General features: G+C 52.6%; 256 protein-coding genes and 6 non-coding genes across 262 annotated transcripts; 141 read left to right on the forward strand and 121 right to left on the reverse strand.

Moving 5' to 3' along the window:
• The first annotated feature begins 7,717 nt into the window (after window positions 1-7,717).
• BDP81DRAFT_370041 (MFS transporter) lies at window positions 7,718-10,114 on the forward strand. Its single transcript, XM_060586601.1, has 8 exons — window positions 7,718-8,217; window positions 8,279-8,483; window positions 8,539-8,642; window positions 8,698-8,870; window positions 8,961-9,228; window positions 9,298-9,508; window positions 9,577-9,608; window positions 9,662-10,114. The coding sequence occupies exons 1-8, from the start codon at window positions 8,017-8,019 to the stop codon at window positions 9,947-9,949; spliced, it is 1,482 nt and encodes a 493-aa protein (XP_060447185.1). The 5' UTR covers window positions 7,718-8,016; the 3' UTR covers window positions 9,950-10,114.
• A 650-nt stretch (window positions 10,115-10,764) lies between these two features.
• BDP81DRAFT_314907 (major facilitator superfamily domain-containing protein) lies at window positions 10,765-12,465 on the reverse strand (the record flags this gene model as incomplete). The annotated part of the gene is made up of 6 exons (XM_060584042.1): window positions 10,765-10,857; window positions 10,920-11,603; window positions 11,660-11,877; window positions 11,931-12,024; window positions 12,091-12,241; window positions 12,308-12,465. 6 exons carry the CDS (start codon window positions 12,463-12,465, stop codon window positions 10,765-10,767), a joined length of 1,398 nt encoding a protein of 465 aa, XP_060447186.1.
• Window positions 12,466-13,630: 1,165 nt separating this feature from the next.
• BDP81DRAFT_513833 (PhoD-like phosphatase-domain-containing protein) lies at window positions 13,631-15,380 on the forward strand (the record flags this gene model as incomplete). Its single annotated transcript, XM_060595823.1, has 4 exons — window positions 13,631-13,717; window positions 13,787-13,948; window positions 14,036-15,010; window positions 15,093-15,380. Coding segments are annotated over 4 exons (1,512 nt in total), but the record flags the coding sequence as incomplete, so codon positions are not given.
• A 174-nt stretch (window positions 15,381-15,554) lies between these two features.
• On the reverse strand, window positions 15,555-16,037 carry BDP81DRAFT_392036 (uncharacterized protein; the record flags this gene model as incomplete). The annotated part of the gene is made up of 2 exons (XM_060587647.1): window positions 15,555-15,674; window positions 15,870-16,037. The coding sequence occupies 2 exons, from the start codon at window positions 16,035-16,037 to the stop codon at window positions 15,555-15,557; spliced, it is 288 nt and encodes a 95-aa protein (XP_060447188.1).
• Window positions 16,038-17,891: 1,854 nt separating this feature from the next.
• Window positions 17,892-18,949, forward strand: BDP81DRAFT_513840 (methyltransferase; the record flags this gene model as incomplete). Its single annotated transcript, XM_060595824.1, has 4 exons — window positions 17,892-18,087; window positions 18,143-18,379; window positions 18,461-18,763; window positions 18,825-18,949. 4 exons carry the CDS (start codon window positions 17,892-17,894, stop codon window positions 18,947-18,949), a joined length of 861 nt encoding a protein of 286 aa, XP_060447189.1.
• A 1,332-nt stretch (window positions 18,950-20,281) lies between these two features.
• Window positions 20,282-20,506, reverse strand: BDP81DRAFT_392038 (uncharacterized protein; the record flags this gene model as incomplete). Its single annotated transcript, XM_060587648.1, has 2 exons — window positions 20,282-20,421; window positions 20,473-20,506. 2 exons carry the CDS (start codon window positions 20,504-20,506, stop codon window positions 20,282-20,284), a joined length of 174 nt encoding a protein of 57 aa, XP_060447190.1.
• Window positions 20,507-21,540: 1,034 nt separating this feature from the next.
• On the reverse strand, window positions 21,541-23,823 carry BDP81DRAFT_392039 (uncharacterized protein; the record flags this gene model as incomplete). Its single annotated transcript, XM_060587649.1, has 2 exons — window positions 21,541-21,574; window positions 21,635-23,823. 2 exons carry the CDS (start codon window positions 23,821-23,823, stop codon window positions 21,541-21,543), a joined length of 2,223 nt encoding a protein of 740 aa, XP_060447191.1.
• Window positions 23,824-27,543: 3,720 nt separating this feature from the next.
• On the forward strand, window positions 27,544-28,602 carry BDP81DRAFT_315118 (uncharacterized protein; the record flags this gene model as incomplete). Its single annotated transcript, XM_060584060.1, has 2 exons — window positions 27,544-27,874; window positions 28,073-28,602. Coding segments are annotated over 2 exons (861 nt in total), but the record flags the coding sequence as incomplete, so codon positions are not given.
• Window positions 28,603-30,534: 1,932 nt separating this feature from the next.
• Window positions 30,535-30,915, reverse strand: BDP81DRAFT_447576 (uncharacterized protein; the record flags this gene model as incomplete). The annotated part of the gene is made up of 1 exon (XM_060592198.1): window positions 30,535-30,915. One exon carries the CDS (start codon window positions 30,913-30,915, stop codon window positions 30,535-30,537), a length of 381 nt encoding a protein of 126 aa, XP_060447193.1.
• Window positions 30,916-34,371: 3,456 nt separating this feature from the next.
• On the reverse strand, window positions 34,372-35,608 carry BDP81DRAFT_447577 (uncharacterized protein; the record flags this gene model as incomplete). Its single annotated transcript, XM_060592199.1, has 3 exons — window positions 34,372-34,375; window positions 34,456-35,498; window positions 35,564-35,608. 3 exons carry the CDS (start codon window positions 35,606-35,608, stop codon window positions 34,372-34,374), a joined length of 1,092 nt encoding a protein of 363 aa, XP_060447194.1.
• Window positions 35,609-36,464: 856 nt separating this feature from the next.
• Window positions 36,465-38,039, reverse strand: BDP81DRAFT_188719 (uncharacterized protein). The gene is made up of 4 exons (XM_060582379.1): window positions 37,667-38,039; window positions 37,484-37,558; window positions 37,358-37,425; window positions 36,465-37,271 (listed from the first exon to the last, which is right to left on the reverse strand). Exons 1-4 carry the CDS (start codon window positions 37,955-37,957, stop codon window positions 36,647-36,649), a joined length of 1,059 nt encoding a protein of 352 aa, XP_060447195.1. The 5' UTR covers window positions 37,958-38,039; the 3' UTR covers window positions 36,465-36,646.
• A 905-nt stretch (window positions 38,040-38,944) lies between these two features.
• BDP81DRAFT_315004 (major facilitator superfamily domain-containing protein) lies at window positions 38,945-40,291 on the forward strand (the record flags this gene model as incomplete). Its single annotated transcript, XM_060584053.1, has 1 exon — window positions 38,945-40,291. One exon carries the CDS (start codon window positions 38,945-38,947, stop codon window positions 40,289-40,291), a length of 1,347 nt encoding a protein of 448 aa, XP_060447196.1.
• A 139-nt stretch (window positions 40,292-40,430) lies between these two features.
• Window positions 40,431-42,738, reverse strand: BDP81DRAFT_392045 (uncharacterized protein; the record flags this gene model as incomplete). The annotated part of the gene is made up of 2 exons (XM_060587650.1): window positions 40,431-41,328; window positions 41,417-42,738. 2 exons carry the CDS (start codon window positions 42,736-42,738, stop codon window positions 40,431-40,433), a joined length of 2,220 nt encoding a protein of 739 aa, XP_060447197.1.
• Window positions 42,739-43,681: 943 nt separating this feature from the next.
• Window positions 43,682-44,806, forward strand: BDP81DRAFT_479734 (uncharacterized protein; the record flags this gene model as incomplete). Its single annotated transcript, XM_060594896.1, has 4 exons — window positions 43,682-43,907; window positions 43,980-44,099; window positions 44,181-44,393; window positions 44,471-44,806. The coding sequence occupies exons 1-4, from the start codon at window positions 43,773-43,775 to the stop codon at window positions 44,804-44,806; spliced, it is 804 nt and encodes a 267-aa protein (XP_060447198.1). The 5' UTR covers window positions 43,682-43,772.
• Window positions 44,807-45,237: 431 nt separating this feature from the next.
• BDP81DRAFT_447581 (Hydantoinase B/oxoprolinase-domain-containing protein) lies at window positions 45,238-49,694 on the reverse strand (the record flags this gene model as incomplete). The annotated part of the gene is made up of 9 exons (XM_060592200.1): window positions 45,238-46,579; window positions 46,630-46,744; window positions 46,796-47,315; window positions 47,379-48,171; window positions 48,217-48,290; window positions 48,347-48,582; window positions 48,640-49,296; window positions 49,357-49,578; window positions 49,637-49,694. The coding sequence occupies 9 exons, from the start codon at window positions 49,692-49,694 to the stop codon at window positions 45,238-45,240; spliced, it is 4,017 nt and encodes a 1,338-aa protein (XP_060447199.1).
• An 827-nt stretch (window positions 49,695-50,521) lies between these two features.
• BDP81DRAFT_315283 (allantoate permease) lies at window positions 50,522-52,329 on the forward strand (the record flags this gene model as incomplete). The annotated part of the gene is made up of 5 exons (XM_060584078.1): window positions 50,522-50,743; window positions 50,807-50,938; window positions 51,000-51,240; window positions 51,300-51,911; window positions 51,983-52,329. The coding sequence occupies 5 exons, from the start codon at window positions 50,522-50,524 to the stop codon at window positions 52,327-52,329; spliced, it is 1,554 nt and encodes a 517-aa protein (XP_060447200.1).
• Window positions 52,330-52,428: 99 nt separating this feature from the next.
• On the reverse strand, window positions 52,429-53,808 carry BDP81DRAFT_314708 (fungal-specific transcription factor domain-containing protein; the record flags this gene model as incomplete). Its single annotated transcript, XM_060584021.1, has 2 exons — window positions 52,429-53,289; window positions 53,356-53,808. 2 exons carry the CDS (start codon window positions 53,806-53,808, stop codon window positions 52,429-52,431), a joined length of 1,314 nt encoding a protein of 437 aa, XP_060447201.1.
• An 899-nt stretch (window positions 53,809-54,707) lies between these two features.
• BDP81DRAFT_422303 (FAD dependent oxidoreductase) lies at window positions 54,708-56,101 on the forward strand. The gene has a single exon (XM_060589975.1). It carries the CDS (start codon window positions 54,790-54,792, stop codon window positions 56,041-56,043), a length of 1,254 nt encoding a protein of 417 aa, XP_060447202.1. The 5' UTR covers window positions 54,708-54,789; the 3' UTR covers window positions 56,044-56,101.
• Window positions 56,102-56,406: 305 nt separating this feature from the next.
• Window positions 56,407-57,638, forward strand: BDP81DRAFT_422304 (uncharacterized protein). Its single transcript, XM_060589976.1, has 2 exons — window positions 56,407-57,062; window positions 57,119-57,638. The coding sequence occupies exons 1-2, from the start codon at window positions 56,455-56,457 to the stop codon at window positions 57,282-57,284; spliced, it is 774 nt and encodes a 257-aa protein (XP_060447203.1). The 5' UTR covers window positions 56,407-56,454; the 3' UTR covers window positions 57,285-57,638.
• Window positions 57,639-58,872: 1,234 nt separating this feature from the next.
• BDP81DRAFT_422306 (spherulin-1A) lies at window positions 58,873-60,001 on the forward strand. Its single transcript, XM_060589977.1, has one exon. It carries the CDS (start codon window positions 58,960-58,962, stop codon window positions 59,797-59,799), a length of 840 nt encoding a protein of 279 aa, XP_060447204.1. The 5' UTR covers window positions 58,873-58,959; the 3' UTR covers window positions 59,800-60,001.
• Window positions 60,002-60,647: 646 nt separating this feature from the next.
• BDP81DRAFT_314559 (GMC oxidoreductase) lies at window positions 60,648-63,435 on the forward strand (the record flags this gene model as incomplete). The annotated part of the gene is made up of 10 exons (XM_060584007.1): window positions 60,648-60,681; window positions 61,074-61,423; window positions 61,489-61,571; window positions 61,622-61,694; window positions 61,752-61,965; window positions 62,024-62,433; window positions 62,499-62,789; window positions 63,042-63,202; window positions 63,260-63,264; window positions 63,341-63,435. The coding sequence occupies 10 exons, from the start codon at window positions 60,648-60,650 to the stop codon at window positions 63,433-63,435; spliced, it is 1,716 nt and encodes a 571-aa protein (XP_060447205.1).
• A 71-nt stretch (window positions 63,436-63,506) lies between these two features.
• On the reverse strand, window positions 63,507-65,399 carry BDP81DRAFT_314761 (major facilitator superfamily domain-containing protein; the record flags this gene model as incomplete). Its single annotated transcript, XM_060584027.1, has 5 exons — window positions 63,507-64,516; window positions 64,584-64,680; window positions 64,899-65,012; window positions 65,084-65,153; window positions 65,206-65,399. The coding sequence occupies 5 exons, from the start codon at window positions 65,397-65,399 to the stop codon at window positions 63,507-63,509; spliced, it is 1,485 nt and encodes a 494-aa protein (XP_060447206.1).
• Window positions 65,400-66,543: 1,144 nt separating this feature from the next.
• BDP81DRAFT_344476 (FAD dependent oxidoreductase) lies at window positions 66,544-68,281 on the forward strand. The gene is made up of 4 exons (XM_060586070.1): window positions 66,544-67,063; window positions 67,138-67,453; window positions 67,509-67,734; window positions 67,820-68,281. The coding sequence occupies exons 1-4, from the start codon at window positions 66,623-66,625 to the stop codon at window positions 68,130-68,132; spliced, it is 1,296 nt and encodes a 431-aa protein (XP_060447207.1). The 5' UTR covers window positions 66,544-66,622; the 3' UTR covers window positions 68,133-68,281.
• Window positions 68,282-68,564: 283 nt separating this feature from the next.
• On the forward strand, window positions 68,565-71,200 carry BDP81DRAFT_479742 (uncharacterized protein). Its single transcript, XM_060594897.1, has 6 exons — window positions 68,565-68,787; window positions 68,841-69,221; window positions 69,272-69,711; window positions 69,762-70,316; window positions 70,379-70,586; window positions 70,652-71,200. Exons 1-6 carry the CDS (start codon window positions 68,709-68,711, stop codon window positions 71,059-71,061), a joined length of 2,073 nt encoding a protein of 690 aa, XP_060447208.1. The 5' UTR covers window positions 68,565-68,708; the 3' UTR covers window positions 71,062-71,200.
• A 36-nt stretch (window positions 71,201-71,236) lies between these two features.
• Window positions 71,237-72,605, reverse strand: BDP81DRAFT_447589 (Fructosamine kinase-domain-containing protein; the record flags this gene model as incomplete). Its single annotated transcript, XM_060592201.1, has 3 exons — window positions 71,237-71,369; window positions 71,433-72,312; window positions 72,386-72,605. The coding sequence occupies 3 exons, from the start codon at window positions 72,603-72,605 to the stop codon at window positions 71,237-71,239; spliced, it is 1,233 nt and encodes a 410-aa protein (XP_060447209.1).
• Window positions 72,606-75,027: 2,422 nt separating this feature from the next.
• Window positions 75,028-75,750, forward strand: BDP81DRAFT_392055 (uncharacterized protein; the record flags this gene model as incomplete). Its single annotated transcript, XM_060587651.1, has 1 exon — window positions 75,028-75,750. The coding sequence occupies one exon, from the start codon at window positions 75,028-75,030 to the stop codon at window positions 75,748-75,750; it is 723 nt and encodes a 240-aa protein (XP_060447210.1).
• A 430-nt stretch (window positions 75,751-76,180) lies between these two features.
• BDP81DRAFT_315510 (uncharacterized protein) lies at window positions 76,181-78,010 on the forward strand (the record flags this gene model as incomplete). Its single annotated transcript, XM_060584093.1, has 1 exon — window positions 76,181-78,010. The coding sequence occupies one exon, from the start codon at window positions 76,181-76,183 to the stop codon at window positions 78,008-78,010; it is 1,830 nt and encodes a 609-aa protein (XP_060447211.1).
• Window positions 78,011-79,151: 1,141 nt separating this feature from the next.
• On the forward strand, window positions 79,152-81,243 carry BDP81DRAFT_513878 (uncharacterized protein; the record flags this gene model as incomplete). The annotated part of the gene is made up of 4 exons (XM_060595825.1): window positions 79,152-79,213; window positions 79,377-79,767; window positions 79,859-80,302; window positions 80,359-81,243. 4 exons carry the CDS (start codon window positions 79,152-79,154, stop codon window positions 81,241-81,243), a joined length of 1,782 nt encoding a protein of 593 aa, XP_060447212.1.
• A 151-nt stretch (window positions 81,244-81,394) lies between these two features.
• On the reverse strand, window positions 81,395-83,800 carry BDP81DRAFT_344483 (putative MFS transporter). Its single transcript, XM_060586071.1, has 4 exons — window positions 82,946-83,800; window positions 82,862-82,887; window positions 81,880-82,814; window positions 81,395-81,768 (listed from the first exon to the last, which is right to left on the reverse strand). The coding sequence occupies exons 1-4, from the start codon at window positions 83,668-83,670 to the stop codon at window positions 81,562-81,564; spliced, it is 1,893 nt and encodes a 630-aa protein (XP_060447213.1). The 5' UTR covers window positions 83,671-83,800; the 3' UTR covers window positions 81,395-81,561.
• Window positions 83,801-84,608: 808 nt separating this feature from the next.
• BDP81DRAFT_404631 (metallopeptidase MepB) lies at window positions 84,609-87,782 on the forward strand. The gene is made up of 3 exons (XM_060588913.1): window positions 84,609-86,293; window positions 86,388-87,154; window positions 87,257-87,782. The coding sequence occupies exons 1-3, from the start codon at window positions 84,962-84,964 to the stop codon at window positions 87,450-87,452; spliced, it is 2,295 nt and encodes a 764-aa protein (XP_060447214.1). The 5' UTR covers window positions 84,609-84,961; the 3' UTR covers window positions 87,453-87,782.
• Window positions 87,783-88,475: 693 nt separating this feature from the next.
• Window positions 88,476-89,808, forward strand: BDP81DRAFT_315505 (TfdA family taurine catabolism dioxygenase TauD; the record flags this gene model as incomplete). The annotated part of the gene is made up of 5 exons (XM_060584092.1): window positions 88,476-88,562; window positions 88,623-88,961; window positions 89,013-89,384; window positions 89,453-89,554; window positions 89,605-89,808. The coding sequence occupies 5 exons, from the start codon at window positions 88,476-88,478 to the stop codon at window positions 89,806-89,808; spliced, it is 1,104 nt and encodes a 367-aa protein (XP_060447215.1).
• Window positions 89,809-93,069: 3,261 nt separating this feature from the next.
• On the forward strand, window positions 93,070-94,877 carry BDP81DRAFT_447594 (general substrate transporter; the record flags this gene model as incomplete). Its single annotated transcript, XM_060592202.1, has 3 exons — window positions 93,070-93,659; window positions 93,712-94,390; window positions 94,449-94,877. 3 exons carry the CDS (start codon window positions 93,070-93,072, stop codon window positions 94,875-94,877), a joined length of 1,698 nt encoding a protein of 565 aa, XP_060447216.1.
• Window positions 94,878-96,017: 1,140 nt separating this feature from the next.
• BDP81DRAFT_392061 (uncharacterized protein) lies at window positions 96,018-98,301 on the forward strand (the record flags this gene model as incomplete). The annotated part of the gene is made up of 5 exons (XM_060587652.1): window positions 96,018-96,448; window positions 96,873-96,916; window positions 97,001-97,303; window positions 97,647-98,104; window positions 98,239-98,301. 5 exons carry the CDS (start codon window positions 96,018-96,020, stop codon window positions 98,299-98,301), a joined length of 1,299 nt encoding a protein of 432 aa, XP_060447217.1.
• A 1,530-nt stretch (window positions 98,302-99,831) lies between these two features.
• Window positions 99,832-100,596, forward strand: BDP81DRAFT_392062 (uncharacterized protein; the record flags this gene model as incomplete). Its single annotated transcript, XM_060587653.1, has 3 exons — window positions 99,832-99,933; window positions 99,995-100,285; window positions 100,345-100,596. 3 exons carry the CDS (start codon window positions 99,832-99,834, stop codon window positions 100,594-100,596), a joined length of 645 nt encoding a protein of 214 aa, XP_060447218.1.
• Window positions 100,597-102,805: 2,209 nt separating this feature from the next.
• BDP81DRAFT_315186 (concanavalin A-like lectin/glucanase domain-containing protein) lies at window positions 102,806-104,144 on the forward strand (the record flags this gene model as incomplete). Its single annotated transcript, XM_060584070.1, has 2 exons — window positions 102,806-102,890; window positions 102,976-104,144. 2 exons carry the CDS (start codon window positions 102,806-102,808, stop codon window positions 104,142-104,144), a joined length of 1,254 nt encoding a protein of 417 aa, XP_060447219.1.
• Window positions 104,145-105,588: 1,444 nt separating this feature from the next.
• Window positions 105,589-106,488, forward strand: BDP81DRAFT_513891 (uncharacterized protein; the record flags this gene model as incomplete). Its single annotated transcript, XM_060595826.1, has 1 exon — window positions 105,589-106,488. The coding sequence occupies exon 1, from the start codon at window positions 105,619-105,621 to the stop codon at window positions 106,486-106,488; it is 870 nt and encodes a 289-aa protein (XP_060447220.1). The 5' UTR covers window positions 105,589-105,618.
• Window positions 106,489-106,636: 148 nt separating this feature from the next.
• BDP81DRAFT_344502 (thermoresistant glucokinase family carbohydrate kinase) lies at window positions 106,637-108,006 on the reverse strand. Its single transcript, XM_060586072.1, has 2 exons — window positions 107,464-108,006; window positions 106,637-107,371 (listed from the first exon to the last, which is right to left on the reverse strand). Exons 1-2 carry the CDS (start codon window positions 107,578-107,580, stop codon window positions 106,943-106,945), a joined length of 546 nt encoding a protein of 181 aa, XP_060447221.1. The 5' UTR covers window positions 107,581-108,006; the 3' UTR covers window positions 106,637-106,942.
• A 692-nt stretch (window positions 108,007-108,698) lies between these two features.
• On the forward strand, window positions 108,699-108,782 carry BDP81DRAFT_t113. The gene has a single exon. It is a non-coding gene; the product is annotated as a tRNA-Gln (tRNA).
• Window positions 108,783-109,176: 394 nt separating this feature from the next.
• Window positions 109,177-110,968, reverse strand: BDP81DRAFT_392066 (aldehyde dehydrogenase; the record flags this gene model as incomplete). The annotated part of the gene is made up of 3 exons (XM_060587654.1): window positions 109,177-110,626; window positions 110,717-110,758; window positions 110,907-110,968. The coding sequence occupies 3 exons, from the start codon at window positions 110,966-110,968 to the stop codon at window positions 109,177-109,179; spliced, it is 1,554 nt and encodes a 517-aa protein (XP_060447222.1).
• Window positions 110,969-111,847: 879 nt separating this feature from the next.
• BDP81DRAFT_314884 (uncharacterized protein) lies at window positions 111,848-113,568 on the forward strand (the record flags this gene model as incomplete). Its single annotated transcript, XM_060584040.1, has 2 exons — window positions 111,848-112,087; window positions 112,177-113,568. 2 exons carry the CDS (start codon window positions 111,848-111,850, stop codon window positions 113,566-113,568), a joined length of 1,632 nt encoding a protein of 543 aa, XP_060447223.1.
• An 892-nt stretch (window positions 113,569-114,460) lies between these two features.
• On the reverse strand, window positions 114,461-117,760 carry BDP81DRAFT_370106 (aspartyl-tRNA synthetase). The gene is made up of 2 exons (XM_060586602.1): window positions 116,513-117,760; window positions 114,461-116,462 (listed from the first exon to the last, which is right to left on the reverse strand). Exons 1-2 carry the CDS (start codon window positions 117,503-117,505, stop codon window positions 114,771-114,773), a joined length of 2,685 nt encoding a protein of 894 aa, XP_060447224.1. The 5' UTR covers window positions 117,506-117,760; the 3' UTR covers window positions 114,461-114,770.
• On the reverse strand, window positions 117,749-118,836 carry BDP81DRAFT_422340 (uncharacterized protein). The gene is made up of 2 exons (XM_060589978.1): window positions 118,624-118,836; window positions 117,749-118,567 (listed from the first exon to the last, which is right to left on the reverse strand). The coding sequence occupies exons 1-2, from the start codon at window positions 118,752-118,754 to the stop codon at window positions 118,144-118,146; spliced, it is 555 nt and encodes a 184-aa protein (XP_060447225.1). The 5' UTR covers window positions 118,755-118,836; the 3' UTR covers window positions 117,749-118,143.
• Window positions 118,837-119,959: 1,123 nt separating this feature from the next.
• On the forward strand, window positions 119,960-121,147 carry BDP81DRAFT_447603 (Alpha/Beta hydrolase protein; the record flags this gene model as incomplete). Its single annotated transcript, XM_060592203.1, has 1 exon — window positions 119,960-121,147. One exon carries the CDS (start codon window positions 119,960-119,962, stop codon window positions 121,145-121,147), a length of 1,188 nt encoding a protein of 395 aa, XP_060447226.1.
• Window positions 121,148-124,121: 2,974 nt separating this feature from the next.
• Window positions 124,122-125,499, forward strand: BDP81DRAFT_315142 (methyltransferase domain-containing protein; the record flags this gene model as incomplete). Its single annotated transcript, XM_060584065.1, has 8 exons — window positions 124,122-124,218; window positions 124,281-124,303; window positions 124,358-124,487; window positions 124,550-124,587; window positions 124,650-124,687; window positions 124,736-124,873; window positions 124,948-125,367; window positions 125,430-125,499. The coding sequence occupies 8 exons, from the start codon at window positions 124,122-124,124 to the stop codon at window positions 125,497-125,499; spliced, it is 954 nt and encodes a 317-aa protein (XP_060447227.1).
• A 292-nt stretch (window positions 125,500-125,791) lies between these two features.
• On the reverse strand, window positions 125,792-126,715 carry BDP81DRAFT_189146 (ankyrin repeat-containing domain protein). The gene is made up of 4 exons (XM_060582380.1): window positions 126,557-126,715; window positions 126,307-126,486; window positions 126,107-126,247; window positions 125,792-125,987 (listed from the first exon to the last, which is right to left on the reverse strand). The coding sequence occupies exons 2-4, from the start codon at window positions 126,463-126,465 to the stop codon at window positions 125,847-125,849; spliced, it is 441 nt and encodes a 146-aa protein (XP_060447228.1). The 5' UTR covers window positions 126,466-126,486; window positions 126,557-126,715; the 3' UTR covers window positions 125,792-125,846.
• A 1,332-nt stretch (window positions 126,716-128,047) lies between these two features.
• Window positions 128,048-132,928, reverse strand: BDP81DRAFT_459317 (uncharacterized protein; the record flags this gene model as incomplete). The annotated part of the gene is made up of 2 exons (XM_060593523.1): window positions 128,048-130,041; window positions 130,096-132,928. 2 exons carry the CDS (start codon window positions 132,926-132,928, stop codon window positions 128,048-128,050), a joined length of 4,827 nt encoding a protein of 1,608 aa, XP_060447229.1.
• Window positions 132,929-134,334: 1,406 nt separating this feature from the next.
• On the reverse strand, window positions 134,335-134,537 carry BDP81DRAFT_422347 (uncharacterized protein). Its single transcript, XM_060589979.1, has one exon. It carries the CDS (start codon window positions 134,518-134,520, stop codon window positions 134,347-134,349), a length of 174 nt encoding a protein of 57 aa, XP_060447230.1. The 5' UTR covers window positions 134,521-134,537; the 3' UTR covers window positions 134,335-134,346.
• Window positions 134,538-140,362: 5,825 nt separating this feature from the next.
• Window positions 140,363-143,136, reverse strand: BDP81DRAFT_459318 (uncharacterized protein; the record flags this gene model as incomplete). Its single annotated transcript, XM_060593524.1, has 8 exons — window positions 140,363-140,410; window positions 140,489-140,759; window positions 140,858-141,140; window positions 141,279-141,355; window positions 141,395-141,435; window positions 141,467-141,584; window positions 141,695-141,837; window positions 143,098-143,136. The coding sequence occupies 8 exons, from the start codon at window positions 143,134-143,136 to the stop codon at window positions 140,363-140,365; spliced, it is 1,020 nt and encodes a 339-aa protein (XP_060447231.1).
• On the forward strand, window positions 142,752-142,829 carry BDP81DRAFT_t114. The gene has a single exon. It is a non-coding gene; the product is annotated as a tRNA-Gln (tRNA).
• Window positions 143,137-143,304: 168 nt separating the features above from the next.
• On the forward strand, window positions 143,305-144,063 carry BDP81DRAFT_301957 (Intradiol ring-cleavage dioxygenase; the record flags this gene model as incomplete). Its single annotated transcript, XM_060583131.1, has 2 exons — window positions 143,305-143,717; window positions 143,850-144,063. Coding segments are annotated over 2 exons (627 nt in total), but the record flags the coding sequence as incomplete, so codon positions are not given.
• Window positions 144,064-144,808: 745 nt separating this feature from the next.
• Window positions 144,809-146,754, forward strand: BDP81DRAFT_469958 (glycine cleavage T protein; the record flags this gene model as incomplete). Its single annotated transcript, XM_060594539.1, has 4 exons — window positions 144,809-144,863; window positions 145,051-145,727; window positions 145,782-146,348; window positions 146,407-146,754. 4 exons carry the CDS (start codon window positions 144,809-144,811, stop codon window positions 146,461-146,463), a joined length of 1,356 nt encoding a protein of 451 aa, XP_060447233.1. The 3' UTR covers window positions 146,464-146,754.
• Window positions 146,755-150,454: 3,700 nt separating this feature from the next.
• Window positions 150,455-152,530, forward strand: BDP81DRAFT_370116 (carotenoid ester lipase; the record flags this gene model as incomplete). Its single annotated transcript, XM_060586603.1, has 3 exons — window positions 150,455-150,747; window positions 150,818-151,681; window positions 151,752-152,530. The coding sequence occupies exons 1-3, from the start codon at window positions 150,585-150,587 to the stop codon at window positions 152,528-152,530; spliced, it is 1,806 nt and encodes a 601-aa protein (XP_060447234.1). The 5' UTR covers window positions 150,455-150,584.
• A 746-nt stretch (window positions 152,531-153,276) lies between these two features.
• Window positions 153,277-153,956, reverse strand: BDP81DRAFT_422357 (uncharacterized protein). The gene has a single exon (XM_060589980.1). It carries the CDS (start codon window positions 153,806-153,808, stop codon window positions 153,311-153,313), a length of 498 nt encoding a protein of 165 aa, XP_060447235.1. The 5' UTR covers window positions 153,809-153,956; the 3' UTR covers window positions 153,277-153,310.
• A 1,707-nt stretch (window positions 153,957-155,663) lies between these two features.
• Window positions 155,664-157,603, forward strand: BDP81DRAFT_422359 (uncharacterized protein). The gene is made up of 3 exons (XM_060589981.1): window positions 155,664-156,051; window positions 156,123-156,761; window positions 156,819-157,603. Exons 1-3 carry the CDS (start codon window positions 155,923-155,925, stop codon window positions 157,440-157,442), a joined length of 1,392 nt encoding a protein of 463 aa, XP_060447236.1. The 5' UTR covers window positions 155,664-155,922; the 3' UTR covers window positions 157,443-157,603.
• A 225-nt stretch (window positions 157,604-157,828) lies between these two features.
• BDP81DRAFT_422360 (NAD dependent epimerase/dehydratase) lies at window positions 157,829-159,189 on the forward strand. The gene has a single exon (XM_060589982.1). The coding sequence runs from the start codon at window positions 158,033-158,035 to the stop codon at window positions 159,086-159,088; it is 1,056 nt and encodes a 351-aa protein (XP_060447237.1). The 5' UTR covers window positions 157,829-158,032; the 3' UTR covers window positions 159,089-159,189.
• A 1,315-nt stretch (window positions 159,190-160,504) lies between these two features.
• On the reverse strand, window positions 160,505-161,627 carry BDP81DRAFT_392079 (uncharacterized protein; the record flags this gene model as incomplete). The annotated part of the gene is made up of 2 exons (XM_060587655.1): window positions 160,505-160,660; window positions 160,815-161,627. 2 exons carry the CDS (start codon window positions 161,625-161,627, stop codon window positions 160,505-160,507), a joined length of 969 nt encoding a protein of 322 aa, XP_060447238.1.
• A 1,283-nt stretch (window positions 161,628-162,910) lies between these two features.
• BDP81DRAFT_422362 (membrane transporter) lies at window positions 162,911-164,850 on the reverse strand. Its single transcript, XM_060589983.1, has 3 exons — window positions 164,252-164,850; window positions 163,175-164,191; window positions 162,911-163,110 (listed from the first exon to the last, which is right to left on the reverse strand). Exons 1-3 carry the CDS (start codon window positions 164,465-164,467, stop codon window positions 163,030-163,032), a joined length of 1,314 nt encoding a protein of 437 aa, XP_060447239.1. The 5' UTR covers window positions 164,468-164,850; the 3' UTR covers window positions 162,911-163,029.
• A 343-nt stretch (window positions 164,851-165,193) lies between these two features.
• Window positions 165,194-166,336, forward strand: BDP81DRAFT_314900 (enoyl-CoA hydratase/isomerase; the record flags this gene model as incomplete). The annotated part of the gene is made up of 2 exons (XM_060584041.1): window positions 165,194-165,630; window positions 165,742-166,336. The coding sequence occupies 2 exons, from the start codon at window positions 165,194-165,196 to the stop codon at window positions 166,334-166,336; spliced, it is 1,032 nt and encodes a 343-aa protein (XP_060447240.1).
• Window positions 166,337-167,335: 999 nt separating this feature from the next.
• BDP81DRAFT_404651 (uncharacterized protein) lies at window positions 167,336-168,578 on the forward strand. Its single transcript, XM_060588914.1, has 2 exons — window positions 167,336-167,853; window positions 167,927-168,578. Exons 1-2 carry the CDS (start codon window positions 167,655-167,657, stop codon window positions 168,112-168,114), a joined length of 387 nt encoding a protein of 128 aa, XP_060447241.1. The 5' UTR covers window positions 167,336-167,654; the 3' UTR covers window positions 168,115-168,578.
• Window positions 168,579-170,246: 1,668 nt separating this feature from the next.
• Window positions 170,247-173,152, reverse strand: BDP81DRAFT_479763 (uncharacterized protein). The gene is made up of 2 exons (XM_060594898.1): window positions 172,914-173,152; window positions 170,247-172,854 (listed from the first exon to the last, which is right to left on the reverse strand). Exons 1-2 carry the CDS (start codon window positions 172,967-172,969, stop codon window positions 170,709-170,711), a joined length of 2,202 nt encoding a protein of 733 aa, XP_060447242.1. The 5' UTR covers window positions 172,970-173,152; the 3' UTR covers window positions 170,247-170,708.
• A 288-nt stretch (window positions 173,153-173,440) lies between these two features.
• BDP81DRAFT_404653 (MYND finger) lies at window positions 173,441-177,657 on the forward strand. The gene is made up of 3 exons (XM_060588915.1): window positions 173,441-173,800; window positions 173,857-173,907; window positions 173,958-177,657. The coding sequence occupies exons 1-3, from the start codon at window positions 173,629-173,631 to the stop codon at window positions 177,383-177,385; spliced, it is 3,651 nt and encodes a 1,216-aa protein (XP_060447243.1). The 5' UTR covers window positions 173,441-173,628; the 3' UTR covers window positions 177,386-177,657.
• A 301-nt stretch (window positions 177,658-177,958) lies between these two features.
• On the forward strand, window positions 177,959-179,686 carry BDP81DRAFT_315421 (heterokaryon incompatibility protein-domain-containing protein; the record flags this gene model as incomplete). The annotated part of the gene is made up of 1 exon (XM_060584089.1): window positions 177,959-179,686. The coding sequence occupies one exon, from the start codon at window positions 177,959-177,961 to the stop codon at window positions 179,684-179,686; it is 1,728 nt and encodes a 575-aa protein (XP_060447244.1).
• Window positions 179,687-180,228: 542 nt separating this feature from the next.
• Window positions 180,229-180,645, forward strand: BDP81DRAFT_422371 (uncharacterized protein). The gene has a single exon (XM_060589984.1). It carries the CDS (start codon window positions 180,413-180,415, stop codon window positions 180,605-180,607), a length of 195 nt encoding a protein of 64 aa, XP_060447245.1. The 5' UTR covers window positions 180,229-180,412; the 3' UTR covers window positions 180,608-180,645.
• Window positions 180,646-182,631: 1,986 nt separating this feature from the next.
• BDP81DRAFT_189329 (uncharacterized protein) lies at window positions 182,632-183,865 on the reverse strand. Its single transcript, XM_060582381.1, has 3 exons — window positions 183,376-183,865; window positions 182,822-183,315; window positions 182,632-182,754 (listed from the first exon to the last, which is right to left on the reverse strand). The coding sequence occupies exons 1-3, from the start codon at window positions 183,716-183,718 to the stop codon at window positions 182,740-182,742; spliced, it is 852 nt and encodes a 283-aa protein (XP_060447246.1). The 5' UTR covers window positions 183,719-183,865; the 3' UTR covers window positions 182,632-182,739.
• A 9,610-nt stretch (window positions 183,866-193,475) lies between these two features.
• On the reverse strand, window positions 193,476-195,878 carry BDP81DRAFT_404656 (uncharacterized protein; the record flags this gene model as incomplete). Its single annotated transcript, XM_060588916.1, has 7 exons — window positions 195,823-195,878; window positions 195,210-195,731; window positions 195,075-195,155; window positions 194,882-195,008; window positions 194,579-194,782; window positions 194,236-194,521; window positions 193,476-193,497 (listed from the first exon to the last, which is right to left on the reverse strand). Exons 1-7 carry the CDS (start codon window positions 195,835-195,837, stop codon window positions 193,476-193,478), a joined length of 1,257 nt encoding a protein of 418 aa, XP_060447247.1. The 5' UTR covers window positions 195,838-195,878.
• Window positions 195,879-196,677: 799 nt separating this feature from the next.
• On the forward strand, window positions 196,678-198,196 carry BDP81DRAFT_479767 (uncharacterized protein; the record flags this gene model as incomplete). Its single annotated transcript, XM_060594899.1, has 3 exons — window positions 196,678-196,782; window positions 196,958-197,386; window positions 197,448-198,196. The coding sequence occupies 3 exons, from the start codon at window positions 196,678-196,680 to the stop codon at window positions 197,919-197,921; spliced, it is 1,008 nt and encodes a 335-aa protein (XP_060447248.1). The 3' UTR covers window positions 197,922-198,196.
• Window positions 198,197-199,422: 1,226 nt separating this feature from the next.
• Window positions 199,423-201,870, forward strand: BDP81DRAFT_189412 (uncharacterized protein). The gene is made up of 2 exons (XM_060582382.1): window positions 199,423-199,444; window positions 199,711-201,870. The coding sequence occupies exon 2, from the start codon at window positions 199,862-199,864 to the stop codon at window positions 201,674-201,676; it is 1,815 nt and encodes a 604-aa protein (XP_060447249.1). The 5' UTR covers window positions 199,423-199,444; window positions 199,711-199,861; the 3' UTR covers window positions 201,677-201,870.
• Window positions 201,871-204,384: 2,514 nt separating this feature from the next.
• On the forward strand, window positions 204,385-204,746 carry BDP81DRAFT_392090 (uncharacterized protein; the record flags this gene model as incomplete). Its single annotated transcript, XM_060587656.1, has 2 exons — window positions 204,385-204,484; window positions 204,550-204,746. 2 exons carry the CDS (start codon window positions 204,385-204,387, stop codon window positions 204,744-204,746), a joined length of 297 nt encoding a protein of 98 aa, XP_060447250.1.
• A 1,490-nt stretch (window positions 204,747-206,236) lies between these two features.
• BDP81DRAFT_447624 (ribosomal protein S2) lies at window positions 206,237-207,621 on the reverse strand (the record flags this gene model as incomplete). Its single annotated transcript, XM_060592204.1, has 3 exons — window positions 206,237-206,516; window positions 206,633-207,518; window positions 207,591-207,621. 3 exons carry the CDS (start codon window positions 207,619-207,621, stop codon window positions 206,237-206,239), a joined length of 1,197 nt encoding a protein of 398 aa, XP_060447251.1.
• A 343-nt stretch (window positions 207,622-207,964) lies between these two features.
• BDP81DRAFT_189457 (uncharacterized protein) lies at window positions 207,965-210,116 on the reverse strand. Its single transcript, XM_060582383.1, has 2 exons — window positions 209,055-210,116; window positions 207,965-209,001 (listed from the first exon to the last, which is right to left on the reverse strand). The coding sequence occupies exons 1-2, from the start codon at window positions 210,001-210,003 to the stop codon at window positions 208,034-208,036; spliced, it is 1,917 nt and encodes a 638-aa protein (XP_060447252.1). The 5' UTR covers window positions 210,004-210,116; the 3' UTR covers window positions 207,965-208,033.
• A 5,335-nt stretch (window positions 210,117-215,451) lies between these two features.
• BDP81DRAFT_189499 (uncharacterized protein) lies at window positions 215,452-218,244 on the forward strand. Its single transcript, XM_060582384.1, has 3 exons — window positions 215,452-215,536; window positions 215,595-216,418; window positions 216,467-218,244. Exons 2-3 carry the CDS (start codon window positions 215,668-215,670, stop codon window positions 218,140-218,142), a joined length of 2,427 nt encoding a protein of 808 aa, XP_060447253.1. The 5' UTR covers window positions 215,452-215,536; window positions 215,595-215,667; the 3' UTR covers window positions 218,143-218,244.
• Window positions 218,245-220,511: 2,267 nt separating this feature from the next.
• Window positions 220,512-222,808, reverse strand: BDP81DRAFT_189516 (T-complex protein 1). Its single transcript, XM_060582385.1, has 4 exons — window positions 222,478-222,808; window positions 222,246-222,412; window positions 221,871-222,192; window positions 220,512-221,821 (listed from the first exon to the last, which is right to left on the reverse strand). The coding sequence occupies exons 1-4, from the start codon at window positions 222,521-222,523 to the stop codon at window positions 220,683-220,685; spliced, it is 1,674 nt and encodes a 557-aa protein (XP_060447254.1). The 5' UTR covers window positions 222,524-222,808; the 3' UTR covers window positions 220,512-220,682.
• Window positions 222,809-222,852: 44 nt separating this feature from the next.
• Window positions 222,853-225,626, forward strand: BDP81DRAFT_479773 (heterokaryon incompatibility protein-domain-containing protein; the record flags this gene model as incomplete). The annotated part of the gene is made up of 6 exons (XM_060594900.1): window positions 222,853-223,621; window positions 223,695-223,769; window positions 223,803-224,300; window positions 224,334-224,494; window positions 224,626-224,793; window positions 225,076-225,626. Exons 1-6 carry the CDS (start codon window positions 223,161-223,163, stop codon window positions 225,624-225,626), a joined length of 1,914 nt encoding a protein of 637 aa, XP_060447255.1. The 5' UTR covers window positions 222,853-223,160.
• A 196-nt stretch (window positions 225,627-225,822) lies between these two features.
• Window positions 225,823-227,592, reverse strand: BDP81DRAFT_392095 (prostacyclin synthase; the record flags this gene model as incomplete). The annotated part of the gene is made up of 3 exons (XM_060587657.1): window positions 225,823-226,726; window positions 226,810-227,235; window positions 227,348-227,592. 3 exons carry the CDS (start codon window positions 227,590-227,592, stop codon window positions 225,823-225,825), a joined length of 1,575 nt encoding a protein of 524 aa, XP_060447256.1.
• An 830-nt stretch (window positions 227,593-228,422) lies between these two features.
• Window positions 228,423-229,076, forward strand: BDP81DRAFT_404665 (short-chain dehydrogenase/reductase SDR; the record flags this gene model as incomplete). The annotated part of the gene is made up of 2 exons (XM_060588917.1): window positions 228,423-228,651; window positions 228,732-229,076. The coding sequence occupies exons 1-2, from the start codon at window positions 228,529-228,531 to the stop codon at window positions 229,074-229,076; spliced, it is 468 nt and encodes a 155-aa protein (XP_060447257.1). The 5' UTR covers window positions 228,423-228,528.
• Window positions 229,077-230,368: 1,292 nt separating this feature from the next.
• BDP81DRAFT_422404 (2,3-bisphosphoglycerate-independent phosphoglycerate mutase) lies at window positions 230,369-232,705 on the reverse strand. The gene is made up of 4 exons (XM_060589985.1): window positions 232,528-232,705; window positions 231,904-232,256; window positions 231,448-231,829; window positions 230,369-231,397 (listed from the first exon to the last, which is right to left on the reverse strand). The coding sequence occupies exons 1-4, from the start codon at window positions 232,556-232,558 to the stop codon at window positions 230,589-230,591; spliced, it is 1,575 nt and encodes a 524-aa protein (XP_060447258.1). The 5' UTR covers window positions 232,559-232,705; the 3' UTR covers window positions 230,369-230,588.
• Window positions 232,706-233,330: 625 nt separating this feature from the next.
• On the forward strand, window positions 233,331-233,789 carry BDP81DRAFT_459339 (RNA polymerase II transcription mediator complex subunit 9-domain-containing protein; the record flags this gene model as incomplete). The annotated part of the gene is made up of 1 exon (XM_060593525.1): window positions 233,331-233,789. The coding sequence occupies one exon, from the start codon at window positions 233,331-233,333 to the stop codon at window positions 233,787-233,789; it is 459 nt and encodes a 152-aa protein (XP_060447259.1).
• A 161-nt stretch (window positions 233,790-233,950) lies between these two features.
• Window positions 233,951-235,714, reverse strand: BDP81DRAFT_189562 (tubulin binding cofactor C). The gene is made up of 4 exons (XM_060582386.1): window positions 235,397-235,714; window positions 235,148-235,308; window positions 234,376-235,071; window positions 233,951-234,312 (listed from the first exon to the last, which is right to left on the reverse strand). The coding sequence occupies exons 1-4, from the start codon at window positions 235,503-235,505 to the stop codon at window positions 234,112-234,114; spliced, it is 1,167 nt and encodes a 388-aa protein (XP_060447260.1). The 5' UTR covers window positions 235,506-235,714; the 3' UTR covers window positions 233,951-234,111.
• A 1,011-nt stretch (window positions 235,715-236,725) lies between these two features.
• BDP81DRAFT_189591 (uncharacterized protein) lies at window positions 236,726-237,861 on the forward strand. Its single transcript, XM_060582387.1, has 2 exons — window positions 236,726-237,020; window positions 237,155-237,861. The coding sequence occupies exons 1-2, from the start codon at window positions 236,884-236,886 to the stop codon at window positions 237,594-237,596; spliced, it is 579 nt and encodes a 192-aa protein (XP_060447261.1). The 5' UTR covers window positions 236,726-236,883; the 3' UTR covers window positions 237,597-237,861.
• Window positions 237,792-238,697, reverse strand: BDP81DRAFT_422415 (uncharacterized protein). Its single transcript, XM_060589986.1, has one exon. It carries the CDS (start codon window positions 238,667-238,669, stop codon window positions 238,127-238,129), a length of 543 nt encoding a protein of 180 aa, XP_060447262.1. The 5' UTR covers window positions 238,670-238,697; the 3' UTR covers window positions 237,792-238,126.
• Window positions 238,698-240,278: 1,581 nt separating this feature from the next.
• Window positions 240,279-241,170, reverse strand: BDP81DRAFT_459341 (uncharacterized protein; the record flags this gene model as incomplete). Its single annotated transcript, XM_060593526.1, has 4 exons — window positions 240,279-240,399; window positions 240,579-240,693; window position 240,885; window positions 240,973-241,170. 4 exons carry the CDS (start codon window positions 241,168-241,170, stop codon window positions 240,279-240,281), a joined length of 435 nt encoding a protein of 144 aa, XP_060447263.1.
• Window positions 241,171-242,878: 1,708 nt separating this feature from the next.
• Window positions 242,879-244,540, reverse strand: BDP81DRAFT_392102 (uncharacterized protein; the record flags this gene model as incomplete). The annotated part of the gene is made up of 1 exon (XM_060587658.1): window positions 242,879-244,540. The coding sequence occupies one exon, from the start codon at window positions 244,538-244,540 to the stop codon at window positions 242,879-242,881; it is 1,662 nt and encodes a 553-aa protein (XP_060447264.1).
• An 82-nt stretch (window positions 244,541-244,622) lies between these two features.
• Window positions 244,623-245,486, reverse strand: BDP81DRAFT_189609 (uncharacterized protein). Its single transcript, XM_060582388.1, has one exon. It carries the CDS (start codon window positions 245,191-245,193, stop codon window positions 244,705-244,707), a length of 489 nt encoding a protein of 162 aa, XP_060447265.1. The 5' UTR covers window positions 245,194-245,486; the 3' UTR covers window positions 244,623-244,704.
• Window positions 245,487-247,084: 1,598 nt separating this feature from the next.
• BDP81DRAFT_314863 (leucine rich repeat protein) lies at window positions 247,085-249,181 on the forward strand (the record flags this gene model as incomplete). The annotated part of the gene is made up of 1 exon (XM_060584036.1): window positions 247,085-249,181. The coding sequence occupies one exon, from the start codon at window positions 247,085-247,087 to the stop codon at window positions 249,179-249,181; it is 2,097 nt and encodes a 698-aa protein (XP_060447266.1).
• A 204-nt stretch (window positions 249,182-249,385) lies between these two features.
• On the forward strand, window positions 249,386-249,469 carry BDP81DRAFT_t115. Its single transcript has one exon. It is a non-coding gene; the product is annotated as a tRNA-Gln (tRNA).
• Window positions 249,470-249,748: 279 nt separating this feature from the next.
• BDP81DRAFT_513974 (acyl-CoA N-acyltransferase) lies at window positions 249,749-252,483 on the forward strand. The gene is made up of 2 exons (XM_060595827.1): window positions 249,749-251,438; window positions 251,540-252,483. Exons 1-2 carry the CDS (start codon window positions 250,140-250,142, stop codon window positions 252,401-252,403), a joined length of 2,163 nt encoding a protein of 720 aa, XP_060447267.1. The 5' UTR covers window positions 249,749-250,139; the 3' UTR covers window positions 252,404-252,483.
• A 2,973-nt stretch (window positions 252,484-255,456) lies between these two features.
• On the forward strand, window positions 255,457-256,100 carry BDP81DRAFT_404674 (uncharacterized protein; the record flags this gene model as incomplete). Its single annotated transcript, XM_060588918.1, has 2 exons — window positions 255,457-255,517; window positions 255,574-256,100. 2 exons carry the CDS (start codon window positions 255,457-255,459, stop codon window positions 256,098-256,100), a joined length of 588 nt encoding a protein of 195 aa, XP_060447268.1.
• A 483-nt stretch (window positions 256,101-256,583) lies between these two features.
• Window positions 256,584-257,506, reverse strand: BDP81DRAFT_447639 (uncharacterized protein; the record flags this gene model as incomplete). The annotated part of the gene is made up of 2 exons (XM_060592205.1): window positions 256,584-257,131; window positions 257,308-257,506. 2 exons carry the CDS (start codon window positions 257,504-257,506, stop codon window positions 256,584-256,586), a joined length of 747 nt encoding a protein of 248 aa, XP_060447269.1.
• A 1,084-nt stretch (window positions 257,507-258,590) lies between these two features.
• BDP81DRAFT_513982 (uncharacterized protein) lies at window positions 258,591-260,204 on the reverse strand. The gene has a single exon (XM_060595828.1). It carries the CDS (start codon window positions 260,161-260,163, stop codon window positions 258,733-258,735), a length of 1,431 nt encoding a protein of 476 aa, XP_060447270.1. The 5' UTR covers window positions 260,164-260,204; the 3' UTR covers window positions 258,591-258,732.
• An 881-nt stretch (window positions 260,205-261,085) lies between these two features.
• Window positions 261,086-264,855, reverse strand: BDP81DRAFT_344594 (frequency clock protein). The gene is made up of 2 exons (XM_060586073.1): window positions 264,119-264,855; window positions 261,086-264,065 (listed from the first exon to the last, which is right to left on the reverse strand). Exons 1-2 carry the CDS (start codon window positions 264,417-264,419, stop codon window positions 261,415-261,417), a joined length of 2,952 nt encoding a protein of 983 aa, XP_060447271.1. The 5' UTR covers window positions 264,420-264,855; the 3' UTR covers window positions 261,086-261,414.
• Window positions 264,856-267,141: 2,286 nt separating this feature from the next.
• Window positions 267,142-268,232, forward strand: BDP81DRAFT_189667 (uncharacterized protein). Its single transcript, XM_060582389.1, has one exon. The coding sequence runs from the start codon at window positions 267,508-267,510 to the stop codon at window positions 268,165-268,167; it is 660 nt and encodes a 219-aa protein (XP_060447272.1). The 5' UTR covers window positions 267,142-267,507; the 3' UTR covers window positions 268,168-268,232.
• A 2,697-nt stretch (window positions 268,233-270,929) lies between these two features.
• On the reverse strand, window positions 270,930-272,036 carry BDP81DRAFT_447642 (RTA1 like protein; the record flags this gene model as incomplete). Its single annotated transcript, XM_060592206.1, has 2 exons — window positions 270,930-271,137; window positions 271,210-272,036. 2 exons carry the CDS (start codon window positions 272,034-272,036, stop codon window positions 270,930-270,932), a joined length of 1,035 nt encoding a protein of 344 aa, XP_060447273.1.
• Window positions 272,037-273,769: 1,733 nt separating this feature from the next.
• BDP81DRAFT_392109 (fungal-specific transcription factor) lies at window positions 273,770-275,691 on the forward strand (the record flags this gene model as incomplete). The annotated part of the gene is made up of 3 exons (XM_060587659.1): window positions 273,770-273,970; window positions 274,100-274,564; window positions 274,636-275,691. The coding sequence occupies 3 exons, from the start codon at window positions 273,770-273,772 to the stop codon at window positions 275,689-275,691; spliced, it is 1,722 nt and encodes a 573-aa protein (XP_060447274.1).
• An 801-nt stretch (window positions 275,692-276,492) lies between these two features.
• BDP81DRAFT_344601 (kinase-like domain-containing protein) lies at window positions 276,493-280,011 on the forward strand (the record flags this gene model as incomplete). Its single annotated transcript, XM_060586074.1, has 5 exons — window positions 276,493-278,168; window positions 278,214-278,517; window positions 278,572-278,774; window positions 278,851-279,085; window positions 279,160-280,011. The coding sequence occupies 5 exons, from the start codon at window positions 276,493-276,495 to the stop codon at window positions 279,688-279,690; spliced, it is 2,949 nt and encodes a 982-aa protein (XP_060447275.1). The 3' UTR covers window positions 279,691-280,011.
• Window positions 279,639-281,280, reverse strand: BDP81DRAFT_392111 (uncharacterized protein; the record flags this gene model as incomplete). Its single annotated transcript, XM_060587660.1, has 5 exons — window positions 279,639-279,887; window positions 279,984-280,406; window positions 280,468-280,757; window positions 280,832-281,019; window positions 281,087-281,280. The coding sequence occupies 5 exons, from the start codon at window positions 281,278-281,280 to the stop codon at window positions 279,639-279,641; spliced, it is 1,344 nt and encodes a 447-aa protein (XP_060447276.1).
• A 79-nt stretch (window positions 281,281-281,359) lies between these two features.
• BDP81DRAFT_422440 (uncharacterized protein) lies at window positions 281,360-281,951 on the reverse strand. The gene is made up of 2 exons (XM_060589987.1): window positions 281,778-281,951; window positions 281,360-281,712 (listed from the first exon to the last, which is right to left on the reverse strand). Exons 1-2 carry the CDS (start codon window positions 281,880-281,882, stop codon window positions 281,590-281,592), a joined length of 228 nt encoding a protein of 75 aa, XP_060447277.1. The 5' UTR covers window positions 281,883-281,951; the 3' UTR covers window positions 281,360-281,589.
• A 389-nt stretch (window positions 281,952-282,340) lies between these two features.
• Window positions 282,341-285,218, reverse strand: BDP81DRAFT_422441 (Sec34-like family protein). The gene is made up of 5 exons (XM_060589988.1): window positions 284,980-285,218; window positions 284,596-284,897; window positions 284,204-284,543; window positions 283,209-284,147; window positions 282,341-283,154 (listed from the first exon to the last, which is right to left on the reverse strand). The coding sequence occupies exons 1-5, from the start codon at window positions 285,088-285,090 to the stop codon at window positions 282,555-282,557; spliced, it is 2,292 nt and encodes a 763-aa protein (XP_060447278.1). The 5' UTR covers window positions 285,091-285,218; the 3' UTR covers window positions 282,341-282,554.
• A 216-nt stretch (window positions 285,219-285,434) lies between these two features.
• On the forward strand, window positions 285,435-287,866 carry BDP81DRAFT_422443 (regulator of chromosome condensation 1/beta-lactamase-inhibitor protein II). The gene has a single exon (XM_060589989.1). It carries the CDS (start codon window positions 285,576-285,578, stop codon window positions 287,445-287,447), a length of 1,872 nt encoding a protein of 623 aa, XP_060447279.1. The 5' UTR covers window positions 285,435-285,575; the 3' UTR covers window positions 287,448-287,866.
• Window positions 287,867-291,659: 3,793 nt separating this feature from the next.
• On the forward strand, window positions 291,660-293,399 carry BDP81DRAFT_189733 (protein-tyrosine phosphatase). The gene is made up of 2 exons (XM_060582391.1): window positions 291,660-292,234; window positions 292,304-293,399. Exons 1-2 carry the CDS (start codon window positions 291,787-291,789, stop codon window positions 293,305-293,307), a joined length of 1,452 nt encoding a protein of 483 aa, XP_060447280.1. The 5' UTR covers window positions 291,660-291,786; the 3' UTR covers window positions 293,308-293,399.
• A 3,780-nt stretch (window positions 293,400-297,179) lies between these two features.
• On the reverse strand, window positions 297,180-297,847 carry BDP81DRAFT_189755 (uncharacterized protein). Its single transcript, XM_060582392.1, has one exon. It carries the CDS (start codon window positions 297,682-297,684, stop codon window positions 297,262-297,264), a length of 423 nt encoding a protein of 140 aa, XP_060447281.1. The 5' UTR covers window positions 297,685-297,847; the 3' UTR covers window positions 297,180-297,261.
• A 2,526-nt stretch (window positions 297,848-300,373) lies between these two features.
• On the forward strand, window positions 300,374-301,192 carry BDP81DRAFT_189763 (uncharacterized protein). Its single transcript, XM_060582393.1, has one exon. The coding sequence runs from the start codon at window positions 300,513-300,515 to the stop codon at window positions 300,966-300,968; it is 456 nt and encodes a 151-aa protein (XP_060447282.1). The 5' UTR covers window positions 300,374-300,512; the 3' UTR covers window positions 300,969-301,192.
• A 2,217-nt stretch (window positions 301,193-303,409) lies between these two features.
• BDP81DRAFT_189782 (vesicle coat protein) lies at window positions 303,410-306,032 on the forward strand. The gene is made up of 2 exons (XM_060582394.1): window positions 303,410-303,502; window positions 304,421-306,032. The coding sequence occupies exons 1-2, from the start codon at window positions 303,491-303,493 to the stop codon at window positions 305,822-305,824; spliced, it is 1,416 nt and encodes a 471-aa protein (XP_060447283.1). The 5' UTR covers window positions 303,410-303,490; the 3' UTR covers window positions 305,825-306,032.
• A 1,786-nt stretch (window positions 306,033-307,818) lies between these two features.
• On the reverse strand, window positions 307,819-309,198 carry BDP81DRAFT_447650 (26S protease regulatory subunit 6B; the record flags this gene model as incomplete). Its single annotated transcript, XM_060592207.1, has 3 exons — window positions 307,819-308,788; window positions 308,847-308,945; window positions 309,002-309,198. 3 exons carry the CDS (start codon window positions 309,196-309,198, stop codon window positions 307,819-307,821), a joined length of 1,266 nt encoding a protein of 421 aa, XP_060447284.1.
• Window positions 309,199-310,017: 819 nt separating this feature from the next.
• Window positions 310,018-311,002, forward strand: BDP81DRAFT_189808 (uncharacterized protein). The gene is made up of 4 exons (XM_060582395.1): window positions 310,018-310,236; window positions 310,354-310,421; window positions 310,473-310,515; window positions 310,572-311,002. The coding sequence occupies exons 1-4, from the start codon at window positions 310,050-310,052 to the stop codon at window positions 310,685-310,687; spliced, it is 414 nt and encodes a 137-aa protein (XP_060447285.1). The 5' UTR covers window positions 310,018-310,049; the 3' UTR covers window positions 310,688-311,002.
• Window positions 311,003-315,505: 4,503 nt separating this feature from the next.
• BDP81DRAFT_315270 (uncharacterized protein) lies at window positions 315,506-316,345 on the forward strand (the record flags this gene model as incomplete). Its single annotated transcript, XM_060584075.1, has 2 exons — window positions 315,506-315,679; window positions 315,848-316,345. 2 exons carry the CDS (start codon window positions 315,506-315,508, stop codon window positions 316,343-316,345), a joined length of 672 nt encoding a protein of 223 aa, XP_060447286.1.
• Window positions 316,346-316,808: 463 nt separating this feature from the next.
• On the reverse strand, window positions 316,809-318,151 carry BDP81DRAFT_189844 (CRAL/TRIO domain-containing protein). The gene is made up of 4 exons (XM_060582396.1): window positions 317,879-318,151; window positions 317,738-317,787; window positions 317,552-317,675; window positions 316,809-317,486 (listed from the first exon to the last, which is right to left on the reverse strand). Exons 1-4 carry the CDS (start codon window positions 318,053-318,055, stop codon window positions 316,815-316,817), a joined length of 1,023 nt encoding a protein of 340 aa, XP_060447287.1. The 5' UTR covers window positions 318,056-318,151; the 3' UTR covers window positions 316,809-316,814.
• Window positions 318,152-319,121: 970 nt separating this feature from the next.
• BDP81DRAFT_422466 (prefoldin subunit) lies at window positions 319,122-320,212 on the reverse strand. Its single transcript, XM_060589990.1, has 6 exons — window positions 320,132-320,212; window positions 319,947-320,072; window positions 319,705-319,816; window positions 319,533-319,631; window positions 319,342-319,467; window positions 319,122-319,289 (listed from the first exon to the last, which is right to left on the reverse strand). The coding sequence occupies exons 1-6, from the start codon at window positions 320,164-320,166 to the stop codon at window positions 319,173-319,175; spliced, it is 615 nt and encodes a 204-aa protein (XP_060447288.1). The 5' UTR covers window positions 320,167-320,212; the 3' UTR covers window positions 319,122-319,172.
• Window positions 320,213-321,159: 947 nt separating this feature from the next.
• Window positions 321,160-322,297, forward strand: BDP81DRAFT_459359 (carrier protein YMC1; the record flags this gene model as incomplete). The annotated part of the gene is made up of 2 exons (XM_060593527.1): window positions 321,160-321,262; window positions 321,495-322,297. 2 exons carry the CDS (start codon window positions 321,160-321,162, stop codon window positions 322,295-322,297), a joined length of 906 nt encoding a protein of 301 aa, XP_060447289.1.
• Window positions 322,298-322,530: 233 nt separating this feature from the next.
• On the reverse strand, window positions 322,531-325,003 carry BDP81DRAFT_392123 (RINT-1 family protein; the record flags this gene model as incomplete). The annotated part of the gene is made up of 3 exons (XM_060587661.1): window positions 322,531-322,950; window positions 323,001-323,050; window positions 323,104-325,003. The coding sequence occupies 3 exons, from the start codon at window positions 325,001-325,003 to the stop codon at window positions 322,531-322,533; spliced, it is 2,370 nt and encodes a 789-aa protein (XP_060447290.1).
• Window positions 325,004-328,063: 3,060 nt separating this feature from the next.
• On the forward strand, window positions 328,064-329,043 carry BDP81DRAFT_459361 (Ca2+ regulator and membrane fusion protein Fig1-domain-containing protein; the record flags this gene model as incomplete). Its single annotated transcript, XM_060593528.1, has 4 exons — window positions 328,064-328,091; window positions 328,163-328,231; window positions 328,290-328,617; window positions 328,671-329,043. 4 exons carry the CDS (start codon window positions 328,064-328,066, stop codon window positions 329,041-329,043), a joined length of 798 nt encoding a protein of 265 aa, XP_060447291.1.
• Window positions 329,044-330,152: 1,109 nt separating this feature from the next.
• On the reverse strand, window positions 330,153-333,346 carry BDP81DRAFT_392125 (family 47 glycosyl hydrolase; the record flags this gene model as incomplete). Its single annotated transcript, XM_060587662.1, has 3 exons — window positions 330,153-330,447; window positions 330,501-331,516; window positions 331,571-333,346. The coding sequence occupies 3 exons, from the start codon at window positions 333,344-333,346 to the stop codon at window positions 330,153-330,155; spliced, it is 3,087 nt and encodes a 1,028-aa protein (XP_060447292.1).
• Window positions 333,347-336,565: 3,219 nt separating this feature from the next.
• Window positions 336,566-338,053, reverse strand: BDP81DRAFT_422479 (uncharacterized protein). The gene is made up of 5 exons (XM_060589991.1): window positions 337,538-338,053; window positions 337,394-337,466; window positions 337,206-337,330; window positions 336,928-337,107; window positions 336,566-336,846 (listed from the first exon to the last, which is right to left on the reverse strand). Exons 1-5 carry the CDS (start codon window positions 337,890-337,892, stop codon window positions 336,665-336,667), a joined length of 915 nt encoding a protein of 304 aa, XP_060447293.1. The 5' UTR covers window positions 337,893-338,053; the 3' UTR covers window positions 336,566-336,664.
• Window positions 338,054-339,067: 1,014 nt separating this feature from the next.
• Window positions 339,068-340,071, reverse strand: BDP81DRAFT_479796 (uncharacterized protein; the record flags this gene model as incomplete). Its single annotated transcript, XM_060594901.1, has 4 exons — window positions 339,068-339,419; window positions 339,518-339,703; window positions 339,794-339,876; window positions 339,991-340,071. 4 exons carry the CDS (start codon window positions 340,069-340,071, stop codon window positions 339,068-339,070), a joined length of 702 nt encoding a protein of 233 aa, XP_060447294.1.
• A 2,941-nt stretch (window positions 340,072-343,012) lies between these two features.
• Window positions 343,013-343,704, reverse strand: BDP81DRAFT_422487 (uncharacterized protein). Its single transcript, XM_060589992.1, has one exon. The coding sequence runs from the start codon at window positions 343,510-343,512 to the stop codon at window positions 343,105-343,107; it is 408 nt and encodes a 135-aa protein (XP_060447295.1). The 5' UTR covers window positions 343,513-343,704; the 3' UTR covers window positions 343,013-343,104.
• BDP81DRAFT_392128 (uncharacterized protein) lies at window positions 343,607-344,342 on the reverse strand (the record flags this gene model as incomplete). The annotated part of the gene is made up of 3 exons (XM_060587663.1): window positions 343,607-343,691; window positions 343,757-344,058; window positions 344,124-344,342. The coding sequence occupies 3 exons, from the start codon at window positions 344,340-344,342 to the stop codon at window positions 343,607-343,609; spliced, it is 606 nt and encodes a 201-aa protein (XP_060447296.1).
• A 2,002-nt stretch (window positions 344,343-346,344) lies between these two features.
• Window positions 346,345-350,023, reverse strand: BDP81DRAFT_514015 (uncharacterized protein). The gene is made up of 2 exons (XM_060595829.1): window positions 349,464-350,023; window positions 346,345-349,355 (listed from the first exon to the last, which is right to left on the reverse strand). Exons 1-2 carry the CDS (start codon window positions 349,966-349,968, stop codon window positions 346,426-346,428), a joined length of 3,435 nt encoding a protein of 1,144 aa, XP_060447297.1. The 5' UTR covers window positions 349,969-350,023; the 3' UTR covers window positions 346,345-346,425.
• A 1,707-nt stretch (window positions 350,024-351,730) lies between these two features.
• BDP81DRAFT_422492 (uncharacterized protein) lies at window positions 351,731-353,711 on the forward strand. The gene is made up of 2 exons (XM_060589993.1): window positions 351,731-353,117; window positions 353,181-353,711. Exons 1-2 carry the CDS (start codon window positions 351,908-351,910, stop codon window positions 353,597-353,599), a joined length of 1,629 nt encoding a protein of 542 aa, XP_060447298.1. The 5' UTR covers window positions 351,731-351,907; the 3' UTR covers window positions 353,600-353,711.
• Window positions 353,712-354,237: 526 nt separating this feature from the next.
• Window positions 354,238-354,597, reverse strand: BDP81DRAFT_314111 (fibronectin type III-like domain-containing protein; the record flags this gene model as incomplete). Its single annotated transcript, XM_060583964.1, has 1 exon — window positions 354,238-354,597. A coding segment is annotated over one exon (360 nt), but the record flags the coding sequence as incomplete, so codon positions are not given.
• An 11,533-nt stretch (window positions 354,598-366,130) lies between these two features.
• BDP81DRAFT_514032 (uncharacterized protein) lies at window positions 366,131-366,995 on the forward strand. Its single transcript, XM_060595830.1, has 2 exons — window positions 366,131-366,597; window positions 366,653-366,995. The coding sequence occupies exons 1-2, from the start codon at window positions 366,374-366,376 to the stop codon at window positions 366,735-366,737; spliced, it is 309 nt and encodes a 102-aa protein (XP_060447300.1). The 5' UTR covers window positions 366,131-366,373; the 3' UTR covers window positions 366,738-366,995.
• Window positions 366,996-378,388: 11,393 nt separating this feature from the next.
• Window positions 378,389-379,358, reverse strand: BDP81DRAFT_314236 (RTA1 like protein-domain-containing protein; the record flags this gene model as incomplete). Its single annotated transcript, XM_060583980.1, has 2 exons — window positions 378,389-378,632; window positions 378,691-379,358. 2 exons carry the CDS (start codon window positions 379,356-379,358, stop codon window positions 378,389-378,391), a joined length of 912 nt encoding a protein of 303 aa, XP_060447301.1.
• Window positions 379,359-380,241: 883 nt separating this feature from the next.
• On the forward strand, window positions 380,242-380,762 carry BDP81DRAFT_392133 (uncharacterized protein; the record flags this gene model as incomplete). Its single annotated transcript, XM_060587664.1, has 3 exons — window positions 380,242-380,307; window positions 380,416-380,496; window positions 380,553-380,762. 3 exons carry the CDS (start codon window positions 380,242-380,244, stop codon window positions 380,760-380,762), a joined length of 357 nt encoding a protein of 118 aa, XP_060447302.1.
• Window positions 380,762-381,496, forward strand: BDP81DRAFT_459365 (uncharacterized protein; the record flags this gene model as incomplete). Its single annotated transcript, XM_060593529.1, has 1 exon — window positions 380,762-381,496. One exon carries the CDS (start codon window positions 380,762-380,764, stop codon window positions 381,494-381,496), a length of 735 nt encoding a protein of 244 aa, XP_060447303.1.
• BDP81DRAFT_459366 (major facilitator superfamily domain-containing protein) lies at window positions 381,488-383,580 on the reverse strand (the record flags this gene model as incomplete). Its single annotated transcript, XM_060593530.1, has 6 exons — window positions 381,488-381,566; window positions 381,834-381,997; window positions 382,091-382,735; window positions 382,804-383,260; window positions 383,325-383,456; window positions 383,486-383,580. 6 exons carry the CDS (start codon window positions 383,578-383,580, stop codon window positions 381,488-381,490), a joined length of 1,572 nt encoding a protein of 523 aa, XP_060447304.1.
• Window positions 383,581-384,406: 826 nt separating this feature from the next.
• On the reverse strand, window positions 384,407-385,361 carry BDP81DRAFT_370232 (necrosis inducing protein-domain-containing protein; the record flags this gene model as incomplete). The annotated part of the gene is made up of 2 exons (XM_060586604.1): window positions 384,407-385,055; window positions 385,111-385,361. The coding sequence occupies 2 exons, from the start codon at window positions 385,359-385,361 to the stop codon at window positions 384,407-384,409; spliced, it is 900 nt and encodes a 299-aa protein (XP_060447305.1).
• Window positions 385,362-386,175: 814 nt separating this feature from the next.
• BDP81DRAFT_392135 (uncharacterized protein) lies at window positions 386,176-387,313 on the forward strand (the record flags this gene model as incomplete). Its single annotated transcript, XM_060587665.1, has 2 exons — window positions 386,176-386,715; window positions 386,801-387,313. 2 exons carry the CDS (start codon window positions 386,176-386,178, stop codon window positions 387,311-387,313), a joined length of 1,053 nt encoding a protein of 350 aa, XP_060447306.1.
• BDP81DRAFT_422513 (uncharacterized protein) lies at window positions 387,199-391,244 on the reverse strand. Its single transcript, XM_060589994.1, has 3 exons — window positions 389,803-391,244; window positions 388,433-389,601; window positions 387,199-388,308 (listed from the first exon to the last, which is right to left on the reverse strand). The coding sequence occupies exons 1-3, from the start codon at window positions 391,136-391,138 to the stop codon at window positions 387,520-387,522; spliced, it is 3,294 nt and encodes a 1,097-aa protein (XP_060447307.1). The 5' UTR covers window positions 391,139-391,244; the 3' UTR covers window positions 387,199-387,519.
• A 587-nt stretch (window positions 391,245-391,831) lies between these two features.
• BDP81DRAFT_422514 (uncharacterized protein) lies at window positions 391,832-393,100 on the forward strand. The gene has a single exon (XM_060589995.1). The coding sequence runs from the start codon at window positions 392,004-392,006 to the stop codon at window positions 392,883-392,885; it is 882 nt and encodes a 293-aa protein (XP_060447308.1). The 5' UTR covers window positions 391,832-392,003; the 3' UTR covers window positions 392,886-393,100.
• Window positions 393,101-393,302: 202 nt separating this feature from the next.
• On the forward strand, window positions 393,303-394,352 carry BDP81DRAFT_447668 (uncharacterized protein; the record flags this gene model as incomplete). The annotated part of the gene is made up of 6 exons (XM_060592208.1): window positions 393,303-393,352; window positions 393,462-393,690; window positions 393,754-393,810; window positions 393,885-393,950; window positions 394,009-394,236; window positions 394,278-394,352. 6 exons carry the CDS (start codon window positions 393,303-393,305, stop codon window positions 394,350-394,352), a joined length of 705 nt encoding a protein of 234 aa, XP_060447309.1.
• Window positions 394,353-395,349: 997 nt separating this feature from the next.
• BDP81DRAFT_422516 (uncharacterized protein) lies at window positions 395,350-396,149 on the forward strand. Its single transcript, XM_060589996.1, has one exon. The coding sequence runs from the start codon at window positions 395,759-395,761 to the stop codon at window positions 395,969-395,971; it is 213 nt and encodes a 70-aa protein (XP_060447310.1). The 5' UTR covers window positions 395,350-395,758; the 3' UTR covers window positions 395,972-396,149.
• Window positions 396,150-396,990: 841 nt separating this feature from the next.
• BDP81DRAFT_392139 (ankyrin repeat-containing domain protein) lies at window positions 396,991-399,124 on the forward strand (the record flags this gene model as incomplete). The annotated part of the gene is made up of 2 exons (XM_060587666.1): window positions 396,991-398,886; window positions 398,954-399,124. 2 exons carry the CDS (start codon window positions 396,991-396,993, stop codon window positions 399,122-399,124), a joined length of 2,067 nt encoding a protein of 688 aa, XP_060447311.1.
• Window positions 399,125-399,213: 89 nt separating this feature from the next.
• Window positions 399,214-405,926, reverse strand: BDP81DRAFT_190157 (DNA polymerase family B). The gene is made up of 3 exons (XM_060582397.1): window positions 405,617-405,926; window positions 405,415-405,557; window positions 399,214-405,362 (listed from the first exon to the last, which is right to left on the reverse strand). Exons 1-3 carry the CDS (start codon window positions 405,769-405,771, stop codon window positions 399,427-399,429), a joined length of 6,234 nt encoding a protein of 2,077 aa, XP_060447312.1. The 5' UTR covers window positions 405,772-405,926; the 3' UTR covers window positions 399,214-399,426.
• Window positions 405,927-406,841: 915 nt separating this feature from the next.
• Window positions 406,842-407,936, forward strand: BDP81DRAFT_190162 (uncharacterized protein). Its single transcript, XM_060582398.1, has 2 exons — window positions 406,842-407,387; window positions 407,548-407,936. Exons 1-2 carry the CDS (start codon window positions 407,015-407,017, stop codon window positions 407,796-407,798), a joined length of 624 nt encoding a protein of 207 aa, XP_060447313.1. The 5' UTR covers window positions 406,842-407,014; the 3' UTR covers window positions 407,799-407,936.
• Window positions 407,937-408,074: 138 nt separating this feature from the next.
• Window positions 408,075-409,151, reverse strand: BDP81DRAFT_447672 (uncharacterized protein; the record flags this gene model as incomplete). The annotated part of the gene is made up of 1 exon (XM_060592209.1): window positions 408,075-409,151. The coding sequence occupies one exon, from the start codon at window positions 409,149-409,151 to the stop codon at window positions 408,075-408,077; it is 1,077 nt and encodes a 358-aa protein (XP_060447314.1).
• Window positions 409,152-410,171: 1,020 nt separating this feature from the next.
• Window positions 410,172-411,200, reverse strand: BDP81DRAFT_447673 (aldose 1-epimerase; the record flags this gene model as incomplete). Its single annotated transcript, XM_060592210.1, has 1 exon — window positions 410,172-411,200. The coding sequence occupies one exon, from the start codon at window positions 411,198-411,200 to the stop codon at window positions 410,172-410,174; it is 1,029 nt and encodes a 342-aa protein (XP_060447315.1).
• A 947-nt stretch (window positions 411,201-412,147) lies between these two features.
• Window positions 412,148-413,504, reverse strand: BDP81DRAFT_459373 (uncharacterized protein; the record flags this gene model as incomplete). Its single annotated transcript, XM_060593531.1, has 2 exons — window positions 412,148-413,233; window positions 413,313-413,504. The coding sequence occupies 2 exons, from the start codon at window positions 413,502-413,504 to the stop codon at window positions 412,148-412,150; spliced, it is 1,278 nt and encodes a 425-aa protein (XP_060447316.1).
• A 2,425-nt stretch (window positions 413,505-415,929) lies between these two features.
• On the forward strand, window positions 415,930-418,034 carry BDP81DRAFT_190234 (alpha,alpha-trehalose-phosphate synthase 1). Its single transcript, XM_060582399.1, has 4 exons — window positions 415,930-416,068; window positions 416,159-416,593; window positions 416,662-417,034; window positions 417,098-418,034. Exons 2-4 carry the CDS (start codon window positions 416,287-416,289, stop codon window positions 418,008-418,010), a joined length of 1,593 nt encoding a protein of 530 aa, XP_060447317.1. The 5' UTR covers window positions 415,930-416,068; window positions 416,159-416,286; the 3' UTR covers window positions 418,011-418,034.
• A 781-nt stretch (window positions 418,035-418,815) lies between these two features.
• On the reverse strand, window positions 418,816-421,498 carry BDP81DRAFT_479804 (VID27 cytoplasmic protein; the record flags this gene model as incomplete). The annotated part of the gene is made up of 2 exons (XM_060594902.1): window positions 418,816-421,268; window positions 421,480-421,498. The coding sequence occupies 2 exons, from the start codon at window positions 421,496-421,498 to the stop codon at window positions 418,816-418,818; spliced, it is 2,472 nt and encodes an 823-aa protein (XP_060447318.1).
• A 530-nt stretch (window positions 421,499-422,028) lies between these two features.
• On the reverse strand, window positions 422,029-424,826 carry BDP81DRAFT_344668 (prenylcysteine oxidase). The gene is made up of 4 exons (XM_060586075.1): window positions 424,701-424,826; window positions 424,212-424,632; window positions 423,592-424,112; window positions 422,029-423,537 (listed from the first exon to the last, which is right to left on the reverse strand). The coding sequence occupies exons 2-4, from the start codon at window positions 424,330-424,332 to the stop codon at window positions 422,515-422,517; spliced, it is 1,665 nt and encodes a 554-aa protein (XP_060447319.1). The 5' UTR covers window positions 424,333-424,632; window positions 424,701-424,826; the 3' UTR covers window positions 422,029-422,514.
• A 369-nt stretch (window positions 424,827-425,195) lies between these two features.
• On the forward strand, window positions 425,196-427,377 carry BDP81DRAFT_422525 (T-complex protein 1). The gene is made up of 6 exons (XM_060589997.1): window positions 425,196-425,365; window positions 425,419-425,513; window positions 425,563-425,584; window positions 425,642-425,878; window positions 425,932-426,931; window positions 426,984-427,377. The coding sequence occupies exons 1-6, from the start codon at window positions 425,324-425,326 to the stop codon at window positions 427,220-427,222; spliced, it is 1,635 nt and encodes a 544-aa protein (XP_060447320.1). The 5' UTR covers window positions 425,196-425,323; the 3' UTR covers window positions 427,223-427,377.
• A 122-nt stretch (window positions 427,378-427,499) lies between these two features.
• On the forward strand, window positions 427,500-429,061 carry BDP81DRAFT_190304 (programmed cell death protein 2). Its single transcript, XM_060582401.1, has 2 exons — window positions 427,500-427,674; window positions 427,753-429,061. Exons 1-2 carry the CDS (start codon window positions 427,558-427,560, stop codon window positions 428,872-428,874), a joined length of 1,239 nt encoding a protein of 412 aa, XP_060447321.1. The 5' UTR covers window positions 427,500-427,557; the 3' UTR covers window positions 428,875-429,061.
• A 144-nt stretch (window positions 429,062-429,205) lies between these two features.
• BDP81DRAFT_392150 (eukaryotic translation initiation factor 3 subunit K) lies at window positions 429,206-430,199 on the reverse strand (the record flags this gene model as incomplete). Its single annotated transcript, XM_060587667.1, has 2 exons — window positions 429,206-429,740; window positions 430,033-430,199. 2 exons carry the CDS (start codon window positions 430,197-430,199, stop codon window positions 429,206-429,208), a joined length of 702 nt encoding a protein of 233 aa, XP_060447322.1.
• Window positions 430,200-430,764: 565 nt separating this feature from the next.
• BDP81DRAFT_314421 (DNA ligase I) lies at window positions 430,765-433,438 on the forward strand (the record flags this gene model as incomplete). Its single annotated transcript, XM_060583989.1, has 2 exons — window positions 430,765-431,793; window positions 431,846-433,438. The coding sequence occupies 2 exons, from the start codon at window positions 430,765-430,767 to the stop codon at window positions 433,436-433,438; spliced, it is 2,622 nt and encodes an 873-aa protein (XP_060447323.1).
• Window positions 433,439-433,859: 421 nt separating this feature from the next.
• BDP81DRAFT_459382 (uncharacterized protein) lies at window positions 433,860-434,595 on the forward strand (the record flags this gene model as incomplete). The annotated part of the gene is made up of 3 exons (XM_060593532.1): window positions 433,860-434,024; window positions 434,099-434,150; window positions 434,213-434,595. The coding sequence occupies 3 exons, from the start codon at window positions 433,860-433,862 to the stop codon at window positions 434,593-434,595; spliced, it is 600 nt and encodes a 199-aa protein (XP_060447324.1).
• Window positions 434,596-435,982: 1,387 nt separating this feature from the next.
• BDP81DRAFT_190357 (adaptin N terminal region-domain-containing protein) lies at window positions 435,983-438,644 on the forward strand. Its single transcript, XM_060582402.1, has 3 exons — window positions 435,983-436,439; window positions 436,513-437,719; window positions 437,769-438,644. The coding sequence occupies exons 1-3, from the start codon at window positions 436,210-436,212 to the stop codon at window positions 438,579-438,581; spliced, it is 2,250 nt and encodes a 749-aa protein (XP_060447325.1). The 5' UTR covers window positions 435,983-436,209; the 3' UTR covers window positions 438,582-438,644.
• A 357-nt stretch (window positions 438,645-439,001) lies between these two features.
• BDP81DRAFT_459384 (bola-like protein) lies at window positions 439,002-439,514 on the reverse strand (the record flags this gene model as incomplete). Its single annotated transcript, XM_060593533.1, has 2 exons — window positions 439,002-439,246; window positions 439,427-439,514. The coding sequence occupies 2 exons, from the start codon at window positions 439,512-439,514 to the stop codon at window positions 439,002-439,004; spliced, it is 333 nt and encodes a 110-aa protein (XP_060447326.1).
• A 1,286-nt stretch (window positions 439,515-440,800) lies between these two features.
• BDP81DRAFT_t123 lies at window positions 440,801-440,888 on the reverse strand. The gene has a single exon. It is a non-coding gene; the product is annotated as a tRNA-Glu (tRNA).
• Window positions 440,889-441,640: 752 nt separating this feature from the next.
• BDP81DRAFT_459385 (GTP cyclohydrolase 1 type 2/Nif3) lies at window positions 441,641-442,675 on the forward strand (the record flags this gene model as incomplete). Its single annotated transcript, XM_060593534.1, has 3 exons — window positions 441,641-441,708; window positions 441,771-441,946; window positions 442,002-442,675. The coding sequence occupies 3 exons, from the start codon at window positions 441,641-441,643 to the stop codon at window positions 442,673-442,675; spliced, it is 918 nt and encodes a 305-aa protein (XP_060447327.1).
• A 621-nt stretch (window positions 442,676-443,296) lies between these two features.
• On the reverse strand, window positions 443,297-444,327 carry BDP81DRAFT_422536 (Vps51/Vps67-domain-containing protein). The gene has a single exon (XM_060589998.1). The coding sequence runs from the start codon at window positions 444,189-444,191 to the stop codon at window positions 443,634-443,636; it is 558 nt and encodes a 185-aa protein (XP_060447328.1). The 5' UTR covers window positions 444,192-444,327; the 3' UTR covers window positions 443,297-443,633.
• Window positions 444,328-444,623: 296 nt separating this feature from the next.
• Window positions 444,624-445,358, forward strand: BDP81DRAFT_392157 (RecQ mediated genome instability protein Rmi1; the record flags this gene model as incomplete). Its single annotated transcript, XM_060587668.1, has 1 exon — window positions 444,624-445,358. The coding sequence occupies one exon, from the start codon at window positions 444,624-444,626 to the stop codon at window positions 445,356-445,358; it is 735 nt and encodes a 244-aa protein (XP_060447329.1).
• A 257-nt stretch (window positions 445,359-445,615) lies between these two features.
• On the reverse strand, window positions 445,616-449,916 carry BDP81DRAFT_315371 (tetratricopeptide; the record flags this gene model as incomplete). The annotated part of the gene is made up of 2 exons (XM_060584085.1): window positions 445,616-449,735; window positions 449,798-449,916. 2 exons carry the CDS (start codon window positions 449,914-449,916, stop codon window positions 445,616-445,618), a joined length of 4,239 nt encoding a protein of 1,412 aa, XP_060447330.1.
• Window positions 449,917-450,388: 472 nt separating this feature from the next.
• On the reverse strand, window positions 450,389-451,204 carry BDP81DRAFT_422538 (uncharacterized protein). Its single transcript, XM_060589999.1, has one exon. It carries the CDS (start codon window positions 451,009-451,011, stop codon window positions 450,520-450,522), a length of 492 nt encoding a protein of 163 aa, XP_060447331.1. The 5' UTR covers window positions 451,012-451,204; the 3' UTR covers window positions 450,389-450,519.
• On the reverse strand, window positions 451,192-452,565 carry BDP81DRAFT_298459 (uncharacterized protein; the record flags this gene model as incomplete). Its single annotated transcript, XM_060583110.1, has 2 exons — window positions 451,192-452,416; window positions 452,474-452,565. Coding segments are annotated over 2 exons (1,317 nt in total), but the record flags the coding sequence as incomplete, so codon positions are not given.
• A 1,959-nt stretch (window positions 452,566-454,524) lies between these two features.
• BDP81DRAFT_314837 (uncharacterized protein) lies at window positions 454,525-456,851 on the forward strand (the record flags this gene model as incomplete). Its single annotated transcript, XM_060584034.1, has 5 exons — window positions 454,525-454,642; window positions 454,745-455,026; window positions 455,095-455,418; window positions 455,473-456,009; window positions 456,076-456,851. The coding sequence occupies 5 exons, from the start codon at window positions 454,525-454,527 to the stop codon at window positions 456,849-456,851; spliced, it is 2,037 nt and encodes a 678-aa protein (XP_060447333.1).
• Window positions 456,852-457,925: 1,074 nt separating this feature from the next.
• Window positions 457,926-460,620, forward strand: BDP81DRAFT_190448 (family 5 glycoside hydrolase). The gene is made up of 3 exons (XM_060582403.1): window positions 457,926-458,470; window positions 458,530-459,780; window positions 459,834-460,620. The coding sequence occupies exons 1-3, from the start codon at window positions 458,087-458,089 to the stop codon at window positions 460,482-460,484; spliced, it is 2,286 nt and encodes a 761-aa protein (XP_060447334.1). The 5' UTR covers window positions 457,926-458,086; the 3' UTR covers window positions 460,485-460,620.
• Window positions 460,621-464,345: 3,725 nt separating this feature from the next.
• On the forward strand, window positions 464,346-469,782 carry BDP81DRAFT_314162 (uncharacterized protein; the record flags this gene model as incomplete). Its single annotated transcript, XM_060583972.1, has 2 exons — window positions 464,346-469,609; window positions 469,659-469,782. 2 exons carry the CDS (start codon window positions 464,346-464,348, stop codon window positions 469,780-469,782), a joined length of 5,388 nt encoding a protein of 1,795 aa, XP_060447335.1.
• A 2,246-nt stretch (window positions 469,783-472,028) lies between these two features.
• Window positions 472,029-473,051, forward strand: BDP81DRAFT_447691 (heterokaryon incompatibility protein-domain-containing protein; the record flags this gene model as incomplete). Its single annotated transcript, XM_060592211.1, has 1 exon — window positions 472,029-473,051. One exon carries the CDS (start codon window positions 472,029-472,031, stop codon window positions 473,049-473,051), a length of 1,023 nt encoding a protein of 340 aa, XP_060447336.1.
• Window positions 473,052-475,461: 2,410 nt separating this feature from the next.
• On the forward strand, window positions 475,462-476,474 carry BDP81DRAFT_190501 (uncharacterized protein). Its single transcript, XM_060582404.1, has 2 exons — window positions 475,462-475,785; window positions 475,907-476,474. The coding sequence occupies exons 1-2, from the start codon at window positions 475,598-475,600 to the stop codon at window positions 476,232-476,234; spliced, it is 516 nt and encodes a 171-aa protein (XP_060447337.1). The 5' UTR covers window positions 475,462-475,597; the 3' UTR covers window positions 476,235-476,474.
• A 1,248-nt stretch (window positions 476,475-477,722) lies between these two features.
• BDP81DRAFT_447692 (ATP synthase subunit C) lies at window positions 477,723-478,474 on the forward strand (the record flags this gene model as incomplete). The annotated part of the gene is made up of 3 exons (XM_060592212.1): window positions 477,723-477,828; window positions 478,075-478,406; window positions 478,469-478,474. 3 exons carry the CDS (start codon window positions 477,723-477,725, stop codon window positions 478,472-478,474), a joined length of 444 nt encoding a protein of 147 aa, XP_060447338.1.
• Window positions 478,475-484,394: 5,920 nt separating this feature from the next.
• BDP81DRAFT_459393 (N-acetylglucosaminyl transferase component) lies at window positions 484,395-487,199 on the reverse strand (the record flags this gene model as incomplete). Its single annotated transcript, XM_060593535.1, has 7 exons — window positions 484,395-484,703; window positions 484,777-484,865; window positions 484,915-485,376; window positions 485,431-486,544; window positions 486,596-486,704; window positions 486,874-487,007; window positions 487,080-487,199. The coding sequence occupies 7 exons, from the start codon at window positions 487,197-487,199 to the stop codon at window positions 484,395-484,397; spliced, it is 2,337 nt and encodes a 778-aa protein (XP_060447339.1).
• Window positions 487,200-488,840: 1,641 nt separating this feature from the next.
• Window positions 488,841-489,349, reverse strand: BDP81DRAFT_315194 (uncharacterized protein; the record flags this gene model as incomplete). The annotated part of the gene is made up of 4 exons (XM_060584071.1): window positions 488,841-488,993; window positions 489,082-489,155; window positions 489,217-489,254; window positions 489,309-489,349. 4 exons carry the CDS (start codon window positions 489,347-489,349, stop codon window positions 488,841-488,843), a joined length of 306 nt encoding a protein of 101 aa, XP_060447340.1.
• Window positions 489,350-489,536: 187 nt separating this feature from the next.
• On the forward strand, window positions 489,537-492,966 carry BDP81DRAFT_422557 (exonuclease). The gene is made up of 5 exons (XM_060590000.1): window positions 489,537-490,225; window positions 490,278-490,468; window positions 490,607-490,940; window positions 490,993-491,183; window positions 491,232-492,966. The coding sequence occupies exons 1-5, from the start codon at window positions 489,863-489,865 to the stop codon at window positions 492,784-492,786; spliced, it is 2,634 nt and encodes an 877-aa protein (XP_060447341.1). The 5' UTR covers window positions 489,537-489,862; the 3' UTR covers window positions 492,787-492,966.
• Window positions 492,967-493,492: 526 nt separating this feature from the next.
• On the forward strand, window positions 493,493-495,579 carry BDP81DRAFT_344724 (D-isomer specific 2-hydroxyacid dehydrogenase). The gene is made up of 5 exons (XM_060586076.1): window positions 493,493-493,656; window positions 493,706-494,061; window positions 494,418-494,547; window positions 494,680-494,943; window positions 494,995-495,579. Exons 2-5 carry the CDS (start codon window positions 493,793-493,795, stop codon window positions 495,433-495,435), a joined length of 1,104 nt encoding a protein of 367 aa, XP_060447342.1. The 5' UTR covers window positions 493,493-493,656; window positions 493,706-493,792; the 3' UTR covers window positions 495,436-495,579.
• Window positions 495,580-497,316: 1,737 nt separating this feature from the next.
• BDP81DRAFT_277969 (uncharacterized protein) lies at window positions 497,317-497,800 on the forward strand (the record flags this gene model as incomplete). Its single annotated transcript, XM_060582982.1, has 2 exons — window positions 497,317-497,612; window positions 497,689-497,800. Coding segments are annotated over 2 exons (408 nt in total), but the record flags the coding sequence as incomplete, so codon positions are not given.
• Window positions 497,801-499,523: 1,723 nt separating this feature from the next.
• Window positions 499,524-501,350, forward strand: BDP81DRAFT_422565 (TAM domain methyltransferase). Its single transcript, XM_060590001.1, has 9 exons — window positions 499,524-499,756; window positions 499,815-499,841; window positions 499,899-499,989; window positions 500,062-500,103; window positions 500,162-500,316; window positions 500,368-500,405; window positions 500,459-500,596; window positions 500,655-501,074; window positions 501,132-501,350. The coding sequence occupies exons 1-9, from the start codon at window positions 499,667-499,669 to the stop codon at window positions 501,184-501,186; spliced, it is 1,056 nt and encodes a 351-aa protein (XP_060447344.1). The 5' UTR covers window positions 499,524-499,666; the 3' UTR covers window positions 501,187-501,350.
• Window positions 501,351-506,982: 5,632 nt separating this feature from the next.
• BDP81DRAFT_t116 lies at window positions 506,983-507,060 on the forward strand. The gene has a single exon. It is a non-coding gene; the product is annotated as a tRNA-Gln (tRNA).
• A 194-nt stretch (window positions 507,061-507,254) lies between these two features.
• On the reverse strand, window positions 507,255-508,134 carry BDP81DRAFT_422571 (uncharacterized protein). Its single transcript, XM_060590002.1, has one exon. It carries the CDS (start codon window positions 507,983-507,985, stop codon window positions 507,593-507,595), a length of 393 nt encoding a protein of 130 aa, XP_060447345.1. The 5' UTR covers window positions 507,986-508,134; the 3' UTR covers window positions 507,255-507,592.
• A 176-nt stretch (window positions 508,135-508,310) lies between these two features.
• BDP81DRAFT_422574 (HpcH/HpaI aldolase) lies at window positions 508,311-509,508 on the reverse strand. The gene is made up of 3 exons (XM_060590003.1): window positions 509,246-509,508; window positions 508,927-509,179; window positions 508,311-508,851 (listed from the first exon to the last, which is right to left on the reverse strand). The coding sequence occupies exons 1-3, from the start codon at window positions 509,303-509,305 to the stop codon at window positions 508,361-508,363; spliced, it is 804 nt and encodes a 267-aa protein (XP_060447346.1). The 5' UTR covers window positions 509,306-509,508; the 3' UTR covers window positions 508,311-508,360.
• Window positions 509,509-509,690: 182 nt separating this feature from the next.
• On the forward strand, window positions 509,691-511,385 carry BDP81DRAFT_344737 (pyridoxal phosphate-dependent transferase; the record flags this gene model as incomplete). Its single annotated transcript, XM_060586077.1, has 7 exons — window positions 509,691-509,843; window positions 509,913-509,951; window positions 510,004-510,093; window positions 510,190-510,830; window positions 510,885-510,990; window positions 511,016-511,062; window positions 511,115-511,385. The coding sequence occupies 7 exons, from the start codon at window positions 509,691-509,693 to the stop codon at window positions 511,281-511,283; spliced, it is 1,245 nt and encodes a 414-aa protein (XP_060447347.1). The 3' UTR covers window positions 511,284-511,385.
• A 41-nt stretch (window positions 511,386-511,426) lies between these two features.
• BDP81DRAFT_392174 (S-adenosyl-L-methionine-dependent methyltransferase) lies at window positions 511,427-512,976 on the reverse strand (the record flags this gene model as incomplete). The annotated part of the gene is made up of 6 exons (XM_060587669.1): window positions 511,427-512,049; window positions 512,109-512,257; window positions 512,427-512,484; window positions 512,540-512,588; window positions 512,640-512,669; window positions 512,728-512,976. The coding sequence occupies 6 exons, from the start codon at window positions 512,974-512,976 to the stop codon at window positions 511,427-511,429; spliced, it is 1,158 nt and encodes a 385-aa protein (XP_060447348.1).
• Window positions 512,977-514,659: 1,683 nt separating this feature from the next.
• Window positions 514,660-516,518, forward strand: BDP81DRAFT_479826 (uncharacterized protein; the record flags this gene model as incomplete). Its single annotated transcript, XM_060594903.1, has 8 exons — window positions 514,660-514,842; window positions 514,938-515,137; window positions 515,234-515,298; window positions 515,653-515,770; window positions 515,836-515,900; window positions 515,965-515,995; window positions 516,093-516,324; window positions 516,411-516,518. 8 exons carry the CDS (start codon window positions 514,660-514,662, stop codon window positions 516,516-516,518), a joined length of 1,002 nt encoding a protein of 333 aa, XP_060447349.1.
• Window positions 516,519-519,002: 2,484 nt separating this feature from the next.
• Window positions 519,003-520,520, forward strand: BDP81DRAFT_370325 (uncharacterized protein). Its single transcript, XM_060586605.1, has 6 exons — window positions 519,003-519,054; window positions 519,134-519,379; window positions 519,437-519,639; window positions 519,706-519,815; window positions 519,869-520,036; window positions 520,101-520,520. The coding sequence occupies exons 1-6, from the start codon at window positions 519,013-519,015 to the stop codon at window positions 520,367-520,369; spliced, it is 1,038 nt and encodes a 345-aa protein (XP_060447350.1). The 5' UTR covers window positions 519,003-519,012; the 3' UTR covers window positions 520,370-520,520.
• A 710-nt stretch (window positions 520,521-521,230) lies between these two features.
• BDP81DRAFT_422579 (uncharacterized protein) lies at window positions 521,231-521,775 on the forward strand. The gene has a single exon (XM_060590004.1). The coding sequence runs from the start codon at window positions 521,371-521,373 to the stop codon at window positions 521,542-521,544; it is 174 nt and encodes a 57-aa protein (XP_060447351.1). The 5' UTR covers window positions 521,231-521,370; the 3' UTR covers window positions 521,545-521,775.
• A 335-nt stretch (window positions 521,776-522,110) lies between these two features.
• BDP81DRAFT_422580 (amidohydrolase) lies at window positions 522,111-524,045 on the reverse strand. The gene has a single exon (XM_060590005.1). It carries the CDS (start codon window positions 523,827-523,829, stop codon window positions 522,483-522,485), a length of 1,347 nt encoding a protein of 448 aa, XP_060447352.1. The 5' UTR covers window positions 523,830-524,045; the 3' UTR covers window positions 522,111-522,482.
• A 1,420-nt stretch (window positions 524,046-525,465) lies between these two features.
• BDP81DRAFT_422582 (uncharacterized protein) lies at window positions 525,466-525,760 on the reverse strand. Its single transcript, XM_060590006.1, has one exon. The coding sequence runs from the start codon at window positions 525,743-525,745 to the stop codon at window positions 525,560-525,562; it is 186 nt and encodes a 61-aa protein (XP_060447353.1). The 5' UTR covers window positions 525,746-525,760; the 3' UTR covers window positions 525,466-525,559.
• A 28-nt stretch (window positions 525,761-525,788) lies between these two features.
• On the forward strand, window positions 525,789-527,013 carry BDP81DRAFT_370333 (rare lipoprotein A). The gene is made up of 3 exons (XM_060586606.1): window positions 525,789-526,176; window positions 526,238-526,413; window positions 526,470-527,013. The coding sequence occupies exons 1-3, from the start codon at window positions 525,937-525,939 to the stop codon at window positions 526,711-526,713; spliced, it is 660 nt and encodes a 219-aa protein (XP_060447354.1). The 5' UTR covers window positions 525,789-525,936; the 3' UTR covers window positions 526,714-527,013.
• A 930-nt stretch (window positions 527,014-527,943) lies between these two features.
• BDP81DRAFT_344749 (fungal-specific transcription factor domain-containing protein) lies at window positions 527,944-531,035 on the forward strand. Its single transcript, XM_060586078.1, has 9 exons — window positions 527,944-528,079; window positions 528,164-528,286; window positions 528,349-528,473; window positions 528,541-528,741; window positions 528,795-529,342; window positions 529,398-529,671; window positions 529,721-529,893; window positions 529,950-530,127; window positions 530,180-531,035. The coding sequence occupies exons 1-9, from the start codon at window positions 527,988-527,990 to the stop codon at window positions 530,695-530,697; spliced, it is 2,232 nt and encodes a 743-aa protein (XP_060447355.1). The 5' UTR covers window positions 527,944-527,987; the 3' UTR covers window positions 530,698-531,035.
• A 376-nt stretch (window positions 531,036-531,411) lies between these two features.
• BDP81DRAFT_459405 (amino acid permease) lies at window positions 531,412-533,213 on the forward strand (the record flags this gene model as incomplete). Its single annotated transcript, XM_060593536.1, has 3 exons — window positions 531,412-531,596; window positions 531,661-532,718; window positions 532,774-533,213. The coding sequence occupies 3 exons, from the start codon at window positions 531,412-531,414 to the stop codon at window positions 533,211-533,213; spliced, it is 1,683 nt and encodes a 560-aa protein (XP_060447356.1).
• Window positions 533,214-533,361: 148 nt separating this feature from the next.
• On the reverse strand, window positions 533,362-534,426 carry BDP81DRAFT_314833 (uncharacterized protein; the record flags this gene model as incomplete). Its single annotated transcript, XM_060584033.1, has 1 exon — window positions 533,362-534,426. One exon carries the CDS (start codon window positions 534,424-534,426, stop codon window positions 533,362-533,364), a length of 1,065 nt encoding a protein of 354 aa, XP_060447357.1.
• A 671-nt stretch (window positions 534,427-535,097) lies between these two features.
• Window positions 535,098-536,346, reverse strand: BDP81DRAFT_370344 (uncharacterized protein). Its single transcript, XM_060586607.1, has 3 exons — window positions 536,038-536,346; window positions 535,800-535,979; window positions 535,098-535,735 (listed from the first exon to the last, which is right to left on the reverse strand). Exons 1-3 carry the CDS (start codon window positions 536,184-536,186, stop codon window positions 535,498-535,500), a joined length of 567 nt encoding a protein of 188 aa, XP_060447358.1. The 5' UTR covers window positions 536,187-536,346; the 3' UTR covers window positions 535,098-535,497.
• Window positions 536,347-537,095: 749 nt separating this feature from the next.
• On the forward strand, window positions 537,096-537,998 carry BDP81DRAFT_276646 (heterokaryon incompatibility protein-domain-containing protein; the record flags this gene model as incomplete). Its single annotated transcript, XM_060582970.1, has 1 exon — window positions 537,096-537,998. A coding segment is annotated over one exon (903 nt), but the record flags the coding sequence as incomplete, so codon positions are not given.
• A 3,527-nt stretch (window positions 537,999-541,525) lies between these two features.
• On the reverse strand, window positions 541,526-542,776 carry BDP81DRAFT_286014 (uncharacterized protein; the record flags this gene model as incomplete). Its single annotated transcript, XM_060583030.1, has 1 exon — window positions 541,526-542,776. A coding segment is annotated over one exon (1,251 nt), but the record flags the coding sequence as incomplete, so codon positions are not given.
• A 4,949-nt stretch (window positions 542,777-547,725) lies between these two features.
• BDP81DRAFT_190882 (uncharacterized protein) lies at window positions 547,726-550,535 on the forward strand. Its single transcript, XM_060582405.1, has 2 exons — window positions 547,726-549,969; window positions 550,030-550,535. Exons 1-2 carry the CDS (start codon window positions 547,921-547,923, stop codon window positions 550,282-550,284), a joined length of 2,304 nt encoding a protein of 767 aa, XP_060447361.1. The 5' UTR covers window positions 547,726-547,920; the 3' UTR covers window positions 550,285-550,535.
• Window positions 550,536-551,883: 1,348 nt separating this feature from the next.
• On the forward strand, window positions 551,884-553,747 carry BDP81DRAFT_315127 (proteasome regulatory subunit C-terminal-domain-containing protein; the record flags this gene model as incomplete). Its single annotated transcript, XM_060584062.1, has 3 exons — window positions 551,884-552,142; window positions 552,223-553,547; window positions 553,604-553,747. 3 exons carry the CDS (start codon window positions 551,884-551,886, stop codon window positions 553,745-553,747), a joined length of 1,728 nt encoding a protein of 575 aa, XP_060447362.1.
• An 894-nt stretch (window positions 553,748-554,641) lies between these two features.
• Window positions 554,642-559,767, reverse strand: BDP81DRAFT_447710 (pectate lyase superfamily protein-domain-containing protein; the record flags this gene model as incomplete). The annotated part of the gene is made up of 6 exons (XM_060592213.1): window positions 554,642-554,996; window positions 555,036-555,992; window positions 556,083-556,683; window positions 556,719-559,139; window positions 559,205-559,530; window positions 559,613-559,767. 6 exons carry the CDS (start codon window positions 559,765-559,767, stop codon window positions 554,642-554,644), a joined length of 4,815 nt encoding a protein of 1,604 aa, XP_060447363.1.
• A 544-nt stretch (window positions 559,768-560,311) lies between these two features.
• On the reverse strand, window positions 560,312-562,466 carry BDP81DRAFT_514203 (uncharacterized protein; the record flags this gene model as incomplete). The annotated part of the gene is made up of 6 exons (XM_060595832.1): window positions 560,312-561,128; window positions 561,223-561,262; window positions 561,296-561,497; window positions 561,606-561,804; window positions 561,927-562,159; window positions 562,268-562,466. The coding sequence occupies 6 exons, from the start codon at window positions 562,464-562,466 to the stop codon at window positions 560,448-560,450; spliced, it is 1,554 nt and encodes a 517-aa protein (XP_060447364.1). The 3' UTR covers window positions 560,312-560,447.
• A 2,312-nt stretch (window positions 562,467-564,778) lies between these two features.
• On the forward strand, window positions 564,779-566,005 carry BDP81DRAFT_314514 (NAD dependent epimerase/dehydratase; the record flags this gene model as incomplete). Its single annotated transcript, XM_060584001.1, has 4 exons — window positions 564,779-565,031; window positions 565,085-565,443; window positions 565,506-565,647; window positions 565,707-566,005. 4 exons carry the CDS (start codon window positions 564,779-564,781, stop codon window positions 566,003-566,005), a joined length of 1,053 nt encoding a protein of 350 aa, XP_060447365.1.
• Window positions 566,006-566,682: 677 nt separating this feature from the next.
• Window positions 566,683-567,139, reverse strand: BDP81DRAFT_514233 (uncharacterized protein). The gene has a single exon (XM_060595833.1). It carries the CDS (start codon window positions 567,068-567,070, stop codon window positions 566,747-566,749), a length of 324 nt encoding a protein of 107 aa, XP_060447366.1. The 5' UTR covers window positions 567,071-567,139; the 3' UTR covers window positions 566,683-566,746.
• Window positions 567,140-570,787: 3,648 nt separating this feature from the next.
• BDP81DRAFT_479838 (major facilitator superfamily domain-containing protein) lies at window positions 570,788-572,858 on the reverse strand. Its single transcript, XM_060594904.1, has 4 exons — window positions 572,529-572,858; window positions 572,226-572,456; window positions 572,080-572,172; window positions 570,788-572,020 (listed from the first exon to the last, which is right to left on the reverse strand). The coding sequence occupies exons 1-4, from the start codon at window positions 572,581-572,583 to the stop codon at window positions 571,113-571,115; spliced, it is 1,287 nt and encodes a 428-aa protein (XP_060447367.1). The 5' UTR covers window positions 572,584-572,858; the 3' UTR covers window positions 570,788-571,112.
• A 1,133-nt stretch (window positions 572,859-573,991) lies between these two features.
• On the forward strand, window positions 573,992-574,441 carry BDP81DRAFT_392195 (uncharacterized protein; the record flags this gene model as incomplete). The annotated part of the gene is made up of 1 exon (XM_060587670.1): window positions 573,992-574,441. One exon carries the CDS (start codon window positions 573,992-573,994, stop codon window positions 574,439-574,441), a length of 450 nt encoding a protein of 149 aa, XP_060447368.1.
• A 1,128-nt stretch (window positions 574,442-575,569) lies between these two features.
• BDP81DRAFT_422611 (GDSL-like Lipase/Acylhydrolase) lies at window positions 575,570-577,096 on the reverse strand. The gene has a single exon (XM_060590007.1). It carries the CDS (start codon window positions 576,621-576,623, stop codon window positions 575,817-575,819), a length of 807 nt encoding a protein of 268 aa, XP_060447369.1. The 5' UTR covers window positions 576,624-577,096; the 3' UTR covers window positions 575,570-575,816.
• Window positions 577,097-579,507: 2,411 nt separating this feature from the next.
• On the reverse strand, window positions 579,508-580,503 carry BDP81DRAFT_447716 (Alpha/Beta hydrolase protein; the record flags this gene model as incomplete). The annotated part of the gene is made up of 1 exon (XM_060592214.1): window positions 579,508-580,503. The coding sequence occupies one exon, from the start codon at window positions 580,501-580,503 to the stop codon at window positions 579,508-579,510; it is 996 nt and encodes a 331-aa protein (XP_060447370.1).
• A 1,625-nt stretch (window positions 580,504-582,128) lies between these two features.
• Window positions 582,129-582,711, reverse strand: BDP81DRAFT_191025 (uncharacterized protein). The gene has a single exon (XM_060582407.1). It carries the CDS (start codon window positions 582,546-582,548, stop codon window positions 582,222-582,224), a length of 327 nt encoding a protein of 108 aa, XP_060447371.1. The 5' UTR covers window positions 582,549-582,711; the 3' UTR covers window positions 582,129-582,221.
• A 1,544-nt stretch (window positions 582,712-584,255) lies between these two features.
• BDP81DRAFT_422618 (uncharacterized protein) lies at window positions 584,256-585,134 on the reverse strand. The gene has a single exon (XM_060590008.1). The coding sequence runs from the start codon at window positions 585,087-585,089 to the stop codon at window positions 584,520-584,522; it is 570 nt and encodes a 189-aa protein (XP_060447372.1). The 5' UTR covers window positions 585,090-585,134; the 3' UTR covers window positions 584,256-584,519.
• A 526-nt stretch (window positions 585,135-585,660) lies between these two features.
• BDP81DRAFT_422619 (uncharacterized protein) lies at window positions 585,661-586,504 on the reverse strand. The gene has a single exon (XM_060590009.1). It carries the CDS (start codon window positions 586,315-586,317, stop codon window positions 585,901-585,903), a length of 417 nt encoding a protein of 138 aa, XP_060447373.1. The 5' UTR covers window positions 586,318-586,504; the 3' UTR covers window positions 585,661-585,900.
• Window positions 586,505-589,042: 2,538 nt separating this feature from the next.
• BDP81DRAFT_422622 (uncharacterized protein) lies at window positions 589,043-589,342 on the forward strand. The gene has a single exon (XM_060590010.1). It carries the CDS (start codon window positions 589,082-589,084, stop codon window positions 589,295-589,297), a length of 216 nt encoding a protein of 71 aa, XP_060447374.1. The 5' UTR covers window positions 589,043-589,081; the 3' UTR covers window positions 589,298-589,342.
• A 1,367-nt stretch (window positions 589,343-590,709) lies between these two features.
• On the forward strand, window positions 590,710-592,067 carry BDP81DRAFT_392198 (uncharacterized protein; the record flags this gene model as incomplete). Its single annotated transcript, XM_060587671.1, has 2 exons — window positions 590,710-590,778; window positions 590,991-592,067. 2 exons carry the CDS (start codon window positions 590,710-590,712, stop codon window positions 592,065-592,067), a joined length of 1,146 nt encoding a protein of 381 aa, XP_060447375.1.
• Window positions 592,068-593,830: 1,763 nt separating this feature from the next.
• BDP81DRAFT_447718 (tat pathway signal sequence) lies at window positions 593,831-595,738 on the forward strand (the record flags this gene model as incomplete). The annotated part of the gene is made up of 2 exons (XM_060592215.1): window positions 593,831-593,984; window positions 594,087-595,738. 2 exons carry the CDS (start codon window positions 593,831-593,833, stop codon window positions 595,736-595,738), a joined length of 1,806 nt encoding a protein of 601 aa, XP_060447376.1.
• Window positions 595,739-596,078: 340 nt separating this feature from the next.
• BDP81DRAFT_479843 (eIF4-gamma/eIF5/eIF2-epsilon) lies at window positions 596,079-598,686 on the reverse strand. The gene is made up of 3 exons (XM_060594905.1): window positions 598,535-598,686; window positions 598,392-598,448; window positions 596,079-598,331 (listed from the first exon to the last, which is right to left on the reverse strand). The coding sequence occupies exons 1-3, from the start codon at window positions 598,628-598,630 to the stop codon at window positions 596,298-596,300; spliced, it is 2,187 nt and encodes a 728-aa protein (XP_060447377.1). The 5' UTR covers window positions 598,631-598,686; the 3' UTR covers window positions 596,079-596,297.
• Window positions 598,687-599,476: 790 nt separating this feature from the next.
• On the forward strand, window positions 599,477-599,860 carry BDP81DRAFT_392201 (Metallo-dependent phosphatase-like protein; the record flags this gene model as incomplete). The annotated part of the gene is made up of 1 exon (XM_060587672.1): window positions 599,477-599,860. The coding sequence occupies one exon, from the start codon at window positions 599,477-599,479 to the stop codon at window positions 599,858-599,860; it is 384 nt and encodes a 127-aa protein (XP_060447378.1).
• An 828-nt stretch (window positions 599,861-600,688) lies between these two features.
• On the forward strand, window positions 600,689-601,216 carry BDP81DRAFT_392202 (uncharacterized protein; the record flags this gene model as incomplete). The annotated part of the gene is made up of 1 exon (XM_060587673.1): window positions 600,689-601,216. The coding sequence occupies one exon, from the start codon at window positions 600,689-600,691 to the stop codon at window positions 601,214-601,216; it is 528 nt and encodes a 175-aa protein (XP_060447379.1).
• Window positions 601,217-604,666: 3,450 nt separating this feature from the next.
• BDP81DRAFT_191186 (uncharacterized protein) lies at window positions 604,667-605,182 on the reverse strand. Its single transcript, XM_060582408.1, has one exon. The coding sequence runs from the start codon at window positions 605,015-605,017 to the stop codon at window positions 604,706-604,708; it is 312 nt and encodes a 103-aa protein (XP_060447380.1). The 5' UTR covers window positions 605,018-605,182; the 3' UTR covers window positions 604,667-604,705.
• A 694-nt stretch (window positions 605,183-605,876) lies between these two features.
• Window positions 605,877-606,124, reverse strand: BDP81DRAFT_422634 (uncharacterized protein). The gene has a single exon (XM_060590011.1). The coding sequence runs from the start codon at window positions 606,097-606,099 to the stop codon at window positions 605,944-605,946; it is 156 nt and encodes a 51-aa protein (XP_060447381.1). The 5' UTR covers window positions 606,100-606,124; the 3' UTR covers window positions 605,877-605,943.
• A 1,983-nt stretch (window positions 606,125-608,107) lies between these two features.
• BDP81DRAFT_191239 (uncharacterized protein) lies at window positions 608,108-609,402 on the forward strand. The gene has a single exon (XM_060582409.1). The coding sequence runs from the start codon at window positions 608,543-608,545 to the stop codon at window positions 609,248-609,250; it is 708 nt and encodes a 235-aa protein (XP_060447382.1). The 5' UTR covers window positions 608,108-608,542; the 3' UTR covers window positions 609,251-609,402.
• A 612-nt stretch (window positions 609,403-610,014) lies between these two features.
• Window positions 610,015-612,204, reverse strand: BDP81DRAFT_459420 (HSF-type DNA-binding protein; the record flags this gene model as incomplete). The annotated part of the gene is made up of 6 exons (XM_060593537.1): window positions 610,015-610,478; window positions 610,539-610,737; window positions 610,808-611,683; window positions 611,736-611,876; window positions 611,936-611,998; window positions 612,148-612,204. The coding sequence occupies 6 exons, from the start codon at window positions 612,202-612,204 to the stop codon at window positions 610,015-610,017; spliced, it is 1,800 nt and encodes a 599-aa protein (XP_060447383.1).
• Window positions 612,205-622,012: 9,808 nt separating this feature from the next.
• Window positions 622,013-623,675, forward strand: BDP81DRAFT_314543 (eukaryotic and archaeal DNA primase small subunit; the record flags this gene model as incomplete). Its single annotated transcript, XM_060584005.1, has 4 exons — window positions 622,013-622,233; window positions 622,284-622,478; window positions 622,547-622,993; window positions 623,048-623,675. 4 exons carry the CDS (start codon window positions 622,013-622,015, stop codon window positions 623,673-623,675), a joined length of 1,491 nt encoding a protein of 496 aa, XP_060447384.1.
• Window positions 623,676-623,884: 209 nt separating this feature from the next.
• Window positions 623,885-624,682, reverse strand: BDP81DRAFT_270570 (guanine-N(1)--methyltransferase; the record flags this gene model as incomplete). Its single annotated transcript, XM_060582928.1, has 1 exon — window positions 623,885-624,682. A coding segment is annotated over one exon (798 nt), but the record flags the coding sequence as incomplete, so codon positions are not given.
• A 1,232-nt stretch (window positions 624,683-625,914) lies between these two features.
• Window positions 625,915-629,293, forward strand: BDP81DRAFT_370382 (muts domain V). Its single transcript, XM_060586608.1, has 3 exons — window positions 625,915-626,053; window positions 626,111-626,242; window positions 626,304-629,293. The coding sequence occupies exons 1-3, from the start codon at window positions 626,030-626,032 to the stop codon at window positions 628,914-628,916; spliced, it is 2,769 nt and encodes a 922-aa protein (XP_060447386.1). The 5' UTR covers window positions 625,915-626,029; the 3' UTR covers window positions 628,917-629,293.
• A 1,805-nt stretch (window positions 629,294-631,098) lies between these two features.
• On the reverse strand, window positions 631,099-632,528 carry BDP81DRAFT_422658 (Tim17/Tim22/Tim23 family protein). Its single transcript, XM_060590012.1, has 4 exons — window positions 631,887-632,528; window positions 631,700-631,819; window positions 631,431-631,628; window positions 631,099-631,371 (listed from the first exon to the last, which is right to left on the reverse strand). The coding sequence occupies exons 1-4, from the start codon at window positions 632,062-632,064 to the stop codon at window positions 631,277-631,279; spliced, it is 591 nt and encodes a 196-aa protein (XP_060447387.1). The 5' UTR covers window positions 632,065-632,528; the 3' UTR covers window positions 631,099-631,276.
• Window positions 632,529-633,653: 1,125 nt separating this feature from the next.
• On the forward strand, window positions 633,654-637,547 carry BDP81DRAFT_447726 (ubiquitin carboxyl-terminal hydrolase; the record flags this gene model as incomplete). Its single annotated transcript, XM_060592216.1, has 4 exons — window positions 633,654-633,762; window positions 633,875-635,334; window positions 635,389-635,779; window positions 635,833-637,547. The coding sequence occupies 4 exons, from the start codon at window positions 633,654-633,656 to the stop codon at window positions 637,545-637,547; spliced, it is 3,675 nt and encodes a 1,224-aa protein (XP_060447388.1).
• A 653-nt stretch (window positions 637,548-638,200) lies between these two features.
• Window positions 638,201-638,280, forward strand: BDP81DRAFT_t117. The gene has a single exon. It is a non-coding gene; the product is annotated as a tRNA-Thr (tRNA).
• A 2,575-nt stretch (window positions 638,281-640,855) lies between these two features.
• BDP81DRAFT_422661 (uncharacterized protein) lies at window positions 640,856-641,777 on the forward strand. The gene has a single exon (XM_060590013.1). It carries the CDS (start codon window positions 641,166-641,168, stop codon window positions 641,421-641,423), a length of 258 nt encoding a protein of 85 aa, XP_060447389.1. The 5' UTR covers window positions 640,856-641,165; the 3' UTR covers window positions 641,424-641,777.
• Window positions 641,778-642,828: 1,051 nt separating this feature from the next.
• On the reverse strand, window positions 642,829-643,886 carry BDP81DRAFT_191465 (uncharacterized protein). The gene has a single exon (XM_060582410.1). The coding sequence runs from the start codon at window positions 643,494-643,496 to the stop codon at window positions 642,942-642,944; it is 555 nt and encodes a 184-aa protein (XP_060447390.1). The 5' UTR covers window positions 643,497-643,886; the 3' UTR covers window positions 642,829-642,941.
• A 389-nt stretch (window positions 643,887-644,275) lies between these two features.
• On the forward strand, window positions 644,276-646,782 carry BDP81DRAFT_392209 (phosphoketolase; the record flags this gene model as incomplete). The annotated part of the gene is made up of 2 exons (XM_060587674.1): window positions 644,276-645,791; window positions 645,845-646,782. 2 exons carry the CDS (start codon window positions 644,276-644,278, stop codon window positions 646,780-646,782), a joined length of 2,454 nt encoding a protein of 817 aa, XP_060447391.1.
• An 889-nt stretch (window positions 646,783-647,671) lies between these two features.
• BDP81DRAFT_314932 (ras small GTPase, ras subfamily) lies at window positions 647,672-648,469 on the reverse strand (the record flags this gene model as incomplete). The annotated part of the gene is made up of 1 exon (XM_060584044.1): window positions 647,672-648,469. The coding sequence occupies one exon, from the start codon at window positions 648,467-648,469 to the stop codon at window positions 647,672-647,674; it is 798 nt and encodes a 265-aa protein (XP_060447392.1).
• A 5,363-nt stretch (window positions 648,470-653,832) lies between these two features.
• Window positions 653,833-656,101, forward strand: BDP81DRAFT_370393 (pyridoxal phosphate-dependent transferase). Its single transcript, XM_060586609.1, has 4 exons — window positions 653,833-654,111; window positions 654,185-654,475; window positions 654,541-654,585; window positions 654,647-656,101. Exons 1-4 carry the CDS (start codon window positions 654,037-654,039, stop codon window positions 655,772-655,774), a joined length of 1,539 nt encoding a protein of 512 aa, XP_060447393.1. The 5' UTR covers window positions 653,833-654,036; the 3' UTR covers window positions 655,775-656,101.
• Window positions 656,102-656,183: 82 nt separating this feature from the next.
• On the forward strand, window positions 656,184-658,582 carry BDP81DRAFT_422670 (armadillo-type protein). Its single transcript, XM_060590014.1, has one exon. It carries the CDS (start codon window positions 656,237-656,239, stop codon window positions 658,448-658,450), a length of 2,214 nt encoding a protein of 737 aa, XP_060447394.1. The 5' UTR covers window positions 656,184-656,236; the 3' UTR covers window positions 658,451-658,582.
• Window positions 658,583-659,958: 1,376 nt separating this feature from the next.
• Window positions 659,959-661,378, forward strand: BDP81DRAFT_392213 (family 28 glycosyl hydrolase; the record flags this gene model as incomplete). The annotated part of the gene is made up of 3 exons (XM_060587675.1): window positions 659,959-660,315; window positions 660,378-661,088; window positions 661,157-661,378. The coding sequence occupies 3 exons, from the start codon at window positions 659,959-659,961 to the stop codon at window positions 661,376-661,378; spliced, it is 1,290 nt and encodes a 429-aa protein (XP_060447395.1).
• Window positions 661,379-661,519: 141 nt separating this feature from the next.
• On the reverse strand, window positions 661,520-663,356 carry BDP81DRAFT_459432 (cytochrome P450; the record flags this gene model as incomplete). The annotated part of the gene is made up of 5 exons (XM_060593538.1): window positions 661,520-662,148; window positions 662,204-662,563; window positions 662,631-662,874; window positions 662,934-663,106; window positions 663,176-663,356. 5 exons carry the CDS (start codon window positions 663,354-663,356, stop codon window positions 661,520-661,522), a joined length of 1,587 nt encoding a protein of 528 aa, XP_060447396.1.
• Window positions 663,357-670,523: 7,167 nt separating this feature from the next.
• On the forward strand, window positions 670,524-671,784 carry BDP81DRAFT_392215 (2OG-Fe(II) oxygenase; the record flags this gene model as incomplete). The annotated part of the gene is made up of 3 exons (XM_060587676.1): window positions 670,524-671,068; window positions 671,129-671,235; window positions 671,291-671,784. 3 exons carry the CDS (start codon window positions 670,524-670,526, stop codon window positions 671,782-671,784), a joined length of 1,146 nt encoding a protein of 381 aa, XP_060447397.1.
• A 91-nt stretch (window positions 671,785-671,875) lies between these two features.
• BDP81DRAFT_191568 (uncharacterized protein) lies at window positions 671,876-672,452 on the reverse strand. The gene has a single exon (XM_060582411.1). The coding sequence runs from the start codon at window positions 672,356-672,358 to the stop codon at window positions 671,966-671,968; it is 393 nt and encodes a 130-aa protein (XP_060447398.1). The 5' UTR covers window positions 672,359-672,452; the 3' UTR covers window positions 671,876-671,965.
• Window positions 672,453-672,550: 98 nt separating this feature from the next.
• BDP81DRAFT_422676 (uncharacterized protein) lies at window positions 672,551-673,450 on the reverse strand. Its single transcript, XM_060590015.1, has one exon. It carries the CDS (start codon window positions 673,144-673,146, stop codon window positions 672,685-672,687), a length of 462 nt encoding a protein of 153 aa, XP_060447399.1. The 5' UTR covers window positions 673,147-673,450; the 3' UTR covers window positions 672,551-672,684.
• BDP81DRAFT_370408 (uncharacterized protein) lies at window positions 673,428-675,144 on the reverse strand. The gene is made up of 3 exons (XM_060586610.1): window positions 675,013-675,144; window positions 674,538-674,696; window positions 673,428-674,497 (listed from the first exon to the last, which is right to left on the reverse strand). Exons 1-3 carry the CDS (start codon window positions 675,127-675,129, stop codon window positions 673,673-673,675), a joined length of 1,101 nt encoding a protein of 366 aa, XP_060447400.1. The 5' UTR covers window positions 675,130-675,144; the 3' UTR covers window positions 673,428-673,672.
• A 1,819-nt stretch (window positions 675,145-676,963) lies between these two features.
• BDP81DRAFT_422679 (uncharacterized protein) lies at window positions 676,964-677,652 on the forward strand. The gene is made up of 2 exons (XM_060590016.1): window positions 676,964-677,325; window positions 677,442-677,652. The coding sequence occupies exons 1-2, from the start codon at window positions 677,122-677,124 to the stop codon at window positions 677,586-677,588; spliced, it is 351 nt and encodes a 116-aa protein (XP_060447401.1). The 5' UTR covers window positions 676,964-677,121; the 3' UTR covers window positions 677,589-677,652.
• Window positions 677,653-685,532: 7,880 nt separating this feature from the next.
• BDP81DRAFT_314456 (family 18 glycosyl hydrolase) lies at window positions 685,533-686,978 on the forward strand (the record flags this gene model as incomplete). Its single annotated transcript, XM_060583992.1, has 3 exons — window positions 685,533-685,654; window positions 685,711-686,003; window positions 686,056-686,978. 3 exons carry the CDS (start codon window positions 685,533-685,535, stop codon window positions 686,976-686,978), a joined length of 1,338 nt encoding a protein of 445 aa, XP_060447402.1.
• Window positions 686,979-689,750: 2,772 nt separating this feature from the next.
• BDP81DRAFT_514326 (uncharacterized protein) lies at window positions 689,751-690,719 on the reverse strand (the record flags this gene model as incomplete). Its single annotated transcript, XM_060595834.1, has 1 exon — window positions 689,751-690,719. Exon 1 carries the CDS (start codon window positions 690,657-690,659, stop codon window positions 689,751-689,753), a length of 909 nt encoding a protein of 302 aa, XP_060447403.1. The 5' UTR covers window positions 690,660-690,719.
• A 724-nt stretch (window positions 690,720-691,443) lies between these two features.
• On the reverse strand, window positions 691,444-692,733 carry BDP81DRAFT_314099 (uncharacterized protein; the record flags this gene model as incomplete). Its single annotated transcript, XM_060583963.1, has 1 exon — window positions 691,444-692,733. The coding sequence occupies one exon, from the start codon at window positions 692,731-692,733 to the stop codon at window positions 691,444-691,446; it is 1,290 nt and encodes a 429-aa protein (XP_060447404.1).
• Window positions 692,734-693,481: 748 nt separating this feature from the next.
• Window positions 693,482-694,591, forward strand: BDP81DRAFT_392219 (uncharacterized protein; the record flags this gene model as incomplete). The annotated part of the gene is made up of 2 exons (XM_060587677.1): window positions 693,482-694,349; window positions 694,431-694,591. The coding sequence occupies 2 exons, from the start codon at window positions 693,482-693,484 to the stop codon at window positions 694,589-694,591; spliced, it is 1,029 nt and encodes a 342-aa protein (XP_060447405.1).
• Window positions 694,590-697,244, reverse strand: BDP81DRAFT_370416 (major facilitator superfamily transporter). Its single transcript, XM_060586611.1, has 3 exons — window positions 696,181-697,244; window positions 695,707-696,120; window positions 694,590-695,651 (listed from the first exon to the last, which is right to left on the reverse strand). Exons 1-3 carry the CDS (start codon window positions 696,855-696,857, stop codon window positions 694,859-694,861), a joined length of 1,884 nt encoding a protein of 627 aa, XP_060447406.1. The 5' UTR covers window positions 696,858-697,244; the 3' UTR covers window positions 694,590-694,858.
• Window positions 697,245-700,110: 2,866 nt separating this feature from the next.
• Window positions 700,111-704,524, forward strand: BDP81DRAFT_422687 (uncharacterized protein). The gene is made up of 7 exons (XM_060590017.1): window positions 700,111-700,395; window positions 700,454-702,628; window positions 702,690-702,845; window positions 702,914-703,324; window positions 703,379-703,544; window positions 703,706-703,831; window positions 703,889-704,524. Exons 1-7 carry the CDS (start codon window positions 700,390-700,392, stop codon window positions 704,182-704,184), a joined length of 3,336 nt encoding a protein of 1,111 aa, XP_060447407.1. The 5' UTR covers window positions 700,111-700,389; the 3' UTR covers window positions 704,185-704,524.
• An 836-nt stretch (window positions 704,525-705,360) lies between these two features.
• On the forward strand, window positions 705,361-707,806 carry BDP81DRAFT_459441 (uncharacterized protein; the record flags this gene model as incomplete). Its single annotated transcript, XM_060593539.1, has 5 exons — window positions 705,361-705,804; window positions 705,848-705,879; window positions 705,946-706,100; window positions 706,155-707,710; window positions 707,747-707,806. 5 exons carry the CDS (start codon window positions 705,361-705,363, stop codon window positions 707,804-707,806), a joined length of 2,247 nt encoding a protein of 748 aa, XP_060447408.1.
• A 700-nt stretch (window positions 707,807-708,506) lies between these two features.
• On the forward strand, window positions 708,507-709,484 carry BDP81DRAFT_459442 (uncharacterized protein; the record flags this gene model as incomplete). The annotated part of the gene is made up of 1 exon (XM_060593540.1): window positions 708,507-709,484. The coding sequence occupies one exon, from the start codon at window positions 708,507-708,509 to the stop codon at window positions 709,482-709,484; it is 978 nt and encodes a 325-aa protein (XP_060447409.1).
• A 1,035-nt stretch (window positions 709,485-710,519) lies between these two features.
• Window positions 710,520-713,150, forward strand: BDP81DRAFT_514351 (uncharacterized protein; the record flags this gene model as incomplete). Its single annotated transcript, XM_060595835.1, has 2 exons — window positions 710,520-711,068; window positions 712,772-713,150. 2 exons carry the CDS (start codon window positions 710,520-710,522, stop codon window positions 713,087-713,089), a joined length of 867 nt encoding a protein of 288 aa, XP_060447410.1. The 3' UTR covers window positions 713,090-713,150.
• Window positions 713,151-716,666: 3,516 nt separating this feature from the next.
• Window positions 716,667-717,338, forward strand: BDP81DRAFT_392226 (uncharacterized protein; the record flags this gene model as incomplete). Its single annotated transcript, XM_060587678.1, has 1 exon — window positions 716,667-717,338. One exon carries the CDS (start codon window positions 716,667-716,669, stop codon window positions 717,336-717,338), a length of 672 nt encoding a protein of 223 aa, XP_060447411.1.
• A 4,014-nt stretch (window positions 717,339-721,352) lies between these two features.
• BDP81DRAFT_422690 (uncharacterized protein) lies at window positions 721,353-722,078 on the forward strand. The gene has a single exon (XM_060590018.1). It carries the CDS (start codon window positions 721,560-721,562, stop codon window positions 721,755-721,757), a length of 198 nt encoding a protein of 65 aa, XP_060447412.1. The 5' UTR covers window positions 721,353-721,559; the 3' UTR covers window positions 721,758-722,078.
• Window positions 722,079-725,761: 3,683 nt separating this feature from the next.
• On the reverse strand, window positions 725,762-729,148 carry BDP81DRAFT_191763 (CP2 transcription factor). Its single transcript, XM_060582417.1, has 3 exons — window positions 728,637-729,148; window positions 728,338-728,490; window positions 725,762-728,134 (listed from the first exon to the last, which is right to left on the reverse strand). The coding sequence occupies exons 1-3, from the start codon at window positions 728,648-728,650 to the stop codon at window positions 725,902-725,904; spliced, it is 2,400 nt and encodes a 799-aa protein (XP_060447413.1). The 5' UTR covers window positions 728,651-729,148; the 3' UTR covers window positions 725,762-725,901.
• Window positions 729,149-733,654: 4,506 nt separating this feature from the next.
• On the forward strand, window positions 733,655-734,275 carry BDP81DRAFT_422697 (uncharacterized protein). The gene has a single exon (XM_060590019.1). It carries the CDS (start codon window positions 733,871-733,873, stop codon window positions 734,123-734,125), a length of 255 nt encoding a protein of 84 aa, XP_060447414.1. The 5' UTR covers window positions 733,655-733,870; the 3' UTR covers window positions 734,126-734,275.
• A 247-nt stretch (window positions 734,276-734,522) lies between these two features.
• On the reverse strand, window positions 734,523-735,854 carry BDP81DRAFT_191792 (uncharacterized protein). Its single transcript, XM_060582418.1, has one exon. It carries the CDS (start codon window positions 735,616-735,618, stop codon window positions 734,920-734,922), a length of 699 nt encoding a protein of 232 aa, XP_060447415.1. The 5' UTR covers window positions 735,619-735,854; the 3' UTR covers window positions 734,523-734,919.
• Window positions 735,855-736,120: 266 nt separating this feature from the next.
• BDP81DRAFT_191813 (uncharacterized protein) lies at window positions 736,121-736,933 on the reverse strand. Its single transcript, XM_060582419.1, has one exon. It carries the CDS (start codon window positions 736,701-736,703, stop codon window positions 736,191-736,193), a length of 513 nt encoding a protein of 170 aa, XP_060447416.1. The 5' UTR covers window positions 736,704-736,933; the 3' UTR covers window positions 736,121-736,190.
• A 9,332-nt stretch (window positions 736,934-746,265) lies between these two features.
• On the forward strand, window positions 746,266-747,053 carry BDP81DRAFT_191843 (uncharacterized protein). Its single transcript, XM_060582420.1, has one exon. The coding sequence runs from the start codon at window positions 746,321-746,323 to the stop codon at window positions 746,783-746,785; it is 465 nt and encodes a 154-aa protein (XP_060447417.1). The 5' UTR covers window positions 746,266-746,320; the 3' UTR covers window positions 746,786-747,053.
• A 267-nt stretch (window positions 747,054-747,320) lies between these two features.
• BDP81DRAFT_314908 (oxysterol-binding family protein) lies at window positions 747,321-749,116 on the forward strand (the record flags this gene model as incomplete). Its single annotated transcript, XM_060584043.1, has 4 exons — window positions 747,321-747,406; window positions 747,650-747,896; window positions 747,973-748,641; window positions 748,706-749,116. 4 exons carry the CDS (start codon window positions 747,321-747,323, stop codon window positions 749,114-749,116), a joined length of 1,413 nt encoding a protein of 470 aa, XP_060447418.1.
• Window positions 749,117-750,791: 1,675 nt separating this feature from the next.
• Window positions 750,792-751,775, forward strand: BDP81DRAFT_447745 (uncharacterized protein; the record flags this gene model as incomplete). Its single annotated transcript, XM_060592217.1, has 2 exons — window positions 750,792-751,086; window positions 751,168-751,775. 2 exons carry the CDS (start codon window positions 750,792-750,794, stop codon window positions 751,773-751,775), a joined length of 903 nt encoding a protein of 300 aa, XP_060447419.1.
• Window positions 751,776-756,113: 4,338 nt separating this feature from the next.
• Window positions 756,114-756,587, forward strand: BDP81DRAFT_191875 (uncharacterized protein). Its single transcript, XM_060582421.1, has one exon. The coding sequence runs from the start codon at window positions 756,157-756,159 to the stop codon at window positions 756,457-756,459; it is 303 nt and encodes a 100-aa protein (XP_060447420.1). The 5' UTR covers window positions 756,114-756,156; the 3' UTR covers window positions 756,460-756,587.
• Window positions 756,588-758,454: 1,867 nt separating this feature from the next.
• Window positions 758,455-759,717, forward strand: BDP81DRAFT_514366 (CAP domain-containing protein). The gene is made up of 2 exons (XM_060595836.1): window positions 758,455-759,288; window positions 759,351-759,717. Exons 1-2 carry the CDS (start codon window positions 758,585-758,587, stop codon window positions 759,370-759,372), a joined length of 726 nt encoding a protein of 241 aa, XP_060447421.1. The 5' UTR covers window positions 758,455-758,584; the 3' UTR covers window positions 759,373-759,717.
• A 474-nt stretch (window positions 759,718-760,191) lies between these two features.
• BDP81DRAFT_422711 (Scytalone dehydratase-domain-containing protein) lies at window positions 760,192-760,704 on the forward strand. Its single transcript, XM_060590020.1, has one exon. It carries the CDS (start codon window positions 760,243-760,245, stop codon window positions 760,693-760,695), a length of 453 nt encoding a protein of 150 aa, XP_060447422.1. The 5' UTR covers window positions 760,192-760,242; the 3' UTR covers window positions 760,696-760,704.
• A 586-nt stretch (window positions 760,705-761,290) lies between these two features.
• Window positions 761,291-762,404, forward strand: BDP81DRAFT_422712 (uncharacterized protein). The gene has a single exon (XM_060590021.1). The coding sequence runs from the start codon at window positions 761,554-761,556 to the stop codon at window positions 762,133-762,135; it is 582 nt and encodes a 193-aa protein (XP_060447423.1). The 5' UTR covers window positions 761,291-761,553; the 3' UTR covers window positions 762,136-762,404.
• A 5,368-nt stretch (window positions 762,405-767,772) lies between these two features.
• Window positions 767,773-769,322, forward strand: BDP81DRAFT_191960 (uncharacterized protein). The gene is made up of 2 exons (XM_060582422.1): window positions 767,773-768,086; window positions 768,382-769,322. Exons 1-2 carry the CDS (start codon window positions 767,960-767,962, stop codon window positions 769,176-769,178), a joined length of 924 nt encoding a protein of 307 aa, XP_060447424.1. The 5' UTR covers window positions 767,773-767,959; the 3' UTR covers window positions 769,179-769,322.
• BDP81DRAFT_422718 (uncharacterized protein) lies at window positions 769,320-772,907 on the forward strand. Its single transcript, XM_060590022.1, has 7 exons — window positions 769,320-769,658; window positions 769,705-769,778; window positions 769,826-770,117; window positions 770,171-770,488; window positions 770,536-770,710; window positions 770,760-770,786; window positions 770,840-772,907. The coding sequence occupies exons 1-7, from the start codon at window positions 769,467-769,469 to the stop codon at window positions 772,810-772,812; spliced, it is 3,051 nt and encodes a 1,016-aa protein (XP_060447425.1). The 5' UTR covers window positions 769,320-769,466; the 3' UTR covers window positions 772,813-772,907.
• A 3,312-nt stretch (window positions 772,908-776,219) lies between these two features.
• On the reverse strand, window positions 776,220-777,572 carry BDP81DRAFT_422732 (mitochondrial glycoprotein). Its single transcript, XM_060590023.1, has 2 exons — window positions 777,161-777,572; window positions 776,220-777,090 (listed from the first exon to the last, which is right to left on the reverse strand). The coding sequence occupies exons 1-2, from the start codon at window positions 777,511-777,513 to the stop codon at window positions 776,529-776,531; spliced, it is 915 nt and encodes a 304-aa protein (XP_060447426.1). The 5' UTR covers window positions 777,514-777,572; the 3' UTR covers window positions 776,220-776,528.
• Window positions 777,573-778,150: 578 nt separating this feature from the next.
• Window positions 778,151-778,327, reverse strand: BDP81DRAFT_302970 (uncharacterized protein; the record flags this gene model as incomplete). The annotated part of the gene is made up of 1 exon (XM_060583140.1): window positions 778,151-778,327. A coding segment is annotated over one exon (177 nt), but the record flags the coding sequence as incomplete, so codon positions are not given.
• A 1,444-nt stretch (window positions 778,328-779,771) lies between these two features.
• BDP81DRAFT_315010 (translation machinery-associated protein 16) lies at window positions 779,772-780,480 on the reverse strand (the record flags this gene model as incomplete). The annotated part of the gene is made up of 4 exons (XM_060584054.1): window positions 779,772-779,914; window positions 779,971-780,104; window positions 780,163-780,250; window positions 780,309-780,480. The coding sequence occupies 4 exons, from the start codon at window positions 780,478-780,480 to the stop codon at window positions 779,772-779,774; spliced, it is 537 nt and encodes a 178-aa protein (XP_060447428.1).
• A 999-nt stretch (window positions 780,481-781,479) lies between these two features.
• Window positions 781,480-784,016, forward strand: BDP81DRAFT_192067 (uncharacterized protein). The gene is made up of 2 exons (XM_060582423.1): window positions 781,480-781,599; window positions 781,657-784,016. Exon 2 carries the CDS (start codon window positions 781,698-781,700, stop codon window positions 783,933-783,935), a length of 2,238 nt encoding a protein of 745 aa, XP_060447429.1. The 5' UTR covers window positions 781,480-781,599; window positions 781,657-781,697; the 3' UTR covers window positions 783,936-784,016.
• Window positions 784,017-785,273: 1,257 nt separating this feature from the next.
• BDP81DRAFT_314233 (IBR domain-containing protein) lies at window positions 785,274-786,994 on the reverse strand (the record flags this gene model as incomplete). The annotated part of the gene is made up of 3 exons (XM_060583979.1): window positions 785,274-785,344; window positions 785,392-786,825; window positions 786,904-786,994. The coding sequence occupies 3 exons, from the start codon at window positions 786,992-786,994 to the stop codon at window positions 785,274-785,276; spliced, it is 1,596 nt and encodes a 531-aa protein (XP_060447430.1).
• Window positions 786,995-788,933: 1,939 nt separating this feature from the next.
• BDP81DRAFT_422743 (redoxin) lies at window positions 788,934-790,171 on the reverse strand. Its single transcript, XM_060590024.1, has 4 exons — window positions 789,721-790,171; window positions 789,572-789,617; window positions 789,337-789,502; window positions 788,934-789,284 (listed from the first exon to the last, which is right to left on the reverse strand). The coding sequence occupies exons 1-4, from the start codon at window positions 790,032-790,034 to the stop codon at window positions 789,256-789,258; spliced, it is 555 nt and encodes a 184-aa protein (XP_060447431.1). The 5' UTR covers window positions 790,035-790,171; the 3' UTR covers window positions 788,934-789,255.
• A 507-nt stretch (window positions 790,172-790,678) lies between these two features.
• Window positions 790,679-792,682, reverse strand: BDP81DRAFT_479875 (isoprenoid synthase domain-containing protein). The gene is made up of 8 exons (XM_060594906.1): window positions 792,251-792,682; window positions 792,136-792,198; window positions 791,812-792,065; window positions 791,574-791,730; window positions 791,426-791,515; window positions 791,321-791,354; window positions 791,034-791,264; window positions 790,679-790,956 (listed from the first exon to the last, which is right to left on the reverse strand). The coding sequence occupies exons 1-8, from the start codon at window positions 792,406-792,408 to the stop codon at window positions 790,930-790,932; spliced, it is 1,014 nt and encodes a 337-aa protein (XP_060447432.1). The 5' UTR covers window positions 792,409-792,682; the 3' UTR covers window positions 790,679-790,929.
• A 5,060-nt stretch (window positions 792,683-797,742) lies between these two features.
• Window positions 797,743-800,534, reverse strand: BDP81DRAFT_192130 (GTPase-activator protein for ras-like GTPase). Its single transcript, XM_060582424.1, has 4 exons — window positions 800,136-800,534; window positions 799,691-800,073; window positions 798,043-799,636; window positions 797,743-797,992 (listed from the first exon to the last, which is right to left on the reverse strand). The coding sequence occupies exons 1-4, from the start codon at window positions 800,335-800,337 to the stop codon at window positions 797,832-797,834; spliced, it is 2,340 nt and encodes a 779-aa protein (XP_060447433.1). The 5' UTR covers window positions 800,338-800,534; the 3' UTR covers window positions 797,743-797,831.
• Window positions 800,535-801,141: 607 nt separating this feature from the next.
• Window positions 801,142-801,610, forward strand: BDP81DRAFT_422755 (uncharacterized protein). Its single transcript, XM_060590025.1, has one exon. The coding sequence runs from the start codon at window positions 801,191-801,193 to the stop codon at window positions 801,401-801,403; it is 213 nt and encodes a 70-aa protein (XP_060447434.1). The 5' UTR covers window positions 801,142-801,190; the 3' UTR covers window positions 801,404-801,610.
• Window positions 801,611-807,985: 6,375 nt separating this feature from the next.
• BDP81DRAFT_192177 (uncharacterized protein) lies at window positions 807,986-808,990 on the reverse strand. The gene is made up of 2 exons (XM_060582425.1): window positions 808,484-808,990; window positions 807,986-808,427 (listed from the first exon to the last, which is right to left on the reverse strand). The coding sequence occupies exons 1-2, from the start codon at window positions 808,711-808,713 to the stop codon at window positions 808,175-808,177; spliced, it is 483 nt and encodes a 160-aa protein (XP_060447435.1). The 5' UTR covers window positions 808,714-808,990; the 3' UTR covers window positions 807,986-808,174.
• Window positions 808,991-811,171: 2,181 nt separating this feature from the next.
• Window positions 811,172-814,130, reverse strand: BDP81DRAFT_422758 (uncharacterized protein). The gene is made up of 2 exons (XM_060590026.1): window positions 811,854-814,130; window positions 811,172-811,774 (listed from the first exon to the last, which is right to left on the reverse strand). Exons 1-2 carry the CDS (start codon window positions 813,702-813,704, stop codon window positions 811,316-811,318), a joined length of 2,310 nt encoding a protein of 769 aa, XP_060447436.1. The 5' UTR covers window positions 813,705-814,130; the 3' UTR covers window positions 811,172-811,315.
• Window positions 814,131-814,935: 805 nt separating this feature from the next.
• On the reverse strand, window positions 814,936-816,414 carry BDP81DRAFT_192204 (ASF1 like histone chaperone). The gene is made up of 4 exons (XM_060582426.1): window positions 816,064-816,414; window positions 815,966-816,005; window positions 815,595-815,903; window positions 814,936-815,526 (listed from the first exon to the last, which is right to left on the reverse strand). Exons 1-4 carry the CDS (start codon window positions 816,170-816,172, stop codon window positions 815,145-815,147), a joined length of 840 nt encoding a protein of 279 aa, XP_060447437.1. The 5' UTR covers window positions 816,173-816,414; the 3' UTR covers window positions 814,936-815,144.
• A 1,152-nt stretch (window positions 816,415-817,566) lies between these two features.
• Window positions 817,567-820,903, forward strand: BDP81DRAFT_392242 (mRNA 3'-end-processing protein RNA14; the record flags this gene model as incomplete). Its single annotated transcript, XM_060587679.1, has 4 exons — window positions 817,567-818,283; window positions 818,337-818,768; window positions 818,823-819,837; window positions 819,891-820,903. 4 exons carry the CDS (start codon window positions 817,567-817,569, stop codon window positions 820,901-820,903), a joined length of 3,177 nt encoding a protein of 1,058 aa, XP_060447438.1.
• Window positions 820,904-823,526: 2,623 nt separating this feature from the next.
• On the forward strand, window positions 823,527-826,704 carry BDP81DRAFT_344887 (piwi domain-containing protein). The gene is made up of 2 exons (XM_060586080.1): window positions 823,527-823,918; window positions 823,966-826,704. Exons 1-2 carry the CDS (start codon window positions 823,578-823,580, stop codon window positions 826,454-826,456), a joined length of 2,832 nt encoding a protein of 943 aa, XP_060447439.1. The 5' UTR covers window positions 823,527-823,577; the 3' UTR covers window positions 826,457-826,704.
• Window positions 826,705-827,280: 576 nt separating this feature from the next.
• BDP81DRAFT_459461 (capsule biosynthesis phosphatase) lies at window positions 827,281-829,971 on the reverse strand (the record flags this gene model as incomplete). The annotated part of the gene is made up of 4 exons (XM_060593541.1): window positions 827,281-828,687; window positions 828,773-829,235; window positions 829,309-829,499; window positions 829,633-829,971. 4 exons carry the CDS (start codon window positions 829,969-829,971, stop codon window positions 827,281-827,283), a joined length of 2,400 nt encoding a protein of 799 aa, XP_060447440.1.
• Window positions 829,972-832,228: the final 2,257 nt, after the last annotated feature.

Raw genomic sequence — 832,228 nt, forward strand, 5'->3', positions numbered from 1 at the left:
TTGGAGGAAGTTCATAGCCGTTGGTACGTAAAGTGACTCTTGCTTAACGGCTGAAAGCAATGTGGAGGGTTGGGTGTTAGAGTCGTCATCCGCAGTAAGGTCAATGACTAAATCTTCAATAGTAGAAAGGTTTTGGGAACAGAATGCACAAGTTGTCCATTGTAGGACTGTCTTGGCAATAAGATGATTAGTTTTGTTGCTCTTGGGACACTGATATGCCATTTCTGAATGTTGCGAAATGGAGATGGAAAAAGGTGAGGAAAAAGATGAGGAAAAAGGTGAAGAAACAGGTGGAGGTATAATTACTTACCTCCGTACGTCTACGTGCGACATTCTGCAGTTGTGTAGGGACTTTCGCTTAGCCGACCCTAATAATTACATGTTGTGCTCAATGCTGCTAATGAAAAAGGTATCTGTATGGTGGCGTGGTTGTATCAACGAATTGTGGCTCCCTTGGCTATTTTTACTCCAAACCTTGGGTTTTGGCGGAGTTGTCCCTGCAGGCTGCCGTATACACCGCGCTACCTCCGCCAACGTATGGCCAAAGCAAGTATTGATTTCTTGTTAGGTTCTGCTAAGGGAGCCTCTCTTCTATGCGAATGGATAGAGGAGACCAATTTCTTTTCCGAAATTTGCCCGAGTCATTGAACAGGAACGTTAGGTGAAGACGGTAGCCTGTAATATAGTTTAGATTAGTATAGACCATGTGTGACATTTCCTATCAGCACACTTGGTGCTACGGTCACGTGATAAGCGTGGCCTCTGTACTTAAGACGGTCTGACCGTGACCCTCCACATAAGGGGGTCAACCTTGAAGACACACATCACCCATGACCTACCATTGACGTTCACTTGCTCTTTCGCTTTGCTCTTTCGCTTGCTCTTCTGCGCGTGCTTCAATCGCTTTGCTCATTTCGCACTCTCCTGCCCGTACCTACACGGTCAGGCCACAGTCTTACCCCCTCTGTCAGAGACGGCTCTGTCAGAGAGACTGTGTCACCATGTCGGCATAGCGCCCGGCACGTCCTTTTGTTACCAGACGTTAAATACATCATCATCATCATCAACAACTTGTCTCCTGCATATGTGGTGTGTTGTAACCGCCGCGAGCCTGCGGGGCAGGCCCTGTTCTTGGTCATGCATGTTGGGTCGTAACACTCTACAATAATCCTTATTTAATAAATAATTGAATAACTAACTAACTTAACGTGGTTGATAAGCGAGTGGATCAGACAAGCGAGTGGATCAGCCGACCGCGACCACAGCACATTTGCGACCGATACGCAGCACTAAGAAAAGTAATTCAATTGAAACTATTTAAGATCCTCTTCTTCAGACATTTCTTCAGCAAATTGACATGTTCGTGCATTATGACCAGTGTTCCCACAGACGCCACATCGCCGTTGGCCCGTCTCGGTCCTCGGTCGGCGACCACTACTCCGGCGTGTTTCCTCCTCGATCTGAGCTGTTGCTTCTCTCTGCGACTGAAGGTCCTCAGCCTCAGCTATAGTAAGACTTCCTCCTTGTCTGAGACGTGTTTTCTTAGCCCTCCGGCGCCGGCTTAGTAGGTTGTTTTCCTCACGAAGGATTTTGTTCTCAGACCTTAATAACGCAATCTGGTGCATAAATCCACGCGCCCCCTTTGATAGATGCTCAACAGCTTCAATAATTGAAGTTGGTGAGCTATTCTGATGGCGGGAGATCCTCCTTTTGATGAGTTCAGACTGAGAAGATGCTTCTGTTGGGCTGTTTGGCGTCTGAGAAGTCCACGCAGGGGGTGTTGTTGGGAGGGATCCTGGAGGTGTTGGAGTGTGTAACCTGATATCAAGCTTTGAAAGCACACTTTCGGCACTCAAAGGGACAAGCCCAGCCCCTCTGAAACCTCCCTGAATGTTCTTTTCCGTAATAGCTTGGGCAAAAGCCTCGCGAAACGCAGGGAAGAAGTCTTCCTTTGTAATATGCGTATTACCCCGGCGCATCTTATCCTCAATTTGTCGACCATAAGCCGTCTTTAGTGGCCCAAAGCACCCAACGTCTAAGGGCTGAAGCAGATGAGACGAATGGGCCGGCATACAGAGTGTGACGATATTGTTTTCCTTGCAATATATCTCGAAGTCGGCAGCGTGGTGACTTTCATGCCCATCGACGACGAGGAGGCGATAACTGCCAGTTGCACGCAGTTTTGTATGCCGATCAAAGTGCTGGAGCCAATCTAGGCCTCTTTCGTTTGTTGTCCATCCGTTGTCAGACGTTGCAATGACCCAGTCGCGTGGGAGATTGGTTTCCGTGTACCAGGTGGAGAGGTGATATTGGCCTGCAACGATGATATACGGCGGGACGCTGTAGCCCGACGAACTAATGGCCTGAATGACTGTAACCCATTCACGGTCACCAGGCTGCATCATTTTCGTGTTTGAACGCCTTTCGGCGCTCGTGGCGACCATCCCAGATGCAATCTGGCCCATCATAAACCCAGTCTCATCAAAGTTATAGATATCAGAGTCCACAATACCATATTTCGCGATTGTGTTCGCCACAAGGCGAAACCACGCGTTTATGGCGTTTGGATCTTCGCATTGGGCCCTCTTGTAGTCGTACTTGCGAAAAAAGCGCGTCTGGAGCTGTGGTTGTCGCTTGACGAAGTTCGAAGCCCAGCGCTTCCCAACTGGGGGCGCGTTGCGGTCGGCGAGCAGTCGATTAGCCATTTCTTCCACACCTCTAATGCGGGGAGGGAATGATCGGGAATCTAGGTCGAGAATATACTCAACTAGCTTCTCTTCTTCAAGCGTAGTCAAATTCCGCGATCTAGGCATAGTGTCGCGTCGTGATAACTTTCCCCTTAGACGATGGCGTAAGGTTGAGAAGGGTACTGAGTAGATCCGGGATGCCGCTCGGATACTAAGATTTGGTGTCGTTTTGATAGCCTGAACCGCTAAGGTTAGCTGGCCTTCATTACTTTGTGATGACATGCTTGGTTGTGGCGTAACGCCTATGAAGGGTGGAAGATATGTTGGTCGCGGTCGGCTGATCCACTCGCTTGTCTGATCCACTCGCTTATCAACCACGTTAACTATTTATTAATATTAATTAACTAACTTAATACGTTAACGTACATGATAAGCGAGTGGGCCAGACAAGCGAGTGGGCCACCCAACCGCCATCGTGCCACCTACATCATCACAACACGCATTTCTCCATCGAAAACAATGACAGTACAGAACAAAGATACCCAATTAAACTTAGCGGTTCAGGCTACCCAGAAAGACCGAAATCTCAGTATTCGGGCCGCGGCAAAGATCTATAACATCAGTCGCGTTACCTTAGGCCGCAGATTAGAGGGAACGTTATCACGACGTGATAGCACACCCAACTCACGGAATTTGACGCTACTAGAAGAGAAGAGGCTGATTGAGTACATCCTCGACCTGGACGCCAGATGTTTTCCTCCCCGTCTTCGCGGTGTTGAAGAAATGGCGAATCGATTGCTCGCTGATCGTGACGTGCCCCCTATTAGGAAGCGATGAGCTTCGAACTTCGTAAAGCAACAACCAGAGTTGCGAACGCGTCGTTTTCGCAAGTACGACTACAAGAGGGCCCAATGCGAAGATCCGGGCGCAATTAACGCATAGTTCTTACATATGGCGAACACAATCGCGAAGTACGGCATCGTAGACTCAGACATCTACAACTTTGACGAGACTGGCTTTATAATAGGCCAGATCTCAACCGGCATGGTCGTGACCAGTGCCGAAAGGCGTTCAAACACGAAAATGATGTAGCCTGGCAATCGTGAATGGGTTACGGTCATTCAGGCCATCAGCCCGTCGGGCTACAGCGTTCCGCCGTACATCATCGTTACGGGCCAATATCACCTCTCCACCTAGTACACGGAATCCGGTCTCCTATACGACTAGGTCATCGCAACGTCTAAAAATGGATAGATAATAAATAAAAGAGGTCTAGACTGGGCTCGGCACTTCGAACGGCATACAAGACCGCGTACAAAAGGTCAATACCGCCTCCTCATCGTCGACAGACACAAAAGTCACCACTCCGCGGATTTCGAGATTTTTTATAAGAACAACATCGTCACCCTGTATATGCCGGCTCATTCGTCTCATCTACTCCAGCCCTTGGATATTAGATATTTTAGGCCTTTAAAAACGGCGTACGGTCGAGAAATCGAGGACAAGATACGTCGGGGCAATACGCATATTACCAAGGAGGACTTCTTCCCGGCGTTTCACAAGGCTTTTACGCAAGCAATCACAGAGAAAAACATACAGGGAGGATTCAGAGGGGCAGGAACTGTGCCTTTAAATACAGAGAGTATGCTCTCAAAGCTTAATATGAAGTTACGCACTCCGACGCCTCCAGGATCCCTCCCGACAACACCACCGGCATAGACTTCTCAAACACCAAACAACCCAACGGAAGCATCTTCTCAATCAAAACTCATCAAGAATCGAATCTCCCGTCATCAAAACAGCTCACCAACTTTAATTATCGAAGCTATAGAGCATCTATCCAAGGGGGCTCGTAGATTTATACACCAGATCGCCTTATTAAGATCCGAGAACCAGATCCTTCGAGAGGAGAACAACCTACTTAATTAACGCCGGAGAGCTAAAAAAAAAACCATCTCCGACAAGGAGGAAGCCTCACTATAGCTGAGGGAGAGGACCTTTAGTCGTAGAGGGAGGCTACAGCCCAGGTAGAGGAGGAAACGCGCCGGAGTAGTGGTCGCCGACCGAGGACTGAGACGGGCTAATGACGATGTGGCGTCTGCGGGAACACTGGTCACAATGCGCGAACATATCAATTCAATGAGGAAATGTCTGAGGAAGAGGACTCTGAATAGTTTGGATTGAATCCATGAGGTGGGTGTTGATATTTGCTCCTTCATGTCATGTGGTCGTGGTTGGGTGGCCCACTCGCTTGTCTGGCCCACTCGCTTATCATGTACGTTATAACTATATAATAAAGTTAACTATATCTCGTTGAGGTATTTTAGCCTCGGAGTCGGGGGTTCGACCCCGGTAATCGTGACTCGTCTTTACTAATCTTTTTTATAAAATAATAGGTCTTACGGACCTTTTAATTAATCGAGCGGCCGGAATATCCCTTTTCCGACGAGCCTTTAACTGTTCAGACGATTCGAATAACCGGCCTCTATTATCTGACTGATTGAATCGCGAATTACCTCTCTTTTGACTGTTTGGCTGATTGAACTGATAGATCTGTTACGGTAGCTGCGCTGGTGCAGCCGATGACAGGAGGGGCGTCCAATTCCGAACGGTGAGCAGCCACACGATCATGTACCACAACAAAACTCCAAAGGACGTAAAGGAGAGAAGTGACACTGTTATGAGGCTCAGGAACGATGGCGCGGTCCATATGTTAATGGTGTTGGGCAGCGATTATCAGGTAGGGGGTCAATGGGATGTATTGATGAGTATGAAGAACGAGTGGCTATGGGAATATCCCGACTATCTATATAGTGAGTGGAAGACCCTTTATACTGGCATATCCTTGGCAAACTTAGTCATGCTTGTGTAAGACCATATTGTTTCATAGGCATAGTGTGACAATCGTTGTAACGAGTGTACTGGGATGGGCCTGACAAATGGCAAGATTGGGTACTTGGCAAAGTTTCGTTCCCAGAAGACGAAGGCGATCAGATGAATGACGGAGACGATGAGAATTGAGTATTCGTACGGCTCATCCCAACCGACTGAAGGAGCTTGGCCGGAGACGACACCAGTGAGACTGTGTAGCAGAATCAGTGGAAATGGCAAACTTACTTCCAGACGAAGTTGAAAAGAATCAGCCCGCCAACACCCAGGTAGGCACCCAGCCAATCGAAATTAACCAAGGCCTCGGATGAAGGGGGGTCTGGCGGGATAATGAAAGCGGTCGGTACAAATACGACAGTACCAAGTATCGCCCTACACCTGTAAGCATTGACGAAGTCGGTAAGAGGCTTGAAAGGACGAGTGAAGCCTACAAGAAGAAGAGCCACTTCCAGTCCGTGAGCTGAGAGAAAAGACCACCAAATACACCTCCGCCAGCAGCACCGATCGGTGCCATAGCTCCGAAAATTATCATAGCTATGTTACGCGTCCTCCCAGGTGGTATGTTGATTCCCAGGAGTGCAACTGCATTGGGTACCACAAATGCGCCCCCAGTATCATGCCGGAAATAGCAGCAATTTGTTTTAGTTTGCCCCTTCGGACTTCCTGGCTAAGCATGATCTCTTGATGCCCCCCCCTCCCCGTGTTCTTAGCCAAATCACCGAGGCTATAGATGGATACCTAAGTGTGCTAACGACGATACAGGCACTCGATACCTGCTCGGCCTCGATAGCGTGTACTCATATTCTATTCTAAGAGCCTTTGCGAAGTATGTGAGAGCTTGATGGAAGTCAAAGTTCTATGCTACGGAGGCGTAGAACTCTCGCGGAACTGTGATCATGCGGGGTCGCATGCTGGATCTCTTTGCGCTGTAACCTCGTCGAAATGGTTGGTAAACAGGGGTCACACGATACCCCCTGGAGAGTTCTCCATGCAAGGCCGCTCCCAATGGCGCGAGTTGGGAGCCGATTCCCAAACCATCCCTTCATGTTGAGAGATCCGGGTTCGTCTGCAGTAACGCCGAAATGGACACGGATGACAAGAAAACACGAGAGCTGCAGTGGACTGAGGCGGCTATTGTCACTCCAGCACTCACTCAGTATCGTTATGTTGAATGCAGAAAATTGAGGGGTCAGTGCTCGTGGGTCAGCAGTCCGCATGGTGATTCCAAGTAAAGATATTCCGAACGCATGGCAAGCTGCGGGGACACAGATGACTGAGACTCCGGATGAACACCTTCGTCAGGGTCCTAGATGGGTGCGTTCCCATTCGTTCCCGGAACCCAACGGCTGCGGCATTGTGGGGTTTTCCGATGGATCCAGAGTGATTGAGAGAAACCTCATCTGCTGATTGCCCTGGTGCTCTTGTGAAGCTGATAGTTGACGACCAACATCCTCCCATACGACGGAGTTGATGTTTGTGAAACATTTCCGTACCTTTAGAGGCTTTTCCGTGTAAGGCTTTTCCGCGATGACCTTGGCATGTTGGCAGAGGCGCATGGGGGCGCTATGGAAGACATGTATCTCGACGCCATCAACGCCAAGCTTTTGTGAGTTGGGTGGCAGGGACCGACAGGGGACCACCATGGCGGGCGCGTTATCACGCGCGGGATGCGGTGAGTACCGACCTCCAGCCGTAGGAACCTGGTATTCGCGATAACTCGTAAGGAAGCCTTAAGCATTGCCTAACTTCCTAGCAGGCAGGCATTTCTTTGATAGCGTGGAAGAAGTAATACTGCGGACAACAGCTTGAGATCTAGCGACAACGACATGGTTGTGAAGGAGAGAGGTATCCCGGGTAGTAAGAATGAACTTTGGTTTTCGACCTTGGCTCTACGGGAGCCCAGAAGCCTGAGAGGCAGGCCAAGGTGCTAATCAATTTTAGTCCCCGTCCGCCGAGACTTGAAAGGGGCGCCTTCAGACTAAATATGCGAGTCCTGGTTCGGAATGTGAACAGCTCTTCCCAAAGTCTTGGCCTGCTTCCCCTTCCCCCGCACTCCGCACTTCGCACTTCGTGGAAAAGCCGTCGTACCCCATTTACCCCATGGGGGACGCAAGTTGTTTCTCCACCGATTATGCTCATCTGGCTCCACGCTTGTTGGCCTGAGGAGATGGCTGCGAACATCTTGCCGGCCGCACGAGGGTTGTGATTGCGAGCTGGGATATGAGGGTATATATCTGAGCTTCCTCGGACCTTGATCCAACCTTGAGTCTTCAGCCCACGGACTCAGAGGACAACCACCCTTCAACTCTAGACATTGAAGACGGTTCGCCGGCTGGAAATCTGTCCAACCTATTCTTTCCTCGATTGCCCGTCACTGTTCCTTCGGCGATCTTTCGTCCCCTCGACGAGTGCTGTCACGCTTACAACACACAAGACAACGATGGCGCATAACGCACATAGCGAGAGGCCTGTCTCTCCACAGGAGAAGGTTGCCGTCAACCAGATGGAGCATGTCTTGACTACCGACGACCCCGCTCTTATGAAGCAGCCCGTTATTGAGAAAGTAGACGAGTTCGGTGCCCATACAAAGACAGACCCAAAGGAGATTGCATTGGTGAAGAAGATCGACTGGTACATACTGGTAAGTCAAAAGAATCACATTTCTTCCTAGAACCACATGAAGCTAACGGAAAATGAAACAGCCCATCCTCTGGTTGATGTACTTCCTTAACTTCCTCGACCGAAATGCGATGATTAACGGCAAACTCAATGACTTGGACAAGGACCTCAAACTCAAAGGCACACAATACAACACCTGTGTTTCCATCCTTTTCGTCGGATACCTTTGCGGGCAGGTTCCTTCCAACATGATCCTCAACCGAGTTCGCCCTTCATATTACATGGCTGGTAAGTTCCTCTCTAGTCACCGAGCGAAAGAAGTACTTACTGTGGCAACCTCCAGGTTTCATGATGGCTTGGTCCATTGTCAGTCTGTTGACCTACAAATGCCATGATTTCGGAACGATGCTGGGCTGCCGCTTCCTGCTCGGAATCACCGAAGCTCCTGTAAGAATTTGGTTCAACCCTCGATATGAAGCTGTTGTCTGACATTAGATGATAGTTCTACCCTGGTGCGCTTTACATGCTTAGCATGTTCTACACCAGGAAGGAGATCTCAACCCGCATGGCTATCTTTTACACTGGCAACATGGCCGCCAGCGCTTTCTCAGGGCTCATTGCAGCTCCCATTTTCTCGGGAATGCAAGGCGTTAAAAGTCTTTCTGGATGGCAGTGGTAAGTCTCCCCTTGAGCATTCCTTGTCGCTTTCGCCTCACAGTAAAGAGACATTTTGGGTAAATGGTTGGCTAATTGCCTCCAATGCAGGCTCTTCATCATTCAAGGAGCCGTCTCCATCTTCGTCGCCATCCTCGCCTTCTTCCTATTGCCCGACAGCCCCCTCAAGACCCGCTGGCTGACAGAGGAGGAGCGCCAGCTCGCTCACACCCGAATCTACAACGATACCACGGACCGTCGCGAGGGCACCAGTGTCTGGACGGGTCTTCGGGAGGCCTGCACCGATTGGCGAACATGGGTCTTCTGTCTCATGGACAACCTCCATCTCTCAGCGAACGGATTCAAGAACTTTTTGCCCGTATGTGCCTCCTTCCTGAAAAATATCCAATGCTTTTCACGAAACCTTGGACTGACCTTTGTCATGCAGACTGTTGTCAAGACACTCGGTTACAACACCACCGTCAGTCTCGTGCTGACGTGCCCGCCCTACGTTTTCTCCGCGTTCTTCTCCGTTCTGGTCCCTTGGTCATCTGGAAAGTACAACGAGCGAACGTGGCACATTACCATTAGCAAGCTTATTGTTTGCATCGGTTTCGTCATGGGAGTTTCGTCTCTAAACATGGGAGTTCGTTACACTGGTAAGAAGCCCTGAGCACTTCTTCCTCTCACACTTGCTCGGTAGTTGAATGCTAACATTGAGCAACAGGTATCATGCTATTTGTTGGAGCTACATACGGCGTAAGTGGATACAACTTCAGTCCTTCCCGCACATGGTACTAAATAATTGACAGGTGAACAACTTGATTCTCGGCTGGACCTCATCAGTTCTCGGTCAAACCGACGAAAAGAAGGCAGTTTCCATCGCCATGGCCAATACTCTCGGAAACGCAGCCAGCATCTACACCCCCTATCTCTGGCCAGACTCTGACAAGCCTCGATTCTTGACTGCCATGCTTGCTAGCGTCGGATTCTCTATCGGAGTTGTCATCTGCGCCTGGGGAATGAGGTTTGCTTTGATGCGCACTAACCGCAAGAAGAGAGAGGCCGACCCCAATGCCTCTAACTTCTATGTTTACTGAGTGGAGAGACAGAATATTACGGACCTCGGGAGAGAGAATCTTGGAAGACGTGAAGTCAGACGTACTTCGGGTAGTTGGAATCACCCTAACTGAGCGACCAGGAGATGTGTAAAATTTAATAACCACGAAGTCTAATCACATTGAAATTTGACTACCTGACTTCCGAATGTGCCCTTTTGAACTACCAATGCTACAAACACAACACATTAGAGCCACAGTGAGTGATCAAAGCTCAGGAAGAGGGTGCTGCAGTTCCCAACGCTCCCAAGGTGATCGTAGAACATGGCGCATCGTACGTGCTTGGCTTGACGAACTGAGGCTCAGGGTCTTTGTCAACTGCCAGAAGAACCAGTGATTCCTCGTTCGGGTCGAACTTCGGCCACCCGAGGACTGCACTCAAACCATCCGCCGGATCATTGGCTGCGTTGCAGTGGCCAAGAGCAAGGGTCCAATGCCCATGAGAGAAGGTTCTCAATATCTCTAAGTCTCAGAGTGAGTCTGTTGTTGAGAACATATGCTGAGCTGACATCAATACAAATGTTAGAAAATAGTGCCAGGATACTCTCGGTCTCTATGAGAACTATCGTTGAAAGTCAGACTTCACGGTTGTTTGCATCGAAAGAAACCCATCGAGTATGTCGGAAAAGGATACGACGACCTTGCTTCTGAATTATCCTCACTTCAGCCAAAGGAGTGGCAAATTAATTCTGGCATACTGATATTTCATTTATCACTCTAAATCCACTTCCGGTGGGATATAAGGACCTATCCTCTTCTCAGACTTTCTTAAGTAATTCCAACAGGCTAGACCCAGATCACGCCTTGAGTCCCATTTGACTAGTGTCGTAACCATTGGCTTCAAGGTACTTCTTGAAACGAGCGTCTTCATCTTCCAGATGCTTGGGGGCCTGGCTAAGAGTCAGAAATGGCCGCTGAGAGGTATGAAACCGAGAATCGAAGAGGAACTTACGTCTGGGATCAGGAACCACACACATAGAGTACCGACAACCGAAATGCCACTCCCAATCAGGAAAATTGCTTGCTGCCCCTTCAACTTCTCATCAAAGCTTACAAGCGCTGCACTAAGCGCAGTGGTGCCGATAGCAGCGCCTGCCTTGCCCACAGCAGCCGCGAAGCCGAGAAAGTGGCCCCTGAGCGGCGTGGGAAAGGACTCGCTCGATACCAGGAAGTTGCAATCTCCAGGACCAACGGACAGGAAGGTCTGAAATAGGCCGTAGAGGGTGACGAAAAGCGGGAAGACAGTGTTGAGTTGGATCATGCTGCCACCGATGGCGAAGCCCAGGACGCAGACGATTGACCACCCGAGGGCGTAAGTTTGGCGACGGCCGATGTGGTCCATCAGTATCGCGCCAATGAAGGCGCCGGGAAGGGCAAAGGCATTGATGAGGGCGGACCAGCCAATTGATTGAATCATTGTCTGCTGAGACGAGAATCCTGATACCAGGGTTGGTGCAAGTAGGTTAAAGGGGTACACGACGGCGTCGTAAAGAAACCATGCGCTGCAGCATCCGAGGAGTGGCTTCCAGTAGAACTTGATAGCGAGACGATACGGGATGTTACGCTGAATGGCGTGTTTCTGGTACTGCTGTGAATCAACGAGTCGAAGCCGGAAGAAGAAGATGGCCAACGGAAGCTGGATGGCCGTTAGTCCATGTCGTAGGTATCTCAGGTTGTTATGGTTTGACTGACAAAGATCCCGATTCCAAAGCATATGCGCCAGATGCCATCACTAGCCTGGCCATTGTAAGCCGCGATGACGATCAAAGAGACGATACTGGATCCGACAAATCCAGAGATGATAGCGGCGTTTGTGGAAACGGCGACGAGCATTCCGCGTTTCCTTCGCATGGCCTCTGTGCTGTCGGCACACTCTAGAGCCTGCGAAGTGCAGACGGTGTACTCTCCTCCTGCACTGCCATCAGTCTTCAAGCTCTCGTTACGGCTAGCTTAGGCAGCTTACCAGCACCGACACCCGCAACACCACGGCCTATGACCATCATCCAAAACATGCCCTCGATAGAGGTTCCATGGGCAGCAGTAGCAATCACGATACCCTAGGTGGCTATCAGTAACCGCCTTCAGCTGCACTGGCAATGGTCGATCGTCAGGTGTCAACTCACCAAAACCAAGAAGAGAGTGGTCAGAATGATTCCAACTCGCCGACCAAACTTGTCAATGCAGAGACCAAAGATGAGCATGCCAAAGATGTCGCCAATGAGGATGGAGTTGGAAAGCCTAGTCTTCACGGCATTCGTCATTTGCTTCGGATAGCTGTTAGAGTGTGTCAGTCGAACATTGTCCTCAACGTCATAGCTGTCGCTCAGGTGGCAGACTCACAGCTTAGCCAGGACAGTGTTCATGTATCCAATGATCTGAATATTGTATCCATCAGAAAACAAGGCCACACCTTGAACCAGCACGTCAAGCTTCCCGGCGGTTCTGGTAGGAGGAGTAGGCTCCTGAGATGAGGCATCGTGACTCTGGGAAGACACCATGACTCCTACATCCTTCTTAGTTGCATCGTCAACCGTGTCGAATACTGAGCCTGGCGAAGATTCCATGATGGATGAGTGTGAGTTCGACAGTGACTTAGAAAGGTACTGCTACAAAAGCCTCCCTGAATTGTGAACTGCCTGTGTATAAGTACTGCGGACGTCTGATATAAGTTTGTTACCAGTGCGTCGCAAGCTCCCACGTGGAATCCTTGTTTTCAACCAGGTTCTTGGGACGCATATGGGTCAAGAAGCCACACATCCGAAGGATCAAGCTATTACGATTTTTCATTCAGACTCCTCTTCGCCCATGCGCATTTTACCGAACTATCGGCTTTTACAGGAAACACAATAGTTCCCTCAACCATTCGATACGCCGTGTCAACCACGTGCCCTGAATTGAACACCACAGTCGAAGTCATGTTCAAGGCGGCACGGCCAAAAGGCCCGGAAGATGCCCGAGATATGGTAATCCGCGGGTGCTCTCTGAAGAAACGAGTCGCAGTTGCCTCACTCCAGTCAAGACAACAACTGTATGTTGCTGACGCTGTAGGAACAAGCTTTGATTAGCCCATAAAGTTTGTGCTCGGAACTTGGCCGTCAACGTTCCTTAACGATGGGTTTCCGCCTTCGGAGGAAAAAACCGGTCATCCCACGGGCCTCCGATGCCCACGTGCTGGAATGCGATCGTCTTAGACGTCCATCGGAGTGGGGCCCCGTTCCCGCGGCACACCGGCAAGCTCCCGGACGCGACTCTGGTCTTCCGGGCAGTGATAAGGGACTCTTCCCGAGTGAGAAGATGCACTTGGCTCGGGATCACGGCTTGAGAGATCCATCTTGCGATTGAATTTTGCGACCAAGAGTAATACCTGTGGCATAGCACGTGTTTAGACAACTGGAAGAATGATTGTATCTTGATGAGGAAAGCGTTCATCCTTCAAGCCCGCTTTGGATCCTTACCATAACCGTGGTCCCGGGTCCATCATGTAGCAGCAGGGTTGAGTGGAAAGTTTGTCCTTGAACGAGCTTTCTTGGACGGTCTTTCTTGCCTGTGCTTGGAGTCGATTCAAACTCGGTGTATGGTCTCGTGAGTTCTGAGAGGCACCGAAAACATCGAACTCATCACGACCACCTAGCAAACTCACCATCGCCACATCGCGAAGACATCAGAATGGTTCTTGGTGGCGTTTTAGAGGCTACTTTGGCAGTGGCAACTCTCAGTCTTAGGTTGATGACAATCTTATTCACAAGATTCGTGAGTTCCATCACGTCCCATGATTCTTCTATCCAGGGGTTGATGAGCTCTACTCTGACGACCAAGCAGCATCCCCTCGGGAAAAGATACCTCAATCGTATCTATGGGAGTTGTGCGTTATACACAATTGCTTTACTCATCAGATGCCTATTGCCCAATTCGAGACGGGCTTCTAGGAGACATCACCCATGGCTGCTCCTGCTCTTGGGCTGGGTTGATCGTTCATCGCCCGTTGCATCTTTGGTTACGGTTCTACTCAATGCCCTGTCACTGGGATCCGTTTGGGACTTCATCTACAGAGGAAGCCTGCTCCACCAGAGCCACGATCTCTCTTTCTCTCGGCTGGGCTATGTGGACGAAAGCACGGCGCGGATCGTGATAAGAGCGCCAGTCCTCTCAACGAACTACGTCAAGATCAGTTGGGCACCCTCCAATGAAGATGGCCAGGCTACCATGTCGCAGACAACTGTGATCACTGACCCGAATGATCACACGGGAACATTTCTACTCGACGGGCTTGAGCCAGACACGCCGTACACCTACACCACCAATGCCAGTCATGCCGGGTCTTTCAGGACCGCAGCCCTCTCGCCCAAGCAATGGAGTCTCATCTCAACCAGCTGCATCAAGCCCTTCTACCCCTACAGCCCTTTGGACCATGGCTTGCGCATCAAAGGGCTGGAGTACCTAGACCAGCATGTCTCGGCGAACCAGCCAGACATGATGCTCTTCCTAGGCGACTTCATCTACATCGACCTGCCCGTGGCCCTCGGCTGGTCACCAGAGCACTACACCACCGCGTACCGCCAAGTCTACGCCTCGCCCAGCTGGTCACCCGCGCTCCGATCCACGCCGTGGCTGCACGTCTACGACGACCACGAGATCATCAACGACTGGGCGGCGAACGAGACGGGTCTCTACCAATCCGCCATGAGGCCATATTGGTCTTATCAAGGGCACGCGAATCCCCCCTCGCAGTATGGCGTCGGTAAAACACACTACACCTTCCGCCGAGGCGACGTTTCGTTTTTCGTCCTAGACACGCGGCGCTATCGATCGGCTGAAAACATGGCCGACGGACCTGCAAAGACGATGCTTGGCGCGGCGCAGCTAGACGACTTGCGAGAGTGGCTTGAAACAGAAAAATCGTGGAAAGTCGTGGTCAGCAGCGTCCCATTCACGCGAAATTGGAGGGGTCCCGATTCGGCCGATAGCTGGTCGGGATATCTGTGGGAGAGAGACATGATCTTGGAGATGATGAGACAAACGGACGGAGTTATCATCTTGAGTGGGGTAAGCTGGTCTCTGTTTGATCGACTCTGCTAAAAATTTCAATAGTTTGCTTGAGCTAATTTTTTGCTTCTTTTTTGACTAGGACCGGCATGAGCACGCGACAACGATCTTTCCGCCCGCTAGCGACAAGGGTGGTAAGTCTGTGATTGAATTTTCCACCTCGCCCTTGAACCAGTTCTACGAACCCTTCGATCGGTTCCATAGGCAGATTGAGGACACGGACATTTCCGTGTACTCTCATCCGTGGGGAAATTCAAAGTTTGGTCGAGTGACGTTTGACACGTCGGAGGAGGGCCGTTGGACGGTAGACTATGAGCTTATCGTTGATGGGCATCAAGTGTGGAACTACACGTGGGAGTTCACCAAGTGATCGAGTGCCTCATTACCGAGTCCGTGGGGTCGAAGGATCATCCAAATGTGCACGCAGAGAAGTAGGGGTTTATCTTGAAAAGTTTGCATTCATCGTGGCTTCAACCCGTTGAACCGGCGTTCCCCCCCCTTCTTGCCCTTGATTGTCATTGCCAACCCCGAGTCCTTCCGATCCCTAGGTCTTGCTCCCGTCTTCCAAATGTTTTCCGTACCGATCAAAAAGAATCTTCCAAACGCCCACTTCCTGTCTCAGTCTCCGCCCAAACTCCTCGTCGCTGTACCCTAGATCGCATGTCTGAAAGCATGCGTAGAATTGAAGTTGAAAGTGGTTCGTGGTGTCAGGCCCTCAAGTATTGGGGGCCAGAGCCGCGGGGTAGAAAATGAACCGTCTCGGACCCGTGTCCGATAGAAAACGGGGCGACGATGATTGCTCGTGTAGTGTTTGTCTTTGGGAAAAGGCGCCGACTCTTTAGACGATAGGCTGCAAAACATCGCCCTCGGGGGCAATAGCAGGCTCGTCTCTCTCAATGTTGCCGTGAACGCCGGCTCTGGCGTTGAGGTTGTACTCGTGGCGAATGATGTTGTTCATCGGGGTGATGGCAGCCTGCGTAGCTCCGAAGAGGGCCGCGGCGATGATGTAAGCGATGGATGTCTTCATCTTGTGTGTGGGAAATGGCGTCGAGCTTTTATCGGTCTCGCGTTTTCGTCAAAGGAATGGATGTGTTTGTTTGTCGAGGTCAACTCGAAGGCGAGGCGGGACAGCTTAACCGAACACTCTCGTCGATGTCGTAGGGACTGATGGACACGAACACAGGAACACGAAACACTTTGCTGCTGGCTGGATGAGGGGTCTCCGAGGCTTATTAAAAAGGCACGGCACGGCACGGCACACCAACAGCCACGGACTGATGTGACTGTGATGACAGTGTGAGTGTTCCTGTCTGTACTCTGTAAGATTGTGACAGTCTTAATCAATCATCAAACCTTGACTGTCTTGAAGTGGAGCCAATGAGCATGAGAGATTCGGATCTTCGGACGGTCATTGCAGGAAGGTAGGGGCGGGATCAGCTAGACTGACTCGCTTAAAGGAAGCTCGCCATGCACAGAAAGATTTGCAACAGAGACATGGAAACAGCCCTACAGTAAATGTTTGCTTGGCTCACAGCTGTGCCTCTTTAGCCCTGTCTCCCTTCCTATCGTCAATGATGTGCCTATCTCCCTCTGTAGACTACGGTGTTGCAACCCTAGGCTCTTTGCACGCTACACCAGGGATGGCGTGACTTTGCTTATTTAACTCAAGATTGGGCCTAACTGTTTCAAGTACACGCAGATACGCACGTCGCAGGAGCATGGATCGCCCGCTTGGCTCGGTCGATGTGACACAGTGTTGTAACCCATCTGTTCCCCCCTCCAAAATCACGGCATCGAGTTGGGTTGCATGAAGGGCCTTGAAGAAATTATTTTACTTGGATCGCCCGAAGAATGACATCGATGTGTCCGAGTCTTCAGTCGTTCTCGTTCCTGATCTTCGCCGGGGGGACACCGGACGGCCCACGTGGTCCCGAGTGGGAGCATGCCGGGCGGGCACTTATTCCCGAAGTCAATTGCGGATACTGAACATCCATCATCCATCTATCCATCTATCCATCCATCCTCCTGGCATCAGCTACTCCGTAGTAGATACTCGTAGGAGAAGAAACAAACCTCGGTAGTTCTCCACGTTCTTGCCTCCGTACAACTCGCGACTGGTTGCAATCTGCTGCGTGACCCGAGCTGGCAGACACATGTTTAATCGTGTCTCGGAGAAGCAAACATGGGCGATGGCCCGCACCTAGAACCCGCAACTCCGTCCCTACCCTCCCTCACGTCAAGTTCCAGAACATATCGACGCCGTCATCCGCCCTGCATCCGTCTATCAGCCGCCACGTTCGAATCGCACGAATTCGTCCAGCCGCGCTCATCATTGGAGACCGAATATTACTGATCTTACCGGATGTCATCGTGTTCGTGATATCTGTAACTTGACGTGCCCAACATCGCTATCGCTATCGCAATCGTCGCGCGATTGATACGCGAAGCTCGCCTGTTCGGCCTTTACAACTTCCCTTCTGTTTCCTGAATCCTATCAGCAGAACATTAGCCTTTGGGTGATGCTGAGTCGACCTGTCAGCCAGTGACTCAAGTTCATGCCGAAGCCTTCTAGACATTATGCATAACTCGGAGTGAGCCAAATGCGGAAGTCTGCCAAATCTAGATCATATACCGCCTTTACAACTGCCTTCTACAATAGCCTTTAAACTTCCGTCTAGATGAAGAGCTTGCCGGTTTGTCAAATTTGCCGATCACATATGCTTAGCAGACACTGGGGAGCTTGTGATCAGTTGAATGTGGGACGATGGAGATGCATTTAATGATCTCGACCTCCGTGTAGTTCTCAATGGCTTCAGGTTGTAAAGCACATCAATTAATTTTCTATCGCATTGTATGCCTCTTTCTTAAAACAACTGCCAATATGAGTAGCCAAAAGGGACAGAATGGCCAGGCCGACAACCAGTATCTGGCTATGGTAGGCGATGTCCAGGCCGAGCTGACGCGCCTACAAGTCCAGCATCGTTGGATTCAGCTGTGCCTCAAGGATAAGATCGTTTTCGCGCCGGTTGATACTAAGAAGGACGGCATCAAGATCCTCGACATGGGTTGCGCTGACGGTATTCCAACCTCCATCTGCACTGTGAATTAGTCTTCTAACCCGCGACATCACAGGAACATTGCCACGGGACCTGCAGAAGCAGGTTCCACCATCCGCGCACATGGTCGGCGCCGATGTTTCAACCATTTTCCTGCCCACGTCAGCTCAGGGCAACATCCACTACGTAACCCACGACGTTTGCGATCCACCGGCCGGGGATCTCAAGGGCCAGTTCGATCTGACCCACGTTCGCAACGTTCTCCACAGCGCCCACCGGTCCGGCGTCGAGCAGGCGGTGGCGAACCTCGCCGGTAAGTCGTGGGATGTTCAATGTGTTGGTTCGGGCTGCGGCCTGATGAGTTACGCGTGTGGTCTTGTCTAACTGATGCAAGATACGTTGGCTCCGGGAGGCTGGCTGCAGGTTATGGAGCTGGACATTACTCCAGGCCAGCCGAACCAGCCCCAGTCTCTCAAGGATCTCATTCACATCATTGGGTCCATGTTTGAAAAGCAAGGGATGGACCGCAACTACGCGTCCAAGATCCCAGAGGCTATGAAGATGGCCGGCCTACAGAACGTCAAGGTTGAGCGAGTTGAGTGTGGGATTGGTAAAGTTCATGGAGATGAGGCAGCTATCAAGTCTTCTATCGAGCCTTTCATGCACACGATCCCGCTTATCGCCAAGAACAGCCAAAGTTGACGGGACACAAGCAGTCGTTGTCATAGGTTTGTCCTTGTTACTGACCATGAACGTAGTGTTGGTCCCAGATATGGACCCGGCGATTTATACAAACTTGGAGGAGAGATACACAAAGGAGATGACTGAGCCAGGAGGCATTTTCCCAGCGAACGTCTTCTTTGCTCAAAAGCCCGTCGCGTGAGTTAGAGATGTATAAAAATGGCTTCCTAGAAAGCTTGTCCGATCTTTCTGCGTGACTTTGTCGTTGGTTGTAGCGCCTTACATACGTGCTCCATGACACAGACCAAGATTGTTCTTGGGAGTTGGATATTGTAACATGAAGACATCGATGAGCTCTCGTGTGGTTTGTATTTATGGTCAAAACCAGGACTAATGATATTTCGATGATCATTGCAACTGACCAGGGTGTTTCTCATCCCATACATGAGTAAAGTCTCTCAGCTAAAGCATCTCCACGACATCCGCTCAGCAGATGCCACCAGTCCTATCCTGTCTAGCATGACCACTTCATGTCATCTCAATCGATGTGCTCCTCCTCTCAGCAGGCCGTAGGAGGGGCGAACTCGTAGCAAGTCGAGCCACTGCAGCACCACGCCCAGCCATCACGGCAGACGGTATCGGCAGGCTGGCACCCCGCAGCTTGGCGAGCGCCGATGGCCTCAGGACCGGCGAAGGCAACTGACGCCGCAGCAATAAGAATAGCAAAGCTGATCTTCACCATGTCGAAACTCGAGCTACTGAGCTGTGAGATGAAGATAGAGGGGAAAGTGGGTGACGATCCGCAGTGCTTACGAGATTTGAAGAGCCAAGTTCTTGGAGAAAGGGTGACAAGCAAAAGTCGAGGTCAGGTGACACAAGGTCTCACAAAAGAGACTTAGAGGCAGAAATTCGGATATAGATTAGTTTAAAGCACGTCCGCTGATGGGACGAGGACAAGGATAATGTTCTATGTGCTTACTTATATTATGTTGCAATCTGAGCCTTGGTCTTGGTCTTACACGAAGCTTGTCTGATCAAGGAAGGTGCAATTGAAGGATCGCAGGATTATGCTTGGCACAACCACAACTTGGCCTGCAACGTATAAGATCCAGTCATTGCTGAATCCTGCAATCGTATCTGTTCTAGAATACAAAATGCCAAGTCGGCATGGAATTGTTGTAGCTGTTACGGGAAGGACCTCGGACTGGTCTAGGCGGGTAAAGGCAATAAACTACCTAGTAGTAGGTAGTAACTGTAGGATTTCCCGAGGACGTCACCCCGAAGTCAACTGACGTTCAAAACAGCAACACTGTTCAGCAAGGCTCAGGTGTCGGAAGGACTCAGAATGATGTCAATTATTACTCGACTATATCGGTGAATTACAATCGTACGGGTGTTTCCTCACTGACATCGATTCAACATTCAGACCGACATCTTTAGCATGGAGAAAGATGATCGAGAGAAGATAGGGTATCAAAAGACTATGAGGCCGCTTCATGTTGATATATCCTGACTTTTTCCAGGGAATGGTTCCTCAGTCTTGCTTAGGTTCCTTGACAATGTTTGCACGGTGCCCCGTCTGCGTGTTCGCACCACTCTTGGAGTGTTCTTTCCTCTCCTCGTATTGCTGCTCTGCCATCTGCTGCTTGGCCTCTGCTTTGCTGGAGGGGTCCTCTGTTCGTCGTCAGTAATTGGACTTGACCGTAAAGCTGGAACACAACGTACTGAAGGTGTCGGCTTGAGGCTGGTATTGAGGCATGTCTGGAAATGCGGGTTTCTTATTGACGAGGTTGTCGAACTGAGACGGGATTGAAGTTTCCGGTTGCGTATGTGAAAGTGTAGTTCTGAGAGTTTGAAATCAAGAACCAGAATGAAAATTATGAGACTATCTTCTGATCGCAAGATACTGGTATTTAAGCTTGACAATATTGTTCATCTCCATCTCAGCCATTTTCAAAAGCAATAGTGTCATGGCCCGCATTGCGTGAATCGAGCGTCACTATCGCGGCACATGTCGTGTGTCTACAGTGACGTCAACTAATGGGTCAAAATGTGGAAATTGCGGGAGCAACCATCGCCCAGCAGTGCCCAAGTTGCCAATCATCACAGGTCGGGCGAGTTTCACCGACGAGGTTGCGGGTCACGTCCTGATCGCACCGGAGCAGAGTCTCCTAAGCTCCAGCAAAGTTATGAGACAGGCAAAAGCCGCATGAAGAATGATGCATGACTTCATTATGCACGATAGTCAAGCAATACGAAGCTATGGTGTCACTCTTCCTGAAGCTATTACCGGGAAGTATTCTCACGCGCTGGACCGATAAGGAGGCTTATGCCCAAAGCTTATCGCTACTGCTCTTCTCTGTAGTTCCCACCGACAACTACCTTGACTCGACAGCTGTCGTGGTTGAGACACGGCGAAGAGAGGATGAGCAGTCGGAACTATCCGATTCCGGAGTAATGGAGAATCTGCCACAAGCAAGAGATCAAAGACAAGGTACGTTACGGTTTAACGGCCTTTTCAATTGATTAGCCTGGGCTTTCTCAACTCTAGGCATATGGGCGAATAGATCCCGCGGAAATCCTTAGATGTGGCTGTCCGAGGAAACCTCGTCAAGTACGTCCGATTATACAAAGTAGATGGTGTTCTTTTCTATGCACGCTTGCTGATGCAGGTTTCCAGATGAGACTCTAATATAACGCCCCGGAAAAGTGTGATGTAAACGGTAACGAGAAGAAAAAGGAAAGAGAGACAAGATGAACGTCTGGCGGATGTGCCCTTATTATCTGTAATCCTCAATGATCATATCCAGCACCGCGCTGCCATGGACTGTGCATATTGGGTTAGCAAAGGTCGGGCCAAAATCTGTTGGAACTAAGGACAACTCACCTATTGTTGTTTTGGGATCGAAACTCATGGATACTGCGCGCAGATCCGTTCCCAAACGGACTCGGCGGCGGGAAATCGCTCGCCGGTGACCGCGGCGGGGCCGGACTTTGAGATCGCAATGAGCGGTCGGCGGGGAACATGGGTACCGACGGGCTCACGGCAGGCCTGGAGCCCGGCGAGGGCAGATATGACATTTCGTGGGTATCCCCGCGGCTGTTGAGATTCGACGTCGACACGTGCAGGCTCATGCCGCTCTCGGTAGCCTTCTCCTCGCCGTAGCGCAGCGACTCGCGGCGATACGGGTTCACCTTGTCGTCTTCGTCGAGGTCGAGGAGCGACTTGCCCTCGGTGCGGTCGCCCTTTGCGAGGATGGAGGGGTCGTTGAGCTGCGTGGGGCCCGTACCGGTCGGTTGGTCCTTCACGCGCCAGAAGACGAGGACGCTGGAGATGAGGACCATGAGGAGAAGGACAAAGGCGAAGATGACGTTTACGACGAAGAGGACTACGCCGACGGCGCCGACGACGATGCCGGGGGTGTCGAAGACGTTTGTGAAGATGAGGAGGAAGACGGAGTTGATGAAGTTGATGGCGTAGATGGAGATGTTGAACGAGTTTGTGCTCTTGTCCATGAAGGGCTTGAGGACGCTGACGGCGATCAGAGCGGCGGCTTCGATGACGATGAGGGCGATGGCCTGGGCGACGCCGGCCTTTTGACCAAACGCAATGACGGCGGACTTCAGGAAGATGTAGGCAATGAAGGGGATAATGAAGTAGTACGCAGAGGCGCGGTACTGGACATAGAGAAAGCCCCATTTGTTGATGATCTGAGGGTTAGAGAAGAGAACGTGTGCGGGGTTCTGATGGGTGAGAATAGACTGTTTCGCGATCAGAATCACCTTCCACGAGGCCCAGATGAGCGTAAAGAGGGTGCCGAGGAAGAAGAAGACGGCCAGGACGACGAGGGCGGCCGAGTCGATTTGGGTGAATTCCCACAGGCACAGGACGGCAATCTGCGGGAAACCGATGAGGTTGAGGCGGAACAGGACGCCCTTGAGGGTGGTCTTCCAGTCGCGGCGGAACTCGACGAAACGGTCCTTCTTAGACCATCCCTGCTTCACGGCGATTTCGGTACCATATCGGAACGCTGCGATGATGAGGACGGTGAAGATGATGAAGAAGCAGTAGACCGTGAGACCGGTGAGGAACAGGTTTGTCGATTCGATCTTTGCCCTGAAGGCTACGCGCTGGATGCCGTAAACGATGTAGGAGCCGTTGTCCTGGAGGATGTTTGCACGCTTCGCGAGGGCGTTGAGGCCGCGCTTGACAGGGCCGATGCTGTTGACGATTTCGAGAGAGCGTTTCGAGACCTGCACCGAGATGCCGCTCAATGAATCAAATAGTCGCGCCGCCTCGCCGCCCGTCGAGCGCTGGTACCACGTGCATAGCGTCTGCATCCAGCCCAGTCTGACGACACCCATGGACCACTGAAAGTTCTGAGTCCAGGCCTGCACGATGGGCGGCATATCGACACCCGAGAGACCGACAAATGCCTGGGCCTGGAAGTATCCGAACAGGGAGAGGGCGTTCGCTGCGAGATGTGCGGCGGCATCTGTGTGGCCCATGGCGGAGATGATGCCGGCAGACCCGAGACCGAGGCCGGCGATGACAGCGGTGGCCCATTTGACGCCTACGAGATCGACAGTTTTGCCGTTGGAAAAGTCGGCCTCGACGCAGGCGACGGTCGTGTTCGTATCGGTGAGGTTGACGATGGCGCGGATGGTGGCGTCGAGGTCGGGGATGGTGTAGGCGATGCCGGGCACCTGGTCGAGCTTGTCGCCGATTTCGAACGAGAACTCCATGTCAATCTTGCCGGGCTTCATCGGGCAGAGGCCTTGGAGGTCCATGGTGCACGGATCTATCGTCATCTTGAGGTACTCGTAGCCGTAGATGCGCAGGGCGACGTCGAAGACAGCCTTGCCTTCGACCGAGACGACGGCGGCGATGTTTGCCATGACGGAGCCATTGTTGGCGGAGACGACGACATTGAACAGACTGGCGGAGAAGTCGGATTTCTTTTGGCAGTTGTTGAGGGACGAGGACTGGAGGATGCGGTCGGCGTATGCGGAGGAGGGGAGGAAAGCGGCGAGGAGGGTGTAGATGAGAAAAGGAGCGACTTGGGTGAGCTTCATGATTATTGCTTTAGTTAAGTGATAACGAATGTGTGTTTGTTGTTTCCCGTCAGAGATGTCTGGTCGCAGGCATCGTCAGCTTGCGATTGGAAGCACCCTACGATGACGACGTTTGAAGCTTCAAGCTTTCTTTCTCTTGTGTCCCCTTTGGTATGTGTGTGTGTGTGTGCGAGAGTGTGTCTCTACTCACGATGGTTGGACGCGGTGCAGAATCATCCGATGAGCTCAAAAAGGGTCCAATTAAGGTTCCACGGTTGTCCCCTGAAAGAGTGGAAGGGGGCAACTGGTGGGCAAGGGGGGAAGGGGGGGGGGGGGGGAGAAGAGACGAAGCGAGTGAGAGGATTCTTCCCCTTCGACGTCGAATTGCTCCTCGTTGTCTATACTGGAAATCCGACGTCAATTGTTTAAAGGAAAGACAGAAAACAGCGTTGCATGATCGAAAGAGACTCGGACGGGGGGGACAGGGCACACGGTCGCTCTTCTATGGATAGATTAAACGAGAGAGAGACCCGATAGATTGGCGACGAGAGTCAGAGAGGTACGGAAAAAAAGGGTGGTTTGTTGCCAAGCTTCAATTTCCCGTTCGGTTTGTGCACATCCTCGATCCGTCATTGACATTGCCGCTCCCTTATTCGTGTCCCCTCGTTGCACTTTGTACATAACCGGCATAGCTGGGGAGGCGAAGCAAGCTTGGATGTGGGCCTGAACAGTTCAAGCCAAGCTCGAGCTTTTGCTCGTACGGAAACAATCGACAGACCGAGACTCTGTAGCGGCAGCAGAGTGTCTTTCCGGTCCATGTTCCAGCGCCTCCAATGCCTTCTCCAACGGCGGCAAGAAAAGGAGAGTCAGTCAGAATCCAGGGGCTAGCTGGTGGTTACTTAGTAGTTAGTAGATAGTAGTAGTATGATACTATGTAGAGGAGAAGAGGAGAGAATGCAAAACCACTGGCCAGTAACAGCTTGGCGGCTCTTCCACCTGAAGATGATGTGAGATGGAGTGCCCACGACGACCACGCATCCAATCCCATCACATTCCAGCCGCCGTACCTGCGTATGAGATACGGGGCTCATGGGCCGCCGTGGCACCAAGAACGGCCCAAGCCGGCCGTTCCTGTCCAGCCAATGCCGGTACCTCTCTTCCCCCTTGTCAAGCTGAGGAGGGATGGTACTCTGGGAGGGGGAGCAAACCATGAGTCCGTGACAACTTTGGCAGCCCTGACAGCCCCTCTGGCAGCTCTAGCAGCTCTAGCAGCTCTAGCAGCGTTGGTCCGCGCCGTCCGCGCTCCAATGAAGGGTCGTTTTCGTTTCCTGCACTGCCTCAAATGTGATATTCGGTTGCCTAAAGACTGGCATGATAGCCCACGACTGGGTGACTGATCCTCTCTTCGTCCTTTTTGCGCGCGAACCTGCGGCCCAGAGACGGAAGACCCTCCTGTGAAACGAGACGAGACCCAATTGAATCCACTACGAGTGCCCGGCTTGGACAAATCAGTCTTGGGTTGGGCGACATGCACGGCGGCTATACGAGTATCTTCACTGCTTCCTCTGCCCTATCCCCTTTTATGATCTCACAGATTTACAGCGTGCTGTCAAAGGAAAAGAAGCTCAAGGGGTCTGAATCTGGCAGAAAGTGCGGCCCCGCTCCCAAGCATAACTCTATGCATAGCTCAGGGGTAGCCCCGTGAAAAAAAGAATGCACGGCTGCTATCTGCACAGTAATCAGCATCTAGCAATTCAATACTACCACCACACGGCAATGTCGAGCCGAGATTGGCTCCGGTCTTTGCCCAACCCGACGGGCGAGGCCCACACGAGAAGGGCCGGATTGTGGGCAAAGCCATGGCGATTCAAGGTTGTCTCTATGAAGCCTGCCACAACTAGCTGTACCGGTCGCTGTTAGTGCAGAATAGTGTAACCAACAGACCAGCACTAATGCTGTGATGTTGGTCAAGATCAATGCTAGATCTCAATTTGTCCGAAAATCCACCTGATACTGAGGATAGAGGTCCCTATCAGTATCGATACAATTGGCCAATCTGTCTCGCGAAGTCACTCTGGTTTCCTGTCGCTATATCCACATTACATTACTTGTCTGTACAATGCGAAGAGGCATCCTAGGCCCACGTGATCTCTCAAACCCGCCTAGTCCCGGAACCGAAACTCGGTGATGGGCGCAGCTTTCGAATCGTAGACCCGACGAGACTCCAAAACTCATCCTGAGAAGAGATTATAACATAAAACACCTGAGTTTCCCTTGCCGCAATCTCATACAAGGGGCTGAGGCTGTGAACTTCACAGCCCCAAGAGGAGAGCGATTTTCTGGAGATGAGTAGAGTGCCACGACAATTGGCAGCTTGGCGAGACGTTGGCAGCAACAGCAGGCCTCCTACGGATAATTGAGGAAATTCGCGGAAGCGAGTAGTCTTGCCTTTCCCCCTCTTTCTCTTTTCGTTGTTACCGAACGAGGGAATCGGTCATTGAAATTGGAGAGAATGATATTGAAGCAATCGCTCATATAGAATCCTGGCTGAGGTTGCTAGATCGCCATCTCCAAGCCGGGGTCATGAAGAGCATCATGCAGCCTCTCCTTGCCGCACGTCACTACCCCCAGGCGCACCAAAAACCTCGAACATCAACATGGCACGAATGATTTTGACCACCAAACATTGGTCACTTGCTGTCAAGATCTCTTGAAAGTCATTGAGGTCTGGTCCCAACACCAGGGGGTATTTGATCGCCAAGACTGGGGCAGTCGTCAGCTCTCAAGATTGTCCATCCAGCGGATACCACTGCGCCATGCCCCCGGAAAACTCACAACACCCGACCCCATCAGTATCTCAGGACTGGGAGCTTCAGCCTGACGAGAGGATCGAGGTATCTTGAAATATGAAGTCTAGATTTACTTCATATTGCGTCACTCCATCATGGGAAACACGGCAACGCGCAAGAGCCACAGAAACCCGCCGTCCCCAATTGTTTCGTCGATCAACGCGAATCTCCCTCGCGGGTCACAGTAAATTAGACGGGCACTCTCTCGATCGACCTGTAACCAAGATTGCGAGGCTGTGCTGCTTGTCTCAACCACGATCCACGCGGCAGCGATCATGTCACAGGTCTGGTCAAACAAACATGCAACAATGCCAGAACGTCGGTTTGTGCTAGGAAAAAAGTTCATATGGCAAAGCCGCTTACCTCGTCGGCGTTGATTTCCTAACAGCGTTTGGCTCACTGAGAGAACGCCGTCCCTCATTGACGTCCCATTCCGCAATGATCACGTCGCCATCGGCCCTCGTCAGTTAGATAGAGCCCGACTTATAGTATTCGTAAAGCCGCGTGTGAAGGCAGCGAGCTCACCGTGCCCGCGTCGGCCAGTAGTAGTGCAAACCACCGATGCCGTGCATGCTTCCGATTCGGGCCACCCATGGGCCGTTGATTGGGCTTGATCGGGGGCCGACATCGCCGCTCTGCGCAACTCGCCGTCGCCATGTGCCGAGAACGTGAATGATACTAATTGATCATTCTGAAGTGGGGGAACTTATCCCCCCCACGAGCACTGCCGTTTCCCTTGTTCAAAGCAATGAATTTGACATCGCCATGGGATAACTTCACAAATCAACGCCGCTTAATCTCCGCCCGACTACTCGTTCAATCTAGAGAATAATCAGCCACAACCTCGTATACAACGCCACAGTCACACATCATCCCCGCGAAAAGCACAACGACTCTCGGCCCTCAATGCTGGCGCTGCCGCAAAAAGCGCCTCCGATGCGACTCCTCCGTTCCCGCCTGCCGAAAATGCATCGCCGCAGATACAGAATGCCCAGGCTACGGCGACAAGAGGCCCATCATCTTCCGAGATCCGCTCGTCTTGACGCAGAAGGGCGTCGTCATCCGAGTCCGGGATCGGAAGCCGGAAAGCCACCACGACCGTGACCGGGGAAAGATACGGAGCAGCAGCCCACCGGCGTCCGTTCTTGGCATCGTATACCGATCGCCAAGAACGGCCGGGCCCGTGATGGAGTTGAGGATTGCGGCTGATGCCATGGAATATTGTGGGTAAACGCCATCCCGTATCACACATTCACGTACCGAGTATCCCTAAACCTCACTCGCTCACTCAAACATCATCGCTCACTCAAACATCATCGCTCACTCACTCCAACGAGCTCACTCACTCTGCGATTCTCACCCTCACATCTTCGCTTCAGCATTTTCACTGATAAATCAATCAGTTACTTACTCATCAACAGATAACCACCACGTAGCACCAGACCTAGTCCCCTACTCAACATCAACATCACCATACCAAATCTCCCCCCACCAAATCGCCTCACTCGCCTCCTACCTCCGTAACACATACATCTCCATCGCCGCCCTCCACAGACACATCAGCGGACAACCCTCGTCGTCATCATCATCAAGTATCTTATCAAAGCTCTCAAGCCAGAACAAGACCCTCGCTACCTCCGCATCCCGCCCCTCATTCAGACAAAATGCATCAACATCAGGCGATACATCCGAAGTGTCCAGACTCATGGCGGCAGGCGACTTCAAAAACGTCCACTTCGCATCCCAAGCCGCCGCCTTACAAGCCCTAGGCCAAGAACTCTGCGCATGTCACCAACCCCACGAGAACAGCTCATCGACCACCGCCGAAGATCCGGGGCCCAGTATCCTCCTCGGCATCATGGTGATGCTCTCATCTCAGGTACCTTTCCCACCACATCCCTCTCTCAGTAGCCCCATTACCTCCTCTTCGCCAATTTCCCTTCCTTCCTAATCCTTCTCCTTGTCCTCGCTCTCTAATCGAACTCTTCAACCATTACCAATTTCTAATACCTCTCAAGATCCAATTCTCAGCCTACGCCCCCTGGCAATCCCACATCACCGGCGCATGGAGCATAATCCTCACCCACGGGTCCTTCGCAGCCGTCGCAAAAGCAGACCCAGAATTCTGCCGCCTCCTCCAACAATTCGCAATCTTTGACATCTTCGGCACATCCACCCACGGGGCCATCACCATCAACGAGCCTTCCATCGCCGGCACGATCTTGGCCAGACAGGAATCCTACGAAGCAATATTCCAAGAATCTGATGCCAACACTCGTAACCCTTGGAGGCTGGTGCCCAACGACCTGGCCAAGGTACTCATTCGCATCAATGGGCTACGGGCACGGAGAGCGCTCTACCCAGAGACAGAGAAGCATCTCCCGGGCGAAGGATTGTCCGCCGTGCTAGAGTTTCTGGATACCTCACCGCCAGAGAAATGGGCCGCTGAGATCTCGGCGACTGCAGAGGCCTGGTTGGCGCCGAGAAAACTGAGCGAGGTCCGGGAAACAAAAGACGCCTGGGTAGCACTGATGACAACATATCATGCCGCTACCACTTTGTACGCCATCAACAGTCTCGCAGGCCTCGGAACCACACAAAGACCAAGCACCGTCTGGTCACAGGAAGCCGTATCCCATCTCGCAAGCAGAGATTCAGCAGCATACACCGCACTCATCGCAAGTCTCCGCGTCCTCTTCACCCAAAGAACCCAGCAGCATCACCCGCATGCCAGCAAAACACCATCAAATTCCATCGCAACCAGCGCGGGGCTGTTACACAAATTCGTCATCTGGCCAATGGTCATCGGCGGAATCCAATCCGCCCTCATCTACCACGACGAAGAGACCACAAACTTTATGTGCTCGGGGATGCAAGCGGTCGGTGAAGAACTGGGCACGGTAAGCATGATAGACGGTGCTCGTCTCGTCGAAAAGCTACAGCGGGAGGTAAAGCACGGTCGCAAGTTCTCGTCATGGGACGAGCTGTTTGAGGGGGCACCCTTGTTCTTGATGTGATTGTGCGTCTTCCTCAGACCCAAGTGTCACCCACGGGTCACCCAAGCATCAAATCGCGGGAGCCATTGGGAGCTTGGGACCATACACCCCGCAAAACGGGATTTCGGGGTCTCGCCCCTCCAAGCAACACCGGGTCAGACAGCCAAGCGTCGCCGATGTGTCCGGGACGATCATCCGAATTCTCTGCATGCCCTTGAGTTGCAGTCGTTCGAGCCGCGGCCCATCACTGCCAGTACCACCAAGCATCTGAGACACGGAACGGCATCCAACGTTTGCAATCTCTCACCAAGTTCCTGCGTTCATCAAACATGGTCTTCTGATTTAGTAATCCACGAACATCACAAAATAGGGGCTCTGAGACAATAGTGTTTGAAGTAGTCATATAATCCTTTGGAAATGTACAGGAGAAAAGGTGCGTGCACGACGCCGGTAAGCTGAAGGGTATCTGTCCCGAGCAGCAGTCAAGATTACAAGTCGGTGTAGTGTCCAGACAAGCAAGGACCAGCGCCGGTGCGATTCTCACACAGCGTCTGGTGATGTTGGGAGCAGTAGGTGCAAATATGCATGCGGCATGTCGGCCAGTGCAAACCTCCCAGCAAACAAACAAAAAGAAAGACCAAGAGCAGGCCCCCAATGCTAATGCAAGTGCGCCGCTAAGAGACGTGACGGAAGACGGTCGTAAAGTGCAATATGCCAATTGCTTTTAAGCAAAACCTCGTCGTCGTCGAACCTCGAAGACTCGCCCCGAGGGTAATCATGTTGCTGTCGTGAGATCGCCGCCCTGCTCTATGTATCGTCCATTTCAGAACCTTTTTCTTTGATTTTTTTTCTCTTTGATCGGTTCAAGTAGCGTAGGCCAGACGCTTCTACCGCTGGATCTCGCTGACGCTGACGCGGCTTGACCTCCAGTCGTTGGTGGGAGTCTGCTTTGAGGACCCGAAGCCGGGCATGGAAGCGAAGCGGCTCAATCGCTTCTTGCTGTGCTCGGTCTGTGTTGGGGCGATGGTTGGCGAAGCAGGCTCGGCGTGGTGTAAGGCATTGACTCGTGGTGATGAAGACTCCTTGCTGGTGGTCGTGCCGGCGGACGAGGAGCCCGTGGAAGTGGGAGTTTGGTAGACGTACTCGCCGTCGACGTAGACTGCGTTGGAGACGAAAGTTGAGCGACGGTGACGGCGACGAGTGTAGCGCTGCTCCAGACGGAACAGCTCAATCTTTTGCTGGATACGTTCAAGGATACCGGGAGCCATTGTGAATGATTTTCGAGCGTAGACGGTCGATGTAGGTTTGAAAAGTGTGTTGTACTCGGGTTGTTCGAGAGATTGATCTTGTTGGTCAAAGTTGATGGCGGGACGAGGCAAACTCAATCGACTCAACTTGGGATGAGATGGTTGAGCAAGTACAGATGACGGGACGTGATGTACGGGAGGACAATGTCTGTGAACGGTGGCAGACGCACGTCGTAATGTAGGGGCGCAACAGATCAGACGAGAAGCTTATCGGTCGCGGTAGGAATGGGTGGAATGGAGGTCGCAATCTTGTGACACAGATGTCTCTGGTGGCTCGGATGTGTTGCAATTCCCCCTTTCTGCCGGCTGGCGTTTGCGGTAAGATGTCTGTCGTATTTTGATAACTGATTGGCAGCAGGTGTCTGATAGTGGTGCCGTGATCGGGTGCTTTGGCTCTTGGATTTGTTCTTTTTTCTAATTCGGCACTCTGTGGCTAAGAGTAGCTTGGTGTCTGTGACCTGTATTGGGAGTCGGTGCGGGAGCGAGGGAACGAGAGGTAGTCAAAACGCCGGGCTTCGAGACCTCTTGGGTGGTTTTGGTTTATTAAGGTGAGTTAAGTTGGAACGAGTGGACTGGGTGGGAGTGTGTGTGCGAGTGAGGGAGATGTTGTATCCGGTCTGGAGTGGTTGGGTTGGGTTGGTCGGGATGGATAGAAAAAGATTGGAAGAATGGCGGCGGCGGCTTGGCCCAAGGTGGTAAAGTGAGTTGAAGGAAAGGTACCTTTAGGTCGGGTGTGCGTGAGGTGTGTGCCGTGTGGTGTGGTGGTGGTGGTGGTGGAAAGGGAAGAATGACAAGGTGCAAGGGAAAGGATTGGATGGCCGAGAAGGGAACTGCCAGAGTGGAAGGGCCAAGGGGGGAAAACTGAGGTACTTTGAAAGGAGGGGAAAGAGCGACTCGTGCAGGGAAGGAACCGTCTACGAATCACGGATTCAGCAGATAGGAAAGGTAGGTACAGATACGGTTGCAGCTTCAGGAAGAGAACCTTGATAATACTGTTACGGATGGTTAGAAGGTACGAAGGGTGGAAAGGAAAGAAGGAGAGGAGACGGGAAGGAATGGTGTGGTGTGTGTCAACTTGCAATGGAAGGAGCAGGCGCAGGAAAGCGGCAGGTGGCAGGTGCAGCAAGAGTTCTTTCCTCTGGAGTAATGGAGACTGGATGGAGTGGGGCAAGGTGAGGTGCTCGGGCTTCTCGAACCTGGACGGTACGGACACAGACGGGGTGGATTCCGTGGGAGGGAGCACTGAAGCACTTTAATGAACCAATCCAGAGGAGTTTGCACAATTAACAATTGGAGCCGCTGGTGCAGCACTGGCGCACTGCAGACAGGTGCAGGCGCAGGTCTGGATATGCATATCGAATGTCACCCGAATGCTCGTTCTCAGAATCTCTCAGCCATTGAGAAGCGCTGGAAAGATGGGAAAAGATGGAAAAGCGACGGGTCCCCCGATAGACCGGTTCATGCCTCGTTTCTTCCTTGCCAGTTCCTGCCCATCGTTTCCTCTTCGAACAATAGCGTGGGATCAGTATCCACCCACACGGACCCACTCATCTCTATCCGAACCCACTCTCCACGCAATCACAGCCAACGATATGGCGCCAGCCGGGACGCCTTCCCTGTCCCGCCATGTGCTCTCCTGCCCTTTCCCACTTGCTCTTTCCCAAGCTTCAAAGCCTCCCGGACGTTGCTTCTCTTTCTTGCTGTCTGCTCCGAGTTTCGTTCCTCTTCCGGTGGAGTTGCATGCACTTGCGGCCAGTGTTCCCAACTTTCCCAACTTTGCTCGCGCAATTTGTTGGTTTCTTCAGCTCCGCCTTCGTTTAGTTTTCTCGCCGTTTGTGCCTCGTGTCGACATGGCCGTTTCAATTCGTCTTTATGTCACGTTTTCTTCCTTTTTTCTTCCTCGGCCTCAACCGTCAGCCTCCCAAGACCGGTCCCCAACTAACTGACACGAACCACGCGAAGCAACGGTGGTGGAGGCTTAGAGGACTAACTCCCGAGTCTCCGTCTACTTTCTTTTGGATGGTTCGTCCGTCTCGGCCCGTTGTCGAATAATCCACAGCTGGTCGGAGAACTCCAGAGTCGAGACGGGGCCTTGGATTTCGACACTTGAACGCTGCTCCCAAACGGTGATCCGCTGCGTCGATCCGGCCTGGAATGCTCCACGATGCCGTTGGTGCTGCACCAGATGTTCCGTCCGGGTATTCTGTCCTGTCTCCCGCGCCTTGCTTGCGTGCTTGCTGACTTTACCCACAGTCCAGACTGAAGACAGTCACTGCACACCATCTCAGTATCCTACACTACTTCCCCAACCACGTCTCAGGGTCCCAGGAACGACGAATTCAGATAACGCACCGAACCATCACCAAGTTGTCACCCACAACCGTCGACCATGATACCATCATCCTCGTGTGTGCCCCTCCCGCCCCTCCACCACCCAGTTCCCCTGAACCTTCGCATTCGGCGTTACATCGCTTCATGAGCAATCGGTGGGACCAACATCCAGGGGTTCGTCCGCTTCGATCCCCGCCCTCCGAGTCAATCACCCCGGCGAAAAACTCCCCCTCAAGCGATATTGCATCTGCGCCGTCGGGTCAACCAGTGTCGTCAGTGCACAGGCTTCAGCACGCTCCTTTCTCGATCCCAGTTGACAGGATTCTGGATATCAGCGATGACTTCAAGACAGGCCTGACAGCATACGTCTGTTGCGCTTCCACGTGATTTGAATCTCCTTTGAGGACACTAGGTTTTTCATTGGCTTTACAGCAGGTATGACTGATGATCATAAGCATGGCTTGTTACAGTGCGTATCTCTGCTGCACCTCTTTCGCCAGCCTAAAGCCTCCTGGGTCAAACTAATATCAACCTCATACGGATATACAACCACCGTATCAACCATCATCTGTCTCCATCTCAGCCATCGATGCCTCGCAAAGATCGTCTTCCAGCTCGGGACAGCGCACTCGCAAGCATTCCAATATCTCCACGTACCCCCCAGAACCATCGTTGCCGTCTGCTTCTTGCAAAATATGCTCCAAGGCAGAGAATCCAAAGGGCTCTAAAGGCCGCCGCAACGCCGTGATGTCTACTTCCGGGCAGCCGATCAAGGCTTCCATCGCCTCCATATTCGCGCTCGTCACGGCGTCAACCAGCGGTGTTGACCCGTCATTAGCTGTAACGTCAAGTTCGATTGAGGGCAAGTCTAGGACAGCGTTCAACGTCTCCCGGTCGCCGTGACGAGCAAGAATATGCAACGCTGTCTCGCCGTCTTCGTTTTGCACATTGAGCTGATCCTCAGGTGCTCTAGAGAGGAGAAATCGGAAGAGACAGTGTCGCTTGCGAGACGCCGCAACATGAAGTGCTGTCTGCCGTACCTGGCGATCGACGAGAAAATCGACGCCACGGTACATTGCCAAGAACCTAGCTGTGGCATCATCATCTGCCTTCGCGATAGCGAGATACAACGCAGTGTGCCCGGATTCAGACGTCTTTCGGTTCACGTACTCTTCGTCCTCCTCCTCTCCGTCGTAGTGGGCCTTGAGAATCGCCTCCACCACTTGTACTTGCCCGCGAAGGGCCGCAACGTGTAAGGGCAGCATTCCGTTCCGGTCCCGTGTCTCCTCCGCCGGCCGGATCTCAGGGTGATATCGCAATTCCGCGTAACATGCCTCGCATCCGACTGAGGCCGCGAAGTGGAACAGCGAGAACCGCCTCCTAAAGATCCGGTGCCACGGCTTGGCGCCTCCCGGTTCCAGGAGTCGATGCACGACGTCCGGCCTGCGGTCCAAGATCGCGGCGTGGACTAGGGTGAGCCCTTGGTTGTCCTTGAGGTCCGATCCGGCGTGGTTGGTGAGGAAGGCCAAGTCATCGAGGGACCAGCTGCTGGCTTTCGGCGGGATGAGGGCGAGATCTCGTGCGAGTATGGGGTATTTCGCGCCCTCTTTGACCAGGATATCGTGGGCCCAGATCTTCGCGTATGGCTGCGAGTCTGAGTAGAGATCGCCGGGACCGAAGAGGAGGCACCCGACAACCGCATGCGGGACCAACTTCTCCCATTCTGGGCCGAACCCCTGTTCCACGTAGGACCAGTCGTAGAGTCCAAACTTCTTCAGAAGAAACGGTAGCCTCGAAGAAAGTGTGGTGGACAAGGAGACTATCGCTTTCAACGTAATAGTCTCCGACATGCTTGACCTGGACCGGAACAGCAGGTCGGAGATTTGTTCGCGTATGAGTAGTCGATGGGTTTCTACTGGACCATCTATCATCGGACGCTTCGGCAAATTGCCGTGCAACTCGGTGAGAGCATTCTCAAACAGCATTCTCTCGGCCAGGCACGCGGGTTTGCCGTGTCCGAGTCTCGTCTTGAGCGCGACCGATATTCTATCTTTGAGAAGAGGTAAGCTCTGATGGAGACCCGAGACATAAGGCACGTCGAGCTGTGCCTGGGCGCCAGGTCCATGGCTTTGGCAAGGGGTCTTTTGGAAATCGAGAATATCCAGCAGAGAGGTTCTCTGGTGATGGTGGACCTCATATACGCTGTTTAGAAGCTGGACTGCGGTAAGTATATCCATCCTGCGTCTTACAATTAGCCGAGTCTAACAATCAAACTGACAGCAGCCTTACAGATCTTCGCAGTTCCAAGCACTGCTAGAGCCATCATGACCTTGGCTATGGGATCCATGTCCTTCCGGGATGCGCATCATGTTTTCAGACTCTTCGTCGCCTGGAGCCTGTCTTCGAGTTCTTTTCTTGACTTCTCCAGGTGAGCATTCCAGCCCTTTGGACAGACAGCGGTCGCACTTTTGCGGCCATGTCCGAGGTTGTGGGAGGCACTTGGTAGCACGCTTGTCAGCAGATTCCCAACCGAAGCCCTGGAAGCTCCGTGATACAGGCAGGACCCGAGTTTGTGATCGGAAAGGGAGCGAAGTACTTTCAACTTGTGTTGTCTGCAAAGCTGACACTTTTCGCTATCCAGTTTCCTGGGAGGCTTCTTCCTTTTGTTGGAGTCATCCTGAGAATCTCTCAAATTTGGCGGCGTTTGCAGAAAGGACGAAGGTGCATGAGGCTGTGCAACCGGCGATCCGGTATTGATGCCCGGGTTGGCCGCCATGAAAGCTGTAGAGGAGATCAAAGTTCGAGAGCCCGTGAAGCTCGCGAACAGCTCTAGTCTAGACGAAGGTTGAGTAGTCTGGGAGCACGGGTTGCGCTCCCACTTATTCACGATGATACTCATAAGGCTGTCATCCGGACCGGGGTTGACCATCGCACTTGTAAGTGCGACACAGTCCGTCATGCACGAGAGCGGGACAGCAGTGGGGTTGACGAATAGCATGGCCGTCGCACTTTCGCCGCACTTATCGCACTTATGTCGCACTCCAAATCGGTATGGATGCGTATGATCATCGCACTTTGCTCACCCCATCGCATCCATGCCGGATCCTTGTCAGCCTTTTGTGAGGCTCAACTTTGGACACAAGAATCGAGTGCGGGGTTGATGAAGCGAAACTCTGCCAAGGTAAGGTAAGCTGAGGTTCTGCTATCTCTCGCAAGCCAAGTCATTCTCAGCGTTCTAGACAGAACACACACACGTAGTCTAGAGATATAGCACTTTGCTCATATTTGAAAGCGTGTGAAACGTTGACTTTGCGACTTTGAACTCCTCTCATGTGCCTGTAGATCACAAGATCAACGTCCATTACACCTCCTCGTCCTCATGACTGCGTGTATGCTCCTCAGGAAACGCAGGCTCAGGCCTCGATCCATACGGTATAATCCTCACCATATGTCTCCTCTCACCCTCCCTAAAATCCGGCACGGCACTGTGTGCTACGCTCTTCTGATCCCACACAACAACCGACCCAGCCTCCCACCTCACCCTACAACTAAAATCCAGACTCTTGATATGATTATGCAAAAACCCCAACAGCGCATCCGACTCCTCGGGAAAGAACCCCTCCACCCGCCTCGCAATCGTCGGGTTCACAAACAAACTCGGCTTTCCCGTGACCGGGTGCCGGATCACCAAGGGATGCGTCGTGGAGACGGCCTCGCGGAGGGCGCGCTCTGTGCCCACGCGCGCGACTTCGCCTACGGAGGCGGAGGTGTGGAAGAGGCGGAGGCCGCGGAGGGTGGACCGGTAGGCGGGGGAGAGGGCTTCGTAGGCTGCTGTTAGGGATGTGAAGGCTGTGTCGCCGCCGCCGGAGGCTGGGGTTTCGAGGACCCAGAAGAAGGTTGTTGAGGGGGTGTTTGGGGTGAAGGTTTGGTCTACGTGCCAGAGGTCGTAGGTTGTGCGGGGACCTAGGAGGGTGCGGAGGTTGCCTCTGCCGTCGTGAGTGTGAGTATATCTGTGGGTCTCGTGATCTCTTGATCCTTGGGTGGTGTGTAAGGGGAGGGAAGTGTGTCTTACGCTTTCTCATCGGCGTAGACGACGTGAAACTCTGGACTTGTGCCTTCTGGATATCCCATCGTGGGGTGCTATGACGGGGCATATCAGCGAATGCGCTCAAACTAAACGTGACCTTCCGAATCATACGTTATGCAGAGGCCCATAATGCCTCACAATCTCCTTTTGCCTGTCAAACCCAATATCGGCAAAATCTTGGTCTCTCTAGAAAGACGCGCACGATTAACATACTATCCCTGCATGACCATGGGTTCACCGCAAACACCGGGCGTGACCATCATCAACCCCTCTCTACACGACGGAAAAACTCACAAAGACAAGAACGCCCCTCTCAGCAGCTAATAGCGCGACCTCGTCCAGATCCGCCTTGGAGAGCTGGCTAAGCTGGATGCCCCGGACCTCGGCGCCGACGCGGGGGGTGATATTCTCCACTTTGGCGGCGCCGCCGTCCCGGAAGATGGAGGAGGCGGAGAGGGAGGAGGACTGGGTGGCTTTGGCCCGCGCGCCGGGTTCTTCGGCTTCGAAGAACGGCACGTCGATGGTCGGCTGGAAGCCGTCGGGCCTGGTGGGGAGGTAGGCTGGGTACAATGGTTCGGTCGGCATGGTGGCTGGATTTTGGGGGCGTGCAGGATTGATGGTGGGAGTAGCGAAGCACGCAATCTTTGCCGTAGAGTAACGAACTGTATGCTGTCGCCTGCTGTCGATATATGTACACAGCTTTCTCAACTGTCGACGAGACTCAATTGGGTGTCGCGTCAGTTCTTGTCTTACTCGATCGGCGCCATTCCGACAAACGTGCTTCCAGCTTCCGACCAGCTCAATGTAATAGTCGAATCGTAGACGCAGGAGTCAGGATGTTCTATTACCTCTGCTCTTTCGGCGGGACACCGACGCGTCACGGCATAAGCCGCCGAAATGGCGACATTTTACGTTGTATCCCTGCCCGCCGGCGACGCTTCCCCGGAGCTGGGATGGCCCATGGAACGCTACGATTCGGTAACGAGAAACAGAGTTTTGGCTAACGGTTCATCTGAATTTCTGCAAAAAGGAATTGGCCGTCCCAACTTTTTGTCACTTCTTTCCGTTCCCGTTCCCGTTCTTGTTTTTATTTCATCATGAAAGATGGTGATGTTGCCATTTCATCCTTTGCCCAATATCATTGAAGCATTGTCTTGAGCGTCGGTGTCATCCGACGTCTTGTCGGGATCTGTCCGCTTGAGGGAGTAGTCTTGGTACATGGCGATGGCGAATGTCGATTGAATGATCGAGTTCAAATACGACCCGGAAAGCCGCTGTTGGAAGATCAGCTGCGTTTTGAGCGATCGGTACCTTGGTCAACGAAGCACCACGTTGAGAAACCTCTTTTGATCTTGCAGCTATTCATCGGAGCAACATCACAAGGCATCATCAACAATGGCAAAGACCGAGCCAGAACCGGCCTCAGCGGAAGCCAGTCCCAACCTCACAAAGCCCTCGATCCCATGGCTAGCCAAGATCCATCCCTACTTTGAAGACGCAGAACACGTCCTCGTCCTCAAACTCGACCTCCTCCTCCTATCATGGGCCTTCATCGCCGGCCTCATGAAGGACATGGACCAGTCCGCAACGACAGCAGCCTACGTCTCGGGCATGCAGGAGGCCCTCTCCCTCTACGGCAACGAACTCGTCGAGTTTACGACATACTTCTCCATCGGCTACGCCCTCTTCATCGTCCCCTCTCAACTCATCCAAACCCGCATCCGCCCGTCCCTCTGGTTGCCATTCTGCGAAGTCGTCTGGGGCGCCATCACCCTCGCGACCTTTGCTGCCAAGAACGCCCGCACAGTCTTCGTTCTGCGCTTGTTCCTCGGCGTATTCGAGGCGACTTCGTGGCCGGGCATCGTGAACCTCATCTTCAACTGGTACACCCCCTCCGAACTCGGGAAACGGCTCGCTATCTTTGGGGTGAGTAGCCAGGCCGGCAGCATGTTCCTCGGCATCCTCCAAGCCGCGCTCTACAAGAACCTCAACGGCGCACACGGCCTCGAGGGCTGGCAGTGGCTGTTCGTTGTCTCGGGCATCATGACGATCGTATGGGGTCTCTACGGCTTCCTCGTCATCCCCGACGCTCCCACCACGACCCGCGCCCTCTGGCTCACCGCAGACGAACGCGTCCTCGCCGCATCACGCATGAAGAAGTCCGGGACGACGACCCAGGAAGTCATCAAAGGCAAAGCCCTCTGGTCCCGCGTGCGGAAACTCTTCACCTCGCCCATAACGTACCTCTTCCTCGCCGCATACCTCCAATTCGCCTGGTCTCAGCGCGCGAACTCGTATTTCTTACTCTACCTCAAGGGTCTCAAGGCCGCGGACGGCACGACGGCGCTGTACTCTGTCTACACCGTCAACCTCATCCCGCTCGGCGGCTACGCGATCTCCATCGTGGCTAATGTCTCTCTCAACGCGCTGAGCGATTGGAAGGACTGGCGGTGGCAGGTTGCCGTCGGCGCGGCGCTGCTTCAGCTCGTGGCTACATCTGTGCTGGCAGCCTGGCCTAGTGGAAGGGGGACAATTATGACGTTTTATTTCTTGACGTTTGCGACCGCGGCATGGGGGTATGCCCTCCTCGCATGGCTTGCCATTATCTTGCGTAAGGAGCCTGAGGCGAGATCGGTGATTGTTGGACTCGCGGTGACGCTTGTGTATGTTGGGCATGCTACGATCCCGCTGCGGGCGTGGAGGACGGCGGATTCACCAAGGTATCCTATCGGGTTCCCGCTGGCGGCGGCATTTAGTGTTGGGAGTATCGCTTCTATCCTTGGGATGCTGTGGTATGTGCGGAAGTATCCCGACATTCTTGATTTTGGTCTCAATTGGAAGTCGTTGAAGGAGGCTGGGGAAAGTGTTGCCACGTTGGAGAAGGTGGATGTTCAAAGCGACGATGGACGTGAGAACTAAAAGGGGTCTACCACAGAGGCGACGAAGGCTTTGTCATGATAGATACGAACTCAACTCTTTTCCTCATTGTTTGAGATACCATAGCCTCCCATACCGTCTAAGGATGAACGACCATACCCCGGAAAGCTTCCGCTGTGCTCTACAAAACTTGCTCATGCGTCGTCAGTCGATGCCGGGACTGATTCGACTCGAGCTCCATATCCAGACCTACCCCCGACGCTCGAGTGAAAACGCCATCCCTTACAGCAAAGCGATCAGACTTGGAGGCCTTCGCCAGACGGCCCACGTCATCGTCAGTGGCAACTCTTGCGTCGTGGAGCAAGTTTGCCAGCTCGGGACTTTCTGATATTTGCGCAACAGTGTGCCACGCATTCTCGGGTAGACTGTACCGCGTAGACCGGAACAGCACGGCAGCCGCAGCGAACGAGGCCAGGAAGACGACCAAGATCCCCACGACGGCTAGGTACCCCCTAAAACGCCATGGGATTGATGTCAACTCAAATGTGACAACATCCGCGGTGTCCGTTCCGGGTGCGGCATAATTGGGAGAGAACGCGCTGAGAAAGTCGTAGTAGACAAGCCGCGCAAGGGTAAAGTACACCGCCTGCATCGCACGGGCCGGATACCCCGTCTCGTCAATAGTGTCACCAAATAGTCGCTCATACACCACGTCGCTGGTACCGTCCTGGGAATCGAAATTGGGAGCACAGTAGAGGCAGAAGGCGATGGGCATAGAAGGCATCCGGAAGTAGGTGACCCGGTCGAAGAACCATGTCAGGGAGCGGTCGGCGGCGTACTGTTGCCATTGAGAGCCATCGCGAGCCTCGGATAAGGCCGAGTCTAAACTGTCTTTGCTGATGGACAGAATCTGGCGGTCTTCGTGGGATAGCGAGGAGGCGTCCTTGACGGCGCCTAGTTGTCTGCGCACTGCGCTCGTGTCGTAGATCTCTCTCTCAACATCCCATTCGTAGGTTGGTTCTGTTCTGTTGCTTGAGCTGGTTGCGGAAACGTTGAGATACTGGACCGAGTCCGGGTAGCTGTCAGGAAGGACTTGCTGTTAGTTAGACACTACCGCAGGGGAGAACTTTGTAGAGCAGCCGGGCTCAAAGAGATTTGGGTACTCACTTATAGAATTGTGCACACATCGTCATGTTGAAGTTGATATACTGGTCTTTCTCAGCGGTGTCAGAGTCAACAAGCCTAATATGCAAAGACTCCCTTGTCCACGGGCCAATGCCTGTCGAACTCAGCACCTTTACCGTCGATCTCAAGCTATCAGAGCTCATGTTTCTCTGAAGCCTCCCCGCATCCCACACGATTCTCATCGTCGTCATCCTCGTGGTATTGTGAAGAGACCAGTCAAATGACGTCCAGTTTAGTGTCTCGTACGCGCAAATCTGCCAATCGTACTGGCTCCCCATGTATCCCGTCACAGGGCAGCTAAAGTTAAAGTTCATATTATCCGTCCACATTAACCCCACCGCAGCAGCAACGTCCACGTCGGGATCGAGCCGTATCGACCCGTCTGTCCCGTTACACGGGCGGACGTTACTCAGCTGCGGCCTCGTGCAGACGAACCGCGTATCGAGGACTCTGGCCATGCCCTGGAACTCGAGGAGCGACTCGCGTTCCTGCTGCGATGCCACCGGGAGGAAAGCCCTGACCGTTGGGCCGGTATCATCGAGTTCTTTCCCCTCTGCTGCCGTGCCCGTATACTCTGCAAAGGTCTCTGTGAGCCGCGGACGTTGGATCCAGTAGTTATGGGCGTACCCAGAGACGGCTTCTGGCGGCCGACCGCTCAAGAGGTTTCCCGTCATAAAAGTGTACGCATTGGATACCGAGTCCGGAAAAGTGACGACCCGACGCTGCTCGAGATCCGCTACGAGGAGCGTGGATGTGAACTGCGTGGCAATTGTCGTGATAGCCAAGAGCGCGAATACCACGCGGACCAGTGGCTGAAGCGACGAGCTTGTGAGGGCGAGGAGACTGAGGGATAGCGGACCATCACTTGAAAAGCGCGCGACGGAGACTTGGGCGATGTCGTGGAGGTATACGCCCCTCCGCTCGACCGCGACGGATGTAATCATGGCCGTTGCTGCCGTCGCTAGTATGCCTATCGCGGTCCGGATGACGACGGCGGATAGAGTTATGCTTAGTTGGAGCCGGTTCGGGGCGAGGACCCATTTCCGCCAGCGAACGTCTTGGTGGGGTGCCCACCATAGCCATGATATGAAGGCGACGGCGCCTGCGAGGAAGAGCAACGATGCGACGAGACTGGATTTGAGGAAAAGACTGAGGCGTTTCGGTGCCTGGTTGGGTATTCTCTTTGATTTACGGCTTGCGTCGCCATGTTGTCCTTCGATGGGCCGAACTTGACTGAGCTGTTGGCTCTTGTTCGTATTGAGGGGCGACCGGTTGGAGGTGTCGCGATCTAGAGGTTGATACATGATCGGCTCCCATTCAGGATCAACATTTGCTGTGTTGAAATGCACACAGTCTCATCCCCAACAAGATTTTTCACAGCGGATCTTCACTTCGATGTTGAGATTTAAGACCACTCTAGTCGCCACACAAAGCGAAATATGTTCTGCAGGATGATACCCATGGCTCAGTCAGCCAGCCCTGTGGAGATCTTCAGTGAAAGAAACAAAGTGAGGCTGCGTGCTTATTTATATCCACTGAGCAACGTAGCCGAGCCCCAACATACGACCATTAGGCAGTGATTTCTTGCAGGGTCACTAGAAGAAGGCGACGATTGACGTGTAAATACAGGGGATTGCCACCATTCAGATGCTCTGAAATTGCGGTTTTCCGACTTGCTTACACCCCAGGACCTGGCAAATATGCACAACATCCCAATGGCGAGCATCTCTCGACGCTTAGAACTGCCCGAGAAAAGCTTGCAGTCCACATCAGTTCAGCATGATTTCGATCTTGACGTCTCTTTTCAGTCATGAGAAAGCCCGCAGATTGTCGAAGAGTTGCACAGGTCAATGAGGCTTCTTCAAATTGAACAGGGGCCGGTCATTCATCAACTTTACTCAATTCGTGCACGAGACACAATCGCAACGTTTGACGGCTTTCTCACTGAGCTAAGCCGCCTAAAATGACTGGACCTTCTGTGATCCCAGCATCACGGACCCTGTGGAGTTTCTAACATGTAAAATCTGTGCCCGGGTGTAGAACGCATTTAAGCATAGAAAGCCCAGCGATTCGCGTCGCCTGCATAATACTCTATTCAAGTGGTTCCTAATTGTGCGAGTCGTGGCAAGTCGACGGATTTGTTTGATAGCGCGGCCAAGTAGTCACTGCCTGGCTACTAACATCCTGACAACCCCCGCACGTGCCCGGCGAGTAAAGGGAGAATATCTTGGTTTCAGACCGCTCATCCAATTCACCACCAGGTGCTCACCAATATTGAAGCGCGAGATATTACTTGCGGAAAGATTAGAGTCTCTCCTGTTATTGCTTGGCTGAAAAGATGGTGGCGACAAAGGTCACATTACCAGAAGACCTGGGATCAAAATCTTTTGTTATGTTCGATGACTTGGTTTCAAGAGGGAAGCTATTCTACAGTGAATCTCAGAGCGAGATTGTAAGCCACAACGGCTTCGAGGTGCGGATGATATGAATCTCTACCCAACAGGCATTAAATCTTCCGAAAAAACCTCTAATCAGACTCTTCCAGTTCGAGTTCCGCATTAGTCCAGCCTTGAAAAGAAAGCCATATCTAGAGCGAGATGATCCCAAGCGTACGACGGAAAAGGGGCCGTTCCTCCACCCGGATCCCGAATTTGTCGCTGCCCAAGTAGGATCCCATCATGCACTAAAGTTCAATCTATGATGCATGTATCGGCCGGCATTCGTCCTGTATACCCGAGTCTTTGAGCCTCAGACTCGAGATCTCAACCTGGGTGACGTTGAGGCTGCACGTGCTGTGATGGCTGCACTGAAGCCCACTCTGGGGCCTCAACTGATGATTTACAACTGTGGAGTCGACGCCGGATCATCTCAGGGCCACAAGCATGTGCAGATTTTCCCTCAGCCACCTCGACTTTTGCTATATCCTCAAAGAGCGACCTCTGATAGCGATAAGAGATCAGTAATGCCGGTCATTCTCTAGAGCATTGAGTTCAGACTAACACATCATGTGACGCTGACAAATATTCTAACGCAGAGATCGATTCGCGTATCCCTGGGGTTCCTAACCAACATTTTGTGTTGCGGTTAACCCAGGGAGTGACCCCTGAGCAGACCTATCGCAGTCTGCAAAGACTAGTCTGCGCAACTAGAGAGACTCAGACAACCGGCGGGCGAGGCTACGACTACAATGTCATCATGGCTGAAGATTGGATATGCGTGGTGCCGCGGCGACTTGTGGGGAGAGACGGGGTAGGAGCGAATGGTGCAGGCATGGTGGGTCTGGTATGGCTTCGAGACCAGGCAGAGAGAGACGGTTGGGACTCTTTTGGTTTGACAGATCATCTTGTTCAACTTGGTTTACCGAGGGGCTAAAGATTAGAGACTGAAGCTCCTAAACGAATAGAGAAACTTGCTCAACTGGGGCAACCATGTGAAGACTTTTCATTGAGTTGCCTGCCACCGCGTTGAGCGAGTTGTTCTCGCATACAAGCAATCGAAGATCTTAATGTTGCGGATGTCTCCTCAAGCACGGTGGAGTTTCACATTGTGTAGATGGCGCAGCTGAAATCTCGAAACTGTCATATTTCTGGGTTTCTTGGTCCTTTCGTCCATTCTCTTCAAACCTAATCTCGACGGCTGCTTCTTTATTCGAGTATGATGACTATTGCAACTGCACAGTATAACTTTCAATTTTCTTACTCATTTTAGTTGCTTCAATGGATTCCCGAACGTGAAGTCATCAAACAATTGGGTCTAATACGTATGACACTGTCTAGGTACTGTCGACCTAACAAGTACTCAGTTTAAGATGAAGCCTCCTGTGCGGCAGCAAAAGCATGAAGACTGCCTGTAGCTCGAGGATACACAGTCTGACCTGTCCAAGGACCATCGGTCCCGTTGACTCCATCATCCCGGAGACCCAGCTCATCCGGAATACCCCAGCCTCCTCCTCCCGGAGTGTGGATCACACATCGATCGCCTGTCTTCATATCCACCTGACCTCTGGGCCCGATACTGATCCACCTCTCATCGCCATCGTCTGTCTTCTGCACCCAGTAGTTGGCACCGGACTCTCCGTTCTCCCCGCCCATCATTCCGTATGGCTGGTGCACGCGGCGCTCAGAGATGATGCCGTACGTGAGAGGAGCTCGACACTCAAAGTCCCGCACGATACCACAGCCTCCCCGGAACTTTCCATCACCTCCACTATCTTTTCGGATAGAGAACTCGCGGATGAGAACCGGGTAACGCTTCTCAATGATCTCAATGTCCGTCGTTCGGGTGTTGGTCATATGAATTTGGACACCGGAGGCGCCGTGCCAAGTCGGACCGGCGCCCTCACCCCCACAGATTGTTTCACCATAGCCGAAGCCGAAGCCTTCGGAGTTGTCGTCCTTAGGATTCTCTGAGGAGGCTGCAGGATCAACAGAGTTGCCGAAGAACCCGAAACAATTCATGCACCCCTGAGATCCGGCTGCTGCTCTGAATGCCTTGAGAAGTAGATCGACGAGTCGTTGCGAAGTGAGGGTGTTCCCGCAACAGACGGCTGACTGTGGTCCAGGATTCAAGAAAGTGTTCTTCGGAAGAATCACCTTGGTGGGTGCAAGGCAACCTTGATTCAGCGGGATGTCGGATCCGATCAGCAACCGAAGAGTGTAAATCAGAGCCGAGTAAGTGATTGCAGGCGGCGCGTTCATATTGGAGAGCATCTCGCAAGAGGTGCCTGTGAAATCGAAGGTACCAAAGCCGCCTTCATCAATGGTGATGGATACTTGCATCCGTGAGCCATTGTCAAGGTAGTCCACAGCCTTTAACGGCTTCGAACCGAAGCGCATGTATGCGGACGAAAGGTATCTTCGGACGGAGACCTCGGCGTTCTCTTGGATCTTCGCCATATAAAAGTGCACCACTGACCTCCCAAACTCCTCCATGAGTGCCTTGATGAGAACGCTTCCCTTTGTGTTTGCTGCGACTTGGGCCTTAAGATCCGAGAGGTTGTCTGGCAGACGTCGAGAGCCGCTGCAACCCGGGAAGAGTCCAGGGTCAAGGAGGATCTTGACAATGCCCTCTTCGTCGAAATTTCCGTCGCGTATCAGGAAGAAAGACTTGATGGCAGCACCTTCTTGCCAAAGTTCTGTAGAGTCGCTGTTACTCGAGTCAACAAAAGGCTACGATATATACGATGGAGTACTTACGGAGGCATTGAGTTTCCCTTTGATCCACCAATGTCCAGATGATGACCTCTGGATGCGGTGTAGAAACATATCGTCTTGCCATCCTCGTCGAACACTGGTGTTATCACCGTGATATCTGGTGCCATTTAGTCTGCCGCTGCATTTTCATCGAATCACAAGAACCTACCTGGGAGATGGGTTCCTCCAGCTTCGGGGTGATTTGAAACCAGCACATCACCAGGACGGAGACTACCACGATGCAATTCATGCTGATACTTGACCGCATAGCTCATGCTGCCCAAATGAACTGGCACATGCGGAGCATTTGCAACCAGGTCACCTACTGGACTGAAAATAGCACACGAAAAGTCCAATCGCTCCTTAATGTTGAGTGAGATACTTGTCTTTTGCAACGTGCGTCCCATCTGCTCCGCAATGCTCATGAATCGATGTCCGAAGATACTCAGTTTCACAGGGTCAACAACCATCTCATTGGTCTGTACTGCATGGCTCTTGCTAGCCTTTTCGACGAGATCGATCACTACGTGGGAGGTCAGGATCTTTGCTTCGGCTCCGGGGACGACAACGATGGTTTGAGTGTTATCGATGACAATCGCCGGACCCATAATCACAGCGCCAGGTTGCAGACAACTGAGCTGGATGATCTTGGTAGACTGGAGTCCCCCCATTGTGAAGAACGCATCAGTCTGGTAAGTCATTAGTGTGTGGCCGAATGAATATAAACTTCGCCATTGAAATTTTGAACTTACAAGATCATTTTCAACCTTCAGGGCACTTTTGAAAGACAGCGATTTAAGCTCTTCAACCAAGCGGGCGTTATCACTGCTGGACTCGTCCGCTTTTCCAACTCCTCGAACGCGAATGTCGTCAACGTGGACCTTTCTTGTTCTGGGAAATGTGAAGGATAGCTCCCGTAAGTGCTCCCGCTCAAGAGCCGCCAACCAGTCTCCGTCATCTGGTTCCAAAATCATGAAGTTCGTGTCCGTACCGTTGTATCTCAAGTTAAGATAAGATTCGTGTTCGATTGCTGATTGCTCGATGTTCTGTGCCAAAAGACCACCAGTGGCTTTCTCCTTGAGGAAAGATAACCTGTCGTTCAACCTCGGTAGAGACTCCTCTGCTAACATCTCGGAGCTGGGCTCTTGGGCTTCTTGCACCACCTCGGCGAGTGCCATGCCATACGCCGACAGGATACTCGAGTACTTGTGGATGACTATGCGTCCGATTCCAAGCTTCTCAGCAATTTCGCAGGCATGTTGACCACCAGCGCCACCAAAAGTAGCTAGGTTGTGGTCGGCAGTTACGAACCCACGGGCTTCAGTCAAAGCACGGATCGGCCGGCACATAGACTCGTTGGCAACGTCGATGAAGCCTATTGCAACTTCATGTGGCGTCATGGAGCGGCCGGTGTCAGCATTGATCTTGTTGGTGAGCTCTTCAAACTTCTTTGCTACGATATCGGAATCGAGAGGTAGGTTCTCATCCGGACCGAAGATCGCAGGGAAGTAACTCGGAATGAGCCGACCGAGACTATGGTGTAGGCTGTTAGCATCCAGCCTTCTGAAGCGTCATTTTCGGTGTACTCACAAGAGGTTCGCATCAGTCACTGTCAGAGGACCGCTCTTCCTGTAGGAAGCAGGACCAGGATGAGCACCCGCACTCTGCGAGCGAATATCAGTCAACGAGGTTCATCGACATGAGGGACGCTTCAATTTACTTCTGGTCCAACCTTAAATAAGCCATCTCGCCAGAAGAGCATGCTTCCACCACCAGCGGCAACAGTGTTGATGTCTAGTTGGGGGCTTTGGATAGAAACGCCAGCCGTAGTGGACTCAAAGACGTGCTCCAAAGAACCACCGTACCGACTGACATCAGTTGAGGTACCACCCATGTCGAAACCCACAATGGGAGACTTTCCATCATACGAAGTCCTAGCATGGCCGACAACACCACCTAAAGCATCGGAAAGTCAGAATCACTCAGGCCTAGAAGTGATCGAGGGAGACGTACCAGCTGGACCACTCAAGATACCACGCAGCCCACTGAAGGCTTTGTGACTGACTAGACCACCGTCGCTCTGCATGAACTCGCACGAGATGTCATCGAGGTTACCATTTTGAAACTGCTTCGCAAAACCTTCGACATACTGCACAATTTCAGGAGTCAGGTATGCATCCGCCGAAGCTGAGCTTCCGCGAGAGATCATCTTGATCATGTTTGCGCCAACGCTCGATGACGTGGAAATATGGCCGAAGCCGAGGTCGCTCGCAATCTTGGCAACCCTGCTCTCGTGAGCTGGGTACATGTACGAATGCGCAAGGCAAATTGCCAGCGTCTCAATGCCCTTGGACTTGACATCCAAAAGCTTCTGGCGGACCTCGTCCTCGTCGAGGGGTCGGACTACACGAAGCAAGTCGCCGGTCACCCCCCTGACGAACAGTCCCGGGGACTCTTTGGGCTGAGTGCGACTGCTCTTGAAGGCATTCTCATCGTAAGCCTCCACAGTCAGGCGTTCCGAAATTTCGACAACTTCATCGTATAGAAGCTCTGGCTTGCGGATCCCGAGGTCGAAGAGTTTCGGCCTGGACTGATAACCAATATCGAGGAGGTCGCGGAAGCCCTGATTCACAACGAATGCATGTCGAGTTCCTTTCCGCTCCAGTAAAGCTTGAACGGGTGTTAATCGGTATTTTTGTGGACGTAGAGCTTTCAGAGAAAGTCACTTACCGTTCGTAGCCACGGTAGTGCCCATCCGAATAGAGCGGATGAGATCCTTGGGAATAGGAGACCGGCGAGGAATAGCTGTGCCAGACACCATTTCCAAGACACGTCGGATGCCCTCTGCCGGTGCGTCGTCATAGTTGCCCGGGTCTACTGATAGCAGTTTCAACACCACATCACTTTGACCCGGAATCGATGCCCAAACATCTGTAAATGTTCCGCCACGATCTAATGATGTGAGTTAGGCGGTTCCAAAAAGGCAACTGTCATATTCAAACCAACATACCAATCGCGAACTTGACACTTTTAGGCTGAATATTACTCGAAGCCGACTCTTTCGCCATCATGGAATCGCAATTAAATTGTCGCGAAAATCTTCCTCAGATGAACGATTAGTGTCAGGTTCAAGTTTGGTTTTAAACCGCCCTCGTGTTTGATGAGAGCCTCGCTACTGACCTCATACATGGCATTTTCTTCCCGCTATCGACACCGGACTTACATACCCGACAATGCATCGGAACGATATGAGATCTAGATTGAGGCCGTCGTTTCGGCTTGCCATGCAGCTTCACTCCTATCATTGACGGACATCGTCGCACGCATGCCGGTGATCTGCAGCTTATGCATACTGAGCGGCACAAGTGGGGTATGTCGTCTTAGAGGTTGGATAGAATGGAAGGGTGTGATAAGCCACCACCCGACGCTACCTCAAGCACGTCGCCTCGGCCTTCCTGGTGTCTGAATCTTATCGACGGCTGACCGAAGAGTGGAGACCGGGATGCGGCCGCAGAACGAACATGGATGACCCAGATGATAACATTTTCCGATGTTGGTTGATATGCCTACTTTACGTCTTAGTTGACTGCAAGATTAGCTGGGACTGCTGTAGGACTCCCTGGTTTACAATGATAGTCATGGCTAGGTTCGTTGATAGACGTTGGCTCCAGGGATCAGACCCAAGACAAAGCAGCTTGTACAACTTCAAGGGGAATGCTAAGTCTGGATAGACCCTCCAACGGTTATAATACCTGCAATGTCCAGAGCATAAGGTCATCTGCAGACGAAGTTTCCGCCGCCTCTACATCCATCATCAGCTGTTATTTTTGTTCGCTGAGAGTTTGGTGCTTGCTCCAGTGGATACCAAGCAGGTTGCACGGGTTCCGCCAGCAATATGGTCGAAAAGAAGGAAGCCCCAAGCGGCCATGCCGACGACAATGGCATCCAGTCTAGCGTCTCCAATACTCAGGGCCAGTCTGAGATTCTCAAGTCGCCCCAGGATGGAGTCCTTGATGAGGCAGCGACATTCTTGGCCAATGCTGATGCATTCCCACCTATGACGCCCGAGATGGAGAAGAAAATCGTGAAGAAGATTGATGCATGGATGATACCCTTGGTAGGATTTTTGAAACTCTCTAGCCCAACTGCGTGACACCATTCTGATTATGCGAACTTATAGCTATTGTTCACTGCAACTCTCGGTGCAGTTGACAAAGTCCAGATGGGAACGGCGTCTCTCTACGGATTCCAGACAGACAACAAGTTTGTTGGCCAACAATACAGCTGGCTGGGAAGCGTACTACCCTTAGGCGTGAGTGAACCTGGAAGCAGAATTGACAGGTTTCCCGGTGCATTGGAATTGACAAAATTAGCAATTGATCGGATATGTCGTCGCTTCCTATCTTGTTCTCAAGTTCCCGCCCGCAAAGTTCTTATGCGGATCGTCGTTACTTTGGTCTGTCTTAACCTTGCTACATGCTCCATGCAGAAGTTGGTCGGGGTTCATGGCATTGCGCTTCCTCATGGGCTTCATTGAAGCGGCCATCTCCCCATCTCTCACTATCCTCGTATCCAGTTTCTACACCAAACAAGAGCAGCCTCCGAGGAATGCGAGTAAGTTATGGACTTTGAACACAGTTATTCTGTAGCATGTACTTATATCTCCCTTTCAGTTATCTTTGCATACTTTTCATCGGTCTTCAACGGCTTCTTCGCCTGGCTCGTAGGCAAGATCCCCGACTCGGCCCCACTCCTGAAATGGCAGTATCTCTACCTCATCACTGGAACCATAAACGTCCTTTACTCAATCTTCATCTGGTTCACGCTGCCAGATAGCCCCATGAACGCCCGCTTTCTGACCGACGAAGAGAAATATCACGCTACGAAACGCCTCGCAGCTAACCGAACGGGCATCTCCAACAAGGTCTGGAAGTGGGACCAAGTTTGGGAAGCTCTCTTAGACATAAAGATCTGGATCATCTTTATCTTCAACATTTTCATCAACATTCCGAATGGCGGGCTCGTCAATTTTGGAAGCATCATTATTAACAATCTCGGCTTCACTTCGCTGGAGGCGAGCTTATTGACCATGCCGTTTGGTGTTCTGGCTACCTCTAGTGCATGGGCCTTCAGCTATCTTGCCGCTAGATGGCATAACCGAAGGACGTTGGTGGCGTGCATCGCTCTCATGTTGCCGATCTTGGGTACTGGATTGGTACATGGGTTTCCCAGGTCAAATGTGCCGGCCCAGATGGTCGGACTATACTTCATGTACTTCTACTGGCGTAAGTTGTCATTGAATATCTGGGAAAATATCTGGGAAAATACATGTAGTCTCTAACAGAGTCCATAATAGCTCCTTATGTCGTTGGGATATCGCTTCCACAAGCCAACACAGCAGGTCAGACGAAAAAGGCAGTGTGCTTTAGTCTGGTCCAAGTTGGCTATGCGGCCGGCAACTTGATCGGACCCCAGACGTTTCGGGCCGAGCAAGCACCCAAGTATTCCGGAGCCATCATCGCGATGCTGACAAGCTATGGTGTTTCTGTCTTGCTGATGCTGGCATATTGGCTTGTCGCCTCCTGGGAGAACAAGAAACGGGACAAGAAGTACGGCAAACCTCAGGAACTGCAAGAAGGAACCGTTGATGGGTTCGTGGATATCACGGACAAGGAGCAGAAAGATTTCAGATATACCACTTGAGTAGTATATAATAAGCCAAGGGACAATCCCCGAAGGAATTTTGCAGATAACAGTGAAAAAGATATAGCAAATAACATAAGCACCAGGATTCAACTGAACTTAAGCAAGACTCATGGCATCATAGCGCCCCTCTAAAACAGCCCAACCTTGCTTCCCTTTACAGGAGTCAATATCTCGCGCTTTCCAAACATTCTCAATGATTTGTCTCGCTTTTCTGACGTTCCCTAACTGCCGTGTTTGTTGTAGTAAGTGTAGTCGCTCCAGTATCAACTTCCTGTCGCTATCAGATTCTGAGCGGACTCCAAGTGTCGCAACTATGAAAAGTGGCCAAAGAACAGTATTTGTTTGAAGAGAGGTATGCGGAAGAAGTTCCAAGATTTTGTCTGTGAGTCTGATCATGTGTGGATCCGAGGGGTTTGACTCGTCAACTCGCGCGTAAAAGTATAACAGGCATGTGAGTCTTTTCAGCTCCGGAACTAACCAGGGGGTCTCTTCCTTTGCAGACTTAGGAGATAATTCGCTTGATGATGGAACTGATATTTCCTTCAATAGGTGCAAGTTTCTCTCGATTGTATCTCGCTTTTGCTGCCAGGAACTCGCCCTTTCAAGAATGTCGTCATGATACTGTAGTGCGCCGCCAGTACCACAGGATGCCTGGCCGGCGAGGTCTGAAATTTCGGACAATAGAGCTACCTGACGTCTTGAGCAGCCTGAAAGGCTTTCAAGCGTGGATTCCTCGCTATAGAGGAGATGACGGAGGCTGCTGGTGCTGTCTTGCATCCCCGGATTCGTTCCAGCAGTTGAAGCGAGGGCGTCATGATATGTGAAGTAAGCAGCTGCGAAGTCAAAAAGCTCCTTAGAGTCTGATGGTATGGTCTGGTTTGATGCCAGCTCATTCATCAAGAATGACTTGCCAAAATTGGCATGGACTTTCCAAGCATCAGAGCAGTCATGTAGGATCTGAAATCATTTAGTACTTGCACATGTATGAACATGTCTAGAAGTAGTGAAGCCAGATCAACTTACCTCGAAGAAACACATCATCATGGTGGAAGCCATAATTTCTTGGGCAAGCATACTCGCATTCGGCTTCCCCTCCGCTTCCGACATGGAATAGGCAAGCACGTGGCCGCGCAATAGTTCCAGAGCTCGGTTTCGATGATCCCAGATTCGGACAGTACTTTCACCATGCCCCAGCGCCTGCATTTGTTGGGCTGACACGGCCAAGATGGCCTGTAAGACCGGGCCGTGTGGCGATGATGCTGCAATTCGAAGGACGATCTGACGATATGGGTTTTTGACACAACTCACGACACATCGTGGAGCTATGAAGTTGTCGAAATAGTGCCATAAATGGGCCTCGTTATCCTGCAAACCAACTAAAGACAAATTGAAGCGTGGTAATGATGGCGAATACCTCGAGATTTTGTCCGCAGGTATCTTGCGTGCCCTTTGGGTTGACGTTTCATACACCGGCATGTCGATGATGATCCCGGCAGGTGTACCTTCAAAGTCATGTGCATGACTATTTAGGAACATCCACTCTTCAGTATCTCCATCAATATTTGATGATGATGAACGTCTTTTGGAAAAGCTTCGCTGCTGCAGCTCCCATCCAGAGGCGGCTTGCCAACTTAGTTTGAGTTCATATCGGCAGACTAGTCCTAGGCGCCGACAGTGATCGCATATTGGACGTTGTTCTACAGACTCGGTCAGAATTTCAACTCGATCGAAGCTCTCGGTAGAAAATTGGGACGAACCGGGACATTTCACATGGCGTCCTGTGATGCATGCAGTTTGAGCTGGCTGGTACTTCGTGATTACGACTAAGTTTACGGAGTACTTACCTCTACATGTGCGGCATCCACTTCTCGCCCGAAAGTCCCCACTTCTCCGCCGACGCGCCGGGCCATTGTGGTCGGACATGCTCAGTATATCTTCCCTCTACGGTACGACAGGAAGATGGGGTTTCTCCATATTGGTAGGTGAGTAGATGGTGGTTCCCTCTACGGAGCTATGGCAAATTAATGGTATGTTCAGCGTTGAACTGCAGATAAGACTTCGGAACCTCGAACAGAGACGATAACAACCAGGGGTAGAGGTTGTCAGCCTCAGCGGAGGAAGGCCGACACAGTCTCTCTACCCCGCAGATACATGCAACGTATGAGGGTGAAGATAGGCGACGATACGGACGGAGGGGGGGTCCCGGTTCGGCTTCGGTGAGAGAGGGTGCCGACAACGTGGCACTAGACTGGGGTCGCCGTTTCCACTTCCCCGCGGTGGACTTCTTATCTCGGACACCTTTGCCGTGGGTGGCCTGGCTCCGACCTGCGCGGCCCTCAATCCGACGTCGGAGCTGAGTGTGACTTGGCTCGCGGAACTCAAAATTGACGTCATTCCGCCTTAATCCTCTGACTTTGAATCTTCCTTTGCCATAAACCAAAAAGAAAAATAGTCAAGATGCCTGACCTGCAAGACTCAATATTGATCGTTGGTGGCGGCACTTTCGGGCTGTCGGCAGCTTACCATTTCACCCGAGCCGGATACAAATCCATCACGATTCTCGAAAAGGGAAAGTCAATCCCTTCATCCCTTTCGGCAGGCAACGACGTCAACAAAATTGTCCGTGCAGAATATGAAGACCCTTTCTACACCGAGCTGGCCTTGCAAGCCATGTCGGAATGGACCGATAACGAGCTATTCGCACCGCACTACCACCAGACGGGATACCTCCTAGCCAACTCATCAGCGGCGCCGGAAAAGACGAAAAAGACCCTGGCTAAATCTCTCGAGAGCATCCGCGTGCATCCAACCTGGGCTGGCAGGATTGACCCGATCAAGAGCAGGGAGGACATCACTAAAGCTGCGCCGGCGCTTGACGGACCCATGGAAGGGTGGGAAGGGTACTTCAACCAGTTCGCAGGTTATGCGCATTCGGCAAATGCTCTCAAGGCGATCTATGAATACGTCAAAGCTCAGGGTGTTGAAATTCACACTGGGGAGGAGGTTGCGAGTCTCACGTACGAAAGGGACAAGTGTATAGGCGCCCGCACGACTTCCGGGAAAGATTTTACGGCCGCAACCACGATCCTCACGGTCGGAGCTTCGCTCGGAAACGTGCTACCGTCTGTCGGTCGTCAAGTTACCGCAAAGGCATGGAGTGTCCTGCATATACAACTAGAGCCGGAGGAAGCAGCACAATTGAAGGGTATACCAGTCACATACGCCCGAGACCTGGGATTCTTCTTCGAGCCAGAACCTGGCACAGGGATCCTGAAGCTGTCTCCAAGTGGTGGAGGCTACACCAACTACTCGACGACGACAGGCCTGTCTACGCCGCCAGAGAAGAACGACTTCGTGCCCGAGGCTGATGTGCGTCGGATTCGGAGGCTGCTCCAGGAAACGCTTCCGTTCCTGGCTGATAGGCCTTTTGTAGACCAACATATCTGCTGGTGCGCTGATACAGCGGACTCTGATTATATTATTGATGCTGTGCCTGGAAAGAAGGGCCTGTATCTGGCGACGGGCGACTCGGGTCACGGCTTCAAAATGCTTCCGGTGGTTGGACAATGGATCAAGGACTTGGTAGAGAAGGGGGAGCAGGATATTGTGCGGTGGAAGTGGAAGGAAGGCAGCGATGCTGGTCAGAACGTCAGTTGGCGAGCGGGCGAGGTGGTGGATTTGAAAGACATCGATCACGGATCAGCGCAGTAACGAACGGCCTTCGATAAAAAGAAACAAAGTTCCGAATCCAAATTGTGACAAAAGTGCTCATTCAAGATGCCTAATGCATTACATAAGTGGGCATTCTTAATATTCGTCGCACTCATATCATCGTTTTGATGGTGGTCTCAGTGAGTGTTAGGCCCATCTGAAGATACAATGATGTTGACGTCAGCGCTACATAATCGAGATGACCGCCACATTCTCAGCGCGACGGTTTCGATTTCCACGTGGTTTACGCTCATAGAAGATTGTGTGAGAGTGTCTGGGCTGTCTTTGTCAGTGAGTTGAGCGCGTCATGACTATGGAATAGGCCCCAAACACAAGCTTTTGCTGGGTGCTATAAGTGAACGTGTTGTGCAGTTGAGGAAATCTTTTGAGCCCGTTATCCAGCCCTCGCCAATGTCACGATTTCCCATTAGAAAACACTATCTCACATCGACTTGTTCACAACCCTCAAGAATCTTTCGCCGCACATTCTTCACAAACGTCAAAATGTCTTCGGATTCCGGCCACATCAACTTCCCTGGCAAGACCTCCGCCACCCCAGGCGAAGAATTCGAGGTCCGCCAAACCTCAACCACCGAAGATTACCATCCCAACCCGTCCAAGTCAATCCCGCTTACACCCGCGCGTCAGCGACTGATCGACGATATCATCGCGCTATACTCGATGGAGCCCACGGTTGAGCGCGTGAAGCGATACACCGCTGACTGCGTGTACGATGACCAGTTCGTCTACGCCAACGATCGGTACAAGATGGCCGGGCAGTGGTTCGCCTTACCCAAGCTCTTCAATGCGAGCATCAATGAGGGTTATGAGATTGTCAAGAACGACCGCGATCTGATCCAATTCAGAAACGAGCAGAGCTGGACTTTCAAGCTCATTCCAAAGACTGCGACTATCAATGCGCTCGTCAGTCTTAGCTTGGACCCTGGCACCGTCGATAGTGATTTCATCCAGGTCAAGTACCACAAGGACCAGGCCAATGACAAGGACTACAGTCACGAGTAAGCTCTGCACTAATTCCGAGACTGAATAACGTGAGGCTAATCAGATATCACAGGGGCGTTGGGTTTTCGTTCAAGAAGTGGCAGGCGGACAACGTTATCAAGGTTATGGATAGTAAAGAGGTCGAAGCTTTCGCTGCGGATAAGGATGCCAGCAAGAACAAGGTGAAGAAGTATGGCACTGGCAAGACCGAAGGGGATGCACCTATTAAAGATCTCTGAGGTATTGGTCATGAGAGACTTATGTGGACACGGGCTGGTCTCGCTCACTGGTTTGAAAAGTCGGTCAAATAGAATAGCTCCTTCGTCGCATGAGTTCCGTAATGACCATGGGCGAAAAAACGAACTTTACAGAAGATCTCTGGGTGCGTCGCGATGAAAGAGTTGGAACGTGCCTTTCGGCGTTGCTTCACTAGATAAAGTATTTCTTCTGCCTCGTCAACCTTTCAATGTTATCACACAGCGTCAGATAAATACTCTTCGAGTCAATGTCAACACATTCGGGTGCGTTTTATCAACGATATGAACTGAATCCACATAAATCTGGAAATGAGTTGCATTCCCAGTGCTGCCTACGGAAAATTCGTGGGTGAGGAGTTCGCGACCTGCATGCGCAGCCGATGAATAAACAAATGGCTAAATTTGGACGAAATTGGAATGCGCAGCTTGTTATTAAGCTTCGCCGGACAGCGAAATCCTGCAGCCTGTTCTAATCATGTAAGCGCTACTGCGGGTGGTGGTTGGGCCGAGAACAAGGATTAGTTGCCCATTAGCGTGGGAGGATTTTCTCCCCATCAGAATCAAGTGTGCAGTCTCCAGGATGACTTCGACTTACACCTGAAAGACCGAAAGTAACGAGAGGATTCTGAAGATGTTGGCGACGCATTATAAGGTTCCTTGCTGCTATACGGCTCCAGTCATGTTCGTGTCGTGTGGTGTTCGACATGTTGCTAGGCGAGGTTACATAGTGCTCGGCGCACGCTGAAGACCTGTTAGTACTGCTGACGGAAGGGCTGCAGATTCAATGCAAAAGTTTACTGAGCGGGTTTCTATCAACTTGGGTTGGACATGGACTTAGAGAAACACCTCGAGTATCGTGACCACCAGACATGATCAATAAACATCGTCTTAACTGTGAGCCTAGAGGCAGACTGACTGACGGGCACCACGTGGAGTGGAAGGATGAGAAACAAACAGTTAAACATAGACCGACCGAATCCCACAGCCCTACTTGGCAGCTCCAACCAACAACTAAATGCTGACAGCACTCCTCCGGACGAACAGACTCCCGTCCCTCTCCACCATGTTTCGCTGTTTGTTTCCCAGAAGGGTCCCAGAGGACTGGCACGACTTCCGTGCACCGCCGACGTCAGCCCCGGGGCCGTCAGCACAAACATGCAGCAGCCTGCGATATTCCAGACTCGTGGCTAGGGTTCTAAGATTGCTGGTCAGCAGCATGACCCCGGATTAAGCAATGAGGCTACAGCTTACTGACATTTTGGCACCCATTTGGACAATGAGTACTATCTTGATGTAGCCTATGTCGGTATGATTCCAAACCCATCAGCAGAAGGATCCTGTGCCGCACATCGTGGGAATTACCAACCTAGACCAAAGATGGACACTGGTTGGCTTGAATGGGGCTACGCTCATCTGCGGCCACAATGAAGTACACAATATTGCAATATTTTGGCATCACGATGAAGTTATATAACATCCTCATCAATCGCCTCTTCAGTCCCCTCTTCTCTCATCATCACTCACATCACAACGTCATCAAGCAAACGAGTTCGCTTTTCGGTTCTCCATCTTTCCTATCTCTCTTTTCCTTGTCTCCTTTGTCAGCTTGGATACCCTCTCTGTCAGTCTCACAGCACAAATACATAAAGTAATCAAGATGTACACCTCCACCATCCTCTCTTCCATCCTCTTCTCCGCCGCCGCTCTGGCCGCGCCGACCACCAACCCGAACCACCCCTCCTCCTCCGCCACCATCTCCACCCAATCCGACACCAGCTCCATCGACAATGTCCTTCCCCCCATCGTCCCCGTCAACACCCGCGCCGGCAACGCAGACCTCATTACAAAGCTCATGACCGCACCCACCCAACAAGAGCGCGTCCGCCTGCTCAACCAGCCCGGCGACTTCGTCTTCGACTTCAACGACTCCGGCGCCCCCGAGGGCTCCGAGTCCCGCGGCAAGGGCGGCTTCTCCACCTCCGCCACGGCAAAGACCTTCCCGGCCCTCATCGGCAACGGCGCCGCCATGACCCTCGGCTTCCTCGGCCCCTGCGGCATGAACACGGCCCACGTCCACAACCGCGCCACCGAGCTCAACGTGATTGTCAAGGGCCGCCTCGTCACCAACTTTGTCGTCGAGAACGGCCTCGACCCCATCGCCAACACCATGGAGACGTACCAAATGTCCGTCTTCCCCCAGGGCGCGATCCACCAGGAGTTCAACCCCGACTGCGAGGATGCCGTCTTCGTCGCCGGCTTCAACAACGTTGACCCCGGCGTCGAGCAGGTTGCTCAGGCTTTCTTCAACCTCCGCCCCGATGTTGTCTCTGCTACTCTCGGCGGCGTGCAGAGCATTGACGGTGCCGACCTTGAGAGCTTCCGTAAGCACATCCCTGCCAACATTGCTCTCGGCATCGACGCCTGCTTGAACAAGTGCGGCATCAAGCGCAACGCGAAGCGCGACCTTAACGAGATCTTTGGCGCTCCTCAGAACTAGGTTGGCTAGTATTTGGGGCTTGCGATTGGAATGGCAATTGTAAATATGCATTGTTATATGGGGCATGACGGTCAGCATTTGGGCGAGGGCATTTAGAGGTGGGGCATAGCATCGGTTGCATAGCCAAGGACTTTGGCTCATTGGCGTTCAGGATTTGGATATCAAATATTCTATTTTACACATTGTCAATACACTCTTCTACTCATCTTCTTTTCTCAACTTCACCTCACTGAACAATGCGGCTCGATAAGAAGAGAGCCGCTGAGTCGTCGAGCCGCTTCATTCGGCTGAGATTGTGCAATGCAACCCACATGGCTAAGCAATAATCAGCGACAGATGATTTGGGGAATGACATCCACACAAGTCCCAATTGCTGTCGGAAAAGTAGATCCCTTCACCTTGGCCAACGGGCTCTGAGACATTGCGAATTGAGTTACATCAGCACGCCTCAGCGTCGTAGAGTCAGAGTTGCATCGCATCGGGCGAAATGCCAACCTTGCGTTGGATGGGCGAGGATCAACAGTGCAACTCAAGCTTCCTTCCTTTGCGGACTGCCCACGGCGCAGCAGACCGCCACGACAGGCCCTTGTTCGGGGATTTGGCAACCAGGGGAAAACAATGCGATGCCGCGCACATTTGCCGGTAGTTTCGCCGCTAGTGAGATGATCTCTCAGCCTAGAGTCTTAGGTGTGGAGGAGGTCAGGTGGCTTGTGTGTATAAACGAGAGACACTTTCTCAGCTTGTTGGAGTATAAAAAAAGCAAGTTGGCGGATGTGATTTGACTCAAAGGCAACCCAACGCAACCCAACTTTGCATCGTATTTTCCCCATCATCGTCAAGTTTCAATCATGACACAAGATTTTGACTTCATAGTTGTTGGCGGTAAGTTCAATTGTTGGTTCACGGGGTCGTATACGACAAATAGTGGTAGCAATTATCACTCGTCTGTTGGTGATCCTATTGCTTGTTCTTCTTGTTGTTTTTCTTGTTGTTCTATCTTACATTGTAGGCAGGAGTCGGTCGAAGTAGGTAGTGACGGCCTGGGTGATTGTCCCACCTTTATCCGGCCGTGATGACTAAGCCAGTTGTCCCCCTTCGCCCAGGGCAGGTGCCAGCCAGCCCATGGTACCTGCCTATTACTCCTTATCAGCCTTTGCTGTTCCAACATCAATGTTCCTGGCAAGGTTGTGTGAGGGGTACGCCTCTTCATCCTTGGATATCGCAACGAACCCCTCACGGGAGGAGAAACCGCACTAACAACAGACGACGATCAGGCGGCACAGCGGGGTGTCTCCTCGCCTCTCGCCTCGCAAACACTGTATCGAAGCCCAGTGTTGCGCTACTGGAAGGTGGCGGGGAGATCAGCAAACCCGAGTACAGGCACACAGCTGAACGATTCAGCACCATTGCCCAGCCAGGTCTCGATTATGGTTACGCTTCTACTCCACAGGAGAACGCGAGAAACCGTGAAGTGCCGCAGGCTCGCGGCAAGGGGGTGGGAGGCTCGAGTGCTACCAACTTCCAGGTCTGGTCGCTTGGAGCGCGCGCCGAATTCGATGCATGGGCTGCAGTTGCGGGTGACGATGCCTGGGGGTTTGATTCTGTGATTGAGCGGGTTAAAAAGGTGAATAAAACTCAGACTTCAAGAAACATGTCACTCTGGTTGGATCATTTACTAACATCGGCAAGCTGGAAAGTCTTCACCTTGATGATCTTTCCAAGGAGTGGGCTGAATATGTGAAGCCTAACCCAAAGTACCACGGATTGTCTGGGTAAGAAGGCACATATCGTTGTAGTGATCTAATTCTCTAACATGGAACAGACCGATCGACGTCTCTATCGATCACGTGGAACGAGAAACAAAGGCCTTTATCGATGCTAGAGTTGACCTTGGAGTGAGTTCTTGGACATATGATGACGAATGGGAGACATTAATCCTGACCCAATGACAGCACCAGCGCAATCTTGACCCCAACGATGGTGACCCAATTGGGTTCTCATTGAACTCGACAACGAGTCTGAACGGCGTTCGAGTTACTGGTGCATCTGCCTTCCTCGAGAAGAACGTACCGGCAAACTTGACCATCCTGACCGAGAGTCGTGTGGTCAAAATCATCTTTGAGAAGGATCGCGCAGTGGGTGTGCTCAAAGAGGACGGTTCTCAGGGTACGTTCTGGGTAAAACCTTGGTTGACATGGTGTATTGACTCTTGTGTTCACCTCAGTCCAAGCTAAGAATGAAGTCATCCTGTCGGCTGGTGCCCTTGACAGTCCCCGTGTACTGCTGCTTTCAGGCATCGGCCCTCAAGCGGACCTAGATGCTCTTGGAATTCCTGTGGTTAAGAGTCTTGACGGAGTGGGGAAGTCCTTTACGGATCACCCCATGATTGTGACTTGCTTCCAGATGAAGTCCGGCTTCACTGACAGAATGGGGCTCTCTGATCCAATTAAGTATCAGGAGGCCGTGAAGCAACTCGCAGAAAGGGGGAACGGCCCGCTTTTGGGGCACTTCTCTTCTGTTCCCCATGCTTTCCTTAAGAATGATCGGGCATACGAGTCCCCCGAATTCAAGAAGCTTCCAGCAGATGTGAAGGATTATCTGCTTGAGAACGGCGTTCCCAGCTATGAACTCGTGGTAGGTGTCTCTCTTGGTATCCGGCACTCGATTGAAGTCCACTCTCGTTTAACGTTAGGCTACAGATTGGACCCTTGATTCCCCCCGACCATATCTTCGAAAAGTCTAGCGACGGTTTCTTCTCGGTATTCGTCGCGAACATGAGCTCCGTCTCTCGAGGAACAATCAAACTAGCTTCCGCAAACCCAAATGACGCCCCTCTGATTGACCCAAAGTATCTCAGCAACCCATTCGACTTGGTGAACCTGCGTGAAGCACTGAGAGAAGGACTCAATCTCTTGAAGACCAACACGATGAAGGTCCATTTCGTCAGACCGATATTTGCACCAAAGTCTGACAGCGATAAGGATATTGATGTGGGTTTGAAGAGTATCTCGCTGTCAGAGCCCTCCCGGATAGGGGCTAGTTAGAGGTAGTAAGGAGTCCAAGCAACAAAGGAGCAGCTCAGATATATATACAGCGCAGGGAGTACACGTCGAGGGAGGAGCAGATTTCAGTAATTCATCATTCTACCCCTAACTGCAGTTGGCCTCTGAGAGCTTCCACCCTGCGTCAACACCCCAACTTGACACTCGCATCTCCTGGCCCTGTACTGACTGCGTATTCAGGACTTCATCCAAGAGAATGTCGTGGGATTGTGGCATCCATCTTGTAGCGTGAAGATGGGTAAAAGCGAACAAGATGGTAGCTGTGTCGATGGTGACCTCCGAGTTCATGGGTTGAATGGCTTACGAGTTGCCGATCTGAGTGTGACATCTATACTACCCAGGTATGTTCTCATCTTCCCTGAGTGAGTACTAGACATTGGCTAATGATATTTTGACAGTGGCCGTGAGTTCGCCCTTTTAGCATGCTCGCTATTGACATGAACGAACCCCTGCCACTCCATGCTGACTGATTCTTGCAGACCCCCAGATCGTCGCCTACGTTATCGGACAACTAGCCGCAGAGGAAATCGCGCGAGACTACGGGCTGGACACCAAGAGGCGAGAGAAGATCTAGTTGACCAAGGATGTACGAGTGTATTTAAAGAGAGCAATCTTAGTAGTAGACCAACCCCAGCAATAAGTCCCTTAGATGACATATCTAAAGCCTTTCCCAATCAATACCGCCTGACCAGCAGCCTCTGCTTCCTGCTCCCTGATCTCCAACTTCTTGTTCTCCCTCTTTAGAACAAAGTGCAACACAGTGGCAGCGACAATCGCCATCAATGCCATCGCGGCATTCACGCTGAAAGCCAAGACGAACCTCGGCGTCGCGTTGTTAGGGTATAAGTAAGATCCGTAGATGCCTGAGAGTGTAGAAAAGGCATTATTGAACGCGACCGCAGCGGCGCGCTTGGACGTGGGTCGATAGATCGTGTTGGCTGTCCAGACCATAGACATGTTGAAGCCAGTGTAGATCCCAGGAAGCATGATCATCGCGCCAAAGTACCGCGGCCCGATCCCCGTTGCGGCGCTGGAGATGATGAAACCGACGAGCGAGCAAGCCAGCGGGGCGACGGTATGCCAGTACCTCTCGTTCATGCGGTCGGCATTCCAAGACACTGCCGCGCAAACGATGCACGCCAGAAGATAGGGCGGCGAAGTAAGAAGCAGCGTCGTGATGCGATCCTTTCCGAGACTCGCGACAACGGTGGGGAAGAAGCTGTTGATAGAAATCGACGACGCAGCACCATAGACAAGCACAACGAGAATCCAATTGATCGGGTCGACCAAGAGCATTTTGAAGCCGTCGAATATGGGTTGCGAAGAGGAGCTCGTCCAGTCCTCTTCGCCCGCAGCATCGACTTCCATGCGCCACATCGCCAGCTGTCGTTCTTGGTCCGTTAGCCACTTGGTGTTGGCGGGGAAGTCTGGCAGCACGAAGAAGGCGCCGAGTGCAATGGCGACGGTGAGTGATCCCTCGATGATGAAGAGCCAACGCCAGGCTAGCAGGCCGCGGGCGCCGTCCATGCCGTTCGTGATGCCGGCGGCAATGAGACCAGAGAAGGCTCCTGAGAGCATGGAACCGCTGTAGAATAGCCCAGTGCGGACGCCGAGCTCTTTGCGGACGTACCATGAGCTGAGAGTTGCAAGGCAGCCTGATTTCGCAGCGTCATTAGCACTTTCTCTACACGTACTCTTGTTCGAATGCGTATTTTGGCTTACCTGGGTAAAAGGCTGCTTCAACAAACCCAAGGAAGAATCGAGTTGCCAACAAGCCTCCGAAACTGTGTGTGGCGCCGCTGCAGGCACATAATACACCCTGGTAGTTTGCATGATCATCAGCATGATGCTCTGGTGAAGGATGGTTACACAAACCGAGATCCGAATGAAGAAATTCCGGCATGCGTTGCTGTAGGTGATGCGTCACGTTACACCCACGTAATGCGACCATGGGTTCGCCAACCAACACGGCAGTGAGATCTAACCGGTCGATCCTACAAAGAACAAAAACAAAGCGACATCATGTCTAAAACTTACCCAAACGCACATGCATCCCGACAAATAGATCGCAGGACGTCCGATCTTGTTGAGGAACATGTTTGAAGGTACTTGCATCAGGATGTACCCGACAAAGAGGATCGAAACGCAGGTCTGGAGTTATTGCTGAATTAGCTTAAAGCCTTTGGAGTTTAGAGCTATCAGCTATTCGAGCTCTAGCTTACCTGGAATTCGTTGCCAGTCAGACCCAAGTCTTTCTCTAACCCGCCTAGTCTAGCGGAGCCAATGGCATTCCTATCCTGTCGTAAGTATGAGCTCTAGCAGTGGGTATTGACAACTGGCTGACCTATCGAGGTAATTCATGATATAGATCAGAATCATTGTGGGCAACATTCGTAAGTCAACCTTCCTAATCAACTTTTTCTCGAGACTCTTCAACTCCTCTTCTGACAGGTCTCTGAGAAGTTCCGGCAATTCTTTCGCGGGCCATATCGTCGTCTGTCCCTCGGAACTCGACTTGCTGTCTGAGGTCGAATCCATCGCTGCTTTCTGCGGGTCAGAAGGTTTCATTGCTTCTGGTTGGGTCGACATCTTCGCGGATGTCACTCGGCGGCAACTTTAGAGAAACGATGAAAACAGTTGAAGGCAGAGATCGCGTCCCCTCGAGCTCCCCTAATAGAGAACAAACTTAATTGGAACAGATATATACCTGCGTTCCTCGGTCGAAGCAAGCCGTCAACGCCTGAAGGAAGAGGTCTGCAATGGCACCTAGTTGACCTATTGATGAAGGTAGGCGAATAATCCGATTGCTGGCAGGTCCAGCCCGGAATCTCTCCTCCAATCGTCGATAACAGGTTATCGGTATCTCGTCGAGATAAGTGCTCGTGTACACAAGGACGAGGGTACTTCGAGAAAAACAGGCTAAATGCGACCGTCTCCGCTTAATGTCAAGCTGTAAGTCGTCTTGACAGTATCCACTTTGTAACGGCTGTTAATGCAAGGATGCCGTAGCTTCGAAGCCAAGGATCGTGGACGAAAGTTTGAGAGTCGCAGATTGTGGGGGAAAGGAGAAAGAAGCAATTGTGTCAAGAAATCTGTCACTTTATCATTCGGCCGCTAGAGCTGAGAAGCCGAACACGTATTGTGATTTGGTTGTCGCACAAGACTCCAAGAGCGACGGAGTGCCAATCGTCCCCTCTTTATCCTCCCCTTTGTGTACCCCCGTTATTGTTCCCCATTGATTCTCTTCTTGGGTCGGCGATGGACTCGGCGCCACGAACCCGATGGGCGCACAAGCTCAAAACGTTCTCGTCATCTCGTCGCGGAGGCGGATCTCGAGGCCGACGACTCCCGGCATTATCGCCCGTTGGATCTCTACTTCAATCGAGGGGTGGCGCACTTGGAACAAGTTGACAGGCATCGGTTGACAAGGGATCTGGGTTGTTGCGCGGTCACTCTGGCAACTTGATTGGGGATATTTCGTCGGCCCCGTCCCACCGATATGGGCCCCGGGGAAGCACGGATGTTCCGCCCATTGCTGCGCCGCATGGGTGCGGCCGTAGGAAAGCTCCTCGGCTTCTTGGTCGGTGGTCTTTGCATCACCCGCCGAACTTCATTCTCCAGCTTAGTTATAAGAGTCCAACAGGTAGTTTCAGCGTTGAAAAAGCAGGGAATTTGAGGTTAAATCAGGTAGCAAAGACCACAATCATCACAGTTTCAACATCGACCATTTCGTAACCTCTCAAAGTATTCCTATTCTCAATATGGCCAAGCCATTAATTCTCATCGTAGGCGGAGGCGTCTTCGGTACGTCGACAGCCTACCATCTCTCACAAAGAGGCTACGACAACGTCACCGTGCTTGATCGCTTCGACGCACCCTCCAAAGACTCTGCGGCAACCGACCTGAACAAGGTCGTACGCGCCGACTACCCCAACCCGCTGTACGCGAAGCTAGGCATGGAGAGCATGCGGGAGTGGAAGGACCCTCAATCCATATTCGCAGGGATGTATCGCGAGAGTGGCTGGGTCATGGCGGGCCACGGCTTGACGCGGGGATGGCTTAATAGCGCCATGGAGACGGCCAAGAAGGCGGGCCGCGAGGGGGTGCGGTTCATGACGGCCGGGGAGATGAAAAAGAGGTGGCCCGCTCTGACAGGGGAGTTTCCGGACTGGACCAACTTGTGGAGTCCTGCGGCCGGTTGGGTGAGTTCCTATTTTGCAAAACGATATCACATCCACGAGGACAGCGCAGCAAACTGACGATGATCGGGAAATAGGTGCCGTCTGGACAAGCTCTGTTGAGGATGGCCAACGCTGCCAAGTCACAGGGGGTCAAGTACATCTGTGGAGAGTCCGGTTATGCCAAGAAGCTGGTGTTAGACGGCAACGGGAAGTGCGAGGGCGTCCTGGCCGCAGACGGGACACTGCACGTGGCGGACATCGTTGTGTTGTCTACTGGTGCCAATACCGCGACCCTGGTTGACGCAAAAAAGGAGGTTGTGGCACAAACATCAGTCATCTGTGTGATGAAGCTGGAACCACATGAGATTGAAAAGTACAAGGATATGCCAATCATCGATGACTTTGAGCAAGGTAAGTAAATGCCAGAAGCATGGCAGGGAATATCAAAACTGATCGAGGAACCTAGGCATCATATTCCCTCCTGACGAGAACGGGTTGATCAAGCTCTGTAGTTGCAGATGTCTCACAAACTATCGCAACAGATATGTTCCGGGGGCTTCCATCTTGCACTCTCTAGGCGATTATCCCGATGACGGATGTCCTAAAGAAGTTGAAGATGAGATGCGTACGTTTGTTAGAGAGATGATTCCGGAACTCGCTGATCGGCCATTCATCTCTTCCAAAATGTGCTGGTACGTTATTAGACATCATTCTATTGATGTTGCTGCCGTACTCCGCCGGTCGCTTCTGGAAACTCAATGCTAACTCAGATCCAAGGGACGGCCTTGCCGGTGATCTGAATTTCAGAATTTGCCCTTATCCCGAGACTCAGAACTTGTTTGTGGCAACGATTGGCTCAAATCACGGATTCAAGTTCCTCCCAATCATTGGAAAGTACGTCGCCGACATGCTCGAGGGAAAGTTGGGAAAGGACTGGCAGGATCTGTGGGATTGGAAGTTTGGAAAGGTTCCTGATGATTTCCAAGACCCTCATCCGTGGCCGCTCCGCGATATCTCGGACTTATCAGGTTGGAAAGGCCGGAATGCGGCTGGCGATGGCAAACTCCCTTGGACATGGAGTCGACTCTAGACGCACGTCTAATTATCCTACCAAAATTTTCTGACACTTTCCTGTGCCTTCTCGGAAACAAAGTCATCTGAACGTGTTGCAGCGCCGATTATTCCCATTTGCAATGCAGGATTCGTTCTCAAATATCGAATGTCAACATCCAATAGAGCCTGGTCCTTGCGGCCAACGCCAACAGCGATTCGCAAGTTGACAAATCCTAGTGCAACGCCATTACACATGACAACTAGCAGGGGCCGATGCATGCCGCCCCGCCGCTATCATTGTGTACGACCCAGCAAACATGCTTCCAACTACTTAAACGGGTTAGAGGATGTTCGTTATCAGTAAGAACCTCCGCACCGCCGATACCAGTCCGCGTGGTCAACGTGGGGCCCTCCTCTTTACCCCGTATTGCCTGTCGTCTTGGACCTTCCCACCTCCGGTACCGCCGGCAAACGACATTAAGCAAAGGGGCATTTTGATCTGAGAGGTCGTTTGGAACGAGTCCGTGTCTTTATGGAGCATCACCCACTACTCCATTGTCGTTGAAAGTTGTTGGACCACTAGACAATTGAGACATCGTGACATCCAATTGTGATGATGACTAGAACGCCAAGAGGTCGAAGCGCAGTAGCTTGCAAAGCCTGCCATACACAAAAGCTCAAGTGCAATGGTGGTATGTATTTGCATCGCAACTATGTCAATGCTGTTGACTGACACGCCCGTAAGGAGCACCATGCGAACGATGTCAAGCCCGTGGACGGCCCTGCGTCTACCCTGTGAGAGAGAAATACATTACGGTGCCTCAAAGCTATCTGAGAAGACTCGAGAGACAGCCAGCCGTAGCGCAGCGGTCGGGAGAAACAATCTCATCGCCAGAGTCGGTGCGTACGGAATCAAATGATTTTCCGACGCCACTCTCGCCCAAATCTAGTCAGATTATCAAAGAAGAAGAACTGGAAGATTGCAGCGCAGAATTCTTCGTGAAAAGGCTACGACAACTCTCGCGGACAGCAGCATCCGGTGATCCAAACAACAAACAGGCCAAAGAGTCTTCAAGTGCAAGTGCTGATAGTTACACATATTCCCGGCTGAAGTTCGATTTCCTACGTAAGTCAGTTAATGATAGCCAGTTAGACGTTAACTGATGTGATACACAGAGTCTGAAGTCTCCTTCCGACTTCCGCCGCGACCATATGCATTCCACCTACTCCAAGCTTTTGATGAAGGCTTCAGCGAATATCATTGGTTTCTCCGCAAGAGGTTCCGGGAAAGGATACTCTTGACATACTCGGACCCGCAGTCGCAATCCCATGATCGCAACTGGCTGTGCAGGGTCTCGGTCGTCCTCGCTCTCGCAGAGAGCTGGAACCGATCGCGAATGTCATCAGCTGTGCACATGGACCTTGCAGGGAAGCATCCGGCTAGTCCACCTCAAAAAGAAGCGGCTGTCCCTTTGACTTTGCCTCCACATTCGCAGTCAACGTCGCAAACACTGCCGCCACCTCCCGGGTCCGACCTCTTCGAACAAGGGCTGATGCTACTGAAAATGTCCGCGGAAGAGCCAGTGCCTGAAGATGTTGAAGCACTTTGCTTAATCGTGAGTAGTAGCAAGGGACTAACAATATCATTAGCTAACCAAATATCAAGGCCTTCTACTGTTACTCACTCAACCGACGTAAAACGGCTTACTCGTACGCCAGTCAGAGCGTAGCACTCGCCAAGCTCTTGCATCTCCACAAGCCACATCCTCTGCCCAAGGCACCAGACCAGCAGCGCCAAGTACGCGTGATGAACGAGCATAGAAAACGGCTTTGGTGGACATCCTACTGCATGGATAGGATGATATCAACTGAGCTTGGCGTCGCTGCCGCCGTGTCCTGTGTGCCGGAAGGCATACAACTCCCGTCATCTGCCGGACTAGATGCCGAAGACCTCGAAGAATTTTCTGATCCGGGACTTTTGACGATGCAGACTCAGCTCTGTGAGATCAAACGCAATGTTGTCAGAACTGCAGCTCAGCATGTCGACGTCGATGACGAGCGTCGGCTGGAAGTAATCAAACCATGTCTTGATACCCTGCAGCAGTGGAGATCAAGTCTGCCGCAACAGGTCGCTTTCGCTTTTGAGGAGAGCCTGCCTACGAGATTGATGGAAGCACCTCATGGCAGGATTCTGGCATCCACCTACATGCGATATCATCAGGTGAGCTCTTGTTCTAACTCGTGTTCTTGATCGATCCTCAACATGACCTGACAATGACACAGTGCTTCATCCTCTTGTTGAGGCCGCTCTATCTTCAAAAATTATCCTTGATCGTTCAAAAGCGGCGGTTGAACAACCCTCTGAGTCTCACCAACCCCGGCACACCATTAGATGTGGACGATCCGATAAGAGCAGTCAAGATACAGTGTCTTCAAGCCGCCAGGAACAATTGCAAGATATTATTGGGACTCTGGAATTATGATAAGATTGGTAAGACCTAGCATCTGTGAGATACCCTTCAGTGAGATGCAAAGAGCTGACAGCTGTGTGCGCAGCAAAATTCGGATACTGGGAATCCCTGCACCTGTTTTCTGGCCTCGCAATTCTGGCCCTCGCCCGAGTCTCGATCAAGGAAGGGAAAGACTTCAACCCAAACAGCGAAGACGACGTGGCACTCTACACGCGGACCAGAGCACTGCTTAAAGAAATGGCTCGCGTCGGTAATCCTGCGGCCAAAGACCACGATCTCCTGCTCTCTGACGTCGAGGCAATGGTGAAGAGAATTTCACGAGAGGAAAGAACAACACCACTGCAATCTAGTGTCGAGGAGACTGAAGGCAATGTGGGAATGGAGACTGATCTGGGTTTCTCTGATTTCATGTTTTCGGATGGAAGTGCTGACCAACAGATTTGGAGTGATAAGGACTGGGAAAGTATCTTGAGTACGTATACACAAGACATATGAATAAATGGAGAACTTGATACTTCAGACTCCTCGGTGCGAACATCAAGTGCAATGTTTAGGCCACTTTCTGTAGACCATGCCCTACTAGTACTTTGTAGTAAATCTCAGGGAGAAACAACCCTTCTGTAAAATGAACGCTCGATGCTTTTGGTGGGATGTGGAAACTGCACGTCCATCAACTCATTCTGAGCTCTTCGTGGGATACAATCTTTGCTCCAGTCTTGATCGGGTCGATCGATTCATCGTATTTATCAACGCCGTCGATCGGAGCATACTTCTCGCAGAGGTAAAGAATGCTATTGTAAGCCCTGCACCTTATCAGTGAGAGTTTCAGGACCCCATAAATGATTGACACCGGCGATAGCACTTACGAAGTTCTGAGTCGGCTACCACGATGGCCAGCGGAGTAGTTGATGCCACCTTTCAGGCTGTAGAGCTGAATTCGATCGTCGAACCCGTCGACCGGCTCTGCTTTCGGAAAGCATGCAAGGTACCGGTCCATGTACGCCTGCTTCCCAAATATTGGCGAAAACTCAGAGGCCCAATGCCCTAGCTCCATCTCGTTGTGAGCAAAGTACGATCCGGCATCGAAGAGCATCGGTAAGTTCGTCCGCTTGCTGATGCCTGTGTTTCCTTCCCATAGGTCGCCATGAATTAGACTAGGCTTGATCGGTTGTCCCTTCCATGTTAATCCTTCCAGCAGTTGCGGGATCACCTTCGAAGCTACTTGGTGTGCTGCACGCTCATACTTGTCCCAACTGCCATTTTTCTTGATATCCAAGCTAAGTGTGTGAAGGAGCAACATCCGATAGAACTCCGCCCAACTTTGTTCCCACTCAACGTTGTGCGGACGGTTACCATCGCAAGTCGTGACGCGGAAACCGAATCTGTCTGAGAGGTTCTGACTCGTCTCGTGCATTTCGGCCAGGCGTTTGCAGAAGTTCGCGGGATCTTGTGCTCTTGTCACATCGAAATCAACAAATTCCGACATGCAGAAGTACGTGGGCAGTTCTGCTTTCTTATACTTTCCATACCCAAAAGGCTCCGGGATAAAGTCTGGCATCAGTTTATAGATGGTTTTGGATGATTCGAACTCGCCGAGAAGCATGACTCTGCCGGTTTCCCCGTACGCGGCCTTGATGAAAAAGACCTTCTCAGAGTTCGACGAACGGGCAACAAGCTTGCCCGTAATTGCCCACGCACTGTAACCAAAGCTCTCAGCTGAGTCGATCGAGAATCCCTCCGGGAGAGCTGGAATCGACACAATCTCAGAATGAGCAAGCGAGATCCAAGATACGAGACGTGAGTCAGAAACGGAACGTACCCTCCTCAATGGCTTCTTCCGTAGGAAATTTGCGATCCTGGCGAGCTCGCAGCTTCTGGTTCCTTAGATGGAGCTCGGAGTCGACATTGTGATGTTCAAGAGGGACAAGAAATGTATTGTCATTGACTTCGAAACCGGTCGCATTGCCGTCATCCTTTCCGATGAGAATTATCTTGCTGTGCTTTTGGGATTCGCCGGGAAACGCTGTGGGTGTCTCCATGGTGCGTCAGGTTCGGAGCCTGGCCGTAGACGGCAGACTAGACAGTTTCAAGTAAGGTACTGCACTGTTCAGCGACCAGAAAATCAAATCGAGGAGCCTACTCGGTTTATTTCAAGAAAGCACCAACAAAGAAATGAGACAAGTTATGTTCAGTTCAAAAAGCTGTTGCGAGTCAACCGCCGCAAAGCCGTGTCACCAAGCGCCTAATCCTTGCCCCTGAACAAAGAAGATGGCATATGCCCAGGCTGCCGGGGTAGCTTTCACGAAATGCACTGGTATATGGCGTCTATTTCAGAATATGTACGTACGTTGGAGCGCCTGCACTCCCAGGTAGTGGCCACCCATTCATGCCAAAGGCGTCCACTTTTAGGAGTCAGTTTCGCCAATCCTTGCCAAGGCTTTGAGTGACAAAGAGTCTGGATTACACAACAGCTTGCAATATTGTAATTAGGATAGAATAGCATGTATAGTGTCTTACAGAAGCAATACTGCTCCCAGAGTTGGTAAGTTAAGCTTCCAAGTCTGCCGGTGATATCATGATTGAGAGCCGCGCCCGGTGTCTTTATGGATTCAGAAAGCACCAAGTCAATTCAAAACTCTGTGGAAGATCCTCTCTCACAACATGTTTTCAATCACTTGTCCGCATTTTACAACATAATTTCTTAGCTCAACAGGTCATTAAAGCTACCACAGGAAGCGGTACTATCGGAATGCAAAGAAGTGCTCTTCTCAAAGGCATTACCAACGTGGAAACCAGTGTTCAATATCCATTGTGAACGGAGACTAGGCTCGGGGTTTTGGACAACTACACGATGGAATTCTAGTACCTGTTGATAGCCAGTATCGAATTCCGGAACCGACAATCCGATGTTCCTAAGGTAGCGCGAGGCGAACATGAAGAACATCTGGCACCAAGTAGGTCCAGAGCAGCGGGGAGAAGGCAGAAAGAGACTATCGTCGAAGCAAAGTTGTAGCAATTGGGGTTGGGAACACATCGAAACCTAACACAATCTGACAATGTCTCACATAATCCTGTGTTCCTAGCAAGTGGCATCGTTAAGGAGAGGTTGAAATAACTCATGACTTGCACGACCAGTGACACCGCATCTGTCGCTTATGGTTGGTGACGCTGGTATTCGCCTCGCCCGAGTTGTGTGATCAAATTGAGACAGTGTTCATTGAGTCTGCACGTCATGGTGATTGTTCTAACTTTCTTCCCGTCACCGTAAGGCAATTTGAGGCGGCTTGACGAGCTCCACCATCCGTGAGCAGATCCCTGCAGTGAAACGCATTCTTGGAGGCTCTGCACTTACATTAAGCAAATCTGACACTTCATGAACCCATTGTATCTGCGGCACGTTGCAGCAACAGGTGGCACCGTCAGGCCAGACTATGATGCACAAGCAGCTGTGACGGAGAAGAGTCTGTCAGACGTGTCTCGACAACACAGTAAGAAGCCGCCGAAGGCACCTTGTAACGCCCAACACTGCCGTTCGCCTTCGTTGTTGAATATTTGTAGCTATTAAGAGTGTGTGGTCATACGAAAGACAAATCTTCACTTGATTTGAGTACATGGACTGTCCAAGATCAAAATCTAAAAGCCGAATCAACTTGCTATCTCCCAATTCATCATTTCAATCACACTTCATGTGACTTGACCATCCTTCAATACTCTCGACTCTTCAGTTTCTGAACCTGCCACAAACCCTTGCTCAACACCACCATGGACAGAATGGATCGTCTCAGCACTGCAGAGCAACTTCTTCGAGATCTCGAAAATTCCAGTCGACGCCCTCTACGTCGAAGATCGACAGGAGAAATCCGACATGATATGAATCTCATGCAGACACCGGTATCCCAGCTCTTGTCTATGTCTGATACGGAGACAGAGGAGAACTGTCCTGATGCCGACACATCTCCTGTCCAGGGCGAGGCTTGGATGGCAGAATTGGACTATTTTTCTGGCAATCATCACTTGGTATTCTTGGGCCCACGATGGCATATTCGAGGCTCGGATCAAGGGGGTTGAAGTTATATGTCGCTTCGCTCTCACTGCCAGTACGTCCCCCCCACCCTATTCGAAGAGGTGTGGTGTTGCGAGGTTAAGCGGCCATCGCTCTGACAAACAAAATAGTTTTCACTCTTGCCGCTGCTTTTTGGACTCGGGTTGAGCTCCAAGCATGTCGATACACGCCCTGGTACGCCCTATATCAGAGTAAACTGCCCAACAAAGTGGAATGCGACCTGGACTACACGTCAATGATTTTCCCCAGCCTCCTGTTCCGCTCGCTGAAGCGAAAGCACTACTTCCTGTTTTTGGTTGCAATAATATCATTGTTGTTCAAGATTCAGATTGTTTTATCCCCTGGTCTGTTTCGGGCGGCCGATGTCGAAGTTGGCAAAAAACAGCACTCTCCTGCTCATGGATGCTTTCACCTTGCCCCAAAACTACACTGTCGACTTTGAAGTAACGCACACTGCGTGGTATGTTGCTCTTAACATTCGCAATTTCAACGTTTCTTATCCTTTTGGAGCAACAAAAGAGGCTGCCTACCAACGTTTCGCGGAGAGAGGCTGCGAAAATGCCACCCTGACAGCAACCGTCGAGGCTCTCTTCATGGACTTTCAGTGCCTTAAGCTGGAAAGCTTCAAGACAGTGGATCGTAAAAACGAGGACACAACGAGACTGGAGTTTGTCCTCGATCTGAAGTTTGAGGGATTTCGCACCGTACCCTTCCACGTCTTCAACGTGGGAGCGATGACCTCGAAGGACCTAGCGTATTGGATTTACAACGACACCCTGAGCGCAGGACAACGCTGCTCCAACATACCTCAAGGCCGACAATTTATTTATTTGATCACGAGTTTCAATCGCTTGCTACCATCTACTGACAGTACCCATACTATTTTCCCCGAGAAGGTGTCCGCGATAATTTGCGGGTCCGATGTTCGACTTTCTCGAGCAAAGGTTAACGACAATGGGACAAACCCCACCTTGAAGGAGATGATGAACATCTCTCAGCAACAACTTGACGTGGATATCTGGGCAATGATTGTCAAGCCCTTTCCTCAAGGGGAATACGACTTGAATTGGCGTCCGGAGACGAACTTCGCCGGCATGGAGGACTGGACCAATCCAGTTTAATATTGGCAACATTTCAATAGCGGAACGAGGTCGGTAGTTGGCAGGCTGGGTCCCTTGAACACAACTGAGGTACTCTATGAATCTGTAACCGGACTTGCCAGTCATCTTGGGATTCTATTCGGACACTACCGCATGCGACAAGAACACGATACGATGACTGATTTCGAAATCAAGCACAAAACTAAAAGAATTATCATCCACTTCCCAACAGCTATCCATGGTTGGCACCTTTGGCCTCATGATATTGATTACGGGTCTTATCATTGTGCGCCATCAAAGAGATGCGAAACCCTTACACATGAATCCCACCACACCTTTAGGAAGTCTAATCTTCTTACATGACCATCCAATTGTCGCTAATCGAATTCTCGACCTCCAAGAAGAAGACCGACTTGAATCTTGGCCTAGAGATGTCTCTGTACCATACGTCATGAGGTCATGGATACGAGTCATCTTCACAGTTACAGTCGTAGGCGTCTCAGTGGGAATCATAGCAGTCTTTGTCACATCTCAGACTCAAGCTGGAATAGGCACACCGGGCGGCTACTGGTACCTGCTCTGGACTTCTCTCCCAGTCCTGACGATGCTCGGCATTTCTTTATATATCAGCTCATCCGACACAGCGTCAAGAAATCTTTGGACCTTGCATTTCCTTTCGATAAAGTCATCGTCGGTCCAACAGCTTCACTTCTCGATATTGGACATGTCTGGGCCTCGTGCTATGATCACCGCTTTGCAGATGAGAACCTGGTCGATATTAACGTCACAAACCTTAACTTTACTCTGTGCATTCCTAACAGCTATCGGGTCCATTCTATTTACAGTGGACTGGAACCTTGTGCCAAAAGACCTGCAGCTGCGACAGAATAGTTGGTTTGCTGACAAGACCATGGCACAGGGAGTCCCGAAGTATGATAGGAACGTATGTAATCTTCTTATTGGGAAGGGAGAAGGGGATTTTCCATATCCCAAAGGCACTTACGACAACTTCATCTTTCCCGATATGACACTACCAACGATTCCCAGCAAAAACGTCAGCTTTGAGGTTGAAGTGACGGCAGCAAGTCTGGAACCGCTTTGCACCAGAGTCGCAGACGAGACTGGCAACTTCCGGATCAAAGAAGTGGAGCACTCTAATGAAAGGGGCTCCTGGATTATCTATTCTGCAGACATACATTTCGACATCATTATGCTGAACGGAGCTGTAATCAAGATTAACGAAAGCGTATTCGTTGGAGACAATGAGACCACAGCGACAGAAAGAATTTTCGCTTTGGGGGACAGGATCTCAACAACCACACGACTTTATCTTTGGGGCAGTTGGAAGCTGAATTTTGAGGACATATCTTTTCTCCGAACCTGGCACTGCGGTTATTCTTGGAAGAAAACAGTCATGAATGTCGACATGACTGTGGTGGACAACGAGTTAGTGATCGACCAGAGTCGCCCTCCTCGTCCAGTCGAGGGGACTACAGAGCCATGGAACCCGCAATTCAGCTTTACCAATTACGGTTCACAACAAGATTTCCGGCCTGACTCAAGCGAGGACAGAAATCGGACTTTCGATATGGACAAGGAGATGATACTTGCGTTGAAGCCGTATGGTCCTCTAGAGCTTGAAGCTCTGGGCAATTCGTCACGAGAAGATGATGTCAAGGCGGTTGTCAATCAGAACTGGGCCTTTTTACATACCCAAGTTGCGAACAAAAAGAATCGTCTAAGCCTCAACGAGTCGGCTATCTCAGTCAACCTTCCTCCGGGAGGTCTACCACCCGTCAAAGCGAAACTCACCGACCACAGTAGAAGGCGACTTTTCCAGAATCCAGTCGCAACCTACTTGATATTGGTGATTCTGGGCTTGGTTATCGCAGTCCATATTCTGATGTTGGTGCCCAAGGCTGTCAAAAATCGACTGGGCTGGGAAGCAGAGCTGCTCAGTATGGACGTGGAAGGACTGGCCCCGGACGGATTCAATAGCATTTCGCGAATGGTCACTCTTCTGCACTCTTCGAACGCCATACAATACATGCCGTCCCAATCTCTCTCGCAAGATGAGCTATTCGAACAACTTGAGCATCTGCGGTTTCGACTTGGTTGGTTTGAGAAGCAAGTCGACAAAACACGGCATTTTACAATTGGCGTGGAGGGCGATGCGGGCTTTGTTTTCTTGGGTGCGCCAAGAGAGATAGAAGTCGAACCAAAGCCAGCGTCACCTCGGCGTTATTTCGGATGGTTGAGCTGTGGTGAGAGAGCATCCTGATTACGCCGTCTTCTCCTCCTACTATCGGGCAAATGAGGGTTGAGGTTTTCTATCTATCAGTGCAACTCGGACTGCTGGGTTAAGCAAGTCTAAGGAAACACGTATAGCGGCTTCATAAATGTCTCAAACTTCCAGACGGTTCCATCTATTCAAGTAGCGGCTCTTGTTGGTAAACGAGGGCCTGGAGACATAGTAGTATTTCTGGTTGCTGGTCCCAGCTCCCTAGTCGTGGCTTTCTAGTAGTGGCTACTATGGCGTTCGGCGAGGCAAATTGTTCCGGAGAGGCAGACACAACAACGTGTCACGCTCCCCTGTATCTTTGTGGCACGACAAGAGACTTTCTTTCTCCTACGCACGATTCACGATACCTTCTCTCTGCCCGTTCTGTGCAAGTGTATTTATCCGTTTTGGTAATTGTTCGCCGTGATGTCGTCCTTGAAGCTGAATAGTCGAGTTCGTATCCGTTTCTAAGTAGTCATTCGTGATAATTTGGGGGCCGAAGTCAATACGTGTATGCTGCAACGTTGAAGAGATGAGAGGGAGGACCTAGTCTTATACCAAGCCTTCCAGTTGTGGCACTCGAAGCTTGCTCCAACGACCCCTGAATGGGGCGAGACCGAGACCGAGAGCGAAGCTTGCAGTGCTTGTGGATACCGCTAAGTAAGGCCAGAACCTTAAAATACAAAATACAGCCAATATCTAATCGTTTCCCTTCGAGAAACGGCAATTGTCACTGAAGATGACTCGCTAGTGCGGTTTGGTCATCCCTAATACGTGTATGACCTGGGGCTGTGATATACGTATCGGTGCAAGATCTCCACCATGGAGACAACCATTCATGGTTAAACGGTTTGAAAAATTGGATCGGATCTTCGGGGAACCTCAAACGGAACCACAGGGCTGAAGGCTTGACGTGCTGCCAATGCCGGGTAGGCGGCCCCCCTCCCCCCTTTGGGCCCCTTCTTCTCCGGTGATTCCAGACCATGTTAACCACTCTTTGTTCCCCTCCCCTCCCTTTCGCATTCTTACACCAACATCTATCCCACCCCTCGGACTCGCAAGAGAGAGAGAAGGCGTCCAAAGCGATCCAAACACACCTTCACAAGGCGTCCTACGCCATCATTGCTTTGCCGCCCACACAATGGCGAAGCTCCCGAGTAGCCAGGTTCGTCGAGTCGACTCTGACAGCTCATCAATAAGTTGGTAAGTCAAATACGCCGTATCCAATATGTGACCTCTCGCCTGTTGCCCTTCACCGAAAAAGAAGTGGGAAGCGAACATGACAGGGCGGCCAAAACAAAAACGAAATCTCGATAACCCCCATCCCACATCATGCAGCAAACTAACGAAAATCCTTCCTGTCCAGGGGCCTAGACTACCTCCAAGAAGAGAAAATCGCGCCTCTCACCTGGATCGAGTCGCCCGTCTCCTCGGCTGATGAAGATACGGGCGAGATCCGCCTCTTTGTCCGGCACAATGCAAACACCATTGAACTCTTCTCCGACCTCTTTTTTGTCGCCAACCTCGAGACATTTACGCAGACGCACAGCATCACCGACTTGTCCAGCTTAGCCGCCTATCTCGGCTTCTTCGCTATTATCTGGTTCACCTGGTTCCAGATCACGTTGCACGATGTCCGCTTCTCCATCGACTCGGGGTACGAGCGAATGTGCAAGATTCTGCAGTTTTGCCTATTTGTCGGCTTCGCTCTTGTGGGGTCTTCTTTCAGTCCCGGTACGAAAGAACACAACAATGCGGTATGTCAACCTTCTCCTGTCAATGTATCCCGATCATCTTGACATGAACGGAAGCCTCGGAAATCTTGATGCTGATAGTGATACCATGTAGAACTTCCAACTCTTGTGCAACATCCTCTTCGCTACCCGCCTGCTCCTCGTAGCACAGTACTCCGTGGCCCTCCACTTTGTCCGCAAGAAGACAAAGGCCTTGAACTGGCCGCTTTCTTTGACCATTGTCCTCTTCATCTTCTCTGGTGGATCCTTCTACTCCATGACGCCGGCCTTCTCGCCCGAGTCCGGCAACGGCCTGGGCATCTACTACGTCTGTAACATCATCCTCGTGATCGAGGTAGCCATCACTCTGGGCCTGTCGTCCATCTGGAAGAACCTCAGCTTCAAGCACACTCACTTGACGGAGAGGATGGGCCTCTTCACCCTAGTCATCATCGGCGAGGGTGCCATTGGCGCCACCAAGGTCGTCGGCGTCATGATGGGCGACACCGGTCTCCGGCTCGACGCCTGCCTCATCGTCGGCTGCATCGTCTTCATCCTGGCATGTTACTCGTTCATACCACACTCTCCTCGGAAAGTCTAACTCAACCACCCTAGATGTTCAACTGGATGCTCTACTTCGACAACCCTCCCGAATGCAAATTCGGCACCGTCCGCCAACAAATCTGGGCCGTCCTCCACTTCCCCTTCCACCTCGGCATGATCGGCGTCGTCGAAGGCTCCCAACAAATCGCCCTCGCCTGGCAGGTCCTCAGCTACTTCAGCGACTTCTTCTCCTCTGTCCGCAACGCCTGCGCAACGGAGCACCAAGACGGCCAGGCCCTCACAACCTCCATCACCACGGCCTTTGAGAAGCTCAAGATGCCAAACAGCGCCGAGATCCGCAACCTCATCCCCTTTGTCTACCAAGAAATCTACCGAATCGGCAACACGACGGATATCTGCGCGCCGGCCAATATCACGGGCACCGACTCCCTCTTTGTGCCTCCCGGTTTCGAACGTCTCACCAAGAGCGTCCTCGGCGTCTTGTTCGAGTCTTACAACGGCGTCACCGAGGACGGCGACGAGGATCCGGGTGAAATTGCGCACCCGGCTTACTCGACCGTCTACATCTACTACTGGTCCTCTTTCCTTTTTGTTGTCGCCTTCTTCGCCGTCTTCATCCTCATTACCCGACACAAGGACCGTCCGATGAACATTTTTGACAAGGCCGCTGTTGCAACCCGCGGTTGTGCCGCTCTATTCGCCTTCGCCATCACCGCTGGCGCCGCGTCCGAGAGGTTTATCTTTTCTTACCTCAAGAGCGGCGCGACGTTACCTACCGTGGCTGCTCTCCTCCTGGTGATTCTTGCCGTGGATCGCTTCACAAAACATCTCAGTGCCAAGACCCTGCGGCGGAACTTGACTGAGGGATCCGAGTTCTGGGAGAGAGGTTTGGCGGAGAGACAGCTTTCAGAGAAGTCGTTGGCAGGGAAGTCTTGACACGTGCACTCAAGACATTCCGGAGAGTCCGTCACAGCCTTCGTGTAAAGAACAACTTCCGACCGTTACTTATTTCATATTTCAGTCTGTACACCATAACGGCCTCACCATAACGGCCATCAGCGGGAAGCGGGGGTTTTTGGAAGGTAGAAGGGGTCCAGTCGTGACTCGACAAGTTCCTTTTGTATTAAAATTATGTCCAGGATTCAAGGACAACGAAGGGCATAGAGTCCACACGCTACAAGGCGTTTTCAGGGCTAGTACCTGTCAATTTAATCGCTTTAATGACTCCATCGAGGAGCTGGTTTCTACTTCTGTTCATGCTACCCGGTTTCTCAATCGTTGGACATTGTCTTGCTGTCTGCCAGTCGTCTCGAGCGGTATCTCCTCTCCTTGGGCTGGTTGGTCTAACAAGCCAGGGTTTCCTCGATCGACGCCGAGGACGGCTGCTTTTCTCTCGTCACTCAGATGATGTTCTGATACGAAGAGGTTGAGCACCAACGCCAGGCCCGAAAATGCGACATACTGCGTGCTTTCGTTAGCATTGAGTAAAGGGACGCAAACTTAACGCGGATTCTCGAGGCTATCGGTAATACGACACCTGACGATACTTTGGCATTGAGCATTCTCACTTACCATGATCCAAACTGTCTTGAGCGCTCTGAAGTAAGCCTGCCGCACAGGAACCTGCTGATCGGCGGAAAGCAAACCAATATCCTCAACATGGGCCGATGCATTCTCTCCATCAAACTGGCCAGCCAGCTCACCACCAATGACCTCAGCCAAACCCAGGTTCTCGGCCTTCATCTGGTTCTGAAAGACAACCCCACCAACAACGACAGAGATGGCCGTCGCAATAGACCGCAAGAAGCCCATAGTAGCCACCACAGCAGCGGTATCACGGACGGTAGTCGCAGCTTGCGCAGCCAACACCGGCGCCTCGATGTTCAGCCCCACGCCGATGCCGGTAAGGATCTGGAACGTAAACAGCTTCGCCAGGTTCTTGTCAAACTCGAGGTTGATGAGCAAACCCGTACCGGAAATCAGAAGTACCTGCGCCGCATACATAAGAACTCGATACCGCCCCGTCCGCTGAATAAACACACCAGCACACGCTGCAGATAACGAGCAAGACACAATCAGAGGCAGCATATACAGCCCGGACGTCAGGGCATTGGCGCCCAGCACAGCTTGGGAGTAGAGCGGTAGGTAATACGTGATACCGATAAAGACGTACGCGTTGAACGCGAAGACGCTGTATGCTGCCGCTTTCGACCAGCTTGAAAGCAGTCGAAGGGGCAGAACGGGGTTGGCGGCGAATTTCCATTCGTTTACGAGGAAGATGCCGATGGCAACGGCGCCGAAGACGATGAGGCAGATCACGGTAGCGGAGGACCAGGGGTGTACGACGTCGCCGAAATCGAGGGCGAGGAGGACCATTAGGGCTCCGCCCATGCAGAGTGCGCTTCCTGTCCAGTCTATGGCTTTTAGGCCTGCTAGAACTGGGGTGTTGGGTGAGGGGAGGTCGAGGAAGAAGACGAGGACGATGAAGACTACTCCGCCGATGGGCACTTTGAAAGTCAATTATCGGTAAATTTAGCTTTTGTGGAAGACTTACGATTGATCCAGAAACACCATCTCCAGCTATAAGAAAGGTGAAAGAGTCAGTAGAAGCAACAACAGCCGCGCCAGCAAAACTTACTTCAGCCGGGTAGTAAACACCCCACCAAGCACCGGCCCTACCGCACTCCCAACAGCCCAAATAACAGACGTGACGGCAAGATACAATCCCCTATCCCTCAGCGAAAACAAGTCGCAGATGATGGTATTCACCATGACGCCCATCCCCGACGCACCCACACCCTGGACCGCGCGGCCGGCAATCAGGGCATCCATATTCGGCGCCAGCGCGCACAGCAGGCTCCCCGTCAGGAAAATGGTCAGGGCCAGCAGAATGATGGGTTTCCGGCCCCAGAGGTCCGCGACGGAGCCCCAGACGGGGGTGACGGCCGTGAAGCCGAGAATGAAGGCGGAGCCGACCCAGATGTAGCCGGCGACGGAGTTTAGGGAGGCGACGATGTTGGGGACGGCGGTGGTGACGATTGTCATGTCGAGGGCGGAGAGGGTTGCTGAGAGGCAGAGGGATGTCATTGTGAGGGTTATGCTTGTTCCTGAGAGCTTTGGGGCCAAGGCGCCGGGAGTGTTGGGGAGTGGCGGGTCGGAATCGGGGGCGGTGCTGAGATGTTCATTTTGGATGGGAGGGGTGCGGTTGAAAGAGACGGGCGGCTCCTGGAATTGCGATGGCGATGGGCTTTGATGGCGATTCTCGTCGGGAGGTCCTCGTCGCGATGGTGTTGTGCTTCCGAGCTTGCCGCCTCCACCATCCGCAGGAAAGATAGCCGCGAGACCCGAGGATATGCTGGCCATTTTTCTGTCGCAAAAGTCTGAGGGGTGTGGTATTCAAAGACTAAAACTTGATCTCCCGTGGACGGAATGTTCTACGAGATGAATTAATGATTACGTTTGCTCGTTCGTAAGAGTGGCGTGACGATGTCAGAGGAAGTCGGTGGCCGGATAATTAACTCAACCGATGCAATTAGTCAGTAAGGATTCAATTGAGCAGCGTCAATTCAAGAAATAAACGCGAGTAGGATGGCCCAAGACACTGTGTAATCCTTGGCTGACGCTACTGCCGGTGTTGGGGAACATGTAAGCCGGTGCGTTACGGTCGGGGATCACACTTGGCCTTCCCATGTTTGCCTAATCCTCACACAGGCGGGGTGACGCCTGACTCTAGGTAACATGTAACATGTTGAATGTCGCGACGCTCCCGCAGGGATTTATAAGATCAGGTCTGCGTACGATATCAATGTGCTATCATGGCCAAGGCCATTTCCAAATTACAGACTACTAAGCAACCCAGACAGCAGCGTGAACCATCTCCAAACTGCCTAGCAGTGAGAAAGCCCGTCTCTTTTACCATGGATCCATTGATTTTATGCATTCATCCATTGTTTGGTTACCGAGTCGTTTCTTCCTTGACTCAAATAGCCGAGATGGTCTCCGTCGCCCGAAAACTTGAGCCCCGGAAATCCCCCGCCCCGGCCGGCCGGATCTCGGCACAGCCCATCGGCCAACCAGGCCGAAAACGGGCGAAGGCTCCGTCCGGGCCCTGGCCGGATCTGACTGCTTGCAGATTAGTCCAACACGAGGTGCCTTAGTCCTGCATGCAACAAGGTCGGTTAACTCGGACGCTACAGTCAAAGTCTTGCCTACGAGATCCAAATCATATTGTTGCCTTGTAATACGGGATGCCTAAGTAGGGGATTTGTGGTGTTTTGCATTCCACGACAGATCCATCCAATCTTTGCTCAACATCACAACAGCACCGGGTCTTTGCCGAAGGCATCAACGAACTGTTGCTCCATCAAGCTCTCCCTGGACCCAACAGTCCCGTCGTCCAAGGTATCTGACCGGCCGACGACCCGCCTGCCCCTCTGATATCACCCCTGCACCAACACAATCGCGAAAGTTGAAACCAACAAGTGGGCGATATTACCCCGCCAAACCAGCAAAACCGCTGCCTAAACACCAAGCTTTCAAAAGATCACGACATCCCGCTCTTGGCATCGACTCCCGACACCTCACACCACACCCGTAAGAGCAACTCTCAACACAACCCTCCATCAATCTCAATTCATCACCAAAAACGACCACCATGGACCCCTCCCCCCGTAACCCGCCGCAACTAACCCCCCTCTTCACAACCACCCCATCCCAAATCCTCACCACAATCCGCACCCTCATAACAACCCACCGCGCAGCCCAATCCTCCATAACCTCAACCGTCCTACCCCCGGACGCAACCTACGGCAACACCCTCCTCCCCCTAGCCCACGCCGAGAACGCCCTCTACGCAACCTCCTCCCTCCTCCTCTTCCACAACGCAGTCTCCCCAGACCCAGCAACCCGCGACGCCTCCTCCCAAGCCCGCTCCCTCATCCGCGACGCAGAACTCGAATCCGCCACAAATGAAGCACTCTTCACCCTCGTCGACGCAGTCTACAACGACACCACCGAAACGCGCTACCTAAACCCAGAAGCCAGAAACTACCTCCACAAAAAACACAAAGAATTCGTCAAAAACGGCCTGCGGATCGCCGCCGGCCCAGGCCGGGACCGCTTCCGCGCCATCCGCGCCGAGATCGAGACCTTGACCGCAGGGTTTGCAAAGAACCTCGCCGAAGCAGATATCTCGCTTTACTTCACCTCGCGGGAACTAGACGGCTTTCCCCCCGACACCCTCGCCCGCCTGGAATCCGGAGACGACAACACCGAGACGGCGGGTAAACTCCGTATCAAAATCCCCCTCCATCTCTCCCAGCTTCTCCGCACCGCGCACCGTCCCAACACCCGCCGCCGGGCCCGGCTAGCATACGACACCCGCTGCGCCGCCAACGTCCCCATTTTCAGGCGCGTCGTCCTGCTCCGCCATGAGGCTGCCCGGCTGCTGGGGTACCCTGACCACGCGACGCTCGCCATGGAGGATAAGATGGCTGGATCCCCGTCCCATGTCACATCCTTTCTCTCTTCTCTACGAGAAAAGCTAGTCCAGGGCGGACGCGACGAAAAGGAACGTTTACTTAAACTTAAGAGGCGTGATGTCGAAGACGAGAGAGGCGAGATTTACGACGGGAAGTTGTATACCTGGGACACGGCGTATTATACCAACCTCTTGCTACGAGAGGGGTACGCTGTTGACCATGAGCTAATTGCAGAGTATTTCCCGCTCGAGCAGACCGTAGAAGGCATGCTCAGCATCTTTGAGAGGCTTTTCAGGATGGAGTTCTGCGAGGTTGTTGGGAAGGAGGCGAGGGATGCCTTGTCGAGTTCAGGTAACGGGGAAGATATCGTCTGGCATGAGGACGTGCGACTTTTCTCCGCGTGGGATTCTGCTGGTGAAGGAGGCGAGTTCTTGGGGTATCTTTACCTTGATCTCTACCACCGGGATGGGAAGTATGGAAATCCGGCGAATTTCAGCCTCGGGCCTGTAAGTGCTCCCTTTCACGAACCAGAACACCACAAATCCTCGAATCTTGATCTTGTCCTCTATTTGGGCAGACCCAAAGACTAACAATCCCCAGGGCTTCACAAACCCAGACCAAACACGCACACACCCCTCCACAGCCCTCCTCTGCTCCTTTCCCCCTCCCTCCCCTTCTCCCTCCTCCTCATCTACATCCTCCTCATCTACATCCTCCCCAACCCTCCTTCGCCACGCCGACGTGGTAACCCTCTTCCACGAACTAGGCCACGCAATCCACGACCTCGTCTCCCGCACCCTCTTCGCGCGCTTCCACGGGCCCATGGGCACCGTTGTCGACTTCGGCGAGGCGCCCTCCCAAATGCTCGAGAACTGGTGCTGGAGCGCGGAGCAGCTACGGGGACTCGGCCGGCATTATTCGTATCTGTCTGAGGATTGTTTGGAGGATTGGCGGGAGAAGCAGATTGCCAGAGCGGTGCCTGGAGAAGAAGGGGCGGGGGCAGGTATAACGCAGCCTCCGGAAAGGATCCCAGAGACCATCATTGAGGACCTGGTTGCCGCGAAGCATGTTGGCCAGGGGCTGGGGACGCTGCAGCAGCTTTTCATTAGTGTCTTTGATATGGCTGCTCATCAGTTACCCTCCTCGACCATCACGCAAGAGGAACCATCCACTACCGCCGCCGCCGATGCCGTCGAAGGAGAAGCCGCCGTAGACTTCACGACGCTCTGGAACAGTCTCCGACGAGAAATCGTCCCGACGGACGATCCGCCTATCCTACCGGGTGACGACACCAACTGGGGACACGGGTATACTAACATCGGACACTTGATGGATGAGTACGATGCCGGGTTCTACGGCTACTTTTTGTGAGTTTCTACTCTTCTTTTTCCTGATCTCGTGACTCTCATATCTGCCCAGGCAAGCATGGATGAAATTTCACTAACGGAGTTTGTGTTTGTGACAAATAGCTCACAAGTCTACGCGCAAGACATATTCTCAACAGTCTTTGAAGCGGACCCCATGAGCTCGGAAGCAGGGCGCAAGTATAGGTACGGCGTCTTGGAGAAGGGGGGCGGACAGCCCGAGATGACGACGTTGTTGGAGTTCCTTGGTCGTGAGGTCCGGATGGAGCCCTTTTATGAGGAACTGGGATTATCGGCGTAAATTGACCATTTCGTTTGGGAAGTGGTGGTTTCTAGAAGATGGCGAGTATCCCTGGTGGTTGCCAGGATGCCCAAGGTGCCTACTTAGGATAGGTAGAAACAAGTATAATCCGGCGACAGGAGCCTCTAGGGTGCGAATTGAGATGCCATGACAATTCTAGAATCTTATCTGATTATTGCCAGAGAAAGAATACATCGCACACGAGGCAAAGGAAATGAAGACAACTCTAAATTGCTAATGATTCTATGGTGGGAAAAGAGTGCCAAGGTGCTGGTACTGGAGGTTAAACTACTGCAAAATCCAAAGGTCAAGTCAAGCCAACCACGTCTCTTCATAGTATCTGGAGAGGCTTCACTGGCTATTCAAATTCTAGGAAGTCCCTCCTTTTCTGGGATTACACACTATGGTTAACGGGAGATGCCCTCGGTGTTGCCGCACGCTTGTCCGGAGCCGGTGCGGGGCAGCACATCATCGCCGAAGCGGTCCCGCGTCCCCTTCGGCATCGGAACACCATCGCACTTGATGCCATCTTCCGCATGAAACACGAAATACCAAGGTGCCAATGATGATGTCGGTAGATCAATGATATGAAGCAAGCTTTACCACTGGGAACACATGCCCGCCCTACAACTACCCACCTCATCATCCATTCGTGTCACTGGAGAGCATAGGCCCTGGTAACGGCGTTGATCCGAGCCAGCAGAGTGCCGATGAAGGCACACTTCACATCCGAACCACCTTCGGATCTCGCGTCCAGTGAGATTGATGATAATGCACAGCGATGTTTCTTATCGCAGCTTCCCCGCATGCAAGTCGCAATGGCGTGAGCCAAAGGATGAATGGCTTCAGTGCTCGCCATATCACGTCGATTGACGCGATTAAGTCTTGTAAGATCGAACTCGACTTGATGCCGTATTTAAATCAGCCTTGACGAAACAGTCGTGATATGAGACACGTAAAATCTTAGATGATATTTACGAGGCCGGGCACTAAGCGCACATAAAGAGAGTACGATCACATACAATGTCTACGACCACCACAACCGAAGCTCAGGCGGAGACGGCGCCTGTCACGCTGACCCTGGCATACGACGACAAGATCCACGATCAGGTATGCCTTCGAAACATCACTCGATGTATGCCGAAGGGAAGGAATTGACGGTGACAATAGTACAAATACGCCCAATACTTGCCAGTGTACGACGAAAAGACATCCTTTCCCCCGCTCAAGCCATTCGCGTTCAACGACCGCGGACTCGTATCGAATAAGAAGAAGTCAAATCTCCTTCCCAAGGACAAGAAAGAGATCACAGCTACGAAGCTGACACCAGTCATTGGCACCGAGATCCGTGGACTGCAACTATCCCAGCTCAACGATAGACAGAAGGACGAACTTGCGCTTCTCATCGCTGAGCGCGGCGTCGTCGTATTCCGAGACCAAGACTTCAAGGACATTAGCATCGAGAAGCAAAAGAAATTCGGGCAATACTTTGGTCCTCGTCACATCCACGTTCGTCTAGCCTTTGCCGTCTCGACCGCGACTTTGTTGACAAGTTTCTAGCCCGTCAGGGCGCATGTCAAGAACCACCTCGAGCTGCACAACATCTACTTGGGCCCGGACAACGAATATCGCAACCGGAGCAAGAGCAACAAGCTCTCGACTATCGGGTACCACTCGGATGTGTCGTATGAGCACCAGTCGCCGGACGTCACAATCCTGACGCTCCTCTCGGTGCCTGAGACGGGTGGCGACACGGCGTGGGTTTCTCAGACGGCAGCGTATGCGCGGTTATCGAGGCTGATTCAGGCCCTTCTTGAGGGGTTGAGGGCAGAACACAGCGGCTTCCCCCAAGCCGACAACGCTCGTCGAGACGGCAAGTTTGTGCGGAGAGAGCCGGTCAAGTCGGAGCATCCCATTGTTCGGGTCCATCCGGTATGCAGGGTCGTCGCAACTTTCATGCCGTGAAATACTCCCTCATACTGATGTCTCCTGTGTCACAGGCCACCGGTCAGAAGGCGTTATTCATCAACCCAGGCTTCATAAAAAGGATTGTCGGTCTTCGGGATGAAGAGTCAGATGCGCTGTTGAAACTCTTGTTCAAGGTTCGTTATAATACCATCAGGGGTTCGGCCTCTGTTAATCAAAGAAAAAGCACATCAACCACGGCCAGGACTTCCAGGTCCGCGTCAAGTGGGAAGAGGGAACTGTCGCGCTCTGGGATAACAGAGTGACGGCGCACACTGCCATCTCAGACTACAATGTCCACAACCCACAGGAAGGGCTGCGACACGGCTTCCGGATCACCACTTTGGCTGATAAGCCGACGGGGGTCAATGGCTTAGAGTCCACATGGTAGGTTGCATAACAGCATTCGGTCCGTTCAACCCAGATCACGTAACGCTTGGGTCTGCAATTTGGACGCGTCTGAAAGTGCCGATGAGCTGTGTCGGCAACATTGAATTTTCGTCGGGACTGGTCGGAACCGCAGGGAGAGCCATGGAAGGTCGGGAGTTGAAACGGGAAGAATGATTGTTGCGGGAGGAAGCACAGCGGTCCCTGCGTTCCCGCGATTACAACCCAGGACGCCCCGGCAGCTCAGTGACAGAGCAACGCCTGGGGGGTTTACGGAGCAGTCGGATCTGTGCGCTCTATCGTGAGATACAATAATAGGTATAATAGGCGCGCATAGTAATGTAGAGAGATACCGCAGTGCGACCGAGAAAAGTGGACGGCGGCGATTATCAAGAAATGTGTGTATGGCTGTAAAATGTCGGATGGATCAAGATGGAGATGAACCAGTGCAAGTGAATGGCGAATGTTGGGGCTAGGCACGTGGCTGATCCGATAATCAGTCACTCGGGGCGGAGGGATCGTCCCCTGATTGTCGAGTTTTGATTCCTAATCGAGGCCCAATCCTTTTCTTCTCGTACCGGCTGGAAAGCTGGTTGTTCTAGAAGCGACGCGTGATAGGAGTGGAGATTCGGTATTGTCGATGTGTTGCGCAGTTCAGAAGTTCGTGTTTGGCCAGGCTGAAAAATACAGTTCGTGATGAGTGCGTGACTGATGGGCAGAAAAACTGTGCAGACAAATAAGCCGAGGCACGATCCTTTTGCTTAGGCGTCGCCGAACCCCATGGGAGCCTCATGACCTTCTCTTACGACTCCTCTTACGAGAACGGAGAGACCAAAGAAGAGTCGAGACTCGGAATGGTGCGCGCGGGGGGGAACGGGGGCGCGATGATGATGTGGTTGGCCGTTGGCGGCACCGGCGTCGTAGCGGAGGCCGAAACAATGGGGACAGTGTGAGACCCCTTTCATTCGCATCTCGTTCCCCGGAAGGGGCCCCGAATGATCCATTGAAGAGAGAAAAGAATACCTCAGATCTGGGAGCCCCGAGGGAAAGACGGCGTGGGTTGAGTGGTTCGGGTGGGTGGGATGGAGGATTGGAGGGGGAAGTTGGCGTCGGTTCTCCCTCGGATGGCGACCGACAGACCGGTTAGACCTGTAGAAAAGGGCAAGAGACTCAGAGTTTTCTGGAGCTGGGGGAGAAAAAGAGAGACCGTGACACGCTGCACGCGCAGCAGGAAGGGCAAAAGAATGGAGATTTCTGGAGAATATTTGGGGCTTGGCTGGAGATTCCGGAGACTCTGGAGGTTGAGGGGAGAGAAGGGCCGAAAGAGAAGCCCCCGGACGGAGAAGTTGACGACAACGACAAAACCTGAAGAACGGAAAGCCGGAGGTGGGCCGAAAAGATGTCGCGGCGATATCTTTTTCCAAAACCTCTACCTTACTTCGCGAAGGCTCTTTCCATTTCTTCCTGTGTTTCTTTTTGACGACGTCATCTGATGTTGGCGGGGCTGATTGAATTTGATACGTACTGATTTGTGTGAGGAAGGAACTTGGGAGGATGTGTGACAGGGGGGGCAACTGCTGTGGTTCAATCAAGATTTCTTTGGCCCCGTTCACCAGAGCTTGTTTGGCTGTGTCTCTCATCACCCAAGACTTTTACCGAAACTCGAGGAAGAGGCTCTCCTGTCCTTGGCTTCCATTTAGGTACGGATAGTGCCTTCACTTTGCAGGCGGTAGCCCATTTCAGGTTCGAATTGCAAGGGAAAGTAGAGCCAAACGGACCAAGTGCATTCGGCAGGAAGGTAGCGATCGGGACCTGCCTTGTGAAGTTGCCTGGGATGACTGCATGTCGCGTCATCGTGCCTTCCTACTGGTGCGCAATTGGCAGTGATGTGGGCAGCAATTCCGGCAGCGCCTGCCGTCTTGAAGCCGCGGCACCATTCCGTCGTCCATCCAGGGACTCGCCTCATGTATCTTTTCATAAAAGCAATGCCTACCCGATACATCCCGTGTCATATCACGATGGCCTCATTTCATCGCCCCTCTTTCTAGGTACTTGGTACCGTAAGGTGATGGGAAAGAACCTAGCTTCTACCTAGACAGAAGAGAAGAGTCACGTGTGTTGCTCTCCTCGCCACCACACGACATTCCACAAAGCTCCAATTGACAGAAGTCTGTTAATCATAACTTACGATCACCTCACAAATCCATCAAATTCTAAGTTGCTCACTTCTCAAATCCCAATTCTGCAATCCGAATGTCCCTTGGAAGAATCTCCAGAGAATTCGACCACCTGCTCGTGTAGTGTACCCCGGCCCCGGTTCCTCCGGCACGCCCTGTACGTTAGTGTACCGGTACGGATACTTGTACAAGAACGCCTCCACTGGTACCACACACCAAGTTTATGCGCAAAAGATACTTTGCATTATAAAACGGCCTTGGGCGGATCCGACAGCAAGCCGCTTTCATCTTTACATCATCTCACGCCCCCTTGTTTCCCACAAAACGCACCTCGTCCACCAACGTCATCCAGCCGTTGCTCAATCTCACGACTTTCTTCCACGCCGTGCCAGGGAACAATCGATAGACCATGTTATCCCCGGCCAACGCTGTCACTGGTTTCCCTGGTCTGTTTCCACAATTCTCAAGAATCCCATGATTCTCATCCCTAGAGCCGCACATTGGTAATCTGATGCACACCCTACAGTAAACCGTACACTACGGGTGGTGTACTAGGCCTACATAGTTCGCCCACGTATCCAATTGCATCCACCGAATCTCCATCTTCTTCCCCTCGGCTTCCTTCTCGTCTCTGAAGTCTCTTCTCTCTTCCTGACACTAGAAAAGATGGGGAACGGGCCGATTCCTTCAACCTGGAGACCCCGGGCCCCGGACGGCAACACCTCGGTGGCACACGGTGGCACACGGTGGCACCGCCGTCCATCCCAAGTCATCGGGCACGCTCTCTCTCGTCTCCCTCGCACATTGACTCCAAGGCCTCGGTCCTCTCTTGACGTCACGCCCCTAGCCGACTGAGACTGGACGCCCCCAACTCTGCCCACCCATTCAGCAGCACAAGCGTACTGCGCTTGCGAGCGGCTCTCAATCCTCGTCTCGTGTGTCGATCAACGGAAACATTCATATAATACTGCCCGCCATGTCCTCCCAAATACGGCCTTCTTTGTCTCGGACGAACCATCGTTGGCACATCTCTCCATCACCTTCATCACACATCACCACCAACAATAACACAGAAATCGTCGCCCAGCATGGGGTTCTCGACGATTGAGTTCGACAAGTACAATCCTTCCTCCGAGAAGGCAAGCGATGCCCGCCAGGACCTCGCCCACCTTGACTACTCCCCGTTGAAGCGCATCTCGGGGCGGTCATGGGCTATGGGTATTCTCATCTCCATGGGCGGCATGGTTTTCGGCTATGACACGGGTCAGATCTCCGGATTCCTCGAGATGCCCGACTTCCTCGACCGGTTCGGCGAGCACAAGTCCGACGGCTCCATCAAGTTCAGCAACGTCCGCTCCGGTCTCATTGTCGGTCTCCTCTCCATCGGCACCCTCATCGGTGCCTTGTGCGCTGCCCCCATCGCCGACAAGTTTGGTCGCCGGTACTCCATCTCCTTCTGGTGCCTCATCACCTCCATCGGTTTCGTTATCCAGATTGCTACCGACAGAGCATGGGAACAGATCATGGTTGGCCGTTTAGTCGCTGGCTTCGGTGTCGGTGCTCTCAGTCTCATTGTCCCAATGTTCCAGGCCGAGACTGCGCCGCCATGGATTCGTGGTGCCCTCGTTTGCGCCTACCAGCTCTTCATCACCCTCGGCATCTTCCTCGCCGCTTGCTTGTAAGTGCATATCCGATACCCAACTAGCAAGACATGAGCTAACAAAGAATAGTAACTACGGCACCGTCACTCATCTCGAACACAACTCTGGCTCCTGGCGCATCGTCATTGGTCTTGGTTGGCTCTGGACCATCATCCTTGGCGTCGGCATCCTCGCCTTCCCCGAGACTCCTCGTTATGACTACCGCATGGGCAACGTGGAGCGTGCCAAAAGCACCCTCTGCCGAGTATACGGCGCCCCCGAGAACCACTACAGCATCTACATCCAACTCGAGGAGATTGAGAGCAAGCTCCGAGCCGAGTCACAGATCAAGGGCAACGCCGTCCAAGAATTTTCTGGCATGTTCAAGGCTCCGAAAATGGCCCAGCGTATTGCCTTGGGTTGTGGACTGCAAATGCTCCAGCAACTCACGGGTGCCAACTATTTCTTCTACTACGGCACCACCATTTTCTCGTCAGTGAACATCAACTCTTTCATCACGCAGATCATCCTGAACGCCATCAACTTCGGAACCACTTTCATTGGTCTCTACATTGTTGAGCACTATGGTAGACGCAAGTCGCTGATGGTCGGCTCCGGCTGGATGTTCATCTGCTTCTTGATCTTCGCATCCGTCGGTCACTTCAGCCTGAATCGCGATGACCCCCAAAGTACCGTCGGCCCTGGCATCGTGCTCATCGTTTTCGCTTCTCTCTTCATTCTGGGCTTTGCCACCACTTGGGGACCTATGGTAAGTCAAAACACCCACACTTTCCACACTTAGCAAACCAAGTACTAACTTCTTTAAGATCTGGACCATCCAAGCCGAACTCTTCCCGTCAAGATACCGCGCCAAGGCCATGTCTCTCTCCACCGCCAGCAACTGGATCTGGAACTTCTTCATCGGCTTCTTCTCGCCCTTCATCACTGGTGCCATTGACTTCCGTTACGGTTACGTCTTTGCCGGATGCAACCTGGTTGCTGGATTTGTCGTCTACTTTTTCGTCATCGAGGGCCAGGGACGTACCTTGGAGGAGATTGACACCATGTACTTGGAGGGTGTCAAGCCGTGGAAGAGCACCCAATGGGTACCTCCCTCTGCTGAGGAGATGCACCGCATCCGCCAGAAGGCTGGAACAGACCTCGACGCCAATGCCAGTGATGGCGGCGTGCAGAGTGAGAAGGGAGAGCAGCCCAAGAGCGCTCTCAACGGAACCTCTCATCAGGAGAGAGTTTAATGCGAGGAGGTTTATGGCTCCCAACCAACGCAATTGTGTTCCACCCGCAACACTATTGACGAAGTTGGAAAATTCTCTGGCTAATCTTTACATCTAATGAGTTTGCATGGCACGGCGTTGAGGCATTGAAAGCGGGCAATACCGCTCACATTATGATATTTTTCGCAATATACCAAAATCAATATACTACTATTAAGACTACCTTCATTGCATACTCAATCTCCCAACGTGACATTCAAGCTTCTGAGACAGCGCCTAGTCGCCAAGCAGTACAAACGCCCGGCTCGCCCTGGATCTTTCACATCGAGACGGTCCGCTCCCAACGTCACCACAATCCTAACGAGAATCCTTCCGGACTGGCACCCCGCGAATTCATCCTGCGGGGTCTAATGCACACCCACCAACGCCCGCCATTGGAGCCAACACACCAAACCACACCGAACCACACACACACACACACACACACACACACACACACCCCGTCGAGATCCGAGTAAACAGCTCTTTATCGTTGAGGTGATCGGCAATAGGGACATGCATGCATGCCAATTGAGATGAATCATTAATTTGGCATCCTCCCCCCTCTCACTCACCGTCAAAGACATCTTCGGTGTGAGTTTGACGTCAATTGATCTTGCAGCAAGAAATGTCTTCATCGCCTAGGTACGGCTCTCACTGGCACCAATTCCCTTCCCCTACGTAACCCGCTCGCGATCGGTGTGGCGCAGCATTCGATCGAGTCCTATCCGCGGGCAGTCCAGTTTGATCGAGCCGAACATATCCAACTGACGAACAGAAGGGGGAAGAAGCACCCCCCGCCTGGTAGAACGCGCAGATAATCGCACTCACCGACAGACATAGATCAAACTTCCATCGCATCACAGACGCAGCCAAACACTCCGGTACTTTTTGCACGTTCGTCACGTAATTGTTGAAAGTAGCATTCCTGCAGGGCATTTTGCGATATACACGGACACGCATATATCTTTCCATAAGGTAACAATTCACCAGCTCTAACGACGTGCTGGGATCGATTCTCTCTAGTCTTGACAAAGACGGAGCTTCACACGAAAATTCAAGGCACAAGAAAAGAGAAAATCAACTTGAAATTTGAAGTTGACCCAAGGTTCGGTGCGACAAATGTGGAAAAAGAAGCAAAAGAGCAATCCGGCTCCTCGGCCACCGGAAGGCACCCCAGGCTCCACACCCGAAATCACCGCCAAACGGGCAGACTCCGCTTTCCCATCCGAACCCGATTCCTCGGCCCCTCTCCCGGCCCATGGCACCGATTCCATCCCAGAAGCCGCCGGCATCGCCACGGGCCTAGGCCTGAACCTCGCCCTCCCATCAAACACCCCACCACCACCATCCTTCCCGACCCAGGACACATGCCTAGCGCACCTCCGCCTCCTAACAGCCTTCAACCGCCTCAAGACGGAGACGGGGTACCGCGATGGCCTCTGGAATATATGGGATGTGCGCGCCGACAACAATACCCGCGATGGTGACAGCAACGGCAACAACAACAACCCAGAAAACAATCACAATAACCCACGAATCTCTTCGCGCAGGTAAGTTCCGCAACGACATCCAGGCTTCGATGAATTCCAACCACGCGATACCGGGAACAATCCTCGACCTCAATACAGGCCTGCCTACCAAAACCTCTACAGTACGGCTCAGACGACACATCAGTGAAATGTCCAGACCGGTTCTTCCCCACGCGCCTCGCCCGTCGCGGACTCATAGTCCACGCCGTCGAGATGTTCAAACCCGGGAGCAAAGTCCCGCCAAGTAGGATGACCATCCGAGATGCCATGGAAGAGAACTTTACCGGTAAATATGCAGATCCCAAGAACCTGCGTGGGGTGATGAGCCAGCCGGGCCATGAAAAGATGACGGACTACCGTCCGAGTCTAGATGCGAGGCGGCAGACGAGGAAGATGATGTCGCGGTACTAGGAGAACTCGTCGCCATTTTCTATTGACCTCGTAGGATGTGTGATGCGCCAGGCGACGTTTACCGAGAAGATGTGCAAGGTGAGGGCTCTCTCTCTTCACATCGTGAGCTGGCTAGTTGGCTGATCTTGACAGCTCAACTGAACTGGTTACACTTCCCTACAGCGCGGGACATCATGGCGAAACTTTTGAACAAGTACGCCCGCTTCGTTGAGATTATCGCCATTGCCTCGTCTACAGAGGACAAAGGCTCCGTTCCGACACTTGATGTCGACCTGGCATGGCACACGCACCAGCTCTCTCCCCAGTCCTACTTCGACTTCCCACTCGCAAAGACGGGGACGTTTCTAGATCACAATGATAAAGTCGACGAGGACAAGCTGAGCACGGCCTTTGAGTGGACAAGTAAGACATACCAGGAAAAGCACGGCGAGATCTACTCGGAATGCAAGTGCTGGTACTGCGAAAGTGAGTGTTCCTATCAGTACCACCCCAGAGCACCATCATCTTGATCCGTCGCATCGCCGGTCAGAGCTAGAAGTCGTGATATCGCATGTCCTCGCTGCTCGGCGCACTCCGATGTTGTTAGCAACAACAATCTTGGCCGTGATTACTGACTGCAGATGCGTTATCTATCGCCGTCAGGGTGATGACCTTGCCCACGACCAAGATGTTCGGAATAGGCAAGGAGGAAAAGCGTAAGGCATCTTGCAACCACTACACTTCCCCGCGCCCCCATGTGTGCCTGTGTTACTTTTAGATCCAGCCATACTTACTTACCAAACCCCTGCTGAGCGTACATGTACCTCAGTTCTCGAAGCATGGCATGCAGCCTCCAAGGTCAACAATGTGCCCATGCCGCCAGCCGCCGAGTCTGCGCATGTCTCATCGCATCCGGCTGTGCACACCAACGAGACGACAGCGCAGCGAACAGCAACACGTCCCTTACGCCTCGAGTACAGGAACACACTAGAAGCAACGCATTCAAAGGCGCGCAAGAGGGCAAGCGAGACATTCAAGGCGGACTCTGGGAAGCGCATGGGGCCTCGCGGTGAAGATAAGACGTCATTCTGGGGTAAAGATGTCGCCGTGGACGGTCCTTGGGCATCGGTCTTGGCCGCCGTCACGACGAGTTCCATGTATCCCGTTGGGCCAGGCTTCGCCAACATGGGGCCCGGGGTTGTAGGCAGCTGCGCAACGGGAACGTGTGGAGGAGCTACTGGTTGCGGCTCCGAGTTGCTGGGCATGTGCTCGGCAGGGTGTGTCGGGGTGAGTGGTCCTTCTTCGTTTGGTCAAGCTTATTACGTTCTGCGGGATATCTCCCTCCCCTGTAATCTTTCCTTATCGCTGCCGAGGCTTGAGGCTGTCCTGAATCTTGACTGATATCCAAGTTACGGCGACAGAGTGCCTGGTTTGGCGGAAAGGCCGGATGTACAGGTATGGGCGAAGGCGGGTTTGACATCTGAGAGAAGGTCAGACTGTCAGATTGTCGATAAGACATGGAGGCTAGGCGGGGATAGTAGTCGGCCGAGATATTCTCCATGATAATGAGTGGCGTGTGTGTGAAGCTGTAACTTGGTGCCGCTTAAGCTTAATCAGATGCAAGGTCCGATCGAAGGTCGGGATGTGGGTTTTTGCGTCTTGCCATGCTGGGGAGGTCCGCCTCGCACGAGTAATGGGATAGCTAGCTCGTGCCAGCCTATGGGGACGGGCACATCTGCTTCGAGGTATGGCGGAAACTATGTTTGATGGCCAAGCAGCGAATCCGAGCCCATGCTGTACACCGCTTTGGGATGACGATCGCTATCAGCGCTTGCGCAGGCCTGCTTGGCTGTCGTAAATGTAGTCCAACCAGCGGTCGAGATGGCTTCTCCAGGTTTGCGGCGTTGCGGTGTCGAGTGGTGATCCGGATCTACCCTCCCGTCGACCTGCCTCTATTCGTCTGGCGTGAGACATTGGGCTTCGATGTTTGTGTGCTGCAAGTCTGTGAGCCTGCAGCCCGTGGGTTGCCTCGTTTCGATTCTCGAGACCCTGAGAGGTTGCTATCACGACCGTCACTCCGAAGCGCAGGGTCGCGGGCTTCCTCTTGACCACGCATCATCGGCAGCTGGCCCCAAACAGGAAGGTTCGTGAAAGACCCCGTGCGCTATTGTTGAAGGAGCCGGGACATGGAGGGGTTGACGTGCAGCGGACAAGACCAAGATGGAAGACAGATTGACAGAAAGACCGGGAATCCGCAGACGAGCCATGTCGCTTTTCGCAGGTGATTGACAGGGACCGATAAGATAACGTGCCGGTGCCGGGAGACGTGAGTGGCTGGTTCTCGACTCTCGTGAGCTTGGCATTAAGGTTGGGAAACTTGGGACGGACCAGAGCTTAAGGTTGACGAGAGAGCGGGAGCCGTAGCACGCCGTGCATCGGCACTCAGAGACCAGGGAAGTTGACCATTGTTTAGATTACCCCGCCAATAACACGAGAGATAAAGGCACACGGAGCTGTCAGCTCGTCCACAGAACCCTGTGGTCCCCCCTGCGAAGCCCTACGAGACGGTCGCTTTGGGCCGTACTGTGGCCGGACAGAGTGCCCCTTTTCAGAACAGCGCGCCGTTTCAGCGACTCAATGCCGCATCGTTGACGGGTTCCTGGAGGGTCGGGCTGGAGATTAAGACATCAGGTAGATAATCGTGGGGTCGGACGGCGTGGTGACTGGCTCGACGGAGCTGCAAACGACATGAAGGTGGGGTTCGACGTTGTACAAGCGAGGGAAACGCAGTCTTGGGAACTCTCGCGACCCGCCGACGAGGGAGTCCTTTTGACGACAAACGAGATAAACAGGAAGGACGTCGACGGAGGATATAAATCACGGCAGATCTCCCGCTTTGGAGGATTTGTTTCTGCTTCAACGTCAGTGTCAAGCAACCCGTTCACCACATCACTCCAGCCTCCATCCCAGTCTTCTCACCCGGTCTCATCCATCCGTTCTTCGCTGCCGTCACCATGAAGGTCAACGCTGCTTTGTTCATGCTCGCCGGCGCGGCCGTCGCCTCTCCCGTCCCGGCCCCGAACCCGGTCGCTGCGCCCCTGCCGATGCCCACTCCCGTAAGTCCGAATCCTCCGTTGTTGGCCCGTTGCCGAAGCCGTTTCTGACACTTGCATACAGCCTGGCATCCCCACCGCCGCCTCGGCCAAGACCCAGCTCGCTGCTCTGACCGTTGCCGCCTGGACCAACACCGGCACCTACGACCGTGACCTGTTCCCCACCTGGGACACCATCTCCGGCACCTGCAACACCCGCGAGACTGTGCTCCAGCGCGATGGCACCAACGTCGTCGTCAACTCTGCCTGCTCTGCTACCAGCGGTACCTGGAAGAGCCCTTACGACGGTGCCACCTGGACCGCCGCTAGCGATGTCGACATTGACCACATGGTCCCCTTGAAGAACGCCTGGATCGTAAGTCTGCTCTGTGCGCAATGTTAGAATTAAAGGTGCATATTAACATGGGACGACAGTCTGGTGCCGCATCGTGGACCACTGCCAAGCGTGAGTCGTTTGCCAACGATCTCACCCGCCCCCAGCTGTGGGCTGTCACGGATGAGGTCAACCAGTCCAAGAGCGACAAGAGCCCCGACTCGTGGAAGCCCCCTCTGACCAGCTTCTACTGCGTCTACGCCCGCTCCTGGGTTGCGGTCAAGAGCTACTGGGCCCTCACCGTCACCTCTGCCGAGAAGACTGCTCTCACCTCCATGCTCAACACCTGCTAAGCGGGTTGAGTTTTGGGTAACGTTGACGCGAGCGAATGGATTTCTTTAGCGTGTCGTGTCCCAGTGTTTCTGTTTCGGATCCGATGATCGTCTGCGACTAGGGCCCAATTGGGTGTTTTGTCTATACAATTTTTTCACTTCTCACCATTCCAAATTTTCTTCCCAAGGGGGACCACATCGATTCGAGACCGTCGGGAGGTTTTGGATACACAGAGACACAGAGGATGTGCTGGTGGATGGTCGAGGGACAGGTTCGCTTGGCACCAGTTACGAGACGACTTATGATGGATTTGATGCAGATTGATGCGAGGGGCGAAGGGACAAGTCCATTGTTGCAGGATGTCTTCTTTCTGAGGCCGTGCAAAGGGGGACGAAAGATGCAATCTACTAATTACATGTTAGTCACAGTAGTCTAAGTCCCGCTAGGACGGAACACCCAAAAGAAATGCAAAAAGCAGATTAAAAACAATGAACAAGGACGGACCAGAGAAGCCAAGCGAAGCATCCTAAGGAGCTTTGATGCAATCGGTGGTTGTTTTACTCACTTGACACCAACAGCATCTGCGGAAGGTAATTGTAGTGCAGCTCGAACGGACGCATCCTATTCCCAAGACACGAGACGGCCAACCATCTTGGCGCCTCGGCTGGCGTAGATCGGCTGCAATTCCCCCTGAGATGTAGGGCTGGGCACGATGCTGTGTGGCTGCTTGCAACTGTGGCTACCCCAAAGGAAATTAAACGACCTTGCATCCAAGATTGCCGAGACTGTGGGCGTGGGTAAAGATCATCAGATTTCATGTCGGTTTAAGCGTAAGACATTGTTGACGGGGGAAGATGTCGGCCGAGGGCTGGGAATGGGACATTGTGGATGTTGCCAAGGGGGGATGGACGTCTGCAGTCGAGTGGCAACGGCGTCATGAGCGCGCCCCTGGCAGGACGAATCTGTCAGGAGACGAAGTGGTGATGTGGTTTGCAAGGAATGAAGAGGTTGGCAAACTTTAGAGTTGAGCTGGAGAGGAAACAACATGACGAGGGTTGTGTGAGACGGAAACGGCGCCAATCTGACGATTCAAACACGAGATGGGAAGGAACCACCTGGATGCGGAGGGTTTGGCGTGGCAGCAACGGCGCGACCGGACACGAGCTGAACGGCAAGAACGAGGTACGTACCCACACTATGAAGTGAGGCGAAGGGCAAGACCGACTGACTTACTGACTTACTGAGGGAGGTGCAGCGCTGCAAAGAGAGAGGAAGCTGAGGTAATCGATGTAAAAGTCCCCGCTTGCGGCAGCCACTGAGGGTCCCTGAAGCCAAACCAGACGGCTGGGGAGAAGGTGAGGGTGCACACTAAGGTGTGTATTTCTCCACACAGTTTTTCAGCAAGAATACTTGGACCCTGCATTAGCGTCACTTTTCATCACTGGGAAGTTGCCCAGCCTCCCATCCGCTGCCCTCCTTCCTGCCAATAGCCAATAGGTGAAGAAGGTGCGCTTGGCAAGCGCGGATTCGTTCAAGCGAAAAGGAAGGCGCCCAGAAATGGAAGCAGACTAAGGCAGGAAGACCACCATCGATTTGCAGCGATTCTTCGTGTCATCTCACGCTTACTGCCCCTAATGCAGCAGGAAAGAAACACAGCCATCTTCTCCATGTCTTGGATGCACCGTAAATACTGAGGCCCTAGTGGTCTTAGTCTTTCCAATGAGGTAGATGTCTCTCTCCCCGGTGCCCGGCTTCACCGTTGCCCGTCTGCTTTCATCTCTGCTCGTGTTCACGCCCCACGCTACTAAGGTAAGGTAGGTAAGGTACATTCGTGATTCGCTTTCTTCACTTTTGGTCGCCTAGAATTCGCCAGCCTCCCGTTTACTGCTTCCCAAGCGGCGGCTTCGACCTAAACTTAGAGACACAGCGTCCGTTGCCGTCCTTTCACCTGTTTTCTGTGTTCCTTGGCCTCCCACCTGCCCAGTGCGCTAGTTCCTTTCTTCCATCCTCTAGCCTTTCCTTAATTTCTATATTTGGGACTTCCTCCTCGGATCACCTTCCGTGGTTGTTTACTCGTCTTGTGTTACCTTACATTTCAACGTCGATATCTACCCTTGCTCCCGCTCCTTTTCTGCAGCAAAATCGACCTCAACGACAATCACTCACAGCCTCAACCTCAACCTCACCCTCGCTCTCCTCACCACACCTCCATCACCACAGCCCAAAATGATGCGTTACGCAGCCTTGACTCTGGCCGCTGCTGGCCTGGCTTCTGCCCAGACATTCTCCGCTTGCAATCCCGTCAAGGGTGACAGTATGTTATCTTCCCCAACACCCAGTCCACTTACACCAAGTTGTGGATTTCCACCTCATTTGACAATGCTAACATCATCCCTCAGCCTGCCCTGCCAACACCGCTTTTGGCGGCGAAGCCAGCTATGATTTCCGCACCGCCAAGAACATGAACGACCTGGAGTCCTTCTTCATTGTCGACGGCGGCGTCAAGTACAACCCCAAAGTCCTGTCATTCTCCGCCGACACGGGTTGCGAAATGACCATCTTTGAGGAGAACAACGCCCCGACTCTCACCTCAAAGAACTACCTCTTCTTCGGCAAGGTTGAAGTCGAACTACAGGCCGCCCCCGGTCGCGGCATTGTCACTAGTATTGTCCTGCAGTCCGACGCCCTCGACGAGATCGATTGGGAGTTTGTCGGTGCCGACCAGACCCACGTTCAGACCAACTTCTACGCCCTCGGTGTCAATGACTACACCCGCGCTCGCTACTACGAGGTTCCTTTCAACCCCATGACCAGCTTCCACACTTACACCATTGAGTGGACCAAGGAGTCCATCGTCTTCTCCATTGACGGAAAGGTCTACCGCACCGCCACCCCCGCCGAGGGCAACTACCCGCAAACTCCCATGCAGCTCAAGCTCGGTACCTGGGTCGGCGGAAAGGGCACTGCTCAGGGCACCATCGACTGGGCTGGTGGTCTTGCTGAGTGGAGTCAGGCTCCCTATGCCGGCCACTACCGCTCCCTCAAGGTCTGGGACTACGCCGGAGGTGACAAGGCTGGTGCCAATCAGTACGAGTACTCCAAGGGCTCCGACGGAAAGTGGCAGAGCATCCAGATCGTCGGTGCTGGCGAGAAGAGCGGCAGCTCTGGCAGCGTTGGCGATGCCAGCAATGTTGGCAGTCCCAAGGGCGACAAGTCCAGCGACAAGAGCGGCAACAACAAGGCCCAGCAGTCCGACGTCCCGACGCAGAGTGCTAAGAACACCACCACCATCATCGAGACCTCAACCACCAGCGCCCCGGTCCCGTCCTTGACTGTCGCCGCCAACACCACGACCACTCATGCTAACAGCACTTCGTCGACCCTGACGAGACTGGTCTCAAGCTCTGGATCGCCCACTGGATCTGTCAACGCTCAGACGACTCTTCCCTCCACAACTGGCGGCACTCCCGCTCAGACAAGCGCTCCGGCGCCCGCTGCTGCTTCCGCTTTGCAGAGCAGCTTCTTCGTTGCCGGTATCGCGGCTTTGTTTGCTGCCATGATGCTGTGATCGGATCGCCATTACGATCGGTCAGCTTTGCCTGCTTCTTCCATCTGTGCATATGTTTCGGAAGGCGGGCATGTATGTATGTAATTATGTATAATGAAAAGGGACAGGGGCGTATTGGCATTGGGAGCCAGGCTTGCTTATAGATTGCTCTACTAATAATACCACTTTGACTATATTCTTTCTTGTTCAATCCCTTTCCATTCCGTGCCGATGTATAATGAAAGAGTCTTGGCGGATGTCGGCTTCTTGCATGTCTCTATGTCGGATAACGTTACACCGCTGCCCACCACTTACATAACCTTGGTCACATTCAACTGCGGCTACAACTAAGCGAGCGGGAGTCACATGTGGTTAAGTCACGTGTAGGTACTGATATTAAGAGCTTCATCTTACTTTTTGTTAGAAAAGTCTTCATTTTACTAGAGAATGACGGAAACTCTGTCCCTATAATTGTGTAGTGTCCCATCTAGTGGGAGGCTATCTCGGTCCCTAAAATGCTTTCATAACTCACTACCTTGATAGGAGGGGTTCTTCATTTCGTACTTTTCTGGTGTCGAGGGATCGGTATAAACGGAAATTGGGCTCGCGCTGGGAGAGCACGATTTGTCCTTCCCCGTTGCTTGGAGGACATGGATTGGGGTTGATGGGATAGATTTGGGTGTTGATTGCATTCCCCTTTCTAAGTTGATGAACAATGAACTGTTTCCATGTCCTTTCGCAGTGAAGTTTAGGGGGTTTTCCCTTACGGTCAGGTAGACGGTATTTCTATAGGCATACACTACTCCATGTTTATCCATTTTGGCCTGGTGAAGCGGATTAGAGTAGAGAACTCTAAAAGGTTCTACTCTCGTGTCTCGACCCTCTGAATCCTTTTGGATTCATCCATATGTCTAGGACTTTACCTTTTTTCTCTAAGACGGGACGGCAGAGATGGAAATCCACTGGTCTTCTTAAACCTTGACAGTCTTAACCCGGATTGAATGCTCTCAACTGAAACACATTGCTAGAACGAAGACATCGTGGAGTGGGCCAAGGTAAGTAGACAACCTGGATGGGAACTTTCTCCATAGATGTGCCGTGTTCTGAGCCGCAAATTTATAGGACTTTGGTATCATGGCCGGCCAAGCTGTGGCTGGGCTGGCTTCATCTGTGGGACTTCGACAATTTGACTTTCACGATCCCGCGGGACCGGAAGAAAATGCTCAAGAACCATTGAGGTCGTGGACACAAACTGGACCCCTATCTCCAATCCTCCTTGAATAGTCTGATGGTAGTTGCTACTACGCTTTTCCTTTCCTCTCTTCACTGTATCGGAGAAAGGGACAGTGTTTACTAGACATATCGTCGTTAAGCCAGTTGGATTGATGGTAAGTCAGACATCACTCATCTATCCTTCTCCTAATTTGTACTTACCTCCATCTTTCCTATTCAACTGTGAATATCACAAGCACAGTCACCTGTTCTTCTAGAGACAATGGACCATCACCCTCAGCATCCCGCTCCCGAGGGGCGGATCGTGTACTCCCAACCACGACCATATCTCCCCCGCCAAGAAGGCCCCTTGCCGAATTATCGGCCTAGACCGGTGGAAAACGAGTTCGAGGAAGACGAGACTGAGTCTGACGAAGGAAACATCGCCCCCGTCGCACGACACCAATCTCCGCCGCCGGAACTAGCCCAACCGGTCCAAAACCACCACGAGACACCATATCCCAGGCCCCTCTTCTTCCCAGAAGCGACATCAGCCTCTCAGCGCAGACCCGAAGACGCCCTCACAAGCGACGGAATCCACCTCCCTCGCCTCACTCACGGCCCAGCACCCGTCTTTGAATGGGACTCCCCCGTCCCGCCCCCGCGAGTGGATGATATCCTCCGCGAAGTCGACTATAACTTTGGTCCTCCTTGGGCCCGTCGTCGCATCGACGAGCGGACTCTATTCCCGCACGACGTCGCGCTGCGGTATACGCCAGCGCACGGGGAAGAGTACTTTCGCGAGCAAGAGGCCCGGTTCCCGTTGCGACGATATTTCCCGGGCACTCGCCCTTCCGAGGCGGGGAGTAACGCCGCCTCCGCCTCCGCTGTCCACGGGAACGGGTACCGCGCCGTGGGGGATGCGTCTTCGCCGCCGGGGCTGGTGTATCACGGCCATCGCATTCCGGCGCGGGAGCGGGAGTATGACGAGCCCGCGGCTCCTAGGGATCCGCCTCCTGTACGATTCGATGGCCTTGCGGTTCCGCCTGGCACGCAGTTTTATCGCTTGCCGCGTATTGCTGAGCGGGAGTCTCAGGAGAGGCAGGAGGTGGAGGAGGAGGGTTTTACTGGGATATTGAATACGCCCCTGTAGTCTGGCTTCAATCGCTCGTTTGAGCTCACGACCCCCACTGACTCTCTTGGTTGAACTTGCGAGCGATGGGAGCGATGTACCTAGTAGGTTTCCAGTGTCAATATGGGGAAAAGAAAGTGAACTTGTTAACGTTGATTTCTAGGCTGAGGTCATGAGCTACTCTGACTAGACTGAGCATTGCGATTTCTGCTTCATATGGTTTGTTAGATGCCTGAAAGCTTTGTTGGGCCGAGTAAGGGGGTTTGCTGCTTGGAAGAGGAGTGACAACTGGATTCAGACTATTCGCGAGTCTTTTCGCCATCCCTTTTCGGGTTGTATTTTCTGAAGGAGATCAGCCAGATCCCAAGGCAGATGACTCTCCAAGTATTATGTATATATATATGTATATAAATCGGTGTCCCTCAGAGACTGTGCGGTTCGCTGTGCTGTGCTTGCCTTGTAGTGACAACGATCTTCACCTACTCAGCAAACCCTTCAACTTCTCCAACGCACCCCTCTTCACTTCATCCACAGGCGGCCGCACATCGATGCCAACGACGTCGAGCTCGTCCGCCTGCGGTGGGTCCAGGCTCTGGAATTGGCTGTGCACCAAGTTGGACCCAGCAAAATGACCGTGCCGGTTCTTGACACGATCGAAAAGAACCTCTTCGGGCGCGTGCAGCGTGACAAAGTGGACGAATATATCCTTTTCCGGGTGCGAGGCGCCGCGCAGGACGTCACGGTAGGCGCGCTTGAGAGCGGAACAGGTGACGATGACACCCTGGTGGTCCCGCTCCAGTTCCTTGAGGGCCTCGTCGCGGAGGACGTCAAGCCAGCCCCAGCGGTCGTCGTCGGTGAGGGCTTCGCCTCTGTGCATTTTTTCTACATTTTCTTTTGGGTGGTACTGTGGACGAGGGCGGGAATGTGTGTCAGTGTCAATGCGTTTGTTGGCATACGTATAGTTGCTGGTTCATCTGGGGGAGGAGGGGCACAGACCTCGTCGCCTTCGATAAAGGTCATGTGTAATGAGTTTGTCAGGTACTTTGCTATCGTCGTCTTTCCCGTTCCCGTAGGTCCCGTTAGAAAGACGATGTGCTGTTTCGGACGCGACATGTTTGGCTTGAGATTGATTCAATGCTGGTCGAGACTGGCAAGTGAAAAGTCTGTGAGACACGGCCGGTCGTCGGCGACGTGAACGGAAGCTTGGAGCAATGGTTTTCAATGCTGAAAGCAGGGCTGACTCCAAGGTGCTCCTTGCTTTGAGAAAGATAAGTTGCGGCAAGGCAAGGTGTGAGGAGATGTAAAGCAGGTGGTAGAAGCGTTGAACCCGACGTCGATGCTGATGCCAATGCGGCGGCTACGATTGGATGTCTCAATGGGGCAAAGGTCAGGGAAAGAGAATTCGCGACAGGAAGCCAGCTGTTCTCGTCCAATTGAAGGGAGAGAGAAGGTGAGAATGTAAGGTTCCTTCCCTTCCGAATGGTCTGATATGAGTGCTTTCCTTTTCCTGAATAAGCTCTGGACCACACCTTCCTGCTGTTACTGGTGGTGCAGGCGGCAATTGAGTGGATGGCGTTCAGATGATGTCATGCGGATGGATCTAACTATCGAGGCAAGTACGGAGCATTTAAGTGAGGCAGGTGCGAAATACATAGGTCCAAATTGAAGAAAGTGCATTACCTAAGACAAGGAGAAGGAGAAGGAGACTACGGGCTGGTTTCCTTTCCTCCTTTCCCATCTACCTCAACCCAGGATCCAGCCGGACGAGCATCAGACATTCCAGAACGAAAAGATCACCTACGACGAGACAGAAACGGCGACAGAACCAACACTTGGACGGCCGTTGACGAAGCTTGCCAATGTCGAACCCAAGAAGACGAGCCAATCACTCTTTGCGACCGCCCCGTTTAGGTACAATGCCTTCTGGCCGTGGGTAGCGACACGGGTAACGGCATGGAAGATCCCATCAACCTTCGGACTTTTGCATGGTAAACTTTGGACACCTTGCGTCAAACTCGATCCAATCCAATACACCCAATCAACGCCCACCTCATCTCGGTGCTCATCCGTCTCTTCCGCAACTTTGAGCTGCACAATGGATGGTTGCTTGAAGGGCGACACAGCAACATCGAAATCGCGCCCTAATCGGCCGGTTGCCGTCAGACAGCACCACCGAGGCAAACCGCGCGATGCGTCAAGGACGACCAGGCCCTGCAAAATTTTCAGCAACTGGTCTATTAGTCTAGTTGGTTAGGACGTCGGATTCTGATTCTCGGAACCTTCCGTAGGCCCAGGTTCGAATCCTGGATGGACCTCATTTCTTTTGCCGTTTCTGACAATATCTTAGCATTCGATCAACTGGCTTTCTTTCCTTTTACATATTTTTGTTCCCAATCACCTCACAGTAGGTTCCATCCGAGCCAGACCATCTTCTTCGTTGACTCGTTCCAACACCTCGCTTGCACCTGCGGTCCGAGACGCAAATGACGGATTTTTCGGCCTGCATGCCGCGGGAATATGACAAGCGACCACGCACTGACGGGTTCTCGTTCGCTGAAACGAGCAATTCATCCCCGAACATGAGAGGAACATCGTCTCTCTCATCTTCTCACGCACTCATTCTCTTATTCGCAACTCAATAGCTGGCATTGGTCAATTGATCCATGGGCGACACTCCTTCTATTGAGGGTCTACTTATCGAGGGTCCGTCTATCCGTATCGCACATCACCGGCGCCCTCGCGGAACCAGTCGTCTGCCGCCAGCGCCTCCTCTGGGCTCGCATAGCTAATGATTGTGCTCTTGGTTGTCGTGTAGGCCTGGTATGCATCAATACCGTTCTCGCTGCCAACACCGCTCGCGCTCGTTGCGCCACCCCACGGACTGCTGGGATCGTTTCGATGGTGCGTATTCACCCACACGATGCCTGCATCGATTTCTTCAGACACTCGAAACGCTTGCGCCACGTCCCGCGTCCAGATGCCCGCTCCTAACCCGAATTCACTGTCGTTGGCGAGTGCGATGGCCTCTGATTCCGTCTTGAACGGCACCACCACAATCACCGGCCCAAACGCTTCCTCCCGCCAGATGCGCGACTTGAGGATGTCGCCCTCGGCACGAGACACCAGAATCGTCGGTTCATAGTAGTATCCCTTGGCAAAGTCGATGCCATCCAGGCTACTGGTTCCAGACATGCGACGGCCACCAGTGAAGGCTGCGCCCTCTGCAGCAAGCGCTTCATTCACAAGCGCCTCTACGTTTGACAATTGCTTCGCCGACACCAGCGGGCCCATCATGGATTCCTGATTGCTCGGTGAGCCCATCCGCCGGACGATGGATTCGGCCTTGGCTCTGAGTTTCTCCAACACTGGCTGCATGATCCCTTCCTGGACGAGAATTCTGGTGCTGGCCACGCATGTTTGTCCGCTAGCAATGAAGGACCCGAATGCGATGCCATTGACTGCAACATCCACATCGGCCTGATCAAAGACGATCAGCGGCGCTTTGCCTCCCAGTTCCGCCGTGTACCGCGCCAGATTGCCGCCGACAATCGAGCCAATCGCTCTCCCAGCCACGGTTCCGCCAGTGACGTCGACTTTGCGAACAAGCCGATGTTCGACGAGGGCCTTGCCAGTGGTTGCGCCGTATCCAGGAAGCACGTGGAACACTCCGTCAGGCACACCAGCCTTCTGCAGGATCTTGCCCAACAAAAGCGTCGTGAGCGGTGTCAGCTCGCTCGGCTTCACCACAACGCTGTTTCCCGCTGCAAGGGCGGGCGCTATCTTCTTGACAGCAATCAGGAGCGGGTGGTTGAAAGGCGTGATCTGCACCACGACACCCAGCGGTACACGGTCGATCCAGTTGTGCAGCTTGCCCACGGTTGGCAGTACCGCACGCTCTTCGGTGCGCAGCAAGGCGGCATAGTATTTAAACCACTTGACCAACGTGGGCACCTGGGCGCGCATCTCGCGTATCGCGCGTCCGGTCTGGCGCACCTCAAGAGGAATCAGCGGGGGCAGCTCTGCGGTAAGCAGCTCAGCCGTCTTGTCGAGAACATCGGCACGAAGATGACGAGGTGCTCTAGACCACGTTCCGGCCTTGAAGGTTTCGTGCGCCAGACGAATCGTTTCTTCAACGTCTTCCAGGGACGCTGCGTGACAGCTGCACGCATTCGGACGCCAGTCAGTCTCACCCGTGTGGGAAATAATTGCGGACGGGCATCGAAGTCGAGGCTGAGGGCTGAGAACTTACTTGGCAAAGATCTCACCTGTCGCGGGGTCTTCGACCGGGATCCTGTTGGCGTGTGAGAGTCGAGCATCAGCATACGCGTGTGAGCATGAGCATGAGCATGAGCTCGAGCACAGATAAGCGCCCTGCAGCCCCTCGCGCGGGGTACTGGGAAGCTTCGAAAGGGGAAGAAAAGGAAGAAATGGTCACGAACTGCTCTGCATGACCCGGCTTCTCCTGGCCTCCCACCCAGAGGTTGTATGGCTGGCCTGTCATCTTGTCTCTTGTGCGGCTGTCACTTCAGAGTTTCGTCGGTTCAAAAGCCACCTAGCAAGAAAAGGATGTTCGCGGCGTGCCTTTTACCTTTTATTGGGGTGGTAAGCAATCCAGCTACCTTTAATTCCAAATGCGGGGAACTATGCGGGATGCATCGATAGCCAACTCCGGCCGGCTCCGTGCTACTATGCTCCACTCTGAGCATCCATCCTCCGCCCGCGATAACAAAGTCTCCCTCCACTACGGTTTACCTTACTTTCCGGGGTTGGTTCACTTTTGTCAACCTATCTCGTAACACGCGATGCACACCACAGACAGGGATCCCCATCAAAATGCAAGATTATAACAAGCTTAGAGGCTAGGGCCAACAGTTTCGCTAGCTTTGTTCTCCCCGCCAAGCAGAGAACGGATGGGGTAGTCAACATAGCCCAGCCTTGAAGGTGGAACGGCTGCAAGTGTTATACTTCAAGGGGGCACGATCTCGCTCGGCTTCTGTACGAAACGCACACACTCTCTCGACAAAGCCTGTTTCTCGGTGCTGCAGCATCTGCACAACGCAATGAACCATTTGACCAACGGTCTGCTCAGACCCTGCTTCAAACCTACGGGAAACCTCCGTACAGACGCAGAGACGCCTTGGAAGCTGCCATGGACTTGGGCTCAAAATTCCGGTCAAGACGGATGGCATCTGTTATGCCATATAAGCCGGCGTCCTACAACTCGGCTCGCAGGCTTGTGACGCCAGTCATTTGGATTTCTGTTCAACGTTTGGATTGATCCCTTTCCCTGGTCTTGTCTTGGTCTGCGGCTGGAAGTCTTGTCTGAGCTCTTGGCAGCCAACAACGACACCGCTCACATCTTCATCCTTCTCTAATCATCATGGATTATATGCGCTCTTTTGTCGGCCGCAAGCCCAAGCGTACCCAGCTGCCAACGGTGGCCACGGACGATGTCTACCCGGTTCACTTCTTTGACGACACAAAGCCTTTTCGTGAGATGCTTCTAAACTGGACGCTTCGGTTTGACGATGTCCTCGATGCAGAGAAGCTCAATACTTCTCTTTCTCGGTTGATCGAGATTGGAGACTGGAGGAAATTTGGCGGTCGCATGAGGATGAGAGTGAGTGGCCCCTTGGGTAGAGAAAAATGCACCTTGACCACTTGAACTTCACACCCGAAAGGACTCTTGCTAATGCGAAAACCATTCAGCCCGATAACCAACTTGAGCTCCATGTCCCGAAGCAGTTTACACCTGCCCGTCCTGCCATTCGCTTTTCTCACGACGTGCACGACTTCAGCATCAAGGACCATAACGTTGCCAAGCACCTCCCAACTACCACCTCTACCCCGTCCATCCAGCCTGGTGTCATCAACTTCTACAATCTCGGCGCCCGTCAAGATGCCCCCAAGACGCTCGAAGACCTCATGTGCTCCGATGAACCCCAGATCGCCCTCCACGTCGTTTCCTTCAACGATGCAACCCTCGTCGGCCTACTCTTCTCACATGTTATGTTCGGCGCCGCAGGTATGCAAGCCTTGGTGCAGGCCTGGTCGCAAGTCCTGGCCGGTCACGAGGCAGAAGTTCCTGTTATCTACGGTGCTCATAAGGACATCCTTGACGACGTCGGCGTTGACACTGATCCCGAAAAAGAGGCATACTTGCTTGATCAGAGACAGCTCAAGGGTTTCCGCCACTTCAGATTCAGCTTGCGATTCTTTTGGGACATGTACCGTCGCCCGAAAATCGATTCCAAGGTTCTCTGCCTGCCTGCCGATTTTGTCGCCGGCCTCCGTGCCCGCGCCATGGCAGACCTGCATGCGATGGACGAGAAGGGACTCGGGACCGAAGAGGCGCCTTTCGTCAGTGAAGGCGATGTCCTCACGGCATGGTGGACCCGTCTTGTCTGCCTCGCTCGTGGATCCAACCGACCTGTTACTGTTCTCAACGCTGTGGATATTACCGGCCGCCTCAAGTCTGTCTTCGCCCCCGGAAAGCTGTATGTTCAAAACTTCGCCCTCGGAACCTGGACCCTCCTCAGCTCTGCCGAAGTCCTCAAAGCCCCCCTCGGATACGTCGCTCGCTGCTTTCGTCACGATATTCAGACCCAGACCACGCCTTCTCAGATCATGGCTTTCATGCGCCGTCTCCGTGCTGGAGGTCGGTGCAGTTCCCAACCCATCTATGGAGATCCGAACAGCATGCTCATCATCTTTACCAATTGGGCGCGATGCAAGTTCTTTGACTGCATCGACTTTTCCCCTGCTGTGATGCCGCGCATCTCCGAACCGGTCACAGTCAACGGTGACATCCAAACCAACGGACACACTACTAGCAGCGACCCAGAAAAGAACAGCGCCAATGCTACCATTGCGGAAGTGCTCAACCGCCCTCCACCCGGTAAGATCGCTTACCACCACTCTCTGGCCCGGACGCGCAGCATCCTCTCTCGCAATGTGTTCACCATCCTCGGAAAAGATCTCCAGGGCAACTACTGGATCTCGGCCCTTGGACACCCCGAGTGCTGGGATAAGCTCGAGAAGGAGGTTGCCAAGTCGTCCTTGGACGCGCTGAGGAACCTCAATCCCCCGTCTTTGAACTAGACACCATCATTCTCGTGCCGGCTCCATGACACGCAGGCCGTATCTTCCCAAACGGGAATCACAGCATGAATCAGTCACTCATTGAGATTCCCATCCCCTCTTGTCAGAATCTATTGTTTTAGCAATTTCGCCAATCTTTTAGCCCGCAGTTTGGCAGGTGGAGAGAGAGAAAGAGAGAGAGAGAGAGAGAGAGAGAGTAATGGATCCAGGATAAACTGATTCCCAGGAGTTTTCGTGGCATCTAGCTAGCTAGTCACGTTTTTCTTATCTTGGTCTCGTCTGGAATTTGGTCTGCAATCCTCTTTTTTTTTGGGGGGGGGGCTTCCGCGTCCCGGTATTGCTTTTCACAGTCGACGAGACGGTCCTGCCTACGGACGACGAACAGCGGCAGGGAGTAGATGTGTGTACGATATTCCAATTGTACTGCTATGACAACAGTCATGAACTCATGAGCCACGATTGCCGCATTCAATTCTTTTGTGACCTTTTGTCTACACTGCCGTTCGCATTGCGTTTGTCTCCCCTTCTCGAATTGGAAGAACTGAGATGGATCACAGTAGCCCCCCTGAGAGGCATCCCCGTGTTCCCCCAGAGAGACGAGAATCTTGCTTCATACTTTATTCAAGTCTCTACCAAATGTAGTAAATTGGGGTTAAACTTCCCTCATCTTGCCTTCCGAACCTACGTACCAGACTTTGCCGGCCGGTGTGATGTATGCGATGCAATGCAGTATGTGAGACGGATGAAAGGACGCCACACTGCACAGCGACCAACGCTCAACCTCGGAACGTGCATCCAAGGTCGGTCACTTACGGTAATTTCTCAACGTTTCCGGACCCTCCGAGGTCGGACTTATACTTTTTATGCAAATCTCACAGGAAATCGTTTTAGAGGTATGAATATGTCTGTGGGTTTTCTTTCTGCTACGGGATAATGCCATGGGGATATACGGATAGTGCTGTGAAGTAAGAACCGTTTCCGACGCGTGCTATGACATGCGAGAAACACTGAATGCGAGTCTGCGCTGGTATCGAAAAACGAGCCTAAACAGAATAATGGAAGAATCCAAAAACGGCGTAATCGCAAAGGTATCGTAACGGTAATGCAGAAAAAGGAAAAAAAAGCCAAGCGCCATGCATGTAATATCGCGAACTCAACTCCATGCTTCCCAACTCCTACTGTCGTCCACCATCTCAACTGGCTCAAACCTTGGCCTCATCTTCATCCATGAAGAACTTGACGACCTGCTTGAGATCAAAGAGACTGACGCCGCGGCGCGGGTAGCAGAGGTACACCTGCTCGCCCAAGACTCCAAACTTGTCCCTGAATTCGGCCTTCTTGCCGAGACCCAGACTCTTAACGATGCCGGCATAGGTCTTGCTTAGGAACTTGGCCCTCACGCCATGCAGATGTTCACCCGGAATGAACTTTTCGCTGACGCCGGCGCCAAAGGTGACAGGGCCTGAGATGGCCGAGAGGGCGTGCTCGACGAGAACTTCAATCGTGCCATTGGGGGCGTCGGGGAAGTCGAGCGCCCATTTAACCTGCCATCCGTACCGGGGTGCCAGCTGCGCGAGCACCACCATGCACAGGACCTTGCCGTCCCTTTCGGCGGCAAAGTAGCGGCGATGAGCTTGGTCGATCCAGGGACGGATCTCTGTGAGATGTACCTGCGTCTTTCCCTTGCGCTTCTCCTTCCATGCTTCAATGGATTGGTCGGCGCGCCGCATGAAGTCTTCGTCAGGCTTGAGTTCGTGGACCTTGATGCCCTCCTTCTTAACGCGGCGAGCGGCGCGGCCGTCAGGCGTGGTATGCTGATCGGCGTCAGCCCGCTGCTCTACGGTGCAGCTCATGGTTCGCCAGCCGATGCGGCGCCCCAGGATTTCCTGAACTTTGTTGGACACCAGCATCCATACAGGTGTCAACTTCAGCTCGTCTTTGACAAAATCAATGAAAGCTGGGATAACTGCCTCGTATTGACCACGGTCGCAGAGAGGGTCTCCAGTGATCATGGCAAACTTGCCTCGCTTGACGTAGCCGACCGCGGCTCCACTGCTGTGTCGCCAGAGTTCGAATCGTTCATCAAGCCACGAAGTGTTGCTGGCATCGCCGTAGTTGGCAATGAGTTCTTCCAGCCGTGGCATCTCCTTGCCTGCCCAGGCCTTGGTGGTGTCAGCATTCGGGTGAGGCAAAGTGAACGATCGCTGGGGCAACGACTTCGGGTCGCGGTAAAAGAGAGTGCCGTATCGTACATCTCCTAGGTTCAGGAGAAGGAACACCACACGATCCAGACCAAGACCGGCACCACCATGCGGGGGTGCACCAAGGTCAAAAGCTTGCAGGTACTCGGCCATTTCCTCTTCCGACATACCCTTGTCGGCCATGTTCTTGCGCAGCTCCCTGGGGTCGTTGATACGTTGGCCTCCGGTGCAGATTTCTTGCCCTCGAATGAAGATGTCGAAGGAATTGGTCCAGAACGGGTCGTCTGCCTTGTGTGTGTAGAATGGGCGAGCGTTCGCAGGGAACTTGTCCAGGATGTAGTAGTCGGTTCCGTACTTCTGCTTAACCAGTTCACCTAGTCGGATCTCATCCGGTGTGGAAAGGTCTTCCTCGGCCACATCGTGGCCGTCATCACGGAGCATCTGCAATCCTTCGGGGAACGGGATGATGGGGGTCTCGTCCAACCAGACCAGGTCTTCGCTCGGGAACCGCTCACGGATGATTTTTAGTTCGGGCATCGCCTGAACGGCTGTGAAGATGTTCTTGAGTACTTGATCAATGACTCTGATCAGCTCGTGATAATGTTTGTGGATCTTCATCTCGATGTCGAGTCCGGTGTATTCAGTCAGATGGCGATGCGTATTGGAGTTTTCAGCACGGAAAACGGGACCAACCTGAGTGTGTAAGTGCATGTCAGTTTCAGGACCTGGATGAATTCACTTACTTCATACACCTTGCCAAAGTCGGCGGAGATGGCCATTTGCTTTGCCAACTGGGGGCTTTGTGCCAAGAATGCGCGTCGCCCAAAGTAGTTCAGCTTGAACACCTCGGCACCGCTCTCGGTGGCTGCCGGCTGTAGCTTAGGGGTTTGGATCTCGATGAAGCCGCTGTTGTCCAGTGTTTCTCGGAACTTGCGTGTGATCATGGCTCGTACACGGAACAGTGCTTGGTTGCTTGGATGTCTCAAGTCGAGAATGCGATTGTTTAATCTGAAGTTCATGCTCTCTGGTGGTTGGTAGTTGGTAAAAGGAGGTGCCTTGGCTGGGTTGAGAAGATGGATGGAGTAGACGTCTACCTCAACATGGTGGTGGTGCGCAGACTTGACTTCCTGTACGGGCTTCTTCAAAGTGCCAGATACCTGCACAATGGATTCGGGATGCAGCCTCTGAACCCATTTTACCATGTTGGGCGTCGTGTGTGCCAATACGCCTTGGATCGTATCGGTCTGATCGCGGAAGAGGATGAAGTCGAGGTGTTTCGAGATATTCCGCTGGGTGTGGATCCTCGCTCGGAAGGTCACCTTGGTGTTGATATCCAGCTTCACTGCCTCGCCGATGGTTGTGAGTTCGGTCGGGTAGTCTCCTTCGTCACCATCGCCATAGCGTGCCCGAGTCTCTTCGTCCTCGGCACTGCGGGCTTGTTCATATTCGATCCGACGACGCTCTTCGAGCTCGCGTTTCTCCTCCTCTTGGCGAAGAAGCTTCTCCCCCCGTTGCTGGCGCCTAAGCTCGCCGCTTCTTGCTGGGCTTCGTCCGGTGCTGGATTTGCTGGACTTGCTCGATTGACTATTGGAGCTCGAGGCTCGTGTCTTTTCGAAGAGAGTCGTTCTAGTCTGGGTCGGTGTCGGAGAGGGCGATGTCTTGGTGGGGAATGAGAACCTCTGAGCTATGCGGGAGAGCGTGCTCGACGAACGCCATGGATCTTCGTGTTCCGTCATGGTGTTTGTTTTGTTGTCGTCGAGGCGAAGTTCAGATGAGGTGACTTCTATGTGCGACGAGCTTCCTTGCTGGTGTGAGGTTACGCAAAAATAAGCGTTACGTCTTTTCTTAGTCAAAACAAGTAGATTCGTTGGGTCTAGAACAGCTTCTGCTGGAGACAGGAAGGAGATGTCAGGGTATCTGGGTGCGGGAAGCAAGGTATAAGACAACGCAGGCGGGCAGCGGGCAGCGGGCAGCGGAAGGGCGGAGGTTTGCGAGGGCGTGAACGTGACCAGGACTAGACTACGGGACCGAAGGGAAAAAAAAGATGGACCATGACACAAAAGTCGGGATCGGTCATGGTTCATCGCGGCCGTCGAGCGTTCAAGCTCCGCATGGGCAGGCACGAGGTTGCTTCTCATGTGTACTCGATAGACTTTGGGCGACGTGTACCCGGTACCTTGGCAGAGGCAGTGGGCAGGGAGGCCGAGCCTCAAGAGATGCGTGGAGCTGCCCTACGACTTGGCTTGGCTCTGAAGGTAGGGACCGACCGCGCAATAGGTGGCCCAAGACGCTTACACGGCATCGTGGCAGGGCGTGGATGATGCAGACTAAGTGACATTGCGTCTGGGCTGGCAGGCAAGGGAAGAAAGGAGCGTCAGGAACTGGTCATGAGAAACAGAGAATCAGGGTATCTTGACCCTGTACTCTGTACTCGCCAAGTAGCTATTGTCTCGAGTACCACTTGGTACCTTGTGTGCTTGCCTTTGTAGCTGTCCTCCACTTGGTGTACACAGACGGACGAACGAGAAAAGTAGACTATGATGGGCACGAGGGTCCACGAGCAGAAGGAAAGAACAGAAAAGTTTGCCGAAAACAAGACGCCTGACACTGCAAGTGCATGTGTGCAGGTGAAGGTGCAGGTGCCAGGCCATCGATCGCTTCGCATCGTATCGGACAAGAGCGGTCCTAGACCGGCCGTGGGTCGAGGTTGAGCAAGAGCGTGGACCCGTAGGAATCGTCCCGTCTCTTCCCTTGAAGCTCCAATTTCCGTCAAAGCTTGCTCTGTTTCCTCGAGGAAGCTTCGGCCGTGTGGTGTCAGCGGGACGTCATTGGCTGTGGAGCAGACGATACGTACATGTTGGTTGTACCTCGCCTGGTGACTCTAGTACTGTCACTGCTTTGAATTAAAGGCATGGCAAGGAAGGGAGCTTGGGGAAAGGAAAAGAACATTTGGTTAGAAATGGAAGCCGGCAAGGTCACGGACATCGGCTCCGAGATTCTGCGTGGCTGACACACCCCTCCAATATCGTGGCCATTCGTGGACCGTTTGCTCCGGGATCGTCCCAAAAGCAGGTCCGCTCCTTCCCGCGTACATGGGTACATTCGGGGTCACCATCGTGGCATCGATTCATGGGGACAGTGCCGGACCAGGATGTAATAATTTTCTAAAAGATGGTTCCATTGGACAGGCTTCTAGTATCGTCTGGAAACAAGACAACCTAAACAATACAGTGATACTCCGTACTCTAAAGTCTACTGTAGAGCCCATGGTGAGTTGGCTCCGGCATCCCGGAAACGACGGCCCCACACCGTACCAAAATGGCCCAAAACAGGCCCAAAAATGACGTCAAAGTCCCTCGGCACCACCTCCCTGGTGGGAAATCACCGCCTCACTAGCCATCTCATTCCCTCCTGCGATTGACTGAACTGCACCTACCTTGACTCATTCTTTGGTGGTGCCATTCTCATCATGACATCCCATCTCGAGGCCTCCCTTCCCTGCCTTGGAGTTGCACACCAGCCTGTCGCCTCGGCTGATGTTATTGCTATGTGATTGTTTGCTTTCGTCTCAGGCCTGCATGTCTCTTTACCATCCTAACACGCGTACAATGAATGACACTACCTTGATATTCACCGCGTGCCACCAAGATACTTCATCACCACGACGTCAAAATCAGCCACAGCTACCTATCGATCTTCACCTGAGCCACACCAGCCACATCTACATTGCATCATACACACCATGCCAGGCAAGGCAAGGCACCGCTGCCAAGAAAACCCTCCCTCAACGTCAACGACACCTGATGCTTTTCCTCCCACCCGCCCGGGATCCTTAGCTTCCCGCCAGCGGAACTCCTTTGCCGTGTCTTTGCAACCTTTCCAGCATTTGCTCGACGACGCATCCCGAAGATTCCTTCCGCATCCTTGATTTGTCATATTCTCTCCCATCCTCCATCTCTTCCGTCCCTCAGTACCATCCTTCTCGACCTATTATCAATCGAACCAGTTCCGATACACCCGGCACATCACTGTTTACTTGACCCTCTCACCGCTTGCAACCTAGCCTGGAGACATTTGATCCAATGTCCGTTTGAATGTCCGATCGCCCCTCGTTGCCTGCCAGCCTTACCAATACCCACTAGTTTAAACCTCCTGACTCCCGTACGCGCTCCGCGCAGTCCGCGTTCCCGATGCTGCAGAGCAAGCTTACTCGCACCATTTCCAACATTTCCATCGTCTCCAAAGACAGTAGAGCCAGTAGGAAAGAACGAAAGGCTGAGAGCAAGGCCGCGAGCAAGGCCAATAGCGTAGCCAGCAGCATCGCCAGTAGCATAGCCGGCGCTTCCGACGATGAGTACGACAATCCACTCGAAAATATCGCGCGATGGCGATTGACGGCCAACGCCGTTGCCTTACGCTCGGGGGCCGCTTTTGCCTTCGGCCTGCAGAACCTGTCCGCTCCCGTCCCACCTGCTGCGAATAGAGTCATCTGGCTAGACTCTACCCTCTCGGAGTGGAGCGGTAACGAGAAGATCAGGGTCGATGTTTATCTTCCTCCCACCACCTCCGCCAGCAAACCCACCGGCAAAATCCCTGCGGTCATCAACTTTCACGGTGGGGGGTTCATCCTCGGACAGGGCACTGACGATGCCCGCTGGGCTGGCGCCGTTGCCACGGCTCTCAATGCCGTCGTCTTCTCCGTTAGCTACCGCCTGGCTCCGGGCTACCCCTTCCCCACACCGGTGGAGGACTCCGCCGACTCTATTCTCCAGATCGTCGCACGTGCCGAAGAATTCCGCATCGACACAAACAAGGTCGTGCTGTCGGGTTTCTCGGCCGGAGGCACACTTGCGCTTGCCAGCTGGAACATTCTCCAGGACCCTAATCGGTGGGGATACAAGTTCAAACTACCTGTTCCCGACATCTCCGGTATAGTCTTGTTTTACCCGCTCTTGGATTGGACTATGACTAGGCCCCAGAAGCGAAAGACATGTGGAAAGCCAGAAATGACTCTTCCCAAGGGCATGACTGACCTTTTCGATGCGTCGTACATATATCCTCCCAGACCAAGGACTGAACGTGGTGATCCGCGTCTCTCACCTGGTCTCATGACAGATGAGATGATAGATCGCCTGCCACCGGTACACCTGTGCATGTGCGAGCACGACATGCTGCTATTGGAGGGACAGGCCTTTGCGGAAAGAGTAAGATCCCGCGGGCGCCGGGTCAGCACACGTGTTGTCAAGGCCGAGAAGCATGCCTGGGACAAACCTCCACCATTCACGCCCAAGAAAACAGTCATGGTCGAGTACAAAGAGGCAATAACAGCTATTGAAGAATGGTTTGACAACACAGGGATGACGTGGAAGCTTGAGTGAAGACAAGGTCGTGGGGGTTGGGCCTAGAAAGATACTTAAGAATTGTGAAATGACTTCAGATGACTTGGGCGGAACAATGGCCTAATTATGAACAACGACTGGGGAGGTCTTTTGAGGCATCCGCATAGATGTGTACCACACTATCGTTGGATTCATGAGCATGAATAATATTGATTGCCTGTCTCGTCTTTTTATGAGATTCTTACCAAGTACCGATGAATTATCGTGTTATTCGAAAAGGGCAGTGAAGTTTTAGACGACGTTGGCAAAATAACCTTTGAAGCCACCACGCCAAGCTATATGATTCGTGGAAGAGCCCTCAGCCAAGGCTAAGACGTCTGCCACAGATGGCTTTTTAACTTTACACTTTAAGACTACGGATGCTTGTGGCTTTCCTGATTAGCTAGAACACTTTTAAACATTCTTGCGGCGCCCCGTGGTGATCATCGCGGCTTGCGACGCTTTCTTGTGTCAACTTCGAATGTTGCCTGGGCGGCCAATTCGAGGGGTTGTTCCATGACCAAGGTGGATTTTTTATTGTTTCCATTAGGCTGATGATATGGCTGGGTTTACACCGTACGCCTTGGCCAGCTGGAATGACCAGTTGTAAGTGCACACAGGAAGTGTTAGGGGAAGTACTCAAGACGAAGGAGGGGAACCGCTAAGACTGCTGCCAAGGAGAACCAGCTTGAATGGCTTTGAAATGGACTTGTGGCTGAGATGAGGTTAGGGAAACATTGCACGGCTGCCTGGTGCTTTGTCCAAGTCCCCCCAGACTGCGCCACTGGGTCCAAGAGCAGTCGGTCATCACTCCATGAGCTTCGCTTAAGTTGGAAACGTTACATTACTTGGACCAAGAATATCTAAGAATATATAGCTTTGATAAAGGGCCAATACTGTAACACCAGCTGCATAGTAATGATGTAATACTTAGTGCCTAGGGCCACCACTAAAGTTATGCGATCCTAATTGACACTGAAACTTGACAGCTGCAAAGAATTACAGATTCGATCAAGTAAGCCTTCCGTAAAGAATCTTGTCTACTCCGAGAATGGCGCCGCTTTTCAGAACATCGGCAGAGACACAGTCTCGTTCTTCTTTGAGCATTCGATGGGGTATGCGCCATGGCCAAAGGCTACCCCGTGTTGTTATTACATATAGTTTTGTTATCCCATCACTACCAAGTACGAACTTTCAACGTGTCGAATGGGTTCCAAAGCCCAAATTTCAGACACATCAGAAGAATAGTCATCCGAAGGACTCCCAAGTCAAAATTGCGGCTTAATTTTGACGGCGTACTTGTAACTGGCCAGCGACGTTCAAGCTACCATAAACCTACTCAATCAGCGCTTGGAAAATGTGTAGAATTGATGATGTGGCTAAAGTCTACGGAACTGATCCAAAAGTACCGCGCAACTACCTGCATTCTGCCCTTTTCGCAGTATCAGAAACTCGCAACAATGCTTTGTGAGACCCTTGAAATTCAATATAATCGAGGAGATCTAGCCAAATCTATTGGTCTGCGATGCTGCCTTCCAAGCGACATTTTCAGGTCAAGCCTCAAATCCCTGAGTGTGGTTGCCTCTTGCTGGGAACAAAGACTAGAAAGTCGACGTTAGTTTTATTGTCTTTGCAAGATGTTGTAACTTGATATGATGTATTTTTCTTTAAAGCAAACCTTGTGACTTGAGCGTTGCAAGACGACAGAGCAACTTGAACTCGATAATGTAATTCGATTTGTAAGGTCTTCGTTTCGCGGAGGCTGCAGCAGCCTCCTCCGATGAAACAGTAAAACCCGCCCTTCCTTGAAAGTGTTGACAACAAACAACCAAGATATTGGATGAAGTCTTGGAGAAATTGATACGAAGATAGAGAACACGCTCCCTTGCAGTACAAAACTGTAAATCTCGGTTGCAATTCCCAAGGTGATTGGAACTGTGGTATCCGATTCCCTCCTTAGAATCACTACCTGGTGAGGAGTGTATGGGAACAAAAGCCCATGCTCAACCATCTTCTGCATTTTCTCCTTTGATCTTTTACAGTAAAGCGCGTTTAATCACCCATCTTGGCACAGAGGGGTAAAGGGCATCGCTGGGCCGATGATGCGGCGGACGTGGGGTGCGTATGCAGTTCCAACCAGCCGGCCTACGGGGAGGGCAGACCCGGGAACGATCGATTGGTGAAGGAGTCTATCAAGATCCTTGAGTCCATGCAAGCCCGGGGATACCCTAGACCGAATGGAGACTCTTCTCCTGCATCCGTACGGCTGGGCGACATCTTGCTTGCACCAACAAGTGGGAACATCCAACAAGACCCTTGTTCGGATTTACATACTCGCCATGACCACGACGCGGTAAGATGCTCCCGACGAGTTCGATTTCCCTCTTCAAAAGGGAGCGAACCCCTTGTATCGACTCCCTGGCGTTTCTTTGTTCACTTACTTTGTCTCTTTACATCACAGGTGGAACATATCTCCGCCGCGAAACAGGCCCAAATTGTGTGACAGTGTGACTAGGACACGGGACATGGCTGGTTCGCCTTCCTCGCAACCTGTGACTCCCCCGGCCAATGTGGCTGGTGTCGACGCAGCTGCTCAGACTGTGGCATCTCCTCTAGCCGCGACTGCTTCGCCGGCTGTCACATCAGAGCCGGCCGCGACGCCTGAACCGACCGTCCCGTCAGACCCGGCCGAGACGACGGAACCAACCGCAACGTCTGAGCCCGTCGCAACACCGCCGCCAACAACTTCCTTGGCCGTTCAGAACTCGTCACCAGAAGCTGCAGCAACGCCAATAACCAATGTTGCCGCCCTTATCGAGGCGAGTGATGACGGAGCTAGTGTTTGTCTCTCTCCCTTCCCCGGACCAGAAAAGTAAAACAACAAGCTGATGGCCCTATCAGACTGATGGATCGACCATTGATGAGAGAATGTATGCTCGATCCCCTTTCTTGCGTGCAGATTGGAGCTGATCAGATGCGAAACAGAACCAACTACTCCGCGTCTCTATCTTCGAGTGTTGTCAATTATCCGGTCGAATATGGACGAAGATATCACGCTTTCCGACCAGGATGTAAGTTTTCTGTTTCTCGAGTTTGCTCTTTGCTCATTGGTCTAATCGATGTGTCAACTTAGCCTATGCCTTTCCAAACGATGAGGTCTGTTCAAATCAGGCCCAAATTTGTAATCTCAAACCCCTCTAACTCATGCAGCTCGAAATGGAACGCATGGACGTAGCCCACGCACTCATGGTCAAGTCAATCGGCAACAGGTTGTTTCTAGCGCCCCTCAGAGAAGCAACTCTTCATCGAGTCTTGGACATTGGGACGGGCACTGGAATCTGTGAGAATGAATCATGCCTCGACTCTTTGATGAAAGACGGTGCTGACTTGGGTCCGACGCAGGGTCGGTGGAAATGGGCGACATTTTCGGAAACGCGGAAGTCAGTCTGTCCAACTTGTCAAGCGGTTCGACTACCCAACATGATGCTGAATGGCCAAACAGATCATCGGAAACGACTTGAGTCCCATTCAGCCTGGATGGTAAGAGAAGTCTGGGCCTACGTGGAAGAATCCTACTAACCAAGAAAGGGTCCCGGCGAATGTGAAGTTCGAAATTGACGATGTCGAGAGCCCTTGGATCAACGAGCACAAATACGATTACATCTTTTGTCGCTACATGCTCATCTCAATTCAAGACTGGCCTCGACTTATCAGGAACATGTATGAGTAAGTAGCCTGAGATACGGTCCAAAGTGGACAATCCTTAATGATGGTAAATCAGCTGATTGTGAAACCCTTAGCAATCTCAACACTGGCGGTTGGGTCGAGATCCAGGACATGGATGGACTCTACTACTCAGAAGACGGGACCTACACAGAAGAGCACGCTACGCGCCAATGGAACAAGCAGTACATTGACGCCTGCGAGGCCATGGGCCGCACCGCCCGCCCCGGCCCCCAGCTCGAAGGCTGGGCCAGGGAAGCCGGATTCCAAAACGTCACGCACGAAAAGTTCAAGGCCCCAATTGGGCCCTGGGCAAAGAATGACCATTACGCCGATGTCGGCATGCTGAATCTGATTCAGCTTCTCAATGGCCTGGAGGGCTTCACGTTGAAGATATTTTGCGGGTTTTTGGGACAGACAAAGGAAGAAGTTATGGTCCTGCTTGCAAAAGTTCGCAAGGAGTTGAAAGAGGGCGCATTCCATGCTATTTTCGATCAGTATGTTGTCCTTATTATCTGCTGCGCTCGGTTGTCATCATTGGGTCTAACAGGTCTGATAGTCACGTCGTTTACGCTCAGAAGCCTTTCGAAACGGAGGAAGGCAATGAGGGGGCACCACCGCCAGTATGAAGAATATGCAGATATTCCACGCCTTGGAAGACAAAGGCAGCTCCAATCAAATACAGGGGTACTGAGAACCACACATCAAAACTTGTCAAGTCATCGAATTTTATGCAGAATGCTAGACGGCCTAGCCCGCCACCTCATGCCTGATTTCATCATAGAGACAGGGCTTTATTTATCTTGGTCGATAAATAATATCAGGCGATGTGTGCATTTCTTTTTTGAGAGACTATTTCTCCGTTGATACTGCGGTCCGACTGCAAAGGGTATTACTCCAGCTTTGTGGAACGCGTTTGGCTGAGGCAGACACTACTGTCAACTTCCTGTTTCCCGCATGATCGCATCTCCTGATCTCATGGTTCTGGCGCAGCATTTCCCCGACCTGGTGCAGATTCAAATTTGGTCTGCCACTTCTCTTCTTGCTTGAACATGGCCACACATTGCAACGCGCTCGGATTGCCGTAATCGGGATCAGCGCCGCCCTCGAGGAGAACCTAACTCGAACGTGTCAGAGCACCGTGACCTGCTTGAGAACTAGAATGAGACCCGCCGCCTGGCATGCCGTTATCGGCGGAGGGGGGAGCAGGAGCATAACAGCAGGATATCAACCAACCTCGATAACTCCGTCTTCCTGCTTGAAGACCGCGCCAGCCAGAGGGCTTTGGCCCCTATCGTTCAACCGATTAGGATCAGCTCCGTGCTGGACGAGCAGCTTCACCAGTTCCGCGTGCCCGTGATAAGCAGCCAGCATGAGCTACATAAAAGAGCACTATTAGTAGTTGAACTTCGAAGATTCCAGATGCATCGCAGTACCAGTGTATCGCCCTTCTCATTCGTCATGTTGGCAGGCAAACCAGCCGGCAAGGCCTGTTGGAAGATGGCGATATCCCCCTTCCGCGCGCCATCGTACATACGCCCAGCGAGAGCAATCGCTTCCGGGGGCAGTGACTGGGCGCCTTGTGAGGGGTCCATGTTGAGTCTGGATAACGCGAGCTGGAGATGTTTGTCAGCTTTGCCCGATGTTGACACGTGAAAGACTGCGATTTTCCCGGTGCGGACTTACTAGAGACTCAGCTTAGCTACCTTTATGAGGGAACCAATTCAGAGTGGATTGAAGTATACCCGAAACGGCGGTGAGTCTTTCAAATGGTTCAGTCCAGGTATAAGAAGTCTAGTGTAGTTGAAGCACGCAAAAGGTAAAGTAGTTGAAGGTCCAAGCAAGCAACATCAGAGAAAATGGGGGGGTAAAATACCGAATGCCGAGTGGATGACGTGAAGAAAGAAAGCAGTTCATTCCCGAGCCCCACGCAGCCCGGCGGGGATAGCAGCTCGCTTGATGGTGGAACATCTCAGCCAATGGGAGGTAACTCATTTGGCATGGAACCAATTCCAAAGAGTTCAACGGGGACTTTATTATCGTTGTGGTTTTGGTGAGGACTAGATGATGACATGGTAAATGCTTTGAGCGTGTTCATGAAGGCTTAGCACAACTTGGTAATGTTTCTCTTGAAAATTTGGCCTTTGTATCTCAGAAACCATCCATGATTTAACTACTTGGTAGACACTATTCTCACCTTTGTCTGAGGCAAGTTGCCGGTGCTGAGTCCTCAAAAGTAGTATCAGCCAATTAATCCCCGATGTTGTTTAAAACTGTCGATGCTTCTGAGACTTCTCATTCGGATTCCTCGGGTGGGCCGGTTTTAAACCAAGAACCCCCCCCCCCCCCCCCCGATGCGTCGAGATGATCTCGGGGAAACAACTTTTTCTCCTTAACGGCCCCGAAGCGGCTCAACATGGGTCGGCTCGTCAACCTGTGGGGTCCAGACGCGGCGCCGCAGTGAGGAGTCGAAGTGAGGGGCCGACTCCAACCACACCACCCGGCCCCTCGCCCAGAACCCTCAACTCACCACACCACAAAAACACATCGTAGATCAGAGAACAGCTCAAAGCCAAAGATATTTCCCCGTTTATTTTTTGCCTTTATCCTTTTCTGCTCCGTATTACTATTTACACCTCATTAATCAGGACGAGCCCCATCCCACCCAATGCGAGTAAGAAGACCATGCGTGTGTGTTTTGCAAACCCCCCCCCCCCCCCCCCTCGCTCAGCGAGACCCGCCGTATCATCTAAACGCATGATGTGACCCCCTGTCTATTATCAAGGCAAAGACACATCTCCTAGACGGAAGGACCCGAAGCCACCGTAAACTAATCGAGGCAAAGGGAAAAAAAAAAAAAAAAACGCCCCCTCCTGACGGCTCCCCACCGTAAGACGATAGAGAACGCTGCAGAAGCGGGCTCGTTGACAAAAAAAGTCTGGGTATCAAACTGTGTTTGTACAAATAAAAAAGAAGTCAAGAAAACAAAACAAAAGATGATGTGTGCCAAAAACCAACACCCAAAAGACGCCCGCCCACCCAAACTCAAACTCCTAGAGTCCAATGTGGTCATATCGTCGTGGGCTCGGCTCTGCGCGCGCGTGAACCGCTTCATGTTTTCCCCGCCAAACACCTCCGTCTTCGTTCTCCGTAGCATAGTGTATGCATCAAGTCCATCTAAGTCCTGATCGGCGTGTCTCGTTCGACGTCGAATTCAATTTCTCCCTCATCCAGTTCTCCCCTCGCGGCTCTGCGAGCCAAATCTCTCTCTCCGTAAATTTCAGTCTTGCGCGCTTCCGCCTGTTGCAAGCAGTCGACATATGTCCTGAACTTGACAATCTCCCGGAGAAGATAGGCACTTTTGCGCTCCCAGTTTGCCATGGCGCGAACGGCGTTGTTGCCGCGGGGTGTAAAGGCGAGCAGCATCGGGCTGCGAAGCTGGTTGTGCGTCTGAAGTTCGTCTTCGATGCCCTTGACATAGGCAAGAAGACTTTCGAGCTGCTCTTCTTCGGGCAGGTTGCTGGGCCGCATGCTCTGCGTCGGAGGTGCCCATTCAGCAACATGAATCCTGTCACCAGGCAATTTGTTACCACGGCTGGCTGAGCTGTAAGGGCCTCCGGAACCGTGGTCCAATGAAGCAGCTGAGCGGAAGCTCGACATGCTAGGTCGAGGGTTTCCGGCAGCACTGCTTCCTGGACGTGAGTTAGAACGCTGGCGCCCAGTCGCCGGTCCCACGGTTTGTTCGTTGATAGCCGTTACAAGTGCGTTGTTAATAATGGCGTCACTCCACCCGTACTCGATGTTGCTGATGCCGCCGACCAGAGGATGGGTGCTCAAGCGCGCACTCCAGTAGTTTGCCGTGGTGACGAATTCCTTGCTAATCTCGGGGGTTCCGACTTGGAACAGGTGAACTGCACCCGTGGGTAAGCTGAGGGCCCAGACGTGAGGGCGAGCTCTCGAGTAACCAGGCGGTGGCAGTGTAGATGCTAGAGTCTGTCGCAGGCTGAAGGTGCCCAGGTTAGTAGCATTTTCCTGCCAGTTGCCGCCTCCCACAATGGCCGGACCCTTGGTTGCGTTGCGACCGCGGCCCTTGCGTCCCGTCTTGTTAGTGCCAAAGGAAAAGATACTCATTTGGCCTCTTTGGATGACGGCAAAGACCTCGTTCCAGTGACGGTCCTTGGCTTTCTTCTCAATACCATCAAGGTGGTGCTTGTGAATTACCATACCTTCCTTTACCCAAGGAGGTCCGGCGAGCTCTAGGGATTCGTCTTCGAGTAATTGGGCGGGTTTGAATTCGTCGCTCATGATGGACGGCTCCTTCCCGAGACCGGATTCATCATCACGGATGACGGCCTGGCTAAGGGCGTTGGCAAATCCGATGGACTGTTGATAGTCGCCTCCACGGAATGACGAGCTGAGCGAATCCACAGACATCGATGTTTGCGTTCGGCCCAGCGAGAGCTTACTCCACGTTGCCGACGATATTGTAGGGCTCCAAATTGAATTTCCGTCCTCGAAGCTCGTTCGCGACGAAGAGAAGCCCGGATTGCCCATACGAGGTCGTGACCTGCTCTTCGAATTCCATCTGGAAGAATTGGCACGGCCATTTTCAGCTATGCGCCCACGCATAGATGCCTGACTCTCAGACGGGGCCTTACTCAGAACGCTAGGCGTTCGCTTCAGCATACCAATGACAGAGAGGCCGCTCTGGGTGTTGGGCGCCAGGTTCTTGGACGGATCGGCGCCGAAGAGGGGCAATCGTTCGTCGCGGATCGAGGCGTAAATGTCCTTGAGGACGACTTCGACCTGGCTTTCCCAGGATCGCATCGAACCGTCAAACGGCGACTTGACCAAAGGCCCGCATTCGTCGTGGCAGTGGTCTCCGGACCCGTCTCCCTCGTTTCTCGGCGGCGGTCGGAACGATAGTCGGCGCGAAACGAAACGCTCTTCGATCGACGGTCTGGAATCGTCGCCTCCAAGAGCGCTATTGGATTTACCCGGTAGAATAGTCGGCCGTTCAAATGCATCAGGGGCCGCTTCAATCACCGCCTGAGTGATTGTAGTCATGGTATTCTTGACGAACTGACTCCGCGTCATCTTGTGCTCGATGTCAGCCAGGTGCAAATCAGTGTTGAGCAGCATGATTGAGTAGCAGATTGTGTGAATGACGTCTGTAACATGTTAGCTTGGGCTCTTTTCAGTTGGGGGTGACGGTGGCAACATACCGGAAGCCTTGAATCCATGGTTGGTGTTGCAATCACACCAACGCTTGGAAAAGGCAACCAAGATACGGTCAACCTGCTGTGTCTCTGCCCTGAAGACGAGGCGCTCGCAGATCAAGCGGAGACTCTGCAAAATGCTCTTGTCGGCAAAGTCATACAGATCCATGTAAGCTTGCAAGGTCCTCTGCCGGACGGGACCTTCTTCGCCCATCCATGCAGCGGCTTTCTCCTTCTGGATGAAGTCCTCGTTACCATCAAAGATCTTTTGGGCCTTTTGGCGATCGTCTTCCGTTGGATCTCCAACGACGAAGTCGGGCTCGTCCAGAGGCTTGGTGCTCATGGCCTCAAATGTGCCGAGGACCTTGGGGCTGTTCTCTGTGGTTTCGACTCGGACGCTGGGGGTGCCGCTCATTGCAGACTTGTACTCGGTGGTGGTCGACCCTGACGCTCGGCTGGCAGACCTAGTACCCTCCATTGGCAAGATTAGTGTTGATTTATTGCCTTCATCATCCGAATCTGCTGGAGCGACTGCGAGTCTGTTGTTCTTCCTGCCTCTGATGGTATCATCCTTTCGGTCTGAAGCCGCCTTCCGTGACGGTGACGGTTCTTTGCTCGTCTTGCCAGATCTGTGGCTCCTATCTTTCCTTGTCTTGCCTCGCTTCGACTCGGTGTCTGCCTCATTGTCACTGCCATCAATATCGAGGAAGGAATTGTTTCGCTTTTCAGACGATATGGGAGGCTCTGGGGGCGGTCTAGTGGGCGTGTCGGTTCGGCGTTCATGCTCTGGGTGATAATCATCGTCATCACCACGAGATCCTGGGCGGACCTCTCTTATCCGTGCATTGGGACTCGGGTCGTACTCGGGGGAGAAGGATCGCGGTTGTTCGTCGGCTCTCTCACCGTTCGAAACTGGAGCGGGATCGGAGGCCATTTCGGAGTAGGTAGGTTGCACGGGAGCAGATTGGGGTGTCAAGGGCGTATTTGGCGTCACCGGGCTGCCTTTAAGGTATGGGTTCATAACCCTACGAAGACTGCTGATTGGGCTGGGCTCTGGTTTCGCAGAAAGCTTGTCCTTGGAAATGGGCAATTGGATCGGGGCCACCAAGGGGGGCATTGGAGGCTCGAGAGTGACAGTAGCTGGCACAGGAGGGACCTCATCGGCGGACACAGACTTCTTTCTGCGACGAAAGAAGGAGCTCGGTTTCTTTTGCAGCACGTGATGATGAGAATGGGATGAAGATGTATCCCTCGAGGGCGGGGCGGGGGCGGATGGCTTCATCTGGTTGGCAACGTGTAGGGAACGGTTCCCGGACCTCTGATCAACAGAATCCACAGATGTTGACGACGTTATGCCTGTGGAATTTTGCGTCTCGGGCGGGTTGTTGGAGGCATTGCTTCTAGACGAGCCGAAGACTCGCCTGAAAAACCCCGGTTTTTCTTTTGTTTGCTGCGACGGTGCTTGTGTCGGAATCGGAGCTGCGTGCACGGGCTCTTTTGTCTTGCCGTAGCCCACGTGTGGCGCGGGTGCCGACGACTCAGACTCGAATGCCGTGACGGGTGCGGTTGCTGGCGACGATATTGGCGCAGCTGAAGGCATTGGGGGCACTTCCTCTCGTGGAGTGCTGGACGACTTGTTGTTGTCTGCTCTGCGGGATGTTGATGTGCTTTTAGCGGACCGACTCGACCGTTTGCGTTCGAGGACAATGGGCGGCGGTTCGGCTGGCTCCACAGCCACAGTCGACGGTGCATGTGCGGCTGCGGGCGTGGATGCGGCCATTGGCGGTTGTGGGATGGTCGCGGCAGGGGGGGTCATGGGCGGCATCATGCGTCGGGGTCCGCCAGGCACCGTAGGCGTCGGCGCGGCATCGTAGTCGTCGGTAAAAAAGGTGTTGGAGAACTCAATGTGCCATGGAGCTCCTCCGTTTGCTTGAGCTTGATGTTGTGTGGCCTGCAAGGCCGGTGGGCGTTGACCATAGTCGAAGCTCGAGGATCTGCCACCGAAGCCGGAAGCCCACCGCGTGCTACTGAGAACTTGGGCATAGCCGGCATCAATGCTGTTGGAGCTACTACTCTTTGTGCTCCCCTTACCACCTCGAGAGTGCATGTGGCGCTGCGAGTTGGCAGTACTTCGCAGCGGCTCGCGCATACTGCTGATGCGATGCAGACCAGGTTGGAAGTTGGAACTACTGTTGCTTCTCCTACCCCGTGAGGATATCCTGCTCGCATCGTCGGCGTCAAAGTCGGAGCTGTAGGAGTATGTGTGACCGGGGCGGCCGCCTCGCACTGATCGAGAGAAACCGTCTCCTCCGTCGGTATCGTACTGGTACTGCTGCGAAGGCTCGTGCATATTTGGCGGGCTACTGCCAAAGGGCCCACCGACTGGACCACCCATGGAGAACTGGTCGAGAGACATGAGCATGTTGGCCATGAGAGAGTCGCGCGTAACGTTTCGCGGGGACAGGGAAAGATCGTGGGAATCGCGGGGGCGAGATTGGTCGGGATTATCGTTTTCTTTATTCGAGGACATGTCGAAGCTGTCGGGCGAATCAGGAGTGTCTACCAGGAAAGAGTCGTCGGCATGGCGAGAAAGAGCAGGGCCTCGTAGTGCCCGAGAACTGTTGGATTTGCCTTTGGCAACGGACGAGGACGAAGTAGGCGGCGGCGGCGGCCTGTTCCTGTTGCTCGGTGGTGGTGTTTGAGGAACTGGAGGCGCAGCTGTAGGTTCTCCTCGTGACGCGACAGCGGGCCTGTTCGCGTGGGCGGCGGGTGGAGGTGAGGTGTTGATGTTGAGGTCGGGACGGCGACGACTGGAACGTCTCGGGATGTCGGCGTACATGGTGAAGGAGGGGGGGACGGAAGGGTATCGTGGGGGTCGAAAAGGGTTTTCAAGTCATTTCCAGATCCAATCCGACAAGCGCAAGCGCAAGGCGCATATGCAGTAAGGTGCCGTAGTAGTCGCCAGTAGTAGCAGCAAGCAGGCCGGCGCCAAATAGATGCCAAGGTGCGGCCGCTTGAACAAGAGTTGGGACGCGCCCCAATATTGATTGACCAACGCGGTAGATCCAATGCGACACCAGGAGTCAAGGGATCCAATCCGACGGCGGTGGCAGCAGCGCCGTAAGTCAGTCGACGTCGGCCGGCGGGCTCACAGGAATCAGAGCCTGGAGGGGGCCTTGAAGCTTGAACAGGCAGACTGACGGTCAAAGTGGGCTTTCTCAGGCGTCGCAATGTCCACAAAGCCGGGTTCGAAGTTCGGTGTCGGGGTCGGCTTTGTCTCCCGGGTGAACGAGTCCCAAGCGAGTAATGAGTGACCGAAATCAAGACTCGAGCGAGTCCCCTTTTGGACCCTTCTTTGGGTCTTTTTGGGGGGTGGTGTCAGGTGTTAGCGGACGACGTTGCAGCAATGTTTCTTTTCTGAACTGGGCTGCTGTTCAGGTTGCTTTTTTCTCTGGTGGTGCTTTTGCCGTTTTCCCCCGTTTGGCATGGGCGGATGGGCGGGCAGTCAAGGGCCAAGAGTGCCACGAGGAGCGGGAAAATGTGCGCGGGAAGGTTTGATTATGTATTAGTATCCGTCGTCGGTAGCGTGTATTCGTACGAGTAGTGGTAGTATTGGGACCGGGTATAGAGTAGGCGAATTGTTGGTGGGTAAGTGACGGGCCTTGAAAGTTGGTACGATGCTTCGAAAGAGGCGATGGATGCTACCCTCAATCTTCCCCTGACCTAGGACTTGCTAGGCTCCGGATGGATGGTGGTGATCGGCCGTCGTAGGGGCGAGAGGGGTGGAGGGCGAGGGCGAGGACGAGGACGAGGGTGTGGTGTCGTGGGTGTGTGAAGTGTGTCTGTGGTGGTGGTGGTTCACTTGTGTCTTGTGTCTTGTGCTAGCGAAGAGAAAACGGCGACGGTGCGACTACTAGACTACGCAGTAGTAGTACGTTGGTATCCGTAGATGCGCGCAGTACGGAGTACAGATCGAGGTTGTGTTGGCAGTGGGCGAGCCAAGGGTTAAGAGGTATTATTAGTTCGAATTGGATTGTCAGAGTATGGTCTGCGTGGTAGACATGTATATAGCTGGAAGTATCTGTATGCGGAGACTGGAGTGTACCGAGTGGAAGTGGTATGCGAAGCGTAGTGGACGGAGTAGTGGACGGAGGAGTATGCGTATGGCAACTTGGCAAGGTTGAATGGGTCGCGGTAAGGGACGGTAGATGCAGGTGTGCATTCGTCACAGTTCGGATGTTTTGCGGTGCCAGGGCACTAAGGGGGTAGTGGTAGTGGTCGGTTGCTTGGTTGCTTGAAGCACAAGCAGTTAGAGAAGGGAGACGGCGAGACGGGTGGATGGATGGATGGATTGTTGGCTTTTGGCCTACTTACGGAGAAAGGCAAGGTATCTGTAAGGTTTGTTGGTAATAAGGTATTATTGATGAGCATCAAGCCACCTATGAAACACACGTGGGAAAAGTGCAAAGAAGGAAAAGAGGCAGAAGGGAAGAGGAGGATTGGAGACAAGCAATCCGTAATACCTACGGATAGGTAAGGTAGGGTACCTGCAAACACCAGGCCCAAGTCGAGGTAATTGAGGTACCACCAGGAAGGTAGGGTCCAAGCAAGGTATGACATGGAAGCTCGTTGATGGGCAGCCTGGGGGGGAAGGAGGACCGGGCAGGGGTTGGAATATCCATGCTTCAGAGAACAGAGAGATGGGGATCATGGTCCATGGATGAGAATCGGGACTGCTACGGATAGGAACCTAGTCAATAAAACTAGAGAATGAACAGCGGACGATATCTCAGGCAAGTATTACTGTGATCCTCCCGACGGGACATTGGTCTTTTGGACTGGTATCAACCAATGTCTGCAGAATTCTGCATCAGTATCCGTAGGTACCTTGGTTGGTCAAGTGGTCAAGAAAGGATTGGATCCGTAATCTGTCAGGTAATTAGACGTAGCGGCCTTGTTGCTGCTGGCGGTGCTGCATGTCTTGACTCTTGTGTCTCTGTGCGGACCTGCATATTCGCAGACATTCTAATTACACAGCGCATGCGACACGGCGTGAACCACGGTACACTCAAGATGTAATTGTATGGATACAGGATACAGAGTACTCCGTATGGTTCCTGTGAGAGGATGCAGGTGATACGGGAGTTTGAATGCGCCGGTGTTGGCGTCTTTTCTCGGTCGGTGTTGCGGAGGTACCCTGTCCCTGTCCGAAAAAAGTCGGGCCCAGGCAAGAGAAACACCAGACGAGACGATAACAACAACAACAACAACAACAACAATATCAATATGCAAGCAAGGGAAAGAGCAATAGGGAGCACGGACACCAATATTCCACATCATCATATCCGATACTTGGGGATTACCTTACTTAGGTACGAGGTATTAAGGTAATAAGAAGGACGACGGCGATGATGACTGCAATCGTCAACGGCATCAATATCCGTCTGACTTTGCCTTAGTCTCATCGGACCTCATGGAGTACCTTTGCGGTATATGGAAGCAAGTATTAGTTGTTGCCCCGTCTGGATGAAGAAGCACCTACCTTACTTTTGTTACCTACCGTAGATAGGAGGGAGGCCCATAAGGTACCTTAGATAAAGAAACATCCAAGAGATCCAGAAATACCAGAGGAAACACCAGACGAATGGTCCTTCCGTCCAGGTTTTTTCAAAGTATCCCATGTTCCTCCGCACCTGCCATGCCCACCAGTGCCTTCTTTCCTCCACTGTCGTAAATTTCGAGCTGCACTTGCCTCATTCACAACATATCAGGTACGTATCCACAGCCAGAGGAAACGAGGAAAGAATCAACGCATTGATACTGCGTAGACAGTCCACAGAAAAAAGTTGAGAAATGTCACGGGCCTTGCGACATGTGGTCACTGCCCTCAAGACGTACCTTCCATGTCATTTCTCGCCGTTGCCCTTGGCTGCTGCTGGGGAATATGAGGTGAGGAAAGCACACACCTACGGATACCTACCCAAAATGACCCAAATCGGTAAAGAGCCCTCTGCAAATGCAGGGTTTCTCCTTTTCACTGCTTTTGCATTTTCCTTTACTGCGTAGTGCGAACGGTGTACCCCCCAGACGTGCCCCGTAAGTCGTGAACCCCCCTCCTTTCTTCTTTTGTTTTTGGTAGTGTTGTTTTATTGCTTTCTTCTCCATATTCTGTCAGTCCGAGTCTGTTCTGATCCTCCAAGCTTACAAAGTACGTCTCTTGCGATCAAGGTACGAATACTCACCTTGTTCATCATGACCGCCCGCCCGCGAGGAACAAAGAAGTAGCCGCTTCATCTCAATCTTTACTCTCTCCCGTCTGCAGAGCACGTCCGTCCTGTTCTCTCTCCTGGCGCCCTCAATTCCACCAATCATTGCAATGCTCATTTCCAAAACCACATTGGGCTTTTTCAAAAGGCAATCGTTTCGCGCCATGGACGATGGAAACCGAGCCAGAAGAGCAATGCAACAGAAACAATCTGCCACAACCATCATCGACATGAACCAGCCGTTGAACCCTCAGACTGGGGGCCCACGCCACGGTACCAAGTACACTACGTGACCACCTAGCATACAACGCCGTCGTGGCACCCCAAAACACGGCCGGCCTGCGAGACACGAGACGCCACAAGCGCCAGACACCCACGACACCTTGACACCGCGACCGACGGCAGGCTTGCCGCCTTTGACTAGCCTCCTTTTCTGACGGGGCCACACCCTGCACTGTCCTCTCCAATCCTTCGTTGCCTTCTTCCACCACGCCGACCAGAACTGTCCAGAAAAAAGGGACAAGAGGAGACAGGGCTGCAGGGGTAATGCAAGATGCAGCCATCCCACCACTGCTCTTGTCCCAAAGGAGAAGCCAATCCCAAGGGGATCCCAGACACCACCGTCGGGGTTCGTGAACCCATCGCCAGGGGCTGATGGCTTGCTAGTTTGCTCAACCATACGGAGTACCTAGTGTAGATGGGGGGGGGCAAGACACGGCACAGCGTCCGCCCTCTTCCACTTCGCTGGCTGGCTGCCCGCTGGCATTGCTGATGGCGGATGCTCATTACCGATACCACTTCGACTTGTTGCGGGACTGACAATGTTTGTCTGTCAAAACGAACATCAACGGATACCACCACCTGGGTCTCTGCCAATTCGTCCTTGTCGGGGCCGCCCCTTGACGACAATCCCACCTCACGATGCGGATACTTTTGACACCTCCGCCTTCCGAGGAGCATGAGTCTTGACCATCCTAGCCGTACATCTGGAACCGGAGTCTAGCAGTGACCAGCGAAAGCTGGATCAACTAGGTACCTATTCGTGTACCGACGGCGCACACACATTTCAACATCAGAACCAGATTGCGATCGCAACTCTTGCCATTACAAAGACGACTCCTCCGTACCTATCCAGTAATCTGCAAGCTTCCCTTCCGCAACAGAACATGGCATATCCCATTCGCCGGATCGTCTTATCATGGCTATTAATGTCGCGAGCTTGACATTTGCCTTTCTTCCCGTCCACGCATCCGCTGCCTCGGCCTCCCTCGATCCAATCGCGTCCATTCACACTCTGCGAACACGCCCAGTCATTTGCGCCCACTTGGAAGCACATGCAGACAGACACCCATGGACTTCCCCTGAATTGATGCAGACACCAACTTTTAGCATCCAGGGGCCCGTGCCAAACGCAGGATTGCGCCACCTTTTCCGCCACCCCGTGCTCGTCGCTTATTCGCCTGCCTCAACACCCTCCTGTCAGTGGTCACCATCACTAAAACCTCTGCCCTCCGGCCCTCCTCTCACACCTAACGGGCTGCTAGCGGAGCGTACAGGACGACGGGATGAAACAGAGTCTATGTGTCTAGGCCTCGCGGGCCTACTATGCGAGGGACCTTCGAAGACCACGAGGCCTGTGACAGACGGTACCCCTCGCTACCAAGTTATCAACGGTGTTTGCGACCTTCTTTGGGAAAGATGTTCATGTTAGAATCATGATTCCAGGAGCCCCAAGCATACAGGACCCTCATTCTACACTCGAGCAATGCGACATATGACGGCGACAAAATTGTCTGCGAATATTGCCGTTCCTCTCCAAACATTCAAATAGGAGACCAGATTCTCGTTCATCTTGGAGATCTGCTTGGCCCCCAAATGCCGACGTCTTATTAACGAGGGTGGTTAATTGTCCGTCACTGGACCTGCAGGTCTGTGACACCACCCCCTTTGACGGCGGAGTCGAGGCCGACGCGTTGCTGACGACCTGGCTCAGTAATGAAGACGGCCTATCCTCTTGCGCTCTACCAATCGCCTCGCTCGAGAGCCATTGTAAATCCAGAAACTTTTGCACTACTCTAGACGCTGCAACACACCGCCTTCGTACGGGCGTCGATGGTTTACAAAGCAAGCAGGCAAGGAGTTCGACGGGAGAAGGTGTCCCGGCCACCAACCACCACCACCACCACCACCAATCCACCACACTACACCACAAGCAGCATCTCCCCGCGTGATCGCCAGGCAGTTCCAATGACATTCCAACGGCCTTGCTTCCAATCTGTACTCCGTACGAATACCTGCCTACCTACATCTGCGGAACACGACCTTCTCCCTGCTTCACTGACCAACAGTTCCCTCTTCGAATAAGGGCGGGCTCGGCCCCCATTCCCACTCGCATCCAAGCCCGCCTTTTAGCGACTCAATCTCCAACACTGGCGGCCCCCATCCTGATTGATGTTCGCGCTAAACTGACAAAACCTAAAACACACCGACAGACCTTCCATGTCATCAGTTTCCTTGCCATCGTTCCAGTCGGCGTTCGTCAACTAGACCCTCACGACCCTTCTTCACCTCCGACGTCAAGTCAACATGTCAAAGCGCAACCCGTTCGCACTCCGCTGCCTGCCTGCATGACGAACATTCTTCGGCGGCTCGCTTAAACGCCTCCAGCTTTTGCCCCTTCGCCGCGAATCGGCATTGCGACGGTGCGTGGGTTCCTCCAAGGGCCCCCTTCTTGGCGTGTCAACCCTTCGTGTCGAAGCACGAAGATTTCTTCCAGTCAGCCAATCTCATCCAGCCACTTGGGGTTACACGGTGTCCAGAAGCTGACTACCTATGGCGCGTGGCTTCGTGGGGACTAGAGCAGATTGCTGACAGCTTGGGTCAATCTACGAAAACGTTTGTTCCCATCTTGCAGCTCTGGGATCAGGATCCTCTCAAAGATGAGCTGGCTCCGTCGATCAGTAGATCACCAACCCCCCTCCACAATCGGCCGACAAGTCGAATCTCGCATTGCGTGTGAAGCGAGCTGCAACTCTCCAGATCATCTCGGCGAGCCATCTCTCCGTGTCCCACGAAACAACGTCGACTGCTGTCAGCGCCGTCTATTCGGTTCCTGCACGTCCGCGGCGGCCCCTCCACTGCAAGGACCATCCCAAGTTCGGTCCCAAGTCGGCGACATGACTTAATCACCTTCCATCTCTGCGCAATGCGCAGGTCGTATCTACGGTCCGTCGTTGCATTGTTGGTTGCCAAACCCGCAGGTACATTCCGTGTTGGTCTTTGTAGTCAGTATCCTAGGTCGCTTCATGTCACTGTCATTCTAGCGAATTATTGTTTCAGCAGTGAAAGCATGTTTCCTCTTTGCCTAATCATTCTCCCCGTCTTCTTCTTTACTTCCTAATGTCATAAGTTCCCGGGACATCTCGTCCCTAATGCGAGTATACACGAGCAATATGAGCATCGCCGGCTCGTGAATCTAGACCTTGGCCGTGTCTGGCTCGCGGCTACGAACCTCACGTTGGATGACATCCCACCGATGTGTCAATGCATACGGACACGACGGAACTTTGTGTCGCAACGCAAGCGAGTGGTTGGATTGTCACAATGTTACTCTACTGCTCTGGATTATCAAGATCGGCAGCGTCGTGACAGAAGCATCTGCTTGGCCAGGCGCTCAGGCTTCGTCTCAAAGTCTTTTATTCCCGTTCTCGAGACGACGGTTGTTTTGTGGATAGGTGAATACTCCGGTGACTCTCCAGATGAATGTTGAGCCAGCATAGCATGTCTGTGGTTATTGGATGGAGTCACGGGACAATGGGCACTGACGATAGCATCCGCGTAGTTGTCTCTGGCGACAGACCCAAGCGTGTTGATGTGTGTCTAGATAGTGAACTTGAGTTGAGGGTGCCCTTCACTCTATCTCAGCGTGTAGTCCAGATCACATTTTCCAGCCTGTTATCAAATTATTGCCAAGCTGGTAGCTGACAAGTCTCTCACCCCTTCCACCACTACTTCTTGTAATACTGTGTCATATCATGAGCCAGCCCCAACACACCCTATACGAATTCTCATATCAGATCATCACTTCGCAAAAGCTAGCCGAGAAGGAACAGGGTAGGCAAAAAGCCACATACCAGCTGAAACGCGACGGCAGCCTCGTCAGTCTTATCCGCCTCGCGCATGGCTACGATCCCCGGGTCGTTGGCCTCGACCTCGTCCGGGTCCGACGCCATTCTCTTGAGGTTTGCCTCGGAGATCGGGTTCGTGAACTGGTTGTACTTTTCTCGTCGGTAGTGGTCGTACTTGTCGAGGATGTCGTCGTCGGCTCGGCCGTCGTGGATGCCTGCTAGGCAGTCGAAGAGGTCGCCGACGTCGACGAGACCACCTGTGAGGCCCATGCCGCCGCTGTGGAGGCCAAAGGTTATAGGTTTGACACGAGGCAGAATTCTCTCTCCGCCTCTCTCTTTCTCTTCTACATCGGTTATAGTCACAAGAGCACTTACAACGGGTTACACAAGTGCGCAGCGTCCCCAGCCAAGATGAACCTACCCACGCGCATCCGCGGCGCGAGACGCTGGTGTACCTTGTACGGACTAAGGTTGACAATTCGGTAGTCGTCCGGCTTCGGGTTCCCAGGAAGCATGGTCTCGTATTTTGCGGGCTGGCGGCGGCGGTACTCGTCGTGGCTGAGGCCGGGGACCTCGCCGTAGCTGACGCGCCAGAGGCCGTCGTCTTGGATTTTGGCGGCCATGAAGTAGTCTGTTGGGTAGATGACAAAGTTGGAGTCTACTCAGCCGTATTTTTCAAAGTCGTAGTAGACCTTTGTCCTCTAGTTAGCATCCTTCTCGGTGTTTTGGCTGTCTCGCCTATCTCTCTTTGACTGTTGAAATATCGCAAAAGGGAAGAAGAGGGGGGACTTTCCACTCACGTTTGTAGCAATGATTTGCAAATCCCACGTATACCCAGGAAACTCATCCCCAAACAACTCTCTCCGGATAATACTATTCGCGCCATCACATCCAACAACATAATCAGCCTACAACTCCTCCACCCCGTCCTCCGTCCTCATCTTCACAACCGCCTTTTTCCCCTTTCTCGCGAATACCCTCAACCTCACGCCCCCACCTCACCTCCGCCCCCGGCTCCCGCTCCAAGTCCTCCAGCGCAAGCTTACACAGCTGATTCAGCGGCAGACAAGAAATCCGGTCCGGGTTGTCCGTCCCGAGCCTACTGTTTTCAATCTTTGCGAGGACGGTGCCGTCTGGTTTCCGCCAGCGGGCGCCGCCTACTTCGATGCCGTGCTGTCGGACGCGGGAGAGGAGACCGGCGCGGGCGAGGACGTGGTTGGCGGGGGGCCGTAGTGGGTTGCGCGCGGGAGGGGGCAGAGGGAGGTTGATTTGTCGAGGGTGAGGACGGGGATTGAGTGTTTGGCGAGGAGGAGGGAGAGGAGGAGGCCTGTTGGGCCTGTGCCTATTACTATTACCTGGGTAGGTGTTAGTTTCGGTCTGAGGTTGGGAGAGGAGGTGATGGTTGGAGGATTACCTTTCCAATGCCATGGTGGTTTTGAGATGCCATTTTGATGAGGTGGGTTGTGGAGGAGATGCCTAGCGGGTGTTTGTTTGTTCTTTGGAAGGGCTTCTTTGGGAGAAGTGAGATATAGGACTGCTGTGCGCGTGCCTTGGTTGCTGATACTACTTACTTATGAATCAGATCTATGAGGATGGATTTTATCTCTTGGGGTTATTCGAGTTTCCTGCTATCAACCCTCCATAACACCAAGATAGCCGGGTGGAGATAACTTCGTACCCGATGTCAACCCCCTGCTTCTCAACGTCGTCGGGAGTACGGCAAAAAAGAGGTTGTGTGGGATGCTCACGGACGTGTGACTTTGTGGGGTAACCAAGTGGGATGATATTCGGGGGAGGGGTCGTGTGGTGGATCGAAGGTCTGGGGAGAATCGTGATGAATAATGATTGAGCTTTCTTGGGCATGAGATTACATCTTGTGTTCCATCATTCGAATATGCGAGATGCCTGCCAAGTTACTCCCCACATACCCTGTCCGGAACTGCGGGAGGACATTCCCATCCCAGGCTTTCAAAGCCATTGCTAGGGACATCATGACATGTTCGGTTCCGAGAGGATCTTGATATCAAAGCCCACGGTATGTTCTGACTGCTCTTCATCTGCTTCCCAAGCAAGACCTTAATCCAACGTTGATCTCCATCTCTACCTCGTCCAGTCTACCTAATCCAATCCAACCACAACAATGGACTTCTCCAAGATAGACCTCTCCCACTCACCCCTAAAAGACCTAACAACATCCAACATCACACAAAACGTCCACGCCATCAACGCCAAATGCGCCAACACCCGCACCCGCCACCTCCTCCAACACGCCGGCGTGGTGTAGTGGCATACACCTGGCAAGGCCTCTGGAGCCCAGAGGTCGCTGGTTCGATTCCAGCCGCCGGCAACTGCTTTAACTACCTGTGGGAAGGGTAGGGCAGAGCCCAACGCGGGGCCTAGGACCCTTTCCGGGCCCTCGCCAGGGTTTTCTCATATCCACACCCTCCGACCAAGAAAAAGTGGATATGCGGCGAGTACACGTCGTCAACCTAGTACTGGGGCAGGAATGGTCTTGTACAAATCAGAACATGTACGAGGGGCCTGTTTCGGCAGGCCGCCCTCTCCAGACATATCCGGCCTTAAAGCCGCAAAATTCAAGAATGGAACTGGGGCACCAGCGGGAACCAGGGACAGATAGAACGCATAGTAGCCATAAGGCACGATTTGGAGGACGATTTGAACTGTATCTAGCAATAGTTATAGGGCAACGGCTCTCCACGCCATATACCCTTCGGGAGGTCGGCCGCAAGGGCGGCTGCGCCCTTGCCGCCACGGCGTTAAATATAACACACACACACACAAAGGCTTTCTTTGGAAGCCCAGTCGATTCGCTGGATCACCCGAAGCCGCACGGCACCGGAGCGACGGAGGGGACTGTGCTGGGCCCGTTTCACACGCATGAGGCCAGGGACGTTCCACATGGGGAGATGATTTCGAGGGATGGGGAGGGGGAGCCGATGCTTGTTGTGGGTACGGTTAAGAATACGCGAGGGGAGGCGATTTCTGGGTGCAAGGTTTATGTGTGGGAGACGGATTCGAAGGGGTTTTATGATGTTCAGTATGAAGGGTACGAAAATCCTGATGGACGGGCGGTTGTGAGGAGCGATGAGGCGGGAGGGTTTTATTTTCGGGCGATTGTGCCGGTGCCGTATCCTTTTCCGGGGGATGGGCCTGTTGGGAGGTTGTTGACGACGTTGGGGAGGCATCGGTATCGGCCTAGTCATTTTCATTTCATGTTTGATATGCCTGGGTACGATCGTCTCATCACGTAAGTTTTCTTTCTTTTGCGGTCACCAAGTTCACCTCGACTAAGGTACCTTTGGCTGGGGTATTTTTTTTTTCTAACGACGATGCTGGTGGCTTATAGGGCTTTATATCTTCGCGGAGATCCGTTTGAGAGGTCTGATGCGGTTTTTGGAGTCAAGAAATCGCTTATTGTAGACTTAGGGACTGTTTCGGATGTTGATGGGTTGGCTGAGAAGTATGGTGTTGAGCCGTCGACGCGGCTTTTGACGTATGATTTTGTGCTGGTTTCGGAGGAGGAGGTCAAGGCCTTGAGGGAGTCTAAAGCAAGAGAGTAGTTTGTTGAGAGGGGAGGGACACAGATGATGTTGGCAGACGGGGTCTAAACTTGAGGCTATTAGTGTAAGTAGGTCTGGGAACTTATACGCAGGTTACGTTGTGATATTGTAAAGCGAACCCACACTAGTAGAAGTTTCAGAGAGCTTCGGCTTAGGCGAAGCCTTATAGATGACATTTTCCAGAATGCAGGTTCACATTGGCTTGAATTTATCATCGAGGCACTTTGCCATATTCTTTGATTACTTAGAGAGCAGAGCTAGTAGTCTCGAATTTCCATATAACCGCATAAGCGCACATCTCTCAGTGTTGTATCCGCTGATTTAATTTACAACAAAATCTCGTGATAACAGTATTTTGGACGCGATAACATCAATTCTTTTGCAGATGTACACAGTTGAGATCTTCTTGAACGTTTGCCGTCTTCCCTCTAGGCACAGTCAATGACTTGAGACTTCCGGCCCCGGCGGGGCATCATCAGTGACAGCGATACATCGATCCGACGGGCCAAAGTTTCAATGCTGCTGACTTCAGAGACATTGAACAAGAATTCATAACGTAACACACATAGATTTGCAGGGTTATTTGAAATCGTGACCGCAATGTTTCAAAGTCCGTCGTCAAAATCGGGGGCTATCGCCCCCCCCCTTGATGAGAAGGTGGAGTATCATCGCAGGGGTGGAGACATCCCACGTTGCTTAATTGGGATGTATTAGTTGCTGTCTGGACTTCTCAACCCACTATGCCATGCCCAGCAGCAGGAAGTTGATGACTTCATCTTACACCGGCGAGTGGAGAGATCGTTAGTGATCGATTTAGTAAATGGTCAAGCATAAAGCATAGTCGTGCCGATACATTAAGACAAGAACGAAGAAAATCCACGATAGTAAGAGAGTAATTAGCCCAGACTCAAAAGCGTAATCCTTAGCACCAACCAACTACACAACCTTGATGGGACGACGGAAGCGAAAAGCACTTTGTGCCGCTAGCTCCCGCCGTCCCCATAGACCCAAGCGTCAACACCTGGTCCCGCTTCGGCCCAACCTTTGAAGCCTACGAATACTCGGGCTGGATCGACGAGAGCGTCTCCTGGAAGACGGACTGCTACATTGGCGAATGGTCGCCGCTCTTCAAAGCCCGCGTCACAGGTCCGGAGGCGCAAGTCTTTTTCGAATACATCTCGACCAACCGCTGGCCCAACTTCAAGCCCGGACAAGCGAAGCATGCCATCTTCTGCCAGGACAACGGATGTGTCGTCGGCGAAGGTCCGGTTCTGTTGCTTGGAAAGGACGATTTTCTCTTTACGAGCGGTCCCGGGACGGTCTGGCTCGTGTACCAGTTTCAACAGGGGAGAAAGAAGTTTGATGCCACTCTGCAGCTGGTCACTGATGACTGGTTCCTTCTTCAGATTCAAGGTCCTCGAAGCGTTCAGCTTCTGGATGAAGTGACTGACAAGGGCGTCCGGGATATCAAGTTCATGCATTATAAAGAGCTCTCCATCGACGGCAGCAAGTTCCTCTGTCTGAGGCAAGGTGTTTCCGGCGAACTCGGGTTCAAGCTTTGGGGATCGACGAAGGATGCCAAAAAGATATATGGTTCTATCGTGGGTGCCGGAAAGAAGCATAACATCCGCCAACTGGGTGCCCGCGCAAAGATGGTCAATCACGTAAGACATCCTCACTGCTCTCTCCCCAAAAAGAAGCTAACACAAAACCACCAGGTTGAAGCCGCATTTGCAATTCCCGCCGCTGACTTCATCCAGGCCGTACACGCGCCCGCAGATGACAAGGAACTTCTCCAGTTCCGTCAGTTGGCGCGAGACATCGGCTTCGACTTTGACCACTATCTCTCCAAAGCCAGCGGCAGTCACGGCGCAGACCCCGTCTCCTACCACTTCACGCCATACGACCTGAACTGGGGCTGGCTCATCAACTTTGACCACGACTTCATCGGACGCGATGCCCTTCTCAAGCTCAAAGACAGTCCTCCGAACCAGCTGGTGACGCTCGTCTGGAACGAGGAAGACGTGACTGATGTTTTTGCGTCTCTCCTTCGACCGGAGCCCTTTGAGTACATGGAGATACCTCACAGCTTGCTTGGTTATGTGGTCGGTAGTACAGTCCTGCTGGGAGGCAAGACGATTGGGTGCGCTGTTTCTCGGTGCTACAGTTATTGGTTCAAGGAGATGGTATCACTGGGGATTGTTTCCAAAGAACATGCAGCCCCCGGGACGGTCGTAGAGGTGAAGTGGGGATCTGAAGGATCTCCTGTGAAGACCATCAGGGCGGTAAGTACACCAGAGATGTCTTGATCGCTTAAGATCGTGCAACTAATGTGTTATACAGACTGTACAGGCTGCGCCGTATAAAGAGGACAAGAGACGGCACTCCATTCAGAAGTAAGTATTCATATCACAAGGATAAACAGTGGAGCTGGAAAAGAGTGGTAGCATCAAATGTTCGCATACGGCATCTTCAGCTTAGACCTCCTTGGAGAACCTGCTCAATCTTCTCATTGAGACACTTCTACCAATAGATGATTGAGAAATGCAAAGCTATGCCGGCCCATACACAGATTGATCAGGAAAGAGTTGTCAGGACCATTGTTTCAACTCAGATGGCAGTCTCAAGGTTTGCAATGCTAGGCGGCTTTTACGCGCTTTCGCTAGCTTTGTGCCAATGACAGAATTTATCCCCAGAGAAGACCAAAAGTAGCGATGTTTGTATGAATTATCCTATCGAGATACGATGTCAAATATCCCCCTGTCCACACAGTCATCGACTTACATACAAGTAGACAATGTGCATGACTTACTCGGACAATTTACCCCGCGCGCCCTTAGCCTGCAGCGGGCCGCCCGCCGGCCCCGGTTTGTTGAGATCCCAAGGGTCGGACACGGAGGCTTATACAGTCCGTCCTTCGTCACCGGCACTTTGACCATCAAACTCTTTCTCCACGCTTTCTGGTGGTCGACCAAGCCAACGTCATTCGAGAGCCCCCCTCCAGTTCATCAACCACGTCCCTAATTCGGCTGTGGCGTTCACTACGGCTCCTGGGATGTCTGTCATCTCTTTCCGCAAAGAAGCAGGAGTCCAGCACCGATGTCGGATCTGTCCAAAGACGTTCAAGCGAAGCGAGCATCGCAATCGCCATGAGCGAAGCCGTGGGTCAACCGCTCTGTGAACTTGGTGTTGTTGGCTAAAGATACACAGATTCACAAGAGAAGCCGTTTTCATGTCGTATCTGCAGCCGACGCTTCGCTCGCAAGTGAGTTTAGGCAGGTGTTCGAAACAATACTTCACTACTGACGATGTCCGGCCAGTGATCTCGTGACCCGCCATGGAAAGACGTTCCACCGGGACCAGTCGCAATCTGGTGGCTCCTTACCTCAGAGAAGTTGCCCTTACTGAATGCACACGTTGAAGGACCAACGTCTATGGTAACTCTGAACAAAAGCATCCAAACTTCCGAGGGCCGCATGGAAACAACAAATGAATTGACATCTGAAGGCAGCCTACCAACGGTCAATGTCGACAAACCAGCTGTAATAGAAAATACACCCCAATTCGACTACGATCTCATGTCAGAGGTTGAGAATTTCGACTTCAGCGACATTTCGTTAGAGTTCTTTTGCCCATTCCTGGGCAGAACCTTTGATCACTTCGCCTTTCCAGTATCCGAGGATGTTTCCGAGCAACTCCAGCCACCACCATCGGCTTTGCCTCAAAGCAACCCCTCAGGCGACCAAAGCAACTCTTCAAGCAGATATGAAGGGGTTCCGACGCTATCACAAGGGCACACTATATACCAAGGCGCACTTAGGCCGCGACGAAGGTGGTCGCCACGGATACTAAAGTCAACGACGACGAAGAGCCACAAAGTTGTTTTTACAGAAGAGATGAGAGCTCATTGCTTGGCAAATATCCCATGGAGTGCGGATGGACAGCACTTTCGCCAAGATTAATATAGGGGGCCAAAAAAGAAGAGATAATACTTAATTAAGTAGAAGGGTTATAATAGCGAGGAGGATACTGTTACGGCCAGCTAGTCGTAGGGGTAGTTTGCAGAAGTTGAGGCTGCGGAACTGGTAACAGTAATCGTAGTCGGGGATAGCTTCAGGGAAGCTATGTCTGTCAATCGTAAGGGTAGGTAAGGCTTCGGTGATCAATCGTAGTCTTGTCAAGGTAGTAGCTGAAAGCGGATGTTAATCCTGATACGAAGTTAATTGCTGAAGAGCTATGGAAAGTCTGTCCTAGAGTCCGGCTCGAGTCCATCCTATATACAAGTCCTGGTCCTGAACATATCCCTTGTCAATGATCAGTTCCTCTGATCGGGTGAGCGCTCATCGTTCGGCATGAGCGCTCATTGTTCGGCATGAGCGCTCATTACTTGGCATGAGCGCTCATGGCCCCACCATGGCCGCTCATATCTTATCTTATCATCACGTGACTTGTACCATAGTTCTTCCGTTCCGTGAGAGGGTGCCTAGTGTCCCTTATCTCCTGCATATGTGGTGTATTATAACCGCCGCGAGCCTGCGGGGCAGGCCCTGTTCTTGGTCATGCATGTTGGGTTGTAACACTAGGGTCCTAGGGGGGACTGAATAGATTCTTGCTGCGGCTCGAATGCTGAGTTTAGGGTTTTTTTGGATAGCCTTGACTGCTAAGTTCAATTGGGCCTCTTTGCTTTGTGACGACATGATTATTTGTGGCGTGATACGCATTAGAAGTGAGGAGGAAGGATGAACGCGGTTGGGTGGGCAGCTCGCTTGTCTGGGCAGCTCGCTTATCAAGTACGTTATATATCCGGTACTTCGCGATTGTATTTTATACGAGGGAAAACTAAGCGTAATATATATCTAGATCTTTATAAAGGACTCTCTAATAGTCGATTTTTTAATTAAAATACGTCTAGAGCTCAGGTTATCGTTATATAAAATTTAAGGCCTAGTTTATTCCGACGCATCGTGCGCCGCGGTCGCGAAGTAATCGATCGGCCATTTCTCGAACAGCGCTTAGGCGAGGCGAAAACGCTTGTGAATCCAGGTTAATAATATATCGCATAATAGTCTCCTCTTTATACAAGGTTAAATTTTGGTTATGAGGTCGTGTATCGTATCTAGTAAGTTAGCTAGCTTGTCGTCGTTGAAGAATTGTGCGAGATATATTATAGGTTAATATAGCTTTTCGTATGCTTAATTTTAGATTAGATTGGAGCGTATTAAGCGCTAGAACTAAATCGCTTTTATTTGAATATCGCACTATGGTTGTAGGTGGAGAAAAATAAAGGGAGAGGTAGGTTGTACGAAATCAAAGAAAAGTGGCTCACTCGCTTATGAACTACGTTATATGAAGTATAGTAAAAGTGGTTTATATTAACCTAAATAGGATCGAGTAAGGAAAGGTGCTATATAGAAATAAATGAGAGAATCACGTGATAACGTACGTGATGGGCTGATTACAGAGTGCTGATGCTATTCCTATTTCGTGACAGTTTCAAACCCATGGCCTGAGTCACGTCCGTGCTCATGAGAAAGTTTTGTTTGTCATCAACGGAGGCCTGTTGTTCCCGACTTCAATATCGGCGGCATCCCGGTGCCGCGTGGTCCACCCTCGTAGAATGATAGCCAGGGGTCGATATGATCCCCTGCGATGTTGAATACTCGGACAAGGGGGGTTACAAAAAGGAATCGACATCCCATCGGTTCCCGATGCTTGGTCACTACCAGATGAACTGGTCATAGACTCCCTAGAGATCGAGATAAGGAGACAAGGACTCATCTTGGTTCTCATCTTGAGAAGCATGCAGTGCTGAACCTTCCATATGCCGGCCCCTGGTCCGAACTCCGGAGAGTTTTTGGGAAAGTTTTCGGAGAAATCAAGGCCGGCGCGGCGGCGATGACATCCATACACCGCCCAATATCGACCTGAGAGGGGTGTCAGCCAGATTCAGTGATCGGCGTCCACGTTGGGCAATACTCCATGGGTATATATCAAAAGGGGTAAAATAAAATTTGAACTGCTCAAAAACTTAGAAAACATATTAACCCAGAAGCCCCCAGTCTCCAGACTCAACTCCATTAAGGATATGGAGCAGCGTTGATCGTCACCAAACATTTCTTCTTGAGCTTTAGCCATGACTAACTAATAAAAGCATCTCTGTCGCCTGACGACCCTGACACTTTATTCAATTGGGGTTGGAAAGATAGCAGGACGGAGCATGTTCCGTCCTTCAAGACTTCTTTGGCACTTCTCAGGATGATCGTAATTGAAGCAGTGAGGGTCCGGAATGTTCGGTGTACGGATATTGGGGGAACAGATTGAGTTCGTGGAATACAACTACCGCGCCCCTTGAGTTCAAGGGTTCGTGAGCATCATGCAAGAAGCAGCTTCAATCTTTGCTCTCTGCGGCTTCACTCGTTTTGTTCCGTTTCTGCACCACTCGATATCCAACTGACGAGTTGAGCATGCAACTCTGACTTACACTCCTTAATCACATCTGTCACTCTTTTCACTACTCTATCATGTCGTCCAAATGGACTGGGCTCACGGCCCTCTTTGCGGCATCCCACTTTGCCCTGGTCGCTGCAAAGCCCATCACATCCCGCGAAACCTTGAACCCCAAGGTCGAGATCGCCTATGCCAACATCACCGGGCGTGTAAACGGGAACATCAAGGAGTTCTTGGGTACGTTTTCATGAGTCAATAGGGATAACAAAAAAGATTTGCCGAAAGTGGCATTGCTAACTCGCCCAAGGCATCCCTTTCGCCTCAGCTGGCCGCTTCGAGCACTCGCAGCTCTACACCGAGCAGCTAGGTGACTTCGATGCCAGCGACTATGGCCCAATCTGTCCGCAAAAGACAACGGCCTCGATCCTGACCACTGACTCAAACAGCAGTCTGGTCCTGGGCAAACTTGGCACGCAAATCGGTCCCGTCGTGGGCGCCCTCGCCGATACGGTTTTCAACACCATACGCCGAGCCCGCAGCCAAGACTGCCTCCTCATCAATGTCCAGACTCCAGTGGACGTCACCAAGGGTGACAAGCTGCCCGTGGTAATTTGGATCCATGGCGGCGGCTACGAGGTCGGCAGCCCCTTCACCGACACCAGTGAGACGGACGTGATCCGCGGCGAGTTGCTCAACTACAATGTAGGCGGCCTTGTCCGGACCTCGGTCGATCTGGGCCAACCCATCATCGGCGTCTCGGCGAACTACCGTCTCAACGCCTTTGGCTTCTCTGCGTCGCGAGAGATGGAGGAGGCGGGGCTTCTCAACCTCGGCCTCGAGGACCAGCGGGTTGCGATGCAGTGGGTGCAGGAGCACATTGCTGACTTCGGTGGTGACCCTGATCAGGTCGTCATCATGGGCGAGTCAGCTGGTAGCTGGTCCGTTGTGGCGCATCTGCTCTGGGACGAGGGCGAGGGCGCTACCGACTTATTTCGCGGTGCCATGGCCTTGTCAGGAGGTCCGGTCATGGTTGAGAGTGCCGAACGAGCCCAGCCTTTCTTTGATCACATGGTTGAGAGGACTGGGTGTGCGAGTGCATCGGACAAGATTGCTTGCCTGAAGGTTGCTGACTTTGATGATATCATGGCCTCGGTCAACGAGGAGGGAATGCGTAAGTTCACTCTCGGTACACCGTATAACTCGTGTCTTGATCATTTGCTAACAATATGCTTTCCAACTAGTCCTTGGGCCTCGCTCCCTTGCCTCGACATGGACCCTCCGTCCCGACGGGAAGCACCTCAAGGACTCTCCCCACCGCCTCGCCGCAGCCGGCAAGATGGCCTCGGTGCCACTGATCACCGGCGACATGCGCGATGAGGGCACCCTCTTCTCTCTCCTCGCCCAGCTCGAGACCCTCTCAGATGAGGACTTCGCCAACTACTTCCAGACAATTTGGTGGCCCAAGGCATCCGACGCCGACATGGCCGGCCTCATGAAGCTTTACCCTGCAGACATCACCAAGGGCTCCCCCTTTAACACAGGCATTCTCAACGCCGTCACGCCCAACTTCAAGCGCCTGGCCGCTGTGGTGGGCGACTTCAGCTTCCAGGCGCAGCGCCGCAACCTCCTCGCGCACTACAACGTCTCGGATCAAACCGTGTGGAACTACGTCACCGACGTGAGCATCCCGTCGGCGGGTCTGCTGCCGGACCTCGGCGTGTTGACGCATCTGCCCGTGTTGGGTTCATTCCATGCTTTCGACGTGTGGTTTTACATGTTTGCTGGTCTGCCGTATGCTTTGAGCAAGAATACCCAGGCTTACCAGGCCACTGCTATCTCCTTCATCCGCACTCTGGACCCGAACAACCATGGTCTGGACTTTGCTGAGTGGCCGAGGTACTCTGAGGAGGGCTTGGAGACGTACAACTTCAAGGAGAGCGGGCCTGATGTTACCAGGGATGACTGGCGTGTTGAGGCTATGCAGTTCATCAACGACCACCCTGACTCTTTCTTGCTTTAGACTCCCGTCCATCTCTCTGACTACTATCAACTAAGTATCTTGTAAAGATGTATGGGCCCACATACAGTATACTTGCCAAGTATGAAGCCCTTACGAGTTCTTTCGAGACTGAAACTTCATCGTTTTTGTCTCGTACATACTCAAAACAGTAGTTCAGTACGTAGTGTTTATCATAGGGTCGCTAGATAGAAACGTGTGTGAATAATTATCAAGATACTTTATGCCATGGTCCCTCAAGAGTATTGTGAACTTCGATTCTTGAGAATCTCGTCAATTGACAATCCCTCTGAACGGCCGGCAAACATCTTGGCCTTACGTCAACTGAACTAGAGAATACCTTATTTAAACCGCCATTTTATATGGAGTGATAAGAACATTGAAGTGTCTGAAGAACGCCCCCAATCACTACAAGCTGGCGGGAAGATCACACCTACTAATGCAATTTTCTAATGGAACACAGTCAAATTCACAGATGAAATTGGATGTAGCATCCTTGTTTTTCGAGCAGTTCTGAAACTTTAAAATTCCGTTCACAGATGATGCGTCTCTCGTGCAGATTCACCGGTTAACAAGTGAGCTTCGCTGTACTCATCCACTCCGTAGAGCCATGCAAATTCGCGTGATAATACGCATCAATAAGTATCATGAAGCTCCAAGTGTTAGTGCGAAAAGTCTATTGAAAGTCTATTGATTCAGAATTAAAAGTTTAGGCCTCTCTATGTCATCAGTTGTCCACTAGAGAGGTATGGATACACCAGAATGTGAAGTAGATTCTTCATCTTATCCAACTACGCGCGGCACAAACGCCCAACGGAGTCCTCTTCCCACACAAGTCGGGCAGTAGAAGAGCTCGCCAGGGTCGTAGTACTCCTTGATACACTGAAGTCTGTTGTAGTTTGCACCGTAGTAATCGACCTTCCAATCCGGATCAAAGGCGTCGCCCTCGTTCATGTACGATCCCATGTTGGGGGCAAGAGTCTTCATAGCGCCAATCTTGTTGAACGTGACGTCGTCATGGACCTCTTTGAAGCGGGCATCGCTGACGCCAGCACTGAGAATGCACGCGACAGACTGGTGCAGGACGGCCGTACGCCAGGCGGGAAGAACGGCGGAGTACTCCTGAGCAGCATCGGCCCAGACTTGGCCGCCAAAGACGATGGAGATTACATTTGTGACGTACTCACCCGTCTTTCCGGCCAAGGTCTCGACCAGACCACGGACGCTTATGAAGTTACTGACGGCTTCTATGTCGAGGAGGCGGGATCCGGAAGCGGCCATGAGGCCGACGGGGTTGTTATCGGCGCTGACCTTTTCGAAGAAGGTCCAGTAGTCGTCAAAAGCCACATAGCTGGAGTTGACAAAGAGGGTGCCGTTGAACTTTTAAATCTTGTCGAGAAGGCTCTTGCCCGCGGCCTCAGCCTCCGCAGCGGTCTTGTTGAAGACATAGATGGAGTGTTCGTACGTCGTGGTGCAGTTGTTGAAGGAGGCAGACTGTCCGTCAACCTGCCAGTGGCTGTAGCCAGCAAAGCCAGCCTCCACGAGCTCCGGAATAGATGTGTAGAGAGTTGCGAGCGCGTCCAGGAAAGCGGCCTTGGAAGTTCCTGTAGGTGCACCAAACTGCAGGTTTTGAGCAGCCACGGTGACTTGCGGGTACGTCTTGACCATAGTGGACACAACAACACCGTAGGAGCTGGGACCTCCGCCACGAATGGCATAGTACAAATCCTGATGCTGGCAAGCGTTGACAGTGAGGGCGGTGCCGTTAGCGAGGATCAGCTCGGCCTCAAGCACCTGATCGGCGCCGAGACCGAAAGTGTGACTGGCTGGGCCGTGGCCGCCGCCCTGCATCCATCCTCCCATGTTGCAGACGGTCGAGCTTCCTCCGCCCACAACGACGACGTTGTTCTCCTTTGCTGCCGCGTAGCTCTCGCCCCACATGTAGGCGCCGGCGAGCTTCATGGCGCTGCCGGTCCATCCTGATGCCGCACAGCCGGTGGAGCATAAGTCCTTACCCGCATCCTACCCGGGTCATGAGCCATGTCTTTTGCAAGCTAGGCATTTTCGATGCCGAACAACCGCTCCAGAGTTTAGTTGCGCCTCATTGGGTTGGGTTGAAGTTATGTCAACTATTACCCGGGTGCTATGGCGAAGACGAAGACGAGGCCGCTGAACTCGATGGACTACAGATCTCCATGGGGAAGTATCTAATTACCAAGTGTCATCCCTACTTTATTTACGCATACACGTCACACCGAAACTGACACAGGCGGCTAGCGTGCCACCGAAATTCCGCAGTCATAACCTTTTTGTGTGAAAAGGACATTGTGAATATCTCACAAAAGTCTTCAAGGTGAACAAAGTACTCTACGACGGATAATATCTGATGGCTTCCAAACAAGACCAAAAGAATCAAGCAGGAAAGATTGTCATCGACCCGAATGACAATTATGGCAGAAACTCATTAGGCACGGTCCACTGACAAATTTCAGTGCCCACCAACTAGTCCCGCCGAGCGAGTCACTCGGCGAAAAGCTTCCTTGTACGGCGTGCCCCGGAATCCACCCCGGACGGCCCGGGGACCTTTACTGCCCGAACCCAAGAACGCCACGCCGCGGAGCGGTGCTTCAACTGCCGCCGCCCGCGGGATCGTCCGGCGCACTTAAGTTCGTGCGATCTAGCGTCGGGGGGATAAGGGGGCGCAGGGACGAGGCGAGGTGAACCAAGCTCCCAGCTACTGTGGTACCGGCAGCGTGGCAGCCAAGAGGCTAATCATCGCATCCCGCACGAAGGTTTTTAGTGTAATCTATCCTAAATCCTTGCCACTAGCAAGGGGTTACGTTGATTATCTACCTTTTGCAGGGCCCTTACGACTTGATGCCTGCTAGCTGTGCCTACACAGCCCTTCTTTAAATGTAATCCAGATTCTCTTACGGGTTTGCTGGCTGATTATAATTGAGTTCAGCGACCCCAGAGTTTTTGAGGGGGAGTACGACGTCAAGCCCAATCTCAATCATGTACAAAACAACTGAGAGCGAGACCGAGAGCGAGACCGAGAAACCGAGGGGAACCGACGTTGAGAAACGTTGCAACTCTGTTCGCAACCCGGGCCCGGCGCAGCTACGCGAGCACGGCATCGGTCAAAGTCTACGATGCTGTTGTCCGTAACGCTTCATTCGCGTATGGCGTTGCTTCAACAACGACTCGATTAGAGTTGCGAGGCGACATGCCCAGACATGAAGCAGATACTCTCATCCTAGCAGTATCGTGAATTCTGGACATATAACTGTTTGGGCCTTCCCAGCAGTAGCGGCATATGTACCATTCTTCAATCATCTGCACTTCTCATCATCTTACCATTCTTGAGCATCAATCTAGCGTCTATTTCAAACAATATGTCTATGCCAGCACCTTCCAAGCCCCTCGGGGCCCTTGACTTCAGCTCCGTCAACTACGGAAACAAAGCCCAGCGCTTCACAGCACAGAGCAACCTCGCACGGCTGATCCTTGCTGATAAGCTACAGGTAATAACTCCACGAACAAGCCAACCATTGGAGGAGCCATCTTTACTAACCCATGAGTGACCGGGGTTTAGGCATTCGAAGAGCTCAACGCATTGGCCAAGGTCACCTTTGCCGAAGGCGACTTCACGGACCCGGACCCCGTCTACATCGATGCCCGCTCCAGCCCAGTCAAGCTCCTCGACTCGGCACCCACCGACGGCGCCGAGCCCGCCTTTGAGCTCACATGGCGTCCGGAGCGGTTCGAAGACCTGGTCGAGGGCCGTGACGACCCGCAGACCGCCGTCTTCATGTCGGCCGTCCCCACAAAGGGTGACTACCCCCTGGCCATCCGCTTCGCAGACCTCATCACCCCGAACCCCACGGATGCCCCGACGACAAAGGACGAGCTCAACCTCGACGAGCTGCCCAAGCCGACGGAGGATATCGAGCAGGTTAAGCGTGACTTGAGGAAGTGGGGCTATGGTCTGATGAAGAACGCGCTTACCCCCGAGCAAGTCGCCGTTCTCAAGAAGGGTGCCCAGGAGCAGGCAGCTGGCGAACGTAATGCTGGCGTGGCGACGTTTGATGGCGGCCCGAAGAAGCCCAACCAGCGCATCTGGAACATCTTCAACAAGGGAGAAGAGTTCCTCGACCTGCTGAACCACCCCCTGATCGATGAGGTTGTGCCGTGGTACCTCGGCTGCAACAACCCCCTTTTGTGGTCCTACAACGTAAGCACCCTCTTCCTTCTCATAAAAAGGGCCAAATTACTAAGACTAGGGTAACAGATCAACATCGCCCGCCCCGGTGGTATGCCCCAAGTCCTCCACTGGGACCAAGGCATCATGGGCCACGGCCGCACCAAGCCCTGCGCCCTCAACATCTCTTGGCTCCTGTGCGACTTCACCGAGAAGAACGGCGGCACCCGCATCTTCCCCGGCTCACACAACAAGAACGTCCGCCCCCGCAACGTCTTCACCAGCGAGGGCACAATCGCCTGCGAGGCGCCCGCCGGCACCGCCATGATCTTTGAGGGCCGCATCTGGCACGGCACGGGCCGCAACACCGAGACCAGCGGCGAGAGACCTTGCGTGCTCTCCCTCTTCACCCACCCGGCCGTCCGGCCCAAGGAGAACGCACTGCTCTCGCTCAGCTGGGAAGCCGAGGATGAGCTCCTTTCGGAGCGCCACAAGTCGCTTGCCGCGCTGCGGACGGGGCAGGCTGGTGTTGGTGGCGCGTTGGGCGAGGCGAGAGAGGGTATCATTGTGAAGCGGCCGCGGTCTGATTTCACGACTGTCGGTAAGGTGAGGGCGCCGCATGATGATGCGGAGGTAGCCAGGATGATTGAGACTGGTTCTCATGCCAACAATACGCAGTCGGCCGTCCGTGAGGCCGGAGGACTTGACAAATAATGTGGAAGATACATGTTTCCTTCACCTTGGTTACTAAAGAAACGGTTCAGGTAGACAGGATTGAGATTTGGCGAGGCATTTCGATAGCAATACACCCAGCAGCGACAATTGTATGGAATGAGAACGATTTCAGATGATCCACGAGACCACATAAGCGCTACTCAGAATCATGTACTGAGAAGTGAACATGATGTTTACTCATCACCTCGTAAGGCCGTGTCGGTTTATGAATGAGCGCGGCCCTCACCGCGCCAAAATTTGACCGGGACCGAAAGCGCCTCGCTGCACGCTAGGAACAAAAGCGTCATTGCGCTATCCGTGGAGGGGTTTCTGACAAAGACACGGGGATAAAATGGCGATAAGACTACTAGTCCATTATATCGTACTTAGCACTTAAAGCCGGGCCAAGACCACATATGTCTCATTCAACCAACTTCATGCCATCTTTGACTCCTTGGGGAAATAGATAACCACAATACCATTCCATTACCTAGAAGCATCACGCCCAGAAAACTTCCTGAAAGCTGCTCTCTGTCGGGGTCATCTGCTTCACTCTTTCCATCCCAATAAATCCCAACCAAGCCTCAACAATGTCGTCAACAAAAGGTCTGGCCCTAGTCACAGGCGCAAACGGCTTCATCGGAGCCCGAACAGTCGAAGCCTACCTCCTAGCCGGCTACTCCGTCCGCGCCGCCGTCAGAACCCAGCGCTCCGCAGACGAGCTCACCGCCGCCCTTCCCTTACAAGCCTCATCAGGCCAGCTGTCTACGGCCATCGTCCCAGACATCATAATCCCAGGCGCCTTTGACGAAGCACTCAAAGGCGTCACCTCCATAGCCCACCTCGCGACCCCCGTCAGCTTCGCCAACACAAATGTCGAGGAGGTCCTAGGGACGGCCGTGCAGGGCACGCTCGGCATCCTTGAATCGGCGATAAAGGAGGCCGGTTTAAAGTCTTTCGTGTACATGTCGTCCATTGTGGCGATCCGGGGATCGAGTCCCAAGTTCCAGGGGCGGGTTTTCTCGGAAGCGGACTGGAATGATGAGGCGGAGGAGATTCTCGAGAATGCGGGCGCCGAGGCGACGGGTCATCAGATTTATGGCGCCAGCAAGGTGAAGGGAGAACGCGCTTTCTGGGACTTCAAGGAGAAGAATAAGGCGAAGATCAACTTCAGCATGACGGCGGTCAATCCCGTGTGGGTTGCTGGTCCGCCGCTCATTCTCCCCGAAGACCCCAAGAGGCTCAGCGATACTGCCATCATTGCGTATCGCGTCATGAGCGGCGAGGAGTTGCCGCCTGTGGGGCCTGGAAACGGGACGCACGTCGATGCTCGGGATGTTGGGCGGATTATCGTGTTTGCTGCCGATAGGCCGGACGTGGCCGATGGGCAGCGCTACATTGCTGGTGGAAACGGTAACTTTGCCAACATCCAGGCTTATTGCGACCTGTTGAGGAAGGCGTACCCTGATAGAAGGGACATTATCCAAGAGGGAGAGCCAGGCAAGGGGTATTTGGAAGACTACGGCGAGCCACCCGAGTCACGAAGGGTCGATGCGTCGAAAGCTTCAAAGGCCACTGGCCAGGGTTGGATTCCTTTCGATAAGATGATCTTGGATGCTGCCAAGGCTTATGAGAGGTATTTCTAGATACTCATGTTTTCTTCTTTGCTATTGAGCCCATACTCTAGAATGTGAGAAAATAAGTTCGAAGAAAGGGCACAAGCTACCCTGATACTGAAGATTCACCACTTTGTTAATTTCCCAAACCCCCCTTTGTGTAGAGACACCTCGCCAAATCCAGGTAGTACAACCCCAAGCCAGTAGGGTCACTTCTCAGTCCTGAGTTGTTTCCGTCAACTGAAAGCTTATAAACAACGATGTGGCTGTGTAAGTAAAATTCTCACCTCATACTTTTAGCATGTACAACCGACGAAGTCCACTTCGCAGCAACATCCGTCGCCGCAGGTCTGAGGCTGATTGGCAGGGCATGACTTGCCATTCCAGAGCGAGCAGCTGTTGGCGGCTACACCGTTCGCGGTCATGAGAGCGGCAACGGCAACGAAGATCGTCTGGAACTGCATTTTGTAGATTGATTGACTGGAGAGATGGTTTGCGGCGATTCGGCTGTGTAAAACTGTCGAGCAGGTCTGTCAAAGTGTCAATGAGGTTAGTGATTTTGTATGGGAAGGTGATGTTCTTTATATCTCCATACTGAGAGCCCAACACCATACTAGTCAACATAGTTGAAGATACAGAGCCCTTTAATTTGGAACAGTCTTGGCTAATGTATCAAGATTGATGAGATAGTAATCAGTAAATACCTAAGCAGTCAAAAGCGAGTCCGAATCAAGACCAAATCCACCAATCAAACAAGTCGATACACCCATCATCCTTCATTCCAATCCGAGTCAGCTCGAGGAATGGATCGAGTCAGCATCAATTACAGCTCGCCCGTGCCTTTAGATGAACATGGTGATCAGGGTTCAAGGGTACTTTAAGTGATCTCTTGGCATCCTTGCTGACATCCTTTCTCCCCGCTAAGTCCGCTTCTTGCCTATTACCCAGCTTTTCTCCCATGACGGAGTCCGATTGACTGGTGACTGTCACCCTCCTAATTACTCAATGAACTTTATTCTCCTTCTCCTTTAGCCATGATGATGATGATGATGATGATGTATTTAACGTCTGGTAACAAAAGGACGTGCCGGGCGCTATGCCGACATGGTCTATGCTAATCTAAACTATGTTACAGGCTTCTCCTTTAGCCAAGTCAATTGAAGTGGCTTCTAATGGGGATCCTGAAGCTTCTCAATCACGTGTCACGAGGTGTATTATCAGAGACCAGAGGCTCGATCATTGATGCATTGTAGTCTTCGTATCTGCTGTCATCAGACTCTGTCAATTCCTCCGTATCCATTCTTGAAACACCACTTCAATGGTACAATTTCGACTCTCGCCGCCTCAATACTTCGCCCTCCTTCAACTCCATGGCGAAGTGACACTACACATCTTCAAATTTTCAGACGATGACATGATATGGTTAGGCGTCGACATGTGATTCCATCACTCATTGCCGCGAAGGTAGCGACCCTCCAAGACATGCTCGAAATTGCCGAGATTGATGTCGTCCTCGTCGGTCTCGCGAAGGGAGATTGGGCCGCGGATACTCTCGAAGTCGATGGCAAAGAGCTTGCCAGTGGTCATGTTGTAGAAACAGTGCTAAATTTTGAAAAGGATCAAGGTCAGCATGAGGTTCCGCGTTGGAGGGAAGGAGGACCAAAAGGAAGAAAAAGAAAGGACACCCCGAAATATCCGAGCCATGTCAAGAAAAGAGCGATAAACTCAATCCCGCGACGAATGGAAAATAACTAACCTTGTACTTGTGGGTTTTATCCTCACCAAGAGTACCGTCGTTCTTGACAGGGTGACCAATCAAGACAGCAGCAACCAAGAACTGAACACCCTCGCTGAACCGGACATCCGCAATCAACTTATCCAAGCCCTTGAACTCCATTCTGTTCTTGATATGCACAACAATGGACTCCTCATCCTTGACGACACTGGCAAAAGTCTCATACGCAAAGTGGGTGACAAGGGGGTTGGAAAGCCGAACCGTCTTGACGCGCGGGAAGGACTGGAGGAAACCAGCAGGCTGCAGGGAGAATCTGACGTTGCCGACGACGCCCTGGATATGCTCGGCGTTCTGCTTTGCGAAAGAGCTGAATAATTTCTCCACGGCCCGGAAGTGCTGCTTGCCAGCGTCGACGAGGGAGTGGGCCCAGTAGATGGAGCGGACTTCCTCGTAGATCTGGCGACAGGTCAGGAGGAAGGTGCTGTGCTCTTCCGTGGCGGTGAAGGCGAGAGGGGCGGCGCCACGGCCGCGACGCTGGCGTCCGATGAGGCGGGTGACAGCGCGGTTGTAGGGGGCGCAGGTGACTTCGGAGCCCGTGACGACTTCGATGTAGATCTTGCGACGGATCTCGTAGGGGATGGCGAGGAGCATGCAGCGGCGCTGGACGTCGGTGATGGCGAGGTTTTTGACTCCCGGAGTGATGTTCTCGACGTCCACGGTGGTGTTGTCGACTTCCATGGCGGTATTGTCTACTGCCATGGCAGTGTCGTGGCCTCCGCGGCGTCCCTGTCTCTTGCGGGCGATAGCTTGCTCGATGCCGCGTCCAGTCCACATCTTCGCGGTCGATGTATTGACGATGTCCGCGTTGGAAGATGTGGTTTGATGGAAAATGGAGATGGATTCGAAAAGATATTTTCTCCGTTGGAAGGAAGGAAGGCTTTGTGGAAATATTTAGGGTAGTGGGCAAGGTAGAAGGCACCGGAACTTGGAAGTCATGTGAGAAGCGGATACTTGAAGAGCGGCAGCTTTGATGGTGAAGACGGGGTGAGAGGTTCATGAGTGAATCACATTATCACGGAGAGCTCTGGGTTGGCATAGAGTACGGAAATGGTGAAGGGGGCATTCGGGATGATTTGGTTCGGACGACTCATCCGGGCTTGACCATAGGAAGTAGGATGACTATCTCCAACGATGGTGAATGCGGCAGACATCAAGGAGATTTCAAAGTCTTGTAAGAACATACATACAAAGGCACTTGACGTTATCAGAATACATCTTGTGCCCCTTGTTGATCACTTCGAGTTGAAAGCACATCCCGAGCGATTTACGTCCCATTCTCTCGTTGTTGTATACTCTACCGAGCCTATTACCCTGATCGGTACGATCTTCTAGAAAAGTCCCAGCTAGGTACCCTGCTCGAGCTTTGTCAGGTCTATAATTAAAGTGTCATGGAACGCGTTTAACCTCATCTCAGAGTCTGCAACTCTCCTCAATTGTCTGTAACTTAGATGAACCTACCTATGCGAACTTTGGGCCGGGGGGAAGGGGGTTGTTCAACGATGGCCCGAAAGACTGCAAATTTAACGAAGTTAGTGGTTATAAGCACCTACCAAACCAAATAGGATGTGAGCTTTCATTTTTGATGAAATAGTATAACCTCAACACCTTGGTCTTCTGCTTCTTGTTCTCTTACTCAAAATCGACATACTCTTAACGCATAACACGACTCTGGTATTGAATGTAACAAAGTATTGCAAGATAACCTACTACATCTGACCATAGAAGTTTCTCAATGGATCACATAGAGTTAGGTAATTATGCTATTAGAATATTATGCTTTGAATATGATGTAAAGAAGGTAGAGGTATCGACTAAAGTACCGTTAAAACCCCTCCTTACTGGGGGATGTAGCTTGTCGTGTAGCTCAAGTGAAATCAACTAACCCCGTTCAAAAAGTTTAGGGGCAAAGTGAACGGAACCGTAGGGTAGAAAGATGGATAACACAATTAAGACTGAAGGATACGACGGGAGTAAAAATCGTGGGAACCAGCAGCACGAACTACTACTTGTCAAGCAGTGGTGGTTATCAAATGTCCATGGGAGTTGCTTAGCAGACATAGACGAAGCAAGAGTGCATGTAATCCAATTATAGATGGCTATTTAGATATAGATAGTACGGTATACCTAGGGCCTTGGGATCTATCCCAATCGATTAGGAAAGCCAAAGACCAAGTATCTACTTGGCAACGATGGCCTCGCTAGCTTTTAGAGCACCGACCACCGTGAAGCAGATCAAAGGTGATACGATATAAGACATCTAAAATTTTGTCAGAAAATAACACAAATGTTGGGAGGCATGTGTCCAGAGGATATCAACTTACAGTCAAAAACTTGGCAATCAACATCTTCAAAGAATCCTCAGACCCATCAACATCCGCCAGCGCAGATAGCTTCATCGCGGGAGGTCCAGTCGGCATAAGCATCAGACAGAACCACAATAGCGCATCCTTGGTCAGCAGCTCTGTCCTGCTAGCCAAGAGATAAATGACGCCAATCGAGATGACGGGCCAGAGAATGAACCTGACAAACGTGACAGCCAGGAACGGCACGACAGGAACCTGGCTCTCCTTCGAGTCCTCCCCGTTCTTGTACTGCAAGATCGCCTTGGACAGCTTCACGCCCACGACGATGACTTGCAGTACGGCAAAGAGCTCGCCGACGTTCTTGACCGAGGAGGTGAGCCAGGCGTTGAAGTAGCCGCCCTCCTCGGGCTCGTTGAAGAAGAGGCGGTGGAGGGCGGGGACGAGACCGAGGAGAGCGCCGATGAGAGCACCGATTACAGGAGCATTGACGAAACTATACATGAACTCGAGGGCCGTGCGGGTTGTTGGGGATATGTTGGACCAGTATTTGTTGCCTTTGCCGTAGACGCTGTACTTTGTGCGGGTAATTCTGGTTACGGTGCGATTTGGGAGCAGTGAGGTCTGCTCGTTGTGCTCGACGGCGTCCTGCTCTTGTGACTCGATGTCTTCTTCGCCGTTGCTCTCGTTGTCGTCGTCGTTATCGTCACCCTCGCCCTTGTCAGGGACTTCCTCTTCCTGGCCATTGAGTAGTTTCGGCCCCAGAGCAAATGTAAGGGAGTTGCCAATCATGGCATTGACCAAGAAGTAGCTCTTGGCCTTGGTGACGACGCCAGAGCTGTCATCGATGGAGCTAAGGATTCCGGTGGCGTCTAGGGATTGCACGAGCAAGAGGGGCAGACTGGTGGTGTTATTGAAGGCAATGGCCGGGATGACCCAGTCGGGCATGCCAAAGACCTTTGTCAGGACGAAGCCGATGCCAATTGACACTGTGGTGTAAAACATGGCCCAGATGATGATGGGGACGTATCGGATTCCCTGGTGTATGGATCAGACGAGACGGATATAAGGTGCCGAAGGGTGGGCCGGGGAACTCACAGTCTCCAAGTCAAGCTGCGATCCAACGTTCGTAATCAGGAGAGCAGGAAGAGCCATCCGGACGCAAAAGGTTGAAATCTTCTTGCTGCTGCGGTCGTCGAGGAGGCCATACTGGGCGGCAATGACACCGGCGGATATGGTGAGCAGCACTGATAAGGAAGCTTGGAAAGCCCCCAAGAAGGGGACGAGGATGCTCTCTGTCGTGTTGTCTGACATGATTTCTGCTAGTCTTTCAGTCACTGGACTACCAGCAACATGAGGGACAAGAGAAGGGGAACAAGCGCGATTTTAAGAACAGCGGCAGCAAATCGATTGGGACACGCGACAGCTCAGCCAGACTTGTTCCTTGCGTAGGGACAGAAAAGCTTGGCGTGTGCGCTTGGCACCAGGAACGTGAGGTGAACGTGGACGTCACTGTGCACGGGCCAAGAGCGCCCCTTGATAGCGTCTTGATGATAAGATGAGCTTCTGGCTTGGCTGCTTCCGGGTGTCCATGTTGATGTCCATTGCTTCTTCGATCGTGGTGTTTTGGACTGTTTGATGTGTTTTTGTTGAATGCCAAGCATCGTCGATGGAAGGAAGGGCGGTTTTGGTCTCGGTGTAAAGGAGGTGTGTGATCCAAGCTCCCCGCCTGCCGTGCTCGGTGATCTTCACTGGGAGCTTCCCGTCACCGAGAACCCAAGAGCTGTGCAAAGGTCTCCACAAATAGCCGAGCAAAACCGAATTGGTGCGAACGTCATTGCCCGCTCACCCAATGGAGCTTCTGCTCCTCCGTTGCTGTCCTCGGCATAACGTCCAACTCTACCGGCACAACGTCGACATCGAATTCTGCGAATCGTTTAACACCCATCATCGCAATTGAACCCCCGTCTTCAATCTCGGATTTGTTCCTTTGGCTTGTTCTGCTTCTGCATTTCACTGCAGTCTTCCTCAACCGCCACAATGCCTCCCCGTCTCTCCCCTCTCCGGATCGCAATCCGCATCCCGCGCACCACAACAGCACCCTCCAGATCCGCAGCGGCGGCTAGAGCATTTTACTCAAACTCGACGGCCGCAGACTCCAACCAGCCACTCATCACCGTCACACAGCTCCCGGCGCCCGGGTCCGGCCACATCCGCATCCTCGAGCTCAATCGGCCCAAGGCGCGTAACGCCCTCTCCAAAGCCCTCCTCTCCCAGCTGCGCGCCGAGGTCGACGCCGTCCACGCCCAGTATGACCCGGAAACCGGCGCCGAGGTGCCGCCGCAGGCCATCTTTGGCGGCGCCGCCGGAAAGGACGTCAAGGGCCCCACGCGCGCCCTCATCCTCGCCAGCGCCGTCGAGACGAGCTTCTGCGCTGGCGCGGATTTGAAGGAGAGGCGGGGCTTCACACAGGAAGAGTAAGTTGCCCCCCCTTATTATGCGAAGCCCAACTCCTGCCGAGGGCCAATTAATTGGTCTCTCGTCGACCTTTCATACAAGAGCTAGCTTGCTAACACATTACTGCGCAGGACCGACGAGTTCCTCCACAACCTCCGCTCGACCTTCACCTCCCTCCAGAACCTCCCGATCCCAACAATCTCAGCAATCTCCTCCATCGCCCTCGGCGGCGGCCTCGAGCTCGCCCTCTCAACACACTTCCGCGTCCTCTCCTCCAACGCCCTCATCGGCCTCCCCGAGACGCGCCTAGGCATCATCCCCGGCGCCGGCGGCACCCACCGCCTGCCCGCGCTCATCGGCCTCTCCCGCGCGCGCGACCTGATCCTCACGGGCCGCCGCGTCTCCGCGCCCGAGGCCTACTTTTTGGGCATCGCGGACCGGCTGGTGGACATCACGCACGAGGAGGCGGAGAAGGCGGGCGAGGGCGACAAGGATAAAGGCGTATTGCTGGCGGCGCGCAAGGCGGTGCTGAGCGAGAGCGTGAGGCTGGCAGGGGAGATTTGCGAGGGCGGGCCGATTGCGATCCGCGCTGGGCTCCAGGCTGTTGCGTGGGCGAGGGAGGAGGTTGAGAATAAGATGTATGAGCGGGTTGTTGCTACTGATGACCGGAATGAGGCGCTCAAGGCGTTCCAGGAGAAGAGGAAGCCTGTTTTCAAGGGCCAGTAAGGGCTATGTAGCATGTGTGAAAATCTAGCTGTCAGGATCTAAGCACGGTGGCTATGTGTACATGGCTTGGATATGGCCTTGCGACCACGATGATCATGGGTCAGTTCATCAGAAGAACCTCGATGGTTCGAGACTTTACAAATCCAAGATACAGATGTGTCCAATGTTCTGTTTAGTCTTCAATATCGATTCGGAAACCTCCAGCCGATTGATCTTACAAGACCCTTCAAGAATATATGCATGAATGAGCATTTGGAGAAGTTTCGATATGTCTGTCGGCTGGGCAGAGCACATAAGCTCCACCTCGGCTCCGTGTCGGTGGTGGGTCCCGGTGAAGGGTCCCGGTGCGGCACGGATGAGATCGAGATTCATAATGGCGGGGAACCTCATTTGCTTGCTTGCTTGACTTGATGTAGACTAGGACCGAAGCTGGGGCTATGATGAGAGGAATTGAGTGCCAAGCTGACTCTCAAGCCAAATTGCCAGCTTCCCTATTCCCCTTCATTCCGCCCTGCCCTAACCTGATTAGAGCTATTCAAACGCTGAAGACCGAGGTTATGCAAACAACCCAAAGCAATATGTACAGTGCCTGATGTACCTACATAGTAGGCGGGAGTCGGTGGTGTGATGAGAAAACGTAAGTAGATATGGCGTCATCTTCTCCAGCAGCAACCGCTTATTCCGTGCAAAGAGCTCGAGAACTGGGACCTGGACAGTACCTTTACCAGTTCCCAAAAGCACTGCGGCTGCATTAAATGTGCATTGGATCAAATGTCAAACGGCTGGAGACTGGAGGGATTGGTCCGCCATCGATGATGTAGGTGTGATACAATCGTCTTGGTGGTTGCCGGGACGTCATAGCGCGTCTTTTTTCCGCCTTCCCCCAGTGGGGTTTTGGGGTGGCATGCACGCATGTTGCTGCCCCGGAGTGCAGTAAGTCACCTACGCAGCTACTGCCCTTTCCTCTCTTCGCCTCAATGGAACAACCCCATGACATCACGGGTAGCTCATACGTAGCTCAGCTTCAACTCGGGCCTAGCTTCCCCCTTCCTCACCATGGGAGACACAGACACCGACGGGAGTAGGTAAGCTAAGGGAGATACGCGAGCGAGGGGTAGCTCCTTTCGGGTTTCTTGCGTCTTTCATATTTGAGCTGTTCGGCTGCACTTCTACTTCTCTACCTCCCTTCCCACCTTACTTCCCACCTTACTGTTCATCAAAGCATCATCACCTCGAAAGCTTCAAACGAATCAAACGACGACTTGTCATCACCAATACCCTTCCCACAAGCAAACAACCAACAAACACATAAATCACAATGTCTTTCCTCATCGAAGCCACCGGACGTCGTCTGGCCACCATCCCCCGCGTCATCCCCAGAGCCGCCGTCGCTGCTCCCAGAACTTTCACCACCTCCTTTGCCGCACAAAAGTCCGCAACAGAGACTGTCAAGGATGGTCTGAAGACTGTTGACCGTAAGGTCAGCGACAAGCTTGTTGATGGCATCAACGCTGGTGGTATGTTTACTCTCCCCTTCATCACTCTCCGGTACCACACCACGAAAAGATACTAACATAACATCCTTCACAGCCAACGTCGCCGAGAAGGTCAAGCAAAACGTCCCCAACACCCAGGGCGAGGCCGCCGGCAAGGCACAAGAGCTCAAGGGCGAGGCTGCCGGCAAGGCACAGGAGCTCAAGGGTGAGGCCAAGGGCAAGGCCAATGAGCTTGCTGGCAAGGCGAAGGGTACCGCCGACCAGGTCAAGAAGAACCTGTAGATGGGTCTTTCTCAACACCAAAAGTTCCAGGATGAAAGATGTATGACGACGATTTCTAAGCATGCGTTACGAAAGTCGCTGGACTGGAATTGTCCACGCGACTACCTGTACACTATCACCACCTCATAGCATGGAAGGGGTTAGAGGGTGACTCCATGGGGCGTTTCAGCAAGGGCAAATCAATATTGCGATTGATCACAACACACTTCAAGCTACTCCATTCATCGCAGTGACTCCTGTTGATGTCGGTTCGCAACCATGGCACACATAACATAATAGCCGTTGACCATTCGATGCTCAACATCCTAGAGATACACCCTTTGGGAGCAAGGCAAAGAGATGCTTGTTTTCCAGGTCTTCAACCCCTACTACCATGACATCTCGATAAATCAGATAACTTATGAGTCTCCCCATATCCTCAAGTGTCTGCCTTTTCTAGCAAGAGCTCTGCGCGGGTTAAGGGGTCCTAAACTCACATAACACGAAAATGCTACTATATACCACTAAAGGATAGTTACGTACAGAAATATTTGCAAAGGGCGAGCCTTTTTACGCACATACGTGCTTGTAATGCTCAACACAACCAACCCTCAGGCGTCAGATAGGGGCACATTAAGATCGTTGAGAGAGGCCTGGAGACCGAGGCCAACCAGTCCAGAGAGCGTGAATGAAAGTCTTGGTTGTCAGTCACACAATTAAACACAGTTTAGATTGTCCATACTTTCTACTGCGCGGCTAGCTGTGTCCCAATTTATAGAATGTATATCCCGAGCGAGACTGGGTGGAAACACAAAGCCAGCTTGCGCGTCGCAGATTCACTCGGCACAAGCGAATATCCAGTCCAAACGCTCACCTTTTTTTTTCCCCGCAGCCCACGTTCTGAGACCAAGTCGTTAGGTATGTCACCACTGGGAAATTTTTGATTCTGGAGAATTTCGAGGATCGTTACAAGCTTCTTGGCCACCTCGCCCTCAGGCTTCACGTGGGTAGTTGAACAGTTGTTCTCGGGCTACCTTAGAGGGGTGTGGAGGCTATAAAAGAACCCCTCAGTACACAAATTGTTTCCATTCTATCAGCGGTTCGGGCTGCTTGTTGAAGGCAAGGTCCAGAAGCATTTCGGGAAACTAGGCATTCTTCGGAGGCATTTGTTGGTGCTGTTCGAGATGAGGGAAAAGCACGACTAACCACATTTTTCAATGCCTCCATCTCCGCGAGGTTAAGGTAAATACCAAGCATCCGCACCTGCCGTCTTCATATTGCAAATGAACACTCTCAAGACGGAGACAAGTAGCGAGAAGAGTCAACTCTTACGCGCGTCGTAGCCTTCTGTAAGCGACGAGGCTGACTTTTATTGAGCACGTATAGCAAATCACAAAGAGCGCGAGGAGATAACCCCATCTGAGCCTCATCACCGCAGATGAGAGTTTCACTACCAATGCAAGTTGTCGCCGGTTTGAAAGACTAGGAGCAGCAGCTGCTTGTATTTAAACCTTCTGTACCTAGACGTGGGAAGGCGTCCGAGAACCTCAAGTTCGTCAACCTGTTTAAAAAGTACCTTACGTGTGGTAGCCTCAGACCTTGGTGGTAAAATCATGCAAATAATTGAGCTAAACCGCGATACTCCACCCAGAACTGCCCGCAACTTCACTCAGCTCACATTCTTGATCCTCTGTTCCTCCAGGCATGGTGGTATGTCAACTTTGCATGACTCTTCTCTAGGATGGACCGCTTCTGATGAGCTAATGTGCCATGTCGCGTTGAAGAAGAATAGAATAGATAGTTGTTTGGTGGACACATGTGATGACATTAGGGCGAGATCGATGTAGCTGCTCAAGAGAGGACTTCGAGAGCTGGAGGCGATCTCACCATGTGGCCGCTAGGTACGCGAGAAAAGGCCCGGAACCCAGAGTGGAAAGCGATACTACAACGATCGGAGTTATCACTATCACACAAAGAGAACGACGTATCAGATGCCAATGTCACGAATACATCATCGAAAGCACAGCACGAAAAATGTACCGACAGAACCACCTCCCAACCCTGACATCCCCCGCCCTCTCCCGTCGTCCTCCAGTCAAAAACTAGAGTCAAGGATTCAGGGCAGATAGCAGGATGACATGATAAAAAAAGGCTGGGAGAGCAAATGGTCAATCCGCAAACCGAACCACCCGCCCCCACCCATAAAAGTCCCTGTCCTAAAAAGTAGAAACCGTCGGCGTTGACACATCCCATCATGGAGTCTTCTTCCCCGACAACACTTCATCTTGATCGATCTTGTGCCTTGCGGATCCGAAATGTCCCAGAGGATATGGAGGTCTGTTTGATGTACCGCTCGTAATACAGAGCTGGATCAAGGATGAATCTCTCCTTGCGCTCCACCTTGACGTGCGGATTTGCCCTTGTCCTCGAAAGGTTCGTGGCGGATGGTGATAAAAGGAAAAAGGAAATGGAAGACAAGTCACGGATATGACACAGCGGCAATGATGTTGACTTTGGCTCGTGCCAGGAACTCGCAAGGGATCGGTTGCCGGGACGGCCCATGGGGTATCGTACATTCTGGTCTCGTCTAGGTCAGGTCTCGTCAGCAGCAAACATTAATGGAACGACCGGTCTTGGTCCTCCTCGAAGAAGACCTTCTTCCTTCCACTACCCCGGTCGTGATCCAGATCCTCCAATGCCTGATCAATCTCCAAGATATCCAACATCTCCACCTCGACGTCGCGCGTCGTAACGTCGTCCTGTAAGTCTGCGGCGGCGTTGAGTGTGTCGGCGAATCCGAACCCGGACCTGGACCGTCCGATAGGAAGCGTGAAGTCGTATGTCGGGTCCTCAGCGTCGATGCTGTCACGGCCATTTGATTTCGCGCGCAGGCTTCTGGTCTTGTGGACGCTCAAATTGAATGACACGTTTCGGGGCTGGTCAGGTCGTGAATGGACAATGATGGCGCTTGGCGGCTCTGGCTTGCCCTTGTCGCCAAAGAGACGTCGGCGCGTCGAGACAACGGTTCCAATCTTGGTGCCAGGGGTGTCCTCGGACTCGTGTACAATCACCAACCGGCTCTCGCCCATGATGAGGACCTCGATCTGCAGGCCACCATCATTCTCATTCAGTCTTGCAAAGTTGACAGCGGCACCCACACCACAGCATCGTTCTCCGAGAAGTCCTGTGGACAGATCGTGCAACCGGATCATTCGTGTTGGAGTAGTACCGCTGAAAAGGTTCACTCCTCCACCAGAGCTTCGGCGCAGCTGCGCATCCCAGAAACGTGAGACCGCAGGGATGACAGAGACATTATCGAGTCCGCCAATCCAAAGCACAACGCTCTCATCAGCTGAGCCGGAGCCTGAGCCACTGCCGGGCAAGGGCGTCACAACAATGCCGCCTCTGACAGACACAAGCCTTTCCAGTGAGCCCGCGGTACTGAGCGAAGCTGCTGCGTCGCGTCGGCTGTGGGGTGTCAGGGGCACAAACTCGCCGTTGCCGTTGGACCTCGGTACGCTTGCTGTCGTTCTCAAAGGTCCTGTGCCTTCGACGTGGCCAGTGGCGCTGAAGGCTGTGATCGCACCACCCTTGATGCCAGAGCTATTCTTTCCCATAATGGAGGCGCCCAACGGGCTAGCACCATCTACATCCCAGATACCCCAGGTGCCATCGGCGAGCAATGCGAGCACGGCCCTGCCATGTGCAATCCACGCGGCGTCGAGAATAGGTTTGCGTGTTGACGTAGGGCGGGTGAATGGCTGGAATAGAGAGAGCAGCCAGGATCCTTGACTAGGGAATGGTCCTGTGGCTTGGTCATCCGGAGGGAAAGACGGCAGCGCGTAGTCGTAGATGCGAACAGCGTGCGGAGAGGCTACTGTAAGGATCTGGGTAAGGTGCGTAGGGTTGAATGAAATGCTGGAGAGGGGGCTGGGAAGGTATTCGGTCTGGAAAGGGTTGATTCGGCCACTGGCTTCGCCTGGCTGGACGTCGAGGGGCACATCCCAGAGACGGAGGGTGCCAGATGCCTCGCGGGTATGTGCGGCGACAACAAGGCGAGGTTTCGGAGCGCTTGTGGCGCCGGTCTGTTCTCGTATCCGATCAGAGCTAGACGAAGCTTTAGGTCTGATCAATGACATGGCAATGCCTTCGCTCCGCTTGTATTGGCCGCCTAGAAGAACAACCCTCTCCCCCCATTGACCAGAACCAGCCTTTCCAGCCAGAAGGTTAGACATCAGCTCAGGGCGTGCCTTGCTCTCGGGACTTGGCGGTGTAAGAGGGAGAGTCACAACGTAAACCTCGTTGGTCGCGCAAGCAACTGTGAACACCATCTTTTCCTTAAGAACATCGGCTCCTCCCCACGCAGCATCTTCGGCGGGGCAAGGCGTCATAGGCAGGACGGCAAGGTGCAGAACAGATGTGCCAAGGGAGAGATCGAGAGTCTGAATGATTTCGGGGTAAGGTCCTTCCTCCTCGGAATCTTCGAATTCGGGCTTGTCGGTGAATGGCGCCGATGCCTTGCCTGCCTTCGCTGGTGGTTCGTCGTCGTCGGAGTCTATGATCATGACGGCGTCGTCTGGAGCACCATTCTGCTTCTCATTGGCAGGTTTTTCCTGTTGCTTCTTTGATGGCTTGAAGCGACGTCCACCTCTCCATATTATCCTAATGCCATTGTCGTGACCATAGAGGAGGATCGTAGCTCCTTGGGGAGACTGGACAGGGTACGTGTTGACATCGTTGATCCGTCTCGAAAGGTTGTAGCTAGAACCGGTCAGCACGGTGTCTTGAAAGGAATTTCTAGAGCTGCCTCTACGACATACGTGTATTGTGTGTTTTGCGACGTGCGCCGGACTCGGGGCGTTGGCTGAGGGGCCATAGCTGCCCAAATGCGAGGTTGTTTTTGCTGGAGCTTCGACCTCGAGTAATCGTCGCGAATGGCGTTGAGATGGAGAGCTCTCTCTTGGTTCGAGGGCGATTGATGCAGTCCACAGGAAGTCTATGTCTCCCGGCCGTTAAATATCGTGGTGATGGAGGTGCGTTGGTTTTGCGTAAGCTGCAGGTTGATTCCTCTAGTGCTAAAGCTGGGAAACAAAAACGCGATGGGCGTCGCGAAAAGCATCGAAATGCTGTGGCTGAAGCCTCCACCAGTTCTTTCTGCCGGGCTGTCGACGTGGCTGATGCGGGCGGTGAGCTCAGGTACAATGAGGCAGGAACGGAATTCATCTGGTGCCAGCTGTCAACGACCCTTCCACAGCTCCCAAATTCTTGATGACCTCGAGACTATCTTCCTTTTTGCGACTTTCGCTGGAGTAAAACGAAAGAGGGAAGGGGATCAAGTCGGACTTCACTTTTACATTCCTTCTCTTCTGTGGTATCTCATTCACTTTGAGAGCTCCTCCCCTTGACTTAGACCAACCACATGCTGGTCTGAGACCTCAATCCGTCCCCTCCTCTTCTTACTTTGTTCACGCGGCAATTGGTGGTGGGACGTCGACCTCATAGGAACATTCCTACATACTCTCGCTTTCAGTCACCATGTTTACCCCAACTGTTGCCAACTCAACGTCCTATTTCTATGCGCTAGGCAATACACCGGCTATCAACTTGGCCAAAAACCTGCCCAATGGAGTCGATGCCAGTCTACTACTGCTTGGCTGCGGCGATGTGAGAAACATCATTTACACAGCCTACAATGAAATTGGACTACGTGAGTGCTGTGTTGGTCTTGCTGAAAAAAGATTCACCCCACTAACTCACCACCAGCTGGTCGCAAGCTGGATATCACAATCAATGACATTGATGAAGCTATCTTGGGTATGTTCAAAGTTTGCACCCGTCAACGAGTCTTTGCTTACAATCCGAAGCACGTAACATCTTTCTGTTCTCTCTGCTCATCGACAATAACAATGTCTCCGGGAATACCCCCTGGAACTTGTACTACGACCTTCACATTGACAGCTCGGACCTACACATCTTATCATCCCAAGTCAAGAAGCTTCTCAAAGCATCAGAGACTCTGAAGTCGTGGAAATCAAGCACATACGGCAAGATTCTGCCCTTCTGCGATCAGGCTACCCTCGACGACGTTCGAGCCGTCTGGATCAGCTATGAGAGTGCGGCTGCGTCCGACAACGTCGTAGCCAACTCCGAAGCCCTGACAGCCAACCTCAAGCACTCTATCGAGAACAAGAGAATTGCCTTCGGCAACGGCATAGCTTTCACCGGTCTTCGATCAGCTGCTCCCGCTGCACTACAAAACGCAATGGAAGTCACCGAAGCTTCCCAGCAATTCTGGAAGTCCGCCGACGCTACACCCAACGGTGCCGTCAGTAACCCAAACCCCCTCTTCTATGCCTCACTGTCGAAACACCACCTATTGCACTACGGGACCGACCCCATTCTCGGCTTTCATCTTGCCACGGCCTTCATCCCCTTGACCGACCAATCTCCTCTAAGACCTGATCAACAGGATGAGAAGACGAGGGTTTTTTCGGCTGCAAAGACACAATTCCGAGAGTGGGCGGCTGCCTGTGGAACTCTACTTCGGGCGAATAAGATGGTGATCCGCTCCATTGCTAGTGAAGCCCTTGCGTTCTGTCACACTCTCCAGCACGTAGTCGTCACAAAGGAGACGTCTGCCGGATGGTACCGTCGCCAATTCGATGCCCGCGTCTTGTCCTTGGACCAAGATGTGTACGGCGCCAAGTCGGTGGCTCCGATTGCATTCGATACCGTGGACACATCCAACCTCGCAGACCACTTCGGCACCTTGAACATTCTCATGTCGGCTCTACCTCTGCTCACGCCCCACCCCTGGTCGGCCGTCTTCACCGAAACCCTTCTGAAGAGAGAAAGTACCGCCAAAGAGGCTTTTGATACCCTCTTGTACGGTCATGGACCCACGATATCACTGCTGGTTGGCGCGAGTGCGGTTGAATACTGGACCAACTCCACTGCCGTGTCAAGCGTCGACGAGATCCTCATCGGTCTGAGCACCAAGAGCATCCAGTCCAAGGGCGACGAGGTGGCTCAAGTACACAGCCGGATTACATGGAAACAAAGCAAGCTTTTCTCGGGAGTCAACGCCTCCGGGCCCCTTGCAATCGAACCTGAGGCACTAGCCAGCATCTTCTTCGAGCTCTACCTCAAAATCTTCGCGCATGAGAATCCCATGAAGCTGCTGTCCATCTCAAAATCGTCCGTCACGCAGCTCATCCGCAACACGGCCTACTCCCACTTCCACCGAGGCACCCTCGTTTCCCTTCTCCATTATCTCAAGCTACGTCTGTCTGTCGACAACTTTGGGAAGACTTGCGGTTCTCTGCTTCAGAAGGTATCCGCTGAAAGAAGTCTGATGTTCACGGGCAATCTTAGACAAGATTTGTCTGTGCAGATGCACACGCAAGGTGTCGGCTCAGAGGACTGGCTTCGTGCAGAGATCAAGCCTAACCGCAACCTCGGCGGTTTCGACTCCTGGACATCAGTCCCAGAGGTCGTGGCCGTTACTCTTGTTGTCCCGCGGGAGAAAATTGCACGGGTCTTTGATGGCTCTGACCAAGCCAAAGTGAGTTCTCCCACCCTCAGAGGGTCGTTGGTCTCTGGTGAAGAGGCGAACCACAAGTGGCACAACTTCTACGACGAGGTACAACTCGTCTTTGGCACCGTCAAACCCAGCGGTAACCGGGACACCAGCGATTTCTCAGTCACCGTCGATGCAGACCCAGCAGGTTGGCTTGGGGAATCTCCGCTCATCGCAACCTTCTACGTTTCTGCTGCGGCGTTGCAGGTGGAACGCAAAACTTCATATGTTCGCCTGGAGGTCTTGAGCTCTGCCCAAAGTATCGCCGTCTTCAGCAAGACTCTCGGTAGCGAACTCAGAATCTTCCAGGCCAAGTTGGCCGACGAAGACAGCGTCTTCATCACCAAGTACATGCCCGGTCAGACCAGATACCCGGCTGCTTCTGAAGCTGCGGGACTTGTCGCGGAGGCTGCTTTCGAAAAGAGCAAGGAAACGAAATCGTCCTTCACTGCCAACGCATCACAAAGACAGGACAGAATCGAAACCATTACGGGCCATCTCGATATCTTGTCTGCCAAGGGCAAGAAACTCCTTGCTGACAAGCTACCCATCACCCTTGATCAAGTTTCTCCCTTCACCGTTAACGTCGTGTTTGGTGAAAAGGAGCTGGTCTGTCCTCTCACCTTCCCTACTCCAATCGACGCCAGCAAGGCCAAAACCCGCATTGCCCGTACATCCGCCTACGTCGAGGTTATCGCCCCCTTTGCTGAACCTAGCAGCGATCCAGAAACGAACACGATACTCACCGACTTTGTCTACCCGACTCAGCTCGCACGAGGTCTCTCAAACACCCCAGCCGATCTCAACACCCCGCACCTGAACCTCGACCGCCTCCCCATCATCAACGTCGCCAAGAAGGATGGGCTCCCCTTCCTCAACACACTCCTCTCCTTTGAGTTCTCGATCCGCGAAAGGGCATTGCGCGAGCGTATCAACGCCAGCAGACTGGACCTCGCCCCCTCGCCCCGCGTCAACTTCAAGGAGTCCATCTTCACCATGACCATGCTCTCCACGGGTCAACAGGGCGGCCAGACCGGCCTCTTCTGTCTCAATCACCCGGATCGCGGCGGCATACACATGCTCTTCTTCGTCTCCGCCCTCAGACTCGATGCCGCCTCTGCCAGTGTCGTCCTCGATGCCGCCGTCCTACCGTTCACGCTCCCCATTATCAAGAAAGTAGAGCCTTTCCTTCTGCTTCTGAGAGAGCTCGAAATGGCCTCCGTCACTGTCAACGACGAGGAACTCATCCTCTGGAAGAAGGTTCTTCCCGCCCTGGCCGAGCGTACCCGGACGTGGAATCACAAGTCGTCATGCGAGTACCGCAAGGCCGGCGCCACTATACCCCTATCTCTGGAACCCAGCGAGCCCGTCCTCTGCTCCTGCGGCCGCGGGCAGCTCCCAGACAACTTCATCGGGCTCCCAGAGTGGGATACCGCGTCCAAATACGCCACCCGCATTGCCATCAGCCCGACGTTCGCTGTGCCGTTTGTGGAGGAGATTGTGGACACGAATAAGTACAAGGATTTTCGCGCCAATGGTACGGCGCCGCCTGAGGAGAGGTGTACAAACTGTGGCAAGGCGGCGACGAACGGCGTCGCTTTGAAGAAGTGTATGCGCTGCTTGGGTGCCAAGTATTGCAGTGCCGATTGCCAGAAGAAGGATTGGCGAAAGCATCGTGGAGAGTGCAAGGAAAGCGAGGCGTATCAAAAGTAAAATCGGCATTGTTGCGATTGAGAGAATATAGGGATTCTTTTGCCAATCTTTCGGCGGCGTTCAGTCAATTCTTTCCCGCCCCAGTGCTATATGCTATTGTGAAAATTGACATCAGAGAGAACTTAGAATGAGGTTCCCAATCTACATGCATCCAGCAACCTCTGAGAGATCTTGGGCTTGAAGTAGGTCGAGCATGCTGCTGTGAGTGTTACTGACGTGTCCAGTCACCATGTAGTGAGGCAGTCTCACGTGCTCCCTGGCATCAATTCGAATAGTATATTTCACAAGGGACAATCGTATGATAGCTTCACAACCAAGCTATCGTGATTCAGTCGCGGTAGACTCTTGCAGGCTGTGTCGAGCGACCAATAGCGTCGCGTGTTCTGACTTTCTACACTTCCAAATCTGGACTGGGCATCTCTCAGCTTCTTTCCCCTCTTTTTCCCTCAGCTGAGAAGCCTTTTTTCTTTGAACGAGACGACATCATGCAAAACATGTCTCGCAGACAAGATCGTCGCCGTCCGACCTCGTCTCGATGGTTTCAAGCTGAACAGTTTCTTTCTGTGTTAAGTCATGTGGCTTCTCAATACCAAGACTCTCACACTTGAGAGCTTCACGGATCCATCAGAGGTTGAGTACGCTATACTCTCGCACACATGGGACAGCGATGAGGTCTCTTTCCGGGAAATGTCCCCCGTCGCTGTGGCGACGACGACCAAGAGCAAGGCGGGCTTTGACAAGGTCGCAAAGACCTGTGAGGTTGCACGAGAGAAGGGCCTGGGATACGCGTGGGTCGACACCTGCTGCATCGACAAGTCCAGCAGCGCCGAGCTCAGCGAGGCCATCAACTCCATGTTCAGGTGGTACCAGGAGGCGAAAGTCTGTTTGGTGTTCCTCTCAGATCTCCGCCCGGACGTTGGCGGCACTGGGCCTGGGGTCTATGAGATAGCCGACCTGTCTAGGTGTAAGTGGTTCAGTCGCGGCTGGACTTTACAGGAGCTCATCGCGCCAGCCGTTGCAGAGTTTTACGATGCCGGTTGGACGTTACGGTTATCCAAGGATGAGTGGTCGGGGTGCCTGTCTACAATAACCAACATCGATGTCGATATCTTGACATTCGACAAGGAGCTTTCAGCTGTTCCTGTCGCCGTCAGGATGTCCTGGGCAGCACACCGCCGAACGATCCGTGTCGAGGATCGAGCCTACTCCCTCCTCGGGCTCTTCGACATCCACATGCCCATGATCTACGGCGAGGGTGCCAAAGCCTTTCAGCGACTTCAGGAAGAGATTGCCAAGGAGACGGATGACATGGCGCGTTTCGCCTGGGTAGCAGTCGATGAAGAACAGCGGTATAGAGGCATGTTTGCCCAGGAACTCGCCGAGTTCACACTCTGCGGTAACTACACGCGATTCAACCGACTCAAATCGGACCGGAGCGAATTCTCCATCACCAACAAAGGGGTCCGCTTTACCGAGCTCTTGGGCATGGACACGGAGACAAGCGCCGCTTGGGCGCTCCCTTTTCGAACACTAGGCAACTGCCAAATCTGCCACTATCCGCATCGCATCCGCATCGGCCTCTTCTTCACCGCCGAGGGCTGGGTCCGCGCGACGCCGGGCCGCTGCCGGTACAAGAGTGAGGGGCCGCGAGCCGGCATGATTGACGTGTGCGTCAGGAAGACGGTCACAGCCTCAGAGAGCCGAAGGCTCGAGCAGCGACCGGGCCACTTCTTCAAGCTGGAGTGGCCTCCGGGGGATCCCTTCAACAGATATGGCAAGCTTCTCTGGGCTGAGCGCAGCTTCCTCTGGGATCCCGTTCATAGGGGATTCGTGGGGGAGGCCCAGGCTGAAGATTTCATGGGCATCATCAAAGTGTCCTTGCGCGCGTTGCCGGCCGATAGCTTAGTCTCTCTATTTCTGTACAAAGCCAAAGACCGATCCCCCGAGGTCCAGCTGTTCCTATTCCCGGAATGGCCTTGGGAGCTGAAGGAGGGCCCCGTCCATTACCCCGAGTTTACATTTTCCCCAGAAACGCAAATGGAGTTGTACAAGCGTTCTCTACTGTATTATCCCCCTAGTAATTTGGAGTCTGCTCGGGCTACTTACAGTGATGCCCAATTCTCCTTTGATATGACCTTTACGGCAGAAGTGGACGAGGAAATGCGCCTTATAGTATCTTGTAAATATTCCAAGGAGCCTCTCAAAGCACAGGAGCACGAAGGTCTTTTGTTACTAGCTGACAAGTCCACGCAGAGGGGTTCTAGTGAGCCCGAGAGTTTACCCATGCGAGGTTTGGAATAGTTTGTGATTATATTAGCGCGTGGCAGCACGTTTTCCAGAGATAGATACCTACTGTACCCAGTAGAGGAACGCAGCCGGCCGGCATCGACTTGGCATTCATTATTCTCAATTTCTCCATAAGTTTCCAGTTAGTTTGATGCTAGAAATTTTGAGATGCAAAGAAGGCCGCTTTGTCTTGACGTCGCCACATACTTACCACCACATACTTCCTAAGCCCGCTACCTCCTCACCTAATGTAGTATCTTGACTTCTCATAAACCTTCGACCTTGTTTCCATCAGCTCATCACCAAACCCTCTCATCGATCATCGATTGACTGATGGCGATAAAGGACTTGATACCCGATGCGTGCAAGCTCCTTCCTCCCTATAACAGACCTGATACGATATGAGCCGGATGAACCACGGTACCAGACCATCACCATCTCAGCCCTCGACGAGCAGGAGAACAAGCAACGACGTTTCATGTCCCCCCGACACCCCATCACGACGTCATCCCGAGCGTCCGGATACCACGCCGCGAAACCCGGCACTTGGGAGACGACCCCATCTCGGTACCAGAAAGACACTGCTGTCCGCCGTCAATCAAGCAAGCATAGAACCACTTTCAAAGTCCCGGGGACTATGTCATCTCGCCTCGAAGTAGACTTCACTCACCCAGAAGAAGAGCCTACTGTATTCGTAGAGGGGAGAAAACTCAACAAATTACCAGACAAGAAACCCACGCGATGTCCACAAGTCTAAAATCTCCACAGCCCCCACGGCCAGCCCTGTTGTCATTACCAATGGACCACAACAATCCGCAACTCCCGATACTTCAAGAAGGCCAACTTCAGCCCAGCCTCCAGCCCCCAAAAAAGGCTGGCTATGCTCATTCGTCACTGTTGAAACAACGACAAGCCATCTCCGATACCAATCAATAGGATCCAAGCAGGGGTGGGGAGTGACGCTCTCTCTCTCTCTCTCTCTCTCTCTTTCCTCGGACATAGGAAATGGCGTCAGGCCAAGAACTGGGACGGACGGAAGAACATCATCATCGTCAGGGACATCCCCTCCAGGCTTCAACACATAGCCCGTTTGTTTCTCTCCCGCCCAGTCCACTCAAAACACACCGCTCGCTGTCCGAGGACCCCATGAACACAAGAGGTCAAGAACCAACCAACACAACTGAGACGACTCAAGATCTCACAGAAGCTAAGAAACTTATTCTCTTTCCCTTTTCACTCTCCCACGTGTCAACCTCGGGCGGTTAGTCCCAGTGATGTGACTGGTGTCTAAGCATCGGGGATCAGCGTCGGTTGACCGGTCACTCGACCAGAAAAAGGTACTGTTCACAACCACACAAAACGGACCGACCAGTGACCGACCACACACACCAACAAAGACAAAAAAAATCCCGAAAAATGATCGTCAGGGGCCTAAACTTGACACACCCAACCCCCAATTTTCTTTCCCCAGCGCACCCACACTAAAACCACAGAAAAGGCTGAACAACAGTGGTGCAGCACAAGTCCAACGTCCAATCCCAATCTTTGTCTTTATTTCCCCCCACCTCCCCCCCCTCTTCGATGCCCACGTGCTGGAGGCCTTTCACTCGAGTACTCTGTACCGTATCCTGCCCCCCATCGGGCAGCCCGCCAACAAGGTAGAATCTTGTTGCCCAAGCTTAAAAATGTTGACATAAGGCTGGGGCCAGGGGGTAGGCAGCGCGCTGAAAGTTGGCAGTTTGGTTACACTGCCTTTACTGCAAGGGATAGAGTGTTCGCTGTTCAGTGTGTATGTAATACAGCATAGGAAAAGGCTCAGTCCGCTGGAGAATGTCAGGTGACCTTGTCACACACACACACACACACACACTCTCTCTCTCTCTCTTCAAGCTATGTCACACACAAACGGCGTAGGTACATGTGCTCGGAGCTCGGAGGCGGCGCTCGGAAGAACGCCCAGCGGCAGTCGGATCTTGTCCTACTGCAAGTTCACGGCCATCTCACTGTCAAAAAACGTCGCCTTCACGGGCGTTCCGTTCAGTCAATGCGATCAGGGGGACAAATGATGAGATATGAGGTCATTGGATATTTTGCTCGATTACTACGCCAAATTTCCATACCCTCCAAGTTTAACTTTGAACACGCTGTACCAAACCAAAGAGAATTCCCGCAAACAGCCTGCTATCTCCCTGCTTTAAATTTGCGCCCAGGTTGGCCAAATTTCTCTCCTCTCACGCAGGCATACCCCAAGGGGAGGGCGGCCAAAGCTGTTTATCCAAGATTATATTGAAGATCTCTGCCCGTGTAATAATCCCCCTCCCCAAGGCGTAGGCCCTTCGCGTTCATAATATGAAGGTGCCGTGGTTACTATACACAAGATGGGAAGGGGAAGGGGAAAGGGGTGCCACCATACTCCGTCGCGACTCTTTCCATCAGACGTCGTTGAAAAAAGGTTTTTTATTCCCCCAAATGCCGCCGAGGTTGTTTTTGTTGATGAACAAAGATCTCGATTGCCAACCCCTTCCCATCGGTAGAATCGAAAGATACCCAGTGTAGGTGGTAAAGTGGTTGGCGGACCGGGTGAAGTGTTTTTAAAAAGGTATTGGGTGTTGTGGTAGTGGCGGGTTGTAAATTTGAGGGTAAGGGGGAGGAGAGGGGGAGTGTCTCGAGACGAAACCCCCGTTTGGTTGTTGGTTGTGATATCCAAAAGTGTTGTCTAAATTGTAGAGATAGTTGCAAAAGGAGTGGACGGCGTAGGGAGGGAGGTCGTGGCCGAAAGGGCGGATTTTTTGTGTATGGTGTGTCCAGAAAAAAAAAAAGATTTGATAGATGTATCCAACGCAAAAACCCCATATCGTAATTTCCCAAGATATGTTACCCTACACCATGATACAAATGAGATCCGACGACACTGGTCGTTTTTTTTTCGGAAGACGCCCCCGAGTAAGCCAGCGTCGGGAGATTGAACACCACAAAACGCCTTTGATGCCAGAATTGTGTAGAAAGAAGTAATTCAAAGCCCCAGGACAGGCTTTTTTTAGGTCGTTTGTCGTCATGACGTGAGGTGCTCATGCGTTGGTAACCTTTTGAAGGGAATTAGCTTTTTCAGGGTTCATCTCATTAAATAGCATTTCATCTCAAAAAACTTACTCGGAGAATCTTCCGCGAATAATCTTGGTTGTCGGCAATGCTGCCATCGCTCATACGTCGGTGCGCCAGGGTAGGATCCATGCGGGAGTCGGACATGGAGACGCCGCTGCTGCTGGGCGGCTTGGAGCCGCCAATGAAGGCGTTGACGGCGGCGTTGCGGCGGTGCTCCTCCTCGATCTCGGCGTTGCGCTTCCTGCGGACGAAGAAGAAGGCGGCACCGGCGATGGCGGCGATGACGACGACACCGACGACGACGCCCGCGGCGATGCCGGCGACGTTGGTGCTCTTCTTGGGCGTCTCGGTTGCCGCGGCCGACGTTGACGCGGCGGGCGTCTCGATGACGGTTGAGACGACGCCGTTGGCGGCGGTTGTTGTCGCGGCCGCCTTGGTGGTGGCTGCGGCGGTCGTGGTGGTTGCGACATCTTCGTCGGGGACCACGAGCTTGAGACCCGTATTGAAGACGGAGTAGTACATCATGTCATCGACACCACCGCCTATTCATGGGGTCAGCACATTTACCATCAAGAAATGATATGAGACGCAGGGCTACGTACAAGCTTCTTCCGGGTAGAATGGGCAAGGGAAGTTGCACTTCTTGTCGTCGACGACGTCGACCTTTGGCGGGTACGAGTCACCGCAGTAGCAGTCCTCGCCGTTGATAGCAGCGACATTCTTCTTCTGCTTCGTTTGGCATTCCAATGTGCATGATCCGGTACTGATGTTCTCGACGGGGTACTTCTCCCATGTCGTTGATGACGCGTTGTAGCATCCGTGGTTGGTGATGGCGCCTGGCCTCGCGGCCTCACTGGGCTTCTGGTATCCTGACGTAGTGGTGGCAGTCTGGGCTGAGCTGAAGCCAAAGGCCACGGCGGCCAGAACAGTTACAGAGTACTTCATAATGGTTGTCGAGAGGGGGGGGGGGTATAACGAAAGCGTTGAAAAAAAAAAAAAAAAAGTTGAATCAAGGTGCGGTCTCGAATCGATTCCAGGACTCGAAGACGATGACAGGTCTTGCGGGTTCGAGAGTTGTCGACGGGTCTCAGGGGTTGGAGCCTCCTTGCGGTTCAGTCGGCCACCAAATTGTTTCCCCAGATGTTCGAAATCCAAGCAGCGTCCTCTCGATATTCCACCCAGTTCGATTAATAAGTTGTTTCCGTCGAGAGAATAATGATTCGGTCGATCGAAGGGTTAGATGATGATGATGATGTTGTTGAGGGTTGAGCGAGCGTGTCGGTCGAAGCAGGACCGTGTTCGGGTCGTGCGGCAAACAAGGCGAGTCCTAAAGAATGTGTGGGCACAAACAGGCCTCCTAAAAGTTTCTTCGCAGATTGATCTTGGCTTTTACAAAGCCTCTTGTTCTTTCTCCTTCACGTTGTTCTCTTTTGCTGGCCAAAAAAGAGGATATCACCGAGTAAATGACATTGAAAGGAGAGGGCAAATGAACAAGGGAAGAAGAGGAGGAGACCTTGGCGAGATTGGGAATATGAGTAACAAGGCAAGGCAAGGCAATGGAAGAGGGAGAGAGACTTGGGGGGGGGGAGGGGAGGAAATGGAACGAGTGACAGCGGGTGGAATTGGAGGGAACGGCTTGTTTTGTTGAAAAGAGGGAAACGGGCACGGAGTGGGTTGAGATGAGTAGGAAAAGCGAAATTAGGAGTCCACTTTGCGGCATCCCGGGGGGGCTCGGGAGGGTGTAGACCCAGAATACCACAAGTACCAACTCCTCTTTTCTCTCTCTGGTGTCTGTCTCCGGCCTCTCAGGCTCTGTCTCCCGTGCCCACAGAGCCTTTGGGAGGGTGGTAGTGTAGGCATGAGCAGCGTGTAGTGTAAATACGAGGAGTGAATAGTGAAAACTAGGGCAGGTCTAGGCAAAGGTAGGGATGGCTTCCCGTCCTGCCATCTGGTGTGTGTGCACAACTTTCCAGCTGGAGAGGGCACACACGCGTAACTTTGGACAGTGGGACACCATCCTCGACTCTAGGACATGCCCTGCAGCAGTGTTCGGTAACTGCCAAGGGGTCCCCTGGCCACACGTCCGTGGCTTTCACAGCGGCACAGAGGGCAGAGACTTGGAGAGACACAGAGAGAGAGAGAGAGAGAGAGAGAGAGAGCAAGCAGAGACGGGGGTGAAGTTGTGAACAGACTGGGATGGAAGAAAGGGAAAACGGGGGGAAGAGAACCCACGGCTTCAGGCAGTTTTGGGAATAGCTGAGCGACAGCTTGACGCGGCCGTTGTCCAATGGCCTCATGCCGTGCCTGGCTTTGGCTCCATCCGAACAGATTCGATTGGGTACAAGTCCTTCGTGCTGCTGTCCAACGTTGGCGTCGATTGGATACATCCGCAGTAGTGCGACAGGGGGGAGCCATGTTTGGGTCTTCCCGGGCAAGAATTCTGGAACAGGAATTACCGTCAGGGGCGCAGTTGACTGTGCAGATCATGGGCTGTATCGGGGGTTGGCGGTACTGAGTACGGGTTGAAGAGACTGAAGTCTGTTAGATGAAGTGGTGGGAGGCCTCTGCTTGTCATAACATGAACTCAACTTGACGGACTGTTCATGGTACACGCTATCGCAAAGCCGTCGAGTGATCAGATCCACTTTCCAATTTAATCCTCCACATACGCGACACACCACCACCACGAGCTCTTGGTGTGCGATGCCGCCTGCGAGATATCGCGCGGGCCTTCATAAATATGATGTTGTGAAGGGGGTGTATGGAAAAGGGGGAGGCGGTGAATAACTTGACACACTCGCTACATCATTGATGATACCACGGCGAGTTATGAACAGCGGCATTGAGTTGTGAAGACATACCTCTGTTCTGGTCTGGAAGTCTGAGCGCTGTTCGCTGTTCGCTGTTCGAGGATGCGATCTTCTCATGGACATCGCATCCCGATCGGCCGCTCTCAACCGTGGAATCCCCTCTGCACGTGTACGATCTGCCGAATGTGCCGTTCGGTTCGGTTTGAAGTCAGAGGAGGAGGTGCTTAGTGGTTGCGAAAGCGAAGTTGAGAAGAAAAGACTCCTCAACGTTGCTGGTGTTGTCGGTCATCTGCCGTACAACCACACAACACGGCAGCTCTCATAGTAATGAAGAACAGCTTCCTTCTCTCTTCCCGCGTATGTTCTTTCATGCCGTGCAGAGCACCGTACACAATATTACCACAGTGAGCGTACAGAAACTCAGGTACCCGTTTGTACATGATTTGTGCGACGGGACGCCTGCGCACCGGCGTCCGTTGCACCTCTTTTTCTTTTTTTCTTTTTTTTTTCTTTTTTTTTTTTTTTTTGGCCGCTGGTGCCACGAATTACCTGACAGGATGAACCTTCGCTCGGCCATACCCATTTCCCCCTCCCTCTCTAGGTACTGCCGCGTTTCTTTTCTTCGTCTCGTCTTTTTTGTTGCAGGCGCAGCGTGCGGGCCAGCTGAACGTTGGTATCCGTTCGTATGAGAGAGAGGAGGATTCGGCCCTGCTTTTCTGCTTTATTCCTTCCCGCCTGACTGTTCGGACGGACGTTTGGGCTTGGATCTCTGAGCTGCAGTAACCGCCAGCACATGCCCAGCAGTTGACCGCTGACAATGACGATGACGGGTCTGTCGACAACTTCATAGCGTAGCTGAGCAATATCACTATTGTGATAGTTGGCCGCTGCTATGTCCCTGATGATCATCAACGGGCAGCAAATCCCTTCATGCCGTCGTCGCCCCAAACGACGGCACAGGGGGGAAACGAACTCCTCCCAGACGAGGCCTACCGCCTATTTCAGTAGCCAGTGTGCCGGTTTTGGGCTGTACCGTTTGGTTTGGGGCGCTGTCGTCAGCTCTCTGTATCCGTACGAAGGATCCGTACGGTCTGGTCTGTTCTGCAGTTACCTTTCTCGTCCGACACCAAGGCTTGAACGCCTGGGGACGGGAGCCACTGAAATGGAGAACCTGGACGGGTACTGCGATGGGTGCGGCAGATTGGATGTCGCTACTCCGTAGAGTTGGGCGTATTATCTGGGGGAAGAGGAAACGTGCAGCTTTGTGCGTGAGAAATCGGCCGGTCTGGCCGGCTGTCTGGTGATGGTCGAATGAGAGATTAGTCGAGATGCCGCGAACCGTTGGATATCAGTCTCGCCAGTGCCCCGTATAAAGTAGTGTGCATACCAACTTACACAACGGTGCCTCGCTCAATGTTGTGCATCGGTGCATTATTATCCGTACAGCGCCTTTCGCGAACGGCTCATACCGTTGCTAGCGAAGCCTCGAGGCCTGCTGCTTCGCTCGCGGTGCACGGCAGAAGGGCAGCGGCGAGATTGGCCTCGATAACACCACCCCCCTCGACTTCACTCCCTCCTCTCCCCCAGAGGTGTGGATGGGATACGAGGACGGGCGGCCGAGCCAAGAGGCTTGGGAGAAGGCTTACAGAGAGGCTTGCAGGATGCCGGTTCGTCTTCTGAACTGTCTTGTGTCTGTCAAGCAGGACTTCACAGTGACAGTGTGCAGGTGGCTTGCATCAGACGCAGGATTGAGGATGAGGTCCCGGTCATGTCTTTCCGCTAAAGTCAAGTACAGAAGCTCGTGAACAGACTGCCTCTGTTACCGTTCAATTACGAGAAGGAACAGTTGATGATGACTATTTTAGAGATCAGAAGACCAGTCACCACTCTCCACGAGGGCAGTGTGGATGGGATGGGGAAAATGTAGACAGCAAATGAGGACTCATCATCCAACGCACCAGGGAAACGTGTTCGATACTCTGCCTCTCCAATCTTCCGGGGGACCTTGACCTTGACCTCGACGAGGCATAAGCACCGCCTGAATACCGCTGCAGCAACTGGGGAATTTCATCTCTTCAGTGGCCGCGGGCAGCTTCTGGCTGTTGGACAGCGGTTGTGATCAATTGAACGCGCATATCCTGGGCTGCTACGGAGCAGAGGGGGTGGATTTCTTGAGGAAGAAATGCTTAATCGAGAAGCTTGTCCTTAGTCGTCCGCAGACTCGGGCATCCGATGCAGGTTCCTGCTTGGGATGGCCCGGGATGCGTTACTTTTTCCTTGCTTGATATTGATGTTGCTTATTAGCACAGCCTCAACAATCAATTAAGGAAAACCCACGTCATGTTACTGTGGGCTGCTCGCTGGCTTCTTGCAGGCGAGGTGTCCCTAATCATTCTCTGCGCCTCCATGCCTCTAATAAAGGGGCAAAAAAAAAAAAAAACTATAGAAAAAAGCTAATAAAATTACATATTAAATAATTATAATATTATATTATTCGTTAATTACTATTAAAACCATATTTTAAAATAAACTTTGAGATTTTAAAACAATTAAAAAAGCTCTTTATTATTTAAGTTTATAGTTAATTTTAGTAGCTTTAATATAGAGAAAACTTAAATAAAATAATAGTTTTATAATATTAATTATTGAACATATATTTCAATGAACTATAAATATATTTAGAAATAATAAATGTTTATTTTATTTTTATATAGTATTAAAATAGATTACGTCTCTTATATTGAAATATTAATAAATAAAATAATCAATAACTTATATTGACGAATAATTAATATAGATTATCTTCAATAGCTAAGAAATATAGAGTTAAATTGAAATATTTTATATTTATATTAACTTAAATCTTTATAAGAAAAAAAAAATTCAATTATTATAGCGGGTTTTAATTAAATAATCTTCTTTGATTTCTTTTTAAATATAAACTTAAAAGTTATTAAAACCTTAATTTATTAAGTAAATAGTTTCTTAGCAATATCATAACTTTTTCAAAGAAAAACTATATATTAATTAAAATGGACTATTTTTAATACTTTATTAACAATTAAAATATAAAAAACTTACTTTAATAAAATAAAAATAGCTATTTAGGATATTATAATAAATTAAATATTTATATAATAGACGAATATTAAATAGGTAAGCTCTTATATGCCAGAGTCTCTTATAGAAGAATAGATTATTATATGCCCTATATTTCTTTGTAAAGGAGTCTCTAATTATTCCTTAATACTGATTAGAATGAAAAAGAATTGTACGAAGTACGTGTATTTCGAAAGAAGCATGGAAGCCCCACTTCCCCTCCAATACACAAATGCTGCGTGACATGTACGACCGAACTAGGTTAAGCTAGGATCTATTTCTATATACAAAATCCAAACCAACAGACGCTATTGAAGCACAGGCAGGTGCCGAGATGCTAGCGAAGAAAGAGGAGATGATGTTGAATGCCTGACCATGTGCTTTCTTCCTATCCACGACTTGGGTCAGAATCAGCATTCTCGGTTTTTCGCGATGTGCAGCTGTGATTGATATGGCGTCTCTTGATTCGGGATTTCCAAAGATACTGCATTCTTCCAGAACATGAGGCGCTCTGCATGTCGGTCTCGCGTTCAACTGCTGCTTCACAATGTTGGACGATCTCGCTGTTCTGTGCACTATTTCTGGCAAAGGAACTCGGGGATGAAGGGGAAAAGGTGGCCCTTTTCGGCCTGCCTCTCCTCTTTTCAGGTAAAGAGGCCGAGGGAGCCCCATCCTCGGAACATGTGTCAGCAGATGGTTGCTCTTCTCAAGTTCTCCCTCACCAAGGCCCAGGCGAGTTGCGTCTTCAGTGTCCGACTGTCGTGAGTTGATTGGGGGCCGTTTCCAAGTGACAAAAGTCTCCCTTTAACCAAGGTACATGTAGGCAGGTACCCTGAAGAAGCAACGGTTCTCCCTGTGCCGTGGATTCGCCCTGCGTGCCCGTCTCTTCTCTCTTCAACCTTCACAGGCCGCAATCTCCCCCAACTCAAATTTTCAGACGCAGAAAAGCAATCCTTCGGCAGGATAATCCGACGCGACGGATAACAGGCTCTGGATTTTCGTAAAGTTCGCAAGTTGCCATACCATCACATCTCATCCCCTCGAGCGGCATCCTTCAGGAAAATCAATACCGCCGCCAACACCCGGCACTGCCGCAAAGAACCTTCGCAGCGTTCCAACGGGTCCCATCTCTCTTGATTAATACGAACAAAAACCACTCTCTTCATTAATGACTTGTCTCTCTTGCCGAGAACCCCCTTTTGGCGATGAGAGCCCGACGTGTCAACTGCCAACTACCAAGAAAAATCCAGGGTCCCAGAGATCCCAGAGATACATCTCTAAACTCCGTTGATCGGCTCCCCAAGCTTCCTATCTCGAGTCGGTTCCCGGCTGCCGGCTTACGTTTACTCCTTGCTTTGCGGGTTTCCTGACGAGGACTTGCTAAAAGCACCGCCGCCCGAGGGCTCCATGAGTCCATTCTTGACTGTGACGCCAACGGACTACCTAGCTATCAACCACTCGATTTCTTCCGTTGCGCGGCTGGGCTGTTTATTCCAAGAAGCCGACGACTTTCCCCCGTCTCCCAAGACGCGTCGGTGCAGGGGCAATCCCCCTCTCCCCTCCAGCAGCGTTTAATTATATCCACAGTTTTTGTGCCGTTCTTCGCTGTGGATGCTCTGGAGAAGGGGGTCGAGTCATTGTCCGCGGACACCTTCCCAGTTCCCTCTCAGCGTGCCCAGCTGCCTAGAGTTCCAAGAGAGAGACATATTAGTCCGAGAAATCACCAAGCGAGTGCAGGGCGAACGCCAGCCAGTGATCGATGACACCGGTCGTCCCATCTTCAGAGTAGTCCAAACCGCCATCCAGCTCGGCCAGTTTCGATGTGGGAACTTGTCAAATCCGCCCCCAATCCTTCCAGTGCGTGCGGCCGGATGGGGATCCCGATCACGGCCATTCCGGGTGGGAAGCCCATCGAGATAATTAGGAAGCCGAAGCGCAGCAAGGCCCAGTTCTTCACTTTCCTTCTCCGGCGTCGCCTATTCAACGAGATGCCTTATGCCGCCACATCCAGCATTAAACGTGCCACGGCAGTGATGGCTTCGTCCCTTCAACATCGCTTCATCCTCCGTTGCGAAATGAAAGATGGGCTTTGGCTTGGCTTAGGCTTCATCTAGGTAGGTATTAATTATCCAACGCCCCAAAAACGCCTCAGGCCCGTCCTCCTCGAAATGCAAGCAGATTGAACGGCGTCCTTTTTTTTTTCCATCTGAAATTCTGAACATCCTACCGTCGTGCCGTCGTCTTACATCAGCAATCTCGAATTCGAGCAGCGTTGGGGCCCGGGTTATGGAACGACTTCAACACACCAACTTCCCAGACATTTCCCCTCTCACTTTGTGGACATCCCGCGTTCATGATGTGAGACCCAGTCTCACATGTTTAATTAACAGAGCTCCGACACGGTCTTTCCACCATGTTTACATGTTCCAAACCCAACACCCCAGTGTTCGGGGAAGAATCTTGGAATTCACACGTCTTCCAGGAAATGAGCGCCACCACTTGATAGGCTTGCCTAGGCAAGACATGGCTTTTCATCCTCAGCTTAGTGAAAGTCCATATTATCACGAGCAAAAGTCCCATAAACAGGATTCACTCATGACGCTTGCTATACGAAAATAGAGCATTGAAGCATGTCGGGCTTGAATCTTTCTTCACTTTCAGAATCATGGCGGCAACGGGCGAGGTTAGCAGACCTTTGCCGCCGTGCATCTATCTGATTCCGGCCGCCTTCCATTCCCATCCTCCCAGAGAAAAGTCGGGTTTGAGAGAGGCACAGGAACAGATGCCACAGCCCTTGGTAACACAAAACGTTCGATCTAGCATAGGAAAGTCGAACCACGGCAAGGCACATGGAAACCGTTCAGGATCATGGTGCCCCCCTCCCCGAGGCACTATACTAATATGAACCAAGTCTCCACGAAGTTACAAACTCCCCCTGCGGCCCGCAGCAAAAGCCCACGAGCCGGAAGACCGGCTTACGTCCGCCGTGCACAACAGACTCAGGACCTATCCGTACAGGCCAACAGCACATCTGTTATCCGTACGGAGTACTTGAGCTGAACTGTTGCCGGCTGCGATAAGATCGAGAACTTCGTTGCTGAATTGTGGAGCAAAGTGCCAGTTCTAGATCCGGTCGCCGATGGCCCGCCCGTCCACGTCCGCACCCCCCCTTTTACATATGCCGAACGTCAACATTGGAACAAAGAACACTCAATCGAACCTCTGACGGAACACCTGCATTGGTTTCTTCGATAGTCTCCCATCGGCCGTTACAGAAGTCATATTCGCATCCGCTCTTGCGCGTGCCGATGTCTTCTCCGAATCATCGAGATGCTGCCGCTGTACGTGTCAAGACAGGGACGGGGACTTATGTTGATGTTTACGATCCATTCCCCCACAGCGAACCGGGAACGCGCTCTCTCACGCTCGCTCAGCCTTTGAGGCCGAAAAAGGTTCTAGACCCCGTCTCCCGCCAACATCTCAGGCACGCATGCTTCTTGCGTCATCCACTGAGAGCCAGGAGAGGAACCTAGGGCCTCGAACTGGCCCTGATCATCTCTGATCTTCCTTTTTTTTTTTTTTTTTTTTTTTTTTTGTTATTTCTCCACGAGCTGAAAATGTCCTATCCCGTTCCCAGTGGGGAGGTCAACTACAGCTGTCAGTTGTGCCATGTGTGACTTTTAAGTAACTTTGCCGTTGGGCGTGTGATTTGCGCCGCACATGCTCTCTCTGCTGGGCTCAATTTACCTTATGCTCCTTGCCGTGCCTTATCGAATGATTGATCCCCCTTTCCCTTCCTAACCTTACTTCGTCCCTCTTGCCGCCAATGGAAGATTTTCCACATGCATCGAAAAAATACACGTAACACAGCCTCAGCAGGGACGTCCCGAATCGCGATTGCACTTCCGGAAGTGGTACGTGGGTATTCTCGAACCCAACACAAGGTCCCAAAGAGGAAGAAGCCCCCCCCCCAAGGCTTTTCCCACCGAGTGACGAGTCGAAGATGGGGAGAGGAGGGTCCGTGGCCGCGCGTTTCCCGGACCGACCTCCTGAGTCCTGAAGCGCTGGAGCCAGGGTAGTGTGGGCAAAATGGTACCTGGCCCCAAGAGTCCGTTAAGCTCGGTGGATGCCAAGCGCTAGTGTGCTCTTTTTCAGCTGCGAAGAGTTCGTCCGATGGGACTTAAAGAACGCCGGGCTCTTTTTGAGAGTTTTTTTCTTTCTCCTGCGTTGCGTGGCGCGCCTTGCCTTATATCCTAACGGCCCGGCGAAGTTGGGTGAAAAAAGTGCCGCAAATGGAGCAAGGTGCTAATGGATGACATGCGGTTCCAACATCGACGCTATGGAGCAATGTCAACGGTCGGGTTCTAGACTGGTCGAATTATCGTGCTTCGTGGATACTGGGTTGTAAAAGTGAGGCAAGCACGTGACTTGAGGTCGAGATAGTCCGTTCTTGTATCCGTAGAGGCTCAACAGCGGTCATCATCGGCGGTGCCGCATGTAGCTAAGTACATTACCTACACGAGTGATCTGTGGATATCTACACGTGTTGAGACCTACAACGTAAGGCGGTGAGGTCATGCTTGGAGATTTGCAGCCTTGCCCCTATGGCATTGGTCCAAAGGTTTTAGAGCCTAGACCAGAGGAACTCTAGAGTTGACCAGTGAAATTAAAGCCATCAAATGCCCGAATGTGACATCGTTTTGACGTGTTACGTGTTTCGTCTACTAATAGTGTCCTTTACATAGACTACATAGACAGAGGCGTTGACAATCCAACAAATGATACAACGTTTTTCAGCGGAAGTCGACTTGTAGCCTACGCGAAACATAGTTCACAAGATCTAATCTTGAACCAAAATGTTAATGAAGTTGAAAGGCACTTGTCTTATGTCCGTCTCATCGCTGAGGCAAAGTATAAAATATTCAACTATTGGTTTCCGCGTCATCATGAAGAACCAAGGCTGCACAAGTCATCTTCGATGCGGTGTTCTCCTGGTATTTTGGCAATAATAAGATAATGCGTTGCGGGCAGTTGAACAATTGCTCTAAAGGTGAAGCTCCGGCTCAGTGAAATACAAAGAAAAAAAATCTCTGTTAGTTTTCTTGGCACTTCTTACGACTTGACAAAGATACTTGATAATGTTCTTGGACATGTCGGGCCTTTCAAAAGCTTCGATTTGCGGCACATGCTGCTTTCTGATTGCCATGTAATATTTATGTTTAGAGTATACCTCGTTGTACAGCAGAAGGCTTTAACATAATCATCACAAAAGGATGTTTTTATATTTGTGTTACTCTAGTCGAAGGCACTTAAAACAAAGGTTGACTTTAACTTGCATTAAATTACTGCTTATGGACTGGATCCGGAACCCCAGCAAGAGTTCTATTTCTAGAGTACAATCATCAGTCATTGCTGGTAAATGCTCTCTGTGTAACGCGCGAAACATGTTTAGTCGAACATCTCTAGGGTATGGGCACGTAGCCATTATCCTCCCACTCGTTATTACTGCTCAAAACCACTTCTCTCACTAAGCCTCCACGCTGAAAGTAGCACCTTGGGTTGAAAGCTTCTTCTCCAAGTACCACTGCCTGCTGGAAAGAGTCGCGGTACGTAGTGGCCATGATGAGACAGGTAATTTCTGTGTCCTTGTCGACGCCCTTCAGGCCGGCTGGTTGGACAGTAATCCAGGAGGTAGCATCATTATAAATGACGTTGATGTTTGCATCGTTGTCGAGGTAAAGGACGTAAGTGAAGACTCTCTGCAGAGTATCTGAGGACCTGGGAACTGAGAATGCAGCAAAGGGCGCGCCCCCTGGCATATTCGTGACAGTCGGGAAGCCTTTGACGGATCAGCTGTGTTGATAGACTTTGAGTGAAATGAAATATTGAAGCATACCTGTAGGCCAACTGTCTGCATAATCTGCAGCGAGCTCATCTGATCCAAGATCCGGTATCGACGCAACCAAGCCGCCACCAGCCTGGTAAAAGATTCCATAACCTCCTTGAACGGCAATCTTGCTGAAATTGGCCGACAACGGAACCAATGCTAGCCGGCTGTCACTATCCGCAGTAGCGTTGAGTCTCTTCTTGTCCCACTCGGCTGCCGGTGCGAACTCAGCCCGAAGGCGGTTTCGCACCTCAACAATTCCACCAGTACTTTCCTGATATATAACCCAAGGTCAATATGCTGCGACGCTACCGTTGACACGGGAGCTCAAAACCATGCTCTTAATACTGTCTTCTTCGTAATTTGGGCTCAGTGCCTCGTTTATGCTCACGCCGAGGACACGGCCTTCATCATTTGTGTAGAAGACTTCGGTTTGCGGCTTCGAAGACCGCTCTGTTAGTTTTCATTCACGCCCGGCTTCGAAAAGCGATTGGAAGTTGCCTACCTGGTACGAACTATCATACTGAATTACACTCGCCCCTAAGCGAGTACTCGCATCTGCAAAAGAGTTGAACTTATCGGGCGTCTGCCATGACGAGTTTCAGCTCGTCTTCGTGGTGTCATATGTGGACCGGTGTACTTGATAATCGTGATCTTGGTAAAAGAGAAACACCTCCACACCTCCAGACTGGCCCCATCCAGTGACGGCAAGTGGCGATCCCTGACGTATTGATTGTAATTTTGTTGTCGTGTTGGCGATAGTTGTGGGAGTCGGTGTGCTGGTAGGGCTAGCCTCGCTCGTGGGCAACGAATCGTCGACTTTTGATGCATTCGCCGCTTTGGTTCTCATCATTCCGCCGATGATGGCTGCTGCAGTCACCAGGAGGAGTACAATTCCTCCAATCATGAGCCATAGCCGTCCTCTTCGCCTTGGTTGTTTAGACTCAAGCTCTTTGACTTCGTCTTGCTCCGAAGTTACGGGTATTTCCCCGCTGTCATTGTGATCAGAAATTACTTCCTTGCCACTGTCGACATAGTAAGGGTGGCTGTCGACTTGGAGTCCGGACCAGTCTTCCGCGCGTGTGTAATTGCGTTGTCCGTCTGGTACAACTTCTAGGCCTGGTTGCTCGTGGGGTTGAAGATGCGGTTGGGTGCCATGGTCCTAGGTCGTCAAATCAGGTTAGTTGTCCATCTCAATGGTTGTGTAACCCCAAGGCTGAAGTGTTGTTCCCCGGCTGTTGGTAGACACTTACACCGGCTTGAGTCATCGCGAACTATTCCGAAATCGATTCGGCTCAGCCTTGACATTTGGGAAGCAACGAAAAACAGAGACAGAAAGAAAAGAAACCGCGATGGCGCAGCGAACTAGTAACATAGACTCTTTAACGAACAAAAGCACTGATTGTCAAAATCACCGGGGTCTGACGGAAGCGTCTCAAAATCATGGCACAGCAACTCCAACTTGCACCAACACCGAAATGTTGCCATGCGTGATTCGTTCAGCTGCAGGCCAGAATATCAGGCTGGGCCAAACATGCGCAGTGATCCCCACATATCTGCCAGATTCGGTGCCTCTGTCCAAGGGTTCGATGCAGTTCGAAATGCAAGGCGCCAACAGCCAAGCCAAAATTGGCAGACTCAACCAACGCAAGCGCCCTTGAATTTGATTTGCTGACCTGCTGCCTGAAATAATGCCTGATGCTTTCATGGGTGTGAAACGATCTGCGTGAATTAGTCTCACAGCCTCAGCATTGCGGTATCTTCAGAAAAGTCGCGATAATCGTGTTGACACTTCATGGTGTTGACCTCAAGTTCCATACCTTAATGATTTAGTATAAATCTATAAACTCGTTTCACACAAGATCTCAGTCTCCGCTCACGGCAACCAACTGTCTCTAGCTCGTCAGCATCCGTGAGAGCTTGCGCCGGTCGCTCCCACGCTCCGTTTGTTCCGCGTCATGGTGCAAGGGTCCTATAATTGGTGTTATCCACATGGCAGGGGTTGTCTGACCACTCAGGGGCTCTACTCGCAATCATGTCATCCACTTCCACGTCAGTCCAGATTTCCCTGCCGCGCCGCTCCCACGTTATCTTGAGCCAAAATCTCCATGGAGCCCGGCCAAGCGTTCCCTTCTTCCTCTTTAGACGACATACACCTTAAACCTTCCCTTCACGACGAGCGCTTCCGAAAAAGCCGTCTCTCGGGGTGCACTGTACACCTCTAAAGATTGGCCTTCTCACGGCCGTCTTCCTGATATCGGCCTGGTGGATCCTGCCGTTCCAACTGGTGTGTTCTTTTCCCTTTTCCCGGGAGTGATTCCGGTTCTGCACCGTAGCAATCGAGGTTTGTTGGGTCCGGCGGCTAACCAGGGGTGTCCCCTCACAAAGCCCGCGATCCCTGAATCCATCGCGCATGGCTCCTCGCCTAAATCCGCAACTTCAGACCAACAAAGCGCGCCTTCAAAAGACCGACCGCTCATCGTGTATGCTTATCATGACTCCGAGAGCGCGCGGGCAAACCTGGACTACTTTGTCAACAAGGGCATCCACAATGGCGCAGACTTTGTCTTCGTATTCAACGGAGATGCCAACGCGTCTAGCACCATCCCCGATCTGCCAAACATCAGCATCGTCAAGCGGGATAACACCTGCTTCGACATGGGTGCGATTGGCGAAGTCTTGAAGAAGGACGACCTGTGGAAGAAGTATAAGAGGTTCATCACGATGAACGCCAGCATTCGAGGGCCATTCTTACCGGCGTGGAGCTCGTCTTGCTGGTCGGATTTGTACCTGAGCAAAGTGACAGAGACAACCAAAGTAAGTCCTTCTTAATTTGATATTGACATGACATCGGTTTTAAGACGATTTCTCCCTGCAGCTGGTCGGAATGACACTCAACTGCATACCCAGACTGCACGTTCAGTCCATGATCTTTGCCACCGACGACGTCGGTATGAGCATCCTTCTGGACCCCACAGTCGCAACAACCGCGTCTGAGGACGATCGATTCGGAAGCAAAGACGCCCCAGTCGGTCTCAGCGGGTGTTACGCAGACTGGAACGCCGCCGTTCATGCCGAAGTCGGAACGACAGGCCTGATCATGAACGCCGGCTACAAAATCGACGCCATGATGACTGCTCTGCATTCCGAAGAGGGAGTAGAAGAGTACTGCAAAGCGCATCCAGATTCCGGTGACCTTTTGTGGGACAGGAAGTATTTCGGGAGCAACATCCATCCCTATGAGACTGTCTTTATCAAGGCGAACAGGAATGTTGATCCAGCGCTGATGGCGTCGATGACAGAGTGGCATATGCGCATGAAGTCCAACAGCTTCGATGTGTGTGGCTCTTGATGGCGCACGAGGCTAAAACTCTGTATATCCCATAGACTGTAGGCAAGATAGAGGGCTCGAGGTTTTATGTTTGTTGAATTGTTGTATCATAGCGACTTTGAGAATACCAAGGCTACAAAGCCAATGACATTCAGATACAACAGCGCTGGAAGCCTACGCTGTTACGTTACTACAGCTCTGCTGCATTAAGAATGTGTCGTCAAAATTCGAGAGCGTTGAGTGTTGGTTCACGGGGTCGTATACGACAAATAGTGGTAGCAATTATCACTCGTCTGTTGGTGATCCTATTGCTTGTTCTTCTTGTTGTTCTTCTATCTTACATTGTAGGCAGGAGTAGGTAGTGACGGCCTGGGTGGTTGCTCCACCTTTATCCGGCCGTGATGACTAAGCCAGTTGTCCCACTTCGCCCAGGGCAGGTGCCAGCCAGCCCATGGTACCTGCCTATTACTCCTTATCAGCCTTTGCTGTTCCAACATTGAGAAACCATTTGAAACCCTTGTGAGTTTGATCATGGTCCGAATTGGATAGTTTCTGCATTGTTATACTAAGTAGATATACTGTGTACTACGTATCGAGCACCGCCTTATAAGCAATAGGGCATACAAAATAAATAAATACTAAGTAGCTAAGTAGATTAACAACTCCAGTCTCCACGTTGTGCTACGCTAAGCGACCGCTAATCAATATTGACTACATGTTTGGTCCTCGCTTATTAAGTAACAGATGTTCATCGCAGAAAGATTAACATGGTACATCCTGATGAGAAACTGGATTGCAAGACTCATATCACAGTTCGGGCAAATCCCCAACCTGAAGGAAACATCTCGGTTGTACCTGAGGCGTGTTCATGTGACATACCATCGGATCGATACAGTAGATGCAAGAACCATGTACAGAGATTACTAAATTTCTCCTGGGCTCCCTATGAGTTGTTTGACCCCTGATGAGGATGATTATCAATGTCATGATAGTAGAAAACATCTTCATGTGTTTTGATAAACCACATCTGATTTAGCCACAATGTGGCGCTGACTGTGGCACAGATCCATTACATAACTCAAACATTTCCCCCAAGTCCCAAGTCCGGGTTTGAAAACTTCGCAACCTGCGCATTTCCCCTCCCTCCTTTAACCCCTCCACCCCTCAGGCCTCAGGTCCAGAAACACATCACCAACGAACATTTCAGCACGTACAAGCAACAGCACAGCACAGCACAGCAGCAGCTCCGATTTCCACACACCCCGCCAAGGTCAGGCATTCGTGCATGCTAGCAGCTGTGGTGTCATCGCAAAAGCTGAAACGGCAAGGCGGGTTTCCCTTACCTTGACCGATCGTTACCAAGTGCAGCGCAAGCCACCAGTGTATCTGTACCACCACGCGGTCTCTGCTTTTTTTGCTAGGCCTGCATTTTGCGCGCAAATCGGCAGTTTGGCCGAAGGGGTTGTCTTGCTTTCTCTCTCTCTCTCTCCGTCTCAATTTTGGGGAAGTCAGTCAGCATTGAGCAGAGTCAGATCAGATTTTCGGTAGGCTTACTTGCAGCCTTTCCTTACAAATCCAACCTGCATTTTTTTTTTCTATTGTTCCCAATTTTCCCCTCCTTTGGCTCCGTGTAAGATATCAGATATCATGAAGGAAGGGGAGGGGCCTCGAGGGGAGAAAGACGGGAGCCTGTTCTGTGCAGGCATGAGTTTTTGGGATATGCGCGTATTTTCTTTATTGACCGCTGCTTTCCCTCCTGCTATACACGTGTGAAATGTTAACTAACTGTAGACTTTTTGTGTTACAAAAGTCAGTATCGCGAACTCAGTCCGGCGCAAACGGCCAACAGGAGCTACCTACTACAGTCTACCTACCCCTCGTCAAGCGGAGCTTTGTATTGAAGGAAGGCCCCTGCGGTGCCGATCCGCCCCCCGCCGAGTCAGTACCTTGACACCCCGAAAATGCCGGCCATGCTAGATGATCCGGCGAGCCCCACCATCTACCGGGTGTCCGGGGTAACGCCGTACCCGGACCCGATGAACCCCTCCCTGCCGGCCGACATCACCCCACGTCAAGTGACGCTCCGCGATCGCCAGACCGTCGCCACAATCATCCCCTTTGCCTCGCGTCACGAAGTTCCCCCATCTCTGGTGCGCTATCTCAGTGACCAGCTCAACAAGGAGATTGAGGGCGGCGACACCTACCCGATGATGGAGACCATGACGGCCGAACAATTCGGCGCCTACTGGTTCCAGAATTTCGGCGCCGTCATGTTATTGGGCAACATTGAGCAGCCGCACGCGGAGCTCAACGACGACATGGACTGGTCCCGCGAGTGCCTCGGCAGCTTCTACATCAAGCCAAACTACCCCGGCCGCAGCAGCCACGTGTGCAACGCAGGCTTCCTCGTCACCGACGCCTCGCGCAACCGCGGCGTAGGCCGCCTCATGGGCGAGTGCTACATCGACTGGGCGCCCAAACTGGGCTACACCTACTCCGTCTTCAACCTCGTCTACGAGACCAACGTCGCCTCGTGCAAGATCTGGGACGCCCTCGGCTTCAAGCGCATCGGCCGCGTAAAGGGGTGCGGCAACCTCGCCTCGTACCCGGGCACGCTCATCGACGCCATCATCTACGGGCGGGACCTGCCCGTCCCCGGCAGCAACGGCGCAGAGTCGGAGGACCTCGTGAGTGAAGAGCGTTTCGACAAGATCAAGTTTTATTTGAAATACGGACGGTATCCGGCGGGTGCTGACCGCGCCGAGAAAAGCAGGCTCCGGAGCGCGGCGACACACTATAAGCTGGTGGGGGAGGGGGAGGCCGGCGGCGGAAGCGAGAGGCTGATGCTCAAGGACAAGGAGGTCGTGCCGGATCCGAGGAGGCAGTACGAGATTGCGCGCGAGGTGCATGCCGCCGGCCACGGCGGGATCAACAAGACGACGGCGACGATTGCGGAGAAGTATCACTGGAGCCGCATCAAGGAGACGGCGAGCGACGTGATTCGGAATTGCGCTGAGTGTAAGGAGCTCGGCAAGACGCCTGCGCCGGGGGCTGGGAACGGGAGTGGTGCCAAGGGGAGGTCGGCGGCGGCGTTGGCTGCTGCTGGTGCTAATGCTTCTGTCGCACCTCCGCCTGCACCGGTTGTGAATCCCCTCACGAATACTTCATTTCATCACACTCATTCTACATCACCGCCGCCGCCGGGCTTATCATCAGGACCTCCCTCAACTGTCCTCAGCGCCGCAGACCACGTCCTTTCGCTCCAACACCAACATCGCCACCACCTCCCGCCCCTTTCACCTCCAAGATCATCTCCTTACGCGGAAGTCACCTCCCTACCGCCCTCCCACACCCTCCGCGACCCCTCAGCATCCCCCTTACCGCGTGGCCACCCGCACCACAACCCTATGCTACAAGACGAGTCCTTCCAGCCGATTGATCCCCAGATCATTGGCGGGCTGCAGCCGCCGGGGCCGACGTCACATCATGATCTCCATCATCACCATCATCATGAGAACCCGTATAACCCGTACCACCCTCACCATACCGACTTCCAGGCGCTTCTTAACGCGACGGAAGCGGAGGAGGAGGTAGGGGTCATAGGGGATATGGGAGTCTCGGCGGAGGAGGCGGCTGCTGTGGATCGGGACTTGGATATGTTGATCGAGCAGGGGGATGACGATGATGTTGGCGAGGGGGTGGGGGTGGATGCGGTTATGGGAGAGAAGGACGGGAGGGAGAAGGATGTTTATTCTATAGAGTTTATCAATGGGTGATGTTCCACGGGCGGGAGGAGTGCGACCTGGCGGTGACGGGGGGTCTGTTTGGCGTCTTGAATACCATGGAGTAAGGCAGCGGCGGCGGCGGCGGATTTGTTCTTTTCTTCATTTCATCTGCTTGATAGACTTTTCATAACCTTACATGGCAAGCAAGCATATCAGCATTCCAGGCTTTGCTCATATAAACGAGTTTATTAAAAGCATGACCCGGCTTAGTACCTTGCTGCTAGGTTGCGTTCATTTCATACCTGTTTTTTCCCTCCCTTGAAAGCTAGATCTCGCGCAAGTCGGTCTTCAAGGTCGATGGAGCTGGGGGAGAAAGCTACTCTCATACGTGAGTTCTCAGTATCTATCTCAATTGTTTGCTGTCCTTCTCCGATCTTTTCTATGCCATCCCAAATTGGGGGAGCACGGAGCCGAGTGCCGGGACGGATGGCAGGTAGTGCGGGGCACACTTCGGGCCCGTCAATCGGGGCGTTGCTTCCGCCCGGGATAGGCAGGGCGCACTAAAGCCGTGCCGAATCTCAAAAGTCTTTCTCGGCCAAATCTCAAAAGTCTTTCTCGGCCAAATCTTAAAGATACCTTGGCGTTTAAAATGACGCGGCCATAAATTTGACCGTGGCCAGACTTTTCGCAATCGTCTTCATTAAAAGCTGAGGTCTCTGAAGGTTGGTTCAGCTAGCACTATGAACTGTGCGTTCTGTCCACGATTCGTGGGGGGGGGGGGAGGCGTGTGTTCTGTGCAACAATGCGCGCCGGCGAACAACGGCCGGGGCGAACATGCTTCCAAAGTTCCCGTCTCATCTTTCTGACGGAAGGCCACATCATCTTGGAAACGCGAGAGACAGGGGGTTTGCCAAGACTTACCGTAATTTTCGGATTTTCTAGTATACGGAAGGATTGAAACTTAAAAAAAAAAAAAACACTGCTTGCGTTTTTGAAACCTGTTCGGATTGCCTTTTATGCTTGGACTCGGTTTCTTCTTCTTCTTGCGTGCTACCCAAGGTTCTTGGGGCGTTTGGATTGATGTTGGGTTGACAGAGAGGTAACGAGTTAAGAGGGTGTTGAAGTTCCACGGCGTTCGGATCCTCAAAAGTTAACGGGTGTCCAAGAGAAGACGGATGAATTTGAGATGCGACTGACGAGACGATTACAGCCTCCCTCAGCGGGCGACGGGTTGTATGTCCTCCGGTATCTGGTCGGCAGGACCGATAATGCTCACGATTTTCTGGACCATCCCGTCGTGGTTCGTGCTTTTCCCTCATGCCCGCCTACCATGCGTGATCATCCATCTATCTGGCCTCGTGGGCGCGGAGATCAGAGTGGATCTCTCTCTCAATTACAATTCACAGACTTTCAATCTTTCAAAAAGCAAAGACGTACTGCATACGACGTGATTAGGTGTACAGCATCCCGCGCAGTGCATATATGCCGGCCTGTTCGGCAGGGCTGGCGAGCATAATCCCCGTCAAGCATGCCCTTTGTCAGCCTTGCCGTTGCTTGCCAGAACCGTGCCTTCGTTTTCGCACTTTATCGAGTTGCCCTTTTACCGCAGTTTCGGTGAACGGATGTCAGTCTTGCCAGGAGGAGGCCACCTCATCATCCCAACTTCACCAACTCCAGACGGCACCAAACTTCATATATATATTTAGCAACCTTCTTTTTCGAAAACGTGAACCCCGCGGCCACCCGATTGGCTGGCCCACGACATCGGACTCAGTTCTGAAACTGCGTGTGTTCTGCTCGCGCAAGTTACAATCTGTCCCCTTCCCAAGCAGCCCGGGATGGCCTTGAACTCTGTTCCGAGCGGTACCTCTCTTCTTTCCTTTTCTCGGTGAATGGCGTTCCCTTTTTGCCTGGTGTGCCCAAGGTAGTGTAAAGTATCGGCATACCGACCTACCGCGTAGACGGTCCTCCCACCCCCCTCCCAAACTCCGCACCCGCGGGGTAAAGCATAGTGAGATGGACTGTAGACACCAGTGACCAGACACATTGCGACACATTGCGACGAACTCGGGAACCGGTACGTGAGACGGGCGTAACCCTGTGACTTTCATCCTGCCGAAACTTGCGACGCCGTGCCAAACAAGCAAGCGTACGCGTACATCTGGTCGTCTGGTCGTCTGGTCGTCTGGTCGCTTGCGCTTTGCTCATCTGACGGACACTCTCACACACACCACAGGAGGCTCAGGAAAAGCCCAGGCCGCCCAGAGATCTGGAAGGGGGTCAAACTTTGGTACAAGATTGGGGGTGCGAAATTTGATGCAGATTTGGCGGGTACCATCATCACTACACAGCCTCGATCGGTCGAGGCCAGCAACAGTTGTTACCCGCACTCCCGATTGCGACTTTTTCTTTAATTCGAGTCAAGGAAGGGTGTTGGCCCGGAGCCCGGTAGGTAGGGGGGAGGGGTGGTTAATTGATGGGTGGTTAATTGATGGGTGGCAATCAATCCAGGTTGGACTAAGGTTATATAGCGCTATTGACATCCACGAAATTTCCCGCGGCGCCTCCTATCCTTTCGATAGTGTCAATTATACTTATCAGCTTGTTCTATATCTATCTCTATGACAGCACACAGCTAGCCTCTCTTTCAATAACATTCGCTCTCACCAAAAATTCGACACGTCGCATACACACAAAACGCTCTCTCTATACGCAAGCAATACACGATACAAAAGTTCACAACACACAAATCAGTCAACATGAAGTTCTCACTACTCACCCTCATCACCGTCATCGGCGCCGCCTCCGCCATCAGCGTCGACTTCGGCCTCATCAAGAGACAATGCATCGCAGAAGGAGGTTAGTTGTATCACCTCACCCATGAGCTTATGTTCTTTGGTGGCTGACGTTCTATATTCTTCCAGGTCTCTGCTTCACCAGCACCGCAGAAGTAGACAAGCCCTGCTGCGGCGGCCTCATCTGCAACACCGACCCAGCGCGCAACAACGCCTACGTGTGCGGCAAGAAGCCCGCCGAGAAGAGGGACGTCGACGTCCCCAAGCCTCTGCCTGTACCGCGGGCCATGCCTGAGATTCCCCGCGATGAGCCCATCTGGGGTTAAAAGTGGGACAGGCAACAACCAGGAGGGAAGAAACATTTGTGGCAGAGGACGACTTCTTTTACTTGGCCCGTTATTTTGGCCGACAGCGTATGATTATGACTTTTCACTTTCCTTCGACGATTTTCAACCATTACAACAGCTTGGTTGCTTAGGGGGGAAAACATTTTAGACTTGATACCACATTTCTTAGCGTTTTTGAGATACCAACGTTCGATATCATTCGAAAGGAATCTATTTACTTTGTACATTTGCTTCACCAATCACCTCTTGTGGAGTTCTCGTGATCTAGACACCTGAATATCCCCAGTAAGGCCGGCCAGCCGTGCAACTGCCCCTCAACAGAGGCCAAATCCCAAGTGACACATTAACTTGAGCTAATTCCCTCTGTATGCAGGGAGTAGATTGAACAGATGATAGTCTTATATGAAGCCCTTCATTGAGTAGGTGCTCATCTATACGTAACACGTATGGCCAATGCCGAAATAAGAAGAGTCCAGTGTTCGTGTCTACTCGGATTTGAGCCCTAACCCGACTGCACCCCCTTTATGATAACTGGCCTTCTCGCCTGCGACCTTTCACAGTTGTAATGGTTACCCCAACATCAATGGCTAGCAACGATGTGATACCGTCTTCTTTGTAACACATGCCGTTAATGGCAGAATCCTGATAAGTGCTAGATTAGTTTCAGGTGGCGTGATGTCCCGTTGACTGCTGGATAGCAGTCATACTCTGTAGTAAGGGCCTCCTGCCTGATGAATCTGCGAATCACACTTGGAATTCATTGGAAGAATAAAGTAGAGAGAAAGTAGGAGGTACGGATACTAGTTGCCGCTATGCCATACCTAGGCAGCTGCTGGGATACTCGTGTCATCCTTAACCCTATGAGATTTGAACATACAGGTAGGGAGTAGTAGGTAGTCTTCTGCGTCCAAGACGCCGTAATCTTGGGGGGATCTCGATGATTTGACAGCTGCTACTCCCAACTCCAAAGCCCCGTTAGAGATGTTTAGAACGACAGACCCATCGTCCCCAATCCAGACCCAGCATTACTCATTCAAGCCCAAGCAAGACAAACTACCGAAGCCGACAACACTCACCACTGATCTGAAAGGAACTGAATTCAGTTACAGTTTTCACACCAGGCCTATCCAGAATCAAGCCCCTTTCTAGAATGATCAACTAGTAGGCAATCATACACAGACACGAAATGAGCCAGAACCATACACCTCCAAGTACTCACCACTCCCAAACTCACAAATACACAATATAAATCTCCCCCAGCATCAGTCACAAACGCCCACCAACAGCAGCAGGGGGCGAATTTCTATAAAAAATACTGGTACATGTTCATACATTGTTCAGGTGTCTAGTACAACAGGAAAGGAACACCTCTCCCATCCGCCTGATTTTCGAGTTCTTTTCTTTCCTTCATCTATCCCACTCTTCGTACTCTGACCTGCTCCAAGTGTAGCCACGGTCTACCGACAGCCTCAAAGCTCACCGTCAACAGCCTTGGTCCGATCAACCTGCAACATCTCAAGCAACCTCGCCTCCTCACCCTCACCCTTATTGTGCGCCGAAAACGTGCTCGTCATCTCCCACTTCTTCAACTCCGTCTTCCACGCCTTCTCCTGAGCCTTCATGAAGCGCTGCGTCTCCAAAGGTGTGGTCCACTCCGACTCGCCATTCTCCGCGGCCGCGAGACGGCGATTCTGGCCCGCTTCGCCCGCGCGTCCGAGAACGCCTGCGATGACGGCGACGGAGCGGTAGCTGTTGTAAATGAAATTTGTTAGTTAGTCCGCGGTATTAAAGTAACCGAAGTTTTGGGGAATTTCGAGTGCAAAGCTCGGTGTAAGAGAAGGGAGGGAGTGAGGGGGGATACTAACCTGTCATCATTGGCAGGAACAGCATACGTAACCCAATCCGGATTCGCATCCGTATCAATAATCCCAATCGTCGGCACATTCGCCAACCCACACTCGTACAGCATGGTATAATTCTCCCTCGGATTCAAACACACAATCAAATCGGGCACCAACGGCCTCCCCGTCCTCTGCAACCTCTCAAACCCTTGCAGCGTCAAATCCTTCTCGTCCACGATCCGCACCTCCTTCCCCTGGTTAATCACATCGCGGTTCGTAATGTTGCCCGGCGTCCACTTGGTAAACAAATGACACCCGCCCGCAAGCTTCGCCGCGTTGGTCACGATATCCATCTGTCCCTTCCTCGTGCCCGCAAACAAGATCAACCCGCCGCGGTACGCCACCTCCTCGACGACGCGCGCCGCGCGACGGAGGTACGCCGCCGTCGTCTCGAGCGAAATGATGTGAATCCCCTGACGCACACCATAGATATACCTCGCATTCGCCGGGTTCCAGCGCGAAGTATGATGTCCCATGTGCGTCTGACTCGCCATCAAGAGCTCGAGGCTGATATCCTTGGGACTCGGCGTGTTCTCAATCAGCGCAGAGGGGACGTACGGCCGCCCCACAGAGGCGCCGACGCGGGCGTGGAGGTTCTGCTGGCGGCGGAAGCGGTTGTAGGCGTTGGGCACCGTCTTGGAGCGCGCTTCAATCGCCTCGGTGCGCGCGGCGACGGCATCCGGATCGTGCTGGAGCGAAGGGGCGGCTCGGCCTGGGATCTGGCCGAGGGCGGCGGAGGTGGTCAAGCCTGCAAAGGTCTCGGGCGTCATGGCGCCGACGAGGGCGTCGGTTGTGATGCCGGCGCGGTGGCATGATCGGGCGAGTGCTGGCGCCAGCAGGGCTCTGCTGCCTATACAAGGGAAGACAGAGTTAGCAACAAAGTCATCAATTGGATTCAAGATCTGGAGAGGGTTTCACGTACCATGCCGGCTGACTATGCTTCTGACAATCATGGCGTTTTGGCGGGCGGCGTTGGTGCTCAGGAGTCGTTACGCTGCTGCAGTTTCCCAGGAACAATTTTTGGAGCTTTCGGGGAAGCTGGACGGAAGACTCCGCAACGCCCCTGCACCTGGGCCCCACACCTTAAGTAATCACGTCAATGGGAGCAACGCACTCCCGTCAGGACACTCCGGGTCTACGAATGCAAGCACAAGCGGCATGATCACTGATGTCAAAAGTTTACATTCTCATTCATTGATAGAACGGATGTGCGGTGTATTAATTTAACGTCGGGGTACTCAAGTCTAGTAAAGACAACAATACTCGATACATATTTACAATGCTTCGCCAAGGACTCTCGTAAAGTCGTGATTGAGATCCTCCTCTTTCTTGTCTCTGTATCTCTCTCTATAGCACATTCCCCCCTTACCTACTGGTCAGGCGCGAGATCGTGAAAACACCGACAATAACAACCGCCAACGTCACAATGGCACCGGGGAGCAGCAACTCGTTCGGAACACCGGCAATGACCTCCTTCTCCGCGGGTGCGTGGTGTTTCGCGCGACGCGACCTCCGGATCGTAGACTCATCCTCGTCCTCATCCTCCGCCTCGTCGTCCTCGTCATCGTAGGCTCTTCTCCGGCGCAGGTCGGGCGTGGCGGAGATGGGAGGGGTGGGGAGCGCAATGGTCTCGATGGTGGGGGGTGCGGCGGAAACGGGGGGCTTCTCGGGGTCGTGGACGAACAAGTCGACCTTTTCCCGGCGGCTCTGGCGGGCGAGGAGAATTGACTCGAGCAGATCGTTGTCTGTCGTGATGGAGACGGAGTCACCCTCGTCGTCGAGGTAGCTGAGCGCAAAACCACCCGAGATCTTGCCTTCGTCGGCAACGGGAGCACCGCCAATGGCATCGATCTCGCTTCCCAGCTTAGCAACAACGTTGGCAACCATCGCTGAGATACCCTGGGAGGCAATGACCTGCAGGCGGTGGACACGGCCGGACGGCGCCTTGAACTTAAAGGGGAAGGGCAGTTCGGCAGGGGACTGCTGAGCCGGGCTGTTGCCGGTAACGGCGGAGCGAGGCGGTGACTCGAGACCAACGTGGGAGGCAGAGTCGCCGGGAGCAACGCTGTCGCCGATGCGCTCCCGCGTGATGTCGGGAGACATGATGCGTGAGCCCAGATTTGTGTGGTGGGTGTGGCTGCCCTCGCCGGACATCATGGACTCGGTGCCATCGTCGAGCGAAAGCCAGAACTTGTTCCACGCGGGTCCTTCGCTGTCTGAAGTAGACATGGTGTTGATCTGCTCGAGGGTGGCGTAGGTGAGCTTGAGAACGTCGACCATGCCGACGATTTCGCCGCCCTCGTTCATGACGGGAAGGTTGAGGTAGTGGCCGTCTGATACTTAGTTAGCTATTGTTCCTTTCACTCCACCAATGCGGGAAGCTTACCGTGCATCTTGCGGAGAGCAGCCTGGATGCTCATTTCCATGGGAGCAAAGTCCGGGTGAGGCGTCATAACGCGGACAACGCTGCACGTCGCGGGGTCGAGACCAGGGGCAATGACACGAAGGACGACGTCCTTGCTGGTAAAGATACCAGTGATGGCACCCTGGTCTTGCACCAGGACGGCAGTGGTTCGGTTCTCCTTCATCATCTGTGCCGCCTCCTTGACCGAGGTTCTCACGCTGACCGTCGTCGGGGGCCGTCCGTCCAGGACCGACTCGAGAGTCGGGCCCGACATCTTGGAACGCAGAGCCTCAACGTATTGGATAATCTGTTGCGGCTGGCTCGTGCCGAGCTCGGACTGAACACCCTCGAGGGCATCGTACAGACGTCTCGAGGACGAGTAGGCACGCTCCAGCTTCTCCATGGCATCGTAGAAACACTTTGTAATATCGAGAATACCGGAAATATCTTGGTTCTCGTCCATAACCGGCAAGTGACGGAAACCCTTGCGGACCATGAGATCGAGGGCGTCGGTGGCGCTGGTGTCGGTGCGGGCGCAGAGGGGGTTCTTGGTCATGATCTCGGCAATGGTGATGTGGTTGGGCTTCTGGCCGGCGCCGACGACGCGGAAGGCGAGATCCTTGGCGGTGAAGATACCGGCGATGCGGTCGTCGTCGTCGGTGACGAGCACGCAGTCCTCGCGCTTGGCGGCCATGAGCTGGGCGGCCTCGGCGACGGTGGTGGCGGGCTTGATCTGCAGGGCTTGACTGGGCTTCAAGGCGAGGACGGTTCCCGGCGGGGCCTTGCGTGAGTGACGGGCTCGGCTCGTGAGGTGCTTCTTCTTGGAGAGATCGCTCTCCATCTTCTTGCGAATTGCCTTGACGTAGTAGTCAGTATCCATTGTGTCGAGCAGTCTGGCTCTTTCGAGCTCGCCGTAGGTAAGTCTGGCCATTTGTAGGTAGCAGTTGTTGCAGTAGTGGTAATAGCTTCTGGAGGTCCGGTTGAAGACGCGGTCCGATAGCTAGCAAGACTCGAGACACGACAACGACGACGACAACGAAAGACGAACAAGCGGTCTGGGTATCTTTTCTCCAAATGCAGCGAAGACGAGAGAGGCAATGGATGTTCAATGGCCGTCCGTGATCGTGGGGTACTATCAGAAAAGGAAAAAAAGGGCATCATACCTCATCTCTCTTGGTCTGCTTCTGACGACTGGCACTGACTCCTGATCCACCACCACCACCACCACCGCCGCCAACTTCGCTCTGCGTAGCCTGGGTTTCTAGGACAGGGCGCGGAATGCCAGAGGATACGGCGGCGGGAGGTGCAGAACCTGTGACGGAGGGGCTCTGGGTGAAGGGGATGCCTCCACGGGCCTGGCCGCGATTGGGCGTGCCTCTAAGGGTGTTGCCTGACATTGCATGAACTTGTCAGATTGCGATTATGGGAGGTGTTGATGCGTGGTGGCTATTTTTTCTTCGTCTGCGCTTTTGGGTTTTGGGGGAGGACCTGGGGTGGGTGCCGAGGGCGACGCGTGCGAGCGAGAGCCGGCAGTCGGGGCGTCGGGGGTCAATAATGGGGCGTGTGTGGTTAGGAAGGTAAATTGTCGCAGCTCCGAGTTCTGCAGGAAGGACGAGACGTGGGATGAAAAAGGGTTCGAGACAGGGTGAGAGAGATAGGTAGATGGAGAGATGGGAAGTAAGATGGACCAAAGGGAGGGCGACAAAGAGGGACCAGATGACAGCAGAGGGTATCGAATGTGGCCTGGCGTCTACTCGCCTGACGTTTGTCTGTTCGTCTCTTGCTGCCTTGCACCTGGTTGAGGGATATCCGTACTCGCAGATAGACACGACAGATACTACTCAGCCGTTGCAGCTTAGGCCATAGATATTATTGACGGGAGATGGGAGGAAACCGGTTGGGGTCGGGGGCCGGGGGCCGGGTTAGCTATTTCCAGGTCCCAAGGTCACCTTCAAGGTCCACGTTCACTGGACGTCTACGGTCTAGCATCTCTGTGAGCTGTCCTGGTCCAGTGATTCACAGCAATGGAGCAGGTCTGATGTGGTCATGGGGGTCCCAAAATTGGGGGTGCGTGCTGCCTCACAATTCGTCTCCCCCTTCGTTTTCTATTCCGTAGCCCGATACTTTGGTTCCATCTGCTGCTGCAGTTCGCTGCACGCTGCAAACTGTTTCCAGCCAATGTCACCGCTATGAAGAAGAGATGGGAAGAAACATTGGACAGCACAACAGAAGGAGTACCTAAAAAAAAAGAAAAAAAAGACCCTGGTTGTCGAGGTGACAGGGGAGCACGGTGCACGGGCCAGAACCGGCACCCGCGACGTCGCTGACCGTCGCCTTCAAATCTCGTAAGCTCCAGTTCACCTCGCTTCTGTCCAATCACGTGTCGTATCCTACCCAAGTGGATCCCTCAAGCCCACTTGGTCGGTCCCTGAAGCTCCCGAGGCCGTCTGACTAGAACACCTCGGTGACCTCACTCCGCCATTTCATCTGACAGCTGTAACTTAGGTTTATACAATCTTCAATCCAATCATCAAGTACAACAATATCGCGCACCAGAGATGAAATGCAAACTCTCATACCGTGGTTGTGAGCCCTCATCCGATACTGCCAGCTCACAGAAACTCAATCTTCCTCAAAGCCTCTAGGAACAAACCAATATTCGGTGGAAACGTCCCGGCTCTCCCCTTGGGGCCCTTGCATGAACCAGCCGAGCGGCGGTGAATAGCAGTCTCGATTAAGACAGCTGAACCCTGTCGAACCAAAGGGTGCATGTCATCTGATCTTTGCAGCGCTTTCCCCCCCAAACTGTGCCATTTGCCTTCTCTTTTGCACCGCCGCACCCAGTGACCGTGGCTGGAATCTGGATTACACAGCTTGAGTTCAAGTAACCACATCATTATCGACCGATTCTTGCACCACCGAATACCGCCCTTCCGGATTTCTCCTCAAACCAACATTGTTCCCCAGCTTCTCCAACGTTGTGCAACACTGCTCAAGCAGACATGGACCTGACCCAAGGTGGGGGGTCTTGCCGTCCCCCTTTTTAGCCTCACCTGAGAGCAAATATCGCCTGACCTTCGCTAATTCACCAGTGCCACCTCCTATCACTGCGGTTAGGCACTGATAGATCGGATCCGAACTTTTGATGGTCTGGTCCCGAGGCATCTCTGATGCTATCCGTACCTAAGGTAGCTCTAAATTTGGGGCTGCTTCGAGATGAGGGATTACAAACTCACGTTGAACGCCAGTTGTGAACTACGAGGCTTTCAGATTCCGAATGCCCCTCAATGAGCTTGCGCAAGTCACGCTGCACGTGTTTCCATTCTCATGGCGACGGTAGTAGTTGAATACACAGAGAGGGATATGTCTGGTATACTCGATGTAAGATCTTTACCGTCAATTACATCGAGATGTTTCGAGGTCCACCACTCTTGTGATTGCCATTTTCGACTTCAGTAGAGATGCACAATCACCTGTGAATCTATTCTACCACCCCTCTTCATCGTCAATGAGATGGTGGCTCTTGAACATTGCCCATGTACTCTTTGAGGCTATTGAATATGAAAAGGAGGAGCAGTGATCACATGCGAGGCACTGGCGATCCAGCTTACTCCTGATCGGCTGATTGAAGTACAAATCTCCAATACTCACTTGATGGGTTCATATGAGGTTTTTTGTGCTGGTTTACCGTGAGACTTCACAACCTCGACGATGAGCAGCTTCGAGTTATCATCTAGGTAGTTGGGTTACAGAGCAGCGGCGATCTTATCAGGATACTCTTGGTTGACACCTCGCATTATCCGGTCTCTAGCTCAGAACTTCTAGGCCTGGTGAAAACATGCTTCTCAGAACCGAGTCTGGCTGCTAATCCTCGTCTTCTTGAATAGTGCCAAATACTGCCATATGATGTGCGCAGGATGTCACGTTCGGAAGCAAATGAACACTAGAAATCTGTCGAAAGTCTCGTGGGTAGCATTGCGAGTGCTTTTCCATGCTAGTAGATGTGCTTGGCTTCTATCAGGTCCTTGGCCGCCTGCTGATAACGCCGACTTCTCTGAGATTGGGAGCCATCTCCTTGCTCGGAACTCTAGGGCTCACCTCTGACTCTCTCACAAGACCGTTCTATAAAGTTGCCACTTACCAAAGGCCTCATCTCACGTGTGTCGCACCCGGTCAATACGTTGGGGAATACGGACGGGTTGTGATACTTGATGGTTGCGTGGCTTTCACGGAGACATGGAAAATGGCTGCTGACTTCTCTAGGCAGAGCTCGAGAACCAGACCAGGATGATGAATGCCAACCGACACAAACCAGACTATGAACATGTATACTGCTGTTGCGTAGAGGTCTTAGCAAATTGGCTTAGGTTCACGGGGGATAGGTGTACCTTTCGGTACGTTGGTGGAATGAGGCAGCTGGAAGGTCGACCCTAAGAGACGATCTGATAGTGAGTTCTGCTAGATGGAGGTCCTCGGTGCTCTTGAGCTCGTCCAGCAAACGTGAGGTGATCTTGTCTGGTCCACCATCCGACTGCTGAATCTGGCGTTGAGAAAAGTGGGAAGAGGTGCTGTCTGTTACGTGCGAACGGCGAAGTAAAGGAGTCTGTTGCGCAGCAAGCTCCTCGATGAAGACGGGAACAAGACGGGGAAGGATTCATTGAAGGAAATGGCGGTAACGAGGGACAAAAGGGAGATGAGGATAGACTTCTGTCTGGCCCCTTAGAAACATCTTGTCTTGGTGGCAGGCGGCGTGTGAAACATAAACTCTCGAGTGTGGCTGCACCAACGCACGACGGCGGCTGCTGCTGTGCATCGTCGGTACCGCGTGGTTGGCAGCCGGTGGTAAAATGAGACGGCGCGCGCCTACGCTACAGGCGATGGCAGTCTTGGGCGTGATGGACGGATGGATGGGTTGCGCCGTCGGCTGTCCTCCACACGTCGGGCTGGACGTCCGGTTGCCAGGGTTGTGCGATCGGTGATCAAATCGAGGTGCTGGTTGGACGAGTCCGGGAGGGAGCACGCACGTCCTTGGTCCGATTCTTGACTGCGGAGACGGAGTATTTTTTTTGATCTGGGCGGGGATGTTTGTTTCTGTGCCCACTTTGCGTCAGCTATAGCAAGGAACGACACGACGACATTGTTGCGGTGTAAGCGTATTTTGGAGCTTGTGTTGATATATCTGGATGGTAATTATAGGATTATGCCTCGGCAAGGTTGGCATCGACGGCAGTCGCAAAAGATGGGTATTCGTACGGATGGGTGTCCAGAAACTTGAAAGATCAATAAAATCGAGATTTCGATACGCTGCGTAAGCAACTAGCTAGCATCAAACTTCAGTAGCCAAACTCGACTTGAAGAAAACCTGGCCTCGATACGATGCGACCGCGAGGTGCGGCAGGGTGCAGAACCAGGAGGTCCTTGTCTTTGAACGACTTGTTTTAAAGATTGCTCGTGGCCTGGTGGCCGTGGTTGATGGGCCATCTGGGAGGAACCCGCCGCAATGACGGGATCCTCACGATGGGGTACATCAGGGTACGTGATGACGCTACAGCCAAAAGCGAGGAAACGAGAGGGAAAATGTATCGCAAGTACAGATATTGAAGCTTGGAAAAGAAGGAGCGTGGGAGGTCAGCTTAGGTACGTATCGGAGCTCATGCCTTTTCCTGTACGAATATGTACATGGGTACTTGGTAGCGCCGTCTCGGTCGTTGCAGCTGAGAAGGTGCAGCACGGCAAGGGCAAGGGGTGCAGGGGGAAGGTGTGCCGCTGCCGTGCAGGTGCGGGAAAGAGAGACCTGCCCTGGGGAGCTTGAGGCGCAAGTTCGCCCGTTGCTGTGGAAACGACGTCAACAAAGCCCATGACGCCTTGGTAACCACCACCACGGCCCATCGCATCGCTTGTCGCCTGGTCTGAGATGGTTTCCTCAGTTACAGCTCCCCCCTCCAACCCGCCAGCCCACCAAACTCCAGGCTTATACTCCCTTGCCTGTGGTCTGTGTCTGTTTGACTGCCGCTCTCCTCCCTCGTCCCTCGTCTTTCCAGACTACTACTACCTCTCCTACCCACCCAGATTATCTCCAGAGTGGAATCTTGAATTTCCTCCCCTCCCCTCCCGTCAAATCCACTACTGCAGGAAGACAACCATCTACCAGTCCATCGCGCGGCTGAACTGCCAACTTCCTCTCAAGACCACAAAACCAAAAACCACAAACCCTTACCACTTACAGCTACTTAAGAAGATCTTCAAGACCTTCTTGCGTATCTAACCAAACCTCTCTTGTTGCCAATTGACAATTTTACCTTTGCCTAGGTAGAGAGCACGCTCTCCGAGCTCTCACATCTTTCTTACCTCGCCTGGATAAGGCGTACAGACTAGATACCATCTGTTTAACCCGCAAAGTCTACCAAGACTGAGCACAACCTCTCTTACCCCCTAGCCCGGCACTTCTGCTTGCGCTGCGTGAGGTAAGTCTCGCCGTCGCAACACCAATATCACAACCAAAGCTAACTTACACCCCTCCAGTTTCGGACCCATAGGTTCCCATCGACAACAACCGACCGACGACAATCCCTTCCGGACTCAACCTTGCGACACAATGCTGTCCAATAACACCCAAACCAGCAATCTTCATGCCCGTCACAGAGCACACCGACGCCAAAATTCGACACCGACGGCATTCGAAGCAGTGAAGATCCAGCCCTTGCCCCCAAATGTCCAGCGTCAACGAGCTCTCGGCCACCGCCGAGGCCTCAGCCTGGACACAAGAAGGCAGGACTTTGCACCGGTAAGTATGACTACTAACACAGGACTAGCACAACCGCAGCATGTACTGCGAGAAGCGCAGCAGCAACGCTTTCAAGCACGCCCGGGCCCCCGCCAGCAGGCACACCTTCGACAACACTCACAACAACAAATTCACCGGAGACAGCAAATGTACATGGCCTCCAATGACCATGAAAACTACCTCATGTCCCCCCATGGAACGCCCCAGGCACAGCGCTTCGACGCCACATGCTTCGACTCGTCTCCCATCCAGTACAACCAGTATGGAAACCAGATGAACGACATGATGGCCAAGGGCCAGCAGGTCTACGGCGCGAACATGGGAGGCAACAAGGACTTTGAGCTCTTTGGCTCTGACAGTGCTCTCTCGACCCCTTCGTTCATGAACTTTAGCGACACTCCCAACACCCCTCAGGGCTGGATCTCAGAGGACGAGACTGCAAGCACAAGACGGTCTTCACGGAGAATCAGCAACGGCATCATGGACAGAGTCAACAAATTCGAGACTATGGGCGTTGAGCAGGTGCAAAGACCAATGACACCACCACACCAGGATGCAAACAGTACGTTCTCGCCAAACTCATCGTCATTCAGTCACTTACATCATCTAGACTACTTCCCCCCAACACCAATGGAGACACCCCACGACAGGGCCGTCAAGCACGAGCCCATGTCTGCCAGGCCGAGTCGATTCGCTGAGGGATACGACGAGTCCATGGAGGAGACTCTCAAGCCCGTGAGGAAGTCCAACCAACGCACTCAGAATATCTTTGAGGAGATGCGTAAGCAGTCGGAGCAGAACGTCATGACGGTCCCTCAACAACAACCCCAGATCCCCCATGGTCTGTACGACCAGGTTGTCCCGACTGCGGACTTCATGAACATGAACAACTTCAACAACGAGTTCCTGAAGATCCAGGAGGTTCCGGGCTACGACGGCCTCTCTGACGATCTCCAAGTTTCTTCCGACATGTCCCAGCACTCGACTCCTCACACTCCTCTCATGAACTTCCACAGTGCATTTGACAACCGGCCTGATCTCCACCACCCCAACATGACCATCGGTTCTATCTCGCCTTCCAGATCCTTTGACGACAGATCCTTTGATGATTCTCGCCTTTCTTCACCTCATCGCCGTACCGAGTCTCTTGCCAGCATTGCCAGTGCCGCGAGCATTGCAAGCATCAACATTGAGGAAACCAAGACTGAAACCGGCGTCACACTTGATGACATTGCTAACTACATCACTGGGCCCGATGCCGCAGATGGCAAATGGACTTGCACTTTCGAGGACTGTGGTAAGAAGTTTGGACGCAAGGAAAACATCAAGTCCCACGTTCAGACCCATTTGAACGACCGCCAATACCAATGCCCTTCATGCAAGAAGTGCTTCGTTCGCCAGCACGACTTGAAGCGACATGCCAAGATCCACACCGGCATCAAGCCTTACCCCTGCGAATGCGGCAACAGCTTTGCCCGCCACGATGCTCTTACTCGCCATCGCCAACGTGGCATGTGCATTGGAGCGTTTGATGGTATCGTCAAGAAGGTTGTGAAGCGCGGCCGTCCCCGCAAGCACCGCCCCGAGATGGACGAGCGCGTCAACAAGTCGGCTCGCACAAGGACCAAGAACAAGTCGACCGCCTCTACCTCATCGCAGTCCGGCTACTCAGATAGCTCTGCGGTCAACTCCCCCGAGAACGACTTCATGATGTCTGACGACCAATTCGAGATGGGCGACATGGACGAACGCCGAAACTTCGACATGCCCCTTCAAATCACCACAAGCTCATCCGCACCTATGCCTTCCTCTCCTCCACGCCTTCACCGGCATTCGCACTTGGAGACTTCCCCGGCTGCGAGCCACCATTCCGAGTACGTGTCCCCGGAGGCCCTGATGGAGGCACCCGTCTCGTTGCCCCAGCAACCAGAATCACCAGCAAAGAGCGAGTACAACACCCCCCCGGAACTTTCCCAGTCTTCATCGCCACCGCCCAATCAGTTCTTCGACGCCGAGCCCAACCATTCTGGTTTCAGCGATGATTCGCTGCTGGCTGGAATGAGAGGCAATGCTGGTCCCATCGGCAACACCAGCATCTCAAGCCTGGGCCTGGGCGGCGATCCCGATGAAGAATTCATGAACATGAAGGCTTTCACAACCGAAGATGGACTAGTTCAGTTTGACCGTGAGTCCAACATGCTCATGATGAGCAAGTTTGACGAAGAATTCGACGACCCAGTCAACATGTTCACCAACAACGATGACGTTTTCTTCGGCAGCTCATGATGGATAACACTCTCTTTGGCGAAACGGTTCCCTTTCGGAAAGGTGTAGGACGGTGTCACGACTTCTTCTCTTCAGCAACGTGTACGTTATGACGCTTTACGCTTGTGCTTGATCTTGGTCTTTCTCAGCACCCGCCACGGGACCATGTAATGACGACGGGTTTATCGCGACGCTCTTCGTTCGCTGGACGGATGTACTATCACAATGGGGTATCAAAATGTTCGGTTTAGGGGGGTTTCTTCGGTAATGACTTGGGTATTTTCGGCGATCAGCGGCGGTTTCTGGCTTTTATTTTTCTGGTATACGGCAATGGGATTTGGAATGAACATGAACCCGACATTTTATGGCGCTGGGCGACCGAGTGTGCCTTTCGCCACGGTTGGGTTCTGGGATTACGCGATAGAAGAGATACGATGAATTAAATTTGGGATGGATTTGAAACTACTTGACCAAACGTGACTGTGATTGTGAATCAACGTGCCTTTTCCAACATTATGTGACTCGCCAACAGCGCCAACAGCGGCTATGAGACTTTTCTTTTCTCCTATGTTCGACTTTTACATCACATTCCTGGGTGGATGAAAAGTTCGTCATGGGAGCCGGTGCGTGTGACCTCGGGGTTCCACCTTGCGGAATGCAAAACATCTTCAACAAAGGTGGCAGTGTGTCGAGCGTCGAGAATAAGCCCCCGAGAGACAAGAGAAGGACTCGATGCTGTTCGACTGGGCTGCCTCTTCCTTGTACAGCTGAATCGGTTGGGGTGTACATTCCAGTCGTTGGCCCCGGGCGACGGGCGGTGAGGAGGGCGGTGCTTAGATGTGAAATCATTATGACCGTCTGGTCACCTCCATGACATGCGGGCATGAGCCAATGAATTACAGCTTCACTGTAATCTTAATGGCACACGAGGGTTTTGTAGAGAAGATTTTGAATTCATATACAATAATGACGGGTATTATCTTGTCTTCAAGATCAATCTTGGGATGGGAGGGGAGGCTTGGATATCGAGCCAATGAAATGCACATTCACTCCGAGTTACCTACCCAGGGACATGAAATTCCTTCACTGCAATTTTAACGCACCCCCGGGCTGTGACCTGTTAGACAGTTGGCCTCCTACATGTACTCACATATTTGGTCCCTCGCCTGACCGAGACCGACCTTGCTGCATTTCTTGCTGTCTCCAAGATAATTACAAGATGGAGAGGACCAGGGGGCTAAGTATCAAAGTCATGGAGCAAGTCTCCCCACGGACCTAGTATCACCTTTTCTATCCTCAGCCCTCGATGAGCATGTGTTGGGATTTGGCTTATACGATATAAGGATTCCGAGTAGAAGGATTTCTTCGAGTGCTTGGATTTTCTCACCGACCGGCCGGAGGCTCAAGGTTCGGGTGTGGGAGATGAAAGCTTTGGAGATACTCTCGAGAGGTATCGTCTGGGAGGAGATGAGATGGTCATCGAATACACACCAAGTCCAGAGACTGTGAATGTCAGATTGTACACTCTTATTCTCCGTGACATGTTTTCAGAGGCACCTGCGCCAGCTTCCGAAGCTCACATTGAGATGTATTACCGAGATGTCTGGTCCTCCCATGGGCACACCAGTCTCTCAATTCCAACTCTGCATTACCGCCAGATGCTGTCTATCATCGGAGGATCAGTTAGCAATAACTAGTTAGGAAGTCTGCTGAGGCTACACGCTAGCTTGTTCATCGTAGTGTATACATGGCAATAGAAGGGGGGGGGGGGGTTCTGAGTGGATGCGCCGATGGGACATCAAAAACCTCCGAATTTCATAGCATTCTAAACACCGCCCTAGGCTTTGATTCCCGGAGTCAAAGACTGTAAGTTGGACAACATCTCGCAAGGTGACCACCAATCTCTGCTCGCCAACTTTAGAACCAGCGCAGGGCGTCCAATAAGGCGCGACCACCACCAGCTTCACTCTTTCACTGCATTCTTGACACCTCCACAGGCTTTGATTGAAGTCCAGATTTAAAGATCGAAGTCAATTGGGCGGTGACTCGCACAGAGAGAGGCAACTTAAGGCGTAAGGCGACCACCATGTTCGCCGAATTTGAGGCCACTTAAACGAAAGGCGACCCAGCGACCCAGCTTTCACTGCATTCTTGACACCTCCACAGGCTTTGATTGAAGTCCCCCTTGTATGGTCTGCAGAGTAGCATGGAGAGGGCATGTTTACTGCACGTTTGATACCTTCCCAGAGCTGATACCTGACCTTGCTTAAGTCAAAACAGGCTATTAGAAAGCCAAGACCTTGGAGGGAGCTTCACAGAATTTTCAGCACCTGCTTAGGTTTCAACACAATGGCTCAGGCCGTGGCTTTTCAAAGGCTGCCCCCGACTGGAGAGTAGGTGTTCATGACAGACGACAAATGACCCAGTCTATTCGGACTTCTTAAAGCCAAAGCCCCTGGGGACCAGTTCTAGGTATCATACAGACGCCATTTCATCGATTCCTGATTTTGATTTCCTTTTTTGATTCTCATTCATTTAACCCGGTCATAAACCTCCCCTCCTTACCGACGAGGCATACCCCGTCCTCTACCTCTCAGAGCGCGCTGTGCGGCGCCCGGGGGCAGCTGCTGACCAGGGGCCTGGGGCTGCGCGCTCTCCTCGTTGCGGATCGTCTCGTCGACGCCGAGGATGAGGCAACTGGCCTCGGTGGCGGCCTGGATGGCGTTGATCTTGACCAGCGCCGGCTCCCAGACGAAGCGCTCCATCATGTCGGCGATGCCCTCGTTGATGAAGTCGACACCGGCCCAGGTGCTGCCCTTGCGGTGCTCCACGCGCAGCTTGTTGAGGATGTCGGTCGCGTCGAAACCGGCATTGTCGCAGAGCTGGCGGGGGATGATCTCGAGAGCCTTGGCGAAGCTCTTGATAATGGCTTGCTGCTTGTGGGGGATGTTCTTGTCGGCGAAGCGGTGGAGGTATGCAGAGACCTCCATCTCGACGGCACCGCCGCCACCGACGATAGTGTGGTTCTTGATGGCGCGCTTGACGATCATGATGGCGTCGTGCAACGAGCGCTCGACCTCGGCGATGAACTGCTCAGCACCGCCACGAAGGACGAGTGTGCAGGTCTTGGCCTCGGGGCAGCCCTCGAAGAAGTTGAAACGCTCTCCTCCGATCTGGCGCTCGTCGAAGCTGCCGCAGGTACCCAGGTGCTCCGCGAGGATATCTGAGCATGTGGACTGGACGGTGGCGCCGGTGGCCTGGACCACACGCTCCATGTCCTCGGATGTGACGCGACCAGCGCAGAAGATGTCGCGGTCTGCAAAGAACTGGGTAGCCAAGTCGCCAATAGGCAGCTTGCTGAGCACAACCTTTGCGCCCGTCTTGTAGATAGCCTCCAACTTCTTGTAGATGATCTGCCACTCAGCGTCGACAACGGCCTGGTAGTCGGACACCTGCTCGACGCGGACCTCGGCGTTGTCCTTCTCAGCCTTGAGCTCCAACTCGACGTTCAAGCACACAATCTTGGGCTTCTCGAAAGACTTGGGTTGTTGCTCGAAACCGGCGTAGGAGAATGTCTTCTTGAATGCGACACCGTTGACGAATAGTGACTCGGTGAGGGAACCGCCGGGAATCTTCTTTACGCCAATCAACTTCTCATTCAGGTCGTCCTGGTCCAGGGAGAGGACGGCGTCCACGACCACTGCGCCGCATTAGCATATGGGCTACAAGATGAGCGCATCGAAACCTACTCTTTGTGAAGAACTCGGTGTTGCGCTTAATCAGCTTGCTCGTCATGGCGGTAGCCGCCAGCTTGCCGAGCGTTTCCCTTCTGTTGCTCTCGTTGGTGTCGATAGCGATCTCCTTGATCTTGTTGACGGCCATCATAGACGCTCTCCGCAGACCTTTGATAATAACCTGGGAGCTGACGCCCTGCTCGACGTGCTCCTTGATCTCCTTCAGGATCTCTCCAGCCAAGACGACGACGGACGTTGTGCCGTCACCGACCTCAGCATCTTGTGATCTCGCAATGTCGACGAGGATTCGGGCTGCGGGGTGGATGATGTCGAGGAGCTACATACGCGTCAGTATGACACTCTCAAACTGATCCTAGTGGTCCTTCCAACCTTCATAACAGTAGCACCATCGTTGGTGATTGTCTGCCTGCCGTTGGCATCAACCATCAGAAGGTCACCTCCATAGGGACCAAGGGTAGACTTGATCGTGGCCTGGACAGCCAAGCAAGCGTTGATGTTGGAGACAATTTGACCCTTGCCTTGAGAGGTATCGGTTCCTGCGCAACATGCTCGTCAGTCACAGTTTCCAGGTCGGCAAGGGGAAGGCGGTGGGGTAGCGCACCCTCTTTCAGGACAATAATGGTCGGGGTCTGGCCTCCGAACGACATTTTGGGCGATTTCGATGCGACGAGTACAGCTGTAGGGGATACACTCGACGGTATGTTCGGGATTCGTTTGTCGTCGCGGGGGGAGGCTGTACTTGTGCTGTTCGTGGCCCAAGAAGCTTCTGGAGCTCCAAAAAATTATTGCAGCCTTTCGTGATGTTCCCCGGGCACGGACCAAGGTGTGGCTGCCTTACCTTAGCTGGATTATGTAATTGAGGAGGGGTACTCAAGACCCCTGTCCAGTTCCCCGCCAAAACCCAGGCGCAAATTCAACATCACCAATTCCTCTCGTTCTCTTGATGTGTATGAAATCGCCGACTGCCAGACCTAGCTTACGAGGATGAATGATATCCTGGTTTCTTGCTACACCCTTGCATCGAACATACTAATGATGACAGCCTGAGATATCGGTGCTTTCTCTCTAACCTTTCCACGACGCGGCATGCCTCTATGAGCTGATCCCGACAATTCGAAAGAATGTTATCACGCCAAACAGCGGCCTCGCGGGATGCAGGCTGACTTGGCGGCCTCTCCTGTGTCTGCCTACTTCATCGCCTTCTTTTGCCATTAAAAAAGGAATTTCGCCCTCGCCCATCAATTTAGCCACTAGAAAAGCTTGTTCATTACTTGCTTGGCTCAGATGATGTCGACGTTCACGTGTGACGAGAAACTTGCCCTCACTGAGATTCGACTAATTCAGCTCCTCCCAGGAGAATGGCTCGACGACCTCGAATCTAGGCTGTATGTGGCCGATCGAGATCATGAGTACCAAGCCTTATCATATGCATGGGGGGGTTCGAAGCGATCAAACCAAATCACCGTCAACGGCAAGATCCACAAGATCACTTTCAATTTGGACAGGGCCCTGCGTGCTGTTCGAAAACAGACAGAACCCGCAACTTTCTGGGTCGACTCCCTATGCATCAATCAAGATGATGCAGCCGAAAAAGGTCAACAAGTCGGTTTGATGCGCGATATCTTTGGCTCGGCCACGGAAGTCATTGCCTACGTCGGAGATGGCCTGGATCGAAGTCGAAGAGACTATTCATCTCGCTTTGAAAAAATTAGGGAAGAACCCCCGGACCATTTTCAGCGCAATGAGTGAGGCCGAATCCCGGAGACTGCTTGCGGCCGGCTGGAATATGGAGACCCGGACCTATGGGAACACCTTGAGTACGGAGCACCTGAAGCTCTGGGACAAGTGGAAAGATTCTCGACCGGGGTCACTGACAGATCATGAAGAGATCATGTGTCTATACAGTCTTCTTGTGGAACTCTCCAGAAGTCCTCTTGACCGCATGGCTTCAGCGGCTCAGTCGTTGGGACAGAAAGACGTGAAGCCAATGCTCAAAGAGGCACACTTGCCACTGGTTTCTGAACGAATGCGACATTTTGCAACAAGCGACTGGTGGAATCGGATGTGGATTGTCCAAGAGGCATGCGTCGCTCGACAGCTTACTGTTGTTTATGGCCGTGCTTCGATCCCTTTTATCTGCATTGGAAACGCGACTCGGACATTCCTACAATCACCCGCAACACACTACTCGGACTTAACCAAAGTCATTACCTTCCTGTCAGGTAAAGCAGACGCTATCAGCCCTGCTGGCCTCGGGTTGGGCATGGTTGGCAGCATGGTGGACTTCACTACGAACAACTCTCTGTTGTGGCTTCTAAGAAGATTCCGCAATCGCAAGTCCTCGGAGCCGCGCGACAAGATAATTGCGCTTCTTCAACTTGCCGAGCATATGAAAAAGGAAAATCTGTTCCAACACAACAAATTGTGGATCGAGGTTGACTACGAGGTTGACATTAGGGAGCTTTTTTCTCACGCAGCATACGAGATCATCCGCGACACTGGTCTCCTCTGGATGACTACTCAAGACCTACTTGCTAAGAGCCGCAAAGATATTCCCTCTTGGGTGCCAGATTGGTCTTCCGATTACATGGTTCCTGGTTTCGATGACAGACGACATCGTCTTCAGAGGAGGCATCTTTCAAATTCAACGCAAGCCGGGCACGGTTTCGGCAAACCGCATCGAACTCTCGGCAAGTTGCAACTAAGCACTTACTGCCTCGAAAACATCTCGATGGGCTGCTCAGTGCAGACGTAGACCGGCGGAAGCCAGTCCATTGCCTCCCCACTATGATCAGATATACGTCAGGCCCGCCATTTCAAGAAGAGAGGCAGCGATCTGCCCTAATTCTCAAAGGCGTAGCTTGCGGCGTCATTGATACCGTCAGCCAGGTCATTCGGAATGATCTCTCAAACATTGGTCAGGCCATTTTCCAGATTCGGGCAATTTTCGGAAGACAAAAAAGCCGGCATTTCTACAGAAAACCGTTCCTTGAGATCATCGCAGACTGCCTCTCCATGTCTATGTGGATTCCAAATGAACATCAAAGATACTTATTGCCAATGAAACTTAGGCAACGACGAAAAGTTTCCTACTGGATCTTTAGGCACTATGTGGGAGCGCTCAAGCCAGCGAGCCATTGCCAAGATCTCCCGGGCGATTTCGCTGACACGGCTGCGAGATGTCCTGAAGGATGTGAAGTTGACGCTATATCCTCAAAGGGAGTGCCCAAAATATGGTTCCAAGCTTCGACGGCACTTGGCGATGAACAGTCGTGGAGCAATGACCTAGATGGCGGTGAATCACACATACTCATCCGCTTGCTCAAGGATTACGACTTGCAAGAGCGGTCTGAGGCAAATGATCTTTCTTGGATGGAGGATACTGTCCGAACCATGGCTGCCGGAGACCGGCTGTTCGTTACCGACCGAGGCCAAATCGGGCTGGGCCCGGGCAGCATGTGTATGGGGGATGAACTCTGCGTTCTTGAAGGCAGACTCATGCCCTACGTGCTGAGGAAACACGTCGGAACAATCTGCACTGAGTCTTCGAGGGTCCATCAGATGGAGAGCATCATGGGTGTGCACCGCTTCACAATGGTCGGGAGCTGCTATACTGCTGGCATCATGAATTGGGGCGACGAAGCGCGTGGTTGGGGAGATAATCCAAACGATATTGAGGAGCTGGATTCAAAGCTGAGACGACGGCTCAACGCTCCTGAACTCGCCGAGACCGCGTTTCTTCTGGTCTAAGCCACGCAACATGTCGAGATAACACAATCATCCTGCGAGCTGAGCTGTGATGGTCAAGACTGAATAAGAACGAAATTTCTGATGGTATTCATCTCAGTCTTATAGCTATGGACAGAATGGGCCCCTATCCTACGCCAGTCATATATATCAACCCCTAGAAAGCCCTACACGTCTTGCCAAGAAACACCTCGATCCTCTATTTGAATCTCCACTCCACATCCTCCCAACCAGCCCGCCTCGAAAGAGTCGCCTTGCTAGATTTGCTTCCATAAATAGGCGATCGAAGACCAGAAGTAGAAAACGGCATCTCATGATCCGGCACCTGCACGCCCTCAAGCTCGAATCCGACAGCCAAACAAGCCACCGCGCCCAACAACTCGGCAAACGCAAAGCTGCGACCAGGGCAAAGATGCTTGCCACCACCGAACGGCACAAACGACTCCTTGGACCCCTTGGCAATCTCAGGCGTGTTCTTAAGCCACCGCTCCGGGTTGAACGCCTCGCCATCCTCACCCCAGACGGGCTTCTTGTGCATCACGGACGCGCTCCACTGCACCTCGACACCCTCCTTGAGGAGATACTGCCTTCCCGTCTCGTGGTCCGTGATAGTCGTATCCTTGCTCGTGACAGTCCGGCTACCGGTAACAGTATTCTCCGAGCGCAGCGTCTCGCGGTAACACGCCACTACATACGCGCACGACTTAACCAGCTCCGTAACATCAATCGTAGCAACGCGCTTGCCGCCCTCAGCAGTTATGGCCAGCGCGGCGGAAGCCTCGACCTCCTCGCGGACGCGGGCGAGGTACTTGGGGTTCGCAAAGACGTTGACAATGAGCCAGAACATGGAGGGCGCGGTGTTGACGGTCGAGGCGGCCGGGAGGGAGTCCATGGCGCCGAGCATGATGTCCGAGAGGCCGAAGCCGCGCCAGAACTCGGCGCGGCCGCGGATGGTGGCGGAGACGGTTGGGCCCTGGTCCATTTTGCGCATATAGTAGCCGACGAGGCCCGTGACGATCTTTTTGCGAGCTTCGAGGGCTTTGCCGGCGATGATTTTGGAGATCCAGCCGTATTGCATCTTGCCCATGCCGCTTTCGTATGTCCTGCGCCGGGGATGTCAGTCCTGGATATCCACAGGTAAAACAGCAGAAGCTGGTAATAGGATAGGGAGGAAGAGTTTACGTACCAGATAGCGTCAACCAGCTCCAAGTTGTTGAACGGGCTACGCTCGCCATATAAAGCCCTCGTCGTCGCAACACCAATCAATCCACGAGCCCAGTGAAACACATCATCAATCTTTTCGGGGCTACCGGGCTTGACCTCGTTGAAGCGGCTGCCAATGTAGTCGAGCGCGCTCAGGTTCAGGTTGAGCAGGTTCTCGCCGGACAGGGCCGAGATAGTGACGCGGGAAATCTCCTCGACGGCGTTTTCTTTCACGAGACGGTGGGTAACTTCCGGGTCGATGCCCATGGCGCGGCCAATCTCCTCGATGCGGGCGCCGAACTCGAGCGTTTTGTTGCGCATGGCGCTCTGGACCAAGGGTGCGCTGTTGATGACGTACATTTTCTTGCCGAGGACGGGGATTGTGTAGATGGGGAGCTTTGTGCGTTTGCTGTGTGCGGTGGGAGTTGGTGTTAGTGCCGTGTTTTTGGTTGTGATGACCTCTAATGGGTATTGCCCCCGAAAGGCGTATCCGGTCAAAGACGATACGGAAGTTTACTTACGCCAGCTTCTCGTAGACACCCGAGTACGAAGTGCTCACGGTGATCCAGTGACCGATGATGGGGAGAAGACCCTTGACGACGGGGGGCTCGCGGGGATCCACGGGCGCGGAGACGAACTTGTCAATGACCATCAGGATCGTGAAGACGAGGGGCACGGCGGAGGCAATCAGCTTGACGGAGGAGGTCGAGCTGAAGCGCTCCAACAGCGTGGCGACTGCGGTCGCCACGCTCGAGGAATCCGCCATGGTTGCAAGAAGGGATCAAGCGTTGTCGGGAAGAAGTAAGAGCTGGTCGAAAGGGAAACAAGCTTACGATAAGGAGGGGGTAGAATAGGGAAAGAGTCGTTGTTTCTTCGTCAGGGAGTCTGAGAAGACGTCCTTGGTGGTTTTATATAAGTCGTTGGACTCGTTTCGTCCAATCCCCCCCCCCCCCCCCCCCCCCCCCTTCCCCTTCCTCGCTTCCACCTCCTCGGACTCTACGTCCAAGCCGTCTCATCAAAACATAGGGTGACAGGTACAGGTCTTGTTCAACAAGGCACGGTTCAGATGAGCTTGCCCAAACCTTCTTTTCGCATATGCAACTTGCACTGCCTTGCCTTTTCTCGGTTCCTATCCCATGAGTAGGACTGGGTAGCTTAAAGCAAGAGGGGGATCCTGGGCAAACGCGACCTCGGCGAAGGAAAGGGGGGGTAGGATTACGATTTGCTGCTCTCTCTCATTGGGTCATACCAGCTTCGAGACCGCATTCTAATTGCTCAGGCTATCCGCGTATAATAAAGATATGCAAAAAAGGTGCGATACATGTGCCGCAGCAATAGCATGGCGTGTGGTTTTTCGAGGCATATCTTGCAGGAGAGTCAGGGACAGGAGTTGGAGGGGGAGCTATCCGTCAAGCTTGGGTGATCGACTCCCCCGCCAAGCTCTTGGGCCGAACCAGCATTTGGCGGGAAAAAGCGTTGTTAATTCCTCGCCCGCGCGCCAATGAAACCACAAAGGCCTAAAGAGTAGAGACGTTGCCCCGGTCTCGGTTTCGGTTCCGCATTGCCGGGGGTGTAACGATGCGATCCCCAGTCTGCCTTGTTAACTAACTTGTCTGTAAGTTGTAACAGCACAGCAGCACAGGTTGCACAGCAAGCATTGTGTTTAGCTCGTAAAGCTGTACGAAATCAGTCGGTGCTCGATATGGATGCCGCGGTGTGGCAGCGCACGTTTTTGGTGAATACTACGGGGTATGCTTTGACGACCAAGTATGCGCTGCCGCATCTGAAGGCAGCGGGGGGCGGTACGATTATCAACATTTCTAGTGTAAGTCAACCCCTCTCCCCATCACATGTTGAAAAAAACAAACAAGAAAAGGAGAAATAAGAGAACTGACAAACGTAAAGATGGGTGGTCACTACATGGGCACACCGGAACCAATCCGCGTAGCCTACGCAGCCTCCAAGGCCGCCGTGCACGCCCTCAGCCGGCACACGGCGGCGACCTACGGCCCGGACAACGTCCGCTGCAACACCGTCGCCCTCGGCCCCATCCTGACGGCCGCCCTCGAGAGGGGCATCAGCGCCGCCAGCCCGGCTATGCAGGAGGGTCTGAAGAGGGTCCCGCTCCGCAGACTGGGCAAGCTGGAGGAGGTTGGCGCGCTGTTGGCCTTTATGATTTCGCCTGATGCGGCGTACATTACCGGGGACATTTGGTCTATTGACGGTGGAACCCACGTCATGACGTATTAGCCATTTTGAAATAGTCTAAGCAGGCGATGATATACATTTGAAAGACATTCTACCTTGCCTCTATCTCTTGCCTCTCCAAATTTGCGATCATCTCTTTTAGTAGTCGTCGATTTTGACTTTGATGGGGAATCATGGAGTCGTCGAAACCATGTTTTTGAACTCTCACCCCGGTCTATCGAGTTTCCGCCTGGGCTGAAGAATAATACTGTGGGGATCACGAAACTCAAATAGAAAGTCACGATGTCAGAAGTGATGCAAACTAGTTCTGGCGTTCATGATACAAAAGCCTAACGTCAAGTTCAAAGTAAATTCCTCTAAGGTAGTATGTAGCGGAAAATATGGCATGCCTCGTACCATACTATCCGCGTATTACAAGAGTATAATGGTAAGTGAAACTTGGAGCTTGACCAATAAAGGCCCAGTAAGTCGTACAGACTAGGTAATCGTAACAACCTAGGAGTCCCCTCGGCTGTAGTCGTAGACGGCTGAGTGGAGTTGTCTTTAGACTCATGCTCTTGTCTACCTCACCTAAGGTAGGTGTTTTCCTCTGCGCTTTGAGAGGGAACACCTCCTGCAACACCTCTCGCCCCATGTCAAGAGAGTGTTACGCGGGAAGAATTAGAGATATGTACGTCTACTTGTATCACTAAATCAAGCCCTACAGCGAAGAGGGTTCTTAAAAGGAACACACAACAATCAGCCCACGGGCACCACCTGCGTATCAACCCCACACTTCATCTGCCATACAACGTGTCAAGTATAAGGTTCTGAAAGTCCGAGGGCGTAAAGTCTTGATGTCTACGTGATTTGTTTCAACGTACATCCGTATCCATAAGATGAACATTCGCGATGGGACATTGCGCAACGAGAACAATCAAGGCGGCGCTACACAACTTCAGCAAGGCTTTAAAATGCTCCAACGACAAAAGTCTCGGACCAACCTTCCATTCCTTCATATCATTTCTGGGAATCGTGATTTTGAAAACCCTAGTGGGCTAGCGCAAAAGGTTGTGTCGCTAGAAAGGGTAGTGGAAACAATCTTGGTGTAACTTGCAGTTCAAACTCCTGAAACTCGAGAGTCTTTCCCAAACAGAGACATTACGTCCACGGCTAGTACTCAACGACTGCCCCCCACATTCATCCGGATATTGCTCCAGGAATAATGACCTTGGGGTATGCCAAGTTCACGTTGTCATGCAATGACACCCCCATCACAGCCTTGGTCCTAGCCAAGATTCTGCACCCCGTTCAACCTTCCATGACGCGAAAAAGTCAGTCATTCTGAACACATCTTGTCATCAAAGCGTGTTCTCATTTTCTATAACTTTAGGGTTGTCTATTGTCATCATAAACCTTTACAACACACGCCGGCACTCACCCTCTCAACTTTGTTTTCTCCCCTATGAAAACCCGCTCGCCAAAGACACACACCCTCACCTCAACTCCGCCAACCACATCCCGCCCGACCCAAAACACAAAAGGTTAAAAAAACTAAAAAAAAAAAAACTTCATTTATGCCTTGGACAGCAGGTTCGCGCCAGTCATCTCCTCAGGCTGGGGCAGACCCATCGCAGCCAAGACGGTAGGCGCGACATCACCGAGGACACCGCCATCCTTCTTGAGGCTCCAGCCCTCGGGGGCGTTGGCCATGATAAAGGGCACCTTGTTGGTGGTGTGCGACGTCTTGGGCTTGCCGTCGGCGAACTTCATCTCCTCTGCGTTGCCGTGGTCGGCGGTGATGAAGAGGACGTAGCCCTCCTTCTTGCAGGCCTCGTAAATCTTGCCAATGGCCTTGTCGGTGGCCTCGACGCCGACAATGGCGGCCTCGTACACGCCCGTGTGGCCGACCATGTCGGGGGGCGCAAAGTTGTTCATGACAAAGGGGAACTTTTGCTCGGCCAGGCGCTTGGCGACCTGGTCGGCGACGCCGTCGGCCGACATCTCGGGGGCCTTGTCGTAGGTGGCGACGGACTTGTTGGAGGGGACGAGGTCCTGGGACTCGTCGCGGGTCTCGAGGGCGAACACCTTCTCGACGCCGCCGTTGAAGAAGAAGGTGACGTGGGCGTACTTCTCCGTCTCGGCGATGTGGACCTGCTCGACGTTTTGCTTGCCGAGCCACTCGGCGAGGACGTTGCCCATGTGCTGGGGCTTGAAGGCGATCTCGAAGGGGTAGTCGGCCTTGTACTGGGTCATGGTGACGAGGTTCTTGATCTTGGGGAACTTGAAGTCGGGGAGGACGGAGCGGTCGACGTCGCCGAGCACCTGGGTGATTTGGCGGACACGGTCGGAGCGGTAGTTGAAGAAGAAGACGGTGTCGTCGTCTGTATCCCTGTTAGTAGTTTTTCCTGGACCAGTTGGCAGGGTCACTCACCCTTGATGCGGCCCTCATCGCCGCCGACAATGATGGGGGTCAGGAACTCGTCCTTGTCCTTGTCACCGCCGCGAGCGTAACGCTCCTTGACGGTCTTGACGGGGTCGGTGCTCTCCTCGCCCTTGCCGTTGATCAGACCGTCGAGGGCGATCTGGACTCTCTCCCATCTCTTGTCACGGTCCATGGCGTAGTAGCGGCCGACGACGGTGGCGATCTTACCAATGCCAATCTCCTTGGCGGTCTTGACGAGCTCCTCCATGTAGCCGGCGCCGGACTTGGGGTCGGTATCACGGCCATCGCCGAAGAAGTGAATGTAGACCTCGGGGACGCCGTACTGCTTGGCGGCCTTGAGAAGGTTGTAGAGATGCTCTTGCTTGGCGTGCTGGGGAGGGAGATGGGTTGTTAGTCTATCGTGTAGTTTCGAATGGGAAGGATAGGTTGAGAATCTGGACTCACCACGCCACCGTGGGAGACGAGACCGCAGAGGTGCAGTCTGCCGTTGCCGTTCTTGGCACCCTCGAACGTCTTCTTAATGACCTCGTTGTGGGGCAACTTGCCCTCCTTGATGGTCTGATCAATGCGCACAACGTCCTGCCAGACAACACGGCCGGCGCCAATGTTCAAGTGTCCGACTTCCGAGTTACCCATCAATCCCTCGGGCAGGCCGACGGCAATGGAGGAGGCGTCGAGCTCGCAGTATCCGGTCTTGCTCTGGGCAAAGTCGTCCATGACGGGCGTCTTTGCGTTGGTAATGGCGTCGCCATCCTTGGGGGAGTCGGCGCCGGGCACACCCCAGCCATCAATCACGACTGTAGGAACGCAAGATCCACAAGATTAGCCAGCCGACTTGGAGATAGAGGATGATGTAGGCAAGGGTGAGGATGTAATCGGGATTGGATTTGGGTTTTGGTTGCTGGAGAGGAGGCGAGGGCATTGTTTCTGCTGGCGCGTTCTGGTTTTGGTGGCCAGTCTCGACACTCACACCACCACCACCAGCAACTTCACCAACACCACCACCGCGGGGCTTCGCGGAGGGGCACGGAGGGTCTGGAGGGTCTGGAGGGAGATCTTTGGACGTACTCAGGCAGGCCTTCTGGTCGGTTTTGGCCATGGTGAATAGGATATTTTCTGTGCAGCAATTTCTTTTACAGAAGGGGTATGGATAAAAGCAGAGAGTTCTAGGAAGTGCGTGATTTTCTCGGGGGATGGAGACTTTTATTTACGGCGGTGGTGGTGAGAGAAGTGCTGGTTGAGGAGATTTGATTGAATCAGCCCAGCCCAGCCAATGTACCTGTTCTATTTCCTGAGCTTTCCGGCGCTGGGCTGTTTTATCTGGTGTCAGTGTTTGGTGGGGGGTTATGTCATAGTATCGCCGATAATAGATCCGTGCCGTTGCACTCCGTAATCACACTGTATGTACCACCGTATCTAGCGTGTGATACACCGTGTCATCTCCGTCAGAAACGGTGCGTGGGCTGCCCGGCTGCCCCTCTGTTGACTTTCAACAATTTTTTAGCTACCAATCGCTGCCGCGCTAAAAACGCCCGTGGAAGCTCCTTGCCCCGGCGGAGCTTTCCCCCCCTTGGCCCTTGCCGTTCCAGCTTGACATGACCCTGGACGTGGGCGGAGCACACCGAGCAACTTCACCTCACCTTACCACACCTCACCTCATCCCACCAACACCTTCACATTGCGCTTTAATTGACTTTCGGAGCCTCGACCACACAGCCAACGAACACTATCCTCCATCTCGCACCTACCGCGACGCTGAGAATAGCCCGACACCTCTCCACAAATCACCTGTTTCGCCGACAATCCTCATCAGACCTCTGTCACCAACGCAGACGTCTCCTTTCAATCTACAGCCCCCGAAACCACCCACAATGCCGCCTCACCCCCTCGAACTGCCCCCAACCCTCTCCCCAGACGCCCTCGACACCCTCACCGAACTGACAGGCATCCTCACCCGCCTCCGAACCGCAATCCAAACCTCGGGCTCCTCCTCCGTCGTCGGCGGCCTCACCACAGGCGCAACCCCAGCCGGCACCGGCCCCGGCGCGACCCCCAACCCCCTTGGTTCCGCCGCCAGCCCCAACGCGCCGCTGTCCCTGAAGGACGTCCCCGCGCAGACCGATGCCCTGAAGCATAAGCTGCAGCGCGCCCGTACGCAGATGCGCACGCTCCCGGATATGGAGCGCACAGTCGACGAGCAGGAGGAGGAGATTAAAGAGCTCGAGGAGAGGATACGGATGCAGCGCGAGGTGCTGGATCGGTTACGGCACGCGGGGGTCAAGTTTGGGCATGAGGAGGGGGGACGGGGGGATAAGATGGAGACGGAGTGATGTGAGGAAGGATGGAATAAGGAGCGTTTACGAGAAGCTACCAGCGGAGGAGGGGAAAGAGGTTGCACGAAAAGGGTTTTTTTTTTTTTTTTTTTTTTTTCTGCCAGATTGAAATTATTATGATACCCCCGAAATGCGAATCACCAAGGTCGAGTTTTGAACCGAAAAAAGGACGCTATTTTCTTGCACCGTAATCATGCATCCCTTGCGAAAGAATAGCGGCCTTCCTAAAACTCCTGGCCAGGACTCGGATCCGAAACTTCAACCAGCAACGTTCTCCCTATTACATCCTGGTCGAATAACAACAATCTACGTCTGGTTCTCAATACTTCTGAACCCCGACAGCCTTGAGGATATCGTGCAAATCCTTGCCGCGCTCGCCCGGCACAACCTTTGTCCAAATCTCCTCGGGCAGCCTCTTTTCCTCTGCCAAGACGCTCCAGTTCGGGCTGGGCTCCGACTTGAGCCACTTGAAGTCGTCTACTTGATCCCACTGGTTCTTGGTAGGGTCTTCTGTGGTATTCTACTCGGCAGTCAGCAGCCGCTACTATCAGGGGAAAAAGTATGGTGCGTAAATTGTACTTACAAAGCTAGGCGGCAGCGGCGCGAAGCGCATATTCGAACAATCCTCAATAATCGGATGACTCGAGCAGTGCAGATAGATATCGACATTCCTACACTCGTGGATACGCACCTGCCGGGCAGAGACGACGATAATACTATCCGACACGCCCGTGATATGCGCCGGCCCAGCCACGTTACCCGCAACTACAAGACTCTTGTCGATATTCTTGAGCGCCAGGTTCGCAAACGAGGTGTGGCCCGAGAGCGCGATGGACATGTCGACAACACACCCCCTGAGATCGGTCAGGCGGCCGGAACTCGTCGCACGCGACGCCGAGGACGGGAGGATGATGTGCAGGCCGTCCTGGCCGAAGATGGCAATGTCCTTTGCGGTGGAGAAGCTGGGTTTGCGAACTTTGGTGGCGCTCGGCCGGGCCATTTCCTCGTTGTAGTTCTTGGGGAAGTTGGGGAGGTCGCCGAGGCCGTCTGTCTCTGTAGCCTGGCTTGAGTCGGGGGGGGCGACGACCGGGCCGCCCCGAGAGGGTGGTAGGGGGTCGGCGAGGCTGGCTCCTACCATGAGACGGGGGTCATTTTTGGGAGTGGCTAGGTCGCTGTTGGCGGTTGCTGAACTCGCTCCACGAGGCTTGAATTGGAAGCGCGAACGCGGGGCCAGCTTTGCCGTGGTCTCATTCAGTTTGTCTGTGAGAGCTTTGACGGCCTGGTGAGTGAGGGGTGTCAGCTGTGATCTGATACTTTCATCGTTGCTGAGGAAGTCATTGGGATTCAAACCCCACCTGGGCGTAGTTGCGTTGGTCGTACGAGGGGACATAGTCGGAAGCGTCGGCGACTTCGTTGGAGAGATTTGATATCCCGGCCAGGATGTGATCAATGGCATCTTGCCTCTCACCACCGACCTGAGATAGGGAGCTCACGTTGTCGATCTGCTCTTGTAGACCTGGGTGCGGGATTTCGTAGTCAGTATTCGGCCCAGAGAAAGACCAGACGACCTTTTCGGTCCTTATTGCAGGGAGGGCGTAACGTACCGATGACTTCCTCCTGAAAATGGTGGTAAAACTTCTCTTTTGGGTCCTGCATCTTGGTTACTGGGAGTCCTCCACCTACGGCAAATTGTTGAAGTACTTCGGGTGCCATTGTCGTGGCGGGAGGTATCTATATCAAAAGGTGGATATATCGAATGGTTTTATATACGAACAGAGCCCAGCACGAAAAAAAAAGAAGCTCGGGGCTTGTGTTTCAAGAAAGTGAGGGACGAAGATTGGGCCTACCTGATGAGAGGTAAGGTAAGGTAAGGTAGACAAACAAGCTGGGTGCAAGACCGCAAAAAAGCGGCGTGTCTTCAGACGGCGGGGTGTGCGACCAAGTCTGTCTTTAAAGTCCCCCGTCCTGCCGTTCGTCTAGGTACGGAAATCGAACCACGCGACTTTCTGATTGCTAGCTCGTGACAGTGTGTGTATACAGGAACGGCTGTAGCTGGGATATTGTGACGTCGCTGCACAGTGATGGCGGGGGAGAGCTAAAACGGGACAGGAACGAGCTGGAAGATCCGGGGATGGTCAAAGTCGCAGCAACTCCCGAAGTGGGTGTGGTCGTCCAGAGTGAGGTGCTTGAGTGCTCTGGGGTGTGGTATGAGACGGAAGCGAAGAAAAGCACGTTACTTTCTTGTGCGAAACAGGTGTCGAATCGGACGATGAAATGCAAGCAGAGGCACAAGCAGAGGCAAGGTGAGGTGATGGAATTCTACCTAAGGAAAGGTATGTGGAAAGACCGTAAAAGACGGGCAGCGTTTCCATTTGGCAGGGCCCCGCACGCCCCGGTCGACGTTGGGAGCCGGCCGACGCGGATTGGCCGCTCGGTCGATCGGTCGGGTTTTCTTCAGTGGTGGACCCTGGGCCGGTGCGACTGTGGGTCTGCCTCTTTCCACTCTTTCACCACTGAGATGTTCTCGTCATGCATATCAGTCACGCGAGTAGTAGCAACATCACCATTGTTTGCCAGAGCCCAGTGCAGTAGTTTCGCTGCTCAATCGAATCAAATGGGGGTTGGTGTGTTTGCTATTCTGTGCTGCTTGTGACTAGGTACCTATTACTACTCAGACAGCCAACGAACGCTTCGCCTTCCCCCGCATTCCCCGGACACCGACGCTCTGCCAAGACATCCCGGGACCCTGGATCGACGATGAGCTTGGCTGTCTGACGTCGTTTGCATGGAGAAACCTCCTCTTTACCCCAGGCGTCTCGAAAGATGAGATAGGATGAAGCATTGTATAGAGAACATCATCACTAGGCCAGCAAACATCTGAGGCACTGGTATCGGTGCAAGTTGTTAAGCCGGACTGGTGCTGGGTTAACAGGCAAAGCCTCGGAAGCACTGGCATTCCCCTTTAGTGATGCATGTAAGACCAGTCAAGGAACATCCGGTCTTTAGAGTTTTGGGGTACAGGAGGGAGCAAGCCTACTGTCGTCATCCTCCCGTCTTCTCCTTCCCAGCTAAATGAGCATGCAAGCCTGATATGCTGGCGTCGGACGATGAATATCTTGTACATGCAAACACGACTTGGGGACGAATTATAGCACGTGGATACTCCTGCGCAACGACTGGACAAACAAAGGCGATCCGCTCCGCAGACGCTCGGTATCAAATTCCATTGTAGGCTTTTGACGAATGGCCACCTCTCCATAAACTACAAAAGGAGACTATCAAATACGAGACGAACCGTGTCGAGGCAGATATAGCAGCTAATTTGCAGGGGAAGTGCTTGACGATACGCTAATTTGAATCAGTCCAGATCAAATCCGTGCAAGACATTCACGTCGACGAGGCTTTATAACCATCACATCGTTCGCAAGAAAACACCGGAACAATGACATCCGCATGGCTCTTGGGGATGGAGACCCAGCAACCGAGACACCGGGTCATTTCTATTGGACTCCACCGTCTGATCCCGTCCTGCCTGGACTGCTGTCTACGGTCATCATCATCTACGGAGGGCCCACGAGGGGCAGCATGGCCTGCAAGGCCGTGGAGGTCGTTGATCGCGTCGAAGAATTCGCCCGCGTGGCCGGGTGTGACAGCGTCAATATAGGATTCGGCACTGTCACACCGGCAATCCGTCACTCCGACTGTTCTGATTTTATCACCGGAGCACCTCACCGGAGCCTCCTGGAAGGCCTACGTATCCAACCTCAAGTCCCACGCACACGTCGATATGTGCGTGGTGGATGAAGCCCACCTCATTTTCGATTCCCAGACCTGTAGTGGCTTTCGGCCCAGAATGCTAGAACTGGGGCAGCTAACGGCAGATATTTGCCCGCGTCGAATTTTTATCACTGCTACGCTCCCACCCTCCCATCAAGGCGACTTTGTACGCGACTACCAGATCCCCGCGCCGAAGCGGCCGCTACCCACCACCTCGGAATTGCGAGTCATCACTGCGCTGATCCATCTCAGGTGCTTCTGAGAAGTAAGTGTATGAGATCTTCATCCATTGCGCACAGCTGAGGAGAAGAAAGAATCGCACGGATGTAGGTTGAGAATTACGAGGGGTAAACGGGAGTCAATTCATCAAAGTAGGGTAATGTCAACGCCGTAAGTCATGGCCATCTTCGCCGTCTATTACCCAGCAGAATACACCCGCGGCACCCAAGAAGACCTGGAGGGAGAGGCACTTTATGCTCATTCTTCACCCTTATTCTGCTCCCCGCAACCCCCCTCAAATATCTTCTCAAGCTCCTGTCTCGGCATCTTGAGCTTCTTCACCCCCTTCTCCTGCTGCCGATCCATCTTCCTACTCCAAGCAAGGAAATCCCCCGCCAAGCAGGGAAATCCCCCGCCGCGCCAATCCTCTCGAGCGCCTCAACCTTGGCCATCCGACAGGCCACAAACTCCTCCATCTCCTCCATCTCCTCCTTCTGCTCCCGCCAGAGCCGCTCCGCTTCCTCGAGCTTCTGCTGTCTCGCCCGGCGTCGTTGGCTGCGTGCGTTGACGCGCGTGAGGCGCTTCCGCCAGCTGCCGCTGCCCTTGGGGTGTAAGGCTTCCTCGCGCTTCTCATATGCCAGTACGGCGTCTTCTGCTTGCTGACGGCGGTTGTTGTCGCGGATCTTCAACCAGTTGCCCGGGCAGAGGTACGTCTCTGCGGTGGCGACGTAGTGTTTGCGCAGATCCCGAGATGCTTGGGACTTTTGGGCACTTTTTCCCTCTGGGATATCGTCGCCCGTGAGGGTGTCGCCCTCTGGGGTGGTGAGGACGATGTGGAGAACGGGAAGGGGTTTGTCAAGGAACTCGTCTTCTGACTCCATCTCCTCCTGCTGCTGCTGCTGCTGCTCCTGCTCCAGCTCCAGCTCATACTCCTGCTGCTGCCACAGGCGGTAGGCGTTGCGAAGCTGCCTCCAGTCACCTGGGCAGAGGAACGTCTCTGCGTTGGCGACGTATTGTGTGCGCAGATTCAAGGACTCGCGGGGCTCGGTGCACCATGTTCCCTCTGGAATGGCATTGCCGAAGAAGACGTTGCCTTCAGTGGTGGCGAGCATGATGCTGGGAACGGGAGGTTTCTGTTGGTGGGGTTCCTCGTTCGGGAATTCCAGCAGCATGTCGTAGTCTTCGGTCAAAGAGTCTTTCCACCAGCACTCGTTCTCTTTCTCGTTGTCTTTCTCTTCCTCGTCTTCGACCGCGCAGAAGTCGTAGTCGCTGCTCCCATCAGCGCCGTCACACCGTTTGGTGTTGTATTGGCGAGGCCGATGGGAGAGCTTGGCGGCGGCGGTGGAGAAGAATGTTGCGGCGACTGACTTACACGCCGTCATGGTGGTAGTGGTGGTAGTGGTGGCAGTGGCGGTCCTGGTATTCATGATGGTATACATGACTACGGTTGAGGGATGATGAGAGAGAGGTGAAGAGAGATTAAGAGAGTACGGTAGTGAGATGGGAGTGGGCTAGGAGAGTAGAGTTCTGAGAAGACTGTGGGTTGGTCGAGGAAAAGCGACTGTTTGTTGTTTGTATGGGAAGTTGGGTAGTGGCATATGCAGATGTAGTGACGTAAAGATGGGTTGTGGATGGGAGGATTAAGAGAAGAGTACTGCCAAGACATGGGATGTCTGTCTGTTATATAGCTTATAGCTTATGGAGATAGAACAACCATCAGTAAACTGGACAAAAAGGTATCGAAGATGGGTTTTAGGGCTTGGACAAAACGGTTCACTTGGTCTCCGAATGACCTCAAACTCTGCCAAGTAGATGGTTGAACCTCAACTAAGATGGAGTCTAACTAAGATTACTGATTGAGTGGTTGACACTGTGACAGTCCTCAATTCTGTTCAACATACTCTCAACCTATTGGCTCAGAAACTGAGCACGCCGGGTGTCAACACCGAGAAAGTAGCCGTGTTTACTGAATTGAAGTTATGATGGAACACCTCGTTCTCCGACCTGTATGAAGACTTACTCATTCTACCTCACGAAAAAGGAATAATGTGGCCAAGATACTATTCAATTTGGGTCATCGTCGACATCGAGAGACTTCAATCACCCTCTGAGCATACGTCTTTGAGTACCCCGGTCCTTCCAACCCTCATCCCCACAGATTCCAGGAACCCGTGCAATCTGCAAAAGCGTAATCAAAGGAGCGGACCGTCATCGCGGTTGTGGGAAACTCGTTGTCCCGCTACGACGGTACCGAGGTCTCAAGGTCCTCTCTACAATCACTCTCTACAATCACTCTCTACAACCACTCAACTCGAGTACCAAGCCATACTCTTTTCACATCACGGGCCTATGCGTGATGGTTCAATGTGGCTGGGCATGTCTTCACTAAGGTTCTCACGACATGGTGGAATATCAATAGCAAGCAGTTATCAAAATTTGGAACACGCTCAACGCATATGGACTACGATCCAGGCTACCTAAGTAGACACATTAGGTTGAAGTACACTTGACGCCCTTAACCCCATCAACAGTCGTCTCCTCGCACTTAATCGCCGAAGTCGAAGTGAATACCAAGCTCACAGTGCCGTTGGTCGATGCCTCGTAACTGACGCTGTGTTGATCAAGGTGTCAGCATCGTCTACCTTTTCCAGGAGATGAAAACATAAGAAATCGTGGGCCTTCGGTGCCCCCCTCAGCCCTTCACCCCTCTGGTCCAGGTTACGGACGTAAGGGAACCCGGCACCACAGTGGCCAGCCGCAGTGAGGTAGTTCGCGTTGGTTCTTGCTTACCTGGAGTTAAAGTTGATCGGGTTGATGCCGATACCCAGACCAATGTTCATCGTGTCCTTGGTGATGGTGAACCCACCGCCGAGACCAAAGGCTTCAGAGCCAGATTGCAGGCCACCTGTGATGTCGAGTTGGTCAGCTCACTGGATCACTCCGAAGTCATAAAGGTTACTTGAAACTTCTCATCTCCCCTCCAAGCCACTCCTTTCCGCCTGTTGAGACTTCCACAATCACGACAAATCCCATCTCTTGCGTGTTGCATTTTCTCGTAAAATACCACGCCCAAACATCCTGTCAATTACATCTGACCCTCGAGATTTCCCAATATTCTTCAACCTCCCCAGACTCTTAAAACTCACCTCCGAAAGACTGCCCCTCGGCCCAATTAATCCCACACCCCAACCCCGATCCCCCCAAACGGCGCCAGCGTTCCCGCAGCACTAACGGCGCCCGACCCAGACGTCGCCGAGACGTTCTTGTTCAGCGCAGTAATGTCGACCGCAGCCTTTGTCTCGTTATCCTGTCGCGGGGCCATGAGGCTGCCAGCCGAAGCGAGGCCTGCCACGGCAAGGAGTGCGAAGGTCGAGCGGGCCATTGTTGCTTTCCGTTTCGGGGTAGGCTGTCAAATATCTACGGCTTTCGTCGGTATTGCAAATTCGCGGTTCAATTTGCGTTGGGTGAGTAGATGCCGAGAATCGGAACGAGTGACTGTGGTGAGTACAGGTAGTTGGCGAAAACCTCACGATGTCCACCCCGCGACGACGGGGTGGGACGGAGACTTATATCTCACCGCGCGGGAGCGGCCTAGGCTTTGACAGCGATTTGGATGATCCCACATCCCCGGTAAAGGAGTCTCCCAGTTAAGGGGAGACAACTCCATCACCAGAAACTCTGAAAGATGAGGTCCTGCGAGAAGTGGATCGCGGCGCGGCTTCCCCGGCATTGGTGAACATGGACAACCTCGTCGATGTTCGTCTCAAGTTGTTAAAGATGTCAACGGCTGTGCAACCTGTGCTAGGAGCCCTATTGGTCTTCTTAATTTACATCCGTTGACAAAAGGTATATTTTGTGACGATCCTGGTCCCTGCGGCGCGCGGTGACAGGCTCCTTGTGTCCGACGGAGTGGTTCACACTAAACTCCTGTCGTGGAAATCGCAACGCCAAGAGATACTCGAGCGGGGTTGATGGGCAGAAGTTTAGATATTACCTATGGGTAAAGAGGTGTGCATCGCGACGACGATTTGAAGGGGCCTGTCGAGGTTTGCTCTTGCTATTGATCATCACGTCCTGCTATCTACGAGAGACGAAGCGAGATACTCTTTAGAGTGGAAGGGGGCCCAGTGCCACGATATCGCGAGTCAGGTCGGGTTGTTCTCCTGCTCTATATCGCGGGTTTCAATCTCTTAGCTGATGGCCGGAGCAAAAACCTCTGAAAGTCTTCCCGATGATCTCTAGACTTTTATCCGCGCACCCAAGTTCTAGAACCGATTCTGCTAATCTACGACTACATACCAACCTCAATTTCTCCGGAGCATGTCGTCGGTCTCAGATCGAAGGAAAAAAAAGTCGCGTGTCCGATTTGGCACGCGAGAGACAGGATTCACATTCCTCATCTCGAAAGTTCTAGCTAAGCTCGGAGCTATGATGCGATTGTGATCCATCGACAAGCTACGGACGTAACCTTTGACATTCCATTGACTCACTACAGCTGTTCGCGGAAGGGAGGAGACAGAGAGGGAGGAAACTAGTGGAAAGGTAAAGATTTGCTTCGCATAGAAGACGAATTGGTAGTTCTGTTCTCATTGATTTCGTGTGTTTACATCGCTACTCGTGACCTAGAGTCGTCAAGCCATTTATAGTCCATGGAACAAGACCGCGAGGACATTGTTCGTTCATGACGGTTGACACCATTTCTTCCTGTTCATCAGGTCCTGCCGTCTGATTTGGCGGTTTCGCCCAGCGAAAAACCGCATGATCCTGTTTGTCTCTCTATCTAAGTGCCCCTCGAAAAAGCGTGCCCTATTTCTAACAATTGTTTTGTATCGTTCGTTTCGTTTTCCATTTCATATAGTCCATTTCTCATAAACCCATTTCGTTCCCGTGTACACATAAGGTAGTAATCCGTCTAAAAGGTCTTGAACCCAACAACATCTGCGCAGAGTGGAATGTTTGCGCATGGTCGAGTGTGCTCCCCCCATGTTCTACAGGCCAACACAAGAACAGAATAGAAGAAGAAAACACATGAAAGAAGTTACATGTAATAATGCACTGGAGAAAGCCAGGTCCAAAAGGAGAGACCACTCTCATACCACAATCGGATTATGAGAATCAGCCCCTTGGTCCTCAACCATCTCCAAGAACCGCGAGCACGGCGGCAGTCTCACCCGCGCCCGGTGGGAGCTGGCAGGCCACGCCCGGATCGAGTCGTAGAACTCGAGCCGCGTCGGCGTTGACGCGGCATTGAGACGGCGCAGGTTCTGCCGGCACGGGTTGGATTTCAGCAGTGCGATGCGTGACTGCGTCAGACTTAGGCGCCGAACTACGGGCTCCGAGTGCTGGCGTCTGCGCGTTCGGATTTGCGACATCGTCACGGCCGTCGGGGGAGGAGGAGGAGATTGATGAAGCTGGGGTGTACGCTGCTCCGATACGAGTTGCAGCTTGGGTGGGAGGACCTCTGTCGGTGTCCGAGGGGGAGGCGAGCCGGATGTCACAGAGCTGCGGTCCCCTGCTGCTGCTGCTGCTGCTGCTGCTTCGAGGCCGCCATGCTCCGTGTTGGCGAGGTGCAGAGATACAGGACGGGAATCGTAGGAGTGGCTGTAGTTGTGCTGAAAGGCGGCGCCTCCGTGTCCTCCTCTAGGTCCCGCATACTCTTCTCCCTCTCGCCTGTTGAAAGCAGCGGCGGCGCGAGATTGCACTCTCCTCTTGCGCGCGACCTCAGAATTGAGAGAGCCCATCAGCCTCTCCAGCACCTTCCAGGGAAAGATGACGGTACCCACCTCCCAAACCCGTCCGGCACCGAGCTCCGTGGAGAAGAAGCTCGTCCACGCGCGGGCATTGGAGCAGAGCTCGCCGAGGATCATGGCATCTGGCGAGGTTCGCATGCGCAGCATCAACTCGGAGCGTTCCCGTTTGCTAAAGGGCACAAAGGACATTGATGATGCGTTCACCATGTGCTGCAGCAACACCAGGGCCTCGGATGCCTTGAAGAATTCGGCGTAGGGTCCATCTAGAGCCAGGGAGGTTTGGCGGTAGCAGGTGATGGTTGCTTGTCTGGGCTTTGTTGGGGGGCCTTGCTGCAGGATGAGGGTGACGGCGCGATTGTTGCGGGTGAGTGTGACGGTGTAGTTCTGGTGAGGTGATGATGCCTTCCGGGAATGCCGTTGAGACTGAGAGTGATCTCCCGAGCGAGGTGCTGCTGCGTCGAGGTAGCCATACTGCTTGGTATCGACCCCATGATTTGATGTTGCTTCGCCCCCAAATCGATATGGGCCCTGGCTATCTGGCCAGAGACTTGTAATGCTGCAGCTATCCGAGTGGGAGCGTATGTGGGCATGGCCAGGCCGACTCGGTGTTGGAGGTTGAACGGCCGGTTCTGACGCAAAGTACGAGTCAAGCTTGGTGGGAGGCGTCTCCGGTCCAAACGAAGACGTCCGTGTCCGCACATCTGAAGGGGTGTCTTGTCGTAGCTCGGGGGTTTGGTCTAGACGTAGATGTTGGAAGTCAGGGGAATATCTGGATGCTTCTTCGGGTGACGTTTGAGGTGATTGCTTGGCGTAGGCGTTGAACGGGCGGAAACCGAAGACACAGTTGAGCTTGCTGACGGTCTGGGCCGTCGAATCATCCACATCCCACGGTGACGATGCCGATGTCGAGCGGAAGGCGTCGACTGTCGGCCACTTGGCGTGGGAGACTGGCCCATCCACGTTTCTGCGTGGCATGGGAGCAAACATTGGAAAGGATGACATGCTGAAATGAACTGGGAAAAATCAGACGAAAGAGGAAGAGAAGTCTTGCTTTTCGGAACGCAGCAGCAGCCTCAAACCGTGAGAAAAGAGTGAACTTAGGCCGCTCGCTCGTCAGCAGGCCTTTGGACATATATACGGAACGACTTCTTCCCGGTACAAGAGACTCAACCAAACGATCGGACCAAAGGGGGAGCGGTCAGCCAGCTCGACCACACCGAGACAGGGTTGTCTTGCATCTCCCCGCGCGGGCCAATCCCTCTCCAGCCAACATGCCAAGGGCAAAGTGTTTTCTTCTTCGTCGTCACATCCAACGCACAACACACTTTGGACTCTGGAGGGCTGTTGGTAGGGCTAACCTCGTCTATACAGCTGGTGCTGCTGTTGAGGGTGTTGGAAAGGAAAAAGGCAAAAAAGGCACCCCCGCCTGACCGGGAACTTGGGAGACACACCACCATCTTTTTCTTAGCGTGCGTAAGTGTCTCCCACAGCCTCGATGGCTTGCCCCTCCCTGCATGCCTCCCGAAGAGATCGCCATTCTGCTTATGCAGAAAAGCAATGTGGACTCCAATCAAGGGCTCCGGTAAGCACTCCAGCATGTCGCTAGCCGATTCAGAGCCTCGTGTCAACTGGCCGAAATTGTGGCATTGGCACATTGCCGATTGATCGCATGCGTCGATGCCCGAGGGAGAGAATTTATGACGGCAAAAAGCAAAATGGTCCCGAGGGTCTGTGAGTGGTCGGCTGCTCGCATGAGAGCGGGCTGCAGCCGTGGGATGCTGCACGATATATCACTTTTTACTTCTCTTGCCCTCGTCGGCATGGGCGGAACGAAACGAGACAAGTCCAAGCGAAGATGAGAGGATTGGCCAACGGGGGAGGCAGGCAAGACGAAGCGAGACCATGCTGACCGTGCTGCAGTCAGCGGGATTGTTTGCTCCCGCGGAAGTTTGTTCGCTGTTGGTAGAAACCTGAGATTCCTTGCTCAGACCATCCGAAGATTCACGAAAACGGCTGGAATGGGTTACGGGCGGTTGGCGAATATGAGAAAAGTCCCGGCGCTCCGCTGTCTGCTCACCGCTGCATGGGTACATTGTGACATGGCGTGAGAGAGAGCGTAGTGCGTGTGTGTGCCGTCGAAGAAGCAAAGAGGAAAAAGCAAATTGTCTAGTTCAAGCGCGAGCGATATGAGACTCTGAGAGACAAGGTCGAGACAGGCGCAGCCGACGAATCACAAATGTGCTAAATTAATAACCGCAGGGAGCATATTATATAGCAGAGCTGGGGGACGACGGATGGGGTGTGGTGACTGATGACTGTGTGCCTTGGTTGGCACACACACACACATAATGTTTGGCCCTTGGGCGACGTGATGGGCGTTTGTTGACGTGGTCTGCGCCGTGTTACACAGATTGATTGCGGTGGATTCCTGGACGTCGCGGTCAGCCGTGACTCCGTGACAGAGTCAGACCGAAAGCAAATGGCAACGAAACAGGGCTGCAATGCGGGCGACGAGACGAGGCCTGGGCAATGTGAGCCGTCATGCGATACAACGTAGGAAAGGCCGGGGGACAAGGTGACGGGCAGGGGATAGAGACGTTTGATGTTGCGCTGCAGCTGAAAAGTTCCGAGGTGTGAGTGAGGTGCCGGCTTGCGAAGGGGGGAGGGGGAGGGGGAGGGGGAGGAAGAAAAGGTGTGTGTGGGTGCTGCTGCATCACAGCCAAGAAGCGTCGTGAGTTGCTGGTGAGAGGTGGAGGTTCTGGTTGTGGTTGTGGGAGGCGGGAGTTGTGGTTTGATATGTGGCTGGTGGGTGCCAGAAACTCAAGCCACATATCCAGCCACATATCCAGCCACATATCCAGCCACATATCCAGCCACATATCCAGGTTCCTTATGTCATCATCTCACCAGCCACCCTTGTCATGCAGTCATCTCTGCGATGCCTGCCGTTTGCGAAACGTGGAAAGAGTAAGAGGTGGAGAAGCCATTCTTCCAACAGACTCGGACGGAACGAACCAGTGGCTTCTTTCTCTTCCTCTTCCTCTTCCTGCCCGTTGCCATGTGTCGTCTGATGTTATGACTATTAACTTAAGTTGTATTGACATTTGACATGTCTATGTCAAACTCTCGTCAACTGCGCCCTTGCAACGACATCGACAAACTACACCGGCATGACAGATGCCATTCTGGGCTACCACCCGCAACTCTGATTCGTCAATCCACTTGCTGCCTATAAGCTCTACCCTTGGCCAAACCAGAGCATCTTCCAACGGCCCCAGAGTAAGCGTACATCGACTCGGACTATGGCCGGGCGAAGAAGCGAATGGAAGATGCACTCAACAACATGCCTTGAGTCACTTCATACGAAACCTCGTCAACCGACACAATCATGTCGTTTATCTGGGAATTGTGATGCTCAACATATAAGTGTGACATCCGGTTCAAACCGAGTACCCTTACCTCGTCTGAATCGCAGTATCGACACAAACACACCAAAGTCTAATACACTACCAACACCCATCCATATCCTCACTACTTGACACGAAAATGGCTTCCGCCACTACAGTCCAACTTACATCGACCTCTTCAATATTGGGCGATTATGATTACCGTCAGCCCTATGCCTTAACCGCAACCGTGCCTAGCAACAATACGGTTGATGGCAGTAATCTTCCGCCAGATGACTTGGCAGAAGCAATTCGCCTAGCCGCTCTCTGCCGAGTGGCTTTCAATCTTCTCGATGCTGAAATGCCAAACTTTGATCACTCAAAATCGTACACGGCCGATGAGATTCTTTCGCTGCCCATGGACACAATTCGCCTGCCAGACGAACTGTTTAGTCTCCCGCGCCGGAAATCTGCGCGATCTCGTCTTGCCGTGGTCGTTGCAACGCTGTTGTATCCCGCCACCCACGATACTGCTGTGTCACCCGTCATTCGGTACGACGCGGCGAGGGTGAGGTTGCGTGCATGGGTTGCCCTGCAGCGGAAATACGACATCTTTGCCGCCACCAAACGGAACGGCCACAGCTTCCGCGGCTTGACCGGCGGGGCTTCCCCGGGCGTACATGCGCCTGTCTGGGCATCCCGCATCCTTGCTCAGGGCCCATGGGACCCGTCCAAATTCCCCGTGTCCCTCGCTGGCACTAAAGCCATCCCGATGCCCGTTTCCGTTGCTGACGCCGCCGACCTGGCTCCGTTCTTCAACCACCTCGAACATGGCGGCACCCACGAGCTGGATGAGGCTTCCGCCGGCGGCGTTGCGCAGCATCTCGATGGAGGCAAAGGTGAGCCCTTCTATGGCGTCAAAGGAGCAGAGTTTCGCAAAGGTGTCGTCTACCAAGACGGTCGCATGGATCTGTGCAAAATGGTCGTTGGTCCAGACCACATTGGCAGCCTGATGGACAGCTTACGGCCGAACCCCTTCGTACGACATTTCCTCCTGGGCAACAACATCATTGGCCCGGTTGGGGCTCAGGAGATCGCGCGCTTCATCCGCGAGTTCCCCGAACGCATGGATACTTGGTACTTGGCAGGCAATTGCATCGACGCCACCAGCTTCAGGGTCCTCGTCGATGCCATGGTAGACTCAGACGCAGTGACGAACGTCTGGCTGAAACGGAACCCACTAGGTCCCGCGGCCGCTGCAGATGTATTCCGGCTCATTACTGAGACCAAAAACCTCCGCACTCTCGACCTCGACCAGACTGAGCTGGGTGATGCGGGCATCGCAGAGCTCTTTCGACGCCTGACAGCTTTCTCCTGTGCAGTTCCCGGCCGTAAGAAACTACCCCTGCGAAATATATACCTCAATGGAAACGGCATATCGACCAAGGCCGCTTCTGCCATCGCCGCTTTCTTATCCTCTCCTGCCTGCGGAATCGCCTCGCTCTACCTGTCATGCAACCCACTGGGCGATGAAGGCGCGCATGTTCTCGCTTCCGGAATTCGCCAGGCCACTCAACTCCAGCGGCTGTCACTCCAATCTGCCGGTCTGACTACTGACGGCGCCATTGACATCTTCCGGGCTGTCACGTCGCATCCCGGTATGCGCATGGTGGATGTTGGCCAGGCATATGCGACCCTCGACCTCGGCCAGGCATGGAATTACATCCAAAATGCCGCTGCGCCAGTTCTCTGCGAGCTCTTGTCGACAAATCAGACTCTCGAGTACCTGAACCTCGGCCATTGCCCGATCACACCGCCAGAGTTGCGAGAGATCGACGCCGCTGTCTTGAACAGCTCCTTGCTGTACTACAGCGCCGACTCCATCCTTCCTGATCCGAGCCGAAAGGAGCCAACATTCAACCCGTCGGCAGATTCGACAATGCCAGAACTCCACTCGGTGTCAGCGCCAACGAAAGACAAGGCCATTGAGAAAGCGGTCGATGCCCACCTCGAAGCCAACGTCAGGGCCAAATTCGGTACCGACATGACTTATACGAGGTTCCTCGATGAGGAGTTGCGGTGGATGACCAGTGACAAGACTGACGTGCGCAAAATCGACTCGGTATATCGTAATCGCGATGCTGGTTTTGCTCGACGGAAACAAAAGGTCCTTGTTAAAGATTGGGACAGCAACGACGACACGCTTGACCGGGTTATGAACGCCAAAGGTCCGTTTTGCACAATGCGCAAACACTGAAGTCTCTCCTGGCTGGTGCGCTCTGCGAGGTCTTTGTGAAGGTCGAGGCTCTCTGGCCAAGTTGGGCCGGAAGATGCCCGTCGACAGATTGAGGGTCTCGTGACGGAGGGAATGGGGGTAACATCGACGTAGGGACTCCACCTGCGGATGGGGATCATGGACGTCGAGAAGGCCTCCCTCATCATCAGCAAATAAGCCGTTTCAGGTCTATTAGTCTAGTTGGTTAGGACGTCGGATTCTGATTCTCAGAACCTTCCGTAGGCCCAGGTTCGAATCCTGGATGGACCTCACATTTTGCTGTTGGCGTGATTCTTTTTCGTGGGTCAATCATCGTGGGTTTTTACTTTTTTTTTTTCCGGAGTATTTCTGTTTTGTTTTTTTTTCGTCGCGGAAATTTCTTGCTCATGCACGTAGCGAGGGTTGTGTGGCTTGGGGTAGGTAAGCTTGGGGTAACTACCTATCTTCCGATAAGATAAAGACAGAGATAAGGATAAGGATAAACGAGGACGTCTTATGTAAGCTTCAACGTCATTGCTTCCAACTGGAAGGGACGCAGATGTCTCGGTCGCGACTGAATCAACAACAGATCGCCAATTGAAACACGAATTGCGCCCAGCACATTCCCATCGCAGCGCCTCGCTCGTGACTCAAGTCGTCGCCCTTGACCATGTGAGACAGCTTTTCCCATGCTCCTACACTGAAGATCCCACGAAATTGTCTCGGTTCGACGCTGGTGGTTCCCGTGTCCGTGGGACCCATCCAACCATTACCCACCTACCGATCTGAATCTCTCTCGCCAGTCTCTCAATCCTCAACCCCTGCAAGGTCGTTCCCGCCCACGAGGCCCCAAAGTTTAATTGATTCCATTCGCGCGCTCCGGAACTCTCACCGAATACCTTGTGAGTCGCTGGCGTAATATCTTCGTCCACACACGATCCCGCTTCGCTCTCCCCCGAGCATGGCGCCGGCGAAGCGCAAGCGACCCCACGACGATCCCGAACCTCCACCCCCCACCGCCGCCGCTTCTGCCGTCGCCGCCGGCGCAACACCCGCCGATCCGACGACGACGCGTCGCGCAACGCGTCAAACTCCGATTCTACCCCCTCCGATCCCGACCTCCGTCACCGCATCCCACTCACAACCTTTGCACCCTTCCGCTGCCGCTACTGCTACCGCCGTCGCCGAGGACAAGCGTACCAGTGGACGTCGTCCCTCGAATTCCAAGCCATACCCACCGTCCAAGATCTCCGAGACGCCCATACCCATACCAGTACCGCCTACGTCTTCATCGTCGGCATCGCATCTAGCACAGCAGCAACCATCTATACCACGACCGGCCGGTCAACTCTCGACACCCACGCCGCAAGAACCCCGCGTAACCCGCCAACGACGCGAGAGCGCAAACGACTCTTCGCCCAAAATGGCCTTCAAAGACGCAAAAGAAAACCCTAGGCCCGTGACGCTCGTCGCGCCAAAGATCACCTACCAAGCACCGCAGACACAAGCCCACCGCCACCGCACCGGAGGCAGCCTCGTCCGCCCAAGCCCGCCCACGAGCCAGCCGCCCATCACGCAGCACTTCCGACCAATCTCGTCGACGACAACAACAACAACAACAACGACACGACCTACCTACCACCACACCATACCCGCGACCGTCACCGCCGTTCCCGTCCCCGTACACCCGGCATCGACATCGACACCCTCCAAGCCAGCGGCAGCAACAACGGCCCCACCACCCCCTCCGAGGACAGCAGACAAATCCGCCCCGCGGACAGATCGGAATATCGACAAGGTGATGCTCGGCAACATCTGCTTCCGGGCGTGGTACCCATCCTACTACGGCAAAGAAGTCCTCGGCGAAGCCGCAGGCGCAAAGGCCGGCGGCGGCGGGAGCAAGAACCCGCTTGCACACCACGACGTGGCCGGCGGCGCGAATAACAGCAACGGCGGCGCAAAGAACCAGCACCGCAAGGGCGGCGACGCGCCCATGCTGGACAGGCTATACGTGTGTCCCATGTGCTTCAAGTACTCCAAGGAACTCGTGGCGTGGTGGGGTCACGTCCGGATGTGCGAGCGCAACGGGGTGGTGCCGGGACGGAAGGTCTACCGGCACCCGAGGGGCCGGAGGCTGGTGCGTAAGGAGATTGCGCGGACGACGGGGAAGAAGACGAATGTTGCGCCAAAGTATACGGAGGAGTATGTTACAGACGAGGGGGAGTGGAGTGTGTGGGAAGTTGATGGCGAGCAGGATGTGGTGAGTGCAACCTTACCCCTTTCCGAGAGTTCCTCATGGCGAGAATGGGGGAGATACGTTTTCTGCGAGTGAAAATATTGGAACTAACATCATCACGCCAGCTATTCTGCCAGAATCTCTCCCTCTTCGCCAAACTCTTCCTCGACAACAAGTCCGTCTTCTTCGACGTCCGCGGCTTCAACTACTTCCTCCTAGTCTACACACCTCCTGCCCCCAAGCCAACCCCCAACCCCGCCTCCCAACAAGACCCATTACAGTCACAACCACCGCCTCCGTCGTCGCCGCCGCCGCGTCCGCACATTGTCGGTTTCTTCTCCAAGGAGAAAATGTCGTGGGACAACAATAACCTTGCCTGCATCCTCGTCTTCCCGCCCTGGCAGAAAAAGGGCCTCGGCGCGCTGCTAATGGGCGTTTCGTACGAGATATCGCGGCGCGAGGGTGTACTAGGCGGGCCGGAGAAACCTATTTCGGAACTAGGAAGAAAGGGGTATAAGCGGTTTTGGGGCGGGGAGGTTGCAAGTTGGGTGTTGGGATGTCCAAGTAATGGCAGGGGCGGGAATGACGCGGATCCGGCGTTGCTAGTTGATCTCGAGGACTGTAGCCGAGCGACGTGGATCGCGTTGGAGGATTGTCTTGCGACGTTGCGGGAGATGGGTGTTGTTGTTGAGGCTGGGAGGGGGCTTGGGAAGCCGCCGGCTAAGAAGAGGAGGAGGAAGAGGATAGCGGGGGAGGATGGTGTCGACGGCGGTGGGGAGGCGGTGGAAGAGGAGGAGGAGGAGGATGTTGAGATGGAGGAGGCGGATGCTGGGCCGCGGCCTGATGTTCCGAGGGTGAGGGTTGATAAGGCGGCTGTTTGGGCTTGGGTTACTGCTAATGGAATTAGTCTTGAGAGGATATGTGATCCGGATGGGTTTGTGGACGGGTATGCTATCAAACAGCCGGATGTTGAGGAGGATGATGAGTGAGAACAGGTATACCAAAATAATCTTAAGGAATGATATGACGTTACGTCCGAGTACACGTAGTTGGGCGTGTTGCACCTCTAGTCCTTGGATTCGCCGCCGGATGACCGACAACTAGTAAGAGTAATGTTCCTAGCCCGTAAACTTGAGCGTAGAGTGAAGCGGTAAACTTCTTGACTTGGTTGAGTCGCGGGCCTTCTCGCTAGTTGTACATATATGCTCCATGGGCAGATTTGTGATGTTGTTGATAACGTCGATGATTGTAGCCAATTTCATTTCACAATAGTGTCTTTTTTCCTCGATTCCGTCCCCTCTAAGATTTAGGAATCAAGGAATCAAGCCCACTATGCGGACTCGTGGGTATTTCTCTCTAATTGTCTGTCAGAACTCAGCAGAATTCTTCTTTTCTGCTTAGGTATCAAACTAGATTTCAATCCATGGTCAAGAACAGAGAGCCAGCATCCTGCTAGAAAATAATCAAACTCGTGGGATCATGGATGCGCGACGGCTATGTATCGGAGGGAAGATTTTGAAATGGCGAGGCTTCTCCAGGATTTTCTCAACGGATGGTCGCAGTAGAATCCTGTATTTTTTCTCTATCAAAATTATTCTGATTTGAATTCAATAAAATTTCTGCATATGCAATTTGTACTCTTTGTTGCAGCTGCTTTTAGAAGAAGAAATCAGATAGCTTTTACAAGTAAACTTGTAGATGACTGTCGATTTCGCTATTTTATTAATGAGATAGTTTTAGTCAAAGAAGGCCTTTGAACTTTTACAACTCACGCTCATGATAAAAGTTCGGACTCATAACAGAAACAATAGATTGAATGTAGCTTACATCCGTACCCTAGAGTCTTGGCATTTGAATTGCAGTTGACTATCAACGTCGATAACGTACTCACTTCTTCCTCTCATAGCTACAGCTATTCATAATTCACAAAAAGGCATAACTGCCTTAATGTTACGATCTTTCCCTGACAATGTCTCATGTCTCACAAACTAACTCAGGCAAGACAAGTCACAACATTCGAAGATCAAAGATACCGGCTCCGTAGACTACAATTCAGATTTACTACCGAGTCCTTCTCGTAGAAACTCATCATAGTAGTCAGTGCAGCTCATGGGTCGGTAGTCGACGTACTTTATGCAGAGAATCACCTGACCAGTGGCGAGCAGCAATCTAAGTGACACAATGAGACCCGCTGCATAGATTGTAAGCTTTTCCAACGGCATGAGTAGGCTTATATGCCCTCAGCCCACTCGCCAAAGCTTGGCAAGCTTAATCACTAGCTCGCCGACGAGCTTTAATCTTCATGTCGCTTCTGGGGATATGGCTAGCTCTAGAGAACGTTTATTAACTCATTTATATTGAGAACCTCGTTTACTGGATGTTTGCCATCAAAAATTGAACCAGCAATGACGGGGAAGCCCTTGCATGTGAGACTTGAGCATCTTTCATAATATATGGAACTTGCAGACTGTACGCGAGAAGTCAAGCGCCTCTTTGCGCGTCTTCGCAACATTGAATGATTCACTATGGTGCATCTTGCACTCGGATGAGCAGTGAAATTCCGCACCCGTACAGATTTCATTCCAGAACCTGTTCCCCTTACTCTCACTCGTCGTAGGCCAGCATCGCCGGCATGCCCGAATCGAGCCGCTTTTGCCTCCATGGGCATACGTAGTCTCGGGAGGCTCTTGTAAGTCGTGACGATCATAAAAGTCATAATTAGTGATATTATCATTACTGAACATCATATGTTGCTTCCATACCCTTACCCTCGGACCCCCCAATGGTGAGGCGGTGTGTGCAGCCCAGCCACCTGCGATTTTCCAACTTTGATGACGAAAAGATCCAGAATGTTTGAAGAACCGAGTCTCGCTCAATGCACTCACGTTACAAGTTTTTCAGCCTCACCACCTCATGGAGGAGATCTGAAGAAAAAGGAGCTTCTAGAAATCCTAGAAGTTTCCGCATTTAGCCATCGACGCCGGGGTCCTCCCACATCACGTTGTAGATCGGGCCGCGCAATCAATCGGTGCGGTCCCCCCCCGGCAGGCATGTCACAGCATCAGTCGAAACACGAAAATGCGGGGACCAACGAAGGACCACAGACGACCAAAAGAGGATTGCGAATCTAACAAGGCAACGTCAGAGCTCAGAAACCCCCAGCTTTCCGTGATGCGACTCCTTGTTTGAACCCCTTTCAGCACTTTTCCCACCATTATTCTTTTCTCTCCGAACCGGATGGGGTCCCGAAAACAAGCTCCCGCTCCCACCCCACAAGGCTTCCCGGCTGGACCGCAACGGCAGAGGGAGCCAAGCCTCAATAGAGAATTGAGGCTCAGCACCACTTTCCGGGGGCGGCCTCTAGGCTATGGGGCTCTGCCGAACCGTTTATTCTCGTTAGACCTCGGACTAGTCTGCTTTCTGTTTACTTTTACCTAATTCAAGCTTCGTAATCGTTCGATTGGGGGCTGGGTTCATCCCCCATCGCAGGCCTTCACAGGCCTTTGCAAGCATGTCAATGCTCGTTTGAGGTTCGGTGGACGATGACATGCCATCTAAACTCCCGATGTTGCAAGATGCTGGAAATGGGTGATGTCGTGATGTCGGTCCAGTCTTTGACATGCCGGGACTTGCTTCGACACGACGCTCTAGACATCGGCAAAGACGGCCCTGGGAAAAACGTCAGCTGAATGGCAACATGAGACGAGCTGGATGATGGGATCGGTGGAGCTGAAAGTCTTCATGATGCTTGCCGATTGCGACAAGTCTTGAGTCTTCTCATGGCTATTAAGACACATTCGACGTCGACGGAAATCAAGTCTTTTTTTTTCTCATCATTCTCATCAACAGTTTCTTAACTTCACTCAACATCCTTTCTAACTCTTCAACCTTCTCCCGTGCTGTGCACATCTAACTTTAGTCATATTCAATATTCTCTCTTGATTCTTCTCTTCTTCGATTCTTTCGACGATACCCTCAACTCTCTCACCTCTATACTGTCATTACTTGACTTTCTTGACCAAGTCTTCAATACCTAGTCAAAATGCGTTACACCACTCTCACCGTGCTTGCTATCGCCCTCCTCACGGGCAATGCCTTGACTGGTATGTACTCTCACAGACACCTTACAAGACCAAGTGACTAACTCTTGTGTTTCTAGCTCCCGCTCCTCAGGGCGGCGCTGGTGCCATCGGAGGTGGTAACGGCGGAGGTGCCGGCAATGGTGCCGGAGCCGGAGCTGGAGGCAACACCGGCAACACTGGCAACACTGGCAATGCTGGCAACAACAACCAGCAGCCTCCTCCTCCTCCTGCCAACGACAACACTCCCCCTCCTCCTAAGCCCAACAACCGCCGGGCGGTGAACCCTCAAGCGGCTCCTCCTCCTCCTCCTCCCAAGGAGAACACCCCTCCTCCCCCGAAGCCCAACGGAGCGAGAGCCATCGACCCCAACCAGCAGCCTCCCCCTCCTCCCAAGGACAACAACACTCCTCCTCCTCCCAAGCCTAACAACAACGCCAGAGCCGTCAATCCCAACCAGCAAGCTCAGGCTCCTCCCCCTCCCCCGGCCAACGACAACACCCCTCCTCCTCCCAAGCCTAACAACGCTCGGGCTGTCGACCCCAACCAGAGACCCCCTCCTCCTCCTCCTGCCACCAACCAGCAGGCTCCTCCCCCTACTATCTAAAGCGTAGCCTGTGACAAGGCCGCCGATGATAGTGACTGGTAGTCTCCCAGGAGATCAGAGAAACTAGTTGGGAACCATTTGGAACTGTAACCTGTCAGCACTTTGGAAGAAAAAGAAGGATTTGGTACTGGAACGGTGCGAATGTAGAGGTGGCCAAGCTTAATGAATGATATGTAGCTCAAATTTGGTTTGCTTTGATTCTGGATTAGAATCCAGGATCATGGCGATGGAACCCTACAGCAAGAAATAACAGACTATTATTGTCTCAAACAAAACTTTCTCCTCGCCTGTGACGGATAGATTACGAATTCGATCGACCTGCAACAAGATGTTGTCCACATACGGCATTTAGTACTTGTTGGCAACTTCAGCGAGTTCAGAACATCATATGCTAGATAAAAGGTCTCATCAGCATCCTGAGTGATCTTGAACTTATTGATGAAAATATGAATGAACATCGTCTCAGATGCCAACTCACAGTTCTCAACGCCCCTTCACCATCGCAAGCAACCCATCAAAAGCCTTCTTCCTCTCCTCCTCCCCACGAGCAAAATACTTCGCCTGCCCAATAATAACATCATCCCTCTCACCCTTCTCCAACTCCCCCCACGTCTCATCAATAAACTCCCCCAGCGGCATACCCACACCATCCCGTCCCGCCGCAACAAGATCCGCCTGCCGCGAATGCAACCCCGTCCTAACAGCAGGCGAAACGATCTCCACGACGCGAATATTCTCGGCGCGGGCCCCGCGGTCGGCGAGCTGCGCGCGCAGGCTCCAAGCCAGCGACCGGAGCGCGGCTTTACTGGCGCAGTAGTTTGCGCAGCGGGGTATGGGGACGATGGCTAGGCCCGAGGTCACTAGGATGACGGCGGTCGGGGAGGGGGACGGGGACTCGAAGTGCGGGAGGATGTGTGTTGTTGTGACGAGCGGGGAGAGGTAGTTTAGACTTAGTTCGTATTTGGCTGTTTCTAGGAGGGCGGGGGTGAAGTTAAATGTGTTTTGGATGCCTGCGTTGAGGATGAGGTAGTCTAATTTTTGCGTACTTTGTTGTCATTCTGGATGATGCGTTTAATCAGTCAACATGCAACATGCTACTTAGAGTGTTCAAAGACAACTTTCTGGACGAGATGGGGGAGTTGGCTTAGGGGGTTGAAGCGGATCACAGCATCCAGATGTATTTACTCATTGATCCATGACTCAATACCGTCGATATCAGAAACATCGTAGACCTCAGCGGCAACCCTCGAACTTCCATGCTTGGAGAGAAGGTGTTCTAGGCGATCTGCACGACGCCCTAATACTGCAATGACAAGGATGCTGTTCTCGATTAGACGCTCTGCCAAAGCGTGGCCGATCCCGGATGTGGCGCCAGTGATACGAGCCGTCTTGTATGGAAAAGGCATCTTTTTCACCCTGATTTTTTCGAATGCTGCTTTGCTTAGGGTATAGGAGCTTGTGGAGAGTGGAGATGGAGTAATACGCCTCAAGAAACGTGTCCAACAGTCACAAGCACTACATCACGAACGGCAGTTGCTAAACTTCTTATACAACCTAACGTAGGCTCAATGAGCCCAGAAAGGCTTCTCTAGGATGTGATTTGGCTCAAAATTTCGGAGGCAAATACCAAAAACCGCCGACGAGGTTGTCGATAGCACGCTCAAGTAGGCCGTCTTTAGAAACCTACTTGTCTTTTTTTACCCAAAGAAGAAATCGCCAAGCATGTGCCACAAAAGCCGAGTAACGTTTGAACCAAGACATGATCCCTGCAGATGCTCCCGAGCGCCTGGATAGGCCGTTAGTGGTATTAACCCCAACGGGCTAGCGTTACGTAGTAGCAAACTCTAATCCTCCTAGTCGAACGGAACATCATCTGAACTTCTAAAAGTAAGCGAACAAAAGAACTTGCCAGTTTGTTAAAAACCTGTAGTAGATCACTGCAAGTGCCCTGACCGGTATCCTCACGGCACGGAACTGTCGTACATCAGTGATACGCTCATTTCCCCTCAATGGCTTTTTCTACGGCCGGGGGATTGTTTTGCTTAATAATCCACGGATCGGTCCGATCGTCTCAGACATTTCGTAGATAGGTCTCCACCGAGCTCCGTCGTTTTGGACAACGGTGGTGCGCCGAAGTTGCCTTTGCTCTGGCTGGAGCCTTCTGTTCTATTGAGCGGCTCAACAGGGCCTAGAGCAGACAGGTCCTGGCGCCGTCTGAAGTTGTTGTTGTTGTTGTTGTTGTTGATGTTGTTGTCTTGGATCGGCGCGTAGACCCAGAATGCTAACCTACATAGTCCGCTTCATCCTTCAGGCTTTACCCAGTGGTCACCGAGATTCTAGAAGTCTCTCCTCACCAGAAGTATTTATCGTAGTACCAAGGCCATCATCAACGAGTTCGATATCCGTTTTCATTAAGCTGCAATAGCATAGCTTCCAACCATGGCATAAAATGCCCAATAATCCACAAGTCTCCCAGACGAAATAATCTGAGTGTTGGTATCCCTATCACAGGGATGTTGGTTCGAACCGTAGGGTCCTGGGGGTGACGAAGTATCAATATCTCTGTATTGATTGATTCTGCGTAATGTGTAAAAGGGAGATTCCAACCGTAGGTTGGTTGGGTAGTCGCGGTCTAAGTGTACCACCTCGAGGTGGCCCATGCTCTTGCCCTTATCCGCGGTCGAATTAGACTTCCAATCCGACACTGAGAGACATCGCTCGCCAGCTTAACTCCATGTTCCGCCATATACACAAGAATCTGCAGAATCCACTCCTTCATATACGAGTCCTCCGTAAGACAAAATGAGAGATACAACGGCGTCAACATGGTACAGCAATGCAACCTCTGCAACGGCGGCAGCGTACACACCGGCAAACTCGTACCCCCTTCGCCCCCAATCACCAGCAAAAACTGGGGCACACCCGCACACAAATGCCGCGTGAGCTCCCGAATCACCTCCCCCGTCAGACTCTCGATAGCAACCTCTTCATCCCCATCCACATGCCGTATAATGCTATTCAACTCCAACCGCATCATCCTCACCGCATTCGTCACCTGCGTCGCGTGATGACTCGGATACACATCATAATACCGCCCAAAAATAAGCGGGTTATACGCCGTCGTAAACGTCTTCGTAGCCCTCCACGACCGCTGCAGCCGCTTCTCCACAAGCGCCATGTGCTCGTCCAGAATCTTGGCCCGGCGCAGCACCACGCTGGCACAAGCTGCTGCTCCTCCCGAGGGCGGCTGACCTTGCATGTAGGCGCGGAGGTTGACGATGCCGACGACGAGACCCGTGAAGCTCCACTTCGCGTCGCGGACGTAGCTGTTGAGGTCCTCGCGCAAGGAGAGCAGCGAGGGCGGGACGGGGATGCCGGCGATGCCGCAGCTTCTCATGAGGGCTGCGGCGGCGGTGTTGGCGAGTTGGCAGGTTGTCGGGTTGGAGAAGTCTGTGTTTGCGCGGTCGCGGACCAGGTGCAGGGCGCCGCGGGCGTGGCTTAGCCAGGAGGCGGATTGGTGTTCGTGGCGGTTGGCGATTTTTTCGTAGAGGTCTAGGAGGAGGAGGGCTGATTGAATTACTTCGTCGTCGTTGTTGGGTTTGTGATGGAGGTTGCTGCTATTGTTGTTATTGCTGCTCAGTGCCGATCTGATGCTCCGGATGGCGGCGACGTATTGCCGGCTGGCGAGGAGGAGGAGGAGGAGGAGGAGGAGGAGGAGATCGGGCCGGTTGAGGTGGAAGGACATGAAGGCGAGACTGGCTGCGCCGAGGCTGATGTGTAAGTGGCCGCTGGGCGGGGAGTTTGTCAACAGAGCGGGGAGGGTATCGAAAGTGTGGCTGAGCCCGACGACGTAGAGGGAGAGAAAGGTGTCGCGGGAGATGTCCTCCCACGTGAGATGGGGAGGGTCCCGTATCGAGAAGATGTGCGAATGAGAAGTAGCAGCAGTTAATCGGGCCGAGACCTTTGAAGCCGTGGTTTTGGTCTCGTCACGGAAGAGAAGCTGGGTAGAGTCGAGTCGCGGTACCCGTGGCAACTCAGTTTGGCCCTCCGGCACTGGCCGCATCCTTCAGAGACGAGGTCACACTACAGTGTTTGTTACCCGTCGAGTAGCTCGCAGAAAATACAACTACCGAATGCTCAACGCAGTAGGGGGTGATCAGGGGGTGGGTTGTCAAGGCATGTCATACCCGGAGCTTCCTTTGCCTACAGGGGAAACAGTCTTTTGATGGTCGACCGTTGTTGACCATTGTGCATTAGGGCGAAGCAACGCTACTTCGATCTACTCAACTTCCAAAAGGAGGAGGTGTAGATGATAGAAAAGTGAACGGCCAAGTGCGTCATGAACCCCCCCATTCGTATCCTAAGCGATATGTCTTATGGAGTGTCTCGGTGGCCAGCTGCGGCCAGATGTCGGACTGGGCTCGCTCTCGGTCTTCTACATGGTTGCTGGATGGTTCGAGAGAACGTGGTCATCGACGAGTCAGCTGTTGCATGCTAAGTTTGTATGATTCAGCATCCAATAGTTGTTGATCTCATTACACATTGACCAGTGCTTATACCAAGAACATGAGACGGCGAGCCGCTACAAAAACTCAAAAGGCTCAAAGATAATGAGGCCCTAACATACCGTTGAAACTGGCTGTAATCGTTTGACAAGTTGGCACTAAATCAAGCTTTAGTACAATGTAGCCAGCATTACTCTCCACCCCAGCCACGATGCGTCTTCGTTAGCTGATACGACCTAGCGATACGCCGCAACATCTAGAAAGATGAGGCGCGAGCCCTACCCCCAAGGTCATGAGTACTCATGGAAATGGAACATAGTTCCGGGCTGGACACGACATAGGTCCGGACTCGAGATCGTTTGGCAGCATGACAAGCATTGAGGCACCGGGCAGCGAATCGATGCAAGACTGCCGAATCTGCTCTGCCTGCCCTGTAATTTAAAAGTTTTAGTCGGCACGTGAATGTCGTTGGAGGTGGTATGGATATAAGTAAATTTGGGTATCATTTGAATTGGATTCCTAACTATATCGCTGAAGAGAAAACGCCTCAGTAGTTTTCGCGGCCCGCAGCCCGTCAACTTTTGTGCCCGCTAATGGCTACATTCGCTCTGCTTGACAAACAAACCCAAATTGACGTAGGATGAAATGATTAAACATGAAATGATGCTTTCCAATATGATGGTGGGATATCTTGCTCCAATCTATCCCGACGAACCAAGCGCCACGCGATGCACATCTTCAGCAAACTACCTCGTGGCCTTCTTGGAAGAAACATTCCTGCTCTTGCTCTGCCACTTCTTCTCACAACTTCACCCACTCTCCTCGCGGCCACTGCTGTAGCCGCTCTCAGCCCCGCCTGCAGTAGCAGCTGAGCTGCCAGGAGCGACTGGAAGTTCAGCGCTATTGCTGCGACCTCGAGCGGTTCCGGCAGCTGCGACCGCACTGCTGCTACTGGTGCGACGCAGATCCCGAGGGGGTAAGGGGATCTTGAACTCGACGCCGCTCTCTTCATCCTCCACAACACCAGCCGGCTCATCTCCGTTTTCCGGCTCGCTGTCACCCTCTTCCCCGCTCGACATCTGTGTATCATCAGGATACTGTCTGTCAACAGCAGGGGCAAAAGCTCGTACACCGGCTGCCATCTTTGAATGATCGTCCAAATCAGATTCGTCATCATCCGAGGTGTCTGACGTATCGCTGTCGAAGGCGAAATACAAGCCCGGTGGTGGTAGTGGCGTAGGGTTGAGCTTCCTAACAGACCTCGACGTGTACTCGATGTTGATCGGTGATCTCTTGCGAGACTCGGTGCGAGACTCGGAAGTTGTTGATTTGGTCTGGGACGCGGAAGATCCCAAGGGTGATGTGATTCTGCGCATCAGCTTGGAAAAGTCCTCAGACTGTAAGCCCATCGTTGTTTCTTGCTTCACATCCAACTTGGGCCTCTTTGTAGTAGCGACAACGACAAAATGGTCATCGGGGATGACACCGCCCAGACCACAGGCGTCCAGCTTGCTGCTCACAGCGTCCTGAGGAACGTTGGACCAGGGAAAGTCGGCTTCGATGCCACCATCACTCTCATCTGAACCGTTCTCCGTTGTGACAGCCACACTCGGGGCCTTACGACCCTCAACCAAGGGTCGATACACAAGGGCCGAGCCTGATTCAGTTCGGTAGGGAAGATCAGGTCTGATGAATCCAGCACTGGAAAACAGCTGTTGATCTTGGCCAGATGAGGTCATGTACGACGCGGGGGACGCATCCCCAGGGTCGCCAGAAAGATCGGTACAGAATGGGGCACCGCTGTAGTAGATGATAGCACCATCCAATCGACGCCTCTTGCGGCGCGATGATCCCGACCCATCCCATCGTGACTCCCCGTTGTTGCTGTCTTCCGCAGCCCCGTACGATGAACCAACGTCATCCAGTTCAGTCTGTTCAGCAGATGAGGATTGGTGCACGAAAAGAGGCTTGTAGTGGAAAGTGTCTGCCGATGGGATTGGATGCTCCAACTTCGACTGGTCGGATGGATTCTTCCCGTACGAAGTGGAGTAGGAACCATCCTTCCCGGAGCGGTGTTTGCGCTTCTTGCCCTGGTTGTCTGGCTGTGCCTCATCGGACTCATCAGAACGACTGAGCTGAGAGGTATGACCTGAGCTGTCACTGCTAAATTTGGTGCCCTCCGTCCCGCCTCGCCACCTAATTTTGCGACCGTCGCGAGAAAGTTGGAATTTCGTGCTCTTCTCAGACACTGCACTCCTGATGTAGTCGGGGGCGACGTTGAGCATGTGCAGTTGGGCCATGCTGCAAAGCAAATTAAGGTAGACCCAACCATCAGCATCCGGAGAAACATCGCCCTCGGTTGACAAGGTCGTCAAATGAGGAGGGGCAAGGCCGAGGTGACGGATGTAGTCCATATTCGCGGTCGGGTTTTGCATACGATCCGGGTCGAGATCGAGCGGTCTGGTAGGGCGCTGCTCAGGCGGCGGCGGATCCGGCGGTGAAGTGCTGCTCACATCTGCGGCGTTGGTCCAGTTGCCACCAGAGTCCCGTTGATCGCCATTCGAGTTTGATGATTCACCATCTTTGGCAACATTCTTTTTCACATCCATATCAAATATGGGGGCTTCGCGCGAAGGCTCGCAGTAACCGATGGGAACATTGGAAGGCCGGTGTTGAGTGGTGGTGTTACCGGTCGTCGGCTCCACCATGATCGGAGCGTAGGAGGCAATGTTCGCTGATGAGTTCTGTTGAGGGCGAGCCAAGTTCCGTCCACTGATCCTACCCGTGAAGATTTGTTCCAACCGACGAACAATCAACTTCTTCCGGTCTTTTTCGGTCAAAACCATATGACGCGGGTACAATCCCTCAGGAATGTCCTTCAAGTAGTTCTCCACTTTCTGCTCCGATGACTTCGTTCTCGAGCTGACGGACGGCCGGGCGAGGTGTGTACCAGAGGAATTTGCTCCGGTTGACATCGAGGCATACGCACTATCGACCGGTCTTGAATGTGAGCCTGAAGAAGACGAAGTATGCTTTGACAAGTAGTCAGAGCCGGAGTGCAAATGAGGGTTGTGCCTCGACTTCTTTCGAGACGACGAAGCTTCGGCACTCGGAGTGCTGCTTTCCAGGCCTGACGCGAATTCTCGCAATGTGCTCTCCAGCTCTCTCTTCTTGCGGTTGGGGAGCCCGTGGACCTTGATTTCGAATAGCTTATCCCTCTTCATCAATTCTGGTCCTTTCTGCTTGTATCGTTTCAATTCGTCCCTCAACCTCTTGATCTCGACCGTCAAATCGTCAATTACGCTCCGATAGTCGTCGGCGCTGCTGCTATGCGTGGCACTCGGCTTGTTGGCCCCGATCATCGCTCCGTTCATGGCCGGTCTCAAATGCGTCGGATATGCCGAGGGTTTCGCGTCGTCGTTGGAGGAATCGCTCTCTTTTTGGAAGAATGGGGGATCGACTGAACCTGGAATTAGACCTTCCCCAGAAAAAAGGTGGCTCAAGGACTCTTACCGTCCATCGCGCCGGCGTACATTGTCGTAGGATTCTCATTGTTTTGATCGAACCATTTTTCGGCATCGCTAGGGCCAGTATTGTGGCTCTCGCCAGAAGACTGCCGATTAGGCCATGGTGGTGACCCTGAGCTGGCAGCGGCCAAGGCGCGTTTTAATGCGGCTTTCTCGGTCGCTTCGTGTGCTAGTCGATGGTTGCGAAGTGTGATTGAATGCTCAGGCGAACTTCGGCGCGGGAGCGGATGTCCTTTCGGCGACGTCGGTAGGCGCCCACCTTTGGATGTAGGCTGGTCGTCGAGCATTTTAGGCACATCAAGACGCCCAGCTGAGTCGGCAGATTCTGCGTCGGTACTCGCGTTGCTATGCGAAGTATGTAGAATGCGACATGGAGTCGAAATTCTGGTTGTCGTCGTGCAAACCGTTGTGTCGGTAGTGTCCACTTCGATGAAGTGGACGATGAAGTGGACGATGAGGGATGTTGATGCTAGGTTTCGAAGGTAAGACTGCTTGTAGGCGGTGGATTAGTGTTGGGTGTATGGTTAGGTGTTGGACCCTGAAATTGTGTAGGTACGAGAGAGTATATGTCGACTGGGCAGGTGGGCTGTGATTGGTCGAGACATCGATCGATCGATCGAACGCTGGAAAAAGGTATGACGACAACCTTCGTCAGAAGCCGACACGGTGAGAGGGTAGCACTCACGTTAACAGGAGAAAAACGCACAGTGTAAGACTGCGGCTAATTTCAATCCTGAGGCTCAGTGTGCTTCCACAGCTCGGTTGTCTTTCTGGCGCGCAGCTGGAATCTCTGTGAGTTGAAGCGAGCAAGTGAATTTGGTGTCTCGATGGTGAGAGAGAGGAGTACCTAGCCCGCTTTCGTGACCTTTTTGCCACCTAGGCCGCGACTCTTTTCCTCGATGGACAGCGCTGTTGGTAAGAAACTTGAGAGGACGATTCGTTTCACAGCAAGGCCAGGTATCTGTCGTTCACAGGGCAGCACAGGTGTATATCTTTTGGGTAAAGCAAAACCCAGGGCTCGAGGAAGGAAAACATCTCCGCCGCCCGGGATAAGAGCTAAAATGTATGGGTGAGGGCACGTTCACGCGGCTCGGGGTGCTGGTTGAGTGGTGCGGGGCGGACAAGATGTGGCTCCACATAAGCTCGCAAGCTGCTTGGTCTGATCTCCAGGACCTGGCAGGGTTCTCGGGATCAGAGTCAATCGAAGAGGCAAGTGGGGTGCTCGTCCGAGGGGCGTGTGGCTTTCCAGCGTTTTTGGCAGAGGGAAAGGGGTGTGTGGATAAGACGACCCAAGGAAAGATGCCCTGGCCGCTGGTCACTGGTGTCGTCTGAGTGGGTGTGTGCCCGCCGACCCCCCGACTCTACTCCGTACACTACCTGCAGAGTCCAGACAGTCCAGACAATAGTGGCAGACCATCGCAGGGCTGGGAAAGGGCGATGGACGCACCTAGGCCTTTGAGCAACTCTTGTTGGTGGTGTCCTCTTCGAGACTGCTACCGGCGCTTCCTTCCTCTGCATTAGTCCGAGGGCCTTCACCTTGTACGTCGCACCATCCTAGTCACGTGTATATTCATGTGCATCTTCAACTCTGGTGGCAATCGCAAGCAAACGCAGACAGCTAGGTACTTTGGAAGAATTGAAGAAAATAAAAATGGAACAGCAGGGAAAACTCTCTTTCTACCTTGGTTCTCAGTCGTGGAACCCCCCCCCTCTCCCTCCCCCTTGTCAGACCTTTGGTTTGATGGCGGTGGCAGGTTCCTCCCTAGTGTAAATCGCACTTCACCACAGACAGTACGGATACACAAGGTAAGGACCCGATCGTTACGGGTTCCCTTTTTGCCGCGTGTCTATCCGAATGTACGGATACAATCGCTTCTAGGGCTTGATGATAGAAATAATACATCCAGCGTTCCAGTATATAGTGAAGGCTTTTTTTTTTTCCTCCCCACCTAGGTACTATTCGTAGTAGGCTATTCCGACAGCGGTTGCAGCCATCTGTGCACACCATACTCCCCACATAAGTTTCATGGAGCTTCCATCACCGGGACCGAGCACAGCGAGTGACATGCTGGTGGCTGAGGCAGCAACGAGTGACATTCATCGCCCCGCCAGCCTGTCGCATCTTCTAGGCCAATACGGACTGATTGATCAGTGATACGGCGCTGCTTACATCATGCCACACCACACCCTGAACGGGCTCATCGTGTGGCTGAGGTCGGATTAGCAGCTACAGTGTCACAACTGTCATTCCAAATTCCAAACCAAGTCGAGTTCGACTGGAGATGCTCGGCCTGGAAACACTGAATCCTCGTGTTGAGAATCTCAACACAGTCCTCTGGGGCATTTCGGTCGAAAGATTGTCTTGCTCTTTGAAAAGGGGACAGCGCGTTCTATGTAGGGCCTGGTCATCATCCCGGGCCGCGTCCATCTTCGGCAGCGAACAAGTCGAAACAACAAAGCAATTAACGAAGCCCAAGGATGCTCCATTCGATAATTGCAACGACTCGTCTTCATTCGTTAAAATCGAATTCACGAGGTCGAGGCTCAGCTGCGGCACGCTGGCAGCCAACACTCATGCAGCACACGGGCCGCAAGACGACCAGTCATGTCGAAGGAGAGTCCGCAATATCATGAGCCCGCGATCTTGCTTTTGCTGTGTCATCGACACAATTTACGGCCTCGGCCACCAGCCCGACAATGCCGGCGTACCGTATTATCTGACCGTTTCCCCTCGCAAATTGCAACCACTCAAATTCAAAGTGTCGGCTCATTTTTTATTCTCCTTCACCACGGCGCGAATGCATGGCTCTCTACAGTTCTTCATCGCCGATTCACAGTGTTCTTCAATGGAAACGGCTTTGTCCACAACATACCTTGCAATCGTCTAGCACAGGAATAGATGCGCACACTTACAACACACATACCTACCTAGGTGCCACCTAGACAACCACCTACGACCAGGGACTTCCCACAGCCAACCACAGCTGCAAAGTTGATGCAAGAATCAAAATAAAAAAACTAAAAAAACTATTGGTCTTTCGCATCAGGAGCTCACCGCTGCGGATTGGTTTTCTTCATTCCGAAAAGAGATGTCGGACACGATCATCAGGTTGTCAATCTTGCGAGTTCCATTTCCTTCCTGAATTTTCCTGAACCAGGTTCGGAGGTAGAACTGCCCTGGCCAGTCAGAGCCTTCGGAAACGTGTCCGTCTCCCTCCACAGTTTTTTCATTGGTCAGCTGTACCCCCTTCTTCCGTCACTCCGAAGTAGCCCGCTGGGCAACCCTGGCTACCAGGGCGCGTCACCCCTGACTGCTTCACCCCTCCCTTTGGGGTGATCCAAGGAGCCATACTCTCGCTGACATGACTCTCTCTTATGGTAGCTCAACTGTCACACTGTTCAGCTATCCGCTGTTGGAACTTGGAAGCTGCCACCGCCGCCCACGATTGGTCTGGCCAGATTCTCAGATGTATTCGAAGATCATTGTCGATTTCGGACACGCACTCCGCATATGTCAGCCAGGCATGCCTGCCTACGGCGCAGAATACCGCTGCGTCTCTTTTTCAGGGTCCGACCAAAGACGTCCACCTATTTCCACGACCCACGACTATGACGAAAATCAAGGCAGACTCGCATTGCCAATATGCAACCCTGATTCTGTTTTGCGAAAAAAGAAAAAGAGAAAAAAACCCTCGCCAGTCCCCATTTTGCAGTGGTATGACGTCAGACGGTCTCAGCAACTCTGCAGGCAGCTGCGCAGTGCCGACGGAGGAACACCAGCATTCCTCCAGTGGCCTAAGACAGTGTTCGTCCCGAATGGAGTCTTCCGGCGGTCAACCGGCGCAATCGGGGCATCGTCGACGTGAAGCACCACCCGAAGGACGGGCTACGGCCGCGCAGCGATCCACCCCGGCAGGGCAGCTCCGTCTTGTGCACCGGACACCGACTTCTAGTTCTTTTGGACATCTCTGTGCCGCCGGCGGTACCAGGGAACCCTCGGCCAACCAGTCACGCCACCAATCAACTGTGAAATAAGCTTTGCGTCCCCGACCTTCGCGAGCCGCATCACTAGCGTGGATCGGGAGCACACAGGGACCCTTTGTGCAGGGTCGTCGCCCCTTTCTCGCCGTCGCATTTCCCGGCCGCGCACCTTGATCGCCCATTCCAGCCACTTGGACGTTGCCACAGACGAAGGGGGGATGGTAGGCTTTATCAAATTCACGGTCCAGACCGACAGCGAAACTTGTCAAATTCCCATTCTGGAGACGATCCTTCCGCATCTCAGAATCATGCAGATCTAGCAGAATCTCATTCGATATTCTGCACAGCGTCTCGATTCACCATCGACGTGGATCTACCCGCCTGGGCCCTTGGACACCGCGCGCACAACCTGGAGGGGAGTGTAACTTGAAAGGAGCAAACCCACCAAGAGCTAGGCCATCGGATCGGAGGCGAAGACATCCCTTGCGACACAGGTAGACGTGAGCTGTCGTGTGCCGACATGCTTCTTCTCCGTGGACGTTGCAAAGACGCGAAGAGCGCTTGCATGGCGCTTGGCAGCTGCTTCTTTGCAGGCCACCGGTTTTCACCCACGCTGAGCGAGAGACGAGGTTACTCATCACTCACCTCGGCCCATCTGGACCAGACTAATTCACGGCTTTACTTGCGCCATTCCCCACTCCCAATTCGATGGGGAGATGCTGGTTGTTCAGCTCGGAGCAAACTTGACAGGCGCCAAGGGCACCCGCTAAATTTGTGACAGATCAAAAGTTTGATCTCGCAGATGGGTCAGGATTGAGGCAACCTTCCAGCTGGCCCAGTGGCGAAGCAACGGTCGTGGCTCAATGGGGCACTACGACTTTCCCTTGCTGTGGCCTGCACTGCGGGCTCTTTCTGTCGCGAACGGAGCTTATTAGGGTTGTCCCGGCACACTCACATCGACAAGACACAACCAATCATCTCTTGCAATCGCTTCGAAGTGTGTCCAGAGAAAACCATCCATCTGGGTGAAAGGTCTCCACCAGTGAACAAACACTCTGATGGTCGCTCAATGGCCGGTACTCCTCTTTTGTGGGGGATGAACTGGAAGTTTGCAGATCCGGCAAACAGTGGCATTCACGCTCCTAGGGCCAACCCCAACCCCGTCCCCCTGGTCAGAGCTGACAGGCAAGTGAGCCGATCTCGAGACCTGCGTTACCAAACTCAGTCGGCTGTCGCATCCCCCCCACCATCACCTGCCCACAGCGAGGCAGAAAAAGTATACTGTGTAGAGGACCACCTCTCCGGATTGCCTTCAGAACGGGGGAGAGAGAGAGTCTGACAGAGAGAGAGCGCGCCAAGAGAAGTTTTGTTCCCAACCTTATCTCAAGTTTGCCGCCCATCTCTCCTTCGGGTATCCGTCGTAGCCCCCATTGGCCACTGAATGTTCTCGGGAGATCGGTCATCGTTGGGGAGGAGCTGTACCGCAACGCTGTCCCCGGAACCACTCGATGGGGAAGAGACGGCGTCCCGGCTGCGACGCAACCAACGACTGACTACTGTGGCGCCTTCTGGCACTGTTCTTGTCCAACGAGTGTTGGTCGCAAGAGAGGCTGAGAAAGGGCCGGTGCGGACCCCCGCCTTTTCTAGTTCACGATCGCCTTATTTCTTATTACCGAGATCTAAGATCCCGGTGGGGATCTGGGGGGTACCTGTTGCTCGTTGCCTATTCGGTTTCTAGATCGCCCATCTGAACGGAGATGTGGCAACTGCCAACTTCGCATGTTCGTGTCCCTGATCGACAGTGTACCAACAGTGAAAGGCGAGTTTTGGGGCAACGAGCACCCTGCAGCACGGGGGTGATTGGACTCCACGAGATGAACAAGGAAATGGGCGCGGCTAAGTGGCTAGAGCCTATAGAAGTGGTGCATAGGTTACCGGTGCGGTGGGTCTGCGTAGGCGAAGACCTCTTCTGACTCAAGTCGTTGAAGATGGACATTAACTCCTTGCTCAAAACAAATGCATTGCTACTCGGTCTCTCTTTCTACACAGTTTTGGTCGACCTTGAAGGGGCAATCGTAGACTGTGTTCTGTGAAGAGTATCTCAGAAAGTCATTGTAACAGATGTCCCACTATCGTGTCAAAGTCTGTCATGTGATCAGATACAAGTCTGGTCTTGAGAATTCATCAACGGTCGCCAATGCTCCTGTTCCATGCTGGTTCAGTCATGACCGAGGAGTGCCAACCACGCAGACCTTCACCCCGTGGCCTTGTCTCATTTTCAAGATTTGTCATCAAGCAAGAAAGATGAACGACGATGTCAGAAGAGGTGCAGGCCTAGAGCCCGCCTCCTGAGCATGTGGATTCACGCCAGAAGTCTTTAACTCAGCCGAGTATGTGGTTGTTCTCGTGGAAGACACGTTGTTTTACCTTTTAAGATGAAAAGTCTAGAAATAGGGGTGAAGAGCATGCGACTGTCAGAAATTCGTATTATTTATTTAGTAGACCATTGACAGACTTGGATTCATAGAAAATCAAACAACTGTGACCCATACTTATAGGCCCCTGACTCTAGAAAGGAATAATCAAGTGAAGGATAAGTGATCTAATGATGCGCCATTCGTAAAGTCTAAACCCATCTTTCTTCATGATCTTGCTGACTCCCACAATCTAACTTGACAACGTAAGGAAAAAGTTGAAGCCGTTATTCTGATGCCATAAAACTCGAAAACCCACGCCCACAGCACGACCGATATCTGAATCCGAGAGAAGACGCTGAACCCCCCAAAAGCCCTGTCTTTTTCTCACAAGATAGTTTCTCACTTCATGTTCCTCATCTGGTAGTCCCCGCCACGACTGTCGCCCTTATTCGTTTGGGGCTTCTCACTCAAGAACGGGGAGAAGACGCCTGGATGGACCAACGTGACGGCGCCAATCGCAATCAACAACATTGCCCCGTCCAGACCGAGAAACATCGGCTCGTTGCGCATAATCTCCTTGGATATCGCAGGTACGTTTTCGGTGATTCTGCTCGGGAGTAGAGGTTAGTCGCAAGGTCTGACACGAATCGAACCAGGTGGAAAAAACGAGGACACATACCTATAAGCGCAGCGGATGATAATGGCGACGTAGGCAACTCCCAGCGCGTACGCGAAAGTGCGAGCTCTCCCCGCCCGCTGGGGCGTCGCCAACGCCCTAGACATCGGCGTACCGCCATTCTCACGAGCCGGTGCCACAAGCCTAACATCATCATCATCTGCTTGCGGATGGGGAGCCGCAACAAAAATAAGCCCATCACCACCCCTCTTAAGCGCAGACTTGCGTCTCGCAACATACACCATCATCAAACTCGCGCAAACAACCATATTCCCAACCTGGAACGCCACCCCGCCCAAAATAGCCTTCTCCGCAATCTTCACCACCGTTTCGTTACGATTCCCCGTAGCACCAGCCGCCATCGCCCCGCCCCCGATAACCTGCACCACAATCGACACGAAATCCGAACCGACAAAGACCCAGGGGTACAGCGACGGGCGCATCACGGACCACTGGGAGCCGTACCATATGACGAGGTACTCGAACGTGACGGAAATCGCCGCGGCGACGAGGGTGGGCGCGAGGAGGAGGGTGAGGATCTGGAGCATGACGGCATTCATGGACCAGGGGTTCTCTGCGAGTTTGGCGCGGGCGAAGTAGCCGAGGCACTCGAAGAGGGTGTCGATGCCGAGCCAGAGGGCGTAGGACCAGGTGCGGGATTTGATGCCGTGGTAGAGCTGGAGGTGGAGGAGGAGGGCGAAGGTGATGAAGAAGAAGGTTGGGGCGGGTTTGGAGAGGGGGGTGCCGTAGAAGGTGTATTCGATGGAACAGGTTGGGGAGAGGGATTTGCAGGTGTCGTAGGAGGGGATTGTGGTGTTTGTGGATGTCATTTTGGCTTCTTTTCTCGGGTATTGTTTGATTTACTTCGTTGTGTCGAAGAGTGTGTTCTAAGGTATGTTTTTTATGAAAGCCGAACGTCGAATCGAAATTCCCACTAAGCAAGCAAATCGTGGAAAACCAAGAGAAAATTCAATGAACGAAGAGAATTAGGGGAAGAGGGAGACTTTGGTCGCTTGACTATGTGAGATCCGTTATTTCGATCTGATTACGTTGCTGATATATAACATCAGAATGATATGTACAGATTTGCGATTATTGACAACGAGGCTTAGATCGAAGCTATTTGATTTACTCTCTGGGGAAAAGATTGTAAAGAGGCAACAAACATTACATCTCACCGGGTAAATACGAGTATCTCTAGGGCAAGGCAGACAGACTACCGTCAAAGCATCTTGGATCTTGGGCTCTCGAAATGCCTTCTACACTTCTTCTCGTCGCTGCAAATCCATAATGATACGCCGAGGACAACTACTAAACCCGCTTGGTCTGTCATCTAAGATCTATCTAGTGACTAATACGGCTCTCAGGCGTAATCAGACATTGCGCTTTGAGTCAATAGGGAGGAGTTTTGATAGCCGCCAATGCGCTGCTCAGCCTCGCTCAAATAATTACATGGCGATAGAAATGTTGTGACGTTGTCACTTTACAGTGTTGCCCGGTATTAGGACATGCATGTCTAATCCCATCACTCACTCGCACCTGACTATCGCAGGTAAGTATCCATTGTCCAATCAAAGACTACAGAATCAAACAAAAGAAGTCAAATCAGCAAGCGCCACTTGTGCGCCTCAGCTGCTCAAGGGTTAGCTCGTAGAGTCTATGGAGTAGTACACAGGTCATACATTCCTAGACTCATACGAGTACCCACTTTGGCGTTGAGAGAGGTCCACTCATCTGCCGGCTCGGGGCGGGGCCTCGGACCCCAAAAGATTTCCGGACCCGAGAGATCTCCCTCCCCCCACCGGACTTAGCTCAGGGAGCACCCGCCCTCCGACGTCTGCCTTACAAACCCCGGCAGCAGAGGAACGTCAATCAACACTCCGAGGTTCCAGAGTTTCCTTTATTGTTACGGATCATTGACCATGCACGACGTGCGTTTTGTTTCCGAATCCCCTCTTTCGTAAACTTTGTGAAATCGTCCGATTCGTCCAGCTCCCAACTCAGACGTCTAGACGCCTCTATTGTGTACCTACGACCATCCATCCCCGCACCTAGCATACTCCTACTCGCCTTCGTATTATCACATACGCCAAGCTCCCGCTCCGCAGCTGCTCACGCTGCCGAGAAGCATGGAAGACCCGACGATAGCGGCAGCGCATATTCAACAGCCAGGTAGCCACGAGGTGGCTGCGCGGGCTCTGGTTGACAGACCCCTGAAGCGCGACCCTGCATGTGTAGAGTGCCGGCAACGGAAACTAAAATGTGACCGAAAGTACCCCTGCTCAGAATGCATCACCGTACGTACCCGTACCCGTCCCTAACACACACAAAGTCCACCCCTTGCAGGCTGCAGCTCTTGTTGTTGTATCTCGTCTTATACTCATCTTGTATTCACTCTGCTCTCTCCATCTCCTTTCCCCTTCTTCTGTTAACATGAACACCCACGCAGCATGGCCGCCATTGCCTTGCTCCACCACCGCCGGGTCCACGCAAGCCGAGGAGGAAGAACCATCATGAGCTACGAGACAAACTTGCGAGCATCGAGTCCCTTTTGGAAGAATACATGGGATCGAAGCCGGTTTATTCAGTCGATGATACGCCAACTGTCCTGACCGATTCAGAATCACCATCGGACACAACAGCTAGCCATGGCAAGAACCATGACGATCAGAGACCCAAAGTGCAGTCGCCAGGATGGCTTGTGCAAACTAAAAACGGGGTCGAGTTCCGTGACAGCAAGACGGCTTCTGCGGCTCGTGAGGATGTAAGTAGATGTCCTATCTTCAGTGGCTCTGAAACTTGCTTCTTGACACTATGATTTGCCTTCGTTCTGGTCCCCTTACGTTTTCATCTCATATCAAGCTTGAGCCATGCTCACACAGAGCCAATACAGGAACAGACTATTCGTGCCCTTTTCGAGGTGGAGAGCGAGCAATCGACATGGCTTCCTGCTCTCGCTTTCCTCAATCAGCACCATGACTACATGGGCATATATCCCGCCTCAGGACTCTCCTATAATTGTGTCCCTTCTTCACCCAACATCATCATCTTGTGGAGGGTGTTCTTGGACAGAGTCAACCCTGTCACCAGGATCCTTCACATTCCGACGTTCCAGGCCAACATTGCAGAGGCGGTATCCAACTTCCACGCCATCTCGCCCATTACGCAAGGTCTCTTGTTCTCCATTTTCCTCGCAGCATCTGGCACTCTTTCGCAGAAAGAGCACTGGGACATGCTTCACTGGTCCAAGAAGGATGCTTCGACGGGTCTGTCTAGGGGCTTCAAGACTGCCATGGCACGATACAATTATCTGAAACGTTTCAACGAAGATACAATAAGGAGTCTAATATTTTATTCAGTGAGTATCTCATATGAACACTGAACCTTTTGATTGTCCCTAAGTGATGCCCATGGCTGACCTCAATGCAGTTACACCAACGATCTTTGAGGGACCCGGTAGATCCATGGATTCTCAACGGCATCGTCGTGAACATAGCTCACCGTCTCGGTCTCCACATCGACGGCACACGCCTTGGCTTGTCACCCTTCCAATCAGAAATGAGACGACGCCTCTGGTGGCAAACCGTTCTTATAGAAGCCAAAACGAGTGCCGCCTCAAGCATCAGCGCCCGAGTCCTACCATCCAGCCGGGACACGCGCATCCCACTCAACGTCAACGACGAAGACCTCCATACATCCATGAAAGAAGCACCCATCGCTCGAGATGGACCATCAGAGATGTCCTACTGCGTGGTTACATACGAAGCGGAATCACTCGCCATGGAAATGCGAATCCCGTCCGTCGACGACGTACTCTGGGGCCAGGCATCCCCAGGTCCGGCTTCAGCATTAGCATACGCGGCTATGCCTCCGCCGCACCCCTTTGACTCACCCTTCGTCACCGCAATACAAGACGCGCTGCAAAAGTTCGACCGGACACTGGGGCCCCTCGAGCGCCGTCTCCTCTCCGACTCAGCCGTGAACCCCCTCCACGCAATGGCGCTCTACTCCCGCACCTCACTCGCCGCCATCGTCGACAAGGTCATCACGCCCCTGGAAGCAGCACCAGAATGGGGCACGGAGATGCATGGACCGGAAGACAAGTTCTTCAGCATCGGCCTGATTGCGCTGGAGATCACGCTCCAGCAGCGGCGGGTCGCGGAGCACCAGTTTGCGTGGCTCGTCGACCTCGACTTCAAGATTCAGACGTTCTACTACCTGGGCGCGCAGCTTCAGAACCGGGTGTCAGGGTCCATGGCGGACAGGACGTGGACCGTGATTGAGAAGATGTATGCGTGTCGCGAGGACTTGTGGGAGCTCAAGGACGAAGAGAATATGACACTGGCGAACCTCCTGATTGTGGCTTGGTGTCGGCGCGCCGAGCATTTTCTGGGGAATCAGGTTCTGCTGCTGGAGCCTCCCTTTGTGACGCGCCTGCGAGACGAGATTATGATGATCAAGGCTGAGGCGTTGAGCCTGTTCTAAGGACATCGTTACGGACTGGATATCACGGGCACCTTCTGTCTTCGCGCGGCCTTCGATGTTCTCTTCGCACTGGTTCGATACGGAGCTCTGGCGGGATTTCGACTTATATTCACATGTATTAGTAGATGAATAGCGATGTCGGTTTGGATAGAGTATGCTCTAATTTCGTAATTAATACTCGTGACCTTGAATAAGGGTTGCACATTATCTATCTAGCTATTCCGTCATAACGCTAGACTGTATAGAAGAGACCGGCTAATTTGACTGTGCAGTCGGGCTTTGTGAAATAACGCTGCCGCAGATGCAGATCTTGGAACATTCTCTTAAAGTCGTTTCCTATTACCATCAACACTCAGTTTCACATAATGTTCGATCTTTCAGTCACATATCATGCTCGAGACCGGTTTCCCAACCTCAATACCGCCCGTAGCCTGACATACTTGAAGTCCTCTTCCTCAGGTACGGAAGAGCGGAAGCTCCAAGTGTTCAGGCGTAATCAAGAATTGTTTCTGCAGCAATGCTGGGGTGCGGCATGCGGTCAGCGCCAACCGGGGCGCAGTCAGCAGTTGCCTTATTCCGCGTGCCGCCTGCGGAACTGGCTGCAGGTGATGTGTTCTTGCCGCGCCACTTCGAAATGTCACCCCTCTCTGATCTAACGCGGCAGTTCGTTTGAGCATCACTCTCAAACTTATTCGTTTCCTGGCCGAGGCTAGTCATTTTATTCTTCATTGAACATTTGCGGGGTGGTCGAGAACATGCAAACGCCGCTTCAATGACGACGAAACACTTGTGGTACGAACCATGTCTTCTCATGAGTACCTTGATTTGTGCGACGAGATTCGCAATTTGTTTTTGAAACATCTAGAGCGCAAAGATAGTGTGAACCTACGATTCGCCACCCGCGAGACACCGAAAGGTGTCTTGAGCCCGCACTATCTCCGCCTCTTCTTCCGCAGCCTGATCGGCGAGGAGGCACCCCAAGGCCGCCAATTCACCATTACAGAGGACCAATTCATTGCAAGTGTCCAGCATAGAGAACTACACAACTTTCTGGCCATCATCGCGTTCGCTGGCTGTCGTATTGAGGCAGCTAGAAACTTCACAGAGAAGCTAGCTGGCGTTCCCGAGTGGCCGCCGCCCGAAGGAGGGATCTCTAGGCGCGTATGTTTGCTACCGACCGACCTTCAAAGCTTGACAGAGTTCTTCGACGGGGATGAAGCGACGGCGGACAAGTTCTACGGATCACAGGCTCCATTTTGTACTGTGGTGCTTCGGCAACGAGAGGAGACTACGATACATGGCGATACCCAGCGTCTCCCGTACGTGGAAGAAGAGCTGCTGGGCTCAGGCGCTTTTGGCAGAGTTTACAAAGTGAAGATTGCCAAGGGGCATTTCGAAGATCGTCGCAGAAATGACAGCAGGGAACGATGGGTGGCTCGGAAAGACTACATCACCAGGTCGTCCTCAGATTCCAATGTCGAGTCCAGGGAAGAAGGAGAGATCATGAAGATGATTCTCAGCTTGTCAAAGACCTGCGAGAATATCTTAGAGAATCTCGGGACCTTGAACATTGAGTATCCCACGGGCGCCAGCCCGGCACCGTACAGTCTCTTCATGCCGCTAGCGGTCTGCGATCTGGGAGCATACATGAAAAAGGACGGCTCAAACGCGCCAAAGACGGCGAACAACCGGGCTGGCTTCATACGGTCTGCGATCGGTCTCGCCAACGGCCTCAAATTCCTTCACGAAGAGATGCAGTCCCCCGGCCTCGAGCGGATCGTCTGCTATCACATGGATCTGAAGCCGAGCAACGTCCTCATTTTCCGAGAAACCGTCACGAGCGCCGATGGGATCGAGATTCGCTACATTTGGAAGTTGAGCGACTTTGGCATGTCGAGGGTCAAGATTCGGCACCAGACCAGCCACGAGGAAGAGAGAGATATCGCCAAGTGGTTCACGAAGCGACGCGATTGGCAGCAGAGGACCATGTCCGGGACCCAGAACCGGCGCGGGCAGGGGACGTACTTACCCCCGGAATCGTTCCGTGAGGGGAAAGTCATGAATACGAGGAGCGATGTGTGGTCGCTGGGCTGCGTGCTCAGCGTCCTCTTTGTGTATCTCGAGGGCGGGAAGAGTGCGATTGACAATTACGAGACGAACCGACTCAAATACCGCAGAGGTATCGACGCTAGCTACGACGTCTTCTTCCACGTCTGGTCACTGGGGTTCTTTTCCGTGAATACTTTACACTCGGCTGTCAAGACGACTCACAGGCAACTCATTCGCAAGGCTGCGGCGAGAAGCGTTAAGGAACACGAAGCAGTCCGGACCATGCTAAATTTTCTCGAGTCCAAAGTTTTGAAGATCAGTCAGAACAAGAGGTGCAGTGCAAAGGAGGTCGAGAACATGCTTCGACGCACGCTCGACGCGTACGAGGAGATTGATCGGCTCGAATCTTCACAGGAAACTCTGAAACAGTGAGTAAAATTCGTGGAGATAAACAGGCTCATTCGAACTTGAAGACTAACACTGCCCAGGCCCAAATCTTCCACGGAACAGAGTGTGCAACAGTGGCGCATACCAAGAGGGAGATACGATGTATTCAAGGGCTGTAAGGTATCACCAGACGGCAGTATAATTGCGTACTGGAGCGACAGCGACATTTCACTGTTTGCCTCAAGCTCTACCCCGAACGCAGAGGGAGACTTCCTGGAAAACATCGGGGGACGTTCCTTGGAGTTATTGGGATCGACGAGCCGGTTCTGGAAAGCTGTTTGCCTAACCAACAACTATCTGATTGCCACGACCACGGGGAATATCTTCAACGTGAGTTTCGTCTTGAAAAAAACTTGTTTATGCTGCTAATCTTCGGTTTACCAGTGTTACATATTTAAAATAGGACAAGGAGCTGGAGCCGACTCCAGCCCCAAGAACCATTGGCACATTCGGCTTCCAACAGTTCCGGAAGTCTACATCATGGCGATGTCAACCGATCAACAGAGTTTGGTCTTCGTGGTAGAAAATCAGGAAGACGAGAGCCTTTCGGGATCCATCTTCCATGTGAGAATCGAGGATTTGATAGAGTGAGACCCCTGCGCTTACCCGCTTGCGCCTACCTAGTTGGCATTGGTGACCAGTTGGCTGACCGAGAGAAAGCAGAATGGGATCTACTTCAGAGGGAAATGAAACAGAACAGAGCGGCAGGAATTTGTTGGACCGCTTCATCGCATTCGACTGGCCTGCTGAAGACGTGATGTCGTTATCGCTCACCAGCCAGAACCGATGCTACGCTGCGATCCGTCCGTATCTGGAAGAAAACGGCTTATATCGCATCCCGGTCGTTTCATACTCCCTCGAAACCCAGGATTATGAGGAAGTGTTTCTCGAGCCGCGAGTAAGTCATATCGTCCTATTTCATGTACACGACATTCAAAGAAGACATGGTACTAACGTGTTTCCATCGTTAAGGATCAAGAGAGCAAGGGCTCAAGTCTCTTCACTACGTTTGCGGGATTACACCAACAGGCCGCTTGTGTCATCGTATCTCGAGAATCCCAACTATTCACCGTCGATCCTCATGCGAATACATCCCACGTACAGGCGAGACGATCTCGGTACCCCAAGATCATCGAGAATTACCGCCTTCTCAGAGTCATGATCGATCCAAGCGACGACACGATCTTCGCCCTCGGGAGCAGAGCAGATGGTGGTTGTATACTTGTACTCGAGATTGCAAGACCGGAGACGAGGGATCCGGTGGTCATTCGCGAATTGGCACAATTACCTGGCCTATCCGAGAACGACGAGTTCACCGGCACCATAGTCGGCAATGATGGCAACCGCCATATTCTAATCACTGCACTTGTAGGGGCCAACCGGCACGCTGTATTCAAGATTGATCTCTCTGGGAGACTCCCAGATACGCTGCCCGGTCCTCCAACATCTGATCAAACCGGTAGATCGTCCAGCTCGACGTCCTTGTTGTGCTGTTTCCGATAAAACAGGCCCCGCCAGCTCAGGGCTCTCAACCCTGATACCTTTGCGTTGAGGAAGCTTCCTTCCCGCATCGTGTAATACGTTCCAAAGGTTGCCGTAGTGAGGAGGACAGAAACGAGCACATATATCCAGATCATCGGACTGCTGATGATTCTACCGGTCACAGAGTCCATGTCGAAAAAGTTCATTCCAAAGAAGGTCTATCGCAACAGTCCTTAGTCAGCTGCGACAGTTTTTTTATTAAGTACATTTGTCGCCGAGTCCCCGGGAAAGACGGGAGAAAGGCTTTTACTCACAGCTATAAAAGAAGGCGGCAAGTAGAGTAGTGTCAGAGTAGTAATAAACACCACCGACTTGTTCAAGCGCAGCATATTCTCATTTTGCTTCCTGGAGTCGAGCTGCTCGCGGAAAGAAAGAGTGTTGGCGAGCAGCTGCGAGGTTGTTTGCACGCGATGATACAGGTCCGTCGCCGTCCGTGAGAATATTCTACACTGGCGCTGGAAATTCTCAAACTCCGAGGTGGACTCCTGGAGCAAGTCTGCATTCGTTCCCTTCAAGCAATGGGCGCATAGGTTCGAAAGCTCCCTCAATGTCTCTTCAGACGAGTTCAGGATGGATGAGGTCGTCAGGAAATGGTTCGAGAGGTTGACGAGCGTCGTCAAGTGGCTTGGATTCAGTGTTGAGGGTTCATTGATGAAGTTTACCAGCGTGTTGTACGACTATACAGTAGGCTGGCATTAGATTAAGTGATTCAAGTTCTCAGAGCCAGTATGATCTCACCAGAGGTAGAAACTGTCGCTCTAGGGATGCGATATAGAACCTCCACGCCGGGAAGTACGTCTCCAGAAGGATCTTGTGTAGCCAGACGGGGTCGGTGTCGGACCCTTGGACTCGGCTGGACAGCCATTCGGCTGCTGTGATACTGGCTTTTGCATTTGGTACAGGGTTGAACATGATGAACAGAGTCTGACCAGATGTTGAATCGCAGCGATGGTACACCCCAGTCTGACGAATCACCCATTTGTCCAGATCGGGCTTGTGTTCTGGATATCGAAGGGTGTACGACGCTTCTGCTAGATGATCAGTCCTCCGACTACTGGCGAGAACCGTTAAATCCAAGTCATCGGGTTGAGCTTATACATACCGACCACTGATCCCTTTCGTCGCTCGTTGTACGGCATGGACAAGACTTCCTCCGTATGCATGTTTCGCATGTAGAAGAATGACACAATATCCCGTATGGAGTTATTCAAGCTCAGCTTTTCTATGAGTAGCTTAAACATGGAAACGGTGATCTGCAAAGGCCTCCATGAGTTCCTCTGGCAGATTGAGCTATGGGGGGAAATTAGCAATGTTCATTATGAGCGACCCCTATAAGTGAAGCAAGACGTGAACGTACATAAAGCGATATACGTGCTCCCTCCCTCGCATGCTATCCAAACGACTACTCAACACATCGAAATCCGAGATGGAATGTTGCTCTACCGGTACAGCTCTTGTATCCCCATCCCCATCATTTGAATGATGCGGCACGTTGTAGAGCCTAATGGGCTCGACGATCTCTTCGATAAAGCACTGCTTCGTCGACGCCATGTTGTGTGATACGGCATCGGGATGGCACGCAAGGCGAAAGTAAATGAGAGAGAGAGAAACTTGGCAAGCACCTTTTCTTGCGGTGCTTATTTATTATCTGCATTCAAATTGGCGCAAGGCTGTCTACCGTCGGTGGTCGATCGACCACCTGCCTTGCCTTGCTGCTGACATGTCACCCTTACTTGCACTGCCCACCCGCTGGAAACCCGCCATCAACAAATTTCATTCATCTCGCACGGCACTAGGATCTCTCATTAGCTCAATGTCTCGGCTCATGATTTGCTCTCAATCGTATTAGTGGTGTTTACTCTATCTCGTCCTATTATACACATTAGCGTCGAACAACGAGGTAATGCGACGTCTACTGGACTTTGCATAATATACGTTATTAACTTGTTTCGGGGCTTTGAAATGCCAAATATCATCTCTCATCTGTAAAAAAAAAATGTCTTAGCTACCAGGGTTTTGTTTGCTTTTTTCGATTCGACGCCAAGTACCTCAATCTCAAAGTTGGTGTGCCCCGGAAAGATCTTCTCAAGGAGCTGTTGGAGGCTCGCCTTCTTGAGGTACCGGCTGGTGACGTGCTGTGCGACTTGTGTCATGATAACAGCTTTCTGGGTTCTGTAAACTGGTATCGCTATCAAGATCAACTCTTCCCCCCCGAGCTCTTGGGGCACTCGAGTAGAAATAGCGTCGCAGGGCAGATTTCCCAAGGGGAGTTCCAGGTCAGGGGCCCCCTCGAAAGACACCTCAAGCAACACGCCGGAGTTCCATAGTGCTGCCTGATGAGGCCTCTTCGCCCGCCGTTCGCGCTCCATCATACCACAATGCGAAGGCTGTGTGTGTGGGATGGGGGGTAGTTGTGTTACACCGCATGATGGAACCAACCCATCCATCGGCTGGATCGACGCTCAGCGGATCATCCTACGGGATACGGGAACTGCACATTTTGCCACTGGGAACTCACTGGACCTCGTTCACTTCCTCCCCAGGGCTTGTTCCCCAGGGTGTCCCGGGCGGTTTATGCCAATCGTTCGGGGGTTTTAGAGTCTAAGATGCAGCCAGAGTCAGCCCATACCATCCGGGACTATGCGTTATTGGGTGTGCTCCTGGGAACAGGTAATGCGAAACCCCCTCAAGCTAGTGGAAACAATATTGTAATCTGTTAAAAAGGGGATACCATCGATCTGTAAATGGAATTGCATCGGTGTCATATGGTTCAGCCTCATCCTGTGACCGTAGTTTATGTTCGAGAATTACGCGTTCTCTACCCCTCAGTACCGTCTAATTCCCTTCTTTTCCTCTTGCGCCGTCTCCTGCGCCTGCGCATTAATCTGAATCGCCTCCTTCAGCTTCGCAATCACCTCAGGCTGATTACTAAAAGCCCTCAACAGCACCTCATCAAGCTCCTTCTCAACCTTGCCAATGGGCTTCACACCAGGCTTCCTAGCCCTTGCATCATTCGTCAACCCGCCCCAGCGCTGCGTGAAAGCGACAATAGACTGTCTCAGCAGCTCGTCCAGCTGCTCGCTCATATCCTCGACCGTCAGCGTTTTGGCCGTGACGGTCGCCGCCGCCGCTCCTCCCGTCCCGCGGGACCATAGAGAGCCGCCGATGATGTTGCTGACGAAACCTACCCAGTTCTGGGGGCTGAGGTTGTCCCAGATGTGACCGAAATGCTGCATCGCGGCCGTGTCACCTCGGATGTCTCCGATTTCGAGGGAGACGAGCTCGTTTTTGATAATGAGGAGGTTCTTTACCATGAACAGATCTGCGTCCGTGCCGGCTTTGATGGATTTGATGCGCGCCTCGGCGCGTTGCAGGATCTGGATTGTTTCCCGGACGATCTTGAAGATGACCTGACTGTTCTTTTGCTGCGGGATATTAGGTCTCTTATGAACAGCTGATTCCAGACGTTGATAACTTACACTTCGTTCCTTGGGCATGGACTGGTCATACTTGGCCAAAAGCTTGAGTGCCTGTTTTACTGGTGGGAAAGCATTCGAAGAAGATACGCCGCCGACCACTGGGCCGATAGTAAGAGCCTCGTCCTTAATGGTGGCCTTGGCGATCGTCTTTGTAATTTCTGCCTCGAACGCGTTGTCGGTAAAGACCCAGAGGTGCTCGGTCAAGAGTCTGGCGCTTAGCTCGCGACACTGGCGCGCAAAGGGAGATTCCTCCTCGTCATAGTCGAGAACCAGATACTCGTTGGTCAGCCAGCCGACCACACTACAGATGGTGTCGAGATCCGCAGTCTGCAGCGCGGCATTAAGATTGACAGCCAACTGGACGAGGTTCGCGGGATTGACGAGCGACCTCTGGTTGGACTTGAGGACCCCGTACGCAGACTCGGGATCGGAGCTCCACTGAAGATCCAGACCGAAGATTTTGGCGAATAAGTTAGCTTCATTGAATGCGCGTTCGAAGCTCTGCTTGATGTAGTTCCTTGAAGCTGTCTCGACGGAGAGGTCTTTGATCTCCTTCTTGAACTCGTCCTGGTCGTGCTGCACGATAGGCTTCAAGTCGCGATCTCGGACGGCCAGGTAACAGCTGAAGAGATTGCTCGTGGTATTCGAGTAGATATCCTTCGCAATGCCGGTGATGGGGAGCCCGTGTTCGTCGTATACGCTGTTGATTACTTTGTGGATATTAGGGATCAGAGAGTAAGAATCAAGAATCATCTCCTCAAAACGCCCATATGCCACAGCATGGCGGGTGGCCTCGGACTTGGTCCCAGCAATCTGGCTCGAGATCTCAGAGGAAATGCTCTCCAGTCTGTTGGTGAAGCCGACCTCGAGAAGATGGAGCGCCTTGGTCAGCAAAGCCTCGTACCGGGCGAGGTACGACTCGGCATCACGATACGTCGTCTGCATTTGTTTGTTAATTTCGATCCATTGATACCCACCGCCGCAGAAATACTCACGTGTTTCGACATGAAGCCTATACAAGAATCCAGGTTCCTCAAAATCTCGCCGAAAGATTCATCATCAACCAGACGTCCAGCGCCAGGAGCATTGAGTCTCCTGGAGACGTTATCGAGATATGCGTAAAAGTGAAGATCGGTGCCGACCTCGTCTGCAAGTTTCTCAAGCCTGTGCTGTTCCGACAAAAGGTCCTCGCACTGCGACTGGAACGAGCTCGTCTGTGCCTCCACGGATTGGAACGATTCGGACAGTGTCGTCAATAGCTTGAGCGCTTGGTTCGTGTCGTCGATGAGCATGTCGAGGTGCCGTTCGGTGAGCGTCAGTTGGTCCTTGTACAGCCTGCTCTGGTGGTTAGCAAGGGCGAGCTTCGTGCGTAACTGGCCCTACTCACAGGTATTCCTGCTGGCTAGCCTCGAGCAGTTCCCCCTCATGTTGGCGATGAACCGGACGACGTTCGGCCTTGGATTCGGCAACCTCTGCCGCAATATCTATCGCGTCCCAAGTCTTTTCCTTCTTCCGCCTGCGCCTCTTGTGCTGCTCATCCTTGGCTAACTGGGCTCGAACGACATGATAGAAGTCGGAATAGGACTTTGCGCGGCGCAGGACCTCGGCTTCGGGTGGTGTGTTTCGGTCTTCAATCTCTTCAAAGATTTCGTCGAGGGCTTCTGGTGCATTGGAAGCTTGGGGGACGCCCTTTTGGTAACATCAACTGTCAGCATGCCGTCGCGGTGGTTGTGATCATGGTGTTGGTGGGTGGTGAGGTTTGGGAGCTGACATTCGACTGCTGCAACAGTGACTCTCTGCGACGATGGCCTGGGCCCTGGGCAGCCGTGGTTGCTTTCTTGGCCACCTCTGGCACAAAGCTGTACCAAGAATCGTCGTACATCGTGGCCTCGCCTGAAGTCGTGGAGGGGGCTTTCCGGGCTGGGGAATTGAGGGAAGCTCTGGCTCCGTTATGATGCCGAACGGTGTTCCCACCACCGCGCTCCAAACGGGACAGCTCAGCTCCCCCGGGGGCGGGCCCCAATGGCAGGCGTAAACTGGGCGGAAAATCATTGGCCCCAATTGCGAACGGTTGGAGCTCAGAGGTACAAAGTGGGGCCCGCATGTTCAACCCGCAGCGGGGGGGCGCACGGTCCCTACGCCGGCAGGGGTCCGGGAAAGTCTAGATTTAGTGCTGGGCGAATCGAAGTTTTAGTTTTCGTTGATGACCTCACGACCTGTAAGCGACTACACCTCACCTCACTTCAACTTCCTCTCACTCAAGGGTCTCTTTTCTCATGTCACTGGAATCCTTTACTTAATGCTCTCATCATCCCAATCTGCTCCTACTCATACCACTCTGTCCAATCAACTCTCGTAGGCCCGAAAATGAAGGCTTACAGGGCAGCTGCACGCAATGCTGGCGCTTCTCGTACAGCCCAGAGATGCGCTGCCGTGGCTCGTCGCCATGCCAGCTCCGGACCTCGCCGGCCCGGTGGGAGTTCGGGTATGGGCAAGGCCAAGGCATTGCTTCTGACTGCAGGAACTGCTGGTGCCCTGTACTACGCCGACGACCACTTCAACGGACCCCTAAGCCAATACTTTGGCTCCGAGGTTGGAAAGGAATCACCCGACGCCGCGCGCAAGCCAAAGTACCAAAAGGCCGAGATCAAGTTTGAGGAGTCGAGGAAGGCGGCCCAGTCAAAGGAGGAGAACCGCGACCTCATCAGCTCGCAGCATCTCCAGGTCAAGCAGAGCTGGGAGAACCCGGGCGTCTATGCCTGGGGAAGCAACGTCGGCAAAGTAATTGACCCGCAGTCCAAAGAGACTCTCGTCAAGCTGCCGAGACGGATCAAGTATTTTGACGGCCAGCTGCTGAGAGACATCAAACTGTGCCAAGACTTTGGCGCTGCCGTCACGGAGAAGGGCGATCTCGTGCAATGGGGTTTAGGCTTCTCGAATACCGACCCTTCACCCGTCGAGACGCTCAAGGGCAAAGACATTTCCAAGATTTCCATCTCCAACGACCGCATCATCGCACTCACCTCCAGCGGCTCGGTATACTCGGTCCCAGCGTCAAAGACCGGCCTCGCAGCGGGAAAACAGCTACAGCAGCCCCAGCAGTCATCCTCCTCCTGGATCCCCTTCTGGAGCTCGCCCGAATCCGAGTCCGTCAAGGCCAGAGACCTGACCCCCAAGAACCTCGCCTGGGGCGAAAAAGTCACAGACATCAGCAGCGGCCTCCAGCACAGCCTTCTCCTCACCTCAAAGGGCCGCGTCTTCTCCGCCGCCTCCAGCACGGCAGAGTACCCCTCCAAGGGCCAGATGGGCATCCCGGGTCTGAGCTGGACCTCCCGCCCAGCCGGCCCCTTTGACCAGCCCCAGGAGATCGCCGGCCTCTCGGGCTTCTCCATCGCCAAGATCGCCGCCGGCGACCTTCATTCCGCCGCCCTCGACAAGGACGGCAAGCTCTTCACCTTTGGCGACAACACCTACGGCCAGCTCGGCCTCCCCGCGGACCAAGGCTTCCAGAGAGTCGACGTCCCCTCCCTCCTCCCCACCGCCAAACTCTACGCCAACACCGGCCTCGTCCCCAAAATCACGTCAATCTCCGCCGGCGGCAACAACACCTTCTTCACCGTCGACGCCACCGAAGCCATCAACGAGAACCCCTTCGCAGCAGCAGCATCCTCCTCCTCCATCACCGGCGACCTCGCCCCCGCCCGCCGCATGCCGCGCGTGACAGCAGACTTCTGGGCCTGCGGCCAAGGCGTCTACGGATCCCTAGGCACCGGCAAATGGACACACGTAACCCCCGGCCCCGCCAAAGTAAAAGCCCTCTCCTCGCTCTTCGAATTCGACGAAAAGGCCAACCGCATGGCGCCCATCCGCCTCGCCGACGTCTCCGTCGGCGCCACGCACGTCTCGGCGACCATGGACAACGTCACGCGGACGGGCGCGACGACGCGGAGCTCGCACAACGATACCAACTGGGGCGCCGACGTGCTCTTCTGGGGCGGCAACGAGCACTACCAGCTCGGCACGGGCAAGCGCAGCAACCTCAATGCGCCGGGCTACATTGGGGCCCTCGACGGCGGTGTGGGCGACGGGCTGAACGGTCGCGCGGGCGAGGTGCATCGGTTCCAGCTTACGCCGCGGCAGATTGTGCGGTTGGGGAAGGATGGTAAGGGTAGGAAGGTGAGTTTGGAGCAGAGGGTTGAGTGTGGGCGGTTTGTGACGGCTGCGTACTCGGCTGTTTGAAAAGAGGCTCTTTGGGGATTTTGGGTTAGGTAGGACGACGAAAGAGGCTTGAACTCGGCGACTTTTGTGGCATGTTTCATGAGTTTAGTCAGGCATCGTCGTCGTGCTTAGACTCGGCTATCTAAGCACGAAAGAGAGAGGCATGACGAATTGTACTATTAGGTATCGGGGGTTTTGCGGCTTGTAAGGATATAAAACCTTGTAATTACAACTATAAGAAGGGGGGAGAAAGCTCCGAGGCTCTTCTCAGAGACCATATTCGGGTCATGCACGGAGTATCTCGTCGATATATCGGAGAGATATCATCTCCCAAAGCCAGGAACCTCTCGGGAAAACGGCCGGCCGCCCCTCACTTTTTGGCGTCTGGAAACCGCGCCGGAAAGCTTGGCAAGACAGAAATTCAACTCATATTATTGCAATTGTTCTCTCACGCGCTTATCGTACCCGGGGATTCACCGGTTTGAAGTGATGAATCATCTGATGTCTGGTCTGTTGCTTGGCAGGTTGGTTTTAGACTACGGTAGGTGGAAAAGGGGTGACCGCTTTTCGCAGTTTCCCGTGTTATCGGAAGATGTCTGTCTACATTGTTCGGTTCGAAAAGAGTGCGAACTTTCGGAGTTTGCTTGTCAGATGCCCCGGCTGTGAGAGGTAGTATGGGTTATCCGAAAATCCGTACCCATGTCCCAGACATACACATGCACTCATAGGACGAAGCTGTCGACCCTTTGTTCTTTGATTGACGCGTGTTACCTGTCAAAGATGGGAGGGGGACCTTCTATCGGATACACTCCGGCGGACGCAAAAGACTTGCCGAACAGCTGAGATGATGGGTTGTCTAACCAGGTGTGTGTGTGTGTGTGTGTGTGCTACCTCAATAGCCGGGCTTGGCACTGCCGGCTTGGAAGTGGCAGGTTGTCTTCCAATGTCACAGAGAAGTTCCAACCGAAGGGACTTCTTCCAGAAGGTCTTGGTTCATTCCATGCTATGACTCGAACAAGTTACCAAACTACAGAGTAACATGGCGTAGGTATTTGTCTGTCTTTTGTGTCGCCTGCCATGAATCTATCATTTTCATGGGGTGTTGGCGCACAAGCTGCTCAGACCAGAGCGATATTCAATCTGTCTAATAAGACGCAGAACCAACCAACGTTCAGTTCAGTTGGGGGTGGTAATCGCGTGCTTTTTGGGGCGAAAGAGCGGACCAGCTCACGCATCTAAACTTAGTACCTATTACCTACCTCCTTTCGTACGGGCCAACGACCCGGATGCAACGACGACATGACTCTTCCTCCCAACAGGCTACGGAGTACAGCTGAACACGAAGTCGGTAGACCCCCGAACCAACACAAATCCGCATACGCACAGCGGGAAGAGGCGGGAGCGGGGGGAGGGTCGGGTGTATGTAGGTTAGTCGTCAGCCGAGGCGGGCCATTACGATCTATTATCCGGAGCGCTACGCCAGAAACGCTAGAGCCTAGAGGGAATTGCGACGTGCCTGACTCTTGACATGCCCAACGGCCGAGAGGGGCCGACTTGGCTAGCTAGCAGCGGCAGTTCGTACTTGCAGCAGCGCCTGCAGCAAGCAAGGTGGCAAGTAACCGTTTCTTGGTCTTACCAAAGTATTACTGACTTTCTTCAACGAACCTGCGTTAGTCGGTGGGGGGAGGCATTCTCTGCCTATCTCTTCGCGCTCCTCGAGCCAGGGAATTGGGCAACGCGTGGTAAAAGTACGTGTAAGGCATCTATCTGTAAGGTACGAGCGGCTGATTCGATAGCGCTCCAAGGTGATCGGCAGAGTCTCAAACTAGAAAAAACAAGAACCGTCGTCGGGCACAGGCCGGACGAATGGGACGATCCGAGAAATGGTGCCCCCAATATTCGAATAAGCGCGCCTCTTACAATGGCACGACTGGGGTTCTGCAAGAAAGGTAGAAGTTTAACCTAGGAAAATCGCGCGGCGGCCGTTCGTCGTCATTGGGCGCGGAAGCTTGACTCCCTGTTGCGTTGAAGCTTCGTTCAGGTTGATGGCGGGTTCCCCAATTGTATGCAATACGGCGACGGTGACAAAAAAGACGGCGCAAGTAAACGTGGCTAGACGGAATTGCCGACGTTGTAACGTTAACCGTTCACAACACCCCAACACCCCAACACCCCCCGTGGCCCCCTTTCCGTTTCGAAGCGCGGTTCGAACCTGACAGAAACCTTGAATCAAAGGCAAGAACCTGCTGGATTCCTGGGAAGGTGGTGGTACGGTGGCACGGTGGCAGCAGCCTCAACAGCGGTGCAGGGCAGGTACGCAGGTAGCGGTGCAGCGGTGCTTCCAGTTCCTCGGGACGCGGCGGCAGGGGAGGCTAGCGAGGCAAAAAAGAAGCAGGACCAGGGCCCAGGGGGGGGGGTCCCACCCCGCCTTCCAGAATCCATTGGATTGGTGATTGGATTGGCCTCCCAAGGATTCGGCAGACCAAGAAGCCGTGCACTGGGTGACTGCCCGAGATTGCAGAACATGGGCAAACGTTCCAATGTTCGATCCAGATGTCTTCTATTCCCTGCTCTGCTGCCACCCCCTGTTACGATGGGACCCCCTTGGGCCCTGGAGGGGGGCTGTTTTTATTCGGGAAAAGGGCCAGAGATGGATTTTGCATCGCCGGTTCGACCTTCGATCCATGGTACCTTACCTTGCTGCGTACGAAGTAGTGATTCGGGTTCGGCTCTTCTCGCCCAATCGTTGCGCCTCCCCCGTCCGTTGCCTTCCCTCGGCGCGGAAACAGAGCGTTGCAACGGGTGAGTGGACTGAGATGGTTTAGTAAGGTATTTTGCTTTTTCTTGTCCAGACCTACTATTCTTTCTGCCAAGGACTGTGCGTTTGTGAGTCTGTATATGGTAAGCCTCATCTTGACACCTCTCGCCATCATCTCTCTACTCCGTATGGATACTCTGCTTAGCTGCTACCTTAGCCTTAGCCGTCTGCCGCTTCCATGTTGCTTATTCACGTTCCGCCGTGGGGTGGGACACTTGGACTAGGTTCGCTCCCAGTTCCCGGGGAACCGACAAGGGGAAGACTACTCCGTCACTCCGTAAAGAGAGAGAGAGAGAGAGAGAGAGCATCTTCGTTTGGTAATCCGAACGGATACCCGCCTTTTTTCTATTATTACAATCAAAATTTCTACCTTCTTTTCATCGTGGCAATTTCCTCTTCCGAGCCCTCCTCGGGTAACGGGTTCACTTCTTTCCATCTGGTCTCTCTGTATCTTTTCTTTCTCATCTCTCGTCTCTCAACTCTTTGCAGAACGAAACCTACCCGTACCACTACTCCGTACGCCTATTGGCAAAGGAAAGGACGCTACCCTGCATTTCTGCCCATCTGGCATCTCCTGACGGGCATCCTTCGGCACGTGCCTCCCGAGTGACACAACCAAACTCGGACTCGTGACGCACGAACTTTCCCACTCCCCTTCAGAGGTCCATCCATGCGACCACTTTAGATCGCCAGGAACGACACTTTTCATCTCTTAGTTTCGCTCCGTTCCGTTCTCTCCTTACCTTACCACCACTACCACCGCTACTGCTGCTACCTACTAGAACTTTATTGTTACTACAAACTACTAGTACACTTCTTCTTCTTCCTCAGTTCCATACTGCTGGTTAATTATAACGACGACGCCCAACGCACGCCCGACTCCTCCTCTTCCTCACAGCAACAACTTCATCCTTCAGCCACCCCTCTCACCCTCTCACCCGCCTCTCTGTTTCTCTCTCTCTCTCTGACTCTTACTCTCTCACACGTGTACAAACACACCTCACACACACGTATCCGTACATACACACACACGCGCACGCCCATCCCCTTTTAGACACCAGCCAACCAACAAAAAGTACGGAATTCCCGTTAATACTCCGACCGTCGTCTTACCCCAACCCGCGCTTAACCTGGGCCGCTTTGCCTGTTGCTTGCTACTTTGCTGCAGCTCCCCGTCCTGCTGGGCCGCACCGAATTCCAAAAAAAGAAAGAGCTTCCTGCAGGGTGTCCGCCGTCTGCCGCCCTTCGCCCGCGCGCCCTGCCTGCCAAAAAAAACCCTGACGACATTCCGGCCTACCTCACAGGCTCAGGTCACGGCCACAGTACATAACCAACCCGAACCCTTCACGCCACGCCACGCCCCAGCGCCAGCCGCTGCTGCAAAACCACCACTTCACGCTCGTCATCCTCACTGCTGCGCAGACTTACTCCCTTCTCGTCGCCTTGCGTCCCGTCGCTTTCCCACCGCTGCATCCGACTCGTCCACCCCGCTTCACCCTACGCTCCTTCAGCACGTCTCGTCCTACGGTAGCTAGATTCAAGATGGACCACCTTCCCAAGTTCCGTAGGAAACCAAAGATCCCGACAATCTCCACCACAGACGTCAAGACCTCTCCCTCCCGAAACGGCATCGACGAGCAACAGCCGCCTCAACAAATATACCCTTCCACAACCGTCACCGTCACTGGCGGCCGATGTCCGACCCCGACCAAGCCCGGCCTGCGCAAGTCCGCTTTCCGCGGCCTACACCTGCGCGGTTCAGGCAAGCGCTTGCGATCCCCTCCTCCGGCCTCCCTGCCGCAGTCGCCGCCCCCCGCGATCGTTTCCCACGACGGCATCACCTCGTCCCCGAGGCAAAAAGACAAGGATGGCAGTAGTGGTGGCGCCGGCGCTGGTAGCAAGGACGACTCGGCCTCGTCCGGGAAGAGCAGCCACGAAAGCTTCAGGCCCAAGCCGAGAATACCGGCTTTCCTGAACCTTTCCGTACCAGGTACGAAACCTCCGTCTCGTCGCAGACTGGGAGGCGCGGGTCGGGAACTAACTGCTGGGATCCCTGCAGATCTAGAAAACAAGTTCCAGGAGCTCGTATGGCAAGAACGCAACCGTTTGGCTGCCGGCATGGCTCCCGACGCTGACGAGACGACAAAATGGGGCTCTTACAAGCAGATCGACATGCGAAGAGGCGTGCAAGATCGTTACTTTAACATCAAGCCCTGGAACCACAACCGCATAAAGCTGCGCGTGCCCGCAGAGGAGCTCGACTACGTCAACGCCTCGACCATAACCCTCTCTTCTCCCTCGAACAAGGAGCTTCCTCCCTTGTGGTACATTGCGATGCAGGGTCCGACAGAGAACTCCCTAGACTTTGTCTGGCGCATGATTGCCGAGCAACTCACAAATCCCGTCGTCATCGTACAGCTTACCAGCTTCTACGAGAACAACCAGGTGAAATGCTACCCTTACTTGCCAATGGACGAAGAGCACGAACCCTGGGTCATCAACGAGACGGACGGCTGGGGCGACGGCTGGAGCGCCACGCTGACCTTTGACTCTTTCCTCTCCCTTGAGAATGGCGCCATCGAGGTGCGCAAGCTCTTGCTACGTGTTGACGAGGAGGAGGAGGACCGCATAGTCTGGCACCTGCTTTACACCAAGTGGCCCGACTTTGGCGTCCCTGCCGTCGACGACCTGTCCAGCTTCTTCACACTCATGCGCCTGTCGCGCGAGTACAACACGACCTCGGAGAACCCGCGCATCATTCACTGCAGCGCCGGCGTAGGACGAACAGGCACCTTTATCACGCTGGAGCATCTGATGCGCGAGCTCGACGAGGGCGCGCTCGACGACTACGACGGCGCCGGCGAGGGCGACGACCTCATCTTTGCCACCGTCGACGCCCTCCGCGAGCAGCGCCGCAGCATGGTACAGGCTGAGTCGCAGTACTTGTTCCTGTATCAGGTGCTGCGCAAGCTGTGGCAGGAAAAGTACGACGTCGAGGATAGCGACGGGGACAGCGAGCCTGCGGCTAAGAGGCTGGAGGTTGAGGACTCGTCGACCGACTGAGTGAGGCACTCTAAAGAGGTCTGCCTACTAGATTGACGGCCGGAGATGAAGTATGGAGATACCCCATTTTTTTTCTTCTCATGGAAAGGTTCAAAGGACATAAAACAACTATGATTTAATCGGCAGGCTGTGGTGGCATAGCATGTGTAATTTCGAGAACTTGTTACCAAAGCAAGCAACAGCATTACCAGGCATTATGAATTTGGGAGGGGATTAGGAAGGCCAGCATTGACTGGGCATAGGAGGCAAGCATACGCCTCCCTTGCTGGCCGATGGGGGGTTGTAGAAGCAACGGCTGAAGGTCGAGAAGCCCAAGAGATAAAGGAAGAACGTATTTTCTCATTGATGACATGCTACAGATGTTGTAGGAGTAGTTGCGGTTTGGGTGAGCCCCTTCCGCCTAGAGCGGAACCACATGGGCTGCCCATGAAATACACACACATACCCCTCCCCCCCCCATAAGAGCAAGAGGGTATCATCATGAAAAGAAACACTTGCAAAGACCTGTCCCTTCAATCCAAGCTTACGACTATAAGCTGCCAAGTGAGTTTAGGGAAGCTGATGCGGCCAAACAAGTTGAATCCGTTCTCTTTTGAGTCTTTCTTTCCCCCCCTATCTTGACTGTTTTCGCATTGTCCCCCAGAAGAGCCAGCAATGAAGCTTGGTATAGCTTCGTAAATGTGCAAAGGCAGGATGCGACATACGTAATTGCTCATTTGTTTCCAGAAAAGCACCAATCTACCAGTATGTTTTTTACCCGTTGGGCTACCGGGGGGTTTTTTTTTGGGCCAGCGGGAATCTAAACCACTTTGTTGAATGAATCAACCTAACCTTACCTTAATTACCTGCTTGCCTACTCGATTGCTCAAGTAGAGACGGAAGGGGTTAGGGTGCTGCTTTTCTCTCATACCCGGCATACAGCTCTACTTCCGTAGCTGACCCCCCCCCCCCCCCCCCTTTCCCTCCTTATCATCCTTTCTTACGTTACCTCACTATACTCACGTTACTCACCTTACCCCCTATGACCAACTGCGAACGAAATCCTTCAACCGGTAGGATCCATCCGGGCGAAAGAGGGAATAATGGAGGGTGGGTGAGGGGGGGGGGGGGGGGGGGGGAGATTAGGAGGGGAGGAAACATGAAATTCTTCAACGAAGAAAGCGGGCGATCTGATCCCCCATCGATTCCTGGCGCTTCGATTCCCTGGTTTTCTGATAGCTCATATTTCCACGGAATCGGCCTTTTTCGCAAGAGATGGATGGATGGATGGACGGGCCAGGGTGGATGAGCAGTAACGACAAACGACAACTACCACAACTATCCTTATGCGTATACTTGTCTCTCTGCTTCGGATTCGGCGATGTCTTCAATGCCGGGACCTAACTCAGCAAATCAGTAAGCCATGTGTTAACTCCGCGAGGCTATGGGTAAGAGTCAACAGACAACCTTCGGACCGACTCCAGACATACCCTCGGTCGGCAGAAGCCTCGGGATGTGTGATGGAAATCCTGCCCCCAGTGAAGGAAGCGACTTTTGCACACCAGAAACTCAAAATCACGTTTCCTCTTGTCCCCGGCATCAGTAGCGGGGCATTTTGCGCCCGTCCACGCTTTATCGACAATTCGACATGGCATGTCACCGTCACATGGCGGGGAGCGGACGGGACTGACATCCCATCGCGCTGACCGGTTCCGGGGACTCCCGTCTCGGTGTGAGATTTCGAACCGGGGGTGTTGGTCAGCAGCCCTCCCTTTCCCGCCCCGGGGTTGGTTGGTCGTGGACGGGAAAGGGAGGGTGAGGAGGGGGCGGCGGGGGCGGCGGCCGTCTCTGCGTCTCTGGGGTGGTCTGGGGGAAGGAGTTTTCGCGAAGGAAAAGAGATACGCATAACCCAATCCGCAGCGTTTGTCCGCCAATAGTCCGTAATTTGTGAGAAACATGTATCAAAGATGAGGGCGGGCTAGCGGACGGGTGAGGCCGCGCTCTATCTTTACCCCAGGCCCCATGTGATAGTGACGAGAGAAATTAAGATTATGCCAGGCAGCCAAAGTCCAATGTTCCATGGGATCGTCAAGGCAGCATGTTGAAGTGCCTAGTCAGCAATATTGGCCAAAAGTCGGTATCAACGGTTTACGTTTCGATATTGGTGAAGTACAGATGCTCGGCCGTCGAGAAAACTTCAGTGAGCAGCTTCAATAGTCCAAACGTTCCTTGTAATCAACTCTAAAAGAAAAGAGTCACCGGAAAAATCAAGGCGCACGAACGAAGCCAGCTCGCTGGGATTGTGAACCCTTGTCATCCACGACGGCGGGTGGAGAGGCCCTTGTCGGACTAAGTTGGGCCAACGGCCGGCCACCGGGAGAGAGGCGGGAAATGGAACCAAAGATGAACATGCTCGGTGAACATACGCCGAGGGCTTTCTGCCGAGAGTCAAGTATTATCCTGCTTGTCGTAAGTTGGTCTTGGTGGAGACCATTCTCACACCGGCCGGTGGTCAGTTGTAGGTATTTCTTGGCCGGCTTTGATGGACACAAGAGGAAAAAGATGAGATGAAGGATGGCTTGGATGATCCGATGTGGACCTCGGGAGTGTGGACGATGAAGGCATTTCGGACCGGCGCGGCTAATTGAGTGCCGGTTTGTCTTGGTTTTCCAGGGGGGTCGTTATGACCGTCCCGTCGTGCTGGTAGCAGGCGGCGAAAACATCGATCACTTTGAATTCCCCGCTGTCTGATCTTGTCGTGGAATAACAAAGAAGCACCTGTTTCTAGTGGCTGGCATAAGAGCGCGACTCTCAGGAATATTCGTATACTGCTTTGGCCCGGCAGTTGTGTGACCGTCGTTAGAACCCTCGCTTCTTCTTTGAAAAGGTGGTGGTGATACGTATGGCTAGCGCATTTTGTCAGCCTTCGGAAGCGACCAACGCCTTGAGAAAGACTTGAAGCAGATGAGCTATACTGCAGTGGCATCCTGTGCCGTTGTTACACGACAGAAAAGCACGGAGCATGTCGGGCTACTTGATGCGAGGTGTACGAAGTAGCGCATCTCATCACAAGTTACAACGGCAGGGGGGCGCGTGGGGAGACGAGATGAATCAGCAAATGAGTGGCCCTTCGAGAACCCCAGATCCAGATATGCAGCCGGCGCACGGAAGCACGAGTGGGAGGGCGCAGCCGGCTGTTCTCTTTTGCCCGCTGCGGTTCAGCCAGCGCATGCGCGAGACAATCCGCTAGTTTCCTACAGCTTGCGAGCAAAACGTTGGAGGTCCAGTTCTGGGAATGATGATGCAGGCAATGCTACCGTCATGTGTAGGTTGACGTCCAGTCGCATGCGAATATCAGCGTGGTATGGACCATCCAGAGATGTCTGTGCGTTTTCCTTCGCCCATGACTGGCATAGAACGGCGCCGGCACGCTCACCGAAGCGAGGGCCTGACACATGGTAGCGGCGCATCGAGAGCTGCAAGGTTGGACGGCCACACCGGCCAGAACGAGCATCTCTCCCGTTGAGGACCGAGAGCGAGTCGATCTCCTTAACCCCGGGCTGCCCAGACGTTGCCATGCATGGTGGCTTACGCTACGTCCCGCCGCCGGCTGCTGCTCTGAAAAGCGAATTTCTTGTAAGTCGATCATCATCGTGAGAGGGGGCGACCTGATAGAAGACGGGCGGGCGCAAGAAAGGCCATAGCGAAAGAAGAGGGGCAGAGTGAATTCCGATTGAAGAAGTGCTTGCGTGTGTATCCAATTTTCGTACCTAGTTGAGGGTGTCCCGGTAGTGTAGATAGTGACAGTCTTTCAGTGCCTACCAGAAGGCTGTCTGGATCCTTAATTCCGGATCACGGACGACACTTTCCGCGAGCGCCGGGTCATAGAGCTTGAGCTCAGTCAGGCCAAGCGCCCAAACATCGCGCAGGATTTGGAACTTAGCCCTCATCGCCGCGGGGCCACGGAAGCTTTCCTCAGACAATTATATGGACGAAATTCAATGTCGGCGGAAGGTTTGGGCGGTGGACTTGACAGCACAGGTGTGTGAGTGTGTGAGTATAAGTTTGTGTGTGTGGATGCAGGCCGATGATGGTGTGGGTGAGATGAGTTGGCCCAACGGGCGGCAGTTGGGAGCAGAAGCGAGGCTGTATTGGGATAAGAGGAGGGCAAGGCTCCATATGGCAGGGATAGTTGGCCCTCAGGAGAGAGGCCACGATCCGTGATGCAGGTTGCGAGGTGTCTTGGATGGGTGGTGTTGAGGTGAGGTCAAGTTGAGGCGGTGAGACGAAGGGAATGAGGGAGCGTAGAACCAAGTCACAGAGACCATGGGATGAGATTGAGTCGGGACAATTCCTGTCAGTTGTCTGATGATCTGATTTGCGGATAACAGAAAGCATGAAGTCGAGATAAGCAGTCCAATTGTGACTTGTCCGGCAGCGCAGGTGAGGGGATCCGGGGAAAGGTAATTACAGTGAACTGACAGCTGCGAAAGGCATGTGTCGAGTCTGAGCGTTGCTTTATGACCAGCCGGAAGACTTCCTTAATCTCTCGGATGTTCCTGAATCTACCAAGCTTTCGCAGCGTTCTCTATCGTTGTATTAGCCAGCGGTCGAGTGCGGACCCATGGTTTGGAGTAGCAGAATGTGGTCGGTGGTTGCCACTGAAAAGTGTTTGGAGCGTTGCGGATACAGGCGAAGAACCGGGAAATGGCCATGTTTGGGAGACTAGAGATATCCCGGGCCGAAGCGACGTCGCAGCTCAGCTGAGCTGATGGAATTTCTGCCATGTAAGCCCGCCCCAAAGTAAGCGGTGACGAGGGCAATGAGGCTCCAATGCACGTCTACACCGCCGTAGCAGTATGCGGTATGACGGAGACTGCCATTACACGTAGAAAACGTGTCGTTTACTCTCCTGAGCTCAACGACACGACAAGTTTTCTTCTGTTTCCATGGGTGATCCAAGTCTTCGCCCATGCCTGGCCCGGTGAGGGACAGAGTCAGTTGGGACTAAGGACCAGGGTTCTGATCAAACAATCACATGCTTGGTATGGGTGTTGTACTCTAAGGATGTATCCGTAGTTGAGGTTCTTTGCAAAACAGGGGTTGATACTGGGGTCAAATGACGAGGCCGGATCTGAGCGTGATAAATGGAAACACAAAGGATCGCTATGCCGCCGTGCTGGCGAAAAGGACTTGGGACGACTGGATTGAGTTTGCAGGCCCCAGTGGAATCTCGTCAAGTTTCTGCACGTAGAGTGTAAGTATGTCGGACGTATTTTCGTCTGGTGTTTTGATACGTGAGGTCCCAATGTCCTTTTGCGGTCAAACGAGTCAAGGAAGAGGGCGCTAGTACATAATGCCGCCGGTAATGTTTCCGGAGCTGCGTAAGTGAGTAAGTAAGGAGGAGACTCAGGAGAGACAAACGCTGCCCGTTGGGTCTTTGCTGGTTAGAGTTAGCGCCAGCCGCGTTGGAGGTGAAGAGTGCAAGGAAAAGTTACATACAGACCAGCTTTGCGTTTCCTATCCAAGGTACAGGTATCCGTAGCTGAGATGACGATGACAAGGCGATGCGGTCAGTGACAGTCGAGCAAGTTGAGAGGCAGCAGTGACAACTGACAGTTGGGAGCTAAGCAGGGCTAAGGTAGGTAGGTCGAAGGGAATCAGGAAGTGCTAAACCGGGTGCTAGACCACCTTGGGCACATGTAGCCAAGGTAAGGTAGGCTGGCTGGCTGTCATTCATTCTCTGGCGATGGGTACGAAGTACGGTGGATGGATCATGGATCAGGATTGAGGCATAGACCGAGAGAGTCCAAAACAAGCTTGGCCGGTTCTCGGCCCCGAGACGTGTTGTCGCCGAAACACTTGGATAAGTGAGATGTGCAACTTATTAAGGTCAGGTAAAGTGGCAACTGCATGGTAAAGTCTTGTGGTAAGCTCAGGTGAAGGTGCTAAGGTGAGGTAGCCGGACGTTTGGGACCCTGCGCGCCTACCTTATGTCTGCGCCTGCCGCACCTCACTTTACTGCACCTGCTTGTTTGCATTTGCACCGCTGCACCGCTCTTGCACTTTGCACCGATGAGCGGTGCTGGCGATCCGGTGGCGTCCAGTGGCAGGTCCCGGTTGGGTCCATCAGGTCAAGATTGAGAATTTAGGAATGCGCAGATGCAAGTGACAAGGTGTACGGGGCAGGTACAGAGGATCCGAACCTTCCACGTGAACTCTGAAGTCCGAACGGAAGGCGCGAGTGACGAGGTCCCGACCACAGTCCGCGACTCCGTACGGGAAAGAGCCACAGAGCCCCGCATTACCTCATCCCCTCCTTCCCGACTCTCACTCGTGCGAAACCAAACCCCAGACCGATGCGCGAACTCGACACTCGAGAGGGAAGGAGCACCTTTGGGCGAGATGGGATCTTAATTTTCAGTCGCGAAGACGACGCAACTTTGACAAGGTCTTCCATTCTCCTCACTTGCGGCTTGCCCCGTTCATCTACCAAGACCCCTAAGGTATGCATACCTTACTCACCTTTCTCACATTTTGCACCGTCGTGTACGGAAGCAACTCTTGTGACTTGTCTGGGGGAGGGGGGGGGGGGGGTCAGCATGCGGCGTGCGCCTGCGCCTACGCCTGCCTCGGTCGATGCCTAGGTAGCCTGCATCTGAACACCCAGAAAGGGAAAAAGAAGAAAAAAAGAGAGAATCCACCAGGAAACGACAGAAACACCGAGAGTCCAAACGGAACAAGCACCACAAACCTCAAGGAAGTTAGGGACCCGAACTCGCACGCCTCGATCCCCCTTTTCTGTGCTTGCTCGGCCGATGACCGCGGTAGAACACCATCATAATTCGAGGTACCTCAACTCGTGTACGGATACAGCTCACGTTTTGCCAAGCAGCTATTTTCATACAGGTCACTCACTGCCGTCGTCGGTCACCAGCAAGTATTGACGAGGTATCCTCACCCGCAAACCCCAGGCCAAATCGACTTGGTCTTCACATCCATCTGGACAACGACTCTGCGAGCTATTCCGAACCCTTTAGTGGAGCAGACCAAGACCATGCCCGAAGCTCAAGAACTTTCAAGTGCCTGCTTACAGAGCAGATGGCGAGGCAATTGGCAACGTCACCAGAAAACCCGCCTTTTCCTTTGACCGTGCCATCGTGCATTGCACCTCACTGGCGGCCGTGCACCGTTCCTGGTCCCCAAGTTCCAGCCCACTCGCTGGAATGCTTCTGGAAGATGTGGACAATTCTACCCCTCGTTTGAATTCCTTCCATTGCGCCAAGTCACATCCTAGCAAGCCTGCCACTCGCGGTCCAACTGGGTCTTTGCTTGCAGCCCTCTTGTCCACTATCCACATCCGGCCGACAGGGATACTGCTTCTTTCCGATCAGGGGGGAGACTGGGAGACTGGAGTGCTACGGTCCTTCTTAGTCCAGTTAGCTGCTTGCGGTTGCGTCGGGTTTTGGCCCCTCCCCATTTTCTCGAGAAAGGAAGAGGAGAACAACAAGACAACCCTGGTTTCCCACTGTCGGGTTGGGCAACAAGAGACACGAGGAAAAAGAAAGCTGAACCAGGTCAGGGACATTGGGCTCGGGAATTCTTGGAACGTCGAGAATCCCGAATACTCAGCAATCTGGGATGCAAAGCACTGTTCCCTACGAGGCTACAACCACCCATGACCGCAACGGAGAACGTGCGGAGTTTATTTGGCTCTGCTCTGCGGCCTGCCATTGGCAATTGCTCGCCGCTCGTGGGAGGTTTGACCGACTTATTCGCAAATAGCTACGCCGCGAAATACTCCGGTACGGTACTCGGTATCCGTATCCTGGGGACGGGGTTATTCTTCAATTTCTTTCATGACGACCGGCCAGACAATTTGTCTCAAACCGCCTTGCGATTCATCATTGCAACTTTCGGAACTTGACCCTACCCTACCTAGCGCGGCCAGCCTGTAACTCCATTGCCTTGCGGCCCGTATAATGCCTCAGTCAGTTTCGTCTCCTCCACTCTCATTTTGGATCAGAGACGTTTGACGGAGCAGTTGCACCACAACGGCGCATCTACCTACATGAGCGTCCGCAGCAGCTAAGGTGCGGTCAAACCATGCTGGACATGCTCAGAAACGAATCAACCACTCGCAATTCCCGGCATGCCTTGGCCTCTGCGACCCCTACTCCGCCGCGAATCTCCTTTGGATGTTAGCGCACCGCTATAGAGTAACGCTTTACATACGAAGAATTCATTGTCTCCATTGAAACGTCCCCATTTCCCAGCAAGGCTTCGTTCCGTCCCCACTGGCACGCGACGACAAGACGGCCTTCGAGTTATTACATACAGAGTACAGTGAGAGACAATGAGTAGCAATTCACAAGAATTCGTCAAAGATTCAAAAGGACTCAAAAATAGGCCGGGATTCCTCTGGCCTGGGTGGGTCTTTCCGAATTCTAGAGCGAGTCAACAGCCCGGCCCCATTGTCCAGGTCGTCCCACGTCTTGGTCTCCCGGGCCCGGGTCTCTCGTCCCTGGAAATACGAAGTACTCAGCCTGCCATTTGGTGATGTTTTCTTGTTGCCATCTCTTCGAGTCCCTGGTCGTTGCCAGTACCCAATCGCAGTTGTGTCCGAGGTCCCAGTCCCGAGTTGTCGGCAGAACCCAAGGCCAGGCAGGTACCGATCAACCACGGAGGAGCATCTGGGTGGATGAAGCCCACGATAATTGTAGGAAAATATTCATCGTCCATGTCACGGGGTTGTTTATTTTCCCTGACGTGCCCCGCACATGAAGAATTGCCTTGACTTTTTCTCCCCCTCACCCCTCAATGGGGCCGCGTTCATCCCACTCGATGAATGAAGAATTGTATGATGTAGTAATAACTAGACTGACCTTGCCGTCGCCGCCGACCCCGCTGGGATTCTCATCTTCGTCATTTTCTGTCGTTCTGTGACCGTCTTCAGCCACTCGGCATCGAGTCATTACTAGTGCGCGTGTCATTGTCAACCACCATCCTCAGAATTCTATGATTGATTAGTCGTATCGATTTCCATGGTCTCTGTCAGAAACATTGGGGTATCACTGCTAGCATATGGAACTACGCAGTAGCTCAAGACGTCGTTCACCATCTCCTGTCAGTCCCGCCCTTGGTTCCCATTGATTCTAGCCACCAAGTTCAGACACATTCATAGGTACTCAGACTGAGAGTGGGATAATACTGGTTAGCATCATCAACGACCAACCACACCAGTCGTGAGCCGTTCCATCATTCTACCTAGCCCGCTGGACTAGACTCTAGAAGTCGCCAAAAACCCTCCATCAGCATCGAAATCGCCCTGCATCGCATCTGGCCGAGACTTCCCACGCTCCTCACACGACAACGAACCTGCACTTTCCGGGATCCCCGCCCATCGTTGCTGCTTAGTCTGGGTTTGCTGCTTAGTCTGGGTCTGCGTCTTGTTAGCGTTCGCGGCAACGGCTCTTTGAGAGGAGAGCAGCAGATCGATCACTCGTCGTCCTCGTCCTCCCGTCGTCAACAAGTAAGGTAGGGTACCTTGGTATTGCTGTGTAGTAAGTACCCGCCGGTGGTCGCTCGCTCTTTCCCTCCCGTCTCTCTCTCTCGGCATCTCATCGCAGTCGCACTTTCCACCACTTGCACCTGCACTTGCACTTGCACTTGCCTTGGGGATCGTGGCTACTGCATCCGCACCACACACCTCTCTCACACCCACTTATTCACACACCCACTTTGGACTCGCCTCTCTCTCTTACACACTCATTCTCGTTATTCTTTCAACTCACTCCTCACTTGCTACTCTTTTTTCCTTCACACACATACGCACACACAAGAGGCATAGGTGCGCGCGCGCACACAACTTATTGCTGTCTCATCCATACACCTTTTTTCGAGAAACACCACTTTAATTTCATTTTCCTGCTCCGACTCGCCATCCTCCCAGGCTTCTTTCTAATCACTTCTCATTCTCTCAGTCTGCGATCCCGCCGTCCCGCGTGGCACCAAAAAAATCGCCCCCAAACGGAAGGCTAAAGTGCAACAACCCTTGCTGGGGTTTCTTACGACTTATTACTACAGACAGACAGCCTTTCTTTTCTCTTCCCCCCCCTTCTGGGCCTGGGCTTGATTGCGCTCATCTCTTCATTGGCGAAACACAAACACGACCCGGATTCGGCCTGGGGAGAGGGAGTACGTCATGACATCCATAGTAAGTTTGTCTTCCCTCTCTGTCTCTCCTTAATGCTGCGTTGCGCTGCCTCTTTATCATGTCCCACCACCAAAAAAGAGGCCTGCCTGTCTGTTTCCCATGGACCATGACCATGACTACCACCTCGGCCAATCTGGATTGCAGCATTCTTGCTGTCCCTGGCCGTCAAATCTGACCGACCGTCGTCGTGTTATTGGCGAGAGCCGCTCGTTCACCGCCTCACCGCTTCCCGCATATCAGTGCACATCCCCATCCTCCCCGTCTTCCCCGTCGCTCCCAGACACTCAGACAAGCCCGACACGAGACACCGGCAATCAGGATAGCATCCCCCACGACCGGGGCCCTGCCTGTTGCAACCGGCCTCACCTTGCCCAACTTCTCATCTCATCCCATCCTATCTCCTTCCATGTCTCCATACGCCTCTACACTACGGAGTACGGATACTCGTCCCCTAATTAGCCACCCCTCCATCTTGTTCTCGTCCTCCCCCATCATTTCCAATGCCCAATTCACCACCCAGACCCCCTTTCAACTTCCCATAAGAAAGGGAGACTGCGCCGCCATGGCCTCTTCCATGCACCCTCGCCCTTCCCTGCCTCTCACACGTATAACTCTACCCTCGGGCGCATGACACGACTCGCTCCCACATCCTCTCGTCTACTCTCACCTCCACGGCTGTTATAAGCTGTTCCCGTACCTCGAGCCTTTCGTGACATTGTCATGGCTGCACGCTTTGCTTAATATCCCTTCTCCTCCACCTTTTGCAGAGCATCTCTCTGTTACCAGACACACTCCCAAGGCCGTTGTACTCTCACGATGCGTGTCCCGTCGTTTGAGCATACCTTCGCCACTCCTCGCGAACACCCTGCAACCATGAACCAACCACCAGATTCGCTGTCGCTAATGACCGGCCTCCAGCTATGCCTCGCTCACTACTGTGACCAACATGGTCCGACCCCGCTTATGGTCACCGAGGGCCTGCCAGTTCCATGCACAACATGCTTCGATGATGGCGCCGCCGGTTATGCCGATCAAGATCAGCTCCGACCCCGGACCAGCGCCCCAGTCGCGGCTGGATCTCTCAACCAGACCGTGGCCATGTCGGATGCGCTGCGCAAGATGCACCTCAACTCGCACCGCAGTACATCTCTACCTGCTTCCGAAAATGAAGCCCAGATCCAGCGCGCCGCCATGCTTCGCGCCTCTTCAGCAAACTCGACCACGAACTCGCCAGCTTCCCCTCTGTCGCCTTCCGCAATCGAGACCCCACCCGAAAGCCCCCGCCGGATATCGGAGCAGCAACAGCAACAGCAGCCACGACGAGATTCGAGTTTCCGCCGAACCTACGACGACTACGTTACGAAGCGCGCCGGCCCTTGCGAGAATTGCGCGTTGACGCTACCGCAACGACAGGGCGGCAAGGACAAGAATGACTTGAAGGCCGAAAGGGGACCTACGTTGCGCACTCGCGCTCCCTACGCTAGGGTTTACGGGCAGGCATCGCCGCCCACTTCTCAAGCATCGTCTGCTAGCGACACCGATGGAGAAAGCCAACCCGAACGAATGCACCGAAGAGCTACAGGCTCTACGACAACACGATCTAGCATGTCATCAGGTAGACATGTTAGCCATACGCACTACCTCGACTACACCTCGACCCACGAACCCCTCATCCCAGCTTCTTTCTCGATCGTGCGATCATCGTGTCTGCGAACACTTTCTCTAGAGACATTACCACGCGCCCCGGCAAACCCAACGCCAAGTGCATCGCCGCAGTCAAGCAATATGCCAGCTTTTGTCACGACACATAGCGCTGGGGCTGCAGCTTCTGGAGGCCCCATCTTCTTTGGCGATCCAGTCAATGGCTACACGACAGCATACATCTTTCGTATCCCTGATATGCATGCTCGCGGTCACAAGCGTGTCTATGCATTTCTAGCTCTTAGCACACACAAGGAGCGGTTGGCGATGAAGACGTTTGGTTTCATGGCTGCCGCCTTCCGTGACCTTGCCTCTTGGATACAACAATTGGCTGAAGCTGAGGCGGAGAAGGCTGCCGAAGCCAGTCCCCTCGGAGGACCCCAGCACCACAGCTCTTATCCTACGATGATCAAGCCTGAACGAGAAGGACAAGACCGTGGTGGTAGCAGCTTCCTTACGGGGGGTGGTGGCTTCTCGAGGAGAATGGGCGGTGGTCCCGGCGGTGTCTCTCTCAAGGCCCGAGGCCTCGCTGAGCTTGTCGGTATGCCCGACTTCTTTATTGAGCTGCATGCCAAGTTTGTAAAGCTTATGCTTGAACTTGGCGTTGCGCTGAGCTCTTGATTGCTGTAACGGCAGCAGCACACATACGTTCACAACACAGAATCACTGCTTTTGTCATCGACGACTCTAGGCAGGTGAAGACGTAATTCGCACGAACATGTCCTCGTACGAATTACCTACAATTATGGTGGTGTGGCGGGCTTACACCGGTCTGACCTCAACACTGAAGCAGATGCGGCCAGAACCAAAGCAGTAATGGGTAATGATAATCGTAATTACCTTGCCCGCTGCTCGAACAGAGAGGAGGAGAGTATGGGAAGGAGTGGACGCGAAGGGACGACGGATATACCCCCTATTGAGATGGTAGGCATCTCATTTGCATTAGGACTTTTTGCATCAGCGAACGGCGGCATCGCTTTCATGTCTTTTTTTTTTTTACGAGCGTTTTCACGACTAAGCAGGCAGGCAGACAGGGCATGACTTTGATAGACATTGGGACTGTTATTCTTCTTTCTAGCCATGGGCTTCATGGTTCACGGTTTTCTTTCTTCATGTTAATTCCTCTCCCTGATTCTCCCGAGAGTAACGACATTAGACTTTCACAGCGAAAGCTTCCAGGCTCACGTCTGTGGAAACAGGATGAGTGGGTAAAAAGACAAGGAAAAATGAGAGAAAAAGGAAAGCGGAAAAGGGAAAAAGGTCATCAACGCAATAGAACCGAGGGAATTATCGGATCCGGAAAAGTATTGGAAAAAGGGAAAAGGGGTTCTTGGCAAAATCAGAATTACCCAGAGTAGTGATACTCAATCAACGAGATCGCGATCCATCTCAGCTTGTCCATACTTTGTCAGTGACCTGTTTGTGCATATACAATAATCTAGGATCAAGAGCCCTCATCCATGACGGCCCAGAAAAAAAGGAGGTCGTCAAAGTATACTTCGTTTGACAAGTTGTTCCATGTAAGGGAGACAAGATATGTAGGCCGACGGATACGGTAATGGGGATCGAAAAGAAAGATGATATATGATGTGATTCTTTGTTTTGTTTCCGGTATCCGTCCGTACCTATCGAGTGGAACCCCCACCCCCTCCCTCTCCTTTCGATAAGGCAGATCCGGCCGGCCTTCCGGTTGAAAGTAAACCGCAACTGGAGTTTTCGGCTGATGCCGAGTGGTCGAGTCCGGGTGTTTGACCCTCTACTCGCTGCCGCGGTCTACGACGGCCACGGCAACGACGACAACGATAATCGGCCTCGACACATCAGTACTAGACATTGCTCATAAAACATCTCAAGGTCACTCACTACATTGGCAACTCCTTCTCGTAACTCTGCTTCTTCACTTTCTTGTAACACTCTTTCCTTTTCTTTGTATCTTTGTATCTTGACATTTAATCACTCCAGAAAGCCAGATTCGAGATATAACAAAAATCCAAGCCGAGGTACGAGAAAGGATTATTTTCGCCTGCCGTTTCCTCTTCTCTCTCATACTTGGAAAACCAATAGGTTGGCTTGGACGAAAATCTACTTAAAAATCACTCAAACCCTTCGTCATCAAGACAGTGTGTTCTTAGGACTTCTCCTTCCCGCTTTCCGCTTCCTACTTATAACCCCAAAGGGGGATAGCAAGATCTGACACTCACTTCGAATTTTGCCGTCAGCTTTGCAGGGAGGCATGCGTGATGGGAAATCCGCGTTACCAAACTCGAATCTCGACCGCATCTCTACTAAAAGTTGAAGGCATACTCAAATACTGGCAAAATTCATGGAGGGAAATAGAAGATAGCACTGCTTAGGAACGCCAACATTGGCGTAAATTCTCCAGTACACGCGTGAAACGGGTGCAAGTATTCAAGCGGCAACGCAACTTCTTTATCGAGTGTATTGTATTGTACAACGCGACGCCAAGCCTCGCTCCCCGAAGCCTTGTAAAGTCTATGCAGTCCTTTCCCAGCCGTGCCCTTCGTGACATTACGTTGCCAGCCTGGCAGCGAGCTCTGTTCGTTCCTCCCACGATGCGCCGTATCCGCCTGCGCCTCCCCCGGAGGACCAGTCGCTTATTTGTAGAAATCAAACTTGTTCTCGTCGCTCGTGCCCTTGACCTGGCTTGAGTAGGCATCCTCCAAATCACTCTGGATGATGTTGTAGCGGTTCTTCCGCACGGCGCGAAGACCAGCCTCCTGCATGATGGCAGCGATGACGGCACCACTGAGAGGGTCGTTGCGAACAATCAAAGAGTCCATGTCGACCTCGGGAGCCAAGCTCATCTTGCTAGCAATGGTGGAGAAAATGAGACGGCGCTCGCGTCTGTCTCTCAAGCTGGGGAACTCAATCTTTCTGTCCAGACGACCGGGACGGAGAAGGGCAGGGTCGAGGGTGTCGGCTCTGTTCGTGGCCATGATGACCTTGACGTTGGCGGTCTGGTCGAAACCGTCCATCTGGTTGAGAAGCTCGAGAAGAATACGCTGAACTTCACGATCGGCACCAGTCTGAGCATCGAAACGTTTCGTCGCAATGGCGTCGATCTCATCGATGAAGATTATGGCGGGGGCGTTCTCGCGGGCCATACGAAAGACGTCACGGACCATACGAGGACCCTCACCGAGATACTTCTGCACAAACTCAGATCCAACAACACGGATGAAGTTGGCCGTCGTGGAGTTCGCCACAGCCTTGACCAGCATCGTCTTTCCCGTTCCCGGAGGGCCGTAGAGCAAGACACCACGAGGGGGATCGATACCAATCTGCTTGTAGAGGTCGAAGTGCGTCAACGGCAGCTCGACAGCCTCGCGAATCTCCTGCTTTTGCATATCCAGACCACCAACGTCGGCGTAGGTCACATCGGGCTTCTCATCGGCGCCAAGCATGGCAATGGACGAGTCCGCTTCGGGAGGGAGGATGTCGACGAGGGCGTTGGAGTGGCGGTGGAGGGCGACGGAGGAAGAGGGCTTGAGCTTCTCGCGGTCGAGGGTGGAAAGGATGCGGACGACATAATTCGAACCCGTGGATGACTGTACGATTCCGGTGCTGTGATAAGTTAGCATTATTGAGCTCGCAACGGGAGCTGTCTGCGGGGTCTGCATACTTCTGGTCGATGGCCTCCATAAATTGTCCAATAACCAAGGGGACACTCTGGATTCGCTTGATCTCCTCTTGAGCCCGGACAAGCTCGCGCTTCAGACTCCTGCACCAGCGGGTCAGCAAACCAGATGACACGTAGTACTCGTGCTGGTATCGAACCTCTGCTCATCCTTGATGTACTCCTCCTGCAACTGAATGTACTCCAGTTGTCTTTGCAACTTTTTCAATGTGGCATAGTCATCACCTCCTTCTGTCGCGATGCCCTCGAAGTTCTCAATACTAGGGATTGTTGAGGGAGCCGTCTTCTTGTGAGGGGCGACTTGGTTGGCCGGGTTTTCGACCAAGACGTCACCCATTGTGTCGGATATTCGGGTGGTATTAAAAGGGTGGGATAATGACTTTAGGTAGTCGAGATGCCTCGAAGTTCGTAGGGGATGGGAGCTGGCGGGGGGTGGGCGGTGTCGTTGATGATGGCAAGGTTGTTGATTTCAAGCTTGGTGGTGGGCGTGGTTGCTTGCTCGAGCTTGCCTGTAGGCGTCAGTCGGATACGCATGCAGCCTCTCAGCCCAGCCCAGCTTAGTCAGGAATCTGATCGGAGCTCTGGGGTCACGTGCTGGCGGGATTCCAGGCAGGCCCCACTAGGCGTCCTTTGGTTGATTGATTGGCTCAGCAGATGGCCTGGAGCAAGGCGAAGTGCCTGCAGTTTGGTGACCTGGTTGGAGGCAGCGACGACCTCCGATTGGCTTGGTCTGAGGACGCCTGCCCCCCATTTACTGTGGAGACGGCACAGGATCCCTGCTGATGATGCGAGGGTCTCTCCCGCAATTCCACTGTTAGAGTCGTCGGTGAGTGTCACAGTCGGTCCTTAGCACGGCCTACTACTCCGGCACCTATCTCTTATCAACCCCCCATGGGATGATGTGTTCACCGGCCGGGTGCCTCGTTGGGCCTTCGTCCAGCATGTACACCTAGCACTGTACAGTCACAGGCACACCTTCTCTCCATTCTCGTACCTTTAATCCCACTTCTGGCTCCTTCATCATCTTCTTCGCTTCGACGCTGCACTGGTTCTCTACACATGACAAGCCGTTCGGTGTGCGTTCTCTCGTGCTTCTCCTCGATCTTTCCGACTGCTTTCAATCACTCTTGAACTTTATCGTCTCATCTCGGGGTCTTCCCTCTGTTCCTCTTGCAAACCACATACATCATGTCGTCGTCGATTGCAATCCCGATGACCCCGTCGTCGGCCAACACATATCACCACCACCAGTCACCCCAGGTCCGGGGTGGTGCTAGCTCCTCCTCTTCGACGTACTCCAGTTCGCCTCGAACATCTTCCCCAACTTCCGCTCAGAAGCGAAAGATGGTTCACGAACGTCGTCCCAGCCTTCTCAGTAAGTCATCCCACTTTCCTTGGAAGCTACACAGCCCGGGCCTTGCAGCCTTGCCCGATATGCCTGTCTCGGACTCTGTACATGCCAACTTGGGACCTTTACTTACACCACGGATAGGCTCCGCCTTGTCGAAGCAGGAAAGCACCGTTATCAACATCGGCGAACCGAACGGAACTCCCCGCCTTGTAAGACCACTCGCGTCATCCTCAAGGGACACATGCTAACAGCCAACCCAGATCACCTACCTCTCCTCCAGTCAGGGCTTTGCGTGGAACCCAGGTGAGTCAAGGTTGAACGAGCCTCTAACCCCGCTATCTGCTGACCACTTTGTTCAGAGATCTTCCTGCCGTCGTATGTCGATTGCGACTACACCCCGCTCGAGAATAGACGGGAGCCCGTACACGAGATTGTCCTCAGCGATGAGGAGATCAACAACATGTTCCCTCAATAACGGCGTCCTCCAGAGGCGGCCATGACGCTCGCTACACATGAAATCTACGTCCTGAGCGCTTAGACCGACGATTCTCACGAGACACATTTTCTTTCCACATCACGGCGTCCGGCCACGACCTGTACCCCCTCCGACTCTTTTACACTATTTTATCAGACTGCTTTACGAACGAACCACCACGGCGGATGGGCCCATGTTCGAACCGGACACGGACGAGCATGGGAATACACTGAGTGGAGACACAGTACATCCCGCATCTCCTTCATCTTGACATTGAGGCGCTATTAGTTGCACCGGCCTTTGGGAAACATCGGGGGAGTTGGGATCGTTTTGGCGAGACGGGTTTCATTGAATTAAGTTATATCTCTTATCTGCTTGTTGCCGTTTGCTTTTCTTTTGGATTGGGGCGTTCCACGGGATTGCAAGCACATACCCTCTTCTCACCCTCGATCGTGTACAATGCCGCCTTTGCCGCGGTTTTCCCTTTTCATTGATTTCCCACGAGTTCCATAGTTCAATAGCGTCACAAGGACACTATTCAAGTCAAAGCCTTCCGTCACCGTGATCCACACATTGTCCTGACCTATGGCGTAAATTTGAGCCTATCAAGCATATTCCTGTCTCCGTTTCTACGAGAGTTCGGGCAGCCAAGGTAGCGCAGAGCCGGCAAGGTACGACGTCAGGGTCCACGGGTAACGTCGGAGTAATTGGGCAGACCGGCCGATGACCAACCACCCGTCTCCCCTCAGTTGCAGCCACTAAGTGCATGCCTTACTGAGAGCCCAAGATACAATCGTAAAATAAGTGCAAACAGTATCATGTTGATCTAGAAAATCGATGAAACGGGCCCCCTTCAACTTCTGACTCGAAATCTCTCTCACCGTTAGCCCCCCGCGCACTGTCGTCGGTGTGGCCTGTTTGGACGCCATTCCGTCCCAGATGGCGTTCTGAGAAAGAGGGTCCAGAGTTCTGTACCTTACTGTGTAGGTACTCCATCTTGTCCAGACCGTGGAGGACCGCAGCGCCCGACCGCCAGGCCCGGCGCTACTGTACCTTCACCGCACACCCGAGGACCACACCTAACCCCTTCCAAGCCAAGCAGCTCCGTTTTCGCTGTAGGCAATGTGCTTTCCCAGTCCTGGAAAAGGAAATCCCCACGCTGTGACATCAGGATTGCGGGTTGTGTAAGTGCGAAATGCATTTCCCTCTGAACTTTCTGTGTAGGTACTCGTTGCGCCGCTGAGGAAACCCTCAAGGTCATGGAGACAAATGACAAAATGACCTCTGGGAAGAATACGGTACCAGCAAACCTGGAAGACTGAGAAGAATGCATGTCCCGGTTCTTTCCCTCGCTGTGCGATAATATGCTGGTTCCCGACCTGGGAGGCGGTTTAGTTCACTCTTTGACACAAACAGCGTTTACCCCGGCTACATCAACCAGCTGAACCATCCCGTAAACCCTCGCCCCGCAATTTTCATCGTGAGCCGTGGGAGACTACGGAGTACGGAGTACTATGTAAGGTACTCCTCGGCCTAATAAAATAGGGCTTTATAAGTGGCGTTCTCTATTTACTCGGGAATAAAATCTATAATAGGGGATTTATAACACTTAGAATATTTACTAAAAATTCTAAAACTTATACTTGATTAGTACTATAAGAGCTACGTACTTAAGAAGTTACATGGTAGTAAGAGGCTCAATGTTACGCCCGCCGCAACTTGTCACTGTGAGCGCGTAGCCACATAACGCAGAACAAGGGAAAGTGATACGGAGTCATCATTATCGAAGCTTTTGCTTTGTGCCACAGTTGGTTGCCTTGACCTGCTCGTAACACTCAACCGAAGTACGTATCTACTCAGATACAACGCTTTGTACGCACGTACAGCCCGAACGTAAATACGCTTTACATATACATGTTAAAGCGCCGGCAGGCACATATGCCCGTATAAACTTAATAATAAATGCTCGGACTTAAGCACCACATGTGATTACATGTGATATTTGTATTATATATAGACTACACTTTCCCACCATATCATAGAATAATCATCAATACAATCGATTCTCTGATTATTCCAACTCGTACCTCAACTTATTTACTTTTTCCCTTTTTGCCTACCTCTAACCTCTTAGTCTTAGAAGGAGGGTCGTACGGAAGGTGCTAAACTATGCGCATAACGATATAAGAATTGTAAAAAGCCTAGATATAACGTACGAACCTATAAAGTAGTTTGGAATAGTAATGAGGAAGAGGGTAATATATAGTTTTAATTGATTTTATACGTTGTGGCTAAATTAACTTATATAGAAAGTAGAAAGGTCTAAGAGAGTGCGTCGCTCGTTATAATGCGTCGCTTGTCACGGTAGCAGGCAGGTTGTTCGGCAGGTGGATGCTGGGCAGGCGGATCAGACAATCTATTGCTACGGGCAGGCTCTATCCTAAGCAGGTACAGGCTCTGTGTTACGCCCGCCGCAACTTGTCACTGTGGGCGCGTAGCTATATATGCAGAACAAGGGACAATGATGACCGGAGTCATCATTATCGAAGCTTTTGCTTTGTGCCACAGTTGGTTGCCTTGTCCAGCTCGTAACACTCTGTTGACAAGACGTAGCTCAAGGAGCTACGTTTCTGGACATACGCGACAGAATACAGGATGCAGGGTTTTATCCAGCCTCAGGCTTACGTAACCTGGCCACCGGATTACTCAACACCAGCCTCAAGGTTAGGGGCTAGGACAGCGGGTCTGTGACATCGCTTGCTATGTAAGTACGTTAGAGACAATATTAAGGTAGAGTTTAAAAATAAAAAAATAAAAAAATTAAAATTGAAGGTTCTTTTAATTCATTTTAAATATCAATTTTTTAAAATTTATTTTTTATTTAAAAAAGTAAGAATATAAATTTTATATAACGTGGTTTACTAGTCAGCCGCGCATTTCCTTATCGCATACTAAATTGCATATTTACCTAATCTTTTTGAATAATAACTAATTAAAAAGATTTCAGTATCTTCATAATATAGTTATTTGAAATATAACTGGTTAAATTTAATAAAAAAAGACACTTTAATCTTTTTATATTGAAAAAGTAGTGGAATAGAAAAATGAGTCTTTGATAAAGATATAATATATTTACTCTTTCTCTAGATAGAAATTAATTTTTAAAACTTTTTATTTAGTTTAGTGACTCTTATCAAAAACTAATGAAAAAGTTTGAACGTTATATAACCAACAATGAAAAAACATTAATTATATAATGTAGGCGACTTTGTATACAATAAAGAAATGCGTGGCTGACTGGTAAACCACGTTATTTTTAAATTTAATATAGTTAATAAGAGGAATTAAAATATATAAGTTTTAACTTATATATATTAAACCTTTATAATTAAAGATAAGTTAAATTATACGTTTTTTATTATAATAAAAGTAATATTATTAGTTATAGATAAATCTGCTATTATAGGTGTTATCTTTAAGCAAGTAAGGAACGACTTACGAGGTAAGTAGGCCTACTTATAACCGAGGGGTAAGTACGGATAGGAAGCGGTGGTCTTGAAAGTCCTTGAACCACCCCTGGGCTGCTTTGATTCGATGGTGCGGTAAAAGTCGTCCATCCTCTCTTCCCCCCATGCAGGTCCGTCCCAGTTTCGTAGTCATAGCGCCGAGATGCATCATCCCAGACGGACGGGGGGGACTTTCCAGCAAAATGCCAAGTTTGAGAGTGACCGCCGTTCAAAAGTCGAAGGGAGTTTGGGCCATTTGCCTTTCTTATGGCGTCGCTTGTATACCCGGTTCGGCCGGGAAGCAGAAGATGTCGGATGGGTTGGATGGGGTGTGTTGTGTGACTCCCTAGGTATAGGGAAGTGCATCGATGCTATTTTGAACATTGTCCCCGGCTGATGCCGCAAACACAAACCACATCGAATCGTCGTCATTCTTCATGTCTCTCATATATTGACTATCGACGTCGATCCCTTTCCCATCTCCCTTTGAACAAGATCCGAACCGTGGGACCAAGCCCCAGGTTCCGGTGCTGCACCTCGTGACCTTGGCGGATGATCCCATCCTCTTCTTTCCCCCTTGCAGCATTCATTCCTGCAATGCATGAGGGTAAAGCTGTAAGGTAAACTATGAATCTGGGGGGTTTGCTTTTCCTGGCGATCAAATCCGGGCTTGTCCCGCACAGTGCCCACTGCCTACCGTGCCCACCGTCCCTCTCAAAGGGAACTCAACACACTCACCTGGTCTGTGTTCCACACCGAGACACCGCTACCGCTGAACACCTTCGGAGCCAGTGTCCGATCTCGGCAGTTCTCGGGGTTGGCCGCTGGCGTTGCATTGGGGGGGTCGATTCAGTCAGGTTTATTGGAGTCTGGGGAATGTCACATGCCGATAACAAGATAAGATAGAGATGCGCTAGCCCTCTGGGCTGATAAGGCCAACTGAAAGGTGGGCGCGCTGAGGAAAAGCATAGGCCAGATCGGACGACGGGCTCGACGCGCACCGATGGGGACCGCTGACCGGGGTAGGTGGTGTCGAACTGGACCTACCGTCCCGTCGACCCCCCAAACGGCACCAAACACATGCGCAAGTAAACATCCGCACACCGAGACGAACACATCCCACCACGACGCAACACCCCACCACGCGCCAAACGTCGCGAAATATCGAACTCGAGAGAATTCCCCTTCAAAGGGGCAGACGCCCAGTTACCGGAACCGCTATTTTGAATCCAAATAGTCTGCTTGGCGCGTTAGTATAAAGAGGAGGGAAAGAAAGAAATAAAGACCAAAAAGAGAGGGAGAACGGACAACCATGGAGGACGCCCATAGAAAGATCGAGCTGCAGTCTCGCGACGACCTCGCGTACCTGCTCAACAACGTCCGGCGCGCCGCGCAGGAACAGCTCGACAATGCGTTCCCGCACATCGAGGGCAGCAATGCGCAAGAGGACGAGCTGCGGGCGCCTATTGAGCGTCTGGTCAACGAGGTAAGCTCCTCCCTACAACCTTCCCTTGCCATGCCGCACTTGCTTTCGTGTATTCTGGCAACCCTTCCCCACAGCCTTAACACCAATCCTTGGGGTTTGCCCCCTCCAATGCGAAAGAAGGCGAATCACACCAATCCCAAGATCCTGCTAACACCACGCTCAATACAGTACATCAACAAAACCTTCACCTACGCAGCCCCAAACCTCTCCATAAACGGCATGGACACCGACCCCGCCACCTTCCTCTCCTCCTCCACCACACCCTCCGACGACCCAGAAGAAGCCTACGAACCCTGGGACGCCCGCCTCCGCCAGCGCGTCGAAGACCTCGCCCGCGAAGAAGAGGACCTCTTCAACGAGATCGCCGCCCTGAAAAAAACCGTGCCCGGCGCCATCGCCGCAGCAACGACAAACGAATTTAAAGCCGCCGCCGCGGCGGACGAGGCCGCCTTTGAGGCCGCAAAGAAGGCAAAAGAGGACGAGGCGAGGGAGCTGGAGGCGGAGGTGCTGCCGCTCGAGGCGATGGAGAGGAGGGGCGAGGTGAAGGAGGCGTTTGGGGGCGCGGTGGGCGGGTTAGGGAGGTTGAAGAAGAGTATGCCTGCTACTGTTGCCAAGATGGAGAGGGCGAGGGTTGCGGGGGAGTATACTGTCACGGAACGGTCGTAAGGGAAATATGGCGAGGGGGGATTTTTGACACCATTGGAGTTACGGCGTTGGGAAATTATACCACGACAAAGGGCATCTGCCAGAGAGCTGGTGGCCCATAGGCAGTGCTTATTGTGTATATGATGATAGCAGTCTAGTAAAAGCCTGGAAAGAAAAAAGGTCAAGATCTGCTCGTGAATATGCCACTCATAGGGGCCCAATGATCAGAATGAAAGTATGTATAATGTGAAATAGCAGAGTTTGCCAGGATCAACACGTGTATGAGCGGTTCTAAGAAAAGATGCTCTTGTTTTTAGGTAGCCACCCCCATCTTCCACCCAACCCAGCGTATCTTTCTTCGCCTCAAGACACAACACCACATTTGTCAACGCCTCTCTCTCTCTCTCTCTCTAACTGCTCATCCGGCAGCGCCGTTCGCGAATCACGACCTCAATTCCAATGCACGCAATTTTCCTAAGAAAGGCAGCGTTTATGCCGCAGCGGGAGCCTTGGCGTCAGCAGTAGCATCGGCCGTAGGAGCAGCGCCGGCAGCCGGAGCAGCAACGGTCTCGCCACCCTTGTTATCAATGACGTCGCCGGCGGCGGCAGCGGCCTTGGCCTCGGGCTTCTGCCACCAGGGCTCCTTGGTCCACTCGGCCTCGTGCCACGGGCCGGCGTCGCTGAGCTGGCAGCCGCCCTGGCACTCGCACTTGCCACCGAGGGACTTGGGCAGATTCTCGGCGGGAATCTGGTTCAGGAGCTCCTTCGTGTAGCCGGAGCCGAGGATGTTGATCTTGGAGACGGTGACGGGGTCGAGCCAGCCCTTGACGACGGACCAGACGGTGGAGAAGCCCCAAGGAGCGTTGATCATGTAGAGCTTGCCGAGACGCTCGGGGTAGTAGTTCTGGGAGACGACGGAGGCCTGCTTGACGTAGCTGTAGACCTGGGGGACGCGAGTGATGGTGACGCCCTTGAGGTCCATGATGGTGCAGCAAGTCTCGACGAGGTGTTTGGACTTGCGCGAGCAGGCGGGGAAGCGGGGGTCGGCGCACTTCTCGTACTCGACGGCCAGGTTGGTCAACATGCGCTCGGCGGTGGTGATCTTGTACATGGCGTTTAGGTCGATGCCACCAAGCTGCTCGATGTAGACGGGGCGGCCATCCTGTGAAGTCATGCGTTAGTGGGTGAGTCTACCGATCAGGGTGTCTCGTGCTCAAGGCGGCGTACCTTGTCGGTCTTGTGGTAGTACTGGGGGTAGAACTTGAACACCTCCTCCTTCTCGGGGTATTCCCAGTTCGGCACGGTGTTGTCAAGCTTGGTTGTTTTCCGCCAGGTCTCGAAGTCGACGAACCTAGATCACATCAGTCAGCTATTTGTTGTACGATCTGATGCGGAAGACGAGACACCGCTTACATCTGCTTGGCGAGGTTGACATCGAACTTGCGAGCGCGGAGGAAGCGAAGCTATCATTCAGCTGTTAGTCGTCTGAATATGAAACTCGCAGGCCTTGCCTTCTGTCTTGCTGCGTTTCTGCTACAAGATGGGAGTGAATACCAGAGTAAGGGTGTCGAGGCGCTTGTCATAGCCGTCCGACTCAAGCATCAGGCGCAGCTGAGCGACCTGGGCCTTCTGCTCGGGGGTGAGATGGCCAGGGTGACCGTTGGCCGCCGTCGGGGCGACGGTCGGGTAATCGTACTGGTCGTACTTGGGATCGAGTTCTTGCTGGGACATGGTGGGGTTCGTTTTAGGGGTCTTCTCGTAGACGAGGGAAGAAGATCGGTGTAGCAAGAGGGATTTTGCAAAGGCGCAAAATATAAAAAAAGGGCGGGGTGGAGGAGGAGAGGTGATGGGATTCAGAGACCACTAGGACAACAGCAACAAGTTATTTGTCCTGAAGAAAGTTGCCAACCAGGATTGTAGGTGTTTAGGAGAGAGAGAAGAGCTGGTTGTGGGGAAAGGTAAGGGAAAGGAAGATCTCTAGTGGGAAAGTAGGGGAGGCTTGGGAAGTCGAATTAAAGTGAACCTGCTGGCAGAATGCCAAAAAATCGTCATAGCGACCGGTCCCGCACCGCTGTTGCCCCTGGCTGCCCCTCACGAATTGGGCTCCTCCCGCCGTCGAACCTACCCGGCCGTCTACACCGCACTTACGCAGCTACACACCCACGGCGCCACGGCACCCGCATCTTGTTAAGATACGAAGTACGTATGTCTTCCACCACAGCCCAGCCTTACGTAATGATCTGGATTCCCACCCACGAGCAGCCAGAGCCGCTGTAAGTTGGTGCTGTTTGCCATGCCAAACATCGTCTCAGATCTTGGCTTGCGGGCGTTGTTCATCGTAGTCATGATTCGGTCACGGTCAGCTGCACCGGGCGCAAAATCAGTGCCAGTGGTATCAATATGGCGGCTGACGGCTAAAACTTACCTTGGATTAGCTAACCTCGGACGATTTTCTGACAGGTTGGCCACCGGGGATTAAACATCATTCGTGCATACCTTAGCTGTGCTGTGACGCTGTATCGGTAGTCTACGATTTTGTACAGCACAAGCGCAAACCAAACCTCTAAGTTCGCTTTCGTGATCGTTACAATGCCATTTAGGGGTATCGATAGTCGGTGGCCTTCAGCCGCGACTTTGAAATTAAATCATCTACGTGACCCTGGTCGGGATTCGTAAGCTTGCAGGGCTCTTGCTTGAATCAACGGCTGAACGATCCGGCCTTCTTGTGGCCTTGTGAAAAAAAAAAAAAAAAAAAGCTGGTTTATGCTGTGCCGCAAGATTGTGTTTGTGCAAATAGTGGCAGAAAATCATCAAGTTGTATTTGGTTTGGTATCGAAATTTTCGCTTTTTAACTGCCGTCCTTGCCCTCGTCCTTTTCCTTCTTGATATCCTTTCCTTCTTCCTTGTCTTTCCGCTTTTGAACGACCTCCCAATTGTATACTCTCGCGATCGCGACTTCCATAGTCTGTGATATGAATTAGCATGCGCGGTCGAGCCCACCTGGGTGTTAAACATACCGTGATCTGCTCTCTCAAGAAATCCAGGTCCTCCTCGCAGTTTGATAAGCTCGTTTTCGCCGTTGATAGCTTGGACTCGAGCAAGGTCTCGGCTTCGTCGACGGGGTACGACAACATGACATTTGCCTGTTTACACAGTCAGCCTTCCAAGCCCATGATATCGTCTACCCATGAGCAGTTCATCGACGTACGCCTAGCCAAATGTACACCTCCTCCGTGGGCGGGACCTTTGCTTTGGAGTAGAGCGTATCGTTCAGCTCAAACGTCGTCTCGATCGGTTCATCGTCGTCCTGCATAGCGTATCAGCATCTCCTGTCAACCAACGCATCGGTAATGCGGCTGTCTTGCATGTAGATTCCCTACCTGTCTGAGCTTCAAAAACCGCACCGAATCGAGAGTCTTTTGGATATCGGGAATCTTGTCGTTCAGTCCAGCCATCCTCTTCTGGAGATTCAGCTCCATGAACTGGTATTTCCTGTGCGAAAATGTGATTTGTTACCAGCTGTTCCCCGTGGCCTAGTCTTGCCTTCCCGGTAGCCTCGTTCGATGCGTCGGACCGAAGTTCTGTGCTGCCCGGCGGGCGGGCGGGCGCGTGGGCGACTTACGAAATCATCTCCTGGAAGTTGCGCATCGTCGGCTCGACATCCTCGCGGGTGGTGACGTAGTCCTCGACCTTGTCGACGAACGGTGCCTTGGGGATACCTCGAGGGTTGCTAGGCGTGGCGTCCTTGCTGTGGTTAAAATAAAACAGTCAGCTTGTGCGCGGCGAATAGTAGAGTCAAGAACATACACAGCCGTCTCCGGCTTCTTTCCCTCTGCCGACATTGTGAAATTGAGCTGATGTTGCCTTCAGCGCATCTTCTGATGTTTGGTAGGAACTCGCGATTTTTCCGCTACGGTGTGGAGGGGGAGCTGCAGTGACGGTCCGCCGCACCGCCCAATCTACGGTGGCCTGTTCACCGAGGTGAGGGGTCGAAGTACATGCTTGGTGGGGTAGCTACCACCACCACCTAAGGTAGCCAAAGCAGAGGTGATGTGAGGTAAGCTATCGCTCCTGGCTGTTACAGCTATCGCAAGTCACCTCACTTCTTAGTTACAAAGATTCTGGCAGTAATTTGACTGGAGTAGTAATACTTGAATATACATGACAAATAAAGACCAAATACAACAGTATGAAATTCGTAGAACCCGAGTTCAAGCAAATACACTTGTCAATCACCACTAGCTTATAACTTATAACATGGCATCGAAGCATTCAACAACGTGTGAAGGGATATTGAATCCAGCCTCGATTTCGACAAAGCAGTCAAACCCATATCGACGATTGTGCAGGCTTTGAAGGATGAGGGAAAGCCTCGCCGACTACCTCATAACCGCGCTGCCGCGCTTAACCAGCTTACTCATCAAGGTGAACCCTCACCGCCGCTATAAACGGCTTAGCAACAGCACGCCATGACCGCCCTGCATGTCCCCACAGACAGCTCGCCTTATCTGTGTCTGGGGGGTGGCTTCTTGATAAATAATCTCATTGAGCTTAAACCGGGACAAGCCAAATAAATGGTCGCCGATTTCCCTTTGAACCCTCGCCGACGAACTTCACCTCACCCGCATTCCCCGAAGACCAATTGTCCCCCGTTACGCCCTCTAGTCCCTCGAGGTCTCGACCTATTCTAATCTTGAGCTGTGAAGTTTTCTATCTCTTCTCGAGAAACGGGATTTCCCCAACGGACCTTTCTGAGGGCGCGCACCGATCAACGGTGGCGGGGCAAAGTGACAGAGTGAAGCTCGGCAAACAGACCGAAACGAGAACTGCAGAAAATGGCGGACGCGGCGGTTGAGCCCGAGATCGTGGGCGGTGCCCTGCAGATGGCCAAGGACCTCTTTTCTGGCGCCGCGGGCGGTGTCGCCCAGGTCTTGCTCGGTACGTTTTGTTTTCGCAAACATATGAGAGGAAGAGGTTGGCGATGAGATGAGCTTGAGATGGCCCTTTTTGAGCCGACTTCGGAATCACAGCCGAACCTCACTCACCGGCGCCCTCAGCGTCCACAACCTCATTCTCACTCAATTCACCCTCACAGAACTCCTATGAAGCTCCAATACTATCAGAGTTTCGAAATTATATAATCAATTGAGAAAAAGCTAACACCGCGCAGGCCAACCCTTCGACATTGTAAAAGTCCGTCTCCAAACCTCAACAACCCCAACAACAGCCCTCAACGCCGCAACCCAAATCTACAAAAACGAAGGCGCCCTCGCCTTCTACAAAGGAACCCTCACCCCGCTCCTCGGCATCGGCGCCTGCGTCTCCATCCAATTCGCAGGCTTCCACCAAGCCCGCCGCTACTTTGAAACCCGCAACGGCTCGACGGGCCCCCTGTCGTACGCCCAGTACTACGCCTCGGGCGCCTTCGCCGGCGTCGCTAACAGCGTCATCTCAGGCCCCATCGAACACGTCCGCATCAGACTGCAAACCCAACCCCACGGCGCCGCGCGGCTGTACTCGGGCCCCCTGGACTGCGTCCGCAAACTCGCCTCCCACGGCGGGATGCTGAACAACGGCCTCTACCGCGGCGAAGCCGTCACGATCCTCCGCGAGGCGCAGGCGTACGGTGTCTGGTTCCTGGCGTTCGAGTGGATGATGAACGCCGACGCGCGGCGCAACGGTATGGATCGCAAGGATATCGCGCCGTACAAGATTGCGTTTTACGGCGGTCTGGCGGGCGAGGCGCTGTGGTTAAGCAGTTACCCGTTTGACGTGATCAAGAGCAAGATGCAGACGGACGGGTTCGGCAAGGAGCAGCGGTACAAGTCGATGCGGGATTGTTTTGCGCAGACGTACCGCGGCGAAGGTTTGCGCGGGTTCTGGAGGGGTATTGTGCCGACGCTGTTGAGGGCTATGCCTGTTAGTGCGGGAACGTTTGCTACGGTTGAGTTGACTATGCGGGCTATCAGCTGAGCTTTCACTTAGAAAGACGAGAGGACGGAATGCATGAGATGGGGATATCTATCTTGAGATCCATTTACTAGAATATGCACACGCTGAGGTTTTGGCAAAAATAGAATCGTTCAGGGTCATGAATTTTCTAGGATCTATCATGACAGCCTGTAATAGTATTGCATCTGTAATACATTGCCCGATATCGGTCTCGTCCCGAGTAGATCTGAGCGTGCTGCAAGAGAAAACCCAGTCTATTCCTTGTTTTCCACCCTCCGCTGCAAAATATGCCTAGCGTTCGCGGGAGTAAGCGTGTCAATGTCCAGTTCTTCCAACAACTTCTTGGCTTCCGTGTTATCAGTAAACACCCGATCCGTGGCATCCTTGAGCGACAAAGTGCCCTCCTGGGGTTCGTTCGGGAGGTTGAGAAGTTTCAGCGCGTCAAACAGGCTACCCAATGACCCTACACCGTTCTGGATATACCTCTCAATAAGAGAGAAGATTGCGTTGACGTCGCGCGTGAATTGAGCGGCACCAAACGCAGTGAAGCTCTGCCTCATCAAGACCTCGCCCCAAAGTAGGTCTTGGAGTTTGTCCAGTGCGGAGCGCCATGTCCGCCGGAATGCTGCTGTACCGATAGCTTTGAGTAGGAAGTCAAAGTTCCGCTTGAGGATCTGGTCAAGGTTAGGAAAGACGTCGAAAGTTGCGCTGCGGGAAGACTTACTCTCAAGGGCTCGTCGAGCTCTGGCGTAACAGCCAGTTGCGACGGATCGACTGTTGACCTGTTAGCGTCGTGCATGATAACGGGTTGAAAGTAGGCAACTCACTCTCAGAACCACCGTCACTAATGGTTGTCCAGTGCGTCCGTGTGGCATATGCTCTGAAGGCCTTATAATGGGAGTCGGCTAGCGCATTCACCAGAAACTCCTGCGCCGTCTTGCGTCTGAGGTTGTACGCAGCGATAGTCTCATCAAAGAGAACACCATCATTGGCCTCGGAGCCGACGGCAGAAGAGGTGCGGTCCTTGACCTCTTCGTAACTCATTTCGCCTGACATCCTCGACGTCTCGCCTTCCTTGGTCGCCCGACCCTGCAATTGGTCCCATAGCGTTACGAAAAATTCCTCGTTGCCCCAGTCCTTGAGCGTGTTGACAATGTGATCTGCACTGCCGTAAACCTTGCACAGAGACTCGAAGCTACCAGTGCCTTCGAGGGCCGCAAGCTGTTCTTTGGTAACGCCATGCAAGGTCCTGCCGACAGTCGATGTGAGTGCTTTATAGGCCTCGAGAGAGCCACGAAGACGGTCATGAAACTCGTCGAGAATATCGAGTTGAATTCCAATCAAGAACCGGATCTTGTGCTTGAAGGCGCGCACTCTCTCATATTGGGATGTGATGGATCTCAACAGATCAGTGACGCGCACTGCCCCGAAAGTCGGCTTCGTCTTGCCCGTCACAGCATAATCGTAGTCGATGTTCCGTGCATCGGGGCTATCCATGATAGCTTGGAAGCGCTCGAGAGCAAACTCCTTCTCTGCCTGGAACCAGGGCTCGAACCACTGCTCCAAGACCTCCGTAGCTAAGCCAGGCCAACCTTGGTCTGGGTCACCGCCGTCATAGTTGAACTTTGTCCGAATACTCTCATCGAATGTCATCAACTGCCCCATGAAGCTGCTCAAGAAAGAGGGGTTCTTGGCCGTTTCTGCAACCACGTTCTGGACCTTCTCTCTCATGACGGGCAGCATGCTGGTGATAAAAGCACAGACCGGGTCGACGTAAACTAGACTGTTGCCCGCGGGTGTATCGCGGAACTTGGCAGCCAGTATGTAGCCCAAGTTGTCCCTGTAGAAGTCTTCCCATTTTTCGATGGTTGCCAAAAACCAGGGGAAGCAGTGCGATCCGATGGCATCAGGTTTGCTCGTTGGCTTGTCACTGAGAAAGTGGAAGCGGAATTCGGAAATGAAGATCCGTGACATGACATCAAACGAGAGCAAGCTGACGGTGGACTTGCTCAGAACGACCTCGGGAATCTGGAGGTCCAACAACTTTTCGAAGCAAGCGAGCCACTCGTCGTCCATCTCAGAGCTCGGTTCCACCATTGGCCACGATCGCTTGCTCAGAACAGCCTCCAGCTCGCTCGACATTGTCTTCTTCATCTCATCCCATAGCGCATCGGCAACACTCCGCACGTGGTTGACGAGGTGTACTGCGGCATCATCAGCCGGCCCCGAAAGTTCCTCCAGGCGCCTCGACAATTGCTTGAGCTTCGAGTACGGCTCCAGAGCGGCCTTTGGGCTATCAGGGAGGTGCGAGCGAGCTTCGGTCCGCAAGTTTTCGACATCTTGGAGTAGCGTCAGGTATTTCTGAGCGAGTTCGATTGTCTGCAGCTTCTTCATAGGTTGTTGCAGCCGCGCGATGGCCTGGTTCGGGGCGTCGGATGCCGCCGCAATCTTGACACGGATGTCGATGCTGTGTTGGAGCTCCTGGAAGTCTTGAATACGCTGCGCGAGGGAGGATTGTCGGTCGCCGGCTGTTTGCCGAGCTTCGTCGAGCTGTTTGATGGCATTATCGAGCTGGGTCTGGAGCTGGCTGCGCTGAACCTCGACGTTGGCGATTAGGGAGTCGAGGTTCTCGAGATCGGTGGTGGATTGGAGCTTGTCGTCGAGGAAATCTTCGACGCGGATGTCTAATGCACCCGCCTGAGGGCGGTGTCCGGATATCGTACTCATGTCGGGCCAGTCTTTGTTGCAGCCATTTGCGCACCAGGTGTCATTGTCGAGCTTTCAGTTCGCGACTGTGGTCTGAACAATGACGTGGAGCTGAGGACAGCAAGTGGTGGGGCATATGCAATTATACGGATATTGAGTTCCCGCATGGTAGAGGCATATTTAGAGTGGCTACGGAAACCTATTCTGTATATGCATATATCCGTATTGAGTCGGAAACCACATGGCAACTGTTTAGCTCATGGAAATCCTTGAGCGTCTTGCGATTCTCGGTGGATTGAGAAACTCTTTCCCGTCGGGTATCAAGATCAATGAAGAATCCAACATCCTTGTGTGATCATACAAGCTATGAGGCCTCGACTCAAGCAGTGCATTCGAGTCTTGGCCATGGCGCAATGACCTCTACTTACCAGCCACGTATTATTCAGGGTTGACGAGGCCGGAGGCCGGCTTCTGCGGTTACCGAGTGCAGCGACAACTCAGGGAGTGTGTGACTTGATCTCATGTGGCTGAGATACTTCTCGTCATCAAAGGATTATTGTGAGGCTTGATCCTATTGTCAGTGAGTCATCACGGGTTCTTCGCTGGCAGCTGTTGAGAGGCTGTGGTTCCTTCTCAGAAGGATGGCTGTCCAGTGTTGTGTCCGTGTATTCGGTAGCCGGCTGGACAAGTGAGATGAAATCCCATATAGATTGCGTCAATGGCTTCTCAAGCGTATTCCTGCGCGAATAGATCTAGATGATGACAGTTTCCAACGGTCCCGAAGAAAGTTTTCTCTAAGGATGGCAGTGTTGTTGATAGTTGCTTGGGCTGGGCGAGGCGAACACATAGACTCCCGTGATCCGCGCATGTCCGGCAACTCGGACACCGCAGGCAGACGGCGCTAACATCCGGCGAAGACGGTCAATGCGGACCAGAGAGAGGCAGAAGGAATGGTTGACATTCGACAGCCGTGACAGGTGTCTAAATCACAGTCTTGCAGCCACAGGAGATTTTGAATTTTTGGGGTGACGGATTCTAAGGTAGCTGAAAGAATGAGTGAGATTGACCGCCAAATCGAGCGGTGTGTTGGTGTAGCTTACCGCTGCAGACGCGAAAGAGAATGGGACTTTGCATGGTGGGGGTGAGAAATCGATGGGTCTCGATGGGAAACACGGAGCCGCCTGGGGTTCCTGCAGTAGATGTATCCGCAGAGCAGGGGAGTTCGACTGCGAATAGCCTCAGCTGCTGTGTAAGCTACTATGTGAGCTGACCGGTGTAGGACTATGTGGCAGGACGCCGAGTGTTTTCATCCGTAAAGAACCCGAGGATGATTCTTGGCTGTCATCCGGGACTTTGTGTTTCCAATGCTGTCGCCATGCCAACTGGGATAAAAGGGCCTAGAATGCGTACCTGAGTGCGCCGTAACAACGCATCACCAAGACTCGACACGAGCGAATGGATGAAATCAAGGAACCAACCCGATGTGCCGGACCCCGGCTTCGGGTCTCATCTCAAATGCAGGAACCGCCGAGATGCCGTCTCGAGTCGATTCGTGTGCCTGTTGGATAGCTTGAACAGGGTAAGGCGAAGGGGCAGGCTTGAAGCAAGCGAAGGACAAACATGGAAAGCCGTGAGATACAAGAGGAAGCGCGAGCGTTAAAACAGCCCACTTAAGGCAGCGTTGGCAAGGGGTCTTTGGGACTTGAAGAGAGCTTTGGAGCGTGGTTTTGTTTGGAGCTCAGCTTCCCGTAAGGTATCCGTACGAATAATGGGAGAGAAGCTGAGAATTCGCAGGACCTGACGAGGCTAGACACGCATAGGTTTGCGCTAAGATGCGGCCTTAGATTTGACGGGGGACACGGGACGGGGGACCCCTGAAAAGACGTCACCCAGCCACCGGGCTTTTTTTGAACCTCTCACGCCTGTTTCCCACCCGCGCTGGTGGAACCCCGTCTATCCCACTAGGCCACTAAAGCCACTAAAAGCCACAGCATACGCAGCGAAGGGGCCTCCCCCAGACAACTCTAGCCGGTACGTACCGCGTCTCTTACAGCACCTATCCGTAAGTGGTAGCGTACCTTACGCGGTAAAGGTGTCGGGCGGCCCCACTCTTCCGCCCTGCTCGCCCAGGAACCACTGCGACGCTGCAAATCGCCCGGACAACGGCCGCAGTACCAAGAGTAAATAGAGGAGGTTGGCGTAGCTACGTAGCTCCTTCTGCCAACGTATTGTTCCTTGTTACTGCCTATAGAGTAGATACCAAGACTACTCCGTACTAGCATCGTCTCCGATGCGCAACCGCCGCACAGCCTTTTCGACCAAAAAGTGGATGGCAGGACCAATTGCGCATCCTCGTCTACGTCTCTTTCCCAAACTTGTCACTACTCCTCTTCTCCAGTCTTCAGACCAGACCATCCATCCATCGACCTTTTCTTCCCTCCCAGCCATCTGAATATTCCTTTCTGCAGACGTACAAACCTCTCCCGTTCGCTCCGAACCTGCGGGCATCCCGCTTTCAATTCTGCTTCTGGATCATCATCTGGCAGAGAGACAAAACTAAGTTCACCCTTCCAACCCTCCTTTTCTCCTCTCCCAGCCATCCCAATATCCGCACCTGCATCTGCATCAAACCACTTCTCTTCCCACCTTCGAAGACCCGACCCGCACATACACTTTGACACTTTCACACACTCTCACATTTTTGCATTCTACTCAAGCATCAAAAGTGGAAGTCTGTTTTTGCGTCTGACAATATCCGGAAAGGCTTCACTCTAATCGCAGGTTCCGACACCGTCCCGCATTCCTCGCGGTGTTCTCCAGCAACCCACTCTCCACGACTATTCAACCATAACCAAGCAACCTTGTCGTCTGCATTCCATCGAGCCACGAGTTCCTTCGCTCCGCATTCCTTCCCCGCCGCGCGATCACCTCCCGCCGACGATAGGGAAAGACACCAAGCGTGCCAACGCTGAGGTGCCAGGACTAGAACCCCTCCGTCGCTCCGCTACAACGGAGGACGGCGTGGGTCACCAACAAGAGAGCCATTCCTCTCGAGGACTGGAGTGAAACCCCACAGTCAAGATGCCGAAATTCCAAGTAGGCTGGTATCGTGAGTTGTCCCAGCTTCTTTCCCGATGCAAAATCAAAGAGCAAACCCCAACTAACATTGCGCCATCGCAGGGTTCGTACCGTTTCTAGGATACCACCATGTCTTGATGATCTTGATTGCAATCGCCATCATCCTTCTATGTGAGCTTCTAAGACTCGTCGCAAGACCTCGTGAACAATTTGCTAACCTCCTTCCTAGCCCTACTTTTGGCAGGTTGCTCGTCATCATCACCTTTGATCCCCGATATCTTCCTTCTGTCGCTCTACTATGACCATTACACGGCGGTCCCTTCCACAGCGCAAGTTGACTACAACGTCCACACTGCCATTGAGAACATTGCCGGTGATGCCCGCCTCGCCTGCCGTGTTGGATACTTTGGTATCTGCATCAGCCCGGACGGTGGCAGTTGGCTTTGCAGCAACAATGCCACCGCTCTCGCCAACGAGGTGTCTGTCGACCAGGACCCTTTGAATCTGATTTGGCTTGCCGCTCAGTTCAAGGATATGATCGTATTCCCCTATCTCATGTAAGTTCATCCGCGAGAGGTCTTGCAGAAACGAAATTCTAACAATCGCATAGCATCATCGCCATCATCTTCGCCTTCGTCTGCTTCCTTCTGCTCGCCACCTTCCCCGGTTGGCACGAGGAGGAGGACTCCGAGGGTTCTGACCGCGAAGTCAAGCCCTTCCCCTCGCGTCCCGTTTCCCAGATTTCGCTGGCCATCATCTTCATCGCCTCCATCTTCGTGCTGGTCTCCGTACTGTGGCAGCACACCGCATCCGTCGCTGCATCGATTATCGCCCAAGACTTCGGAAACGGCGCTGTCCGCTCTGGTGTCGGTACTTCGGCCATGGTCCTGGGTTGGTTCAGCTTCACTTTGCTCATCATCGTCACCATCGGCCTGCTGGTCATGATTCTCAGCATTCGCGTCCTGAGCCAGATGGTTGATTAAGGAGTCGACACTGGAGAAGATTGAATGACACGAAAGATTTGACGACGACACATGTGTGAAGAAGATGGGCACATACCCCCAAGGAACAGTTGAAGGGAAAACTTGTATATGGAGGGCTTCTCGAGGAGGGGACATTATTCGAACCCCTTTCGCCATCAGCACATTCATCGTCCAGCACAAAAAAACCATCAGCATCTGGGACATCGGCGTTGTATATCGAGTTTTGCGTTTTTTGTTTTCCTCTCTTTCTGGCTTTCATTCCGGGCCGGCATGGAGTGACAAGATATTTCAAGGTCTTGCCAAAAAGCCCTCGTCATTTTTAATGTTTGTTTGCTCCCGAGAGCAAAGACGAATATAGATGAGCGCCCCATCTCTTCTTCTTCTATACGAAAAAGAAAAAGAAGAAAAAGGACAGCGGATGACGCAGCGTGCTCGCGACGGAGACGAAACGATATCGAGCAACACGAAAGAGAGAAATGGGGGAAATGAAGTCGGACGCACGGGAAATGGGAAATGTGTAGGAGTATGTCATCCACAGTAGATGACGATGAGCAAAGACGTCCGTCCACCCTTAGAGACGACACAGATAAGATGAGATGAGTGAAGGAAATGAAATTGAACATGACAAACAAACCACAGAACGGATTCCTATCGCGAGTGAATTAAGTGACAATAGTGAATTATGCTCGCACTGGTCATAGATGTTTGAGCAACTCCGTGATATGAAGACGCTTTAAAACCCCAGTGAAGTTACAAGGATACCATTCAGGTACGTAAAAGGTACCGATAGAAGTTGGCTATCCAGTCTTGTCGAGTAGCATCATAGGATATCTTTCTAATCAGAGGGTAGGCCAACAGACTTGTATAGATAGAGCAAGGTAGGCTTGGCCAGTTTCATCGCTGATCATTATGCTACGGACTAGCCTTTGCTAGCAGTCCTTTTTAACTTTATACAACGAACAATTCTTAGCCCAAGCAAATCAACCCAAGCACGCCGCAACGCCATGGTAGCCACCACCCGTGATATCTTATGCCAAAAAGTCATGCTCTTTGAAGCTCTCTGAACCTTTGCTTCGTACACACGCACACGCCTACACCCTTATCCCGCCTCAAACAGGGCGCTTGAACGGATGCGCCTCGGTGTTGAGCACCCAGTCGTCCAAGCTGACGACATCGGGCGTTGAGAACAAGAGGTAGAAGTACTTGAGCGTCTCGGCGATCCAGAAACTTTCCATCTCGTCAACAGGTTGAGGGTCTTCAGACAATACATCGTCAATGGCGCTGTTGCCGTGCTCGGTGCGAGTCGCCTTGATAATGGCCTCCCACATCCTCCATCCCTTCTCCTGCCACACAGGATCTCCAGTGATGCGGTACATGTACCACACGGACTCGATAGCTTCGGGACTGAAGAACTGTTAGGTTTTTGAATTCTTGAACGGAAATCTGTAATAGCTTACCGAAGGATGTAACGCCTGGCGTCGATGTTGACGAAGCCAGGCGGGATCTTCTCGAGCTCCAACTTGTCCTTGACCCACTCCTCGTGCGAGAGCGGCTTCGGGTCGGGAACCTCGCCCTCCTCTTCAAACGCGATCTTGTCCACAATGCCACCGCTAACGGGTGCGTCGTTGGGGACACTGCCGGTGATGTCGTCGGTGGTGCTTCCAGGGTTGTTCAAGTCGAGCTTGTCCTTCACGGTGTTGCTAGCGGCCTCCTGAGCAGTACCCTTACGAGGGTCTTGAGACACTGGTGGAGCAGGGTCTCTCTTCTTCAAGAGGTGCTCATCGACGTTTGAAGGGGACTTGTTCAGGCCGGGCTCAGGTGCTGGGTACTCGGTTTTCTCGGCCGATCCTAGCTTCTTTGGTTCATCCTTGGGAACCTGAATATCGTCTAGCGGGTCCTTCTTTTCGACCGGGGACTCTGACTGGGTCGTCTCTTCGGTCGACTTCTCCACGGGTTTGTTGCCTCTTTCAGTTGTTTGCTTGCGGAGGGCGTCTTGCTCCTTTTGCTGCTTCTTGTCACGTTGCCTCTCTTCCCACGCCTGGACTTGCGCCGCACGCCACTCAGCGGACGGATCGAGGTGCTCCCACCACAAGGTCTCGTTCCACGGGCAACTCTTGGTAGATGCGCAGGGCACGACAGAGGCTCCTTCAGGCATGATGCCAGAGGGCATCGTTTCGTACGCCCAGACACATCCATCAGTGAGCTTCTTGGCGATTTCAATATCATCGGGTCTGTCAAAAACCTTGCCTCCCAGACCAAACATGCCACCAATGAAGCAGGTGAGGTGAGTGACTTCATACTCTGTTCGCAGGTCGTTTTCAGGGTCACCAGAGGTCGAAACCTTGGCCGAGAAGAGAATGTCCCTTTCTTTGGGAACCATAGGTCTGTACAGAAGCCATTTTTTCACAGCCTCGACCGTCTTGATGTGCATCGTCTTGTACTTTTGCTCCAGACCGCCAAGGACGAGATATTCCTGCGCGGGTCAGTCTCACTTCCATTACACTTTCTCAAAATCAACTCAACTCACCTTGGGGAAATACTCGTAAGTGGAATCTTGGCTACCACCCATGCTGTACTGCTGATAACCCCAACCACCAGGGACGAGACCTTGTTTGATGCACTCCCATGAAGACTTGTCTGGCGTTGTAGGGGTGGATGGTCTCCGACCACTGTTGCCGGGGTACAAGGGCTGCTCGTTGACCTTGGGCGCTGGGAAAGCCGTCTTCTTATCGATGTTTGCATTCTCGACCACAGACTCGCCATTCTGGTCGACACCAACAGCTCGCCTCGCGAGCGGATTGCTTTCCGGCTCGCTACCGTTACCCTTGGCCGCCGCAGTTTCTTGCGGCAGAATCGCGTCAGTCTCGTCGCGCTTGGCCTCAGCAGCCACTGGCTCATGACCCTGGGGCTCGCTCAATCGAGCAGCGGCCGCACTCGCACTAGCAGCCGCAGCCTGTGCCTCCTGGTAAATAATGGCTTCTGCGGTCCTGTTGCAGCCAGAGGCGTCCAGCTGTTCAGGGAAGATGCCATCAATGGTAGTGCCACGGTTCTGGAGGTCCTCAAAAGCGTCGGTAATTCTAGCGATGGCATCGTAGTACTTGTCTTTACCGGTCAATTGGGCAAGACGTGTGAACTCCATGCTCAGCGAACCCAGCTCGGCCACACCAACGGTCGTAGCCCGGTGGGGTTGGGAGGCATACTCGGGCATCCAGTTGTAGTACAAGATGGGCATACGATTAGGGGTGTCAAAAATGCCCATCAAGATTTCGGCGAGTTCAACGGCCTTGTCCAGCAGCACAGTGTACCCGCCCTCTTTGCCACCGCTCACATCGAAAGCAGCAAGAAGACCGCCCAAGTATCTGATGGTGGTCTCGAAGACTGGAATGTCACGGCGCGTCGGGCTGTAGGTAAAATCGATCTCCTTGACAGCCTTGACGGCCTCGGCGAACTCTTCCTTCATGCCCATGATCCAAAGCGTATCAAGGCCGTCCACGAGAGTAGCAGCCCAGCCACAGAAGGGATCGCGGTTTCGGCCGCTGACGGGCGAAAGTTCATCGTGCATCCAAGCGAATTTGCGGTATCCGCCCCAGGATCGTAGCATTTCAGCCTTAATCAGGGCTAGGCGTTTTTCGCGCTTGTCCTTGGCAGCCTCCGACTCTGGCTTGAAGTCATATTGGATCTTGGGAATGTCTTTGGGCTTGCCGGCGGGGAGGGGGATAATCTCGTCGGTTGGAACGGGGAAGTGTTCGGAGACCTTGTGCCAGTGAATCAGCGATGTCGAGGTCGACAAGCTCTCAGCGATATCAAAGTTGGGTCGGCCGGGAGGCTTCTTGGCATGGAGGTCCTCTTCCAACTCCAGAGGCTTTGTAGGCGCCTTCGTAACCTCGGGCGCATTGGTAGCCTCGATCTCGTCATTATAGGCGTGAATGGACAGAGTAGGACCAGAAAGAGTATTGGTGGGCGCCTTGGCCTTCTCCGTCTTGAGCTGAGGAATCTTGACAGTGGGCTTGGCCGTCTGCTTCTGAGGGTTCTGCTCGGGCTCGTCTTCCTCTTGGTCGTGGGGATGTTCGCTATCGGGGGGCGGCTGGTTGTTGAGGTGCTTGTTGGAAACGGGATCTTTGGCCGCCGGGGGTGGCTTCGAGGAATCCTTGTGGACGTTTTGGCCCTTTTCGGGTTCGCTAGGCTTGATGCTGCTGGATTGACCTGTGGAATCCAATTCAGGGTTTTTGAAGACCTGGTATAGCATGAAGACCATGACAACCGCGACCAGGATCACATAACGGCTCCGTCGGCGGGGCATCATGTTTGCGGGCTCGCCGAAGCGAGGCTCTCGTCGCGCGATTGAGAGGGAGAAGTTGTATTGCTGTCGCGTGCTACACTACAGGTAGCGCTAGACAGTCGAGTCGAAGGATGGAGGACCCTGGGGTCCAAAGAAGTCGAAAAGCAGCAAGGATGGTGCGTATGCTAATTCGATGTCATTTCTCGGTTTCCGTCGTCGTCGTTGTTGGAAGGAAAAGCTAAAGGTAAAGCCAGAGCCAGAGCCAGAGCCACGGGGGAGCTGGGACGACGGGCACGGGGGACAAGGAGCGGAGGAACGAATGAGAAAGGAAGGGGAGAATGGAAAACCACGGATTGGAACTCGACGCAGGTGAGGAAGGTAGGCACTTGGTAAGGCACGTAAGACGGCAGGAGAAGAAGAAAAGTGAAGGTACGTAGAGAATGGATTGAAAAGGCAAGGAAGGTGAGCCTGTGAGGTAGGGCGAAGTAAGGCAGGTGGCATGTACAGATTGGCGTTTAGGGGGGTGGGACGTGGCAGGAGCACACCGGGGGAGCTTGGCCAAAGGTCGAAAAAAATCCAGCACCTCGGAGGGGAGGAAGGAAGCACCCCGGATCTCTTAGGTAAGACGGGAAAGACCTGATGATCCACGAGGCCACCGGTCGCTAACTACTTAGGTACTCCGTACTCATCATTTGCCAGTTACACCCCACCAGAAACATACATGTACGGGTCATCTCGATGTTCATCCATTGTGCCGTTCTACAGACATCCTCGACCTCCATAGGTACGGATACACTGCACAGAAGGTGCCCTGTCACTTCCGTGTCCAAGACGCGAGATCTGAGCTTTCCCTGTGTCGGATTGATCAACGAAATGGTTGGTCCAGGGGTTAAACACGCTTCTTGGTCGTGTTTCTGGATCCACACGCTAACACTTGCCATTCATCTGCTAGTAAATCCTTGGTAAAGGTACCATGATCGCTATCGGACCCGGTTTCTCCTTAACGATGGATAGCTGTCGCGGAATCCAAGATTACCCCATGTCTAAATTTCTAAAGACGGCCTCTCGTCTTCTATCAAAAACGTTTCAACCCCAACTCAGCATCCGGGCCCGCAACCTGCTACTATTGCCACGTTACACTCACCGTACGGGTAGCTCATCGGTCGACGGTATCGACTTCAACAGCAAGCATTCCACAAGGTGTCTCTAGCCTGCCCGCCCCCTCATCTTCTGTACCACTGAGAAAACGCGTTGTCTCTACCAGTCTCTTTGTACCCCGGACCGGACACTAATTGGCACCAAGCCGGCAAGCCCCCAACCTAACGCCCGGCTCACCTGAGATACAAAAGAGAAGTTCTCAGCGCAATTGGCTCCCGAGGCGGGTCGCACCTTAAGTCTTGAAAGAGCATTCTTGCTGCACCAAATCCAGGGGCCGGGGACCGACGCACCCTAACAGCGGGGCGGGAACGGATCCAGATGGACCAGATGGACCTTATTTTCCCAGGGGAATGGTGGTTCGCTGCTCGGCTGCTGGCTTGCTCCAATGTCGTATCCGGAAAAGGGTCGTCCGTTCCATTCGTGATTTCCCCCCATTTCCCGTTCCCTGAGAGGAGGACAAACTGATAAAAAAGACAAGACGAGGCAACACACGACCAGAAGGAGAAGGCCACATCGTCCCGGATCGTAAGGTGACATCAAACAACCCCCAACTCGAGAATAGTGTCTTTGACGATGCAGCTATTCCCGAAACCGTCGTCTCGACTCTCAAGTTCAGTCACCCGACTTAAGCCAAGCCGGATCTTGGTTGCCCTCTGCCTGTTTACCCGCCTATTGTCTTGGCAGAAGACCGCCCACCTCGACTCCGCTGAACCTGCCTGAGAGGCCTACAGATACGGATACTTTCGGCTCCTCTCCCAGCTCCAGCTTGATCTCCAGCTCTAGCCTAGCGCCGATATTTCTTTGTCTGCGACCGATCCACAAACCAAAGCTCCTTTGCTACCCCTTGGCAATAAAACATTGAGAGACAACAGTCTCAACTTCTCAAGGGCGAGGGGAAGGTTATCAGCCACTCAGCATTGGACAATTCCCCGACCTCCTGATTTTGTAAAGGCCATTTTCCACTGAATCTCTTATTCCGACCACACAAGTTACAACCGTCCACAATTCCCTCTTGGTCCCTACAAAGTACTAAGCAGCCGTCAATTCAGAACTCTAAAGAACGCGAGAACCCGCACGGGTCCGCAGATCAGAAACGTAATCTTAAAGGCGAAACACTCCGAGCTCTGGATGACTTCAGCAGAGCTCCATTCGCATAACGCAGAGATAAGGCCACAGTAAATGGTTGTGTGGTTGTCAATCGGGACACTGGCCGCCAGCAGAACACGACACTCGTGGAGAAGAAAAGGTTTGTGAGTGTCTCAAGCTGAGGGCAACTTTGGACGGACTCATGTAAGGGGTCGCCTGCCTCTGTCAGGTCCCGTATATGACGATGCTTACTTGGTAGAGTTCGACATTTCGTATCCGTCTACTTTGCGATCGGCCGAATGGACTCTTGAGCTCCCTTGGAAAAAGTCACTTCACCCGTACCTATTCCCACTTTCCCCTTTCCGCATCAAATATCATCAGTCAAGCCAGTCAAGCTTGACAGCATACCGTGCCTGCCAGCGCAGACTTGAAGGGTCTGTGGTCTTGACGCCAGTGGATCCACCGGCTCCGTCATTATAATCCCCTCCTCGGGAGCGGCGGCAACGTCGGAAACAGCGGCCAAGCCGGTGCCCAGCTGCGGTACCCGGAGCCGGTCGCGACTTGAAGTTGGAACCCGTCGGCCGGCGAGTGAGCGGGTTGATCAGCCACAAGTATCCGTAAGCAACGCCGAGAAATTTCACTACAGCAATTCCACGACCCGAGTTTGGCGTTGAGGTTGCATTTGACAACCCTTTCAATGCAGATTACGACGGCTGAGAGAGAAGAAACAACAATGAGCCGACCGGTCGAGGAATCGAATTTGGATCCCGAAATAGACAGGAGATTTCACTATCTAACCGGGACCTCTACAGCTCGACCAACCCCTCGACCATACAGTCCAGATGCTTGTTGTTGAGGTAGTAGCGATGATTCATCAGCTAAGAGCCTCGCGGTTTGTCCTGCTCTAATTCTGAGGCGGGCAGTTCATACCTCAGGTGTCCTGGAAAGAAGTGACCTGCCTTCGATGTCCGCAATACGCTTGAGTGGGTATCACTGCAATCAAGTCGATAAAGGTTGCGATTGTGTACAACTATCGTCTCTACTGAATGACCCTGACAGTACCATTTGTGAGTTGACGAGAAAACATGCGTTGATGAATTACCACCTGCGCAGCCCGATCGGCCCCGTACAGCTCCAATGTTTGAATGCAAGCTTGTTGTTCTCCACCTCGTCGACGATAGCCACCGCCATATCCTCATTGTAGATCCCGTTCTCCGCCGCCTCCGTCGCCGGGTCTTCAGGCGTGTCGATGAACAATTTGTACTCCCCAGTCCGAACACCTAGAACGTGGTCAGTATCAGAGCTCGCGAGTCTGCAAGTGAGATGGAAGAGAACAGAAGTTGTGAGGGGGGGAAACTGACCCTTATCACGCAAGAGACCTGGGGGTGAGAGGAAGGACCACGACTTCTCAGTGACGCCGTTCCACATCGTGAAGGCCATTCGACACATTATGATTAGAGAAATGGCCTTCTTGTCCGTCAAGCAGCTTTTTAGCCACCGTTGGACCAGATACGTGGCTGGTCTCAGAAGCCAGGAGTAGACTGGGACGAAGAAGCTGTTTCAGCAATCCGACTCTGTGCACTTCCATCCCATCGATGGAAGTGGGATCATGGAGAATTGGAGAATAGGAGAGACCTACATCTCGGTCGCTGCATGTGGGCTCTGCTCCACTTCATCAAGACGGCGACGACGCTGATGAACCTGCTTCCGTGGTCCAGGCCTCGCTGGGTCATGTAGTCCAAGTGCTCATCGGGCCAGGTCCACCTATCCAAGCAAAGCCATCAGTTCCTGGCTTTGACCCATTACGTGATACGAATGGAAACCTACCACCAGCTGTACGCAAAGTCCTTCTGGTCCGTGAGTTGAAGACGGTTCGCGACATGGATGGATCCCGCTCCACCTAGTACTCAAACTCAGCAATATACTTCACCCAAAGCAAACTCGATCCCACCGCTGCCTTGGACCACATACCAACAATAATAAACGGACCCTCATGCGTCGACGCCAAAAGCGCCGTCTTGATCCTCCCATGCGCCTCGACACCGTCCTGGTACACAGTAGCCAGATTCGTCAAGCTAGGTCCAAAGGCGCACACGATGGCGTCAAAGTCTGATGAGAAGATATCGATGAGTTTCTTCTGTTCAGTGTAGATGTCGACGCTGGTAGCACTGTACGATCCGCCGCCGGTGCCGTGCTTCCACTGCTTTGGGGGGTTGCGGGAGACGCCAACGACGGCGTGGCCTCGCGTGAGGAGCTCGTCGACTACGCAGCTTCCGGATTGGCCTTTGGGGCCAATTACTGCGACACGGAGTTTTCTTGAGGTCATTGTGAGAGATATGGTACAGAGTGTATTAGTTTCGTTTCGTGAGGAGTAGATGCTTGAGGGCGGGTAGTGGAATTTATACGGTGCTTGTGTCGGTAAGGATTCGTGTGCTGATCCAATATCGTGCCTCGGTTGTATGACGCCAGAAGGTCAAGTGACCGCCAGTAGATCGCAAGTCCTTGATGCCGTTACGGAAATCCGAATTGAACATCTCAGATGGTGTTCCATACAGCTGAGGGTGTCGAGTACGAGCTACTCGTATAGCTCACTCGGTCCGGGCAAAAAGTCCGAGTGGCCGGCGTCCGGGGGGGGGCCCCGGGGGAGGGGCCCCTCCCCCGTAGGTGGGCTAAGGGGATAGTCCGAGCCACGAAGTGACGGGGATGACTGCCGCTTACGACTGCCGGATCTTGGATGCATTTATTACCACATCCTTATAAGTTGAGACGACTGGGAGCGTGTTATCCTGGGGGCGGTCACCATTTGAATGTAGTTAAACCCCCCTGCTTGATATATGGAGAGTGCCGGGACGAGATGATGGGTGTGTCCGCTTGGGAGCTGGTGAATCTGATTCTAGTCTTCGATGGATTACCGAGTTCCTGAAATGGCTAGATCATTACTTACACGCGTGACCTATTTACACATGCCACGATATCAGAATAAAGGGTGGCCGGCTAGTTTTGACGCATGAATAAGGAGGTTGAGACTAAGGCATCCGTCATGAATGTGTGATTACTCTAAGATGGTTCATCTGAATATCTGAAGGAATATACAGAAAACGTGAGGGCTTGTGATCGTAGCCTAAGGTATGTACCCCCCCTCAATCCTATTCCTGTCACCAAACAGAAGGCGCCCGTCTAGGTCGACGGGTCAGGTCAAACTGGCTGGGTGGTGGAGTGGTCTAAGGTCAACAATCAACGCCAACCAGCCTACTCGACGACAGGCTTAGCGAGTACCCGAGTTCGAATCCCAGCATGAGCACCAAGAGATGTAGCCTACCGAGGTGAACTCTTTTTTATTTCAAAATGACAGAGGTGCCACGTGATACTCTATGACTTTTCCAAGCTGATTGACCGAAGATCCCCTCACTTCAACATCTTCACAATCGACAACCGATCAATCAAATCCTGACTCATAACATAATCAAAATCATCCTTCGTAGTACTGCACGCAAGAGTCTCTCACTCCTTGCATAGCTGAAGCTGCTCCTCGCACTTCTGCCTCATAATAGCCAGCGCGTCCGCCCCGAGAGGCACCCGGATCGGGAAGGGCTTGCCCGCAGCCATGCCCTCGCCCTTGACCACGTCCCACACGGCCGCCGGCAACTTCTGGGTGTCCAAAGGGCGGTTCGTGAGCACGTCGGAGACGAACTTGCCAAAGGCGTCCTCGGCGACCTCGCGGTAGTCCGGGTTCGTGGGGAGGTTGGCGAAGCCTTCGTCGTCTGCGGTGCGGATTGTGCCCATGCCTGTTTCGAAGGCGCCGACTTCGAAGACGACTATCTTGATACCCGGATGAGCGGTTTCTTTCTGCAAGCTCTCGGCAAAGACTAAAGTTATCATGTGGTCAGTTTTTGTCACAAGGTCCAACTCTGGCACTTCATGGCCTGCCATGAGGTAAAATGGATTGAGCACATAAGAGTTAGGCCTGCTTTTGCGATGCCGTAGTGTCCAAGGAGAGGATAAGACAGCCAGCCGAGGCCGGCACCGATGAATCCAAACGTCCCAGCCCTTCGCTCACGAAAGTGAGGAAGGAAAGCCTTAACAACGTTCATGGCACCAAGCAAGTTGGTATGAAACAGCTTCTTTTCAAAAGCTTCACTAAACGTGTGAAATCCCACAAGTCAGCAAATGTAGCACTAGCTATCAAATAGCGAATTCGTTGGCCAACTAGAATTGTATCCTCCTTACTCTGCCTCCTCGATCGAGCAAGGGACCGAGAAGCCAGCGTTGCTGATCACGACGTCAATGTGACCGTACGCCTGAAGGGCCTTCTAGGCCTGCTGTTTGATCTCGGTGAGAGGCGCGGTGATGTCGAGATCGAGGGGAAAGATGTCCGATTTGTTGTCGGAGAGTCGCTGGCTGGCGTTGCGACCGGTTGCGATGACTCTGTCGCCACGAGCGGCGAATTGCTCCATCATGGCGGCGCCGATGCCTGATGTGGTGCCAGTAATCAACCAGACAGTCATTTTTGCTAGGATTGCTGGGTAAGAGATTGAGTCTAAGTCAGTTAATTTTTATAGGCTTGGAAGGGCATCGGTTAGTATTCTCAGTTCTTCTGGATTTTATCTAAGGAGAATTCCGAGACTCTTACTGTTGGTATCCCTATCACAGGGAATTTGGTTCGAACCGTAGGGTCCTGTGGGTGACGAAGTATTAATATCTCTGTATTGATTGATTCTGCGTAAGGAGTAGAAGGGAGATTCCAACCGTAGGTTGGTTGGGTAGTCGCGGTCTAATTATACCACCTCGAGGTGGCCCATACTCTTGCCCTTATCCGCGGTCGAATTAGACTTCCAATCCGGCACTAACTATCTCTCTTTTACATCTAAGTAGTACGGTTAGAAGTATAACTTGAACACTGCGAAGTCGTATAAATATTTAGAAAAGCAATACTATCTAATACGCCCCTTTCTCTTCCTTCCAAGGTCCTTTCTGTATGACCTATCCCTCTATGTTACGACCCGACATGCACGACCAAGTCCAGGGCCTGCCCCGCAGGACCACGGCGACTAGGGCACACCATAAGTGCACGAACTATGGGAACACATGCGTCACCCTACGGAACGGAAGAACTATGGAGCAAGTCACGTGATGATAAGATAAGGAAAGCCGTATGCCAAGAATACGGAGTCCGTCCCTTTGAGGTACGGACCCCGTATGTTCAGAATACGGACCCCGTATGTTCAGAATACGGAATCCGTATGGTAAACATACGGATAAAGGATATGTTCAGAATCAAGACTTGTATATAGGATGGACTCGAGCCGGACTCTAGGACAGACTTTCCATAGCTCTTCAGCAATTAACTTCGTATCAGGATTAACATCCGCTTTCAGCTACTACCTTGACAAGACTACGATTGATCACCGAAGCCTTACCTACCCTTACGATTGACAGACATAGCTTCCCTGAAGCTATCCCCGACTACGATTACTGTTACCAGTTCCGCAGCCTCAACTTCTGCAAACTACCCCTACGACTAGCTGGCCGTAACACTCTATTCGTACCGTAGCCTTTCCCTTATTGATAAAGTATTCTAACCCCTGGTTAGGGCTCGCTTTAGTAAAGGTATCGGCGAGGTTATCATTGCCATTAGTCTAACAGATCTCCATTATCTTACGTCGTTTATATAATTACCGTAAGGCCATAATATCGATCATAAGCCTCTTCTCCTTCGTAGTACCTAACTTAACGAGGCATTCGTATAATGAGTATAAGTCTATATAAACTATTATAAGGATTGTAAGTAAGCCTAGTCGATCGGTATTCCTCTCTAATATTATTAAGATCGCGTAAGTAAAGTCGACGCCTTTAACTATATTATAGACTTCCGATATAAGGACGCTTTTGATAACTCGCTTGTTCTTTATAGATAAGTAATAGATTATATTACCGTAAATAGAGAAACTATTCTTTATTATAGTCTCCTTAGTTAGTATCATAATATAACCTAGTTAGGGAGTTAGATCCGCGTTATTTATGAATGACTCGTCGACGAAGATATATAGCTAGGTTAATGTTAATTTTAGGGGATAATAGGTTAATCCCTTATCGAGGTAATTAGCTTACTAGTTGAGCCTCTTATTAAGGGCTATGATATTCTTATTTATTAGATCTATTATTTATGCTATTCTAGCGTAGTTAAAGATAGTTTTTAGTTAATAAATACTAGCGATATAGGCGCTGCGTGCGAGCTTTATACGGTATTATTATTATTGATCCTTTAATATCGGATCTATTATAATAATCTTTTCCCTTTAACTATCTCTTTTACTAGAAGATAATATTATCCCCTTTTATAATAAGGATGCCGCTATCAAATACTAGCGGTTAGTTGGTAGTAAGGATTTCCTTAGGCTTGGTCGTAAAATTTGCCTTTTAGAGCTTATTGTTTTTATATATATAAACTTTACGTTAGAGAGCCCTATATTACGGCCAGCTAGTCGTAGTGAGATATGTTTATAGAATTTGAGGCTGCAAAACTAGTAATGTTATCGTAGGTAGGGAATAGCTTTAAGGAAGCTATGTCTATAAGTCGTGAGGTAGGGAAGGCTTTGGTAATTAATCATAGTCTTGTTAAGAAAGTTCTTAAGGAAGATAGCTAAAAGCGATCGTGAGATCTAATACGAAGTTAATTATTAAAGAAGCTAACTTATAGGAAGTGTCACGGTAGCAGGCAGGTTGTTTGGCAGGTGGATGCTGGGCAGGCGGATCAGACAATCTATTGCTACGGGCAGGCTCTATCCTAAGCAGGTACAGGCTCTGTTGACAAGACGTAGCTCAAGGAGCTACGTTTCTGGACATGCGCGACAGAATACAGGATGCAGGGTTTTATCCAGCCTCAGGCTTACGTAACCCGGCCACCGGATTACTCAACACCAACCTCAAGTTTGGGGTCTAGGACAGCGGGTCTGTGACAATTAACTAGTTATAGCTAGTTAACTTATTTCATAAATTATATGTTTATCGTAATAAGTATTATGTCTACCCCTATCTCTACCCCTGAGGGTCACCCTGGTCATACTTATCTCGTGACATTAACTTTAGCATTCATGGTAGTCTCGAAAAAACATCCCAGCATTTACGGTCCAGGTACCTATGTGGACAAGACCCTTACCCCTATACTTAAGACATCGAGCGAGTTTTCTACCTTACTACGAGTTGACTACCGGAGTTCACCGACTTCTGCCTAGACGTAAGCCAGTTGAAAAGGTGTACCTTCTTGTTCTTTGAATATTATCAGTATTTATTATATACTTTGTAATAAATAGAACCTTATATCAAATAGTTTTCAATAAATTCATCAGAGACAGTGAGACACCAATCATGAGCCCTCTACAATCAACGATGCTGAATTCCATTATGCGATACATAATGATCAACAGTACTCTACATACAAAGACTCAAGCATAATGAGTATTTTCAGAATGGTATTACAACCAGAGTCAGGCCGAAATATATAGTAGGACAAGAATTCAACCTCTGATCAAGTACGAAGCCTACGTGTTAGGTAGGCTGATCAACGGCACAACTTCCAAGTGGAAGGGAACTCCGATCACAGAAGGCGAGGCTGTGATACCGATGCTGATAAGAATAGTGGTAGTAGGTGAGAAAAAATTGTCTCCACTACTAGTCAAAGGGGAAACGGAAGTCCGAGTGGTGGAGATCGTAGTGTTGGAGAAAGGGGGATTGCTTGCGGTGATGGCTGTGGTGGATGAAGAGAGCCCATCTTTCGACGTGTCCGATAAAGTTGCGGTTGTTGTGCCACTGCTCGTCAAACCACTAAGAGCCATTCCAGAGGACGGACTGGCTGTATGACTGGTGGTTGAAGTTGAGCTAATGGAAGTTATTACACTTGTCGTCGAGAGTGCGCTGGTCGACGTCAGACCAGAAGCAGGCGGGTTCATCGTCCTACTTTCGGTACTGATGGGGCTACCAGTGAGCGTTGTGATGCTGTTTCCTAACAGAGAGGAAGTTGTAATGAGTGTGCTTTGACCGTGACTAGAACTCAGAGAGGAAGATGGCGTAGAGGGGTTTGAAGATGACGTGGAGGAGAAGCTTGAAGACGATGTCGAGGATGGAGAATCTAAGGATGATGACGTGGATGAGAAGGTTAAAGATGGTGTTGAGAAAGGAAAGTCCGAGGATAACGATGACGTAGAGGGGATGTTTGAAGATGATACCGAGGAAGAAGGATCCGAGGATGACGATGACGTGGAGGGGAAGTGGAGGAGAAGGTTGAAGATGATGTCGAGGAAGAGAAATCTGAGGATGATGATACCGTTGAGGAAGAAGAATCTGAGGTTGTTGATGACATGGATGAGGAGGTTGAAGATGTTGCTGTGGAGGAAGTTGAAGAGCTTGCAGACGTGAAAGTCGTGCCAGACGACGCCTGAGAGGTTGTTGTGACAACCGGGGAGGATGTAGAAGACGTCGTAGAGGTTGGCGATGCACTAGATGAGGCGCTACTCGCAATCGTTGCCGTCGTCACTGTTGTAGTGGCATAGACATTGTATACCGGGGCTCCGTTGTAATATCCACCACAACTGAGAGGGAGAGACCCCAGGCTATTTGGCAACGGCTCTGTTTCGCGACATCTGATGGTGCAAAGTGCAGAGTTGGGTGGAGGATTGGCGGCAAACTCGATCTTGGTGATACCGTCCTTGGAGCAGTAGCACTTCGTATCGAGCAAGAGAGACGCAGCACGCGAAGTAGCGTTACACGTGTTCTGGCACATCGTAGGGCCATTGTTCACCGGATCGTCATACTGAAAGTCTAGAACATTGGCTGCGTCGGTGACCACACCGCAGTTTCGATGGTAGTAGTAGTAGTATTTAACGTCATCAGGGACAGGAACCTAGCTATCTAACTAACTAAGCCCGATCAACCAGAGCGCCCTTTGGGCATATGATGTGCCGTGCCGCCATAGTAGCGTACGACAAGTCAGGCAATCTGTAGTGTACACTTTTCTTCTCGTGCCTAGAGCAGTGGAGATTATTAGCTAATCCCTAGGGTCCGTTCAGTTCCAAAAAAGCACGCCAGCAGGGGTTTCCTGACTCGGCAGAAGCGAATGGGCCTTGAGTAGCCCTACATCGTCCACAGACGACGGGCTATAACGAAAAGGCCGGCCCTCGCGGGCGTAATTACCCACGAGTGCATTTTCCTGTTTTCCAGTATTATCTCGAGTAGATCGGGAAAAATAAAGGAGTGAGAGGGAGAGGGAGGGTGGAGGTAGGGATATGGCCCAAGAGATATAAGTGTGAGGCGTGGTATCTCGGGCTCGCTATCCCCTCACAGGGAGTGCGTTTCGAAGTTCCGCGTCAAGCGCTCGAACTTCTCAAAGGCACCCGGATCTCTGATCAGGGCGTACCAATAGGCTTCAGCCTGGCCCTTCGGGGGCGGTAAGGGGCCCGGGTCCTTTTTGGGCCCGGTGATCGGCCACAGCGCCGCCGTACGGCGGTTCTTTACGCAGTATACTGGACGGGTAGGTGATAATTTCCGTCCGCAGTTACATTTGAAGTCCCCATCGTGCTGAAATTGCCTGTGATAGGCGAAGAAGTGGCCATGGCCAGAGCGGGCAGCGAGCAGGTAGTGCAACAGTGGGCGAGGTAGGTCCAACTCCGGTGGGCAATAGAGGGCGGCGTCAGTGTTCCTGTAGCCAAACTTGAGCTTCTGCTTAGATGTGTGCCACCACCTCGAGTGGTGTCCGCGGGCTCTAGCGCGAGCTATCTTCGCTATTCCAGCGTAGGAGGCCTGCGGTAGGGGGTATGGCAGCGAGAGTGCGGCTCCCTCCTTGGCGAGCTTATCAGCTAATTCGTTTCCAGGTATCCCGGTGTGTCCGGGCGTCCAGTGGCATTTGATATCCCTTGCCTGCTGAGCGTCGACTATCTCCAGTAAGGCCGCTTGCGAGCTGGCTGGGGACCGCAGTTTCGATACGAGTAGGGCGCTTTGGAAAGGTATCCACCCATTGTTGCAAGAGTCGGCCACAAAGCTTGTAGGATACGGCAGGAACAAACGAAAACGATACAGAGGGAACTTCTGGGGTTTTAAGCTTGTGACTATTCGAAGTAGGCGCTTTTGCGATGGCAGTCGAAGGGGAACATGAAGGCTTTGAAATTGACTGCCAAGCCATATCATCTTCTACGGGAACGTTGTGCGACCACGAGGAAAATTGACCCAGCAGAAGACGAAAGAGTCTACTTCAAACGTGTTTCTGAATTGAAGACAAGGCATTATCTCCGATTTACTGCCTGATCCAGTCGAGAATTCCAGTTCAGATTGTGGCTGGCCCCCCTTGCACGATGATTGGGCTTGTACGTCCATGTTTGGATCTCAATGACTTAGACAGTCTCACCAAAAGTGTCGAAATCGGCCATGACTGTTGGTATGCCGAAGAAAACAGGCTGCATTGGATGAAGGTCGCATATAGGGACGGCGAAGATTCGTCGTTAACTGAAGTACCTTACTCTAAGAGAACTTGAGCTGCTTTATTGACCTCAGTTCAACAGATCGGGTGCCTTGCTGACGTGTGTTAATGCCTGCCTCATCATTACCATGTCCACCAAAGAGGCTGGCTATGACCTCTCCACAACCGCTACAAGTGATGTTACTTGGTCCATTACATTTGATCTAACAATCAACCGCATATTGAAAGAGACACGCCGAAGAATGACGGATCACGTCTCTGGCACCAAATAACAATGAACCACGCCGTCCATTGCTAAGTAATACCTAGTCTATCTTAGGCTATCTCCCCAACCTCGATTATTGCATGCCTTGTCGTTCATGGCTGCTGATGTCACTCTGGACATGCAAAACCCTCATGCTCCTAGTTGCGCCTCTAACATTTCGATTCTTTGAAGTAGCCGCTTATTGAACCGATGGCGGGGGCCTAATCCATGTCCACCAACAGTCTGAATGTTGGCCTGAAGCTCTCGACACAGCTCCAATGCCTCTGTCAAGTTTCCCTTGCGCTGGAGGAGTTGTACGAGTTCCCAAACGTGCCATATCCTGTCCGGATGTTCACCATCGATATCACTAGCATCGGAGTATTTGTCTTTGTCACAAGCCTTGCGCAAGTAATTTTCCGCCTCGTTCAAGCGGCCCTGCAGTATCAATACCTCAGCATACCACTTTTGACCAGCCAAGACGCCGAGATGACTATCTCCGAGATCACTCTGCGCTATCTTAAGTGTCTCTAACATCATCTTAGCGATCTCGGCCAGTTTATCTGGATCCTGATGAGAACGAGTGGCTAGGATTCGGCCCCGTTGGGCTCGCCCGTAGAGGGTCAATGGATGGAATTGGCCAAATATGCGTTGACGCCGTTCGACAACATTTCCACTCAGCTTGTCTGCTTCGGCCAAGTACTTCTCACGATCTGACTCTGGTTTGCCCCGAGAAACGGTCATCAAAGCACCGGCGAGATGCTCCTGATACATGAGCGTCTCTATCTCAGAGACAACTCCATCCCTCAGCTTCTCGTTGGCATTCCGCTCGACGAGGCGCGCAACCTTGCGGTGTTGTGACACAGATGCCTCAAAATCGTTGTAGAAGAAATGAACATGCCCGATTAGATGGGCACAGTGAATAGTTTTTCGGTGGTGGGGTCCATAAGCTTGCTCGAGGCCGGCGAGGGCCTGCTTGCAAAGATCAAAGGACTCCGAGATCCGGCCCAAAGCCAGCACGCTGTCGGCAAGCTCTGCCGTGATCTCCAATGTTTGAGGGTGCTTCTCTCCTAATGTCTTGCGACGTGAAGAGTACACTTGCCGCAGCAATTCGGTAGATGCTTTCCGTCGTGTCTGGAGGAGCAATGCTTTAGCCAGCCCCAACTTGGCAAGGTTCGCAAGTTGGTGATCAGGTCCTAGGCGCTGTATGAGATAATCGTGCACAATAGACAATAGGCCTTCCCCTTTTTCAAAGGCACCACACTCCAGAAATACCTTGCCAAATCTAGCATTTTGGCTCATCTGCATCTGGCCCTCCCATGGCCCAGACAACAGCTGTGTTGCCCGTCGTGTCCATCTTTTGTACCACCAGTCGGTTTCCCCGCGTGCCAGATTCGTCTCCATTCGTTCTTTGATCGGTTCCGAGAGTTTCAGGGCCATTTCGATATGCGGCTTCAAGGCACTCCGGAACACCGTATCCGCAACATCGTTCCCGCCCACTATGCGGACTGAGTTCGAAAGAACGGTCAATGCATATTGGCAAAATAGAGCTTGCTGGGCAACTGAGAGGCTCGGTCGTTCGCGAATCCACTCATGTACAAGAGGATGCATATAGTATCCGACAACGGAATCTTCCTCTTCGTTTTCATCGCCAGCGTTGGCTATTTCGCCATCCTTGGTCTGTCTGTTGTCTCTTGTCGCTCTCGTAATAAGCGATCGAGACACCAAGATGCGCAGAGCGCTGTTAACACGATGCTCAACTTGGCCTCTCAAGTCGTCCACGTTCATATTTTGCGGATTCTTCAAAGCCTCCGGCAAAAGAGGCGGCAAAACAGAGAGGTTAGACGCGGTTTGGATGACTCGCTGTACAACTTCTGCCCAAGAAGCACGGCTCTTGAGGCCAAGGCGTTGTATAATTTCGCTCTCCTGCTTCTGGCTCTCTCTTCTTTCGATGACTTCTAGAAACGGGTTCAGAGCCGCTTGTACCAAGAACTCAACTTTGATGTTCAGGGGGTCCATGAATGAAAAGATTTGAAGAAGCTGGATAGCATCAGTGAAACTTTCGTCATTGGACCGATTGAGTTGACTGAAAGTTAAGAGCTCAAAGCTGGCAAAGACAGACATGTCGTTGTCATCAAAGGTTTTGGATTCCAATGAACCACTTTGAGGGTCGAGGTCTTGGTGTAAGCGGCGCTGCCTCCACCGTTCGCGGATAATGTTGGCTTCCTTCCTAAAATAGACCATGTAATCCCGCATTTTCAAGGCGTGATGGCGAATAGCCTTTCCTGCGTGCACAAGCGCTAGGGGAAGGTAATGAAGCTGGTGGCATATGTTTGCAACCTCTTTCAAAACTCCTTGACTGTAGTTCTTCTTCTTGTAATCCGCGGCGGCAAGGAGCAACTCATTGGCATCGTCCTTTTGCATAGAACTCAGCTCGATGTACTTCCGACCAGCTGTACCAAAAATAATCTTCTCGGGATTCCGTGTGGTGACGAGCACATAGCCGCTGTTCCCAGATGGCGCCAGCTCATCGAGCGAAATTTTGTCGTCATCGGCATTGTCGATGATTAGAAGCCATGGATAATAAGGATGCCGGGTGCTCAAGTGATGTTTTGCTGCTTGCTCAGTCGAGTTCACGCCAAAAACTTTGGTCATCTCGATATATGATGCCTTTGCATTGGTCTTGCTGCTGGCATCGATCCAAAACACACCCCAAAACTGGCCTCGATGCTCGGTAGCAAACTTGAGAGCCATCTCTGACTTTCCAGACCCCGGCAAGCCCTGAAGAACGAAGCGCTTCTGAGTAGATACGGGCGTATCAGGTTGCTCGAAAGCCTTCCTGATCTCCTCTAGCTGCTCCCGTTGCCCAACAAAGTGATTGTTACCTGGTGCTCGTTCTGTGAAATGCACGTTTCTCGATAGCAAACGCCAGCCCTTGCGTACCTTTTCTGTCGCTTCAATCACTTTCTTGACATCAGGATTCTCCTGTGAGCGGAACTGTTCCGTTTGTCTCTTGAGAAGAGCTGCTGCTTCGTAGGCCTTGAACTCGGCGTTTTGTAAGTAATTCCGGGTGTGGTCTGAGTCTTGTGATTTGTTCTATTGACGAGCCTTCTTTATTTCATGGGTGCTTTTTGCGAGTTCGAGTGCAGTCCGCAGTGCAGACAAGAGTTTCCTGTGGCTTTCCAACATACGAATCATGCTTTCGTACTGCTGTAGTAGACGGAGAAACCGACTGCCGCTGCGGGGCTGTGGCTCATCGTGGTTGATCGATTGATGGAGATAGCCCTTCAAGGGACTGGCAGCTTCGTCCAGGCAGCGATTGACTAGAGTGCGAACTACCTCCCAGATGGCTAGCTGACCGTAGGTATAGTGGCCATAAGTATCGTACTGAAGGGGTTGAAGCTTCTCACACTCGCCAGAGAGCAAGTGGGCTGCTCTCTCTAATCCGTAGGACTCGCCTCGCAAGGACTCATCCGACCAGTGGTCTTTAATGTCGAACAAATAACTCAAGATCTTCTCTAGGGTCCTGTGTAGTTGCACGATGCCAAAGTCAACATCAGGCTGGATCGGATAACCATCGGCAGAAGCGACAGAGGTGGCGGCTGGGCCCGCCGACAACATAGTCGTGACAAACGAAGAAAAGGAATATTCGTCCTCAGTCATCTTGATGTAACTGAAACTCTTGGTCAAAATCATTTGCAGACAGTGAGCGGGCTGAAGGGAGATAGACTAAATGAAATATCTGGAGGTGGCCTTGACCTGGGAGATTGGAGAGCCTCGGTCATGCATTCACCAGGTCTGGGAGGCTCGGTACCAGAGGGGCAACCGACGAAGTTCTACTAAAAATAGATGACGCTTTCGATAAGCCGAGCGAGAAGGAGGCTGCCGCGGAGTACAGTTTGTCCCAACCTGACATCCACGTCAGATAGCATTCTCCGACAGTGTGACAAATTGGAAGACCCCTCGGTTACACAGCTCGACCATCCAAGGCCCAAAAGATCAAGAAATGCAGAAATGATCACCTTGAACGTTGTAACCGTCACCTACTTAGGTTACAAGAAGCGTGAGATGATGCCCCGGCTACAAACCTGGTTGGGTGGTTAGCCGCCTGGTTGTGAACACCGATCCGCGTCTCGGGCGACGGGGGCAATTGTCACTCCTACTCAACTGGGTTGTTCATCTAACCATTCATCAATCAGATGCAAGGTACCTAACATGAAGTACCAAAATCCTCCTTTGGCTAGGTTTCAGTTGCGGGAGAATTGGCGGCGCAATAGCTCCCGAGAGTGGCACCAAGCAGGTCCGTCTTGGGTGAAGATGCCTGTCGGATTGGAAGTCCAATTCGGCCGCGAGTAGGGGCAGAGCATGGGCCACCTCGAGGGGGTACACTTAGACCTCGACTACCCACCCAACCTCTGGTTGGAATCTCCCTTCTACTCCTTACGCAGAATCAATCAATACAGAGATATTGATACTTCGTCACCCACAGGACCCTACGGTTCGAACCAACTTCCCTGTGAAAGGAATACCAACATGCCTTCACCTAGCAGGGGCATGAGCCCTATTCGGCGAGAACCTAGGCCGAAGTCCTCAAAAAGAGTGCTCAAGATGGCTTCGATGTTAACAGGGCCGGTGATGATGTAGCCTTCTCCAAGAATGTCAATCCGTAGAGTCGACGCAATATTCAGGTAGCGTGTCTGGAACTCTAGCAATCGGCCGCTGGGCAATGCATCATACTGGCGCTTCAGAAGGTCAAGCGCAAAAGGCCATCTGTATGGTAGAGTTGCCTGTACCGGCTTGCAGCCGTGTCGAGCTGCGATAGCTTCTTCCTCCTGCTTAACTTTCCGATATCGCAAATACCATCTAACGAAATATGCTAGTGTTCCAACGAGGAAAAGGCTGCGCAGAAGATAGAAATGCCAACCGTTGTGTGTAGTAGGACTCATGAGAGGTGTAGATATCATTGTCATCAAATTATGGTCAAGGTACCAAGAATAGATCAGAATGGATGTCGATCGTGAAAAAGGCCGAAGGCAATAGTAGAGACGAAATAGTGGAAGTAGTGCGAAGGTGATGTAGAGGCTGGGATCTCATGTTTGTACCTTACTGAAGCTACAACACGAATGCGTAGGTGTCAGGATGTTGGGATCCGGCGCCTGTGCGGCTTTACCGGATTTGGGAATCAACATCGGCATACGTACTATTTTCGGTCGATTGCATGTTTTATTGGTTTCAAAATACGCATGCCATGCATCCAGGCTTGGTATGAAATCTAACGATGATAATCGCGGCCGCCCGATTGGATGTCTGATTTCTCTGCAGCAGTCCAACTGTCCAACATAAGTCGAGCAAATTCACGTCGTTACACAGGCTGAATCCAATACAATCAATTCTCCAGTTCCAGGGTAACGATGTGTTTGTAGGACCCAACTTGCGGCAGGCTGGCACGGCTGGTTGGCGCTAACATTTGCCATCACATCAACGAATTTGCGAGTCGTCACATCCCGGCCGGGGATTCGATTGCTGAACCCGGCTTGGCTTTCATTGGATCCATTTGATAGCCCGGGCTTACACCCTCTGCTTCCCTGGCTCAAGTTTGTCGGTTGTTCACAGGAGCCGCATCCATTTCATCGAGATGTCCTCTGAGGATTCTGGTCTGCCTTCAGCCTCCGATCTTATCACATACATTGGCGTTCCGCTGACAGTCATTGGTTTGCTCCCAATTATTTACAATGTGGTTGCCACTCTGATACATCTGCAAAAGATCAAGCGGGTGCTGCGTCGTAACGGGATCTCTCCACCACTGCGCTCAGATATTTTCAATCGTATTGTTGAGGTCGAGTTCCCCTGGTACCGAATTCAATCGCCACAGCCACAACTCAGTGATGGTGCCACAGAAAATCAATCAATCGCTTCGAATAACAACATTCGCCTAAGAAATCTGAGCTCTACGACATCGACATCGAGAGAAGAATGCCTTCCTCCGATAAAACACAGTGATATCCCTGGAGGTAGTTGGTCATTCTTGGAATGGAAAGGGCACCAAATCGGGACGAAAACCCAAAGAACACAACCTGGAGACAATCTTCGACAACCTCGGGCTCAGATACGCTTCTGGGATCTGATCCTCCGACTTTACCAGTCGGCTCGCGGGACAGTCGACACAACGGGGTGGTCTGAGCTTCAAGAAAGTCCACTTTGGGTGAGAGGACGTCACTTGATGACTCTGAGTGACACTCCGCAAAAGTCAACCTTGATACTTCAGGTAGCCTCCTATCATGACTCCGAAAGCTCAATTTCCCTTGAGCTCGTTCGGTCCGGTCCGAGGAGTGACTGGTCATCTTTCCTCAGGGACGAGCCAGTGAGATTTACTACGCATGGATCTATCACTCTTCCGTGTCACAATCAACTGGATCAAAAAAGCCGGGAGACAGAGGATGAAGTAGCGAGCGATGCTGGCTCAATAATGTGCGACGTGACGGTCGATGGGTTGGTAGCTGTATACCCAAGCTCCAGGAATTGGGACTCGTTCAACATCGAACATTTGCGAATCGGAAATGGTCTCAGACACCACCAGGGGGTTTGGTTCGCCAGTTGTGCGATGGTACTGTATGCGCGAAGTTCAACTCCGATTTTGGAGTACAGAGTCCCAATCAACATACGACGGCTCGCTAAGACAGCTTTTATTCCGGAAGGCGTTATTAGATCACTGTATGGCAAAGGAGGCGAAGAAATACCATTCATGATTACCCGCAAATACCTCAAACCAGAAGGGGGTGGACAGGAAGGAGAAATACATCCACCAGTAACAGATACCTACATTTGGAAAGAGAGAGAAATGAACAGTCAGTATTACATCCAGGCTATAGAAAGTGGTTTTTGGATGCAGCAGCTAATTGATAAATCAGTACGCAAAAAGAGCCGGGCGGAATTTGATAGCCAGATTAAACGCATAGAAAATGTTGTAAACACGACTGCTATGAAAGGCCCAGAGCTTCAAGAGGCCACCATCGATTGGTTGCGATCCCGAGGTCACATCCCAGCCACGCAGTCCATGGAGGAAGCTACAAAGACTATCCTATTTCGCATGGTAACTGAACAAGACTTTGCTAAGTCTCTGTGTAGAATATTGGATAACTGGAACGAATGGGTGGGGAGAGGCGAAATGAGCGTGATGGACTTCTGTATTATCAACCAGATCAAAGCCACTTTTGCACAGGCCAGCCTGGTCATTTTGGTTCTTGCTGATCTCGAGAATGGACCAGCGTTTGAGTTGGATATTATGCAGGAATGCGCAGCGAAATGGGAGTATGTGGAACTAGGGTAGTCAGTTGAGCGTCGCGTACTTAGGTGAGAGTCGTATGATATGAGCTGAATCTTTCTCCTGTGTCAGCATCTGCCCAATTGCAACATCATCAAGCAATTCTTATCAATTCTCATCACAATGAATATTCTAACTTCGTACTACCCAATTTCCTGACGATATGACTGACACATTCTTACCCGTCTTATCGATCAGCTCGATCGTCTACACTGCGAGCAGGCAGTAACATGCTAGCGAAGCGAGTGCCACACCTGCTTCCGCATACTATATTACAAACAGATCAAGGCGAATCGCTGATATTCAAATTCTAGAACTATCTTGGAAATTTGAATGGTTTCAATTCGACCTGTCTGTTATAGAAGGTTTCCCCGAAGCTCTATCCATAAGGTGTATTTTCTCAGTGTAGCCGGCATCAAGGCTATTCTCAAAAGGTCACTGAGAGTAAGCGTAATGAATTATACATGCAAGAAGAGAACTCTATTCACGAGATGCCTCCAAAGAAAGCTTTTCGGTCCTGAAAAGGGACCTTGGTAGGTGATGACTAACTTTCTGACACTTCACAGCATCGAAAATTTGACCGATTTCGCAGGGTTCCTCGAACTGAAACCCACGTCAAGCTGGACCTGTGCCGCGGGAACGCGTCAAGTCTGAATATCAGTGTCCCAGTAGCTGAAGTCTCGGTGGTTCAATTCGAAAGCAACCTGGCGGGTCTCGCCTGGGCCCAGCTCAACCTTTGAGAAACCTCGAAGGACCTTGATAGGCGTACCAGAGGGAGCTGAATCAGTGGGAAGTGACATGTAGAGCTGAAAAACGGTTGCGCCGCTTCGATCACCGGTGTTAGTCACTCGGATTGTTGCGTTCGCCACGGGGATGAAGAGGTCGCTCAGGGGTACGGAGGACTCATTGCCAGTGCGAGCCAAAGGGGTCATCTTTGCTGTCAAGGCCTTGACTGAGAGCTCTGGTTCCAGCTCAAAAGTTGTGTAGCTGAGACCGAATCCGAACTCGTAGGGTATATTCCTAGGGATTGACCGTGTTGGGCAGCGATTATCAGGTAGGGGGTCAATGGGATGTATTGATGAGTATGAAGAACGAGTGGCTATGGGAATATCCCGACTATCTATATAGTGAGTGGAAGACCCTTTATACTGGCATATCCTTGGCAAACTTAGTCATGCTTGTGTAAGACCATATTGTTTCATAGGCATGGTGTGACAATCGTTGTAACGAGTGTACTGGGATGGGCCTGACACACCCCCCTAGGTTCAAGTCTTTGCTTGAAGCTATTCACACTTCTTCCTGGCCCAGCAGGTGTGTGATGTTAACAAGACGAAGTTGACGAACGAATTCTCGGTGTTTTTGTGCGTTCAGTGGTTTGGTTAGACCATCAGCGATAGTGCTATTGGTATCCATCCACTTGAAAGTGATGTCTCCTTTCCGACAGACTTGGCGAGCCCACAAATTCTGTATATCGATATGTTTCAGCCTGGAGGTTCTGTGAGGCTTTTCATCTGTCAGAAGACGAAGAGTTTGACTGTTGTCGCAGTAAATAGTAGGGAAACCGTCTGGTTGAATCTGGAGATTCTCCATTAACCTTATGGTTGCCATCACCTCATCTAGCCAGGCGTTTGTGAACGCATTGACTGCATCTTTTTGCCAGAAACGAAGTCCAAACCTGGCTCCAAGGGCCATCATGGTTCTGAAGGTTCTGGCAGCAAGAGTTGATGCTGAAGTGTCGAGATCGTTCGGCGGTTGAAGATTGCCTTGGACACAAATCCTTGCTTTGAACTTGTGAAGATAGCCGTGCTTGTCGAACTTATAAGTGAACACCCATAATAAGGGGATAATAAAGTGTTTTTCCTTATCGACGTTGCAGATCTGAACTCTCTTCCATGTGGCGATATCCCAATGGTGTTTTAGCTCAGATTCACAAGCAGCTTTCCATTCCTTGAAGAAGGGGTGCTTTTGAGCCTCTCTCCAGTTTCTGGGAGTTGGAGGAAGATCTCTCTTGTGCATCTTTCTTGTCGCATCCATCGTTGCGCTATGGAGTGCGCTTGTGTTGGCGGATATGTAGGCGATATACTGCTTCTGATAGAGACCTCTCGATTCAGAGCCTGCTGCCTCTTTACTTGGTTTCCGTCGCCTCGGGGATTTCAGGATGTTGGAAGAGTCAACCCCTTCACTTTTGTCGTATTTCTGGCGTCTTTTGATAACGTTGCTGAGGGGCTGTTGACCTACACCTTCCAAAGTGTTATTGTTGGAAGTATTGCTACCATCTCCACTCGTTGGAGTTGGTGAAGTCGCTGATTGGGTTGGTGATGAACCTTCTGGTCGAGGGGAGCCTTCCACCCACCCAGGTTCGATCTGATGGTCCCTATGTAAGGGTTGATTTTCTTCTTGTTGAGACACTGTCTCTTCTGTGTTGACATAGATGGTGTCATGGATTACTTCGTCTGAAGTAATGGCTGACGATGAAGATGGAAGTGGAGGGCTACTAGACATCACCCCCCCAGCCGAAGAGATATCGAGGCTGGTTTCTGTTCCTCTTACAGAACTGCCAGGCTGGCTGGATAGGCGGTTACCTAGCGTCACTTCTTCCCTAAGACAAGGTAGAGTTGGAAGACTATTATCTGGAGCGAAAATAGAACTTTGGCGGTCTGACGGATGAGTTGCATAGGTATCTGGGGCGCGAAATCCTCTAGAATGGATTCGATATCGTGATCAATATCGTCATGGAGTTCCAACAGGTCTAGATGCCCTGTCTGCTCTCTTATCTGTACGGCATCAAGTTGCTGGACTTCTGAAGGATTGTAGACAACTGATTCGTCAAATGACACGTCTCTGGATCTGAAAACCTGATTCAGAGTAGGGACCCATATGCGATAGATGTTCGAGCTATCATATCCACAGAGATAGCCAATATGAGCTCTAGGTGCCATCTTGGCTGACTTTTGGCGGCCAGCCATGTAGTTTTTGGTCAGAGGATAGGCTCTGCAACCATATCTCTTGAGATGGCTAAGCGATGATAGTTCTGGGCGCTTTGTACCCTTGTTGGCATTCAGCCACGCATTCGTCTTTCCTTCTGGTGTCATCCAGTTGATCTTCCTTCTTGGAGTTCGGTTGCCAAGATAGACGGCTGCCGCTGTTGTCTCTGGCCAGAGTTGTGGGGGAAAGTTTGACTGTATACAGAGAGCTCTTGCTGCAGCAAATATAACTCCCCAGCTCTCTCGGCTTGGCCGTTTTGTGCTGATGTGTATGGTGCTGTTCTCTCCAGAATGATCCCTTCCTCGGAGGTGTAGTCCTCTATGTTGGTCTGTAGAGACACATCCCCATCAAGCCGTAAAAATCGTACAACAATATCGTATTGCACTGAGAGAAACTTGACTAGTTGCTTGATAAATCGGAGGCCAAGAAGTCGTCGATGTGGAAGTGCTCTCTGGAGCTTCAGCTTGGTGTATGGGCATGTGGCGATAATACTGACTTTCGCCCCATTGTACGCTTCCTCCATCAGAAAGAAGTCAATGTTGATCCTCTCGAATGGGTAAGTGGTTTTGTAAATTGGTTGACGTCTTGAGATGCTCCTCATTGCTTTGGCCTGTCTACATGTCTCGCAGTCCTCTATCAGAAGACCCTCTATTCCTGCATCTGAGGATGCCTTGGATAGGTGTTGAAGAGCCGCCTTATTTGCGTGGCTGAGTCGTTCGTGCCACAGTTTGGCGTTCTCCTTGCTGGTTGCTCGAGGCTGAGAAGAGGATGAGAAATAGACTGCCCCTTGGCCGTCAGGAGGCTCGAGATGATACTGTGATTCTAGTATCCAGATTTGAAATTGAGGACTGCCCTGATTGTCTTCAAGGCATCGTTGCCTTGCCGAGAACCAAAGTCCTTGCTCCTCTAATCTGATGGTACTGATCAGGGTAGTTGGAGCGTCTGGTACTAAATATGCGCTGTTGATTCGCAATTGATGAGGTTGGCCCATTGCATCTACTGCATTGACTATCATGGTCCCTTTTGCGGTTGCAATAATAGGCCCATTTGGGGTGTCAAAGGTCTTCTTGACAGGGTTTAGATCTGCAAAGCGAGATTTGTCCCATGTGAGGGTATCTGATGCCCCGCTGTCAACAAGTACAGCGTGTTTGTTATCGCTGGCTTGAGCGATGTGCTGACAGCTGCCATTTGGTTCTTCTGGCACTGAGCTGGTATCCGACCAGTCAGTATCTGAGTCTGATGGACTGGATGCCCGTATGTAGTTGGCCTTGCTGGCCTTCTGTTCTGCCAATTGGTCTGGAGAGACGCTCTTGGTCCTGCTTTGCTCTATCTTTTCCTTTAGCCTAGGGTTGTTGGCAAGGAAATCTTGAGCCATCTGGATCTTCGCTGTGTCTCCAGTCCAGCCGGATGGACGAATGTATGGGTTCAAATAGAAGCATTCCTGATAAAAGTGCTTCTTCCCATCTAATAGACAAAAGGGTTTCGGCCTGTTGTCCTTATCCTTTGGTTTTCGGCCAAAAGAAGCGTTGTTGGTGTTGCCCTTGGCTGAAACCCGTGGAGATTGGCCTCTTCACGCTGTTGCCAAGTGGCATATGCACCGCCTGATTTGGAGTCTTCATCTCCATGCCCAGCCTCTAGCCAGGTTCTCAAATGCTGAAGGATTTTCTTGCCTATCAGCCGTTCTGATGGATCAACGTCGTCAATTTCTTCCCTGGTTGTATCCCTAGCCATGGGAGCGACGAAGTCTGGATATACCCCTTTCAATGCGTTGAGAAGGGTGGTTTGTTGATGAGGTACACTCATCTCTTCACAGCCCAATCTGACTGCTTTGGAGAGATTGGTCTCACAAGATTGAATCTACTCTTGGGTGCCTGATCTCTTGATCCTATGAGATGATCTCTATAGGTCTTGTAGGTAAGTCTTTTCTCCGCTTGAGGAGATCGTTGATACCTGTCCTTCAGGCTTCGCAGGGCTTCTCTTGGAGTATCAGCATCCACTAGCCAGGAGAGCATGGTTGGCTCGATAGTGGTGGTGATGTCTCTCATGGTTTTCTGAAGCGCCTGGGTTCTTCGCTCGTACTGCCTAAGCTCCTCGATATATACTCTGCTGTTGGCGTCAAACAGAGTAACTTGGTCGCTATTTGGGTCGACTGGCAGTTGTGGTCTGATAGGCGCAGTCAAGGCCTCATCAGAGTCAGGGTTGCAGAACTGCCATATCCCGTTAGATTTGGCATTCATCCTGATGAAGGTATACCAGTCTGGCCAGTCAGATTGGCTTTTAAGGCGAATAGTAGTCTGTACGGTAGACATCTTGTCCGATAGACAATAGGTCGGTTGTGATACCCGTGGATTGACCAGGTGCCTGCCTGGGCTGCTAATAGACAAAGAGGTAGTTGACTGTGTGATGCTTATTCAGAGTATCCAGTGGTCAGAAAGACAACTGGGCTCATAACTGTTGGGCAGCGATTATCAGGTAGGGGGTCAATGGGATGTATTGATGAGTATGAAGAACGAGTGGCTATGGGAATATCCCGACTATCTATATAGTGAGTGGAAGACCCTTTATACTGGCATATCCTTGGCAAACTTAGTCATGCTTGTGTAAGACCATATTGTTTCATAGGCATGGTGTGACAATCGTTGTAACGAGTGTACTGGGATGGGCCTGACAGACCGTAAGATATAACTTAATTCTCCCGAGGGCCTTGGGATTTAGTAATCCTAACTAGATATTTGTTACGAGCTGGACAAGGCAACCAACTGTGGCACAAAGCAAAAGCTTCGATAATGATGACTCCGGCATCATTGTCCCTTGTTCTGCATTATATAGCTACGCGCCCACAGTGACAAGTTGCGGCGGGCGTAACAATATTATATAGAACCCTTTAAGAAATATATTATCTTATATTAATATTCCGGTGCTGTAATAGCCCGGGGTATATTAATAAACCGCTACTAAAAACGGTACTAGTTTAATGTTACAACCCAACATGCATAACAAGGCCAGGGGGCCCGCCCCACAGGCCTGCAGCGGCTATCTACCTGATATACGCAGAGAATCCGGGAACTCAGGTGACTCCTCATGGAACGGAAGAACTATGGAACAAGTCACGTGACGATAAGGAAAGTGAGCACACGATAAGGTGATTACAGTGATCACCCAAAGTGAGCACACGATAAGGTGATCACAGTGATCACCCAAAGTGAGCGCTCACCAGTATCCACTTAGTGATCACCAACGAACATGGTGACCAGGCAACAAAGGATATGTTCAGGATCAGGACTTGTATATAGGATGGACTCGAGCCGGGCTCTAGGACAGACTTCCCATAGCTTCTTCAGCAATTAACTTCGTATCAGGATTAACATCCGCTTTCAGCTACTACCTTGACAAGACTACGATTGATCACCGAAGCCTTACCTGCCCTTACGATTGACAGACATAGTTTCCTTGAAACTATTCCACGACTACGATTACTGTTACCAGTTCCGCAGCTTCAACTTCTGCAAACTATCCCTACGACTAGCTGGCCGTAACATTTAACTAGGGCCGGGCCTAAGATAAGTTATTTATAACCAGTATTATTGCTTAAAGACTACTTTATAATAGGGTTAAGTATCTAAAAAATTTCTTATCTGACCGCCTGCTTTCCTTTTAATGGCCCCGGCTTTGATACGTTATTATACTTAGCGGCCGGGTAATATAAGACCATCGGGCTAGTTTGCTTAATTACCGGTGGTTTTTTAAGCGGCCTTGGTTATGTGTTACGACCCAACATGCATGACCAAGAACAAGGCCTGCCCCGCAGGCTCGCGGCGGCTACAGCGCACCATATATGCAGAGGACAAGTTGTTGTTGATGATGATGATGTATTTGACGTCTAGTAACAAAAGGACGTGCCGGGCGCTATGCCGACATGGTCTATGCTAATCTAAACTATGTTACAGGCTACCGTCTTCACCTAACGTTCCTGTTCAATGACTCGGGCAAATTTCGGAAAAGAAATTGGTCTCCTCTATCTATTCGTATAAAAGAGAGGCTCCCTTAGTAGAACCTAATAAGAAATCAATGCTTGCTTTGGCCATACGTTGGCGGAGGTAGCGCGGTATAGCCTTGCGTCTATGTTTATAGAAGTAGAAAATGGACTGGTGTCTTGGGTTTCCCACAGCTGCAGTTGAGCAACGCATCTTGATGAGCGAATCTCTCGTAGTATGCTGCAAAGTCTCCATGATGGGATCTTGCTGCGTATAGCCTTCCTAGTAAGTGCCGAGGGAGGCGGAGTTCGGGCGGCTTGGGGTGAAGAATTATCTCGAGGCCGGCATATTGCCGAGGGCATTAGGACAGCCATTTTCTAGCAAAGGCTTGGAAGGTAGCTACTTTAGCTTGCCTTTCTAGGTGCGCTAATAAGGGCTGTGGTTATGATTTTGGGATTAGTTTGCAGGCTTCCTTGGCTAGAGCATCCGCTTCTTTATTTCCTAGTACTCCCGTATACCCAGGGCACTACCAAACATAAACCCTGCCGGGGGTTATCCAGCTCTCTCTTTATCTCCGAGTCCAGGAGGAAGAGAGCCTATTAAAGGCCCTAACTCTAGCCTAGCTGCTTCCTATGCTCTAGGAGTATAATCTAGCCGCGACTGCGAGGTTATCGAGGTAGATATGGACGTTATCTACCATACGAGCCGTAGGAGCCCGGGTAGCTTCCATTAGGCCGTAATACGCAGTATATACCTCCGCGTCATACACCTCAGTTTAGGAGCCGAGTAGTTCGGATCCGCGGAAGATCTGCCGTGTAGCTTAGTACCCTACCCAGCCTGCTCCGGCGGAGGTATTACTGCCGTCCGATATCTAGGACCCGTTAGTATAGATAATAATATCCCGCTTAGAGAAAGTTGCTATCCTGCCTATAAAGGAGAGGGCCTGTTCTTCTTTGGTCTTATTAGGTTCGTAGCCGACCCTGGCGAGGGCTGTCTGCCAGTCCGCTAGTTGCTCCCAAGGGGGGAATTCTAACGGATCGATGTATTCGGTATTTTTGCTTACGAGGCTTGCCATTCGTCGTAGCCGTGAGTCTGGTCCTGATTTGTCCCTGAGTCTCGTTCGGAGAGGGTGTCGCTCGTCCAGACGATGGATTCTGGTGGACGCTGTGTAGAGCTTCGCGTCCAGTATTACCTCTGCTGGGGGTAGAGCCGCCTCGCGCTGTAGGATCGGTACAGGCGTAGTTCTGTATACGGGGACCATCGCTCTAATAGCTTTAGTTTGCGTCGCGTCTAGTTGGTGTAGCAGACTACCAACCCCGTTTAAGATAGTACGTCTATTCTTTATCCGGCTCTTGCCGGGCTACCATATTTTAGATATATAGTACTAAGTGGGTAATATATAAGAGGTGATCGCTCGACGAAGTAAATATGCAGGCGCGCCCCAGATAGTATTCCCTAGTCCCCATAGTCCATTAATTACTTAATATGCTTTTACGGAGAGGTTTCTTACGTGACTCTTGAATATGAGTTTACGGTCGAAGTGAACGCCGAGCCAGCGTAGAGAAGAGCCTTCTTTAATAGCCTAAATTATATAATACCTCCCATCCGGCAAACCTACTATGATTAATAGGTTTCCGTCTTTTTGTCTCTTAGTGAAGTAGATTAGTTCGGACTTATTAAGGTCAAAAGTGATTCCTTCCGTCGCGCCCTATCCTAAGGTTTCTTTCTATTCCTTAGTTAGGCTATTATAGTTATTCTCTAATAATATTGAGCTTACTAAGATAGCGACGTTATCGGCATAGCTAAAACGAGATCGCTTCCTTCTTAGGCGAGCTATGCCTAGCTTAAAAAGAGGTTTAATATAGAGTATGAACAGAATAGGAGACACGGGTGAGCCTTATAGTAGTCCGTATTCGAGACCGAAGACGTCTCCTACCTCCCCATCAAGCCTTATTCTTGCTCTCCTTCCGGTAACAAAACTTAAGACCCAGCGTACGAGGTTCTCCGGCCATCCTTATTTGCAAAGGCGTCGGACCAGTCGTCCTAGGAGCATGGCGTCAAAAGCCCCTTTTATATCGAGCGTAAGCATAGAGGTAACCAGGCCTCTTTACCAGGCGTACTCGATATCGTAGATAGCCGCTGCGATAAGGTCGTTATAAGAGCGAAGAGGGAGTACTTCAAACTATTGATCGTACAGAACACGATATTTAACTACGATCCAGGCAAGTCGTCTGGCGATGAGTCTCTCCAAGCCTTTTCCGAGGACGGCCAAGAGCGCAATTGGCCTATAGGAGCGCGGGAGTGTCTTATCTCTTTCCCCGGTTTTCCTAGGATCACGAGAGTTACTTCTTTAAAACAAGTAAGATACTAACCCTCGCGTATATACCCGCTACAAAGTAAGAGGACAATATCCTCGATAACTAGCCATGCTATTTTCAAAGCAGTCGTAGTGATTCCGTCGGTCCCAGGAGTCGTATTTCCCGCGGTGAGAACCGAAGACCGTACCTCGTCCTTCATAACCTACGGGAAAGGAAGCGTAGCTTGCCTTTATAAGACTGGGCTTTCTGTTAGTATGTCCTCGGAGATTGCAGCGTTTCTAAGGAGGATGCGGGTAAATAAGTCGCGCTTCTTTTTTGGTTATGAGACAAGCGTGTCTTGGTTGTCTACATCTCGGAGTGGCGGGGTCTGAAAGGATCCTGTGGCTTTATACCAACCGACTATTTCAAATATGTCTTTGCTTAAGGAGGCTGAGGAGATCTTATCTTTCCAAAAGGCATCCTTGGAGCGTTTAAACTTGTAGAGGAAGTCCTGTTTTAGAGCTTCAACCTCCTCTTTTTCCTATTGGTAGTTTACTCCGGCTGTGCGGAGTCTTACTAATATCGCTCGCTTACTCGTATAGGCTCGGTATTTACGTGTGCAGCTTTCGCTCCAGTATGGTCTCCCTGTACCTTTCCCGAGCGTGCGCTTTGTGGAAGCCGTAAGTGCTTTAATAAGACAGTCCGTAAGCTATTGTACTAGGAGATCTAAAGACTATGGGTCTTAGATGTTGCTTATAGTACGGCGTATGGGTTATAAGTTGCGTTTAATGATGCCGAGGAAAAGCTCCTCGTCTATCGTGTCGAGCCGAAACCTTCCCGGGGTCTGGCTAGGTGAATCGATCAGGGCCAAGGGGACCCGGGTAAGCAGAGATTCGTGGTCTGATGTCGTGTGTAGTGACGTTTCTATGCTAGTGGAAGCCCCATGGAGGTTGCTGGACGCCCAGCATAAATTTAGGGTGTTGCCGCCTTTGTGCGTGGGTTCACCTATAGGTGACATTAGGACAAGGCTGGCGGCTTCTGCCCATTCTACTAGGTTTTCAGCGTCCGGGGAACTCGTGGCCTCGGGCTGCCACGTCTAATGGTGTAAGTTAAAATCCCCCGTAATCAGTACTCGATCCTCAGGTTTGGGTTACTAGGCCGCTAGGATGTTCCTGAGAGCCTGGCCAGATCGTAGAGAGCTACGAGGGGCGTTATATATGTTAATAACTATATGGACCTCCTTTGTTCTTAAGAGGAGTCATAAGAAGAGTAGGTCTATAGATAGATCGGGTAGAGGCCGTATTTATACGCCTCGTACCCTAGTTCCTTTACGGAGGTAAGTAAGTACCCTGGGACGGTCTTCGGTCCAGTTATCCATTAGGGTAAAAGTCTCAAAACCTGGGTAGTATCTTATAAGCCTCCTCTCCTCTAAACGGATAAACGGCTCTTATATTAGGAGTATATTAATCTAGGCTATGTAAGCTAGGTTTAGTACTATTTCGTAGGCGGGTGCCTACCTATATTCGCTTGTATGATTTGTAGGGTTTTAGAGGGCTATATTCTTTTTTTGTATCTTATTCGCCGGGGTATAGTCTATCGCTTATTCTTCTTTACGGGAATGTCGATGCGACTGCTGGGTCGTATTTCTCTATAATCTTTCTCCCTCAGCTCGGATGGCCCGTAGCTGAGCCTTATCCCTCCTCTGGACTACCCCCTTCACTACTTTGGGTTGGATAGGGCAAGTCGCATCGAAGGCGGCGTGAGGCCCGTTATACGACGGGCATTTAAAGGGGCAGTCGCAGCCATCGTAACCCTTAGTGCCGCCGTAGGGTGCCCGGTGTTGATCAGTTGTGTGGGAAGGAGAGCTGTACTTGAGGCATCTCTTCCTTCTGGTGTACGTTCGTTCGCTGTGAAAACCGCCGCAGCGGAGATATTGAGGAGACCTCTTCTCCTTCGGGAACTATAGGTTTATAAAAACGCTGGCCCTTATTAAACGGAGGCATCTTGGTAGTTGCCTTACGGCTTCTACTTTAAACTAGGCTATTACCGTGCCTAGCCTTTCGACTTCGTCCTTCCTAGAGAAGTGTGCTTTTTTAGGCTTGAGTTTCGTCGAGACCTGGATCTCTTCAAGGAGCTCCTCGGTCGTGATTTCTAGCTCAGTGTTAGTTACTAGATAATGCCTGGTATAAGGGACGTTTACGATATAGGCTCGGATCCAGGTATCGCGTTGCTCGATCGCTTACGCTTAGAGAAGGGCAGCGATCTGTTCTTTATTCTCTAGTAGGACTTTTACACCATCCATTAACGAAGGTAGGAGTACTAATCCTATCTTAACATAGTCGATCCCCTTAAGGGCTTCTCGGGCTTAGGGACTTAGCCTTTCCCGAACGAAGATATATATATCGTAGGCTTTCTCGTTCCGAAGCGGGCTTTTAGGCGATAGACGCGTAAAGACGTATAGATCCTTTAAGGCCGCCCGGTTTGTAGCTTGTTTTATAGCTTATTTAGCTAGCATTAGTTTATTTTATCTTCTAGATAGTGGCTGGCTCGCCGCCGCCGTATATAAACGGACTGGGGGCGGCTAGTTCTGGGTTATATACGAGGGATGCCCCTGGGAACTCAGGTCAGTCTCGCTAGGCACTGTGCTAATAGCGTGTATAGACCTTACTAGACCACGTTAATGCCGGTTTGAACGCTGTTTCTCCTCCTGAAGCTCTCTTTCCAAGGATTCGATCTTCGTCAAATAGTCTTTCAAAAACTATTCCCTCTCGGCGTCCCGACGTAGGAAGTCCTAGACAAGATTCGAAAGCTTATTAATCTCGTCTTTAAGCTCAGAATTATCCTGGTGGTTAACCTGCTTAACCACTCTGACCTTTGCAGTCGGCTTCCGGACTCGTCCCGACCGCCGAGATATACCGGCGTCCCCATAAACCATAATCGATGGCCCTACATCTAGGGAGACCGCCATAGTCGTGGAATTCAGCTCGTATGGGCTGATGTTGAGAGATGATAGTAGAGTGGGCCGTAGCCCTCTATAACCTTAACAATTACTAACAGTGGGTACCTTTCGAGGTATGTGTTCCTAGGCTCCGTACCTCAAAGGGACGGACTCCGTATATTTAGAATACGGCTTTCCTTATCTTATTATCACGTGACTTGCTCTATAGTTCTTCCGTTCCGTAGGGTGACGCATGTGTTCCCATAGTTCGTGTATTTGAACAGGAACGTTAGGTGAAGACGGTAGCCTGTAATATAGTTTAGATTAGTATAGACCATGTCGGCATAGCGCCCGGCACGTCCTTTTGTTACCAGACGTTAAATGCATCATCATCACCATAGTTCGTGTACTTATGGTGTGCCGTAGTCGCCGTGGTCCTGCGGGGCAGGCCCTGGACTTGGTCGTGCATGTTGGGTCGTAACATCAGGTCTCCCTTCCAAAGGTCTAGTCCCGTAGACCTATAAGTAGGTGTTTGTAGGCCCGGGTTGGGGTCCGTTAAGTTTGCTCGTTGCAATATGCTGACACAATGTCAGGTCGTGTCCAAAAACGTTACTCGAAAGATTCTGATTTAACGCTCCGATCGGCTTATGACGACGTATTTGATCGCTTTGGTTCTAACGACATTATGCCTTATACGCAATGCTTTCGTGCAAAGCGCGTATGTCGAATAGCTAAGGGTGCTAATACGTGTCAAGGTTATAAAAACCTAAAGCGTCCTTATGATGGTCTTGTCGTGGCATCGAGTCGTAAGTGTTCTTCTTGTTTTCTCTTCTGGGTAATACTAACGTGTTTTTGTAATACGGAGGCTAAGTAATCAGCGTCAAGAATGGGAGGAGAAGGAGGAGCAAGCTAGCGATGCCTTACTTGGTCTTCATAAGAAATTAACTTAGATCCAGTCTGAGGTTGCCAAGGCGGCGGGTCGTCTTACTCATATACGGGCTTTTCGGAGGAAGGTAAAGGAGCGACATATTAAGACGTTTGCTCGGGGTATACAGGAACTAGAGGAAGAGGATAACATTCTTCTTATATTAGATACGTATAAGCGGTAGATTATAAGCGATCTTTAGGCCGCTGGTGTTTCTAATGATGCGGACTGGTCTTCTTTTGGGATTGGCGATGAGTTTGCGAACCTGGGTCACTTAGTCCCGTCTTCCGATAATCGTTAAGGAGTTATCGGGAGTTCTGGAGGTTCGTAATAGGTTCCCATGTATTTTCCTCATGTCCGTAGTTTTTCCATTTAATCAAGAATTCTCGTGTCTCGTTCCTGACTCTGTGGTCGATAATTTGTTCGACTTCATACTCTGGTTGGTTTGATTCCATAACAATATAATCGTTCGTATACGAGCCTCGTGGTGCTGGCTCAAGGAGTGAGATGTGGAATACCGGGTGACACTTCATTATATCTGGTAGTCTCAATTCGGAATTGACTGGTGAGACTTTCTTAATGATCTCGAAAGGTCCAAGTTTCTTATAGTCCAATTTGTCGCTTGGTCGTTTCGTTTTGATGTTGCGTCGAAGGAGATAGGCGCTATCCCCCTCTTCTAAGGTTGGTCCTCCAATCCTTGATCTGTCGGCGTTTTTCTTCATACGCTGCCGTACAAATTCGAGGTCCTGAGATGCTTTCTTCTGGAGCTCTCTGAGTTTCGTCACGTCGGCCACGGCTTTCACGGCCTGTGGTCCCTATCGTGCTTCTCCGTACGCTGTTGGCTGGAATCCATAGTTAAGATAGAACGGGGATTCTCTCGTGCTCTCGCCAACTGCGCTATTATATGCGAATTGGGCCATTGGTAGTAGCGATACCCAATTATTCTGGTCGTAGTTCACATAATAACGAAGGTATGTTTCGAGGATTTGATTAATCCTTTCTGTCTGTCCGTCGGTCTGCGGGTGGAAAGAGGTTGATAGCTTATGGTCTGCACCGAGTTGCGAGATCAGGGATCTCCAAAACTTAGCGGTGAATAGCTTATCTCTGTTAGAGACAATTTCCTTTGGTAGACCGTGGTTGGTAACAATAGTCTTGAGGAAGGTATATGCCAGTTCCTCTGTATTGCTTGCTTCTTTATATGGTACGAAGTAGGCGAACTTGGTAAGTCGATCGACGATGACCAAGATACTATCGTACAGTACGTTCGTGAGTGGCTCTCTGGACTTTGGTAGTTTGACAATGAAGTCCCATGAGATTGAGTGCCATGCTTCGGGTGGTATCGGAAGCGGTTGCAGCTCTCCATAGGGCTTATGGGGGCTGTTCTTGCTCTTCTTGCAAATGTCGCAATCCTTGATTGCTTCGGCGACTTCTGCTCGCGTGGCAGACTTGTCGTAATGTTGTCGAATTCGTTTCCATGTCTTTGTGACGCCTTGGTGACCATGTGCCTTAGCACTATGAATTTCCATGATGAGCTCAGGGGTCATTCTTCCAGTCGGGCTGGTATTGACCTTCCTAGCTATCGTAAGGAGCTTCGTAGTAGGTACAAGGTTGCCATCGTCGTCGTGTTTGAGGATAACCTGTGTTTCCTCGGGGACCTTGACTTCGTGGTCAGGTCTTCTGCTGAGAGCGTCGGCTCTGCTGTTCTCTGAACCTTTTCTATAGATGATTCGGAAGTTGAATTCGGAGAGGAATTCGCTCCATCTAACTTGTCGTTTATTCAGGTTCTTATTCGTTATAAAGTTTGCAAGATTCTTGTGGTCTGTATAGACCGTGACTTCATGCTTGGTTCCTGATAACTGTGGCTTCTATTCTCGAAAGGCTTCGATTATGGCCATCAGTTCCTTATCGTGGATTTGCTAATTCAATTCTGCTCCGTGGAATGCTTTGGAGTAGAATGCGCAAGGGTAAAGTTTTCCTTGTTCGTCTCGTTGTCCTAGGACTGCTCCCATGGCGAAGTCTGAGGCATCGGTCTCGACTTCGAATAGTGTCCTTAGATCTGGGATCATAGTGGTTGGTTCGGAAACCACCATGTTCTTGACTTTAACGAATGCTTCCTCGCATTTATCGTCCCATACGAATGGCGTGTCCTTTCGTGTCAGGTTGTTGAGAGGTCTGACTATGCTAGCGTAGTCCTTGAGGAATCGTCGATAGAAATTGACGAATCCTAGGAATTCTTGAACGTTCTTGACGTTCTGAGGAGTAGGCCAGTCCTTGACTGCTTCTACCTTCGATTCTTGCATGTGGATTTCTCCGGGTGTGATCGTGTATCCGAGGAAGTCGACTCGTTGCGTATGGAATTCGCATTTATCGGGTTCAGCGAAGAGTTTCGCGTCCTGTAGCTTTTGGAATACCTTATGGACGTGTTCCCTGTGTATCTCCATGTTTGGGGAGAAGATGAGGACGTCGTCGATGTAAACAACGACGAAGATGTCTACATATTCTCTGAGAACATGGTTTGCCATTGTCTGGAACGTGGCGGGTGCATTGGTGAGTCCAAAGGGCATGACGAGGTACTCGAAGAGTCCTCTGCGGGTTCGGAATGCTGTTTTCCATTCGTCTCCTTCCTTAATTCGAATCTGGTTGAATGCTTCCTTGAGATCTATCTTGGTGAACCATTGGGCTCCGTGTAATAGATCTCTAAGCTCTGTGATGAGGGGTAGGGGGTAGCAATTCTTTCTAGTAATTGCATTAAGTCCTCTATAGTCGATTACAGGTCTCAGTTTCTTCTTCCCCTTCTTCGGGACGAAAAAGAGTGGTGCTCCAGCGGGTGATAATAAGGGTCTAATGTGCCCTTTTGCGAGCTTTTCGTCGATGTATTCGTTAAGCTCTTCCTGCTCTTGTTGGTTCATAGGGTACAATGGGTAGAACTTTGGCTGCATTCCTTCTTTGAGTTCGATCTCCATGTCCCAGCTGCTGTGTTCTGGCAGTCCTGTTCCTTCCTTGGAAACGAACAGTTTGCTGTACTTCCGGTACTCCTCGGGTATAGTCTGGAGTGGGTTCGATCCCTGATCGCCCGTGCCGGGTGCTAACGACCTGGTAGGCTCTACGTGTCTGACGTAGGCAATGTATTTCGTCTGTTCGTCAGGTGTTGCGTAAGACTCGTTTGAACCCTGTTTCTTAGGTCGTTCAGTGACTGAATCTGTCCATTGGATGTGGCCATTCACCCAATCTATCCGTAGATTGTGCTTTCGTAACCACGAGATTCCTAGGATGACATCGATGTCTCCGATCTCCGTGATGTCATACTGGAGTTGTTCTGGATGATTGTTAACGTGTGTCGTGAGGTGTACGGTCTCGCGAGTGACAAGTCCTTCGTCATACCCAACTCTTTCTCCTTCTACATTCTGTAGGGTATAAGGTTCTTCCTTCTGTACCCATAGAAGGTCTAACCTATTTATTATTTTTAGTGATATGAAGGTTCGTTAAGCGCCGCTATTAATAATCGCGCGCATATCGTGTCCGTTTATCTAGAGTCTCACTCTCAAATGTTCGTCGTTAAGATATGTTATTAAGCATAGGCGCTTATCCTTGCTCTCCGCCTTTCGTTGTCTCTTATCGATTGGCGTTTCTAGTTTTTTATCATTCTATTTCTCAGTCTGACGTCTTGTTCGATTTGTTCTTGGTATTCTCTCCAGGCCTTTGCCTTGGGTAAGTAGTAGATCTGGTACTGGTCGTATCTACAGTCGTCCTATTCTACGTATTCGCTATTCAAGAATTACATAGGAAAGTTTGGATCAGGTCCAAAGGTTGCCTAATTATTATCTTCAAAGGATAATAGTATCTAGCTCGTGAGTTAGTCATCTACGTAGATATCCTTGATTAGCTTATCGTTAATTCTTCGTAGGTAGAATCGAGAGTCTCTTTTGGGTGAGAGGTGCCAAAGGCACCTGTCGTCCAGGCATTCTGCCCAGAAGAGTTCCTTATAAAAGGGGTCCTTAAGGTCGAGTAGGGGGTGATCCTTAGGCGTATAAGGCGTTACCAGGTTCTTCTTATGGTCAGAAGTCCCATAAAGTTCGACCGTCTAATCGTCGTCGTATAGGTGAATATGGTTGCACCGAGATTCGTCAAGGTCCTCTTTAGAACTAGTATCGTCAACGCTAGGCAGTACCTTATAATCGATCTCCGTCTAAGTACATCGTCGAGCGACGTCGCGAGGTTCGTCCGAGTCGTAAGGTGAATTTTCACCTTCGTCAAATAGGTATAAGCTAGAACCGAAGGCTAGTTCTAGTCTATTTATTCGGAAGTCGTTTCTTCCGTTCTTGTCCATTCCGAAATCAAGGTTCTTTCCCTTGATAATTTAGATTCTATGTTCGCGGTCGAGGTCTTCGAGTTCCCTGGCTGGGATCTCTTTGTTAAGTTGGGATTGTTGACGCAGGGTGGAAGCTCTCAGAGGCCAACTGCAGTTAGGGGTAGAATGATGAATTACTGAAATCTGCTCCTCCCTCGACGTGTACTCCCTGCGCTGTATATATATCTGAGCTGCTCCTTTGTTGCTTGGACTCCTTACTACCTCTTACTAGCCCCTATCCGGGAGGGCTCTGACACTCTTCTTCCAGTTAAAGTAGGGATTTCTTATCCTTCGTAATCATTCTTTTCTGGAGTCTTCCTCCGACTGCTGCGAGTGTTTAAGCTCGTCTCGGATGGCTGCTAGGTTATGTCCTGACGGCTTCGTAGGCCGTAGACAATATCTGAATGCATTCCTTGTTATAATACTCGAGGGTCTTCGGTCGTTGCGTGACCTCTTGTCTACTTGTCATAACGAGGGTCTTGATGCTAGCGGGCTCCTTAGGGTACCATCCCGTGTTTTCCTTACTGTCTTAATAGGTAAGGCAGTTATCGTCGTAGCATACTATCCAAGAGATTTGCTTATAAGGAATTTCCTTAGTAGCGACCCTGATCTATTTCTCGGGCATAGGTCGCTGCTAGATCCTTCTGGGTTATTAACAGTTGCGGGACATATGTCCTAGCTTGTCGCAATTGTAGCACCTGAAGACTTCCTTCTAGTACGGTTGTTCTCGTTTGGCCATACTAAGGTCCATCGGTCCACTATAGTATCCATAGGCCGTGGTTTATCGATTCTGCTAATAGTTATTTCTAAGGCGGTTCTATCCTTAGAAGCGCGGTTGATAGCGTTTCCTAGTGTTTGCTTGCGGGACTTGTTTCCTTTCCCTTCGTCATTCGTAAAGTCGATTATCAAGCTTAATAGCTAGTTCGACGTATTTTAAGAAGTCGTTAGGTCTATCTTGTCAAAACAGTTCGTCCTTAACTTCCTCCTTAAGCCCTTTATAGAACATAAAGATCTTAGCGTTAACGTGAATGATAAGCGAGTGAGACAGACAAGTGAGTGAGACACAAAACTGCGCCGATGAGATAAACTGGCTTCCATATCAACATCAACAGCATCAATTCAATTCAAACTACTCATAATCCTCATCTTCAGACATCTCTTCAATAAACTGGCACGTTCGTGAATTGTGTCCCGGGTGACCACAAACGCCACACCGTCGCTGACCTGTCTCGGCCCTCAGTTTGCGACCACTAGTACGACGCATTTCCTCCTGAACCTGCGCAGTCACATCTTTCTGTGACTGTATATCTGCTGCGTCAGCTACAGTAAGACTTCCTCCATGTTGTAGGCGTGTTTTCTTAGTTCTCCGTCGTCGACTGAGTTGGTTATTCTCGTCTCTAAGAATCTGTACCTCAGATCTAAGTAAGGCTACTTGGTGCATGATGCCTCTTGTACCTTTAGAAAGTCGTTCAACAGCCTCGCAAATAGAGGATGGGGAGCTGCTTTGGTGACGAGTGATCCGACTCTTAATAAAGTTGGTTTGAGAGCTTGCCTCTACTGGGTTGTTTGGTGTCCTTGAAACCCAAGGCGGAGGTGTCTGTGGTAGTGATGCTGGAGGCGTTGGAGTGTGTAGCCGGATATCCAGCTTTGATAGGACGCTTTCTGCACTCAGAGGAACAAGCCCAGCTCCTCTAAAACCCCCTTGGATGTTTTTTTCAGTCATCGCTTGACTAAATGCGCTGCGATATGCAGGAAAGAAGTCCTCCTTTGAGATGTGGGTTACGCCCCGCCGCATCTTATCCTCAATTTGTTGCCCATACGCCGTCTTTAGCGGACCAAAGCACCCAACGTCAAGGGGCTGGAGTAGATGAGACGAATGAGGCGGCATACAAAGTGTAACGATCTTGTTTGCCTTGCAATATAGCTCAAAGTCTGTTGAGTGGTGACTTTCGTGCCCGTCGACGACGAGGAGGCGATATTGGCCTCTCAAACGTGGTTTCGTATGACGATCATAGTGCTGGATCCAATCTAGGCCTCTTTCATTTGTTGTCCATCCGTTTTCTGACGTCGCAATGACCCAGTCGTCCGGGAAACCTGACTCTGTATACCAGGTTGAGAGGTGATATTGGCCTGCAACGATGATGTACGGCGGGACGTTATAGCCTTGCGAGTTGATGGCTTGAATCACTGTAACCCATTCTCGATTACCAGGCTGCGCCATTTTTGTGTTTGAACGCCTTTCAGTACTTGTGACAACCATGCCAGATGCAATCTGGCCCATCATAAAGCCAGTCTCATCAAAGTTGTAGATATCAAACTCATCGATACCATACTTCGCGATTGTGTTCTTCACAAGAGCGAACCAGCCGCGAATAGCCTCTGCATCCTCGCATTGGGCCCTCTTGTAGTCGTACCTCCGAAAAAACCGCGTCCGCAATTGTGGTTGTCGTTTGACGAAGTTTAAGGCCCAGCGCTTCCCAACCGGAGGCGCGTCGCGATCAGCAAGCAGTCGATCAGCCATTTCTTGCACACCACGGATCCGGGGAGGGAATGATCGGGCATCTAGATCGAGAATGTGATCAACTAACGTCTGCTCTTCTAGCAAAGTAAGATTCCTCGAGTTCGGTATCCTGTCGCTTCGAGATGTAGAGCCCTTCAATCGTCGACTCAATGTTGCATGGCTGACCGAGTACATCGTAGCTGCAGCCCGTGCACTAAGCTCTGGATTGATTCTGATAGCTTGAAGGGCCAGCTGTATGCCTGACTCATTACTTCTGGATGCCATGATGTGTTGTGGAAGAAACGTCTCCATTTGTGTTGAAGCATCATCGGCGCAGTTTTGTGTCTCACTCGCTTGTCTGTCTCACTCGCTTATCATTCACGTTATCGGAATAGTTAAGTCGGGCGCAGATTCGTCTAAAATCTATAGCATAATACGAGGCTGATCCTTTCTATCGAAGGTTTAAAAGCTCTCGTTCGTATTATCGTTCTTCATCTAGTTCCTAAAACAGAGATAGAAGTACTTTCTCGAATCCGTGTAATCTTTCGAAGATACCTTGAGTCTCTGGTTTAAGAGTGTTCTAGTCGCTAGTTATCATAAAGTCGGTAAGATATGGTTCGAACTATGCGAGAGCTTTTCCCTTCAAAAAGGAGGCGGCATAGATAACTGTCGGAACGGCAAGGCTGATAAGGAGCAATGGGCAGGTATCGTGGGCTGGCTGGCGCCTGCCCTGGGCGAAGTGGGACAACTGGCTTAGTCACCACGGCCGGTTAAGGTGGGGCAACCACCCAGGCTGTCACCACCTACTTCGACCGACCCCTGCCCACAATGTAAATAGAAAGAACAAGAACAACAACAGCAATTATCACGGACATCGACGTGATTGTTGCCGAAGATACATCCTCATGAGGAAACGTATCACGCCTGTGATACCAACAATAACCTTTTCGGCTTCATCCTTAAAGTTCATTCCGTAGAAGCGTTGGTAGGCTCTGACTTGCGTAAGGAATCCCTTCAGTTATCCTGGGGCTCCGTCAAAGGCTTAAGGTGAGTTGAGTCTAAGCTTCTCTCGTCCGTTATGCGGCGTAGTAATGATGTTAGCAGCACCGAAGAGGGTATTAACTTCCTCCGTAAGGTAGTCTACTTCCTTGGTCTTGATCTCAAGTCGTTCCATGGCGTCATTAAACATCTATTACATCATGGCAATGTCGGAGTCGTTCTTCTTAATCTTCTTCTATAGTGCTATATAGACCTTACGAGTAAAGCTAATTTCTTCTTCCGAGTCTTCGACGTCCTTTATTTCTTCGTCCAGGGTTTTGGCGGGCGTAGAGGCCTTACCCTTAGAGTCGTTGGAGGAGGTGGACGGGGTAGATTTAGAAGACATCGTCGTTCTTACTATTAGCAGTTTCGTAGGGTCAACTTACTGAACAGGAGCAATTAAAGTATTACGAAGTAGGGGTAGTTTGCAGAAGTTGAGGCTGCGGAACTGGTAACAGTAATCGTAGTCGTGGAACCGGGAAAAGAGATAAGACACTCCCGCGCTCCTATAGGCCAATTGCGCTCTTGGCCGTCCTCGGAAAAGGCTTGGAGAGACTCATCGCCAGACGACTTGCCTGGATCGTAGTTAAATATCGTGTTCTGTACGATCAATAGTTTGAAGTACTCCCTCTTCGCTCTTATAACGACCTTATCGCAGCGGCTATCTACGATATCGAGTACGCCTGGTAAAGAGGCCTGGTTACCTCTATGCTTACGCTCGATATAAAAGGGGCTTTTGACGCCATGCTCCTAGGACGACTGGTCCGACGCCTTTGCAAATAAGGATGGCCGGAGAACCTCGTACGCTGGGTCTTAAGTTTTGTTACCGGAAGGAGAGCAAGAATAAGGCTTGATGGGGAGGTAGGAGACGTCTTCGGTCTCGAATACGGACTACTATAAGGCTCACCCGTGTCTCCTATTCTGTTCATACTCTATATTAAACCTCTTTTTAAGCTAGGCATAGCTCGCCTAAGAAGGAAGCGATCTCGTTTTAGCTATGCCGATAACGTCGCTATCTTAGTAAGCTCAATATTATTAGAGAATAACTATAATAGCCTAACTAAGGAATAGAAAGAAACCTTAGGATAGGGCGCGACGGAAGGAATCACTTTTGACCTTAATAAGTCCGAACTAATCTACTTCACTAAGAGACAAAAAGACGGAAACCTATTAATCATAGTAGGTTTGCCGGATGGGAGGTATTATATAATTTAGGCTATTAAAGAAGGCTCTTCTCTACGCTGGCTCGGCGTTCACTTCGACCGTAAACTCATATTCAAGAGTCACGTAAGAAACCTCTCCGTAAAAGCATATTAAGTAATTAATGGACTATGGGGACTAGGGAATACTATCTGGGGCGCGCCTGCATATTTACTTCGTCGAGCGATCACCTCTTATATATTACCCACTTAGTACTATATATCTAAAATATGGTAGCCCGGCAAGAGCCGGATAAAGAATAGACGTACTATCTTAAACGGGGTTGGTAGTCTGCTACACCAACTAGACGCGACGCAAACTAAAGCTATTAGAGCGATGGTCCCCGTATACAGAACTACGCCTGTACCGATCCTACAGCGCGAGGCGGCTCTACCCCCAGCAGAGGTAATACTGGACGCGAAGCTCTACACAGCGTCCACCAGAATCCATCGTCTGGACGAGCGACACCCTCTCCGAACGAGACTCAGGGACAAATCAGGACCAGACTCACGGCTACGACGAATGGCAAGCCTCGTAAGCAAAAATACCGAATACATCGATCCGTTAGAATTCCCCCCTTGGGAGCAACTAGCGGACTGGCAGACAGCCCTCGCCAGGGTCGGCTACGAACCTAATAAGACCAAAGAAGAACAGGCCCTCTCCTTTATAGGCAAGATAGCAACTTTCTCTAAGCGGGATATTATTATCTATACTAACGGGTCCTAGATATCGGACGGCAGTAATACCTCCGCCGGAGCAGGCTGGGTAGGGTACTAAGCTACACGGCAGATCTTCCGCGGATCCGAACTACTCGGCTCCTAAACTGAGGTGTATGACGCGGAGGTATATACTGCGTATTACGGCCTAATGGAAGCTACCCGGGCTCCTACGGCTCGTATGGTAGATAACGTCCATATCTACCTCGATAACCTCGCAGTCGCGGCTAGATTATACTCCTAGAGCATAGGAAGCAGCTAGGCTAGAGTTAGGGCCTTTAATAGGCTCTCTTCCTCCTGGACTCGGAGATAAAGAGAGAGCTGGATAACCCCCGGCAGGGTTTATGTTTGGTAGTGCCCTGGGTATACGGGAGTACTAGGAAATAAAGAAGCGGATGCTCTAGCCAAGGAAGCCTGCAAACTAATCCCAAAATCATAACCACAGCCCTTATTAGCGCACCTAGAAAGGCAAGCTAAAGTAGCTACCTTCCAAGCCTTTGCTAGAAAATGGCTGTCCTAATGCCCTCGGCAATATGCCGGCCTCGAGATAATTCTTCACCCCAAGCCGCCCGAACTCCGCCTCCCTCGGCACTTACTAGGAAGGCTATACGCAGCAAGATCCCATCATGGAGACTTTGCAGCATACTACGAGAGATTCGCTCATCAAGATGCGTTGCTCAACTGCAGCTGTGGGAAACCCAAGACACCAGTCCATTTTCTACTTCTATAAACATAGACGCAAGGCTATACCGCGCTACCTCCGCCAACGTATGGCCAAAGCAAGCATTGATTTCTTATTAGGTTCTACTAAGGGAGCCTCTCTTTTATACGAATAGATAGAGGAGACCAATTTCTTTTCCGAAATTTGCCCGAGTCATTGAACAGGAACGTTAGGTGAAGACGGTAGCCTGTAACATAGTTTAGATTAGCATAGACCATGTCGGCATAGCGCCCGGCACGTCCTTTTGTTACTAGACGTTAAATATATCATTATCATCATCACCTTTGAGGTACGGACCCCGTATGTTCAGAATACGGAATCCGTACGGTAAACATACGGATAAAGTATATGTTCAGAATCAAGACTTGTATATAGGATGGACTCGAGCCGGACTCTAGGACAGACTTTCCATAGCTCTTCAGCAATTAACTTCGTATCAGGATTAACCTCCGCTTTCAGCTATCACCTTGACAAGACTACGATTGATCACCGAAGCCTTACCAACCCTTACGATTGACAGACATAGCTTCCCTGAAGCTATCCCCGACTACGAATACTGTTACCAGTTCCGCAGCCTCAACTTCTGCAAACTACCCCTACGACTAGCTGGCCGTAACAAAGCTCTAGATAATAGACCGTATATACGGCTTTAGTTCCTTATTATAGGAGGAAATAAGGTTATTTAGGGTATTAGGAAGGAGGCGGTATACTATATCGTACTTAGATTAGGCCGTATTAGTATGTTAAAGTGCCGTGGTGGCGGTGGAGGGTACTTTGCTTCCCTGTGATATACGAGGATAGGATAGGAACGGCGCTAATGGGCGTGGCGGTAGCGTGTGCGGGCGTGATAGGGTTAAAAGGGGGTCCGGTAGCGAGCTGTCGGCATACCGAGAGCTTTTAAGGCCTCTCTGAGGCCTCGCGGGCGGTGCGCTCGCGTCTGGCTACGAGGCTATCGCGGGCGATAATTCGTAACTTGGGTGCAGGAAGTGGTGTTAGTGGGTGGGTGTAGGCCCGGGCAAGACACTAACAGTGGGTGTCTCACGCGGGTGATGCGTGCGGGAAGTGTTTTTCTGAAAGTCAGGGCTCCGGTGTTCAATTTGTAGATTTCTTGGATAATAGGGGGAAGGAAGCTCCCCATTCTAGAAGCCCCGACTCAGTGACCACCATACTCCCTCCGATGATTATCCTTGGGGACCCAGCTCGCACTCAAATCTTGAGCGCTGTTGGTTCCCAGTGATACGAAACTTCTCAATTCATGTGATCCTTCCACGGGAACAATGTTGCCGTCTTCATCTACGGCCGTTACCTTGCTAAGGTGGAATACAGCTGGGATGAAAGTGACGAGAAAAATGAGAGCGGCATCAAAGACGTACAGAAACACCTCGGTTGTTTGTAAGCTGAAGACATAGATGATTAGTGGCCAGGAAAAGAAGTCCAAGATTCGACATAACTCACTATCCATCGTAACCTTGAATGTACTCAATGACGCAAAAAAGTGAACGGACCAAGACCAGTACGCTGACGCCATATAATATCCAAAGAAACTTCTCCCAAGAGGCGGCGTGTCTCAGATCTTGCCCTCGCTCTTGAGCAATACGCCAGTGGAGGACCGCTGTGACGGCAATGAAAAGAGCAAAGCCAATGAGCTGAATGAAAAGACCAACGATGATGACGTTTTCTCCCAGCTGAATCTTGCTCGGCGACTTTGCATTAGTGAGGATACCCCCACCTCCACTCTGTACCAGAAAAGAGAGGACATCGTTGGTGATGAAGACCTTAGTAAGAATCGTCGGTTTGATTGGGCTGTAGTCTTGGCCGTTTGATACGATAATAAGCCGTCCTGGCATGCCGTAGATGGATGCCGCGAGCAATGACGGGGCGATGAGCAGCATGAGAGATTGTAGTGCGTAAGGCATCACCTGCCAATTCGGTGTTTGGGCTGCCGATATGGCACGAGCAACGTACCCAAGGATTTCGCAGACAATGCCGACGATAAATGGGATGAAGAAGCGGGTTCGTTTCTTGTAAAGGAGAATCGCGTGAGCGGCGAGAGTTGAAGAAAACAGGACGACGAAGACGCAAGCGGCAGCCATCGAGGGGTTGTATAAGTAAAGAGATGCCATGACCTGGCTGTCGCTTCGGTGATGTAGCGATGTCATGGTGGTTCGGGTATCGGCAGAAAATAGTTTGATATTTATGATTGCGTCTCAAGAATGACTCTTCGTAATTGATTGAGAAAGGTAACGGCTTCTAGGATGTTCGTTTTGTAATTTCTTCAATGGTCTGTCATTCCTCGAACTTCTCACTTATATACATGAAAATTTCTGGCCAGCGAGATGCCGGGTCACTCACAAGAAGAATTAGCTAGCAAGTTTTCTCTCGGTCTGGATTCTGCCTTGTGATATTCAACTCCGCTTCTGCCCTAGAATAGCACGATTGTGGATTGAGCGTATAGAATTCTCCGTCCTTGAGGGTATGTAGCGTCTTCCATATAGAAGTTGTAACCCCCCTGGGCTACGGTTTGCTAGAGTCAATTTTTTGATCAACATCCATTGTGGTGGCGCAGTAATTGTTTGGTGATCGTCAATTTCCTTTCGAAGTCAGAAGTTGCGTCGCTCCTCTTATCAGACTAGAGAACTTCGATTTCGGCCCTTAAAAAGATGGATCCTAGTTCGCAAGTGGCCAAGGGCCCGAGATACACGTAAATGCTTGTATTATGGAGAATTGTGGAGATACGCGTATTCAGTCCCGAGTCATCAGGGGTATGAATACAACGTCAATGAATGCTCAGCCAGATAATTAAATAGTTGGACCCTGCTTTGTGCAGCCCGGCAATGTTGTCAGCCGCTGACCGGACTTAACGCAATCCTTAACGTCAGATTCAGAGGGATGTTCGAATCATGACATGGAAAGCCTTATCCTTTTCATGGCCGGCATTTCACCTCTTGAAAGCAGCTCAAGAGAAACAAACTCAAAAGAAGCTCTCCCAAAACATATCCAGTCGCAATGTTACGTCGTCAACACAAGAAGAGCCGTAAAGGATGCACTGAGTGTAAACGGCGACATATGCGGGTAAGCTATTCCTCGACCCAGCATTGCCATTGGGTCTCTTCCATGTCCCTTCTCAAGTTATCTCTTGTGCATACTTAGTATCCAATAGACTGACATCCTCTGGGACAGTGTGATGAACAACGGCCCACATGCTTCAACTGCATCAAGGCCGACCGTCTCTGCTCTTTTGCCGACGAGCCATACATAGGGGTAAGTCAGCCACACCCGGCCGCATAAAATACGTGTAACTCACCAACTCAAACAAGGGCGATGATAAGTCCCCTGGATCGGATCATCATTCTGCTGGGGCATCGCCAGATATCCAGCAAAACGGAGACCCCGACGCTGTCAACATGCTTCACATGGAACTGCTCCTCCATTTCAGCTTTGACGTCTACGTCCCCGAATTTGATGCCAGCCTTGGGAGACCTGCGACCGAGCTGGTTTTGAAGATCGCCCAGGAGGCCCTTTCTTGATGCAAGGGGTCCTGGCCATGTCTGCGCGCCACCTTTCCATTATCCGGCCCGAGAGGTCGGCGCTTTACCTCGATCAGGCAGTTAGGCTACAGACCAGAGCGATCAAAATGTTCAACATGACGCACAATGAAGGAGGCAGGGAGAAATGTGTAGCCCGGCTTCTGTTTTCCTCCGTCCTCGGCCGCCACATCTTGGCCGACGTGCTTCGTGATGACGGCTTGGACTTCCCCAATTTCCTGTCCCGCTTCACTCAAGGCGTCAGAATTCATGGCGGAGTCAAAGCTGTCGCCGCTCAACAAAATTGGGTTTCACTTCTAGAGACAGAATTTGGTCCGTTGATGACCAGGGGGTTGGCTGCGGATATGTGCGACCAAATCATTGAGCCAAACGAGGTTTTGCAGTCTCTCATAGCTCACTCACCCAACTTTAATGAGGAAGAAAGGTCAGCGTGTGAGATGGCACTTCGACTAGTAGATACGGGCCTCCACGACCTGAGAGATCCGACTAGGGTTGAGTGTGGACGGCGGATGATGTTTACCTGGTCGATCATGGTACCGGATCGTTACATTTCCCTTCTGGAACGCCAGATTCCGGAGGCGCTGGTGGTGTTAGCAAGATACAGCATGTTCCTGCACTTTGGTAGGAGCTTTTGGCAGATCGGAGAAGGTGGGCCGTATCTTCTTCATGCCATCAGTGCTTATCTAGGACCAATGTGGCAGCCCTGGCTATCGTGACCGGAAGAAATCCAGGATGTTGCGTACGGTGCATCGTCGGGGACGGAAGGAAATCTTCATGTATGATGATCTGAGAAAGAATGTATATTCAAAATTTAATAGACATTATAGACAGAAATCGTATGAAATCAGCTTCTTGCCATCCGAAAATGTTCTCAACTCGGCTCAAAACACCGAGAGCAAATAGCATCAGAGATTTGATGACCGATCAATCTATGGAATCTCTCGATCCTCAATCCTTCAGATCGCTCGGGCTCTGACCAAGATGGTTATGAACAAATGATTGAACTGTTCACAACTTGGGGTTGAATTTGCCACGGATCCGCTCTCCAAAGACATAAAATGACACAGAATTGGAACAAGACTCAGTGCAATGAATCCCAATAAACTGTTCCCCCAACCAAGGCCCAAAGCCTCATACATTTCCAGCCCGGACAAGGGTAATAAGGCACCAAGAAGCGACCTCAAAATTGTCAGTGCCGCTGTCACAGACGCGGCATACTGCGGATAGGCATCAATGAGATAGTTTTGGATGCAGGTTTATCATGTTGTCAGCACATGTTTACAAGAATTATCAAACCGTTTCAGACTTACCATCGTGCCCATCAGTCCGATACACATAACCATGACGCCGAACATTGGAACAATCCAATGAGTCCCATTCTGGACCGTCCAGCCGTAAAGGAACAAACCGAATGGCAAAGCTAGCGCACAAGGAACAGTCATGATTGGTTTCAGTCGGTCTTCGGGCTTGTGCTCCAGACCTCTGGCTTTTGTACGCTTCACGATCAAGTCTGTCAGCTGCCCGAAACCGATCACGCCAATGACCATGCCGATACCAGCGGGAAGAAAAGAGAGGCCACTTGAGCCTTCGTCAAATCCATAGTGCTCTGTGTAGATGCCGTAGGGTATATATGGCGTTAATTGCTGCCCGTAATTAACGGCGTCGTTTTTGCGACAGTAGACAAAGGTGAAAGTTGCGACCAGGAGGTACAGAATTCCGTAAGATATAGCGATGTATAGGGCGTTGAGAGTTACTACTGGAGTGGCTACTAAGAGCTTGATCGGGCGAATGGCAGCAAGACGGAGTTTCTCTGACATAGGGGTCTTTTGCTCGAGCCTGCTACGGATCTCTTTATTTTGAGTCTTCTTCCGAAGACGACTGGCCTTGCTCTCCAGTAAGGCAGGAGGGTACGTTTCGCGTGATCCAAGAATTGAGACAGGTATGAATGTTCCTGCCTGCAGAAGCAGCGTGAGTTTCGAAAGGTCTCAACTATGTGTCGTAAGGCTGAGAGAGATGAACCCACCAGAATGCTAATAAGCCAAAACACCCACCTCCATCCAGCGGCGCGAATGAGATAACCACCAGCGACCGGCCCTACACATGGGCCCAACAAGGGACCCAGTGCCCAGATGGAGACAGCCCTGCCTCGCTTTTCGGGCGGCATCATGTCTGCGATGCTTCCGCTTCCAATGGTGAGGGGAACAACGCCAGATAGACCCATAAAAAGACGAAAAGCAAGCAACATCCCGATGCTATTGCTCAATGCTGTCCCAATCGTGAATACTGTGAAGAGGATATTCCCGAAGGTGTAGAGATATCTACGGCCGTAAAGTTCACTCATCGGGGCGACAAGGAGAGGACCAAGGGCAAATCCAAGAACGTAGATCGAGAGCAGAAAGGTGGCAGTGATAGAGCTATCGTCGTGAAATTCTTTCATGATAAGGGGAATGCCAGGCGCGAACATCGAGGAACCCAAAGGCCTGAACAAGTCAGTACCAACCATGAAGAGTATTTTTAATAGCTAGAAGCCTGAGAATTACTAACGTGACTATGCTGAGAAGAGACAAGATGGCGATGTTCAACCCCTTCTTCTTATCTGACCAGTTCAAGGGATGCTCGGGTCGTCCTGCCCGCCCCAATCGACAACAAAAGCTTCTCCACTCACTTCGTGGAGAGCTTCGGGATCATTGTTCTGTATGGAGGACTTCGAGGCAAGATTTTGAGCTTGTGACTCTTTCGTATTTGGGCGGATCATCTCGAGGGCTTTAGGAGCAGCTTTCGAATCCAATGTTTCTGCCATGACTGCAAACCAGAAATCTCGCTCTAGAAGAGAGAAGTTGAGGATGCTCCTGCACCTATCGTCTTTTAATGTGAAACAGCCCTTGTTATCGGCTCTGGTGATCCGCAGGACAGCAGGCGCACAATCCCTGAAACACGCGTATTCGAGGTGGGAACGTTTAGCTCCCGTGGCCATTGCAGGCATTCGGCAACAGCTCCGAGTTAAGCTATCATGCGGAATGTAACCAATTAGCTTCTAGCGGCATGCTGACTGCACTCCAGTATTTTGGATTCAGGGTAAGAGAGATCCGGGACCCCACGATGGCTGCATAACACCCAGCCGTAGCTCGTGAGCTGAGCTGATCAGTGATTTTCAATCTCGGCTCGTCGAAAGTCTTTCAGGATCTTATCGGATTCAGATTCAAGTGGAAAATGTCTTAAAGTTCATCATTAATGGAGAAAGGAAAGAGATTGATCGATGTGCTACGACGTAAGTTCACATACTGGATAGGTATTCGACATTCCCTCTTGACAACGCACTTGCACTATACTCACTCCAAGAACCCTACTTCCGTACACAACGTAGTGAATTTAATTGCTTTTGATAAATTCTCGAATATGATTGCACCGAAATCAGCACGAGTTGAGGGATCTTTGCGTTGCGAGCGTAATGACAGGAAGACTCGAACCTGTAATTGCTTACTCACAGTGTACGAGACACTACCGAGTACCTTACACTGTACGCCCATCCGTGATCAGCAATAACAATATCACTTTCTTCTGTTACATGTGTTTATCAACTGTTCATTTCATATGTAGAATGTCCCAGTTCGCCTTTATTGATGTATCTAATTATCAACCGGGGGTAGAGGAATTGCAGTTGGCTCTTCCTCGCCGGGGGCCAGATCAGGACCGTCAGGGTCCGGAATGTCTTTAGTACAGTCCTGACCGTCCTTCAAGCCGTTGTAGAATGACTGTTGATAAGCCCCATCAAGAGATCCTTGGAGATTGGCATCGTTAAACGGCACTTGTGTCTTTTCGTACTTAACGTCAGTCAAGGCTTGTCTCGCCGGACTAGGTAGCGAGCTCCACGCGATTAGAGTGCGATTCGAGGCCGCAGATATGTCTGTATCTTGGAACGGTGCCATAGCGTTATCGTGGATCTGAACGATCGGGTTCGTGGGCGAAGCTCTGAATTTGAGATCACCAACAGCTGTTGTACCCCATGTCAAGTGATCGACCGTGTATGAGATGCCAACGACCCGGTACGAGGAGGGTTTCTCGGCGTTGCAACCCCATCGGTTTATCCAGACCACAACGCTGGCCCAGTAATGGCGGTGTCCTTCGTTATCTCCCTCACCCCATCGAACCTTGGGGAAATAGTAACTGTAGATGATAGCATCACGACCGTGACTGCTTCCATGGCGAGCGTAGACTTGGCCGGCGCCGCCATTACCACAGCCCGATCTTCCGCCACCAGCAGGCTTTAATCCTGCTCTATTGAATATTAGGCATGACTCTAATCTGCACGCTTATGGCAATGCAAGCTTACCCAAGAGCTCCACTGGCATCGACTGCGGGATACGGATCACAACCTCCCGTCACAGCGAGGAACGGGTTGAATCTGCGCTCTAGGCGGCCATCTGTTCCTGGCGAAGAGTCCTGTTTGAAAGGCGTGATCATATCGTGGTTGACCCATGTATGGCCACCTGGATCATCGCCATCACGAGGCAGGATGGCGGATAGGGCAGCCTCAGAAAAGAGTAGGCATACCGTAAGAAGTTGTTGAGTTCTCACGAACATGTTGTCAGTGAATGTGTAAGCTGAGCCGAGACAGAAACTCTGGCACTGGCAAGTCCTTTGTCAGACAACATCTCGAGAGGTGCCTATACTTAAGAGATCATAGTAGCCATGTTGATCCGGGAAATCAGTTGAGGATTGCGATTAGTCCTGCCCAATCCGTTTCCACTTCTCCGTTGCTGTCCATTTGAGTTTAATTAGACGGCATCGCCGGCCGCCGCACGGCACGGCACGGTGGCCAGTGCGGCAAGAAGCTTCCTGGTCATGGCGAACAAAATAACGAGAATCAGACTATGGCCTGCGCAACTTGCACAATTACATGCCTGTCTGCCTTCCGCAATATCGACAGTCTTTGCGTTCATCTAGCCTGCGAGAGCTAGCCGAAAGACTTCCAAGATACACACGCCGATTCATCGAACTTCCTCTACAAGTGGGGGTGTTGTTTATTGTAAGTTTTCTTGGCGGGTTTGGACCACGTAAGATTAGCAGTTCTTGCTACGAGTACGAGGTACCTAGGCAACTCCGTCTGATGACATTCTCACGTTGACGCCGAGCACGCCAGGAATGAGGCTACAGCTGACATTGAAGAAATGAAGCACTTCAAATAATACTAGACGCTAGGAAAACTTAAAGCCAATGGCCATTTCCGCAATGTGCTCATACATTCTGGATGCGCCGGAAATCCGAACTGAGTCTGGCACCTCTTTACGTTATTATCTAAACGACATTCGACTTACATCCGTCTTCTTCTCGTCGAAGCTTTTCCTCCCTACTTACTCACTGTGTCTCTGAAAGCTACCAGAGCTTATTTTACACAATGTCAAGCACGTCACACTCCTTCGGGGCAGGCAGCCTCCGCTTCCTGTTATCATGGGTAGTCCTCCAAGCAGCCCTCGTTGGCGCATCCCCAACACCAGTCGCGAGATCGGACACTCTTCCCTATCCTGACGATGAACCGCTCGCCAAGCGAGTCGTGGGCCAGTTCCCCAACTTTGCCAATGAATACTATGGCCGTGTTCAAAAAGGTGTCTACCTTCGTACGCTTATGCCGCTGAGCGACACGGCTGCGACCCGCCATAATCGCGGGGTCAGCGTCGCGAGCCCGTGGCAGAATCAGGCCGCCGTCGAGCAATGGGGATGGACGCGCGAAATCAACTGGGCGCCGTTCAACACCAACGGCGGCGATGAGTTCAGTGACGATGACGACTTTGACCAGTTCGAGACCTCGCCTGGTTTCGGGAACCTCATGGACGATGTCTTTGCGGACCCGAGTCACCCAGTAAACCCGATGGAAAACGGGTTATCCACATTCCTGCATGCAAATGACTTTACACTCCGGGATGGATCGTGGGGAGAGGTACGTTATGAGATTGGACGCCTAAAATCCACTGTTTTAGGCCTTCGAAGTGCTCAATGCTTAACTAATCGCTCTTTTCTTCCAGCCATCGCAAGCCTCTTATCAAAACGTCTTCAATCCGCGCTCGGGTGCAATTATCTTTGACAGAGACTTCAGCCCCCGACATGTAATAGCCGAAAACGGCGCCGGCGACGTCCCAGAACTTGAACAGCTCTCCGACCTCGCATACTTCCAATGGCTCGATGCCTGCGCAGCAAAGCGCGTTCGTCCTACCAACATCAACCTCATCTTCCAGTCTCACATCACCTACGTCCCCAGCTTTAGGCTCATCTTACAGGCTCTGTATGACGGCGGGTACCGGAGTGTGCCAGGTTGGGGCCAGAGGGCGACGTTCTCTATGGATTCCCGGCCGGGACAAGCCATCCTCGGGAGCACGCACGGGGCGGCCCCGGCCTTGTTTCTCATTCAGCACAAAGCGACATTTGGTCAGAAGGTGATCACGGAGGTGACGGTGTGGGGAGGCGCGAGTGGCTTTAGTTTTAAAGCGGACCCGGAAGCTGAGACTCTTAACTTGAGATTCGCCGTTAGGGACGCCTAAACACAGAACCCTCCAAAACTAGGTAAGTTCAAGAATATGAATAGAGAATATGAAGTGGTTTAGAGACGGTTGTTATCTAAAATACGCGGTTTCAATGTTTGTTCCGAGCTAGACTAAACAACAAGAAATCCATATATCAAGACCATCTTTCCATCAATGACATGCCTACTAGTCCAAAGCTCTTCGAGCCAACTATGGGTCAGCCTTCATATCCGGCATAAATTTCGACACAGAGTTGCGATAGGTTTTAGAGATTGCGGCAAGTTGTTCGCCGCTCCACCTTGCACATCGTACTGCCTCAGATCCTGGATAGCACACGCGAAATCTTTGCTTGGATTCGCATACTTTGCCCCACTCCGACTGCCAGAACTCAGGTTATCCAGAGCATTTTGCATCCCTTCGTAAGTTGCAATCTGATCGACGAATTGCTGAGTGATAGTCTCTTTACGGCGAGCCTCGGGGCCTTTCCATGCATTGGTATAGTAGTATCCCAGCTTGGTGCAGTGGATAAGAAGCGCCGCGAGGCCAGCTGCGAGAGCGGTGGCAACCGACGAGCCTGTTCGTCCATTCCTAGTGACGAGATCGCTGATTTGAGAGCCCAAAGCCTCTGATATGGAGTCGGATTCATGGCCGTCATCTTCAAAAACGTCCTTGATATCCACGCCTGGGAATAGGTAGTTCAGCCCATTTTGGTCGGTGACTTCTGGCCAGACCTGCCCGTGAGGATCAGCAGCACCAATGCATAGCACTTTGGCGTTGTTGATTTCTCGTGGAAACTCTCCTCTACCGTTCTGGCCGCGTCCTTGAATCCCATCGTCGCTCGCTGCGCAGAACATGATTGGTATGCGACGGCGTTGGCTGCCGGTGCCCTGACATGCGCTCACGACATTGCGCAGCTCCGTCAGTGTCGCTTCTGGAATCTTGTTATTGTCGTTACGGATGGTCCAAGACATGCTGATGATGTCGACGTCCTGCTCTATGGCCGCTTTTATAGCCTGCGCAAGTTAGTCAGATGCACAGCTTGTTTGGCTGCTGCTGCTTGAGGATCGCTTCGATATCACCAAGCTCAATGACAGAAATTTGCTTGAAGTGAGCTTTTTAACATGGAAGCATGCTTACCTTGGCTGCGCTGCTTGCATCAGGTACTCGACGATTGCTCGATGCGTCTCGGACAGTCTTCAAACGATAAGGTATGATGTCGGCGAAAGGGCAGATGCGAAGAATTGTTTTGGCCATGAAGGTTCCATGTCCACTGACAGACGAGTAGACTGGGTTCGGTCCATCAGGCGTCTGGTCGAAGCTTCTACCTTCCAAGAAGCGCGACTCTAGACAACGCATGCTTTTGCTGAAGAGATCAACTCCGTCGTCGATCAGTGCTACCCTAACTCGACGCAAGTGAGGATCCCTGAAGTCATAGTCTGGCAGCTCCTCCGGCGTTGGGATAATTGAAACAAACTCCTCAACGTACTTGAACCATGGCTGTTCTACAGATTCTGTGGCAGAACCCGCAGTACGATCGGACCCAGGTACGCCTGTGGGTGTAACTCTGCCCATATCAACGATTTGAATAGCTGGCAGAAGCTTGAAGTCTTCGAACTGCTCATTTGCTTGGGCCAGCGTTGACTGTCTGGACAACAGCGTTTGCACTTGCGCTTGAGTACTAGTTGAGTCCTTGTTCGTCTGTCCCATCTTCGTCAGTCGTCGCCTTGGTTGTCTCATGCGCCTTGAGAAGCTTTCAATGTTCTTTCTTATGCGACTTTCCTCGATCGATGGCGCCGTGTAGTAGATATACACTCTTTGCAGATGTTCAAGTGCAGGCAGTCCCTCGGACTCGCTCCATCCACGAAGCACAGAGTTCCGTCCACTCCAATGCAGGTGAAGTTCGCGAACCTGCGGCGTCGCTGTCTGAATCACCTCCGGGCAGAGATCTTCCTTGTGCCAGTCGAGTACCTCGACATCAAAAGATGGATACTTCTTTTTCCCGTGCACAAAACCCGCCAGAGCCTTTTCAATTTCTTCGTCTCGATGAGGATGGTCGCCATCATAAACAACGACCTTGAAGATCTTGCGAACACCCCACTCCCTAAACCAGTTAAAGAATTGAAGATGATCTGTGTAGCGTGATGAGCCGTTAGGCGTTTTCTGGTCATTCTCAAGAAGGATCGTAGCCGGCTGAAGAAAGACATGACGAAGAGTATGGTAGTGATCCCGTTTGCCGAAATAATTTCTCACTTGAGCCTCTGTCATGTCCCGGTATTCTTTAGCCGTATCCATAGCAAAATAATAATCTGGATCCTCGAATATCAGCATTCATACAAAAATGACGAATCAACTGGTAGAAAAGGCTCCGGTTCCTTATCACTGACATTAGGAGAAGAAGAAAGGGGGTGTTTTGACACCACGCGGACGTTTGAACCAAGCTCTGAAAAGCTGATCTGATTCCACGTGGGCAACATTTGCAGGGAATCCTTCCAGAATCTGACACTTACGCTTCTCATGATCTCCAAAAAATCGCTGGATCTCGGTGTCAACCTCCCGGAAGGCGTTCTTCGTCTCGTCGCTGTGGAAAACTGTCGATCGCAGAAAGCGAACTCCGAGCTCCTTGCAAATTTCGTCACTGGCTTTGTCTGCAGCCTCAACATCTTGTCTCGTGAAACGTATCTCTTTCGGTTTTCTCCGACTTGGAGGACCTCCGTTGCGCAATAGCGGACGACGCGAAACCTGGCCTTCTTTTCCTCGCCCCTCCAGAACAGATGGCTGATCCATGATCATGGAGGGGCGACCAGGCTTCAAAATGTTTGGTTTTCCTGGTCTACCAGCATCGAAATTCGAAAACAAAGAAGGGCCTCGGGGATAAGAAGCAGGCACGGGACCTTTCAACATCATCCCGGGCTTGGCCTGTGTTCTCTCAAGCCCCCTTTCGCTCGCGATCTCAGGGGCAGCTAGTCGGTCAGAAGGGTCCGGTTGTGCCTGCGCAGATGCACTCATTTGTCGAGCATACTGATCATGCCAAAAGTCTCTGGTGGCAATATGCCACCTGTACACGCTGTACTCGGGCTGACGCAGAGAGCTATTTGCTTTCCACGGCTGAAGCCTTACCTCTTTAGTCACCAAATCGCAAATGCTGTCGGGGCATTTGTCCAGGATTAGCATCACGAGTGCTAGTTGACGTTCGGGGTCGCTGATACACAAGTCAAAACGCAGAACTTGCTCGAGCGGGCTCAATTCGTCAATGCTTTTGGAAAGCATCTCTGGGGCCGCAAGGTTGACGAGAATCTCCAGAAGGTCTATATCGACCGGGAGCAGCTCGTTGGGTTTCTCACTGAAGTTGAAGGCAGCTCTAATAATTTCTCGGCCAGCTTCCATAGTGTCGGGGTTCTGCTCGTTGTCTTCAAAGCAGGTTTCAGCGAGACCGAAGGTCGCCATAGCCAGTGAAGCTAAGTTGTGATTCTTCATATCTTGAGCCATGAATTCGATGACGACACGAACCATTTTTCGTGAGCGTCTTCTGATGAATTCTAGCAGAGGAATGGCTCCACTGAGATTCATCAGAATTGCTTCTGGAAACTTCCTGAGGATGGCGTTCAGGACTTCCGCAGGGCAATTGTCTGCCCTCTTGGCATCGCGAAGGAATTGATGAAGGACCGTGCCATCTTCGTTGATCTCGTTGGCATGGTCCTCGACGAAGCGGACAAGGTCATGAACACGTTCCTGTTCAAGATGGGGCTCTCGCTGCTCGCTCGCTTTAATGGCGTCGATCTCGTTCGATATGTGATAGGAGACGTCGACAAAGTCCAATTCAGAAGAAGGAGGCGTAACGTCCATTGCTGCAAGAGATCGTCGGCGAGACCTTGACTCTAGTCATAGGACGAGCTTCTGAAATGTGTCGAATGACTGCGTAGAGCTCAGAACAACAATGTGCTGGTCTGCAAGTTAACTTAGGCAGAAAGGGACTACTTGTCAAAACATCAGTTGCGGTACCAGGCCGGAGTTTAGACGGCGAGGAAATTTTCTTGCGCTAGGTTTTTAACTCTGTATTTAGACGTCACTGGCCGTAATGATGAGACGCCGAGACCATGGTCCATGTACAAGGTGGTCGCATGTCAACATGGCCATTCTTTCCTTGCCGTCAACATTTAGGTACCTACGCGACACATTGCGGCACCACCCGACTATCCGAGTCTAGTTGTAAAATGCGTTGGAAAGAGCGGGCGTGTTGGTTGGAAGCTTCCCCTGCATATGCGGCCAAGCCAATATTGCACCCATCTCTGCATGTTTGACTCTCAACTCGCTGCTCCTCTGCGCCAACGTGCCCCTTCAACTTATTGCTTTAACCTACTGGCAACTACGGTTCCAACTTCCAAGTCGTCAGTATGCGTTCTAGCCCAGACACGCTAGACTACTCGCAAACAAGCTTCAAGGTCCAGTGTTAGGAGTCGCATCCACAAATAACCTCACGCAGCTTTGGCGGCACAATTCATGAATTCACAGCCACCTTGTGTTGGTTATTTCGACATTCTCCATATAAGCGCCTTGTTTTCGTCCATAAAAGAGTGGACTTCCCCTCCCGGTCACAATTCTATCTGCGTCGCCATCAAACAACACTGCCTCGTTAACAACCAAGCAACCATTTGTTCACAGCTTCCTCGCACCATCCCTGTTACCTCTCGGAGACTCAGTACTAGTCAAAATGTCAGATACCGAATCAGATGACGTCTCGGACGATGGTACAGTGATCGACTTCGGCTTGGGTGCGGTCAGTGAGGCCCAATGCCACTTTCGGTTCAACTCAGACGGCATCTATACCCCGCGCGAGAGTGGAGTGTTGGTTCGTTGTTCCTTAGCCGACATGGTTCACGGCCAAGCTAGTCCGGACGATACCACCCCATGCGTCCTCGTTGTCTTTGATTTCCAGCTGGACCGGATCAAGGCGACGCGAAGGATACATCAGGCCATCATCAGCCTCACTCTCCCTGAGGGCATTCGCGTGCGCAAAGGGGGTATCTCGCCGAAGGGAAGAGTTTCATTCCGTCCACAAGCAAAGACTCTTTCGCGTAGCAATGAGAGTAGTCTGTCCGCAGGCTTCAGTTATGGTGCCTCCCTTGAAGGTGGTGTCAAACACAGCGAAACGATCAGCTTGGACACGATGGAGTACGCCACTGTCAATGGATGGACAACACGACAACCGAAGGGCAGGGTGAACGACCAACGGCCGCATAATTGCGTCAAATGGGCGCTAATGGAGAACCCCGCCCTGCCCAAAGACGGTGTCCCTCCTCATTTTCGTGCCACTGTCTTGCTTGAGCGATACCTTGGGAATATGGCCGACAAACCCTTTGTCCTTGAAATGGAAATCAAATCTACAGTTGATCTGAAAACATCGATCGAGAATCTGACGGACGTGTTTGGCAAGGTGCCTCGAGGTTGTCTGAAAGTTGATCCCAACAAACAATCCACCGAAAACCTGCGCAAGTATGACACGAAACAGCTTGCGGATGTAGTGGAAGACCTATGGGCATTGTCTTCTGGCACCTTAGCAACTGGAGAGTTTTCAAGATACCTTGTAGAGTAGCGGTTGAGCGGCACGAGCGGGTAGTTACTTGATATTCTTGGCGAGTTGCATGTAAACGCTTTCATCACATCGCATCAAATCCCTGCACGTAACCTGTCGCTTAGCTTCGCAACAGGAACCCCGAATTAGGTCAGAGATAGCCACAAACAGGCGCAGCTGGCTTCCATGTACCTACAAGTACCCAGCAAGTTACCTTGTGAATGCATGATCTGCAGTTGGACTGTTGGACAAGAATCAAGCCAATCTAAGCAATCAGCTGATGTGTGAGTGGCCGGCCTAACGCGAATCTCTTCTATCTCCCAGCCCATCCTTCTCGGAATCTTTTCTGTTGCGATGTTAGCATAACTTAGGGACTCTCTTTTCCAAAGGGTTATAGACGACGGCCACTAGGACGGAGATTGTTCAAAAGATACGATCATGGAGTTAATCAAGAGATTCGACGTAGAGGATGGTGACCCAGACAAAGAGTATGTTGCGCAACACTACTGTCCAGACAATGCTGCTCTTTCATCAAAAGTTCTCTTGAATTGAAGCCAAGATTTGGAGTATCATAGTCACTAATTAATTATTTTAAAGCATCCTTGTGGTCCACGGATTGTCGCATAGCGGTGGCAGCCCTTGGTATGCAACTGCGACCGAACCGGCCTGGCTGAGACAGGATCTGTTCAATGATAGCAACTCCAACATCATTGCTTTCAACTACGACAACGTTTTTGATAGTGATAAGCCGATGTGCACCCGATTAGGGTTGGAGTCCGTTGCCCGCCAGCTTCTAGACGATATTGTGGCCTGGAAGGCATCGGAGGTCAGTACCTCTCATCAATATACCCATCGTGAGACATAACTGCTAACTGCTTCTTCTCCAAAGGGAGATCGACCATTTGCGATTCTATCTCACGACATAGGTGGTGTCCTTGTTAAGATGGTACGTTGAGCTACACTCGTCTACAGATCGACTCTATCAATAGAACCTAGGACTTATCGCACATTTGATGCCAGGCTTTAGTCATCGCCTCTGGCGACTTGGGCAAGTACAGCCAAGTGTTGTACTCTGTGTATACTTTGGTAAGTTGACCTTTAGTCTGTAGCTACTCAAAAGACCACAAATCTGAATAGGTTAAAGGTTTTTATCGGTTGCCCACACAAAACATCAAGCATTGAGTCACTCGCCAATGGCTTCGCGGCTTTGATCTACAACGCTCGCAGCATCCCCGACCTTGGCCTCCTTCAGGCTGCCAAACTATGCGCTACAGTAACCACTGATGTAAATCATCTATTTTTGAACAGCAATGTACCTTTAAGAGTCCAAATCATCAGCGTTTTCTCTGAGGCATTGGATCCGTTGGACCGAGTAAGTGCATATAGTTTGTGATATTTTGACCTTTCTCGTAGCTTGGAGCCTACTTCGTTCTCCTCAAGAACGGTCACGCTAGATTCGAGACCGGTCTTATGATCTCTCAGAATTAATGATTCTATTCATTTCTAATTCCTTTAGATTTTTGACGAGTTCACTGCCACGGTTGACCTCAGTTGCGAAACTCGGATCGGATTGCCCTATCCTCACAACACCCTGCTCGGCCATGAACTCGAAGACAGGACGAATCAGCTACTCAAGGGAAAACTTCAGCTCTCAACGACAGGTAACGGGCCGAGATACCCCTGTGCACTGGAATTGTATCCTCATCGCTAATCGACGCTTTTTACAACAGAAAGCTTTAGTTGCCAAGGCTTACAAATTCTGCTTTCATCTATCTCTCCGACACCTACGTTTCAAACCGGGCTTGAATTTAACACGTCGGATAAGTTGGGGCTCGAAGAAGACCTTGACGAATGGATAGAAGATCATGCTTCCAGCAACATCCGATACCTAGTGGCTTCTGCGGAGTCATCCCCGTCAAGTACGATAGGCAGCTTCGTTCGCTTGGTATCAGAAGCAAATAACTTGTCTGCAGCCAGAACAGAAATCCGGGCTTTTGTCTACCAATTTCGAAAGCTTAAGTTACATCCAGAGATTCAAACTGGATCCCACTGGAACAGCATGCGACTAGTACTGGAGAGCTTCCTAGCTCAGGGTATTGCGTACCTCTCTCCTCGGAATCAGATGGAGCCGGATACGGGTGTGGCAAGCTTGTTTTCATTGTTCGAATCAGCCTGCTCGTTTACGAAGCCACTGGGAGAAGACTCACTAAAGGTTCTATTCGTCGCTCTGAACGTTTGTCTTTGGCGCAACAGCATTCGCCCTATTTGGTCTATTTGGAACCTAGAACATTGTGGCGGCGATGCGGAGGTGACCAGACTCCTCAGTAACATCAAAGAGCTTTTCCGGTTCACCACGTTCAAGTCTGCAATACTTTTTTCCTGGTCGGGGCATTCGACATTAAACTTCGAGGGATGCATGCAGGATTTCGATATTCGTCCTTTCCAACTAAGGACCCGATATCAACGGTCTCAAAACAAGAGCAACCAGATCTCTATCGACCTGTTAGCTCCAAACGGCAGCTATACGTGCTTTGGCACTTTGCCAGAACTGATTGATGCTGCCTTGCGCGACACCAAAGACAACCACCTTCGACAAAGCTTCATGCAATCGGTCATCAGGACAGCGCAGACCAGCGTATCAAAGACTCAGTGGTTACAACGAGTCCGTGAGGCCATCGACGATAATGGGAAGCTTGATGCACAACGTCTTCAGACTGCAGTTTCAGGTTTCCTCGCAAGAGAAGAGAAAGTTTCCATGAACAGCGCCCTTCGCTGGATCCAGTTCTGTTGTCGACCTCTATCTCCGACTGAAGTTGTCACGGCTTTAGCCCTGGAACAGAGCATAGCCAAATCGGGTGAAAGCGAACTCATCTCAGATCAATGCCATCTTGGAAATGGGATGGAAAATACTTCATCTGCCGGCTTTTGGTCCATCCAGAATCCTCTTTCAGGCCTTATTCAGGTGGTTGACAACGAGGTTCGGCTTACTTATGACATCCTTGGTGAACCAAACGATGCCGGCCCCTGGCATCTCGATAATGCCAAGTCGAACTTATGGATCTTACGCTGTCTATTCCGACATTTGGATGCCGAGGCTGAGCGAATAGGCCTTGGTGGTCCAAGTCCACAATCCGGGTTCATCCCGCCTTCACCATTTCATCATGACTTGGCGGTGTATGCTGCCAATTTCTGGTCGCACCACTACAGAACTGCTAGATCTCACGCATCTACGAAGCCAGAAGCCGATTCCATGGTGGCCAAATTCCTGAAGACCAACCACGCCGCGAGTTTGCTTATGCTCCGATATGTTCAAAACGCTGTCGTGGAAGTTCCCAGGAAGACGACTTCTGAAGACACCGCAGCTACTGCGGTGGCCCTTCTCGTATGCCACGGCTTCTCTGATATCGAGGAGATCGGGGTGCTTGCCAGCTGCCCTGGATGGGAAAGCGGCCCAAAGACTGCGTTTCCTGCTCTTTTGGAGGCAGTCAGGGGCGGTCATACGACACTTCTTGCGAAGCTCTCTGTTTCCGTGCTAAAAGATGAAGAAGCGAGAAAGGTCTTTTCTGCGGTGGAGCCAGGAAAGCTCTCACACGACTGCATACATGATCTTCTCCGACAAGCGCAGTCTCGACAGAATTTCCAACTCCCTCTCGAATTAATTCTCTGCGCTGCATTCGCCGGCATCGAAGTAAGCGCGAAAAACATTCAGGGTCGTAAAATTGACAAATCTGTGTGGCTCGCATGGCTATTGAGAGCCATTTGTATCCCGAAATCAGATGCCACGAAAATGCTGTCGCGGCTTGCAGAGCCTCACATCAGCGAAGGCCAAAAGGCTGATATCTTGTTTGCTGCAAGCCTCATCTGTGATTGTAGGGACGTCCTTTCACTTATGAGCTGGCTGAGATTAGACATCTCGTCCCGATCTTTGCGAGCGCTTGGTTACTCGGGCAATCATATTGTTCTGGAAAAGCGGCTTGCAAGCCTGTCTCTGAACAGTGACCAGACGAAGTACTTCTTGACTGTAGGCCTAAAGGAGAGTCTCTCTTTGGCTGTGGATCACTCATCACTCGAACTTGTACGAGTACTCCTTGGGCACGCTGATGTTACACGAGACAAGGAAGTCGTCATGGATTGCTTGAGTCGTGCTATTCAAAAATCAGCGTCCAAGGAAATCTGTCTCTTGCTTCTAGACACGGGAGTTGAGATCGAAGACGAGCGTCAAGAGCAGTACTTGAGTGACGCCGTGAAGCAAGGAAACACAGAACTAGCTCAAGTGTTCTTGGATTACGGTGTCAACATCAATGCTCAGGAGTACTCGGGCGAGCCGCCTCTTTACTTGGCCGCGAAAGAGAGCACTCTATCCATGGTGAAGTTCCTCGTTGAACGGGGCGGGGATGTCAACGTTCGAACCAATGTCAAGGGGCTAACGCCGCTGTATGGAGCGGCACTTCAATCAAGACCGGACATCGTCGAATATCTGTTGGGCAAAGGAGCCGACGTGACTATTACTTCAAGATTACGAAACTGGTCTCCGTTGGAGGGTGCTTATGACTATCCGGCCGTCATGGCACATTTGGTTACGAAGGCGTGGCCGCCCCCCGACTATCATCGGGTGGCTGAATTTGGCGACACCCAATGTACAGCCCTTTTCCTCTCAGCGACGTTCGGCAAGACTGAATGTGTCAGGTTGTTGTTGAAGCACGGCAACCCGGACATTGAATTCACACCATCCTCGGATATCGAAAAAGAAAAGGCTGATACGAGGGGGTACACTGCTCTAGCTGTTGCGTGTCTGTACTCGCACACGGAAATTGTGAGGCTGTTACTAGAGAATGGGGCCAACGTCAAACATCGAGTCCCAGTCTCTAGTTGGACACCGCTTCACATCGTACGCAACAGCGATACGCTCGCAGTTTTGCTTGAATACGGTGCCGACATCGAAGCTAAAGATGTTGATGGTTGGACGTCTCTCTTTCACGCTGTAGTGAGTGGAAATGTAAGCATTGTCCGGCGTTTGGTGAACGCCGGTGCCAATCTGGAGACTACCGACATTGGGGGTTATACCGTTCTGATAGAGGGCGTATTCCATGCTGTAGAGCAGTACCGTGAAGAGATGTGTAGATACCTCGTTTCTAGAGGCGCTCTAGTCAACGATACGAGCACAGATAGGTTGGGATCCAGCGTGCACAAGTGTTGCAGGCTCGGTGGCATAGATGAAGTGGAGTTGATCTTTAAGCTAGGCGGTGATGCAGGTCTCTGGCACGGGATGCAGGGTACACTTCTCGAGGCGGCATGCAAGAGTATCAACAAGAACAACTTTGCAGTTGTGAAGTATCTTGTTGAGCAAAAGGGGATTGACATCAACGGTCCAGGAAGCTACTTCCGCTGTGCCATGGGAGAGGCGTTTCGGTCCGGCGACGAATCACTCATAAGATACCTGCTTGGAAAGGGTGGGATTTTCAACACCACGGACGGCAACGGACAACCGGCATGGTTCAATATTTGTTACAGGAAGGACGACGCCCTCGAGATCTTCGACAAGCTACTAGCTGACTACGGCGCGGTCGACCCACTAGCCTCGCTAGGGGACAAGGACAGAATGTCACGGACTATTCTGCACTGCGCAGCACAGTCAGGGCACCTGGGGCTTGTTGAGAGACTTGTCGACCTGGATCCGAACCTAATCGATTGTCGTGACCTCGATGGGTGGTCGGCGATTCACTGGGCAGCGCAAATGGCTTGTATCGAAGGTCTTGAAGAAGAAGATTACCCGCAGAAGTGGCAAGAGAAGACAGAAGTCATCAAGTTCCTAGCTCGCAAGGGATGTCCTGGTCTGGCAGAACGTGTGCCTGATGGTAAGGGAGGTACATGGAACGTACTGGAAATCGCGGGATACCAGGGTGCGCCTGATGCTGTTGTGGCCTCGATCAGGGATTTGATGGAGGAGAATCAAGTTCAAGTCGAATCACCCAAAGCGGGTTCCAAGAACGCTGGAAGATGGTCTTGCGATGGCTGCCATACTGTAAGTTTCCCAATGCCAACATGGGCATGAACCACACGTATCTGAGCTAATCCAGACGACGAATCAGCGGATTCGGAGTGCTTTCCTCCGTTGCGATGACGACAGCTGTTATAAGAACTTTGGTGTTTGCTTCAAGTGCGCGTCTTACAAGAACAAGGTTCATGACTCGAAACACGTGTTCGTCGTTCATGAAGAGGTCTCGGACAGCCATAGCTGCGTTGAGCAAATGGGAAATTAAGGATCCATGCTGCCTCGATTTGATCGGGATCTGGAGTCTAGCTATCCTCAATTCAAGCGTCACAGTCACTTAGCAGTAGAAACTTTAGTAAAGGTTAATAGTCACAGTGGCCTCATCGATGTCTTGAATTAAGTATCCGTATTCGAGCGCGTATTCCACAGCCTCTAATGCTTCTTAAGAAGGCTACCTAGCATACCATCCCTCCCATACATAAATCTACATCCAGTAACGCCATCAAATGCAATCCAACGTGCCATGATCATGCTCATTTCTTCCCACACCCTCCCCTCCATGACTCTCTCTCAAAGACCCTTCCTCAAACCCTCCGTAACCTCCAACAACATCCTCAACCCATAAAACTTGGCCACACTCCAATACACACCCAACCGCCTCACAATATCCGCCCTCTTGACACTCTCAACCCACGTCCCGCTACACGTGCAATGCTCCATAAACTCATTCATCCGTAACGCACCACACTTGCCGCACTTGAGATCCTGCGTAGTCCACTCCACCACAAACGCCTCCACGCTCGCCAGCAGCGTCTCCTCGATCGCATTCCGATCATACTCGGCCTCGCAAAACGTACACCGCCAAGGCCGCGTCTCCGGTCCCAGCCGCCGTCCATCGGGTCCCAGTTCCGGCAACAAATCCTCGTCGCGGCAGAAATCAAGGTCCCGCGCCATGGTGCAGCTATCACAACTCAGCTGGATCACCTTCAAACTCTCGCTCGGGTTCTGGAAGGCGCCTTCCTTGCTGAACTCGCGCACGTCGAACATGGCGAGGAGCTCTTTGCGCAGGAGGCGCGCTTCGAGGGTGATGTTCTTGTCGAGGGAGAGGACCTGCATCAAAGACTTGACGAGCTCGAGAACGGCGTTGCGCGAGGAGAGGTGGGCAAGGTGCGAGCCGGGGAGCTTGGGGAAGGAGTAATCCTCTGCGAGTTCCGGGTGAAGAAGCTCGCGCTTCTGGAGGTTGACAAGGTTCGCAATGTCCTTCTTCAGGGGCTTTTCAAAGGCTTTACCTAGGATGATTTGTCCCTGGGCTCCCTCCGCGAGGGCCTCTTGGGGTAGCTGCGTGAGACGTGGCGTCGAGGAGAAGTCCCCGTCTTGAGGACGCTTGAGGTTATGCATAAGTTGGATGAACTCAATGACCCAGTCCTGGAAGTTTGGCTGTAGGCGGATAGGGAGGAATGTCGCCATCTGCCAGTGCATGACGGTGTCGAGGGTCTGTTGCTCTGCCTCCACCACCTCCTGGCAGGCCTTGCCGCCATAGTTGAACTCATCGTACCATACCAGGTAGTCCCAGTATTCCTTGATCTCAAGGTCGATGAAGTGGAAGAGGGGCTTGCTCTTGATCGACTTGATGATGTACTGACTGTACGCATAGGCAGTCCCGACCTCGGCCTTGGTTGTCTGGAGCAAAAGGCGGTTCGAGTTGGCAAAGATAACCTGGGAGCCGACTCGGCGGAAGTCGGCCATGAGCTGTTGGAAGGCCTTCTTGGACATCATCTGCACGTAGTAGTGCAGAGCACGATCATAGAGGAAGGAGTCGGGATTCTCGACCCAACGCACCAGGTGCTGAACCATGACATCAGCCATGGTATTGCCCTTGCAGGCCTCCTGCCACCAACTCTTTACCATCTCTCGGAGCACGAGTACACCAGCATTGGCGAACGTGCCTTCTGAGGAGATCACTTCATCGCCGGCCGCGTTACCATCTCCGGCGGGATTGAAAGAAATAGACTCGGAACCTTCCAGCTCATTGATCAGAGAGGATGTAAGTATGGTATTGATGGCCAAGTTCCTGACCTCCAAGTCAATGCAGACCGAGGAGAACGTGCCAGGGTTGTTGATCGAGGGCATCTGGACAGTTTCGAGAGGGCCGATGATGTCATCCTTCTCGTGACCGGCGTGGTCAGGACGAGGGCTTGCGGACCACCATAGAACGACATTGTTGTTCTGCAATCTTCTGGCATATGCGATATCGATGAGGAAGCGTGGATCTTCTCGCTCCAGGTTGCAAAGAGGAACTTCTCCGTACCGTGCGAGCGTCGTAAGATGCAGGATCCAGGAGCCAAGACCAAGATAGTGCCCAACAAGCCGTCTAGCAACGACTGCTTGCCAGCCGAGTGGCGGCAGAGAACTGTCCGCAGCGTCGTACTTGAGCGGCAGCACAGGGAAATCGCCGAGGATCGGGACGTCGTTGATGAGCATGTTGCGCTGGGACGATTGGATAACCATCATGAGTGGTCGCAGCTCGTCCTTTCTCATCTTCTTCACGACGTCGCTGAGTTCCAAGTGTGCCTTTCGCCTCGTTGTGACCTGGGTGATTTTGAAGTTCAGCTTCTCCTGGTACGTGAAGCAATCCTGCCAGTTTGTGCCCTCGGCCTCTTCTCCTCGTCGAGCAAGCAGCTCGGTGTAGATTCGGGAGATGTTGGGGAGGTCCTGGCCCGAATCTCTGCCCTTTTGCAGGATAATGACATGCGCCTCATCCTTCAGTGTGGAGAAGACTCCGAAAATCTGCTTGTCGCCAGCGGTGACGTGAGAGACGTAGATGTATGCCAAGGGTGACGTGTCAAGATAGGTTTTGGCCTTGACGGGACGCTTGAGACCATGCAAATCGAAGCCTTGCTCCAACCCCCTTCCGAGAACTGCATGTTGCTGTTCGTCAATGGTGCAGAGATTACCCAACTGAAGCACAGCCCTGATGTTTAGAGGCAAATGCTTCTCGTACACGCCTTCGACACTGGGGTGGTTGAACAGCAGCGAGAACTTGTCCGCCTCATTGAAGTAGACGTCTTCAGGAACAGTCAGCTTGAAGAGGTGAACGGAAGAGTGCCCATTAGGAAGCGTGTGGTTGACCTGCTCGACCTCACATCCAGGGATATCCACATCGGGCATCTCGCCGCTTCTCAAATTCAAGAATACCTGTCGCGGCACCTTGACCTTGAGCGAGTGGATCTTGGCATCAATGAGGACGTGAGCGTTGACGATACCCGGAGTCTCCGTCGGCTTGAGGTGCAACAGCTGCCAGGTGCTCATGTAGGTCATGTGGGCTTGCTTCATGAACGTGTTTTGAATATTGTTCTGGTTGTTGCCGCGTCGGTCTCCAAACAGCTGTCGTCTCCGGATGCGGGCCTGCTTTTGAATCTTCCACTTTTGCTTCTGGTACTGCAGGAAACCGATGTAGTCGTCTGAAGGTGAGGGCATGACCTTGGGCAGTGCGGCAAAGGGATCGGCGGTCTCAGCAGCCTCGGGAGACTTTCTCTTCTGGGCAGTGGGCTGTGAGGCGGCTACCACAGACGTGACCGGCTTTGGCTTGAGCAGCTGCGTGCCAAAATCCTCCATGTCGGTTGCGGACCGACCGTTGCGGTTGGTGATGTCTTCCAAGGGCCCCTTGGTGAAGAGATCGGTGAGCTTCTTCTGCTTCATCTTGTCGTCCTTGATGTTAATCCTGCGCTGAAGCCAGTCGGGATGAGCTACGCGAGGAACCGGGTTCCTGACTTTCTGGAGCGCAGCAGGGATGGTGATGAGCTTCTGGATGACGGATCCCAGACGCTCCAAGTAGTAGTCCCAGTCCAAAAGAGCTCTCGGGTCGGTATCGGCAGGCTCCTCCTTGAGCCACTTCTTGAGGTAAAAACGCTTCGTGGTCTCCTCGGCAGAGAAGATGGCAACCGGGACGGCTCGCTCGGTGACGGGCGCATGCTTGGGTCTGGCGCAGATAATGAACTTGCAGTTCAAGCCCTTGTCCTTGACCATCTGCTCACCCAAGAAGTCTGCCAGCCGCTTCGCCGTGGTGATGGATGTTGACTTTTGCGAACCATACTCCTCCAAGGTCTTGGACATGCTCCTGTTCTCCGAAATGAGCTCCATGAGTTCCTCGTCCGCCAGTGTTGCACCTTGGCTGTGCAATACATCCAACCATTGGTTGGCAACCTTGGCGACGGCAGCGTAGCACTCGGCGAGAGTTTCACCTTCCAGGAAGAACTTGAAGATTTGCTGCTGGAAGATCTTGATGAGCTTCAGCTCACCTCTTCGCTTCACCTCAAAACCCTTCAACTCGGCCAAGCTGCCATCGTCGTTGAAGACTGCATAACGCTTCTTCAAGTTCTTATCCTCTTCCTTGGACGTGGGCAAGACCATAGCCTTGTAAGGGCCGTCGACTTCGAAGAAGATGGAGTTGTCGCTGTGCGTCTCGTACTTCAGAGTCTTGGGGTCTGTGAGCGTCTGGTACTGGTGGTTGGTGAACTTGGCGTGGACCAGATGGTTCAACATGGTACATGGGTACGAAATAGTGACCTTTTTGCCGCCCTTGGTCTTGAAGGCAAAGTTTTCCGGGAACGTAGCGGGAAGCATACACCAGATACCATCCGTATCCAATTCCAAGGGACGACCCAATCGCTCAACGAGTGATCTGGCCAGCTGAATAATCGTCGCTCCCGTCAGACACGTAACGCCAGCCATTTCCATGGAATACCATCTGGATCCCTTTCTCATGACGTAGCCGTAGAAGGAGTTCAAAATGACCTTGTGAGCAAGCTGCAGCGAATCGAAGAGAATGATCATCTTCTTCGCCGCATCGACTTCAGTGGATGTTGCGCCAGAAGACTTCAGGGCTTCCGTCTTGCCCTTCCAGACCTTGGCCTTGCCCTTGTAATCGTATCGACGATCACGGAAGTCTCGTACGGTGTTGATGTAGAACGGATTCTCTCGTTGGCAGATGATGGCCTCTTTGACAGTCGTCGTCGAGTCGTGGATCTTGTGGTAGACCTTTTGCGAGAAGATCTGCAACCGCTTCCGCAGGAGAGCCGTCTGCTCGTCGGGCGACAAATCCTGGAATGTCCGTTGCGGCGAATTGGGCCACTTCCCGGGGAACTTTTCGTTCTCCAGGGCGTTCCTGATCATATTGTACTCGTCGCGTTTTGCCGGCAGGTACTCTCCTCTCCATGCCCACGGCATACGTCTATCGCAGGTCTTGCCGGGGCGGTTGAAGTCGCACGCCGCACAGTCCGACTCTTGGATCATGGAGTCTGGCTGCAGACGATTCGTGGTCATGATGTTGGGGTACATGGACGCAACGTCGAGATGGTAGATCAAGGGTCGCTCGCTCCGGTTCGGCGTCTCTTTCAGTGCGCGTAACCGTGAAGCGATTTGCTCCCTAATCTCGTCGTAATTTTCAATGTCGTCCATGGACTTTTGTTCCTCCACTGTGATACTGAATTTCAGCGCGGCGTCCAAGTCCTTCAACAGCTCATCGACTGCACCCGTGTCGACTGCAAAGTTGACGGGGATATCGGCGCGGAAGACACCTGCTTCGATACTTTCGACGTGGCCACCAACATACGTCTCTGAGTCGAGCAAGTGTCCTTCGTAGAATGCTTCTCTTGGCGATACATGCTTGTTTGGTAACACAATCTCTTGCTGGTAGGCCTGCACCATCAACAACATCTCGCAAAGTGTACCGGTACCCTTTCGTAACGTGTCGTCACCGCCAAGAGGTAGAATCGTGCAGAGAGAGAAGATGAAGGGGTGGACGTATTTCATGTACAGGTAGTACGTCGCCACGGCATCGGACACTGAGTACTCGGCCAGGGTCTGGGGACGTTCCTGGGCGTAGGGCGTCATGAGTTCGGGGTCGAGCTCGTCGGGGTCGTATCCAAGCTTGGCGACGGTGACAGCTTTCAGACCTCGGGATCCCTGAGGCAAGTAGGAGTCACGATTCACCCAGTGGAAACAATCCATGTGCACGCTGTAGCTGCATTTGTACTGGTCCTCGCTGTCTTTCTTCCAGCCGATCTCCTGGTACATGTCGATGCCGTTGATGCTAGCTCGGGCGTCGACAAAGGGCCAATCGAAAAAGTCACCGTTGTACGTCGCAATGACTGTCGGTCTCGCCTCCTTGATGTGCAGGAAGAACCTCTCCAGTACGGCCTTCTCGTCCGGTTCGTTGAAAATCATAAAGGGTCCTGGGTATTCTGGTTTGGGGGTGTAGTCAAAGTCGCCAATGTCCTCGGAGATGATTTCCCTGTTTGTGATCAGGAAACCCTGCCCGTCAATCATGTACGAAATCATCATGACCTGGTCGATGGCGGCGTCGGGGAATTTGAGGGGCAATTTCGTCGTCTCGATATCGTAGGCCATGACTACCGGGTCTGCCATGGCCAGTCGGTCCTCGTTGGTTGTGACTTTCGTGACGCCGTGCTTGACGTCGATGAAGTACCATTTTCCCACCCGGATATCTGCAAAGGGGTCAGTCGTGAACGGTCCGGGAGCGCCGAGGACCCAACCTACCCAAATCGATCATCACTCTTACATGGTACGGTACATCGTACTCTCTAATATCGACAATGAAGTCGCTGGCGTCGGCAAAAGAAGCATTCGTTCGTCTATCGTCATCTCGTGAATCGTCAAAAAGGTCAAAGTCGCCATTCATTCTGTAGTGTGTCAGTCAGCCATCTCATAAACCGTACCGCCAAATAGTGCAAAGGCTTACGTTGAAACCTCGGCATATGCGTCCAAAGCATCCACATTCTTCCTGTTCTTCGCCGCAATGGGCATAATATCCTTCCTCGCCGCCATCAAGTCGGCCACATTGGCAAACCTCAGCTCCAGAAACGTGCGGCGGTAGCCCAGCAGGTGATTCGGCATCTTCAAATCCTCCTTGTCCACCCTCTTGATCGTCTTGACGACGCCGCCGCCCGGCACCCGCTTCAACCACTCCTCAACCTCGCTCTCGCGGCCCTTTTTGACGGCGATCAAAAAGTACGGGTCGTACTCGACCGTCGCCTTGAAGTGCGCGCCGTCGTCCTCGATAAAGTAGCAGTCGAGCGCCGCCCGGCCGTTGGGATTCCGGTCGTCCTCGACCGAGGTGGGCTGCACGTTGACGAGCCAGCCTTCCTTGCGCTTGCCGCCCTCGTAGCGCGCGAAGCCCATGTTCTCGTCAATCTGGTGCGTGAGCCGGGTGCGCTCCCACTTCTCGTCGGCTGAGGTGGCTTCGTTGCGGTTCGAGGCGGCGAATGTGCGTGGTCCTCGTGACGGGCCGTGGTATGCTTGCTTGCCGCCGCGGCGGTAGCCCTTTTGCGGGCGCCGCAGGCTCGTGTTGGGCATTGTGATGGTTGTGTGGTCGAGGTTTGTTGGGAGAGAAGGATTCGAGGTTGTTGTTGATCAATGTAGATCTCCGTCGAGGGACTCTAGGCAAAGGATGTCTCTCGAGGAAATCGCAGCCTCTAGAGAATCATGAGACGGGATGAGAGAGACAAACGTCTAGGTTCGTAATAGAGGGGGTTCCGAGAATGAGAGAGTGGTGGTGGGTATCAAGAAGCTTGTCTCTCCGTCTCTGTCAAGTGCCAACAAAAAAAAACAAAAAAAAAAAAAAGGCAAGTCTTGGTGACGAGAAACAAGAACAACCGGGAGAAAATGGGGTATTGAAGATCCTAGGAATTGGACGAGTGGGAGAGTGGGATTTGTCACTGTTGTGTTCGAGAACGAGAGCATTGAGCTTTTGCGCATTGGGAGAGTGGAGGGCCACTATCCAATTACTCGTTGTCCAGGGCAAAAAAGATACCAAGACGCGTCTCCCCCGTCGCGACTTTACGCGAAATCTGCACGTTCAGGAGACCGGGGGACCCACTTCAATTAAGCCAGCAGCGTCCCGCGCGACAGATGCGCTGCAGGGGAAGTTCAACGCACGGACCAAAGACACCGGCCCAGCAACGAACCGTCGACCGGGGGGGAGGCCCAAATTCGGTGGACGTCATCTCAGGCCACGGGCAGACTTTGAGAGAGAGAGAGAGCTTTACCGGGGGACCCAAAGTCGAGAGTCGGGATTCACGAGACCTATCACCGGATGCGCACGATCTCACTCACACATATAAACTAGACTCATCACATAATGGCAGACTCCCCAGACAACATCCCGGGACCAAAGAAGGAGGGGCAAAAGCTATACCTCTGGTCCCGTTCAAACCAAGGTCCAGTCGGAGAGGGAGCTCCGGGTACTACTACGCCTACATCGACGACGGCATCACCAACATCACCGGAGCAATCGGCGGCCGACCCTAAGCTCAACCCAACCGAGTTCCAGAAAAACTTCCCGACGCAAGATGGCGCCAATGGCCCCGGGTACCCGTCGATAGGCGAGGCCGTCAAGTCCATCAAGTCGGACGACTTCCTCTCCGTCACGCAGACGCCGTGCGCACGGGACGGGTTCCTGACGGGCATTGCCAGCGGTGCTGGTGTGGGAGGATTCAGATATGTCTTTGGAGGTAACCTCCCCTCTTGATTTCTATTCTGCCTCGATATGAGATTTCCTCTCAGATGACCTCACCTTCACATTCACACCTCTCCCCCTTCTCTCACACTCACTCATCTTCATCCTCATCCCCACCACCTTTACTAAGAGCACCACACTAAATCCTCGCGCAGGCTCACCCATCAAGGCGGCAAACTGGGCCGTAGGCAGCTTCCTCGTCGGTTGCATCGGCTCCTACGAGTACTGCCAGATGAAGCGGCGACAGGAGCGCGTCAAGATGAAGAGGACCGTCGAGGTCTACCAGGAGACCATGGTCGACAAGCGCCGCCGCGAAATTGAGCAGCTCAAGCAGCAGGCAGAGCAGAGGAAGGCAGACGAGGAGGCAAAGGCCGCCAGCCAAAAGTCTTGGTACAAGTTTTGGTAAAGAACTTTTGAGGGGGGGGAAGACTTTGGTCTCTCAAAGAAGAGCGCCCATGAGGCGAATCTTTTCTTCCTCTTTGTATGAATAATTTCACACAAAGTCCAAAAGAAGCATCTGCGAGTGGCTTCATAAACGCCCCCATTTCCCTAACACCATATGACATATGACGCCTTCCGTAGCCATTTCCTCAGCCGGGCCATACCCAAGCCAAACCACAGAGCTCAATGATGCCATGTCCAATCGCAAAATTCACTGCTCGCACCCATCATGTGACCATCCTTAGAAGTTCGTCACAACTGTGCTCGCTTCTGATTCCGTGAAGCGCACCTTTCGCACGCCTCCGCTGCCGCCAGCAGAAGGCTTGGAAGCAAGACCAGCACCGCTCCCTCGTCTCCGCTGGCTGCGTCGGGCCCTGGCCTCGCTCTCTTCCCGCTTCTTATACTCGGCCAGTTGCAGACGGCGCTTCTGTGTCCGCGCATAGGCCATTGCGGCAGTGGGCATGAATCCGACACCGTTAATGCCTGTGCCGTCATCGTCGTCGTCTTCTGGGTCGTAAATCGTAATCTCTTCCTCCTTCCAGGTGAGTGCAGCCCTGACTGGGTCCACAATCGTCTTCATCTCCTGGTCTTCTTGTTGTTGCTGCGGTTCAGCGGCCGTGGCTGCAGCAGGGGCATTGGTCTTGTTGGTGCCCTTGCGACCCTTGAGCGGTGGTGTGCCGGCGCGTCTCCGTCCTCGAGATTTGGGATCTTGTAGTTTGTCGAGCGAAGGATAGGGAAGCTGTTGTTGTGAGCTCGTGGCCACCGTTGTGCCGGCAGCAGTGGCAGCGTCTTCTTCCGCAGGCTTTGATTTCGGGGTAGGCACCGGATCGCTCTTGACGTCGGGGTCCGGAATGACAACTGGTATGTCTGCGGCAGCGGAAGCGGTAGCGACAGCGGTGTTGTTGCCCTCAACGTCCGTCATCTCCAGCTCAGGAACTTTGAGTCTCTTGCGGCTCGCAAATGGGTCGTCGTCAGAGTATCCGTACCCCCTGCCTTTCTTATGCTCGTCGCGCGTTGGGTCGTATGCGGCGTCGTGTGCATATAGGCCCTGGGGGGCAGCAGCAGCAGCGGCTCGGTTCTGTTGCTGGGCTACCCCGCCCCCACCACTATTCCCACTCAGTGCCAGACCACGAAACTTGTGAACGACCTTGCTGTGTGGGCTTGCGCTCCCGTCCTCCGCGTCGCTGCTCTTAGGAGTATGGTCGGCAGGCAGCGGGAAGGAGAATTTGGAGGTTGTGTATATCGGTGACAGCGGCGGGTCGTCTTCGTCTCGCTTGCGCTTCGGGGTCGTCGTCGGGGTTGGGAAGGAGTCGGCCATGGTTTTGTGTGGTATAGGTACGGATAGCGCCGCACCTCTGCGGTGATGGTGGGCTGATTTAGGTACCGGTAGGTTATCTGACTCGTCCGGGATATTGTTGGCAAATGGGAATGGGTCGACGATGCAATAAGGCGACGGGCGTGATTATCGGTTGGAAGTATGTTGTCGTCGTTAAGTGAAAGTTGTAAGTTTAACTTCTCGAGGAATCCAGGTATCGTGAATCAGTGGCGGTCAAGAAGAGGAAGTAATTAAGATGGTTGTTGAAGAAAAGGCTCTAACTTGGTCAAGTGATTGAATTACCTTGGTCTTGAAGGCAGGTCCGGCAGTTACCCTTTGGATCTGGGCTGGTCCTTCCTTCCCTCAGTGCAAACTTGTACCAAACCTGGAAAGAGCCTGGCCCATCTGCCTCGCTCTTGCTGTTACCTTACGTTGGCACGATAAGCTAAACACACCACGCTAAAATAAAGCTAGAGCCCCCCCTCGGTGAGCTGCGTACGCCGTAAGGAACCTCTCACACCTCTCTCGTTTTCATCTCATCTTTTCATCACCTCCAGCTTCGTCAGAAGAATCAGTTAAATCGGCTCGTTTCCAAGTTGCACGGACGCTGCCGGCTGACATATAATCCCCAGACGCTCGAAGCTTGAAGCACCTCTCAAAGGTCTGAGGGATGTCTACCGTAGTCTCAAGACTGGAATTATGTTTTGTCGGAAGAACACACAAAACTTGTCAGGTATACGTACATTGCGGCAATAACACAAAAAGCTGTTCTCTTTGGGTTTCGGATCATTGAGCTACAATGTGGTAGGTTTAAGACTCTGAAATAGGGGCATGTCAGAGGTTATTCAGAGGTGTACAGCTGGTTGTGAAGACGAGGGAGAGGTGAACTACTCACTGACTTGCAAAGTCAAAAATCAAACCAAATCACTTCTTAACAACAGATTCCAATTACGAAGGGATTCACTATCCATTCTACTCATCGTCTTCGTATCCACCCTCATAACCAACCTCACCAAGTCCCTCTTACTCGCTCCAAGCCTTATACACAATCCTCGTCCCATACGTCTCCCCCTTCTTCAACAACATCTGCCCCTTCCACTCATCCACATTAATCGCATTCACCCACCGACTCGGCTCAACGCAGAACCCGCTCCTCTTGCCCCTCGCCGCGGCGCCCTCCACAGCAGGAACATCAATCCCCTCGCCCGTGTAAAACTGGAACGCCGGCTCCGTGCTGAGAACCTCGAGGTTCACCCCGTTCTTGGGGTGCTTGGCATGCACATGCAGCTTCAGCGGCTTGCCGCGGGTATCAATCGGCACCGCGCCCGCCTCCTTCTCCTCGATGACAACAAAACAGTCGTCCACCGCGGGAGCCTCGACACCGAGCTCAAACGGCTTGCCGCCCTCGATGCCGGGGAAGGGAGCGGGCCCACCGGTAGGGATACCGTCCTCGCGGGGAAGGTACGCGTTCGTCGCCAGCGTCGCGACGGTGCCGGCAAAAGTATCGTCGCCTGTGAGGTTAAAGTACGAGTGATTCGTCATGTTAATAGCCGTCTCCTCAGCGCCGTCGACAAGCTGCGCCTCGTACTCCATACCCAGCACCGAGACCTCCTTGCCATCCACCTTTTGCGTGCCGGCCGTGTAGATGACCTTCACCTGGACTTTACCAGGGAATCCTTCGTCGCCGTCCTCGCTAGTCAACGAAAACTCGACGGTCTCTCCGCCCTGAAGGCCCTCGACACCCGGGATCTTACGAACGCCGACGGGCTTGGGACCCTCCCAGACCTTGGAGCTCCAGGGCTTGCTGCCGCCGTGGAGGTTGTTGTTACCGTCGTTGGCGGCGAGCTTGTACGTCTTCCCCCCGTTGAGGGACTTGATCTGCGCCGAGGCGAGGCGGTTTGCGACGCGGCCGACGGTGACGCCAAAGTAGGGTGAGTTGTGCTTCTCGTAGAGGTCCTGGGTCGGGAAGCCCTGGACAATGTTGACGCCCTTGACCTTGAAGGACTGCAGGATGGCGCCCAGGGGCAGGAACTCGAAGGTTGCGTCGGACATTGTGTGAAAGGTTGTGGCCTCTTTTGGGAACGGGCTTTGGTGATGGGGATAATCGATCGAAGTTTTGAATCACGGAATTCTCAGTCCAAGATGAGAGCTACGACAGAACCTGAAATCACGCAGGCTGTAAGTATGTTGGGCAAGGGGAAGGCGACCATTTATGGAGCGCGACAAGAGTCCCGTCACTGGTTGACATGGCGAAACAAGCAATTCAGGCTATTATTGCTTGTATCTGCGCTTGTTGGCCGATGTAGTGGGGTGTTTGGACGAGGATGGAGGGGGGAAACAGTGCAAGAGAAATGACGGCGTCTGCGGGGGGACGCACGCCCGCGGCGGGGTAAATTGGAGACACAAGAGACGTAGCTGGTGCGTGACATGGGGAGCTTTCACCCTTATCCCCTCTGTTTGGCCGGTGCCCTCACTCCTCAACACCGAACCACGAGGTTCCTAGCCCCATTTCGAGCGGCCATGCTGTTGTCTTACTGGCGCGTCTAAACAACACGAGCAGCTCTGCGCCTTTGTCTTCGCGTCTCCGGCTTTTTGGGGAAACGATGGATCCAAGTTGCCAAGTTCCCAGAGGACCAGAGGGTGTTGGCGCATGGCGGATAGAGACAACAGTCAACTTGAGAGGCCCGCTTCAGCTGGGTAATAGACTAAGACTGAAGTAAGAATCTGCTTCCAACCGCGAGCTGTGACTGGGTGAACAAGTTGTCAATTGTCCCGAATCAGTGAGGAACCCGCCGCGGTCCAAAAATCAGTGCATTAAGATCGTGTACAGCCTTTTGGTGACCCCTTGTCCTCTTCGGGCGACACTCCGCGATGTAAAAGCGCCACAAAAATAAAGTGTCCTCACTCTCCCATGGTATGTATGATACAACCTGCAACAGGTACAATCATTCGAATAATGACCCGCCAACACATGATACACTGTCCCAATATTTGTTACATCAGTCCGATTCTTCGTCGTCGTCCCCGAGGAACGCCAGGTCCGCTCGCGCCTTGCCTCGTGCCCGCGACGGGATATGTGACTCTTGATCCTCATCATCATCGTCGTCGTCTTTGGCGTTCTCATCTTCAGAAGCATCATCCTTCACAGCCTTCTTGGGGGCTGGCTGTCCGCGCGCCTTGCTTCGAGATGATCTGCCTTCTACGCCCCAGTTGGCATTCATCTCCTGAACTGCTTCCAAGTCCGCCTCCAGTTCTCTTCGCTCCTTGATCTCTTTTGCCTTCGCTTCTGAAAAGCGACCATCCATGCCAATGTCTTTGAGCATGCCTCTGAGGTGCCTCATCTTGGCCTTGGTATCGTCTCCGTATTGCTTCAACTCGAAGCCCCAGATCTTGCGAATACCGCATTTGACCAAGTGGGACTGTAGCTTTTTAATCTCTGCATCGTCGGGGTTCTCTGGGGCTGCCGGTGCCTTCTTCGGCTTGGTTGCCTTGGCCTTGGTCTTGCTGCCAGCTCCGGCTTCCTTCTTCTTGCGTTTGGGCTTGGGTGGCTCGTCTATCACGTCTGATAGCTCGCTAGTCGTGTCATCAGCTGGAACCTCGGCCTTCTTGTCGTCGGAAGCTTCAGGCTGCTTCTCGGTTGACTCGTCATCCTTCTTTGCCTCAACCTTCTCTTCTTGTGGCTTTTCCTCCTTATTCTCAGCCTTCTCGTCCTCGCTGTCAGGCGGGGAGCTTAACGCGTCTGAACCACTATCTTCAACCTTGCTCGCACGTCCGTTGGTGGGTTTAGACGCCTTCGGCTTGGCAGGGCTCGCTTCGTCAGATTCGGAGTCGATCACAGGAGCGTCCTCCTTCTTCTTCCGCGGTGCTGCCTTTTTCCTCGGTTTCGGCTTAGGTTTTGGCTTCTCCTCCTCAGAAGCACTCGCATCGGATTCTTTTACTTTGGCAGAGGCGCGCTTTCTGCGCTTCGCAGGTGATGACTTTTCGGCAGCTTGACGCTTGCCAGCTTTCTTCGGCTTCGCATCTTCCTCGTCTTTCTCAGGTTCGGCTTCATCATCGGGGTCGGCATTGCCCTCCACGAGGTTGGTCTGATGTGATGTCAGGAAGTCGGCCTTCACTAATACTGGCGATAACCGTGCCAGTGCCAGGGAGGGGTTGGGTAATTACAGCGAGCTCCTTGATCATCTTTTTGCTCTTATCCTTCCATTTTCCTGAAGAGAGCACTTCATCTTCGAGTCCGAGGTCAGATTCGACGCGCCTTCGAACGGAGTTCACGTTGAGGCTGTCGATATCCGTCTTGAAGACCTCGCGGACTTTTGCGAGGATCGTCGCCTCGATCTCCTTGTCAGAGGGAGCCATGCTTGTAAGATTCGCCGGTTTGAAGGGATTCAATGGTGCAATTGAGCGTTGACGTCGTCGTGTAATTGATTCACAAATCCATTTGGCGCGAAATGGGGCAGGATGCAAAGAGCTTTGGCTCTGTCGCGCAGGAAGTCGCGTCGAGGAACAGTGTCTGAGCGCAGACGGCGACGCGGGCAGGCGCAGATCAAGCGCAACCGGGGTAAGCTGCGACTGCCAACTGGGCTGACCGGAGTGGGGCGGCAGTCACCCGACGTCAATGTCGGACCTGGTCCGAGCTTTCTACCCAGAATTTAGCCCGAAGGCAGGATGCAACGGCGCCGGAAGTTGGAAGCAAGGAAAGATAGAAGCATCGGTGCGAACAGTCGAATCAGCCCTTCATTGCTGCAGTGAAACGATGAGTCTTCTGCTAATAAGCTGCTCCAGTTTCGAATCCTCTTGGATACACCAAGCTGGTTAGCAAGAACGACGGGTTGACGAAAATGCCCGGGCTCACTCAACTCGATTTGTGACGATGAGTGCGATTGTGTAAACAGCGACGAGGAGTTTTTTTCTCAAAAGCAGCTGCATCAATTATAGCCCGAAGAAGCTGCATAAAACTATTTCACACACTTGAGAATACACTGTGAATTCGGATCCGAAATGGTATGAAACTGGCTCAAGTCGGGCCGGGGACTATTACAGCCAGTCAACCTCGCAGATTTGCGAGGGGTAGGACATTTTGATCCGGAAGTTATGGGGCCGTCGATGTCAGTCTTTGGTAGCCAAACGGGGAGCCTGGTCAACCTTGTGGGTTGGATGATTGGGCTGGATCGTTCTCTGAATATCTAGCGTATGTCATTGGTTATGCGACGGTCGAAACGTCCAGTAGTCGGGGCTGGAGCTCCTTTTCGATTGTCGGGACAGACAGTGAGCTTGCTAGCAGTAATGCTGGTTCGTGTAAGGTAGCTCACCCAATGGCCTAATTGCATGCAGTGCAGGTCATATCCGATCCTGGGATGGTGACGGCACATTTACGTTGTGGGATCGATCACCACTTACTCACCTGTAAATGCGAGGCTCCACTAGCTTCAAGATTCTCGGGATTTGGCATCAGAGCATCAATCCATTAGCGGAGAGATGCAAGGTACTCTTCTCTCCAAAGAGTAAAGAGGCAGCTGGAGAAACAAGGCTGAAGGGGGAAAGAGGGCATTGGTGGGTGTGAGCGGACATTGGCGCCGGGAAGCCACCCGAAACCTGGAGGCTCGATTTGAAGGAAGGACCAGGTGCCATTAAGATGGGTGGTGGATGGAGGGAAATTTTCAAGAGACATCGTGAACATTCTCTCCTCTACCGCCGATGAAGTACCCACATCTCGGCGCCGGAATCCCCACCCTCTGGCGGATGATGCCCAGGTCTCCCATGTACATCTACTTGGCACCTCATGCTCTGGAAGTCTTTTTGCCTAGTCCTACAAGACAAATGCAAGGTAGGAAACGCGGCGGAGGGAGCTTCGGCTTGACGGGCCTATTGAAAATATATCGCTCACCGTACCTCTCGGTCAGATTGTCTATTTGTCCGGGCAAGGCAAGCAGTAGTAGATGTGAGGGATGCCAAAAGGACGGGCTGCAGAGGTTGGAGGGGGGCAGAGAGAAGAGTGACAGGGCCGGGAATTCCTCGTAATGACATGACATGGATATGTACCTAAATTACGTCGATGGCACCGCAGTAAGTATCCGTACCAGCAGCGCCCAAGGTCCAACATGATCTTGCCTTGCAAGTACCTCATGCCCCAAATGTTGCCTCGCCTCAGTCTAAGAGACGCTTAGGAACGTAGCCACGCTTCGTCTGCTGCGTTTGGTGCTCTTTTCTTATCTTGAGGTGTTACCATTCGAACAACACCAAACATTCAGACTAAGAGCGTCACGTCCGTTAAGGTACTCTGCCCCATTGCCTTACCCAAACTGCCCCACAAACCAAGTACCTCTACTTCTGGGGAAACGCAAGCTCTGGTGTGCCAGTGTCGCATCAGGTCGAGCTTTCTCCGTTGTGCAGCTGCTGCCCGTCAAGTTTGGATTGCACTGAGCCGGATTGGCCTTTTCCTGCTTCTTCTCAACACCCTCTCGTTTCTTCCTCGCTCAGTCAACAAACGCAACCTGGCAAGCCAACCACCGACTAGCCGCCGTCTTCCGTCTCTTTCCACCTCACCCTACTCCTTCACGCACCAAGGTTCTCTCCTCCCTCCATTCACCCAGACGAAGCTTGTCCTACATTGCACTGCTTGCTTTCGTGCATTACTTTCCCACGTAGCTTGCGTCCGACAGCCCGGCTTCTTCCAATACCACTGCATACCTTCTGTCCCGTCTACATATCTTATACATACACTAGTCGCCCTCGCCCTTATTCGAAGCTTTCTCTGTAAACCGCGATTCCCTCCCACCTCTCTCGGCAACCCAAGAAGCTTACGACTTTGGCAACCAAGCTCTATCCAGCACCAACCTGCCCATTTGGTTCTCCCTCAGAAAATCATACAAGCAGCAGCCCACCCCTGCGTGCCTTTTACGTCGCCGTTACTTGAGCTTTAGGTACTTGATCTTCCTGGCATTTACCCCTCCATCATCCCCCGCAAGCTCATCCCAGCCAGTCTCAGCTAACACCTTACCCTCCCGCCACAGTATACCCCAGCATACCTAGCTACTGCTGTTCCCCCAATTACCTACCACCCATCGAACGAACCCTCCACGAAATATTTCGCACCACCATCCTCCACCCAACACCTCCAGCACCACGCAAATCGCCCAAGATGCCTTCGCTCGCCCCCGACGAAGACACTGCGCCCGGCCGCCTCCTCCTGCTCTCCAACCGACTGCCCATCACCATCAAGCGTTCTGACGATGGCAGCTACTCCTTCTCCATGTCCTCTGGCGGTCTCGTCACCGGCCTCAGTGGTCTGTCAAAAACCACGAGCTTTCAATGGTACGGCTGGCCAGGCCTCGAAGTCCCCGACAACGAAATCGCCGGCATGAAGCAGCGCCTGAAGGACGAATACGATGCTCACCCTGTCTTCATTGACGACGAGCTCGCTGACAAGCACTACAATGGCTTCTCTAGTATGGACGAACCTCCCTTGCCTCTATGTCTTCTACCAGCTCGACTAACAACTAAACTTTTTCCGCAGACTCTATTCTCTGGCCGCTTTTCCACTACCACCCCGGTGAAATCACATTCGACGAGAGCGCATGGGCCGCTTACCGCGAAGTCAACCGTCTGTTTGCCAAGGCTGTCGTCCAGGACGTTCAGGATGGCGATCTAATTTGGGTTCACGACTACCATCTGATGTTGCTGCCCGAGATGCTTCGCGAGGAAATCGGCGACTCCAAGAAGAATGTCAAAATTGGCTTCTTCCTGCACACGCCTTTCCCTTCTTCCGAAATCTACCGTATCCTTCCTGTCCGCGAAGCCCTCCTGACGGGTGTCCTCGACTGCGATCTCATCGGCTTCCACACCTATGACTATGCTCGTCACTTCTTGAGCAGTTGCTCTCGCATTCTGTAAGTCGGAGTCAAAAGGCGAAGACTCGTTTTCTCTCAAACTCATACTGACGTCACATGCAGTGGAACTCCTACGACCCCGAATGGTGTTGATTACAATGGCAAATTCGTCACCGTTGGCGCATTCCCTATCGGTATTGACCCTGAGAAGTTCGTCGAGGGCCTCAAGAAGCCCAAGGTTCAGGAGCGCATTGACGCTCTTACGCGCAAGTTCAACGGGGTCAAACTCATTGTCGGTGTCGACCGCCTCGACTACATCAAGGGCGTCCCTCAGAAGCTCCATGCATTGGAGGTCTTTTTGACAGAACACCCCGAGTGGATTGGCAAGATTGTGCTGGTTCAGGTCGCCGTGCCTTCAAGGCAGGACGTCGAGGAGTACCAGAATCTGCGCGCCGTGGTAAACGAGCTTGTCGGCCGTATCAACGGCAAGTTTGGCACCATCGAATTCATGCCCATTCACTTCCTCCACCAGAGTGTCTCCTTCGATGAGCTCACGGCACTGTACGCCGTTTCCGACGCCTGCCTCGTTTCCTCCACGCGCGATGGCATGAACCTAGTCTCGTACGAGTATATCGCTACTCAGCGCGAGCGTCACGGTGTCATGATCCTGTCCGAGTTCACCGGCGCCGCCCAGTCCCTCAACGGCTCTCTCATTGTCAACCCATGGAACACTGAAGAGCTGGCAAACGCCATCCACGATGCCGTGACCATGTCCCCCGAGCAGCGCGAGACCAATTACAAGAAGCTCGAGCGCTACGTTTTCAAGTATACGTCGTCTTGGTGGGGTCAGTCCTTTGTCGCCGAGATGACCCGTCTCTCCCACGAGGCAACGCAGTCCAAGACGTTGAAGAATATTGGCGGCAACGTGGTTGGTCAGGTCACCAAGGCGATCCAGGGCGTAGTCGACAGCGTCACCGGGAACAAGGACAGCGCAGAAGATGCAAAGGAGACGAAGGCAGAGAAGCAAGAAGCATAACGGCCACTTGTAAATCCAAAAACTTGCATACCAAGTTATTCACTTTTTTACTGGGCAAGAGTCGTCGTCTCTGACGGCTGATTAACGAAAGCATGATTGAAAGAGAGAAAAGAAGAAGATTTTGCTCTCCTCGGGCAAAAGTTAGTGGGCGCGAAGCATACATGATCGGAAACAATGGCATCGAGCCGAGCGGAGTTTTTGGGGGAGCTTTTTACCATGTTCTTTTGTTTCAATTTCTGATGCTGGCAGGAGGGATATGGACGGGTCGCATGAGAGAAGATGTGTCGTACATGACGTCTATCCAATGCATTTGTCTCAATTTAGTTTATTTTCTTCTAGGGGGCATCCCCGTATTAGACTATCTACCAACTCTACGAGAGTTATGGAACATTACAAGTGACTCGTACACGATATATCAAGTGCATATTAGGGGCAGTTTAGAGTTAATGCGAATTGAAAAATAAACGCTAATCTCGCATTTGCTAAAACTAGAAGGGAGGTGGGAACAAACTACCATAGCTTGCTCACTTTCGGAAGATCTCAAAAGGTATCTAGAAAAGTACCCACTCTCCTTGTCGGGATGTCAAGAGAGAGAAGAGGGTGACGAAGCGAAAAGCAGACTCTTGAGAGTATTTGGCGGCACAGAGCAGAAGGAAAAATAGTAAGGTAAACGTGTTGTGCTGTCAGTCCCCCTCCGTCTCACGCCCATCCTCACTCAACCTGGAAAACGCCATCCCGGGAGTCAAAATAGTCCAACATGAACGCATCACACATAATACACAAAAGGAAAATCCCCTCGCCTAACTCAGTACGGCGACGCGACAATGTCCTCCTTGCCCAGCTTGTATCGGCCGCTCTTGGGCGTCGTGATCCGTCCCGAGTCTCTACGGCCCATGCTGAGCTGGGCAAAGTTGCCGGCGATGCTCTCGCGGGTAGGGCGCTTGAGACCCTGCTTGCCGACCATGTTGACCTCGTTTGGCAAGGCGACGATGACGTTCTTGTCCGTTCCGAACTTGAAGTCGTCGGCCTTGACCTCCTCGACGTAGCGCTTGATGCGGTAGGCGGCCTTTGCTCCGCGGAGGACCTTCTTCAAGCTCCACTCGACAATGTACGGGCCGGTAGCGGTGATGATGCTCGTCTCTTCCGCGCCCTCGCCAGCGTTGAAGCGCGCCGGTGTGAATGAGACGGGCTTGCCGGTCTCGTGGGCAAACTGGGCAACGTGCTCGGGCGTCAGGGCCAGACGGCGGGGCTGAGGCTTGTCGGAGGCAGCGAACGACTTCTCGAAACCAAGCTTGCCCTCGTTCTTGCCAGACTTTTGCATCGCGTCAATGAGCAGGATGTATGTTCGGCAGGTAGCGAGGACCCAGCGACCATCAGCAGAGGTGTCAAGACCGAGGATGGCTTCACCGAGAGCGGGAATGTGCGTCTTGGCGTTGATTCCGAGACGGTCGAAGAGGCGGACATCACCCTTGTTGGAAGCGACGGCGATGTATCCCTTCTCCGTAGTGGAGATAGCCGAGAAGTCATTCTTGGAAACGTACTGCTTCAGTTGAGAATCAACCAGCTTGGTGCCGGACAAACGGGGGTCGACACGGTAGAGGGCGTTCTTTGAGATACCAAGGAAAGTCGGCTCATGGGTCATCTGAGCGAACTTGTTCTCGGGTGCAAAGTTGAGAACGGGAATGTCCTCGTGAACGTTCCACTCGTCGACAACCTTGCCGTACTCAAGATCCATACGGTACAGCTTGTTGGGATCCGACTCATTTTGGAGAATCATGTTGCGATCCTCGTTATGAAGCATGACCTTCTTGGGGCTGAACAGTGTGCCCTTGGGAGTCTCGACCTTGGAAATGTTGGTGGAGAACTCAAGGTTGTTGTTCGGCGTGTGCTTGAAGACGCCAATCTTGGATCCGCGAACAACGAAGGAACGGTCATGCTTGTAACCAACGGCAAGCTGGGAGTTGACGTTGCCATCCTCTTCCTTGGTCTCGACGTCGTCATCCTCTTCGTCGCTGTCGTAATGCTCGCTACGCTGCGCATCGTCCTCTGCATCTTCGTACTCCTCTTCCTCTTCCTCTTCCTCCTGCTCTTCAGGGGTATCTTCCATAACCAAATCATTAAAGGCGGACGTGATGTACTCCTGCTCTCTGTCCGTCTTCTTCTCCCACTTGACCTCGTTCAGCTGCTCCCACAAAGCGCGAAGAAGAGCTTCTTGGAAGCGTTCCAAGGTCGGCTGGTCTTTGAAACGAAGTAGCCAGGAGTATGCCGATCCATCAGCTGCGAAATGGTTGAAGATGAAAGACAAGAACTCGAAGTTGAAGACGGGGTTGATGTCGGCGATAATCGGGATGCCTAAGAAGGCTCGGTCCTCGCTTTCAATTTGCAGCCAGTACTCCCACTTTCCAACCTCGGTGACGGTTGCGGTGACAGCGGCAGCTTGCTGGATGAAAGAGCCGGAGGGGTGGTCGTAGAAGTGAAGCTCACAGCTCTCTGCAGCGTAAGTATCGAGAGCCTTTGGAGCCTCGACTGACTTCGGGGGGCCGGTCGGCTTGGACTTCTTCTCCGGTGTGACAGGCATCTTGGCAGGTGTCTTCGTAGGGGTCTGGACAAGTGATTGCTCTTCCTTCTTTGTAGGTGTACCGATTGGATCTTGCGGCACAAACAGGCTGTCGGCAGATTCGATCGATCTGACAAGAGTAGGGCTGTGGATGGGACTCGCGGGAGGAATAGGCTGCTCGTCTTCGAATTCGAACTGCTTGAGATCGACTTCGGATGCAGTTGTGTGCGGCTTGCGGTACTTGCGCTCGTATTGGCACTCCTTGGCGACACGCTCGAATTGCGCAACTTGACCGGGAGACACAACGTTGTCGCAAACGAACTCGTAGACGTCACCGGTATCACCACTCAGGTCTCTCCAGGCCAAAATCTTCTCCTTGCCTTCCCGGATCTCGATGCGGAAGTGAAGAGCCTCGTCGAGCAAGAAGGTCTTCTCGTCTCTTTCGGCAGCAGCAAGCGCGTCGATCTCGGCGTCCTCTCCTTCCTCCTCAGCTAGAAGCTCGGCCTCACCTTCCTCGTAAACTCTCTGGACCACGAGCTGGTATTGGAAATCCTGCGCCGTTCGTCGGATGCGGGCGGCGGCGTCCTTGAAGATGAGTTCGGAGTAGCCCTTCGGCGAGAGAGGTCGAACAAGGTAGAGTTGTCCTTGGGGGAGCTCGATGAGAGATTCTTGGTTGCTAGATCCAAAGATGAGTTTGCCAACTACAGTAGAGAAAGGGTTGTTAGTATTTATTTAGAGGTTTCGAGATATCGCAAACGGGCGCGGTAGTCAGACATCGAAAAGGCGTTGATCGCGAAATGGTGACGACGAATGAAGCCTAACGAATGATTCACATGCGCCTCGCCGTCGTTGGCGGGATAAGGCAAAGCGGCGAACGCTCCTGGTGACGGATGAGTAGCGGGGTAAAATTACCGTTTCTGAGGACAAACATCTTGAAGTTTGGGGCTTGTTTGGAAAGCTGGGTTGATCGTGGGCAGAGAGCTATTGCGACGTGGTTTTGTATCTCTGCGAAGCTAGCCCGGCCGCTGGGTTGATCAAAGGACAAAGAGACGGAAAGTCCCAGACCTTGGCCACGAAACGAAAGTGATCAGGCACTAGGGAAGAAAATGCGTCATAAGAGGCAGCTTTTGAGTTGGGGTTCAGATGATCGAGGGGTGAAATGGTCTGTGGCTGTGCACGTCCCTTTTCTCTCCCAATTTTTTTTTTTTTGCCACGGCAACACACAAGGTCCCTGAGCCTCTGAGGAAGGTGAGCCACGGGACCGGGGTATCACGTGGGGCTCCGGCAGCGGCGGGTCCAGACCCACCCCGGACCCGTCCCTTCTACCCTTCCAGGTTCTTTCCACAGCTTCACGGGCATGTCGCCACCGCTAGTCGGGAGTATCAAGCTGTTAGAGGCCTCAGCTTCATCTTCAACAACGACAATCCGCCTTATGTCATTTCCAGACCTTTCCATCTGTAAACGACAACTAAGCAGCCCACCGTTTGTAGGCACGTCTGACATGTGTCACTAGTTTACACGTATGCAGATGCCGGCATCCGGAGGAAGAGATGTGATGAGCACCGTTTGACAAAATTCCAATTCTTCATTTTATCTGCAGTGCATATCAGGTCCGTGTTTGTAATGAAACTCCTTAGACTTCTTAGATATCATAAGACGCCATTTTATTTTTCAAGGTTTGAGCATAATTTCAAAAGACATGAGGCTTGGATCATTGTCAAAATCTAAGCCATCTACGAGACAGCTGTTACAGCATGTCAAATTTTCGAGACAAACTTGAATGGGGGAACACATCTTGGCGAGAGATTCCTGAGACGAGCTATCATTCTGTACAGTTTTTAAAAATGACTGTGTCCTGCGCATACTTCCAATAGCGAACAGAATGCAGTACAGATAGAGACAAGTAGAACGGATGAAAGGAAACACAAGTCCTCAAATCCAGAGTGATTACAACTCCTCAGCCACCGGCGCCTCCTCAACTCGCCCCAGCACCTCTTGCGCGCCATCGACATCGATCTTCTCGAGCGTCTCCTTGGCCTCTGAGAAATCATCTGCAATTAACTTGGCAATATTCATCCCCATCAATGCACTGGTCTCCATACACGAGATGAAGCTTTCGATACCGGAAAGATAGTAAAGCCCGTCCCTGAGGATGGGGTCCTGGAAGGTAACTCGCGGGTATTCGATGGGGTACGAGTTGAACACGTGCGGGTGGTACCAAGAGATGGGTTCAACAGTGCGCTGGCCGCTTTCTCCAGACTTGTCTCCCGCAATGATGGAAGCCGGCACTTCGACGCCAAGCAGCTTTGACAGAAACTCTGCGGTGACCTTCTTGGGAGAGAAGATCTTGTAGAGAAACTCGTCCTTGAGAGTGTCGGGATTCGTGACGGTTCTAAGGGTGCTGACGGAGTAGAAGCCAGCCTTGCCAGCACCTTCAGATCCTGCCTTTGCCTCGTCGTCGGGGCCGAGAGTCGTCAGGACCGAGTCGGGGGCCTTGGAACCAGGTTCCAGGCCGAAGAATTCCGGCGAGAGGTGGAACGGCGAGGCGAACAGGGTGACGTGAAGCTTAGTGTAAGGAACTTCGTCAATCTTGTGCTGGAAAAGATCATCCGAGACGCTGATACCTCCATACTGCCACGGCGTCGCAATAACGACGTTATCGAAAGCAATCGGGTACTGGTCCGCCTCTGTCTCGGCTTCGGCGTGGGCACTTTTGGTCGAAAGAAGATACTTGGAGTTGGAAGGACCAGATTTCACCGCGATGGATGTCACCGAAGTGTTGCGATGCAAGGTGGCATTACTCCTTTGAAGCATTGTCTGGAAGACCTGCCAGTTGCCCCCAATGACTTGCCGGGCACCTTCAGGTGCAAGAGAGACCATGGTCTCAAGGCCATGGATGTACTTCAGGTTAGATGCATAGTTGACTCTGGTGGCTGCCTGGATGATGTCGTGGGAGAAGAGCTCACTGATCTATCACAAGACAATTAGTGTATGAAACATCAGGGAGAATCATGCCCTACTTACATCGTTGTTTGCGAGAAACTCCTCCCCTGTGACGGAAGTTGCCTTCAAAAGATCCAGCTCGAAGACTCTTTGCGTGAGTGATCGGAAAGGAAAGTGAGGTTTCTCATAGAGCTGCAAAAAGGTCGCAACGGTCGACTGCACGAGCTTCTGCGCCTTGTATGGGGCTGTGCCGTACTTCCAGAAGAGCTTGGCCAAGTTCCACCAGTTCCAGGAGCTATCGTCTTGGGAAAAGACAAACTTCTCCCCGTCCCAGATGCCCAGGAAGCCATCACTGCCAGACTCAGGCTCCTTCAGGGGAAGACCAAAGTTGATGCTGGCATTGTAGATGATATGATTGGCCTCGATGAAGATGGAGGCGCCCAATTCAACGGGCTCGAGCGGGTTGCCGTAAGCATCTACGGTCAACGTTCGGCCTCCTACACGATCGGTCTTTTCAAATACTGTGATGTTTATCGGAAGACCTTCGGCCTCAGCGAACCTTTGGAGGTAGTAGGCCGCGGAGGAACCACCAGCACCAGCTCCTAGATATCGTGTTAGTACAGGGTCAAGTGGCGAGGCGGCTGATGTTATGGGACAAGCATCGGATCTTCAAAGGCTCATACGAAGCAGCGTTCACGTACCAATGATGGCCACCTGCTTTACATGGCTTTCGACGACAACCTGCTCAAGCTCAGTCGCAGGAACGGATTGTGTCAAGCTGAGCGCGGACAGCACAGCTGAGAGCTTGGACCCCCACATCATGCCGCGTAGATTGAGGGTTACAGATACGAAATCCTAGAACTAGATGAAGACGATGAAAGGGAGAGATGGAAATGACTGGTCAAAAGGAGCTGGGTGAGACAGAAGTACTAGTAACTACGCTTGGAAGATGAACAGGATGAAAGGAGAGCATGAAATAGATTCGTCATATGTGAGGTGTCTCCGGCATGTCTCCGGGAGGTCCCCAAATGAATTAAACTCAGGGTGAGTAAACAAACCGCCGCTTTACGCTGGCTGCCGTCGTACTTAGTTAGTATGGTTGAAGCTGGCCTTCTGCATAAGCTTAGGTTCCTTCATTAGTCAACGGAGATACTGGGACCAGAAAGCGATGTTGTAGCAAATGAACTGACCGTAAATAATTCTTTTAACTGATTTTCCGCATCACGTTCGTTCGAGAAAATGTTTTCTGGGTACATTTCTATTATCTTGATACCTATCAAGGGGATTGGTCTTCACGACTACCTGTGGAAGGAATGAATGTCACTGGCATAAGCTCCAGGTAAAGCAGCGGCGTATTCTTGGGATGAAGGTTTCATTGCAGTGGTCCTTTAGGGGACCCTCAAGTCCCCACGTCCCGAGCTCCCGCTCTCAGCTTGCAGTCGCCCCATCGAGAGGCGCTAACGACGCACGGATCATGGTGCAGTTATGCAATGGACGCTCGCGCCTCACTAATCACATAGTGTGATATGCTCCTATACATATATGCATATAGAGGAAATTAGTCAAGAATGGAGCACAGCAGCACCAAGCGCCAGGCATCCACCACCACCAAGCTGGGAATTAGCGAGCCAGCACCTTCTACCAGTGCCTGACCGCCTGCCACCTCGAGGCAGAAAAAAAGTCACCAGCAGAGTCCCGCATCTGAAGCTCCCGGGGCCAGGTCAATCTCGAGAACACTCCACGTCAGGTCGCTAATCCAATAACCTTACCGACCGATACCCCCTCACGAATCCCTCGACGACCTCAAGCCAACATGTCTGCGGCGCAACTGCTCAACCCCAAGGCCGAATCGAGGGTGCGCAACCCTTTCCCTGTCGATATTGTTTGTAATGCTAACGGCTAGTGCAGCGGCGGGGTGAAGCCCTGAAGGTCAACATCAGCGCTGGTGAAGGCCTCCAGGATGTCCTCAAGTCCAACCTCGGCCCTCTGGGCACCATCAAAATGTTAGTTTGTCGCTGTTCATGTCTTCAACATAGATGCTAATATTAGTAGGCTTGTCGATGGCTCCGGTCAAGTGCGAATCACTACCCCTCTTCCCCTGAATCCCCACCGCTAATGCGCCGCCGAACAGATCAAGTTGACAAAAGACGGAAACGTTCTCCTCCGCGAGATGCAAATACAAAACCCTACTGCCGTCATGATCGCCCGAGCTGCGACTGCACAAGATGATATCTGCGGAGACGGCACGACATCAGCTGTCCTGTTGATCGGAGAGCTCCTGAAGCAGGCGGATCGTTATATCTCGGAGGGACTGCACCCTAGAATTATTACGGATGGTTTCGAGATCGCCAAGAACGAGGCGTTGAAGGTGGGAATCTTATGGGCACGGATACTTAGATGATGATGCTGACGGGTGAATAGTTCCTCGACGGCTTCAAGCTCGAGAAGGAGGTCGACCGCGAGCTGCTTCTGTCCGTGGCCCGCACGTCGCTTTCCACCAAGCTCAACTCCAACCTTGCGGCCAAGCTCACCCCCGATATTGTCGATGCTGTTCTCGCTATCTACCAGGTCCCTGCCAAGCCCGATTTGCACATGGTTGAGATCATGAAGATGCAGCACCGGACCGCCTCCGACACCCAGTTGATCAAGGGTCTTGCCCTCGACCACGGCGCCCGCCACCCCGACATGCCTAAGCGCCTTGAGAACGCCTACATCTTGACGATGAACGTCAGCTTGGAGTACGAGAAGTCTGAGATCAACTCTGGATTCTTCTACTCTAGCGCAGAGCAGAGAGACAAGCTGGTGGAGAGCGAGCGCCGTTTCGTCGACGCCAAGCTGAAGAAGATTGTCGAGCTGAAGAAGGAGGTTTGCGGAAACGACCCCACCAAGAACTTCGTCATCATCAACCAGAAGGGCATTGACCCTCTGTCTCTCGACGTCCTGGCGAAGAACGGTATTCTCGCCCTGCGTCGTGCCAAGAGAAGAAACATGGAGAGACTGCAGCTCATCTGCGGCGGTGTTGCACAGAACAGTGTTGACGACCTGTCACCCGAGTCCCTGGGATGGGCTGGTCTCGTCTACGAGCAGACTCTTGGCGAGGAGAAGTACACCTTCATCGAGGAGGTCAAGGAGCCCAAGTCCGTCACCCTTCTGATCAAGGGCCCCAACGCGCACACCATCACCCAAGTTACGGACGCTGTCCGTGACGGTCTGCGCAGTGTCTACAACATGATTGTGGACAAGAGCGTCGTCCCCGGTGCTGGTGCTTTCCAGGTTGCTTGCGCGGCACACCTCAAGAGCGACGCCTTCTCCAAGACGGTGAAGGGTAAGGCCAAGTGGGGTGTCGAGGCTTTCGCCGATGCTCTTCTCATTATTCCCAAGACTCTCGCTGCCAACGCCGGTCTTGACATCCAGGATGCTCGTAAGTTTAAATCACCCTCCGTCTGTCGTAATGGTTTACTGACGTATCACAGTCGCCGCTATGCAGGATGAGCACGCTGATGGCAACATCGTGGGCTTGGACCTGGCAACGGGTGAGCCTATGGACGCAGAGCTCGAGGGTATCTTCGACTCCTTCAGAGTACTCAGAAACTGCATCGCCTCGAGTTCAAGCATTGCATCCAACCTGCTCCTGTGCGACGAATTGCTGAAGGCGAGACAGATGGGCAGAGCGGGAGGTCCTGGCCCTGGCATGGACGGTCCTGAGGAGTAAAGTGTTTGATGGATTCCAATGTAAAAAGTGTTGGCACGGTAGACAAAAGGCGTTGATCTTAGACCTGTCAAAGCTGAGAGCCGGAATGATATCCAAACATGAAGACAAAATATCGCATTCCATTTCCTGAACTATATTAACTTGACGTATTTAAGGCAGTTCAGTCAGGGGCAGCAGCATGAGCTTCCATTGTTTTGCTACCCCTCGCTGGAGGAGGGCGGGCAAGGTGCGATAAGATAAGCCCCGCATCGAAATATTTCGAGTGCCAAAAAATCTTGACCCCACGTACCCAGCCCAACCCGTCAGTCTCGCATTTCATACCAATATACAAAACCATGGCAGATTACGACAGTGATTCCTCCGAGCAGGAGTTCACCGAGACCAACGTGCTCCTCGGTTACGCCAGCAAAGATGCCGACGATGACACCATCAGTCGTCTCGGCGGTCAACCAGTGAGTCCCCTTGTTACGCATCGAGGAACATGGACGACGGGCCCTGCAGATTGACTGACACGCGGATTCTGCTCCCAGGACTGGTTGAACCCCGAACAACCAGCCTCAGCAGCCCTCGCGCGCTGTAAAGTGTGCAACGAAATCATGGTCCAGCTCCTCCAACTCAACGGCGAGCTCCCCGAAAACTTCCCCGGCCACGAGCGCCGCCTGTACGTCTTCGCCTGCCGCAAAACGAGCTGCCGGCGCAAGCAGGGCAGCATCCGCGCCGTCAGAGGTGTCAAGGTATACAAGGAGGCCCAGGCCGCGGCAGCGAAGAAGGCGGAAGCGAAGCCTCTGAAGAAAGTGGAGGAGAAGGAAGAGCCCAAGAAGGATATTAGCTCGGGACTCGGAAACGCGCTCTTTGGCGGCGGGTCCGGTACGGCGAACCCCTTCGGAGGCAACGCGAACCCCTTCAGCACGAGCGCTTCTTCGAGTAGCAGCCCCTTTGGCACCGCCGCCCCCTCGAACCCGTTCTCGAAGCCCGCCGAGCCTGTAGAGAAGAAGGAGGAGGCAGCAGAGGACCCGGCCGCGTCCCTTCCCAAGACTTTCGCCGAGACCCTAAACCTCAATAACCCGCAACCGCCCTCCGGACCGCCCCCGCCGCCGGAGCCGTGGCCCGCGGCCGACGCCCTGCCCAAGCCGTACCCGATTTCCTACCTCGCGGACGCCGAGTTCGAGACACTCGACCCGGAACCCATGCCCGTGCCGCAGAACGCGCGGATGGAGGTGGATACCGAGGGCGGCAGCGGAGGCGGAGGCGACATGAAGGACGTCTTCGAGTCATCCATGGACGCGGTGTTTCAAAAGTTTGCGGACCGCATGGAGCAGAACCCGGAACAGTGTATTCGTTACGAGTTCAACGGTGCGCCGCTGTTGTATTCCAAGGCCGACGCCGTGGGCGCGAAGCTGGGCGCTGCTGCTGGTGGGGGAATGACGCGGTGTGGAAACTGTGGTGCTAAGCGGGTGTTTGAGGTGCAGATGACGCCGCATGCCATTACGGAGCTGGAGGCGGAGGAGCTTTCGCTTGAGGGTATGGATTGGGGCACCATTATTGTTGGTGTCTGCGAGGCGGATTGTCAGGCAAGGGGTGTCGAGGTTGGCGAGGCTGGGTATCTTGAGGAATGGTGTGGTGTTCAGTGGGAGGAGCTTTCGAAGCGATGAGATGATGTCTTACACGATGATCAAAAAAGGGGCGGGCAGGGACGAAAGTTATGCAGCACATAAGATAATGAGAAAGAAGCGTTTTACACGACATTTCAAATATTGTGGCATGTCTCATATTCAGGGATATACTCTATGGCCCCCGATTCCAAAGTCAAAAGTGAACGCCGGTAATTTTTGCCGCCATGCTCTCTTCCAGCCCTAACTCCATGTACGGAGGGAGCTATTAGCAGCCAAGGGTCGTGATATCAACCCTTGCGTCCCCTTTGTCTGTTCATCCTCATACCGAAGCCCTGCGAATCGTCTTTTTCCTATTTCAAAAAGCCTTCTTTTACGCAGTCTCCTCCCATGATCTCCGGAGAATCCTCGAGAACATGTCAACGTTGACGTCCTCCCTGATCTCAGACTTCTTGGCCTCGTTCTCAGCGTTCTTGGGGATGGTGACGACGCCGTTGTCGCCGACGGTCCAGCCGGCGACCTCGGTGACGAACTTTGCGGTAGCGTCGCCGTCGAGGCCGAGCCACGACTCGAGCTGGGACAGGCTGACCTCGCGGAAGGCCTGGGCGACCGAGTTGGCAATGTTGCTGCGGATGAGGTCCTCGAAGCCCGAGATGTCGGCGATCAGGTCGGCGCAGAGGTCGTCGCCGTCAATGGTGTTCCAGAAGCGGGCGTACTGGGAGCCCTCGAGCTGGCTGTTGAGGGTGCGCAGCTTGGCGACGGCCTCGTGGAGCTCGCCCTGGGCGATGACGGAGGGATTGATGAGGTGCAGGGCGAGGGTGAACTGCGGCGAGGGGAACTGGGTCATGGCCTTGACGAGGATGTTGGTGACGACCTCATCCTTGAGACGGTCGGGGTTGAGCTGGTACCTAGAAGGGGAGAGAAAGAAGACGATTGGTCAGCTGTCTAGTTCCATGATGATGCAAGCTTCGTATGCAAGTTTGTCTCAATATTGATATCCGGTATCGTTCAGTTAACACCATGTGCTGACTTCACTTGCGACTGAGGGGTTCATGACGGAACAACCAGTGCATGTCAGGTAATAGGAAACGTTTACACGATCATCATATAAACCGGCGCAAGCCCAAGCAAGGGGGGTCTACTACCACCAACGTATATAAAGGACGCGTGGCGGGTAGGTATTTCGAGGTTGCGACTCACAGCTTCAGGAGTGTCCGGTTCGCATTACAGTCGCAGTACTTCTGCTCGCACTGCTCCTGCATGTAGGACTCGAGGTTGACGACAGCCTCGGGGTTGTACCGCTCGAGGCCATTGATGATGTTGACAATGTAGTCGGGCCGCTCGGGCGGATCTTCGCCGTTCAACATGATTGCTGGTTTTATGTGCGGCGTGGGGGGGTGTGAGAGGGTGGTTTTCGAGGTTCGGCGGGTTAGGAGAGGTATCGTGGAGGGGAAGGAAGAAATCGGTGCCGCTGGTGGGGCTTGGGCCGCCCTGGCGAAAGATTTCCAAAAGTTCGAGTGTGTTGTTGTGTGGAAGTCGCTTGGGTCGTCGAATGAGGTTTAGCGCCGGAAAAAGGGGAAAGGTGTGGCCGCTTCCTCACCTTGATGGTCCCAGGTTCACCTTACCTAAGGACTTCTGCTGACTAAGGGTAAGATCTCCAGGGGTAAGGTAGCTGGGACGTGCTGGGAAGGTGCACGTACCCTCTTGTTTGGATCGCAGGCAGCGGCGTCATTGACTGAGACGGTTACAGGGGTGAGCTAAGGTACCGCAGCGGACAGCTCGGTGATGAACTAACAACATCGTGAAGAGAATGAAGCAAAATTCGACTGGGCAATTTTGATGATAGCACGAAGCTTCATTTGCATCTGTTCTCACCAGAATAATCACCCAATGTTTTTAACTCAATAAGCTTTTGCATTGAAATCCATCGCCATGCCCAGCCCAAATAAGAAGAGGAAACTGAACGATCAATCATCAACTGCCGTGCCCTCCAGGGGTTTGGAATACTTCTTTTCTAAGCAGAAGCAGAACGGCACATCGTCACCAAAACCCACCACGGAGCCTTCTCAGGAAGCTATCCCAAATGGCACGGAATCCGGCGATCTACAGCAGGAGTTGACGGATGAGGAGCTTGCCAGGAAACTGCAAGCGGAATGGGATGCTGAAGTGCAGAACTCAAGAGCAGAATCTACGCCCTGTCCTGAACCAGCAAAGGACCCAAGTCCAAGGTTGAATGAGACCAATGGAGGGGAAGCTACCGAGACAAAGTCTGGACCGAATGGGTCGCTGATATCCTCGGTTTTGCCAACTGTCACGCCGAAGACGAACACGCTTTCACTGTCCTCTGTGGCAAATGCCGAAGACACAGTTTCAGCAACCATACCACTGGATCAAAGTCCACTGACGTTCGACCCTTCAGAATATGTCCCCCAGCTAAAGGAGTCATGGGCAGCAGAGAGAGGACACGCTTCCTACGCATTCCTCACCCGATGCTTCATCTTGGTGTCTGCTACACAAAGCCGCATCAAAATCGTGGATACTCTGGTCAATTGTATAAGAGTACTGATAGAAGCTGATCCGGAGAGCCTGCTGCCCGCTGTCTGGCTTGCAACTAATTCCATTTCTCCCCCGTACATCTCCTTGGAGCTCGGTTTGGGAGGGTCAGCAATTTCCAAGGCGCTGAAGCAAGTGTGTGGACTAGACAGTCGGTCTCTGAAAACGCTTTACGACAAGCATGGTGATGCCGGGGACGTTGCATTTGAGGCAAAGAAGAAACAAAGCTTTACTCTGCGGAAACCGAAACCCTTGATCATCAAGGCTGTCTACCAGTCTCTGGTCAAGATTGCCAATAGTCAAGGCCAAGGAAGCGGCGAAGCAAAGCAGAGAATTGTCGATCGACTGTTACAAGATGCCCGCGGTGGTGAAGAGAGCAGGTTCATTGTCCGAACGCTGTGTCAACATGTAAGTTCTGCTTCCCTCATGGCTTCTCCTAGTGTGTGCCTAACATCAGTAGCTGCGTATTGGTGCTGTCAAGACCACCATGTTGATTGCTCTTTCAAGGGCTTTCCTCCTTTCCCGGCCTCCGGGGGCCGAGTTTCCACTACGATCAGTCAAAGACCTTCAAAAACTAAAGAAGGAAGAGCTCGCTGAAGTATGGAGCAGGCCAGAGGAAATCCTAAAGGCCTGCTTTGCGCGACGTCCCAACTACAACGACCTTGTACCCGTCTTGTTGGAGATTGGCGTCTGCGATGAACTAGTAGTTCGCTGTGATTTGACGCTACACATACCACTCCGGCCCATGTTGGGAAGTATTACAAGAGATCTTTCTGAGATGCTCACGAAGCTCCAGGGCAGAGACTTTGCCTGCGAGTTCAAGTACGACGGCCAACGAGCACAGATTCACTGCGATGAACAGGGCAAAATTTCCATCTTCTCGAGACACCTCGAACTCATGACGGATAAGTACCCCGACTTGGTCGCATTGATGCCCAAGGTTCGGGGCGAAGGCGTCAATAGCTTCATCATGGAAGGCGAAGTGGTAGCCGTGGATAGCGAGACGGGAGATTTGAAGAATTTCCAGACGCTGAGCAACCGAGCGCGGAAGGATGTCGCTATCGGCAGCGTGCAAGTCAACGTTTGCATGTTCGCCTTTGACCTCATGTTTCTCAACGGACAACCCCTATTGAACCGGCCTTTTCGAGAAAGGAGAGAGCTTTTGCGGTCCATGTTTATCGAAGTTCCTCGTCAATTCACCTGGGTGAAGAGCCTGGACGCCACGTCACAAGACTCTGATGCTGTACTGGAGTTTTTCAAGGCGGCAACCGATATCAAGTGCGAAGGCATCATGGTCAAAATCTTGGACAACTTGACCGACGTCCCCTACCAAGGTGACGGCGCAGTGGACGCTGACGGCGAGGTTGCCGAAGAACCCAGAACGCCCTCAAAGTCAAAATCACGAAGCAAAGGCACCAAGGACGAAGAAGGCGCTCCGAAGAAGAAGGGCAGACGCAAGCCTCTCCTCGCCACATACGAGCCCGATAAACGTTTAGACTCGTGGTTAAAGGTCAAGAAGGACTACAACGCAAGCTTCGAGACATTAGACATGATTCCGGTAGCCGCCTGGCACGGATCAGGCCGCAAGTCCAAGTGGTGGTCTCCGATCCTCATGGCCGTCCGCAACGAGGACAGCGGCGCCCTCGAGGTCGTGTGCAAGTGCATGTCTGGCTTCACCGACGCCTTCTACAAGGCGAACAGGGAACACTACGACGACGGCGAGCTGGTCGAGAGGCAGAACACGCGCACGCAGAAGCCGGCGTTTGTCGAATACTCTGGTCCTGAGCCCGACGTGTGGTTCGAGCCCCAGGAGGTGTGGGAGATGGCGTTTGCGGACATCACGCTGAGCCCGACGTACACCGCCGCCATTGGGCTCGTCAGCGACGAGCGCGGTCTGAGTCTACGGTTCCCTCGATTTTTGAAGAAGCGCGAGGACAAGAGCATGGACGAGGCGAGTACGAATGAGTTTCTTGCTGGGTTGTGGAGGAAGCAGGAGGCGAAGGCGCCGACAAAGGAAGGGCAGGGCGATGTTGTGGAGGAATTTGAGGAGTAGGATCAGACCAATATTCAAGAGATTGGCTGGCAAGCTCGCGATTATGCTACGATAGAGTTGAGATTATCAATATGTCTTATTGATCATGGGATTGGCGGGAAATCATATAATGGAGGGGTCCTCGGAGCCGATGTATTCTCCTGATGACGTTCGGAGATAAACCCGGTGACTTGCTTCATAGGCTCTTCGCTCTTCTGGCTGCTCGGCGTCCTCAAATGACCCAAAGAATCCGGGGTTCGAAGAGCACCTTCCAAGTAGTTGTTGACGTTGATAAGAAGCCTAGATATAAACGAAGGTACCACGATCGTTGTTTCTCAAGATACACAACAACTCTTGGCCATACTCGGGCGCTTAAATACCGTAAAACATCGGAACATCTAATCGAGTTTTCCGAATTCATCCAACATAGGCCGGCAAGATAATGTCCTCCTATGAGAAGATCACACAGCCTGAGGCATATCCGTTGAAGAGAACTGCCCATTGTCCGAATAATGGCCTTCCAGTCCTCGTATATCGGGGCGTCCTCCAACCACTCAACGAGGACAGTGCGTCGGAAAGACTTCAGCGTCACGGCTGGGAGAAGAAGGTAAGACTACACCGACTTACGATGCCTTCGTATCTAAAACCGACTGCATTGCTGAAATATCCTCTTACTCACAGGGAACCTGGGGCACCATCAGTCTGAAGCACTTTCATCCAAACACACACACGAGTGTTACGGTAAGTTTTACCTATTCTGTTTACAACTTCGACTCGACTGACTTATAAAACCAGGCGTGTTTCAAGGCAGCTCTGAACTAGTTTTTGGTGAAGGAGTTTCGGATGATTCCGGCAGCGGAGTGAGGTGTCTAGTCCGAGCTGGCGATGTCGTCGTTGTCCCAGCAGGCGTAGGACACGCGTCTGTATCAAATGCTGAGGGAGCAGCGGACCCTATTGAGGGGGAGGCCGAGTATCGATATGTTGGAGTGTATCCCAAAGGTTCGCCTGATTACAAATACGAAATTGGCAAGAAGACATTGGAAGAGAAGAGCGGGCTGATAGAAGAGGTTTCCGCCGTTCCTGAACCGCCCAATGATCCTTTATACGGGCTTGATGGGCCATTGGTGAGAATCTGGAACAACTCCAGAGGGGTACTTGTTGAAGGTATGGGGTCATAGATAATGAGTTTTGGAGTTTGAAGCCCTCTCGGTTGACTTGATACTAATTAGGTCATGTCTATTGGTGAAACACTTGAGGGGAGGGACTCATGATGATAGATTATTGTCACTATTTAAGATGGACGTGAAGAAGGAGTATTCCAAATCACTCCTTTACACGATCACTTGGCCAGGAACACTACCCCAAAAATCCGAGGACCAGATAATGTTCATTGATATCAGTGACTGTGCCACAGAGCCTGGCGCGGTGCATTTTCGCATCGCGTTGCCCACGACTAGGGTTTCACAGCAGCACCTGCATATCTTCCGCATCTTCCTTGTGCCTTCAGGAGGATCCTATATCTGAGGCCATGCTCTTACCCTCGTTCGAACAACGAAGTTAAGTCCCCGTAGGTCATAACCGCCCATGCCAGGGTCAGATCCTGTCCTCAACGAGCATCACGTTCCCAGCTGTCTAAGAATGGAGTTTAGGTCGCCCGCAGACCTTTAACTTCGTTCTTGCAAGTACAAATTCCCTGTCATCCTGCGGGGTACGTCTCGCACTGACTCTCCGCTTGATTCCCTGAGATCTTGTCGCGGATGACCTTGTTGCTGAGAGCGGCATCCTAGACCGCAGAGCTCTGAGCAGGCTTCGTAAACCTCTTGGTTTCAATAGTAGCATGCAGTCATCGGGAACTGCGATTCGATTGGATCATAATTGCTGGCTAAGTGCGTTGACTCATTTAATGGCATTCATCCTCTGAGCAATCAAGCTAAAAATGGTCACAGAGCTCATGAAGAGGACTGCGTTGTAGAACTGCACGACTGGTAAATTTAGGGATCTCATGGAGCTGTTTGACATGGACTCACTGCTTTCCTAGACACTTCCCGCTCTTCATCATCCGTTCTTGCCTCAATGAACAAACGGCGCAGGTTGGGCAATGTGGCCTAAGGAAGACTTGTTAGATGACTGTCATTCACTAGATGAATGGGGATGGCTTACCATGATGATTTCGTGGTTGTTATTGGTAGTGTTTCAAATCGCAGGCCTGGGCCAGATATCTCAGTGTCTTTTGTCTTCTCAAGGGTCTAGTCGCTTCGAAACGCCGCGGAGGAGCTGAAGAGATACAACAAAATGTGAGGCCAAGGGCAGCAGATGGAAACGGCGAGGTTGCGATGAGCTCATCTATGTTTACTTGTCTTAGAGCTCGGTACCTTGTACCTCTATAAAGGATTATCCGATATAGCGACAATCCCGCTAGTTGCATGAGCGTCGCTGTGGAGTCGCCAAGGGGGGTAGAGCGACATTCATTTAGCGAATCGGAGCACTCCAGCGCCCAGCACTGCCAGGCTGGCCAGGCTGGGATTAAGGTTAGGGGTGCATTCCACTGACAGGTACTTCTTCGACCACCTCATCCTCTTGGCGAATAACGACGAGGTGCATTTACTGCATCCCCCGGACACCTACAACGAGCAAAAGCAAGCGGACAGCTGTCGTCGACTTCCGAGACTTTACTTTGGATGAGCTTGTCCAGGTCCTGATCGGACTGGCTATCTCTCTCATCCGCCAGATCGCCTTTAGCTCCCTCCGACAACCCATCAGACCTCCTTCCACCTCGAGCATCTTCCAACACCATGGCGGTCAATCGGATTCGTGGGGCCTTTGCTGTCCCGAGGAAGGGAGAGACCTTTGAGCTGCGGGCAGGCCTTGTCTCTCAATATGCCTACGAGCGCAAGGAGTCAATCCAGAAAACGATTATGGCGATGACGTTGGGCAAGGACGTGTCTGCTTTGTTTCCCGACGTCCTGAAGAACATCGCGACAGGCGACCTGGACCAGAAGAAGCTGGTTTATTTATACTTGATGTTAGTCTGCAGCCGAAGCCAATTATTTCCCCTCGACGCGGTGTCTAGAGCGACTGCTAACAGTAGGTATCAGGAACTACGCGAAATCGCATCCAGATCTCTGTATTCTTGCCGTCAACACTTTCGTACAAGATTCCGAAGACCCAAATCCCCTCATCCGTGCGCTAGCGATCCGAACGATGGGCTGTATTAGAGTCGACAAGATGGTGGATTACATGGAAGAGCCGCTGCGGAAGACACTACGAGACGAGTCGCCATACGTTCGCAAGACGGCCGCTATTTGTGTTGCCAAGCTCTTTGATCTCAACCCCTCGATGTGCATAGAGAACGGCTTCCTGGAGTCGCTGCAGGAGTTGATCGGAGACCCGAATCCTATGGTCGTCGCGAACTCGGTCCAGGCGCTTTCAGAGATCACCGAAACAGCACCAGAGACTCGAGCACTTGTAGTGACACCAGCCACACTGAAGAAGCTGTTGATGGCTCTCAACGAGTGCACAGAATGGGGTCGCGTCACTATCCTCACCACACTGGCCGACTACCCTGCTGCGGACACCAAGGAGGCTGAGCACATTTGTGAAAGAGTTGCGCCGCAGTTCCAACACGTCAACCCCAGTGTCGTCTTGGCTGCTGTGAAGGTGGTCTTCATCCACATGAAGGCAGTCAGCCCGGAGCTTGTGCGATCATACCTCAAGAAGATGGCGCCGCCGCTTGTCACGCTTGTGGCTTCCGCCCCTGAGGTGCAATACGTTGCTCTTCGCAACATTGACCTCCTCCTGCAGGCCAAGCCCGATATTCTTAGCAAAGAACTGCGTGTCTTCTTCTGCAAATACAACGATCCTCCCTACGTCAAACTCCAGAAGCTCGAGATCATGGTTCGGATAGCCAACGAGAAGAACTTTGACCAGCTCCTTGCAGAATTGAAAGAATCCGCTTTGGAGGTTGATATGGACTTTGTTAAGCGCGCCGTCAAGGCCATCGGCCAGGTTGCGATCAAGCTAGAGAGCGCCAGTCAAAAGTGCGTCAACGCATTGTTGGACTTGATCGCTACCAAGGTCAACTACGTTGTGCAGGAGGTTGTGGTGGTTATCAAGGATATTCTCCGCAAATACCCTGGTTATGAGGGCGTCATCCCCACGCTCTGCAAGTATATCGACGAACTGGACGAGCCAACGGCAAGAGGATCATTGATTTGGATTGTAGGAGAGTACGCTGAGAAGATCAATAACGCCGATGACATCCTGGAAAGTTTCGTGGAGGGTTTCATGGAGGAATTTACACAGGTTTGTTGACTCATTCCGCATATTCAAGTACTCGGCTAACTTTTAGCAGACTCAACTCCAAATCCTGACTGCTGTGGTCAAGCTTTTCCTCAAGAAGCCCGGCAGCAACCAAGGACTGGTCCAAAAAGTGCTTCAACAGGCTACGACAGATAACGACAACCCGGATATCAGAGATAGAGCTTACGTCTACTGGCGTCTATTGTCAGGCGATTTGGATGTCGCCAAGAACATTGTTCTCTCTCAGAAGCCCGCCATTACCACAACAATGACCAGTCTACCCCCCGCTCTGCTCGAGCAACTGCTTGCAGAGCTTTCTACTCTCGCATCAGTCTACCACAAGCCACCAGAATCATTCGTTGGCAAGGGTCGCTACGGAGCAGACGAAATCCAGCGCGCGGCCATCCGCGAACAACGGCAAGAGGCGGCCGAAAATCCCATTGCTGCGTCAGTGGCAGCCGTGGCCAACGGCAACACCAACTCACAAAACAACATCGAGAACCTTCTCGATATCGACTTTGACGGTGCTGCTCCCGCATCAGCCGAGCAGCAGAGCAACATCAACACCCCGGACAGAGTTGCCAGCCCCGCAGGAGGTGGTAACTCGAGTGCCATGGCTGACATGATGGGTTTGTTTGACGCTCCTCCGCCGCAGCAACAACAGCAGGCGGCCAACCCGATGAGCCCCGGAGCAGGCGGTGGCGGCATGAATGACATGATGAATGGCTTCGCTGGGCTCGACTTTGGCAACACGGGCTCCGGGCAACCGTTGCCGGCGGGTATGCAATTACACCAGCCTGCGCAGGGTCAAGCTGGCCAAGGAAACGGGAAGAAGACGAACGAGGACTTGCTTGGGTTGTTCTAGATCTCTGAATAAGGGGAGCTGGTTCATTGGGGAGTCCAGGCATGCTGTTAGGAGTAGGTTGATAGATGACAAAGAACGAAGCCAACGAAAAGCCTGCTTCTGCTTTTCTGCTTTCCGCGAAAAACTCATGTATATACTCGAAAAGGGGGGTGTCTAGACCAAACACCTATCGCGCCGTCCTCCCAAGATGCCTCCATGTCTTCTTCTGATATCATGCATGGCGTCCTTTTCCCGGCTTGTATGGGGGACGTATTATGCCCTTTATGTGTGTCCATGTTCCCCAAGCCCCGAGTCATCTCTGTGATCGGCGTGGAAGTGACACTGATGATGCATAATGCTTTTCTCTCAAACCGGGCGGTCCAGTCCAATCTAGTCCATTTCAGTCCAGTCCGATTCTGGTGCGGTGTTCCTCTCTCCCTTTCACTGCGCAACACCCTCGACCCTGCCGCCGACAGTCCCGTCCATCGGCGGGCCCTCGCTGCTCCCGCCGGCGGCGGCCCTATCGCGCTCCCACTCGGCTGGGGTCTGGCACTTTGCGCTCCAGGCGTGGATCTGGGCGATCTCGTCCTTGAGGGCGGCGTTGACGAGGCGGTGGCGCTTGAGAGAGGTTTGTTTCTCGAAGGCGGGGGAGACGATTGTCGAGGTGAAGGCTTGACCGCAGCCGCCTGGTAGGGAAAAAGGTCAAGGGTTAGTCTGGAGGGAAGCTTGAGAAATTGTATAACGGTGGTTCGTATGGGGAGGTGTGCTGGGCGGCGATGGCGATGCGCCCGGCGACTTTTTGATTTCCAACATGGCGGGGCATGACGTGGGGGGTTTTTCGAAGGAGTGCTACGGATAGAGCGTACCTGACATATCCGAGATCTCGACGTGAATTGCCTGCAGACGCTCAGTGAGGGCCTGCTTTAGCGAGGCCTCTGTTATTTGGTTTGCCATTTCTTCTCTCGCTTCTGTGTGAGGGTATCTAATGGCTTTCGGGGAAAAGCGACGATCGGGTTCCGGGGGGGTGGCAGCTTTTGGGTTGGGAGATTGTCGAAAATCGGAGGTGCTTGGTTCTGCGGTGGGTTTCCTGTGGTGGGCGGCGGGCTTGGGTCGGCGATTAGATTGATTAGATGGTGGGGTTCTTTTTTGAGGTGTCAGGCGGAGTGGTTCCGTCATTGAGGGGCTTCTATTTCTTTTGGGGACCTTGTTAGAGATGCAGTCCTTTCTTATGGATTGCTTCACTCTCAATGTGAGTGCGACAAGCATGGCTTGCGTTTCTTATTTGTGCCGATCTCAGCGTTCCCTTTGCAACCTTGTTGTATAAACCTGAAGTCAAGCATCGTCTAACGTTCACTACTGTACTAAGCATTTGGATCATTGAAGTTCCAATGGAGGCAAAGACCCCTGTTGGCACTAGACTCTTCACCGCAACGACCTCTACTGCGAGCTTATAACCTCGCGCACTGACTAGATACTTGTGTCCATGTTCAGTGGCCATCTCATCGGCAGCGGGGGTCACGTCCTCTTCCGGCTTGTACTTAAAGGCCTAACCTCGCACCGCAAGGGGTTTCTTGGGGCCAGGGCAACTTCACCGCGGTGTCATCTTGAGATACATGGACTACTCACCCGATCTCACACGTCTGGAACGCTTTCAGAAATATTCGTTCCCAAATACGAGCAGCGTGCAGCGACTGTATTGGCCCCAGGTCATACATAGTCCTGTGTTTGCAGTCTTTAGACGTTCTTTGATATAGAAGAGTAAGGATAAAGCAGTTAGTATTGACTGCCACCATCGCAGTTGTGGCCTCTCATGGAGTGAGTACCTCAGGCTTGGCCCAAAGTGCGCTTCCACACTGTGTCTGTTACAAAGACTTATATATATATATTGGGAAGAAAAATTAACAAGGCGAGCTTGTGTCCGAGCCTTCAGCAAGCTCAGAACATATGAGAAGATATCATGTCTGAGAGTACCTCTTCGAGTGCTGACCTGAAAACTGCCTTCCTCTCTAAAGCTGGTTGAAATGTTTGTTTACAAGATTGAACATTCAGCGAGGGCCATCGGCTGCTTTACAACTTCAATAATTTTTAATATGGATTCAGGAGCTAGCGCCAGTCACAAAGGCCTCTGCATATAGACGTTCAATGCCACACACTCTGGAGAAAGAAGGTGCTAAAACCAATAATATATACCTCACTCAAATGCGTCGTGGACGTGCAAAAATATCAAAAGAATTAATCGTTTCCGAAACCGAGAATCGAACTCGGGGCTATGCCTAACCTCTCACTGGAGATGAGAGGGCATCATGTTGGCCACTACACCATATCGGATTGGTTGATGGAGGACTTGAGAAGATTTTGCAGGAAGTAGCGTAGGTGGGCTAACAGTCTCCGCTTTCTGTCACTTACCCGCTCGTCCATCTACAATGCGGATGCCTTCCCAAACCAGTCAACCGTTGCATGCGAGCCTGCGGTAAATATGGAATCTCGCCCGGAAACTAAAGCTTGAGCGTGAGACGTTGGTTGGATTGATGATGGAAAATGGCTCTCTCTGAATGTTGATTGAAGAAAGAGACAGGTCGGAGAGGATTAGTTGATGACACGAAAGTCAACAGTGAAGTGGCCAGGAATGCACGACTGTGTCATTGCGGGGCTTATGTCATTCAACCAATGCACCAATGATGGAAGATATCTCAATATGCATTTAATGGATATTTGAAGGAAGCTCGGGCTCTGCAACCCCTCTACAACATTGCCTCATACCACGACAACCAAATTTCAAGCTTGGAATCTAGATATTCAAAGCACGTCAATTGATTTCGAAAGGAACAAGAGTCTGTTTGATCCTTCTGTGTCTGGATTTTACAAGAGAAGCTATGCTCACTGGTTTAAGGACATCCATCCCGTCAATGAGCTATAAGCTTGTTAGGACATCAGCGCATATAAGTCGACGGTCTTGCGGGTCTACAGCTTCACTTCGGCTTCCACCATTTCAAGTCTCTGCAAAAGCACAAACTTGTAAACCTTGTTTTTCAACAGTCACTCGCCTTCACCAGACACAGCCTGCAACACCAACTCTCAAAATGGCGGCCAGCAACAAGTATTCCTCTCCAAACTTCACCGCCCAAGTGGTGGCTGCCATGCGCAAGCAGTAGGTCTCACACACATCTCACAGTCTAATGCAAATCACTACAACTGAATCCCTTCGCACAGCTACCCTGAAGAGATCGCTGATAGAAGATGGGACAACGTCGGTCTCCTCCTGGATAACATCGCGACCACGGCAACCGCCACGCCCAAAAACCCAGTCGTCCTGCTCACCAACGACCTCACCTACGCCGTCGCCGAAGAGGCAGTCCAGAAGAAAGTAAGCGTCATCGTGAGCTATCGTGAGTTCCTCCTGACTCGTTCTCCATCCCCTACACCATCTTACAACTCCCCTAGACCCCTTCATCTTTTCCGGCCTTAAGTCCATCACAACAAAGGACCCCCAGCAAGCAACCCTCCTGCTCCTTGCCTCCAACGGCATCGCAGTCTACTGCCCCCACACAGCCGTTGACGCCGCCCCCAACGGCCTAAACACCTGGCTCGGCGACATCGTCTCCGGCGGGCCCGCCTCCTCTTCCTCCACCGCAGCACCCTCCGACCGCACGGTGATCACCCCTCACTCCTCGCCCCCAGCCGGCTTCGAGGGCTCAGGCTACGGCCTCCTATGCACCTTCCGCCAGCCCGAGTCTCTCGCCGACATTATCCGCCGCGTGGCCTCCCGCGTAGGCATGCGCCGCGTCATGGTCGCCTCGCCAAATCCCGCAGGCATCTCGACGGCGCGCGTCGGTGCCGTGGCCGTCTGCGCGGGCAGCGGTTGGGACGTTGTCAAGAGCGCGGCGGCGGACGTGGTTGTCACGGGCGAGATGAGCCATCATAATGCGCTCAAGGCCGTGCAGGAGGGCAAGACGGTTGTTACTGTGTTCCACAGCAACTCGGAGAGGGGGTACCTTACCGAAGTGATGAAGCCCTTGCTCGAGGGAGAGCTGAAGAAGGAGGAGCCTGGTATGCTGGTTCTCGTCAGCACGGCTGATCGGGATCCGTTTGAGATTTTGGACATTTCCGAGCTGTAAGTTCATGGAGGCCTGAACGTTGAAGGGGAAAAGCGATGTCTTAAGAAACTGAGGAGAGAGTTGAGCTCACCATTGGGGCTAAAGCCAAGCTCGAAGCAGTCATCTATAGATGGCTGACGACGTTGCCTTCCTTTCGAACGTTTCGAGTCCTAAAGTCGACAACATTACCACGGCCAGAATTTCCCTGAGCGTTCTGAAAGCTGAGAGTGGGTTTGCTGTATCTGTGCAAATGATGGTTCGTTCATCCGCTGAAGCTGTTATGTGTACTGGAATGAACGTGTGAAACCCGTAAATTTTGTCCAGTTCTAATCGACGAATCTGTCTCTTTTGCTCCAAACCAAAAAAGTTGCGCCAAGCCCAAACACCAGAAAACTCCATCGCTATGCCCGCAACCCCCCTTAAAAAGCACAACATCAAAACAAGAAGACTCAAGATCTCCCGCTATCCTTCGATGCCCTCACACTGCTTTCCCCAGAGCTAACCCTCAGCGCCGCCTCCCCCTCTTCCAGACACTCGGCAACATCCTTCCCGCCGATACCCTTCTCCTTCCAAACCTCCAGCAGCCGCCGCGGCATCTCCCAAGCCCGCCTCGCCTCCTCGACCTTGCCCTCCTTGACCAGTCTCCGCAGCTTCTCAGGCGTCCCCAGCACCTCCCTCGCAAGCTCCCGCGTCCTCCGCCGCCGCGCCGCCGCCGCCTCGTCTTCGCGCTCCTTGGACGCTGGCGGCGCGACCGTCTTGCGCAGCGCTTCGCGGATCGAGCTCGCCTGGGCGTAGATGCCCGCGATCGCAGGGTCGAGGGTCGAGGCCATGGGGTTCAGGGGGTCCATGTTTGCGCGCATCTGTTTTCAAACGTTTCGAGGGTTTTCTTTAGCTTTCATCGTTCTTTCTCTGATCATTCTTTGTCTGTATGTCGCCTGGGGGATTTGCTCTTCTCTGCAATTCCTGAAATAGCCAAAGATTAAAAGGGGATTCTGTTTCTCTTGCTTACCTTGCGAATCGTCTCCGTCGCGGATATGAGCTTCGAGTAATTATCATACACCAACGCCTTCTTCTCCGCGTCCAGCGCCCGGATCTCGCCTAGTACGCGGGTATACACCCGCAGCAGGTCGTCGAGCGTGTTCTCCGCCAGCGCCTTGCGTACGTACGCCTCGGCGTCAAAGGACGGGCTGTCGAGCTCGCTGGGCGGGACCTCGGAGTGCTCCGCGTGGCGTTCGTGGTCTTCTGTGATTTCTAGTGAAGGGGGCGTACCATTCCCGCCGGCCGCGGCGGCCTTTTTGAGGTTGTAGTACTCGCGGAGGGCGGCTCGGTTCGCGCGCTTTGATGGTCCTCCTACTGGCGCCGGGCCTCCGGGACCGGTCCCGTTGCCGAAGGTTGCGGAGGAGCCTGGATTCGGGGAGCTTGTGAGGGAGCGAGGGGTGTCGAGGGAGGGTCTGGTCGAGGATGTCGGGGTGTGTGGTTGTGCTGAGACGCGGCGGGTGAGGGCTGGTGGTTCGCGGGGGGATGCGATGGTAGACATCTTGGTGGGAGTAGACGGCTTAGCCGGGGGTTCCTTCAATTGTTGCAGAATGAGAAGCACAGGAAAAGGTAATTGAGGGCTGGTCGGAGGTGTTCTAGGTGTTTTGTTAAAGTTGGCTTGGAGTGACAGATCGAAGGAAGCGAGGCTGACTCTGGGACGACGACGGGGATGCAGGTGATAGGTCGGCGGCAGAGCTCCTGTGGGGAGCGCCCCTGAACTTCAGCTGCACAGCGAGGCTGCGCTAATTGATACATGCTAACGGCCAGGATCTGCAGTGGGGGGCGCCCCCAGGGTTTAGAGATTTTGGGGTAGCTTACCCCACTGAAGCTCTTATTCTTCTCCATCTCCAAACTCACGCGAAGGAATCTACAAAACTTCTCTCTTCAACTCAGGATGTAGACACCCACCGAAACCCTGAACCGTCTTACGAAAATGGATTATACCACCAAAATCCGCTCCGCCCTCCAAACCCAATCCTTCCCGACCCCATCCCTCCCCTGGACAACAAGCCTGACCTCGCGCGTCCCAACCCCTCCACTCCCCTCGCTTATCGCGACCGCCAAAGCCCGCCTCCTCGCCTCGGACCTCACGACGCCGGGCCTCCTCGACCCCTCCGCCACCGCGATCTTACCCACCTCAAACCCCGAGCTGCCTGAGTCGATCCTGCAGCGCGACGTCCCCTGCCAGGTTCTCGATGTCGAAAACCTGAGCCTCTCGCGCTGGGAGCAGGTCGAGGAGCTGGAAGCCGTCGCAAGGGGGGAGCAGACGACGGGGCGGAGGGTCGTGAGGCTCGCTGCGGCTGAGGAGCCCGAGTATGATAATATCGACGAGGGCAGCGGCGGCGGCAGTGGTGCTGTTGGAGCGGGGAGAGCTCCGCAACAGCAACAGCAGCAACGACGGAACGCTACGCATCGGATGGTATTGCAAGACTTCAAGGGCAACAAGATATATGCGCTGGAGCTTAGACGGATAGACAAGATTGGGATCGGCAGCACGAATATTGGCGAAAAGATTATGCTTAAGAAGGGGACGGTCGTTGCGAGGGGCACGGTGTTGCTGGAGCCGGAGAAGTGCGTTATACTTGGGGGCAAGGTTGATGCGTGGCAGAAGGCGTGGGTAGAGGGGCGGATGGCGAGGTTGAAGGAGGCTGTCGAAGGGGAAAGGTGACATGACTAGAGGAGAGCGATTCTAGTGTGGCATCACTTGGAGTTTGGCATTGATACCCCTTGCTTTATTTGCTCATGAGAAACTGGGCAGCACATGTTTGTTTTTATTCTTTATGTTATCCGTGATATGGATTGCAGCAAGCCTTCATAGGTCTCATGAAGAGCTGATTTTCTCATTCATGTCTGGCCAACATTGACCCTACACGTGAACCCCCCTATTCCCCTCCACAGCAACTACAACATCAGTCCAACATATCTCTAATTGCCGTACACAGCCTCTCGCAGTGAGTTCCAGCCATCAGGCTTCCAAGGAGCCAAGAAAATGGCCGTCTGGGCATCCGCCGCAACTCCCGTCCCAGCATATGCCTTTGCCAAACTCTCCGCCTCAAGGGTACCTCTAGGCGGCGCTCCCTTCTTGGCCACCGTCAACGCCATCGCAGAAGCATGCTGCTCCCCGCTAAACTCAGCCAGATTCGACCAGCCGTGAGGCAGGTGAGGATAAAGCATGATATCCGTCTGGATCTGGGTCATAACGTCCTCCTCTATGCTTGTGTCCCCGAGCTTCGCGATAGCGTTCAGGACCTCGCCGATCTGCGACTGTTCCGCGTCCCCGACGTTGTGGCTGGTCCGAAGACCCTGCAGCTCGGACACGACGGCCTCGACCGACTCCTCGTCGTTGTCGAGGATGGCGATGACACCGAGCAGGAGGACGGACTGGACGTGGTCGGGCTGCTTCTCAATGACCTCGAAGAGCGCGCCGCGGGCCTTTTCGCGGGACTCTTCGGCGCCCGTGGCCCAGAGCACCTGCGCGAGAAGGCAGACGGCGTCGGGGTTGTCGGACTCTTCAAGGGCAGATTCGAAGCACAGGAGCGCCTCGTTGACGTCCTCACTGTAGTACTGCGCCAATCCGACGGTCAAGTGCGCCGAGAGGCGCGCCTTCTTGCGCTCTTCCTTGCTCAGCTCGTTGTCGGACTCGTCGGCGCTCAGCTGGATGGCCATCTCGCCGCACTCGATCGCCTGCTCGAACGCGCCCGAGGCGAGGTAAGACCGCGCCAGGTCGGTCTTGGCCAGCGCGAAGTGCGCGAGGGCCTGCGGGGACTCGGTGTCTTCGTAGTCGGACTCCAGGATGCCGCAGATCTTCTCGAGCATCTCCACTGCTTTGCCGGTATCGTGGGTCCGCTCCAGGAACATGCTCGACAGGTGTCCGTAGGCGAGGTCTTGGGGCTTCAGACTGTTTAGCTGACCAAGAGCAAAGATTGGCTGAATCAGGGAGGCGACGTTCGCGGATGTCGTGCCCAGGATGAAGTCGAACACCGCCACCGAGTACTGGCGTCTGGTGAGGACTGAAGACGCCTCGGCGATCTCCATGGCGTGCGTGAACAAGCCCCTGGCCTCCTTGACCTTTCCGTACAAAAGTGCCACGAAGCCCTGGCCGAGCCACGCGTGCGCGTAGTCGGGATCAGTCGATTGCGCCCTGTTAAAGGCTTCATTCGCGAGCTGCACGTCGTTCTGGAGAAGAGCCAGGGTACCGAGGTTGGTCCAGGTTGCCGGGCTTCTCTCGTTCAAGTGTAAGCTGCGGACGAACGAGTGCTGCGAGACGGCCGGGCTGACCTCGCTCGTCACGACACCCAGAGAGTTCCAGAAATCCGAGTTGCCGGCTTCCAGCTCAATGGCGCGCTTGAAGCACTTCATAGCCGTCTTCAAGTAAACGCTCGACTTCTTCCGGATGCTCGAGGGTAGGCAAATGTGAGCTCGGTGCTCGGCCCAGCCAAGGTTGTAGTATGCCACTGCTTGGGCATGCAAATCGTTTGCGGAAACGTGGATTGCCCGCTTGTGACACAAGAGTGTTGCGTGGATGCATCTTGTCAGGGTAACACCGAGTCTCTCGTCTTCAGAGAACAAGCCCTTTGCAGAGATGACCCCAGTTCCGACGTTATCCACGTCAGCAAAGAGATCATATGCCTCCTTGTCGCCGCTGTCGATGAGTGTCATGATGACATCTGCTGGGAAGTCGACTGCTCGGCTTTGCACTGCGGAGAAGACGGAACAAGCACCAGCGAGCGACTTCCAGAAGTTGAAGGTCTCGGTGACGCTAGCAGCGGCCTTTGAGGCAAAGTCTATCGTGTCGATGGCGAGGTGCACCGCCTTGCCAAACAGGCCCTTTTCTACGCTGTCAAGAGCACTGTCGACCATGGTCTGTATCAGGGCAATGGCAACTCCGTCCTCATCAGGGCGGCCGTCGATGACATCCTGGTAGAGAGCGATGGCCTCATCGAACTCAGCCAGCTCACGCTTCACATTAGCAAGCATGTACTTGGTGAACCAAGTGTCGCCCAGAGTCTCCGCAGGCGCAGTCTCCTCTAATTTCTGCGCGTTGAGAATCGCCTTGGTAGCTGCGATGTACCGGCCGGAGGAGTAGTAGCTTTCGCCCAGGCCAACCCACGAGTGGTAATCCTCTGGGTGGATTCTCAGTGCAGATTGGAAGGACACAATAGACTTGTGAAAGTCCTGCTTGTTCAGCTCTGCCACACCGAGGGCGGATAAAGGCCAGCTGATACCCTTCCTCTTGGAGCCCGGGGGCGGCTTAACCTTTCCAGAATCAACCACACGTTGAGCCACGAGCTCGACTCTGTCCCAGTCGCCTTCGTCGGCAAAGGACTCGGCAAGACGCTTGGCGGCTTCGACTTCGGAGGCAGAGAGTTCCACAGCCTTCTGGAAGCAGCGTCTGGCTCTCTTCTTGTCCTTGGCGTAGTCGGCGTAGTAAACACCGAGACTCGTGTAGGCGGGCGCAAAGTTGAGATTGTTCTTCAAGGCGTCCAAGAAGTACAAGTAAGCGCCGTTGCGGCTCTTGCGGGCTGCCTTGGATGTATCAATGTTCCAAATGCAAGAGCCCAGACGGTACTGTGTTTGTGCGAGAAGTTCCTTAGAAGGCGTTGGCAACTCCTCAATTAGGGGCAGCGACTCCTCCAGCTCTGCCTTTGCGGTGTCATAGTCTCCCTTGAGCGCCTGAACCCAGGCAGATTCGGTCTTAACCCGCAGGTTGGACGGATCTCTCTTCAGAGCACGTCCAAAGAAATCGATAGCGTCGTCGTAGTCCTCCTCCTCTTCGTAGATGAGACCGACACCAATCAATGCTGGAGTTGACGACGGATCATGTGATAGAACCCCTTCAAACAGCGTCTTTGCCTCAGTGTGGTGTCTAGGCGACTGAAAGAACACCAAGCCTGTTGCCAAGTACAAAGAGAAGGCATCATTGGTATTCTGGAACGTCATGCCAGTCTTGTTTCTCTCCGTCTTGATGTGTCCCATCGACTTGCGCATCAGCTCCACCGTCGTTTCGTGTTCCTCCAAATGCTGGTAGTACTCTCCCATCAAACGATGAGCGAACAGTGAGTTGGACGTAGTGATGCCCTCCGTCATCATCAGGATTCTATCCTGTTCCGTGAGCGGCACCATAGATACGCCACCACCCTCATCGTCCTCGCTCTCTTCCTCAGTTTCCTCTGCTTCGAGAGCTGCGGGTGTTGGCTTGGGGAAGGGAGAGATGCTACTTGTCAGAAAGCCGGTGATGACTTTGTAGAGATCGGTCTCTGGGAAGAATGAGCAATAGTCTCTCAGCATATTGACGTCCCATTCCTTGATCTCTTTTGCGTCCTTGTAGTCAATGGCAATCTCCCAGGCAAGCCGGAAGGGGTGCTTGATGATGACCATGTCAAGCGCCAGTTTCAGGACAGCTTGAAGAGCCTGACCCTTTTCCGGGCCATGTGGTGCAACCAGCAGACGGTCATAGCAGTATTGAAGAAGCTTTTCTTCATACTTTCGCCGGAGGTCGTCATCATTTGTCCAGTTGATCAGCTGGTGGTAGACGAACTCCAGCTTGCTCTGAGCCATGACTTCACGCTTGACCTCAAGAGTGACCTCGGCCACGCGTGCGCCAATCCTTGTCCGTCGTTCGCCAATGAGGGTGTTTATCCGCTTCTTCTCGTCGACCTCGATTATTTGTGCCATGGTCTCGTAGGTTTTGGCCGGGTGCGGGACGCGACCTTCGAGAGCAGGGTAAATTGGACTTCCGGGAAGGATGACACTGAGAGCTTCGACGTATTGCGACGTATCCCCTTGAGACCTCGCAAAGTCAATGAACTTATCAATGACATCTTGGCACTTGTACATGTCTTCTGCATCTCGGTAAATCTCAGCTAAGCTGATGGCGGCCTGCTGGTAGGCGGTTAAGCGTTTGCGGTCCTGCTTCTCGTAGAGCTTGATGAGACCTTGCCACGCCTGGCTGTCCTTCGGTCGTAGCGAAGCCGCAGACTTGTAAGCCTTCTCTGAGTCATCGACGCGGTTCTTCTTGTCGAGGGCAAAAGCAAGGAAGATGGTCCTGTGAGCGGTGTCAGCAGCAGCCTTGGTTGTGGAGGCGCGGGAAATCCCATGAGCCCGTACGCTTGGTAGTTCTTTGGCTCTCGCTCAAGAAACTCAGTCGCCTTCTGGATAGCATCATCCCATTTTTGCTGCTTCACAGAGTCGCCAATGGCCTTGAGTACGGCCTTGGCCCCAGACATCGTGGCTAGTGACAGATATCGTGAATCATGAACGTGAGGTATTCTTCCAAAGGTGGGGCATCACCGTGGCGCTGGAAGGCCGAGGGTGGCAGGGAGAAAGAAGGCAAGGAAAAGAAGAGAACGAGAACAGGAATGTAAGAATTACGATCGTCTCGTAAATTGATCCTGGCCCGTTGCGTGTCGGTGAATGAAGTGAGATTTTCGTTGGGACCTTTTCTTGCAGTAAACCCTCGTATGAGAGGCTCAGTGAGGCATGAGCTGGTGGTGAGCGCTACAGAGGGCAGTGCCCCACCATCAACACCTCCCTTATTACATCATGCCCCGCTTTGAGCATAGCAGCTATGACTTCCCGATAAGATAAGGGATCCAGTCCACCTCATCTGAGCTGGAAGGCTCTCAGATCACGACTTTTCTACATTAGGTAGCTTGAGTTATCCCAAGCGTCCACCAATAGCTTCACCATGTTCTCCTTCACATTCATTGATTTAATTTTCACTTCTCAACTTTGGGACTCCAATAAAATCGCCATGAAACATTCGAATCTACATCTTTAAAGAAGGGGTATCTCGACGAGAACATAACTTACACTACATATACACGCGACTATTCCCCTTCCGGAACTGAACCAATACCTGAGTGGGTTGACTCTGACTTGCTCCACAACCTCATGAGAGTGCTCCTCCTGCCTGATCCATAGGATGCGTGTTCACTCGAAGTCGATGACCTGGTGAAGATGGTGGACGTAGATGCATCGCTAGACTTTCGCGAGGACGTTTGCGAATACTGTTGAAGAAGTCGCTTAATCTCCGACCCAGCCAACCCGGAATTGGAAGCCGCCTGAAAAGCGTTTCTGCCATTGGCATCAGTCAGACGAGGATCGGCTCCGTGAGAAAGCAGCACGTCGATCATTCCGATCTTGCGGGAACTTCTTGTTGCGACAACCTGGATCGCGGCAATCAATGGAGTGCACACGTTATTGTTGCTCAAATAGGGAGAGTATTTCTGGGCTCTCCTCGTCTGGTGGCAAATATTGGGGTCGGCTCCTTCGCCTAGCAAGAACCGGACCATCACCTCGTTTCCCATCTCGCAGGCCATATACAGCGCCGTCTTTCCCGAATTATCAACGAGATCCAACAGGCTGGGCGTATCCTTGAGGAGAAGTCGGGCAACGTTGACACCGCCGGATTTGTTCTGGCATCGGTGCAGGGGACTCAGACCTGCACTATCACGAACGTCGGCCCGCGCGCCCGTCTGCAACAACAGCCCAACGCTGTCACGGTTTCTGGTCGACGCGGCAAGCAGCAAGGGCGTCGGCAGACCGACGTTGCCCCCGTTCTCGAGACTGACCACGTGTCCCACCATTTGCCTCAATACCTCGAGGTTTTCGTCTTGGATGGCCTTGTGGAGCGGCGAGGTTCGTGTCATAAAGTCGCAAGTATCGAAGCGGAAGCCAGTTGGGATATCGATATCGAAACCGTTCTCGCGACACCATTGAAAGGCTTGAGAAAGCTCGCCCATGGAAGATGGTCTCCTGGCGTCTGGCATAGAGTCTGAATCCGGGGCCGACGCCGGACGACTTGTCAACGGAATGATGACGTTGTTGACCCAGACCTCCACACCCCGCGCTTCGTCAAACGCTCCATCAAGTTGCAGAGCCTTGATGTACAAGTCTGCTGTTTCTTGTACCAAGTCAACCGGAATGGGTTCTTGATTCTTTCGGCCCTCGAGAGCCCGACTAAGAAACGTCTTCGCCTGCTTCAAATTACCTAGTCTGATGTAGAGGCTCCCGAGATCGTGGTATAGCCGACTTCGCCGTTCGTCATCCCGAAATTCTTCGGGCTGCTTTACCTCCTCTTGAAGCAAGTCCTGCAAGATTCCTTTGGCCTCGGACACTTCCTCTTCTGTTTCGCTTCTCAAAAGGATATCGGCAAGTCGTTCTTTCATAACAGCTTGTTGAGCAAAGCTAAATTCGACATCATATCCCGGCTGGCTGAGTTGCTCTCGTATTTCGATGCCCCTCTTCTGATACAACGAAGCCCGGAGAAATATGCCGCAGTCCACCAAACGATCGACTATCTCTTGATTCGCGTCGTACTGGTGGCTGAGGATGTCTTTGCTTGGCCCGTCTGGATGTTCGGGCTCTGGGTCCCAGTCGTCCGAGTCAACGTCGCCTGACGCTTGCTTAGAATCTTGGTCCTTTCCTGATGCCAACTTGGTGAACGACGAGTTAAATGACAAGAACGAGTGGTGTTGGTCTGCATTCTGCAGAGTGACTGCGGCCGCCACCTCGTCGGCCGACATTCGCCATGCTTGGATCTCTTTCGTTACAGAGAGAGATTCATCCAACCTCGTATCAGTTTCGTCGTCCCATTCAGTGGACGGTCGCCTCTGACCCGTGCTCGTACGCGAGATGAGGTTCGCAGCCCGGATTTCGTCGGTCAAGTTTCGGATTGCAACATGCACCTGGTCTTGAGACTTCTGCTGAGTCCATAAGGAGCCGCTGCTAGAGTCAGTCATCGGATCCACCAAAACGTTATACTCGAAAGGGCTCACACACAGTGACAAGGTTATCAGACTGAGTTGAAGAACTTGTGTATACGAGGTAATATGAGAAACCAGATCGCGAATTACAACCGACTTCAACGTCATGGTAAAGCTCGCCCTAGCTTTGTCGATCGGACCCGGCTTTTCGTCTAGTTCTGGCAGCTCTTTCTGCAGTCTGTCGAGCGATGAGCGGCATGATTTTAGAATCTGGTAAATATCTTGATGGTGCTCTCTCTCAAAAGAAAGTTGTTGCGGATGCTGTTTAAGAATTCGAGCTACGTTGCGCAATGCGGCATGTAGGTTTCGAATGGTCTCGTGGAATTCGCAGATGCTCGATGAGATAGCTTTGCTCTCTTGGACGAATTTGCCGGTGCCTTCTACGATCTTGCCGGCTATTCCAACCATCTGCAGAGCGAAGGCGGCAATCGAAAGGGGATCCATCTTGATTCAGGTTTACAGCGCTGTGCCCGACTTCCTGGTTATTCAATCACCTAAGCGGCAGCCGCGTCCATTGACTTCGCGGTAATCGATACAGAGGGGCCTTGGGCGTTGAATGATGAACATGTTATGGGGTCGTGGGACGGGCTCGTTGTGCAAAACGACAAGCGTTCAGGTGAAGAAGACGCAGTACCTAGACGACCGAGTAGTGGAGGGTAGGCATTGAACACCCTCTTCCATCCGTCGATGAGGTAAGTCTGCCTGTGTTCCCCGCGATCGACAAATGATACCCCCGAAATGAGTCTTACTCGCTGAGACACACATCGCTGTCGACAATCTGGGGGGCATAGCCACGAAGAGACATATCACGAGCGTAGGGCAGACTGCTGCCGCAGTCGGTGTAACCCAGATTTCAGCTGGTCCTGCCAGGCTGGCTCCTCCAGAATTACTTCTTAGATGCTGTGCCCCTCCCACAAGTCGATGGTCTCACTTCGCACTCAACCCGGGATTGAAGTTTCTTTCTGCCCACTCGAATGGCACGCAGCGACTCTATACAACGGGCCCCCGCGGGGAACCTCGCATGACCGGGGTCTACCCCGTAGCGTGGGAGCTGATGAAGTAGGCTTATTCCACTTCAATCCCGGTTGCCAAGCTTCACCCCGACGTTGTACCCCGAGCCTGTGGCGCAGCGGAATACCAGGCGATGAACAAGATGTGTTCTGTTACCACGCAACACACTGTGATGACAACTGGATGCTCGGTGATCTGCACCTTGCAGCCCCAAACTTGCGTTGTGGACGTCGATTGGCTTGAGCAAAGCCACAGGGTAAGTGCTGCCTGCTGCCAAACATCTGCAGCCTCCTCCCGTATTCGGGTTTTGGTGTACAAGAAACGCAGCGTCTGCGGGTGAGATCAGTTGCGGGTGCCCCAAACGAGGCTTCTCCAGGGCTTCACGACTTCTAGAATGGCACATTGAAATCCCAAGAGTCCATCTCGTTGGTCAACGTCGTCCTCGATATTTCAATAGTCTAGGACGTTCCTCCGTGGTCCGAACAGTGCCACCCGCCATCAGGCTGAAGTCAGTTCCTCGAAGCTTCTTCCATTGCCTTGTACCTAGGAGGGTGGATGGCAGGGAGGTAGAAAGGATTGACTCCGCCTCCACACTCACAGCCCTACATGGGGGACCAGATACCCCCTCGCTTCCCTCTACTCCGCATCTGGTATGTACGAGTAGACAAGTAAACGTTACGACGATCGCTCACCCGAAGGATGGAGATGACGGACCCGTGCATGGCTGCCATCTGATTGTGCGACGCCAGCCGAGGAAAGCCTGCGAGACAGGTCTCAGTGAGACGCGGGACGCGGAACGCTGTTACTTGATCCTATTGGGGGCCATGAGGTCTTAGATGTTGGGCCATGGTTCGTGCCGTTTCGCTCGCACGACCATAATGACGGTGCCTTATATGACTAGAGAGCCTTGCTTCTGTTGACTTAATACCCGGGATGGGCCTGGCTCACAACTGATCTCAGTCCTATGCTGGCTACTCGTGATGCTACCTATCGTGCTATTATTGATGAATGCCAATTAAGCCCGCAATTTCTCGGTACGATCATATTGACAACTTTATGTCTGATATCGACACTCTCGGCCAGGCCGAGTCTCATTCTGGTCATGACGGGGTGGACAAACAACGAACCCGCCACCGACAAATCAGCAACCGGGCGGTAATCGAAAACCCTCTCTGTAAGATCCATCTACAAGAGTTCCAGACCTTGAATTACACTACACGGAAGCCCCTAGCCTTCTAAAGACTACTCCTCTTGCTGACCTAAATATCTCCTCTAGCTCACTATACCGACGAACAGCTCGAGGCAGATGTCACCTCTTTCGCGGAGAGGCATCTGAACGTCGACAAGGGGCGTTTGATACGGGCTGCACGCGTAGCAAAGGACATCAAACTCTACGACGAAGTTGCGAGAAACCCAAGCGATGCAGCAGGAAAGGAGCTTCCGGTCCAGCTGACGCCAGAGGAAAACCGGGCACTTGTTCGGGAACGCGATGTCCCCTTCAGCGAAAAGGGGATGTGGACCATCATCATCACAGTATCACTCGCAGCATTTTTACAAGGTAGGTAGGCGAACGCGTCTTGTCTTTTTTGGCGTGATATCGGTCATGGGCTGATGATGACTCTCTAGGCCATGTGCAGGCGTCATTCAACGGCTCGTCTCTTTATGACACGGAGTTCGGACTGAACACGACGGCCAAGGGAAACGACAACAGCGTGACGGGAAGCCACGCTGAATTAGGCATCGACGACTGGAAACTGGGGGCTGCAAATGCGTCTCCTTTCTTGTTCGCCGCGGTGCTGGGCTGCCCTCTTGCGCTGCCGGTAAACCATTATCTCGGTCGTAAGGGGGGTATGGTGGTGGCTGCCTTTCTTATCTTGGTCAGCTCTATTGCTTCGGCCTTTGCGACGAACTGGGTGCATCTATTTTGTATTCGACTGGTGAATGGGATAGGTTAGTGTACACACCTCCTCTTCAAGATATTACAAAGCTAACATAGGGGAACAGGTATGGGTCTCAAGGCCGTCAGTACTCCTATCCTCGCCAGTGAGACCGCGGTCGGTTTCTGGCGTGGCACCTCCATTCTTGCATGGCAACTATGGGTAGCCGCAGGCTTAATGGTCGGATTTGCCTTCAATTTGATATTCGATACAGCGGCCAACAAGCGGCTTACCTTCCAACTCATGGTGGGCGCGCCAATGGTCCCCGCACTTGCGCTGCTCGTTCTGGTCATTTGTTTCTGTGAAGAGAGCCCGCGGTATCTGATGCGCGTGTCGAGTCCGCGGTACGACCCCCAGCGGGCCTACGAGATTCTCAAGAAGCTGAGGAATACTGAGCTGCAGGCTCTCCGGGATATATACCTCGTACACAAGTCCATTGAGCAAGAGGAAGTGCCGGGCGGCGTCGCGAACCTCAAGTACATACCGGGATTCTTCTCGACTGTAGTGGGATTCTTGCGGCAGTGGAGGCAACTGTTTCTTGAGAGGCGGCTGAGGAACGCATTGATTAGTAGCTCGACTGTGGCGCTTGCCCAGCAACTGTGTGGTAAGATGAGAAGCCCCTCAAGTGTGGTCAGGTGTAGATGAGAGCCGCGCTGACCGGATAAAACAGGAATCAATGTGCTGGCTTTCTACTCGGGCACGCTCTTTAGTCGTGCCGGCGCGGTGAAGCGGGATGCCATGTTCTTCAGCTTGGGTTACGGAGCCGTCAACTTCATCTTCGGCCTACCGGCCATCCGAACGATCGACACATTAGGCAGACGGAAATGGCTGATTCTGACTCTGCCCGTAATGGCACTCTTCATGCTTCTCGCAGGCGTCTCCTTCAACATACACAACCCGGATGCGAAGGTCCCGGTGGTGGCCCTGTTCATCCTGCTGTTCGCGGCCGCGTACTCACCCGGTCTGGGACCTATCCCGTTCACCTACGCGTCAGAGAGCTTCCCGCTATCGCACCGCGAAGCCGGCGCCGCGGTCGCTATCGCGGTGAACCTAGGCTTCGCGGGTCTGCTCTCCGTCTTCTTCCCGCGGATCAATTCCAGGCTGGGCGATGGCGGCTCGCTGTATCTATTTGCGGGGCTGAACATCCTAGCTCTGGTCATGGTGTTTTTGCTGTTGGAGGAGACCAAGAGGCGCAACCTGGAGGATCTGGACCTAGTATTCGCTGTTTCCAAGCGGCAGTTCGTCAAGCATCAGGTCGTTGAGTACCTGCCGTGGTTCTATCGGCGTTATGTCCTGCGGAGGCGCGAGTACAAGCCGAGTCTGTACCTTGATCTGATTTGGGGGACTGGAGGCGATGAACATGAGCGGACGCGAGTGAGAGATCCGGGACGGATGAACGGGGAGAGGGATGATTCCGAGTCGGACGCAGATAGCAACCACGCCTAAGGTACGGCTGAAGAGTGTGTGAATGGATGGACGATGAATTTTGGGGATTGCAACAGGGTTGTGGCTGAGTTTACGAAAGCGAGGAAGCGAAGTGGTGGTTTTCTTATTAGCTCTTTGGCGTGAAACTGGCCCACAAATCCTCATCAACTTTACGCGTATACGAGTCAAAGTGTGTTGGACTTATTTCGTGGCAATGATACCTGCTTTTGGTACAATTTGTAGAAATATCAGAATCGAATACGCATAGGCTAAACTTATACGAGTGATGCAGTTGGATTGTTGAATGGTGGTGTCGTATAAGGTATCCTACTTGAATCGTAGTGCGTACCTTATTGCGTGTAAGTGAGGTGCTCGGGGAAGAAGCTGGACCTTACTCCGGAGCCAGCGGGCCGTCTAGACCCACCTCCATCTCGTCAAACCCCCGACTATTTGGCGGCGTCAGCCCGGAGTTCAAGCGAGAGCCGACGCCGCGGTGCCTCCGCCTGACCCCCGCTAGAATCCCTTGGGAAGGGCTCCCATTGGCTCCGGGGGTCACAGGTGGAACACGAAAACGAGCGAGGGTGGCAGGTGCAGTCACGCAGACGCTGTTTCCCACCTCACAGGCTCATGCTGCATTGTCCGGGACTCTGCAGGGCGTTCAGATGAAGGCTGCGGCGTTGCGCTATGGTAGGCGTGACGTTTGTGACTTTCTCTTAAAAGCCCACGACGGTCTGCTTTTCGTAGTTGTCGAGCCTAGTGGGTACATGTTTTCTCCCTCTGCTCTTCTTTGACTTGCTTGCTTTGTCCTCTAACTCAACTCGTAGCTACGGAAACAAAAACAGTTCCATTGTTCAACGGGCAGCTCCAAGTAATTACTGCTCGGCAGGGGGAGGCATTTGTACTCGCTGAAGGCAAAGGCCCCCGAAGGATTTAGCGCTTGGCGGTCGCTAAAGCCGTACGCTGGGCCCGATAAGGTACCTCCACCCGTCGACTGACATTGCGCATCCCGCTAATCAGGGCACCCCGTCGGGACGTCATCGAACCGTCCCAATTATTCCAATCTCGGACCTTTAGTGACCCGTTCAGTCCGCCGTCGTCGCTCGCTCGCTGCGTGTGCGTGTCCTGGTGCTCTCCTATCTCGAAACCCCAAAGCTGCTTTCTCTCTTCCCCCTCCAAGCTCCAGGACATCGTCATTGCATCTTGGCGGCAGAGCGAACGAGAAGCACCGCTAGATCTCGAGAAAAGCAGCCCTCGTCATGTCCACATTCCGATTGACAATCGAAGACGGCCAGTTCCGCGACGGCTACGGTAGACAAGTCGTGCTTCGAGGCCTCAACGTCGCCGCCGACGCCAAGCTTCCCAGCGAGCCCGACCAGCCCTCGCACATCGGCGATGACTTCTTCGATGGCGACAATGTCAAGTTCCACAACCGTCCTTTTCCCAAGGACGAAGCCCACGTTAATTTCTCGAGGATAAAGCGCTATGGATACAACACCATCCGCTACGTCTTCACCTGGGAGGCCATCGAAGCCGCTGGCCCGGGACGCTATGATGAAGAATGGATCCAGCACACGATTGAGATTCTGAGGATAGCCAAGGAATATGGGTTCTACATCTTCATGGACCCTCACCAGGATGTGGTATGTTCGACCGTTCTCTCCCCCATCATGTGGGTTCCGAAAGCTAACAAACCCTACAGTGGTCGAGATACTGCGGTGGTTCTGGCGCCCCCATGTGGACTATCTACGCCTGCGGCCTCAACCCGCAGAGCTTCTCCGCCACCGAGGCCGCGATCGTGCACAACACATACCCGAAGCCCGAAGAGTTCCCCAAGATGATCTGGTCGACAAACTACTGGCGTCTCGCGGCCGCGACAATCTTCACCATGTACTTTGGCGGCAGGGATTTTGCGCCAAAGTGCATCATCAACGGCATCAACATCCAGGACTTTTTGCAGGGCCACTTCGTCGCCGCCTGCGCACACCTCGCGAAGCGCATACACGAGGCCGGTGACCTCGAGAACGAGGTCGTCATTGGATGGGAGAGCATGAACGAGCCGGGCTGCGGTCTGGTTGGTTACCAGGATATCGGCATCATCCCCAACGCGCAGAAGTTGAAGAAGGGCTCGTGCCCGACGATCTGGCAGACGCTCCTCACTGGATCTGGCCGCGCCTGCGAGGTGGAAGTGTGGGACATGGGCGGCATGGGCCCGTACAAGGTCGGCCGTTCGCTGATTGACCCCCACGGCGAGATGGCTTGGCTGCCCGCCGACTACGATGACTCGAGATATGGCTGGAAGCGAGACGAGGGTTGGAAGCTTGGGGAGTGCATCTGGGCCCAGCATGGTATCTGGGACACTAACACAGACACCCTGGTCAAGAAGGACTACTTCTCCAAGAACCCTAGGACCGGGAAGACGATTGACCACCCGGAGTTTACTAATACGTATTTCATGGACTCGTACCGGTTATACAGAGACGCTATCCGGCCTATTCACAAGAACTGCATTATGCTGATGCAATACCCGACACTTGAGCTGCCACCACAGATCAAGGGCACCGCCGACGACGATCCGATGATGGCGTTTTCGCCGCATTGGTACGATGGTATTACTCTCATGACAAAACGATGGAACAGAGTGTGGAACGTGGACGTTGTAGGCGTGTTGCGTGGGCGATACTGGCATGAGGCGCTTTCTGTCAAGGTCGGGGAAACTGCTATTAGAAATTGCTTCAAGGACCAGCTTGCGTCCTTGCGGCAGGAAGGCTTAGACAGGATGGGCAACCACCCATGTGTTATGACAGAGTTCGGTATCCCATACGACATGAGCAACAAGAAGGCGTATAAGACTGGAGATTATTCGGACCAGTCAGCTGCCTTGGATGCCAACTACTTTGGTGCCGAAGGCTCGGGTATGGAGGGCCACTGCCTGTGGGTTTACGTTGCAAAGGTAAGCTGGCCATCTTTCACACGCGATGTCACCCTAGCTAACATGAATCGAAGAACACACACGAGCACGGCGATCTTTGGAACGGCGAGGATCTGTCAGTCTTTTCACTGGACGACAAGACACTACCCATGTCGCCTCTCCCCCGCAGCCCATCACCCAACCCGTCCTCAGACCTCAAGCGCAACTCCATGAGCAGAGACGTCCCCGATGAGTCGACCGTCACGCCGGAAAACCTACAGAGCACAATTACGAACCCGTCGATATCATCCGCCCCCTCCAAGGACCCAGAGCTGACCAACGCGCCGGGCCTCCGCGCCGCCGAGGCATTTGTGCGGCCGTCCCCCTTCGTCGTGGCGGGCGACGTGCTGGAGTATGGCTTCGACCTGCGCAGCTGCACGTTTACGCTCAAGCTCAAGGCCGCGGCGCCGCCATCCGAGGAAGCGCCGACAGTGGTGTTCTTGCCCGAGTTCCACTACCCGCAGGATAACTGCACGGTCGAGGTGTCGTCGGGCAAGTGGGCGATCAGCATGGACGACGACGAGGGCCCGCTTGTGCAGAAGCTCAAGTGGTGGCACGCGGATGGGGAGCAGACGCTTCGGGTCACGGGGTTGGTGAGGCAGCATAACATTGTCGAAGGGTCCGAGGAGGATATGGGATACCTGGAGCAGTGCCAGCAGAATTACGCTAGGTGCAGCGTTATGTGAAGAGTGGGTTACGGCTGGGATGGGATGGAACGAGTTGTAAGGCGAGGATTATCCAAAGACACGAATAGGGTCCCCCACGCGGCCCGCCTATGATGTGATGGTCAAGAGGTGGTTATTGCAAGCATATTTTTTCTTACGTTTAAAGCAATGAGGAAGAGGAGGTATTTCTTGGGGCTTTCAAGGCACACCTCTGGCTACCAGGGAGTTGATAAAGAGTATTACCTTTTTTTGAGATGTAATACCACTTCGTAGTTGCTCGTGACACGTTGAAATGATGGTGAACGGAGCGTGGCCTCACCCACTACCTCTTCCGACATCAAAAGATTATCCAGATCTGGCAAGCGAGGCAAGACAAGCCGAAAGACAGTGCAGAATCCGACCGATATTTCCCCACCACCTTAGTAAGACTACCCGTACATTAGTCTTTGATGACACGCATGTCGTTTATGAGCTAACTTTTGCGCTTAGCTGACTTGGCTACCTTACCGACCTAATCTTAGTAGTAGGTATTCACTCCCCCATGACAACGGTTATTCGGATAGGAACAGTAAAGCGGCAGATCTTTTTGCATTGAAACTTTCCTCGCCCTTGGTGGTCCACCAGGAAACTTGTCTCATGCTTGACTGATGCAGCGATGACGTGCGTTTGTGTCGGCTGCTCGGGGGTTGGGTGGTTCATGCACTCCCGGCTCCCGGCGGCACGGGCTGTAACATGGCATACCGTGGGGGAAAGGGGATGCAGACAGTTTGGTCTCCAACCTGGGTGAAAGAGAGATGAATAGCTACACGTTTACCTGGTCGGCTAAAAAAAAAACAAAAAAAACATACAACACCAGGTATTCGCTGATCGTCACCGACTCAACTACTGATCTGGCCCTCATCGGCTTGTCTATGGGAGAGCGGACGGGATCCCGAATTTTCCGATGGGTGTGGTCGTATGTGCTTGTGTAGACAACACAGTTCCATTATATTGGGAAGGGGGAGGGTAGAGAGGAGGTTGTACGTAGCGATGAAGTGTTGTAGGGCTGGGTGGCTGGGTGGCCTGGGTTCTGAAGTTCTTTCCTTGGGACTTTGCGAGTGAAGCTTCGGGTGAGTATTTGAGGGAAAGTCGTGGACAATAACGGAATGATTGGTGTTGAGATGGTTGTGGGCGGTGGTGGTAGTGACTGGTATTGTCTCATCGTGGAGGTAGACTGTCCTGATCGCATCACAAATGTTCATCGTCGATGACTTGGACAGTTGTGGATATTGGTTTCAGTGGTGGGGGATGACGTCGGCCAGCTGGGCCGTTTGGCCGGCGATGAACGAACTGTTGCCGAGAAGGGGATGGTAATAGTAATTGTTATAAGTGTGTTTGCTATATGTGGTGAGTATGCAATACGGGGGTATTTGGGCCTTGAGAGGGAGGGATGAGCTCTGCTGAGCGATTCCGTTGGAGGTTAAGTACAGTATATGAGAAGTTATTTTGGTCGAGACACAGATATTTCTAGTACGGAGTGTGCTTTTTTGGAAAGTGAAGTTTGAGTGAAGATCATGGGTTGAGGGCTTGTGGCTACTTTTTTGAGGTTGAGGCTGAGAAATGTTCAAGGTGAATAGGTCCTGCGGGACCGGGGGGCGGGGATTTAGGTCGGCGGCCGGTCTGGGGTGGACCGCATTGCGGTACGGGTACTTTGCACGGTTGAAACTTGAAATCACTCTGGGCGTTGAATCTGTTCTCACAAAGACAAAAAAGGACAGCAGACGCTGGTAAGCCGAAGGTGGGAGGACGAGGTGAGCCGGAGACATTGAAGCTGGCGCTTGTCGGATTCTGGCGAATGGGACGTCGAGAGCGATGCGGCCGGTTGGCTGCATTTTGCGAGAATCGCGGCTCACCGGTTCGTCGGTCTGGCGGCGGGGAGGTTGAAGGAGCGCTTGTGTGTCTTGCTGCTTTAAGTGCTGTAGACTTGGCTCTGGCTGTTTGTTGGTGATCATTTAGATAGAGCTCGGCCGGGAACATTGCTGGTATTTCGAGTGCATTCAGTACTCCGTAGAGTCCGTACAGTCTTCATACCGTTGATACTTGGGCAGATTGTACTTAGTCGCTCATGCGAAAACGACGAGTATGTACGGATATGTTGCATCTATTAGTTGTGCATCTGAACAGCAAGCCCCTTACTTTGTGACCTGCAAATGACTCTTCATCTCCATCGATAACAGCAACCGGGAGTTGAATTTGTTGATATCTCGTTCAATTTGGAAAATCTCGTCCAAAGGCCCAAACGGGGCCAAGTTGAAATGAGTTGTTCGTGTTAGAGCGGCAGGTTAATAAGGTAGCGCGAGGTGGGCACCCGCTACCCGGCCCCATGCAAACCTGGGAGGCCCAAATGAAACAGACGGGGCCCTGCGTCGGGTCGCGGGTGGATTCATTGATCTGGGTCTAGCTGCTTTCTCGCGGAGTGGGTGTGTCTTACTCTTGAATCTTGCGATGAGGCTGGAATTGGGTTTAGCTGACTTGGAGAAGACCATCCTGGTGTATCTGTGCAGTCAGTACCTACGGAGTACTACAGACGACGGGAGAAAGAATGAATTCCATCTCTTCCAGCTGAGTAAGCCGGTGTAGTTGTGATGAGAACGTACCTTTCGGATGTCGTGTGCTTGAGGAAGGAATCAGTCAAGCAGGCAGGTAGGTCCCTTCCATCTCGACCAATGGTCTGCGGGGTACTTCCCAACTTCCTTTAGGTGGTTGCACTGCGCGCCGAGAACAAGACGCAACTTCTTGGACTTGGACAAAACACCACGAACACAGAAACACCACGAACACAGAAACACCACGAACACAGAAACACCACGAACACAGAAACACCACGACACATGAGCATTGTCTTTGATCACACTACTTGTACAAGCTGTTTCCGACGACTCATACGATTGACTCCCCTCAACGCCTTGCTGACCCTCGTCGAGTCCTCACATCTCTACAAAGTAACCGTAATTGCCTCTTTGTCTCATCTGCGCCGAAGCCCACACCCAGCATCTCACGAGTCGTACTCTTCCATCCTGCGACCTGCGCAAAGGTCGTTGTCGTAGGCTGTACGAATAGCCCCTCGTCACACACTCACAGTGCCTTCATTGGCCCGGAGATCTGCACGGTACATCCGCCCCCGCCAAAACTCCTGCGTGGGATAACGCACGCCAGAGCCGAAGCCAACGTCCACTTCCCACGCCAGTTTCGACTAGTCTCATCCCATCTGCGAATCCTCTGCCGCCACTCGCTGCAGTCAACAGATACCCTGCCAACACTAGCCCAAAGAGTTAGACGCACCTCGTCGCGGCCCAGCCTCCAGCTTCCAGCATTCACACACATCCACGGCAGCTCCCTGGGCCTTTCTCTAAGCGCGCTACCAAGTACCTACTCACGGCACTACCTACTCGAGGTACTCGGCCGTCCTCTCTCTGTGGGTTTGTCTGCTGTTCTGTCTCTATCTGCCCGCCTTTGCACAACATACCGGTACCCTGCCAGCCTGCCTATCCACATCCGTAAGCTGAAAGACATTGAACGGCTGCTACCTTACATTCACATACCACCCACCCCTCTTCAAAATCCCCCATTTGGTCGTCGTCTTCTTCTTTTCAACATTCCTCCAACCTGACGAATTCCTCCAGAAATACCTAGCGCGCCCGCGAGAGTCAAACCCCAAGCAGCTGCTCGCCAAGACGACCAACACGATCTACGATATTAGGCATAACGCCCTGGTGCCAATACAGCGACGGTCGCCGCCTTACCGCAACATGACTACGGTCTGAAGGCCCGCTCGCGCCCACCAGCCCACACCACCACCCCTGCCATGTGCCGCGTACCCATACCATCCATACCTGGCATACCATGAGCACCAGCTCGCGCCAACGCTCTGCGACCAGATCTGATACCCACGACCGAAATTCGAGCCCATTCCCATCTGTGCCTCGATCCAGAGACGAGATACACAATCTCGACGGCTTCGTCTTCAACGTCAACGATTTGCCCACCCATACCTCGTCCACCTCGACAACACCAAAGATCCTGTCCTTAAACCTCAACGGTAACGGCGCTCTCTCGCCGTATCCTCAGCCGAGGAACTCCAACTTTCTCTCCGCCGGCGGTCTTCGCCCAAGGGCCTCGACTGCGAGCTCCGTTCCGACCACTCCTCTACTCGGACTCGATCCCGCGAGGCCAGCTACCAGAGCTGGCCCGCATCCCCCGCCGGCAATGTATCAAAACACCCAACGACATGCCTCGTCGGCCGATCCTTCGAGACCCTTCCAGGTCCCTCCTCCACCGCCGCCCATGTCGCCGCCCGTGCAAGGCCAGATGAGCAACATGATGTCGATACCTCCTCCGCCTCCGAGGTTCCCTTCTGCTCCTGGCGCAACAGGAGGCAGCGGGATGATGCTCCCACCGCCTCCAGGACCACCGCCTGGAAGCGCAATGGCCGGCCAGGCACCATGGCACGGCGCCTTTGGGCGCATGTACGATGGCCGCGGCGGCTTCAATATGCCACCTCCCCCGCCGGGACAACACCAGGCCTACAACCCAAAGTTACACGCGCAGGTTGCGACGGGAACGACACTATCAATACCGCCCCCACCTCCACCGAACGAACATGTCATGTCGGCAACCTACATCCCACAAGGCGACACGTACGGCGAAGGGGTTGGAATACCTGGTCTGGGCGGCTTTGACGAGAATGCGACATTCTCGGCAACCTCCCAGAGCTCATGGCCTACCAACAGTCAGACTAGCGGCGATACGGCAATGACCACGCCGCAAGACGATGTGTCAGGAGGGAGGGACAGATTGTACGCTCAAGCCATGCACAGCCGTGGGATGTCAACGACCTCGAACGCTACGACGATCACGTCAAGCATCCACCCAGAGCTGGCGGCGCAATGGCCGTTGGATAAGGTGCTGTTGTGGTTGGCTACAAACCAGTTCTCCAAGGACTGGCAGGAGACTTTCAAGGGACTTAATCTACAAGGTGCTCACTTCCTTGAGCTCGGCAGTATGCACGGCGGTCGGGGGAACTTTGGCATGATGCACCAGCAAGTGTACCCAAGATTGGCCGTCGAGTGCACAAACAGCGGGACGGGCTGGGATCAGCCGCGGGAGCGAGAAGAAGGCAAAAGAATGCGACGTCTCATAAGAAGCATCGTAACCGGCCGGCCGGCTGACCCCTCCAAAGTCTCGTCGCATGGCCGGAAAGAGTCAATTAGCCACGGCAATAACTTACCTAGCGCTGGGACGGATATGGCAGAGTCTCCCAACGTGAGTATGATTACCCGTGTGGGTGAACACCCAAAGACTGATGGACGGCAGACGCCTATCAAAGCGCCGGGGCCTGGTTTTGGCGGCCGTCGATTTTCGCAAACGAGATCGACGACCATGCCGACTCTGAACAGCACCATGAGTTCAGATTCAAGTCACAGGAACATCATGAAGCAAATTGATGTGGACGGAATCCGACGGCAAAGTCCAAATGCCAGCGAGTCCGGCGAGGGCACATTCCGTCCACCCCCCGTACGAACCGACAGCCCAAACGGCAGCCCACATCCTCAAAGTGCTTCGCTGTTTCCCTCATCCGCTGGCAACCTGTCAGCTTCTCCTCATTCAACCAAGTTTGGACACAGGTCGAGGAATAGCACAGATTCGGTGTCTTCTAACGCCGCTATTTACGGGTCAGGTATCCCACCTGAGGCTACCCAAATGCTGCGTAGTGGAATGAACATCGCAGACATTATTCAAGCCACTAGAAACGGCGAGCCTCGGCGGCTCGGACAAGACGGAGGGCGTCCGTCGCCGCAGGATTCTACCGGCGACCGGTCAGCCGGCACTGAGCCTCCGTCCTCTGCTAAGGATTCTAAGAGTTTCCTCAGTCTCAGCTTCTTGTCGAGGAAGAACAAGCAAAAGAAAGAAGACGGCTTCCCAAGCCCTGACGACATGGAATCGCCAACGTCTCCAGCACTCAGCTTCAAGCCTCATTCTTTTGGCTCTCGCTTTGGAAACAACAGCGAAACGTCTTTGGACATTCGACCTGGATCCAGCTTTGATGTTCACGAGAAGGATTCGGCCAAGTCTAGACGTCCTGGCCCTAACAGAGTGTTCGCACTGGCCACCATGGACGGATATAACTATCGCATGTGCGACATCACTGAGGCCGAGTCGGCCATGGACCTTCGCCTCATTATATGCAGCAATTTGGGTCTGATGGATGCCACGACATCTCAAATTTACCTCACCGAGCTTGGCAAATCCAACCATGACAACCCCCTGGACGACCAGAAACTTCTCAATAATCGCAAGCATAGGGCTGACGCAACAGGCACCCTCAAGTTCTTTATTCGTCAAGGCGGACATGCGTCTCAAGGCTCTAGCCACGCTAATGGAAACGCAACGCATACATCCCTTGACGAGGAGGCATACAATCGACTGAGCGGGCTGTCGCGGACAAGATCCAGCTCTTCTCCCCCGACGTCGAGGCAAAACAGCATGGCCGGCGAAAGGGTGGATGACAAGATGCTTGCCCAAGAGGCAAGCGAGTATCGTGCCGAGATGGAGCGTAAGCAGCGCGAGTACCTCGAAAAGAGGCGTAAAGCTGCTGGTTCCGGCAACACGCCAGAGAGTGCTACTACGCCTTATGGCATTCACGGCAGGACCGTCGACTTCGATCAGCCACGTCAATCGCCGTATGAGGACAAGAAGCCGGAAGTGCTGTTCCCTGTACGGAAGCCTCCGGCGCCGCCGAGTGACCCGTCAGCTACCTTACTCAAAGCCAACTCATTGAGTCGGAAGACGGGGCACGCAATGCGGTCTTCTGCTGATGGGGCTCCTACGCCGCGACGGCCCTCGACTCTGTTTGAGGACATGGAGCTCCCCGGCCAGAATGGAGACCGTAAGAAGAAGACTTCGAGCCAGCCTGGCGCCGGAATTGGTGCAGCACTCGTTGGCATGGGCCGAGGCCTTGGGGCAGTTGGTGCTAACGCCAACCGAAGATCAAAGTCGCCCAACCGAGTGTCATCGCAACCAGCTCTAGGCAACGAATACTCAGACCGAGGTAAGGGAGCTATTTCATCTGTTGACTTTGCAAAGTCGTTTTCGGGCCGAGACAGCCCTCAATCAGCGCTGTCGGGCTCGCCCGGCACTCTGACCTGGAGTCGCGGGAACATGCCCTTCTTTGTGCCGGACTACTCTCCCGAGGGTACTCCGATTCCGCGGCGGCAATCTAAGAAAGGAATGGCAGCTAAAACAAACCAAACAGTACACAGAGTTGCGTCGCGAGAGATCAGCCCCAGCTCCATGAACCCCCCACACTTCCCTCCGAGTGCACCACCCCAACCTCACCGTCGCAAGTCTCACGGGCCGGACTTTGATTTCCTTGAATCCGAGGTCAGCTTTGAGAAACCTGCTCCGCCACCCGCTCCAGAGCGAGGTGATGATTCAGGAGATGACTCGGATGATGGCCTGTTTGCGATTCCCATCGCTGCTGCCAAGCCCAAGCCGACAAAGATCACTCGCATCTTTGACGGCGACGATTCGCCGGATGAATCGACCGATAAGCGGCCAAACTTGACGGTGAATACGTCTAGATCTAAAGGAAAGCAGCTCTCGGTGTCTTTCACATCCCCCAAGTCTCTAGGCAGTGCCAGCAACAGAACTCCCGAAGGCGAGGAGGATGACGCTCTTATGAGTGCAAGGAGCGGTAAGAGTTCACGCAGAACTCCAAATACGCCCCAGTCGGAGTCGGAGGATAGCAAATTGGGCAGGAGGAAGTCTTTTGTCGAGAAGGATGTCTGGGCCAACCGTCCAACAACTGACGCCCTTATCAACAACCTCGACGACTTCTTCCCTAATTTGGATCTTGATATGCCCGTACTGGAAGAAGGCGAGGCAGAGGCCAACCCTCCCTCCCCAATTGCCGAGGGAGAGGAGAAGGAAGTTTCAAAGCGTCCCGCGCCACCTCCGTCACCACCGAGTCTTCGTGCGGCCATTTCCAACAACCGGTCGTTCTATAATGACAACGATACGCTTGGGTCGGATGAGTCTACTCTTAAGGCACTTGAGCGTCCTGCGTCGGTCGCGTCGGTTGCACAAAGGAGTGTTCGACGCTCGGGCGGTCTGGGCCGGATGAAGTCCATTCGTGAGGTTGCCCGCGGCGCTCATGAAGCTAACAAGCGGTTCACCACGACGACAACCACACAACCTGGCCAGGCTACCCAGAATACATCAGTACTTATGAGGAGAAAGAGCACAAAGATGTTCAACGCCAACATTGTGCAAATTCGGCCTGATCAGCGAGGCAGTATGGTCATGCCGCAGATTCCCCAGGACACCATTCCCAAGCGCCAGACCACGTTCCGGTGGTTCAAGGGTCAACTTATCGGCAAGGGTACATATGGTCGTGTCTATCTTGGTATGAATGCCACGACCGGAGAGTTCTTGGCCGTCAAGGAAGTCGAGGTCAACCCCAAAGCTGCGCAGGGCGACAAGGCCAAGATGCGTGAGCTGGTGGCAGCTCTCGACCAGGAAATCGAGACCATGCAGCATCTCGACCACGTAAACATTGTGCAATACCTTGGATGCGAGCGTAAGGAGACCTCCATCAGTATCTTCCTCGAGTATATTTCTGGTGGCAGTATCGGATCTTGCTTGCGCAAGCACGGCAAGTTTGAGGAGTCTGTCGTCTCATCCCTCACCCGGCAGATGCTTTCTGGTCTTGCATACCTTCACAGGGAAGGTATCTTGCATCGCGACCTGAAGGCCGACAACATCTTGTTAGATCTCGATGGTACTTGCAAGATTTCAGATTTTGGTATCTCAAAGAAGACGGACAACATTTACGGTAACGACAAGTCCAACTCGATGCAGGGCTCCGTCTTCTGGATGGCACCGGAAGTTATCCGCTCTGAGGGCAAGGGCTACAGTGCCAAAGTTGACATCTGGAGTTTGGGTTGCGTTGTCCTGGAGATGTTCGCTGGCCGACGGCCCTGGTCCAAGGAGGAGGCTGTGGGAGCCATCTACAAGATCGCCAATGGAGAGACACCGCCTATCCCCGACGAGGTTCGGGAGACAATCAGTCCGTTGGCCATCGCCTTCATGTTGGACTGTTTCACTGTGTAAGTCTCGTCCTAGCTGGTTACCGAACCATGACTAACCTCCGATTAGAAACCCGCTGGAGCGGCCTACAGCAGATGTCCTACTCTCGCAACATCCATTCTGCGAGCTGGACCCTAACTACAACTTCTTCGATACGGTGTTGTACTCCAAGATTCGTGGCAAAGACGTCTAGGGGAGAAAGGCTTTGAGGAGCTCCCGTTAGTGAGAAAGGAAAAAGGATACGTGAGTGGCAGTGACCGTATCACGGCGAGATTTCTTGGGCGGGATTCGTCGTATGAACACTTGCTTTTGGGACGCTCATTGGTCGTTGCAGCGATGGCGCAAGGAGGATCGCATTCGGTTCGCTGGTTTTTCTCGCAGAGCGTATGCTGTTCTTGGAATTCGTCTGCTTCTTGGATACTTGTTTTGAGTAGAACGCGCTTGCTGAGAAGCGCGGACTCCGCCTGGGACTCGGGGCTGGCGTGGTATATATCAACGAGGCCAGTAATTACACTGAACTGTGCGAGACAACTCAATCGCGACTGAGATATACATGTATTTTACATGACTGACCTTGTCAATGATGTTTCATGCCAGACTCCGCCAGGTAGCACGACCAGACACTCAAGCTCTTCAGTTACTCTTCGGTTTGGATAACGCCGATTTCATGTTGATTGCGGGGAGACTTGATGTGTCGTCGGGTAAAGCAAGGACCGAACATTGTCTCATGAAGACGTGAACTAATCTGGTGTACTCATCGTCTCTCCCCGATACTCAAGCCTTATTCAATAGTGTATATGTCTCTATAGAATAGTAATAATGTATAAGCGGTAGAGGAGGGACTCGATGCAGTGAGCGCACTGAAGGCCTGGACAAGCAGGATATTGGTATGCGTCGCCAAGGGCGGAGACTCTGACTCCCAGAGTCTCTAGTGATGATGACCTAGAAGTTGGAGTTACCATGCAAGGATCCGTCAACATAACCGGTTGAGTGGTATATGTTGGAAAGTCCACGAGGGTTGAAGGTACTTATAGCGTGGCGTTGAGACGTGAAGAGCCCCGTGGGTGTTGACTTCTCATCTATGTAGAGTCCACTTTCCAATGTCAGGTTCGTTCTAGCGGAAAAGCCTTGCCGCATGTTTCCTGTATAAGTTGCCTTAAGATGGTTCCGAGAGACCTCGAAAAGTAGGTGTTCACCTTGCGGCTTGTTCTCTAAAACAACTTGATGTTCGGAGACTCGCTCTCGAAGACGCCTCTTCAAGACTTTCTCAATTCCTCCAGGAGTCTAGCTACGAAGCTCACGAAGGGCAAAGCAAGGCTGGTACTGATGAGGGTCCGATAACAGAGCACTCCTTCTTTTCACAAAGTAGGCGTCACATTGGCATTGTCTTGGTAACAACGTCTGGACTCCCTCAAAGCAGTAAGACCTTGGAGTTTCTCCTATCTCATTGCTTTAATATGTAACTTCAACCCAGAGCATCTTCCACTACTAAGCTAAGGTATGGCTTATTCATAGCTTCCGTCCCGGTATGGAAATAAACCAATGGTGACTCAGGCAAGAGAGACTAAGTAAGCTCGCACCTTCCACATACTCCCGTGAGACAGGGAGGAAGACCTTCAAGGTACCTACCCACCTACCTTCCACACGTGACCCCCCTACCTTTCATCTGAACTCACGAGAAGGGTATATACCCCCCCTCAATCCCAATCCTGTCACCAGCACAGCAGGCGCCCTCTAGGTCGGGGGTCAGGTCAAACTGTGGCGTGGATGGTGGAATGGTTAATGGTCTAACAATCAATTATTCACACCAACCAGCCTACTCGACGACAGGCTCAGCGCATACGAGAGTACCCGAGTTCGAATCCCAAAATGAGCACCAAGAGATGTAGCCCCCATTCGCCACCGGGGGGGTGAACTCTTTTTTGGTTCATGGTGATAATTTGTGTAACTGCCGGTTATTGGTCTTTGCGATTAAAATGGAGGTCTTGTATAGAAAGTATAGGATCATTTCCTTGGGAAAGACCATGGCAAGCAACACTACTCGTAATGTTTTAAAAGATCAAGATCTTTATCTTATAGATATATACCATACACACATATGCGTGTGAAATACGGTAGTAAAAACACACCATTGCCCATCAATAGAAATCCTGCTCCCTTCGGCCTCTGCTCAGGAATGATCTGTGTTGGGTCAACTTACACAGTAGGCAGACTACGTACGACCTCGAATGGCAAGCTACCAATCAGCTGCTGAGGCTATGCATACTTGTTGCATGATTAGCCCGCCTGACCTCATCTGACATGCAGCCAAGATAGCGACTATTTACACTCCCTCACTCAAAGCTCACAACAATCTCATGATATTAACAAACACTTCAGAAACATCATTTCCATTAGGAATCTACCGGAATATCGAGGAGGAGCTATACCACAGCCATCATGGCAGATTGGCACGACCCATCATGCCGCCGCCTAGACGTCTTCACCAGCAGCGGCATCTCCAGCTGCCTCAGCTGCGGCTCCGTCCAACTCGACCTCGAACCAACAACGCCAGAAACACATGACGGAAACACAACAGACACCGCCGTCTACAAACCCCTAGAATCCCAAACAGACATCCGCCTCCTCACCCTGGGACCAGGCGACTTCGCCGACCCCATCAGATGCACCCTCGCCCTCAGCAGCACCTCCAGCATGACAGACTACGACGCAATCTCCTACACCTGGGCAAGTGAGGACGGCGCCATGGCCTGGACGCAGCGCATCACCCTCGACGGCCGCGCCTTCCCCGTCACAGCCAACTGCGAGACGGCGCTGCGGCGCGTCCGGAGCCGTGGCGCGCAGAGGGTCGTCTGGATCGACGCCGTCTGCATGAACCAGCAGGACGTCGAGGAGAGGGGCCACCAGGTGCGCCTGATGCCGCAGATCTACTCCCGCGCGCAGCGCGTCCTGGTCTATGTCGGGGAACCCGTTCCTGAAGAGGAGGCGCTCTTTCGCTTCTTGGATGATCCGGACTTGGTCCACGACTGGGAAGGGAGCCGGGCGTTGCCCCGGCTGGCGCTTCAGCAGGCGTTGGAGACGCTGCTCACACGGCGGTACTTCTCGCGGGCCTGGAACCTTCAAGAGGTGGTGCTGGCCAGGCGGGCGACGTTGATCTGCGGGAGGTACGAGTTGCCTTGGTCTCAGCTCCAGATCCCCTCGCTGGCGGATCGGGGCTTGCTCATCAACACCAAGGAGAAGCCGCGGCTGCTGAACGTACTGCAGCTGCCGTCGGTTCTCCAGTTTCGAGCGCCGGCGTACAGGGACTCGAGTGACCTGCTCCGACTCCTGGACCTGGCGCGTAATAGCCATGCGTCGGATCCCAGAGACAAGCTGTTTGCCGATAATGGGCTGATATCTTGCGCGCAGAGCGATGGCATCATGGCGGACTATACGATGTCTCCTAGGGAGGCGTATATGTAGATGGCCAAGTGGATTGCGCAAAAGTTTGGGATTCCGGCGTTACTGCTCAGGTCGTTCCACGTCGGCAAGGACAGCGATGAAGCCGATGAGATGGATGAAACGGTCGAGGAGAAACCCGAGAATTTCAAAATTCCTTCATAGACGCCAAATTGGATGCATAAACCCTACCCGACAGTGTTGCCATTGCTTACAGAGATGTACGACGAGTCGGCAGCGGGATTCAACCCAGTCGGCCTTCCGGTCAGTCTTAAGTTGGCCGACGACTCTTTGGGGTTCCCAGCATTCAAGCTGGGAAAGCTCTGCGATGTATTGAATGAGTACGACGCGCAGGCAAGAAGGACAAGTCCACCAGGAGCAATCATTGCAGCTAAGCCATGGCCGTATACGGAATTCAATGTGTCGCACCGGGGGAAAGATAAGTACTGTGAACAGGCAGCATTCGTTTTCTGGACACAGGATCCAACGAACTTCCAGGGGCATCTATCGAACTACTGGCAGCTCCAGCATCCCGACGTTGAACGACTATATGCAAACGTTCCGGGCCTCAAGGTCACAGCTTATGATGCGGGACAGTCAAAAGAGTACCAAGAGCTTCACATATATCTGGTCCCCCAGGCAGACGAATACGGAGAATTTTCATTCGAGTCGGGTGCCGTGTCGGTTTGCGTTGACAACTTATCATGCACGTGGATTCACGATGGTCCCCAGAGACGGGAGACTGTGGGCCGGTTTGGAAAGTACGCAATCTGTGCCAGAGATCTAGGTCGTGGGGACATCCGAATCGCCGGGTTATTGCACATGGACGGGCTCGTTCATGAAGGCGTTTGGAAGAGCGGCCATTTCGAAAATGTGAGCATCATCGGCGAAGACCTCGGTGCTTTCCCTGCCTTGAATGACGGGTCCAGGCGCGCAGCGTATTATTGGGAGCTTCACAATCTCTAAATCGAGGGATTCGTCAGAGGTACCGAGCAGACAGAAGCGTTCGATGCCGTATATGTGAGGTTCAAAGGACACCATCGTCATTTCTGTTGGAATGAATGTGACCCGACGGAAGTTATCGGGAGTTCGAAAGCCGCCAATTCGCAAAAGGGAGCAGCAATTGTCGCCGTAATAGGTCGAATCGGGAAAGGAGCTTGGGCCAGCCGCAAAGAGCTCTGGAGTCTGGACAAGTCGCGGTGACGCCAACCGAAATGACGGATTGAAAAAAATTTCCTCCTTTGTTGGACTGTTGAGCGCCTTGACAGCCTCGCTCGGACGGTTCTTTGGATCGGGGGCTGCAATGGCAAACGAGGTCGATGCAGTGATGCCTGGGGTTTCGATTCGGTGTTGGAGCAAAAGGGGCTCGCTCCTAGGGGGGGAACAAATGATTAATCGCCAAGTATTCGTATGCGCCTCGAGCTTCGTGTCTGGGTATGTTCCGAATGGCTGGTACGAAGTAGGGAAGCCTGGGTTTTGCGTGAGGAATGGAACGTCGTAGCGAATCTAGCGAATTACTAGAAGCCTTCCATATGCAACTCATTCCCGGCCGAAAGTCGAGCTCCTTCCTTCGGGCGAAAGCAATTCTTCGGGGTCGCCTGCAGTTTCCTCCTTGTCGCGCTCGGTGGTTATTTCCGCGGTTGCTCCCAGTGTCCAACTCAATCCAATCCCGGAAGGGACCCCCCGGTACTTGCAGATGCGCAGCGTGGCAGGTGTGCGTGCAACCTCTTGGGCATGTGGCGTCTCAAGTCGATCCCGTTCCTGCCCGTTCATCGATTCTCGGCGCGCTGGGCGGCATCGGGTGTTTCGGTTGATGATGCAGCCACCGCGGAATAAGCATGGAAGCATGAGCCTAAGGCGACGACATGCCGCCAGACGGCGCCTACCTAACTTAGGCCGGCAAGAGACATGGAAAGGGACGGGAAGGAAATAGCCATGGCAAAAACTGCCGGCAAGACAGGAAGGGGAGAAGGAAGAAAGAGCCTAGACTTCTAGGACAATGAAAAGGAAGGAATGACAGAACGAGTAGCCCTTAGCTACCTTCCTTATTGCTCTCGCAAGGGAAGGTAGGGTAAGAACCTATACGTATCTGTACTTGCCTGAGGTGAAGAACCTCTAGACTCTCGTGACCTTGAAGGGAAGAAAGGACTTTTTGAGTATTTTCTGGCTTCACGGACGGTCCCGTTATCGCACCACTGTCAGCTTCCATCATCCATCATCCCCGATACCACCCTCATTGAGCAATCAATTGACGCCACCTGGCCCAGTGGCTCAACAATCTTCCGCGTCTTATCAGTCCGCATCATCAAAGATGGTTGATACAAGCAAATATCATTGCTTTTTGGTCGAGACTTCCCAATTTCAGATACGATCGGAATGTCAGACTCGGACGTATGATTCAGAAGCACAAGCTCTAGCTCAACCACCACTGGCTTCCAGGCCCTGGACGACACCTTTGGCATTGACACACGAGACGCACACCCTGACAGAGACAGAGACAACAATGATGCGTCATTTTTGAGGCTCTGTAGCCTCAGGCATGCACCGAGAGACAATGGCAGCGAAGCGGAATGGTGAGCGCCAACGGTGCGTTTCGGCGTTTCTTCTCACTCAAAGCTTGCGCTTGCACTAGCAACAGCAGCTTGGCTAGGAGTGAAAATTTTCTCCCGGCGTCGGCCTCACCCCCAATGGTTGGACGGAGGGCGGTACCTCACAGGCTCATCCTGGACGCTTCACGGGTGAAGCTCAACCGTAAAAGGTATCTAGACCTCCGAGACATGGCGGACCCACGCATCATTTCGAGCGACCTGCGTATCGCGTACCGACAGCTGGGATTGATAAACGCTAGATTTACGTTTGACGCTGAATCAATCTCGCAGATACTCCTTTTGTGGATCCCGACATTACGGTTACGGCGTTGCGGTCGCACCCATCTCGGCCATCTCAGACACTGGAACCTCGGACGTCGGCTCAATGGAGCGACCCTACCTCCCATTGGCAGACGAATCGACACGTCCGTCGGTCATCGGTAGGGCCAAGCTGTCCAGCAACGAGAAAACTGCAGCGTCCCTCGGAGCGCTGCCAGTGGACGCCAGCACGCCAGCCAGGTTTCTGGGTGCTGCCGGGATCTCACGTAACACTTGTCTACTTGCAGTCGGGGGTGTAGGGGAAGGGGTGTGTGTGCAGTCAGGCAGCAAGCGTCCCTGACAGGAAACCGGGCTGGCCAAGGCATGCGTGCGTGCTTCGATTGACTTCATCCCATCTTCGCTGATGGTTGGCGGCGGCATCGACTCGAACGAAAAAACGAAAAGTTCGATAAGGAGATGGGAAGAACAGTGAGAGAAAGGAAAACGAAAAGCGGTTGGGAAGTGAAGGGAGGGGGCACGACATGAAATGCAAATCGACGCAAGCGACAAAACGGAGGGAGGCCTTGGACCAACTCGCTATCTCTCCTTCAAACCACGATCCGTCTCACCGCGTCCCTTTTTATCTCTGGGACCAAAGTTCCAACTCGGTCATCGTGTCCACTTTCTTTCTGGCGTTGACGCTTTTTTTTCTTGAGCTATTTTGTCGGGTCCACCCACGTGCGAGTGCAAGGCTGCGGCTGATTGGACCTGGGCGCCTCAGAGTGGGGGCTTTTGACGGTATCGGGTGGGGGTCACCGCAAGCCATGACCGGGCTGATATCAAAGCTGACATTTGGCGGTTTTTTTTTTTTCTCTCTCTTTGCGCTATGTGCCTGAGGGAATCTTTTTTGAGAGAGAAAATTTTCCTTCGCCATGGGAATCCCATCCACGCTCAGCCCGTGTGTTTCCGGCACCAATACCTTCTTATCTCGAAAGCTTCAGTGAGCTTGGTCTCCGTCAAGCCAAGGTGCTTGGAGCATAGACATTGCGTGTTTATGCCGTCTCAAAGACTGAGTTAGGTAGCAAACGCTGGACCTACATGTTGATTATCGATTAGCCGGCCGTAACGGACTCAACCTTGCGGATTCTCCTTAGCCTTGATACAGCAACCCACTTCTCATGATTCGTGTTCCTGGCCAAGGGGGCATTTCCAGCAAGTACCAACGCCTCAGGCACGGTCAAAGGCCCCAAGATCAACCATCTCTCAGACTCTCCCTCCCTCCGTCCAGGGATTCCCTACGCTGTCCAGCCTCCCGACAATGCCCGAGATCGGTGCGAGGGCGTGTGTTGGATCTCTTTGGTGGATGGAGGTCCACGATATGTCAATGACCGCTCATGTCTAAACCTGATTGGGACGCCTCATTCATTGCGAATCCGTCCCCAGCGCCGGGCCCACCGAGGAGGGAAGGACGGATAGGCGTGTCTAGTGAATACACAAACGGTACGGATGCTCACCAGTTTCTGCCGTCTCCTGTTTGATCCGATCCCACACATCCTGATGAAGCCTCAGGCTCATCATCTCCAGCGTGGAACCTGAGGCCTGGCTGGCGAGCCATCTGGATCAACTTCCGCCGTCCCGTTGCCCGGGCCCCTGCCCTCCTCTCTCTACCGAGCTTGCCCGTCACCTGAGCGAGAGCTTTTCCCTTCCGAACCTGCTTTTGAGCTTTTTCTCTCTCCTCCTTCTTCCTTCCACTTTACCTACCTCCATCCCAATCTGTCCTTGTTTCCTATCTTCTCTTCCTCCCAGTCCATCACCGTCTATCCCACAATCTCCCCTCACATCAGTCACAATGGCCTCCACTCGTGTCCTCGCCTCCAGACTCGCCACTCAGATGGCCACCAAGGCCGCCCGCCCTGCGGTGCGCGTCTCTGCCATGCCCAAGCGCACCATCACTGGTAAGTCTTGAAAAAAAATATTACTCGAACGGAGACGAAGGGAGGAAACGGGAAAGGCCTCGAACAAGAAAAAAAGACCGACGCCGACATCGAAGCCAATGAGCAATCACATCAATTGGCCTCGCGGCACCGATCCGATATCAACAATGTGTTCGATATCGTCGCCTTCCCATCTCCCCGTCGAGAAAACAATAGAGATATGAGAGAACCACGATTGTTCTGACATTCGATTTGCGAAATTTTCAGGCTTCTCCAGCCCCCTCCAGGCTGTCAAGCGCCAGCAGGCCACCACCATCAAGTCCTCCAAGGTCTTCACCCAGGTCCAGGCCAAGCGCGCCTACTCTTCTGAGATCGCCCAGGCCATGGTCGAGGTCTCCAAGAACTTGGGTATGGGTTCCGCCGCCATCGGTCTTACCGGTGCTGGTATCGGTATCGGTCTGGTCTTCGCCGCCCTCCTCAACGGTGTTGCCCGCAACCCTGCCCTCCGTGGCCAGCTCTTCTCCTACGCCATTCTTGGCTTCGCTTTCGTCGAGGCCATCGGTCTTTTCGACCTCATGGTTGCCCTCATGGCCAAGTTCGTACGTCACCACCAATTCATCCCCATCTCATTGAGACTCATCAAAACTAACAACTACGACAGACGTAAGCGATTTATTTCGCACTGGCGAGCTGAGGAGAGGCAAGGAGACAGCTTTCGGACGGAGCTATGCTCTCTTGACCGCCATCTCCTCTTGGGACAGGTTCGCCTATGGTCACGCAATGGAGCATCATCCACTCCACACTGCGTGACAAGCTAGAGTTAATAGACGGGATAGACAGCATGGTGGGCATTTTAGACGATTAGAGGTCATAGACCGCACGGCTCTGCTGTGTTGTATAGATGGAAATTGGTCTGTGGCAGGGACGAGGTAACGCACTACTCTTACCAGCGAAAAAGTTTTGCATCTCCCCCATCTTTTGCTTCAGCCAGCCTACCCCCGTGGCTCCTGGCCCTGATACAATTTTTTCTGTAAAAATACTACAAACCTCAAACTCATGATCACCGACTTTGATGACTTTTGTGAGGCAATTGATGAAAATCTGAGCATTGGGCATGAGATCGTGGGATTGGGTCCAAATTCTCCGTAACTCCCAGTCACAATGCCCCGGCAACCATGATAACCTCACCGCCCGAGAACTTTCGTCCAGGCACTTCATCTCCACTCTGGGGAAGGGACCAGTCTACCAGAGCTTGAAGCTTCCCGAGATCTTTCGAGGTGAATTGGCCAATGTGAACTGAGAATTGGGTGAGCTTCACTCGAGCTACCTAGGCACCACGGTAGGTTTTTGCGGGTGTCTCCCGTGCCTGGCGGCGGGAAGCCAGCATCCATCCCCACGGGGTTTCTCGCACATGAGCAATCACGCACCATCCCATGTCCTTCCTTCCTGCCCTGCGCCTCTCCTTTCACTTATCAATCTGCTGGCTCGTTCACCACTAAGTTCACTTCAGTGACTTCACTTTCGCTCCATTGATGCGGGGCAGATATCGCCCGTTTGATTCCCCTCCGTGATCCATTCTGAGGCTGCTGCCGTAGAAAAAGACGATGATGATGATGATGCCACGCGGGAAGACGAGGCACTACCCGCTGAAGACACGCCTCTTGAGATGCCAATTGAAGAGCCAAAACCGACCGCAGTCGCTTCTCACTCGAGCATGGTACCCGCGCAGTCTGAACCGTAAACCAAGGCCACTGTCCCTAAACAAACTACCATCGACGCTGCCAACGATAGTTTGAATCCTCCAGACTCCGTGGCCTAGCCCGGAAGAAAAATGCTCGGTTTCCGAGTGCTCCGCTCGACCTCGACGTATGTCCTTATCGTCGAAGCTTGGCTCCGAGTCGTGCGTCCGACAGCGCTGTAACCCGTACCTGTACGTACAGTTGAACACCGTCACGAAGACTCACACACCCCCTCGGCTCTCTCACACACACACACACACACACCTGTCCTTTCTGGACGACACGAACGGCCGTTTGTTTTGGTAGCCTTTCCTCTCCCCCACTCCTACCCCTTCAAACCGCGACGAAAACTTTCGCCGTCGTAAGCTTGACCAAGCTTGAGCTTTGAGGTAAAAGCTTCAGGAAAGCCAAATGATATAAAGACCAGGTGAAATCAGATAACGCATGTGAACGCCATTGAACCAACCATGATCATCTCGAGCCTCGCAACTGACTTTTTTGTGTTCCTCTTTTGCTCTCCAGACTGCTCTCTCACTTTGAGCATGTGCTTCCCTCTCGATCTCGATCATATCTCCCAGGTCACGGGTGGCCAAAAAGGCCCTGCATAGTTTCTCTCCCTCCCACTTGGGAAACGAGGCAAGCGCGAATAACCACCGTTTCATCAAGCAGAACAAAAAGGAAAGAAAATGCGTTACTTTGTCTTTTGCTGCTCTTATCGCGGGTACCTCTTTCGTGCGCGTGTTCCCACACCTTTTCCCCTTCCCGAACCACGATCATCACCCCCCCGTTTCCCTCGCCCCCTTTGGGGATCAGCTTTGCGGGTCCCCAACGTAAAGGTTTCGCGACGGTCAGGCGCTGCGGGATTGGACTCGAACTTGCCAAAGGGCTCCACAGAACGGTAATGGCATCATGGATCTTTGTATCCCATCCAAGACCATTCCCGTTCTCGTCACCGTTTTTCTCTCATCCACCGTAATTTACGAGGTTAGCGGGCATTCGTGGTCGGGTGTATCGTGATGGTGCGTTAATTTTTTGGCTTCGCAGTCTTCGCACCACCCGACGTTGATTTTGAGATGGGATGTCGTTGGAGAGATTAAGTAATCCTTCCCCCTCTCCTACCACGTTTATTTTTTTTTGCTATTTATGACGGTCCCGGCTGTAGGGTAATGGCAGGTTTCCCCTCACGCGAACCTCGTTCGATTTTTTTGAGACCTGAGCTCATTTTTTTGGCGGCTGGTGCTGGCTTTCTCCAATTCGGAGAACCGAGGGCGTGGGAGCAAGACTGGCGAGTGCAACGGCGTCTCGCAGAGCCGAAGTGCTGCTGCAGCAGCAAGCGAGCGTGCAGAAAAACAAGGCAATTGGTACCTGATGGTTTGACCCACTCTTTGCCTTTTATGGATGGAATGGAATGGAATGGGCGTGGGGGAGGGGACAGGAACGACGTCTGTTCCTCGGCTTCTAGAAATTTGGGGGAGGTTTCTTGACGCGATGTGGTTTGTTTTGACGACATGACTGAGCGGTATGTCAAGTGAGACGCGTATGAGATGTAAATTGCAGTAGAGGGCCTTTTCGTGAATGTGAAGTGTGATATCATAGTGTTGTTAGGGGTGTTCGCGCAACAGGAAAGGGCAAAGTCGATAGCTTGTCGAAATCGCGTGGAAAACGAGCAAAGTGGTAACCAGGACACGACTAAGGCGCTATGAAGGCCCAGTGGCCCAACGGACCAGCGACAGCAGCGGCGTTATCTCATCGTGTTGTTCCGTTGTCCGTTGCTCGTTGCCCGTTGCCCACCAGAAAACGGAAGACTCGATCGAGGTCATCGTATCGAAGGCCCCCCCGCTCCCCATGGGGAAGCAGGTCCCGCAAGTTCACTCAGCTGATGTGGATGCCCCTGCTAACGACTTAGCTTATCAGTCGTCGGGTCATGCGTATGAGATGACTGGAGCTGAGGAGTCAGTGGAGAGCTTCTTCGGCTGTCTTCTTCTTCTTCTTCTTTGATACTGTGATTATAGCTGACAGGCAGAGAGGTGAGTCTTTTTTACCCGCTTGCTCGAACCTTGGTGAGGGTGCGTCAAGTAGGCGCCGACCAGAGATTTATGACGACCTCTGTGCTCTCGACAGTGTTGGCAGAGTCTTGACGTAGGGCTGGGCACTCATTCAAACTCCATCATGTTATCCCTCCCAAGAGAACTGTCCTAGGGAAGCGGACAGATCTAGACGGGAGGTTGTTCATTTGTCTCCCTAAGGGCGCGAAGGGCATCAATGCGCCCCACGCGCGTCTAATGGTGTGTCCTATCGAGATGAAGCTTCCCGCGTGAGTCTCGCCTTGGTTGTCATAGACTAAACCCACAGGACATGACATCCGGAGAAAGTCAGTTGGTTTCCAAGAAGCAGAGCGATGTTCGAGACGGAAATCAAAAGGCTATCAGCCACTATAGATGGGCTTTAGACGTTGTATGGAACCAAAGTTTCGCAGCCAGTACTCCCAATGGCAAACGTACACGGGAAATGCCTCTAGGAGAATGTCTGCACAATCAGTTTCACCCAATAGAGCCAGCTTGATAAGCTGCAAACGCTACCTGGGGGCTTTGGTGATGTGCATTTGCATCGTACAGATTCAGAGCAGAAGCATGATCGTGCTGGCTGGCTCCAGGTCCATGACACAAGCCTCTTAACGAGCTTAGCGACCTATATGATAGACAACGCCCTAAGAGGAGCCCCCATATAGAGAAGGCTGATCCTTCCATCCAGCAATTGCCGCCCATTACCTGGATTATGATTGAGATGAGGTCCAGCTCCCTGGAGATATCTATCCATCTTGACCCGCGCCTACCGGATGACATGGAAGCTCTGGGATAGCTGTTAGCCAAGCTAGATATCAGGCAATACATGAAAGTCAAACTAACTCATAATCTGACCTTCCTTCGTCTACTGGGTAAGTCTTTCCTTGCAAGACTTGCTGAGGCTTGAGTTGCCTCCTTCAAAAGAAGACGCCTCTGATTTCCTCAACGATTCATGCCCTTTCGCTATTATATAAACGCATTCTGGGAAATCGAGCTCGTTTAAATAAGAAGAACAGAAGAACGACATGTGCTTGATGCTTCCCTTTGGGACAGTGAAAGGCTTCTGATGTGGACGTGCACACATGATACTAGTGTCTATTCCTCTATCTCTGCGTCGGACTTACCACTTAGTTCGTACTATCTCCAGATTCCCAACGCTTACCAAGCTTCATCAACTACCCTTTATCGCTTATCCGTCATCTTAAACCTATGGAGACTTATACGCTATCGAATAATGCCAAAGCACCGAGAAGACGGCAAACACGCTTTACTATCTCCAGTATACATCGGAACAAGGTTGACGACGATGGCGGTTGGAGAGAACATCATATGTCATAGTCAGCGAGGACGGGACAAACCCCCTCCCCGCCAGAGGCAGATAGCCAGACACCCCCAGTACGTACCACCTACTTACCTGAGATATGTAGGTACTACGCAACTCTAGTAGTTAAAGTGGCTTCTTGCGAAACCACAGCCTAGAACACAACCAAGCAGTTTGGGGAGATGAATGCAATTAGATTCTACTCGAGAATTTCCATGTTCGCGACCCAGTAAACCTCGGACAGAGATTAAGTCTAGTTTCTACTGGATTCGCAAGGTGGAAATCATTCTCTTGAACCTTAAGTACGAGGAGGGGAGAGTTCAGAGGGTTTGGAAGCCCACGGCTACAACCTCGCCACAACTCAATGTAGTTACTGGCCTTGTAGATATGTGTCATACCAGTCCTGAGTCCTAAGCAGCCAGAGATGGATGGAAGTCACGAGTCTTATTTCAGCCAAGGATCCCAATCCATAAGCAATAAGCTTATTCAAATGTTCTCATGAGTGAATGCTACACAGTATGAGACTATTCTGTTTAGTAAACGAAGACTAACTCCCAGCTGTAATTCTACCCTTGGGCTCTCGTCACGACCCCAAACTCCCTCCGTTGTAGTCAAACGATACACAAACAAAGAGATATCCACCTGCATTCTCCAAGATCCCTCCATCTCCGTAGGTACCCAATCGTCACCCTTCAATCGTCCTGCTCCCATCTACCCCTGACCCCCGCATCGTCAAAGCATAGGATAAGCGCTGAAATCGAGTCCATGATCTCTCTCGAGGACAAGTATCAGGATCTTGATCCCAATCTTTGACCCAACTTCAGCTTCCGCTTCAAGCACTCTCTATTCCAACCGACCCAGCTCGTCAAGATCTCAAACTCATTGAAGGGACCGATTCTGGAAGGCAAAAAAATCTGTCTCAACACCATGAAAAGGGGCAACCCTCCTGCACATCGACCCCCCTCACTCCCACCCAACACCAAAACCGAATCCAACATCAACTCCCATCCCAATCCTTAACCAACGCCACCCTCCTCACCACATCCCAAATCTTGACAACCCTCTACGGCTCCACCCCCCTAACCCTAGGCCCAGACCAAGCCCATGTCGCAAGCTGCGACGGACTTTGCTTTGGCCTGTGGAACGGCCACCCGTTCGAAGTGAGTGAGAAGCCCGGTCTTCGGGAGGTTGTGGTCTCGTGGGGTTGGGGGGTGGGGACGGAGTGTCTCGGGTACGCGGGCGATGAAGAGGATGAGTAAGATGACGATGATTTGCGGTTGAGTCACATGTTTGGACTTGGGGAGGATTCGTGGGTTACTGGGGGATTGATGGAGGTTAGACGATGCGAGGGCTAAGGTCAGAGGTATATAGGAACGGCAATCGACGGTACACACATCACAAGAGACGAATGCGATAATTCCACTACACGACATTATGCAAAAGAATAAACGTAGAATTTCATTTCTAGTGATGATACCTCGTCCTCCCCCCGCCCCCAATCCCCGTGGGATACCTCTTGCCATTCATCACAAACGGCACGGGCTTCCTACTAGGCTGCACCGTCGTGATGGCATCCCACATCTGGCGAAAACTCGCGCGGCGCGCGGGGAGCATGCTGTACTGCAGGCTGTACAGGTTCTTGCGGTTGAGCGGCGGGACGAACTTGCCCGTAACCAGGCAGAGCACGACCGTGGGCGAGAGGTAATGCTTGCGGATGCGGTTGCCCATCTGGAAGTACTGATGGAACATGGCGCGAAAGGTGAGGGGGATGGACTGGTGGGCGGTCAGAACCGAAATAGTACAGAGAATCGTGACCGCAAGGAAGTGGGGTGTGGGAACGACATACCTTGAGGTAGATGACGGAGGTCGGTGGCTCATTGGAAGTATTATTAAGTCTATAGTCAAGGGTATCTCGAAGTTCAAAACGGATGCCGCCTGTCTTAGGTTAGCGAGATTCTCGTTGTTGATATGGAGTGTAATTCACCTGGTAGTCGCCTCGGGTCCTTGACCCGCAACATCAGTGCAAAAAGGGGAAAGTGGTTTAGACAAGAGAGAAGTGTATCAAAAACAGCCTTTAGCGAAATGATGACCATTCGTGCGACGGCAAAGTTCAGGTAGAACACCACCACCGTCGGGAGGAGGAAGAATAGCAGGGTGAAGAGGATGGTGCCCACGAGCAGCTGATCCAGGTCGTAGTCGCACGAATCGATACGGTTGCGGAGGACATTGTGCTTTTTGCCGCGGAACAGGTGAAAGAGCGAGATGAGTATTGTGAGCTGCCAATGGTAGATCCGGGCGGATGCTAGGTAAAAGGAGTAAATGTGGATGGTCAAGCTGGAGAGCAGGTCGGAGAACATGGCAATGGGCATGCTGGCGCCGGCGAAGCTGGAAAAGCCGATGAACCAGATAATGTGAGGTAGTACCGGCTGAAGCGTCACGATGCAGTCTACTCGAGTCAGTCATCCTTCACTCCTTGAAATCCGGGCAATGGCAAACTCACTTGACCAGTAGTCAATGACCCAGAGAAATAGGTCTCCTAGAAAGAGGGCCAGCTCGCTATTCAGCTTCAAGCCCGCTGGCCATCCCATTAACCATGATATACTCCGTTGAAGCGCCTCGACCGTATATACCCGCAAAAGCTCGCTGATTGCGTTGGCGGCCCACTCCGCGTTGTCAATGATGTAGGAGCCCAACGCAATACCAATGATGACATCGTTGGCGACTAGCCATAGGCTGTTGTAAAACCGTATGTAGTCAGGGTGACTGGTTGTGACGCTCTCCCAGTCATTCTTACGCTGTCGCAAGGTGGTGTACTGCATGGGCCAGTAGCAAAACTGCTGCAGCCGGATCTCTACTTGTTGCGCCGTTGCCGATATGTCCTTCAAAGCTAGGTAGTCGTCCTTTAGTCGGAATTCTAAGATTTGAAGCAGCAACTCGGCGACCGCCCTGTGACCCATGAGCATGTACACAAACCCCCACTGTATCAGCGGAAGTAGGTAGAATATCAAGAGGTCCCAGACAAAATTCCGCATCGACGTCGCATGCTCCACCACTCGCTCCGAGACGCTGAGGGATCGCTTGGGTCTGGTGCCGATCCTGGAGATATTCTTCTGCAACAACTGCTCCAGCTCCCACGACCAGTTGATTTGGTTCACGATTTTTGGCAGAGCTCTCTCCTTCGGCGAGGGGGACCGCTTGATAATAGTGTGTTGTTTCAGCTTTTCCACCAATTTTCTCTTTTCCTCCTTCACCTTCAGCTCCTGCCTCTCTTCTTCAGCCATGTGTTCTGTCGGCGGTAGGCCCGGGGCCTCCTTATTTCCAAGCGCGAGCGAGATGGGGTTCAGCGAGATGTACTGCATTCTGCTGGGGCGCGGTCGGTCGTAGAGTATGATTTGTATGCTGAGGGCCTTTGCGCACGCGATTCGGGGGGACTTTGCGCCGGCTGGCGTGGTCGCGATGAAGAGGGAGGGATCGAGTACGACGGCTTCGCTGGGGTTCGTCAGGCCGAGAACGTGCATCGCATTGTGGCCGCATCGTTCGTAGATGCTATTGACGGGGTGAGGGGAGTTTCGAAAGAGAGTGCCGATCTTGAGGGCGAATTCGACATGGCCGGCCTGCGGATTGGTCAATTGGTGAAAGAGCTGCTGGTCTAGGGGGTTGCTGACATCGACATCGTCAAGAATGGCCACGACGAAGACATCCAGGCTCGAGTTCCTCCATCCCACGACGACGCCAGGCAGGTCGGAGCGCTGGATGTCCGTCGGCCAGAATATCCTCATTAAACCGTCATTTTCTGGCATGTCAGCCGAGGGCAGCGCGGGAGACGGCGCTCAGAAGGAGCCTCTCCGTCGCAACTGTTCCCTGGCCGAGACGCCAGCTCCGGTGGATCGGGGGTGCTGTGTCGAGTCCGTCATTAGCCAGATGCCTCTCCCAGTTGCGCAACCAGACATGTCTCAGCGGGGGCATCGAAAGGTTTTGTCGTACCAGGTTCGCCTCCTTGGTGGCCAATCGTTCCACGGGGATGAAGATGACGAGGTAGACGAAGGTTAAGAGCGCGAAACCTTTGGCGGCGCGTGTCTAGATATGGATATTAGGGTTAGAAGCCAGGCGGCGCAAAGGTAGCTGAGCCCGAGGGGAGGATCATCATACAATAACTCCGTAGTCCCAGGCGAATATGGCAAGCTCATAGAGACGTGTGACCAGATCCCATCGAGCGGTGATGTAGCCAGCTACGAAGATCCCAAGGCTGAGAACCGAGAGGGGGTGCATAGAATCGCTATTCCAGTAAACAGTGCATGCCGAGGCTTGTCGCCAAGGAGAGGTGCCGGTGTGTCGTGGCGGAAGGGACCTAGGTTGAGCGTCGGACTGCGGACTCGGCGGCGGTGATTGCGGGACAAGCGCGGGGGGTAGATGGGGGTGGAAGCTTGGAAAGGATCGTGGGGTCGGTCGCAAGCTTGCTTCGACGTGTCTTGGGGAGCTTTGGAGGAGGACGAAGGCCGGGCGAGGAGTGACTTGGTGCGACGATTCGAGTCTGTTGATGTAGCACCGCAGTTGGTGTCGTGTTGCTTTGCGCAAAGATGTTCTGGAGGGGAGGAGAAGAAGAAGGGACGTGGATTCGTGGAGGGATGTGGGCGTGGATACTGTCGAGTCTCTGCAGTTTGAGCGGAGTATCCGTACGGATGCTGGACGCGGACCTTGTAAGGGCACGCCGCACAAGACAAGTCGGGACTGGTGAGAACCAGGGACAAGCTTCGCGCGTGCGGAGGGATGCGGCAAATCTGGGAATTTGCAATGTAATTCTTGGAGGGACGGGACGGGGCGGGGACAAGAGGTTTGGGCAACTTTGGGGTCAGCTGGAGGTACCTAAAGTCTACGGAGTACTTCGTACATAACCTTGAAGGTACTCGGTAGTAGAGAATGGAACCTGATGTCCTGACGTCTTGGGGGAGTTAGTCCCTGTTGGTTTCTCTGCAGTGTGCCGTCCATACGCCTTCCAGCCTCCCAGGTTGCTCTGCCGCTAGCGAAATGTCTCGCTAGCGGGGGTCTCGCGTCCACTAAAGGAGACGGGAGATCTGGATATTCCTCCAGTTTTGGGTGAGGTCCAGTGGTCTGCAGGAGTTCCATTGCTGACCCGCGGGACGCAGTCAGAGGGTCTGACGGGGATGTGGGCGGTCTGGAACCTGGAACGAGCCCCCACCCAACTTGAGCTTGGCTTTTTGGGACTGGCCCACTCCCGGCCAATGCTTTTTTGCTCTATTTTTTTTATAGTGGCCTGGCGCGATCTGGCCGAGGTGGAAGCAAATCTACCAAGATCACGTGGCTGATATGTCAAGGTACCTACGGAGGACTCGATACTCGAATAATTCTTTTCACGTTTTAATCAAGCTCTCTCATGCATCCTAGATTTGTATGTCTTCAACTCAATGTTTGAACAAGAGGCTTGTCGTGTTCAACGTGTATTTGGGTACCTCCTTGATCGTGCATCAAGTCGATGGAGACTTGGCGGTGATCTCAATATTGGCACATGTCCAGCATTGAATCCACGTTACACCGTTTACTTGCACAGCCATCCAGAATTCCTTTCTTTTCCTCTTCTGTCTTGGTCGCGTTACGGATACTACTACGGATGCTCTGTGAAGTACCTCAGGTATCGCGTATTGTCTGCATCCCAGGAGTTTCTCTCGGAGAGATTCAAGCTTAGGCGTTAAGGTAGTGTCCACATTCAAGTCACCAGAGGAATAGCTGGCGCGCGGACGCGTCATGGAAAAGCCAGGAGAACAGATCATATTGGGAGATTGCCGTCTCTAAACACTGCCACATTGTGCCCAACAAATGCAACCTTGAAAACGCCAAAGAAAACTAGCTTGCGAGATATTGTGTCCGGAATTGAAATGCCTCCTGCACGAGTGGTCAGATTCTCCTCTTCAAGAACACATTGCAGCAAGTAGGCATGCAGCAGCAGTAGTACTCACATTTACGTCCCATGTATGTCGCATCGTTGTCTTTTTGGTCTTCCCGCGCCTCGTCCAGCAGCTTGTCTATGCCGCGTTCCTTGAGAGCGACCTACCTGCTAGTCAGTCATTGTGCTCTTGCTCATCACTCACCCAAGCTTGGCTGTGAGAACTATCATCGTCGTGGAGACTTAACCTACCGTCAAACACTTTTGGTAGTTCTTGAAAAAGTCGGCGCACTCATTATTGTCTGTGCCGGTGCCTCTCAGGTACTCTTCATCATGTTGTTAGATGTCGTCTTCGTCTATCATGTCATGTGTAGGGAACCAACTCACTTTCACTGTACCATTTCAAGAAGCATGTATCGTAGCGCCTGTTGCAACAGAGTCAGCAGCCAATTCTTTGATCTCTTTTCATACTCACTCACTCCTTGACTTCATTGCATTCGGGGGCCAAAGATGCAGACATGATGGATGTTTCTCTGCTGACGGAACTCACGGAGGACTGAGAGGTGAGGTTGCAGGTTGCGGCTAGAAATGGAGGCAAAATCGTCACAGGGGGGCCTGAGTGCCTAAGGTCAGCGGCTTCCGCTGTAAGTGGAAGGCTCAGCTAGGCTCTTGCATTCTTCCTCGCCTTCACGGTCCACCTCACACTCACCTGCTTCAATCTCTCTAAAAACAAATGCAACTTCTTCTCAATCCCACAAAGTCCGAACATCCATACTGGGTTCCTGAATCTCACTGTCAGTATCGAACGAAATCGACCTTTTCATCCCAATACGAGTACTTCTTCCATAAGCTAAGGTACAAGGGCGCCAAGCATCGAAGCAGCTTATCCATATACTTATCGATTAGATAACACCTCCAATCTTATCGGCCGGGGGCCTTTCATGGTGGGCTCTTTTTTTCTTGTTCGATCGTCAAACTTCGCAGCGAAACCGCGACAGCCTCCACCAAGCACCAATCCCGCTGCGCCAATACGATGACGTCCCCCCCAGACTTCAAGTCCCTCCAGGACAAAGTCCAGGCTGCGCTCGTGGCTACCGTCAAGTCGGTCAACCGTGTATCCGCCGAAGACCTCCCCTTTCAGCGCGCCGTCAACCCCAATGTCGGCGACGACCTCGACGCCAAGACCACCCGGATTCTCGAGCTCTCGACCGCCCTCCTCAAGTCAGCTGCAGAAGTCTGTGGACTCAACGCGCCCGATCTCGAAGATGCCGACGATGTCGACATGCGCTGGCGAAGCATCGTGGACGTCGTTGACTCAGTCTTGGAGAAGGCCGACACCTCTATTGACGAGTACACCGGAGCTTTGAAGAGGAAGGATGCGCCGGCTGCTGATGCCGTAAGTGCAGCCTATGATTTAAACGGAAGACGATTGTACTGACGCTACATAGGCTCCCCAAGCAAAGAAGCCCAAGACGGCCGGTGTCGTCCGCAGTGCAAACATCACCAAGCCCCAACTTCATTTCGATCAGCCGGTCGACAACAACGCTCAATGGAAGCCCCTCATTACCAAGAAGCCTCACGCTACTGTTCCTTTGGAGAAGAGCCTGATCACTAGCGAAACAGAAGAGGGATTTGTCCAGTACGACTACCAAACTTTCTTACCGTTGATATTTCCTAGAGTGCCCAGGTCCGACCCGGCCGCATACAAGGCCGCAAGCAACTCGCGCAAGAAACTGAAGAAGCTACTGTTACTCGAGAATACTGACAGCAGGGCTAGATACAAGCATCCGTACGAAACCGAAATCCTCGAGGCGAAATACCCCGACCGTATCTACGAACAAGCCGAGCCGATTCCATGGCAGCCCGTCGAAGGCACGGAAGCCATCTACGTCGATACATACGAAGGTGTTCTGAAAATGCTGAAGGACCTCAAGAAGGCCAAGGAAATCGCCGTCGACCTGGAACACCACGACTTCAGAACATACGTCGGACTCACGTCATTGATGCAGATTAGCACAAGAGAACAGGACTGGATTGTAGATACTCTGAAGCCCTGGAGACAGCAGCTACAGGTACTCAACGAAGTCTTTGCTGACCCCAGCATAATCAAGGTCAGTACTACTAAGCTAACTCACGCTTTCTCAACACAACTAACAAAACCAGGTCTTCCACGGCCCGTTTATGGACATGATGTGGCTGCAGCGCGATCTTGGACTGTACGTTAACGGCCTTTTCGATACCGGAAGTGCATGCGAAGCGCTGCACTACCCCCAAAAGAGCTTGGCATTTCTTTTGAAGAAGTTTGTCAACTTTGACGCCGACAAGAAGTACCAATTGGCTGACTGGAGAGTGCGGTAAGTAAACCCCTGAAGTGGCCTCTCTGAAATACTAACACTGGATAGCCCCCTTTCAGAAGAGATGCTGTACTACGCGCGTTCCGATACCCACTTCCTGCTTTATATCTACGACAAGATGCGCAACGAGCTTGTGATGAAGTCGGACAGGGGCAACCCTAGTACGGACTACATCGAGATGACGCTTCAGAAGTCCAAAACTCTCGCACTGAGCCGCTATGGTGGCGAGGTGTTCGACCCCAAGTCTGGCAAGGGCAGCAAGGGCTGGTACAACACCCTTCTGAAGCACCCTATGCCCTTCTCGGGCCAGCAATTTGCTGTGTACAGAGCCATCTGGGAGTGGAGAGACGAGGTGGCACGGAAAGAGGACGAAAGTACCGCTTTCGTCATGCCCAACGGTATCGTTGGCGATATCGCAAAACACATGCCACCCGACGCCAAGGCTCTGCATGCTCTGATACCGAATCACGCCTTCATCGCACGGAAAAACGTCACCGAGATTTGGAAGCGCTACCAGGAGGCACGGGAACGGGGCATCAACGAACCGCGTCTGTTCGACTTTTTCAAGTCAGAGCTCCCAAGGGCCGCTGCTAAGCCTTTGGCGGTGGTTGCAAGCGAGGATGCGATCGAGGGGGCGCTGGAACCTGCTCTCTTGTCAGAGTCTCAGCTGTTCGGCCGCATGGCTCTGAGCTCGGCCTGGGAACAGCCAGCCTCTGTAGCCAATGGCCTTGGGGAGTACGTCATGCTCCCGTGGCAGAAGTTTGTACAGGATGCGAAAACGGTCGTGGCTGCTCCCGAGGAAGACGTGGCTATGGAGGGAGGCGTCGAGGCGGAAGCCAAGGCTGCTGCCGTCGCTCAACCCGCTCAGCCTGAAGTGGAGGAGGAATTCACCCTCAAGGCTGGCACGAAGCGGAAAGCCCCTGCAGCAGACGCTTCCGATGCTAGCGATAACGAGTCACAGTCCGGCGAGAGCTCCATTGACATTGTCCTGGAGCGGCCAGAATCCGAGAGGAAGTCAAAGAAGAACGGCAAGACGGAGTCTGGCGAGCGTGAGGCAAAGGTGGCTGCAAAGAGGGCAGACAAGGTGGCGCGGTATACAGAAGATTACGACAAGGCCGCAGCCGAAGTACAACGCCTCGAGAAGGAAGCCGCCAAGAACAAGGCCGAACCGGCAGAACTCGAGGAGGCGAAGGAGACGGCCGCGGAGAAGCAAAGAAAACTGCAAGGGTACCTGACGGCTATCAACAACCGCAAGTCCAAGACAGAGAAGAAGGCGGCAAAGAAGGCCGAGAAGGCCCAAAAGGAGGCGGAGAAGAAGGCGAAGAAGGAACAGAAGCGCGCCGCGAAGAAGGCCGCGAAGGAGGCCGCGAAGGCCGAGCAGCAGGAGGCTGATGGTGCGGACTCTAGCGATAGCGAGGAGGAGGAGACGTTTGACTACAGTAAGGCCACCTCGGTGCTCCATGCGAACAGGACGGGCAACCGCGGCAAGACGCACGTCAAGCCGACGTTTGACCCGTACGCGAAGACGGGTGACGAGCCGCTCAAGGGCGCGAGAAAGGCGCCGCCTCCGAGAGGTGAGAGGAGCGCTACATTTAGGAAGTAGGACGTTGGGTTTGCAGCGGATGGTTTGCAGCTTGATGGGAGTAGGATACTTGGACGTGGGTGGACGAATCAGTAGCGTTACTGTCCCAGGCGAGAAATGCCTTTCGTGGACGGTCCGTTTAAAGTTAGGAACAGAACAAGAACTTTCACCAAAAGAGAGAAATGATGCCGTCATTACATGCAAGTCTTGAGCAGAGCTCGTTAAATTGATCGACTATTCTACGTGTTGCATGAAGACGAGCGCCTTCCGTGAGGGTACCTCAGACATGTATGTGAGTAAGCCGCATAATAAGCACGGAATTCCTTCCGCGGTCTGCCTGCCAGGCGTGTCTTCGCGAACTCTTCTGGCTTCCCTCGTTTGAGGGCTTACCTTGGGATCTGTGTGTGTGTGAATGTCAAAAAAAAAAAACCCCCCAAAAAAAAACAAGCCCGCCATCTCCACACCGCGCCTTTCCATGGAGTAGCAAACGCGGGCATGTCATACATGATGTGCCGATCTTATCGCGTTCCCGGTAGTGGGAAAATGCGGAGCAATCAGCACGGCACTAGCGAGGTTGGAACTTTGGAAGGGAGCAAGCAGAGCGTGTGTTATGTCCGGACGTGTGTGGCCCCTGAGGCTCTTTTTCTTGCTTTTTGGGAGGTTTGATAAGATAACGTAAGTACGTAAGTATACCTATATCAACGCTGTTTCTTGAGATTGAGGTTGAGGTATTTTGACTTTCTAGGTTTCTAGCTGTGGCTTACATATATAAAGTTGAGACGACTGATTCTGTGTCACTCTTAGAACGAGACCTTTTTAGCTTTTGGAGAGTGAAGACAGCGTTTGTTGCGCGACTTTAACACGGGTTCATCTGAAGGGCGTTGATCAACCGTAGGCATAAAGCCCTCCCTTCAGCAGCCATCATCTCACATCTCTACAGACTCACCACCACTCAGCCAACTACTCCAAGCCTTCAAAGGACAACCAAACATCCACCTCACCAAAAGGGTAACCAAACGACGCAACAATGCCCGACCCCGCAACAGAAATCAAGAAGCCGGCACGCCTGCCCTCAGCCACGCACCACGTCATCGTCAAGCTCGAGACGATTCACGTGCCGCCTCCAGAGGTCAATGATGGCGACCTGGGAGAGAACGTGACGCACGAGGTTATCGGGTACGAGTATACCCGGCCCTCGGAGAGCGCTGTCGCGGCGGCGAGGGCGTGGCCTGCGAGTGTGCTTATTACGACGACTGTGCCTATTAATAAGGAGACACTTGGGGAGGCGCCGTATTTGTAAGTATTGTGGTGTCTTTTCTCTGGGTTATGGGAGGGTTGGTCTGGTGGATAGGGGTGGTTGATGGGAGAGAGGGGGTGGGAATGAAGTTGGGAAGAGTTTGAAAGAGAATGTAAGGGAAGGAGACTCCTGCTTCTGAGAGTGATGAAGCAGATGGACAGATGACTGGACCGGGTTGCCGGTTGAGGGATCGAGTGATTCTATCTACCAGACCAAGGAGCCCGAGTCGGTGGGCAGCTTCTCTTCAGTTTGGAGTTGAGGAGTCTTCGATCTGCCTGCATCGAGCTTGCTTGGATCCGGCTCTCGAGATGGCTGGCTTGAAATAGAATAACAGCTGACGACGAGGACGACGCAGAAAGTGTATCATCACGGAGACAGTGGGAACGGATCACATCGATCTGGAGGAGTGCAAACGCCGCGGCGTGACCGTCATATACTCGCCCAACGCCACAGTCGAAGCCGTCTCCGAGCATGCCCTCGGCTTGGTAAGTCTCCCCTCTCCCTATCCCTCAACACAAGGCAACACCAGTGAGGAAAGAACCCCCGACACCAGAGTCACGAGCACTCGACTAGAATGAATATGAAAGTCGTCACTGACCTTGGATGCGGGTATCCAGTACTTCTCATCCCGCAGACGCTTCGTGACGCTCCACAACACAATGATGGACCACGCCGAGGGCCGCCCGAATCCCTGGCGCGCAAAGGGGAGCATGTCCTCCCTCCTCCTGGACAGCGAGGGCCGCCCGCCGCATACCTGCGGCAACGAGGTTGTGGGGATGATCGGCTACGGGCCCATAGGGCAGCGCGTCGCCAAGATGTGCCGTGCGCTGGGGATGGAGGTCCTCGTCGCCGCGAGGAAGAGCGATGCCACCGGGTCCGCCGTGAACGGGAACGGGAACGGAAATGGGCCCGCCGCCGTCGCTGCCACTCAGCCGAACGGCAACGGAGATACACACCGCACGCCCTTCGCAGAAGTCCTCCGTCGCGCAACAACCCTCTTCCTCATCGTCCCGCTCACAGCAGAGACCAAGAACCTCGTCGGTGAAGCCGAGATGGCGACGATGAGACCTGACACTGTGATTATCAATGTCGGGCGGGGCGGGACCGTCAACGAGGCGGCGCTGGTGGCGGCGTTGCGGGAGGGGAGGATCTCGGGAGCGGCGACGGATGTTTATGAGGTTGAGCCGGCGGGGAGCGGGCGGGATAGCGTGTTGTTGGGGAATGAGGCGAAGAATCTGAATCTGACGCTGACGCCGCATTTGGCGTGGTGCGCTGATCAGACGAGGGTGAATATTCGGAGGGTTGTCGGGGAGAATGTGAGGTTGTTTTTTGGGGGCGGGAAGGGGAGCAATGTTGTGCTTGATATGCGATGAGACATATGGATTTGTCGGGTTACGGGATTAGGAGATGTTCATCCCATAGAAGTTGGATGACTATTGTTAATATAGTATCTTGAAGTCTGAGCACACGTCGGCGAGGTTGTGGACAAGCCAAAAGATTGATGAGGCTATTCTCACCGAGGATCTTCACCGTCCACCCCAGATTGACGCGCCCGCTCGCTGCAAGACCCCACACTTTGCGACATTTGAATGCCCGAAGACGACCTCGCGTCTCATTGGTGCTTTGAGCTGCTTCCAAGTGATGCCAAGCCATCTGTTTGATGCCCGGCGAGCCTCTAAGGCTATTCGAGTAATATTCGATGTCAAGTATGAGCCTTATTCATGAACATCTCACCTATTCGAGCTTGGCCCATCCATCAATGGAATCGACCCAAGTCACTTAGAGATGGCTTTAAAGCGAGAGAGAATAGTTTCGACGAGGTGTTGAGGATCAGGACGTGCGAAGAATGAGAAAGAACCCGCAGGATCAAAGATGATCGTCCTGAGGGTTGACGCGCCGTGCAAGCCTCACTTCTCTCTCTCATCTGTCGTACTAAACTCCGGGAGGCGTCGCATGTAAATTGTTTAGCAACTCCGCGACACACGCGAGCCTGGTCTCTCGAAATCATTCGAGCTTCGTTATGCTTGAAACATCTAAACTTCTCCCACTCGAGCCGCTCGCCGTGCCCACAGTGACACAGTTTCGGCGAGAGTTGCTTCTTCTCTCGCAACTCGACCTAAGCAACAATCTCTCACAAACATGCACCAGCCTGCTATTCACCAGTTTGTAGAGAGCGTCGTCATCAGATGTACTTCGTAAATTGACATAACAATTTGTCTAAGCCACAGTGATGCGTTCACCCGTTCGGTGAGTGAGTGAACGGCATCGTTCGCCGTGCGCTGGAAATGCAGGACGTTGGAGTTCCCCACTGATCGCCTTTAATTTCCTCAACCCCTGGGCTCTGCTCTGGGCTGAGCTGAGCTGAGCTCAGTTGTCCGGATGAAACGTCAGCTGCTTCCGAAGGTCTTGCCACCGAGAACGGAACTGAGTGACCTCCTGTACCCAAATGTGAACGGCGGCCTGCGTCTTTGCCCATTTACTTGATGTGCTGGCTCGTTTGATGAACTCTCATATTGAGTTCTCAGAGACATGAGATGTGAGTGAGTGGAGGTCTGTCATGTCACAAAATCAACAGACACGCAGCAGCTGCCAAGGCATTGCCGCGGGATCCACCGCGGGAAATATCAGATTGTGTGGGGATTTGGGACGATGGGTAAGGGGTGCCAGCAGAAACTCTCACTCAGGAGAGCCAAGCCTTTCTTGTTCTCCCATGTTGATGACTTGGCATAGAACAAGCTCTCAACGTCACCCAGAAATGGACCGTCGAATGACCTCTTGAGTAAAGGTGAATGGAGCTGTTTGATGGAAATAGAAAACCAAAAGGTCTAGAACCTGATTCCGAGCGGGAGACTGGGGTGCTTCCCGCCGGGACGGGTGTGCCGCGCGCGCTCAGGGGCCGGCCGGCCTCCAGGCGCTCATAATGCGTTCGTTTGTTCGAAACGCGGGCCCCAGAAGCAATTTACATTGGACATACGCTACCACCCACGAACGATACCAGATCAAGATGAAGGGAAACAAATCCCAGGGATGGGTCGACTTTGAGCAATCTATATATGAACTCGACGCGACTTTCCCTTTTCCATCGGGAAAGTCTTTTTGATCTCGCTCTCCATTCTCAAACACCACCATTCATTCGTGCTTCAACTCTCAACTCCCTGGGCTGGACTCGGATAACTCTCGTTTAAACAACCAAACACAAACATATTCGTTCTACCATTTTCCCGAACTCAGCGCCCAAGATGCAGCTCTCCGCCCTCTTCCTCCTCGCCCCCGCCCTCGTGGCCGCGACCCTCGACCCGGCCACCTCCAACACCAAGGGCAAGTGTCCCTCGAGCTACAACTGCAGCGCCACAAAGGTCTCAAAGGCCATCCAGGCCGCCGAGTGCTCCCATAACACCCGCACCAGCAAGACCCAGACGTTCGCCGTCTTCGAGACCGACCACCAGTACGACGGCAACAACGGGTACCCCTACGGAACCTGCTCCGCGTACACCTGCGACTCCCCCACCGAGATGATCACCGACGACGACTGCTGGACTTTCTTCTGGAGGTGAGTTTTGAAAATGACAAAAATTGGGGGGTTTTTTACGACAATGGACCGATGACTGACGGGTTATGATTTACAGCGGTACCGGCGAAGAGGACGATGTTGGCACCGGCTGCATCAAGGACCCCAACACGGGCGTCTGCGGCTGCGAGAACTCTGACGGAACCTTCATCTCCGGCAGCAGCGACTGCACATAAAGGACATCTAATTCACGAAAGACATTTTTGGTGGTCGAGAGGAGAAATAGTCATGCTTGACTTGAGCCAACATAGCCTCTGACGGTGTGTGCTATTCATGTACATATATAACCCAAAAACAACAACATTTGTACAAAAATGGTCACAAATTCATTTACCACGTGGCCTAGATGGGGCGTGATCATCATCATCCTGGCGCAAGGTTTTCTGCTATATGACGTTTATTTTATCGTTCTCCATGTTGGTTGAGACTCGGGTCCCGTTGTGGCCCGAGCCATCCTCTTCATTGGAATGAGGCTGAACCTAAATAACCTTTTGACTTTCATCCCGCATCTCGCAATTACCTAACAACGTAATTGGCTCTCTGCTATTGGTTGCTGTGGTATCTACGCTTAATTAAAAGTTATAGAGTAAGTTTACTCGGCAACGCTACCGACCACATTGGCGGGCAAGCATAACCGTTTGATGACCCGGTTTCCGTCATTTGCATCGAACCTGTCAAGTTGTAGACACATCTTTGATCAACTGTATCCGCCTCCGAAGCTCCACGGCATGGACAATGGGGCCACTTTAACACTTCTTGACTTGAAGCCCTATGGATGTCGAGTGGATTAGACCCGGATTGCCTCAATTCATGCCAACCAAGGTTTTGCGCGCTGGAACACACAATTTCGGTTGTGTTAGGACAGCAATAAACTTACTCATACCTTAGAGAGAGTGATGAAATCAAAGTAAGGAGAATGTCATTCAGTATTGAGACATATGCTGACACTCAAGAAAGGTGGCGAGGAGAGGCCCGAGAGGGTGCCACGACATGCCCCCCAGGCCCCTAAGAGATTATGGAAGACGGGAGACCAACCCACCTCAATAACGAAGTCAATTAAACCGGAATAACTCAGGGGGTTCTCTTCCTGTTCTGAGTTTTCTCCCTGATTGTAGGGGCTATTTTCGAACCAATGAGTGGTGCATGAGATGTACTATAAACGGGCACACTGCCTCGTAACCCTGGCGAGTCACAGTCCAGCACGTTTATTGATGGGTCGATCGCTTCGAAAATAAGTGTCTTCCGAGACTCGATAATAAGTAGGCATTTGCCCCTGCAAGTTTGTGCTACAAGGTATCGGATAACGATGACTTGACGTGCCTAGAAGTTGGAACATCATAATACGTCAGGATCAGTTGATCTTTGTCGGATTGGAAGTCCTATTCGGCCGCGAGTAGGGGCAGAGCATGGGCCACCTCGAGGGGGTACACTTAGACCTCGACTACCCACCCAACCTCCGGTTGGAATCTCCCTTCTACTCCTTACGCAGAATCAATCAATACAGAGATATTGATACTTCGTCACCCCCAGGACCCTACGGTTCGAACCAACTTCCCTGTGAAAGGAATACCAACAATCTCTTAATTGGTTGCTCACTGGATTACGGCCGGTGCAGATAGCCGCGGACACGGGCTGCCTTCCGAAGGATTACTGAACCCGCCACTATTCCTATGTAGGGACGATGAACCAGTGTCCTGGGTTTAATGTGTTCTGATACGTGATGCTCATTCCTATTCTGGGATGCAACTCCGTAAAAGTGGGAACAAAACGCATGCAGTTGGTTGTTTTGCACCAACAATGTTTGCTTCGACGCGCATGAAGCCAAGAAGAGGGGTAAAGGTGAAAAGATACCATCTCTTTCATAAAGAGCGGGCGCATCCAACAGAGTATCTCAGGAAAATCTAGAAAAACGAAGTTTCAAAGTTTGTTACAACAGACTACCGCACTGAGGCGACTGCAGGTGTCACCTGATTCGAGTCTTATGTCTTAAGGCACCATTCAATAGTGTTCAACGTCAGGATACACGGAGACACACAATGTGCGAAGACAACGCTGGGAGTAATGCGGCTGCTGATGCAAATGCTCAGCCAGACCATGAAGTCGTGGTGCTCGCCGATGATGAACAAGTGAGGCCATTGAAGCTCACCCGGCGCAGAGTGAGAATACTAAGGAAATATCAAATAGAGCGACACGTCCTCAGAAATTGGAAGCGTAAGCCATGTGACTGATGTTCAGTGATGTGGCACTTGCTAAAATACTCATCAATAGAGTGTAGCTTCTTCGAGTACGAGTGTGAGCAGCTCAATTCTGGACTACCGGTTGGAGAACGGCAGAACCTACCACAAGTACAAGGACGGGAGTAAGTCATGAACATCGGGACAAGATATCTATCTTATAAAATCTGCGGTGCTGAATTGAGAATATCAAATAGAATACTGGTTCCCAAATGATGAGAGAGAAAACGACCGTCTCGGTAAGATATGAGATCTTGAAGGAGTAGGTTCCGAGACAGCTGTTGACCCTATTTGTAGACCTGCAGCACAACTTATTCATCCTGACTTTTGAGGATAAACTCGCAACCGCCCCGCCAAACGAACCTGATGCCAATGTTGGAAAGGTTTTGGATATCGGCACAGGAAGTGGTATCTGGGCCATTGACTTTGGCGAAGAGCACCCGGATGCTGAGGTTTGACAAGTACCTACACACAACTCATAAAACTCCTAATCATGATTGCAGGTGCGAGGTGTTGATCTTTCTGCTATCCAGCCGGAATTGTAAGTGCTCGATTCCGTCACCTTCGGTTTCTAATATTGATGACCGAGTGCAGCGTGCCGCCCAACGTCAAATTCGAGATCGACGACATTGAACAACCCTGGACATTTTCGCAATCATTTGACTACATCCATAGTCGTATGATGAACTCATCCATAAAAGATTGGAAATCATATATCAAAACTTGCTACGAGTCAGTTACACATACCTCTGAAGGCGTCAAAAAATGACTGGGCTCTGACAACTCAAAGTAATTTGGAACCTGGAGGATATCTCGAATTGAACGAGATCGACGTCACCCCCACCTCTGACGACGGTACCTTGAAGTCAGACTCTGCGATCTCAAGGTCTGTCAAGTTGCTTCAGGAGGCAGGCGATATCATCGGAAGACCCTTCCTTGAGATCAGCTCTCTCAGGCACGTGCTTGTTGATACCGGATTCGAAGACGTCCACAGACAACTGTACAAATGGCCCACGAACTCTTGGCCCAAGCATGAGAGATACAAGGAGCTGGGCATCTGGAACCACGAGAATCTGGTTGCTGGATGGGAAGGCTTCTGCATGGCCCCATTCACAAGAGTTCATGGCTGGAGCAAGGAGGAGGTCATAATTTGCATGGCTGAGATCCGGAAAGAATTCAAGGACAGGTCGATCCATGCATACTTCAAAATGTAAGTTGACTACGGGATGTGGCTCTTGTGACCCTCAACAAACTCTAACCTCTCTAGTTGGTCGATCTATGGAAGAAAGCCTCTTGAATCCGCAACGACGGAGGCTGCGTGATTTCGGTTGGAGACACTAGTTGTCCTTGGCAATCTTCAGAGTGACTTGTCCGAAGAAAGACATTCACGTGATAGTTTCAAGTTCGCTTTCCACATTTTCCACATAACAATGTACAAGATTCTGATCATGTTCAAGAATCAAGCTCTGTACGAAAGCTACGTTGACTTCCCGCACGCATCACCCGAGTGAGACACCCACTGTTAGTGTCTTGCCTGGGCCTACACCCATCCACTAACACCACTTTCTGCACCCAAAACCACCAATTCGTCGCCCGCGATGGCCTCGCAGCCAGACGCGGGCGCGCTGCCTGCGCGACCTCAGAAAGGCCTCGCAGGCTCTCACCATGCCGTCAGCTCGCCAACGGACCCTTTCTTGACTCCTTCGCGCCCACGCGCGCCGACGCAGCGCCCAATGGCGCCCCTCCCAACCCGTCCTCGTGCCTCGCAGGGAAGCGAAGCACCCACCACCACTGCCGCCGCGGCACTACAACGCGCCAACGCGGCCCAATCCAAGTACGACGCAGTACACCGTCTCCTCGCCGCTGCGCTGGATAACATCGTCACCTCCTGCAACGAGGAGCTGAAGCCGTTCGCGCGGTCTGTTATCCAGAGCTTCACCTCCTACCTCTCCCCAGGTCCGGGCCGACCCAGACCCGAAGGGACACGTATGACCTACGCTAGTACGGCCGCCCAGGGCCGATCAGCAGATATGCCCCGGCCCATAAGTGGCCCACGCCAAGCAGCCTCGGGCCCGGATCTCCGGCTCCTAGCCCGCGTCGGAACCGAACGGCTCCCGAAAACCCGACTACACAACTCCTTCTCACTCAGACAGGCCATCTCGCAGGACCTCGGCCTGCCCCTGTCAGACATTGCGGACGTCAAACACACCGCCACAGGCCTCTCCATACGCCCCAGCTCGGAGGAAGTTAAGCAAAAGCTCCTCCAAAATAAACAACAACTACAGCGCTACCCACTAAGCGCCAGCTTCAGAGGATCAGACGGGCCCAGGCCCACGGATCAGAGGACCGCGGTACCTCCTCTCCCTATCCTCCACCTCCTCCACCTCCTCCATCAGAGCCAGAGCCCCAGCGCCCTAGTACCGCTGGCACCATCACAGTCAACCCAGAACCTGCCCAGTCTATCACTTCCAGCTCGTCTACAGCCGGGAGCGAAGCAGACTTGGACATGGGCGAGGCAGACGATGCCCCAGTGCCAGGCGAGCCTACCCAGACCCCTATAATGCTTTTCTCGCCCGTCAAAGTGCGGGGCATCGCGGCCCAGCATGGGCTGAACGGCGCCAAGTCACCTGCTAGGCCACCACGCTTTACCTTAACGCAGAACGAAGACGGCACTGTCTCCCCTATCCGAACGCCCCTAGGCGCCAGAATGAGGGCAGTGAAGTCCAAGACAGTTAACTACAACGTCCAGAATCATGCCGCGTTCTCGCAATTGGATGAAGAAGAGGCCTAGTGCCTCCCAGACCGTAGACCCTGAGCCAAATCTGTTAGTTGCCCAGTGCAATATTAATAGGGGGTCTGCGGCGAACACCAACCTTCTCCAGGCCTGCTGGGAGCATGATATCGATATCATACTTGCCCAGGAGCCCTGGACGATGGAGAAAAAGCAAGCTAAGCTTAACACGCACCCAGGATACGACGTTTTCAGCCCCGTGGACCACTGGCACGATGCTGACACCCGGCCACGGGTACTTACTTACGTCCGCAAACACCTGGAAGCGCAGCAACTACGCCTAACGCCAACCAGAGACATACTATGGATCCAAGTACGTGGGTATACCATAGTTAATGTCTACCGGCCTGGCGAGAGGGCCCATAACCCAACAACTACCGCGCTACTCAACTACTCACCCCCGGAGCATTCTCTAATTGCCGGGGACTTCAACTCCCGCCATGAGACCTGGGAGCCTGGAATTCAGTCAGAAAGAGCTGGCACTTCTATTTCCCAATGGGCACAGAATCATGGACTCACCTATATTGGAGAAGCTGGAAAAGTGACACGCGGGAATAAGAATGGGACAGGCCACGTGATTGACCTATCCTTCTCTAACATCCCGCTGGCCCGAGCTGAAGTGTGCGAGCAATTGCACGCTGGCTCTGACCATGAGGCCATTCTCACCACGCTACCTTGCCCCCAGCTCCCTAAGCCGGATCTCTGGAGCCGATCACGGGTACCGCAACACCTACTCGAACGCTTCGCTGAACTGGTGAGTCAGGGGCCGCTCCCCACCGTCTCAAGACAGGCCACGCCAGAGCAGCTAGACGAAGCTGCCGTCACTATTGTCGGCACCCTGAGGGCGGCTTTAGATGCCACAAGCACTGAAGGAGGCCAACATGGCCGCGGAGCACCCTGGTGGACGCCAGAATGCGCTGAAGCACGTGCTGGGCATCTTGAGGCCAGACGCCGCCAACGGACCGGCTGTCCCTCCTCCGGGTGCCCAAGCTGCTCGTACTGTAACCGCGCACGAGAAGCACAACTAGAATGGCTTAGCACTTCGAAAAGTGCTAAGCGCGCCTACTGGGCGGAGAAGATAGCTGCCGCAGAGTCCGCGGAAGCCCTATTCTCAATCACCAAGTGGCGCAACTCCAACCTGGCCATCAAAGAACCTCCCCTGGAGGTTAATGGCGAAAGGATAGCGGATATCCCGGGTAAGATGAATGCCTTCCGGCGCGTACTGCTAGAACGCTTCACCCCAGACGACGATATAGAAGACCCAGACTCGGTACCGTTTGTTGCGCGCCAGATCCTACCCTGGCGGACCACGGTTACCTTAGCTGAGGCCACACAGTACACGCTCACGCGGAGCACGTCTCCAGGGTCGGACAAAATCACTACGAAATTGTTAGCTGCCGTCTGGGGACACATTCAAGAGCCTGTCAGAGCCCTGTTCGAGGCCTGCCTCACCTGCGGTCACCACCCCACCCCTTTCAAACAAGCGGAAATAGTGATCATTCGGAAGGCTAGTAAGCGGAAGCTCTCTGACCCCAGCTCGTATAGGCCTATCTCGCTCCTCTCGTGCCTAGGCAAGGGCCTTGAGCGCATCTTTGCGCGGCGCACCGCATACCGTATAGTGCATAATACGGTTGTTAACCCGCAACAATTTGGCGCACTCCCCGGCCGGAGTGCTGTCGACCTGACCTCCTGTGCAGCGCACGATATAGAGGAAGCACTAGAAAGCGGCCTCACTGCGACGATAGTCACAATGGACGCTAAGGGGGCCTTTGACGCCACACTTCGAAATAGACTTATACTCCGGCTTCGCCAACAGGGCTGGCCAGAGGTATTTATCCGCTTTGTAAGGTCCTTTATGACCCAACGCGCGGCTATTATCAGAATGGACAAGAGACTCTCGGAGGGCTTTCCCCTACGCTGCGGCCTCCCACAGGGCTCCCCTGCGTCCCCAGTCCTCTATATCCTCTACCTAGCAGACGCGCTCCTAGATAACCCTAGGTGCCGCTTCGGGTATGCCGATGATATAGGACTCCTCGTGATCTCTCCTACGCTAGAAGAGAACGCTCGGATACTAGGTAGCGAAGTCAGCTCTATGCTTAAATGGGGTGCTGAAAACAAAGTTACCTTTGATCCAGCTAAGTGTGAAGCGGTACACTTTACGCGTAAACACCGCAAGAATAGGCCAAGCGAATGGCCTGCTATCTATGCTACTGGGCTTACAATTACGCCCGTAGCTCCAACGAAAGCTGTGCGCTGGCTAGGCGTCTGGTTCGATCGTACGCTTTCCTTCCGAACCCACGTTGGCCACCGGGCCGCCGCCGCGAGGAGGGTCGCCGATTTCCTTCGTGGCCTTAGTGCTATTCTCAAGGGCTTGCCGCCGCGACAAGCCCGACTTGCTATAACGGCCTGTGTACTGCCGTCAGTTCTGTACGGATCTGAAGTATGGTTCTCGGGCCGTACTAAGCCGGCTGCGCTCACGCAACTCTCGAGGATGTGCGCCACCCTCCGCAACCCCACCGTGAACACTGGCCAGAAGGGTCACTTTACTACCATTAATAAGACCATTGTCGCTGCTGCCCGGGCCGTGCTCCCGGTCTGGCGTACTACGCCCACGGACATCCTGCTCAAGGAGTCAGGTCTTCCCGCTGCGGTCACCGCGCTGGAAGGGGCCAGACTACGCTTTGCCGCGAGGCTACGACGACTCGACCCTCAACACCCGCTGGTCCCCAGGCTGGAGGAACGCACCCCTGGACGCTCTGGACGAGACACACGTCTCCAGCGAACCTACGCGTTACTACCCCCATGCCCTCGGCCGGTTCTAGTCCTCCCGAATCCCCCCGCACCCCAGCGAGACACTAAAGAAGAAGCCGCTGCTGCATTTCTGCAGATGATAAAAGCGCTCCCGCGATCCGACCTAGTGATCTACTCCGATGGGTCCATGCTGTTTGAAGGCGCTGTGGGCTACGGATATGTGATATACCGTGGGCCCAAGGCCATCGCGGAAGGCCGTGGCCGCCTCGGCGAATACACAGAAGTCTTTGATGCCGAGGCCGAGGGGGCCCGTCAGGGCCTACGGCGAGCACTGCACCTAGCTGCCACCTCCCCCACTACAATCCATCTTTGCCTCGATAATACTGGCGTTCTCAACTTCATCTCGGGTTTCGGACGATCTCCCGCCAGCTCGCAGGCTGCTATGCTTGAGATACTCGACGCCCAGCGGGCAAGGGATATAAAATGCCACTGGTCGCCCGGACATACCGGGATCCCTGGAAACGAATTAGCTGATAAGCTTGCTAAAGAAGGAGCCGCTCTCCTACTGCCTGACCCTCCACCGCCAGCATCATACGCTGGGATAGCGAAGATGGCCCGCGCCAGAGCCCGTGGCTACCATTCACGATGGTGGCATACTTCGAAGCAAAAGCTCAAACCAGGCTATAAGAAAACTGACGCTGCCCTCCGTTGCCCTCCGGAATTGGACCTACGGCGTCCTCTTTTGCACCACCTCCTCGCTGCTCGTTCTGGCCATGGCCATTTCCACGCCTACCACAGGCGCTTTCAGCACGACGGAGACTTCAAATGTAACTGCGGGCGGAAATTATCGCCTACCCATCCAGTATATTGCACGAAGAACCGCCGTACCTCGGCGCTATGGCCGATTACCGGGACCGTGGACGATCCGGGACCACTACCGCCCCCGATAGGCCTGGCCGAAGCCTATTGGTACGCCCTGGTCAGAGACCCGGGTGCCTTTGAGAAGTTCGAGCGTGTGACGCGCTACTATGAGGCTCACTCTCTGCAAAGATAGCGAGCCCGAGATCCCGCGCCTCACAACTCTCTCACACACCCACCGACGCCTTGAGGCCCCGGCCTTACCACACCCCTCTCTCTTCCTTCCTCCTTTATCTTCTATATAAGAAAATATAAGAAAACAGAAAAATGCTCGCGTAGGCAAATATGCCTCCGAGGGCCGGTTACTTGTTGCGGCAACGCCGTCTGTGGACGGCGTAGGGCTGCTAGAGACCCATTCGCTTCTGCCGAGTCAGGGACCCCCTGCTGGCGTGCTTTTTGGAACTGAACGGACCCTGGGGATTAGATACTAAACTCCACTGCTCTAGGCACGAGAAGAAAAGTGTACATTATAGACTGCCTGACTTGTCGTACGCTATAATGGCGGCACGGCACATCATATGCCCAAAGGGCGCTCTGGTTGATCGGAGCTTAGTTACATAGATAGCTGGGCACCTGTCCCTGATGATGTAAAACACCACTACTACTACTACTACTACTACGAAAGCTACGCAACTACTATGCCAGAAATGGACAAGCGGCCGGCGTGGTGTAGTGGCATACACCTGGCAAGGCCTCTGGAGCCCAGAGGTCGCTGGTTCGATTCCAGCCGCCGGCAACTGCTTTAACTACCTGTGGGAAGGGTAGGGCAGAGCCCAATGCGGGGCCTAGGACCCTTTCCGGGCCCTCCGACCAAGAAAAAGTGGATATGCGGCGAGTACACGTCGTCAACCAAGTACTGGGGCAGGAATGGTCTTGTACAAATCAGAACATGTACGAGGGGCCTGTTTCGGCAGGCCGCCCTCTCCAGACATATCCGGCCTTAAGCCGCAAAATTCAAGAATGGAACTGGGGCACCAGCGGGAACCAGGGACAGATAGAACGCATAGTAGCCATAAGGCACGATTTGGAGGACGATTTGAACTGTATCTAGCAATAGTTATAGGGCGACGGCTCTCCACGCCATATACCCTTCGGGAGGTCGGCCGCAAGGGCGGCTGCGCCCTTGCCGCCACGGCGTTAAATATATAACACACACACACAAATGGACAAGCGGGTGTGGCCTCATGTACATGATTTGTTACCGTACAGCTTTCTTCATATACGAGTATACAACTCGAGCTCTCATCTTTCGTCGTTAAGATGATCTCTCAAATCTTTTCGATATACCATACGAGCCAAGCTAAACCAAAATTTGTGACGGGAAGCCAGTAAGGCATATCGGCTCGCATTTGGCTCCAGTACCCAGAAGACTTCAAAAAGCATCCGAGGAAAAGCGCAAAGATGCTCCCTCGAGTTTGCGGTATCGCCAGCAGAAAGCCCTCTGTGACCATCAGCGCTCCGATGTATTGCATGTGTAGCTTGATTGTGCGTTGATCAGTGAAAGGGTAGAGTGGGTGGAGATATGGCGCCGTTTTCTGAGACTTTCGGTAGATTCTTTCATGAAGCGTCTTGAATGGCCAAGGACCGAGCCTAGGAATACCGCCGACGAAGTATTCGAACGCGAGAATGATGCGAGGGATGGCGAGTAGAATGGAGGCCATGATGGTGTTATTGCGGTAAGGCGGAGCCTGGAGGCTGAAGGCTTCACTTAGACATGGACAGATGCAGCTTCTGAATCAAAACATGCGATTAGGATTCAGGGAATATCTCAGAGGCGGGGTGCGTATGATTGTTTCCGGGGCGTCCGGGGAAATGGTTGTGTTCAAAGATGGTTCAACGTCGATGATGTAATGGTGGCGCTCACCACATCAGTTGTGAGACATGACTGCACGTGAGTGCAACAGTCCAGTTCCCAAAGCATGAACACAAGCACCAGAACCTATGAAATCTTTCGTAGTAGGCAGTGTTCTTATGCGCTAGATAATCCGAGTCGATTTATGACGGTATCATGGTATGGCCGTTCAAACGTTTAAAGATTAAGTACTTTGCACGTCCGCAATTCCCGCCATTGTTTCTTTAGCTCCCCGAGCTAATATCGCAGAGTCTTGTCCTCCAAGAAGAAAGCAGACGCCTAGCTCATTAATCGCCCAATCATGTAGCTCATGGTTGTTGTAAATACCGGCCAAGCCCATGATCTTGCCGTGCTTTTTGCATGCCCGGCTTACGGTCTCCATAGCTTCCCGGAAGACTGAACTTTTAAACTGGCTCGGCGCACCCAACTCAATAGCGAGGTCATTCGATCCGACAAGAAGCACGTCGGCGCCTTCAACAGAAGCAATCTCGTCGACGTTTTCAATACTCTCCTTCGTCTCAATCATCAGGAACACAGTTGAGCCGTTGGCGTTGGTCTCCGAGATTATGGTGTCTTGTGGCACGGCCTTCAACGAGAAGACGGGTAATTGGCCAGTCATGGACCTCTTTCCCTGAGGCGGATATTTACATATCGAGACAGCAGCCATAGCATCGTCTGCCCGCAAGTTGTCAGTGTTCCTTGCCCAAAGGGCGAAGTCTGGATTCCGGGCCGGAATCTATGGGCACCTACCGCGACCATGAATATGAGGGAAGACAACCCCCATTGCTCCACCATCGAGAACCTTTTGAACGAAACCGTTACCGCATTGGTAAGGAACTCTGACGAAAGGTGTCACGCCCAGCTGAAGACCAACAATGCAGTGCTGACTGGCATCATGAATGGACAACGTCGAATGCTCGAGATCAATGAAAAGAGCATCAAAACCTCCGTTTGCCGCCATATGGACAATCTGTGTGTTCGCGACAAGGCGAATGCCCATTGCCTAAGTCGTTATGTCAGTACCTTATGAGGAGTCACACTATGATTCTCTTTTACATTAGAAACTTACCGTACATAGCTTTCCCGATGCGCTCAGTCGAGTCAAGCTGTTGGATAGGAGAGAAGCCATTTTGCATATACGAAAAGACAGCTAATTTGACAACGTGCTGTACTTGGAATTCGAATTTAATCGTGCAGTATTTTCGAGATATCTACCTTAGTATTCATGGCTTCCATGGGCCGAGGATGGTGTCAGCTTACTTGTTGATGGTTCGGCTCCTCTTCCCGCCAATCTGAGCGCCTCGGCCAGTCTTCCCGAGGGCGTGCAAGTGCCAAGTGGAGACTCGGTAGCCCGCGCCGCCGCCAGCTCGGCGATGGATGCCAGTTAGCCGGAGCATTTGGACCTTCCATTTTTTCGCCAGCACTTGAGCAGTAAATCCGAAAGAGTGCTCAAAAAATTCGAATGCTTTGCTTTCCCAAAGTCTCTAGCCTTTCTTCATTCCAGCTTTGTCACAATGTTTGGACACGTACAGCCCGGTCCTCCGGACCCTATGTTAACTCTCAAAAGGGATGCAGATAACGACACAAGCCCAGAAAAGGTCGATTTGGGTGTTGGTATCTACCGTAGCGAAGAGGGCAGTTACCAAGAGTTGGATGTTGTCAGACAGGTATTATCGAAACTTCTTCTCTAGTGACAAAAAAGGTCAAGGTTGGAGCAATTGCTAAACATGACGCAGGCAAAAAGAAAACTCGACGAGCTAGACATAGGACATGATGTAAGAGTCCAGTAAAGACCTCTTTAGAAAGTAGGCTGAGACCTTTGTCTAGTATGAGTTGACGATAGGAGATGCGGATTTTCTCCGACTTGCCGCCGAAGTCATGTTTGGCGAGCACAGCGACGCCCTTCAAACTGGCAGAGTATGTGGTTATCATGATAATCTCATGAGATTTCAATAATCTTTGAAGAGATTCAAATAACTTGCCAAGTCAAAGACACTAAGCTTAGTAATCCAGGTTTCTTCAGTTCAGACTATCTCTGGAACAGGGGCCAACTCTTTGGGAGCGCTGTTCATCTCGAAAGTCATGGAACCGAAGCCCAAAGTCTACATTGGAGTTCCCACTTGGGGAAACCACCTTCCAATTTTCCAAGACGTCGGCCTGGAAACCGCCACATACCCCTATCTCGATGCGTCAAAACACGCTGTCAACTTTACCGCCCTTCTCGATACTGTCCGATCGGCCGCGCAAGGCAGCGTTTTCGTGTTGCAAGGATGCTGCCATAACCCTACTGGTGTTGATCTGAGCCCTAGTCAATGGAAAGAACTGGCTAGTGAGATGAAGTATTACGGACACTTGCCATTCTTTGACACAGCGTACCAGGGTCTTGGTGACGGGCTTGACGAAGATGCCGCAGGTGTACGCGTATTTACAATAGCAGGTATTGAGATGCTGGTTTGTCAGTCATTCTCAAAAAACTTTGCGTTGTATGGGGAGCGATGTGGCGCCCTTCATTTTGTCGGCAACTCGCAGAAGGTGGTTGCGAATGTTCAAGATAGACTTCGAAGCTTGATAAGGCACACGTACTCATCAGCCCCGGCCTACGGTAGCCGTCTTGTCAAGATCGTACTTAATGATACTGATTTACGGAAGGAGTGGTGAGTCGGAGTTCATTGACTTTCCATCACCCATCTGCTTACAACGGGGTTTAGGAATTTAGAGATTGATGGCATGAGAACTCGTCTGAAGAGAAACCGCCAAACCCTGCACGACGAGCTCGCGCTAACCCTCAAGGCATGTTGTTCCGAAAACAGGCATGTGTACTAGGATTGACTTGAAGTAGACACCCGGAGACTGGTCATATCTGACGAAAGAGAAAGGATTGTTCTCGTCAGTAGTTATATGCTCTCACTGATGAATACGTCGCTAATCTCACATGCAGGTGTCTCGCACTTTCACCATCTCAGTGCAGGGAGCTCGTCGAGACGTATCATGTTCATCTGCCAGGATCTGGAAGGATCAATGTCGCTGGCTTGAGCGAGGAAAATGTGAAGCGCGCAGCACAGGCCATTGACAAAGTCATCAGGCAACATGTGAATGGGAGGCTCTGAGTCCGCCATTTAAGTCAGAGAGGTTCTAGAGCTATGGACGGCTGTACCACTTGATGCAATATTCTGTCCTTCCTATTTATCATTATAGGTATCAACAATAACATACGAGTACAGCAGATTCAAATCCCTCGGAAGTTGGAAATCTACGGAAGCTCAACTTCAATCAGACTCTCAACACCCTTGCCACCACCCCAAATCTTGACGATCTTCAGCCCAGCAATCTTCTCCAACAAGTGATACCAATCGCCCTCAGTGCGCTCCTTAGAGCAGAAAAGCGTCAGCATGACCATGTTGAGTGCAGACGTCTCCCACCAAGCTCCAGTAGAGGGGATCACGTTCTCGTTGATCAACAACTTGCTGTATCCGGGCTTCATAGCAGCCTTGATCTGTTTGAGGATCGTCTCGCAGACATCATCAGGCCAGTCATGCAGACATGAGTGCATGTAGTAGGCGCGGGCTCCTTTCACGGGCTGTTCTGTCAGGAAATCATGGCCCATGGGCGTGATTGCCGGTGTGAGCTCCTGGATTTGACCAATGAAGACTGGAAGATCCTGAAGGATGAGCTTTCCCGGCGCCTTGGGGTAGTAGGAGTGAAACTCAGCCAAGTCGTGGCCGATGCTGCCGCCAATATCCACCAAGAATGGCGCGTCGGCGTCCGTGTTGGCGCCTTCGATGAGCCTCTCCTTCACGGGGAAGAAGCCGGGGGCCATCCATGGATGACGGCCCTGGCGGTAGCCGGACATGTGGTGGTTGAAGTGAGTGCCGTCTAAGATGATACATGTCAATGCATATCCATCACTAAAGCGTGTTGGTAATTTTACTCACAGCCAAGATCTTGCTGCCATGCAAACATATCCTTATCAGTGTTGTATGCATACATCATAGGGGTGTCCTTGTCATCAGTGGGGTTCTCGAAGCCCCTCTTGCGAGAGTACTCATGGAATCTCAAGGGCCCGGCGCCAGTGCAAGATGTCCTAGGGGCGACAAGAACTTAGCAAATACATTGACAAAGAACAGCTCTACTTCTCAGTTTGCTAGAACAAATAGGCCAAAGATGAGGCAGAGAATGCAACTCACATTGCGATGTATCCATCCCCAATCATAAGGAGGCTCAAGGACTTTGAGAAGTTGGTAGGCTGCTACTCATCAAGGCTTGTCTCCTTGATGTAGCCCATGGCACCAAGATGGCGCATGAGGCGACCTTCATAATAAAATGAGTCATGTGAGAAGTAGCAGCAGGAGAGTGCATTACTTACTAAGGAGAGCCGGGTCAACACCAAGAGCATCAGCAAGCTCCTTTACCGTCTAAGGCCTATCGCCGTTTTTGGCCATAAGCTTCCACAGACCTGTATCAACGCCAAGATTGATACCGGCAATAGCGCCAGTCTTTGATGGAAGTTAGTTACAAACAACATGCATGACAGTTGACCAGATAGGAGCTTACCTGTGCCCAGCAGTGCTTGATCATGGTCTCTCTTGGAGCCTCCAGAGCTTGGACTATCGAACGAGCCTTGAGAAGCAGCTCGTGCCGCGCTTGATGGTCATCGACAGACAAGGAGCCAATGTTATCGTTGAGATCCTTGAGCAGACCAGGGACCGCTCCCAGGTCGTTCGGACGGGTGGCGATCGTTGCATCGACAACGGCACCCCCTTTGGTGCCGTTGGTACCGTTCATGCCGTGTGTGGAAGACATTGTTGGATAGAAGAACAGATGGGAAGTGCAGGGAATGGCTAAAGAGTAAAAGCTCGGCCGTTGGCTGGCATGGCACTTCCAGGACATGTACTTATAACATGCTGCCTAGTCATTTGGGCGGGGGTTCTGCCAGAGTCAGGGGGAGCAACGGACACAGTAAAACATAAATATTTCCCACTTTCTGCAGGTCATTCTCTTCAAGACTCCAACAACTACTTTCAATGTAATTGTAGAAAGACTCAGGGGGAGAAAAGGGCGGCGGAACGGGCGCTAGTCTCTCAAATGCAGAACTCGGAGAATACATGTCCAGTCTCAAGCCACTCATTCACCCGCTGAAGACACTTGGCGCAGCCAGTCAGGGTTTCTCTCCTGCCTCCATATCATGTTCTTTGTCACTGTGACAGACTTTCCAAGCGCAATCTCGCAAGAGGCCGACTCGCTGGTACAGTACCCTGGCGCAAGAGACCGGGGCCCCGAGCCACCGACCCCACCGGGGGAACATTCCGGACCAGGTATACTCTGGGCGAAATGTTTGTTGGTTTGTTATCCGTATGCACCAACGCAACTTTAGTTGGAACCCGAGTTGCGCCATATCAGCACCCTAGTAGCTGTGTGATTCAATACGCATATGCGTACGTTGAGTCGGCGCCGATCGACCCGTGTCCAGCGGTTGGTTTTATTTTGCATATGAGAGTCACCACTCCCAGTCCAAGCCCGCATTTTTAAAACACAAGGAATAGACCTGACTTTGCACGCCACCATCTCAGCTTCTCGAGGTAAGAGTTTTCATTCTTGGCTGTTGGTGCCCAGCCAGGGTCTTCACATAAACGACGCAGCCTCACACCACCAAACACCCCATATTCCGCCTTCATCCGCCGACTTGAGGTCCCATCTGTAGTTTCTGGGCCGAACCCATGGCCAAGACTGCTTCCCAGTGCTAACGTAATGAGACCTGCGTCTAATAAAGAGATTGTATCCAGCTTCGGATATGATCTCCAGTTACAGTGCGACTAGGTATCTAGGGCATGGAAGCCACGCAGCCCACGCCCAACCACTGCCGCTGTCCCAGCAGAAGCTCAAGCGGCAGTCTCCGTAGAAGTATACAAAGTATTGATTTACAGGAAGGTGATTCCTCATGCACGCCGTAACTCTGGTCAAGCCCCCCTGACATGACCTGCTTGTAGTTGCAGGGGCAATTAGTCTTTTGCGTCTTCGGCGTTGCAACTTCTCCGTTGGCTGACCTTTTGTTTCGTCAACGGAGCCCGAGTCTTCAGGGGTGGCCCGGGTGGGATGTGGGATTTGATCGAAAACGGCGATGCTACAGAACAGTAGTTAATATCGAGCGATACTTTTGACATGAGAGTTCATACTTCTTTCTGAACTGGAGTCTAAGCACGGGTTGAATGCGCCTCCGACCAGCGGCCCGACACGCGACAACCTCTGAGAATCCTGATACCTGCGCAAGAGCTTGGGCAAGATCTGCACTGCTGCAGTTCTTCGGCCATTTGACCCCGGATTCTGGGTTGTCGTTGAAGAAATGTCCTGCAAGCATGCAGGCAGTCGGGCCGCAGCTTGGTTTGCATTTATTCCGCAGCATCCTGGCCATGAATACATTTGCCCTAGTGCCTGAGCCATAGCTGAGTGCGCGCAAAATATCAACAAATTGCCTCCTATAAATCCAGAATGTCAGCTTCGCCAGTGGAAGGATCAGATGAGTGGAAGGCTCAGGACAAAGGGCCAACCATTGTTATTGTCTGCTGGGTCGTCACGGCCATCAGCACTTGCTTCGTTGTTGGCCGTGTCTATGTAAGGGGGAAGATAATGAAGAAGTTCCAGAGTGATGATTGGTTCATCATTCTAGGTCAGGTATGTTTCTCACTTGAAGAGGTTCTGTCGAGAAGTCGCCTTCCTTTTCAATCATGCTGAGCCATAAACTTATTCTAACGTGTGAATACGTTCAGTTCTGCGGCTACATCTCAACGGCTCTATCTACGATCGCGGTGACCTACGGCAACGGGAGACACATGTCCATCTTATCGACCGAGCAGCAGGAGGGTGCCATCCTCTGGACTACAGCCGCCTTCTGCCCAGGAGTAATATCCTTTGGTCTCCCTAAATTAGCTGTTGTCTCTTTGTTAGTTCGGTTGATGAACCCCGACAGGTATCACAAGTGGTTCTGATGGGGAATGGGAGTCTGGTGCCAATTGACGTTATTCGTAACGGCTGGCCTCCTTCTTGGGCGTTGTACGCCGGCCAGGTCGTTGTGGGACTTCTCTGTTAAAGGAACATGGTTTGACGTCAATATACTGGTGGCATATTGCTGTTGGTATCACAGGCGTGATAAATTTCCTCATGAGGGTGTATCTTCGGCAACAATCACGTCGATGTCCGTGATAATTGCTGTTGTTGTTCTTGTTACTTCCTATTTACATTGTGGGCAGGGGTCGGTCGAAGTAGGTGGTGACGGCCTGGGTGGTTGCCCCACCTTAACCGGCCGTGGTGACTAAGCCAGTTGTCCCACTTCGCCCAGGGCAGGCGCCAGCCAGCCCACGATACCTGCCCATTGCTCCTTATCAGCCTTGCTGTTCCGACAATTGCATTTACGCAGGATGTAAGAAGCAGTATTTTACACAATCAGGCTTTTCTACCTTTTACTGACACTGTTCCGCGGCATAGCTTTCTCAGCTTTCGTCGATGTTTATCTTGCTGTTTATCCGGCAATAATTCTGTTCGGCCTCCAAATGGCCACCAGAAAGAAGATCGCACTTTCATGTGCGCTAGGTATTGGTTCTATGTAAGGCTTCTCCCTTTTTGAGCAATTACTGGCTCGAATGACTCTTGCGACTAACAACTTGGTAGTTCTGGTATAGTTGCTATCTACAAGACGACCCGTATACCATCTCTTGGAAGCAAAGATTTCTCGTGTATGATCCTCTTATGGCATCTTCGGTACTGGATAGATTGAGGCTGACTATCTTCTCTACTTAGATGATACATCTGATCTCGTGATCTGGACAGTGTAAGTCCAATGTCTCTTTCGCACATTGTCTGGTTAGCTTGATGAAATCGGTCCTGGTTCTTGTTGCCCTCTGCTCACTGAATTCGATCCATGTTAGCGTCGAGGGTAGCACAATCATAATCGCTAGCTCGATCCCCGTTATGCAGCCTCTTCTCGAGCTTATCCTGCGGCGCAATCCCTTCAGCTCTACCAAGGACTCCAAGCAAACACTCAAATATTATGAGGACTACAGCTCCCAGAGCAAGTCAAAACCGCGTAGCGGGGGCGGTATTGAGCTTGGACAGCGCAAGCCAAAGGCCAAGCCCAAAGATGATCTAGGCATCACCATCGTCGAGGACGAAAGCCAGGAAAATATCCTCACGCCGGCGACTGACTCAATCCAAGATTCACGCCTGTCCGAAGCGAAATGCTTCAGCACCCCGCTGACGGAAAAATTATCCGGACCGACTTCGTGAGCATTACGTACAAGGAACAAGGACCAGTCCGCGATACTTCCGCTTCGAGCCGATGGAGAGCCATTTGAGAAACCGATGCGAGGATTCAAACTCGAGGTCTGATAATATAGTAGAGGATACAAGGGGGAAGTTGCGTATAAGACTCATGTGAGGCGCAAGCAAGCATTCATGCTGACCATGAATAAGCACGGCAATTACAAGAAAGTGTACTTCATTGGTTCTTTTTGGAGGAGCAGCCTTAGAAGAGAATGCGTCATCACATCAACTGGCTTCCTCTGACATAATAACTGCGCGCTGCACCGAAACACTACACTAGACTTTGATTGTTGGATCTATTTCATGAAATTACTGAGTACGTGACGTTGTCTCCAACTCTGCATCATACTACTTTGTCCACACCTTTGGGCAAAGGTGGAAGAGCCACTTGGGAACGGGCCCTTGGTCACCACATACCGATGTCAAATGAATCGAAAACTGATACAGTATCAATGAATTATGAGTAATGGCCGGCGTGCATCATCTTTTGCCTTCCTCTGTGACAGACTTTTGGCTTGCCAACCAGTCGGCTTCGCTCGGCGGGGTTGCGCCACAACTCGCCGAGGCTACCGTTTCTGAACAAGACATTGGAAGTCCCCGCGGTGTGTTGCTACTGGAGTGAGATTTATCTCCTCATGGCTAGCTGGGCCACTGGAGTCGGGTCTCAGAAGGGAGTGAGGGGCAATCGCAAGTTCGTAACGTCGGATCACGGCAGACCGTTTTCGTCGAAAGCAAGCACAAAGCGGTGCGGGCAAACCGAGCTTGCGTTAGGTGATTCGTACAGAAACGTTCCTTGTGTCTCTGATTTCCGCTACCCTTACTCGCCTTGTCTCACCCATGCCCGGATTTGATGGTTCAGGAAGCGCGGCAAAGTGGGGCCGTCCCGGCGGTGGCCCTGAGAGAACAAGCGGCCCGGAAACCGGGATCTCACCGGAGCTAGATTTGGGGCAAACCCACTAGGTAAGGTACCTAAGTTCGATTGTAGGCGATTGTTGGTTTAAGTTGCCAACGGCTTTCAAATCCCAACCTCACTTGGATAGAAGAAATTGAAAATGATTTCTGTTTGTCTACAGGAGCCATATGGTTCACCAATCAGTCGAGCAATTCGTCTTCAGCTCAGTGTACTCAGTAACGCCAAAATCTCACTGCCGTGAACCCTGCAAATAATTCAGGAAGAACCTTCCAGAACAAATTCGGGAAGTTCACTGGTGGAATTGAGATCAAACAAACGGGCCACCAAAGCGAAGGCATTCGTCTAGAATCCTGCGTTGACTAAGTAAGTAGGTAGGTGAGTGCAAGCCATAATGCGTACCTTTGAGCCTCCTCTTGGAGGATAGCAATCAAATCAAGGATGTTCGTACGTCCGTACTCATCAAAACATCGGAAAGTGCTGGTCTAGAACGGTTACGCAGCGACTAGCACGCCCTTCGGGTTCTCCCAGAAGCTAGTTCCCGTTTCGAAGGGCCGAAGCCTGTCAACAAGCTGACCGGCCCACGTGCTGCCCCGGGTCTAGCTCGCCGCATTGGTCTCAGCGCACCCAATCTGCATAGACACGACAGATTAGAACTGCAGCCAGATGGTTTAGCGTGAATGATCAGGATAAAGCGTCTCAGTGGACGTGCCAATGTGCTGCGATGTGGCGCGGATCGCACAGACTGGTGCCATAGGCACCAAACCGGCCCGTCATATCGGCTGGACGGGTACGGACGAAACGGAGTGCGCGAAACGTATACGCGGAGTTTGGCTGTCTTTGGACCCTTTACTGCCTGCAGGAAGGCTCATCGTGGCACCAAACCCAGGCTTGTAAAGGTTCAGCGAATCTTCTGTTTCGTATGCAGAATTCCACGGGCCGTTGTCTTTTCGGCTTCCCGAACTCGAGCCCTATCAAGGAAGGGATGCAAATGTGAGGCATCCGAGATGACATGCTTTACCGGCGCTCTTTGAAACGAATTCGGCGAGTGGGGCAAGGATGACAGATCTTAAGGCAGACGGTGACACGGGTGATCTATTGCATCCAAGACAATACTCCATGTTGCAGGGGAAACAGCATGTTAGCCGACCAAGACACTCATCTCAGACCCCTGGTGAAATGAATATGCAGAACCCGCTTACATGGTAATCTTCGCTCAATCGATATTCTCCGTCGATTGCGGCTGGTATGGGCATTGCTTGTTCAGGTGTTCATGCAAGCCATGTCCATATCGTTGCGCATCTCTTTGGATGGGGGCTGCCTTGCGTACATGCAGTGCTTCCACGCATGTGCAAGAGGGTCGGCCGATGGGCGCGACGTTCAAGGATAAAGTTGGAGCACTTCCGAATCCGGATGATGGATTCGGTATCGTACGTATGTTTAGTTCGAAATCGGACAACGGAAGTAGGGTTAGTATGATTCTGATCTCACGCTAGGAGTCAGTTTGTCTCAAATAGCCTTCGCAGGCATTCAGCTCCCTTCACATCCTCTTTTATAATTCCAGACACCCACTTTCTGTACAGGGTTCAACAGCGTGTTTGAGGATGTGACGATGGATGATGGCTCACTTTCCGACCCCAAAGGCGGTAACAATCATAGTACGTCGGATATCGCATCCTGGATCTCGAAACCTCAATGTCGAAACATGGCCGCTAACCTTACCTGCTACGAACTTAGACGACAGGATGGGTTACCATATTGACCGCCGGCGCAGTACTAGCTGCCTCCCTCCATCTCCGAATCAACATTCAGGGGAGAAAACTGCAGATTAGCGATTACTTCCTATGCCTAGCATGGTGCTCTGCAGTCGTAACTGCGTCATTCGATATCCAATTCACGGTGATGGGCGCTTTGCATCAAAACATCAAAATCAATCTCGATGGATTCGATGGAAACGAAGACGAAGTTATGTTGGTTATGAGGGTAAGAGCAAGCACGTACTTCATCACTTTCATCGTGCTGACTCTACATGCCTAAAAGCTATTTTGGGCCAGCAGCATACCATTTTTTACAACTTTCTACCTCTGCAAAGGAGCTCTTCTCGCTGTTTACGTTCAGATATTCCCCATTTTTATGTATTATCGACGCATGATGCTGTGGACGGCTATAGTATATATTGCGCTGGCGTACTTGGTCAGCATTATTCTGCTTTTCACTGTTTGCATACCCCTGAGTAAGAACTGGTGAGTTCACCCGATGGCGACGGACACTTTTTCCACGCGTAGACACTGACTTGGGCTTTTGGGCAGGTCTGTCGAAGATCGGGTTGTGGGAACAGAGAATGTCATGTGCTCGGCTTCATCTCCCGCCATTGTCTTCCAAGTCGGCTGGGCGTTGCATTTCTTTGGAGACATCTTGAGTGAGGAAGCTTCTTGGCCTTACAACTCGAAAAATTACTGACCTCTTGCGAAGTTTTCTGTCTCCCGTGGCTCATCTTGCCTGATTTGAAGATCAAGAGAGCTCTCAAAATTGGCGTTTACTGGACCTTTGGTCTCGGCATCATCAATATGACCTTTTCTCTCGTCCGCTTCATCACCATTCAGACTGCATCAGTCGATGCATTGCCTTTCGGTTTAGTCGGTGAGTTCTTGAGCATGACTCAGTAAACTCTGATGGATGTATGCTGATACAAGATGGTCCGCAGAACTTTGGAGCGAGCTGGACGTCAACATCGGTCTTTTAGTTGCGACATTACCATGCCTCAGACCGTACTTCCGATCGAACCGAAGAGCTGGCTATTCGGACAAGTCGAACGGTTACAACTACAAATCAACCGTGAAAACGCTGCAAATAACACGCATAAGCAGATTCGATGTCGTCAGCGAGCCAGCATACGACCTCAATGTCGACCTTGAGCATGTGGCGGCTTGCTCAACCACTACCCAATCACATAAGTCTAGCGAGACTGTGTAGAGCCCTGGAGATTTAGAGACTTAGAGCAAAGTGTGATGATACCCCAGTGCCACCCAAGAGTAGGCCAGTAATATCACACCATCGAGGTGCTACCATATGTAATTAATGTATTGTCTTCATTCATGACATATATCTATCGTATTAAATATGCAAATTTAGCTTACATGCTCCTTCTCTTCACTCCTAGGTGTTCTAACGAAGCAAGCACATATGAAAGCGGCTGTCAGAGCAGTCGCCAGGCTCAACCACCAGATGTCAGTGACATCAATTCCAGGGCGCCACTTGGTTGGTTTGTGGTATTTCCACCAAAAGTGTCTCCTAAAGCTGCGAGCACAGCAGTGGAAAGATTTTGTGCAGTGATAACCAAACTCCCTGCAGCACCTTGATACGATCTGGACACATTCGATATAATGAACACGGAGACAGCTGCGAACGACATATCTGGCCCAAAGGTGCTTATGATAAAGCAGGGAAATGAGAGCGCCTAATAGAGCGTGCCCGCTTGTTGAGGTAATAACAAAGCAGGGCCTGTGGCAAATGCAATCATGCTTCCTATCATGATCAAGTGTCCTAGTACCACGTGAAGTGTCCTAGAAACAACCCACGACGCAATAGTTCCGCTTATACCGATGGGAAGAAGATAGCAGGCGACAATGATGGGTGACTTTTGATGAATGGTAAGCATAAAGCGTACCGCATAGAACTACCAGGCCCCTGCATAAGCGCCATATCCTAGAAAGTAGGACAGAATCAATGGAAAGAATCCGGGAGTCGTCCAAAGGCGATTATCTATCAGCGGCCGCCGTACTCGGCTCTCTATCAGACCGAAGCTGGCTAAACAGCCAACTCCAACGATGACGAGGGCGTAGGTGTAAGGAGTCCAGTGCGTAGGCGACCCTTGGGTGAGACCAAAGATAAGTAGTCCGCATCCAAGAATTGCTGCAGCAGCACCGACGTAGTCAAAGTCCTTCAAAGACAATGCTTCTACGGGAAGAGCAGGGATGCACCAGAAAGCCGCGACCAGACATGCGAGAGACAGAACGCTTGTTGATCCAAATAACCAAGGCAAATGTGAACTTAACGCACCGCCCTGCATGACTCCAATGGCAAACCCGAGTGGAATCTTGGCACCCATCAGAGAAAACACTCGGTTCTTCCGGAGACCAGGATTATAAACTCTTCCGAGCATGCTCATAGCCGCGGAGCAAAGGGTCCCAACCGCCAAGCCAGACATGACTCGAGTAACGTAGAACAGTATCATTCTGTCAGGCGTGATGGAGAAAGCACCAATGAGACTCCATAGGGAAAGCCAGATGAAGGCTGCACAGGTAAGGTATTTCGGGCTGATGAGATCGGCCAGGGAACCCGAAATGATGACGGAAACCCCGTTAGCCACGAGAAATGAACCAATAAGCCATGGTGTGTTGAGCTAGCTCGTATTTAGAGCGTCGATGAAAGTAGATGGGTTGACAAATGTGTGTGAAAGATGAATAGCAAACATAAGCTGGCCCATAGAGCATATGCAAACGAATCCCACTTCTTCGGCGAAGGATGAGAACTCTGGAGGAATGGTGGAAGCTCCTAGTCGCCGGGAGGTAGCTGAATTTCGTCTTTCTGTCTCTGCATCATATTGGATTTGAGTCAACTCAACTTCCAATGCATGGGGTTGAAGAGTTGTAACGGTGGCCGACATGGTGATCTGAAAATAAGAGAGGCTTATGCAGCGGGGAACTTGACTACTCGGGCATTCAGCCGGACTGAAATCTCCTCTTATTTGATCTAATACCTCTCAGACTTTGCGTATGATTTATAAGCCGACCTAAATTACAAATCTGAAGCTGTGTTAATAACCGGGTGGGATGTAGGTGACGTAGAGATGGGTCCCAAAAGCCGAAATGGTGTTCTCACAAGCGGAGCCGGCTACTCGGTCTCTTGAGCACAGCCTCTGGCGGTAACACCAGATACCCAAAGTAAGCCTACGGGCAGAATTCAATTCAGTAAATAAAAGACAGTCTCAACAAACGTTGAATAACGCGGAACTATGGCCCAATACGACAAGTGGTTTCTCTTTTCTACCCTACACCTAGAGTCTGCGCAGAAGATCACGCGTGTCTTAGGGTCTCGGTTCTTCTTTCATACAGCTGAGATGCGAATGCATAACCCTGCCGTCCTTCACAACAGCTAATATAGACTCTTGAGACTTGTCCAGGATTGTGATATCATCCAAAGGGTTACGATCCAGAACCAGAAGATCTGCCATGAACCCTTCCTTAACCTGGCCTAGCTTGTTTTCCTGGCCAAGCAACTTGGCGGCATTGATGGTGGCGCTTTGTAGAACCTGAAGGGATGTTTGAACTTGACTGCGAATAGAGAACTCTTTCGACTGAGCAAAGTGAGTAGGACCCAGCAGATCTGTGCCGAAGCAGACTGTGACACCGACTTCAGTTGCCATCTTGAGTGTAACTAGGCCCTGTTCGAGTACAGTGGTGACTTTGGCTTCTGACTCCGCATCGAGAAAATGTGACTCCTTTGATACGAAGTGAGTGACAAGCGTCGGCGTGAGAAATGTCCCCGTCTTCGCCATGAGCTTCGCGGTTTCCAGATCGATCAGGTTGCCGTGCTCAATACCCCTGACGCCCTGCTTGATTGCTTGTGTCACTGCTTCTGTGGTATAGCAGTGGCTTGTGACATATGTCTTTGCGTTATTTGCAACCGTCACTATGGCCTTGATTTCGTCGTCAGAGAACTGAAGTTGGTCGATGCGATCAGTTGGGCTAGCAACGCCGCCACCGCCCATGATCTTGATGAAGTCTGCGCCTTGTCGCAGTTCGTCTCTCGCCATGCGGTAGCATTCTGGCACTCCATCAACGATACGGCTGATGCCTGATACAGCGCCGCCGCAACAGGGGATGGTGTCGTGCCGTCCTCTCATGTCGCCGTGGCCACCAGTCTGAGAAAGGGCTTTTCCAGAAATGAAGAGGCGCGGGCCGGGATAGATGCCTTCTTCAACGGCCTCTTTCATCGCGAGAGTCGCACCACCGCAGTCTCTGACGGTAGTAAACCCCCGCTGGAGCATTGACTTGAGAACACTGGGCTGCCGCAGAAGGCTTTTGGTCTCCGTCATGTCTCGGTACGACGACAGGCTTGCCGCGCCTGGCGTAACCGCGATGTGAACATGGCAGTCAATCAGCCCGGGGCAAACGTATTTTCCTTCGAGGTCAATGATGTTCTCCGGCTTGATGTCGAATCCATCTGGCTTTGCTGGCTCGCCTGTTTCAACGGAGATAATCTTGCCGGCGGAAAGGGCAATCGTGGCATTGCTGCTGATTGATCCATGAACTGGGTCAACAATTCTGCAATTTTTCAGCAGATACGGCTGCTGTGGATCAAGCTTCCATGGAGTGATGTATTTCGACATGTCTATGCCAGAACTCTCGGGTTTTGTTTGTGTGGTGACCATTTTGACTCGATAATTACCAGGCAGATTCTGAAGGTTGGTTCATTCATATTTCTGAAGGGAGATAACACACGGAGTGACGAAGAAATACATATTTAAGCACTTATTGTCTGTCACAGACACACAATACCAAGAAAACATAAGGCAAGCCAACGTATGAAAACGTCACAAACGGTTGAAATAGTAATTACAATGGGTGTTCAGATGATTCGACTTCCGGTGAACAGGCGATGTTGAAAAATCCGGGAGGAATTCAGCCAAGATCAATGTTGAGACATTCCGTGTTCGGCTTGAGAAAGTCGTGGCGTGGACACTTCCTCACCGGCGAACATAAGACGCATCCGGCGACGCACATGGTCTGACTTCAAGACCCGCTCGCCGAATGCCACCTTCAGTTAGCGTGTCATATGCGAGGATACGAAAGCATCCTCATTCAGCTTGAACCTCGAGTCATCTCCTCGGCTATTGATCCTACATTGGTGAAGTGGAATTTTTCGAGGACCAGTTCGGCCAAGCCGTTGGGGCTGGATTATGTTGCTGATTCAGTGACTCCGACCGTCCGGCGTCGGAATACATTTTCAGGGGCCATGGGTGCGAGGCTGCCAGGCAAGTGTCTACTGCAAGTGATTACGACTTGACCCAAGATGCATCGTCACCTACTCATGTGCGATTTGGCTAGTGCTTCGGATGGTCTCACTCAATTAAAGCGCGACAATGGCGGACTATTACCAGGTCAGCTTTGTCGGGGATTCATCAGCCAGGTCTTTGACAGCTCTCGTGCAGAGGAAACGATCCTTTTACTAGACGATTTCAGATACATTTCGAAGAGCCCATCGATTGAGGGACTTGGCTTTACTGAAGGGTTTCGTTTACTTGTTGGCAATCCAAATGCAACTAAGAATGGCTGCGAAGGACAATATGTATAAATTAGTAGTCTTGTGTGATAGGCGGGCCTAGACTCAACCTTGAGAGACAAACAATAAGATGTTTTGTTTCGAAAAATTGCAAACGCAAATTTATGCATCAGTATCGTTCGCCAGAATGGTCGTCGTTAATCTATCTGAACAACTCGGCAATGTCCAAACAGCTTGTTGGGCGGCAAGACAATCGAAGGGATGTCCAAAAGAAATGTGATCGTCACTAGGACATTGCTTACACTACAAGCGAACGCCGGCTCGACCGATGACAGCCTGACAGGGCCGTCAACCACCCGCGCGGAAGACCGGCATGGAAAAGAAGAAATAGGCCTGGCCCGAAGACATGGCATTCGAAGCAGCCCTGTCTCTTTTCACAATAAGTTCTCACAACGCGATCCGTCCACGTGGGATCCGAAGTGGAATTCTGCTCACTAACAGGCCGTGCAATCTGAAATACGGCACCGCCCGCAATATCGCGACTCATGTCCACTATCCACTCCGGTCCAGACTCACGGCCAGTTACCATCCCTTTGGGTTAGCAGTGACGATTTAGTGAAACGTTGAAACTTTAAAGCTCCCAATCGGCACGCTCTTCCACCAAGGAGAAATCCAAAGTCGGCAGCAAACCGTACGACGCGGACATAAGACCCCTTGAAAGGATGACACCTGTAAATTAAAGCAGGTAGTCGGGAAGCCGACGAAGCACAAGCCGCTGCTAGTATAGAGTGGGAAGAATAAGCCCATCGTGAACCTCTGTGGCTCCCTTTCCCGATCGCGTTTCCGCTCACTCCGCGCTCCTAGCGCTACTTTGGCGAATTAGAGGGCAGAATTCCTCCATGTAGTTTCACATGGGAGAGAAAAGGGGGCTGTTATTGCTGAGTGGCGGGTTTCTGATTGAGTTGCGAGAGCCATTAGTCTATGGGGATGACACCCCAAGGAGTTTGTCATTCGGGAGAAATAGATTAAGGAATTAAGTGTTGTTTCTTTTGTGGGATGCCGCATGGCTGTCAATATGCCAACCCATTCCTTGAGACCTTCTTCATGTGGTCATCTGCTCTGAAGTGACTGTGATAAGCACCGTGGGCTTCCTGGTATAAAGCGAGCTTGCTTTCCTGTGATGATCTCTTCCCGTTCCGCCTTGCCCCCAGTCTATCATCACCGAATCTCCAGGATCAATCCCTCCATCCATCAAAATGCACGGTCTATTTTCCATTGGTACGGCCCTTGCCGTCATGATCCAAGGCACCGCCGCTGCCACGAGCGCTGTTGCAACTTGGTATGGTGGAAACTTGAGCGGAGGCAACTGCCTCTTTTCTAGTTACACGTTGCCATCGAGCGTCCTGGGTACTGCCTTGTCGTACACCAACTACAATGGAAACTGTGGTACCTGCCTCAGTGTCAAGGGACCGAAGGGTAACACCATCAAAGTTATGGTAAGCATCAGCAAGTCTATTCAACCAATATATCCACGACCTACTCTAACTCAAAGATCAGGTCGTCGACAAGTGCCCCTCAGGCTGCGGAAACGGCCAGCTCGATCTCTTCCCTGATGCTTTCGCCAAGCTCGACGACCCTAATAAGGGACAAATCAGCGTCTCATGGGAGCAGGTACCTTGCGGCATCACCTCACCCTTGATCGTCCGTAATAAGGAGGGAACTTCGAAGTGGTGGTATGTGTCTTTGATCACGGCAGCGACCCGAATAGTCTAACTTACATATCTCCTAGGTTCTCCATGCAAGTTGTGAACCACAACTACACAGTCACCAAGTTCGAAGTCAGTACCGACAGCGGTAAGAGCTGGCAGCCAACTGTCCGTCAGGACTACAACTACTGGCAGAAGAGCAGTGGTGATGGATTTCTCGTGGACACCGTTAGCGTCCGTGTCACCTGCTCCAACGGTAAGCAGGTCGTTGTGAACAACGTCGGTACCAAAGAGAAGGCCTCGTTCACTGCATCGGGTAACTGCTAGAAAGGGATCATGGAATAGCTTATAGGTCGAGAGGGTTGCTATGTATTCACCTCACCGGACTCAGCGCGTTTTCCTGATAGCCACACTAGGATTTCTACAACGAGGGATTTGTACATAGCCTTTACTTCTTGCATATAATTTGACAGTATATATATTCAGATGAAGCAGTCGGTCTAGATATGAATAGTGATTGAGTTAAGGTGGAAGCACTATTCTCACATTTTGGAAAGCGATATTTTGCCTGTAATGCCCTGTAGACTGTGTAGCGTTAACTCAGTCAGATAGCCGGAGACAAACTAGAATCTAAAGCTTTGTTTGGGGACTGGCTAAGTACTTACTGTGTGTGGGTTAATACTACCTTCCTCAGGGGTTGGATTTATTGAAATACAAATATGTTCCTTCTACCCAGGTATGCAAAAATAATCGATACGCTTCCAGGCTTCCAAATTTCCATGTCCCCAAATTCCCACGCTTTTCAAGAAAGTTGAGTTTTGAGAATGGGCGGACAAGGTATAAAATCTTTTACACTTCAGCTGAGTTGGCAGGGTGCACAAAGGTAGTTCACACCAGCCTCTCGTTCCCTGCTGCTAAACAGAGACAGCCATCCCAAAGAGGTTCTTGTTGCTGCGTTTTCAATGGTTGAGAGCATGTACGGCGAAGACCACCTCTAGTAGGTAGTTATTATGCATTCCTGCAGCGTGACAATTATTAGACTTTGCATTGTCGTCAACGGAGAAACCCTGATATCGTAAAATATGCTCAATTGCCAGAGCATCGGAAGTGTAAGCCATCACGATAAACTGTGGCTGGAGTGCGTGCGGGCCGAGAACCCGCTTCAAGGAGCAAACTTCGGCCTAGCGAGCCGAGCTGAGGAGCGCTGCTGTGCTCCGCACTGTCGGTCTATCATGTATTCGTGGAAACAACATGATGCTATGGTGTCAGTGAACACCTTAGAGAAATAGTAAATGACCCAGAATCAAATGACTAATACGGAAAGTTTGCATTCAGACAAGATCAGAGTAAAGTCAAACTTCAATTGAGCGGAGATTCTGACGTTGGGAGAAGGGCTTCTGACTTGGGCATTCAGTTCAGAGCACGCTAAGTTGCGCCACAATTGTGTGACTGTGGCTGGACTTGGAGGTGCAATCAAGATGCCTCCGCACCGCGTTCCATCTTAAGATTGACAATTGCGAGACTTCAACGAGAGGAACTAGACAAGGTAAGGCATATGCCGCCACACGGATCTCTTGTGGACAATTGAATATGCCGATGTGATGGCTGGCGAAGGCGAGAGTCCAAGCAGCTCAGCCGAGCAAGAAGTTGAGACGGCAAACTCTGCCCCGCGCGGCAAGCGAGCGAGCAACGCGTGAGTGCAGTAACCTCCAGGCTCACCATCCTCGGATGTGAAAGCGTTTATTCTTAAGTCTTTTTTTACTGATGGCAACAAAAGTTGTACGCGGTGCCGTGAACGCAAGGTGAAGTGTTCGGGATCGTTACCGTGTGCAAATTGCCTGCGGAAGTCAGTCGAGTGTGTCTTTGATAAGGAGGATCGGAAAGTTGTTGTATCCGAGAGGTAACAATCTAGGCCCGCCTCTACGGGTTGTTTGTTACAAGCCAATATCTAACCGTCTGAAGGTTTCTTAATGAGCTGAAACGCAAGTCGGGATATGGCGTGGACGGGAAAACCTCGACTTCCCCTACAGCTAAGCGATCTCGACGTCATCGATCGATGTCGCCAGCTGATGCTGGTTTTCGTGATGGTAAGCCGTGATCTGATATTTTGTTGCATAGTGCGGTCTCACTCATCATAGCAATTGCTACACGTAGTGGTTAATGCAACACCAGCGCCATTATTGATAGAGATCGACCACGGAGCCTCGCTGCCGGCACATGGTTTCAATCTTGACGACGGCACGACTGTCGTCGGCGGTGAAGATGACCGCGAAGAGCGCCGTGGCTTTTCTAACATGCGGAATCCATTAGCAAGCGGACCATCAAAATTCCTCACGGACGCAACGGGTAGAAGAAGTGAGTGACTGCTTGACGCCATTGCTACTTCTTTCGATCTAACTGGTTTATAGGATGGCTCGGGCCTTCGTCAACTTGGGCATATAGTCGACAGGTACTCAACATGATCCAAGGTCATCTCGGTCAGCATGCATCCCCAGAGGTTCCCCTCAACGTTGATGCCGAAGCATTCAAGTTGGACTGGCCATCGTCCAGAGACGTCATCCCGCAAGCCACAGTCGACATTCCGTCTCTAGATTACGCTCTATATCTTACAAACACAGTCAAGTTCCATCTTGGGCAAACATACCATCTCTTTGACGAGGAAAGCTTCATGACTGGGCTTTACGATTTATACAGAAGAGGGCCGAAGCTGGAACCAACAGCAGGTTCCAGATTATGGTATATCCAGTTTCTAATGATCATGGCTTTCGGCAAGGCTCTCTTAGTCCCTGGAAACCCAAATCAGACTCCTCCTGGAAGCAGTCTGGTGACGAGGGCTCTCGAGCTGCTTCCTGATGTCCATGGATTGTATCAAGACCCTGTACTGTCCGTGGAGATTCTATGCAGTCTTGCTCTATACCTGCAGTCTGTAGACCACAGGAATAGCGCTTACACCTACGTGAGTTGATAGTCAGTCATCAGTCGTTCATTGAACCGCTCACTCATTCCAGTAGATCGGCAATGCATTTCGAATCGCTGTTTCTCAGGGTCTACACCGAGAGCCATTGAAAAGCTTGGTCAATGACAACGAAGCTAACAGACTCCGTTGCGTCTGGTGGACTCTTTATATCCTAGATCGGAAGATGTCGTCACTTATGGGGGCCCCCAATTCGATACAAGATAGCGACATAACTGTTCAACTACCAAGATCCGACCCAGTGGTTCACAAGTACAAGGCACTGGGCATACACGTTGTGTTATCTCAGCTGCTTGCCAAAGTTCTGAACAGTGAGTCCACAGTAGCCTGCAGCATCGACATTTTCTAATCGTGACAAAGCTGTGTATGGTGTGGATGGGAAGCTTGACCCATCGTTTTTGAAGAGCGTACAAGAAGTTTTGAGAGACATGGCAAGGCTGGCTCCGCAGCTTACGGCTGGGTTCGAGTTTAAGTTCAATAATTCGGAACCTGCTTCAAGGGTGTCTGCTACACTCAACTTGTGTTATCACCAGGTTAGTGACTATTGAGTCTCTACTTCCACTTCTGGCAGCATGCTGAATATCTAAAGTGTGTTGTTCTTGCAACTCGCCCGCTTCTCTTGTGCCTCCTACAAGACGTTCTAGGAAGGCAGGGAAATCCGAACAGAGGCCTTGCGAGCCCAATCAAAGCGCTGTTGAAGACATCCTCAGACTCAGCAAATAAATCACTCCAGATCTTGTCAACATTACAGTCACAACACCTATTGGGTAAGCAGATGCATCTACTAACGGTCGTAAGATAGACTGACATCCTGGCCAGAATCTTTCCTCCCCTTTGACTTGGAGCAAGCATTCTCGTCGGCTTTTGTCCTCACTTTGATGACCTCCATGCCTGGCCTTCCCGAACGAGACAACGAATATATGCAAACCACAACTGATATACTCGCCCCCATGATTGCGCGCGGGAACGTAGTAGCCCGGTTCCGAAAAGAAGAACTCGAGAAGCTCCAAGAGATACTACGCCTCGCCCAACGTCAACTTCACGCTCCACCGTCAGCTGCTGGTCATGGCAGCAACAGCATGCAAAACGAGGATCAGACTTCACGGCGTATCAACGTTGGAGACCTGCCATCATTTAATACTGAACAGCCTACAGAAGCCGGTCCAGCAACTGGCAGTACAGCGAATGGGCTCGCTTCTGAACAAATGCTATCAATAGCGGGCTTGCTCGACTGGGAGCCAAACATGGCCGCTTTCGACGATGATCAACTCGCGGGGAGTTGGTTGTGGACGGAGGCGATTGCGCCGGATTTTGACTTTAGTGGGGGCTTAATGTGATTGATAGACGGGTTGCCAGACTGATCCTCGGATGTGTGCTTCCAAAATCAGGTTTCTAGGAATCAAGACAACTTACTAAAGTAGGCTTGAGGAGGAAAGACACATGTCAGAGAGGGTCGGATTCGCAGATAAAGACAATCTAATCCTGTGGGGTAATCGTTCGATCATTGACGACTGGACCAACAGCCAGCTACAACAGGTAGTCCCATATGCAAGTGGTAGCGGAGGCGCCAGGGGAAACCTTGCAAGAGGCGGAAAAGCTAGCTGGACTTCATACTTGGATGGCGAGACCCTTATCAACTGAACTCGAATAAGACTCCACAACATTCCTGGTCTCCAGATAGGGACATGTCCGAGTCAGTTGACTATCAGATACCAGCTCGCGGGTTGGCAATCCGAGGGCCTTCTCCCCGCGTTTTCCCCGTCTCAGGACCCACTCCCGAATCGCTACCCTGGACCCACGGACTTGAGATAATGACAAAGAATGGGGTGTCAAAGGCTGATTTGGGAGTTGGCTTAAGTCATGGGCTCGCTGGAAAGACTTTAATATGACATTGACCATCCCAGCCTGGTGGTTAAGACTTTGAAGAGACACAGGGACTGGTCAGCTCGTGTTAACTCGTCGAGCCTCTGCGGACAAAAACCCGATAATTTGGCTGTTGCCGCAGCATGAGACGCATCAACTCATACAATTCAACTTCAGACAAGGCAACTATGGACCAAGAGAAGATGGAGCCTGCAGGCTTAGAGGGTCTGTCCCATCAACAGAGTGCAAAGATCGGGCAGGTCGAAGATCCAAACATTCAGCCCGGACATGAACTTCACAAGCGTCTCGAAACACGCCATGTCACGATGATTGCCCTCGGCGGTGCGCTTGGAACAGGACTGCTGGTCGGAACGTAAGTCTTCTACCAGTACCAGGAAATGCCGTTCTTGCGTCCAATTCTAACCCGCCGATTCTAGAGGCTCAGCATTAGTCAAGGCAGGCCCAGCCGGTATCCTCATAGACTACTCCATCGTCGGTTGCATCGTGTTCCTCGTCATGGCCGCCCTCGGCGAGATCATCTCCTACATGCCCCTATCCCACGGCTTCGGCGGCTACGCAACCCGCTTCGTCGACCCAGCCCTCGGTTTCGCGACAGGCTACTCCTACTTCTTCAAGTACCTCCTCGCCACGCCCAATCAGCTCTCCGCTTTCGCCCTGATCATGAAGTTCTGGGTAGGAGACCGCGTCAACCCGGCCGTCTTCATCACCATCGCCCTGGTCCTGATCCTCTTGATCAACAGTATCAGTGTCAAAGCCTTTGGCGAGTTCGAGTTTTGGCTCTCGTCTCTGAAAGTAATCATCATGATTGGCGTCATCCTGTTGCTCTTCATCCTCGCCGTGGGCGGCGGTCCCACCGGCGACCGTCCCGGCTTCAGATACTGGTCCGATCCGGGTGCTTTCGCCGAGTACAAGGTCGAGGGTGCTCAGGGCCGTCTTCTCGGAGTCTGGAGCGCTATGGTAGCTGCCGTGTACGCCTTCTCCGGCACGGAGCTCGTCGGTGTTACAGTCGGCGAGGCCAAGAACCCGCGCCTGAGCATGCCAAAGGCTGTCCGCCTGACCTTTATGCGCATCGTCTTCTTCTACGTCATCTCCGTCTTCCTGCTGGGCATGGTTGTCCCCTACAACAGCGCCGAGCTCGTCTTCGCAGCTAAGGCCAAGACCAGTGCTGCGGCCTCGCCGTTTGTGGTGGCCGTCACCATCGCCAAGATTAAGGGGCTCGATCACGTCATCAACGGCTGTCTCGTGGTGTTTGTCTTTTCAGCTGCCAACTCGGACATTTACATCTCGTCTCGCACGTTGTATGGTATCGCCGTCGATGGCAAAGCCCCTCGCATCTTTTCCAAGACGACCAAAGCCGGCGTGCCTTTTGTGGCTCTGGGTTTGTGTGGTGTCTTTTGCTGTCTGGCGTACATGTCTGTCAGCTCCGGTGCAGCAACCGTCTTTGGCTATCTGACGAATATCGTCACTGTCTTTGGTGAGTCCACTCTGAATGTTTGACGCACGAAAGTCGAGGCTTACACGTACCATAGGTCTACTTACATGGATATCCATCCTCGTCTCCCACATCTTCTTTTGCCGTGCCCGCACAGCCCAGCGAATCGACGCCGCATACATCCCCTACCGCGCTCCCCTGGGCGCATGGGGCTCTTATATTGCTCTCGGCTTTCTCATCATCCTGACCTTGACCAAGGGCATCGAAGTGTTCGTGGGCACTTTTGACTACAAGAACTTTATCGTTCAGTACATTGGAATCCCCGTCTACCTAATTTGCATCTTTGGGTACAAAATCTTCAAGAGGTCTCATCGCGTCCGGGCCGAGACGGCCGACTTGGTCACAGACGTGCCAGAAGAGACCGTTGCTGAGGAGAGAGCAGCAGTCGAAGCGGAAAGAAGGGAAAATGAGGTGGCGATGGGGAAGAAGAGCGCGTTTGCAAAGGTCTATCGCAAGGGGTTCGCATGGTTGTTCTGAGATGATGTGTAACATTAGTTTCAAGACCTACTCTGCATAGTATGTGATAAGAACCACTAATTCGAAGCATCCAGCCTTTAGAATCTGCTACTCTAACCCTTACATGAGAGTCGTATTTGCCCTTCCCATCATCAGTCCTTCAGCCCATTTAGATAGGATGCTCAATAACAACCTTCTCCAACGAAGCACCGCCATAAGCCACCCTCTGGATCTCCCGTAAGCCGGCTTCGCCGCCCTTGACGACAGTCACATTCGGGTGCTTTGGAGCTCTTTCAGCAGAGCTCAGAACATGTTCCATAACCCTCCGCAAGCGAACCGGGAATTCAGGGGCTTGAGGGTGTCGCATGGCCCCAACGCTGCCAACAGGCCGATAGGACGTACAGAAACCGAAAGCCGGATCATGGGCCACGGGCTGCGTACACACAAGCTTGATAGACTCCCCGGCGCTTCCTGACAAGCTTCTGCGGAGAAGCGCCGGCGTAGACGTCTCAGTGTCAGCATTAGGGCCATGAAGGCCGCTACCGACGGTGTCGAATCCCGTGGTCAGGCTCACACCGAGGTCCTTTGCGGCGGCGCGGATATCACTGGTGACGTTGGGGCTCTTGTAGTCGAAGCAGTGTGTGGCTCCGAGCTTCAGTAGCGCAGCGTGGTTCTTGGCGGACGCGGTCGTGAAGATGGGATTGAAACCCGCCGCTTTGGCAAGCTGGATGGCCGCGATGCCGACGCTGCTGGCGCCGCCCCAAATGAGTATCGGTTTGTCGGTCCCGTCAGTCCCGGTGATGGCCGCGGCGGGAAAGGCGAAGCCGAGGACATTGAATATGGCGTCGGCGGCAGTCTGCGTCGTGAGGGCTAGCCCCCCAGCGTCTTTGAGGTCGAGGCCGGGTGGCAGCTTGAAGGTGAGATTGCTCTCGACGATGGTCCTGTCTTGGTGCGTGCAGGCCGAGGACTTTTGGGGGAACCCGACGGGCGAGATGCCGAGAACGGCGTCGCCGATTTGTAAGGTAGATTTGGGTCCGACTGCTTCGACGATGCCGGCGAACTCGAAGCCGGTGACGAAGGAGTTGAGGCCTACGTGGAAGAAGTTGAGATCGCAGGGGTTAATGCCTGAGTACTTTACTGATACGAGGGCTTGATGCTGTTGGGGGGTGTAGTCTTCCGTGACTTGCTTGATGGTGAGTTGGCCATCGGCACCTAGGTAGATTGAGCGAGACATTCCTTGTAAGTTGTTGGTTTCGGTGATGTTGAGAACTTGGCCCATTTCAGTAATAATAGCCTCTCGAAGGGCGATGAGGTTTTCTATCTGGTAGCGCAGTAATCGTACTCAGACAACATCTGCTGGCTCGGCCTGGACGTTGTACCGGGGCCGCGATCATCGGCGGTTCACATCGTTGATGTCCGTCTCTGTCGGGATTATGGAAGAGTGTTGTCGTTGCGCCGAGTACCCCACAGCACCGGACTTAAGAGCGCGCTAGCATCGTACAAAAACCGGGGGATAAATTAGGTTCGTCTGTGTTATCGAGCGGTTGAAAATGATGAACCTTGACGGACACGGCCGGAAGACGGACGGCGATCCGTCCGTCCGGAGCTACCCGGGAGCACCCTCCGGAGTAGCCCTTCGGTTCAACGCCGTCACTTTCGGCAGTCGTGGCTAAAGGTTGGCTCATCTATTCGCGCGCGGCACGGTCACGGACCCTGCTTGACAATTATTTCCACTTGACTCTTTATGCTTCTTATTCCATGGGGTATTAGTGGTGAGACGAAGTGTCATGGGCCTCACGCATCAAAAAGATCAGATCTTGCCCGCGGTTGACCTCTTCCAGTAACCCAATGTTTCCAGCATCTTTATAGTACTAGGAATAGTCGCATGCGATGGACGCTTTATTGGTGGTTGTCCTACATCTGCTTCAACTTGGCCCATTGCCACCGCTGATCTTCGCAAAAACTCACGCTCAAATTAGCGACCAACCTGGCAAGTTGGTCTTTGTAATAGTCTAAAATAGGAAGAGGTCTTTGTGCTGAAGTAGGCTACAGATGATTTAGGACAGTACAGTTGTTTAGCTAGGGTATCTACCGGGTTGTATTATGTATAATTGTCACTAATATGGCGCTCCTTCAATTCCAAATTCCACTCGAGTTATCCCCCAAAATCAATAGACCATACATCAACTCCTCTTCACCATCCCTCACCCCGAGTCCGTGTTTTTCCCACCTACAATCCTGTTGATCGAGGTGCATTTTAAAGGTTCACATCACTCAAGGCCTCTCCTCATCTTGGAAATCAAGCTCAAGCACTCGGAGTCTGTTGCTTTTCCGCGACAGGCGGTGCAACCGGCGCATACTGCGACGGTACGACGCCACCTCCAAGCTGCGGCGAAAAGACTTGAATCGTCCCATCATACGGCCTCGTAGCAACCTTGTTCTTGCATTTTGAGCAGGTGTAGTGCATGTCCTCGCACCACCCCGCAATACAGGGCACGCATGTTAGGCAGACGCAGAGAAGACAGCAAAGAGCACCGGCAACCCTGAAAACCTGCGTGTAAGCCGGTTGACGTGGAAGTAATATCACGAAATCATCAGTCAACTTACATTTGCATAGCGGTTCCCTCTTTGGCAATGACCGTCTGGGTCCTCTGCTTGCAAAAGGGGCAGTCAATCCATTGCGGCTCGTCGCCCAGCATGTGCAACGGCGTAACCGTCGCTGGGTTCGCGAGGGGAGTGATCGTCGGACCCCCCTTTTGTTGAGCGGCCATTGGTGTTGCAGGTTGTCTGCGAGAGTCGTCAGAAAAGATTACAAGACCATGGAGATGCCACTTAGAAGACTCACTCGAACTGTATCAAGTCCGCCGGCATCTCTCTGGCGGGAGCAGGGCCGCTTCCCTGCACAGTAGACGCAATTGGAGATTCTCTCTCATAGGTTGGTGCCGGCTCTTGGACGTCGATCGCCGGGGGAGGAGCAGTCTTTTGGTCCGACATCTTTGCTTCTGAGATTTGATTCGTGGTGTAGGATGGTGGATCGTTGTGTATCACAATTGTACGGCTTGGAAGTCACCACTAATGGATTGGATAGAGGAACAGGTAAGGAAAGCTTGGTCAGTATTAAATAGAGAGGACGCGAGAAACAGATAAAATACAGACTTTTGAGATGACGAACATGTGGTCACTTTTTAATACATGTAAAACTCTCCCTCCAGGTAAGAACCGTAAGATTGCCTCCGGGCACGCGTGAGTCCTACCAAGGTGGCACTAACAGCGGCACAGCATCGCAGGAATCCACAATCAGGCAGAACCGTAACATCGACAGCGATCGCCATTGGTGCTTACGGGAATAGACTTGCTCGGCAGGGGGCACAATGTCTCTCCCGGGTCTCCCCCCTCCCCAAGGCTCTACGAAGTTGGTGTGGGCGGCGCAGCCCTACAACCAGGGCGATTGCGCCTCGTGTGTGAAATGTGAGGGTTGCGTCGGGGCAAAGCTGAGAGACACCCCGGGAATCTTACACCCACGCGCTTTGGATGAGCAGATGATAGGTGGTCTCGACTGCCTAATGCAGTTCCTATGGCGAAGCGATATCCGATGTTACACCAATCGATCCCGTCCCATAATAATAGAACAGGGGGAGCAGACACGACGATCAGACAGCCCAGCCTTACTTCGACTTCACGAATGACTTTGCTGACACAGCCACTTTTTTATGCAGTGCTGCTCCTTCGAACTTCATCTGCATCATCAATTCCATGATTCGGAATGATACTAATAATGCAACTGATAGTCCATGGTCAATAATGTTGATGTAGTCTGGCCCAACCCCCTCTGCCTCTTTGAAGAGACCCCCAGATGGATCACCATCCAGAACCCCAACAGCGAGTTATCAACGCAGCGTCAAGATGCGCTTAATCAAAGCTTCATCCATACACAGCGACAATCTCCAACTCATCGACTTCAACCCGGATCAACTTCCCCGCTACGCGATCCTCTCACATACCTGGGGCGACAACGAAGTCATCTACGCCGACATCAGAGACCAAAATGCGGCCACCAAGCCCGCCTTCCAAAAAGTCCGCTACAGCTGCATCCAGACCCTGGCAGACGGTCTCGTATACGTCTGGATCGACTCGTGCTGCATCGACAAGAGCAGCAGCGCGGAACTCTCCGAGGCCATCAACTCCATGTACGAGTGGTACATGAAGTCGGAAGTCTGCTACACCTATCTCTCGGGCGTACCCGCCACCGTGGACCCAGTCAAGACGGACGGCACGTTCGCCTCGTGCCGGTGGTTCACGCGCGGCTGGACCCTTCAAGAACTCCTCGCCCCGGCCGAAATGGTCTTCTTCTCCGAGGACTGGGTGAAAGTAGGGGAGAAGACGACGCTCAGCAGGCCTCTATCCGTCATCACAGGCATAGACGAAGACATGCTCACGGGCCTCAAACCCCTCGAATCAGCAAGCCTCGCCAAGCGCATGTCCTGGGCCGCGCACCGGCAAACAACAAGACCCGAAGACGTGGCCTACTGCCTGATGGGCCTCTTCGGCGTCAACATGCCCATGCTCTACGGCGAAGGCGAGCGCGCCTTCCTCCGCCTCCAAGAGGAAATCATGAAGCAGTCCGACGATCAATCCCTCTTCGCCTGGGTCGACCTATCAGCCTCAACCGAGACCTACCACAGCCTGCTCGCCAAATCACCCGCCAACTTCGCCTACTCCAACTCCATCATGCCCTACCAGGACTGGGAGCCGCGGCCGCCGTACTTCATGAGCAACCGCGGCCTGCGCATCGACTTACCCCTGACGCTCTGCGGCGAGGACATCTTCGTCTCGGCGCTGGACTGTCCCGCGCCGCCAGACTACGAGGATTCTACGTTCTTGGCAATCTATCTCAAAAAGATTTCGAGCGGCGGGGACCAGCAATTCGCGCGCGTGCAGGTGAACCAATTCGCCAAGGTCCAGGAGCGAGGGAACAGGCAGACGCTCTACGTGCGGCAGACGTTCAACGGCGTCGCGGACGCGGAGGGCGTGTTCCCGCAGCACATTATCCAGCTCCAAAAGGGACCGTCGCGCGATCAGTACTCGGTGCTGAATCTCGTGCACTCCAAGGAGGCTGACCGAGGGGACCGGCCGGCGGCGTGTACGTCGAGCAGGGGCTTTGGACGGGACTTGATTCACACGGCGACGGGGAAGACGATTACTTTCCGTAACCCGAAGGCGGCGGGCCAGCTTGCCGGGGCAGTCACCTTTGCGCGAACGGACGGGTCCCGGCTGCTCATCATGTTCGGGTCCATGGACGGCATCCGAGCCGGGTTCCACGCCCGCGAGCTACCGCCTCGGTTCCCGGGCATGAACCAGAACGAAAACCAGAAGCAGGCAAACAAAAATCCCTCCAACGCAAAGGAGGAACCCCAAAAAGAACCGCCGGAAGCGACCTTTTCCTTTGACGACTTGCAAACAATGTTCCGCCCGACCCCAGCGGGCGTCGACGTCGAGCTGGAGCGGTTCCGGGTGCGCGTAGACGTGGAGACGGTGATTGCGAACGCGAGCAAGTACCTGATGGCGGACGTGCTCATCGAGCCCGTCAACCGGCCGTGGGACCCGTTTGAGCCGCTGGACGCGGCTCTCGGGTGGTATGAGGGGGCGACGGGGCGGCAGAATCGGGGGCAGTCTGCTGCTGCTCAAGCGGCGGTGGGGGCGCAAGCGGCGGTGGGGGCGCAAGCGGCGGTTCCGATTAGTAGGGATGGTGGGAAAACGAAGAGGGCTTCTTCTAGGTGGAGGAGGTTGATTTCATGAGTCGTTTTTGGCCTTGATGGAAGTAGGTACTTTGCGATGGGCTAGGAGGGCGGGAGAAGATATATGAGGAAGGGGAAAAGGGCACATGATTCGAGGGAGATACCACTTGGGAGAGGAAATTATATCGGCGTTTATACCTTGGGACCAAACACGTAGGTAGATTGGAGTACAACTTATCCGTACATAGGCCAACATTCACATTTAGATGTCAAGAAAGTCCGGCATCATCTTCAGTCACCTAGGAGATCAAGAGTCGAACTACCTTGGGCTGGCTACCTTACCTTACCTTATCTGCTAAAGGCATCAGCAACTTACAGGTAGTCAGTCTCGGTATTCTCCCAAAGACCACTTCTCACGACTACCGACTTGAATCCCCACGTGCCAGCAGCAACAACGGCCTAGAGCACTTTACCGCGACGACCGAAAATGCCTTGGGAGTATTATAGTGTTATTAAGGAAAGGCCAAAAAGAAGAAGAAGAAAAAAAAAAAGACCTGACCCACACAGCCACTCACTGACCGCCGTTTCCCACGGTCCCCCTTCCCCGCCCCTCCCTTCCGGCCCCAGAACCCGGCCGGATGCTTTCCCCCCGTCCTCTGCGCAGCGTAGCGCCGTAAGCCCATCTCACCTCACACCTCACAACTCTTTGTACACAGCGACACAACACAGTCAGTGGGAATCCCAACCAACTCTAGAAAAACGTAGAAAAGAGAGAGGGAAGGAAAGAAAAGAGGTCGAACAGCAAGTCGACTCGAACCCGCGACCTCTCAATCTCGAGGCCCACTCAGCTAAGGTAGGTAGTCAGTCTGTAGGTGAAGTACCTTAGGTGAGCGCGTGAAGTGAGGTACCTATCCCAAGAAATGCATCCGCCCGTCACCCAACATCCCAAGCACCAAAAATGCCACATAAAGAGAAGCTACCGGCTACGACTGGTAGATTCAAATTGCTCACCACTTAAGGCTGCCCGTCGAAATACCTTATTAGGTGTGTTAAAGACACAATGTTACCATTCGGCTGTCGTCCCGCGTCGACGACGGGCGATACTTCCTTGAAGGAAAAGTTGCGCTTCCGGTCCCTATGAAGCTTTCTGCCTTGACCTCGCACTTGCCCACCTTCCCTCCTTCCCTCTTGGAAGTCATCATCCCCTCATTCGATTATTTTCCACATTCACCCCGTCTTCAAACAATAGCAAGCCATATCTCGAACCATGAATCAGCAAAAGTCGTAACCAGAGGGAGGACTGCATGAAAAAAAAAACGCGTGCAACCCCCCTCCCCCCCGCCACCTCGCAAATCGGCCGGCGAATCGGCCCCCGCCTCAAAACCACCCGGGACTGGACTCGGCTCCCCCACTTCTATGGACGCTCCCCGAATCCAATGACGAGGGAAAAAAATAAAAAGTACCCTGATCCTGCCGTACTCCGTATCTTACCTCACTCTCACAAAGTAGACAAAAAAAAAACCAATCCAATGAAATCCTCGCTGCTCACCGAAAAACAAGAGGCAAGCCATGTCGCCTCCCGAACACGTTGCTCAATCTCGCTCGCCCATTGCCGCATGATTCACGCCGTCCCATCCCCCGTGAAAGTACCTATCTACCTAGTGGTCCCCAAAGTCCCCCCCTCCCTCCAAGCATCCGCGCCATCAAATGTAAGTAGTACCGGCCCAGCCCAAGTTCGGCAAGCACGCAAGTTAGGGTAGCAAGGTAGGTAGCCTCCCTCTCTCATCCGTCTCTCCCATCCCGCTGATCCGCTGCACGTCATCACCCATCGCTCCCGGTGCCATCGCCATGATCAACTAAGTACACCGCCAAAGGTAGCACATAGTCAGGCGATAAGGGCATTGAGGGCGCAAAATCCGCCATTGGAAATGAAAAGTTCGCCTCCCCCGCCCGGCAGAAACGCCTCCCTTCAACGGTGCGTTGGCTAGGTGCGGCTCGTGACTTTGTGGCGGGTGGTGTCCTGCCGTCAAAGTCGGAGAGCTTGTTTGCTACAGGTCAGAGTTCGCACTGCAGTGTGGTAGTTGACATGTGGGTATGGCTCGTAAGAATATTCGCATGTTGACCGAGGGAGACTAGTATGGTTGGTGGCGGCGCAAGTAAACATTTCATTAGAGCTGTGAGGCTCTTCTATGGAAACCGAATCTATCATAGGAAAGAAAAAACACAGAACAGAATCATCCGTCACTCATGCTGCTCCGTACTGTGCCAGGTGCTGCCTCTTGGATAAATATAAATCTCACAGGAGCTAGCAATCGAGACAGAACATTGACATATCCCAATGACATAAGAGACTTCGTAAAAGAAATGGAAAGAACAAGATTCTGGTCATCAATCCGTCATCGTCATCAATCTATGCCATCATCCGTGTATGCTCGTCGTGAAACGTCAGTGTGCGTCTATTAAAGGCCTCGTGCTACAGCGAGGGAGACGAGGCCGGACGCTATATATCGTTATGGTTGGTATCCGTGGTTGTTGTAAAACGTATAATGAGTGCCTTGAAATCGACAGGCAAACATGTCCCGCTCATGGGCTAGGACTAGGGCTAGGACTCTCGTACTCCATGATCTCGATGGAATAGTAGGGAAGCTCTCGCGCCAGCGTGCCGCTGTCGCAAAAGATAAAAGTGCCTTCAACCTCACTCTCGGGCTCATCGACTTCGTCGATACGAGGCGGGGGTGGGTCTTGGAATAGGATAAAGCTGTGCCTGTGGCTGTCTCCGTAGCGTCGCCGGAGTCTGCGGGCGCTGGAGCCGACATCGTCTGCGTCGAGGGGTGTCATATCTTCGTGGTCAGAATCGCTACGCTCCGATATGGTGCGCTTGCCAATGCTAGATCCGTGGGACCGCCGCTTGCGCATCTTCAGCTCCCGTTGCATGCGCACGAACTCGCGGTGGGCCTCATCGGCATCCAAGTCGTTATCCGAACCTTCAGAGCTGTTCTCATCAAAACCAAGATTTCTCATATCCTGCGTGAAGCCGAGAGGGAGCCCTCTGGGTGGTGGTGCCCGTGATCGAGAGCGAGCAGATGCTGGGGAGGAGAAGCCTGAGGGGGCAATGGTGCCGCTGCGGTCTTGGTCCATTGGGTCAAAGTCGGAAAGTTCTTCCAGCGTGAAATTCGCTTTGACTGTTGATGTGGTAGTGGCGGTGACAATGTGAGTTTCTTGGCAAATCTCTTGGATGGGAGGCGTAGCCAAAGACTCTGATTCCGAGTCTGAGTCGGACTCATCGTCTTCGTCTTCGTCTTCATCTTCATCTTCCTCTTCATCCGATTCCTCTTCAGAACTGCTATCAACAGCCATACGAGAGGCCGGCATAGGCGCAGGCCTTTGAGCGAACATGGAAGCCGATATGGATACTGGCATCGGGGCCGGAGGAGCAAAGCGCATAGGCGTATCGTCGTCTGAGTCTTCCGATTCTTCGTCGTCTGAATCTTCGTCTTCGTCTTCGTCGTCGCTGTCCTCATCTTCGTCGTCGTCATCGTCGTGGTTGGCCTTAGGTCTTGCTTGAAGTACCTGGCGTTGTTCAGACTCGGGTTCGGACTCGGATTCCTCCTCTTCATCAGACTCAGAGGAGTCTTCGGAAGAGGTGCGGGGCGACAAGTGAGCGAAGCGATTAGGCGTGAAGCTGAATTCGTGGCCATTGCCAGTAGGCTGAATGCTGGAGTCATCGAGTATGATTTGGTGATGCCATTGCGGCAAGTGTCGTGCAGCGAACTTGCGGTTCGCCATTGGCATGGTGGAGGTAGGGGTTTGAGGCGGTGAGTTTGGACCTCCAAGAGGGCCCAGCATCATGCTGGGCGTGGCCGGCCGCGACTTGCGAGGCATGCTCAATGGCGCCTGCGATATGGCAATTGAGGTGCTGCCTCTCTAATACGCCCCAGCGGCCGATTTGTTGATCTGGGGCTCTAGCCTTCTTTGTGTGGTGGTGATCTATCGATCGTGTCTTTGTTGCAGGACTCGACTTTTTTCTTCTTTCTCCCTCGATTATGCGGGGAAGATGAAGTTCAGCGGGCAAATGAGATCAGATCAGCTCCAACGAGCGACAGCCAGTAGATAGGCTTGGTTGTGTGATTGGTTCCGATGAAGGTGGTATATCAAGCAAAGTAGCAGAAGTCAAGGCGTCAACACCCAAAGTAAGAACCTCCGACAAGGAGAAGAGGATATTCGGCTGAAGCTGTAGGTTGTCATGATAGATCTGGCGGGAAATGCTTGAGATTGAGCAAAGCGCGCGCGGGAGGAAGCGGACCAGTTCGAATGCACTCGAGGAGCAACACAAACCAGGGTCCCTTCTAGGAATGGAAGCAGAGTTCAGGTCACTGGCAAGTGACGGAAAGTCCCCAACTTTCCCGTCTCTTTCGAACGCGAAATCGGGGGTTTCCAAGCAGCTGGGTGTCACTGGCGGTGGCCCGTCACTGACAAGAGAGACAGTGGGGAGGAATGTTTCGGGGGGGACACCGTGGGATGTGCGGGATCCCGGGTGTGGGGACGACGAAAATCGGGCGGGCGGTGACGATAGGACCACGGGCTTTGTCCAGGGTGACCAGGGACTGCCTTGTTGAGGGGCGCTGCGGGTTGCAGCACGAAATGGCTGACTGAGATGAAAAAGGCGGTGGTGCAATGCGCACGCGAGCAGGAATAGCACCAGTGAGGTGACTTCGGCTGCCGGTCTACTGCGGTAGGGGAATGTGTTGGACGGAAGGGATTTGGGGAAATCGAAGACAAGCGTGGGGGACCTGGGTCAAAAAGAGAGGCTCAGGAATTTGTCGGACAAGAGGTGAGTGGAATGAATACCGTGGAAAAGAACAGCGGAGGAACGACAACAACAGATTGCCGGAGCCAGCGATTCCGAGTCTGAATCCGAATCTGAGTCTGGCTGGATTTGTTGTGATGCGTTGGCGTCTCAAGTGGAATGGCAAGCCAAAGAGACGACGGACTGCCGATTGTATGATTTCTCGCTGAATTCTGGATTGTGGATGTCCGCGCTGCCGGTGGTGGTGAGGAAGTCTCCCGGTGCTGCTTGAATCAACCGTATAAATTGTGTACTAGACGACTCCCGTGATAGGCCGAGAACGGGTCGTTGGCACGGCTAGACAGTCCGGTCTTATAGGTATGGCTGATATAATGCTTGACTTCCCACCGATCGACCCTTTGCGCTGACTAGCAGAGGGGATGGGAATCGAACGTGAGATGATGGCCAGACGGTTAATGGTCGAGCGAGAGGTAGACACAAGTCAACAACGAGAAGGGAAAAGAAGAGAGGGGGAAAACGAAAAGAAAAGATTTTCTAGTAGTGTGTGGGATGGAGAGAGAATTAAGAATCAAAAGAAGTCATTGCACATGTGCGCTGCAGTTCTGCGGCATGCCCATGCCCATGCCATTCCATGCAGCAAGAAAACTCCATCCCTTGGTCACCTAAGGTAAGGCAGAGAGAGAGGAGAGCCTCTTCTCGCCCACTTGCTGCAAGTTGCAACTGGTGCTGCTAGAGACGTGTGGGTGCCGGCCAGCTGCTTTACTGCGGTGTAATTTGATTGCTGGCGCGAGTGCTCCTGCGAGAGACCCCATACTGCCGCTGCTGGATGCTGTGGCCCTCGTGGAGGTCTTCCTATCAGAAGTAAAAGTCTTGTCCAGCCGGCGGTTGGGATTGGGTGCGGTTCCTCTTTTGCGCATTCTCGCGGGGCGCAAAGTTGGACTTTGGGCAGCAATGCTCCAGGACTGCCCCCCCCCCCCGGTCTAACCGTGTGTCCCGCAGCGGCATCGAGAGAATTGCATGTGTGTGTGTGTGTGTGTGTGTGCTCGCGCGTTTGCGGATACCGCAGTGGCGTACTGGCTGACTGGACCGGGGCCGCCATGGCTTGACTGGTTGTTCGGCTGGAATGGGCTGGATTGGGGGTTATGAACGGTATCAAGCGAAAGAGGACGTCCACTGCGCGGGAGTCGAGGGCGTGATGCGAAGGAGGGGTAATGGAGGGGTGTGGTTGTGGATAGACGCCAGATCGCCGACTATTGGCGATTCTTGGTCGGCCTCTTTTTTTCTTCTTAGTCGGAGCCCTGTGCCTGTCAAGCCTTTCCCCCACGAGCCTGTTGGATACCTAGGTATGTACTTGTTGCTTCGGCGGGTCTCTCGTCTGGGCCTAGACTGAATATCTTGCTTGCCGTTGTGTCTGGTCCTTACGAAGCCGGACACTTGGTTCAACGTCTGTTCTGTGGTGTAAGCCTGGTGCCGTGAGAGGGCAAATGTCTGCGACATGGGAGCCCAAGCAACCTGGCATTGTTGCGTCAACATCTACGGACCACAGGGCATGATGCCGTCCCTTATTGAGACGTTGCTGCTCGTGTCTCTTAGAGACTGGTTGACGGACGGATGACCGGTAAGGCTACTTGCCTCTCTCGCTGGAGACGGTGGCAGGGTATCGAGCATCAGCAGGCTCTAGCTACAGGTATCCATCCAAGAGAGAACAAGACGTGATAGGCGAAGAAAGTTTTTGAGAGACTGCTGGGAACCATTAGAAGTTTGTAAAGAATCAGAAAAGGGCGGGCTAGCTGGCAGCACTTGTGCCCAATCATCGAGGGTCGAGATTGCATGGAATACCCAAGGGCGTTTTCAAAGGCTTGCAGGTTTCTGCAGTCTTTGCAGAACGGCTCAAGGACAAGTTCTCCCTCCCTAGCTAGAGCCACCGTGAAGCTGCAGCAAAGAGCCCAAGCCTCAAGGTCGCTACTTGAGAGGAAAAAAATAGCGAGACTGAATGGCTGGGAGGAATCAGTGATTGTGTGTCCGTAGGTAGTCTGAGCTCTCTGAGGTGTATTGGAGGGGTGAATGTGACGAGGGGCAGGATGCATCATGCTCGTGGCCGGGTCAGATTTGTGGAGAGGAAGAAAAGAAGGCGGTCAGAATGCACACGCCCACCCGCCGCCCATGGACCGTGAGCGAAAGGACCAGAAAAACGAAAATTGACGGGAGGAAGGAGCGACCACTACAGTCATCAGTGCCTTCCTGCTTCCTTCCGTCTCCTTCCAATTCCATGGTAACACAACAACGCACATGTCGCAGGGTGGGAAGGTGGCACGGGTGGGAAGGTGCCGCAACTGGCAGTCGCGACTCACAAATTACTTGCGGTGAAATTCTAGAAGGCAACTGGAAGCCAACACGGCCAAGTGCATGAAACGGCAACTTTGCGCCGGGCCTCGACGTTGTGCCACTCCAATCCCGTCCAAAACGGTACATGTACCCAGCTCTTGGGTGCTATTAGCTGGTGTACTTAGGTCCAGTCCACGCCATTGGGAATATCATCACCAATACAACCACCGGGCACGACCACCGTCACCATCCATCTCGGGACGCCTTGTTCGAACCACTGAACATTTGCAGTTGCGTCTTAGACAACAGCACCCTTGAAGAGACTGGGATGCATGGGTGGGTACTCCGTACTCCGTAGTATACGTACTATGTATCCGTACGGATAGACTGGCCTCGCTCCCTGCAGCCCAACGCTGACGGACCCTCTTCTTAGCCTTTCTTCCATTCCTTGCTGGTCGAGAAGATCCCTTATCCAAGCGGCCAGGCCCGATTACACAGTATTGTTTGTTTGTAATGCCGATAGCCACCGTTTCTTTCTTCGTTGACATGCTACGCGAGCTCTGTAAGTACCGAGAAACGTGGAATTGAACGCCTTACTGATCTGTAAGATGATACAGCCAAAGGCTCCCAAGATCCATTCTGATTCTTGATCCTACAACTCGAGGAGTTCCGCGGTTTCTTCCAGACGCACCAAAAAGGCATCGTCGTCCTTCCTTCCTGGTTAGGGCATGACCCCCCTTCCTCCCACCTCCTCGTCTATGCACCGCATCGTCAACTTGCGCAAGCGTGCATTTGGGAGTTCGCGCCAGAGTGGGCAGCCCAACGCCCCAAAGGCCCCCCTTCATCTGCAGGTCCGACGGGCCTTTCCCGCAGGAAGACCGACTTGAGAATAACTCCACGTGTAGCCCATCGGTGGTGGGCTGGTGCTGGTGTGTGAGGGCCCCATGTCTGTTCGAGAAGCCTGCTTTTTGTGGAAGGACAAGGAACCTTTGCCTTGCGAATTGAGGCTCTGCGATTCTGCAGTTGACGTGGTGTCTTACGGGATCCAGAAGAGCTGACGGGGACTACGATTCCCGCCGAATGGAGACTGATGAGGTCTGCTGGTGGTGCTAACGTGCTAAAATCTGTAAGAACAATCTCTCACCAGCAAATAAATTCCGTTGGTGTGCCCAAGGCAGGTAGGCTTTTGCTCATAATGGCTTCTCAAGACTTGAAACCGGGTTGGGTGAGTTCATGAGGCAAACGGGGGGATATTCAAGGAGTCCTCTAAACGAGAAATCACCTCCGTTGATAGGCACATAATTATTAGTCTCTTTTCAAGTAGCCGCGCACCTACAAACCTACAAGTGACTCTTTTCGTGCCCAGGTCATCTGCTTGAAGAGATTTCAAACATCACATGTGCATTAAAAACATTGAGGCCATAAAAGTCTCTCCCTCGAGACCTTGATGATATTCTCCAACTTTCAGTCAAGGTAGAAAGAAATCCTGTTGGAAGCTCACAAGGTCGACATTGTCTGCCGTAAGGTAGCTGGTATTGGTGGAGGCACCTGGCAAGTTGGCACCTGCTTGAGGCTTGAGCTCCAAAACCAGAGCGCGTCAAATGCGACATCCAATCAGTGCTCTCTCCTCGTAGCCCCACACGGAACTTTCCAGCTACGCGTGCTTCGACGCAACTACACTTCTTAGCCATCCATCAAGAAGACCAACGTTCGTTAAGTCTACACATCCACTGTCATCAACAGGGCGTAGAACATCAGTAGTATCGTTTGAACATCCCTCCGGTCGCAATCCAAAGCCTCGAATCCCGTCGAAATCGTTTCCATCTTGCCGTCGACTCCGATATCCGTAAGAACCACGACGATGAACAATCAAGGCCAGCCTGGCCAGGCCGCCGCCGGTCAAACCGTGCCGAGTGCACGACAGCCACCCATGTATCGACCCGAGATGATGCGAAACCTTCCCATCCTGAACGACGAAGAGAAGCAGAAGTACGAGAGAGGGTTGCGCCAGCTGTGGAATCACTATGAGACGCATCCTGAGGAGTCCGCTCAACACCAAGATGCCAAGAAGAAGATCCAGGACTTCACTAAAATGCTGCTTAACAAACTCCAGCAACGCCGCATGCAGGTCCAGCAACAACAGCAGGCACAACAGCAAGCCGCCCAGCAGCAGCAACAGGGCGGTCAACAGGCTCAGCAGCAACAGAGTCAGCCTGCGCAGCCAGCGGCGCCCGCGCAACAAGCCCAGCCGGCTCAGCAACAAGCACCGGCTGCCGCTGCCAGCCAGGCGAACCTCGGGGGCGTCACTATCAAGACCGAACCAAAGACCGAGAACACCGCGACGACGACAGCAGAGCCTGCGCATGCTCCCACGCCCGCGCCTGCTCCAGCGGCGGCGGCGCCAACCCCCACGGCGCCGCAGCAGGCACCGCAGGCACCTCAGGCACCGCAGGCGACGCAGTTTCCGGATCACATTCTAGCCCATATCCGACAGATGACCTTCAACCCGCCTCAGGGGATCCTTGACAAAGGCCAGGAGGCGGCTGCCCGATGGTCTAATGACTTCAAGGCCAAATACCTAAGGGCTCTGATGCAGATGGATCAGCAGGGAATCCAGATAAGGCGGATCGATGCGCACGTCAAGAATCAGCAAGAAAAGGGTGCGCTGGGTACAGACGAAGCAAAGCAGCTTCAAATCAGGAGAGATCATGCTCAAAAGATGCACACCGAGGCCCAGACCTTTGTCCAGAATTTTAGAAAATCTCAGGAAGGTATCAACAAGGCGAGGGCGGCGGTGGCAGCAGCTACCGCGGCGGGGCAGACTGCGGCAAGTGCGAGCGCGGCGGCTGCACAACAACGACCGCCTTCTCAACAGCAGCAACAAAACAGCCCAGCCGTCGCGGCATCACAACCTCCCTCGACGCAGCCTGGTGGTGCTCAAGCAAGCCCAGCACCGACTGCCCAAGGCACCCCGGCCACACAAAATGCCCAGAACCCCACCACAGCAGTGAATGCCGCGATCGAGGCAGCTAAGAACCAGCAAATGACCGCCGCAGCCGCCGCAGGTCAAGGCACCCCCCCTCAGCAGCAACAGCAGCTGCCTCAACAACATCAGCAACAAGCACAACAGCAACAGCAACAGCAATTGCAGCAACACCAGCAGCAGCTCCGACAGCAACAACTCCAACAACAACAGGCTCAGGCTGCGGCTCAGGCTGCGGCTTCCTCTGCCGCGACACCGACTACGTCCCAAGCTCCCCAAGCTCAACAGCCCATGGCTTCTGCACCGCAGCAAACCATGAATCAAGGGCAACATCACCCCCCTCCCGTCAACACTGCCATCGCGTCGGTCTCTGCAGGTGGTGGACTCCCCTCGGCAGGCACACCTACCCAGCGCGTCGCGACTCCCCAGTCTGCCGCTCCTGCCGGCCCTGGTCAAGCTCTCAGTCATTCGGCCGCCGTATCCCGCGCAAACCAGCGCAACGTGCAGACGTCAGTCCCTGTTCAGCAGGCCACGGGTACTCCTGGCTCAGCCGGCGCACACGCTCAGGGCGTCATGGGATCTGGAGCAGTTCCGCAACAACAACACGCGCATCCGACACAGCCAACTCAGACGCTGCAGTCTAAACTCCCGATCCCTAAGCAGCTCCCGGAAAAGGCTACTTCCGTGCCTCAACCCGTTGTGATGGCGGGCGGTGCTGGCGCTGGACGTCCTACTTATACGGGCGGTGGCGGCATAGCTGGAGGTGTCATGGGCCAGCCCGCGGTCTCAAAGATCCCCGCATACGTTCATGAGGCCGAGGGCGATCACGTTCTTAGCAAGAAGAAATTGGACGAGCTCGTGCGACAGGTCTGCGGCGGAAATGCCGAGGGTCAAGAGATCAACATGTTGACTCCCGAAGTTGAAGAGGTACGTTGACTAGATTACTAACTATCCGATGATGACAAACGTTTGCTAACCCCATTGCAGAGTGTCCTGGCCATGGCAGACAGCTTTGTCGACAACGTTCTGGAGACGGCTTGCCGCAACGCCAAAGAGCGAGGCTCCAAGGTTCTCGAGATTCGCGACATTCAGCTTGTCCTGGAACGCACCTACAACATCCGCGTCCCTGGCTACTCCTCTGATGAGCTTCGCACCGTGCGCAAGATCCAGCCCTCGACTGCGTGGATCACCAAGATGAGCGCCATCCAAGCGGCCAAGGTCACCTCGGGCAAGGGCGAGTAGTACGAGCCCACCGAGAAACTGCGGCCAGCTGCCGCTGGAAAGCGAAGCACTGCTAAGAGAAGCACGGCAAAGAGCGTTCGGTTCAATCAAGAAGACGGCGGGGCGCGTGCGACATCGCCGCCCAAGACCGCCTTATCCAGGGCGAGGTCTCGCAAAACTGCATCTCCGGCCAAGAAGGCTTCAACTTCGGGAACTGCTCCGACCCAGGCTACTGGTCCTCCCCTCAGGCAGTTCTCGGTTGATGATGATAATCAGCAGGCGGACTTGTCCATGGCGACACATATGGAGGTCAACTTCCTCCCAGCAAAGAAGTAGACTTCTCTCAGGAGTAAGGCTGGTTAGATGATGGCAAATGGATGGTTTTCATAGGCATAACGGTATGGTTTGGGAGGCACGAAAAAGGCGTTTGGGACGGCGGTAATTGCTAGTTGATTTGCAACATCTCGCGCTGCGGTGATCATCCATCATGGCTTTCATAGTTATGGTATACCCAAATTGATACTACAAGTCCATTAATAGTGCTCTGTGTGTCCGTCTCAGTTTTGCGGTGACATGATGCCACAAGGAGGGAGGTAGGTCAGCAAGGTCCTCACATTCGAGGTAGCGCAGCTGGGGCCAGGTGGTGCAGAGACGCCACCGACCCGATAAGACAACAGCTAGGGATTCAGATGCAACAGTCTGCATTCAGCTGAGCAAAGTCCTCGAACACGCAAACGGTATTGGGATTCTGATGAAGGCAGAGTGTGCTACATGTTCGGAGGAAATGGTAGGGATTTTGACTACAAAAATTAAGGAGGATGCGCGAAATGTCAGCTCATGTGGTATACCATGTTGTAAGGTAGCTTCAATGGCGGGATTGGGAGCTTTGGTTGCTTAGATGACGGACCCTGAATAATTACATAATTCTAGTTCGGCGTGCATAAGTGTGGCACAAAAAAAGGCACCGCGACGACGCAGCTGAGGCAGGCAGCATCGACAACGTCACTCCCGCTTCGGACCTGGTGGCCGCCTTTGCCTCGTTCAGTGTTGGGGTTGCTCCACGCTTCCAGCAGGCCCGGCAATCTCACTCGCTAAGGAACATCAGGTAGAGGGTACAAGCCACGATAGCTGAGCCCCCGCAAAGATAGCTGTTTCTATCGGGCATCGGGTTCACATCCTTGTACCCGCTACCCGGCACCGGCTAGTGTGGTGGGTGAGGTGCTTGCCCGGTCTGTGTCGTCCCCCCCAAGGGCCTGGAAGCAGCAACCTAAGCCTCAGGTATTCAATCTTTGAGCTCTCGTCCATCGAACCTTCCTGCATCACGAGGCAAACGGCCAAACAGCAACCACCCATTCCCATCAACGAAAGCCGACTCCCACAGAGCTCTGATCTCGACTCCCGCTCGTCCTGACGCTTTCTCAACCTGTGTCACCTGACTTTTCCTCCCTCAATACCTTGCTTTCAGACGAAGCACCTGACGGGACGCCATATCTAAGCAAAACAACCCGCCCGCACTCTCCTCCCCGGGCGCGACTCCACGATTATATCCGACTGCTGCCATACCCAGCAGCACTCGACACACTCTCTACAGCACATCCACGCACATTCGGTTGAGCAAAAATGCCGGGCAAAACACCTTCACGCAACGGGAAGGATCCCCTCGAGAACGGGGTCCGTAAGAACAACAAGGACGCCGACTCCAAGAGCAAGGGCAAGAAGGGAGCAAAGGACGGCGATGAGGAGATGACTGTTGTTGTTCCCCCATCCAAGAAGGCCGCTGCTCCCCCGGCGGATGCTGACGGTGATGTTGCGATGGGCGATGAGGCCGGGGCAGATGACGCAGAGGTCAAGGTTGACCCCGTGGTGCAGGCTGTAGCAGGTATGTGATGTTTGATTAGTTCGGACTCTCTCAATGACCCCGCGAGCAATCCAGGAAGCTGACAGATGTTGCCTTTACAGACATCAAGAGCAATTTCGCTCTGCTGGACCGCGCAGTCGCGCTCTTCGATGCCAGATTCTCTCTCCGAGCCCTGCGATCGATTTCGACCATCCGCAAGCGCCTGACACCCGACATCATCGCCCAGGCCATTGCCGAGAGCTTCCCCGCGACCGTTTCCTCCGGTAACGCTGCCAAGCAGCTCCTGATCGCCATCGGCCGCGAGAATGTGCCCCTCGGCCGCTCCAGCGGTCCGGAGATGGAGGTAGACAGCGAGCCTGCCAAGACGAAGAATGGTCAGAAGAAGGAGGGGAAGGAGATCATCCCCGAGATTGACATCTTCCTCGGCATTCTGATCCAGGTCCACCTCTACGACACCAAGCAGTTCCAGCACGGAGCCGAGTTCTCCAAGCAGCTGACTGACCGTATCCACACGCTCAACCGCCGCACATTAGACTCCCTTTCCGCCAAGGTCTACTTCTACTACTCAATGTTCTGCGAGAGCCTCTCTCCTCAGCCTCCTTCTCCCCAGTCTCCGGTCGTCGCTATTCGACCCACCCTCCTGGCTGCCCTGCGGACTGCCGTACTCCGAAAGGACATCGACACGCAAGCCTCGGTCATTGTGCTTTTGCTTCGCAGCTATCTGATGACGTCTCATATTGCGCAGGCCGACTTGCTCGTATCCCACACCCAGTTCCCCGAGAACGCAGCCAACAACCAGGTTGCACGCTTCCTGTACTACCTCGGTCGCATCCGCGCCATTCAGCTGAGATACACCGAGGCACACGAGCACCTTACGGCTGCGACAAGAAAGGCCCCTTCAAGCGCCTGTGCGGTGGGCTTCTCGCAGACGGCGACCAAGCTTCTGTTGGTGGTTGAATTGTTGATGGGCGACATTCCCGAGAGATCTACCTTCCGCCAGCCCACCTTGGAGCTCTCCCTGCACCCGTACTTCCTCCTTGTCCAGGCCGTGCGGGTCGGCAAGGTTCAGAACTTCGAGACCATCATTGCGGATCATGCCGACACCTTCCGCCGCGACGGCACCTACAGCCTGATTCTCCGCCTGCGCCAGAACGTCATCAAGACCGGCATCCGTATGATGTCTCTGTCGTACTCTCGCATTTCCCTGCGCGACATCTGCATCCGCCTCGACCTCGGTAGCGAAGAGTCGGCTGAGTACATTGTCGCCAAGGCCATCCGCGATGGTGTCATTGAAGCTACCCTGGACCGCGAGCACGGATACATGAAGAGCAAGGAGGTCGGCGATGTCTACGCTACGCGGGAGCCCGGTGAAGCCTTCCACGACAGAATCCGCGCATGCTTGGCTCTCCACGACGAGAGCGTCAAGGTTAGTTTTCCAGATGTTTCCATGTCAAGACACACTCTAACAGTACCGCGTCCTAGGCCATGCGATTCCCCATGAACCAACACCGCTTGGAGTTGAAGAATGCCCAGGAGGCGCGCGAACGCGAGCGTGAGATGGCCAAGGAGATCCAGGAGGGAGATCTAGACGAGGATGACCTCGGCGGCGACTTTGATGGCATGTAACAACGCTATGTCTACTTGTTGTGTTATCCAACTTTTGCTGCCCGGTGTGCCGACGTGCCCACCCGCAATTACAAATCCAACTACTGGTTTAGAGACATCGCGGGAAACTTGATTTTTACTGATTCATTAATGGATGGGGGGTGGCGCTAGGGGGTGGAAGGGGGGAACCTTTAGCAATGATTCCGGATGCGATAGACAAGTTTCTCTTACGCTGGTCATATCTTGAAGGTGCCTGCTGGTGCGGTAGAAGGGAGCCCGAGGTTGGCTATGGTAGCCACCGGCGTGTATGTGTGAGCTGTGTCGCATGCCATGCCATGCGGCTCTGTGTATTAAGTAACGCAAGACATGGTTGAGGTTACCAACTGTACGATGTCATGTTCGTGGTTCAACTGTGAGGCTGTACACTTGTTGGGGGTATTTTCGCCACCTTGCGTCAATGTATGTTAGGCAAAGCTTCAAGTGTCTCAATTTCCCTGTCCTTTACGATGAATCTAGCTTCACATAATTGATGTTAATAACCCCTATCAAGTGTCACGGTGGAAGAGAGTGAGTGTACGGGTGTGTGTGAGAGAGAGACAGGGACTCTCTAACTTCTCGCTCGGGCTCGCGTGTCTCTGAGATATGAGGCCAAACCTCAACATCGTGGTTCCTCATGGGTTAGTTCTTGGGTGGCCCCTGATTCCCTTTTCACATTCCAAGGTAAGCATCTGAACTGCTCTCGTTTTCTCTCAACATGCTATACAAGAAGTAAACAGCTACAACGTCCTGAGAGAATCAGATATGAAGAATATGAAAAGTACATGCCTAGAGTGAAAAGAAGAACAAATACAAGAAAATACAAAGAAATACCCAAATTCTGAGGCTGTCGTTCCTCCACACCCCCTCCTCAAACCACTAGTACGCCGAGCGATTCGGATCAGTCTTCCACCTAAGGCAGTTATTATTCCCATAACCGCCCTGCTTACCATTCTCCCCGCCGCAATTACAGCTATCGACGGGCGTCTTGAAGTACCGCGTACACTCGTCCATGTTAAACGTCCACGAGCAGCCGTCGAGCACCTCGAAGCTGAAGCTAATCTCCTCCTGGCCCGAAAAGGGCTTGATAGACTCCTTCTTGTAGCCGCCCGGGAGCTGTCCGGTAGCCCTGCCCTCGAGGTCGCGTGCCTGGACGCCCACGTCGGAGCCAATGTTCTTGCAGAACGAATTGATGCCATTCTGCAGCCGGATGTTGCTCATCTTGCGCCCCCCGCTGTAGCAATTCACATGGTTCTGTTCGGCATCGGCCTACTTCAGCGGCTTCGCCGTGGGCTGTGAAGGCTGTGAAGGCTGCGTTGTCTGCGCCCTGGTGGTGGTGGTCTTTGACTCCTGCGGCAGTTCGCACATGCGCCCGGGCTCACTCAATACTGAACCCCAGGGAAAAAACCCCGGCAGGCTCATGGTACCGTTGTTTGAGATCTTGGGGACATCCCAGCCAGTGCCGTCGCCCATTGGCATCTGGCCGCCCGAGTCGTTGTTGTTCCCGCCCATGCCCGGGCAGTCCAGCATGTCCATATCGTAGTAGCTGGGCGACTCGGCCGCCTGGCGGCACATCCAGTCCTTGAGTCTATCGTTCAGCTCCTTGTTGGGATCCACGGCGGCAGCCATGCGCGGCCGCAAGGCCTTTGCCGGCCAGGCGCCGCTTTGTGGCGATGGCGAGCCGGGCTCGATGGACGGAGGCTGCGTCGGGTAGGGGGCCTTAGGGCTCGCCGTTGACTCTTTGCCATCCGGGCCGTTGTAAACGACGACGGGCCAAGCGGCAGTCGTAGCGGGAGCGGGCCAAAAGTCCTCAAAGGCTCGGCGGTTCAGGCCGCCAACGTTCCTCTTCACGTTGGAGCCGCCGATGGTCATCACCTCGAAGCCCAATTTGGACAGCGTCATGGGCCGTACTGTGATAGTACTCGTCCACGCGTCCTGGCTAACAGTCATGAGCGTGTAATTGACGGTAGTAGTCGCGCCTGTGTATGGTGGAATCTTGACTCGGCACGGCGGCTCGCAAGAAAACTCAGGCTGTTCCATATCCCAAATGGACGGGTCGAGCCAGAGGACGTCATTGTACTGCTCGCCGTCGCTGGTAACGTCAAGCAGCGATATATGCGACCAGAAGGGATGTGCATCAACGTTGAGGTTATCCTTAGCCGCAATGCCCTTACCGTCCATAACAGCCGTGTACTTGGCGCCGATGGTAACAAGATGCTCCCATCTCACGCTAGCATGGTTCCCCATGAGAAGAACTAGTGCTTTCTGGCATAGCTGCCCACCGATACAGTCTTGGGATTAGGCCGAAAACCACGAGTACAGGCCAGCGCCAGCAATGACGATGTCCTCGCAGCCGCGCATCACGACGGCCCACGACTCATCGCAACCGCTAAACTCATCGCTCGCGGCACAGGAGTAGTCTGAGGCGCCGGGAAAGAGGCCGACGGAGCTGGCGAAGGGAGCAGGCGGGGTGGGAGTTGGCTGGTAGTAAGGCGACTCTGTCTGGATCATGGCGGCGAAGACGCTCGCGGCATTGTGAAAGTTGTATTGGTACATTACTGCGTGCTCCGACGACGTGCCATAAAGCCATGTGGGCTCAGTGCTCTCGACAAGCAGGCCGCGAGCAACGTAGACCGAGTTCTGTACCATGGTGTTGTTGCCGTCTTCCAGGTCTGGGTCATCGATGATATGGTCAGCTACCCACGGCCACATATTCTCGAAGTATCCCGATGCGCCTGGCTTGATGTGCATCATCAGACTAGCGGCAGTGCAGCCCGGGGCGATGCCAGATGTCAGAGCCGGGCACTCAGCGGGCGTCAGGTCGGTGCCCGTCGCACCGCCAACCCGGACGTGGCAGTCCCAGAGGGCCGCCGACCCTTTTGCGTCAGCAGCCATGTTCCACTCAACGAGCACGGCGCCAGCTGTCGGGCCCTTTGTGGTGAAGATAAGGTCTTACATCTCGACATTGCCGATCTGGCCGGGGCGGCCCACCGGAGCATTGGGGTGGGCTTGCTCTCGTCGGAAAAGGCTGGGCCTCGGGCCACGAGCTGCGACCACGTCTCGCCAACCATCTTGACGCCAGCTGGTACTGTCACAGCCCCCGTCAGAATATACGAGCCGGCGTCGACGAACAAGATGCTGCCCTGGCTGGAATCGACGGCCAGCTGGAAGGCAGCCGTGTCGTCCGTTGCACCGTCGCCCGTAGCGCCAAAGTCCCTAACGTGGAGGAAGTCGCTCACGCCACGGCCCTCGTATTGCGGCTTGGGGCGCTCATAACAGGCACCCTGCGCGTCCAGCAGCGCGCTATCTCTGCGGTAATTGCCGATTTTGCCGCCAGGTGAGAAGGAGCGAGCACCAGCGGCGGCTGAGCTCGAGTATACGGGGCCCAGCACCCACTCGTCAAGCCTAGTCGACGCGGCCAGCAGGGAGCGGCCAGTAGTGTCGGCGACGGCAGTGGTGACACCTGACATGGCGATGTTCTCGAGCACGAGGCCGGTGCTTCCGGAGCCGGCTTCGGATGACGGCGGCTGAATGACGACGACAGTACCGACGTTTGTGAAGGACGAGTCCATAATCAGCGATGACCCAATGCTGCCGTCGGGATAGTCAGGCACAAACTTGAAGCCTGTCTTAACACCGGTCATGGTTATCGACTTCCACACCCAACCCCAGTCCCAAATGACCTGAACACCAACGTCGCAACCACTGAAGACAAGCCGCTGGGCGGTGAACTGTTGCTCGCCGCCGTATAGACAGATGTCACCACCTACAAACGTGACGTCGGAAATGCCGCCGCCACTGCCATTTTCGGCGAAGAGGCCCTTCTGTCCCGCACCGGCCCGCAGCTCGACGTTCTGCATACTGGTGGCCTGGGCGACCTGGTAGTGTAGGCATGCCGCCTCTTCCGAGGGCGGCGCTGGGCGGACGTCGATGATGACGTTGCGGATCTGGCGGTAGAAATTGGCCGTGTTGACATACCACTGCTGGTCGTGCCCGTCGGGACCAGTCCCGCCGCCGGTGTACTCGTCCGTCGAAAGCACCCCGAGACCGATGAAGGACTTGGAGGCGACCAGCACTGGGCGGTTGATGGCATCGCCGATGACCTGCGTGCCGAAGGGAAGAGGCACTGTGCTGGAGATGAGGTACGTTCCGGGTGGGAAGTAGACGATGGCGTTCTTGACTGTCGATCCGTTGCACTTCTCGCCGCAACGCCGGCCATCGTTCATGGCCCGCTTGATGGCGGCGGTATCATCAGTCACGCCGTTGCCGGTGGCGCCGTAGTCGAGCACGTTGCGGAACACAGTATAGGAGGGGTCATCACCCCAGGGAACGACGCCTTTGCGGGCGATGGACTCCATCCAGTACGAGCCAGCGGCGGCGCGGCGTGTGATATTACTGCTGGGGGGCGCAATACCGTCCTGGGGCATCTCGGCCTCAGCCTCGGCCAGGAGTGCGGCGGGCGTTGCGACTCTCGTCCACAGTCGCTCCACCGATGACGGTACCGGGCTTGAGCCTGTATTGGTTGCGCAGCGGGCTTTCCAGTCGAGCCTTGTTGAGCTTGGCCGAGGCCGCGATGGCAGTTTCCACGATCCCACGGGCTTTGTCGAGATCACTCGATGAGGCCGCGCTGAGTAGAGGCTTTGCGCGCTTAAGAAAAGCTGCCGACACCTTTTTTTTCCTTGCCGTTTCAGCGTCTCGAAGCGCCGCGACGTTTTATTGTTGGTGTTGAGGTTGGCCGAGCCAGCAGCCCGCATCCCCGAATCAGCCATGTCCCCAAAAGCCGGCTCGGTTGTCACGAAGGAGTCATTGAATTCGGCCGGAATGTTTTCGACTACGCGATAATGACCGGCGCGCATGCGCTTCAGAGCCCCTTTAAAGCTGGGCCCGTACCTTGACCTGGGCACGCGCGTCGGCTCGTTCGGGTTTTCGTTCTGGTCTCTGGTGGTGGAATTGAGCCCGCGCCTCCTCGCCTGAGGGATTAATCGGTGATCTTCACCCACGCCAGTGATCTCGTTGGTCTTGAAGACCACGGCGGCGATGCCGTCAGCCCCGAGGTCCATGGCGGCGAAGCGAAAGAAGGCAGTATCTCTCTGCGGGTTGAGGGGATCGTGCCAATCAAACTCTCTGTTGTGGACTGCGGCACGTTCGAGAAGGACGTCACGCAACGTCTTGTGCGTCCTAGCCTGCCAGTCCTGCTCAGCCTTTACGGAAACGCGCTTGCCGTTGACGACAGGAGCCAAGGGATCGAAGCAGGCATGTCCAGCGCAACGGGTGTTGGCAGGCTGGTTGTTAGCCCAGCCGCTGCCACCCTCGACCCAAGTCGCGGGGGGGAACTCGTCGCAGGTGTAGCGCATCCCGGACCTCTTGATAATGTTGCCTTACGTGTCGCGCTCATGTTCAAGCATGTGTGTTTTGCCGGCGGGCTCGATGTTCGTGGTCCACCATTCGCCGTCATGGCGGAAGGCGGCTTCTGGCCCTTCTTCTCGGGGCAGCCCCTGTTAATACCCCAGTTTGAGGGACAAGACTTTTCCCTGCGGCCGGACTGGTGCGTCCAGCTTTCATCACCGGTATCAAAGTCATACGTGAACTGGTTAGCGGGGATGGTGGTGCCCGGGTGGAGGTTCTGGCCGCGGGAGGAGTTCAGGAAGATGTTGACGTTGTCGCAGATGTTGTTCATGTAGTGGCAGTTGTAGTAGAGATAGATAGTTTCTTTTTCGCTGAGGTCGATAACATTACGCCAGGCAAGCCCGTTGTCAATGACGCCCTTGCTGAGGATTTGTGAGCAGGCTGTCTACCTTGGGTATGCTGCCGAATAGAAGGCAGAGGCAGGGAAACTGGGAAGGGACTCACTATCTATAGCCGTCGTACTGGGTCCTGGACACAGGGTTTGTGAGACGGATGCGGTCGAAGTTCTGGAGGTATTGGGCATTGGTCTGGCCGGAATTGTGATCTAGGGCGATCAGGGCAACAAAGCACAAGGCGAGGATGGAATGCCGCAAAGCCATGGTGATGGATTTATATGATGCTGCAGCAATCTTCGGATGGAAGCACTAGGTGCTGTCAGATGAAGGGCTCTCTGCTCTTGCTCGTTCTGCGTGTCAGCCAGGAGATGTCGAGCCGTCGAGTCGTTGAGCCTGATGCTAGCTAGCACTGATGCTGACACTGGCTCCCTGGCCAGCCATGTCGAGGTGAGGACATTCGCCGATATAAGTAAGCCGCCCTTTGCACATGCACATCTCATCTCGGCCATGATTCAGAGTGACTGAATACGAAGCGGCTCATGTTGCCGTGCGTCCGTAAATTCTTCAATCGCCAACGGCGGTCGAGGCGGCTGGGCAAGGGTCTTCCAAGGGTCTTTGTCATTTCCTCTCATGCAAGGGGGAGGGGGCGGGAAGGAGCTTTTGGCAGGACATGCTTAAATTAAGCTATGGCTCCATTGCTATCCGCACCTATCCGTACCTGACTCGGCATCCTGTTCCGAACAAAACCCACCAAAAAGCACCCTATTCGTTAGCCGGGGCAGTTCTTCCGGCTCGTAATAACTTTGGAAGGCGGGCAGGCTCGGAATAGCTACGTACCTTTTAGATTACTTTGTTGGAAGTCGCGGTTCGTCCCGCTCCATGACGCTGCAGAAATGAGACTATTGCCTGAACTGTGCCACACGGATCATGCGATTCCACCGTTTTCAACGGTAACTCCACAAGAAGGTAGTCGACTTCATGACGGGATTATTCCACGCCTTGGCAGCCAGTATGATGATGCGAAGGATGAAGTCCAGGTTATCCTGCCGCCGATAGTCTTGGGCTGACGTATCCCAGTTGTCGAGGAACACGAGAGAGGCCGTGTACATGGAGAAGGTCAGCATGGGGTTCTTGAGCGTCTGCGTGATGTCGGGCATCATCCGGAAAATGTTGAGAATCTCCTCGACGGCGCAAATCAACCTCGCCCGGCTCTGTTTTGCCATGTGCTCCGGCAACCCCAAAAATTCAACGCGGGCGAGAGCTGCTCTGTGAAGCAAGATGACCGACGTGTGGATGATGGCGTTGACAAAGGTGGCGTTGTGGCATTGGATGTTCTTGGGGAGGGTGAGGTCGTCCGGGAGGGCGCCGAGGAGACCTACTAGATCGTTGTAAATCTCACGGTGTCGTTTCCAGTTTCGACTTGTGCGAGGATCGGTTAGATCGTCGTCTGGTAGCGTTCGCGTCGAGTGCTGAAAGGTCTGGAAGAAGGATGCCGCGGCCAGGACCCGTCCTGCAAAGGCGGAAAAGTCCCGGCCTTCTTGGAGGAGGATACTCGTCAGCGGGCTCGCCTGCTCCTCGACGCCCGTTTCGAAAGCTGTGTCTGACGCAGGGAGGTGTGTAGTAATCTGCAAAAGGCTATATGAGCACGAAATGACCAGGCACTCTTATCATGTTTCCGTGGCTCAACCAAGGTCTAGCGCTTAGATGCTGTTTACTTACATCTTGCTGGTTGATCATGACCGGCCAGCCCGTGCTACCGCTGACCAACCGATCCGCACAGTAAATCACTCACCACGTCCTCCATCTCTCCTCTGCCTCGGACCAGTCCCGCGGCGGCGGAATTAGAGGCATTGCGTCGACGCATTCCCCGTCGACCCGGTGAAGGCCGAGCATCTGGGCAACCCTGATGGCTCGGCAGAGACTCATTGAAGCTTGTGCAAAGTATAGTTGCTGAGCTTCAAAGTTGGCAATCAGTGACCAGCACTGAGCATGCGCTACGGTGGCAAAGTAATGCCCATCACCGTTTTTTTTTTGAGTTGTGTCAAAACCACAATCCAGCCAGCTTGCGCTGAGTTCTCGGGAATGGGGAGGGGGGGCACAACTCACTCTCATTTCATCGGCTTCTATATATGCCTTGGCGCGATGGTAAAACGGCATGGCTAGCTGTCGGTGAGTTTTGGTCACTTCTGCGCCGGAGGCCATGACGATGTATCGTAGGCACATTGGAGGCTGCATGTGAGGCGGCAAGTACAACGACATTATGTACCGGGTTCGGTGCAACATTGGCACAGCGTGTTGCCACTTATCAAAGTACGTCCTTGTTCTGTGGAAAGAGTTAGAAAAGTGATTATTTCCAAAGGATCAAATTAACGAGTAATGAGTAGATAGGGCAAGGTTCTTGAATCTTACAAAAACTCGATGACATCTTGAGACAGCGATTGCTCGAAAAGCCCCAGGGAGAGTAGTTCGGTGAAAGACGTCTTGTCTTCTATTGGGTTCTGATTTTGATCTGGAGTACCGCTTGTCGATGCTGTCGCATGCGGCAAGTCCCCTGTCGAAAAATCGACACTCTCGTTGGCGATTTGTTGAGGCGGAGTTTCGTCATTTTCGGAAGTAGAAGAGTTGTCTCCGGTCTTTGCCAACCTCTCGAGTTGTTCTACCAGATCGTGAGTGTGAGACAGTGAGATTCATTGGTCTCCGAATTCCGCCACATTCGAATCATTCTTACTTCGTCAAAATCTGTCAATACAAAAAATCAACATACCTAATTTGGCCTCTAGCTCATGTACCCGTTTTCTTCTGCCAACATTGGCTCTTCTCGACTGAGGATAGTCGCAGCTGTCTCCAAGTCTCGAACACCGACCGCAGCGCGGGCGAACGCGATCGCACCAGAGTTTCCGCGTCCGGCATTGTGTGCATGGAAATTGATTGGCGGGAGCATCATTCCCATTCTGCGATTGCATCGTTTAGCGTGTTGAGAGACGCGGAGCCAAAGCAAAGCGACGGCACTCAACCGGGAGATCATCGCCATCATTTTCAACGTAGCAGATTCGCAAAAGTCCACCAAAATGTACACGGCTTACATAATGATTCTGTCACACGAGTAATGCACAAGATTAGGTTCTTCTACGTAAGGGAAACTGCCTATTTGAAGGTGGAATGTCATTTGACGTTTGCGTACCGCCGGCCTCCGATCAGGTGCGAGTCGCTAGTAACTCCATATTTCCCGATGTTTTGGACCAATCGGGCCGGGATACGAGAGCGAGGAGTGGCCCCATCCGGGACCGAAGTTTTGCCCCGTACCCGGACAGCGCCCCGGGCGTTATAATTATTAATCTCGGCGAATGCCGTCCATACCTTATCTTGAGGTCGTAGCATCGTAGTGTTTGAAGATTTTGCATTTGGACCTTGGGATACGATATCGCTACCTTTGCCCAACCCATGAAACGACTTGAATTCATCATGGTGTCTACCCTTGTTCTGGATGTCTTGGCGCTTTGCCGCTTATGATCTTGTCCTTTGCTCCAGGTTTGCTAAATGATGCACAAGCTCAAACGAATCATGTAGTCGTCTTCGAACGATGTGTCGTCGGATATGAGTCTGGTGTTCAACCCGGGCAGACAGGGTCATCAGGTTGGTGCCAAAGTCAGCAATCGATGTTCTTACCGCGTGCGCAGAGTACCATTTCAGGGTTCCCTCCACGTGGGTCTATAATGTACGAGGTATTATCAAATGGGTAGCGTGGCAAACTTACCGACTTGGACTAGGAATAGAGGATATGAATTATGGTAAGTAACATTTATCACAAAGCGAGGTAGCAAGTGGAAGACATATATAGTAGAAAGTGGCTTGATTCCTCTAAGTGGAAGACCCGTATGAGGGTCGTATCTATATACCGTACGAGACGGGTAATCGGCTTGCGGAAAGCGGTATCGTACGGCAGTAACCGGCAGCGCCACGTGTGGCGCTGCGACAACATTAAAGGGTCTTCAAAGCCATAGAACAAGGATTGATCTAATCAGACATATATCCTTAAGGGAGTTGAGCCGCAACTTGTACATAGTAAAGACTTATCAATCAATTTGATTTCGGAGAAAGGCACTATTCTGTAGATGACGTATGAATTCCCTGCTTCCCCTGCAACTGTCTCTTGTGAGTAATCAGCTTAAGAGGTTCTTTCTTTTCCTACAAAACCACCTTTACAAGGCGGTCTCGGATCGTGTGGGAAGCTACGAGTGTCCACCATGAAAGCAGGCTTTTGTTCCATTATCCAACGGCTTATCTTCAAGGCAGTTGAAGAGTGTATTCGTACGATTGACATCTTCGGAGAAGATGGTATGAATGGCCAATTGGAGTATTTCGAGTAAGATATGACAAATTCTCGCTTCCAACTAGCGCCACATAATTGCCTCTTGCTTCAACATCCATAGCTTTAGCAAAAGCAGACTGGCGGTTTTGAGATCCCTGTAACACATGGTCATTTCAGAGTAAGTTGCACGTAATTGTCACGAAGTGGGGGCGAGGATCGCCGCAATATGGCATATCTAGCTGTCCAAGTGACTTTTGGTGGAAAAAACGAACAAAAGAAGGCCGCAAACTTGGATAAAGCAGCTGAGAAAAACCGCACTTTGCAGCGTGTAACGTTTCTGGTAGACAGTCGGAAAATTCATGTTTCTGGTACTGTTTGAGTCCCATGTCAAGTCTTGCGTGACTACAACCCCTTGACACCAAATGTCAGCCATACCAATCCTCAATGTTCGGACGAGACTTTTAAAGGAATGAAAAACTTCTCTGATGCCGACTCATCCGCAAAGAAATCGGTACTGCATTATTCCATCAGTGCAAGTAGTTGTTTTATTTCGCGATATGTCGTAGGGGTGCATCGGGTCTGGGTCCCGTTCTGTCATCTTGGGCCTTTTCCAGGAGTCCCACTTGGCGTTCAACGACAACAGTCTCTGGCAAAAAGACTGTTTCAAACCACCAGATAAATGTCACAAGTGACAGACACGAAACCTCTGTCTAAATAAAAAGGCGGGGTAGATTTTTTTGAGCCTAAGATGCATTCAGAAAGTCTGGAAAAGTCACTAGAGTTTATAAAACCATCCGCTTGCTTTCGTTCTCGTACCCGACGGGAGGCCTGGCGGTCACCGCGCGCAGCAACGCAGCCATTTCGACAAATAGCCACATTTCTTGGCTCTGCGAACAGCCACGGTGGTTCTGCACTCGTCATTCTTGTAACGGACAGTCAATATCGCCAGCCCCAAATTCTTTCAATATGACTCCGGAACGAAAATTCGCCATTCCAAAGGGCTCAACGGTCCTGGTGACGGGTGCGAACGGCTTCATCGGCTCCCACGTCTGCAATGAGCTGCTGCAGCTGGGGTTCAACGTCCGCGGAACGGTTCGCGACGTGTCGAAAAGCGCATGGCTATCAGAGGCACTGAAGCGACAGAAACCAAAGGGCGACTTCATGTTGGTTTCACTGCCGGACATGGAGAAGGAGGGCGCTTTTGACCCTGCTGTTGAAGGTGAGTGTGCTGAAGCTCTCACTTGTACACCAGAGAGGCCAACACCATTATAGGCGTGTCTGCTGTGATCCATGCCGCCTCCCCAGTGTCTTTCAGCCCAAACCCCGAGAGCGTCATTCCAAGGAGTATCACTGTGGCTCTGAATGCGCTCAAGGCCGCCAATAAAGCGACGAGTGTGAAGCGGTTCATTTTCACAAGTTCTTCTGTTGCTGCAGCTCTCCCTCAGCCTGAGAAGAAGGGTATTGAGGTGACTTCCGACAGTTGGAACACTGAGTCGGTGGAGATAGCATGGAGGGAGGCTCCGTACCACCCCCAGCGAGCGTGGCATATTCATGCCGCAAGTAAGGTGGAAGCTGAGATGGCAGTGTGGAAGTTTTATCACGAGAACATCAGGCGACGTTATGACTTGATAGTTAGCTCCGGTAAGCAATCTGCCCATCTATCAATCTTTGGATGATGCAGTGACTCAGTGAGGCTAATGACATGTTAGTGCTTCCCGGAACCAACTTTGGAAGAGCCCTGGATGCGACCAATCAGGGTCATTCGTCAACTTCATCCTTTATCGAAAGTCTATGGAACGGAACGCACATGGACCGCCTAGCAAGTATTCCGCCACGTGAGTACACGGGGAGAGGTTCAACACTTGCTTGTTTGATATACTAATGAAGGCTGCAGAGTATTTCGTCGACGTAGAAGACAACGCTCGACTTCACGTTGCTGCTGCGGTGCTCCCCAACGTTCGCAGTGAGAGAATCTTTGCTTGGGCTGAGCCCTTCAACTTTGACACCGTGCTTGACATTTTGCGCACGCACTTCCCGGAGAAGAATTTCGTGGACAACTTTCACCATTACCGCGAGCTTTCTGTTGTTTCGCAACCCCAATCGCGGGCGGTTGAGCTGCTGAGGCAACTCGGAAGAGAAGGCTTTGTTCCTTTGAAGCAGAGCGTACTCCTCAACGTTGAGGATTTATCATGAGGCGACCATGAGAGCAACAAACGAGAGATGAACCGAGCGCAAGCAGTCTTGAGGATGCGACGATAACGGGCAGACGCCAACAACCAGGGTTCACATTTTTATTTCGCTGAAACCAATTTCTTTGACAACGTCACCCAGCTGTGGCAACATTTTCTTCTATATTTTCTCTACATGTATATACTTGATCTACATATTCGGTGTCCTTGTCTAGCTTCAACACAAGGCCGGGTCATAGTGTCACTCCTTAAGTAGATCCTCTCAGGGGTGCCGATCGCGCGACAGGGGAAAGGGGTAGCTTAACGAGCATCAACCCTGTCGTCGAGAATGGCCATGGTCTATAAATATCACAATGCACAGAGCACAGAGCACGCAGCAAGGTATCGTTTGAGCTATCAGGAGAATGCAAGTGTTGTTCAATATTTTTTTTTGGTTTCAATATGCCCTCAGTCATTTTGCAGACTAATTGCAGTGACAGCAATCTTCGTGCGGAGGTGGCACAAAGTGTCCAACCCACGTATTCGTACTCACCATCTCAGGCGCTGTCGAGAGAATTGGGACGACTGCGGGACGTGGAACCATCAACTCCGCCTGACTCCTGTCAGTTTGTCAGACCCGCGCGTTTATCCAAGCTTTCAGCCATGCTGCCATGCCGATCCCAAACGCACGTTTTGGAGATCCCTGAGCTTCCGTGTCAGTTGGCAGTCACTGCTAGAATCGTTTAGCCGGTCAGAACTTATCTTTTTACTGGGACCACACTTGAAGGCCGAGACCGGTGGAGTCGGAGGACTGGCGGGTCGAGGTGCAAGTGTCGCCGGCCTCGACGGGGAAACAGGCCGTGCCGTAGTTGCAGAATAACAGCCACTTGTTAGACGTGTTCTTGACAGTGATGGTGGTGTCGGTGAAGGTGACGGAGCCGTAGGAGGCGGCCGTAGCGGTGGAGGTGCTTCCGTCCTGGACATAGCTGACGCTGGCAACCTGACCGCAGCCGGGGCAGCCGCTGTCGCGGATGCACTCGCCAGCAAGAGCGGCGGGGATGAGAGGAAGGAGGACAGCAGCGAACTTCATTTTGATAGCGATTGTTAAGATTTGTTGAGCAAGAAAGAATGTGCGAAGAAGGTTGACAATGCTGCGCTAGTGGAGAGTCAAGATGGGATGAACCGCTGGGCATTGAATTGCAAGGCGGGGAACTAGACGGCTTATATCCTACTTGCCATGTTGCATTTTGTCGCAAAAACGACGCCGTTAATTACGGGCAGCAATTAACGCCATATATACCCTACGACACATTTACATCAAGTCTAGAAGGTAGCATCTAGCTGTACTGCTGTAGATACCCATGATCTTACGATGTTCGATATTCTACTTTCGCTTTCGGTTCACTCCATGCGCCACTATTGCAAGCCAATGGCGCGAGAGCCCATCGCCGATGGCGATCAGTTTACGGGAATAGAGTTATCTAAGTGAGGGTTTTCGGCTTAACGTGGTTGATAAGCGAGTGGATCAGACAAGCGAGTGGATCAGCCGACCGCGACCAACATATCTTCCACCCTTCATAGGCGTTACGCCACAACCAAGCATGTCATCACAAAGTAATGAAGGCCAGCTAACCTTAGCGGTTCAGGCTATCAAAACGACACCAAATCTTAGTATCCGAGCGGCATCCCGGATCTACTCAGTACCCTTCTCAACCTTACGCCATCGTCTAAGGGGAAAGTTATCACGACGCGACACTATGCCTAGATCGCGGAATTTGACTACGCTTGAAGAAGAGAAGCTAGTTGAGTATATTCTCGACCTAGATTCCCGATCATTCCCTCCCCGCATTAGAGGTGTGGAAGAAATGGCTAATCGACTGCTCGCCGACCGCAACGCGCCCCCAGTTGGGAAGCGCTGGGCTTCGAACTTCGTCAAGCGACAACCACAGCTCCAGACGCGCTTTTTTCGCAAGTACGACTACAAGAGGGCCCAATGCGAAGATCCAAACGCCATAAACGCGTGGTTTCGCCTTGTGGCGAACACAATCACGAAATATGGTATTGTGGACTCTGATATCTATAACTTTGATAAGACTGGGTTTATGATGGGCCAGATTGCATCTGGGATGGTCGTCACGAGCGCCGAAAGGCGTTCAAACACGAAAATGATGCAGCCTAGTGACCGTGAATGGGTTACAGTCATTCAGGCCATTAGTTCGTCGGGCTACAGCGTCCCGCCGTATATCATCGTTGCAGGCCAATATCACCTCTCCACCTGGTACACGGAAACCAATCTCCCACGCGACTGGGTCATTGCAACGTCTGACAACGGATGGACAACAAACGAAAGAGGCCTAGATTGGCTCCAGCACTTTGATCGGCATACAAAACTGCGTGCAACTGGCAGTTATCGCCTCCTCGTCGTCGATGGGCATGAAAGTCACCACGCTGCCGACTTCGAGATATATTGCAAGGAAAACAATATCGTCACACTCTGTATGCCGGCCCATTCGTCTCATCTGCTTCAGCCCTTAGACGTTGGGTGCTTTGGGCCACTAAAGACGGCTTATGGTCGACAAATTGAGGATAAGATGCGCCGGGGTAATACGCATATTACAAAGGAAGACTTCTTCCCTGCGTTTCGCGAGGCTTTTGCCCAAGCTATTACGGAAAAGAACATTCAGGGAGGTTTCAGAGGGGCTGGGCTTGTCCCTTTGAGTGCCGAAAGTGTGCTTTCAAAGCTTGATATCAGGTTACACACTCCAACACCTCCAGGATCCCTCCCAACAACACCCCCTGCGTGGACTTCTCAGACGCCAAACAACCCAACAGAAGCATCTTCTCAGTCTGAACTCATCAAAAGGAGGATCTCCCGCCATCAGAATAGCTCACCAACTTCAATTATTGAAGCTGTTGAGCATCTATCAAAGGGGGCGCGTGGATTTATGCACCAGATTGCGTTATTAAGGTCTGAGAACAAAATCCTTCGTGAGGAAAACAACCTACTAAGCCGGCGCCGGAGGGCTAAGAAAACACGTCTCAGACAAGGAGGAAGTCTTACTATAGCTGAGGCTGAGGACCTTCAGTCGCAGAGAGAAGCAACAGCTCAGATCGAGGAGGAAACACGCCGGAGTAGTGGTCGCCGACCGAGGACCGAGACGGGCCAACGGCGATGTGGCGTCTGTGGGAACACTGGTCATAATGCACGAACATGTCAATTTGCTGAAGAAATGTCTGAAGAAGAGGATCTTAAATAGTTTCAATTGAATTACTTTTCTTAGTGCTGCGTATCGGTCGCAAATGTGCTGTGGTCGCGGTCGGCTGATCCACTCGCTTGTCTGATCCACTCGCTTATCAACCACGTTATGTCTTCCGAGGTACTGTATTGTTGGTTTGCGTGTACCACAGGTTAGTCACACAGGTATTCCTGGTATCGCGATCGGTAGCAATATCGTTGGGTTAATCTGGTGTTCTGTTGTTGTTCTTAAGGAGAGTATCTAAACGCGAAGGCTCGTGATATGGAAGGAGGAAGCTGAGGTGTGTCACGTGCCGAAGACACGTGACATAGCTCGGCTCCGTGTATACCTAGCGATTGCCGTTTGTTCCCACATGTATAATTACTGTAGAGTTGTATACATGCGACGTTATCCCCGCAGTGAACCGCCCAACTATCCATATTTAAGTCAGACCACATGACTCAAATGAGAAGCGTGCCCCGAAGACCCCCTGAAAGTCTATTTGTAAGAGTTGTTAACAACCCGTTGATCAGCATAACTCCTTCTATAAACCAGTTTTGTCATTTGTCGGTAAGTCCGGAGTTGAAAGGTTAAGGTACGAGGTTGTATTGACAACTAACAGCATGCCTTCTACGGCTAGTCCGGTGCGGACGCGATGTTGCAATGCCCTGTTAAGAACCAGAGAACTGACTGTAAGGGCAAAGCCTAGACTATACCGTACTGTGTTACCGTGCATGGAAGAAGCACAGTGTTCTCTACATGTTCCTAACGTGGGCGGCAATTCGCTGTGTATCCCAAATTGTTGTGTGCACGGAGTTGTTGACGGCTTTTCAGATCAGTGATCTTCTCCGTTGGGCAACTTATCATCTATATTGGTTTTCCTGCATAACCCATTAGGAAAAGGTTGAGGTATGATTGAGAACTCCAGAGTTGTACTCCCGCGCGGGTCGGATATATGCAAGGTTGAGGCAGGGGCTCGCAAGCTCGCATTAGCTGCAATCGGCCCATCTCGCCGGCAGATCGTCCTGGGCTCGATTGAGTTGCCTGATGTGTTCAGGTGACGTCATGAGACAAGGTGTTCTTGTGGGTGTTCAAGGTTGGCGTATAGCTGTCGAACTGGTCTTTAATGTTGCATTGGAACTTTGCTGCTTTCTGTAAATTGCTGAAGGATGTGATGTATCACATCAACTCAAATAGGTATTAGTTGCTGCATTTAGGGAAATATATCTTGCGTCCGCCTTAATTCTATCATGAGACTACCTCAGAGCTGTTGCACAACAATTACCAAACAACATTGTTCCTTCCTGAGTCCCAAGTGCCTGAACAATTATCACTTTACAAAGGCACTCTCCTTCAACCAAGCTTCCATAGTCAGAATGTTCGGATGAACTTTCTTCGAGGTCACGACTCGAGCAGGTTAGTGTCGCCAACAATAGCCTTTTTCGAGGGACTCAGCCCCTAATAATTGACGATACAGTTTATTATGAGTTCTGCCTTTGAGGCAGACATATTGTTCACGACAATAATTTCCAACTTGAGTCAATTTGCGTTGGCATCATAAGATTATGCCAGTGGGATGACAGGCCTGATATCATCTAATAAAAATCATCGCCAGGTATCAGGTGACAATCTTTTATTTGAAAAATCTCGGTTGTAAACCTACGCAGTAGTTGGACGATTTTCCATGGTGCACCAAGGCTTCACCTACAATTGACCTGTCAGTCTGCTATTTCCCCCATCATATCTGATCTCCCTTCCCTGAAACACACGTTGACAGCAAACACTCGAATAAATAACTACCACCATCCAAAGGATCTTACAGTTGGCGGTCAAGTGTATTATTCTAATCGACTGATACTCGAAGGCCTCGAACAGTGAATTGAGTCCCACTCAAGTCTAGAGCAAAATCCTTGGATTCCATCCACCAGCTACACCTCTTGCAACGGCAAAAGCGAAAAACGACAAGATGTAAAGGCCACCCGCGAAAAGTATGAGGCCATCATAAGTGCCGCCTGACCATTGCAAAATAGCTCCAGCAAACGGTACACCGACGAGGGCGCCAAAACTGCAGACAAAGAACGCTGTGCCGCTCCTTTTCCCATAGTCTTCTATTCTGCAAACCTGTCCAATGCAGACGGGCGTCAAGCTGATGGCAGCTCCGGACCAGAAGCCAAACATAACCGCAAAGGCGGTCGTAGCAGCTTCGCCGCCACGAGCTGTCATCCAGAGTGCAAAGATGAAAGTCGAGCATACCAAGGCGGTAACGCACATGACGTTGAAGGGACCGAATCGGTCTGCGACGTAACCCGGTAGAGCACGGCCTGGGATCGCCCCGGCGTTGAGTAGAGCACTCAGGAGGAGAGACTTCTGGAGATCAATACCCTCGTGGATAGCGTACGAGCAAATGTAGGTGTAAGGGATGAAGACTGCAAACTCAATCAGGAATACGGCCAACGTGGCGAGACCGAATTTTGTCTCTTTCAACGCCTTGAGGTCGATTGCGCCACTGGATGTCTTGCTGGGTGGAAGTCTCTTCTTCAAGAGCGTGCATGCCAAAACAGACGTGGCAGCACAGATAAACCCAACAGTCCTGATGGCCCATGGAAAGCCCACCTTGGGAGCCATGTAAAGAATGATGAGAGGGAAGACAACGCCGCCCACGCCCCCAGCCGTGCAGGCTATCCCAGTAGCGAGAGCGCGACGTTCCGAGAACCAGTGCCCGATTGCAGCGATGCTCGGATTGAAAAGCAGCGAAGCTGACACGCCGCCGAGGACACCAAAGGTGAGCAAGAACTGGTAGAACTCTGAAAAATATTGAAGTTTTAACATTTGGACATTGAGGGGGGAAGACCGTTGCCTTTACCTTTGCAGAGACTCATCAGCATCAAAGACGCCACAACCCCTACGCATCCAGGTATCACCAGGAACCTCACATCACGAGCGTCAAATATGGGACCTTGTAGGATTGTCAGCTTGAGCCTCTTAAGCTGGTCCAGACGCCTCTCATACCAACTTGAGCACCGCAAAAGTAGAGGAAGAAGGCGTAAGTGCTGAAAACCCAGCCAATTGTTGATTCTGGAAGACCATGAAGTTCGTTTTGGGAAACCCAGGCCTGAAGAACTGCAAGAGTGTTAAGCAGGCCCATTGAGGGTATCATGGCGCACCATGCACCGGCCACAACAAGCCATGCATCTTTGCCGCCCTCAGGGTACTTGTGGGACTCTTGGGCTACGTCCAGAGCTGTCAAGGTTCTCAGATTAGCAAATGGTACTTCCGCGATACGAGCGTAAAAACGGCCGGTCAAAAGCATACTTTCCACAGGTTGCGCCCGTTCAAGCGAATCGGGTTCCTGGCTTGCGATTTGCATCCTGAAGGTGCTGACGGAAGATATCGCGGGTGACGAGAAAACTCTTCCACCTTTCGCTGTGGACGATCTCAAGACGGCTTTTTAAGTAGTCGAAATGTCGAACATCAAGTATGAGCCCAAGGCTTCTGTAGTCGAGTTGTTTCCAAGACACAAATCGACATCTGCAGGGCGAAGTTTTCCGGCCAATCAAAGTTAGCGTTGACACAAAATCGCCCACCCGAGATCTTGTGCCGGGAAGTTGATACACAAAAACGGTGAAGCGGGTGAAAACGTCCGGCGCCTATGTGGAGCTGAGCGACATCGGGAGGACTAAAGCCGGATGGCGTGGTCCCCACCAACTCAACCTCTACTCTTCAAGGACCCAGAGCTTACAAATGCAGGCTTAACAGTGTAGGGGTTTTCATGATTCTCAATTTCGAACAAATAGAAGACCAAATAGGCACCTAGGTTGCAAGGAGAACGAAGTCCCCAGCTACTCGGATATAGAGAAGTATGCTAGCAGACAATTATACAACGTCGAGGGACCCTGGTCAGCCGGTGACTCTATGGTCTCAGCCTAATGCTACAATGATGAATTTGAGAGACGTTGAATTTTCTTTAAGGCTAAGAACCTTGAATCGAAGTATAGAACATATGTTTGTAGCGGCAATGGCGTATGCATTCTGAAAGACGTTGATATCTCCTTAGTTCCGATAATTTGAGAAGGCACATGTTCATATTTAATACTGAACGCTTCTAGCCTTTAGGCATGAGCTCCGTAATTGAATACTTTATATTACCATCTCTCTCTCTCTCTCTCTCTCTCTCTCTCTCTTTTACACACACACACACACACACACTCACTGTGCCGTCAGTGTATGTGAGCCAATTTGTATAGTTAAGAGAAAGAGGGTAATTGAGATAGCAAATAGGGAGGAGGGTAGCGAAAGTCTTCACCCAGAAGATAATAGGGAAAAGGCGAAAGTCCACCGCCTCTTAGCTAGTCAAATCGGCTAATTAGCCATGCTCGTCGATGAAATGGCTACCGTCGATCCCCTGTATCATCGAATCCCAGCTCATACGCGAATTAGAGAGCACCCTCGCGTTCTAATTCCATGTGACCCTTTACAGGTTTTTTGAGTTCTGCGAGGCGTTAGTCACGTTTGACGAAGGTTTCCGCGGAAAAAGGAAACGACGAACTTTGTGGAGATTTAGACCGTAAAGGTCCATAGCCACTTATGGTAGATCTAGCCCTAGATCAACCTTCCGGAGATACGTTGATACAATCATACAACTTTCTCTCTGTGTGCTTGAATTTTCCACTAGACGAGCTGCTCAACCACACCTCAATCTCACTCTCCATTCTACACACCGGTACATCGTCAAAGCCGCAATACATCTAAAACACACAACAAACGTAACCACCATAATGGCAACTTACACTTCCACCAATTACCCGCCCGCTGAGTCTTATCCCTTCGGCGGAAATGGTGTCCGCCGACCTCTCCTGGACAGCCGTACATGGAATCTAATCGTCAATGAGTCACAGACGAACACCCCTCGCAAAGCAATTTCCATCATGACTCTAATCTGCCTCAGCACCATAATGGGATTCATTTCGGCAGTTGCTATCATCCTGGGATTATACTACTACTACGCTGTCCACCATGCCATTGTCCCCTGGGACGTCATCAACTATTATGGGATTACTTGGTCTATCCGCAACCAGCTGATTTGGCTCGATGCACACGACATGCTCTTTTGGTTGATCTTTATGTTGATATGGACACTGTCGACGTCGCTCATGTATCGGGTGTTCTTGTACGTCAGGTTCGCTCCCTTTCGTGAGGCGAAGCACAAGGGGCGTCAAGATTGGTGAGGAGTTTCAAGTCTGCGATCAGCCTCATTAGAGTCCTGCGATCATTACAGCTGTTTGGGCCACTCCAATTCATCGCGTCGACTGGACACCGTTCAACCTTGAGGTTCGATCTCAACCCTTACCACCTACGGGTGCTTGGAACGTTATCGGGCTCGCTTCACATCCGCCTTGACCTCGAGTCTCAGACGTCTTCGTGGTAGTGGAGGTTGTTGAAATGGTACCTTACGAGATTTTGAGGATGAGACAAGAAGAGGCTGATGATGGTGCATGAGGCTGGACCAATGGACAATTTCCCTGAAGTATGTACTGCTCGATGGTGACGGAAGAGAATCTATTTCACCGCGAGCAACAAGAACGTCGCCGAGGGAAGGTATTAAGATGGAAGTAGTTGCACGCGTAAGGTGACCAGCACGTGATCGAAGTTCATTATCGTCTTCGGCTATGAATATTTCTACGCCCGTGCAACAGGATGGATACCTTACTAGGTAGATACATGTTATCAGGTCAAGAAAAATATCAAAAGAGTTCACCCCCCTAGTGCTGAACTGGGGGCTACATCTCTGGTGCACATGCTGGGATTCGAACTCGGGTACTCGTAGCCTGTCGTCGAGTAGGCTGTGGGCGTAATTGATTGTTGACCATGAACCATTCCACCATCCACGCCACAGTTTGACCTGACCCCCGACCTAGAGGGCGCCTGCTGTGCTGGTGACAGAATTGGGACTGAGGGGGGGTATATACCTTAGCCATCCCGTCTCGTGGTCACGTAAGGAAGGTACAGCCGGGACCGCTTGCTCCTTCCAACTCCTTCCAAGCCATCCCAGGTGGCTGCTTATCCTCGAAAGTCCCAATTCCAGGTCCTCTCTTTCAGAACTTTCTTTCGCGTGCTTTACTTGCCATTCTCTTTTCAACGCGCGGCCTTTGAATGGATCCTGAATAGAGCTTACACTAGTTGTACAGCAGGCTTATTTCTGTGTCTCTCATGCAATCCGACCGGGCTTCCGTTCCTTTGGATTTAAAGACTTTCTCTACATCTACAAGTACGTTGTAGTACACGTCGAGTCATACTGACCAGCTGCAAAGCTTCACACTGGGGCAAGGAAGGAACAAAGAGTTTGAGGTTTTTCGGCAGGGATAATGGATTGAGAAGATTGTCGAGCACATATAGCATTAACAAAGCATTTGAATGATGTGAAGGCTTGTTGACTATTTACAGAGCCTCGGCTAATTTGTTTGAAACATATACAGTGAATTTCGAACCGTCAAGTCATCAGAGACCAAGCTCTTCAACGAGACAACCACATTACTCTCCCATACAATACGTCCCGCCACCATAACCTCCCCTTATCCTCGCATATGAAGTTCGATCTGCCGACTAGTAGACGGTCTTGATGGGTGTCTTGACGTGGGCAGCGAGGCTGGTCGTGCCGTTCATCTTCTGGTAGATGGCCTGGACGAAAGCCTGGGAGCTGAGGTCAGCACCAGCCGCGCTAGTATGCGTGTTGTCCTTGATGTACAGGGCCTTGACGGCAGACGATCCAAGCTTGAGGTACATGTTGCTGACAGCCTGGTGGTGGTCGACGAAAGTGACGGCCGGGTCGTTGATGGTCGCGGCGGCCTTCTTCTGCATGGCGACGAAGCGGGACGGGGTGCCGACCCAGGTTCCCGTAGCCCACTGGTTCTTGGGTGTCTGCGAGCTGAGAATGACGGTGGCACCCTTGGCGGTCATGAGCTTGGCGGCCTGGATGACATAAAAGACGTAGGTGTAGACGGTCTCGCCCGTCACGTCAGAGATGCACGTCTCGGTGCCCTCGCCGCCGCAGACGGAGCGGCCGTTATCGTTGGAGCGCGGGGAGCCGACGTCGTTGTGGCCGAACTCGATGACGACAATGTCGCCGGCCTTGACCTCGTTGGCGACGTTTTGGAAGCGGTCCTCGTTCCAGAAGGAACGGGATGAGCGGCCGCCAATGGCGCGGTTGACGACGGCGATGTTGAGGTACTTTGAGACGTACTGGCCCCAACCGTCCATCTGGGAGTCACTGCTCCTGGCCATGGTGCTGTCGCCGCAGAGGTAGAGGGTAGGGGCGCGGGCCGCGAGCTCGGCAGGCTCGGGAGAGGCAGCGGGGGCGGCGGAGGTGAGGGCGCTCAGCGCCAAGGAGGCGAGAAGAGAAGTGAACTTCATGATGTTGATGGCGGTGGTATACTAAGAGGTATCCTAAGAAGCAAAAACAAGACGGCAGGGCAAAAGCAGAGAGGCTGAGGTATCAAAGACCATGTCCTTAACAACCCGGGACAAACCACGCTCTACTTATGGGAACCTGGAGCCAAAGTCTCTCAACAATAACATCTACCTGCCCGGTAATGAGCTTCAAAGGCAGTGGAAGTCAAGGTTCCACTCAGCTCGGCCGAGACTCCCAAGTTCGTATCTTTTATACTTGCCAAGAAGCCCAAGAGAAACAAAAGCTATTGTTCCGCCAGTCGGGATACCTGCAAGACGAACTAAAGGGTTAGTCAATCTACAGCTTAGTTGTGCCGATGCGACATTGGAAAGTCTTGCGCTTGTCAGCTCGACTTTACTTGAGACTATGCAGCATCCCCGGCTGGAATGGACCGAATGGCAAGGGGGGGTCCTCGCCGCTCTCCTGCAAACGCCGGATCTGTCTGCCCTCTTTCGGAGGATTCCATCGGCTAAGAATATTGAAGAACCTCCGTCTAGTGTTTTGAATCGAGTGCGAAAGTATGCTTCTTTGCTAGCGAGGCCGGGGTTCATGAGTTTATTCCTCTTAGGCCCTTGTGCCCGAGTCTCCGAGTGGCTACCACACGTGCACCCTAGCGGCTTGGCCCGTTGCATCGGTCCCCGGCAGACCAGGCACCTTCCCTCTTGAACGGCCGCGTCGGACAAATGTCAATGGTCCGCCTAAGGGAGCTGCGGGGAACTGCCGATCCTCGACCGAAATTGGCTCCGAGTTGGGACGAACCAGCAGTTGTTCGGCTGATGTTTGGTGCGAGACACTCAATAAATCACGTCAACTGACTTGAGACCGCCATAATTTAAAGGCGAGGTGCTGGCTACTTTGTCAAGACTCTTTGCTTGGCATTAATCAAAGGTCATGTAAGCATAAAGCATAGACAGAGTGTTGAGGGGCTTGGCTAGTTATTGACTTATTAGTGAAAGTCGAGTGGCGGGTTTGAGAAGTCCCGTCCGCTTACACATGTATTTGGCTCTCGGTACCAATAGGCTGATCAACCCAGCGCCGATGCACAAGATAAACCACTCTTTGAGAGGAGATGGATCAGACTCAGTACAAAGTTGAAAGGTAGCCGAGTTTCTGGTATTAATGTGAACATGAATATCTACACAAAGTGCCCTTAAGTTATTTATGTGCCATCGTTTCAGAGAGTGAGCTTCGAGACCTTTCTAGACTTATGGCCACAGTTGGAACATTTGAAGCCACCACTTAAATTTAATCCATATTTACCGGCACCTGTTTTGGAGAATACCTATCTATGATCTATCTCAGATCCATACCAACAACTGTAAACTATCGATTGGAAGCTTATCAAAAGACCCGGCCGGTGTTAGACCTAAGTTATTGTTGACGAGTAGATTTGCCTTCAGTAATGTGTGGTATGAGACAAGAATCAGTCAATATGTCCCATGTAAAAGCCAGTACACTCCTAGTATCGAAGTCATCTCCGTTGATTATCCGCAAGATCGATCTGAGATCTCAGCAGGACATGAGTAGTTATCATTGCAATCATTGCTTCCGTGGCAGTTCCATCTCTCTCGAGAAACACCATACCAACAACCCACGAGTAAGCTGTGGTGGGCCTACCCACGAACGTGGCCAACAGTGACGGCCAGCACATCTTCCTGCTAGGCATACGCTCAACGGGCTGCTATGGACCACGAAAGACACGCAACCGCGTTCCCTAACTTGTAGCTCAATTGCACTCAAGGTTTTAAGACCCAAGGGCGTCGGGACCCCCCAGCGAGTCTCATCACGCGGGCTGTTCAGACTCCAGAACATGCTTCAAGACGGAATGGATAGTTTGGTTCCATTAAACCAAACGGCGATGAATCCTCTGACCGTTGTCTACAGGGCTATAGATGCATGGAGTGGTTGCATTTTCTGTCAGATCAAGGCTAGGATTTATAGGAAAATACATGTAAGCATCCAAAGTCACGGTCTTCCAGGCTTGCGCCGGTACCAGACCATATCAATCCGATCATCGCCCCACCATCTCCGAGGGACAACGACCGCGTGAACGTATATTCATCCCAGCTCACACAATACATATGGGAAGAAAGCCCATATATACCCCCTCACCTCCCTCTTAGTCACCAGCCAGGAGGCGCCCGTGTAGGTCGACGGGTCAGGTCAAACTGGTTGGGTGATGGAGTGGTTAATGATCAAGAAATCAATTACATTACGCCCAACAGCCTACTCGACGACAGGCTACGAGTTCCAGGTTCGAATCCCAGTATGAGCACCAAGAGATGTAGTCCCACCGGGGGCGAACTCTTTGTTTCTTTCCCGTCCTTTGTTTCTCAAGAGTCAAAACGCCCTCAGATGTATTATTACCGGTGTAGAGAAGGAAAGAAATGCCAAGTAGGTCCATCACGCTTATACCAAGACACCTCGCTGCCTCCGCCCTCTTATCTGGGCTTTATTAGAAGCAAGACCGGGTAGCTCTTACGTCCAGGCAAATTAAGAGTACGACGAAGAGGGTCTTAATAGTCTCAGCATCTGAGAGCGTTACTGGCGTTGACTAGGTTGGTCAAAGGGGTCGGCTAACGCTTACGCCAGCTTATCTTACATCAGGGCCAGAGACTTGAAGACATCGCGATCTGCGCCCAAGAGCCAGACACAACCGTTCAAGCTCACTGAATACAGCTTGCTGCAAAACCAGAACCTCCAAGCCGGATCGTCCCTACAAACCGCGCCTCAAATGTAAGTCTCATCCAGTCTGGTCCATACCAACCACCTCCTTCCCACTTCATACATCCCCCCCGCCCCCCTTCCACCACCCCATCTCCCTCCCAAACCCCCAAACGAACACCATCAAACCCTCCTCAGCGCATCATTCCTCGCCTCCAAAGCCCTCTTAACCCACCCAATCCCAGGCGCACTCTCAAACCCATGCGGCAACCCAGGCCACAGGTGAAACTCAACCTCCACCTCAGCCTCACAAAGCCTCCTCACAAAATTAACACACTCATCTCGAAACAAATCCAACCCGCCCACATCAACATACGTCCTCGGCAGTCCCCTCAACTCCTCCACCGAAGCCCGCCCCGGCGCAGCATACAACGAGATCCCGGCCTCCGCCGCGGAGGGCCGCGGGTCCCCAGCTTTATCCCCCAACACCGCCCGCCACGCGAGCACGCTGTCGTGCGCCTTCCACGATAACAAGGGGTAAATTGTAGCCTTCTCGGGCACGGAGGTGCGGTCGTCGAGCATAGGGTATACGAGAACCTGCTTCCGCAACGGCGGCTGCAGGCTCCTATCCCTCGCCATCAACGTCGCGCCTGCAGCGAGCCCGCCGCCAGCTGAGTCGCCCATGATGGCGATGTTGCCGTTATCGACGTTCCAACGCGCAGCGTGCTCCGACAGGTACTTCAACCCAAAATACACGTCCTCAGCGCCGAGCCCATCAGGGAACTCAGGCGCAAGCCGATAATCGACCGCAAAGAACGGCATCCCCACCATCTCGACGAACCGCTTAATCTGCGGGCTGAAGATATCCACATCGCACGAGACCATGCCGCCGCCGTGGACGTAAACCACGGCGGCCAGGGGTTCGGGGCTGTCAATCATCTCCTGGGTGGCGAAGCGGTAGAGCCCGACCTCTTGTCCGTCGTGCGAGGGGAACGGGATCCGGGTCTCGAGGACGTTTTCCGGCGCCGGCTGCGCGCGGAGAACGGTGCGAAGCATAGGTTCCGAGAAGGCGCGGAGCTCAAAGACGTCTTTGAATGGCGCTGGCGGGGCGGGACCTCCTCCGCCGCTGTCTCTGGCGGCGATGGCGGCTTGGTACTCTGGGTCGAATCGTAGTGCCATGTTTGCGAGGCGTTTGCCTTTTTGCGTTGTTGTGCTGATTGCGATGAGATGATGAAGAAACGACAAGGCTCTCGTCGATAGTGCGTACTCTAGGAGGATAACTTGAGATGGGGACTGGCAAGATGATCGAAAAGATGCGGCACGGAGGGCACGTCGCGTTTTTAACCGCCAGAAGACGGGATATCCGATGTCGTGGAACTCGACGGCTGCCTGCCCGTAATCCCGAAAGGAGGGGTTCCAAAGCATCCTCCCGCTTCCCATTTTGCCGTCTCGTTGCAACCAAACATCCTCTCCCATGAAAAGCGCCGGGCCGTGACATCGTGAGAATCGCACGTAGTTTTTCATCTCGGTCGAATGGGCCGTCTCTAAGAGCGCCAGCAGCGGCCGCCTCGGTGTGGCCTGTCGCCTGGCAATTGTCCGAATACCACCAACAAGGTCCAAATGTCCAAAAGTCCGCCATCATCTGTCCGACAACTGGGAGGAAGGATCTCGTTCAGTTTCATCCATTGAAGTTGATAATGACGGCCGACGCGACGGACGACCGCTTCTTCGCTCTTAACTCGCTTTTCGCAACATTGAGGTCCACTCGACTCAGCTCGCGATCAAGGAACACAACCCCCGCTCAGTAGTTACAATCCTTCCAAATACCCCAGTCTCGGGACAATAACGTGGTATGTAGGCGCGAGCCGATGGCAAAAACCATCTGGATTTATAATCCAACATCATTGAAAATGAAGTGATGGGAGAGATTGCGGGGTGCCGACCACGAAAAGGCTGTTCACCCAGCGGCATCTCTCCTAGGAGATCACTATGATGGGCTCACTAAAGCGACCTGTTCCTGAGCTTTCAGAGAAGGTTGGGAACGCAGCCTAAACAGTCGTCCATTCCCGACTATCTTAGAATGGTTCGGGCAAGCTTTCCTGGGAAGTCTACGCGCAACTCAGATGTCGACGAGAGCCTCTATTTTGGTGGACAGTAACGACGGCCTGAACACCCGACAACCGCAACATCTACCAGTCTTGGTCGAGGCGCTCATTGCACTGACACCGTGCCAGGGCTTGCTGCCAATTCAACGGAGTTTATCGCGCACATTGCCCGCCATGGCTCAGTTTCGTCATCCCTTCGTCGCGCATGGGTTTGAAAGCAGTCCTTGCTGCTTTCCATAGCGATCAAAGTCTTGCAAAACAAGATGAAGCATCGCGCAACGACGACAGCATCGCAGTAACCGTGGGGCCGATCGCCTAGCGACCGCCGACTTGCGACATCTAAGCGCTTAGACAAGGGCTTTCTCCTTCCTGCTTGCGCTTGCACCAGGGTTTGGCTTCAACTATGAAGCGAATGGCGTCAATAGTCGAGCCTGAGAGATAATCCTGTCACGGGCGTTCGGAGTACACGATCTGGAGAGATGTCATCTCAGCTAAGGGTGTTAGTGTAGGTGACAGAAAAAGTGCCTCAGCGCAGTGGGCGCGATCCATACTGCTGCATCGAAAGGTTCGTCGCAATCGGCGTCCTGAATCGTGGCATGCCCCCATAACCCTCCCTTACCCTCCCGAGCCTTTGCGATGGAGAGATGCACTCCCGCTGCAGGTTGGCTGGTCGTTGGTGGGACTCCTAAGCGGTGATAACTAGCGGCAGCGCATCGAAATAGCACCGCCGTAAAAACACGATGCAGGCCGTTGGTAATAATCACCCACGAGATCGGGAACTTTGATAGACGCTCAATCGTTCGTCTGGTAGATGCAGGGCTGACGGGGGGGTGTTCGGCGGGCTGGATTAAGAAATCGTCGTTCCCGATCCAGGAGAGAGCAGCTGGCCCACGTCCCAGAACGTTGGCATCGGGGCTGTGAATGTTCCGATGGCACGTTGGCTGCTACGATCGCTCCAACAAAGGAACCAGTTCGTGGGGCCGGGGAGCCCTGTTTTTGATCATGCCACGATACGGACTGCCCTGCAGAACTTGAGGGGATCGCGAAATCCGGGGCCCGCCGTCCGATCGGCGAACTTGTCGCGTGAATCGGAAACAGGGATCCAGAGCTGCCCTTCATGGGCACTGCCGCCCGAGTCTCGTGGATTTCCCTGGAAATCGGGGCGGAACGGCTCAGGGCCCACCCTCGGCCGTGCGCTCACCTCATTTTAGCCTTGAAGAAATCTGCGGAATCTGCAAAGCGGCAGGATAAATGAGAGGTGTGAAGAACTTGGACTGAATTAGAGCAGTTCGAGTGAGAAACGGGGCCGAGAATTTGATGTCTACAGTTCGTACCGTCAATGTTGTGTTGAACCCCCAAACGAGTTAACCTTGCCATAATACTGCTGGGATGTTTGAAAGCGGACGAAACAAACAGCATGCGTTCAGCTAGGGCTTGGCCGGTAGGAGCGGTGTCCTGGAAGCATCTTGGCTTGAACAAGCTATGCGGCCGCAAGGTGGGATTCCAGAACGAGGGCCGAACGAAAGTCCAGCCACGAAACCAACTCGTGCCGGCGGCCCGATCAGTCTGCAGAACCCTATGTTGGCAGGTTTGTTAGTAAATCTTCCTGCCCAGCTGCTCGGGCTGCTTGCGCACGTAACACAGCATCAGCAGCTTCTCCTTCCAGTGTGCCATGAAGTTGGGCATCTCACATGGCGCCGACTATTGACAGAAGGTGGATGAGCAGACCAGGCCACTCTGGCCGGATTGTTGAAAATGGCACGATGTCTCTAGTTTGAGTACGCAGTGTCTCCCTAACGACAGGGGCTCGGGCAGTGGCTGGCGGATAATTGAGCGAGCGTCTGGAACGCTGGTTTCCTATCCCTTTTGACTGGTCCCAGCCCGACGTGGTTTTGGAAGAACCGGCGTGCCAAAGAGACAAGCTGGAACGAATCTTGCGCAGGCGGTTATCGACTGTCTGAGCCACCATCGAGATTTCTGAGCTGTTGTGTAAGCTCCCTTGTTCTCTTCGAGCACTAGCGGCCGAGCCAGACTGTCGGTTAAGGTCCCCCTCTCACTAGGTGCGTTGAATAGTACCACAAGCCTCCCGAAGCCAGCCGAGAGAGGAAGTTCTGGTGTGATAGCGCGTCCAGAGATCACGATCATCTTCTCTTCCAGCTTGTGTTCGTGGGCCCAGACGTTGTCCGGAGCATCAGGACAAGTACGTTTGAGCTGCTCTCTTCGTGATAGTGTCTATGCTGAATTGCAAAACACGTGGTAAGAGATCGAGATGCGATGTATGTCGTGCATCGTCGGAACACTGGCTGCGACCGGCGTTATGTTGATGCACAGATAGAGTCTTGCCGCGAACGCAGCTGGGACAGATAGGTACTCTCTGGCCGACAATAGTGTCAGATCTGGAAGAACTGCTCAAGATCACGATTTGTATCCGGTATGCCGGTTTCCAGGGTTCTCTCGTCGACACCGCACATCGCATTCTTCCATGGAAATTGCAATGTCAATCCAACGTCGCTGGAATAAGGCGTTCGCAACTGCATTCCCACTTTCCCAGTGAACTGTCTCCGCGGGCGTCTTTGGTGCCCGCTCCTCGCGCATCCAGCCTCCAAGCGACCCGAGACTTTACGTCAGGGTTCAGGAACGTGGCGCTGGGCTCCCCGCTGTTTAATAATCTTCCCATCACCCCTAGGCGTGCGTTTTCGGCCAGTGCCATCTGCCGACGTCTATCAACGATCGCCTGATCGCCTGGCTTTGGCCTCCTGGCCTTGCCCGGCAGAGACTATAGGCGGGGCGTCTCCAACGGCGTTGGTGGCCGTTTCTGATTTATGCTGACTCACAAAAAGGCGCAAGGGGCATTTGGAATCAAACTTATGAGATCAGGATCCGGGGTAGGAGGCGAAAAGGTCGATTGGCCGTCACGGCTCCGAACATGAGATGTCAGCGCGCGATCTCTCGCTTATCTAGAAACGAAAGTCGACACAATTTTCCATCTTGAACGTTGGTGCGGGCTCCATTGATGACCCTCCTTTGCGAGTGGGGACAAAATACTTGCACCGCTGTACGAAGTATAGAGTGCTGTCTTTTGTGCGTACCTCACCGAGATGAACGAGAATGATTCTTGTAGACATATTGGAAATCAGATGTTGCTGTGACGCGCCGAAGCCATGATGCGCATCGTCGGCGAAGAGGTGAGGGACCCAAACTACCAAGCGGGAGAAACAGAATGCCATGCTTTAAATCATGGGAATTTGCGGGACATGTGAGTACCCGAAAACCTCGTTCGCCCCCTTCTGTATCGCACACTCGAGGAAGAGCGACACCTCGCTGGGCGTGTGCGTCTGTGGTAGCCAGATGGGACGGAGTCGAATGTCTCTCGTTGTTTCGCCACAAACCACTGGAAACAGGCAGTTGGGGAAATGGGGAAGGGTGTGGTACGAAGGCTTGTTGCTCGTTCGTAGACATGGCAGGCTGTATTCTAGGTAGTATCTGCTTCAGTCGTCCCGGCCGAAGGGACTTCCGTGGGGTTTCAAGAACTGTCGACATTGAAAGTTCGTTGATTAGCATTGCTTCACGGCTAGTAAGCAGCCTACAGCAAACAGAACCATGAGAGAGGGGCGGGCAGTACCGACCGAACCTCAGTGTCTGACGACATAGACATGTCATTTCTCATGGTCGATTCCGATACTACGCAGGTCGACATAGTACCCGCTGCCCCGCTGTGGCAGAAGGTCGATCAAGATGGTGTGCTGCCCGGTGTAGCGGTTCCCCTGTTTGCCGTGGTCCTTTGCAGTCTCTTTGATTCTCTAAACTGATCGAATTACGGTTAGGCGTAGTACGATCGCTTGGGTCCAGAAACCCGGTGTTGAAATGTGCTCGAGATATCCGTCCCTGTGGCCTGTCGGTACACCACACTAGGCGTGAAGGTAGAAAGATGAGCATGGAATTGCTGGGACCGGGTTATTGGACCGTGACCTGTTGATTGGTCTCAGAGAGGTTCGTCCCGCTCGAGGGGTCTGCCATGATTGTGTTGTAACTTGAAGTATCCGTTTCACACGCCAAAGAAGAAGAACGAGCTAGTGGCGCGCGGACAGATTGCTCCGTCCCAACGTCGAGCAACGCCAGTCGTTTTAATAATGGCAAGCCTCAACTTTGTCGTCTGCCGTCGCGCTTGAACCAGAGCTAACCCGCGGGCGAGCATAATTCACCATAAACGGAAAATAACTGATATTCTCAGCCCAATACCGTCCCCAGTAGATATTTGAAGCAGCTGATCCATCTTGATGTGACGTCACTTTCCAGATCTCTGGAAGCAACTCACATCGCCGACTTCAGGCTGGCGGGAGATATCCATGGAAATTGGCCATAAGGGATTTCCTGGGCTTGAATGACCTTCGCAAGATTGGATGATCTGTACCCAGTAGCGTAGACGACTGAGAAATTGATACCTACCTACTCGACGCGATCAGCAGCGTCGCTAGACTTGTCTGACCTGGCGAACCAGCTGAAAGCCAACCGCTGAGGTTGCAACCAACAATTCGGTACGCGAGGGGCAGTGCATAACAACGTATCTTTGGAGAAGCCACCACCTTTCTCCCACCATCTCTCGCGTCGGCCACGGCGGCAGCGGGGTAAGACCGTACGCAGCAAGGGCAGTTCGCTGGCGGGCTCTTGTCAATTGGGAGTTGTCGCTCTGATCATGGCCCGTGTCCAGTAGGTAGGCCTTCTGGGTTGACCTGGCTGGATTGCTTCGCAGGCCTGGGAGTTCGCAGCTTGCTCTGCTAGACGTATGCAAGTAATTGAGTGCCCAAAGCTCCGTCCAACATGTGATGACCAATGAGACCACTCCAGCAGAAGACAACAAGGTTGGGAATGTGCGAAAGTAGTTTTCCATAGCCTTTGGCTTATCGCTCTTTGAACTTCTGAAGCAAGAGTCGGAGAACTTGTCGAAAGGTAAGCAGTTATTGTATCCGTAGGTTATTGGCAAACTCTGGTGCTGCCGACGAGAGTCTAGGCCCTCTCAAAGAATCTGTGTGCGCATCCCAGCTTCCTCGAGTTAGACTGGGCGGGCCCTGGCTGGTCGGATTTAACGCAATTTTGTGCCACAATTACCGACTGCTAATAAGGCACCTGCAAATGCCACGTTCTCAGAGCATAAGTTGGGGGCAGCCATCCCGTCTGTTGGCGTGACCCTGGTGGCACATCTTCCGTAAAGGGTCGGTCTTGCGAAACCTGCGAAGCGCGAGGTGACCCGATGTTGGGGTGGGAAATTAGGACAATACTCCCCCGCCGGCTTGGGACGACTGTGCCAGAAGGTAGGGATTCTGTTTCAACCATCGCGCAATTCGCAATTCTCGCAGAGGGCGTGATTATGAGTATCTATATCCGTATCCTAAGTCCAAATTAGGTTGCAAGGCAGGACGACTTCCTACGATGTCAGCTAGTAGGAACGAGACAGTGCTGTCGCTAAAGCTCGCCTTTTTCGACTCGATTGCGACTCGATTGCGACTCTATTGTTACTGGAGAGGGCATTTGCCTGCTGAACATCCGTTACAGTGGTGCTAGAATATTCCGGTAGATGTGTCGAAGCGTGGCAGCGTGTCAATTCTCATCGCCATCGTGCTGGGGGTCCCTAGTACTCGGCATCGGACCCTGGGGATCGATCGTCGCTGTCGCCCCATGCTACCGGATCCACTCGTCTTTCCGAATTGCGGACGCGGAGAGATTCTAGCACCGAGTGTCGAGGTATTCGGATCAATAGCCCGGGGTGCTATACCGCCAGAGCAAAGGCTAAGGTACAGCCCCAGCACAACAGCTATATCGTCCCACTGATGACAGGATTGGGAGCCGCGAACCAAGCAACAGTAGGTAGGTTAACCTGTCGGCATTGAGATCGGATGTAATAGGATTGAGATTCTGGTGTGGTCGAGGTCGAGGGCTTCGGTCTCTTCAGAGCCACCGTAAGCCTATTGCCACAGCCACAGAGCATTGACGAGTCCAATCGATTGACCGGGAATGCATTTGGGTTCCATCATACACAGGCTGCGTCGAAGGCCAATGGCAACGACGTCTCCATGGGATCTGGAGCGAAGATCGACCTGGGACGAGGAGGGTGTAGTTTTGCACTCGCTGTGGTTGTACGAATTACAGGCACAGCGACTTGGCACTGCCCGCCGGGCTTGTTGTGTCTCAACTGAATTGGACTTATTGGCGGTGAGGCCTCGGAGTGCGCTCCTGGCTGAAATTTCGAATAGGACAGCCCTGTACAAATTCGTTAAGGGTCGAATGATGCGGCCTGTCAGCGGGGTAGGTAGTGAAAACTTCAAAGTTGTGAATGTGCCGTGTCTCGAGGCAATGTGCTCCATACATGTATGGATGCAGAGCAAAGCACAGCAGGGCTCGTGGAACATTGACCGGTCCCTGCCTCTCTTGTCTTAAGCTCGCGCATGTTTGCGGAATCTGGCCCAGGTGGAAAGGGTGGTACAACGTACGCCCTGGTGCAATAGCCCACACATATCAGAGGGATGATGGGCCATCAACTGCGATATGTCAGAGACATAGCCGGATGGAAGTGAGCGAGCCATTCAAAGTGACTGAATCACTCACATGGGATTGGCTGAGGCGTGTCAATACAGCCAAAAGATAGTCAGGAGCCAACTCTTGGGATCGACCTCAGAGATACCAAGCATACATGCAGCCGGTGAGCAACATCCAATGTCCTGTATAAGACACTATGCAGTCGGACAAGACGAGCGGCGGGCTGCAGCTAAGCGTCTTTAGACTTTAGCATGACAAGAGAGTTTGACGAGTTGGGGACGCTGGCACGGCTGGGAGCCAAAGGTTCCGCCCGAGCGACAACTTTAGGCCCGCCACCCCATCACAGCGACCATACTGAGAGAAACAGCAGGTCTGCAGGTAGATTGCGCAAATCGAGGGACGATATGAAGCCGGGCGACGTGGTTGTGTGGTTGTCAAGGTTGTCGTTGTCAATCGGTGATGGTTGCAGAAGGGCGCGTTGGATCCCGGTCTCCCGCCTGTCGACTCCTCACTCTTCTCATGTCTGAGGTACTCCGTACTGATAGTTCCCTCAGGTTCCCAAGGACACGACAAACTCCCACCCCCCCCCCCCCCTCTCACCTTCTCTTTCTGTTCGCCAACGTGGTTGCTCGTTTAGTACCCGCTTGCAAACAGTCCTGGCAGAGGGCAGGAAGGAAAAGAAAGAATACGTACTCGGTGCACCATGTCTCTAGCCGCAATGGCGATTTCAGGCAAGGGGAAGACTGGAAGGAACAGGGTGCATGGAATCATGGGATTTGGGGGAAAGACGGAGTTTCGAGTAGTGACGCTCCTGCCTCCCTCTGCAAAGCCCTTCTTTGCACGAAAGCTACATTATGATTATCATACTCCGTACAGCTTACCGCTTGGTACGGATACTATGGTACTGTGAAATGTAAGAGGATAGGACAGCTCGTATGTCTGTCGTCCTAGTTACCACTTGTTACAATAATTATTGCGTAGCTGCGGCAGTACTGACATTATTCAGACGCAACGCAAGAGGAATCGATGCGGAACTGCCCAAAATGACCGTGGAAAATTGGACCACTGGGAAGAAGCTCTCTGTCTCTCACAGTTCGCGACTGGGATAAGGCCTGGAGCAAATGGCCCGGGGATTGATTCTGCCCTGTCGGTTGCACTTGGGTGCACTCGGGTGGAGATGTGGCACAGGCGAGAGCCCGAGCTTGGGATCGCCCCACCCAGGCCAAAGCTCCACCCCATGCAGCAGCAGCAGCTGCTGCATCTGCACCTGCCCTGCGGCCCTCGAGACGATTGGTGCTCCTGCCTCTGTATTCGTACACGTCCCGCTACCGTCTTGAGCTTGACAGAAATCTAACGATAGAGCGGATGGGCAGGGAAGAGAGAAATGAAACGAGTTTGAGTACTTTAGTTGAAAGGAAAGACTGTAATAGGTACTAAGGCAGATGGCTTGTGGGAAGGAAGAAGACTGGTTGAAGACGGGGAAAAGCTGTGCCTTCCCCAAAAGTTACAATACAACTGGCGACTGCCTTAGCCGTGAACCCAGCCCCTGCCAACACAACCAAACCGTGGTTGCCATCTTCCCAAACGACCCGGCGCTAATCCAAAAGAAGTAGAGTACGAGGGCGGGCGACAGGAAAACAGTCATTCAGAGATCAGAACAGAGGGGGGGCACTGGGGGAAATGGAAGGAGAAGCAGAGAGAGTGGGCAGCCCTTTCCTTCCATTCGATGAAGTGCAGAGTGACTACTTGGGTACTTTGCTCCACGGGCGTCGGCCTAGCACACAGTCCCTTCTCATCGAGATCGATCAACAGAGCGTAACCCGATCAAACCCTCCCAGATCGTCCAACTAGCGATCGAAAGCAGTCGAAATGCCACTTTCTCTTCCCCTCTCACTCTGCCGTCCCTCTCCGTCTTTCACGGGAAACACAGGTGGACTGCCCCAACCGCAGCACAGCCAGCACTACCGCATTTCTCAGCGCCTGCTTGTGCCGCCGCGACCCTATGTATCCTTAGCGTATCTAGTCCAGCTACCCGAGTCCCATTTCACTCACTGCAACAGCAACAGACCAGACAGACAATCGAACCTGACCCCTCCCCCATGTACCATGCCCCCGGTCACATCTATCCGGCCGTCTGTCTGGTCAATCCTCGAACCAGTAACCCAGCATCAGATGTACCCCCAGATGTACCTCCTCACGCTCTCTCTCTCTCTCCCTCTCCCACGCTTTCGCATGGAACATTGCTTCCGGGTTGTCCTCTGTTCCACCGCACGCCCATCCAGTTCACTCCCTTTTTTCCTTCCTCTCTGCGCTGCTCCGCACCTCGAGACTGATACCCGGTCGTTTCTCCCGAGCACATACCCTTGGACTGTATAAGACTTGGATTACCGCCCTGTTCCACACCTTGCCTCCTCAATTTCCACACACCCTTTTGGTCCCTCGACCGACAAGCTCCCTCACAAAACGCAACCGTCTTCGGACATCACGATAGATTCACGTACGACTCAGACGCCTTTACGTACCTAAGTAAACAACTAGGTTTCGACCGACAGACCTCATCGCGATATCAGGTGATTCCGGCTTCAAGGTTCTAGCCACAACGAAGCCCATCACCGCAAGTGAATAAAAGCTTCCAATATACGCCTGCTCCCCGCATCACCTACGTCTCTGGCCAAGCCACCTTTGACCCCATTACCACTCGACTATCTTATAACACTCGTCGATCTCCGAGTCCTAGACGTCAACGAAAATGCCGAAGCGATCCTTGGACGCCAGCAACCTGTCGCCCACAATGCAGACTGAACGGGCACAGAAGAAGGTACGAAGCCTCCGTTCAAGCCGTGATATTTTGTCCAGTCGGTTTGGCCGAGCCAGTACATTCTTTTGCCTATCCAATGTATCCACAGCTCTCAATTTCCCATTTTGGCTCTATTCGCCACTCTTGTACAACGTTTCTTGCCACGTTCTGTTTAATATGCCACAACGAAGTATCCACAATGCCGGATCCAAGGGCTGACCAGTTCCACGTAGACGGAGAGATCTCACGAAGAGAACCAAGAGCGTGCGTACATTGCCGCCTCGCGGCGCGCAGACCGCAGCATCGAAGCCCGTGTCCAATCCGCCAAGATGGCCAGCGAGATCCACAAGAAGCGTACCGGCAAGGGATTCAAGATCTCTGAAGCTATTGTCCAGGCCGAGGAAATGTACGAAGAGGAAGAAGATGACATGCCTCGCTCTTACCGAATGCTGGCAGCTCACCTCCAGACCGGTTCTCCAGAGTTTGACTACCGCGTTAATGCCTTTCTGGCTAACCGGGTAGCCATGGCGAGCATGGTAGCCGGGCTCCGCAACGAGGAATGGGCCCAAAACCCAATCAACAAGATGTTTGCCGAGCAGTTCCCGAACGCCAACAAGCAAGCACAGGCTTTGTCTCGCAACATCACGAACTCGATGTACTCCGTCCCTGGGCAACGTTCCATGTCGCAGTCGCAACCCTCGCAGCCCGAGAACGCGGTTACGAGCCCTATGTCCCCGAGCTTTTCGTCCGTAAACTTCCAGCCCGAGAACCAGCGATACCAACGCCAGAGAACACAGTCAGTGGCGTCTCCCATGGACATGGCCACACCGGTGGTGCGAGATCATCCTCAGTCGCCGCCAGCATTGTCTCCGTCATCGGACGCTGCTGCTGGCACGCCTTCGACGCGAACCGCTTCGACTTTCCCTTCGCCCATGACAACAATCGACCACAGCCTCTTCTCCCCTGAGTCGTCGTTTACTGCTGAGCTGCCGATGGATGCGAAGATGATGGTACCCAACTTGGACATGAATGATCCGATGGCTCAAATGTTCATGGGCAACCCGCTACAGCAGCAGATGTACTATCCGGACACTCATTCGATGGCCGACCTGAAACATGAGCAGCACTTGAATGAGCTTACGCTTTCTTCGCACGAGTACTTCAACGGACACGTGAACCCTTACGCGTCCCGCTTTGACGAACCGAGAAGCGATGATGCGACCCCGGGACCCAATGTCAACGACAATTGGGACGCTTTTCTTGACTTTGGCGAGCAGTCTGACTCTGGCGCCATTGACCCGACATTGTAGTCGACATACCACACCGTGTATTTTGACACGAAGAATTGATGGAAGTAATGAGGAAGAGGTGTCCAAACGATGGACAAGTGGAAGTGGTATGATATGATGAAAAGGGACCCTGGCTGGTTCATGAGCATGACTTTTTAGAGTACGCATTGCATCGGTCGGGCCACCAAAGGCGGCATGGAATACCCATGGGAAAGGCACTCGGTTACTCTTTTTTCGGCGTTATGGTGCGGGAAATCTCCCCGATCTTGGATCTTTTTATCGTTTTTTTTCCTGTTCACAAATGTCCGATATTTTATGGACTCAAGGGGCCTGTATGTCCTCAAAACATGTTTTTCTTATGTTGGAAGCCGTCGATGTTTGGAACTTACACGCCAAGAAGCATGGCCTCTGTATGTTCGCTTGGGAACGGGAACACAGGATTTGCGAGAGATCACCAAAGATGGATGAGATGAAGCAGGAAGATGATATCCCAATGGGCAGGTACGGCAAGGGATGAGATGCCGCGAAGAGGAGGATGGATACGAAAACTCTGAAGAGGATGAAATAGTTGTTGGCAGGCCTCGCCTAACGGTGGTTCAGCGGAAGCAAGTGCTGGTAAGAGGCACGAATCTAGCCATGGTTGGGTTCAGCCGAGACTCCAAAAAATAAGGAAAATTAAGAGAAACTGTTATCTATCATGTCACCGGGTCCCTCTTGATGTGTTTCGTTTACCTCCCCAGGTCAGGCTTCACAATCTTGATGAGCCGGAGGTATTGCCGTCTGACGATATCCCCGTTTCCCGTAATGTCAAACCGTAAGTTCATGAACTCAAGTTTGTGGTCTAGATCGATTACAAGCAATAAGGTCTTGTTTGCGATATGTTTCAATTATTAGCTCAATAGTCATTTCACCTCTGTATAAAGGGCGAAGACTCTTTCTTACTCTAGGTGTGAGTGAATATCTTTCATGGCAACCATTTTACTCGAACCTGTAATCACTCTGAGGAGAGAAGCAAAGTTATTGCATTATGAGTAGTAGTACACCATCTGGAAGCAACATCTCGTCCTACCTCAACATCTTCCTACCTGAATGAGCAAGGGATAACTACAGCCACTCCATAGATCATCTCTATTTTGCAGAAACAGACCATTAAATTGAATCACTAGGAGAAAACCTGGAGAAGAGAAGCTATGAACCCTACGCCGGCTTTGACATACCCACTTCGGCGTACTTCGGGACGTCGGAAAAGTGCGCGACGCTCATCCGTTCTATTCTGAGTGAGAATTCGCCAACGTGAAATGATCAAAGTATCCAAAAAAAAAAAATATAAAAAAAAAATTTGCATGGTTGAATCCTTAATTCTTCAAATTGCTTGGATCCTGTTTTTTCTTAACAAGTCATCAGGCCGTGGTTTACCTTGTACTCAGAGTGGCGGACGTTGCTTATCTAATTACATGTTGACATAAGCAGCCACTGCACCCGTGCGTAAGCTTCCCGCAAAAGGTGGCGGCGTGAACGGGTAGCAACTCTCCAGGGACTTGCCTCCCCCTGATGACGGGACAGCCCCACAAAGCCAACGGCTGGGAAAACTTCCTACTGGCACAAGCCGCGGTTGCACCTACCGCTGTAGCAAAGCTCGAGTCCCCTAGCCCACTGCCCTGGTTCTGCGCGCTCGCGACCGTATCGACGACCCGCTCTTTGAACAATTCCCACTCGACCTCTCTCGGAATTTCGAAGTCTGGTCAACATTCATGTTGGCAGCTTCCAGATTCACCCGCCGAGTCATGACGTCCGCATACGCCAATGGCTCTGCTAAGGCGGCCTACTCGACATCCTCTGCGACGCCGACTGCACTCAGCAGATGGAGCATCGCGACGACACAGCTGCCCGCCGTCGACAAGATCAAGGCCCTGCACATCTACGATTTTGACAACACACGTAACGATGCCCTCTCTTTCTCTCCGTCCCTCCCCATCCCGCGTCGCGTGATTGCTTCGCAAATACGCTCATTGCAAAGCTAATGTCATCTCATTTCTGCAGTCTTCAAAACTCCTTTGCCGAACCCCGCATTATGGAGCGGCCCTACGATCGGCGTGTTGTCAAGTCAAGACGTCATCTGCAACGGCGGCTGGTGGCACGACTCCCGAATCCTCTCAGCCACGGGCGAGGGCGCCGACACGGAGGAGAAGCGCGCCTGGGAGAGCTGGTGGAATGAAAAGATTGTCGAACTGGTGAAGCTGAGCGTCAAGCAAAAGGACGCTTTGTGCGTGCTGCTGACGGGCCGCTCCGAGCGAGGCTTCGGGGAGCTCATCAAGAGGATGATTGCGAGCAAGGGGCTCGAGTTCGACATGGTTGGGCTCAAGCCTGCCGTCAGCCCGACGAACCAGAACTTTTCGAGCACGATGCACTTTAAGCAGCTCTTTCTCACTGCGGTCATGGAGACGTACAAGAACGCCGAAGAGATCCGCATTTACGAGGACCGTCCGAAACATGTCAAGGGGTTCAGAGATTTCATGACCGACTATAACCGCAAGCAGAACATCAATGCTACTCGCACACGCGGCCCCATCACGGCGGAGGTTGTCCAGGTCGCAGACATGTCGACGACGCTGGACCCCGTGGTTGAGGTTGCCGAGGTGCAGCACATGATCAACCTTCACAACGAGGAGATTGGCAAGCAATCATCTGACGTACGTCCGCAACGGCTGAGAGTCAAAAAGACTGTCTATTTCACAGGCTACTTGATCAGCAAGGAAGATACGGCGCAGTTGATGAAGATGGCCCAGATCCCCCCTGGATTGCCCGAGCAGGAGCTTAAGTTCCACGCCAACAACATTCTCATCTGCCCGCGTCCTTGCCCGGCCAGCATTCTGGAAAAGGTCGGAGGTATGGGCAGCAAGATGAAGTGGGAGGTCACAGGTACTGCTTGCTTTGAGAATAGCATCTGGGCAGCGAGCCTTCGACCCGTTCCCGCCACCGCGAAGTTTCACACGGACAACCCGTCACCTCTTGTCGTTCTCGCCCTCCGAAAGGGCGCCCGCCCCGTGGATGCCGGCAAGATTCAGAACTGGCAGCCTATCCCCGCCGATAAGGCAATGACCTTTGAGACCACGGTTGGAGAGAAGATGATTCTACGCATCGAGCCAGAGGACCCCCGCGAAGACGAGTATGAATCGCTCTTCGCCAACAAGTCTTCTAAGCGGAAACACGATGGCGGCGACTACTCACGAGACCATCACCGACACAACCCCTACAACGGCCGCAACGAGCGCCGCGACTTCCATTCTGGACGCGGAGGCGGTGGTCGTGGTGGCGGTGGCTTCCGCGGCGGTGGAGGAAGAGGTGGCAGAGGCCGCGGCAACGGTAAGGGCGGCCGCGGCGGACGTGGCATGCACGGCTACCGCTCCCTCGACGACGTCGAGCCCCGAAACCAGCAGGGAGGATACGGACAGACTGTCGAGTATGATGACAACAGCTATCCGCCCCTCCCGGGACAGTCGCAGCAGCAAGGCGGCTTCCAAGGGGGTCAACAGCAACAGTACCAACCTCCGCTTAGCGCGTGGAACTCGGGACCTCCGCCGAATGCCCCAACTGGCCCAGCTGGTCGTCCCATGGGCGGCGGCGGTGGTGGTAATTACGGAGGCGGTGGAGGCGGCGCAGGCAACAGCAGCGATCTTCAGAACTATTACTAGAAGAATAGGTCCCGGAGATGAATCTGCTATGCAGTGGTCGGCTGCGGCTCAAGAACGAGGCTCTGTCCAGTTTTGGGGATCGCGAGCTTCGCCATCCTCTGAGTTCTGCTGCGTATTCGAGAAAACAAAAGTCGGGGGAATCACAAGGTGATAAGGACCGGAGTTTCGCAATCTTTTTGGGCCAGGGTTCAGCTGGGCGTTTTTGGAGGGCTTATGCTTTTGATATGATACCTTATTAGTCGCCTTGCAATACAAGCAAGTCATGTTATCCGTTGTCCCAACTGGCGTGCCGTGATGATTGGTTTTATGAGATTCTAATCAGATGAGGCTCACAAGTAGGTTGACTGTTTAACGTATTCTTTGATTCTTGTTCTACCGTAACTTTTATAAGTCCCGACCCCGTCTTGCTAGTCTGCAGCAGCATGAAATGCGCTGCGCAAGCCTTGTCACTCATCAAGCCTCTACCACAGGCATTCGTGTGAGTATGTTTTCTTCCTCTGTTTCTCTCTCCCTCTTGGTCCCCTTACAACTCCTGAGATGCAGTCCGAGATGCCAATACCTAGTCGTCATCCTCATCAGAGTCATCAGAGTCCTCCTCATCAGCTTCCTCCAACCACTCAACGAGAACCCGACACTTCTCCTTGAGCGCCGCCATACCCTCGCCCGCGCCCTCCTCGGCGCGATCGTCCTCCCACCAAGCCGAGATACCCTCTGCCTCGAGAACGTCCAGCCCATAAAGCTGCTGCAGCATGGCCGCGAGCAGCACACCGGCGCGCGCGTTCTCGAGGTTCCGGCACCCGAGCAGAGCGCGCTGCAGCGCGAGGACGAATTCGACCTGCTCCGCCTCGCCGCCGCCGACGCCGACCTCGGAGACGAATTTCGAGGCGCCCTTGTTGGAGTTGAAGGTCGTGTGTGCGGCCTTTGCGGGCTCAAGGCCGCCGTGTTCGGGCTCGAGGAGTTCTGCGGCGCGGCGGGCAAAGGCGATGGCGACGGCCTTGCGCATGGCCACGTCCGAGGCGTCGTTGGCGAGGCGGAGGCCCATGAACTCGAGCTTGGCGGAGTCGAAGTCGCCTGATTCGGCGCGGAGGGCGTCGAGGAGGCCGTGGACTGCATCGTGGTGGAAGCCTGATTTGCCCTGGGAGTCGTCTGAGACGAACGAGTCTGCGCGGTTGCGGGAGTCGGCGGAGAATTGAGTGATGCCATCGCCGGCGTCCGAGTCGTCGTCGTCGATGTCGGAGGAGAGGGTTGAGATTGTCGAGGTGGAGAGGTTGAGGTGGGCGAGGTTGTAGAGGAGCGAGCGCTGAAGGGTCGAGGGGTCCTCGTCATCCATGTCTTCGGCCTCGGGGTCGACGTAGGGAGCGCCCTTACCTGAGGGCCCGACGAGGGACTTGTCAGGGCTGACGGGCGATCCGTTGTGTGTGGTGACTGCGAGGACGGTGGCCTCGGGGATCTTGCTGTTGTCGCTGAGGATGACGCCGAAGGAGAGGAGGGAGCCGGCGGCGACGACGGAGCCCTTGCCTACGATGCTTGAGTCGGCTAGGATGGAGCGTGTGATGACCGCGTCGTCTTCGATTACGGCGTCGTCCCAAATGAAGCTGTTCTCGATGCGGACGTTGTTGCCGATTTTGCACCGCCTGCCGATGATGCTGTTTGTTACCGTGCTGCCGGCGCCCACGGTGGCTCCCTGGCCGAGGATTGACCGGGCAATCTTGCTGGTCGGTGCCATGACTGTTCCGTCCTCGACGCATACTGCGCCGCTGGTCATCTTGTACGTCTGGCCAGGAATGACATTGCAGTCGGGAACGAAGGGGAATGTCCAGCGCCCGAGGACGTCCTTGTTGATTGACTCGTACATTTGGAGATTGCTCGCGCGCGCCGCGTAGCCGTCCTCGAGGACCTCTGCGTAGATCGCCTTGCCGTTCAGCTCCCAGTCTTTCAGGACACCGTGCAGGAAATTCCGCCTCGGGAGCTCGTAGTCAAAGCTCTCAGACCACAGCGCCAGTACCTCGGGAGTGCAGATATCGATACCCGCGTCGATCAGGTCGCCCCGCATCTCAAAGTCGGTTGAGAGTTCGTCGATCACGGCAGGGTCGAGAGTCATGTAGTGGTCGCTTTGGAGGGGATGTATCTCGTCGTAGTGTAAGCAACGCTTCGTCTTCGAGTCGATCACGAAGACGGGGTTGATTCCGTTGGGCTTTGTTCTGTGCTCCTCCGCGCCGCCTGATCGCAGGACCACTGTCATGATATTCGTTGCAGCGGCCTCCTTGCGCGCCTTGTGTGCCGCCAGCGCGCCATCGAGTGAGATGTTGGACACCACATCGCCGTGGACCACAATGAAGTCGCCATCCATAATGCCACGTCCGTCAAGGTCACGGAGGAAGTCGCCGATTGAGCGAGCGTCGGATACGCGGATGAACTGCAGGCTCGTAAACGGGGTGCGGATGGACATGGGGGACCATCTTGATGTGTTGATATAGTTCTCGATCTGTTCGGAGTGGGAGCCGCAGTAGATATAGACCTCTTGGACGCCATTCATGGCGAGGAACTCGAGGGTATACTCGATAAGGGGCGTGTTTGCAAGGGGTAGCAGGCACTGCGGGCGGGTGGTCAGTCGTCGTCGTCGCATAGCTTTGGGACAAGTTCCATGACTTACTCTTGGCTTCTCTGCTGAAAATGGAGCAAACCTATCTTGAAAGGAGTCGGCGATGAGCTGCAATGGGCGAAGAGGAAAGCCACCACGTTAGCCATTTCAACACCCATCACCGTGCCTGCCCCACCATGACGCTTAAGACTTACCACGGCCTGCAGGACATCCTCGCGCTTGCCCTCACCTCCAGCCTTACCGGACTTCTTGCCTTTGCCGGCGGCGGCCTTTCCCTTTTGCTGCGACATCGTGTGCTAAGGTGGATCGCAAGGGCGTGGGTGAACGCTTTGGGGGATTTATTATGTTGGTCGCGGGGTCGTGAGTCAAAGCCGGGTCGCAAGCTTGGGAGTTGGAAATTTAAGGTGAGTGACTCAACGGCCCTGGAGCGGGGTGGGCCGTGCGGCAACCCTTCCTCGGTCTGCTTCGGTGAGAGTCTTCACCGAATTCCCTATCAGAAAATGCTCTGAATTCAGCAACGAAGGCTAGACAATATAGTTTTCAAATTTTTCTATGAGAAATCGTGTGGCAGCTGGCACACACGCTGTCAGTTTGACGCTCGAGTCCGAAAATATAGGGGCGCATAGCTAGGTGATTCACTCTCCTACATGCTTTTTGTAAATCATTATTTCACATGGTCTCCTGAAGATCAAGTTGAAACCGTTATCAACAGTAATGCAACAGCGAGTAGTGCCCAGAAACTGCACGAGGGATCAACTGTGCTGATACACAAGACCGCCGGGCAGTGACTGATTCACGATGGCTGTGTGAAGGAAGAAGCAAATATATAAGAATTATTCTTAACCTAAAGATTTGGATTTCCTCAGAAATCTTGAGGATCAGTCTTAACCGTGGATCCACGGAAGCATGGAAACCTTTGCTATCTTCTGACGACCTTTCTCCGAAAATTTAAACCTCTTCTTTCTTCTGCTTTCCCATCAGACTATAGAAAGGCGACCCTCTCCCTAAAAAGCAGAGATATCTCCAAATTCTCAAACAATTTCCCACCCTGCAAACCAGCTCCGAACTTTCCATACGACCATGATATCTCATCCCGACCATCACCTCTCCGCCCGCACATATTTCTCAACACCACAATGGCGAAGTCCAACATTCGCTTTCTCATTCTGTCGGACACCCACGACTCCGCCTTCCCATCGGAGCTCCCTCCGGCAGATGTCGTCCTCCACTGCGGCGATCTAACTATGATCGGCGGCATGTCAAACTACAAAGCTGCGATCAAAAGTCTTTCGGATTGCGACGCTGAGCTAAAGCTTGTGATCCCCGGAAACCACGATGTTTCTTTGGATCCTATATGGTGGGCCAACAATTCAGACGAAGACGATGATCTAGAGGAGCCAAAGAAAGCGATCGACCTATTCGACCAATCCGGAGTCAATCTTCTGAGCGAGGGATATCATTCATTCACCCTCAAGAATGGCCGTTCCATTACTCTATACGCCTCACCTTACACACCCTAATTCAACGGATACGCGTTTTCGTACGGTCCGCATGAAGATAGGTTCAACCCGGCCGAGACAGAACTAGGAGACCTAGGCAAAAGTGTGACCCGCGATCCGAGACCAATCTGCAAGGAAGTCGACATCCTCGTTACACACGGCCCACCACAGGTTCCATGCGAAGACTACCGCCTCGACCTCGACGGCAAAGGCGCCCATTGCGGCTGCCCAAAGTTATGGAAGGAGGGGAATATCATGATGGCACCAGAGAGTGACACCCGCAAGACCTTGCTCGTGAATGCAGCAATCATGAATCACCATGGTAGAAACAACAAACCCTGGTTGGTAGACTACTAGACAGCCTTGATTCTGTCTGTGCGGGGTCTGGAGAGACAAGCAACTACGGGAACAGCTGGAGGAGACAGGCAAAGGACGGCACAAGGTCTCTTGTATTATTATCTTACTTAGAATACGAAACAACTCAATTCTGTTTCGCTGAACTTTGTGGGCTGACTAGTTAGCTACTCTACTTCATGGTTCGTGACATCGTATTTGCTCTGGCAGTCAGAACTGCAGCAGACCCAAATTTATTTCCAGGATGTCCTAGAGCGTTAATACATTCATTCACGGCGACCATCAGTAATCAAAGATATGTATTCTTTACCTTCTAAAGTCCACGTAAACTTCATCGTAGGTCCATGTTAAATCCAGATTAATTCCTCCAAGCCCGTGTGATTTCTTTACGCAAGAAATTCTGATCCATCCGCAGCCCTATTGTCAGATTCTTAACGCTGCCAAAGATGGAAGCATTTAATGGGCCGTTGATTCCCACCAGGCGAACAGCAATTCATGCCCGGCAGCGACCTTTCTGCCATCACCATGATCTACCACAAATTCAATTTATTGGCCTTGCCATTGCTTGCCCTCGCAAGTGGCCCAGCCGCTCACACCATAGGCCAGCTATCCGACGGCACATGGCTCGAAAACATAGCCATCCGCCCAAACGGCAACCTCCTGGTCACGCAGTCATACCCAGAAGTCAACCTATACATCATCTCTCACCCTTCCAAGAATCGCTCCCGTCTCGAAAAGCTTGTTCATCTACCAACTGTCCAGAGTCTCCACGGCATCGCTCAGGTTTCCGTGTCTTCGGGCCAGGAAACCTACATCGTCATCGGCGGCAACCAAACTGGCCTGAGTGATCCAATCAAGGGAGAGTTCAGTGCTTGGGGCGTGAGCTTCGACAGGACTCCTCATGGAGAGCACGTGAAGGCACGCAAGATCTCGGAAATGAGTGAGCAGAGCGTCTTCCTCAACGGTGTGGCCAGCGCTGCATACCAATCAATCAAGCCAAGCTTGGGTGACGGGCTTGTCTGATTGACTGATTTTTCACAAGAAGCTTGCTTGATTTGACTGGCTTGGATTGAATTGATTAATATTACCTATTTAGGAAGTCAGTGAAGCTCTCACGATGTCTCTATGCGTCAGAAACTTACATTATCTGATGTTCTGATGTCATCCTGCCCTCCGTCAACCCTTCCGCTTGAAGTAATGCCCACCAACAGCAACGCTGCCCCCTCGAACCCAGTTCTGGAGGCATTGTGTCTCCTCAAGCAGTGATGGTTTCATGGATAGCCTCTGTGACGTCAGCGTAAGTTTGGCAAGGCTGAATGCCCTCTCGCAGTCGGTCGCCATCGCTGGGATAGCAAAGACGTCGAGGGCAAGTTTACTGAGCGTTGGGAAGGTCTGTTGATGTGAAATCTCACCACTGAATAGGATCGTCGACGGGCTGGGCAACTGAGAGGGTGAAGTATCGATCCAGCTCGTCAACCTCGTCGATAGTAGCGTCATGGAGGCTGCTGTTTAACCATTGACGATAGTCAGAGTCTTCAACCCTCGGAGGAACTGCGATCGATACAAAAGAGCCTCGCGGAGGCTTTGGAGGAGGCTCTGGATAGGTTGATTCTTTAGGACGGGTAGTCATCTCGGCATACCATTGCTCCCAATAGTCTCGAAGTCCTTCCTGGGCGTCATGAAGCCATCCTCGCGTCTCTGGGGTGTTCCAACGCTTCTTGAGCCATCGTAGGCCCCGGCCAGGGTGTAAGATCACTGCTGCGGCGTAGAGAGGAGACTCTCCAAGCTTGAGGTAATATTTGTTAAGTACTTGCCAACCATTAATAATCGATAGGCGTAAGTATCCGTGAGAGTCGAAGTTAATACCCTGGGGGCGGCGCGGTTGACTCTGCTGCGAAGTAGCGATATAGTCAGACTGGGTATGAGTTGGGATACTGTTGATTGATGGGGTCTGCGAGACTGGCGTTCTGGCAGATCGATGCGATGCCCTTGCTGGTCGAGATAGCTGTGATGAAAGACTTTGGGATACTTGGGTAGCCGTGAGGTTAATCTCTTCGGTAGTAAGGGTATCGTAGAGCTTGCGCCAGTCCTCAAGTCGATCCAAGAGATACTCGATGCCTGCCAGAACCTCCCAGAGTCGACCATGCCCGTCACCCTTGCCCCAGCCCTCACATCTCTTAGTCTGCTTATAGAGGGGCTCGAGAACCTCATTCAACTCGACGAGGACTTGCCAATCCTCATTAGTGAGGATATCCTCACTTGGGACATAATCTTCGTCATTTTCGAGGCCCAGAGTATAGCATACGTAACCATTGATCTAGGTACGTTTGAGTAGGGCCCGGTTGATCATGTTATATATCGAGTTCCATCGAATAGTGTTACTCAACATCAGATTCAGCTCTTGTGACGATTCCTCCCACAGAGTAAAGGCATCATCATCATCAGCAGCCTCGTTACTAATAGCTAAGAAGCTCTCAGAACGTTATGGCGATGATCTGATATACTTGACGATGTTCCGGAGCTTGCCGACTGGACCCCTAGTCCTCCAGTAGGCTAGGTCCTCTTTCACTCTTCCAGCGTTAATAAGACGGTCAGACTCTTCCTCAAATGCCTCCTCATCAACGCCATGAATGATGGCACGGCCAACGAGGTTGAGGATGTGGCCATAGCATCGAATTCGACGTTGTTGAGCGTCAGTTTCTGTATATAAATGTGATAGAGATGGGTAAAGAGCCTTGATATAAGTGTCGTTAGCACTGGCGTTGTCAGAGACTGTCACACCAATCCTATTAAGTAGGTCCCAGTCCTTCATAACAGTATATATTGTGGTAGCAACATTCTCACCAGAGTAAGCACCAGGTTAGCGGCGGAGACCTAAGAGGTACTGCGTCTATTTACCCGACTAGTTAATGAAGTGGCTATAGATAGCGACAATAACGTATCGATTAGGTGAGGTCCACAAGTCAAACGATATATAGATCTTCGAGATTGCCCTCTGTATCTCGGTCTCGATCTGTTCCTTCTTGGATATGTAGAGTCGTCGAAGTTGTTCCCTCTGGCTAGATCTCGACCACCGGATCTGGGCGTTGACGTCGTGATTAAATAGGCTGAGCATGTGCTGCAAGTACTGGTTGCTGAACGTTGTGAGAGGGTTGCTGGTATCAACGAGGAATCCCACAGCTAGCTCTTCGATCTGGGTAGTTGTCCGCTTAGGTATGGCGATAGGAAGAGATTGGTGGCGCTTGGATGGAGGCCCAGGGTCGTCAGCCTCATCAGAAGACGTATAGCCAGCCTTCTTGCCACCTCGGAAGATGGAGTGCTCGTTCTCGAGATGCCTGGCAGCAGCAGATGTGGCGTTAGCGTTGAAGGGCTGGTCTAGAAACCCTGCCTCGTCGCAGCGTCGGCAAACCCAGTAGGCATTACCCCTCACGCCGTTGGCAAGGATCTCGTAGACGAAGATGCCCTCGTTTGTGATCCAAGAGGTACGGCCTCGGTTACCCTTCCTCGAGATGGCGTCAACGTTGACGAACCGCCGGCCCTTCCATATGGCGTAAGGTAAGGCGTCGAGAGTATTGCGCGTGGCTAGGTCGGCTGTCGACGCGTTTTACTGGCACTTCCTGGCAGGACCTAGCAGTCAGGTTAGTACTGCCAGGAAGTACCGGCCCCACTTGGCCACCTGTTAACGTGAGGGCATCACCAACTCGACGTCCGTAACATACGCGGATGGACTTTTTTTTTTTTTTTTTTGAAAGTTATTTCAAAAACTATGATTAGTTATAACTCTTATCGAAGCTAATACAGATCATTATATATATTTTAGTCTCAATTTCAATTTTTAATAAATAGTTAAAAAATCAACCTTTAAGGTACGATAAGGCAGTGTTTCACTCGCTTGTCTGTTTCACTCGCTTGTCTGTTTCACTCGCTTATCATATACGTTGCCGCCTTCTTATTGTTAATAAAACTAAAAGGTTAGAGGTAACTAGGCAAAAAGGGAAAAGATAAATAAGTTGAGGTACGATGTTACAACCCAACATGCATGACCAAGAACAGGGCCTGCCCCGCAGGCTCGCGGCGGTTATAATACACCACATATGCAGGAGATAAGGGACACTAGGCACCCTCTCACGGAACGGAAGAACTATGGTACAAGTCACGTGATGATAAGATAAGACATGAGCGGCCATGGTGGGGCCATGAGCGCTCATGCCAAGTAATGAGCGCTCATGCCGAACAATGAGCGCTCATGCCGAACGATGAGCGCTCACCCGATCAGAGGAACTGATCATTGACAAGGGATATGTTCAGGACCAGGACTTGTATATAGGATGGACTCGAGCCGGACTCTAGGACAGACTTTCCATAGCTCTTCAGCAATTAACTTCGTATCAGGATTAACATCCGCTTTCAGCTACTACCTTGACAAGACTACGATTGATCACCGAAGCCTTACCTACCCTTACGATTGACAGACATAGTTTCCTTGAAACTATTCCACGACTACGATTACTGTTACCAGTTCCGCAGCCTCAACTTCTGCAAACTACCCCTACGACTAGCTGGCCGTAACACAACGCCTTTAGGATCCCTCCCGTTAACACCCCCGGTACATGTTGAAGTGCGGAAGTGGAATTGGGCGGGTATGCTCGGACCAGACCGAGTAATCTGGACCCATAATAATCTGGGTGAGACCAACCAATGAAAATACAGGAATCCAGGTGCCTCAGATGAGGGATATTCCTGGCTGCATCTGGAAAGGAGACTACACAACATAGACAACAATATGATCACGATGATCCACGACAGTATAGACTTCTTAGACATTAAATAGCTTGATAGAAGTGTCTTTATAATCGTAACCTATTAAGAATCGAATCGCCCGTTATCAAAATAGCTTACCCACTTCAATTATTAAAGCTATAGAGCATTTATCTAGGGGGGGTTGGGCCCAGACCGTTACACGAAAGGGAGGAAGTGAGTGATTGGAACTAAGCGGCTTTGTGTGATTGGCCCTAGGTACGCCCATCCCACCTCCGAAGACGTGCATGATAATTCATGCTTGCTTCATGTACGAGGCTAGTCCGTTTTTGACTGGAAGTCTCCCTTTTGTTTCCCCATGGGTATGTTGCCCGTACGTGCTAATGGAGAGACTTTGGGCTCTATGGCCATCAGATGATATGGGAAACCCCTAACGCAGGTCTGACCATCGCATGTTTTTTCTTCACTTATTTCTTTCTTTTGAGGCTTGTTGGAAATGTAGAATTGTCACTTTGTCATCAGACCCTGGATTTCATGGCTGACGGTAGTCTCAAGCCTGGAAGAATCTCCATGACGACAAGACTCAGATTCACTACATGCAGAACCGAAAGAGAGTTTGGGGTCGCATTGAGACATGCTGATACGAGTTCGGAGTACTAGACTTGGGGGCAATATGGACGCATGAAGCTGCGAATAAGTCTTCTTAGTCTTACGAGGGAATCGAAACGACAAAGTCCAGTGTTGCCTGCTTGTGTTCGAAAATGAGATCTAGAGCGGGCCATGCAGTTGGACTTTTGATACGGCCGACGGCCGTGTGACAAGCGAACCTGCAGATGACCTGGTCTATCCTCACCTTGTCCTTTCCGGCTGCCTCCTTTCGATACAAACGTATGTGGCAGATATCGAAGTAAAGGTCCTCTACAACGGTCCGCTAGGTAGACTCCGGAGAAGAAAGTACAGACTGGTGTAACTGAGAGACAGGCGCTTAATAGCTAAGGTGGGAAACTTGACCTCACGGCATGCTTCTCTGCCGAAACTCCACGATTGTCTGGTTGCAAAATGAGCCAATTGATGGCGAGGCATCCATAAGAGAAACAAGACGTTACACAAAGTGTCTCGAAGAGGACGAAAATGGCCCTTTTCACCATGATCGAATACCAAGTAGACACACATCCAGGGTCTAGTGAAATCCTATTTGCACTTGCATATACAGAATGCAAGACGTTGTGTGTTTCCAATACCTTCTACCCAACGGGTACTGAGGCGTTTGGGAAGGCAGGCAGTGACATCCCACGGTTGGCGTACTGTTTTTTTTTTTTTTTTTTTTTTTTTTTTTTTTTTTTTTGCAAGTGACTTACACCTGTCTCGCAAACTGTCACTGAGAGACCCGTATGGCTTGAAAAATGCCATACTGAATCAGGTTGTGGTTTTGAGTGTAGATGTGTGTCAAAGGGGGTATTCTCTTACGAATAGGCAATCCACCCCTTGCCCCATACTTGCCTTCCATTCGCATGGGCAGAATATTACCCAGAATCCAGAGAGATTGAATTTGTAACTTCAAGCAGGCAGATATGTTCCCACAAATCTATGAAGGGGGTAAAAGGGTCTCCGGGAGATTGCCACGGAGAATTCTCCGGTCCTTTAGCCCACACCCATCCGGGCCTCCCAGCCAGCCTCGAACACGAGACACTTGACTGATCGCCCAAGAGCCATCCCCCACGAGCTTGTTCTGGGTAGAAAAACCAAGGGCAGCACCGGCGGGCTGGTATTCAGATTGAATCTGCGGCTGGGTATGTGACTATGTGTTTCTTGGAACACTGGAACACGCTCGGACTTCCCCCTTTCACTGCCAAGAAACAATAATGAGTGGTACAAGAACCACGAACAGACCTAACACACCTAGACAGAGAGAGAGAGACTCCTAACATTGTCACTCTGAGAGGGCTGACCCCGGCCCGAAGCCCACTATATAAGCATTTTCCAATCCTCCATCACATCTCAGAAACCCTCGTCAGCTTGCTGCATCTGCGCCAAGACGATGAATGACAGTACAAAGTTCAAGGCAAACCTGTCTCAACCCATCCGTTCTCTGTTCGCTAAGCATCAAATTGTTTTTAATGTGATGCCTCTGTTCGGTCTTGGTCCTTTCATGCCGCAGCTGCGCAGCCTGCGCTTTCTCTGCGGTACATCGAGTAGGCAGATGCGGAACGAAGCTCTCAATCAGCAATCCAACCACAACCCTGGTTCTCAAAACAACAAGAAGCAACAGGAGGAAACAGGACAACAAATACTTCTGCGCGCCAGCCTTCAAAAGAAGAAGAAAAAGTCTAGACCGATCCAACAAGGACAAAAAGGGCTGGGCCCAGGCCACTGCAAGTTCCCGTGAAGCGGCTGGCGGTGGTGGTGGTGGTGGTGGTGGTTCGCATACACATAAGTGCGTGTAAGTTGTGTCTGCGTTTGTGTGTGTGTGTGTGTGTGTGTAACAATCCCAAAAAGCTCACACCACCTTCGTCATATGGACCGCAATCTCGCCCACACTTAGCCGCACCCTGCAGGAAAGCAGCAGCAGCGACCATCCCTCTCCCCTCCCCCCTTGTAACGAAACCATTCTTTTCCTTCCTTGTGCCCTGCCCCTCCCATGCCTTGCAGGATGCAGAAAAAAAAACTTAACAGTAGCACAGTATAGATTACGATGTCGCCGTCTACCGGATTACGGGATTTACGGTGGTGGTCCACTGGTCGACTGTCCGTTTCGCCCGCGGTCGCCTCGCTTCGCCGTCTAGCTTGCCTGCTTTCACCGGTCACCCGAACCGTTTTAATGAGAACCTTGTCTGCTTCAGTCGGTAAGAACACCCCCAGAACATCTCGGGCAGGTGAACTGGACCAAACTAGCCTCAAACTTCTTCTGCGTCCTCTCCCCGCTAACCGCAATACAGGAAACCCATACAGCGCAAGCCTCTCGCGCATCTATACGAAGTCAAACGGAAACCTCCCGCGCCCTGCTTCATTTTTTCCCCCCGTCATTTGAACTACATGCCAAGAACCGGCGCCACCTTTTCACCACCTGCTTACCTCGCTCTAGGTCCGGAGGCCATCGTCTCATCTTCATCTCATCCCATCTTGGTCTGGGTTGGTCTGGCTCGGTTCCGCAGCGACACAAGGTTGACAAGTTAGCGGCCCAAAAGAAAATCAAACGTCAGCAAGCAAACCTCGGGGAGTCTGGACCCCGTCATGGGCTAGGTGGTCTGGCTGGTGGTCTGGCCCGGACTTCCCATCAAACGGCCTCGGAGCTCGAGAAGCACAAGCCGCTTACGAAAACAAGAGTCCAGTCTCGGCCCATGGGCCAGACTGCCAGCGGCCAGCCTGTCAGCCTGCCAGCCCCCCTTCCCATCCCATTGTGTCGTCCAAGGTACGAACGGATGGTAGAACCTGCAGCAGCATAAACTCTCGTGGCTTCCCACATCAGACGGCATCCCTTCTCGCAGGCACTCCTTCTGTTTTTGTTCTTCTGCTCCTCGACCTTACTCCGTACGAGCCCTTTCTCAACGTGAAACCCCAGAAAGATCATCCTCTTCCCCCCCGCCGCCCCCAATGTTCGCCGATCTCCCGGATCATCTCTCCAGATCCTTCTTTCCTCGTGTCGAGATCCACCGTGGGATTGTTTCCTCTTACCCGTCAACCTCTTCACAGTCACGGTGCGAGATCGATAGAACAGTGGGCAAATCGACAAATCCCGTGGAGCAGAAATTCAGAATCCCATCCACCCGGCCCTACGAACCGACGCCTTTCACCACCACCACAACCATCCCCGGCCGAATCTCCGGAAACCCGCAAGACACCCAAGAAAGAGGAGCAAGAGAATCCCAACGGTCGTGGTGTGGGCCAGGAGGCGCAGGCGCAACAGCCCAGCAGCAGCGGACCAGCGGTACCCCTTCAACTTTCAAACGAAAAAAAAAAAAAAAGTCCAATCTAGATTCTGGATTCCCTCGGTCCCTCGTGGATGGTGGATTCGTGGGAACACGCAGTTGCGGAGGAGAAATAAAAAGGGACGTTCCAGACCGTTCCGGACCTCCTTGGCAGGGACCCCGGCACATCAGACCACCCGGCGCCACACGGCCGGGCCTAGACCTCGCCCATCCCATGCGGGGGGGTAACCGTACCGTACCGCAACCGCGACAACCACACAGACACCCACCACCACCACCCCCTCCCGAAAAGCTTCCCGCCTGCACACTGCGCGTCCTACCCGCATGGATCGGGGGGGGGGGGGGGGTCCTGCACCCTAAAGATCTGGCGTGAACCTGTCTGGGCTCTCTCTGTGGCCAAGAAATCCCTCTATACGGTGGAGGCTTACGGAGGCATGAGAACCCTTTTTCACTTATCAGGGTCCTGAAAAAGGTCCAGAGGACAGGCACTGTGGGCGCAGCAGGTCCGAGTATCCCGTGCTGACATACAACGCTGGGTTGGTGCTGCTATCACCAAACGTATCACGTCCCGCAACTCTTCGACTTGATCTTGTTCAACATCGCTTCCATGAAGTCAATTCATTAGTGAGGGCAAAAGAAGCAAGGTATATTTATGACGATGGGTTAACATATGCCCCGTGTAGCTGAAAGCAGATATCTTTTCAAATTCGCCTTTCACCACCTAGGGTTTCCAAAATGCGAACCATGATACTCCACCAACTCCGATCACCGAAACTCTCCTCGCAAGGTCGGATGCTGTCACCGACTCTGCTTCGTTCGTTAAACCCATGCCGACACCCGATTGGCGACATGTCCTCTCTTGGGACATCATCAGTCGCCTTCTCTGGGGTATGTGGGCTGAATGCAACATCGACTACTATGCAACTGTCCTGTCCTTCCTGAGATAAGACAGTTGTCTTGAGCCTGTCCTCGGGTTTTCGAAGACGGCGATGCGAAAATCACGCGCGAGGGAGGCCTAGAGGCCTCCCCCTCTTCAACTTCATACGATGCTCAGTACCCGCTGGGAGATGTCTCGACATCACACCGTTTAGCACGATGGGAGGAAGGATCGCTTAGTAACACCGGCGAACTATTTGTTTAAGCGTATCCACCTTGCGGTCCGTATAACCTTTGGCGCTTCTCTGGTCGGTCATCACCGACGATGTGATCAGGCACACGCATTTGTTGCATACCAGGAGGCATGTTCTGGAACGTCGGCCGCTGAGCGGACGTTGGCGTCATTACCATTTGCGCAGTGTTCGCCATCGGGTATCCTGTCTCGATGTTTGTCACATTCGGTGATGGCTGATGCATCTGTGCGGGCGAGTGCCACGACGCTGTCGTCGCTGGTGACTGACCAGGTGTGGAATCGAACTTGACTTGGGGGTTCATCGGTGGTGCCGTCATGTTGTTGGTGTTGTTGTTGGCGTGAAGCTGGGCCGCGCCGTGGCCTACGGCGAGCTCATCTGGTGGAGCGTTCTTCAGGAGGTGTGGCACATGCTTCCGGAGAATGCGCAACATGCCGTCCTTGGTGAACGGTTTGGCCAACACGTCGTTCAAGCCTGATGGGGGAACAAATTAGTATTTGTTGCTCACGTACGCAAGTGCGATGGAAAACTCACTCCAGTTGAAGTAGTGGCTGATGTCTTCGGGGCGGATATTCGAGGTCATGGCGACAACAGGGACGTCGGGGTGAAGTTCGCGGATGAGTTGCGTCGCGGATACACCATCCATCTGCGGCATGACAATGTCCATGAAGATGAGATCGAAATGGCCAGATGGAACCTCTTTGCATCTGTTGACGGCGTCGATACCATTTTCCTGTCACTAGTCAGTATCACATGTCACGACTACCGCCAAAATTGCCCATCTGAGCAAAGGTAAGACTCACAGCAAGCTCGACGATGCACTCCATCTGCGTCAGGAACTTGGATCCGATTCTCGAACACGTCCTGTCATCCTCGACCAGGTACACTCGCGGCTTCTTGTTGCCCCACAGACCCTTATCGTTCGTTGACGGCGGCCGTGCTGGCGCAGCAGCGGCAGGAGCTGGCGTGGCCGGTCCGGGTTCCGGCTTAACGACGGGTGGAGCCTGGAAGTCGTTCATTGGCAAAGAATTCAGCGTGTATGGGATATTGTTGAAGTGGTCCTGGGACAATGGGTCGATGCCTACGTTCTCACCTACAGGATAGACGAGGTGGCGCATGTTCATGTGCTCGGGTAGCATGGGTGGCATTCCCGCCTGGCCGGGCTGGAACATGAGGGAAGAGGCGGAATCGGGCGGAGAGCTTTGCGCGTACATGCCGTTGAGCCTCTCGAGCTCTCGATCGTACCCGACGTTGGTTGTTACACTGGAAAGGAGCTCTCTCGCGCGTCGGAGCTCAGGAGGCTGATCGTCCATGGCGCCTCCGTTCATCTGCGGGTTTTGTCCAGGGTACCGTTGACCCCTCATTCTGTCCTCAGCATGCGACATGAAGTTGAGCATCTCGTGTTGCGACTGTCGCTGGGCGTCGATGATCTTGTGCATCGTGTGGACTTCATGGACAAGCGTCTTGTTGGTCCGCGCCATCTCGGCAACTTGCTCTTGCAGTGCCTGCACCTGCTGTTGTTGCGCAAAGAGCGTCTCTTGTAACAGGTTGATGGATTGGTTAGTAGTGAACTGGTCCTCCGTCTGCTGCGTTTTCCTTTGAGCCGGAGCCTTTCGTCTGATATTGTCCAGATTGTCTTTTCTATCAGCCCGGAAAGCAGAGTGCTTGAACTCCCACGCCTGCATGCGTTGTCAGCAATGTAGGCTCGGCTGAAGATGTTTCGTCCCTTACCTGCTTCCCATAAGGCGATTCGTTGTTCTCGTCATTGCGACGCAGCTTGTGGAAGTCATACTTGTTCAGCTGTCGGACGAAGCTTGAAAAGTTGCTGTGCTTGAAGTGTTTTGGGAGAATATCATTGGTGAACTTGTCAGTCTGGGAGCAAGTCAGCTTCCAGTCCCTTGTCCCACCGCGGTATTCCAAGTTCAGCGCACCTCTAGAATGACAAAAGTGTCACCCTCATTTCCCCATCTCACAATGTTCGCATAGGCTGGGTCCTCCAACATTCTGTCGCAACTGTTAGCAAGCGGTTCATGGCTAGTGTCGAGGGGAATTCGAACTTGTAGAGTTTGCGAACCTGCGCACAGAAAGTTAGTAAACGTATTTACAGCGTCTGATGGGGCTCAAAGAAGGGTTGCGGGCTTACGAAATCGCTCGAGTTGCTGCCACCGCCTTGGGCGGCGACATTATCGGGCTCGGGCATGATGGGCGCCGAGATCGAGAGAGAGGGAGATTGATAGACGATGCGCGCCTGTATCGTCAATCGGGCGATATGGACGACGATGGGGAGTTTGTAGAATCGTTCGATGGGCAATTTCGACAGGACTACAGGTCGCTTCAAAGCGGTTCCCAGGTTGCAGAACAAATCAACCGTTCGCTAGGGAAGAATTCTTCGTCGACAGGGCGTTGCAGAACGGGTTGAGAGTCCAGACGAATACAAGGATTTGGAATAGAACGGGCGTCAAGTGAAAATAGGCCAATCTCCACCGAAGCTTTCGCAGCAATGTGACGGTATCCGGATGCGGTCGCTTGGGGGAATGGGGGCTAAAGTAGATAGTAAGGGATCTAAGACAGCAGAGAGGCCTTAGAAGAGGATATGCGGCCGGAGTGTATCCAAGATGCCTTGTTCGGTATAGTGCGCTAGAATCGAGGGAGGGCGCAGTCGTGGGAGACGTTAGAAAGGGTCGCCGGCTCGATTGAGCAGAAGTTGAGGTTTCGCGGAGTCGAAAAGACGAGATCTAGGAAACTGGGAACTGGCGCAGGGCACCAGATGGATGGATGGATGGCAGGCCCCGACGTGGAGCAGGACCTGGCTGGTGCGTTTTTGGTGCTCGTTCTGGTTTTTTTTTGGCGCTGCTGGGTACCTTCGTACTGCTGGTTCGTACCGCACTCGACTGGGACCCGGCCGACGAGGGAGAGGGAGGTACGGGGACGGGAACGGACGGGGGTGTGGGAAGGGGGCAAGGATGAGGGGGTGTGGACGTGTGGTGACTTGGGTGCGGCGACAGGGAATGGGGGTGAGCTGGATATGCTTGGTTTTTTTTTTGACTGCTCTGCTTGCCCTGCTTCTGCGTCTGTCGCCTGCGTATCGTATGTGCGTATGAGCGTGTGCGTGTATGTGTGCGTGCTGAGCGTCTGGGGGTCTGAAAATGGGAGGGATTCAGATGGGAAGACTCGACTCGACGGTCACGGTGGGATGGTAGGTCGGGTATTGGGATGCGCGGTGCAGCACCAGTGCGGTGCTGGCTTGACGTGCGACCGAGATTGCGGTGGTGGTGTTGGGTGTCCACGAGTGAGATTAGCGCGCTGCCTCATATGCAAATCGCTGTTCAGAGGGACGGACAGGTTATCCGGTACGGAGTATTGCTAGGTAAGGTAGTGGAGGTATTTGGTGGTGCCGTTCGCGCTCGTGCTGCCGCTGCCACTGCCGCCGCCGTCTTTGATGGCTTGTATTCTTCTTTTCCTATTTTGAACGGCTACCTTATCGCAGGTTAGAACATCAGCGCGCCCATGCGAAAGAGCGAAGAAGACACCCAGTCTCAATGATACAAAGAAGCACTCACTACCAATTTGGGGGTAAGGCGCGATAAGATCACGGTGATGAGAGATGCGAGCGAGATGATGCCCTGGACGAGAGAAAGCCGCGGGAGCAAGCCGACAGGGGTAACCTGAGGTACTAAGGTACTGTGGACTGCAGTGTTGAGATTGAGCCTGGCAGGATCCGATGTCGAGGTTGATGGAAAGGGAAACTTTGGCCTGTGCCAATCCTTTCAGCGTCTGTGTATACCGTATTGTCAGAAAGAGGGCGCCCACCCATCGGTGCCACGGCGGGTATTCCTATTTCTGATCTATCTGTTGATTCTTGAGCTCTTGAGGCGAGAGTCCTGAGAATGGGTGGATGATAACCTCGAGCCAAACGGGTCTAACTGGAGATGTTGAGTGGGGAGAATAGGCCAGCACGAGGACGGTGACCCTGAGCCTGTGTCCACTGCCCTGTGCCCGTACCTTACGGATCCCTCGTTCGAGTCGCTCCAGTGGGTATGGGTACAAAGACTCGTATACTGCGTAAAGAACGGGAATAAGCGGGCGAGCTGTCTCAGTATCTCTCAATCGGCTGGTCCTGCTGCATTTCCTGCGCGGTGCGGAAGGGAAGGGAACGCGGGTGCGGTGCGGGCGGCAGGCTGCTAGGAAGGAGCTGCCAGGAAGCAGAAAAGCGACCTGGGCCGTGGGGCGGCGGGCGGAGGGCGAGGCGATGGACGGGGGAGAAGCCTGACGCCTGAAGCCCCGAATCCTGAATCTCAAGGCCCAAGGGCTGAAGCAGCGCGTGAGAAGCGGGAAATGTGAATGGTGATCATAGTGCTGTGCTGCTGTGCATGCGAATCTGCAACCCGGAAACCTCATTAAACACGGTAAAAGGACCAAAGGGGGGGGGGCAATCTGGCAGCCCTGGACTGTCAATGAACCCCAGCCCCTGGTCGCCGAGTCGCGAATTGTCGAATTCGAGGTCCCAGTTCGTTCAACTTCAGTCTTCGCGCAGTTTGGTGGTGGAGGTGGCTCAGTTTGCTGACCCTGTGCCAACTGTGGTTGCATTGAAAGTGGACAAGCTGCGATGGGGACAAGAGACATGCTCATCATGGATCAGCCCTTGTTCACAGTGTGACAGTGTACGTGCTCGCACGAAGCAGGTCTTCCTTTTTTCCGCCCCTGGGATTCGCCCATTTCGGGTCCACGGCTGACCCCACACCTGGGACGTCCCCAGTTGCTGCCGGCTGCGCGGGCCTAGATACGGTGCGTGCTGGAAACAATGACATCACACTGTTCTCAGAACATGGAAGGCACGTCTGACGGTGTGATCGGTACGTATTTCTTGCCACGGTACGTATCTTTATCCTGAACGCACGCTTTTTCTCCCATCCGGAAGTACCTCGGTACGCTAATGCCACCACAACCGGCCCTTCTCGTCTCGGACGATTCTCGAGCCAATTTCAACATACAGACGACCACAATGCTCACAGACAGATGGTCCAAAGATAACTGCGGCTCGCCACCGAACAGACCGAACATTTCTACAACATGCAGAAAGGATGCGACTGTCACCGACTGCTACTATGTGCCTCAGGCTGTCATAGGGTATTACCAACTTCAACCTCATCTACGGTCTCCACCACACTCTCACCGTCCACGTCTCCCTGATCGTGTCGTGTGTTGCACCTGTCAGGACTTCCCCGGTTCGACTAGCCGACAAAGCTCGGGCTAATAGGCGACATGCAACCCAGACAAGCCAGATTCCGACACTCAATCTTCTCGATAGATCAAAATGATCGGAGCTAAGAGCACGTCTACACTAGAGTCACTCGTCCCAACTTGCAAGGCACCCTACGCGCGCCTTACGTAGACGATATGCACTCACAGAGCTTGTCAGTGCACATTGCAAAGTCATCAGGCCAAGGTTTGGCTTAACCTGCTGGCTGGTCCCTGGATACGGAGTCTGCAACCTACCTTAACTACGCGGGAACTAACTTTTACGGTTTACCACGGGCTGACAATTCGTTAGTAGGGGAATGGCACCTTGGCTCTGAACTGCTGCTCTGGGAGTCTGGACTGGACCCTTGCTCTCTGTGTCGTGTTGACCTGAAAACACCTCGCATCCTGACTCTCCAACTCCTGGTCTGAACCCACATAGCGATCCAGATGAGTAGCGTGCGAAAGACACTCGCTCGCTCGCACACACACGGTGGTCGTCCCTCACCACCACGCATAGGGAGTCCAAGACAATGAGGAACTCGGGTTATCCGGCGCTGGGGGCCATTTGGGCGCCCCAAAAGCAATTCCGGCGGACAAACAACCAGCAAGCTGCGTGCCACACAGCGCGATGTCTTCTTTTCAAAGACCCTGTCGGCCTGAAAACCTCGTGCTCGAGTAAGCCACCTTTATCTGCGACCCGAAAAGACGGACTGGCATCCGGAAATTCAATAGCCAATAGAACACGACCGGCTGTCTCCGCGACACATGATTCCTCTCGCGCTGTGTTCCCTCACAAGAGCAACGAGAGCAAAGACAGTTGCAGAAATTATCTTGTCTCGCCGAGTCCTGGGATGCATGCCATCTCAACTCTCGGCGGTAAAGGGTCCTTCCTGTAGTGCGGGGAGAGACGGAGCAACGGTCTGGGAGAACTTCTCGGACAAAGACAAACCTGGAACGAAGACCCTTCATACTGTGCTCCAAGTGAACACTGAACAAGTCGTTGTTCGCCAATCGAGTGGATGCCAGTGTGATGGGCGGTGGATTTGGCAACCTGACCGGCCTGCTGCACCACCCGCCCGGCCATCATCCTGAGGACCAAGACAGCAACGATCCGCGATGGCTGCCTCCAGATTGGCCAGCCTTGATTAACTGGATCTGCTCAAGATGTCCCAAACGGGCCTCTGAGTGTTGCCGCTCTGCCACCATCTAACGAGCAAACCAGGCTGCCTGGACAAGAGGTCCTACACTCCGCTGTCCCATTTCGGCCAATACTTCCACCTGAAGACGGTGCGCTTTCGCCCGTCTACGGATACATGGACGACCTCAACAGTTTAGAGATTACAGCATTATCCAGACACACAATAACGAGATATCAAAATGACTTCGAGAACTGCAAATCAATGTCGATAGAGACTGATACACAAAGCTGTGTTTTACACTTTCGAGCCTGTCCCCTTCAATTTCCTCCACAGTGTAACCCAGGCTGCCCATCTTGAAGCGCATCTCGATGATCCCAATCTATCGTCCGGGGTAACCTTTCTCTGCTTTCTAGAAGGCATTGCGTAAAGAGCGTCGCAACATAGGGCAGACCAGAGAGCACTGATAGCAGCCGAAACCCAGCCATCTGGAACCGCGCTTCGGTTTGAACCGACTAATAACCTCCCTCGCCAAAGGAAGCTTACATGCTGCCTGTACGGATAGTTCAGACGGGCACACGGCATCGTGCTGTCCCAACCGTACCTTACGCTGCGTTCCCCTCCATCCGGGCCATGCAAGGGGTCTCAGCGAAGGACATGTCGGCCGATTGGACCGCCCAGTCCCCGGAATACTCCAGCGTAAGGACACAATTAGTCGAGTTGGCTCAGCGGTCCCAGGCCGATTCCGAAACGGACAGCATTCCATCCGGCGCCAAGATCGGCAAACCAAGAAGTTGGACGGAGCCACGGCGTCGCCAAGGGTTCAACGTCGCCAAACGGACAACTAGGATGCTGTCAAAGCATGCGGCCGGCGGATGTGACGCAGCTCGCGCCGAACTTACGCTTCTCAGGTTGCCAACTAAAATTAAAGTACACGAAGCTTTCAAGCAACCTTGAAGCCATCATCATCACCATCATCATCATGGACGTCCGAGTGGTAACATGGCCCAAAAATGGCACACTTGCTGATGGAGGCTGAAGTTAGCAGACAACTCCAAGCCGGCCTGTCCCATCGAGAGAGTGACGCTAGCCCCGTTATGACGCAACTGAGGGGACGCTGCTAGTTCTGCACGGGTCACACCATCCACACCGTGACCTTGGCGCCCAGGACCAGGATCCATGAGATCTCCCGACCGATGGGAGAGGGAAAATGATGAGGCGGGACGGTAAGATTTTTCACAGCGTCAGGTGAGGGAGGTCACCGTCGAACCCCTTGGCCCAGTCCACTGTCCGCCAAAGCTGCCGGGGGGGGTGATCCCAATTGGCGAAACCATGCGGATTCCTACCACAACGAACGGTGCAAACCGCAAAGTCGTGTCCAGGGGACCAGCAGCACGTTTTGACGGCACGACGGCTGCCCGCTTCACCGCAAATACCTACTCCATTCGTACACTGTGCAGCCAACCACAGAGTCTGACATTTCCCGGCTGCCTCTCACTCTTGCCGTCCGGTACCGTGCCTTTGGCTGAAGGGTCTCAGACCGAGCAGTGCGGGCCTGAGATCCTCCTCTCCTTGTCGCACGTCTCCATTTGCTGGATACCTGCGGCGGGGGTAACGAGCAGGGGATCGACATTGGCGTTTCCGAAAACACTTCACACCCGCCGAATCCGAAGACGAACACACACTCGAACACCCGTTATAGCCGCCTTATGAGCTGGTTGGCGATCGCGTCTCGAGGCGCAGAGAGCCGCTGGCGCGGTGCGCCTCCAACCGCATTCGACGTTTCTGAAGACACGTCCGCTACTAGGCTCAAGTCACAAGCAACGTTCCTATAACGACTCGCAAATCCAATCTTTTCTGATGAAGCGATGCTACGAGGTGAGACGGCCCTAGGACATTCAAGATGGGGTTAGACCCATCTTATCAGATTACCTTTCCACGTCTTCGTCCTAAACCGAGTCAATTCTTAAGCAAGAAGCCACTTGGGGACTGAGCTCAGACAATATGTTTCTCGAGAAACAGGACGGCACCTGCTGGACACGTCCTCTTCAAGGACCATCAAGCGGCCCTCTCCGGATTATTGATCTGAATCCCCCTCCAGTTGGTCATCCCATCCGCCAGATCCAAGTGCCTGGGACGAGATCCAATCAGGCCATATCGCGGAGCCCTAAGAGTGCAGGGAGGTTGGCTTCGAAGACATCGTGGCCGAGCATTCCACGGCGGAGGGGGCCAGGCGCCGAGACAGAATGTCTCGAGCTAGAGGGCGGGCGAACGCCCGGCTCCGCGTTGCTGATGGCTTTGCTCCCTTCCTGCCCGCCGGATGTAGCGCCGTGGGACTAACAGCTGCCGGGCATGGCATCTCCCTTGGACCCTTTCTAGCCCTACCGTGTGGCATGTGTGGCATATATCGCCCGGGTGGAAAGTCCGCCAATCATTTCTTACCCGGCATCCAAATTGGCATGTTTTTTTCGAGGCAGCGATTGACTGGACAACTTGAATACCTACTGAAGACCCTTCTTGATTCCACATCTGATTCCACATCACTGGCATGAAGGCGAGGTTCGGACATCGTGTCAAGATTTACCATTGAACAATCGCCAGCTGACATGCGTATCCTTCATGCTCTTGTCAACGTTACACAAGAAGACCCTTATGAACCCTTGACCAGATCCGTCTTGGTTGGATATGAGGAACTTTGGGTGTCCTCATTCCGTTGCAGCCTGACGAAACTCAGCAGACTCAACTAGCCAATGAGGCTCAATTTCGGGCGAGATGCCGTTCCAAGGGCTGAATCTACCATGGAGTTGAACCTATTGGTTGTTTGGTACTGTCTATGCAGGCTTTACTCTCTGCTGGGCGCAGCCGGTCAAGTCACCTCGTCGCCCGAGAGCTAATTAGCTGCTTCCTATAGGGATAGAGCAACGGCGCGGGACATTTGATGCTCAAAGATATGCCGACGAGGTCATCGTCACTCGGGGGTGGGATCTATCCGGCATGAGCCAACTGAATGCATGCAGCGGAAACCAGGAGCCTGCAGTTTTGCCGACTAAATGGTATCATGCTTGGAGTTCAAGTTGTATCAAGGCAATGGTTTTGACTTCATCACGTCCTCTATCGGACCTTTGTGCTGACAACGTCGGAGTGGCCGGTTTCTGTGGTATCGATGGCTTTACCCTGGTACGCGAATGGCGATGATTTCTAGGCGAAAGCATTAGTCGTATTCCCCCGGGTAAGGTAGGCTTGCAAGGACAGACCATAGCCGTGATTCTCCTTTATGAGAGAAGCCAGCGGCTCACCGCTTTCGGTCACATATAGTAGGATATGCAGCAGGTCAGCTTACGGTATCCGAGGTTTTCGGACAAGCCCACGTTCAACTTCCATAGGGACGAGGAGAGCTCGGTGGAGTAGACCTTGCAGGAGTCACTTGAATGCCGGAGTTGACCATGATCACTTCTGGCCCCCTTCCCCTTGTTTTATGGTATCCGATGGATGCCTGTCTCCAACATGGAATACCAGCTTGAAAAAGCTGGGCTCCACTGGCGTATCTACTTTGTCATTTCCCTGATCTCGTATGAATACACTTCTTTTGGGCGTTCGTTCGAGGCCGTAGGTCGAGAGCAAACGATCTTGCGCTTGATATTACCTTGGTACCAATGGCTCAGAGCACAGATATGTCAGTCCTACCGACATACTTACCATTGCTAAGGCCCCCATCTCACAATTTCTGTGTCTCTTCACAAGAGGATGGCAGCGGTGGGAACCCGTCTTGGGAATTACGCAACGGCTGCTGCTCTTCTAAATGATGCTTCCGTGGTATCCATCAACACAAATCATTGCACTGCAGATTTTACAGATCTTTCATCGAAGAGCAATCAAAAGTTGCACGTTTCCCCTGAGAGACACCCTCTGGTAAGAAAGTAATCACCCATTTCCCCGGCGTCTGCATTGCTCTCAGCAGCATCCACGACTAGGCTCAACGAAACTCGGTCATCTGTAGGCCCAGGTCACGGTGCACCTTTCGTCCATGCAATGATACACCACGGGAACCATATAGACTAAGTAAATACCTTGTGTCAATGCAATGTACTCGTAGAGGACACCAGTACTAGGTCTGCTCCCCCTCGTGACGTACTCCTGCAAACAGCGTCAACGGCTCCCCAAGAGAGGGAGGCCCAACCATGATACTTGGTATTGGGGCCACCATTCAAGCCTTTTCGCGGCTTTGTAGCGATTTACTATGGTGATGCTGCCGATGAGGTCCGCGGACGAGTGAGGGACTTCGGAAATATGTTGTGCAGCAGGAGAGATTACCTGATAGGCTCCTCGTATAAATCGTCAAGGGCATTGGTTCCTCACTCGATCTTGTTCTTGTAAGATAGGGAAGCAGTTGGTCGTGAAATGCGATTGCTTGCTTGCTGAAGTCTTGTAAATCGACTCTAAGGTCGTAATATGCATCAAGACGGTCAATATTGACGGGGCTGTGGGAATCCGACATCAAATCGGCTTGGTGAGAGCTGAGAGGCTCACTTGGAAGGGAAAGGGGATCAGGTTTAGCGAAATGGGCTAAAGCCCGAACCATGAAAGCGTTGTCATTGATACGCAAGCAGGGGAACTTGAAGAATCGGGATCAAGAAGGAAGATTTGACCTTGTTGACGCCTTTGTTTTCTGACGCCCTCGGAAGGAAGGTGCTGATAATGCAAAGGCAGGCAGGCGCCTTCAGGCAAGTATACTTGAGTGACCATACGGTCCTTCCCAGTTGACCTCATATATACCTCCACAACGCTGTTCCTGTCACCAGCACCCACTCCCAAGTGTTCAATGCTTCGGCATTGGGCATTTGGCCGAGTGGTATCGGCTCTGACGCAGAGTCGATATAAAACAAATACTTCAATGACTCCCGTGCTGGGACGAGGGGCGCGCTGTTCGAATCCGGACAGGGGCGTGAATTATAAGGTCAGTATTCCCCCTCCCCTCCTTCCTTTTTTCTATTTATTTATTTTGCCTATTTGAATCTCACCATTCACCTTTTTCTGGTGCCCTACCTATAATCTGGCGGTTGAGATTGGATTGGATGTTGGCAGGGGTTACGTATATCAGTGAGATGAGATCAATAGTGGACGACTTTGCGCGGGCGAGAATGATGCATGTTCTCCTTGCCCGTGCTTCAAGACCGGGTCTAGTGGACTGCGTCTCAATGATGCAATGAGGATTAAAAAATCCAGAACACCGAAATGATTAGTATTCATTGAAGAAAGCAGCCAGCAGCTGAAGCGAATTGAAAATATCAAAAACATATCGGCATCGTCCAGACAAGAGAGAGTAGTAGACTGGCCATTGCACAACAGAGGGAAGGAGATGAAGTTGGGTTCAGTCCGCTAATGACTAAGCCACTTAGCAGTCCATCCCAGCTCTTTACGCGAGAAAACGCGTCTCCCGACGCGCCTCTGTTAATCAACGCCCGCCCGCAAAGTTGCCCCAGCAAATTGCCCACCAAGACATAGTGACCGATACTGTCAGAGCAATCCACGAGGTTGTCACTTCCAACCACCCTCACCGGTATAGCGATGCCTCATTCCGTTTCGCCAGAAGCAAGCAAACCTCCCAACACAACCGCGATGGCCGACGACACAATGGCCGATTCCACCGTCCCCGAAAATGTCACCCAGGCAACGGACGGCGATGTAGCGATGGAGGAGGCTGAGGCGCCTGCGACGGCCACTGAAGAGAAGATTGAGGTCAAGCTGGACGACTTGTTTGCGGATGCCGACTCGGACGACGAGTTCCCCAGTTCAAAACCACAAGACGCCCCCTCATCGAGTCCCGACGGGGTCCTTACACCCCCTTCTCCAACGTGGGTTGCCCGACATGGAATGGAGGGGCAATTGCTAATACCAGGCGCAGAGATGTCGCAGACCTCAAGGCATCGGATCCCGAGGTGATGCGCAGTTTTTACCAGCGCTTATTTCCCTGGAGATACCTCTTCCAATGGCTGAACCACAGCCCATCACCGACGAACGACTTTGGCCATAGGGAATTCGCTTTCACGCTGCAGAACGACGCATACCTGCGATATCAGTCCTTTGCGAGCCATGATCTGTAAGTTAAAGACCATCTTTCCACTCCTCCTGCCGGGGAGTTCACGCCAAACTAACCTCGCACCCCAGCCTCCGAAAAGACGTCCTCCGTCTCATGCCCTCCCGTTTCGAAATCGGACCCGTCTACACCACGAACCCGCGCGACCGCAAGACCCTCCGCAACGCCAGCGCATTCAAGCCCCTCGCCAAGGAGCTGTGCTTCGATATCGATTTGACAGATTACGACGACATCAGAACGTGCTGCGACAAGGCGAACATCTGCAACAAGTGCTGGCAGTTCATAACGATGGCGATCAAGGTCGTCGACGCTGCGCTGCGGGACGACTTTGGGTTCAAGCACATTATGTGGGTGTACTCTGGACGAAGAGGTGCCCACGCGTGGGTGTGCGACAAGAAGGCGCGGACGATGGGCGATCAGATGCGTAGATCTATCGCGGGGTACTTGGAGGTTCTCAAGGGCGGCGCGCAGAGCGGGAAGAAGGTCAATCTGTGGCGGCCACTGCACCCTCACGTTTCGTAGGTGATGTCTGAATGTTGGGTACGACCAGTGACTAACTAACATGGCCGCAGACGGAGTTTGGAAACTCTCAAATCCCACTTCCAAGAAGACGTCCTCGAGGCGCAAGACCCCTGGGCCTCCAACGAGCGCGCGGAGCGTCTGCTCCAACTCCTCCCGGACAGGGACCTCAACGAATCCCTCCGCAAGAAGTGGGACGCGGCGCCGGGTCGGTCATCCATCGCCAAGTGGGCCGACATCGACACCGTGGCCAAGAGCGGCGCGAGCAAGAAGCTCGACGCGAAGGCGCTGCTCGAGGCCAAGCAGGACATTGTGCTCGAGTACACGTACCCGCGCCTCGATATCGAGGTCAGCAAGAAGCTGAACCATTTGCTCAAGTCGCCCTTTGTCGTCCACCCCGGCACCGGCAGGGTGTGCGTGCCGATCGACACGAAGAAGCTCGAGGACTTTGACCCGCTGGCCGTGCCGACGGTGCAGAGCCTGCTGGCGGAGATTGACGCGTGGAAGGGTGGCGACGAGGACGTCGAGGGCGGGTCGCAGCAGCAGAGGGTGCAGGATTGGGAGAAGACGAGCTTGAAGCCGTACGTGGAACAGTTCCGGTCGTTTGTCATTGGCTTGATGAAGGATGAGAGGGACGTCAAGGTCAAGAGGGAAAGGGAGGAGGATAGCATGGAATTTTGAAAGCAAATCGACACGACTTTTGTATGATGGGGGGCCTCTGGTTAATTGGGTTGGTGTTTGTGGTCTTTTTTTGTCTTTTTGATGCCAAACAGCAAAGGGGGTATTCTATCACTTTTTCTCTGATCGCCTGCCATGCCTGGCTATGATGTATTCACTTCGTCCTTCACGTTCTCCTGAACTGCCTCTGTTGACTCAGGCGCCGCCACGGTCTCCGTGATGGTCTGCTTCTCATACACATCCTCGTCATTCTCTTCATCAAACCTGCTATCCTCAACATCATCGCCCTCACCCTCACCTTGAGCACCCGGCGTCCCGCTAGCACTACCCGCGCCCTCCTCCTTCAGCTTCGCCTCCTTGCGCTTGGGGATGATCTTGAGGAACGCCTCGGCCCAGCTACCCGTCTCGAGCCAGTTGAGCATAATCTCCACAACGTGATTCGTCGCAAGGACCCTCCGGCTCGACAGGTTCATGTACTCCCCAATGGGCAACTTGGCCGTCCGGATGCCCATTTCGCGCGCGCGGCGGTGGCACAGGCCCTTTTCCCTGTTCCTGTCGACGAGGCCGCCAATAACGTAGCTCGTGTTGGGCTCGAGGCGGTCGAGAGTGTTTACCGAATCGGAGGAGAGGTAGACAATGTTCTTCAGCTCGTCCGCGGGTTCGGGTTCGGGGTCAGGGTTCGGCGAGTCGTGAATGATGTCTCTAAACACGGCGGGTTTCTTCGCCGGTGTGCCGTCTTCCTCTGTGGGGTTCAGCACGTCGATGATCTTGCCGCCGCGGGGGCCCCGCATGAGCTCGTCCGCGTCCTTGGCCGCCGCGACAAAGTCGCCCTCGACGAGCTTCACGCCCTTCCAATGCACGTGCTGGCTGCCCAACGTCCCCTCGAACCGCTCCTTGAGCTGCCCGCCGTACGAGCTGACGTACAAATGCGCGCGGTACCGCGACTGGCGGTTGTCCGAGTAAGACCGGGTAATCTGGCTCGCGAGCGAGACCTGCTCCTTTTCGAGCATGTACTTTTCAAACGCGCAGTCGAGGATCAGGGTGATGGGCACCTGGGTCGGGGGCACGCGCGGGATCTTGCGCCGCGGCGGGATGGTGACGGTGGACGGGTCGATGCCTTTTGCTTCGGCCTCGGCTACGGCGGCGGCGAGCTCTTCGCGGCGGGCGACTTGTCTGTCGTGGCGCTTGTCTTTGCGTTTGCGTTTGCGGTCCTCGCGGCCGTCTTCCCAGGCGGCTTTGCGCTTCATTTTGCGGAGCTGGTTCTTTGAGATTTTGGGTTCTTCGGAGGCGCCCTCTCCCTCTGCAGCTGGACCGGCGGATTCCACGTCGGCTTCCTCGCCTTCTTTTTCCTCGGCGGCTTGCGCTCCTCCTACCACGCTGGCCGTGGTGGTGGACGGTGCTGCTGCTGCTGCTGCTGCTGCGACATCGCCATTGGCGGCCGAGGATGCGACGGCGGCGGTTTCTGGAGCGGTTCCGGACATCTCGAGGTCCTTGGCTGGCTGATTGACGGGTTCTGCTGCGGATGTGTCCATTGGTGCGGTGGTCGAGCTGGACGTCGATGCAGAGTTTAGGTAGCGAAGTGGGGGACTTTTGCGAAATTTTGGCGATGACCACCTGCGATGGTCGTTGCCCAGCTGCTGGCGCGCGGGAAGGTTGGAGAAAGACGCTAAGCTATTTGGGGCGTAATGCGGGGCAGTCGTTGGAGCTGTGCAGCAGCTTCTCTCCCTTGCAGCGACGCCGGCGCGACAGAGAACTCGCGTTCTGAGCTGCAGTGATCTGAGCAGCATTAACGTGGGGCTGGTTAGGCCGAAGTATGAGGAGAGAATTCTATGGGACTGTAGTATTTCTGGTACGATGTGAGATCAAGTGCCGGAAAAGACTGGATGCTTGCTGTCGACGGTGCCAAAGTCTTGATGCATAAAGTACCAACTTCGAGGTATAGCTGTTTGCCTTGAATGGCGGTTTGGCGTGAAACTGAGCGAATTTCTGGAAACTGTATACTCTGGACTAATGAGTTTGAGGTTCTTAGACGTAGGGAAGCCCGCTGGATGGCATTCATGGTCTCAGCATCTTCGTGATGGCAAGCTGTGGTAGTGCGAATGCACTGTTAGTACCGGCAGATTTGAGAGCGGTCTGAACTTGTGGCGCCAAATCTGTACTAGCGCCATCGCGTCGCGTCTTTCTGCCAGATAGATTTCCAGACGCGCCACACTGGGAAACCACTTTAACTTTCCTCGCTCTTGAGAAGCACCACACGCTGGGTATCACGCACTGATTACACCACCCGGGCTGTTCAACTCGACTTTGCTTTCCGTCCTTTCGCTCACTATTGGATTCCTTCCGATACCCTCCTCATAATGTCTTCCCGGCCAGAATTGAAGGTTTGTTCCCCAATCAATGGCGACCCCAAACGCATTGCTAATACGTCATTGCGATAGGTCGACGATGAACACGGCTTCATTCGCTTCTTCAAGTCACTCCCGGCTGTCCATGAGGACACAGTCCGCATATTCGACCGAGGCGACTGGTACACATCACATAGCGAAGATGCCAACTTCATTGCCCGCACAGTACGTCTTGACCTCCACGTTACCTCTGCACTACAAGGAATTGCGGACTGACCTTTCCTAGGTATACAAGACTACGTCCGTCGTAAGGACACTCGGCCGAGATGAGAAGACGGGGCTCGCCTCAGTGACAATGACCGTCACGGTATTTCGACAATTCCTCCGAGAAGCACTGTTCAAGCTGGGCAAGAGAATTGAGATATGGGAGAGCACCGGCGGCCGCATGAACTGGAAGGTTGTCAAGCAGGCTTCGCCTGGCAACCTGCAGGATGTGGAGGAGGATCTGGGTGGCCAGATCGAGTCAGCCCCAATGATGCTTGCCGTCAAGATCTCGACAAAGGCCTCGGAGGCCCGGAGTGTGGGTGTCTGTTTCGCCGATGCCAGTGTGCGAGAGCTAGGTGTCAGCGAGTTCCTTGACAACGACCTCTTCTCCAACTTCGAGGCCCTTCTTATCCAGCTCGGTGTCAGAGAGTGTCTTGTCCAGACAGACAAGGCCGATAAGAACAAGGATCCCGATCTGGCGAAGCTCAAGCAGATCATCGTCAACTGCGGCGTAGCTGTCTCAGAGCGGTCTGCTGGCGAGTTCGGCACAAAGGATATCGAGCAGGACCTGGCACGTCTTTTGAAGGACGAACGCGCCACCACTCTCCTCCCACAAACTGACCTCAAGTTGGCCATGGGCTCAGCCGCGGCGCTTATCAAGTACCTCGGCGTTCTCCATGATTCGTCCAACTTTGGACAGTACCAGCTGTACCAGCATGATCTCTCACAGTTCATGAAGCTAGATGCAGCGGCACTCAAGGCTCTCAACTTGATGCCTGGTGCCCGCGATGGTGCCAAGTCTATGAGTTTATACGGTCTGCTGAACCACTGCAAGACACCTGTCGGTAGCAGATTGCTGTCGCAGTGGCTCAAGCAACCCCTCATGAACAAGGAGGAGATCGAGAAGCGCCAGCAGCTTGTCGAGGCATTCGTCAACGACACTGAGCTCCGGCAGACTATGCAAGAGGAGCACCTTCGCTCAGTCCCGGATCTGTACCGCCTCGCCAAGCGATTCCAGAGGGGCAAGGCAAACCTCGAGGACGTTGTTCGTGCGTATCAGGTCATCATCCGTGTGCCCGGCTTCTTGGGAACCCTGGAGGGTGTCATGGACGAAGCCTACAGAGATCCTTTGGACGAAGCGTATACAACCCCTCTCCGTGAGCTTTCCAATAGTCTTGCAAAGCTCTCGGAGATGGTGGAAACCACGGTCGACTTGGATGCGCTCGACAATCATGAGTATATCATCAAGCCAGAGTTTGACGACAACTTGCGGATCATCAGGAAGAAGCTGGACAAGCTCAAGAGGGACATCGACCAGCAGTTCTCGGATGCCGCTCGCGACTTGAAGCAGGAAGTCGGCAAGAAGATCTTCCTCGAGAACCACAAGGTCCACGGATACTGCATGAGGCTTACAAGACAAGAAGCCGGTGCGATTCGCAACAAGTCGGGCTACCAGGAATGCTCAACCCAGAAGAATGGTGTCTACTTCACAACGAAGACCCTACAAAGTCTCCGTCGCGAGTTTGACCAGCTCTCGCAGAATTACAACAGAACCCAGAGCAGTTTAGTCAACGAGGTCGTCGGCGTAGCCGCGTCGTACTGCCCAGTCTTGGAGAGACTCGCTGGTGTCCTGGCACACTTGGACGTCATCGTTTCCCTCGCACATTGCTCCGTCCATGCACCTTCGGAATATGTCCGACCCAAGATTCACAAGCGGGGCGAAGGCCAGACAATACTGAAGGAGGCTCGTCACCCATGTCTGGAAATGCAAGACGATGTCCAATTCATCACGAACGATGTCTCCTTGACGCGCGACAAGTCTTCATTCCTCATCATCACTGGCCCCAACATGGGCGGAAAGTCAACATACATCCGCCAGATCGGCGTCATCGCCCTCATGGCCCAGATTGGCTGCTTCGTCCCCTGCAGCGAGGCCGAGCTGACTATCTTCGACTCCATCCTGGCGCGTGTTGGTGCCAGCGACTCCCAACTCAAGGGCGTGTCCACCTTCATGGCGGAGATGCTCGAGACGGCCAACATTCTCAAATCGGCAACGGCCGAGTCGCTCATCATCATTGACGAGCTCGGTCGCGGCACATCAACGTACGACGGCTTCGGTCTCGCGTGGGCTATTTCGGAACACATTGTCAAGGAGATTGGCTGCTTCGCCATGTTCGCGACGCATTTTCACGAGCTAACGGCCCTGGCGGACGACCACCCGCCGGTGCACAACCTGCACGTCACCGCGCACATTGGCGGCAGCGGTGGCGGCGAGAACAGCAAGCGCGAGGTGACGTTGCTGTACAAGGTCGACGACGGCGTGTGCGACCAGAGCTTCGGCATTCACGTGGCAGAGCTGGTCCGGTTTCCCGACAAGGTCGTGCGGATGGCGAAGCGCAAGGCTGATGAGCTGGAGGACTTCACGTCCAAGCACGAGGACCTTGGGCTCAAGTACAGCAAGACGGATATCGAGGAGGGTAGCGCGCTGCTTAAGGAGGTGCTGCTTAAGTGGAAGGAGGAGGTCGCCGCTGGGCAGATGAGTAAGGAGGAAATGGTGTCCAAGCTCAAGGGGCTCGTCATGGCGGATGAGAAGCTGCTTGCGAACCCCTTTTTCCAGTCTGTCAAGACTTTGTGAAGATGGTTCCTATGATGGCTGCTTTGGTTTGATAAGTTTGCGCAGGGAGTTGGGGTCTAGGTCACTGGTGTACAATATTACGGTCCAAATGCTAGCTGCTCAAGATGGGTTTTATTGAGGACGATAGAACTACATTGGAAGACATGTAGAAAAACAACAGGTTCCTCAATGTGATACTGTTACAGTGCCAATATGGAGCGGAGTGCATCTAGAGAGTTGAGAGTATTAGAACCTTGTGTAGCATATTCAACGAGCGGTATATGTAGCCGTGTGGTAGAGGAAACGAATCAGACAAATGATAGAACGATAAAAGTTTGAATCATAAAAAACATTCATAAACAGCCTCTGAAGCTGAATATCATCATAGTAACCGGTTGGGGATGACGGAAAGGGAGGAGCGAGCTGGAAACGTACCATGGACGCAGAGTTGCACATCGTCGTGGAACTGCTACGAATAAGCATCAATGGCAAAGGACGTTCATCATGATGGAGATGCAGGAAACACTGCTGAAAAGATCTGGCAGCGAAGGTCAGCCATCTGTACTAAGAGTGCGTACTGCGTCCGCAAATAAGAGGAGGTGAAGGGTTGCAAGGGGTGTCAGAAACTGATAGAGCGGTGATGTTTCGAATCATGTTGATTGTAATCATAAACAGCCTCTGAAGCTGAGTCTCATCATATAATGAGGGAGGGGTTGGTTGGGTGATGCGGGTGATATGAGGGATACTTACCAAAAGTTTGCACCAAAGGCTCATCGTCTGTGAGAGTTTCTCACACCCATGGGGTTCAAGGTCCGGGTCTTGAGAGCTATCTGTTTAATGATCAGTTAATGCCGAGGCCCGATGAATGCGTAAGGCCAAGAATTTGGGGCGTGAAGAAGATCAGAAAATGATAGAACGGTGATGGGTCGAATCATGAAATAATTCATAAACAGCCTCTGAAGCTAGTGATTCATCATGTGAGGGAAGCGAGTAACGAGAGAGATTCCAAAACTTACCAAACTCCGCGATGAGAACCATCGTGGCTGTCGTTCTGTCGTGGCATGTGCTGCAATGAGAGTCTATTCATACGATATGGGGCATTGCGCTCTGGTGCCTTGATCTGAAAAGTGAAGAGTCTTCAGGGGTACCTGATGGCACATCAAGCGTCCATCCGTGGTTTCTGTTCCTTGCTTTTCTAGTCCATCTCTAGAGGCTTTGTGCAAGTTTCTAGCAATTGAGAGCCTAGGCATCGCTGTCAGTACGAGTTGACAAATCGACAAGAATGCAATATTGATGAGGAAAAATAAAGTGTAATCAGACAAATGATAGAACGTTGATGGGTCTAATCATGAAGATCATAAACAGCCTCTGAAGCTAGTGTATCATCATACAGGAAATGTGAAGTGAAACCAATAGAAAGACTTACTCCGACAACATCAAGTTGATCTTGGTCCATGTTTAGGGGTGTGCTGGCGAAAACGATGTCAGAATCCGTGGAAAGCGGTCAAATGCAAAGAATCGTGGACTTGAATCGTGAATCAGACAAAAAGATAGAACGGTGATGTGTTGAATCATGTAGATCATAAACAGCCTCTGAAGCTATTGTATCATCAGGAGAGAGGGGGCAAAGATGAGGAACTTGAGAAGACTCACCTTTGAAATCTGCCGATGATATGGGTTGGAGGTTCGGCATGGCGTGCTGACGTAAGGCCTTGTTTTGTATGTTAGTTTTGGCTACAGATAATGAAATGCACGAACATGAGTGTTGAAAAGCCAAGTCAGACAAATGATAGAACGGTGATGGGTCGAATCATGAAGTGATTTCATAAACAGCCTCTGAAGCTATTGTATCATCATAGGAAGGGGGAAACAATTGACAAAACAACTTACTAATGGTAGATGAGGTTGTTGCGGAGATGCCGAAAGACCTGGCATTGTTTGCTGCTGCTAGAAGCCGACTCCCTGTTAGTAAATGTCGGAGACATCTAGATGCAAGCATTCCGAAAGAAGAAACTCAAAATCAGACAAATGATAGAACGGTGATGGGTCGAATCATAAAATAATTCATAAACAGCCTCTGAAGCTATTGTATCATCATTGAGTTGGCAAAAGCCAGCATTATGCAAGAACGTACCGTTGTTGTGACGCAGTTGGCGGTGCGTCATTGGAGACAGGCACACATCACGCGGAAGCTCGGGGAGCATGAGAAAAAAATAGTACAATTCTCCATTTCCTCTAGCCGATGAGACTCCTCTTCTCGTGCCCACGTGATTCGCAGGCTGTGTGTATGTACAAGCAACGGGAAATAAAGAGCATGCCTCGCTGGGCTGGGTGGTGGGCAGGTGGTGGTGATGGTTTTGATGTTTCGTTTGGGGTTTGTTTTACTCGACGGTCGCCTTGACGGGGTTGATCTCAACACCGTACTTCTCCTTAAGCCGCTCGCGTCTCCGCTCCTCGTAGCCCGGCGGCCGGATTCCTGTAATGCGTCAGCCCTCCGTGGGATATCAAGCCCCGTACTCCGAAATCTGAACATACCACGGCCCTCGCCAAGCTCTGCAATCGTCTCCTCGATCGGGCGTCTCTTGGCAGCGCGCTGTGCGAGCTTGCCCTCGAAATCAACCTCGTCAACTTCGGCCGTGTTCCATCCTCTGAGGCGTCCGCCGGTAACCTCGAACACTCCTTGCCATGCGCCGAAGGCAGCACCCAGGCCGAGCACGACAGGCATTCTTCTGGCTGTTTGAGGCGCGACTTGTAAGTAACCTGTCTTGCTTGTATCTTTCCAAAATCGGGGATTGTATCCATACTTGTCATTCCAAGAATTGAACCGGCGAGGAAGCCGGCAGTCGCGGTGTTCCACGGGTCGTCCTTTTCTCTCAGGTTGGCCATTGCCGACTTGGTGAAGCCGTATGCGCCGCCACCAATCGCTGCGCACATTCGTTAGTAATGAAACCCTTCCAATTGAGCTTTGCAAAAGGCAATTGGACGACGTACCCATCACGGCGATGATGCCACCGCTACGGGTGAAGACGGACATGGCGCCAACATTCTGCTTCTGGAGGGCATTGTGGACAGCGGCAATGAAGAAGCCGGCACCACCAAGGGCGGCGGAGGAGGAGATGGCCGCCTTGATGGCGTCCTTGGAGTGGTACGTATCGTGGTCGCCGGCCATGGTTGCGGGGTGGTTCGGAGTCGCGGGCCAGACACTCAATTGGAAAAGAAGTTGGTGAGGGATGTTGCGGAAGTTTGAGGTCAGGTTGAAGCTCCACGACAGGTGCTCCACCTCCGGGTCAGTCACGTGTTTTGTCGGTGTGAAGCCAATCAGACTACGTGCAAAGGTCAACTGCGTAACGGCTCGGTGAGGTGTGTCTGTCTTGCAAGTAATTTGTTTATTTGTTTATTGAGTTAAGATGGTGGAATTGGTCGATATCTTACATGATGGAGCAACCTGAAGTGTCTTGATTTGAGAGGATAAACTCACATTTGGTTTGGCGTAGTTTTCTCGGTTCTTCTGAAGGTCCTTGAGAAGGAAGCAGGTATCTTGGTTGGGTCGCTTGCTGGGGGAAAGGATTAGGCGCTGCAATTTGCCTGATGACTCAGCTCACCTAGTGCTCGCCAAGTCACCTGATCTTGATCCCGACGACCATTGATGGAAGCCATATCCCTGCATTCCATGTGATTCTAGGCTCTAGCCACAGGCGCCGTACCTACCTTAATCGCCCCATGCCGAGCCGGGGGTCGACCTGAAAGAACTCGGCAGGCGGTGACGAGGTTGGCGGCAATATATTACCTGAGGTACCTCACTGGGGAAGCTTCCTGTCGTTGGCAAAGTACCTTCCAGGTGACCTAAGCTCCTTCAACTGCGACAGCTTAGTGCAAGGCTACCAGCTGCGTCAGCCTGTCTACGTCTCGATCCCCGCCACACACCACACTGCCCGCCCACCTTCAGGTCGCATGAGGTAGCTCTTGCCCGTCCGTCCCTATCCTTGACGCATTGAAGCTGGCGTAATTGTTTACCATCCTCCTTTTCGGACAGTTTTCAGGTTGTCATCTTTTCTTGGGGTCTTCAGTCTTCTTACTTGTTTACCTCTGCATTTAGATACCCCAAGCTCTGCTTGCATTCTTGCCGTCGTCGCTGTTTCTGCCGCTCCCCCCCCCCACCCCGCATGCCTACTGCACCGCACGAATTGGGTGTGGCCTCCGTTTGAGGCCGGCACGACAAACACTCCAGACCACAAAGCCAAACCAACCAGCCGCGACAAAAGAAGTCGCTTCGCTGTTCGTCCTCTCTTATATAATACAACCCGGTCTCGCTATTCTCGACTAATATTTGTTCAGGACCCCGCGGCTAACGAAACCTACTCTGCCATTCCGATCGACCAATCCTCCGCCGAACATACACCAAGTTGCATGTCTCCGAATACGAGCATAGATACTCCCGCCGACGGTTGCGAGAGTCTTTGACTTTTACAGACCAGAATATAAACGAGGAATAATCACGACCGACCGTCGATCCACCCGAAGCACTATTGCCCACGTTGAACTATCAGTTTGGCCGAGCACTTACATCGAAACCATACATATCCGCATACTGCGACCTACCCGTGATTAGCGGCCTTTTGCGGGAAGCTTATGACGATTCGGGAGTCGTATTTGAGGCTTCGATCGAGCCGTCTATCTACACTGCATCATCCAGTCGAGTTGTTGCCGTGAGCTTCTAGTTCACCACTCCGCCTACCACATCGAAAGAGGCATTAAAGCATGGCCATTTCAGACCAATACTCCATCATGTCACCGAGCGATTCACCAACTGCCCAGCACTGGGAAGGCAGCCCTGCGCCGGTCAAAGAAAACATGGTTGGAAAGACTGGTACGTTGGACATTCCAAATAAGCACGGGTTGTGCTTTTGAGATTCACGTCATCATGATCAATCCACATTTCTACTGTCGACTGTTGATATCAGATGCTCACATTTCTCTAGGACGCCTTGCCCCGAGGTGGATCCAAGACTTGCTCAACTCTGACCTTGATTCCGGATCCTTCGCAAGAATCGAATGGGACCAACAGGCGCGTTGCAGCAAAGCAGGAGTACCGCATCGACTCGTCCTCGTGGGTAACCAGAGTACGGCAGACACTCGCAACCCTGGCGTGTTGTCTTGCGTTTGTGCGATCTGCGACTTCCACTTCTTGATCAGGACCTGTTGGGACGCAGATCAACTTGTATGTCTGTGTCGCCCTAACGCTCTCCATTTCCCCCCAAAAGACACGGATTTCTACCTTCATCATCTCGTGAACATCAAGCAGCCTGTTCGACCAACCAAGTCGACATCAAACTACCATCCTCTCATTCGTGAGACTATACTGGCCGTTGAGCACTTCGCCTGCTCCGCTCCTCGCTGCACACTGCAAGTCACGGTCGAGATTTCACGACCCCGGCTCAAGCGCGAGTGGCTGCACCTCCTTCTCAACGAGCAGCGTATTCTGGATAACTTGGCGGCAGCCAGGAAGCAGTCGCCGGATCGATTCGCGGACGCAAGAGACGATTGGTGCACAAGCGCTCCAGTCACCCTGAACACATATCTCAGAGATTTGCTGGACAGGCCCAATCCACGCAACATATCTCAGCGTAACAAGCGCTTTCAAGTCGTATTTGGTGAAGAATGCTATGTCATTTTCAGAGCCATCATGTTCACGGAGGAGAATCTTGATAAGGATGGGGTTCTTGAGCCTTATTTCATTCCGCCTACTCTCGAACCTGGCACTCCCGGCACGCCAACGGAACTTAGCGCATTGCGGGCATTCGTTGAGGATATGCAGGCCGAGACGGAAAGTGTCATAATAAGAGGCGGAAAGACTGGCGAAAACAGGCCCTATGTCGGCAACAGGCTCTTTAAAGAGCTGCAGTGTCTTGACTACCCTCAAAACAAGGTTGCACAAACAGCAACGGAAGCGCACCGGACTCTTGGAGTGCTTCCAGATTTCGACAAGGCACTCATCTTTTTTGCTTATACTCGGCAGTCGGCCCTTTGCGAGAAACGCCGTCCTACGTTTGTTGAAGCCCTCAAGGACATTGCTCTCCTCACAAACGACGACGATTTCCAAACCAGAGCGATCCAAGAGCTCACCATCATGGACGGTATGCCCGCTCCAGACAGCTTTGGCGCAGGCGACGAGTTGCAAACACAGGCGTACCAATTTTTCAGCCTAAAGTACACTGCCAGCGACGATAATGTCGTTTCTGCCTTCAACACCAAGATCGAACACTCCCCCTCTCAAGCTGATTCTGCCCGAGAAATGCTACAGATCATTGGGCGCCATAGAAACAGCGATCGCATTCTTACTCACGCAAACGGCCCGATGGACGTCGCCTCAGCCTATCGCATTCTCGAGGTAGATCCCCAATGGCCTGACAGCACTATAGTGATGATGTCCAGTGTCAAGGTAAGTAGTACACCTGGAATCACGACCATTTACTCCCGCTAATAACTCATCCAGCTGAACAAGGATCCAAAAAGCAAAGCTACGGAGGAAGTCGCGATCAAGGCGATGGAAGCCATCGCTGAGGATAGGAATAGTGACGAAATCCGCGACGCAGCGAAGACTTTATCTCTGTTGGCTCAAGCCCCAGATCAGTCCGCGCAAGCTGTGGAGATGGACGCCAGACCCCCCAATGCAGACAACTTACCTGTCGGTCTCGAGAACATCGGCAACACTTGTTACCTGAACAGCATCCTTCAGTATCTCAACACCGTCATTCCTATCAAAAACCTGCTTGCCCATTACCCAGACTATGAGCTAGGTCTGGACGATTCGAATATCCAACGCCGGCTTGTCGGCGGCAACAAGCTCAAGATTGACCGTGCCGAGGCGGTTGTTGCCCGCGCCTGTAAGTTCTTCTCTGCTATGATAGGCACGGAGAACCACTGCTAATAATCTTAGTCGTCGATGAATTGAGCAAACTCTTGGATAATCTTAGTGGCTCTCAGGCTAGTGCTATCAGACCTTCCCAACGTCTTGCCAATGCCGTCCTGCTGCCAACCTCGAACTTGACCGAAGATCCTGCCAAGCAACCGAATAAGACTGCGGAGGAACCGAAGAGTCTGGAGGTCATGGGTACTCAGTTTCCCGCCCCTCCGCCACTCCCTGCAAGACCCGCTCCAGGGCCTCCTACACATACGGCGGAACACGTCGAGGACGTCGACATGGTTAACGTCACCATCGACCCGGTCTCTGAGTCTGCTAGCAGCGTAAGCTCGCAGACCCTGGTCAGCTTTTCTGACGTTGACCACGAGAAGAAGGATTACGTGCCCGAAGATAAAACCGACATCAGAATCGTTTCCAAGCCAGTTGAGGAATCTTCGGCCCGATCCGCCAGCGATAACGATGTCAAAATGACAGGAGTCGAGACAGTCGTTCTCAACGTTGAACAGCGAGTGCTCAAAGCCTTGGAAACGCAGACCAGAGACTCAGGTACAGACCAACAAGACGTTGAAGAGGTCATGGGCAGCATCATAAACCGCCTGCAGGCTGCCATCAAGCCTACAAGGGTAGATGCCGCCGACGAAGTCCAGTGGGAGCCGATCATGGACACGTTCTACGTTGAACTGACAAATCATACGAAATTCCCCAATCAGGACAAATACAAATCAGACTCAACTCTGGAGCGTGCCATCACGGCATATCCTGCTGAAGGAGGACCAACAAACATACATGATGGCCTCAGCCGTAACTTCGATCTCCAACGAGTCGCTGCCGGGGAAGCAGATATCATGCGATACACGTCGATCAAGAAGCTTCCTCCGATCTTGCATGTCCTTATCCAGAGAACGAAGGGTGATGGCCACAAGAACATGAACCCCGTCGAGGTATTCGAGACGTTGTATCTTGACCGGTACATGGATACCCCGGACGATCCCCAGTTCTTCAAGTTGCGGCAGAAAGGCTGGGCTCTTCAACAGCGCTTAGACCAGTTGAACAACATGCCCAAGACTGCGGCCGAGGATACTCAACTCATCGACAGTTTCATCACTGACTTTGTACACGTTGACAAGCCTGATGCCGAGGAGACGTCGTCACTTCTCAACGACATGCCCAAGTCATCTCTCAGCTTTGCGGGAGAAGAGCCGACATTCCCTACCTACACCCCACAGTCGGAGCCGGCATTTGAAAAGGTGGATCCGCCTGAGCCTACAGGCTTCACAGTGGAAGGACGCCAGCAGATCAGCAACATGCGCGAGGATGAGCTGAAGTCCCATAAAGCGGGGCTTGATCAGCTATTTTCGCAACACAAGAAGCATGCGTATCGTTTGCATGCAGTGATTTGCCACAGTGGTCAGCTTAGAGCCGGCCACTACTGGGTCTGGATTCACGATTTTGAAGCCGGAGTTTGGCGCAAATACAATGACAGGGTCGTCACAGAAAACGCCGACACGAAAGAGGTCATGAAGACACTGAACAGCAACGGTGATCCGTACTACCTTTGTTACGTGGAAGAGGGCAAAGAAGGCGACTTGGTCAAAGTCCCCAAACGCCATCAGGAAAAGCCTGACTCTGCTGTCAATGAAGGGGATCAGGATGCCGATGGCGATATCCAACTCATCGACGTGGAGGACAAGTGGCCAAAGGGACCAGGCATTTTGTCACTGAAGGAGTAGAATGCCCTGCCGAAAAATGTCATTCTCGACCTATTCGGAAATTACAACAAAGAAGCAGACACAGCAGGTGAACAACCAAAGGAGGAAAGGGGCCGCGAATCGAGGAGACGAAGTGCAAGTAAGTCAGGCTCTGATCCAAGCCACCATCAGCTTATCACTAATCATTTCTAGTGAGGAGAAGCCCGCCAAACTTTCCAAGGGCATCGCGTCAACTCTCAAGACGCCCATCCAAACTTCGGTTCCAGCTTGACTGAGCTATGAATTAACGATACAATGGCGACACGGAGATTCACATCAAGTTATTGGGAGATCGGCCTTGGACTTTGTCAGATGGATTGTGTAGAATACGCATTTGGGCTCTCGTAGATAGCTCGCTGGGTGTCAAGCTATAAGGGCACGAGCGGGCATGGCTCCGATAGAGGCATGATCATTTCTGACTGGGAAACAACCGCCAATATCCTCTTGCGTACTGATAGAAACAAGTTAGACGTCGCACTTCTCCCTGGTCACATTCTTGCCTGCTTCTTTTCTCGTTGTCCTCTGTTTGTCTCTCTTCAACAGCCGTCGGTCATATCTCCACACAGCACGCCGGCATCGGTGTGGAGATGTCTCGCTCGCCGACCCAACCAGGACGACGATATCGTCTCCGCCCAGCCCCTTTGGCTCAGTGGTAGAGCGTCGCACTCGTAAGCTCGACATGCGAAGGTCCACGGTTCAATCCCGTGAGGGGGCATTATTTTGCCATTATCGTCGGTTTTTTTTTTGGCTCCGTGCAGCTGAGATGGTCATTTCTGACGCGAGACAGGCCCTAAGGAAGTTGCTTGCGAGACGGGAACATAGAGGAGTGTGGTGGCTGGGGTGGATTGATTACGACTACGGCTAGTGGTTTGGGGGAGCTTGGTTCTGATGGTTCTCGGGGCTGTGAGGATCATATTATTGTGGCGGCTTCGTGTCTCCGACGGGAGTTCGAAGTGTTTTGTGGGCTATGGAATAGATTCCGCTGATGAAGAGGAAGATCGGACCCTGCTTTGCCTGCGTTGAAATGCCGTGGGTTCTGAAGTCGGCAGATTCCTTTTATCTTATATTGTTACATGGAACTGGAGAAACCGTCAGGCTGATTCATGTTGACCTATGAACTTAGATGAGGCTGCCCCCTTCTAGGCCATTCTTTTCTTTGAGGTCATGTTAAGAATACAGATGTGCGTCTAGGCTTACGTATGTTTGAGTAACTATCACCTGATGTTCTTCAAAATCAATGGCGGTTCCGCTTGCTGCGAGTTCCAAGGAACTAGAGTACGATGAGACACTCTGCAAGATCCGTCACTTACCTCCAAGCTCTATGCGAGATCAAGATACATGAGTCTTCCCCTTCCTGCAAGACATCTGTGAGATCAGATACACATACATGCAATGCCCTTGTCGGCAGGACGAGCTGAGTCAATGTCAATGTCATGCGAGATCCAGGTGAGCCCCAACGCATGGAGCAAGCAGGACACGAAGAAGGATACAAGGGGGAAGGAAGAAAGGGCGGGGTGTGGCAAGGAGGAAAAGAGGCTAGTCATGCCCGCTAGATGCAATCATCACGTCAAGATGCACAGACAAAGGTGCGCGTACCCCATGGGGAGAGGGGAAGAGGCGTGGTCTGATGAGGTCTGGAGCCCCGGAATAGCGGCGCCGGCTATGAGACCCGGGTAGCTGGGACGGGAGAGTAGACATGCAGGGGAGAAGCAGCGAGGGAATACGAGACGAGATGGGGGAGTCTCACCGGGCTAGGTGAAGCGGACTGCCGGTCTAGTTGGTGTGTGACGGGTAAGTACTTGGCAAGTGGAAGAATCATTTAAGTAGACCAAATTGCATGATATCGTACAAACTCTCAGTCTCGGTGGATACACACAATAGCCCGCCTCACCCCTTTCCCATCCCGTCTCAGCTCATTTGTTCTTCAATTACAGCCTTCAGGTTTCCTCCATTCACAGGGACGTCATGTGTCGGTCCATCCCATTCAACTTTCGTCACAGCCAGTCTCTTGATGTTGCCTTTGCGTTACCCTCTTGGCTCTTAGTAGTCTCTCGTCACATCGCCCTGGTCGTCGTCGCCGTCCTTGATGGGGATAGGCGCAGGAGGCTTTGGGGTTTGAGGCTTATGACTCGGGTAGGATGCCATTACTAGGTTACTGTAATATTATTTTCTGTGTATAATCAATCGACACGTTCACTCATTTGCTTCTAGCGGATAAGATGAAGGGGAACGATGATGCCACAGGGTGGAGAATAACTCACGAGGTGGTGTCTGATAATCAGTCAACCCAAAGGAGTAGAAAGAACCTTTTTTACCATCAGTTGTTCGTGCTTCAGAATTTTGACAGCGGACGGAGTAAAGTATATATAGATATCTACAGAACCTTCCCCTCTCATGCCCTTTTTCTTCTTTTAGTGAACCAAACTATTGGAGACCATAGCACGCGGGGGTACGGCGTGACGTCAGGCCACCGTGATGCCCAAGTGTGACGACTCTCTCTTTCTCTGGGGCTGTTCTTTACTGTGAAGGTGGTCACGGGCGTTCCGCTCGGACGGTTCGTGAGCTAAAACAATTTAATGAGTTTACACAGTCTTGCAACCCTTCCGGGTAAATGGGATAGAGAGTCATTAGTCGAGACTGAGAGTTCAATTCGCAGGTGCGGGGGACTCGTCATTCGTCACCCATTGGAAGTGAACGAAAGTTCAAGATTGGGTGGCCTCGCACTATGGAACGAAGAACTTTTCAGGGTCGCAGTCTCTCATGGGGGCATTGTCTTTGAGCTGTCAGTTCGATATCAGACCAGAAAGGGGTCCGGGATTGGATGTCATCGTCTGTCAAATGTCATTGAGATGGGACGTAAGTGACGAGTGTCAAAGCCACGCTTTATGAATCCCAGCTTCAAGGGCTGATCGTGGCCGAGAAGATCACCATCGATATAGTAGTTTGCTTTAACAGCGGTCAGTGCCTCCCATGAATCATGAGTGTCAGTGTTCAGAAAGCAAGTCAGCACATCTAGATGTTGACCTCCTGACTTACGACTTGGCACTGATAGCAGTGGTTCTGCGCCCAGAGAAAAGCCAGATCGACGTACACTTCTAGGCAGCTGGACCCAGCTCTTTGCAAGTGCCAACCACCCCTGAGTGCTGCTGGTAAATGGTTAGTTCCCGCGTGTCGGCGGCTGATCCCCCGCGACCCCGCCGGTGCCGCAGGATAGCCCCCCCGGTTGACTCGGGGGACCCGTCTTGGTGACCCGCATACGAAGTACATGCGGCACAGCGCGGAGCGCAGCTGTCAGAATCCTCGTACCCATTAATTATCAGATCAGGACATGAGAATGTGAAACCCCAGAACAATTTCTCTCTCGCGAGGGCCCTGCCCATCGAGATCCAAGGAAACCGGAACCTGTTTCCAGTCCGAGATTGCGGTGAAGAATAAGACACGGAGACTCGCAAGGTTGCGCAAACGTCGAGTCAATGAGACAATTCATACCTTACTCAGTGCAAGTCGGGGTGATTCAGATGACAGGTGGGAATCCACCGCCCGAACAAAGAAGGTTAGCTTCTGATGGTGATAACATTGTCGCAGATGTCTTGTCTTTGAATGCCTGCCAGATCCCCAGATTGCTCAACTTGTAGAGCCTCAAAAGTATGGGTGCAATTTCACGTTTTGATCCCGTCTCTGGTCCAATCGACCTTCGAATATGCCGAGGGCTGCCACACAACAGGTGAAAACCTCGTACAGCGAGGAATCTTGAACCCGCTGGAAGACCGGCCTATTCATCATCGTCGGGGTCATGTACTCTATCATATTGATTTGCGTATCTCGATGCGTTTCCGCATCGTCGTCTCAGGCGGGTAGCCGGCGTTGTTGGTTGGCACAGGTCTCGTCTCCATGCGGAACAGCGGATGAGTTGGAACGCAACGGTAATCCGTGAACATTCCTTCCAACGCACATTTTTTGGACTTCCCCCTCATCTGGCAGGGTTTCGCCAAGAGGTTACCCCTCCATCGGCGAGGTCTCATCAGTTAGGTGACTTGCCGGTTGCCGCTGCTGTTACCCCGAGACTCTCATAAGACACGGAAGGCAAGTCGACATCCGGCCGACGGCATAGCCTCTAAAGGCAGGATACCTGAGAAGGGCAGGAGAGAGGCTGATGCTGAAGAGAAAAACAATCTGGGCTAGAATTTACCAGAAACACGATATAAATGGCGGTTCAGACCGACGCGTTGTTTCTGCGGAAGTGGCACTGAGCACTGAGCACTGAGCACTGAGCACCGAGCTCCAGCTCAAGCTCCAGCTCCCCTCCACTTTGTTCTCGTCTTCTCGGGGCTGGGGTCCTAGCTCCCGCCGTGAAAGGTGGTGGGGTGATGTCTGCAGGATTGACACTTGGCGGGGTGTGTCAGGCCCCCCGGGGTGCCGGGGTTGCCAGGCTTATGGCACGTAAGGAAAGTCGTGGTTGTGGAGCGGTGCCATGATCTTCGTGCATATGCCACAATCCAGACTTGCCATGAATCAGCTGCTTCTAGATCTGGGCGAGGAGCCGGCCGGGATCCGCACCGTCAGTCGTTGTCCGCCGTCGAATTCGTGCCTTATGCCAGGCTTGCACGACTAAGGTAGTCCGATGCAATTCGGCACGGCCTGCCCAACGGCCTGCAGACGAAGGCCAAGTAACCAAAGCACTTCTCTGCAATGGCGGGATATTTGCTGCATGCCTAGCTAGATTGGCCAAGGAAAGAAGGCGCCCGGATTCACTGCCAGGCTTGACAGCCCTGTCAATGATACCCCTTGCCGGCTAACGGACAACGTTCTTGTTTCGATATTCGTCTTGCTCCTCTGGGACAGCATTACTATCACCAACACCGTCGGTTCTATTGTCCATCGGACCATCGGTGGCCTGGTCGACCAGATGAGCGAAGCTGGTGAGAAGGCCGTTCGTTCTCTGCCGGTTGCACAGGGACACCGGCGTTGGTTGCGATAGGGCCTCGATACGAAAAAACGGTCCGAAACGGTGCTGCCGTAGGGCATGCCCAGTCAGGGATGGAGGCTCTGTTAGCCTTCTCTGGAGGCGAGACAGGACGGATTCTGCTGTTTTCTCGATAGAAGGATGCCACTGTTCCGTGCTGGTAGGGAGACATTCTGGCTGTGCCATTTCGGTTGACGCCACGCCAAGGAAGGAATCGTATCTGGCGACTAGCCGTTGTCCTAGGAGTTGACTATCTCATTCCCGAAGATCGGGTAGTGAGACCACCTAGCCAAAGTTGATTGAGGCTTTCGGACGCGGGCATGGATGGGTTGAATTGGGTCGGAAATGTGTTGGTGTAACACAGATTGGCCCGGCAGCTCGGACTGGGCAGAGCTACCGATAATGTGCAGGCGTTACGTTGCGAGTTGTAATGGAGAGACGTGTGCAGCGCTTGACAGCAATGGTGTTTCTCTCCCATCAGCACCTCCCTCACCTTTCCAGTCACCGTCTTCACCTTGGCTCACCATGGATAGGCCGGGCCGGCGAACGGCAGCTGCCGACGGTGCCGAATACGTACCTTGAAGGTACCGTACCATGTCCCGAAGCGGCGATTCTGCTCGGCCCGCTGCTGCCCCGACTTCACTTCTCCTACTGTTTTCCTCCGTACTTCCTCCACTTACTGAGACCTCAACCACCAAGGTGCAGCAAGCGTTCCTGACCCAAAAAGCCATTGGATCTAAAAACATCTTCCTCCATCTCCTGAAAACGGATTGACAAGGCAAATCAAGTACCATGACGCGGACAGGATCACAACCGATATCGACGTGGGGCATGAGGTGACGTCGGCTACATGTCGCCTGGTGCCATGGCCGCAGTCGAGTTGCGTTCAGAAAATCAGACCACCTCTTCTCCCCACGCACAATCACCAGCACCACCCACAGATCAACCTCTCGCCGCCAAAAGAACATGCAAGGAAAACCCGCAATTCCTCAGCTCATCTGCAGCCGCCGTCTTAGTTTTCGTCCCGTTACCCTGTCATAGGCAGCATCCGGACCGTCTAAAAGGAAACTTCGCTATATGCCACTAGAGGCAACCCACACCAAAGTCCACGTTGCCAGGATGCCATGACACCCGACACCCGACATCTCCTTCTCTTCTCCTATCCCCCCCACGTTGCCAGCCCATTGGAGCCTTTTGTTGTGGAATGGATGACAGTCCCGCACCTGGGGTTACCACTTCTCCAACTCTCCAAGCTAAAGTTCCCAAAAAGATGCTTCACCTAGAGCGCCATCAAGGAACGTGTACATACCACAAGGTTCCGTTCCGTATCTTCGTATACCCCACCCCTGCCAGTATGCCCTTGTTCTCTCAACGTCCGCAACCTTCGCCTCCTACCCAGGTTGGGAGCCGTCAACATCGGCTGATAGCTCCCGGAACTGCGTTTGCGCTGCTCTATTGATGCCCGCCTGTCTCCAACCGGGGATCAGCGCCGTAGACGTGAGCATCAACCTCGAGCCTGGGCAGAGCTACCCGCCTGCCGCCCGACCTCTGGGCGAAATGACCGCAACACATCTGTCTTTCTCTCTGTCTCTCTTCTGGCCTCAGGTATAAAGACCAAGCCCTCTCGGACTTCAGTCTGACTCTTGACTTTTCTTTTCTAAACCACCCCTTTCAAGGCATCTTGGCCTGAACACACTTAGAACAAACCTCATCATCACTTACACACCTACCTCCCGTCACCATCAACATGGCCGACAAGGAGGTCGAGTCCATCAGCCCCTATGGCCCAGCTCGGTCAACAGTGAAGGGCGAGCCCCTCTCCAAGGAAGACATTGTGAAGTACAATGACTTCTTCAAGGCCAGCTTGTACCTGTCCTTGGGAATGATCTTCCTCAAGGAGAACCCTCTCCTCCGGGAGCCCCTCAAGAAGGAGCACATGAAGCTGAGGTTACTCGGTCACTTCGGGTCAGCTCCGGGTCAAATCTTTACCTGGATGCACTTCAATCGTCTCATCAAGAAGTACGACCTCGACTCCATCTTCATCTCCGGCCCAGGCCACGGTGCCCCCGCCGTGCTCTCCCAGTCCTACCTCGAGGGTGTTTACTCCGAGGTCTACCCAGAGAAGTCGGAAGACGTCGAAGGCATGCAAAAGTTCTTCAAGTCCTTCTCCTTCCCCGGTGGCATCGGATCCCACGCTACACCGGAGACCCCGGGTTCCATCCACGAGGGTGGAGAGCTTGGCTACTCCGTCTCCCACGCATTTGGCGCCGTCTACGACCACCCCGATCTCATTGCCCTGACCATGGTCGGCGATGGTGAGGCCGAGACTGGTCCTCTGGCAACTGCATGGCACAGCACCAAGTTCCTCAACCCCATCGTGGATGGCGCCGTCCTGCCCGTCCTGCACCTGAACGGCTACAAAATCAACAACCCTACAATCTTGGCCAGAATCTCCCACAAGGAGCTGGAGAACCTTTTCCTCGGCTACGGCTGGCAGCCGTACTTTGTCGAGGGCGACGATGTCGATACCATGCAACAGGCCATGGCCGCTACTCTGGAGCACTGCGTCCTCGAGATCCGCAAGTTCCAGAAGCAGGCCCGTGACTCTGGCAAGGCCTTCCGCCCCATCTGGCCCTTGATCGTCCTTCGCAGCCCCAAGGGCTGGACTGGCCCCCGCAAGATTGACGACAACTACTTGGAGGGCTACTGGAGGGCCCACCAAGTCCCCATCCCCAACGCCGCTACCAACCCCGAGCACTTGAAGCTCCTTGAGCAATGGATGCGCAGCTACGAGCCCGAGCGTCTCTTCAAGGACGGCCGTATCTCGGATGAGCTCAAGTCCCTCTGCCCTACCGGCAACCGCCGCATGAGCGCCAACCCGGTTGCCAACGGTGGTGTTCTCAGGAAGCCTCTGAAGCTCCCCGACTTCAAGGACTACGCCATCAAAGTCGACAAGTCTGGCGGCACCATGGCTGCCAGCATGAACAACATGGCCACCTACCTTCGGGACGTGATGGCTGGAAACATGCAGAGCTTCCGTCTCTTCGGACCCGACGAGACTGAGTCCAACAAGCTCGGCGCCGTCTACGAGGCCGGCAAGAAGGTCTGGATGGGCGAGTACTTTGAAGAGGATGCCAACGGTGGCAACCTGGCCCCCGAGGGACGTGTCATGGAGATGCTTTCCGAGCACACCTGTGAGGGTTGGCTCGAGGGTTACATCCTGACTGGACGCCACGGTCTTCTCAACAGCTACGAGCCATTCAGTAAGCTCACCACTGCCTCTTACTTACTAAACATCATGCTAACCAAAGTGTAGTCCACGTCATCGACTCCATGGTCAACCAGCACTGCAAATGGATCGAGAAGGCTCTCGAGGTCGAGTGGCGCAACAAGATCGCCTCCCTCAACATCCTCCTCACCGCCGTCGTCTGGCGCCAGGACCACAACGGCTTCACGCACCAAGACCCAGGCTTCCTCGACGTCGTCGCCAACAAGAGCCCCGAGGTCGTCCGCATCTACCTCCCCCCCGACGGAAACTGCCTCCTCTCCACAATGAACCACTGCCTCGCCTCGTCAAACTACGTCAACGTCATCGTCGCCGACAAGCAGGAGCACCTCCAGTACCTCACCATGGAAAAGGCCGTCGAGCACTGCACAAAGGGCATCGGCATCTGGCCGCAGTTCAGCACCGACCAGGGCGAAGAACCCGACCTCGTCATGGCCTCGTGCGGCGACATCTCCACCCACGAGTCCCTCGCCGCCATCGACCTCCTTCTCCAACACTTCCCCGAGCTCAAGATCCGCTGCGTCAACTGCGTCGACCTCTTCAAGCTCATCTCCCACGAGGACCACCCCCACGGCCTCACAAACGCAGAGTGGGTCTCCCTCTTCACAGACGACAAGCCCGTCATCTTCAACTTCCACTCGTACCCCTGGCTCGTCCACCGCCTCACCTACAAGCGGCCCGGCAACATGAACCTCCACGTCCGCGGCTACAAGGAAAAGGGCAACATCGACACGCCCCTTGAGCTCGCCATCCGCAACCAGACGGACCGCTTCAGCCTCGCCATGGACGCCATCGACCGCATGCCCCAGCTCCACAATCGCGGCGCCGCCGCCCGCGAGACGCTGCGCAACCAACAGATCGCCGCCCGCATCGAGGCCTTTGAGACGGGCATGGACCCGCCCTTCCTCAAGAACTGGACCTGGTCCCACAACGGCCTGTGGCAAAAGGTCGCCAAGATCACCACCTAGACTTTTGTTGGTTAGATGGGATTAGAAAAGCTTAGATGGAAGAAGAAGAATGACTAGATGAGATGTTTGGACAGGTTTCAGACAATGTTCCTTGGAAGGATGTTATTACGGCGTTGTTGGTATATTGGGAAACAGAGAGAGATATCAGGGCGGGTTTCGAGTCCGAGGATGAGGGTCGAGTTTCGTCGCGGCGGTGGTACATTGTGCTCTAAACTTGAATGAAAAGAAAGATATGACTAGTTTTTCGTTAGATTTACACTCATCGCAATCAATCTCACAGTGAAAGATTGATTAGTCTTTCTTCACCTTGAATAGTTATGCTTGATAATTCACACGCATCATTGGTATCTAAACGAAAAACAAAACACAAGAAAACACAGAATTTGAGATAAGGCCTGGGCCATATCGGTCGTTTGCCAAAAAGCAGACCCCGGATCCAAGTCCCTCGTCCGTCGCAACCCGTACAACAGGCGGCGAAGGACTTGCGCTACAGACTCCCCAAACGCCGCGTTTGATGATGCTTCACTTGCGTGTAAGTCCCACTCTCTGAATCTCCAAGGCGCAAAAAAGAACAACGTGACGGCTATTACGGCCGCCTCAACTCCAATGCAAAATGAAGCGCTTCATCGCCGTGACGTTTCATACAGACCGAACCTTTTCTCCAGCGGCCGTCCGAAGTTACTTCGGTCATCACACTCGTCCCCAGGTACAAAGAGAAAGGGACTTTGCGCTTCTAGTCGGCCCCCTTCTCAGCCGTAGGACGGCGGACGAAGCCGTTCATGCCCCCGTTCGACGTCCTCGCTTTCGAGATACCGCCGCGACTGCTCCAAACGCAACGACGGCAATACTCGGCGCTGTGCGACTTCCTGGAGCCATAAGAACAAAAGCCTCACCAGCACCGGAGCTTCCTCCATATCGACGCCTTGCCAACCTTGCCATCGATATTAGGACCCCGCACACCGGGGCCGCGCTTCTCGTTCTGCTCGCTGCCCGCCGGTAGGGGACTTAGCGGCTTGGTCATGCCCCTCCGATTCATTTCCATGTTTTCGTTGACACCAAGTTCCGCCATGCGCCTGGCCTCAACAACGCGGCGAACGATTAGCGCAAATGTTTCCTCAATATTGACCTCAAGCCTTGCGCTCGTCTCCATGAAGCCGCACCCTCGGCGGCGCGCCCAGTCTAGACCCATGGCCGCAGGAACGGCCCGGGACTCTTGCAGGTCACACTTGTTGCCGGCGACGATCTTGACGGGGGGAACGGTCTTAGCGCCCGGCGTGGCGGATACGGTATCGCGGTAGGAGGAGGGTGAGAGGCCGGCACGTTTTGCGCGCTCGGCGTTGTCGAGGCGTGTTTCCGCCTCCATGTCAATGAGGTCGTTGAAGTACTGGAGGGCGTCGATGGAGTCGCGGGAGGTGATGTCGTACACGAGCAAGAAAGCGTCTGCGCCAAGGTTCGAAGAGGCCCACATGCCGCGGTACTCCTCCTGACCGGCCGTGTCTGTAAGAGAAAGGTGGTAGTTTTGTCCATCGATCTTGCGGGTGATGGAGTAGGAGTCCTCGATAGTGGGGTCGTATTCGGAGGTCCATTGCGAACGCACGAGACGGAGTGTTATGGAGGATTTTCCGCAGCCACCATCGCCGCAAATGGTAATTGAAATGGGCGTCGGAGCTTGTTGTGAGATTGACATTGTGTAGGTCGTCTTTTGTTCTGAAAAGCCGGACGCAAGCTTGAAGTGTAGTGGTTGTGATGGTCCAATGTCGGCCGCCTTGGATTGCGGGGACAGCTCCGAGGTTGTGTCGTCACACGTCGCGTGCGCCGTTGGAAGTCGCGAGTTGGAGGACGCTCGATGACGGTAGACTTGGCGTCGCAAGTACGTTGATTGCTGCGCCGAGGGTTGAACTGCACAGTCAAAAGACAGGTCGAATGCAACTTCGTGGTGATCTTTCAGTAGAAAAGGCCTCGTTCGGGAGATTCGGTCGAGAAATTTGGGGGAAAAGTAGTACAACAAGTGGTGGGTGAGGTGAGATAAGAAGAGGTCCGACTCTCTATTAGTGGCGTTGGTAGGGCAGGTAAGGTATTCGTAGGCTCGTGGGAGCAAGGTCGTCAGACGGCAGTGCAGCAGCTCTCGTCCTTCTTAGCTTCGTTTCGGCTCTCAGACCGCGCGCGCGGTTCGACCGTTTTTCTTCTTTCAGTTAGGATCGAGTAAGGGGCAAAAGGCTGTGGCGTAATCGTTCACGGGAGCGGCCCCCAAACAGGGTTCGTTCGTTTGGGACCGTGGGCTTTTTCTGGGCAGGGTGGGGAAAACGAAGACGAGAAGGAGAGTGGAAGACACGGAAATTCAAGAAAGGTGTGCGTCTGTGTGGTTTGCGTCGCCTCTCTTTGCCTCGTGGTTGTTATTTTGGTTGGTCGTGTTGCTTTGGTGCGGGTGGCAGATGTCGTTTGTCGTCTTTTCTAGGTGCCCGCTGGGAGAGAGCTGGACGGGATGATGGGGATGTCGTTGGGGATAGTCCGTATCGTGTGGCGCGCGCGCGCGCGCGAGACAGACAGTGTAGACCCGTTAAGGTTGCAATGAGCGAGATGTGAATCGGTGGGTTTGGATTGCTGGACGTAAATAGAATCCGTTCGTATTCTTCGCCGTCAAAAGGTGAGACAAGATGTTTCTTTTTGTCGCGAGTTGAAGCTTGGGCGATGAGGGGAGGAGAGAACGTCGTTGGTCAATTGGGTGCAGCCGCAGATGCAGTCAACAGGTGAAAGTTGATGGTAAGCTGCGTGATATTGGTGTGAAATCCGAAAGTGTGACGGCGCTCTTGGTTGGCCTGGAGGTGGTTGGGTGGTGTGTCTCTCTGGTATGGCCCGAATATCGCAGCGATAATGCGGGATGGTGGTGGGCGAATCGTATTCGGTATGGATGAATGGCTGGATGGATGACAGACTGAGCGAGGGGATGCGCTTGCTTTTGATACCGACCCTTGACGGGGGTGCTGCGGTGCGCTTTTCCGTGAGTTGTGTTGCGTTGTATTGTGTAGCGTTGCGTTGCAATGAATCGATGGAAAGGAAGGATTGAAGGCTGCACTCGGTCTTTGGGGGCCGAAACTTGAAAGAATACGAATAAAGCGGAATCGGAACCCAAAGCTCGAGATGGATGCGGATTAAAGGCAAAAGCAAGCAGCAGACCAAGGACTGGGCTGCTGACTCTATTCTTCCTCGCTCCGCCCTCTTATTATGTATTTGTTTTTCTTGCTTGTGCTCGTATGGGGGATGTCTGTGGTGGTCGTGGGAGAGAAAAGACTGGTCACCGGAGTGCTCGAGCGTCGCTCCGTCCGAGGGTGAAGTGGAAGAAAATAGAGGGATGAGGCCTGCTCGATGGGGAGCTCTGATGGGGAATCTCCAGCTCTGACCTGGTGAGGTATTCGATTTCAGAGTCTGTCCCGGGCGCTGTTTGGCTGCAAGACGGGATGCGACTGCGCGGCTCTGTCTCGGTGATTGTGGGATCGCAGGAGGGGCGGGAGCAAGCTTCAGGAGGGGAGCTCCCTGCAGCACTGGTGTTTCTCTCGTGCAGTTCCGATGAGTGGTGCCGCTGGTGCGTGTTGCTCAAGCTATCCGTACCTAGAGCTGACGAGTCACGGGTAGCGTTGGTTTTGGAGGTCGGGGCGTCGGACGAGGATGGGATGTCGTCACTGAGGTGAGGGATGAGAAGGGAAGGGGTTTGTTGACGGGCTTTGATTTGTGATTTGTGATTGGTCTTGGTGACGAAGAAAGCGTTTGGAGGAGAGGAGGAGGAGGGGAGGGACCCTGATCAGCCTGATGCAAGATGTGACGATGTGACGATGGAACAATTGGAAAGGAGCAAACGAGCAGTATGATGTATCCGTACCTGCCTTCCATTACCAGGTATCAAGGTACCTTAGGTATTGAGTACAGAGTACGGATATACGTACTCGGTACTCGGTTTCGGGGAAGAAGGTGCTGACAAACCTGTCTACTTCCTTCCTTCCTTCTGTGCTTCCCTTTCTTCCCTTTCCCCCCTTTCGCCCCTTCCTGATGCGTCTCTGATTGTTTCGTCAATATCAAAAATTTCCTCTCTCCCTTGCCGCTCCTTGACCCTTCTCAATAAACAAGAATGGAGATGTCGTCTGTTTCTGGAGATGCCCGTGCCGCGCAGAAGAAGAAAAAACCACAATATCTGCAGGGTGCCACTGCTGCTGCCCTGCTTGCTGCAAATGTCAAAGATGCTGGCCCGCTGGGTGATCCGTCCGCGGTCCGGGATCTTTGTCAGTGCAGAGAGGCCGGGGGAGACCGGGGGAAGGGCCTAACACTAACAGTAATAGGTGGGCTGAAATGAGATTGCGGACAACTGACACTAAATCAGCGAGATAATTAGTTATTGCATCTTTATTTATTGGACATGCCCATACGGATCCGTACCGATACAGAATCATTGCAGATGGCGCTTGTTTTTAAGAGAGAAAAGGATCTGAGAGCCGCGGTCGATGGTCCACATTCGAATCTCACATCCAACTTAATACGGATGGATCCCCTTCCACTCCTTCTTTGCTTCTTATTCTCCGAATTTCCTCTTCTTTCTCGCTGTGATAAAATGAACGTGGAGACTTGTGCAATCTGCTTGTGAAGATTTTTACCCTTGCATATCGGGCTGTCCGAGATGTCGACTGACGACGGATGGAGTTTGGACTCCTGAAGTCTGCTTCAATGTCTTCAATAGTATCCCGAAACCCGACCTCCTTTTTTCGCCTTGCCGTGGTTGTGTGGCTGAGCGGAGGCGTTTGTCGTATCGTGTTGCGTTGCATTACCTGTGATAGACTGTGAAAAAAACAAAAACCTCTTGATAGTTGCAGCCACATATTTCTTTTTGGCCCAACTCCCGCCTCCCACCATCCTCCCAGGATACCAGTAGGCTGGGCCGCAATCAATCGATCCGAGAAAATAATAGATTGTGTTTGCCTTCGAGAAGCGATGCTGCTCAACGGTGCTTGGCTCCCCCTGGATGGCGGCAGTTGATCGTCCCTAAGCGACCAAACGCCAACCCCAGGAACCAGGAACTCCAACGGGGAAGAGAAAAAAAGAAGAAGAAAAAACCCCCCAGGAACACGAACGCCCGCAACAGATTTTCCTCGCCTTCTTCCTATTCCGTCTAGTTCCGCTGAAACTCGCAACCCTTCTTGGGATAGCGAGTTGATGCCCCACGACAACGTTTTGACTGTTGCATGGTGTCTCACTGTGAGCATCTTGCAAATACGGGTACAAAGTACTGCTAGTGAGACTCGCAATCTCACACACGCAATTTTACCCTATTTTGGCGGGTTCAAGTTCACCACCAAACGATGAAGCTCTCCCCGTCGCATCGCCCATTCGGCCCTGAATCCCGGTTGCATGGTCCGGTACACCATACACAGGTAGGTAGAAGCAAACATCTCTCCCCTCCCCTCCCCCCCCTCTGAGACCGTTTTCTCATCCTGGGTTTTGGGTTTGGGGCGTTCCTGAATCCCATACCACGTGTGTCTCTGGGATCAGTATCCTTTGTTGGCTTTGTCGTGCCACGCGATGCTTCACTCCTGTTTGCGGGCATCCCTCGATCGAAAAATGTTTGTTCTATGCATTCCCGCTTCCTCCCCCCCTGCGTCGAAGGTGCATCATGCTGCCATGCAATTGGCAATAAATAGCCTTATGAGTCAATCAGGCGGACATGCACCGTACGGTACTGCGGGAAGACGGGCTGCATGCAGGTTCGTTCCTGGCGGCGGCGCAATCAGATGCAGGTCAGCCCAGCAGGTATTAGCCGCATATTTTCCCGCTACACGTTGCGAGGTAGAGTAGCTAGGAGTGGGTAGGAAACATCATGGCACAATCAGGTGTATCCCCCCCCCAATGACGATGGTGAACACCCGTTTCAACATCTTGTCAGGTGCCACCTCACCCGCATTGATCACACTTATGCTCTCTCTCTCTCTCTCTCTCTCTCTCTCTCTGGAATGGTCGTGGGGTGACGGGGGGCTTTCCAGCTTTTCAATCCTGTGAAACTTTCCCCGTGACATCTCAAACAAATGTCGTCTGTTGATTCTGCGTGTTCATGCTCCGCCATCCCGGGCTCTTTCGAGAACTTGGATGCCGATTGATGCCCGAGTTGGCATCGCTGGAGGCTTTGTTATGGTGCGAAAATTGGTTCATCGGGTTCGTGAGCACCGATCGTGATGGTTGTCATCTCATGGAGATACCAGTAGATGGATTGACTTGGTCTCGAAGTACTCGGATCAGGTATTTCCAGTGTAGTAAATAGGAAGCTTCTCATATTCAGTCATCGTACTAGATCGTATCCCTACTTCGGCTCCCTCATTGCATCATCAAGACCGTTCAATAGAGGCTACGTCAGTGACAAAGTCGCTCGATAGTATCATCTCAACGTGGAGCGTGCTACAAAAGAGACAATCGAAAGTCAGATACAGGCCACCATTCCTCGCCGGGATCCGGATCTGGGCAGAAAAAAACGGCCGACCCTAGGCTCTCGGTACCCGGTGAGACATTCCGGGTGAGACACCGCTAAACCTCATGCTTGGCACGGCGGTTCGGTGGGACGAATCCGGGTCGGTGGGAAAGATCTGACTGTGCCGCTTCCCTTCCGATCAGGGTCCTGTTTTGAAGCGGCCCTCGGGAGCCCGGATCAAGCACTAGTTATTCATGTTTAATCTGTTGATCAATTGCCCTCTCCTTCGTAAACTGAAAAATCTGTGTAAATGGACAACGTGTCTGCTCTGCCAAGCCCAGAGTGCCCGCTAAACCATATAGAATGACCCTGAAGAACTGAATTGGTCGGCTCTACCAATATCCAAAAGTGATGATGAAAGAAAGATGCTGATTAAGGTACCGTTGGACCCGGCGGCGAGGGCGGCTAGTTTCCCAGCCGGGTGGATGAAGGTGGGCTCGCGCCACTTTGCTCCGATGTGCCGTCATCGGGGAATAAACGCCGGCTTTTTGAAGAATTTCTCCAAAATAGTATTACTCATTCTAGGTTGGAGACAACATTGGAAGAAACATAGGAGTGGACCGAGAAAGCAACTCGACCCCTTGGATAGATATTGACTATTTGGACCAGTAATTCGTTCCGTGCTGTCCAATTTGAGCGGTATTTTTGACGAAACCTTTCATTGTCTGAGCTTCTTACATTTTTGAAAGAATATTTTTCAATACTTTCTCAGGCTTCTTGTGAAAGAGAAGTACCAATATCTCAGCACAACAACGATGAACGGCACCAACGGCACGAATGGGCACCATGCAGTCCCGCAAACGCTCAAAAGAGCCGAGGAAGTAGAGGATGTAAGTATCTCAGCCTCGTAAGCAGTCGTGCATTCTCCCGAACCTCCCGACTGACCTGCCCCCTGTTCAACAGCTGCTTGATGCCGTCAAGGGTCTGATCGTCCCGTACATCAGAGCAGCCGATGAAGCAGCCGGCCAAAAGGCCAGTGGCTACACATCCGTCGACATTGAAGGCGTTCCGAGCAATGTGCTAGTCGACACGCAAAAGCCCGAGGCGTTGGTTGAAAAGTTGAAGCTTTCTCTTCCCGAGGGCGACGGGCTCGGGAAGGAGGGGCTGCTTGATGTCGTGCAAGAGATTTTGAGGTACAGCGTCAACACCTGGGACCAGGGCTTCATGGATAAGTTGTATGCAAGCAATACTCCGGTATGTTCGTGGCCTTTTGTGTATGCGCGGCGCCCTGGATGAAAGTCTGACCATGAATTTCACAGGTGGGCGTCGTCTCCGATCTCGTTCTGTCTGTCTTAAACACAAACGTAAGTTCATCCGCCGCTGCCTCACTCCCTTCCGGCGGGTAGCCTTTACTAAGTAAACCAGCTCCACGTCTACCAAGTCTCCCCCGCCCTGAGCATAATCGAAAAGATCACGGCCCGCAAATTCGCAAACATCTTCGGCTTCAACGGTCCCCGCGCCGGCGGCGTCACCTGCCAGGGCGGCAGCTCTTCCAACCTGACCTCGCTCGTCGTGGCGCGGAGCGCCCTCTACCCCGAGACAAAGGCCTCCGGCAACGGCGCGCGCGACTTTGTCGTCTTCACCAGCGCCCACGGCCACTACTCTGTCGAAAAGAGCGCCCTCGCCTGCGGCCTCGGCGCCTCGAGCGTGTGGGCCGTGCCGATCGACGCCGCGGGACGCATGATCCCCGAAGCCCTCCGGGAGCTCGTCGTCCGCGCCAAGGCGGAGGGCAAGACGCCTCTTTACGTCAACTCGACGGCCGGAACGACGGTCATGGGCTCCTACGATCCATTTGAGGAGATTTCGAGCATTTGTAAAGAGTTTGGTTTGTGGTTCCACATCGATGCTAGCTGGGGCGGTTCCGCCATCTTCTCAGAGAAGCAAAAGGCTAAGCTCAAGGGCTCCCATCTGGCGGACTCGTTGACGGTTAACCCGCACAAGATGATGAACGTGCCGGTGACGTGCTCGTTCCTGCTCACGCCGGATGAGAAGGTATTCCACAAGGCAAACACCCTGCCTGCAGGGTACTTGTTCCACAACGTGGACGAGACCGAGGACGTGTGGGATCTGGCGGACCTTACGCTGCAGTGCGGTCGTAGGGGCGACAGTCTGAAGCTGGCGTTGGCGTGGATCTACTATGGCGCCGGCGGATTCGAGAAGCAGATTGACCATGCGTTTTCCCTGGCGGAGTACCTCGCGACGTTGGCCGAGAAGAGCGAAAACTTTGTCCTGGTCTCGTCGAACCCGCCGCCTTGCTTGCAGGTCTGCTTCTACTACGCGCCAAACGGCCAACTTGCAGAGGAGCCTGCGGCGAATACGAGACGGACTAGCCAGATGGTCCACAAGCTGATACAGCGGGGGTTCATGATTGACTATGCTCCTGGAGAACAAGGTAGCTTCTTCCGGGTTGTTGTCAACTGTCAAACCCTCAAGGGAACCGTCGAGGGCTTGGTCAAGGCGCTGGAAGAAGTTGGCAAGGAGATTGCGGTGTAAGTACTAGAGAAGATTATGGCAAAATGGTGCAGATTAGATACAGATATGTTGTAGAACGATGGACCGGAAGATAGACTTGGCTAACCCAATAACTCAAGAAGTCCACGGGTGAGACGATATCTACGTGCGCGGTGCTGCGCTATTTGGGGCATTTATGGCGCTGTCTGGGCCGAAATAAGCTTGGATAATGAATTGATCGAACAAGAAAATCGCTCATCAGTGAGAAGAGCTAGAAGGCTCATTCTAGCTATGAAGTTGGATTAGGACGGAGATGAGAAGAACTCAAGCGATTCGGGATGGAATACCTAGAGAGGAGACGCATCTGGGGGAGCAGGGGTGACGGATCTGGATGCGGGACAGGGATGAGAGTGGGTGGGGGTGTTGCATCGATAAGATAAGCGATAAGATAGCGAGTGCCAAAAGTAGTTTTTTTTCTTACTCGACTTTCAAGTGCTCAATGCGATGAACCCGTCCAGTTCCCCAGCAAAATACACTTCACCCTACAATCTTCAGCGCCCAGTCACAATGCCGAAGCCGAGAACGAAACGTCAAGCGATTCGCGACGAGCGAAAGAAGAAGAGGAGGGAGACTCACGAAGAGAACCACCAGGCGAACGAAGAGGAACGATCATCGAAGCGCAGGCGGGTCCAGGACGAGGAGCAGGATGGGGAACAGCAGCCCGGCTTCGACGATGCAGCGAACGAGCAGGAGCAGTCATTCCGTGGCAATGGGCCCGAAGTGGAATTCTTCGGCATGCTCGCCGATGAGGAGCAGGAATACTTCCGCCGTGCCGACGAGCTGCTCGAATTGAACCAGTTCCCCTCCTCCGAGGAGCGCGACGTCTTCCTGCAGAACGTGTACAAGGAGGCGAAGGGCAAGGAACTGAAGTTGGCCAGCAGTCAATCGCTTTCGAGACTTATGGAGCGCCTCATCATTCTTTCCAACACGAGGCAGAAGAAGCAGATCTTCAATGCCTTTGCTAGCCATTTCCTGTCCCTCGTCCAGCATCGATTTGCCAGTCACTGCTGCGAGAAGCTATTCCTCGAATCGGCACCCGTTGTGACGCAAGAGCTGGGAGGTATCGTGCCGGAACCCAAGGTGGACGACGAGATGGATACTGAGGAGGATGGCGAGCCGATGCCGGAGAACACCATGGAGGACCTCTTCCTTATGACCCTTGACGAGTTCGAACAGCACATGGGATTCCTCCTGACGGACCGATTCGGATCCCACACTTTGCGCGTGCTTCTGGTCGTTTTGTCCGGAAGACCGCTAGACGACGCAGCTACCAAGTCGATGCTGAAGAGCAAGAAGAAGGAGTACATTTCCGTTCAGGGCGCCACAGCAACCGCGGATGAACTCACCCACCAGCTGAGGGCCGTCCCCGAGTCCTTCACCCTGGCCACCAAGAAGATCATCCAGGACGCCGTTTCCGGCATGGACTTCACCGCCCTGCGCGTGCTCGCCAAGCACCCCACGGGCAACCCTCTCCTCCAGCTCCTGCTCGAGCTCGACATCTCCCTCAGCCACAAAAGCGACAAGGAATCCGCAGCATCAACAAAGGACACTCTGCTGTACAGGCTGTTGCCTGACGCACCCCAATCTCTCAGCGACGAGTCATCGCAGGCGGCGGAGTTTATCAACAGCATGGTGTACGACCAAATCGGATCTCGCCTTCTCGAGACGCTCCTCACAAACTGCCCCGGCAAGATCTTCAAGGCGCTCTCTCGCAACTTCTTCGGCGAGCGTATCGCAACCTACGTCCGCAACGACATTGCCTCGTATCCCGCCCTCCGTGTGCTCAACCGTGCCAGCAAAGACGATCTCGTCGAAGCCGTCAAGAAGATCATCCCTGCCGTGCCCCTCTTGGTGACCAAGGCTCGGTACAACGTGCTCAAGACCCTCTTTGAGCGCTGCGAGGCCCGTGGCGCGTACGAGGAGAAAAGTGCGCTCACCAGGGCTCTCACCGACGCGCTCGGCTCCGACCCGAAGAACGTGGTGCCGAAGCTGTGCCACCTGGTCGAGGAAGAGTCCGCCGACGACAAGACATTTCAGCAGGATGCTCCGCAGAACAAGACTGCCGTCGTCAACCACGGCTGCCAGCTCGTATCGGCCATGCTCAAGACCTCTGGCAACCCCACCAAGGTCGCCCAGAAGTCTCTCCTCGCCACGCCCCCAGACCTCCTCGTCAAGCTCGCAACCACATCAATGGCATCAATGACCGTCCTCACTACAGCTCTCGCCAGCCCCGCAGCCCCGCAAAACGAGTTCTTCCACAAGGCCCTCGTCGGCGCGCTCGCCCCGCACGCAGCAGAGCTCGCCCAGTCGCAGTTCGGCCACAACGTCGTCCTCGCCATCATCGAGGTGCCCTCCCGAGGTGACCGGTCCATCCCGTTCCACGTCAAGCAGACCATCATCGGCGCGCTGGCGGAGCACGAGAGGGCCCTGCGTGACTCGTGGATGGGTCGTAGTGTCTGGCGCACGTGGAAGGGTGATATGTGGAAGACGAGGCGGTCCGACTGGGTCAAGTGGGCCAAGGAGGTGGACGGGCCGGCCGAGGAGACCAAGTTGAAGCCGTGGGAGAGGAGGAAGTTGGATCAGCAAAGGGGGCTCCAGCCGAGACCTGCGGCCCCGGTGAGGGAGCAGGTTCAGGCGGAAGAGCAGCATGGGGAGTGAGACGTGGCATGTGTATGATACCCGGCACCAAATCATTCAACCGAATGTAATTACAATTATTGAACTGCGCAGAGCCTGAAGAGCCTCCTGGACATATATTCAAATGATACACCATCATGGCTTATGTCTCCCCGTATGGATCAAGGCATATCAAAAAGGCATAATGAAATGAAACGAAGATGCTGTCCTCGACATCAAAGGAGAACCGGGGCAGCTTCGACCACGCGGGAAAGAGTGGGGCGCCGAGACCGCCGAGCCGGGCTCGGCCTTCTCAATCTGTCGATCCAGACGGGGTTCCGGCTTGGCTTCCCAGATGCCTACGACGACATTGCTGTTGGATGAAGCTTGCGTGCACAATCGGTTCATCCAACGAGGAGTTGTTGTGAAGTTTGACAAGAAGATTGACGAACTTGAGATCACTTTGTGAACAACCACCGGTGGTCTAGACCATTGAGCCTACAACGGCCAGGCCCCCAAAGTGACAGCGGCCTAGAATGAAGCCCGGCCGAACCGCTGACAGATACTACCACGGGGCTGCTCATCTGGGATCTCATGGCACCCATGCAAGCTCAGATTCAAAATATAAACTGCGTCCAAGCTTAGCCGGAAATTGATTGTCGAGATGGCACAAGGTTTGATTAGTTCACCCTGTCTTAAATTGACAAGGTGTGTAGGGCTGTGTCTTCGATATGACTTGTCGCACCACGCAAATTTGTCAAGCAATGCCATTCATCTACCCAGGTACAAATTCTGCCAGCAAACAATCTTCTTGTCTGTTTTCAACTGACAACGCCTCTGTTCCTGCGGCTTTCGCCAAGTCTTCAACTCGCAATCTGTGAGAGAAGAGCCGCAGGGTAGTGTGCCGCATATCCGGCCCTGGTCCTAGTCAAGCGCAAGTCCACGCGCGGGGGATCACTCATACCAAACGAGACCAAGCTCCAACACGTGCGGAAGATCTCTTTTTGCAGCTTGCAAGGACTCAATTCCATAGCGCAAGGCAATGAAGGAAACGGGGAATAATTTTCCATCCAATCAATATCGACGGTGGATCGTCTGAACTCGCGTTCGTTTGCCTATCCCCCCCTTTTTGGGTCCCCTGACTTCCCCCCCCTCCCCTCCGCAATCGAGGCTCTTTCGCCCACCGGGACCAACGTCAGCAACCGTTAAGATTCGGCCTCTCCTTACCTGATACTAGTCTCATCTCCGCAAAAAACCACGACCATCCCGGGAATCCCAACCCAACTCAAAAAATTCCCAGGAAAATCTGCGGGTGACCAGGTGTGCCTTTTCGATATGCTCTGACCCGGGAGACCGATGTCACCCTTCCTCTCCTGTGTGGACCCCTCATAGTGAGGGTCCCACGACTCGGGGCGAATCTTTGAGATGTTTATAATGACCCGGCTTGGCCGCCCGTAACGGATTGAGTCGTTGCTGAGCTGCTCACCCTCTCTCTCAACGTCAACCCACGGTCTCTACATCTCTACATCGCCCCCCACCTCGCCGCCGTCATGCTGTACCGTAACCTGCTGCCATTGGCATTCTCTCTCGCGGCCCCCGCGCTCGCGCAGACGACGAAATGCGTTATTTCGCCTTCCAGCAACGCGACGTCGGACGCAGCTGCCATCGCCGAGGCGTTCACCAAGTGCGCTAGCGATGCCGAAATCATCTTCCGTGAAGGCGTCGAGTACAAGGCGTATGAGCCCATCGTCGCCACCAAGCTTTCCAACGTCGTCATCACCGTCAACGGCAACATCACTCTGCCCGAGGACATTCCTACCGTTCAGGCACTCGTCTCTGCCAAGGGCGGCACGCTCACGTGGTTTCAAATCGGCGGTACCAACGTTCAATGGATTGCCTCAACTGATGTATGTTCCTGCTCGTAATACTCTGACAAATCTCATCGATACTCACAAATGCTCCTCTACAGCCTCACGCCGGATGGATCAAGTCTCACGGACAAGCCTGGTGGGACGCCAACAAGCCCGGTGAGACGGGCACGCCCAACCGGCCCCATCTCATGCAATTCAACGTCACCAACGGCGTCATGAAGAACATGAAGTCCCTCAAGCCCATCGGCTGGAACTTCTCCATCAAGGGCAAGAACATCACAATCTCCGACACCGTCATCGACGCCCGCTCCGAGACGAGCGGCTTCCCCTTCAACACGGACGGCTTCGACGTCGGCGCCACGGATGTGACCATCACCAACAGCAACATCTTCAACGGCGACGACGCCATCGCAATCAACGACGGCGCCAACAACGTTCTCTTCAAGCACGCCACCATCGGCTTCGAGACCCACGGCATGAGCGTCGGTTCGCTCGGCTCCAAGGTTGCTTCTGTGGCTGATGTCAAGAACATCCGCTTCGAGGACGTTGATGTCCATGGCGGTTTGTACGCCGCGCGCTTCAAGAGCTGGATTGGTGGACAGGGTTTGGCGAAGAACATCACCTGGAGCAACATCCGTCTCGACAACGTTACCTTCCCCATCTTTGTCACGCAGACCTACTACAACCAGGCCAGCGCCGGCGGCGACAGGCCCAACAACTCGTCCGTCATGATGGAGGATTTCACCTGGGAGCACTTCTCTGGCAGCATCAACACCAACAACCCCGGTGACGGATCCTGCGCCACAAACGTAAGTCTTTCACACAGTTCTACGTTCACAATTTGCGATGAGTACATGTATGCTGACGATGAACATAGCCTTGCTGGTATGACTCTGGCCTCCCCAACCTCACCCACACCGAGGCCGTCATTATTGAGTGCAACACCCAAACGTCCTGCAAGAACTTCCAGACCAGAGACATCAAGATCCATCCCCAGAGCCGCGGCGCCTCCAAGCTCATTTGCATGAATGCGATGCCGACGCTGAGCCCTAACCTCGGATTCGAGTGCGCCAACGGCACATTTGCTCCCACCGCATGATCCGAGTTTGTGTGTCTTGAAGTATAGTAATAGTAATCAACCTTCCAGTACATGAATCCATCTTTCCCTACCCTCTCATGTGAGCAAGGGGAATGTGACATTCGCCCACGCTCTCTTGCCAGCCTGCAGTACAAGATTGCCTCATGCATTTGCGACCCTACGCTTCAAGGTACAGACAACCCCCTTCGTCCGGTAAAACCACCGCGAGCTTGTCCACCACTTCTCATTCGGATCCACAAGCTCAATCTCGAACCTAGAAATCAAGGACGGAATAATCTTATAAACCTCCATCAAACTCAGGTTCCGCCCGAGACAGATCCGTGAGCCGCCACCAAAGACGATATCCGCCGAATTCCACTGTCGCATTCGCAGCTTGTAGGCCTCATCGTCTTCACCATCCTGCTGAAGCCACCGCTCAGGTCTAAAGTCGTCAGCATCGTCACCGTAGACCTTTTTGTTGCGTCCAATGATGTAAGGGTTCATGCCGATGAGCGTTCCCCCTCTCACGAATGAGCCGTCTGGAAGGGTGAGACCCGACTCGGGCACGATCCGCTCCATTGTCATTGCGATGGGAGGATGGTAGCGTAGAGTTTCTCGACAAACGGCTTCGAGGTAAGGAAGCCCGCGGGCGATGGCGTAGGGCGCGGGCTTATCAGCAGGGATAGTCGAGATGACTTCGGCTTCCAGTCGCTTCCAGATACGCCGGTCCTTGAGGCAATAGTAGAACAGCGCACGCATAGTGATGGCTGTGGTATCGGCCCCTGCAATCACTATTTCCTCGCGTCAGTTGCTGCAATGCTTTTTTGGTTGAGCAAACAAGCTCACAGTTCAAGAGCAGGTAGCCGATAATGGTGCCTTCATCCACAATCTCGGGATGTGTCCCCTTGGAGTCGATGAAGTACTGCAGGAAGTCTGGCTTCTCGGGGTTAAAGGTATCGTCTTCGCCCTTCAGCCTCGCAGTCAGGTTCTCGAACGCGATCCTGGTCACGTTGGACAGGTTCGGGGGTCCGAGAGGGTAGACCGGGTTCTTGTCCAGCCAGTGGTCTAGCCACGGCATCTGGCCACAGAGACCGAGATAGTCGATCGCCTGGTCGCCAATCGCAAGTGTGCCGTCGAAATCACGCCCTTCGTCCATGTAGCCAAACTTTCTACTGAACGTGACGTAGCCAAGGAAGTCCCAAGCACCTATGGAAGAAAGACTGGGGTTAGCCGTGCAACTCGAGCATCCTGAAGCATGCATACCTTGACGTACAGTAAGCAAGCCAGTCGCCAAATTCGCAGGCCGTGGAAGTGTCTACGAATCGACGTTCGAGATGATTGCAAAACTCATCTATGGTCTTGTCCATATGGGGCTCCATTGCAAGAACGCTGGGGACCGAGAAGTGTCGCACAACAGGTCGCTTCAGCTTTGCGTGTTCTTTGTTATCGGTCTCGCTGAACATGTGATAGGTGATCTTGCCGTCGATGATTGTGCTGCTGTTCTTGTAGAGATCGGACTACATGAATCATTGACTTAGCACACGGCGAGAGTTGGGCTGTTTTGAAATGGCATTACCTTCTTCCATTTGCCATCGGTGCCGTAGATGACTTTGACCAAGTCGGGGTAATCAATGTCTAGAAGATTCGGACCGAGGCGAACGACCGGGCCATGCTTCTCGTGGAGCTTCTTCATCCGGGGGGCATATTCCGCTGCAATCACCTGCCAAAACCTCCAAACGTTCGTCCATCCTGCCGTTCATTAGCTTTAGATTCTACTTCTATTAGACGACGACTCATGATCAGAAGCTCGTGGAATACCTGCGAGTAGTGGTCCAGGAAACTTCTTCAGCGGAGATGTCTGCCAAGAAGCAAAGAACCAGAGAAAGCAGCTGATAGCAGGCGTAAGTAGAACGAGACTGGTTCTGTGTGTTTGCGCACTGATCAATATGGTCTCCCAGGAGGATGAAGTCCCATTGTGAGGAAATGGCACCGAATCCATGGTGCCTGTTCCAGCAATCGACTTTTGTGGCTGGCAAAGAGTTGGCAGGGAGATTCTGGAGAACTTCGGGAAGCAAATACCTGGGGGGAAATCGAAACCAATAGCATAAATAACATCATGGATGTGTATCTTAAAGCAGGCTATTGGTTTTGGATGGATCAATGGAGATCGTTGGTGATGCCCTTGTATCGAGGTAAGCCCGTTGGTCGCAACCGTAACGCTCCATGTTTCTATGAGCCCACTCGATTCGACTTGCGTATCTGTTACACAACCGATATGCATATGGTCTTACACTTGGCGAAGAGGGGTTACGGCTATCAAATTTGATAATGGCGACCTACACGCTGTACGTGTATGCTCAGTGCAACCGCACTTCCCTCAAAACGGCCCGGATCGACGAAAGCCGGGCCAAAGAGGTTATGTAGCTGCTATTTAATGATGTCTTACCCAACTAACTTTCATCATTCAATAGGAAGCGCCTTTTCTGATGCAAACTTCTTTATCGAAGTATTTGACTAATTTGTACGTCTTTCAAATATCTCAAACACATGTTCTGGCGAGCTTTTGCACAGCCAACTCACGTTACAATGCATGTGGTCCATGTCGTGTTCTCATGCAATGCTGCCAACCAGTCAACTGTGACAAGTGATATGCAAGCAGATACTAAGGATGCAGAACCCGCTGTCCGGGCGGCTAGCCGATACTACCCAGTCGATCCATGCCTCTTTGGGCCGGGCATACCAAGTGGAAAAGCCATTCACTTCACGACTTCACGGGGTTTTCCTCCGTAGCCTAGCTTTTCCGGCGAGAGATTGTCATCTTTCAAGGTGCTACGATCATTCTTGAAGCGCTTCACTACTGTTTTGTCTGTCTTTGGCATCAAGGAGCATGCCGTCACAACTTACCATCATGTGAACCGAGACCTTTCGAAGAGACACGCATCAATGAGAGGGTTGATTTTCCTTGATTTTTTCTAGTCTGCTTGGCAGTCACCAGACATCTTTTCAGACTTCAATAAACAAAAATAATGGGTTGAGATTCCTAGCACTTGGCAAAGCTTACACTTGTCTTGTATCAAGAATAGCTGACTAGCAGTGATACAATCGAGTGAATCATGGCCACTGCTAATTGGAATTGTTTAGCTATGGCAACAGCATCTAAGTACTTTAGGCTCTCAGCACTGTAGCACAGTTTTCAAGGAAATCAAGGAAACTTCTGAAAGTGCAGCCAAGCTGTCGCTTCAATCTTGAGTTACTTCAGTTAAGGTAAGCTGACAACTGCAGCGGTGCTTCGCCGGATTTAACCAAACTGAAGTAGACACTTAGGCGTACATCTTTGAGGGTATGAGTAGAAGAATCTGGACTAATGCCGGCATAGCATATTAAGTAAGGAACTTGAGCTCGCGTGAGCGACCTAACCATACGTAGTTGGTGCGAGAATCTGACTGACAATACCTACTGCGTATGCAGCTCTAATAGATGTCTTTGAATGGCTTGTATATGTGGAATGGAGTGCTAAGATACTATAATTATCACCTACGCTGCGCATACGATAGTGGCCGGGCTGGAGCTGAGAAGGTTGCGGTAGATTGCTGAACTCGGTTAGAGAGAGAGAAAGAATTGGCTGCGAAGTTTGAACATGCAAGCAAGAGTCTGTGTCAGACTTCCGTCATATCCTGATCTTGTCATTAAACGAGTTGAAAGAGCGAATCCCCTGAGGATGACTATGGGGCAGGTGGTGGGAAAAAATCCCCCGTCTAAAGCTTCGACCCAGCGTGAGAATGATATCACGAGCAGACGGTCAGATCACGTAATCTTCCGATTTGCAAATAGTTGAATTCTGGGCCGGTTCCGGAATCCGAACCCTTGCCACCAAGTCCACCAAGATGGCGAAATCGCCGAAACGCGGCGAGAGGATACTCTTCGAGCTTTCCAAGCTCTCAAATGGCTCGAAGTGAACGTAATGACTCTCCAGAGGAGATTCTAAGCCCCGAAAACATTCACGTTTTAGAGCAATTCTGCGAGGGGCCGGATGCAACATGTACGAATCAGGCGCGGCGCGGAAGCAACTCCGACGCTTCGACTTCTCAACTGGGATACCTAGACATGCATGGCGAGACTCAGGATCCGTCTCAATCCCAAAGATGATTGACCTCGACCTGGGCCGCTGTCGAACCTTCAAGGAGCTTCTCGTTTCTGTTGAATCTGATACTTTTTACAGTCCTTCAACCAGAGTGAGTCTGCCTTACCTAAGTGAACGCATTTTCCACGTCATTGTTTGCTCTTTCTGTCAATACAGCTCTGTGGAGACAGTGCGTTCGTGCTCGGCGTGTGGCTTTCTGAAGCCAAGGGATTACATACTGTTGGTTTGCGTGTACCACAGGTTAGTCACACAGGTATTCCTGGTATCGCGATCGGTAGCAATATCGTTGGGTTAATCTGGTGTTCTTGTTGTTGTTATTGTTGTTAAGGAGAGTATCTAAACGCGAAGGCTCGTGATATGGAAGGAGGGAGCTGAGGTGTGTCACGTGCCGAAGACACGTGACATAGCTCGGCTCCGTGTATACCTAGCGATTGCCGTTTGTTCCCACACATACAAATATCACATTCAAGAGTCACGTAAGAAACCTCTCTGCAAAAGCATGCCAAGTAGTCAATGGACTACGGGGACTAGGGAACACTGTCTGGGGCGCGCCTGCGTACTTACTTCGTCGAGCGATCACCTCTTGTGTATTACCCACTCAGTACTATGCATCTGAAGCATGGTGGCCCGGCAAGAGCCGGATAAAGAATGGACGTACTATCTCAAACGGGGTTGGTAGTCTGCTACACCAACTGGACGCGACGCAAACCAAAGCCATTAGAGCGATGGTCCCCGTATACAGAACTACGCCTGTACCGATCCTACAGCGCGAGGCGGCTCTACCCCCAGCAGAGGTGATACTGGACGCGAAGCTCCACACAGCGTCCACCAGAATCCATCGTCTGGACGAGCGACACCCTCTCCGAACGAGACTCAGGGACAAATCAGGACCAGACTCACGGCTACGACGAATGGCAAGCCTCGTAAGCAAAAATACCGAATACATCGATCCGTTAGAACTCCCCCCTTGGGAGCAACTAGCGGACTGGCAGACAGCCCTCGCAAGGGTCGGCTACGAACCTAATAAGACCAAAGAAGAACAGGCCCTCTCCTTTGCAGGCAGGATGGCAACTTTCTCCAAGCGGGACATTGTTGTCTACACTGACGGGTCCCAGATGTCGGACGGCAGCAGCACCTCCGCCGGAGCAGGCTGGGTAGGGTACCAAGCTACACGGCAGATCTTCCGCGGATCCGAACCACTCGGGTCCCAAACTGAGGTGTATGACGCGGAGGCACATGCTGCGTATCACGGCCTGATGGAAGCCACCCGGGCTCCTACGGCTCGTATGGCAGATAACGTCCACATCTGCCTCGACAACCTCGCAGTCGCGGCTAGACTATACTCCCAGAGCACAGGAAGCAGCCAGGCTAGATTTAGGGCCTTCAATAGGCTCTCTTCCTCCTGGACTCGGAGACAAAGAGAGAGCTGGACAACCCCCGGCAGGGTTTATGTTTGGTGGTGCCCTGGGCACACGGGAGTACCAGGAAATGAAGAAGCGGACGCTCTAGCCAAGGAAGCCTGCAAACTAATCCCAAAATCACAACCACAGCCCTCATTAGCGCACCTAGAAAGGCAAGCTAAAGCAGCTGCCTTCCAAGCCTTTGCCAGAAAATGGCTGTCCCAATGCCCTCGGCAATATGCCGACCTCGAGATAATTCTTCACCCCAAGCCGCCCGAACTCCGCCTCCCTCGGCACTTACTAGGAAGGCTATACGCAGCAAGATCCCATCATGGAGACTTTGCAGCATACCACGAGAGATTAGCTCATCAAGATGCGTTGCTCAACTGCAGCTGTGGGAAACCCAAGACACCAGTCCATTTCTACTTCTGCAAGCGTGGACGCAAGGCTACACCGCGCTACCTCCGCCAACGTATGGCTAAAGCAAGCATTGATTTCTTATTAGGTTCTGCTAAGGGAGCCTCTCTTCTATGCGAATAGATAGAGGAGACCAATTTCTTTTCCGAAATTTGCCCGAGTCATTGAACAGGAACGTTAGGTGAAGACGGTAGCCTGTAATATAGTTTAGATTAGTATAGACCATGTCGGCATTGCGCCCGGCACGTCCTTTTGTTACCAGACGTTAAATACATCATCATCATCATCATCAACACATACAAATATGGGCTCGAAGGATGCCTGCGAATTTCCTTTGTCTTTTTGAGAACAGAAGTAAGTACTGTAATACTGAGTAGCGTTGAGCTCAGTGCGTTCCAGTCTGTACAGCGAACGAACTTGTGTTGATGAAGAACTCAACTCGTTAGATACACCCTGTTCGATGTCCGTACTCCTAGGATCGGACCGAACGGCGACTTTTCTGTCTGGCCACTAGCGCCTAAAGTGTCTACGGAGTATTGCACTGTACACAGGGAGTCAGGGACGTCTCAACACCTCTAGGGTTGTCGTTCATGCAGCGAGTGTTACCTACTTACTTTTTACCCATTGCTACCTTACCCATGAATCCAGCCAGCCATTCGTCCCAACTAGAACACAAAGACTCGTTATTGCGAAGAGCCTGTACCAGCATACGTTATTTCCCATCCACGAGAAGACTTGACTTCTACGCTCAATTACTTGGCAAAAGTACCTTGTCAGCTTCGAGTTAGACAACCTGTTTCCAACAAATCTTGAGTGATTTGAGCATATTATAGACCGTGAAATTCAAAGTAATGATGGAAAAGATCTGTCATTGATGGTTCCACGGGGTCGTATACGACAAATAGTGGTAGCAATAATCACGTCGATGTCCGTGATAATTGCTGTTGTTGTTCTTCCTTCCTATTACATTGTGGGCAGGGGTCGGTCGAAGTAGGTGGTGACGGCCTGGGTGGTTGCCCCACCTTTATCCGGCCGTGATGACTAAGCCAGTTGTCCCACTTCGCCCAGGGCAGGTGCCAGCCAGCCCATGGTACCTGCCTATTACTCCTTATCAGCCTTTGCTGTTCCAACAGTCATCTTAACCCCAAGTCCATGGGAATCCAAGCTTTTGACGAATCGAACGTCTCGCCTAGATTTGGACTAGCATCATCCCTGTTGACAGGGATCCGTGACTGGAAACTCGGACTCTGAAGGAGGCCCTGCACCGAGAGACCTTGAGCTTGTGCATACATACCCCAACGAGACGGCTTGTGAACCTGTTACATATTATCTGAAAGTGTTGCAATATAACGCTAAGGAGACCACTGAAGAGTTGACAACTGACCGTATGATTCTGGCTGATATTCAAGACAACCAGGCTCGCAAATCATGCACGTGCCCGCCCACATTCGAACCCATTATTATATCTGAAAGAGCATTTTGACGTTGTGCGCCCACGATTGGATGTTCTTTCAAGTTGATCCACGAAAATCCTGTTCATTCGTATGAACAGAGTCTATGATACGGATCTTACCGAGGTGCTGTCGAAGGTGACAACTTGGCGGCCCGCCGGCCTCGGCTGTGCTGCACAGGAGTTCCAGAAAAGGCAAGGTTTACTTCGAAAGGGATGAAGTTGTGAGGTCCACGAATCATGATTTGCGTTCAGCTCTCACTTTGGAACATCCACGCGGGATGACTCAAGTCCGTGTCCGGGGTAATTGCCCGGAGATGGTGGTAACAGAAAAAGCGTCCTGGGTACGGACCGGACGCGAGATTCGAGACTCAGACATCTCTTAGCCCTCGTGAAAAAGATTTCAGCTATGACTCGCGCCTCCTATTAATCAAAGAACGTTTAAACCTCTGCCGAGCCTCGAGATTGTTGAACCGCTCGCCTGGTAACGCCCGCGAAACTCTCTCGATCCGTAAGCGAGACCAGTCTTGTCCCAAGCCATCATTTAAGGTTTCGTGTCAACTGGGGCGAACCTCATTTAGCTGTGGGCAGAAAAAAAAGTCTAAACCTCCGTGGGTCCCATGGAAGCTGGTCCTTGGCGGCTGGCGCAGGACAAGCCCGGATTCTTCGGTAACTTGTCGCAGAAGCGGCGAGAACGACGAATCCAACACTCAGTGTTGCAGGAGTGCACAAACCAGTCTCTGACGAATCGATCTATGCACGTTACCCTAGATTAATAGCTCAATGCAACCAAAGCTTTGATCACATTTTGACTGCATCTCAAAACTTCGCAAACACTTGATTGGTTCATAGATTTGTTGGTTGAGTTGACAATTCATTCTGGTGGACTTCAGACTTGGCAATAGTCTCTTGGATTACTTTTTGAGAAGGTATGGTTTCTGAAAGTTTTCTGCCATTCCTCAAACGTTTTTAATGAAAACGAAGTCCTAGTTATTAGAGCTAGCTGCCGGTGGGTTCCTTGGCATCTATCAAAAATGTGAGCCATCGTGGGGATGCTCTATTGCGAGATTGCAAGGGACATTGCGAAACCTGATCTTCTTGACTCGACAACTCCTTGTGCTCCCGGCAACTCAGTGGGCCTTCTGGAGACCTCAACACGGGTTCCACCTCTACCTTAGCCCGCCGAAGATATTGTGCCCTGGCCCATGAAAGAGCCAAGCATCGTCAGTGGCTTCCCTGATGTCTGCGGTATTTACCAGCTAAAACGGAAAGTCGATTCCGAACAGGCATGTCCCAATGCCCCCTGAGTCCTGAAGCACCGCCCCTTGGTCAAAAAATGTGATAGAATTGAGTTCAAGCATATGATATGAACGAGACCTCACCAATTCCGAAGGAAACCTAAACTGTTTCTGCAGCTCTCGAGACAATGGAAACGTGCCTACAGCATGTGAATTGCATGCCGAAGCCACTTGGCAGAAGCTACGATGAGATACAGGGAGTGAAATGCCAAGTATAAAGAGGGCAGATGAGCCGTGAAGATCCTGAAATTCAGATCTCTCAACGCTATTCTCTCAGCATCTTGTTTTTCACGGAACTCTAGTGACAATATCTTGGGGTTGGAAACTCGTCACAAACATGTCAACCATTACGAAGTATTTGAGTATACTGGCTCGCCGCGGGCCGCGGAAGTCAGCTCTTGGCCACAGTCGTCACTTGGCAACCGTCACAGACCACAACCTCGCCCGGATGGCTGCCACAATGCCTCCGGGACACAAAGCCACAGTAGCTCAGCTTGAGACATTCGCACTTCCTGAGCGTGTCACCGGCAGCCCTGGCGATCGCGCCATGGGAAAAGCTCTGGTTGATGCCTGGCGCCGTGATGGTATCCTCCAAGTCTCAATGAACGACAAGCAACAGCACATCTTCAATAAAGCCACGGCCTCAAGCAAGGCATTCTTTGCCAAACCCCATGACGAGAAGGCCGCATGTGTTGACTCTCAGAGTTACTCGGGATATATCGCCTCAGGCGAGGAAATAACCGATGGCATTGCCGACTATTCTGAGATCTTCACCGTCACTAAAGACTTAGATCTCGCTGAACCCCGCGTTCGCGCAAAGTGGCCTTGCCACGGCCCGGCCCCTTGGCCCGACTACGAAATGAAACAGCCCATGACTACTTATATGGACTACCTCGGGGAAAGTGGAGAGAAGTTGCTCCAGCTTGCTGAGCTAGGCTTGAATGTGCCCGCCGGCTCCCTCACGAACCTGACTCAGGACGGCTGGCATCACATGCGGATTCTCAGGTTAGCCACATTCACAGTAGCAACTAAAGGACAACTGTCTGCTAACACTTATCCGATTAGATTCCCTCCGACCCATAACACAAACGGCAAGGGCAAGGCTGGACGTGGTATCGGCTCTCACACAGACTATGGTCTGTTGGTGATCGCTGCCCAGGATGATGTTGGTGGTAAGTCAAGACCATCCTCAAGTCCGACTTGACGGAAACTGACATACTTGTTCAGGCCTCTTCATCCGTCCCCCATACGAAGGTGAAAACTACGCAAACTGGGAAAAGAGCTCAGCTGGAATGGCGGAGGAGGACGACCGATGGCACTACGTGCCTCCCGTTCCCAACGTCTTCACAGTCTTCCCTGGTGACATCATGCAGTACATCACCAACTCTTATCTGCCCTCCACTCCCCACAAGGTCGGCCTGAACACCCGCGATCGTTTTGCTTTCGCCTACTTCCATGAGCCCAGCTTCCAGGCCGTTGCCAAGCCTCTGCCAGGCTACGATGTCGGCCAGTCTCCCAAGGAGGGCATTCACTACGGCACTCACTTCACCAACATGTTCCTAAGGAATTACCCTGAGAGGATCACCACTAAGAGAATGCATGCGGAGAATCGCCTTGCACTTCTTGAAAAGGAAGGGCTTCGATCCCATTCTTCGCAGGCCAATACAGCGGAAAGAGTTGTTGCAAACACTGGGCAGCAGACGCAACAGGCTTCTTTGTAAGCCAACAACTCTTGACAAGCAAGCGACACAAAATTGTATTAGATTGACAGGCCTGACAGCATGGGAAGAAAGCGATGGGAATACCAAATTGATTAACGCTCCTTCAAGCATCGCCAGAATCCTTAAAAGACCTGCATCTATACTGCAAGCCATATCTGCAGAGTTGTACCTGCATCAGACATTAGCATAGTTCTATCAGTTCGACGGTGCGCCTTTTCGGGGTCAACAAACCTATGAATGCCCAAACTACCGGATGCGAAATGAATTCACCTTGTCGAGCAGTTTTTGATAATTGTTCTCCCCCAGCTGCAATAAGTTGTTCAACCTCACATGATTCTCTGGTCAACGCATCAGCAATGTCCGAGAAATTTTCGTCGTGTTGCAAATCTTTTGCTCGCAGAGAATCATCCGCTGAATCTTGCTGTGATTCCAAATCATCCTGAATAATTGACGCTGCATCTTCGATCTCTGTATGCTCAGCTCTGAGTTGATCATCCATGAGCTGCAGCAAAGTTTCTTTGTTTGTGAAACTAGACATTTCGATGATCTGTCTCGGTTCCCAAGTTCCAAGCATTTTGGTCTCGTACCATTTTAGGCATGGTGTTACGAGCCGAGCCCTTCACATGGGATGCTCTCGGCTATGCTCGGCTTGATAGTAAGACATCCAGGTGGATCCAGGTGGATGCAAGGGAGACACTAGGGTAACAGCAGATAAAAGGACACGTAGACCTAGCTATCTCAGTTGAGAAAGGAAGTACGAGTTGCAACATTGCTCCTACCGCCCTTGACACATGGCTCCTTTCCATCCCATCGACATTCCAGCGAGACAAAGGCGACGCTTGCCTACTCCCGGGCGTTCCAGTGATACTGAATATGCCCCAGCCTCGTTAATCTTTACTTCTAGCGTGAAACAAAGATTGCCCTTGTGTCGAAGTAGGCGCTCAAGAATGCCCTGAATCGGAGTAGTGAGGTCGCCACCGGCAACTTGAAGGATAGACGCATGACTTCCAGGAGAGTCGGACGCCAGTCACCAATGATTTCCGGTTCTTCCACTAGGGGCCATAACCAAGTATGCATTCCGAAATTCGGAAACAAATGTCCTTGGTCAAGCAAGCTGCCGATCACAGCCACACCAAACTCGGGGTCGAATGGACATGGAGTTTCCATGAGATCACTGTATTGAATCTTAATGTGAACTAAGTTCATGAAGTGGGTGAAAATGCAGCTCGCAAGTAATGAGACATTCTGGGTTCTGAGCAGTGCCTTGCGTCGTCTGTAGCTTTGATATCTCATACGTGTCGTAACCAGTCTGAAGGAGAATGTGTCGGAGGCTAGAGAGCCGAAGTATTGGCTCGTCATCATCTATCTTAGGCTCCTCGTGTCTGCATTCTGTGGACAAGTATGTGCGTTGGCACGGTGAATTTGTAAGTCTCGCCATGATTGAGACGATTCGCACTGTCAAGGGCGTACTGAGGCGTTCAGATATCAGATCATAATCTCCAACCAAAGACGCAACACCCTCGAAAAATTCCAAGTTTGATGTGTCCGAGAAGCGTTCTATCCTCATTTGCAAAAGTACAGCGACATTGTCACCATACCAACACTCCGCACCCTCTGTATAGTCTGCTTCGTGACGCCAGGAAGAGACAGTAATATAGGATAGGGCGGTCAAGGTGTCAAGTTCGCTCAGACAACGTGTTCCACTTTTCCTCTCTTGAACGATGAAGTCTGCAACGGAGCGGTGAGCCACCCTTAGCTGGTAGTAACGCGCTAGGTGCCTATCACCATGGGCCCCTATGAACGCAACTTCGACTAGCCCTCTGAGACAGCTGTTCAGCTTTTTCTTCGAAACTTCCACATCTCTGAAATCATCTACTGGTCTTGAACTTCAAGACTCAGAGGAAAGAGCCGGCTGAGCTTTCTCCCTCACCTCGAAGAAATTCCATGCCAGAAGGGTAATCAGAAGGGTAATCATTATCCACCATTCGTTAGCCCTGAGAATCATGTCTAGTGTTTGGTACGCTTTCTGACTCGCGCCATGGCTGATGGAGGTCATGAAATGATGAAAGAGATGGTTAATGCCTTCGGGGAGTTTATCGACCTCAAGGTGCAAGTCTTCTGGTCGAGATCCGTTCTCCATCTGGTTACACAGGTCATTGACAACCAATTTAACCCAGAGGAATATTCCCTGGGCCCTGTCAACGATTGAGTCCACAAGAGGCTTGACAATTGAATCAAGATTGATTTCAGGGGTGCCGTAATTTCGAACGCCTCTAGTCACATCTTTCACGTATTTTTCCATGTCTCTTTTTGTCAAGTCGTGCAAACGGATCCTCTGCTCTTGCTGGAAATGATGGAGAAAGGTGCTGTATTCTCGACTCGAGACACAGAATTTGATGTTCGCAGAGCTGTGCCTTGACCATTCCTTCAGAGTCTCTGCCAAATGGCGATGCTGGAAATCCGTGGACTCCTCCAGTTCATCCAGGCCGTCGATGAAGAAGCAAAAGCTAAAAGTCTCATTCGCCTTACTATGATCAACTAGGAGTTTTAGTGCTTCTCGGACTTCTGTGTGATGAATTATAAGCTCTTTGCTTGCTTGCCAAGGAGCGGACCATGCGGCCTTCCAGTGAGATGGGAAAAGTAGACGTGTCAACTCAGGTCGGCCATCAATTGCACCATAAAGTAAGGCTCGGCACATGCCGTCGAATGATTTCTGAAGGTAAGAATTGCCAGAACGAGCTGTCGCGAATCACCTTTACGTGTGTCAGAAAGCAAATGGTTGGTGATGGAAGGCAAGACTTACCAGCCCATTGCTGTAACCTGTCTTGAACATGCGGATTGTTTATGATGAGCTTCATCAGGGTTGATTTCCCTGCACCAAGCTTGGCAGAAACGTGAAACAGAAAGCCAGTCTAAAAATCTTCTCCTGGTCTCTCGCCTTTCCTCTTCGTGTTGTTTCTCTCTAGCGAGTGCTTCTTCACGCCACTTCTTTTCGAGTTCGTATTTCTCTTGGCGATCTTCCTCTTCGTAGCTGCCTTCTTCACATTCTTCCTCTTCGGGTATGGGTCCTTTCTCTCCGTAGAACTCCTCCCTACTCTCTCTGCCTTTGGAGGGTTCATCCTCGGATTCTTCCTCTTCGCGCAAGTCTTCTCTACGTTGTTTCTTATGTGGAAGTTCTTCCTCCTGTTCGGCCTTCTCGGAATATTCTCCCTCACTCTCTCCCTCTACAGAGAAGTCTTTTTCGTTTTTTTCGTCGGAGAATATCCATTTGAAGGTCTTGGCGTGCGCTTCGGAGACTTGGTCGAACCTATGGTTCATTTCGTCAAATTTCAAAGCATTGAGCATGCGCTCTTGGGCCACGACATCAGATATAGCTTCCAGGAAGCTATCCACCCGCGACGTATAATAATCATTGATTATTACATCTGGTTATTACATCACGAGAACGAACGACACCGTTACTGAGTACCGCAGCCTCAACTTCTGCGAACAACCCCCTACGACTAGCTGACCGTAACAGAGAGGTTAAGGGAGCACGATTCCTCTATCCCGTTTAGTATTAGAGAGTCGTCTCTTCTACTTTTATAAGATGCTGTTACGCCCGCCGCAACTTGTCACTGTGGGCGCGTAGCTATATATGCAGAACAAGGGACAATGATGACCGGAGTCATCATTATCGAAGCTTTTGCTTTGTGCCACAGTTGGTTGCCTTGTCCAGCTCGTAACAGATGCCTTATTAACCTATAATAGTGAAATTTAACTATTAATTAGTATTAATATCCCTATTATAAGGAAGTTAGTTCGAACTATAGGGTCCTAGGGGTGACGAAGTATTAATATCTCTATTAATTGATTCTACGTAATGTGTAAAAGGGAGATGTTACAACCCAACATGCATAACAAGGCCAGGGGGCCCGCCCCACAGGTGTTACGACCCAACATGAAGACCAGGGCGTGCCCCGCTGACGCCTAGCGGCTACGGCGCATCATATATGCAGGACGGGACGGAACATTGGGGAAACCCCAGGAACGGAAGAACTATGGTACAAGTCACGTGATGATAAGAGATATGATAAGGGATAAGGATATGTTGGATATGCGACATATCCAACCGAGTCAAGGATATGTTGGATATTCGACATATCCAACCGAGTCAAGGATATGTTGGATATTCGGCATATCCAACATATCCAGACAAAGTGGACTGTACAGCACTGTTCAGTTAGGATCGGACTTGTATATAAGGATGGACTCGAGCTGGGCTCTAGGACAGACTTTCCATAGCTTCTTCAGCAATTAACTTCGTATCAGGATTAACATCCGCTTTCAGCTACTACCTTGACAAGACTACGATTGATCACCGAAGCCTTACCTACCCTTACGATTGACAGACATAGTTTCCTTGAAACTATTCCACGACTACGATTACTGTTACCAGTTCCGCAGCCTCAACTTCTGCAAACTACCCCTACGACTAGCTGGCCGTAACAGGAGATTCTAACCGTAGATTGGTTGGGTAGTCGCGGTCTAATTATACCACCTCGAGGTGGCCCATGCTCTTGCCCTTATCCGCGGTCGAATTGGACTTCCAATCCGACAATCCCATCAACTGCTAAGGTACATAGCGTCACTATATCCGTCTCCAGTCTTTCTCTAGTTTTACTCTATTTTCCTAATATCCGCCTAGGAATAATCTCGAAATAGATTAAACTTAGAGAAAGACTGGAGACGGATGTAGTGACGCCATCTAGCAGTCAATAGGATAGCCGGCACGCTTTCCAGGTTTGGAACTTGATTCATAAGCCTGAGAACGAGTCAAACAGTCTTAGACTGCGAGAAGACATGGATTGGCTTCTGCATATGCGCTCTCTTGAGCATTTCGGGTGCTGGATCAAGGGCTTGCCGACGTTTTGGATGATCCTTAATGAAGAGCACGTCGGCTAAGGAAGAGGAGATCGACAATTCGTCATAGCTTCAAAGTACTCCGTACATGCCGGTATGTCGCAGCGCCACACGTGGCGCTGCCGGTTACTGCCGTACGATACCGCTTTCCACAAGCCGATTACCCGTCTTGTACGGTATATAGATATAACCCTCATACGGATCTTCCACTTAGAGGAATCAAGCCGCTTTCTACTATACATGTCTTCCACTTGCTACCTCGCTTTGTGATACGGTATGATAGGTTGTCAGTTAATGTGACAGATTCTTGTGGCATGCATTCTAGGGGCCAATCAGGCTTCTTCATCCGAACCATGCTCTCCACAGCAACTCAACCCACACCACAACACTCAAACTCCACGTCCCTCACCACAGTAATACAATTAGAAAAACGATATGGCATCGTCAGCGATTCGATTTGTGGCAGGCACCAAAAAGTCACCCTTAGGTACTCTGTATCTACAATGTCATGTGAAACCTGGCGCTTCCCGAGTTCGCGAAGGGGTCACAGCCGTCACAGACGCGACCGTAGAACTATGCGTTTCAGCACAGGCAAAGGAAGGCGAAGCTAATAAAGCTGTCGTGAAATTGCTCAGTGGGGTATGTGTACTATTTCAGCTCTAAATATTCCTATTTCAAGCAGCAGGAGCACATCGACTCATCGAGGCTTGGGGTCGGTTCCGTGTCGTTGTCGCATAGTGCTAAATTAATTTCAGGTTTTGGGCGTTCTCAAATCAGACCTCGCAATCATACAAGGACTCAAGTCCAGAGACAAGACTGTCGCGTTGGGCAACGTTCAGGATGGAGAATCAAGTGTGGCCAAGATCAGGGAGCAGCTTGAGAAAGCCTCGGAAGATGGTTGATCAAGGTGCATAAAACGGCTTGGTGCCCATTTAACCTAACGTGTGGCAGGTGCAGGTGGGTCACGTGAGGCAGCTCCTTCACATCTCGGAGCTGCCCCACCTACACCTTGCCCAGATATCCAGCCCAGCCAGCGCTCAGCTTTTCCTATCATCATCATCAGATCCAATACAGTAGTATTGCCTCCACAGGTTATGAGAGCCCAGCGTTGACTCTTTTTCTTTTTACCCCATATGAATTGATCGCCCAGCTCTGCGTAGAGCCCGTTCAATTGAGCAGTTACTAATCTGTCGACCAGAGATCGCGGCGTCGCGACTGGCAACGGCAGAGGTACAGATTCCTCAAAAAAAAAAAAACAATAACAGACGCGACCGTACAGGCCGTCTACACCTATACACACACTATCACGAATCTTTCACCTCCATCCTCATCATGGCTGGCAACCGCGCCCGCTGGGAGGTGCCCGACCTCAAGGGAGAAGAAAATTGGGACCAATGGTACGCAGTACTGCATCTCACCCTTGAGACTCTCGATTACGAGAAGTACGTCGATGAAGACGTCTCTCAACCCCATCGCGATGATCCTATCACTCCAGCGCAGGCTGTGGCCTTCACTACTTGGAAGAGCCAGCGCATTGAAACGTACGGCATCATCATCGCATCAATCAGCAAAGTCCTCGATCGTCTCCTCGCTGATGGATACGACATCAAGACTGCCGACCGCAACCCCTTCTTCCTTATGAATAAGTTGAAGACCATCATCCCCAAGATTTCAGAGGATGCCATTGCCGAGCTCGTTCGAGAGCTCTGCAAACTCAAGCGCAAGGACTTCTCAGATACCCATAAGTATCTCCAGCGCGGCCAGTATCTCATTCGTCGTATCGATGAGCTGGTCCCCTCTTGGCACAAGAAAGCCATGTTCATCCTACTCAACGGATGCCAACAAGAATATCCAGCACTTTACGACAAGTACGTCGAGGACAACACCAAGACTCTTGAAGATCTCACACGCGATCTCACATTCAAGGCCAATGCCGAAAGGACTGCTTCACTCAATGCCGCGAAGGGCTACGTCGCCGTTGGAAACAACAGCAACGGCAACAACAAGGCCTCCGGTAACACCTCAAACAACAATCAGCGACCTAACAACAACTACAATGGTCCTGACTGCCAACACTGCGGCAAGAAACATGCGACTACCTCTTGCTGGGTCGCCCATCCCGACCTCATCCCGTCCAACCATAAGTACCGTGAGAACCTGCTCAAGAAAGCTGCTGCTCATACTTGTACCTCCGAATGCCGGGAGGGTAAGGCAGTCGCGGTCAAGGCTACGCCGAACGTTCTCCACCAGAACACAATGGGACATACAGTCTTGCCGTGCTCAACTTCGATGGCAACGGGCAGAATTAACCGTGACGACATTATCCTGGATTCCGGGTGCTCGCGAACCACTTTCAACAACCTCAGTTGGTTCACCTCCTTCACCGAGGCAATACTGCCACCCATGGAAGTCGCCAACGGTCAGTACGCATCGCCAGCTGGTTACGGCACGGTTTACTTCACTGCCGTTGATCCAGATGACAGCAACAAGGTGGTCGACTGGTCAATTGAGGATGTACAGTACTGCCCTGACTGCCCAGTCAACCTGCTGAGTCAAGGCACACTCCGTCAGCAGGGCTACAAGGTCAGCGACGACACTATCCACATTGGAAACAACGTCGCGATCGCCAAACTCGATTGGCATAACAATGTTGCCGTTATCGTCACCAACAACTACGAAGGCCCGAAAATTAACGCGGCCCTTAACCTTGCTATGGTAAGCAAGAATAACAACAAAGTCACATTTGACCTTATGCACAAGCGACTTTGCCACGCGGGCAAGAGCAGGGTCGTTGAAGCCTGCCGTCGTGTGGGCATAACTTTTCCTCAACAAGAAATTGACACCTTTCACTGCGAGGCTTGCCACCTAGGCAAATCTCAACAACTCATCAGCAGAGAAACCCCCATTCGAGAGGCCCAGCCCGGTCATCTCATTCACATGGACTTGGTACAATTCGAACCCTTGTCCTATACAAAGTCACGTTATCTAATTCACATGATCGACGCGCGTACAGGCTTCCAGTGGCGATACTTGCTCAAGAGCAAGCGTGCTGACGAAGTGCTTGATCGTATCGAAGAATTCATCAACTTCTTCGAAAACCAGACCAACCTTTCGATTAAGGCGTTTCAAATAGACAACGGCACCGAGCTTTTCAATGCTCTTTCGCAGGAGCTGTACACCAAACGAGGCATTAAAGTCAAATTGACTGTTGCTGACACCCCAAGCATGAATGGAAAGGCAGAGCGAGCTGGCCGGACTTTTGCAGAGGCGGCCCGAACCATGCTGATTGACGCCAACCTTCCTGATTATCTCTGGGACTATGCCGTCACCACAGTCATCACGATTGCCAACCTGTTGCCCAAAGCAACCAATCCAGGCCATCTCAGCCCCCACGAGATGCTCGCGAAAGATCTCAATCTTGACGAAGCCCATCACGTACCGTATATCCACCATATCCGCACTTTCGGCTGCGTTGCCTATCTCCACCGCAAGGGGTCATTGCAACCAGCCCGCGCCAACAAGATGGAGACAAGAGCCATCAAGGGATATCTCGTTGGATACGACTCACTTCACGGCCATCTCTTCTACGTCTACGTACCTCAAAGCCACAAGGTATACCGCTGCCGCGATGTTCGTTTCTATGAACAGGGCAAGCACCAGGACGAAGACAATGACCCAACCATTGATCACGATGCCATTTTTGCTGATCCAGACACCAGCACCTCATCTGTTGAGTATGAAGGAGCACAGAAGTCGTCCAGCACTCCTGACCGCCAGGACGAAACCACTGACAACAAGTCTGCCGAAGAGGCAACTACCCAAAACCCTCTTCCAACCCCTGAACCAGACAGCCCTATTGATCAGCAGATGTCTGCTAACATAACTGTTCAACAGCACGATACTGATACATCTTTCGATAACGCTATCGAAGAAGCTATCCAACAGGATATAGATGAAGCAACTATAGTAGTTGCCACAGAAGATCACGATCTTCAACCTACAACACAACCAACTAGACGAACTCGTCAATCTCGCCCTCCTCCAAGCCAACCAAACAGAGCCTCAACACGTGAGCATGTCAGAAACTCACAGGGCACTTGGGTCAAGAAGAGGGGCGGTTTCAGCGGTTGCTCTCTCCGAGGCAACACGTATGCCAAGTCTGACGGTTATCAACAAGCCTATGTCAGCCTTGACACAGTTGTGTGGGAAGACAACCAGCCTCCAGTATTATCTGCCATCGCCGCTGCCGCACTCGCTGGTCCAACCGTACCTCGCACTTTCAAGCAGGCCAAAGAGGGTCCTGAGTGGGACAAGTGGCAACCTGCTTTTGATAAGCAAATCAAGGCGCTACAGCAAGCCGAAGCCTGGGAACTCGTTGAACCTCCAACCGGAGAAAAGATTCTTCCTGGCCAATGGATATGCGATATCAAGTCTGACGGCAGATATCGTGCCCGATGGGTTGTCTGTGGCAACCACGCGGTATCTGACTGGTCCGCTGAACAATTGTACGCAGCTGTCGCTAATGCAACCTCTATCCGTGTTTTCTTTGCTGTTGTTGCAACCAAGACCTACATCGCAGAGTTATTCGATTACGACACAGCTTTTCTTCACGCCTCTATCCCGGACGATACCAAGGTGTACGTCCAGCAGCCCCATGGCTATCGCCAAGGAGACAAAGTCTGCCTCCTCAAGCGTGCCCTTTACGGCCACCCCATGGCACCTGTATGGTGGTTCAACAAGATCAAAGGTCACATGACTGACCTCGGTTTTCGAGCTATTGAAGGCGAAGTCTGCCTTTTTATCCATGACGAGTACAACTGCATTGTTTTGATGTATGTTGATGACAACGTCATCGCTGCTCCAGACCGGAACACTATTCGCAAAGTCAAGGATCTCCTTAAGTCATTTGTCAGCATGAAAGAACTGGGAGACGTTCAGAGATTCCTAGGTTACGAAGTCTGTCGCAATGAGAGAGCCAAGACCCTCCACCTATCACAAGCCGAATTCTGTCGCAGGATGCTTCAGAAGTTCGGATACGTGGACCTCCATCCAGTCCGCACACCAATGGATCACAATATCGTCGCCAAGTGGCCAGTTGAGTATGAACCAGTTGAAACTGACCGTTGCAAGCTGTACTTGCAAATGACAGGCTCTATTAATTTCCTCTCGACCGGTACGCGCCCCGATATAACTTACGCAACTAGCAAACTCTGCGAAGCCAACAGCCGCCCTGGTGAGCACCACTTCGCAGCAATCAAGCACCTCATGAGATACCTCACTGGCACAGTCGACCTCGGCATCACCTTTGACGCTTCTATGCCTATTGATGACCTCGGACTCCATGCTGCCAGCGACGCGGCCTTTGGCGACTGTCGCCTTACCCGAGTGAGCACTGGAGGATACGTCGTTATCCTTGCCGGTGGCCCAGTGCTATGGAAGTCGAAGAAACAGACTTACGTCACAACCAGCTCCACGGAAGCTGAATTCATTAACCTTACTCCAACGGGACTTTCGGTCCAATGGGTTCATAAGCTGCTGAGACTTCTCGGCTGCACTCAACCTCGTCCTACGGTCCTATTTACTGATTCCCGCAACGCGCTGATCAACGTAACGAATCCACTAAACCAGGCGCGAACCAGGAACATCGATCTACGATACAAGTGGATCATCGATCAAGTCAAAAACGGCTTGTTCAACCTCAAACTTATCCGAACACATGACATGCCTGCTGACGGACTCACGAAGCCGTTAAATTACGAGAAGCACGCCAACTTCGTCAAAATGCTTGGCCTTACGAAAATCGCTTGCAAATGAGCATATAGATATCCTTATACCCGACCGAACAAACAAGGGATAAAGGATTATTTGGCTCAGGCACAGGACGGAGGATATAGGCGGAGCATGGGATACAGCGGAGGACTAATTGGGATTGTCGGTATTTGAGCCTGCTTCTCACATGTACGATAGTTTTCACTGTGGCTGGCCTGAGGGGCGGTGTGGCAGGTGCAGGTGGGTCACGTGAGGCAGCTCCTTCACATCTCGGAGCTGCCCCACCTACACCTTGCCCAGATATCCAGCCCAGCCAGCGCTCAGCTTTTCCTATCATCATCATCAGATCCAATACAGTAGTATTGCCTCCACATAACGTGATAGCAAGTCGTTTCTCCAACAAAAAACATCAAGAGCGTTATTAAAGCAGAAAGGTTCCACGAGGAGATTTACTTTCCTGATTGAATGTATCTAGAAGAACGTTTCCTACGATTACTGGCCTAGTTCAAACTAATAATAGAGAGCCCAAGCTTTGTCATCCGGTCAGCTGCTGTGACATGCTGTTAAGACTCTTTTCATCGCGAATTCCTTACAGATTGATTTCTTGCTTAGCTAAAAAAGATAAAGAAAGCTCTTGGGTTGAATGTGCTTCCGCTTCTAGTCCCGTCTTGTTACGCCTAGCTAGTCGTAGTGAGGTATGTTTGTAGAAGTTGAGGCTGCGGAACTGGTAACAGTAATCGTAGTCGTGGAATAGTTTCAAGGAAACTATGTCTGTCAATCGTAAGGGTAGGTAAGGCTTCGGTGATCAATCGTAGTCTTGTCAAGGTAGTAGCTGAAAGCGGATGTTAATCCTGATACGAAGTTAATTGCTGAAGAAGCTATGGGAAGTCTGTCCTAGAGTCCGGCTCAAGTCCATCCTTATATACAAGTCCTGATTCTGAACATGTCCTTTGTGCTGGACAGTGTCCTTGTTTGGATATGTTGGATAGCTCATATCCTGGTGTCAGGCCCATCCCAGTACACTCGTTACAACGATCGTCACACTATGCCTATGAAACAATATGGTCTTACACAAGCATGACTAAGTTTGCCAAGGATATGCCAGTATAAAGGGTCTTCCACTCACTATATAGATAGTCGGGATATTCCCATAGCCACTCGTTCTTCATACTCATCAATACATCCCATTGACCCCCTACCTGATAATCGCTGCCCAACACCTGGTTATCCAAGGATCGCTTGGATAACTCATATCCAACATATCCTTATCTCTTATCATCACGTGACTTGTCCATAGTTCTTCCGTTCCGTGAGAGGGTGCCTAGTGTTCCTTGTCCTCTGCATACATGGTGCGCTGTAGCCACCGCGAACCTGCGGGGCAGAGCCTGCGGGGCAGAGCCTGCGGGGCAGACCTTGTTCTTGGTCATGCATGTTGGGTCGTAACACCACTTTTACCACACTTCATATGCCCATTGCTGCGTGCCATAACTCGTGACACATAGCAAGTTAAATGCAAGGCCAAGTAAGATTTGGTTCACCATGCTTGCCGTAGCCACTTCCCTCTTTCCCCGGACTTAGCTTTTCTGAAACTCTTCTCTCAAGACCCCTTCATCCGAAGTATTTTCCATCGGCACACAGCTTTTGCTGAGTTGTGTAAGTGTAGTTGAGTCTATGATGCCAAGTGAAGTATCTATGAAGCTCGGTTTGTTAATGTCTGACTTGCTGGCGGTGTCTAATCTGCTCTAAATGACATTGACACCGAAATTGTACAGGAACCAAGCCTAGACGTGAAGTGAAACGCGATTACCTTTTGAAGGAGAGACCTACAGCCAAACATTTCTGAGAAGATCCTCCTCTTGTATGATACGAGTCACATCAGCATCATCTAAGACAAGGTATCATCAGTTCAAGATACCTTTTTGGGAGGTGTGTTACGGGCTGGACCCGATTAATGGATCCGGGCCAGCGCCCGGATATTCTGCCACGATTGACCGCGCGGGCTCCATTACGCCTACGCTCCACCTCCGCGGAAGCTCCGCTTGTAAATCTATTCTCGTCAGCTTAGATTCTTTATACAGAAATCACCCCTACGTGGCCACACGAGGGCTGGGCTCATAACAAGGTGAAGATGCAACGAAGTAACTGCACAGAGCTCCAGCCAGACAGTTCGAGCCATAATCGCAAACAACGCACTAGGCCATTAGAAGACAAGGTACATCGAGGTAGTCTTCTTCGTTCCCCCAGTGCCATCGTCCACCAAAGTTCGAGGCTACTGATTACATTGGATGGAGGAGAGTAAAACTGTAACTCTGCCAAAAATAACAAAATTCTTCGAACTCGCGCTGGCTCATCCAGGGAAATGCACAAACCACCTAGCAGGGTATCCGTCAGTTCGGACGGAAACCCCGGAAGGCTTGTGCTCAGGTCAAGCGGTTTCCATCTGGGAAATCATCTTGGCTGCAGCACTTTGTTAGGCGCGCGACTCATTCGACAGTATTTTGGACGGGCTCATCCCAGCGAGTCAGCCTACTAATTGCAGACCGAGTCCAACCGCAATTTCCGACTCTACCAAACGGCCATTTTATACTTTCTTGATATATTGAACTCTCCACCGCTGTCAACCATGCCTCGCAGTGTCCCCAACCGATCCCGCCTTGTCTCCTGACTTGGCACCGCGAAGTGCCGCACTACCGCGCCTGCCCGCGAATTGATCACCCCTCGTGATCCACCCGACAACTACTCGCCCAATTTACCTTGGCACTTGTTATGAGTGCAATCAACCAAGGGAAACCAAACGTCGAAGTTTGCTTCCCCAAACAACCGGGTTGTGGGCAGCGGCAATGCGCACCAGGGCCCGCTACCCGTGTGTAACTTTCGTCAATACGAGACTGGTTGCGTATCCCTCGGATAGGGGTCGAGTTGAGGTATTTGAGGATGTGTTTCCCTCCACTCACGCATACGTGTGAAGATTCTTCCCCCAAGCGCTTTTACGCCTCTCCAGTCACTCGCTTAATCTGACTGTCTCAATTACTCTTTGAGGAACCACATTCTTTTGATAATACCAGACCATAGTCATAATGCTGTTCCGATCTCTTGGCCTGACCTCTGTGGCCGCCGTGGCCGCCCAGGCTGCTTCCGCCGACACTACATGCACTGAAGGAACAGGTGCAGCTCCTCGTTATGTCATGTACTTTGACCAGTAAGTTACTCCAACCACACGAGATCCCATACAAGTTTCTTATAGATCCAATCTAGATACCACACGGCAGGAATTCCGGATAAGTCCGTAACCTCGGGTGTTACCCATGTAATCACCGCATTCGCCAACTCTTCCCTCTTTGCTTCAGATCCTGCTGGCGAATACAAGCCCTTCAAGCCCCTAAGCGAGGTCCGCGCTCTGTTCAACAACGGAACCAAGGTCTGCATGGCCATTGGAGGTTGGGGCGACACGGACGGATTTGGTCTTGGTGCTGCCACCAACGAGAGCCGTCACAAATATGCCATCAACGTCGCTGAGACGGCGGTCAAGCTTGGATACGACTGTGTCGGTAAGTGGCTCATGGTGGATTCGTCATGAACATCTACTGAACGTGATTCCAGATGTCGATTGGGAATACCCAGGTGGCAATGGCGCGGACTACGTCCAGAAGCCCAACAGCCAGAAGACTTCAGAGATCAACACTTTCCCTTTGCTCTTGTCTGCAATCAAGACGCAGTTGAAGCACCACAAGATGGAGCTGTCCGTCACCGCCCCAGGTCTGAAGCGCGATATGATTGCGTTCACCAAGCACCAGACCCCCAAGATCAACGCCGCTGTCGACCACTTCACCGTCATGACCTACGATCTCATGAACCGCCGCGACAACATCACTAAGCACCACACCGACATCAAGGGCTCTCTCGAGGCTATCGACACTTACATCGCTCTTGGCGTCGAGCCCACCAAGATCAACCTTGGTTTCGCTCTCTACGCCAAGTGGTTCACTACCGCCAAGGGCTACAACTGCACCCAGGGTCTAGGCTGCCCCACCGAGCTCCTCGAGGCTGCCGACGGCACCGATACGGGCATGTCCGGAGCCGTAACCTTCGAGACCGCCAACTTCCAGGCCGCTCCCACCAACCTGACTACTTCTCCGGATGCTTCTTGCGGTGCCGGCACTTTCTACAAGTGCCCCACTGGTAACTGCTGCTCTCAGTATGGATTCTGCGGTGACACCGCAGCTCACTGCGGCAACGGCTGCCAGTCCGACTACGGCATCTGCAACGGCACCTCCACCCTCTCTTCCTTCAAGACTGCCATCGCCAATGGCAAGACCGATGAGGTCAGCGGTGGCCAGTGGTACTGGGACCCCGCCGGTCCTTTCTTCTGGAGCTGGGACACTCCTGCTCTCGTCACCCGCAAGTTCAACGAGATTGCTAAGGCTCGCGGCCTGGGTGGTGTCGCTGTTTGGAGTCTGGGTGAGGACTCGTACGACTTCAGCCTCCTCAAGGCCATTCAAGCCGGTGTCAAAGCTTGGTTTTAGGAGCTTTAGTGTAACTTGGAACATTTAAGCGTGTCTAGCATACATAATTAAAGCCACAACAGCATCTATTTCCCTGTCTCACCCTGTCTTCTCTATGCCAACGAGACTCTTTAATCAAAGTGCTGCAATGAGCTCGTAATCTGGAAGTTCCAAATCCCCCCACCATGAACTCAATTACGCAAGTTCCTAATTACGTCATCTTATCGTCTAAGTTGACTTGAAGCATTCATGTTGAGTACTAGGTAGATACCGCCGCCCACTATCTCTTAAGTGAAGTACCCAGTCAAATTGAAACAGACCTACTTCGACGACCAGTACCTGCGCCTCCGTCGGATGGCATTGAGACCATGAATCTCTGCCAGTATATCCAGACAGAACTAGTACATGGGATTCCAGCTCATTGAGACTGTATAATGGACTGTCTTGAAGTATCGGAATTATTAGCTACTTTACGTCCATGTGCACGAAGACATGATTTGATGAAAGCTCGATAGGAATTAAGTGGCAATAGGAAAAAGCGCAGCTTTATCTCAAAAGAGCTTTGAATAGTCTTTGTGGAATGCCTCAGATGCCGGTGGGTTACAAAAATTAGCAACACCTACCTTGGAGGTTTAGAACGACGGAATGGAAAGGTACTTAATCAACTACTTTAATAGCATAAAGATCCTTTTTGAATGACAGAACGATATTGTTGTAGTCTCAAGGACAAAGACGGTGTCACAATAGCTCAAAGTGAATAGTGCTCGACGCAAGACAAAAAAGTACTGATCGACTAGCTACTTAGTGTGTGCACAATGGAATTGTCTGCGCAATGACAATGCAAGAAAGCCCAAAACAACCTGCCAAAGGTTGATAAAGATATCGAGGATCCATAGATGCATAAAATCATCAGATGCTCTGATGCAATGTTATCATGACCGAAGTTCTCCATGAAACCAACCAACACAAGCGCCAACATTCCTCAACTCCAAGGAACCAGACCCAACAAACACACATTACCAAAAGCCTCTAACAAACCTTGCTATAAGTAAACTCAACAAGCCATCAAGCCTAATATTCCACTCCCACAGAGAAGCAACATGTCCACTCAATCGTTACACGCACGTCTTCCGGCTCTGAACTGTTCTGTCAACTTGCCCTACGAGATCTTCCTCCTCATCGTTGACGCGATGGTTCCAGAGAGTTACGAAGTGCTTAGACATGAAAATGCAACCTATACTCTCAATTACCAAAGACAATTTCTTCGAAGCCGATTTTCCATCGTACTGGAAGATAGATGGGGCCCTGAAGGCATCAAGATACAGGAGCGTCGATGGAACGAAATTCGCACCCTTCTACAAATCGACAGAACTAGCAGACGCATGGTTAGACAAGTCTTCGTTCCTAGCAAAATTATACGCGTCATGTACTCTCCAAAAAATTATGATTCTCAATTCAAGGTCGGATGGTTCCGCACGCTGTCGGGATGTGTGCTTCCGGATATTGACATTTTCGAGATAACGCCGGACGCGAAGAGCATCATGCGTGGATCTTCCAGCCTTCGTAATCTTCCCCACCCCGAAGAGAGAGAGCTATACAGCCTAGTAAGAAGGGTCCAAGGGTCAGTGTGCGACTACCTGTCAAGTTGGGGTGCTGACGCAGGGTGGAAGCTCTCAGAGGCCAACTGCAGTAAGGGGTAGAATGATGAATTGCTGAAATCTGCTCCTCCCTCGACGTGTACTCCCTGCGCTGTATATATATCTGAGCTACTCCTTTGTTGCTTGGACTCCTTACTACCTCTAACTAGCCCCTATCCGGGAGGGCTCTGGCACTACCTGCCCGCATTGCCCCCCTTCCCTAACTGGCCGTCAGCTTTTACTCCTCAAACGCTGCGATTCTTTCCCAACTTACAAGAAATGTGGCTCAAAATCGGACAGAACTTTGAAAGAATTGACCCAAGAGTCTCGTTCCACTACTCTCATGATGATAGCATGCCTATCGACACCCAGATTTTTCCGACCCTGAATCTGCAGGCATTGTTTCCTGAAGAGACTTTGATAATGCAGTTACGCGTTGCAGAAAAACGAGGAATCTCTGTTTTCTTGATGACAGAAAGTGCAGAGCGGTCCCAAATCAAGTTGCTCTTGAAGGACGGAGCTGTTCGCATGCAATTTCTTAACCCGCACTGCAATTGCTACCATGAGCTTCACGATGATCTGAGAGCTCGTGGGGTTACTCTGGAGGAGGCGATGCAGCAGCAAGATTAATATTTTATGAGGCTTAAACTGTGGAATTTACGGCAGACTATTATGGAGGAGCGTTTGAGGAGCACGCTTTGCATTCATATTTGAACTTCAAGAAGTCTTTCGAATCACTTACAATCGACCACATCAAGTTATTGGTCCAACTTCCGATCACGAAGCTATCAATTGATGTTGTCTCTTCGTGTCTTTCGGCTAATCAAATTGTGATGAAGATCATGTCATGTGTTAAATGTTTTCTCGTTGCGGTAGGGTAGGTCGAAATTGCTCGGTATGCCAATGTAGCATCTCATTTGGATGCCGAATGCTCGTGCTGTATTTCTCTTGATTTCTTGCGCAACGATATTTAGTATCTATTACAAGTAAGTACTCGCATACCATAGATGCCATCCTGGCATTCGACCAATTTTGCGGGGTGGAATTTTCCTCCCTTCTCCCATCCTGTGTTCGAAAGTTTGAGGACCCCCCGCCCCTTCATAATGCTTGATCGGTACCTCGCAATGCAATTGTATGAACTTGCAGCTAAGAGTACCTAGGTAATTCTCCGAGAAATCCTCAGGAACTCGGCGATGCGATACTCCCGAGGCATTCCTAGACAGACCTCCTTCACCCAGCAGTCGCAGCAGTCGCAGTTCCGGCAGCTGGACTTGACGCGAATGGCCTCCTCTGTAATATCCAGCTCCAACTCAAACATATCACGAGCCATGGACCCGGCGAAAATGGAAATGTTCCGTTTCTTGAACTGAGGGCCAAGCTTCCGCGCAATGTGGCCGTGATCTTTTTCCCACTCCGCCAGCCATGGAAAGTGATCCTCATCAATCTTCGTGAACTCTGGGTGGGATTCCGAGCGAGAACATTTGCATCTGTCCTCTTCTTCCTTCATTCGATAATTGCCAGCGGGGATGATGATCTTGCGGAGGTTGGGCAGGGAAGCGAGCGCGTCGACATAGCCTTCGGAGTTCTTTTGGAAGAACATGGTATCTGCACCCTGCACGGTCGTGATGTTTCGGACGATTTCACTGCCCTTGGCGGTAGGAAGCATGATCGCGGCGAAGAGGAAGTCGATCTCGTAACTTTCCTGCAGGGTGAAGATGTCGACGGCTGGGCACACCCGTGCCACGAACGGGTATCGGTCATGACGACGCTTGCTAGTGACCATTGGTATGGGAAGGAAGTCTTTGCTGACCATTCTGCGGCTTCTGGAGTCGATGTGCAAGAGGTTGCGCAATCGGTTGAGTCGCTCGAAATGGTCATGGTGCTCGCCCTCCGTGCTGACAACAATCCTGGCCTCACTCTGCTTGTTGTATTCGAGGATGTAGTCCATCGGCTCGGCGACTTCCACTTGCTCCAAAATGAGGAACTCGATGATGTCGAGGAAAATCTCGTAAGGGACGCGGGGGGGACCGGTCAGATTCGGAGTCTCCGACAGAGACATGTGCATGGTATTTCGCCTGCGTTATTTCGATGGTCGAGTTCGATTTCTGAATCTTCTTGTATCTGGAGCCGGTGGAGAAAAGTCGAGATTCCACGATGTCGATATCGCGATGGCTGCCGTGTCTTTTCGACTGTTTGAGGGCAGAAAATGGGCATGGCGTGTTTGCTTTCCACGAGGAAAACAAACGGAGGGTCGAGTAAAATCCTCGAACGCGATCATTTGGGAGGGAAAGAAAGAATTTTTCGGTCGACAAGGAAAGGAAGAGGAAGGAAGAGAAGTTAGCCCGTCCATGGAAGCGCAAGGCTACCAAGCGGAACTTAACTGATCCATCGGCTTGCCGGGTGATGGAGGTTTCGACGGGAACAAGATGAGGTGCCGTCAGGTCAACTGTTGGCGATTTTGAGATCACAAGAATCAAACATGAGGTATATGGCTCTTGTGATCTAGATAACAAGACCTTCTTTGTGGCCTGTCAATGGATATTTCAGCAGTCCATCCATCTCCGAATAAAGCCCAGACATCGTGAAGTATGACCACCTTCAAGAATGGGGCATACTTTGCGAGGAACCTCAAGTCTAAGGAGGGAAGAGAATGTAAACATAGTAGCCTAAAAGAAAGGATGAGTGTCTATTACTGTTTTGCTCCCCGGGTGGGAGGGGAGGGTAAAGTGTGTTTGGGCCATAAACTACAGACACCTCTACCCTGTCATTCCAAGCTAAGTCGTGATATCTAACGTGATTATGGGATACCTCACATAAACATGTAATCATGATGCCTTGTTGATCCCGACTTAACGCCGCGTAATTCCATACTTGATCTTACATTGGGCCAGCTGCTTTTGCAAACTTGTCCGAGATGGCTGATTTACACTCTCGAAGTGCCTTAAATCGGATGCTGCTGCCTTACTCATAAGCTCTACTAGCCTCTGAGGATCATGGGCGAAGGCTATCCCGTCAAGCAGACTCGGATCAGCCCCCTTCTCGAGAAGCCACTCTGCATATTCCCAGTCCCCAGTGGCACAAGCCAACGTCAGAGCAGTCTGCTCCCCTCTGTCCCCTGCCCACTTCACGTCATCGACACCCACATCATCGAAACTCAACATGTGCTCAGCCATGTCACGTCTCATGGAGAATGGAATCGCCAACAGTGCAGCATCCTCACTCTCTTGGTGGGCTGTCGAAAATGCTGTCATGTCTCGTGCAATGCGCAGCAAGGGCAGGAGCTCGGAGACCCTGAGGGTAGGAACACTGTAGGTTCTGAGTAGCTCAAAAAACCGCGGGTTCCAGGTCTCTATCGTAAGACCAAATGTCCATATCCCATGTCGATGAAACGGAACCTCGACTGGAAACCATACATCTTGTTCTTGCTCCTTTAGTGTCGGAATATGATACCAGCCGGGCCCAATGTTCGGGTCGGCGCCGTAAGAGAGGAGAAATTTGGTCAGCGGTTTGTTGCAGATGCATGAGAGATCTTGTAACGCCCACTTTGGGTAGTTTCCCTCTCTGGGTTCCCATGCCTGATTCGGGTGCCACCCTGCGTCCATGAAAGTTTGCAGCAGAGGAACCAAAGTATCGTCTTCTTCTGGGAATGTCTCGAAAAGAGAAGCACCAAGAGCGGTTGCTCGTGTTTTAGATGCGGCTTCCGTGCCTTCGAAGACGTATCCGTGGAGGGCTGTATTGTTGGCAAGCAGAATCTTTGCAACAGCAGGCTGATTTCCAAAAGAAGCTTGTTGTAAACCAAATTGGCGAACAGCGTGACTCGTAGATATGTCCTGAATGAAGGCTTTGACCTCTTGCAGGTGGCCGACTCGACAAGCAATGTAGAACTCGAGCTCTTCGGGGTCATCAGGATTCAATTTGTCGACGTCAGTAGCATATTCTGGTTGAGGAAGGCGAGGCGGAAGCGGGGGAAATCCCTCAAACAGGGCCTCGAATTCTTCAATTTCGTCTAGTAGTTGGGGGGCTTCGTCAATCTGACGCTGCTTCGATCGACGTTCTTCGTTGATACGTTTGACGTATGCAATATGCCATCTCAGCCGCGCCCGGCGTCGGGAATTACCTTGCGTTGTAGTGTGTCCCATGTTAGAACTTAGACAGTGGCGAATTATCAGTACGTTCGTTTGGCTTACTCATAATGGCTGGTTTGCGAAGTTTTGAAATCAGGCTACTTTGGGATAAAACTGGGTGACCTTGTACATGATGTACTTTTGACTCGCCTTTGAGAATAGGGGGGTTTCTTGAATTTCGCATCTAATTAAGTCATTGCCGGAGGAAACCTGGAAACGGAATGCGGTCGAAAAGTAAGGGAGGCAGTCAATCAAGGTGGCAAAGTAACTAGGGGGCGTAGGCAGGCACTCCAGTCTTCCCTTGCAAGTTCCTTTCGACGTTGACACCGACTTCTTTGTCCTCTTACCTCAATTACTTCTTGCCTCTCTGCGGTATCTTCTCGTTTGGTTGAATCGGTCGTCCTTGGAGCTATCAGGCGACTTTCGGCATGTCTTCAGTGAATGCCATTAATTCATCCCTTCAAACTAAAGATGGCTGCTCGAGGGACTTGTGTCAACGAAGTGTTTCCCTCACTTAAAGTACAATCATGACAAGTCTGTATTGATCTGTTTGTGCCAGATGTAGAAGGGATGACATGGTGTCACCTGGAACAAAGCCCAAAGATACGGGGGTCACACTTTCAATCGGGCAATGGTCTCTTCTTTCAGTTGCGTCAAGTCCACTGCCGACTGAAAAGGCCTACATGTGCTGTCTTCCTGATATCTGCTTCGCCGCATTGTCTACCACTCTTTCCCTTCATCAACCCATTCTGAAAAGCATATCATGCCGTCAAAGTGTAGGTTCACTCTTTTCCTAGGCTCGTTGCTGTTGGCCGGTACTCAACTGGGAGTACACGCTGGACCATCACCAAGCATCCAAAGGTGGGCAGCTTGGACAACCAGCTACAACAACAAACATGTGGTCCTAGCAGAGTCGCCGCCCCCTCCCAGCTCGCCTAGCTCATCTGCTATCCCTTCTCTGACGCCAACCCCATCTGTTCCTCAGACTTCTCCTCCGCCTCGGACAACCAAGAGCGAAAAGTCATTTAACCCATCTGACGTACCCACAGTATGGCCCTCCTCCACAGCCGCGGCACAGAAACCGGGAGCAGCTTGCACCGAGGAAAGCCAATGTAACGACTCAAACACCCGATGCGATCGCAACCAGACCCCGGCTTGTGATAAAGCTGCCCAGGTCTGCAAGTGCCTGGCCCTGCCCGCGACCACGCCTAAACCGACTTCCACCACAACGACGCTCACAAAAAACACCGGCAAAGCACCGTACCCTGTGGTCACGCAATGGATCAAGGACATGGAGATCAAGGTAGGCGAGCAGAAATGCAACGATAAAGCCTCGTTCGACAAAGAGAAAGTCAGCGGTATGGATATCTTGATGGATATCCAGAAGATTTGCAAGGCGTTGGATGAGAAGAAGCTGCGAATATCGCCCGATAGCGGGGAGTATAAATCCAACGGACTGGGCTCAAACGGTTCCAAACATCATTTTTCAATTTCGTGGATACAGGGGTGCACGTTTCCTAGCAAGGAGAGGACAAAGTATGGCATGAGGGCCTTTGATCCGAGGGAGACACAGGAGGAGATTGATGGCATGAATAGGTGCGAGTACATGCTGAGTTGGAACTGGAAAGAGTGTGAGTATCAACTCGTCCGTCAGCTGCTTCATTTCCGAGTTGTTACACTAGGATGGTATCATGCTGACTTTCACAATGCAGGCGATAAAACCAATAGCGGCAAAGGAGGATATCGAGATATAGGCTGCCTGCGATACGCCACGGGGCCGGGGGAGGAGGGCACCAAGGGCACGGCCGACGGTATCAAGGAAAGGCTGAAGGAACTCGCCAAAGACCTGGGACCGTGGGAGACAATTTTCTAAAAATCGAGTATTACTTTGAAGGCGATCCTATGGATGTAGCTAGCTATAATGATCTCCGCTTCTCGACAGCTTCTATAGGAAGAGGCTCAATGGCCCCATGTGTCTCCTGCTGCAACATTCCAAACGCCGTATACGCTACATGAGATCCTTTTCGGAGGACTAAGGGGGGGTATACTGTCCTTGTCTAATTCCAGTCGCGACGAACACATCATACATCAAACACTCCTCCTTTTCGATGACATGGCAAGAGGATGATGGACCTCTCTCTCAGGCACTCTTCTCGATATCTCGAGGCTCAGTCTGCTCCTCACTCGCCAACACGCCTGTCGACTTCTCACTGTAACCACCCGCAGCCACAGCAGCAGCAGTAGCAGCCTCTCTCTCCTTCTTCCTCTCCAGACGCGCGAGCTGCTTCGCTCGCTTACTCTCATTCTTCTCCTGGTCCTCTCTCATCTGCCTAATAACAGGGCTCTTTGCGCGAATCTTTTCGCCGTACCGCCAAAAGATGATGGGAATCGGGATGAGCGCGAGCTCCAGCAGGCCGCAGAGCGTGCCGGCCCACTGGGGCGACATGGCTTTATACATGGAGGTGCCCGCGAGCGGCAGCGTGCCGCCAAACATGCTCCGCATGACGGCGTTGCCAGCCAGGGCGGAGGCGGCGTAGATGCCGTACGCGCCGGCGAGGTAGTTTGAACCGTAGATGAAGGAGATTGTGTTGCCCGCGCCAAAAGGGATGCCGAAGGCGATGGGGATGGCCCAGTGGATCGTGGCGGGGAGGCAGGTCCAGGAGAAGACGAGCTGGCCTATGGGCGTGAGGACGGCGCCGATGGTCATGACGCGGGCGGTGGCTTCGGGCGGGACGCGACCTGTGATGAGGTCTTTTGGGTGGGCGTTGATGATGCGCCGGAAGATGGGCTCGCTGATGATGGCGAGGATGGTGCCGATGCCGATGCCGACGAAGGCGAGGCCTGAGACGCCTGGGCCCCAGCCGCGATATTGGGAGAAGACGATGGGGTAGGCGACGAAGCAGAGGTAGAGGATGCCGTAGATGAGTGAGATCCTGGGCGATTTTGTTAGCATCTGGAACGGGTGGTGTAATAAGATTAGAGTCTTACCAGAGGTTGAAGAACCACAGAATGGGCTCTGTAAGACTGAGGACGAAGGGACGGCTGAGATTCAGCTTGATGAGGTGGATCTTGGAAACCTTCTCGTCGTAGCGGCACCACCAGCGAGGGTCGTCGGTCTCTTTGCGGATGCGAGCCGCCTTGCGCTGGAGAATGGTGGGTGCGTATGTCTCACGAAGGGTGAACATGAGCGCGATGCCTACGCCGGCGATGATGAGGACAATCCAGTTGGTCCATCGCCAGCCTAGATACTGGTACACAAAGCCACCGATAATCGGGCCAGTGACCGGTCCGTTCAAGGGGGCAATGGAGTAGAAGGACATGGCGAGGGCACGATACTCCTCGTCTGAGATGTCCACCACCGTTCCTGGGCTGTTGGCGATCAAGGCAGCTCCGAACAATGCGCTGGGTCACGATGTTAGACAGTTCCGATATTCGAGAGAGTAAGTAAAGTACAAGGCTTACCCGAAGAAGCGAACGACAATCAGTGTCGTCAAGGATTTTGCAAGTGCGCAAGGAATGATTAACAGAGATGAGACGGTGAAGCATCCGAGATAGACATATTGCCGGCCATACAACTCGCTCATCGGGGCAACGATCAAACTGCCGGCAGCCAAGCCGAGAAGGTACGTGGTAACACCAAGTGTCGCAATAACCTTACTCGAGTGATACTCCTCAACGAGGCCAGGAATAGACGCCGTGTAACTCGTGCTGTACAGCACGACGACCCAGGTAGAGAATGAGACGACAAAGATGGTCCAGCCGCGGTACCAGAGGGGCCAATTCTTTGGGTTCTCGGGGTCGTCCGGCTCAAAGACGACCTCGTAGTCCGGAGGCCGTGACGCGGTGCTGCCGATACTCGTGCCGGTGCGCGTGTAGGTGATGGGCTCCCGGGCAACGTGCTCCGCCTCGGTCTCGAGGTCGGGCGTCAGGGCGTGCTCGAGGGGCTCGAGGGGGTCGGTGTCGGTGGACGAGTGGGACGAGACCCGGCTCCGGCTGTGGTGGCTGTGCCGAGACTCGACTTCCTTGAGCGGGCGGAGTGGCGGCGAGTCTTGGCCGGAGCTGGTTGAGGTTGCGGTCGCCGTGTCGGTGGCGGCGGTCCCGGCGTGGGACCCGGTCCCGAAGTCATGTATGGCGGACATGGTCGATTGATCCCAATGGTTTGCCGTGGATTTGTGGTTCAAGGCCAGTGTGGATAGCGCCTGGCTCGATGTTTGACCTCCCTCCGCGCAAAGACTGGTCAAGATGTTCCTGGGATTTGCGGCTCTTGGGGAATGGAACAGGGAAAGTAAACCAGGAAACGGCGCGCCGAGCCTCGGGACAAGAGATTTTTAACCGTGCTAGTTGTATCTCTGACCTAAGGTGTAACAAACTCCCGTCACGGCTAGGCGCAGTCGACAAAGCGGATATACTATGTAAATGAGTCAACGGGAGATTTGCAAGAGGGGCGGGCCCAAAGAAATCCTTCAACAAGAGACGGAACAAGCAGATAGGATCCAAAGAGCGAGACAGAAGAGTTTTACAAGCCAACAATTTCTCAAACGTCCCACGCCCACGCCCACGCCCCCGGCAGCGCAACGCCGCCGTCAAGGGGCGGCGAGTGGGAAAGGGGACCGACCTGGTGCTGGGTCCATGGAATGGGTGGTGGGCGGCAACCCGCATCCGATCCACCGGTGCGAAAAGGGTGCTGGTGGGGTGCGCGGTGTGGGTATTCTCGAGGCACGCAATCGGAGCAGGATTGGGAAAGGGAACAACCTGATGAGGACTGGAACTGGGTGATCGACCTCAAATGCCGACGGGGATAACGGCGGAGCTAGGGTCGCATCGCCTCGGGCTAGAGTGGCCGCCGTCTAGGAGCGAAGCGACGAAGAAGGCCGACGATTTGTGTGCGTTGCCTCATCTCGAGACTTGGAGGTATTGTGTTATCGAGACTGAGACACGCAGTTTCTCTTGGATTAGAGTCTGGAACTGCTTCTCCCCCGCTTCATGCCCAATCCCCAGCTTCTCCTCCGCATTCGAGGGCCTCGCAGTCGTAGAAGCGGAAGACATTGCCAAATCCCGCGTTTCCTCTTATCAATGGAGCCCATCGTTTCCTGGTGAGATGAGTCGATGATTGGGAGGTGTGGGGTCCAGCCGAGGTCCGCTTCGGTTTGCCCCACTCCCATTGTCCCATGAGAATAAGCACTGCTGAGGCGGGTGAGAACATAAGTCATGTCTAATAGGTAGCGCCATTGCGTGCGAGACAATGCCGCTCACGTCTCCGATAGGGTGACTTGCAGCCTTCTTACAACCAAGTAGTGTAGATGAAGTCATTTCTCGTCTTGGCAGCTCCGACAATGATCTTCGCGGCTTTGCCCATGGCCTTGTCGAGGGTTTTCCAGAACGTTTGGCGGAATCGAGAATACCACCGCGAAGGTTTGCGGGTTGGCCAGCTCCGCGTGGCTTTCCGTGGCAGTGGGACCTGTCAGGCCTTGTCTCGACTGCTCCGTGTCGCGAAAGTTATTCCCGGCGGATATCCCTGGACGCTAGACACCGTCCGAGGCTTCGGCGGGGCGCTGACCGCAGAAGCTGTAAAAACAATCATCCCTTGTTTTGACTTTTGACGAACCGTACGAATGTGTGTACGAACACTCCGTACTCCGTACACTCTTTACAGTCTGTACAGCGAGAGATTCGTCCTGAAGATGACTATTGGCAGAGGGCGTATGCTGTGCAACTGGGGTTGAATGGTGGAGTGACCGCCCCTTCGCAGCGATGGTCCTGTTGCACAACATGCGTCTCAGGCCATGCGGCATTGTCACCGGACTGGAAATGTGTATCAATGCTGGTCAGTATAAAATCTGAGGTGAGACGCAAAAGGATGAACCTGGAAAATGAGAAAGTCTGAAAGATAAGCCTAAGTCGGTCGGTATCCGTACCGGTGGTCAGAGCTTTTGGCCAGGGTTCCCAATCCGGTTTTGGCGTGAGGTCGGCGGATCTCGGCGAAAGCGGGGCTTCGGATGTCTGAGGTCCGCTTTCGGCTCCGATCTCCGGAGATGCAACTACATTCCCTCTTGCTCCTTCCGGCATGAATTCATCATTCACAGATACTGTTGGAACATCAGGCAGGAGCAAGGAAAGGCAATTGTGGTAGCCAGTATGGCCGTACCTACCTACTACCACTTCGGAGGAGTCTACGCGCAATTTCTCCTTTCTCAGTGTCCCATACAGGAACTTCCAACTACAATTATTGGGCTTTGCACCGGCCCAAGAGTTGCTCTACTGATATGCATACCAATAAATACACACCTACTAACGCTGTCTCTCTAGTTGCCGATATCAGTAGAGATTTTGACATGTAGTCGAAAAATGGAGGGGCTCGAGCCAATCTGACTTCGCAGTTGCAGCCAGTGACCATCACCATATTCAGACGACAGAAACACGGACCACTACGCAGCTGCCAATTGAAAGTGTAAAGTCGCTCCTTTTCAGATGTTACTTCCATCTGAGATAACTGGGATGATATCTCGTGCTGAAAGACATGAACATGGGGAAGTACCTTACCTTATGACGACGAGTGGGAAAGTGGAGTCACGTGATGAGCCGCAAGGTATTCAATGGCTGGTGCTATCACGACAATTAATCAATCCAGAGAAGCTTTTGAGACACCGATATTGTAAGCTTAATAGACTGAATTTGGCATCGTTCCAAGCCAAATTCAGTGCGACATCAAGGTCAAAGTCGGGCAGAAGCTCAGACTCAAGAGAGACTCGAATAGATCGAGCTCGACAGTCGTCTGAAGACAAAAGGAAAAATCTGGCAATTTTTGCAAAAGAGATCACCCCCCCCCGGTGCTGAAATGGGGACTACATCTCTTGGTGCTCATGTTGGGAATTGAACCTGTGACCTGGCGAAGACGAGCCTGCCGCCGAGAAGGCTCGCCCTTAACCATCCCGCCAAACGGCAGTTTGACCTGACCTCAAAAGCCTGTGTGGCGCCTGCTGCCGTTGGTGACAGGAATGAATGGAACTGAAGGCACCTATATGGGCTTCTCACGGCAACATCTGGAAGGTACGGCCATCACAGTTGAGATAGTTGCTTCCTTCCTTCCAACATTGTGCTGGGTGTTTCACTGCCCCACCTTGACAGATTCTAGCCAATGGGCCGAGCTATCAGCGCCTGCCTCAAGAGAAATAATGACAGGGGTTCATGCAAGATCTCAGCCGCCGTGGCTGTGCAGCGTAAGCAGGCAACGACATTCAGCGCGAAAAATGCACAAAAGTGGGGCATCTCTTTGCTACGCGATAAGCGCATTCCGATCATTATTCTCTTACGCATTTGAGCGCGATATCGTTGCGTCTTTGATACACCTTATGCGCGCCTCATCCAACATCGTGATATCCTGAAAGGATGGAGCCCGACTTCACGGACCCAAGCCACGAATGGTGGGCCCAGCCATCGGACGGCTGCTTGGTTCCACTCGTGCTTCAGTGCGGCCAACAGCCGGACCTTCTGCCCGAGACATCAAGATGGTCGCGTCTGGGGAAGTCATCGTCCCGAATCTCACCATTATTACGCGTCTCTTACTGGGCCGGCTCATCTTTGTTTGTTCCTGGCACAAGGAAGTACAACGTCAGCCTGTTCACACTAGCAGTGACGACGCTGAAACTGCTCGTGGCTTGGCCGGTTCTTTGCATGCTGGTATGAGATACTGCTTGGCACATTCTGTCACTAGGGTCTGACTGCTCACAAATCCAAGGTCTGCTGGGCGGGTAATCTTGGTACGACGACACAGCAGCTTGTCGACGCTCGCAACAAAAAGGACTCACGTTACGATAACGTATGCGTTCTCTCAAGGGAGGGAAGTGGTCAGAAGAGACCGTTCTCAAATCGACATGCGATAGAGCAGGATGCCATTCTTTCTGGTCCCCTGCAAGAAGCAAGGGCCCCGCCGTCTGAGCAGCAATACACCGACAATATCAGGTTGAGCGGGTTTTTGCCGCCCTCAGGGCCGCGTGTCGACAACTCGCCGACCTCTCTTCGTCCACGATATCTATGCTTTGTTAAGGACTTTGAACAAGGCATATACGAGACAGTCAAGGTTTCCGACTACCTCGAGCAGCATGGAGATGACGTAGACTTAGAGTTTGTCTTCGTCTCATACACCAGGCTCCAGTTCAGGGTGGCTACTGAGGAGGAGCTCAACAAGCACGACTACCCAGACGAGGCCACTAGGGACGCTAACAAAGAAGTCGCACGACAGGATCGAGAGATATTGGCCAAGTGGGGCATGGATGCCGCGAAAAGGGTGGGGAAGAGGGCATTCTGGCTCGACTTCGAGTGTGTTAGGAACGACGACGGCATCGCACGATCCACGAGCAGCAGTCAGGACGTCTACCGAATTTGCGACATTGTTCGCGCGGCACATTCCATGATCATTGCCATCGGACCACCCGCCAACGATAAGGTAGCCTCAGTCCTTGCTGATTCGGAGCCCCCTGAGTACAAGCGTGAGAACGTCACGCCATGGCTGCGACAGTGGGGATCGCGCCTGTGGACGCTGCCGGAACTTCTACTTTGCCCAGCGGAATATCGCATACGACTCTATGTCCTCGGAGACCCTACGGAACCCAAGGAGCTGGCGAAACGCAACTTCGCTGAGCGGGCGTGGGATGATGCGGAGGCTGTGAAGGAACTTGTGGACCATTTCGAAGGATCAGCGATTCTTACCGACCTTCGACTCATCGAAGCTGCGCTTGCTTGTTTCTCGAGGCGCCAGACGGATCAGTTCAACAAGGGAGACATCGCATATGCAACAATGGGTCTCTTCCCCAACCGTCATCGACCTCCAGTGAACAAAGAAGACTCCGGGTTCCAGGCCTTTGCCAAGCTCTCCATTGCTAATGACAGCGGAGCCTTTCTCAGCAGGTTGATATCTCTCTCTCCGCCAGACGGGGCTCCATGGCACCAGGTAGAGGATACCTGGGGTGCCAGACTCAGCGAAATCTTCCCAAGCGTCAGCATATCAGGCGTGGTCGGCGCTGACACAGTCATGCTGGACAAGGTATACGGTGCGACGATTCATTGGGATAACATCGAACCTGAGCCTTACTTCGACCGGAGCTTCGGGATGCGTTATGTCGTCTTCGTTGGCTTCTCATATTTCGCATGTTTCTCCATCCCAATGGCGTTTTCTCTCTTCACTGGCATTGCCAACATCGTGCTCTCGGACTTTATGCGATTGTCGATCTGGCAGGTCTACATGTGGCTCCTTCCTCTTGCATTGGTCTTTGCTTTATTGTTCCCAATAGTGTTGATCTCAACGCGAGGCAGAGTCAAACAGCCAGCCAAGTCCCGGCTCATCGGCATAGAGGGCATTGTCGACTCTGCGAGCATTGAGAAGCACCTTTGGGGTTTCAATCATGGCAATCTCACCGCTACGAATCCGCAGCACTACACCGATGAAGCTGATCTCCGAGCTCTCTCGACATCAAGCCAGTCCTCCGGGCCTTCTATTGGAAGTGGCAGTTTTGCTTTCACTCTGGTGGATACGTACTTGATGACGGTCACACACTTTCAATGCCATCTGCCCCCGGTCGCCATCCTCGAATGCGGTTCCGAAGGCGGTCTGCAGCGAACTCTTCTCTGCTCTTACGACGCTCGCACGAACACCTTCCACAGGCAAGCTGTTTTAAGAGTGAATCGTCGGGGGGTTGAGCAGCTGCACCGGATTGATCGGATTCGACTATCACTGGCACCCCACCCTCGACACAATAAGCAGACCCCTGACACCATACAAGATATGTCGTCATCCTCTTTCCCTAGTGACGATCCGGAACCCATACGAGTGCAGAACAACGCTGTCAAGACTACGAGTCTTATCAACGGTTCCCGCACATGGAAGGTGGAGTTTCTATTCTTCGCACTATGCCTTGTAAGTCAATGACTCTGGCCTCAGATCAATGTGTGAATGATCAGTCTCTCACCAGTCGCAGGCCGGATCGAGCACACTCGGCCCATATTCCTCCAAGGCACCCATCTTTCACGTGTCTTTCCTCCTGGGCCAACTGCCAGGCTTCATCCTGCTGCAGTATTTGTCACTTAGCCATGTCACCATCTGCACTTTTGCAGCGAACGGTATTTACTCAAGAGTCCTCATTGCTCTCCTCCTCAAGCCAGAAACTTATTCTTGAACAGTTCTGACTAGCATCGCGCGAAGCGGGGGCTGTTTCACGGTACTGCCGTGCTGCTTTCTAGTGTTCACGGTATTCTCAAGGGTTGCCTCGCGGTAACGCTCGTCAAGTACATGATATCATGGTACCCCCTCAAGGAGTTGCCGCTGCGCTTCCTCTTCTGGAACGTCGCATTCGCGGGACTGATTAGTTTGCTTGGGTCATTGCCAGAGATCACCTTCCATGGCATTTCCTTGACTCTCGACATCGGCGGTATCATCTTCTTCGCCAACATTATTCTGCTTTACTCCACTATACAGGCCGGTTTCTCAAATATCCTCGGAGGGCCGAAGGATGTCACTTGGCTCCCTCCGCATCAAAAGCTCTACTACTCACGGCATGCGGCTGCGGATTCTTTTCATGCCAAAGCAGCGGAGGCCGTGTGGTGGAACCACCAGGTTTGTTAGAAGTCTTCCTCTTCCATGGCTTTCAGATTCTGATTTCTTTGACAGCAATCGCTCCCCAACGCTCTGCAGTTGTTTCTGGTCTTTTCCATCGCCCTGGCAATGTCTCTTACCTCTCAAGGTGTTATCCACGAAGACCCTGTCAGCGGAGCGGGTGCCGTCTGCATGGCCATCTGCGCTGGCCTTTTGATCTACAGAATACCATTGATGCTCTGTAAGTCAAACCTTGATTTCCAATGACATCTGTATATTTCGCTCTCCCCGCAATCCCGCTCCTTTTCCAAGTGTCAAGCGGCAACGGCACGTCCAGGCTTTGGTCATAATCGCTTGGAGAAGACGACGTGAACATAGCTGATTACTGACTTCATCAACCAGTCGTTGTTATGGTTTCAGTTGCGACGATTTCAGGACTCTTCAGTATCCTTACGGCTTCTGGCTTCAGCTTTCTCGAAGCTGTCCCTTTCCAGATGCTTGGACGGAACAATGAGTTCACACTACCTCGTAAACATCCCCTGGTTCACTAATCTTTTAAGAATACTCGGCTAACACTCTAGAAAGTCCTTTGGGCCTTTCTGGTTCAGAAATCGACACCGTGGCCCGGAGCTCTGGGATCCGTATCCTTGTCATGGATAGGCTGGGCAGCCGGCCAGATAATCATGGACTACACTGAGAGTGTCTCGACCTTTGCTGCTCAACTACCTCTGCTTATTGGACAGACGATCTTATGGGCACTATTATGGGTTGTGTGTGGGCGCGAGAATTGGATCAGATTGCCTGAGCGGATGCGAGACATCTTTGCGACAACGGATGGAGACATTGAAGATCAAGACGCTGAGCGGAGAGAGGACAGTTAGGAGTTGGTATTGGATAAGTACAAAGAATCCTCTTGTAGCTTGTTGATCATTGACAATCTTCTTTGTATCCTCATGGCTTACGGTCCCATCCGAACAGTCCGGGCTTCGAGTTCGAGCTTCCCTCAAGATGAGGAGGACCGGTTTGCCAGAAAAGATGGCAGATACATCGTGTCCCAAGTGATCTGCGCCGGCAATCTGAAAGCCTCTAGACTGGTATCAGACCGTCTTCGAGCTCCATTTCGGCAATTTCCTGGGAAACACGCCGTCAGCCACCTCTCAGAGTTGGAAAAGCCACAAAGTCCAGCCGATGAGACGAGACCGGTTGTCTGCCCCCCCCCCCCCCCCAAATGTCTCAAACGCCACATGCCGAAAAGACAGCTCCTCTCCATTCATCCGACTGTGAACGATTGGATTTAAGACCATCGCAGAGTGTGAGCTAAGCGTCGGGCCGGACCTTTCTGATGAGCCTGGACCCCGCTGCCCAAGACTTTCGCCACTTTCTACGATGCCGTTGACGTGTTCTCAGCCATGCCAATGTGACTAGGTAGCCGCCATCGCTCTCGTACGCTCTTTCCAAGCGATAACTTCTCTGAAAGGCCTGGTCAGCCTCAACAGACAGGTTGAAGAGAGATTCAAGACTTTCAGATAGAAAGGATACGGTGTTACGAGATGCGAATGGCAACCGAATTGACAAGACACAAGACGTCTGCTTTCACCTAAAGCTCAAATTTTGCGCTTGATATTTCCCAATGAAACCCCGCACATGATCTAGACCTTGCCGCCCATTGCCGGTCTCTCCTCGTGGGCGCTTGTTTCACACGACGGCAACACCATCACCGGTTTCGTCGTCCACTCCGCTCCCGCCCCCAATATAGATTCAAGACACGGCTGATGTTGACTTTCCACTTTTGCATGTTTTCGATGCGGCTGAAGATTAGGGGAAATGCGCGATAAGAAATGCTTCGGGAGATGAAGACGGTCTTTTGGGTATCGCATTCTCCCGTGACCAGTGCACGTCTAACGGACGAGGGACAGGTATTAAGCCCCAGCAGAGTATCCGAATCTTTGATGCCCATCGTTCGATATTCTTCTATCGACAGGTATGAACTGATCAGGCTCACTCCTTGCTATAACAACCACGCCTCATAGCTGCTCAACCACCCTGCCAACCTAGTCATGACTTCCACATCGAAAGCGTGGGACCACTCGGTCGACGAAAGAATCGGGCACATTGCCAAAGGCCTCCACAACAACCCCAAATTCAGCCAAAAGGAAGTCCCAGGTCTCCAAGCTCTTCTCGATGACGACATCAACGACGACGTAGACGTCGACTACGTCCAGTTCCTCCGCAGGCTGCTTCAGGTCTTCAAGGACTCGAAAACCGATGGGGTATTCTCCAACATTCTCCACAAGCACACTGACGATGAGCAAAAGCGCATCAAGAGGTTCCTCGCCGGCGATGATCCCAAGAAGATCAGCGATGGCTTCCATATGGGACCGAGTCTGGGGTGCCGGGAGGAGCTGGCGAGACTGCATGAGGCGGACTGCGTTATCCAGGTTGGTGCGCAGGGTATCAAGAAGCTCAAGGAGCCTATCCATGCGCTTGCTGTTAAGGAGAGGGCGCTTCTCCATAACACGTTGAGCAAAATGGAGCAAGATGGAGAACTTCATCGAGGGTAATAAGGACGAGCTGCGGTGAGCTGGTATCGTGGTAAGTCTTCGCTCGAATCATTCGTTTCAACATACGACTTTACTAACCAGTCATCAGGTATATTACAAGACGGAGTTCCAGAATTGGGGTCTGACTGTCAAGAACGTCCCGGCGCTCACCTGTGTGCCGAAGACATCTCAGGAGGTCCAGCTTATTGTCAAGTATGCAAAGGCCCACAACATGGGCGTGCGATGCTCAGGTTTCCGTAAGTCTCAGCATGTCCCTGCCCGCTCGCTCAATATCTGATTATCCCAATCAGGTCACTCGTGGTCTCCAGTCTTCGCAGAGAACGGCTACGTTCTCATTTCACTCCTCGGTCTTCACGAGGTCACCAAGGTGCCCAACATCACGGCCCTCCCACTCCCAGAGCCCGCCGCCAACGACCTCCAAACAATCAGCATGGTCTCCGAAAAGCCCCTCGAGAACGGCAACTACCTCGTCAGAGTCGGCACCGCTTGCACAAACGGGAGACTTCGTCGCTGGTGCATCGAGAACAAGACCGTCACAATGCCCATGAACGTCATCATGGTGGAAATCACGCTGGGCGGCTCGAATGCACCCATCTGCCACGGCGCCGGTCGCCGCCACCAGACCCTCAGCGACCTCGTCCGTCGCATCGAGTACGTCGACTGCCACGGAGAACCGCAGGAAGTCAGCAAGCCGGAGCACCTCCGGGCCGCGAGCGGCTGCTTCGGACTGATGGGCGTCGTCACGCACATCACTCTTGAAATGTCGCCCATGACCTACGCACGCCTCAAGCCAAAAAAGGTCTCCGTCGCTCTTGCCGTTCCTCCGCCCTCAGACCTCGACCTCTCTCAACTCCCTGCTACGCTCGCCGACCCCTGGCGCAAGCTGACCGAGAGAGAGAGGCGGGGATACCAGGAGATCTTTGAGGACCGCGCAACAAACGACTTTTACTCTGAGTGGTTCTGGTTCCCCTACTCGGACAAAGTCTGGGTCAACTGCTATAACGACACAACAGACAGCGCCGGCGTCGTAAACTTCCCCGGCGACGCCCACATCTTCCTCTCCTTCGTGCAAACCTTCACGATGAACGTGCTCCGAAACAAGACGCTTCTCGACAAGCTCGTCGACCAAGTCTGCTTCACCGAGGCGGCTGTCACGCTCATCTCCCGCTTCGCCATGTGGGCTCTCCCGGACAAGCAGGTCACCACCTACGTCCCCGACGCGCTGCACTTCCAGCGCGCGATCCAGAATGTCCGCGTCCGCGACATGGAGGTCGATATACCGCTCGTAGCCAAGGGCGGCAAGACGTTTGGACCGGATGAGGCTGTGGAGATTGACTATGCCCCTGTCCAGCGGGCCTGGTGGGATGCGATCCTCACTGCCTACACGAAAGAGAACCGGCAAAAGTGCCCCATGCGCATGCCGTTGGAGATGCGGATCATGGGAGGAAGTAACGTCGTTATGGCGCCTCAGCGCGGCAACGAGCTTGGTACATGTTCGATTGAGGTTCTTACCCTACACGCGGCCTCGGATATCTGGGTGCCGTTCGCTCAGCAGGTTCTGGACAAGTGGATGGCGCTCAAGGACCTCAATACTCAGCAGTTGTTGAAGACACGGCCTCACTGGGCAAAGGAGTGGAAGGAATTCAGCGTCAACTGCAGGCCGTGGCTTGAGAAGATGAAGAACGAGGACTACATGGCTGAAATTAAAGAGTTCCTAGGCATCATGGCGGATATTGGCAAGGAGGCTGGGTGGACTCTGGAGGATCTGAAGACTCGGTTCTCGAACAACTTGTTTGATGATATCTTCTTCAGCAACCCCCCGCAGAAGAAGACGAGCGTCATCAATGTGCTACAGAACCGAAGTGTGAACAAGCTGCCGCAGGTTCGGGCAACTACAAAGGAGATCAAGCTTGAGTCTGGAGAGGACTTGGTTTATTTGTAGCTGAAGAGTCGAAAGTCACGCGGACAGGGTCTTTAGAACAGCGAATCTGAACAGAATTAGTTGAGACTCGATCAAAGCTACATCTTACAATAAATTGACACTGCCCTTTTGTCTTCGTGAATTGCTTTCGCCTCGAAGTGCTGCATTCTAATGGCACTTCTCTTCCAACTTCCCCATATTTCTTCCGCTTTGTTACTTGTAATGGTAATTCCCTCTCCCATACAACTATCAAGGAATCATTCATTCGCCACAATGGAAGTTCATTTCTATCCCTCTCTCAGGTAGAGCTGGCCAGAACCTGAGTCTCGAAGTACTTGGCACTGATCCTATTCTAGAGGAGCCTTGTGACAAGTACGGTACGAAAGGTGAAGCGAATTCAAGGCCGTATGATCAATCTCGACTGAACTTCCCCCGGCTCCCGCATTGATTGACAGCAAACAGACCAGTTCCGCTTCAACTCCCAACGCTCCTTCGGCTACCTGCACGTCTGAATAGATTGACGGCTACCGTTTGCCAGTAATGGAAGATTCTTGCCAGGCCTCCTTCCCACACATCTCTCTATTTCATTTTATTCCTTCCTTCTCTTCAATTGATTTCTTCTTCCCTACACAACCGACTCAGGCACAGCAAAGCCCTCCAATCGATTCTGAGGCTTACAACCGTCACAATGAGCGCCTCGACATCCACTCCTGACGCCAAGATGACATCGTCCATGGGCATGTCTTCTCTCGTCAAAGCCCTCCCAGTCGGCAAGGGCCCGAAAACCCTCAAGCACAAGGTCTTCGAGCTCGTCTTCGACCATCTCCTCAAGCAGGCCGAGCAGAAGACCGCGTCGATCCTCTTTTGGACCTCCCGTAACCCCGATCACAACCCCAAATCTCTTCTGGTCCCTTTCGACCAAGTCGACTACGAGGTGCTCGGAAACCGCGCCCCTCAGCGCAAGCGTCATCGCATCATCGGCGTCCTCAACCAGATCGACCGCCGCTCCCGCATCAAGTTCAAGCTTGTCTTCCGCCCCTGGGAGATGATCTACAACGAAGGCAACGAGCCCAGCTTCAAGCGCGTCGGCTGGATCTGCCCAACCAGAGACCAATTCCTCCTCTTCGTGGGTGAGCCAGAAAGCATCCCGTACCTTCATGCCGCTCTCATGAGACCTCGCCCCGCCAACTGCCCAATTACCCACTCCATTCAGAGCGTCCGCATCTTCATCACCGAGTTTTTCCGCTACGCCTATGGCAAGGACTTCGAGGCGATCCTCCATCTGCCCAACCTCAAGCAAGTCGCCATTGACGTCGGCACCGTCCGCGTCCCTGGGAACATCCCCAAGAGAAAGCGCCACCAGCACAACGCGGAACTCCCCATCGACTTCAACCTGTTCCCGTCCCTCGTCGAGTGGGAGCGGAAGCATCGCCAGGAGATGAGGCCTGTCTGGACCAAGCTCAGGCAGAAGGGCATCAAGCTCGTGTGCTACGCGCCTGCTGCCGGCGATGTGGAGCTTCTCGAGCTCATTCGCAAGGACGATGGCAGCGTCCGCATGAAATTCCTCGACCCCGTCTGCAACTGCTACGATCCTCAGCGTCACCCAATTGTGATTGCTATGAAGGCTGACAACGGCGGTCAGCTGGACGTGGTCGGCTGCGGTGACCTGGCTCGTGGAGTTGGATTCAGTGGTCATTAGGGCAGTGGTCGAGATGGCCATGGGTATTTGTCACTGACGAAGAGAGATGGACACAAGTTTGGTCTACCTGCTTACTAGGCAGTGGTGATATCCGGAGTATCATGGTCGTGGCTCCTGATTGATGGTATACAACGGCTATTTCAGCTCGTATGAAAGGATGGATGGCAACTGGGAGGATCGAGGATCAAATAGCTAGTTGCTCGTGTGAATCACACTACTCATTCATCCACGTCATGAAATCTCTCATCCCTTGTTTCGGTGAGATTATCATGAGATATAGATACAGATTTCCGATCAGAAGACAGGGTATTCTGTTTGAGAGAGATGTCACAAATACGACCATCACAAATAATATACCAGATGCAGTTTTCTAGATGCGTTCTATTACGGCCTTGGGTAGCAACGCACACACAGTACAAGGAGTCTCATGGTACACTTGCGGCAAAATAGAGCAAGATTTGCAGTGGCGATATGACGATGGCAGTCATAAGCTTATAATCCATCCGATGCTATGAGAACTTGAAGCTATCGTCACATCATGTCAACAGGCCGAGAACCCACGGAAGAGACTCCTAAGCATTGGGTTTTCCTTGATCATATTGATATGAGCATCATACCTGAGGTATGAACAAGCCAATCTCAATGGTGTCAATGCTTCACAGTCTGTCCCTCGTCTCGCCCAGCCACTGTCGTCCCTACCCGTCCCGGAGGCCTTCTCTTCAGCACACTGAATCGAAACATAACTTTTTCTGCTCCTTCCTTTTTGTTCCGAGTGGGTTGCTCCTTCCTCTTGCCAATTCGAAAAGTTCCTGTTGCTGAATTTTAAAATCCTTACCCTCTCGTCGATTTCTTTCCTCTCTCCCTCCTTCTCACCTTCACCACCGCTGCCAACCCACCACTGTAGCAGCAACAACAACATCACAACATCACAACATCATCACTTCACTTCACGCACCACCAGCCACTATTGCCGCCTCCATCATGACAGACCCTCCCCCATCCTCAGTTGACGCAGCGGTGAATATACAGCCTCAGATGAAGGCCGGTGTTCCCTATGAGGTCTTTCTGCATGTTGTTGAGCAGCTCATCGAGGTGTCAAAGGACCGCTACGACGTCAAGGTGTGGTCTCTCGGCTATGAGCACAGCTTGGCCACCAAGCTTGTGCTCCACGAGCTCAACAGCACAAGGGTCAGGTCAGAGACCATCACCCACCAGCGCCACCAGAAGCTGCGCCTTGCCCTGCAGATCAACCAGCAGTCCAGACACATGGTGGAGAAGACCTACACCCGCCTCCCGATGATGGTCGCCAATCCTGACGGGCTGACTCGTGGCCTCAGTCCGATCAAGGCATATGTCCCTCTCACAGACGAATATATCCCTTTCTTCACATCTCTTCAAGAAGGCCGAGAGTTCGAGCAGTTCATCTACAATCAAGCTGTGATTTTGCCCTCTGCGTCCGGCTACGCCCTCCTCACCCGCATCGAGAAGATCTTTCTTCCGTTTTCACGCTACCTCACCACTAGAAATGCAGAGTCCCTTGCAACTCTCGTCAGACTACCAAACCTCAAGTCAATCGTCCTCAACGTCGGCGGATTCAGCAGCAAGCTTCGCAACAGCATGAAGCCAGGTCTCCATAAGGTTGACTCAAAGAATTTTCCTGATCTCGCAGATTTCTGCACCCAAAGGTCCTCGGCACTCAGAACTCTCTGGGTCGACCATCTGCACAACAGAGGTGTAAAGCTCCTTGGGTTCATCGACAGCAATCAGGATCCGATCATTGAGTTGCACCCGAGTCGCGAGAGAATCTTGATCAGCTACCTTCTGCCCTACGCCAACGAAGCTCTCGAAGAATTGACAGAGAGCATGACACGGCCCACGACGCATGTCATGAACCTCGCGATACTCTGATTTCGACATGGACGAGATAACGAATGATACGAAGGGATGGATTCAGACTCTTGTTATGGAAGGAGAAAAAAGTCTCAGACTTTCTGGTTATGAAGGGCGGACCTGGCAGCTGGCTTGTCATGGATAGCTCTCGCCTCAAGAACTAGTTTATCACTGATGGACAGGTACTACGGATGAAGAAAGAGCATCCAGCACACCGGCTCATTGGGAGTCACAGTTAGGAGTTATAAAAGTCTTTGTCCCATGCATATTTCATCAAAGGTGATCCAATTTTCTTTTTGCCCATGCCTACCATGTGTGTATGTTGTTCTCTTCAGCTCATGGTCTTTCATGAAGCTTCGCTTTGCCTGAGAAAAAGGTTACTGGACATTGATTCGTATCGTGGTCGGCCACTCCGCCATAGGTCTGATTCTGCGCCTCAAGTCAAGGGTGAGCATGCAGGCGGACAAACAAACAGAGCCCAACATGACGACTAAGCGGCTACTCACATGAGCCCGATTTTCCTTTTCCTACTTCGACTCATTCCTTTCTCTCCTTTTCCACCCTCTTCCAGCACTGAGGTTGGAGTGTTGGGTACTTAGGATTCGACAAAATATCGCGAGATCCTCAGTTTTCGCGGTCGAAAGGTACGTGGACGACTCATCAGACCGCTCTGCGTATTTTCATTTACTAAAATCACCCATCTAGGTACAATGGCATCGGAGGCTACCTCTTCATCTTCTCTGGCAGGCGTGTCAAACGCCGCCGGAGAGCGCGGTCAAGTTCGCCTCGCAGACCGAACGCTCCTCGCAACCGCCTCCTTCGCCAACATGCCGCGTCCCACCACTCGACGAGGTAAAGCCGGTCCCGCAGACCTGCCTCGCGAGGTCTTTCTCAACATCATCGATGCTTACCTCGAGAACGCTCTCGCCGACAACCGTTCAGTCCTCTGGTTCATCGACTACCTCCACGACGCCCCGACCAAGCTCGTACTCCGCATCAGAGGTTGCAAAGTCGGCACTGAGCAGGTTGAGATGAGCGAGCTCGAGCGCTTCCAGAGCATTTGTCTTCCCCTCCAAATCGACAAGAAGACGCGCTCCATGGTCCACCGCCACTTCCGCCGCATGCCCGTCAAGAAATATGACTCGTACAACTCGCCCCTCTCCGTCGTCGACGCCTGGGTCCGCCCTGAGGTCGACCTCTTCACGCCCGACTTCAACGACACGGAAGGCGCCCGCCCCCCGCGCGATATGAACTGCTCGGCGGCCATTCGGCTTCCCACCCCCGTGGGCTACGACCTCCTGAGCGGCGTCCAGCACATCTTCCTCCCGACCCTTCGCTTCTTCCAGAAGAACAACAAGATCGCCGTCGCCGCGATCTCGACGCTTCCGAATCTCAAGACGGTCTCCATCATCGCTGGCTACTCCGTGCCCATGTACGATGATCCCGAGCTTCTGGCGATCCACCCGGGCTGGATGAAGATCGAGGGTCACCGGTACCCGGATATGAAGATCTGGGAGGAGAGACACGGTCGTGCCTTCCGCAAGTTGTGGCGTCCATTCAAGCGGCGTGATATTGAGTTGTTTGCGTTCAGAGATAACATCAAGCCGGCTGTCATGAAGATGAAGGTTACCAAGGAGGGCATCCGCGTTAACCATCTTTTCCCCGACTGCTCTTGCTGCCCTCCCGACATTGAGTACACCGACAAGGAGAGTTGAATGTTGAACATAGCCAGCTGTACTTGAACAACGTATTGAGCTACTGGGGATAAATTCATGGAACTGTTAAGGCAATTGCTCCTTGGGCAAGACTTGGATCATCACTTCATGTCAGAGTCAAAGGCACCAACTAGGGCGTTGACGAGATAGTTTGCCTAACGGTTCAACGCATCTTTCCCCACTTGTCTTATTCTGTTCACTCTGTGCTTATCTCGGACTTTCTCTGCACGAGATAATTCATCCTTCATGATGATATTCATGACATGACAGTAGTCATGACATGCCAGCTCATTTCCTTGCAACCCATATGGTTACGTAGCTGGGCTTCTCTTACCACTCCTGCCGGCTGGTATTCTTGATGATTCCTTCCTCCCGTCGCCTCCTTTCTAAGGTTTACGGCTGCGCAGGTTCAAAGTAGACTATCGCTCCTCGAAGACAGCAGGCATTACTCACCATCCAGGTACCTGTTCTGCGTAGGACACGGTAAGTTCCAGCAAGGGTAGAAGTCATTGTGGCGAAAAGGTGGGTTCCTCCCTTTAAAAGAACATTGAAATAACCTCCCTCCCCTTACACACTTCTCCCATTCTCCCACGATCACTCCAAGCTTTCTTACTCATTTTCTTCCCAGACTTCCGCCATTTAAGCCTTCTTGCAGTCCAATACATGTCATCCAACGATGTCTTCACATCAACTTCGTCCGGCACTCCCAGGCTGCGTCGGCCCTGCCTCTATCCCCACCGAGACTTTTCTTGCCATCATCGAGGCTTTTCTTACAGATGCGAGAAATTCTGCCCGGGCCATCGAGTGGCGGTTAGAGTCCGCAACCAACACTACGTCGAATTGCCGCCTCGCCCTCACTGGTGACATGGGTTACCCTGAGCCGCTCAGCATCCAGCGATTCCGACAAATATCTCTTCCTTTACAGATCAACAAGAAATGCCGCGAACTCACTAGTCTGGTCTTCATACCTGTCCCCTCGAAGCCTTTTTATTTTACGCGAACTGGCCCTGACATCTTCGTCGTCCCTGATGTTGACCTGTTTCGGCTACCCAAAATTGAAAAGGGTGACAAGGAACTCCTCAATTCATTATTTCTCCCGACTTTCGCGGTCCATAATTTCATGCAACACATGCGGCGATTCCATATTTTGGAATTCAATAGGACGAATCTCGGAATTATCGAGAGTCTGCCGCAACTTGAAGAAGTCATATTTAATGGGAAAAATCTCATCGACACGATTGAGATGAGTGATACCCAATGCATCCTCGACGCAATCCCCATGAAACCCAATGTTGGTATCCCTATCACAGGGATGTTGATTCGAACAGTAAGGTCCTAGGGGTGACGAAGTATTAATATCTCTATTGATTGATTCTGCGTAAGGAGTAGAAGGGAGATTCCAACCGGAGGTTGGGTGGGTAGTCGAGGTCTAAGTGTAACCCCTCGAGGTGGCCCATGCTCTGTGACGGAAACTATATGTACCCACAACTACCTAAATGCAGTAGAGGGATCTCTCTTTTGTATATGGCGCAACGGTACAATTCCGAATTCTGTCACTCTGCCCCTACTCGCGGCCGAATTGGACTTCCAATCCGACACCCAACGACTTCCCCGAATGGAGCGAGGATCACCTCCCCCAAAAAACTAGCTTTGGATCATTTTGGTATCCGTTCAGTTATCTAAGCATACGCGTATACGGAACAGTATTAGACAGTCGACCCTCTACCTTTGAGGTTTATAACACTTCGGATGACCCTACTGAGGAAAGCCCAAGCATCAAATTCCTAGAGCCTGAATGTACATGCTCAAAATGCTTGTTCGCGACACAAGACGATAATAGAAGGGAGACTGGCCCCGTTGGCCCGTCTTCATTACCTTCCGATTTATTTCTGGCCATTATCGACATCCTCATAACAGAAGCTGTGCAGTCTGCACGCCCCATCTTCTGGCTAACGGTTGATCTGACTCGTAGCCCCGTCAGGCTAAGGGTCAATGGGATAAACAACGAGAAGATGATCCACGAAATCCTCAAGAGATATGCAAGCTTCAGGCTTCCATCGCAGATCAACAGCAAGACTCTCAAGATGGTTGGTCAAAGATTGTGCCGAGCGAACATGGAAGCTCACTATAGGATATGATGATGGGTACGCGTACATGTACGGGTGGGCTTTGCCTAGCATTGACACTTTTCCCATTGACGTCGAACGCTTTCAAACAACTGGGGAGGGCATTCGGCTCTTTCAGAATGTCCAGAACATTAAGCTTCCCAGGAGTAGCAAGTCTACCGATTGGAACTTCCAGGCTGAGCCAGCCAATCTCTCTACTATTCTGCTGTTGCTACCAAATCTCAGGAAAATAGTCTATCTGCCCAAAGATGAGCGTTTCAGACCCATGTATGACGATCTGCCGCCCGCTCTACCGAGGCCTCTTCCGAGCGAACCGATCAAGATTGGCGGCAAAGTAGGCCTCAACTTGCACCTCCTAACGTCAAAACTTGATGACACATCTAATTGGGAATCGCTCAAGGAAGAGAAAGTTCGATTTTACGTCGCATACGGCGACGGTAGTGCAGAGATCATTCGGACGACCGAAGGCTTCAGGATGAAATACTTAACTCCAGACGAGACCAAATATTGTAAAACTTTGGCAGGGTCAATGATACTGTGAGGTTAGCAACTTATTGAGGACAGTATTGGATAGTTTCTGCAACGTGGCTGCTGAGCATGAGGTAACCTCTTGGGACCGAAGCATCGTAAACGACGCGGTGGGAAAGTTTCCCACGACGGATATTACGCGTTTTCATAATTCCTAGCACATCATGAGGGTGCCAAGTTAGTTAGTTTGGAATAACATTGTTCATCTTATTCTTTCTTCGTTTCTTTTCTGCTCAGGATAGATAATGCCAAACGAAGAGTCCGAAAATCGGCGCCTAATCCTGTAGACGTACGATCCTTTTACTTTCGAGAGCTTGCTTGAATACTTGAGAGAGAAAGGTCTCTATCCATATTTCGCCGAAATCAATGCCAGAGAACCATCATTCCGTGACAAGCTTTTCTTTCGGAGATGGCAAAGAAAAGTTATTCGACTTCAGTGTCGGTATAACACTCAAGGTTCTTCACCTGGTATCTCCGGAACCATTAGTTGTACGAACATTATGGCTGCTCTTCTCCCTTGAGAACGCTGAGAAATTCTACCAAGAACAGATCACCGTCACGAACTTCTCATACCCAATCATCAATACTGTATTATTCTACACCTCCTTGACAGTGTATCGCCCGAAATCACGATGCAGCAAGTAACTACTACAAAGACAGCGGAGGAAGCCCGTTACCTCCCCCGCCTTCCAAACGAGATCATATTGATGATATTTGAGAACATAATCGCAGACGCTGCGGCCGACTGCCAGCCCATCACGTGGAATATTCATCAAGGACTGGACTGGTATACACGCCGATTTCACACCGCAGTAACCTACCATCCAGAACACCAAGAGCCCAGGGAGCTAGCTTTCTCAGTGAAGCGCTTCAACAGTATCCGGCTACCATTACATACCTGCTCATGGACCAGGGCCCTGGCCATGAACACCTTTCATCCGCTTTACTATCTTTATAACCCCCGTTGGATATTCCGAGGCCCATCACAGGGGGATGAATTATTCATCCAATATAATACGCAGACCCGCGTCTGGACATACCCAACCCTCGACGTCTTCTGTCCCAGTAACATCCCCGTCGACAACCGCGAAACGCACATGTGGCCGTTTTCCCAACCAAGCAATGATCAGGCCTCCTTGTCCCGCCAGCTCAGCGTAACGACCAATGGAATCCTCCGGGTTGTCCAAAACGTCAGACTCGACTGGGTCAAGTCTGGGATAAAGTTCCCCGAGAACCTGACAGGCGCGCTCAAGTGGTGTGTCTCCCTGCCAAATGTCAAACGCATCTACTTGGACAAGTACCCGATGCATCCCACCGCCGGCGTGGCCGGGTACTTGAGGACGGGACGCTTTCGGATGGCGTCTGGCAAGTTTGGACCCGAGAACCTTCACCTTGCCGGGCTACCGGATCGGATCACCTTTTCCCTGCAACGCCCTACGACGGACAAGGCCCCGTGGAAGTCGCTCCGGGATAGGAGGGTCCCAGTTGTAATTCGCGACCGGACCTTTAGTGAGGAGGAAAGTCACGAGACTGATCCGCTGGAGATGTTCCTTGATGAGAGTGATGAGATTTTCTTCCGGCTCTTTTTTCGGTAGTCCTCCATCGTCGTTGGGTTAATACTGGGATGGAAGGGTGGGGGCTCTTCACTGCTATTGCGTTGGCAGAGTTGGGCTCCAAGGGAAGGGGGAACCGAGAAAAGACGTTGAGATTGAAACATGAAGCTTGGCTTTGGCAAAGACTTTAGAGCACAAGTGTCGACATCCGAAGAAGGATCTCGGAGCACACATGCAGTGAACTCATAAGTCATTTCTAGAATCTGGGAGACCCGTTCGTATTCGTTAACGATGTTTCGAGGATGAGCGTGCGTGACAAGTAACGGGGGGTATCTTGGGTTTGATCAAGACAAAGCGACGTTTGTTGTTTACGATGAGATCTCGGGGCACAGTGACTTTCAGTATTCTTTTAGGAAAGATCTCATACTAAGGGAGTCGATGGCATTAATCACCGGCGCCTTGGGGATCATTTGAACGGCTGTGAGGTTGGATGGTGTTTATATGAGTTGCCCTGCGTTTCCCTTTGCCAGTCAAGCATATTTAGGAACTAGTACTTCGATACCTTTACCTCCTTCCCATCACGTGTGGCATGTACTATTCGGAGGCTTCGGTGACGCTCAACATACTTCAGAAACTGACAGATCCTATGGCGCTTGCCATACTTAAACTACTTGAGTTGAAGTAGCAACCATATCTTATCCCGATCATGGGACGGAGGAAGGGATGTACCACAGCCTAGGTGAGGGATGATATCATAAACACCACAAGTGATGCGCGAATATCTCGGAGATAATTACCTCGAACAGGGGGGGGGGGGGGGGGAGTAAAACTCAGAGTTCCGTACAACAACTCGAGCTCTTGAAATAGAGGACGTTGGGCATTCACCACTTGACAGTCCCAAGACCACAAGGTGCTTTCGTGGTGTTCGGAAACCGCTTCGAAAACCTTCGTAAGAGAAACCCTATTCTTCTCGAGGTTCTCACCTAAACTAGCCCACATTAAGACCAAGAAGAACGCAGGGTGCCAACCCGCAAAGGCCGCCAACGCACTGAGTTCAGAAAACCCAGGTCAGGACACTACGCAAGTTCACAATAGGAAACAGCTTCCTCCTTGAGATGGCCCATTTGGCAATTGTAGCACTGAAAGTCCATAACGGCAAGGCCACGACGGACAGCCAAAGCAGTAGGCGACACCTCATCCACACCATTCACCTTGCACAGCAACCTCTAGGACACAAGTCCAACGACGAAGTCGCATCAATGTGACAGGATAAAGAAAAAGGGGACATGTCTCATCAGCGAAAACATCAGAGGGTGCATGTCCACACCCCAAAAAAAAAAACTAACCCACCTTGCCCCTTCCACGACTCCAAGCTGGACGACGAGAGAATACGACCCAGGTAGCGTTTCCAGCCCGTTCAAGCCCATCCTCTTAAAGAAACTCCAGGGCCATGTTCGTAGACGATGAATGACGTAGCGTCAGGACATGGGACGTAGCGAGGGTATCAACCCCCAGCCCTCACTCCCCTTCGCGAAACCATCGTGAGTATCCGTCGCTCATCAGGACACACCACCCCGCTCTTCGATTCGAATCGAGCTTCAGTGTCGAAACCTACCTCCCATCCATCTTCACGCTGCCCTATCATCGTTCCGGTCGTTCCATTTTGCCCTTTGGGGGGGGTTGAGTCGGCAGGATCGGGAGGCACCGTCCTCATCCTCGAGGCTGCGTATCTCTCTAGCTTCGTCGCTGGCGTGATGGAATGGTCCCATCAATGCGATTTCGTAGCAATTGTTTCGTTGTCGCTGCTGTCGCCTTCATTGTTTGTTACTTTCGTCGTCGTTGCCCATAGTCGCGTCCCGTCTCGACCCCCTTTTCCGTCCATCTCTCGTAATCCCATCACGACTCGGTCGTAGACCCCCATCCCGCCGTCCCATCAACTGAAAGAATCCATCCTTGAATCCTTCTCAATCGTTTTTATGCCATGTCGATCGCAAATTCCAATCCCTTTGCTCGTACAATGATCGTCTTGTTGTGATCCCATAAAGGTTCCTCTCTCTAAGCGTCGCGCATCCACCACCATAGAGTATCTCAAGTCGCACAAAAAAAACAACCCCAGAATAACGGAACACAGAGATGGGCAGGATTTTAGGGAATCATTAAAATTATAGACAAATCTATCCATGGCAAACCCCCTCCCGCCGGCCGTCCAACAGCAACCCCCCGCCTCCGAAACGTCACGGAGCTTGATAGAAACGGGCAATGACGTACGGCCGATCACCGCCGATCATCATTCGCCTCCTCTCACCTGAAAAGTAACCCCAGATTCCCAAATCATCTGATTTTCCGCCAATTCATTTCATATCGAAGGATTGCAAAAGAGTATCCAATCGACAGCAAAGAGGCAAAATGAATGGTTAGATCAGTCGAGTTGACAAACAAAACCGGGCCGATTCGGATAACTGCAGAGCGAAGTTCGCACAACTTTACCTTCCCATAGAGAAAACCACGCGAAAATTCGGTAGAAAAACCACAACAGTTTTCCCCGCTTCTTGCAAACGGTCGATCTGCAGATCTCCTCCTCTTGTTCGCCGTCAGAAACGTCAAAACAAAGACCGCCACAAAGGGTCCAGGAGAATCCCTGCCTTTCAAGCTCGTCTTTCGTCTTTCTCTATCCATTTCGCAAAGCTTCTGAAACGCCCATCATCCACAAAGTTCTGTCATCCCCAGCCGATCATAGGGCCCCCATCTCAACGTGCCGAGGCCCTCCCCTCTCAAAACGTGTTCGCCGATCCCCGCCACTCAACGTGCCTCGCCGCCCGCCTGGCAGGCCAGGTCCCCTAGAGAATTCTGAGAGCTTGCAGAGAGGTAGGGTGGCGAGCTGGCGAAATGGGGGAAGCAAGGAGAAAAAGGCACATCAGCCCTAAACTCAATGCCACTCGGCATACTGCGACAGCTGCCCCTAAGAGGGGGTTTCCCATGGCGATCGCGTCTCCATTGGTGCTTCTACCACACGATCACCGTCGCATTCCAGGTGACAGAGGTCGCAGATCCGAATATCCCTCCGCGCGACAGACCTCTCCAGCAGCCTCTTGTGGTGATAACTGCCCGTTTCTCTGCAAAGAGATTGCATTCTCCCCGCAGATCGCGGAAACAAGCCAGGGGAAGCTTCTTCCTCGCGTGGCGATAGCTCGCCGCCTGGCCACCCGTGGCCTCCTGTCCATTGACCAGTGAAAACGCTTGTTTCCGCTGCCTCGAGGGCTTCTCGTCGGCTTCTCGCCTATCCCACGGGGAGCAAAACCGCTTATAGGTGGCACTAGGGGCGCTAATAAGTCCCCAAGGCCCCGAAAGGGAGTACTTGCTTCCACAAGAAGCCAGTTGACAAGCGAGGATCGCCGTCTCGGCTGCCTTTCTACAAGGGGAATACCCTCATGCAGCAGGTAACAGGCCAGTAGGTAGTGAAGAGGATGTGAATCGCAAGATCCTGCAGCCCTAGCCCCTTCTCGCCTACGGTCCTCACTCTCCTTCTTCACCCTCGCCCCCCCACGTTCCGGGCCAAAGGCCAGAAAGGGTGTGGAAGGGGAGCACCGCCACGAACTCGCGATCTTCCCTCGCAGAAGAGCTCTCGGGTGTGGCAAAAGCCTCAAGTTACCGTTTCAGGAAACTGACAGGCCTCATATGTTGTCGCCATTGGCTCACCGTCGACGTTCCAGCGGCAAGACAAGCGTCACTCCGCTACCGGGCAGAGAAACCTAGTCCCTCACTGTGGCTGGAGAGGAGGTGGAGGATGAGGTAAGGAGAAATGAGGAAACAAGGAGGAGATTGTCACCTTGAAGTCGCGTTGTCCTGAAAGAAGGAAGGCATCGCGAGGAGCAGACCTGAAAAAGACAAGGCAGTGTTGATATAAGAGCGTGGGAGGAGGGCACCAGAAACTCACCTTCATCTATCAAGAAAGCCGCGTCGAGCATGGCCCATGGGGCGTCGTCGACTCTTATCCTCTTCAACTAGGCGAGAGTCCCTTGTGGCCGGGTCCAAGGCGTCCCTCTTCTGATGGAACCCCTCCGCCATGCCTCCCGAGTCCCGAGCCCTCGTGGCACCCCTATCCTCGGCGATCCCAAGAGTCTGGAATCGTGTAGGGGTCCTGTCACCCAATGAGCGAGCCCGTTGTTGGCCAGATAGAAAGTGACTTCCTCCTAACGAGACCCCAAAGACACTCACCCCTGGGGCGCCCACTCCATCCGACGGCTGCATAAGCCGCACCCACGCATGAACGCCATTTGTTTCCCCGTCCGTCACCCTCCAACTGTGGCGAGTGCATCAGGCGAGAGCCAGTCAGGAGCCGTAAGCCTTCCACACCTGGCGCACACCCCCAAAGAAGTAGCAGCTCAGCCACTTCAGCCACGCAACTCTCTGCCCATATCGGTTGAACACTCCAAAGTGTGGCTCGCCTCTAAAGCCACATGAAGCAAGTGATCGACATCTTCCCTACACTTGTGGCGGACGAGGTCGAAGCCGAACATGAGGCCTAAGACCCTCCGCTAAACCTAATTGTTTTACGCGAAGGGGCTGAACCCTTGGCCAGCTGAGATGTCATGGTCTTGAGGAATCTGACTGGGTACTTCCCCTGAAGAATGATGCGACTTTGAGATATAGTTTGCAGTGATCTTCATGCCACAGAGGATCTTGGGCGCTGGATTGTCGACCTGTGGCACCAACTGTGGCTAGTAGCCGCGCAATCATGGCGCATCTTTGTCTCGTCACAGACGCACAGAGATCATCTGGAATGCAACTGCCCTCCTTTTCTCTGCATGAAGTATCTTCGTTTTCAATAGACGCCGTAAAAGCAGTGTGACGAGGCTGTCTCTCCGAAGTCTCTCTTATGGTCCGTTGGGTCCAGATTCTTCTGCGTGGCCCTGGCGGTGCTCCCTTGGTTGTCAATGATCAGCGTGTAAATGCTCCGTTTCGGGAAGCCAGTTGAGCCACTCCCTTTGAACAAAAGGTCCCAGTCTCTCTCGTATCTTGAGCCATTCGGAAGCATCTGACGGACGACTTGGGAACTGATTTGTGGCGAGTGCTCTCCACCATTTCTGGGCCGTGGCTGGCCCTCCACCTAGCCAATGTACCGGTACTTTGGATGCAAGACCTATGGCTTCACCCGCTCGCATAGACCTTCATCGTGCACTCGTGCCGCTGCATAATGCAGACCCTTAGGAAACCATCAACTGTCAGGCGCAGGGTCTTGCATCTGCGTCGTTGGGACAAGGTATGAGACGCGTGGCCGAAGTGCTTACCGCTGCTTTTCTCACTCTGGGTGACTTGATGTGTAATACAGCACCAACTTCTTGGACATTGTCTGAGGAATTTGAGACATTTTCAGGCTCTGCTGAAAGTTGGGCAATATTCGATCCCTACGCTTGTTTCATCAGTAATGGGACATGGAGTCGCATGCGACCGGGGCCGAAGGTGTTACCGCTACCATTAGCCGCAGAAGACCGACCTCGTAAGGTGAAGGCCTCGCTTTCCGCATGCCAAGATCGCTTTCTGACCCCGAATTCCCCGCACGCGAGCCCCTCTTGGAACGTATCTGCCAGGGAAGATCGAGACTATTGGCGGAATCCTCCTCGGGTTCCTTTGCGATGTTGTGAGATTTGTTGAGTTTGGCGTCCTCCAGTGATAATCCCACATGACCAGACGGCTTGTCAGTCACAAACCCTCGCCTCGGCATTCGGTAATATCAGGCGGAACGGGCCCTTGGCTGCGAAGACATCAGACCAAAAGATCAAATGGGAGACCCAACAAGTCTCGGTCTACCAGCGTAACTCAATCCAATTCGTTCATCTCTGTGCGTACTTTAGAATCACAACGTCGTTTGAGAGCTTATTATTTGACACCGTCTGGTAAACGAGGTTTCGTGCGGCCATCTGGTTGCGACCGTACAAGAGACCGGTCTTCAATCTTGCGATTCTAGCCCAGGGCGGCCTCCGTGATAGCCCCCTTCGATCTAGACTGTTCAGTTGATGCCCTGAAATCAAATACGGCATCGCTTTTGGCGAGATGATAACGCGATACGTAGATGATCAAACCCTAAGTGCATGGCAAGGCTGTCCGCTCAGGTGACTGCCTATGTGCACGCTGGTGTCATGGTATCAAGATCTTCGAGGTCAACAAACCTTTGCTGCTCGATTTACATCGAGCGACAACCTACTGCCCACCCCTCAGACACAAGTACTTCGATGTAGCTGAGCAACGCAGCATCCAAAACGTTCATGGTGGACCCTTGTAGTCGTAGGTAGTCGCCCACTCGCTTCGGTCAATCTCAAAGGTGTTTGGTCTTGTGGTGCGTCGCTTGCGCCACATGTGGCTTCTCGGCCTCGCGGCACGGATATGCGTAGGTCGTCTTACTAGCTTTTCGTTCAAAATTTGACTCATGTTAGCTCATCAGAGGAAACATCTTCGAGCCAAGAGTCCATAGCGCTTCCAGGCCCTCGAGACACGCAAGCACTCGCCACATCGATAGTGGCTCGTGCATCTCAATAGGCAACGAGAGGTGGCGATCGCTGTGGCTTGACGTAGAGCAGCGAGGGGGGTTGTCGGGCGGCCTCGCAAGGTATCTTGTACTGCGCCGATCGCACGGCATGGCCGGAATCCGGCCGGTCTGTAGGTGTCTCGCCGGGGACGTCGGGAGAATGGTCTGCTGACGGATCGGACGAAGCAAACAATTGCCCCGCTATTCGCCAGTCGGTGGCCGCGGAGCTGTCGGCGTATGTAGCGAAAGTCCCCCGACAGCGCATGAGCATCTGATGTGTCGCCTGTCCATATTGAAAACACTCGATGGGCTGTCAAGTTTACTGACTAATTCATTGACCGAGGCATGTTTTCTGAGCGATGATCTACCCCCAATTCGAGGATTTCGATCGGATGATGGCAGTATCATGCATCAGTGGTATTCAAGCAGCTGAAAGGACGGCCACCAACAGATTTGGGTTGCCATCCTCGACGGGAAATTGTCACCTCAGCCTTTGCTATGCGCCCGCCCGATCTTTCTCGTTTTTGCAGAGTCGTAAAAATTAAGCTCTGTTTGGCCCCGTTGCTTGAAAGTCGTCTCCATTGCTCCGGTTGGCTGGGAGCGGCAAACAACATGACTGTAGGGGTCAAAGCTCATAGGTATTAGTCAACGCCGTATTCACGAGCCCCAGTGTCCGATTCTCTCGCGATTTCACCGAAGAACAACGCAATCTGATTGTGACCCCCAACTGAGAGGCTTGTTCGCGTTCGGGGGTACGAATACGCCCGGATCCCGCCGGCGCGGCGCGGCGTCAGGGCGTTGGAGCGTTTTCTCCCAGGCAGACCGTAGTGGGACCAATCGGACGGAAACGCTGTGTGGCTAGAGAAACACGGCCGCCTTCCATCGACGATGTCGTGGACTCGAAAGCCGTATTCAAGGATTATCCCAGGCGCGGCAGACCGAAACTTTGGATCCAGCCTTATTGCAAGAGGGAAGTCTCCGCATATCTTGTTCGATTATGATGGAGCAACCGGACCCGCGATGACAGTGGTCTAGACCGTCAACGGCGCTAATCAAAGTACACTTCGCCAGCGGATTCAACGCCTCCCCGGGGGCTCCCACCGTCGAAATGAGCGCTTCCCACGCGAGATTAGCCACAGCACGGCCGTCTTCCAATCATCGTGCATAACGGCCTAAACGGCGGCTTCTGTGTCCCAGTCAGTAATAACCGCCTTGCATGACCTATACGGAACCGATATGAGCACTAGAGTCAGTCATTGTTTCTGTGGTTCGGTCTCTCGGGCCTGGCAATATCAATTCAAAATGTGCTTGATGCCGGCGCTGCGAAAATAATGCAAACTCATGTAAATGCCGTAAATTCTCTGTTCCCGGATAGACCGAAGGAATCAGCGGGTATGTTGTTATGGTACAAGCCGCAATGCATTGCAGTGCAGGGAGCTCGTCTCTATCAATGGTGCCCTCCAATGCTTGCGTCATTTCATCGGCCAAGCTACACGGCTCCTGAGCGCTCAGGAAGCAAAGATACACAATGTGTTGCCTCGAACAAATGAAAGACATGGGTTGGATACCAAATAGTATGGTAAAAGGTATTGATGCGTTAAATGAAAGAAGAGAATGAAACAGGTCGTATCAGAGGCCATTGGCAAGGTCGAAAGGGCAACGGAAGTTCGGATTGTCTGTGAAGCCGTATTCGCCGTGTGTCTGCCCGTCGCGCTTCCAACGAGCCTCTCGAGAGTGTGCCGAACGGCCCTTGTGGAAGGGCGGGATATCTTGTGTTTTTTTTGCTGCCCAGGATTGCCCATAGCGACCCAGATCTAAATGCCCAAATCAAAAAAGTCGCCCACGATTTGTGCGGCGAGAAGCGTTGAAAAGAAGAAGCGGCCCATCCAGGGACTTGGTATCTCAAAATCAACAACGCCTTCGGAGCGATATTCCAACCATGCGTGTGCGAGCGCGTGTATGCCTATGCCACCCCTATCCTAGTGGCCTCCCTGGTGACGGGCTAAAGAAAAATGAAGCCCATCCCCAATCCGAGTCTCATCCAATTGTTGCTGAAGTAGAGATGGATCCAATTATGTGGTATTAAAAGTTAAGGCGCAATTCGAAGCCGCCTTGTGCAGATGACTGGTCCATGGCGTCGCCATCGCTTGGGTCAACGGCCATGTCCCATTCGCGTTTGAGCTGGACAGGGTTCTCGGGCAAGATCTCCTTGATCTCAAGCACCATGTCTTGGCCTTCTCTGAGTTCTTGGATAACATCGTCGTCTATCGCGACCTCGAGACCACGATCGAGGACGTGGACTGTCCGCAGAATCTTTGACGGGTCTAGATTCCACTTGGCAGCCACACGGTAGTTGAAGTCCTTGAGGTTTCTCTGGGCCAGGTAGATAGCCCGGTAATACTCCCGTTTCTCGGGCTCGTGTGTGTTGGGTCGAATGACGTAGAAGCAGGCTGCGGGCGTTAGCACGCGCTCTGGGGGTGGACGGTAAGCTGGGTCCACGCCTAGTGCCTCGATCCAGCCGCTCAAATTGCCCGCATCGTCGGTTTTGGTGACCTTTGTAGGCTGATCCGACCCTTGCCGGGAAGCAGGTTCACCAGAGCCTTCGCCCTCGAAACCGGTCCATTGACGGTTGGGAACAACTGAAGCCTGAGACGCCAGCGATAGGGAGCTTGGCGAAGGTGATACTAGAGATGAACCGGCAACGGAGCTGCGGCCACTGCGCGCTTGCCATGCTGGGCCCTCGCGGGATTCTACTTTGGCAAGTTCGCCTTGCTCTCCGGGAAGCGAAACGGGGTGGAGGTCTGGATCGTCGAGGTCTTCGCCGCGCAGGTACAATACGCTCACAGGCCGGGTACTAGTGAACATATCCTGCAGTGTTTGAAGCTTGAAGTGCAAGTCTTCTTCGAGAGGAGGGCGGGCCCCCGCCCCGGCTGAACTGGTGGAAGACATGGACCAAGTTCGCTTGTGTTTCTGAACCTTGCCGGGTCGCTGGTCTGCACCCTTGACTTGTGCTGCAGCATTGGACCTCTTGCGCTTCCCAAAGTCCTTCATGCCGCTTTCTGCTTGGGTTATTTGTTGCTTGAGCTTGTCGATTGTCTTCTTGACATGTGCAACGTCGTTGGAAAGCTTCCGTTCGGCACCGTGGTCGCGGAATAGCTTGACCTTGCAGAAACAGATCTCCGGATTGGCGTCGGCTGCTGGCTGCGCGGTGTCTATCGGGAACGTGCTGGTCTTGGTGCAGAGTCTTACAGGAATGCCCTTGACACCCTTGGAGTGACTAAAGTCGGTCGACAAAAAGTTAAAGCGTACAGCAATGTTGCACTCGGGGGCGCCGTTGATGCCGGGTGTCCAAACCACTGAAAACCCGTCAAAGGAGGATGATTCTAGTTCAACGCGGGTTCTCTTGTCGTCGCCTTCGGTCGGCTGGCCTGCCTCGACGTACTCTACGGCCTGCAGCTTTCCGCCTCGTTGATGGGCTTCGTTTGTGCCTCTTCCCTCTTTCCACAAAGCCCAGCAGACGCCGGGTTTCTGTCTTTGCTGCTCGTCTTCGAAAGAGATTCGGACAAACGTTCGAAACTTGGTACCCGGGGCCACGGGCATTGTAGCATTGGTATCGATGACAGACAGAGAGTAAGCTTGGCCCTTGTTGAGATACGTGACGGGAATCTCATCAGCGTGCTTGATCATAGCGGTAGGGGCATTGAGAGTAGCGTGGAACCGGAACTTCTCAGCAGATAGTGGTATAACCGCAGCCATGGGCATGCCTCCGAATTGGCGTCCCTGAAAACCGACCATAGGCGAGTTGTGAAATGCGCTGTCGATAGAAGCCATTCGCTCTTCAGATGGATCAGAGTTCATTGGCGATCCATCTTGCTCCATGGTCTCGTACCCAGTGTCTTGATGAACAAATGAGGAGGGAGCGAAGGATTGCTGGTGTGCCGGAGGCTGGATGAAGGGATTGAACGGTTGCTGAAACTGCTGAGGGTGGTGCATTCCTTGCATTCCTTGGAAGCCAGCGAGGTCCATCATGGGCTGTCCAGCGTGCATTGCCCCTTCAGATGTGGGCATCGACAGAGGTGTCCCGAGACCCATGCCGAGCCCCAGGGTGGGTGTGTGCAAGTCACCAGCTTGGGGATGATAGATGGTGTTGGTGCCTCCCGGTGTGGGAGTGTAGTAACCGGGCGGCGCATTGGCGAAGTTGGTGAAGGAGAAAGAGTTGGGGTCAAGCAGCGATGGGGTGAACCTCCATGGTTCATTCGTGGCTCTGGGTGTTGGGTCTTGATCCCTGAAAGCCTCATGGCTGAGGCTGTGGCTTCTATAGCGAGTTATAATGTTAGCCACAGAGTCGGATAAGTCAAGCATCTTTTTGAAGGTGATTCTGCGGATAAGTCCTCTTGATCCACACGTGGGCAAGAGTACCCCGCGTTTCTGCCTGGACTCATCCCGGCGGGCGCGGCCGGGTGCCGCAGAAGCAACGGCAAAACTCTAGGGAAAGTTCACGATGATATCGGTACTGACCTTTCTTGCACTCCCGGGATGGACGGAATCATGCCCGCATTATCGACGGCGGCGCTCGCGGCGCCAACTGGGGCCGTGGTCGTAACAGCTACCTCGGGGAACTGCTTTCGAAAAGTGGCCAGCAGTTCATCGCCGGGTTTTTGGGCGCTTGTTCTGTGAACAGGCACACGAGTCAGCACATGTCCGGGCAGGCGCAAAAAGGTTTCGAGATGGCGCAACGACGCGCGCATCTTGTGCGGGGAGCCAGGCTGCACAGCTATTTTTGTCGGCGCATAACGACAAGACATGGCAGAGCTTACCTTTGGCGAAACATTTGGATAGCAGATCTGCGCGCTGCCTAGTGACAGCGATACCGAGTTGGTGTTCAGTAGTTGTGGGTGGTCTCCCAAACCCAGTCTCTTCTTGGCGAGCAATCGAAAGGTCCGAAAATCCTCGCCCTCGTATTGCTGCTTTGCGACGCCTGTCTCTTTTTTCTTCTTCTTCTGCCGTAATTCAGCTGAAGGAGCCTGAACTTCCTTAACGAGCGTAGGTCAGGTGGGGGAAAGCCGAGCTTTGGCGCCTCATAGAGCGGTCGGAAGTAAAAGAGCGAATGGGTCGGTGATAGCGTCGCACGCGGTCGCGGAGCCAGAGGGGGAAGAAAAAACCTGATGCGAAATTGGTTCCTCAAATGGCGATGTGCAATGTCGAATGGCCGCTAGCAAAAGTCGAGAAGTTGCAGGTCGAAAGGAAAAGGCCGCTCCGGTATGACGTCCGTGGGGAGAGAGCGGTATATTAGAGGATGCGGTGGGTACCTGGCATGTACGTGTGTGAAGCAAGGTGGACAGACAAGGATGCGCAGCGGAGCAACGATGGCCTAGATGCGCAGTGGGCGTTTCTGTCGTTATTGGATCTGCTTCACCGAGGAGATGAATCTGGCGGATGTAGCGGCTTGGTTAAGAGGCGCAAACAAGGAGACTAAGACGTTGGCAGACAAGAGACCATGCGCGCACAAGAAGTGACAGCAGTAGGTAGTCCGTTGGTTCGCCAAAGGGTCTCGAAGTCCTGGTGTTGTGGTTTCGAGTATTGGCCGATAGTGATGCGTTGCTTGGTACACAACCTGTTGCTCAAGGTGAGTAAATGGACGTTGACCGACACGGTGGGCGATGTGTGCGTATTATGTTCCGGGGCCGGGGAGAGAGGTAGGAACGGTGCGCAAGAGCGAGAAGAGACGCGGCTACGATGGGAGGTCGGAACAGAACTTCGAGCAAGACGTGTAGGTAGAGAATCTAAGGGAAGGGGGATGAATGGGATGAGCGGTATCTAATGTATGTATGTGTGAATGCGCGCTTGTAAGGCAGAGTAGAGAGAGGTCAGGTAAGGATGGGGTGTGCGCGCGGATTGAACGACGGTGCAGTGAGCCCTTTGGGCTGGGTCCTGGGTATGAGGATGGATGGGACCTGGGTCTGGGACCTCCTTGGAGAGAGAGAGAGAACTGGGGCCCATGGGGCCTTGGGTTGATGCTGGTAATAGCAAGGGTGTGTGGGATATGGAAATGGGTGTTGGAGGAGATGGGTAAATGGGCATGGGTGAGGATGGTCAAGGGGATGGGTACCTTACGATGTGCTTGGGAGAGACTGCAAAGACAAGTAGCTGATGGTACGTACTCTTTTTCCCTCTTTTTTTCTTTCCTCTGAGGTTGTGGTTGTGGATGTGGGATGGATTGTGGAAGTGAGGTGAGCTACTTGAGGTCAGGCAGCAGCAGCAGCAGTAGTAGTAGTCGCAGCTGCGTCGAGAGGACACAACGGAGGTGGGATGAGTTGCAAAGATTGTCAAGGTAGAAAGATGGAAGAAGTTGGAGATGGAATAGTAACAGAAGTGAGGAGAAGTCAGGTAGGAGGAGAAGGATGGAGAAGAAGGCCGGTATATGGGAGAAGTCTGGCGGAAGATATGAAGAAATCGCAGTGGGGTGTGTTTGTGATGTATCCAACGGAGGATTTCCGGCAGTAAGGTAAGGTACCTTTACCTCTCCTGCCTTGCCCTTGAAGTGGGTGAAGTGGGAGCTGAGCAGAGCATTGATGCACGGCAGAGCAAAAGCTGTGTAAAGTACGGATACGTAGGGTAGGGTGATGTCAACCAAGGTACTAGATAGTTCAGGAGAGCAAAGTCGAGTTGGGTCGAGGTGGAATAAAAGTAGATATCGGGTATGAGGAACAAACAGTCGCTCCCTTTGGGATACCAAGCACCGCAAGGATAAGGTAGGTAAAAGTAGGGTAAGTAGATAGAGAAACGAGTCGGACGGGGGAGGGAGAACTGGAAGGAAGAAGACGATATTGTCGGGTGCCATTGGATGTGTGATGTGTGAGGTCGGCCTGCTGCTGCTGCTGCTGCTGCTTCTTCTTTTGCTGGAGCTGCCGCTTCCGCTGCCACTGCGCAGCTGGGCTGGACTTTGTCCCTCGTTGGCTTTTCTGGTCGGGTCGGGTGGACATGCGAGGTTCCGACTACCTGTTGTCTTGCGTGAGACACATGGTCAGCCGAGGTAGCGGTACGTGTCTTTCGATGTGGGACTCGACTTGCAGTAACATGCGTGCCGCTGTTTTTCCCCCCTCCTCTGCTGAGCTTGCCCCGGCTGTTGCTGCTGCTGCTGCTCGCTCGAGGTGAGGTGAGGTGGTCTGTACCGCTACCTTCCTTTCCTTGCCGCGACTGTCGTGTGTGGACAGTGGCAGTGGGCAGGGGCAGGGCATGTCCATCGGCGGCTTCCTCCACTCGATCCCCCCTCCCTTGCCAGGCCGACTGTCCATCTCGAAAAAAATAATTGTTAGTGCGCGACAATGACCATTGTATCGCACCCCCCGCTCGCTGGCCCCCCCCCCGGCATGGGATGTGTTGACAAGGCTCATTTATGCACACGCCCCTCGTGCCCTCCAGAAAACGGACGGCAACGGTTGTACCAATGTCTCTCGCTCTCTTGAGCACCAATCCATACGGATACGTACCCATCATCACTCAGATGTGAGAGGATGAGAATAGTGCCCTCGCTGATGTAGGTGTACGAAGTATCCGTAGGTACTGCAAGCCGATGAGATGACTCGGCAGAGGAGAAGCCCAGAGAGGCGAGGTGAGGTGAGGTGAGGTGACGGACCGACCGAGTCTCTCTCTTTCCGTGACGCGCAGCTCTGTGGCTCCATCAGACCGATGTCAAGCTCATCCTTCCAGTCCAGATGTATCCGTACCTTGCTCTGTTGTCTGTTGTCTCTGGCCGCCCCAGCTTCGAATAGAGTCACCACGTACGTTCACGTTATGCAAAGGGGGCGCGCGCATTCATCACCACCAGTCAAGCCCAACTCCGACGAGTGTGGCACCTCAATCGTGGCTCGAGCTCTTGCACTCTCCAATGTCTTTCTTATTAGGCCAAGGTGCTATTACGCAAGCTAAGGTGCAGAGTAGTGTATCCGTACCAATATGGAATACAGTACTCCGTACCTTAGTCCGTACTACAGACAGCATCGCTTTTTTTGCCGACCAAGTCTGTTCTGTTATTGTCCTTCCCCTGCACAGTCAGCCGACACTCTCTCTAACTTCAGTAGACTCGGAGAAGAGAGATTCGGAGAGTGGGGGATGGACAGGGGGACGAAGCCGCGCTACTCCGTCGCAGCGGCGACCTTTCCCAACTGACGTAGTTCGTTTAGCTGACCACTCTCTGACAGAGCCGATTAGTATGGCAGATTGATTGGGATCGTGGCTCGGAGGAGGCACAAGAGGCAAAAAGATGTCGTCAGTCAATTAAGAAAAGCGCTGCGCAAAATGCAAAGGACCACAGAGTATGGATCCCCATCCACGGAGGCCTTGCTAAATTTCGCGACCTAAGTTGCGGATGCTAAGGTAGTCGGTCCCTCATCTTCGGTTCTGCGGCGGCGCGGCCTGCCCTGATGCAGTCAGATGGTGTCTCGTGGTCGGGGGGAGCTAAGGTAGGTATTCTCACCCAGGCTTGAAGCCTTGAACAGGCGGGAACGGGGAAACGCGCGAGTCTTGTCAGATGGCAGGCTCTTTCTGGCCCTCTTCTGTCTGGATTGGGCCTGGCTTCAGACCGGTGTGCTTTCCCCTCGTGCGTGTGCTGTGCGGCGTGCCTCTTTCCACCCCCTTAGGTACCTGTATTTACGTAGGTACTCCGCACGATGTTTGGCCCCTTGGGGCCCTTGGGGTCAGATTTCGGCGCCGTCGCCGTTGCCGTGTGTCCCATCTTGGTGCTTGGCTAGCCCTGGTAGTCGATGTTGGCGAGCCGTCATCCGTGTGCGGGTTCGATGCGACAGGACAGCTTTCCTTCTCGAGCTGACCATAGGTTGGGTGCAAAATGGAAAATGGAGATGCTCGATGATGGATGGGGACGGGGACGGAGACGGGGCAAGTGCCTTCCGTTTCCTTAACGAACAAGTAAACATCATCCAGAACGATATCCGTACATTATTCAAACATGCCTGAGGTTTAGGTGCTCCGTACCTAACCTAACCACGGCGGTTTTCCCCATTCGCACTTCGTACCTGCTCCCGTGTGCCGTCTAACCCTCGCTCCTTCCCATAACATCGGGGTTACTATTGAGTATTGATGTACTGTGTAAGGCAGTTGCTACACACCCAAGCAGGAGATTACCACCTTCAATACTACATTGACATGGGGAGCTGAGGTAAGTAGGGTAAGGTATTCGTACTTGCCTCTCTTCTTCTGTTTCTGTTTACTTTTTGAACAACATTGTAAAAGAGCCATGCCATGTCCACCAAGGAAAGGTACGTGGGTTCTAACGCTTCCTACCTTACCTTACCGGAAGGAAGGTCGGAGGATGAGGTAGCGCACTAGTCAATGGCTCCCGCCTGCTCTTGCCAGTCTCTCAGGTCATACGGATAATGGTGATTTTTTTTAAACATGGGAAAGCGGAAAGCGCCCTTGCTCAAAACAGAAACACCACACATGGCAGGTGTGCGATGGAGGGCGCCTTACCGAAACTTTAATCATCAACTGGACACTTTAAACGGCGCCTTCCTCGCACCTTATCGTCAAGCATGGAAGGTAGTAGTCAGCATTCCCTTGCCTGCCTCACTAAACAATGTCTCTCTGAGAGCCTGAGGCTCTGAGCTCCTCACTGAGCTGAGCATGCATCGCACCTCGACCTTGGCGGCGGCTTGCCCTTTCCCCCAATTCCTTGCGCTCAGCTCGGCTCGTTCACTCCTGCCTCACGTCTCATGTACTGGGAACCTTGCCTTGCGGATGGGAAGGAACTGAGAATGGGTGCTTTCCATGTCGCGCAAAGGGCACCTTCTCCTGGTGGTACTACCTAAGGTACCTACTCAGCTTCACGGAAGTCCTCAATCACATCATCTTCCCGCACAAGGTGTCTCCCTTCGCCCATTACATCGCTGATGCCCTCGTCCTCGTCGTCTTCATCCGCCATCTCCATCTTCAAGGACACTGAACCCAACCTACGGATACCTCATCTGCCAGCCCAGTCCGACCTCATCTTCTTCATCTGTCCACACTGCCACAAGCCAATTTCAATTCCGCATCCATGCGCCTTTTTGTTTTCCCCATCCTCGCTTTGGCATTTCCGTGTGCCATGCTCCCTTTGGCTTCATCATTCCCATTAACCCCCCCGCTCCTTGCCCATCCTCCGCTTCTTCTGCCATCTGCGGCCTGCCATCGGCGCCATCCATACATTCGCTCTTCTTCTTTCTCGTCCACAGGCCTCATCCTTCTCCTGTTAGTCTGCCAATGCGCCTACCGTCGCAGTACCATGTGGGTTCGGTGGGCATCGTCTGATTAAGGCGCCGTCTCTTGGATCGGTCCTTTCTTGCGCCATCGCGCCTCTGACAGCTGGATGCCCCATGCCCGCGGCGCCGCCCCGAGAAAACGTTCAGCATTGGCATTAGGCGCCGGAGCATTGTACAACTTCGTCTCTCAAGATACTCACCGGTGCGCTCTTTGTGTATTCTTTGCACAAACCATTCCTCGCACTACTAGACTCCTGATCAACTTCTGCATCACGCTCCGGACAGACCTCGCCTAGATTGACGCAGCCGCTCAACTGTCTCGGGCTTTAACCAGTCATTTCGCCGAGGGACACTCGCAATTCCCTTGTCTTTGCTTTTTCGATCAATTCCACCCAGTTACTCAAGACAATCTGCCAACCCCTCGTCACTCCGTCCGATGCTTCAGACGCACTCCACAGAGCGAACTAATACCGCACTATCCGAACGGATACATTCCATCAACTTGGTCTGGCGGCTCTGGCCATCCGCAACTAGAAAATCACAGAAGGTCAGTGGACAGAACGGCGTGCCACTTCATTCGGATAACAGCAAGCGACTCGGTGGCTCTCAAAGCCTGCGATGCCTTCCAAGTCTCATCGAGCCGTTGACCCCCGTCAAACCTAATCCGCGGAACGCCACCTCATACTGCACGCTCAGGTACTACGTACAGCGCTTGACAAGCGTCGCCTACCTATTTTTGTCAGTATGCAAAAGTTGCTTCTTCGTCATAAGCAGTCAACGGCCTATTAGCAGAAACATCTACCGCCAAAGAATCAAGCCGGCTTGTACCAATACTTACACCACCACACTACGCCTGTTGGGCATTGAAGATGGTTAAGGCTTGCCACAAGACCCCTGGACCCTCAAGCCGTGTGGCTGTGCAATCTCCGTTTTGCCCCTCGCCGAAGTGCCTTGAACAAACTGGAGAGCTGCCGAATCCCAATCGAGCTGTGCCAGGACGGCCAGTGTCCGAAGATAGAGACTTCTGAGTCATTTGACAGATCGCAGGATACACCAAAACGGTCATGCCCGACGACTGCTGCCGTTGGAAGGGCATTACGCTTGCCGTGCGCTTGTGGACCAGAATCTTCGGGGATGTTCGTCTGAATGCGATCCCGAAAGACGGGCTGTATCCGCTTGTTGTCGGCCAACAACGACAACCTTGGAGCTCATTCAGTCGATCATCGCTTCGACGGCTAGGTAGGCCGACACAAGTCACGGGCGACACCCCACGCCCCAGGCTCGATGAAGCCGGGAATTGATTCAGAAGCGGCAATGGTCTCGGATCGCATATTGCAACAACAGGCCTTTGGGGTGTATCCTTTTTGCCTGGCGGCGATTCAATGTCAAGAGATTTCACTAGTGAATGCAGATCGCTACCCTGCAAGCCGCTCCGCCCAAAGCCAAGTAGCGTTCTTGATGTCAACCACGATTCAGCGATGCGATCAGCACTGCACTCATCAGCAGGACGTACACGATATCCGGACAACGCTTTGCTACTTTGCATGATTCACCCCTGAGCCTCCTTCCTACTGGCGGTCCCCAGCGGATGGGCGGGTGTTGGTTCTATCTCGGCCCTGATTTACTGACGGGGTCGACTCCGATGTTCACATTGTTCATCGGGTCAATAGCGGATGCTTTTGCATACGGTGCAATTTCACAGCGAGGCTGTAGTGGCTGCCACCATGCAGGTATGCTCAGCGTTCCAATTCCACCTCTTGCAGGCCCGTTGATTCGACATCCTAGGTTGCTCGCTAAACGGTGGCTTCGGGTCTGACTATCCAATTCCAGATGACTGGCCTTGCCGGCCGTTACGCACCATCTAGTGAACTCTAAGTGGCGCTATCACAACGTCGCCAACGTTCTGTTAGCCTGGCGCGCCGTTGTCGCTACTGGAGATGACGACTGTTACCCGCGCGGGACACGGCACGTGGTATAGCTCCCGTCCCGTTCACACGCGACAATTGGTTGCTATCATTTTCAAAGGCAGATTTGTGTTGACGTCGTGTCGATGGTTACTATATCCAACGTCGTCCAGTACGCTTTTGCTGAAGACTTGCAGCGGCACAGCGCTGGTGACTATGGCTGGGTCATCGTTGCAACCACTTCAATGGGGCAGAGTCGTTGATGATACCACATCGAGGGATCTGCCGCCAATCCGCTACCTCTTCCCTTCCGAAGACAACGCGGAAATGTACGTACAGCCATCGTGCAGGAGATTTCAACTTGGCCGCGTAACAGGAGCTTACATTGGACAATGGCTCCCAACGGCCCTCTGTTGACGTGGAGCTCTATTTCGAACGGCAGAGAATATTGAGAAGGCGTGTTGACGTCATTTCCCTGGCCAGCGAGTTCGCAGATGCACTTCCGAAGGCTTACTCGAGTCAGTTCAATCCCCATCTTGATATGCAACCAAGGCTTTGGAAACGAGAATTGACGAGGGTTCTTCCGGGCCGCCGTCAAATCCACGGCACAGCACTTCAAGTGTTTCGTGTTTAGCCTATTCAGCATCGAAATGGCCCGAAACACTGCCAGACTCAAACAGCCCGGCCGTTGCATAGCCCGGCGTGGTATTTTGAGACGGCGCTGCATTCTTCACAACCATTTCGGGTTGCCCAATCGTCCAAAATCCTTCAAGTCATGTCGAATCAGAGCACGAGAAACGTCTTTTGACAATGGATATACGGCTCCTTTCATTTAGAGGTCCTTGGGAGATTACGAGACGACCTCCAGGGGCCCATAGAGCGACTACCAAAGTTGGGCGCCAACTGATCATTTCCGACTCTGACCAGTAGCTGTCAAAGGAGGAGACTGACACTGCGATCCTTGTTTCATCTAAGCTTATTCACCTTACCACACAATTCGTTCACTGCCTAGCGTGCAAGCCTCGAGGCTAGAACACAAGCACCACAAGCCTCAAGGTCGTCTCTTCCATACGTTGATGGTTGATCCCCAAAGATGGAGAACGAGACGAATTCCGAGCGGAGTCTGATGATGAGCGAGAGAAATTCCGTGCCAGGGGTTCCGAATTGAAAGTCGTCGAAGACTCATCTAAGTCATACTCCATGGGCGGACCAAAAGAAGATCTACCGTCGATGCGAGCTTAAGCAATGGCTCGACTACGGATACAACGACCTCTGGAGAGCTTGCCGACCACAACAACTTCCAGCACGTCCCAATAGTTCGGTGGAGGCACTGGATCCGCCTCAAGTCGTGACAGCTACAGGCCACAGCTGCCCTTGCAGATGGGATCGCCGAGCTGACAATTCGTTCTAGACGGACGTCAACGAAGCTAGCTCGAAGGAACATCTTCTGTGCACCACGCTAAGAACAGTCCAAAGGAAGCTACTCGGGTTCCCCTCGGGCTCACCGTACCTTATTATGCAGCGCACTACATCAGTGCAGAGTGCTGAAGCCGAAAGCTTTACGACAGGCCTCAACTTGGGGAAGAAGATTGATGGGGGGGAGCCAGACCGTCTCATGTCAGGCACAACCCCATGCCTAGACTCTGGACCCGAGTGTCTCGCGCAGCGGCTGTGAGTCTGCAAGTCTGTGACTGTTCCCAAATTACCAGGGCGAGGCGGGGACCTCGAGCAAAAGCTCTGACGTCACGGCGACCCAGACTCACCTCCTTACCCACAGGCTAATGTCGAGAGTTCGAAACTCATCAATCACGGGGCTACAAGCCTGCGACAACAAGCGCGATACTTGTGTCTCTGAACTCCTGGTGTTCGATCTACATTTGTACAGGAGCCTCAGGAAGAAGGGTCTTGGTAAAGGATTTGCCGATTGGGTCGGGACTTACTGGCGCCAATGACTAACACGAAATCGAAATAGAAGCAGAGGATGTCGGGAGCAGGCCATCGCGGCTCGCCTGCCCGTTTCTGATGCGGATCTTCGGTCCAGCACGCTTGAGAATCTGCCCACGGGCGTGGGAGTTCATCCCAGCACAGCTTTCAGGGGGAACATCGACGAGCCAATCGCCGCTTGCTTTTGTCATCAACTTCAACGGTCGTCGTTCCTAAGCACAGCAATCGTTCGTCCCGAGGGGAATGGAAATGCCAGTCTACTCAACAGAGTTTCCGCGACTTGGAGGTCGGACCGGGTGGTTGGGGGACTTTCCCCTAGAACGAGGCGGCCAAACAGCACGGCAATCAGTTCTGGTCTGATGGCGAAGTAGCCATCTCATCGCTTCCGACTTTCCCTCGACCGTTCCCATTGCATAATGCTCTGATGATATGGCTACATACGATACAAAGTACGATAGCATTCCAACGTCGACCACAGTCTACTCCCAAAGGTCGAAATGTGCGGTTTTGCAGGGATAAGCCCAATGCAGTCGTTGCAGTTCGATAATTTCGCATCATTATCGGGATAACATTGCCAACATCAAACCACAAGGATCCGGCCGTAAGGCTTCTAATTGAGACCCAGAAACTCTCCAAACATCGGTAGTTGGAGGTCCCAATAATTTCCAGCTGTGCGGTTCACGTCGCACACACCTACCGTGGTCCGTGGATGAGCTGAAGAAAGGCGATCCCGGCGTGCGGAAGAAGTTTCTGAGTCTGTGAAATGGGCCTCGTGATCAAAGATGCAGCCATGTGCGCACCAGTGCATGGAACATGGGTGGGCAGATTTTGACGAGAATTCGCCCCTTCAGTGTCGCGTTGCTGCCATCGCCAAATGGCAAATACCTCACTGACGACATCGGTGGCCAGTCGAAATGGGCCTCGCAGCTCAGGCTGTGACTTTGATGGTTTTGTCTGGGTGCCACTCAGATGGAGACCAACACCGAAATTTTTCTCCTCGTCCTCATGGGGGGGATCCGACGTTGATTTGGCACAGCGTATTCAGATGGAGAGGACGGCATGGCAAAGCGCCGTGTGTTGCTTTCGACCCCGGGGCTTTGGAGAGAAACAAACTGCGGAGGGAACCGGGACCCGACGTGCGCATGCTCCATCTCCATTCTCCATCTTCATCTTGGACAAGGACCAGGGATGGATGTCAAAGTTGGAGAGAGCGCACCGCCACGAAAGAATGATGTCATGTCGTGCTTGACGAAAGCCTAACAGAAGAAGAAAAAACTGTCTTCACTGGGTCTCTATTTTCACCGAAGTACATTCGAAAAAGCGACGTCGGCTCCACAGACAACATCCCACGATACCACAAGCTCCATCCCCTCAGAAGGCTCCAATGAACAGTCGAGTTAACCCTCACATCTTAAGTCAACTCTCCGCAATGTAGCGTCTTTGAAAGTTGCGGTGTGGAAACCTCTGCGCCGCACGCTTGATTCGTGGCACCGGTAGAAGCCAGCGTTGCGATATTGCAATAGAACTTGCATCAACAGTCGTTGCACAGAGAGTTGAAACAGACCCCGACAACACACGATCCGTGGTTCTCTGTGCCGCTGATAGAGTTGCGCGGGACATGTTCGAAACTCGTAACCCTGCCATCTGATGGGCCGTACCCTCATCAGACCAGCTTCCGAAAATGGGAGTGTTGAACTTCCCTCGATGCAGGCACATTTTGTGCCGTCCAAATGGGGATGTTGAGATGCCGCGAACCACGTCATTCTCTCGAAAACGGGGCCCCCGTCTTCACTGTGTTCGGCCTAACGATGCATCGAAGTACGACTACAGGGGAGGCCAGTCTCGGCGCCTCATTCTTCCCGGGACGCGGCACGAATTTGATGTGGCGTTGACCGACGGAAACTGCTGGGCCTGGCGAGTCTGCCTGAGCAGCAGCAATCACCAAGTTCTGCCCACTATGAAGTACGGACACAAAACATTGTTCTCTGATCAGTTGAACATGGCCGGATAATTCACCGAGTGGATACGGACAAGGTGTTACCAGGCGAGATGGCAGAGTACTTTGCTAATGGGTAGACGGCTCCAGCAAGAGCTCCCTGAGCTCTACCCCGGGATCTTGAGCTTGACCATGGATACCATGTCCAACCCAAATGCGAGCCCGCACTCAGCACTCAGGAGTCAGGAGGTGACTGCAAAGATGCCGGCCCGGAGACCGCTACTACAACGGCATGATGAATATCTGTCAAATATCATGCCTGGTTGGCATTTGACGTCCATATCGCGCTACTGAGCAGCGCACGGAGCGGGCAGCATGCCGTGAGGCAATGCCCGCAGATATGGCGCTGAAGCCAGCTGCCATCGGCCTCGCACAATGTTATCGCGAGCCACAAATCTCGCCAAGCCTTGAAAATGCAACGCTTCGGACAGGCTTGGGTGGGCGGCCGTGGTACGGATAGAGAGCCTGGGATCATGGTCTTTCTGAGCGCGTCAAAGTGGGAGGGCTGCCATGCATGTTTGCGGGGCCCTTGCACATGTGGCTTCGGAGCACGCACTCTTGGGGCAAGAGGATTTCAGCAGACCCCAGGGCGTTTTGTAGCGCGTGGCATAACCTCACGACCACTCATTGCTCAATGTCCGCATGAGATTATGACAACTGATGGTGTACATCCCAATCTGGGCACATGGTTGAAGCCATCTTGGACCATCCCGCGCAACGGCCCTGGGGTACAGGAGGCTAACTACGAGACCACGGAGCCCTGCCCAGCGATCGATACCAACCGCCGGTTGCTCGCCAGTATGGTTCCTTCAGGGTCCTCGCATTCAAAGCCAAAGCAGGGGATCAAGTGCCCGAGTCTAGTTGACCGTTGATCGGCGATTTAAGAAAAATCAACCATTTCTTTCATGCTTCTATGCATTCAGCGCCAACATTACCAGGTATTTGGTTGAGGGTCGCGGCAGCCGCAGTGGAGGTGGGGGTGCACGCTGGTGCTACATGGGCAAAGGTACGGATTCAATTCATCTCAGAGTTGCCTGCAAGCTCCACGGACTCACTCTTCGTCGAGATTGCTTCATGGCTTACCTCACGGTCAGCGTAAGGTAGGATAGGATCTCGTACCTTACCACTCTGCCGTGGCCCATAACTTCAATAGCTTGCCGAACCCTAAAGTCCCCGATTCGCAGAAGGGCGACAGCCGCTCAGACTGGCTATGACGGAGATTCGACAATATCGCCCGCCGTTAAGTGCCAATAAACCTGTCAAACTACGCTCCGACTGTGGCACACGAGTCAGTTGCAGTGTATATGAACCAGAGAAGACATCTTGATGGGTTTCTCAGTCACCAAACAGAGGGGCTACATAATAGTCGCAGGCCCTGACCCGCCCTGGCCCATCATCCTGGAGCTTAATTCCAATCTTACCACATGCAACGTTGGGCAGTCGACGCAGGACACCTTCGGGGCTTGATCCCGCAGCCGGGGGAGTGCCATATGGTCGCAATTCGGTCAGTGGAGACGCAAGGTTGCTGTCCGACGCGCCGGTGATGAGAAGCTTTCGTCAATATGCGTCAGGGCAATGTCTCGTAGCCGAACCGGTTGAGTTCGCCTGCTTGGGTTGAGGTCCACCTCACGTTGCATCCGGAGACCCGGGGCACCAACATGCGCTTTGCCGGACATGGGAACAAGGCCTCAAGGGACCGTTGTCATCCACCCCGGAACGTGCCCTTCTCTCGGGACTAGGAAATGACGAAGCTTAGGGTTGGTTAACTTTGTAAGCGCCAGTTGGCGAGGGTAGCCGGGCGGAGGTTGCACCACTAACGGCGGCAAAAAACAAAGTCGTGCTGTGGGCAAAGCGCAGGTACAATTTTGTTTCCTCACTTACACCGCATATGGATATACAAGCTTCCCACTCCGAACGGCTCACAGGAACACAAAAGAAGAAGCGAGTTACGAATACAGCGGGATGTAATGAAGCCGAATCCTGCGATATCGACAGATATAATCATCATCTTGTTGCGGATGAATGGCGGACGTACGGATAGAGCCAATCTCACATCCAGCAACTTGACTAGGGTCCCGACAGTGGAGGTGGCTCTCTGCCGTTGCGTTGCCCACTGTCTTAGTGGTCCGGCACGGCACTCACAGACGCTGACGCTGTGGCATCGGAGAGCATCCCGCGTGCGCCCTGTGGTCGGCCGGGATCAGGGTGCAGATGGTGGATTTGCCCTAGGGATGCCTTTTAAGGGTCTCCACGGGCGCCGCCGGGATGCAGCGATTATTGACGGTCACGGTTGCCCAAGAGAGAAAGTTTGGTGTCGATCATGAGGTCATTGTCGATGGGAGGGGATGAAATCGTTGGAGGAGAGAAAACTCTTCGATGGACCCTTCCATGGCGTGGGTCTTGCGGGGGCACACGGGGGGCCGGGCAGCGTGTGTTGCGGTGTTTGGGGGCACAAAATAGATGGCAGATGGTCCCTGACTCCGATGCCATGATCAAGGTTGGAACGAACAAGGTTTGCACTGGGCTTGGGAATTGAGGAAGGCGGGAAGAGAGGGGAATCGGGGGGGCAGAAAGCGACGATGATCATTTCTCGACGAGGTAGGTTTCTCGATGGGTGGAAATCAGTCAATGGAACCCTTGATCGCGGCCCCCCTGAGAAAATCATTGGAATTATATATATTTATAGAGGGCTGAGCCACGATGGGGGCAACTTGGGGAAGTATTGAAGGGGAGGCACTGACGTTATTCGCGTACGATTCTTGCAGACGTTAGACATGGGGATAAGACTGGCGTGTCTGGATACATGAAGCAGAAGCAGAAAAAGGGGGTAACGGGATGTGTTTGGTGGGTGGGAAGAGGCGTGAATAGCAACTACACACCCCCCGGTCCCCCGAGACGCATGTCCGACGTCGAGGATTCAGACGTCCAGGAGTCGATAGAGAGAGTCGGCATTAGGCAAGGAGGGCCGTGAAGCCCGGGCTCCTAGCCTCCGGTCGACCACGGGACTTTGCCACGCGTTGATCTCTCGTGTTCGGCCGGAATACCGGGGGGCCACTTTCTCACCACGAAGCAACCGCCGGGAGAGGAGTCCTTTTTTTCTTGACGATAATGGATATACGGCGATGCTTATTGGGCGGGGCGGGGGTTCATTTTTTGTTGCTTTGTCGATGAAGCTTGATTCGGAGGGGGGCTTGCGGCGGCGGCGCTTCCTCTTCGACTGGCATTGCTGGGTGGTATTTTCTTTCCCTTATTCCCTCCTTCTCTCTGCCCACCGCATACGATGCAACCCTTCAGGTGAACCTGTCAGTTGGAATGCTTGGATTGGAAAAAAACGGTCAGAATGCAGATCTTCCAAGATTCCCATGGCGCCAGAGACCCCGAAGTTGGCAGATGGAGGGGGATTATGCTCGTTAGAGCCCTTTGAGGAGGTGCAGGATGAAGCTATACGAAGTCAAAATCAGGGTCAACTTCCATCGGAGCCCCGGGTTGGTGGGTGGGTGGGTGGTGGTTCGGTGAGTCGAATGCCGAATGCAGGTACAGGCCACGGTCTCTCTCTCCTGCGGCGCTGCGGATGTCCCTGGCATACACCACTTTGACTGGAGTGGAACATTGTTGCATTCCTTTTTGCGGCTTGACACCATTTTGATATTGGATTCTTTGAGGGGAGGGGGGGTCCGTCCGGGAGTGGTGATGTTCGGGGGCCCGGGAGGTTGGGTTTGATTCGGGCCTTGGAGGCGGCGAAACTTTGAAGGCATTCACGCATTCACGAGCATTGTGATAATTTTTTTTCTTACTCTTCGCGACGATCAGATGCATGAAGGGTAGCATGTAAGACGGGGAACGAACTGTGCCCCCCCCCTCCCTTCTCCTCTTCTCGAAGCCCTTTACTCTCCCATGTTCCTTGATGACCCTCGAGTCGAGGAGATTTTCGGTGGAAATTGAAACTCAATGAGGAGTCTGATACCGAGATACCATCGGTACATACGCCGTTGAGGTATCCTTTCCATCAGACCCCCATTCCCAATTTCCATTTCCACCCCCCCGTTCCCATCCTTACTACGACTTACCTTACCGAGAGATGAGGTTGGTGATGAGAGTGAGAGACGAATCGACGATCCCAAGCGGACGTACACGCCCTTCCGGCCCCCACCCCTTCCCTTCACTCCTAGTGCAGCCTCCTCCTACTGCTGCTGCTTCTGCTAGCCTCCTCCCTCCCCTTCCAGAGGACCCTCCAGGAGACCCTCCAGGCTCCGAACCCCCCCCCCCTGAGATCGCGCTTTGGACCACCTGGCACCAACCAACCCAAGGAACGACGAGCCTTGTCTTGCCTTGGAGGTGAATCCCTGGCAGGACCCTGAGATGGCCTGAGATGAGGGGTTCTTGAAGATCTGCAGCAACAGTAGCAGTAGCAGTGGCTAGTACGGAGTAGTAGTAGCCGCAGCAATAGTAACGGCGGAGAACGGCGGCGGGCGGGCGGGTGAGCAGGCGGGTGAGAGAGGCGAAGGTAATATCAAAGTGTTCAATATTGAAAGCTGATTTCGGTGAACCGTCGGGATGAGTGTCAGGGAGGCTCAGGGGAAAGGTTTCCGACGGGAATGAGGGGGGCAGGGTGAGGTTGATTCACAGCCTCCTTGGGTATGGGTATCGGGAGATGGGGTGATGAATAGGTGTAAGTGAGTTTTTTTGGTCTCGTGATGGCTTCGTGAGATGAAGGGGGGGGGGGGGCTCACGGGATACGAGGTGGACGTACGCTTGGGTGCTGCGGGCCCTGTGGGCTTGAGGATATGCGACTCTACTGCGTGTTGTATGCAGGGTGGGGTTTTGAACCTCGTGACTGGTTGTGTTGCGTTTGAGGGTTTGTTCACTTATGGCTCTTTTGCTGCAAAATTACGTTTGCCTCTCGTAGTTGCTTGACCTAGATCACCTCTGATGTTTGAAGTTGAAGTCGATCTGAGGTTGGCTTGCAGGATCCAGGTGTGGGATGCAAGTAAGGTAGTTTACTCTAGCACTGTAACTGGACTCAAGTCAGTGCGGGTGGGAGGAGGCTGAAGAGATGAAGGAGCGCACCTCGTTGAGTGATACGCTATGGTTGGGATGAGGGTTGGTCAGCTACGGTATGCTCATTTCTCACGAGCTTTGATATTATGTTTTTGACTTCAGGTAATGTCTGTGTTCTTGGGTTGAAAAGAGTCGGATATCGAGTACTTGATCGGTATTTTGACTGTGTTGTTGGGGATTGTGCAGCTTCTTGTTCAACATACCCTAGTGTATGAATCGAAGGTGTTTTGAGAAACAGTTCATAGGTTTGCGAATGGTCGTTCTTTCTCCAGCATACGGTGGTATTTGGATGAAAGTAGTTGACGAGTAGTCCAACTTCACTTGGGACAGTGAGGTATGATGCACACAAGTACGGAGTAATCACACGGCTTTTCTTACCTTGATCGTGCACATTGCGAGTAAGTGTACAAAGCAGATGATGCCGCCGCAGCCTCTCATTCCTCCCATGTGCTCGAGCTTGTTTCCTCCTTCTATTTAGCTAGTTACCCCTCTCCTCCCACCACGGAAGCAGACGTGTTTGAAGGGGTTAGGCTTGAGTCAAGAAGAGGCAGAGAGCGAGACAGTGAGGGAAGCTTGTGATGGCGGCTGGATTAGACATGTGCGCGGATGATTGGTCGATATCCGGCCCTGGCGTTGCGAGGTTGCTTTGCTGTCTGCGGCGGTCCGGACGCGGCTGATGGATGGGAGCGTTACTACATTACTTGCCTTACGTGGTATAACGGTAAAATTGAGTGTAGCTATGATGACTTCAGTTTCTCCTGAAGCTAGAGAGCCGATTCTTTCATCCTCTTTGCATGTTTTTTTGGTGCTAGATAAAACATCATCGAGAGCTCCGTTGTTCTCGAGCCGTTGCTAAAAGTCAGAGGTGCGAGGCCCCTTCGTTTCTGATGTAGCATCAGAGCGGGGAGGAAGTGTCTTATCGCAGCTCTTATCTGACTCTTTTCCAAGGCTTCTGACAGTTGTTCTGGAAGGAGAAAGGACGGTCGATGCGTTATCAGAGACTTCTAGACAGTGCTATCACTTATCGATCAGAGCAGTAATACTAGCGATTACTTGATCTCATGACCCGTTACGTCATCCATCGCACTGTAGAGACAGGTACTGCCCCTAAGGCACACGCTGGACTGAGCTGCACCTACTGGCTGCTTGGCGCTGTCCCTCGGTGCCATCCTCCCGCTCCCCTCGTCAGGTTGCGGGTTTAGCGCTCTCTGTGCGGCGTCACCACTTGCCTTGCCGCTCCGATGCATGGAGCTCTGCTACTGGCGGCGGCTGCTATTGCTTGATCGCTGCTTGCTGCTGCTGCTGCTGCTGCTGCTGCTGCTGTTCGTGCCTTTTGGGTGCCGTGCATGACATTTTTACGTACCTTTCTGGGGCCTGCAGTTTCGCCTTCATCTCTCTCTTCATCCTCTTTTATCCACCGCCATTTCCAAATTCTTTGTTTATTTGCTGGGGGAGAAAGAGAGAGAGAGAGAGAACATTGCCCCCAAATCGAACGAACCTTCTTCTCTACTCCGTACCGCGTCTGGGTTTTGCACCTTTTCTTTTTTTTTCCGTGCTCGTCTTGCCGATTCGCTATCCATCTCCGATACGGCAACGTCCACAGTATTTCATACTATCCAGACCACCTACCCACTACCGCCCCTCAACGTATTCCCAATAGACGCGAAAAGGAAGGGTTCGATTCCTTCTGCAGAGTCTCATCTTCCATTGCATACGTATCTGTACGCTGCGGAGCGCTGCGCACGAGTCGGACGACTGAAACGAAACAGACACGCGCGCTCACGCTTTGGAACCACCTCGCCTACGAATGAATACCTTACCTGTCCAAACAAACGTACCCGCAACAACGGTTATCGCATCGCACCAGCAGTAGCATCTTTCCCTTCGACACGGAGTCGAGCAACTAAGAAAAACAAACCTTGCCCTGCCATCTATAATCCACCTCTGGATCTCGACTGCAACCGCCAGACCTCTTGGGACTGCTACCTTACGTTGTAGTGTGGGTGTGCTTGTCTGTCACTGTTCGGTTTCTCTTTTTTGGCGGTTCCCATCTCGGCTTCGCAACCCCGCCAGCCGTTCTCGGCACCCCACCTTATCGCAGCCAAAGCCGCTATTTTTCGCCTGGGCGATTTCTTGGTGAACAGTACCTTTTACGCAGTACGCAGGCCGCCAAGCAGCAAGTCAACCCAAAGGCGGAAAAAAGGGAAGCGTCGTCATCGGTTCCCAAACTCTCTCTCGCTCCTCCGAAACCCCACCGACCGGCGCGGGCTTGTTTGAACCTCTCGCCCATCCTCCACAACCAACCCAACCAACCAGCCCCTTGTCTACGATCTCGAGACTGCAACCATGGCTGCTGCAGCTGCGCACGATACGCCTGAGGAGTCTCAGAGCGATGGCTCGAAGCTCAAGACCTTTATTGGCATTCTGAAGAAGTGAGTCTATCCCGTGGTGGTTGGCGTCGTCTGGCGTTTTGTCCTGCATGCGCAGTGCTTTGGAAATCAGGAGGCGAGTTTCTCTGCCTCGCGGGCGGGGTGTGGTGCGTTGGCTGATGGAGGACGATCCCTGGAGGGGTAAGCCTGCGATCGTCACCTCACCAGACCTCCAAAACTCCAGAGCCAGACGGACGAGACTCATCAGGAAAGTGGAATTCAAGCTGACCGGCCTCCTTCTTTCAGGTTTATTGGCGTCGCCGACCTTGCTGCCGTCCGCTTCTCTCTTCCGTCCCAACTCCTCGAGCCGACACCGAATCTCGAATACTGGAACTACCTCGATGCGCCCAACGCCTTTGTAGCTATTGGTACCGCGGACGAGCCCCTCGATCGTATGCTCGAGGTCTGCCGGTTCTGGTTCACAAAGGATCTGAAGTACGTCAAGGGAAAGCCTTGCAAACCATACAACTCGTGTCTGGGAGAATTCTTTAGGGTGAGTTGCCGCCGGTCGTTTCTCTGCGTAACATGCGCATGTCATGGTTTATGACGCTGATCGAGGGTGTGACTAGTGTAATTGGGAAACCGAAGATAATGCTCCCAAGATCAACACGACGGCCCTCGGCAGCGGCGCGGCCAGCAGCTCGTCAAGCTTCAAGTCGGCCAAGGCAGACAAGAACGCCTCGGCCGTCTCCCTCTCCGTTCCTCAACACGGCAACACGACGGCCGAGACCAAGACTCTCCGCATCTCATACCTAACCGAGCAGACCTCCCACCACCCGCCTGTAAGCGCGTTCCACATCAGCTGTCCCGAGCGGGGCCTCTCTGCTCGCGGCTTCGACCAGATCACGGCAAAATTCACGGGTACTAGCGTTCGCGTGTTGCCTGGTGAGCACAACCTCGGCATCTTTGTCACACTCGAAAAGCGCGGCGGCGAGACGTATCGCCTCACCCACCCCGCGGCGCATCTCGGTGGCATCCTCAGAGGAAGCTTGAGCGTCAGCGTCAGTGAGATGGCGTACATTACGTGCCCGCAGACCAAGCTCAAGACAATTCTGCACTACATTGAAGCTGGGTGGCTCGGCCGCTCTACGAACCGCGTCGAGGGCATCATCTTCAAGTACGACCCCGAGAACGATAACAAAGTCAACATCAAGGACGTCCCGGAGGCCGACATTGTTGCCCGCCTTAGCGGTCCGTGGCGCGAGAAGATTGAGTTTACCCTCGGCCCCAAGCCAGTGGTATGTACCCTCCCCGTCTCCCTTCATCCCCATCTGTCGCATGAATACTGACAAGAATATACAGAACTCTCACCCTGCCGAAGCCCGCTACACAATCATCGATCTCGCACCCCTCAACGTAGCACCCAAAGTGCTGCCCCCGAAGGAAAAGCAGCTCGAGAACGAATCCCTGACGATGTGGGGTGGCGTCACCGAAGCCATCCACGCGAAGCAGTTCTCCAAGGCGACACAGGTCAAGGTCGAGCTCGAGGAGCGGCAGCGAGAGCTGGCGCGTGAGCGCGAGCGCACGGGTGAGGTCTTCAAGCCCGCCTTCTTCGAGCAGGTGACGGACACGGGCGGCAAGCCCGAGTTGACGGATAAGGGAAGAGAGGTGCTCGCGAGAGCGCAGAAGGGGGAGTGGGACATGAGCGATATCATTGTTGTAGAAGCTCCGGCTGCGGCTGCGGCTGAGACTCCGGCTGCGGAGAGCAAGTAAATGCTGGTGCTGGAGGGGAGAAATTAATTGGATTAGAAGGCATACTGAGCGCCTGGGAGCTGCATCTGGCCATCCCTCGTTTCTTTTTCTTTTTTTTTTTTTTTTTTTGGAAACTCTCTTCATCTCTCTCTCTTTTTTTTGGGTGCTTTGGATTTGTTGACCTCTCGATCTTTTCCTTGACGGCCGATGGCATGACTTACCCAACTCGGTCCCCAGTTTTCGAAGGATGCATCGTTCAGTTTGCTTTTACAAGTTTCTCTTGTTCGGGGTGTTATTTTCCCCGTTTATTTGTCATCCCTCGCTTGAAGAATTCTTGCACAGACAATGAGGGCTGGAGGTTTTTGCGTTGCATGATGTGTGGGAGGGGAAGAGAAGAGGGGGATTTCTTTGCACTGTCCGCTTCTGTGGGACATTGCACTCATACATATACATACACAGACACACGCACAAGCCTTTCTATGGAAGGTCGGCGTTGGGATTTTAGATGGTATTTTTGTTCTAGGTTTATAGTAATACATTTCATCAACACTTTGACTTATATTATCGAGACTTGGGGATGTGTGATATGTTTACGTGTGTAGCTGTGAGAGGACTAGGTTTGAGAGGAATGCTTGGCTTTGAAGTCGATATGAACAGGAGGGGCGACAAGATACTGAGGGGGAGAAGATAAAGGTAATTCTTGAGATGGGCAGTCTCAACTCTGCCAAGCGCTACTGCTTTCATTGTTTTCTGTGAGAAACTCTGCCAATATTTCACTTGAAGAAGAGGGGAAGACACCTTGTGGGGGGTGTTGGGACGGCATTCTCTTTCGGATGGCGGAGGTGACGCAGAGCGTGTTGATGTGGTACCGGGCGCCGAGCCGAGTTTTGGGCCCGGCTCCGTGCGGTTCGGTCCCACTTTCGGGAGGGGGATTCGGGGGTTTGGGGACGTCTTGTTGGTGGCACTCGACACTGCAGAAGCACGTATTGCAATCTCCTGGTGGTTTCGTGCTGTATAATCTTTGTTTAAAATATTTCGTCTATATTTCCGCGATGAGAACGACGGTGTATATCTGATAGTTGATGAGGTACTCATCCCATCCACTCTGAAGGACCTGCCAATAAAGACGGCGTACCAGCATCAAAGATCTCTGATGAAAGATAACGGACAATGACGCGAGGAAAATGTCTTTGTCTAATGGTCAGCGATTCTCGACTTGAATCTCAAGGCGGGGGGGACAATCACTTTGTTTTCGTGGGTTACAAAGACCAAGCTCGTTGATTGAAACCGTGAAAGGGGCTTGAGGTTGAAATGATACGTAAAGTTGGAAGGAGTTCAACAACTAACCCACTACGTAGATCTCTACAACAGCAGCAATTTCTCAAGGACTAACTTAGATCGTCGTTTGTTTGCCATCCCGGCTTATAGCAGTGCTTTTTTACTCCTCAGGACTGGCTCCCGAGCTCACTTTACCTTTGTATTAGCATCGACTTCACCTTTCGACTTCACCTTTCGACTTCATCTACCGAACTCAATTTCTTCAACACAAACTTCACATTCATTCGTCCAGACTGCCTTTATTGTCCGCAGCAGCCAATTCTCAGGCATTCCCAACCACACGTCTCTCCAGACTAAGTTTCTCTTTCCTACTTCTCTACCCAACACAGCTATTCAACACCAGCTAACTATCCCAACCATGGCTGATAAGTCCCAGAACCAGCCCACCACCGAAGCAAGCGCTTCAAGAGGCGTCGTCCCCCTAGAACTCTTCCTCGAGATCGCAGACCGCTACGTCGAATCCGCCTACGCCGAAGCAGCAACCGAAGCCTCAACATGGCACGTCGAAGGATGCCCAGACGCCCTAGACTCAATCTACATCACCGACAACCACGCCTTCGACTACGCCTCCCAGAGGCAACGCTGGCGCCTCATCAGCGACCTCGCAAACCTTCGCAGTAAACGCGTCTCGGACATCGTCGACAAGACGTTTTGTAAGTTTCCGCGCCACCACCACGTCCCGCGCCACCACCGCACTCCCGCGAACGCCGTAGACTGGTCCGCGAACGCTATAGGCCGGTCTGCGCGCCCGAGGAAACCCGGCAACATCGTGTTCAGCATCGACATTGGTACCGATCTACTACCCAGACAAGCCTACGTCCTCCCCGAAATCGATATCTTCGTCCTCGACTTCAAGGCCGCGGACAGACACAATAACGCAGACGGCGAGAGCCCCGAACCCCTCGAGACAGCAATCCTAGCACTCTCGTCGGAGTCTGCCGCCGGACCACTGCGCATGATCCGGAACGTCAGCTGTAGCTTGGGAAACCTAATGACAGCAACCAGCAAGCAAATCCGCGCCCTCGCGGCCCTGCCCGAGCTGAGGCGCGTGCAGACGTGGTGCGCGATCCAGAGCCCCGTACAGCCTGACGAGCCGCTGCACGACCACCGGGCGATTCTGCCTGTTGACCCTGCTATCTTGCCTGACCTCGCTGCGGAGTTGGCGCTGAGCGATACGCGGCTTTTGTTGTTGTGGGGGCCGTTGTTTGATGCTGGGGTGGAGGTTACGATCCAGCCGAGGTATGCTAAGCGTGGGGAGATTGAGCTTGTTCGTACGGATGGGGGGCTACGGATGAGGTTTGTTGAGGAGGAGTGTAAGTGCTATCGGATTGAACTGGCATAGAGAGAACGGCAAAGCTTACTGTGGATGTTAGCGTCAAGTTCTTTGGAGTTGTGGGAGTGTGTCCTATGGTTGTTGTTGTTGTTGTTGTTGTTGTATTTAACGCCGTGGCGGCAAGGGCGCAGCCGCCCTTGCGGCAGACCTCCCGAGGGGTATATGGCGTGGAGGGCCGCAGGCTCAAGCTACATACTCTACAGTACACGCCTCTTCCTAACGCCCTCCAAGTCTTGCCCGTGGGCTACTATGTGTCCTGTTCGTCCCTAGTACCCGCTGGTTCCCTAGTTCCGTTGTGACCGTCAGATCCTCTACGAGGAGGGGGTCGTTGGTAGGGCCTAGGTCAAGACCTAGTCCTTAGTACCGCGGGCAGATCTTCTGGAAGAAGTCCGTCACGGAGAGAAAGGCCTGGAAGCCTTTAGGATCAGTAATTAGCCCCTTATAGTACCGCTCTAGGGATCCTATAGGTCCTATAGGCTCGAGTAGACTAGAAGGGTAGAGGGTAGGCCACTGATACCTCCTCACTAGGTTCTTTTGGCAGTAGACTAGATGGTCTACTGCCTTTGCCTCCCCGCAGCAGCAGGTAAGCAGTGCTTCTCTATTGTTGAAACGTTGGTGGTATTGTTCGAAGTCTCCATGGCCTGATCGGGCTGCTAGGAGATGGTGAAGGATGGCCCGTGGCAGAGCTAGTTCAGGGGGGCAGGCGAGGGTAGCCTTAAGCCCTAGTTGGGTATAACGGGATGTTGCTTCTCGCTGCCACCACTTCCTATATTGGCGCCGTATTCGCTCTTTAGCAAGCCGTTTGATCCCTGATAGGGTAGCTAGTTGGCCCCTAGGGGTTGGTAGGGTTGTGCCCTCCTTAGCTAGGCTGTCTGCTTCCTCGTTTCCTCTGATCCCTTGGTGCCCTGGGGACCAATGGGTTTGTATATCGTATATACTGACTGCCTCTTGTATTTCAAGGAAGGCTGCTTGGGAGGGGTCTGGGTCCTCGCCGCGTATCCCCTGGATAACGCTAGTGTTATCGATGCAGATGTGTATAGGCTGTCCCTGGGAGGTAAGGAGGGCCCGTCGGAGCCCCGCCCTTGCCCCTTCAGCCTCACCATCACATACTTCTGCTAGGCCGAGGCGGCCGCAGCCCTGGGCTATGCGTTTGTTGTTTCGGTATATCACAAAGCCAAACCCTGTAGCACCATTAGGGGCGTGTCCTATGGCTGGGTACTTGGTTCTTATTCATTTCGGTATACTGTGGTGTGAGGGAAGCGAGGGGGTGGAGGAGGCTAGACTATGATATTCTTTGATATCCCAATTTGAATCAAGTCGCTCGCGAAGGCAAGTATGGCATGAGGTGCCGAGGACCTTGAAAGGAGCCATCGAGTGGTGCCTCTCCATGCCAAGTGTCAAACGGATCTACGTTGACGATGCGGCCGATGAATGCCGCCCCGTCTCACAATAATTCTGGCTGCGGCAGCGGTATTTATACGCTACAGATTAGGAGAGGGCGAGTGTGGCTACTCATCGAATCACGTCCCTAGGGTCACTGTGCCAGATATGAGGCAACAAGTGCTTGAGATACTCGACCAAGGTAGTCATAGACGGTCATTAGGATCTACGTACTCTCTAGATGTCGATATAGCTGCTCGATGTAGTGTCCTATGGTAACTGCAACCCAATTTCATTGACACCTTGGCCATATCCAGTGTAGAACGACCATGTCTTTCAATGCTGGAGGTCGTCAGGGTGTCTCAAATTATGCTTTCTACTCTGTTTGTTCCAGCCTCGAAAGTTCAATTCTCTGTCCCGAGAGAACTGCCAGGAACTCATTGCTTGGCCCAAATCATGAGAATGCTGCTCATAAAGTTTGACAGCGCCACGAACCCTAGCTAGATATTGCTGTGTTGAAAAACTAGAGACTTTCCTCCGTTTCCCACCACTACAGCAGCTCACCTCATCTCTTTCTCCGTCATGTCGCAAAATAGACGCCGTCGGGACAGGCGGCACAAATTTCGGCTTCACAGCGTCGACTAAATCCAATGCCACATGACTTCTCCCCTTCGTCATCTTCTATCACACCCCTGAAAGACAAACATCAACCCGCAGCCAGAGTCACACCAGGACTGTATTCACCATGCGCTGGTCCACCAAGCTTTGCAATATCTTGGAGCGGATTCAATTCGGTATCAGAGGCGCCACTCTCCCAACCGGCGTCCTTCCGTATGAAATATGGCTCGCAATCGTCGATGCCGTGGTTAACGATTTGGAATCGACAGTCATGCCATTATCCTGGGTTGTGGCCGGCTTCGAGTCCGAGCAGGTGACCAATACGATTCGCTGCCGCATGCTCAACAAAGGCAAACACCCCTGGTCTCACAGAATTGAGCATTTCTTGATTGATGAGGCTAGGAACTGGGAAAGGGGCAAAACCAGGCTTCGGCATAATACCATGGAAATCTTACGTAACTTCACACTAGTCGACCACAGAACTCGAGAGATCATAAACAGACGGTTACCGCGATGCACCTATTTCCGGATAGATTGGCATGATCGCAACAGGCCATTGACGTGGCCTTCGTCCATACGGATCGTCCCGAGCGTCGATCAGTTTGCTTACTGTGTCAAATATCCGGTTCCGCATGATCATATGGTCAAGTGTAGGACTCTTTTTCGCCTTTTCGAATACGGCGGTTGCGTGGAACCTTTCTCCCATGTCCAATCCATAAGTCTCTGTGCGGTTCTGCTCAGGCCCGGCTGGGTTCAAAAGCTCAGGCACCACTTTCAGTACTTGCAAAAAATGCCGAGTTTGGAAAACGTAGAATTCAGAGCAAAAGGACGGTACATGGAAATGGATAAGACCGCTACTTATACGGTAGAGGACAATCTTATCACCTTCTTACCTGAGAACTTGGACATGGTTGAGATTGTTTCAATGTGGAGGCCACTCAAAGACCGAGGGGTGAGGTTCACCGTGAGCCATTCCAAGCCTTTGATCGAATTCACCTGAAATCACCTTCAGACACTATCGCAAGATCCCCTTTGCAGAACGGGAAGGGATGGTGTTGGAGAAAAAGGGTCGGATATGACAACAAGAGAACCGAGGTATGTATGTGAAGAAGGCGTATCCAAAAATGTTGGCAGCATGTGCTAACGAGCAACGCAGTATTTGTCTTCCCTGAGTCTTGACACGCTGGGCAACAACCGGAGCCTGCTATGGAGTCTTTGGCCCCAGATAAGTAAGCTTGGCTGGGAATCCACATGGGGCAGGCTAGTGAGGCACAATTGCTCGGATTGCCGATGGCATTCGAAGCTGCCTAGAAGTATGACACTCGATATGTTGGAAGTATGTGTATGAGAGGCACTCAAAGAACCGCTGCCCACGCGTTTCGACAAACTGAACCTCGACCAAGGCTGTACTCCGTACTTCGTACGCCTCACTGGCCTACGTCAGACGCGTGGATTGGGCAGACAAGGGCAAAAAAAAAAAAAGTATTTCGGTCCAGCGAGATGATCAGTAGATTAATAAACTTGTTGATACGAGTTCCGGGCGAAGCGACTCGACTCAGCCGCACTGGATGGATACCATCGCCTGCAAAACCACCTGGGGTAAGCGGCTAGGTTCCCTTCTCCCTCTCGCGCGGCTGAATCAGCGTTTACGCGTCTCCTTGCCACTTCGCTTACTGAACTCTGGTTTGAATGCAAGATTGTGATGTCCCGTGAGGTGACTGGCGGTGGAGTTATGCCTGACTCGCCGGGTCTATGAAGACCCAAGGTGCGGAAAGGCCAGAGGCGGGAGTAATTTGTTGACATGAAAGCCGCAGAATGGTCATGAGCTGACGTACGGGAAAAGAAGGACCTGGCTGAACTTGAGGCCTACATCCATGCATAAGAGGTTGCCATAGGATCAGTAAACAATCCTATTTGTACTCCGTTCTTCGAAGTAACATAAGGTGCTTAGACAGACGACGGTGGTTTCCGCATTGGCCAATTGGTCGGTCAACCAGGTTCATCGGGGAAAGCAGTCGAAGCGATGATGAGGACTGTGCGGATTGCAACAGGAAATCGTGACAGAGAAATGGAGACATTTCGAAGCGAACTTAGCGAAGAAGGCAGAGAAGGGCAGAGTGACACCTTGGCTCAACTCTGTACCGGCGGGATGTAACCGGGGCGAGCTCAACCATGTTGGTTTCGCAATCTCGGAGGCCCACTTGGACGATACCATAAAGAACGGCATATCCCATCGGGTGCGGATGGACGCCATTTTCGCCAAGCCCCAAAATACCCACTACTTATCCACTATTACCGCGCATTTAAAGGGGTACTTTGATGGTACGTCATTTATCCCTATGTTCTGTTACCTATTATCACCACTATTACTACCAATTTGATTGATGCTGTAATGTCTTCTAATGATTCTGATTCTGATGCTTCTATTACTTCTGTACGCAGCTGTATAGTAGTTGAGGTCCTTCCAGAAGACCTTACTGCTGCCTGCAATACAGACTGTACGCCCGAGCGCTGTGACGCAGCAACAGTCCGGCCCTGCGAACCTCCGGCTACCGAGCATGGTCTTCCGGGCTCCTTCCGGCCCTTTAACGTGCCGGCCACTCGAAGGACAACACGAAAGGGCTGCTTAGACTGTAATGTACCGTTATGTATTGATAGAGATTGCTGGTACCTCTGGCACACCCAAAATCTATAGAGATTGGAGGTACTAGAGATCTATTGGTTAACTTAAAGGGTTTCCAGGCCCTTATTGGCTCTACCCCGCCCTTGGCGAAAATGGCGTCCATCCGCACCCGATGGGATAGGGCCCTAACGGATATGGTGTAACTCGAATGAGAGGTTTTCTGTGTAGCAAACTTATGCGACATACAGAGCAGTTTGCGGTGCCATGATGCTTACCAGTCAACTCTAAACAGCTCATGACGAAACGAGTTGAGAGATTTGTTGAAGTGGTCTGAGAAGCACGCGTGCGAGAGAGAGAGAGAGAGAGAGACATCAGACGAACTAGTGTAGGGAAAGGTCTAGGCCAACTTTTTTGCATGACACGAACCACATCCATTTCTCACGAGTCACCAGTACCAAGACGCCGGATCCAACGGCGCGGGAATGTGGGAACTCCCAGCCCCGGCCCGTGCAAGCTTTGGTTTGCCGCCAAGTCCAAGCCTCGGCGCCTGCCAGAGACCATCGATCGGCGGGATTGGCTCGAACCAAAGGAGCGGAAGGAAGGGAGGGAAGCAAGGAGGCAAGAGCTTAAAGCAAAAGAGGCTCAAGGCCTCGAACGTTTTCGATGATGATCGATGCGGTCTACGGAGCAGGTATAGGTACTAGTTTAGTAGTGGCAAAAGTGATTGTTTGTGTGCTTCTGGCAATGTTCCAGAGCGAAACGCCCCGACAAAGACTTTGTCTGTTTTTACGCCTGAGTTGAAGCTTGTAGCCGAAGCTAAAGTTTGAAGTTGTTTAATGAGGGAACGAAAAAGCATTGTGCAATGTTTGATTGACCATACCCCGCACCAGACTACCAACTTGAGTTCTCGCCCAGAAGCTGGGTTTTGCCATCCATGACGCCTTTTCATCCCACTTGACGGGATGATCGAAGCATAATAAACAATGTCCGTTCGGCTGCAACTTCATCGATTAGACGAGAAGAGAGTGTCAGAGAAAGAAATGACAGGCGGGGTGCTCCGATGTAGGCGAACCCAACCAAATAGGGTTTGTCGTACTCTGTACGGGCAGTTTCTCTCTCACTTTCTTCTGTTCTGGCCCCCTCGGAGACCGACTCAACGTGATGTTGGACGAGGCCGTAAAATGAGAATTAGAGAGTACCACGGTAATGAAGACTCTCAGACTTGTTACTTGAGAAAAGAGAGTAACACAATGACAAAGAGATTGAGACTCACGGGAAGGAGTATCGAGCAGCCAAAGAGTCGAGGAAATGTCATCCCTGAGCAGATTTGGTTCTGGACCGCTGCCTGGACCACACGCTCGGCCCCACATGGGGTCCCTTCCATTTACCGGCAGGCAGCAGCTAAATCCACTGATGTGACATAATCTGGTAGGGCTACGTCCCAGAGAAATCCTTGGAGATCCTGGTGTGGTGGTGTGAGACATGTCGACAGGGGCGAGGGTGTTGCTGCCCGGTCGAATTTAAACCACTCATCTGGGGTCGTTTCCAATGTCAGCGTATCCACTAATACAATGGGCACCGTTGTGTGATCCAACTTCCGCGCTTCCGCGGTTCCTGCAGAAGAAGGGGAGGAACTCAAGGCCAGGCACAGGAAACTGTTGGAACTTGGAAAGACTTTTTGACAATGTTGTTGGTGTGGGGGACGCTTCCAACACACTAAGATCCTAATACCTTCCAGGTTCCAGGCTCCCCTTCAAATCCCCTGGTCCTATCAGGATGCAAAGGAGATTCGATCATTCGTAAGTGCTCTCTCTAAAGAGCCGGGAGTGTGAGACACCACGTCTTCCAGTTTAATATCTCTGATGTGGAGGCTTGCATACGGGAGATCATCACTCGTCTCAAGTTGAATACCGCCAGCGGCAAAATATCCCGACATCAGCAGGACCGGGGGCAAACAACTCTAACTAAGTAAACAAGATGCAAAAGACATAACATCCGAGTCTCTCGCGTTCCCTTTGCATTGTTTCTCTTTTCCTCTTCACCCAAAATCGACCTTTTGCGTCTGTCACTCTTTTACACCCCAGCGGTACTCATCGACGCCTTGGCAGGTTTCATCCTCCGTTCACTCCTTCAGATCAACATCCAAGAATCCCGGTAATTTCCAAGAAAACCCCTTCCACCAACCCAAACTTTCAAAATGCGTTTCTCCGCTGTCGCCGTTGCCGCTCTCGCCACCCAGGCCGCCGCCTGGAGAGGCCAGGGCCCCCCGTCCGGCTCCTACTGGGGTTGGGGTAACACCGGCCTCGAGGCCAGCAAGTCCGCCTCCCCCGACGACTGCTCCGGCGCCGAGGTGACCTCCACCTCCACCATCACCCTCCCCGCCGCCACCTCCGCCGCCCCGGTCGTGACCCCCTCCGCCGCCGCCTCCGTCGAGGAAGCCGTCAGCACCACTTCCTCCGCTGCCCCGGCCGCCACCACCGCCGCCTCCAGCGGCAGCTCCGGCCTCACCTCGGACCAGCAGGCCGCCCTCGATGCCCACAACGCCGCCCGCTCCGACGTCGGCGTCCCGGCCCTCGAGTGGGATGCCACCCTCGCCTCCAACGCCCAGGAGTGGGCCACCCACCTCCTCTCCGTCGGCTCCCTGACGCACTCCCAGGTCTCTGACCAGGGCGAGAACCTGTACATGCAATCCTACACCGACAGCCCCTACGTCAACGCTGCCAGCGCCTGGATCTCCGAGAAGTCTTCCTACAACGGCGAGACCATCTCCGAGTCCAACTACATGGGCTTCGGTCACTACACTCAGATCGTCTGGAAGAGCACCACCAAGGTCGGTCTGGCTGTTGCCACCAACTCCCAGGGCACCTACGTCGTCGCCCGCTACTCGCCCCCCGGCAACTAGTAAGTTTCAAAGTCTTCACTGGACATAAACCATGTGAACAAACGACTGACAAGAGAAACAGCCTCGGCGAGAAGCCCTACTAAACGTCGATAATGACGCCACCATTGGACGAATTTTGAAAAATTGGCACATGGGATCACGCAGGGACAATAAGGCAGGGCACCTGTTCTGGTAGCTACGTTGGCTGGGCCGAACACACCAACAAACTCTTTTCTTTCCATTCTTGGACATTTTTTTGTGTACTTGGGGTTGAGATATTTTCCCACGACTTGATGCTGGATTCCAAAATCAGGAACGAAGAAAAGGGGGTAGATCCTGGGTCCCTTTTTTTATTTTACTTTTTACAAAACCAACCGCCCTTTGGCGAATTTCTTGTATGACTATAACGAGACATAGCTGAAATGCCTCACGATGCAAATCGAACTTCTCCCCAGTGATTCGATATGATGTTCCGATGGTACTTGGCTGTGTGCACATGAGGCGTGGCGTTGTACTTCGCAACGAGACTCGGAAAATCGTTCTCCTTATGGCCTTTGCCGAACGGCAAGTGGACGGGTTACACCCATGGTCCCCCGCTCTCTCGAATTGTGACGATGAACCGCGCAGACCGAGTGTCTGCCCATTTGCTCAGATATAATTGTGTAAAACGAAGGATCAGGTTACGTGAAGAAGGCTTCTTCTATGCTTTGACTTGAAGGCTCGGGATACACGTATCAGCATCCAGTGATTCCATTTTCAAGCAGTGTCTGGGTACACGAGTAGTTTCTCTTGACAGAATTCGACATCAAATTACACACACCAGTCGATAGCTTCATCTATTTCTATCGTAGTCCATGCACTCGATACAATGGCGTCTTCTGCAAATATTACTTTCGATGGTAAGCCAACTCACCAAGCTTAAATTCTCATGATGCAATGCTGATGAGTATTATAGACTACCTCAGGTTAAATGCATGCCTCTACGAGTGGGCAGACAGCTACGACACAAAAGACTGGGATCGTCTTCGCAAGTGCATTGCCCCTACCCTCCGCGTAAGCTCATCACACTCTGCCCCAGCAACATCAACCTAACCCTTACATCAAAGATCGACTACCCCTTCCTCAACAAGATCTGGGAAGCCATGCCCGCAGAAGACTACGTCGCCATGATGAGCAGCAAGCCTATGCTCGACAGCCCCCTCAAGACGCAACACCTCGTTGGCGCAAGCCGCTGGGAAAAGATCTCAGACACCGAGGTCGTGGGCCATCACCAGCTCCGCGTACCGCATCAAAAATACACCGACGAGACGTTCACGCAAGTTGCCGTCAAGGGGCATGCGCATAGTAGCAACCCTATGGGTTCCTCCCTATTTTCACCACCAAGACCGACATTTTCCTATGTGATGAAACGTCGCGATGACTTCTAGCGATTCCGAGGGGTCGGTACGGTCGTGTATCAACGTCGCCGTACTTCCCGAAGACCTAGCCGCTGCCTGTACTGCTGACTGTACACCCGAGAGATGCGATAATGCGGTCGTACGCCCATATGAGCCCCCATCCCTCGAAAGGGGCAGCGTATTCAACCCCTTCAACGTACCCGAGCGGAAGCCGACAATACGAGAAATAACTCTGTTCCGTGGCAACAGCATATAAGGGTCTCGCGGAAGAGCGCCTCCGCCTGCGTTGCGTGTAATCGGCCAAAGAAGGCGCTTAGCGAAGTCTCAGGAAACTCACGATCCCATAGGAAGAAGACGAGGTCAGGGTGTGAGCAGTGTGGGGTTGCGATTTGTAACTCAGAAGATTGCTGGTACCTATTTCATAACCAGAATATATAGACGGAAGAGGTACTAGAAAACTAGGCCTTTTGATTGGTTGGAAAAAGGCTTGGCTGGTCTCTGAGTGGCTATTACCCCTCACTGAATGTACTGTTGCCATTCAGCACTCGATGGGATACGTGCATTAGAAACGGTGTCCTTCTCCACTCGGCCCGCCTAATTAATGTTACCATCATTCGCTCCTAGCTCCGGCGCTGACCATTCGACCCGTTCAATAAGTAGGAACGAGCAGAGAAGGCCATTGAAGCAATCACGAGCGCCGCTCCAGCCCCCAAAACCCCCGGCTACATCAAAGTCCTCCCTCTCGACCTCAACGACCTCGAAAGCGTAAAGGAAGCCGCCGCGTCCTTCGCTCAGCAAGAATCCAAATTAGACGTCCTATGGAACAATGCCGGAACTGGCGCACTAGGCGTCGAGGTCGGGGCGCGGACAAAACAGGGCTTTGAAGCTATGGTTGGCATGCATTGTATCGCAGCGCAGCTCTTTACGCAGCTGTTGATTCCCCAACTCCGTGCAGCCGTCACCACCGCTCCACGCGGTTCGGTTCGCGTCGTGTGGACCTCCAGCTTTCTGGGCGACGCATCGTCGCCCACCAACGGTATCGATTTCAGCACTCTTGAAAAGGGCACTTCGGATCGTACCAGGAACTACGCCGTATCGAAAATCGGCAACTGGGTGCTGGGCCGCGAGATGGCTACCCGCTATCCTGACATCGTTTCCGTGACGCAGAATCCTGGGAACCTCAAGGCTAGCTCGTACGCTGGGACGCCCACCTTGGCCATGTTCTTCATCAACCCCTTACTCCACGACCCTAAGTTTGGCGGATATACGGAGCTCTTCGCGGGCCTGTCGCCCGAGGTTTCTCTCGAGAATAATGACGCATACGTTATCCCTTGGGGACGCATTCGCTCAGACTCGGACTGCCCAAGGAAGGATATCATCAATGCGTTGAAGCCTGAAGCCGATGGCGGTTTAGGGTACACTGCGAAGTTTTGGGACTGGTGTGAGGAACAGTGGAGGCCATTTGCCTGAGTTGCCCAGGGTGCTTCACTGTCTAACGCATGTAGCATAGATGGAGCCAATTTGGTGGCACTCCTGATTGCTTCAAGTTAGTTCTACTTTCCACTCGTTAGAGAATGCGTATGTCGCGGCGCGATGTTCATACTGAAACGTAGATACACTGAACAAAGCTGCAATCTCCATTTAAACTTCCCTTGCTTCTTTGAATACCAGTTTCGGAGAAAATAAATGCTACAATCAACTGTCTTCCTTCCGATGCTTCAGAACATGGCCCTCGTAACCCACCCTCATATCTCAGAGGTCGCACCCACCCAAAGCCAAAAATGACATACAACACCAGGTGTTCGCTGATCGTCACCGACTCAACTACTAATCCGGCCCTCATCGGCTTGTCTATGGGAGAGCGGACGGGATCCCGAATTCTCCGATGGGTGTGGTCGTATGTGATTATCTCTAGGAGAGAGTTTGACTATCAAAGTGAGAAATGTGTACCTCCATCTGGTGTGCCGCCAGCAATTCCGTGACGCGCGGACGAAGATACTGTGCTAAGTCATCTGAAGTACCAATAGTCTCCTGCACAGCCTCCCAAAGACTTTGAGTAAGCTTCATGGCCTTTCTCCATGAGTCCGGGCGATACCTCCCCAAGACTTGGAAACCCTCGCCCTATCGACTGTGGTCAACGTGCCTCTTCAGGTGAGCATAATGGCATAGAGTACTAGGAAGCCCGGCAAATCTAACAAGCGATGAACGAGATCATGCCTGTTCCTGCTGTCATATCGAGTCTATACTCTGAACTTGAGCTAGGCAAGGACCAGCGTGCAACACCAACCGTTCTCAATATTGGAATGTTGCTAGAGACAAGTGTCCACATATGGTGGACACAGGGGTTGTCCAAGTTCCCTTGACAAGTAATGCTGGCATTATCATAATAGCTTATATCAACTACTCCTGAGCTGGCTTCCTCCCAATAGTGACTGTGTACTTGACAAAAATCCCTTCCTCCGCCGATGAAGTCTCGAGGCACTCCTCTGTCAACTTCGAAATCTCTTCATCAGAGTACAAGTCCCGCTTTGTCAGTATCTTTCTGAGAAAGGTCTGGAAATGCCTTGAGAAGAGTGCGTTGCGCATAGTAACCCACCGCTGCGCTGGGAATATTCTTCTCAGACGGCACCATCGAAAACTCAAACGACTGCGTGTGTAGAACTTCGAGCCCGGCGACTTTCATGTGATCCCCAACATGATCACCAACTAGGATGTCCAGTCCCATGAGGGCACAAAGAAAGAGCAGCGAGTACCGCAGTTTACATGCTCAGGTATCTTCGCATCCGGGAATATATAAGTTGAACTGCCTTGAACTAGACTGACATGCCTCACTCTTGCGCTCTCAATCACTCCTTAATACATCATCTTGCACTCACCTGAGCACCATTTACTTGTCTCCAAACTTCCCTCTCGCCTAATTTTCTTGGCATATACTGTTAGTGTAATAAGTGGGCTACCACCAAAATCCTTAACAGCTGAAAACCCTTCACCTCTCCTCCGGCGCTCTCCCGCGATGGCCTCGCAGCCTCCGGCGGGCTCTGGACCGTTGCCGGCCTCCTCGGCCGGCCCTGATCGAGGCTCTGGACCCTCTTCAGAGCCGCCCCCATCCTCAAGGGCTAAACGCCGCCGCGAAACCGAGGCCCAGCCACTCCGGCCCAGCCTCGTGGGAAGCCAGCCCGACGCCCCAACAACAACCCCCTTAACGGCTAAGGGGCCCTCGACTATGACTGGGACAGCTACTGGAGCTGTCCTTACAGCTCTTAATGAAGAGGCTAAGCACTATGAAGCCCGAAAGGACGTCTTTATGGCTATTGCTCAGTCTGTGGACAACGTGATCTCTTGCTTTGAGGGGCCTAGGAAGCAGATTGCAAAAGAAGCTACAACCTATGTAATCCAAGCCTTGAAGAGGATTATGGGTAACGAGACTACGGCTCCTGCTCCGAGCCGGAAATGGACTGACGTAGCAGCCTCGGCTTCGACTACAGCCTTGGCCGTAGCCCCGACCCGTACCCGAATCCCCACCCGGCCCGAAGTCCAGACACAGAGTCTGACGGAGACCCGGGCCCAGGCTCTGTCCCAACCGAAGGAGGACCTCCGGGTCTTTACCCGTATCCCGGAAGAGGGCCTAGCGGCTGCTAGGAAGCACGCCCCCTTCGCCCTACGCCGGACAGTCTGCCAGGCCCTTAGGCTCCAGCTGGCAGATATCCCACACATCTACCATATTGCAACTGGCTACTCACTGAGACCCCTGAATAAGCAGGTCCAGCAAGCCCTCCTTGCAAACAAACAGAAACTAGCAGAGTGTCTTGGAGCCTATAAGGTTGAGACCCCTACTAAGTGGTTTACCTACGTCGTCCCACGTTGCCCTGCTAAGATGTGGACTCTTGATGGCGACGCCCTTGACCCAGCTACTCTGGTAGAAGATGAGGTCCTTGCCCAAACAGGACGTAAGCCTACCCGGGCCCAGCAGTCCCGGCTAGGTGTAAACCCTATTATAAACGAAGTCTCCTGGGTCATCTCCTTCTCTGTGGAAGTACCACCCTTCAGACTGTTTAACCAAAGCAGCAGGTCTCAGCTTATCCAAAAGAAGAAGACCCTAATCAGACATGATCCTGGATGCCAGGGATATCATTCGAACCGATACTGTCACCGACAGCCACTCTGTAGCAACTGTAGCAGGCCCTCGGGATCCCACGAGACTGGGCCCTGCATAGCTAGACCGAAGTGCGCCAACTGCTCCGGCCCCTTCCAAGCTAACCATAAGGACTGTCCAGCAAGGCCCCTAGTGGTTAATGGCTCCCCTACCCTCCCAGACCGGAAGGAACTCTCCCGGATCCGTAAGGCTGGTTAGAAGGCCTATGAGGCCCTCTATTAGAGCAGCTAGGCTGGCACCCAAGCCAGCAACACCCAGCAACACCCAGCAACCTAGCAACAGCCTAACGAGCCATCAGCCCGGCTCAAAGCGCCCACGCGCCCCTACCCCTACCCAGGACTCAATTGTTGTAGCGGACGTTAGTGATGCGGCTAGCTGTAGCAGCATGGATGAAGATGAGAATGGGGCTGAAGCAGAAGGGCTGCAAGCCCCTGACGACCCAGTCCTACCCCCCCTACCCAGCCAACCTACCCTAGCTACCTCAAGCAGCAGGGCTCAGCGGGTGGCGCAGAAGCCTGATTACAACGTTATTAATGCCTACACCCACCTCGACCTCGACTCAGAGCAGTAGGCTCAGGCCAGCCTCCCCACGGGTACTACGAGTTGTGGAGGCAATACTACTGTATTGGATCTGATGATGATGATAGGAAAAGCTGAGCGCTGGCTGGGCTGGATATCTGGGCAAGGTGTAGGTGGGGCAGCTCCGAGATGTGAAGGAGCTGCCTCACGTGACCCACCTGCACCTGCCACAGGATATGTTCAGGACCAGGACTTGTATATAGGATGGACTCGAGCCGGACTCTAGGACAGACTTCCATAGCTCTTCAGCAATTAACTTCGTATCAGATCTTATGATCGCTTTCAGCTATCTTCCCTGAGAACCTCTTTGATAAGACTACGATTGATCACCGAAGCCTTACCTACCCTTACGATTGACAGACATAGCTTCCCTGAAGCTATCCCTGACTACGATTACTGTTACCAGTTCCGCAGCCTCAACTTCTGCAAACATACCTCACTACGACTAGCTGGCCGTAACAGATAAGAGAGTGGCCCACTCGCTTGTGTGGCTCACTCGCTTGTGAACTACGTTACTCTCTTTATATATATTAAATAGTTAGGGATATTAAGAAAAAAGCCGCTACTTAAATTACCTTTTTTACTTATAAGGTTTAGGTTATTAATACCGTTTAAGCCGGTTAGGCCAATTTGTTACGACCCAACATGAAGACCAGGGCGTGCCCCGCTGACGCCTAGCGGCTACGGCGCATTATATATGCAGGACGGGACGGAACATTGGGGAAACCCCAGGAACGGAAGAACTATGGTACAAGTCACGTGATGATAAGAGATATGATAAGGGATAAGGATATGTTGGATATGCGACATATCCAACCGAGTCAAGGATATGTTGGATATTCGGCATATCCAACATATCCAGACAAAGTGGACTGTTCAGCACTGCTCAGTTAGGATCGGACTTGTATATAAGGATGGACTCGAGCTGGGCTCTAGGACAGACTTTCCATAGCTTCTTCAGCAATTAACTTCGTATCAGGATTAACATCCGCTTTCAGCTACTACCTTGACAAGACTACGATTGATCACCGAAGCCTTACCTACCCTTACGATTGACAGACATAGCTTCCCTGAAGCTATCCCCGACTACGATTACTGTTACCAGTTCCGCAGCCTCAACTTCTGCAAACTACCCCTACGACTAGCTGGCCGTAACACAATTAGACTATTAAAAGGCCTATTTAATAACGCACCTTTAAATTAGGAATTTTTATATAAACCCTTTTTATATAACTAAGAGATATTTTTAATTAAGTGTTACGCCCGCCGCAACTTGTCACTGTGGGCGCGTAGCTATATAATGCAGAACAAGGGACAATGATGCCGGAGTCATCATTATCGAAGCTTTTGCTTTGTGCCACAGTTGGTTGCCTTGTCCAGCTCGTAACATTAAGCTATGGCCAGTCTCTCCACAGATGCCACATCGTCGCGCGCGCGTTTCTATCCTTCTCGCACGACCACTACTCTGACCTATTTCTACCTATAACTGCCTCGTCACATCAATTTGAGACTTTATATCCTTTGCCTAATTAATTATAAGTGTTCCACCTTTCTGAAGTTAATTCTTTTTGTACGGCAACGGCGGCTCATTGTTACGAGCAGGACAAGGCAACCAACTGTGGCACAAAGCAAAAGCTTCGATAATGATGACTCCGCATCATTTTCCCTTGTTCTGCATTATATAGCTACGCGCCCACAGTGACAAGTTGCGGCGGGCGTAACATAAATGATGTTTCGTCTTGTACCGATTGAAGTGCGGGGTAAAGGCGGGTATTATTATGGGTCCGACTCTGCTGACGTTAAGTAGCAGTCAATGTGATAGGAGGGTCTAGCGCGCTTCCTTATGCTAGAGCTTAAGGTAAAGATCAGAGTAACGCTCTTATTGATACTGTACGCTACGGGGCCTTGGTTCCACGTGACGGTCTCCTGCGTCGGAGTTGTTATAGCGTCAGCGATCTGCTGCTAAGGCATATCGTCGACATCCCGAAAGGCAATATACTCCGACTGATCCTCGATGAGTTGTCGGAGCTAGGGTGCCATCCATGAGAGTTACGGTAGTCGGATGACCTGTGGAAACGGGAGAGACGATGTATGGCAATCCACATGAGTACCTAACTATGGATTGGCGTTGGCCAAAGCGGGGGAGAGACCTGCCTGAGGCCTTTGGCAAACGTACTTTGCGCATCATCGTGGACACGTGGCTGATATTGTGTCAATTCGTGCTAGCTCACTTGCGGCCCCGCCAAGTTGCCTGGCCGTTTTCCACTCACGGCTGTGAGACTCCAACGCCGACGCTCTAATCGAAATGGCTGAGAGTGGTCGGCAGTGCCCTCAGGTCGTTGGCACGATGATCAGCCATGCAGGCTGCTTACGCTTTCGCGTCAGCAGCTAGCCTGAGACTCCTCAGCGGGACCACGAGTAGTGCGAAAGGTTTTATGTTCGAAGTTGCAAGACGAATCGTTGAGAAACCGACCGGTAAAGTACAGATAGGTGTACTTTGAGGCCCGGCGACGCACTATTGGCAGTAGTCGTGCATCAGCACCAGCGTCTTACCATCCTACTATGAGGGATAGTTGTGCCGTGCTGAAACGGCTCATGAAGGAAGCCTCGGAATACACTTGTTCCATCCGGCCAAAAAGCAGCACGTTGTTCCCAAATCCGACGAGCGATGGCATCGCACTCAGACCAGGTAAGCTCTCTGTTCCGCTTCGACTGGAAGTCCAAGCATGGTAATCGGGCTCGACAGTCGCCTCCCTTCACCCAGAAGCTCCTAGGAAGTAATGATTCGCAAAAAAGTAAAGCGCCGAAACCAAGTGAGAACGATCTCACGTCCCTTTTGCCTGCGTCCCGGCGGACTAAGGATGACGATTTGGCAGCGCCCGCCTGTTCTCCCGTTGTCGATTCTGCTGATGTCCAGTTCGATCAGGCGCGACTGGCTGCCATTCACGACTGGGTTGATGAGGAGACTGATCTGCGTCGGCTAGCCGATATCCACAACTGGCTATGGATCGCGGGTCGGCCCATGCCGCCGCGTCCGCTCCATCAGCAGCGCCTGCTCAACCGCGAGATCGTAATCACTGAGAAGCTGGACCTGCACCTTGTGTGGACGACCGATCGCATCTTCGTCAAGCCGCTGTCACGCTTCCTCCTTGAGCCGCGCTTCTGGGCAAGAGTCCTCCAGTGTCATAGGGTGCCCGTCTCCAACGCTGACCCGTGCAGCTGCGGTGGTCGGCGGGAACGCGCGCTCGGCTTCCTCTTCTCGTACGCGGCCCTCATAGTGCACGAGAGCGACTTTCACATCGCCAAAGAGATGCACCTTATTCCCGAAGAGGTACAGTGGTTGGCGTGGCGGACGGCCGTGCGGGAGTTCCTAGGCACTTCGTTTGTCTACCCCTGGATCGACCCACGTTTCCACTATGGGGAGCTCCGCCTTAGCCGGCTCAACAAGATCTACTTCTTTTGGAAGACCCCGTTCCGCGGCTATATGTCTCGCTGGAACCAGTACGGCTCATTCTTTCACGACAACTTTGCGCTGCTGGCCAGCTCGACCGTCTATATCGCTGTCGTCCTGACGGCGATGCAGGTCGGTCTCGCTACGGAAGCTCTCCAAGACAACGAAGCCTTCCAGTCGGCCTCGTACGGCTTTACCATCTTCGCCATCTTGGGGCCTCTGGCTGCTGCAGGTCTCGTTATGGTCACGTTCTGCTACATGTTAATTGGGAACTGTATTGCCACACTGTATTACAGCAGGAGGAGGTTCGAACGAATCGAAGGTCGGTAAAAGTTGGGGGCGGGGTATCACCGCGCCGCAGTATGACAGCGTTAGGCAACATCCAGTCCGTCGTCGAAATGCCGCATCACGTCAGCCAATCTGTCCCCGTGATCTGCTCAGCTCACAGCTTGTTCAGCAGCCTTGAAGTCCCCGTACGCATTGCCCTCTCGTCTGCCTGGTCTACCTCATTAACTTTCCCACCCGTCGCATGCTGATACTGGCAAGCATTCCGCCAAAGCCTTCGTCTCGTACCCATTGCCTAAGACTTAGCGCGACGCTTTGCGAACGTAAGTTCCAATGGCGACGCCAGCTGTAGTGATCCAACAAACGAATGGGATGCAATCTGATATATTCCTCTTTCTGGTTTCCATTGCTGCTGGCGTGTACTTGTGGATGTCGATGAAGACCAGGCAATCCTCAACCTCGCGACTACAGGCCAAAGCTGTACAGAAGCGCTCCACTAGTACATTGCCGCCAGAGGCAGAGAAGGTTTGTCGACCCGACTGCTCTGTAGTACCATACTAATGCCGCACAGAACCGTGTTCGACCGCCCTTTGGCGTTCTCTACCCTAGGCCGACCGATCCTACGAATGACGATGCTGAGGTTGAGTAAGTGTTCCAATGCAGCTTTGGGAACGCCAAACTAACCAAGGCAGCATCATCGCCGTGCACGGCCTCGGTTCAAATGTCGACTGGTCCTGGACTTGGAAGGGTGGCGGAGAGCGCATCGACTGGCTTCAAGACTCCGACATGCTGCCCGCTAAGGTACCCAAGTCGCGGATCATGGTGTATAACTACGAGTCGCGGTGGCATGTGGACGCCCCAAAAACGCGCCTTCAGCTCTGCGGCGAGGAGTTCATACACGCTTTGCACTCATTCCGCCGCGGCACCTCCAAGCGTCCAATCGTCTTCGTCGGCCATAGCCTAGGTGGTAACGTCATCGTCCATGTGAGCCTATACGATCGTGCGTGCCATGTGCCTAGCTGACTGCGAGAATTGAGGCCCTACTATATGCTAGCGACAGGGTAGAGTATAGGTACTTGTCAGAGGCGACGGCAGGCGTTGTGCTGTTAGGCTCACCTCTTCGGGGCACGAAGTGGCAACCCTTCCTCGATTCTCTCGCGCAGCTGATGGGATCGGCAGGCTCGCACCGCGGTATCACCAGAGAACTCGGCTTCGACGGGCCTGAGCTGCAGGATAGACTGCATCGCTTCTGCCGGCTTCGAAACACTCTGTCAACGCCCGTCTCCTGTTTCTTCGAACTCTTCGAAACGGATTATGGGAGCAAGTTTGGACTGAGCAGAGTGGCGAGGGGAATGGTATGTGAGATCCAGTCAACCTTTCGAGTCTAATCTCACTTCATCAGATCGTGGAAGAGGCATCAGCTTGCATCCCAGGCCTCGACCGATACGCCCTTCAAGCGGATCACTTGAAGATCAATAAGTACCGCGGCCCAACAGACCGCGGATTCCTGAGCGTATCAGCGGTAATCGTCGACATGTGCGCCAATGCGAACGACGTCGTCACGCGTCGGCAAGATCGTGAGTGCTCCCACTCCTGGCTTTATGATTTCTTCTAATCATTTCCTAGCAAGGGATGTTATTACTGACAATTCTTGTAAATCCCCACCCTCATCTGTGATCACCGAGCACAACTGACAGGTTGCTAAGACGCACTGAAGCAGAAGCCCGACGCCGGTGCCTGTCTACGTGACCTATTCTTGACCGACCCGCTAGACGACAGAAAGGCGCTGAAACGCAAGAAGGGAGATCGTGCTTCCGGCACCTGCGAGTGGATCCTCGGCACCGAAGAGCTTACCACCTGGCTTGGTTCCGATCGGATAGGCCGCTCGGAGGGCCCCTCGACCCAGGTTCTTTGGCTACATGGGTACCCGGGAACAGGGAAATCTACTACAGCTATCTTCCTTACTGAGGAGCTGTCGAAAGCATTTGCTACTACAGATCGGAAAACGTTAGCATACTTTTTCTGCGACTCTGGGTTCGACACGCGAAAAACGGCCACGTCAATCATTAGGGGGCTTCTCCTCCAACTCGTCCAGCAGCACCCACAGCTTCTCGATCATGTTTTACCAAAGTATAACGAGCGTGGAGTGGCGTTGTTCACCTCATTCGACGCTCTTTGGACCATCTTTATGAATGTGGCGGCGGACAAACACACCGGCGCAAAATACTGCGTTATTGATGCGCTGGATGAATGCGATCGGGAATCTCAAGTCACCCTGTTGCAACAGCTCAAAGAAACGTTTCAGAGCCAGCATGTGCCTCCCAACGTCTGTATACTGGTGACCAGTCGGCCGTATCCCGAGATACGCCAACATATGGGAGGATTTGCCAACAAGAACTTAGCTTCCTACCCCGAGGCAAAGCAAGACATTGAACGATGCATCGAGGAAAGAACGACAGACCTGGCCACAACCAGATACTACACCGATAAAGTCCGCACACAGGTCAGCAACATTTTGACAGAGAAAGCTGACGGTACTTTCCTCTGGGTTGGCTTAGCCTGTAAGGAGCTTGAGGATGTCCCTTCAAAGGATGCCGTCCGAGTCCTGGAAAGTATACCCAGAGGACTTACCTACCTTTACAAACGGCTTCTTGACACAGCTCTAGAACAGAACACCGGAGCCGACGGACTTTGGCGTATCCTGAACTGTGTTGCAGTGTGTGTACGGCCACTGAGTGTACTAGAGCTCTCTGAAGTTTGCGAACTCCACTTGGACGAGGACGACGAGCAGACCCGGATTCAATTCACCCGAGATCAAATTGAATCCTGTCGGCTTATGGTGGTCATTCAAGAAGAAAAGGTACTTTTACTACATCAGTCGGTGAAGGACTTTCTGACTGGGCCCGAAGCCGGCCATTTCATCAACGAGCTTAAGGCACACGCTGATCTTGCTTACCGCTGCGTGGATCTGATCAAGGAGTCATATGATGTAAAAGGTGCGAGTAGTCCCCTCTGTGGCTACGCAATTGAACAATGGCCGAATCATGGACGCATGGCAAAGTCAGAATTTGGTGTCAAAGAACCACAGGCAGGCTTCTTCAAGGTTAAATCCAACTGTCTTCAAAATTGGCTCAAAGAATATTCTGCACGTTTTCCCTATGAAGAGATCGCAACACAAACTTCAGTTCTACACATGGCTGCAAAGTGGGGTATTCCTGCTCTAGCGGAATATGTCTTTCGGTCAGAACAGGAAGGCTTTGGTGCAGAAAGGATTTTGGAACTGGTTAATCAAAAGGATGCTAACGACAAGACACCAATGGAGGAAGCTGCTGAATCAAGGTATCTAGGGGTTATTCCTCTACTTCTAGATTTTGGAGGGAAAGTATCGACGGAAGCATTAGTGGCCGCGGCAAGAAACGAATGGAACGGCAGCGAAGTCATGACACTGCTTCTCGATCGACGAGGCGACCAGATCGCCATCACAGAGGAGGTAGTCAAGGCTGCAGCAGGGAATGGACGTAATAGCAGCGAAGTCATGAGACTACTCCTCGATCGGCGAGGCGACCAGATCGCCATCACTGAGGAGGTAGTATCTACTATCGCTAGAGAGTTCGACAAGGAAGTCATGACACTACTTCTGACCGGCAAGGCGACCAGATCACCATCACCGAGGAGGTAGTCAAGGCCGCAGCAGGAAATAGACGTAATGGCAAGGAAGTCATGACGCTACTTCTCGATCGGCGAGGCGACCAGATCACCATCACCGAGGAGGTAGTCAAGGCCGCAGCAGGAAATAGACGTAATGGCAAGGAAGTCATGACGCTACTTCTCGATCGGCGAGGCGACGAGATCACCATCACCGAGGAGGTAGTATCTACTATCGCTAGAGAGTTCGACAAGGAAGTCATGACACTACTTCTGACCGGCAAGGCGACCAGATCATTGTTTGATACATAGGACGAGACAAAATATCTGGGCTACCGACTTGCCTTGGAGCTTGGCCTACCATATTCTTTCATTTGTATCTGATCATTAGACTTTTATCCTCAATCTTGGAGCTAATGGGGACTACTCTTCTTCGTCCGCATCTTTGCGTTGGCGCTGTGACGTGGTTAAGTGAAGTCGTGTGGGTGAGGACCGATCAAACGAGGCGTGGTAAAAAGTGGAGGGACTGAAAGCATTGGGAGGATGTTTCGCCCAATATTTTCCTTGCCCTTGGTCTGAGGCCGCTTTATTGGAAAGTCTCGAACGCGCCGTCGGAGAAGTTGGGCGGCAAGAGTGACCGCTTCGGGACTATGGGGGCCGCTCTCGCGTCTTTCAATTATGGCTTCCGTGATCTCGATATCGGACGGACAGCATGGTCGGTCAGATGCTGTTTGAAGCCACGGTTATCCCATCGGGTGCTAACTCACCTCATTTTGCCAAGACCTCCAAGTACCCATTATTTACACTTTATTACCCCGCATTTAAAGGGGTACTTGACGATACGTCACTCATTCCTATGCTCTTTTGCGTATTATCACCACTATTACTACCATTTGGATTGATCCTGTGATGTCTTCTGGTGATTCTGATACCTCTATTGCATCTAATGCTTCTATTACTTCTGTACGCAGCTGTATAGTAGTTGAGGTCCACCCAGAAGACCTTACTGCTGCCTGTAATACAGACTGTACGCCCGAGCGCTGTGACGCAGCTACAGTCCGGCCCCACGAACCTCCGGCTACTCAGCATGGTCCTCCGGGCTCCTTCCGGCCCTTGACGTGCCGGCCCGGGCCCAAGAGATACGGGGGCTGCCGGCAAGCCCGCTTGAACTGTTCCTCCAATACGTCCCGCAGAGCCTCGTGGAGCAGTGGGCCCAGTGGACGAATACAGCGCCGTTGTCTAAGGAGGGCCCTAGAGCTAGAACGTCTAGAGCGAATTCATGGCGGCAGACTTCAGCAGACGAGATATACCTCTTCCTAGGGATCCTATTTTATATAGGGATTCATAGGGAGTCTAGATTATCAACCTATTGGTCAACCCAGCAGCAAACGGAGGATCCTATCCACCTATTTACACGGTTTATGTCCCGGGACCGTTTCCAACTGCTACTCCAGCGACTACGGATATTCAACACTGCGGAATTCCAGCCCAGCCGGCCCAGCCAGCCTAGCCGGGGCCGGGGCCGGGGCCAGGGCCGAGCCCAGGATCAAATGCCAGATGTATAAAAGTTAACCAGTGGTCAGCCCACATCCAAGAGACTGGGGATTCCCTTTATATACCTGGTTCAGACCTTACAGTTGACGAGGCTATGGTCCGATTTACAGGTCGATCTCTTGAGACGACAACGATTCCAACGAAACCTATCCCAACTGGCTATAAGATCTGGATCCTTGCCCAGTCTGGCTACTGTATACGGTGGCTGTGGCACGTCCATGGAAAGGGCCCATACGCATTAGTCCCCCAGGCCCGGCCGGCTAGGCCAGCTGCTGGAAAGCTGGCTCTGTTGACACCAACGCAGCAGGTAGTAACTACGCTTATTTCACTACTTCCAGCTGCAACCTACCACGTATTTCTTGACAATCTCTTCGCCTCTGTACGTCTCTTTCATACCCTACGGAATCAAGAGGTTGGAGCTTCTGGTACCTGCCGGAAGGATAGTGGGATAGATAAGATCCTAGTTATTGAGAAAGAGACTGAAGGACGGGGTATCCCCTGGGGGGAAATACACTATATCCCGACTTTAGATGGGGAGGTAAGCTGCTAGCCCGCCCAGCCCTACCCTACCCAGCTAACTAGGAAATAGGTCAACCAATTCACCTGGAAGGATAATGCCCTCGTACTCTTCCTGTCAACTGTCTTCCAGAATGGCCAGGAAGTTATTCGCAGCCGCCGCCGCCCAGCTGGGGATACCGCTGCTAAGAAGGCTGCCCGGCAAGTCTTTGGCCCAGACGTCCGTAAGGACCTTCCAGTTCCTAGGGCAATCGATGAGTACAATCACAAGATGAATGGGGTTGATGTGAGTGACCAGATGAGGTCCTATTATCAATACAACCACCCTATTCGCCGAGGGGGCTGGCAGTCAATTGCCTGGAATTTCCTGCTAGAAGTGGTAGTTGTGAATAGCTTTTTATTATAGCTCTGGGGCAGCCCTAGGTGGCAGAAGGTAAAGACCCACTACCGCTGGTGGCAACTGCTTGTAGCATAGCTTATCTAGCAGTTTGGACCATTAGCACAAGGGCGGTAGAGGTCACGGCCTAGACAGGCTGTAGATAAAAGGAATACCTCTATCCCATGGGAACACTATACAAAGGGGTCACGGAAGGTTAATTCCCCTTGTTCTTATTGCAGTAATACAAAGGCATTAAGGGCCCGCCAGACGCTAGGTAAAATATCTAGGAATAGCGTCACACAACCGCGTAGATACACGAGGAAGGGCTGCTTAGACTGTAACGTACCCTTATGTATTCAAGGGGATTGTTGGTACCTCTGGCATACGCAGAATATATAGGCCATTTAGGTACTATAACCCTATTGGTTAACTCAATAGATTCACAACCCCTGATTGGCTCTACCCCGCCCTTGGCAAAAATGGCGTCAAGCAGCACTCGATGGGATAGAACCTTGCTATATAGTTAGTTATAAAATTTGAAAGCCTAAGCACTTAGGCATTAAGCCTGCGCTTCGCCAAACATTTTTGATCGGAGGGACTAGACTTAACTTGTAGCTACAGGGAACTTTAAGATAGTATAATGATACCCCTAGAGTGTATCTTGTAAACTTAACGGCAGCCTCGCGCTTATGGTCGATCGCCACCGTCTAAGACGGAAGGAAACGGGTGTTCTATGTTCCGTCTCGTCCGTAACGAGGAGCGATGACCTCCAGTTCAGGTTGTCAAAACCATCATGACAAAGTCGGCATGCGCTCCATCTAGAAGATACCAGTGAGAGCCAGATTAGTAGTTGAGTCGGTGACGATCAGCAAATACCTGGTGTTGTATGTTTTTTGTTTTCCTGTCTTCTTTCTTTTCGACCGGCCAAGGTAGAGTCCATGTTGATGTTCATCTCCCACCTGGTTAAAATGAACCTTGATGACATAGCCCGTCAACAAGTAAGTATCGAATGATGCTTGGAGAAGGACAGTGGGGCCAATGCGGTCAATGTGTGCAGGGAAATTTTGTGATATTACAGTTTCTTATGTGGGCAACCGGCATGCCAGCCAGGCCATGGGTTTGATATAGTACATCGTAGAGTGGAAAATAGCTATAAGAACAAGCCAAGAAGGTCCTTTTCCAGGGGTGGTTTTTTCGTATCATCTTACACTTTGCACGCGCGCCGCGCCATCATACATCATTGAGTCTTCTTCCCAACATATTTTTTCCCTTCCAAACAAAAACCATCATTCACCTTGAATTTAGGCGTTGACGAAGCCCTTGACGTTGTTCAACCACCGGACGTACTCGCGCTGCTCCTTGACGTCAATGTAGTCGGGCGCAAAGACGGCCAGGGCCTGGGTGATGCCGCGCTCCTCGAGGTAGCGCTCCATCAGGATCTGCAGGTCCTCGTCGAGGCTGCCAAAGGGGGGGCCGGGGTAGATGTCGCTGCGGGCGTGGGCGACCTCGGCGTTGGAGGCGTGGGCGAGCTTGCCGTCCTCGTAGTAGAACATGTTGTCGACGACGATGGCGCCGTCCTGGGCGGTAGCGTCGATGTTGAGGGCGCCGGGGGTCTTGCCGGGCTTCTCGACGACGATGCTCAGGCGGCAAGGGGGAGCGGCCTCGTCAATGTCGCCCTCCTCCTCCTCCTCGAGCTGCTCCTCGGCGTTGGCGGAGCGGGCGCCGCCGGAGGACTGGACGCCGGACTGCTTGTTGGGGTTCTGGACGTCGGACTCGAACTCCTCGTCCTCGAGGGCGCGGTCCTGGTCGTACATCTCGGGGTCGTAGTTGGCGAGGTCGGCGATGGAGAAAGTGATTGTGATCCTGAGGTTTTTTTGTTAGTTTCCCATTTCGCAATGTTGGCTGCTAGACGCTGCTGGGCTGCAGAACTCACTTCTCCTCGCCAAACTTGCGGGTAAGCTTGACCTCCTCCTTGCCAGGGGTGTCGTGTAGCTCAAAGGGGCTGTTGTCGATGAAGTCCTTGACGCTCGCGGGCAGCTGCTCGTTCTGCTTCACCTCCTCCTCGAACTGGAGCTCGCTCTCGAGCTTGGCGACGAGCTCGGAGTCGGTCTCGCCGGCGGCAGATTTTCTGAAGGCGGAGCTGGAGAAGGCTGATGCGCGCTGGGTCTGGACGGCGGCGCTCCATGATGAGGCCTTGATGAAGGCACTGGGGCGCGCGGTCTGTCTGAGGGAAAGGCGAGTGAAAGCTCTGGGCGCGGAGCGCGCGACGGATCTGATGGAAAGCATGATGGGCGGTGACTGGAGGTATTGTGTTGAGCGGTGGTGATGGTTGAGGCAAGGAGAGGTGCAAAAGCTTGTTGGAAGAGAGTGGAGGTGGATTGGCTGGATCTGCCAGGTCGCAAAAAAGCTTTGGAGAGCTCCCAAAATTTTTGACATCAGATCACACATCGGCGAAACCTTTGGCCGGGTTACGCCGGCGCTAGGTGGAACGGGACCGCCAGGGACTTGACGGCAGGGTCCATTCTGCAAACACTTCTCGAATTCAGGCACCAGACCATAACTCCACTGCATCTGGAATCGATCCACAGAAGCACCTTGAATTCGAGGTTATCGATACGATGTCTGAGCTAAGCTTCAATAGGTAGCAACAGGATCCAGACCTCTCGACACTCACACTTCGCTCTATGAAGCCGTGGGCGTGTGTCCCAGAAACCGTGCTTCGTAGACTGTAACAAACAACAACAGTTTTCAAGACAATGTTAGGAAATAATCCTAGCTGACCCGCAACTAGCTTGCCCTGAAATGGCTCTATAATTGACTCTTTTCTCATCCAGCCTACACCACTTTTTCCTTTCCTTTTCCTTCTCTAGTGAAGACTGATGTGCCGTGACACTGGTTGTGGCCGAGGGATGCGACGGACTCTCTCTTTACACTTCCAGCAGTGATTTCGGGTACAGCTACGGTCGCTACCTATGCCGGCATCACAGCTTCCAAAGACGCCGTTCTTCTTGGCCAGGAAGCAGGGCCTCTCAGATATGAGGACCGTATCTTGGTGACTGCACACATTGCAGACGCGGAGGTGTGTGATGTATTTGCACATGGTTTGCTAGATGTCTATATAAGCATGTCTCCAAGTGCCTCAGATGCTCAAACACGGCTTACATTGCAGAGATGTGGAATCTGAAGACGGCCGAGTTATCGAAAGTATGGAGAATGGTAGGCACAGCTAGGAAGATTGGCGAGATAGTTGGCCAGTCTAGATTGTAGAAATTATCCGCTGATACATGACAATGACAGTAGATCTGATGCCCGAAGACCCGGAGATCTGGCTGAATGATATACCATTAGAGATGACCCTATGATCCTGCGTGACGGGAATACTCCCCGAGATCCAGCGCATCAAGACCTCAGCCGCCATCGTTGTACCAACAGCATGATGCCATTCTCATGTTAAGCGCCCACCAGCATCACGATCCTCTGTCCTGCGACATTCTCAGACGCTGTTCTGTTCACAGCATCTCGCCATTTGTGGGAAGAGACTTGGATCGAGTAGAGTAGATAGGACCATTCGCGACCACAAGACTTCCAGTCGTGTAACCGTCGAAAGCCTCGCAAGACGAGTAGACCGGCAGTGTAATGTAGCACTTGGAACTCGAGGGAAAAGCTGGGTTTAAGTATGAAGCAGAATAACGATTCGTTGACAATGTGGTCCCAGTGGCCTGGTCCACGAGGCTTGGGGCAGATGGGATGCATGATCTGGACTTGCTTGGCCGGTCTGGGCACGGGCAGACGACACTGTGGAAAGGATGTATGGAGCTGTATGGTCAGGACGTTTCGGTTCCCGGCATCATCGTGACTACCGGCGTGCAACATGGAAGCGCGATGGCTGGGCGATCTGGGACAAAGAGGATCATATTATGCTAGGCTGCAAGGTTTCTTAGGAAGCGTTTGCCGAGCCTCACCCAAAGTTTCAGAAGTAACTGTTTGTTTCATGCAAAACCGCCACGTTGGCTCTTTATATGACGCTGCTTCGGTCTCTGCCGCCCGCCTTTTAATTCTCCCTCCCTCGAAGGGCCATCGGTGCAGCGCGCGGCTTCCCATGAAGCCACATGCTCTCCACGTTTGGCCCCCTTGCCGAAACCCCCTTTTGTGCAACGAGCACAGGAGAATCATGGCTTAGACGCTAGACGAGCCAGTGATTTGACCATGCGTGGTCTGCTGTGATCCGAGCCTTGGGGCCTTTCGCACCTCAACATGCACGGTTGCTGTATGTAACCGGAGAAATTTTGGCTGTTGGCCAAACAAGAAGTCCGATACAGTGCCTGAACCTGTCTGAGACATTTCCCGCGAAAAGCCCGCCCCTTCCATGGTGGCACCGTACGAGGAGCCGTATACAGAAACTGGAGCCGACGATTGATCCTCCATCCTTTGTCCCAGTGAAATCGGTTATGCTGCTTCGATTCGAGGCCCGACTTGCTGGTGGCCTCGTGGTTTTCCCCCAAACGCCGAAAGAACGCCATGGTCATGTTGCAAGATGCCAGAAACTAAACCCTGGGAGGGAAGCTGGAGGTTCTGACGTTTCCGTCGCTCGTGATCTTGACCCAGGCGACGGAGGTGAGGTAAGCCCATGAGCCCTCCCAGCGGTCGAGGAGGGTGACGTTGGACGAATTTGTGAGGTCAGGGAGGTCTACAAAGATGTTAGCATGTCGTGGAAGAAAGGTACTGTGATGAATGACGACTAACAGAACCCGATCTTGTACTCTTCCTCCAGGTTGGAGATTTTCAGCTTGAGCAAGTCTTCCTTAGCATTTGCAGGGCGGCCGGCACGGCGGGTCTTCTTGACCTCGGCGTACTCCTCATCGTACTGGTGCACAAATCTGCTAATGTGTCAGTGTTTGCTCAACGTATGTGGGCTGTTCGGCTGCTGAGACGTACTTGCTGATGAGCTCCTGAACGGCGGCCAAGTCGAGGGGTTCAGATCCCTTCTCCTGGATAGCCTTTTGGAAGTAGGAGGCACGGTCAACTAGGGGCACTCGGTCAGTTCTTGTGAGTCTGGTTATTCTTGAACTTGGTAGTCTTACTCATGGGCTGCTCCTTCTTGTTCTTTGAAGCATGGAGCTTTCCCAGCCTTTGGTCTCTGATGGAGGCCTTGTGAAGACGCTTGGAATCTCTTGAAAACTCATGCAGGGCCAGGTCATGACCGTTGCGCTTCTTCGCAATGTGCTTGCGAGCCTTTTCTAATGTTGAGGGCATCTTGGCGGTGTGGGAGCGACAGAGCGAATGAGACAAAATCAAGCCTCAATGAGATTGATACCTGAGATCGAAGATGCTCAAGAGTGAACGAGACGCAGAATGAGATTTGCGATGGCGCTGGTCTGTGAAAGTCGGTCTGTGCCCCACCCGATGAAAATCCCATCCATCTCTGCAGTGCGTTTGTACCTTCGTACCTGTGCACAGACCTTGGATGGAATAAAAAGAAGACGTCTCCACTTAACCGAAGAAGGGTCCAATGGTCGTCAGCCAAATCCGGACAGAGTGACGTTGCTCTGGATATCCTAGTATCAGCACGCTAATCCTCTTTGGGCATTCGCTCGGCCTGGTCCCTGCGTTAATTAAGGAAAAAAAAAAAAGACAGAGAAAGAAAGAGAGAAAAAAGAGTCGCGATATGAGCCTGACGCGGTGCGGTGTGTCCACCCGCGTTCCAATATAGCAGGCCCAGGTCCCCCCGGGCGATTCCACCGTCCCTTTCCCGTGCAGGAAGCCGTGATTCACTCCACCTGCACACTTTCGCTCCTCCGACCTCAGCATCGTGGTGAATTTCTGTCGACCTCGCCTTTCCCCTTCTTCCAGTCTCCAACCTGTCGTCGCGTTTACTCCGAACAAGTGGCATTTCCGGAATCGTCAAAGTAGCGCCCGTGTGCTTTGTTTACATTTGCCCCCGGATCACCTGACTTGGCGTTCCGACCTTCAATCCTTACGCGAACTTCTTCCCTACGCGTCATTCTCTCTCAACGAATGGACTGAGTATTGATTTCCCATTGTCGACTCCGGCTTCTGGCCTGTGAATCGGATCGGAGAGAGACCTAGGCAACCCTCAGGAAATCCAGACTTGCCAACTTTTGAGGACCTGCGAACCCTTCTTGCGATCAACAATGGGCGTCTCAGGTACCTTTTCTCCCTTGCTTCGGATCTGGCGAACGTCCTTGCTCACCGTACCCCCCTAGGTCTTCTTCCGTTGCTCAAGTCCATCCACAAGCCAACCGAGTTGAAGAAGTTCGCCGGTGAGACGCTCGGCGTCGACGCCTACGGATGGCTTCACAGAGGAGCCATTGCCTGCGCTGTTGACCTGGCCAAGGGCAACCCCACCCGCAAGTAAGTGGCCCTAGCTATGCGCTGTGCATTGGCGCTTTCTAAGCTACGCATCCGTAGGTTTGTATGCCTAACACTGCATCAGATATGTCGACTTCGCCATGCACCGGGTGAGGATGCTCAAGCATTTCGGCGTCACACCATACATGGTCTTTGATGGCGACTTCCTTCCCAGCAAAGCCGCCACCGAGGGATCCCGCGCTAAACGCCGTGAAGAGAGCAAGAAGGCTGCCATGGAGCTCCTCAGAGCCGGAAAGTCGTCACAAGCAGCCCTCGAGTTTCAGAAGGCCATTGATGTCACACCAGAAATGGCTCGCAACCTCATTGACGAATTGAAGAAGATGAACATTTCGTACGTCGTTGCACCGTACGAGGCTGATTCTCAGCTCGTTTACCTCGAACGCCAAGGCCTCATCAACGGCATTCTGTCGGAGGACTCCGATCTCTTGGTTTTTGGTTGCAAGCGGCTCCTCACGAAACTCGACCAGTACGGCAATTGCATCGAGATCAACCGGAGGGATTTCTGTGCGGTTCGGGAGGTTTCTCTTACGGGGTGGACAGATGACGACTTCCGCCGCATGGCTATTCTCAGCGGGTGCGACTATCTTGAGGGCATCAACAACATGGGTCTCAAGACGGCGTACCGGATGATTCGCAAGTACAAGACTGTTGATCGACTGGTCCGGATGATCCAGTTCGAGGGAAAGCACCGTGTATCAGAGAATTACATGTCTCGGTTTGCTCAGGCGGAGCTCACATTCATTTACCAAAGAGTCTACTGTCCGACAACGAAGCGGCTGGTGTGTTTGACAGAACCTGAGGAAGGCAAGGGTGTGGAGGATATGCCGTTCATTGGCGGCTACGTCGAGCCGGCCATGGCTACGGCAATTGCACTCGGAGACGTCAACCCTATCACCAAGGAGACCATCATTCCCGCGCCCATGCCTGGCTCCAAGACCGATACGAAGAGAAGACATTCCCAGTCCGCCGAGGCCCTCGCGGCTGCCTCTTCATCGTCGACCCGCACGCGACAACCGACTAAGCCGATTGATTCGTACTTCAAAGGACACCAGCGTATTCCGATGGGTGAAATGGACCGCAATTGTTTCTCTGTCGATCCAGAGAGAGTTGCCGCTCTTACTCACAACGGCCTTGTTCCCAGAGTCTTCCCCCTCCCTAGGCCATATGTCGGCAACACTTCATCATCACAGCCAGCCGTCAGCTCTCGCCCCACACGAACCGCCCGTTCAAATACCTCCCCTCGCCTCTTACGACGACGGACCGAGCCCATCCAGGACTTACTGCAACAAAATGCTCCTAGCAGCTCTGACGGAACCCGTCGTATCACCGTTGGTGATGCGACAAATACCCTGGTCGATATTGATGCGCTAATGAAAGGCGGTTCCCAACGGCCTCCCAAGAAGGTCCGTCTCTGTGCAGACACGGACATCACCGAAACGAAAACTGAGGAATCCCAAAAGAGCAAGTTCTTCTCAAAGAATGGAAGCTCGAACAGCAAGAGCAAGGACAGTTTCCTGTTCTCAGACGACTCCATCGACGAGGCACTGCTCAATCTCCCCGACATTGACGGATGGCATGCCCCGAAGCCGAAGTCAATATCGGTCTATGAAGAGAGTCAGAACACGAATACGGGAACGGAGGCAACTGCCGGCACGGACAGCCAGTTCAGCAAGGACGGGGAGATATCAGCTACGCCGCAGACTGATCTGTCCGAAGTAGATGACGTCGAGCCGACCAAGCCTGTCTCGTCACTCCCAGAGAAGAACATGAGACGGACGTCACTACAGCGATTTGCCTTCAGTTCTCAGCCCAGCCCTGCCGCCTCAAGCCAGCCTGACACGCCGAGCACCATTGCCTCTCAGCAATCATCGACTTTCACGCCCTCGACCGCTGCCCCCTCCACTGCGGCATCCTCAATCACCTTTTCGGCTAGCTCAATCGCAGCCGGTCCGTCCAAGACCACTCCGCTTCTCACTCCGCTGCAGCGGATGGGAGCCCGTGCCCTCCAGCGCAAAAACCCGCCTGCCCGGCGGCCCCTGTCTCCAACTAAGAGCACGATACAGCGGAGCCCCAAGCGCAGTCCCCGGAAGAGCCGGCTACTCAAGTCGTTCCCCGTCAACCCGTCGTTTGTGCCTCTGCCCAAGGTCGACCTGGCCGAGGTCGAGGCTCTGAACGCGCCGTGCGGAAGCGAAGACCAGATCATCCCCGATAGCGACGGCGAGATTGATGACGATGTCTTTGCCCAAGACCTTGGCCAGAAGGACGACAGCGACTCCATGCCCAAGGCACTGAACCTTTCTCGGTTTGTATACAACTGAAGCAATTATTAACCACATGTCGATGCGATACCCACAAACGTTGCGTCATTATTTTGTTCTATCCACTTTGGAAGCAGGCGTTACGAGACACGCATCATTGAGGCGCAAGGAGCGCGACCTCCACAGGGCAGAGATAGCTCTATTCTCTTGAGCACCCGACCATGTTATCCCTCCCTCCTGATTCACAGCGAGGGCGGTATGTGCGAGTGGTGATTCAAGACAAGGTCACCGAGGCGTACGGGCAGGAAAGCATACATCATGCGTTATCAATTGGCATGATAGGGGTTTTCAAGGGACCAGAGAACATGAGAAGCATGCCAAGGCAAATCAAGAGCAATGGGATAGCCAGGGTTTCTTGTATGCATTATAATCACAGGAGACGACGGGGTTTTTAGTTAGTGATGATGGGAATATATCATGGCCGGAAGACCTTTTTTGATGAAACACGTATTCTACTATGCGTGACCAGCTTGCAGGACTGTTGTTCAAGTTTCGAACTACAACGACTTGCCCCTATGGGGGTTGGACTGAGTGTGTATCCGTATATTGAGTGACTTGAATAAACATGCAATCTCGGCCCGGACCGGGAGCCATCCAGCCCCCAATCCCACCTTGAACCAAGAGCACATGCAGGGTAGGTCGGTCAAGTGATGCGGCCCATTTCGCTGTGAGCGCTCACAAACCACTTTGCAGTGCCGTTTCGAGGAAGAAGGATAGGACGGGTTGCAAGATTTCACGAATTTCCACAGGTCTCACTGGAAAACACAGAATCCGCGATGAAAAGGGGACCAGGACATAACTTTGCCCAACGAGAATAAGTAAAATAGTGGCGTGATGCATGAACCCTAGCCCGCCGTGCCTGGGACACTGGGGGGCATGTAACCTGAAGACCTATACCGTACACAATGCTCATGATGCGCAGCAGTCATCCCTTGCCTTCCCTTTAAGATGAAAGAGAGAGAAGGAAAAAAGGCCCACCTCTGTCAAGATGGGAACACTCAAGTGATGACCATGATGGCAGCAGCCAATCCTCCCCATGTTTGTTTCTGTTTCTGCGTCTAATGCCTTCCTCTTCCAAGTTTCCGTCTCAAAACCCACGCCACAAATCTTTCGCGTGGCTCTCCTCGTCCGAGTCCATGCTTCTGTATACATCCATACCAAGCACAAAAAGCGATTCGCGAGACTCACAAATCATGCGAATCATCTTCCTTCTGTGCCTTGATAGCCACCGCGTTGTCTCATCCCTAGTAGAAAACCGGGTGGCAGGTTCAGTAGTCTGTCGCTACCTTCATCGAAATCGCGTCTCACCGGGGCCACGGGGCCCGCATCATTCATGATCTACTGACGACGACTGCTTGTAGCCCCGGCTGGCGAAGGTCCGTGAAGATCTACATTAAAGGTCCAACGTCCTAATATGGTCAGCGATTATTCGATCTGGTTCATATTGCTAACATACCATTGGCCAGGTTGTCTGCAGTGTCTTCAAGCAAGATGATCCGTCGCTTCTTGCAGTACGACGTCTTGTCCATTATGTCGACCTTTAACTTCTTGTCACAAAGCTCCTGGACGGGCTTCTCAAACATCTCTGACAAGGCCTCGACGGCCATCTCGAGATCCTTTTGGTTATCTTCGAAGATCTCGGTCAAGTTGTTGCGCGCCAGATAAAATGCGAAGGCGTAGGTCCACTTAAGAGTCTGCCGGCAAGTTTGCAGCGTTTGTGAGGCCTGGTTTAGGTACTGAACCTCAATCCAAGACATGCCTGAGGCTGTCTGAAGCTGCACCATCTTCTTCTCCGTCTTATGGTAGATGTCCTTGTCGAGCTTGGCAGACTGTTCGTGGTTGGCATATCGGTTGTAGTAATGCAGGTAGCGCTCTAGCGATATGCGGGACTTAGCCTGGGCATCACGCGCATCTGTACCACTCTTTTCCTCGAAGCGATTGCAGTTGTACCAGCTCGTGCCGTGCTCCGACCACAAGCCCATGCACATCCAGCAGAACTCGTGCTTGCACTTTCGGCATGTCATGTGGTTGCAGCCGCCGTTCTTCTCGATTGTCGAGTTGCACTTGGGGCACTCCTTGGTATTAGCCGATATCCAGTTAGCAGTCTCCGAATCGTCTGCACACTTCTTCAACCATCGCTTGACAAGCTCACAGGGAGCAGGCTGGTGATCAGTTAAAATGCAGCCAAAGCAGAAGCGATGGCCGCAGCCGCATGCTACTGTGGGAACAATTCTGTCCAAGTCCTTCTTCTTAATGGCGCATTCCACGGCGTTGGGGCAGTCTGGTGCAGGGCACCACTTCAAGATTTCCTTGTCCTCCACGTACGTCCGGTTAAGCAGCTCATGGTATCGGGAGTTGAGATCGGATGCAACGAGCAGATCCAAGGACTTTGAATCGATGATGCGGCCGCAGCCCTCGGCCGGACACTGGATGCGAGCCGCCTCACCTTCTTCGCGAATCTTTTGAGTCAGGTATTGGCGGTAGCAGTCCACGCAGTATCGGTGGCCGCATTTGAGAGAGAAGGTCTGGAGGCCCTCCTCATCTTCGCAGCAGATGTCGCACATGAAGCCCGGAATGGCTTCAAGCTTGGGCGGGCCGGCCACATTCGAGCCAAGGCCGGCAGCCTCCAAGACCTTGTTGGGAGCGTCCATGTAGTCCTCGATCAAACGTTCTTTGTTCCACCTAAAGTGCCGCAACAATATCGCAACGTCTTCCTTGCGGATGTTCAGGATCATGTTGACCTCGTCGATCATGTCATCCTGTTGACGTTGGATATCCTTTGGTTCGTAGACCTTGAATGAGATGTCGTAGGCCACTTTCTTTCGGCTGTCGGAGTCCTTGATCATGCCCAGGTCCTCGGGCTCGTCTTCGAAGTCATCTTCATCGAAATCTGTGGAGGAATTAGAGACGTCAGTCGGTGGCTTTGAGGCCGGGGAGTCTCGAGGTGGGTTGAGGTGTGTATACATACCATCAGGGCCAGACATGTCCTCGCCGCTGTCATCCTGCATGATCTCGTCGTCGCTCGAGGGAGCCGACATGAAGTCCTCCTCTGAATCCATGCCGTTGCTCGCGGTGGTGACGGGGGTTGGGGGAGCGTCCTGTCCGGCAGCCGAGGCGATCCTCTTCTTTGTCGCGGTGTCTTGGTTATTGGAGGATATCGTCGCCTCAGCGGCCTTTCTCTTCCGCGTAGTGGGAGGAATGGTGCCGACTGCAGATGGAGGCGAGGGAAGCGTTTCCGAGGGGGCGGAAACGGGTAGAATTATATGGGTAGGTGAGACACGGGTGACGGAGATGGAGAGCGAGGATCAGATTCAACGAGGGGAGTAAGAATGCCTGTTGGGCGCCGGTCGCGGTGTGGGAGTCACTTGATGGGTGGAGGGGTAGATTGGTAAGTTGCAGGCTGCGATGGCCCAAGGCTGAGGTAACAAACAGGCACGAAGACCGGGAAGAGCTGGGCAAGTTGTACAAATGCGCAGTCTGCGATTGTTCGGAGAATCGGCGGGCTGTCGAGGTCGGGCGGGATCAGTCAGAGCGGTAGGCGGCAATAAGGACCTGGCTCGGTTGCCTGCGGTGTAGAATGCCGCAAGGTAGAGTGCGAGGGCGGTGGTCTATGGGTGATGGGTGTGGGCGTGGATATGTGAATGTGAAAGTGGGATTGGAATGCGTTGCTGGAAAGGTGAACGAGTGAGCAACTGAGCGTGTGGGATGTGGGTGGGATGAATGGGTGGATAGCGGGAGGGAGTCGGACGGTTTGGTTTGGCAGTCACAGACAGTCAGGACCAGGCAGGCAGTGACTTCCTTCCCTCCCAGCGAGTATTGGGTCCAATGACGGAACTCAGACGTCGGGTGTTGGTTGGAAGAATGCACTGGAGGGAAGAGGCCGAGTGACTTGATCAACGGCGGGCGGCATCGGCAAATCCAAAGTATCTTATCAGGCACTTAGGTAGGGCGGGGGTACATATTCCCCGCTGGGCTGGCGCGGGCTTGCACTGTGAACTACCGGTACCTAGGGTCAGGGCCAAGGGGGGTATTCTCACCTCGCTCTATCACAGTACTCCGTACAGCCTTGCAACTTGAGTATCAGTGTCACTAAACAAGCTGACTCTATCCGTTAAAGATTAGCACCATCGGCACTACGTTCCAATATGCATCTCCACTGGTCTTTGGGATATGATGGCGGAACTCGCTCCCAATGTGAGTAATGTGAGTGAGTACCTTGGGTGCTTGGGTACCTCAAAGGCTCAAGTACCTACCTCCTTAAAGGTAAGGAGTGAGGGGGAACAGGGTCACAAGGTTGCAAATGCTTCTGTTTTGCGCTTCCAGCGCTATCTTTACATCTCGTCTCCGAATACAGCCTAGCCAAAGTGATCAGGCACTGATGAAAGAGACGGGCTTCAGGCACACGACTCGATAACGCACCTCACCCTCCCCAGACACCAATACCACCGGGGAGGAGGGCAGTCCTCAAACCCCCGGGGGCCAGATGCAGCCCCGTGCCAGTGTCATTGCAATGGTCGCTGGCCAGTGACTGCGTCCGACGGCGGGCAGGTGACCCAATGGGCCTTGCGCCCTCACAATCTGGTCCTTGTCCCAGGCCAGCCCAGGACTGTCCGGAGTAGGCCACGAAGGACTCAGTAGGTATCCAGGAGTAAGAGAGAGGGTGGTCTTTGGCTTTGGGCTTGATGCATTGCATGACGGTGGACGACTCACACAGCTGCCCTGAGCGCTGGCACCCTCGAGGGTCGAGACAATCGCTGCTTGTCGCTCGATAAGCAGGTGCGGAACCTGACGGAACTGCCCCTCGCTTTCCCCTTAGTCATCCATTCTTATCGATAGCGACGTCGCATTCTCACGTCATTTGCCCCTGCATTTGTCAGGCGGGAGCGCCCGGCACCAAGTGGCTCCGATGTCGCCGGTTGTCGGGTGTCTACAAATGCCCGGCTCGGCCAGCTTTAGTTCCGGGGTTCCCTTGAGCTTCGGCATTTGTAGGCCTGACAAATGTGATAGTCTCGTCCTGGTCAATCACTTCGGGTACCTATTCGCATTGTGTATGATCCGATGGCTTTCTAAGTAGGCCAAGGTAACGTTCGAGTTCTTTGTGGGTCCCCGAGGCCGGTACACGAGACACCATTTCTTCTTGGTGCTGTCATCAGGGGTTGGGATTCGGAGACACGTTTCCTAGATTTGTCTTTGAATTCAATCTGGTATTCGCGATACACATTGCATCTTCTTTCAACTCGCATCTACCTATTCCAAGTGGCCTTCGAGGTTCTTCTTCTCGTAAATCTTCGCAACATCGCAACTCCGGGTCCACATCTTCTCAACCCAAGACCTTGTCGGCCAGGGAAACTGTATGGAATGTCAGCTAGTCCTCACAAGATGCCATGGCTTAGAATCTTACCAGCAGTGCCAATGTTATCGGGCTCGACGTGGGCCTCCTTGACCTTGCCGTTCTCGATCACGAGGGTATAGCGCTTGCTGCGGTCGTTGCCAAAGATGGCCTTGCTGTCAAAGTCGACGTCAAAGGCTCTAGTGAACTCGCCGGACGGGTCTCCCAGGAATCGGATCTTTCACAGCGTTAGCAAATAATCGTAGCCATGACGCAAGGGGACAGGGGAATTGGGTTCTCGACATACTCCAGTCTGGGCGGCAGGGTCCAGTTGGTCACCCCAGGCCTTCATGCTACTCGTTCGTCAGCATCAATTGCTTTCTATACCTCCGTGCTTCGAAGCCTCAATGCTTCAAAACCTTGGGTGCCTCGAAGGTCTCGGGGATGAAAACCTACACAAAGGGGTCGTTGACGGATACGACAAAGACGGAGCCAGCCTCCTTGAGCTTCGGGTGGTTGATGTACGAAGGGATGTGGCTCGCGGAGCACGCGGGCGAGAAGGCGGCGGGCACGCCGATGATGAGGCCGTTGGTGACCTTGCCAAACTCCTCGGCGAGGTTGACCTTGTTGCCGGGCGAGTTCTCGACGAGGTCGACCTCGGGCACGGCGTCGCCGACCTTGACGAAGGCGGCGGGCGTCGAGTGGAAGGCCCGCGCCGGCACGGCGGGGCGGGTGAGAGCGAGTCTTCTTGCGGCGAAGCGGAAAGCCATTGTGTCTGTCTGTGTATATGTATGTACGGTTTGGAAATTGAAGTTGGTGCGAGGTAAGTTTGGAAGTCAAGGTCGATGCTTAAGCTCCAAAATGGGGGACGAGGCTGGATGATATGTGTTTGTGCTGGGTTGGTAAGTAGAGCTTCTGTTTTCCCGGGGACTAGAGCTTTGGGGGGGGGGGGGCTTGGTCTTTTTCCCCAGACGCTGCCCTGGAGCTGAAAGCTTGGGAGGGCCCCCCCCCCGGGTCCCAATTGAGACATTTGCTTGGCTGAGCTCGCAAATTGCCATGACATCAGACCAACGTCCAATGGCAAACGTCCCCCCTGCGTCCCCCTGTGAGACAATCATTTTGTACCTACTCGCCTACTGTAGCACGTGTGTAGGTAGTTAAGTACGGAGTATCCGTAAGGTACTGTGTAATAATCCCAAGTTGCTAAGAGGCTAAAATCCTTCTGGCGCGGTCGCCTTGGTACGCCGTATTTGTTCACAAGCCCGGGGCGCTGCAACGCAAACTTGACTTGTCATGCACGGCACCAATAACGTCTGCATCTCATCAACCTCTGCTTACTTTTTCGTGATACTTGCTTCTTATCGCGCTGTCTCTCAAGGTCCTCGGTCCCTTTTCCCAATCCGCTGGCACTGGGGCCCGGGGGCTGTCAACTTAAGGTATCAACCCGCACCCCACGCGTTGGAACTCAGTACTTGGCCGTTTGTCAATTGACCCATGAGGTTAGGGCCCTTGGGGGTATCATTCATCATTACGGGCGTTCTACTCGCGGCGTTGCCGCCCAGCTATTATTCTAGCACTCATGACCATCCATTATCATCGTCCATTGCCGTCTCCGTTCCACCCATTTCGCTCTACCTCATGAATCGGGAGCCCTCAACTCCTGCCTCAAGCTTCCATCAGCATTTGGTGGACCTACGTTATACCGCTTCGACTCAAGACTGTTCCCATCGTCAACAACACCCAACGGTAGAAAGAAAGGGGCAAGTTACAAACCTCCAAGTCAAGTTGCCAGTGCAAATCGTCTTGAGCGTCGCAGTTACCTTCCGAATCGCATCCGCATCCACCTGGCTCTGATTGATCAACCTCCGCTCGCAGACGTCAAGCTGCTTGATGGCCTTGTCAATCTCTTCGACGACTTCTCCGACGGCACTCTCCAGGTCACTGCCGTCTTTACCGTTCCAGTACCGCACCGGCACCGCGTTGAGAGTACGGCCTTTTCGCTGCTCGAATGATTAGTTCCTCGGTTGCAAAACACCACCACGCGGGATCCGCTTACCAACTCCTTGTTCAGCGAGAGCAAGTCATTCGTCCTATTTTCCAAAATATCTCGTCAGCTTCTGCATACCTCCAACCCGGGGTGTTTCATATGGGCAAAACTAACAGGCCGATGATGACGCTGACCGACTCCAGGATCATCTTATATGGCTGCGTATTGACGACGTGCGCCGGCCACTCTGATCCAGATGCGAACCTACTCTGTCGTCAGCAACAGCCTTCCCCTTCACGAGGGGTCTCTCAAGTCTTCTTACTCTGCCAAGGCACACAGAGGGCCAGCGCCCCCTGTCTTCTTGCGAAGCTTCTCATACGACAACGTCGTCGGTGCGTGTCCGTTCTGGATATACCGCATCTCTTGCACCGTCGAGTCAATGTACTCGAATAAACTGACCCTCAACCTCCTGCGCTGATCTGCCATTACGAAAAGAAAAAAAGCGTCAGCCTCGAACTCGCTGCGATATCCGGATATGCCAGAGAACAGGAGAAACTCACCTCGGTCGTACTGCTGGCAAATGACTTTGGCAACCGGCTGGAAACCCGCAATGACGGGGTTCGTCGACGCCTCCTTGGGCCCTTCAGAAAGCTGAAGATACTGCGCAATGTAGTCCTTCGCCTTATTTCGAAAGTCCTTGGCATTTTCCGCGCTTTTGTACTCGAGGCTCTCAATGTGGTCATCGAGTCTGCCCTGCCAGAGCACCATGAGCGTCAAGGTGCCAAGTCTCTCTCTTGCTGCGTTGGGCCAGAGGCTAAAGTCACATACGCAACTTGATTAGCAAGTGCTGCCTTTATTTTGGGACTCATTTGAGGATATCTCACCATGATGCCAGGAGAGCCGGGTTCGCTTCCAGGACGTTGGCCTTGTCTTTTGGTGACGTATCGCTTTCATAAGTCAACATCCCAAAACATTCCATATTCCTCTTGGGCAACTCACCTCTGCTCAAGGAGTTTGCAAATCAACCCCTCAACCTCGGAGGCGTGAACATTCTTCCCAGACGGCCAGTGGCTGACCATCCGGCGCAGGTCCGGGATGACCATGACCAGTCCATCGAGCCGACTGGCCAGCTGCGCGCTCTCGGTATGCGCAGCCATCTCTTCTTTTTTTGAAATGGTACAGTTACCTCGGTGCTTAAGCGCTCGAAGCTGCGCAGGATTTTAGAAGATAGGAATCCGGTTTATCGAGATTTGATTTGATTTGGCCTTTGTCTTCTTTCCTTCTAGAAGGTCCAACGAATGTCACCCTACCGGCAGGGAGTACAACGTTCAAGAATTCCCCCCTTTCGTTTTGCGTTGGCGTGTGCGTCTTTCTCTCTGTTTATGATGGAGGTAAATCCGACTTTTTGCTTGCTGGGTTCCTGGTGTGGAGCATTGCGAGATTAAGTCAATGCTACCCCAAGGGAACCCAAGGGGTGAAGAACTCTCCCCTATTATGGGAATTTTTCAAAAGAGAGAGGAGAACCGAATCACTGATCGTCGGGCATCATTCCCCTATCAGTGAATCATCAGATAGGCAACTTGTCCTGCCGTTTTCCCCCCTGTTGAAGTTTTGGTTGGCAAGCGTCTGCGCCGTTTGGGGGAAATGCGGGTTGGCCCGCGTGGGAAGCGGCCGGGGAGCGTTGTAAGTGACAGTTGACGTGCTCGAAACAAGCTTAACTTTCTTCACCGGGCTCGGTGGTTTTCGGTGAGGGGTGGGAAGCTTGGTATAAGTACGTAAAATTCCGATTATTCGTTCACATGGATCTTCCTATGAAGTCGGGCATGATGAGTCTACGAGTTCAGTGACGGCCGACAGACCACTTACAACTTACATCCCCAGTCACTCGGATTGTGTTTTGAAACGAATGCCACCACCCATCGACGATACCTGTATTCCCCGCCAAATGCAACGCTTCACTTCATGCGGCCTCGCAAGCCGATGTGTGTCATGCAACAACGAGCAATACCTAGTTGGTCGCCGACATCTTAATTAAACAGCGTCACCGACTGTTTGTCCACCAACCACCCATTGCCAGAAACACTAGTCCACAAATGCAACTACCGAGATCGCAAATCGCCATCAACTGGAACAAACATGCGGCCTCCAAGTGGCGATATTGGTGATTCACACCTAGCATGATGGTCAATCAGCGTGTGGTGTAGTAAGGGCATGTCTACGGGTGTCATGTCCCATCCATTCCGCCTATCCCATCTCATCTCATCACGAACCGGCCTGTCGGCTCTATTCCGCCGCGTCTTCGACTTAATACGCCACGTTTGACAATGCGAAGCAGTCGACTTGACTCTACCAATCGTAACTATGAATGCGATAGATATACTATCACACACTGAACAGAGACTGTAAGATCGAAACAGCCACACGAGATGGACGAACTCGGACCCTGTACAAGTATCCTGATGTAAGCGAGGATATCACGACTAGGCCAGGTATGGGTCCAATAGGCATTGGACATCTCACGTCTCATCGTAACTTTCGAGTCATTGTGAAGAATGATATTCTACTAATTAACTTGATGGGAAAGATGAACTCTCTCTGTCGGCCCACTCATGTCGTGCACTGCAACTTCAACACCAAACCGCAAGTCAAGGCGTTGAAGGCGTCGGATATGACCGGGGATGGCTTCACTTTTGTTGACAGCATTCCCACAGGGAAACCCTACCTCGATGCGACGACTTGCTTTGGTGATATGATTGTAACAGATTTAAAACGTTCACTGTCAACCCTCAATCAGCATCTTTGCTAGACACCTACTTCGGTAGACACCCTGAAAAGCCATCCTCTTCTTTACTCTCATCCAACTTCAGCCATGCCATGCAGGCGGAATGGCCCTGATAAGTCCTGTAAATCGAAAATTTGGAGCTTCGAGACGGTCGAGAGCTCTCTCATCGCAGTACCGCCGTGGTACCGGTCAAGTCAGGCTTACTCATGTTACCCTACACTCCGGCATCGCATTCTCGCCATGGCAAATAGGTTCGCCCCGGAGCTGCCAACTGTACATACTCTGTCTGTAGCAAACTGAGTCAGGTAAGAATAATACCGCCGCCTCGTCATCTGCGCTGCGACCGACCGCAACATCCTTTGAAGATAGATGACACTGTTGGCGACGAGACAAGATTCGCCAAGGTCCAGCTCCCCTGTCTCTTCTGTGGTACCTCAAAATTTGAAGCTGTTTCGACATTATCTCAGCTGAGAGCAAGTGGCCAACATACTTTTCGATGGAAGCGCGTCAACCTCGGGCGTATGTATGCCTTGGAATGGAGGAGCGATGGGAGCGATGGGAGATAAAAACGCAGTTAAGTCTTCACTGCTATTTTAGCGCCTTCTCAGGCTCTATGAGGATCTTTCTGACGATCGACTTTCACTGCATTTCTAAACTCGACACGACCAGAAAGTCCTATGACTAATTTACACAGCCTTCTTTCAAAGCAAGACCCGGATCAAGAAAGTTCGGTTATCTGGCGACAACACGAAGGGAAATATCCTCGTATCATCTTATCACAAGGTCAACTTAAAAGCTTGCTCTGTCCCCAGACAAACATCGTCTATCTCAAGGTATTTCTATGCTCTGTCAGCGTCTTGTCGTATACAGGCGTCCAAACAACATTTGGGACATCAAACAGCCATGTGAAAGAACGGCTCCACATGAAATCCTTGGGATATCACCTTGGCTGAAATCCCAGAAATTGTGTTTAGGAACCTAGCCTGTAACTACATGAGAAATGTTAAGTGCAATGTGATGACAACTTACCGCTTGGGAAGACGGTTCACCTGTTGCCTCACTATTTCAATCCCTCAATTTGCTCTGAATGCTCGGGGATTATACCTTTGGATACAGTAATCCCTTTCAATCGATTCACTCAGTCCTGATATGCTGAGTTCGGCAACAAGTACCGACGCTGTCAGCTGACAGCAAGTCATTCTGGCAAACTCGCAGCAAAATTCTGGACGTAGCTGACGTCTACACCCTAAGGGGTTCAAGGACATGTTCAGTTTCAAGTCGAAGATGTAGTAGTGCTCTATCTTCGGGGTGAGAGGATGTGTCATCCAGATGAAGCTCTCAAGACTTTCCAGAAGCCCGTATTCTTCCAGACACGAATCTCGATCATCTCTTCTTCTCGATCACAAGATGTGGCCTGCTGACGAGGATAGTTGACGGGTGTGCAATGAACCTGGGCCGTCACGGTTTCACTGACGAAGCTCCCATCAATTACAATGTTCAGAGCTACCTCTACTTATACAATGTCCGCTGTGAATCGGTATACCCTCCTTGGCCATCACTCATTCTTTCCCCCTCCAAATATCCAAATATCAAATATGAGATTCCTATTGGTGCGTACAGGAATAGCAATATGACGGAATTTGAGAACACTCTTACCGAGCCTCCAGACTCTCACTCTCGTGACAGCACCACAATAGAACAAGTTCTGGCATTCACTAGATATAGCCAAGGTCGACCCGTGCTCACTCCTCTGATAAACCCCTTGAGGTCTACTTCACTTCCGACCCCATCTCAGACTCCATCATGGCCGCGATGTCTTCGTGCGAGTACAGGCAATTCGTCTCCCATATACCCCAAAAACCTATAGCCAAAACCTCACCGCCCGGGCCTATCATCATGGCACATCCTCAAATGCCAGTGACGAGCTTACCCTCAGCAACGTAGCTCTCATCCACTTTGGTCCACGACTAACACTCATGTTTCCTAGACGCCTTGCCACTGAACTCAAGCTCAGCCACTCATGAACATAAATCATCTCCTCCACGCAACCTCCGTCATTCACCATTTCAAAGATTTCACCGCGGCGCTCCCCCCCATCTCCAGGCTCGATCAAAATGCAAACCCTCTCCACCAAACTCAATAAACTCACAAAACCTCACCATCACTCTCACCTCAGCCTCATCTCATCTCACCAACCCAACCCGCCGCCGCACCCGAACCACTACAACCCCCTCTCCACAAGGCTGTAACACGCCAACCAAACCCAATCGAACCAGAAAAAACCATCGTCACATTCCAACCCCCCCTCTCCTTCTAACCACACGCCCTCTCCTATCCTAACCTACTCAGCCCATAACCTTCCCTCCATGCCTCTCAACCTAGAAGAAAGCACTCCGGCAGACCCAAGGGCCTGACAAACCATACATAGCACCCCTCCTCACCTTACACTCCCAACCTCTCAAACACAACACACACACATCTCGGTGATATATACCACCGTACATATATCACGCCATCTACACCACAAAACTTGAAACACGAACAGAACACACACATTGAAAAATTGAAAAAAATTGAAAAAAAACAGAGCCCATCGCCACAGGACAACGTGGCAGACACGCTCACGTCATCCCTCCCTTCCCCTTCCCCCTCCCCTCAACCGTTACTCACCTATCCATCCCATCTCGGATGACAATCTCATCGGATGAAGCGTTGCCCCCAAACAGGAAGTCCGCAGATAGAGAGAACACGACAAGTCCAGATTTACAGTTAGATGCCCATCTACCACTACGAACGAACGCGCGCCACCCCCCAAGAAAAACTCAAAACAGGTGAACAGAAGCTTCCGAAACGGAGCAGAAAATCGAGACAGGCACGACGAACTGTCAAAATCGTCGCTCAAACTAAACCCCTCATACACCCCCTTTTCAAACCTTGCATCGCGGAAGTCAATTCTTCCCTCGTACGATATTGTCACCTCGTTATTTCCAAGAAACATTTCACGATACGTCATCACGAAGAGATTGAGCTGTGAGAGAAATCATCCACCTTCATTCCATTTCCTTCTCGTCCATCTTCTCTACCGTATCATTTCAGACATGAAGTACAAGGGACAGGACATAAAAACCAAAGTGTCGCCGGACCAGCCGAATACAAATTGCGCCGTCGTTGCGCATCAGGACGTGGGACCGGGAAAAAAGTAAATGGGGACCAAAAAAAAGGATAAGCAAAAGTTGCAAAAGGCAGCATGAAAACCATGAATTTTCTGGCGCCGGCCGCCACACACGAGAATTAAAAATGACGTAACAGGTATATCGAGAGGGTGTAAAAAAGAGAAGACTCCAAGCCGTACCGCCTATTCGCCGATATGATGTGGCGCGCAAGGCCGGAAGAGACAAAAAACCAAGTTCCCATATATCCACGGTGATAATCTTGTACGTGACCTAGTCCAGAGAGAGCAGCTCAAAGTCTCGAGCATGCAAACAAAGATCTAGGCGAATACGAAAGAGACAGGTATAATAACGCCGGTATGCGTATGGATAAACGAGATGGTCGAGAAGTGAATTAAAGGCGGCCGTAGCGAGGAGGCGTTCATAAGAGTGGGAAAGCTGGCAACGCATTGATGCATACAAATGCGAGGATGGAAGTCGAAGGCGGTGCGACGATGAAGACGAAAACGTCGTGGTATCAGGATTCAAAGAGATGCCGAGAACGCCTAATTCGAAGGAAAGCCAGTCGAGGGTATCTCTGGGAGGAAAAGTTGTACAGTCGAGAATTGAGAGGGCCAAGTGGTGGCGTTTACCACCCCTTCTTTCTCGCAAATCGCTTGTTCAACAGAGTGAGAACCTTGGTGACGTTGAACTGGACATACTCCAGATCCAGGTCGTCCTGGCCGTCCTTCTGCATCTCAAGCAGGTCGTCGAGCTTGAGATCCAGTTCAAGAAGACCGCGGTTGCGTCCTGTAGCAGAGTCAGTAAAAGTCGCGCACTGAGCAATCGGAATAACGCACCCTTGTAGTGGAGAGAAATAACAAAGGTACCCGGCAGAGGGCTGGTAAAGTTGAAGTAAATGTTGGCCCTCCGGTTGTCCGGGACGTTGCTTTTTTGAATGACACCCTCCTTCTCCAGCTGTTGGTGAGTGAATTTGTAAGGCCCGAGGACCTGTTGCTTCTGCTGCTTCCGCTTGGTTCCCTCGCTTTGCGAACGAACGTTGTGCAGGTAGCTCTTGTACGTCTCCAATTGACCGACGAGGTAGTTGTTGTGGTCGCGAATGGTCTTGTAAACCTCTTCCAACTTGCCAGTCTCCTGAATGACTCCGTCCTTGAGTGATCCAAGATGTTGCAATTCCTGCTCGACTTCGTCACGCAGCAGGCCGAATTGATCGCTCTTATCGATAACCTTCAGTTCCTGCAGCTGTGAAAGCAGCTCCATCGCCCTGATACCTTTGCGGACCATCACGGCGTCGTTCCGGCTCGTAGCCGCGGCGTCGGCGATCCGCTCGAGTCGCAGAGGTCTTCGTGCAACGCTGCTGTTGGAAGGGATCGATCGCATGATTTGCACAAAGACGGACTTGGCTTCCATAAAGTACACTTCCTCTTGCGTGATGTCGAGCGCCGCCGTCAAGTCGTCGATCGCTGTTTCCCATCGGCTGAAGAGAGGGAGGTTGATGGCGCGGTTCTCCTTGCGAGGAACCTGCGGAGGTGCGCCTCCGAGCTCCGCCATGATGATGCCCAAGTGTGAGTTGTCATCCTTGCAGAGCTCTCCGTTGTGCTTCTCGATCAGACCATGCATGGCATAGATTTCGTTCAGCGTGATGGACAGCTCCAAATCCTTCTTCGAGAGTGCGACATAGTTGTCCATTTCCAAGCTCTCGTAGAAGTCGCCGACTTCACACAAGTCAAGCATGAACTTGTTGATACGCTCCTTGTTCTGATAGATGAAGGGCTGCAACTTGGCCATGTACGGCTCTTTGGCGTATGAGGGCTTGTTAGCAAGGTTTTGCAGCATCTTTGCAATCAAGGTCAGCGTTCTTCTCGGGCGATCAGCCGGCTGACCGTCAATGAGCATGTATGACTTGGGCGTCACGATTGCCGGGTTGATGAAGCGCAAGAAGAAGAATCCGCCGATGAGGGTGCAAATGACCTGGTCATTGGCATCGGGGTACTTGCGCTTCGTCAAACTGCGAATTTGCTTGCAAATCCACCGAATACCGTACGGCGCCTCGTCGAGTCCGTCAATGATAGTCGTCAAGAAGCCATTAGCAATCTCGGTGAGCATCGTGAGACGCGGCTCGATGATAGCTTGAACTTGGGGGTTCTCCGCAGCCTGCTCAGCAGTAACGCCCTTGGGAAGCGATGCAGGCAGACTGCCGGTGTCCTCCTCAATCTGCTCAATCATGCGCTCGTAGACCTTGAGAGGGTTGATTTCCAGGTCAAGATCCTTCAACTCGATCAGACTGTTGATTCTATCAGCGAGAACTGACTTGAGAAAGCTCTGTCCTGGTCCTCTGCGCGTGTACGTGGTCATCATTCGTGAGACGGGTGTATTGGCGCGCAGAAGCGAAGAATATTCGGGGGTGTTGTCGAATTGGTAGGTGAGAACAGACTATTGAACCAGAAGTCAGCTTGCGATTTCGCGCAATGATCACGTGTCACAAACCTGGAACATAGTCAAGAGCAGATGCTCTTCACGACTCTCATACTGGTTTCCGTAGATGGTGAACATGACTGTTTGCAGCAAAGAGTCGATCTCCGACATTGACACCAATCGGCAGAGGTGTGCGATATGCCTCGGCTCGGATTGCAACAGGAACATCAAATTGCCATACTTTTGCGTCTTGTCGTCGTTGGGAAAGGCGCCTTCTTGCATATCCGTCGCGTCTTCCAAGTGGCTCGCGACCTCGTTCTGTTCCTCGAGGGCCATTCGGTTCTGAATGAGGAGGGCGATTCGTGAATCAAGATATCGTACGTCCTTTTCGAGGACGAAGTTCTTTTTGGATTGCGAAGAGATCTTGGACTTGAGCTCTCTGAGAATCTTCTGGGCTGTAACATGCATCGTTAGCAGGGTGGACTGGCAAGAAGAGTGCAGGGGCTGCAGAGCCTACCTTTGGCCAAGTCATCCTCAATCTCCAGATCAGTCTCGTTCGCTGACATGGACATGTACAGCGCGGACATGGAGTACCGCTTCGATTGGCGGGCGGACCGCGATCCATCGTAGGAAGACATGGTGTTTTGGCGGGAAAGGGGTTGGAAGGAGGAGGAGGAGGCGGTCGAAGCTCGAGATGGTGTTTGAAGCATGACAGACATGTTGACGATGATCTGAGGTGAGGTTTGCGCGAAGTAGGCAGGTCGCCTAAGAGAGCCCCTTGAATGAACGGGGTCTCGACGTCGCCTGCGAAGAGGTTACGACGGCCGACGCTGGTGAATCGATGGGTGGCTGGACGGCGAAGTTGCAGTGCAGCTGCGAGGTTGGCGATTGGAAGAGCGACTCTTGGAATCCAGCGTGAAAGGAAGTAGTTCCTCCGAGTGATCCAAAGATGAAGCTATCGTTGGCAGGCCGTTGCGACTCGAGAAAGAAGAGCGGTTCGTCAGGACGTGGCTGCGAAGAGGTGATGGAGGGGGCGTGGCAGTTTTTTGGGGGGGGAACTGCACCAGGAACTGGGTGGAATCGAGTCGTGCGTGTCGTGCGGGAACTGGGTCGGTTAGAGTGTGATTGAGTGGTGGGTGAGTGTGTATTTGTGTGTGTGTGTGTGTGTGTGTGTGTGTGCGGGCACAATTGGTATGTCGTCCAGCGAACGCCTCGAGACAGTGATTGAGTTGAGGGCACAAGAGGCTGCGAAGTGATTTGAGTCGGTGTCAAAGAACCCAAGATGGCAGACTTCGAGAATGTGGTGTTGGTTTTTTGTGGTGTTTCGAGCGGAAGCTTCGTCGGGGGGGCAGGCCGATGGATATTGCTTTTGACCCAGCTTATAGGGCGGCGCGACAAATAAGGGCGCTGTTTTAGCTTTGGCAGGCGCGGCCGCAAATGTGTGGACAGCGGTGATCAAATTAAAATCGAGCCTAGGAGCGGCGAGGTTCCAGATCCAGTCAGATAATCGGGGGGGGGGGGGGGGGATGTTTGTGCAGGTGCTAGGTTCGGTGCGTCTGGTTGAGAGGCGTGATGAGCCCGTTCTTTTGGAATATATTTCTCTGGGGCACGCTATGCTGTGAGATGGCAGAGCTTTCTCACTGCCGTTTGCAAGAAGCGAAGAAAAGGGTGAAGATAGGGTTTAAAAAAGCAGAGCAGAGTTGGATAGAAGAAGAAGAAGAGTGTGAGAGAATGAGCGTGTGTCTGAATGTGTGTGTGTATGATGGTTCCGTGTGGGTGGAATGAGGACCGGGGGGGGGCCAATTCTCTTGGGGGCACAGAGAGAGATAGGCCTTGTCGCTCAAGTAGAAAGGAGGGGATGGTACAGAGTACAGCGAGGTAGGACTGCGTAGGGCGGCGGTTCAGAACGTGCGAAAGGAGGGACAAGCAGCAAAGTTGGACAAGAGTGCGACGGGGGGGTGTGCGGTGCAGAGAGAAAGAGGCAGAGGATGAAGAGGGACCGGGGACAGAGAGAGAGAGTAGAGAGCAGAGAGCAGAGAGTGTGTGAGAGAGGGAAAAGGCTGTGTTCCTCAGGTCCTGGCCATATCCAGGTAAAGGGTACGTACAGTTGGTGGTCGCGGTGCATACGGAGAGATTAAGGTACGGATGGATAGGATGGGTCGCGAATAAAGGGGCATGGATCACTTAGGGCCAGCAGATGGACAGGCACAAGGCACATGGCACGGACACTGAGTGAGCGATCAACAAGCATCGGTATCTGTACCTTACTATTGCCTCTTACGTCTGCAGAATGTCAGGCCTGTTGCGGGTGCCATGAGATGATGAGAGAGCAGCCAGAGCTCACTTGACTGTGTAGACAAGGTACTCATACGGTTAGCCAGGCTCGTAATTGAACAGACTGGCCGGAGGTGCAGCGGAGAGGTTGCACAAAACGGTGGGATTGGCTTTATTGGAGGGTCAAGGTTGGATGAGCAAAGTGGATGGATGGAAGGATGGATGGGGGTGTGATGCGTGATCACTGATGGCTCGTGGGCACGCCGCACTGCGAGGATTGAGGAAGAGGGCCGGCCTGCCTGAATGTGAAAGTTGGACCTGATCCGGGACGATGAGGACGGGGGAGTCCCTGGTTCTCTTCGGTACGTCTTCCTTCTAGGTAAGTGGGATTAAGGTGAGTAGTGGGTGAAGTGGTTTTGAAGAAGACGCGAAAAACGCGTTGAGTGCTACAAGAGATTACAATGCGCGGACAGGCTCTTAGACTCATAAGTGGGAGCCAAGTGTGAATGAAGCTTGATGTGATGAGAGTGAGAGTGAGTCTGTGGTGAGCGTACCTCCGTATGAGAGTGAGATTGAACGAGCATGAACGACTGCCTCCAAGACTGCGTACCTATCGTGCGAGACTGTACCCAAAAAGGTACACTACCTTGGGATGAGGGAGAAGGTGGGGTCACTAAGAATGGAGGGTGGGGAACGGACTCCTTGCCTCGTGCGCGCGATGCGGAGCGGTTCCTGGCTTCAGGCGAAGTGGGCGAGTGGGCGAGTGGGCGAGTGGGCAGAAACTAACTAGATACGTACCGGAGTACATGGTTGTTTAAGGCAAGATACCTTTGAAGGTACGAACACATAATACCTACGGATACCATAGGTAGGATACAAACGGGCACTCAGTCGCCGGGGGCCTACCTACTGCAGTAAGGTAGCAGGGGAAATCATCAAAGCCCCAATGGAGCCTCGCCGAGTCCGTCAGCGGGCGTACTGACCGAACCAAGCGATAAGTTACAATTACACGCCTGTATTATGACATCAAGACATTTGGAGATCATAGCAGTGTTGAGAATAGGAGAAGGGGGCTCTTGTTACGCACTCACTAACACGGGCTCAGAGAAAGAAAAAAAAGGTTTACGAAGTACGACGAGTAGGGGGAGTGAATGTTCACGACTGCTTGTCAAGAGAAAGAAAAGGCAGGCGGCAATCTGTCAGAGTTCATGTAAGTCGCTTCAAAAATGCAAATTGGAGCAATTTGTCTCTTGTGGTGAGACTGGATGCTACGGGCGTGTAACGTGGGCATATTACAATGTTTCTCTGCTCGCCCGCCCGTCTGTCCGCTGCCTAACTGAAATTCGACAAATCTCTATCGGTCAGTTGATAACTTGACAGGTATCCATATCCATACTGCGTCCAGATGCATCATACAGACAATAAAGGACTATTACCTCCCGAAGCAGACGTGAAGAAGACGACCCCACCAACAAGAACCTTGGAAACAGACACAGAAAAAATCAAAGTGTGGGATGGGACGACGATGACTGGTCCCGCGACTCCCGCCTCGCTGTAACGCCAGAAATCTGTTTGAGAATTTTGCAGGGGTTCCATCGCTTCCTTCTCTCCTCCAAAGATGGTTGCTGCGGCCTGCCGCACCTGCACCTGCCCGCACTTGCCTTCCCAAGTTCCCAAGTCCCGATTCAGTCCAGTCGAAGTGACGGGGTCATCCAACCACCCCCACAGTCACACCTTCCTCTAGCTATTACCTACCTTACCTCACCTCACCTACACCTCGACACCTTCCGTGATATCAGGTACGTATTCTCACGATTTCTAACCTGGAAGTTGAGGATCAAAAGCTCCTGCCTACGGAGTACCTTACCTAAATACCCCGTTCCTACCTTAGGTACCGTACTAGAACAGTAGATAGATATATCGGACCTTATCTAACCACAGAACGTCCGCCTCGGGTACGTACCGAGGTACACTTCTGTCTGTCTTCTCTACCTTACGAATATCCGTACTCCAAAACATCTTTTTTGACCTTCATCCTCGAACAAGGCACCCGTAGAGTGCAATAACGGCGCTACAAATCATCAACTGTGTGCTCAACCCCCATCTGAGACTCCTCGCCTCTTGCCGCTACACACCGAATCCCATCGCCTCGGGCCCTTTGCCGTCGGGTCAGATAACTGCACACCACCTCAACCCCCAAGGCAATCGAGGACTTGACCCTACACCTGCAAAGTTACGTGAGCTGCCACAGCTGCGTGTGTTCCAGCCTGGACACTCCATTCGCTTACCTACTTGGGTTCTCTCCATCCATCTCAGTTGAGCTAGAAATCTTCTTCACAAGCCGCTCGAGACCTCACTAGCCAATCGTCGTCATTCGTCTATTCAATTGGTCGCGCGTCATTTCCAACGAACAGACTATCCCGTGCGCGCTCCTTAGCATCAAACTCGCCGAGCTGTACCGACTTTGCCAGCTTGCCTCATTGTGCGTCCAGTCTTGATGCAAATGCAGGAACAAATTGGGCCGAATATGACTGCAGATGGCTGCAACTGCAACTTCCCATCGTTTGGGTGAAAAGGGGCGAACAAGCCTTGTCAACGGACGACGTCCTACCGTTTCGCTCGATTCCAAAGCGAGGGATCGCCCACCTTGCCTTGCATCCGTCCTGTGATACTCTGCCTTACAGCTCAACTTACCTAGCCGCCGGGTGGATTGGAGAAACCTACATCCAGGAAGAAGAACCAGGCTCCAGAAACCGAGCGTTGCAATAACGAACCCTCACCAAACACCATCTCCATCTCTGGTAGTGTCAGGATCATCCACCAACGCTTACTGCATTGTTGGTGGCGGCACCTGCAACATATCCTCACCTAGTCATCCTAGACATGCGGTACGGACTGGCCTTGACCCGTTCGTCTTCGGCTTCTTGCTCGCCCTTCGCATCCATCCAAGCATCTACCTTTCAACCGAGACCTGCCAAAAACTGAAATTCTGTTGATCAAGAGAGAACGAGAGACTAAAATAGGCTCTTTCGCAACGAACTCTAGAAGCCTGATGGAACCGCTGCCCACGGACTCGGGATGCCACACCGCACTGAACGGCGCCGGACATATGGCTTCCTTTCTTTTAAAAGAACGGATGGGTGAACCGTAAAACACACAACATCGGAGCCGGGTGGGCCAAATCCAAGGACCGAGGTTGGGAATCGTCCCTTTCCCACTCTTGCAGTCGTTCCTAGTGCTTTTCTGTTCGAGAAAAGTACCGACCAGACAGGAGCAGAAACCGGCATGACGCCCATCGTTCATGCAACCAGGAGGCGCAGGCAGGCTTGAAACCACTGATTTTTTCAGCTGCACATTTCAGTCCTGCGTCTGCAAATGCTGCAGAAAGAAGAAAGAGATCAAGACAGGCTGTCAAACGCACAGCAACATGACACCGTGTCAGTCGTTCGGAACTCCTAGTCTCACAGCACCTTCACTAGACGAGCAGTGTAACCGTCTTGCGCCAACTTGGCTCACCGTTCGGAGTGTCTGCGTTTGTGACAGCGCAACTTGAAGGTTCATGCACACCTGATATGATCGACTTCTCGACCCAACTCAGCATTGATGAACCTATCGGCGGCCCGTGTGCTCGTAAAAATCGGCGCCATCGTTAACGACAAACAAGTGGCATGTCAGAGAGCGCCACCCCTCCTTTTTCCCTCGGTGTGCCTCTGTCAACTCCATTTTTGACTTTGACATTGTCAGCGTCTGCACCCCAGAGACAGCGACAGGGACCAAATTCAGGAGCAGGGTCGCGCTTGACCGTATCGAGAAGGCCCACATGCCCGTTCGGAGAGCGGTTGAGCGGGATGTGGAATAGGGGAAGCCAAAAAGAAAAACAAGATCTCGACTCGGGCGCGTGGTACGGTGGTCCCCGGCCCATCCAGGAATTCCTGCATCCTTCAATCCGTATCCCTGACCCCGTTTCCCCATGATTATCGCCTCTCTTCGGCTTCGGACGCGGACATTGGAGGGTGGAACCTCCTGAACCCTGCGATACTCCAAGCCACACAGCAACTCGTCATCATCCTTCACAAACCGCGTGATCCGTTCATCACATCCGATACCTTTAGCGGGCTTGTTTGGTTTCAACCGGTGAACACGAGTACAGGCGTCTGTTGTATTATCGGACGGAACATCGATCTCCTGATGAAAAACTGGAAATCAATACAAATATCTACGGTTCCGAATACCCTTGAGTATCACGTATGGATGCATGGTACGGATACCAGCCTTGGGATGCTGAGCCTCCCGCCGGCCCTCGCTGCGGCCCGTACGCGTTATTAAGGGACTGTCGTTCGCGAAGCATAATGCCTGCGTCTAAGTCTCAAAGTTGACGCCGGTAGCCAGATTTCTGGAACCTTTCATCATCCAGCTGAGCCCGCCAGCGGTCCATCGCCAAGGATCCCGTGCTCTACTAGTGTAGTCGATGTGAGACCGCTTCACTGCCGATCTTCTCTGTGTCACCCAACTGCGAGATGCGCAAGTCTATTCTTCAGAGTATCATGTATACGCCCTTCTGTAACACGCATTCTCTCGATATCTGTATTCCCGGCTACCTGCCACTCAATCTATCGAGCCTCCAGATCAAGAGCCTGGCCGCTGTAGCGCGTCTACGTCAACGTCTGGCCGCATCAGACGCGGATTCGACGCTGTCGGCCGCCTGGTCGCGCTGTCAGCGAAAAAGGGGTCTTAGCCGCCCGCGTGCAGACAGTCGTGACAATGACCTGGGACTCGATGCCAACGCCATCGCAGTGCGGCTTGCCTTTAAGCATGTCGAATGCGAAAACATAGCTCACAGAATCCGCCGCATAGAACAAAGGCTGTCAAAGCAGCGGGGGACTGTGGCTGAACTGAAGCCTGCACCGCCTTGAGCTGGCCCATGCTCTTCATTTCCCCATGCCTGCGACACGTGGGAGGACAGGATGCGATTTCATGAGGATCGCCCCCTCTAGGGAGTTCCGGCAGCACCTAGCTTCAGCTCGGCTTGTTCCTGACCTTGTCCAAAAGAGACCTTGGCTCGTCCCAGGAACAGCGAAGACAAGACACGCCGCGCGACGGATGGGAACATTGATCCGCCGCTGTTCGGGGCCGTTCTCGATGCTCCGCCTACACGCAAAGTTTTGCTAGCACAGCAGTGCGTGACGCGCAGAAATTGTACGCGATGTTTCTCCTTGCGAACTAGATTGATGGACCCTTCTGCAGGAACCGTCGTTCGAAGCGTCCGATGCACAGTCCATGGCCCCGTTGCTGTCACCAAAACCAGGGGCTTGTCTCTGCTACTCTAGCCCTGTTGGGGTCAGATGGTCACGAGCAGAGCGTTCTTGGCTGGTAGGCAAGGAACAAGATTTCCACTATTGACTGTGGCTCGGAAATCTTACTGACTTTCCAGCCCGGCTCCGGTCAACGTCAACGGCCACCGGCCTCCTTGTGATCTGACGGTGTTGCTATAATGGGCAATCATTTCCCCCTTTAGCCCCCTTCCCCATCGTGATGGCTAGAGATGAAGGGCTTCTCCGTTCGACACCAGGATGGCTTAGCTGGTAACGACGTCTGTCATTGTAAAGATGTCAATGTCAGATCCCAAAGTGCCTCTCTCGTCGTTAATGAGCCAATGAAATAGCGCCAAGCCATGGCTGCCCTTTCGGATCTGCCTCCCGCGATGCTGTCTGTGCGATGCGAGAACTGAGCTGGGCAACATCAAAGCACCACCCACACGATACAAGAAACAATTCAAGATCGAGATTATCCCGTATTCTAGTACAGCGCAGCAGCCACGTAGAAGCTTTCTTCGTCCAATCGGCAACAATTCCATGGCATCGTCGGATTCATCGGGAAGATACAGCCAGTATCTTAGCAAGGTCATCAGTTAGCGGTTCGTCTACGCTCTGCCTTATAAAGCGCTAGATCTACGAATAGATAGACGACGTCTTCTTACCAATCCACGATTCCCTAGATGGCACACATGATTTGCTCGTATCGCTTAGCCTCTTCCCACAAGCTCACGAGACTGACTCGCAATCTAGCATTGTAGGCTGACGGCCTGCTGGGTGAGATTGCGACTACCGAAAGTCCTGGTTCTAATTCTAGGTAGGCTTCCTGATGATCCATCGACACGGTTCAACTTACACGCCTGTCACCTCGCTTGGCCTATGGCAGATGACGTCCACAAAGAAAACGAAACAAGACGACCTCTCATGTTGAACAGCGCCATCAGTGTGTTTCAGTCACGGTCTGCCACAGCTACACGACATTCCCGCCCTCTCTCTCTCTAGGTACAGAGTACGGAAGCACAGAAACCGCTATTGTCGGGTTGCAAACCATCTGCAGGCGTCCGACGTCAAAGCTCTCGCCGACAGCTGTCACTTCCCGCCGTGCCGCCCTACCCCCGGAGAACCCTGTAGGAGGGGCCTTCCTTAATCTCCGCCGACGTCGTCGCGTTTGTTGCCCCGACGCAGATCTCCTTGACGAGGCCTGAGTGAGGATATACATTGACCTGCTCGGCTGTAGCTCAGTAGGAGATTCTCACCCAACAGGACTCCATAGACTGACAAGTATCCGGAGAGCACGGATAGCGCATCATGAACTTTGTAAAAAATCGGGTGGCTGGAAGGAGATCCACAACTCTGAAGCAGCGCGTGAGCAGGGTTATCGGCCATTTTTGAAGGCAACGGCTGCGTGGGAGAGGCTTCTTCTACTTCATGTGGAGCACCAGGGGGGAGAAACAATCGTAGATCTTTTCCCACACCCACAACCTTTGCGCCTCCTCGGCCGGTCGTCATTTACTGCGGCGGGGTACGCGAACCTAGGGCAGAACAATCCCGGGTCAGCCCACCGACCCGGGCCCGCCCCTCTGAGGACTCGGGAGAAGGAAAGAGGTACTCGGAGTGGCTGACTACATGGCTTGAGTGGGGAGGGGAAGCTGTTCTCTGCGAGTCTGCTTAGTGCTCTCACATCGCAAGAGGCTCAGGCTCGTCGCAGATAGCGAATGTCGTAAATGACGATGGTCAGAAATTCTGTTACGTGTGGCAGAAACCCTAGAGCCTGGGACTTCTTGATCGGCGACATGGGTTCAGTCAGGGTGACAAGCCAGCATTGACAGGGGCTGGACGAGGACGAGGACGAGACTTCTTTTTCCGACCCCCGAGCCCCCAATGTATGCTCTTGTGTGAATCCGTAGCCCGTCGCTATTATGCTCAATCTCCACAGTATTGTGATTGCTCTACTGCTATGGAGTAGAGAATCGTAGACTTGAAGTCGTTCGCACAAACAGACAGAGACGTAGCGCAAGCGAGGCGACGAACCCAGTTCTAAGACAGGTGTTCCCTCGCCTCTCTCATCTATAATCCAAGACCTCCTTCCCAGAAGTTACCGAGATGACGGGAAAAACCAAACGGGAGGACGAAAAGCAGGTAAGGTGCAAGGTTTGGGTCTCGCGAGATCGAGGAAAACGAACAAGCCGGGGGGAATATGACGTTGTTCTACAAAGATTAGCGATTTTGGTGACTGAGACAAAGAGATCCCATCTCAAGTCACACTCTGCTTACCGCTCCCTTCTCTTTCTTTTTTTCGTTTGATGTTCAAGAACACGGTGTTTGATTTCTCTTTGTTTTTCTTATTCTTCTTTCCTTTGCTCGTGGGTGGTGAGATCAGGGGTTGTGGAATATTGTTTTGGCCATTTTGGGGAGTTTTTGGTCTAGGTTGGATTGGTGATACGAGGGGGTGAAAGAGTCACTTTCTTCACGAGGCTTGACTAGAGAGCATGTGGGGTTGCGAGACTTATCGGCTATCGATACGTGTAGGCGAGATGGTGCAGTCATCTGGGCTAGAATAGGAGAGTATTTCTCAGTGGGATTCAAAATTGGCTAGAAACAGGTTTTCTGGGGAGTTTGATGTGAACATGGCAGTATCGGGAATCCGGATCGGAGACGGGAAGATCTGATGGCAAGTTCCAGATACCAGATATATCAGACCTTTCAAGCTGTTCCATTTCACGATGTTTCGCCTGAAGGAGAGGAGTGATTGGCATGCCGAGTCCAACGGGTCATCTCCCATGGCCGGAAACATAATTCGTGACTAGATCGGTAAATTGATTGTGGTAAGCAAGTCGTGTTTCGATATGAGATGTGCGGAGTGCCAGCTTAGGATGGCCTCGTTCTTGGATAGGTCGGACGTTGAGTGTCGTATTTGGACTCTGGCATAGGGAAGAGGAGTGCGGCTTTGGTCCTGATGTTTCTCGTTGGAAACCGAGGTTGATATTACCCCTTATACGAAGACTCCTCTTACGTCGACCAGCGTCCTTGTTTATCACAATTTGACCAAGACACGCAAGGGATATGTCCGGGTGAAGCTTCGGATAGTCGTCCCTCAACAAGTCAGAGACTCAGATTCTCGTTCCTTCCTATGTCCTCCTCGTCGAAAAGGCAAGCCTGCAGTGCAAAAGCGATGGCTCATACATGATGGCCTCAGCCCGGGTACCTCAGAGTCGGGGACACTTATAGGGATCAAGGTCTTGCCGGATCAGAACAGAATTGTTCATCTACCTACCTTTTACGTATAGGTCTTCCACTGAACCCATGAATCGAGCTTCTCCACCCGTTTCCGCCCCCTATGGGGGCTTCAACAGCGTCCTGCAAGAGTCCAGTGGTAGTCAGCGGAATGTGCCACACGTTCTGAGCCACGTCCGAATTCAGACTTGGCTCCGGAAACCCTTGAGAGGATTGGTAATATTCTTGGAGTGGTTAAACGATCAGAATGGCCGAAGCGAGATGGCGAGAGTAGGCATTCTCGCAGAGCAGCTAATTGATGGTAATATCGCCGGGCTTCCTGGCTATCCAAGCCTCGTTGAAAATAGCATGTGCCCACCACATCGTGTGGTTTCTGAGATGGAACTTGAGCTCCCATCTCGCAACATAAATTTCAACATTCTCGTCATCTTTCTCGACAGCATATCATATTCGTCAAGGTCGGTAATATAGTTCCCTTCTTATAAGCTATACTTGCATTACGATTAGTATTTTCCTAAACTTTAAGAAGCGTGTTCTTCAAAGAATAGATAACCAATCCAAAAGGAATAATAGCAGCAACAGCAACAGTGGGAGCAATAGCAGTGATAGTAGCAATGGCAGCAATAGCAGAAACAATAGGACGAGAGCTCAGGAATCGAGCGAGAAACTGCTCTATCAATGTCAATCTTTACATTGCAGGGTGCTAAGCACCCTGTCTCACAGTCCGGTCATTCTCGAGAAGTTGTTCGATATTAGGAACAACTGGGAATCCTTCACATCTAGCTTTGGCATTCTTATACGTAGGAAGGGAAAGATCTTCAAAATGTAAAAAAATGGGGTATCTAGCAGCTACAGAAACACAATCAATCAAATCACGTCACACATTCCCAAACGCCGAACCGTCACCCGGCCCACCACCTCGTTCACGTCCACTCCTACGAACTCCAATCTTTCTCACCCAAGTCCACCACCCCAGAAACGACTGCATCAACCCCAAATCATTGTCACGATGCTGCGGCTGCGGCTGTGGATGGTGCCGCGGCGAACGCGTCGGCGCCGTAGGCGGTCGACGGCCCGTCAACCGCCTCTTCCTTCTGGGCTTCGTCTCCACCACGGGCATGACGACGGCCGGCGTGAACTGATTATCCGAGCCGGCGTCCGTAAACAGTCGAAACGGCCAGGCGAGCGCAGCGAACGTGTGCCGAGCGAGCGAGTACCCCGCCCGCGTCTGCAGGAGGATGAGCGCTACGATGAAGGGGACGCAGACGCAGACCATTGTTACGGGAAATCTCCAGTCTTCTGGTGAGATTGTAAACTCTGTGATTCCAAAGACTGACTGTAGAGTTTTGACGTGTCAGTATATAGACGTTGAGAAAGGACAGGAGGAAGAGGTGGCAGGCAGGACGTCCACTTACAGTCACAAAAGTCAGGGGCAAAAATACCATAGACCCCAACGTCAGGACCTTGATGTTATCCCCCTGCTCAATCGCCCTCCTCGACTCCTTGATGGAACTCCCGCTAAACAACTGATCCCTCAAATTCTCAATCTCCTTGCGCGTCGCAGCGTTCTTGGCGTGCACCGTCTCCAGATCCCGACACGCGCGCTCCAAGTCGGACCGCAAGAGCACCATCTTATCGCGGTACGCCACGCCCTCGGGACTCTCCGGCGCCGGGTGCGGCCAGAGGGTCTGGTGCCTCCCCTCCCAGAATTCGTCGGGAAAGGTCTCGCGGTAGGCCGCGAGCATGGCGCGCAGGCCCTCGTTGACGACGCCCAGCGTGTTGTAGGCCCAAAAGTACCGCCGGATGTAGGTGAAGTGCTTGTCCTCGAAGAGGAGCTTGTCGCGCAGGCGGGCGTCGAACATGAAGTCCGTCGGCGGGGTGATGAGCTTTGCGATGCGGGCGTGGAGCGCCAGGTTGCGCTTCGTCGCGTCGCGGTATTCCGTCACGAGGGCGTCTAGGAAGGCGTAGGGCCCCGAGGGGAAGTTCTTGTGCGCTTCGGCCTCGCCGCCGCGGAGGGTGTGTTCGTCGTCTGGGAAGGACTGGATCGAGAGTAGGTGCCACGGCGCGAAGGTGTCGAAGAGGAAGCCCTCTTGCGGGCCTTCGCGGCGGCGGGTTTGTTTTACGGATTGTCGTGGTGAGCCGGAGAGGGAGAGGGCGAGGATGGAGCTGCATTCTGCGATGTCGATGTGGTCCCGTGAGCGGCGGTCCGCGGGCCGTTTGTCGTACTTTTGAAAGGGGGCTGGTTCGAGGCCCTCTCCTACCACTGTGTAGTACTTGAAGACGAAGAAGAAGCTGCGCTGGCGGAGGTGTGAGGGTGAAGCATCCCTCGCGAAGGCACGGTGGACGTGGGCTGTCGTCTTCCCGTTGTTCCCATGGTCTGTGATTAGATGGTTGAGGAGCTCCGTCATGTCGAAGTAGGGGCGCATCGTCATGTGTAGCGCGCCGAGCATGAGGGCCGACGGTTCTTGTAGGATCGTCACGAGACCTACGGCCTGACCATCGGCATGGATCTCCTTGAGAGCGTTCCATACCGTCGGGGCGTCGACGATCTGAGTAGGAGTTGGAGCTGCGTCGGCTGCGGCGCCTCGAGGACGGCGGTCTGGGTGTTTGCCCACGGGTCTAGGCGATCCTTGCTTGTCGACGTCGTACAGCTCAAAGGTTGAGCTGACATAGCCCTGGCTTTCGTACGCAGCAAAGTCCTCGAATACCGCATCCTCGTCGATGTCGGTTTGCCGTTTGATCACGTCCGCGAGCGCAATAGCGGCGCCGCCGGTGAAGTCAGTGTACTTGAGATGGCGTAGGAGTTGATTGTCCGTCCATGATACGCGCTCGACGAGCTTGGTGGGAGGGGCTGTGAGGGTCCCATCCGAACTGGTGGCACTACGAGGGCCAGCGATATCGAGCAAGGGGAGATACTCGACGTCCAGCTCCGAGTGAATCGAGGCTGGTACGTGCTTTCTCTCAACGGCGCTGGACAGTGTCCGCTTCTCAATGGGGTCCGAGAAGGTGGAACGGCGGGTACGGCGAAGAGCAAGCTGAAAGGTCGCTTCTGATGAGAGTGGTGGACTTTGGCCTGGACTCTGAACGGGACTTGGTGATGGCCGGAGAAGGGGAGATGGCTGGCGAATGTTGTTTGTCGTCTTGGTATCTGATCTGTCTCTCACGGCACTGGCCAAAGAGTCATGGAGACTTCGTAGGTTACGGAGATATTGATCGTGGCTTGCCTCAACTGCTCTGAGCAGCTCCTCGGGACTCTGGGCTGACATAGCAGTGATTGATAATGAGTATGTCTAAACAAGTGTTTTAGAGATCGAGGAGGCGACTATGGGAGGATAATGGATCAAGAAAAAAGTGAATGCGCTGGGCAGCCCGTCCCTAAACCAGCAGCCCTTTTCTACTCACTAACATGCACAGCCTGCTTTGCCTGGGCCCTCCGACAAGACACCCGAAATCAGGATATTGTGCCATCGGCAGTCTCCAGCTACACCACCAGCACTAGCCTAGACAGCTTCGACGTTCCCCTCACTGAAGAAGATCGACCCCAAATGCGGCTGAGCCGCGGAGCTCAGGGCCCAAAGGTATGGCGCGGCGTCTTCGGTGTGTGTGAGCATGCGCTGCGGGATAAACGAAGGCCGGCAGATGATGGTCCCGTCTCGAGATGACTTCATGGGCCCGGGGGTGCGTGCGTGCGTGCGTGCGTGCGTGCGAACATCGGCCGACATCACCGAACCCAAGCTTTCGGCCACTTGACCGGGTGGGGTGGGCACGGATGTGTTCCCCGGTATGCATCTCTGTGCGCCCCGAATGTGTGGTGTGACGCAGGGAAACGGGACTCAATAATGCTTGCCGGGGGGAAAGGGGAGGAGGGGATGAAGGAGGGGTCCAAGATCAGAAAACACGACGTGGGGTTGAGTTGGGGGAGTCACCGAGGTCAGGTAAAGTAGATTTGGACATGGGTCGTCGGAGTCGGTTAGCGATCACCAAGAAAAGCAGGGCTGTCGATACGGTGTCGTTCGGCGCCGGCCATTAGCAGCGGCTTTCCGCGGCCTATGAAGTGTGAGTCGTAGCTGGAGGTTGATTGGCGATGGCTGCTGCCTTGGTAGTTGTGAATGGCGTTGCGCTACCGCCAAGGAGAATTCACGTGCGTAAAGATGCAACTGTCCAAACCAAGGAGGGGGGAAACGGGGCGCGCGGGAGAGACATCTGGTTGCTGGGGTGCCTTGGTGTGATTTTGGAGAGGAATTCGCAAGCCGTTTGAAAATGTCTCAACCCTCAGTCGCTCGCATGATGCAGATGAAGACGCTAGATCATGTATGTACTGTGGCATCTTTGCATGGAGCTTGGCATCCGCTTTTTCTTCACCGAGAGCCTTGGATCAAAACCAGAAATCTTGCAAGTAGAAAAATTGTTACCTACTAGAAGTGATTTGACACGTAGCCCACCAAGAGGGGATCAAAAAGGCACATTATGCACAGAAAAAGGTATCGTTTGCATCTAATTACTAGGACCAAGTCCCTTCTGCACTTGGCCCCTCTCCAGACCATACCATCTATACTGAATGGCTCGGGTACCTTATGCAATCATCATCCAGGTCGTATTCTTCGTGTAAACCGCCATCCTGCGCAATTCTAGTCGAATAACCTCTGGGTCGGCAAAACAATGGGGGTATGGGCAAAAGCGTCAAAACATCTCTCGACAGGCGTCACCTAGTGAGTAGCGACCTCCTGGACCTTGCCGGCAGCGGCAACGGGCTTGTCACCGGTGTCAACGTCCATGGCGTCGTCATCAGCAGCCTCACCCTCGCCCTCCTCCTCCAGCTCGTCCTCGCTCTCGCCCTCGATATCGACACTGCCGTCATCCGACATCTCGTCCTCCTCGGCAGGAACAGCCTCGCCCTCACCGTTCTCGACGCCAGCCATCTCGGAATCCTCACCGGCGGGCTTCTCACCGTTGGCAGCGCCGTCGAGGGCAACCTCGGCCTCCTCCTCCTCCTCGCGCTCCTCAGCACCGTACTCGTCCTCGTCAGCCACGAGGTCAGCCTCGGGCTGCTCAGGGGGGAACTCGGCGGGGGCGGCAGCATCGTTGTCCCTATGGCTCTCGGTTAGCTCCACTATTCTGTCGCTTCTTGATTTCCCCTCATGGTTATGAAAACGTACCACTTGATGGCGAAGCGGGTCACACGAGGCTTCTCGGCGAGAACGTTGCGCTTGACTCGCTCAATGATGGGCTTGGAGGGGGGCTCGGCGTTGAGCTCCTCAGAGTCGTACTCATTGTTGACATAGTAGCCAACGCGAACGAACTCGCGACCATCGTAAGCGCAGGTCAAGAGGATCACAGTGACACCCAGAATGTCGGCGTCGGGAATTCTGGAGGTGTTAGGCGCATCGGCCTCGAATATGAACTTGTTGACACCGACGGGAACGGGTCCAACGAGAAGACTGTCGAGCTCTTGGTCGTACTGATCACTGTTTTCCCGACAATTAGCGAATGGCGGTGTACGTGGTGAAAAATTCCACTTCAAACTAACCTAGTCGCAGAACCAACGTAGGTCAACTTCCACTCGAGATCTGATTGAAAGTTTCTTAGCAAAATCAAAAATGACTGGTGTTGACTGGCGTTGTTTACCCTTCTCCAAGGACTCCAAGCACTCGAAGGTGATCTCGAACTCGTACTTGTCCGTGAACTTGGCGGGGTTGTTCAGGACCTGAACGCCCAAAAGCGAGACGATCGACATCGTGAAAGGTGGGCGATGAAGTATGGGTTAAGAAAGTGGTAATGGGTGTAGAGAAAAAGTCTGCGCGACTTCGAGTGAAGGAAAGTTGAGAAGAAATTCGTTGCGTAGACGTCGGTCTGAGGTGGTGCGTGGAGTTGGTGTATTGAGAAGGTCGGATTGTTTTGCAGCAAGCAAGATGGAAGAAGAAGGCTCGGCTCGTCAATTGCAACGGGACAACGACGTGGGCCTGGGACGCGCCTGCCTTCCCCCCTACTGCGAATTTCGCGTAAAGTGGTCTACACGTTAACGCTAGCCCCTTTCGGCTCTCGCGCCTGTCCGTGTTGCCTGTCAGGTTCCCGTCACCTCCCAGCCACACAAAGCGAAGCTTGGAGATGGCTGATGCCTTCCATAGTCATTCTACCTCAACGTGCTCACCTGAGTGGAAAGTACACCATGTAAGGTAGCTAGAATAAGCCAGCATCTTTTTTAAAACACTGAGGCTGTGATTGTTTGATATCATCAAAAGCCGAATTACTCGCAGATACTTGGGTAAAGGACCAGCCATCTGCCGCCCAATGCCCTAGCTCTATTCTTGCTATTCTGGTTGTTCTTACTATTCTTGTTATTCCTACCATTCCTATTATTCTCGTTGTTCCTGCTGTTCCTGCTATTACTGCTATTCTTGTTAGTCCTACTGTTCCTGCTGTTCCTGTTATTATTGCTATTTATGTTATTCTTATTATTCTTGTCCTTATTTTCTTTATTATTTTTATTGTTTTATTGATCTTACTATTCTTATTATTGCCTCTCATCCCTAGTTTATTCCTCAGAGAATATGCTCTGGATATGAATTAAATACCAAGGTCATTGTAATAATCTTGTGTTGACACTTGGTAAGGTAGGTAGGCTCTGGAGTTGGAAGTTCAGGCCTTCCGGGTTGCTGGTTATCCGATAAGATTGTCTTATCAGCCGTAGCTGGGTTCAGCCGAAATTTTGCCAGGTCACCGCCAAACCACGCTAGCCTGGTTTCGGCGTCTACTTTCCTCCAATCTTTCACATTGCCAACAAGCTGCAACCTTCCAATTTTGCGACCCGTTGGTCTTACAGGCAGCCACCATCATCAGCTTCACTGCCCGCCGCAGCCATCAGCGACCTTCGATAGCCGATTACGAACGACACGCCTCTTTCAAGAATTTCTTTTGCGACCATTTGTCGATCTTCTGCGAGCCGGATTACGCCTTCCTCGCCCGAAATACCCAGCGTCTTCGCGCCTAGGGCGATCCATCAGCTCATAGCTACGACGACCGGCGCTACACTGCAAAGTCAATTGATCCTCAGGTTCTCGGTTGAAAGCATCGCATCGTGATCTTTGTGAAACTTTGCGACCCAGATTCTTCGGAGAGCTCATCATCGCAATGGATCCCGAACTCCCGCAGAACGACCAGCAATTCGAGGGTGCGTCTTGGGGAGAAGATGGATATGAAGAAACAAATGATATACAGCATAGCGACGAACAAAGTCAAGATCCTGCCTTCCCACTTGATCAAGCTGCGAATGGTGACTCAGAAGATGCTGGCGAATATGACCCAGAGTCGGTCGCGATAACTTCAGTTCCAGAGACCGCAGAGCCCAGTCCCCCCGCCGAATCAGCCCCAACTCCTACCACGTCCACATCCATCAAGCCGAAATCAGGCAAACCCAAAACACAGGGAGGATTCCTAGTGGGAGACTCCGATGACGAGGAGGAAGATGCGCCTACTCCGGCATCGAACGCTGTTCCTGCTGCTCCTGCGACGCAGACTCCCATTGCACAAAACCCCCCTTTCCCTTCTGCATCTACTCCTGTCCAAGGCCAAGTGAGCGACACCCCAGAGCAGGTGAACCATGGAGTTCCCGTGCGAGCGCCAAGTGCGGCATCGAGTGCAGCGCAAGCGCCACCCCCTCCAGCAGTGCATCCTGTCCCGAGCAGAGACCCGAACGACACTTTTGGCATCTTGGAGGATCGTGTGAAGGAGGACCCGAGAGGGGACATGGACGCCTGGCTCGCATTGTTCGCCGAACATCGACGCTACGACCAGTTGGATGAGCTGCGCGCTGCCTATGAGCGATTCCTCCAGGTGTTCCCCCAGGCTGTGAGTGTAATGTTGCTTGTGTGCAGCGAAGTTGAAAACTAACACATATCTAGGCCGACATTTGGGCCGACTGGGCACAGCTCGAGTTGGACTCCAACCGCTTTCAGGACGCCGAAGCGCTCTTCAGCCGATCACTGGTCAACGTGCCCAATGTCAAGCTCTGGACCGTATACCTCAACTACATCCGCAGACGATACGATTTGAACAACGACCCCAACGGGGAGTCTCGCCGAATCCTGAGCATGTCCTACGATTTTGTGATTGCTTCCGTTGGCATTGATCGTGACTCGGGTCAGCTATGGAAGGACTATATCCAATTCATTAAGAGTGGCCCAGGTCAGGTCGGAGGCAGCGGCTGGCAGGATCAACAGAAGATGGACCAGCTGCGCAAAGCCTACCACCGCGCCATCACAGTTCCCATGTTTGCGCTTACGGATCTGTGGAAGGACTACGACCAGTTCGAAATGAGCCTAAACAAAACCACTGTAAGTTTCGTGTTCCCTTAGTAGATGAATGACTGTTGCTAACGACACAACAAGGGCCGCCAATTCATCCAGAAGCGATCACCTGCCTACATGACAGCCAAGGCTGCAAACTCTCAGCTAGATCGGTTGATTCCCAGGCTCTCGCGGACGTCACTCCCTCGACTGCCCCCTGCGTCAGGCTTCTATGGCGACCAGGAATTCATGGAGCAGGTCGATATCTGGAAGAAGTGGATTCAGTGGGAGAAGGAGGATCCGCTGGTTCTTCTGGACGAAGAGCCTGAGGCCTATAAAACTCGCGTGTTGTATTGCTACAGGCAAGCGTTGATGGCTCTTCGTTTCTGGCCCGAGATGTGGGTGGACGCAGCAGAGTGGTGCTTCGCCAACAACATTGCGAAGGATGGCAAGGAACTGGGCCTGTCTTTCCTGACAGACGGCATTGAGGCCAACCCCGAAAGCGTGTTGCTTGCGCTCAGACATGGAGACCGCGTGGAAACGACCTACCCGGCCGGAGACGATGATGCGAGCAAGGCAGCCCGCGCCAAGGCGATCAGGGAGCCCTACAGTCGCGTCCTCGACACTCTGTACGCCATGTCCAAGAAGCTCAAGGAGCGGGAAGAAAAGGAGGTTCGCAAGATCGAGGAAGCTTCGGCCCAAGACCCTAACATCAAGGACTCGATCGAACGCAACGACGACGATATCGACGGCGAGAACCAGCCCGGTGAACTTGGAAAGGACGAGCGCATCAACGCAGTGAAGCAGGGATTCTCGGTGCAGACGGATATGCTCAAGCGCACTATTTCATTCGTGTGGATCGCGCTTTGTCGGGCTGCTAGGAGGACACAAGGCAAGGGCAACACGACCTCGGGCCTTCGACAAGTGTTCATTGAGGCCCGTGGCCGCGGTCAGCTCACCAGCGACGTCTACATCGCTGTTGCGAAGATGGAGGCTCTTATCTACAACGACCCGGCCGGTGGTAAGATCTTTGACCGCGGTGCAAAGCTTTTCCCCGAGGATGCTAGCTTCATGCTCGAGTACCTCAAGTTCTTGCACTCCAAGGGTGACACGACAAGTGAGTCCCGGCTCCTCTCATACTCAAATGGATTCATGCTGACCCATCCATAGATGCTCGTGTTGTTTTCGAGACCTGCGTCAACCGTCTCACGCAGAAAGATGATAAGAAGGACCAGGCAAAGCAACTTTACTCATACTTCCACAAGTACGAATCGCAGTTTGGGGAGCTCTCCTCCATTGCCGAGCTTGAGAAGCGCATGTCGGAACTCTGGCCTACTGATCCCAGACTTTCACGCTTTGCAAATCGTTTCTCAGTAGACACATTCGATCCCATCGCCTACCGCCTTATCATCTCGCCGGCCGTTCAACTGCGGCCGAAGATGCTGATCCCAACCATTGAGCAGCCGACCTCAGTTCGACAATCACCGATGGCCTTGCCGGTTCGTCAGACGGCCAGCCCGGGCCCGCAGTACATGGGCGTCACAAACTCTCCAAAGAGACCCTTCGCAGGCGATGATTATGAAGAGCTCAACAGGCCACGAAAGCTCGCCAGAGGAGAATCGCCTCTCAAGGGTGCCGCGGGTCGTCGCCTTGACCAGCAAAGACGCAACCAGGGAGCACCCCTTTCCCGAGACATCACTTTCCTCTTGGGTATTCTGCCGCCGACTCACGCTTACGCTCACTCGCCCAATGCATTCCGTCTGAGCGCGCCCAATCTCGTTGGTCTGATTCGCGACACTCCTGTGCCCGATTACAGCGCGTGGAAAACCCAACAAGAGCTCGGCGCTCGACAAAACAACGGTATGCAACCCCCTTCCCACAGCCGACAGGCATCTGGTGACTACGCTGGGTACGGAAAGAGTGGACGAAACTCGCCCCAGAGAGCCCTCGACCCATACGATGGGTCGGGTAGGCGCCTGGCATCATCCGGATACAGGAGCTCTCCCCTCCGACCTGGTTCCAGTGGCGGAAATGCCGACCCTGCTGTATACAGACAGGACTTGCCGCAGCAGGGACAGTATCCACCAGCGGCTTCCTTTGATGCGAACGCTTCTTGGGCACCGCAAGCGCCTGCTGGTTACGGCCAAGCACCAGCACAGCAATATGGCAGATATCAGTATTGATCTTGGAGCTGACGATTGGATTCAGGGGCCGGTTTCCGAAGGGTTTGGCCTTAATTACGATGTCTCTCACAGACTCGGCCGACCACAGTAGTCGGTATTTGGTGGCTCATCAAACATTGGGAGGCTCGGCACGTTATGTTGTACCCTTCCTCTTGAGCTTTGGTTCATGATTTCGAGGGCATTCGTTTTCTCGTTCCTCAAGGGAATATTGGTCGCAAAGTCTGCGACATCAGTGTTCTGTATAATACAAAAACTTCAAGGGGCTCCGCATTACGAGGGGCGTTCAGGGCGGCGGATATTTCACTCGTACTGCTCGCGAAAGCAGTGCGCACTATTTTGTCAAAAAGCATACGCCACGGCATTGCGTTCGATGGCTCGTTCACAAGAAAAATTTGGGAATGGGGATGGATGGCGGACAGCTGCATGGGATACCAGCACTGAGGTGTCGCCTAGTTTGGTTAGCTGGCCGCTTGAGTAGTCAAGAAATCTGCTTTTGAGACAACACTCTCTTTTCTCCTGTGTCTTATCGTGTGATTGTTTAGTGATGATCATGTTCGGTCACCTCTTCTATTCTGGTGTACCTCATGCTTGCTGGCAATTGCTGACGGCAGTTACGCACATCGCGGGCAAGTTGGGGGCCTTTAGCTTGATAATCACACTCTGTTGCTCATGAGATTACCAGTCCGTCGCCCTCACATAGACGTGGAAGGCTTCGTTGTTGACCAGGCTTCGAGGTGACTGGCATTGCTCGTGGTGATTGCAGACCTGCCACCTCATCAAATATGGGAACAGACCACAGGTGTATCATGGGCACTCTGGGAGAGAACTGTCCACGTCTGGTTATCGAATAATGGAGTGAGACCTTAGCGAATCACCAGAGACACGATGGCCATATCGTCCATCGCTGGTCGACTGATGAGCTCCGTTACAAGTGCGAAGCCGGGTGGTTTCACGCAAGCTATGGTGGATTTCTTGGGGGCTTTGGATGAGCCGATATTTTGTTCTTGATTTCGTCATCATCATGAGGCATTCTGAAGCATTTCTGAAGTAGACGAGCAGCCTCATGCCTGACGGTCATGCCTTCCTTGAGTAATAGACCGGTAGCACCTTTCAGCCAACGAATATTCAGTCAATGCCAGTCCTGTATGTTGACTTCAGTTGATCACAGGCTGTGTGTAAACGTGCTGGTTTTCCGAGGGTCTCACGTCCTTGACAAGTTGGGCCTTTTTCCAGGCTTGAGCCTTGTTTTGGGCCCTGGTTTCTGGTGTATTAAAGGTCTTGATATGATTATTACGTTGTAGCATCATTCACGAGTCTGGCTTTGATGCTCATAGGTGTTGTGTAGCTTACCGTTGATGACATATTCGGATCGTATATAGCTGATATCAATGCCATTGTTTAATGAATTTCATCACCACCGTATGCTGTTTATTCCTGCTATCACGCCGTGTCATTACGCTAAATGATGGCATTCATGCTGGCGTTCATGCTGGCGTTCTCACCGCCTTGACGACCATCTGGGCGTCTTGGTTGAACCGTATGTTCAGTGTTCCTTCCCTGTGGCCCAAATACGGCATGTCTGTAGTGGCCTGGGTGTTGATATCTAGATGCGAACCGGCCTCAAAGTTGAAAATTTGATCATGTTCATGTAACCAAATGGTTTGAAAGTGAAATTCTGATGTCCTAGATCCCAATATCTCTCATTTTACCTGCCTTCCGATCCTTCTTGCTGCATTCTCCTCCTGCTCCTTCTTCAGAACCGTCTCAGAACCGTTCAGCTGATCTCCAGATCTCGCCCTCTTCTCTGGAGGCTATATAAACCCGCCTCTCGACCCTCCAACCTCCAGACTTCTTCTTCTTCTTCACACACACACACACATCACTCACTCTCACACTTATACTCACATACTTACAAACAATTCAATCACAATCACAAACTTCATCACCTTCAACCTTCAACTCAGGTAAGTTCACAACACATTCATGCTTGACATGCTATACATATCACCAAGATACACATGCAAATAATATTGCTGCCATACCTTCCTCCCCAATTTCACAAGCTGCTTCCTTCCTCAGAAGCTTGACACCTCCTCTACCAGGTCTACAAAAAGGCCTCTTCTCTCTTCTGCCAACCCATCTCTTCGTCTTCCATACGCACACACACACACATCACATCACAACTCAATCTCAATCTCAACCTACTTCAACTCAAACAAGGTACCCTACCCATACATCCCTCCTCAATTGAAAGAGAAAGACCCTAGCTTCCATTTTCACATCTCCTTCCACATCTCCCGTCCCTTCCCTCGTCGATTCCTGCGCTCCAGATTATTTCCCTCTCTCTAAGTTCGTTTCTTCTCCCCAGATTATTCATCTCTGATTACCTCCTTCCTCGGATCCCTTTGTCAGTTGCCCAGGCAGCTACAAAAAGGGCTCTCTTCCTCCAATTCAAATCTCAACCTCTTCCTCTCAACATCATCTATCTCAGCATTCAGATACTGACTACAAACAGCGATATCACTCACTACACTACGACAACCCAACTTCCACAAACGCAGCGACCATGTCTTCCGCCGGTCGTTCCCCCAGCCGTGGCCCTGGCAATCCTGGCAGCCCCGGCAGATCTGGCTCGGGATCCCAGTCCTCGCCCAAGCATGGCTTCGGACCCTCCATGGGTTTCGACCCCGCGAAGCCCGATGGCGGTCCCAACAAGGACCACATCAACTCCCGCATCGACCCTCCCCCGGAGTCGTACCTCAACGCTGGTGAGACTCCCTTCGTTCGCAGACCCGGTTTCAACACCGCTGGCAAGGAGATCAACCTGGAGGTCAACCAGTTCCGCGTCAAGCAGTGGAACGACAAGATGACCATCTACCAGTATGATGTGTCCATCTCGCCCGTGCCCCTGAAGTACAATGTCGTCTTCAAGAAGGTCTGGGACTCCCCGCCTGTCCAGGCCATGCTGGCGAAGTACAAGACCCTCTGGTTGCAGGATGGACGCAAGTTGGCTTGGTAAGTTATTCTATTCTAATTATCTACTGTCTCTAACACAAACATAGGTCCTCGGCTCCTATCAACCGTGGCGAGGAACGCTTGAAGGTTGACCTCGACGAGGGCAAGCCGGTCCGTCCCAATGCCAAGCCGCGCGACAACTCCTTCTTCTTCGTAATGAAGGAGACGAAGAAAATCAACCTTGCCGCTCTTGAAGCTTACCTCACTGGTAAGATGGACTGGGACAACACTGTGCTCGAGTGCATGAACTTCCTCGACCACCTGGTTCGCCAGTACCCCAGTGAGAACCTTCTCTCTATCAAGCGCAACTTCTACAACGAGCGCGATCGGAAGGCCATGGACCTTGGCCCTTGCTTGGAGGTTGTCAAGGGTGTCTACTCGTCGGTCCGGATGAATCAATCGGTTATGAACAAGCTTGGTCGTGGGCTCGGTCTGAACGTCGACGTTGCCAACACGGCATTCTGGAAGGGAGATAAGCAGCTGCATGTCTTCGTCAGGGACTTCCTGGGTACCTGCGACCGCAAATGGCAAGGTCTGTCCCCGCCGGACATCGCCAAGATCTTGAAGCCAGTGCGCCAGCAGGACAAGAACGGCAAGACGGTGCTCACCATGTCGGATGCCTTCAAGCATCTTAGGAAGCTGGCAAAGCTTCGATTCTCCCCCAAGCACCGCGGCAAGGAGAACTGGAACAAGGTCTACACCATCAAGGGCTTTGCATTCAGCCCGACCTACGGCGAGAGTGGTGCTACTACTGACAGCATCGTCTTCAACAACAATGGCGAGGAGATGAACATCACGAAGTACTTCGACAAGACCTACGGCTACAAGGTTCAGTTCCGTGACTGGCCTGTTGTTGAGACCGCCAAGGCCGGCTTCTTCCCCATGGAGGTCTGTGTCGTTGCGGCCATGCAGCGGTACAATTACAAGCTTGACCCTGATCAGACCTCTGCAATGATCAAGGCTGCGGTCACCCGCCCAACCCAGCGCAAGGCGGACATTATCAACGCCAAGAACCAGTTGGCGTGGAAGGAGGACCCCTACCTCCGCCAGTACGGTGTCGTCTTTGACGACCAGATGGCCAAGACCAAGGGCAGTCTGCTTGAGCCCCCCAAGATCCAGTACGCCAACAATGTCGTCAGTCCCATGTTCGCCGGTCGCTGGGATCTGCGCGGCAAGAAGTTCTGGGTTCCCAACCGTGTTCCCCTGGCCTCCTGGGGTATCGTGATCCTCGAAAATTCCACTAGCAAGGCCAATGCCCAGAACTTTGCGCAGACGTTCAAGCAGACGTACACTGGCCATGGAGGCAAGATCGCAAAGGACGCCGTTGTCATCGATAGCGAGGCACGCAACAACAATGTCGCTGATGCAGTTGCTAAGGCGTATGCCCAGATCAAGGCGAAGACTAAAGCCACCCCGCAGCTGCTCTTCTGCATCTTGCGATTCAACAATGTTGGATCTTACGAGCGAATCAAGAAGTCCGCCGATTGCCGATTCGGCCTGCTCACTCAGTGCGTCCTTTCCCGCCACGTCGACAAGAACCAGGCCCAGTACCATTCCAACGTGGCCATGAAGGTCAACGCGAAGCTTGGAGGGGTTACCTGCCGTATCCCTCACCCATCTGGTCCTTCTAACAAGAGCCCCCCGTTCTTCAAGGAAGTCACCATGATGATTGGAGTGGATATTTCCCACGCGACCCCTGGAATCGACGCTCCCTCGATGGCGGCGATGACCATGTCGATGGATGCCGATGCCACTTTCTACTCGGCCGCTGTTGAGACCAACGGCTACCGTGTTGAGATGCTCTCTCCAGTTAGTGCCCGCACTTTCCTTGGTCGTCTCATGCCCACCTGGCACAAGCGTATGGGCCACCCTGCGCCTCCTCCCCACATCGTCTACTTCCGCGACGGTGTCTCTGAGGGCCAGTACTCACAGGTGTTGGAATACGAGGTCGGAACGATGAAGAATATCATCAAGAGCATCTACCCCACTGCTAAGCAGCCCAAGTGGACGGTCATTGTGGCTACCAAGCGCCATCACATTCGATTCTTCCCCCAGACGGGTGACAAGAACGGCAACCCCCTCCCCGGAACTGTTCTCGAGAAGGAGGTCTGCCACCCCTTCTGGTGGGACTTCTACATGTGTTCCCACGTGGCCATCCAGGGAACTGCTCGACCTGTGCACTACACCGTTCTGGTGGACGAGGCCAAGATGAGCCCGAACGATCTCCAGCGGATGATCTATGGTCAATGCTACCAGTACGCTCGCTCGACGACCCCCGTCTCTCTCCACCCGGCTATCTACTACGCCGATCTCGCATGCGGCCGTGCTCGTGCACACGAGAACATTGCTACATCTCAGGGCTTCCGTTCCGGTCCCAAGGCGGCGGAGATGGTCGATGACCGAGGCGCCCGCGGTCTTAGCATGTTCGAGGGCGAGCGTCCTACCGAGTCCCTTCCCCTGCTGCCTCTGGGTGGCAATGGCCCTGACGCTGACCCCCAGGCAGCTGACATGCTCAAGAACACCATGTGGTACATCTGAGTGTGCACACCAGAGGTTCCGACAGGCAACGATTGGCAGAAGTGGGATGGAAGGGTGACGATGGAAAGGTGGCGATGGGGGAGGCGAGCACGGTTGGCGGTTGAAGGAGAGTGCGGGAGAATCAAGTTTCTAGTTCCGGGTCAGTCAGGAGAAGAATTGGCCTCAATCGAGCAGAAAGTAGATGGGAGTACCTGGGTGAGCAGGCCCTGCTCTGCCGAGCGTAGATAGCGAACATTACCATTCCCCAATTAATCACGGAGTCTTCTTGGTGATTGTGAATTGTTCTTCCGCAGCAGAATCTACCATCAACGCTTGAGTTGCCAATATCTATGGCACGCGGGACATCAACCACGCCAAAAGCCACACATTTCCTCACCATGATCTCTATAAAGAGAGGCCCAGCTTTGATGTAAGATTTCTTGATTTCTTGGTATAGTAAGTAGTACATGACCCTCATAGACCGACGCTGAACAACACCCCCTACAAGTTGCAGTGGAAAACCCGATCAAAACGCTTCCCTCCTTTTCCTCCCTATACGCACGCAATACGAACAATTTTGAAGCAAATGCTGCTTTGTTCCCGTTCCCACACTATCGATCGCTCTCGGTTGGCTTCCGACGCGACGTGTCGAAAAGGGCTCCACATGAGCTCTCCGCTTTCTTTCACGGAAGCTCTATCCCGAATGACATCAATGCAACTCCACCCCCGCCATCGCAAACCCCACCTCCACCTTTCCGATAACTCGGCACATTATAGCCCGCGAATCGAGCGGCTTGGCTTGGCTTTTCAGAGTATTTACGCGACGCTGCCGACAGTACACATGCTTATTTCGCAGTAACGGTGACGCTGGGGATGGAGAGGTTCTCGCCCTTGCCCGAGGCAATGGGCATCTCGCGGGCCTTCTCATCGGAGCCAAAGTTGGAGCTCGCGCGCCGACTAAGCGTGAGACCTGCCGTGGATCGCGCACCCGGGCCATAGTTGATGTTGCTCGCCTTGTCGAGCGTCTCCTTGCACATGCGCAGGAAGACAGCGCCGAGTTCGGGTCGGTGCAGGGGAATCAAGCTGAAGAACAGGGAGGCGGTAATACGGAAGAGGGTCTTGCGGTGCAGGCGGACAGAGTACGTCTCCTCGAGGAACGTGAAGAAATGCTCCTGGAGGCTCTCGAGCAGGTCTGAGTCGGCCTCGTCGAGGAGGGGCTTGTCATTGTCGAGAGCGTCGCGCAAGTCATAGTTGTTTGCGCTCATGAACAGGATGTGGTCGTAGCCGCAGAGGGACTGGAGAACCTTGCCCAAATCGTAGTGGATATCGCCCTCAGGCGTCAGGGTGTTCTCCAGCTGGCAACGCACGTCGATGAAGCTGACAAACTTCTCGTCCTTGGAAAGGATGGCATTGCTGAAGACCGGGTCACCGTGAATGACCTGCGCGTGAACGCCCTTCTCCTCAGCCTCGTACGTGTCGAGGAACTCGTTGATACGGGCGAAGAGAGATGCAGCAAGGGGACCAAGTGCATCATACTTTTGCTGGTCCTTGTAGTAACGGCTGCGCAGCTTCGAGCCGTAGTTTGCGTAGATGTTGACGCGGTTGTTCGCTCGCGCGAGGGAGTGCTCCTCAAACTTCTTCTCCAGTGCACTAGGGATCTTGAGCGTGGCCTTGTCTGTGCTGCCAGTGGTGTGGACGGTGTGGAGGGCCTTGAGAAGGGAGATCAGGCGACCCTTGGTGATGGATCGACCGACCAGGAGATGAGAGAAGGTCAGACCGCGGCGGTTCTCCATGGTGATGTTGTAAGTGGTGGTGTCGGGAATGTAGTCCACGTTAAATACGGTGGGGAAGACTTGGGCGATCTCGGCGGGCATGTGGGAGTAGAAGAAGAGCTCGCCAAGAATGTTCTCAGACTTGCTCGACTTAATCACCTTATCGCCAATGATCTGAATGGTGTTGAAATCGCGTGCGGCAATCATGCCGGCCTTCTTCGCGTCGTCACCCGTCGCTGCATCTTGTCCGATCAGCGCAGCCGGGTCCTGCTCGTCCAAGAGCCAGCCAATCTCCCGCATAGTATCGAGGTTGGCGTTGACAGCCAGGTCATCGACGTAGACGTCGGCGTAGGGCTTGCCAAAGTGGATATCGTGGTATGGAATCTCGTACTTGGCCAGCTGGGCAAAGGTGACAGGGCCGACGTCGGCCAGGACTGAACCCAAGTTTCCGTGATGCGTGCGCATGCGGCGAGCCGTTTGCTATTTAAAAGTTAGCACAAAGTCTTGGAAAATGCAGGGAGCCATGATCTGCTCTCTGCTCGCCAAGCGCCAAGAGTCGACTTACAATGATGATGTAGTGACCAGCGTTGTACAGCTGCTGGACGAGGCGAATGTTCTTCTCGATGGGAGGGCAGGTGGAGTAGTCTCCGGCCACCGCAGGCACACCGACCAAGGTCATGTCGAGATCGAAGCAGAAGCGGCGCTTCTTCAGCTTAATAGGGAGGTTGGAAGTATCGGTCTTGAGGAGCTTCAGGAGGTCCTTGAGCTGCTCGGGTGTGCCAACAACGCTAAAGTCCTTGGTGCTGACAGGCATGCCCAGGTACGGCACGCCGTTCTGGATCATGAGGGCGATCATCTGGGATGTGTAATACTCGCCGACCTCTGAGCCGTCGGGCCTCTTCATGTCGAGGTTATGGGCAGCCCATGACTTGAGCTGGCCAGCGGACGGGAAAACGTATGCGCCCGTGTTTGCCTTGTTGGAGATGGCCTTCTTCTCCTGGATGTCGACAATGCGCTCTAAACCATCCCTGTAGTAGTCATCTGTCAGAAATTGCCTTTTGGCGAATAGTGGCTCGCGCTTCGCGCCCGGTGGACACTCACTTGGGTTCTGTCTTGATGTAAGAGAAGATCGGCTTGTCGCCAATGTCGGGGAAGTAGAAGCAGCCGCCGTGGCCCTTGGGCATGTTGCGAATGTCCTGGAGGACATCGGCCCAGTAGATGGTGTCGCAGTCGAGAGAGACAGTCTTGCGCTCGAGGTGCTTCTTGGTCATGCTCTGGGTGACGATGAAGAGCTATGAAGGATCGTCAGCGATGCACTTCCAAGCCCGGCCTTGCCCCTCCTTGCGAATCGCGCAAAGGCGGAAGAGGCAGAGCGCCGGTAAAAGAGCAAGAAGAGATCCGGGAGAAGCTCAGGGGAATGCTTACCGTCTCGCTGGCACCCTTGGTCTGGTGGCGCAAGCGCAAGAGTCTGAAGTCGATCTTGGAAAAGGTCTTGCTCACGAGCTGGCCGATTCTGAACTCGTCGTCGACCTCCTCGTTGATGGCCATCCACAGGGTGTCGCCAGGCTTGAGGCTCAGGTTGTCAATCAGCCATAGCAGCATGGGCCGGCCGACGATGTTGATCAGGGGCTTCGGGTAGCGGTAGCCCTCCTTTGCGAAACGGGAACCAATGCCGCCAATGGGGATAATGACATTGATGGGCTCGTGGTTGACGTCGCCGTTAGCAGCAGCGCCGTTGGCGGCTGCCTTGGTCTGAGTGGCCATTGTATCGACTTGCTACGATCAACAGCTGGAGCTTCACTTAGTCGAGGTGCGATTTACCGGCTGCGGAAAGCGAGTGGTGGGACGACGAGAGAAGTGTCGCAAGGCGGGCAAAGGTCCGAAGGGATCGAGGGAATGGGTCGCCAACGATGGCAATGTCTCTCGAAGCTTTTAGGTGGAACTGTGGCGGTGAGACTGCAGCACCACAACCGAAGAAAAGAAGGACGGTCTGCTTTGTGTTGCAAGAGGAAGAACACCAATAAGTGAAGAAATGCAGGAAATGCGAATCTACAATATTCAGTCCAGCACGTCACAATAGACAAGGAAAAGAAGTGATGCTGGAGAAGGAGGGCTTGCGAAATGTACGAGGCTAAGAGAAGAGGGTCGGCCGACAATGGGGAAAGGTGTCCGTCCCTCTTTCCCACCTCAGTAAAAAAGGTACGTACTCTACGAACCACAGAGAGTCGGGCATTCGTAAGGTAAGTAGACACTTTCCAGGGCTCTCGAAGTTTACACAGTACTCCGTGCCTAATGGCAGGTGGAAGCTAAGGGTCGTGGAGACAGTATCCCGGTAACAGCAAGTAACAGCAGATGCGCGATCTCGCCCTGTGTAGCCGTAGCCGACCGTCCGTCCGTATAGTCAGGGCAAGGGGGGAAGAAAAAGGTTCGGGTCCTCTTTACTGCGAAAGAGAGCGAGAAAAAAAAAAGTCGCCTTTGCTATTTTAATTTTCTCCAACAGGAACAGATCCATTGCGGGCGGTAGCGGCCCCCAAGCCCCATTAGGGGACCGACCTGGACCTCCACTTACCCCCTCCCTTGTTCTCGACGCCCTGTACGGAGCTGTGCCCCTCCTCCCCTGGCCTCTTAGACTCATTTTGGTAGTGTCGAACGGAAAGATGGCAAGGATAATGGGGCTTGCTCTTCAGGGGTCTGTTTTCTTCTTTGCTTTCTTCTCGAGTCTCTCTTGTCGAGCCTCAGCCGTGCAGCCTGTCTCGGCACGTCGCAATCGGCGAGGTCGGTCTAGAACTACTAACATAGTGCAGAATATCGCCGTCCATAGTATCCCAACGGGCTCAAATAGACGCACCAACTCGCTAATCGACTGACTGATAGACAGGAGACAGCCAGCCACACGCACCACCTCAAGACACGAGTTGACATGTAGCCCGCTGGAGGGGTTCTTTGCTGTACCAGTTCGTGACAGTGGATCAAAAACGCCCATGGGACGCTTACTTCTCGAATCCTTAATGAGCGTCGCTAATGGCGCTGTTAATATAGGTGATGGAAAATAATGCCGGTTAGCACATCCCCTTCTACTTTTACTACCTTCAAAAGTATATTCTCTATAGAATATTCAGGAAGTAATAGAAAGAATAGAAATAATAGAAATAATAAAAGAGCTAAAAGAGCTAGTAGAAATAGTAGGAGTGGGTATTAAGAGAACGATTGTATCGAGGTGTCATGCACTTGGCGCCGCCCGGGCGTGACTGCTGTCAATGGATTGCGGGAGTGGACCCGGTCGACACCCCGGCTGGAGACAGTTAGCGCCTGACAGAGCTAACACTGTACGCCGAACCCCTGTGACGAGCAGACGCCCGGGCCAGCCCAGACTTTCGACGTGCCTGGCCTTGTGGGTTTCCTCCTCCAAGTCCAAGTTACCAACGCTGCAGGCAACGTGTTTGGTGTAACTCGATCCATAGTTTGTCTTCGTCTCATCAGTCATGCCCACGATTTCGCTCATCTCCTTTTTGCTGCTCACTGATCCTCTTCACTCTCGAGCGATGCCGCTATATTCCGATTTCATCTTCTGGCGCCATCATCTCACTTGCGATGGGGGCCCCCTCCGTTGGAAACCCGTCGCCCCGTTTTCGCAAAACGTTGGTCGGGCCAAGCCAGGGTTTGTCTCCTCCAGGACGAGCCAGCCTCATCGGCCTCTTGTCTTCCCAGCCCTGCAATCACCATACCGTGTATGCCGGGCCGTTTGTTTAGCAAATGTAGGGCGTAGCTACGAGGAGTAAAGATGGACACGTGTCTTGACCGTCGGATTAGCTTGCTAGAGGTGAGGAGTTGCGCAAGAAAGCGGCCTCTCAAACGGATTTGCCCGCTTTGACTACTCTTATTAGCCAGCTTAACATCACCACGTACTATTTTATTATTTTTTCTACACTATCACTTATAAGGCGGTACTTAATATATAACTTATAATATTAATAAATAACGTAGTTTACCAGTCAGCCGCGCATATCAGTCAGCCGCGCAT

This window comes from Colletotrichum phormii, assembly GCF_030913505.1.
Source record: "Colletotrichum phormii strain CBS 102054 chromosome Unknown BDP81scaffold_6, whole genome shotgun sequence".
NCBI lineage: Eukaryota > Fungi > Ascomycota > Sordariomycetes > Glomerellales > Glomerellaceae > Colletotrichum > Colletotrichum phormii.

What these genes read in the sequence shown, in the direction of transcription:
- BDP81DRAFT_189412 (XM_060582382.1), top strand. Translation starts at nt 199,862, where the DNA reads ATGCCGGCCATGCTAGATGATCCGGCGAGCCCCACCATCTACCGGGTG.
- BDP81DRAFT_422306 (XM_060589977.1), top strand. Translation starts at nt 58,960, where the DNA reads ATGTACACCTCCACCATCCTCTCTTCCATCCTCTTCTCCGCCGCCGCT.
- BDP81DRAFT_189609 (XM_060582388.1), bottom strand. Translation starts at nt 245,193, where the DNA reads ATGTGCCAATGCCACAATTTCGGCCAGTTGACACGAGGCTCTGAATCG.
- BDP81DRAFT_422755 (XM_060590025.1), top strand. Translation starts at nt 801,191, where the DNA reads ATGAGCCCGTTCTTTTGGAATATATTTCTCTGGGGCACGCTATGCTGT.
- BDP81DRAFT_422743 (XM_060590024.1), bottom strand. Translation starts at nt 790,034, where the DNA reads ATGGCTTTCCGCTTCGCCGCAAGAAGACTCGCTCTCACCCGCCCCGCC. An exon ending in ACCCTGCCGCCCAGACTGGA is followed by an intron (nt 789,503 to 789,571) that starts GTATGTCGAGAA and finishes ACGCTGTGAAAG; the next exon opens with ATCCGATTCCTGGGAGACCC. An exon ending in CGATAACATTGGCACTGCTG is followed by an intron (nt 789,285 to 789,336) that starts GTAAGATTCTAA and finishes CATTCCATACAG; the next exon opens with TTTCCCTGGCCGACAAGGTC.
- BDP81DRAFT_370106 (XM_060586602.1), bottom strand. Translation starts at nt 117,505, where the DNA reads ATGACGGAACACGAAGATCCATGGCGTTCGTCGAGCACGCTCTCCCGC. An exon ending in ACTTTGGCAAGGTGTATGAA is followed by an intron (nt 116,463 to 116,512) that starts GTAAGTGAATTC and finishes TTACACACTCAG; the next exon opens with GTTGGTCCCGTTTTCCGTGC.
- BDP81DRAFT_404631 (XM_060588913.1), top strand. Translation starts at nt 84,962, where the DNA reads ATGGACCCCTCCCCCCGTAACCCGCCGCAACTAACCCCCCTCTTCACA. An exon ending in CGAATTTCAGCCTCGGGCCT is followed by an intron (nt 86,294 to 86,387) that starts GTAAGTGCTCCC and finishes AACAATCCCCAG; the next exon opens with GGCTTCACAAACCCAGACCA. An exon ending in GGGTTCTACGGCTACTTTTT is followed by an intron (nt 87,155 to 87,256) that starts GTGAGTTTCTAC and finishes TGTGACAAATAG; the next exon opens with CTCACAAGTCTACGCGCAAG.
- BDP81DRAFT_370344 (XM_060586607.1), bottom strand. Translation starts at nt 536,186, where the DNA reads ATGTCGGACCAAAAGACTGCTCCTCCCCCGGCGATCGACGTCCAAGAG. An exon ending in GCGGACTTGATACAGTTCGA is followed by an intron (nt 535,980 to 536,037) that starts GTGAGTCTTCTA and finishes CGACTCTCGCAG; the next exon opens with ACAACCTGCAACACCAATGG. An exon ending in GAGGGAACCGCTATGCAAAT is followed by an intron (nt 535,736 to 535,799) that starts GTAAGTTGACTG and finishes GCAGGTTTTCAG; the next exon opens with GGTTGCCGGTGCTCTTTGCT.
- BDP81DRAFT_192067 (XM_060582423.1), top strand. Translation starts at nt 781,698, where the DNA reads ATGCACCGGGTGAGGATGCTCAAGCATTTCGGCGTCACACCATACATG.
- BDP81DRAFT_191025 (XM_060582407.1), bottom strand. Translation starts at nt 582,548, where the DNA reads ATGAAGGGCAGCTCTGGATCCCTGTTTCCGATTCACGCGACAAGTTCG.
- BDP81DRAFT_190448 (XM_060582403.1), top strand. Translation starts at nt 458,087, where the DNA reads ATGTCCACATTCCGATTGACAATCGAAGACGGCCAGTTCCGCGACGGC. An exon ending in TGGACCCTCACCAGGATGTG is followed by an intron (nt 458,471 to 458,529) that starts GTATGTTCGACC and finishes CAAACCCTACAG; the next exon opens with TGGTCGAGATACTGCGGTGG. An exon ending in TGTGGGTTTACGTTGCAAAG is followed by an intron (nt 459,781 to 459,833) that starts GTAAGCTGGCCA and finishes CATGAATCGAAG; the next exon opens with AACACACACGAGCACGGCGA.
- BDP81DRAFT_192130 (XM_060582424.1), bottom strand. Translation starts at nt 800,337, where the DNA reads ATGTCTGTCATGCTTCAAACACCATCTCGAGCTTCGACCGCCTCCTCC. An exon ending in TGCTCTTGACTATGTTCCAG is followed by an intron (nt 799,637 to 799,690) that starts GTTTGTGACACG and finishes CTGGTTCAATAG; the next exon opens with TCTGTTCTCACCTACCAATT. An exon ending in TATTTCTCTCCACTACAAGG is followed by an intron (nt 797,993 to 798,042) that starts GTGCGTTATTCC and finishes ACTCTGCTACAG; the next exon opens with GACGCAACCGCGGTCTTCTT.
- BDP81DRAFT_422303 (XM_060589975.1), top strand. Translation starts at nt 54,790, where the DNA reads ATGCCTGACCTGCAAGACTCAATATTGATCGTTGGTGGCGGCACTTTC.
- BDP81DRAFT_190234 (XM_060582399.1), top strand. Translation starts at nt 416,287, where the DNA reads ATGCCTTCGCTCGCCCCCGACGAAGACACTGCGCCCGGCCGCCTCCTC. An exon ending in GCACTACAATGGCTTCTCTA is followed by an intron (nt 416,594 to 416,661) that starts GTATGGACGAAC and finishes CTTTTTCCGCAG; the next exon opens with ACTCTATTCTCTGGCCGCTT. An exon ending in AGCAGTTGCTCTCGCATTCT is followed by an intron (nt 417,035 to 417,097) that starts GTAAGTCGGAGT and finishes CGTCACATGCAG; the next exon opens with TGGAACTCCTACGACCCCGA.
- BDP81DRAFT_422525 (XM_060589997.1), top strand. Translation starts at nt 425,324, where the DNA reads ATGTCTGCGGCGCAACTGCTCAACCCCAAGGCCGAATCGAGG. An exon ending in TTGTCGATGGCTCCGGTCAA is followed by an intron (nt 425,585 to 425,641) that starts GTGCGAATCACT and finishes GCCGCCGAACAG; the next exon opens with ATCAAGTTGACAAAAGACGG. An exon ending in CCAAGAACGAGGCGTTGAAG is followed by an intron (nt 425,879 to 425,931) that starts GTGGGAATCTTA and finishes ACGGGTGAATAG; the next exon opens with TTCCTCGACGGCTTCAAGCT.
- BDP81DRAFT_513982 (XM_060595828.1), bottom strand. Translation starts at nt 260,163, where the DNA reads ATGCGGCCAGTGCCGGAGGGCCAAACTGAGTTGCCACGGGTACCGCGA.
- BDP81DRAFT_479838 (XM_060594904.1), bottom strand. Translation starts at nt 572,583, where the DNA reads ATGCAAATCGCAAGCCAGGAACCCGATTCGCTTGAACGGGCGCAACCT. An exon ending in CTTTTGCGGTGCTCAAGTTG is followed by an intron (nt 572,173 to 572,225) that starts GTATGAGAGGCG and finishes CAATCCTACAAG; the next exon opens with GTCCCATATTTGACGCTCGT. An exon ending in GCTGATGAGTCTCTGCAAAG is followed by an intron (nt 572,021 to 572,079) that starts GTAAAGGCAACG and finishes AATATTTTTCAG; the next exon opens with AGTTCTACCAGTTCTTGCTC.
- BDP81DRAFT_422404 (XM_060589985.1), bottom strand. Translation starts at nt 232,558, where the DNA reads ATGGCCAAAACCGACCAGAAGGCCTGCCTGA. An exon ending in CGACCAGAAGGCCTGCCTGA is followed by an intron (nt 232,257 to 232,527) that starts GTACGTCCAAAG and finishes GCGTTCCTACAG; the next exon opens with TCGTGATTGATGGCTGGGGT. An exon ending in TCGTCTCCCACGGTGGCGTG is followed by an intron (nt 231,830 to 231,903) that starts GTGAGTCCAGAT and finishes CTCCCTCCCCAG; the next exon opens with CACGCCAAGCAAGAGCATCT.
- BDP81DRAFT_422440 (XM_060589987.1), bottom strand. Translation starts at nt 281,882, where the DNA reads ATGACACAAGTCGCACAGCACGTCACCAGCCGGTACCTCAAGAAGGCG. An exon ending in ACACCAACTTTGAGATTGAG is followed by an intron (nt 281,713 to 281,777) that starts GTACTTGGCGTC and finishes TTTTTTTTACAG; the next exon opens with ATGAGAGATGATATTTGGCA.
- BDP81DRAFT_191186 (XM_060582408.1), bottom strand. Translation starts at nt 605,017, where the DNA reads ATGTCTAAGAAGTCTATACTGTCGTGGATCATCGTGATCATATTGTTG.
- BDP81DRAFT_422571 (XM_060590002.1), bottom strand. Translation starts at nt 507,985, where the DNA reads ATGGCCTCCATTCTACTCGCCATCCCTCGCATCATTCTCGCGTTCGAA.
- BDP81DRAFT_479763 (XM_060594898.1), bottom strand. Translation starts at nt 172,969, where the DNA reads ATGGCCCCTCAGCCAACGCCCCGAGTCCGGCGCACGTCGCAAAACACA. An exon ending in TCGCAAAACACACAATACAC is followed by an intron (nt 172,855 to 172,913) that starts GTATGTCGTAGA and finishes GACCGGTTCTAG; the next exon opens with CTACAACCTTTCGAGACGGA.
- BDP81DRAFT_422371 (XM_060589984.1), top strand. Translation starts at nt 180,413, where the DNA reads ATGTCCACAAGTCTAAAATCTCCACAGCCCCCACGGCCAGCCCTGTTG.
- BDP81DRAFT_191792 (XM_060582418.1), bottom strand. Translation starts at nt 735,618, where the DNA reads ATGCAAAGTAGCAAAGCGTTGTCCGGATATCGTGTACGTCCTGCTGAT.
- BDP81DRAFT_422732 (XM_060590023.1), bottom strand. Translation starts at nt 777,513, where the DNA reads ATGCTTTCCATCAGATCCGTCGCGCGCTCCGCGCCCAGAGCTTTCACT. An exon ending in CGCAAGTTTGGCGAGGAGAA is followed by an intron (nt 777,091 to 777,160) that starts GTGAGTTCTGCA and finishes AAAAAACCTCAG; the next exon opens with GATCACAATCACTTTCTCCA.
- BDP81DRAFT_191568 (XM_060582411.1), bottom strand. Translation starts at nt 672,358, where the DNA reads ATGCTTGGAACTTGGGAACCGAGACAGATCATCGAAATGTCTAGTTTC.
- BDP81DRAFT_422492 (XM_060589993.1), top strand. Translation starts at nt 351,908, where the DNA reads ATGTCCTCTGAGGATTCTGGTCTGCCTTCAGCCTCCGATCTTATCACA. An exon ending in GAAAGAGAGAGAAATGAACA is followed by an intron (nt 353,118 to 353,180) that starts GTCAGTATTACA and finishes TTGATAAATCAG; the next exon opens with TACGCAAAAAGAGCCGGGCG.
- BDP81DRAFT_479875 (XM_060594906.1), bottom strand. Translation starts at nt 792,408, where the DNA reads ATGGCTGCGCATACCGAGAGCGCGCAGCTGGCCAGTCGGCTCGATGGA. An exon ending in TTGCCAGCAGTACGACCGAG is followed by an intron (nt 791,731 to 791,811) that starts GTGAGTTTCTCC and finishes TCGTAATGGCAG; the next exon opens with ATCAGCGCAGGAGGTTGAGG. An exon ending in GCAACTTGACTTGGAGGTTT is followed by an intron (nt 790,957 to 791,033) that starts GTAACTTGCCCC and finishes GGTATAACGTAG; the next exon opens with GTCCACCAAATGCTGATGGA.
- BDP81DRAFT_422347 (XM_060589979.1), bottom strand. Translation starts at nt 134,520, where the DNA reads ATGCTCATCAATAATACCTTATTACCAACAAACCTTACAGATACCTTG.
- BDP81DRAFT_422579 (XM_060590004.1), top strand. Translation starts at nt 521,371, where the DNA reads ATGCACCAGAAAGCCGCGACCAGACATGCGAGAGACAGAACGCTTGTT.
- BDP81DRAFT_422487 (XM_060589992.1), bottom strand. Translation starts at nt 343,512, where the DNA reads ATGAACCCGCCTGCTTCTGGTCTGACGTCGACCAGCGCACTCTCGACG.
- BDP81DRAFT_192177 (XM_060582425.1), bottom strand. Translation starts at nt 808,713, where the DNA reads ATGACGACCGGCCGAGGAGGCGCAAAGGTTGTGGGTGTGGGAAAAGAT. An exon ending in TCCGTGCTCTCCGGATACTT is followed by an intron (nt 808,428 to 808,483) that starts GTCAGTCTATGG and finishes ACAGCCGAGCAG; the next exon opens with GTCAATGTATATCCTCACTC.
- BDP81DRAFT_344724 (XM_060586076.1), top strand. Translation starts at nt 493,793, where the DNA reads ATGCCCGACCCCGCAACAGAAATCAAGAAGCCGGCACGCCTGCCCTCA. An exon ending in CCGAGCATGCCCTCGGCTTG is followed by an intron (nt 494,548 to 494,679) that starts GTAAGTCTCCCC and finishes GCGGGTATCCAG; the next exon opens with TACTTCTCATCCCGCAGACG. An exon ending in GCGATGCCACCGGGTCCGCC is followed by an intron (nt 494,944 to 494,994) that starts GTGAACGGGAAC and finishes GCTGCCACTCAG; the next exon opens with CCGAACGGCAACGGAGATAC.
- BDP81DRAFT_189808 (XM_060582395.1), top strand. Translation starts at nt 310,050, where the DNA reads ATGTCGTCGTCGATTGCAATCCCGATGACCCCGTCGTCGGCCAACACA. An exon ending in CGAACGGAACTCCCCGCCTT is followed by an intron (nt 310,422 to 310,472) that starts GTAAGACCACTC and finishes CAGCCAACCCAG; the next exon opens with ATCACCTACCTCTCCTCCAG. An exon ending in GGGCTTTGCGTGGAACCCAG is followed by an intron (nt 310,516 to 310,571) that starts GTGAGTCAAGGT and finishes CACTTTGTTCAG; the next exon opens with AGATCTTCCTGCCGTCGTAT.
- BDP81DRAFT_514366 (XM_060595836.1), top strand. Translation starts at nt 758,585, where the DNA reads ATGCGTTTCTCCGCTGTCGCCGTTGCCGCTCTCGCCACCCAGGCCGCC. An exon ending in TACTCGCCCCCCGGCAACTA is followed by an intron (nt 759,289 to 759,350) that starts GTAAGTTTCAAA and finishes CAAGAGAAACAG; the next exon opens with CCTCGGCGAGAAGCCCTACT.
- BDP81DRAFT_422687 (XM_060590017.1), top strand. An exon ending in TATTCTTCGCACTATGCCTT is followed by an intron (nt 702,629 to 702,689) that starts GTAAGTCAATGA and finishes CACCAGTCGCAG; the next exon opens with GCCGGATCGAGCACACTCGG. An exon ending in CGAACGGTATTTACTCAAGA is followed by an intron (nt 702,846 to 702,913) that starts GTCCTCATTGCT and finishes CATCGCGCGAAG; the next exon opens with CGGGGGCTGTTTCACGGTAC.
- BDP81DRAFT_370382 (XM_060586608.1), top strand. Translation starts at nt 626,030, where the DNA reads ATGTCTTCCCGGCCAGAATTGAAG. An exon ending in CTTCCCGGCCAGAATTGAAG is followed by an intron (nt 626,054 to 626,110) that starts GTTTGTTCCCCA and finishes TCATTGCGATAG; the next exon opens with GTCGACGATGAACACGGCTT. An exon ending in CCAACTTCATTGCCCGCACA is followed by an intron (nt 626,243 to 626,303) that starts GTACGTCTTGAC and finishes GACCTTTCCTAG; the next exon opens with GTATACAAGACTACGTCCGT.
- BDP81DRAFT_422622 (XM_060590010.1), top strand. Translation starts at nt 589,082, where the DNA reads ATGGCCCGGGGATTGATTCTGCCCTGTCGGTTGCACTTGGGTGCACTC.
- BDP81DRAFT_422514 (XM_060589995.1), top strand. Translation starts at nt 392,004, where the DNA reads ATGTCAGATACCGAATCAGATGACGTCTCGGACGATGGTACAGTGATC.
- BDP81DRAFT_370333 (XM_060586606.1), top strand. Translation starts at nt 525,937, where the DNA reads ATGCACGGTCTATTTTCCATTGGTACGGCCCTTGCCGTCATGATCCAA. An exon ending in GTAACACCATCAAAGTTATG is followed by an intron (nt 526,177 to 526,237) that starts GTAAGCATCAGC and finishes CTCAAAGATCAG; the next exon opens with GTCGTCGACAAGTGCCCCTC. An exon ending in GAGGGAACTTCGAAGTGGTG is followed by an intron (nt 526,414 to 526,469) that starts GTATGTGTCTTT and finishes CATATCTCCTAG; the next exon opens with GTTCTCCATGCAAGTTGTGA.
- BDP81DRAFT_422340 (XM_060589978.1), bottom strand. Translation starts at nt 118,754, where the DNA reads ATGTCCGTGACCTTGCCGGCTTCCATTTCTAACCAAATGTTCTTTTCC. An exon ending in AGGCGAGGTACAACCAACAT is followed by an intron (nt 118,568 to 118,623) that starts GTACGTATCGTC and finishes ACACGGCCGAAG; the next exon opens with CTTCCTCGAGGAAACAGAGC.
- BDP81DRAFT_189755 (XM_060582392.1), bottom strand. Translation starts at nt 297,684, where the DNA reads ATGCTTTCTGTTATCCGCAAATCAGATCATCAGACAACTGACAGGAAT.
- BDP81DRAFT_479843 (XM_060594905.1), bottom strand. Translation starts at nt 598,630, where the DNA reads ATGTCGCAGCAAAAGGGAAAGGCCGCCGCCGGCAAAGGCAAGAAGTCC. An exon ending in AGGATGTCCTGCAGGCCGTG is followed by an intron (nt 598,449 to 598,534) that starts GTAAGTCTTAAG and finishes CGCCCATTGCAG; the next exon opens with CTCATCGCCGACTCCTTTCA. An exon ending in TTTCAGCAGAGAAGCCAAGA is followed by an intron (nt 598,332 to 598,391) that starts GTAAGTCATGGA and finishes ACCCGCCCGCAG; the next exon opens with TGCCTGCTACCCCTTGCAAA.
- BDP81DRAFT_190882 (XM_060582405.1), top strand. Translation starts at nt 547,921, where the DNA reads ATGAACAATCAAGGCCAGCCTGGCCAGGCCGCCGCCGGTCAAACCGTG. An exon ending in TGACTCCCGAAGTTGAAGAG is followed by an intron (nt 549,970 to 550,029) that starts GTACGTTGACTA and finishes ACCCCATTGCAG; the next exon opens with AGTGTCCTGGCCATGGCAGA.
- BDP81DRAFT_422690 (XM_060590018.1), top strand. Translation starts at nt 721,560, where the DNA reads ATGAACGCCATTTGTTTCCCCGTCCGTCACCCTCCAACTGTGGCGAGT.
- BDP81DRAFT_422441 (XM_060589988.1), bottom strand. Translation starts at nt 285,090, where the DNA reads ATGTACGACGATTCTTGGTACAGCTTTGTGCCAGAGGTGGCCAAGAAA. An exon ending in GCTAGCCAGCAGGAATACCT is followed by an intron (nt 284,544 to 284,595) that starts GTGAGTAGGGCC and finishes CCACCAGAGCAG; the next exon opens with GCTGTACAAGGACCAACTGA. An exon ending in TAGGCTTCATGTCGAAACAC is followed by an intron (nt 284,148 to 284,203) that starts GTGAGTATTTCT and finishes AAACAAATGCAG; the next exon opens with ACGACGTATCGTGATGCCGA.
- BDP81DRAFT_422466 (XM_060589990.1), bottom strand. Translation starts at nt 320,166, where the DNA reads ATGTCGGCAGAGGGAAAGAAGCCGGAGACGGCTGT. An exon ending in GGTTTTTGAAGCTCAGACAG is followed by an intron (nt 319,632 to 319,704) that starts GTAGGGAATCTA and finishes TACGCTATGCAG; the next exon opens with GACGACGATGAACCGATCGA. An exon ending in TCTTGAGAGAGCAGATCACG is followed by an intron (nt 319,290 to 319,341) that starts GTATGTTTAACA and finishes TTCATATCACAG; the next exon opens with ACTATGGAAGTCGCGATCGC.
- BDP81DRAFT_191960 (XM_060582422.1), top strand. Translation starts at nt 767,960, where the DNA reads ATGAGGGATAGTTGTGCCGTGCTGAAACGGCTCATGAAGGAAGCCTCG. An exon ending in TGGCATCGCACTCAGACCAG is followed by an intron (nt 768,087 to 768,381) that starts GTAAGCTCTCTG and finishes TGCGTCGGCTAG; the next exon opens with CCGATATCCACAACTGGCTA.
- BDP81DRAFT_370393 (XM_060586609.1), top strand. Translation starts at nt 654,037, where the DNA reads ATGAACGGCACCAACGGCACGAATGGGCACCATGCAGTCCCGCAAACG. An exon ending in GAGCCGAGGAAGTAGAGGAT is followed by an intron (nt 654,112 to 654,184) that starts GTAAGTATCTCA and finishes CCTGTTCAACAG; the next exon opens with CTGCTTGATGCCGTCAAGGG. An exon ending in TGTCTGTCTTAAACACAAAC is followed by an intron (nt 654,586 to 654,646) that starts GTAAGTTCATCC and finishes TAAGTAAACCAG; the next exon opens with CTCCACGTCTACCAAGTCTC.
- BDP81DRAFT_422658 (XM_060590012.1), bottom strand. Translation starts at nt 632,064, where the DNA reads ATGGCCGGCGACCACGATACGTACCACTCCAAGGACGCCATCAAGGCG. An exon ending in TGGCATCATCGCCGTGATGG is followed by an intron (nt 631,820 to 631,886) that starts GTACGTCGTCCA and finishes GAATGTGCGCAG; the next exon opens with CGATTGGTGGCGGCGCATAC. An exon ending in TTCAATTCTTGGAATGACAA is followed by an intron (nt 631,629 to 631,699) that starts GTATGGATACAA and finishes CGCCTCAAACAG; the next exon opens with CCAGAAGAATGCCTGTCGTG.
- BDP81DRAFT_422359 (XM_060589981.1), top strand. Translation starts at nt 155,923, where the DNA reads ATGTCTATGCCAGCACCTTCCAAGCCCCTCGGGGCCCTTGACTTCAGC. An exon ending in TCCTTGCTGATAAGCTACAG is followed by an intron (nt 156,052 to 156,122) that starts GTAATAACTCCA and finishes ACCGGGGTTTAG; the next exon opens with GCATTCGAAGAGCTCAACGC. An exon ending in CCCTTTTGTGGTCCTACAAC is followed by an intron (nt 156,762 to 156,818) that starts GTAAGCACCCTC and finishes CTAGGGTAACAG; the next exon opens with ATCAACATCGCCCGCCCCGG.
- BDP81DRAFT_404653 (XM_060588915.1), top strand. Translation starts at nt 173,629, where the DNA reads ATGTTTACCCCAACTGTTGCCAACTCAACGTCCTATTTCTATGCGCTA. An exon ending in CTACAATGAAATTGGACTAC is followed by an intron (nt 173,801 to 173,856) that starts GTGAGTGCTGTG and finishes ACTCACCACCAG; the next exon opens with CTGGTCGCAAGCTGGATATC. An exon ending in CATTGATGAAGCTATCTTGG is followed by an intron (nt 173,908 to 173,957) that starts GTATGTTCAAAG and finishes TACAATCCGAAG; the next exon opens with CACGTAACATCTTTCTGTTC.
- BDP81DRAFT_370416 (XM_060586611.1), bottom strand. Translation starts at nt 696,857, where the DNA reads ATGTCCGCCATACATGACTTCGGGACCGGGTCCCACGCCGGGACCGCC. An exon ending in ATTGTCGTTCGCTTCTTCGG is followed by an intron (nt 696,121 to 696,180) that starts GTAAGCCTTGTA and finishes ATCGTGACCCAG; the next exon opens with CGCATTGTTCGGAGCTGCCT. An exon ending in CTGTGGTTCTTCAACCTCTG is followed by an intron (nt 695,652 to 695,706) that starts GTAAGACTCTAA and finishes AAAATCGCCCAG; the next exon opens with GATCTCACTCATCTACGGCA.
- BDP81DRAFT_422415 (XM_060589986.1), bottom strand. Translation starts at nt 238,669, where the DNA reads ATGGAGTCAGAAGACGAGTTCCTTGACAAACCCCTTCCCGTTCTCCAC.
- BDP81DRAFT_513974 (XM_060595827.1), top strand. Translation starts at nt 250,140, where the DNA reads ATGGCGCCGGCGAAGCGCAAGCGACCCCACGACGATCCCGAACCTCCA. An exon ending in TTGATGGCGAGCAGGATGTG is followed by an intron (nt 251,439 to 251,539) that starts GTGAGTGCAACC and finishes TCATCACGCCAG; the next exon opens with CTATTCTGCCAGAATCTCTC.
- BDP81DRAFT_190157 (XM_060582397.1), bottom strand. Translation starts at nt 405,771, where the DNA reads ATGCCGAATCACCTGCTGGGCTACCGCCGCACGTTTCTGGAGCTGAGG. An exon ending in GCATATGCCGAGGTTTCAAC is followed by an intron (nt 405,558 to 405,616) that starts GTAAGCCTTTGC and finishes GACACACTACAG; the next exon opens with AATGAATGGCGACTTTGACC. An exon ending in AAGAGTGATGATCGATTTGG is followed by an intron (nt 405,363 to 405,414) that starts GTAGGTTGGGTC and finishes ACCCCTTTGCAG; the next exon opens with ATATCCGGGTGGGAAAATGG.
- BDP81DRAFT_344483 (XM_060586071.1), bottom strand. Translation starts at nt 83,670, where the DNA reads ATGGCCAGCATATCCTCGGGTCTCGCGGCTATCTTTCCTGCGGATGGT. An exon ending in GTGTTTACTACCCGGCTGAA is followed by an intron (nt 82,888 to 82,945) that starts GTAAGTTTTGCT and finishes CCTTTCTTATAG; the next exon opens with CTGGAGATGGTGTTTCTGGA. An exon ending in ATGGTGTTTCTGGATCAATC is followed by an intron (nt 82,815 to 82,861) that starts GTAAGTCTTCCA and finishes TGACTTTCAAAG; the next exon opens with TGCCCATCGGCGGAGTAGTC.
- BDP81DRAFT_190304 (XM_060582401.1), top strand. Translation starts at nt 427,558, where the DNA reads ATGGCAGATTACGACAGTGATTCCTCCGAGCAGGAGTTCACCGAGACC. An exon ending in GTCGTCTCGGCGGTCAACCA is followed by an intron (nt 427,675 to 427,752) that starts GTGAGTCCCCTT and finishes TTCTGCTCCCAG; the next exon opens with GACTGGTTGAACCCCGAACA.
- BDP81DRAFT_422676 (XM_060590015.1), bottom strand. Translation starts at nt 673,146, where the DNA reads ATGATGACGAGCCAATACTTCGGCTCTCTAGCCTCCGACACATTCTCC.
- BDP81DRAFT_190501 (XM_060582404.1), top strand. Translation starts at nt 475,598, where the DNA reads ATGGTGAGCGCCAACGGTGCGTTTCGGCGTTTCTTCTCACTCAAAGCT. An exon ending in GTGAAGCTCAACCGTAAAAG is followed by an intron (nt 475,786 to 475,906) that starts GTATCTAGACCT and finishes TCAATCTCGCAG; the next exon opens with ATACTCCTTTTGTGGATCCC.
- BDP81DRAFT_422536 (XM_060589998.1), bottom strand. Translation starts at nt 444,191, where the DNA reads ATGTCTACCATCGCATCCCCCCGCGAACCACCAGCCCTCACCCGCCGC.
- BDP81DRAFT_514015 (XM_060595829.1), bottom strand. Translation starts at nt 349,968, where the DNA reads ATGATTTTGACCAAGAGTTTCAGTTACATCAAGATGACTGAGGACGAA. An exon ending in GCAGTACGAAAGCATGATTC is followed by an intron (nt 349,356 to 349,463) that starts GTATGTTGGAAA and finishes ACAAATCACAAG; the next exon opens with ACTCAGACCACACCCGGAAT.
- BDP81DRAFT_344502 (XM_060586072.1), bottom strand. Translation starts at nt 107,580, where the DNA reads ATGTCGCGTCCGAAACAGCACATCGTCTTTCTAACGGGACCTACGGGA. An exon ending in CCTTTATCGAAGGCGACGAG is followed by an intron (nt 107,372 to 107,463) that starts GTCTGTGCCCCT and finishes CCTCGTCCACAG; the next exon opens with TACCACCCAAAAGAAAATGT.
- BDP81DRAFT_189146 (XM_060582380.1), bottom strand. Translation starts at nt 126,465, where the DNA reads ATGGACCCCTCACAAGGCGCCCAGTCACTGCCCCCGGAAGCGATTGCT. An exon ending in ATGAGAAGGGCGATACACTG is followed by an intron (nt 126,248 to 126,306) that starts GTACTGCGATGC and finishes TCTTTTATGTAG; the next exon opens with CTCATGCTGGCTGCTTATCA. An exon ending in AGGAAGACGGAGTTATCGAG is followed by an intron (nt 125,988 to 126,106) that starts GTTGGTTGATAT and finishes CGTTCGAGTTAG; the next exon opens with GTTCTCCTCGAGGGCGGCGC.
- BDP81DRAFT_422619 (XM_060590009.1), bottom strand. Translation starts at nt 586,317, where the DNA reads ATGGAAAACTACTTTCGCACATTCCCAACCTTGTTGTCTTCTGCTGGA.
- BDP81DRAFT_422712 (XM_060590021.1), top strand. Translation starts at nt 761,554, where the DNA reads ATGGTTGGCATGCATTGTATCGCAGCGCAGCTCTTTACGCAGCTGTTG.
- BDP81DRAFT_422443 (XM_060589989.1), top strand. Translation starts at nt 285,576, where the DNA reads ATGAAGGCTTACAGGGCAGCTGCACGCAATGCTGGCGCTTCTCGTACA.
- BDP81DRAFT_422565 (XM_060590001.1), top strand. Translation starts at nt 499,667, where the DNA reads ATGTGCGAAGACAACGCTGGGAGTAATGCGGCTGCTGATGCAAATGCT. An exon ending in CCACAAGTACAAGGACGGGA is followed by an intron (nt 499,990 to 500,061) that starts GTAAGTCATGAA and finishes AATATCAAATAG; the next exon opens with AATACTGGTTCCCAAATGAT. An exon ending in TATATCAAAACTTGCTACGA is followed by an intron (nt 500,597 to 500,654) that starts GTCAGTTACACA and finishes GACAACTCAAAG; the next exon opens with TAATTTGGAACCTGGAGGAT.
- BDP81DRAFT_422679 (XM_060590016.1), top strand. Translation starts at nt 677,122, where the DNA reads ATGGCATCGTCAGCGATTCGATTTGTGGCAGGCACCAAAAAGTCACCC. An exon ending in TCGTGAAATTGCTCAGTGGG is followed by an intron (nt 677,326 to 677,441) that starts GTATGTGTACTA and finishes AATTAATTTCAG; the next exon opens with GTTTTGGGCGTTCTCAAATC.
- BDP81DRAFT_189667 (XM_060582389.1), top strand. Translation starts at nt 267,508, where the DNA reads ATGGTAGCTCAACTGTCACACTGTTCAGCTATCCGCTGTTGGAACTTG.
- BDP81DRAFT_190357 (XM_060582402.1), top strand. Translation starts at nt 436,210, where the DNA reads ATGGCGGTCAATCGGATTCGTGGGGCCTTTGCTGTCCCGAGGAAGGGA. An exon ending in CTGGTTTATTTATACTTGAT is followed by an intron (nt 436,440 to 436,512) that starts GTTAGTCTGCAG and finishes AGTAGGTATCAG; the next exon opens with GAACTACGCGAAATCGCATC. An exon ending in TCATGGAGGAATTTACACAG is followed by an intron (nt 437,720 to 437,768) that starts GTTTGTTGACTC and finishes AACTTTTAGCAG; the next exon opens with ACTCAACTCCAAATCCTGAC.
- BDP81DRAFT_189499 (XM_060582384.1), top strand. Translation starts at nt 215,668, where the DNA reads ATGCTGTCCAATAACACCCAAACCAGCAATCTTCATGCCCGTCACAGA. An exon ending in ACCACACCAGGATGCAAACA is followed by an intron (nt 216,419 to 216,466) that starts GTACGTTCTCGC and finishes TACATCATCTAG; the next exon opens with ACTACTTCCCCCCAACACCA.
- BDP81DRAFT_404651 (XM_060588914.1), top strand. Translation starts at nt 167,655, where the DNA reads ATGTCTTTCCTCATCGAAGCCACCGGACGTCGTCTGGCCACCATCCCC. An exon ending in TGATGGCATCAACGCTGGTG is followed by an intron (nt 167,854 to 167,926) that starts GTATGTTTACTC and finishes CATCCTTCACAG; the next exon opens with CCAACGTCGCCGAGAAGGTC.
- BDP81DRAFT_514032 (XM_060595830.1), top strand. Translation starts at nt 366,374, where the DNA reads ATGTCAGGTCGTGTCCAAAAACGTTACTCGAAAGATTCTGATTTAACG. An exon ending in GTCGTGGCATCGAGTCGTAA is followed by an intron (nt 366,598 to 366,652) that starts GTGTTCTTCTTG and finishes TGTAATACGGAG; the next exon opens with GCTAAGTAATCAGCGTCAAG.
- BDP81DRAFT_344476 (XM_060586070.1), top strand. Translation starts at nt 66,623, where the DNA reads ATGGCCAAGCCATTAATTCTCATCGTAGGCGGAGGCGTCTTCGGTACG. An exon ending in CATCGATGACTTTGAGCAAG is followed by an intron (nt 67,454 to 67,508) that starts GTAAGTAAATGC and finishes CGAGGAACCTAG; the next exon opens with GCATCATATTCCCTCCTGAC. An exon ending in ATCTCTTCCAAAATGTGCTG is followed by an intron (nt 67,735 to 67,819) that starts GTACGTTATTAG and finishes CTCAGATCCAAG; the next exon opens with GGACGGCCTTGCCGGTGATC.
- BDP81DRAFT_422711 (XM_060590020.1), top strand. Translation starts at nt 760,243, where the DNA reads ATGCCTCTACGAGTGGGCAGACAGCTACGACACAAAAGACTGGGATCG.
- BDP81DRAFT_189457 (XM_060582383.1), bottom strand. Translation starts at nt 210,003, where the DNA reads ATGGCCAGACTTACCTACGGCGAGCTCGAAAGAGCCAGACTGCTCGAC. An exon ending in TGCTCTCCGCAAGATGCACG is followed by an intron (nt 209,002 to 209,054) that starts GTAAGCTTCCCG and finishes ACTAAGTATCAG; the next exon opens with ACGGCCACTACCTCAACCTT.
- BDP81DRAFT_422697 (XM_060590019.1), top strand. Translation starts at nt 733,871, where the DNA reads ATGCGCCTTTTTGTTTTCCCCATCCTCGCTTTGGCATTTCCGTGTGCC.
- BDP81DRAFT_344887 (XM_060586080.1), top strand. Translation starts at nt 823,578, where the DNA reads ATGGGTTTCGACCCCGCGAAGCCCGATGGCGGTCCCAACAAGGACCAC. An exon ending in GATGGACGCAAGTTGGCTTG is followed by an intron (nt 823,919 to 823,965) that starts GTAAGTTATTCT and finishes ACACAAACATAG; the next exon opens with GTCCTCGGCTCCTATCAACC.
- BDP81DRAFT_422362 (XM_060589983.1), bottom strand. Translation starts at nt 164,467, where the DNA reads ATGTCAGACAACACGACAGAGAGCATCCTCGTCCCCTTCTTGGGGGCT. An exon ending in CGCAGCTTGACTTGGAGACT is followed by an intron (nt 164,192 to 164,251) that starts GTGAGTTCCCCG and finishes TCCATACACCAG; the next exon opens with GGAATCCGATACGTCCCCAT. An exon ending in TGATTGCCAAGTTTTTGACT is followed by an intron (nt 163,111 to 163,174) that starts GTAAGTTGATAT and finishes ACAAAATTTTAG; the next exon opens with ATGTCTTATATCGTATCACC.
- BDP81DRAFT_422758 (XM_060590026.1), bottom strand. Translation starts at nt 813,704, where the DNA reads ATGTCAGCCCAGAGTCCCGAGGAGCTGCTCAGAGCAGTTGAGGCAAGC. An exon ending in TGCCCCTGACTTTTGTGACT is followed by an intron (nt 811,775 to 811,853) that starts GTAAGTGGACGT and finishes AAAACTCTACAG; the next exon opens with TCAGTCTTTGGAATCACAGA.
- BDP81DRAFT_422718 (XM_060590022.1), top strand. Translation starts at nt 769,467, where the DNA reads ATGGCGACGCCAGCTGTAGTGATCCAACAAACGAATGGGATGCAATCT. An exon ending in AATGACGATGCTGAGGTTGA is followed by an intron (nt 769,779 to 769,825) that starts GTAAGTGTTCCA and finishes TAACCAAGGCAG; the next exon opens with CATCATCGCCGTGCACGGCC. An exon ending in GTGGTAACGTCATCGTCCAT is followed by an intron (nt 770,118 to 770,170) that starts GTGAGCCTATAC and finishes GCGAGAATTGAG; the next exon opens with GCCCTACTATATGCTAGCGA.
- BDP81DRAFT_370041 (XM_060586601.1), top strand. Translation starts at nt 8,017, where the DNA reads ATGGCGCATAACGCACATAGCGAGAGGCCTGTCTCTCCACAGGAGAAG. An exon ending in TCGGAATCACCGAAGCTCCT is followed by an intron (nt 8,643 to 8,697) that starts GTAAGAATTTGG and finishes ATTAGATGATAG; the next exon opens with TTCTACCCTGGTGCGCTTTA. An exon ending in GATTCAAGAACTTTTTGCCC is followed by an intron (nt 9,229 to 9,297) that starts GTATGTGCCTCC and finishes TTTGTCATGCAG; the next exon opens with ACTGTTGTCAAGACACTCGG.
- BDP81DRAFT_191239 (XM_060582409.1), top strand. Translation starts at nt 608,543, where the DNA reads ATGTTCGCCGATCTCCCGGATCATCTCTCCAGATCCTTCTTTCCTCGT.
- BDP81DRAFT_422360 (XM_060589982.1), top strand. Translation starts at nt 158,033, where the DNA reads ATGTCGTCAACAAAAGGTCTGGCCCTAGTCACAGGCGCAAACGGCTTC.
- BDP81DRAFT_422634 (XM_060590011.1), bottom strand. Translation starts at nt 606,099, where the DNA reads ATGGTGAAAAGGGCCATTTTCGTCCTCTTCGAGACACTTTGTGTAACG.
- BDP81DRAFT_191875 (XM_060582421.1), top strand. Translation starts at nt 756,157, where the DNA reads ATGTCTTCTAATGATTCTGATTCTGATGCTTCTATTACTTCTGTACGC.
- BDP81DRAFT_344594 (XM_060586073.1), bottom strand. Translation starts at nt 264,419, where the DNA reads ATGCTCGACGACCAGCCTACATCCAAAGGTGGGCGCCTACCGACGTCG. An exon ending in GTACGCCGGCGCGATGGACG is followed by an intron (nt 264,066 to 264,118) that starts GTAAGAGTCCTT and finishes TTCCAGGTTCAG; the next exon opens with TCGATCCCCCATTCTTCCAA.
- BDP81DRAFT_189733 (XM_060582391.1), top strand. Translation starts at nt 291,787, where the DNA reads ATGGACCACCTTCCCAAGTTCCGTAGGAAACCAAAGATCCCGACAATC. An exon ending in CCTGAACCTTTCCGTACCAG is followed by an intron (nt 292,235 to 292,303) that starts GTACGAAACCTC and finishes GGATCCCTGCAG; the next exon opens with ATCTAGAAAACAAGTTCCAG.
- BDP81DRAFT_422574 (XM_060590003.1), bottom strand. Translation starts at nt 509,305, where the DNA reads ATGGCTTCTCTCCTATCCAACAGCTTGACTCGACTGAGCGCATCGGGA. An exon ending in CATCGGGAAAGCTATGTACG is followed by an intron (nt 509,180 to 509,245) that starts GTAAGTTTCTAA and finishes ATAACGACTTAG; the next exon opens with GCAATGGGCATTCGCCTTGT. An exon ending in CCCTCATATTCATGGTCGCG is followed by an intron (nt 508,852 to 508,926) that starts GTAGGTGCCCAT and finishes ACTTGCGGGCAG; the next exon opens with ACGATGCTATGGCTGCTGTC.
- BDP81DRAFT_514233 (XM_060595833.1), bottom strand. Translation starts at nt 567,070, where the DNA reads ATGAAGTTCGCTGCTGTCCTCCTTCCTCTCATCCCCGCCGCTCTTGCT.
- BDP81DRAFT_344668 (XM_060586075.1), bottom strand. Translation starts at nt 424,332, where the DNA reads ATGATGTGGGGGTCCAAGCTCTCAGCTGTGCTGTCCGCGCTCAGCTTG. An exon ending in AAAGCAGGTGGCCATCATTG is followed by an intron (nt 424,113 to 424,211) that starts GTACGTGAACGC and finishes CACGATATCTAG; the next exon opens with GAGCTGGTGCTGGTGGTTCC. An exon ending in AGTTTCTCGCAAACAACGAT is followed by an intron (nt 423,538 to 423,591) that starts GTAAGTAGGGCA and finishes GTCTTGTGATAG; the next exon opens with ATCAGTGAGCTCTTCTCCCA.
- BDP81DRAFT_422516 (XM_060589996.1), top strand. Translation starts at nt 395,759, where the DNA reads ATGGGATGGAAAATACTTCATCTGCCGGCTTTTGGTCCATCCAGAATC.
- BDP81DRAFT_191763 (XM_060582417.1), bottom strand. An exon ending in ATCCCGGGAGTGCAAGAAAG is followed by an intron (nt 728,135 to 728,337) that starts GTCAGTACCGAT and finishes AACTCGCTATAG; the next exon opens with AAGCCACAGCCTCAGCCATG.
- BDP81DRAFT_422557 (XM_060590000.1), top strand. Translation starts at nt 489,863, where the DNA reads ATGACGTCCCCCCCAGACTTCAAGTCCCTCCAGGACAAAGTCCAGGCT. An exon ending in CTGACCCCAGCATAATCAAG is followed by an intron (nt 490,941 to 490,992) that starts GTCAGTACTACT and finishes TAACAAAACCAG; the next exon opens with GTCTTCCACGGCCCGTTTAT. An exon ending in TTGGCTGACTGGAGAGTGCG is followed by an intron (nt 491,184 to 491,231) that starts GTAAGTAAACCC and finishes AACACTGGATAG; the next exon opens with CCCCCTTTCAGAAGAGATGC.
- BDP81DRAFT_191465 (XM_060582410.1), bottom strand. Translation starts at nt 643,496, where the DNA reads ATGTTCTTTTGGCGGCGAGAGGTTGATCTGTGGGTGGTGCTGGTGATT.
- BDP81DRAFT_191813 (XM_060582419.1), bottom strand. Translation starts at nt 736,703, where the DNA reads ATGCAGCGCCGTCTCAAAATACCACGCCGGGCTATGCAACGGCCGGGC.
- BDP81DRAFT_189591 (XM_060582387.1), top strand. Translation starts at nt 236,884, where the DNA reads ATGCTGGCGTCGGACGATGAATATCTTGTACATGCAAACACGACTTGG. An exon ending in GCTCGGTATCAAATTCCATT is followed by an intron (nt 237,021 to 237,154) that starts GTAGGCTTTTGA and finishes AATTTGAATCAG; the next exon opens with TCCAGATCAAATCCGTGCAA.
- BDP81DRAFT_370325 (XM_060586605.1), top strand. Translation starts at nt 519,013, where the DNA reads ATGATGGCTCACTTTCCGACCCCAAAGGCGGTAACAATCATA. An exon ending in ATACCCCTGAGTAAGAACTG is followed by an intron (nt 519,640 to 519,705) that starts GTGAGTTCACCC and finishes GCTTTTGGGCAG; the next exon opens with GTCTGTCGAAGATCGGGTTG. An exon ending in TTTCTTTGGAGACATCTTGA is followed by an intron (nt 519,816 to 519,868) that starts GTGAGGAAGCTT and finishes CCTCTTGCGAAG; the next exon opens with TTTTCTGTCTCCCGTGGCTC.
- BDP81DRAFT_479742 (XM_060594897.1), top strand. Translation starts at nt 68,709, where the DNA reads ATGATGACTAGAACGCCAAGAGGTCGAAGCGCAGTAGCTTGCAAAGCC. An exon ending in AAAGCTCAAGTGCAATGGTG is followed by an intron (nt 68,788 to 68,840) that starts GTATGTATTTGC and finishes CACGCCCGTAAG; the next exon opens with GAGCACCATGCGAACGATGT. An exon ending in GCTGAAGTTCGATTTCCTAC is followed by an intron (nt 69,222 to 69,271) that starts GTAAGTCAGTTA and finishes TGTGATACACAG; the next exon opens with AGTCTGAAGTCTCCTTCCGA.
- BDP81DRAFT_189329 (XM_060582381.1), bottom strand. Translation starts at nt 183,718, where the DNA reads ATGAAGTACTCTGTAACTGTTCTGGCCGCCGTGGCCTTTGGCTTCAGC. An exon ending in ATTCTACCCGGAAGAAGCTT is followed by an intron (nt 183,316 to 183,375) that starts GTACGTAGCCCT and finishes CCCCATGAATAG; the next exon opens with GCGGTGGTGTCGATGACATG.
- BDP81DRAFT_422357 (XM_060589980.1), bottom strand. Translation starts at nt 153,808, where the DNA reads ATGGCCGCTTCCGGATCCCGCCTCCTCGACATAGAAGCCGTCAGTAAC.
- BDP81DRAFT_422304 (XM_060589976.1), top strand. Translation starts at nt 56,455, where the DNA reads ATGTCACGATTTCCCATTAGAAAACACTATCTCACATCGACTTGTTCA. An exon ending in GACAAGGACTACAGTCACGA is followed by an intron (nt 57,063 to 57,118) that starts GTAAGCTCTGCA and finishes CAGATATCACAG; the next exon opens with GGGCGTTGGGTTTTCGTTCA.
- BDP81DRAFT_422513 (XM_060589994.1), bottom strand. Translation starts at nt 391,138, where the DNA reads ATGGACGTTACGCCTCCTTCTTCTGAATTGGACTTTGTCGACGTCTCC. An exon ending in TTTTGGAGATCATGAGAAGC is followed by an intron (nt 389,602 to 389,802) that starts GTAAGTGTCAGA and finishes TCGAGGATCCAG; the next exon opens with ATTATTATTTTGCTATGGAT. An exon ending in ATGCAAGCAGCGCAGCCAAG is followed by an intron (nt 388,309 to 388,432) that starts GTAAGCATGCTT and finishes TAACTTGCGCAG; the next exon opens with GCTATAAAAGCGGCCATAGA.
- BDP81DRAFT_191843 (XM_060582420.1), top strand. Translation starts at nt 746,321, where the DNA reads ATGACATTTTTACGTACCTTTCTGGGGCCTGCAGTTTCGCCTTCATCT.
- BDP81DRAFT_188719 (XM_060582379.1), bottom strand. Translation starts at nt 37,957, where the DNA reads ATGCCGACCGAACCATTGTACCCAGCCTACCTCCCCACCAGGCCCGAC. An exon ending in ATTATGGGCCTCTGCATAAC is followed by an intron (nt 37,426 to 37,483) that starts GTATGATTCGGA and finishes GCCCCGTCATAG; the next exon opens with CACCCCACGATGGGATATCC. An exon ending in GTCTACGCCGATGAGAAAGC is followed by an intron (nt 37,272 to 37,357) that starts GTAAGACACACT and finishes TCACGACGGCAG; the next exon opens with AGGCAACCTCCGCACCCTCC.
- BDP81DRAFT_422538 (XM_060589999.1), bottom strand. Translation starts at nt 451,011, where the DNA reads ATGGCCTGCGAGATGGGAAACGAGGTGATGGTCCGGTTCTTGCTAGGC.
- BDP81DRAFT_192204 (XM_060582426.1), bottom strand. Translation starts at nt 816,172, where the DNA reads ATGTCGATCGTCTCGCTTTTGGGCGTTCAGGTCCTGAACAACCCCGCC. An exon ending in CTTGGAGTCCTTGGAGAAGG is followed by an intron (nt 816,006 to 816,063) that starts GTAAACAACGCC and finishes ACTTTCAATCAG; the next exon opens with ATCTCGAGTGGAAGTTGACC. An exon ending in TACGTTGGTTCTGCGACTAG is followed by an intron (nt 815,904 to 815,965) that starts GTTAGTTTGAAG and finishes TCGGGAAAACAG; the next exon opens with TGATCAGTACGACCAAGAGC.
- BDP81DRAFT_189562 (XM_060582386.1), bottom strand. Translation starts at nt 235,505, where the DNA reads ATGGCACCCGAAGTACTTCAACAATTTGCCGTAGGTGGAGGACTCCCA. An exon ending in ACCAACGCAACTACGCCCAG is followed by an intron (nt 235,072 to 235,147) that starts GTGGGGTTTGAA and finishes CTCACTCACCAG; the next exon opens with GCCGTCAAAGCTCTCACAGA. An exon ending in CGCCGCTGCCGCCTAGCTTT is followed by an intron (nt 234,313 to 234,375) that starts GTAAGTACAATT and finishes ACTGCCGAGTAG; the next exon opens with AATACCACAGAAGACCCTAC.
- BDP81DRAFT_189844 (XM_060582396.1), bottom strand. Translation starts at nt 318,055, where the DNA reads ATGTCCCAGCAAGAACTCGATCCCAAGTACGACCAGTACGATTACCCG. An exon ending in GCCTCGACACCCTTACTCTG is followed by an intron (nt 317,788 to 317,878) that starts GTATTCACTCCC and finishes GCTGAATGATAG; the next exon opens with CTTCGCTTCCTCCGCGCTCG. An exon ending in GTCAACCTCGCCAAGCAGAT is followed by an intron (nt 317,676 to 317,737) that starts GTAAGCGGTGTC and finishes GATGTGATCTAG; the next exon opens with GTTCGTCGACTTCGAGACCT.
- BDP81DRAFT_422611 (XM_060590007.1), bottom strand. Translation starts at nt 576,623, where the DNA reads ATGAAGTTCACTTCTCTTCTCGCCTCCTTGGCGCTGAGCGCCCTCACC.
- BDP81DRAFT_370408 (XM_060586610.1), bottom strand. Translation starts at nt 675,129, where the DNA reads ATGCTCAATGCTTTGAAATTTGACGAAATGAACCATAGGTTCGACCAA. An exon ending in AAAACGAAAAAGACTTCTCT is followed by an intron (nt 674,697 to 675,012) that starts GTAGAGGGAGAG and finishes GAAGATTTTTAG; the next exon opens with ACTGGCTTTCTGTTTCACGT. An exon ending in GCTTTCTGACACACGTAAAG is followed by an intron (nt 674,498 to 674,537) that starts GTGATTCGCGAC and finishes TCTTACCTTCAG; the next exon opens with AAATCATTCGACGGCATGTG.
- BDP81DRAFT_344749 (XM_060586078.1), top strand. Translation starts at nt 527,988, where the DNA reads ATGGCTGGCGAAGGCGAGAGTCCAAGCAGCTCAGCCGAGCAAGAAGTT. An exon ending in TCAACTTGTGTTATCACCAG is followed by an intron (nt 529,894 to 529,949) that starts GTTAGTGACTAT and finishes GAATATCTAAAG; the next exon opens with TGTGTTGTTCTTGCAACTCG. An exon ending in ACAGTCACAACACCTATTGG is followed by an intron (nt 530,128 to 530,179) that starts GTAAGCAGATGC and finishes CATCCTGGCCAG; the next exon opens with AATCTTTCCTCCCCTTTGAC.
- BDP81DRAFT_189516 (XM_060582385.1), bottom strand. Translation starts at nt 222,523, where the DNA reads ATGTCGTTCGGAGGCCAGACCCCGACCATTATTGTCCTGAAAGAGG. An exon ending in CATTATTGTCCTGAAAGAGG is followed by an intron (nt 222,413 to 222,477) that starts GTGCGCTACCCC and finishes CATGTTGCGCAG; the next exon opens with GAACCGATACCTCTCAAGGC. An exon ending in CACCGAGTTCTTCACAAAGA is followed by an intron (nt 221,822 to 221,870) that starts GTAGGTTTCGAT and finishes AATGCGGCGCAG; the next exon opens with TGGTCGTGGACGCCGTCCTC.
- BDP81DRAFT_422670 (XM_060590014.1), top strand. Translation starts at nt 656,237, where the DNA reads ATGAACCCGTCCAGTTCCCCAGCAAAATACACTTCACCCTACAATCTT.
- BDP81DRAFT_422582 (XM_060590006.1), bottom strand. Translation starts at nt 525,745, where the DNA reads ATGCGGCATCCCACAAAAGAAACAACACTTAATTCCTTAATCTATTTC.
- BDP81DRAFT_422618 (XM_060590008.1), bottom strand. Translation starts at nt 585,089, where the DNA reads ATGACATGTCTATGTCGTCAGACACTGAGGTTCGGTCGGTACTGCCCG.
- BDP81DRAFT_422580 (XM_060590005.1), bottom strand. Translation starts at nt 523,829, where the DNA reads ATGGTCACCACACAAACAAAACCCGAGAGTTCTGGCATAGACATGTCG.
- BDP81DRAFT_422661 (XM_060590013.1), top strand. Translation starts at nt 641,166, where the DNA reads ATGCCTGCCAGATCCCCAGATTGCTCAACTTGTAGAGCCTCAAAAGTA.
- BDP81DRAFT_189763 (XM_060582393.1), top strand. Translation starts at nt 300,513, where the DNA reads ATGCTTCTGGAAGATGTGGACAATTCTACCCCTCGTTTGAATTCCTTC.
- BDP81DRAFT_190162 (XM_060582398.1), top strand. Translation starts at nt 407,015, where the DNA reads ATGGCAGACTCCCCAGACAACATCCCGGGACCAAAGAAGGAGGGGCAA. An exon ending in ATTCAGATATGTCTTTGGAG is followed by an intron (nt 407,388 to 407,547) that starts GTAACCTCCCCT and finishes ATCCTCGCGCAG; the next exon opens with GCTCACCCATCAAGGCGGCA.
- BDP81DRAFT_422479 (XM_060589991.1), bottom strand. Translation starts at nt 337,892, where the DNA reads ATGACCTCAAGAAAACTCCGTGTCGCAGTAATTGGCCCCAAAGGCCAA. An exon ending in GACTTTGCGTACAGCTGGTG is followed by an intron (nt 337,331 to 337,393) that starts GTAGGTTTCCAT and finishes TTGCTTGGATAG; the next exon opens with GTGGACCTGGCCCGATGAGC. An exon ending in CCACATGCAGCGACCGAGAT is followed by an intron (nt 337,108 to 337,205) that starts GTAGGTCTCTCC and finishes TCTTCGTCCCAG; the next exon opens with TCTACTCCTGGCTTCTGAGA.